This window comes from Phaethon aethereus (assembly GCF_964289735.1).
Source record: "Phaethon aethereus genome assembly, chromosome: 1".
NCBI classification, from domain to species: Eukaryota; Metazoa; Chordata; class Aves; order Phaethontiformes; family Phaethontidae; genus Phaethon; species Phaethon aethereus.
This window is the reverse complement of record NC_138575.1, coordinates 164,767,136-165,920,568: the sequence shown is the minus strand read 5'-3', so window position 1 is coordinate 165,920,568 and position 1,153,433 is coordinate 164,767,136. Positions and strand designations below refer to the sequence as shown.

The window sequence follows — 1,153,433 nt, the reverse complement described above, 5'->3', positions numbered from 1 at the left end:
AAGAGTTGTCAATGTCCTTTAGATAAGGATTTAGTGCTTAGGACATTCATCCAGGGAATGAAATATTCTTGGTTTAATTTCTCCTCTGCGTGAGGAGACTTAAAACCAGAGTTTCTATTTATGCACTCTACACTTCAAATACTTGATCAGCCCTCAGAACTGAATCCAAACTCCAGATGTCCCAGAGGAAAGTTGCAAGCACTAAATTACAACCCTTGTTCACTCACTTTTTCTTTATGCCATCTCCTTTTCTCCAACACAGTTAGTCCAGAATTGCTTTAGACCAAGTGGAAAAACTTCAGACAGTGCAGTTGGGACTCCTCACACACTCAGTCCTCATTCCTCAGCCTGGCCCTCGGCTCTAGAGATCCAGCTCACTGCTCTAGACATAAAAAGCCTACAGGCACCAGGCTGTGCACTCAGCGGACTTGCCTGGCTTGTCTTGAGCTGAGAGAGTTTTAGTCTATGCCTATTCCCTAAAGTGTTTTAGCCTAAATTGTGTCTTAGATATGGTAAAAGCCCGCAGTCACTGCATAACAAACAAGAACCTCGTTGTGCCAGGGGAGGGTGCAGGGGGCTGTGTTGCAGCTTTCACAGTTTAGCCAACAGTTAATGAGAAGGAAGCAGGCTGTTTTAAGAAAAGATATAAAATATCATCCAGGCAGAGGTGAAATGGGCTCTCAAGACCAGTACTGGACTCCTCCAGGTCAATACATTTGGACACTGATGACTTGCTGTGTGTCGTGGTTTAGCCCCAGCCAGCAACTACGCACCACGCAGCCGCTCGCTCACTCCCCCACGGTGGCACGGGGGAGAGAATCGGAAGAGTAAAAGTGAGGAAACTCATGGTTTGAGATAAAGACAGTTTAATAAGTAAAGCAAAAGCCGTGCACGCAAGCAAAGCAAAACAAGGAATTTGTTCACCACTCCCCATGGGCAGGCAGGTGTTCAGCCATCTCCAGGGAAGCAGGGCTCCGTCACGCGTAATGGTTTCTTGGGAAGACAGACGCCATAACTCCGAACGTCCCTCCACCCCTTCCTTCTTCTTTGTCCCAGCTTTATGTACTGAGCATGACGTTATATGGTATGGAATATCTCTTTGGCCAGCCTGGGTCAGCTGTCCCAGCTGTGTCCCCTCCCAGCTTCCCGTGCACCCCCAGCCTGCTCGCTGCAGGCCAGCATGAGAAGCTGGACTGTCCTTGAGTACTTAGCAATAACTCAAAACATCAGCACCTTATCAACATTTTCTCATCCCAAATCCAAAACATAGCCTCACGCTAGGTTCTATGAAGAAAATTAACTCTACCCTGGCTGAAACCAGGACACTGTGTTGACTCACTTCTCTTCCTGAGGAAGACAGTCAGCACTGACCTTAAAATCCAGGGGGTCTTTGGAAGGGTGAGCCTAATGCCAGAGAGAAAAGAGGATACAGTAGGTTGCTCCATGCAAGAAGCTGTTATGTATTAATTCGGTCTCTGACTGTTAGCTTTACTGTGACTGTACAAGTGTAACTGTTTAATTTCTTTTTAGACTAATAAAACATTAATGAGATTTACAATAAATTCTTATCTACATATACATGAGGTGTTCTCTTTTGTTCATAATGTTGTGGTTTAGCCCCAGTCGGCAACTAAGCACCACGCAGCCACTTGCTCACTCCCCCCTACCCCAATGGGACAGGGGAGAGAATGGGGAGAAAACTCGTGGATTGAGATACAGTTTAATAGGACAGCAAGAGAGAAGGAAACAATGATAACAACAATAATAATACCGACAAAGGAATGTACAAGAACAAGTGATGCCCAATACAGCAATTTCTCACCACTCAGTGATCGACAGCCCATCCTCGAGCAGTGATTGCCACCCCCCAGCCAACTCCAGTTTATGTACTGGGCATGACGTCGTATGGTAGAGAATATCACTTAGGCCAGCCTGGGTCAGCTGTCCTGGCTGTGTCCCCTCCCAGCTCCCCGTGCACCCCTAGCCTTCTTGCTAGCAGGCCAGCATGAGAAGCTGGACTGTCCTTGACTGCTCAGCAACAACCCAAAACATCAGCACATTATCAACAGTTTCTCATCCTAAATCCAAAACATAGCCTCATGCTAGCTTCTGTGAAGAAAACCAACTCTATCCTGCCTGAAACCAGGACACATAATAAGATTTTGTTTATAACAAAAAGAATGATTACTGTCCAATTTTTTAAAGAAATTTAGGATTTTGCTTTGGAAGAAAGTTACAAGCTATAATGACAAGTGGAAGTAGATGCTAACTATCCAGTGTGCAAAATAGCTCATCCAAAAAAGACAGGATTTAAGACACAACCTGTCCTTATTTCTTTGCCTTTGGATTCCACACGAAGCTTTTGTTCAATGTCTGACCTTTTGTCAGTCTAGCATTTCTTATTCTTACCATGTTCTTCTGAGAAACCTCTTCCTGCAGCCAGGCAATTGATACCTAACATTGTGATGATCAATATTAGACTATTTACATTGCTTTTGGGCTTGGGCCTTTCTTTCACTTTCATCTAAAGCTTACAAACCCATTCAAGTTAAATAGATTTAACCTTAGATTTTTCAAAATAATTTTAATACATGAATTTTCACATAGATTAAATGTACCTACAACAAAAATACTGCATATTGAAGTTGTTCTGAAATTGGTGAGAATTAGACACTTAAATACCCAAATGGAAAAAGATGATCTTCATATTACCTAGTCAGGGGAAGCACCTAAACTACAATGAAAATACTAAAGTATCTAAATCATGTAAAGAAATTTGAATATTCCATTTTGGTATATATTGTCATATATTATGCACTTAACAGTCCTCCATAAATTTGGAACAATCATTGAAAAACAATATTGTTGCACAGATTGGTATACTATGTTAAATATAATTTCATTTGTAAATCAATAGCTCTTACCCAGCTTGGAAAAATCAGAAAAGTATTTGGTGAATCCTCCAAGTTTCAGAGTCTAGGCCCAAAAGAATTGTGTTTATTAACAAGTCACTATTATTAATTACTTGTATTTTTCAAATATTCTAGCTACTTAATCAGGATGTTCAAAAAATACATAAGTGATCAAACGTCATGAAAAACCTAAGTGGTGGCAAATCTAAACTATTAGTCTGCATCTGTTTGTTAGATATTATTTATGTAGCCTATGCAGTGAATATTGAACAGTAGCTTCAGAAGAAAAAAAAAAAAGAAATTATTTGCAAGAGATTTCTTGAGAAAATGGACTAAGTTTGCTGTAAAATTATTCAAACAGATTTTGTTATGATGTCTTTTTTTATGGAATGAAAGAACTACTGAAAAGTAGTTCTGGTTTGGTTTTTTTTAATTGACCTTTCAATACCCCAAAATCACATTGGAGAACATGGGTAGTCTGAAAAATAAACATGGTTCCAGAATTCTCATCAGGTCCTCTGATACACAAACAAATGCAATTTAACTATCTCATTTTGTAGTCTAAGATTAAAAGTCGGTGATAACAAATGTCAATATAAACAGAACATTCATATACTTAACAAATATGTAAATTAATTAACTATTAGTTCCCTTCTTAAGAAATTGCATCTCAAAAAATGTTACCAGCAGTTAACAGCTGATATATTAGCTAGTGGGCAGAAACAGCTCCAAGGAGAAAGAAAATAATATAAAAAACCAACTAACTTCAGAAAAGATGGATTTTTCAGAAGATTGTTGATATTGTACAGGGTAGCAAATATTCCACAATATGAGAACATTTTGCAACAAGCAATACTGCAATATATCTATGTAGCATCATTAAAAAAACTCTCAGTTACAAAAATACAGATAATTTTACCAAACTTAAGAAGGTCTTTTAATTCAAACATTATTATTTAAATTTATTGCAGAATCTTAAGCATTCATTTGATTCTGATAAGAATATTCATCTCTTCTACACACAGAAAGCTTGTCTTATTAAATAGCAATTGTTAATAGTATTAATACAGACACTTTCAAAAAGGTGAACTTACTACCAGTGTAGTAATTTCAGCAATGAACTCACAACATGTTTTATCAAATGAAAAGTGAAGGAAAGTGAAATGAAATTTGATATATTGAATTCACAGTTTGGTGCATCTTTGCAATCATAAGAAAATGCTTTGTATATATAATTAGTAAATATAAATGTATTTTCAAAGTTCACACGAAAAGGAGAATAACTGGAAGTAAACTTTAATACTGTTCTTAAAATCTGTTCATGATTTTACTTTTTTATTTTTACATTTTTTATTTAAGAAAACCTCCAAACTGATCTATTTAAAAAGTTCTAAACATATGACATTAAAGCAAACTATATAGGTTTTTTGTTTGTTTAAGAAAGTATATGTTCATATGGGAAAAAAAAATTAGCTTCAACTTGTATTTCTCTTCCTCTTTAAAAAAGGGACAATAGTGAAGAATTTTGCAGGTGCAAAAAGTGTAAGAAGTAATTTCAAACTAATCCTGCTTTCCCAAACTGAAAACTACAACTTTTCAGCCAGAATGTCACATTGTGTTTTGCTTTTTTTTTTTTCCTACAAGGTTGCAACAAATAGCTGGCAATCACTAAAAACCTTATGTCAGATTTATAATATGGTTGTACAATTTTGTTATCTCCAATAAACTTAATAAAGTTACTACAACAAAGGGGTCAGCCATTTGTTATCATGAACATTTGGATTTTCCTGGCAAAAAATAAAAAGACAGCAAAACCTGTTACCTCATCTAATAAACCACTTTTTCTGTAGATTTTTGGCTCATACACCTGTATAGCTTAAGTAAGAATCCCAAATAGGTATTCATGTGAACGTGAGGTTTGTGTTATATAACACTTTGGTTTATTTGTTCATTGGAGGTCTGACTATGGAATGACAAAATTACTTTTAACTTTCAGCAGAACTCTAAGTGGTTTACAGCTATAGTTATTCAAAACATTTTTAAAAGGCAAGCACTGTAATTATTAATAATATTTATAATCAACAGTGTTAAACCAGGGTGTAGAAAGGTAAATTCATAAATTCAAATAAATGTAATGGGTAGAAAGCTGAGTCAAACTAGATCACCCAAGAATTCCTCAATAAAGTAAAAAATGGAAAATTTTCCATTAAATAATTTTTGTTTCCAAGACAATTTTCAAAACCAGTTTTGTCTTTCTTTTTCAGCATGTCCTGAAATACAAGACAGATTTTTCATTATGGGTTGTAGCATATTTTGATGGTGTACCTTCATAATCACTTATGCTGCTGTTTCAACAGCGTGTAAAAAAGACTATGAAAACATTGAGTTAGTGTGATACTGAGAGAAGGTCTAAGGAAGTCATCTTACTACACATTTCACAATTAATTTCTTTCAAGGTCCTGCCTCTGGCTCATTCCTTGACATGAGCAAATCCATAAGGAATGCTTTAAAAAAAAAAGTCCAGATACATTGATTACTTTTAGGAATAAATATGCAAGATGTTAAAATTAAATCTGATGGCAATTAATTATTTCACCATGTTATGCATATCTGAACATGTCTGAAAGTTGCAAAATTTGTGATAAATGCTGGCACTGACTTGCCTATGTTTAATTTCTCACCTGTGTAATGAAAAACATACGACCTACACAACACATAACAGACTAGAAGAAATCATCAGAATATTTCTATATTGTACTTGGATCTTCCATTGCATTTTTAAAAAGGTGTCCTGCTAGTGGTTATGGAGATCATCTGTCATTCTGGTGGAAAGTGTCCCCCACTCTCAGAACAGAAAAACTTCACTAGGATAAATAGTAGAATATTCTAGTTTTCTACAACCTTGCAGTCAAAATTTTGTTTTTCCATTTCAGTCTTCATCATTTGCTCCTTTATTACACCAGTTATCTACATGAGCATTCAGGTAGACCTATTATTGAATAGATGGGATATTGCCATCTGAGGATGTTCATCTATGCAACTATACATTGAGTAATTATTCTGTATTACTTCAGCAAGTCATAATTTTTGCCCAACATACTGGTAGCGAATAGTGTGTATTTCCGCTACCCTTTTATCAATGATAATCTGAGAAACTGAAAGACTTGTTTAAAGTTAGTATCCTTTGCTTCACTTTTTAGTTATAGTTACTAGTCTGGGAATGATTCAAAATAGAGAATTTGTTCCTGTCAAGACCTGGTCTAATTTCTTTCATCAGTTCATGTTCAAATATTAATTCATGGTTTCTTGAGTGAAAAATATATATTCAAGCATCCAAAAATCAAGTTCTGGTGAGCAGAGTTGTATCAATATAATTGTAAATTCAATGTTCAAAAAGTTATATAAAATTAATCCCTGAAAACACTTGCATACTAAACTGAGCTTTCCTTAAGAACCTTAAGTCTTCAGAAGAAAAAAAATCAGGCATAATCAGTCAAAACATTCCACAACACAATTGCATAACTCTCATGTACATAAACAGAATTTTAAGTTCTAAAAATTACGCATGAGATTTGGTTCAAGATGAGACTTCTACATTTAAGTGTATGCATGACAGTTTTTATAGTCACTGGAAATGATATCAACACAAACTGGTTACTCAAGTCTGAAGAGCACATTAGTTCACCAAACTAACTTGACTAACATTCAATTCCATTGCCTCTCTCTGTGTGAGAGAGAGGCATTCGGTTTTTTCAGGATGTCAACATGGGTCTGAAAGTTTAATCTGTCAGAATACAGGAAATCCTTTTTTTCTTCTGGAGAAGCAGCTAGAGTTCAGATGGGATATCCCATAGTACATAAAATGAGATTAGTAGCAATTGGCATGAATCTGTAGAGCAAAAAAAGTTAGTGCTGAGGATCTAATGTCCCCATTGAACCAAATCTCATCATCTGTCTTCTCAGATGTTTAGATACATCACTCTTGTAATCTTTTAAGGATCTTTTAATATCAAAATGCTATGAAATCTCATGTCGCATTGACACTAACATTTAATGCAAAGTTATATGTAGCATCAAGATATACCACCTGCTTGTACATTTGTAATTACATAACTTCTAAAAAATAGACAGAAATCTGAAAAAAGCACACAGGTAGTAGATTTTATTTAAGATTCTGAAATAACAACATAAATTTTGCTCTTTTTTTCACATTATCATAACCTATCTTGATATCATAACATCAGGTTGGATGAGGCTTTGAACAATCCGATCTAGTGAAAGTTGTCCCTGGTCATGACAGGGGGGTTGGACTAGATCATCTTTAAAGGTCTTTTAAAACCCAATCCATTCTATGATCTGTGATTCTGCAATCTTCTTTGTATCATTTACAGCGTATGTAAACTACTTTTCAAAACTAGAGAGAATTGCATTATAACTTCTCAGACAGGATTTACTGTTAATACAATATAGCAATATCCTTTAATTCCAATATTAATTCCTACTATGTGAACGGCTACCAAAGTGAGACTGAAGAAATAATATTTTGTCCACATTTTTTCAAGCTGAATTACGTTTCTCTGACACCAGGGGCCACTATCATATTCATTCTATCTTGAGAGCAGACAAAGTAGCTTTAGTCAAAGTGGCACACAGGAGACATAAAGACTACAGAGTTTATAACAGACATAAGTTTGATATCTGATTACCTCTTGTTCTTCCCTTTCCTATCACTGACCTCTGTCTCACAGGCACTAAATACCCATGTTTTCAAGTCAACTACTTGATTATATTAGACTAAGAAGAATGTTTGCATCTTATATTTAATAGAAAATACTTTCTTTTTCAGACTTAGTGAAAAGACTATAGCTGAAATACAAAACTTTTTCCAGCTAAATCAATCATTCCTCCAAACTTTTATTCTCTTATACCTTTAGACTATCATGGCTACAAAGTTCTGCTAGTAACATCATGAAGACCGGTACCTTGCCTGTAGTAGATATTAATATGAGGAAGATAACACCACGTTACTTCTTTACTTATGACAATTCTGGTAAATTCAGGATTAAATAAGACCTTGATAATTGTTCTGCTGGACTTATTCACAAATACTGAATAACCCACTGCAGATGTGAAAGTCAAGGGCAGCCTTGGCTGCAGTGTCTGTGAGATTATGGAACTAAAATCCTGAGAGAAGTGAACAAGACTGTTAGTAGAATCACAGTCATGGACTTCAGAAGAGCAAATTTCACCTTGTTCAGGGGATCTGCTCAGCAGGATACCCTGAGAGACCACCTTGGAAATCAAGGAGACCCAGGAAAGTCACTTCACCTCCTCAAAACATAAAACAGTACATTCCTGTTGTAAGACCAACATGGATGGACAGGAAATGCCTGCCTGAGGCCAAATGCAAAAGGAATACAAGAGATGGAAGCACAGATGGACTACCCAGGAGAGGTAGCTGTGCAGGAAGGGCAACTCACTAGAAAGGACCTTTGCAGAGAAGGAACTGGAATTCCTGTTGCACAACGAGTTAAACATTTTCCAGCAATGTACCCTTACTGGCAAATCAAGCCAAAGGCCTCCTGGGCTGCACTAGGAAGAATGCAACCTGCAGGCTGAGGAAAGTGATTTTTCCCATGTGCTGCTTTTGGTTGGGATAGAGTTAATTTTCTTCATAGTAACTAGTATGGGACTATGTTTTGGATTTGTGCTAGAAACAGTGTGGATAATACAGGGATGTTTTAGTTATGGCTGAGCAGTGCTTACACAGAGTCAAGGTCTTTTCTGTTTCTCACAGCACTCCACCAGTGAGAAGGCTGGGGGTGCACAAGAAGTTGGGAGAGGACACAGCTGGGACAGATGACTCCAACTGACAAAAGGGCTATTCCATACCATATGAAGTCATTCTCAGCAATAAAAGCTGGGGCAAACAAGAAGGAAGGGGCAGACATTCAGAGTGATGGCATTTGTCTTCCCAAGTAACTATGTGTGGTGGAGCCCTGCTTTCCTGGAGATGGCTGAACACCCGCCTGCCAGTGGGAAGTAGTGAATGAATTCCTTGTTTTGCTTTGCTTGCATGTGCAGCTTTCGATTTACCTATTAAACTGTCTTTATTTCAACTCATGAGTTTACTCACTTTTACCCTTCTGATTCTCTCCCCCATTCCACCGTGGGGGGAGTGAGTGAGCAGCTGTGTGGGGCTAAGCCGCCTACTGGGGTTAAACCACAGCATGACCTCCCTTTGGTTCTTGTGAGACCACAACTGGAGTGCTGTGTTCAGTTTTGAGCTGCCCAGAACAAAAGAGGCACAGACAAACTGGAGCAGATCCAGCAGAGGACTGGGGGACAGGACATTGGAGGAAAGTCTGAGGGGGTGGGTTTTTCATCCTGCAGATGAAAATGGGAAAACTTACTGCTGTCTACAATTACCTAACAAGAGAGTAATGGAGAAAATTGAGCTAAACTCTTCTTAGAGGTGCAAAGTGGTAGGATTAAAGGGAACAAATGCAAGTTGTAACAAGGCAAATTCCAGCTAGATAAAAGGGAAATCTTTTTCTCCATGAGCATGGTCAAAGAGTGATACAGGTTGCCCAAAGGCTGCAGAATTTCTGTTGCTGGAGATACTCAAAACTCCCTTTAAGACTTTCCTGAGCAAACTGTTACAGTTGGACCTCCTTTGGTCAGGTATCTCCAGCATTCCTTTCCAACATAAATTATTCTATGCATCTGCAATAATTCTTCTCCTCTATGTTAACTTTCCTCAGGATATATGTAGAACACTCAGATTTAAGTGTGCTAAGACCAGCAAAAGTTGCCTTTTCTTTATTTTATTAGACCAAAATATACATTGGATGAATTAAAAGAAAGTAAATTCAAACTATATTTCTAGTATGTGGCATTAGCCATTTTAAGTGAATGAGGAGGCAGACAAACTTGTCATCATTCTTGTGGAAATTGTTCTCATTATGTTTGTGGACAAATGGTGTACTTAACATGTCATTGTCTATGAGAAGAATGAAAGTGTCAGAACTCCACATTCCTGAGAACCCATTATGATGCTAAGCAGAAATCAGAGGAGAAAATTCTTCTTGCAAAGAAACTCTTTTGTTGGAGCAAACCTGATGGACATGGTTTCTTAAGAATGCTAGAGACAGCAGAGGTATATTTTAACACCATAATTTCCTGAGGCCTCTCAGCTATTCTTGAATTCTTGCTGGTATGTATATGGGAGTGACTATTAACTATTTGACAGTTTTGTCTACCCTGTACTTGCAGAACTAAGCACATGTATCTAATTAGCTCGTATTGGACATTGGCCTACTTAGTCCTCCAAATCTGTGATGTACAACTTCTTGAATGCTTTCAAGAATGGATTTCCTTAATTTTAATTTGCATTTTACACCGATTGTATTTTTTCATAATTACATATACACACACATTCATACCAATCTCATCTGGGGCCAGCAAAACAAACAAAATTGAAAATTAAGATAAATGTACTAACTGAAAGGGGATTGATCTTCTGAATGTTAATTTAAAACATCTGTGTTAAGAGCAATAGTACAGATACAACAAGAGTCAGTGAAATTTTTAATTTTTTTTTTTTTATTCACAGCATGTTAACACATCTCCTATGTTTGAAAGTGGTCTATGGATTTAATTTTTCAATATCATCTAAATGAGCGATTCATTTCTTAGTATAGCTGAAATCAAGGTCCTACTATTTTATTTCAGTATATCATTACTGTGTATCCTTCAGTATATCCTCAGCTCCTAAGTATTAAAAAATTCATTATTCTGAATATGATGTGTTATTTTATGTTAAAAAAATACACAAAACCAGAATAAACTCTCACCCTTTTTTGGGACAGAGAAGAATTGTGAGGTACTTGTGGAGATTTTCTTTAGAATTGATTTAGACAAAACAGCCAAAGGATAGATGTAATATTAGTAGATATGCATGATACAAATGCAAATTATTCTCAGGAAGAAGGGTTTTGTTACTGTAGAAAGTATACCAAGTTACCAGTTGCTCTACTATTCAGTGATGAAAAATTTGGAGAAACAATCCCAAGGTTAGTATTCCATAAACAACATCCCTCACAAGTGTATTGGGTTTGTGTGGCAAGGTTTTGGTAGCAGTGGGGGTTACAGGGGTGGCTTCTGGAAGAAGTTGCTAGAAGCTTCCTCCGAGTCTGATACAGACCAACCACTGGCCGAGGCCAAGCTGATCAGTGACAGTGGTAGTGTCTCTGTGATAAACATATTTGAGAAGGGAAAAAACCCAGCATGCAGCAATTGCAGCCAGAAAGAGGAGTGAGAATATGTGAAACAACTCTGCAGACACCAAGGTCAGTGAAGAAGGAGGGGCAGGAGGGGCTCCAGGCGCTGGAGCAAAGATTCCCCAGCAGCCCCTGGGGAAGACCATGGTGATGCAGGCTGTCCCCCTGCAGTCCATGGACGTCCACAGTGGAGCAGATAGCCACCTGCAGCCTGTGGAGGACACCACGCCGGAGCAGGTGGATGCCCAAAGGAGGCTATGACCCTGTGGGAGACCCATGCTGCAGCAAGCTCCTGGCAGGACCTGTGGACCCATGGAAAGAGGATCCCACGTTGGAGCCAGTTTGCCGGTAGGACTTGTGACCCCATGGGGAACCCATGGGGAAAAGTTTCTTCCTGAAGGACAGCACCCTATGGAAGGGACCCAGGCTGGAGCAGTCCATGAAGAACTGCAGTCTGTGAGAAGGACTCATGCTGGAGGAGTTCAGAGAACTGTGTCCTGTGGGATGGACCCCATACCAGAGCAGGGGAGGAGTGTGAATCCTCCTCTTGAGGAGGAAGGAGTGGCAGAAACAACATGTGATGAACTGACCACAAACCCCATTCCCCATCCCCCTGTGTCACTCAGGGGGAAGTGGTAGAGAAAAGTCAAGTGAAGTTGAGCCCGGGAAGAGTGGGGGAAAGGTATTTTTAAGGTTTAGATTTATTTCTTATTATACTACTCTGATTTTGATTGGCAATAAATTAAACTAATTTCCCCACATTGAGTCTGTTTTGCCCATGATGATAATTGCTGAATGATTTCTCCCAGTCCTTATCCTTATCTCGACCCACAAGCTTCTCATTATATTTTCTTATCCCTGTCCAGCTGAGAAGGGGGAGTGATAGAGTTGCTTGGGTGGGCACCTGTTATCTAGCCAAGGTCAACCCACCATCACAATTTAAGAGAGTCCTATGACTCCTCCTAGCTCCATTGATTATTAGAAGAAATTCCTAATTTCCATTCATAGGTAATTGAGAAGATACATAGATACTGTTGAAATTAAATTGGAGACCATATGACAAGGCCTGAGAATGAATGTTTAGTTTATTGTTTTTATCTTTAAACCAGAAAGTTTTACTCTGTTCTCACTTGATAATAAAATAATGAACTTATATGAATTGCGACCACCTTGGAACCTTGTACTACAGAAAAATAAGGATCTGTATACATAAATTTCAACTGTTTGTGCAGAGAAAAAGAAAAGAAAAAGATAAACGTTATTTTACCAAGAATGACATATTAGGAACTTTCAACTCCAGATGGTAATTTTCACTGGGCTAGATATTAATTTCTCTACAAGACAGTCTTATGTGTGATAATAATACAATGTAGTCCCATTTTCTCTGAATTTTCTTACTTTCTCCTTGGATATCTTCACCAGTTTTGACAACAAAAATTACAGTGATTAGTTGGGACCAAATAAATACCCTTCGCACAAATGAAATCAGCTTTTTTTTAATTTGTATTCAAATTACTGGAAGTGTGGAGATTTGCCTAAGGAGTATTTCGAGTACATAATTTGAATTTATCAGGGATAGAGCTGAACAACTTATTATAAATTAAGGGCTTTTGCAACATTTGCTTTTCTTTAGCTGAAATATTCCACTCCAGCATGGAATAAAATGATCTGTTTTATTTGTGGTGTGTTTTGCTTTCTTTTTTTTTAACTGTGAGACTGTAATAGACCACCCAACCAGGATGAAGAGACAGATGAAACATTCTATAAGCGACTGGCAGAAGTCTCGCAATCACTAGCCCTTGTTCTTGTGGGGGACTTCAATCTACCGGACATCTGCTGGAAGTACAACACAGCAGAGAGGAAACAGTCTAGGAGGTTCCTGGAGAGTGTGGAGGAAAACTTCCTGACACAACTGGTGAGTGAGCCCACCAGGGGACATGTCTTGCTTGACCTGCTGTTTACAAACAGAGAAGGACTGGTGGGAGATGTGGTGGTCAGAGGCCATCTTGGGTTTAGCAACCATGACATGATAGAATTCTCAATTGTGAGTGAAGTAAGGAGGGGGGTCAGCAAAACTGCTACCATAGACTTCCAGAGGACAGACTTCAGGTTCAGGTCACTGGTTGAGAGAGTCCCTTGGGAGACCATCCTGGAGGGCAAAGGGGTCCAGGAAGACTGGACAGTCTTCTAGAAGGAAATCCTAAAGGCGCAGGAGCAGGCGGTCCCCATGTGCCGTAAGAAGAGCTGGCGGGGAAGGCGACCGGCCTGGCTGAACAGGGAGATTTTGCTGGGACTCAGGGAAAAAAGGAGAGTTTATCACCTCTGGAAGAAGGGGAAGGCAACTCAAAAAGAGTACAAGGATCTCGTTAGGTCAAACAGGGACAAAATTAGAAAGGCAAAAGCCCAGCTAGAGATCAATCTAGCCACAGTCATAAAGGATAACAAAAAATGCTTCTACAAATATATTAACAACAAAAAGAAAGGCAAGGAGAATCTCCATCCCTTACTGGATATGGCAGGGAACATTGTCTCCAAGAATGAGGAAAAGGCTGAGGTACTTCATGCCTTCTTTGCCTCAGTCTTTCATAGCCAGTCCAGGTATCTGCAGGGTATTCAGCCCCCTGAGCTGGAGGACAGGGATGCAGAGCACAATAAACTCATAATCCACCAGGAAACAGTTAAGGACCTGCTAAACCACCTGGATACACACAAGTCTATGGGGCCTGATGGGATCCACCCTAGAGTACTGAGGGAGCTGGCAGAGGAGCTTGCCAAGCCACTCTCCATCATTTATCAGCAGTCGTGTTTAACAGGGGAGGTCCCAGACGACTGGAGGCTTGCCAATGTGACGCTCATCTACAAGAAGGGCTGGAAGGAGGAACCCGGGAACTACAGGCCTGTCAGCCTGAACTCCGTGACGGGGAAGATCATGGAGCGGTTCATCGTGTGCAGGACAACCAAGGGATCAGGCCCAGCCAGCATGGGTTCATGAAAGGCAGGTCCTGCTTGACCAACCTGATCCCCTTCTATGACCAGGTGACTCGTCTAGCGGCTGAGGGAAAGGCTGTGGATGTTGTCTACCTGGACTTTAGGAGTGGCTGAGAGAACTGGGATTGTTCAGTCTGGAGAAGAGGAGGCTAAGGGGAGTCCTTATCGCTTGCTACAGCTACCTGAAAGGGGGTTATAGTGAGGTGAGTGTTTGTCTCTTCTCCCAAGTAACTAGTGATAGGATGAGAGGAAATGGCCTCAAGTTGTACCAGGGGAGGTTTAAACTAGATATTAGGAAAAATTTCTTTACTGAGAGAGTGGTCAAGCATTGGAAAAGGCTCCCCAGGCAGGTGGTGGAGTCACCTACACCTGAAATTTACTGAAATTTACTGAAAAAAAATGAGTTTACTGAAATACTATGTTGTATATTTTTATTAATCTTTGTCTTGCTCTTCATTAGAACTTTGGACTTGTTAAAAGTAAGAGTCTGGCTTTTAAGTGGAGTCGTGAAAGTTAGGTTAGTTATTGCTAAAGAAAATACAGTGATGTATTTATTTTTGTGTTTGACCCAGAGACATTGCCACAAGTTTTCAAATTAATGTTTTCAAAATAACTTATAACATCCTTTAGGTCACCATAAATTTGGCACTGCCTTGTTTCTGCTGAGCATATGCTAATTGCAGATGTCTTGCTGATGAACATCATATTGTGTAATAAATATGTGAAAATTTCAGTGAAGCATCCTTTCTTTTCAGCATACTTGCATGCAGAGGACATTCCCTGAATATATAGGTTCAACTTATTAAGAAAGAAAAAATACACATTGGTTATAACCAAAAAGATGTTACAATTACTTTGATTTACAATTTCTGAGCAAAAAAGCATTCCAAACATTAATTTTAATGCAGGTGAAAAATATATAATTAGTAAAAGCATCAGAATTCAGAATTTAGTAAAACCTTTGACAGTGTCTCCCACAGCATTCTCCTAGAGAAACTGGCGGCTCATGGCTTAGACAGGTTTACTCTTCGCTGGGTGAGGGACTGGCTGGATGGCCAAGCCCAGAGAGTTGTGGTGAACAGCGTTAAATCCGGCTGGTGGCCGGTCACAAGTGGTGTTCCCCAGGGCTCAGTTATGGGGCCAGTCTTGTTCAATTTCTTTATTGATGATCTGGATGATCTGGATGAGAGAACTGAGTGCTCCCTCCGTAAGTTTGCGGACGACACCAAGTTGGGTGGGAGTGTTAATCTCTGGAGGGTAGGAGAGGTGAGAGACCCCTCTCCCCTGCAGAGGGATCTGGACAGGCTGGATCGATGGGCAGAGGTCAACTGTATGAGGTTTAATAAGGCCAAGTACTGGGTCCTGCACTTTGGCCACAACAACCCCATGCAACGCTACAGGCTTGGGGAGGAGTGGCTGGAGAGCTGCTCGGTGGAAAAGCACCTGGGGATGCTGGTTGGCAGGCAGCTAAATATGAGCCAGCAGTGTGCCCAGGTGGCCGAGAAAGCCAAGAGCATCCTGGTGTGGCCAGCAGGAGTAGGGAAGTGATCGTGCCCCTTTACTCAGCCCTGGTGAGGCCACACCTCGAATCCTGTGTTCACTTTTGGGCCCCTCACTACAAGAACAACGTTGAGGTGCTCAAGCATGTCCAGAGAAGGGCAACGAAGCTGGTGAGGGTTCTGGAGCACAAGTCTTATGAGGAGCGGCTGCAGGAACTGGGGTTATTTAGTCTGGAGAAGAGGAGGCTGAGGGGAGACCTTATCGCTCTCTACAACTACCTGAAAGGGGGTTGTGGTGACGAGGGTGTTGGTCTCTTCTTACGAGTAACTAGTGATAGGACAAGAGGAAATGGACTCAAGTTGCGCCAGGGGAGGTTTAGATTGGATATTAGGAAAATTTTCTTCACCGAGAGAGTGGTCAAGCATTGAGCAGGCTGCCCAGGGAGGAGGTGGAATCACCACCTCTGGAAGTGTTCAAAAAATGTGTAGACATGGCACTTCAGGATATGGTTTAATGGGCTTGGAAGTGGTGGGTTGATCATTGGACTTGATGATCTTAAAGGTTTTTTCCAACCTTAATGATTCTGTGACTCTGTGTGATTCTGTGATTCTGTAAATTCTATAGTTCCCCTCTCCATCTTCCCTGTTTTTACTCAATAAATGCAATATACCTGTGAGTTAAATCTTTAGCCATTCAACTTTCCAGTTAGCAAAGAATGCTACAGCATACCTCCACGTCAACACAGATTAAAACTGTATCACCTCATCCTTCACCCTTACTGTGGTTTCTGTTTATATTCAAGTCTTTCATCTGAATTTCCATAGATCTGTCCATGGTAAGAGTGACACCTAGCCGTGCAGGAGACATTACTTTTCTTTGTGCTGTTGCAAGTTTGTAGGGCCAGCTCCATCAGGAGCCAAGGACTGTATCAAGCCCCACCATTTTTTTTAATTCCATGACAGGTATATGGTTTCAATCTTGTTTATGTAAGAAAATAATATAGCAAGCATAGCTGTAGACAACTCTTGTCATTTTCCCACTGAGGAGAAAAGAAACCAAGATGACATCTTACAATCATGAATCACAAAATGAATAAGACTTTCTGGGAGGTATTTATAATATGAACTACATGAATACAGTAGGATTCTATTTTAGATTTTACCAGTTTTCAAAAATCAGTGGAGTCTGTGAAACTGATATCTGCTTGCAGTAACAATACTATTTTTTTCTAGTGTTCGTAAAGCATGGAATCATTTAGGGTGGAAAAGACCTTTAAGATCATCAAGTCCAACCGTAAACCTAGGATGGCCAAGTCTACCGCTAAGCCATGTCCCTAAACACCACATCTTTTCTATACCTCCATGGATGGTGACTCAACCACTTCCCTGGGCAGCCTGTTCCAGTGCTTGGTAACCCTTTCGGTGAAGAATTTTTTTCTCATATACAATCTAAAGCTTCCCTGGTGCAACTTGAGGCTGTTTCCTCTTGTTATATCACTTGCTACTTGGGAAAAGAGACCAATACTCACCTTGCTTCAATCACCTTTCAGATAGTTGTAGCGAGCGATAAGGTCTCCCCTCAGCCTCCTTTTCTCCAGGCTGAACAACCCCAGTTCCCTCAGCTGCTCCTCATAAGACTTTTTCTCTAGACCCTTCACCTGCTTTGTTGCTCTTTGTTGGCCATGCTCCAGCACCTCAATGTCCTTTTTGTAGTGAGGGACCCAAAACTGAACACAGTATTCAAGGTGCCTCTCTTAATGCCAACTATTACCACAACTTCCATCTATGCATAGCTTTACTCTTGGCTTTGGTAGAAGTGTGAAAGAGGTCCTGATCACCATTTCACATTAAAGACCTCACTTTTTCACTCTTTGAAGAAGGAAGAAAATTAATTTTCCTGTGTGACCATAAATTCCAACTGGGTCACTTTTATTTACAATCCATTCTCCAACTTCAGAGCTATTATTACATTTGTAATATGTAATACCAACATTATCCTTGAATAAGTGAAATTCATCTTAACCTATGTCAATACATATCATGGCACAGCTACTTAGTTCTATACTATGCTGAGTAAAATGACCCTACTGTATCATTCACTCATCTCACAGGATGGGTATAATTGATTCTAATTTAGAAAGGATTTTGTGATTCTTTTAAAAAATTACAAATTTCTAACTATGGTTTTAATAGCAGTTAAAATTATTGAAATGTAATACAGAAAAGGAGTTCACAAGGTTGAAAAATATGTAATTTGAAAAGCAAAAAAAGTGTTTGCATGACATGAAAAAATCATAGGATTGACTGGGGAAAAAGAAACTATCAGTAAGGTTCTACAAATTTACTTCTCCATTTGCTCATATTTGGTAGTGATGAATGAATTACCTGGGACTGTAGCTTTCAGATTAATTTTTAACCAGACATTTAGATACCAGGAAATACATTGGTGCTTGTGTATATCAAGATCTGTTTTCCTTTTCTTTCAAACGAAAATGGTATTAGAGATATCATATTTATGTAAAATATTAGAGAAAGAACATTTATTCTAAAGAATGCAAAAATATTATCTGAAGTGATTTGTCATGTTATGCAGCTCTTCAGAAAATCTGCTGTGTAAATAAATATATTTACAATTTAATTCAGATGTTTTCACCTATGTATGCAAATGTTTGTGTATCTCTTTTCTCAGAGATTCTGTAATTTTTTCTTCAAACACATTAGCCATGACTCATATAAAAAAAAAGTGCTTTTAGCCCTGTCTTGTCACCAACATAAGTAGAAACTATTGATTTAATGTGAGCAAATGGTAAGGCATTAAAACAGCTCACTAAGTCTCCTGTTGTGGAACTGAGCCAAAGTTGACATTTCTTTCCAAGGTTGCTATGCCAATTTTAAACATATTGTAAATGTGAACACAAAAGAGTTACAGTTGCTTCTAAAGATGACATTGCCACCTTCTTCTGGCAGAGTTTTGCCCCAACTACTATGTATGTTCATATCTGTGTTTGGAGACTCAGAGAAGAAACAGTCAGAGGTGATGGTATCTTTGTAATTTCCTTGAGTTTCTTTGAGATCCATTACGTATCTCCCTCCAGAGATTACTGGGCAAAATATGATGAACAATAGGATGTGAAGTTGAATATATTTTTTTTCTCTGAACAGATGAAACCATATTAACAGAGTTTTCAGGGCAATTTTATAAGAGTCTTCAGTACTAATAACATTCTAGCTACATGAAAATAATTATTGAATTATTCAAAAGCTAAAGTTACCTTTTGATTTATTATTGGTCTTGGATATCGTTTGTTTTTCCTTCAGGAATGGGCAAAAATATGGCAGCCCTGAAAAACTGAAGAAAAATAAAATGGTAACCACACATGAGATCAAAAACATTGAGAGTGTAAACAATTCCAAAGATAGCATATCCAAATAAACGTAGCCTCCAGATACTCCCAATTCTTTTTTTCTCCTTATATGAGGCATTCAATTAATATACCAGTAAATCAACTCACTTAATGCTAATGATAACAGACTGAAAAAAGGAAGAAATGTTCATAGTTCTTAAATTTATGACTATCACTTTTGAGTCTTTGTTTTGAATAACTTTTTTACATATTTCTTTTCTATTGCTGTTCACTGATTTATTTGGGTAGCATATGTTTCCAGATGAAAAGATAGTTCCAAATTTTTTGTGGTAATTAGCCTTACATGGTTGAGTGCTACATGGTCTGATGTCTTAAAGCTGAAGCCAGACCTTGGGATACATTTTGGCATCATAATAACCGGGACTGCAAGGCCTAAAAGTTGGACTGTTAGGTACAAGATTATAAGGCAAGACCTAACAATTGATTAGACAAGACCTAAAAGTTGGACAATTAGGTACAAGGTGCTTACATTTCATAAGCTTGAGTTGGACTATAACTTCTCTAAACATGAAAGAGGCAATTGTCTGCTAATTTGGGATTTGCAACATCCACTGAGCAAGAACTATAGCAAAATCACGGAATCACAGAATGGTTGCTGCTGGAAGGGACTTCTGGAAATCATCTGGTCCAATGCCCGATGCTCAAGCAGGGCCACCTACAGCAAGGATCATGTCCAGATGGCTTTTGAATGCCTCCAAGGGTAGAGGCTCCAGAACCTCTCTGGGTAGCCTGTGTCAGTGCTTGGTCACCCTTACAGTAAAAAAGTGTTTCCTGATGTTCAGATAGAACCTCCTGTGTTTCAATTTATGCCCATTGCCTCTTGACCTGTCATTGGACACCACTGAAAAAAGCCTGGCTGTGTCTTCTTTACACCCTTCCTTCAGATATTTGTTCCCATTGATAAGATTGGCCTTGAGACTTCTCTTCAGGTTAAAAAGTCACAGCTCTCTCAGCCTTTCCTAATAAGAGTGATTCTCCAGTACCTTAATCATCTTTGTGGTCTTTCGCTGTACTGTACCCAGTAGCTTCATACTTCTCTTGTAATGGAGGCTCCAGAACTGGACACAGTACTCCAGGTGTGGCCTCACCATTGCTGAGTGGGGGGAAGGATCACCTCCCTCAGCCTACTGGCAATATTTTGTCTAAAGCAGTTGAAGATACTATTCGCCACCTTTACAGCAAGGGAACATTGCTGGCTCATGTTCACAGAATCACAGGATCACTAAGGTTGGAAAGGACCTTCAAGATCATCAAGTCCAACCATTAATCTGGCACCACTGTGTTCCCTAAACCATGTCCTGAAGCGCCACATCCACACGTTTTCTGAATATTTCCAGTGATGGCGACTCCACCACCTCCCTGGGCAGCCTGTTCCAGAGCTTGACCACTCTCTCGGTGAAGAAATTTTTCCTAATATCCAATCTAAACCTCCCCTGGCGCAACTTGAGGCCATTTCCTCTTGTCCTATCACTAGTTACTTGGCAGTAGAGACCAACACCCACCTCACCACAACCGCCTTTCAGGTAGTTGTAGAGAGCGATAAGGTCTCCTCTCAGCCTCCTCTTCTCCAGACTAAACCCCAGTTCCCTCAGCCGCTCCTCATAAGACTTGTGCTCCAGACCACTCACCAGCTTCGTTGCCCTTTTCTGGACATGCTCCAGCACCTCAGCATCCTTCTTGTAGTGAGGGGCCCAAAACTGAACACAGGATTCAAGGTGCGGCCTCACCAGTGCCGAGTACAGGGGCACGATCACTTCCCTGCTCCTGCTGGATTCCCTACTCCTATTTCTGATCCAGGCCAGGACGCTGTTGGCCTTCTTGGCCACCTGGGCTCCTGCCAGCTCATATTCAGCCAGCTGTCAACCAGCACCCCCAGGTTCTTTTGTGCCGGGCAGCTCTCCAGCCACTCCTCCCCAAGCCTGTAGCGTTGCATGGGGTTGTTGTGATCCAAGTTCAGGACCCGGCACTTGGCCTTATTAAACCTCATACAGTTGACCTCCTCCCATTGATCCAGCCTGTCCAGATCCCTCTGCAGAGCTCTCCTACCCTCCAGCAGATCAACACTCCCACTCAACTTGGTGTCATCTGCAAACTTACTGAGGGAGCACTCGATCCCCTCATCCAGATCATCAATAAAGATATTAAGACCAGCCCCAGAACCGAGCCCTGGGGAACACCGCTTGTGACCGGCCACCAGCTGGATTTAACGCCATTCATCACAACTGTCTGGGCTCAGCCATCCAGCCAGTTCCTCACCCAGCAAAGGGTAAACCTGTCTAAGCCACAAGCTGCCAATTTCTCCAGGAGAATGCTTCAACTTGGTGTCCATCAGGATCCCCAGGTCCTTTTCTGTAAAGTTGCTTTCCAAATGGGCTGCCACCAGAATACACTGATGCATGGAGTTGTTCCTCCCCAGACGCAGGATTTTGCAATTCTCCTTGTTGAACTTCACGAGGTTCCTGTCAGTCCATTATTCCAGCCTGTCAAGGTCCCTCTGCATGGCAGCACAACCAGTTGGTGTATCAGCCACTCCTCCCCATTTTGTATCATCAAGAAACTTGCTGAGGATAGACTCTTCCTCATCATCCAGATCATTAATAAAGATGTTGAACAAGATTGGACATAGTATTGTCCCCTGGGGTACATCACTAGTTACTTACTGGCCTCCAGCTAGACTTTGTGCCACCGATCACAAACCACTTGGCCCAGTTGTTCAGTCAGTTTTCAGTACACCTGACTGCTCATCCAGCCCATACATCAGCTTCTCTGTGAAGACATTATAGGAGACAATGTTGAAAATATTAATGAAGTAAAGGTTCCTAAACCAGGTCTACTAACAGATGTCTCAAAGATGTCTTTTATGGGTTTAGGTTCTTGTCTCAGAAATCATCATAGAATCACAGAATCATCGAATGGTTTGTGTGGGAAGGGACCTTAAAGATCATCTAGTTCCAACCCCCTTGCTATGGGCTGGGACACCTTCCACTAGACCAGGTTACTCAAAACCCTATCCAGCCTGGCCTTGAACACTTCCATGGATGGGGCATCCACAACTTTTCTGGGCAACCTGTTCCAGTGCCTCACCACCCGCATAGTGAAGAATTTCTTCCTTATATCTAATGTAAACCTACCCTCTTTCAGTTTAAATCCATTACCCCTTGTCCTATCACTACATGCCCTTGTAAAAAGTCCCTCTACAGCTTCCTTGTAGGCCCCTTTTAAGTACTGGAAGGTTGCTACAAAGTCTCCCTGGAGCCTTCTCTTCTCAGGCTGAAGAACCCCAACTCTCTCAACCTGTCTTCATAAGAGAGGTACTCCAGCCCTCTAATCATCTTTGTGGCCCTCCTCTGGACTCGCTTTAACAGGTCCATATCCTTCTTATGTTGGGGTCCCCACAGCTGGACGTAGTACTCCAAGTTGGGTTTTACCAGAGCAGAATAGAGGGACAGAATCACCTCCCTCGACCTGCTGGCCATGCTTCTTTTGATGCAGCCCTTTTGATGATGTTAGCTTTCTGGGCTGGAAGTGCACATTGCCTAGTCATGTTGGGCTTCTTATCAACCAACACACCCAAGTCCTTCTCACCAGGGCTGCTCTCAGTCCATTATCCATCCAGCCTGTATTTGTGCTTGGGATTGTCCCAGCCCAGGTGCAGGACCTTGCACTTGGCCTTGTTGAACTTCATGAGGTTTGCATGGGCCCATCTCTCAATCCTGTCAAGGTCCCTCTGGATGGCATCCCTTCCCTCCAACATATCAACTGCACGACACAGCTTGGTGTCATCAGCAAACTTGCTGAGGGTGCACTCAATCCCACTGTCCATGTTGCCAACAAAGATGTTAAACAACATCGGTCCCAGTACTGACCCCTGAGGAAAGCCACTTGTCATTGGTCTCCACTCGGACATCGAGCCATTGACCACAGGTCTCTTCCAGTGCAACCATCCAGTCAATTCCTTAACCACTGAATGGTCCATCTGTCAAATTCATGTCTCTCCAATTTAGAGACGAGAATGTTGTGCAGGACAGTGTCAAATATTTTGCACAAGTCCAGGTAAGGTACATTTAGATATCTCTGCAAATGGGGATGTAACACCTGAAACTCAAATATAATACACAACTACTTTGCACATAAGTTCAGCATTGCAATTAAGTTCAACATCTTCCGTACTAAACAGAGTATTATCCTGAGCAAGTTTCAAGGTACTCTTTAAGCAATGGAACACCTTGAGTAAAAAAACTCTCCCTTGCCCCTTCTGAAGCTGAAAAAAACCAAAACAACACAACATGGAGGTCCAATTGAAAAGTATGCATTTATCAGGATGGGAAAAGACACTTGTTTCTGAATTTGATATTCTGGGAATTTTTTTTTAAATAAACTTTTTTTTTTTTTTTTAATGGAGAAGTCATTGTTTTACCATGTTATGTCTGAAGCATTCCTCAGACAGATCAGAGATACGATTTCATCCTCTGTGGGCAGAAAAGTGACTTGAACTCTGACTCTGCTATTTCTCGGTTTATCAGGAAAAGGTAATACAGTATTATTATCAGCATTTCCTCGGGCTCAAGTTTTAGGAAAGTTATATATAATTTGACCATGTTTATGAACCTGTATCTCAATGACAAATATAAGGACAGTACCTTCGGGTTTAAGTATGAATGCACACAAGGTCAATCACATCACCACTGACAGGACTTTGCAGTTTTGCCCTTTACCAGTACTGTGTAGGACTGCACAAATGGTATTATTTTTGCAATGTAGAAACTATTCAGGTATTTCAATGCATAGCAAAATATGTAAATTTTTGTTTAACTTGTTGAATCTATAAATTGTGTTTACATTTTATCTTCTCCAGTTTGTAACAGAAGATAAACTGGCATAGAATAAGAAGCATAATAGAAAACATTGACTCATAAATATAATTACTTTTTTATTCTTCTCACTGCTATAAAAAGAATGTTGCAAAGTATAAAGAAATTATTAAAAAATCAGTCTGATGGTTCTGAAGTTAACAAAGTCATTTTAAATTGTCCACAAAATAATGTTTTGTTTGTTCACCAGCAGCAAAGTATTGAACATCAACTACAGTATATCGATACGAGACTAAAATAATACATTGGTGAATAACACCATTTGAATAGAATATTTTTTAGACTGTTCTTTATGAACGCACTACAGAGTCTGTTTGAAAAATAGAAGTTTATGAAAATGCCTAAAAAAATATATACTGATACACACAACGCAAAATCAGTTAGCAAAATAGCATGCCATTTCATTCAGAAAAGTTCATATGATTGACAAAATACTGTAATAGAAATTTTAGTACAGAAATGAAAAATAAAATTGTTGAGGAAAATTGTTAGGACTTCACATGAGATGTGGGGATAGAGAGGTCAAGCATACTTTAAAAACTGTCTATCATTTCAATACGTCTGTTGTTTCAGAAGTATTCAAAACACTGATTGTTCTTCTAGAATTTTCTATCCTTCCAGTTCTTTTGTTTCAAGTAAAAGATAACTTTTACTTCCTAAGTCTGGTTGCAGTCTCTATTATTTCTGTTACACTGATTTACCTTCCTTTTAGTTCTGAGAGCAGTTGTACCAGCTTTTAGCACTAGAATGAATGTATAAATAACAAATCCTGAACTAGACTCTTTAAAAGCATTAAACTCTCTTATACAATCACAGAATCACAGAATCATTAAGGTTGAAAGTGACCTCCAAGATCAAGTCCAACCATTAATCCGGCACCACCATGCCCCCTAAACCATGTGCCAAAGCGTCACATCCGCATGTTTTTTGAACACTGCCAGTTATGGTGACTCCATCACCTCCCTGGGCAGCCTGTTCCAATGCTTGACCACCCCCTCAGGGAAGAAATTTTTCCTAATATCCAGTCTAAACCTCCCCTGGTGCAACTTGAGGCCATTTCGTCTCATCTTATCACTAGTTACTTGGGAGAAGAGACCAACACCCACCTCACCACAACCCCCTTTCAGGTAGTTGTAGAGAGCGATAAGGTCTCCCCTTAGCCTCCTCTTCTCCAGACTAAACAACCCCAGTTCCCTCAGCCGCTCCTCATAAGACTTGTGCTCCAGACCCCTCATCAGCTTCATTGCCCTTCTCTGGACACGCTCCAGCACCTCAACGTCCTTCTTGTAGTGAGGGGCCCAAAACTGAACACAGGATTCGAGGTGTGGCCTCACCAGTGCCGAGTACAGGGGCACAATCACTTCCCTACTCCTGCTGGCCACACTCTTTCTGATACAGGCCAGGAGGCTGTTGGCCTTCTTGGCCACCTGGGCACACTGCTGGCTCATATTCAGCTGCCTGCCAACCAGCACCCCCAGGTGCTTTTCCACTGGGCAGCTCTCCAGCCACTCCTCCCCAAGCCTGTAGCGTTGCATGGGGTGGTTGTGACCAAAGTCGCTAAACCTCATACAGTTGACCTCCTCCCATCGATCCAGCCTGTCCAGATCCCTCTGCAGAGCCTTCCTACCCTCCAGCAGATCAACACTCCCACCCAACTTGGTGTCATCTACAAACTCACTGAGGGACCCCTCGATCCCCTCATTCAGATCATCGATAAAGATATTAAAGAAGATCAGTCCCAAAACCGAGCCCTGGGGAACACCACCTGTGACCGGCTGCCAACTGGATTTAACTCCATTCACCACAACTCTCTGGGTTTTGCCATCCAGACAGTTTTTTTACTCCATGAATAGTACACCTGTCTAAGCCACGAGCCACTAGTTTCTTCAGGAGAATGCTGTGGGAGATGATGTCAAAGACTTTACTAGAGTCCAGTTAGATGACATCCACAGAGAGAGAGAGAGATAGAAAGGAAGAAGTTAGTGCAGATAGATTTTAAGCAGAGGATAGTCACCTCCGTGGATCCAAGGGACCTCTCGCAGGGTCCTATGCAGTCTTCTCTCAGTGGGGGGGAATTCTGCCCAGTCACAGTGATCACTACCTTTTATACCTTTTCAGTCCCGCCTTTTTACTCCAGTTGCCTGGGGAAACGGCACATTTCACACGTTCCTGAGCACCCAGGTTGCAAGGTGGCCTGGGTAACACATGCCTCTGTCCCCTCTCACCACACGCAACTGGACCTGGGTGCGCTGGTGGCGGGAATTGATCTCTAAAACAGGAGGTAGGTGAAAATTTGTGTTCCATGGGTGATGTTTGAGACAACAAGTCCGCACAAGTCTTCCTTAGTCCACCACACACGCAGAAGGCTGTTACAGATAAGAGAGCAGCGTACATGTGGTGTCTGGGCCCACTAGAAATTAAGGTGAGTTAAATTTTTCTTCTCTGTTCTAAAAAATTTATATGCAAAAAAGTAACTGCTATTCTTGAAGTCATTTGAGATTTTTTTGTATTTGTGTATATACATCAGTGTGAAATTTTTGTTTAATTTGACACAAAGTAAGTTAGGGGAGAACCTTTTTTTGTGGTTGTCTTCTTTTTGCATTCTAAATTAGTACTTATTAACAAATAGTGGGAAAACGTCATATATTGTATGGATTGAATACAAACATGTTGTTTCTAAGAGGTATTTAATAATTGATGTTCTGAAAGAGACAAGGAACAATTCCTATGATGATGATAGAAATGAAAATAGATAATAGAAAAAGAATTAATGCAAACCAAAGGAGATCTATAGGTGTAGAATTAGTTCCTAAAAGCAGTGGAAGCCTTCTTTCAACATCTTCTGATGTTATGTGCAATATAATGAGGTCAAAGTGTCATGTTTCTTTGCTTGGTTTCTTCTTGCTTTCTTCACCAGTCAAGATGAGGCTCTGCAAATCCTTGTTCTAGGCAAAATTTTGCCGCTGTCCTAAGCTGTGATTTTGCCAGCTTGCTGCATTTTTTATTCCCTTCTCATTCTTTTGAGCTTTTTTTTTTTAATAGATGTAAGATCTTCAAGGAAAATAGATGTCTCATGTCTTTCCATAGTTTTTGTCACTAATGCAATTGTTGTGCAATATTAAGTGAAATGTAGCAGGGACTCAGACAAGAGGAAGAGTATTAAGGTTTCAGACGTCTGCTTTTTACATTAGGTTATTAGGGGGTTTAAAATAACATAGTAAAACCAAAGCAGCAGTTCCGGGATGTTAGCCTCAGTTCCCTAGATTAGTTGGTTCCAGGATCATGTCAGTTTTCTTTCTCCCCAGACTGTTTTTTGGTTCCACAAGATTCAACAAGAACAATGGATAAAATTCCCCTGGGAATAATGTAAACCTAGTCATTACAGGACTTAGATGGGTAAAGATTTCCCTTTTCCTCTGTGATTTATGTAGCTGCTAGACAATTTATGCCTCTACTTTTTTGTTTTCAGTGTAACTTAGCTGACCTCCAGGTAGTGTGTCAACTTAAATTTATTTCTTAACAGAGCTAGAGGCAGGAAGATAAAAGCTTATCCTATCCACCTGTCCACCTATCTCCTCAGAATAAATACTTCCAAATATGTCTGGAAGACAACAATAGATCATGTAGTCAGGAGCCAAAAGAAATGTTTAAAATATTTTTGTATTACATTCAGTAACAAATCCACTTGGGCTAAAAAAAACTACTAAACACTGTAATTCTCACAGATATCTTGGTTTTATTGTATCACTTGCTCATAAATCTGAGTTGGTAGAGTTGGTAAGAATACAGTTTATAAGAAAAGGAAGAAAAAATTAGTTATGTGAAATACTGCAGTTAAGCTCTGTAAAGACTGAAACTCACACAACTTTTGTGTGGAGATTCACACAAGTAGACTAATTGTTGCATCATAAATTTGCACATGTTGAATTGTTAAACACAGCCTAATCTGAGAAGTCGTAGTTTTATAAAACCAGGAAGCATATGGAAAAGGCAGTGGAAGAGCTTGGAATAACTGTACAATATTATTTTGTAGTTAATTTGTTCTATTTTATGTATTTGTTTGTTTGTTTGCTGGTTTTGTAACAGAAGGCACATGTAAACCACTGTGTTTTATTACATTGTTCATTATCATTTTGCTGCCTTTCTGCTTCTTGTAAGCCTTCTCCCAAACTTCATTCTTGACATTAAGGAGAGCTCTGAAATCTGGATGCATATTATCTTTGGGAAATTTTACATAAGAACCAACTGATATGATATAGCAGTTTTAGAATGAGGTCCTTAGTGTCTGCCAGACAGTGTTATTCTAGGAATAACATGCACAGCAAAAGCACTTGACATACATACTTAATAAAGAATTAGAGCCTTGACAAAGTTTTACTATGTTCCTATAAAATTATTCTAGTTCACTATGTAAAAGTATCATACTACAGTGGCTTAAAACATTTGTATTCAGTTAAGAGTGACTTCCCGCAATTCCCTGGTTTTTGCTCCCTCCATCCCTTACCAGAAACTATTCTTATACAATATTGCGTGTTACAAAATATTTTGTAATACACATGTCAGAAGACTGTTTTAAATGCTCAAAGTGTTAGACTCTAGACTTTTGCCTCCATATTTTACAGGTTTTCCAAAAGTCAGCTAACTCCGCTGTGTTTCAAGTCTAGCTTGCTCTTCACAGGGACCTGGCTGGTCACATAGGTCTCAGATTTTCCCTTTTTATTGAATTAGGTCTGAGCCATAGACAAACATACATAATTCCTAATATACTTTTATATATATATCCAACTATTTAATTTAACTCTTCAATTTTAACTTTGTCTTAACTATGTACCTATTTTTCTAATATACTTTTCCATATACCATATATACCATTTTTGCAATGGAAGATTCATGTAAATGTAAATAATAGTCTGCAAGTCAATATTTTTATCAAAATTCAGTTCATGGTACAAAAAATAGCACTGTTATGGGCAGTATTGCCTAAAAACGTCATCCCTAGAGTGACATTAAAAAAACCCCCAGTGTTTATTGTGGTCCCAGTGACCACTGTTCTGTTAAACTTGTTATTCTGTATCTGTGTCTTTGGGCAAGTGTTCAGACATCCTACAGGTTCCTAACATTGGACTGACTGTTATTTTCACTGTCGTTCTCACTGAAAGTACAAGTTTGGGTAAAAGACGGTCTCAAGTACTCATTTTGAATTTTGACAACATGTTAGTTACAATGCTCAGGTTAGGAACCTTCACTTTAATTTTCAAGATTGGCTGAAACCAGAACATATCCTGTACTTTGCATTTCTCTGTTTATATTTTCAGTTGTTTTATTTTGGGGAAAAGATTGTATTTCATTATGTGTACATAAAACTGAGGCATAGTGGGACACCAAATCTCATTATAAATACTTTTAATTATAGCAAGATTTCAAGTTAGCTGACATTAGGGGATCACTTCAGATGAATAATTGCTGCTGTATAGTGCCATTGAAGAGCTCTAAGATACACAGTTTGGCATGCAGGAGTCTGTTTGGAAAGATGCATAGTTCCCCTGGGTCCTTTGTTATAACTGCCAGACTGTGTGGATGCTATCACAGCTGGCAGAACTGGCAAATATAACACAAGACTAGCTTTCTATAGCACTAGACAACTATACTTAAGTAACTGAATAAAACCCCTTGTGGTGGTGCATTTCCACACCCTCTTCCTTGCTCGATAAGCCTTGGCCTTGGAACAGACAGTTTGGCAGTTAAGAGTCTCTTGACTGTACCAAGCACTCTCGCATAGCTAAGGTGGGGAATGGTATTGACCGTTCCAGGAATTCAGTTATGGCAGTAACTCATCATCCCCATACAGCCTTGGAACATATTTTATCTAACCGTGACTTGGTGGACCAGTACCAGCATCACTGGGATTACAAGACTTTGGAAATATATTGATGCCTGAAGTCAATCATCTTCCAGTCCTATAAATAATGGTCCCAAGTGAGACCCTTTGATCTCTCCTGGATCACAGCAGGCTGCAACCAGCACCTCCCTCTGAGTGGGAACCCTCAAGTTTGCGATCATCTCAGAGGCTCAGCAGTTCATCCATCTAGTGATGTAAAGCATTCAATGTGAGTATTCAACTGAATTCGAGGGGGATATTTAAAGGTACTCTTGTACATATCTCTCTCTTTTCTCTCTGTCTCTTTATGTATCTCTATCTCTACACTTATATGTGTGCGTGATTAAGGAAGTTTTAGGTTGATTACGTTACTAAGTTTTATATGATTTGATACTGTGATTTATCTCAATATCATTAGTGAATTTAATTGCTTTTATTTTGTATTAGATTGTTACCATCCTAAAGCTCTATATATATATAAGTCACACTGACCCAATTTGATCTACAAGTAAATCATTCCAATCTAATTGTAACTTGGTCTCTCTTTGTATACCCTCATCATGCTAAATAAGTAATAGAGTGAACCTTGCCGTCGAATTCTGTTAAGTCGCACCTTTTTACAAATCTATATTAAAATCATTCACTTTCTGATATCTTTGGTGATGATTCTTTAAGTGTCCTAAGCCATTCATTGACAACACCCCTTAGGTTCTCCCTTAAGTCAGATAGACACAGACATCTACATCCCGAGACAGTTGTTTATATAGATCAACTTATTGACCTTTTAAAGATGATAGTATCTCTCTACATATTATTTATAGAAGGCTAAACAACTTCTTTATTTTATTTTATGTTATTTTGGTGTGGTGGTTTTTTTCTGAACAGCTAAAGAAAGTGATACGAACTAACCTTAACAGATATTCTACTAACAAAAATTAAAAATCAAACCTAGAAGGAAGGTTAATTAATTTAGAACCAATAAGCATACCCCCGCCATTGCCAAATTAAATGTGAAGACTAAAGAAACATGTCATTAAAATGCCACTTTAAATTGCAGTTCTCTCTAACAGTGACTTTTTCTCCCAATCCACATAAATATTCAGATTTCACCTTTCAGTGCATGCTGGCATATAAGGTTTATTTGGTCACTGAACTACTAAAGCAGTTAAAGTTTTCCAGAGAAGTGAAAATCACAACAGTCACTCATGTTCACAACAAGCACTTGACTAGCATGTGAAATTTGATCTGGTTTGTTGCTGAAGGTAATGCAAAGAAGGAAAGTCTGTACTATAGCCACAGCCACATGAATCCTGAGATGTACATACATGCCTTCTAAAAATCATTTAATGTGCAAACTCTACGATATAAGGAGAGCTATTAGATGATCTTTCAACACTGGCATCTACCTTTCTCATGTCTCAGTTCATTATTTCCCAAGGAAATTATTACATAGAAGATATACTTTTATAAGGTCCTAAATTAATTTATTAAAATTTAATGTGAGCAAAATGTAAATTTCACATAATGCCAAATTACTTTTTAAACCAAGCTTTATGTGACTGCTTTATAACAATGTATAACTTTTTAATCACCAATAAGAGTGTCTTAAGGATTTGTAAAATACAAGGACGTAAATTGGTTGGGTTAATAAAATCAGCTGTAGACATTTTTTCACATTTGCTCATTAACAAAACAGAAAATACATTTAAATCAAGGTTCCAGTAAAACTAGAAAATCCTCCTTCTCAGTTGAGGAAAGATTACTGTCAGCAGAGAAACAGATCATCCAATCTGATACTGTTTTAGAAAGCATATTTTATTGATATTGTTTATTGAGATATGTAGACAAACAACGCACATCAGATTAGGTCCTCTTAGTAATACACCTACTTTGTTACTCTTTGCAAACAAAAATGCGACTAAAGAAAAAGGCATTCAGTAATCCAGGCACAGAAACCAATACTAAGCAGTAATTGAAAATGATGTCTTTGCTTGGAAACTGCTGAGAATACTGCTTTGTTTCAAATGAAGAGAAAAATAAAGTAGGCATTAAAATAGTAAACCCTTTTTCTTCCTAGGTGCAATTGAGCTTAGTTTTAAGAAACAGCAACAGATAACACTGAGTATGGTTCTTCAGCCTCAAAAATCTCTCAAGACAACCTGCAAATGTTAGAAAACGTATCCTAAGATTAGCTTGATAATATTAGACAATTTAGATGGAGTTGCTAGGTTATGGATGCATAAACTTAGACTCAGATTAACAGTAATGAAATATGCCTACTAAGAATAATGTCCCTTTCAGAAAAGAGTGCATCTAATCAAATGTGTTACGCGCCATTGAGTTTTTGTTCAAGGGGCTTGCTGTTTAATAGCTGGTTGGTGGCATTTGGAACTAGATGCAGTTATTAAACAATGTAAAAAGGTAATTTGTTTCTTGGCAGGAGGAGTTAGCCCTTTTCCTCTCACTCAGATTCAAATAAAATGACCCTCAAGTTAAATAACTACAGAGAAGGTAAAGCATATGCATGTGATAATGCAAAAAATGACAGTATTATTCACAATCTTGCAATCTTCTGTTGGAAGACTTCATTGGAGAAAAATGTAGGTATATTTCAAAGTACTCTGAATCTTAAAGTACTCTGAATAAAGTAAGGAGAATGGAGGCAGAATCAAGAATATTGTCGGTAAAGAAAGTTCTAATTTGGTTGGTTTTCGTTTGTCTAATGAGAATATAGTACAGTATATCTCATAATAGTACATCATAAGATACCACAACAACATAAAAACTATAGGATGGCAAGATGTTCCTGTCCTGGCACCTTTATTCAAGCAAAATCCTTCTGAAATCAGTTTATGGTGATACAGGAACAGTATTCATAAGAAGTATATAACTGTTTCATTAATGAATCATTTCAGCAATAATAAGACTTAATTTGATTTTTACATAGCTTTGCAATTCCAGACTGGAGTCCAAAATCTAGATGCAATGAAGTCACTAAAACAATTAGCTTTTGCCAGAGATTCAGAAATAATGGAATCATTCCCAGTAACTCCTTTATAAGATAATAATTTTAAAAATTACCACAGTTGTCTATGAAAATCTAATCACTTCTACTCAAAGATAGTCTACAAAGACAATTTAAAAAGTGAGGGTGGGCATTCCCTAACTGCCACAGAGCAGTTATTTATCACATCAATTTTTGTGAAAATTTGGATTCGTCTGTCCAAACAGGTACAGCTAAACAAGTAACTGCAGACACATATCATTGTAATATGGATTTGAATCCAATGGCTAATTTAACATTCTAATCTAAATACCTCAGAAAAATTTTGTGCAGGAAGGTCACATTCAGTTGCCTAACTTCAGGTATCTAATGCCACTTAAGACATACTAAGATGTTCCATCTCATCACCATCTGCTATTTCTAAAGGTTGCAGCTTGTAAAGGACTTCTTTTGACATATGCCAGCCCTATACAGACAGACATCCTTCAGCTCCAAAATGGCCCAAGATGTCTATGTTCAGACAGGGAAGTGAGCCCACAGTGTTTATTCATCTCTACTGTTTACAAGAAGTTTAAAATGCCTAGCTCAGATTTTGTTATCCACATTTGGTTAGTTGACTTCCAGCCACAGTGGCTGAGTACCTATGATAATGCTAAGGGCCAGATAAAAAATGAACAGTTTAAATTGCCTCTGAAAACTCACATATTTGATTTTGCCCTGAAATAGACTAAGAAAATTCACAGAAGACTAAATTCATTCTACCTAACTGTGTATTCTTAACTAAAGTAGATTCACCTGATCTCCCTGTGTATGCCAGCCTGTCTAAAGCCCAGACTGACAGGGATCAATCTGACCTCACTGTACATGACCTGGAAGTACATGACTAAAATCATGTGGAAGGGTTTAGCGCTCAGTATTGTATAAATGTGGATGCTCATATAAGCTTCAGCTCAGCTCAGAATATGTTAATCATCCAACCATTAAAGTTTACCCCTGGTTTCTATGGATATATTTGTAAACTAAACAGTCGACTGCTTTCAGCACTGGTATGTAATTTCCATACTATTAAATTCTTAGCATTGCCCTTCATCCAGTTTTATCCTGTCCTAACTTGTGGTCTTGAACCAGTTCTCAGGCAAGACAAAACCTGCATGTAACAGAGATTATTCTCAATAGATAGCTTGGTTATGTCCACCCTGTTTGACCAACATAGACACAAGCTGTGCTCTGCAATTTATTTTTACTGTCAGCGGACTCTCTTTGGTCTGTTTTATTTACTAGTATAGGTGTATTCTGTATGAATAGCACAGTTCCTGGCTCATTTTGGACCTTTACAACTACTTCTCTCAAAAGGCAGTATGGAGAAGTCTGTATCAATGTATAGTCCCTCCACCCTCTCTAGTCCTTTAAGACTATTCTGGTAGGTGTTGGGCTAAGGCATAGCTTCCCCTTACTGCAGATACTCCTAACTAACATGCACACACAATTAAGCTTATGCCTTAGGGTCATCACATATGTCCTGGAGGACACATATAGCCAAGTACCATGAAAACATTCAGACTTGGCCACAGGATTAGAAAACAGTGACAGGCTCTGTTTTACATAACTGTCCATTCAAGTTTAGTTATCACTCAACTAAACTGAATTATATTGTTTCAAAGGTGTTGACTGCCACCTCAGTATGCTTGTAAATTGTTGCGATGAGCACCATAAAGAATTTGAGTCGGTGAGGTTTTTTTCCATCTCAAGATTAATATTTTGACATTACTTTTCCTCCAGAATTTAAATAAGAAGTCAAAATATCAAGACTACACAAAATTAAAAGTTTCAGAAAAATCCTATTGAACAATGTCATTTATTTCTATTTGATTTTTTGAATTAAAAAAAAGGTAGTTTGAAATTAGATAGGGAATGCTTCGGTCTTGAAGGAGTTGCACTGAGATATTTCATACATCCATTCTTTTTCATGTGTCAAACACTTTAGTCACACTATGTCTAAGATTACAGTAGCATTATGCATCTGTTCTCATTTACATAAATCCTTTTGTATCCATATAGAAGAAAATACAGTATGATAACCTACTACTGCTATTAGGTCAATAGCATTTACAGCAAGGTATTCTCTTCCAAAATATTTTAATGGATGTCTCCAAATAAATTCTGTCTGAGATAGATGTGGCACAAAGGAGGTGATGCCACAAGATGGCTTTTAGCAATTACCACTTAAGTCCTGATAACAAAAAATGCCAGTACTGCAGACTCAGAAGGCTCTGAATTAATTGCCACCAATGCCTCAGATGTTTTTTGATGAAAAACTGGTGTTGAAGAAACCTGTTGAAGAATAAGTGCTTATGGGATTAACAAGTGTTCTTTTAGGGGCAGAAATCAGAAAAGACAGGCTAGTTTGAAAGCCTGTGTTAGAAGAAACCAAGGGCACCATAGCATCCCCTTTATGGGACAATTAACATTTCACATATAGGCTACTCTTAATTTTCTCAGTCCTTTCTGGCTTTGTATAATGCTTTTGGAAAACATTTGGAATATTGTAATAGTAAAGGGGTTGAATCCTAAACGGTTTAGCTGTTTTATTTGTACTAATCTTATGGGAAGTACGATTTCTACCATTGTAAAGTATTTACATCATGAGGTATACATCGAAGATTTCCCATACAAAAAAGCAAGGCATTTCTAAACTTATCACCTCTACTTCAATACATAAAGGAGTAAAATTTAGTTAACTTGGAAAATACATTTCTCACATTTTCAGCAAACTTTTACTGAAATATATTTTATGATTTACTCAAGAACTCCCATGCCACTTTCTCTTTCTAAAGTGCCACTAGTGAATAAGCAGTTTTAGCCACTTCAGATTCCACTAATATTTAATTACATATCATTTTACATAGAAAATCTTTTATTTTTAAAAATATGAACCCATTTGGAAATAGTTTCCATTTCTTCAGGGAAGCAGTATCAATATGAAATCATATGAATAGTTTAGAATACTTGCAACAGTGAATTGCATTTATAATTATTTCAAAATATCAAGAGACACTTTGACAGAGAAATATGTTGTTTGTCAAACTGCTATTTATCGCAACAAAGGAAGTCATATTTGGAGAAAATCAAACATATAATCATATTAGTCTCATCAACCTGTCATTTTCTGTGGTACCTATCTCAATTGTATATAAGCACTATTCTGTGAATCCACATAATGTGTAAATTAAAATCTTAAGTTGGTTAGCCAATTTTAATATTCTGATATGTTTAGTAGGAATCCAATGTCAGCAAAAGTAAAAAAAATTATAATATTTTTTAACTGTAAATTCTAATATTTTTATGTTTTCATTTAAGGATATTACTGCCAAACTACAATTTCAAATGCAAGATAATATATTTTCTGATAAAAGACACATTCATTTAACAGATCACTTTAAGAAGCAATTTGGCACCAAATATTAATGCTGAATACTGGGTGAGCTCAACAGTCACACTCTTAGGGATTTGAGCCAATGTACATCCCTATAAATGAAATAAATAAATGAGCTTTTGAAGAACTTAATTAGAATATATCTAGGAAGAGAATTATTTTTTCCCTACAAAACATAATATTTCAGGCAGGTTATTAGTTGCAAGTGGCAGCTAATAACATTCTCAGTTAGAAACACTGTTCTTGACTCTGCTTCAGTCTGAGTTATATTTTTGTACCAAGCACAGTCCAGTAGCAATCCTATTATAAATCCATTTTTCGTTTCTAGGTCCTGCCCAAAATTAACCACAGATGTGGCTTCTTAGGATGCTTACACTGAATCCTTTACACATAATGTTTAATTATCATCTCACTGTCAGGATCGTTTTTGACTATCCTATAAAGAGCTTTCTTCAAAACAAAATATGCCACAGAAAATCTCACTCATCAGCAGTGTGGGTGCAAGCCAGCTTGTTGTCCTTTGAGTTTGGACAGAAGACCAGACCCCAGACCCCCTTTATTTACCAATATCATCACAACTGTACGATTCTGCTGTCTCTGAAGCATGCACAGTGTCATGGTGTTTCAGCACATATTGCACACACCTGAAAGGGAGACTCAAGAATATTTATTTCTTTTGTCTTTATATCATCAGTGAATTTCATTTTATATAGAGAGTTGAAAATTAGATTTTTCTGGTGTCGAGTTATAACCAGAATCCAGACTGAAGAATACAAAGATGTTGGAACACAGTGCAAAGTCTAGGTGAATTATGTCAAGAAACTTAGATTCTTTTTTTCGTCAGGTCTTCAGTCATTTCCTGTTGCTTTGTGTATATAGTGTCTTTTTTCAAAATTGATAATTATTGATGTTTTCTGTTTGCTTTTCAGGATAAGTCTGGTTATATTTTTAATGGCTGTATTCCACAAATATTCTCTTCTTCAATTTCTGATGAAATAAGGTGAAACTGTTAGCAAAGTACAAGGCTGTCAGGTTTTTTAGAAGTGATTGAATCTTAATGATCTGGCAAAATATTTTATTTAGAATAACAGAGAATAAGTAATAACAGAAGTCTGCATACCTAGAATGCTGTTTTGAATGTGTCAGCAGATTTCAAGGGCACCTAAAAAGTTGTTACTACTAGATACTTTTTTTTCATACTGAAAACTACTTTGTACCTGTCCACCACTATTGTGATAACATGTCATATTTTGCTACTGTTCTTTTCCAAATGAATCTTGCTCTCATGTCTGTTGCCCTTTTATTCCAATTAAATCATGTTAGATATTGATTAATACAAGCCACCATGGAATTTAAAGTCTAAACAAAGGAGAGGTTTGTGGGAGTTTTTGCCAAGACAAAATGTTAAACCATTTTGAATTTTTCAAACCCAAGGGATAAGACCAAACATTGTGCTCCATTTTAAGTGACTCTGGTCGTGTGATAAATGCCCTTTAACTGTAATGAAACATCTTTTAAATTGTAGATAGAAACAATCTACTCAGGGATTTCACTTCTAGCCTGTGTTCATGGTGCTGCAAATTATTAAAATGCAATACACTAAGAATAAAGATAAATCTTTGCTTGGAAATGTTGTAGAACAGACGAAATTGCATGAACAATTAACTAGAACAGGTATATAAGATTAAGGTGTTTCATTTCTACTGCATAAATATACTTTCTATTGCATATATTCTACATTTTAAAAAATACCTGTGAAACTCACTACTCCTGGAAGAATCTCTTAACAGGAACAATATTAATGACTAGTACAATCAGCATTCAGTTTTGTGCATTCCTATCCATCAGCCTCCTTTGCAATGGTGAAGATAAATAAAATGGAGATTTTGAAAGGTTTTTTTGCTCTTTAAGGTATTTTGCACTTCTAGAAAGCTGTTTCAGGGAGTTGTCAATCTGACAGTGTTCTACTTTTTCTCATACGAAGATGAAAAGCTTTATCCACAGAAGGAAAATATGCTAACAATATATGTAAAAGAATCTGAGAGCACTGTGGGCAAAATTCTCACAGATTATCAAGATAATTCTGACTTTGTTACTAAAAACTGTATTACGTATTTCCAGTTGTTTGTTTTTCTTTGTTGTTCAGTACTTCATATATACATGTATCCCCGAGCAAGTGCACTGAGACACATTATGCGATAGAGTATGTTATTTTAGTTAAAATATATTTTGTCTTTAGTAAAGCTCCGATGTCCCAGCATTATAGTACCATACTGTATTCATTTCATCTGAACTGACATTTTTAATAAAAATTTGTTTGAGATTTCCTTAACATATTAGCTCATTTTCTCATTTTAATGAAGAGAGAATGTTTCTTGCTTTTCTATTTAAAAACAAAATGTTATTAGGAAGAACTAGCAATACAGAACGTTCTTATGCCTACTGAAAGAACAGAAAAAGAAAAAACATAATGTTTTAATCAGTCATGATATTTCTTTCTAAACTCTTTCTTCCTACATGCAATTACACATGTAAACCAATACCACCTCCATGTAGCATATATGTCCTATAGAAACACAGATGGGGATGAGAGGATTTTTGCCCTCATTCATAAACTGCAGTTCAAATTTATTAATTAGGAACTAATTTTGGGTTATCATATGACCTGATCACAGTGCTCCCTTCTGATTTGTTGGTTTAGGAGTACACAAATGTAGAGCAGCATAACAGATGCCCTAGCTTTGTATAAAAGAAGCTACCTACCATATAATTCTAATAGTGTCAAGAAAATCTGTAGGGAAATGTCTGGACCATACACTTGTTGCATATCAGGCAAGAACTGACCTTCTAGATAGAAATGTTCAAGCCAAAAACCTTAGCAATGTCCTTTTCATTTGCTTTACTTACTTCATATTCAGTATACAATAAGCACACTAGAACATTGAGAGCCGATTGCTGTCACATCTGAGAGGCGGTAATAGCTCTCATTACATCTGCCACTGCAACTAAAAATGCAGATTCAGCTGACAAACCATCTAAATTTGGCTGAATGCTACTTGGCAGATAGGAAATTAAAAATACTATGATCCTTCATTTTGTTACTCCAACTTTATGCAAGTACTGGACTGAATTCAGCAAATGTACTTTTGCAGAAAACCATAAAACAGCAAGTCAAGCATATATATTTTATTCCGGGAAAAGAAATGAATCTCTTAAAATATACCCATGATCAAAGACAAGTGCGTCTTTTGCAGAAATGTCAACTTTTTTTTTTTTAAACACTGCCTTCTCCACTGTAACATCACATTTTCTGTAAAAGTAGTCTCTAGAAGCATGGTTAAAAAGACCCATACATTGCAAGTTGTCGTAATTTTAAGGATCCTGCGGGGAAGAGGCAGGCTGATGGATTGTGACTGTAAAGACCCTTATTTCAGCTTGGTAAGGAGATAATTGCATGCTTTCCAAATGCTTCCAAAGTAATAAAACAGACTCAGGTAAACTAAAACCACCTTCTTCTTTAGAGCAATATTACACCCATTTAAATGGAGACTCTATTGATTTATCTCACTGAGAAATGTGCAGCCTTGTCCTAGTTTCAGTCTATAGACTTTCAACTATGCATCTACAGTCTGGCCGTCTCGTATTCAGTAATTTGTTGTCACGAATGAATGTTGCTTGAGAGGTTAGAGGATGACAGAGTTACTTCTCTGTCTCTGGGTGAAATATTCCTTAATGCACACGTGGAACATTAAGTTGCCTTTTATTTCTGTCAGCCACTCTTTACACCTAGCAAAGGGAACTCATTAACTGCAGAGCATTCCAATTTACAGATTCTATTATCTCAAACGGCAGGGAACACTAACCACATGTAAACATGGTAGCTGAGGTTTAAGCTGTATGCAAAACTCTCCCATCCTCCAACCTGATTTCAGAGAATTCCAGAGATGAGGATAACCCTAAAAAGGGAGTAGCTTGAGTGGCAGGTGGGGTTGTGGAAACAAAACAAATGGAAAGGCCAATGGGTAGGCCTTAGACATGGTTGCTTTGATTGCATTGCATCACTGTGTTTGAAAGGCATTCCTGTTAAAAAAACAGCTATAGCACAAGAGTGTTTGCACTCTTTAGTGAATTTTTAGTGAAATCTAAGCCACCTAACTCTACCTAAGTGTGGCAAGGTGAGTTGTCATTCAGCCTAAATGGCTTATGGTATTGACATGCAAAAGTCCAAGAGGCAAAGAAATCAGCAGCTTTTCTGTAAGTGTCCTTTAAACTAGGAGGAAATTGAAGGAGTTGTGTGTGCATCTCTTCTGTGATGGGAAATGGCATTTATTTTCCAATTCCGTTTCCAATTCTGTCATACACTTTTAAATATAATATAATAAGACTATTTATTTTTAACTACATGAAAAATGTCAGTACATATTTTGGCATTTTCTAGAGGGGCTGGAGTAGTGTAAAGTTCATGGAGCCATGGCTAGAAAACGTATGAGCAGCATAAGGGATGGGCAGTGATAGTTGCTAGTAGAACAAGGAACTTCTGGTAGAAGAGGCTATGTGCATGGTACAGCTAAGCAAAGTAATTGCCACTTTCAAAACCTTAAAATGTAAATGAAGGTTACTGCAGGAAGGGCAAGTCAACTAGGTGATCTTGCCTTCACAGAGGAAAGACTATAAAACTATTATGATTATATACTAAGAATTATTTATTGTTACCTTGCTTATTTATTTATACCTTTGTTAGTGTTTCATGTATCCTTTGAATACAAATATTATTTATTAAGCTTTAATTCATGTCTGAACATGGGATACTTAGTTATTTGAGTTCCAAAAGCTTAATACAATTATCACCGGTTTGCTGATAGATGTTTGAGCTAGTGTTCTAGAAGCAGGCATTTAAATTTTATTCTAGCCCTTGTTGCTGTCTGTCAAGTCTTGGCAGAAGGGTTACAAAATCCCTTTTTTAGAAAAAGGATTAGATCAAATTACAAAATTAATCCAATTATCAGATTGATAATATCCTTTCTAAACTAATCCCTTAAGCTCCATAGGACAAATTTGGGTTGCAGTAGTTCTGCTTAGCTATCCGTCCTCAGAATCACAAAGTATTATCAATTCTGTGACGTTTGATACAGGGAAGTTCCAACCATGTAGCTGATGCAGGATGACTAAAGTCACTCCCAGGTTAAAGTGTAAGTTGAGACCATGGCTCACCTGAATTATATTTTGGTTAGAGTCAGAGAATAACCTGATTCCCAACACTGAACTTTCCCACACAGAACTTAGTATAAGCAATATTTTTATATATTATATAAATATATATTATATAGAAATTAAAGAAATAATTAAATGGTAGAGATTAATAAATATCTACTGCTGAACACACAGAGGCATTATTTTACATAAATTTTGAACATTGTTCAACAATTTCTTTTGAACTTATATGTTTGAAAAAGCTCTGCTCTGCAAAAAGTCCATGCCAAGCAGTTAAAACTCATATAGTCAGTAAAAAAAAAAAAAAAAAGTGCCAATAAAAAATAATGTAGTAGACAAATTTGTGTGCTTACAATGATTGGGGAGGAGAGGAGGGTGTGAGCAGAGGAAAACCACACACACAGAAAGCTTGGTTCTTTTGCAGAATAGTGGTTGCAGAAGGGGGAGTTTCAAAAACTTTCTGGAAGTTGATATATTAGAACTTTAGTTAATGATTTTAAAGATTGCAGGATTAAATGTTGAAGAATCTTCTGATGGGTTAGAGGTTACTTGCTTGTCAGTGTCTAACCACAGATGTTGAAGCCAAAAAAAGTCTTTGACAATGCAGAAAAATCACAAGTCTCTGTATCAGGCATGGTGATATTAAAAGGCTAGAGAGTAGAAACCATTGCACAGAAGAAAAAGAAAAAAACAAACAGAAAGGAAAACTGTTTTCCAACAGAAAATTTTATTTCTTCTTGCATTTTTTAAGACAATGGTTTGGTTCATTTCTCTCCTTGATAATTCTTCAAGAGCTGTTCAAGGAACTAGGGGGCATTTTTCTCACCTTAATAATTTCCCAGAAAAATATGTCATTATTAAAAAAGGTTCTTCCCATTTCAGTCATTTGGGGTGAGAAACTATGTATATGTATATGTATATGTATATGTATATGTATATGTATATGTATATGTATATGTATATGTATATGTATATGTATATGTATGTGTATATGTATGTGTATATGTATGTGTATGTGTATGTGTATATGTATATGCATATGTATATGTGTATGTGTATGTGTGTGTGTATAAATACACAAAAATACTCAATGGGCAGATCATCTGTCAGAGAGATGTTGGAAATTAGAAAGGGTAAGGCATTAATTTTTGTTGCCTTCAAAGCCCTAATGCAAAATTCAAGATTCAAGACTCAAAATTCAAAACAATTTTTAAAACAAGTTAGCTGAAAAAAAATTGCAACCCAAGGAATACACCAGTTATGAATTAATACCACTACAAATAAAGACAGTCTTTATATATATATATATATATATGTAAAATGTGCTTTTGACTCTCCTTTATTTTTGGAACACTGCTTTTCAACTTTTAACAGTATGCTTGGCATAGAAAACTCACAGAAATGTTATATACTAAGTAAGTCAGTGTGAAAAGCTTTTTTACCCTAAAATTATATTTTTAGAGCTTTGGATTTATACGCTTACATGTCTCAATGGGAGAAGATTCATGTCTGCTACATCTCTTGTAAAAATTAATCTGCAGTCCTCACATGAAGGTTCTGGTGAAGTTCTTTTTCATATCTCAAAACTTTACCTAAAAACAAATCTTCAGATTTCTCTTTCAGTATTTTTCATCAAACATCATTGTGACTGTGATCCATGAAGCATAATAAACTTCTAATATTCCCAAAAGGGGAAATGCAAAATATGAATCTAAATTGCTAGCATGATGAATATCTATGAATATATAAACATTTAAAGCCACGATGATGTTATACAGAAAAAGATATTTCCCTAGTGTATATGTTCAAATAAGGAAGACTGGACAAAAGAGTTTTCTCACAGAGAAGATGGGAATTGTGCACGGCTTTTGAATTAAATACAGTTTCATTAATCTGCAGCAACCTAATAAAGCCTCTTGATGAAGTCTATTGTCAAAACAATCTCTACTGTGCAAAGTCTGTAGGAAGTAAGTTTAGACTGAAAATAAGTGAGAAGATCTTCCTTCCTTTAGGAAGAAGCTTTGCCTTTTTCATTCTGCTATCCTTCTTCTGTGCACATTTTAGTGGACAGCTTTTTTCTTATCATTTTCTCCAGACCTCCGTGACTTTAGAGGTCAAGCTGAAACACTTGTTAAATTAATCAGTACCACATAAAGAAGTTGCAGTCAGACTGAGAAGTAGCATAACACTCAGTATTTAATCTAGTATCTGGGAAGAAAAGGAAGGAGCAGCCTTCCCTCTCTACCTCATCTCTGCTTATAAAACTTTGTTCTCATCCTTCTGCACAGCAGAAATGTAGCTCTAGCTATAAGGATTTTGTGCATATTTACCCCTCTTTATAGATTCCTTTCACCCTACTTTTACCACCACATCTCTGTCTGAAGCTACCTGACATACCTATTTTGTAATACATCTAAGTACAGAACAGTCTGGGTTTCTATCACTACACCAAGTCCAACATGATTTCTTATAAAACTGGGAAACGTGCTTGCAGAATTTTTCTCATGTTCCTCAAAGGTATGCTTGGTCCCACTTTACTGAAATGAAAAAAAAAGTAAAACCTGTTAAAAATAAACTGTTATAATTTAGACACTAGATAGATTTATTTAAGATACATATTGTCAGAAATTATTTGCTTCATTAAATTTTATAAATCATTACTATGGTACTTGTACCTTGAAATACTTTTCCCAACATGAAAAATTTTACTGGTTCAACAGTGTGCTGATTTTGGTTGGGATAGAGCTAATTTTCTTCATAGTAGCTGGTATGGGACTATGTTTTGGATTTGTGCTAGAAACAGTGTGGATAATACAGAGTTGCTTTAGTTATTGTTGGGCAGTGATCACACAGCATCAACGCCTTTTCTGCTTCTCACACCACCCCACCAGTGAGAAGGCTGGGGGTGCACAAGAAGTTGGGAGAGGACACAGCTGGGACAGATGACTCCAACTGACAAAAGGGCTATTCCATACCATATGAAGTCATTCTCAGCAATAAAAGCTGGGGCAAACAAGAAGGAAGGAGCAGACATTCAGAGGGATGGCATTTGTCTTCCCAAGTAACTGTTATGTGTGATGGAGCCCTGCTTTCTTGGAGATGGCTGAACACCTGCTGCTGATGGTAAAGGGTGAATGGATTCCTTGTTTTGCTTTGCTTGTGTGCACGGCTTTTGCTTTACCTATTAAACTGTCTTTATCGCAACCTATGAGTTTCTCACCTGTGAGAATTTTTATGCTGTGATATTTTTATCTCAGGTGATTTGTAGCAATCATTTAAACTCACATCTGTTACATCTGAAGGCATGTAAAAACTAAGCAATTTGTTGTTTTCAGATGGGAAGAGTTGCACTTTGATAATATTTAGGCACTTTTCTCAGAAAACCTACATGTTCACAATCTTGCACAAGCAGATAAGGGTTCTGAATTGGCTTTCCTTCGTCCAGTTGAATAACTAGAAACATTACCTATAATAATTTTCAATTGCTGCGAATATATGGGCCATAACTAGCTTTGGCTTCCTTAAGGCATTCATATAGTAGAGATTTCTCTGACAACATGAAAAATAAACTCCTTTGCTTGAGGATCCTACTTTGGGCTCTGGGATTTACACTACAGTGAAATCTGAGATAGCAGTTTCAAAAGCCAGGTGACTTGCACATGCTCACTTGCATGAACCTAAGGGACTGGGATTTAGATAAAACAGGATGGGGTTTGTTTCACCTAAATTTAAATGAATTCAATACATGTATCTACATGTGAGCTAGGCATCTAGATCTCCACCATATTTAATGGAGATAATCAACACTGTCATTGCACTCTAGTCTCATAATAAAGTAGACACCTCTCCAGCCTCTATTATAAAGTTAGATTCCCAGCCTCATAAGTAGATAGATTTTAGATATTGTAGGCAGGACTCATTTCTCTAAAATTTGATTTCTAATACATTTTCTGCACCTTATTACATCCTGTCTGGTCTCGAGCTGCCACCAGGAAAGCCAGAGGTCTTCCCTAGGTTCTGTGTTTTATCTTTCAAACATGTGCAGGTGCCTCAGAAACTATTAGGGCATCAATAATGGTACTAGACAGATATGCTTAGGCAGGTGAATTCCTCATGAGGCTATCCGGATATGAACTCTATTATTCTCACTGAAAATCTCATTCCCATTCTCATACTGTTTTAAATCAGGTATTAGAGTATGAGGAGTTCAGACATACTTTTTCAGAGCAGAGGCTGACAACACCCATGTTCTGATAACAGAGAGCAGTGAAGGCTTATAGAAAAGTACAGGAAAAAACTGTATGATGGAAAGGGTACTGAAGTACTGGTAGAGCCGATCTTAGTCTTCTTTACAAGACATTTTTAAGGGACAGATTAGTCAAATATCTCTGACAAGAACTGTAGGAATGTAGAATTAATGCCTGGGATTGGATTAGATCATGTCTTGAAGTGCATTGCTGTCTTTCAGCTGTATGTTGCTCAAATGGTGGTTGAGTGGGCAGCAGAAATTAAGATTATGGATTTGTCTTTGTTTAGGTTTTCTTCTTTTTTGTTAAGCCAAAATGGAAAAGGCTTCATCAAATAGAGTATTTGACATTCCTGAATAACATAACAAATATTCCAATGCTTCGAACGTTTATAAAAATGTGAATAAAATATATTCAATTTTAAAATATAAATATATGTATAAAATTTTACCATGATTCATTTATAAAATTATGATAAGATCTACTACAAATCCTTACATTTTTTGAGAATCAATGGAGAGTAGTCTCAAAAAAAAGAAAAACTTAACAACAACAGATCTGGTGATAATCGTTATTTATACTCATCACTCCTGGAAAAGAACGAGATATTCACTGAATACTGATAGGTGAATTTTTGTTTCTTCATTTCAAACAGATATTTAGGGCATATTTAGGGCATTATTTATTTGCCCATGCAAAACAATTTAAGAAGACTACAGATAAGCCCTTCTTTTCTTAAATGTATTTTTAATTCAGGTTGGTATGAAGACTTCACAAATGATGTAAAACTTACTTAGCCTCTTAGAGACTATATCAGTCAAATAAATTGTTTTCTTGTCCTTGCCTTAGGATGCCCAGCCCAGTTTTGAACACAAGTAGAGTAAACAAACATCAGCTAAAAAACACAATATTCTATTTTTAAATATGCATAAAATCAGCTTCCTTTTTTCTGTTTCTTGTCTGTCCAGTAGAACAAAATTGCTCTTTTAATCTAGAAAACCATTTATGGCTAAACATGGAAAATGCTTATAAAGGACTGCTGACTTCATAATTTGAACATGGTTTCACCATGTAAAAAGAAAAGGATTAATCTTCATTGTAAGTGGTCAGATAAATAGGGAATCAACTAAGTAATGTTGAGCATCATTTTTTCACAAGACCAGCCTGAACTTCTGATCCAATAACTGTGTCTGGGTTTCAAAATCACAGTCGTATGTTCTTCAATGACCATAATATACCCATCAAGCCACCTTCATCACACCTGCTTAAAGAATTAGAAAGTAAACTATTAGGAGTGTGCAAATTGAGATTCCTGTAAGGTTCTTGCTACTAGTAACAATTTTCTGTAGCTGGAAAGGAGCCAGCATAGTTTCCTTCTCTTGTGGAGTTCCTCTCTTTTTTATGAAAACAAATAGCAAAGTACTCCAGTCAATCATTAAAAAAAAAAATTTCTGTATAGCCCCCTAATTTTCACTCAGAAACTGAATGAACACAGTCCTGCCTTCACCACTGTGAGTAGGGGAGGGTGGTGTCATGTTCTTTAATCACTTCTAGCTCAAGGTGCTTGATAGAGATCTGCTTTATCTTTACAGTCAGGCAGTTTTAACTACTTCAACAGAACATATGCTTCTGCAGTATCCTTTCTTCAGTGCCTTCTCTCTCATATGAAGTCCTGTCAGTTAAAGGTGTAATTCTCAGGACCATAGATAGCACCAAATACCAGATAGCTGCATATATTGTTAAATGAATTCAAAATGAAGCTTTGCTTTCATTTTGGCATTGGTTTTGTAAAGGGTATCTATCGAGCTTGAAAATAAGAAAAGCAAACTATTAAATAATTACAGAAATAACATTGAGTTTGTCTGCTCTTGTGAATCCATAAGTTGGTTTCATACCTGTCAATAAACAGAAAGAAACTAATTTATAGAATTAGAAAACAAAGAGTGCTGCCTTCAGAAATTATATTTTTCATAAAATCTAGGTGAGGCAGTAGCCCTGTCTGATATTTTATATATGCAGATTTGCATGGTTTCACATTGAGCTCTAGTAGTAGATCTGATATTCTTATCTGTGAATCAAAGAGATGGAGCTGTTGAGGATAGAAAAGCCTTTACTTTAAAATCAGACTTAGGAATGCATGAACAAACTTCTTTTGTGTTCTATCTTTCAGTAGTGTATCCAAGAACCACTTTGGACAAAAAGCACTGTCTGATTTTCAGTGAGAAACAGCAGAATTCACTGCCTGGATGTGAGAAGTTAACACATGCAGCTTCTGCTTAACACTCTGACTTTCTCTCCTTGTTACCCCTTCTGTAAGTTCCCCCGGCTTCCATCTCCCCTGGGAATTCGGTTGCCTATGTCCCAAGGATCCAAGGCCCAGAACTAAACGAGCACAATTTTACCTCGACTCAGACTTCTGAGGAAATTGCTACATTTTGTGCAGGAAGAGCTGTTAGAAAGTCTGTAGAAAGGTGAGAAAGGTAAAAGTGCAGACAGAAGTCAGATGGTTGACATAGGAATCATTTCAATCTCAAGGGTTCCAGAAGAAAAACATCAACATGGAAAGATACGTAAGCCTAAAAAAAAAGGAAAAAAACAAACAAAGAAAACAAAACAGAACAACAAAACAACAAAGCGGTGGTCAGCCATTGATCAGTGTCATCAGTTTTATCAGTGCTAAAAGATTTAGTGGAAGATGTCAAATCAATGATCCTTAAGCATCCATCCAGGGAGCAGTGGAACTGTTCTGGATTGATGCACTGCCTTTTGCAGTGCACAGACAAAGATGGCCTCAGGAAAACAGGAGCAGAAGAGAGCTGGCAGCTCTTTGAGGACATTTTTCTTAGAGTGCAAGAGCCCTTGATTCCCATGTGTAAGAACTCAAGGAAGGCAGGAGACCAGCATGGATCAGTAAGGACTTACCAGTCAAACTAAAGTGTAAGAAAACAATGCATACGCAGTGGAACCAGGGATGTGTATCCTGGGAAGAATGTAGGAGTGCTGCCCAGATGCGTAGGGATGGGATCAGGGAAGCTAAGGCACGGCTGGAGCTGAATTTGTCAAGGAATGTGAAGTATAATAGGGCATCTACAGGTACATTGTTTAGAAAAAAAGATTAAAGAAAATATACCTCCCCTGATAAATAAGACAGGAAAACTAGTGACAACTGACATGGAGAAGTCTGACATACTCAACAAATTTTGCCTCAGTTTTCGCTGGTAATCACTCTTCCCAGAACTCTCAAGTCCCTGAACTTCAAGGTAGGGATGAGAGGAATGAAGTCCCTCCCATCGCAGGAGAAGATCAGGTTCAAGATCACCTGAGGAATCTGAACGTGTACAGGCCCATGCCAACAATAGGATCCCAGGATCCTGAGGGAATTGGATGATGTAGCTACAAAGCAACTGTTTGTCATATTTCAAAAGTCACAGCAGTTAGGAGAAGTCCCCAGTAACTGGAAAAAGAGAAATATGATGTCTATTTTTATAAAGGGTAAAAATTAGGACCCTGGGAACTACTGAGAAGTCAGCCTCACTTCTGTGCCCAGTAAGATCATGGAACAGATCTTCGTGGAAGACATACCAAAACATATGGAAGGCAGGGAGAGGCTTAGAGACAGACAACATGTCTTCACAAAGGGCAAATCATGCCTGACTAATCTAGTGGCCTTCTGCCATGGAGTGACTGCATCAGTGGACAAGGGAAGAGCTATGGATCTCATTTACCTGGACTTCTGAAAAGCCTGTCATATGGAACTCCACAACATTCTTCTTTCTATATTGGAGACACATAGCTTTGATGAATGGACCGCTACATGGGTAAGGAATTGGCTGGATGGCTGTGTCCAAAGACTTATAGTCAATGCCTTAATGCCCAAGTGGAAACCAACAACAAGTGGTGTCCTGCAGGGGTCCGTACTGGGACCAATACTATTTAATATCTTCATCAATGACATACATAGTGAAATTTAGTGCACCCTCAGCAAGTTTGAAGATGACACAAAGTTGAGTGGTGCAGCTGATACGTTTGAGGGAAGGGTTGCCATCCAGAGGAACCTTGAGAGGCTTGAGAAATAGGCCCACAAGAATCTCATGAAGTACAACAAGGCCAAGTGCAGGGTCCTGCACCTGAGTCAGAGCAATCCCTAGTATCAATAGGGTCTGGGGAATGAAGGGATTTAGAGCAGCCCTGTGGAGGATTTGGGTGTACTGGTTGATGAAAAACTGGACATGAGCCAGCAATGTGCACTTGCAGCCCAGAAAGGCAATCATATCCTGGGCTGCATCAAAAGAAGCATGGCCAGCAGGCCACTCTCCCTCCCACCCTGTCCCTCTTCTCCGCTCTCATGAGACTCCACCAGGAATACTGCATCCAGCTCTGGAGCCCTCAGCACAGGAAAGACATGGACCTGTTGGAGAGGGTCCAGAGGAGGGCCACAAAAATGATCAGAGGGATGGAATAACTCTCCTATGAAGGCAGACTAAGAAAGTTGGGATTGGCTTTTTTTCCACCTTTTCCAGTGCGGGGGAGTTTGCTCCTCCAGTCCCTGTCTTGCAGTCCATCCCCTCGAGAGGTGGGGGAAGAGAGATTGCTAGTGAAGACTGAGAGAAAGAAGTCATTGAGTACCTCAGCCTTCTCCTTATCCATTGTCACCAGTCTGCCAGTCTTGTTCATCAAAGGGGTACGCTTTCTTTGACCTTCGTTTTCTGGCTGATGTACCTGTAGAAGCCCTTCTTATTATTCTTTGCGTCCCTTGCCAAGTTCAGCTCCAGATGTGCTTTGGCCTTCCTGACCCCACCCCTACACAATCGGGCAGTGTCCCTGTACTCTTCCCAGGATACCTATCCCTGCTTCCACTGCCTGTGCATTTCCCTCTTGCCCTTTACTTTCACTGGCAGGTTTTGACTCAACCATACCAGCCTCTTGCCTTCCTTTCCTCATTTCCTACACCTGGGGATCATGAGTTCTTGTGCTCTATGGAAAGGGGCCTTCAAGATCTGCCAGCTCTGTTTTGCTCCCTTGTCTCTGAGGGAAGTTCCCCAGGGGGTCCTACTGACTAACTCTCATGCTGTATTACAATGGAATTCCTACAGAAACGTATACTTGTAGTATCTGCTGTTGCATCAAATGCAGTTTTTTGATCCATGTCTCTAGCAAATACCAATAGAATGATCTACATTAGCAGTAATTATCTGATGCTCAAACTCATTACCCATTATGAACCTGTTGGGTTCGATAGCAGGCAAGTGACCAAGTAACATACCTTTCTTCCAGCAGCCCAAGATGTACTTGCAAAGCTGCAAAATATCTGTACTCTGCAGCTTTTTATCCACTCAAAAGATCAGTTCTCTAGTTAGGGTGTATGATATACTGGGAGGTGAAACAGTGGGCATGGAAGGGGGTTTATTTTTAATAAGGGGGGGAAGATTAGAAGACAAGCTAGGAACCTGATGAATGTGATCATGGGTCAACTGAAGCAAATGTCATAAAGGTAGACTGAAGGAGTAGGCAGGAAGGAGACAAGGTTAACAAAGACAAGGGAATAATTATAGACAATGAAGAGAGACTGTTGCAAACAGAGGAGCCTGACAATACCAAAATGTTTGTTTCTAGAGAACAAAGAACTGGAATCTATAGGATTTTACTGATGATGAAATAATTTGGTTTCTGTTCAACCCAATACTGCCTTACCAGTTCTGAGGTGTTACAGCAACTGTTTTCTGATGTTTCTATGACAATGCACTGGCCGCTGCTGGTAACTAGTAGTTTTATCAAAGCAAATTATTTTTATTGCTTTTTATTGTTTAATTTATTACAGAATGCATACATCTGGACATTTATAGTACCATTTTATTCTATCCTGTAGCCTTGATAAATCATGTCTAATAAGAGTATTTTATTTTGGAAAACATGTTACTGTAAACAGAGATTAAGATATGAAAATCACAATCATCGAAGAGAAAGATAAAATATCCACTAGATCACCTAATGCATTGCACTGATAATGTACCATTGATCTGTGCAAGATCTGATAGCATTTTGTTCAGATCAGTGATAATAATCCTGAGCAAATCAATTTCTGTAACTACCTTAGAAAGTTAGCCCAGAGGTTAAGAGATTTCTCTCTGTCAGGAAATTTTATACTCCTTACTCTAATTTTTATTGCCTTTTGTTTCATTTCCATTATTCCTAACTAACCTTCACTTATCACCCTAAATCATTCCACTTTCTCCTTGGAGTTTAGTCTTATGAATGTTTGTAGTTGCTATGAAATCTTACTCTTTTCTTGAAGTTAACTCCTCAGAAGTCATTGTTTCTGCTCTTTTGATAAAGATTGTTTTCTTGCACTCTGAACTCTGTCTAAATTGTCAGTATTGTTCTGGAAAGTGATCCTAATGACCAAAAGAATATGTCAGCTGGAAGAGATAATTTTAGTTCTATGTTAGAAATAGTCCAGCAAAGAGCCTCCAGGATGACTAAGGGGTTGGAACATCTCTCGTATGAAGAAAGGCTGAGAGAGCTGAGATTGCTTGAGAAGGTGGTTGAAGAAGATGACCTCGAGAGATCCCTTGCAACCTCAACCATTCTGTGATTCTGAGATTCTATACCTTTACAGAAGACCAAAAGCATGCTGTCCTCTTCCTAATACAAGTATGCACATTATCTGTACAGACCTTGAAGATTTTTTAATGTTTCTTCAATCCAAATTTTTCATTCTTATTTTCATACTGAATATCAGAGTTTTAGAATAGATAGTTATGTCCTAATGTCTTGCTTTCTGGACAAATCTTATGTTGCTTTCATTTCTAATCTTCTGCATTTCTTTTTATATTGTTGCTGTTTCATTGACATTTACAATGTTTCTTAAATTATCATCAACAAACTTTTATGAGCATGTTCTATTTCACATTTAAAAACTGAACTCCATTTCTCAACAGTGAATCAGAGGAGGTCTTATAATGTTCTTCCAAGAACTACCATCTGACTATAGAGAAAGGACAAGAGACAATGTGTTCCATGTCATCTTTTGCACATTCCTGATCTTTGGTTGATCTAGGATCTGAATGTCAGTGTGCACACAAAGAAGCATTTAAATATTTTCTTTGGCAGCTACAACAAATATCATCTTAATAGGAGATACACAGCATGAGAGAAGAACATGTTCCTTAGCAGAGAGATTTTCTGCTTTCTTGTTCTGTAAATTGTACATAGCTAGTTGACAGATCTGCCAGTTCTTTGTCTTCTCTCTCTCTAACCATTTTCTTGACATTTAGAATACGGAAGATATCACATACTCTGTTTACTGTGCATATATTTGAAAAACTCATAACTACTTGACATACAATGTTTGGCAAAGAGGCATTCATTCTTCTTTGTGACTTGGAACGAGCTTCTATTTATTTTTTTTTCTGTATTAATCTTCTCCACTAGCATAGTGTTTAATTTTTTAAGAGTCTGCAGCTTGATATTACTTTTTATGTTCCTATTGATCTAAATTGGCCTCTGTTGTCCTTTTGCCTCCAGAATTCTCTGGGATACATTTCAGTTAAGGCCTTTCCAGCTATTTCTGGAATCAAAGCTGAAGCCTCCTGGAAAATTTTGTAATGCATTCTATTTAAAATCAGTGACAATTAAAATATTAATGTTTGGAGACTCGTGCCTTGTTAAAAGCATATGGATAACGATTATTTATTTTCTTTCTAGTATTTTACTACTTCTTTCCAATATGCATTTGTCTGTTCTTTCTCTAGCTTGTAGAAATAAACTTCTGTACCACCAGAAGTAGGGTGCTTTTTAGCCGTGTTTGAAAATACAGATACTGATTCCATAACAGGAAAAGACATGGTTATTTGCCAAGGGGAGCTACTCCAGGGCCAGCATGAACCTTAGCACACAGGGGGTTTCCTGAGGTGGGGAAATGCCAGTGCAGCAGAGACACCCGCCAGGAGTCGGTAGCTCTCCCAGGAGCCGCTGATGAGACCTGGCAGCCTGTGGAGCACAAACGACCAGGAGCACTGCCAGCAGAGAGGGCAACAGAGCCTGGCCTGTCAGTCGGGGTGTTGGGTGGCAGTTTGCACACCAGTTCACACAGAAGGGCATGAAGGGGAGGTGTAGTCACCCTACCAGCTCTACAGGTGAGTTCAGCTGGTGGTCATCACCATCACAGAAGGAGCTTAGTTATGGTAGCCACCCAGCAGAAAACCTTGTCTGCTGGAATGGATGTGGCAACCCAGACAGAGCTCCCATGGAAACATGCAGCCATCCAGGTCTTAGGCTGCAGAGAGTGCCAGGGCCTCTCACTGGTAACCGATGGCAGTGGTGAGAGCAGCTGTGTGAGGTGTGACCAGGTGGATGATCTGCTCAGCCTGGTGGCAGAGCTACAAGGGGAGGTAGAAAGGTTGAGGAACATCAGAGAGTCTGAGAAAGAGATGGACTCGATGAACCACACTTTGCCCTCCCTGAGACAGAAACAGGAACAGCCACCAGAAACAAAACAAGATCGAGGGGGTCCTGTAACCTCCTCCTGCCAGGCTGAAGGCAGTAGCTTAAAGGAAAAGAGCGAATGGAGGGAAGTCCACGCACGGGGTGGCAGGTGAACCCCTTCCTTGCCCACCTCACCTTGCCATGGTGCCTCTGTACAACAGGTATGAGAAGCTGGATGCAGAATGCCAGTCCATAGGTGAAGTGGACAACAGTCCAGATGATACACCAGAAGAGCTGCCAAGGTCAGAAAATCAGAAAGTCCTACCCCATTATGTCCACTCCCACAAAGAAGAAAAGGCTGATTATAGCTGTAGGCAATTCACTTCTGAGGGGAACAGAAGGTCCAATATGCCAGACAGACCTGGATTGCTGGCATCAGATTAAACTTTCTCAAAGTGTGTAGAGGGTCTTTGCTCACAAGCTAGCGGGTCTTATTAAGGCTTTAAAGTCTTTAAACTAAACTTGAAGAGGCACAAGGATAATATCAGGCTTGCCCATAATAAGCTGTAGGATGATATGCCAAGGTTAGAGGGATGGGGTGCTGACAAGGCCCTACAGCCTGCTGCACGAGAGAAAGACCTCAAAGGAACTATGGGGTCTTCCTCTAAGAGGGTGACAAGCCCAACAGCCCATCTGAAGTGCTTCTATACCAAAGCATGCAGCATGGGCATCAAACAGGAGCAGTTGGAAGCCACCATGCTGCTAGAAAGCTATGACCTGGTTGCCATTACTGAAACTTGGTGGGATGAATCCTGTGACAGGAGTGTGGCTGTCAGTAGCTACAGGCTTTTCAGAGAGACAGGCAAGGAAGGAAGGGCGGAGGTATTGCCTCCTACATCAAGAAACGGATAGAGTGTGAAGAGCTGCTTCTGAAGAATAGCCACAAGCAGGCTGAAAGCTTACGGATAAGCATCAGAGACTGAGGCAATGAAGGGAACCTTGTGGTTGGCGTCTACTACAGGCCACCAGATCAAGGGGAATCTGTTGATGAAGCCTTCTTAGTCCAGCTGCAGGAGGCATTGCGCTCACAGCCTCTTGTGCTGCTGGGGGACAACAACTGCTGTAAAAGTAGCATGGCAAGCTGTGGGCAATCCAGGACACTCCTGGAATTCATTAAGGACAACTTCTTAAGCCAGGAAATAGACAGCCCTACCAGAGGGGATGCTATACTGGACCTGTTAGCAAATGAGCTAACTGATGACATCAAGATTGGAGGCAGCCTGAGCTGCAGTGATCATGCACTGGTGGAGTTCGAAGTCCTGAGGGATATGGGGCTGGTGAAGGGTAAAGTCAGGACCCTGAATTTGAGGAAAGCAAAATTCCAGCTCTTCAGGGAGTTTGTCAATAGGACCACCTGGGAACTTGCCCTCAGGGACAAGGGAGCAGAACAGAGCTGGCAGATCTTGAAGGCCACTTTCCACAGCACACAAGAGCTCATGATCCCCAGGTGCAGGAAATGAGGAAAGGAAGGCAAGAGGCTTCTTGCCAAAAATGGCTGAGTTGAGACCTGCTGGTCATAGTAAAGGGCAAGAAGGAAATGCACAGGCAGTGGAAGCAGGGACAGGTGTCCTGGGAAGAGTACAGGGACACTGCTTGGTTGTGTAGGGATGGGTCAGGAAGGACAAGGCACGTCTGGAGCTGAACTTGGCAAGGGACGCAAAAGAATAATAAGAAGGTCTTCTACAGGTACATCAACCAGAAAAGGAAGGTCAAAGAAAGCGTACCCTCCCTGACGAGAAAGCCTGGCAGACGGGTAACAACAGACAAAGAGAAGGCTGAGGTACTCGGTGACGACTTTGCCTCAGTCTTCAGTGGCAATCCCTCTGTCCACACTTCTTGAGGGAACAGGCTGCAAGATGGGGACTGGAGGAGCAATGTCCCCCACTGGAAAAATAGATCAGGTTCAAGACCCCTTGAGGAACCTGTACATACATAAGTCTGTGGGACATGATGAGATGCATCCCAAAGTGGTGAGGGAATTGGCTGATGTACTTGCCAAACCACTCTCCATTGTATTTGAAAAGTCTTGGCAGTCAGGTGAAGCACCTGGAGAGTGGAAAAAGGGTAACATTGCACCCATTTTTAAAAAAGAATAACAAGGAGGATCTTGGGAACAATCAAGCTGTCAACCTCACCTCTGTGCCTTGCAAGATCATGGAACAGATCCTCCTAGAATCTATGCTAAGGCACATGGAGGACAGGGTGGTGATTCTAGACAGCCAGCATGGCTTCACAAAGGGCAAGTCCTGCCTGATACACCTAGTGGCCTTCTAGGATAGATTGACCACATCAGTGGACCCATGTTGTCTACCCGGACTTCTGTAAGGCCTTGGACATGGTCCTCCACAACATCCTTCTCTCTAAATTGGAGAGATATGGATTTGATGGGTGGACTGTTGGGAGGCTGAGGAATTGGTTTGCTGGTTGCATCCAGAGGGTAGCGGTCAATGGTTCAATATCCAGAATGAGATCGATGACAAGCGGTGTGTGTCAGGGGTCTGTACTGGGACCAGTAGTGTTTAGTATCTTCATCAGTGACATAGACAGTGGATTTGAGTGCACCCTTAGCAGGTTTGCAGACACTCCTCAGGGACAGGATGACATCCAGAGGGACCTAGACAATCTGAAGGAAAGGACTCATGTGAACCTCATGAGGTTCAACAAGGCCAAGTGCAGGGTCCTGCACCTGAGTCGGAACAACCCTGATATCAATCCAGGCTGCAGGATGAACGGATTGAGAGCAGCCCTGCCAAGAAGGACATGGGGGTACTGGTGGATGAAAAGCTGGGCATGAGCCAGCAATGTGCACTCGCAGCCCAGAAAGCCAACCGTATCCTGATCTGCATCCAAAGAAGCGTCAAGGGAGGTGATTCTGCCCCTCTACTCTGCTCCGGTGAGACCCTGCCTGAAGTCCTGTATCCAGCTCTAGAGCCCTCAGCACAGGAAAGACACGGACCTGTTGGAGTGGGTCCAGAGGAGGGCCACACAAATGTTCAGAGGGATGGAACACCTCTGCTGTGAGGACAAGCTGAGAGAGTTGGGGTTGTTCAGCCTGGAGAAGAGAAGGCTCTGGGGACACCTTATTGCAGCCTTTCAGTACTTAAAGGGGGATTGTAAGAAAGATGAGAACAGAATATTTAGCAGGGCCTGTTGGAATAGGAGAAGGGTAGTGGTTTTAAACTGAAAGAGGGTAGATTAGACTAGATGGAAGAAATTGTTGACAATGAGGGTGGTGAAACACTGGCACGTTGCCTAGAGAGATGGTAGACACCCCATCCCTGGAAACATTCCAGGTCACGTTGGACAGGGCTCTGCACAAGCTGATGTATTTGAAGATGTCCCTGCGCATTTCAGGGGGGTTGGACTAGACGACCTGTAAAGGTACTTTCTAAGCAAAACTATTCTCTGATTCTATGGGTCTGTGCAGGCTTTTCTGGACCCTTGTTTCCACGGAGGGAAACCTGGACATATTTTCCAAAAGTTAACTAATATCACAGAATCACAGAATCATTAAGATTTAAAAGACCTTTAAGATCATCAAGTCCAATCATTAACACAACACCACCATGCCCACTAAACCATGTCCCGAAATGCTACGTCCAGCACTTCCAGTGATGGTGACTCCACCACCTCCCTGGGCAGCCTGTTCCAATGCTTGACCACCCTCTCAGTAAAGAAATTTTTCCTAATATCCAGTCTAAACCTCCCCTGGTGCAACTTGAGGCCATTTCCTCTCGTCCTATCACTAGTTACTTGGGAGACGAGACCAACACCCACCTTTCACGTAGTTTTAGAGAGCGATAAGATCTCCCCTCAGCCTCCTCTTCTCCAGACTGAACAACCCCAGTTCACTCAGCCACTCTTCTTAAGACTTGTGCTCTAGACCCTTCACCAGCTTCATTGCCCTTCTCTGGACACTGTCCAGCACCTCAGTGTCCTTCCTGTAGTGAGTGGCCCAAAACTGAACACAGGATTCAAGGTGCGGCCTCACCAGTGCCGAGTACAGGGGCACAATCACTTCCCTACTCCTGCTGGCCACACTAGTTCTGATACAGGCCAGGACGCTGTTGGCTTTCTTGGCCCCCTGGGCACACTGCCGGCTCATATTCAGCCGGCTGTCAATCAGCACCCCCAGGTCCTTTTCCGCCGGGCAGCTCTCCAACCACTCCTCCCCAAGCCTGTAGCGTTGCATGGGGTTGTTGTGACCCAAGTGCAGGACGTGGCACTTGGTGTTGTTAAACCTCATACAGTTGACCTCGGCCCATCAATCCAGCCTGTCCAGATGCCTCTGCAGAGCCCTCCTGCCCTCCAGCAGATCAACACTTCCACCCAACTTGGTGTTGTCTGCAAACTTACCAAGGGAGCACTCAATCTCCTCATCCAAGTCATCAATAAAGGTATTAAACAAGACCAGTCCCAGAACCAAGCCCTGGAGAACACCACTTGTGACCGGCTACCAGCCAGATTTAACTCCGTTCACCACAACTCTCTGGGCTTGGCTGTCTAGCCAGTTCTTTACTCATCAAAGAGTGCACCTGTCTACGCCACGAGCCACCAGTTTCTCTAGGAGAATGCTGTGGGAGATGATGTCAAAGGCTTTACTAAAGTCCAGGTAGATAACATCCACAGCCTTTCCTTCATCGACATCCAAGAAGGCCACCTGGTCATAGAAGGAGATCAGGTAGGTCAAGCAGGACCCACCTTTCATGAAGCCATGCTGGCTGGACCTAATCGCTCGGTTGTCCTGCACATGCGCTGTGAGTGCCCTCCAGACGAAACTCTCCATAATCTTCCCCGGTACCAAGAGTTTAATGGTTCCACGCTTATTTTGGGAGAGTGGTGAGGTGTCTCTCTGGTTGTTCACACTCAGCTGGTCTCATAATGAATGCGATGAGAAAGCATAAAGGTTTAGCTTGAAGAACTGAAAAAAGGGCAAAGCAAACAACATACAAAGTAATCTCCTGACAGCACTTCACGTCTGAGAATATGGAATTAGTCCATGTAGTTCTGAGTCACACCTTGATAGTGGTGTTTACTGCAATTGAGGATTTGATTGTTCATTGCCTATATTGAGCTTGGACTGCCAGGTGGAGGGAATGATAAATACACAGGTATTCCAGTTCTGCTTTATTCTACTTATTCTCTGGTGAGTTTTCCATCTTCCTTCTATATTCGCTTCCCATTATCTTTAACTGCAACACTATATGCTCTACACGCTTCTATATTTGAAGGGTCATATTGCTCTGATATGATTTTGATTGTTGTCTTTCTCATTTACATATTTCACTACAATTTTTATTCTTTGTTTTCCATATCTTTTTTAAAATCTAGTCTGTCTATAAGCCTGGATGACTTACATACTGGCTCCCATTCTTGTCACCTCCCATCTCTCACTCTTTTTCTCCATCTGTCTTACATGACACCCCTTGTTTGATACAAAACAGAATAAAACAGAGATAGTGTTATGTGGCCAGAAAGCACACAGATATTTTTTCTCCAAGTAATTTTGCACAGAACTTTGTTTTTTCTTCCAAACAAAAGAATCTACCATATTTATAAAACAGACAGCATATTACGGTGTGAAAAGATTTTTTTTTTAAAGAGTACTAGCCCTGAAGATAGATTTATTTGCCTAAATCCATGCTTATGGGTGGAGAATGGAACATGGAGAATGCACTTATTTCTGTTCTTTATTGCCATAACATAACAAGCAGACGGAGGGCCTGCAAGTCGGACAACAGTACTGAACTTAGCTGTCTGGTGTATGTGAAAAAAATGGAAATTAGCAGCTGGAAGTAGTAACCAGCAGGTTAGTGCAAAAATGAAATTGTAAAAAGAATAAGTGATGAACAAAAAACTCATTCATAACACTCACCTACCAGTCACCTACATACAAAGTTGAACTATCATCTTTGTTAATATTCCAGTTTAGAAGTTGAAGCATTTGTTTTTCCTTTTGTGTTAGGCATATGCTCAATCCCTTGTGAAATCAGCAACACTTAGAATTTAGTTATTGTGTTTTGCTTAATAAAGATGAATTTCAGAATATGCTTAAAGATATGACTGAATTGAGGTCTAAGGCTTGAGTCACAAGATTCTCCTAGTGTCTGAAAAGGCTTACTGACTATTAAAAATGGTAGGCGTTATTCTGATAATGAGAGACTGTGTGTATGTCTCAATTGTCTCTATGTGTAAATCAAACAGAAAAAATCATCTGAATACTCTGAAGTGAAGAATTGCCAAAGCAGAAGAGATTGGTAAAGGAAAGATAAGAAATTTTTATTGAAATTGAAGAAAAAGGAAGACTATAGAAGCAAGGCCTCCATTACATAAATCAGTGGAGACTGGCTTTGAGATCTAGGTCACAACCAAATCTAAGAAAAATATGGAACATTATCTTTCCATAAAACTAATTTCTTTATTTTTACTACACAATTTCATATTCATCTCTGAGAGTGCTATGTTTGGCTTTTTCTGTGCCCAGACTATGAAACAAAAAGGAAAGCTTTTATAACTTTCTATCTGAAACCATGTTAGGTCTTCAGTAAGTTTGAACAACATGAGAAGGATGGATTCCCAAGTTAAGCATGTTTGGAAGGACATTGAAGTATTGTTTACGAATCCTAATGTGACTTGCCACACATGTCCCAGTATCATTGAGTTTAAATCTGATACATCATTTAAGTAGAATTCAGAGTTTTGTGTGTCTCAAATGAGTATATTATGCTATATTCTTACTATTGCTTCCAAAAAGAGCTAATAATTTTGTTAGATTCTTCAAACTATATTTTTGCTGTGAATTAGAACAAGGCAAATAACAGGGGCAGGAAAACTTCCTTTAAAATAAACCGAAAACAAAACACATTCTTTTTCTCTTCCTCTTCCCCTCCTATAGGTATGATTTCTGAAAATACTCTAATAACAAAATTTCACTAGTAAAAATGTTTAGAGACAATGAATTCTTATGGGAAGTTTTTTGCAAGAATTCCATTTTAAATTTACATGAACAGTTTATGTGTCACAAATGGTTTATGCATAACCAGCCATTGTGCAAGACTATTTATCTGCTCAATCATAGGTATCAAATAGAAATTAAGCTTTGAAATATCACAGTCAGTGCAAAAAAGGAAAAACACAAAGTGTTTTGTAAGTAAGTCCCCAAAGTCATGCTCTGGCCTTAAATATGTTACATAAGGAGAAAGAATCTGAAAATTAATTGCATCTATTATTTCTTGTGAATTCTTAGTGCAACTCTATTAGCTCTAAGCCTTTCTCCAGATACAGCTCCATCTTCTTAGCTGTTTTTTGTTGTTTGTTTTTTTTTCAAGTTAGTTAGTTGACAAAGATACCAACTACTAAGTACTATGTTGAACGTGTCAGCTAATTAAAAATGAGTGAGAATGCAACCTAAATTAAGACAATGTGTACCGTGGGGGCAAAGATGCCTGTTTTTACCGCCCTTCCAGCTGTATTTTTTATATATTTGCAAAACTAGCTTACAACAGCAGCAGTATAGAATTCACGGTAATAAAAACTTTAGGGCTTACAAAATGTCGTAAAAAGCTCATGGACTATTTCTAGAAAAATCATGAATTATTTATGAAGGAACTTTCAGGATTAGGTTTTCTGCCCTGCTTCCATTTATATTTTATATCTCAGGATCATCAATTTCAGTTTATTTTAACTTATGAATGATAAACTTTCACTTTTGCACTAAAAAGTAATAAACTTCACGCAGTGTCAAAAAAGAGGAAGTCAACAATTTATGGCATAAATGTAGGATAAGTTTATTAATTAAATATAGACATTTAAAAAGAAGAAAATTTTAAGTCTCCACAGCTTCAAGGCAGCTTAAAATTTATGAGAGCTTTACTAAATTATCTATTCCAGCTTCATCTGATAATTAAAGTTCAATAAACAATTTGCAGCTGATACTTTTTCCCTAGCAAAATTATTCTCTTCCTCTGTTTGAAAATGGACCAACAATATGTGGATTCCTGTGGTTAGTGTAAACATTGTAACTCCCAAGGACTCCACCAAAAACCACAGTGAGTGCGCATCTGCATTAGGTACCTTGATTTCTTTAAATCTGACTGACAGTTCATAAAAACATCTCTGATCATGCCTATGTACATCCATGGTGGGTTGACCTTGACTGGACATCAGGTGTCCAGCAAAGCCTCTCTATCACTCCCCATCCTCAACTGGATGGGGGAGAGAAAATATGACAAAAGGCAAGAGGTTCAAAATAGGACAGGGACATCACTCAACAATTACCATCATAGGCAAAACAGACTCGACTCAGGGAAACTAATTTACTTTATTGCTACTCAAATCAGAGTATGGTAATGAGAAATAAAACCAAATCTAAAAAATACCTTCCCTCCACCGCTCCCTTATTCCTGGGCTCAACTTCACTCTCGACTTCTCTACCTCCGCACACTGTGCAGCACAGCAGAATAGGGGTTGTGGTCTGTTCATCACACATTGTCTCCACTGCTCCTTCCTCTTCACACTCTTCCCCTGCTCCAACGTGGGGTCTCTCCCATGGGATACAGTCCTTCATTAAGTGCTCCAATGTGAGTCCTTCCCACAGGTTGCAGTTCTTCACAAACTGCTCTGGCATGGGCTCTTTCCACAGGGTATAGTCCTTCAGGAATGGACCACTCCAAGCATGAGTCCCCCCCAGTGTCACAGGTCCTGCCAGAAAACCTGTTCCAGCATGAGCTCCTCTCTCCACGGGTCCACAGGTCCTGCCAGGAGTCTGCTCCTGTGCAGGCTCTCCACCAGTTGCAGCCTCCTTCAGGGCATATCCACCTGCTCCACCGTGAACCTCTGTGGGCTGCAGGAGCACAACCTGCATCACCATGGTCTTCACCGTGGGCTGCAGTGAACCTCTGCTTTGGTGCCTAGAGCATCTCCTCCCCTCCTTCTTCACTGATTTTGGTGTCTACAGGGCTGTTTCTCTCACATGTTCTCACTCCTCTCTCCCAGCTGCTGTGCAGCACTTTTACCCGTTCTTAAATATGTTATCCTAGAGGTGCTACCACCGTTGCTGATTGGCTCAGCTCTGGCCAGTGGCGGGTCTGTCTTTGAGCTAATTGATATCAGCTCCATTGGACAAAGGGGCATATTCTCACAGAAACCACCCCTGCAGCCTCTCCACTACCAAAACCTTGCCACATAAATCCAACACAGTTGCCCAGTCCCATGCTCTTTAGGGAGCCAGCAAGTCGCATGTAGGACTGTTTGTACCCTTCGGGGTTTTGTTGTTTGGTTTTTTTTAATAATAAAATTATTTAATCTTTTAACATTTCATTTTAATTACAGTTAAGGTTTATCACTAAAATGCACATTTATCACACAATCTACAATCTTCTCAAACTTCACTTACATCAACAAAAGTATTCCCCTCACCAAAATCAAAATAACATCATCTCAGCACTGTCAAAGGTGGATAATTTACACACAATCCACAATTACAACAACAAAAATTCCTCACAATTATTCCACTGACTAGCAATGTTCACTCCATGTTTTGCCCGTCAACTCTCCAATACTATCCTTTTCTCAAATTCCTCATGCCCTCCATTGGGTGTCAAAAAGGACTGTGGTCTGTTGACCTTGGCTGACTGCCAGGTGCCTGCTAAGCTGCTTTATCACTCCCCCTCCTCAGCCGAACAGAGGGGATAAAATAAGATGAAAAAAACTCATGGGTTGAGATAAAGACAGTTTAATAAGGGAAAGCAAAGGCTGCATGTGGAAGCAAAGGAAAACAAAAAGTTTACTCGTTACTTCCTGTCAGCAGGTGATGTCCAGCCACTTCCTGGGAAGCGGGGCCTCAGTGTACGTAGTGATTGCTCCAGAAGACAAATGTCTTAATAACAAATGCACCCTCCCCTCCTCTTTTCTCTTAGCTTTTATTGCTGAGTACGGTGTCATACAGTATGGAGTATCTCTTCGGCCAGCTTGGGTCAGATGTTCTGGCTATGTCCCCTCCCAATATCTTGCTCATCCCCAACCTACTGGCCTTTAGAGGGCAGGTTTGGAGAGACAGACTTGATGCTGTGCAAGCACTGCTCAGCAGTAGCCAAAAGACTGGTGTGTTATCAACATTGTTCTAGGTCCAAATACAAAGCACAACACCATGAGGGCTGCTATGGGGAAAGTTAACTTCATCCCTACCAGACCCAATACAATTCCCTAATAAGAAAAATAAAAGGTTGCATGCAAGCAAGTTCCATCACATCAGCACATGAATAGAAACAGCAGAGTTTCTGTCAACTAAAATGTTAGTACCTCACATACTCTTGGACAGACCAACCACGGTCCATCCTTACAGCCTAGACATACATTTCAAAAATTGTTGTTCCTCTCTAACAGAGCTGTAGCACCAACAAGTGCAGGAATATCCCCATCAGACACAGACCAAAGACTAAAAACAGATCTGGAAGGCATGTTCATCACTGAAATGTTAGCATCTCCATGTATTAGTGAGTTTTCACATTGTGTTTTTGAATCATCTGAGGGAAGTTAGTGAAGGATCAGGAGATGAGGGAAACCTGAACTGGAGGAGACACCATGTTTCTCAGTGTTTGTGAGCTGAAAGACCAAACTCATCAGCTTTGCAGTGGGAGGGGAAGGAAGGTTTCTGTTTGCATTTCAGTCTAAACGTGTATCTCAGATCGACTGTCTAGACTCCCCTTACAGAAAATGGGGAGCAATTACAACTTCTACAGTACAACTCATCTCATTCTGAGGTGGACAACCACATTTGGTCACATGAACTATTTAACAGATGCACATATTTCTCTCATTTGAACAGAAATGGAACTTTGGGCAACGATCCCAACTGTAGTTTTTTAAAGCCAAGTGAGGTGAATGCTGCCTGGGGTCTTCGCCTTCAGAATACACATGAACTCATAAGTTTGTCTTTCAGTATTGGATCAAAATTATTTTCTAATGATCTCTAGCAATTGTGCTAACTATAGCATACGGTAATTAACCCTCAGTTGCTGACTTCTGTTGAGTCACTGCACATATAAACAACATATTATTTTGTGCTTCTGGAAAAGTCAATGCTTAAGACCTATTCAAATAATAAAACATTTTGGTAGCAAAACAATAAAGATAGATTGCTGAAAAATGTAAATTTTACAGGACATATATATATATAAACCATTCCTGGCATGAGTTGGCTGAGGACAAATCCAGCTCTTCAGAATTCCACATAGTTTATCTAATATCACTAACCAAAATATTTTTTTGGACTCAAAACATTCTGACCTGTCTCAGTGAGAAAATATCAGATTATACAGTACTGAGTAGAATGCAGCAGGAAGCTGAATTGTCTAGTTCAAACACTGAATTCTCTGACTTCTAGTTAATGTTGCAGTAATTTACCTAAATCAAACTAGGCTTTGTAAAGCCATTATTAGAAATGGAAGCAGAGAGGAGAGGGAGGGAGGGAGAGGGAAGCAGCCAGGGGTTAAAACCTGTTACTAAGCTTAACATAACCACTTTTCCTGCTGAACGCAGGATTTAATTTCTCAAAGTAATAATGTATTTTTTTAACAAAAAAAGCAAACTAGACCTGGGAGGTATCATAGAATCATAGAATATATCAAGTTGGAAGGAACCCATAAGGATCATCAAGTCCAAATCTCTGCTCCTCGCAGGACTACCTAAAACAACACCATATGACTAAAGGCATCATCCAGATGCTCCTTGAACTCTGCAGGGCTTGGTGCCCTGACTACTTCCCTGGGGAGCCTGTTCCAGTGACTGGCCACCCCCTCAGTGAAGAACTTTTCCTAATGTCCAATCTGAATTTGCCCTGAGCCGGCTTCAGATCGTTTCCTCGTGTCCTATGTCTGGTCACCAGAAAGAGCAGATCAGCACCTCCCCCTTCCACTGCCCCCACTGAGGAAGTTGTAGATTGCAATGAGGTCACCCCTCAGCCTTCTCTTCACCAAGCTGAACAAACCAAGTGACCTCAGCCATTCCTCATAAGTCTTTCCCTTGAGACCTTTCATCACTTTGGTCACCCTCCTCTGGACACACTCTAATAGTTTGATATCCTTATACTAAGGCACTCAAAACTGTGCACAGTACTTGAGGTGGGGCCGCACCAGTGCAGTGTAGAGTGGGACAATCACCTTAACGAGCTAGCTATGCTCTGCTTGATGCACCCCAGGACATAGTTGGTTGTTTTGGCTGCCAGGGCACACTGTTGACTCATGTTCAACTTGCCATCAACTCAAATCCCCAGATCTCTTTCCACAGGGATGCTCTCCAGCCTCTTTGTCCCCTAGTTTGTGTGTATAGCCAGGGCTACCCTGTCCCAGGTGGAGAATCTGGCACTTGCTCTTGATAAATTTCATATGGTTGGTGATTGCCCAGCTCTCTAGTCTATACAGATCTTTCTGTAAGACCTCTCTACCCTTGAGGGAGTCCACAGTTCCTCCTAGTTTAGTATCATTGGCAAACTTACTTAATGTACATTCAATTCTTGCATCCAGATAATTTATAAAGGAAAGGAAAATAAGAGAGAACTAAAAAGAAGGGAAATAAAATTTTTTACTTCATAAGTATTAGTTTTAAATGACATGAAAAGTGAAATTTTTGTTCCTTTGGTTGGAAAAAACAAAAGTGTAGTTAATTTATAAATTTAGTTACTGGTGATGTTAATTGAATTTAAAGTAACACTGACTGTAATTCATTACTTCAGTTATTTCAGTATATATTTGTATGTATATACTATTTCAAATTAAAAGTAAGTCTTTATTATGACTTTTTTTTTTACTACTGTGAAGGGTAGGACAATCAATGCCAAAAGGAACAGGCTGCCCAGGGAGGTCATGGCGTCACCGTCACTGGAAGTGTTCAAAAAATGTGTGGACATGGCGCTTCAGGACATGGTTTAGGGGGCATGGTGGTGTTGGGTTAATGGTTGGACTTGATGATCTTGAAGGTCTTTTCCAACCTTAATGATTCTGTGATTCTGTGAAAAGTTCTGTATCTGAGGTAACTGAGGTTTCCCTGGTATATTTACATGTTTAGTCCTGAAATACCACAATACCACAAATACCACATAGAGTAGACAAGCCAGTCCTCCAGGGAAATCAGGTCAACTTGAGTATTCACATCCCAAGAAAAAAAATCTCAAAAATTAGCTTAAATGAGACAGTAAAACTTCTTTCTTCTACTCTTTTAAATTAGTTTTTCACTTGGAAGCTTTTAGGTAACAAAAAAAAACTTTCCAGGAATAACATCTTTCCATGCTTAATAACTTATTCATACCTCCACTAAAAGAGTTAACTATAATAGTGCTAAATGATGATGTCAGATAGAACCAGTATTCTGACTACAGCTTGTCAAAGAACATTTCAAATAGTATTAAACTGCAATGTCCTTTCAGTCTGGTGCATAAAAAGGGTTGTCTAATCAAAAAATGGAGTAGTACGTGCACATACTGTAATGGCCTCAAGTTGCACCAGGGGAGGTTTAGACTGAATATTAGGAAAAATTTCTTTACTGAGAGAGTGGTCAAGCATTGGAACAGGCTGCCCAGGGAGGTGGTGGAGTCATCATCACTGGAGGTGTTCAAAAAACATGTAGATGTGGCACTTTGGGACATGGTTTCATGGGCATGGTGGTGTTGGGCTGTCAGTAGGACATGATCTTAGAGGTCTTTTCTAACCTTAATGATTCTATGATTCCATGATTCTATACCATGGTATTCCGTGGATCTGCATTAAAGTATCAATCCACCTCCATTACAAAAAACAGGTAGAAATATGTCCTAAATTTCATATGGAGATACAAACATTATCATAAAGAATAAAGTTGTATTTTCTTTTTATATCACCCCTCAGAATTACAAACTATGTGTTTATTGTTCCATGTTAGTGTATGTTGATGGAAAAACATATTACCTCAAATACCACTGGAAAATTCTTACAATTTGGTCTATTTGAACTTCTTAAAAAAGTTTGAGTTCCCTTCCACCCTTGATTGTTTCAGAGGATAGAGCCCAGAAAATCAAATGAGAAGTCTACATCATTTTGAAGTTTGTATGACGTAGAATCTGTCAACTTTACTTTGCTCTAACACCCTATTTGATATCCATTGTAACTATGGAATCTGAAATCCACAAACTGCACAAATTTACTCTGCAATTTTGTAATACCCTGTAATTACTTTAGACTATGTCATCAATGACTACATATCAGCTCTCCAAAATATTTCTTTTTTAAATCCTGGCAGGCACATGGAAGTTTGTTTGTAGTATAGCAGCTTAGGCTTTAGCCAGGGTTTTCCAAAATCTGCATATATCACTAGTTCTTCACTCTCTTATATACTGCCAAAATTTATCTAAGATATCACTAAAGAATTCTAATGACACTTTCAACTGTTTCATATAAATGACAGTCTTAAATTTTATGTTTTGAGAAACATTCAGTAGTTCTTCCCATACCACTTCTCCGTAATATCTATTTTTGTGTTTCTGGATGATGTATTTCAGACAGCCTCCCGCATCCCAGGTTATTCAAAGCTGTAATATAACCCATAGTTAAATAGAGAGTTATATGACATAGATTCCACCATCTGGCATAGGAGCTTGATCTTTTTTAGATGTTCTAAAATTATTTGTCAACCAAGAATATCTCATTAGATAGCTATGATGCAGTCATGATACTCTTCATTATATGAAAGTATATAAAAACAGCACTAAAGTTTAGGCTATGCACATTTTGGGCACATCTCTACAATTGGGTACAAATTTGCAGATTCCAAAATAACCAATGTATAAGGCAACTTACTCCTCGAAACACTATAGCTACATTTGAATAGCAACATGCTAAAGTCTGTAAGTCCAGTCTAGAAGGAAAGCTTACAAGAGTACAGCACAATTTCATATTCACAATAGCAATAAGTATATTGATTTCAGGTGAGAGTTGATCCAGACATTATTGTACAATGCCATTAATAAATATCAGGTTAGGTCTTCACTAACTCAGAAATTTTTCTACCATATTCCACTGTGTAGACACGTCTTCTGACATCACACTTGATGTTGACAGGATCAATTAAAAAGATAATATGGTCTGAAATGCTTATTAAGGTGAGGTTCTTGGGTCACATGAATAAAATTACCCCTTGGTTTTCAACTGAGTTCTGTCATTCACTGACTGAAACAGCATAGCTATCTGAGGGTTTATTTTAATTTACATTACCATAAACAAGGGATGTTTTTCTTAGGAATCTAAAATCTGTAACATTTCATCAGTACTTTTTACTAGCATTCTGTGCATTACTACAGTAAATTTTGGGGAATCACAGACTCTGAAAGTCACAATCTGAAAAAATATGATAAATTCTGAAAAGGTTTTTGTTTGTTTTTAGTGATTTAAAATAGTTTTATATACAGGAAAGAAAATCGCATCTGGTAGCTAAGAATCCAGTTTTCAAAAAAATACAACTGCCTAAAGTCACAAGCCTGTTAGGATTGTTCAAGATAAACCTTGTAACTCCCAAGGACTCTACCAAAAACCTCAGTGAGTGCTTATCTGCATTAGGTACCTTGATTTCTCTAAAGGTGACTGAAGTTCTTAAAAACATCTCTGATCATGCTTATGCACATCTATGGTGGGTTGACTTTGGCCAGATGCCAGACGCCCACCAAAACCACACTATCCCTTCTCAGCTGGACAGGGGAGAGAAAGTATAGTAACAAGCTTGTGGGTTGAGATAAGGACACAGAGAGATCATTCACCAATTACCATCATAGGCAAAACAGACTCGACTTGGGGAAATTAGTTTAATTTATTGCCAATCAAAATCAGAGCAGGATAATGAGAACTAAACCCAAATCTTAAAACACCTTCCTCCCACCTCTCCCTTCTTCCTAGGTTCAACCTCAAATCCTATTTCTCTACCTCCTGTCTCACCGAACAGCACAGGGGGACAGGGAATGGGGCTTGTGGTTAATTCATCACACATTCTCTCCTCTGCTCCTCACATTCTTCCCTTACTCCAGCATGCGGTCCTTCAGACAGGAGACAGTTCTCCACAAACTTCTCCAACATAAGTCCCACCCACAGGCTGCAGTTCTTCATGAACTGCTCCAGCCTGTGTCCCTTCCATGGACTAAATCCTTCAGGAACAGACTGTTCCAGCATGGGTTTCCCACAGGGTCACAAGTAATAGTCATAGAACCACAGGATCTTTGGGTTGAAAGGGACCTTTAAAAGTCAGCTAATCCAATCCCCCCGAAATGAGCTGGGGCATCTTCAACTAGATCAGGTTGCTCAAAGCCCCGGCCAACCTGATCTGGGATGTTTCCAGGGATGGGGCGTCTACCACCTCTCTGGGAAACCTGTGCCAGTGTTTCACAAACCTCGTTGTGAAAAATTGCTTCCTTCTATCTAATCTAAATCTACCCTCTTTCAGTTTAAAATCATTACCCCTTGTCCTATTGCAACAGGCCCCGTTGAAAAGTCTGTACCCATCTTTGTTTTAGTCCCCTTGAAGTACTGGATCGTTGCAATAAGGTATCCCTGGAGCCTTCTCTTCTCCAGGCTCAACAATCCTAACTCGCTCAGCCTGTCCTCATGGGAGAGGTGCTCTATCCCTCTGATCAGTTGTGTGGACCATCTCCAGACTTGCTCTAACAGGTCCATATCTTCACTGTGCAGAGGACTCCAGAGCTGGACACAGGACTCCAGGTGGGGTCTCACCAGAGTGGAGTAGAGGGACAGAATCACCTCCCTTGACCTGCTGGCCATGCTGCTTTTCATGCAATCATGTGATTGTTTTTTTAGGCTGCAAGTGCACATTACCAGCTCATGTCCAGCTTTTCATCCACCAGTACCCCCACATCCTTCTCAGCAGGGCTGCTCTCAATCCCTTCATCCCCGAACTTGGATTGATACCAGGGGTTGGCCCGAACCAGATGCAAGACCCTGCATTTGCTCTTGTTGAACCTCATAAGGTTCACATGGGCCCCTTCCTCAAGCTTCTCCAGGTCCCTCTGGATGGCATCCCATCCCTCAGGCGTGTCAACTGCACCACTTAGCTTGGTATCATCTACAAGCCTGCTGAGGATGTACTCAGTCCTAGTGTCTATGTCACTGGTGAAGATACTAAACAGTATTGGTCCCAATATGAACCCCTGAGGGACACTGCTCTTCACTGATCTCCATCTGGACATTGAGCTGTTAACCACTACCCCATGGATGCAACCATCCAACCAATTCCTCAGCCACCCAACAGTCCACCCATCAAATCCATATCTCTCCAATTTAGAGAGAAGGATGTTGTGGGGGACCATGTCCAAGGCCTTACAGAAGTCCAGGTAGACAGCATGAGTAGCTCTTCCCTTGTCCACTGATTGGTCACTCCATCCTAGAAGGCCACTAGGTGTATCAGGCAGGACTTGCCCTTTGTGCAGCCATGCTGGCTGTCTAGAATCACCAGCCTGTCCTCCATGTGCCTTAGCATAAATGCTAGGAAGATCTGTTCCATGATCTTGCCAGGAATGGAGGCGAGGCTGACAGCTCAGTATTTCCCAGGATCCTCCTTGCTACTCTTTTTTAAAAATAGGTGCATTGTTTCCCTTTTTCCATCTCCAGAGACTTCACCTGACTGACATTACTTTTGAAATATCATGGAGAATGGCTTGGCAACTACATCAGCCAATTCCCTCACCACTCTGGGATGCATCTCATAGACTTGTATATGTTCAGCAAACCTGCTCCAACATGGACTCCTTACTCCTGAGGTCCATGGGTCCTGCCAGGAGCCTGCTCTATTGCAGGCCTCCCACAGGGTCATAGCCTCCTTTGAGCATCCATTTTCTCCAGTTTGGTGTCCTCCACAGGCTGCAGGTGGCTATCTGCTCCACTATGGACCTCCATGAGCTGCAGGGGGACAGCTGGCCTCACCATGGTCTTCACCACAGGCTGCAGGGGAATCTCTGTTCTGGCACCTGGAGCATCTCCTCCCCCTCCTTCTTCACTGAACTTGGTGTCTGCAGAGTTGTTTCTTTCACATATTCTCGCTCCTTGCTCCAGCTGCAATTGCTGCATGACATTTCCCACCCCCCTTCTTAAATCAGTGCTGCCACCATTGCTGATGAGCTCAGCCATGGCCAACAGCAGGTCATCTTGAAGCCAGTTGGCATTGGCTCTATCAGACACAGGGGAAGCTTCTAGGACCTTCTGAGAGAAGCCACCCCTGAAGCCCTGCCCCGCTACCAAAACCTTGCCATGCAAACTCAATAAAATATCATTCACTGAAAAACTGTGACAAACTTTTTTAAAAGTAGGTTTTTTTAAAACGTATACCTAGATCTATTCTCTTAATTCATAAGAACTTATTTAAGCTCCACAATAAAGTAAGTCAAGAGATCAGTCAAGCACCCTGCTGCTTCAGTGTCCTGACACAGCCACACTGGTAGTTCTTCTCTATAAATATGCAACAGTGACTTCTAATTCTGAGTAATCAGAGAGGAGGCTGAAACAATATAATAAAAACAATGAATTGTATAATGGGGAAGAAGGGTAAGCTTCAGGCAAAAAGACTTGAGTGGGAAGTTGTTTTTTTTTCCAGGAACCTGACATTCTGATGAGCCATTGGTGCTTGAACAGCTCGTGACTGATTGTGCACAGAAGAAGCCAAGTCATTTGAACTATGAGTTGGCCATCTAGGAAGAAAATCTGAACAGACATACACTCAGCTGCTTGACGGCAGTGCAAGGGCTCCTTCAGCTCACTTCAGTAAGCTGTAAACAAATGGTACTTAATGTAAACAAACACGTGACGGATTCTTGTTACCACTTCTAACATAGGCAATTTCTTCAGCTCATAGATGGATTAATCCAATCAGTATAGTTTACCTGAGCCTACAACTGTGGAGACAAGAGCACAGTAACTGAATACATAAAATCAATCCTCAGTGAATTGTTAAATTATCAGTACAATTACCTACACTGTCATCTCTGTGTCAAATTACGTGATAAGTAAGTAGCCAGGAAAAGTGCAGGCAAGAATCCTTCAATTTTATGCTTCTTCTACCAGCATTCATATCTTATTTCTAATAAAACATTTATAGAATACTTTCTAGTTGTCTACAGAAAGCTCAAGATATTTTTATGTATCATTAAAGAATCTGATGACCTATATCCACATGTGATGGGGAAGTCCTGTTGAAACACATATCATTACCTACTTTAACTCTACAAGGCACTTGAACAGAATCTGTTATGCTATTGCTTTTTTACCATCAGGCATTTGACTTACTCAAGTGTATGAATGCAATCAGCTAAATGCCACTTATTTTTTGACAGTCATTCTCTGACAGGACATGAATAGTATTTGCTGAATTGAAGAAACTACAGTTACAAGTAGTAGACTGTGCTTTAAAAACAGAGTAGATATGGTTTCAGCTACATCATTTTAGTGTAGACTAATTGTCTTTTATAATCTGGGACATTTAAAGAGAAAGTTCTCAATGTCCATGCTGAGGAATTAACATGAGTAAGAGTTTCAGTATTTGTTTCTCAATCCAAATTATATTTTTAAATGTAAATTTTTGCTAATGGACTTTTCAAAATCCATTTGATGTAGGAAAAAAAAAAAACATGTGCAGGAGCCTGAACTCCTTCTTCAAGCAAAATGCCTTATGAACCTAATGAAAATGTCAGACAAAAAATGCAATGATGGAGCTTTTTAGCTACATACAGCAGAAAACAGAAATAAATCCTTTGAAGAATCTTATTGATATGGAAAAAATAAATCACAAAGCTAGTATTCATAGCACGTCTACTTTCTATTAATAAAATTAATCTCATTTGGGCAGGAGGGTGGGGTGTGGGGCAGGGATGCGTAATACAATAGCCTACCTCAATTTTTCTAAACAAGTCACACTTTGTTCAGAGCTTATTTTCCTTGGCTGAAACACGGCTTTGCCTAGTAACTAGTGTTATTACTGTATATCTTTTCTCACTTACAAATATTTTATCCAGCTCACCACAAACTTTAAGACCCCAGAGGCACCTAAAACTTCTAAGAGCTTTTGCAAAAATAGATGCCTCAAACCACACCTCAACAGGTAAGTTATTTGAAGTTGTTTTCTCTCAAAGAGAAGTTCATCTTTCAAAGCCAACATTTTAGAAACATGTTATGAGTTCATTGTCAAACTCAAATTCATACATACTCTAATATCTTTGTAAAATTGGCATAATTTCACTCTTCTTTTTGACCTAAGACTCATGCAAATATTCTTCTTTATATTTATTTCATTGCCCTTATTTCAGCCAGGATAGAGCTGGGTTTCTTCCCAGAAGGTAGTGTGAGGCTGTGTTTTGGATCTGGGATGAAACAATGTTGATAAGGTGCTGATGTTTTGAGCTGTTGCTAAGTAGTCAAGGACAGTCCAACTTCTCGTGCTGGCCTGCTAGCAAGAAGGCTGGGGGTGCACGGGAAGCTGGGAGGGGACACAGCCAGGACAGCTGACCCAGGCTGACCAAAGAGATGATGTCATGCTCAGTATATAAAGCTGGGACGAAGAAAAAGGAAGAGGTGGAGGGACGGTCGGAGTGATGGCGTCTGTCTTCCCAAGAAAACTTTACACGTCATGCAGCCTTGCTTCCCTGGAGATGGCTGAGCACCTGCCTGCCCATGGGGAGTGGTGAATGGATTCCTTGTTTTGTTCTGTGTGCGCAGCTTTTGCTTTATCTGTTACACTGTCTCTATCTCAACCCATGTGTTTCCTCACTTTTACTTTTCCGATTCGCTCCCTTGTCCCACCATGGGGGAGTGAGCAAGCGGCTTCATGGTACTTAGTTGCCAGCTGGGGTTAAACCACTACACATCTTTTTCATTTTCAAAAAGATGGGCTTTTTTCTGCTTACCTAATATACCTAAAATGGACACAATTTTTTTCATTGCATAAGTTTCAGAAGCACTTCACTGTAACTGTACATCTTTGCTTTCCCTCAGCATAATTGAAAATGTCAGAATTTATCTGGGATAGTATTAGTCAACTAGTGCTTCAAGAACTTAAAAGGGAAAATAAGGGTTGTTTTGTTGATGAGTTTTCTTCCTCCCGAGGAAGAAATTAAGCTGAAACATTTAGGGAGGAAATTTATTCTGTCTTTTTCATGGTGATATAAGGGTAAAAAGTCATCTAACTAAAAATAAGTGATTTATTCTGCTCTAAATACAAGCACAGGAGAATCTGAACTAGAAGAAAGCATTGAATAACAACTCTTCTCTGCACAAGATATCAAAGAGACAAAGGGACTGCATCCTTAAAAAAGACCCAATGAAGAAAAACACTCAGTTGATCCTCTTGTGAAGAAGTCATCATCTTCAGTGTATATACAGGCAATCAGATGAAATACAAGAAGTGGCTGGCTTTTTTCTTCTGGCAAAGCAGCTGTGTCATACAAGAGCAATGGTTTTATTCTTCTAAAATAAAAAAAAAGTCAGTCTTGCTCAAGTAATCATGAAATGTTTTATTTAACCCACTCTATTTATTTTGGTGAAAGCTGTTAGCACTTTCCAAACATGGAATTCTTCATAATAGGTCAAAGAAGGTCTATATCTAAGATAATATGGTTGCAAAGATTGGACTAACCTCATCCATCTGGTTAAAAAAGACTTGTGAAATTAATATCTTCATACATAACTGATTTAACACGTATTAGTTAACAGCATTTCATTTTTGTAATCGTTTTGTGGCAAGCTGAATTTAAGAAAAGTGATTTATTTTGAACAAAAGAAATAAATGATAAGATGATATTTCTCTCCTTCAGAGTAGAATAACCTACCCTTCAATCAGAATTATAGATTTTTAGAAAATGTCGTGAATAGTTCCAAGGAAAAACACGTTTTGTAAGAGATCAGTAACATGCAAGAAAATACAGAAAAGTAAAGCAAGGAAGACCCCTTGTGGCCTAATTCTCATCTAATAAAAACACCATTCAGAGGTTCTAATATTGATTATAATATACCTTGGAAATAATTGTATTTTATGTAAGCACGTATGATGAATAGAACTCAAACAATCATAAAAGTTTCATAAAATCAATATATAGATTTTTGGCATAAATCAACATAGCTCATTTTTATTCATAGAGTGTATAGAAATATGTACTTCTCTTCAGTCTTTAAAAATAAGACTGCTATCTCTCAGATAATTCTTGGTCTAAAAACTCTCATTGATGTTGTTAGCTGAAAATTAAACATATCATTCCATTTCCAGGTTATTTTGATAACAACAATAGTCATTTTTACATGGATTTTTAAATAAACTGTCTCTTGAGGCTGTAAGTTGAAACAATAACAATATCCTTTCTAGACAAAATTATATGTGAAATTTTGTTCAGATACCATAATAAACATGGTTACTGACAAAAGTTCTCTTCACAAAATACTTATTAACTGAAAAAAAAGAAAATTCTCCTGACAACAGGGCTGGCAAAGCAGACTGTCTACAAAAATTGTTGTGTTTTTTTTTTTTAATGTAACTGAAGAGACTTTGCTGTAGAGAAGCAGATAACCCATAAGACTTTAGACAAGCTCAGGCAGAAAACAAGACCTCTGGAAGAGAATGAAGGAAAAGAGAAAGCAAAAAGATTGTAAAAAGACTGTCAGGCCCTCAAGATGAATTCATAAGCAATGGGAAAAGGGAATTCATGACTTTACAAGATGAGGAAGTATGTTATAGATAAAGGAGTAACTATCATCCTATCTCATAAAAAAATTATAAAAGCCTGGTGGCAGTCAGAGATAAAATGCTTTAGCAGTGCTAGTTAAAGCTACAGTTGCTCTAGTTTATTGAGCAATGTGATCTTCTTAGGGGGGAATGGGGACACCAGAGGAATAAGCCACTCCGCTCTTGGTTAAAATGGTACATCTCCACATGTCTTTCCTCTGTGGTTTTGTTGTAGTTAATTCAATACAGACACAAGATCAGCCAGTCATAGGTGAGAGAGACCTTTTGCAAAGCACAGATCTCTTCTGATGAAGGTGCCACATGCCGCATTAACATTCCTCTCAACCCAACTTGAAGAATTGGGGTATTTTCAAAAGTAAAACACTTTAATAATATATAGGGCACTAGTCAAACAAACAAACAAACATCCTACAACTTGGCATTTGTGCCACTTGACTCTTTCTTTGCTTTATATAGGTATTCTGATGAGAAACTTGGTTGCTGTTGCCACATAGACCTGCAAAAGAAACACATAACTTAGGCAGATGACCTGCTGTATTATGCCATCATCAAAGTACTTACATTGTAGCCATAATCATGTTATGATTGAGTAGCAAGGGGAATAGACTGGCCTGGCAGTGTAAGGCTAGATGGAAATGGAAAGATTGGCTGCTGGATTAATACATAAACTTAAGTTACTACACTATGAGAACCGGGGCTTTTCTTCAAGACTGCCTCTATGAGACTTTTCTTCCTTCTTTATTACTGCCAGGGAGCTACTGCAGTGTGATGCTCCAGTCCCTGTAAGCACCCTGGTGGTGCCCAGCCATGGCCCCTGTGGCACCAGGCCTGCGGCAGATCTGCAGCTCTTGCAACTCACAGAGTCTCATTACAGGCAGTTGGGAACACACCACACATATGAGCGCAATTAATATTTTAACAGTCTAACAGTCCACATTATCTAATTATTACAGAAAGGCCCATTAATCACCCCCTTAAATCTGTTAAAGAGAAAATTCTTCTTAGATTCTACCCCTTTTTTGCCTAGTGTTATGCTCCCCTGTCCAGTGTTTCTCTGGGACATTTTCTGTTGACTGTTTCAGGCTTCCTCAGGAAGGCCGGGGGTTAGGGGTCTGGTCATGTCACTGGTACCCTGTGGTCCCTGCTGGGCTGAGTGGGGCACCCACAGCAGGTATGGCCCCTTGACCAGGGCCCTGCCTGGGTCTCTGAGGGTACATTTCTTCTCCCTCCCTGCCATTTCCTTCTGGGGGTCCCACAGGGAATTGCGGCAGGTACCCCTCCACTCTGTGACACAAAGGGCAGTTGCTCCCCACTGTTCGTCTGCTGGCAAGAATTAATTAGTCTGTCCTCCTTAAACTTCAGACTTTTTTAAGGGTCAGTATACGTATCTTTCTCCATAAGAGACATGCCTTGCTTGTTTTCATGTAACTCACCTGGTTAGGACTATAATTGAATTCATATATGCATGTATGTACTGAATCAGCCCAACAACCTATCTTCAGAAGTGACCTCTCATGGACTCCTATGAAGAGTAACAACTAGATAAACATATGATGTGGTTCCCAGTACTCTCCCACCTCAGATTGTTTTCAGCTCTCAAACACCATCCATGGATTAAAGGTTGTGTCAGGCCTGTTAAAGCTTCTTTATAGTAATCCACATTTGATCAGTCCTTGAATACTTGTCCAGGCTTCTTGAATCTTGCAGACTTGAATCTGCAATACCCCTTGGCAGAGTTCTACAGGTTATGGGCAGGTGCTATCCTTTAATACTTCACTAGTTCTTGTCCTGGAAAAGATAAATTATCTTTTACCCACTCTCTTCATGCTACTCATTTCATAGTTCTTTGTCACATGCTTTCAAAACTGGACCAGATTTTAAAATATTTAAGTAGACAGAAACTTTCTAGTTATTTAGAAAATGTTGTGAATGTAAGTCATGCTACAGAAAACCCACTAGAAGACTTGCTGTATCTTGATATGTCTAAACACTTTTAAAAATCTGCTCAACATGTGTAGAATGATGAAAAGAAAAAACATATCTCACAACTATTAGCAGTTCAGATTACTTTAAGCTATTATATTGAAAAGGGTTTACATCAACCTGACTGAATTTAAAATGTTGCCACATGGTTGCTAGGATCAGAAAGACAATACTTTTCAGGAGAATGCTGATAGACACTATTTTTGATCTTCCTTTCACTGTGGAGGCATGCTGGCTCCGTATATCATTTATAAATCACATTGATTTGAAAATGAAACAGAAGCATGACCACTAGGTTCTGCCATTGTCCTCTGCCCATCCAATTTACCATATTTTCTAGATTTTATGGAGAGGACGAAAAGCACTAATGACATCAACATAAATAATCATATGGGACAGAACAAATGCAAGCCACTTCTGAGACATAGACATGTCCAAGTATATACATAACCTAGAGCTTTACAAGCAAAGTTGTATGAAGAGTATGAAGAGCTGTCTGTGAAGAATGCCTGTGAGCAGGTTGAAGGTTGTGGTAAGAATCAGAGATTGAGGCAACAAAGGGAATGTTGTGGTTGGTGACTACTACAGATCACCAGATCAGAGGGAGTCTATTGATGAAGCCTTCCTACTCCAGCTACAGGAGGCAACACGCTTACAGGCTCTTACCATGCTGAGGGATTTCAACCGCCCCAACATCTGCTGGAAAAGTAGCACGGTGAGCTGTAGGTAATCCAGGAGACTGAACGACTTCTTTGCCTCAGTCTTCACTGGCAATCCCTCTTCCCACACCTCTTGAGGGGATGGACTGCAAGATGGGGACTGGAGGATCGAAGTCCCTCCCACTGGAAAAGAAGATCAGATTCAAGACCACCTGAAGAACATGACCATACAGAAGTCTATGGGACCTGATGAGATGCATCCCGGAGTCCTGAGGGAACTGGCTGATGTAGTTGCCAAGCCACTCTCCATGGTATTTGAAAAGTCCTGGCAGTCAGGTGAAGCACCTGGAGAGTGGAAAAAGGGAAACAATGCACCCATTCTGAAAAAGAGTAGAAAGGAGGATCCTGGGAACTGCCGACCTGTAAACCTCACCTCTGTGCCTGGGAAGATCATGGAACAGTTCCTCCTAGAATCTATGCTAAGGCTCATGGAGAACAGGGAGGTAATTTGATACAACCAGAATGGCTGCACAAAGGGCAAGTCCTGCCTGACCAACCTAGTGGCCTTCTAGGATGGAGTGATCACATCAGTGGGCAAGGGAAGAGCTACCAATGTCATCTACCTGGTCTTCTGTAAGGCCTTGGACATGGTCCCCCACAACATCCTTCTCTCTAAATTGGAGAAATATATGGATTTGATGGGTGGACTGTTGGGTGGCTGAGGAACTGGTTGGATGGTCACATCCAGAGGGTAGTGGTCAACGGCTCAATGTCCAGATGGAGATAGGTGACGAGCAGTGTCCCTCAGGAGTACGTATTGGGACCAATATTGTTTAGTATCTTCACCAATGACATAGACATTGAGTTTGAGTGCACCCTCAGCAGGTTTGCAGATGACACCAAGCTGAGTGGTGCCGTTGATGCCTGAGGGACAGGATACCATCCAGAGGGACCTGGATAAGCTTGAGGCATGGGCCCATGTGAACGACATGAGTAAGCGCAAGGTCCTGCACCTGGGCAAGCCCTAGTATCAATACAGGCTGAGGGATGAAAGGATTGAGAGCAGCCCTGCCAAGAGGGACGTGGGGGTACTGGTGGATGAAAAGCTGGGCATGAGCCAGCAATGTGCACTCGCAGCCCAGAAGGGCAACCATATCCTGCTCTACATCCAAAGAAGCGTGGCCAGCAGGTCAAGGGAGGTGATTTTGCCCCTCTGCTCTGCTCTGGTGAGACCCCACCTGCAGTACTGGAGCCCTCAGCACAGGAAAGACACGGACCTGTTGGAGTGGGTCCAGAAGAGGGCCACAAAAATGTTCAGAGGGATGGAACACCTCTCCTGTGAGGACAAGCTGAGAGAGTTGGGGTTGTTCAGCCTGGAGAAGAGAAGGCTCTGGGGACACCTTATTGCAGCCTTTCAGTACTTAAAGGGGGATTGTAAGAAAGATGAGAACAGAATATTTAGCAGGGCCTGTTGGAATAGGAGAAGGGTAGTGGTTTTAAACTGAAAGAGGGTAGATTAGACTAGATAGAAGGAAGAAATTGTTGACAATGAGGGTGGTGAAACACTGGCACGTTGCCTAGAGAGATGGTAGACACCCCATCCCTGGAAACATTCCAGGTCACGTTGGACAGGGCTCTGCACAAGCTGATGTATTTGAAGATGTCCCTGCTCATTTCAGGGGGGTTGGACTAGATGACCTTTAAAAGTCCCTCCAACCCAAACTATTCTAAGATTCTATGATTCTAAAATAAAAAATACATATGTATTCCTGTACTTTCTAGTCAATATTTCTTCATCCTAGTTATGCTTTTTTTTAATATGGGACAACTTAATATGTTATGGAAAAACAATGTTTTAATTTCCGTATTTTTAGATCACATATGAAAAGAGGTTTCACCTTGAAATTTTATGAAATGGCAAGGCAGAAACTCTATGTACACAAAAAATATTTCCAAAAAGAATAAGACAAAATTTTATTTCATAATGTAGCATACTGAGAAAGCTAAAAAATTGTTCTGTAGGAGAACTGTGTTACAGACCAACAAAACTATTATTGTGAGCTGCCTAGAAATTCTGATGACTGATAGTATTGTTTTGGAGAGTAAGTGTTGTTTCCTTTTTTGAATTTAGTCTGGACAGATATTTAAGTCTATACATTGCCAATGCTGAGCCAAGGTACTAAATTTAATATACCTTTCTTTTCAAGAGTTTTAATAGTTCTGTATTCAGCATGTAACTCTCTCTGGGGCATTACATATCTAGAATCTGTCTTTTGTGCTTGTATGGTCCTTTGTACAGCCTTTTTTATGGTCCTAAATGAAGAATTATCTCTTATGACCATTCCTTGTTTTCATGAGAGTATAATGTCCCAAGTACTACATTTTAAAGATTCATGCACATTACCTGTGTCTCATTAATTTTTTTTTCCCAACAAGGTTTTTTTTTTGTTCACTGCTTTTAAGCATTTATTACTATGCCAAAATACTAATATCATTCACAGTAACAGCTTTCGTAATTGCCACAAAATTCCACATTACTTAGCTAATTGCACACTGTGGTAGCCCATACAAAAAGCATCATTTTCTGTATCACATATGTAGCTAAAACAAACTTTTTAAATTTCTTTCAAAGAAACAAAATGTAGATAATAGCACTGTTCTTTTTTCTTAATTCAATTTATAATCTTAGTTGCACTACGTTCTGAAAAATATATGCAAACTGGCAACACACATCAGTCAGAATATTTATAACCAAGTATATAGAACAACTCCGATAATATTTTCTTTCATCAGAAAGTACATAAGTTTTTCTTTTAAAGAAGTCACTAATTCAGCATTGATAATTTTTTCACTTCCTTCTTTTTTGTTATCCTTATAAGGACGGCAGTGTTTACTGACCAAGACATTTGATCCTTATACGCTATGTTCTATCCTTTGTATACAAAACAACAGAAAATAAAACAGAAGCTGAAGAAATCTGCAATGGCTGAATGGATTGATGGATGTTTAGGTATGTTGGACCCCCATGTGCAAAGAATGTGATCAGTAGTGTAGTGTCCAGATGACAGGCAGTGATAAGCAGAGTATCCAGGGGTCAAAACTGGGGCCTGTTTTGTTCAACATCTTTATCAGTGGACTGGACAATGATATGGAGTCCAATATCTGGAAAGCTTTTAATGGCACTAAGCTTGGAGTGGCTGACACAAGAAGTATCAATTCAGAAGAACCTGAAAAAAAGACTGGGCCAATACAGACCTTCTGAGGTTCAATAATCATGGAATCACAGAACTGTTTAGGTTGGAAGGGACCTCTTGAAATTATCTAGTCCAATTCCCCTGTTCAGAGTCACCTAGAGTACATCTGCTGAGAAGAGTCTGGCTCCCTCATCTTCATTCCTTTCCATCAGGTATTTATACACATTGATAATAAATTCCCCGAGCCTTCCCTTCCCCAGGCTGAGGAGTCACGGCTTTCAGGCTCTCCTCATATGAAAAATGCTCCAGTCCTTTACACATCTTTGTGGCTTTATGCTGGAGTTCCTTCAGTAAGTCTGTATCTTTCTCTTCCTAAGGAGTCCAGAACTGGACATAGTACTCCAAATGCAGTCTTACCAGTGCTGAGTAGAAAAGAAGGATTTCCTCCCCGAATGTTGGTAACACTCTTCTTCATGGAGTCCAGGACACTTTGGGCCTTCTTTGCTCTGAGAAAGCATGCTGGTTCGTGTTCCACTGCTGTCTACCAGAACCCCAAAGTTCTCTGCAGAGCTGCTTTCCAGACACTTGTCATTCAGTGTGTCCTGGTGCCTGGGATTACTCACCCCAGGCACAGAACTTTGCACTTCCCTTCATTGAAGTTCATGAGATTTCTCTCAGCCCATTTCTCCAGCCTGTCTAAGTCCCTCTGAATGGCAGCACAACCACTATCACTGTTTCCTCCCAGTTTTGTATTACCTGTGTGAAATTGCTGAGGGTGCATTCTGTCCCAGCATCCTGGTTGTTAATGAAGCTATAAAACAGTATTGGCCCCAGTATCAGCCCCTGGAGTAGCCACTAGTGACTTGCCTCCAGCTGGACTTTATGCCACTGATCAAAATCCAGAGGGTCTGGTCTTTCAGGCAGTTTTCAATCCACCTCACTGTGTACTTACGTAACTCATAGTTTGTCAGCTTATATTTGAGGATGTTGTGTAAGACAGTGCCAAACATTCTACCAAAGTCAAGGTAAACAACACCCATTGCTGAATTTGATGTATATTGAAGAGGCATTTCTTCTTTTCAGAAGAAACTCTTTAGAGTACTCTTTAGAATTCTGGTTCTTTTAGTACCTTATATTTGCCAAACAAAAACTAAGGAACCCCAATCAACGGGTGGTTGAGAAATCTTTGAACAAGTCTATCTTTTATCAGTAAAAGTCTGTCACAATTTGAATGTTAATACAATAATGATAGAAAAGTATAAGCAGCACATTTTAAGAAAGAAATAGACCATTGCAATTCTGTATTTATGTGAATTTGTCATCAATTCAGGGTGTTTACAATTTCACCTGTATTCAGAAAGAGTACAGGAATATTTTTTTCTCTTCCTGTACATTGTTTATCCAGGTATAGGTAACTTGTCAAAGGTCCAGCACACTAAATTTCAGCAAAGACCACCAAATTCTATCTCCAATTCAGTAAGATACATAGGATGAGATTTTTGTGCAGATAGAAGGAGCTAAACATAGATTCCCACTGAAGCTGCACACAGTGTGTAATTCCTGTGGAATTCACAGCTGCAGGATGTTGTTAACTCTAAAAGCATATATGAGTTCAAGGAATAAGTAGACAAATTCATGAAAGAAAAATGCAAATGTGTATTAAAATAGTGGGCAAAATGAAGCCTCTTGCTCATGCTTCCTGGTTTCAGCCAGGATAGAGCTGGTTTTCTTCACAGAAGCTGGTGTGAGGCTGTGTTTTGGATCTGGGATGAAACATGTTGATAACGTGCTGATGTTCTGGGTTGTTGCTAAGTAGGACAGTCCAGCTTCTTGTGCTGGCCTGCCAGCAAGCAGGCTGGGGGTGCACGGGAAGCTGGGAGGGGACACAGCCGGGACAGCTGACCCAGGCTGGCCTAAGAGATATTCCCTACCATATGACGTAATGCTCAGTATATAAAGCTGGGACGAAGAAAAAGGAAGGGGTGGAGGGACATTTGGAGTGATGGCATCTGTATTCCCAAGAAAATTTTATGCGTGATGGAGCCCTGCTTCCCTGGAGATCGCTGAACACCTGCCTGCCCATGGGGAGTGGTGAACGGATTCGTTGTTTTGCTCTGTTTGCATGTGCGGCTTTTGCTTTACCTGTTACACTGTCTTTATCTCAACCCATGGTTTTTCTCCCTTTTACTCTTCCTATTCTCTCCCGCGTCCCACTGTGGGGGAGTAAGCGAGCAGCTGCGTGGGGCTTAGTTGCCAGCTGGGGCTAAACCATGACATCAGGAAAACAAGAAACGTCTGACTTCCACAAGCTGGAAAGATACATGATGTGCAAGATCTGTCTGTGCGTCTTCTGTTGGTTACAATATTTTTCTAATCATCTGCTCCATTTCCAGTGACGTCACTAATATGTTGAATTTTAATCTTACCAGCATTCTCATTTTATGTTCTTATGCTTAATAGAAGAAAAAAAACCTAGTTTTTAGCAATAGAAAAATTAATATTACTGCTGAATTCAGTAGGACTACTCAAATATTACAAGTTAAGTATGTGTGTAAATACTGTATTGGGTATGAGCTTTTTCTCATGTTTAAAGACGAAGTCTTTATTTGTTCAAAAGCTAGTATAAGGCAACATTTTTATAACATGAAAACTCTATGTCGTAGGTAGACAGTGCTTCCTCTTATTTTTTTTCACAGTGAAGTACTTCATTTGACTTTAAATGACGATGGTTGTAACTGCAGCTCAAATCACAAATTGATTATATCACGTCTCTTGACAGTAAAAGAGTTTTTCAAGGACTAGTGCCACAGATGGCTGAACTCTGAGCGGTTTGTACTGCTGTGTTGTAGGAATTTTGGAAACAATCATTACTTCCTGTTAACATTCTGTGTCAACATTTTAGGCTGCCTTCAAGGTAAAGACTTCAGTTCTCAGGAGGTGATTTGATTTCATTTACGAATTCATCACATAATATTCCAATAGCAGAGTCTGTTCTGAAAAAAAGTCTCCATTTTATCACAGTAATGTGCAAGATTATATGCTAATTAAGGTCACATATTCTGTTGTTTAAAGAGAAAATTAAGAACCATCAACATCATCTGTTCTATGAGACATAATCACCATAGAGCAATATGGCTTGATAAAAGAAGTGAAAACATTAAGTTGCAAATAATGCAAGATTGCTTATAATCAGATTGAGAAATCAATGAAAAATAAAACTTTAGTGTGAAAACATATGGAAAAAAAATGCTATAAACCTTTCCTATCTTACCAGGGAAAGTGTGAGTAAATGTAATGAATATGTATGTTATTTACATTTAAGCCTACATATGTCATTTCAACTTGTGAAAATACTGGCATTTTTTATATTCCTCACAGATGGTAGTACTTAGGCAGAAGGAATAATAGGTGTCTATTCAAACTTCAAGTCACAGAATAGCTGTTGTGAATTATTACTGACAAATAATTAGGCAGGTAGACTCTTTTTTGTCTCAATGAATTCTTTATGCTTTGATGTAAGTGTTACTTTCATCATCATTAATATTATTGCAAATTTTCATTATTCATAAATGATGAAATAATAAGAAGACTTCATTGCACAGGCAGTTCTAAATTATTCACTTCAGTTACTAAGACATGAATTGACCATTCTTGGAGATTTTTAGCTTCATGATGGATTTTTATAAACAGAAGATCAAAGTCAAAGAAGCATCAGTAGTGTCTTCTTTCTATTATTTATGTTTTGTTCAAAAGATAACAAACTGCAGGAATATTTTTGAAAAATTACATGGATTTATATTTATATTTATATGTAATTCAGTGTGCTTTGCCATGTTCAGTTTCAGCAAGAGGTGTAGTTCAGCATATAGAATAAGACAACTTAAGGAAGTTTAAGCCAATCAATGTGGTCAGCAGAAGCTGATGGTTCCTTACTAAAGGAAAAGGAAAAAGTAATTCTTACAAATACTCCAGAGATTCTTAAATTTTCTAACCCAATGTGAGGACCTCCTTATCTAAACGTGCATATTAATGAACAGGGCATAAATTAGACTTAACTTGCATATGAAACATAACTGCTCCAAGCTAGTGTCTGGGCCATACTAGGCCATTTTCTTCCTGAAATCAGGTGCAGTTTGGATTTTTTTTGTGATACATCTGAACAGGCTCTAATCTGGCATTTTCTACAGTTCCAGAATAGCTGGAAGAGTACATAAAGGAATATTTTGAGATTTGGCAAACATAAAATAGTTTGTAAATCCTAAAAAAAAAATGTAGTTTTGCAACTGTTTACAGAGTAAGAAACATTCCTCACCAGAGTTACTTTTTGTCCTAATACAAGAAAAAAACAAATCATGGATGAGAAAATCTACCCTTCACAGGTATCTTATATGTGTATTTCTTTATTAACTCTTAAAAACAGGTTTGTTCATATTTTGTTCTATCTGCAATACTCAAATGTATTCCAGTTGTATTATTTTTCAAAATAATGATAATATCTTCTAAGCAATTGTGCGTTACAGGAACCTACTGTAAGATCTGGTGCTCAGCTTACTAGCCTGGTCAGGACTGAATGTTGTTTCTCAGTACAATCTTAAAAAATAAAATTCTGTGAAAGATATGCAAGGAATATGCAAGTGTTTATTTACATCTTTAAATTTCTTTGTGCCTTAATTTCCTTCTGCATACCTGCTTGTGCCTCTAAGACATAGCTGTAATATTTGCCTATTGTTTTTGAACAGGATTAATTATTAACAGAGAATCACTTTGCTACTTTGCACTCTTCATGACAGGCACTACTGGTACACAGTCCACTGACTTGGTCTTAGATTGTTTACAGTTCTTTCTCTCTCTAACCTCTCCAGGTCTGAATTAATTTTTTGCTTGAAAGTGAATGTATTTGGGCTCCACTCTCCTAGATCTATTTTTTATTGTATCACCTAAAAAAAAAAATCCCAAAACAAAGCCTGCCAGAACTTTTAAGTCACTTCTCTAGTCAATAATTGTATGCTAGGATGTTATTTACTGTCGTATAAGTATCTTTCATGGTTTTCCTTGTCCAAGCAGGTCAACTTATTTTTCCAGAAGAGTCAAAACATGAGAAAAATTTTCAAAGGCATTATGAAATGGAATATTACATGGGAATATTACATGGGAATATTACATGTTTTGATCTCAATGACAAACTGAATTTCTTGTTATATCGATACTAAATTAAAAATAAAAAAGAAAACTCATTGGAGTAAATATAAGAACACCTGTTTCTCAGGTGAGTTCCCTACCTACTATGTTATGCACAGGATTTTTCTTGTGTTCTCTCTTCATGGTCCCATCAATTTTGCATGCTCATCTACAAAACAAGAAGTATAGACACTCCTCAGTCTGTTCTTGATGATCTTGTCAGCCTATACAGGGAGAATACAGGCATAACTTTGAATTCCCCTTTTTCCAATACACAGGAGAAAAGAGCAATTTAACCAGACCTTGCACTTCATGCTCACATTGATACTGGGGAATGAGAAGAATAGAGGTATGCACTGCCTTTTTTGAAAATGGAGAGAAAACTCTTCTTTTCTCTGCAAGAACGGTTGTGTTCATTATAATAAAAAGATTCAAGGTACATTGTCCCAAGTAATTTAAATGTCTGACCTCTTGGGAGAGGTAGGATTTCAAACAAATGTGCATGCTTAGCATTTCTTCTTGGCTACCTCTAATCCACCTAATGTCTAGTATGTCATTTGTACAAGCCTGAGACATAAACCCCTCCTTGTCCACTGAATAAGGCATGTAGGCAGCAGCATTTAGATTCTGGATTATATTTTTGAGGTGTAGAAAGTGAAGCGCTGATTGACTGACTTGGTGGGATCAATTTTCTGTTTTGAAAGGAACCCACAGTCTGTTATAACTTTTTATCCAGATTTATTTGAATATGTGGAAGAAAAAAAAAACTAGATAGCAGTTTGCATTTTGATCAAATCATTGAATGAGATTGTGAAGAAAAAATTGAAATGACATTTTAAGTTAACTTTCATGATTTTTCACTTCCAGCTATATAACCATTTAATGGCAGTGAATTATGTAAATAATTTCCCCTGAAACAGAAATGCTGTTTTTCAATTTAAATGACATAAAGAATATCAGGATTCGATTATTCCAAATCCTGCTTTTACTTTTTCTTATTAATTTAGAATAATTCATGTTAGCTAAAAAATTACAGTGGTCTTTGTCTCACCATTTTTTATTTTGCTTTTGAGCATTTCTAGTTCCTTGCAGTTAATTAAGCAAAGCCAGAATTATTTCTGGTTGTGAGTCTCACGTAGTTAGTCTATAATCCTTAGTAAACTGTTTTACAAACACAGAAATGTCTGCACTACTAAATAATATGGGTCAGAGAGCAAGTATGATCTCTAGACCCCTTATCATGCACATTGCAGTTAGTCGTTGGATGTTTTAGGTCAGCTCTTTTGCCCCACGCCATAGCTGAACATGCCTTGTGGAAATGTTGGCCACAGGAACTGCTCCCGGCAAGCAGTAGGAGTAAGACTCCACCAGGGCGGCTCCTAAGCTGTCCTCTCACATTGACTGAGCAGGCTTTCCACTCTCACTCTTACATACTTTTATGTGCCACTCTACTCCCAGGATACATAGCTCATATTCTTTTTTTTTCACACTGCAGTGGGTTATAGTAAAGTCCTCACTTTTTTTTTTCAATACTTGTAACTGAAAAAAAACTGATAAATTATAATTATGCCATTAAGCTATTCGGCACCTGGAAAAGACCTAGGGCTAACTGCTGTGAAGTATGAATGAAACTCATCTGCTGCATAGGGACATAGTCTTCAGTACAGACCTTTTCGGCTTTGAGGTCAGTAATTGATCTCTCTTTAATTTACCAACATTGATGTAACCTTCTGTGTAATATGGTACCTTGAGGTTAGAATAAAGTTTTGAAGCTGAATACCAACATATTTTTGTGTTTGGGAACAAACATGAAAACAACATCTTCCTGACAGTTCTGTTGAGTAATTATCTAATGGAAATGATGGTTACACATGCACAGAAGCAACAGAACATCCAATAGCTTAGGATCAACAACAAACAGAGTTTCAAACTTCTTCTGAATTTGGCATGAACCACTTGGAAATAACATTTTCAGTTAAAATGAAACCAATATGATCCACTGAAATTCAGTATGAAAGCTGAAGCCTAAATCTTACAAGTTATGTAGGCAGTTTCAAGCAGAATTTTAAAACGTCCTTTTCTTCCACTGGAGGTTCCCCAAGTCTAACCAACTATGTCTGATTGATTTTTTCTTATCTTTCCCTTTTCCCTCATTGACAACTTATGGCAGCCACTAGCCAAGGCATTCTCACGAGGGCCCAGTGATTTTTATTTTTTCTTCCACCCTAATCTTCTAGATAACTTCATTATGATTCTTGAAAAGTACTCATATGTACAAGAGTTCCATCACTTTTCAAATGTACTGTTAGAGTAGTTGCACAATTCAAATTATATGTTTTTATTTCTAAAATGAAAAAAATACACACCTTGATTTCAAATTGACCAAGTTCATGAGGGAAAGATGAGGAAGAAAAGAACAAGCCAAATTAAAACAAACAAAAAAACCTTTCTGCTGGGTTATTTCCATAGAGTAAGACAAAGGGATTTATCTTTTTCTTTAGCTGGATTTATTATGTTTGCTCTGTATCTCTCCTTTTCAAAAAGAAAATATTTTCTTCCCCTTCTCCTTAGTCTGTAGTGTAAATAGCTAAAGATTTTCTTCAAGTTTAACAGTGTAACTTAGTCTTGGAATAAGGTTTTGATTCTTTGTTTGATTCTTTGTCAGTTGGTTTCTGCAATAGTTAATGCCACTAGGAAAAGAGAGGAAACTTAAATCACCAACCGAGATGGGTTTCCATCTAGCTGGATCTCAGATTGACTGTGGATACTACCTATCAAAGACAAGACACAAAAATTTGTCCTGGAACTGTCAAAAATCTTCACATTTACAATCAGTCCTTGAGGAAGCAACCTTTTTTCTCTCTCTTTTTAAAATGCTTTCCGCTGGCCTTTCTTGTTAATATATGTTCTCTGATCATAGCTCACTTTGGAAACCGATTTGTAAAAAAAGGAGAACATTCCTTTTTGAATATGCTAGGAACAGTTTGCTGTAACCCACTTAACACTTCTACTATTGAAGAAATTACTACTGATGTCCAATGACAAGACCAGAGGCAATGGGCATAAAATGAAACACAGGAGGTTCCATCTGGACATCAGGAAACACTTTTTCACTGTGAGGGTGACCGAGCACTGACACAGGATGCCCAGAAAGGTTCTGGAGTCTCCATCCTTGGAGGTATTCAAAAGCCATCTGGACATGGTCCTGAGCAGCCAGATTTAGGTGGACTTGCCTGAGGAGAGGCATTGGACCAGATGAACTCCGAAGGTCTCTTCCAACCTCAGCCATCCTATGATTCTGTGATTCTGTTTACTTTTTATTTTTGCTATATTTTTAGCATTTTTTTTTTACCTTTCCAGTGGTTCAGACATACAGGCTGAGCCAAAATGCTCTTTAAACCAGAGCTGACCAACTGTAGCAGTTCAGCGATTAGATAAAGCTATGGAAGAAAATTTGTCTGGTCTCAAGGAATGTGTGTTTCTCAGGTAAATACATGTACTGCATGCATTTATAGGTCCCCAAAATGGGAATATGAATTTCAGTGTATTATTAGCTATACCTCTTATTTAAAATGCTTATGCCAAGACATGCCAAAGAACTTAGTCACCAAAGCTAGGAGATATATAAAATAATTTTCATCTACAGTAAATTTATATAAAATTATGTATTTATGATAAAGTTATAAAATAATTATTCTCTTATATAACTTAATTTGGAACAAGGTGTTGCATGCATCTGAATATATGTGTGTGTATACATATATCAGTTGAGGAATTGGAGATAATTCTCATGGGAGTGTTTAGAAGACAATTAAACACGCAAATTTTAAACTTTAAAACAAAACTTTACTAAATTCACTCATTAACAACACACTTCATGCTACTGCTTTGTTCTTACACATTATTAATCATCATCTCTACATATACAAACCTGTTAGTCTTTATCAATCTTACCCTAAATTACCTGTGAGTATGCAATACCTTGGAGCTGGTATCACATAGTTAGCATTGATGGCTATAGTCCATGATGGGTCTTAGCAGGAGTAAAGGTGATCAGACCTGAGAACTCTTTAATGAGATAATTTCAAACTGAAACAGGCTTGCGTTGATTAATTTCCATCTTCCATGGGTCATCCTTAGTGTTTTATGCTTCTCACCAACCCTCCCTAAAATGACTATCTATCTCAACTACTTGTTGTATTGCTTGTCTTGCTTTCAGTGTTGCTGCTCATCCTTCTTGTGTTTTCAGCATGATGTCCTGAGTATTTGCAGTCAGCAGTGTTCATGCCATTTTCTGTCTTGTAACTTTTGTTATTTGGGTATCTCCCACATGCAACTACACTCTTCATTGCCTCTTTTGTGGTCATATTGCTCACATACTTATGTAAAATGTTTGTGGATTTTGTCTGGGTATGACAATATTGTGTTACAAAATATATAGCATTGATGTCTGTATTATTTTAGTTTGCATATATTTCTATTCAACATAAGCTAAATTATATACTGATTAGTGCATTTTTAATTTATATTTGTCAGATGTACCTATTTTGGCCACAAAGAAACTTGTTAAAATTGAGACAACTTATCTTCTAGATGAGACAAAACAATAGGTTGGGCAACATGGTGATTCTTCCTGCCCACTATGTCTTCTCAAGATGGGTTCTTCCCATCAATACTCTCCTCAGTCCAGCAGTTTTCATGGTTTCTTTAAGGCTGCCTAAACTCTACATATTCTTTTCCAGTTCACTGGAACTTTTCTATTGTTAAGTTCAAGACACGTTTCTTAGTGCTTGGTTTACTTCCTAATTATCCTGGTTTCAGCCAGGATAGAGTTAATTTTCTTCATAGAAGCTAGTGAGAGGATATGTTTTGGATTTGGGATGGGAAAATGTTGATAATGTACTGAGGTTTTGAGTTGTTGCTAAGCAATCAAGGACAGTCCAGCTTCTCGTGCTGGCCTGCTAGCAAGAAGGCCGGGGGTGCACGGGGAGCTGGGAGGGGACACAGCCTGGACAGCTGACCCAGGCTGGCCTAAGAGATATTCCCTACCATATGACGTCATGCTCGGCATATAAAGCTGAAGAAGGAAGGTGTGGAGGGACGTTCAGAGTGATGGGGTCTGTCTTCCCAAGAAACCATTACGCATGATGGAGCCCTGCTTCCCTGGAGATGGCTGAACACCTGCCTGCCCATGGGGAGTGGTGAATGGATTCCTTGTTTTGCTTTGCTTGTGTGTGTGGCTTTTGCTTTCCCTATTAAACTGTCTTTATCTCAAACCATGAATTGTCTCCCTTTTACTCTTCCGATTCTCTCCCCTTTCCCACCATGGGGGAGTGAGCAAGCTGCTGTGTGGGGCTTAGTTGCCAACTGGGGTTAAACCACAACACTAATGCAAGGAGGCAAGTGGGCACTTTCAAGAACTGGCTGATTGCTGCTTCTGTTTGCAGTCGTCTTCCCTGCTATCTTATTAATTTCCTTTCAGCCTGTCTTGAATCCCCAGAGGTTCCCCAAGCCTAACATACACAATTGCTTTCAGTTGAAGCAGAAGGGGGTTCAGTTAGCAAAAAATGAAGTTTCATAATCAAGTCAAGCAAGGTCCATGCTTCTGTACTTTGCTATCTATTTCCCTTACACTGTCACCAGCACTTACAGAATCTTGAAATCCAGGAACTGACACAGCTGAAACTCAACCCTCCAAAAAGCAAAGAAAAACAAAAATATTTCTTTTTAACTATATCTGATTCAGCTACCTTGCAGCCACAGAAACATTAGTGCCCAAAGGAAGAGATCAGGGGCTAAAGGAGAAGAGGAAAGAACCACTTCTTAACAACATGGGTGCTAACCAACCACGAAACAACACAGGTAGTGTTATTGTAGCCACAGTGGGACAAAACAGGCAGCCCTATTCTCTACCACCCAGCTATTCCTGTTGTAAGGAAATGTGCTGTACAATGAGCACATATAATTATAATAAAACCATCCATCACCATATGAAAGACAATTTTATCACATTCCCAGACCAAAAATAACTGCAGAGTCAGGTGTTGAGGCATCCCAATACATGCAATCAGCTTCGTTTTAACAAGGCTTATCAGTTCTGCCTCAGTCCCAGCTTTGCAGGGTTCAGACAGCTTCTTGCAGAAAAACTCAGCTGTTTCTCCTAAGCTCCACAGAGTCAGACGGGCTCATTACCCGGGACACTGGAAAAATACACAGAGCCAGCTCTTGCCTAGTACTGTGATTGACCTAATAAGCTTGCTCAGAACTTGGTGCTCTGGGGACCATGGACAAGCACAGCTAACATTGAACCAGAGCTAATAAGCTGTGCAACTCTGAAACTAATTGTGTGTTTGGATCCGTTTCTGCCATTCTCCTTCACATTCCTCGTTCTAAGAACACAGAGGAGTGGTATTGGTGGCTTTTAGATCTGAGCTATCTCTGGAAGTAATAAACTAATAAGGCATAACAAATGCGTAATATGTTGCCACTCTTTTATTAAACGGGGTAAGCACTCATTCCTGCCATTCCCAAATGCACACACGTACGGTAAAAAATACTGCAAGCTTATTTGGTTTGTACTCTTACTGCTTCTCTCTCCCTCCATCATACTCAGCAGTGCTCACAGCTGCAATATCACAGTGCAAGGATACTTGGCTGATTCTTCAATGTGAAGTTTAGGTAAGGGAGGAATTATGGGCTCCATGCCCTAGTGTATACAATTCCCACTAACTACTGTTTCTACTCTCTTCCTCTCCCTTTCCTTACCTACCAGAGAGTGTTTCTTGCTATGCTTCCTCCCACGTTACCATTAGCTCTCTCACGGAGGACAGAAAGGCAGATGGTTTAACAGTCAAAAGAAGAAACACAAGTTTCAAGAGGTGGAAAGGGGAAAAAAAAGTAACAAAAGAGGAAGCTGAGCTGCCAAATAGTTTTATGCAGAGAGAGAAACCCTGACATTGGCATCTGCCACAAGCACAAATATGTTAAAAAGACAGTATTGCATGAATGTAAGAGAGAAGATAATCCCATATAACAATATTTCAACCAATGCGAAAATCCTTATTAAGGCAATAATGCAATTAACAGCTATTATTAATTGCATAGCTTATATGTATTTTACCTAAATATAATTTTTTAGAAGTCACATTTATTTGTTGCACATAATCCTCTTTTCTTAGTTCTCATAGATTTTTTTTTTTTAATTTGGTTCTACTTAAACTTTCTTATTTCTTTTTAACCGTCCTTATTTTCATTTTAGAAAGCTTAGCTGTGGTGATTTTAACTTTGTCTTTTTCATTTTTTTATTCCATGTTTTTCTATACCAATTTCTTTTTTCCCTTCTTTCTCTCCAGTCTGTGAAGAGATGTGTTCATCTGCCTCATCTTTTGTCCAAGTCTTCCTTCAATCTGTTGCTTAGAAATTCTTTTCCCTTATGCTTTTCATATTGAAAAAGGTTCAGGAATGAACTAGAACGCCTGGAGATGAAGACTTAGCATTACAGATTAAAGAATAATGTGTTGAAACTGACACAGGCACCTGAAGTGACACAGAGAACTTGCCCTAAAACCAGGAGCCAAAATTATGATATGTCAGCGTTCAGTATGCTACATAAAAAAAAATCCTGCGGGTGGATCCCTAGGAACTGAGAGCAGCAACATCCCTAAACTAGCCACTGGGGGAGTACAAATGGAGATATGTGAAAATGGCTGTATCCGTCTCTGCTGTCTTTGCTACCACTCCTGGGACAGGGGAACATCCAGGCTCCTTACAATATGTAAATATTCTGTCTGAGGATGTATCACCTTCTCTTCTGCACCCACGGTTGGTCACCACAGAAGCCAGCTGAGGTGTATTAGCATGTAGCCATTGTAACTAACCAGTTAACTATGTTTCAAGGGTGAAATTCAGAGAGCTGCAACTTAACATACATACCCCAAATTAGATGGAAAGGCTGTGCATGTGACTAAGGTGGATTGGAGGGAGCTTTGCTTTCAGACATATGGCATTTTTGGGAACCTAGCAGTCCTGTCAAAAACCTTCTCACTGCTCTCTATAGGTTTTAAGTCAAGCCTTGTAGAAGTCAGTCTAAGAAATGTACAGAAAAAGGTTAGAAGCAAAATGGTTATTCCCTATAAATGCATGTGTAGGAGAAAGATATCTGGTATTTGACAGTTCTTTGATCTAGAAGACAAAAGCATAGCCAAATCCTATGGGCAGCTGTCACTACTGAACTTGTATGTCCTTGACATGAGTTATTTCCATTTTAATCAAACTTTGGAGCTGGTTCCATCAGCAGGGTGTGTGCTCACAGAACCACTTACTGAGAAAGGATATGAAGGGCTAATGTAACAGGAAGACTAAGTACGTGACCATGGACTAGGTTACACTATGTCAGCTCTGACTTCTGGGGTGACAGAAAATATCACTGAATGGGTATATACCTGGGTTCAGAACTCCGTGAACCCCTGGTGAACCATCAAAATCCAGGAAGATGCTTTTCTTTTTGAAATAACTCACAGATAGCATCAAATAAATCCCCAAAGTGTTCCCAGTAGGATATATTGTCTATCTTTAGGTTATTGTATACTTCTGATTACAGATATCAAATAAAGAAGCAAGCTGAACTGACAATTGTTAAATAGAAAATTCCATGCCATTTCTCAACAACTGATTATGTTGAGTTTGTTACATAATTTTCTATTTTCAAAGGCAGTATAGTAAAACAGTTAAGTTTAGGAAGAATCAAGGCTAAATTCAGAAAACAAACGTTTCTCATTTGGCATAGTATTAACCAAAACAAAAATATGAGGAAGTCAAAATATCTAGGTTAACAAAAATTATAGTACCCAGTCTAGATCCCTGGAGCAATCAAAAACAAGCTCAGGGGGAAAAAAAAGTTACCTATAGTAATTAATTTACACTGTTATGGTCAAGATAGATAAGGATATCAGCAAGGCTAAAACAGTGCCGGTGAGACTTACAAGGTGCTTAAGATGATGTAAAATGATGCCAGGGTCAATGGTATCTAGAGAAGACATTAAATTGAGTAAAATGAGCCATGAAAGGACATTGTTAACAGCCTGAAGATGAAGGATGTTGCGAATGTGTTCAAGGGCAGCATTGGCAGAGCACTCCCATTTTAAATTAGTGCCATTATCAGGAGATAATAGGTATGGAAGTGAATCCCTAACTGTGTTGTAATAACTTTTTTTCAACACCTCTGTAGGAAAATTAGTTCTGCTTACTGATAATTCTTGAATTTTTTAAATAGATTATAACACTTAAATTTCAAAGGTTAATGTAACTGTAACCATAAATCTATAACACATTACTCCCACTAAAAAGAAAACAAAAATTAACACATTTCAAAGTACAGATAAAACAAAATAGAGAGAAAATTATAACATCATGTGGTAGAAATACAGGAAAACCTTTCTCCATTCATAAAATGGCTTAAAATAAATATTATATAGAGTGCTGTTACAAGGAAAAAAATAGATTTACATTAGAAATGTCAAAAATGTCATAATAAATTAATGTTTTAGCATTGCTAACAGATTTTTGTAGATGATAAAAAATGTATATGGGGTACAATCAATTTCCTAATAGTGAATGAAATAATAAAATCTGATGTGTATGTTTTAGTTGTCACTATTTACAGCAACATGAATGATGTTTCCACAAAAACCACAATAACTACTAATGTTCTTGCACAGTAATTTAAAAGAAGATCAAGTAGCTCCACGCTAAGTACATAATCTTAGTCATATCTTGATTTAATTGGGTTAAATTCTACCAGTGTTGTCTCTGTTAGTTTTTACAGTTAGGAGATTCCATTGGTCTAGAACCCTCCCGATGGAAAGATGAGGAACCAGGGATTTTTATCAGAGTTTAAGCCATCTGAGCTGACTACACAGGGAACATAGTACTTGTACACAACCTGGGCACTTCAGTAAGGTGTTAGCATCTGGTGTCATGAGCCTTATCTCAACTGTTCAGGACAGTATTACAAAAGTAGTATTTTTTATAGTGAGAATAATCATTTACTGGAACAACCTCACCAGGGACATGGTAGAGTCCCCATTGCTGGAGGTTTTCAAGATATGTTTGGACAGGGGGATAGATAATCTCATCTATGCTCTCTTTCCTACAAAAGGTTGGACCAGATGATCTTTTGAGGTCCCTTCCAGTCAGGTACTCAGTCTGAATTTTTTAAAAAACTTTAATGAAAGATCGATAGCTAGCTTTCAGAAATCAATTCCCAAGGTGTTAATTGATTCAGACACTAAAAATCATTAGTGACTTTGAAAATCTTATTATGGTCATTTGGAAAAGAATTGAACATAAATGTCTAGAAAAAGTAATCCAGAATTTAATCTACACATATATGTTTGAAAAACTCAGTCTTTTCTTAATTACATATTCTCACCTGCAGTCTTTTGAAGAAAATATGGGGTTTGATTTTTTTCCTGAAACAAAGTAAATTACAATTCCCAGAAACAATTCTTTAATATCAGTGTTATAGTGGCCAAATCATAGTCAAAACTCTAGAAAAGTTGGAAAATGTCATATAAGACAATCAATACAGGTAGAGCAAAAGTTAATAGTCTAAGCATTCATAAACAATAATCTGAAAAGAATATTAAGAATTGCATGTTGTGGGTTGACCTTGGGTGGCTGCCAGATCCCCAGCAAGCTGCTCTCTCACTCCCCCCTCCTCAACAGGACAGGGGGAGGAAACAAGATGGAATAGCTTGAGGCTTGAGATTAAGACAGGGGGATCACTTTATTGATTACCATCAGAGGCAAAACAAGGAAAAACTAATTTAATTGATTGGTAATTAAAATAGATATGGATAATGAGAAACAAAGACAAATTAAAACAACACCTTCCCCCATCCACCACCTACTTTCCAGGCTCAGTTTCACTCTTTCATTCCTGAATTCTCTACTTCCTTCCAACAACCAGCGCAGGGACTTGGGGAATGGGGGAGTTCGTAACATTTCTTGATCTCTCCGTCCTCCTCATGCTTTTCACCTACTCCAACTTGGGCTCTCTACAGGCCACAGTTCCATCACAGTATATCCACCTGCTCCAGCTTGAGGTGATCCGGAGGCTGCATGTGAAACTATGCTCCACTCTGTTCCTCTCCATGGGCTGCAGAGGCATACCTGCTACACTGGAGTTTCACCACAGGCTACAGCAAAATATCTGCTTCACCATAGTCTTCTCCACCAGCTGCAGGGGAATCTCAGCTCTGGCATCCGGAGGACCTCCTCACCATCCTCCTTCTCTGACATTGGTGTTCATGGGGTTGTTTCATATTTTTTCCTCAATACTCACTGCCTATGCAAAATTTTGCCCTTTGTTAAGAGCATTTTCCCAGAGGTGCCACCAGCTTGATGGGCTCAGCTGTGTCCCACGATGGGTCTGTTTTGTAGCCAGGTAGAAACATCTGTGTCCAGTACAGGGCAGCCCCTGCATCTGCTGACAGAGACTACTCCTGCAGCCCCCTGTGACCATCCTCTTGCCAGCTATATCCAATACAAGTGTCCAAACTGAACTAAGCATAGAATCATAGAATCATATAATAGCTTGAGTTGGAAAGGACCTTTAAGGGTCATCTAGTCCAACCCCCTTGCAGTGAGCAGGGACAACTTGCACAAGATCAGGTTCCTCAGAGCTCCCTCCAACCTGACCTGGAATGTTTCCAGGGATGGGGCATCTACCACCTCTCTGGGCAACCGGTGCCAGTGTTTCACCATCCTCATTGTCAACAATTGCTTCCTTCTATCTAGAATACATCAACCCTCTTTCACTTTAAAACCATTACCCCTTGTCCTATTGCTACAGGCTCTGATAAAAGCCTGTCCCGATCTTTCTTAGAAGCCCCCTTCAAGTACTGGAAGGCTGCAAGAAGGTCTCCCTGGAGCCTTCTTTTCTCCAGGCTCAACAACCAGAACTGTCTCAGCCTGTCCTCACAGGAGAGGTGTTACATCCCTTTGATCATCTTCATGGCACACCTCCAGACCTAATCCAACAGGTCCATGTCTTTCTTGTAGTGGGGACTCCAGAGATGAATGCAGTACTCCAAATGGAGTCTCACCAGAGTGGAACAGAGGGGCAGAATCATCTCCTTCAACCTGCTGGCCACATTTCTTTGGATGCAGCCCAAGAAAGGGTTGGTCTTCTGGGCTGCGCGCACACATTGCTGGCTCATGTCCAGCCTTTCATCCACCAGTCCCCCCACATCCTTCTCAGCAGGGCTGCTCTCAATGTCTTCATCTCCGAACCCGGACTGATACCAGGGGTTGGCCCGAACCAGATGAAGGACCCTGTACTTGCTCTTGTTGGACCTCATGTCGTTCACATGGGCCCATGTCTTGAGCTTGTCCAGGTCCCTCTGGATGTCATCCCATCCCTCATGTCAACCGCACCACTCAGCTTGGTGTTGTCTACAAACCAGCTGAGGGAGCACTCGAACCCACTGTCTATGTCACTGATGAAGATACTAGACACTATTGGTCCCAATAAGACCCCTGAGGGACACCGCTCTTCACTGATCCCCATGTGGACATTGAGCTGTTAACCACTACCCCATGGATGCGACCATCCAACCAATTCCTCAGCCACCCAACAGTCCACCCATCAAATCCATATCTCTCCAATTTAGAGAGAAGGATGTCGTGGGGGACCAGGTCAAAGGCCTTACAGAAGTCCAGGTAGACGACATGGGTAGTTCTTCCCTTGCCCACTGATGTGATCACTCCATCCTAGAAGGCCACTAGGTTGGTCAGGCAGGACTTGCCCTTTGTGCAGCCATGCTGGCTGTCTCGAATCACGTCCCTGTCCTCCATGAGCCTGAGCATAGATCTAGGAGGATCTGCTTCATGATCTTCCCAGGCACAGAGGTGAGGCTGACAGGTTGGTAGTTCCCAAGGTCCTCCTTGCTACTCTTTTAAAAAATGGGAGGGATGTTTCCCTTTTTCCACTCTCCAGGTGCTTCACCTGACTGCCAGGACTTTTCAAATACCATGGAGAGTGGCTTGGCAACTACATCAGCCAGCTTTTTCAGGACTCTGGGATGCCATCAGGTCCCATAGACCTGTACATGATCAGGTTCCTCAGGTGGTGTTGAACCTGATCTTCTTTTCCAGTGGGAGCAACTCCAGTCCCCACCCTACAGTCCATCGTCTCAGGAGGTGTGGGAAGAGACAATGCCAGTGAAGACTAAGGCAAAGAAATCATTGAGTCCCTCAGCAGCCTTGTCATCCATTGTTACCAGTATGCCAGTCTTGCTCATCAGTGCAGGTACTCTTTCTTTGACCTTCCTTTTCTGTCTGAGGTACCTATAGAAGCCCTTCTTATTATTCTTTACATCCCTTGCCACGTTCAGCTGCAGCTGTGCCTTGGCCTTCCTGAGTCCACCCCTACACAATCGGGCAGTGTCCCTGTACTCTTCCCAGGACACCTGTCCCTGCTTCTACTGCCTGTGCATTTCCTTCTTGCCCTTTACTTTGACCAGCAGGTCTCAATTCAGCCATACCAGCCTCTTGCCTTCCTTTCCTCATTTCCTACACCTGGGGATCATGAGCTCTTGTGTGCTGTGGAAAGTGGCCTTCAAGATCTGCCAGCTCTGTTCTGCTCCCTTGTCCCTGAGGGCAAGTTCCCAGGTGGTCCTATTGACTAGCTCCCTGAAGAGCTGGAATTTTGCTTTCCTCAAATTCAGGGTCCTGACTTTACCCTTCACCAGCCCCATATCCCTCAGGACTTCGAACTCCACCAGTGCATGATCACTGCAGCTCAGGCTGCCTCCAATCTTGATGTCATCAGTTAGCTCATTTGCATTGGTGACCAATAGGTCCAGTATAGCATCCCCTCTGGTAGGGCTGTCTATTTCCTGGCTTAAGAAGTTGTCCTTAATGCATTCCAGGAGTGTCCTTGATTGCCTACAGCTTGCCGTGCTACTTCTACAGCATATGTTGGGATGGTTGAAGTTCCCCATCAGGACCTTGTACTCTTAGTCTGAGAGCATGATGCCTCCTGCAGCTGGACTAAGAAAGCTTCATCAACAGACTCCTCTTGATCTGGTGGCCTGTAGTAGACGCCAACCACAAGGTTCCCTTCATTGCCTCAGTCTCTGATGCTTATCCGTAAGCTTTCAGCCTGCTCGTGGCTATTCTTCAGAAGTGGCTCTTCACACTCTATCCATTTCTTGATGTAGGAGGCAACACCTCCGCCCTTCCTTCCTTGCCTGTCCCTTCTGAAAAGCCTGTAGCCATCGATAGCCGCACTCCTGTCACGGGATTCATCCCACCAAGTTTCAGTAATGGCAGCCAGGTCATAGCTTTCTAGCAGCATGGTGGCTTCCAACTGCTCCTGTTTGATGCCCATGCTGCGTGCTTTGGTGTAGAAGCACTTCAGATGGGCTGTTGGGCTTGTCACCCTCTTAGAGGAAGACCTCATAGTTCCTTTGAGGTCTTTCTCTCGTGCAGCAGGCTGTAGGGCCTTGTTAGCACCCCATCCCTCTAACCTTGTCATGTCATCCCACAGCTTCTTAGCAACAAGCCTGATATTATCCTTGTCCTGCTTCAAGTCTAGTTTAAAGCCTTGTCAATAAGACCCGCTAGCTTGTGAGCAAAGACACTCTTCACGCTTTGAGAGAGGTTAATCCCATCTGATGCCAGCAATCCAGGTGCTTTGTAGGCTGTCCCATTATCAAAAAAACCGAAATTGTGGCAGTGGCACCAGTCACGGAGACATGTATTAATACCCTGGGCCCATCTGTTTCTTCCTAAGTCACTGACCGCAACTGGAAGGAGAGAGGAAAAAATAACCTCTGCTCCAGATTCCCTTACCAACCATCCCAAGGCCCTGAATTCTCTTTTGGTTGCTATTGGTCTACGGGTTGCAACTTCATCACCACCCCTATGGAACAGCAGTAGTGGGCAATAGTCCGAGGGCTGTACCAGGCTAGGAGGTTTCCTAGTGATGTCCTTAACCCAGGCCCCAGGGAGGCAGCGAACTTCCCTAAGACAAGGGTCTGTCTGGCATATTGGACCTTCTGTTCCCCTCAGAAGGGAGTCACCTACACCTACAACCCATCTTTTCTTCCTTGTGGGGGTGGTTGTGATATGGGTGTAGGCCTTCCTTACTTTGGCAACACCAAGATATATGGATAGATATAGATATATGGAGCATATGATGCTTTGTGGCTTTTTTTGTGTGGTACATTTGCATATGTGCATGGATACAGTCATGGTATTTGTATTCTTTTTTTTTATTCTTATTTCACTCCCATATGAAACTATTAAGGGTGTTTTTATAGTCCAATTATTGAGTATAAAGATCCCAAACACATAAACCCAAATAAGCAAGAAGTACTGGCATTCAAATTAAAATAAAAAATCTTCTCTTTATCTCTACATTAATTGATATGAGGGGAAGGCCCTGAGAAAGTGATGACCTTCAGTTCCTGATCCTGCAGCCTCTACAGACAGTGGAAATAAAAATAGCAATCTTGGAAATTTTGCATAAATAAATATTTACCATAATAATATTTTTATATTATACAATTTCACATATAGGTGCTTTATGTAACTCATACCTTGGGACATGATAAATCTGCTTTTACCAGATAAACATCAGCAGTGTTGGCTTTTCTTAATGATGACTGGATATACTGGACATACTTTGTTTAGACAGTAACAACATTTTATATAGCTTTCTGTAACTGAATTCTCAGTCTTGCAAACTTTTATTCAGGTACCTTTTTTTACTAGTAAAAGAATGTTGTTAGATAATAAAGAGAAATACCTGTTAAAGTGACTGCAAGTCCAGACCTGCCACAGAGATTTTAACTTACAGTAGGTAGAAGTCAATACAGAATACATATGGTAGGTTTCTCTACTTTCATTGAGTCCGTAATGGTTTACTCATGCTAGTTATAATAACCAGGAACTGTGGGATTAGAACAACTGTATGTTTCCTCTCCACTGACATTGTTCTTTTTGAGAAAACTTAGTAGTATTTTGGTGAGTAAAGATTTAGTAATAATACTTTTATAATTTTGTTATCTCTGACAATTTAATATCACAATCAATTTACCAGTTGTCATGCGTTTTGTTCTGTCTTGATAAACTACATGTCAGCTGATATCCCCAGTTCCTTGAATCAAGCCAACAAAATAAGAAAAACGTCAAATACAGGGTTTATAATAGAAATGCTGACATGCTGATTATAAAATCACATCAAGGCAACCGGTTTGCTATCCTTTCTACTTTATTACTACTTGATGTTAAAGATAAGTCCAAAGCAGTATTATAAATGGGAACAAACTAAGAGCTTTGCAGGTGTTTAGACTCTGGAGTAAGTACATCTCAACAGTCTCCAGTTATTTTGTTTCACATTTTGAGACCAGAAAGACCTTTGGAGGCAGAAATTCATTACCTTGGCTGAATCAGGCAGAGCCAGTAAATATCTGGTACTAGAACAGAATGAATAGAAGCCAGAAAGGTTGAACAATTCTGTTATTTCCTGCTGGCCATAGTCTCTTCAGCTGTCACTTCCTAACTGATACATGTTGTGTATAATTTTGAACTCCTGTTCATAAAGTAATGATGTGCTGCACTTTGTGCTGTGGTTCCACTTATGATATGCCAGCCCCATTAGTCTGTCATCACTCCAGGTCTTCCTTGCCCTTTCCTATTCAGTACTTTTATTCCCAGATACAGCTCAAGCTGTAGTTCCTCCAGTCTGTGAATGCTAAGTGCACAAAGCTCAGAAGTTTCCTCCTCCTGTAGCTCCTGTACAGAAACACCAGGAGAACAAAAGAAAAAGAAACCAACAATAAACTTTTTTTTTCTCTCATGGGGTCATATAAAGAATTAGTGTTGGGTTTTTCAACATCCTGGACGTGAAACACCAGTGACAGAAACACCTAAAAGAGTATGCAAGCATTGTACCCAGAGTTTAATTAATTCTACTGCATGTAGAAAGGCAACCTTGGAAACCATGTTAGCATGCAATTTGAAGACATTATTCCTATTAGTGGAAAGCAGTTTATTACACCTAAAGAATGGTTCGAATGAACAATTTATTTACCAAATGACTTTTTCTTCCTGCATACTGATAACAAAAAGGTAGTAATTTTACACACACAGGAGCAATATTGCACCTTATACCTTTCTTGTGAACATGCATATACTTATTCCTGAATCAATCTACAGTGAATTTTTTTTAAAGTCCAACCTCCTGGAATTTCAAGGTAATTAAAGCTTCTGCGTTTATTTGTTTATTTATTTATTTATAAAGGAATAGCTGCAAAGGAAATGCTGGGGGGGGAAAGAGGTCTCAAGCGTCTCAAATATTAGCAATTAAAAAAAATAAATCTCAGAAATTGGACACTTCTTAATATTCTTACTACTTAATATTCTCAATCATATAGTTAAATACATCTCAACTACAAAATCAACATTTGGGAATACATCTGGAAAGCAAAAATTATGGGCATAGGTTATCAAAATATTTCTAAAGTATTTTTTGTATTTAATGTAGTTTGACATATGCAATATAAAATTTCATGTAAGTCAGTTTCCTCTGTATTACTGGACATTTTTAGAGTTATTCTTGAAATGATCTGTTTTGGTTGGTTCCTTAAATCATGTTAAAAATAAAAGATTTTGTGTGACTATTAATGGTTACTTACTATGTGAATTAGTTCTAAATTACTCAGCTTATTAATATCATATCAGGAGTTACAAAATCAATCCCATTTAAATTTCATTAAACATGCTTACAGTTAGTTTTGAGCTTTTACAGAATATGCATACTTAATTACGTCACAAATTAACAGATTGTTTTACTGGTTAAAACAATGTTTCTTGTTAGCGGATTTAAAGATTGCAAATGTGGTACAAACGTACGCACTTTTCGTCTCTCAAAGCTAATAGGAAAAAACCCCTATGAAGTTCATTTTCTATTCAAAATGCAAATTAGGCTACACTAATTTCCTCCTTGCATTTGAATCTGTAATCATATGAAATTAATATTTTATTCCTTCATGCTCTTCTGAACTACATTTTCTGATGCAAACTCTTGTATCCAGTGTGTGAATCAACAGTTTCTAACATTGTTGAACATTATTTTAAGAATAAAATATTTAAGATGTAATTTTTTCAGACCTTTAGAATGTTTGAGTTGCATTTCAAGATTTGAAAATTAGTACAGATTGTATGTCAATGATGTAATACATACAATTTAAAATTAAAAGTTAATTCCATTTTCTCACTATAATCATGGAAAGAGGTGATAACAGTAATTCTACAGCTACTAAAACCTTGCCACCATGAGTTTCTTTTTTTAAATTTGAAAGTACTTGACAAATATTAAGTAAACTTTTTATTATATCTTCATTTTCAAAAGCCAGAAAAAGTGCTGAGAAAGGTTACAAAATTTGTTTAATGTTTCACAGCCAACTATTAGCAGGACTGGCAATAAAATGTCAGAGCTCTTTAATCATTAGGTCACACAAATGTTCCCCCCCTCAAACAGGACAACTTACCTCTGGTATGTGCAGACAAGGTTGCACTTGAACATATTTGAATCTGTTCCAGTAATCACAAAATCACAGAATCATTAAGGTTGGAAAAGACCTCTAAGATAATCAAGTCCAATGATCAACCCAACACTAAACCATGTCCCCAGGTGCCACATCCACACATTTTTTGAACACTTCCAGTAATGATGACTCCACCACCTCCCTTTGCAGCCTGTTCCAATGCTTGACCACTCTCTCAGTGAAGAAATTTTTCCTAATATCCAATCTAAACCTCCCCTGGTGCAACTTGAGGCCATTTCCTCTCGTCCTATCGCTAGTTACTTGGGATATACTTTGTATGTTTTACCTGATCCCTTATTCTGTCTGTAATGTGGAAGGTCTTAATCCTGCAAAGATTTCCACAAGCTTCTACACATCATGAACTACTGCAGGAAAGTTACTGGAGCAGCTCACAAAGAATAAAGCTCAGCATACACAAATCTTTTATAAACAAAGCCATAGTTTCAGTACTCCTATCTTCTTCTGTGTGCTGCAAATGACTCCCTTGTTTTTTATAAACAGGTTTTCAGAAAGTAGCTACTTTATATTATATTAAAATTATGATTACTATTGCATTAATTTGCCCTTGTGGTTTTGGTGTTTCAGGTTTTGTTTTTTGCCTGTATGATACCTGGTTACAGCAAAGGCTTTGATTCAGTGTCAGGTTAAAAACAGCACAGAATTAAATTTTTCCACATTCAGGAGGAATGTTTCAATGAACTAGATTATTATGTGAAAAGTGGGCAGTGCTGCCACTATGCTATTTTATTACATTGCTCTATTTGACGTTCCTCTTTAGAGGAAGACTCATCCTGTACATGCCTACAGGCCCATTCTGACATATCTATGTTCCCAGTAGTCAATGGAGAGTGGATGTCTAATGAATGATTAGTCTCTGCTTTTAAAGCTACCTTCTTCCTTCCTTGGACATTACAGGAAATTTAGGTGGTTATTTAAGGTAGAACGGATCAACCCCATTTGGGAACACACCTAACATTTTAGTTAGGCAATGAGCAACGATTACTTAAACTAATTACCTAAAATTGGATTCCAAGATTTCTTCAAGTTACAGCAATATAAATCTTATTTTGTATTTACGCCGAGATGTTCAAGTGTAACTAAAATTGCATTTTAACTAAAATCTCACTTTAATTATGGCTGCAAAATTACTGCAAGATTTTAATGAGAATATAGAGGAAGTACTTAAGCAAGCTAAATAGTGATTGGCAGATCTATATACAGACAGAAAAGAAACAGTAGAACTATAGTGCTAATTTTGGAAAAACTTTGGGTTTCATACTATTTAATGAGGTAAAACTAAAGTTCAAACTGTTGCCCAATTAATTCATGTTTAAAATGAGTGTCATTCTAGATTTATTTTTTAAAATTTAATTTCACCTCTTCCTCAACAGCTTTAGCTATTGTTTTAGCTATTGATTATGGAATACAAACACCACACTAAAAATTCTTGGTGTGAAACTTTTTTGTGAAACTAACTTAAATGTCAACAACCTGAGTTTCTATCTGTGTATCTGTTTTGTGTTTTTAATATTGTTATGCATATTTCAGCTGCCAGGTGACAACATACTCAGAAATGACTGCTGTCCTTTTCAAAATGGAAGTTTACATTAATATGTCTTTGCTAAGTATCTTTCGCTTTCAACTTTGTTCTTGTCAGTTCTATTTTTCTAAGAGCAAGGTCAAGTGAAAAAAAACGAATATAGCCAGCCATCCATAGTGAAAATCCTTCATTAAAAAGTTCTGGAAAAGATTTGGAAAGGAAATCACAGTTTTCTATTTAGATTTAACAGATTTAATTATTTCAGATTTAACGATGAAACTAGTCAAACCATTTAAGAAATTAAATGAGTCATAACTGTTTATATTAATACAATTTTAGGTTCTACACTTAAAAGTACTTTTCAAGCCACCAATAAAACAAGCGTTGTGGCACAGCACATTATTAAGCAGCCTTTCAGTTCCTAATACTGCTAGTTTGCTGTAGATGTTACTTTTGAAATAATGTTGTAGCTGGTTTTTTTGTTATTATTCTTAAAAATGTGCAGTTATTGTTCCTGTGAATTTTACAGCACCAGTAACTTTCGATTTGTAGTTTGTGCAGGGCATGATGTTTTACCTATTCCTTTAAGGTAAACAGAAAGCAGAAGTATTTTACATCATTACAGATTAATAAATCTAATTATGTACATGCAAATACCAACAAAAACTATTTGCCACCAAACATTTCCTTGTCAAACTACTATTCAGCAGCCGTCATAAATGGACTGTCAAACTTATATAATTACAAGAATATCATTAGCACTATATTCAACAAGTGCCAGGCCACAGAATTTTATGTACCTTAGACTGCATTTCTTGGACAGGTTACCAAAATAATTAGGTTCCATTGGGAACTGGTGTTCAGAATCAACACAAGTAAAATGCCCTCTATAGAGTGAAAGAGTTACTGTTTTCACTTCTGAAATTAATCTTGCTCAGTGTTAGACTGCTTATGGCATGTGCCCTTAATCACTGACACAGAACCTCTGCACAGACTTATCACTTGAAAGTGTTAGATGAGAAGCAAGATGAGAATAGATTTCCTTGAAAGGATGGCATAGCATTGTCTTCTGAATATAAGCATATCAATTCTGAAAGGACAAGGCTGTGATCTAAAAATAACATTAGAAGAAATCAGTGAAGAAAACTCATTTATAACGTTGTTTTCAAAATGGACAAGCCCAAAGGGAAGGCTACAGAATTTGGATCTTCTTTGGCTTCTGTCACTTCATTCATTCAAAATAACCATAACAATCACACAATAACACGCAGGGGAAATCCCTTCATTTGTGAATTTGTAGATGATGTAGCTGCTTTTATACTAGTCTCAAAAATTATGGCATAAGGGACAAAGTCAGAGACTGGGCCAGGAGTTGAATGCAGTTCACTCCAATTGGTCTACAATGAGTAGGATAGAATATGATCTTTAACTGCACTCTAAAAACTGTAAACATAATATAAAATGTGTATGTAGTTTTTTGTGTGTTTTGTTTGTTTTCTTGTTTGTTTGTTTTTAAATCCAATTTTGTCCTAGTTACTGTATGGGCTCTAGCACTTTGAATACATGTGTTTTAACTAGTTTGGTACAAAGATTAAGATGTTATTTTTCGTTTACACACATACCTTCACAGCTTATTGGAAGTAGTCACTCATTACTTTTGCAGCAGAAATGCAGGTTTTACAATCTTACTTTGGATACCGTTCTCCAATATTAAAGGGTATCCAAGCTATGCCCTTCATATTCTTTTAAACATTTCTTTCCACTCTTTGGTTTCCTCTCTTCATTCTAACACTAGAGCTCAGTTAGCTCAAGGGACTGGTTCTGGAATATAGAAGCATTTGTTTTCAAATGGTCTTCTTGCTGTTCAGTGATCTGTATGAAACAAACCAGTGGCTGAAATTCAATTCTTTTAACACGATTGCTCCACAAGAAGTAAAACTATCATCAGTTTCATCAGAGGCATCAGGCACACCCTTACAGCCAGTGTTAGCACTGAGGTACCTTTCTGTTAAGCAAATTGCAATACTATTTTCTCTTTGTATAACTCTGTAAATACAGAGAGCACTACAGCCATGAATATTGCCAATCTGTCAACCTACAAAAGCACTACATTAACTCTTTAATTGTTATATGTCTGATATGAGTCACCAGACAGCCCCTGATCAACATTTATATGCATGAAACTGAGAGAGAACATAAAGAATGCTTATTTCTATGTTTTTATTACCAAAATTACTTTTATTCCTTGGGACACCAACTATTCCAAAGACAGAACCCAGGCCCCGCCTTCAGAGACAGTTATAAGTCTTCAGGAGCAGTGAATTGCTGCACCCCTTGCTGGACTTTCAATAGGCGCTTTGCTTCTCTGAGAACTCTGTCTTGCAGAGGTTCCTCTGGCACAGCCAAGGTTTATAGTGTCCATCATGACACTGGGCCCTGAGGACACTGCCGGAGTGGTTCATACATCTAACCAGAGTTTTCGATACAGCTGTCTAAATGGCTTCACACACTTGGCTGCCTAGCTAGCTGCTCCTCTGGAAGGGTATGGAGTCTCCTGTAGGTCCATCCCATATCTATCAGGTCCATGTGAATTCCTCACATACCTTAGACATTTAGAATAGCATTCAGAATAACCATTTTTAAGTATCATTGCATCTGACTCTACTTTTTAATTTGAAATTTTTTAAAAATTATTTTTATTTGGTGTTTTCTTTGCTACCTCTCTGCTTTTATATTAATCTTGAAATGAGTTTTCTGATGGAGTTCAAAATATTTTTGGTTTCTAAACAGCAAAAAAACCTCTTAAAAGTTAGGATAAAAAGGGATGGATATTGTGCTGGGAAGACACTATGCGTTATAATGTCAGAACTCCAGACATAATCATTGTCTTAAAATCTTTCTTTCTGCTTAGTTTTAAGTTAGTTGGTCTGCACACTTCCTGAAGGCTTGTATTACTTAATCTAGAAATGTATTAACAGTTCAAAGTTTATTTGGTCTCAGTGGTGAAGTATATATCTTGAAGCACAGATTCATACCACTTGCTAACAAGGATGGTCTGTCCTTAGGACTTCAGCTAGTCAGTGAAGAGAAGCACTCCCAAAGTCAGCAAAGCAGATCTTTCCAACACAGTTGCTTTTATTTAAACCAAATATTTCAGACCTTTGAAGTGATCAAAACAATGAGGATGCTACACTATAATTCTTTTCTCAAACAGAAGGCAATGTCTTAGAAACCTGCTGCCTCCAGTACTGTTGTATGCTATTACATGACATCAACAAGACATGTGTTGATGATAATTTATGCAATAACCTGCGAAAGACAGGATACTGAGCCCTTTTGTGGAAGGTCTATAACTAAAATGCTCCATGAATTGAATAATATTACTTCTTATCATCCTATAAACTAAATTGTCTATAGTAGTTGTTCCTTGCTTACTGTGGGATACTGTGCAACCTTCTTATATTTAGGATTTGTCATCTTTTTCTCTCCCTCTTCTGGGAGCAAGAAATTTTTTTTACTGATTTTTGAAAGCTTCTTAGGAAGGCTAGGTGTACACCAGTAAAATAAAAAGACTCAACATGGACCTTAGCAATGACACACAATTGTCCATGTTTTTTACTACTAGCCCAGGCCATGGCATATTTTTAGCCCATGCAGACTAGCATTTTCCAGATTAACATATGGGCAGGTTTGGGATTATCTGTAAGAACTAATACTAACAGGTAATTTGAATGCCCCTCCCTGCTTGAGGAGGGAAAAAAAAGGTGAGCATGATGTATGTACATGAGCTGAATGAGTATGGGCTGCATCATGTCATTTGGCCCCAGAATCAAAGAACACTTCCTAGACCATATTGGTGACTAGAACAAATTTAAATTTTGAGTACTACCTTACATATTATAAAGTACTATTTGTATTCATTTGAAAAGTAAAAGCAGTTGTTGCATAATCTATAATAAATTTCCATGTCAGCATTATAAATACGTGCATACTAATTCTTTAAACTATTTAAAATCACTTATAATGGAAGATAATTAATAAAAAGAACTACAATTGCACCAGTGATATTATTCCTGCAAATAAGCTATTCAATCATTTCATCTCTTTGTTCTCTTAGGAATTTGTTTGCAAACAGATGCTGATTTCTATGAATGTGTTCACAATATATTTACTGAAGAGCTGAAATATGCAGTACATTTAACGCATAAAATACATTTACTGAACAGATGAAACAAAGTACTATTTATGTCTTGACTAATGTGGTTAGCATTAGCACATAAAAATATGACTACTGTTTTATCTTAAAAATAATATTAGGATATATTATAAAATTAGGATATATTACAACAAAAAGAATCTCTCCATTAAAGAGGAGTTTCATTGCAGCAATAGTTTACTGCCCCTAAATCGCTTAGCAGTATGCTGATACAAATGCAAATACACTGATGTGTGTTATGAAAGCCATGCCCTTCTGCCCTTCAGTTAAACCTGGGATCCTATTTCCAGTTTATGATGGATTTGAGGTAGTAGTAATTTCAGAGTCTATGGGTGGAATTTAATATCTCACGGGATAAACTGAAAAAGTTTTTCTGTATGTAACCTTTTGTGATAATCTCTTTATTCTCTAGTTGTCATAAAGTTTAAACTTGAATTTAAAATGTTCAGGATTGAACTCGAACACAGGAATTGAACTTCAAGGGATGAAAGATTCTCACTTTAACTTGATAGAAGTGATATTTGACCCATCATTCTCTTGGGAGCTAATACGATACTCTGCTCGTACGTCTTCAGTTTAAGTATTGCTGACCATTTAAAAAATTATTTTCTGATTCAGGTCTCCTAATTTCAATCCACTAATTGGGGTAAATCAATAGAGAGAGATAGGCTTTTTCACAGGACAGCTCAGCCAAAGGGCATTCTTAATAAACTTCCTTATGCTGGATTTCCCCATTATGAAAACTTTGCAGAACATGGGATAGAAACCAATAGCATTCTGCATGATTTGATAGTAAAAATATCCTTCTTTCACAAACTGTGTGGATACATTCAGAAAGCAATGTAAAAGTAAAATGTCTATTACATTCTGTAATAGAGGAATCCTTATTCCAGTAAATTCTAAATGCCATGTTATTTCACAGACCATTGTTTGCATGGCAAAAAAAAAAAATTCTTGTATTACTTTCTCAACATTCCAAATAATTTTGTAGGAGGGTTTTATTAAGTTGGAAAGTTTACAGTAAGGAGTTCCTCCAGTTAGTATATCCAGAAAGAAAATCACTGTTTTCAGTGCCTGGATTTCCACAATCATTTGCACTTAAGTTGATGAGCAACTTCAGTAAGGACTTGAGACCTAGGGGATTAACTGCGACTGGAAACATGCATCTTCTTGCTTAACTTTTTGTTTACTTTTCTACAAGGCTTGTTAAGGAGCCTGAGTATGCACTAATCTTCAGTATCTACTTTTGACAACTCCTGTCAGGGAAAGGGTAAGGATGAACATAATCAGTGGTGTCACTTGCATACCCCATGAATAACAATCTATTGCTCCTCTGCTACTCTGTAGGGGAAATTGCTGAAAAACTCAACTAAGTCCATACTAAAGAAGTTAAATGTTTTATAACCTGAATCAATTTTCCTTTTTTAGGCACCAAGTAGTTACTGTTATTTTTTTGGTTTGACAAGATTCACAAATTCATGTACTTTTAATGAAACCACAAACAATTTTGAGAAGGATTAGGGATTTTGACTAAAATCATTTAATCAATCTTTGATAACTAGAAGTTATTATATAATATTGCATGTAGGAAGAATTTTTATCTTCTTTACATGCTATGTTTTCAAAGAAAATTCTACCTTTTGTTTTCCTATATAGCATTTTCTTCACAAATAGAAATGTATGTGGAGAAGGAAAACATATCTTTTCTTGAATCTAAAAATAGATAACTTTTCAATAGTTGTGAGACTTTTTTACTCCCCCCCAAAAAACACTCCACGAGTAAATATTACATCATAGAAGATAGACAGCAGATAACAAGGACTCTTTAAAACGAGATGATGGGGCAGCATACGGTAAAAAATGTTCATGTTCCACAGATAACAGAAGCACTAACAATTTTGAGATCTATTCCATTTTACACTGAACAATATGAAACAGAAAAACTGTCACTCTGCTGAAGGAAAACTCAGAGATCCAAGGAAGTGCTGCAGCTGAATAAAGTGTGAAGCTAGACTGAGACTCAGTGCTGTAGTTCCATAAAACCTACATATTTTTCCCCAGGATAGGCAATCAGTCAAACAGACACTATCATTGATGCTGCATAAATATTAATATGTTATGTATAAGGAAAAATAAACAATGAGTCCAGAATATTTGTGCATGAGGCTGCATGGGGAGGACACTAGTATCTCTGTAATGAGCTGAATTCTTGATGAGTCTTTATAAAACTACATCAAACAACAGTATAGAATTAAAAAGAATTTACAAGATTCTCAATTCAGAGTTATTTTCCTGCAGACAGTATGTCGTATGGCCAGTTCCATAACATACACCACTCCGTATTTAGAGCTGTTAACTTTCCCTTTTTTTGTCCTTAAACCATTGTGTTTGGAAGGCTGTTTTAAAAACTTACTCTTCTTACTATTACAGATCTCTTTTTTTCTCTTGATTTTACTTTGACATTTGTCATGATGTTTAACTGACTAAATTAATACAAGTCCAAATCCTTTGAAAACTAAGCAGCAATAGACAAATGTTAAATATTTGTTACCAATTTCACACTTGATGTAACACATTTGAGGTAGGAGACAAAGGGGGTGACAGGAAGTCTCCTGACAACTGCTAATTGGCCTTGGATACGTAGAAAGACCAGGAGCTTGCCCTGAAGCTACATGATTAGTCATGCCATTGGTGGCTTAAGGTCAAGATTTAATTTAGAAAACAATAAGTAGTTAAAACAAAAGGTACAGGGATGAAGTGGCTTCACACATGGACATTGTCAATGGCTCAGTCTGAGGCAGATCCCTTATGCCTAGGGGACATGCCACCAGGCAGGACTTGGATGAGCTCTTTGCTTCTCTGGTCTTCCTATTCCCTGTTCTACTTTCAATTACTTTTCTGTGAATGTGTGTGATCAGACCTGAAACGAACCCATCAGAGGGACTGATGGTTAGACTGGTGGTTAGACAAAGTGGTATAGCTTACCATACAGCTCATGTCCAATGTTTCTCAGGCCTAGCCTCTTTTAGAGCTGTTGTAAAGGTGTACACTGCATAGCACCTAGTTGCATACATCAAGTGTGTTTTCAAACCAGTGTTCATATGATGCAAGGGCTATGGTACAGCCCATCAGAGTGGTGGTTTTACATTGCATCATCACACACAGGTTCTGTTTTAGAGGGAACTTGGGGTTTTTGACAAGAACAAGGATAGAAGTGAGCTAACATTTATGCAATGTGAGGAGTGGGGTCCAGAGAGCACTAACTGGGCAGATGTGATTTGACTGTGAAGAGGTATGCTCAAATGGCTGAGGAGTCCAGCCATCTCAGTAGCTCCTCTGCAACTTTCAAGAAAGTGACAAAGAAGGGACAATTGATACTGAGATGGTGCCAGGTACACAACAATTTCACAGTCACATAAGAATGAAGGTTAAAAGTTCGATGGCCAAATTTTCTGTAATCTAAGTCATTATATTGTGTACTTGCTATATCTTCGTTACTTCATGACTACTTTCCTACTCTTCAGTAAAAATGTTTGTGTTCATACACAATTTCAATTTGCTTGTACCTGGAAGAAATTTAGTTTGATAAAGATGCTTTGCCAATTATATATAATTTTCTTCAGCTTTTAAATAGAGGTCAAGATAGTATAGCTGTTTGTCAAGAGGACCATAGAGCATATAGAGCCAGAGGAGGTTGCTGTTTGCCAGCAAATGTATCTTTGTTTTTCAGTCTGATGGCAATATTAGACATGGTTAAAATTGGTATTTGCTTTTGTGGGCACACACAACCTGGCAACACGCTGACAAAACACCTAGAATAGGGCAAAATGTTGTGGAACTGCTTGAGCTTGTATGATCAAGCATGTGAGGACGGAAAAGGTCAGGTCCTTGTGTGACTGATTCACTTTGCATGGGACTCATAGATAGCATCTGTCCAGTAGGAAAGACTATGTTAAATGGTAAGAAAGGGACAAGCTACTACAGTTGTAGTTTGAGAAAGGCAGTCCTCAGCCAGAACTGTCCAGACAATGCTATGCTGCACTTTGTTCCACTGTCTTCCTTTAGGGAGGAAGTCCTAAATTGGGTGCAACATGCAGGAACAGATAAATAACTCTGAAGGATCAGCAGAAGATGTTCCAAGGAATGGATACTGCATGGACCTAACTTGCAGACTGTTGGACTGCACAATATGGGCAATGTAGAAGAAACAGCTAATTCTTAGGTGGTTTAATTGAGTAGTGGAAGATCTCTTATGTCATATTAAATGAAAGAGAGATGCAACTGAACTTGTTGATAAAAACTGAGAGATTCACTTGAACTGTTCTTGTTTCCTTCAGCGTTAAGAACTCTCCTGATTTGAGTAGACCTACTAATATTTTTGCTTCAAAAATTCAGTCTGAAAATTGTGTTTAAAAATCAAAATTCTGGACACCATTTCTCCAGACAGAAGAAACAGCCATCAAGTGGTAATAGCATGAAATAAATGACAGTGAGAAGATCATGACAGAAAAACAAAACATATCACTTATTTCTAGAGTTGAGCAGCTTCAGGCACATTCATGGTATCGTGGTTTAGCCCCAGCCAGCAACTAAACACCACGCAGCTGCTCGCTCACTTCCCCCTCCCCCCGTGGGATGGGGAAGAGAATTGGGAAAAAACTTGTAAGTTGAGATAAAAACAGTTTAATAAGGCAGCAAGAGAGAAAGAAACAATGATAATAACAATAATAATACCAACAAAGGAATGTACAAGAACAAGTGATGCCAAATAGAGCAATCACTCACCACCAGGTGATCGATAGCCTGTCCCCAAGCAGCAATTTCTGTCCCCCAGCCAACTCCAGTTTATGTACTGGGCATGAAGTGTGATATAGTCAATCTGCCAGGCCTCCCCATATTTATATTTCAACCATCATCCTTCATACCAGAGAGGCTTTAACCGCTTGGCTTGTTTGATCACAGCACACGTCTCACATTCATGGATAACCTGTGCAATAGCGTCCATGGTCAAGTCCACCCCTTGATCCCGAGCCCATCTGTATGTTGCATCTCTTCCCTGATGGCCTGAGATGTCATGGGCCCTCCAAGCTATAAATAATTCACCGTTATGTTGCCAGTCCAGGTCCACCTGAGCCACTTCAATCTTAGCAGCCTGATCCACCTGATGGTTGTTTTGATGTTCTTCAGTGGCCCAACTCTTGGGTACGTGAGGATCTATGTGACGTACTTTTATGATCGGATTCTCTAATCAGGCAGCAATATCTTGCCACAATTCAGCAGCCCAGATGGGCTTGCCTCTGCGTTGCCAGTTGCTCTGCTTCCATTGCTGTAGCCACCCCCATAGAACATTTGCCACCATTCATGAGTCAGTATAGAGTATTGGTCATTTTTCTTGTTCAGCAATATTGAAAGCCAGCTGGATGGCTTTCACCTCTGCAAACTGACTTGATTCACCTTGTCCTTCAGCAGCTTCTGCGACTCGTCGTATAGGGCTCCATACAGCAGCTTTCCACCTTTGATGTTTGCCTACAATACAACAGGACCCATCAGTAAACAGGGCATATTGCCTTTCGTTCTCTGTCAGTTCCTTATATGGTGGAGCCTCTTCAGCACGCGTCACCTCCTCTTCCGGTGATATTCCAAAATCTTTGCCTTCTGGCCAGTCCATGATCACTTCCAAGATTCCCGGGCGATTAAGGTTTCCTATTTGAGCCCGCTGTGTAATAAGCACGACCCACTTACTCCACGTAGCATCAGTCGCATGATGTGTAGAGGGGACCCTCCCTTTGAACATCCAGCCCAACACCGGCAGTCGGGGTGCCAGGAGGAGCTGTGCTTCAGTACCAACCACTTCTGAGGCAGCTCGAACTCCTTCATATGCTGCCAATATCTCCTTTTCAGTTGGAGTATAGCGGGACTCAGATCCCCTATATCCTCGACTCCAAAACCCTAGAGGTTGACCTTGAGTCTCTCCTGGTGCCTTCTGCCAGAGACTCCAGGTAGGGCCATTCTCCCCGGCTGCTGTCTGGACCACATTTTTAACATCTTGTCCTGCCCAGGCTGGCCCGAGGGCTATGTCATGAACTATCTCTTGTTTAATTTGTTTGAAGGCTTGTCGTTGCTCAGGGGCCCATTTAACATCGTTCTTCTTCCGGGTCACTTGATGAAGAGGGTTTACAATCAGACTGTAATTTGGAATATGCATTCTCCAGAAACCCACAACGCCCAAAAAAGCTTGTGTTTCTTTTTTGCTAGTTGGTGGAGACATAGCTGTTATTTTGTTGATCACATCTGTTGGGATCTGTCGACGTCCATCTTGCCATTTTATTCCTAAAAACTGGATCTCTTGTGCAGGTCCTTTGACCTTACTTTGTTTTATAGCAAAACCAGCTTTCAGAAGGATTTGAATTATTTTCTTCCCTTTCTCGAAAACTTCTTCTGCTGTGTTGCCCCATACGATGATGTCGTCAATGTATTGCAGATGCTCTGGAGCTTCACCCTGTTCCAGTGCAGTTTGTATCAGCCCATGGCAGATGGTAGGGCTGTGTTTCCACCCCTGGGGAAGTCGATTCCAGGTGTATTGGACACCCCTCCAAGTGAAAGCAAACTGTGGCCTGTATTCTGCCACCAAAGCGATTGAGAAAAACGCGTTAGCAATATCAATGGTGGCGTACCACTTGGATGCCTTTGACTCCAGTTCATATTGAAGTTCTCGCATGTCCAGCACAGCAGCGCTCAGTGGCGGTGTGACTTCATTCAGGCCACAGTAGTCTACTGTCAATCTCCACTCTTTGTTAGACTTTCTCACTGGCCATATGGGGCTGTTAAAGGGTGAGGGAGTCTTGTTGATCACTCCTTGGCTCTCCAGCCAACGAATCAGCTCATGGATGGGAGTCAGGGAGTCTTGGATGGTGCGATATTGCCACCGCTGCACTGTTGTGGTAGCGATTGGCTCCTGTTGCTCTTCAACCCTGAGCAACCCCACCACAGAAGGGTCCTCTGAGAGACCAGGCAAGGTGGACAGCTGTTTAATTTCTTCCGTCTCCAAGGCAGCTATACCAAAAGCCCACCGGTACCCTTTTGGGTCCTTGAAATACCCTCTGCTGAGGTAGTCTATGCCCAGGATGCACGGAGCCTCTGGGCCAGTCACAATGGGGTGCTTCTGCCACTCATTCCCAGTTAGGCTCACTTCGGCCTCCAGCACAGTCAGCTGTTGGGATCCCCCTGTCACTCCAGAAATACAGATGGGTTCTGCCCCTATATGGCTTGATGGCATCAGGGTACATTGTGCACCGGTGTCCACTAAAGCCTTATATTCCTGTGGGTCTGATGTGCCAGGCCATCTAATCCACACAGTCCAATAAACTCGGTTGTCCCTCCCTTCCGCCTGGCTGGAGGCAGGGCCCCTCTAATCCTGCTCATAGTACTCGTTACCCACTTGTAAATAGGAATCAGAAGTCCCTTCAAGAGGATGAGAGAAAAGATCAGCCCTTCTATTCTTTCTGGGGAACTGCCCACTGGAAAGTGGAGCGACGATTTTTCTGGAGGAACCTGAACCCCCTTTTGTAATTGTCTTTCCTTGCAGCTTGTGTACTTGTGTCTCTAGGGTCGAGGTAGGTTTTCCAACCCACTTCTTCATGTCCTCTCCGTAGTCACGCAATTGAAACCACAGGGTGGCTCACAGTGCATATCCTCTATATCCTCTCTCTTGAGCAGAAGAACGCTTACTCCTAATGGCTGAGACACTGGTCCGTATGGGTGGAGGGTAGGGCATATCCTCTTTGAATTGCCGGAACTCCTGGGACAGTTTCTCTACAGCAGAGACGCAGGCCCATAGGGAGGAAGAGAGACTTTCTTCGTATTGCTGGAGTTGGCCAGCCAATTCATCCACCGTTGGTCTCTCTCCGTCTTTCCAGGCCATTACTGCTAATGAGTTGGCATATGATGATGGTGCACTCCGTACATGCTTCTGCCACATAGGTCATGTGCAATTGACTTCATCTGGATCTTTGGATGATTGTCCATTGTCCAAGTCACCATAAATCACCTCCAGCACAGCTAGCTCCCTCAGGTACTGGATACCTTTCTCCATGGTGGTCCACTTGCCTGGGTGACATAGAACATCTTCCTTGAAGGGATACCTTTCCTTCACACCCGACAGAAGTAGTCTCCAAAGGCTGAGGACTCGTGCACCTTTTCCAATTGCTTTGTCAATGCCCCCTTCCCTAGAAAGGGATCCCAGCTGCTTGGCTTCCCTACCCTCTAATTCCAGGCTACTGGCCCCATTATCCCAGCATCGGAGCAGCCAGGTGACAATGTGCTCACCTGGACGACGGCTGAAATCCTTTTGCATATCTCGCAATTCACTCAGGGACAGAGATCGGGTAGTTACCGTCTCTTTAATGAATTCTTCCTCTTCCTCCTCTTCAAGTGATGACCCATTCTCTTCCCTCTACAGTCCTCATGATGGCCCTGCTTCAGGTCACTCTGCCTCCTCACTCGCTTCCTCTGGCTCCTTCTTAGAAAAAGCTTCTTCATCCCTTACTAAATGAGCTGACTTCTTCTTCCAAGATTCTTTTGTACAGAGGTGACTGATACCGGGATGGGCTGGTTCTCTGGTTCAGCTGCAACAGTCTGAGTAGCTACAGTGCCCGCCGTGGGGGTTGGAGTAGTCACAGTGCCTTCCACATTGCCATCAGACCCAGAGAGCCTCTCTCCCCTTTGCACAGTGTTAAATAGAGCTCGGTAGGCATGGGCCAGGCCCCAGCACATTGCAATGGTTTGTGTCTCCTTGGAGCTGCCAGGCTGACAGCATACTTCTTCCAAATATTCTGCTAGTTTATCAGGATTCTGCACTTGTTCGGGAGTGAAGCTCCAAAACACCGGAGGTGCCCACCGCCCCAGGCATTTGCCCATGCTGTTCCACACGCCCTGCCATTCATAACTGTCCAGCCTTGGGGCAGATCTCCGGGTGATATTCTTAAATTGCTTGCCAACCTTAGGCAAAACCGAAACAATGTTCCCCAGAAGTAGCAATAGAAGTATTTTAGTTACCCAAGGGTGTTCAAAATACTGAAAAGTTTTTGTGATGAAGAAGGAAACATTATGATAGAGGGTAGCAAAGGTACCATTCTGCATTTCTTCCACAAAAAACCTTTCAGAGGCAGAAGTGTAATTGCTAATTGTCTCCACAAGATAGTAGCCAAAATACAATAACGGCTTTAGTACAGAGCTCAGATACCACATTAAGCTCAAGGTCAGTGTCCTAAAAACAAATCTTGCAGGCGAGATATTACTAATCACTGCAGAATACAGCAGCCCGCAGAAACGAACACGGTCTTTAACATGTACGGCAAAGACGAGAGCATCATGCAAATCAAATAAATTGATATCGTGACCTGAAACCATTATTATCTCAAGCCTCGTGCCCCACGTTGGGCACCAAAAAGGACTGTCGTGGTTTAGCCCCAGCCACAACTAAGCACCACGCAGCCGCTTGCTCACTCCCCCCTCCCGCAGTGGGATGTAGGAGAGAATTGGGAAAAACCTCGCGGGTTGAGATAAAAACATTTTAATAGGGCAGCAAGAGAGAAAGAAAACAATGATAACAACAATAATAACACTGACAAAGGAATGTACAAGAACAAGTGATGCCCAATACAGCGATTGCTCACCACCTGGCAATTGATAGACTGTCCCCGAGCAGTGATTCCCATGCCCCAGCTAACTTCAGTTTATGTACTGACCATAACATCATATGGTAGGGAATATCTCTTAGGCCAGCCTGGGTCAGCTGTCCAGGCTGTGTCCCCTCCCAGCTTCCCGAGCACCCCCAGCCTCCTTGCTAGCAGGCCAGCACGAGAAGCTGGACTGTCCTTGACTACTTAGCAACAACTCAACACATCAGCACCTTATCAACATTTTCTCATCCTAAATCCAAAACATATCCTCATGCTAGCTTCTGGGAAGAAAACCAGCTCTATCCTGGCTGAAACCAGGACACATGGCAAAAAAAAATCTGCTAGCTAGTTTTTTCCATCCTAGTTATGTGGCAAGGACTTAGTGTGAAAAGGTACATTGTTGCTTAATTATAGAAATGTGTCTTTCAGAATCAAAAATTATGTCCTTCTTTGTCCTATGTAGTGCACTAAGGAAAGATTTAACAATATACACTTGAAGAAATTAATGTTTTGTACAGAAACAGATTTTAGGGACCTAGTAATCCAGGAACTACACAAACTGCATGGTAGAACTACAGAGAAATTGCCTTTACATCTAATCTTGTTTTGTTGAAACTATGACTGCTATGGTTTCACTGAAAATGTAACAGCATGTGTAACATCAATATACCACACTTCAATAAGTGCTTTCTGTATAAAATTGAGAAACAGGTGTATGACCTATCAAGTAAATACAGAAAAAACACATAGGAGTTGCAAAGTATCTATGAAAATATACAGAAGCCCTCACCTGTGCCTCAGAATCTACACAGCAACCCATAAGGCTGTTGACAAATGTACTTAATCTGTCAGACTACCAAAAAAAGCAATATTCATCCATTTGCAGATCCCACGAGCAGTTGACAGTCGTCCTTGTTTGAATGACAATTCTTCCACTTTGTTTTGAGAGACCTGAAAACCTGTTCATGGCTAATCGTATATTTTACCCATAGGTTTACCTTCCAGAATAAATTTGCTGGTTAAGTTATTCACATAAGTATGTCCATGACGCTGCTCATAACTATCTTTTTTTCTAGTCCAAGTAAAATTTTAAAGCAAATGATTCAACACTTACAATGACTTGAGGCCTTTGTAAGATACCATTATGGTGATGGGAGGTGAGAGCTGGTCCAAAGACCTGTAAGCAGTATGTACCTATGCTTTAGAGCAAGGGTGCATTTCCCTTCTTTCAGTGGATTTTTATACTTTATTTAACTTCTGGGATATGTACCTCCAACTAAATTTTATTGCTTTGGATAATTAACAGTGGAGTACATCTTCAGAAAGATGGTCAAGAGTTAACCATCCTTACATGACTTTTATTTAGTTGCCTTGTGTAAACATTTTACTTTGTAGTGGAAGTCTACCTTCCCCAGAAAATAGAAGTACAACATACTTTCCCTACGTTTTTTACTACGATTGCCACATTTTGCGAATAGCATGGAAAATACATGATCAGTATCTCTGTTGTGTTCTCAGCAACTCAACAAACATTTTTGCACAAGCCTCCTCGTTATCTGTGCATTAAGATTATGAAAAATGAACAGGTAAACAGGTGTCTGCACTTTCAAGGAAAAAAAAAAACCAGCAAAACCAGTGTTTTCTAATTAAGTTATCATTTTTAATAAGACAGATGATGCATACTAGCCTGCAATGTGTGATAACCAGGTAGCAACTCACCCTGTCAATCTGAGAGAAATACATGGTGCATTTTAAAGCATAGCAAAAACTCTTATATATCATCCATCACAAGTTAGTTTTAATTTATTCAGTAGGATGCCATGGTTAATAAAAAACAAATTATTTTTTAATATCCTACAGCTTTGAGATGTGCCTAAAGCCTCAGCAGAGGTATTTGCCTCATAATATAAAGTTCATGGTTTATTCAGCCACAGCAGCTGTTGTAAACCCTAGGTTGTCATTTATTTTCCAGCTCCTGAAAAAGATTTATAAACTGATTTTAAATGCAACACATATTTAGCCCTCAGATCTGTAGCAAAACCACTCATACTGACACTTCACTAGACCCAGAAAAAGAAGGAGGAAAATAACTTCATGGTAATAAAGAAACAAAGTGAAAATAGCTGGATTTTACTTTTTTTCTTTTAAAATACCTCTTCTAAAATCTTCAGTAAAAAGAGAAAGCAAAATCCTCATGTTCTCCTTTTTCCTTAGTTAGAATTACTTTTTTTGGCAATTAGGGGCTGGCAAATAAAATCAGAAAGGCTTAGACTATGCCCTGATGCAATTATGCTTCTCATCATTCAAGTAGATTGAATATAGATACCCTTTTCTCCAAATAGCATGGTCCTAAATTTTTAAATTTTAGAAATTGACAGTAGATTGTGCCTTTTGTCTAGAAGATCCATACCCCAATTACTTATACCTACCAAAATATTTCATGTTTCCTAAGAATTATATGTTGTTTGCAGATTTTTTCCCATATGCAACAAATCCACAAGTATATTAGAGGCAAATCCATGTCCATATTGCATCGGTCTCTAACTCCACACCTAAGCCACTTTTCCCACTATTTCTAGATGTTTTCTGCCACTCTAACAGTTTCCTTAATGTTAAGAAGACAGGTTTATGTTAATATTGCTATACATCTTACTCCAAAGTAAATCCATCCAATCCTGCACATACATGGCTGGTGAATCATTGGCACAGGTTGCCCAGAGAGGTGGTAGATGCCCCATCCCTGGAAACATTCCAGGTCAGGTTGGACGGGGCTCTGAGCAACCTGATCTAGCTGAAGATGTCCCAGCTCATTGCAGGGGGGTTGGACTAGGTGACCTTTAAAGGTCCCTTCCAACCCAAACTATGCTATGATTCTATGATTCTAAGATGCATGAAAGTGAGTTCTACTTCTGCTATAGAATCAGTTTCATAGTGGATTCTCTAGCATTTAAAACATATTGAGATATTACCAGAATAGTTTATGTTACTTATTGCTGTAAGGTACTGAAGAATATGTTTAGCAAGGATTTTCTCTGTCCCACTAAGCAATGGACAAATCTGTTAAAAATCACAGTGATTTGGAATGCATATTGGTATTCATTAGAAAAATAAAGAAAGATTTCTATTTTTTAAATAGATTTTTTTTTAAGTAAAATTAATTCTCCATCATCTTCTCTGATGTTTTTGTAGAATTGTGAAGATATTGTAGGGAGTTAAAAAACATTCTCAAAGACTATTTTAAAAGGGCAGCATTTCTTGAATCTGGAAGGAAAGATTTAGTTGTAGAAAAAAGATGATGCCTTGTCTGAAATAATAAATGTTTGTGCATGACTAATGTTATAGGTCAAAATCTGGAACCAGTAAAACAAGTAGCATACTATGAACAGTCATTACAGTACTTATGCATATCCATCAGTCTACTGCATGATGCATAATTTATCATTTTTTGAAGTCTCGCCACTTGTGGTTTTAAAAGACCAGATACATCAATTTAAAAATAATAAACTTCTATATATTTATCAACCAATTTATTACATTAAGACATTTTGTTGCATCTAAATACATAAGAATGATAACAGGCACAAATAAGCTCCGTTTTAGATGAGGCAGTATGTCCTCCTTCCAACATGTGGAAACAGCAGTGCTCTTACAGAGTGCTCTTCGTGTGGAAGCTCCTGTCCCGGTGACACCACAGCAGGGCTGGTCTCCAGCTCCCCAAAGGCCTGCCCTGCTGGGCCACCCACAGGCCCGTGTCCTGGCCCATCCTCAGCCTGGTCATGTCCCCAGGTTGGTGACCAAAGCCCAGGGCTTGCTGGGCTGCCCTGCTCCTGGCTGGGGTGGTGGGTTGGGCCCTGGCTGCTGGGTCCTGCCCTGACAGCCCCATGGGGAGCCCCCACTGCTCCCAGCACCCCAGCAAGCAGCCGGCACACAAAGTATCTGACAGAATAATAATTACTCTGGCAGAGGGTAATCTGTATTTTAGACTACAGATTTTAATTACAAGACTCCTAAACCTGCAAAACAGATCTAAATTTTTATGTTTGTATTTAAAAAGGATAAATGCCTCGAAAGCCATCATATTAAAACTTCTCCAAAACATCCTTTTTGCTTATATAACTAAATACGCTACTATAGAAAAGCTGCATGAGTACTGACAGTAACTGTCAAATTTTGTTTGGGTTCAGTAGAAAAAAACATGCATAAAATAAAAGTATTTTCACATGAAGAATAAGAGTATGCTTAAATATCCTTTCCATGTCTACCACAAGCTACAAATGTATAATTTTCATCTATATCCCTAATGACTCATTGTAAGCCAAACCTCAAATCCATCCATGCAAGTGATTCACCTCTTTCCTCAAGCCAACACAAAGTTGATACACACCAAAACTTTCTCTTCAGATATGCACAGTCACATTTCCATGTCTTTCTGTGCATCCCTAGAAGTGCTGTGGTTTAATTAAAACTCATTATTTGAGCATGTTTGGCTTCTGTGGAGCAGGAGCTCAATAAAAAAATAAGTTACTGGGTTTTGTATTAATTTTCAAAAGGTAGAGGTTCAATAGATTGAAAGAGTAGTACACAGCATACATAATAATTTCTCACTATGATTCTAAATTGGATGCTTGCATTTAAGCTTTTAAAAAGTTATTTAAGGCCTCTAGGTAAACTGCCTGCTTTCCAAAGGCACTGGAGATGCTAGTTACATTGCAGTACTATGAAAATCAGATCACAAACTTAGGAGCTCAGATACGAATATACAAGGCAAAATCATAGAATACACTCATGAAAAACTAGACTGTCAACTTCCTTTACCAGTTTAAAATAAGAAAGTTATTGAACTATCTTACCAGCCAGGAACGAATTTGACAATCTGGTGCTGGCTCCCCAGGTCATTCAATGAAGGAAGGTGTGACCATTTTAGTTACAGTATTTCCTTCAGCATGTTAACAAATGTGTATCAAAGTTGCTGATTAAAATAAAAATGTAACACCATATATTTATTGTCTTTCACTCATTGGCTTCAGCTACTTCACAAGTATTTGTCATCAAATTACTTTTTTATCCTCATTTGGATAAATTAAACAGATTGTTTTACTGCCTGTCTATGAAACAGGTTTTCTTGTTCTTTTATTATGATTCTTTTCTGAATCCACATGTATTTCCAGTATTTTTCACATGTGCAGCCAGATACATTCACCAGGACTAGAGACAGTGATAATGACACCTTCCTAGTGTATTTTTCTCTGTTTGCATGTTTATATGTTACTTGGAGCACCTGAATAAGAACTCTTTTTGAAGTGTTTTTATTGACAATGTTTGCAATCCAACAGACGGTTTTCTATTATGCAAATGTGATTATCATCATTCTTACTTTGGATCTTAGAAATTGTAGGTCAATTTCTATGTTAAATTTCATCTTCAGAAGGTTAGATTAGGTAAACATAATGTTTCCAGCTTTCCTTTAAACCTCTGAATGAAGACAACAGAGAAGTCACAGGGAATTAGGATATACTATGATGGAAGCTCAAGTATCCATCTAAGTATATAGCAAGAAGTAGTACACTTCTTGTTGTATGAAATAACATAAATATGATATAGGGCTTTTACAGGAGATACTAATAAATCCTGCTCCAAAGACCACTTTGGCAAAGCTGTCAATACTGGCATTATAACATTGGGATTGTAATCTGTATGTAACACAGGATTAAAATTCTGATAACCTCAGTCCTTCAGTTGACCATGTGGGGAAGCCTGCTACCTTCACTAGATTTCAGTACATGCACAGTATCAGGACCTAAACTGTTAAAGTTAGTAGGAGCCATAATCAGTTCATGCTTTAGAGGTGCAACTAGTCCCCAAGTCCCTAAAGTGTCAAAGTCTGTGTTTCATAGGTTTCTTATTCTCTTTCCTTCTCTTTCTCCAGAGTAATGAGGGAAGCTACAATCAAATCAGCCATACTCTTCAGTAAAAAAGTGAGATGTACTTTCTGATTGATTCTACTCTTATCATCCTCCCACAACAACTGTGGCCTTAGATGTTCTCCAAGCTTTAAATCAATATCAAAGCACAGTGCACCTAAGTATCAGTTCTTATCTCTTGCTTGTCCGGTTTTGATTATATGACAGTATTGTACAGGACATCTTTTTTAGTGTCTTAATCAGTACATACATATAGCTGGTTTTAGTGCTATCTTTTGCCTTTTTTTTTCTCAGGAGGGTTACTCTGCTCTTTTCACATTTGTTTCTAAGGCATTCTGGATTATCCTCCTGTTGCATACTTTATGCACCTCATTTTCTGATGAGTATTTTTATATACATTTTATTTCATTTTTCTTCCTGAGAATTTTTTTTCTTTTTTTATTACTGAATAGCATGCTTCCTTTCAAGATCTTAACTCCTTTTTTTTACCTTCCTCTGCAGCTATAGATTCACTATATTTTGGGGGGGAAAAAAGAATTTTTTTTCAGAATTGTCATTTCCTGGCTCAAAGTGATAGGTAAATGCAAAAGAAAAAATCAAAACTTGTTAGCCTTTACACATCCACTATATTTTTTCCCCTGATACACAGATGTATTTTTGCTGTGTTGCTTTAAATGAATGAGTCTCCACATCACAGTTCATGTTAATCAGTATATAATTCCATTCTTTGTCTTCATTAAATCCTCACTTTCCTTTTTTCAGGATCACTCTGCTTCATCAATACCACAAGATCATTTTTCCTATTTTTAAATTCTTTACTGTTATCAGTAGCTTTTTTATGAGTCAGCTTTTGATCTGTATGAATCCCACAAAACTTTAGGGACCTAGGAGTGTCCCTAGATTAAGCCCATAAAGTTTTTGAGTTTAGACCCACCTTTATAGCCAGGGAGACGGGGAGAGAGAACTACAATCAGTCCTGTTCATTTAAATCTGAATAGCCTCTGTCTGTCTATGCCTCTTTCTGCTGACTACATGTGGTGGGCTGACTTTGCTTGGATGCAAGGTGCCCACCAAGCTGCTCTATCACTCTGCCTCCTCAGCTTGACAGGAGAGGGGAAAACACAACAAAAGGCTCATGGGTCGAGATGAGGACAGGGAGACATCACTCAGCAATTACTGCCATGGGCAAAACAGACTCGACACAGGGAAATTAATTTATTACGAATCAAATCAGAGTAGGGTAATGAGAACTAAATCCAAATCTTAAAAACACCTTCCCCCCACCTCTCCTTTCTTCCTGGGTTCAAATTCTCTGCCTCCTCCCCCTGAGCATTACAGGGGGATGGGTAATGGGGGTTGCATTCAGTTCATCACGTACCATCTCTGTTGGTCCTTCTTCTTCACACTCTTCCCCTGATCCAGCATGGGGTCCCTCCCACAGGAGACAATACTCCACGAATTTCTCCAATGTGAGTACTTCCCACAGGCTGCAGTTCTTCACAAACTGCTCCAGCCTGGGTCTCTTCCATAGTGTATTGTCCTTCAGGAAAAGACTGCTCCAGCATTGGTCCCCCATGGGGTCACAAGTCCTGCCAGCAAACCTGCTCCAATGTAAGCTCTCTGCATGATCACAGACTCCTTCCAGCACATCCACTTGCTCTGGTGTGGGGTCCTCCACAGGCTGCAGTTGGAAATCTGCTCCACCTTTGTGGTGGGTTGACCCTGGCTGGATGCCAGGTGCCCACCAAACTGCTTCACTCCCCTTCTTAGCTGGACAGTGGGGAGAAAATGTAACAAAAACTTGTGGGTCAAGATAAGGACAGGGAGAGATCACTTACCAATTACTGTCATAGGCAAAACAGACTTGACTTTAATTCATTGCCAATCAAAATCAGAGTAGGATAATGAGAAACAAGATCAAATCTTAAAATACCTTGCCCCCACACCTTCCTTGTTCCCAGGCTCAACTTTGCTCCCAAATTCTCTACCACCTCCCCCTGCTGAGCAGCACAGGGGGACAGGGTATAAGGGTTGTGGTCAGTTCATCACACATTGTTTCTGCTGCTCCTTCCTCCTCAGGGGGAGGACTCCTCACACTCTTCCCTTGCTCCAGCGTGGGGTCCTTCCCACAGGAGACAGTCCTCCATAAATTTCTCCAACATGAGTCCTTCTCACAGGCTTCAGTTCTTCACAAACTGCTCCAGCCTGGGTCCCTTCCCCGGGGTGCAGTCCTTCAGGAACAGACTGTTCCAGCGTGGGCTTCCCACGGGGTCACGGCCTCCTTCGGGCATCCCCCTGCTCTGGCGTGGGGCCCTCCCTGGGCTGCAGGTGAAGATCTGCTCCAGTATGGAGCTCCATGGGCTGCAGGGGGACAGCCGGCCTCACCATGGTCTTCGCCAGGAGTTGCAGGGAACCTCTGCTCCTGCACCTGGAGCCCCTGCTCCCCCTCCTTCTTCACTGACCTCGGTGTCTGCAGAGTTGTTTCTCTCACATATTCTCTCTCCTTTTTCTCTTCTGGCAGCTCTTGTGTGCAGTTTTTACCCTTTCTTAAATATGTTATTATAGATGTGCTACTACTGTTGCTGATGGCCTCAGCTTTGACCAGCAGTGGGTCTACCTTGGAGACAGCTGGTATTGGCTCTGTCAGGTATGGAGGAAGCTTCTGGCATCTTCAAAGAGAAGCCAACCCTGCAGCCCCCCTCTACCAAAACATTGCCATGCAAACCAAATACACTATGTAGGAAAAACTTATAGCTTAACTAGAATGTTAACTTAGGTACATAATTTAAAAACTTGAATTTAGATGGGCTAAAGGTTGATCAAAACAATTGCTTTTATATGAAAATTGTACCAATAATAGAATTGTTAGTGGTAAAACCAAATATTGATATTTACTTCTGAATTGCATTAAAGAAAAAAGTTATTTTACTTGCATAGAAGTTCACTTTTAAATAATTTTTATCAAAATATACTATTAGAATCATGATCCTCATAACCCGAAGAAGTGATGCTTAACATTCATTTAACTTATCATTAAAACCTTCTTTGATCTTCTGGAATAAAAATTTCTTAAATGTCATTAGGTGTAGTATTTATAGTGAAATATACACATATTAACATTACTATGCCTGGATATTGTTCCAGACATTACAGACCATGTAGATAGGATCTATCCACAGTTATAATTGTAAATGTAAGAGAGAGCATCAGTCAGCTTTATTGTCACAGGCAAGATCTCTTTTCTTTTGCCTCAGTAATCAGTGCAAAGCAGACAACTTCCTTCCTTTCTTTTTAGATTGGTTACTGTCTTGCCGTATCTGGTATCTCTGTGCTATACAAACTTCCTTAACATTGGTAAAGTTAAAGTTGATTAACACCTTTAGAAATGAGAATAGAAACAAGACACGAAGACATAAAATCCTTTCTAATTCATAGGATATTAGGGGTGGGGGAAATTACTTTTTTTTTTTTTTTTTAATCATTGGGTCCTTAAAGCCAATGGTGATTTCAATATTTGATTATTCACTTTATTGCACAAGTAGACAAGCACTGATCTCGGCAAGAAGAGAAGATCCCCTGAGGCTTTTTCGATTATTTAATACAAGAATTTTACCATGTCCCTAATGGTTCTCATCTCTAGCCTTTTAAATCATCAAGCTAATAAACTCTATGAGATGTGGTGGCCCAAGAAGAACAAGGCGAAACATATTCCTCTCTCTTGCCAAAAAGAACTGTATAGTGAAAATTTCAATTTTCATTCTAATCTTTTTTAACTAGAGCAACTGAAAAAGCTATTTTTCATGTGGTGTAATATTAATTCAATTAATTGAAATAAATGTGTATTATTTTAATATTACCCACATTTCATCAGTCCATTACCTTTTCATCCCAACTTTTTTTTAATCACTCCTATGCATTAAACAAAGATTGTTCTCAATCATATCTAGGCTGTCAGATAACTTCATTTTCTTAATTCAAGATTCTAATTCCTTGGATCCTCCTTCTACAATTTTCTACACTAAGGTTTGACTCACTGCCACCCTCTCTTCCAGACTGACCTAAACAAGTCCTCCTAGGGTGATAACAAAGCACAGTTCAAAGGAGAATGCACTCAAGAGACCATTCTCAAGAATGGGAATGGGTGTGGACAAAAACTAGAGCACATCTGCATCCCTTCATGTCACAGCGTCTTCAACAGTACAGAATATTTTGTATCCTGAAATGTCCACACCTACCCCTCATGACAAAATTCTGTAAATGAAATGCATACCTTCAGTTTCATACTATAAAAACACAATTCTGGTAGGCCAAAATATAATTTTACATTATTTCAAGCACATGTAACAGAGAAAAATCATGAACACACACATTAATAATTATGACCTAAGGCCAGAAGGGCACAACGCAAGGCCGAAACAAGACCCAGGACCAAATGGTGTGTAACACAGATATAATGAATCTCTTCTAGACTGTGTTTCTGGTAGTTGCCTCAAGACACATCCAAGTTCCTTTTTCCCTTAGGAAATACAATTAATTGAAGACTAAATGGCTAACAAGGTGACCAAGTATTCCCTTCTGTTATTATTATATTGAACTGGACATCAATTACTTTTGGGAAAGTTAAAAAATACTTACAATGCATAATAAGTGGAAGAAAGTATATGCACTCTTCCAGATGAGACGCAAAAGCAAAATTCTTTTAAATTCTTAGTAAATTTAATTCATCCAGAATTTGTGGATGCAATTCAGCTCTGGATTATAGACATCTCAAATTGGGTACCCATATACAGTCAGCTAAATACATGTTTAGATTTCATCCACTGTGTTGACTAGGAACTTGATTTACTTCCATTTATATGGGCATTTAGTGCTTGTTCATATACTCTGGGGAGCAAAAGATGTGTACATATGGTTGACAGATGCAACACAGGACCAACTTAAGTTTTCTCACATTTAAGTTTATATTTATTGGTTTTTTCTGTAGGCTTACACAAAATGTCAAGAAAAATCAGTGGGACAAGATTAATTTGAAGATACAAATGGACAATTTCCATTGCAGTAAAAAAAGTCATTTATGCATGCATGAGAGGAGAATTTGGTTCACTGGAAAAAAAACTGCCAACATTATGAATTTGTACGGACAACAGAAAGTAAAGCAGAAGCTCTCAGTCCTTTTCTATATTTCACTCATTAAGGTAATATTCTAAATAAGAGTGCAGAACTGTGATGAAATTAGTATTTCACAGTAAATACCATATTGTTATATGCTTCTCTAGACATCTGTTGCTGATCTGTGCTGGAGATGTAGACAACCTAAACATTTGGGCTGAAACAGTAAAGTAATTCTATTATTGTTATGGCTGAGTACTCAGAACTCAAGAAGTGCAGTCTGTTTATTATGCCACCGACTACATATGAGAATGGTTGAAATGGAAGAGTGCATTGGCAGATATTATTATACACGATTTATGAGGAAATTCAGGAGGGAAATAAGGACTATTCAGTTGCATTTAGAAGGCAAAGAGCATATAACATTGCCTATGAAGCTGGCCAGAATGGCTTAGATGAGTAAGTTGTCTGTTTTGTATTACTTCCACTAAAAATAGATGATTACTGCTATGGCATGGAATTTCATTTCTCCCAGACACAGACTATACAACGCAAATAGGATTATTTTAAAATGCGCTTTAGTTTCTGTATGACACACTGACATTTTCTCTACCTGTTCCTCACATTTTGCAATATTTAAGTATGGATCTGTTTACAGAGTTTTGGGGTACTTCTCCACAACATTATTCTCCTGCTCTATAATTAACATTTTGTTTAGCAATAGCAATTATAATTAGATTAGCATGCTGAACTATACAATATTTCATGCTAAGCTTGCAGCTGTTGACTTCATTTCAGTATGAATATAGACAAGGTACTGAAATAGATTTTCCCCCATATCGTCTTATTAAAATAATTATAGGCATCTTTTCAAAAGTACAATCTTAATGAACTTAAATTAACTTTTAATTTGAACAACTGATTTTGTCATTAATATATTACAGATGTTGTGGCTCACCATGAAACATCAAACATTTAAGGAATTAAATGGAACACAAATTTAATTAATTCTGACATACCGAGATGATATTCAATTGATTCTGCTTTCAAACATCTGTTAAATACACTGTTTGGGTTTTGTCAAATCCCTTATAAATTCTTGTTCTTTTTTTTTTCCCCTTGTAGCCTTCTTGACACTCACCTTTTTCACAGAATTATTCAAATGTCTGTTATTAAGACTGTGTCCCATAACTGTCAAGCAAGTTTATTTGCTGTATATTCTGTTCTGTTACATTAGATAACAGTTCTTACTTTTTACAGGAGTCTTTAGTTCAAATGTGTCTTATATCACCTCAGCTGTCACTCACAGCTTCCATCCTCCAGAGTCATCTGTTTCTATGTACATGCTTTTTCCCATTATAGTTTTGTGTTGTGGTTTAAACGCAGCTGGCAACTAAGCCCCACGCAGCCACTCGCTCACAGTGGGACGGGGGACAGAATTAGAAGGGTAAAAGTGAGAAAACTCATGGTTTGAGATAAAGACAGTTTAATAGGCAAAGCAAAACCCACGCACACAAGCAAACCAAAACAAGGAATTCATTCACCACTCCCCATGGGCAAGCTGGTGTTCAGCCATCTCCAGGGAAGCAGGGCTCCATCACACATAATGGTTACCCAAGAAGACAAAATGCCATAACTCTGAATGCCCCCCACTTCCTTCTTCTTCCCCCAGCTTTATATACTGAGCATGATGTTATATGGTATAGAACATCCCTTTGGTCAGTTGGGGTCAGCTGTCCCAGCTGTATCCCCTCGAATTTCTTGTGCACACCCCACCTACTTGTTAGTGGGGTGGTGTGAGGAGCAGAAAAGGCCTTGACCATGTGTAAGCACTGCTCAGCAATAAATAAAACATCCCTGTATTATCAGCACTGTTGTCAGCACAAATCCAAAACACAGCCCCATACTAGTTACTATGAAGAAAATTAACTCCATCCCAGCCAAAACCAGCACATTTTGTGAATGCAATGTCTGGTTTGAATGAGCCTATTAATTAATTCTCAACTTTTTAAAATATAGTTTTATACTCCACCCTCAGAGGGATTCTATAATCCCTTCAAGCATCAGTCTGGCTGTCACATAGCAGGAAACTAAGAAATATGTGGACTTACTGATAATTACTAAATACGTATTCCCAAAATGGAACCTTCTTCTGGTGTGTAATAATGTTGTCAGCTTTCCAGTTCTCCAAGCCAATCCAAGTAACCCCACAGTTACCTTCTTTGTTCTTCTTGCCATGATAAATTTCTTATATTTAAGTTTCTTATTTAGCTCAACCTTCACTGAGACCAATCCTCACTTACTGACATGAAACGTAGAATTCATCTGACTAAATAGTAAGAAACACATTTTGAGAGGGTGATTCATTGCATATTAATATAGAAATCTGGAATAGGTTAGATGACTCATATTCTGTTTCTCCCAGTCAATACAAAGGGACAATACGTGTTACTTGAATTACTTGAAAGTACTCTGCTTTGGCTAATTCTGTAGTAATATTTATCTGCTGGACACTTTTCCTCTGTGTGGTAGGTTGAGCACAGCCAGCAGCTAAGCACCGACACAGCACTCACTCACTCCCCCCACACCTCCAATGGAATGTGAGAGGGATAAGATCGTACCTGTCCAACAGTAGCCAAAACACTGATGTATTATAACGCTGTTTTAGTTAGAAATCCAAAACACAGCACCACACTCTCTGGTCCAATAAAAGTTAATTCCATCCCAGTCAGACCCAGTATAAACCCGTATTTCCAGTCACAGTAGTTTGAAATGTAGGGAGTGTGAAGGGAAATACTATCCTTCAAACTAAATTTCTATGTCTATGGAGAAAGCAAGGAACAGCTTTTGCCCTATTTTATGTCATATACCCTCTCCCGGACAGAACAACTTTGCTTGTGCCCTTCCTTATACTAGCAAAAACTGGTTTTAAGCAAAGTAGCTACTATTCTTACCTCCTCTACCCTTCCCTGCATCAAACATATCAAAGGCCGTAATGACCACCCAGTTTTGACACTGAAAACAAAAGCAAGCCTTTAACACTTCAAATACAAACAGTCTTTAAGACTTCTTTTTAACTGAGCATGTTTTCCATATAAACTCAGTTATAAACCAGGTACAATTTTATAATCGAGTTATAAATCTTAGAAATTATAAGCAGACATAACATCTCCTTATATATGATACTTTTCAGACTTGTGTTTCTTCTCTCCACTTACTATGCACTGTTCTATGGAGGTGCTTACTAAAGCACCTGTGCTCCAAAAACAAACTCACAGCACTCCAAAATAATATTGTGCTCTACGGTATTTTTTCAGTACAAATGTAGTCTACTTAGGGGATAGTAGTGGTAATTGCATAAAACCAAACTGATCTCCGTAATTCCCTTTTCTGGCTCTTTAAATCTTCAGTGGATTTGATGATGAACCTAAAACAAGCAAAAAATGTCTTTCCAGTAGTTTTCCATCTCTCTGCAAGTTTCCTATCTACCTTCTTTAGATGTAAGTTACTCCCTTCTTTTAAGATTTCTTTGGCTATGTTAGTACGTGTCTTATTTTTAGACATCTAGTTGTCTAGTGGAGTTTGTTCTGATAAATCCAGGATAAACATTCATGCTCTGTATCCAGTGCATTAAAAGAGTTAATTGTCTAAGAAAGCAACAAGACCTTGCATGTTGCGAGACCCACCTAGATGGGACAATAGGGATGGAATTCATCTGCCTTATGCCTGAGCTAATCACTGGAGAGAAACAGACACACTCAGAGGTTAATTCACCTGTCCTGTCTCAGTTTTTTTCTTAGGAGGAAATGAATAATGCCCTAAAGATGACAGTTTCTCTCTTTTGAATATAAAGGTTGACTGGAATGACCAGATAACTTTTAGACAGTGAATCAGAACAAAGGACTTTTGGGCTTAAGAATATACCTTACAGTATGCTCTGTCTATATTCAGAACTCACAGCTTTGAGAGCAGGATAGCAATTGATATCTCAATTCCTTTTTCTAAAAGGTGACTTATTTCTTCCAAAATATTGCAGGAGCAGTTAGTAGTAAGATTTTAATTCCATTCCTTAGTCCTAAAATATATATTTTTAATTGTATTTATCTACACACACAGGCACACATATATATCGATATTTGATTAAATATGTTATCTACCATAAAAAAAAGGACGTGGACCCAGAATTCACACTCTAATAACTTCATGAAAATTCTTCATGAAAAGTAAAATAACCTTGTCAGGATGAATCACAATAGATTTATAACAGAATATATTATGACATAACAGGGTGTTCTATTGGATAAAGTAAGTTCAACCAACCATAGCCCAAACAGGAAACTGGATTCCAGTCTCTGCAATTTTAAGTCCACATATTGCTTTAGCTGTGGCACATTTTGTACTAAACAGACTAGTGGCCCAGATCAAAGCACAAACCCGGATGCAAAAAAGACTGTGTAGGATGCTTCTGTAGTTGTTCCTATTACTGGAGTCTCCATGTGGCTCTCTTTCTCTTTCACTGCCTCTCTTTCATCAAAAGCCTATTTTATTAGCATCTGAGAACACAGGACAGACCTGACTTGGCAGATAAGATATGCAAAAAAGCAGGCTGTAGGTATTTCAGTAGAGGCGGACTTATTCTGCAGTACTTGAAGTAAAATGTTTCTGGCACACTGTGATTCTAATATTAAAGATCTCTCAGTTCTGTAACAATAAACATTTTCAGAGTCACTTAGCAGCTAATGGGGGTTAGGATGCAGGAATTTTCCATTTTGGATTAGGAAAACATGTAGAGATAGTTAGATGCTTAAATTTCATGCAGGTCCCCATGTGGATCTAGCCAGTAGGCATTTTTTAATATTTAATACATAAAGGCAATTGGCTTTGTCTGTATTGACTAGCAGTTTATCCATTTACATCTAAAATACTCCACAGAAGGACTAATTCCTTTTGAAGACAAGCACAAGTAACTGTTCTGCCAAACGTTGACTGGCAGCCAAGCTGGCTAGGGCCAATTTCTGAGCACTCTTTCTAAAAACATTTAAACAACTCAAGCCTCCACCTACTCACTCAGGAAATTACCAACATGAGTACAAAATCATGTTAACACAGAAAAATTGATTGGGAATTACAACTCACATATCAAACTAAAGAAGCTGATTCAGCTCCTGGTTCAGTGCCATGTTCTGTTCCAGACCAAAAGTGGTTGCTGGAGCAGCACCACATTCTTCCTTGCTTTGATCTTTTTCTTCCTCACTCAAGGGAGTCATTGCATCTGGAGTATAAGGAGGGACTGTTCATCTTTGCATTCAAAGACATCATTGGCAAGCCTCCCTTTTCCAAGCCAGGCCCACACTTTCTAGACATCACACCACAGGATTTACACATATCTCACTGAAAAATATGAACATACACTTTGAAAGACTTCATGCTACCACTGTTGGTTAATCTATTCATTAATGCACATTAAATGTCATCCTTAAGTCAAAGAGATTGCTCCAGATATACTATCAAATATTATTTAGAATTGTACAGTGGTCCCATAGCTCCAGTGTCTTGATGCAATTATTCCTGATTTACATCAGAATGGCTGAAATTAAAGTCAGTCTAGGATACCAAAAGTTTTAAAGGTCAGAAGGACAAAACCCTATTGTTGGCAAGTTCTTGAAAAATCAAACAATCAACACTTTTTTTGGGAAATTCCCTTACTAGCTTTTTAAGAATAATTATATAATACAGATAATTAGGACTGCTGCTTGTATAAATACTTGAGTTTAAAATAGCATTTCACACTAATTATCTGCAGTTCAATCTAAGAACCACTATAAAAAATAAAATCAGCTTTTTTAGCTGGTGTAAGTCATCATGGTCCATTAATGTCAGTGCAGATAACTCTGTATAGATTGCCAGGTTTATACGACCTAAAAATTTTGACTTGTTTTTTCTTCCTTTCCTGGAGTGGATTGGTGGTTTGGATAGATTTGGGGTTATTACCTAGCATTGCCTTTTTTTCTCTCTGAAGATGAGTTGCACTGTACAATGAAATTATGCTGATAAAAAAGTGACAACAGATAGCCCTTGGGGAAATTGCTTTGTCATGTCATCCAGATTTAATTAGGCACAACTGGTCGGGGGAGAACCTTAGCTGACATTGAATGTCATTCATGTATTTCTAAGATTAGCATTCCCTGTGCCTTGGTACTGAAAAAAATAGGAAGTCATCTTACACTTGATAATGATTAAATTTTAAGAAAACATTTTATTTTTTCAATGTAATTAACTGAATCACAAAAAAGGTATGAATCAATTCCTTGGTGAAAGTGTTTTTGCAATGTTCTCAGACTCCTTTGGTTTTGCAGTATATGTTACCATTTCTGGTTTTAGGTTGTTTCTCCCTTTCTTCTTTTTTTTTTTTATTTTTTTGTGATTTAGGTAGTACATACAGCATCTCCAGAGATAAGTCATTAGTGTCCTTTTTTGCCCTTGTGGAAAAAGGATGCCACTGAGAACTTTGTTCCACTTCAGAACATTTTCATACATGCTTAACTTTGGTTTCAGGTAACAGCAAAATTGAATTCATATATTAGCACTGAAATTCAGTATAGATAATTTTTTAGTGATGAGAGCTATACACACACACACAAAATCCTTATGCAATGATGGGCTCCGGGCTTATTACTGCTATTCAGGGACAAGATCCCAAAAGCACAATGTGTGGTTCTCTGAAAAGATCAGTGTAGTGTTCAGTAGTAATCAAAAATTCAAACAAATTTTAGGAGTTTCTAGGAAAGAGGACAGATAACAAATAATAAAAATGCCACTGCAAATTCATGATGTCTGTGGATCTTTAAAAACTTGTATAGTTCTTCCATTTCCAAATGTCCTTCCATTTTGTCCTTCCATTTCCAAAAGAATGTAATGAAATAGAGAAATGTTCAAAGAGCAGCAAAGGGATCACCAAAGAAGAATTTGTAGGAACTTGGAACTAAGAAACTTTAGACTAGAAAAGTGAAAAGCAGAGAGAGAGAGATGATGATGAAACCTGTGAAGTCATGAATGGCACATAGAAGGTTAACAGCGAGTGTCTGTTCATTGTCTTTACCTTTCAAGAACTAAACGTACCTTTGACCTGGCTTTGCTATGTTAGGGTCTCATGCAGAATCTTGAGCCTTTCCACATAACAAAAAGAAGAAAAACACAGGAAAAAATTTTCAAAGTAAGTGATCTGGATTTCTAACTAACTTGTTACTTCCAGGCAGAAGTAACTTCCACGATAGAGCCACTGGCCTAGTAAATAATGAAATTTAACTTATTCAAGAGCTATACTTCCTGAGTTCTTTCAAACATCTGTGAAAGTCTGACCTTCCATAGGAGCCTGTGGAATCCAGATTAGAGATTTCAAATACTGCAGGGAATATGAAGCTCTCATATATTAGAATTAAATTTTGGTAGAAATTATATACACTATCTTTCTTCTCTACAATCCGTTACTCCATTTCTGAAGGAAAACAGGTTCTTTTTCAGTCAAATGTTGTGAACATAATAAATTTTCATATTACATGATTTGGCATAAGGTGTCAGAAGTTAGGACATACTAGAGGAATAGTAAGGGAAGGACACTTTGGAAGAGTAAATTCTAGAAAACCAATAATAGGATTCTAAGTGGTTTGCCTACAAAAACTATTTTTCTTTTACTATTCCTTTACAAGCAGTACTTAGTGTCATGATTATGGTTCCCAGCTCAGTATTCCATGCTACTAGGCCAAATGCCAAGATAATTCAGGTTTATCTAAATCACAATAATGTATCAGTTTCATTTTCCAATATTAAAATAGCTTTTCAAGAGTATATGTTTCATGCTATATGACTAATGTATGAGTTGTGAGGCCTTTTAAGAGATACTTTTTTTTTTCATTTACGTATTTTCAATGTGGAAAAATTAATGAAATAAGACGTACTAATCTAAGTCATTAAACTGAATAGTTTCTGCCATAAGCTACAGTAGTTTCTAGATGGATAACACAGTAATAACCATTCTCTTGGCTTCAAAACTGCAAGCTAAACACTTTGCAGAGGGGTTCTATCACAGGAACGCTCTCACCATATTCAAACACTTGTGGTTTTTTGTTTGTCAGAGTAAATTGTCTGTGCTGGGTACTCCATGGACTTCACATAAATAAAGTTCCTAAAAAGCCAAAGAGACATTTAATATAATATTATTTAAGAACATACCCTTCTCATTTTTCAATATAATTTTTATTCTCATAGGAATCAATTCTTGTAGCTAAGGTAAATATAACCATTTTACTTAGCTATTTCCTTCATTATATTATAATATTTTCTAAAGAAAAGACAATGAACTATTATGAATTGTATGTGTAAACAATGTGTATATATTCATTTATAAAACGTGGTGCATGAACTTTTTTTCCTAAAAAGTACCAGTAAAATGGTATTTTTTTAAATGCTTACAAGAGTTTGCCCCTTTTTTGTCACTATGAACATTCTCTAGCAAATAATTCCTGTTACTTTTAAAACCTATGTGAATTCAGTTGCTTTGCAATTGGATAATATTTGCTTGACACTTGCTAAAGTAGGTGGCTGTTTTGTAAGCTTTCCTTGCAAATTTTGCTGGTACTAGTCCATTCAGAGTGGCAGTCCCAGAGGCTTGTTTATGTGCTCAGATTCCAGGCTGTCCTCTCTATTTAAAAATGAAACTGAATCAGAGATTTAGACATGTGCATAGCAAAGAATTCTGTTGACTTGATGTACTTTTCGAAACTAAATGCATAATTGGGAGGAATGAGCCATGTGTCAGTTTAACTAAATTTTATTAATTTCATTAATCAGGCTTAAAGTTATGCAGGAGTTCCGCAGGTATGTGAAGTTTCTTTGTGACTGAATGGAGGCATGCTTGTTTTCTGCTCTTCCCGCATTCTTCATAGGTTTAAACAGTTTAGGCTTATAACTTCCGTTTTGGGTAATCCAAGGCTCTGCCTCTTCTGCTAAATAAAACATGCTCAAGCCTGGAATACTGATCACATCCACACACATTTAAAAACTGGATCAGTCCCTTGGTCTGTTCTCAGGTACTTCAATTACTCTCCTGTCTTCAGGTAGGGCACAGTCTGGAGAAAGGTCATCCCACACACTGCTTCAAAAAGGACAGCTTGGAGAAGACTAGAAAGCAGTTATATGGTCTCCATATTAATATAATAGATTCTCACATAAACTGTTCAATGGAAAGTCAAAGAGATTTGCTGATATAAGATTGCACATGCCTAGACTCAGGTGATAAAATTTTAAGATGCATGTAGCCAAGATTCTGTACACATTTATCTTTCAAAAGCATTAAAATCACTAAAAATTTCAGAGGGACCGAAAAAGTAAATTTCAGACAAATCTACCTGGAAGCTCCCTTACATGAGTAAGTATCTTCCTCAATGACAGACTCACAGTGTTAATAGTTTTTTTGCAGTAACACATTATGGTTTTTGCATTCACACATTATTCAAATACTAAACACATTCTTGAGGTGCTGAACGAGTTGTTCTGCAACAGCCAAAAAAATAAATCTTGTTCAGGCACCCAAAGACATGACAGAGTTAAGCAAGAAATAATGAATTGCAAATTTTACATAAATATACATTGTGCATATCTGGACATAATTGATGGTTTAGAGACTACATCAGATGAATTTGAAAGGATGTGGAAGAAATTTGTAAAACACACATGAAGGGATTAATTTAATTCTAGATCTGACATTTAACTGATAGCATATGGCTCAACAACTGTGTAACATATACAGGTGCTGACTGTCCAAGATAAAACTATTTTTTTATTATTCATTTATGTATGACTTACCATTTCCTTTACTTTTCCATGTGTACCCAGAGAAATGTCTAGCATAATCCAAAAAAGATAACAGTAAAATTATGGCTCTTCTCATGCCAAAACTTATTCATGGCAGTAGTCAGTTAGTTGCTAGCTAGAAAAAATGAATTCTGAGAAACCTTACTTTATAAATTGGAACTTTAAAAATACTGATTTCAATATGAGTTATTATGGCAGCTGTGATTATTCTAGTTTAATTCTAGCTACAGCACCATGGCTTTTATAAGAATCCTTTTTTTCTGAAAATAGTAGTATAAGTTTTAAAACTGAACATTTTCTGTGTTTCTTTCTGGTTGCCATCATACACTGTCTAATTTATAACGCATGTTTTCCACTAATTCTGATACACTTGGAGTGGATATAAAATTGTATGTGTTATACATGTATTTTTTTTATTCAGTAGTCCTCTTTCACGTTACCTGAAGTCATTCTGACCTCTCAAAAACTCAGACAACAGCTCTTGAAGAACTTATCTTCTTATTAAAAGTAATGTTGTTGACTCAGAAAAAAAAAATCATGTCATTTTGGCAGAATCATATTCAGGTACACTGCGTGCACAATAGCACTGTGTATTTGTTATTGTGTCACAGCAAGAGCACAGCAAGAGCACAAGTCTTTTCTCAGAGCTAACAGGAGAAGGGAACTGTTGTTGCCTTAGTATTGCTTGCTCTTCTGTTGATCTTTTCTGTTAAAACTGCATAAGTTCTTACATATGTAAGGTTATTTGTGTTTGCAGGAACAAACCTTTGTAAAATACAGCTATAGTGCTTTCTTCAACCCTTATTCAGTGAGCTGGAAGGTGTTGCAATGAATTATTCTAACTAAACTCCAGCTCTTGTCCAGGTGAGGACAAATAAAGTGTGGGAGGTCTCAACTACTTGGTTGCATGTCTCTACCAGAATCTGCTCTTTCATATATTAACTCTTTTAATTTCAGTGAAATCCATCTAACATAACCTATATTTTTCCTATAATTAATGTTAAACTATTAAATTTCATGTTTGTTTTTAAAAGGCAAAATGAAGGAAATAACAACTTATTCTTCCAGACCTTGGCTGTGCAATGGAGATTTCATATTGTTAATATTTTTGCTTACCTTTCTCCGGGCTCTTTCATCAACCTGAGTACAGTCTCTTCTGATTTTATCAGTTTATCAAGTGATAGATTTTTATACCCCAGAAAATTTCTGCTCAGGAACAGCATGAAGTTTATCTGGGAGCAGAAGTTCAGGGTCTGTTATCTCTTTGATAAAACCTTCCCTTATCTGCTTAAAGTCCCTCCTCCAGGTGTCTGTCCTCAGGTTAAGATCTGTAAACTAAAAACCCCATTTCACTGGAATGATTTTTCTCTCACTTCTGACTGCCTATAAATTCTCTTGTGGCACTAGTATTGATTAGCATGTCGATAAGTATTTTACCTGACTATCATTTGCAGTCTCATTGCCCATAATGGCATGTGAAAAGATACTACAGAAGAGAATAGAATTTCTTTTATATTTAGACTTACTTATGGTATAAGATTTCTCATCAAATTGAACCCTAAAGGTTTGATGGGTAAAATCTTATACCAAAGACATTCAGCTAGCCAGTACAGTATGACATTTTTAGTAGCATATTCAGTCAGGAGAGATGAATAATTGGGAGTGCAGTGGGTGGGGTGAAGATACAGGATGCTAGCACACAAAGAAATAAATTGGAAATTCTTCCAGATATAAAAACGTTTAAAACCTTTTTTTTTTTCCTATAGGAATATGTGTAGATATTACAGTGGTATCTTGAACCTGACCTCTGGAATTGATTTTCGAAATCTGAGTCAACCTTAACATAGGTCTTGCTATGACATGATTTCTCTTTAATAAGCTAACAAGAATAAGCTATAAATCAGATTTTTCCCAGGTTTTATGGGATGTAAAGTGTATTTCTTTCAGCACTTCTTCAAATTCCACATTTAGTGTGTATCATATTTCTAGATGAGATTTTTCTTCAGTGATGACATTTTAGGGATTTGAGGGAATCTCAAAAGACAGTCTAGAGCTGTAGACGTGAAACTCTCTGTCACAGAAATTGTTTGGCAGTTGTCTCTAGTCTTGATCAACAATCAATAGCTAATAAACACATTTAATATAATGTCTTTTATATCTTCTAACTATGTAGTACAATTCATATATTGATTTCAGTATATAAAGTATACAAACATGATAAACTGTCTGCACAGGTTTCTCTTCTCCACTTTGATAATACATAGTATTCACAACATATTAGAAATTTGTTGTAGCCCAGTCAACCCAAAGATTCTATGATTCTATGATTACCAGGACTATAATCAACAATTTTTATCTGTAATGAGGATGGGAGATAGATTTACTTACTTATGCCTAACTGACATTTACAGTGGAGTTATAATGTCACTTTTGAAAGATAAGAAGTGGTAGTGAATAATCTTTCAAGAAATCTGCCAAAGTTAATATTCAGGTTTAGTTATGGAAATCTCTAGGAAGGAGTTTTTAATCTGTGTATACCATGATACATGAATTTTCAAATACAGGTCTTATTCTGTGAAATAGTACATATTCTGTGAAATAATACATAAGACTTTTTTTTTTTAATAGGGATGAGCTACCAGCCTCAAGAAGTCCTTGTCATTGTTCTGACTACTTGCTACTTGGATGAAACCAAAAAGGAAACTTGGAGCTGATGTAAGGTACAGATAGCTATGGTATAGCTTGATTCTAAACTCTTGGTGCATAAAATGTAGAATAAAGTATTGCTTTATTTCTACCCAAGTTTGTCTGGTACAGAGTAATTTCAGGCTAAAATAACAAAAAGTGGTACCTTCCATTCCTTAATGTAGGAAGAAAAAAAAAAACCCCACACCATAAAAACCAGGTTGCAAACCATCTTATCGGTGTACAGTACCCCACAGCAATCATTGAGCATCATAGTTTTCTTCTTCTCTTAATAATGAGCATGGATCATTTTGCGTGGAAGCACTGTAGGTCACTGCTCTTAAATATATGTTTCCCAGTGCTGATCTTAAACATAGGCTTTTAAACGTGTAGCTGGACACTGTGGAGTATGTCTAAACATCAAGATTTCCCAGGGATTTGCAACCCAAATGAAAAGTAACCAGCTTTTTTACTGTTTTCTTAAAGAAAAAGAGTGTTTCTGAGGATTCTTTTTTCCTTTTAAACTCTCAGCTCCCACAATTTATTCTAGTATATGAAGTTAAGATGGGTTAATTGTCTTATACATAACACAGCCATTCTTTTTTACTTAATTTTTCCTCTTCTTGTAGCAATAAACCCTTTTACTGAACTACATTTTAACATAACTATGTTGGTTTTACCAACAATATTGTGAGTGTAGACAAAACAACACCACAACAATATTGTGGTGTTGACAAAATCACCAAGCACAATAAATGTTTCAAATTTTCCAGCACCTTCAATGTTTCCCTTAAGTTTCTTTTTTGTCTCAGAACCCAACATTCCAGTCAGCAGCAAAACCTAGCTTAATACCAAATTGCTTAGTTCAGTTGTGAATTAAATTTTGCTAGCAGGTGCCTTTTTATGCAACACAATATATACAGCTAACGATATTTTCAGATTCAGCGAGTTCTCTTTGGAGCCTCTCCATGATCTTCTGTCTCCACTAGGTTTTAGTGTCTTCAGAAACATTATAACCACTGCAGAGTTATGTGTGTTGTAGTTTGACATTTGTCTGCATCCACAAAAATAATTTTCCCATCCACTTATATTTATGTGACATGGTATTCATTATATTTTTTGTACCCTTGCAAGCAAAACTTCTTGAATAGCTCATGTAATTAGATCTTGAAATGCTGCCTCTGCAACTGAATTTATACCATTGAGAATACTGTGGCTGTAAGTTTTTCAGCTTAATAATATGTATGATAGAGACAGAGGCTTTGAAGTCCCCTCTTGGAACATTTATGGATAGATGTGCCACAAAATGCACAAAATGCCTTAAAACACGAAAAAGCTCAAGTTCACAGAAACACAATAATTTTACAGAAAGATATTTTTTAGAAGCTATATGATTTTTTTTTTACATTATCATTATTTAATGTGCTATTGCACATGTATGTGCATTCATGACAGTCTGTAGGTTCTTTATCTAATTAAGTTATTTTGGTGTACCTAATGGATCAGATAGGTGATGTTTTATGATTGTATAGATTTTAAGTATTAAATGCTCTCTGTGCAAAGAGAGTAAAAATTACCCAAGCAAAAAGATGCTGCTAAGTCATCATGGTCAGTGAAATGGATTATTCAGCCATCTGTGGGAGGTAATCTTAGAGTATTGCTCTATGTTATAGCAAATGTTTTTCAAATAGAGTATTTTGCAAAGCCTTTAGAGACAGCAGTACCCCATTAAAGTTGTTTATGTAAGGTAATTTCTTTTTTCTTTAATGAAGACCATCCAATCAATTGGCACATTTTCATACGGTTTGAAGAAAAAGAAATTAAGGTTTCAAGACAGACATTGTACTTGCACTAAGCAAGCAACTTTTAATGTCTATACTACAGCAGCACTAGCTTCACAGTGGTCTTAAGACCAAATCTTTTAGATCTATCAGAAACTTATCTCTGAATTTCTTTTCTGTGAAACCTGAAGAAAACATGCTTTTCATGGCAAGCCTCAAGTCTTTCTTTTATATATGTTAAAACACAGATGATATGCAAAAAGAATTCATATAGAATAGGTTAACTAAATTACTAGTGTACAGGACAGAAAAAACAAAAAGCTTATATAAAGCTCTTACAAATGTTCCATAACAATCAGAAAACCAGGAAAAAAAAGAAAAACATATTGATTATTTTTAATTGTACTCAAAGCAGGTGATTAGTGGATATTTTTTTAATAAAAAATAATTGAAAGTTATTGTTACAGACAGCTAGAACACTGAAAAATGGCAAAATCCAAATGACAAAAGTCTCATCACAGATATCAAAGTCAGAATAGGACATGAACACAGGTTCAAATTCTAGGTTTTTAAACTTTTTGTTAGAAATTACAGTCTGGGATGCATTTCAGCTCCAGATTGACAGCCACTGTTAAGTTTTTAAAGGATGTAGGTGAACCTCATGCTTGGATTCTTCACTCAAGCCCAGCTTTTTGGGGAGCTGGGCTCTACACCTATAATATTAGATTATAGGTGTAGAATTTTTATTTGTACCCTTTTATAGCTTCTCATAGGGTATGGCTACAGATCTGATTTTAGTAACATGGTTTAGTTTTCATCGCAGAAACCCATACTACAGACTCTAGAAGTCTCCAGATCAAATTCCCAGTGTCTGCCAAGGTAAAGACTGAGTTATATATAAAATTGTGCAATGAGTACATATATAAGCTTACATGTATGCCTTGGCTTTGCAAATTTTTGTACATTTTTGCAAATCTATTCTCTCAGCAAAGCTAAAGTTGAGACTGAAGGGAAACAACCTAATCTGGTTCCTTTAACATCTGGAAAAGTATTCAAAAGGTTTTTCACCAACATACAGAATTTATTGCCACTTCACAACATAGTTTTAATCCAGCAAAGTAATTTAAGGAGACAGTATTATTAGCAACAGAACCAGAATACTTACAGAAATGCTACTCATCCACACCTACGACTCCTTTGCATGGATGAAGCAGAAGATTCCATCCAGCTTTACAACATCAAACCAATATCCTACCTCACCTTCCTAAAACATTATTAAAAATGCCTGCCAGCAACTTAATCTCTTTCAGAGTGTATCATCCCCAGCTTGAACAAGCCCACTGATTTGGTTATGATAATCTGCCACAGGCTAGTTAGTTCTTCTCAAGACATTACATTTTATTTACCATGTGGTTTGAATTTTATTTTTACATTTCTTATTAGCCATAATCTAATTTTTCAGGTTCACCTCAAATAAAAAAATAGAGAATGGGTTAAAAAACATCTGTAGTTTATCTATATGGAATACATGAAAGGAAATATATACACAGTGTAATAGTTGCAGGAATCTTGGCTAGGCATTTATCAAAATCAAGGAACAGCAAGCTTTTAGCTACACGAAAGTTTACATAGAAGTGGAACATACAAACTGAAAATTAATCACATAATTTATTAAACCTACTGAAGTATAGTGTTTCTATTACAAGACATACATCAGAAGTAAGATTTGGGTACCCCATTTTCATTAAACAATTCTTGACTCCACAAAAGTCACATAATAGTAGCAGTGTATTGACCTCTCAGACAAAATTATTCAGTGTACCTACTGGACATTAGCAATCCCTTGATAGGTGCAAGTGTGCAGCAATGTAAAACCCAGTTTCACAGATTTAGAAAACATGGAGCAGAGACACCATGCAAAAGTATCAGACTTAATGTGATGCCTTGTAGCTGTGCTACTTGGGTGACAAAAGACTATCAGGACCACTCTGCAGTCCCTTCACCCCAGATTGCACTTGTAACACACAGCCTGTGTATGTCCCAGTATAGGAGGTTTGGTGTTTGCAGTTGCAATACTGACAAAACCTGATCATAATAAGCCTTCACAGTATTAAAAAGTAATAAAGAGAAACACACAGTTCACACAAGAGTTTGCCTTTTTTGCTCCCTATGTTTTACGTTTGTATTAGATAAAATATATTTCATTTCAGCAATATTCCCTTAACCTCGGATACACTACCTTCTCCTTAAAATGCCAAATACTTTAGGCTAACGTTTCTTCATGTGTGTGTAAAACTCAGGTGGAATTTGCTTGAGATTAAGACACCTAAATGTAGATATCTAGATAAGAATAACTACATATAGGCACTCAGTAATCAGAGGAGATCCATGCTTGAATTCAGTTGTTCAGACATGGACACAGTCCCATCTGGGATCCATTGGCATGTCCACAATGTCTGCATGAACCTGGAGGTAGAGCAGAGAATTTAAAGGGGTTTTCAGCCTTCTGGGTGGCAGCTGGAGGCCAGGTGGGCAACTTTATGCATCTCAGATGGCACTAAGCCTCATGCACAGGCAGCTGACTCTCATCCCAAAAGAAGTAAAATGGAAGCTGATAGGAGTGACCAACTTGAAGGAAAGGGTCCAAGTGAGCTGCATAGCACAGGCCTTTAACATCATTTGGAGTCCTGTTGGGTACCCCTCCTGACGCCTGGCTGATGATGAACATAAGCCACCCACAGAAACTTTGTCATACAAAATCCCCTTGCGTATGTCTCAGACATTGAGATACCATGCACATCCTCCTTGCTTTCACAGGGAGGAAACCTGTGCAGGCAGGCCAGAGAGGACCCCAGTACAGTCCTAATGCTGGGATACTGGGGACAGTGAGGGGTCTGGGAGCCCGTAACTCAATCCAGCTGGCACATGCAGCCTGGGTGCTAGTAAGGGAGTGCACAGAACCTCCATGGTCATCGTACGCATCCTCTACAGCACTTACCATGGTATGTACCGGTAAATATAATATGTTACACAGATTATGGATACCATTTTTAAGGACTGTTCCTATGAGAACATTCACAATACAATTCTAAAATGATCTCCACACAATTATTTGGGAGAAAAATTGCATATATTTGTTGGCAATCAGAATGAGACCTAAAAGATGATTCTGATCTCCTCCAAACATTTATATAACATATATCACTTTCTTTGTAAATTCACAGAGTGAATATTAAAAGATGTCTGCAGTCCTCAACTATGCAGACAGCAGACTAAGGAATAATGTTAAATTCCAGCTATGAAATGAAAGTATATGTGTAAGAAGAGACTATAGGCAGACTATAAGTAGCATGCTGTTCAAAGTTGTTAACATTTTGATAGATGTGCAGGAACATGTTGACAATATGCTCAGAAACAATTAATTTTCTGTCTGACAAAGATATTGTAAAAAGTATATGTAGTGGAAATATTGTTTAAAAAATCACTTAGGGGTCTAAACATATAGATTGTGTAACAACAGAAGAATGAAGACATGAAGTAACAGATTTAAATGCAAATATTTTTGTATTTAAATCTTGTTTTGAGCCTTTTACAAATAACACAAGTGTTAACCAAGAGTAACATAAACAACTATAGTGGAACAATTGAAGAAATTGCAGTTTTTCTTAACTACTCCTCAGCAAAACAGAATTTTCTTCAGTATTTTATTTTTTCCTAGAATAGCGTACATAAATAATTTATGTGTATTAACTTTTTAACATATGTTTAATCTCTCCTATTAGCACTACCTTTACCAAAAACACAAAATGATGATTACAAGTGGAGCATTTATGACTAATACAGACATGAGAAAGGAACTAAAACCAAAGAGGAAACCACCATGTCATTTAAATTTCCCATTGTGATAGGATATATGGCTTAGGAAAGCTAGGCCACTAATTTGTTCATCCCGTACACTTTTATTTGCTTGTTAACTAATTGCTCTGAACAACTTTGCTACTGGTAAATGTTAATTACATAGTGATGGCTCCATAACTTCCTTCTTGCTGTACATGCAAATTTAAAATCCCTGCTCTCTCATGAAGAGCTCTTGAATTCTTTTTTTTTTTTTCCCTAAAAACACATTGCTAGTTCAGATCATTCTTCTTAACCCATAAATATGACTGTAATCCTGGGAATTCAGTGTGCATTACTGAATTTTAGCCAAAAACAGATGCTCCACAAATATTACCTAGTTAATTTTTATAGTCTTTGCCTTCATTGTGAAACAACAATACAGGTTATCTTTGCCTTTCCCTTTCAATACCCTTTCAGCCTGTCATGTTATTGTCCATGCTTATAAAGGAACTTAGGTACCTAAATGTTTTGTTAGGCTTAGCCACTTAATCAGAATATAAGCAAGGTTATAATGTGAGCACAGTGTGATTTAAAACCTCAGATCCCTAGCTAACCTTCAGGCATCTAATTCTATATTAAAGATGTCCAATCCCCAGTCTTTTTTCTCTGCAAGCCCACAGTCTTCACATGTATTTCGTTTGTAAGGTCTGTTGTTCTCTACAAATTGAGTCAACGTCTAAGTTTCCCCAAGAAGCTCAATGTGAAAGGTACTATATTGTATCCAGAATGCCACAGACAATGTTTAAATTGCTTTACCACACCAAAGAATTAATGGTCCTTCCTCCCATTTCCTAGGAGCATGCCCCAGCTATCAGGCCCTAAGGCTTAGTGGGATAGCTGATTCACCGGACTGATTTTGGTTGGAATAGAGTTAATTTTATTCATCATAGCTTGTATGGTGGCATGTTTTGGATCTGTGATGAAAACAGTGTTGATACCACACCAATGTTTTAGTTATTGCTGTGCAGTGCTTACACAAAGCCAAGACCTTTTCTGCTCCTCACACTGCCCATTCAGCAAGTAGGCTGGGGGTGCACAAGAAGTTGGGAAAGGACACAGCCAGGACAGCTGACCCCAGCTGACGAACAGGATATCCTACACCATATGACATTGTGCTCAGCAATAAAAACTGGAAGAAGAAGAAGGGAGGGGGAGACATTTGGAGTGGTGGCATTTGTCTTCCCAAGTAATCGTTATGCATGATGGAGCCCTCCTGAGATGGAGAACACCTGTCTACCAATGGGAAGTGGTGAATGAATTCCTTATTTTGCTTTGTTTGCATGCATGGCTTTTGCTTTACCTTTTTAACTGTCTTTATTTCAACCCACAAGTGTTTGTACTTCTACCCTTCCAATTCTCTCCCCCCTCTGACTGGGGGGGCGGGGACCGAGCAGCTGTGTGGTGCATAGTTGCCAGCTGGGGTTAAATAATGACACACACTTTGTGTACAAGTGATGATTTATTAACCTAAAAGGCTACTGAAAGGAAATACAAGACTGCAAATTTCGCCAAGAGTATGGGCTATGCACCTGTGTAGAAAACTGCATCTAGATTTCTGTTCCCTCTCCCAAGACTGTTGATGAAGTCTGTCAAGCGTTTAGGAGTGGAGAGTTCACTCCTGGTGCTTCTTGCTAAATGGGTAGCAGAGTGGTAACAGAAGAAGGCCTTACAGACTCCAGAAAAGGTGGAGCCTTCTGCGAGACTGTGTACCTGCTCTGTTATAGTTTAAGATAAACATTTTTAAACTGAAAACACCAATTATTTCTGTTTGATAGTAAATGACATCAGGAGGGAGGGTAAGGTGTTGGGCAGGAAATATTACCTTACACTGTGTCAGAACCTGCAGTAGTGTCTTATAGGTGACAGAAAGAAAAAACAGAAAGAGACAACACAAAATGCCTCTGTTTTGCAGTAAGGAGTGAGCTGGGATCTTGCTGAATGCTATTCTGCTTCAGAGAGCTGGCATACAGCAAGTGTCCTTTTAGGTGGCCAGCAGACCAGCAGACATTGGCACATAGATATTAGTAAACTAAGCAGAACAAGGAACCATTCTTTGCCCTGAGGCCAAGTGGTGTGGCACGGCCACCTCTGCACAGCATAGCACTTGGCTACAGATCTTTCCTAGGCTTTATGTGGTGCGTTGCTGGCAAAGAGACCTAGTTATTACTTTTTATCTGTGTTTATTAGTTAAAAAAAATTCTACAGCTGGCACTGAGATTACACGATACATACACTGAAGATCTGCAGCACAGAATAAAAATATGTGGGGGAGTTGGAGGATTCAAAGCCTGCTGAGATAGTGCTAGGGAACAGAACAGAGCAGAGGGACCCGAACATGGAGCACAGTTGTCCGTAATGCTTTTTGGTAGTGATCCTTGGCATCTACTATCTTCAATTTGTGCTCAGACAAAATTTGAGAGAATGATGTTTGGCAAAACCAAAACTGTAGCCATGATGGTGCTAAGAATTTAGTCAAAACAATCACAGGTGAGTGCTGAAGATCATCCTCTGGCCCCGTCTTGTTTTTTTAACTAAACATAGTCAGCAAAGGTTTGGTGGAAGTCACAAAAAGAAGCTGATGAGAGCTGCCCTGTTTGAACTACGAAAGACAATAAAGTTCTTATGCCAAAGCTAATACAATTCTTGTTAATCTAAGAAATTTTTCAGGCTAAACCGAAGGCTTGGTACCATTCATGGGACATAACCAAGACAGATTGGATACTTAGAGGTAGCTAGTAGGCATCAGCATGCTGGCCTTTTCCCACAGTGTGTAAGTAGACACACACGGTGTGTAAGTTGTTTCAATGCAAAGAGGTCCCACAGGTCCAAGATATTCTTCTCCTCTCATTCTCATGATGGTATCCTCAATCTTGCACTGTTTTCTGTAAACTCTGTGTGTGAAAAGAGTATAGCCTGGATCACAGGCTCAGATCTACACTTTATAAGTGTGATAAACTTAGCCCATATAAATACATGTAGCAGTGAAACAAAAGTAAGGTTCTTCAAGTAATATTTCTCTCGTTCTCTTTCATAAGTTATAACATTTGCTTTCTTTTGTCTATACTCATACACAGTTCCTCCAGATTGAGTGTCATCTTTGTATTTTTTTCTTGTCTGACAAGGAACTCCCCATTTGGTTTTCATTTTCATCTATTTGATTAAGCACAATGAGTGTTGGCTTTTAAAGCACTAGCATACAGCAACAATTAATTATAAACAGTCAACAATTAATTATAAACAGTCAACAATTAATTATAAACAGTGAGGCTGCTTTGCCAAAGGATAGGAATTGCTCATTTAAACCAGAAGAACAGTCTTACGAGGGCAACTAGTACTGCATAAGCAGGTCATCTGTACTAGTACTTGAGATCGCTTGTATTAAATCAAACTGTTAACATTTTGGAACAAGTTATTTGGCCTTCCACCTTTTCCTCTGTAGCCTCAAAGAAGATGAAAACTATCCACTACTCAGCACTCCTACTATGCCTACCAATAATTGAGTTCTTAGAAGTACATCACATGTCCCAAAGGTCAAAAAAGTCACTTCCATTTAATAAATACTGACATCATCTGTAGCTTTTTGCAGAAGCCATACATACTGTGTTTCAAAACATCCCTCCACATCACCTTCTTCACTCTTTATTATTCCAGATTCCGCATGAAGATGTTGAACCTTGATCTGGTTCCATTTCTTCTAACCATCTTTCCTGTCCATTGATAGCAGTGCCTTCTTAAGACTGCATAGGTAAACTAAATTCTTCCAGGAAAAGCAATTTTTGCGAATTTCACAACTGCTTTGCCTTTTGGCAGCAAGAGTGTGAAAGCCTTCTCTTTATCTAGGAATAATCTTTTGTTGTTTCTTGCTTCTCATGAACTGTTACTGTTTTGTTCAATTGTTTTCCTAGGTTTAGACCTTAGCAGGAATTCAGAACCTCTCCTGATCCAAATGACACCTAAATGCAAAGTAATGAAGCACAACATATAGGCCTAAACCCAAGATCTGGAAGACAATGACTGTATTGGACCCAGATACAACAATGTTCCTTAGTTCCACACGTTTCATCCAAAAGTTGAAATCCAAGTATATGGAATGGTGGCCTTACTTGAGCAGGAGTGTTGGACCAAATTACCTCCAGAAGTCCCTTCCAACCTCAATCATTCTGTGATTCTGTGATATATCTGTTTGTTGAGTCTGCGTTTATGTGGCTTGACTATAAAAAAAGTCAGTTTTCACAAATCAGTGAAAGACAATGCTCTAGATGACACTGGATGACAAGAAATTAGGGGGTTTGGACTTTCAAAGCAAACAATACTTCAGAATAAATTTCTGGAAGAGAGATGGATTTTCCCCTAGTTTTCTTTCTGTTGACAATAAATATCTGGTGAGACAGAATTTTAAAGGAGCTTTAGAATGAGCTTTGTGGCCAGCACATGAGTGTTATTACTGCATATTACAAGTGTCCCTTATATTGGAAAGCTTTCTGAAAGTGACTGGTTTCTTTCAGAATCTATTTTTATGGGAACTTGAACTTGTATCTATCCAGTCCAATCAGTACTAATGGGATGCCCCACAAAGCTTCTAAAATGTATTGTTCAACCATGGTACATTCTAAGAAGAAAACTGCAGCAGAAGACATTTAAATCAATGTTGGTATGGAAAAGGAGCAAGAATTCAAAATTATACTCGGTATAATGTGGCTAATGTGGATTTCTTAAAACATCCGTATGAGAGGTAGATCCTCCAGCTGGTTTCTCTTCTATCTTTTCAATCAAATTTTACATAAACTGGAAATAAGCTGTATTTTAGATTCATTATAAGTAAAAAATATTCTGGGATATGTGTAAATGCTGATAATTTCTGTGTCATTCCTACAAAGTCTGTAAAATAAAACAGTAAAAACTACAGAACTTTTAATAGTGGGCCTTCTCATTTTGATTCCAAAAAAGTGCAAGAGTTTCAAATTAAGTATCAGAATTATGATTTTACTTTTTCAGGCAATTTTAACCTTGCTGTTTGTCCTATACACAGAGATAGACTGTTTTTCTTTCTTTCCTTTTTTAATGAGATTATTTCTTTTCATTGTTTCTTCAGAGTATAAAGAAGATATAACTGCTAGAGCATGTATTGTGTTTGGACAAAATACATTCAGGTTTTTCAGATAAGTGGCTTATATGTAGAAAAAAAAGGAAGATTTAAAAAAAAACAGGACAAGGAAAGGGAATGCATACTAAGTGCCCTTGCATCACAAAGGAGAAAGAAGAAATCTCCAAAGCCTGCAGTGTGATACTTAAGAGGAGTAACAAAGCAAACAAGAGTAGAGTGCACAATAGTAGAATGCACAAGTGTCATGAATAGATATAAATAAAGAGAAATTAATGAAATGTTCTTCTAAAAGAGACTGAATTATAGTGCTATTCATATTTCTAGTTATCTCTGAAGAGAGCTTACTGGAAAGGAAAAGTAACAGTAGGGAACACAGAGGGTAATATAAGAAATTAGGCTGTTATAATAGCTATTCAGACAGTTAAAAGAAAAGGCTGTATAGGAAAAAAATGTGGAGTTAGCCTATTCTAGTGGTGGCAAAATTCTGAAAACTGTTGAAATTACTCTCAACTTCAGTCAGGGCTATTACATACTAACACCAGAAAGTTACAAAGAAGACTTCTTTAATATTATGAAATGGTTTCAAAGTATTTACACTCATTTTTGCACAAATATGCATGCACTGATCATTACAAAGGAATAAACCATTATTATAGTGTAGATATACATACAACATACATGCTCCTGCCTTCAGATGCACCACGTTCCTAGAAGTCCACTTTTAAAAGATACAGCTGCTGTTTTGTAGGTAACATGGATGTAACAACTTAAAGAGAGGATACAGAGAATAGGTCCATACAATATTATATCCCTTTGCAGACTCATTTGATTTGAGGCCTTAAGCATACAATAAGGAAGAGGGTGGGTGACTGAATACTTGCCCTCAGCCCATGCAACTGTTGCCTTACCGTTTGAAGAAGATAGACTTAGGTATGTTCGTGCCCTCCAGTGGTGTCCTCTGCTTGCTGACGTCTACTGGTCTGTCCTTGTTATCATCCCATCAGTGCTGGGGAAACAAGTCACACAAGTTTCCATTTGGAAGAGCCTCCAACATCATCAGATTTGTAAGAAGGGGCATTTTATGCATGTGAGGGTATATTGACTGTCTACAGTGGTAAGTAGTAAAAGAGCAAGGGATGAGCCTAAGCAAAATGGCAACTGATCTGTGTCGACATTGCTTAGCTTTCGATCCCTGCAGACAAGTTTTGTCTTGGAGAGAACCAGCCCAGCCCAGAGCCAAGGGAGCAAGCTAACATTTAGTGAGGGCAGTCATGGGTCCACTCCTTGACCACTCTTTATCTAGTAACACACACATATCCCATGGAGGACAGATCAGAGAGGTAACAGCTTTATTAACCACTCATGTAACTGAAGAACGGTTGTAAACCACCTCTTTAATGTTTCAGCTGTGCTGTGTCACAGTGCCTTTCTCTCCCCATAAAACCATACTCCCACAACAGCTGTTCTTTCTACTATTAAACCATGTATTTTTCATTCCTTTTAGTGTATACCAGTTTACAAGCCCAGTTTTTTCAGACCTGTATCACCTCAATGAATTTGTAACTAGTAGAAAAGGACACGAGGATTTATATTTGAAGATACTGAAAAATAAGTTGATTCAAACTAGAGGAAGGTGAAGAATGGGATGCCTACATTATCTCCATCAGAGCTGGGTAATACCTCATGCTACAGTACAGAATTACAGTGGCTTTGAAAATTTAAAGTGTCAATGTATAGCTGAAATATAAAACTCTTCCCTATTTGATAGAAGGAAAGAAAGTGTAGAAACAGGCTTTGTTTTTATGACCTTCATCCAGAATTTAAAATGGACACAAAAGTTCTAGCATAGGACAGCACTAACGTAATCTACAAGAAAAACATCATTACCTGAAGGAATAAAGTTGACTATACTGTGAAGAGTGTTACGCTTAAATTGTCAATCTGATCAATTGTTAAAGAGATGGTTTGCTTTAGTTATTTAGTCATTCTTAGAAATTTTTTTAAAATTTTATCTTCAATTCATCAGTATAGAATGTTTCCACAGGACCTTTGAGTTGGAAGGGACCTTTAAAGGTCATCTAGTCCAACCCCCCTGCAGTGAGCAGGGACAACTTGCACAAGATCAGGTTCCTCAGAGCTCCCTCCAACCTGACCTGGAATGTTTCCAGGGATGGGGCATCTACCACCTCCCTGGGCAACCGGTGCCAGTGTTTCACCATCCTCATTGTCAACAATTGCTTCCTTCCATCTAGAATACATCAACCCTCTTTCACTTTAAAACCATTACCCCTTCTCCTATTGCTACAGGCTCGGACAAAAGTCTGTCCCGATCTTTCTTATAGGCCCCCTTTAAGTACTGGAAGGCTGCAATAAGGTCTCCCTGGAGCCTTCTCATCTCCAGGCTCAACAAGTCCAGCTGTCTCAGCCTGTCCTCACAGGAGAGGTGTCCCACCCCTCTCATCATTTTCGTGGCCTCCTCTGGACTGGCTCCAACATGTCCATGCCTTTCCTGTGCTGAGGGTTCCAGAGCTGGACACAGGACTCCAGGTGGGGTCTCACCAGAGTGCAGTAGAGAGGCACAATCACCTCCCGTGACCTGCTGGCCATGCTTCTTTGGATGCAGCCCAGGGCACGGTTCACCTTCTGGGCTGTGAGTGCACATTGTCGACTCATATCCAGCTTTTCATCCTGGAAAAGTCCTTCTCAACAGGGATGCTCTCAATCCCTTCATCCCCCAGCCTGGATTGATACCGAACTTGTACTGAACTTGGCCTTGTTGAACCTCATGAGGTCTATACGGGCCCATTCCTCAAGCTTGTCCTCGTCCCTCTGGATGGCATCTTGTCCCTGAGGCATGTCAACTGCACCGCTCAGCTTGGTGTCATCTGCAAACTTGCAGAGGGTGCACTCCTTCCCACTGTCTAGGTCATTGATGAAGATATTGAAGAGTACTGGTTCCAAGACAGCCCCCTGAGGGACACCGTCCATTAGTGATCTCCATCTGGACATTGAGCCATTGACAACTACCCTCTGGATACAACCAGCCAACCAATTCCTCAGCCACCCAACAGTCCTCCCATCAAATCCATCTCTCTCCAATTTAGAGAAGGATGTTGTGGGGGCCCATGTCCAAGGCCTTACAGAAGTCCAGGTAGATGACATCCATAGCTCTTCCGTTGTCCACTGATGTGGTCACTCCATCCTAGAAGGCCACTAGGTTGGTCAGGCACGACTTGCCCTTGGTGAAAACATGCCGGCTGTCTCAAGTCACCTCCATATCCTCCATGTGCCTTAGCATAGCTTCTAGGAGGATCTGTTCCATGATCTTCCCAGGCACAGAGGTGAAGCTGAGATGTCAGTAGTTCCCAGGGTCCTCCTTGCAACCTTTTTTAAAAATGGGTGCAATATTACCTTTTTTCCAGTCTCCAGGGACATGACCTCACTGCTATGGCAAAACTATAATTTGAGCTCAAGTATTTTACCCAAAAAAATATTCTCTATGAACCATTCTATATTTATCTATGCTGTTCAAAGAGCAATTGTCTCCACTCTTTTCAGTTCCAGTTCTCTATAACACATGATTAATGATCTAAAGTACTGAACAAGATTCAGAATTTTGCTTTATAAGTTCAACTTGAATGTTTTAACATAATACTGCTTAGATTCCAAGCACTCAGTAAAAAAGATTAATTATTACCCATTATTATAAAGAGCTTACAAAATTATTTATTTTTCATGAGATATAACTGAAACTGTAGTCACAGTTAATAATTTCACTGTAGATTGTAAGCAAACCTTAAATTTTATTTAGAACAAGTGTCCCATGAACTTCTAAGAGATTATATTCTTATATAAAAGTGTGCATAAGCTAAAGTGGTTTTAGGATTGAGGACTGAGTCTGTGGGTTTTTGATAATGATTTTCCTTTTTGTTTTACTCTTTGTTTAGTTGTGGCTTCTAATCTGATGTTTTAACAGCTATCTTTGGTAATCTTTTTCATATTTGCTAACAACAAATATAAATATATATATGTAATAGCAAGGTTCTAACTTGACAAGAAAGCGCAATTTCACAGTGTCTTAAAAATATCATAGATTTTACTACCTGTCCATGGAAAATATGAAAGAAAACCAATTCAATTACATCTCTGTCCCCGCTGAAAATTGGGGGAGGGAAAGAGAATGTCATACACATTATTAAACAGATTTCATCACTGCAGATTTAATGAAAGATGCACCACATTGAACCCTGGTATTTCATTACTTACAAAAAACCCCATATGCTTACATGAGGGAAATCAATGAAACGGAGACAGCCAATAGTGCTGCAGCTTTAAAAAGTCTAGAGGAATAAAATTGCTTTTCTTCACTTCAATCATATGTACATATTAATGGTTTTTACCAATATTGTATTAATCTATGTTTAAAAGGAATTCATTTCCCAAAGTGATAAGGACAGTCGTTGTTTTCTATGAAGAGTGAAAATGTAATAAAATGAGAGAGAATGCATAGACCAAAAAAGCAGCAGAAACTTCAGCTAGTACTCAAAGAACATATTGCTGAAAAAAATATATAATGTTGTTAGCTGCAAAGCAGCTTTCTTGAACAGAAAACTCAGTTAAGGATATCTGTGAGGTAGGAGCTGGATTTGTTATATCTCTTGTGACACATCTCTGTCCTTTTTTCCCAAAGCAGTATGTAGAATATACAGGTAGACCACTGTCTGTGTTGTTCTATACTGTTAAACAAGATATTTGGTAAGATCCTTCCTATTTTAAACTAAGCAAATCACTCTCTAACTGAGGATGTGAAATTGCTCTTGTTCTCTATGCTTTAGCTGGCTTCTTCTGTAGTATGAAAGAAGTCCATAGTAAGTCCACAGAAGACAAATTTTTAGGATGTTAGAAAAATCTGTTGAAAATTATGCCAGATAAAGGTCATGCCATGGAAAAAAGTATAATTAAAATGTTGACGTTTAGCAAAAACAAAATGTATTTATCCAGAGCATGTAAATAACATATTCAGAGAGATAACAGTGAAGTTATTGTTAATGTATAAAAGTAATGGAGAAACATTTAATCTCTTTCCTTCTGTGCATAAGATATCTAGTCTAAATATTCTTACATATAACCACTATATCAAACTTACTAAAGGCACAACACTAATAAAAACATAAAAACAGCTAAGAGATCTGGCAAGGTGACAAGACAAAAATGAGAGGTAAAATGATTAAATTTAGTGACTTTCCAAACAGCAACATACAGAAACATGGTGCAATATTATATTACACTGGATTGCATTTGAATGTGATTAAAAGTTAAAAAACAATAATTTATACAGGAATGGTATATGTATCATAATTTTATGTAGTTACGGTAGAATATTAATATTTTAACATTTTTAAATTTGTTATTTTTGTGAAAGCACCTGGAAAGTTGACATGTGGAAATAAAATATGCAGGGTAGTTCCTGTAATGGCCATTATGTAATATGTAATGTATGCAATGGCATTTCATATCTAAAGAAATATATTCTCACAAAACATTTGTTCAATAACTTGAGAATAAAACAATATTAGAAAATGAAGTCCAGACAACTGGAAGCTAGACTTCCATTTGAATAAACTGAAGAGACTGGTAAGGAGTTTTAGTATTTCTAAATCTTATCTTGCCATCAATTAATCAATAGTACCAGGATTATTATCACTAAAGCCTTTTAAGCACCATAGATCACTGAAAGTCTTAACCTACAGTTTCGGCTCAGGTACAATTTGTGTCAGAAAAAGTGTATAAGATCATATTCTTCTTCAGCAACTTTGTTCAACAGCTACGGTTTTGCCACTCTTCTGATTAAAACCCAAAGTACATTAAAAAACTAATGATAAAATTTTTAGGTATCAGAAATATTTTTCCAGTGCTTTATTACCATTATTTTATTCATTTTTTAAATAAAGCATGCTTACATCCTGATTTTTCAATTACTCTGTAGCTGTGGTGTTGGATTTCTCTAGATACCCATTCTCACACTTTCTCTTGATCCTACAATAACTTTCATTTACGTTTATGGAAAACTGCAACGATTTGATAAACTATCATGACTGCCCACCCATATGGAAAGTAAATAATGGGAATAATTAATTGTCAATTGTTTGGAAAATGTGGGTCCTTAATCATTGATACCTCACCTGGAACAAGCAGTTAATACACAGCCAATCTTTCCACCTACCAGTAAAGTCTTTCAGTTTACCCTCTACTTCATACATTAGACTGGTAATTTTTCTGCTTATCTGTACTTAGGAAATAATAGCCACTTTCATTTCATATGATCTTGTTCCTTGATTAAAGCTTTATGCCTGTAAATTTCATCCCTATTTTCAGACCCTCTGGATTCTTTATTGCACTTGATAATGTATCTGACTTCGTAACCTGAAGAAAACTGCAGAAAGTTGTCAGGACATTTATTCCTCCTTCAGGAACATTGGAGAACAACCATGCTCCATTGAACTGATTCTATCAAAACTGCACAGGGTGATTTGCAGAGAGTAAATCAGTTGTAAGTTCCTCAACGATCCTAAAGCTTCCTCCTAAACTACTAAGAGAAACCAGCATGGCAATTTTTTTCCCATTTGATCTACAGTTTCTGTAGACAGACAATCCACTACATTCCTGTTTCTGTATTTTATTCAATCAGCTCATGACTTTTTCCTCATGCTCACTTGCCTTCTCCTCTCATTTTCTGTCTTTTGGGCCTTACCAGTCTTGAGTTCTGTTTTGCACAATGTTTCAGCTCAACTGAAGAGCTGAAAGGTGGCTCCACCCATACTAATTTATAACCTAGTACTCAATGCACTATCAGGGAAGACGTGTCTTCAAATACTTTCATGTTGAGGAGAGCAATGAATTCAACTCGCCAGTTCTCACCTTATCCAAATTTTTGACTAAATTAAGTAATCTGAAGTATTATTAAAAAGCTAAGTAAGAACACTATTAGAAATTTTGTCTTAAAACAGGAGACTGAATTTATTACTCTGATTAGAAGAAATATGTCCTTGAGTGCAACAGACAGTTCCAGACCTGAATCCAGTGTCACATGTCTCTTAACTCAGTGATGGTAAAGTGTCTAAGAGAGGAAGATGATTTCAAACATGCCTTTATTTTCACATTTTTATTGGCTGACATAGCAATCTGCTTTTTATAACACTTCTAACGAAAAGTTGGGAAGGATACAGCTGAATATCTATGCTCTTAACTGTCTTTGGGTCTTGACTTTCTCTTTAAGGTGAAGATATCTATTCGTCTACTTTTTTTTTTCCTCATTTATATCAGCTGCATAAGCAGCTTCTTTAAAAAACACAAAGCACGGTGAGAACCACAACATCCATCATGGCTTATACATGCTGTTATACACCATTTACTCAGCAGTAATTGTAACCATTCCATGAGGCTTAGTCATTGATTGATGAAATTAATGGTCAGTTGCTGGCTGATGCTAAGTGAAGCAGTATGATTCATATATATCTATCTGACTACAGTGCTAATGAATCACAGGTCACAGCTGCATTGATTGTACATACTTAACAAAAATGTATTGTTAACGGGGCAACCGGAGAATGTAAGGGATGACTGCTTTTACTACCTACCTCTACATGAGGAACAGCCAAGGTACGTGAAGAGCAGTAAATTGCATCTCTTTGCTCCTTCCAACAAACCCCTTTTTAACAATGGTTCTTGAAAATAGCCTGCTGAATTAATTTTCTGACTCTGCATCTTCTCTCACCTCCTCCACTGATCTCCATTTGCACAGAGGACTGGCTGGGGTCAGCACTCCACTTCTGCAGACATGGGCTATGGCAGTGCAGTTAACTAAAACACTTACTATTGCTTCAGTATTTTTAACGCTCAAGTCCATTTCTTATGAAACAAATAACATCAAGACATGCCTGTAGAGATTCTGAACACTGGTCTAGAAGACTTCATTTGCCTGTTTTCAAGGGTAAGTAACAGTCCTTTTGCTTGTCTCCCCCATTAGCTTCCTTATTCCTTATGAGACATTTCATGCTTGACATCTTTGATAGGAAACTATTATTGCCATGTTTCATATTGTCGTGGTTTAACTCCATCCAGGAACTAAGCACCACGCAGCCACTCACTCGCTCCCCCACGGTGGGATGGGGGAGAGAATCAGAAGAGTACAAGGGAGAAAACTCATGGGTTGAGATAAAGACAGTTTAATAAGTAAAGCAAAAGCTGCGCATGCAAGCAAAGCAAAACAAGGAATTTGTTCACCACTCCCCATGGGCAGGCAGGTGTTCAGCCATCTCCAGGGAAGCAGGGCTCCGTCACATGTAAAGGTTTCTTGGGAAGACAGACGCCATAACTCCGAACGTCCCCTCTCCCCTTCCTTCTTCTTTGTCCCAGCTTTATATACCAAGCATGACGTCATATGGTGTGGTATGGAATATCTCTTTGGCCAGTTGTGGTCAGCTGTCCTGGCCATGTCCCCTCCCAGCTTCCCGTGCACCCCCAGCCTTCTCGCTGGCAGATCAGAATAAAAAGCCAGACAGTGCTTAACTACTTAGCAACAACTAAAAACCTCAGCATGTTATCAACATTTTCTCATCCCAAATCCAAAACATAGTCTCACACTAGCTTCTATGAAGAAAATTAATTCTATCTCAGATGAAACCAGGACAGTGTTGTCTATTTCTTTTTTACCAATCTTAACTTTATTCAAGAGTAGACACTTTTCTACCACTTGTACCCTTTGAGACAGCCTTGAAGGAAATGAATTCCTGTGCCCCTGTTGTTGAACTCAAAATAATCCAGTTGTTCATTTACCAAGATCCCCTTAAAAGCAGTCAAGACACTGTATCCTAGTAATTTTAGCAGAAGGCTGTTCTAGGACTTCATTTTCTCTTCTCATATTTAGAATCTTCCTAATCTCCACTCTAAATGTATTAAGTGGCCGTTTATAACCCCATTTCTAAGCCATTGTTTAAATAGGTTTTCCCTCTCCCCAGTATGTCTCAGGTATATATAGATAGCAGTCAGTCGTCTTTTCAATCTCCACAAAACAAGATATGTTCTCTGAATTGCTTCTTCTCCAACAGACTCTCCATTTTCCTTATCATTCTAGTAATCCTTCATCTTTTCCAGTAAATTTTCTTTCCTATGGACTTGTGACCAGACTTTTACAGGTATAGTTGCATACTGTGTTCTACACTTCCTCAAAAATATCAGTAACACATCAATTCCTTTGGTAATAATTTGCTTAATGACATCTGTCTCTCCTACAAATGTTATTGCATTCACATCTTGACTGCCTACTTCTAGATTGTAGCAGAGGTGAGTTTTGCATGCCCTGCAGTCTTGAGTTCCCAAATACAGTGATAAAAGAATAACCTGGAAAAATCTATGGCCCTAATCTGAACTTTGATGGTAAATCTAATGTGGAGTTAGTCTGATAACAAATCAGAATATACTTCAGCACATACCTGTTTGAAGGTTATGGTAAATACTCTTGGGAGCAAAAAAACCATCAAATGGTAAACTTATTTTTTTTCTTTTTTTCTCTTGAAAGCTGTGATCAAAAGATAAACCTGAAGAAAAAGTGTAAGTACATATCTTTTGTATAAGACAACACCCACTTCCTGAAAAGATCATGTGGAATCACAACAATATCTAGTCAAGCTCAATCAAACTTAACAATTAATACAGAAAGAGTTACCAGAATTACCTGGTTCAATTTTTATCAGATGTTTCTCGAATTTCTGTGTGGAAGTGAAACCTTTTCAGGAAAAAGTGTCATTAAATATAAACAAGTTTCGAACACATTTTAAGGTTTTGTTATCAAACTCTGGTGAACACAGTTAAGGAATTAATTATTTCTGCCTTTATTATCTGTCTCCTGAGGATGAATAGTTGGTAACATCGATTATTCAGTGAATTTCACATTTTTTACCTCCAGGGATATTCCCAGTCATTCCAGAAGCGGTCTTGATGGATCGAGCAAGAAGCATGTACACTATAATTTTTCACTAAGTTATAATAAAGTGAATATTTTCTAAATGTCATGGTTTAAATTTCCTGGGCATGAAATCTATTTTTGAAGTGAAATTTAAAGACCTTTTACAAATAAGTCTAATCTTATAGTCAAAAACACTTTATATTTCCTGACATTATTAACCTTGGAAGGCTTCCTGCAAGATGATAACACTATCTGACATATTAAGACTGAATTTGCTTTTATATAATTATGCTACAGAATATTTAAAGTAGATAAGGTTCCAAGAAAAATATTAATGTGCACATTTAGCAGTATTTTCATTTCCTAATAATAAATCTAGCTGCCCTTCATTTTAACATGTTAATATTACCACAAATACTAACAGATTATTTCTAAAGAAAACTATTTTTAGACTAATCATAGTGCTTAATGTCACTGATTGCTATCTGCCGTTGTGCAGCAGGACAGCTGTAATGTAGTCGCCATCACAGAAACATGGTGGCATGACTCTCATGACTGGAGTGTTGCAATGGATGGCTATAAGCTCTTCCAAAGGGATAAGCAAGGAAGGAGAGGTGGTGGGGTGGCTCTGTATGTTAGGATGTGTATGGATTGTATAGAAATCAATGACTGTGAAGACCAAGTCAAGTGCTTATGGGTAAGGATGAGGGGGAAGTCAGCGTGGCAGATATCCTGCTGGGAGTCTGTTATAGACCACCCAACCAGGATGAAGAGGCAGATGAAACATTCTATAAGCGACTGGCAGAAGTCTCACAATCACTAGACCTTGTTCTTGTAGGGGACTTCAATCTACCGGACATCTGCTGGAAGTATAATACGGCAGAGAGGAAACAGTCTTGGAGGTTTCTGGAGTGTGTGGAAGATAAGTTCCTGACACAGCTGGGAAGTGAGCCTACCAGGGGAGGTGCCTTGCTGGACCTGCTGTTTGCAAACAGAGAAGGACTGGTGAGAGATGTGGTGGTCGGAGGCCGTCTTGGGCTTAGCAACCACGACATGATAGAATTCTCAATTGTGAGCGAAGTAAGGAGAGGGGTCAGCAAAGCTGCTACCATGGACTTCTGGAGGGCAGACTTCAGCCTGTTCAGGTCACTGGTTGAGAGGGTCCCTTGGGAGACAGTCCTGAAGGGCAAAAGAGTCCAGGAAGGCTGGACAGTCTTCAAGAAGGAAATCCTAAAGGCGCAGGAGCAGGCGGTCCCCATGTGCCGTAAGAAGAGCTGGCGGGGAAGGTGACCGGCCTGGCTGAACAGGGCGATTTTGCTGGGACTCAGGGAAAAGAGGAGAGTTTATCACCTTTGGAAGAAGGGACAGGCAACTCAAGAAGAATACAAGGATCTCTTAGGTCAAGCAGAGACAAAATTAGAAAGGCAAAAGCCCAGCTAGAACTCAATCTGGCCACAGTCATAAAGGATAAAAAAAATGCTTCTACAAATATATTAACAACAAAAAGAGAGGCAAGGAGAATCTCCATCCCTTACTGGATATGGCGGGGAACATTGTCACCAAGGATGAGGACAAGGCTGAGGTACTTAATGCCTTCTTTGCATCAGTCTTTAATAGACTGAGGTAACCAAGTATCCACAGGGTGTTCAGCCCCCTGAGCTGGAAGACAGGGATGGAGAGTACAATAAACTCCTCATAATCCAGCAGGAAATGGTTAAGGACCTGCTAAGCCACCCGGATACACTCAAGTCTATGTGGCACGATGGGATCCACCCAAGAGTACTGAGGGAGCTGGCAGAGGAGCTTGCCAGGACACTCTCCATCATTTATCAGCAGTCGTGGTTAACAGGGGAGGTCCCAGACGACTGGAGGCTTGCCAATGTGACGCTCATCTACAAGAAAGGCCGAAAGGAGGATCCTGGGAACTACAGGCCTGTCAGCCTGACCTCCATACGGGGGAAGATCATGGAGAGGTTCATCTTGAGAGTGCTCACAGGACATGTAAAAGACAACCAAGGGATCAGACCCAGCCAGCATGGGTTCATGAAAGGCAGGTCCTGCTTGACCAACCTGATCTCCTTCTATGACCAGGTTACCCGCCTAGTGGATAAGGGAAAGGCTGTGGATGTTGTCAACCTGGACTTTAGTAAAGCCTTTGACAGCGTCTCCCACAGCATTCTCCTGGAGAAACTGGCGGCTTGTGGCTTGGATGGGTTTACTCTTCGCTGGGTGAGGAACTGGCTGGATGGCCGAGCCCAGAGAGTTGTGGTGAATGGATTTAAATCCAGCTGGCTGCTGGTCACAAGAAGTGTTCCCCAGGGCTCGGTTCTGGGGCTGGTCTTGTTCAATATCTTTATAGATGACCTGGATGAGGGAATCGAGTGCTCCCTCAGTAAGTTTGCAGATGACACCAAGTTGGGTGGGAGTGTTGATCTGCTGGAGGGTAGGAGGGCTCTGCAGAGGGATCTGGATGGGCTGGATAGATGAGCAGAGGCCAACTGTATGAGGTTTAATAAGGCCAAGTGCAGGGTCCTGAACTTTGGCCACAACAACCCCATGCAACTCTACAGGCTTGGGGAGGAGTGGCTGGAGAGCTGCCTGGCAGAAAAGGACCTGGGGGTGCTGGCTGACAGCTCTTTGAACATAAGCTGGCAATGTGACCAGGCGGACAAGAAGGCCAACAGCATCCTGGCCTGTATCAGAACTAGTGTGGCCAGCAGGAGTAGGGAAGCGATCGTGTCCCTGTACTCGGCACTGGTGAGGCCACACCTTGAATCCTGTGTTCAGTTTTGGGCCCCTCACTACAAGAAGGATGCTGAGGTGCTGGAGCGCGTCCAGAGAAGGGCAATGAAGCTGATGAGGGGTCTGGAGCACAAGTCTTATGAGGAGCGGCTGAGGGAACTGGCGTTGTTCAGTCTGGAGAAGAGGAGGCTGAGGGGAGACCTTATCGCTCCCTACAACTACCTGAAAGGGGATTGTGGTGACGAGGGTGTTGGTCTCTTCTGACGAGTAACTAGTGAGAGGATGATAGGAAATGGGCTCAAGTTGCACCAGGGGAGGTTTGGATTGGATATTAGGAAAATTTTCTTTACCGAGAGGGTGGTCAAGCACTGGAACAGGCTGCCCAGGGAGGTGATGGAGTCACCATCTCTGGAAATGTTCAAAAAACATGTGGATGTGGCACTTCGGGACATGGTTTAGGGGGCATGATAGTGTTGGGTTGACAGTTGGACTTGATAATCTTGAAGGTCTTTTCCAACCTTAATGATTCTGTGATTCTGTAAATATACTTGCTCATTATTGAATCTATAATACATGTTGTATTTTCTGATTGCAAATAAAAGGAGATTGAAGATTTTTATCATACGCTAAATAATTTTAATATTTCTCATATTTATATGACAATAAATACTTAGTTTATGTATTATTTTTGACACCTAAACCCAGGCTTTTTTTACAGCAATTTTGAAAGAAACTTCTAAACAGAATTGAAGATTTTCATGGGTCTCAACTCTGAGATTCTAAAACCCAGACTAGGAAACAAATAAGAAACCCATAAAACACAAAAAAAGTAATATCTCTTTGGAGGCTGTCAGGTCTTGATAAGAATTAAAAACTATTTTGCCTTTTCTTTATTTTTGCTTTTGAACATTAGATGTGGTCCTATTTCCATTTCAACAGTCTGTTGTGTAAGCAGAACAGTAAGATAGACAGATGTATAAAAATAAGGATTATTTTTTATGTCAGCATAACATTCTCCCTTGATGCAGAACAAATAGTAAAGACTTTGATCCCATGTTATTTAATATCTTACTTTACTATAAAGCAGACATATATTCAAGGATAAGACAACTTGAGAAAATAAGCATGAAATATCAATTGTGTTCACAGCTTTTTTTCGTGGAAAAGTACTGGAAAGTTACCAACTTTTCTCATAGGTATCAGTAAAATGTACTTCCAGTTGTAGAAACCAGATGTTTAATTGGAAAGGAAGAATAAGCCTCATGATTTAGACACTAGGCTGAAATTTAGAAAACCTGGGTTTAATTTCTTAATTCAGCACTCCTCTCTCTACTCAAACACTTGTTAATTTGATCATGATGTAGCCTCCAGTGAATTCTACCTGAGAATTAGGCCTGGATCAGGTCCTTCATATTCTGGCTGTGAGAATTGTGCTTTGCTTGTCTCTTTAGACTTGCAAATCTTCTGTTTACCATTTTTTACAGGTAATGCATCTTTCATAGTTTTTTCCAGGATAAAGCTGCATCCAAGTCAGTATGTTGGAAACAAGTACAGCACTCAAAAAAGCTGTGACAACTGAATGGTTTGTAACTCAGGTGTATCTCTTACCTTGTTGGTGGTGTCATCTGTCCTCATCAGAAATCGATAGCCCTCAGTAAATTCTTGTTGAGTTTCATTTCCCTCTTGAGCTAAGGGCAGACGGCCCATGCAAGCACAAATGCCAGCACCACAACACATCATGAGAGGAAATACACAGCAGCACAGGGAGCCTAGACCTCAGCAGGGATTCATCTGGCTACCCCCGAAGTCACAGAGTTGGGTATGCAACACATCGTCTGAGCATGAAAAAGAGTGACTGCTTGGTCCCACTACCCCATTTATCCTGTGATTTCATGCATGAGGTGATTTGTGAGACTTTATTGTGTAACTGTGTGCTTTGACTCTCCTTTTCATGATGAAATTGAATGACAGATTTTTGGTGCTGAAAAAAACAAGTTCAGTGACAGCACTATGGAGGTCTCATGCTTTCGTGCACTTGTGGTATAGACCCCAGTGCTGCTGAGTGCTGGCTGTCTCCGAGTTTATAGGAACGGGCATATGGCAACATGGGCTGAGCACGAAAAGAGCCAAACAAGAGAAAGCAGCAATGTCCTTTATCCTTGATCATGGTCGTTTTGGGGAGTTCCAACATATAACCATTAAATATCCTCACTGAGTTAGTACTGTCATGATAACTTATGGAATTTATACTGTTCTTACTTTGTATGATACTATTCTCTTAAACTTCCAGTGTGTTATATGTAAGCATGCACACACATATGCACATACACCTACCACAAAATATTCTTCTGAGATCCCCACTAGATAACAAAGCACTTGAGCCACTGCCACTTGCAGACACCCGTTTGCAGTTACCAGCCCTTCAAAGCAGTGGTGGGAGCCCTCTGTGACAGCTCCTTAACCCACTTCAGGGAAAAAATATTAACCAGAGTATAAAATCATATTCATCATCTGTTTAAACTGCGCTGTATTTGACATGAAGTAGGCAAGGGGTGTTCACATGATGCCTTGCACCATCTTAAGTTTCTGGTGTCTTCAGATATCTAAGTCTTAGAAGAACTGAAAGACAAGTTCAGCATAACTAACTTCAGACTTGAAAAAGTTGCATTCATTTCTGATGCCAGAGGCTCTCTTGCTGAAGAAAGACACACTTCTAGGCCATTTAAGGGATCTACCTTAAACACTCCTAAGGAATGAATTACCCTTGGGAGGTACATATCTTTCTTACTTGGCTGATAGGGGAGTCTAAGGCTGACTAGCTCGTATTTAAACATCTGATTTTCAGATGCTTAAATGAGGACAGATGAAGCCAATCCCATTTGCCTATGGCTTTAATTGACACTATGAAATGTTACATTAGAAACACCTAGGGAGTGTGTTTCTCAGAAGCGTTACTTTCCTGCCATTAAGGATCTTAGAGATAAGGGTGATAACAAGCATCAAAGAAAAACTTTTTATCCAATATCCTCCAAGATTTCTTATGTGAGTCTGAGATTCAAAGCCTGTTCTATGTGCAGACACAGGACAGCCTTTTCAACTGCCTGATAAGGTAATAAAAGACAGCAAGGCATAGGGTAAGGCATAATATCTGCCTGAATGCTGCAAAAACCCCAGGAAATTTAAAGTTGTTGTGACTGCAATACACGCCAAAAATGCATGTGGCATGCCACAGGGTATCTGTAAAGAACAGTAGCCAAAAATGTTTTGAAGATGTCAGATCAAGGAAAGTACATTCCCATTTTATGAGAAGCATTTTCAAATTACAGTGCTGTCTCACTGTCATGAATATAACGCTGTGACTTCCTTTGGTTTTCGATATCACTTCATGCAGATTTTCTACAAAATGCTTGTGAGACATAAATGTTTTCTGAGACTAGCCCTATCACAGAAGCTCCAACTTAGCCTCCAACTGTGTAAAAACAAGTATTCATTTGAGCAGCCCTGACATTTATCATATTTATTACCTGTTGTCTTTTCTGCTGTGACCAATAAGGTGAATGTCTATGCAAATGAAACATTTTCAGTGCTGAGCTGAAACATATATCTTGCAGGAGGTCACTGTACAAGCTTTACTCATCTGATACAGGCTGCATCATTTTGCTGTTGAAATGTAAGGTGTCTCTTAAATGCTTACTTCGCCAGACCATGCTGTTGAATAAAGAAGTAAAATTAAAGCAACCCATGCTTTGCCACAGTCCAGAAAATAATTTGAATTTACTCCCAGGAATAATAGATTGTTTCTAACCTGGAGTAAAATTAGTCACTAAAACCTGCAATTGCTCATTTTCACGGGGGCGGTGGAAATTAAAAGGGAAACAAAGGGAGATTGATATTGCAAAGGAAGCAAATAAACGGAAGATCAAACTTGAGATTTCTTTAAATTTTCATACAGGACTTTCTGAGGAACAGAGAAAGGAAACATTTCTCAATTTATGTTTAATAGGATGTGGCTCCATTTCCTCTCTTATGTTATGAGGAGTCAGAAAAACAGCTTATTTATTATCTCCTATGATCAGTCTGTGATAAGGGATCTTGCTTTCCTTAGGCATGGTTTATATCTAAAATCCTAAGTTCATTTCATACTGTGCCTCTGAATATAGGTTACCCTATAGGTATTAATATTACAGGTTAAATAATTCTTTCCATGTTGTTTGCAAACACAAAAGATCCAACAAATGTCACTAAATTGCCAAACAATCATGCTGAGCTAGATCCTCCATAGGCTCACACAGTTCCAATGAATTCATACTGTGTCACTTCAGGATATGATCAGGACATTTCAAGATGGTTTTTTTTCCCCCGTTATTTCTTGGTTTTTTCTATCATCTGATCAATAGTTTGACTGCTGAAAACTGTTAGATCTTGTACCAGTGTATCTTTATAAGTAGTGGAAGAAAATTCCTATTACTGAATTAATTTATTTTAAAGTGAGTAAAATAGAAAACAAGTTAATAATTATCCCCTATATTCTGGAACAATGCATGAAAGACAGAACTAAAGTTCTACTAAAACCAGAGTGACTTGTATTTTTGAAATCATGGCCTTAGTCAACTAAAATGAAGAATTAATTTTGTACTGCCTAAAAGTCTCCCCCTCCTAATCAGATCAGGCCTGCAGCTTTATATGTTTCACATCCGTTTATGCTGAAAAAGGCATAGTCTGTTGCTATGTGTTTTTGTAGAGCCTGGCAAAATGAAACTGTGAGCTCAGCTGAGGTCTCCAAATGTTCTTGAAATGTTTTTCAAAATATCGTTTATTATAATTATTGATGACAATAGTAACAGACAATAATTGATGCCAGTGGGATCTCTATACATCTAAGAACTCAGCAAAACATTACAACCCATGCTTGTAATTTATAATTCTAATGATATAATAATAATGATGATTAATAACATTATTAACAACACCAATTAACAACACCTAACAGTAACAGTAACCAAAATGGTATCTCTAGATTCCACACTTAAAGAAATTCTATACATATGTTTGGTGAGACTTAAAATAAAACAAAACTCTTTTTAAACTCCAAATAGTTGGACTTCACAGAATCACAGAATCACAGAATCACTAAGTTGGAAAGGACCTTCAAGATCATCAAGTCCAACCATTAATCCAGTGCCACCATGTCCCCTAAACCATGTCCTGAAGCACCACATCCACACGTTTTTTGAACACTTCCAGAGATGGCAACTCCACCACCTCCCTGGGCAGCCTGTTCCGATGTCTGACCACCCTCTCAGTGAAGAAATTTTTCCTAATATCCAATCTAAACCTCCCCTGGCACAACTTGAGCCCATTTCCTCTTGTCCTATCACTAGTTACTTGGGAGAAGAGGCCAACACCCTCGTCACCACAACCCCCTTTCAGGTAGTTGTAGGGAGCGATAAGGTCTCCCCTCAGCCTCCTCTTCTCCAGACTAAACAATGCCAGTTCCCTCAGCCGCTCCTCATAAGACTCGTGCTCCAGCCCCCTCACCAGCTTCGTTGCCCTTCTCTGGACACACTCCAGCACCTCAACATCCTTCCTGTAGTGAGGGGCCCAAAACTGAACACAGGATTCAAGGTGTGGCCTCACCAGTGCCGAGTACAGGGACACGATCACTTCCCTACTCCTGCTGGCCACGCTAGTTCTGATACAGGCCAGGACGCTGTTGGCCTTCTTGGCTACATGGGCACACTGCCAGCTCATGTTCAGCCGGCTGTCAACCAGCACCCCCAGGTCCCTTTCCGCCGGGCTGCTCTCCAGCCACTCCTCCCCAAGCCTGTAGCATTGCATGGGGTTGTTGTGGCCGAAGTGCAGGATCCTGCACTTGGCCTTTTTAAACCTCATCCAGCCTGTCCAGATCCCTCTGCAGAGCCCTCCTACCCTCCAGCAGATCAACACTCCTGGTGTTATCTTCAAACTTACTGGGGGAGCACTCGATCCCCTCATCCGGATCATCTATAAAGATATTGAACAATACCAGCCCCAGAACCGAGCCCTGGGGAACACTGCTTGTGACCGGCCACCAGCCGGATTTAAATCCATTCACCACAACTCTCTGGGCTCGGCCATCCAGCCAGTTCCTCACCCAGCGAAGAGTAAACCTGTCTAAGCCACGAGCCGCCAGTTTCTCCAGGAGAATGCTGTGGGAGACGCTGTCAAAGGCTTTACTAAAGTCCAGGTAGACAACATCCACAGCCTTTCCCTCATCTACTAGGCGGGTCACCTGGTCATAGAAGGAGATCATAAGATCTTGATGCATAAGAAGATATCTGTGCCCAAAAGTGCACAGCAGATGTTTAAAATTTAATTGATATAAATATCAACAATTTAAGGTTCCCCTTACCACTATTATCATAATTTACATGGCAATTGAGGGAAATAAGCTGTCACCTGAAAACCCTTACAGAGCAGCATTACAGCTTCCAAACTGAGGAATACTCCGCAGACTCTTGTATATATGTAGCTCTTCTGACTTGTATTTTGCAACCAATTACATTTTATGCCAGAAGAAAGTGAAGGCAGTTTTTCTCCAATATTGAGATTTCAAGTAAGTGTGTTTCTCCCTTCTTGAAAAAAAGCCCAGAATTTAGAGTTAATATATTGAAATTCTAGCTTTATATACCTGCCAAAATGCCAGAAAGACTTTCAATTCCTAAGAGAGACTGCTGCTTTTCATAGTAATGATGAGTTTGGCATCAATGAAAAAACTAAGAGCACTATGTAAAAAACTTGGCTTCCTTTCTTTCCCTTCTCAGACTTTTCTCATCTATTTCTCAGTGAACTGAATACCTGAAACCAGGGCTGAGTAGTGTTTAATAATAGCCATGACTAAAAAAGGATTAATACATTTGGCTCAGACTCCTGCCACCTAACTTCAGGCTCCTAGATGTAAGTGGGTAATTGTTTCATGCTGCTTCTGTTGTCAGTGGAGAGGAATTCCATAGGCTGATTCAGATATTACTTGGGCTGAGTTGTTCTCTGGAAGTGTCTCTCTTGACTGACCACAGAAAGATCATGCACTCCTGACACTCAAAAACTAGTTGTTTAAATTCAGGTAGGCCAAATCTGGGTCTTAGTGGACATATTTTATTGAATTAAAGCTTTAGTATGCCTTCTTTTAAACGAATATGTATTTACATACACAGAAGTAAAAAAAAAAAAACAAAATTTTTTTTAAAAAAATCTCCCTAAATCCTTTATGAATCTTTAGTGTCATTTAGGTAATTAAGGCCTCATTTCTGAAGAGTGAAAATAATTAAAACCTCAGGCCAGTCAGCAGCAACTGATGACAACAAGGGCATATCCTCTTCCTAGCCCAGGTTCTGCATTCCTGTTTCTGTTCCTGCACTGTATCTCTTAACTCTTTAGTTCAAAACATACAGAATGTTCCCAGAGCAATACCAGGCTTGGAGCCTTGTCTCACCCTTCCCAGCAGGAAAAATGCTATGTACGTGGTCTGAGTACAAGACCACAGCCCTTCTTGCATTCCCCCTGTGGTCCATGGCCCATATTTTATTTCTGTCACTGGAATATCTTCCATCAGGACAGGGAACAAAATATCCCTATCTCATCCTTGCAGTACCTTATATTTTCTATGACAGTCTGAAGAATGTAAGAAACTTACCAATCTCTGCATGTGTTACTCAGTTTTTAGAACAACATTTTTCTCGTTGCAACTCTGAAAGTCTTCCCTGTCTTATCCCCACCTCTTCCCACCTCCTACACACACAAACACTGGGTGAAACAGTTTGATTGTTCATACAGCACTGGAAAGAGTTCTCTTCAAAGTCAAACTTCATTTTTCCTTCGTGTTAGTATAAATGTCTTTCATTGTTACAAACAACTTGTGCATGAGCACATTTTGGTTTTCTTTATGATTTAAAAAAATAATATGTGTTTCTGAAAACACACAAGCAACAAGTATTATTCAGGCTCACAGTGAGGTCCTGGGACTTGTGTTATATGTGACTTTCCAAGTCATGTCTAATATCAAATTAATTTCACATCCACAACATGTAAAAGCAAGCCCACAGTCCACTGTGAGCTGCAGAGGAAGCAAAGAGTTGGGCAATTTGGGCTCATTCTGCCCTTATATGTAAGTCAAAGACTATTTCTAACTGCAATTTAGACACATACACATGGCTTGCTGAATTTACGATACTAAATAGATGTCCACTCAGCATAATTGTTCTGTCCAGCATAATATGTTTTTTAAAAAAAAACAAACACAAAGTAAAACAAAAACAAAACAAAAAGTCCTGTGTAAACTCAGAAGCACTTTCCAAGACCTAATGCAGAATAACAACCCAAGATGTTTTCAGTTTCACCAGATAATTATCTTCTTGCTTGAAGAATCACAGAATCATTAAGGTTGGGAAAGACCTTTAAGATCCTCAAGTCCAACCATCAACCCAACACCACCATGCCCACTAAACCATATCCTGAAGTGCCACGTCTACATGTTTTTTGAACACTTCCAGTGATGGTGACTCCAGAACCTCCCTGGGCAGCCTGTGCCAATGTTTGACCACTCTCTCCGTAAAGAAAATTTTCCTAATATCCAGTCTAAACCTCCCCTGGTGCAACTTGAGCCCATTTCCTCTTGTTCTATCGCTAGTTACTCGTCAGAAGAGACCAACATCCACCTCACCACAACCCCCTTTCAGGTAGTTGTAGAGAACAATAAGGTCTCCCCTCAGCCTCCTCTTCTCCAGACTGAACAATGCCAGTTCCCTCAGCCGCTCCTCATAAGACTTGTGCTCCAAACCCCTCACCAGCTTCGTTGCCCTTCTCTGGACATGCTCCAGCACCTCAACATCCTTCTTGTAGTGAGGGGCCCAAAACTGAACACAGGATTCAAGGTGCGACCTCACCAGTGTGAGTACAGGGGCACAATCACTTCCCTACTCCTGCTGGCCACACTAGTTCTGATACAGGCCGGGACACTGTTAGCCTGAATGACCATGAACAAAATACATTCAAGAATTTAAATATAGTAAGTAGAATTAAATTAGCATGACTGTGGAGAGTCAAAGTAGATGGACTAGATCCACAGGAATTTCTGTGTTTAATTTGAAAGAAACTGGATAATTCTAATTTATTTTCACAATCTTAAATTAGTATTGGCAGTAACATTTTAATATATGAATACAAACAGAGACATAGTTAAATATAGGGCCTAAATAGAGTCAGGCAAATAAAAAATGAGAAACCATTGCACAGTAATCCAAAGCAAAAGAAGCAGAATGCAGATTTAAATAATGCACTGCAATATTAATATGTATCTAAATAAGAAAAAAACCAGTCCAAGCACTAGATCAAATGCATTTGCATTTGAATTGGTTGATCGTCAGAAATTTTCCGTCTGGGAGGCAACTGAAATCAGCAGACATTTTTTAAAATGTCAGTAACATTTTTGGCCCATATTTTGATTCATCATTAATGGGAGGTGCTAATGGCTGAAGACTACATTCTGTTAGCTTAGTAGGAGACTGGATTATGTTTGAGTTTTAATGAATCCTAGAACTCATAATTCAAAATGAAATAAAGTGTTACTTCTATCCTTTCCTAAGACAAATCTAAGGCCGGCTTCTTACAAGTGTCATAAAAGATACTGAGATGGAAATCTGGACTACAACTATTATTTTATTTTCTTCTCAAGGCCATTTTATGGTATACAAGAAAGGATCCAGCTATTCCACTATCATTCATGGAAATGTTTATTCTGTGAGGACCCCAGCATCCCAGTAAATAGTCAGCAGAAGTGCCAAGAAACAGAGATGAGAGGCAATCTCTCAGCCTAAATGGCTCATGAAGGCAGGTTTAGCATCATTTCCACTGTGTGGTTTTTGATGTTGTGTTTTTTCCATTCCATAGATGAATGAAAAGCCAGGATTGCAGTGCCTTCTTGTAATAAATTTAAAATGTGCTTTAGAAGCTATAAATCCCTAATTCAGCCTTTACAGGGCATAAATATAATTTGACATTCAAAATGTAACCCTTATTTTTCTTTGTACAAATTCACTTCTTGTTCCTTATTTTATATACTGATTGTAGGCTTTGAGAATGCTTTTTGGTTTGTCTTTAAAGTACTGTGCATAACAGGAATACTGGGACTGTGATTCTTAGATTCTATGATAACACAAATAATTATCCGTAAGAAAAACAGAAAACAAAAAGACTGATTCAGTTATTCTTATGAGGGATGAACAAGAGATTTGCTTCTTTGTTTGTTAGCTGAAGGAACATAATTAGATTGAGATTCCAGCCTCCGAATGACCCTCTAATGGGAATAAGGCATACAAATGTTCACTGAATTTGCTATTCCTTTCAACTTGGTACTGCAAAACACTGGTAATTGGTGGACAAATGCATTCAACTAATATTAACTATTATCAAGAATCAGATCAAATGGAATCATCTGTAAGTTGGATAGAAAGAAGGTATGGTGAAGGGTGAAATCTATAAAGGGAGGGATAATGTGCTCTTTTTCATTTATTTTTTAATGTAAGTAGAGCAAAATACGAAACAGGTTTGGGTATGATCCAGCATCACTACTTTAACAGATTTTGTTCTGAGTTGCAAGAGAAGAATTCTCATCCATTCCATTCACAGTGATAATTGTTATGTAAAGTGATCAGACTGTTATCTAAACAAGAAGAATTTATCATGCATACATATTCCAGTATATATCCCTGATTTCCAGCAACAGCAATCATAAAAATGCGTATCACCCTCGGCTAATGTGACAATCCAACCTCTGATGAGCAAAGACAGAAGGAAAAAAAAAAAGAAAACGAGATGCATTTTCAAGACAAAATACTTGCATCCTGCAGTAGGATTTTAAATAATTCTTTGAAGAATGTTGGCACAGCAGAACTGCAACAATTAATGAAATACAAATTATATAAAGAACAGTATAGAAGTTGCTTCCCGTTCCCATTTTAATTCTTACTGTTTCCATTGCAAGCTTCTTAAATAAGCATCCACCATTTCTGTATTCACATACATGAGTGAAATTTTCTATAAATATGCTCTCACGAGACAATGGTGTTTCACCTTTTGCAAAAGACCCAAATGTACAGAAAAAACTAGAAGTCCTACCACAGGAATTAAAGAATCATCAGATTGCTCTAATTACAAGGCATATTTCTTGGAGTGTGCCCTCTCTAGCACATATCACTGTGCATTTGTGCATTGCTTTAATTGCCAAAAGAAACTCTCTCTCACACACACTTGCCTCCTTGGGAGAAGCTGACAGTACAAATACGCAGTGGATGTTAATTATTCAATGCACTACCATAAGCCACTCAGGTATTATGATGATAAGCACAGTGTAAGAGCACATATGAAAAATAATAGAACCCACACTGCAAGAGTCTGACAAAGCTGGAATAAATTAAAAGCTACAGCAGCAAGCAACCATTAATATCTCTACTAGAAAAATGTTCTTTAACAGATTTCGCAAACCTAATGTCTGTGCTTCTTTCCCGTCATTAATATTTGCACTAACCTTTATTGTATTTCAGATTGATTCACTTTTTCTTGGTCTTTCAGAGTACATAAGAATTATATGCCTCTATGAGGTCATCTATGGCTCAAGACGACACGTACAATGTCTTCCATGTCTGGGTTAGCTGCCACTGAAAATACATGTGCAATACGTTAATCTGTTCTTTAAAATTCTGCAACTACAACTCTGTTCTAATCAATAAAGATTCTGTGTTGTTGCATAAAGCTACCAGAAGAAATTAAACCAGGTTTAAACAATGTATTACATGCTAGATCTAGCATAGTGCTTGCTATATATGAAAGCAACTGTTCTTTTTCCAGAAACATTTTTGCTCTTACTTAACTCCAGGAAAATGAAAACATAAGAAATGAGCAAGTTTGACTTCAATGTTAATGCAGCAGAAATCATTCAATTCCAGTCCATTCTTTCTAACCAGTGATTATTTGTTATTATTTATTTTCAGCATTGTAATAGTTTACTGGTACTTAAAACAGAATTGTTTAGGAAGAAATAAGATTTTTAACATGCAGATGCTCCTAAACACTAATGCAGATTTTTGGAAAATAGGATAATCCTCCTGTTTAGATACTAACAAAATTAAATTGCAAAGGAATATGTAGTCTACATCTGCCATCTACTGTAAGAAGAAAATACTGCAGGTCTTCCACTTGAACCAAAATTTAACAAACAAACAAAAAAAGATTATTAGATTATCTTTACCATTTAGATCTACTTCTGAAATCACATCACAATTTATTTAAATACACATCAACAAAAAAGCGATGACAGGATAGATGCCCTATAAATACATATATAAGTCCATTGTTTGAAAAACAGACCACATTTTCAATTTGTTGTAAAGTTAAAAATGGGAATTCAAACAGCACAAAGAATATGAACTTACAATTTTAGAGTTTTTGGCACCACTGAGAGACATTGTGTGAGTAACCACTATAAGCATCAGAGTGAAAATATGAACTACTAGACTTTTTCTTCAATGCTTGCATACTTCTCAATATATAAATATAATTCCAGTTTAAAACTCATTAATATATCCAGCTTCCAGAAATAGAGGGCAAAGATAACTTTAAGCAGTGGTGCAGTTTGGTTATTGGGCAGCCCCTATAGATATGTCCACACTCCAAGGAGAAGTCCAAGGAGAGGTTTCAACCACTGATTTCCCTGTCATCTATACCATTTTTTAGCTTTCTCCCTGGATCTGGATCAGTCCAGCTACACGTCTGCAGGTTTATTGGCTTCCAGGTCATAGATCCTTCTCTGACTGTCCTATTCAGCATTGGAGACCGAATTTGTGTGAACTGACTGCAGTGGCGCAGAGTCATCAGCTTCTTTTACCTGGTTAGGCCAGTAATTTCATCACCTGGGAAAGGAGATGGTGTCAAAGAGGTATTAGTGCTGTATTAGTATAGCTTTCTTTAGAGCATGGCCAAAATTTCAGTGCCTATCTAGGTAGATTTGAGTATGTTCCCTGTTGCATACCCATCAAGGGACCCAGATCCTGAGCAGTGAAGAAGCTTCTTTAGTGGTAAGCTCCTCCTAATGACTTCTCTCTGGCTACTTTGGAGAAAAGCAAGATGACTTTCTTAAGCTTCAAAGACCATTCTTTAGAATCCCATCTGAAGAAGAGCATTAAAATAAAATCAGCTCAACCTAGAATAAGGCTGTGACAAACTCTCACGGAGGTGTTACTTCAGTCTCTCTTCTCTGCAGCATTCAAAGGTAGACATCTTCATCTTACCACACAACAGGAATTTGAAAGCTACCTTTTCACAGACTGATGTCTGAGAAAGAACGTCTGCTAGCTGAATTAAGGTCTTGCCATATTATAGGTAGCAGAATTATTTATTTTTTTATCACAAAAAATTCTTTTAATATATTTCTATTTGGGAATATAATATTTTGCATTTTCAGGGTATCTAATTTATAAGTCATTTCTTATTCACATAATAATTGTAAGCCTTTTGTATCATTTTTTGTGTATGTGGATGTCTCATAAATGAGCCTTCTACCTTGAAAAAGACAATGCTTTTGAAAAAGCAACATTTACAGAATGTGTTTCATTTGAAAAATTCACACTGCTTCAACAATATATATAGAATTTATATATTTTTATATAAGCATTTAAGTTTTATGTTCTTTTTTTTCTTTTTTTTTAATATTGTTCAGAATTGCTTTTAAATTGTGAACATACAATGTGCCAGTTGCAGGAATTACATCAAGCAAAATTTAGCCTGTTCTTTTCCTCTTCTGCTCCCTGTTAAAATTCAGTTCCCACTCTCCAAGTCCAACTATCACGCTGGTCTCTTTTCAGGAAGCAATAAGACTTTCACTAAAATACCAGAATGAACAAAGTTACTTTCATTATTTACTTCAATCACCCTGTGAAGGAAAGAGATATTGAGGATTTTACTTTTGCTAACACTATTGGCAACAAGACAGGTCCAGGTGACAGGCTGCTTCCAGAGTTATCTGATGGGCTGTTCACCCTCCAAGGTGCTTGTTTTCCACTCTTTTGGGTCAGGGAGATGCTGCCACTCATTTCTAGCTCAGATACCCATCTTTTTCTCTTCCATAGAGACTGGGGAACAAAAGAGCAGGGGGTGATGTACACCGCACATCACACCTTCACACAAAATCAGGACACAACAGAAGCCATCACCTGGACTCAAAAGGTAGTCTCAGGCTTGGCAGCTCATTTCTGTCCCACTTGCTGCTTCTTCTCAGGTACTCAATGAAAATCCCAGCCCCTCTTACATACCACTACACTAATTTTTACTGAAAAAAAGATGTGAAGGGAAAAAAAGATCATACTAATGTAAAAAGGTCTATCTTTTGCCCAAAGACCCGATGTGAGCAGAGTGTCTGAATTAATTCTGCATGACAAGAATTCCTCCCAAACATGACAGGAAGCTACATTACCCAAATAATGAGGATTCCAGGTGAGGTTAAGTTGGGGAAATGCATGGACTAGTATATGCAAATACAATGCCTCATTTAACATCTAGAACATAGAGACAAGTCCAAGAAGGCTCAGTGTTAATCAACGTACATTAATATTCAATATTCAAAATCCAATCCCATATTGCAATAGGCATACCTGTCCTAGAAATTCAGTATAGTCTCTAGGGGATTTACTGTACATTTCTGAGCAGCAGAGCAAGTACAGTATGGATTATAAGGATTTGCTACCATAAAAATGCAGAAGGCAGTGACTGGTATAATTGCATATAAGGCTGTTATCCAAGCTTTGCATTAAGAGGAATTTCCTTCTCTCTCCCTGTCCCTTTCCCTCTGGGGAAGGGGATTTGAAATGCAGATAACATCACTCATCGTAATGGAACACTGCTAACCACCTCTATATTTCAGGTACTAGACAATAATTTCAACAGAAAACTACTATGCCAGAAGATGCAACATCTAAGAAATACATGCTCAGTTTTCCTTATTAGGAGTTTGTTTCTACCTGCTCTTTCAGTTTTGGAAGAACCTTTCCTTAACCACTGTGCTAGACCAAGAGGCATTGAGAACTTTAACACTTATGGAGAGGGTTGCTTTGAGAGTCACACCTGAGTGCAGTCGAAATGCCCAGTCTCATGGAGGGGGAGTGCCTTGCTCTGTTCAAAATTCAAGTGACGAAAGCATATGGGCAAATTGCATATGCCCAAAATTTTACCTCCCTTCACATACACAAAAACTGAAAATATATTTGCCCATTTAAAGTTTTTCAGTGCCAGTGTACTAAGATGACTACACATATGGGTTTTTTCCCCAAAAAGTTATTCACTCCCAAAATAGTTAAAAATGTAAGACTACGTAAGGTAACTGTTTTGTTTTATTTATAGCTATGAAGGGGTCTTACAGAACATCTCAATCTGAATATTACCCACCATTTGGTTTTCTTACTTTTTAGTCTGCAGGGTCGGTACAGAAACACCCTTTCTCACGTACAGTTGCAGCATCCCCCTAAGGCAGCCAACTAGCTGAAGTAACTTTCTCACCCAACTGCTAAGTTTCTTGATAATTGAAGGAGTTAAACACAAAAAAGCAAGAACAAGCTGATGTATTTCTCATTAAATGAAGTGTGGTTTGCAGTTATTTCAACAACTGCTGAAGACTTCAAAAGTATGTAGTTATTTTTCAAAATATTAAAAATGCTATCTGATATATATATATATATAAAATATTCATGATGTCATAACCCTCATTGTAGCTGTGGTAGGAGGTAGAGGGGAAAGTTGCTTCTATTCTTTATCTTCCAAATATTGATCCAGGACCCTCTATTTCTGACACAGAACTCCAGTTTGTATCTTATGTGCATGTATAAACCTTGCTGCTTCTTTTGTCCCAGAGATCTATTCTTTATCACAACAGGGCTAAATTTGGCACAGTACTTTGCTGCAAATCATGGCAAATAACTTCTAGAATAGCTAGTGAGCTTCTAGGTATCTTTATCTTTGGGGCTTTTTCTTCAAAATTGAACATAAAACAAGTTAGCAATGCAAGACAAAAAATATATTATAAATAAATGAGATTTTAGAAAAAAATAATCAGGCTTCTGAAGCCTGCTTCCAAGACTGACTTGAGTTTTTAATATGTCACTTAACCTACAACTGAGGAAAACATGAGAAATAGATCAACCCACTGAGTGTCATGGCCTCATAAAGGCAGGACTATGTTATAAAAGGACTCTGCTAATAAATTACCACGTCTCAGGATTACCACTAAAGAATGAAACAAAGACACAGATCCTTTGAAAATAAAAATGTCCATTGTTACAATCACAAAGAATGGACTAATTCCCTCCACTCTCTTTTCTATAATCCTTGGTCAGTGAAACATTCTTGCTCCTAGTTACGAGGGCAATATAGCAGAATCATTCACCTTATGTTGTAGTATGAGGCTATAAAAAAAGGAAGTAAAAAGCTGGATGCTTTACTCTATTTTCCACACCTATTGATAAAGCAAGCCACACAGCTACTTCCTCACCTAGAATCTCTCTGTGTGTTTTATCATTATCCCAAGCAAAACACAGACACGCATATGAATCATGGTTTCCCTCCTGAAAAAAAAAAAGCTGCTTTATGCTGCTCCTGTGGAGCAAAATAGTGATTGAGTCAGTGAATCCATCTCTTTTAGGACCCCCTCTTCCCCAGGGAGCACATGGATGGCATACATCTGCTGCAATTACTCCTATACTGAAAAACCACTCCCTTTTCCAGCAAGGATGGCACTACAGGGAGTAAGTACCAAGCTGATTATACACCCTTATTTTAGAACATGAAGACTCTCAAGGAAAAAGTGAGTCTTCAAAAGACTGCTACACTCATCACCTGTGGTTTGCTAGCTGTGTTGAAAAAGGTCTGCATTGCTTTTAAATGAGAAATTTATCTAGAAAATTCACAGCTTAGGAAAAAAAAAAAGGCATTTTAAATACCATAGGACAGGTTCTCCTGAATTCCCCTGAATTTCATAGCACTGTCGTCCATAAAATACAGACTTAGATGCTACCCACTGGGAACCAAGGCCATATAAAATGTGGTCCTGCACTTACCAACCAGCAGAGGGGGCAGGACGAGCAAGGGACATTGAAGTTGAGTAAACGCCATTTGTCCGCACTTTTATTTTTAGGGACAGCTGTAAAAAATTTATTACAGTAAGTTTTGAAAAGTAAGTAATGCCTGCAACTAGCAGTACTTTCTCTGTATACAGTTCTGGTAAGTGTACAACTTCATGTCAGTAGTTCTGCACTAGCATATACACTTCTTTCAGTGAAAATGGAGACAGAGGTGATGGATTGCACACTAGATCCATAAATTTGCCACATAAATTAACTGACTTCGTAATGACATATTAGAAAGACGTAAGTAGTCATTCACAGCCCTTTACATGCATTAAAACCTTTGAAGAATTCTATTTTACTTGAAGTGAACTTTTTCAGGTGTTTCTACTTTAAAGATAAGAATTATGGCATGAAATATTGCTATTAGTACTACAATGAGCAGAAAGATGATGTCACTTGACAGGAAATGCTATGTAAATGCTCCTATCTCAGAATTAGCATTTTTAAAAGCCTACTCTTTGTCATTACTGATTAAAAGTCAATGATGCAACACCTATGTGTTTTACTCCCCCACAAAGACTGTGGCCAGTAAGCACAGATGTAAAACGCTACACAAAAAGGTTATTATTATTTAATGTTATTTTGTAAATGCTTACACACAGAGCAAATCAGCAGGGGAAAAAACCCCATGCAGCCTATAGCAATAGTTAGATATCACCAAAAAAATCATATTTATTACTATTACAGACAGCACTACAACAGTGTAGCCTCCCCCCCAACCCCACACATTGAGAAGTGATTGCTGTGTGCATTATGCTCTGCTGTACCTACACAACGGACTGGGTTTGTCTCACCTAACCTGAGATGCCAACAGCACGAGCTGTTCCCTGCAGGCTCTGTGTATAATCGAGGGAGACAAATAGGCAACTCTAGAGCACAATCCATCTGACTTGCTTGAGACCTATAAATTAGGATAAGATGAACTGTACCCTAGAAAGGGGCCTAGGGTGATTAGATCAGATGTAGAAGTCTGCATTTGGTAAATGAACCCCACCCACGCTGTCTGCTCCGGAGGGCCCGTCATCTCTAGACAACAGACTAGGCTGGCAAAGGGCAAAAGCTGAAGCATTGGCAAACTATAGCAGTGCTCTTATGGCTCACTGCTGTATACACTGAACACACCAGCTTTGGAAGGATTTTGTGTCCATAGGCTCCTTCTTATTTTTAATTAAAGGCTTCCAACTTCAACGAGTGAAGTTGTCCCAAATCCAAAAGTAAAGAAATAAAAAACCCTAATAAACCAGTGTTATGTCTAAAACTGACCTATGCTCTAAAGCTGTCTTCATGCTTTATCAAAGAGGCTCTGCCTAGAATTTTGCTCCAAGCTGGCTCATTTCCTGATACAGCTGTAGAGAAAGATTACAAATATGGTCACAATTTGTACTGTCATTATGCTCTACAGCCAGCACATTAAGGTTGCAATTTACCTGCTATTGTGAGACTCAGAACATTTCAGCCACTATTTTAACAAACTGCCTTAACCATGGAAGTGATGGAGTGATAACAAATGAAAAAAGTCTGGGATTTGGGGATTCTGATGGTCATTTTAAACTCAGACTGAATCGCAGCATGATGGGCAGGGTTAGAGTGTGTGGAAGAATGATATCTGTTCCTGTGATTGCAAAATATGAGCTGTATTCTATACAAAAGGTTTTTTGGAGGATCATAAATTATATTTGATGCTAATGTTGAGCTAATAGTTTTGTTGGTTGAATCTCCCTGAGACATCCAGACATTCCTGGTTTTTAATAGAGATTCTCTGAAGGGAATAAAATAGCAGGGAACAACTTGTGTACTTTGCTGATGGCTGCTTTTTCTTTTTTTTTTTCCTACTGGTTTTAGAAGTTTATTTCATTTCAGACAGTATATTCCTTTCTAATAAGGCTATTTCAAGAGCAGTGGCCAATGTACTTATTAGGAGAAGTAGGTGCTATTACTGTAGGATTGCTTTTTTATGATAGTATCAAGTAAAACAACGTTCATCTGAGAGCAAAGCATAACACTGTTGCTTTCTATACAATCTCCAGCAGTAAAATCATTACTAGTATTTTTAACTACACAGAAAATATGTCTCCTTGCATATAGTATTTTACATTTAGTGCTCCTACATTCACCACTTTGAGTAGCAGAGGGTAGAGAAGTTTTGGTCCAGTCCTGAGAAAAGAGAACATGTTAGGGTTCTTACTGACATGTCACATACCACATGGCAATTGAATTATTTTCTCAGGCTACATGATTCAAATACTGCATTGCAATAGTACTCTGAAGCGTAAAAGAGATTAATTAAATATCGAGTCTCTGCAAAAGCAGCTCATCTGCTAAGATTCTGATTCACCAGGGAACTTTAACAGGATAGCTAACTTCAGGCACAGACTTTTTAATTTCACTGGGACTATTTGAGCATATTTGAAGTAACATACCTCCTTCAGTACCCTAGTGAACTGGGACCTTAATGTATAAAAGGCTACTATGCAACCGAATATACCAAGGTTATTATGCATTCTTATAGAATTGGTTTGAGTTTTGAAGACAGCAAATATTCTGCTTTCCCTAAGATCAGTTTAGTGGATGTTGCATCCACAGAGTATAACTGGATTATTATAGCTCTTCTAAAAAATCTGGAATTGGAGTTTTGCTCTAAGGATAGTAAAATCTTTCCATCGAATTTTCATGAGGAGAATTAAATTTTCAGTGAGCTATATTCTTAAGGTGGCATGTAAGGATGTAAGCTTTAATGTACAGCACAGTCATATCTGTATGCATATCAGACAGATTTAACTTTACTAGAAACAGTTACCCATTTACATTAGGACAGTTACAATTTAGACATACATGTACAGACACATGCTGCTAGGGTTTTCTTAAGACAAAAGCTCAATAACTAAGCAAGTTCCCCGATGCACCAGGCACACTGACATAGTATTGTCCCATATGGACAGTGCAAAATTCTAACAGAGAGTACAGGCTAACTGTGGACTATCATGGCCTGAACAAAGTCACACTGCTACTGAGCGCTGCCCTATCAGCCATGCTAGAACTCCAATATGAACTGGAGTCAAAAGCTGCCAAATGGTGTGCAACAATTGATATCGCCAACATGTTTTTCTTGATCCCTCTGGCACCAGAGTGCAGGCCATAGTTTACTTGCATGTGGAAGGGTATCCAGTACACCTGGAATCAACAGCCCCAGGGGTGGAAACACAGTCCTACCATTTGTCATGTATTGATACAGACTGCACTGGAACAAGGTGAAGCTTCCAAACACCTGCAGTATATTGATGACAACATTGTGTGGGGCAACACAGCAGAAGTTGTTTCAGAAGGGGAGAAGAATAATCCAGATTCTTTTGAAAGCTAGCTTTACTATAAAACAAAGGTCAAAGAACCTGCACAGGAAATTCAGCTTTTAGGAATAAAACAGCAAGTTGTCATATCCCAATGCATGTGATCAACAAAACAACAGCTATGTCTCCACCAACTAAAAAAAAGAAACACAAGACTTTTTGGGCCCAGTATTGAGTGACCCAGGAGAAAAATTATTTTGAATGGGGCCCTGAGCAGCATCAAACCTTTGAACAAATTAACTGTGAGATAGTTCATTCAGTAGCCCTTGGTCCAGTCTGGGCAGGACACGATGTGAAAAACGTGTTTTACACCTCAACCAGGGATAACTATCCCACCTGAAACCTCTGGCAGAAAGCGTCTGGAGAGACTCAAGGTCAACCTCTAGGGTTTTGGAGCCAGGGGATCTGAAGACTGTTACACTCCAACTGAAAGAAACATTAGCAGCATAGGAAAGAATTCAAGCCACTTCAGAAGTAGTCGGATCTGAACCGAGCTCCTTTTGGCACCTTGATTGCCTGTGCTTGGCTGGATCTTCAAAGGGAGGGTCCCCACTACAGATCATGCAACTGATGCTACATGGATTAAGTGGGTCACATTGATAATGCAATGGGCTCAAATGGGAAACCCCAACTGCCCAGGAATCCTGGAATTGTTCATGGACTGACCAGAAGGCCGAAACTTCAGAATGTCACCAGAGGAGGTGATTCATGCTGAAAAGGCCCCTCTATATAATCAATTACTGGAAAATGAAAAACAATACACCTTATTTACAGATGGATCCTGTCATATTGTGGGAGAACATCAATGGTGGAAAGCTGCTGTGTAGAGTCCTACACAACAAGTCACAGAAACTGCTGAAGGACCCCCTGAAGCATCTGTGGCTGTAGATGAGTCCACACCAGAGCAGGTACACCTCGAAGTGTCTGTGGCGACAGTTATGTCTGTGTCGCAGCAGGTATACCTCTGAAGGGACTGTAGCCCAAGGATAAGTCCACACTGGAGAAGGTACACCCCAAAGCATCTGTGGTCACAGATAAGTGTATGCCGCAACAGCTATACCCCTGGGGAGACCATGGCTCATAGATAAAGATCCACTTGGAGCAGGTACACCCCTAAGGGACTCCAGTCTGTGGATAAGTCCAAGCTGGAGCAGGGGCAAGGGGAGGAGTTCATTGCAATGTTAACCCCTATGCTCTGGTCCAAAGGGGCCAGAGATGGAGACTGTATTGGAAGTACCATTAAATTGTTGTAACCAGGGATTTGGGTTGCATGTTATAGGAATTACTATAGCAGGAACACCTTGTTGCTAGCCAGGTGTGCTGGTTTTGGCTGGGATATAGTTAACATTCTTCATAGTAGCTGGTATGGGGCTATGATTGGGATTTCTGCTGAAAAGAGTATTGATAATACAGGGATGTTTTAGATACTGCTGAGCAATGCTTACACAGATTCAAGGTCTTTTCTGCTTCTCACACCACCTCACTAGCAAGAAGGCTGGTGATGCACAAGGTGTTGGGAGGGGATACAGCTGGGACAGCTGACCATAATTGGCCAAAGGGATGTTCCATACCATATGACATCATGCTCAGCATATAAAGCTGGGGGAAGAAGAAGGAAGCAGGGGACATTCAGAGTTATGGTGTTTTGTCTTCTTGGGTAACCATTACACGTGACAGAACCCTGCTTCCCTGGAGATGGCTGAACACATACCTGCCCATGGGGAGTGGTGAATGAATTCCTTGTTTTGGTTTGCTTGTGTGCATGGGTTTTGCTTTGCCTATTAAACTGTCTTTATCTCAAACCATGAGTTTTCCCCCTTTTACCTTTCTGATTCTCTCCCCCATCCCACCGGGGGGAGTGAGTGAGCAGCTGCATCGTGCTTAGTTAACAGCTGGGTTTAAACCATGGCAAGTATACTCGTACGGTCCAGTGGTTCACATGTAAGCTCTATTTTCTGTGATACTAATTATCCCACTGTTAACATGAATTATTTTGATGCTGTTTTAGTGTCAGAAAATCCTCACTGTAAACATCAAAGAGTTAAGTTAGATATTCATGGCTTCAAAAACCTGTAATCTTACTGTTTGAATTCCTTACCTGGGTCCTACAAAAACATGTCAAGCTGACCCATGGTAGTCAATTCTTATTGCCCTTATCTAAAAGGATTCCCTGCTGCAAAACAGTCCTGTGCTGCAATGGGAATGGCAGGAAACTGAAAACAGACTCTTTTATAACAACAGGAGCTTCATTTATCGTGCACACATACTGTAAGAGCAGTCCTGGGTTTCCTACCAGCATGCTTGAACCTAATTACACCTGCTGTAGTCCTGAATCACCAGCCAAAGGCCTGGAGTAGTACTTCAGTGCCTTGCTCAGTTCAAAGAATAGCCGAGATGGAGCCTGCAGAAAACTAATGTGCTCTAAGAACAATGCAGCAGTTGTTTCATGGGGTGAACCGAGGGATTTGGAGGGAGCTGCCGCAGAGACTACACATTGTTGCAGAGCAAGAGGTACTGTTTTGTGTTCTGCACTTCACTGTAACACTTACACTTGAAAACTAAGCTATTCAAACCCAAATAAAACACCAAGTGTCCTAGACTAATTTTTAACATCAGGGGGTTGGTTTGTTTTTTCAGCTGATATATTTTTTTTTCTGTATATACATGCATCATTTTTCTACCTTGTAAATAACAGAGTCTTCTTCCAGTTTTCCTTTTTTCTTCAGTTTCCTGTATTTTCTTCATCTTTTGTGTGTTGTTTATGATTCCTAACACACTCACTGCTCTCAGCCCCAGTTGCTGCTGCATGGTGCAAGCGAAAACTGGGGGCTTGTTCTGGTTTGCCCTCCAGAGTTATTTCTGTAGTCTGAAGCATATGCTTCTTTTGCATTTCACCTTTCTCATAGTGCAAGGGTGGAAACTCTCTCGCTCCTGAGTAACTTCTGATTCTTGAGACATTCAAGTCACAAGACTTGCTACTGGCACAAGCAACATACCTTGCTTGTGAAGGCCAGTACCCTGTGTGAGGCCAGGATCCCCATCAGGCCTGGATTTAGAGGGGAGAGGGTCCCTTTCTTCATGTAGCCATTGCCATCTCTGGTGTCCCCGCAGCTGCATTCAATATCTGGAGTGTGTTTTAAGGCCCTCAATCAAATAAAAATATTAACCTAATTGTCAAGAAAGCTGCAAAATCCTACTCTACTTTGTCCTTTTTATAACTGCCCCTTGACCATATTCTAACATAGGTATTTTTTGTGCTAGATCAGACAAATGATTTCTTCTGTCCACAGCTTTACTTACATGCTCTGTTAAACTTCTCAGTTCTTCATTTTGGTAGAACCTTAGTTCTGCATAAAATGCAACTATAACTTTGACTGAGATCTCTCTGTTACCAAATAAAATAACTGTTGAAATTGCAAGGGAAGAGAAATACAGACCTCAGTGAAAGTCACTGACAAGCTACACCTAATTCGTGTTTGTGTTTGATATTATAGACAACTGTAAGGTACTCCAGATGTTTTACATCTCCAAAACACAGAAAATGGAGCAGATATAACATATTAAATGAATTTTCAAGGTTTTCCTGGGACAGCAGATTAATTAAATTAAATTAAATTAAACCCATATATTCTAGAGACAAAAAAATAGAGAAGGAGTAAGGCGGATACAGATACAAGGATTCAAAAAATCTAGGGAAAACAAACTCTCTTGTTAACTTACCCAGACCTGAAACAACTTTAAAAAAAAAAACCATTATGAATGATAGAATACTCAAACATGCTTGACTAAACCTTAAAAACTGAAGCAGGGATTTCTCTTTGGATAAAAAGTAAATACATAATGTTTTTAAGTTACTTTCCCCAGAAATTCAAACAGAAACCATGTTATAACCTCAGTGAGAAAGCAAGGTTTTGTTTTGTCTGTGTGTGTGAAAAACTGCTAAATAAAAACACTCAAGGCAAGAAGCTTGAGTAGTGGCGATCTCATCACCTGAACTGCTTAACTATTAGCTGCAGTGGTCAGGTTTAGACGACTCCAAGTAACAGTTGCTGGGGCAGCGCTTGGGCATAGTTCAGGGGACAGCACATGCCGTCCACCATTCCCAATATGTAGCCTGAACTAGACTGCACCAGGTTTGGCTCCCTTCACACTCCATATCTCAGCAGGATTTGCAGAGCCTAAAGCATCCCTGCTGACCCTCATGCCACATCCCAGAGTTTGCAAAATATATTCTCAGATTTATGGTATGAAAATACCAACCCAGTGGGCTGCCCTCATACTGTTTTAAACACTTTGAACTGAAGGAAAAAAAAATCAGACCCAACAAGAAAAACCCACAAAATGATAACTATGTCCTAGGGACAAAAAAAACATGGCATGAAGCCCAGAAGAGACCCTGAGCCAAGCGAAGTTTGGTTGCAGCCAAGATGTAACACGTGGTCTCAAGGCCAGAGAAAAGCCCCTTACCATGTTTTAGTTAGCAGTAGAGATGCAGTCATTGAATCTGTCTAGCCTATCATCTTCTCCTCAATGGTAGCTAGTAGCAGATGTTAAGGGGAGGTGTGTATGAAAAACTTCCACAGGCACATCTTTCCAAATTCTAATAATCCTCCATTTTAGGATTTCTAGGTTAAGATGTTGAATCCAGACTTGATAGCTGAATGTGTTCAATGCTCTTTTTTGGACTAATACACATTTTGGCTTCCAGGATGTCTTATCACAGATGGACCCTACAATTTATTTTTTCTCTCTATAGAAAAAAAAAAAAGTCTTTCTTTTTTTAAAATCCACTGTGCAATTATTTCACTGGGTAACACCTTGGATTTTCTGTTCACTAAAGAGACTTTATCTACAAAACTTCTCTCTGAAAGTCTTCCATATCTTAGTCCATACTTCCTAATATTTCTTACCTTCCCTGATTCTATCGTGGACCTTTTGTGTCTTTTTTAAATCCTTGGGACCTTAACTGCACGCATTAATCAAGATGTGGGTGTATCATGTGTGGATGCACCATAGCACAATGATGTTCTTTCCCAATAAGTCTAATAACTCCTAACATAGCATTCCATTTTGACTGCTATTGAGCATTGAGTTGATGTTGTCAGAGGTCTCCAAGATTTCCACCGGGAGGTAATAGATAAATTGCAGCTTAATTGTGTATATATATACGGTATATCAAGAGAGACTATCACCTGCTTTTACTGTCCATTTTTAATAACCCATAAAGCACATACCCGGGAAACTAATTATTAGGTTAAATATAATATCAATGTACAAGATTATACACTTATCTGAAAAATACTGATTTTCCTTCATGCTACTAACTTCATTGAACAAGTAATACTTATCTACAAGGATAAAATGTGCACTTTGGTTCATTCAATAGTTATACTTCTAAATCTTTCAAGTCTATGATCCTGTGTTATGCTGACGCCTTAAAGTTGATTCTGCACTACTTGCAAGTTATATAAATCAAGAGCACAATGATTTAGATAATATGACTGGTCAACACAATAAACAAGCTTCTACTTGTACTACAAAATACAGTACTGGCTATGGAGAAGCACAATTCCCTATCATTAATAGTGCAGCTGCAGCTGCACCTATTTATTTCTATATATTACTCATAATGAAACAGTAGCATTTGCTGTCCCCTTTGCACTCATGCAAATGATTTCATAAGCAGCAAGACAATGATTAAGCGATCCTTTTTCAACTCACTCTTGCTGTATGCCCCTTGGGACTGTACAAGACAAGCCTTTTTTCTCACATAACTTACTTTTAGATGGAAAAAACAGCAATATATTAAGAAAATAAATATTAAATACTGAAGGAGACTGCATGAAGCAAAGATTTTAATTTTAAACAGGTAAGAACAAAAAAAGAACTTTCCTGTCATGTAATTAACATCCACTGGCTACTATTTGTTTTCCTTTGACTCAGACATTCATGTAAAAACACTAGTTCAACAGCTAAGAAATAATAAAGGAATTCCATGTGGCAAGTTTCCCAAACAAAGGATCAAAGAACTCCCTATGGATCTATACAGTGCATTCCTGACAGACAACAGTAATATATGTATTTAAAGCAACTGAACAGAGAGAGAGTCCAACTTTTATTCAAAACAATTTCATAATATATTTAATTATTCATTAAATCTTTTCCTTAACAAACTACAATTTCCTATTCTGAAACTATAATTTAAATGTAAAATAAAAGGAAACTTTTTTAAAAATCATAATTCAACTATCATTTTATTTTTTTTCTACTGAATTACACACCATCGAGCAACAAATGTCTTTATCTGTACTTAATAACTCATTTTTCATATTATAGAAGTGCTTTCAGGGCTTTTGTATTGTGTTTCTGGGGTTTGTATGATTTTATTCATTTCTCATACAACCATTTTATAGAGTCTCCAAAGAATAATTCAGACAAGGAGTTGGCACAATAATGTGCCTTGCATTGAAAAGAGCTGATTTTTGGAGAGAGGGCCACTCTGTGAGATGTGAAAGTTATCATTATAGGGTCAATTCAATTTAAAAATTCTGAAGTTAGTTATGCACTTTAAAAGGCATTCCAAAGAACAGAGGAAAGACTGTTTGGAGCTTTCAGAAAATGTTGGTGTCATTAATATGAAAAAATGCCCACACCTTTTCATATATTTGTTTCAGCACATTACCCTTGTATAAATAGAACTATTAATTTCTATTTAAGAGTAGGCAAATACTGAAGCAGAACAGAAATCAGAAAAACAGCTTTCCCTGATTTTCTAGGTGACTTCATTGGATCTCAAGATATATAGAGGATCTAGGCAAAAAGACTTGTTTTTTGTTCAGTCTTTCCCCACTCTTGCTTGTATTATACAAACAGACTTATCATCAGTTGGGACCACTACTTGCTCTTGCAATACGGTGCATAGACTCATCATGAACTTCTTAATGTTTAAAAGAATGTTAAAAAAAGGGATCAAAGCAAAATGGAATTCAAGTGTTGAGGTCAACCCAGATGTGTCCAATAAGCGCTAAGTTTTATTTTGGTTCACAACCTAAGGAGAAACCCCCTGTTTGTCCACTTCTGAAGAGGAAGTCACTGCGTCCCCGAGTACACCATTCACAGTCCTGCAGGTGAAGCAGAGCTTGGGGTGCAGGTGGAGAGTTGCAGGATCTTCACTTTCATTTCTGGATAAGAAGCTGTATGTCGTTTGGTATATGCATTGTTAGGTGCACACCATTTGGATGAGGAGAATAGCTGCAATGTATTAAAATCCCACTTTTTTACTGACCTTAATGCATTATTTTTCTTGCTGTTTTAAACACTATAATTCTAATTAAAGCAGAATCATGACAATTATTTTTAAGCTACGCAAAGCTTATAAGGTACGTAAGAGGATATTTTCAGTCCGATGATGCTTTAAGCTATGACAATAAAACACACACCACTGCTTTCATTACCCAAAAAATATTACAGGGTTTGATTGGAAAACAAAAAATAAAAAACTTCACAGTAGTGGTCTCTCTGTATTTGGTGGCTAGAGACTTAATCAGTGTGAAGCTCCCCTATTAAGTTCAGCATGCCTGGAGCTTTTTGATCACTGCAAACAGTGAGATTGTCATAATCTTGTGCCATGTGGATAAGAATTAATACTGATCCTTTAGCTTTGCTATTGGGCTAAATTAAAGACCCTGCACCAATGTACATTTAAATGTATCATAAGAAAAACATTTATGCAATTTTTCCATAAGAGAAGACAGACTATTTATTGCCATCAGCGTTCACCTTCCTCTTCCTTCTAAAAAGACGTATGCACAACCCTTTGGGATGATAAATTACGTGCAGCCTGAGAGATGCAGGCTCAAATCTAAGACCAGGAAGAAATCAACTTTAGTTAACTACTGCCTGGTTGTGTAAAAACAGATATCATATTCTTCTTATCTGCTGAATCAAGTACTAACTTTCACAGTTTTTCCCTGGGTGAAACGGTTAAATTATCTGACCCCCAGTTTGAAAATTTAATATTTGCATACTGGCATCAGGCTTTTCAAGGCATAGATTAATAGCAGAAAAAACCTACTCAGACATAATAACTATATTAAAAGACAGCAGGCAGCAAGTTTTTGGAAGCATTTTTACTTAGAACACAGCAGAGGGTAAAATTAATTTCTCAATTATCTTAAGCCAACCTGTTATTATAACACACTTCTGAGTCATGGGTACACTTATCAACAGCATCAATTTTTCGCTATATTTCTCCGTGTTTTCAGTCCCAGAAATGTTAGCTAGACCTACTGGTGAGCATTAATCATAGTTAACATTAGACACTTTTTCAAAGTATACTTTTTCAAAGCCAGACTATTACTCAGTAGTAGGAGTGAGAAAATGTATCAAGAGGAGTTTTTTGTTATTTCCTTTTCTCACCTCCTCCTCATCTCTCCTCCCACTTCCCTCTCTCACCCTTCCCCTCCTCTTCCTCCAAGAAAGTATTGCATGCAAAATTCCACAAGTTCTTAATTAAATGGAACTGTGGTTGATCAGAAATTATTCAAAAATGTAATATTACTGAAACTTTCAGATAACTAAATACACCTGCTTATCTGTTTAGACATTTCTGAAGCTGATCAACTAGTTTATTCAGAACAAAACCCTACATCCCACAAGGTAAGCTGACTGACATCATTGTCAGTCAACACTGAAGTGTTGGTGACTTATTCAGCACCTTGTTCATGGTAGCAGACCAATTTAGTAGTCTTTACAAGTTCATAAGTATACTCAAAGGAGCAAGCACTTGGCTAACTTAAGTGTTGAACCATCCAGTAATCACCTTGCAAAAAAATAAAACATTTGAACATCTGAATTTGTCACGCTGTTTTAGACAAGTGAAGTGATGAAGATAATAGTTAAAATACTCTGGCTCTGGCAACTGTTATTTATGGAGAGCTCTCGTTCAGTTCCTTAGCAGCTATGCGACCAGTAAAAGCCACAGAAAAGTGAGGGAAATAAACAAATTAAAGTATTTTCAGTCACCCACAGGCTACAGCATTGTGACTTTGCTTAGGATTAAGAATTGCCAATGTTAGTTGTCATAAAAATTCAACTTGCCTTGCATAACTATAACATTAAAGACTTTGCAATTTCCTAGTTATTAATAATGAAGCTATCATTAACATCTTAAACAGAAAGACAGCAGAAGAGGAATAAATGCACCCCTGGAAGGAACTAACCACTTCTGAACATGATTAAAGAAGTGGATGTGAAGCTTTTTATTAAAAACACTGGGACTGAACTTTCAGTTAATGAAGTACAGCTTATGGGTTTTGGCTTGATTAATAAAGTCTGTAACTGAACAAAAATAGTAGCAGTAATGAAGACAAAGTAGGGCTCAAACACATTTTACAAGTAGTAGAAAAGGGACAAACATTCTGTATATTAATTTTGAAATTTAGGGAAGTAGAACAACAATAAAAGCCCTGAAAACAATTAGTACTTTCCATATTTTTCTTTTCCCTGATAATGTGTGAAGGCCATCATCTTAAGTGTCATATATTGATGAGAGGCAAAAGCAATTGAGGTATGAAACCAGTCATGTTATTGAACCTAAATGGGTGAACTTCAGGCTTCACCATAATTCTGTGGCTGCACCTGAACAGTTTTGTGTGCTGCAGGCCCAGGGGCAGGGTCCTGTATGATCTATGCCTTGAACGCCCTGTAACTATGGCTGCAGCTCTACAGTGTCCATTGTGAATGGGGTGGCACAGATGGATGTCCAGGTAGCCTGGCACAGGCTTGCCCAGGCCATTCCCAGAAATTTGCTGCTCTCAGCCAGTGCTTTCTATCTCTATGCCTGGAGCTGGCACTGGAAGACTCATAGTTGCAATGAAGACTGAAAATGATTCAGTTTAGAGAGGAAACTCTTCTGCCAGTTTTTCCATTTGTTTTAGAGCAAAGGTGTTAACACTTCTTTAGCTTTTCTTTAGCATGTATAATGCAAAAGTTATACCATCCTTTAATAAAACACTTTCAGATCTACTAATGCAAGCAACTTTAGAAAGGCATAATGATATTATGCAGGTTGTTCACCTGCATGAATTTCAGAAACGTCAATGAGGAGATAAAAGGCACACAGCACTGAAAACAGCGTGCCACAGTTATAACTAATGGGCCTTTGTTATTGCATGCCTTAAATTTCAACAGGCATAAAAGTGACATGGGAGCTCCAACAGTCTTTTGGCTGAACAGAGATATTAATGTTTAACTTTTTTCGCTTGTGAAATTTTAGGTCTGAATACAGTATTTTTCTTCAGATTGTTGATGTGTGAATCTTCACAGTTAATCGTTGTATGGTTACTTATACAAAGAAAAAACCTGCTACTTCTGTTTCTGTAGTGTTCTTCCATACATAAACATGTGGATGTACACAGACACCACAGAGACAATCTTGCTACAGTACCAAACTCCATTAAAAAATAAAAAAGAAAGATAAAAACAGGAGTTACAAAATACATATTAATTTTCATTCTTCAGGGCATATAATAATAACGAGGTTAGAGGAAACACTTTTTCCTTTAAGCACACTGTATCTGATGACTGAAAGATTTACTGCATCATGTATCTGAGGTGGGTCAGACTTAATGGCAGAATAATGACTATGCCACAGGTACAACTAAATATGATACTTCCTATGATCCTGATCCCACATATGAGTAAGGAAGATCTAAATTTTGGTTGTTATGGGGTTGTTAAGGGTTTTTTTCAGCAAATACCAAAGGGCAATTGTGTACAGTAGAGAAATACTCTTGTCAAATAACCTCATTTGGAATAACAAAATTGTGTCCCATGTCATGAGTTTTGATACAAAACCCAAAAATCACTTCATGGTCAGCATGTGACAGAAAGTGGGAATAAAATGTTATGAGCAAGTGAGAATAAGGTGTTATGGATTCTATTTCACCGCTGCTCCTTATTGAAAGAAATGGTCACCTTAGCTCAATTTTATTTCTTGCTTGTATTTGTAATACTCAGGCATTCAACAAGCTCAACAATGACATGCTACATGTGGCAGTAGTTTGAGGAGCAAGGCTATATCTTCATACTAATCTATGATTATCACTGAGAAGAAACTTAATTCTTAGGGCACCTTTTTCTTTTCTTTTTTGTTCCAGAAAGACTGGAGAACAAGTATCTGGTTTATACTATAAGGGAGAAACAGTACTACCCTGCACAATTAATCCCGTAATAATTTTGGGTTCTCAAGATTAAATAAAGGAGTTAAGATAATAAACCATGTAAACGAGCATTAGAGAAATAAAACAGTTTAAAAATCAGAAAAGAGACTGGAAATTAAATTAAATTAAGAAGTGCTATCAAATGTAAGAGACAGGTGTTTAGCAATTGAAAGGAATCATTGTCGTAACTGGGGCAGCTGAAAATAGTAAGAGAACTTCTATATTAGTTCTACATTAACAAAGAACGTTTGTTTTTTCATTTGCTTTCCTGAAAATATTACATTACTGCTAACTCATAAAAGAAATTGGAAGCTAGCAATAATACTAATTAGCAGTTTCATAATACTATAAAATTGCACAATAAAAATAATTTCTGAACATTTGTGCACTGGTCTTAACCATCAGCTGGGTGGCTATTGCATAGTTATTCATTAGACTGACTGAACAGTTTTTCTAAAGAAATCATCATAGCGTGGAGGAAACAAAAAAAAAGGTCTAGAGAATCATCTGTTGACTTAATAAATGTGCTTGCCTCCCTCATTCTTTCTGGTCCAAACAAGCCCTAATGATACAACAACTCAGTATTAGTCTCTCTTTCCAGAAGATATTTTAATGACCAGGTATTTTACATTATTTATTTTCCAGCTGGTGAAACACTTAGAAGAATTGTATTGCCACTCCATCATTTCATAGTGCTAAACTCATAAGGGTGATTCACATTTTATCAGGGTAGTTTGAGAGAGATTGTCTAATCACCAATGCTAACGTTATATACATCCAAACGCACAACAGATACAAGGTTAGATTTTTTAGCCTTAGCTTCTTATTTTTGCAAATGCCATTTTGCACACACAGATTGATTGAAAAGGCACTCTTGATTGACTACCCTACCACCAAAGAACCTGACAGCAAGCTGAAGAGAACGACTTCCCACTTCCATAGAAAGGAAGACTGATTTATGTCTACATCCAGAGGTCATATTGTAGATACTGTAGGTATAGATCACATAGATTATGTCAAAACCCTCTTTAAAAAACACATGAAATGTAATGATGAAAAATACCCATGAAATAAAATATTTCTCTAAAATTTATCTATGATTTATGAGACTTTATCTTTTCTTTTCTTTTCTTTTCTTTTCTTTTCTTTTCTTTTCTTTTCTTTTCTTTTCTTTTCTTTTCTTTTCTTTTCTTTTCTTTTCTTTTCTTTTCTTTTCTTTTCTTTTCTTTTCTTTTCTTTTCTTTTCTTTATCTAATTCTCCTCTGCTTTTGGTGTCTCTTGCCCAGTCTCCTTTTAAAAAGTGTGTGAACAATACTAGCAGGATTGAACAGACTGAGAAAAGGCCTGGACTGTTCTGTGATAACGTGATCTAACACCCAAACAGTAAGTGAGGAAGTACAGACATCGCTGTTGATGTATTGGTTCCTCCAAAGAGACTCCAGATGGGATCACAGCAACCACTTACTGACTTTCCTCTGAGCTGGTATTGCCAAAAGTACACCCCTAACTGGGACAGAGCTCCCTACCAAACCCCTGGAAACATTTACCCCTACACACTGGTACACAGTCATCATGTGTTCATGTCTTCACCATTGTTAACCAGTGCTAGCATTATTAACTCTATTCCTTTTACCAGTTCTAATCTTTATACTCAGCCTATGAAGAAGTGGGCATGCTTCTCCTCTGAACTCTCTTGACATGCCCTAACACTTATCATAGCAACTGGACCAATTCTATGTTGTTTTTTTCAGTCTTGAGTCAGGATGCATTTTGAAGTTACCTTAGTTATTGAAATAGTTGTTTCATGCCTTTTTTGTGTGTGGTCATTCACAAATTTAAGAGAATTATCAGAAAACTATATCTGAATGTGTTTATATGCAATTGGAGTTTATCATACATTAACTAATTTGAGGGAAAAAATACAAATCTTTTTACAAAATTTACCAAACATAAATGCTCAGAAGACAAGGGAAATGCCAAAGACAGATGGGAATAATCTAAGGCAGCAGATAAATTTGTCTAATGATTAAGGCAAAATTTTAAAGTGATATGGCTTTCTCAGTCTGCTTAGACGAATGTGGTCAAACAAAATGCGCAATAGGATTAAGAGGTCTTTTTGCTTTCAATAATTGATTTCACTAATAATAATTTAGAAATAACTGTTTAAAGCAAAGCAGCAGTATACTGTTTGCATCATAATTAGCAACATAAGTTGGGACATAATTTAAATATTTAGAGGTGCACAAATTGTTCCGATAGTATAAAAAGACTTTTGGTATGAAAAATAACTTGGCGCTGAGATTAAATAATTGTACTGCCTGAGACTTCTATCTTAATAATGCAATTTTAAAAGAGATATTAATATATTTCAGTGGTCCTAAACAGTATAAATGACAAAACCAGTATATTTACATTACAATGTCCAATGTGTTTGGTATTCTGTTCATATAATTAATAACACATTGAACTTAAAAGGCCTTTCATACAGTGACTCCAGTGTACTTTGCAGTTATTAATAAAAAAAGATTTCATGATACCATATGAAACAACAAATATCCTGAGAGGAAGCTGTCCTTCTCCTACTGAATATTGATTTTGCTGGTTTTGTACCACTGACCTAAATGGGGTGAAAATTTTACATTTGTGATTATCCATCCCTGAGGAAATACAATTTATTCTTATTCAAACTGAGTGTCTATCACAGAATCAGGAATTAGTGTGAGTCGTCCCCAAACTATTTTTAAGACACTTTACAATCTGAACGCAATGAGAACAAGGCATTTTAGCAACTGTATTTCAACATGGTGAGTTAAATGTTGTAACGATTTCATACTGTTGCTTTCTCACAGTGTACACCATAAAAGTGAGTCTATGCCAGAATAATATTTATTTTGATCCACCAAAAGCCATTCACTTAACAGCAGGAGAGATGCCTATATGAGGTATTTGGAACAAAACTTACCTCTAGGGTTACGCTTTATATGGGGAATATCTTAATTAAGTTCCATTGCAATATTGAAACTTGAGAATGAGGTCGTAGCTTGCTGTAGCATGAAAGCCTTTAATTTGCACACTTCTGTTCTATTGAATAATCAAGGAAAGCTTAACTGAGCACTCTAGAGCCCTGGGTGTTCAGAGTTTCTGTGTACTTATATTGTGTTCTCTGTGCTGTGATTTAACTCCACATAGTTATTTAGGAGCTCATTTAAGGCAATTAAAAACTACAGCTGCAGTTTTGTTGGACTGGCTGTGCTCAACCTGGTTGGGTAATTAGACTCAAATGAATACCTTGCACTCACTTCAGCCTCAGACTAGCACTGCTTTGTGTGTGAAACAGAAAAGCATGTTTTTTCTGGTTAGATTTTTTATTCTTACAAAAACCAAACAAATACAATGTGTGCTTTACACTAGAGTCATAAAAATTATTTCTTCGCTGCTGGTAGCAATTCACACTAAGGCGACATTTTAAAAAGAAGCCAAGGTAGCATATACTCAAAATATTGTGGCATCTATTGGGATTTCTTACTATTGGCCTAAATCCCATTTTCGATTGTTTGAAAAGCTTACTAGCCTCAGACCTCAATAACTTGAAATGTTAGCTGGTACTCATAGAACCACAAAAGTGCCATTTATCTGTCAGTAGTTGCCTAGGTCTAAAATGTAGATCTTCAGGAGCCTGTCTCAGCTGCTGGGCATCCTCAGGGCTCTTACATTACTTATGCAAACAGTTTCTGCAAAGTAGGAAGGCTGGCAGCTGAGCCTCTGCTTCCAGACATGCCTGCAAATCCCCGGGCAGCATCCTGTTCATGGCCATCAAGATTATTTCACAACTATGTCCTCCAGGAATTTACAAACTGTATACTATCCTATCTGCTCTTCCTCAAGCAGCTGGGAGGCACAAAGAGAGGCACTCCAGGGACATCTGTGCTACTAGGTAGACAATGGCCAGAGAGCCCAGTTCAATCACTGGGCCTTTGAGCATCAAAGCTGCCCCTTCATTTACTCCCTGGCCATGTTTTGTACCATCCCAACTAAATCCCTTAGGCATAAATCTGCAACATAAGGGGCTAGCCCCCACTAGCCTGGAGGCAATCAGCATCACCCATCTTGTAAGGCTAGGAGTCAATTTTTGACTCAACAGTAACTGGACATAACCAGTGAGACCCTACCCATGGCACTGAGCTTCCTCCTAAACGCAGCCAGGGAAGGCAGCCAGGTCCATGTGGTCCTGTGGTAACATTCAGAGGTTTAATTCCCAGCTCTACCTGAGGAGGTGTAGAAGAACTTCAGTCCACAAACAGAGGTTATTTTAAGGCGGAAATCCCTTCCTTAAATTCCTTCCTGAAATTGCTTAGTAGGGGAAAAGAAAGTCATCCAATAAGAAAAAATGAAAACACAAAACTGATTTTATAATCCTGTAGTCTGTCCTTGAGTTGACAAGCTTCAGCTGGAACAGAGGAGACATCACATTTAAATCATATCCCGCAGATACTACGTATTTTGTATGAAGTGGAATAAATTTGTCCAATGAGATGCAATAAGAATAAGCTGCCTCAAACACCCCATAGGTTGGCAAAGGGAGAAGTTTTGGAAGGCTAGAGTTAGGATTCAACAACTTACTCCAAATCAGTCAAAATAAAGGCTGAAAAACAAATTTCTGATCTTCAAAACTGACTATCTTAAATCTTGTTGTGTTGCTTCATTTAGGAAAAGCCTGAGGAACCTATCCGCTTTAATATTTTCTCTTTATTAACTTACATGTCCTCCTTCTCGATATAATGACCGCTGCTAAATTCATCCTCAGAATCTGACTTTCCCCAGGCATACTCACAGACACGTGTATCTCAGAGACTTCAAATGGCAGAAAACCTGTTTGCAGCAATTCAACGCACTGCCGTGCCTAACTACACTGAGCACTGGAAACAGCATAGGTATTTTTTTCCCCATTTGGATTCACACAATATGCTTCACAGGGTTGGTGAGCCTGCACTAACTGCTGTAGCAATGTCTCTATACTGCTTCTTGATCTGAGCTCCTTTGCATCTTTCCACAGTATTGTTATAAAATACGTAGAAATTTCTTAAAATAAAACATCACAATATCAATATCAAATTTGGGCTTCTATCTTTATGTTTCGGAAGAGAATATATTTAGATCTAATACAGGATGTAGATGCCTAATTATAGCTAAGCAAAGGGCCAGATATGCAAAGAGATGACAAGGAGAAATATAGTAAGAGCAACAGAATAAAAAATAATCTACTCCTAATTGCAGATTTGATGTGTTCTGAAGAGAACAAAATATTGGGAGACTAGAAGAAAGAATAAGGTAGTTGCAGTAGTAGGACAGAAAGAGAGAACATACTTGAAGAATACAGGAGAGGATGCATGACAGTTCCCACAATTATTTTTTTTCCTGTGAAGTACTGTAGTTATGACTTGCATCAGAAAGTTAATTTGATATTAAAGCTTATTTGCTTTATTGAAGAGATTTAAACTTTCTGCTCCATTTCGTTATTCTTTATGATGCCAAACTCCAAAAGAAGAGAGCTCAAACTGATAATCTGACTATGCAAGATAATATATGAGTAGTAAGTGTCTCCAGTAAGGAAATGATAAAGAAAAAAAAAAAATTTTAAATCTTCTTCAGTTATTTCAAAGAAATATAAAGAACTTGTTTTCTTTCAAAAGCACAGAATTATTCCAAGCTTATAGTAGTATAACTAGAAATGTAATTTTGCTTTATCCTTCTTCATATTTTTTCTACATTTACTTTAAGAGATGAATGTAAATTGCATCAGTTTTGCACTGTTGTTTTCCTCACAGGAAATCTAAGAAAATTCTGATTATAGCTTTCACTTTAATGTTAACAAGTCAAAATTAAAAGTATTCTGAAGGGGGATTCAAAAGGATGTCTATGTATCTGCGTGCACATTCATCATGACATACTTAGTTGTGTGAATAGCACAGAAGTTTACAATAAAATAGAGGCAAGCCCTAAAATTCTCCCAAAATGTTACCAGTAACAAAGTCATAAATCACTCAGTTTCTCTATTAATTTCATATTTCAATAACATCAGATGTTTAATAATTTGCTGGACATAATTGTGGTAGTGAAACTAAAAGTACATAGCCTCTTGGATTTAGATATAACCAAAGAGAAGACAATAAGAAACAAAAGATTTCTATGCAAAGTTTTCACCAAAGGAAATTTAACCTTCAGGCCAGCACATTTGTCATTCAGCAGTATAATAGGAAAAAAGTGTATTTTTTAATTGGTTTGTAATTCCTTTCCAATTTCCTGAAATTTTGTTGATTGAGACAGTTAAGGATATAATCACGTTGCAACAGTAGCTGATAAATTACCTGTATTATTAATATATAACATTAGGATTAAAACCTTAATTAAATAGACACAATTAAAAGAAAATTTGTGTATGCCCCAGTGTTCCACCAATGAAAAAGCACATTTACCAAATGTGTTCAATGAAGGAGAACTTGATTTGAGAATAGAAAATTAGTTCAAAACTTGATTGATACTCTGTACAGTTTTTATTTTAAGGTCTTGAAAGTGGACAGTGCAAAACCTTAACAGATTCAAAGTCCCCTTAACTCCCAGTTAGTTTAGTTCTCATGCATGCCTTTCCCATACATGGTTTAACATCTTCACATTTCATTCCTAATCACTTTTGGCCTGTACTCAGAAATGAACTGCCCATTAAATAAACCTGGACTTTTTTTCATACTTAAGAAAATCAAGCACTCTATGTATTCATGCTCTTATACTGGTTCAGAATTCCTTGGTATGTATTAGTACATGATGGAGCAACCGGATTGATATGTTAAAAACTAAAGAGAAAGCAAGTGTAAGCCTTTCAATTTTATAAAAGAAACTATTGGGGAATACTAGTTCACATCAAAGCAACTGACTTGTTCAGAACAGCAGTCAAAAATTTTTAAATGTTATATAATGAGTGCTGGGTAGAAACCAAAGAAACGATGCATAATATGATGCCAGCATAACAGCCTTCTGGTTTGCTTGCTCCTTACTTTGTACTACAGTGAAGTTACCTCCCACTCCTGCCTCAGCCCTATCACATCCATTGGTCTGAGTTCACATCATACCCTTCCCTGTCAGCAGTGTTAACTTCAGTTGGAAAATGCATAAGTGTGGCAGTTGATTCAAACAATTTAATCTTTCACGTAGAGTTCAGCACCAACTTAATTTTATGGTTTTTGAAGGAGTTGCAGAGTAAAATCGTACGACCTGCTCTGTGCAAAAGGTTGGGATAGCTGGCCTTAAAATCTGTTATTCCTAGGAATCTTCTTATCAGGATACATTTGAGACATCATGCATGTTGCAGAGGTCAGAATTTTTCTGATCAGAGTTTTTCTTTCCTTGGGTAAGAAGAATACTCTCAGCTGCCATGAATCAAGTCCTGTACAAGTACAAGATATTTCCAGAAATGTTCACCAGAAAGCCAAAACAGCAAAAAGTCCCTAGTGCATCTTGAAGAGCTGTTGCTTTACAGACTCGAGGGCACAGAGGGCCAGGGAACAGTCACATGACAATGTCACCAGTATATCCACAAATACATCCACTGTGGTGGGAGATAACCCATCCACGCACAGCATTGCACGCACCATGTGTAAGGCAGAGCTGCTTGAGCTCTGAGGAGATCTGCAGTTATTGTCCCCAATTTCCAAACAGACAGGAGGTGGGTCACCTCTGGTCCACAAGACTATATTAGCAGTAACTTTGTATACTCTGGCTCTTTGGGTGTGATGTCAGCACTGCTACTGTCAGTTTTTTGGTCATGTCAGAATAACCCTGCACTCTCACTAAACTCACATCTGCCTTATAGCTGTCCCCTATATACTACATCACACATCACTTGTCAGAATACCAAGGATGTCCTAAAAAGGCTGTATCCTCATCACCTATTTTTAACTCCTTTTTAGGCTACTGAGGGAATATTTTAATGAATATTAGCTAATGAGGAGAATAATACATCTTCCCTCATAAACTACAAATGTAAGAAATGTCACAATTAAAAGCCTACTGAATTAGATCAGTACTTAAAGGAAGTTAGAATGATTTAACTGGAAGAAAGCTATATAACCAGGAGACACATGTAAGAAAGAAATAAAGCTCTGGTTGAATATATAGAACTCTTAGTTGTGAGTTTTGGATAATTGTGAAAAAGTGAATGAAGCAAAGCCCACAAATATTGGGAGCAATACATTGTTCTACAGAGGTGGTACAGTCTCACAGGAACAGACTTACTTTTGCTAAGATAGAAGAATTCTGCAAGTCATGAGGGAAAAATAATAGGCCCAAATACGTCAAAAATATTAAGAAGATAGATACAAATATCTTAGAAGTGGCTGAAACTCACTAGTTAAATAATAATTAATAAAATTAGTAAAGAAAGTTGTACTTAAATGTGCTATAGCGAAAGGCCCTGCGGGAGCAGGAGACTATACTGCAGTCATCACGTTTTGAAATATACAGGAAGACAAATTTACATTTTAAAATCGTACCCCAATCATTGCTATAATTCCCGTTCTCTGCTTTGGTATAGCATTAATGATTATTAAGAAAGTCATAATCAGAGAGAGAGAGAGTATTTAATAGGCACATTTTCAGTTAGTATTGTCTGCTGAAAAGGAACGAGAAAAAGACCAGTCCTTAGGGAATGGTAAAATACAGGGCTCCCTGTGTTTTCTTGTGATGAGCAGTCATCAAAATTTAGACCTGTAATTGCACACATGTGACTGTGGATGATTATACTATATTATTTGACAAACTAGAGAATGTAGTAAGGTTGCAACGTCAGAAACTGTTGCTAAGACAAGAAAATAAGTCAGTGGCTACAAGCCTAGAATTTTAAATACAAACATGGAATTTCTAAAAGAAGCCTAGGAAGTATGATAAGAGTGATACTGAAGCATTTAAAGCCCTCTGTTCTAATAATTTCTAAGGGTGCTTCTTTCTGCTTCATCTGGACAACTCAGTATTTCATCTAACAAAGTTTCTGACATTTCCATGTTGCTTTTAGAGGACTTTGAGAAGGGGTAGCTCATCTAGATATATCAGCACCTGGTCTTCTCAGGCAATTTATGCCAGCTGGACCACAGAAGTGACTACCCAGAAACAGCAAACCATCATGGTTTAAATTGCTTTGTCTTTTTTTCCCCAAACACAAACAAGTTCCTGGTGCTGCTGGGCAATGACTGATTTCCCCATCCCAATCTCTAGATAACTACACTGTTCAAATTATTTTGTACTGTCTGGAATTATTAGCCTATGTCAAATGCCTTACTGATCAAATGTTGCCACAAGGAGAATATGAGAAATCAGAGACCAGGATGCTGTATTAGGTTTGCAGGGCAAGGTTTTGATAGCGGCAGGGCTACAGGGGTGTATTGTCTGAGAAGCTGCTAGGAGCTCCCCCCATGTCCAATAGAGCCAACGCCAGCTCCAAGATGGATCTGTTGCTGGCCAAAGCTGAGCCAGTCAGCGATAGTGGTAGCACCTCTGGGATAACATATTTAAGAAGGGGAAAAAAACTGCTGCACAATAGAGAGGAGCTCTGCTGTGGAGGAGGTGTTGGAGGACGAGGAGAAGTCGGGAACGATGTTGAGCTTGGGAAGAATGAGGGAGGAAAGTTGTTGTTTTAATGTTTGTCTGTTTCTCACTACCCAAATCCATTCTAATGGGCAATAAATTAATTTTTTTCCAAAGTTGAGTTTGTTTTGCCCACAACAGTAATTGGCAAATGATCTCCCTGTTTTCATCTTGACCCATGAGCTTTCTTCTCCTATTTTCTCCCCCTGCCCCACTGAAGGGAGTGAGTGAGTGGCTGCGTGGGAGTGTGGCCCTTTAGCCAAGGTCAGCCTACCACAGTTGTTCAACATGGTAGGTATGACTCTCTGACTTTGCTTCCCCAGTATCCATTGTGCACAACAGTGAGACTGCAGAGAAATTGGTTGCCAGTGACTCATTCTGGAAGCACTCACTTTGCTGTCTTCACTGTTCCACCTGCCATGCTTGTTTTTAGAGCAGCCTTAGGACTCCTCATTATATTTGCAATGTGGTTGCCCTCTAGCAACAAGTGTCCATAGAGAATTGAGTCAAGGTGAATGTTAACATTCAGCATAATTTTTAAAAGTCACTGATTAGATGAGGTTTGCATTCCCAGTTTCACTTTCAGAGAAGGTAGATTTTCGCTGGATTGTTTAAAATGAGGTAGAACACACTTACCATAATAGCGCAAACAGAACATAGATAAATAAGGGTAAATATTGTTTAGTGAGGAAATCTTCCATCTGGAAGAGGAGCTGCATGCTTGCACAACATTAATATACTCTGTGATTCATGGAGCATAAAATTTTTAGGTTTTATATTGTAATAGGTTTTTTACTTGTTTTAAAATGTTTAAGAAAGCAAAGATGATAAAGATATTGCATAATATTTTATAGAAGAATGTCTTTTTGCTACAAAAATATGCCTAAACATCACAAAAACAATACAATAAAATTCCTTTGATTTAGAGTCAGTAACCTGATTCATTAAGCCCATCTAATGTATGTCTCCTCCCAATCACTACTGCAATTATTTAAAGATTAAGGCTCCCTAAAGGTACACAATATGATAAACTACAATAATTCCTCTAAAATGTATGGTTTGAAGATATCCCACTGAACTACGGATAATGATTTATGGTCTATTGGTAAGAGATGCAATTTAATTGCACTTCGGAACATTCCTAAAGCAGCAATCATGATGTCACGGAGTACCTGCAAAATGTCAAACTCTAATTATTTCCATGACAATGTTTCTCAGATTTGACTCTGGTAATCCTTCACTCTGAAGGTTTATCCACAGAAATTTAAACATCAAATAAATTTTGTTCAGCTGTCATCTTTACCAAGTGCCATGTTGTCTAAATTTTGTCAGAGTGTGAAAACGGAGAGGTGATCTGATCTGTTACAGAGATAATCTTAATTCCCCTCATACTTAGGTAGCTTCAGTTAGTTTAGAAAACTATGTCTGGGAATTGATAGGTAGATAGACAGACAGAAACTATATTTATTTAAGGAAAACAATAAACTCCAAATTTTTAGCCCTATGGTAAGATTCCAACCCATTTTCCTGTCTTTTGACACCTATGGAACTGTACTGGTTTTAATCATAGAATCACAGAACAGTTTCTGTTGGAAGGCACCTTTAAAGGCCATCTAGTCCAAACACCCTGCAGTGAGCAGGGATATCTTCAACTACATCACGTTGCTCAGAGCCCTGTCCAACCTGACCTGGAATGCTTCCAGGGATGGGGCATCTACCACCATTCTGGGAAACCTGTGCCAGTGTTTTACCGCCTTCATTCTGAAAAATGTCTTCCTTAGATCTAGTCTAAATCTACCTTCTTGTAGTTTAAAACTATTACCCCTTGTCGTATTGCTACAGGCCCTCTTAAAAATGTCTATCCCCATCTTTCTCAGAAGCCCCCTTTAAACACTCAAAGGCCGCAATAAGGTCTCCCCAGAGCCTTCTCTTCTCCAGGCTCAACAACCCCAACTCTCTCAGTCTGTCCTCATAGGAGAGGTGTTCCATCTCTCTGAACATTTGTGTGGCCTCCTCTGGACCCTCTGCAAGCCACCCATGTCTTTCCTGTGCTGAGGACTCCAGAGCTGGACGCAGGACTCCAGGTGGGGTCTCACCAGAATAGAGTAGAGGGGCCAAATCCCCTCCCTCCCCCTGCTGGCCACGCTGCTTTGGATGCAGCCCAGGATACTTTTGGCCTTCTGGACTGCAAGTGCACATTGCCAGCTCACGTCCAGCTTTTCATCCACCAGTACCCCCAAAGTCCTTCTCAGCAGGGCTGCTTTCAATGCCTTCATTCTCCAGCCTGTACTGAAACTGGGGGTTGCCCTGACCCAAGTGCTGGACCCTGCACTTGGCCTTGTTGAACATCATGAGGTTCACATGGGCCCATTCCTTGAGCTTCTTCATGTCCCTCTGGATGGCATCCCATCCCCCAGGCATGTCTCAGTTCTGTGTCATCTGCAAACTTGCTGAGAGGGCACTTGATCCCACTATGTCATTGATGAAGATATTAAAGAGTACTGGTCCAAATACAGACCCCTGAGGGACACCACTCACCACCAGTCTCCATCTGGACATTGAGCCAGAGTCTACCTTTCGCAATTTCATGAGGGGGGAAAAAAAAAAAAACCAACAACAACAACCATAAAAAAAAAACCACACTAAATTAGTTACTCTATGAAATTCCCATCCTCTTACCTCAAAGTCTAAGTTTGCAAATAAATGAATTTAGTCTATCCTCTTCAAGCAGATTCACTAGCTCTCTCCCAGTGCTTCTCTAACTGTTGTGGTGAAGTCTCTGATGCTTTTTTCCTGATTTAGAAGTGCCCCAGAGATTTCCTCTGTATCCCATAGTTACACTTTGATCTTTACCTCACAAGATTAGCTTTTCAATCAGTGCTGCAGGTCCTTGCTGTGATTATCTCTGCATACACTCCCCACTGGTATCCACATGGAGATTGTTTTTGGCTGTCCTAGAGGCATGTTACTCACACCAGTGTAACTCAAACAGGAGCCTGAGGGCAGATCTTAGTTTGAAATTCAGTAGTTTGAAATTCAGTAATTGTAAGCCTGCATGAAGTTATTACTCACTGCTATATTCATGTCACATGCCTCCTAAATGTCTCTACTCATGGGCACACACTATAAAGTTAGAACACAAGAATAACAACACTTGAAGTCCTACAACCTGAAAAAATGAGGGAAGGCAGGAAATATTATTTGAAGGTCAGCAATAAAAATTGGAACAAAAGTGCTAGGAATTCAGTGAAAGCAACGGTATTTTGTGTCTGAGCAGTGCCAAGCAGTTCAAATGGCTCTCAGATGAGACACTGCCCCTGTACTTACACTTTGCCCAGGACTGACTGAATCACAGATCTCAGAGGAAACAGAGAATTAATCTCCTTCTTTAAAACCAATGGCAACTATGCGTAATTTGATTTTTAAACTATCTGAATATTATATGAAGAACTGGTGGAAATGCAGAGGACTTTACTATAGAGACATATCCTAATAACAGTTTACACAAGCAGATCTCCAAGAAATTCCAGAGACAATTTATATTGTATTTCTCATTGCGTGTAATACAGCTTGGTTGCAAAGGTTTTAAAGTTATTTTATGTGTAAAGCTTTTGTAATCAAAGATAAGGAAAATAACCTCTTTGCAGGTCTTAATGCTTAGGTGCCACCTAAAGATTTTTAATGGATCTTTTGCATCATTTGTTAGTGCTCTACCACTGGGAAACTGTGAAGATGCAAGGGAGGAAGTAGCAGCCTCACTTCACCTTTATTTGAGAGGTGGGCTGACTGACCTGGGGCTTGTAGGTGAGAAGAGTGGAGAAAGTGTCCTCTTTCTGTATTCCACAGTGTTTTGGGCACTGCGCTGGCCCGTACTGAACTGCACAGCAACAGAAATGAAGCAGAACAGAGAATTTTACCACTGGGTGCATATTGGGTATTCATGGTGGTACAGATGTTAAATGAGAATTTTGAGAACCTACCTTTTGCACATAAATTGCCTAATTTTCTTTGTGATTCTTCCCCTTATTTCTTACTCATGTCACTGCACAAAGACCTTGTCTTACTTCATGTGTGTTTATGTACAGGGAGAGAGAAAACAAGTCAACATTCTCAGCTGTATTAAACAAACGTTTTTCTTATTATCTTTTTATTGGTGAGCTACCATTGTAACCCTTAAAAGAAACAGTTAAAAACAGTTTGAGGCAACAGAGGTATGCTGCAAGACAAGAGGATATGTCACCGAAAATGTCTTGTAATGTAATATTAAGCTCTAGAATTTATGGCGGTTTTCTTCCTTGTGGTGTTTTTCAATACATTTTTATTACAGGCTCTAAATTATACTTTCACAGAAAATGTGTCTCTTTAAACCTTTAGGTCAGAATTGTTCAGATCTTTTCACACTGAATCAGTCAGTTTTAAAGCTGGCAAAATCCTTGGCAGGCTTGTAAATCTTTGAAAAGATCTTATCCAATTACCCTTCATGGTCCACAGGCTTCTACGGCATGATTGTTTCCTTCTATGTGAGGAATTAAGTGCTCATGAAAGGTTAGGAACCAATGGAGTTGAGAAGTAAGCCGGCACATTTTTCTACAGTTCAGATACTATGGCTATATCTACAGAGACAGTGTAGAGATCTATAAAGAAATTCAGTCATGGTCAAGAACACAGATGGTCCTTTGAGACCAGAAGAACAGTAAGGCCAGAAATTTTTGGTTTGTTTGTTTATAAAAGACAATCAGTTAAGTTAAAACTGGAAATTTCTGCATATACACTTAAGACCTAAAAAGGTCTTAAATCTTGCCTAGAACCACAAAATACATTTCCTTTTATCTGGACATATCATAAACCTTGGTCTTTGTTATGTGTAATACACGTACTTCTCCAGGAAAGGTGGCAAGAGGTCATAGACAACCTAGGGTTTTTAATATGAAAAGGAACATAGTGAAGAGCAATCTCTGAAGAAAGTACTTCTTCTGTTGTTATTTCATATATTTATTTAATACCTTTATTAACTCAGGCAATACAAAAAAATAAATATTTACTAAGATGTTTGTTAGTATCAGAAAGAATTTTAGATCTCAGTAGTTTTTAAACTGCGATATTTATTCCAGTGACATATAAACTGCAATTACCAGGCTATAGCAGAAAGGGAAGAAAATCACTAAATCAGTTTCTCATGTAGCATAAAAATATTACTTCATCTCACTCTGTTGGTCAGGATTACTAGAAAAATGCCTCTTCAAAAACATTACATAGGTAATAAAATCACAATTGAGAACAAATGAGAAAATGCATGCTGTCTCTTTGAAGGAGAACTTAAAAGAATCTTTTCTTTTTAAAGTGAAAAAAGGAGATTGCAGTGACAGAAATCTTGAACCTGTGTTACTGACCTGTAACTAAACTTTGACATGCTCTAATATATATATATATATATATATAAAGATACACATTTTCATTTTGTTGGTACAAATATATATTTGTACCATATATATAATGTTCATTTTTTTCCACTTCACAGTGAGAAGGACTTTCATTTCTCAATTGAAAATCTGAAGAATTATATAGCAATCAACTGCTACTCCAGTCCCTTTCTATGTCTGATTTTCAATTGTATCTTTTGTAATTATTCATTTATGTTGGTGCAAAACAGAAGGATCTTGAAACGTGAAACTTTGCACAGTGGAACTAACTGAAAAGCAATCAAGTCAAGCAGAATTAGGTGTTTGTTAGTTCGTTTGTTTATAATACATTTCAATTCTGAATAAGGAAATTAAGTTAAAAGGAATTTTCATGTGCAGCTTTTAAAAAGCTTTCAATTTTACAGTTTGTGTGTTTCATTGTATTGTTACCTTAAAAAAACTTGTACTCATTTCAAACAACAATGTGAAATGGCAAAAATAAAATAAAAGCTTAATATGATCCCAAAGTCTATTAATTAGAGGGTTTATGTATATAAGGAAAATGTTGTTAGTCACTAAAAAAAAAAATATTGAGTTGGGGTGGGTTTCTGCAGAGTTCAACCTCTCTGTGACTTTCATGTTTATAGATTAAAAAAAAATTCCATTCAGTGAAATTTTGTCCAGTTCACATTCCAGAGAGCTTGTCAATGTCATGTCTCCCAAGACTAAATTGCATTTATAAACTCATCTGTCAAATAAATACAAGGTCACTGCTTGGTTTCCATCAAGAAATTGCTTATTACTTAAAAGGAAGTTTCCAGCGGGAGAGTAGTGCTGCATTCTGAAGAGAGGAAAGTGCATTACTAATTCTGCTGCTCATGGTTATTTCACAAAATTACAAATTACGACACAGAGCTAGAATGAGGGAGGCAAGTTCTTTTCTATGTGTTTTATTTACCAGTGCTGTACTTCTTTACATTTTGAGTAGCCACCATAAGTTTCTGACAATTGCACACAAGTTTTTTTACATGGTGTTTAACCATAACCTTGGAACTTTTCATCCTGACCAAACCAGGACAAGAACAAAATGGAATAAAGAAATCTGCATGGGAACACCAGACACAGATTATAAATTTGATGCTCATTGGCTAGATGAGGTATCTGAGTGTCCTGGTTTCAGCCAGGGTAGAGTTAATTTTCTTCATAGAAGCTAGCGTGAGGCTATGTTTTGGATTTGGGATGAGAAAATGTTGATAAGGTGCTCATGTTTTGAGTTGTTGCTAAGTAGTCAAGGACAGTCCAGCTTCTCGTGCTGGCCTGCAGCGAGCAGGCTGGGGGTGCACGGGAAGCTGGGAGGGGACACAGCCAGGACAGCTGACCCAGGCTGGCCAAAGAGATATTCCATACCATATAACAACACGCTCAGTATATAAAGCTGGGACAAAGAAGAAGGAAGGGGTGGAGGGACGTTCGGAGTGATGGCGTCTGTCTTCCCAAGAAACCATTACATGTGACGGAGCCCTGCTTCCCTGGAGATGGCCGAACACCTGCCTGCCCATGGGGAGTGGTGAATGAATTCCTTGTTTTGCTTTGCTTGCATGCGCGGCTTTTGCTTTACTTCCTAAACTGTCTTTATCTCAACCCATGAGTTTCCTCACTTTTACTCTTCTGATGCTCTCCCCCGTGCCACCGCTCAGTGAGTGAGCGGCTGCGTGGGGCTTAGCTGCCAGCTGGGGCTAAACCACAACACTGAGTCTTCTGAATATAGCTGAACTCATTGATATCATTTGTATAAAGATTTCACCTCAACTAGTGATGTGTGTTACAGAAAGATCAAGATTTTTTTTTATGATAAATGTAATCAAAAACTGGTAGAATTTAGGAGTTTTAAAGAAATGAAGAAAAATATTTCATTTTATGAAAGGAACATAATTTTAAAGTAGGAACAAAAGTAGAAATACTTCTCTAAAAATAACATATTGATACTTTTATTCCTCCTTTATTTCCATAATTTTTTTTTACTAAAAAAAAAAGAAAATCAATACTGTGTTCCATAAACTTTTCCCCAACATTTTGCATGGATTTGATTTTTGACAGATTATTTGAATGACAATTATTTAAGAGAAATGACTGAAGACCAAATAATCAATTTAATCTTGATGCTATTACAATGTATAAAATTCATTCCATGTCCTGCATTTTGAAGCCCAGATATAATCACTCTTGCCTCTCCTCTGACCAGAGATCTTCAGTAATGAGTCAAACAGCCTTACCTGATACTGTCTATAACAGAAAGGAACACTTCCATGAATCTAAGATTGGGTTTCTTGATCTAGTAACTCATTATACTGTCTTCTGTCCTACTGACTCTCTAACTGTTTCTCCAAGTTTAAAATTTTAGCAGACCTTTACTCCCTGAGGAGTGGTTTGCTGAAATCAGATGCATCCAGTGGATATTTTTGTCAGTGTTCTTTTCCCTGATAAGGTACCATGTATCATGAAAGACTGCAGAAAAAGATTAATATATGAAGAAGACGTTGCTGAGTTCCTTAAATATCTTTTCCTCCTCTTTTTTAACTTTAGACTTGGTTATCATGACAACGGGTCAGCTCAGTTTACTTGAAAAAACTTCTTACTTTATTCAGAAAATGAGGTAAACTTTTAAAATATTTTCAGAAATATTCTTAAATTTATTTGTTATCTAATGCTATGAATATTATCATTGAAATCTAAAACAGTATCACAGAGAAAACTGTCAGAATGAAGTGAGCAACTGAATATTCTAGCCTATCTTTTCTGTTTTCCACACTCTCAGACTCTGACTCAATTGATTTGAGTAAATATGGAAGCCTCAACTGTAAAGAAAACTTTTGTTTACATCTTGTATCTACAGTCGTTCTAGTCTTCTTACAAACTGCCTATGTTAAGACATTTACAATGCTCAGTTATCTGATTTTGGCTATGCAGATGGCAAGATTAAGTTATCATTTACTAGATATGGTTTTGGGTTTTATTGTTATTTCATCTCTTTCCCTTGCCTTGATTAGGCATTGCATGAACACATTATATTACTTTTCTGGAATGAAAAAGGTCATACATCCTCAAATCACTAATGCTTGATGTAAAATCATGACACCATTCGAAATATTACATAGCCGTGTCAGTCATAAAGATGGAAAGTGTCTGCTCTTAACTGTTAACTTTTGCTAACATCTCTAATAATTTGGGGTCTGTTTTTTTCATTTCATTGTGAGCTGACAATCATTGTTGATGAAAATGTATAAACTGCCAACTCAAGCTACATGCAGGTATCTGTATGTCATGGGAAACGCTCCACACCTTGAAGGATTGGTCATTATGAAGAGAGCATGCACAAAACAAGCAGAGGCATACCTGGCCAAGCAAATGAGTGTTATTGCAGTTCCCAGTATAATTCAGAATGGTTTTTGAGTTAGCCCAACTTGTGAGTGGCTACTTGCAGCTCTACAGGAATTCAGTGATGGACAGGTTTTTGGAAGACCTATTTGCATGATCCCTGGCCCAGTGAAACAGCAGAGTGTAATTCATGAATTATTTCTGCAGTGTGAACATCCACTGTGAAACTGAACTGAGATAATGAGGTTATTCCACAGAGACTGTTTAAGAGGTACAAAACTTTTTATTCACATCTTTTACAATTATTTCAAACTGAGCTTCTGTCATTTTTTATTGTGAAGTTTTGAATTAAATTTAAGATTAAAAAAATTCCATATTTTGCCAAAGTTATGACTGACTTCAGTAATTACTCTTTTGGTTTGTATTGTTTCATCTGTCTTTTTGATTCATTAAACTGTGACTAGTACAAAATAGAGCAAAAAGTATAAAATGTCAAACAGCTTTTAAATAAGATCATTCAGGTAAGTTCAAGATCATTCTTTTATCCATTTCTTAGTATTTCAGAAAAACTGGGGTAATTTATTTTTAATTTAAAAGTCTTCATTCCTTGTGAAAACCTGATTCTCTTCATCATGCTTGTCAACATATGCCATTTAGATTCCCCAGGATTAATGTGAATAAAGCCTAATTTTCACTTCTGTCTCACAGAATCACTCACTGGTTGAGGTTGGAAGGCATGTCCAGAAGTCATCCAATCTAATCCTCCTGGTCAAAGCAAGGTCAGCTAGAGCAGGTTGCCCAGGGTTATGTCCAGTTGAGTTTTGAATACCTCCAAGCATATAGGCTTCACAGACTGGGCAGCCTGCTCCAGCGTTTTATGGCCCTCACAGTGAAAGATTTTTCTTACACTTAAATGGAATTTCATGTATTTCAATTTCAATTTCCACTTATTGCTTAATGTTAATTACTGCTGAGTGCCCTTGGGGGTGTGTCTAAGCAATGTGTCTTGGGCTACGGCAATGGATGTGCCTGATACCTGCTCCTTTTGTCTTAGTAAGAAGTTATAGCATGTATATGTCTGGCAAAAACTAATGGCAAGATCAGGACTGTCTTCTGTCTTTGGGTGTGGTGAGTGACCATCTTAGCATCTTCAGTGCTTATGCTTTGTCATTAAGCTACAGAGACTGTTTGGGGTTAATGTAGGAAGTTTGTTTAGAGTAAGATTTTAAATTTGTTTGATGTTTGTTTAAAAATTTGTTTGATACGATTGAATAAATGTAGGAATTAACGTGATGGATTAACCTTCCTTGTGTCCCAGGTTCCCACCAAGCTGCTTTCTCAATCCTCCTCCTCAGCAGGACAGGGGGACAAAATAAGATTTAAAAGCTCATGGGGTCAGATAAGGACAGGGAGGTCACTCACCAATTACCATCACAGGCAAAACAGACTCAACTTGTGTGGCAGACCGACGCACAGACTTTGTCTTAAACATTTCTTGGTGCGGAGGCCTGCAGAGCAGAGCTACAGCGCAGGCACAGTGGTAAATATCACCTGGACTAGACCGGTTTCGGAGCACAAAGGCCAGATGCAGGGAGCTGTGAATCGACTCAGCTTTGTCTCACCTTGACAGACCCTTATCTATGCGGAGATGACTTGGGGGGAGCTGCACAAACGGCTCAGCCCGGGGAACAATGCCACGTGGGCACTAAGAACGCGCGGTTTCCTCGGGGAACCGGAGTGAAAAAGATGGGACTAAAAAGTATAAAAGGCGGTGCTCGCAGTGGCGGGGGGAACCCCCACCACCCAGGAACGACAAGAATCAAGAGGATCAATGGGACGCCGCTGGATCCACGGGTGGTGACATCTTCTTTGTCTGTCTCTGTCTGTCTCTCTCTTTCTCCTCGTCTCTTTGCCAAACCGTGAAAGACGTGGTTCACGGGACTTGTTGGTCTAGTTAGATTGTTTAGTTTACTATTAAATTGTTACATTGGTTGGCTGGTGTCGTTTCACCTTAATTCAGTCCAGAGGGATCACAAATCTGGTCATTGGTCCCAAGAGGAGGGAGGTCATCCTAAACGGCTCCTTTTGGGCTGTGACAACTTGGGGAAGACTATTTGAATTTATCACCAATTAAAACCAGAGTAGGATAGTGAAAAACAAAACTTCCCCCCCAACCTTCTTCCCAGGCTTAACTTCAGTCCTTCATTCCCAATCCTTCTGCCTCCTCCTCTCCTGCCTCAAGCAGTGCAGGGGGATGGGGCAGGAGGGTTGCAGTCCATTTGTAACACTTCAACTCTGCCACTCCTTCCTCCTCATGCTGTTCCCTTGCTCCAGCACAGGGTTGCTCCTGCAGGATACAGTCCTTCACGAACTGCTCCATCATGGGCCCTTGGCATGGGCTGCAGTCCTTCAGGAACGGACTGCTCCAGCGTGAGTTCCCCCATGGGCCACAGTTCCTGCCAGAAAACCTACTCCAGCGTGGGCTTCTCTCCATGGACCACACCTCCTGCCAGGAGCCTGCTGCTGTGTGGGCTCTCCACAGGCTGCAGCTTCCTTCAAGGTACATCTCCCTGCTCCAGCACGGGGTCCACCATGGTCCTCCATGGGATGCAGGGGTACAACCTGTGTCACATTGATCTTCACCATGGACTGTAGGAGAACCTCTGCTCTGGCACCTTGGGGCACCTCCTCCCCTCCTTCTTCTCTGGCCTTGATGTCTGCAGAGTTGTTTCATTTACATATTTTCACTCCTCTCTCCCAGCCTCTGTGCAGCATTTTTACCCTTTCTTAAATGTGTTATCACAGAGGCACTAGAGCTTTGCTGATTGGCCCAGATTTGGCAAGTGGTGGGCCTATTTTGTAGCTGGCTGGAATTGCCTCTGTCTGACCTGGGGGCAGCCCCTGGTTTCTTCTTACAGAGACCACCCCTGCAGGCCCCCCACTACCAAAACCTTTCCAGCATCCTGGTGCAAGGGGTTATACATCCTCAGGTGCAAGACTTTGCACTTCCTTTTGTTGAACTTCAGGATGTTCATGCCTGCCCATTTCTCCAGTCTGTTGACTTTACCTCTTAATGTCAGCACAGCCATCTGGTGTACCAACCACTCCCCCTAGTTTTGTATCATCTGTGGCCACTTGCTGAGACTATACTTGTTCCCATCATCCAGCTCATGAATAAAGATATTAAACAGTATTGTCCCTAGTGTCAACCCCTGGGTTACACCAATACGAACTGGCCTCCAGCTGGACTTTGTGCCACTGATCACAGCCTTCAAAGCCCAACAATTCAGCCAGTTTTCAACCCACTTCATTGTCTGCTTATCTAGCCCATGCTTCATCACTTTCTCAATGAGGAGGTTATGGCAGGCAGTGTTGAAATCCTTGATCAAAATAAAAAACTTCTTTTGCTCTCCCCTCACCCAGCAAGTCAATCATCACATCACAGAAGGCTACCAGGCTGGTCAGGCGTGGTTTTCTCTTCATAAATCCATGCTGACTACTCCCAGTCACCTACTTGTCCTTCACAAGTTTGGAAATGGTTTCTGGGATTAGTTGCTCCATCACCCTTCCAGGGATGAAGGTGGGGCTGATTTGCCTATAGTATTCCATATCTTTCCTCTTGCCCTTCGTGAAGAAAAAGTGACATTTTCTTTTTCCTAGTCTTCAGGAAGCTTCCCAGATTGCCATGACCTTTCAAAGATAATTGAGAGTGGCCTTGCAGTGACATCAGCCAGCTCCCTGGTGGGTGTATCCCATGAGGCCCCATAGACTTGGGTATGTATGGGCTGTATAAAGATTCCCTAGCTTGATTCTCCTCCACCAAGGGTGCTTCAGACTCACCTACATGTCTCGGGGGACTGGGATTGCTGAAGGCAAATCTCACCAGTCAAGATTGGAGCAAAGACGACAATGAATACTTTGGCTTTTTCCATGTCCTTTGTCACCAGATCCCTTGCTCCATGCAGCAGGAGGTCCACATTTTCCCTTAGTCTTCCTTTTGTTGTTGATGCAGCAAGAAAGGCTTCTATTGATACCATTCTCATACCCCATGATGTTTAAGTCCAGACAATCTTTGACTTTTCTTACCCCTTCCCTGCATTCTTGGACAGTGTCTCTATATACTTCCTGGCTCATCTGTCCTTGTTTCCATTTTTTGTATGCTTCCTTCCTGCATTTGAGTTTTGTTCATCTGTGCAGACCTCCTGCTGTTTTTGCATGATTTTCTGCTTGAGGGAATGGACTATTCCCGAGCTTGGAGGAGTTGATCCTTTGAAAAACAACCGGCTCTCCTTTACCCCCCATTCTCTCCAGGGCCATTGCACTGTGATTCTTCCAAGTAGATCCAGGAATAGGCTAAAGTTCTGCTCTGCTCTCCTGAAGTCCAGAGTTGCGACATTGCTATTTGCCTTTTTCCATCCTCTCACGGGGAACTCCTGAGAACTCTTCTATTTCACGGTCACTGCCAAGGCTGCCCCTGACCTTCACACCACCAGCCACCTCTTCCTTGTTTATTAGATACCTACTAGCATCAGGATCAGCAAAACATCTCCCCTCATCAGATCCTCTATCATCTGTGTCAAGGAAGTTGCCATCAATCCACTCCAGAAATCTCATGCATTGCTTCTGCCCTGCTGTGTTTTCCTTCCAGCACACATCAGCGAAATTCAAGTCCTCTATAAGGACCGGGGCCTACAAAAAGGAGACTCCAGTGTCTGAAGAAGGTTTCAGCTGCTTTTTCTGGATCAGGTGGTCTGTAGCTGACACCCACCACATCATCCGCAATGATCTGCCCACTAATCCTGATCCCACTTTATCAGGTAGATCCTGTCTTTTACAAGCAGTCCTCAATCCTCAAAGCAGCTTCCACAGTCACAAAAAAACGAAATGCCTGTTGTTGACACCAGCTGCACATCCAGTTGAATGTGTGGGATCTGTCCCCTCCTCTACAAGCCCTTCCCCCTCACCAGAAAAGCTGAGAAGAATACCAAACTTTCAATTAACAAACAAAGCACTACTAAAATGAAGGAGGCAGAGATTCTAATATGAATTGCAAAGCTGCAAATCTCATTGTAATAGAAATGCTTTTGAGTTATGCTATTGTAAATCAGAATCTGCCACCTGAAATATTAAATAAAACAAACCAAATAGAATTTCTATTTTCCTCTCAGTCCTTTGTTGTGAATTTTTTTTTCTACTGTGAACTTGTTATTGATTTTTTACTATCTGCACCACTCATTCAATAATCTTATCACCAAACTTGGCCATAAAAAATTCTCAAAGCAAATGAGAAAATGCAGCATCTATTGTCCTTCAGTAATGACTAAATTCTCCTTTATTTCAGAAGAGTCCTTAAGGAAAAAATCAGACTCTAACAAAAAGTTGGAAGATATACTCAAGCATCATATTCATCATCATGAGCACATGAAAAGATCTTGTCAAGGACAAAGGAAACAATTTGCATGGATATATCCTTGAAAACAATAGTTTGATAGTTAAGGTTTACAGGATCTCCAAAAGGTTCAAAAGCTGGAAATTCAGGACTGTGTCTCAACATAAGTGGGTAGATTCTTTATGTCATGAGATACACTTGAATCATCTTCTTATAATTTAAAACAGAATAATCAAGGAAAGACCACGATCTCCTTACATGGATCCTCTAGGATAACATGGTAGGGAAAATGATGTACTGTCGCCTATGGAAAAAAAAAAAACAAAACCCAAAACAAAAACCAACAGTTTTTGTCTGGCGGACAGTCCCTTAATTTTAGAAACTCCCCCAAACCTTCATGCATCCATGGGTCTTTTGCCTCTACACAGGCACTCATAAACCTCCTGTGGTATTCTATGATTTAGATTTTTTTTGTTGTTATGTAGAGTATTCCTAGACTCTAGGTTTCTAATGTGTCACTGTATATTTCAAACAACATTAAAAAGATACGCTTCCAAATTCCATAATATTTTTAAAGATTTTTATACATTTAAAATAGCATCAAAAGTATCAAGATGCTAAAATCTGACTCTGATCACTTTCAGATATTTGTCAGCATCACAGAGAGCAAGGGTTGTCCGTTACTTAAAAAGAAATTTTTCTATGACTCAGATTATCTATTTGAAAAAATGTGATTTGACTGAGAGGAGTTGTAAAAAAAGAAATGAGCCAGAAAAAAACATGTCAGAGAGAAAAACCCAGGGGCCCAAGAAACCCTAAGAGACAGAAAAGATGAAAAATCCTTATCTGAGTTTTACTAGTAGGGTGATCAAGATGTCTCTAAAGCCAGAGATTGATGTTAGAAAGCAAGCAAGCAAGCAAACAAAAGCTCTACTAAGGAGCTAAAATTTCTAGCCTACAGGTAGGGAGAGGAGAAGATTTTGAGAGAGAAATACTGAAAAATATGGAGCAAGGAGCAGAAGGGTGGGAGCTGAAGCCACCTGAGGCAGTGGAACTCACTTTGTCTTGGAGAGAGCTGAGGAGGTACAGACGAGATGCAAACATCTGAGGTGTACACTGGGGGTATAACCCCATCGCGATGGCTGTATTCCTTTGGGTGAATAAACAGTACATCCATTTAGAATGAACTAATCTGAATCACTTTTAATCAGCTCACAGGCTTCAGGAAAGAGGTGTCTTAAAGATGATAAGTAGGCAGATATGGCCATTATGTGAGAAGATGGAAGAGGGTAATGATATTTGGCATTCTTTCTATGTAACCCTGACAAGAGAGCAAAATTGGTGGGTTTGCAAAGATGTGCTCCAGGTTCAATTCATCTACAAAACATACAGAAGGAGGTCTAAAACTTGGAGGAAGTTTTCAGGGGAACTAGGGACAGTTCATACACATTTTCCTGTAAGTCATTACATGAACTGAAAAAAAAAGTCTTATTTGTCCCTGTTTCTAAAAAATTTTAGAACTTTATGAATCAGTTATTTGGTATGGTTGGAAAAAGGTTTTTCATTTACAGAAAAACTTTCTATACAGGTCTTCTTTAGATATCTCTCACTGTTGAATAGCTTCTGAGTTCAGTAAAGCACTGATTTGGCAACAAACCCTCTATAGGCAAACTATTGGGGATTTTTCTATGTGGGGCTTCTTGCAAGATTAATTCTGGCTTCTTTTTTTGACCATTCCTTCGGTTTCTTGAACATACCTTTATTTACTATAAACATGCCTTTATACTACTTGGTATAAAAAAATTAATGCTCTGAAAAAGTGTTTCTTGTGTCTACCCAGGAGTTGAAAGGAAACCGACAGATTTAATGTTTATTTCCATGACATTTAGACTTGTAATTGTTTATGAGTTTTTTTATTCTGAGATACCTTCTATCCAGGCTTTATTGTTAGATACAAAGCAACAGTTTAGACTTACTTGTGTATATGTGCAAATTTATATTAAAAAAAAAAACCAGAAAATATATGCATTCTTAAAACCGGGCAGAAGATTTTCATTGTGAGGAATTCAGGCAAGCTTTTCTACATAGTAATTGTGTTTATTTGATACTAATATGCTTCAGTATCAGAAACAACAATTACTCCAAAATGTCAGTGCGGCAAGCTCTGCTTCTTCCTTGATTCTTGAGGCAAGCCCATGTTAAGTAAGTTAAAAACCAGTGCAGAGCTGAGAAGTCCATTAACAACCTATGTTTATGTAATCCTTACTACACCTCCTACTGGTTTTCACAACTTCAGAGGAAAAACTTCTATAGGAACCTGGGTAGAATCCTTTTGTGCTGGTCAATGACTTCCTTATGTGTAGCCATGGAAAACTAAAGACTAATCTAAAGAGTTGCAGATACACGACCCCTCCATTTCAGTATTTAATCTGATTTGACAAGTCTATTGCCAAAAAAAGAGTGACTTGAGTAAACAACTCTAGCATGTATGGTAGCACAGAAGGTTTAGGGCCTGATATTAAGACTTTCTGAGGCTCAGAAGCTCCAGATGAATAACATAGAAAATTAATGTTCAACATTGGCCAAAAAAAAAGGCTTTTATTATGGCTAGCCAGGGAAATGCTGTTCTATTTCTTATTAGGGATTTGCAGCTCTCTCAGTGTCCAGGGATGCTAACACATGAATACTGTTTTGTGCAGGATCAGTTAAACCCTCTAGAAAAAAACAGGGAAATGAAGCAGCATCAATATTTTTGTGATCTTACAGGCTTCCTGATGGCTATGCTTCTGAGTATATAATTAGTTATTTGTAGTACTGTAGTGTGTAAAATCTCTCAAGGGGTTATGAAAAAAGGAGTCTGTTGTGTCAGGAGCCATCAAATTCAAAACAAAATACAGCCATCACTCCAGAGAATTTTCTACTATGAAGATCAGATCAATAACCTTTAATTTACTTCTCTTACCTTCAGAATTCTGTTCAAAACATAGAAAGATGAATGATGTACTTACAGTTGCAGAATTAAACCAGCTGAGCTAAAGTATCCTGTGGCATGCCAATCATTTTTTCCCAACAAAGAAATAGCCCACTGCTGGAGTGTCACCTGTGATCCAGGAAACTACTATCAAAAAATGAGGCACTGAATATAACACATCACAGAGGACAGAAGGATTCATCCAGAAAAGGAAACCTGAGAAAACACAGATGAACCTCACCAGAGATCATCACCTTCACCTGTTCTGATGAACTTTACTCCTCAACCCATTTTAGCCTTGGATAACTTGTTTATTCCCCACCGGACTTAAAAAAGATCCAGCTGGTGTTAAAAGAGAAATGTGAATTGTTCAGATACTTGAAAGTCGTGAAGTGTCAATGGTTACACTGGGTGTAAGGAGAATGAAAATTATTTTTTTCACTGACTACTTTAGTAGGACAAATTTTCACATTATGTCTTTTAAAAGTCATCAACCTAATGAATTTTATTAGGTTCATGAATAATTCATTTATGAACCTAATGCTAACACTATGAGTTACTTTTTTACATGATCTTTTCCAGATTACCTGAGATCTTCCCTGAACAGTATAAGAAAATAGTTACTAAATAGGATAGCCTCTTTCTCAGGACAAAACACAGTTACATATCAGATTGTTTGATATATAATTATCTGTCCTAGTTACCTGTACATAATGAATATAGAGGCATAGAACATAGTAAAAGTGTTTTACCTCCTTTGGGTTTTTTACTTAAGCAGCTCTGGGATTTTTCTTAGGTGAGCTGGAACCCTTTCAGAGTCACAGGAATAGCTAAATCCCATGATTTTGAAGAAGGTTATAAAAGTCATATGCAGATTTCATTAAGATTGACAGAAGTCTTTTCATTGACCCTAATGGAAAACAGATTATGCAGAAGAGCAGGTTGTCCAGATTTGCAAGATGGACTATACCCTTTTCACACATATAAAATAACACTATTTTGGAGAAATTCCTCAAAGCTAGAGGACATATGGTCTGGGAATGCATTTGAATTTCTGGAGGGAAGCACTGACAGAGACAGTTCACACATGACCAATTACCATCACAACTTAAATCTATGGTTATTCCTTGCAGCATGATTTACTTCCCCATTATTTCTGTGACAATCTACCCTTAATTCAATTTATCTGAATATTTCAATGATACTTAAACATTCAGAAAGATCAGAATTGGGCATTGAGATAGTCACGGATTTTAGGTCCATAAGTGGTGACTGGATACAGCTTTGATCTTTGCTTAACTGTATACCACTAGTTTTCACCCACTTATTACCTATCTTAATAACCTGCCTTCATTATATCACTTCCTTGGAAGTTCATTCTAATATTCATCCACCCTTGCTACAAAAATCTTGTGTTCATCCTTTCCTTTGGATTCGCCTGATCATCTCCAATATGAAATTGCAGAGTATGGGTTACCTTGCTTCATGTGCCTGGGTGAACCGTGCCACACAGAGTACCTATGGTCAGCACTGCTGCAAGTCTACTATCACCAATAATAAAAAGTAGAACTCTGTCTGGGTGTGTGGGCTACTTCCAATAGCATCACTGCAGTCTTCTGGAGGGTTAACTGAAGCCAAAGGAACCTAGTTTAACATAATGAAATTGTGGGTGTGCTCATTTCCTAGTGGTGAGCATCCTCACTTCGGCTATTTCATTGAACGCAAGGCTACGTTCAAGGTTTCTTGTGATCAGACCGGTTCTGGAGAGGTCAAACACTCTGCTGCAGTGTCGGCCTTTGAAATTGAAAGTGCAAGGGAAGCTGCAGGGAGTCAGGCCTCTCCTGCAGTGAAGAAGGCAAAACAGCCTTTGTTCTGTATGCGCGATCGTTTGATTATTGTTTCTTTCATTCTCATGTTAGTGGGCCTGGTCCTACCCCCCTTCGCAGAGACGACTAGCTTGAAGTCAAAGAACTTTTTGCTTTTCAGGACCAACAGGTTTGGGCATAGGCTTTCTTAGTGGAGTGAAAAAAATGATCTTGCTTTGCAAGAGAGTGATCTGTTTTCTGTATCAAAATGTAGTTTTATTCCATTTTCCTTGAGGATATATTAAGACAGTACTTAAGGAAGAGGTAGAATGATCAAAAATTAATCAAAATTGTTTGGATAATATGTAGATTCATTACTTTCAGCAAATAGATATATTCAATAAAATAGAATACATCTAAAAATCACAAGTATACTGTCATGGTACAAAAGGTTTTTATTAAGCTTAATGACCCCTTAATATATTTGTGTGATAGTATTTGAACTCAGATTTATTTCTCATTAACTGGAGTTAAATTTTCTGTTACCTTTGTAACAACCGACAATAAACACTCATGAAGTGACAAGCCACTACACCACCTCTAACCTGATATTTTAGAAAGGGTAGCCCTATAGCAAAGTAGTAAAGTAAAAAATGGTAAACCATACTGGTACAGATTATTAAATGACCGTGATTCAAAAAGCTTGTTGCAAAATTCCTGTTGATTTCCTGGATATCCTCAAGAGCTTTACTGCTTCTGCTGAATTTCTAAAAAAGTCTACATTCATCAGGAAAAAAATGCAGAGAGGGAATGGGACGTTATCTTTAAAGCAGATTTGAAACTATTTTATCTGCAAAATGAAAAGTTTGGTTTGTGCCTGGAAACTAAACACCAATATGGTAGTTTTTGTGTTCCTAAATATAATGCAAAGAGATTGATACTAACATTAATGTAATTCAGAAGAGGCAGCATGAATAAAAATCAGAATTAAAAAATGGAAATATATTCTACCTAAACTCACTAATAACATGTTTTTGCTTTTAGAATTCTGCTTTAGAAAAGATTAAGAGCATAATTCACCTCTGTAACTGAGCAAAACTCTGTACAGAAAACAAGGCAGAAGTACAAATGTACATTTATAGCGCATCTATGGAGGGAGTGTCAGAGGCTAAAGAGTATATTTTGGGGCTCTCTTGGTCCTGGGATCTCTCTGGGATGCAGGAATAAGCAGGAGATGGGACACTCAAGGAAGCCAGCAAGGTAGAATCTCAGCCCTTTTGTCTGCTCCCCAAAATGGGAAGGTTTCAAAGGTGCCCATCACCACAAACCCAGTTTCCAAACTCAATGTGAGAAGATCACACCATATGGACCCCATGAGTGAAATGTTTTAATCTGAGCCATATGAGAGCCAACAGCACATATTTGGAAATGGGTAACTGCACCTGAAAAATACATTTATTACATTTTTTCAGCTGCCAAACCCTTAAAAAATGACATTGCTTCTGACCTGAAGTAAAAGCATTTTGAAAGTGAACTTGACCGTAGAATAACACAGAAGACCCAATTAGCAAGGTATAAGCAAACCGTTCTTACATGGAAATTTTAAAGTAAAATATCTGTGTCTCAGTTCATCACCATGTCCCTTTTACAAAATGAGAGAAGTAAGCATTTTCAGGAGGTGATACATCTAATTTTAAGACAGATGTGTAAGATAGATGTACCACCTTTTGGAGATGACATTTTTTTGTCTCCATTGATAACTAAGGTGACCTAGGATGAACTAGATCATGTTTTGATGTTCGCTCTGTAGATAAGTTGAGAAGAAATGTTTCTCAAGTTAGGGTTTTGCCATTTCTTTCTGAAATAAAATGTTCCAGTCTCTCCAATCACACAGGAGTCATGAGAAATATATTTCTTTAAGACTTAGTTTCTCTTTCCTGGCAATATTTTTAAATGTCTGTTTGCCCTTCAGGAATCAAATCACATAAATTACAAAAAAATAAAATAAATTGCTTAAAAATAATTGAAAATAAAGAAATGTCTCTCACCCAAAGACCACAATTTTCTCAACAATATTAAAAAGCCTCTCCCCATCTTCTATTTCTACAAGCATATTAACAGTTTCAGAAGACCAGCTGTGACAGAGTCCTAAGATATTGCATTTGTTTCCCTCATTCATTTGAGAAAACATAAAGGATTCTTATCATGATTCTGTGTCTTCATTTTCAAAAAAACTATCTAAAAATAGCAAGTTCCATTGAATAGATCGTTCATTTACAACTATCACAAATTCACTAAAAATCAATTTTTAAAGAAAAGTATGATTTCCAAAACAAGAAAATGTACAATATATACTATATGCGTACATTTTTCTCCCTTAATTTATTTACTAAAAGGGAGGTGAAAGAGAGCCAATGAATTTTTTTTCCATAAATTGCTGAAGCAGTAAACGTGGAAACTAAGTTAACCTCCACTGATTTTTGTTTGTTAGTGTAATGGGTTTGTATAGCCCTGTGTGGAATACAGTGGCTTTGACCACATATTAGTTTTTTCCCCTCTGGATTCCATCATCCTGTTCCACACTGCGATGAAGTGAAAACTAGGTCCAAAACACAATCTTATTTTTTTTGTTGTTGATGAAATGACACTTTTAAATTCACCCTACTTCTTTTCTGAGACTGTTCCTTTTGAAATCCAAGGATCTGCTGCTACAGTAAGTTACAGCAAAGGAAAGCGTTTGTTAGGATGTCAGAGGAGCTTCTTTTGAAATCCAAGGACCTGCTGCTAGACTAAGTCACAGCAAAGGAAAGCGTCTGTTAAGAAGTCAGAGTTTTATACTGTCTTTTTCAAAACTAGTTTCTAGTGGCTGAATCTCACAGGCACTTCAAAGTCAGGTGAACTAAAAAACCACATTTGGTAAACATAGTATAAACTTACCACAAACTGGGACCATGAAGACCTTTTCCTATATAGTTTTACACTTGAGATAAAGGTGTACTAAAACAAAGCAAAATAAAACCAAACTAAACAAAACAATACAATACAAAACAAAAGAAAAGCCATTTCCTGCTATTCGTTATATGAAGATCCTGAGGGCTTCATATCAGAGGCAGACTACCAGACGTTACTAATTTCTTCTGTGGTGGTCACTTTTGTCCATGCCTGATGTCTCCATGTCAAAATGCTAGTGATGACAACGGGAAATCTTCATAAACAACATTTGAAATTTATGGTGTAAATGGTCCACTGTTATAAGTTGTCACAGCTATAGAGTAACCCAAAATATGATTAAGCATTTATAACAGCAGAAGAGCTGCATGATGTGAGTTTAATGTCGTTCTTTAAAATGGCTTGATAGAATGGTTGAACCCTGTATTTCCTTAAATTCCTGAATGGATGTGTTTTCCTCTCATATGAACAATTTATACAGGCCTTAAGGAAGAGAACTGGATTCTATCCAGACCCAAGTCTATACGGTAGGTCGTCAACATAGTTTGTGAGGCTTTAACTACTGAATACATTTTTCTGATGATATTATTTAGCTAATATACAAAACTAAAGTATTTAGCTGTAATTGCTGTTTATTTATTGATTTAGAAGCATTTCACTGTATTTAGTGCAGGCGAGTACTTGCTATTCCGACAAGTGAAATATCCTGAGGAGAAAAAAATGTTAAATGATTCTTTTTCCCAAAGAGATATCTAATATCAGCCAAATGCCTATGGCATTCTCCTCACCAAGATACTGCATTTCTTAAAGAAAAAAGAAAAAGAAAAAAAAAGAAAAGAAAGAAAAAAAGATAAGCCTATAAGTTTGAAGAATTCTGTGCAAGTCCTGGTAGTTAATGGTTATACTCAAATACATTCAAACAACTGGAAATGTTCTTGCCATGGCAAGTTATGCAAACATCACCAAAATGTGGAAAAAAAGAGACTATATTCAATGGACGTCTGCCTTAGTTTTGTATATACTACTGCAACTGTCATTTGCAGTGATACATTATTTATTGATAGACTTTTCCTCTGAGAAACTTTCTTTTGGTGTTTTCAGTAAAGTATTCCGAAACTCTAAACATTTTTTAGTTTGAAGATCTGTGTTCTCCAAAGACTAGGCACTTTTTTATGGAGTTATTATAGATAGCGTATTCAGGAAAGTTCTTAGCCTGACTAAGAAAAGGGAAGAAAAAAATTATAAAATGGGGGAGTCAGTAGCAGGAAGGAAAAAACTTAACTTTTTTTTTTTTCACCATGCATTCTACCTTTTTCTTAGCCAGAGACTAAGTAGAGGCACATGGTGCAAAAAAAAATGAAATAAGTTATCTTCCTCTTCATAGAGTAATCAAAATTGAATGCAAATGTTAATACTTAATTTTAAATTTTAGAATTTAGACAAAAAGGATGGGATTTGCAAAAGCAAAATTACTTTGCAGATTCAACTCATCCTAAAGTAGCCACTTAAAATAGGTCAGCCGAACAGAACTTGAAAAGTGTCAAAGAATCACAGAATCAAGGAATGGTTGAGGTTGGAAGGGACCTCTGGAGGTCATCTAGACCAACCCTGCTACTCAAGCAGGGCCACCTACAGCAAGATTCCCAGGACCATGTCCAGATGGTTTTTTAATATCTCCAAGGAGAGAGACTCCATAACCTGGGTAACCTGTGCCAGTGTTCAGTCACCATCACAGTAAAAAAGTGTTTCCTGATGTTCATAGGGAAGCTCCTGTGTTTCAGTTTGTGTCCATCGCCTCTGGTCCTGTCACCAGGCACCACCGAAAAGAGCCTGGCTGTGTTCTCCTTGCACCCTCCCTTCAGGTATTTGTATGCATTCATGAGATGACAGGCAAAACTCAACCAAGTATCTTAACATGATCCCTGACCTTTCCAGACGTTCCATTGTAATATCCTGATACTGAAGACAGTATAAATCCTGATATCAGTGTTATAACATCTTTGGGCTTTACAGCCTGTATAAAGCAGAGGGAAGAAACATATCAGTCTAATACAGAACCTTTTCATTTTAATATTTCTAAAAAATGGTGGATTAATAACATGAACATATTAGAGGAAAATAAATTGCAATCAAAGAACTTCAGACATACAGGGAAAATAGATTACTAGATATTTGATATTACATTTTTAAAATATTCTAAAAAATCAAAGAATATTAAAGCTCAATCACACTGAGGTCTAAACACTAAAATTCTACCTTTCTGGTTTTTTACATGGTTTTTGTGTTTGCATTATGAAAAATCAGATGAGCTGGTGATGTACTTTTGCCTCATGCGTCATTAGACAGCCAAGTTGTGCATAAATCTGCACTACCTGATGCTCCACCTGGCCTTGCCCCGATTACTTAAATTAAAGTTTATTGAGGAAACTACAGTAATAAAGACTAAGCTGCATCTCTGAAGCAGTCCTGCATTGTATGGCATTGCAAGAAGAGGATCTCAGGAGGTTTTTATGTGGTTTCTTTTAGTCCTGTGAAAAAAAGTAGAGAAGTGATAAAACGGTAATGCTTAAAATGACAAATAAACGAATGTATAAGAATACATAACGCCTTAAAAAGTTTCCAGCAGCACTGCAAAGATACTCTCATGTGAACAGTGCCATCTAATGGTTTTTTTGAGATCAGCTGGCCCAAGTACTCTTAAAACTTCCTTGCGCAGCATTCTCATGCAGAGCAGCTATCTGACCATTATTAGGAACATTAACAATATGTTTATTGGTAGAATCTCGCGTTGTCATAATTTAGAGGAATTACATTTTCGATATAATCTTACTGTTTCAGGCACTTTTCTCATTTTAATGTGTAACATTCATTGTTTCAACATGAAACAATTAAACAGCTATTTATTTGTTTTTAAAATAAACTGCAACCATTTCAATACTGAAAACATAAAAATAAAAATATTTGTAAAAACAGTAAATAAAAATATTCTTTGATCTAGAAATTCAAGGTCAGAATGGAAAATAAAGGCGGTATTGACAAAGCAGGAAAACAGGGAGAAACCTCCTAATTATAGTTTCATCCCATTCTTAGCTAAATGTAGAAATTGAACTACAGTAACTGAAGAACTCTTACTTCTTCCCTAATCCTCTCAATCTCTAGGTATTTATTCTATCTATCTTCCCTTAACCATAACATACATATAGGGGTGCTTCTTACTTCATGATTTTATTTCAAGTTGATTTTGGTTATGCAACAATATTTGCATTGCAGTGATCTTCATGGGATTTAATATTGAAAAATAATCCTTATATACAGCAAGAATTCCACAGCAGGAATATATCTCCTTTGCACTAAGATGGTTAAAAATAAATAGAAAAAGAAGCTTCCTATGGAGCTTTAAGCCACCCTACAGAATGCAGTATTCCTGCCACAGAATTCTGTAAAAATCTGTAGACATGATAACATACCCTTAAGACATAGAGCATTTTTTTCCACACGGGAAAAAAAAACAGAACTGTAGTCACAAAGAAAACCAAGGATGATGGCTGTAATAAAACTACAGGCCATGTTTTATGAAGCTATAAATGCAAGTTTCAGCTACAAAATAAGCTAGCTGTCTTTAGCCTACCCAATAAACAGATACATTTCCAGACCCTATAAAATATCTCTGAGCTTCTAATTAATAAAACTCCAAGCTATAACCTGTGCAGTTCAGGTAATTCAGTGAATGTCTAATAATGATGTGTACTCAATGCTAGTGATACCTACATTGCAATACAGAGGAACTTTCACAGCATTTAATGAATTGTAATTATGGATGACCTTGCTCTTGAGGGCTTGAGCTGTGCATGCATTGTGCATGCATTGTAAGACAAAGTTCCATCACAGCATCGCTATTAAAGGACCGCCAGTACTCTCCTCTCCTTAAAATGCAGAACTGCCACTAATGTTAGAGGAATATGAAAAGATAGATACATATTAAAAAAAAAAAAAAAATCAGTTGTGGTTCATATCTGCCATACCATAGAAAAGAAGGTCTGGAAGATATTTCAAGAGACCAGTTTAGACTCTTCTCCAAACTTATAGTACAAAAATTCAGTGAAGTACATTCCAGAGTCTTACAGTGTTGCACCATTCTCAAACTTACAATAATATTTCTCATACTAAATATAAAGCTGTTTTTTCCTTCAAATTAAACCAATGTCATACCCTTCTTCCCTATACTTACCTGCTAGATACAGGGAACAACTGATCATTTCCACATAATGGCAGTCATAAACATTTGATCTTTCAAATGCAGATCGAGTTTTCCTCCCCCAGTTCATGTTTTCCAAACCTTTTAGTATTTTTTATCTCTCTCCTCTGAATTCTGTCTACACGGTCTCTGTCTTCTTCAATACATGGTGCCCAAAGTGGAAAGAGTACTCTGTCTGAGGCCTCTTCCATTCTGGTTAAAGTGTGATAATTAATTTCTCCCCATGGTTCACATGCAGTGTTGCTGCTAATGCATCTCAGTGAGAATTTACTCTTTTGCAGCACGTGGTACGGATGATTTATTTTTAATTTGTGTTCAGTTATGATTTCAAAATTATTTTCCCCAGTACTGCTGACAATCCAGGTTTCCCTCAGGCTAGGGGCTCCCCACAAGGCAGCAGGACAGGGGCTTGCCAGCCAGGGGCCATCCTGTTGCCCCAGACAGGAGCAGGTCAAGCTGGGGCACGGCTGGGGCACTGCCCCAGGCAGCAGGCACCTCCCTGGGCACAGGGACAGGCCAAGGCCAGGCCAGGAGATCAAGTCAGCAAGACAGGTTCCAGCTCAGGATCAGCAGGGATAAGGCCAGGCAGAGGCATGGTAGCTCGGGCCAGGACAGAGGAACTTGGCTCCAGTACAGATCACAAGAGTGGGCAGGGGGAGCAGCCCCACTTCTCCCCAACTTCTCCCACCTCTTTCTCCTCCCATTCTTCCCCAGCAGTCTGGCTAAAGGCTGCAGACTCACGTCATATCAGAGCTGGCCTTGTGTGCAGGCTGCCAAACCCCTTTCTCAGGGCCAGGGAGTGCAGCCAGCCCTGGCGGCGGTGTTGATCTGAGCTGGGGCCCAGGACGTGGCTGACTGCAAGCCCACCTAAAACTAACTCGCACGTTGACCAGAAGTGACGAAAATCTCCTCTTTATCTATGGTTTTCTGACCATGTTGTGCGCTAACTTCACGGTAATTTCATCATCATAATGAAATTTTGATTCATCACCATGACTCTTTTTTTTTGTTGAGAAGAAAGATGAAGAGCCTTGTTAGGTCAAGATAGGGCATTTATTGTTTGCTCTCTACTGAGCAAACAATAAGGTTGCGGTGACAAAGAAAAAGGCTACCCTGGTTTGCAGTTAGTCATTCACAGAGTTTTGACCAGTTTGTTAGGCTTTAGCTGCTCAGACGTTGATGGCTTAGCAGGTTGCTCTAGCATCTTGTTGGGAACTAAATATTGACCAACAGTTCTGTGACGGATATACAGTCAAGTGGATCTCAAGGTAAAAGGTTCTCCTGAAGCAAGTGTTGCTAAGAATTGAGAATGACTCAATCGGGTGAATCGTTTTGCTGTCAGGCATCAGCATCTCATGAGTCAAGCAAATAAATTGCAATGACGCATTTTGAAAAAGCAGGTACTAGGAAATGACTGCATAGCTTATGATTTCATTATTGCCAATTATAGAAACAATATGAAGCTTGAATTCAAAAAGACTAATAATTTTTTTTTAAATAGTAGTAAGTCACTGAAGGTGAGTCAGTTAAATGATCAATACATCATTAATTCAGATACCTAAGAACTGAAATTTGTTTTGATGCCCAGATTCTTTACTCAAAACCTTATGATCCCCACGTTTTTCCACTAATTTTCACTGGGGTTTTTTGACATTCCCTGTGACCTCTCCAACCTTTCCTCCTCATTTTAAAATTTGTATATCCTTTATTCCTTCCACCTATATCAGTCCTATATGAAGACTTTGCTCTTTTTCCCTCTCTTTATTCTCATGGGTTTTTTATTCACCTCCATTGTGGAAGCACTATTTGCCTGTTCCTGTACCATTTACACAAACAGAGAGTATTTCATGAAGTCATATGCCCTGGAACTTCCACACACTTGCAGTAAATATTTAATCTGGATTCTCCTTCAATATAGGAAAAGAAAACTTATAAATAAATGTTTCACACGATTTTCGGGGGGGGTGTTCCCTTAGTGAGGAGCCCTGACTCGCGTGTTAATGCTGCCATCTGGCGTCCCTTGGAGAAATTAAAAACCACTTCACTCAAAAGCGTGCCGTCTCCCAGGCCCCTGACCTATTTAAGACCCATTTAGCTTTTTCCTAGACTCAATTACTTCAGAGCAGACAATCAGTGAAGTGTGTAAGGAGTTAGCTCCGAAACTGTCATTTAACATTATATTCTGGCTTCACGCGATGAATCTATTTTTTGTGCCAAACGCTGCAGTTACTAGAAATATTTTTGGCCTTTTCTCCCATAAAGGAATATATATACAGACAAAATTAAAGAAATTAAAGAAAATTAAAGAAATCAACAATTTGCTATTTAACAGGTATATGAATACGTTTATCTTCACACTTTGTATATACTTGGTTTTCTTGAATATCTATCTTTCCCGCTATCAGTTTGTACAAGAAAGGATTTTTTTCTTACAAACTCTGAAAAGAAAATTACAGAGAGAGAAATATAATTGATTTCAGGGGATCAAGACCTGATCTATAGCTATAAAATTATTGCAGACATATATATTTTTATTTTAGAATAAATCTAAGATGTGAGTGTTCCAAGTTTTTCATGGTAAGTTATCTGTCTTAACAATTCGTGAATCGTATTCATTGTCTCCCAGGATAACTCCATTCATGCTTACACTCAAAGTTAGAATATTGAACAAACATCTGTCAGCAGTCTTTCAATGTCATCTGCTTTTCCCCATTGGTTTTATAGGTAGTTAGACATTAGCTTTAAGAGGACTAGGTCCTAAAACTTGAAAAGCCTTACTCCAACAGAATGCCTCTTAGACTGTTTTTACCACTAAGAGGCTCTGACGTAGATTAAGAGCATTTGCCTACTAACCAGTGCTGCTCTGCTTGCAAATATTTTATGTCAGTTCATGGGTTGGCAGGCAGATAGTTGGGTGGACTGAAGAGAGATGGAAGTGCTGAACCTCTTCCTGGGCACAAACTGGATGAGAGATCATAAAAAAATCACATCTCTGAACAAATATGAAAAGCCTGAGCAGAATCTACTCATTACCCTCCTAAAGAGGTTATAATTTGTTCATTCCAAAATTTTTTCATCACTAACAACATTATTGGTCTTCCTCCTATATTTCCATGATGACTTCCCTGGAAAACCAATCTTTACTCCAATTGGTGTATTAGTAAACAACTTAGATATTGCCAGTGCAGCTGCTTGTCATCAAAAAGTCATCTTCCCTAATTCACACAGCTCTGGAATTGTAAGGGGATCTATTTTCTAAAAACCTTGTTTCCATACACTTCTGTAATGTAAATTGAGCAGCTTTGTAGAATTATACTATGGGTTAACTTAGCTATAAGCCTAACTATTTTAGATACTTTTAGACCGAGTCATGATACTGTAAATCATTGTCACTGTGCTAAATAGCTCCTAGAAAATAGCAAGGATAAAATAGTTCAGTGCATTTAATAACTCAGCCTTCATTCAGATATGTTGTTTTACTCTTTCCTTCCTGACAACCAGCAAAATAAAACTAGCATTAGGAGCAGTTCATAGAAAAGGGGATGGGGAAATGGCTGCTTCTACATTTCTATATTCCACCATCTTATCCACAGTGATGAGAATCAGCTGCCAAATGAGAAAATTGTGACAGGCTCAGACAGAGAACTGGATAAAAGGGACGAAAAAGACCTAGAAAAATCTAGGAAAACCTTTGATGTGATGCTACACTGAAAAGTTGTTCATTTAACTGAGTACACTGAGATTAGTAGATGAATTAGTAAATTAGTCGAGATCAGTAAATAAAATCATAAATTAACTAAGGGACCAGACAAAGTAGAGGGCACAACAGGTTATGCAGAAAGGGAATTCTCACCAGCCAGGTTGATAGTAGGTGAAAAATAGATTCTTCCAGATCATTCGTGAAATTGATTTTATTTAACATTTGGATTGTAGGAGCCTCACACTAAAAGTTGGGAGCTGAAGCTGGAATCTGAATATGATATAAGGACTGGAGATATTCAATGCTGTTATCAATATAAAAGGCTGGACTAGTGAAGTAGGAAGAAGTACAGCAGTAAGAAATTTTGAGCATGCATTTAGAGACCCATATAAGAAAACTGATATGGTGAACTGATAATTTAGCAGCCTAAAATGATGGAGTTAAAAAAACCCCAATTATGCTTCCCTGGATCCTATCGGTTGCCAGTGTAGTAGAGCCAAAGCAAATATAATCCTTTTCAGCTAAGAAACTATTAGTTCTGCTGTCCTGCTGAGAATTTGAGGTACTGTACATAATTCTGATGAACTCGTTGAAGAAAGATGACCAAAATTTCCAATAGATGCAGAGGAGATCACGTGGGCTTAAAGAAGACGAGGAAGAAGCCCAAAAGACCAGGTTTGCCTAGTTTAGGCAAAACAAAGGCTGAGAAAGTATATAATTCATGGCACTTCTACTGGGAAAAAAGTGAACGATGAGAACCTAAGCAAGTGTCATTCCTTGTGCTTAAAACCAGATATATACTGCCTATTTTGTTTTGTTATCTTCTACTGAAGAGAGAATTCAAGGGGAGAAGAGGAAGTAAAATGCTAGTGATTTTGGCCTGACACAATGATCCCTGAGTGATCATTCCACCCGGCATCACTTTGAAACTAATTGTAGCTTTTCTATAAAGCTATTTTTTGCACTGTACTACTAGGATCTTGGGGCTTTCACTTTTCAGCTCTGCCTACCATAAGCTGAATCACAATGTAAATGTCTAATTATATCAACTAATGTCACGCCTTCAGATTGCAGATCTCTCAGGTTAGTCACCTAAGGCTCCCTTTACAGTCAACAGAAAGAAGCGGGACTTACAGGCATGATATATCTCCCTCAACTTAAATTTGTGCAGCAACATCACATAAATGGCATCCCAGAAGTGCATACTGAGTGATTAGCTGAGAAATGGACTTCTAAAATACAGTAGGTGAGATGAATCTCACTCTATGTTTCTATCACACGCATGTTAAAGCAGTGGCTGTGTGGGGTACAACACTCCCCAGGTGCCACAGATTCAGGAGAAAATGAAAGCCACTCTGTGATAGAGATGCAGAAAGAACTTAGAACTGCTGTGGTCTGAGCCCTTTATTTAGTATATATTGCAGTAAGAACTGCACATGCTATCTGCAATTCTCACAGCATAAAAAAAGAGCTCCAGAATGAATGCAAAGACTGAAATTATTTAGGGAGACCTTTTATCATCGTAAGATATCACCATGAGAATACAGCTGAAATCAGTTTATATGAATCAGCAAATCCAAAGCAATGAATGTAGCTATGCATGCACTTCGGGACTGTATTATGCCTTTTATAATTTTTGTTTTCGTCTTGACATTCTGAAGCATCATATAAAATCAACAGCCTTCACCATTCACTGTACAGGGCTCTGAAATGCCATGAAACACTATGATGAGCAAGACTGAACACTGCCCCATTAACTTCATTTACAGACACATTCTGTCCTCGCAAGCCCGTTACATACAGACTACGCTTTTGATATTTTTCTTCTTTTACACACAGACTGCAAAGGGATGAACATTTTCCTGTGTTTTCAGCTGTGATTACAAATTATTTTAACCTCCTTTTGTTAGCTGTATGTGAGCAACAATGTTAATGACTATGGGTTGACAGACAAGCAAATAAATGAAAACTTTCCTCTGCTATTAACAGTTGTTTAATCATCTCTAAGAGGAATTAAAAAAAAAGGCACTGAAAAATATGGTCCATTAATATTCTAAGAACTATCCGTAACTAACAATTGTTCCTTTGTATATGCATATAGAATGTAGGTCACTGGAACTCTCATTTCACATTATTTTTTCTGAATTGAACACAGAACGAAATGATCACAATTATCACTGTGAAATCAGCACATCCAACTACATATACCTGTAGATAAAAGTGATTAAGTTAATATACCCCCATTATCTGTTTCAAGAATTTTGGGGGGTTGTAAAGCCAGATTTTCTGACACTTTATTTTCTATTTTGAGTAGCACACAAATTTACCATAGACAATTTATTTTGTTAAGTTATTTTCTTGTAACGTCCAATGAATCTCAGAAAGAAAAGTCAAGGTGTTGTGAACACACTGACTACCCAAGTCACCTATGATACATTTAATTGAATAAAATCCCATAACCTGATAAATAAGGCAGCTATTCTTAAAATTGTATTCCTTGAATTTCAAACATCTTATTGCCTTTTATTGAATGAAGTGCATTAAGACTTACTACTTTACGCGGTTACAAAATATGACATGCATCAAAGTAGTATATGACACCTGTATATGTAACTGAAAAAGGTTATCTTCAGCATCAAGTTTTTTATAATTTTTTTTAAAAATGCATTTCTGATATACTGACAGTGTACCTAAGGGTTTGGCCATCAAAATAAAATATGTCAATGTGAGATTCTACTGTATTGTTGTAGAGCAGTATATCTCCATACGCAAAATGACCCAGGCATTTAATCCCTCTGAGATCAATAACAAGGTCCTTGTTTATGTCAGCTGAGGAGTTGATCTCATATATGAAAGAAATAAATTAAAATATTCAATGTCTTATCTCTCTTAACATGTCTAGTTAACACTGACCTCATATATTTAAAAAACAACAATTTTATTCCTTGCATTTCATGAGATGAATGCTGTGTGTTTTTTAAAAGAACACTCGTGGGAGAGCAGAACGGATCATACAGGGCTAGTAATGCCCTTTTTAAATTTCCTTAAATCACCTGCTCCTTAACTTCAAAGAACTTAAAGACCAAGTGTGCTTCTGATACCAACCCAAATGGATTTACATGCACATTTCTCCAGATTTCATGTTGATCTAAGATGTTGGATGACTGGGTTTGGTAGGTTTTTTGAGATATTTAAGACGAATAACATTCTGAGTGTGGGGATTTTCTTCATCATAAAGTATTTGCTGATTAATGGGAATAAATTTAGGAAAAAAATCCTTTATCTTGTAGTTAAATCATTAAAGAGTAAATTATTCAAAATTCAATTCATCACAGAAAATAAAAAAAATGAGAAACTTACATTTTGATGTCCTGAACTGACTGTGCTAAAGCTATTGATATATCTTAAATCCAGGAAGTTTTCCCACATGTACTTTAAATTTATGCTAATTAATAAAACTGTAACTGATGTAAAATGTATTATCTAACTTCCATCATTACTCTGTTGCTTTTGTATGATTGTCCCAAGTTTTAATGGTAGGTCAATGTTAAAAAACAAACAAAACAAAAAAGAGAGGGGAGAGAAGAAAATTAAATAAACTGTGGATCAGATCAGTTGCACTCATATTTCATATGAGATCAGAGCTGAATTCTAGGCGAATTCTTCTTTGGTCTCCTTTTTTGCCCAGGTTACCCTGTCTAGAAACTATGTAGCCAGGAACAAATACAAGTCAGTGATGTGGCTGATCAAAGAGTATGGGCCATGAGTTTACATGATTATAAGCAACTTGGGTGGACTTTTTGGTGCTTGGTTTGGAAAAGAGGAAAAACTTCCTTTTCTCAGCTTCTTTCCAGTTCTTATTTACAACTTGAGACAGTTGGAAATTATGTTTAACACAATCAACTACAACTACCCAATTCAAGCGTTAAATTATTATACTAGCCTTTCACACCTGGAAAGGCGATTTTAAAGTCCTCTGAGATAAAACATGAAAATGAATTGCTAGATGGATCCACTTACTATTTTTAGCCACAGTGCAAAAATAGATATTTTTTAGGTGTAACAGTGAGTTTTGTTAAGTCAAGACTCAGGAAAAAAATAGAATTCAGCTAGCTTACAGCAGACATGGCCATATTCATAAGAACTCTACAGTTTGTGTCATGTTTTCATTGTTTCCTCCTATAAGATAGGAATGCATTTTCAAAAGATTATAAAATAGTAAGAGGAGCAGTAAATTGTTGTCCAAAACATGCTTTCAAATTTCTATTACACTTAGTATCTGTATAGAATTAAGATAACATGAAATATTTACTCCATAAAAGCCAGGACCAGCTTTCAGCAGCTTCAATACAATTTAATTGTACAAAGTACAATTTAAAAAGAAAATGCATTTCTTCAAATTCTTGCAGGACTTTAAACCAACTGTAGGGACTTTGCTCTTGGTACAGAGACCAAGCATGTAACACTTCAGCTCCAAAGGGAAATGTTTGAGGCAGTTGTGAGAGTGCTGGGATATGATGGAAATTGTTCTACGACCTTCACAACAAGTAGTGTCAAGTAACAGCTGCCACAATTAAAGAGTCCAGTGGAAGCAAAGTGACAAAAATCAAACTGTGTAAGCTTTTTGATCTCTGTACAGTCCTGATGCAGAGGTAATAAGCTTGTGGACCAAATTCTATCACTGCGATGTTGAGTTTCAGAAAAAACTCCCATTATACATAACTGCAAGATAATTAACACTTTGGGTCACACTGCCACCATCAGCTCTGACTTTACGACAACTACTCAGCCCATTATCTTGTGTGTGATGCATTAGGTTCACCTTCATGAAGATGAATTTCGTAGAATCATAGAATCGTAGAATCATATAATCATAGAATCATTAAGGTTGGAAAAGACCTTTAAGATCATCAAGTCTAACCGTTCGTACATTGACAAATCTCTGCACATCACAATTACACTTCTGTTTGTTGTTTTAGTTATACTAAAAGATACTAAAAGATGTAAATCTTAAGCAGCTTTTTCAACATCTACCTAAGAAATTATTAACACCCTTTATCTTCGAGTTCCTCTTGTTTTGATGATTTTCACTAATTTTGATAATTGAGGGGTTTTAATTGCTAAAGAATTTAAAATTTAACTTTACTACTTTTTTTTTTTTCCCCCAATTCCTTTTAAAATGGATCCTGGAATCACTCTATCTTGTGTTATATTCTTTAATCAAATTTTTGACATTTTTTCTACTCCTTTTCTTGATTTTTTTATTACATGCAAAGCAATCAAATCTATCCAGAATTATTTGGCATATTTATTCACCAGATCATAACTGGAAAGTTAGTATTTCTCTTAGCCACTTAACTGTGAGTACTGTTCGGATATCCATCAAAACTAATACCTCTATTACTATCTGAACCTGACCCTGAGATTGCACAGCTGAGACTCTGTACAGGCAGTGCCTGAATTGTAGTTATTACCACCAAGGATGATTCCACATGTGCTGAATGCATGTGCCTTCATGCACAACTGAACAATTCTACAAAATGTGATCTTTTACTGGCATTTGTAAATACTAAAAAAAAAAAAAAAGTATTTGCAAATACTTCTAAAAAAATCTAGAGTCATGATCTCACAAATAATCCAGAATCTATTCCTAAATTTAATGGCATGAGGAGGAATCCACCTAAACTGTCTTGAAATATGAAAACCTACGAAGTTACACCACCGATGTAATGGATTGCCCCATTGTGTGATTCAGTGTGTTTTCTCTCTGTCTCACTAGGTGGCAGATTCAAGTGGCTCTAGTTTGAAAGGATCATCTTTTCAAGGGTTAGAAGGGAGTTTCGTTGTTACATAAAATATTGTTCAAATACCCAAATGTAAATTATTTTTTAAGACATCCACTTAAGCTGAACCAATTCATGAATACTCAGCCTCAGGATACTGTGAATTATTTAACAGAGTAATTTCCCAAGACAGTTTATTACATCTGCTGGATTTCTGGCATGTGTCCACTTCACAAATCCTGTGCAAAAGACACACTCTGTACTACGTCTTACACAAAATAGTCAGTCCTACCCTTAAAATAACTAAATGTACATTCAGCATTTCGTTAAGGGCTTTCAACCTCAGTGTAGAAAGACTGGCCTTAAATGACACTGAAAGAATAAAAATAACAGTGAGTACTCACCCAGCTGGAAAAAACAAACAACAAAAATTTTTTTTTCAATTACTATATCAACTTTTAAAATTTTATTCAGGATTTTAAAATCTTGAAAAGAAAAAACATTCTGGACTTAAACCAAGGGAGGACTAATAAATTAACTCCTTGCAAAGACTGTGGTCCTGAAAAGATGTTGTGTTAATTTAGTGCTCCCATGCTCCCACTCCAGGCCTGCAACCATTATCTGATAAACAGGTTTTAAACTGAGGATTATGTAAGTTGTGAATGTGCCCAAACTCCCATTATTGCTAATGGAAGCTACCTACACACTCCCTAGATTTTTTTTCTTTTCCTTGAAAAGTACATTATCTAAAGCACTTAACACTGTGGTAGCTAATAGCAAACACGATTTAAACAGTGAAGTACTAATAATATGTAAAAGGGATCTCAGTTTGTCTGCTCTACGTGATTCCACGCTTCCACCGTCTTTTCTCATTTGTTTCCGTGATGTGAAACATTTTAATTCACACTGAATGTATAAATGATACGAAAAAAAGCAAAATTACCATGAGAAATAGCTTATTGCTTGGTTGGGGAAAATACTGACATTTATGGTCATGGCTTGGATGTTTCCTGTTGCCTGTTTTAAAACTCTGTAGCTCCACTGACAGCAGAAACTTATAGCCCTATCAGTGAGATGGGAGCCTGACCCTGTTTGGTTAAGGAGAAAAGAACTGTCCTACCCGCCTCGGCCAGTCTGACTCAAGCAGCTCTATCCACATGGGGAATCTCCATCTAGTAATGCAGGGCATTACCCAAAAATCTTCACGCACCTTGTGCGGCATTTTCTTCAGCCAAACTGCGTGACTAGAAGTGGATGAAAACCCTGTATCATTAACAGGAGAAAATGCTGATGTTTTACTTGATCTTTTTATTTTATCCAAGTGAGAACAGGTTCATGTGTTCTCTCTAGACATATCAGCAGAGGAGACAAACTACTACATGACCTACAAGTAGTCCTGTCTTCAAGAAACCACTTTTTTTCCAAAACTTTTATGCAAATATACTTAGTTTACATGTGTGTATGTATTCCTCCTTCCAGTACACAATTTTATCTCTGATCTTCCCAATTTATGAAGGCAGGTAGGAGTCAGCAATCCCTCCTCCCAAGGCCATGACTAATGTCCCTTGCATGGCTCAGCAGAGATGGTAGTCTTTTATTGTGCATCTTCCCATGTAAATCTGTATAAGACCATCACACAAGCTGGGCTGGCAGGCTTATTTCCCCCCAAAGAACAATTCATATCACTTTAAAGCAGCATGATGTTGGATCTGTGTAAGAGTGGAAAAAAAAGAGGTACAGAGACAAAAGGTTGCTTATTCAAAGGAATTGTATATTCTTTTATAACATGCAAGAATGTGCTTTGATTTAAAGTGCAATGATTAAGCATCTATTTTTTAGTATAAATTATTTTCAAGCCACATTCCTGAAGTGCTCCTTTGCATCTTAACCCAAATGTAAGTGGATAATCTCAAGATATGCAAAGCTATTTACAAAGATAACTTCTCAGATGAGCTGCTGTTGCTGCTGGAAATGAACCAATATTAATCGCCTTGCCAGGCTGATCCAAATAAAAAAAAACAAAACACACAGGAAAAAAAAAAAAAAGGAGAAACAAAACATCTTATTTCAGGTGTCTCTTTAGTATAACTATGTTCATACGCAAAGGAAGATTACAGGGTCTCCTTTGTTAAAAAAGAATAAACAATAGGAGGCATTTCTTTGTTCAAAAAAATAAGTCTGTTTTTGCAGTCAGTTCTGTGCCTAAAAGAAGCTTTCTCTGTCTCTCTCCTGGCTTCCTCCTAGAGCAACACTCACCCTGCTTCCCTCACTGTTGAGCTGTTTTCAGACTCACGTAAATATGCCCTGGCTTCATACTTGCTTACACACAGATATGGATGTGTGAGCACGTGCATTGCTTTTTCCATTTTAATTTAAATATTGACGTTATTGTCTCCACTTATGCATAAGAAAATATCTTCAGCTACTTGGGCCAGCTTCTGTTCACAACTTGTGACATTGACCTATGTCTGGGCACAAGTGTCCTAACATTTCAGGCACCAATAAAGAAAAAGCACTTAACTGCACCTTCAAATAGCTTGAATAAAAGAGGGATAAACAAGTTATTCTCTGCATGAGACTGACAGCAACATCTTTTAACACCATGATTTCCACCTTTCAATCTCTCCACTATATCTGTCCAAAGCCATGTATTTAAAAGCTGTTATTTATTTTGCAACACGTATGAAATACATCTGTATGAATTTCAGCCAGCATAAAACAAAATAGCTGATGTAATTTTTGTTTCATTATTACATTAAATGGAAAAGAGATTTACTGGAATTGACTACAAGGTATTTTCTTATGAAAAATTCAGTCTCTTTCTTTCCTTTATATCCTTTATTACTTTTGTGGAATAACAGTGGGAAGAAGAAAGGTCACAAGGAGTTTGTTTTATTGCTTAGCTCTCACAATGTCTTTGTCTTTTATTTAGAATTAGTCATTTACTATGGTGGGGGCTGTGTGTGTGCCTAGAATGGAGACTAATGGAGGGACATCTCATCTAGCCTGTCCCTGTTTTCCTCAGGCTTTTTTCATATGCTGCTGTGATGGTTTTATCTCTATCCTACCTCTTAAGTCCCTGTACTTGCACGGAAGGCAGCGGCCTCTGACACTGGGCATATCTGCTCACTTCAGGATGTTTCTCCTAGCCCAGCTATGCTGGAGCTGTCTTTATGATGCCATGTAAACTTTTACGCCTTTTGAGGAAGAACGTTTCTGCATGGGATAGTCTGAGTTGTAAATTGGGGTGGACTGAGACATGGACCCACAAGGCAAAAAAGGAAATTTAATCTTATCAGTGTAAAAATGAAAAAAAAAGAAAAAAATACTATTAGCTGGAGCCTCAAAACTATTACTTGCATAGGTGACTTTAACATAGGCTCATTTGCTTTTAAAATTTTATTTGATTTTTTACTGTCTTCACAGTGCCCAATCTTGGTTAAAGAATTAAACTCTTTCCTTGCCAATGTTCTAACTCTAGCCCTCTATTTTGATATTGGATTTAATTTATCATCAAAAGGTCTGACAACATTTGAGTTTTCAGATGACCTTCAAGATTCTCTAGCTCAAATATAAGCAGTCTTAGACATCAACTTTCAAAAAATCTCCCTTCTATATACTAAAACTCCTGTATTGAAAAAAAAGGAAAAAAGAAAAAACAAGAAAAAAAAGAAAAAGAATATTTATGACAAGTAATTTTTTCACAGAGACAGTTTACAAAAAGGAAGTTAAAAATGAGTCTAAACTACTATGTTAATAATACTTGTTAGGAATGAGAGAGTAGGAGACACATTCACCTTTTGTTATATTCACCTTCACATCACACACTTTTTTTCAGTTTGGTCAGCTCTCCTCTTCAGCATATCCATGAAAGCCTGACAATTTCATGATTTCGTTTCAGACCTTAGTATCTCTTGTTCTATTGCTCTACAGATGGGAACTGTGGAAAAAGGATTAGAGGACATGGAAGAGAATTGCTCTGTGTCTAGAAGAAGCAAGTTGGCAGTGAAAGAGAAAAGAAGCAGATTATTAGCAAGCAATCGGGGAAGAGATGGTAATCAGCAGATTCTTTTTATCCCTTTGAGTCTTGCTGTGATGCATGCATCTTGCATGTAATGCTGTATTGATTTTCCATTCTCTGCAAGCAAACTGCAATACAACACACTTTCATAAGCTACCTACAGGTAATACGATACTTTCTGTGATACCCTGGGCTTCAGAAATTCTGGAAAGGTAAGTTCTCCAACTTCTCAGTGACACAATCAGCAAAAATAATTTCACTGTATCAAGTGACAAGAGCATTTCCTTACTGGGACACAAACTCATAGCAAACATCGCGCTCTACAACTACCTGAAAGGGGGTTGTGGCGACGAGGGTGTTGTATCTTCTTGTTACTTCTCCCAAGTAACTAGTGATAGGACGAGAGGAAATGGCCTCAAGTTGCGCCAGGGGAGGTTTAGATTGGATATTAGGAAAAATTTCTTCACTGAGAGGGTGGTCAGGCATTGGAACAGGCTGCCCAGGTAGGTGGTGGAGTCGCCATCTCTGGAAGTGTTCAAAAAACATGTGGATGTGGCGCTTCAGGACATGGTTTAGGGAACATGGTGGCGCTGGATTAATGGTTGGACTTGATGATCTTGAAGGTCCTTTCCAACTTAGTGATTCTGTGATTCTGTGATCCCTTAAAATAAGTTGTCTGGCAAGGACTGAAATCCACACCTTTATTTCTATGGCCACCACTAACGTTTTTGTATTATCTACCGTACCACTCTGTTAGGAAAACCTGACAGAGGATGACCACAGCTTTTATCCTTTAAACAAGTGTTGTCATTCAGTTCTGAGAACTTAAAATAATTAGTTGTCCTACTTGTTCTTTAAAATGTCATTACTTGGCTTTAATTGCCTTTTCTGTTCTTCCTTCTCTTTTCTTAAAGATCAGTTAAGCCAAAAAAGTCAGTCTTACAATTCATCCAGTTTCCAAGGCCCAGTAATTACAGATATCTTGGCATGGTCTCCAGATTTGTGCCTGTACTATATAGAATTACTTAGTGATTCTAGGGAGAAGTCCATCTGGGCCCCAATCTATTTAGACCGCAGTGCTCCAAGACTTTACCTATATAGACTTATATGTAATGTTTTCACAGGCGGTCATCCCCCGTTAAACCAGAGCAGCCATGGGGCTGGAGCCAATGTTCACTCTGAGATCATGCAGATCGAACATGCTCTTTAGAAGTTCGGCTTGCTATAGACATAATTGCTATTATAGGAGTTTCCTAATGAAATATTAACAGAGTTAAATATATTATTATGGGAGTCAATAAAACCCTTCACATTAAGATATCAACCTGGTTCTCAAATACACTTTGCCTGATGGAGTTCCTCTGAAGGGTACGTCTCTTTTCTCTGTTCCTACTTGAAAGTTCCCATTACGCTATTTAATTTTTCAGCACTGTATTCTGTTTACTCTTACTTCTTGTTGTTACTTAAAATATATTTTTCTTCTCTTTCACAAACAGGCACTGTGTTTGGAGGACAAGGAAGTTCACAGAAAATGGGACAAAGCCCAGTGAGATTAAAAAATATAAGTAGTTATTTAACTGTATGTCTAGCAGTCAATACTGAATCTATAATAAGTACAGCATTCAAGTCACTAAAAACTGTTGCAGCAGTACAGGCAATTTTAGCATGCGAACATATGAACATTTGATCCAGCTCTCAGTGAGGAAAATTTAAATCCATCCCTTAACTTATCTAGGAATGTGAATTGAGATATGGATAAAATTGTGATTAAGACTATTCTGGTGTATCTCTTGCCCTGTCAATCACTTCCTGTATCCTTACATACATCATTATGTGTTTAGACAGAGAAAGACTTTCTTTTTTTTGTCTGTAAAATGGGAGAATGAATACCTTCTCATCGCATGTAGTATTGGGAATTTAGGGCTACTTGTCTATTTTAAATTTTATTTGAAAATCATGGATTCTAGCCAAGTAAATTAAATTTCTGTGAGTAGCCCACATCAATGAGGTCCTTAAATTGCTGTCATCAGGCCTCTACTGATGATATATGTAGTTATATATATACATAAAATGTGTCTCTCTATAAATAACAGGATGTACACAGATGACACAAAAGTAGTTAAAAAAATCCAGCATCGTATTCTGACTTCTCGGTGTTTTTATGAGGTACAGTTGTACTTGGTTTTTATAAATCAGTTTCTTTTTGTGAACTAACACCAGTAAGTTATAGTATTTTTATACACTGTTGAAAAACAACCATTAATTTAGTTAGCGTAAGTAGCTGTTGGATGCTATGTTCATCAAGAATACCCATTATCCAAGCTGCACTAGTTAATTTTACATAGATACTAAATATGCTGTTGCTTCCTAAATATACAGGATGTGTGAGTAACTGATTATTTAAAGGAATGAGCAATGCTAGACAAGCTTGTGCAGTCTTGTTTCATTTCTTGCACAGATAATAAAACACAGAGTTCTTGAAAGTTGCTAGCTAGTTAAATGTGAAGAGTTCAATTTCAATCTTATTAAGACAATTACAAATAACTGTTCTTTTGATTTGCTGTGAATGTACCAGTCTATGTTCCATTTAGAACTTGTCAAGAGTAGAGAAAAAAATTTAAAAGAAATTCTAAATTTTATTTGTTAAATTTTTCTTTTAATTTTTCTTTGGCAAAATTATACTAAAATCCTTTTTTAAGGTATTTTTAAAATAAACTCTTTTTTCTTGTTAAATTTTGGAGATTGACAGAAAAGTACTTTTTCAACAGAAGAAAAAATCAAAGTGCTTATTTAAAGAAAGTCAATAGAAAAAAAATTTTTTTTTTAATAGAAGCTCATGATTGCTTTTTACTTAATGTAGCTGTAGAAAGCCTGTACTTACCCATCATTGTCTAATTCTGGACATACAACATGGGATGCAACAGGAGTACAGTACCGTATACTGCCCGAAGTCCCCATTTCATTGTTGTTAACTAGTTTACTTAGCAAAAAAATTTCCTACATTTCTTTCTTTCCCTTTTTTTGTAAATTATAGACTTATAATATTATCCTACTATTCAGGACTTTGAAATATAAATTACTTCTGCTTTGTCTGTAGAACATAAAAACGTAAATTATTAGCCTGCAGCTAATATAATGTATTCATTTACTCTAGAGCAGTCAAAGGTCCACATATGTACATACACCAGCAGTGGTTTGGAGCACTACAGTAAATTAAAATCTTCATAAAACAGGAAAATAAAAGTATGATTCTTTAATATCCATGCAGCTTCTTTGAGAATGTCTCTGGAAAATCCCTTATGTATATCCAGGTCATTTTCCATGCCTCTGTTCATTCAAACTATGGTTGCCACTGTGCTACACTCAGCTGCAAGTTAAAAAAAAAGTTTCTCATTTTCATCTCTACTACTTTATTAAAATTTTATTCGATGCCTAAATATCTATCCAGAGGTTGTAAAAGGTTTCCTTCTGAGTCAATGAGATGTGACTTATATGTAATATAGCTGAACTGAAACCTCCTGTCCTCCTGGAGCCAACAGCCAGCAGTAATCAGATCCGGTGGTAACAGTGGTTGTGATTGACATGCCTCTCACCACATCCTTTAAAGTTTCCAGGTTATAAAATTGCTTGGTTTTGAGGGTTCAGTTATGAAATTAAAGCAACAGTTGTCGTCTTCTGTGTTTACTTATTTTAGTTGGAGATGTTAACTAAGCTAGTTAGCTAAGCAGTTAACTATGGCTAGGACAGTTGCTAACATCTTTAGGGTTAAAGAGGGTCAAACAGTTTATGTATACATAAATATATGTAAGTATAGATATATCAAATTCAAAAGCAATCTAAAGATTGTTGTGGTACCAATGGAGAGGACATGCTTAACAAGACCAATTAGGTGCACTTAGCTCTAGTTTATTAATGACAACCATTTATTGTTTTTTCAACTAGTTCTAATAACAATAACTAGGGATGGGGGCAGGCAGGAAAGAGATAAAGGTTTCTAAGGACAGAGAGGGGAATATGCCCAGATCTTATTCACAAGTAAACATGTCAGAAACTAAGAATAACTATAGTAAAAAAGCTGCAGCTCTAATTCTTTAATGAATAGGAGCTTTTCAGCTGTGAAAAACTGATGGAAAACAATACCAAATTGGAAATAAGCTGATCTGTTCCATTACAGTCTGTAAACATAACAGCTAAAGGTTTCCGTAGAGCCATTAACTCATCAAATGCACAAACTATTCATCAAAGTACACAGTAGTCCAGTCAACAGTTGCAAACACTTCAGATCCACAATACTGGTAAACTACTATTGCTATGGAAACCTTAATTTGCATTCTCCATTTATTTTTATTTTAGGTTTACAATGTAAATAGCTTACAATATCATTTTCTACTGCACTTTCTCTCAACCACCCACCAATTAACTTAAAAGGAAAACAAAAAAATTACTAAAATGTGGTTTACCACGGCAAACTATGATGTATTAATTTGCCATAGATTTTTCTTCGGCCTCAGCCCACAAAATATTTTTTTTTCCTTCTTTATGGGTTCAGGTCTCCCTCTTAAAATGCGTGTATTTCTCCCACTTAAAATTAAAAAGATAAGATTTAGAAAAAGGAGAGAAATGGGAGGTATTTCTTTAAAAATAGAAGAATCACGGGCTCATGCACACAGAAGAAATTGCCAGCTGGATTACTAATGGAGACCAGAAAAAAACTGCTGAAAAAGTTATTCCACCTAAAAGGTAGAAAGATAGGCATGACACGACTCCAAAATCAGTGAAGAATGTAAAATTATGATTACCATGGATTTTCCCCATAATTTTGTGCAGGAATATTTTCAAGGATTTTTCATATCTCAGCAGGATTCAGATAAATCACAGGTAATGCACAGTAGCGCTGCCGATATATGGCAGACCCAAATGTTCATACTAGGTAGGTGTTTCCACTGTAAGATCCTCAAAGGATCCACTTGCTGTGCAAGTGGATGGGTTGCAGAGTTAGAGACTGATGATCCCAGGAAAGTTTTGTGTGTGTTGCCTGCACATACACTGGAAGTTCAGTGCTCCCAAGTAGATTTGCCAGTCATGATGAGAAGCACCTCTGTGCTACGTAGATGGTACCATACTTCGAACTAATGCTGTCTGTAACTTCCAGATTTGTTGCACGTGATTTTATAAAGCATTCAGCACTATTTCCGTCTGGGAATTCTTACGGGAAGCATTCTAGCCTTAGCTTGTGCTAAGCACTCCGTTGCACACATGCAACCCAAAATCTATCAAATTATGCCAATGTAGAGACAAATCCCAGCATCTCTTCATGCTTCCTATTTCATTAATTAGGGCACATCCCTAATGCCCTCTAAAATGCAAGCATAACTTAAGACAGTAATTCCTAACCACACAATTCACTACAGCACAGTATCTTGCCACTTACAAACAGCTTAGGCCCAGAACAAGAAAAAAAAAAAATCAGGTGACTCTAGTCCATGTTCCCAGCGCTTTTGGTTTTGGCCTGAGGATAGACAGATCTTGCTTTGGTGTCTCTGGCTTGGTCAGTGATATCTTCTGATTCACAGTCAACTGGTTTCATTGCTTTCATCTTAACTAATCATTAATAAATTAAAAACAAGTAAATCTACCACCATTATAGAGTGCTTAAATAAAATCATGGAATCAAATCTGAAAGTCTTATGTAAATCTTGCAGTATTCTTACACTTTGTAAGAAAAAGCTTATTTGTTCAGTTAAATCAGAGATACTACCACTGTGAAACCCTCATTTTATTGTGACATTTCATTTTCCAGCCAAAACCAAGAAACTTGTGAAAGAGAAATTAAAATATTTTCCATATCTTTGGTATTTTTACTTTCTTGTTTCTCATTGAAATTCACAGCCCAGTAAGAATTCGGTTCCACCTAACTGCCTGCTACTTCTTCTAATCATTTCACAAGTTTCCTTAACCTGGAATATCATAAACAGGAAATGCCTTGCCACTCTCAACTAAATGTGTTATCGTATCTGGAGGCAATGATGTTAGCAGATAATACATCAGAGCAGATGGCAGTTGGTGTTCAATGCAAACCACAGGTCAATGTGGTATACTGTTAGTAGCCATAATAAATCATTAAGAGGAACTACCTACGACACTTCCAGGATGTGTGTTAGCCCTACATGGAATTTTTATATCACAATCCATAAATATCTTCTTAATTACATGCAAAGTGACAAAATCATGTGCAATAATCTATAGCTTTTTGGGTTTTAACTAGAATTTACTGAAGGAACAGAAAAGCCTTTCTGGTTTTTGCCTTTTTAACCTTTCAGGCTGAAATGCTTGACTTAAGCAATTAATTTTAACTATTAAAATGAGTTCTTGACCTCTGTGAAATATACAGTCCATCTCTTAATTTCTGCATGAAAATGAATTCAATGCAAATTGATAAGCAAATTGCCAGTAATTCATATAAAAATCTTGTATACAAGTTCTTCCAAAGCTGCCGTCCCCTTTCTGTTGTAATTAAAAGGGTCTTTTAACACCAAGAAAAGGCATTCCTAGTTCTAACATTCTAAGACATGCTGTTATTATAAAATAAAGCTTTGTTTGAGCAATAGCAAACACTAAGTAGGTTCCTAGACGCTAAACATCTCAACTTTTCAACTGATCTCCCAACCATCCTGGTGGCCACCCTCTAGGTTTGCCCCAGACTGATGATTCCTTTCTTTCTCTGGGTGAGGAACTGTATGCAGTAGTTTGTACGTGGCCTGAAAAATGGAAGACAAAGTGGAATATTCAGCCTTCTGGCTACAGTCAGCCTTCACTGCTGCCAGGGCACACTGCTCACATCTCTTTAGACACTTTCAGAGTTCCATGATTTTCTCAGAGACGGAACAAAGAAACATCCTCTGTCAAAGGACCACCCTCTAGTTCACTAGATATCATTCTTTCTCTGCCTGTAGAAGATGGGTGCAACAGTTACCTTTTCCATTCGTTGGGCATCTTCCCCAATCTCCACAACCTTTCAATTACCATTGAGTACAAACATCCCAGACATTGCAAAGCAACAAAACTCCCATGGAAGCATGTCTGGCTGGCAGATGGGTGCCTGAATCTCCTACAGGAGGGAACCTCCAACCTCTATCACCCACGACTTCCTTCTGGAGCTTGTGCTTGCAGAATACTTTGAAAATCCTAGTCAGCATGTTAAAATTTCTACGTAGAATTTAAAAAAAAACAACCTTGAGCTATGGCTTATATCTGTTGCTTTTGAAACTGAACTACAAAACCTGTGTTTTGTATTTCTCATGGTCAATGGACCATGAGAAAATGAATTAGATCAAAACTAAGAGCCCTTTGCAAGTTAAACTCTGTATGCAAGCCTCTTCTACCACTTGAGTAAAATAGTTAGCAACTACTTCACAGAAATGAGAATTATAATTTTGGTTTAAAAGTTTTAACTAATTCTCACTTCAATAATTTCACAGTAAAAAAGGAAATATACATTTCCCTGCTGTTTGCCAATGCCTATGTGCTGTGACTAACTAATGTTTCTCCATGTGTTTCATTTTCAAGCCATATTGAGTGCACAATGACTAGCTATTCAGACTTTGATTGTATGCATTGTACTCGGTCACATTCTACAAATGCACAATTTAATATAAATGGTGCCTATTAATTACTTGGTTTTATTTATTTATTTTCCTCTTTTTCCTCAATGTTTTTTACAATTATCCATGACTATAAAATCTCTTAACAAATGGAATTCTGGTTTCCCCACTCAATGGATATGTATTCAGTCACACTATCTAAAACTTTATAAACTCCTAGGGTTATTCTTCATTTAAATTGTAGGGTTTTCAAAATACAAATTTCCTTCACTGTGCGCATACATAGGGCCTCACAAATGATCACCTTAAAAATGGTAATTTTTTTCCTCTGATCAAACTAATATTTCTGAAAATGAATTCATCCCATAGATAATGACAGGACATATCTTCAGTTTTTACATTTATTGCTCTCTCTCAAAACTAGCATGATACAAATATATTTACATTGGAAGCAAAGAGAATATTCCTAGGAGAAACAAATCTCCTTGGGTCCATAAGGAAGCAATTGCACTGGGAAACAAAATAAGAAAAAGAAGGAAAAAACCCTGAAAACAAAAAATATCCCACAAATTTCAGAACATGGAAGGTATAACATATATTACACTTCTACTTGGTGACAGTGTCTCAAAAATATTAAAACCATATATAACCAAAGAAGTACACAGATTAAGAAATATTCCAAAAAAAGAAAATCTGATAGTTACATTTTTCCTAATTTTTAGCCTTCTCAAGATAACTAGAGACATATCATTAAAATACCTTGTACACAATTTATAGTGAGTTCAATTATTTTTTTAAGTTAAGATTGTTCCACGACTCCTGAGATTTCCAGAGGTAACCATAGTTCTAAGGTCACACTATACATACATGGATTTTATACGGTCTAGTTTTTTAAAAATTTCCTATTCATCTTCATAACTGTCACAACTACTGCTAATTATTTGTTATATGCACAAGTTTATCCAGATATTTATATGGACTCTAAACTGATTGTGCATAAATCACAAAGAGTATGCTTCTTAGGCACTTTCCTGGAAATCCTTATTAATTTTTTGCATCTCATTATCTTATTATTCTGAACCCACATATTTGGCTGAGATTTGCCTTCAGTTTAATTTTCTTCAGATCTGAACTACGAATTTGAAAAGGATGATAATGATGTAAAAACTACAATTCTTCCAGAACCGTATGGAATAAGGCTGAGCCTTGCCTTCAGTGATTTCAGTCGTTTGTGACTCACAGAGACAGAAGACTCGCACAATGACTACAGCTACTGACTGCTCGAAATCCCAAATACATTGTGTTCTCCCAAAGACATAAATATGTTCTGTGTTCCTACTTGCTCTAAGGATAATAAGTACAATAGGACTATGTGCATTAATGCAAGCATTTGCAGAGTTTCTTAGTGCTCTCTCATTGTGTTAACCTTAACAGCATATTCCCTTGTTTTTACAGGACTACTTTTCCTGCTCGTTATTGTAACATTCGATTTGAAAATATGGAGCTTTTGGATTTGTTTGTATACAATTTAGCACACCTTTAAATTCTGTTGAACTACGTTGATGGGCTTTGGATCACACCTTTTACTCCCAGTCCCAACTAAATTCGGTATCATACACAGTTCATTGTTTCCCTAAAATATCCCCGTCCAATCAGTAAAAGCAAGATACAACATCAGAAAAAAAGTACATTTTTAACTGAAGAGGTTTTGTTCCTTAGTCCATAAGATGGGCTTAAACAAATAAATAGAAAGAAGAACTTGTGCTGAAGAGCCTTTTCAATTTGCTTCAGTTTAGCTAAAGTGGCAGATGGCAGCTATCTCTGTTCTTCTCCCATTCCCGCTCTCTGTATGGCTTCTCTCAGCTGTTCAAAGGAACTCCACACTCTATACAAATTATTTCAGAAAAAGGAATATTAAGGTGCTAGCTGAAAGAAGCGCTTTCATGAAAAGCAGGAAGCTGCTTTGAGGAGAAAAAACAAGCTCTTTGTTGACGGAACAGGATGGAGCAGGGGGCAGAGCAGCACTGCTTTGAGTGGCAGGAGAATGCACCAGAATTTTAGTGTCACCCTAAAGCACCTACTAGTATTTCTGACTAAGCCTAAACTACAATAATATTGAAATAAAAATTGGTGCAAACATTCTGAGTCTTTGACTACATTAAGAACAATTGCTTACCTCACAAGATGTTTTGATGAAAAGAGAATTCAGCTTGTTAATTTCTCAGGATCAATTGCATATTAATTTTTTGTGAATGTTCATTTCATTAAAAACAAATATCAGTTCCATGTGCTCCTTTAGTTCTCTTTAATTTGCATCATAAATACAAATTCATGGCATTTCTGTCAAAGTAACTGTAAAATTCTGAACTACATGAATATGTAGTTGTTTGAAATACTAATTCCTCAGAATTTCTTTAAGTAAAAACAGATCTTTCTGTAACTATAGTTTTTTTTAAGTATTACAGAACTTTTAATATAGATTGTTACATACATTTTCAATAGGTAGCTTCTACATTAGTATTTCTACCTTTTTTTTGTCCACTACAAAATAATTAAAGATTGTATTTCCTACTGTTGCTTCACTTACTAATGGTTTGCTTCTAGCATACCTAAGTTTTTGAGTATTATCTGGATTCCGCTGTGCTGGGTGCTATACATATGCAGTAGTAAGACACCCTGAACTACCATGCTTACTCTAAACACAGGAAAAAGCTAAGAGGAGAATGGGAAAAGATTATTTTTAAGTTACAAAATTATATGGGTAAATATGATTTATGCACAATGAATTTGTGAAAGATGATGAATTTGAATTATTTTTAATTTTTCTAATTTAGAAACAATTATGCCTTAAAGTGGATTTTTTCATTCCACATTCACTTTCCATTCTTTTCCGTTAGAAAGCTATAAGGCATGTTTAATAAAAATTTAACTAGAGAGCAAAACCAAGACACTTACTTACTCTTTCCCTTTTTCCTCATTGAATAATAAAAAGATAGAACAGTAAAACGCACAAAGAAAACTGAAAGACAGGGTAAGGGTGAGCAGTGGAAAGTAGAAGTGGGATTTGAAAGGAATGTTTTTAATCAATTGTCCAAAAGATAGAAAAGGGAGGTAAACGGATGGAAAGAACATCTAAAACCTTCAGTTTGTCTCTGGTTACTTTTTTTCTCACAAATGTAATTTCTTCTCCAAGATGAAGAAAAATAACCATGAGACACAAGGAATCAATGGAAACACAAAGAATACTGGCTCCTATTTTTTTCAGTTACCTATTCCACAAACCAATGTATTTACCTCTCACATTTATCCTGAATATACAGTAAAAGTTATGTCCATAAGTTTCGGAAACATTTCTATTGACCCTGGGGGGAAACAGCCAGTTGCCCATATTTCAGGACATAGTTTCACAGCATCGCCTGAACTGAACAGCTTTCTCTTTCTCAAAGGAGAAAGTTTTGCTTTTCCTTTCCATCTGCACTACCCCACACTCCTACAGCTTACTTAGAACAAGTGCTGATGTTAATCTGATCACAAGACAAACTGATTCACCTCTTTAAATTGAAAAAAACCCCTAACTTTGCAGAAAATAAAGAATAATGGGGGCTGCAGGGTGGGGGTTGGCCAGGTTAAAGAATTGAATCTGCTGCAATCACAAAAAATGCTACAGTGAGTACAAGGCAGGAGTAAATAATACAGCTGACAGCAGGGACAAGTAGAAGAAGGAACCAAACAAAAGATGAACCAAACGAGCTGTTAAAAAGGGAAAGATTTTTCGCATTTGTTTTCTTTTTCTGCTACTGCTAGCCAGTAATTTGGCACAAATGTAAAGAGAAATCAATACAAATTAAAGTGAGCAGGTGTTGTCAACTCATATTTAGCTTTGAAGTCTGTTGCTTCTACACCAGAAGGTAGAAGGTCTTGTATGTTCTTTTTTCAACTATACAGGCTATTCTAAGAAAAGATATTACCTCTACCTAACAAGCCACATCTTTTCCCAGTACAACTGACTGCTTGGTTTGGTGAGAATGACAGGAGCCTAAGGCTGCCTGTAATACGCCAATGTATGGACAAGACATTAAGATTGTTAATTTTTGTTGATGCTGGCAGAGTTTGAGCTGAAGGCATTAAGTAAGATAGTGGCAGCTATGTCCTCCTTATGAGAGACAAAGGCTGAGAGTCAGATTTTTTAGGATTACAGACTGTGACAGTTTGCAGAAGCTAACCAGGTACTGCTCAGGACTTCTATGAAAAGATGCACAAATACATTACCAGTGTGTTAGAGAACTCCAGGAAGATTGCAGCTTGTTAAAACTTCTGTAAGCAAGCTTCAACCCTATTTGAAGTGTAGAAGAGGGCATTTGTGGGTGACTAAGAAAAAATAGGCGTAAAAAGGTTGAAGATGCAGCTGAGGTATGGGGTATGTTACAAACGTAGCTGGGAAACTACAAAAAAAGAAAAGGCACGTCAAACAATTGCAGACGTCTCGGCTAGCTGACAAGACCTGTCAGTTGAGGTCACCACAGGGAAACTGTTGGTGCTTTTCTATGGAATTGTGTGAGAAAAACGGTGTCTTGGTGTTAGGCAAAAGAAACTGATGGCTCTGCTCTCATTGACAAGTACATGAGCCTCACTGTAAAGAAACAGTGACAGTCTCAAGTCACCCCTAAAATTAATTATTTTAACCAACTATTCAACTTACCTATGTTGTGAAATTCATTTGGTATATATCCTGTACAGGAAAGTATGCCAGTGATGAAATCCATTGCTCTCCATCTATGGCATAAGGACAAAAAAGTTCCACAGTCCTGACTACAGGAATGCCAAAGGTCATTCTTGGAAATACATGTTTGAGGGATGTTTCATAAATGGATTCTCAAAGCATCACAGAGAAAAGCTCAGGAGAACAGAAGGAAACCTCAAGGTTGTTGATCTGGGAGAACAACAAAAAAAGTCTCCTATGACCCAGAGGGAGTGAAAAAACCAAAATGTTGCCAGTTCTGCGTGTTTTTTTCAAATGTGTAAAGAAGTTCTTTGCTCTGTTTGATTTGGTCAACTCTTACCCATGCTATTTTGAAACTGCTAAACTCATCACTATAGCCTCAGGATTGCATTTTTGCTCTTAGTTGAGCAAAAGATGTATGCTGGGCTCAGTGTTAGCAGAAACTGAATTCCTCAAGCTTACAGAATAGCATTTTGGGCAAGTTATATGGTCTTTCTGCTTGCCCAGGTGGTATTGTTTACTATTATACATCTACTACCTATTTGTGAAACCTACTTTTAAAAATACCAAGTATTTGAGTTTTCACTGCTTCCTTTGAGAGACTGTTCCACAGTCTAACACATTTAGCTGTCAAGAAGTAAAAGACTACTTCTGAGTATTTTCAGTCTCAGGATGAATCTTTTGTACAGTTTTGCCTACATTCATACTCAAGCCTGCATTAGCTACTTTTTAACCTGAAAATTCAATTCAGAGTTTTGCTATACTAGAATTGCAAGTCTTAAATAATACATGAGTAACCCACATCAGGGACCAACTGTGAGCACTAAAGCTGGAACTACTGACTGTTTCTAAATATTGTATAATCTTGAGAGAATGAGAGGAAACACATTTTCTTTCAAAGGCCTCTGCAGAGGGAGACCTCTTAGTATGTGTCAGATTACATCTCTGACATCCCTCTGGGTGAGCCTCAATGTTGTTTAACTTCCTTCCAGCGCAGTATGTAGTTTGATGTAGATGTTTACTTTTTTCTGTCAAACTGTGTGCCCTTTTTTTCATAAATTTCACTATAGTGTCTTTTTCAGTGTACTATATTTAATATACATTGAGAATTCTTTGGAAATTAAGTCCAGTCAGCTTGAATTAATTGCTATTTCATATTACATTTCTCTCAATCTAAAAATAATAACCAAAATTTTATACATATATTCAATATGATCTTCCATAAGTCATCCTTTAGACAGACTAAATACACAGAACCATTTTTTCTTTTTTGTTTTTGATCTATTTTAAATTACTTTGTTCATTCATTCTGTGCTTAGCCATTTACAACTTTTACAGCTTGGCGTCACCATTACTGCCTACTCATAATTTGGTATTATATCTTAAAACTTCATTATTTTAATGGAAATTTTTTTAGTACACATATTTAAAAAGTAATCAAAGTATTCTGTCAATGATACTTTCAATACATCAGAAAAAGATCATTGGAAAGTAGAGGTATTTATTTGTATCGTCTAATTTCTGTTTTGCCTTAACAGTTCATGGTTATTACAATCTGAAAAGATAATAAAAATAGAAGGCTACCTGACACTGACTGTCACTGCCAGCATTTTGGAGCCTTAGTGGCATGAGAATGTTCAAATTTCTGATTTGATAGCAGCTAATATCTACAAATGAATACATCCCAGTCTATCAGACCCCACGTTTTGGTTCATCCAATTTTAGAAATAAGGGTATGCCATGAAGTTCAATTTTGGGTTATCCAGAAGGAGGAGCTGATCCAACCTCAGAGGATACAAGGAGATCTATCAGCCAATTAACAGCTGACTCCAATCATTGTTGGTTCAATAAAGTCAGTAAGTGAGGTTTTTGGTTCCTTTCTCCAAAGGTTCACCATTAAACTGCTCCTTGCTTAAAAACCATTATATCTTTCCTGTGGGTATTGAGTTATCTGTTCTCATACTTTAATTCAGCAACTTAAAGTTATTAAATGTATTTTGAAATATTTGAAATACTAATATTACATTAATCCTTTCCAGGATTTATTTCTACTTTGTTCTAAATGCAGAGAAGTTTATCTTATTACTCTTTTGTGACTAAACTGAACTTGTACCTTCCCAAATTTGTGGGTTTGGACCTATATCTCAGTATTAAGTTTAACTGCAAGAAACCTAAAATTTTCCTATAAAATTATCTTAGTACCCTGTGAACAATGGTAATTTAAATTCTTACCTGTAACTGATGTTAAGGTTAACCACCTCCTCAGGAATTTCATTAAGCCTGAGGTTGATAGATATAACCAAAACCAATTTGAGTAAAGTAATTTAACAGGCAGCAGATGATATGCACAGATGGGATTTCCCAATTGTATCACTGTGGGGATAGAGCTAGTGTTATGAAAAAAATAAATCATACCATTTCATAGGTGCTTTCCATAGGAACTCCTGTAAAGAACACTGGAACTGACAAGATTTCTATTCCAATACATTTAATCAATGCATTTTGACCTGGAGCGGGGAGAAAAGGTAGAGAACCTTTCCAAACAAATCAGCATTTAATCCAACTTAATTTATACCTTTACTTTTGGACAGTAATATGTCCAAACTGCAGATAAGCAAAGAAAACATATTGATTTAGTTACCTACTTTGATTACTTTTTTCAATCAACTTGTTCACCCTTGCCTCACACACTGATGAGGAACTGTTCCACTTAGACTCCTAGCAGATCATCTGTAAGTAAAATTAACATCTAAAATTACATAGTTTAGGTGTAACAAAAGAAAAATTATGTTCAAAGTGCAAACCCATATTTTATTCTAGATGTGTAAGTACATATACTGAAAAGTATACAATTCTCATTAACTTTCAGTGTTCTTGTTATGTAAGGGTGTGAATGTAAATATGCACTGGGAATTTGTAGCATCAAAAACAAAATATAAAGGACATAAATATTTATGGTCCTTATTTAAATAAATGCAATTGCTTATATGAGGTAGCAACAGAAGATCAGGGTCCCAATGTACTTAGTGTTCAATAAATACAGAAGAAGACATGTGGTATATCCCCATTCCCCACAAGCAAGGATAAGAGCCCTCCTCATAACTTCCCAATTTCGAGTATTTACAGTTTTGTCAGAAACAGTGTTTGTTTGTTTGTTTGTTTTTAAAATCACACTTATAAGACAAGGATATTGAATATAACATTACAATATACCCTAACAGAAAAACACACACACATTCCTTCTTGCCCTGCTAGCTGAAATCTGCATGTTCCTAAAAAGTTACAGACTAGGGATTGTTCTCACTGTAGGTCATGCTTGACCCCAGGCTTCACATAAGATGTTCTAGAGAACGTGGTTGGAACCCACTCCAAGCCAATAGTTAAGATTTACCTTTAAAATAAACTAACATTTGGCCTGCCACAGCTTTTTTAATTCATTAGCACGCTCCAATTTACAATGATAATATAGAAAGAACATACCAAACCATGGGAAAACTAGCTTACCATTACCATCAGCCACTATGGGCAGAATTAGATTATTTGTAACTTCTTGAGCAACTGCTGTTTTGTTCATATTTCAGATAAAGTTATACTACTGTACCTGATTAGACCTTAAAACTCTGCTGCAGAGTTGTATATTCCCTCTATCTGTAGTAGACTCAAATACTGAGACTGCTTTACATTGTAAGTTATGCCATCGCTTTTTAAGCATCCTAAAATCTTCACTATACCACCCTATGAACTGTAGAGTTCGTTTTTCCACATCTTTTCCTATTTTGCACAGCAGAACAAGTCTTTGAATTTTTCAGTGACAGAATATATTGAGCCTGATTCGCAACTGAATTTCCCAGTTTTATGACAAATAGGGCTTCACTGAAATCAATGGGATACAATCACAACTCAGAATTGTTCTTTGGTGGCACAGTGCCGCTTGGAACAGGGAGGTAGAGGCAGTAAATGATCTGTTTCTAGCTATGCTCACCTATGAGGTGAAACAATATGGGTAAATAGAGGCCCCCAGTGTATGTAGTTGTGAACTTGAACTGAAAGTCGCGTGCATTATGTTTTACATGCGTGTTTGTAAACTGCACCTGCTGAGGAACAAACGTGATTCTGTTTAGTACAATGCCATGAGAATAGCAGGCTTTGGGAAAAACAAGTGGGTTAGACCCAACCCAGCTAAATCCACCCACATATTTGAGTCACTGTTAGTTACAGCTAACTCTCTAAAACCCAAATCTCTCCCATTCTGATTCTTTTGCATGGAGCCAGAGGCTTCTTTTTTAACAAGCTGTAATACATGCATTACCATTCAGTTTAATGACTAAACCAGAAATCTATCAAGTTAAATGTTGGCGTGCGGTGTGTGTAATTGGAAGGTGATGTCTATAAACACTTCATTTTATGACATTGAACCTGATTATGTTTCAGGTATAAAATGGAGGGGAAATAGAAAAAGTATAAAAGAAAAAAGGGATGAAAGTGATAAACACAACAGAAGGACAACAAATTAGCAAATGCTCTCACTGTACTGTCTTCATAACAAGAAAAGAAGACACGTTCATTTGAGTGAGGGGTTCATTTTGCAGACCAAATGATGTTAGGGATATTCAGTAACCTTTTTGCGCAATGGCATTGAAACTGGCACTAGTAATAGACAGTACTGCACTGTGCCGTTGCAGCTGGGTATGAACCCGTGTGCTAGCTTTTTGAAAACCTAACAAAGCTTCTTTTGGACTCTTTACATTTCAATTTAACTGAATTGAAATACTGACACATTCCAGTTTATCTACCATCCTTTCTGCCAATGCAGGAGCCTTAACAATAATAGTTACTGCGTTCTCCCTGGGTAGTCACTTAGAAAAAATTAACACTCTCACTAATTTCAGTCTTTAATAACTAGTGTATCAACCAAATACGTTAGAATCAAGGACTGCTTAAAAAAACAAACAAACAAACAAACAAACAAACAAAGTCCACCATGAAATTCTCTATGTACTAAACATATAAAGAAACAATGGTACTAGATTCCCTAATAACAGACTGAGGAGCCCCCCTTGCAGCAAGCCCAAATGATATGCTTATCAATGCCCAAACATCTATTGACAGGGATAGACTATTTTTTTGAAAGCAATCTCTGTCTTATTAGCTAGTCTTGGTTCCTGTAGCTCTGTTCTCAGCTACATTGATTTTCAGTCATTCAGATGGTTCTTATAGACCCACAGGCTCAGGATCCAATATGTTCTTGCGAAGTCACGTTATATACTCAGATCAGTAATGTTTATTGTCCTTTCCAACATTTGTGCAACTAATGGCAGGGCTACCCCTGCTCTTAAGTGTTCCCTTTATGTCTCTTAATCAACGGCAATCCATCAAAAAAATAATGAACTTCTCCAACCGTAAAGAGGAGGTTGTTTCAAAGTCCAGATTTCTTTGATCCCTTCAGTACTTCACACAGAGGATTTGGTAGGTTTCTTTGCTCAAATTCATGGACTGGGAGTAGAGTGGCACACACAGTATTCTTGTTGACTGTATACTCTGGAAAGAAATGCAGCATACCAGCCCTGCAAACATATGCCCTCTTCAAGAGAAGGGGCCAGCTCAACCCTTCAAATCCTGCTGAGCCTTCTCAAGCACCATCACAGTGTAATGTCAGTGTGATTAAAAAAAACCCACCCAAAACATTAGTGATTTCTAGGTGATTATTTTCCAAATGATCTTCCAAACAACAGTTTTGTTAACACAACCCTGTCTTTGGTAAGTTCTGATTTCTCTGAGCACCATTCCTGCCTGAAAGATGAAGCGGGAAAATTTTCAGTTCTGAAGTTATAAACCAAGAATGGATCTTTTCTGTACCTGAGTAAATATCTCTTTCAGCAGTTTCTCCTTTCCTTGCTCAGGGCATTATAATTAGTGTCCCAACAAAGTTAACCTTATGTCAGGTGTTTATGTATTTTTTAATCATTAAACTATAGGGTTTTTCCAGTCTCTTCATTAATTGCCCTTCTCATTATTTCTGTATTTAAAGATCTGTGCTGAGACGCATGTTTTCCCCTGACCACAAACTTCCTCTCATGTAAACAGTGAAAACAATGTTCCTCAGCTTTCAGAAGTGCTGAGAACTCTTTCATAGCATAATAATTTAAATTAGGATAATTTAGAATTCTGTTATAAAAATCCACCATTACTGCAATTGCTCTCAAACTATTAAGTAATAATATTTGTTTCTAATAGAAAAGGCTTACTAAAATAGTCACAAGAGTACTGGTAACAGTCTTTTCAAACCCAAAACTGTTACCTTAATCTTTTAAAGGCGTTGTCTCCCACCCACCTATGCAGCATGGAAAAATGCACACAGTCCACTTCTGTTACAAGTTCTACAAACTTCTTCATATCTAGTGTGTTTTAGTGTCTTCTTGCACTACCCAAACGCAGTCTTCTTTTTTTTTATTTTTTTAATGTGTACTAATGAAAAAGACCTTCTCATAGATTGTTCTTTTTCCTGAAGCAGTTTACTTTGAGCACTAACTCCAGGTCAGAAAACAGTCTGTGATCAACAATATGGTGCGACACTGGGACACTATTAGCAGTCCTTTTCCAAAACTGTAAAAACACCATGATTTGCAACCAATGATTTTTTTTTCTTTTTTTTTTTATTTAAATAACTGCAGCTTGTAAAAAATGGTCAGAGGAACAAAGAGTTTAACTTGTTCCCCATTTTAGACCTGTTAAGGCTTTGGCAATCTGGATTCTCAGATATTCCTGACCTTAAATGAGAATTTATGCTTTCCTGGACTCATTAAAGAAAGGTAAGGGAGTATATACACAACCTATTCAACAAAAAGCTGGCTTATTAAACAGTTAAATTTAGGAGACGAGGAGGAAAGAGAAGGAAAGGAATAAAGGTGGAATGGAAATAAGGAAGACGGCAAGAAGGAGAAAAGAAAGAAGGAGGAAAACAAGAAAGAAAGTGTGAAAGCAAGAAAGCAAGCAAGCAAGATATTTCCATATCTCTGAAATGGAAACAAACCCTAGTTAAGCTCAGGGTCAGGCTATCTTCAAATGCACCCATGAAAATATTTTGAAGAGAAGATTGCCTGTAAGAACTGGAATACTTGACACCACAAAGAAGGCAGTCATGCAAGTCGCCTGTAGGTAAGGAGGTAAGTCAAGATACTGAAGCAGAAACTTTACATAACTTTAGTGTAACCGGATTAAATTCATAGAATCATAGAATCGTTGGGTCGGAAGGGATCTTTAAAGGTCATCTAGTCCAACCCCCCTGCAGTGAGCAGGGACATCTTCAACTAGATCACATTGCTCAGAGCCTCGTCCAACCTCACCTGGAATGTTTCCAGGGATGGGTCATCTACCACCTCTCTGGGCAACTTGTGCCAGTGTTTTACCATCTTCATTGTAAGACATGTCTTCTTTCTATCTCATCTGATTCTACCCTCTTGTAGAATTTCAAAACCATCACCCCTTGTCCTGTTGCTACAGGCCTCCTAAAAATGTCTGTCCCCATCTTTCTTAGAAGACCCCTTGAAGTACTGGAAGGCTGCAATAAGGTGTCCCCGGAGCCTTCTCTTCTCCAGGCTGAACAACCCCAACTCTCTCAGTCTGTCCTCACAGGGGAGGTGTTCCAGCCCTCTGATGATTTTTGTGGCCCTCCTCTGGACCCACTCCAACAGGTCCATGTTTTTCCTGTGCTGAGGGCTCCAGAGCTTGTCATAGGACTCCAGGTGGGACCTCACCAGAGTGGAGTAGAGGGGCAGAATCACCTCCCTTGACCTGCTGGCCACGCTTCTTTGGATGCAGCCCAGCATGCGGTTGGCCTTCTGGACTGTGAGCGCACATTGCCGGCTTATGTCCAGCTTTTCATCCACCAGTACCCCAAAGTCCTTCTTTGGCAGGGCTGCTCTCAATCCCTTCATTCTCCAGCCTGGATTGATACAGGGGGTTGCCCTGACCCAGGTGCAGCATCCTGCACTTGGCCTTGTTGAACCTCACAAGCTTCACACAGGCCCACCACTCAAGCCTGTCAAGGTCCCTCTGGATGGCATCCCTTCCTTCCAGCATATCAACCGCACCACACAGCTTGGTGTCATCAGCAAACTTGATGAAGGTGCACTCAATCCCACCCTCTATGTAGCCAACAAAGATGTTAAACAGCGTTGGTTCCAACACCAATCCCTGCGGGATACCACCCATCACTGGTCTCCACTTGGACATCAAGCCATTGACCACAGCTCTTTGAGTGCCAGCATCCAACCAATTCCAAGTGGTCCATCTGTCAAATCTGTCTCTCCAATTTAGAGACAAGTATGCTGTGTGAGACAGTGTCAAATGGTTTGCACAAGTTCAGGTAGATGATGTCAGTCACTCTTCATTTATCCACTTGGGTAATTTCAGCCTCTAAAAGAGCTAAACACTACTCTTTTTCTCATGTTAATTTTCTGTTAATTTATCAAACAATTTGTTCTGCATGTCTGATAAGTGCTAGAGTGGATGCAGGGGGGATCACAGGCATGGAGGTAGTAGGAGCAAAACCATCCCACTTTGGTGGCCAATGGATATTACATTTGCCATTTTATTGAACTGTATCTATACATGTGCAGGTTCTCAATTGTACAATATTCACAATCTCTATACCTACTTTATTTACATTTCCGTGAGATAGCCTTATATTTGTATACGTTCTGGGTGTCAACATGCAGGTATATTTGAGCCATGGGCTCCTTCTGTTTTATTATGGAGAGGTAACTTATGAGGCATCTTAAAAGGCCTTTAAAATTAAAATTTTTAAATGATGGGCAAAGGCTTCACTTAGATGCCTCATTCAACATACACTAAGCTATCCAAATTTTGCTGTGATCCAATTGGTGAGGCCAATAGGAGGCATATGTTTACAAATCTTTGTTGATAACAACCCACCACCAGCACCAACAAACGTTAAAAAGATTAAAATAGTACCCCCAAAAAGCATGGAAAAAAATATACAATGCCAAAAAATGGATAACAGTGAACACACAAACTGGTATTTGGTGGTAGTGTAAAGGATGATTTGCAGAATTCTCTACTTGGACACAATATGAGATATAGTGCCTCTTCTATTTACTTCCACCAGGAATATTTTATCTCTGACCATGTTTTATAACCTATTCTGGTTTTGGATGTGGTCCCTTGTCTTTTATTCATTTTTGGACCACATTACTCCCTCCTTGTTGTTATTGTTTTCTTTGAACGCTATTGTTTTTATCCTGCTGCCAGCTTTAGCTCTTGCTTGATGCTAAAATTTCACTGTTTGGTTTTTTCTATTTAGCAATAAAATACAGCATTTAGCTAATGTGTTTGTGCCAGACATCGGCGAAGGAATCTAGCTGCAGGCTGCTTTTTTGTTCCCTGAACTCCTGACAAACCGAGGGCTCATCTGTGTGCTTTTGAGCTGTGTGGTGTTATGCCATTATGTATAAAATGATATACAAATAGAGTTTTGGCACAGCATTTCACCCATTGCTTCTACTGTGTCTGGTTCTTTTAATATTGTTACTGATTTATCTCATCATGAACAGGATAACATTAAAAATAAAGTAGATCTCAATAACTAGAAAGCCAACATTTGTCTTGGGTTTTTGTTGTTGTTTTCCATTCTGTATGTTGTTTTGTTTTCCTCATGTTTTGCCTCTTAAAAGCAGGTAGAACAGTTGGACTTGTTGCTAGCGCTGCTTTCTTCTACTTTAATAGGAGATACCTCTCATGGCATAGATTGAGCAACTGAGGCCCTGTGTTAGGAATACAGTCAAATACAGAAGGAATATAAGTTCCCTACCCACAAAGTAGAGAGAAACAGGCAGATTTAAAGGGTGATTCAACCCATTTACAATCACTCTTGTCCTGAGAGATGTTTACTTCTCTTAATTGGATATTCAGGGAGGTTTGAAAATTACACTCTCAATCAGCCGTTTCTTTTAAAGTTAGGTGTGTCGATCTATATTTAAGCACTGTTGGAGACAAAATGCATATTTGCCTGTTCCTTTGCTAATCAAAGTAAAACTCTTGTTTTACAATTATGTGTTCAAATCTTGTCCAATAATGGTCTGTTCCACAAGGAAAGTAACTTCTTTACTGTCTCCTAAAAGAAAAATCCATTCTCAACATATGGAAGATGAAGTTTCCTTCATAATAATCACGTCAGGAAGTTTCTGTTCCATATCAGGAGCATGCCATTCCATTTTCTGTTAATTTAATTAGTTTCCATGATGTACAGAGTTTTAGCAATTCTGAATTTGTTTTCACTTTTACAGATTGATTGATACTTACATATTTGGCAGAATATTTTGGCAGAATATTATCCAAGTAACATACTCAGCTCTTTGGAACACTATTCATGTAGCACTAACTTCAAAAATTTTCCATCTGTGGATTTAAAAGTATTTCCTAAATATTATTTAATTATGTCTCTTTATACTTCTGTGAAAAATTATTCCCATTTTACACCTGAGGAAACTCGGGCCCAGATCATTACCAAAAACTTCCAGAAACATATTCAAGTGTTCTGATTTTTAGAATATGTGACTTACTTAGAAATAAAGAAATTTTTTTTCCTCCATTAAGCAAGAAAGCAGCAACTGATAGCAACTCAATGAAAATAAATTGAACTACTCCAATACATTTTATTTACTGTCTCTGTCTGATGCTAGAATAATTTATATCATATTATCTGGCTCTTACTACTGGAAACAGAACCCCCTGGCAAAAGGTGTCTTAAAAAATATCTGAAGTTATAACATTTTCCATCACTCCTTCTAGGCAGTCCTAATGATCTGTCACATAATTACCCTAGAAAATTAAGAGTTGAGTACTAATCAATATCAGTAGACAGAAGGAGGCCCAAACAGGAAGACAGAGGAAGAGGTTGCTGTCTGACCCCCTGGGGTCAATTTTTTCTTTAAATTAGAAGTATATTGTCAGAATGTTTGACTGATTTATCTTCCTTTTAAATGTGCAATAGGACATTATTCTGAAAGTTTTAACACTTTTTTTTCACGAGGAGTTTTAGTAATACGATGGGAAGAACACACTGGCTATGTGAAACACTGAACTTTGCTAGTGAAGACTAAAGACACAGTTACTTTAATCTAAACTAAATTGAGTTTGCTGATGAGAAGGTCATCCTTCCCTCTCTCCAGTTGTCTTCCTTGTGCATACACTAGGATTCAGGCATTGAGACAGCCCTGGGAACTGACAGTGCTGGGGCCAACAACAAGCTCTTTCTGTGTGGTGCCAGGTCTCTGTCTCTGATTTGGTAGTGGTGTTGCAAACACTAGTACCAGCAAAAGCAAAGTGGTGGAAATTGTGGTGCAGGCAGGGGAGGACAGACACCACTTTTGGAGGAGAACCATTATCTTCTTATTAAATATCTTAAAGAAGAAACCTTTCACAATTCAGTCTAATACTTGCACAAAGCAAACTTCAGTTTTAAGCATCCAGAGTACTTACACTCGCCATAAATTGGGCCATACTGTACCCTGTCTACTTTGTTGAGTGGGGATATCTGTATGTAATCCTCTGGCTCAAAAGCCGGTATCATGTGAAACAGCTCAGCTGTCAACATGTCGCTCTCGACTTGGGATTTCAAAAAAACTCTGGTCAAATGCCAAATTCAGTTAGTCCCCATCTAAGTTCAGTGACTAGGTCAAATGAGCTTATACGTAAAGTACAGAAGGAAAGACACATTCCAACCTGGTATTGCAAAAAGCTCTCTAAGAATTTAAGCACTGTTTTGAATCCATGGATTAATATTGGTACAGGTCACAATCCTAACAGCAGCCACCTTCTTGACAGTGATGTATCAATACAGACTGGGGGATGAAGGAATCGAGAGCAGCCCTACCAAGAAGGACTTAAGGGTACTGGTGGATGAAAAGCTGGACATCAGTTGGCAATGTGTACTCGCATCTCAGAAGGCTAACCGGATCCAGGGCTGCATCCAAAGAAGCATGGCCAGCAGGTCAAGGGAGGTGATTCTGCCCCTCTACTCCGCTCTGGTGAGACCTCACCTGGAGTCCTGTGTCCAGCTCTGGAGCCCTCAGCACAAGAAAGACATGGACTTGTTGCAGAAAGCCAGAAGGATGAAACACCTCTCCTATGGAGAAAGGCTGAGATAGTTGGGGTTGTTCAGCCTGGAAAAGAGAAGGCTCCAGGGACACCTTATTGCAGACTTCCAGTACTTCAAGGGGGTTTATAAGAAAGATGGGGACAGACTTTTAGCAGGGCCTGTAGCAATAGGACAAGGGGTAATGGTTTTAAACTACAACAGGGTAGATTTAGACTAGATATAAGGAAGACATTTTTGACAATGAGGGTGGTAAAACACTGGCACATGTTGCCCAGAGAGGTGGTAGATGCCCCATCCCTGGAAACATTCCAGGTGAGGTTGGACGGGGCTGTGAGCAACCTGATCTAGTTGAAGATGTCCCTGCTCACTGCAGGGAGGTTGGACTAGATGACCTTTAAAGGTCTCTTCCAACCCAAAGATTCTATGATTCTTTGATTCTATGATGCTCCTTGAAGAGCATTTACTCCTCAATAGCTATATGGAATTTTGGTAATTCCTGTGATTTTAACTGTATCCTAGTATTGTACATACGCTCTGGTACCCATCTTGTTCTCTTTTTAAATTAATTAAAGATGTTCTATACTTTCCAGAAACTGCAACAGGTCCCTAAATGCATACAGATACGAAATGAGATCTTTAAAAATATAGATAAGACATTGTGAATTTCAAGAATGATGCATTCCCTGTTATGTCAGAGGTGACACAAGAAAAAACAGTTCTTGAAGGGAAAGTACAGGATGAAATGATCAGACAGGATTTTTTCAAGGGGAAAAAAGGTAAGTTTCTCAGTGAATAACTGTATGATAACTGTTCTAGCACTCACATAGAAGATTGGATTTTTTAAGGAATAGTTCCTAGAAGTAGTTTCTCCTTTGAATATGGAATAAAGAACAAATTATTTAATTAATTAATTGAAGTTTGTACAAACTTTTGCAGCAAGGTAACATCAGTGTTATTTTCCTTGCCCTTTATCTCATTTGCTACCTCTCTTCAAAAGAAGTGCTGAGTAGATACTGCTGTTTTACAGCATTTTACATTCAAACTTAGCACAGATGGAAATGAGTTTAAAAGCTTGAAGGCAGTGGGGTATTATTTTCACAGCATCTAAGGGTCTGTCTTCATTAGAGAGATTTGCATATGAAGATATCTAACAAATTCAGTTGCCTTAGTGTAAACCCCAATTTGTAACAGGTTAGCAAGCATATATTATTCCACCGAAAAGAAGGTGACTTTATGTAATCCAGCCGACATTATAATAACTTTGCAAGCCAGCTCTCCCCCAATTTAAACTGCTGTAACTCTGCTGTAGCTTCATTACAGTTGTAATAAAAGTCCTAATATGTATAGATATTAGAGCAGTTACTGTTTTTTTTCACAAGATGTACCAAGACAAGGGTTGTTCAGAGCAGACGGCAAGTGAGATTCACTTAACCTAACTTGAGTGCCTAAAACTATTCAATAGAGATAAATGGTCACTTCCTGGTCAAACCTGTCCTAAATGCTTAATTTAGGATTAGTACCTCTTCCCTTGTCCACTTATGTGGTCACTCCATCACAGAAGGCCACTAGGTTGGTCAGGCAGGACTTGCCCTTGGTGAAGCCATGCTGGCTGTCTCGAATCACCTCCCTGTCCTCCATGGGCCTTAGCACAGCTTCTAGGAGGATCTGCTCCATGATCTTCCCAGGCACAGAGGGGAGGCTGACGAGTCAGTTGTTCCCAGGATCCTCCTTGCTACACTTTTTAGAAACAGGTGCAATGTTTCCCTTTTTCCAGTCACGAGGGACTTCACCTGACTGCCTCTTAGAAACCTAGTTTAGCCAGATGAATCACAACCATTACTTCTATGCAGCAACCTCTGATTTATAGTTAAATTTTAAATAATATTGTGCTGGTTTTGGCTGGGGTAGAGTTAACTCTCTTCATAGTAGCTAGTATGGGGCGATGTTTCGGATTTGTGCTGGAGACAGTGTTGATAATTCAGGGGCATTTTCATTATTGTTCAGCAGTGCTTAGGTAGAGCCAAGGCCTTTTCTGCTTCTCACACCATCCCACCAGCAAGGAGGATGAGGGTGCACGAGAAGTCGGGAGGGGACACAGCTGAGACAGCTGACCCCAACTGACCAAAAGGATATTCCATACCATATGACATCATGCTCAGCAATAAACTAGGGGGAAGGTTGGCCATGGGGGCCGCTGCTCGGGGACTGGCTGTGCATTGGTCGGTTGGTGGTGAGCAATTGTTTTCATCTGCATCACTTGTGTTTCCTGGGGTTTATTTCTCTCTCTTTGTTATTTTCCTTTTCATTACAATTTTTCTTCTTATTATTATTATTTTATTTCAATTATTAAACTGTTCTTATCTCAACCTATGAGTTTTCTCACTTTTACCCTTCCAATTCTCCCCCCACCTCTGCTGGGGGGGAGGGACCAAGCAGCTGCTTGGTCCTTAGTTGCCAGCTGGGGTTAAACCATGACAAATATATATTTTTTTATTTACTGATTAACACTTTGGCATAATAATTCCCTGATCTAACCCCTCTAAGCAATAGAAGTGCCAAAGATGATGGTGGCAAAGACAGTTTGATGCTTGTGTTACACAGCTCACTAATTCTAGAGGCAGAGAAATGTGACAAGGTCTCAGTACTGATAGGAGAATCCCGAGACTTGAAAGTTATGCTACAGGTCTGATCTAGCAGCTGTAGATCACCAAAGCACAGCAGGTTTCCAAGTACATTTCCCTTAGGCTATAAACAAAGAAAGGCCATGTAGGAAGAGGTGCACCACACCTGGGTATTTTTACCACCCTAAGTCCTGAAGAAAGCTTCTCTTGAGTCACAGGAGGAAGAAATGAGACAGTGGGAAGAACAGGCATCTGGTAGTTACATGTCTCCATGGATTGGTCATTTCCTTTATCCTTGTCCTTTTTACCCTCAAAATTTCTCTCCAATAAATTTATACCATGAGAAATATCCTCCAGATGTATACTACAGCACAGAGACCATGGGTATGACATACCTGTACTATTACAGCCTTGTAGGTTCATACAAAGGGCTTCATTGGCCTGCCTTAAATGTACATCTTTCTTTACCATCAAGGGTGTTAACTCCTAAAGGCAAGTATGGTATTGCTAATGCATTACACTAGAGTTGTAAGGAGTTTAAGAAAGGAGAAATATTGCATGAAGCATATTCAGATTGCTGATCAAACTCTAACACCTTCTGCAGAAGATGCACCATTGCAGCAATGTCACACCCTGACTCTTTCCATAGCACATCAAGGATTTCACCACAGAGCTCCTTTCCAGTGTTGCTTGCACTTGCACTACATCGTGGCTGGACACTACAAACAGGCTCCAAAAGTCTGAGTATACCACAGTAACTCATTATATACAACAATTTCCAAAACTGCTACCATTCAAAGGGGGGTTTTTCACTCTAGCTAGCTGAGAGGGACCCTGGAGTTCTGCCTTTTTCCCTTCTCCCTGCACTAACTTCCCTGCTTCACCAGTATTTTGTCCACAGAAAGATGTGTAGCTCTCCCTGTGTTATTTATGTTTACTCCAAACAGCTCAGCTCCTCCACCAGTCTTTTAACCTTCAAGTTTTTATCTCAAAGAAACCAGCTAGCAAACTCCTCTACTGCACTCTTAACTCTCATATATCTGCAGCCTTTATCCTTTTGCTACAGTGAAATCGGCTAGCGTTTTCCTACTCTTTTCCTTGCTTGAGTTGTCTTAAAATCTGTAGAGTCAACAGTCAAGTCCTCGTCATCCTTTCGCCATCTCAAAGGAAATGCCCACAGCTTTGCCACTATCAGTATCCACCAAGGCCCAGCGGTCTTGATCTGTGCCCTCCCTTTCCATATTTATTAGCCTCAGGTACCACCCATGCCTTCTACTCAGATCCAAAAGGCAAACAATACCAGTTCAATGCAAAGGTTCTAGACACATCCTTTTCAAGAGGGCAGACATAGAGTGATGAGAAATCTAGCCCTAAACCCACACATTTTTCCTGAGGCAAAACTTACAAAAATTTGCAGACATGTTCCCATAAAGCTGACATTTCAGCCACCTTTCCCTGCCCCCTCCCATTCTTTCTTACGGCCATACTTCACAGCTGGTTGACCTCCCCAGCTGCAGAGCTTATTCTCAGTGTCCTCAAGATCAGGCCACCAGATCATCTCTTCTCTTAACAAAAGTGAGGGAAAAACATTCATTTTGAGTAATTCCTTAGGAATCCATACTAGAAGTTTCAGGGGAAGATAAACAATGAATAAACCTTCTGGGTTGATTTACTGCTCTGTCAGATACTACTGAAAAGAGTCAAGGTGAAAATAAATCCAGTAAAGTATCAGTATTTATTTTTCTTTTTATAGAGAAAAAAATCCAACAAACTCATGTATAAAAAAAAGGATATCTCAAGTGGGTTAGTATAGTTGACTTTAAATAGTGTCTCAGTTCATTTACTTTTCGGTAGGTGTACACAGTATTTTCTAAAAGCGTACATACAAATACATAAGCCCCAGATTTCTATATGCTGTTGCATTGCCATCATGAAACCCCTGAGTTTCTATTTAATATTTTCAAGACAATACAGTCTATCTTTTTATTATAGTATGCTAGAACTGAAAAAGAATAGCCAGGATTAAAATGTATGGACAAGGGGAAAATACAATACTATTTTTGACTGGGATGCCTGGAAACATGTCTATTTTAATGCTCTGCTTATATGAACTGGTATAAGAAAGATACTACCTCTCCTGACAGATTAGTTCTTGCTATATTCTTTAATCATCATCACTCCAACAACATTGCTACCTCTAATATATTTTATGTCATTTTCCATATCAGTATTAATCACAGTTTCAGAACATTTTTTTGCTATACTGTATTTTAAATAGTGATCAAAACAGAAAATTTAATGTGTCGATATGGAAATTTGAAGTCTTGATATGGAGATGTAAAAGCCCCATTTCTTACAGTAATGCATGTGAAAAATGCTAATATGCTTGAGAAATACTTATACAGTTTACCTTGATATAAAATCCATGTGACCATTGGTTATAGGTCAGTATTTAAGTATTGCATGTACTATAACTGATGGTTTTATTTAAGTCATTTACTTCTTCCTATTTTATACCTACTTTCTCCATTATTTATCGTGTTACACTTATCAACACTCAAAAAACATTCAAGCGAAAAGAAAGCGTAATTTCACTTTAAATACCTTCTGGAGACTGTCACATTCAATGTTGAAAAACACTGCAAACAGATTGACAATATTTCTTGCAATATATTGCCATCTAGAGGAAAAAATGTATGTCGCTACAAAATAAATATGAGGGTTCAGGTGTTATTTATAATTCTTATGTTTTACTGTGAAAAATATATATTGTGTTTTCTAGGCAAAGTGATGTGCCATATTTGCAAAATCAGCTGGACATAAATGCATAAACACAAAACATGCAATAACACATATACATGCATATGTTGAATACTGTACATGACCAAATCACATATATATATATGTATCAGCCAAATAAATGTTATTGGAATTTTCAGTCTGTTGCAACAAATAAAAGAAAAGCGTTTCTAAATAGTTCGCTTTATGCCTCCAAAGCCTGTACTGAATTTCTAGTTAAGGCTAAGTAGTACTCGTTTCAGATAGTGGCACCAAAAATACTAAACTTACTGATTAGATGAATGGAAATAAATGAGATGCACTGCAGGATAGCTGTGTAACTACATAGTTGATTGTACCTGGAAATAAATGGGATATGCAAGCCTAATACTAATAACTGAAAGTGTTAGATACGAGTTCTGACTCTCATGTAACATATAATAGCAACATACAATATATAGTACTGAAGCAGTTTACACACTGAATTCACCTGGACATATCAAGGCCTCCAAACTAAATTATGTACTTAAGTACTTTGCTGAATCGGGACCTTCATTTTCAACTGTTGTTCTTCACCAAAAATATGACTGCCTTAAGAATATTTATATATGAACTAATTATTCTGTTTCATTTACAATTCCCCTGTATTAAAGGTTTCTAGTTATCTTTTAAATGACTGAAAAATATGGAAAGTATAAGAGAGCATGTTAGGAAAATAGCAAATTGAGTGTGAAAAACCCTGAACCACTATGAGGTCAATTACTGCAACCTAACTCACATGTAGGAAACTCCATTGCAAGTAGTCCTTACCTCAGATTCCTAAAGTGCAGCTAACTACAGGGTGATCCATACGTGCAAAGCAATGATCTTACTTTTTCAAAAACATAGCAAAAAATAGGAGTATTAGCTATCTCAAAGAAGCAAGAATTTGAATTGCTTCTATATAAATAAATAAATAAATAATGCAGACACTAGTATTTAACCTCATGAGGTTCCACAAAGGGAAGTGCAAAGTTCTGCACCTGGGGAGGAACAACCTCAGGCACCAGGACATGCTGGAGGCCAACCAGCTGGAAAGCAGCTTGGCAGAAAGGAACTTGGGGGTCCTGCTGGACACCAAGTTAAAATGAGCCAGCGATGTGCCCCTGTGGCCATCAGGGTTAAACGGTGTCCTGGGCTGCATTGGGAAAAGTGTTGCCAGCAGGTTGAGGGGGGTGATCCTTTCCCTCCATGCAGCACTGGTGAGGCCACACCTGGAGTCCTGCGTCCAGTTCTGGAATCCTCAGTACAAGAGAGACATGGACATATTGGATGGAGTCCAGCAAATGGCCATGAAGATGATGATGAAGGGACTGGAGCATCTCTCTTGTGAGGAAAGGCTGAGAGAACTGGAAGAATTTGATCTGGAGAAGAGAAGGCTCAGGGGGATCTCGCCAGTGTGTACAAATACCTGAAGGGAGGGTGCAAACAGGAGGGAGCCAGTGGTGCCCACTTACAGGACAAGAGACAAGGGGCACAATCTGAAATACAGAAGATTCCCTCTGAACATCAGGAAACTCTTTTTCACTGTGAAGGTGACTGAACACTGGCACAGGTTTCCCAGAGAAGTTGTAAAGTCTCCCTCCTTGGAGATACTCAAAAGCTGTCTGGACATGGTCCTGGGCAATCCGCTCTAGGTGACCCTGCTGGAACAGAGGGGTTGAACCAGGTGAACTCCAGAGGTCCCTTCCACCTTCAACCATTCTGTGATTCTGTGATACGAATACGCATAGTTGGTATTCTGCCACTTCCAGAAGGGAAATAGATAGATAGATAGACAGACAGACAGACAGACAACCAGTGCAGACAGTGGGGGAAACCTCACCCTCCACTGCTTTTTATTATTGTCTTAGTATCTCTCTCAGAGGAGGTGGAAAACTCACTAATTTTCACTTCTGGTTTCCTTCTAAGACATACCTTATACATTTATTAAATTCTTTTTCACTGAGGCAAAGCAATACAAGCATATAATTTTATATTTTGTCAGGAAATAAAGGAAATCATGCATTCATAGCAAGGAGTTTGGTCAGAGGTCATTTTGTTCTTGAAAAATACAAAGTGATAAGAGCTGATGTCTTTTATGGATTGCTTCCTTGCATTTTAAGCTATTTGACTTCCAAAATTAAAAACCAGGCCACAAAGAAGTGTGGATCTGGGTAGTTTAGCAACAGACTAACTGAATGATTTTTCAATTAAAACACTTAGACTTTATTAAAATAAAAGAAAAACTTTCCTTTGTTGACATGAGTATTGCATTTAGACGGCCCCTGGAAATTAAATTACTCCAGTTACGTTTTGTTTGCTTTTCCTAAAGCTGTTCTTTTTATAAGATAATCAGTAGTAACTTAGGTAATGATATAACAATAATGCTGGTAACAAAGACTTCATGAAGTTTGTCAGCATCTGTTTGTAGTAAATATTAATGTTAGTATTAGAAAATAATTTACTCGTAAAGATCTAATTGTATTCTGTTTTCACTTTTAAATAAAAATCAGGTAAAATAAAGTCTTACATTTAATTGTCTAAAAATATCTCAAAAAAATGACATTTAATGGGCGTTTTCAGTGAACAAAAATTATAGCTAGTAGCACAGGTAGCTGAAAAAGCAGGGGGAAGAAAAAATAAAGCAAATAGAAAGTCTGTATTTTTACTGATTTCTTGTATTTTTACTAAATTAAGTAATAAAGCAACTATGTTTAAGACAAAAGACAGTAAAAAATACAATTCAGGAAAATATACTAGAAAAGAAGACAAAATTGGAAAACTGTTTTTTAGACAATATGCAGACACTTACTGCCTGGTGATTAGTACGTATTTTGAAACAAACAGGCAGTCTATGAGACTAACAAAAGGCACCTGAAATGGTTTATTAAAATTTTTAGATTTTGTGTATATTTAGATATATTATTATATATATCTATATTATATTATTACATATATTATATGTTACGGTTCTATGGAAATGAATGAACACAGCACCCACCTGAACATGAGAACAAGAAAGTGCACTTTCATGAATGGTTGATATTGGTTTGTTACTTGCCTACATGTGCTTTGGCATTGCTAGGACCTAGCTTAAGCATGCCCTGACAGCAGTTTTGAAAATGCTGGAATTGCCACATTGTGTGATTCTTTACAATTTTCCATAATATTTTTACCTTGTTTAGAAAATATATATAGTACAAGCATTTTATTAATTACTGTGTTACTATTACCATCTAGAACTTATACCTGTATCTAAAGTGAAGGAAAGTGCACTCATGATGGGCTCTGCAGTCCTGATCCTCCACCCCCCAGACCAGGATGCCTGCTGGAAAGTACTTCCAGCCATGCAATTTTTAGGGGCATCCAGAAGGAGGTTAGGAAGTTAGGGGTGATGTACAATTAGCTCTCACTGAAAAACAACACAGGATTTCTTTGGATTGCTGTAAATTGTACACATGAAGAGAAACATGAAGAAAATACATGGTTTACATTCCAATTCTGAGTGAATATAAAATCAAAGATTGGCTAGTCTTGGTAATATCCATAAATTTAGTACCACTGATGTTTGATAAAAAACAAACACAGCCATTAAAAGCATCGCTTTGCCAAGTTTAAGTAATCATTGCCTACAGAGCATATTCTGATAGTCAAAACCATTTTTTTCAGAAGCGACTTTTGGAGGTAGTGACATGGCTGTTCAATGCTGAAACTGAGATCCTGTGACAGGATCTAACTAGAATAGAAAGAGAATTAATAGATAGAGAATTAATTCTGAAAATCCTGCCTACAGGCAAGCAACCAAACACATGGAAAAAGATGAGGATAAGCACAGGGTTTGAAAAACTGGTACACAGACAACTTGCATGTTCCTGAGAGCAAATATGTATATAGGTATATAGCGTGTGACTGAAGCACACTGCAAATACGTGCAATGTAAGTTCCTTCATCTTGTTCAAACCTCATCTCTAAACACGTATCATTACACAAGGTCTCCAAAGGCACCTCGTACTTCCACATCAGTTATTTTAGTGATGTGAATGAATAAGAGAGCTGGCATGCTTTATATGTAAAAAAAATAAGCAAATTCCTTATAGTCCATATATTTCTTCTTTTGTCATACCAAATCTAGATTAGCATAGAGGTAATGTCTTCTTATTTTTTTAAATTCAATGCAAAATATAATTGTAATTAGTCACTTAATAATGAGTAACTGGCTATCATATAGGGTACCAGCGAATGAAGTTACAGCCAAGAATTTCAAATATTTTTCTAACAAAAACTTTCTTTGCAAGACTCCCAGGTAACTCATGAGGACATATTCCTTCATAGTCCTGTATGTCTCTACAAGCAATCTTCCCCTTCTTGATGTCTGTGCATCATTTTCTTCAGAGTGCTTCACAGCAACCTATATTTTGGTCTTTGGCTTCTTTTCTCTATCTTTCTCACGTTTTGTTTGCCACCTTTTCTCTTTGCACTGTCACTCTTCCTCTGGGACTATATTTGCTGTAAAATGCTACCTGCACTGCTGCCCTCACTGTGCATCTGCAATTAGGGACAGCATGCTTCAAACTTATTTGAGACAATTTACTGTAGTAGCCATTTTTCATAGTATAAAACCAATTTCCTTCCCCTTTGAAGCAGGTAAAAAAGTGTCAGTTTTCTTGTTTCAGCTCAACTGAAGATACTGCGAAAGTATCTGCTCTAGTAAAGGCACACAGGAGACATCCTGCCACTTCTTCTGATACGACTATCAGGTTTAAAACAAAACAAACCAAAAACCCCAAAGTCTACACAGAACCATGTTACTCATCATAACACTGAAACATTGCCCATTTTTCAGCTATATTTTACTATTTTGCCATGTGTTATCATTATAAGTATGAGTATTGAACTTTTCAGAAAAAATCCTCCGAATTTCGCAGTCAATAGGAAAGGGCAAAATAGAAATATCTTCTAGATAGACAAATATATTTGCAATTACTTCTTATATTTTATTGGTGTTTTATTTAGTACTATGTTATTTTAATTGCAGTTTTTAAATGAACAACGAAAAGCTGGTTTCAATACTAGAACCGAGCTCAACCTTATTGTTGCTTCCAAGTTAACTGACATTTGTGTGCACCATGAGAAGAACTGCAGGTGACAGAGGTCATCTTGAGTCAAAGAGATCATGGGACTAAATTGCCTGTCTTTAATAGTCACATATAAAAAAACATGTACATGACTGGGGTGAAAAAAAAAAAGAAAAACCACAACAGGTTAAAACAGAAATGTCAGTTACTACCGTACTTTCAATCTACCTTACTTTCAGTGAAGTTTTAACACTTCATGGAAGCTTCTGAGTCCTCAAGGAAAATCTAATTTGCCACTTCTAACAGTGGCAAATCTAATCTAATCAGGCCTTCTTTGTCCATAGCTACAGTATCTGGGCATCTGGCCCTATTTTCAAGAAAAATTCAGTAAATAGTATGATAAATTAAATAATTAATATTCCTTTTAGTGTTAAGGTAGCCAAAACCACTGAAGAATACTAGCCTGTAAATTTTGTAGAAACTTAACCTTAGTACAAAATCTATCCCAGATTATTATCCAGCACATAAATTCCTTTTGCTGGGCAAGGGTCAGTGACCAGACTTCAGCAACTTTTGTCATTATTCCTTTTTGGTCAAGGTTGAAGTTGGGGACATGCCAGAATGAACTGCTCGTGTTGCACACTGCAGGCATGGAGAGACACAGTCCTTCATGATTATGGTTCTGGGTGTTTGAGTAATTTATACAAATGTATGGGAGGAAATTGAGAAGTGCTCTGGCATCTGAACTTTTTTGTTTGTTTGTTTGTTTCAGGTAGATCCCAGAATATATGCTTCTTTATGCCAAAATTCCAAAGTTTCAAGTGTATTCATATTTTACACATTCCTACATACTGCATAGCATGCACAGCTCAGAATAAAGCATGGAATCTAAAAACGTTTGAATGCAGCCATAATAGAGTGGAGGATATAGATCTTTCTTGTTCTATACACTTCTTGCATATTCTTCAAAAACATTTTTTGCCTGAGAGAAATGAATCAAAATCTACCTCTAAACTTAAGGAGTGCTATAGTTTGGACATAGCTGACATCCTATAAGACAGCTGCAGTCCTCCTAATAGGACTGGTAAGCTTCAGGGAAATTATAAAGGTCCCAATCTTAAATAGAACATATTTCCTGGTTTGGAAAATAATTTACTTTTCTAATATTTTATTTCATTCCTAAGATGAGTGACACTAAATTTTCCAAACTGAAAATCTGGGAGACAAGAAACAAGAGATCTCTTTCCAAAGTGATACACTAATGCCTGTGGTTCCTGGAGAGTCAGCATGGTTCTGCTGTCCTGGGGCCACAGGAAAGCGGGGATTGCACCAAAAAGTAATTTTGTAGGACTCCTCAACTGCTGTTTCTTCAATTCTCACTCAAACTTAAAACTCCTGTTACTCAGGATCGCAAATCAGTCCAGGTCTAAATAGTTGAGAAGCTACTTCCAGAATTGCCAAAGAGCTAAAGAAGCCAAGTGTTAACTGTTAGATACCCTAAAAACAAAAAAGTTCCAAATGGCAAGAGATCTGTTATGTAACTACTTGTCAAAGCAAGTCAAATTTGCTTTTATCTTCAGTGTATTCAGATCAAGAGGTAGAACCCACCCCCTTTTTTCTTCTGGTTTCCTGTTATCGTTGCTGCAGCTGTATATTTCTTCTTCCATTTCATTTTGTGCTTTCAATAAAGAACTAAGTTGTAACTCTTGGCTTAAAATTGTGTTAAAATAGTGAGTATTGGTTTTGAATTACTTTACTACCCGAAGATCGTTATCAAAGTGACTGTTTCTTCTTAAGAAAGGAGGTAAGAGTATATCTGTTCTACCTACATCATGTTCAGATTCTTGAAGTTCCAGGAATCTCTCTTGGATTTGACAAATTGAATTTGGAGTGATTGATGAAGAAATAAGCTGACGATAAAATACTTGTCTCTCCTCAAAATACTTAAAACATCTTTCCTCAAGGTTTGCAGTTTATTATTAGAGCAAGTTAAAGCTTCCTTCTCATGACTATTTTTTCTGATCTTACTGTAGAACCATGAAAATGTGGGTAGGTTGCTAATATCCGTAGGAGATTGCTCTTGTTTCCACTGTATTTTACTGACTATTTTTCAGGAAGATAAAAAAGTTAATTCTAAAGCAAACAAAACATGCATATGTAATCTTTCTTGCTACACAGTTTTTCAGGGAAAATGGTTACATTTCCTTCTAGGCTCCTCTTGTCTAATATAATCTAGATAATTTCACATTATTTAGTCTATAATAGAGCTGACTAGAATGGACAACAACTGAGAAACATTATTTTCTTCTTTCACAGCATAATTGAAAATACACCTCTCAGTTGCCATAGTTATAGCACACATCTGTAAGCACACACCCATGCACAAATATACATGTATATTATACAAATGAGAACATTTTTCACATTAAAGGTTTAATCATTGTAGGAAAAGATTTCTTTGTCATACATTTTCTTTGGTTTGGGTTTTTTCTGTTATTTTGGTTTGGTTTTGGTTGGGGTTTTTTGGTTTTTTTTTTTGCTTTAATATCTTCTTGAATATCATCATACCTGGAACTTTTTGTTTACTGTTCTTAAATTAAGCAGCATTCATTTGCTGGGGAATGCTGTGGAATAAAATATTCCAGACTCATGCCTGGTTGAAAATAATTTCAAAAGGAAATTAGTAATACTTTTTAGGGAAAAAGTATTACTATATGTTTCCTCAGTGATCAGGAACGTGAGATTTGGAAAAGAAGTAACATTTGGAGTCTAGAGTAAAAAACATACCACCTCCTGTTTGGTTACAACTGAGCACTCAAAATATTTTTTTTCTTATTCCTTCAACATCTATGACTTTGTTTCCCTTCCAGATTACTCATCCAAGGGGAAAAATACAACTCTTTTTAAGTGTAATTACAGCTTGGTCTCCTACTTCAAATGCTATCAGGCATAATATGAGTTCCCCTAAAGAAGACAAACCCATTGAAATCACAATTTCTCTTGTCATTTAACATTAGTCTGGGTCCACATTAGCAAGCATACTGTGAGACGGAATAGTTTTCTATTTTAATATTTATTAAAATATTCTGAAATTCCAGTTCCATGAATGTGAACCTCAGGTGTAATTCATATGATGAGGCTGTTCTGTATACTACCTATGCAGCTGATCCTTTCTTAGGTGCATAATAAGCGGTACCTATAGGTAATATGGGTAAAGCTGACAGAGTTAAGAATATTGAGCCATGAGGGGGTCTAAACAGGTTGCTCTCTGACAGGCAGCTGCCTCTGGATCCCATTCAAACTGCCTAGCTTAGGCTCTTAATTTTCACTTTGCAGGACATGAAGGGCAGCCGTCTAAACCCAGCAACTTGATTCTTAGAACATGAATTAAAAGCCTGTATTCTGAACATAATCAGTAGCAAAAAAACAACATAACTGGTTCTGTAAGAGGCTTTGGTTGAAATTTACCACCACTATAACAAACCGCATGTTGTTTGGTAATGTCAGAAGCTGGGACATCTTTCTCCACCCCTCACAAGCCATTTTTCCTGAATGTTTTTCTCCTACCTGTTGTTATATGCAACACTCACCGGAGTTAAAAAAAAGAGTTAATTAAAACTCTTTACTAGTCTATCAGTAGAAAAAGATAGACGAAAGAAGAAGAAACTCTACAGCCTCCTCCTAAGGCATCTCTAAGATCCCACAAAGAGTAATTCAGTGCCTAAATTAGGACAGTCTCTCTCTGCTTACTGCAAGCCTCGGTGTCTCTGCAGAGGGATGGAGTGCTACCATGCTGCACAGTGTGTTTCCCAAAGCAGGACAGCAGGAGATGTAAGGACCAGAAGTGCAACCGAAAAAGGTCCTGACCCCAGGCTTCACAGCACTTCTCTTTATTCAGGAGGCAAAATCCTCTTCCCAGGGTGTGGTGTAGGAAGAGCAGGAGCATTGGTGGGAAAGATGCTCGCGGTTAGAGCACGCACCTGGGAAATGGGGAACCTGCAATGCTGACCAGCCTCCTTCAGAGGGAATTTCAACCAGTAACTTTGTTTTCCTGGAAGGTGCCTTAAGAGAAAGTATGGAAAGGCTGCTGGGTGACCCCAGGGGAAACAGTACCATGAGTTCGAGAGAGAAAGCCAGCGAGAAGCAGCCTCGTTCTCCGGTCTCTGTGGGAAAGCGGAAGCCCTGGGGTCTGCTCACAATAACTGAAAACAGCAAGTAGCTTGTGACTGGTAATAAAAACATGATAGCTGGCAGCGATGGTAGCTGGCATGAGAAATGTGAGCTGGGGGTATCAGGGAGCACAGGGCAGAATGCATTTGTGATTACAGAGCTCCAGGAGCTGTAGTAGTTTCGGCTCCCCTGGGTTCCCAGGTAGTGATGGAGGGCTGCTTTGCACAGCACAAGGGTGTGAAAAGAAGCTGTGCCTCCCTGGACAGTGAAAGTTGTGTTTCCTCCCCAATCTTGAAGCCTGAGAACGGTCTATAAGCCCTTCCGTGCCACATCAGCAGCTTGCATGGGAATAAAGCAAATCATGATGAGATTTGAATGAATCATCATTCTCAAGGGTTTATGAAAAAAGGGGGAAACACAACCCTAAATCAGTAAGTATGCACAAACTAGATCCCAACCAAAGTTACACATTTTGCTTACTTTCTTGAAAACTAGCATTTTCCTAAATTGTATACATAGATTTCTGGAATAAAAGGATATTTAAACAAGTGTAGGTAGTAGGGCAAATCTGTGGCTTCCCTATTACAGGGGAATAAGGTATCATAAAACACCTCCTACTCGCCTGCTGGGAGAAGAAGAAGATGTGAGGCAATTTTCCCCTTCCCCATGCATGTGGGCAGAGGGTGGGCTGGCAAGGGGAAAAATAGGAGAAAGGCTGATACGCTACTGAAAGGCAAGAGACACTAAATAGAACCAAAACCACAATTAGACCAAAGGTAAAGATGGACCGGACTGCCCAGTGTATAATAGGAAGTACAGAAAGAATCCGTTGGACAATTCTTATCAGTTACCAGAAGTTTCATTTAAAACTTGAGGTTTTTAAATAAAACAAGAAAGTTTCATCTATTTAAGAATGATAAATGAGTTAAAAGTTAATTTGTTTATCCAGTTATTCCAAAAATAAAAAAAAATGTAGTAACTGAAGCAATATACCACATGGACAAAATTACTCCAACAAACTTCCTTAAAAATCATTTTGGTGTCCAAAATTAATGTTGAGTAAAGTACTATACGGTAACAGCAACATTAGGCAGGATTTGTGTAGACTGATTTATGCCATCTGTTCACAACTCAGATGTCACTTTCTCTAGCTTTCAAATAGGGAAAACAAAAACAAAACTTGCTCTTCCCAATCTCGATTAAGGTAGTTACTGAACTTAGTTGAATTTTCAACATTTACTGAACCATTTCTTTGAAAAATAGCACTGATACCTCGATGTTCATTTATACTTAAGCAAAAAGCACACTCTGCAAGGTATCATCTTAAAGAGAATGAAGGAATAAGCATTGTAATTAGCAAACGTTTTGCTTACAGCTAGAAAATGTACATCCACTCGGTAGACTTGTTGGAACATAAACTGTTTTTTTTCCCTACATCTGGTATCCATAAAAAAAAGGGACCTGGCAACCAAAGTTTACATATAGCATTTTAAAGAGGCAGTACACAATAACTTGCGCCCCATCTTTAAGTAATGTGGGAGCCTTTTCCTGAAACAAGCGAAGATAATTAACAGACCAGCGCTATTAACCGAAACGTCAAGCAGTTTGGTTATAGAACCGCTATAGATTTTCATTTTGCTGACAGCAGTTTGGGTCTGGGATTACTGACAATCGCAATTTGCAGCCGAAATTCCATTCTGGCTTTTTAATTCCCCTGATTTCATTTGAGCCGCCTCTCCGGAGAAGAGCCGGGTGCCCCCGCAGCCTCTCACTCACCGCGGGGGGGGGGCGGGAAACGGTTCGTTACCGCAGCCCGTTAACGGGCGCTTTCATCCCGCTCGGTGCCCTTCCTCACCGCCCAGGGGAAGGCCCCAGACGCCCGGGCGCCCCGGACGCTTCCCCATCACTCCCGAGGCCACCGCCCCGAGCGGGCTCGGGGGGGCCCGGGGGCCGCGCCGCGGGGCCACTCCCGCCGCCCCGCCCCCGCCGCCGCCGCCGCCGCTAGGGGGCAGCAGCGCGCGGCGGCGGCGCGGGGCCGGGGCGGGCCGTGCGGCGGGCCGGGTGCCGGGGATGCCGTTTGGGCGGCGCGGCGTTGGGGCGCGTCTCGTCCGCTGTCGGTACCGGCATCTCCCCGTCAAGGCCAAGGAACGGGTGTCCCGGGAGAGGGCGAGCTGCGGGGAGCGGAGAACGGCTGCGCGGTCGGCAGTGGGCGGCGATTCCCGGTCGCTCTTTCTCGGCAGGTTACAGCCTCGGGCAGCCAAACGCGACGCAAACACCAGCTGTGCCAGGAAGAGCCCGGGCACTCTGCAACAGCGCTGCTCGCTGATGCACGCCCTGTCCTGACACCACGCCACTTTCTGTTTCGAGAACAAAGAACTTTTACTTTCAAACAGCAGTCGCTTAGATACTTCCCATCTGGTAACGCTGCTGGAGTAATTAGTTGTTCCGTGTTAGGTCACAGGCCAGAAAGCTCCCAAGAGTGGCAGGGCTGACAGAAACCTCCTGGGGTTCCGTCTGGGGAAGGACCAAGGTCCGCACCTGAGGTGGTGTCGCCCCGTAGCCCGTGAGCAGCTGGCCTGGGCCTGGCCTCCAGGAAAGCACCCGACGTTACGGCAGATGCCAGGGCCAACATGAGCCCAGAGCATGTTGTCACGCACCAGCCACGTACGAGGCTCCATGATGAGGAGGAAGGCCAACGGACTGAGGGAAGTTACTGTTCCCCTCTACTTGACACTGGCAGGCAGGACCTGGCATATGACCGTCAGTGTTGGAGCCCCCCAGTCACAGGGGAAACTGGGTGATGTGATGGGTGACTGTGATGGTCGAGGCCTAAAACACACCCTACAGAAAAGGCTCTTGTGTTCTTAGGAAGAGGAGGGTAAGGAGGAGCCTAGTGATTGCTTGTAACTATTTGAAAGGCCATTACGAAGATTACAGTAGTGCCAGATGATGTAAAGAACAGGCAAATACTATACTGGGAGGTTCAGTTTGGACATTAGAGGGAAAAAAAGTCAGGAGGGCTGTTCAAGACTAGAAGTTGCTAGCGACATCACAGAATCTGTCCTTGGCGGGTTGCAGGCATCAAAACTGACCTGGGAGTGGGATAACAGTCCTGTTTCAAGTAGGAGATTGGACTTGATCTCCAGACACCTCTTCCAACTAATATTTAGTGAGCCCATGATTTGTATGCTTGTCAAGTTTCACAGTTCTAGCTTTCTACACAAGTTAAGAATATCCAGAAAAATACTAAAAATGTACTGTAATTTACCAATAAGTTTCTGGGGGGTTTTTTGTATGGCATTGTACTGGGTTTGTGTGGCAAGGTTTCGTTAGCAGGGGGCTACAGGGGTGGCTTCTGTGAGAAGCTGCTAGAAGCTTTCCCTGTGTCCGACAGAGCCAGTGCCAGTCAGCTCCAAGACAGACCCGCCGCTGGCCAAGGCCGAACCCATCAGCAATGGTGGCAGCGCCTCTGGGGTAACAGATTTAACAAGGGGAAAAAACCCGCGCAATTGCAGCCGAAGAGAAGAGTGAGACTACATGAGAGCAACAGCCCCGCAGACCCCCAGGTCAGAGCAGCAGGAGGGGCAGGAGGGGCTCCAGGCACCGGAGCAGAGGTTCCCCAGCAGCCCCTGGGGAAGCCCATGGCGAGGCCGGCTGTGCCCCTGCAGCCATGGAGCTCCACGCTGGAGCAGATCTCCACCTGCAGCCCGGGGAGGGCCCCACGCCGGAGCAGGGGGATGCCCGAAGGAGGCCGTGACCCCGTGGGAAGCCCACACTGGAGCAGGCTCCTGGAAGGGCCTGTGGCCCCATGGGGAGAGGTGCCCAGGCTGAAGCAGGTTTGCTGGCAGGACTTGTGACCCCACGGGGGACCCAGGCTGGAGCCGTCTGTTCCTGAAGGATGGCACCCCAGGGAAGGGACCCAGGCTGGAGCATTTCGGGAAGAACTGTCTCCCATGGGAAGGACCCCATGCGGGAGCAGGGGAAGAGTGTGAGGTGTCCTCCCCCTGAGCAAGAATGAGCGGCAGAGACGTGTAATGAACTGACTGTAACCTCCATTCCCCATGCCCCCGTGCCTCTTGGGGGTAGGAGGTAGAGAAGTTGAGCCCAGGAAGAAAGGAGGGGTGGGGGGAAGGTACTTTAAAATGTGGGTTTATCTCTCGTTACCCTACTCTGATTTGATTGGTAATTAATTAAACTAATTTCCCCAAGTAGAGTCTGTTTTGACCATGACAGCAATGGGTGAGTGATCTCTCCCTGCCCTTAATCTCGACCCATGAGCCTTTCGTTATATTTTCTCTCCTCTGTCCAGCTGAGGAGGGGAATGATAGTGTGGCTTTGGTGGGCACCTGGCATCCAGATAGGGTCAACCCACCACATGGTTTATTACTGCTGCACATTACTGCTGTATGTCCCAGCATGTGTAAATGCATTTATAGCTGGGTGAATGAGATTAGGCATTCATTTGTTTCTATGATGGAAGAAAATTCCTTTGGGATAAACCTTAGCACAGGAGTTATTGGCTTATAAGCATCCCTGTCCTGCGACTACTTATGAAATAAATTAGTTGACCTATTTTGAATCTCTTGGCTCAATAGGTATGGGTAGGATTTTTAAAGCACTTTAAATCTTAGTATTAAAGAGACCATAACTTTGCCTTAGACATCACGTGCTGTTAAAACATAATAATACTGTGAAGTAGGTGTTATGCCTCCTGGCTGCAAGATGCAGGTCTCTGAATGTATACTAGGAATAATCAAATGGTAAATCTGAATGTAGACAACACAGAAATTTTCCCTCAGTATCACCAAGGACCAACACTACCAATGAGAACTGTAACTATTAACTTCTGAATACAGAGCCTAATTTATCAAGATGCCATATAAACCATGAAGTTAATTCAGTTTGTGATAATACACTTGATTATATTCAAGTGGCCTCCTCCAGAAGCAGACAAGAGTCTTGAACAACAAAAAGTTAATCTAGCAAATTCCAGTTTAGTTCTGAAAGGTGTAGTTTTTCATGCTTTTCAGCTTCTGAAGCAAAACTGAGTTTCAGTTTCCTCAGAAACTGTAACTTTTGTAAAAAGTAGAAATTTGAAGCATTACTGTTGGCAACTACAACGAAAAATATGCAACTGCAGTATTTAGCAAGGAAGGGAAAGGTAAGCAGATGAAATCTTACATTTATGCAAGTGGTGTTTAACAGTGACAGTTAAGTAAGTAGGGTGTTTTTATCAAATCATTACTGAATGATAATCCATGAAAAGAACATCCCAGGTTTGCTGCATTTTAGTGAAGAAAAAAGGTGTTTTTTTGTAAGATCCAAAAGTGTAAGAGTTCATGATTGAAGTAACAAAGATTTGATCTGAACAGTTATCTGTGATTCAACAGTCATGGACTAAACATATATTTCAAAGTGTTAATGAAAAAACCCCCACTTTATAAATTAAATCTACAACTCAGAATATCTTTTTTCTCATTCTTCAAAAAACTCCTTTACAGAAGTGACCTAACACAGCTTACAATATTTGTTTCTTCAAAATGAAGATACCTGCTGAAAGTTTTTTTTTAGGATTAGTGTCTCTGTGTCAATTGGAATGACTGGAAGTAAAAATGAACTCATCCTGCATTGGATCTCATGCTAAATAATGTCTACTATTGCATTCTACATCACCTCTGTGCTCTGAGCCCTCAGGTGGGCTTCTGTCAGGAGTGCCGTGGCTTAATCTGTTAACTTCATCCACAGAAGATCATGAATATCAAGTTTTCCTTAGGAAGTAGATACTACATACACAAGCTCCTTTTTCAGTGTCTAAGATAACTAAGCAAGAAACATATACTAACACACTTCTAAGAGGTGAAGGATGGCCTAAGGGAATTCCTTACCCATGGATGTGTGATGCCAATTCTCAATCCTCTCTGAAAGCAAAGTGGTAACAGAAAAAAGTAGCATGTCTGAATGACATTTTTCTTCACCTTAATGACCTTAATGCTGTTCTACAGCCTGTACCGAAGCACAAAAAAATCTATGCAGATTTTATTCAAGCACTATTAGTGGTGTTAAGTGTTTTTAAGGAAAGACAAGACCTTTCATGCTGCCAACATAAATGGAGGTATATCTGAGAGCGCAGAGTAGCATCAGAAAATGATGGAGGTTGTAAGGGTTGTGGTCCCATCTGCACAGCCTCTGCAGTGAGCTAGGGGGTGGTTCTTCCTGTGTGGATGGTGGGATCCATCCCCCTCAAACTTTCAGAAGCCTTGGTAAAAACTTTATCGGTCTTAATTCTCTCTTGTGCTCAGCGTAGACATGGACGTGATAGCAACAAGCCTAGCACAGCAACACACGGGAATGAGATGTAAATGCCAGAGCGGGTGTGTACTGTCCTCCACGGGGATTTCACCGTCAGTTTCCAACATCACAGAGATAGGCATATGGCAGCTCAAGCTAAACATGAAAAAGGGAGCATAGGAAAAAGTTGTCAAGCCCTTTACAGGATAAATGCCATTTTTTATGTTTTCCAACATCAAACAACTGAATGTTCTCATTTTGTTAGTGTTATGATAATGAATAATCAGTACTGCTTGTGATTTGTACAGATTTGTTTTATCAAACCTCTGGTGTGGATATGCATTTGCATGCATGCACAAGTAGACTACAAAGAGCCATATAGTGTAACACCTAAAAAACATTACAACTGCCAGTAGAGTGATCTATCCCCAAAACTGTATGTCTTTGTTTCAGAAGGAAATCCATAAATGACCTAACATTTCCATTGTATGAATGATAAGGATGTGAGGGTTCAGAAGTGAACTGGGGAGGTATGCCATGTGATACTTTGGATGTACCTTTCAAGATTTAAAGATTTCCACAAGCATCCAAAAACAAGTTTAAGTAAGTTTTAATGGTTTATATGGATTTTTTTTTTCCTGCTTTTCAAAATGGTAAGGAAATACCAACACATGAATGATCAAGTCAACTCTTAACTTTTATAGTGGAGAATAGAGTTGAGCACTTCTGGAATTAAACACAACTGACCTGTAAGTAGCCTTAGACAGGTGCTTTTAATGACATTTGGACAGAGATCACTTTCCCAGTTACACCAAATGGCAATTGTTGCTATTAATAATGTTGAATTCTACTTTTTTTATATGAGAGTGTTTTTTTGAGGCAAGTCTATCAACAGTGTTTTTATTTTAGAAATGTTTCAGTGGTTACTTAATAATTGCAACGTCCAGTCATACATAAAACTTTGAACAGCTTTCTGATAATCAAAGGGCTATTCTTCATATTTCAGAATGTGCCAAAGGTCTTATGTTTGCATTCTAATAAATTAATGAAACAAATACCACCTTAAGGGTTTACTAAAAAACAATATATACATATAAAGATGGGAGAAATTAGGTTTAATTAGGAGTATAGTGTTGGATCTCTTCAGAATATAAAGAGAATATAAATAATTTTTAAATGGTAGAGATAATTTTACAGACTGTATTATGTATTAAGAGAGAAAAGTGGTGCTTATGTAAATTAACCAAACAGTCCTTATCCATTATGTGGACAAAGTGGTAATTAAGAAAGGAGTTTTAGAAAAAGACATATTTGGAGAAATTATTTCAGCTAAATTTAACATTGCATTGTTAATTGTGTAAGTAAAACAAAGCTAATATCCCCACTTTATCCCAGCTGCATAGAGAGCATGATTACATCCATACATTATATGCATTACTTTCAAAACAGCTGGAAATACTACCAGCTCACATGGCTTTTTAAAATTAAAACTGGAAGACAAACTATTCTTTCCATTAATAGTTTACTTTGCATGTTAAATTAATCTCTGAATTAATAAATTCAGGTTTCATTTGAAACCTTCACAGAGGTTTCAAATTTTTTACACTTAAAACTTTCAGGTATACACAACTGATGAAGCTTCATTCCATAGTTATTTTTAGGGTAAAATTCCTCTCAGGAGATTTTAGGCATCAGTCATGTAAACAATTGCATCTGAGCTAGTTATCCTAGGCTCTCCTTGTAATCAAAGGACAGAACTTTTGGAGTACAATTCGTCTGTCCAGCTTTAGGCTTCTTTATTAATGTCTGATAACTTACACCAAAAAATCTCCTATTTCTTTCCACTGACAACAAAAGAAATGACTGGCACACATCCTACCCTTTGTTGCCCAACTGTCCTTTAGACCTTGCCTTCTATTTAAATATAATCAGTAGAGTAGGTTTTGCCTGCATTCCTAGAAAGCTAGATTTATTGGATTATGTATTTTGACATGTAACATTTGACATTTGACATTATGTATTTTGACATGTTCCACCATCATGCGAGTTAAGTCTATTGGAGCCTGAATTAATTATACCTACAGTACCTTGGATTACTGAATATTAGCCTTTTTTCTTTTATTTGGCTTGTGTTTTTTTTTTTCCCATCTGTGATTTTCAACAGTTGTTCTGAAATATTTACACATACTGTAATTTCTGTGGGCATCTCTATGTCTCAAATGGAAATCTTCATCACTTCATGAGAACGAATGCATACATGAAAACCAAAATTCATACAGAAATAGCTGAACAGGAAGATCTGTGTATGTAACTGGGCTTGTGCTATAAGAACTAGCATTTGAGAGTGTGTTGTACTAAATACTGAGTTTGGGAAGGACATAGCGTAACAAGTGCATGTTCCAAAGCTGTGTTTACCTGGGGCTCTCTGTGCTCGCAAGATGTCGTTACTACCTCAAAAACATATATATATTAAAACAGTACAGCAGTCACAGTCTGTAATTTTAAGGTATATCTGATCAGTATAACTGACAGACATATCAGTTTACAGAATTTTACCTCATGATTTATCTTGTAGGCAAAGCTAGAAAACATGAGCAAAGATATTGCAGACTGTTAAGATAAAGAAGGTTTATATATATTTATGAGAGCTTTTGTGAACAGTCAGCATCAACTTGTACATCAGTGAAATACAATTCCTTGTAGAAAAAGAAGACTGAAAATTAAAAATATAACAGAAGATTTCATTTTGTGTAAATGTGAAGTTGTATAGCATCTACTTCACCAAAATCTAAAAAAATCCCCCAAAAACAGCTAGTAAAATACTCATGGACTTAAAAAAACCCCCAGTGGTTAATGTCACCTGACTTTCTAACACAAGTAATTTTAAACAGATCGTATAGACCTATTTCCATGTTTCTACAGCAGTATGGAGGGAAGAGAGAAGCCTTCGGTAAAGTAAATCTAACTTTACAAATTAAACATCCATCTGCCCGATGAGTAGGAAAACTCTCAGAGGCAGTTGGACTAGATAGTCATTGTAGGTCCCTTCCAACTGAAACATCTTCTCTTCTCTTCTCTTCTCTTCTCTTCTCTCCTCTCCTCTCCTCTCCTCTCCTCTCCTCTCCTCTCCTCTCCTCTCCTCTCCTCTCCTCTCCTCTCCTCTCCTCTCCTCTCCTCTCCTCTCCTCTCCTCTCCTCTCCTCTCCTCTTCTCTTTTCTTCTCTTCTCACATTATTCCCTTTTCTATTGTCTCCTCACTGCTATTTCCATGTCTGAGGTTCTGACTGCACTGTCTTGCTCTGCTCCTCTGTTTTACCTGATTTACATCAGAATTATTTTGACAAAATCTGAATCCCAGGCTTCCAGGCACAAAAGGTTCAGATAAGCATTCATCTTTTGAATGACTTTTTCTGGCCCTTAAATTTTTAGGAGACTTGCTAATGATGTTCAGCTATGCACTAATCAGCATGAGAAGCTGTTTCAGTCTTTGTTTTACAATACATCCATTCTGTTAATATCTCCCCTGGTGGAAAAACCTGCAAGATTGGGTGGTCACAGACTGAAATCTACTATAGATATAGTCATAGCAGGCGTGGAGTGATCCATCAGATATCAATTTGAAACAATGATTAATACATTATTAAAATTTCATAGATAAATAAATATATCTTCTCAAGGCTGAACCTTTAATTTCCCACCCTTGCAGCTCTAAAATTTTCAGTAGCACTGTCATCTTCAAGTGACATCTTTACCAAAATATTGCCAATAGAAACTTTCAAAAAACTATTATTTAGCATACTAGCTTTCCCGTTTTTAGAAAGTAAAATTATAGAACTGACAAAGTATGTGCAGTGACTGTTGCTATGACTGTTTGGAAAAATCATTTCATTTTGGCTGGCTTTGCACCCACTTACTTCACTTACTTACCCTAAAATTGCTGTCTGTCTTAAACAAATGGTTGTCCAGAAACCAAAAACTGCATGGATCAGTTTTACTCCATTTCAGACTGCTTGAACTTTACACAGTGGCACTAGTAAATACTTTTGGCTGAGGAATTGACAGCCTAATATCATATGTATCTGGTAAGGATGCCTGAACTCATTAGAGATAGTATTGTGTGTATGACATTACAGACAAAACTTTGCCAACCAAAACTGAATTCCAGTTGAAATATTTGATAGCTATTCCTTTCCAATGAGTAAAAGACAGATCCCAGATATTATAGATTGAAAAATCCATATATAAATGTTGAGTAAGGTGAAATCCTGCTTTGTGAGTTAGAATCTCAGCCTTCAAACAGCATTGACAGTGGGAGCTCATCTGAACCAGATTCTTTAGAAACCCACGATAAGCTAAACCTCTTGGTTCTTGGTTTCCAGCCAAAAATTGCACTATTGATAATATGCTGTTGAAAACGTAGATCCACTTCCAAACATGTCCATACTTCTGTGTATGTCATTGCTTTTTTCCTAAATTATAGAATTTGATGAATGCAGCCACTTGCAAATACTTGAAAATATTGTAGGTATTTTGTAACATACAATAGCTAAAACAAGTAATATGTTGTACATCATTAACCAAACTCATTGACTATTCTGAGTATCTTAAGAATATAGCTATCTATAATGTAATGTTATTTAATATGTGGGTTTTTTTCTTAATACCATTAATTAATAAAGCTGGTCTTTTTTAGACGTTTTAAGTGGGACTTTACATAACTTCACTGCTGTTCTTTTTTGGAGGTTCATTTTGGTTTTATATTGGAAATAGTGACTCTATACTAAAGGTTGCTGTTTCCCTCTATTATTTTTAGCATGCCTTTGGAGGAAGGAGGTGGAGGAAAAAACAGGCTCGGAAGGAACCCTAAAATATCCAGGGGACAAATGGACAATATTGATATTTTTCTTTTAGCTCTGCTTCTCAGCTCCTAGTATGGAGAAGTTCTATTACACAACAGATACAAATGCTGTAATCACTTAAGGAAATTAAGGAACCAGAATTGTTAAAAAGGCTGTCCCCTGAATCATGCGCCGACCTTGCTACTGTGTCTACAGTACCAATAACAGGGTGAGGGCAGATAGTGGATGCTCAAGTCCTATTAGCATGGGATCTCCTGTGCAATGTGATTTGATAAGCACATAAGCTCCTATGCTTTTGGGCCTTGCTAATTAAGGCTCTGTCAGACAACGTTTAGGTGCTGTCTAGAAAATATCACTGGACAGAGACTCTTCTCTGGTAGGCAGTAAACAAGAGGCCATCCTGTGTGGGAATGAGAAACGAGTTTGGCTTTATGGGTGTGTTTGCCAGTGCCATCAGGGCCAGTAGACCAGCCCTTGTCCTTTTTATTTATTCATATAGATATAGCCCCAGGGTTTGCCCTAGATGATTGGTAGCCAGAGGATAACCAAATAAAAGAGCATTGCTTTAATGGGAGTGCTTGTGACCTGTTTGTTACCTGAGATTCCGCTTAAGGTTGCAGACAAACCTAAAGGAGGAAACAGGTTTGTCCTAGGAAAGAAGAGTAAACTGCTCAGTGAAAGAATTGGAAACAAAGGTACAAAAGCCATTTAAAAAAAAAAAAAAAGGTAAAAGGCAAATTTGGAATATGCCTGAAAATAAGTCCTTAAAGTCTGCTCCTGGTTGTCCATAAGGATTTCCTAATGTGTATGTTAGCCATAAAAACTGAGGAACCGATTCAGCTACAGCCCATGCCAGAGTATTGCCTTTTGGAATCAGTTCCAAGCTTCCCCAGGAACGGGAAAACACTACCATTTCTCCCAAGCTTCCACCATGCTGCAGCCTTGAGCAATTTACTTCCCTTTGGTACAAATGTATTCTCTCTCTCTTTTTTTTCCATCCGCTATTATTCTCAGCCTGACTTATCCTGCTGTTCAGAGCAAAGTCATCAAGTAGACCTCATCCTACTTTCAGGGAGGTTGTTTGTTTCCTACTGTATTATTTATTTGCACATTGCTTCTCACTTAAATGACCTTCTAATTAACAAGATGTTTTCAAAACTCCTATAATGTTTTATGAATGTACCTAAAGAAGTATTTTTATATATATGCATGTATATGTACTGACATTCTTAAACTTTTGTTTAAATCTTCACAGCCTAAACTATGAAGCAGGTGTGCCAAGCAAGGGGCCTTCTTGAATATACCACAGCTTCTTGTCTACTTATCCAAAGGGTTATAATTGCTGTCATCCAGTTAGAAAGGAGCTGGATTATACACCTGGATCCACTAGCTGGGAAATGTTCCCAGGTTCCTCAATTTAGACAAGTCCTTAATGTTAATAATACAAATGATGTTAATAATATGGGTGAAAAGTTGGATGTTTGAGAATGTTTTGTCTCCTCCTTTTGTCATTTTTTGATCTTCTGCCATTGTGGTAACAGATGGTGAAAAATGACAGTATAAACATTAATTTTAATACTAAATATTAAACTTTAATAGCTGTAATGATGTTAAGGTTCTTCGATGAGCACCAGAACTAATGAAACCTGAAAGAGAAATCTGTTCACCTTTATTAGACACCTTACACATAAATGCCCTGAGTTTGTTGAAACAATCTTTCTAAAACAAGTGCTTAAGTTTCCTGGATAGTCAATAGTAAGAGTTTGTTTCACATAAATGTCTCAAGAGGGTGATTCTGCCTGCTTCAGTTTAACAAGCGAAGTTAAACTAATTGGATTTCCTTATGGTACCTTCAAAAAACCCTACCCTTCCTCATTGACTGTACAAGGAACCCAGGTGCCCTGAGAACAGTTCAGTAACTTACAGGATGGGATTAATCATACCTAATTTAAACTGTTTAAAAGCTGATTGTCTAGTCTAAGCTTATTGCTTACATTTCAAGTATGATCAACAGCAGAGGAAAGTCTTTCTGAGGATAATTCATCTCATCCTCTGGAGATGCCTGTTAGCTCCACTGACTATAGATACCCTCCCGTGAAATAAAGGATCGTCAGGCAATGAGCTCAAACGCTGGGTACCTACTTACTCACACTACTTAATTCCTTACCACCATCCTGGAAGTGCCTTGGATTGTTACAATTTGTTTTCTCCAAACCAAGTCCACTTTGTAAGTTACAGATGCAATTAATGGTATTAAAGTTGTTCACTGAGCACCAAAATCAATTAAAATCTGAAGCAGAATTCTGTCCATCTTTATTAGATACCTTACACCTAAGTATCATGTGTTTGTAGAAGCAGTCCTTCCCAAACAAATAGCTAAATTTCCTGGAGAGCCAGCAGTGCTATTAATCACGGCTATTCAGTGCTAGTCACTTTCAGGGTTGGGACCTTCTCCCTAGCCCTTTTTCATTCAGCACTACAGACATAGCCTATATGACTAGTTTGGGGTAAATAACTAACTTTCAGATGGCCATTGCTGGTGAGGTAACTCTTACCTAAGCTGTAGGTAGAAATAAGATGTCTAAGTCAGGTAAACTGAATTTTTTTTCTGACCAGTATGTAGCTGGCAGTGAATTGACAGCCCTTACCAAAGTTGTTGGTTTGGTTTGGTTTTTTTCCCAGTGATATATACATCTCCAATCATACACCTTTTTCCCTTCGGCATTCCATGGCCTTTATGATGGGCTGAGTTCATGCTGAAGCCTTTCTTTTATTTAGATTAATATGGTCTTCTCTTCCCAAGTACCTATTTTTTATGAAAACCATTAAGAACTTACATATTTTTGATACTTCCAGCTCTCTGTCAGAAGTGACTGACATTAAGCAGTAAGTGACTGAAATTAAGTTAGTAGCATATACACTACCATACCCACACAGTGAGTGTTGCCACAGGAGTCTTGTTTCCTTAGGGGATCATCCGAAAACTTTTTACTAATAATCAGTAAAGGCAATAGCAACGTAATGTCCTGCTAAGTATTGCAACTATTGTGATGGTATAAATACCCCTGTTCATTTTGGAAACTCCAAAAAGTGTTGTTATAAATGTAACTATTAAGTGACAGTAGTCAAGAACCTATGGCCTTTTCTGGGAATGGTGACTTTCTTTCTGGCACTAGCTCTTTATTGATAGCTGGTTTTACATATTTGTGGAGAAAGAAGTGTTCTTTCAGGATGCCTCCAGCTTTTATGGGAATGCATGCACAGTTGGTCTGATAAGAATTTATTATTGCATATCATGCTCGCTTACTTATACCACTATTTTTATAAACTGGGTTCATTAGGGGCTTACAAGAAAGATGGGGACAGACTTTTTAGCAGGGCCTGTTGTGATAAGACAAGGGGTAATGGTTTTAAATTAAAAGAGGGTAGATTTAGACTAGATAGAAGGAAGAAATTTTTGACAATGAGGGTGATGAAACACTGGCACATGTTGCCCAGGTTGATGGTAAATGCCCCATCCCTGGAAACATTCCAGGTCAGGTAGGACAGGGCTCTGAGCAGAATCACAGAATCACAGAATTACAGAATCACTAAGGTTGGAAAGGATCTTCAAGATCATCAAGTCCAACCATTAATCCAACACCACCATGTTCCCTAAACCATGTCCTGAAGCACCACATCCGCACGTTTTTTGAACACTTCCAGAGATGGCGACTCCACCACCTCCCTGGGCAGCCTGTTCCAATGAATGACCACACTCTCGGTGAAGAAATTTTTCCTAATATCCCATCTAAACCTCCCCTGGCGCAACTTGAGGACATTTCCTCTCATCATATCGCTGGTTACTTGGGAGAAGAGACCAACACCCTCATCACCACAACCGCCTTTCAGGTAGTTGTAGGGAGCGATAAGGTCTCCTCTCAGCCTCCTCTTCTCCAGACTAAACAACCCCAGTTCCCTCAGCCGCTCCTCATAAGACTTGTGCTCCAGACCCCTCACCAGCTTCATTGCCCTTCTCTGGACACGCTCCAGCACCTCAGCATCCTTCTTGTAGTGAAGGGCCCAAAACTGAACACAGTATTCGAGGTGTGGCCTCACCAGTGCTGAGTACAGGGGCACGATCACTTCCCTACTCCTGCTGGCCACACTAGTTCTGATACAGGCCAGGACGCTGTTGGCCTTCTTGGTCATAGAAGAGATCAGGTTGGTCAAGCAGGACCTGCCTTTCATGAACCCATGGTGCCTGGGCCTGGTCCCTTGGTTGTCCTGCACATGCCCTGTGAGCACTCTCAAGACGAACCGCTCCATGATCTTCCCCGGCACGGAGGTCAGGCTGACAGGCCTATAGTTCCTGGGATCCTCCTTCTGGCCTTTCTTGTAGATGGGTGTCACATTGGCAAGCCTCCAGTCTTCTGGGACCTCCCCTGTTAACCAGGACTGCTGATAAATGATGGAGAGTGGCTTGGCAAGCTCCTCTGCCAGCTCTCTCAGTACTCTCGGGTGGATCCCATCAGGTCCCATAGACTTGTGGGTGTCCAGGTGGTTTAACATGTCCTTAACTGCTTCCCCCTGGATTATGGGGTGGTTATTGTGCTCTCCACCCTCATGTTCCAGCTCAGGGGGCTGAATACCCTGCGGATACCTGGACTGGCTATCAAAGACTGAGGCAAAGAAGGCATTAAGTACCTCAGCCTTGTCCTCATCCTTGGAGACAATGTTCCCTGCCATATCCATTAAGGGATGGAGATTCTCCTTGCCTCTCTTTTTGTTGTTAATATATTTGCAGAAGCATTTTTTATTATCCTTTGCAACTGTGGCCAGACTGAGCTCTAGCTGGGCTTTTGCCTTTCTAATTTTGTCCCTGCTTGACCTAACGAGATCCTTGTACTGATCTAGTTGAAGATGTCCCTGCCCATGGCAGGGGAGTTGGACTAGAAGACCTTTAAAGATCCCTTCCAACCCAAACTATTCTATGATTCTATTAGGAAAGAACTGAAGAAGAAAAGTGGTTGGAATAATAAACATGTTAAACATATAGAAAGGTATCAGACATTATATAATAAATTTTTCTGAAAGTTATTATCATTCATGTCCACCCTTAGAGTCACAGGACTGGTTATTCTGAAGGTTTGCTACATATATTCACTTAGGTTGAGTGTTCACAAACTATTACAAGTGAAAGCCCAACAGGGTGATAATAGACTAAAACAGCAGTAAATTTTTTCCAAGAGTTACTGCAAAATGAAAGCTTCATAAGCATAGTTGTTTCACATATCACAAAATACACAAAAGCCCTGAAATGTGCTTTTCTTCCAGCTTATCATGCTGTGAGGTTACTGACTCTCTCTGAGACCTTTCAACTTCAGCTAGTGTCATTTATACCATTTCATAAGACCAAAGGCCAAAAATGTTGTAACCCGCTGGAAGCAGCAATACCCTAACATAAACAGAAGGGAAAATAATAATTTTTTTTTGTTTCCATTCCTTCCCATAAAACTTCTGTCTAAAACAATTAATTTTAAATTCTCTTACCTTCACTTTCATGGTTTCTTCTATGCTGTCCTTTATGTCTGGAAGAAATGAATATATATCACTGAAATATTTCTTTCAAACAAACATTTATGCCTTTCAGCAGAAATGCATGTTATAATCAAATTTAAAATAAGATGCACACCAATTTGAAACTTGGTCTTTAAACTGGACAGCTGGGAAATTTTCTGTTTGGACTGTGTTATCTGTCTAATTGAACTGCTTTCTGAGCAATGAAGATTGTGGTGAAAGGTGCCCTCTAGCAAGACGGCATTTCTAATTGACTCATCTGAACTGTAGCATTACTGCTGTCTTTCACCTGATTGGGTCGTGGTGAGTACATTGTGGTGCTTATGATCTTAAAGGAGGGTGGATCACCTTCCTATATATAGGACGTTATGAGTTATGGGCTACAAAAGTGTCATTTACATACAAACAAACAACTGAATTTCTTCCTGATGTGGTCTGTTGCTACAAAGACCCTAGAGATGCTATTTTAAGTCACATGTGCAAGCTGCCTGCAGACTATAATCAGGGTGAATAATCGGGTGGCAAGGCAAATTTGGACTGTTGTATGGTACATTGAGTCCACTGTCTTTGTATTCAACTCTAATATTTTTATTTTACTAAGGAAATAAAATCTTTCTCTTCACTTCCATTTAAATTCAGTTCATCTAGAAAAGTGGGTATACAGTTGCACTAAACCCTTGTCAGTTATGTGTAAGCATCAGATATAGAATAAAACTTTATAACTAGGGGCTCTTATAAGCATTATTATACTACATCTGTTCTTATTTCAGAGCCTTGAATAAAGACAGAATGAAGTCTATGTTGCTAAGGGTTTATTGGTTTGTGGCTCATTTGCTAGTTCTCCCTTTCCAAAATATTGCTTGCATATTTTGTAGTCCATGATTATGCAGAAACAAAACCACAGATGTTTATATTACTGAGGTTTCCCTCTTCTAACTGCATACCCTCTTAAGCATGTCCTGTGAAAAATCCATGTCTACCCATTCATTTCATAATCATGTTAGAGATCTTCTGGAAGCAGCATTTTGTGGTCTTTTTGTGATTCTCCTCAATCTCTTTGCCTTCCATTCTTCATTTATTTCTTTATTTCATGTCTTCCTCTATCTCATTGGCATGTCTGACTGCTGGCAGCACTGTCAAGTTCATCCATTCTCTTCTGTTGCTGTGCTTCAGATTCATTATACAGTCACTGGAGTGATTGTCCAGTGGCCAAACCTTGGCTTGGTGTTTCTCACAATGTCAAACTAGCCCCCAGTGGCACAGTCATACCAATGGTAGATACTTTGGAACAAAAAAGTTTTGTTGTCATTCTCCAGAAATACCATAGGAAGACATATGAAATTTGGTTTTGCTTCCATCTAATCAAAATATTTCTGGAGGGAAAGGGGTTTGGGAAGGATAACTAACACGAGTCTAATTCCTGAGGATGGAATTAACATGGTCCAACTGTAGCAGTCTAAATCTGTGGCTGGCCTATACCAGTCATCCAGGCTTGTCAGCGTAGAGAAACAGGAACATCTAAGGGTGCTGCGTGTCAGTTATTCTAAACAGCTCTCCTAGAAGACGGGAGTCATCCATTTGAAAGACCGTGCATCACTGCCTATAAAGGGAACTAACTTATAATTGTAGTTGCATCTGCAACCTTAAAATTATGTTGTACTTCAAGAACCAGTGGAGGAAAGGCTAATTATTCCAGACATGTTCTATGAGCTTTGGAAAAAAAAAAATAATGAGAAGGGATTTCAAGTTACAGTGACAGCAAAAGGAAGCTTGTTTTATCAAATAATTTCAGAAGTCATGGATCTCTTACTGATTTAAGAAAGTGTATTTCATCACTGTCCAGGAACTGGCTAGAGTGAGAATAATGGCAGAGCAACTGCTATGCTGACAAGAGGCTGTTACATTATTCAAGGATCTTGAGATAATACTGAGTGTATTTAACCACACTTTTCTTGTAATTTATTGTTTGCTAAGGACATAGCCTATATTCTTAAACATTTATATAAATATTGTTGTTCTATATAAATATTGCTGTTCTTTCCATTAAAGCGCTATTGTTCTATTCAGTTTAAGAATAATCTTGAAATACATTTTTCTTTCTCTAGCCTGAACAGCATAGCTGAAAGAAAGAAATGAAAGGAAGTAAAAGTGGGAGCGAAAGGACAAGCCTGTAGGTACCACAGCTACTCTCATCTGATGTTAAGATTGCAGGTTCGTAACATGCCAAATTTTTCATAATACAGTCCGTGATAATTATAAAGAAAACATCTTTTTATGAGAACGAGGTTCCAAGCCCCTGCCATTCTTTCCAGTTTGAACAATTTCTACCATGTCATATCACATGTTCACAATCATTCAAGTTACAAAGCTCTATATTTCCTTGCTTTAAGTGGAGCTATCTGCTCACATCAACTTTCTCCAGAACTGATCATAAAACTAACAATGGCAGGGCACCAGAAGATCATTATTTCTGCCTCTTCTACTTTCTGGTAACATACCTTGAGCCTTTTTATCATATTTCTAGAGAAACAGCCTGTCTGTGAAGTCATAGAGTGAAACTGTGGAGGTATACTTTGACACAATTCAATATTCCTCTTCAAACTTTTAAAGCCATACAGTTTTCTCACTTCAGTTTGAAGCTCTTCAAAAGTCTTCTATATGCAGAGAGTAAGTACACTGATGTAGTGGTGATAATCCTGTAGTTTCATACTAATAATCCTGTTGTTTCAAACTCTAGAGACATAAAACCTGAAGAAAGATTGAGTGAAACGGGAATGTAGATCCTAAGGAACTTGGAAGTTGTATCGTATTTAGTCAGAGTTCAGATCAAGTATAGTATATTGTATGCCAAAGCATAAAAAGACTGTTATTCAGCAGGTGTCTGGGAGGAGTTTGAAGATCCATGATCACAGGTTATTGTGAATGCTTACATACAGTGTTAACCTTTCCTTTTTTTCTTCTTTTTTTTTTTTTTCCTTTCCAGAAAGCTGAGGATTAGATTCTTATTGGATTTAAGAATGCAGATCTCTCACTCCATCTAGTCTCTGACCATTAATTAATGGTATAATAACTTAGCATTAGCAAAAGGCAGGAACAAGCAACAATACTGAGTGATCGAAAATATGCTCGCAATGATTTCTGTGAAGTGTAATGTCATCCATGTAAGTATTCTGGCATGTAGCTGTGGAGACACTTTGTTTATGAGTCTTAAATGCCTGTAGACAAGATAGGTGACTAAATTATTTGCTCTGAACTTCAGCATTTTCAGGCTTCAGAACTTCAGCAAAGGAGCACGTCTGGCAGAAAAATGAAGATGCATTTTTGGACTTCATCTTTATCTCTGATGGTACTTGCAAGAACACTATTTTATTATGTCTTCTTCCAAGCTGATAAAGATAGGATCTTCATGTTGGACACCCAGGTTCCTTTCTCTGAAGCCTGGCCCTGAGAGGCCCCACACCATCTTCTGTACCAAACTAAAATATAATATGCCAAAAGCTAACATTAATATAATACATGATACGGATACTTACAACCAAGTTGACACTAACCATGCTAACACTGCGAGAAAATAGTCATTATTAAGAGCCTTCCAGAATTCCAGCCTTGCTGTAGCCTGGAGAAGTTAAGCCCTGGTGTGCTGAGGCTGTGCAGTCCCACATGCTCTGAAGCTTTAAGGGCTAATTTATTTCATTTGCCCATTTATTTATCCCCAAGTAGAGATGACTCTGGCACTCTTATTTTCAGTTTTTGTTGAATAAATGTCAAGAGAAGAAAATACATGCTTTGTAAGTGCCATTCTACAACTTAAATGCTAAACATGGACTAGAATCTGTTTTGCCATCAGTTTTTACCAAGTACTTTAATAATGATCACATTGTATTAGGTAACGTGAATGTGGATTCATGCCTGCATATCTAAACTTATATTTCAAATCAGAGAAAGAAAATTCATGATCATTAAATCACAATCAAACAGTGTCAAGCATCTGTAAAAACAGATCAGATGTGCAATCACCTTTTTAGTTTCTAGTTGAGCTACTGCTTGAAAATGAGAAAAAGTCTAAAAGTAAAATAGTCAGGTTTCTATTCTATTTTTAAAAAAGGTATAAATATATATATGCTTTGAGAGCATTTTTCCTCTGTCATCCACGTGGATTCTTTCACCTCATTTCACTTGTACGTGGCCTTTACATTCTGTATTTATAGCTATGAATAAATAAACTCCATATTCTCAGGGTACAGCAAAGCATTTGCTACATCTTCTTTGGCAATATTGGTAACAGTTTTCTGATAAATGTCAGTTAATAGCACATGCTCCTCATAAATAAAGAAATAGAGTAACATGCATGAAATAAAACCAAAATTTCCTCTCTATTCGAGCTTGCTGATGCTCAGGTATTGTTAATATTGATGCATAACCCATATGTTCTATTTCACCCATACAAAAAGGAGATGGTTTCTAAACGTGCCTGCAGTCATCCAACAGCAACTTGGAGAACTCCACACATTTTCATGTTATGTCAGCACTAGGGCATCTAAATTATGCCTTCAGTTTCTCAGCTTTTCCTAGCTGAAGATGTGAATCTTGCTATTTGCCTTTCATTTTCATTGGATATCTGCACAGTAACAAGATCTGGTTACCAGTCAGGATACCTATACTAAGATAACTGATTTTGCTGCATAGGTTAACATTGAAAGGATTTATAGGTAGTATCTGATGGCATACAATGCTTGAAGTGCTTGAGAGTTATTTTTTTGTTCTCTACCCATTTCCAGATAGGTATGTATAAGGACAGAGTATTCAAGCAAGCTGTCCAGCATGTCTGGGAAGCTCAGTCCTTAGTGCCAGCTTCCAGTATTGTAAGCAGCAGCCTTCTCATAATTTTCCATTTTCAATGTTTCAAAGTTTTGGTCTATTATCAAATTAGATATGCATATCAATCTATCAATTAAATCATCATTTATAAGAGATGAGATGTCAATACCTAATAAAAGATACAAACTCACAAAGATGAAATATTAGTCAAAACCTGAAACCATACTGAAAGCCAAAATTGTTAAAAAATCAAAATATAGAATCAAAATACAGCCCCACCAAACCAAACTAAACCACTGATGCAATGTAATAAGAAGTAAAATTATTTTCTTATTTACATTCAGTTTTACAGCATCTAGGGCTTCAAGTTTTATTCTGCATCCAGGAAGATTAAAACTTTTAAAAATGAAAGCTGAACTACCATATGATTGAATAGGCACCTAAAAATCTCCCACAAAAATTGTCTGTATTTGGTAAGACATGGAATCAAATAATGAGATAGCACATTATACAAATTTCAAATTCAACTTTACTTACTAACAATTCATAATTGGAGAACAGTTAATTTGCAAAACCACGGACTGACAACACAGTAAATTCAGAGAAAAGCCGTAAATCAGCTCATCAGCAACTTCCATACATTTCAAGGAAGTCGGTAAAACAGAGATTATTATGTAAAAGAAGATGCAGGAACAAGGACAGCAAATATTACATGTGGAAAATTAAAATATATATTTGAAAATTTAGTGTTGAAAACCTTGAAAAGTACAGATTTGTTCATACTAAAAAATTCAAGGATTTCAAAATAAACAAGATGAAAATACCAGGAAAGGTAGTGGCATCAACGAAAAGGGCTAAAAGTGTTGAGACAGTAGATGTTTTTTTTGATGTGAGGAAGGATAACAAAAATAACAGGACTATAATAGATAATTCTGTTTACTGACTTTTAAGGTCAGGAACTTGTTTTTAACCTCTGTGCTTGCAATGAATGTAGCACTTATTTGTTCTGCAGAAGATTTGTTATAAAACAATGGGGAAGCAGATGCTGGTTTTGAACTTAAGCAGAATATCAAACCAGAATGTCAGAAAAATAGTCTGTTTGTAAAGGTCAAAACATTTGAATTATCAAGACAAAAATATGTCCAACTATTTGAATATTAACTTCATTTATAGGGATTTATATCAATTTATATATGTGTAAGGGACAAAAAACTTCATTAGTACTTTCTAGACCATAATGACATTAGAGAAAACACTATCATAATATAGTGCCTGGTGTCTTTAAATCCAAACATATACGTGCATATACACATACATAATTTCCTGAATAGACTATACTTTGGAATTTGGTTTCCATAAAGCTACAGCATGGCCATTTGAAAAAATTCCATCCATGTATCATCTTTTTTTCAGGGATCAACAGTAGAGATTAATGTCCTAGTGTATGTAAAAGTCTACGTTTGTTGTTAATTTTAATTCTATATATTTGTGTCAGAGACCCATAAATGCTGTCATTCTGGATCATTTGGCGCATCTAGCCCGGTCTGTTTGCCTTCAATAGCTGACAACAGATGTTGTATTTCCCGTACATCAAAGTAGAAGTGGTGATGAAGAAATCATGAGAACAGAAATAGAGGGTAGAACCTGAGCATTTCTGGAGATCCACAGGCCTGGATAACAGCACACGCCAAGGAATATATTTAGCTTTCTGTTGTGGATCTCTTTAATAGCTCAATTCTGGCCTGACATTCTCATCTTGGTTTCCTATCTGGTCACCTCTGCTGTTTTAGTCACGTTGTCCCATAGTATGGGATTTTTCATAGGTTCGTCCTATCTCATTGTTTTACCACATTCTAACCAGAATCAAGGATTTACAAATGTAATGAAACTCATTGGAAAATTTGGTTTAATTAATATATTGACCTTCTGCTGAGGTCAGAAGTTTTGGGCTGGTTTTTTTAGTATTTGTTTTTTTGTTGTTGGTTTTTTGGCTGGGGTTTTTTTTTTTTTTTTTGCTTTCATATGTATGAAGACAAATAATTAAATGCTGTTTTTTTTAAAACAAACAAATCTGTAATTAAGTGGGAAACTTCTAGAAGACAGATTTCAACAGAGTTTTCCAAAGAGCTGTCTCCTCATTCCTCCTCTCCCCTCAAATCAGCATATTGGAAATATGCATGTGTTCTGTAGTAATGAGAAGTTAATTTACAGTTTCTTGACTCCTTATTTGGAGAAATCCATATGAAGAGAGGCAACTATTTTTGGTCTAGGAACATATGGAAAGAAATGGGAGAACTCACATCTCACATTAACCACGATCCTCTAAATCAGAATAAAGACAAAGATATTAAAGATGAACTAACTGAACATCTTTGTATCTTTTGAAAGTACAGTTAAATATCATCATGTTTCTCCCATTGTTCTCTCTAGTTCCCCTTATTATTGTGATTACATCTACAACATTCTTATTCTCTTCTGTTGTCTATGAAAGCTGATTCCTCAGTTTGATAGAGCATAAGGACTTGGGTTGTAATTCACTCTATATTGTCAATATCAGTTTGACTACACCCTTTTCTACAAGGAAATTGTTTTCATCTTCAGTCTTGCATTTGTTGGATTAAGTTGCTAGCTACCATAAGGTGTCAAAAGTCTACTAAATTTATGCTATTGATAAATCTATCCTACGGTTACTGACCAGAAAAAAATATTGAGAAGAGTCAATATTATATTAAATATTTTGCTTAGATACTGGGCTGTGGAAAAAGATATAGTAGTGCAACTATTTTTCTGGTAAAGCAGTATCTTAAAATAGTTTAGATTACAAATTGGAAAAAAAAAATCAATCATTTGTACATATTGTACAAACTCATTATTTCATATTCCTTTATGCTTCTTATTCACAAGAGTTTGAGCCTGAAGTTCTCAGTTCATAGGTCCTAAAAAACTTCTTCTTCATTATGATAAAAAATGAACATTTTTGCAGCTGTGACGATGGCATAGGTACATTTCAAACCCCAAATATATCCAGTTCATCCTATACAAAATGCAAGGGTTTAAGTTCAGATTACTTTTAAGCTGTTAATATCGCCTCTGTGCTCACCAGATAAACTTACTGGAGGAAGTTGACTGGTGTAACTGACCAAAGCTGAAATTGTTTTATAAAAATAAAAGGTATGGATAATTTTCTGTGCTGCATTCATCAGAGAAAAATGAGACAATCTCTAAAGAAACTTGGCTTTCTAATCACAATTATCACTGCAGATTTCTTGTCATCAATATCATTTTATCAAGAGCATATGCATACGTGCATTGTGAAAATACATTTCTATATTTTTCATTTTGAAATTATATCAAAATACCATTTTCAGTCTTCGAGACTGAAAGACACAATAAGATATGCTGATCATACCAGTGTGCAAATACAGCTATATGATAAATATTCCAAATACATTTCTGAATTTTGTAATAACGAAGTAAGATGCTATGCTCAAAATATTGTTCTCGGATTTCTGATTATTCTTATTTGGGTACACAGAGAGGCAACGGAGTGTATTTACACCCCAGCGTGAGCGATCAGGAGCAGAGTGCTTAGCATTTTGCAAGTTTCTGGTACTCAGCACTTTTGAAAAAAAATGCGCCTTGCAAATGTGTCCACAGGGTACTACACTGCAGTGTGATGCTGTGGTACCTAAAGTAGCTGTTACTGAGCTTAGTTTGTGTACCAGAAACAGTATTACCATGCTCATTACGGTTGGGCTAATTATAGGGCTGAAAAGTCTTTTTTGAGGGAAAAACCTGGAGAGTGTGATACAGATGGAAGGAGAGAAGATGATGGAATAAAATAAAATGAGAGAGTATTTTGAGAATAAGTAGAGAAAGTATATATTTGAGACTTTTCTTGGAAATGTTTTCATTGAAACATTTTTTATTTTATAAGGTGGAACACAATTTGCTCATTTTGATTCACGTTTAAAAAAAAAAAAAAAAAAAGGAGGCCAGGATATTTTTGGACAATTAGCATTTGATCAGAGCTGAAAATATAGAATATAATATATTTTGCTCATGTAGGGAAACAGTGCAGCTAAGGTCAAAAATAGCTTTACCATTGCTCCAAAAGGAACATGACTAAGCTTAATTAATGCATAATTCTACAAAATGTGTTTTTTTAAAGGTATATCCAACAGTCAAAACCAGTATGTGTGTTTTTATGACTACAATAATTTCTTAGAGAAGGATGAGATATTTTTATTTCTTTCTCTTTGTAAAAAATTTCTTTTTACCTCTGCATTTCCCCTGTATTTGTTCCATTTCAATCATAATGTTATGTTAAAGTATTTCAAATTATTTGGCACATCAGCCAAATTATTTAGCACATTTTTACTTTTTAGTGTATCGTTCTATGATGACAGATTTCTTCACTAATGTCTATAGTTTTTTCTATGTTAATAATTCTGAGTGATCATAGTCTACTTATTGACTTAACACTATTGTCAGATTTTTTTTTTCATTGTAAAAATGGCCAAACAACTAACAGAAACTGCAACAGCTCATGCATTTTCAAAGCTGGTCAATCTTTCTTTTTACATGCACACATGTATAATGCTGACGATTAATCATTACCGGCTTTGATTTTTAACTTGCCGGTTAAGATTAACAGTTATAACACATTGTTGAGCAAGCATCTAACTTTATGCACGTCCTTTCTTTCATTCAAGGAAATTAATCATTTGAAATATATGTAGTTAAATTTTCCTAAATAAAAAGATGAAGATAGCAGGTGTAACTGGTTGCATAAAAGTTTGGGGGGTTTTGTGGGGTTTTTTTTAATCTTAAGGTAGTGGCTTCCGAATGTTGAAATATATGAAACTGTGCTGTTTGTTTATGTCTCTAAAGAAATAAGCAGCTTTTACAAATCAAACACATTTAACAGCTCTGTTAATGATGAAAATAAAATTGGGAAAAATATACCACAATTTCATGGACACTTTTTTTTTCCTTCAGGTTTAATGAATAAGGATTATATCAATCAGATCTGGTTAATCAAGAGAGTAGATATGACCCAGATTATATGCAAGGAGCAGATCCACTGAATAAGCAGAGTCTATTTCTACAGTCATGCTTCGCACTATAAAATATCTTGGTCAAATTCAATCCTATTGTAACAAGAAGAACTCCCTGTGTGTCAGTGGAGTTTTGCTTTCTTCCAGTGAAACAAATTATGGGCTCCCTCATTGTCTTTGAAGACATTGATAACATATTAAAAAGCCTATGTTAAAAAGATATTATTTGCCATAGAATTTGAAGGAGTCTCTTAAAGCAAAACACTTAACAGTATGTTTGAATAATCAAAATTATTTTAAAATTAATTAAGTTCTATTATAGCATTTAATAAAAAGTTAACTGTCCTCTGAATACAGAAGTTGTTATTGCCGAATTTTTAATTTTCAAATAATATTTGTTGGATCCCTCAAAAAAGCATTTCTTGGTGACATTATTATATCTGTATTTTCATTCGTTCAGCACATTCATATTTATAATTGTTCCTATACTCTGCTATTTTCAAATAAATTTATGAGATTAAAAAAAATGTGGATTTATTTTGTTCTGAAAAACCAATAAGATCCAGATTCAATTTTTTTTTCAAAATTACTCTGCTAATACACACCATATGTAAACGGCGTGAAAGTGACTTGTAGTATCTGAAAGTTCATGGAACATGACATTTATTTTGCTGTAGTTCAATATTTTAAGTTCCATGCTACAATTTGGCACAGCTCTTGAACACACATGCTATACTCAGTTCAGATGAAATCTCTGTTCACAAAAGAATCTGGACTGGCTTCAGAGCAGCTGATTGCAAACTATGCTGCAAAAAAATAACTGAGATACAACAGCGATGTGCACAACTGGAGAAGGGTTTGTTGACAAAAAGGTGATAGAATTTGCCTAAATGTAGTTGAAAAGCTTTATTTGATTCTGATACATACGGATCTATCTGTACAAGTAGAATGCATGTCTAAAATACGTGTCACAAATGGTGGTAAAACTTATTAACCAAAGGTGCTGACGGAGAACCATTTTTTCTCCTTTTTCCCCACTCTGCTTGCTGCAATGTTAGCTGATCAGACAGCTCTCGTCCAAGCCTCAGTCTCTGACAGACATTTTATTATCTTTTGTACTGAAGCAGTATGAATCATAGAACAGGATATGCAGGGAATGGAGAGTTGTGTTTGTCAGCACAGTGAGTGACAGCATCTAGTCCAGTATCTCACTTCTAATTCTCTCAGGGGTTTCCCTACCACGTTGAGTAGGAGGAAAGAAGAGGAGGCAAGGAATAGTTACAGAATGAGGCAAAAAGTTGTCTACTCTACACTTACTGTGGGCTGTGGGCTAGTCAACAATACGTTGCAAGCAACGGAGCACTCCTCAACTCAAGTCAGCTGAACTGACTGATACAGACAACTTGTTGTTAGTAACATCTAGTGAAAATCACCATTAGAATCATAGAAATATTTTTAGTTAAATGCCTGAAGCCATCTAAACTGGGGGTTAAGCAATTCAGAAGAATTTCCTCTTACAAAAAATCCTATCATCCTTCTCTTCTCGGGCCACTGTATTCAACCCAGCTTGCAACAGTCACAAATTCTCACAAGTTGCTGACCCAATAAAGGATATTCATCTACCTGCACACTGATGTCACCAAGAACCATTAGTTTCACTGACACAAAGCTACTGAGATATCTAAAATCTTGGCCAAATATGCTACAGTAGACACAGGCAAGCTGAATGCTTATGACATCACTACCATTTTTATTGGTGTATACATGCATCCATACATATGTTTATTTTAGTATAGTATTTTAAGTACAGTCCCCCAGTGAAGGGTAGAGTCACTGTGGTCTTCAGTACACACATTTGAACAGCCATCCACTTGAATTCACTGAGTGGCTTTTCTCACTTAACAAGAGAGAGTGCTTTCTAAAAGTCTGAAGAGTCTAGCCCAGCTGCCCAGGTGACGTTGAAAATGATGAAATGACTATATTTTGTTGTGATAGATGGAGTAAGATGGTTGAGCTAAAGCTACAATTAAAAGGGGAGGAAACAAATACCTGAAGTTTTTTCCTACTTTTATTAATGTTATTAATTTCCAAATGATTTAGAATGAGAAGAAAACACTATTTCCTGTATATCACATATACCTATATCCTTCTCCCAGTTCCCCACCTCTGAAGGAGGGACGGTTGCATCACAGGGCTTTGTAGGAGCTGAGGATGGTGCTGGAGAGGAAAAGAAGGACCAAATGTTTGCAGAAGTGCAAAATAAGGGTGGGGGGTGACGTGACGGAGAGCTCACAGAGGCTGAACGGCTTCATTCTCCCTCCGAATGAGGCCACCCTGGGTCTACCCAGCTTCAGATGCACCATTAAGAAGGGTTTATCAAAGAATGTCTTAGATGTGTAACAGTCATTGCCTGTGGAGATGCAGGCAGTGAAGTGGAAGTGTAACATTACTGCACATCGTCCATGAAGAGATGTTTGAGTCATCTCAGTCCATTGTGCAGCCCAAATATTCTGGCGTCTGGTCGGACAGCAGGGTTATGTTTGGCCAACACAATTGTCAAATGCTTCAAACAAAATCAGCATTCGTTCCTCTGAGGCATTGCGTTGGTCCTGGCGCCATGCTGGTGCTTTACTCATTTACTACTTTCAGGGTCAAAGGCCACCAGCAGAGCAGGGATCTCAGGAGAAGACCTGAAGTACAATTTAACATCAGTCCTGCAGTTTCAGGGGACAGCCAGAGGTGTAAAATTTTTAAATATGAATATCAAGAGTTTATAGGTATTATTCTGAAGAATGTCTATAATAATATCTACAGGTGTTATTGTAACATTCAGAAAGTCCCACCGTCCCTTGACAATCAGCTATTGCTCTTGCATGAACATGTGAAGTCTCTCAAATTCCCATTTTTTTCACCACTCATAATTTTCTCTTCATTACACAATAATTCCCTCTTACACACTAGTTCTCCCTCTCCCTTAGTCTATTAATCATCATATTCCCAAATCCCCACAGTGTATGTGTTGTGCCAGTCCTTCCATTTACTGTTTTCATCCTCTTCCAGTCCTTCACTGTTTATCTCCATTTTCTAATTAATCCAGGAGACGGGTAGCTGTACGAAGCATTTGGGTTAGCTAACCCAGGTACAGCAATCTCTAAAAGATAACTGTGTCTCTGTAACTGCATCTATTTCAGTAATTGTTCTTACACATCTGTGAAGGTATATTACCTAATTAAATGCCTTCATGCACCAGGATTCATTCCTGTACAACAATGGAAAAACTATCCCATGGAGTGTGGAGGGGGGATTTTGGGGAAGGGTACAACGGCCATTTTGCTTTCTTTCTCCTGGCTCTTTGGTTTAACCTCAATAAAGCACTGTGAGGCTTGAAACCACGCTCTTAGTCACACAAATGTTTGCAAAGCAGGAAAAAAAAAAAAAAAGTACATGTTTTTTTGCATGGATGCGAAGGGAAGAAGAGGCAAGAATTAAATCTACCAGTACCTAGAAAGGCTAAAGTATGGACAGATTTATTGGTTTATACAAATTATGAACAGTGTCAGAGCACAACTTCATTCTGAAGAGGTCCTGTCCTATCACTCTCAAGGTTTTTCCCCCCCCTTTTTTCCAAAGCCTCTTCTTTAGCATCTTTTTTTTTACTGTTCAATTCTTTTCTTTTCAAAGACCACTTTTACATTTGTGCTGCCCCCCCCCATGTTTTTATGTCTGCTTTGCTCAGAAGTAAATCCTGTGGCTGCTCCTATTTTCCAGCTGTTCAGTGCTTTTGATGCTACCTCCCTCAAGACGCTTATTTGAGAGAGCACAGGGGAAGATACTTAGGAACTGAGAAAAGGAAAGGCAGGGAACAGCTTGAAATAGTAAGCAATGAGAGAGTTTCCCAAGAAAGTAAAATTGTGAGATGGAGGACAGCATACAAATACTTCATATAAGTGAAGTTGAAGATGAAGCAGCTTATCTTCAGTCCTTCTTTTCCCAGCCACATGTTTGCTTCCTACAGCCGGGTTTGGATCACACGAACAGGAACACCCCTCCAAATTACTTCAGAATAGCCCAACGACCTAACGGGAAGGAGTATTTCCAGTTTCTTATTGGCATTCTCAAGACACATAAGGCACCTTGGAGCAAAGCCTGGCCCCGTAAAAATCCCAGAAGCAGACAATTTTGGCCAGCTTGAAGGAGGGGGGGGCTGAGAGTCCTCCTGCCTGTACCCAGCCACTCCAGCCCAAGCGCGTGCGAATTTGAGCTGTAGAGGAGGGCAGAGGTAAGGGAACCACCGCTGCCAGCGTTAACACCCCCCAGTTACAAATGTTCCCTCTTACCATGCTGCTTCAGCTGTTATATTTTCATCTCCACAGACGCTGAAATACACTCACAAATTAGAGACTTCTAGACCTCAAATGGAACGAACATATAAAGGGGAACATTTATACAAGTGAAGTGAACATGTACAGTCTGTGCAAACACTCATCTCCAGACAGGACAACAGTGGTAAATAAAATTAATGGTTGAATGACAACAGTACTAAACTACCAAGAATAATAATCAGATATAGATGCTTAACTGCCTGTGACTGAGGACTCCTGTACCTTGTTATAACTCACCTCCCTACAGAGTGCATGCCTCCTTCTAAATACAAATATTTGAAATTATGATTCATGTATACTTGAGCATGATAAAATGTGAAGGAATTAAAGGCTTGAGTCTAAAAAAAATGGTGTGACTGAAAAGTATATTTTAGTCCTAAAAACAGAGAAGCATCTTTACAGTTTTTGTTTGCTGTTTTGTCAATTTTATGTAGCGTTCTTGAGACTACAAGCGGAATAGTAAGAATTAGCTTTGAAAAATCAGTAATTCCAAAATGTTTTACTTTAGACAAGTTCTTTTTTTAATTTTAACTGACTCATGCATTAGCAGTGATAAGTAAATATAAAAGGGTATTTGGGGGATTTTTCATCCCACTTTCTTCTTTCAGACCAAAATCTACTAAATCTGTCACCTCTGCTACAGACAAACAGTTTGTGAAGTTTTGAAATAATAATAATAAAAAAAAAAAGAGTTTTTAAAGTTGGGAGTAAAATACCAACCTAGAGCACCTTCTGTTGGTCTGTCACTACTCAGTTCAGTTGTTTTTTTAGAAACAAATGACACTAAAATCACCAAAGATTTGCTGATGCTGCAAAAGAATGTTGTGAACTCTTTTCTTTAATAACCCTCTGTCTTTATAATAAACCACCGTCTCTAGTTTAGGAACTGCAAATGGACGAGCTGGCATCACTACCGTACATCTTGTTAGATAATGATGTTTGTTAACAAACTTTTAAGAGTTTTACTCCAGATAATATTTTTTTCCCTTTTCTTTTCAGGGTTAGCTTGCTAAATTGGCGACTTCATAAGATTTCTTAGTAGTGTGTATTGTGTAACATACACATTACCTGTGATCTTCAATGATGTATAAAGGATACCAATTTATTCCATATTCTTTATGCCAATTAAAACAGAGAAAACTGGCCTTAGTTAAGGTGTCAGCCTTGGCTTTGAAAGAGCTAACTTCTGTTGTTTATTATCGCAGATTCTTCATCTGGAACGTGGGAATAGTAATTGCCATGTCACACTGCGTTGTGAAGGTAGATACTATGATAAATGCGATGTGCTCAACTACTGTAGTAAAGAAAAATAAGATGGGCAGCACTCTATAAAGGACAAACTGATGAGCTAGTACATGTTAAAGGAGAGTGACGTTAGGGCCTTCGTTTCTAAGTATTTTCTGCAAGATACAGAACAGTGTTTACTGCTTAACAAATTCCCACTTCAAGGGAATTACCAGTTCCGAGTTTTCCTCTTGCAATACCTGTTCTCATTTAGTGGATTCTACCCCACAGCTACATTCAAAGAAAGCTATTTGTAGGAGAACCCAGTAGAGCTAGGAAACACAAAATACAGCGACATTCGTGCTCATGGATGACTGATGTGCCCAGGAGCTTTATGAAGACCGTTCCACTGGTTTTAATAGGAGCTGAATTGGATCCTATGGGCATAACCATTTGGATCAGTGAAGTAATATTTTTTGATTTTTTTTCCATCAGTGGCATATTTCTTCCAGGTGTGGTCAGAGGAACACAAGACACCCAGGTCCTGAATTCAGTATTTCCCCTCTGTTGCAAACGAATAAAGTCACTGGAAAAAAAAAAAAACAGCAGTCTTGTACTCCTTCTCTCTTACACTTTTGATGGCTTTCTTCAGCCAGCAGACAGTTCGGTATAATGTGACGTTACTTTTCCTGTCACTTCATTTACTCTAGATTCTGGGGAGACGATACTTGCCCAGCTTTGCGAAAGCAATTTGGAATCTTTGGATAGAAGACAAGGATTGAAATCTTACCTGTTCACTCAGCAGGACTATTCCCACTCTGGTAAGGCCTGGAGTTCATCCAAACCAGTAAGAACAAACATATGCTTATATTTGCATCTTATTGATTACCTTGTGTTGGCCTTTTTTCACAAAAAGAATGAAAAAAGGAAAAATAAAAGAAATGTGGGGGGTAATAGGCTTATGGAATGGGAAATAAGCCTTGACTGCAGAGAGACCACCACCAATATTGCTAAAATATAGTACAAAAAACAACTACATTTTGTATTACTGTGGTTTTAAAAAAGCAGCTATGGTTTTCAGCTGAAATGATGCTTTCTCAACTATAGTATTGTAAAATAATTTTTTGTGTATATTATTAAATGTATATTTAAGCCAATAAAAAGCCCAGAATAAAGAGTGTGGATAAAGCAAGCTCACAGTCAACTTCCGTGACATTCAACATCACATATAAATGCTAAAGAAAAAAACCCCAAACTCTATGAATGTTAATTACTTTCTCAAGGCTCAAACACAGCAAAGCTACCTAAAAAGATAATGTTGTGGCTTTAATGAAATGTAGTTACTAGCTTAGGAACGAGTAGTGTCCTATTCCAAACAACGGAACAGGACACACTGAGAACAGGCATGCTCTTTCCGCCATATGCTGACGGCAACTAGAATAACTGGTAAAAAATAATATTCTGCTGCCTGCAGAAAACATTGGAACATGACAACAAACAAAACCTCGAAGTGCTTTGGAAATGGCAAATTCAGGCTACAATTCTTCTGATCTTTTTATTCGGAAGATGAAATGATTTCTCCATTTTTAACATAAGGAACTGCAGAAACGTTGGTCTATGAAGTACCACTGTTGTGTAAAACACACGTAAGCAAAGGCACTTTCACCTTTTAAAAGAAAGAGTTAAAGAACTCTGTGTAAAAGAAGCACCTATGTCATGGAAAAGCATGTCGATCTCTGTCATTTTCTATCTGTTTTGAGTCCGGAAAGGCGCGACGATGACACAGGGCCACAGCAGAACCTCCCAAGTTTTGACGCACGTGTCATTTCGAACACTCTTCCTCCCCCCTCGTCGACGCGGCTTTGCCACACACGCGTCCCGCAGGCCCGGGCGCTTTCTGCTCTTGCAGCCCCCGGCCCGGGCCCGCTGCCGCTCGCGGCGGCCCCAGCAAGGGCGCTTCTGCTCGGGGGTGAAGCCCGCTGCTCCGCCGACCGCCACGCGTGGCGCCGGCCAGAGCCCAGCGCAGCCCCTCCCCGCCGTTCCCACCTGGGAACCGCGAGTCGCGGGTGGGACTCACAAGCGAAAGCGGCGACCCGGGAGCGGCGCGGGATGCTGCTGTTGCTGCTCAGCCTCCCCGCCAGCTTCCCACTCGCATCCTTGCGATTCGGATCTCCTCCACCCCTCCCTTTCGGCCAGGCGCAAGTGCAGGAGTTTCCCTCGGACAAGTGCAGCCACACGCGGGACCTTCCCCTCCACTCCGCGGCTCCGCGTGGGACCCGGGACGCGGGTGGCTGGGTGGATGGGACGGGACGTGCGCGGCGCCCCCCGCTTCCTCACGCCGCGGAACTTCTCGGGGCGTCCCTGCCCGCCCCCCGCGGCCAGGCCTGCCCCGGCCCTCCCCGCCGGAGCGGGGCCACCATGTGCATCCCCCACCCCGCTCCTGCCCTCCCCTTCCCCGCCGCCTGCGCAGGCAGTGTGCGCGCAGCACCGCCATCCCCTCAGCCGGAGCCCGGCGCGGCGGCCACCGCGCTTCCCCCGCCGCGGCCCGGCCCCCAACGGAACGGCGGAGATAAAAGTTTGCGGCGACGGCTGCGGAGGCGCCCGGGCGCGCGGGGCGGGCGGCGCGGCGCAGGCCGGGCGGGCGGCTCGGTGCATGCCTGGTGTGTGGATGAATCGCAGCAGGCGGCGGCGGCGGGCGGGGGCGGGGGGCCGCGGCCGGCGATTGGGCGGCGCGGCGCTCGGAAGCACTTTGTTTTCTATTCTAATGAGGGCGGAGCGGGGCTTGTGGATATTTACGTTGAGGCGGGAGCCGCCGCCCTTCATTCACCCACATGGTCCCCGAGCCCGGCCGCTGCTGCCGCCGGGACCTGCCTTCGCGCCACTTCCCTCCCCCCCGCCATCCGCCCCGCCGGGGAGCGGCGCAGCGCGGCTCCTCTCGGCGGGGCTCGCCCCACCGCCCCGGGGGCCGCGGGAGGAGGGAAGATGGTGGCGGCGGCCGCCGCTGGCTGGTGAGTGTCGCTGCCGCACGCGTGTCGCTGACAGGAAACCTGTTGTGAGGCGCCGGCGGCCGCCCGGCGCGGGGGGCGAGCCCGGGGAGGCAGCGCGGTAGGGGGCGGGCGGCGGAGCGCGGCGCGGAGGTAGCGGTGGCGGCGCGGGGGGTGCTGGCGGGCCGCTGTGAGTGGCCGGGGCGGCGGGTGGGGGGTGTGGGTGGGCGGCGGAGGGCGGGGGGGGGGGGGGGAGCGGGAGCAGGGCGCATGGCAGCGGCCGCCGCGGCGGCGGCGCCTCCCGAGCTCGTACACGGGGCGGGAGGGGCCGGAATGAGGGAGATTTGAAAAAGCGTGCGCGCCGCTCGCTGCTGCAGTGAGTCCCGCCGCCCCCTTCCCGCCCCCCCCTCCCCGCCACCGCGCTCCGGGCCCGGGGCGGCCCCGTCGGGCCGGCGCGGGGAGCGGCCGGCGGCGGCCGAGCCCCCGGGGCGGGCAGGGCGGCGCGCGCGGCACAATGGCAGCGGCCGGGGGCCGGGGGCGGGAGCGGGCGGGGGTTTCTGCCGCCGCGGCCCGCGGGGGAAGGCCCGTCCGGGAAAGTTTGCGCCCTGCCCGCCGCGGCTGCGGGGGGGAGTTGGCGGCACCAGAACAAAGCCGCACATGGGGCAGAGGCCGCGGCGGCGCGGGGGCTCCGCTCGCCGCCCACGCCCAGCTCGGGGAACGGCAGCGGCGGTAAAGGAGGCGGTGGCGGGCGGTGGAGGGCGGGGGGTAGGGACTGGGTTGGGGGGGGTGGCTCGGGGAGTTCCCAGCGGAGGCGCTTTGTGCTCCGCCGCCCCCCGGGGGAGGGGGCGCGGGGCCCCGGGGAGGGGGCAGCGCCGCGGGCTGCGAGCGCGTCCCGGGCCCCTCCGCATGGGCTTTTGTTCACAGGAGGGGCGGGGGCGGCGGGCCCTCCTCTCCCCCCCAACCCCCCCCCACCCCCTTCCCCGCCGGGGCGCGGGCGGCCGGGCGCGGGCTCCCCGCCTCTCCCGTGCAGGCGGGCGGGGGGCAGCGGGCGGGCCCCGCGCCGCCGCTGCCGCTCGGGAGCCGCGGGCTTCATTACGAAATCGGCGCGGCGGCAGCTGCGGGGCCTCGGCGGCGCCATGTTGCTGGGGAGGGGGAGGAGGCGGGGGACATGGCGGCGGCTGCGTGCTGCGGCCGATTGTTCCCTGTTAGGCCCGGAGCCGCGTGTGGGCAGGGGCGGCCGCGAGGAGCCGCTTCCCTTCCCCCCACCGAGTCCCCTTCCCGGCCCGGGCGGCCCCCGGGCGCGGGCGGGCCCGGCCCTTTCCCCTCCGCCCGGGCTGCGGGGCTCGGCGGGCCCGGCCTGGCGGTTGGGGGCGGAGGGGGGGGGGGGGGGCGTCACGCCGTAGCCGGGCTGTGACCTCCGCGCTGCCGGCGGCGGCGCCCCCTGGCGGGTGCGGTGCGCGCGGCCGCCCCTGTGTTCTCTCTGGAGCACGTGCTGCGCGGTGAGGGGAGCGGGCCCGGGCCGGGCAGGGGCCTGCGGCCCCGGCGGCGGCGCACCCCTGGGCCACGCCGAGCCCCCCAAATGGCGGCCGCCGGCCTGGGGAGGGCGGGTGGGGCGGATTTCCCGCCGAAGGGTCCGGGAGGGGTGGTGTTTTTCGGGGACAGAGGGGAGCCCGCGTGTGGGGTGTCGCACGGGGCGGTTTCTCGCCGCCTGGAGGGGGTGCCGGAGCGTTTCGCGCCCTTCGCGGAGGGGGAGTGGGGATGGGGAGCCGTGGCGTTGGGGAACTTGCTCCGTGACTTTGTTCTCTCCTCGGCAACAAAAAGCAAATAACTTGGTGGGTTTGTGTTGGTTTTTTTTCCCCCTCAGTATCGACACGTGCAGCAGGAAATAATGAAGTGTTCCGTGGATGTTGCTGTAGCATCTTTGTAAAGGGAGTTACTTTTTACAGAAAACGGTAAGACTTCATATTTTTTTATAATTTATTTTTAAAAGTGTAGAGACAGAGCCAGTGCTTTTGAGGCCGAGACTGAGACTTTGGTTAGGAGCACTAAATTCTGAAGAGTTCTTGGGATTGGAGGCACATGTAGCAGTCCACGATATCCCTCATTTAGAGGAGAATAATACAAGTTTTTCAAGCGCTCATTTATTCAATTTTAAGAGGGTCTTAAAAATGGTTAAATTGGATATTTGGGATTTACTTCTTTTTTCTTTGAGCAAAGCTCTTTCTCAGTTTCACAAAAGTTACTGTTTTCTTGTAGTTTCAAAGTATTATATTATGCTTGCTGTAAGTATTGGGTAGGAGAGACTCTGTCTACATGATCCTTTGAGTCCATATTCCTCTTAAGGAGGGAATAAAATGCGCTTTTGAATTTTGAATACAGTGCTATCCTGCTTTATTGAATCTCAGGTCGGTAATAAGTAGCTGTAACGTAGTTGTGGTTAGTATATTTTACAACCATCATTACAAACTTCTTTTTGTTGCTGGATAGGGCAGTCTAAATACAATGGTAGGAATTGTATTTTGAGGCAGGGTGTCTGTGGCAGTAGCAACAAACGTTTCAACCCGCCAGCAAAGCGAGTAATTGGACAACTGAGAGAGCACCTCGCATGTCGTAGGATGCTTTCTGGACTTGAGAAAGCAGGTGGTATGATCTGCTCAATACAGCTTTTAATTTCCCATTTACCTAGAATTTGGCATAAACTTTATATTATTACTTGTTTTAATACTTACTGGCCTTATTTTTTTCTATTTTTTCTTGCGGAGAGGTGGTGGGAGTTCTTACCCAAATCTTTCAGATCTGTCTTTGAAAACTAATAGTTATTTTTATCTCCGCAAGTTGTGATGGCGTTGTGAGAATGGTATAGAAGAAGCAGTTGACTGATTTTCACCATTGGGCTCTTCTACTGTCAATCAGCATTGATCTCGGTACTCTAATATTGTGTATGAGTGCCCTGGATTGGGCTAATGCGGTGCTTCAGCTTACTCTGAAGGAGGTCTTTAGCCCAGAAAAAAGTGTGAATATTTGTTCCAAAGCTTGGTTGTCAAAGGTGTGCAATTCAAAACCTGATCAAATACTCACTTTGTTCTTTTCTTTCAGCAGGTACAAAGTAGACAACATATCTTGAATTACTAAAAACGCTGGTTGCGTCAGAGTAATGTCAAAGTGCTTACAGTGCAGGTAGTGATATATAGAACCTACTGCAGTGAAGGCACTTGTAGCATTATGTTGACAACTGCCTCAGGGGATCTTGCAGGACTTCAGAGATTGGAAAGGTACAGTGTGGTGGTGTCAAGTGCTTTTTGTACTAAGGTGCATCTAGTGCAGATAGTGAAGTAGATTAGCATCTACTGCCCTAAGTGCTCCTTCTGGCATAAGAAGTTATGTCTTCATCCAGTCACTCAGGTTAAGACTGTAGATGTTCCAGTAGTTTTCTGCTTTGCAGTCTTCTGTTAGTTTTGCATAGTTGCACTACAAGAAGAGTGTAGTTGTGCAAATCTATGCAAAACTGATGGTGGCCTGTTATAATCTACATCAAGGATGTTTGAATGCTTTCTGCTGGTTATGCGATATTTTGTGGCCTTCCTTATTTTTAACATCAGACTAGTGAATGACAGCTCTTGTAGCACTAAAGTGCTTATAGTGCAGGTAGTGTTCACTAATCTACTGCATTATAAGCACTTAAAGTACTGCTAGCTGTAGAACTACATATTCAGCATGTCTTACAGTTTATTTGTAATATAATTGAACACTGTTCTCTGGTTAGTTTTGCAGGTTTGCATCCAGCTGTATGATACTCTGCTGTGCAAATCCATGCAAAACTGACTGTGGCAGTGACAAGTCAGTCAGTGAGTGTGGAAAAATTGTACCCCTTTCTACACAGGTTGGGATCAGTTGCAATGCTGTGTGTGTCTGTGGTATTGCACTTGTCCCGGCCTGTTGAGGTTGGTGGGGATAGAAGCTGAAACACCTTCGTAGCTTTAAGGAATTCTTCCTTCACTGATCCAGGAAGCTTAAGATTTTTAAGTTTCTTCTTCAAAAAAGTGTCACGTAATTTTCTGTGTAACCAGACTTTTAATTTTCTGTATCTGGCTTCATGTTTGTATGTACTGGATTTGTTGCTGACTATGTATTTAATCCTTGAGTGTGGATTTTTTTTTTTAACGCTATTACTAATTTTCTATTAAACTGAGGTGTATACTTGTTTACAGTTTCGTCATGAATTTGTTGGGAAAAAAAGGATCTTGGTTACCAGAAAATCTGGATGAAAATTCTGATGTTCAGTGTAAGCTTGCTTCCCAAATTCAAATTGCATGAAGGATTTGGCAGCTTTCTTTTGTAATTCTTTTTATGATATTGAAATGCTGTATGTTCTAACTGGTAATAGAGTGCATTTTTAGCTTTAGTTCTTCCTTCCAGAATTTGCCAAATTCAGGAGTAATAAATGTGGTTACAGGCAGGGCCTTAATCATTCCTCAGTTATAGAATCTTTAATACTAGTCGGGTGTCCACTTCTTGTGGAGTATCTACATTTGTGGTGAGTGTAGCAGTGGTCAACTCATAACCTGAGTGAATCACCTAGCATGTGATGCATAGTAATGAAATAAAACATCTCTTGAGCTACCTGAAAAACTTACATGGGGGAAAACTCATCCATATAAGTGCTTCAGAGAAGCTGAGGCTGGCTGGGGAAGAGGTTGTAACTGGCTCCGTAAGGAAGTATCAATGTAAAATCTGCAAGTGGAGCATTCAACACATTTTTATTTTTTTTTAATGAGCTGCATGTTAGTAAGCTACACTTGTAGCTTAAACATTGTTTTTATTTCCTAAAACAGGCTTCCAGAGGACTAATGCTGTAAATTCAAAGTACTCAAGTTGTCAGTTATAGCTGCCAGACTCTCTATAGTACTCTGAAGTTCCTTTGTGGTAGGAATATTAAGAATATTTGGGTCAATGCTGCCCTTGCTGTTCTTAATACAAATTAAAATGGAATGCTAGGCTAAATGGGTTGTTGTTCCTAAGAGTGTTGAACACTGTTTTTTTCAGAGTCAATCAGTGTATATCTCAGTGCTGCCTTGGAAAATTACTCTGTCCTCTAGGAAGATGTTGAAAATTCATAGATGAGTTTGGCATATCTAAGTTTCTTTCTGAAGTAGCCAAGCCAACTTAGACTTTTACTATGTGCTACTCAATTTCTGCCCCTTTTTCTGTCCATTTTTCTTCAGAATATATTGCTCAGATGGGAAAATAATACTTTGGATAAGAAACCTAGGTTCAACATTTTCTTTTTAATCTTGCTGATGAGAGGAAGCTTGTGTCAGTGAAGTCAGTGGACGATGACATGTGTCTTGTCCTGATTTCTGTACAATAAGTTCCTGCAGTAACCTGCTGGTGATGTCAGGTTTAACTCTGTTTTGAGTGTAAAAGCAATATTCTTAAGCATTGAATGCAGGAAGTGTTTTAGTATGTGATCATGTTCATACTGCTATCTAAGCATCACATTTTGAAATGCTTGAAGATGTGTATTACAGTTAGACAATGAAGCTTATTAAAACTGAGTGCTTGCAGAAGCAATTTTTATGCCCATGGAGCCTTAAATTGTTTATCAGGTATGTTGGAGTGTACCTAGTTTTAATACCTTTGTGTGAAAACAAACTGTGATGCTTGTTAGTGTTTCCATCATTTAATCTTTAAGCTGCCTGGACTCAAAAAGAGTTTCACATGGTGTAGGGGTGTGGGGAGTAGTTTTGTAACTGTCATACAGCATTTGAAAGACGTGGTAAGCTATGCTTCAGTCAAGGGGCAGTTACAACAATGCCTTTGTAAACTGTAATACCAGTCTTATTTTCATGCTTTCAATACAGCTTTGGCTTATTAATTATATAACTTAATCTTATCAGATGTTTCTAGTTTATCACACATGCTCTTATTTGAAAATACCTGTAATACTTATATACTCTGTTTCAAGGCATTCTAATTTATTAGTAGCTTTCTCATGGGTATGTAATGAGTGAATATACTCTTGCCTTGTGCATAAAGTTCCATGTAAATTGTTTTTCTCTTTTTTTTTTTTCATAGTCACCTGAGCATCCCTCAAGAAATTACCGTTAATCCTATGTGTTAATTTCAGTGTAGCTGAGACATTGAACTCCAGTTTACAGAAGACTGTAGGGAGAGAAGTAATACTGCTTTCATCTGGTTTTACTGAAATAAGCTGAGCCGTGTCACTGTTTATGTAGAAGGTTGACTGGAGTGGTTAGGTAGCTAAAACAAGTGCCAGTTTTAAAACCCTGCAGAAATCCAGAGAAGCATTTTCTGCAGATGTGTTCAGCTGAGTCTGTTAAAACACTGTCATGTGAATGAGAAGCTTATTTCTTTCTACTGGCTTTGATGCAGGTAATAATTTTTTCGAGTGAATTGCTAGAAATCAATCTGGGCCTTACGAACTTCTGTAAGCTTAGCACTAATGAAGATAAGCCTGCACAGATTTTTAGGAATTGTTTGAAATGAAATTTTTTTTAAATGTGTATTATGCAGGAAGAGCGTAACTTAAGTCTGTATTTCTAAATAAAAAGCAAGAAATTCCAAGCTGTATTAATATTTGCCTGAAGTTCTAGTATAGTACAGTTAGCCTTATAAGGAAAATCTTGTCTGTTAACCATAGAAAACTTTACTCTGTACCATCTGAAAGCATGCTGGGAAATTAGTGGAAAAAAACTGCTAAATTTGTCATTGGATGATACTGAAGAACCAGCTCAGTTCTTTAGAATTTACTTCTTATGTTGACTTTAGAATATCAAAGCAACTAGTGAGATGACTGCCGAGAGCAGACATTTTGAGTAATACCTAGTTCATAGGCATTCAATGAACATAGGACTAGAAGCGGACATCCCCTACTGTGGTGGCACAGAGTTGCCTCTCCTGCATAGCTGACATACTATCATGAGAAAATAAATGTAACACTCCACATGTTTTGCTTTTCACTAATTCTCATCTTCAAAATGCATCACTTTTATTTGTGTAGCTCATAAGTGGTTTTGTCTATGAAGTCTTACTTTTAAAGACCCCCAGCTTTCTTCAGATTTGGGACTTGGTTTACAGGGTTTGTTTCCCCACCGCCTTTCTCCTCCCTTTCCCCCCTGCCCCCATCACTAGACTAGAATTCATTCTCTGAAGCCTTCTCCTTTCTGAATGTTTGGTTTTGGTAGCTTCAGATGAATAGGCAAATAGCATTCAGTATATAAAACACAGAAATGTTACGGATACAGGAGATAAAGCAACTGATCACAAAGCAGTGGACTGTATCCCATTATGATGCTTCATCATAGTCTTGCTATGAAAGCTACAGTTTTGTTCCCAAAGAGTAAATTTCCAGTCACTTGCTTTCCTGTTTGCCTTTTTGGATGATATCTAAGTGGAAAGAGGGGGGAAAAATAAAAATGTGCCATTTGGATTCTTCTTTACTCCATTTACTACATACTACTCTTCCTGATGGATTATCTGCTGAGCTTGTTTCTTACATCTTTGTAGCAGTGTTCAAAAGCACGTTCTTCCCCAAGTTGATACGGTCAGCAGGAGTTGAGTGGTCAGTGAAGGTACCTCATGGTGCATGAGAATTGTCAGTCTGAAAATGACAAGGTTAGACACACGTTCTCACCCTTGCATTGTAACATGCTACTGGTTCTGAAGCTTCCTCATTTTGGAAGGTAGTTTGAAACAGGGCAAACAAAAAATATTGCACGCATTGAGGGAAGTTAGGTTTTTAACAGACTATTTAATACAAGGCTGTTAATTGCTACAGCCAATAGGGTTCCTGGCTGGAGGGAAACTGACCACTAGTGGCCCTGTGAGTTGAAACTGAGAGTTGTAAAATAGATCATATCAAAGTTCTAGATTTTCCACCTTTAAGAGGAAAAAAACCCACCAAAACCACTATGTAGTATTTCATTCTACTGTTTAAGAGTTAATTTTGCAGTTTCCCAGTGTGATTTAATGGATGAACAATTCTGTGAATTCAGTCTCATTTTGGGTTTACCTATTGTTTTTTGGTGTGTTTTTTTGGGTGTTTATTTGTTTCTTGGGGTGGGGTGCTGTGGTTTTTGTTTTTTTACTACACTTAACTCACTAGGGTGACATGACACATGAGTAGTTCAAGTGTTAAGTGTCAAAATACAGAATGCTTCATTACAAGCTGACTTCAGGCTCCTTAGGAATTGGATTAGGTTCTTTAAATGAGTAGCAAACTGTACAGACAAAGCTGTAAATGCAAATAGCTACAATTTGGGTAGCCTTAGCCTTAATTTGGGTAGCCTTTTTTGTGACTTGAAGAGATTAGCACTTCTGTCCATCACTAGAAGGACTGATTTCCTTCAAGCATCACAAATTGTGCCAGGTTTAAGCACCCACTGCAGCTGAAGGAAGGAGTCTCCCTAGTTAAATTAAAAAAAAAATTCTTAATGGCTCTTACATGTGGCCAACATGCTTTGCATGGAACAGGATTTTTACACAAGTTTGGTGAACAGAGCTAGCTGAGACTATTTTAACTGAAGAAATGCTTATTTTGTTGATGGGTGTTTTGTGCATGTCTGGGATTCAGGCCGTGGTTTTGATTAATGCTAGCTATTGATGAACAGTCAGGACTCCTAGTGGAGCTATGTTTGAAAAGACAAAAAGTAGTCTCTGACGTGCTTGGGTGCTAGTCTTTATATATTGTAGTGTTTTGGGGAATCTGACCTGCAGGTATGTGGTGGCTGGTTGTGTCCCACTTGCAGTAGAAGTATGTGGGCCTGTTCCTGCTGGAAAAAGTGTGATATTTTCTGGGAGATGGAAGGTGATCAAGGATGCAATTAAAGGTAGGGAAAATGAAAACAAGAATGAATGGGAAAAGAAGAGAGTATAAAGCTCAGTGAAGGCAGGAGACCAGTATAGCTTGGGTTACTTAATCTGTATTTTCTATGCCTTGGACACTGCTGTCACTGACAAGAATGTTAGAGCAACAGTCCTGCTGTGGGGCATGTCAGCAGTTTGGATAGAAATGGTCTGGATTTTAACAATGGATAAGGCATTGTACAACAATAAGAAATCCTTTGGGTGACATGTTATAGAATCTTTAAAAGATTCCAGATACCCACATCTTTTAAGTGTGTTTATGGCAGTGCTTTTTTCCGGCTATAGAACAAGTTAACTAGTTTCTGCTTAGTGTACTTTACAGAGAAGGAAAGCTGCTTCTACTGCTGTGCAGGACTGGCACGTTTCTAGTCACTTCTCTAGTTCTTTAACTGTCCTCTCTGCGGAGATGTAAAATATGAGTGCTTAGGAAGTATTGAGTCAACTAGTTAGTTGTTTTGATATGCATGTATCTTTTTTTTTTTCTTTTTCCTCTTTGTCGTGTTCCACCCCCGCCCCCCCTTGGCAAAGGCCCATGTTTTATGTGGGAAATCACCCTTAACTCTGTAGTTTCTGAATATTACTGTAATACTGGAAAGCTTATAAATACTTTGGAATAGAAAATTTTTGTGTTGAACCCTGTAAACCTCTGCGGGCCTAAGTGGTTGTATTTTTGTTTTGGCTTGTTTTTTTTTTTACTTTCCTAGTTGTTTTCCAAAGACCAAAAGAGAGGCTTTTTTTAACTATCTCATTTTATACAGTCAGATTCTACAAATTTGCACTGCTAGGTGGCTGACTGGATTTTTATTACCATTCAGTAAAAACATTGAAACGAAAGGTTTCATAATGAAACAGTGGCTTAGGGAGAACTTTATTAATGTGTGAGACAGTGTTGATGTGTGTGATAATCTCTGCTAATAGGTTTTTAATTTAGGTAAAAACTCCTTGGTTCTCACCTAGCAAAAGCTTTTGAAAAGCATGCTGATTGAATGGTAACTAGATACTTAGATTTTATGATTGGAAGTTACTATATGTGGGGTGGAGCTGTGTGGTTGCATTATGTTAAATAGTTCTTGATCTGACATAATGAGTGAGATATTACAGTTCTGGGATGTACTTTCTTTCACATGCATCAATATTACCAGATCACAGAATCACTAAGGTTGGAAAGGACCTTCAAGATCATTGAGTCCAACCATTAATCCAGCACCACCATGTCCCCTAAACTATGTCTTGAAGCACCACATCCACACGTTTTTTGGAGCATAAAAGCAAGTCATGAGTACATACCTGTGTCTATCAAAACAACTGTTCCACTGCATGTTATGAATCTCTTCGAAATTGCATTATGCTTATGTTCTCAAGGTTCTCAAGGTCTGTGACAGGAAGTAGTCTTTCTTAGCATTTTGTGTGAAGAATTGCCCCCTTTCAGCTATCACATAGAAATTCTGCAAGCCCCGGTTGCGGTATGATATTGCACAGGGTGGTTAACTTTCATGAGCAAGTTGTGCCCTCTGAACTGCTCAGTTCATAATTTGGTTTCAGTCTAAAGGTCATAGAGCTGGTTTTTAAGATTATTCTGTATGTCACCAAAACATGTTCCTTGTTGTTTGTCAGGATCCTCTAGCAGAGATTTATCTCTGATCTTGCAGTAATGGATAGCTGGTGTTTCTAAAAGTGTTGGACTGGATTTCTGTGCAGGTGAGTATGCTGTAAGAACTGGTTAAGTGTTAGAGAAAGCCCGAATATGCTTACTGACATAATTGCAAGTATGAATGTAGAGAGTATTTTGGAGTTGTCATGATTAACAAACATACAGAGGTCCTTGGAGTATTTTCAACAGTCAGCGTGTAAGCTTGGAACACCTCTGACTTTATGGCAAACTGGGCCTAGAGATGCTAAAAAAAATTTGGCTCTTAATTCTGCCTGGGTCTCTGTGCTTTGGTATCTGGGTGCCTGGGGTAGTAGTCGGGGAAGTAATTCTTTCCTGTTCTCCCAACTCACGTCTCCATTTGCAGAAAGATAGTGATGCTGGTGAAATCAAATGGTTGAATTACGAGCAGATCCTAGTAGGCAGCATTTGAGAAGCTGCTTTAGCAGTGTAGTGAAAGCAAGTTTTGCTCAGGGAGATTGCATGAGCAATCTGTAATATGGGTTATCCATGGAGATCAGCGCAAACAAAAGTGACCGTGTTCTTTATCTGACCATGTCCGAGCCAGCTCCTGTTTGAAGCTGTGTTCTGAATTAGGATGTTTCTTTTTACCTTTATTTCCCAGCAACTCGTGTCCAAGGATTGTACTGATTACTTTGACAACAGATGTTTATTTGTCGGTATCTACTATTCAAGTTATTATTGTCCCTTTTTAAGGTTTGTTTATTCATCCAATAATTAAAGACCCAGTTAGTAGAAAAATGCAGTTATACATGGATTCAAATATGTACTTCACTTGGAATTTGGAGGAGAAAAATACATTTATTCATATCATATTTGTGTGACTAAATAATTTCTAAACATGAGAGGAGGTTGAGATGAATGGAGGTTAAAACTTAGGGCTAAGAGTAGGGGAGAAAAATAATTACTGAAAGAGAACACTGTATGTTGAGGAGGCTAGAACTATGCTTTTGTCAACAAAGTGTTGAGGTAGGCTGTGCGTGGAGTGATAAGCAGTGTTTTGCTACTCTGCGTTTATAATACTGCAACAGTTGTATACGTTGCAAACCTAGTTTCATTAAAAGAGTGAAATCCATTTTTGTGCTTTTTTTTTTGTTTGGCATTGTTTTTGTTTTTTGTGTTTCTTCAGAGATGAGAGAGGTGAAAAAAGCCTGTGGAGTTTTGCTGGACCAGTGGACTATCCTCAGTCCCTGCTTGTTGTATCCTAACATGGCTATTAAGTGTGCCTAAGAGTATTTTGACTTTTTTTATGGTATCCTGTTCTGCTCTGGTCATTATACATATACATAGGGAGGCTTAGTGGTTTTAGCAGTGGGACAGGTTCTGTGGTTTTTTGGCACTTAGAGAAGGAAATGTGGGAGTGTTACAGTTTTGAACTATTCCATGAAGAGGGTAAGAATTCCCCTTCCTTGTGACATGAGTTGGTTGTAGCTTCTTGGATGCTGAGAATGCCTATAGGTTGCTACTTCAAATTGGTGGCATTGAAACTTTTTTTCACAAAAGTCAAAACCTTTTGTCTTCATAACTTTTCACTGTGAGAGTGGAGAGTAGTGGTTAAAAAGGAATCAAAGCCTTGGAGTATCCTTTCTGCGGTACTTTGTGAAGGTGTTCTAAGACTGGAGATGACTGTATTCTTCTATTAACACTACTTTCTCCCCAAATAAATGAAGTTGTTTCCTGGCAGTGTAGCCTACTATATCAAAAAGTAAGCCTTACACTGATTGGATTCTTTTCAGGGTTACTTTGATGTAGCAATTGTCAAAATAGCATGTCTGGACACAACCTGGAATCCGAGCTTTACCCTTCATCTACTGGTATAATTCCCACCCGAACTCAAGCAACATCACTGGCCTTGACAGACATAGTTCATGCTCTGACATGTGAGTAGTTACCTGGGGAAATAGTTTGTGGGAGCTGTGAACAGCGCTGTATATACTGAGGCATTTGGTATAGACAGCTGGGTAGTTGGTGTATCTCAGAGCCACATTTGGGTATCTGCAACCATGTGGAGTTTCACCTGAAAATGATGTGCTCCATCTATGTATATGTGTGCTTCTCTAGTATTAAATTAGTTTTATTGAAAATGTGTATTGATTTGTAGGCCTGTTCCCCTTTGGGGATAGGGAAACTATAGTACGTTGGGCGTCACCTACTCCTAGAAATCTGCAGATTTCTGGGATGTTTAAATTAGGTTATATTCCACTTTATATTCTTCTAGAAAAGGCATGGGGAGACAAGAAGAATGTAAGCATATTCTTACAGGCATTGCAGAAACGAAAGAATTGCCTAGCATTCAAGAAAAACTTAGGGGACGTACTTTATTCATAAAACACATGGACTATGTGTTTCAGAGTTCTGCTAGTGATAAACAGAGTCTTCCCTCTACAGCCTGAAGGAACTTGGAAAGTTTGCCCCTTCCCTCTCCTTTATAAAAATTAACTGCAAGGGAGCCTTTGCCAAAGAATCTATAAAAGACCAAATGGGTAAAAAGACTGTTTACTAGTGATCTTCTGGAGAGTTCTGATAATGCACAGTGGAACAAAACCTATATTGAGTTGTATAAAAATGTGTGTCTGTTTCTTCCTTATCTGCTGAGAGATGGGGAAAGAGGATATAACTGAGCACTAGGTGCTGTAGGGGGGCTACCAAAGTAGTGTTAAGGCTGCTTAAGTAGTCTCTCGGCCAGAGACTCTATGCAGAGCCACTTTTTTAGGGGGTGGAGAGGGAGAGGAGGAAGCAGGGAGGATAGTAGTAGTCCCTCCTTGGTAAAGACTCGACTTTAGTTATAGCAAGTCACCTTAACATGTAGAAAGGAGAAAAGCTATAAAAGTTAAGTGAAATTAAGCTGGGAATTAAAATACCTGTCCCTTTGTCCCTTCTCATGTTTGTAGTTTGTTGTGGGTTTTTTTTTTTATATTGGTCTCAGGCAGCGAGCAACAGTGAGGAAGCTGTTAAGTTTTTCTTTGTGCCCAAAATGGAAAACTCCAGATCAATCACCCTTAAAATCACTATTATAACAGCTTTTGTCATGGCTTCCACCAGGTGGTTATTCTGAGACCGTGATTCTGGATCGGGATGAGGCGCTGCTGTGGCAGAAGCATGGCTTGGGATTAAGTGGTCCCTCTCGTGATGACACCAGCCCTGTGCTTGGAAGCATGACCTTTCAAGGTCTCCTACTTACCCAGGTTGTCTCGAATTTCTTGTTTGTGGGTATCCCTTTTTGTCCCGATGTCCTAAGTTCACTGATACTCGGAGAATAAAGGCAGCACTTCATTCAGTACGCCAGGACTTGTGGTGGCGTGCAGTGTGCTCAAGATACCAGAGTGCCACTTCCATAGGGCAGCAACACTACCTTGACTTTGACTGGCAAGGCAGGGCGTGTGCAGTGTTTCTTTCACGCAGTAGCCTGAATCTGTAGAACTACTGCATTAATCAATAGCTGAATCTCCCGTATGATTTGAATATCCTGTCAGAGCTCCAGCTAGCTGTTTCACTCTTCCGTTGACTAATGAGAGCTCTGTCTCTGTTTTACTTACTGGGAACATCCTCATCTATTGGCTTTTTATGGCCCTGACAAAATCAGAACTTCCCTGGTGTCTGTGTCTCCAGTGTGCTCCCAATTTATACTTGGGAAGTTTGCATGTACTTTATTCTGAGAGTCTCATAGATGTTAAGGACATAGACATTGATAATCCTGATTGACGTGGTTGGTCTGTTCTAGTAACAGGGTTTTGTTTGCCTTTTGCTAAAAGTTTTTGTACTTTTCTTAGATCTGCCAACAAGTCTGAAAGTGCAGCATTTGTACCAGTCTTCCTCAACTGTTATGTTTAGAAGTTTTCTAGTCCGCTGTGATGCTAGTGTGAAAGGAGACTTTCTGCCTATAATACTAAGCATACTTCATGGGCCGATGTGGAGGGAGTCTAAGGACCAGTACTACTTCTGCGTGCAACTGCAATGGAATGTTGTAGCACTATCTTAACAGTGAGTTACAGGAGAGGAAAAAAAGACAGGGAACTTGGAGGGAACATGATAAGCAGGGGAGTGCTGATAAAGAGGAATACCTATCGCATGTCCTATTTTGCTGAACAACCTCTAGGAAAATGTACATTGGGTATTCAGACCTAGAAGTGATTCTCGGATTCCTTCATTTAGGCAGCCAAATAAGTGGGTAAAATCACAATTGACTGGTGTCCGTCTTAAGATGTTGATTCCAACCTGAGTACCTTTGGAGCTTCCAGTCTTCCCACCTAATACATCCAGGGATACCAGAAATGAACTTGGAGATACTTAGCTGTGATCTCGCAGATTAAGCAGTTGGACTTCAACAAAACAGATGCGCTTTTTTGATACATTGTTAAAAAAAACATGCTTTGATGCATGAAGATGAATCTAAAAAGATTCAAATAACATTCGTTGTAATAGGATACTTCTATTTAATGAAATTCAGTTACTTCTAAGCTGATCAATCCTTTTGATGAAACATTTGGTAGATAGCTTTTACTTTACAGCTGCCAAATTGTCGCATTCCGATCACAAGTTGTCCAGTACTTTCAGCAGATGGTTTTGTGTTTATTTATAGAACTTGCACAACACACAGCAGGAGTCAAGGTTGTAGATTGGAAGGTCCTTTATCCACTGTATAGAAGTGTGGACTATTTAAACTTTTTTTAGTGAAGGTATATATCTCTTTCCCCATAGGTTGTGACATTAGGGCTCTAGGATTGAGGTTGAAGGGTGTATGTAGAGAATCTTCTTTCTGACTCACTGCTGTGTTTGGTTTCTTTGTTTTGAAGAAGCTGAGAGTCTTGTTTTTAAATGAAAATTAACTTTGGAAATTCTCCTTCAATTAGCTTCAAGTGAATTAAATTATTGGACTGAGGTACTGCTAACATTTCGTACTATATTTTTGTTCTTTTACCACAACCGTGCTTCTCTAGAGTCAGAATTTGTCATTGCAAGAAGTGCTAGTGTTGTTCCCCTTACCTATAGTTATCCATTCCACTGTTCATGTATAGATAATTAAGAACCTTTTACAGAATAGTAATATTGAAGTGTTAGTTTGAACTTGCTGTATGTTAGAATTTTAATAACTACTGTGGATTCCAGAGGATATTTTGGGGAGCCATTTAATAAAGATACAGATCACAGAATCACAGAAAGGTAGGGGTTGGAAGGGACCTCTGAAGATCATCTGGTCCACGCCCCCTGCCAAGGCAGGATCACCTAGGGCAGGTTGCACAGGAACGCATCCAGTCGGGTTTTGAAGCTCTCCAGAGAAGCAGACTCCACAACCTCTCTGGGCAGCCTGTGCCAGTGCTCTGTCACCCTCACAGTAAAGAAGTTTTTCTGCATGTTGAGGCGGAACTTCCTGTGCTGCAGTTTGTGCCCATTGCCCCTCATCCTATCACTAAGCACTGCTGAAAAGAGACTGGCTCCATCCTCCTGACAGCCACCCTTCAGATATTTATAGATATTGATAAGGTCCCCTCTCAGCCTTTTCAATTTACCTGATTTTTAAATTTCTCTGATTTCCCCTGACTTTTTTTCAGGGCTAGCCTTTCCCTGAGCATACAAGGCTAAAAACTAACTATGCTTGCAAATGTTGTTACATCTTTGTCCTTGAGGAGGCTGAGAAATGTGTTCTAAACCAGGAGCTTTCCTGCTTTCTTCAAACTTCAGGAAATGTTCTTTCTTCACAGCTGCTTGTTTCCCTAGTCTATACTTTCTCTCTCATAATATGTATGTGTGTCTCTGTATGGGTATGTATATTTATTGTGATTACAAACACACGTGTATGGGAATGCTACTAATATACAAAAGCTAGTATATGTCCCCACAATGTAAGGCGAAGAACAGGTTGGTTAGTAAAATGACTTCCTGTGTAATATCTGCTACAAATGATCAGGAAACAGAGAAGGAATCACTGTAGCTTGACAAAACTTTGGCATTTCATGTGTGTTCTCTCATTGGTAGTGTCTATGAAACTGAATTTTTCCCAGGAAATCCTGTTTGGGAGGGGAAGAAACTTTTTTGCTTGAATGCATTTTCTGATGACTGAAGTCAGCTGTGGATGGTGCAGGTGCTGAACCTGGAAGCATGTAAGGTTTTCTCCTCATTTTGAAATCTTGAAATACTGGCAGGGTGAGCTTTTTTACTGTAGCTGGATTGCAAACATGGAAAGATGCCCAAGTGTGTTGGGAGTGGTGGGGGGTGTAATTGGACAAAACTGGGGGGAGGCATGGGAGTGGTGTGGAATCCATTAAGGAATGTTTAAATAAAGTGTGACCAGTAATTCAAGTAGTTCTGAAGTCACAAATGGTTCGAAGGACATGGAGGAGAAATGTAACAGTGGAGCTCTAGGGAAGAACATAGCAGTTGGGATGCTGTTGGGATAGCAGTTGGCCATAGCCCATCTTACATGCTCATGGGGGAAGTCCTGTTTCTCCATCAGGGAATTAGATGGTCATACAATAGTAACAGAGCTGGGATGGCTTAAATAGCTGAAGGAAGGTTTGTGTCATGAAAATTCCCATAGCTGATGTAATAAGATATTTCTTCTTGCTGTGGAGTCTGTCTCAGTTGTATTTGTATTTTTAGATGCTTGAGCTATTACTTCATAGTACTAAGTGTAACATTGTGTTAACACAAAGTAAAACTGATCTGGTTTGTAAAAAATTCTGGGCTTCTCATAGTTGAACTTGCCTAGTAGCTTACTTCTGTAGTTGATTCCTTATGTCATGTCCGCTATCTCAAGACTGCAGTGCTCTAATATAAGCTTGGCTTGTTCCAAGATGCTTTGCAAGCTGAAATTAGCATTCGATACTGCTGTACACTGGTTAAAATTCTCAATAAGCTTAAAAGTTCACATTGTCCAGGTGTTTCTTCACCTGTGCGGATTCAATTCAGGTGAAAATAGAATAGACTCTTCAGCTGGAAGGGACCTACAATGATCATCGAGCCCAACTGTCTGACCACTTCAGGGCTGACAAAAGTTAAAGCATGTTGTTATGGGCATTGTCCAAATACCTCCTAAACACTGACAAGGATGGGGCATCGACTACCTCTCTGAGAAGCCTGTTCCAGTGTTTGACTGGAAATGCTTCCTAATGTCCAGTCTAAACCTCCTCTGATGCAGCTTTGAACCTTTCCCATGTGTCCTATCACTGGATACCAGGGCGGAGAGATCAGCTCCTCCCTCTCCACTTCCCCTCCTCAGGAAGCTGTAGAGAGCAATGAGGTTGCCCCTCAGTTTCCTTTTCTCCAAATTAGACAAGCCCAAAGTCCTTAGTCGCTCCTCATAGGACACGCCTTCCAGCCCTTTCACCAGCTTTGTTGCCTTCCTCTGGATGCATTCAAGGACTTTCACGTCCTTCTTAAGTTGTGGGGCCCAGAACTGCACACAGTACTTCAGGTGAGGCCACACCAATGCTGAATACAGCAGGATAATCACCTCTCTTGAGCGGCTGGTTATGCTGTGTTTGATGCACCCCAGGATGAGGTTTGCCCTCCTGGCTGCCAGGGCACACAGCTGACTCATATTGATCCTGCTGTTGACTGGCACCCTCAGATCCCTTTCTGCAGGGCTGCTCTTCAGCCACTCTCCCAATTTATATTTGTGCCCAGTGTTATTCTGTCCTAGGTGCAGAGTCCAGCATTTGGACTTCTTAAATTTCATGCCATCGACAATTGCCCAGTGCTCCACTCTATCTAGATCCCTCTGCAAGGCCTCCTATCCCTCAAGAGAGTCAACAGCAGCTCCCAGTTTGGTATCATCAGCAAACTTGCTAAGGTACATTCAACTCCACTCCCAGAAGGGCAAAACTTGGAACAGCTGAGGCATTTGGCTGTCTTGGCTGAATTGGTACAGCTCAGTGACAGAAATTTATGGTTAAAGGAGGCACTGTGAGGAGATGAAATAGGGGGAATGAATATATATCTGGATTTGAAGATAAACTTTAAAAAATAGTCACTATGTGTCGAGGTATACTTTGAGCAGAACACATAGGGTTTTTTACCAGTGTTCTCTGAAGTGACTGTTTCCATTTTGCTGATTATTAACTAACTTCCATTAAGTATTTGAAAATTATGGATATAATTGTTTGCAGTGATAAATGTGTAAAATTGTCTATAAAAGGCTTGTTTTTATGAACTGGTGTACAAGGAACTGCATCTGCTGTATACCTCTATCATTAACAGTCTAATTTGAGTGTCTAATTGAAGGGAGAACTGGAAGAGCTTCTAGGGTATTAAGTTCATGTCACATCTTCAGAGGTAGCAATATAATCATTTGAGATAAATGCGCTTTTTTATCAAATCAAAAGTTTTCAGATTTTTTATAGGATAAATATGATAATATGTCTTAATGAAGGAAACTCAGTGGTGACAGAACTTACTTTGCACATTTTGTTTTGTATAAACTACTCTTGAAGTTAGGTGGCTGTTGCCATCTTTGAACAGTTGGTGGCTCCAATGCTTCGCAGCTGTTGCTATACATAATGCCAAAACAAGTTAATTCAGATCTAGCTGTATTGAACTAGTCAGAAATTTAAAAAGAAAATCAGAATCGGGAACTTCATAAATAGCCAAACGCTTCCAACTTGCATTTTAAGCCTATGTAAATATCCTTCTTTGTTTTTAAGTAAGTATAGATTCCAATATTCCTGTCTATCTTAAGAAAAAATATAAGGGACTACATAAGGACTGCAAAGTGCAAGTTCAGTCAGTAGCACTATTCTTAAAGCCAGGATACCCGATTCCTGCTCCATGTTGCAAGATTATACAGGCAAGGCAGATGACAGCTCTCCTGACTGAAAAGGGCTGGGGCAGGGGGGGCGGAAATAGTCAAAGAATCTGTTCCTGGAGCAGGGGCAGAGATGAGGAAATACCATGTAGACAATCTTTAAACTGATTCACACAACTCTTTATGTACTTAAAAAGGGAAGTGCTTTTGTTCAGACTTTGAAATAAAGGATTTAGTGGGCAGTGGAGGTTGATAGAGCAAGATCATAACTTAGTATCTGCATCAATGACATAGTGGGATCAAGTGCACCCTCAGCAAGTTTGCAGATGACACCAACCTGAGTGGTGCAGTTGACATGCCTAAAGGACCTGGACAAGCTCGAGGCATGGGCCCATGTGAACCTCATGGGGTTCAACAAGGCCAAGTGCAGGGTCCTGCACCTCGGTCAGGGAAACCCCCATTATCAATACAGGCTGAGGGATGAAGGGATTGAGAGCAGCCCTGCTGAGAAGGACTTTGGGGGTACTGGTGGATGAAAAGCTGGATGTGAGCTGGCAATGTGTGCTCACAGTCCAGAAAGGCCACCTGTCTCCTGGTCTGCATCCAAAGAAGCGTGGCCAGCAGATTGAGGGAGGTGATTTTGCCCCTGTCCTGTGCTCTGGTGAGACCCCACCTGGAGTCCTGCGTCCAGCTCTGGAGCCTTCAGCACAGGAAAGACATAGACTTGTCGGAGCAGCTCCAGAGGAGGGCCACAAAAATGATCAGAGGGATGGAACGCCTCTCCTGTGAGGATGGGCTGAGAGAATTGGGGTTGTTGAGCCTGGAGAAGAGAAGGCTCTGGGGAGACCTTATAGTAGCCTTTCAGTACTTCAAGGGGGCTTATAAGAAAGATGGAGACAAACTTCTTAGCAGGGCCTGTAGCGATATGACAAGGGGTAATGGTTTTAAACTACAAGAGGGTAGATTTAGACTAGACGTAAGGAAGAAATTTTTCACCATGAGGGTGGTGAAACACTGGCACAGGTTGACCACAGAAGTGGTAGATGCCTCACCTTTAGAAACATTCCAGAACAGGTTGGATGAGGCTCTGAGCAACCTGATGTCATTGAAGATGTCCCTGCTCACTGCAGGGGGGTTGGACTAGATGACCTTTAAAGGTCCTTTCCAACCCAAACTATTCTATGATTCTATAACTTAACGAGAGTGGGTGCTGATTAGCTGTCCTTGCAGTCATTGCAGGAACATTTAATAAACACAAGACTTGAATAGGACGGACAACTTTGTAGAAAGCGTTAGTCCTAGAAGTCTGGAGAAAGCCTTGGATAAATGTGTAGAAATGCAACTAGAAACTTCTACTGGTGACCGTTTCCAACTTTTTGGCCCCAGAAAAATATGAGTGGAGAGCTGCAATATTCCTTCCTGAGTTTTCCATGTTCTAGGGAAAACGAAAATGTAGACCCCCCCTCCCCCCCCCGTATTGGAAAACTACAGTTTGTCAATTTTAGCTGAAATACTTGTATTACGCCATCCTGAACTATTATAGGTACCCTGTGTCCCTGTGTTCCTGTTTCCCTTGTGCCTTGTTTCTCATCTGAGTTGTATTACCATGCTTCATTCTTGAAACTTCTATAGCTTATGGTGGGAACAGTGCAGCAGGACAAAATCATGGGGAACACAGCCTTGCAGGTACAGCTTAGCCCTCTGAATTAGCGAGGTAGAGAGCAGCTTGACGAGACACAGGCCAATGAAATCGTGTAGTGACCCAAACCTACATGCCAGCGCAACCTGTCTTTTATTTATGCAGAGTTGAATGTTATGTGCTGATGAAGTTCCATTTGTGGGTGGAAAAAAAGGGGGGATGGGGTGAGGAGCCTCTGCAATGTACAGCCAAAATTCTTTACCAACACCCTTCATTTTTGTCTCCTGGAGGAGACAAAAGAGTAAAAATAGTTCTGCTGGTCAGAATTTGTATGTCAGTTTTGGTTACTGTATAGTATCATACTATCTTAGCAATGTTTCACTGAACAATGTATTCTAGCAAAATGAAGCCAAAAAAAGGTATCATTCATTGTAACACCTACCCTCACACACTTTTTAAAATTTTGCTTTTAAGATACTTGAACTATTTTTTTTATTCTAGAGTCATAAGAGTTGCATTTGGAGACAAGGCTGGAATGTAGTTAGAGGTACAGTATTTGATGGGGAACTGCCTTAGCTTTTCCTCTAAGCCTGTAAAATGCTTTCTAAATAAGTTCTTTGTTAATTTTTTGCCTAGTTTTTCCTAATATTTCTATTATTTTAGGGTATTAATTGTTGATAAAGTCTACTAAAACCACATAGTACTACAAGTACTAAGATTAAACTTACATGCTTGTGTTGTCCTTTTAATGCTCTGGAACAGTCAGTAGATAACAGCAGGCTAACCTCTCAAAGCATTTACATGCTGTAATGTCTTTTTTCTACAGTGGACTTCTGAGTCACTCACATGTAATACATATTTTCCATGACAGGTATGTTATTGCTATTGGCAAGACAGGAAAAATGCACAATTCGGAGATCCTCATCCAGGATATGCATTGAGCTAAGACTAGTCAGCTCATTAATGGGGAACAGTTTGGTTCCAGCTTGTAAAAGCTTTTGTTCCTATGTAAGAGCAAATATAGTTTTGTTGGGTGGTAGTAAGATGTGGCATGGAGATTGGTGGTGTCTAAGTATCTCCTTAAGCACTTTTTTCTTTTTATGAGGACCTGGGACTGTTTCCATACGCTAGTCTCATTTATCTGTTTAATACAAAGTGGGAAGCAAACATGAAGTACAGCTTCACAAGTAGTTCAGGGGCAGCAGAATTCATGAAACCTTGTTGTGTGGTGGTTGGCTTTGGTATTTAAAGTAATCCAATTTTCTTGCATTCACTTGAAGCTTTTTCTGTAACTGAGGCATTTGTGATATCTCATACCTATAACACCAGAGGAATACCCATTAATAAGTTGTTATGGGCAGGTAAGCATTAACATATCACACAGTGATTTTTTTTTTATTTTTTTTTAATGAAATGTAAGGTTGGAAATTGACTTTTTGTACTGTGAATTTTGTTACCAAGTTCAAAAAGGATTTGTGTACTGATGGAAATTGCATCTTGCTTTATATAGTAATCTATAAAAAGAGCATGTGATGTAGTTAGGGAGGTTCAACAGCCTTTCAACAGAAAGTTATGGCTGTATTTTGCCTCAAGTTGTGCCAGGGAAGGTTCAGTTTGGATATTAGGAAAAATGTCTTCACTGAAAGGGTTGTCAAGCACTGGAACAGGCTGCCCAGGGAAGTGATTGAGTCACCATCCCTGGAGGTATTTAATACTTGTAGATGTGGCACGTAAGGACATGGCTTAGTGGTGGACTTGGCAGTGTTAGGTTTACAGCTGGACTCGGATGATCTTAAAGGCCTTTTCCAACCTAGATGTTTCTATAATCTATAATGCAGAAAGAGATCATTGCTTTAAGATTAAATACTTGATCATCTGTAGAAATGAGATTGGAGCCCAGTACTCTTTCCTTCCAGTACCGCAACTTGTTAGACTGAGGTTTTGCTCTCCCCCAGACCAGTTGTTACAACTATTACAGTGCATGTTAGGATAACCTCAGAGACTTTATTGCGTAGTCCTATTGCTTTAAAAATACATTAATATCTCATGTGCTCACCTGGGAGAGGTGTGGAAAGTTTGAATCTGTGTCAAGCAGAGACAGCCAGTCACTTTCATCTTGAATGTGCAAATGGCATTAAAGAAAATGAAGGTGTCTGCATTCATTTTCTTTGATACTTACTTACTTAAGAAGTGACCAAATTACTGCCTTTTGGTCTGAACTCAAGATTTGGTAGGCATTCTTTCACTTAGTCTGTCGATTCAAGTGAAACCTAATGGTAAGGTGGGTCATCTGGTCAACACTGGCAGCATGTAGCTACTAATGATCTGAAACTAAGTGCCTGGGAGTCATTACTGATGGAAACTTTAGCCCTTACTGACTTTTAGGAGTGCCTAGGTTTGTCCTGATTTTTAAATGACTACATTCTGTATTTAATGCCGGTGAAGCATGCACCTATAACTGCCTGGATTACATTGCATGAATTGGGAACTAGGACTCAGTGGAGAAAAGTTAGGAAGAAATAAAAGGTTGATCCCTAAGGGCAAAACTTAGTGCAGAATTAAATTTGAGAACTGTGGCAGGAGAATTTTCAGTTCTATTCCATGGACAATAAATGACACTTTGAAAAACATGAGAGCTGAAGGAAAAAGCACCAAACAAGGGTTGTACCTCTCTGGGTGTAATTTTTCTATGAGGACTGAAATAACACTGGGCAAACGCAGTGTCTTCATACTTCGCTGTTTGGGATAGCTGTATGTTAAGGGCTGCAGGGGCAAAAGGAGGAAAGAACATAGCCACTTTTTATCTTTGAATATTAGTTTGTAAGACTATATAGGACTAGTAGAAGTGGCACTCTACTGTAAGGTAGGATCTGGAGTTCTGAAGGATGATATAACTTGGGTTTTATTGTCTTAGTGGAATTTCCTGAGAGGCATATTTCTTCACTTTTTTTTTTTACTGTTCTAAGCAGAATGAATGTGAGTCCAGCTTGTTACTTACTGTAAAGCTAGTATAGGTGAGATTTACACGTATAATTGCAAGGCAAAACTGATACATTTCTGATATTTACAGTTGTTTAGAACTCTTTGAATCAATAAAGACTTCTTTTTTTGGTGGTGGTGGTGGGGCTGCATCTTTTTTGATGTTTCTGTTGTATGTTCCCACCCCACTTGGGCAAAAAAGACAGAAAGCTAAAACCTGATACACTATAAACAGGTTGTTCCAGCTGCAGAGGCTGAAGCATCAAGTACATTCTCTTTAGGTGCAACTTGTGGTTTATACATTTTAGGAATAGTTTTTAACGTGTTATACTCGCCAACAAAAACTGAGAAGCTGGGCATCAACTATGGAGTTAAAGTAAATGCATCCCAAGTTGCAGGGGCTGGAGGAATAGTAACAGAAGCTGAGTGATTTCGTTTACAGTTGGAGTGTCTATGCATGTGCATATTGACTTACCTGCTAACTTACTACGGTGGAGCCTGGTCCTCTTGTTGAACAAATAGTTTCTGATTGCAGGGTCTCCTGGGGCATCATTGTTCTGATGTAAAAATATTGAGAACATGAGATATGGACTAAGGGAAAGTAATTCACATCTCTAGACGTGATGAAACTTGAGTTTAAGTTTATAAAATGTGAACAACTGTTCCCTTGGTGGCATGTAGGGAAAAGATGAGGTACCCCCTGTGTATTCTGTTTGTAGAGATGACCAGAATTGTGTTGACCTTTTGTTGGTGCTGCAAAGAAAAATATTTAAATATCTGCAGAAGTCTGGCTTTTTTTTTTAATACTGATGATGCTAAACTGACACAGTGTAGATTTCTTTTGTATTAGGGTCGGGTTGCAGAACCATACTTCTTCCAGTTTCACAACAGATTCTTCCTCTGTAACATGCTTGTATTTTGTAGAAGTTGCTGCTTTCGTTGGCTGCAGTCTCCTCTACTGGGCATTCCCTCTTAGGTGTTCTTTCTGATAACGTCTTAATTGCACAGGCCTGAGTTCGCTGTCCTGCAAGAAGACAAGTGGCATCAATGAAAAGACAAGAAGAGATGAAGAATGCTCACACTGGAGTACCTGAGGAAGTCCCCATGGGAACAGTGTTCCTAGCAGTAAGAAGCACTTCTCAAAGCAAGTGGCCGACTGCTGAGCTATGCTTGGAAGTACGAGTTATTAAATAGATAAACCTTTATGAAAATATATGTGCAATTACATTCTGGATGCAGCACTCTGAAGTGACCGCTTGAACCTGGCGTTGCAGTGAAGAACCACAGCACTCGCTATGCGGGCAAGGTGCAACGTCTGCCGTTTTAAAACCTTTTCCCTTTCACTTTAAGGGAAAAAGGCAGTGACGCCGAGCTTTCAGCCGTACAACTCCGGGCGGATGGAGGGGTGGGAGGACGCTGTCCCTGCGTTTGGGGTGGGAGGGGGGCGCATCTCCCGCGGTCTGTCCCAGGGCGGCCACCGGCAGGGGGCGGTAGAGCGCGGGGCGGGATAACTGGCGGGAACGAGCGCCGGTGAGCGGCATCACCGCCACGACGGGCGGCGTCACGGCCACGGTGAGCAGTTAGTGGCACGAGCGGTAACGCTTCTTCGGGCCTGCCACAGATTTTTTTTTTGCTGGCAGCCGTCCGCTGATTTCACCGGGAGGACGAAGAACACGTGAGGAGCTACACAGAGGCAGGGAATTGGGACAGAAGGGGTGCTAGGGCCGTGATGCATGGGGGGAAGCAGCAATTGAAGTTTAGTTTGGAATGTCGAATAATAGAACAGCATTCGCTATGCACTTGGGGGCAGGCGTAAGCAATGCTGATGGTCTATGATATTGCCCTGTGGCCTGCAGCTACTTCCGCACTGTTCTCTCTGTCCCTACCTGAGGTCTCAGCTGGCAATTCTTTGTAATTGCAAGCATGAAACAAAATGCTGTTTTCTCATGAAGATTTCATAAAGAGTTTTCAGTTAAAATTCAGAGTTCATTTGCTTTAAAAGAGAAAAATGCTCTTTGAGAATTCATTTCCAAATACAGGTCAAACTTTTGTAATACTAGTGTCAACTCTTCAGCACTGCAGTTAATGGACCCTTAGATGAGTTAAGAGTTGTGTGTGACATTTTACTGGCCTCACTGTGAGTTTATGGGGTCACTGATAACAGAGTGTGGTAGTGTTATGAATCCAAATGCTGTGTAGCTTTGAGTCCTAGTTTACTAGCTTAATTGTCTCAACCTAAAATAAGAGGACTTTTTTTTTTTTTGCACTTATTGTAGTAACTATGGAAAAGTAACTAAATTCTGTATAACTGAAGAAAAAGTTGGGGGTTTGTTGGCAGGGGGTGGGCGGTTGTTGGTTTGTTTTGGTGGTTTTGTTTTTTTCTGTGTTTTCCCCCTCCCGTGCTGTTGCTGTAATTTCAAGAAGCCCCATTTGAGTGCTAGGATCCCCACTCTGTTCAAAGATGTATAAAAAGCAAAAGGGTAGTATCAGAACCAAGAGCTTACAGAGAGCATGTATTAGACCAGAAATAGATGGGTAGAATTTGCCACTGGGATGTGATGAAAAACACACTAGTCAACAGTCTGTTCTTAATGAAAAACTTCCTTAATTGCTGTGACATATAAAAATAATAGTTAAAAGACTCACAGTAAAGAAAGCTTTGAAGAATGACTTAGAAGAATGAGGCAGCTTAATGGATGCTTGAACAACTTTCAGGTATATGAGACAAAATAGGAGATAGCCATGAAAGTATTTGATCATTTCAGAAGCTGGAGATGGAGACAGGTGCTGTAGTCCTCTGGAAGTGGAAACTCCTCTTTGCATCCTGAGATGGGAAGAGTAAAGGAATATGCAATTGAAGCCAAGCAACTTGTGTTTGACACAACAAAGAATGTGAGAAAAGTGGATGTGGTCAAAGTGACAGGTCGGAAAGATTATTTTTGTAGTAGCTGTCTAAAAAGATACAGACAGGGAATATGGCACAGACAAATAAAGTGTTTTCAGTAGTTAACAAGATGACAGTCCAAAGGAGAACATCATCTATGTAGATGAACAGGAATCTTAGTGCTGTGTGACAAAAATAATAGAAAGTTTCATTTTAACTTGATGTAATTCAGAGATATCAGTTGAACTTGTAACCTCCTCCGGCATTGTGCCAGTGCAGCGTTTCAGGTAATGCAGTGGTATTGTTTATGATGATGAAGAACAGGAGGGAAGGGAGGATTTGTGGAAGTGGTGTTCTTCAGCCATCTTGAGCTGACAGCTAGATATCCATGAGGAGCCATGAAGGGCACATGTCAAGGCTTTGGTCAAGAAAAGAGGCAAGTCTGTAGCAAATGTTAATGTTCTCTCATCAAGCTTTTATTTTTTTTTTCCTTGTGTTAAAATGACTGAACTCCCTTTCTTTTGCATATGATTGCAAATACTCTGGAAAGGTTTCTGCATATTTGATTCATGAAACTTGTTAGCTAAAATACTCATTTTAACACTAAAATCAGGGAAGCTTCGGAGCATAAAACCTGCAAGAAAATTAAATTCAATCTCATAATTAAGCTAACGTTAATTATTTCCTTCACAGTCCCTATGCTAAAGTTATTAGTCCCTAAAGCTAAAAAACCCCAATATATTTGTCTGTATTTCTTAGCCTGCAAGAATTTTTCCTGTCTCTTAATACTTTATTTTCATATGTTTATTGTGAGTGCTGCACATCTTGTACTAGGTGTTGAGATTGGCATTTCATGATTTGCAGAATTTCCTTTACCATCTTCCAGTTGCTAAATAAGATACTGTGTTTTCTGGCTTCCATATTCCGATAGTTTTCCCCAGAGATATTTTTCAATATTTAAAAATAAGTGCTCTTTTTAAGAAAGAGTGTTTTACTGACTGACAGGGGGTTCGCTGCCTACTACCAGCTTCCACACAAGGTATTGCATTTTTATTATTTCTATTTTTTATTGAAACTCAATCTTTTTATTTGCAGTGGGACTCCTTATTCTGTTTTCCCCTCTTCTTCCTCATGAAGGGCCTAGTGTCTTCTGCTGTAGTTTGCTTTATCAAGAAGATTGTAACCTGTCATCTGTGTTTGCTCTTTATACAGCAACAGTGTAAGAACAGTTGAACAAATTCTGTTGAAGGACATTTCATATAATATACGTTGGAACTTGCTGACAGAAGGAAGTTGCCAAGTCCAGGAGTATAGGCGTTCAAAAAAGGGAAACATCAGTCCTCTCCGCTGCTTATGATCTGCCACTCAGGAGACTGAATAATATTAATGTAATGCCACTCTTTTATTGCTTTGCTCAGCAGAGAAATGGTTGCCCCCTAGTGCAAGTTTTAATAGCTGGTGTCAATTTGTTACCCATATTCAAATGAATGCATAGAATAATTCACACTTGGAACTATTTTTAGAAGTCTTTTGTTGAACTCGATGCCACAGGTAAAAGATTTATTTTTAAGTGAAAGCTGGGGTAGACTAATTCTGTGCCCTGCTGAACAACCACCAGCAGCTTCAAAACCGACTAAGAACAATTTCTAGCTATAAGGGTAAGATGTGCTGTTTAAATTCATGTGTGGAGGGGCTTCTTAACTCTGGCATCAAGGAAGCTGTTTAAAAGATAACCTGATGGGTCCCAGCTGCTTCCTTGGCTGCTCTGACAGATACCATTGGACTTTGGCTTGTGGACCTGAGAGGGTTCTGTAAACTGGTCCTTTCTCACTTTTGCCTAAGAAAACTGGAACTTTTGAAGATAGCTGAATTCTTGGAGGCTTTTCTCAGAAAAGCAGAAGTTTGGCATTCGAGCAGAATTGAGCAGGTTACTGCCAGTTTGGAAGCCTCTTGCGATTAGTTCTTAAGAGCACTACAAATTATTTTGCCTTCTCTCTTTTTTTGGATGCTTTTTGGGGGGTTACTGCGCCGTACCAGTGCATTGCTTCTTTTCCCCGTAGGTCTCTCCTTCCCCCCCGCCGCCGGCTGTACGTGGGGTCTCCTCCCCTCCCCAAACGGGCCGTGCCCACCTCCAAGCCCAGACGGGGCGGCCTGACGGGGCACCGCCACATCGGCGCTGCGGAGCGCTCTGCCGCTGCCGCCCCGGGTGTCGGGGGAGGAGGAGGAGGAAGAGGAAGGGGGGGGGGGGGGTAGCGGGCGGTGGCCGGGCCGGGGGAGGGTCCCGGCGGGGGCGGTGGCTTGGGGGCGCCGCGGCCAGTCTCCCTGCGGCAGCGGGCGACGGCCGGCCGGCCATGGGGGGAAGCAGCCTCCATCTCGGCGTCCTCCGCCTCGGCGTCCTGCTCCTGGCCGCCGCCTCGGGGGGTGCGGGGCCGCCGCCGAGCTGCGAGGGTGTCTGGAAAGTTTTCCAGCTGCGGCAGCTCGGCCCCCTCAGAGGCATCCCGGAGTCCCCGCGGGCAGGTAAGGGAAACTTGCGGGGGCAGAAGGCGCAAGGAGCGGCGGGGGCCGGGGGCTGACTCCGGCGGACGGTCGTCTCGCCCAAGGCTGCCCTGCCCGGGTGCGGGGCCGGCGGGTTTGAATTTGGTGCTGTGGGTGGTGCCGGCGGGGCAGGCGGCGGTGGGTGCCGCCGGTGCTCGCTCGCTCCCGCTGCGTCGCCGCCGGGCAGTCTCCGGGCGGAGCGGGCGCCCCGGCTCCGTCGGGGCTTGATGGGGTCGTTTTCCTCGCCGAGGGGTGCGTGTGTGCGCCTGGCTCCTTTCTCAAGCGAGAAAATGTTCTTCTCGCGGTGTGGGCTCTGCAAAAGCCGGGGCACCCCGACACCTGCCTAAAATCCTCTCGTGCCCCCTCCCAGGCGGAGGAGAGCGAGCCGCGCGAGCCGGGGGGCGTGCGGGGGGGTGTGTGTCACCCTGCTTTCGGCTGTCCGTGGGAGCTGCGGCTCGGGCTGATGGAGTTACTCTTGTGTGAAATGGGAAAGATTTACACCGCTGCAAGTGGTGGATCTGCGCCCGTTCCCTACTGGATGTCTGCGTGTCGCCGTAATCGGATAAGATTCCCGGGAAAGTAATGTCTTAATGGCAATCTGAGTACATCCCAGCGTTTCTATCAACAATGAAACTTTTTTTTTTTTTTTAAAGCGGACACCAAATGACATTGCAAAGCATGCGTGTAATGAGACGTACCTTCTTAGATTTGGGGTTTGTTTCCAGCCGCGTGAGAACCTCAGTTGATTTCAGTGGTGCTCATCACAAAATTAAAATACAGGTACTTTCATGTAGGATTGGAAAATTTTTTTTTTTTTTACACACGTATCTGTAAAGTGTGTTCATGTTTAAATGACAAGTTAACTAGTAAATAGGAGTTGGTACTTTCCTGACAGAAAATGACTTGTCAATGCAACAAAATCTGAATTAACGTCCCCCTCACTTTAAAGTATCAATAGCATTTTCCTTTTTTTAAGGTAATCTGTGTAGTTTTTGCTAACTGCAAGTTGAGATAAAGCTCTATGTTTATTCCTAATATTCCTAAAATTCCTAATATTCCTAAAAATACAATGTTTATTCCTAAAGGAATTACTTCAAAATACAGCTTTTTAATTACTCTAGTTTTAAACATGAGATAATCCTAAACTTAACACACTTAATATTGCAGTGTGCAGTTTACAAATCAAAGTACTATATTTAGGCTACCATTACATTTGACAACATGCATTATCTTCTTACATTGTCCTTAGCTAAACATTTTATTATTGTCTTCACTAGAAAGGAAATAAACACTTTAATGGGAAAGCCTGATTAGCAAGGTACTGTGCAAATGAAGACGTCTGGAAAGTGAAATCTGAGTCAAAGCTCTGTCAGTGATACAAGTTTTTTGTGTTAATTGTGTGTGAATAACATCAGTATGAATGATATAGTAACAGTTTATCTATGTTCTTCTTATTCCATAGTCTAGCGTAACTATTACATTTTCTCTGCCATTGTCTTTTATTTTGATACCATATGTTCACTTGTATACTAGGGATAGGGAGGAAACGTTGCCTCAAGAGGAAAGAATATGGCACCTCATGTACGTTTCTTCTGCCCTGCTCTGTGATTTCTTCCCTTCCTCTATAATATTTTTATAACACCACTCTCATTTTCTTCTTTTGACTTTTCTAAATTTCCTGTTCCTGAAGCAAAAGCCGGTTTTGAATTATAGGAGTAATAAAAGAATTCCTATCTCTGCTGCTGGCCCGGCAAGTCCTGCAGTCCGCAGGAGGTGCGGTATAGCTGCGTGGTCAGCAGCCTTTCATTCTTTGAAGGAATTGCACTACTGTGGGCAGCCTGGAAAACACCCCTCAAGGAGCCGAGTACAAGCGTCAAGAGTTCTTTGACGTAGCTTTGATCTCAGAGGTACATGAAACAAATAATTGCAAACAGTAAAATCTATTCAGAATTGGAGATGACAGGAAAATGGGGATTAAATGAGTATTTTAGAAGGTTTAGATGTAATTAAAGGTATTTGTAGGCTGGAAACATAATGTGAAGAGGAAAAGAATGTCACTTTTGCTACTGATCTATATTAAGCCTTCTTTTGAGGCAAGAAGTGAAAAATATTTTAAAACCTTTTCTGCTGGCACTTAGAAATGTGTTTGTGTGTATTACACACACACATGCACACACACACACTTTCAGTTGGTGTCCACTTGTGAAAATAGGTGTCCAAGCTGCCTCTAAAAGACTTAATTTGCTTAAATGTAGGCATCTGGCACCACTGAGTTTCCCTAGAGTGTCTGGAATACCCCCACGGGACCAGCAGATGTGATACCTCTGAGGAACTCGTGTCTTTATGGAGTGGCAGTGGGTGGTGGGCAGGATACCTTTGGCATCTCAGATGCTCCATGTGGGCAACTATACTCCAGGGTCAGTGCAGCCAGTGGCATCTGGGAGCTCTTCATCTATCAAATGTTGGGTGCTGTCTTCAGAGCGAGCTGCGTAGGTCCTTTGCCTCTATGGTAGTGCATACATGTATTTTAGTGGTACTTTAGACCTATGTTGTATAAGGACACCTTCATTTAAATGTCTTAAGCTGAACCACACCTTTCATGTGGAGAAGGATCACTAGCTGAAAAAGAGTGGGAATGTTAGTTGGTTATATGGATTTGTATACAGTGGAAGGCTACTTCTACGGTCAACAAAATTCTAGGGAGGAGGTTGGCTTCATATTGGCCTTGTTTTCATTGCATACATTAAAATGACAGACTGTAGTATTCACAACTGTGTTATTTCTTCTTCTAGTGGTAATAAAAACTAAGCAGCCTTATATCAGTAAATCATGCAAATTGTAATTCTGTTTCATTTGGGGACTGCCATGTCTCTGTATTTTGAATATATGTTAGCTCAAAAAAATATGCATTATTTTATATAATTAGTTTTGCAGCGGTTTTATGTAGTTCATGTATCTTTAAAGGAGAAAAAATACCTATTGTCATATGCAAAAATGCCAGATATGCACAAAGGTGATCTTGAGGAATATGTGAACCACAAATTTGAGTTTGTGTTATCATTCACATCGCACAGGATATAATAATGTTGAAATTGGCAACTAATATTGAAGATATTAATTTATCTTTAACGAAATCAAGGCTACCCCCAGTGATGAAGAAACTTGATTAACTGTGCTCAGTCTTTTGTAGCAGTGATTTGTGAACTATAGTACATACAGCCACATTACATGCTATACTGAGACATTTATCACTTTCGAACTGATTTTAAATGTTAGTTGCAAAAATACATTTTTTTTTCCTGTCTGGTTCTGTGCAACAGGTGTGGTGGTGTTGGGACTGTACAGAAAAACCTCACTAATTAAAAATCCTAAAAGACGCTTTTCATTGTATGGAGTAACAAACAATATGCAAAGCATGAATTAAATAGAAAGAGATCTGAAAGGTCTGGGTGGTTTTTATTTTATTTTTGTGTATAGATGTGACTTGGATTATTTTAAAAAATAATTGTCTGCAAAATACTTTTTTTAAACATATTTTTACTTCCCATGCTCAATTTCTGGTGGTGTAACCTAAACAACTTTCTTGAAGAATTCCACTCTTTTACCCCGTATATGCTAGTAAAGCTAGAACTTTTAGCTCATTTCAGTTGCTCATTTGTCGGACAGATTAAATGGGAGCTCTCAACTTTCCTGTTCTCTTGGTTGCAGGTAAGATTTCTTCTTTGATTTCCTTCGCTCAGAATCTGTAAAACAGCAGAATAGGATGAACAGTAAACAAGTCACCCTTGCCTTCTTGACAAAGGGTTTCCAGTAGGTATGTCTGAACAAACTGTCAAGCTTCTGTTTGCACCAAAAGGCTGAATTCCATGACTTATTAAAAAATGTTACATTTGCTAGAACTGTAGAATCAAACAGTTTCCAAAGAAGTGGAAAAAAAAAGTGGTAGAGAGGTTTCTCCAAGTTCTCAGCAGGTTTTTTTAATTTGGTTGGGGTTTTGTTGTTGTTTTTTGGGGGTGTGTGTTTGTTTTTTTTTTTTTTTCCCCCAGGACTCAGTCTAGGCTTCTTTTCAGCAACCTTTGTGAAGTCATGTATGCAGTTGTGAGAACAAGAAGCGTGATAAAGAGTGAAGACTCTGTGATCAGTATAAATTTTATTGCAAAGGCTTTTTGATAGAGAATAGTTATGCATATGATATTGAATAAATAGATGAACTATGCTTGAATCAGAAAAAGTTGGTGTATAATATACTCTTTAGTTAATTCGAATTAAAAATATTCTTGCTAATTCAGCTTAAAATCCAGGTCAGATTACTTTGCAATTCCAAGATCATCTTTGAATTTTAATTTGGGTTTCTAGTATGATTTACATTTGGGTAATTTGAATTTTGGTTCTTTCTGAAGTCAAATCAAGATTTATTTTTTTTCTTTTTGGTGTGTGCAGTCAGGGGCACTTCTAGTTACGCTGTTTTTCTAACTGACATTCAGATCTCCAGGAAAAGGTTTAGGCAGAGATGGAAAGTGAGTTTCTCTGTCATATCAGTTGTTGATGTTCATTAGATCACATATGTTTTTGTAAAGACTGTTGCCTAAAACATAATTTTTGTGTGTGTGAACACAGACTGTTGGTTCCTGACTGCAAGTAATGTTTCACCTCTGGATCCACAAAATGATCACTGTGAAAATGGGCTGAACTGTGTAGCAGCTTCCTTATCTCTCTCGCTCATATTTCAGCTTCCCTAGGAAGTCAGCAGTGCTTAGTAGCCTTAGGACTTGATCTGGCTGGCATGACCTGAAAGGCAGTGTCCACTCCTAAATAGAGGGCAGGGGTCCAACTCCCACTTCTTGTGCAAAGGAATAAATTGGCTCATGTCTGTAAGGCTGCTATCCTGTAGAAGGGGCTGACTGTCCTCACTAGACAGGGTTTGCCCTTGAGTCTTCTCTAGATCCAGTATGATGCTCTTGTAATGCCATAGCACTGTGGATTTTTAGGGTTCCCTTCCACCGCAATTCAAGCAGTCTTAAAAATAGGAAAGCTTTTGCAGGCAGCGAGTGTGGTGTAACATGAATGCGTGTTTTGTGCCATGAGCTGTAGCGTGGGTATATGGAAGGATGCCTATACCAGGGTTCCTGCTAGTAGGAGGATGATCGTAGAGGATGTACTGCAAACCTGCATGCCAGTGTTGCCTATGGTGTCCTCTGAAAGCAGTATGTAGAATGCACCATCCCTAGAAGTGCAGCTGGGCACGGCGTTGAGAGCAATCCCGGAGCCATCTGAACAGAGCCACAGAAGGGGGAGAGGTGGAAGTTCAACAGCGCAACAGTCAGGGCCAGGTGCTCCAGGCGCATCCCTGCCCCTCTTATTTAGCAGTGCTGAAGTACTTCCCAGCAATCACAACGAGGGCGATGAATGCCTAGTCTGGAGTGGCGCTTGTAACAAAAATGAGTTAACAGATACTAAAGGGTGAGCGTTGGAAGGACTCATGGCTGATGCAGGTTGCAAATCAATTTTGCAATGTTTGAACAACTGCTTCCACCCTGTGGCATTTCAGTGCTGGCTTTTAAAAGGCTGTTTACTGTGACAATCCTAGGTCTGTTTGGGGATTTTTCAGACTCTGGATTTGATCTCATGGAAGAATTTGTCTTAACTAAACAGAAATTTACCACACATCTGGTATTTTCTCTTCCTGGCAATTAAATTCCTCAACATGTCAGCGCTTGTTTATCTCAAGATACTGAAAATATGGATTTATATGGTTGAGACTATGAATGAAAGTTTGAGATCAGTTCCAGATCTTTTGGAAATAGGTAAACCTATACCTCAGAATAATTACGCGTTATTCTTGCTGAACTGTCTTTTCTCCACCCATCTAGATCATTTTCAGCTGTAAAACCTTTCCTGTACTATAACTGTTTATGTTAATATATATTTATTACAGGATAAGTTATTTCACTTCTTGCTGTCTTGTGATTTTGTCTAAAAATAGATTGCAGTGTAGAGCCTTCAGAATTTGGTACTGAAAAAAGCCAATATTCTTATTGGAGCAGAAAATGTTTTCTCTCTGTATTTCAAAATAATTGGTTATTGACAAAACAATTCTTGTGGAAGACAGGAAGATTTTTGGATGTGAAAACACAGAAGGTGTTTTTTTTAACATTGGTCCTACTGAAATGGAATGACCTATTGCACTTGCTGGTTTACATACCCTCCTCTGAAACATTGCCTGTAAGCTGTTGCTTGTTCTGTGTCTCTATAAAGAAGCAACTACAAAGCCACTCTGGATTTGGAGCAACCACTCCATTTTTAGTCAGTTGGGTTCTTTTGCATGTTGTATTTGGTTACTTTTTCCTGATCATTGAAAGCATTTGTGTTTAATGAGCTGGAACAGAAGTAGGTCAATAAAATGTACTTTATATGTATGTGATAAGCAATCTTAAGTATAAAATTCCCTTAGGGTTGGGAACGATAGCCATGTTAAAAAGATGCTGCCTAAAAAAAAAATTACCATGAAATCAAGGGAATAAAAGAATATTGAAGAGTCAGCTAAAACTATAAACAAATAGCCATTATTATTTTAGAGTTTTACTGAAAGACCAAATGTCTTCCTGAAGCTATTCTAAAGCCCATAATAAGCCTAGATAAAATTTCATATTAGCTTCTGCTTTAAAAGAGGCATAGTGCAAAAGGTTTGAAAGCTAAGTAGTGCCTAACATTTGTTTAAAATATTAAGCACAGTTTGGGTAATAGAGCTAATCTTTAGGTTATTTAATTTTAATACTAAACAAATATTATGCCTGTCTGCCTATATACATATGGAACTGCATGTGAGAAGATGCTGTGTATATTATTTATTAATAACTAAAATGTAGTGGTTGAAAGGTTGTACATACTGGAAAAATGACGCAAAGGTTTTGTGCGAGAGAGACTTTTCTGAACCTCATACGAAAAAGGAGATCATTGCTTCCAAGAAGTAAAGCTTGTTTACTTGTGAAAGAGACACATATCAAGTCAGTAGGAGAATGAGGAATAGTCCTCACAAGTTCTAATTTTTTGCTTCGTTTGACAGCTCAGCTACACACTTCTGATCGTGAAATTATGGTTTATTATACAACAATGACATTGATTAAAATGATGCTATATGCAAGAACATATATGCTACATTCATTATTTGCCAGTGTTATGCCGGGGGTTGCCCTGACCCAGGTGCAGGACCCTCCACTTCGCTTTGATGAACCTGATAAGGTTCACACGGTCCCATGCCTTGAGCTTCTGCAGGTCCCTCTGGATGACATCCCATCCCTCAGGTGTGTCAACTGCACCAGTGAGCTTGGTGTTGTCTGCAAACTTGCTGAGGGTCCACTTGATCCCACTATGTCACTGGTGAAGATATTAAAGAGTACTGGTCCTAGTACAGACCCCTGAGGGACATCACTCATCACTGATCTCCATCTGGACATCAAGCCATTGACCACTAGTCTCCAGATGTGACCATCCAATCAATTCCTCATCCACCTAACAGTCCACCCATCAAGTCTGTCTCTCTCCAATTCAGAGAGAATGATGTTGTGGAGGACCGTGGCCTTACAGAAGTCCAGATAGATGATGTAGGTAGCTCTTCCCTTGCCCACTGATGTGGTCACTCCATCCTAGAAGGCCACTAGGTTGGTCAGGCAGGACTTGCCCTTGGTGAAGCCATGCTGGCTGTCTCAAATCACCTCCCTGTCCTCCCTGTGCCTTAGCATAACTTCTAGGAGGATGTGCTCCATGATCTTCCCAGGCACAGGGGTGAGGCTGACAGGTTGGTAGTTCCTAGGGTTCTCCTTGTTACCTTTTTTAAAAACGGGTGCAATGTTTCCCTTTTTCCAGACTTCACTTGCCTGCCAGGACTTCTCAAATATCATGGAGAGTGGCTTGGCAACAACATCAGCCAGTTCCCTCGGGACTCTGGGATGCCTCTTGTCATAAGTCCCATAGACTTACCATAGAATCACAGAATCATAAAATAGTTTGTGTTGGAAGGGACCTTTAAAGGTCATCTAGTCTACTTGCCCCCCCACCCCCCCCCCCCCCCCCCCGCAATGAGCAGGGACATCTTTAACTCCAACCTGACCTTGAATGTTTCCACGATAGGTGTCTATATATGTTCAGGTTTCTCAGGTGGTCTCGAACCTGATCTTCTCTTCCAGTGGGAGGGACTTTGCTCCTCCAGTCCCTGTCTTGCAGTCCATCTCCTCGAGAGGTGTGGGAGGAGGGATTGCTAGTGAAGACTGAGGCAAAGGAGTCATTGAGTACCTTGGCCTTCTCCTCGTCTGTTGTTACTTGTCTGCTAGTCTTGCTTATCAGGGGACTGTGCTTTCTTTGACCTTACTTTTCTGGCTGACATACCTGTAGAAGCCCTTGTTATTATTCTTTGCATCCCTTGCCAAGATCAGCTGCAGCTGCGCGTTGTCCCTCCTGACCCCATCCCTACACAACCAAGCAGTGTCCCTGTACTCTTCTCAGGACACCTGTCCCTGCTTCCACTGCCTGTGCATTTCCTTGTATGGCATCCCCTCTGGTAGGGCTGTCTATTACTTGGCACAGGAAGACTCCTGGCCAGGAGTCTCCTGGATTGCCTACAGCTCATAGCCGTGCTACTTTTGCAGCAGATGTTAGGGTGGTTGAAGTCCCCCAGCAGGACAAGACTCTGAACGCAATGTCTCGCAGCTGTTTGTCATACCATGGAAACACTTCTGAGATGGTCTAAAAAAGTTACACTTGATATTTCAGACTGGAATTTACGATCATAGACATAGTTCAAAACTATAGTCAATAAAGACTCAATATAGTCAATACATATCTCTGGATATGTGCCTCTAGAGAACAGCTAGAAAAATCTAAGTTCTTGTTGATGACATTAATACAAAAGAGTCTAATTTTATTTTTTGTAATTATCCTTCTCATTCTGAATGCTTTTCACTTTAGCGATGCTGAAATAGCTAACCTAGCACTGAAAAACAGGCTTGAGTGTATTCATTATGTTTGATATGGAAATTAATAGATGAACCTTCAAAGTTTTTCTGCTTTTAAGACTTTCTGTACTTTATTAATTCAGTAATTTTGTTTGTGGCCTTGAAAATGTATTGCATATTGAGAGATATATATATGTGTGTGTATATATATACGCCATACATAGACACTCCATCACTGCAGAGAAGCAAGTTGTAAATGGTGTAGTGGACTGTGTGAGTTTTCAGTGTGACACTGCATAGTTCTGTTTTCTTCGTAATCATGTTTTCAGCTCATGAAAAAGAACATAAGAAAGTCCTAACGTAGACAATGCTTGATAAAATTAATCTAGATTAATTTATCCTTCTCTTTGTCATTTAATTCTAGTTGAAACTACTGCTGTGTTTCTTATTCTGACAGATTTGTTTGGCTCTTGTAATTGTACTTAAAATTTTCTGAGGTGAGAAGAAAATAAGTATTTAGGCATATTAAACTTAAAAAGTATGAAATGAATAAATATGAAAATTACTGAGAATTGTGCTAGAAAATATTTGTATTTTATATAAATAATTAATTATGTTAAATATTTATGAAAGAGAGATAGAAGAGATGAGTGGATTGGGGTTCTTAGGCTGCTGTGTGAAACTGGGAGCAAGAGGAGCATGTTGAGAATGGTTGCTTCCAGTGTGTGATAAAATAGAATAAAAGGGTTTGGAAGCCAAAGCCATCATGAGGAATCTCAGTGCTAATGGTAAACTGAAGGAACACGTTGCAGGAAGAGTGGAGAGAACTTTTTTACAATAATATAGGAGCAGTGATTCATCTTCTGGATATCTAGAAATGAAGTAATTTGCTTAGGGTTTTTGTCCCCATCAAACTGATGCAGATTTGAGGGAAGGACAAGCTCAGGCTTGTTCTGAGTTAGCTCCTGTTTCGCTCTCTTAAGTAGGTGCTTGATCATGTTTCTTGACAAAGATGGGCTTTGGGCAAGGTTTGAATTCATTCAAGACATGAATTTAACACGTATCACATGGTAGAATTTCTAATAGCCCTAGAGGTTTCAGCAACATAGGAGTTCATAATTTAATCCAGATGTTAGTCTGATTAGATGAATTGATGAAATGATGAATTTATGCCTAACTGTTCAGCTTCCATTTCTTGAGGCCACCTTATAGAATAAAAATATTCTCTTAATAGGATATTTCCCTTGTAGAGTCCCAATTCAACTGTACTTAAATTCATGGATATCTTAGTTTCCAAATGTAAGTTTGAGTAGCAGTATTAATAATGATGTCAGACTCCTCAAAATTCTAGCATGTGAGTTAAAAAAAAATCTGTCTTAGATTTGTAGTATTACAAGTGACCTCTTTCCCCCCTGCACTCTTTCTTCATAAGTCATGCTGGCTAGAAACTTCTTTATGAAGATAAAAGACTTTCCTGGAACAACAGAATTGGAGTTTTAAGAAGAAACAAATACTGCAAGGAATTGTGAAGTTGCTTGTTTTGTCAATGTGAGACCAATAGACAAACAGTGGTAGATCAGGTTATATGACTAATTTGTTCTTTTGAGCTCTCAGCTGATTTGTTTGAAGGCTAGTAAAGAGAAAGTATATGCACAAATAATTAAAAAATTAAATAATCTATTTTTAAATACACAAACATAAATAAAATCTTTCCTTTTCAGAAAAGAACCTAAAGAACATATATAGGGTAATAAATAATACAGTAAGTCTGAAATTGGTGTGACATTGAAATGTGTCCAAACAACTTAATAACATGGTTCCTCTCTTTTACAGTGGCTGTTACATGACTAGATAGCTACCTACCTTTTTTTTGACAGCAGTGAGCTGTTTTTTGTTACAAGCAGAAGATAATATTCAATAACCAAAGAGGAAAAAAGGCTACTGTAATGCAATATTGTGAATATTCCTATCAGTATAAACATTTTTTTCTCTTGGTGTTTGTCATGTCTATTTCTGCTGGCATACTACAGACAATAGCTTGGCTTGTCTTGTACTGTCATATTCTTTGTGTGATAAACTCTTTGAGAATTGAAAAAAAAAACACAACAGTGAGAGAGAGAACTGTTTCATACCTGTGGATGGACCTTTCTGGTATGAAGCGTAAATATTGCTGCAGGCTTATTTTTCATTCCTTTAATTTGTTTGTAGGTGGGTGGTATATTAGTCCAGTTTGCTGCTTGCTGTTTTAACACTATGTTACTTTAAAATTCTCATTCACTATAGCTAGTATTTAAATTAATTAGTATTCAGTATGACAGCAAATGTATCTAATCACGAGCAAGAGGATTTCAAAGGATTAATAGAAACTTCCAGTGTTTTATTTCCTTAAACAATGTCAACTTAAACATGTTTTGCATTAGAGTTATTGCATCTTAAGTTATATGTGTTTTATATACATGCAGCATAAGTCACCCCTGGAACAGGTATTATTAACATAACTTCAATCCTTACAATTCTTGCTTTGAGTCATGCACCACTAATGTGTGCTCTTGATCCACTCCCTTGAGTAACCTCTGTCTCTGTCCAGAACCACAGTTTGCTGAAGCCATCACCACTGCCCTGATAAAAAGATTTAACTTCTAAACCAAGTGTCGTAAGAGCTACAGGTACAGGTTGCAGGAAAACAAACATCCATGTAGTTCAAGTTCCAGCTTTGCCTGTTTTAAATCCTAGATGTGGCCACCCTTAAGCACAAGCTTGGTGTCCCATGACTTGGTCCATTCCTGCTGCTGCTCTTTCCCCACTTTATACTGAGTTTTAGCTGCACTGCAGCAATTGCCGTCTGCAGAGAGGCTTGTACCCAGAGAGGCTTATGTGCGTTACATCGCTCTGACATGATACAAGCAGTTTCTACATCTGCTTTGTTTTATCCTAGGCTGCGCTTTGGACTACTGCAGGCTATGCCATTATTTTGTGAGGGCAAGTGGGATGAGAGGAGTCTTCCATATTTTGTGTGTGTGGTCATGGTGTCTAGGACTGGGAATGTGGGAATGCTGTGGGAAGGTAGAGATGGTCAGTAGTGCTGGTATATGGACTGGGAGGTTGGAGTCAGTGGGGTCAAAGGATTGAAATCTGGCTTATGGAAGCATGGGTCATGCAGTGGAGATGGAGAGGGAGGCTGTATATAGATAGTTACATGGATTCTGAGGTTGTAGAGCACTGATGAACTGTATTTTTAATACTTAAAAATTGTTTTTAGCTGCTCATTAATGTTGCTTGGAGGCAAGCAACTTTGTTAAAGGCTGGCTCTGACACTAAGCACTTTCTTTGGCATGCATAACACAAATATTAGAGTAGCCAATAAATAGATAATTTAATAACCACCTTAATTTTGCAGCTTCGTTTTCATTCTTTGGCTGAACTGGAATGTCAGAGGATGGAATATCAAAGTAGTCACATGGCGAGAGACTTGTGAAGGCATCCAGCCAGGAAAAATTACTTGGTTTGTAAATTGTAAAAATGGACATACTGGAACATGGAGAGAACATAGATTTTTTTTTTTTTAAATAAATGATGAGGATAAATAGCCTTCAAAAACATTAAGCTGTATGAGGAAAAAGAGATCTCGTAGCAATAGTATAACACTTAAGAAATAAAATTTCTTTATACTCGCAGAAGTTCAGTGATTCATACTTGCATTAGAATAGAGTTTTAACTTTCCGTTGTGATAGTGAAGGAGTTCAACTTCCTGAACCGTGGCTGGTAGGTGTACTAATCACTGTATGCTAAACTGCTACTGGAAACCACTTCAAAGAGATTTACAGGGTATCCAGAGGTTATGTTCTTTTGCATGCTACCATGAAGGCAATCTCAGATTTGTGAATTCTGTATGGTAGTTGGATTTCTTAAAGTATCTACTGCTTTTCCTTTAACATAATGATATTTACTGCCGCTTATGTCTGTCAAATGTATTTATTTCAAGGCATGCATTTTTATGATGGGCGAGTAAGCTGTTCTTGTGTATATGGAGTCAAACTTTTATCTTCGTAAATACAGGATTATATCAATTCCTGAGCAGCACCCCTCATGAAAATGAACTAGTTTTGCCTGAAAACTTACATCATATGACCATGAAGCAGAAAAGATCCTTTAAAAATTAAGAGAAATTCTGTAGTACATAATACTGAAGGTTCAGATGTATCCTCCTTGCATACCTGCTTTGGGATGGAGGAATCAGGAATTGTGAAGATGGAAGCCACTGATGCCAGAAGGAAATGTTCAGCAATAATGTACAGGATCACGTTACCTGCAGTTAGGAAGGGCAATGTGTTTGTCATGGGAATCAAATTACTTCTGTGTAGTATTGTAGAGACACGTATTCATCCAGGACTCTCATAACTTTTTTTTTTTATGGTCCGTATCATTTACCTGTTTCATGCTGGTCTTGTGCTTTTTCTAAATGTGATTTCTAAGGAATCTTTTTGATCTTTTCTACCTTTCTAAATATGACACGGTGGATTCCTGCTTCAGTATCGGGATTGCTGTATGTAAATAATAACATTTTTTCCCCACTGTGTAGCTGAAGTGAAGTTCTAGGGCCAGGAATCCCTTCATTAAGATTGCTTCAACCAACACATGGATAAAGGGTCATGAGTTTGATACAATGAATTTAAACATTTTGCCATTTTTCCAGAACGCTCCAATCCAGCTCTCAGTAGCTTAACTTTTCTTTCTTAGCTTTCTGGAAAATATTATTTAAAACACCTAATTTACAAAAGATAACTAATGGAGTATTTAAGGTACAAATTGTGTAAGGCCTCCCTTTCCCCATAACTATATTCATTCTACCTTAGAATGATTTATCAGAGAAAAATAAGGGGAAAAAAAAAAAAGATGTAAAAGGAATGTTAAATCCTGTGGGTTTAATGGTACAGAAATAAAAGGTTAAGTACCAGGAGGTGATCTAAGAGCTGAAAGCAAGTATAGAGGCAAGGGCAATGTGGATTTAAGTAGATTCACTAACTAGACTCACTAACTAGATTAACTAGAACTGGATTCAACTAGATCAGGTTGCTCAGAGCCCTGTCCAACCTGACCTTGAATGTTTCCAGGGATGGGGCATCTACCACTTGTACAGTGATGTACAATGCATATTCAGTATATTTTAACAACATTAGTTAGCAATATTCATGGCTGGACTAAGAATACAGTGTCAGGGAAATTATATTATATGACATTAATTAACTGTAATAAGTGTACTTTTCCCACAGAGTTTTAGTTAGTGTCCTCTTTTAGTTTTTGTTTAACAAGACAAGATGTCTTTAAAGCTTTGGTATTTCTTTTATGTGTCTATACCTATGTAAAAAAAAAAAAAGTAACTGTTTTCTACATATTTGTGTATTGCATACTTCTGTTTTGTAGTAATCAGTGTAATTATCTTTTTCTCCAGGGACTAATCTCCAGATTTGTACTTCTAAAAATCCGACATGCTGTACCAAAAAGATGGAAGAACGATATCAGACTGCGGCAAAGCAAGATATACAGCAAGCGCTTCAAACATCAAGCGCTACATTAAAATTTTTAATATCTCATAATGCAGCTGCTTTTCAAGGTAAGGCGTTCTGCTTTTTGTTTCCAAATTTGTTCATACTTTTATTGATTTTTTTTTTCCATCTTTGATTAGTTTATGCATGTAATGAAAGTTATCTGTTAATTTTTAATTTTTAGTTTTTCCCTATGCATTTATGCTTTTGAAGAAGGAGTATTAAATCATGCAGGTGATTAGAAATGGCATTGCTTTTGGAATTTGTGACTTTTAAAAAATGGTATTTGAGAAAAAGTATAAAACCGTTCTAGCAAGATGCTTTGATTTGAATTGTAAAGCAGTAACTTGGCATTCCTCTTTAGCTTCTTTAATTTAGACAATTCTGAAATGCGAAAATCATTGCATGGAGTGCCACAAGAGAGATATTTTGCTATTCTAGTATTTCCGCCCACCATGTTCTTTGTCTTGTTCTAATAGAAATACTTGGGTAGTTTGTTTTATAGGTTCATTTTTGGGATCTAGTTTTGTAAGCTTTTAAGTTTCTAAAAAAATCTCTAAAAAAATTTTCTGAGTTTCTAAAAATAACTTAAAAAAAGAGGTTGAGTGACAGTTGTTCCAATGCACAATAGGAAGCTATCTGATAAACTAATAGTTATTTGGTCTGATGGTGGGATTGCCTTTTAGCAATTATCCTGCATACTATTCAGTTTCCTCGGAATTAATAAGGTGTAAGTTAATGCAGAAATTGGTTAGGAGGTGGGAAGGTGTGAGAAATAGCGGCAGTATGAGGTTGTACGTGATAGAAAGGGGTGTGGAGTTCACATGTTGAGGACAAAACCCTACAGTCTTATCATCTTTCTGTTAACGTGTACTTGTGGCCTTAATGACCACTTGATTGGTAACTTTGTACAGGCTTAGGAAGTTTTCTTTTGGTGGCTTTTGTTTTTAACCTGTGAAGCTAAAATGATTAGCAAAATGAAGACAACTGCCTAGGGTCATAAAATGGGCAACAAAGGTGCGGTCCTAAAGCCTTCCCTTTTTGAAATTTAGGCTGTCTAAGGCTAAAAAGTTGCAGTTGCTCTCTACCTTCTGGGAGTATTGCCATTCAGCCTGCCTAGCACAGCTGTCAATGGGTGTCGTGATCAGGAGATCATTGGTAAAATATGCAAAGAAATCTCTCCCTCCCTTTCTTCTGCCTTCATTCTTCCTTCTAACTTCTGTATATCAGCTCTCTTTTGCACCAAAATAGCAAAAAACCCCAAAGCATTGTTGCTTTGCTGACCTAGGGCTGTAGACTCTGTAGAGGCTCAGTAGTCACCTGTACTTTCCCTGAGGGCTGTACTCTGCCTTGGTGTTTTAACACCGTCTCCTTTCCCCCACCCCTAGGAGAAAAACCCAAAACAGCAGTGCACAAAAAACCCCCTTAGGTATCTAGATAACATAGTTGTACAATCCCAAGATTTCTCAGTCTTCACAAGAATGGATTTAAGTGACATTTAAGTGAAGTGAAATCATGACCCAGAAACTACGTTTCTGTTGGTTTTATGTCCTGAGGGGCTCAGCCAGTGGGGTGTTTTCAGAGTGCGTGCAGTGTATATCTGCCCTGTAGATGAGTTCTCCCTGAAAGGCAGAGATACACGCATGTCTTTGAGGAGAAAAGGCTGTGCTTCCCTTGGGGACCATCTGAGCAGTTATTCAGGGTGTGGGTTCTAGGCCTTTCTCAACTTGTAAAAATTCAAATTGTATCACCTGGCAGTCCAGGAGGATGCCCTAAACACCAGTTCAGAGGCTAATGCACTTTTCACTCTCCCAGGAATGCTATTTTACAGTGTAGAAAGAAATTCAGGAAGCACTGGCCCAAAGAAAGGAGCCTGGCTCTGTAGCCTAGGGATGATACATTTTCCTTAGGGGTGGTATGTCCTCCCTACAGGGGATGGTTTCAGAACTGTTTGAGAATTACAGTTTTTTCATTGTTTTCGTGAAAGACGTGTGAGCAGTTCTTGTTGCAGGAACGCAAGCCATCCTTCCTAAATATGTGGCCTGACGCTAATGACTTCTCTCGCTGGCTTTATTTCATCATTTGCTTTTAAACAAATATTTTTCAAAGCGTATGCTTTAAAGTGTGTCCATGTGTGTATATATATATTTCCATACCTTATATATTTCATACATTTTTGAAGGACATGTTTTAGTACTTTTGTCTTTAATTTTCTTTTCTGTAAAGAAGTATAATTGAGAGAGAATATTCTGTGGATTATGGTATTACTTAGATTTAAAACCTTGTTTATCTTTGAAGCAGCTATTTGTGGAAAAACATGCTGTTGATTGCTACCATTGCTAACTAAAATTCAAGCTAAATTATTTCAGATTCAGAAACCATAGTAAGATGCTGCTGATGTTTTTGGGGGGTTTTGAACTCTAGAAACACAGTAAGACATTATACCTGGTCTGAATTCAGTTTTAGCCCTGTCTGAATTCAGTTTTGACCCCGCCTTGAGCAGGAGTTTGGATTGGAGACCTGCTGAAGGTCCTTTCCAATCTGGATTACTGTGTGACAGGATGTCTATCTCGGCACTCACCACCAAATCTTTAGGCGCTCCCTTTACGTTTGGCTGAGGCTGGGCTGTCCAGCTAGGGGTGCGGTTACCTCCTCTGCTGCTTCGGCCACGGGACAGACCTCTCGGCCGTTAGGCAGAAGCGTGAAGGGGGTTGTTGGGGTGTGTCCAGAGGGGAGCGAGCGTTGTGGACTTTGCCACTGTTGTCACCTGCCTCTTTTCGAAGTCTGTTGAGGTCAGATACCTTGGTCTAAAAGAGGTGGACTGGATCCAAACAGAACACAGAGCTAGTGTTTCCTCTCGGTTTCTGACCTATTCAGTAGAGAGAGATGGGTAGTTAAGGTACGTAATCCATATCTGCCTCTGGAAGTCTTCAGAGGTGTGTTTTCTCTCCGTATTAAGTCCAGTCTAGAGATCCTGAGTACGTCAGGATGACCAAGTAGTTTAGGATGACTGTGTTTGGGAAATGAGGCACCTGTCTATCTGCCAATCTATTAACTGTATGTGTGTGCATGTATCTTTATATGAAAGTAAATATAGCTATATATTGACATAACTTTGTCGCCGTCTAACATTTGTTAAAATCCCGTGGTTCTATTATTGTGGTAAGTGCTGCCCGCTGACAGTAACTCTCTATTGACAATTTTAAAATGTTGCAAAAACTCCATGTCTCAGGACATGTCAAGCTACATGGTACAAATTGCACCACTTCTGTACTGTTACAGTATTTTCCTTACATTTCAGGGTGTTTCAGAGTGTGTGTTTTCTTTTTTACTGTGAGTCTTGTTTCTTTTTAATACCTTTGAGAAGTGGTAAGGGAACAGAAGGATAGGTGCAAGTGAAGTTAAATAAACTATTAATCTGGTAAATGGGAGATATATTATGGAGAGCAAGAAATCATTCTTCCCTTGGGAAAGGTGACTAGAGAACTTAAGCTGTATGATAATCATGCTTTCAAGAGTTAATAACATTCTTGCACATCTCTGCATTTTTAGTATTTATTATCTTAATAACTGAGAAAAAGATTGTGAATGCTGTACATGGATTGCCATAACATCTTCATTCTAGTGGTAACCATAAAAACAAATTTTTTTTTAACTTTTATAGCTTTTTATATGCTGTAGACATAAATATATATAAGCACACACACATACTCCTTTTGCACAGTTCTTAGATGTTACTCAAAGTTCATGCTGACCCTTGTCTATACCTCCAAACAAGAGGAACAAGCACCACCAGGGTCAACCCTTGTATAGTCACAATGCAGTGCCAGTTTTTGTGTAGGGGGAAAAAAAGACCCTACGGTTTTTAACAATTTGAAGAGGAATTGAATAATCATCTAAGAATCTGGTGATTTGGGATGGGATGGAGCTCTGTGCAACAGAATAGCAGAGCTTGTGTCACTTCACTGTTTTTCCACACAGAAAGCTCATTACCCTTTAAAAAGTGGCAATGTATGACATGGAACAAGATAGCAGCTTGTCTGGTTAAATGGGAAATTTAGAGATAATAATTACCTTGTAGCATCTCAACGCAAATGGACTTTTATTTGTGCTACTATATTTGGCAACTCTAGTGCTGTACAATTGATTTAAAAATATGGAACTGTGAATCACTTATGAATGTAGCAACCTGTCACCAAAACAGTGGACTTGGCAAGTCTGCCTCTGTAAGAAAGAGGTAATAAACTGTATTCTTCAATACAGCGTTTCCTGACAGTTTTCTGCCATGTAGGAAAACTCTAATGCCTTTGTGATGTACGTTCTGGAGTATATTGAATGCAGCTTTCCTGATGCAGTTTCATGTTCTTCTGTGAAATTATTACTACAAAATAGATCAACAGAATTAAGTGAAGTCAAACTGTTAACATTGTTTGAGGTCAAGTACAATTAGTACATTTAAATTGTAGTCAGTAGCTAAAATAAATTGTGTGAGCTAGAAAATATGTTGAAATCTTCTGAGCTGCTTTCTCTGGTAGCATGGTAAGCCATAAGAAATAATGGAATATCTGTTCATCCTTGTAAAACTAAATCTGCCCTGGCACAGATTCGATTGTTTTCCGTTTGTGAAATTTGCTGAAGAATTATTTGAAGATAAGAAAACTTTCATCAAGAGCTGTTGTATCTCACTTATGATTTCAAATGATACATTGCCCTCTAGATCATTTGTAATGTGAACTGCTTTGAAGTTCCAACATTTTCTTCTTTCTTGACTCCATAATCTCTTATACTTTAAGTGTGATATAAATAAGCTAAAATCCAAATACCTGTGAATTTGACATATGCTAATTTAGAATTTTTATAGTATATGCAGTACTCATACATTAGAAAAAAACTGTGAAGCACAAATTTAAAGCATCGTTCTCTTGGGAGCAGTGGCTATAGAAATTTTGCATTTTCGCAGAACTGTGGATGCCTGCTTCATGCTTATTCTGAGAATTTTGGGAAGCTGATTGCTGGCAAAATGTAGGAGTTTGAAAGAAGACTGAACTCCCAACAGAAGAAGGCAGTATAAAGTTGGTGGTTTCGAATGAATATTTAGTGTTGTTTCAAAGATAGCATTTTCTGTAGCCTTTTATATTTCCAAGATTTCCAAGTACATGTGGAAAAGTTTTCACTTAGTATTTTTATTCTCTCTGTTAAGAAAACAAAAAAAACCCCAAACCCACATCAGCAAGTCAAGTTTTATTGAAGGACAGAACTCAAAATAATCTTGCCAAGTTGGAGACAAAGTCTGAAAAACATGTTGTTCAGTAGGAAGAAATGCAAGGTGCTACATTTAATTGGGGAGAAACAGTGAAAGGCATAACAGGGTGGGAGATAACTTGCAATGAATCTGTTCTGCAGGAAAAGTTCTGGGAGTAATGACGGATCAAAAGCTGTCAGAAGTCAGCAGTTTCATGCTGTTGTGAGACAGGCAACTATAGTTGTAGGATTCTTAAACAGGAAGACAGCAGGGATTTGTGAACTGAAACTTTTCTCTTTTGCACTGGTAAATTGGAGACCTGTGTTCAGTTTTGGGTAGTTTACTTGAAGAAAGATGTGGACCAACTGGAAAAAAGAGCAAAAATATGCTCCGATATCTAAACATGTAACTTTAAAAAAATGGACAACCCTAGTTCCTTTAAAATGAGACAGCTAGGGAAGAATTATGCTATTTCTTCAAAAAACATTGGTGACAACTACATAGAAGAAAGTAGTTATCTGTACTCTGTCATGTAATAAATTAAAAACTAATGATTTCATACTGTAGTAAAGTAGGCTCAATATGAGGAAATATTTTCCAACGACAACATTAAAATGCTTTTGATTAAACTTTTGGGGAGTTTCCGTGTCCACTGGTCTTAGAAACAAGCTGGACAATACAACAGCTGCCAAGAATTATGTTGTAGATATGACTGGTTCTGCTTTGGGGGCCAGGGATTAGACTAGACTGCTCAACAGACTTTTCCCAGCTTTGACAGGTTTAAAATGTGATTTACAAACAAAGGAATTGCTTGTTTTAGCTAGTTTTAGTCTTAGTATATGGGTTCTATGCTCTAGCAAAAAAGGGTTTATTCATTAATTTATCTTCAAGAAGATAACAGTATTATAACATCATGAGATGGACTGCTGCAGTCATAAAGATGCTTGCAGAACGGGTTTAAAATTAGAATACTGTATTTCAGTACTAAAAGAACATGAATTTGTTTAAAACTTTGTACACAAAATTTTTTCATTATTTATTATTCTTACAATGGAACTGTTGTGTATAGAGCTGCTAGTTCTGTACACTGTCACCTGAATAGATACTTAGTAATTATGCTATTGTGAACTACATACTCCATATGGGAAGTTCAAGGAATTTTGCACTTTTTACAATATAGACAGTCTCATTTTTATCTCAGGTTTTTTTCAAATTCCATCTCAGTGAATCTGGCATACTGTTTTGGAGAAATGGAATCATGTACTCCTCATTTTGTGAGGAGTAAAGACAATTTTCTTTCCTAGCAAAAGTCAACTAAAATTGTCTGGTTTTAGGTTGAATTTTTAAAGCTAGATATGTTTACATCTAAAGCAGGTAAATCTGATTGCATTTTAAGTTGCTTTCTAAATTAAAAAAACATCTAGTCAAAACAGAGAAAAGGAAAAGTGAGGGAGGGTGGAATTGCATCAAATTGCAATTAATCAAATAAACATTTAAATACTTTGTTACAAAATTTAACACACCAAGTGCTGACTTTTCCTGTAAATAACTACACCTGTACTTTACAAAGTAGATGATGTGTAATAAAGAGACAATTAAACCAGGAAGTCGGCAAAAAAGAACATGTAAGCATAAACATGGGAGGAGAATTTTGCTTCTGTGGAGAAAAAAACCTGAAGTTACTGCTAGACACCTTAGGGCTTGTCAAATGTCACTAAACTAGGCGGTTTACATGGCACAGGGCCTCCTCGCAGCAGATGGAGCGCAACTGTCTCCAAGGGGCAAAAGGATTCTTGCTCATGGGCTGGGCAGGCCTCATTGAGAGGGCTTTAAACTGGATTTGAAGGGGGAAGGGGATAAAACCAGGCTCACTAGAGTTGAGCCTAGGGGTGTTGTGCCAGAGTTGAAATCGATAGCCCAGCTCAGGTGCATCTACACCAGTGCATGCAGCATGGGCACCAAACAGGAGGAGCTGGAAGCCATTGTGCAGCGCGACAGCTATGATGTAGTTGCCATCACAGAAACATGGTGGGATGCTTCTCATGACTGGAGTGCTGCAATGGATGGCTATAAGCTCTTCTGAAGGGATAGGCAGGGAAGGAGAGGCGGTGGGGTGGCTCTGTATGTTAGGGAGTGTTTTGATTGCATAGAAATCAATGGTTGTGAAGACCAAGTAGAGTGCTTATTGGTAAGGATGAGGAGAAAGGCCAATGAGGCAGATATCCTGCTGGGAGTCTGTTACAGACCACCCAACCAGGATGAAGAGACAGATGAGACATTCTATAAGCGACTGGCAGAGGTCTCGCATTCGCTGGCCCTTGTTCTTGTGGGGGACTTCAATCTACCGGACATCTGCTGGAAGTATAACATGGCAGAGAGGAAACAATCTGGGAGGTTTCTGGAGTGCGTGGAAGATAACTTCCTGATGCAGCTTGTGAGTGAGCCCACCAGGGGAGGTGCCTTGCTGGACCTGCTGTTTACAAACAGAGAAGGACTGGTGAGAGATGTGGTGGTCAGAGGCCATCTTGGGCTTAGCGACCACGACATGATAGAATTCTCGATTGTGAGTGAAGTAAGGAGAGGCGTCAGCAAAACTGCTACCATGGACTTCCGGAGGGCAGACTTTGGCCTGTTCAGGTCACTGATTGAGAGAGTCCCTTGGGAGACAGTCCTGAAGGGCAAAAGAGTCCAGGAAGGCTGGACAGTCTTCAAGAAAGAAATCTTAAATGCGCAGGAGCAGGCGGTCCCCATGTGCCGTAAGAAGAGCTGGCGGGGAAGGCGACCGGCCTGGCTGAACAGGGAGATTTTGCTGGGACTCAGGGAAAAGAGGAGAGTTTATCACCTCTGGAAGAAGGGGCAGGCAACTCACGAAGAGTACAAGGATCTCGTTAGGTCAAGCAGGGACAAAACTAGAAAGGCAAAAGCCCAGACAGAGCTCAGTCCGGCCACAGTTGTACAAGGCTGAGGTACTTAATGCCTTCTTTGCCTCAGTCTTTAATAGCCAGTCCAGGTATCCGCAGGGTATTCAGCCACCTGAACTGGAAGATGGGGATGGAGAGCACAATAACCCCCCCATAATCCAGGAGGATGCAGTTAAGGACATGTTAAACCACCTGGAAACCCACAAGTCTATGGAGCCTGATGGGATCCACCCGAGAGTACTGAGAGAGCTGGCAGAGGAGCTCGCCAAGCCACTCTCCATCATTTATCAGCAGTCCTGGTTAACAGGGGAGGTCCCAGAAGACTGGAGGCTTGCCAGTGTGACACCCATCTACAAGAAAGGCTGGAAAGAGGATCCTGGGAACTACAGGCCTGTCAGCCTGACCTCCGTACCAGGGAAGATCATGGAGTGGTTCGTCTTGAGAGTGCTCACAGGGCATGTACAGGACAACCAAGGGATCAGGCCAGCCAGCATTGGTTAATGAAAGGCAGATCCTGCTTGGCCAACCTGGATTCCTTCTATGACCAGGTGACCCGCCTAATGGATGAGGGAAAGGCTGTGGATGTTGTCAACCTGGACTTTAGTAAAGCCTTTGACAGCGTCTCCCACAGCATTCTCCTGGAGAAACTGGCGGCTTGTGGCTTGGATGGATTTACTCTTTGCTGGGTGAGGAACTGGCTGGATGGCCGAGCCCAGAGAGTTGTGGTGAGTGGCGTTAAATCCAGTTGGCAGCTGGTCACAAGCGGTGTTCCCCAGGGCTCAGTTCTGGGGCAGGTCTTGTTCAGTATCTTTATTGATGATCTGGATGAGGGGATCGAGTGCTCCCTCAGTAAGTTTGCAGGTGACACCAAGTTGGGTGGGAGTGTTGATCTGCTGGAGGGTATGAGGTCTCTGCAGAGGGATCTGGACAGGCTGGATCAATGGGCGGAGGTCAACTGTATGATGTTTAATAAGGCCACATGCAGGGTCCTGCACTTCGGCCACAACAACCCCATGCAACGCTACAGGCTTGGGGAGGAGTGGCTGGAGAGCAGCCCGGCAGAAAAGGACCTGGGGGTGCTGGTTGACAGCTGGCTGAACATGAGCCGGCAGTGTGCCCCGGTGGCCAAGGTGGCCAACAGCGTCCTGGCGTGTATCAGAAAGAGTGTGGCCAGCAGAAGTAGGGAAGTGATCGTGCCACTGTTCTCAGCGCTGGTGAGGCTGCACCTTGAATCCTGTGTTCAGTTTTGGGCCTCTCACTCCAAGAAGGATGCTGAGGTGCTGGAGCGTGTCCAAAGGGCAACAAAGCTGGTGAGGGGTCTGGAGCACAAGTCTTATGAGGAGCGACTGAGGGAACTGGGGTTGTTTAGTCTGGAGGAGACCTGAGGGGAGACCTTATCGCTCCCTACAACTACCTGAAAGGTGGTTGTGGTGAGGTGGGTGTTGATTTTTTCTCCCAAGTAACCAGCGATAGGACGAGAGGAAATGTCCTCAAGTTATGCCAGGGGAGGTTTAGATTGGATATTAGGAAACATTTCTTCTCCGAGGGGGTGGTCAAGCATTGGAACAAGCTGCCCAGGGAGGTGGTGGAGTCGTCATCTCTGGAAGTGTTCAAAAAACGTGTGGATGTGGTCCTTCAGGACATGGTTTAGGGGACACGGTGGTGCTGGATTAATGGTTGGACTTGATGATCTTGAAGGTCCTTTCCAACCTTAGTGATTCTGTGATTCTGTGAAACCTATGGTTAGACAACTGAACTGAGCCCAGTGTCACCCTTGACTGTAGTGAAAGCTTGGACACTTGGTTAAATTTCAAATATTTAGATACCTACACTGAGGTGTCTGAAGGTGTGCTCCAGTGTGTATATTATCCACGCCAAAGCCACAGCCCTCAGAAGTTCCCTGCTCTCTGAAACCTTACAGCCACCCTGTCTAATGTAGCTCAAGGGCGTTAGTAAGGTCTGGGAACACAGGCAGGTTATTGAGCAATAAGCTAATATTTGAGTTTCCAGCCTATCAGCTATTTGGAGATGATGGCTTTCACTTACTTCACGATAAAAGCTGGCTTACTGCTTGGAGCAAACTGCTTCCCTCCTGCCAGAGAGGTAGACACATGCAAGTAGTTTCGGTGCACGTAATGTGAAACGTAGTATTCACCCCTTTGCTCATCAGGTGGCAGTTTGCTTACCTGCAAAATAGGAAGTGATTATGTACTTTTGTTTTTGTTCTTCTTCTGGAATGAAGCAGACAGGTACGTCTGTGTCATGTAATGAAGTAGGTGGCATAATGATTTTAACAGTGGTAGTGAAACAAACTTTTACTAATATTAAACAGGTCATCAGCAGGCATAGGTAACTGTACTCTGAGTCTTAAAAGAGCTATTGATACACATAGTGTCAATTAATAAATCTGCAAATCTCAACTTGCATTAAGGGCTTGCAATCTGGTCTGTGCTGACTAGAGGAGTGCTGTAATGGAGATCTGCTGATCGTGGAGCTCCAGAAGAGAATGTTCTATATTCACTATTTAGGTGCATTTAAAATGCATATGCATAGCAGGTCACAGTACAGAATGCTACACATTTAATGTAGATCGGCTGCATAGCTGTTCGGCACATGTACAGTAGCTATTTATGTAGGATTTTTGGATAGTGTCTAAAAATACAGCAGATTACTGAGTTGCCTGTTTTCTGGGTTATTTATTTTGCAGTGTATAACTCTTAGATTTCCCTGTTGCAGCTGTTCTGGTCTGTATAACTGCTTAACGTTAATTGGGACAGAAGCAAAGTGAAAAATTAGCTCCGTCCTTCAGTGGTTAGGGTATTCACCTGCCACAAAGGAAGGCTGCATGCTGCTGTGCCAGTGAGTATTTTTAATTATTTGTATAATCTCTAAATATAGTCTGCACTGGCATAGTTTCACCTGCCAGGCCTGAATTACTTCAGAACAAGTGTTTTTCAAGGCATGTATGAACTCTGGGCTGGATATACTTCTAGTTGTCCATATCTCATCAATTTTGCTGCCCTTTTCAACAGGTCCTCTATGGTCACCAGGACTTTAAAAAGAAAGAATTATGTGCTGAGTGAGAGCCGATTAACTAACTTCTCTTAAAGAATGAAGAGAGATGCATGTAAATTCCAGTGGATGTTCCCCTCCACTACGACCACTGTGACTGCTGTGGGCTGGCTGCTTGTTTTGAACGAGATAAACTTGTGCAAAGTATAGTATAGATGTTCTGCAGGATCAGGCATATTATGTGGCTGAGAACATTTCTTTCAAATCAAATTAATGTGTTATTTTTATACTGGAGTAGAGTGTGTCTTCGTTCTGTGCTTTTTTAAAATGTGTTATGTATGTATAAATTTATTTATTGTTAGACATCTAAAAATAATTAAATATTTGAAATAATCCTTGTTCTTTATGTTGTACCTACAAAGTCTTTGTGATTTGTAAGAAGGGATAACATAGTTATAATTTGCAAAGCTTATAAATGTACAGAATGGGACCAGAAATGTTAAGTTACAACATGGCTTTGCATTGAGCATGCTCCCATTATGTCATGGCAATTTGAAACTTAAGTAGTCTGAAAGCTAATTTCCTTGCTTTTGCCTAACACAATTTTAACCTCATGTTATTTTAAACAAATTGCTGGTAATGTAAAATATCTGATTATCATCAATGAGTATTTAGTTTTGTCACTCCTGATATGTTAGTTAAAAGCTGCAAGCAAGAATCCTGTAAGCAAAGTAAGGCCTAGTTCAACCATATTAAAATTCTATTTACATTTTAATTTTCTTTCTGCTGTGTGACTGTGTTATACTGAAGCTATTACCTGGCTCAGTGGTCCCCACAGACAGTTTCCCTTTCTCATTCTGGTTTTATTGTAAATGATTGTCAGCATAGCATAGGAAACTGCAAATTCAATTTTGATCAGTCCCATGAGGGACTTGATTCTTCATGACTTATTCTTGTTGTTTTAAGAATAAACTGAAATAGCCATCTAATTTAAGGGTTTCCTTCAAAGTAGAGGATTAAAATCTGTAATTTCTTTTATGCAAGGGCTTTTCCTTTAATGTGTTACTAGGCAGGAGCTAATGTTTAAGGAAATTTTGTAGCGATTACCCCCTCAGGAAAGAGTTAGTTCTTTGTTTAATATTTCCATTTTATATTTAATGGTTTGTTAAGCTGGCTTTTTTCTTTCTTTTACACCTGGTGATCATAAACCTGCTGTTTTCTTTTAAAGATAATGTTTTCTTGAGTATTTATTATAATTTAAGATTTAAATATAGCACTTACTGCACTTAGTCCTTACTGTGAAACAGATTAATGACCCCTTTGGTTTAAAGAACTTTTAATTTTCCCTCTTTCTGCGCTCTGTACTGCAAGACAAAACAGCTAAGAATGTGGAAGATGAAATAGTGTAAAGTTAGAAGGGGACCATGAGGAGAAGAGAAGGTAACTGCATAAGAACAAAAAAGATTAGTGATATGGTGCAGTGTGACCCTCCCAGAGGCAAAGGTGTTGACATTAAATCATTGGTATGAGTCTCAGGGCTTGATTCAGCTGCACAACAGGCATCTATCTAGCGTGGTTTTAGCTGTCATAGGGTGTCCTGTCTGTCCTCCAGGCCTCCTACTTCTACAGAGAGGTGCTGGTCCTGTTTGTCCTCTGCCATATCTTCTGATCCCATGGAGGATGTCGTGTATAACCTCGAGAAAAGCAAATGGCACTATATTTTGGGCAAAAGATTCAAGTTCATGCTTTCAGACTAGATGTCCACATCTAGTGTCTACGTGTGAGGTAGAGGCATTTGGTCCTGTAATGGTCAAAGGAAATACGATCAAATATGTCTGTTTTAAATGGAATTAAGTAATTCAAATGAATACACCTATATTTGGAGTTTTTACTTACATAAACTGTATATAGTATATATTTATATTTTATAAGTAAGGGACTAAGTTCTGTTAAACCCTTAGGCAGTGTCACCAGTGAGTCACTGGAGCCTGAGGGGGAAAGATAAAAAAAATTGCAATTCAAATTGCTGTTCCTCAGGAATGTCATACTTTTTGAATTAGATACAGAACAGACAAGGTAGTAGGGTGAAAAAAATCATGATTGTAGGTTTGTTCTTGCTTCTAACTACAGATTTGCTTCCCTAGCTGAAATAGTTCTTTGATACTCGGCTTCCCTCCCTGCAGTTGCTATGGTACCTAATGCAACTGGAACAGGAGCGTACTGTCAAGCAGATTTGGGAAGATGCATCAAGGCTCAAGCTTTTTGCATATCTTCTTAAAACTCATCTCCTCTTATAAAACCAATCAAAAGCACTTATACTAGTGACATAAATAATTTAAAATATCCATGTCAGTTAAGGATCTTTAAAAAATATCCAGGCATCAGTTTATGTCTATATACTGATCAAGGCAGTCAACTGGGGAATGGATTAAAAACCAAATAAATGAACTAGAAATTAATAAATCCTAAAAAGCCAAACCTTAGAGCAGTAATGAGAGAATTAGGGCATTAGGAAGAAAGAAGAGAGAATGAGGGAAATAGTCTTTTTAATTTCTTCTTTTCTATAGAACTCTACACCCTCAGTTCCCTCACCTGCACAGAGTAAAACCATAAACAACAGTCCTTTCTTGAGATTACAACATAAAATGACTCTTAAGTATCAGAAAGGAAGGAGGAAGTCAACGAGAGTATTAAGAATTCAGTGTATCCAATTAATCAGCTGGTTGTTGCAGAGAATCTGGGAAGTTTCTTTTCTGCTCTTCAAATGAGGACACTACTGCTTATGTAATCTGAAGAAAACCTGATTTTGTTCTGGAGACTATGATTCCTCTCTTCTCTGCATTATCTAGCATTAGATTTCAGTGAAACACATCATGGCTAGAAGCTGTAAGGAATAGTTCCCTAACTTGGTACATGTATGTGGAAGTATCTTCTGTAATACTGAAAGAAGGCCAACCATGGCATCTTCTCACTGTGTAAGTTAAGAATTCAGATCAAGTGATAGTTTTTTGACTTACCATTTGAAAATGTAAAAACTCATACAGCGTGAGCACAGCATTACAACACTTTCATGAAAAGTCTTAAGACCAAGAAACGTCTATTTGATGTTCTGGAAAAATTAAGCATGAAAAACATTTTAAATAAAGCATGTCAAGTTTAATTCAAAGTATAAGTAGTTTCTCAAAAAAAAGTTCCTAACCTGCTTCTGTTCCCCTGATAAGATAGGAAAAAGTAGAAGCGGTTACTCTGACTCAAAACTTTAGAACTTGTACAAATTCTGAGGAAAAACATGTGCTTTTTTGCTCTGCAATGCTACATCTAGTTTTTCCATTACCATAAACTTCAGAAGTCATCACTATCTATTTAATATGGAGATGCAGTGTTAGTGGCACTCTTTTGCTGCCACTTTATATCCACTTTCACAGAGTAAATAAATACTCAGTTATCTGAAAGACTCAGCATATGAATCCAGTCTGTGTGAGCTATTAAGTAAATCTACACTGCTTAATGCATCTTCTCAGCAGGTTGATCTCTGGCCATGAGGAGGTACCCAGCTTGGCTGAGTTATATATCGCAGAATCACAGAATCATTACAGTTGGAAAGGACCTTTGAGATCATCAAGTCCAACCACTAACCCAACACCACCATGCCCCCTAACACATTATTTGAACACTTCCAAAGATGGTGACTCCACCACCTCCCTGGGCAGCCTGTACTCTCTTAGTAATGAAATTTTACCTAATATCCAACCTAAACCTCCCCTGGTGCAACTTGAGGCCATTTCCTCTCGTCCTACTGCTAGTTACTTGGGAGAAAAGATCAACACCCACCTCACCACAACCCCCTTTCAGGTAGCTGTCGAGAGCGATAAGGTCTCCCCTCAGCCTCCTCTTCTCCAGACTGAACAACCCCAGTTCCCTCAGACGCTCCTCATAAGACTTGTGCTCCAGACCCCTCACCAGCTTCGTTGCCCTTCTTTGGACACACTTGAGGACCTCAGTATCCTTCTTGGAGTGAGAGGCCCAAAACTGAACAAAGTATTTGAGGTGTGGCCTCACCAATGCTGAGTACAGAGGCACGATCACTTCCCTACTTCTGCTGGCCACACTCTTTCTGATACAGGCCAGCTGGGCACACTGCTGGCTCATATTCAGCTGGCTGTCAACCCACACCCCCGGGTCCTTTTCTGACAGGCAGTTCTCCAGCCACTCCTCCCCAAGCCTGTAGCGTTGCATGGGTTTGTTGTGACCAAAGTGCAGGACCTGGCACTTGGCCTTGTTGAACCTCATACAGTTGACCTCCTCCCATTGATCCAGCCTGTCCAGATCCCTCTGCAGAGACCTCCTACCCTCCAGCAGATCAACAGTCCCATCCAACTTCGTGTCATCTGCAAACTTGCTGAGGGAGCACTCGATTCCCTCATCCAGATCATCTGTAAAGATATTGAACAAGACCTGCCCCAGAACTGAGCCCTGGGGAACACCGCTTGTGACCAGCTGCCAACTGGATTTAATGACATTCACCACAACTCTCTGGGCTCGGCCATCCAGCCAGTTCCTCACCCAGCAAAGAGTAAATCCATCCAAGCCACAAGCCGCCAGTTTCTCCAGGAGAATGCTGTGGGAGACGCTGTCAAAGGCTTTGCTGAAGTCCAGGTTGACAACATCCACAGCCTTTCCCTCATCCATTAGGCAGGTCACCTGGTCATAGAAGGAATCCAGGTTGGCCAAGCAGGACCTGCCTTTCATGAACCCATGCTGGCTGGGCCTAATCGCTTGGTTGTCCTGTACATGCCCTGTGAGCACTCTCAAGACGAACCACTCCATGATCTTCCCTGGTACGGAGGTCAGGCTGACAGGCCTGTAGTTCCCAGGATTCTCTTTCCAGCCTTTCTTGTAGATGGGTGTCACATTGGCAAGCCTCCAGTCTTCTGGGACCTCCCCTGTTAACCAGGACTGCTGATAAATGATGGAGAGTGGCTTGGCAAGCTCCTCTGCCAGCTCCCTCAGTACTCTAGGGTGGATCCCATCAGGTCCCATAGACTTGTGGGTGTCCAGGTGGTTTAGCATGTCCTTAACTGTTTCCTGCTGGACTATGGGGAGGTTATTGTGCTCTCCATCCCTGTCTTCCAGCTCAGGGGGCTGAACACCCTGTGCATACCTGGACTGGCTATTAAAGACGGAGGCAAAGAAGGCATTAAGTACCTCAACCTTGTCCTCGTCCTTGGAGACAATGTTCCCTGCCATATCCAGTAAGGGATGGAGATTCTCCTTGCCTCTCTTTTTGTTGTTAATATATTTGTAGAAGCATTTTTTGTTACCCTTTATGACTGTGGCCAGATTGATCTCTATCTGGGCTTTTGCCTTTCTAATTTTGTCCCTGCTTGACCTCACGAGATCCTTGTACTCTTCGTGAGTTGCCTGCCCCTTCTTCCAGAGGTGATAAACTGTCCTCTTTTGCGTGAGTCCAAGCAAAATCTCCCTGTTCAGCCAGGCCGGTCGCCGTCCCCGCCAGCTCTTCTTATGGCACATGGGGTCCGCCTGCTCCTGCGCATTTAAGATTTCTTTCTAGAAGACTGTCCAGCCTTCCTGGACCCCTTTGTCCTTCAGGACTGTCTCCCAAGGGACCCTCTCAACCAGTGACCTGAACAGGCCAAAGTCTGCCCTCCAGAAATCCATGGTAGCAGCTTTGCTGACCCCTCTCCTTACTTCACTCACAATTGAGAATTATATCATATCGTGGTCGCTAAGCCCAAGACAGCCTCCGACCGTCACATCTCCCACCAGTCCTTCTCTGTTTGTAAACAGCAGGTCCAGCAAGGCACCTCCCCTGGTGGACTCACTCACCAGCTGTGTCAGGAAGTTATCCTCCACATACTCCAGGAACCTCTCAGATTGTTTCCTCTTGGCTGTGTTATACTTCCAGCAGATGTCCGGTAGATTGAAGTCCCCCACAAGAACAAGGGGCAGCGAATGCGAGACCTCTACCAGTCGCTTATAGAATGTTTCATCTGCCTCTTCATCCTGGTTAGGTGTTCTATAACAGACACCCAGCAAGATATCTACGTTGTTGGCCTTCCCCCTCATCCTTACCAATAAGCACTCTACTTGGTCTTCACAATCGTTGATTTGCAGTATCTAGGCCAAGTGCTTCCACAGTAGAACTAACCACATCCATGTGCATAGCATTGAGCTGTACCATTTGCTGCCCTTATGCTCTGTAACATGATTATTTTCTCAGGGTTTGTTTTTTTCTTGAGGATATCTGATGTAATGATGTTACACTACATCAGAGTAGTGTTTTTAGAGTATGGCATCAAAGGTATGTGTTGCATGCCCTTGGGTGTGATGTTGGGGCGAATGATGGTGCTTGAGTAGCAAAGTCTGCTGGAACAGGGATAATGAACTGTATAGGCTGGAGAGAGACAAACTCATCTATATTGCTTTTTAGTCTCAGGTCCCTGGGGTGAAGTCGGGTCTTCTTTCAGTGGGCACAAGTTGACTCACATCAATCTTAGGAGCAATCTGGCATTTAGACAATACAGATGACCAGGGCAGATGAGAATGAACTTGGGAGGTGACTTGCTTGGCCTTGAATATGTAGCTGTACTCCTATTAGTCTTCCAGGTAACTTTTGATAAAGTCCATCAACAAAGGTTGATAAACAAGATAGATAAGATAAAATATGAAAGATAAAATCCTTGTATGACTGAGTAACTGGGGCAGGGAGAAAGAACAAGTTAACAAAAAAGTATGGGGAGAAGTGGTTGATTCTTGCAGTGGAGGGAGGTCACCAAAGTGTTCTTCAAGGGTGTGTGCTGTTCAACATAGAGGGAAAAAAACCCTGGAAGAAGGAACTTTTTTGCTTTACTTTTTGTAAAGCAGTGCTCATGATCCTAAGTTATACAGGGTAATATAGAAGAGAGCCGAATACAAAAAGGAATTAAAATGGCAAACAAAATCCAGTAAAATTACAGGTCAAGTGATACATATGGGGAAAGCAAATCCTGTTTCTTGTATAAAATGATAGTCTCTGAGTTGACCAGTAGTAAGATCTTGTGATTGCAATAGGTAGTTCTATGAAAGATGCATCTTGATGCTGTGCAGCAGTTAAAAAAGTAAATAGCATGTTAAGAACTGTTAGATAGCAAAACAAGAACCATTGTGTGTTGTTACATAAATCAATGTTCTCCTGCATATTGAATACCATGTGTGGTAGACTGCTAGCTGTGGAATCCCTTGTCATTGTGAAGCTCTCTAACTTCTAAACAGACAAATCCCTCAACATCATCTGTCAAAAAATTATAGTTGTCATTTATACTTTTTTGGGGAAGAATGAGAGATTTCTCAGACTTCTCAGAGTTGCTTCAATCTATATTTGTTCTGGGATTTTATTTTTATAGCTTATCAGTAGCTACAATATTCTGGGTACTAAAGAGGTCTTTAATAACTGAAGCCATAAGAACAGCCAGTGTCTGGGAGCTCAGCCAGATGGACTTAGATGAGAAATAAGCCATAAATTTTAATAGTCAAGGTGATTAGCCACTGGAACAGGCTGTCTATGGGGATGATAGAATATCAACCCCATCTCAAGTTCTTTAGTTCAGGTTTAGCATCAGCTTTTGAACATGTGCTGTAATCACATGTCCTGTTTTGTAAAGAAATATTTTGCAAGCCCAACTGGTATTAACAGCAGTCAGATTCGACAATCCTACTCTAGTCTTAAAAATGGTGAGTGTGAATGTATGAAGGCATTCATCATAGTGCAGTCTGGCACTAGAATGGTGCCCTGAAAGGTGAATAATGTCAATCAGAAAAATGAATAGACTACCCCCACACACTTTTCTTCCTCATGCAGAGAGTTAATGGAAGACCACTGAGTTATTCAAGTTCTCCAAGCAGTTTTACAACTAAGCGGGATTTAGTGTGGTATGTGTATCATGAAATTCTTTTCAAGTATAAATATCACATCAAGTGTTTATGGTTGCTTACGATTCTCTTCGCGTGCTTTATATATATTTTTTTAAGGACCTTAGGACTCATGCATTTTAGTATCCTTACTGAATCTTTTCTGAATTGCTGGGTTTAGGGGTATGTCCTGGTTTCAGCTGGGATAGAGTTAATTTTCTTCCTAGTAGCTGGTACAGTGTTGTGGTTTGGATTTGGGATGAGAATAATGTTGATAACACACTGATGTTTTCATTGTTGCTAAGCAGTGCTTACATTAAGTCAAGGACTGTCCAGCTTCTCATACTGCCCTGCCAGCGAGGAGGCTGAGGGTGCACAAGATGCTGGGAGGGGACACAGCCAGAACAGCTGACCCAGCTTGGCCAAAGGGATATTCCATACTATATGATGTCATGCTGAACATATAAACTGGAAGGAGTTGGCCAAGGGGTGTTGGTTGCTGCTCAGGCACTGGCTGGGCATTCGGCAGTGAGTGATGAGTGATTGCATTGTCCGTCACTTGTTTTGTATATTCTGTTATCATCATCATTATTATTATTATGATTTCCTTTTCTGTCCTATTAAGCTGGCTTAATTTCAACCCATGAGTTTTACCTTGTTGCTGATTCTCTTCCCCATCCCACTGGGCAGGGAGTGAGGAAATGAGAAAATGGCTGTGTGGTGTTTAGCAGGCTGCTGGATTAAACACAACAGGATATCGAGTCATGTTACACATTTAAATATGGAAGTCACTTCCACTTACTTCTTTCAACATCGCAGACCCGTACAGCACTGACATTATTGGTCTGTGCTGTCAGTTTTTGTATAATTATTCATTAAGGCTTCTTTCAAAAACAGATAATGCCCAAAGTTTCTTACATTTCTCTTTGCAGTCTTCACCATGATTCATACTGTCTAATTGAATTTGGCTCCAGCTTTGAAGAAAGTAGTATTTAGAGCCAGAGCTCCATCAACAGAATCATCAAGCTTTACAACAAAACAGGACTTCAAAGATTTTGGCAAACATTTTATTTTTTGGTCACAAATGGAGAAAGGTTATGCATGACAACTACTTTATTTCTTACCAAGCTAGGATGTTTTCAGCATCTTGAAATCTTGCAATGCTGTTGTTTCACCATGAAGAAACAATCCCTGCCCAACCACCCCAGACTCCTCTTCGGGCTATCAAATGAAATCTGTAGCATAATACAGGGACAGAATAACTCTGTAAGCAAGCTGCCATGATTTATTATTACTTGTCAAATGAATCTTTACCCTACATGAAATAATATTTTGCCTTCTTTCTTTAGCGGGCTAAAACTTAACATGCCTTATAAGTTACCTACATACTAAGTGAAACCAGGTTATTTTTTACACATAATTCTCTAGTGAATATTATTTTGAGCTGTTGTTTGTTTTCACTTTCCACGTTATCTTTTGTGATTTATGACTGTTACTATGGTAAGTGTATAGGATTGAGAACATGCCTAGCTGAAGGAGGTAAACAAATGCTAGGATGACAAAATATGACTTTATATCATTAAAGTATCATTAAAATTCTAATTTTTCTTGGATTTTATTATAAAAAATAAGCTAGGCAAAAGTTTGTAGATAGAGATAATTTCTCATATGATCTGTACTGAGTGCATAAACTTTCAACTGTTTTTTGAGCTCTCAAAAAATATTACCTTTATCTACAAATCCTGGTCTTATCTGCGTCATTAGGTCACCAGAGTTGTAAGAACAGTACAATATTAGATAGCGTACTTTAGATATATGAAAATTAATCCAAAGAGAAAATTCTTGTGCTCAATGCTGTCTCAATTAAATTCTACTTTAGGAGTTTTTGGAAGAGTGTTTTGCTTTTTCCACTCCCAGATCTGTTTCCAACGCAGGTATCTAGTTGCCCTGTGAAGACCAAGGCCTGTTCTAATCTAGTTGTTGCTATTAACCTAGTAAAAGCTATGACTCTGAGGGCCTTTGAGAAATTCATTAAGTGAAGGACTAGCATTTTTTTCTTGTGATTTACTTTTTTGTCTTGTCACTTTGATAAGTTTTAAAAAATTAGATACAGCAGCTGCTTCTAAGTATTTACCTGGTGAGAGCATAATGGTAAAAATCTTCCCTGACACTTTATGTGTTTTCATCTATTATGTGGTTTCATCTATTTATCTATCTATTTATTTATTATAAGCTTAATACACCACAAGGGTGGGATTTTTTGTAATTTTTAGGTAGTTTTATTTGAAACTTGATAATTATTCTTTTAAAATTATACCATATCAGAACAATATTTCTCTTTCAATTAAGTGCTAGACTGGACCGCAGGGTTCAACCCTTTGTAATACCATAGATTTCCTACAGGAACTAAGAAGTCATTTAGTCACTATGGGGGAATACAGTCTGAGTAAGGCCCACCTAAACTTTGAGTTGAGCAACTGAAAGTGTAGCTGGATTCTGGACAGTGATAAGGACCAACTACTTTTCAAGACTACCTCAGTATGTGGTGCCTAAACTAAACAGGTATGTCAGTTATTTGATGTATTTCTGCTTAGAGTGAAGAGAATAGAAGGAAGTAAAGCTGGGCTGTTAGAATAGAGGACAGGAGAACTTGTAAAGTCTGCTTTGTAGTCTTTTGTGGGTGCATTCACATTAGCAATTTAGGCTGAATTAAGAGCTCTTTTGAAGGGATCCTCCCAGCTGTCCTCATGGACTCTGCTTTAGTTTGCAGTACTCAGCAACTGCACAGTTCACAAACTCAACTCCTTACAGATGAATCTAAACTGAAAGATGCCTTTCAGGATTACATCTAATTATCTCCAGGTACTAGTGGGCATGGGTTCTGTGGAAGTAGAATTTCTCTGAAATAAAAATTTAAGTAGTATGAACACTAGATCATCTGCACCAAATATTTGACTCTAGATCCATTTCTGTTACACCACAGAGCTTGCTAATGTCTGTAGCGTATGTGATCTTGAGTAGAGTAGCCCCATCCAGCAAGGAATTGGCTGTCCTTATTACCATTTTTGGAAGTGAGATTATTTAGCATTTCTGGGGATCAAATTTTTAAAGGCTTCTCATTTTAATTCATCAAAACATCTTTAAGATTGATGATATCTGTGTTACGTTTATGTATATTATATATATATAATGAACTGCTTATATAATATATATAATATATAATTCATTCTGCAGTGTCCCTTTCACAATAATAAATTTTGTGCATTATGAAAATGTAATAAAATGATTGCTACTCAAATAACAGAGAAAAAATATATTATATTTAAATGGAAAATGAGAAGGATGTATATTCCAGCAGGAATGTGATGAGGTCAGTAGTTTTTGCTAAACTGCTTTTGCACAGAATCTTGGGATATTTAATAACTGCTAGTGGTCAGGATGTTGATTTCAAACCACCTACTTTTCACAAATTAGGATACTATCTTGTAATCAAAATAGAGTTGCATGAAGGGATAAGGCCCTGGAGGGAAGAAAGCTAGCCAGCCCAAGAAAGCTGTTTGATATTCAAGGATCACCTCCTCCCAGCTCAGGAGCAGTTCATCTCAAGAGGCAGGAAGTTAGGCAAAAATGCAAGGAGGCCTATGTGGATGAACAGGGAGTTCCTGGTAACATTCAAATACACCAAGGAAGTATACAGAGGGTGGAAGCAAGGTTGAGTAATCTGTGAAGAACGCAGAGAAGCTAATAAGTATGGGCTGGATGAGCAGCCAGTGAGGTAGACTGAAAACTGGTTGAACATCTGGGCCCAGAGGGTGGTAATCACTGGCATGAAGTCTAGCTGGAGGCCATTAACTAGTGGTGTACCTCAGGGGTCAATACTGAGTCCAGTTCCGCCCAACATCTTCATTAAACTAGACTCAAATGGGGATGGGGATAATAGCAGGCTTACCCATGACAAGCTGTGGGATGACATGCCAAGGTGAGAGGGACAGTGCTAGTGAGGTCCTCAGCCTGTTGCTCTGAAATGTGTTGGGTACACTGCAGCACACTTGAAGCCTTACGGAGATGAGCCAGTGGTTCCTGAGGTAATAAGAGACAACAGGGAAACACTAGCAAACTTCAAAGGAACTAAGGAGTGTTCCTCTAAGAAGGTGACATGGCCAACAGCCGATCTGAAGTGCCTCTACACCAGTGCATGCAGCATGGGCAACAAATAGGAGGAGCTGGAAGCCACCATGCTGCTAGAAAGCTACGACCTAGTTGCCTTTACTGAAATTGGTGGGCTGAATCCCATAACTGGGGTGTGGCTATGGATGGCTACAGGCTGTTCAGAAGGAACAGGCAGGGAAGAAGGAGTGGAGGTGTTGCCCCCTACATCAAGAAATGGATAGAGTATGAAGAGCTCTCTCTGAAGAATAGCCATGAGCAGAAAGCGTATGGATAAGAATCGTGGACTGAGGCAACAAAGGGAACCTTGTGGTTGGTGTCTACTACAGGCTGCCTGATCAAGGGGAGTCTGTTGATGAAGCTTTCTTCTCTAGCTACAGAAGGTATTGTGCTTGCAGGCACTGCTTGCCCTGCTCGGAGACTTCAACCATCCTGTCATCTGCTGGAAAAGTAGCACAGCTATGAGCTGTAGGCAATCCAGGAGATTCCTGGAGTGTGTGGAGGATAACTTCCTGTGCCAGGCAATAGACAGCCCTACCAGAGGAGATGCGATAGTGGACTTGTTGGTCACCAACGCCAGTGAGCTAATTGGTGATGTCAAGATTGGAAGGAGCCTGGGCTGCACTGCTGGAGTTTGCAGTCCTGAGGGATATGGGCCTGGCAAAGAGTAAAATCAGGACCCTGAATTTTAGGAAAGCAAAAGTCCAACTCTTGTTTTAAGAGTAGGTATGGGTTCTTACTGCAAGGGCTGCATGTACGGTTTTCTGCAGTGATGTTTAAAAGAAGGACTAATCATTCCTGATAGAAAATCCTGAGAATTTCCATATTGAAATGTTAATTATTTATCTTATGGTCCTTATGAACTGCCCATGGTTCTTAGATTTGACACATATGTTACAGCAACATTCATGAATGTAGGAGAGAAACTCATCTTTATTTTTTTCGCAGAAGGCAATATCTTTATGATGTAAATTTTCCTGCTGTCAATATCACTGCTATCATTGTACTGCTAGCTTATGAATTAAAGACTTCTGAATTGTCCCATTAATCAGAAAACTGTGGTTAAATTCTGTTTTTTTGATAATGGGATGACCTACAAGGCACCTGGCATGTTGGAATCAGATGGGATTAACCTTTCTCAAAGCAGGAAAGAGTGTCTTTGTTTGCAAGATAGCAGGGCTAATTGACAGGGCTTTAAACTAGACTTGAAGGTGTAGGGGGATAATATGAGTCTTGCCCATGACAAGCTATGGGATGAGACGCCAAGGTTAGAGGGAAAAGGTGCTAGCAAAGCCCCTCAGCCTGTTGCACCAGTAAAAGACCTCAAAGGAACTAAGGGTTGTTCCTCTAAGAGGGTGACACAACCGATAGCCCAGCTGAAGTGCCTCTACACCAATGCACACAGCATGGGCAATAAACAGGAGGAGTTCGAAGCCACCGTGCTGCTAGAAGGCTACGACCTGGTTGCTGTTACTGAAACTTGGTTAGGATGATTCCCATGACTGGAGAGCGGCCATCAATGTCTACAGGCTGTTCAGAAGGGACAGGTGCGGAAGGAAGGGCGGAGGTGTTGCCCTCAACATCAAAAAAAGATAAGAGTGTGAAGAGCTGTCTCTGAAGAATGGCCATAAGCAGGTCAAAAGCTTATGGGTAAAAATCAGGGACCGAGGCAAAAAAGGGAACCTTGTGCTTGGTGTCTACTACAGGCTGCCTGATCAAGGGGGTTCTATTGATGAAGCCTTCCTACTACACCTGCAGGAGGCATTGTGTTTGCAGGCTCTAGTCCTGCTGGGGGACTTCAACCACCCTGACATCTCCTCAAAAAGTAGCACGGCAAGCTGTACGCAATCCAGAAGACTCCTGGCGTGCATGGAGGATAACTTCCTATGGAAGGGGTTGTGATACTGGACCTTTTGGTCACGAATGCAAGTGAGCTAATTGCTGACATCAAGGTTGGAGGCAGCTTGGGCTGCAGTGATCACACACTGGTGGAGTTCACAGTCCTGAGGGATATGGGGCTGGTGAAGGGTAAAGTCAGGACCCTGAATTTGAGGAAAGCAAAATTCCAGCTCTTCAGGGAGCTAGTCAATAGGACCACCTGGGAACTTGCCCTCAGGGACAAGGGAGCAGAACAGAGCTGGCAGATCTTGAAGGCCACTTTCCACAGCACACAAGAGCTCATGATCCCCAGGTGCAGGAAATGAGGAAAGGAAGGCAAGAGGCTTCTTGCCAAAAATGGCTGAGTTGAGACCTGCTGGTCATAGTAAAGGGCAAGAAGGAAATGCACAGGCAGTGGAAGCAGGGACAGGTGTCCTGGGAAGAGTACAGGGACACTGCTTGGTTGTGTAGGGATGGGGTCAGGAGAGCCAAGGTGCGGCTGCAGCTGATCTTGGCACGGGATGCAAAGAATAATAAGAAGGGCTTCTACAGGTATGTCAGCCAGAAAAGTAAGGTCAAAGAAAGCTAATTGCCCTTAATGAGCAAGAATGGTAGATGAGTAACAATGGAGGAGGAGAAGGCTGAGGTACTGAACACCTCCTTTGCCTCCATCTTCACTGGCAATCTCTCTTCCCACACCTCTCAAGGGGATGGACTGCAAGACAGGAACTGGAGGAGCAAAGTCTGTGCCACTAGAAGAGAAGATCAGGTTCAAGACCACCTGAGGAACCTGAACGTACAGAAGTCTATGGGACCTGATGAGATGCATACCCCCAGAGTCCTGAGGGAATTGGCTGATGCAGTTGCTTAGCCACTCTCTATGATGCGGATGGATGTCGTCTGTCTGGACTTCTGTAAGGCGTTTGACATGGTCCCCCACAACATCCTTCTCTCTAAATTGGAGAGGTATGGATTTGAAGGGTGGTGTGTTGGGTGAATGAGGAATTGGTTGCCCTACCAGAGGGTAGTGGTCAACAGCTCAATGTCCACATGGAGATCGGTGACGAGTAGTGTCCCTCAGGGGTCTGTACTGGGACAAGTACTCTTTAATATCTTCATCAATGACACAGACAGTGGGAAGGAGTGCACCCTGAGCAGATGATACCGAGCTGAGTAGTGCAGTTGACAGGCCGGAGGGACAGGATGCCATGCAGAGGGACCTGTACAAGATTGAGGAATGGGCCCATGTGAACCTCATGAGGTTCAACAAGGCCAAGTGCAGGTTCCTGCACTTGGGTCAGGGCAACCCCCAGTATCAATACAGGCTGGGGAATGAAGGGATGGAGACCAGCCCTGCCAAGAAGGACATGAGGGTACTGGTGCACATAAAGCTGTATGTGAACCTCCACTCTGTGCTCGCTGTCCAGAAGGCCAACCGTACCCTGATCTGCATCGAAAGAAGCGTGGCCAGCAGGTTGAGGGAGGTGATTCTGCCCCTGTCCTGTGCTCTGGTGAGACTCCACCTGGAGTACTGCATCCAGCTCTGGGGCCCTCAGCACAGGAAAGACATGGACCTGTTGGAGTGGGTCCAGAGGAGGGCCAGAAAAATGCTTAGTGAGATGCTTAGTCTCTGATGAACAAAGGCTGAGAGAGCTGGGATTGTTGAGCCTGGAGAAGAGAAGGCTCCAGGGAGACCTTAATGCAGCCTTTCAGTATTTAAAGGGGGCTTCTAAGAAAGATGGGGACAAACTGTTAGCAAGGCCTGTTGCAATAGGACAAGGGGTAATGATTTTAAACTAAATGAGGGTAGATTTTGACTAGATATAAGGAAGAAATTTTTGTCAATGAGGGTGGTGAAACACTGGCACAGGTTGCCCAGAGAGGTGGTAGAAGCCCCAGCCCTGGAAACATTCCAGGTCAGGTTGGGCAGGGCTCTTAGCAAGCTGATCTATTTGAAGATGTCCCTTCTCATTGCAGGGCAGTTGGACTAGATGGCCTTTAAAGGTCCTTTCCAACTCAAAGTATTCTATGATTAATGACCTGGATGATGGTGCAGGGTTTACCCTTGTCAGTTTTGGTGACAAAACTAGGAGAAGTGGTGATACACCAGAGGGTTTTGCAGCCATCCAGAGGGATCTGGACAGGCTGGAGAAATGGGCTGGTGGGAACCTCATGAAGTTCAACAGAGGCAAATGCCAAGTCCTGCACCTGGGGAAGAGTTACCCCGTGCACCAGGATATGCTGGGGGCCAACACCTGAAAATGAGCTTTGCAGAAAAGCACCTGGGGGTCCTGGTGGACACCATGTTGAACATGAGCCAATGATGAGTCTTTGTGTTAAAGCCCACCAACAGCCTCCTGGGCTGCATTAGAATGAGTGTTGCTGGCATTTTGAGGGAGGTGAACCTTCCCCTCTACTCAGTACTGGTGAAGCCATACCTGGAGCTGTATCTAGTTCTGGGCTTCCCAGTACAGGAGAGATACAGAGCTACTGGAGAAAGTCCAGTGAAGGGCCACAAAGATCACTAATGGAGTGAAGCATCTCTTCTGTGAGGAAAGGCTGAGAAAGCCAGGACTGTTTAGCCTAGTTTTAGCCATAGCTAATATGACTGTATTTTATGCTTTTAAGGGTTCAGAACTGGAGGGGCTGAATCTTTCCATAACATCATTGCTGATTGCACAAAATCTGACTGAGCTAGCGTACCTAAATACAGGGGTGGGGTTCAGATGACTCAATAAAGGTCTCTTGCATAACTCTCCCTCTGTAACCCTCTTGGTTACCTCCTCTGCTGCCCACGATTTGGCAGACTCTGTGCCAGGGACTGTCTGCTGTGGTGCAGCGGTGCATAGTCTTGGCTCTGACTTTTGGGGAAGTTCCCTGTACTAGCAGCCACCTCCTGTAGCGTGCCACTGCCATCGCTTCCCTGGCTCTAGCAGTCCCCTGCACAGTTCCTTTCCATCCCTTCTGCCAAGTCTGCTTTAACTGCCAAGTCCACTCTGGCATGCCTTGGTGCCAGGGTTCCTGATCTCTAGTGCTCCCTAGGCATTTGTGAAATAGGAAACCAGACACAGGTCTGTTCTGTCCTGCTAAGATTGCAAGCCCAGCAGGCAGCTTCTTGTACTGTCTGGTGTCTCCTAACCCCACTGAGATAGACCCACTGTGTGAACTCCTCTGTAGGTCTTAAGTCGCTTCATCGTGCATTACATAGTTTGGGTCCAAAAGGGGCAGAACCCCCTTAGTAGGGGTTCCCTTCAGAATAGACGTGCCTTTTAAACATAATGAAGAGACTGGAGGGAGTTTATTTATTTATTTTGATGCTTGAGAAGCATGTATCTTTCAAGCACTATAATAGTTTGACTAGTGAAACATAGCCAGACATATGCAAGTTGGTCCATCTTTACAGTTGAGCCATCTTCTGGTAGGCTTTAGTAATGGAATATTTGCAAAAGCTAGCTGTTCAGCTTGGAATGGATTTTAATGATAGCCGAAGTTACTGTCTTCACTAAAAAAGAAACAGTCAGAAATTGACTGTAGTAGTGCTGGAAGAGTCAGGTTACCCTATTGGATTGCCTTCTGAGTGCAGATTTTTTTTCTTAGCATGACACTGTGTCTGCAAGACTCCGCAAGAGCAGAGCATCAATCCCTGGTCCAGGCACTAGCTCTTCAGAACAGACCTATGACTGGGTATGGATTGGGCTTAGCTCAGCATAAAACAAAGGAATTTTGTAAAAGGAAATTCTTGGGAGAATCTAAGTGTCATAAGCTTCAGAAATCCCAGGACAGAGACCAACAGGAGCTGTTGTTTTGGGAGAACACAGCTGTGACAATGGTTTATTACAGAAGGTGTTAAGGAAAGGCCTGTGAGGCCTATGGGCAGGTAGAAACATGACAAGGAAGGTTAAGGTAAGAGGAGGTGGCAATGGTCATATGAAGTGTAAGATGTCTTCGAGGGGAACAGAGCACTTATCCCTTAATTTGGGATTTGGAAAAAAAAATATTTTTTTAAAATCAATACTTATGTGTACTTTAATCATTTTATTGCTTTTCCTCACAGTGATGTGTGCAAAGAGTTAATCCAGTTCTATTGGTTTTCATACTTCTTCAAGAAAACAGGCAATGTTTTAGGGGTTAGATATTTTAACAATATGAAGATCCAGATCTATTCTGTTGCTGCTTTTTTTTCTGTCTATGTACAGCACAGATATCATATTCTTCCTTGCCTGAGGAGGCCACAGACGACTGGCTTGGCTAAGGACAAAGCCAGGGCCCTGCAAATACGACAGCTTGAACAACGAGCTAAAAAGTGATTGAAAGACTTGTTGCTAAGCTGGAGGGAGAAGTGTGTTCTTCAGCGAAGAAGATTAAACTTCATTCCCAAATACTGTCCTCAGAAGCTCTGGTCTATCTAACTTCAGGAGAATGTTGCAGTGTGTGTTCAGACCTTTTGTTTTAATAATCTTCCTTTGTTTCTGTGTTGTTGTTTTTTTTAAAAGAGATTGTGTCTCTGTCTGCATCATCTTTACACCAATTTCAGAAAATAAATCTATTGCAAAGATAAACCCCGTTATATTGCCAAAGAAACACAGGTGTGTTGATAGATGCGCTGAGTTCCTTAGCAGGAATAATGGGGAGGAACAAAGACATATCCAGTCACGAAAAGGTAACAGTTCATAGCCAGCTCACAGGGCATGAAGAGTCCTGGTTCTTTTTTTACTTACTTTCATTTTTTTATATCAGTTGTACTTCTTTAAGCTGAATACTTCATTCTCTTGCTTATGCATGTACATTTCTTGTTTGATTTATGTGATATTCCTTCTTCTACTCGTAACTTTCTTTTCTATATCTATTTTTAGTTAATACTTTAATTTGACTCTGAGATTAAAATCAATAGTATTAAAAGCAAAGCTGTTCTGTTTCTGTGTAATAGACAAATTAAGCAGTTTTTGTGATTTGGTTTCCTAAGTGCAAACATCTAATGCTATATTTGGTGACCTGGAACCTCTTGCTTGGCCTTGGGAGCTCTTCTGGAGAAGTGAGGTCCCCTGTGGATCCTGTGCCCCATCTTCCTGGCTATCAATCACAGGTACTCTGGGGCTCTTCCAGTTGCACAGTATGTTTATGGTTAAGTAGCTGAATCCCATTCAAATTGCTTTTAAGCAGATTTTATTGACAGTAGTGTTGATGGCAGTGGAACTGATGGACAAAAGGTTTTTTAACACTGCTATTTGGAAGTTAGCTGAATGCAATGAGAATAAGCTATTCTTTACTCGGCAGGCATGAAAGGCTTAGTATATGTCTATAGTTTACTGGAATGCATGCGGGAATCTGGCTTCCTGTCGTGATTTAGCCCCAGCCAGCAATTAAGTATCACACAGCCGCTCGCTCACTCCCCGCGCCGCCCCAGTGGGATGGGGGAGAGAATTGGGAAAAACTCAATTGGGTTGAGTTTTTCAAAACTTAGGTTGAGATAAAAACAGTTTAATAGGACAGCAAAAGAGGAAACAACAATGATAATAATAATGCTACTGACAAAGGAATGTACAAGAACAAGTGATGCCCAACACAGCAATTGCTCACCACCTGGCGACTGATAGCCCGTCCCTAAGCAGTGATTCCCATCCCCTGGCTAACTCCAGTTTACGAACTGGGCACGACGTTATATGGTAGGAAATATCCCTTTGGCCAGTCTGGGTCAGCTCTCCTGGCTGTGCCCCCTCCCAGCTTCTTGTGCACCTCCCCACTGGCAGAGCATGGGGAGCTGAGAAGTCCTTGACTGAGTATAAGCACCGCAGCTACTCAGCCACAACTAAAACGTCAGTGTGTTACCAACATCGTTCGCATACCAACTTCACAGCACAGCACTATACCAGCTATCGGGAAGAAAAAACAATTCCATCCCAGCCAAAACCAAGACACTTCCCAAGGAAGAACAAGATATATGATATGGTGACATCTTTTTAGGGTCTTTGCTGAAGTTACACAGTTGTTTTGCCATGTTAAGATGCCAGTAGTCAAAGGTTCCCAATTACTGGAAGGTGTCTTGATTCCTGCAATGAGAGATATGATGTCAGAGATAGAATTGCACAGATGAGCTAATACCTAGTCAGATATTTTTTTAAAATTTTCCAGATATTGTTGCTTGTTAAAATACCTAGGAGCCAGATTCAAGTCCTGTCAAGGGGATTGTTGGACAATGCCTTGATGTGGATCAAGACTTGAAACATTAATTCAGTTTGACATGCCATATGCAATGATAGAATCACATGCTCTTAATATTTGATATTATCAGAAACTTAAAATAGCATAATAAATGTACATTCATTGTTTCAATGTACTTTTTTTCTAACTAAACACCATTTTGTTTCATCATTTAGATTGTTCTGATGGCAGTGCTTATGGATGCCTTTTCCTTCATCGTGTCCCAAAAAGGTTTAGAAGTCAAAAGCAACAGCATTTTCTTAGGCGTCTCTGAAACTCTTTAAAGAAAATAGAGCTCTCTTTTTAGACACCAAGAGCATTTCAGTCAAAACTAACTTGATCAAACATAACAGATGACTGAGATTTTAACTGCACTTTCAAAAGACAGCTTTGTTGATAATGTTAAAGTTAAGCAATTAGTTTGCTTTCCAGACTTCTCAGCTGTTATTCACAAGGAACGTATTGTGAGAAATTCTAGTCTTGCCTTTGACCCTTTCCTTCACGCTTATAAATACATGAAAGTGAAAACCAATGTTCTCTGTTCTTTATAAATTTTTCACTTAAAGTTCTCTTAAGAATAACCATGAAAGATTGCATGTAATGGTTTATAAATATAGGTTCTTTAATACTTCTCTTTCAAGAAGAATAAAGAAAACCATTGTGGTTGCATTTGCTTCGAAAGTTAAAACTATTTGTGCTGAATGCCTGCAGTGTCGGTTTGAAGGAAAAGTAGTCTGACCAACATTTTATAGCTAAACAGTTTTTCCTACTGTTCTGAACCTACAAGCACAGTAATCCAGAAAATTTCAATTTATATTGTCTCTTCTGGTACAGAAAAAACAGGAGTTTTTGCAACATACATGATTGTGTTCAGGTTATATCTTTTTTCTTTTTTATAAATTGTCATAGGAAGGATAGGTATCTGTCCCACCCTCCTGTTCATACATTGAATGTATGAAGATTTGAAGCCCAGGATTTATATTTTTTCAGCTGAGAGGTGGTAAGTGGAGGGTACACCTCACTGAAGTAAGTTTGACAGCATTGTGATTTGGCATTGAGTCACTGAAGACCGCTGAGTGGTGGAGCCACTGAGATAATGAATTCATCTATTGAGGATGTGCTGGAAGGCTTTTCTGAGACAAATCGTCTGAATTTGCTATTGAAAGGTACCCATTTCTTACTGTTGTCTGCTCACACGTAGTGATTATAAGTTTTTTACAGAAAGCAATTCTGTCCTAAATTAGGCGCTTTAACTCCCAGTGTAGTGTGCAGAGAGAAAGGATAATGCAATGTACCAAAGTTAGACTTCTGGAGATACCTTTCTGCATTAACAACAGAAGGACCCTAGGGTCACGAGACTCCTTACTGTCTGTACTTAAGTGCAGCGTAGTTGGGTGGCTGGACTAAATCCACAAAAGTATCAAAACCCAGCTTCCTTCCATGTTAAGACATGGACACTTAATTTAGGAGCCTAGCTTTCCTGGGCTCCTTTGTAGTCAACAGTGAGAGAAAGGTACTTGCAAAGGAAGATTAGCCTGCTGCTTCATCTCCTACCTCAGTGCCTCAGTTGGTACCTGAGGTTAGACAGTGTGAATTGAGGTGTCAAGTCCCATCGATTTCAGTAGGAATTAGGTTGCCATTGTGAATTTGGGTTTTAAGAGCCATATTCACTGTCTTTAAATATTTTGGTTTCTAACCTCTATGTTTAGACTCCTTGTGCAAATAGAGGTTCAGCTGACTCATTTAGGAATCTACTTCTCTCTGTTGGCTTTATGGGGTGCCCTAAAATCCTGACATTCTTATTTAACATAGGTTCCTACATTAAATCAGTATGAGTTTTATCCTTTTGTGACCGTGGCTTTTATTTTCAGTTTCCAAGCTTGCATATAATACCTCCTTCCCTCGTAAGTATCTGTGGTACTGGAAGGATAAAATACACTCAAAAGGTTTGTGAGCCAGCTGAGTATTGGAGATGTCTTTTAACAAAAGTAGCTAGTTTTGTCTCGTTTGACTTCCTCCACTTCATTTTCATTGATTTGTATCAGAAACGTTTATGCTGAGGAATAGTAGTCTGTTGAAATGGGATGGGATAGCTTTGTCTGGCAATTTTTCAGTTAAATACTGGTTTTGATCATGGGTATTCATAAAGCTCTTTTTAATTTTCTATTTATTTATTTTTAGCATTGATACGAACTTTAACGTACTCCAGTTCCTTGCTTCACACTCCTGCCTCTTTGACAGCACATGCTGTGCCCTCTACTCTTTGTAGTAACCCAAGCACTTTTGTGTCTGCTTTGTGAACTAGGGTGGGAAACTAATGCTGGATAATTTTTCCTTCCATATAATATTTAAATTGGACACTTTCCCTTATCTGCTTTATGTAGCAGCTGTGCAGTTGTGTGTCTGTCTGGTACTGCTGCCAAAGACTTGTGAACCATGAAGCTGAAGTCACAGTGCTTGTGAGCTGCTTCCAGTGCTTGTAAGTGAAAGGCAGCTATGATTACAGGTCTGTCATAGCCTCTGTTTTCGCAGTCTTTCTTATTAGAATGGATGCTCAGATTCATCCCAAGATGTAATTATTAACCACATCTGTCTTACTGTAAATTACATGGGCTACTTGTATGTTCAGGGAAGGGAAGCAGCAGGGTATTCTTGCCACTTCAAGTGCTTTGTATAACTAGTGCTAAAATGCATTTAATGAAAAGGTTGACATAGCTTGTCCATTGTATAGTATAATTCATATTGGATACTTATAATCAAATACATGCATCAGAACCTTATTCTACTTCATAAGGATTTGTTTGCAGATTTCTTGCATGAGTTCGTACAGTGCATACTGAAAATATAGTAGTATTTAATTAATATACAAATATCTCTCAAGACAATAGGCAGCAACAATTCTAGTATAAAATGTGCATGATCCACAAATTAGATCTATAAGTTACTATAGAACTTCTGAACTCTGAAATTCAGCAGAACCTGAACTGGGAGTAAAAGTTAAGGTGCATTGAAGTTGCAGTGATGGAGAATATGACTAATATTTCGTTTAAAGTGTTTCTTCCATCCCTCAAAGTTGCATCCATCTAAAGAAGATAAAATTTGGAAGCTTAGCATCTATCTCAGCTTAAAGGTACTAGAGATCTGGTTTATCCAATATAAATATTGAGATTTAGGGTAATAAGTAACAATACAGAAGACAGTTATGAATCAAAGGAAAAAGAAAAATATTTCCTTACTCTTGTAACGGACCAGCAAAATCTCAGAAATGGGAATTAATCTCTGAGTTAATATGTACTTAGAAATTATCCCAAGTACCAGAAATTCTTTGCTTTGACTTTATTTCTGTTTTATACATTTTTTTTAAGTCTTTCCCATCCAACTCTTTGTGCACATATACTCCAGACATTCAGTGCTGGGAACTTTTGGAGAGCAGAAGCTTTTGAAGAGAGATAGGTTAAGTATCTTCACTTTTTACATCAGAATATAAGAGAGTTCTTCTATTTTCATTTTATCAGTAAACAAACATACATATGTTGTCCTTAGCTGCGGTATATTGCATAATGTGACTACCTCTCAGCAAATTTGTACTGATTCTTAGTAATGTTGTATCCTGAATCAGCTTGGCTTTAGTGTCATTGTTTTCATAAGACTTTATTTCTTATAAATGAGGAATGTGAAATGTCTTTTTTTTTTTTTTTCCGGGGGAGCAAGTATCCCACAAAATGTGGTGTAGGCAAGCATTTTTCTAGAGAGATGTTAAAAGTGAAGGAAGCAGATAGGCAAATGTTTATATTAGCTGCTGTCATAAACATCCTTTTTGATCCAGATGTGGCAGGTCCTTCTAGATGTCTGTTGTCCCAACCAAGAAAAGTCTTTGCTGCTTGCAAATGCAACAGCTCTCAGCTCTTTTCAAACACAACTGTAGCAATTGAATAAAATGGGAAATTTGCAGGCTGTCGAACAAAAAAGAAGCATATTTCATCTAGAGAGCACAGGGCAGATTTATGGTGACAGTTCTCAGTAATTCTCAGAGGTGCAACTCAGACGCACACTCACATGTGGTCACAGAGATGTGACATCACACCACGCCATGCCGTCAGCACCTATGTACTCTCACCCAGGATGAAAATACTGTGATCTTAGGCTCATATTCATCCTCCCTAGCTTTAGTTGAGCTGCGTTTCTACTGATAAAAAACACATAGCCTGGGAGGAAGATTGAAACTATTATTTACCCATGTTGTCTGAGCATTAGTGTTTTCTCTGGTAATGTTTTGACTTGGGCCATGCTGTGCTCTCTGAAAATGTTAATCACAGAGACTAATCCCTAAAGGCCATTGGGATGAGACACTGGTAAGTTTGTCTGTCTTCACTCTACATGGACCTAAGACATTACTGTCATAACACATACTCTGCTATATGCTATGAAAAGGCACTGCAACTGACTGTGACACAACTTCAAACACTTTTGAACAAAAAATGAAAATTAAGTGCTGATGCCATAAGGTTCACCGGCTAGTTGGTGGGCAGAGCCTGTGCTTCAGAGGTGGTACAGACTACCCAAAGCTGACCGGCTCGCCAGGATGCCTCTCTTTCTTCATTGGTGCAGAGGCAGTCTGAAGTGGCTATGGTCTTCATTTGGGCACCCCAGTCCCAATTTAATGTGAGATAAACTCATTCTGAATTTTTTGTATCTGAGCTTGCTGAGCTTTATGAAGAGCTTCCCGAATATATAAAAAGTGGAGGATCAAGTGATACTGGCACATTTTTCATGTCTATACTTTCACTCTAGCATATGTAAGAGCTTTCTGATTTTCTCTAGAGCTCTGTACTTAAGGTACTGACTAGAGAGGAAAAAGTATCTTACCTTGAATATCGTTGTTTCAGAACGACATCTGGAACTTGTCAAACACATTAGGTTTACCTTAACATCAATTTCCAATGTTCCACACACCTCACACCCTGCCCAAAAGGCTCAGTTCCAGTCACCTATGCTAGAGGCGAGGGGAGATGCCTGTTTCTTTCCATTGGTTCTGCAGGGTCAAAAAGTACTAGTTCAGATGTAGTTGTCTACACTGGAAGCATCTAAAATCAAGTGAGAGGGATCATGTATGATCTGGGCATAACATTTTGTCATCACATTGGAAGTATTGTTGCTAGTGAGAGAAAAAAAAATTCTGTGGTGGATAATATGGATTTGCACTTGCGATTGCAGTTACAATGATGATAAATAACTTAGCAGTACACTTGGGAACAGTTGCATGGTATTTGCCTTTATCTTTGTAGATTAAATCAAAGAGATATCTTTGTAGATTAAATCAAAGAGACTTTACCCTGAAGCAGTGATAGGTGGAGTCTTATAAATTAATAAATAGCCAATTCATGGCTATATCTGGGCTTTTAAGATTACAAAGAGGTTGCAAGTTTTGCTAAACATAAAGTAGTAGTGCTAGATAGGCCAAAAAGAAAAATCAGCATCAGATGTCAGAAATCATGAGGACCTAAAAATTGCTTATACGCTATGGTGTTGAGTATGAATAGATAGAGAACCTGACCCAATTTTTTTATCCTTACTGCATTTTGTGGCTGGCGTATTTTAAAGTATTCCTTTAAATACTTTTTCTTAGGTCAGGATAATCTGGTTTCTTGCGGTTACGACATACTTTCCTTTTCCAGATGCATTCTGGTTTTTATTTCTGTTAAAGTTGTTTTTTCCTCTAGTCGGTTAGCTATGTGACTTTTAGTAATGCACATTAAAAATGGGGAATCTAGAATGCTAACCTTCCTAGTCTTATTGTATAGTAAGCAAATTCACTCATACTGCAGAAATGGATTTTAGAGCTGCCCTTCAAATCAGAAATTATTCCTAGCATGGTTAAAAATATACAGAACGTCTTTCTATCGTGTTAAAATCCTGTGAATTAAGATGACCTTTAAAGGTCCCTTCCAGTGCAAACTATTCTATGATTTTATGATATAAATCACCATAGTGCCATATACAGAAGTTAAATTTTCTCTGTACTTCTGCTGCGTCCTTATTAATACATACTTGTATATACCTGTGCTTTTTCCTGGACTTGCCTGTGATATTTGTTACCATATCTTGTATTGCAACTTTTCCTTCCATGATCAGCTGAGTGTGATGAGTGGTGACTGCACTTCTTCCTCCACAGTACCACCTGTGGTGTTTTTGCCCCAAAGACTTAAAGCTTTCACCTACTGCTCAATGGAGCTTTTGGGGAACTTAGAAGGAACAAGATCTGCAATGTACAGCTAATGTTACTCTACTCTGATCCTGAAAATATGCAAAGTAGAGCTGACTACTTAAAAGCCAAATGCGGAAGGTTGAAAACTGTTTGGTTTTCAACCAGCTTTTCTAACCAGCTAAATTACATACAAATAAAATTATCATCCTAAGTCCAATAAGCTGCATTTTTCCTATGACCAAGAAGTATTAAGCCCCCTGAAAACACGGAGACTGCATGCGTTTATGGAAGACTGTGAGCTTTGTGCGTTCAGGGTGAGTGCAAGATGGGATGACAGTGTCCTTCCACTACCATTAGGGGCAATAATTCCCATTGTCCCTTCCTGACGTGAGAAATGAAGTGCCCTTGCAATCCATCTAGTCTTCTTCCAATGGCAAGAAAATGAAGGGAATTCTCTGTTTTTTTCCCAGTATTTCCAAATTCTTTGAAGAAGAACTAGCAGAAAAGTGGGGCCCACATTCTTTTTTCTAGTGGGTGTGAGGAAAGAGGAAGGCCTCCATGTCCCACATCAGATGAACAGAAGAAGGCAGAGAATCTCAAGGAATTTTTACATTGCACATATGTAACAATAAATTCTGTCACCTCTGAGGTATAAAGGAAATGTTGGTATCCATATTTCTGGAATTTTCAGCAGAGGTGGTAGGTGACAGGTGAAGAAGCACTACTTGGTTTTTACATTTCATGGAGGCAATGGAGAAGAATATAGACTAGGGGTCTTGTGAGGAATCAGGTTAGAAGTCAAGAATTTTGAAATAGGGACAAATATGGAGTGGAGGCTACGCAGGCAGTTGATCAACTTTTAGATGGAAGCCAGCTCGTGTTGCATAGGTGTGGGCTCAGTCTGTAGACAAAACAAGCTCAGATTGCTCTGTGGGGTCCTGTGTGGATGTATCCTTCGGCTCTGGCTCATTCCTCCCAACTCTAGTTATGTAAATTATGAGTTTAAACACAGTGGCTTTACTTGTTCAGTCCATGGAGAGAAGTAGATGGGGCCATTAGGGCTGTGGGCAAATGACTAGTCCCTGTTCTGAGGTTGAGATAATCAAACAGGATGTTGGAAACTCCAATGTTGGTGTGACATGAGAAATAGGCATTTGTGACAAATGACAGTATGTGAAGATGACAGGAATTGCAAATGAGGGGTGGCTGGATTTTTTAGGTAGTTGAGGGGGAGTTATGTGAGAAATGGCTGAATGTCACAGATAATTGGAGGGGAGCATTGAAGACCATTAGGGGATCAAGAATTTTGCTAGGTTGTCAGTACGTAGGTAACTGTAGCAGTTGTGACTACCTAGGTAATGGTATCAGGTGTTCCAAATTTGGGTATGAATGTAGCAAAACAGTCACCAAAGGGGACAAACAAGGGATGGGTTGTGTATGTGAGGGGGCACTGAGGTGGAGAAAGGGAGACTCAAGAGTGGTGAAAAGGAGGGCAAAGAAATGGCAGAAGGTATAAGAAGCCATACAATTCATGTGGAAGGGCACCTGTCAGACAGCCTTGCGCCAGGTCACCACGGATGGAGCAGGACAGTAAACCAAAACCCTTGTTCTGACCATACCACAAATCAGACTTGTGTGGCAGGGAGAATTGGATCAGTGTTCTGTGTGTTTAATTTCTATTTCTCACGAATCTTTCTTAATGTTTGCAGGCTTTTTATTGATAACTCCCTTCCGCAAATTTGGCACACTGAATCCTGATTTATTTGATGACTGAAAGTTGTCTGCCTCTGTGAACAATTATGCACCTATTGGTCTTGCATAGTAATACATTACCCAAACCTCTCCTTTTTGGATCCCTATTACAGGTTTTTCTCCAAAGAATATATTGTATCTGCATCTAATACATTACTGTAATTCCCATTCATTTACACTTTGTTTTATTGAAATGAAAGTGTAGCCTTTGCCCTTAACTATTGCTCATCTTCCTTTTAACAGTCTGAATGAAAGGCATTTATGCATACATCATAGTAAATTAAGAAGCCTTTCTTTTGTAGGGCAGTATTAATGTCTTCTATTTATTAATGTACAAAGCTATTCTAATTCCTTTGGGAAAATATGATCTTTTATTTTCATTACAGTCTTGCTAGATCCCTTTATCTTCTGACAGCTTAAATCTCCAAGGAGAATATTGTATAACAAAGTAATATTTGCCTGTAAAACATTCTCATAGTCATTTCCTTCTGGAGTTCCTGATATTCTATAAGTATTTATAAGATGGAGAATGATTTAAAAACAATTTGAATTATAAGCTAATTGATATCTCTGATAACATACTCGTTTTTATGTGTGTATGTGTGTTTTTTAAATCTATTTTACATTTTTAGGTTATTTATGGTAACATAATTGCTTGTGCCTCAGGACTCCTACTCACAGAAGAATAATGGTTTTGTAAGGATCATACCTTAAGTAGTGTATGTATGTTTTTGCTTCACATGTCTGGGGAGAATTCTTTATCTATTTGAAGCCATAGACCATTTATCTTTACAAAGGTTGATGAATACTTGTTCATAACAAAAAAAATGTTTCTCTGGTATCTTTCTTCTGAAATATGTGTGCTAAAAATGACTGGGGTTTGGCTGTTCATGGAGATTAATTTCATTTATCAGTTAACAGAAATCTCAGAGAGTAGCTAATAAGTGTTAAAGCCAAACAGGAGGGAAGAACGTAATGTTACATAGGATATATATGTACAGGATGTATGTGGAAGAAGGTCTTGACTGGATTTGGGTACACATATATCCTATGTGTATGTATTTTGTTGGCTTTGATTGCACAGTGTTGGCAGTTGATATGAAAGGTTGCTTACTATCATACGCACAAATCCTGACTCTTTACCTTAGAGCTTCCTTATAAGATAGACCTGTCAATATTTCAGTGGATTTCTATTCTTTGTTCTGTCTCTTTCAACCCATGATGAGGAAACAAAGTGTCTTTTAGCTCAAAGTTTCGTTGTTCAGAGTTATGTCAGTTGTTTCCACAGAGGACTAATGAGGCCATTTCCAAAATCTTTATTATTTTTAGAAAACATTTTTCCTGAGATGATAGTCAAATTTGCACAGTGAAAGAGAGCAGTGCTTGGAGATGAGCTGATAGTGGCAATTGGGAGTTAGTTTGTTAGCTCAAAATTCATCTAAGTTTGTCCTATTTTTTTAATAGGTTAAAAGGCATTCATTCATATGAAAATATACTATGAGTGTTCCCATTTATAACAGAAGATACAAACATAAGCGATGTTGCATGTTAATGAAGTCTGACAAGCTACATTTATTACAGTGTCCTCCAGTTCCTGTGGAACTGAATTTGGACTGAGAGACAGGATTTCTGAAACCAGTCGTAGTGTAACCAAGCTGCTGTTAACGTGAGACAGAAAGTAGTGTAGCTTTCCAGAAAATATTGCAGAGGAACAAAGGTGGTGGGGAGGTGGCAGATTGTAGTTGAAAATAATATGAAATTTCATAAAAACCATGAGGACTTTTAGGTGTTGAATCAGAAGAAAGGGGAACTTTGTTTTCCTATTAAGGTTTAATCAAGAGGAGCTTGAGGAGCTGTAAGAAAATCTGTGTCAGAACTGAAAACTCATGTTGATTTCTGTTTTCAGTCTTCAACATACTTGTCTTTTGTTGGAAATCCATTGCAGTATTTTTCAGTGATTTATAGGATACTCCTGTTCTGGAAAGCTGGCTACTATTACCAGTTAATGAAAGTGTGATCAAGTGCTGATATATATTTTAGAACCACATAAAATAACATGTCAGCAACAATTCTCCTTGTCTTTGTACTGAATCAAGTACTGTGATTTTCTGACAAAACTACAGCTGAGAGTCTAATATAAAAGATGGAGAAAATACTGAAATTTAAAATGACCTGGGGTTTCTCAGTGTAAAACACCATTTTGTTTATAGATTGATTTGTGATTTCAACCTTTTAGTTTGAAAAGAAGTTAGTCTGTTCTTTTAATATGGGAGCACAGGTTATAGCTGCCCTGAGGGAATTCATTAAGGGCAACTTACGTAACCAGCCTTGCATCAAACACTATATGGAGTTATCACTGCAGTGCTGAAAGAACACTTTCAAGAAACAAACACTTCACATAAAAGTGTAAAGAGAATCCTGGATATTTTCATTTAAATGCTTAACACTGTGCTACTACAATGAGTAGCACATACTAGCACTGTGTTTCTGCATTTTAATATTTTACTGCTTCCCTAGACTGTTGTTTGTTGTTTTTTGAGGGGTTTTTTGTAGTTTTTGTGTTTGCTTGAGTATTTTTTTACAAACAAGCTTTTACTCACACTTTTAGTTTTCAGATTGTATGGCACCAGGGCTAATGTCGTTTCTGTTACATCGGGAATCAAGTATCATACTACTAAACTTGGAAAGTTTTCAGTGTATTTAGGGGATTCTGCAATCTTTTCCATTCAGCTTAAGATTTGCAGATATTTTTCATCTGAGAAAGGATTTACTGGGCAAATGAGTAGATGGTGTAATAAAGAATAGAATTAGAGAATACATATATGAGTAACGTGGGAGTCAACATGGATATGTAAAGAGAAGTCATTCTTCCCATTTACTGCAGTTTTTGGAAGCAATCAGCAGCTAACTGGATAAAGGAGATACAGTGGATACAGTCTACTTGGATCTCCAAAAGACTTTTGACAAATAACACAGCCGTAAGTAAGATGCAGGTTCTTGTATGGATGTCCTGGTTTCAGCCAGGATAGAGTTAATTTTTGTCATAGAAGCTAGTGTGAGGCTATGTTTTGGATTTGGAATGACAAAATGTTGATAATGTGCTGATGTTTTGAGTTGTTGCTAAGTAGTCAAGGACAGTCCAGCTTCTCATGCTGGCCTGCTAGCAGGAAGGCTGGGCGTGCACGGGGAGCTGGGAGGGGACACAGCCAGGACAGCTGACCCCAACTGACCAAAGAGATACTCTATACCATATGATGTCATGCTTGATATATAAAGTTGGGACGAAGAAGAAGGAAGTGGTGGAGGGACGTTCGAAGTGATGGCGTCTGTCTTCCTAAGAAACCATTACGCGTGATGGAGCCCTGCTTCCCTGGAGATGGCTGAACACCTGCCTGCCCATGGGGAGTGGTGAATGGATTCCTTGTTTTACTTTGCTTGCATGCATGGCTTTTGCTTTCCCTGTTAAACTGTCTTTGCCTCAAACCATGAGTTTTCTCACTTTTACTCTTCTGATTCTCTCCCTCATCCCACCATGGGGGAGTGAGCAAGTGGTTGTGTGAGGCGTAGTTGCTGGCTGGGGCTAAACCACAACAATGGATAAATAACTGGTTAACGGATAAGGAATGGGGGATAAAAATAAGTACTCCATTCTCAGAGTGGAAGGAGGTCACCAGTGGAGTTCTAGATGGATATGTTTTGGGATACAGTTCATCATATTTCTAAGCAATCTGAAAAGGGGATAGCAAAATGACAAAGTCTGCTTATGATACTAAGTGTTTCAGGGCAGTGAAAATAAGGACCAACTGTGTGGGGCTGCAGAGGTATCTTCTGGGAGGTAGAGCAACTGCAAGTTAGAAGGCCAGATGACACTCAGTGTAAGTTTAATGGCATTATGGAAAAATAAAAATGTATTTTACATAAAATATAGTGGCTCTGAGCTGTTTCCACTCAGTGCTGAGATGCTGTGTTTCTGATAGTTCTATGAGTATGTCAGTTCAATGCTCCATAGCGGTCAAAAAGAGTGCTCAGAAAGGGGGGAAAAAGATCCCAAAACAAAAAAGAAAAAAGAGCATTTAGGATACTAAAGCAGAAGGCCACAGTAGACATGCATTTTTAAAACCTTTCAGCTCTTTTCTATCCAGTTGAAAATGGATACTGTAGACTGTAGAATTGGAAAGGTTCAGAGAGAGAAACAAGGTAGTCAGAGATGTGGAAAGGCATCCGTATGAAGAATGAGAAAGTAGTTATGGAATAGTCTTTAATAACAACTCTTTGGCCTAGAAAATGGATTAACAAGGATGAATATGATATAGATGTCTAAAATCCTGAATGGAATGTATTACTGGATAAACAGAGATCCATTTTTCACTCTCTCCTACAATACAAGAACTAAGGGGCATCAAATGAACTTCTTGGAAGGTGGTTCTTCTCAAAACATATAAACTGTGACACTATTGGCATCAGGATCAAGTGGTTGCAAAAATTTTACATCTGTTCTGTTCCACAGAGTAGTTCACTAGTAAATACAAAGTTGCCGCCTCTAGCTAAGGAAGACTTCCAGTCTCAATGGTTGGAAACTGGGAAACTACTGTGGAGAATGACTATCCTGTTTTATGAGTTTTAGCAGGGATCTAGCCACCACTTCAGACAAGTATTGATGTAGCTGGATCTTTGTTCTGATCCTGTCCATATAGTAAGCTGATGCAATTATTTCCTTTATTTTGTATATATCATACAATTATGTAAACTTTGAGTAGATTAAGAGTAAAATTAAGGTATTGGCATTGTACTTCTAAACTCAACTATTTAAAGGCAGGACAATAAAAATCCCAAATTATGATAATTTGTCGGTTCTTTCTTACAGAAAATAATTAATATTTTTTAAATTTAGTAATTTTGAATAAAAATGTAATTGTCGTAAGGTACAAAAGAAGATTTTGAGTATTTATTATATAAGTCTTTACACACTGTAAAAAGTATTTTCTATCAGGGGGTTGTAATTATTATATCCAACAGCATGACTTTTCTCTTAGTTAACCAGCAACATTACCTTTTCTCCAAAACCCAAATACTTTTGCATTCTATTTGGAAAGGCAAGCATGCAAAATTTTGTAAACTCTAGCCAAGTCTAGTCTATTCTAGTAACAAGATGTGTAACATCTTGCACTGGCAAGTTACAAGTATTTGTCAGAAAGAATCTTTTAGAAATTTTAGTAAATTATAATAACAGTCTGGAGGATTTGTTAATATTTAGTGAGTGGGTATTGATAAATACTTTTGGTTTCTCATATTGAAATATTGACTGAGGTATGACTTGTCAAAAAAATCACTTAAATTTTTTTGTGGAGTCAGAACAAATACTATATGCATCCTCTACTTGCAAATCAAGTTCTACAGTGCCTAATATTTTTACTCTGGTTCTTAGAGAAGAATCTTAAATGCACATTGCCTTAGGGAGTTGAGAAGGTTAATTTTGAAAGTGTATGTATCACTTATATTTTTTGCTTTGTGGGTATGAGATACCAAAACATACGAGAGGTGTATCTGATCCCTTACCCCTTCAAAGTATTGTTGGTAAAGTGAAAGTAGCAAGGAGATACCTCAATCTAATAAGATGCAGTTTATACTGCTCTATTGACAGCAGAAACCTTAATCTTCTTTTTTTTTTTTAATAAAAAGCATCACTATTCTTTTTAAAGCAAAAATAAACAAATAATCAGGCGAGGAAGACCTGATATTCTGCTTTATGGTTGAGTGCTCTAACATTAGACAGTGGATCTCCCTTGTATTTATACTTACTGTTCCGTGAAGCTCTTGTTCTTTTTCTGAATCTCCATCCAAAACAGTGAAGGGACTTTTTGCTTTACCCCCTCACTTTTTCTTTGCCTCTCTTAGGGGTAAGAAATTAATGTAAGTTTTGTCATCAGCTTCACTGGAAAAAGATTTTTCCTGTTATACCATGTATTTTTTCTAGTAGACCTGTAGAAAACCAAAAAAACAGTGGCTTAATAAGCTGGAGCTATGTTTTTCTTATAATATGATTATTAGCTTACACATTGAAATACAGTAGTTTTAAATATCAGTACTATGAACTAATTTTCTACTGATGGTTTCAACAAAGTAACTTGTCTTCATAATCATGTAGAACGTTTTTGGATCCATATCCTTGCCTTAAGTAAATGTAAAATGGGTATTCTGATATAGATCTCATATATTTTTCTTGCAAAACAGAACATAATAAAAAAAGAATCCCATTAATTTGTTAGTGGGAAAGAATAATTTATTCTAAAGTAAAGGATCATTTTTGTCAGCACAGCTTTATGGGAAGGATCACATGCCAGATGTTGAACTTACACATCCTGGTGATCTGGGCAATATCCTTTAAAGCTCATAAAATTCTTTCCTTGGAAAAGGAGAGTCTAATTATTCTGTTCAGCCTCTACATCAGCAGCAAGGGTAGCATTTCAATAAAGGGCTTTTTTTTTCTCTGTGAAAAAGCACTTTCCAGAGCATAAAGCAGAGTGAAGGGGCTCCCCACAAACATCTTTATATGAGTATCTTAAGATGGAAAAACATTTTAGCAGCAAATATGCAAAAAAGGAAAGGAGACAGAAGTGTTGCATTTTATTAGTAAATTAGATAGTCCACAACCCCTTTCAGTTTGGATAGAAAAAGACTGGAGCCAACCAGACTGTTACAAGATTAAATGGAATCAAGATGCCATTTATATTCCTCTGAGTGGAAAAATCATTATTTTCTTGTAAGTATCACACTTGTTAGAACTACACTGAAAAATGAATTAATTTTCTTTCAGTTTAAGTGTTGCTTTGTTTGCTACATGCTAGTTGGGGTATTTGAGTGTGAGTTAATATTTAACTATGTTTCTTTAAAACAGGAGGTAATCAGGCAAAATATTTGTGATTTTAATATATATATGTAACTTTTAAAGGATACACTTTAGAAATTTATGATTAAATTTATCTTCATTAATCTTGCTGTATTCAGTTGAAGAATAATTTCAGGAATTAAGATGGAAGTCAATCACATGTACACTTACCATAATTTACATTTCATATATTTCACTGAAGATTTTAAAACCAGAATATAGTATTGATAGGTCATGTTACAAAGGTTTTTTCATAGACAAGCATTGTGTGGAGTACTTGCTAAGTACATACTACATTAATGTATTTTTTATCATAAATACTTAAAGTACACTTCAAAAAATGTCAAAGGATTGTTGTGGTGAATTATACTTTCTCTTGCATTTATGTACTAATTTGCAGTGTTGTAGGTGCTTATAACTGTTAAGACAGATATTATTGTGAACTAACAAGATTCAGTTCTGTAATAAAACCTGTCAAGGCATGACTTCTCTCTTTATTATGTCAGAGGTCAGTAGATGCTTATTGATGAAAAAACACAAGATGGCAAATTAGAATGCATTTGCATTGCTAATCTCATGCTTTGATATATTTGCCCTTATTTTCTTCTCTGTTATTCACGAAATAAATTATGTTTCATCTTACTGACTATATCCTGTGTGTGTCCTGTGAATAACTAATTTTCTTGGGTAAGCTACACAAGTTCTTTTTTCTCTTCGTGATCAGTAGTGACCTGTTTCCTTTTTGGTATAGTTTAGTTATTATATTTAAAGTTAGTCCTATGTTTTAAGCTTTAGACTTCTCTGAAATGAGAATTAGAAATACAATGCATTGCCTCCAAATAAGAAATGACCAGTGACCAGTCAACAAACAAAATTTGTTTACACATTAAAAATTCTCCTTTTCCTTGAAAATTAAATCTAAGAATTTGAAGATACAAGCCTCTTACTTTCTTGAGCACAGGGAGGTAATGCCATGCTGCTTCTTCCCTGAACAAGGTAGAGGTTTTTTACACTGCTACAGCCACCGACTAGTGACATTTTAAGGCTTGATCAGTTTGATTCAGAACTTCAGAAAGTGTTTTTTGATTATGGAGAGCAAGTGGCAAATACTTATGGCAGGTGAATGCAGATACTAAATACAAAGATCTGACTAAGGCACCAGAACTCCACAGAAGATGGAAATTCCAAAATATTTTTGTGTTTAGGACTGAGGAACTGGCAACAACGGATGAGGAGGATGCTGAGGTATTCAATGACTTCTTTGCCTCAGTATTCACTTGCAGTGTCTCTTCCCACACCTCTCAAGGCGATGGACTGCAAGACGGGGACTGGAGGAGCAAAGTCCCCCATTGGAAGAGAAGATCAGGTTTGAGACCACCTGAGGAACCTGAACATACACAAGTCTATAGAACCTGATGAGATGCATCCCAGAGTCCTGAGGGAATTGACTGAAGTACTTGCCACGGTATTTGAAAAGTCCTGGCAGTGAAGTGAAGTCCCCGGAGACTGGAAAAATGGTAGCATTGCACCCATTTTTAAAAAAAGTTGCAAGGAGGACCCTGGGAAATACCAACCTGTCAGCCTCACCTCTGTGCCTGGGAAGATCGTGGAGCACATCCTCCTAGAAGTTATGCTAAGACACAGGGAGGACAGGGAGGTGATTTGAGACAGCCAGCATGGCTTCACCAAGGGCAAGTCCTGCCTGACCAACCTAGTGGCCTTCTAGGATGGAGTGGCCACATCAGTGGGCAAGGGAAGAGCTAGCCACATCGTCTCTCTGGACTTCTGTAAGGCCTTTGACACGGTTCCCTGCAACATCCTTCTCTGTAAATTGTTGAGATATGGATTTGATGGGTGGACGGTTGGGTGGCTGAGGAATTGGTTGGATGATCACATCCAGAGGGTAGTGGTCAATGGCTCAATGTCCAGATGGAGATCGGTGACAACTGGTGTCCCTCAGGGGTCTGTCTTAGGACCAGTACTCTTCAATATCTTTGTCACTAACCTAGACAGTGGGAAGGAGTGCACCCTCAGCAAGTTTGTAGATGACATCAACCTGAGTGGTGTGTGATGCCTGAGGGACGGGCTGCCATCCAGAGGGACCTGGACAAGCTCGAGGCATGAGCCCATGTGAACCTCATGAGGTTCAACAAAGACAAGTGCAGGGTCCTGCAGCTGGGTCTGGGCAATCCTTGGTATCAGTACAGGCTGGAGGATGAACGGATTGAGAGCAGCCCTGCCGAGAAGGACTTGGCAGTACTGGTGATTGAAAAGCTGGACATGAGTTGGCAATGTGCACTCACAGCCCAGAAGGCCAGCCGTCTCCTGGGCTGCATTCAAAGCAGCGTGGCCAGCAGGTTGAGCGAGGTGATTTTGCCCCTCTACTCCGCTCTGGTGAGATCCCACCTGAAGTCCTATGTCCAGCTCTGGAGCCCTCAGCACAGGAAAGACATGGACCTCTTGGAGTGGGTCCAGAGGGGGGCCATGAAGATGATGAGAGGGTTGGAGCACCTCTCCTGTGAGGACAGGCTAAGAGTCTTGGGGTTGTTGAGCCTGGAGAAGAGAAGGCTCCAGGGAGACCTTCTTGCATCCTTTCAGTACTTAAAAGGTGCTTACAAGAAAAATGGGGAGAAACTTTTTAGCAGGGCCTGTTGTGATAGGACAAGGGGTGATGTTTTTAAACTGAGAGAGGGTAGATTTCAACTAGATCTAAGGAAGCAATTTTTGACAATGAGGGTGGTGAAACAGTGGCACAGGCTGCCCAGAGAGGTAGTAGATGCCCCATAGCTGGAAACATTCCAGGTCAGGTTGGGCAGAGCTCTGCGCAACCTGATCTCTTTGAAGATGTCCCTGCTCATTGTAAGGGGTTTGGATTTGATGACCTTTAAGGGTCTCTTCCAACCCAAAGTTTCTATGATTCCATGATTTTCCAGCATTCACTCAAGATAAGTTATGTTTTGTGGGTTGCGCAGCAGCAGAACTCATCTAATCACTCTTAATAAAATATTAGATCATTAAATATTAAATCATTGTACAGTTCAGAGGTTTACGCCAACCCCACCATTTGTGTAGAGTCTTGGTCACTGTTGTTCCTGTGAATCACCTTTCCACAGTCAGGGAAACACTGGAACATTTATATTGGAATATAATAACTTTTAAATATTGTGTGGTCTAAGTTAAAGATGCTAAAACAGTTTCTCTGGATTCACCATCATTGTGCATTCACTAATAGTTTTCCCCTTGTCAGTCTTGACCTATGTTCCATCCAAGTCCCAGTAAAGAACTTTAAGTCTATGAAAATTAAAACTGTGTTTTTATTAATTAATCAATCAGAGGGTATCAGTGCACACACTTGTGTTCTGGAATTAACTGTCTATGTTGTTTAATTGTCAGAAGAGTCCCTTCATTGCTTGTTAGCTGTGCCATCTAGCACAATACCAAAAACTTCCTGTGTATAGTTCTCATGTTAGTATGGGTCAAGAACATATACCGTTGGCAGTCAGCATGCTGGTTTGGAGGGGATGTGGGTCATTTAATGTAAATTGTCTTTAGTGACAAAGGACAGTCACAGCCATGTTTAATTTATTAGTAGGATGAAGCTTAAGTGTCACAGATATCTGTCAACTGGAAGTTCTGGAAATCGCTCTTACACTACTTTGATCAATCTGTTCATAGTCTGCTTTTAGTAAAACAGTATTATACCAGCACATAATAATTAAAACTCTTAGAAAGTTTAACTAGTAGCATTTGCATTTGGGATTTGTTGGGGGTTTTTTTGAACCACAAGAGGCTTGAAGCCATATTTTAACATTGTGCTGAACTGCGCTTTCTTCTTGCCTGTGATATCTAAAGCAAAAAGCTTTTATGTGGGATTTTTATCAGAAGCTGCATCTGATTAGCGATTGTGCTAATGCAAATTTCTTATTAGGTCCTTTCTTCTTTGCCTGTGCTCTCTTGAGTCGCTGTGGTAGAAATTGACTACAATGATGAAATGCTCTTGTTTTAATCTTCCTAGTAGGAATCAAATGATCAAGCTGCTACCAAGCAACATCTTGGTCAATTGAATAAGTCTCCTAGACTTTGCAAAAGAATGTGCTGAGCAAACATTAAGAATTCACGGAGCCGTTTAATAGCAAACTGCTTGCAGAGCTGTTCAAAGGAATCACTGCTGAATTATAATGGTCATATGCTTTGTATTTCAAAAAGGCTTTTAGTACAATCCGCGATCCAAAAGTGAGCTTGACATTCTTCAGAAAAGATTTGTGAAATAGCACGTGATAAACCATAGCTCAGAGTTTCAGTAACTTCAGTGGAATCCTCCTATCATTCATTTCTAACATAAAAGTGATTAAGTCTTAAGCTTAATTGTAATGAAAAAGTCCATTAGCAATGGCACTGCACTATATCTGCTTCAGAAGTGAAGAACCGGTCATGGCTGAGAAAAGTATGGGAACAATAGACTTGTTTTTTCTGGTAAGTGCTTGGAAGTTCAGTAATTTCTATTTATTTAATTAATACATATTTAAATATTAAATTAGTTATAATTATTTAATTGTTTCTCAGTAATTAAATTATGGCTTAGGTGATTCTTGAGCCTCTTGGGAGGCTAGAATCTGTCTAATGGTAAGTTACTCTGCAGTCTTTGCCAAAGTGCTGGAAAAATAGAAAACTTGCATTGCACCGAGTGTGGAAAACAAACATGAGAAGTACTTTGGCTTCCCATCACCTGTACAGTGTGTATAAAAAGAAAGCATATAGCAGTGTGTAGTAAGTCTTCTAAACTTCAGCACGTATAGGATCCGTAACGGTTGCTTTTGCACATATTCTGTTCTCCATTGAAGTTAGCTGAGGCACTGTACGTGACTCAAATAGAATGAAGTGACACATTTTATTTATAATCAAAGGATGTGATCTCTGAAATGAGAATAAAGAAAAACATAGAATTGAAAGTATTTGCACTCACATGAGGGAATGTTAATAGATTCTCCAGGTATATAATATCAAGAACATATACTTTAGGCACATTGAAAATAATTATATCATTTTATAGCCTGTAAGACTTAGATGATGTTGCTTTTCTGTTTATTAGCTTCTTTCTTTTATACTTGTGGCATATATATATTGCATAATTGTAGCATCTCAACATTTCATCAGAAGTCACTTGTTTAAATATTTTTATATAATTTACAATTAATATTGAAGCGTAATACTCAGAAAATGCAGTCTAACCAACCAGAAGAAAGTGTAACCAAATAGGGTGAAGTTCATAAAACAATAGTTACACTCACAAATTGATCCTAATTATCTCAGTTGATAAAAAGTCACTGGACAAGGAGGTTTTCATAAAGATATTGTCATGAGATATGTTTACACTGTTAAAAAAATCAACTGCTGATAAAGCAAATAAAAATTTGTCAATGATAAAAAACCATAAAGAAAATAAATTTGCTTCCTTAACTTGGGATGAGATTAGAAGGAAAATAGTATGAATAAAATTAGTTTAATCAGGTATTGTGACCTCAGTCCTTGACTGCCTGTCAATACTAGGTGTAGAAAGAGTGATGACTTAAAATGTCTTGCTTGTTTTCTTTGTACTTGAGATATTGAGACAAAGTGTCACTGTCATCTGCACAGAGTAATCTACTCAATTGATCTTGTCTTATTTCTGTACGTCTTTGACAATGGTTGAAGCAGAGATTTCTGTCACTGTTAAACAGTGCAGAGAAAACATGGAACTTTGCAGGAGAGAATGTCATGTACCTGAATTATACCTATTTTACCTTTCAACCTTGAACCCCCAATTTATTTGTAAGCTTCGTGATTAGTAGCAAAACTTGGACATAGCCAATATAGGATAAATGTGATTCCTTGTACTGTAAATTAAATTTCTGGAATTGATTATTTAGGTTACTTAGTTGTATATACTTCATCTTAACATGGTTATTCTTGTATATGCGTATAAAATTTCTCATAGGTTACCAATATTAAATGCAACTTTTAAGAAATGATATTTCACAAGTTATTTTGTCAGATGTTGCTATAGTTGTCATTGTCCTTACAGAGGCAGAGTCATGGGGTTTTTTTCCTTCCTATCACCTTACAAAGAAACATTTCTCTCTTTACTTGAAAAAAAGTAGTTTCAGTTCATGTTACAGCCTCATTCACATCACTTCCAAGAGAATTTCCAAATTCTTATTGCAATCTTATGTCAGATTATACCACAAAACAATTAAGCAGAAAAAATATGAAATGAAGACAGACATCTGTCTGTTTTGTGAAAAACAATGAGACACAATTCCATTGAAGAGTATGTAACCATTCAGATATATATAAAACATTTTGGAAGCATTTTGACTTTACTAAAGGATCTATTAATCTAAAGAATTTATACAGGGAGCTTTTAAAAACCAGTGGTAAGCTAGTGTTGATAGCTGCAATATACTTGGCATGAAATTTCATGTAGTAATTTTTGCATTGACACTTTTAACTTTTTTTTTAATCTATAGCATGTCGTATGAAGAGATTTCCTTTCTTGAATGAAAAACTTCAAATGATTCATGGTATTCTTTAGGCAGGTTACTTTAGTGATCGATACCCACAGTACTGAAAAATATGTACCTTATTTCTGATATAATGTAGCCTAGTATTATCTTCCATTCACTGACTATTGCTTTTTGCCACTTACTGTCAGGCATCTCTTACCCACAGAGGTCAGGGTAAGAGATTTCCTAGGCATGTTTTTGCCTGGAAAGTCTTTGCATGCAGTTTTGAAGATTCTGTACTTTTACCACCATTTTCAAGCGTTTGGAATTCTCATATGTGCATTATGCAGGAGGACCTAAACTGGTAATGAGTGTACTTAGTCTGTAATGAGTTACTGTGACAACTTAGTGTAAATGTCCTGCAACCATGACCCTTGTATACTCCTTAAATCTGAGGAATTCAGGAGGCATAGGAGTTGCTATTCATGTGTAGTTAAAGCTGTAAGAATATGGAAAACCCTATGGAAATGTATTACTCACAGTCATGTCATCTTTTGACTGCTGTTTCTTAATTGGGGCTGAACTTCTTAAACCTCCCAGTGTAAAGCATGGGTTATAGATTTGATCTTGTTGCTGTTTTCTGAATCCTTTCTAACTCTCTTGCATTCTCCTTAAAAAGATGACACAGGATTTTAATACTCGTTTCACTGATTTCATATATGGGTGCATCAGTCTGACTTGATATGCTCCTAAGGACTGCATTATCCTTTATAACTGCACTGTCATAAAAGGAATCTTAGCTCAGCTCTCTGTATGCCAATATTCCTAGGTCCTTTCAGTAGCAGTTTAGTTCAAGATACTGCATTACCCGTCTTATATTCCTCTGGCCCTGCATTTGACAGCTGTATTTTGTGTTAGGCTATGCAAATAATGACATATTACCAAAAGATTCAAATTTAGCTGTATGATTGGTGTCACCACATCATTTTTTGTATCTTCACCAATTTTGTCATCTGCAGATTATATCAGCAATGATTGTATCTTTTGTTCTAATAAATGCAGTTAGTCACAACACAGGATGTTAGAGAACCTAGTTAATCTTAGTGATCCAACAGGGTTATTTACTCCATTTTTACTTCAAACAATGCTTGTTCATGTCTTAACTATTAATGCAAAGATTTTAGGTTCTCATGTCATTTACCTTTATCAACTGAAAGATCTTGTGATCTCATTGAAAAACAGCAATCTTGCCAAGAAGACCTACTTTCCACAAAGTCACGCTTCTTGGAATTAATTGTGTTTTTATTCTGCGCCTTTTAAGAACATTTTAATTTCATTTTTCCAGAAATGTCACGTCATTTTGCCTGTAATCAATATCAGAGTAGCGTAAGTTGTATGAATGAGCTTTTTGTATTTTCTTGTTAGTTATTATCATCATAATATACTTTTTTTTTCAATCTTTCAGAAATTCTGTAGAATCATAAAGATCCAAATTATTTGTTCCAGAGGCCATTTGTAATAGCCTTGGATGAACACTGTGTAGTTCTGCTCATTTAATGAAATTTAATACTTGCTAGTCAGCATAGTTATTATATCAAATACAATGTCTTTATCACAATATGGTTTCATTTTCTATTTCTGTAACATAATTTTCCTTTTTCTGAAAGTTTTCTTGAAGGTTGTCAATACTTTTCTGTAACTGATGAATGTAAACCAGTTTGGTGTTGCTCTCAAGTCTGAGTTATTTTGATTTTTTGGTGGAATTTAATTTTGTCCAAATTTAGGTATGAATGATTTGGAGGTCCATATCTGAGCTAGGTGTCCAGACTTCATTTAAAGTCACCAGTGAGAAAGAGGCACTTAACACAGCAAGATGTTTTGCCATATCCATTAGAAGGACATGAATTGTGCTTCAAAATGCTAAATTCTCCGTATCAATTCTACAAGTATCATTAGTTCAGCTGTAGATATTTGCATCAGGGCAGATGAATCTTAATAACTCTCACCGTTTTCATATTTCTTCCAGAAATATGAAAATACGGCTCTTTTTGGACCTATGGAATCATCAGAACTTTCCAGTGATCAAATCACTTAATCTGTTTAATAATGGAGTGAATTGTCTTCTGGAGGTATCTCTTTCCCTTTATTTACTATGAAGTGAATGTGTATGACCGATTTAGGTTAAAACAACTTTATTGAACAACTATACTAAGCTAGATGAGATGAAACTCATCCTGTCAAGCTGATTTCCATCAAAAGTGGACATAGTTTGTGCATTTTTTTTTTGCTTAAGACAGAGCTAATTCAAATGCCTGGAATGAAGGTCCTTCTTCCTTGAAAAGCTAAAAATCCAACTCTGTTCAACTAAAATTAGTCTAGTGGTAAAACGTAGCACACCACACTAAAGCATCAAGATCCAGAGGTGTCAGAATGAGGAGCAGTCTGCAAGCTGCTACTGTAGTTCATGTTGTGGAGTTGTAAGGGATATCACTCTCCTCTCTGATGTTTAAGCCAGGAGACTGCTATTTCCTGTAATCAAATACTTTTTCTTACACTGTTCTTATTTTAAAATACTCAAAGGTAAAAGGAAAAAGTTGGAAGAAAACATCAGAGAGGGCAGAAGCTGGCAGAAAGAACATCATTACAAGTAACTATAACAAGTAACTTTGATCTGCTGTGGTTGAAAGATAATTATATGGTTGCCACAGAGAGGAGAACCACAGAGTTTCACTTGTCCAACATATGTGAACAGATACTCAGATACAGAAGATATAGGAGATATGGCAGATACTTCATAGGATTCAGGAGCAAAAATGGAGACAGCGCCATTTTAGAGGCCCCTATAGTCCCCTGTCTGACCACTAGCTATGGCTTCAGAAAGGGTCTTACAGGCACAGTCGTCCTTGTCAGTCTCATGTGGAATTTACTCCTAAAACATCTTCTGTTGTCACTCAGTGCTTTACAGAACTGGACATACCCTCTTGGGACACTTTATTAGAGATCCATTTGCTGTTCCTCAGGACAGAATCAGATACAACTGAAATAAAATAAAGCCAGAGGCTGGCATGTAAATACATGGCATGAGATTTCATTTGCAGGTGCCTGTTTTATCAGTCTTTCCAGCCACAATAAGCAAAACCTCTTACATGGTGGAATCCTATTAGTGATTTTATTGATATATTTTATAGATTGCTTGTAGATAGGGAATGAAAGTGTCCATTGATTATACTGCTTTGCAAGGTGATATTGACAAAAATTAGAATAAAAGTTATTCTTAACTGTTTCCCACTGTCCATGATAGATTCATTTGATTGCAAAACCACATTTTATTGACAAAACTGTTCTTTCTGGCACGCTCTTTATTTGTGTGGTACCATGGAGGGAAATTTTTTTGCCAATCGAGGCTCTCACGCAGAAAAATGTCATTGACCAGAATAACTCACTTTTCAGTCTAGAAGTCTCCTAATAGTTAAGCAGGATCTGGACTGGGAGCTGTCACTGGTGTCAAACATATACTTTCTGCACCTGAAACAGGCCAGGGTCCTCATTAAGTACTAATAAATTTCTTCCTGTATGCCATTTACCCCTATAGTTTGAAGAATGCCTTGCTTTATTTATTCGAGGATTTAAGTGCGTGTCTTGGAGCTATAATGATCTTAATAGCTTACTTAAAGTAAACACTTCTCATTAAACTAATCATTATCTTCTTCTCTGTTAAAAACATCACATATTCTCTGTTCAAAATCTGGTATTATATAAGATGTAAATCATCACCTCTGTTATGATCTGTGGAAAGATTCTGTGTTAGAGTGAAGAGGGAAGATATGAACAGCACACTGGAAGTATGCAATAGCCATGAAATTTAACCATTGAGTGTTTAAGTGGTTTCACTAAAACTGAATTTTAATATTCAGCTCACTATATGTCTTTAATCAGACTTGAGATATGTTGGCTACAGTGGCAGTGTGACATGTCTAGATTTTAAAAAATCAAGTGTATGCTAGCAAGTACTTATTTTTGCATCTTACAGGTAGCTTTATCTGCCTGGTAATATAATATTTGAGATAGGAGTCTAGTTAGAATTTAGATTGACAGGAGACAGGCTTTTCCCAGGACATTTTCATTTTTAATTAGCCCACAAATGATCCTCTGAGTCATCTTTATTAATAAATCTACTAGAAATATACAAAATGCAAATTTGCAACATGTAAAAAAAATCGAGAGCAGGTAATTTCAGGAAAGAAATTTGCAAGTTCTTTGCTTTCACGTCCACATTGGTAAATGTTTTATCTGACACCAGTGATGTCTTATCTTTTTCTAATAGTATTGAAGTTTTTTAAAGGATTCTTACAATCTGCATACATATCAGATTGCACCTTTGCCTGATATGAATTCTCATGAGTTTCATAGCTTTTAATATTTCTTGTAATACTACTTTTATCATTTCACAGTTTTCTTAGCTGTCAGCAACCAAAGACTACAGGCACTTAAGACTGATAGACCCTACACAACAGTTCACATAGATGAGAAGATGCTGGCAAGTAACCTAACTGCAAAAATGGTGCCTGAATTTAATCTGAAACATTTCATTCTGTATGTTATTTCTGAAGCTGCACTCTTGATGTTGACAGAATTTGTTTGTCCTGGTGATTTCTAGATTTTTATGATACAATGTCGAAGGATCCACACTGTTCAATAGTTCATGCCCTGTTTTTTAGCTAAAGGTTGACATTTTGAAGATGAGGTCATCTTACTGCAGATTGTCAACGCACCAGTTACAGTGTGACTTGGTTTGCTTGCTCTTAAGCATTTTCCCTCAAGCAGATTTGCTCACCCAGAACTCAACCATTACACTTTAGACTCAACTGAGATTCAAGATGAAAGTGTAAGAAATTGTTAAAGCAAAATTCACAGTTTGGGCTGCTGCAGCTTCATTTTTATCACCTTAATGGCTACTATGTAGCCATAGACTATTTTCCCTTTTCAGAATATACCTCGAAGAAAGAAAAATTATTACCTCTTATATCACAGTGTGGGTCCTCTGTTCATGTTTTTCAAAGTCCATCACCACCAGGGCTTAGAATAACGAAATAAATAAAGGATGCTGATTAGTGGTCTGTTCTTTATACTTTCACACAGGCATGTGAGGTTGTTATGAAGAGTCAGTGCTATTCAGAAAACTCTGATCACTTTATTTAGAATCCACATGAGAAGGTAAATAGTAAATTATCAGAACAGTGACTCCTTATAGGCGTAATTAGTGTTGAGATCACAGTAAATCAATTGCTGTCAGTTACTGACGAAGATAATTGCTCGCAACTGGAAGCTCAGGGAAAAGGTTTACTGTATTTACATGCACTTGTATTTCTTGGTGTTAAAAAGACCTCTGTTGCATTACCATTAACTTAAGAAACATTAAGGACTCTGTTTTGACCTGGCAGCTATTTAAACAGAATTAATTACAGTAAAGCTTTGGTGTTTAGAAAAATAACTTGCATTAGGAAACTTACATATGGGGAAGATAACTGAGGTTACTTCTCACTTGGTAAGAATTATTCAACCAAGTTATTTTTTTAGTTCATATTTGGTGGTCGTATTCTCTTATTTATGTTATAAATGGAGGTTTTTCAGTGCTATATGAAAGAAAAAAAATACAAGGATTTAGCCTTTAGAAGATAGAAATTTTCAAATTAATTAAAAATCAAGTAGTTAAGGGAATTTATGCTGTTTCTTGTCATTCTTATCTGACTACAATTCCTTCTTGAGTAGCAGCAGAAACAAACTTTGAAACCAGTGAGATTTTTCAGTGGTGATTACAGGAAAATAACAACGTCTTATAGGACTTTAATGTTAGAGGAATTTGTTGTACAAAATATCTGGGAAATTCTATGATCCACTTAAAAAAAAAAATCCAAAGCGAGTTAGGAGCACTGAATGTCACACAAATATTAGTGCTCACATTTTCTTCTGCTGTGCTTTTTCTTCTTTGTTCCAGGTGGTTTCTGAATTCTGCAAGGTGGGAATTCTAGGAAATTCAAATAAAACAAAAACTCTGCATACAGCAGATAACTAAAATGAGGAAAAAACACCCTAGGATTCTTATTTTATTTTACTCCTCATTCCTTTATTCATTGTGATTGAGGAAAGAAAAAAAGCAGACAGACAAAAAACAAGAAAGGTTTCAACCAAAAGTAGGAAAATATTACAAATTTGAAAGATGGGCACATCATCCTTATTTGGTGAAAACATACAATTAAAATTACTTTAAATCTGCTTAATTTTTGTGATCCTCAAAATTTTCTGTGGCTGTACAAATATTTAATTTTCAGTTGGCTTATAGGGCCACTGTACATCTATGATTTTATGTTAGGCCATATCTTCAGAATTTCCTTGATCTTAGAGGTAGCACATGTATTGGTCTAGATTTGGCTTTCTTATTGAGCTTTGCAGAAATGTTGTATGAGTATGAACAGCTCAAGCATTAATTAAAATCTTGTTTAATTGAAAATTATAATTTCTTAACATGTGGTGGTATTTTTCATTCTAAAATCCTTCCCTGAATTTTTTTGAGACCATTATGGGTTAATAGAGGTTGATTCAGATTTGTGGAAACTGTTATATTTGCTCTTTAAGAAACTAAGGAGCAAAAAAAGGTTATAACTATTTTGACCTTTTTTTACCATCAGTCTGTATAAACTCAGGTTTGTTACACGTCTTTCCTGCCAGACTTATATTACAAAATAAACTACGATAGTAAGAAGCTGATTGCTTTGTATCAGGTAAAGGTGCACCTCCTGGAACATGGCTGCAGAGTCCTTCTGTCCTGAGAGCCCCTGAGCTGGGGGAGTCTGCCAGGATGCAGGGAAGGCGTGCACACCCTGCTCCCTCGACCTGCTGGCCACGCTGCTTTGGATGCAGCCCAGGATCTGGTTGGCCTTCTGGGCTGCGAGCACACATTGCCGGCTCACGTCCAGCTTTTCATCCACCAGTACCCCAAGTCCTTCTCGGCAGGGCTGCCCTCAATCCCCTCATCCCCCAGCCTGTATTGATACTGGGAGTTGCCCTGACCCTGCACTTGGACCTTGTTGAACCTCATGATGTTCACACAGGCCCATGTCTCAAGCTTGTCCAGGTCCCTGGATCTGGCAGGATGGCATCCTGTCCCTCAGGCATGTCAACTGCACCACTCAGGTTGGTGTTATCTGTACTTGCTGAGGGTGCACTCGATCCCACTGTCTACGTCAGTGTCAAAGATATTAAAGAATACTGGTCCCAAGACAGACCCCTGAGGGACACCACTCATCACCAGTTTCTATCTAGACATTGAGCCGTTGACCACTACCCTCTGGGTGTGACCATCCAAATGTGCTCGGAAAGGACCTGGTGTTTGCCTGCTGTTCTTTTTCTGCGAACACTGATTTATTGAACTGCTGATTCTCAGTCCTTGGGTAATAAAATTAATCTGAACCCCTTCAACTCCTGAAAGGCCACACAGCACACAGCTTGAAGTTTTAATTAATAAAGTAACCTCGTGGAATTTGGAAAAAAAAAAAAGGTCAGGAAAGAGATACAGTTTGGAATACAGTTTGTCTAATGTAAGATGCGAAGCTAGGCATTGTCTCACTTCAAGTTTATATTACTGGGCCCTGGGGGTGGGGATAATCTAGTCTGTACAAAACTGTGCGTTTCCTATACAGTTGATGGTGACAGTGGCCTCAGCAAACGGTCCAGTCTGCCTAATTTGGGTTCTTTCTTCGGCTGAAAATTCCAAATGCATCTGAATATTCAGGGTCCAAAAAGATTCATTCTCCTTTGGTTTGCATAGGAGTTAGAACCTGTTTCTGGCATCAAAAATATTATGGAAAATGTAGGTAATAGCTGTTACCCATCCTGCTGCAGATGACAGAGGATTTTTGTGGTTTCCCTAGAGATCTTAGTCAGAGTTTGGATGCCTGTCTACCTAAACATGTATTGAAATGCCATTCTAGGCAAAACAAAAGTGCAAATCTCTGGGAAATAAGAAAATGCAGTGGATTGCAGTTAAATGGCAAAGGAGCTTCCAGAGCAAAGAGGCCGCTGCATGAATAGGCACTCACAAAGTTAGACAGACCTAGAAATTAGGGGGATGTACCATGTCCTGGAATATTTCTAGTAACTCTGTAGAAACATTAAAAGGATTTACATAAGCTGATTCCCATACCCATTTTCTATCATTAAGTCGATGAAAAATTTTCATTTAAAAAGTGGACGACATGGTATATGATAGACTTTTTGCTTTTGTTTCAGGACTGGTCGCTTGCCTAATGTGAGCGATAGTTAGTATTCATGGCCATTCTTTTAGTAAGTGACAACTTTTTAGTTTCCAAAGACGACGATACCATGGAAAACAAAGTCCCTCGCACTCCTTTTGCCTTCAATCCTCCTTTCCAATTTTCCAAATATTGAAAGCACATATAGAAGCAAACAATAAATTTTATTATCAAGAGAATTGATGAAAAATGTCTTGTAGTGAGAAAAAGCTACAATTTTCTTTTTTGTAACTTGGACTGATCAGCAGTTATCTGTGGCAACCAGCAGTCTTCATAGTCAGTTGGCTCACAAAGCTGTAACGATAACATGTTTACAGTGCCAGTACTTACATTTTTTGTACCTTGCCTAACACTAATGTAAGAGGGAAAAGCCATGCTTATATTATGAGGAGCTATGTAAAGAATTTAACTTCCTTGCACACTTTCAGATGTATACTTTTGAAAGATTTTGATAATTCTTGCTATATTTAGTAATACTACTCAGTTTTTATTTTTCAGTATGCAACATGTGATTACACAGTGAATGTTTTCTTTATGTTACAAAAAGTACACTTCAAAAGTCCCTGATGACAAAAAGCTTTCACTTTGCTGCTTTGTAAAGAATAATGGCTTAGGCAGCAATACAAATACTGTTCTCTCAGAGTTTGGTACGAGCTCATAGGTTTACTTGGTGGTGATTAATAACTATAATATTTTTATATCACTTTCTTGCTGACCTCAGGCCCCAGTGAGGCTGAAGGACTTCGGGTTTTATGAATAATTCCACTAGAAGACATTAATACAAGGTTTCCTTAATCCTAGAAGCTGAAAACAACTGATTGAATTCTGTAATGTGTGTGTGTGTGTGTGTTCAACATCAAGGCAGCTTTCAAAGAATCAGCTGATTTTACTCCCAGCAGTGGGTGTTGCTTCAGCCAGTGGGATATTATTTCAGAAGGATTTAGATGGTGCAGGTATGATTGGTTTAATAAGAAAAAAATAAGTGAAAAATTTAAAAAGTCAAGTACTTTTTCACTGCGTTCATGCATCGGTTCTTTTATCAACTGTTTGTTAATAGGCAAGTGTTATACCTTATTTTGTTCTATTTCCTGCTAACTTAATGGCAGCAATAAAAAATAAATTGCATTACACCATAGTTGGCTTCTCAGTTATTACAATATCATGAATTTAATAATATTTTAACTGGTGCAAATTCTATGGTAGTTTCATGATCATTAATTTCACAGTAAGGAAGACTTCCACATTTCAGTTTCCCCTGTCATTCTACAAATGAAAAGTACATAATTATTTACATTTTACAGAAAATTAGTCTTAAAAATTGTTTTTAAATCTAAATTTAAAGGAGATTATTATAAAAATATAATGTTCTAGAAAGAAATATTGAAAATTCAATGTGCTGGTGAGGCAGAGAGATATTAGAGATAGATATTACTACAGATAATAAGGAGTATATAAGCAGCTTTTTAAATTGGGGAGAAATTTCTGTTTCCTTTGTAGAAATACATTTTTCTTCTAACAGCTTTTTTAAACAAAAATCTCCAGAGAGATTCCTCTTATCTGAATTTAGAGGTTAACTCTTTTAAGGAGATCAACAGCATAGTATATTAACCAATTTCGAACTATGCTTCTCAGATACTTTTACTGATATAATACTTTGAAATAAAAAATTCTTTCTGCATCTAAGTTGAGATGTGTTTTCACTGTAGTGTCAGTTATACTGAATAATGTCTTCAGTTCTACATCAATATTTCTGGAAAATTGCAAAGTCCTTCAGTCCTTCACAGAGTCCATTCGGTCCTCTGTGGATGCCAAGCCTTGTGTCCTATTTGTGGAATATATAAGAAGTGTCTTATTTTGTAGGTAGTAAATAGTCTTTTTCAGTCATGAATGAATATGATACTTACATGCAAATATTTCTGCAGATATTTATATCTGGCTTTTAGTATTAATTAAACCTTATATTTATTTTTTTATTATCCATTTAAAAGTTAATGTGTTTTGTGAGTGAAAACAACTGAAAAGTTTTGTTTCAAAGTGACTTCCTAGAACTGTCAATGGACTATGCACATACCTCTGTCTGCTGCTTATTACACAAGTATCATGCAGTGTTGTTTGTTGTCCGGGATCACTGTAAGAATAATTTTCGGTGAGTGAGGCAGGCACGACAGTTTTCAGATGGTGTGACAGCAGTGGTTCCTTGTCACGTCACTTGCTTTAGCTTTCCTTTCATGAAAAGTAAGTACTTCGTTAATATGTATGATGCACAAAATTATGGAAATTCAACTTTTGAAAAAACTAATAGGAAACAAGACTGTTTGCGTAAGAATGTGCATGTGTATTCATAGTACATAGTCCCTCCCTCATATATATTACTGTAATTTGGTAACCTTGTGTGGGCTGTTGTCTGTTTGCATTGACCCAGAATGTTATAAGGGGAGCTCAAAGCTTCACCAGCCCTGTTAATTTTGTTTACTGTGTGCTCGATTCACACTAGTTCATATAAGGAAGTCAGGTGGTCACAAACAACACAAAACCAAAGAAAGGAGTGAAACTTGCTGCCCTGTCAGAGCTGCAGTCAGATGTGTTTTCTAGTCTGTGCTCTACCATTGCCTGTAAGCAACTGATGTAAAGAATGGTTTGAAATGGACTGCCATGGACTTCCGGAGGGCAGACTTTGGCCTGTTCAGGTCACTGATTGAGAGAGTCCCTTGGGAGACAGTCCTGAAGGGCAAAGGTGTCCAGGAAGGCTGGACAGTCTTCAAGAAGGAAACCTTAAGGGCGCAGGAGCAGGCGGTCCCCATGTGCCATAAGAAGAGCTGGCGGGGAAGATGACCGGCTTGGCTGAACAGGGAGATTTTCCTGGGACTCGGGGGAAAAGAGGAGAATTTATCACCTTTGGAAGAAGGGGAAGGCAATTCAAGAAGAGTACAAGGATCTCTTAGGTCAAGCAGAGACAAAATTAGAAAGGCAAAAACCCAGTTAGAGCTCAGTCTGGTCATGATTGTAAGTGATAACAAAAAATGTTTTTACAGATATATTAACAACAAAAAGGGAACCAAGGAGAACCTCCATCCCTTGCGGGATATGGCGGGGAACATTGTCACCAAGGATGAGGACAAGGCTGAGGTACTTAATGTCTTCTTTGCTCAGTGTTTAACAGCCAGACCAAGTATCCTCAGGGTATTCAGCCCCCTGAGCTGGGGGACAGGGATGGAGAGCACAATGAACTCCCGATAATCCAGCAGGAAGCAGTTAAGGACCTGCTGTTGCCACCTGGACACCCACAAGTCTATGTGGCCTGGTGAGATCTACCCAAGAGTACTGAGGGAGCTGGCGGAGGAGCTTGCCAAGCCGCTCTCCATCATTTCTCAGCAGTCGTGGTTAAGAGGGGAGGTCTCAGACAAAAGGAGGCTTGCCAATGTGACGTCCATCTACAAGAAAGGCCGGAAGGAGGATCCCAGGAACTACAGGCCTGTCAGCCTGACCTCCGTGCCGGGGAAGATCATGGAGCGGTTCATCTTGAGAGTGCTCACAGGGCATGTGCAGGACAACCGAGGGATCAGCCAGCATGGGTTCATGAAAGGCAGGTCCTCCTTGGCCAACCTGGATTCCTTCTATGACCAGATGACCCGCCTAGTGGATGAGGGAAAGGCTGTGGATGTTGTCTACCTGGACTTTAGTAAAGCCTTTGACAGTGTCTCCCACAGCATTCTCGTGGAGAAACTAGTGGCTCGTGGCTTAGACAGGTGTACTCTTCATTGGGTAAAGAACTGGCTGGATGGCCGAGCCCAGAGAGTTGTGGTGAATGGCATTAAATCCAGTTGGCAGCTGCTCACAAGCGGTGTTCCCCAGGGTTCAGTTTTGGGGCTGGTCTTGTTCAATATCTTTATTGATGATCTGGATGAGGGGATGGAGTGCTCCCTCAGGAAGTTTGCAGATGACACCAAGTTGGGTGGGAGTGTTGATCTGCTGGAGGGTAGGAGGGCTCTGCAGAGGGATCTGGACAGGCTGGATTGATGGGCAGAGGTCAATTGTATGAGGTTTAACAAGACCAAGTGGTGGGTCCTGCACTTGGGTCACAGCAACCCCATGCAATGCTACAGGCTTGGGGAAGAGTGGCTGGAGAGCTGCCTGTCAGAAAAGGACCTGGAGGTGCTGGTTGACAGCCAGCTGAACATGAGCCAGCAGTGTGCCCAGGTGGCCAAGAAGGCCAACAGCGTCCTGGCCTGTATCAGAAATAGTGTGGCCAGCAGGACTAGGGAAGTGATCGTGCCCCTGTACTCGGCACTGGTGAGGCTGCACCTTGAATCCTGTGTTCAGTTTCGGGCTCCTCACTGCAAGAAGGACATTGAGTTGCTGGAGTGTGTCTGGAGAAGGGCAATAAAACTGGTGAGGGGTCTGGAGCACAAGTCTTATGAGGAGCAGCTGAGGGAACTGGGATTGTTCAGTCTGGAGAAGAGGAGGCTGAGGGGAGACCTTATCGTTCTCTACAATGACCTGAAAGTGTGTTGTGGCGATGTGTGTGTTGGTCTCTTCTCCCAAGTAACTGGTGATAGGGCAAGAGCAAATGGCCTAAAGTTGCACCAGGGGAGGTTTAGATTGGATATTAGGAAAAATTTCTTCACCGAGAGGGTGGTCAAGCATTGGCACAGGCTGCCCAGGGAGGTGGTGGAGTCACCATCTCTGGAAGCATTCAAAAAATGTGTGGATGTGGTGCTTCAGGACATGGTTTAGTGAGCATGGTGGTGTTGGGTTGACGGTTGGACTTGATTTTAGAGGTCTTTTCCAACCCTAATGATTCTGTGATTCTATGTAATGGAATATATTCTGAAGGCAAATTCACTTTTTAAGGTGAATTCCTGGACAAGTAGTTGACATTTGTGTAACAGACTCTTCTCCTTAGTTGACTCACAAAAGTTTTAAGTCTGTTATCTTATGGAAAAGCACTAAGTGACAGGAACTACTGTTTAAAGAGAGTTGATTCTTTTATGAAATTAAATAAAATGATAGCAGAACGTAAAATATGAGTAATGTAATTGAGAAAAGATTACACACACATTTCAACATTTAGATAATTATGCTTTTCCTATGAAAACTAAGTTATTGTATTTCTCATTGTACCAGCCTTTAGGTTCTTCTCCCTTTTGAAGATTTTTTTTTTTTTACTCTGGTATTGTTTTCACCTTATATTCAGTAATGATTTTCTTGATTGCTGGATACACCATATCCATAGATCTTTAATGTTGCATACCAGCAAACAAATATGATAGACACATGCTATCTCACAAAACCTTAGCAGTATTGTTCTCAGGAATTCATTGGTGATACAGCAAGGGGTGTGCATCAGTTTTCTACTTCTTGCATCATGTACAATTTAATTTCTTAAACAATATTCATTGTAATGATTCACAAAATTTTTAATTCATTTTAATTAACCCTTCAGTGACAAGAATTATGAAATATCTTCATATCCCATTTCTTGATCCTGCAGTGGATGAGATATACAATGGGAGGACTCAAAACAGTCACACAAAGCCTGAATTTTAGTTCCACACATGCAAATACTTTATTTTAGGTGTAAATGCTTAAAATTTACTTAAATACTCAGATTAATGTCTTACATTACAGAAAGTTCTGTGATAGCAGAATTTTCTGTGGTTTTTTGTAACATTTGCTAGTAGGAGTATGAAATATACCCAGAGATTCACATTGATTCCAGCCTGTCTGAACATTGTTTATTTGGGACTTGGGCACCTGCAGTGTTCCTGAATTGCAGCCAGCAGTTCAGTCTGTCTCCTTTCCAACATTCTGTACCTTAACAAATTCATTAGGTGCTTTTAGATTTTGGCTGAAAATCACTTGTTGGCTCAAATTTAATCTGTAACTGAAGAAGTGCCTGTTCTAGGAAAGGAAAATACCTGCCTTGTTCCATAGTGGATGAGTTCTGCAGACAGCTAGAAGCAACCTCACACTGGTCCTCATAGGGAACTTCAACCACAGCACTATCTGCTGGAGGGACAACACAGCAGGGCGTAGGAAATGTAGGAGGTTTCTGAAGAGAACTGATGACAACTTCCTGACACAAGGGATAGAGGAGCCAAGGAGGAGAGGTGCTCTACTGGGCCTCATATTCAGAAATAAGGAAGGACTCACTGGGTGTGTGAAGGCTGAAGGCAACCTTGGCTGCAGTGACCATGAGATGGTGGAGTTCAGGGTCCTGAGAGGAGGGAGCAGGGCAAAAAGCAAGATCACAAGTCTGGACTTAGGAGAGGAGACACTGACCTTTTCAAGGATCTTCTTGAAAGAGTCCCATAGGATAAGGCCCCAGAGGGCAGAGAGGCCAAGAAAGATAGTTGATGTTCAAGGATAACCTCCTCCAAATTTAAGAGTGGTCCATCCCACTGGGCTGGAAGTCAGGCAAAAATGCTAGGAGTCCTGCATGGATGAACAAGGAGTTCCCGGCAAAACTCAAATGTAAGAAGGAAGTATACAGAAGGTGGAAGCAGGGACATGTGACTCAGGAGGAGTACAGAGTTGCTGTCCAGTTTTACAGGGGTGGAGTTAGGAAAGCCAAAGCCCACCTTAAGTTGAATCTGTGGAAAGATGTCAAAGGCAATAATAAAGGAATCTATGAGTACATAAACAGCAAAATAATGACTTGGGAAAACCTGTAGCTGCAGCTGAATGGGCAGCAGTCCTGGCAGCATAGGACATGGAATACGCTGAGCTATGCCTCTTCTCAGTCTTTACTGATAAGACCAGCCTTCAGAAATCTGAGGAACCAGGGACTGGGGGTAAGGTCTGGAGCTAGGAAGAATTACCCTTGGTGGAAGAGTGGATCAAATTAGAGAATGCTTAAACAAATTGGACACACACAAGTCCGTGGGCCCTGATGGGATCCATCCATGAGTGCTGAAGGAGGTGACCGATGTAATTTTGAGGCCACACTCAATTATCTGAATGATCATGGACATTGGGAGAGGTGCTTGAGGAAAACTGAAAAGCAAATAACACTCCTATCCTCAAAAAGGTCAAGAAGGAGGGTGCAGAGACCTACAGGCTGATCAACCTCACTTCCATCTCTGGGAAGGTGATGGAACAAGTAGTCCTGGAAAGCATTTCCAGGCATATGAAGGACAAGAAGGGAGTAGTGAGGATGGATTCACCAAGGGGAAGTTATGCTTGACCAGCCAGATAACGCTCTATGATGAAATGGCTAGCTTGTTAGATGAGGGTATTGTCTACCTGAATTTCACTTAGGCCTTTGATACTATCTCCCATAAGATCCTTATAAGGAAGTTAATGATGTATGGGCTGGATGAGCAGCCGGTGAGGTGGACTGAAAACTGGTTGAACATCTGGACCCAGAGGGTGGTGATCACTGGCATGAAGTCTAGTTGGAGGCCATTAACTAGCACTGTACTCCAGGGCTCAATACTGGGTCCACTCCTGCTCAACATCTTCAATAATGACCTGGATGATGGTGCAGGGTTTACCCTTGTCAGTTTTGGTGATGGCACAAAACTAGGAGAAGTGGCTGATACACCAGAGGGTTTTGCAGCCATCCAGAGGGACCTGGACAGGCTGGAGAAATGGGCTGGTGGGAACCTCATGAAGTTCAACAGAGGCAAATGCCAAGTCCTGCACCTGGGGAAGAGTTATCCCGTGCACCAGGACACGCTGGGGGCCAACCACCTGGAAATGAGCTTTGCAGAAAAGCACCTGGGAGTCCTGGTGGACACCATGTTGAACATGAGCCAATGATGAGTCTTTGTGTTAAAGCCCACCAACAGCCTCCTGGGCTGCATTAGAATGAGTGTTGCTGGCAGGTGAAGGGAGCTGATCCTTCCCCTCTACTCAGCACAGGTGAGACGACACCTGTAGTACTGTGTCCAGTTTTGGGCTCCTCAGTACAAGAAAGGCATGGGCATACTGGAGGGACTTCAGCTAAGGGAGGTTCCCTGTGTATATCAGGAAACACTTTTTCACTGTGAGGGTGACCGAGCACTGTAGTAGGTTGCCCGAAGAGGTTGTGGAGTCTCCATCCTTGGAGACATACAAAAGCCATCTGGACATGGTCCTGGACAACTGACTCTAGGTGGCCCTGCTTGAGCAGAGGAATTGGACCAGATGACCTCCCAATGCCCCTTCCAACCTCAACCATTCTGTGATTCTGTGATAGAAGAGGTATTTTTTAAGTAAGTGTCCCACTATTACTGACTGTTTCTCCAGCCTGAGGCAGAGACGTATGAACTCTTCCAATTCCAAACTGAGAAACCCAGAAGTTGGATGTGGTGAAGAGTATAAACTATTTCAGTTTATTTTCTTTACATCCTAGAAGAGCTCTCTCATCCCTGGTCTGGCTTATACTGAAGATAGTACTTTTCATCTTTTTTTCTTTTTTGTTTTCATCTGGCTGTTCTATATGGTACCAAATCTAGTATAGGTAGGTGAGAAGCTGTTTTCAGTGTAGATGCACAATTTTGTTTGGAAAGGGAAGTCTAAGGTCCTGTTCCTGGGGATACTTTTGTGTTCAGAGTATGTACATTCAAAGAGCAAAGATGCAAATCCAGTTCTATCCTGTCCATGCTGCATGCTCCAACTATAAAATTATGGAGCAGAAGAGGTGCTTTACATTGCAAAAAGTTATTGTTATCGGGAAATTTTATTGTTGCTATGCAAAAGATATACCCTTCTTTCCCTAACCTCTTATAATGGGGGAAAACAAATTTTAATCCATGAGAATGAAGGTTTCTGGTATTTCCTATTCATTCCTTATAGCCTTAGCAGGTCAAGTATCACCTCACATAATAACTTGGCAGTAAATGGAGGGCAGGAATTCAGAAGAAAATGAGTGGTTCAGTGGTGGTACCTCTGTGCTGCGGGTAGGGATCTTCAGTTTCTCAGAGAGACCATATGCAAGAGATGGACCCACACAGTATTGGATTCACCTGGGAAACTGTATTTTCGCAAAATAAAATACCACTGGAGTAGTGGTTCTCAGTTTTTGTAGGAAGTTCTGTACAGTCAATCTGAGGAATCACATATCCCAGGATGTAATATGTTTGTTTTGGATATTTCTGCTTAATCTATTGCAGAAAGAGAAAGTGGACATTTGAAATACTTTAAAAAACAGTAAGTTGTATCCAGTTAAAATGTACAAAAACTATGGAATTTACGTGCATTGTTCACTTAGCTCTGTTAGTAACATCTGGATTATGTTTTTCATGAAGATTTCTATTTAATGTGATGGCAAATCATCTTGGCAAGAGGCAAAACAGTACATTTAATTTCTGATTTAATGAGGTAAATGGAGATGAGCTACATTTATTGCTAGTTTCGGAGCATCTGTGTGACTTTTTTTAAGGCGTTTCTTTTTGTTGAATAATAGTAACAAAAAAACCCCAAAACTCAGAAGAGGCCACCAGTGATACTGTGGATTTATGACTATACCTTGGGATCCTGTCAAGGCTCAGGCCTTCAGATGTCTGAACTCTGAGCTTCTTGGTGTGAGTTGAGAGCTGCATGCTTGGAGTGTCTCCTGGTAGAGCTCTGCAGAGTCTGACACCTAGTTTAAACTCTTCAGAGCATTATATCTCTCTGATTATGGCAGCTAAACAACCAAATTAATAGTGGAGTACATGTTATCTTCTATGACTTTGGAAATGTTTAGAAGAGCTTGTAATATAAAAAAGACATAGTACTTTGGGATTGCAAAGACTGTGGCATGGCACACCAAGCATTTAACTATGTGCTTAAATCCATTCCAAGGCAGCAATATACATAAGCCTGTTTTTAAATGCTCACTTGAGTTGGAACCTTCATCTTGCCAACTCAATGACCATAGCAGACTAATGTAGAGTTAATGCAAGCAAGACAGGTAGTGAAGCTAATGCACCTGAACAGTGTTACAGGAAGTTTCCAGGTGCAGCTTGGAGTGTTGGTGGTCTTCAGCCATGATTCTGCTATCCCTAACAACTGCAAACATGGTTGATGACTCCCCTTTGTCTGGGGTCTCTCAATCATTTTTAAGTGAAATTGTTCAAGAAGAACAAAGTAAGAGGACCAAATTTTTAACCATTGTCAGTCAGATGGGTGGGCTTTTAACACCAGCTGAAGTCCAGCTTGGCAGTACTTAAAGGGCAGCTACAAAGAGGACAGAGGCTCTCTTTTCACAAGAATACACATGGAGGAGACAAGGGGCAACAGCTGCAAGTTGCCCTGGGAGAGGTTTCATCTCAGTATAAGAAATAAATTTTTTTGCAGTGAGAACAATCAATCACTGGAACAACTTCTTCAGGGACGTGATGGGAGTCCTCATCATTGGAGTTTTTCAAGATGTAATCAGACAGGGTGCTGGATAATCTTATCTAGGCTCCCTTTCCCACAAAAGGTTGAACCAGATGATCTTTTGAGATCACTCCTAACCTGGGCTGCTCTATGATGATGTGTCTTATTCAATTCTTCTCTTAGTTTTCTGTTGCATTATTTGACCTCACCCAAGTCACCATCTTAAGCACAGTGAACCAAATTGAATGTATAATCAAACAAGATGTCGTATTTTCACAGTTATCTCAAAATATATACAGTTCCTTTCAGGATTTCCAGGATGATAAATGGTAGAGCTTCAGAGATCTTTTTCCTGAGGCTGAAATGAAGAAAAGAAACCCCCCTTTTTCTAAAGCATTGGCTCTTTGAGGGAACTGAAAGTAGCATCATTAAAGGTGGTAAAGGAAAACCTTGATTTTATATTTGCAAATTTTAATTTTTAATTCTAAGATGAAGTTGACCTTCCTTGTTTAGCTTATGGCAATATACCATGGATAACATGAACTTTCACAGCCCTTACACAAGGTGAAACAGATGGTGATGTTGTAAAAATATACCATTAGACACTTTTGCATGATTTTGCGTTTGTAATTTTTTAAATATCCAGAGGTTCAGATGCTGATTATCATGTATATTTACCTGAATTAGAAACCTTATTTTGCATGTATGTATGATTTGATTTATTTCATTTACACTAAAAAGATAAATCTATATTTTCCTTCCCTCTCCCAGCAAACCATAAGCAGGTAGAAATATACTTTGTGTATGTTGTAACTTTTTCACTTAAATGGTTTTTGTGTACTAGATTAATTTTTATCTTTTTCATGACCAATCTTTAACGTCATATGCAATAAACTTAAACTGGAAATGAGAAGTGCAAAATTCAAAATTTTACACTGTTGCCAAAAAAAAGAGAAAGAACTTTCTAGATATGGATTGCTGCTAACTGGATTTCATTCCAGTCTGAATGGAAAACATTACTGTGTTGATAATCTGAAAAATACTTTTATGTCAAGCAGCCAGAAAAGAGATCCTGAAGCCAGAAGCAGACATCAGTTTTTATCTGTGGAGTGCTTGGGCATTTAACATGAACCTTTAGAAAGTGAGCCAGGGTTTTAGTTGTGTGTTTAATGCCCTTGCAACAAAGTCAAAGTCAGATTTTCCTTTTTCTTTCCCTCCTTTGGTGCAATGATCGTTGCTTTTCTGCCTGTGTCTCCCATGTCAAAAGGAAGGTTGGTGAATCATCTGAACCAGGACAACGTGTGTTAGGGCTGCTAGGGGTTCTTAGGTCTGCGAGTTCAGCCAGTAGTGAAGCTGAGCACGTATCCCAGGGACACAGGCGTGTGGGGACACACACACGCACGGAGGACACCGACACGGCTGGCCACACAGGCTTCCGCAGAAGGTCACTAGTGCAGCGTGCACATCACACGCTGCGGGTCCACAAGCACACGCGCATTCATGGATCCCGTGAGTGCCAGCATGACCCCTCTTCCCCCCAGCACCTCTGCCTGGGTCCTAGCCCCTCTTACCTGCCCAGCGGGTCCCCGACTCGAGGGCTGGTCCAGCTGGGTGCTCGCTGCAAACCCACAGCACTTACGCACCTGTCCCACAGGCGTCCCACAGGCACCCCACACTCGCAGGTCCTTCCAGATACCAGCATAGACCCTCTGCCCATCTCATACCCATACCGGGACCTGAGGTCCCTCCAGACACGTGGAGAGTCCAGCTTGAAGTTTGACAGCGAATACGCACGCACACCCCACGCACAACCCACGCACACCCCGTTTGGGGAGATACAGACAGACGCGCCCCGCCAGCAGCCGGCACCAGGCACACGGGCTGTGACCCACGCTCCCACTCCAGCCACCGGCGCTGAACCCCTCGCTCGCCCCACTGCCCCCAGAAGCTGATTTTTGGCTCACGCACCGTTCACAGAGGCTGGCGGATAAACCCCCCCCTGGCTCCAGTAGCTGACACCACAGTCCAGGTGCACCCACACCCCTGCTCTGACACCAGGAGCTGCCCCCAAATTTCACTTGCAATCACTCGGGTCTCACCAGCAGCTGGCTCCGAGTCCCTGCAGCACACACGCACATGGGATAGAGAGTGAGCTTGCACAGAGAGAGAGTTAAGAAAAGATTTGGTAAGAAGACAGGACAGACTGCAGTGATCAGGCACAAGCCTCAGCCAGACAAGCATACTGACCAGTTCTGTTTTACACGCAACCGGCCCCTTTCCTACCCCTTTCTGCCTGCCCCTCTCTCTGTTCCTCCCTGCTCCCCTTCCCCTTGCACATTGCCTCATCAGTTGGCACAGTCCCACCGACCCCCTCCAACATGCAGGACCCCCAGCTTTGCATCCTCATCTGTTGCAAAATCCCGGTTTGCCTGCAGTTTCTTGATAGTCCATTAATTAGCGTGACTGACCAGGCATGTTTCTGGTTATTGTTTGTTAACACTAATTGGCCAGATTTTATGTCTCTGTGTGTTTTGTCTCCCTCCCTTCCCCATCCTCCCAAATGGAAAAAAACTACAACCAAAAAACATTCTCACACTCCACATATCCTTACCAGTTCACTCCACTGACCCGGTTTGTTCTTCTCTTGACCTCCCTTATCATGTCTTTGTTAGGTCTTTATGGCTACTTTGACCAGATACTCTTCAAAGGAGCAGACACCCTCCTTCCATGTACCCTGACAAGGGTATCCACCTGGGATGGAGAATTTGTGTTTAAACTTTATCAAGTTGAAGATCTAGATTACAGTTGTCTTACTTTCCAGGTAGATGGTCTAAAATCTTGGCAGTTAAGCAAAATTAGACCTTGCAGCGCTTTGCCTGAGATGTAGGTAGTTGAGGTGAAGACTCTGAATAATGGGGGTTCTCTCGGGCATTTAGGCAGCAAGAGGATGTCATTTGATTTGACGTTAGATTACTTCAGAGTGTAAGAGGCTAACAGCCAACTCTGTTCTTGGTTCAGGACACTTCTAACCTAGGATATGTGGATATCAAATGATGGCTATCCAGAAAACTGTCAGGACAACTGAGGAAGCGTGTAAAGGAGTGTCTGAACCTGTAAGATTAGGCAGTGCTGGAAGATAAATAAAAGGGCTCATTATGACTAAAATAGCTATTGGATCACATCGAAGTGCATATTTCTCAGAGACTCCTGTGCTTCTGGTGCTGTGCAGACACCTGATAAGGAAAGTCTCGATCATAAAAAGTTCACAGTGTAAGTAAATGAGAAAGGGAAGCAAAGCACAAGTGGTAAAATTATTTCCTTTAAGTCCCACAGGTCATCAGTGGCAGATTAAAGAACAAAGACATTCTTTTTCTGAATTTTAATCTAGTGTCCACTGCTTATATTTCATTACATATACAGTATTGTTATTCCATTCTACACCTCATATTCTTAGTGAATGATTCAATATAGTATGAAATGCAGTAGAGGTTCCCCCTAGCGATATCGAGTCATTTACTTCTTTTGAAATGTTGTTGCATGCATATTAAAAAGTGATGTTTTAATAGCAGCATAGTTTGGTGTTTTGCATGTCTTTGTGGTAGGATTTTTACTAATCTTTCCTGTCGAAGCTTGGATTATACCTGTCATGCTTCATGTAGATCAGCAAAGACATTCTTGTAATATTGCAGAATCCCTAAGCATTTCTTTGCATCTTTTGAACTGCATCGGGCTGGTTTTTTTTAGTTCTTTTGTTCTTCAGATTTTCTATTGAGCATGGAATTCCTTGAGTAAGCAAAGACTTTTGTCTAATACCCGGGGGCAGTAGGAAAATTCACATCATTGTGATTAACCGTGAGAATTTCCAGTATCAGTTTGTGACTATGTCATTAGAAAAAAGTCTTACTTTGAAAATATTGATGTTAGTAACTTGTAAAGAACAAGCTTGTAACCAAGTTGTCCTTTACATCCCAATACAGCATGCATCAGTGTTTCACTGCAGTGTTTCAACCTGTAGGGCTGCCCAGATGTTCACCTTCTGAAACTGCAAAGATGTGGAAATTCAGCATATTTATGGTTAATGCTAACGTATATATAACAAAAGATTCTTAAACCAGGTATAAATAGCTAGACTGTAGGCTAGACTGTAATGTAGCTGACTGAGGTAGACTGTGGTAGGCTTATTTGCATTTGACAAACAAGAGGAATATACTGTGGCCGTGAAAATAATTATCTGTTAGCTTGTTTTGGGTTTTATTTTTAATATGTAAGTGAATTGCTGAAGGTAAAATTTTATGGAGTTTTCATTATAGAAATACGAAGGAGGAATAGAATCAGTTTTCAGTTGCTGGTAACATTTTGGGTGTTTGTGTTACAAAATATTATCTCTCTTTTGCTGTTAACTTGACAGCAACCATGAAATACCAGTAAGCTAGTATTGGAACTGAAATTAAAGTACGTATGTGAATGAGTTCCAAAAAATACTCAAAGTGATAAATAATGTCCAGACTGTCCTAGAGAGTCAAAATTACATTGGGCCCTGTAGCCTGTCTGTGTTCCTATGTGCTTGGGAAAAGAATATAAGAAACAAAATTATTTGCAGGTCCTTCCCATGCTGTGGCCTCACACCATCTGGCAAATGAGCTAGGGGCAGCATCCAGAGATTTCCACTGGTGGATATATTGTCCCTGATTTGTCTTAACTACTTCTGGAACTCGTTTTTGCTTTCGGTGTTCACAGCATCCTGTAAGAATGAGATATAATTATGGATGAAAAACAGTTGCTTCTGTTTGTTTAATTATACTCTAAGGGGCACCTCAGGAGGAAGTAAACCCTTATGTTTGTGTTAGAAGTTATGAAGACTCATTCTCTGTTTGTCTTCCTCATGATTTTATACATCTTTGTTCATTCCCACCCCCCTCTTGTTTCTCTTTCCCAGATTGAAGAGTTCTGGTCTGTTTAATCGTTGTGGAGGAGCTAGTCCATACTTGCTCATTATTGCCCTCCTCTCTACCCTTTTCTTTTGGATATGTGACGGTTAGGGCTGTGTACCGTATTCATTATTTGTAATACTTTGTGCTTAATCATTTATGCTGTGAAAGATGGTGTTAGTTGTTTTCTTCTTTCTTTCTTCTTTTTCACAGTAATTCTTAATACCCCTTGTTTGACAATTCCCAAGAAACTAGTCAAAATTTTTGGCAAATGGCTCGCAATGTTTCGGAGATTTCTTTCCTGATGGGTAGTAGTTAAAGTCCAAATTTAAAGCGTGTTTGCTTACCTACATGCATGCATTTACCACTTGGATAAATGCTATTGAGATTTGGAGATCATTCTGAAACTCTTCTGTATCAGTCGTGGTTTTATTTTTTGACTGAGGTCCAGGGACCTGGACTATGCCATGGCACGCGTCGGTAGAGGCTGCGGCGACACGCGTTTGAAAGTTCATCGACCTCAGATGTGGTGCTTAGTCTGGCCGGTCTGGCACGGGCACACCCTGCAGAAAGGGCAAACCCTCAGCCAAAATGGGGCTGGAAGGAGGGGTGGAAAGAGCATTAGCTTGGAGTCATGGGAGTAAACCATCTCGAATCGAACTTTGAAAGACCCAGACTGTTAGAATCATTTTATTTTGAAGTGGTTTTATTTGACTTGCTTTTCTAGAGGAAAGAATGATGCTTTGCATCTCTGGAAAAGCAATATCAACATTTTCTTTCATGAGGGAAAAGTGTAAGAACTGTACAGATATACTAGTAATGTAAGATTCCTACCTATATATTTACCGTCATCTCTCGTTTACATTCATAATTTCACCTTTGCTTTTGTACATCTACATAAATCTCTCAGCCATAATTCTTTCTTTGTGCTATTATTTATGTGTCTCTTTTACCTTTTTGTCTCATCTTCACACCTGTATCCTGTCCAAATGCCATCCTTTATGCATCCTTTCAGTGTCAATCCTGTCCTTCTGCATACAGCTATGTTATGCTGGTTTTGTAGCTCTTTATGACAGCAGCCTGCTTATTGGTTAGAAAATGTTACTTTTGTGTTCTTCTCCTGTAGGACATTAAATTGTTTCTGTTAGTGATTCTTCCTGTATCTTCCCACTAAAATTACCTCATGCCTTTGAAGCAAATCTTAAATAAAGTACATGAAATGAAAGATAAATCTCCTAACAGAAATGAGACAATAGTGCTATTGTCGAAAATATGTCCTTAATGCTTGCACAGTAAAAGACAAAATATGGCTTGGAAGCCCCACCAAGAGAAGACAGGATACAGTGAGTCCTCCCGTCCCCGCATGCCTTTGCAGAGGCACTGCAGCCCCAGGGCATTGCTGAATCTGTCCCAGGAGAATCGACCTAGCACAGTGATTCTGTACGCCAAGAAGTACCAGTGAATAACAGTATGTATTTAGGTAGTTCCCATCTCTCTCAGAGATTTCACAGGTTAAATCCTCAACAGAATTAAAGTATATTGCCATTCCAAAATCTGTATAAGAATGACGATAAGAATATGAAATAATCTGTGTAAGAATGATGATAAGAATACGAAATGATCTATATAAGAATGATGATGAGAATATGAAATAGAGCACAAAGCTAGATTTTAAAAAGAAAAAAGGGTTGCATAATTAGGCCCTATAGACAAAAACATATGTAAGAAATGTAAGAAATGTACAGTTCATTCTCATCCTATATAAGACAGTAGGCAGGGGAATCCAATCTTCAAAATGTTTTAAATTAATGTTTTGTTGTAGTGATAAATAAAGTCAGCCCTGGGGTTAAGTAAATGAATTAAATGTAGCAGGAAAAAAACCAAAATCAGCTAACCTATTATTTATTTACAGTACTTGTTTCCTTTTAAAGATTAGTGCATTGACAAAGGTGATGAATCTCAGCAGGAAGTATACCTTCTTACCTCAAAACAGGCTAGAGTTAGCACTGATGATAACATTAATTTAAACTCAATATATTTTTGCTGATTCTTACATGACACATAAGCTCTATGAGCAAAGGCAAAACTTTCCCGTCTCTTTTCATTGTCAATTTTGTAATTGTAACTATAGGTAAGATGAAAATACTGAAAAAAGAAAAGATTTTTTACTTTTGAAAGAAAACTGGATGTCATAGTATACCTGTGGATGCTGTGGGATCATTGGGATTATGTGTTGGCATCCTCTGGTCCTGACATATTAATGTGGATTCAGGATAGATGTTACTCTTAGCTTTTTTTTTTTTAAAGTGTCAGTTCTTAGAAGAGATTAACAACAAAATGCTGGATTCACTGAAGTCAACTTTCTAGTCCAAAGTTAAGGCCAAGATTCCATGCAACACTGGAAAGTTTTTCCCTTCCAAGTTATATAGGATCTATCTATCAGAGTGGCTTGTGTTTTCCACAATGATATTATGATAGTCATGTTTATAGAAATTAGAATTGTTATTTCTGGTGGGATTATGTTTTAGTAGAACTGTTGTTTTTGAAGCGGTATGTGAAAATTTTATATGCCTATTTCCGCACATGAAGTCTCAGGTTCTTTTTTTTTTCCATTTTCTGTTCAAGGTTTACATGGCAGTATACATAAATATGCAGCTTCTCCTTACTGCACTTACAGTTCAATGTGGCAAGTTTTTTTTCCAAAGAGAAAATAGTGATTTCATTGCCTTGCAAGCTTCTGCAAGTATCTCTTAAAAATGGAAGAATAAAAAAATCTCATCTTGCATGAAGAGGTGGGCTCTGTGCCCAAAATGTTCCACATGTAAGGATACACTTCAAAGAATGACTATTGTGTAAATTACATCTTAATTCCTGGAATCAGCACACATTTCAACCTGCAGAGATGAAATCTGCATTAATTTCATGTTGCTTTTCATTACTTCTATACTTTAGTGTACCTGTAGGTTTTTTAAAATCACTGTGATTTCACATTTTATTTGTTAAAAGATGCTTCTCATTTATTTATAGCTTGCTTGCAGAATCGATCCATAATTGGATCAGAAGAGAAACTGCAGTAACTGAAAGTTGATCAAAACTCAACTACAAAACTGCAAGTTTGTTGATTCAGTGTGACATTTCTCAGCCCATCTTCCTCTTTTCATAATTCCACAGTCCCAAAATTATCTTGTTGCACATAGGCCTTTCAACCATCTGTATCTGCTGCTTTCAGCCACCCAGGCTGCAGCTATTTCAGCAGGTACCTTGCTGGGTGACCAGCAAACGGATAAGGGGCAGATGCTGAATGTGTAGAGCAATAAAGCAATTACTGTACATGCAGTCTTTCACCCTTTTATATAATGTGTAAACATGAGACTGTCCAAAAAGAAAGCAAGTGACATTTGCTTACTCCAGTCAGTTCTTGGGGTACCTTTGAATGGACACAAACTCTGCTAAGATTCAGGGAAAAGGTAAGGAGAGCGAATCATGAAAGCAGATTAGTGTCAAGTGGAGCAGTTAGAGTCAATAAAATTTTTAGAAGAGTATCAAGGGAAAATGAAGGACTTGAGAGAAAGTAAGCTTATTAATAAATGAGAAGGTAGATTAAATTAATGATTAATGCCTCTAAGTAACCAAGTGCCTAAGTGATTTTAAAAGAAGTCAATCTTGGGGGGGGAAAAAAAAAAAGAAAAAGGAAAATCATAAGCAAACGGAAGCGGGTTGGCACACTGGGGTCTACCCCAAGTCTCAGCAAGACACAAGTTGTACAATCCCGGGCGAAAAGCAGGTACTGAATGAGGAGGCTGAGATCCGCAGCCTGGCCTTGGCTCGCTTCTTGCTCTCAAACCACGCTGACGCAGTTTACCTGCCAGCGGACACTGTTCCAGCTACCCTGATGTGCGCGCTGTGCGGCGGGGAGCGACGCGGGTGAGGGATCGCTGCCTCCGCGGCGGCCGGCTGTTCGGTACCTGGCTTTGGCTCATCAGGTGAACTCCTTACACTGCTTTTCTCTCTTACAGCCTGCGTTATGGTCTGGCCCTTAGCAAGTAAGAGGGATAAGTGGCAGCTGGACTTCCAGCAAGTCAGACAAAAAGAAATTTGCAAATTGTATAAATATGAATGGCCACTGTGATTTTAAATGCGGTTTATTACGACTGTAATTTATACTAAAAAATAAAAAACCGTGAAGGCACCAGAGGATTAAGACAGGAAGCTAAGATGGCATTGATAGTCAAAAAGAGAAGAGGACAGGAGGGAAATGATTCTCATAAATCCTGTTCTGTCAGTCTAAATTAAATCCTTAAGGGTGAGAAGAATACCCTTAGAAACAAATAGTAAATTAAAGAGCAGTGGGCAGCTAGTTTAGAAAAAACCACGTGCGCTACGTAGAAAGGTATTTTAAGTAATTAATCACATTCCCAGGATGTTATTACTGTCAGTGATTAAAAAAGAATGAAGGGGGCATAGATGTAATGTATGTAAAGTCCTTTTCCCTCTTAGATGGCAATTTGTGCTGTTGGTAATTGTCTTCATAACCCTAAGCAGTCTATAACAATATAACCCGAAGGCATCTGTCACCCTGTGTTCACTCAGAGCAGTTCTTTTAAATGCAAGCTAGCTTTGCATTCGTGTATATACAGGATAGCAGTGTATATTTGCAATATTTGTCTTTTTCCCTCTGCATGTGTATGTACATGTATGTATGAGGTTTTTTCCCTCAAAATATTTCTCAGGCTGTGCAGTTGGAATGGAACAGTCAGACTTAGAATAAGAGGTAATAAATAATCTACTGATCTAGTGAGGATAAGACAAATGGGTTTATTTTAAATCAACTTTTATTTTACATATTTAATAATATTTAGGTTTAGAGTATGCTAGAATATAAACAATGCAGTGGGACTGAGAGAGGTTATTTTGGAAAGAAAAAGACAAAAACCAAACCAAACCAAAACAAAAATCTCAAACACAGCCAAAAGTGAGAACAGTTTTATTGGAATTGGTGTAGGAACTGTGCCTCTCCTTCAACATTAACTTCTCTACAGTTACATCATATGGTTTGGTGCTTTAAAAAACTTAAATCTACATTTCTTTCTGAAATAATATTTTCATTAATCTTGAAAAATATTCATTGAAATGCACACCACTTTTCTAGAAAATAATGCTGAAGGGCATCTTTTTGCAGATTTCATTAATACTGAGGAATAATTCTAGGTATATTTCTAGGTGTTATGTTAAGAGGGAGAGCGATTTGGCAGAAACTAAACCCCCTTGCTTTCCAGTCGATCCTCAGATATCAGAGGGACTGGGGGCGGCTGAGCTGAGGCTCTGAATGATGCCCAAAGTTAGCGTTAGCAGTCCGGTCGTGCCCAACACCTTCGTTGGACTGTCACGGGTCCGGATGCACTACTAACATCACACTACCTGCTCAGCTGGACACCTCCTGAATTCACACGGCCGCACTCAGAGGTACAGTTGCGTTCAGGGACAACACACACACGGCTGAGTCAATCCATAGTGCGATTTATTGAAGCAACAGATACACAGGTTCTTTGGATTGCTGGCGATAAATTCACTGCCTGCAAAGCACATGCAAATGCCAAAAGTATGAGTAACACCGCTTGGCTATAAACGCGTTAAAAGATGTAAAGTGACTCTATAGAGATTTCTAAGTTTCCAGGGGAGGCACTTGGTATGATCAAGTGTTCGAATCTTACCCAACGGCGTCCCAATGGGGGGGAAGAGAGGCTCAGCCCGTCGATTGATCCCAGAAGTTAGAGTAGTACACGACGATGGTATCTTCCCTAACATCCAGCTCTTAAAACACTATTTTATAGTGTTTTACTTTGCAGGTGGAGCTTGAGTGACTCTAGTCATACATACCTTTATCAGGATTGGTGCAGAATTCTCTCGCTTCGCCTTTAAAGGTACAGACTAGGACAAATTCAGTGCACACACTCATTGAGGAGTGGTCGCACCTTGGGAGGGTGGTAACTTTTGAGAGGGGTGTGCGTTTTAGTATTATAATGATATTATAATAAGCAAAGTTCACTCCAAGTACAGCATTTCATCAAAGCTGACAGGTCACTGACCCAGGGCATTGCACATGCAGCTTATTAATGTACACACTGTGTACCTTCAAATTCCCCTGTTCACAAAGCGTGGCCGTGATGTCTCCACTCCGCTCCACCCTCCATGCAATCTCTCCCAGAGCCAGCACACCAAGTGCCCCTGATGTTGCCAACATTTAGGGTTGTCTAGGGAATCTCCATGGTACAGACTCGTTGTACACTAGTGCTACGTTCCACCCGGTTTCAATGCTGTTCTTAGAGGGTAAATTTCCAAAGTGCCCCTCAGCGATTACTCCACACTAGGAATGGTAAGTACCCAGGAAATTCAAGTATCTGTCTGAATGTTCTGGAAATGCTTACGGTGCCACGTTTTCCATGAATACACTGATAATTTTCTAGTTAGGGCAGCCAAGCATACGACACACTGGGGAAACCACTACCTAGAGTAACTAGCCAGTCACATAAGGGTCAATAACATGACTAATAGGGTTTTTCTTTCTGTTTCATCTTCGAATAGCAAAGGCAAAAGTAGAAGTTACAGCTGTCGTCAAGCCTGTGTTGGTTTCTGCTTTAACAGATTCCAGTTACTCCCTTCTTCGCTTTTGGTGGGAAGTGCTCTGATAACCAACAGCAGTGTGTGTGCTGGTGAAGCTAACAGTATTACGGGCTTAACCTCACTTCGAAGTACAACATGATATACTTGCTACGTACACTATTATACATGTGTATCGAATGACTGAAAAGCCTTCAGGCACTTGGTTCTTGTTACCGTTCTTGATTACTATCAGTTTGCTGCGTCTGTAGTTCCTTCTGAATTTTACTCATGGGCTTAGAGTCATTAACTTAAGGTAATATGCATTCACAAGAACTTAAAAATCAAAATAGACAGCAAGCATCAGAAATTAAAATAAACCTCCTTTTGTTTAAAGTACGTAAAATACTTTTTTTTTAAAACTACTTGCAGTTAGATAACTAGCTATTAAAAAAGGCACACTACAGTAACTTGAGAAGGAACATATCAATTGGTTTCCATAATGAAAATTGCTTTTAAATATTCTTCTGGAGAAGCTGGCTGCTCATGGCTTGGATCGGCATACTCTTTGCTGAGTAAAAACTGGCTGGATGGCTGGGCTCAAAGAGCTGCGGTGAATGGAATTAAATCCACTTGGGGGCCAGTCACAGGTGGTGTTCCCCAGGACTCAGTATTGGGGCTAGTTGTGTTTAATATCTTTATCAATGATCTGGATGAGGGGATCGAGTGCTCCCTCAGTGAGTTTGCAGATGACACCAAGCTGGGTGGGAGTGTTGGTCTGCTCAAGGGTAGGAGGGCTCTGCAGAGGGATCTGGACAAGCTGGATCGATGGGCAGAGGTCAACTGTATGAGGTTTAATAAGGCCAAGTGCCGGGTCCTGCACTTGGGTCACAACAGCCCCATGCAATGCTACAGGCTTGGGGAGGAGTGGCTGGAGAGCTGCCTGTCAGAAAAGGACCTGGGGGTGCTGGTTGACAGCCAGCTGAACATGAGCCAGCAGTGTGCCCAGGTGGCCAAGAAGGCCAACAGTGTCCTGGCCTGTATCAGGAATAGTGTGGCCAGCAGGAGTAGGGAAGTGATCGTGCCCCTGTACTCGGCACTGGTGAGGCCGCGCCTTGAATCCTGTGTTCAGTTTTGGGCCCCTCACTCCAAGAAGGATGCTGAGGTGCTGGAGTGTGTCCAGAGAAGGGCAAGGAAACTGGTGAGGGGGCTGGAGCACAAGTCTTACGGGGAGTGTCTGAGGGAACTGGGGTTTAGCCTGGGGAAGAGGAGGCTGAGGGGAGACCTTATCGCTCTCTGCAACTACCTGAAAGGGGGTTGTGGTGAGGTGGGTGTTGGTCTCTTCTCCCAAGTAACCAGCTAGGACAAGAGGGAATGGCTTCAAGTTGCACCAGGGGAGGTTTAGATTGGATATTAGGAAAAATTCCTTTACTTAATTTGATAGTGGTCAAGCATTTGAACAGGCTGCCCAGGGAAATGGGCAGCCACCAGCCTTTGAGGTATTTGAAACGCATGTAGACGTGGCACTTAGTGACATGATTTATTGGTGGACTTGCAGTGCTAGGTTAACAGCTGGACTTGATGATCTTAAGAGTCTTTTCCAACCTAAATGATTCTATGATTCAATGATTAAATTTTTTCTCGAGATAAAAAATACATAAAACCCCGTGGTCCCTGAAAGCAAGCATCCTGGGATACCAGGATGAGGAACAGCTTATGCAGATATTCTGCAAACAGCGGTCTGGCCACTGAAGGATAGTATTATGGACATAAGCACTAATGGTTTAAAACTTTTCCCAGGACTATGGGTTGTTGTACCAAGAGTCTTCTTGGAAAAAAGTATGTAACTTAAATCAACTACTGTATCACAGTTCTCAAAAAGAACAAGCAGAACTCACTAATACTATGAGAATGATTCAAAACACCTATGATAAAAATGAGAGTAGCTATTTTTTGGGGCTTTCGCTATGTTGCTGCGTCACAACCATCACACCATCAGGCATAACCATCAGGCTTTATACACAAGCTGGGATACGTACGTATTCATTTAACTGCTGTCACAGAACTCATGTAGCTTCTCAGACTGAAACTGCAGAAAAAAATAGCAAATACGTGTAAAGTTATCACAAACCCTGAAAAAACTGCAGGGTGTAGCAAGAGTTAATTTACTTGCTAGGTTCTTAATTCTCTTGCAAATGCCTTCCCTAAAGGAAGCAGAAGAAATCAGAGGAGGATTCAGTCTGTGTTGTTTAGGCCCCTAGTTAACCCCTAAATTTTAGGCACAGCCTCCTTATTGTACATGTTACCTGTGAGGGAACCTGTCACTAAATTACGTATAAAGGGTATCAACCATTGAATAGAAAAAGGTAATTCTGGTTCAGTCATCTTGCACTGATTCAGTCAGGAATAGTTTGTTTGACTTTAAAGATGTTATTTTACATTGACATAACTGGGACCAGACTCTGGTCCTTTATCTTTGATTCGTATTTCTTTTATTTCTGCTGCCAGTGTTCTCCTCTAGACGTTTTTGTACAAATGGCCTGTACATTTTGGCAGGCATAAGAGATACCAAATTGCCTCACTTTTGCCTTTTCAAATGCCATAACATATAATTAAATGTACATTGTCATCAAGTGTGCCATCAATTTACAAAGGGGAAGAATATGATCCCACAAAATCAGGTCTTATTTAGAAAAGGATGTTGTATTTACCTCAGAATAACTCTGAATTAAGTTATCTTATGTAACAATTTTAAATAAATATAGTGTATAGTGTATGTAAATATGTAGTGTATAGATATATTTATTATTTGTAAAGGTTGATGGTATTTATTTAAAATAAATACTGTGTTTAAAATGGGAATGAATAGTGTCTATAGATAATATTTTGAAGGTATTTATTTAAAATATATACTGTGTTTAAAATGGGAATGAATAGTGTCTATAGATAATATTTTGAAATTTAATTGATACTCCTCAAATTAGAAATTCATTCTATTTATCAACCACGTAAATCTAGGTTTCTGCATATCATAACATATATAGCATGCATATGTGGTATGTGTAGACCAAAAAGATATATAGCATACACAGGGTCTAACCGGAATAATACTAGTAACACCTAATAGGGCCAATAAACAAAGAAAATTAATTGTAATGGGATGTGGTCAGTACATCATAATATCATCATCTTCATAAAGCCAGTGTTTTCACTGTAACTGAGAACATTTTCCAAGTAATTAATTTTTACATCAAAGTTTTGTCTTAAATACCTTCAGTGGATTTTCTTTTATCAATTGAGTTTTCATAGCTGAAAATCCATTATCTCCATTCAGGAGAACACTTAAAGTCTATGAGGACTTCAGTGAGGACTCAAAAAGAAGCATAGAGCTTCTGTGGTTTATATATTTAGATTATATACTGCACAATATTTAGGCAATGAACTGTATCTAACATATATTTAATATTGCTTAGCATGATAGGACTTTTATTCTGGTTGGAATGAATGAGTGCTGTTGTTATAAAATAAGATTTACTTAAGTAGTACAAAGCTACCTCTGTGATAAATTTTGAACGAGAACGGTGAACTACGTTTCATCTTGAATAATGGTATTGAAGAATAAAATAAATTGATATAACAGAGGTAACAATCCATTTTTTTTTCAAATTGTGCTTCAGCAGCCTTATTCTTAAATCATAGTTGTCAAGGCTTGTAGGTTGTATTTTTTAACAACCTTTAGTACATTTCTGTTAACAAATTAAAAAATTTCATGTATGTCAAATATATCCCTGTTCATTTATGTAGTAAGCTGATTCTGGCCACGAGCCGCCAGCTTCTCCAGGAGAATGCTGTGGGAGATGCTGTCAAAGACTTTATTAAAATCCAGGTAGACAACACCCACAGCCTTTCCCTCATCCACTAGGCGGGTCACCTGGTCATAGAAGGAATCCAGGTTGGCCAAGCAGGACCTGCCTTTCATGAACCCATGCTGGCTGGGCCTGATCCCTCGGTTGTCCTGCACATGCCCTGTGAGCACTCTCAAGACGAACCGCTCCATGATCTTCCTCGGCACGGAGGTCAGGCTGACAGGCCTGTAGTTCCCGGGTTCCTCCTTCCAGCCTTTCTTGTAGATGGGTGTCACATTGGCAAGCCTCTAGTCTTCTGGGACCTCCCCTGTTAACCAGGACTGCTGATAAATGATGGAGAGTGGTTTGGCAAGCTCCTCTGCCAGCTCTCAGTACTCTCGGGTGGATCCCATCAGGCCCCATAGACTTGTGGGTGTCCAGGTGACATAGCAGGTCCTTAATGGTTTCTTGCTGGGTTATGGGGAGTTTATTGTGCTCTCCATCCCTGTCTTCCAGCTCAGGGGGCTGAATACCCTGCGGATACCTGGACTGACTATTAAAGACTGATGCAAAGAAGGCATTAAGTACCTCAGCCTTGTCCTCATCCTTGGTGACGATATTCAATTATGAAGGTGTTAAACTGCATTAACTTATTACAGGTAGTTCCTTACAGCTACTGTATTCAAAAATATCATTAAGTCAGTATTTGCTGCATGTTACTGGAATTTAAAATGAAAAATTGAAGAATCTCTCCTTCATCACTTTAATTTCTGTTTATATGTCAGTTTGCTAAAATCTGTTCTCTACAAGATTTTTTAATGATTCAGATGTGGGGCAAGAGGACACTGGATAATTTCGCTACAACATTACAATCAATATCAGAAGACAACTCTTTAGAAATAAAGTTGTGAAAATTGACATGATTAGTTATACTACTCACTGAAAGGTAATGTATTTTCAATATATAATTTTATAACTGAGCTTTACCTGTAGAGATTACTCTGTAGACAACAAAACAATTTTATTTTCCCTGGTAATTCAAAAAGTGAACAGTTCTGAGTTTATGCAAGATACATGTGCTGTATAAATTCTGTGGGATCCCAGTTTCTGATAGACACTTCATAAAACATAGAGAAATTCAAGGGACCCATTTGTGCACTGAAAGATAAACTAGGCTGTCTTTTACTTGCTTAAACAAGGTTCTGTCTAGACGTAACACCAATGTAATTTTTTTCATGAGAAAATGTATGTTGGCCAAAGTAACTACTGTAAAAACCTCTGCAGGCTAAAGCAGAATGAAAACAATTTCATTTTCTTAAGTAAAATCACTTATTTTAGATTTTGGCTTTTCAGCATATAATTTAGGTTGCTGTAGCCTTTTTGGTAGCAACTTGGAAGAGTGTAAGTATATTCAGGGAAATAGATACAGGTGAACATAAGGGAGCACTTGTATGTATATGAGTTTTGTCCCACCTCTGTATTGGAGAGAATTCAGATTATAAAGCTGAATCACTAGCTGAGTAGTATGAGACACCTAAGAGACAAATACACAGTGAATATATGCTGAAGAAAAAGGGCTGCAACAATAGTATACCCTGGAAAGACAGTGAAAGATAGCACAACCTAAATAACAGAGGTACTTAAACTTTTTCATAAAAAGATAGCTACCAAGTGGACTTGAGAAGTGTATTCACATGCAGAAGAAAAAAATCTGATCCTATGCTTGGAATTATACATTAATTTTGCATGTTTTAAGCTCCTAATCATGCAGTCAGCTCATGCAAAGAACTCCACTTAAGTTAGTGATATTGCTCAAGAGTTTTCAAGGATTGGGACCCTAATCAGCATTTTCCTGCTTTCTCGCTCTTGCAGCATGTATGCAGCTAATTGGTGTTTTGACTGAGTCAACAAAAGAATGGCAACACCAATGAATCAAAGGAAATTGTTCTCATTAGGATGTTAAGCTACAGAAGTACTGCCTTCCAGAACAAATACTATCCTCAAAAACTATTCTCATTAAAACAAATGGCCCTTGGTGGCATAACAAAATCTATGTAAAGAGAAACATCTGGCAGAATCATATAACCTGCTGAGGTGTAACGTTTGGAATTAATTAATTTATTTTATTGTCATAAACTGCTTTTTGGGCTTCTCCGTGTTTTATCCAGATTTAAATGTATCAGTGTGTTGCTTTATGTCATTTTATCATACTCAACTTGTATTTCCTTTAAGGTCTTTTTGTTCTGCATATAACAAACCCTGGAAGGTGGAATACTTTGGAATTAAAGAAAGTTCAGGCAAAGTTTGTAGACCTTACTTTGTGTACAGTAAGTAGCACATTTCATCACTAGGTGTTTTACAAGCCTTACAACATCTGCAGGCCCTAAAGAGCAGGTGTCCCAGTGTTGAGAAGAAAGTTTGCCTTACCGTAAGCAATAGGAAAAATTATATTCAGGAACTTAATCTAGAATTTCTCCATTTAACCCTTCATGTTTATAACATCGATATCACAGAATCACAGAATCACTATGTTGGAAAGGACCTTCAAGATCATCAAGTCCAACCATTAATCCAGTGCCACCATGTCCCCTAAACCATGTCTTGAAGTGCCACATCCACACGTTTTTTGAACACTTCCAGAGATGGCAACTCCACCACCCCCCTGGGCAGCCTGTTCCAATGCCTGACCACCCTCTCAGTGAAGAAATTTTTCCTAATATCCAATCTAAACCTCCCCTGGCGCAACTTGAGGCCATTTCCTCTCATCCTATCGCTTGTAACTTGGGAGAAGAGACCAAGACCCACCTTGCCACAACCCCCTTTCAGGTAGTTGTAGAGAACGATAAGGTCTCCCCTCAGCCTCCTTTTCTCCAGACTAAACAACCCAAGTTCCCTCAGCCGCTCCTCATAAGACTTGTGCTCCAGACCCCTCACCAGCTTCGTTGCCCTTCTCTGGACACACTCCAGCACCTCAACATCCTTTTTGGAGTGAGGGGCCCAAAACTGAACACAGGATTCGAGGTGCGGCCTCACCAGTGCCGAGTGCAGGGGCACAGTCACTTCCCTGCTCCTGCTGGCCACACTATTTCTGATACAGGCCAGGACGCTGTTGGCCTTCTTGGCCACCTGGGCACACTGCCGGCTCATGTTCAGCCGGCTGTCAACCAGCACCCCCAGGTCCCTTTCCACAGGGCAGCTCTCCAGCCACTCCTCCCCAAGCCTGTAGCGTTGCATGGGGTTGTTGTGACCAAAGTGCAGGACCCTGCACTTGGCCTTATTAAACCTCATACAGTTGACCTCCGCCCATCGATCCAGCCTGTCCAGATCCCTCTGCAGAGCCCTCCTACCCTTGAGCAGATCAACACTCCCACCCAGCTTGGTGTCATCTGCAAACTTACTGAGGGAGCACTCAATTCCCTCATCCAGATCATCAATAAAGATATTAAATAGAACTGGCCTCAAAACTGAATCCTGGGGAACACCGCTTGTGAGCAGCTGCCAACTGGATTTATCTCCGTTCACCACAACTCTCTGGGTTGGCCATCCAGGCAGTTCTTTACGCAGTGAAGAGTGCACCTGCCTAAACCACGAGCCACCAGTTTCTCCGGGAGAATGCTGTGGGAGACGCTGTCAAAGGCTTTACTAAAGTCCAGGTAGACAACAACCACAGCCTTTCCCTCATCCACTAGGCAGGTCACCTGGTCCAACCTCAATCCAGGTTGGCCAAGGAGGACCTGCCTTTCATGAACCCATGCTGGCTGGGCCTGATCCCTTGGTTGTCCTGCACATGCCCTGTGAGCACTCTCAAGAGGAACCGCTCCATGATCTTCCCCGGCACGGAGGTCAGGCTGACAGGCCTGTACTTCCTGGGATCCTCCTTCCGGCCTTTCTTGTAGATGGACGTCACATTGGCAAGCCTCCTTTTGTCTGAGACCTCCCCTGTTAACCACGACTGCTGATGAATGATGGAGAGTGGCTTGGCAAGCTCCTTTGCCAGCTCTCTCAGTACTCTTGGGTGGATCCCATCAGGCCCCATAGACTTGTGTGTGTCCAGGTGGATTAACAGGTCCTTAACTATTTCCTGCTGGATTATGGGGAGGTTATTGTGCTCTCCACTCTCATGTTCCAGCTCAGGGGGCTGAATACCCTGCGGATACCTGGACTGGCTATTAAAGACTGATGCAAAGGCGGCATGAAGTACCTCAGCCTTGTCCTCATCCTTGGTGACAATGTTCCCCGCCATATCCAGTAAGGGATGGAGATTCTCCTTGCCTCTCTTTTTGTTGTTAATATATTTGTAGAAGCATTTTTTGTTATCCTTTATGACTGTGGCCAGATTGAGTTCTAGCTGGGCTTTTGCCTTATTAATTTTGTCCCTGCTTGACCTAACGAGATCCTTGTACACTTCTAGATTTTCCTTCCCCTTCTTCCAGAGATGATAAACTCTCCTCTTTTGCCTGAGTCCCAGTAAAATCTCCCTGTTTAGCCAGGCCGGTCGCCTTCTCCACCAGCTCTTCTTACGGCACATGGGGTCCGCCTTCTCCTGCGCCTTTAGGATTTCCTTCTAGAAGACTGTTCAGCCTTCCTGGACCCCTTTGTCCTTCAGGACTGTCTCCCAAGGGACTCTCTCAACCAGTGACCTGAACAGGCTGAAGTCTGCCCTCCGGAAGTCCATGGTAGCAGCTTTGCTGACCCCTCTCCTTACTTCACTCACAATTGAGAATTCTATCATGTCATGGTCACTATTTAAAAGAAAGAATGATAGGTTGAGACAGAGGAGAGAAATCCAGAAAGGTTTGAATTCAAAATAATCTATAAAGCCAAACAGAGCAACACTTTCTGGGCCCCTCTGCCCCATTAATACCAAAGAATTATTAGCTACATCTGTTAAATGGAAGTAAAGGGGAATTATTCAGAGCAAATTTAATAGACTGTCTCAGTAGGAAACATGCATGATGCATAGTGAAGCCTTTCACACAAGGACTTTATTTATAACATGTTAATGAAAGAGCTGGCATAACCAGCATGTATGCAAAGACATTCCTCAACACAAAATTAATTTCAGTTCTGTGATATCCTTGAATATATTCTTTAGTCTGCACCTCTTGCCTTTTTTTTTTCTGGAATAGCCTGTTTTAAAACTGAAACTGCTCAAAATACATTAATATAAAAAATAAGGTGCACATAAACATTATCTTAATTACATTCTATAAAAGTTCATGTGCTTATCATATTGGTGATGTTTTAGTTCAGTATTAACTGAAGTTCAGTTTTAACACTCAAGTGCTATAAGCTATGTTTCCACTGAGCGTGTGTACAATAATATGTTCAGATGTTGTAGAAGTTATATTTACAAAGCTGTTTTCTGAGAGGAAGGAAAGGGAGTAAAATAACAATATTACATTATATGAAGTAGAACTCTTCATCTATTGTCTTTTCTAACAATCAAAGTCAGATCAGATACCCCGCCATTTACCTTCTCAATTAAATTGTTCATCCATTTTCCTTTCATGTATGTTAAAAAAAAGTTCCATCCCTGTGAACAAATCTTCAAGAACCATAGAAATTTCTCATCATTCAAAAGACTCATGTAATAAAGCATTTCTTCAAAATATTCACATATTCACAGATTCTAAATTACTTTTCATCTGATAAATGCCTTTCATTTGCTGCAGCTAGCAAAGAAGGAAGTGAACGTGTATTTTCTCATAGTGCTGTTTATCAGGCTGTTCTGGGATCTTCAGCCAGCCATGCAAGAAAATGAGTAAGCATGACGTTGATAAAGCAGCTGTGATACAAGGGTAAAAGAGCCTCCACTAAACAACTCATGTAATGAAGACATACTTCCAATTATAATATCATAATGTTGTTCAAGAACATGCCAATAGCTTAAATTCTAATATATACACACATAGAATCATAGAATCATTAAGGTTGGAAAAGACCGTTAAGTCCAACCCAACACCACTATGCCCACTAAACCATGGTCCCAAAGTGCCATGTCTACACATTTTTGAACACCTCCAGTGATGGTGACTCCACCACTTCCCTGGGCAGCCTGTTCCACATATATATATACTTGTTTCTTTTGATTTTTTTGTGAACACAAAAATAAGTTTAATGGATGAAATTTTTTGCAGTTCGCACTTTAAAGATATTTTGAAGTACATTCTTGGAAGAAAATGCAATCTTCTGATAGTATTCCTCAACATGATATGTACATATGACGTATTCAGTGTATATGGAAGATTAAAGCAGTTGTAACATCTGGTCCAAAGTCCATTTAAGTCAGCAGAAAGAATTCCATTAACCTTTATGGGCTTCAGGGACAGAGCCCTCTCCACATGTGTCCTTCCAGCCCTTCTTGTAGATGGGTGTCACACTGGCAAGCCCCCAGTCATCTGGGACCTCCCCTGTTAAACAGGACTGCTGATAAGTGATGGAGAGTGGCTTGGTCTCATGTAGGTATCCTTATCCTGCTAGTTCTAAAGCCTAGGTTCCTCTAAACCAAAATCCCACAACTCCTCTTAATCCCCTGTCTCTCAGACTACCCCAAATTCCATCCTTTCTGAGACTCCAGCTCTACCTGAAGTCTCCCAAACCTTATCCACACAAAGTCCCCCAGCATGTTCTGTCCTGGAACCTTATCCCACTTTCTTGTGGGCCCTCTAATACATCATAGGGCTTCCCCATTCCTCCAGACCCATGCCCTGCCAGTGCCCCTTGCTCACCCCAGGATCAGGAGCAGGTCTGCTCAGCAACTCCTGACCCATGTGCTGCCAGCATCCTTTTCTGTGCCCCCATGCACCACTGACAGCTGCTATACTCCCCCATCAGTGCAGTCTTTCATAAAAATCATCCCTAGATTTGGTTCTTCCATCTGAAATTTTGGGGCAGGTAAGGAATAGAGAACCATTAGGAAGAGACAAGAAAACATCTGGATGACCCATGGTCCAATCAGCCCCATAATTATCTTCACATAATAAGTGTCATTAAGAAGAGAGGGGAGCATCAAACATTAACAGTCAAAAATTCTGTCTCATTTCTTCACTCAAATGTAACTCGCATTCACTTAACTGAGACTCTCATTGCACCTGAAAATAATAAAAGCTACATTGCCACCTAACACAAGTCTTTAAACAAGAAACACAAGTCTTAACAAGAGCCTGTAAACTGGCATCCTTCAGACAGAGAAGTGTTTCATCCCCCCCTTTTTTTTTATTTTTCATTTGTAAGACTTCTTAAGACTTCATCAAGGTCTCTTGCAACGTGTTGAGATCTCATTCCATTACAGAAAAATGCTTTTCCATATTTTGATACGAGGAGCAGTTTCACTTGAAAATGCTGATCCAGTGGCAGTTGACACATTCCACAGGCAGATACTGATTGAAGAAAAACTTTTGAAATAAAACCCAGCAAGTGTCCTTCTTGAATTAAACTGTTTCTGGTCTCATTTTCTAGAAGCCTACTGCAATATCTGGGGACTTCAACTTTTGGATCTTGTGACTAATTTGCTCTCTCTTTAGTATTGACCTGTCTTACAGGCTCCTCACTGTCCTGTGATTATCCATGCTGAACAGTTCATTTGTCAGACATCCTGGCTATCAGACTGCTGAACTTAGGTAGACCCTTGGTTCTGTATTTGCTGGGCCATTTGCTAGCCCACCTGCCAACCTCAGCATCTCATGTGCCTTGACTTTGCAACCAACAGTCAGCATTTCCTCCTAGCATTGCCTTCTCACCTCTACACGGTCTTGTGGATCACCAGATGTCCCAGCTGATTTGTCACATAAATACTGAGCACCCCAACCAGCTCAAAAAGTCAGAAAACTGGAAAGTCTGGGAAACAAAGGCAGCATTAAGTTTTCAAGATAGACTCTCTCAAAATTTTGTAGATGACAGAAAACAATAGACACAACTAGACAACTTTTGTTTAGCTTTCTCTTTAAAATCTCACTGATGGATACTCTGCACCCTCATAAGGCAATCTGTTACAGACCATAGCTGTCACTTCTAGTAAGCTTTTCTTTATGTCTAAATTAATCTCCCTTTCAACAGTTAAAGCTTATTATTACTTGTACTACCCATAATGGACATGAAGAATAGTTTATTCTGTTCCTCTGTGCAGTTACATTTTACCATGTCTTTCTTCAGTTTTAGGCTGGATTCAACTTACATTACTTATCATTTTCATTGCAGGTCATGTTTAAATCATCATCTCTTATGATGTTTTTTGTTGTGCCCTTCTAGACAATCCACATACTTTTGGACTTCTGGTACCAAAATCAAATATGATATTCCAGTAAAAGGTGTCTTAAAGTCAGCTACAGCAGAAAGTTTATTTACATATTTAATAGGCTGTGCTCTTTTCTTTATACACCAATAGCATAGTCTTTTCCTTTCCTATGTGGCATAGAAGACTCATGTTCAACTTGATATCCACTCAAGGCCTCAGATGTTTTTTTTTTTTCCTGCAGGCAGCTATTCTAGAGCCTGAATTTGTGCCATTGACTAATTCTGCCTGAGCGTAGTATTTTTCAGTTCTCGTTGTGGAAATTCATCCTGTTTCTACAGAACATGTATCCAATATGCAGTGGTCATTTTGAAAATTTTAGTTCTGCCAGCAAGAATGCTTACAGCTGTCTTCAGCTTGGCAACACCTTGAGATTTCATAATTTCACATTTTCATGAAACTTTAATTTTGTCATACTGCTTGTTAAGCAAAACATTGATTAGGCCAACAGTAGATCCCCCAGGAATCTCAAATCAGTATACTCTTCTTGCTTAACAGGGAACCATTAACATCTCTCTGAATATAGTTTTCCAACTGGTTTTGCATATAAGAGTAACTTAATTTAGACCCTTTTTAGTCAGCATATGAAAACATTATGTCAGTATCAGAAGCTTCACTAAATCTTTTTTTGCCTACTAAACAAGTAAAATCTTGTTTTACTCTCGCTCCTTTACAGACACCCCCACACCTACACATCCCCACCCCACTTACAGAATTGTTTTTAAAAGGTTGTTTTGGCTTTTAGTCATCATCCCTTTTACTGAGGCTTGCAGTCTTTTTGTTTGCTAATATATTCCAGTATTTTTCTGGAAATGGAAAATAGTCTGATATATAGTTTTCCAGCTCTTTTTGCTTTCCCTTTTTTAAGGATAGATAGGTAACTTTCTTGATTTTTTTCCCAGTCTTCCAGAATCCCATTCATCATCCTTAAGTTTTCTAAGTGCTTCTGAAATTGCTTCAGCAACTTCTCTGTACTCCCTGAATTTCATTATGTCTGGATGATTTAAAGCCACTAACTTATGTTTATATTCTCTAACCTGTTTCCTTTTTTGTATCTTAAATTCTTACTGTTTTGTTGTTTGTGTTAATTACATTATCTGCCTGATTGCATCTAACCTTTTTGGTGAAGACTGAAGCAGTAAATGCATTAAACATTTAGGTTTTTGTTAGTGCTGTGACTTGATAGCTTTTTTCCCCGTTGAGGCAGTGGACCAGCTTTTTCCTTTATCTTCCTCATGCAACAAATGTATTTATTGATAATTTTCTCTGTTTGTTTATCTTGCATGTTCCTTGCTAGTTGTTTCACATTTTGTGCCTTTGCTTTTCTTAGTGTGTCTTTCCATGTTCCTGGTAGTTCTGTTATTATTTTGTTCTTCATTTCTCACCTTAGTGATTTGAATAGTACTTATTTTCTGTACATATTCTTCTTGTGTCTGAAGTAATGACTTTGTGATTTTACAAAGTTGGTCTCACACATTTTCCATTTTTCCTTTGTGCTAGATAATTTAAAGACACATTTTAAATAGAATTTCTTTAAGGAAGTTCTTAATTGATTTTTTCCCAAGGGAATCTTGTCATTTCTGAATTTCCTGAAGCCTTTTTTTTAATATATCTTTTGTATTTATGTAATTGCTCTTCCTCCTTCCCATCCTAAGAATTGAAAATGCTCTGATTCTGTGACACTCACCTAAATCTCTTACCATCTGTCTTCTTTCATAAGGTCTAGGTGTTCTTGCTTTCTGTTTTGTATAACAAACTGTAATCAGACCACCCAAAGAAATTGCTGGTTAGTCTGCATTTCACTATATTCCTTTCCCAAAAAATTTTTAGTTAGTTAGAGGTCAGAATTCTCTTTGGTTTTATGTTTTGGACAATATTTCTTAAATGCTTGTAAGAATTACCGTTATCTGTTCAATCTTTCTAGTTTGGCACTAGTGCAATAGCCCCCCCATCTTTCTTTCCTTGTTGTTGTAGAAGATAACAGAATAAGCAGTCAATAATAGAAAACATGATAGTGATATATGACAAGTCATATACTTTTATCTATTCTTTTAATATGAAAACAAGGAGGTAATATTAATGATGTTTCAGAGAAATTTCATGTGATTGTAGTCATGAGTAGCTAGAATATTTATGGCACTTACCGTATGAAACATGCTGATCAAATAGTAAATTATCCTCATAGCCTCTTTCTCATGCAAGTAAGTATATTATCCTAACATTGCAAAGGAATATTATAGAGGGAATTACAGGATTTCCCCAAATCTTCGCAGCTAGTCAACCTCTAGTCAGTTGGGACTTCCTGGAACTTGAGGCTTCCCGACTCCCAATATTATTCAGCCATCCAAGCTACCCTGCATTATTATGGGAATATATTTTACTTCTATTTCCATATCCTCAATTCTCAATCCTAAGTAACATATCATACATTTCAATCTATTTTCTCAGAAGACAGCTTCCTGCTATAACTTAGCTATACTGCAGTACTATGACACAGATTCTGTACAATACCCCGTCATAACAGCATATATGACAAGAGTACCTACTAGTTTTGTATGGAGTCTGTTACTATTTTTCTTACTGAGACAAATGGAACATGTAGTAAAACTTCACTTGAAAAAAAGCCAATTTTGTACGATACAGAACCCTCTTTGTTTTGTTGGAGGCTTTTTACAAAGTACTATTAATTGCTGTTAACACAGGTAAGGATCTAACAGATCCAGCCTTAGACTGGATAGCTTTTAATAGCATAAGCAGTCAAACCTGTTCACTCAATGAAAAATACAGTTCAAAGTACCATTTAATAGCTCACTATGCTGTAACTATGACTGACAAGTGATTTGTATACTGTATTGTTTATTACGGCACAGTAAGAAAAATTGAATTTTTGCTCAGATTTTAGTATTTAACATTCAGTCAAAGTAAAGCTTCTAAGTCTGTAAATAATTTTTGAAACACTGGATCAAGAAGCTAAGTCCAGAGAAGCAATGAAACACCAAACATAGTAGATAAACACCAACCTTCATGGGTTCAGGCATCTTTCCCATATTAAGATCTGACACACAAATTTCAGTGTGATGTGTGTCAGCCTGCTGAAGTTTATATTCCACATCAACCCACAAACTGGCAGATATTCTTGACACAAGTACGTGAATAGGCTTAATCTGTGCAGCTGACAACTGACATTCATGTGGTGCCGGGAAGAAGTCAAGCCACAATTAACAGTAATGTTTTTGGATGACTCATTCACAAACTTATCTTTGATAGTGAATCCCAGACGCTGGAGAAAATTTGGCTACATTCAGAACTGTAATCTGAAAACGTGCCATTTAGCTGATACCGAACTCTATAGGTGCTACACTTTCTAAATTCCCCAAAGTGCTCAAAAAGTGTATTTCCATAAACATATAGAAACACTTCAATTTCTATCATTTTAACAGCTTTTAACCTAACTGTAGAAAAATTAGAGGTCCCCATGCCAAAACCCCTTGGATCCTGGTTCTCATAGAGTGTGCAGGATGGAGCTCACTAGGAAATACTGCAGCAGCCCTGGCTTTGCCTGGGCGCTCCTGTGGAACTGATGGTCTTATTTTGTGTACTAATCCGTAACACTGAACGGAACGTGGGACATCCAGGTACACTTGTGTTCAATCTGAAGGAATTAGAAACATTTCTTTCACTATTTTTCACTCAGCCTGAAAATGCAGGCTGAAACTCAAGCAGCTTTGAAAACTTTTCAAACTCCGTTCTCCAAAACAGATTTCTTTCCTGCCTGCTAAATAAAAGAATGACACTGTTTTCACTATTAATCCAAATAATTGATTTCCTTCAGATAAACATAATTAGCACATTATTTGAAAATGCAGTAGTTTTTCTTGTCGGCATTTGATCCAGGATCTCTCTGGCTAGCATCCCATGCTCAGTTTTTCATTCCTGGGAAGAAGTAATCACCAATTTCCACTAACACACAACATGAATGAATTTCCTGTGTTTCACAGTCAAGGATCAGACCACATTACAGCACAACAAAAAAGATCAAGGGCCAGTAACAGCAATAAACAATGACTTCCTTATCACTATGAACAGTATGAAATTTCCAAGCTCGTTCTCCCCACTGGCCTTTGAGATCAAAGATCAACAAACGATTATGTGATAAAGCAGAAATAGATGATCCAACCCAGCAGTGGCTTGCATCCTCTTTCTCTGAGGAACTTAGAAACTGTTACCGGGTAATTTCTCTTCTGGTCTGAAAACTATTATCTGTGGAGCGTTAGTGGAACCAGGCTATTTATTCTGTCCCATGCCTTATGGGAGGCCAGGATGCAACATAGATGGACGCAACAACCTTGACTACACTTACACATTAACAATACATTGCATTGTGTCTTATTTTCAACTGATGCACATAACTAACTGTCAGAATATCTTTGGGATGTTAGCTTTTAAATAATAAATAATCTCCCTCAAGCAAGATAGAAGTGATCAGAAAAGGAAATTAGGCAAGCTGTTTTCTCCATCTTCCACTGAAGTTAGAAATCCCCGCTAGTCAAAGTGTTAGTAAAACTCACAGTCTTCTTCGGATTCTTGCTAAGTTAGGAAGACCAGATAGCTTTAGTTAAAAAAAGGTTTTCTTTCAGTATGCTAGGACGCTTCTTAGAAATCTGTCTGTATAGCTGGCTCAACTTAGTATACAAGACTTATTGAAAAGTTGAAGTGTTATTATTTAGTAATCAGTGGCTTCCTACCTTCAGGTCTTGCTCTCCTGGATGTTTTGATCATGTGTCTTGTTAGGGAAATGAAGTTTATTTTCTGCTATAGGTATTGCTGCACACCTGGATTTTATCCTGGCACAGATTCAGGAAATGAGCTGGTCATGCAGCCAGACCCAGGGAAAAATAATTCTGGCATCTTAATGTGCATGGAGGTAAAGATACTCATAATACTTCACTGTAGATGGATTTTTAAATGTAAAGATCTAGTTCAGAAAGTCATTTCAAGTTGGACTGCGATGGAAATAATTGTTTGCTAGAAAAGGTACCTTAAATAAAGTCAGCATAGTAAAAACAGGTTTCTCACTGCATTGTTTCTTTTCCAGTTATCTATGCCTATAGGATGAGGCAGAAAAAAATCATATTAATATGGTAGAGTATTCTTTAGGAAAAATATGTTGACATAACAGTGTGCTCCATTTTAGTCTGGAGAAGAGGAGGCTGAGGGGAGACCTTATTGCTCTCTACAACTACCTGAAAGGGGGCTGTGGCAAGGTGGGTGTTGGTCTCTTCTCGCAAGTAACTAGTGATAGGACAAGAGGAAATGGCCTCAAGATGCGCCAGGGGAGGTTTAGATTGGATATTAGGAAAAATTTCTTCACTGAGAGGGTGGTCAGGCATTGGAACAGGCTGCCCAGGGAGGTGGTGGAGTCACCATCTCTGGAAGTGTTCAAAAAATGTGTGGACGTGGCACTTCAGGACATGGTTTAGGGGACATGGTGGCGCTGGACTAATGGTTGGACTTGATGGTCTTGAAAGTCCTTTCCAACCTAGTGATTCTGTGATTCTGTGATCCTTTAGGAATGGAAAATGGGTATTATTAAATTCTTAAATGGGTGATAACTGATCTGTATATCAAGCAACACACATTCATTAAAATTAAAAATATATATATTACTGGGAGATACATACTAAATAATTGCAAAATACTAAACCTGCTAGGATATGTTTAATAATATATCACTGAGTCGGATACATTTTATAGGATATCAGTAAGAGCTTCCTCTGCCCTTTCTCCAATGCTAACCAACATTTCAGGGTTTGACTGAATAAATCGCCAGTGGTAGCATATCTTATTAGTGCCAGACAAAATCAGTACAGCCAGCAGGAACAGATTTTACTGTTTTTTTTCTTTTTTTTTGCCTTATGATTCCTGAGTTTAGGGGAATCTTTGCTGAAAGTAATTAATTTATGTAATGGGTTAGACTTTTTAGGCTTCATCAGGAGTTAGCATATAATCAGGTGGGAAGCAAATTTACATTTCATAATTGTGTTAGTCATTTGCACTTGAAGGCCCTTGCAAAATTTCTTTAACACCCAAATGTTCCCAAACAGCAGAGAATCTTATAGTAAAATATTTTTCATTTTTCCATATATTAATTCAAAGAAAATATCTTTGTGGCAATTGAAGACCCATGAGGTAAGTAAACTCAGTATTAAATTTATGTAGCACTAAACCTGACTGAATTTGCAGACCCTATGAGTGGGATAAATCTTTTCTAATTCTAGCCACCTATAAAGTAGCTAAAAGAGTATCTAATGTATTGCCTCATTTAGGCTCAGCATAGTTCATGAAGAAAGGAGAGGAACTCCGGAGTGCAATTCATCCCATCCTAAGGTGGATGGCTGCCATAATCAGGATGAATTGCCCTTCAAAGGTATCTGTCTGAGTAGGAAGTATGGCTTGCACAGTTAAAGCATCTTTTTAATTAATCAGCAATCTTAGATCTGCTTCAGGGATAAAATATGAAGAGGTGCCTACCGGAACACACTGATTATCCAGTTAGCTAGGGTAGGCGAGGTATTTGACTTTTAGATGGCTGAAGTAAGGTGAAATGAATCCTGCTTTATACTTTGAAAAGATGACACTTTGGCAGAATTGTCTCATTATTATGATGCTACAAATTAACATTCTTTAACATATAGAAAGGAGAAAATATTATCCACTTTATTTCCCCCATCTCAGAACATCATTAAGAAAAAATACAGTTGCATTGTTGTCTTACGTCTTACATACCTATATAAATTAAGCCACCCAGGAGAAATTTAAGAACAATACTTCCTTTTTAATTTATCATTGAAGACTTTAGACTTGGTGGGATTGTAGCAGCAAGTTATTAATGATGCATAAAATAAAACACTGCATCAACAGTTAAAAGAGAATAAAGCTAGAACTTTACAATTTTAAAATTGTGTTATTATTTATTGTAGATTTATGAAAGCTAAAACCAGTAAAGCCCAAGAAACAGGGAACAGTCTGCTTGAAAGAGAAAATAAAAGAAAAAATGCAGTATTTCTTTTTTATAGATTTTTTTGCCTTTTTTCCTTATTCCTCTGAGTCCTTTTTTGTATGTGCCATCTATAAAGACATATGACTCTAGTACGAGTGTTCACAGACCTGTGTCTGCTCAGTGGAATGGTTTATGTTATGGTGCATTTTTCCACGAAAAATAGTTATGGGTGTCATCTTTTCTCATGTAGATGAAAGTTTCCTAAGCCCCATTTTTCCAGTTGATCCATAATGTTCTTACAGTGCTACTTTCTTCCATGGTTCCTAAATGACCAATGATTATTGCTCATGGCATACAGAATGTCAGGTAATTTATGCAGCTGAACCAAGCCATGCAGAAAGGTGTCAAGTGAAAAAAATAAGTGAAAAAAATCCTCATGATAGGAATAAGTCAAAGGATCTTAGAAATAGTTGTTTAAAGAATGTTCTGATACTCAGCTTCAGAGAAGTAATGCTCACTGCAGAGTCAGAATCACACTTCAGTGCTACGCATTGCACACGTGCTCTGTTCTTGAGCCTCTTAGCTTGTGATTAGTCACGCATTTGTTACAGAACAGCATTAGGGTATATTAGGGTATATTAATTTGCATTATCTGCCAGCTAGAGGAGAAAGGAATCCCTTCCATGTCATTTACTTCAAGTCAAATGTCAGCTTTCTGAGGGCAATTTCCCATCCTCAGGGAGAAAGTCCTTCATCAGGAGTCACGCTGTTTTGAGGAGCCTTCTTGAACCACTGATAACAATACACAGGATTCTTAAGAAAGAGCAAAGATGATCCCGTGTCTCTGCCATAAATGTCATCCCACTAAGGTCTACTAATAAAGAGAGGAAATTAGTTCTCACAGCAGAACATTCCTGTAGTGTTTAATATGCACAATTTCCAATATGAAATTCTGGTCACAGAAGAGAATAGCAGGGTACTTCTAAGAGTCTCAAGAGACCGAGAAGTTCCCTGGCTGTTCACCTTCCCCTTGTTTTCATGGTATGTTTTGTGCTAATTTGGAAACATATAGTTCCTACATGCATGGGATATGAGAAGGGAGTATTTTGTTGTTTTCTCGACAGATGATTTTCACGGTCATGGAGAAAACTTTTACATCTTTTGAATATGCTGTGTTCAGAGTAACAGTCTGTGCTCAAGAGCTGCAATTACCACTCATCCCTTAGGATTAAAGTAGAACTAATTTACATGACTTTCTTATAAGAGAAACATACCATTGGAAACAAAATGGAAGTTTTCTTTCCTTGGATGGTCACAGCAGATCAGTGTTCTTGGTTTTCCTTCCCCCACCCAGGTCTCCAAACTGCAGTCTAGAGGAGAGTTGTGGTCTTGTCCATTTTGTTACTGCTGGGCAAGTGGACAGTTCAGGAAATATTTTAATATGTGATCTTCTCGTGAAACTGGATTTGGCAGGGGATTAAAAGGCATCTGCTAAATTGAGTGGAGAATAGGGCTTCCACTTTCAATCTTTACTGTTGGGCATGCAACTTTTATTGCTTTTCTCTCCTGTACCTCTTATATCTCTTTGATCGCTAAAGGTGTGCAAGAGGGACAGAACATTACAGCACCGTCTTCCAGATTACAGAAGGAAGGTTGCCCAGAACTGGGCATGTTTTCTGTATCAGCATTGCTAGCTGCACAGGTTTAGGGAGGCTTATCAGACCTCAGGCCAAATAATAGTGTGGCTCCTTCTAGAGCAGAATGACCACATCCTTTTTATGTACCACTTGGCTGTGTGCACACTCTTGATTTTACATGACCTTTTTTTTAAAATGCATTTTTTCATTCTACATGCACCACACCCACCAAAATGGACCCGAGGTATTATGTTATATGCCCAGGGGTGTCAGAAGGATATAGGGAATGGCAAGCTTTCTGTAGCAATATTGGAAGAGTGTGGAGAGTGCCGAAGCTTACACAGTTTCAGCCATACAGTTTTTTCTGAGTGGTCCCTGTAGTAGACCTGTCTAATAGAACCACACAGGATATCTTGGAAAGAACTAGTAGGAGCAATCTGAAGCAAACCTGGGAGTAAGCTATTAATTATGGATCCAGTGGTCCAATTCTTTCCCTAGACCTTTTATCTTCAGTGGACTTGTCACCCATTATTGGTGGATAGCTTTAGGAGTGTGTTAAATGCTGACAGTGCATCACAAATATGTTTCCTTTCTTCAGTGCCTTAGAAAGTAAAGTTTTTTCAAGCAAAGAGATTCCACATGTATCTTTTGCAAATGCTGCCAGTGCATGATCCTTTTGGGATTCCAGGTTAATTTTTTCTTGGTGTTATAGCATGCAGGTATTGATATTAATATTAGGTATTGCACGTGTCTTTTGTGGTGGTTTTCTGGAAGATACTAAAATTCAGAGGTGAGAATGCATAGAAAATAGATTTTTAAAATTGAGGCTACATTTTTGAGACACATTTTACGCATGAAGAGCGGTTAAAAATATAATATTATCTTTTAGTTGAATCAGTGATATTCCAAAGGCACTGAAATTCATCTGCCTAATACGCAAAAATATTCTTCCACTCTTTTATCTTATATGTTTTGCTTATTAACACAGAATCAAAACAGTTTGACAGAGAGAAAATTAGAAGAGAAAACAACCTTAGATGATAACTTAATGCATATTTTTCAAAATTGCCTCTTCTAGTGAAGGAATAGCGTACAAGGTATACAAGCTTTTGTATGTTAAATACGCATATATTAAAGAGGATGCACACACATTTATCTTGTGTGAATATTAGGTCAACATCATATTAACTCTAGGCATCAAAAAGAAACGTGACATCACTTCCAACTTGCTGAGGTATATTGTTCAGCTTCTGTAGAGGATGAATGTTTTCAAGAGTTCATTACTTTCACCAGAAATTTGTTCTATATGTTATAGATGGCATTCATGCAGCTGAAGTTAGATGAATATATCATTTTATAAACAGATCTAGTTGCAAGAAAATAATCTCTGGACAAACAAATCTCTGGAGGAGACATTTTGATCTAATTTTCTACGATGGAAATTCAGATACAGCTGTTACAGGTCAATAATACTGAAGTTCTAAGTAATAATAATAATAAAGAAGTTATTAGTAATTTTTTAACTAAGATAAGCAAGCCATACAGGTGAAATAGCAAAACTAATCTTGATTGGTATAATAGAGTGGATTGTTGAGTTTGTCACCGTCAGCTCCCTCAATAGAAAATTGAGAGAGGCAATTTTTTGGCATGATTCATCTCCCCATAAATATTTTGGCATGATTCATCTTCCCATAAACATCTAAAATAGATCAGATGAATCATGCCTTAAACATCTCCATAACTTTCTACCGTTGACAAAAAAAAGGGAATATGGTATTTAGCTGAGGTGGCAGCTGAGATGAATCACCACCCTGTATACTTGTGTGGTAGGTGTGATAAGCTGATGTGATCTTTCGCTGCCTTCTTCCTTGTGGGTTTTGGGTTTGGCACTGTCATTGTTTAGTAAACATCACTGCTTTTGTCAGTATTGGCATGTATACATTCAAGATTATATATGAACTGAACAGTATAAATTGGAAGGCTCCGTAATGAGCCTAACCCTTTGTACTGCAGAGGTAAAATGTGTATTAATAGCTGACATCGCAGTATATGTTACTCTAGGAGTATAATAATTTAAATCAGATTCTCTCACAGAGTCATTAAAAAATGCAGAAAAGGGCAAAATGTTCTCACATGTCCTATCAGGTTCCTCTGGAAATAGTTAAATCTGCTCAAGCCCAGTTATCATCAACGCTGATCAGACTGTTAACAGATAATGGACCTCTTTGCACAGCTGTGGAGCAGAGTTGGTAAGCTGTAAAGGATCTTCGCTTCAGAATTTTTTTTCCCGGTGTTTTCACTGATTGGTTTCTTTTGTCCATATACACATTCTGAAGTGCACTAGGAGTTGTCTTTGGATGGGTAGAAGTAGTGAACAACTGAACAGGGTGAATTTTTTTTTGTTGAACAGAAAAGGGGGAGCTAGAGCATTTTAAACTGCTTAGCTTAATTTCAGTTATTAGGAATGAAAAGCTGAAATATTTAGAAGCCAAATACAAGAACATATGAAGTTGATACGTAACAATGAAACTGCATTTGCTGGGGACAAGTTGGGTCAAGCTCATCTTAATGTCCCTATATGGAAGTGGAACCAAAATGTTAGTGTGCAAGAAGCATTGTTATCTTGATTAAATTACCACTAAACAGATACAAAACTTTCTGGAAACCTGCATTTGATTGGTTAGCAAGTGTTCACGGTCAGAATAGAAAGACACTTCAGTTATAGTTCTTGGGCAAGTAGAGCCACTATCTTCACTACTGTGTTGAATGGAGAAATGATCAATGTGCTCTCAGCAAGTGAGGAAGGGCAATAGGAGTTCATGTGCAGGCTAGAAAATAGAGCTAGAATTCAAAATAGCAGGATACTGTTTGATGGGGACATATGAAGATTCTGCATGTAGGTAGCAATAAGATGAGTTGAAGATTAGACAAGGACTGGCTCAGCAGTTGCTCTGTTGAAATGATGTAGATCTTAATGGTTCCCAAGGTAAACATGAGTTAGAGAAGCGATGTTATTCCAAAATAGGTTAACAAAACATTTTTGAAGTACCTAGTCAGGCAGAACTATATATGAATTTGGAACTGCTAAACACATAGTTTGTCCACTTAGGCACATAATTTTGGCAATTTAGACTTCCCTTTGGAAATCTTTAGGATTAAATTCAATTACATAGAAGCAGAATGGAACCCCTTTATGACTCAAAGAAGTGGGACTGTTTCTGTTAAAAAGAATAGAAAAGACATTTACAATAGTTTTCAGGAGTAAGATTCATCACCTAGCTTCTCTGAGCTAATGACTCTCTGTATCAATAGAGGAGAAAAGCAGTGTGATTAATCTTATTTCAATGTGGACACCTAAACTAGGTCAGGTGAATCATGGCATCATCTTCTTTACTGATTAGGTGAGATGTAGACTCAACTACTTTGGAGATGCATTTGGCCTTTGGACACATCTACAATTGGGTGAGGAGGATCTAATCTGAAATACCTAAAATGAGGAAGAAGGAAATAACTTGTTCTCATTGGTGAGAACAAATGAGAGTATGGTGAAGCACTGGAATGATTTTTTTGGAGGTTGTGGCCTCTCTATTACTATACATTTTTTAAGAATAAGTTAGATAAATATGTTAAAATATCAGATCATAAAGCTAGCTGAACATGCTCTGGGTTCAAAGAATGGGTTAGAGGACGTCTAAGGTTCCTTCTAGCCATGTGTTTCTATGTGGTTTTGTTATTTAGTGAGAGATATTCAAGGCCTACATAAGCTAAGATACACAGCTGTAAAGGGAATGGGGAGGTAACCATCCAGTTTTGAGTCATGCAAGAGATGCGTACCCCTTGTCACATTGCTTGATGGTGCAGATCATGTGATGGGGTGGAAATCACAGTCGTGTTATAGTTTGGGAGACACACATTTCCAGCACCTGTTATCTCCAACTCCTTCCTGGAGTTACATGCCTTGAGAATTTGTGAGTTGGCAGTGCTGCAGCAGGAGTTGCAAAAAAGTGCTTAGCCGAGCATCTACAAATAGTGGTAGGTCGAAAGGTTATTAGCACCCCCAGTAATGCTGTATAGTAAGAGTAGATAATGTACTGGTTAAACTCATGAGCCCTCTGAAAGTAAAGAAAATGTAACATTTAAAAAGGCAAATTATCTTTTGACAGTTGGAAAGAATTTGGTGAAGGTTAAAGAGCATTAAGGTAAAAGCTAAGGAAATAATTTCATTAACTTATATTTACATAACTATTCACTATAGTAAACATTATTGATTGTCGTGGTTTAGTCCCAGCCAGCAACTAAGCACCACGCAGCCGCTTGCTCACTCCCCCTCCCGCAGTGGGACGGGGGAGAGAATTGGGAAAAAAAAACTTGTCGGTTGAGATAAAAACAGTTTAATAGGACAGAAAGAGAGAAAGAAACAACAATGATAACAGCAATGATAATACCAACAAAGGAATGTACAAGAACAAATGATGCCCAACACAGCAATTGCTCACCACCCAGAGATCGACAGCCCATCCCTGAGCAGCGATTTCCGTCCCCCGGCCAACTCCAGTTGATGTACTGGGCATGAAGTCGTATGGTAGGGAATATCTCTTTGGCCAGCCTGGGTCAGCTGTCCCGGCTGTGTCCCCTCCCAGCTCCCCGTGCACCCCCAGCCTGCTCGCTGGCAGGCCAGCACGAGAAGCTGGACTGTCCTTGACTACTTAGCAACAACCCAAAACATCAGCACGTTATCAACAGTTTCTCATCCCAAATCCAAAACACAGTCTCACACTGGCTTCTGTGAAGAAAACCAGCTCTATCCTGGCTGAAACCAGGACAGTATCCACCCTGTATTCCATACCATTTATGTCATGCTCAGGTCCTACACTTTTCAATACATTCCAATTATTCATTGTTACTCTTCCTGTCTTTTAATATATGTTGCAGGCTTGAATAACTGCACAAAAACCTGTAAGTGTTCGTGGGGAGCAAGCAGAATGCAAGCAAAGGGGATTCATCTGTTTTTGTGCTTCAGCTGAGTCTGAATTCGAAAGTGTGTATAAATTGGAAGTAGAGCTAAAGGCAAGTGCCAAAGCTGTTAGCAACAATGGATCATTTAACATGTATTGTTTAGTTCTTCGTTTCTAAAGAATGGCTTTATGAGTTGGTATAGAAATGAATTGTATTAAAATCAGGAGTGATATTGGGTAAGAAAGGGTGAGTCAAAGTAGAGGGTACTATTCCAATCCATATCAATATTTGTTACTAAGAAGCTCTCAAAAGCAGCCACATAGAATATTCTGTACAACTGTCATAAACAAGTCCTTATAGAAACAATTTCTCTTCTTGAGACTTCCTTAGTGTTGAAATATCTTCTGAATTTCACTTAAATTTGGTAAGTTTATATATTAAAACTGTATGTCTTTTCCTAACCAGTTTAGAGAAATGGATTTTTATGTTGTTGTTGACAGGTGCTATTTTCCTCTTGTAATGTGGAAAAGAGTGTATTTGTCTGCCTGATTATCCACCTCCTGAGAGTTTCTGTCTTGTCAAGTTAGAAATGGTACATCTTTTAACCTATCTGAAACTTGAAAGTGCATACTTCAGATTGATTCCTTTTTATAGCATTCTGTAAAGTATGTAGTGAAATATATGGCATAAAAGAAAATGCTTTCACATCACCTGCATTAAGCAGAATTTTGCACATAACACTAATCACTAATAGTGATCTAATACACCAGAGCCATGCAGAGGGACATAGAGTTTTTCTCCTTGATAGCCAGTAGTTATAGAGGAATAGAGAACTAACTTTAACATAATACAGATTTAGTCATAAACGTCATTGTTCCTGAATCTTCCATGGAAAACCTGGATGTTTGTTTAGGAAATACAGACTCAAAGGATATTTTTTTCCTCTTTCTTTTCTCGGTGAAAATGAAGTGAAGCAAAGTGAGGTGAAGTGAAAGATAATAAATGCATCTAAGTCCTTATCAAACTCTTGGGAGGCTCTTTGAAACCCATGGCAGGTACTCATATGTTAAGTAAACAAACTCCTCAAGTTTCTTTGACTGACTGGTGTGATGATTTTTAGTATGGAATTCCTCAGACTATCAGATGCAGGAATTCACCAAACCTCAACCAACACTTAGAAGAAAGCTATCAAGTTAAATATTCAGTGATATAAAATGAATATATTTACTTGGTTGATGTGCAAGAAATGTTGATCTGTAGTGTTGCCTCTGCTAGAACCTGATTACCGTTTCACTTTAACCTGTAGAAAACAAAAACCAGCTCACTGAAGTTGAGTGAGTATTGTCAGCATAAAACTGGGATAAGTGGGAAAAAAAAAAAAATCAGGTTCTAAACTTTCAAATACAAAGACAAAGCCTCATCTGATGTCAGTCATCATCATAGCTTTATGGAAATCTTCCTGAGGTGGTTCTTTCTTTTCATGTGTAATTCCTCTGTGATTCCATGATAATTACTTTTTATAAAGCTAGCACGTTAAGTCATGATGCTCAGACAACCCTCTGGAATCCAAGTATATACTTCATTTTATTCTAAGAAAAACATGTTCCCAGCTGTGCAGAAGGAGAGAGGATTTACGTAAGTATATTAGAAGTTTGTCATTTATCTACCATTAAGACCACTTTGTAGAAGCATGATCATCTTAGCTCTTTATTCGTATAAATTGCAGTATCGTATTATGTTTGATGACACTTTCTCTTAATACCAGTTCATACAGGGGATTCACCCTGACTAAATGTAGATCTTAGTATATCTGAGTGATTTGTTCTAAAATCCCTTTATGGTCAAGAGAGAGGAACATGCACTTCAAGAGAGCAGTTCATCTCAACCAAAAGTAGACATCTAAAGTCAGACAGATGAATCATGCCTTAGAAGTCCTTCTTTCTCTCACCTGACCTTTAGGGATCTTCAGGTGACTAGCTCACATGTATATGTTTGAAGTTATGTGAAACGAATTTTACCCTTCTAATCAGTTAATTTTCTGACCCTCCTATCTCAACATCATCCTGCTATAAATTCCAAGTTTCCTTTTTCAAAAAATACCCTTTTCATACATCTGAGATGACTTGCCTTCCTTATTTATTATGGCAAATATGTAAAAATGCATATCATAAATCATTATCAATTTAATGTCCTTTTGCAAACCATGCACAACATTTTACATCAAAAGATTTTCAAACAACTTCATTATGCGATACCAGTTTTAAAGCTGTGATCCCCTGGAGTGTTCTGTCTGCAACTCTAAGCATATTTCATTCCAAGGTACTAAGCAATATATTTAGAATATTTAGAAACATTTTCCTCCAACAAGAAAGCATTGCCTGTGAAATACACAGAATAATGCAACATCAGGGAGAAGGTAAACAGAATCCAAGAGGAAAAAAAGATTTTCGTAGAGCTCTATTTATTGCTGGTTATTTCTTCTCCTGTCACTATACGAAACAACCTGCTCTTGTTGCTTCCAAAATGGCAAGATTAATGGTCCCATAGTCACAGAATCACAGAATCACAGAATCGCAGAATCACTAGGTTGGAAAGGACCTTCAAGATCATCAAGTCCAACCATTAATCCAGCGCCACCATGTCCCCTAAACCATGTCCTGAAGTGTAACATCCACACGTTTTTTGAACACTTCCAGAGATGGTGACTCCACCACCTCCCTAGGCAGCCTGTTCCAATGCCTGACCACCCTCTCAGTGAAGAAATTTTTCCTAATATCCAATCTAAACCTCCCCTGGCGCATCTTGAGGCCGTTTCCTCTTGTCCTATCACTAGTTACTTGCGAGAAGAGACCAACACCCTCATCGCCACAACCCCCTTTCAGGTAGTTGTAGAAAGCGATAAGGTCTCCCCTCAGCCTCCTCTTCTTCAGACTAAACAACCCCAGTTCCCTCAGCTGCTTCTCATAAGACTTGTGCTCCAGACCCCTCACCAGCTTCGTTGCCCTTCTCTGGACACGCTCCAGCACCTCAGCATCCTTCTTGTAGTGAGGGGCCCAAAACTGAACACAGGATTCAAGGTGCGGCCTCACCAGTGCCGAGTACAGGGGCACAATCACTTCCCTACTCCTGCTGGCCACACGATTTCTGATACAGGCCAGGACGCTGTTGGCCTTCTTGGCCACCTGGGCACACTGCCGGCTCATGTTCAGCCGGCTGTCAACCAGCACCCCCAGGTCCCTTTCCGCCGGGCTGCTCTCCAGCCACTCCTCCCCAAGCCTGTAGCATTGCATGGGGCTGTTGTGGCCAAAGTGCAGGACCCTGCACTTGGCCTTATTAAACCTCATACAGTTGGCCTCTGCCCATCGATCCAGCCTGTCCAGATCCCTCTGCAGAGCCCTCCTGCCCTCCAGCAGATCAACACTCCCACCCAACTTGGTGTCACCTGCAAACTTACTGAGGGAGCACTCAATTCCCTCATCCAGATCATCAATAAAGATATTGAACAAGACCGGCCCCAGAACCGAGCCCTGAGGAACACCGCTTGTGACCGGCCGCCAGCCGGATTTAACGCCGTTCACCACAACTCTCTGGGCTCGGCCATCCAGCCAGTTCCTCACCCAGCGAAGAGTAAACCTGTCTAAGCCACGAGCCGCCAGTTTCTCCAGGAGAATGCTGTGGGAGACGCTGTCATGACTGTTAAAAGGGTAACAATAAACTGGGGGAAAAAAAAAATAGAACATTTTTGGGAGAAAAATGGAATCACTGATTATAACTAGATAAAATAATAAACATGTGATTTTCATTCATGTGATTATTATTCATTCATTCATTCATATGACAGTCATTCAATATTAAAATATCATCTATCAAGGTATGGTTAAATACTTTACATTCCAGTTACAACTTAATGTGGGTTAAATAGTAAATTCTAAGGCCAGATATTTAAAAACAACAGTAGTAAGTTTCACTGAAAAGTTCAAAAATAATTTTCTGAACCCTTGGTGATGACTTTAAGTTATAAAAAATAATGAAGCTCCATAGAACTGGAAAAAAGGTACGTTTGTGCCAATGTTTTATAGAAAACAAATACAAGACTTAATGATCATAGTGTCAGATCAGCCGAACATGAGTCCTGTTGCAGTGCTGGGCCTGTTCTTGAATGTATAAATAGGAAGATGGAGAAGGAAAAGAAAAAAAACCCCTGGATTTGTTGATTCAGATTCAAATTCTACATGACAAAATAATATCAGAATTACTAAGAAAAGATTAACACTGAGTGATAATATTAAATAGGTTATAAAATAAGAAGTACAATTGTCAGTTCAGACTAGTGAAAAGATGTAGAAGTAGTGAAAAAGATTTACAATCATGAGTAAAATTCATCTCACCTGGCTTTGAGGCATGTTTTTCTCAATTCTTCAGCATACTAAATTTTCAAATTAAATGATTTTTTGAAAGAAACATTGGTGAAATCAGGAATGAGTTTCTTATGAGTCCACACAATTTCATTATGAGCAAAAAGGAGAGCACACCTTACATAGGGATCCAAGAGAATTTGCTGTTTCTCTGATTAGTGTTTTAACAGCCTTTCAAAGTGCAACCGTTCTTTTTAGTGTAATTGCAGTGACACTAATGCTTATAGCCCAAATGACATATGATTTTTAATTTTTATTAATATTCCAACTAAAACTGTCATACAGCAGCTTCCTAGTGTGTGCTTTTCTCTGGTGCTACACTCATGCCTCCTGTGCATTGCTCAGATGAATCATCAGTCATGAGCTCTCCACCGGGAGGAATACGATGCCACTGGTGGAGGTTTCTTCCATAATGGTCTTGGGCCCTCTCAGGGTTAATTTTGTTTCAATCCTCTATTTGCTAATGAGGTACACTCCTACTTACCCTCTGTGCCCTTGGGCTTACTTACACCATAATTACTTCTTTTTTTTAGTCTTTCATTTTAAAGACAGTTATGCAATTGCATGAAGCTAAAAAGCTAAAAAAACCCCACCAAAAACCAAAGAAACAAACCACAACTAAAAGAAAAATGACAATATAACTAAACTAAACTCAAAATCACTGGATATGCAAGAAATTCGTGAAATCTGGGTATCTGAGTAATTTGCCATTGAACACAGGACAACTTAGGCAACAGTCAACTAATTCTAATTAAAGGTTCTTTTTTTTTTTTTTCTGAACAGCGCTAAAATAAATTCAAGACCAAACAAGACCTGACAAATTCTTAAGTCTGTTTTGTGTGGTTATGGCTGTAAAGCCTGAGGTGTATCACTAACACTTGGCAACATAAAGTTAGTTGGGCTACAGGTTTAATTTGTTCTACCTGTTTTCTTATTGACTTCAATGGTAAGTCTATAATCCATCTATGAAATGGATTAATTTGAAATATGTGTTAATGAGGAGCAGTTTTAGTGAGTCTCAAATATCTTCTGCTGGCACTTATCCTTTTGATCTCTCTCCCATATAACCTTCACAGTCAATGCCCTAATGAGTTCATTCCTTATAATTCATTTATATGTCTTGAAGACTTTATTCTTCCAGCTAATTTTTCTGATATGATAAATGATTAGGGGATTTTGCAGTATATCTGGCACTGTGTACTACTTCATAGTTAGGGATAATTACACTGAATTTCCCACCTATACATATTTCCCCATTTGATATACTTTAAAGAAAGATATTATGTATGTATTACTGGGTGGATTAACTTCGTTTCCATAATTATTCTTTTCTATGATTTTTGAATTCCTTTTGTTTGGTAGGCTGTAAACTATATATGAGATTTTCCCCTTCACTCCAGTAGGACAACGTGTGCAAGATACACTTGGTTGGACTATAAATCTTTAGTAGAGAGATTTTGATTTTTCTGAAAATTATTTATGCTGCCAATAAGCAGGATGAAAACATAAGCCATCACTGAACATTAATAGCAACTGGCAGCAGGCTCACTTTCCCATAGGCTTTTTCAGGTCATAATAAATTAATAATATTTCCAGTTTTTTTCAGCTTTTGCCTGGATTTAGTTATCTGGATTCCTGTATCTTATGGGCTGATACTTAAGGTAATCCCGACTCAACAGCTTTGGATCCCCTCTGGACCGTGAAAGGCATTCTTGCTAAATACTATGTCCATAGTTCAAGGATGGATTTTAACCTGCCTAGTTATAATTTATTGAGTTCTATATCTTACCCTGACTAAGTGTGAATTAATTTATAATAGATAATGTAGGCTGGGGAATTACTACTGCATTATAAGACTTCACAACTTGTTGGCCCACTACTAATACTGCATTTTACTTTGTGTTAAGTGGTATGGATGTTTCAAAAGGTAATACTCAGAATTTAGACCATGCATTTAGCATGCTTGTATAGAACATTTTTCTATGTGATAAAAGGGTAAACTTAAGAAAATGCAGTTGCTTTTACAACAACACAATTCCACAGAAATTTGTTTTAAATTCATTTTCTAAGGTGCCTGTAGTAGAAAGACACTTTGCCAAAACTGTTAAGGATGAGAATTGGTTTAAAATCCAATACAAATTCTGTTTAATTCGGTGCAATATCTCCATTAAATCTAATTGATATTCAGGGACAAAAACCAAGATTTCTCTTTTGTTCTCTTTGTGAGCTGTTCTGGTAAACAGGCACGTGTAAACTTTTGTGTCCTCTTTTAAAGCCAGTAATCCACTGGACTGATTACTATATTGTCGTATCTTTATAATTTAGGACTACCTATGGCTCTCAGGTTAAAGGAAGTGAATGAAAGATTGCAAATCTTTTAAAGCAATGACCTGATAGTTATTTTGCATCAGTTTGTGATCACTTTGTTAAATACACTGTTATCCACAAAAAATGTATATATGTACTGAAGAATCAGTTGAATAAATGCAATACATAAACCAAAAAATTGCTCATCTACATTTTTTCCCTAGCCTTCTGTTTTGTTCCTTCTTTGCAAAACCAGGAAGAGAGATATTTCTGTTCTTTCAAAAAATTAATGGGCTAATATATTGACAGCCCTGATTTTTGACTTAGGAATATAAAAATCATAATTTTAAGTGTAGCCAAAGAAAAATGAAGTCGACATGTCACCCATGGTAAATGGGTGGATAATGGGTAATTATTCACAGTAGTGCTGCAGAAGGTATCTGTAGGATATTGTATAGCGGTTACTATGAAGATCTCATAAAGGATGGAGATAAGAGGCATTGAGCCTGCAGATCAAAAATAATTGAATAACAATAAAAAGAGCTTGTCTGGCTCATCTTAGTTATATTTTAAATATTTTTTATATATATTGGATTTACAGTGATTGAAAACACTCCACTTCTTTTATGTGGCTGAATAATTAAGACTGATGATGTTAGTCTGGGTCCATAGGCTTAAAAGATAGAGAAACACATTGTTAAATCTATGATAGGCTTGCAGTATTGAACTTGATTTGTCATTGAAGTCTCTGAAAGTGTTGTAAATTACATAGACTGCCATCATAAGGTGTTCACAGGAGCTGTTCAATATTGAAAGTAAACATAGGTCTGCTTTGCTGTCTGTCATTCTTCAAGCTGAGAGTAAAATAAATCTCTGGAATAGCTTTGGTGATTATAAAGTAGGAAATGTGCCAATAGAATAAACCTGATTAACTAATTTTGTAGTAAATCCTAAACTGACAAACAGCATGATGCAGAATCGTAAGCACAAGTTGCAAGTATTATCCTATGCTGTTTAGAAAAGCACAAATACTCAATAAATCATGGAGTTGATTATTGTACTCATTCATCTGTGGATTGCTGGTGCGCTAGCAATGCAGTTCAATATTGAAAGTTTGTTATTGTTTAGTCCACATTGTAAAATCTATTGATTAACCATGTGCAGCATGGTTTATTATTTCATCTAATATTTGTGCTCTGAGTGGTAGGATACTGCAGCCATGTATTGTAACACACATTTTAGATCACATACTTTATGGTTTTCATCTAGGAAAAAGTAATAATAAAAAGCTGAGAAGGGTCATAAAAACCTTATTCATGTCATTCTAAAAAGATTATTATAACATCATTATTTTACTAACATTACCTGCTTTAACAAATTTCAGATGAAGCATTGGCAAAATTTGTGACTGAATTTACAGTTACAAAAAAAGCCATTTTCCTAGGGCACTTTGATGTTCTTTGCACTTTATTATTTTAAATCACCTAAACCAAGAATCAATCTGACTTAAATTTTTGTCTTTGTTATTCTGGCTGCTCCAAGCTTTTATATGATGGGTTCTTGAGTCAGTGATAGATGAGTATCTAGAATTTAGTTCAGTTGTCTAGACACAGCCATCTAGTGCCATTTTAAATGCAAAACACACACACAAACCTTGCAGATGTGACACAGGAATTGTAGGATACCCATGCCCTTCTGGACAGGCTGATAAACGTCATCTACCATTGAAAATGGTTTCAAACACTCTTAGGCAACTAAATAAAGACTCTATAGTACTTTCTTTGCATTCCTTGTTCCTTCCAATAAAAATGAGACATAATGTACAGTAGGGTATTTAGAGCTGCAATTTAGCATGTCCATGCATATGTGCCCCCATGTGAGCTAGGTGTCCAAACTGCTGGAGATCTCATCCCTGGCTCAATCGCCTTAAAGTGGGCATCTTGATCAAGCTGATGTGCCCTATATGATATGTTGTGTCTCATCTGCTACTCCAATAGGACACGGGTCTCCCATACACATGTGCAGATCTACAAACATGGGATGCCGTACAAGTGTCTCAGGTACAATTTGGCATGAGGTGCTGAGGTTCAGAAAAGTCACAGAGCCGGTGATGATGCAGCCACCTGTGGTCTACAGAGTTACTCAGCTGGCACTTCTGTGTGTCAACTCATGGGATAAACTGAAGAGGCTTTGCTGTATTGAATAGGTCTCCACTTGGTGGGAGCCTAGCTCCATGCAGAGTCCTGACTTTAGGAGCCTGATTTTTGAAACAAATCAAACACTTTCCTGAATTACTGTGATATTTGGCATGTATGAATCATTATAGTGAAATTCACTTTAGGAGAGATGCACTTATATATGTGCCATAGTAATGAAAAAAAAGACAAATGGAGTGCACTTTCCTACTCCTTACTATGGGAATTCAACACTTCTTTTCTTACATGAGTGTTAGAGGCATGGAAGAGAGAGAGGTAGGAAAGTCAGTCTTAAATGAAATATGAAACTAAGAGTTAATATATAATAGATAGCAGAGGAGTGGAGGTAATGCCTCTGATTTATAAGCATGTATCTCATTTTTATTGGAGAAAACAAAGAATGCATAGAAAGTATAAGCAGATTAGTTTAATGAATTCTCTGTGATCTTTCTACAAAACGTGCAATTTGAAACCCACTGAGGTCAGTGAGAATCATTTCGCTGATGTGAACAAGCTTTTTATCAGAATATAAGGCATTTATTCTTACAGATAGATATATATTAAAGATGTGATAGCCAGTCTTGGTTATTATATTAAAATTGTTCTGAATTTTCGACTATTCCTTTCAGTCTGTTAAGTCCTTCTTAACATCAGACTTCAGATTGCTTCGGTAATTGCCTGACATAGTTTGACACTAACTGATTCTGCCTGTTTTTAACATCACTGTTTGGACAATATTAACTGTACTTCATGCTTTTCCTCACTTTATTTCTACAGAGACCAATTAAAAATAAATGTGAAAAATAAATGCATGAAAACTCGTAAAGCTTGAATGAATAAAAGTAAGTTACTGAGTCATAGCCATCCAGTGGATAAAATGGGTTAATACTTGTAATATGAGTTTCTATGTATTTTTATTCTCAACCTTAAGGTAAGTTTCCAGCTGATCTCTATATTGCTCCTTTGCCTTCCCTGAATTGCAAGTTTCTCAGGCAGAGCTAGGAGATTCCACAGTGCGAACATTCTTCTTCTGTTTTGAAAACCAGCATTTGTCCTTATCTGCAAATCACAGATCAAGTCAGGAGAGAATACTTCTCCAGGATACTTTAACTGTTTTATTAAAAACTACTCAGTGTACTTAAGGATTGCCACCTAACACATGAAATGAAATGTACGTTTATCCATTCAGGCTTTAGTGGTTATGCAGATCTTGAGGCTGAGAGAGGGTGTATCCATCACAGTGCCCGAGGAGAGCAATTCTGCATGTTGCAGCACTTTGCTTGACCATAGCAATTTCCAGACCAAACAACATTGTTTAAAAGCACGTTCTCATGTGTGTTTGGTACATCTCCTTCCTTTGGAAGATAGGACAAAACTGTTTGGTCTTTCAAAAGTTAAGTTTTAATGGAATGGAAGAGTTGTTCAAATTGTTCAAAGTTACTTTTGCCTACCCGTTTAGGATGGTAAGAGGAATCACTTGAAGTGGAGTGACTGAGAGCATTTAACTTTCTATTGCAACTTGCAGAATGAGCCATGAGTTGAGAGCGCCAATGTATGTATATACATAGACAGGTACAGTAGGGCTTTGTTGTATTTTCTAACTTAATAACTCAGCTTACAGTTGGTTTCCTTTTATATTTTTTTATGCTGTTTAATATATCCTGCCGAGAAAACATACGGATTATTAATTTTGTTGCAACATTACTTGTAAGGTGTTTGCCTATGTACAAAAGACAGTTGTCACGATTTGTGAGAAGTTTGTCTCTTCATAAATTCTAATGCAAAAATGCATTTGGGATAAATGTAAGATGTCCTGAGGTAATTGTTTTAAGTTCTTACTCTAATTCCTTATTTTTTTAAATTTTAAAATAATGATTTTTTTTTTCTTACAGAAACCTTTGAAATGCTTATCAGACTGGCTGAGAATTACACAAGCACACTTTTCTGCAACAGATATAGAAACATGGCTGCTGAGGCTACTACACGTGTTCAGGAGTTTTTCACAGATGTTGGACTCTTCCTGTTTGGCACAGACGTTAGCACAGAGGAATTTGTCAACAGGTTTTTTGACACCCTGTTCCCAGTAGTCTACAACCATGTGATTAACCGTGGTCTGACTGACATTTCACTTGAATATGCGGAGTGCCTCCGAATGGTGAGAAGGGACATCAGACCCTTTGGTAACATTCCCAAAAAGGCCGTAGGACAAATGGGAAGATCACTGTTACCCAGCCGGACTTTCTTGCAGGCTCTGAATTTGGGGATTGAAGTGATCAATACAACAGATCATCTGCATTTCTCTAAAGACTGCAGCAGAGCTTTGCTGAGAATGCAGTACTGTCCCCATTGCCAAGGGCTGACTTTAAGTAAGCCCTGTATGGGCTACTGCCTCAATGTCATCCGAGGCTGCTTAGCTAACATGGCAGAAGTTGATCTTCATTGGCGGGGATATATTCAGTCCCTGGAGGAGCTCTCAAGTGCAATGAGTGGAACATATGACATTGAGCAAGTGCTTCTAAACTTTCATTCACTTGTTAATGACGCTCTCATACAGGCTAGTATCAATGGGCCAGAATTATCTGAGCAGGTAAGAAGCTGGTTTATTCACACTTGGTGCAATGTGACCCTAACAAATGTAACACCGATAACTGTGGCTAGTTTGGCCATTTTTATAGTGATAATCACATCTGTATCTGAGTTCAGCTTTATTTGACAATGCATTTTTCCAGCACTGCCAATTTTTCTTACAATCATGCACATGACCTGCTAATTTCCCATGTTCTGTTTACAAGTTTAACATCAAGTGGAGATTCAACATTTTGGCAGCATTTACGCTAAAGGCTTTTCAAAACAAAAAGAATTCTTGTGTGGAATTTATCTTTTCCCATTTCGCATGAAACCACAGCTTTTTTCAAAATTGTGCTGAGTGAAAATTTTTGTTGCGTAATCCAATGTAAACTTCTATTCCTTCACGTGTTTTATTTAGAAGTTAACATTTTCAGTAGATGCACTGAATAGCTCTAGGTTTAACTTTACAACTGCATCTGTTAAGTTCTGCCGAACAAAGGTGAACAATGGAATGTGTCATTAAGTTTGGAAGCCTAAAATATTAATGAGAGGAAAGTAAATTATCTGGTGAAAAGCTAATTCCACAAATATTTTATAAAAACAGAATAATAACCTGACATTTGTGTAAATGAGTGTTAAATCTCAGCAATAATATTTGTTTGCAGATGTAAACTTGTTATATGACATACTGAGAATAATTTCTAGGAGCACAAAAAATGTTTTCATGAACATAAGAAAACTGTTTAATCGCTTCATTGTTCTCTTATATGCACATAACAATAAATTTAAACAATCCGTTTAGATACCAGTGGCCTGTCTTAAAGAAGCTATGACTTTGCATATATTATTTACATAATTTTGAGGTTTCAGATAAAGTAGCACAGTTCATTTGTAACAAGAACTACATTCTTCCTTACATCCACTGAAGAGAAAAAGCAAGTTATGTGAGAGCTATGTTATCTGTGAATGCATGAAGTGAAGAATTTTAAGATACTGTTCGGTAAATACATGTTATTTAGCTACACATTAGAAAGAACGTATCTGCAAATTTATGAAGGCTATGTAAGTAGCAAAATTTTAATTCTTCATCTGTTATATTTAATCCACAGCACATTTTGTAATTGTATTTTTCTCTGTATTCTTACATGCAGACTTCACTGACAGTGACATATTCTGTGTTTAGATCTTGGTCTGAGGACATGTCTTTAGTTTTACAGCATAGATGGGTCTAAACAGGGTGTCTGGGTATCAGGGTGGTGTGGCATCAGTTGAGGTGCAGTGATACTTCTAGGACTACCACAGCTTGCCTCTTTACGTGACTAGCTGAAGGGGAAGCAGCATCTTCTGCTAAGCAGCTGATATGACCTCTGACAGTAAACAACTTGACTTAATATAATAAATAGAGGATTCTTCATTTCTAACTATCACCTACAGTCTCTTAAAATGGGTTCTTCGTCCTGCTTGTGGTCTGTGAGTAACAGGGAAATTCCCCATTTCTATGAATTTCCCATTTTATCTGCTTTATACCAGCCAGCGACATCAGCCAGAATCTCCTGCTGCTGAACTTCCTTGAGAAAAACTGTGATTTTTTAAAAGGTTTTTTCACTAACATTTTGGCTCAAAAGTGGCTCACTGGTGTCTGTCTAATTCCTAATATGTTTCAGAGCTACAGTTGCCTTTTAGGGATATTCCCTGTTCCTCCTCAGATTTTTGGGGGGATCTTTTTTGCCTACAATTTTCAGGAACAAACTAGAATAAGAAAGTAAAGGCTCAAGGAAAGGAATTTTGTTTCCTGTTTCATCCTGGGTCATTTAGTTTGAAAAGTTTTAGACTTGGATTTTCAGCAGTGAGCCATCATTGGCCCAGACTTAAAAATCTCTCAGCACACTCATGTTTTCAGAATGAAAGTTTTCACTCTCTAAAATAGTATATATCACTCAATTTTAGTAAAAAATTAAATGGGTGAAGTGCCCTCTACCCAGTGTTTTGGCGTAATGAAAATTTCAGACTGATCCAAACCAAAATGCTTTATTTTGATACTCCTGAAAACTCTACGCCTTCTTTCGCCCATTCCCTCGTATGATGTAAAGAATACTAATATTCCTTATGTAATGATATTTTGTGCCATTGTGTGTGTTTGAAGATCAAGTGTTTAATTCTGTTGTGCTAAGATCTTATAAAGAATCACTTCCAAACTTTAAAAACTAAATGTTTAATTTTTCACTCAATCTGCATCAGACCTATGCATTTAGACTTATCTTTCACTTAATCTCTATGTTATAATTGACCAGTCCTTTCTCTCTTTGATCTATAATTTTGTCAAATAAGAGTATGATGCGTTGATCCCTTGAAACATGGTCATCTAGTCAGTCAGTTCTGATTTGCTGAGTATGGCTTAAGTATATTTCGTATTTGCCCATATATTAGGTATCAAGACCTAATTCTGACATGTAATAAATACAGTCTTTCAGCTTTAAGAGGCAGAGGACTTGAATTCTGTTGAATTGGCTCATTAATATTTATTTATTTTATCTTCAGAATGACTCATGAACCGTTTCAAATTTTGATAAGCAATTAATGCATCAGTGATTCTAACAGACGTAGAAAAGATGATTATGAGGTAGCAAATAATGGCTTGCTTAGGCATGCAGCAGTCTTGGCAGTTTTAAAAGTGAATTTCATCACAGTACTTTTATGAGTTTTAAAGAAGCAGAAATAGAAAGAAAAATCTTTAAATGTTTGGAAGTATGATATATACGTATGCAAAGGTTAATATGAGAATCAGCAGAGTATCTTGCTTAGTGATACATCTATTTATACAGCTCTTTATCTAATCATCTGTATGTTTGTGTAAATAACCATATGTAAAGGATTTTTTTCTAACAAGTTGCATGGATAACTATAGTTAAATACAATGTATATTCATACTTTAAGCTCTGTGTGATGTGGAAAGACCACTAATGCCTATACACTGTGGCTTCCTTTTACAAAACTCTTTTTTCCAGTAATTTACAACTTGTGCCCTTTTCTGCTTGGGTCAGCAGACCAGTGCCATGCTGTCTCCAGCTGGAATTTCTTTTTCCTTTGTTCTTCCTGTTTTGAATTCAGAACCTTTAATTGCTGCCTCTCACAGCTCCACTGACTGACAAATAGGTGCGGCACCTGTTCATCATCTCTATACCTGGACATTATTCTATGCTATTCTGCAGAATCTAGTGGAGATGTGTGGGTTGTGCAACTATTCACATACTTATTTATATATGTTCACATATCTATATTGACATATATTTAATGACAGTTTTGTTCTGTGTTCCTATAGTCTATGTATGTCCATTTATGTACTATTTATGCTCATAATGGACTCTGTGCTTTTTAGCTATAGGAGTTGGAACAGAAATTTTTTAGCAGACTTCTGTGTGTATGCTCATGAAGATATAAGGGAGGCTTAAAAGAGCTGCATCATACAAAACAAGAACAGTATTCATTCATAAGATAATCGGAAAAAGATATGTAGTTCTTAAGAGCTGGATAATGGGGAAAGATGCTGCTTATTGCTTCAAAGGACCTTACAGATTCATCCTGTGCTGCTTTGTGCTCAGCCTGATTTGCCACGTGCCTGTCTCTGAGCTTGCATACAGCCAAGGAAATCCCCACTGAGGGCAACTGTGCAGGCTAATGGATGCACAAGTATTTTGTAACACATTTAAGACTTACTTAAGGAAAAACAAACAAACAAGCAACCTACGGAAACTTGTTTACAAGTTCTAATAAATGGTTTCCTGTTACCTCCATACCCTTATGCTAGCCGCTGTCAATGTTAAGACAGAAGGACAAAGAGAGATCTGAGCAAGATTTACAAAGTGCTGGTGTGGATGGAGCATACTGTCCTCAGCGTAAGAGCGTGTTTCTGTTCCCTTTATGCATGGGTTAGTGGCACAGTGCCATGCCATGGAAGGGCAAGTGCCTGTGTCACTCACAGTGTGGTTCAACGGCATCTTAAGCCAGTCTCACCCTGGGTTGCCCAAGTCCTGCTGTGGCACTGTCCTCAGCTGTGTGTTTCCATCCCTTTCTCTGTGTGCACGCTGCCTCAGCAGCTATAGGTCAAGCTGGTTGAGGGAGCTGTCTGTAAGAGAGAGTCTTTCTTAGCCATGGTTTTGTTTTGGTGTGTGAAGACTTGTGCTGTCACACGTTGGATAACGCAGCACCTGAGAGGTCCATCAGAGTGGAACAAACAAGACCTGAGAGAAAGTGAAATGGGTCCAACGCAAGAGCTGAAGGAAAAGGGGATAGGAACAGGAGGGAAGAGAAAGAGAAAAGTCACAAGGCTTTATAATTAAATCTTTCCTCCAAACTTCACATTAAACTATTGTTCTTGATTCCTAAAAGATCAATGGTGTTTGGGATTAATATTGAATCAAAGAGATGAAAAGGAATACTGATTAGTTGTTCATTGTGTATTCTGGGCACTGTTGATTTGGGGATCTGGAGGAAAATGAAGTATGTGTCCATGATATTAAAAGCTATATATGCATATAAAAATGTAGGAATAAGAAACACAAGAGAAAAAATTAAAATCATGCAAATTCTGGCGTTTCCTAATTTTGGAAGTGAGGAATTTGTACTATAGGTTTGGTAAAATTCTTGTACATATTTTTGTATTTAATATAAGCCTACAAAATTTTGGAATAGAATCATAGAATCATTGAACAGTTTGGGTTGGAAGGGACTTTTTAAGGTCATCTAGTCCAACCCTCCTGCAGTGAGGGACACCTTCAACTAGAACAGGTTGCTCAGACCCCTGTCCAAACAGGCCTTGAATGTTGCCAGGGATGGGGCATCTACCACCTCTCTGGGCAACCTGTGCCAGTGTGTCACCACCCTTGTTGTGAAAAATTTCTTCCTTAGATCTAGTTTAAATCTCTTTTAGTTTAAAAACATTACCCCTTGTCCTGTCACAACAAGCCCTGCTAAGAAGTCTGTCCCCATCTTTCTTATAGGCCCCCTTTAAGTACTGGAAGGTTGCAATAAGGTCTTCCCAGAGCCTTCTCTTCTCCAGGCTGAACAACCCCAACTCTCTCAGCCTGTCCTCACAGCAGAGGTGTTCCATTGTTCTGATCATTTTTGTGGCCTTCTCTGGACGCACTCCAACAGGTCCATGTCTTTCCTGTGCTGAGAGCTCCAAAGCTGGACACAGGACTCTAGGCGGGGTCTCACCAGAGTGGAGTAGAGGGGCAGAATCACTTCCCTTGACCTGCTGGCCATGCTTCTTTGGATGCAGCCCAGGATATGGTTGGCCTTCTGGGCTGCGAGCGCACATTGCTGGCTCATGTCCAGCTTTTCATCCACCAGTACCCCCAAGTCCTTCTTGGCAGGGCTGCTCTTGATCCCTTCATCCCCCAGCCTGTACTGATACTGGGGGTTGCCCCAACCCAGGTGCAGGACCCTGCATTTGGCCTAGTTGAACCTCATGAGGTTCACATGGGCCCATTCCTTGAGCTTGTCCACGTTGCTCTAGATGGCATCGCATCCCTCAGGCGTGTCAACCGCAGCACCCAGATTGGTGTCATCTGCAAACTTGCTGAGGGTGCCCTAATAGGATTCACTATGTTCTAACTGATGATGACTTTCACTGAATCAGTTTTCCAAACAGTTGGAGATAATGAAAATGTCAAATTTCTGGAAGTTCTCAAGTCCTTTCAGTGGTCTTCATCTAATCCTGAAAGAAGATCTAAGTTACATGTCTTCTACAAAATATGCATAATTATATTGTACTAAAAGAGCCTTGTCTTGGTCTTTTTTAAATCTGTTAATATTAGGAAAAAAGCAAGATCTTTCTTGTAGAATGCTAACAGGAAGAAAAATTTAGTAGACTGTATTTAGAGCCTTATTTTCTTATTATTTTTGATTTAAATGACTAGCTATAAACATTTAAACAGTCAGAACTGCTGTAATATAGTGATGTTTTAAATGTAATATTCCCATGAAGAGACATATTCACAAGCATTATAAATAGAATATTTGTGAGTTTTTTCCTGTTCCTTCTAAGATCTGTTTTATGTATCTACTTTTTATTTGGGTCTCTCTAGCAAAAAGTCACACAGCCTTATTCCATGCCGTTCCAGAAAATGAAGTGCTGTAGAAGTGCCCTAAAACAATTAATTTTTTTAGATTTAAAAAAAGAATGGAAAGAAGGTGTTGAAAAACATCTTCTGATAATCCCTAATACATACAAAACATACACCTGCAAACTATAGTATAATTGCAGTTTTTATTTTTGGAAGGGAGTAAGCTTGATTGTCAACAAAAGACCAGATTAACAGCATTTCTAATTGCAGGAAGTGCTGTGCCTGGATATTTGGTAACTTTCATAGCTTTAAAAGTTAAGACACTTAAAGAGATGCAAGAGAGAAATACAACAGCTTTATGCCTACTACTTCATAGCTACTGCATTTTGATTGCTTTCTTAGGGTGCATTAGTCAATCACATGAAGTGAGTTCACAAACTCTTTGAACTTATATTAAAAAATAATTAATTTTGTCATTATTTTACAAAAATTTTAATGCTAGAAAATGCTTATTATAAACCTTTTATATAAATCAGGTCATGATAGAGATCTGAAATCCATCACTTAAAGTTGTAGCTATCACAAAGAGTGGCACTCAGCACATCTGAAATGGACTTCCATCTCTATTCTACATGCATATAAAAATACACTGTACAATGTTGACAAAAAATTGTTATTGACTTGATAACAATCAGAGATATGATTAAACTATTTTTCTGTAAGGGAAATATTAGGCTGTAATTCCAAGCATTATTTATAATGTCCACTCCTGATTTTGCTTGAAAAACTTACAAGTTATCCATCTAATAAAATCTGAGGAAAACAGAAGAATTAAAGAAAAAAATAAGCATGCCCATTAAAATTGAAAATTCAGGAAAATCGAATAAAGGAGGAAAATAAGAAACATTTCTCCTAAAACAATTTGGTCTGTCTGAACAGCAATGTCATATGAATGTCTTCTAATGTTATTTCCATGTGTTTCAGTGCACCCAGCAGTATGTACACAGAAGGGACACATTCATTATCAAAATTAGTGACTATTTTACCCCTAGCTTATCTTTTTTGCCTCATTAGTGGAGGAACCTTTCATCATTCTTTGATCTTGAGGAATACTGCATATCCTTTAGCAAAATGGGTAAGGGCTTTAACCTTAATTTTTCTTCTTTAGATTTTGTTTTCTTCCTTTATAGTCTTAGCATTATTCACATGATTCCTACTTTTGGATTTTTAAACTTTAAAAAAGAAATAATGTACATTTACGCTTGCCATCTTAATTTTCTCATGTCTTTAACTTAAAATGAGATAAGAAATGTAACATTTGGAAGTGTTGCATTCAATATTTTGTTATTTTTTAAATAAATATTAAAACAATATTTCACAAATGGGGAGGTTCAGCCTTGATATTAGGAAACACTTCTTTACTGACCATGTGGTCAAACACTGGAGCTGACTTCCTAGAGAGGTGGTTGACATCCGAAGCCTGTCAGTGTTTAAGAAGCATTTGATAATGCTCTTAACAACATGCTTTAATTTTTCTTCAGCCCTGAAGTGGTCAGGCGATTGGACTAGATGATCACTGTAGGTCCCTTCCAACTGAAATATTCTATTCTATTCTATTCTATTCTATTCTATTCTATTCGATTCGATTCGATTCGATTCGATTCGATTCGATTCGATTCGATTCGATTCGGTTCGGTTCGGTTCGGTTCTAAATGCTTTTATGAAATGGCATCAACTGAAAATCAAAACCCTGGTTAAAAAGCAACAAAAGTTCTACACATAAGAAGAATTAATTATGTGAAAACAGTTTCAAAGCCTAATTTACTGTATATACTAGAGTAAAACTAGTAATTGTTATAGAATAACCTAATCACTTATTATTTTACAAATTAAGCAGATTACACAGCATTGTATAATTTATGACTGCTTTGGTTTATTATCTGTATTGTTTATATTTAAACTGCACAGTAAATTTCTCTATTGCAAATATCCTAGGTATACTTTATCTGATTGGAAATAGGTGAATTTAGACAAATATCTATCTGGCTCTTCCAAATACCTGACTGCATTTGCCTGTGATTTATCTGCTGCTGTGTAGACAACTTTTTCCAGCATTTGTACAATGCAGAGACATGCAGACAGCGTCATTCTGAGGGAGTTCTCCAATGCTGCAGCAAAAGAAAAGCAGCTTGAGGGTAGGGACAACTTACCATATTCAAATCCCTGACTTCCACCTCTTTCATGCTTCTACACACACTCCTGCTCCTTTGTCATGATTGCGACGATTGCCTTGGAGGGTTCATCATTCTTCATACGAGAGCCCTGTTTAACACAAGGCTCCAGGTGCACTTGGCCACGGCAGAAAAGAGAAGCACTGGCAGTGCTGCACGCAGGGTCTTGTGCGTCCCAGTACGGACAGCTGACCTAGCTCTGCTAGCTCCTTCCCAAACTTTGGTCCTGTTGTCACTAGCAGTCAGGAGAGCAGCAGGGAGACAGGATGATTAACAGTGCCCTTACTTTTGGCATCAAACAGCCAAACCACTCCATGTATATGTAAGTACATATGTATGCCCGTGCAGTGTGTATGGTGGATTACTGGCTTGCAGTTTCTCACTGCGAAAGAAAAGGAGGATTATTTCTGAAGTAAGATGCAGAAGGATGGGGAGAAAGGGAGTGTGAGTAAGGGTGAGGGAAGTGGATTGGGGTCCTGGGTAAGATGTGCAGGTCCCACAGACTCCATCAACTCTCTCCTCTTTACAGACTTAGGTTACAACAGCAGCACAGGAGCGGGGGCACTGCCAGGTTTCACTGTCAACAGCAACCCGTAGCTTATCGAGAGTGCAGTGCACATTGCAGGTGGGCTAAGTTGTAGCTGTTTTTAAGCACGTCATTGTCATCAACTAGGGAGAATCTGTCACTGTCAAGAAGTCTCTGTCAGCGTAGGGGAGGGCAGGAAGGTCGGGCAATTGGTAGCAGGAGGTCAGCAGAGTACCCAGCACCAGAATCGTACTGCCAGGCCAGAGCACACGGCTTACATGGGGGGATGATGTAGACACTTCTGATTTTCAGAGAAGAGCCCTCACCAAGGACAGACCACAATCTCCATGGGAAAAGACCACATGTGATCTGAAAGATACAGTAGCTCAGATGTGTCGCATCTTCTTCTTTAGCTATTCCTCACACTTTTGAGATTATATGTAATACAAACTACTTCTTCACTTGGCTTTTGATCTGTCTCTCTACCTGTGCTGTATCCTTTTTAAAAGGAAACAACCTTCTGGTTGTTTTCATGCCTTGTTTCCATGGCAAAGTGTGTGATGCTGTTCTCTTGTCATCTAGCATATCTGCTCTTGATTAGCATTGTGCTGCTGCTTCCAGGGCTCTGCTACAGGAGCCCTTAGGACTGCAAGGGACAAATGTCCTTGTTGAGCCTGTTGCTGTTCACCCTTTCTTATTCATCCTGCCTGGGCTGTTTTCACATTCTTTCTCTCCTTGCTGGAAACAAGTGTTCAGAATGCTGTAGCTACTGAAGAGGTCATTAACACTTTCCGGAGCATTTTTCAGGGCACTGCCAGACTGATGCAGCCAGTGTCATTATGTTTTCTGGTTGTCAAAACCCTTCATTTTTATGGTGATGGGGGGGGCAAGGACATAATTTAATTTTTCAGTGGGTAAAGAGGGTGAAAAATCTCAGCTGGAGGGAATGGATGGAGTCTCCTATGGGAAGACTTTCTTTAAAAATAGGGGGAAAACATGAGAGGACTTGTGGATAGAGGACACTCTATCCTGCTGATAGTAGTCAAGATAAGTGTGCTGCCTGTCAATCTTTTCTTGCTTCAAATGTTGATTTGGAAGTGACACACATGATGGGGGAATTATAACCACCCTGGTATCTGCTAGAAGGACAACAGAGCAGTGAACGAGCAATCTAGGAGATTTCTGGAGTGCATTGAAGGCAATTTCCTGGCATAGGTGCTAACAAGGAAAGGTGCTCCGCTGGACCTGATACATAGAATCATAGGATGGTTTGGGTTGGAAGGGACCTTTACAGGTCGTCTAGTCCAACCCCCCTGCCATAAGCAGGGACATCTTCAACTAGACCAGGTTGCTCAGAACACCATCCAACCTGGCCTGGAATGTTTCCAGGGATGGAACATCTACCACCTCTCTGGGCAACCTGTGCCGGTGTTTCACTACCCTCATGAAAAACTTCTTCCTTCTATCTAGTCTAAAACTACTCTTTTTTAGTTTAAAACCATTACCTCTTTCCTATCGCAATAGACACTCCTAAACAAACTTGATACTTACAAACATGGAAGAATATGTCAGGGATGTGAAAGTCAGGAGCAGCCTTGAGATGGTAAGAGTTCAATGTCCTAAGAGGAGAAAGCAGTGCAAAAAGGAGGACCACAATCCTGGATTTCCGGAAAACAGATTTCGATGTCTTCAGAGATCTGATTGTAGGAATCCCATGGAGTATGGCCATGCAGAGTAGAGGGATCCAGGAGATCTGGTTGATATTCAAGGATCACCTTCTCCAAGCTCAAGAAAGCTCTATCCTGACAAGTAGGAAATCAAGCAAAGCCATCAAGAGTTCTGCCCGGTATAAGCAAAGAGCTCTTGACTAAACTTATAAAAAAGGAGTGTTTAAGAGGTGGAAACAGGGGCAGATGACCCAAGAGGAGTATAGAGTTGGTGTCCAATATTGCAGAGGTAGGGTTAGAAAAGCCAAGGCTGACCTGCAGTTGAATCTGGCAAGTGATGATAAAGGCAGCAAAAAAGAACTCTGCAAGTACATAGATAACAAAAGTAAGACAAGGGGAAATGTGTGCCTGCTTCTGAATGGGGCCGGGGAACTGCTGGCACAGGACACAGAAAAGGCTGAGGTATTCAATGCCACCTTCAGCTCAGCCTTTACTGGTAAGACTGGCCTTCAGAAATTCAAGGACCCAGAGATCAGGGGGAAGGTCTGGATCAATGAAGACTGACCCTCAGTGGAGTAGAACAAGGTTAGGGCACTAACCTTAGAGCACTTGAACAAATTGGACATACGTAAGTTAATGGGGCCTGACAAGTAGCACCCACAAGTGCTGATGTCATTATGAGGTGCACTGCCAACTGGCAACTGGGAGAGGTTCCTGAAGACTGAAAGAAAGCAAATGTCACCCCTACCTTCAAAAAGGGTAAGAAGAAGGATCCAGGAAACTACAGGTCAGTCAGCCTCACCTTGATCCCTGGAAAGGTGGTGGAGCAACTAATCCTGGAAACCATTCCAAACACATGGGCAAGAAGATGACTGGGAGTAATCAACATGGGTTTACAAAGGGGAAACCATGCTTAACCAATCTGATATCCTTGATAGGACAACCAACTTGATAGGATATGGGTAGAGCAATGTTTACCTCTACTTTACAGCCTTTGAGACTGTCTCCTACAACATCCTTAACTATAAACTGACAAAGGGCACAGTGAGGAGAACTGAAAACCAGATGAGTGGCTGGGCCCAGAGGATTGTGATCAGTGGCACAAAGTACAGTTGGAGGGAAGTCACTAGTGTTATACCTCAGGGATTGATACTTGGGCAAATACTGTTTAACGTCTTTGTTAATGGCCTGGGTGATGGGACAGAGTTGACCCTCAGCAAGTCTACATATAATACAAAACTGGGAGAAGTAGCTGATACACCAACTGGTTGTGACATTCAGAGGGACCTTGGCAGGCTGAAGAACTGGCCTGAGGGGAATCTCATGAAGTTCAACAAAAGGAAATGAAAAATCCTGCAGCTGAGGAGGAATAACCCCATGCACCAGTACATGCTGGGGCCTGACTGACTGGAAAGCAGCTCTGGAAGAAAGGACTTGGGGGTCCTGGTGGACACCAAGTTGAACATGAGAAATGCACCTGCACAGCAAAGGCGGCCAACAGCCTCCTGAGCTGCATTAGGCAGAGTGCAGTTACCAGCAGTTTGAGGTAGGTGATCCTTTCCTTCTGCTCAGCACTGGTGAGGCCACATCTGGAGTGCCGTGTCCAGTTCTGAGCTCCCCAGTACGAGAAAGACTGACTGAAATGAGTCCAGCCACAAAAATGATTATGGGACTGGAGCGTCTTTCATATAAGGAGAGGCTGAGAGAGCTGGGACTGTTCAGCCTGAAGAAGAGGCTCAGGGTGAGTCTCATCAATGTGTATAAACACCTGATATGAGCCAATGAAGAGGAAAGAGCCAAGCTCTCTTCAACGGTGCCCACTGACAGGGCAAGAGGCAATGGGCGGAAATTAAAAAACATTAAATTCCATGGAGCAGGTTGCCCAGAGAGGTTGTGGAGTTTCTATCTTTGGAAACATTCAAAACCCAACTAGACATGAACCTGGACAACCAACTGTAGCTGACCCTGCTTAAATAGGGATGTTGGACTATATGACCTCAAGAAGTCCCTCCCAACCTAAACAATTCTGTGATTCTGTGAAATGACTTAGAAAGTGCGTGCATCAGGGGAATATTCTTACCAAGGCGCCAGCCATCTTTGAATCAGTAGCTATGGTGGGGTAGGACACACATATGGGCATCATGGACAAGGCAGGAACCTATCCTGTTCATGGTATTCTTCTAGTGCTGGATGTGGGCACTGGCTTCATCTCATGTCTGATGAACATTGCCATGCAATGTATTCACTACCATGGTATGTTGTTAAAACTGAATCTGCACAAGACAGTACACATTGTCTGTTTCACAGATCTTTGGTCAATCTCAAAGCCTGGATGAAATTCCCCAGGAAAAAAGAAAAACGTCACAAAAAAAGTCACCAAAAAAGTCACAAAAAAGTCACAAAGCTATATATCAAAAATAGGTACTTTTTTTCTCAAGAGAAGTGGAGGTATTGATGATAAGCTGTGGAGGGAAAATGAGCCTTGATTTAGAGATTGCACAGATAAACCCAAAATTCGATGTTGTGGGAAAATTAATTGTATTGTTCCTATCACCAGACTACCTAACTGGACTCAGCCTTGTACTCCTTTAACTTTCAGTAAGTGTGTATTCCCATTACCAATTTGTTAAAGACAAACCCCAAATGAGCAACATGCCATATAGTTCTTCATAGAAGTAAAAAATTAAATATGTAATTTTTAGCAAATCAGACTTTGGAATAAAATTGTGGAGTTCTGCCTGAAGCTTTTGGCATATGTCTCTGCCATCATTACTTTCCTGTATTTAAATTACTTGATAAATTGACAAATTTAACTTACTTCACAAGATCAATATAAACTGATTTGTGGAAACTGCTGAACAGTAACTGGTTTTAAAGTCCTCATCTCATACATGTCTGTATTCTAACATCAGTGTGTTCTAAAGTAAGGTTTGATATGGAACTTAACACACAGTTGAACATCATCACCTTCCGTTTATCTCCATTCACAGATATGCAACCAGCTGTAGCTGTGAAAAACTGTGGTGCTTGTATAATAAAGTATGTCATATATTTATACATCTTTTTTTTTTAAATGCATGAACTGTACTGCAGTCATGACCTCCATCTAATTCAGATTCCTCTAGTGTTATAGTTCACTTCCCCATTGTTTCAAAGTGGAAAAGCTCCTTGCTGCTGTCAAAAGTTTTTCTTCTGAGGCTAAATTGGGCTTCGTTCATCAGAAAAGAAGATGGAGAACTTCGAAAGCAAAGCAAAAATCAAAAAGCAAGTGTTTATGGCTTGTTTGTAACTAAAGAAAAGTTGTTTTCATTAAATAGTAGTCTTTTTATCCTACCTAAACATAGCTAGTAAACATACCTAGACAGCTCTTCCCATCTTTTCTGGTTTGATCCATCCTTGCCATCAAGAAATGGATAGAGTGTGAAGAGCTGTCTCTGAAGAACATCCACGAGCAGGTTGAAAGCTTATTGGTAAGAATCAGGTACTGAGACAACAAAGGGATACTTGTGGTTGGTGTCTATTACAGGCCACACGATCAAGGGGAGTCTATTGATGAAGCCGCCTTACTCCAGCTACAGGAGGCATCACGCTCACAGGCTCTTGTCCTGCTGGGGGACTTCAACCACCCTAACATCTGCTGGAAAAGTAGTTGCAGGGAATCCAGGAGACCCCTGGAGTGCATGGAGGATAACATCCTGTGCCAAGTAATAGACAGCCCTACCAGAGGGGATGCTGTACTGGACCTGATGGTCACCAACACATGTGAGATAACTGGTGATATCAAGACTGGAGGCAGCCTGGGCTGCAGTGATCATGTGTTGGTGCAGTTTGCAGTCCTGAGGGATACGGGGATGGTGAAAAGTAAAGTCAGGACCCTGATTTTTAGGAAAGCAAGCTTCCAGCTCTTCAGTGAGTTAGTCAATAAGACCCCCTATTTTTTCCTGGAAATTTCCCCCTAGAAAACTGTCCTCAGGGACAAGGGAGCAGAACAGAACTGGCAGATCTTGAAGGATGCTTTCCATACAGAAAAAGAGCTCTTGATCCCCAGATGTAAGAAATCAGGAAAGGAAGGCAAGAGACCAGCATGGCTGAGTCAAGACCTGCTGGTCAAAGTAAAAGGCAAGAAGGAAATGCACAGGCAGTGGAAGCAGGGACAGGTATCCTGGGAAGAGTACAGCGACGCTGCCCAGTTGTGTAGGGATGGGGTCAGGAAGGCCAAGGCGCGGCTGCAGCTGAAGTTGGTAAGGGATCCAAAGAATAATAAGAAGGGCTTCTACAGGTATGTCAGCCAGAAAACAAAGGCCAAAGAAAGTGTAATCCCCTTGATGAGAAAGACTGACAGACTAATAACAATGGACAAGGAGAAGGCTGAAGTACTCAACAACTTCTTTGCTTCATTCTTCACTGGCACTGTCTCTTCCCACACCTCTCAAGGGGATGGACTGCAAGATGGGGGCTGGGGGAGCAAAGTCTCTGCCACGGTAAGAGAAGATCAGGTTTGAGACCACCTGAGGAACCTGAACATACAGAAGTTTATGGGACCTGATGAGATGCATCCCAGAGTCCTGAGGGAACTGGTTGATGTAGTTGCCCAGCCCTTCTCCCTAATATTTGAAAAGTCCTGGCAGTCAAGTGAAGTCCCTGGTGACTGAAAAAAGTGAAACATTGCACCCATTTTAAGAAAAGGGTAGCAAGGGGGGCTCTGGGTCTGGGAACTACTGACATGTCAGCTTCCCCTCTGTGCCCAGCAAGATCATGGAGCACATCCTCCTAGAAGCTATGCTAAGGCCCATGGAGGACAGGGAGGTAATTTGAGACAGCCAGCATGGCTTCACCAAGGGCAAGTCCTGCCTGACCAACCTAGTGGCCTCCTAGGATGGAGTGACTACATCAGTGGACAAGGGAAGAGCTATGGATGTCATCTACCTGGATTTCTGTAAGGCCTTGGCCACAGTCCCCCACAATATCCTTCTCTCTAAATTGGAGAGATAAGGATTTGATGGGTGGACTGTTGGGTGGGTGAGGAATTGGTTGGATGGTCGCATCCATGGGGTAGTGGTCCAGGGACCAGTACTGTTTATGACATAGACAGTGGGAAGGAGTGCACCCTCAGCAAGTTTGCAGATGACACCAAGCTAAGTGGTGCGGTTGACATGCCTGACGGATGGGATGCCATCCAGAGGGACCTGGACAAGCTCGAGGAATGGGCCTATGTGAATCTCATGAGATTGGAAAGAAAAAATAAAATTGATATAAAAAACACATTGCTGGACGTAGACTTGCTAATATTATGTTAGTGTCTTTAAGTTTGTAATTTGCCTATGATGTGTGGCAAACACTGGAAACACTCATTTCTGTTCGAGAATTTCTTAAATACAGTAGCAGAATATGAAGCCATGAAACCATGTCTGTCTAAATAAAGTCAAGTTCCTATATTCTTTAGCTTTTCAGCATTTGAGTATACGGTGGCACAGCTTTTGGTACCCGTTTCAAGATACATCATTTCTAATTCCTCTCCTTTCGGCCAATTTTCATTTATGGAAATGAGAGACAACGTATTTCTCACCTTTGGTGAGAAGAGGTTCAAATCCAGTGTCAAGTTCACGTCTCGCACTTCTCTGAAACGTGCTTTTTTCAATTCATTTCCCAAATTTCCCAGGTTCCTCCCCTGCAGCTCCTACAGGGGAGTTACTAGTTGTACGGGGTGCGGGTGCCCAGGCGCTGGCAGCAGGGGCTGCAGGGCGGCCTCTGTGAGGAGAGGCCGGGGCTGCCCTGGGCCGGACACAGCCAGTTCCAGCCGGCTCCAGCTGGGTCCATCTTAGGGCATTGCTGAGCCCCTCGGCCAAGATGGTGGCGCCTCAGGGAAAACATATCTAAGAAAGCTCAAAAATGATGCACGGCAGTGAGGAAAAAAAAGTGAGAGAAACAACCCTGCAGACACCCAGTCCAGGGAAGGATAAGGGGCAGGAGGGGCTCCAGGTGCTGGAGCAGATATCCCCCCTGCAGCCCATGGAGAAGACCATGGTGAAGCAGGTTGTGCCTCTGCAGCTCATGCAGTAGACCATGGTGGAGCAGATCTCCACACTACAGTTGATGGAGAACCCCATGCTGGAGCAGGGGAAAAGTGTGAGGAGGAAGGAGTGGCAGAGATGAAGTGTCATGGAATGACCACAACCCCCATTCCCTGTCCCTCCTGTAGCAATCTGGGGGCTGAGGGGAGGCAAAGGAGTTGGGGATGAAGGAGTGAAGTTGAGCCTGGGATGAAGGTGGGGGCTGGAGGGAAGGTGGTTTTAGTTTTATCTTTGTTTCTCACCATCCTACTCTATCTTAATTGCAATAAATTAGATTAATCTTCCCCAAGTTGAGGCTGTTTTGCCCATGACAGTAATTGGTGAGTGATCTCCTTGTCTTTACCACAACCCACGAGCTTTTTCATCATATTTTCTCTCCCGGTCTTGTTGAGGAGGGGGAGTGAGAGAGCGGCTGGGTGGCTGGGTGGGGGTCTGGCAGCCAGCCAAGGTCAACCCACCACACTTAATAACACACACACGGCTTTGGCAAGCAATGCCGAGTAGTGCACGTTTGCATAATGTATGTTCAGTGTAGACTGCCAAGTAAATAATGTAGGAACATATCATGGCATGCATTATGCATTCCTATTTAATGTATTTAGAGCAAATCCACTTCACAATTTGAAATTACTTGAATTGTTTGTTAAGTCTTTCTTTTTGCTGCACTTCCTTCTTAAAATTGAGATTTATTTTATCAGGACAGCATAGAATCTTTAATATACCTCCTTTTTTTTCTTTTTTAACAGAAGGTTATGCAAAATTTGGGCAAAATGCACAGATCCAAAATGGCCTTCCTCTTTCCATTGACTGCATAGAGCCTCAGAGGTCTGAAAAATGTGGAGTAAGCTGTCTGGGCTGCCATCATGTTCTAGTTTTAGGTGACATGCTGGATGTCTAACTCTGCTTTGGCACCATGTCAGGCTTGTCTGAATGTGTCCATCAGTGAGATGAACTGAAAGTAAGGGACATGCTCCAAAAGGCTGAAAATGCGGCAGTCTGGTTCTTCGTATTTGCAGAAAGAAGGAGGCTTTTCACTCCTTCCCCAAAGCCAAGAGACACGAACAAGTGTAAAGGGAGAAGTCATCTGAGAATCCTTTCTGTAGGCTGTGTATGTGTTTTCTTTTTTCTCTGCTCTTCCTTTTTCATTGTGAAACAGAATAACTGCTCACAGAGAGAGCTACTGAGCTGAGCAGACTTCTGGTGTCTCAGTTGGCCCTTAAATCACTACCAGCACTTTGCCCTGGAAGAACTTTGTGAGGGCAAATCCAGAGATTTTGAAGCAAATGAGTTTTTCAGATTATTTTGGTCCCTGAAATGATATGAACATGTATGAATAAGTGACTGTCTTGAACATCACAAAAAATCTTCAAAGGAAACTGGTTTGTCCAAGTTCAAATAAGAGGGTAAGGAGACACTGACACACTTAATATGCAGATACAGGAAGCAAAACCACTAATCTCACAAGATGTAGTTTGGAATAGGGGAGAAACACCTAGGGTCTCTGAAATGCTGACTAACTAGATAGTGGGGTTTTTCCCTCATCTTTTTTTTGAGATTTTTTTGATTGTTTATGATCATGAAAAGGTGGCCCTCTAATTAGCTAAAGAGTTGTTGACGGTATCTTATGCTAAATGAAATAATGCATTATGGCTGTTACTGTAAGTGTGCATGATTTTATTGACTTACATACATTTGTTGCAGATCTTTCTTACAAAACTGTTCTCCTCTTCATAATTTTGAAACATAAATTGCAGCCTGCCACAAAGTGTAAACACATTGTGCAGATATGCTCATGCTGCCAACTTGTTTTGCTTCCACAAATTCTTTTTGTATTGTAAGTTGTAATATATTTTTTTGTTTTAAGTGAGCAACATGACTGATAAAGGTTATAGACCCCTATTTCTGCTTTCATTGATAGTCACATTTCTACTGAATTTCTTTTGGTTTACACAGGTGATTCTGGATAGACTTAGATTTAATGAAAAATTCTGCCTTTATCAGACAAGAAGGCATCATGTTAGCCCTCTACATCAGAGCTGTACTTGCAGGGCACACTGAAGTAAAGAGCAATAAAATATATTTTAACCACTAGAGAGCATAGATAAATCAGTCTAACTATACACAGGCAGTTGATCTTTGGAAAGCGCTACTGCCAGTTTTATAAAATTGCTTTTCAGAGGAGAACCACGGAGTGTTTTCACTGAACATAAATGAAACACCTTGGCATCCACTGAAGCAGACTTGGACTGGGAGAGCTGGCAGCCTCTCACAAGAAGCAGTTTTGTTGAACTGCCTTTGAAGAGTTTGAACTGGCAGTGCTGTATTCTGGCTGCGGGGTAACTTGGCTGAGAACATTAGGATTTCCCCTGACATTAAGCCATTTAAAAAAAAAAATAATTTCCTTCCCTCCCACCCCCATTCACAAGGAGAAACTATTTTTACTGCCAGATTTGCTGAGTGTTAGTCCCTCATGAAAGGAGCAGCAGAATTAACACCATTTAAGCTTTCAGTAATTAAAGAGCAGAAGACACAAATTAAAAGTATATTAAGTAACTCATATTTAATGGTCTATTAGATTTTATTTTACGATCAGAACATGCAAAATTATGCAGGAAATCAGAGATAATTGAAAACTAACAAGATATGAGAAAAGTCTCAAGAACGTGGGCTGGAGCACTGGTTTTGGTAGATGGAGTGATAGGAGTATATGAGTCTCAGTCACATGCAAGTTGTGGACTGTGGTTCCCAGAATCCAACAGCTTGGACAGCAATCTTTCTCAAAACTGCATTAAAAAGTCGCTGATTAAAAAAAAACGGTTTGCAAACTGTTAACATTTTTGTCTCTTCCTTCGTCCTCCATCTTGACTATAGATTTCCCAAAAAAGGTGTACAGCAATGGCACTGATGCCATGCCATGCCAAACAGAGTGGCCAAACATTAGTTCAGTATCGCCAAGTTATGCTTTTATTTATATATCACAGAAAATTATTTTCCTTTTATTTGCAACACATAATCCTCTCAGTTTTTTTCTGATGAGGCTACCACTGCCTTGATGATGGGTCTGCATTTTGTGTCTTTGCAGTTTGCATTTATCTTTGCTCAAAACCATCTGGTTGGGTGTGGGGCAAACTATTACATTTAACAAGGTTGCTTTGAATTGGATTGGTTATTTCTGGAGCTTGAAACCACTTCCAACTCTATCTCACTTGAAAAATCATAAATGCACCTTTTCATGTATCACCTGAGCTTTTAATTCCAATTTTGAATATAATTGCTTTGAAATTATCATTATTTGGCAAGTCCATTTAAGATTTGTCTTGCAGGTGATTATAAATTGAATGTTTAATAATTTGTGCAAGCATTATTCTAACTATCAGCTTTACTCTGTAATTCTCTAGCTGTTCTTCACAATGTTTGCCCCTTTCAGCTTGTCTTGCAAGTTCTGTAAAATTATTAAACCTATGTATGAAACTTATAAAATTATAAGTTGCAGCTAGACTTCTGGATGCCTAAGACGTATTGCCAAGAGTCCTGAGGCTACAGTGGAGAAAAAGAGATAACTAGTCAAAGATAAAGAACACAACATTTACAAAGAAAGCAAAGGAAATAATACCGAATTTCTGCATGATTTTCCTGTCTTGTAAACACTGTCAGTACTCCCCCGCTCTTTCCTAAGACAATCTCATTAACATCTTTTTCCTGTTCTGAAGGAAAAATGGCCTGTTGTACCAAATGCTTTCTCTCCTTGGCTTCAAGAACTTGAATTTTGTCTCAGTAGGGAATACTTTAATCTTCCATGCACATGTGCACCCTCTCACATACCAAAATACATTTTCCTTTGCAACCGAAGTTTGATATTAAATAAGCAACTGTGGCAAACGATAAAAGCCCGTTTTAAGTCCTTGGGAATATCGAAATGCTGGTGCCCCCTCTTGTGGTTAAACTAGAAGACGACAAACAGTTAAACTAGCGCTGAGCGTGTGGATATGTTGGCTGCTGCAGCAGGAGCTCAGCTGGAGATTATTACAATTTAAAAGGAGAAGCTAGTCTTACTTTGAGAAATCTTCATTTTCACCTGCTTAGATGATCAGAAAGTGCCAAACGCCCGTGTTGTCTGGTGACAGAGAAGCCATCCTCTCCTGTGCTGCTCGCAGAAGCTGGCTGGCGGAACGAGGTGCAAAAAAGGGTATGCTGTATTGGTCTTCATTTTCTCCTCTGCCTGACACACAGCCATCTACCTGAAAGCATTACACAACACATCCACTTGCAAGGATTAAATGTGAATCAAGGAAACTTCATAAACATTTAGTACATTGTTTTTCTGGATGAATTTCTGGCTGGTTTGATTAGTAGTCTGTTGCTGGAAATGCTTGTGACTCATCAAGAATCTGTTTCTCAAAGAAAGTATTAATTTGTGTATACCTAGAAAATAAAATAAGATTCACTTAACCACATTTTTTTGTGAACAAATGTATTTTCAAACAGTCTATCTCTGCCATCTCATTCTAGCTTTATTTTAGAGCTATTGGACTTCAGCTGTCCATTTGCTCGTGAGGGTTTGAGAGGATTTCACTGTAAGGGAAGGTGGCGAATTTGTGATCTGATGGCTAGAACCAAAAGCCACCAGACTAATCACTAACAAAACATGCACTACATAAAAGCAGTTTTAAATGGCTAGGTGGACTATAGCTACACTGATGTCTTACAGGTCTGAGAGACTGTGTTGTAATTTAGTGAATATGTGACACATACCCCATTTACAGGGAATCCTGGATATGTATGTATCAAAAACTTTCAGTGCTTGCTAAACTTACTAAAACAAGCATGAAACAGTTAAACATAAAAGAAAGACCAATTTTCAGACTCCTGGTTCTGGTTCCCAGCTAGAGCTGAGTCTAAGCCCAAGAGGTTTTGTACCGAGAGAAATGTTTTCTTCCCTGTTACTCTATGCACAGCAGTAAGAACTAGTGAAGCAGACTACAGACACACTGCAAGACGAATGCTCATCTTTTCAGCGTGTTTCACAACAACCTATGACCCAAAGTGGAGCAGAGAGTCTCAGAATTCCTGAGACTTCTTTCTGGCCCAGTGGCAGCATTTAAAGATTATGGCATAGCTAATCACTGAGACTTGGCATATCTAGTTCGAAGTGCACCACAGGACTATGTGTTCAGTTTGCTTCAGTCATTTAATGTAAAATAACTTAAGTAGAAAGGCTGAGATCAGAAAGAACCATTTCTATAGCAGGAAAAAACCCCCAAAAAACATGAGTGATTTCACCTATTGAGCATGTGAACTTTGAGGACAGTATCCCACCACTTTCGATATGATGCTTACATCATTGCCTAGGCCTGTGTAAATGTAAAGGTTTGTAATGCTCTGGTTTTCCAAACTGTAAGTAACCGTAAGTAGATATGCTACAGAATTGCACCAAGCAAAATCAAACTGCCATAAAGTTCATGTGTGGCACTAATTGCCATTTAACTGCACGGTTATTACAAGAGCTTTTAATTAACCCAGTCATCATACTGTGGCATACAAATTGTGCATAATAACAGCATGCTGGGTATAATGACAATTGGTTTGTCTGAACTGTGAAAATCAGGAGGTTTATCATTTTCTGAAGTTTCTTTTTATGCCCTTAAATATTTTGCAGTATTTAAGAGCATTTAAGCAAAATAAAGTAAAAAAAAAAACCAAACGAAAAATTCCTAGTAAGTTGCTGAGGCTTGTCTGTTTTAAAATTTTATAGCAGTCTTTAATTCTTCCTGAAATTCAGTGAGATGTGTAACTCTCTCCTGAATAATATTTTTGGTGATTTTTCAGTCTCACTTTTCTCAGGGTATTTTCAGTCCTCTTTGAGAATCATTTTATATGCTCTTTTAGAATTTTGTGTTTGAAGCCAAGAAGAATGCTCAGTTTGTGAAAACATTCAGTGGGAATACCCTTTCAGTGAAACTGGAAGATAGTAAGAATACATTCTGATCAGATACTGCTGCAAAATGGTCACTCATCAGATTGTAAGTGTAGTGAGAGCAACTTCTCTTAAAGTTATGGTTCCAGTCTGTGTCTCTCACGAGTGGTGGTAATAGCACTGAATGAATTTTTACTTGGAAGGTTAATTTTTCAGCCCAAACACTAAAAATTAAGAAACGATGTAGCTAATGGATATAGTTGTAGTCCTTCAGAAAACACAGGAAATACGACTAAGTGGCATTACAACTAAGTGGCATTACAACTAAGTGGCATTACAATTACACCGTGTACTCATTCCTGGAGATCTAAAGAATGCATAAAAAAATAAAAGCAGACGTTATTATGGAACACGTATTTATCTATTTTTAGACTATCATCAGCCCTGTTCTGGGAAATGAGATATTGACATTTTGGTTTTAAATTATTGGGCTCACAGACAGAACAGGCACCTGAAGGCAAGATAAGAGTATATGACCTTTTCACGTGCACAAGTTTACTGAAGAAACTGAGTGACAATGAAGACTGGGCCAGTGAGGGAGGCAAATGTACATTTGGCATGCATATACGGTTAGTGGTTTAAACATGACATAAAAGTGACAGCCACTGGTGAGCTGTTGAAAAAAGGCAGATTGGGTTCAGCTGGGCGAGTGATAGAAGTGTGACGTACCAAGCAAAAAAAGAAGAACCAACACTACATAAACCCTGTCAGTCAGCCATTGGTCACAGGGGTTTAAATAGCAGATATACGAGAAAGGTAACAGAGGTGATGACATCATAATTGCACATGCTGGAGTAGCTCATACGGCAGAAACTGTCTGAAGAAGTAAGTAACTTTGCTAAAGATTGGTGAACTAACTTTCAGTTGTGAGAGCTGTTGCTGTCATTAACAGAACTGAGTTCTCAGTAATTTGATTATTGTCATGCACTTCTTTGTGGGAATGGCAGAGCTGTACAAACACTTTTTATCATTTAACTGATGCTGGTTTTAGGATTTTCAAAAAATGGCTTTTGGGAAAAAAAATCAATTCTTAAAAAGACATTTCAGATAATGACTGGATTTTTATGGTATTTTTATATATATATAAAAAGTTTACCCAAGATTAACTTTTTAAGGAAGACTTTATATTTGAAACTAAGGCTTATTTTTAATTGTATCAGTGAATGCAAATTTCCCGGTATTGCACAATGCATTTTTGAGACATTCACTCAAAGAGAATAAACAGAGAGAAAGGTCATTAGACAGCAACTGTATAATACATATAAAACAAATATCATACATATTCCAAACCACTATGACTGTAAAAAATATTGATTTTGTTTTTTCATTTTAGTCAGAGTAAAATATAATGAGATTTTATTGTAAATTCAAGAAGTACAGGTAACTCTGGATTCTCCTAACTTTCTAGTGGAGCTGAATACGTATATTTTGTTCAGTTTACTATAACTGGAGCCTATTTATTTTTTTCTTTCTTTTTTTCCCTGACCCAAAAGACCGGTACTTATCTGCTTAGAGTCTGTGTTAGCCAGTGAATTTTCTCCACGATGCTTCCCCTCCCTTCACAGGCTCCCACCCTGCAATCAGTCTCTGAGAGTGCCTGGACAGCTAAGGTGCCTCTTTCAGATATGCAAAGCATCTAAGACCTACAACCACCTACACACCGAACCCATTCTCGTTGTGAGACAAAGCCTCCTTCACAAACATCTGGATCTGACTCTCGCTGTCTGTTAAATCCTTATTTTTATTCTTGATAAGACAAAGAGTTGTTGAAGAGTGTATGGCAAGCTGGAACTGAGGCAACACAAACCATCAGTTGCTTTGTCAGAAAAGTTGATCATAAGCATAATGCTCACATCAGTGATCATAAGAGAATATAAACAAAGTGAGACAAGTAAAAGGACAAAAGTATTTTTCGTCTCTGTTAGATCCGCGTTATGTCTACGTAGATTGGCTGATGGGATAGACTGCTGCAGAGGCTAGCGAAATGCAGCACTGAAGGAGCAGACTCGCACAAGGGTGGATGAAGCCTAGAAGGAGTGTAGAGACTTAGAGGGAGGAAAATGGGAGCCACACTCACAGTCAAGCTGATGGAGGGCATGAGATAATGTGCTCTGAAGAAGAGCTGATGGAGGAAATGGTGGAAAAAGTCTGAGGGAGGTTTGAAACTGAATTTGAGGACACAAAGAAAGGTAGTAAGATGTAGTAAGTGTCTCCAAGGAGACACTGCCTCTGCTAAGAAATGGTGAGGTGAATACTTCAAGTGACATTTAACGTATATCCCACTAAGTCCCTTAAAAGACATTAGCCATATGCCCAGGGACAGTTATCTTGCAGGTAAATTCATGCACCTCATTTGAAAGGAATTCAAACTGTTAACTTGGATGCCTAAATTGAGACATGTGAATTGCAGCCAAAAAGGACTATTCACTTTCAACTTTACCCACACTTTCAATTCATAAGGTGAACAGTTACTCATATGTAGTAATAATGCTGATTCTTTCTTCTTTTGACTGGTATAAGCAAGTACATTCAATGATTCTTTCATTGTCACCACTTATATCATGCATAACAACAAAGAAAATAATCAAAATTAGATATGCTAATTTAATTTTAAATTTTAAATGTATTTCTTAACTGACAGTACTGCAGTTCTTAGTTGGAAAGGTCGTCCCTAAGACTTGCACTTTTCTCCTTAATATGTGTGATAGTAACTTGAAAAATGAGATTTATTTGCTTTCTCTGTTCTTACATTTGGGAATATAAAATGCAACAGGGAACAATAATCCTTGTTGTATAACATATGCACCCTTTCCTCTTTCTCATGGTAACATTTTGAATATTTCTGCTTCAAAAATTAGATCCCTGTTTTAGAGCCAACAGCAAGCTCCTCTCTCCCTTTGTCTTTTAAAAAAGTTGGCTACCTATTGAAACCAAGTTTTCATAAATCACATACAGTATTTTCAGTAGTGCATGAGTGCTAGCTTACACAAAATATCTGCTGTTCTGTCTGCTTAATATCTTGTCTGATGTCATCCCCAGTATCTCTTACTTAATAGGGCCACAGTATGGCCCTAATTATTTTTATTCAGTTACGAGGAAGAATAATGAGCTATGAACATAAATTGACATCTTCTATTTTGCAAAATGCTCAGTATCACATTTTACAAAGAAGAAAATGGGAGTTCACCTGAATTTGTATCTACTGACATCTAGATCAGAAAGCCAGACATATAAAATCCCTTGATTTTTTAAACATCTACGGCCCAAATCATTAAACTTACATCTTGGATCATTAAATTTACATTTTGCAAAGTTGTAATGCAAATTTCCACCATGGTAACTGTTCACTATATGCTCTGGGTAACTGTGCTGAACATGCCATAATAATTCATCAACCCTGAAAGAAATCACAAAGTACATTAAAAATACTACAGAAAAAATGGAATTATGCCTCTGCTCACAACACATCATCTTCTCTGAGGTTAGTGTTACTGTCTGCATAACAATACACTTTCCTCACAAGAAGAAAGCAAGCCACAATCAATAAAATACATGTAGTGACTTGCTTATACACCCGGTATTCCTTCAAAAGGAGTGATTTTGTTTAGGTTTTTTTCTACTGTAAAATGACTAATTATGTGTTTACTGCATTCATTATGGATATAGTGTTGAGAAGTATGATTATTAATGATATTTTTCTCAGCTTAAAGTCCACAGACTTTCTTTCTTATTAAAATGGACTTAAACTGAATTGAGAGTTACATAATAATATTTGTTTACATGTGTTCTTTCCTTCTTGTGGCTTTTTTTCCTTTTAGGTGAAAAAGGTATGTGGTCCTCCTGTAAGGAAGCCTACACAGTCTCAAGGTTGCTCCTTTGATCGGAACAAAGACAATCAAAGGTTAAAGAAGTTCTCAAGAGACAGTGAAGAAACCTTCGCCAATAGAAGAAAGTAAGACATTAGTTTTACAGCCAGAAAGAAAGAATAAAGTAAGCCGTTAATTTTACAACAGCATAGATTATATTCAATGCAATGGCATGCATTACTAGAGAATAAATAAAGACTGCAAAGAATGAAGCATTTCATCAACACAATCTGTTACATTTTGGAAAGAGTAGTTTCATGACTAGGTTTTGTTTTCTGAAATAATGACCAGAGTCATTTGGTGTGGTTTAAAGTATTTAAAAGATTGGATAACATTGGTAGAATATGAACATTAACTCTATCTCTATATGTAAATTTCCAAATTACATTTAACTTGCGCATCAGCAGGCATTATTAAATTTGTTAAAAAATGATTGTGACTTTTATCAGAAGACTATTTGTACAAATTGATCAGACAGAAAAAAATGGATGACTGTTCTTACATACCTTTCTACTCTAAAAAATGAGACAACTAAGGATTTGGGACTATATCTTGAAACCCTTGTTGAAGCAAGTCCAGCAGATTTTTTTTCTCTGGCTCTTTTGCCAGTATGTAGTGAATCGAGGTGACTGCAAAGACTTGAACATTTCATTTACACCTGGCTCAACATTACAGGGTAAAGTTTGCCTAACTGTATATGAGCTAGGTATTCAAGCTACCGTTATAGTCTGTGGAGAGGAGGACTCAATTCAGCTGCCCACACAACTACAAGCATCCAGAGCCACTTGAGGATACCCTCAGGTATCCCAGCTGATCTGCTGCTGCCAAAAAGGATGCAGGTATCCCACAGTTTATATCCTATATTCCAACCTTCTGCAGATATCCTGGGTAAGCTGAGGGCATCCCAAAGGCCAATCTATCTTTAGAAAAATTAATGAAGTCTAATGACTGTAAGGAGTAATAGCACTGTGAGGAGTAAGGATGGTGTTACAGTTGAGACTAAAGGCTCTATTATGCAAATAAAGTACAACATTAAAATCAGAAATTTCATTTCTATCACAGTCCTTGCTAAAATACAGAGAGGTTTTCTTGTCTTCTTTTTGCTTTCATTTCACTTTGCAGTGCAGAAGGAAACTGAAGTGAGAGAATTGCAGGGAATAATTGCTCACTCCTGATGTCTGGAGAAGAAAAAGTGCCTCTGAGCTTCAAAGGCAGACCATTCTTGTTAGTGCAAGGTCCTTCATGCTCCAAATAGGAAAAAACCAAACACACACAGGACTTAGAGAACATTGTGGGAACGTAAAGTGATGCAAAACAGAAGTTTGCTCTAGCCAGCACAGAAGTTCATCAGGCACTACCCATTATACATGCATATTTTCTCTGTGTTATGTAGCTAAGCAAGTTCTTGATATTTTCTTATTGCTATCAGTCTGCAAACATGAAATTGTATTCTAAAATCACACTTAGTTCAGGACTGTTCCATGTTTCAAAGTAAGTGAAAGTCTGGATTGACCTCAGAGAGATTGCCCAAAAGACCTTAAGGGGAATGAGAGGCAGTGGGCAACACAAAGCAATGTTGTCTTCCCATGACTTCTGCCTGCCTGAGGTGCTGGAAACACTTTATGGCATGCAACAGGTACCAAAAAGGGGGAGGGGGGAGAAAGTTTGAGATCCAGTGACACAGATTTCAGTTTAACAACTTCATAGTTGATGTCACCTTCATTTGCTGCCTCCTGGATCACCTCCTTCCTTATTAGTCACAATGGCTTTATATTTCACTTTATATTCCCATGGCAACCGTAACAATTCCTCACATGGAAGGGCGGCTTCAGCAAATGCTTGCAGCCTGCTTTTAAGGAAGCGCTGTTCTGAGTCTAACTCCACTTTATTTACCTCCCATGTACTTCTGGCAGCAGGTTTCTTTCAGCAACTTTCACAGGCTTTAGGAGAAAAGAATAGATATCTCCCAAACTGTGTAGACTTGATCAATGACAGTTGTCTGAGGGAAAAGAAATGAACAAAAAGATTCCATTAAATATGTGACTCCTAAGAGTTCGCCGATTTCTTAATATTTTCCAAATGCATCTCCAGATGACAGTTTACATTTTAAAGTACATGGTGGACTGCCTCTGCCTGAACTTTTCCTAAATTATTTTCACTATCAGACCTAAGCTGGTATTTTCTATGTATTGTGTGGTACAAGAAGGAAAGGAAAAAAATATCAGAGGAATTTAAAATAATTCTAAGCAGAACCGTCTATAGTAACATACAAACTTCAAGGTATATAAAGCGTTTTCCTCCAGAACTTAACACTGCAGACAGCTTTTAGTATGGAGAATAAAACTATAAGAAAAATGAACATTTCCAAACAAAGAGATAAGAAGTATCTGCAGCTTCCACTGACTATAACTACACATTTGTGCTCAGCTGCCTATAATTAACATGCTATCTGGTCTAGAATATGATGATGTGAAAATTGACATTCATACCGTCTGCCCTTCTAACTACTTTGGTCAGACATCAACAGAGGCTGAAATCAGTTATTACTTCTGTATTAACTTTAGCTTTGCCTCAGGATGTATTTACTAATAAACTGAATGGTCTTTCTGTTAGAATGCAATTTGTCACAAGATATTGCGGCAGCTATATTTATTTCATTTTCTGTGTTATACACGGATTGATTGTGCAGAAGAAGAAATTCCAACTATGCACTATGAGATGATTCTCTAAACACTGGTTTTCATCCAGAATATAAACCCAAAGTATAGACAAAATCAATCCCACTCAATGTGAAATGGAGGAAAATTGCAAACATACTGTGCAGACTGGATGCAGATTTTGGGATGGAGAAATACAAGATATGACTATTCATGTCTGGGAAAGTGTGGATGTATCATATTTACATATTTAAAATATATCGTGCATAGGCAATTATATGACACACAGTCAAAATTGACCCTACCTGAGATTTTTGGAACTTCAGTTCTAGACATATTAGGGCACTCATATCACATTTAATAGGCATAGTAAATCTAAATCACTGCTTTGTGTAAAATATTTGCCCTACAATTACAAGAAAGAACATGTGGCTTTATAAATGATAGACTGTATATAATCACTCAGTTTTTGTCTATTTTAATCAGGAGTAAACAATACGTAACATTTTATCCTTATGCCATTTTAGGCCTATGTTGACTAAATATAGGAAAATGTGTAGAATATTTCTGGCATTTTTTCACAAGTCCAGACACCATACAAGAAGTTAACATAAAGTGAAGCTGGTTGGCTTACAGAGCAATAAGTACAGCGTTTGCCAGTGCCTTTCTTTGTGCCTGTGGGTCATAGATAACTCAGTATAATATGATGTTCTAAACCAGAATGAATAAATATTTTAATTTTTCATAGCAGGAATAGGACTCCCAGGAAGAGATTTTCAATACATAAGAAAACAATTTATAAATGTAAATATGACAATCCAGTTAAAAACATACTAACTAAAAAGTCATTCATTTGTTTTAAGTACAAAAACGTATCATTAGCTCTGGGCATCTTGACAATTATTTAAAATAGCAATACATATTTTATAAACTACCAGCACAGCACATGATAAAACTGATGTAATTTTTCAGACAGTTATTTAAATATCCACTAAATATTTAACACCTACATCTTAAACCCATCTTACCTAAATCTTGAGTTGCTCCATAACTCTAACAAATACTCTTTGTAGTATTTGTAACGCTGTGTAGGGGACTAGTTGATAGCACTTTTGAAAAACAGATAACTTAATTCATACATACCCATTTTATTATTTGGTATGCTTTTTTTTTTTTTTTTATTTTTTGGTGTATTTGTACAAGTGTAACGTTGCAAACTGTATCACAACTATGCAAAAAAATTTCAGGTTGGAGAATAATAATTCCTGTTCCAGAGCATGAGTATTTTTTTTTCACTTTGACCAATGAGAGTATCAGCTTTGTAAACTACTGAAGTATATCGGAGAGAATCAAAATTATCTAACAGGAAGCTGACAAATTGGTTTAAAAAATCATTGGAACCAGCGGAGAGTAATAAAATAAGCACATTCTTTATCTTCTTGTAGAAATGCACAACAGCAGTACTGCTTAATGTTATTGATTGACACTGTCAATTATTTCCCTTGTTCCCCTGTGCAGAGAATTTATCAGCCATCTCCGGCTCTACAGAGCCTTTTACGGCGGCCTGGCTGATCAGCTGTGCGGGAATGAGTTGGCAGCTGCTGATGGACTCCCGTGTTGGAATGGAGAAGATGTTGTAAGAAGGTACCTTTCTGAGTCACTTTTGTCTTTTCTTTTGTATTTCGTGTTTCTCTAAAGTAGCTTCCAACACGAGTGAAGTACATTGTTTCCCCAGGTATGTGTCAAGGTTAGTTCAAAACACAAATCAGTGTGGGTTTCCTTCTCTCAGGCTTCACCTGCAAACAGTAAAAAAAATTTCCCTGCATTGCTGTTTTGAGGAAAAGAAGAATTCTACTGTTCTTCAGACATTTTTCCTTCAAATTTATGACACCTAAACATATACCGGAAAAGAAGCTGGATTAGCATTTACAAAATACTTTTGGAGAAAAAGAATATGGATTTTTCTTTGAGCTTGTTCTTTATAAAATGCTCCTTTTAATACAGAGTGTGTGATAACACACAAGCTATTTGCTTAAAACTTTCTCTGGTTCTGAAGAATGAAGTAATCTCTTAATATATATGGTTCCTCAGGAGAGAGCTAAAAGTTAAAGCACAAGGATAAAACATTTTAAAGGTGAAACACATGTATTTTTTTATGTATGCAGCAGCTTGGGAGGTATCATTCAGGAGCGATGGCAAAGAAGAGATAATAAAAAACTGCTAGGCTCCTGGATGTGTATCTCTGGAATCAATATATTTCACAGCTTACAAAACGCTAGCATTTTGGATGTCAGAAGGATTTTCAGAGAGCTGATCTCTATGTTTTTGCTTTATTGCTCTCATCAACAAAACAAGTATTTCTCTGAGCATGAAGTTTTTGTGATGACAGAGACCAAAATATTAAAAGGTTCATTGCATTTTTTTTTAATAAAGGTCATGCTGTTAATACAGCATTTATTAGTAGGTAGTATCAAAGGTCATATCAAAGAAGGTGGCTAAAGGCTGTGAGGTGAGTTGATAAAGTGGGAGATAGCTGGTACCAAGTAGAAGGAACAGTGGCAGCCTGCACCTTCAGGTATCTCTAAAAAGGTTAGGTAAGAGCTGTAATTAATTGATTAACGATACCTAAGGGAACTTAATGAATACCCTTTCAGCAAACAGCTACAGGCCTACTTTTCTTTTATCTTCTTGTGTAGTCCAATGCTTTGGCAGCACCAAGGCCCAATGAGTGGTTGACTCCCTTGATAGGCTCATTGGGAAACCTTTGTCCTAAGGTTTCAACAGTCTTCTCAAGATGACATGGTCCTTCTTTAGATATCTATATTTGAGATTTAATCTCACCTTTACATCTGGCTTTTGTTTTGCTGCCCTTCCCCAAATGAGTTGTATTACTCCTACCTAATATTTCAGTAACAATTTGAAGTAAGCCTCTTGTAATTACAGGTTTCCTAAGAACGAGGTTCTTGTATCATTACTTTTGGCTGCTTATAGTTTTACTATTAATAATATATCCTTTCAAACCTATACTATTATATTACATGGTACTACTATATTTTAGTTTATATTTTGTCTGCAGAGTTGTTTCTCTCACATATTCTCACTCCTCTCTCTGGCTGTAATTGCTTATTTGTAATAATTCCCTTATTGTAATAAGGGAGAAAAAATTTGCTTTTTTTTGCCCCTTCTTAAATACGTTACCCCAGAGGCACTGCCACCGTTGCTGATGAGCTCGGCCTTGGCCAGCGGCACGTTCATCTTGGACCCGGCTGGCACTGGTCCTATCAGACACAGGGGAAGCTTCTAGCAGCTTCTCACAGAGCCACAACTGCAGCCTCCCATTACCAAAACCTTGCCATGCAAACCAGTACACCTTTGTTCAATTTTATTTGTTTATATTTGTTTTTTTGTAACTGAAGGGGGAAAAACATCTTCCCTGTTCTTTGACTGAGATCAAGGTTATTTTACTATTATTATTATTACAGAACTGTTAGTCTAGGAAAAAATGGGCACTCTCTTCTTTTTGTGCTTAGGCACGTCTGCGTGCCTGCTATGAAAGTAAGGCACGTGTGACACAAGCATGTGGGAAAGAAGCACACACATTGGGTGTGCAGTGCCTGGAGATTTCTCTTGGTGATGGAAAGTCAAACTCAGCCTCAGAAACAAATTCAAACAAACAAATTCTGCAAATTCAGAAACAAGGATGTTGTGTTTGAGCAAGAAAAGTCCCTGAGCTGCCCCACAGATTGTGCTGGGAAATGACATTTGAAATGGATCGATGAATCAACTAGCGAAGAGATCTAATGGGAGGTGGGCAGCATCAGAAGTGATTGTGATTAGGGATATCGTGAAGGGAAATGAAGATGTCAGACTTTGGGAATGTGGACTGGAGGCAGTGAGCCTAACCACTGTGCAGACAAACCAGATTAGGAGGGACTAGTAGCATGCAAAAACCAGGGTAAGCAATTCAAAATTTTCTTGATGAAACTCAGCCTGAGCCCAATTTTAGCATTTTCAGGAAAACTGTGGCATACTCATAGACTACCCCAGAAGTATTATGAGATCAAGCAAGAATCTAAAAAACTCCACTTACAAAAAAGAATTAGATCTGTTTAGCCTGGAAAAGAAGAACTGTTGGGAGAAAATGCAAAGCGCAAACAGGCTGTTGCTGGGGGGGAAGAGAAGTGTCAGTTATCTGCTTCCATAATGGCTAGGACACGTAACAAATGTTTAAAATATGTTCTGATTAAATAGTAGGGAGAGTTTTCTTGTGGCAAGGACAATAAGGGACAAAAATAGGTAGTTTTGGGGACCAGTGTCTGCCTGAAGAAGGATGTTTAAGAACAGGCAAGGCAAGGCACTGAGAAATGATGTAGCAAAAGCCAATTTTTCATAAGCGATGTGGAGATAAATTGGATAACCTCTTAAAATCTCCTCCAGCCCTCTGATTCTGAATCTAGGATTATCTAAATCCTGTGTTGCTCAACTTCTGTTGCCATAATCCCAGGCTACTGGGACACTTTAGAATCAATAATGACCTGAACAGGCATCATCACTTTTCTCTGTAAATACTGAAGAACACCTGACCCTGTACACTCACGCTCTTTTCTTCTTTTTTTCTTCCCTCCCACCCCCACCCCACCCCCTAATATAGTAATAAATAAAGATATTGGTGAATTCATCTGTGCAGTGTTCCTAGAACAGATGGGGGAAAGTCTGTATTGTTCAACTTAGTTAAAGAGAAATACATTTTATCTGTTTTGAGATTCTTCATCATTTCCATCTCTTTTTTGCCTTCTATTTGAAAATCATGTGCCATAGCTGGTGATCACTGAAATTTTGGGCCTGACGTGGGAAAGCAATATCATAAGCTACATAATGCTGGTATGAGTGTATCAGGACCTGAAGGGATTGCTAAAACTGTTTGCTGTATCTGTGTTTCAAGCTGCAAGTAGCAATAAGCCCTGGAGATAAAAGGTATATGTGTTTAAAAAAAAAAAAATCTTTGCAGTTCTTCTATCTACTTTTTAGTGCACTTTTCTAAAGGAAGTAGTTCAAGGTTTTAACAGCTATGATATCATATCTCAGATAAATCCTATAGCCCTTGCTACCTCTAATACCATCTAATGACATTATCAAGCCTGGGTGGGAAAAGGTCAGGAAAAGAAAAAGGGGGTATTATTGAAATGAAAGCTTACTTAACAGTTTACATTTCATATGCTTCAGCTGTTTCCTTTTTTGGTTTAAGCCCTTTTTTTTTCTTTAAATTGTAATGTCATGGCAATATGGCCCTTGATTCTGAAACTAGAAATGTTCTGAATCTAGCCTGTCACACAGCAGAGGCTCATGCTTTTATCAGAAACTGAGACCAGAATCCCCAAATTCCTGTATTCATGTCAGACAAGACTGGTAGTGGGCAGGACTTGCAGGAGCAAAGCTACTCTCACATGGCCCACATCGCTGCAGAATGAGGAAGAGGACGTCACAGAGGAGTCTTCAGCCCTTCCACTGTTTTAGTCAAATGTGTGACTACAGTGGTCAGGCATGAAATTCAAACTTCAGTTTTAAAGGCATAACTGAGTGCCGTGATGAAGTACCTGGAATTTAGTGTTATGGGATTAATTAGGTTCAATGGAAAAAGAGGAACGGCAAATAATAAGTTATGCACTACCAAAGCGTATGAGACAAATTGCATGCATCAGTTTGGAATTTTAGTGGCGTCTTAGCATTAAAGCTAAAATGACGAGAGTTGTGCAGATAGACTGAGATTGTTCTCATTCATGAAAATAAAGTGGTTTAACTGATATTTCTACAGTTTTGGTAGTCTAGAGTGCCTGGCTAGAATGTGAATGTAAAAATCCACAGCAGGCAGCAGAATATGTACTGTACATCCTGAGACCAGTGATTCCACTGAAATAAAAATAGATGTGAAAGAAGAAAATAGTAAAATTATATGTGTTGAAGGATTCAAGAGTAATGGAGATTATTAAAAACAGCTAATCAGGTTGTTTTTTATGAAACACATATCTAAAGTATCCAAATTAAGAGGAATTAAACAGCGTGATTGATTTTAATTGCTGAGCAAGTTGTTAGAAAGTGATTATAATAAGCATCTATCTTAAAATAAATGCTTACTTTTAGCACAGGTCTTAGGCTGGGGTGAGGAATTTTCTCTTTTGATCCTTAAATACTCTGAAACAAGAGTACAATCCTAAGTCTGTTCTTAGCCAACAAAAGAAGGTAAATGGTGATAAAAGGAGATCTAATGAATTTCTTTTCTTCTATTTTTTCTCAATTTCTTCTCAATTTCTCTTCTCTTCTCAAATGTCTTCTATTTGAGCTGGTCATCCCTTTATAATGAGGCAGAATGTGAACTGCCATCAAAGGCACCACTTGCCACCTATGTAAAAGATTTGCCTGAGCAACTTGAAATGTAGGAACAGCCCATTATGGCCCTTGCTGCTTTGCCTAGTATGCTACTGCCAACAAGGACCAGTGACAGATGCATGGAAAAAAAACAACTGTAAATATGTGTTTCCTCACAATCTGCAAATTTGGAAATGCCTGACCCAGAACCGTGAATGTTCAGTCTTCCCACGAACTCATAAAATCTTAGCACCAGTAGCATTCCACAGCAAGCTAACCAGAAGTTTTCAGATACCAAAACATTGAGTCAACTTAATAGGTAAATAGCGGATAAAGATATTTGTAGGCTGAATGTTTTCTAAAGAAAATGAAAGTTAAATAAATGGTTAAATCCAAATTCCTGAAATCTGAAGTATTTTTGTTTTGAATTGCTGCTGCCCCTTTAAGGATGCTTGGAAGTGAAGTCACCAGCATATGGCACCTGGGCTGTAATGAAAAATCAGGTCATGTGACTTCTAAGAACATGGGACTCCAAAGGTCCCCCCTGAATTCAGGAGTATTTTTTCATTACAATTTATATGTTTTCATTTGGAAAACTGCTGACATCAGGATATGTTCAATGACTATTCAGCAACACCATTAATTTTACCACTGCCCCCCAATCACAATTTCGTACCAATTCTACTACACTTGTCAGAAGAATGAAGGGGGCTTATGATAAATTTTTCTGTGTCAATGCAGGAAAAAAAAGGCATTTCTATTTCTGGCATCAACATGTAATTGAATAATAAAAAACAATTATATTATTCTAGTTGCTGGTTTTCTGGAGGTAGCTTTTTGTTGTCTTCTCTTTTGAGAAACCTCAAACATTATTTTTAGGTTAGTTTAATGAACTTGGAAATTATAACCAAGAATATATTCTGAACTTTTTATTCCAGAGAAAGACAAAAATTAGATACTGGCTTGATGATAGATTATATAAAAACTAGTTAGTTTATATAGAAGCTGAAATTCAGGTCCCTGTGTCAGTTGGTTTTAGGAGATCCAAGTCTGACATTAAGGGAAAAAATGAAATGGCATATGAACCCTTTGTTCATATCAGTTGTAGGGTTTGTACTCTATTTTGTCATGAGATATAGAAATAAAATCATTCCTGCTTTAATAATGGTAGTATCAGTTCCCAATATATGTTTAGATAAATCCCATGATGCTTCAGGATGCAATTTATTTAATTACGTAAAAGCAGCAAAATATGTATTGCATTTGATTTCCTCAAAATAAATGATCTATTTTTCCTTTTGTTTGCTTGAGCAAATATATAATTTTCTGTAGTGTTTGTCCTAGAAACATTTGAGTCCTTTGTGATGCACAGCAGGGGTTATAACAGAAAAGTTCTACCACTGGGTGAATTAATTTTTATTAAGCTGATAATAATTTACAAAATATATTGACTTTTAAATGGAAAAACATGATTAGAGCCACGTTAAATAAATAAGAGTGATTGTAAAGTCACAGAAGACTGTTGAAAGATAGGCAGGACAAAGAACAGTGACCAAGGATATTCTAAGAGTTTGAATCATGGCATCATCACGCGTTCATTTTGGAGTGTTGTGTTCTTGCATTTTACACAGCCATAGAAAAATAGACTTACTCCAGAATGTAGTACTAGTGATCTGATAACTCTTAGAGGTTTTCCTAGGAAATTCAGGACTACTTTACCATAGTTTGTGACATGAAACAATGGAGGTAAAAAAAAATAATCTGTCATCTCCTTTTTGTATAATGAAGTTTCATATTAATACCACGGAAAACTCATGCAAAAGGCTTTGCTGCATAGTTCAAAAATAAGCCTAACATAAAAGGAATAACTATGAATCATAGCAGATTATACTAGACATAAGATTTGTGTGTTTGTGCCTCACTGAAGTTCTTATGAAAGAAATACGATCTAACTGAATTCAACTTTGATATACAGGATATCGTTCAAATAAGTTTAGTGATATTTTACAATGAGGTCCCTTTCACACAGCAATGTTCTGAAACATTTCATATTTTTAAAACCAAATTATTTATCACCTCGAGCCACAGCAATTTAATACAACATCTCTCAGTGAATTATTTAAACAGTGTTTTGGATTGTGAAATATATTCTATGGGGTCCTGTTTCACTGCAATGTTCACAGCAGTCCTCTATAAACACTGCAGCCTTAACCAGCCCAGGCAGGAAATCTCTGCGTATCGATGCTCAGCACCGCAGCATTTACAGGTGTTCCTTTCAACCTTAGCGTTGCTATGTTGCATCTGCTGAAGACTTTTCTCTTGACACCTATAGGTCAGATTTTCATTGAGCACCCTGCACCGACTGTGAAAATACAGTACTGAAACTTAGATTTTTGCTGGGTTTTTTGTGTTTTACATTTTCACAGCTGATGTAGATACGTCAGCAAGCAGTGGGAATTTAGAGATCTGGAAACTGGTTGGGAGTCTTATGTGAAAACCACTGGTTTTTCCGTGTGTCTAATTGTGAAAGTTTGCATTAGTTTTTTCTATATATAAGAAAAAAATTTTTTTATATAGTCCTATTTTCGTGAATGTTCTGTAGATTTTTATGTGTACAGCATGCTTTTGTTAATGTCATTTATGTAATACAGATGATAAAAATTGCTATTCGTACAGTTTTATTAATGCAGTCAAAGAATGAGTTCACTCATTATTTTTTCTAGAAATAAATATTATTCTTTCCAGTTGTATCAAATTCTTCTTGCTGCTTTTGTAGTTAAAAGAACCATTAGATCCTCTCTAATGAAGTAAAACTAATCTGCCATTCACAACTCTGAGTCTATGAGCATGTACTTCAAAATACCATATCGTTTGTTCTCTTTAATAAAAGTTATGGTTTCTTATCTTCCTTCGCAGCTCAGCTTCTTCTTGTATCCCTTTAGAATTATATAATAGGAGGCACAAATTGGCTTATATTCATTAAAATGACTATTTTGTTCTAACTGTTTCTATTCTAACACTGCATTCTTAGGGACAAAGTTTTTTAGCACTCGTCCACATGTGGGAACACAGGAAAATTAAGCTGAATTAATGAAGACTGTGAATTTAGAAGTCAGTGATGTTAGCTCACCTTTTACTCAGTTCATTGAATGAATAAACCAAACTGAAGCTACTTGAATTCAGAAAAATTTTTAAGTATTAACCTGTAGTATCTCACACAGAAATTTAATGTTTTTCCTGCCCAGTTGATGCCTTTGCATCTTTAATATGTCACAAGTGATGTTTTGAGTTTAGCCATGTAGACAAGCATATATCTGCTATAAGTGCTTCAGTGACCACTATCTCTGAAAAAAGACTGAAGCAAAAACTATTGAAAAGGAAACATGAACATGTTTATATATGCTGTTTTGCAGGCTTCGTAAATGACCCCGTCAAGCTCTAGTGTGAATAGTTATGTCCAAATCTGAAAGGTTTTCATGTTCAGGTAGTGCTGAAGGCTTCATATGGGAAGTTATTATGAAGAATAGAACAAAGCAGCAGAATTAAATTGTTACATTCATGCAACAGGAGACTGTGCAGATTCTTCCTAAATACCTACTTGATACCTATGAGGCAGAGAAAGAAAGTATGAATCACAACACACAGTCCAAACTCACAATGAACTGTTTTCCTCCCACAAGACACCTCTCTGCTGCTTGTAATAGGCAGAAGTACCAGCAAGACCTTCCTTCAAACTGTTAGGAATCATTATGTGTATTTGAGAAAGTCCCATGCCTGTGGATGGAAGGATTGCACTACAGCACACTGTTGTCTAATAAGATGTAGCATCTCCTCCTAAGGAGTGCAAGGCGTGAATCTCTGTCACACTAATTTTTAAACACATTTATGTCATATGTTAATAAGAGCTTTCCATGTCAAAACTTGTGATACTCGTCATCTCTTCTACTCCAGGTATTTCTGTGAAGAAATGCACGTCTGACTGGGCCTTTTGGCCTCTTTTTCAGTAAAGAGAAATGGAGATAATGGACCCTTGCAGGATGCAATTCATTTAGTCTTTAAATAGTTGGGTAGAACTTCTAGAAGGTCTTGTTTCTCCCCCTTGGCTGTAAAGGGTATCAGTCTAAAGGTAGTGGTAGAATTTGTGTTATCTAAGTTGATCTTCTGGTCAGAGCGATGTATGGAGGTAATTGGTATAAGCAGTATACAGGATTGTGCAGGACCAAGCCCCACTCTTTCTCAGTACCTTTGGTCAAACATGGAACATATTATTGAATATAAAATTTCCTGATTTGCATAGTTTCTTAAAGTTGTTTCGTTTTAAAGGTTGGATGAAATTGGGAATGGATTTGGAGAGAGTTAGGGTGTTTATGGAAAGACCATTAAATTTTCCTTTCATTTCCCCTCTGTTTTCTAAGCCTACGTGTACGGCATTTGACCTCATTTGTGTCTTAATCTCGCTCTCGGGATCGCATTGAAACCTCCCCCGACATTGGATTGGGACAGCCTATTGTCACTGTAGGAGATGCTATGGCATCTAGAACTCCAGGTTTTAAGTCTTCAGTTCTTACAAAGTGCTATAAAAATTGTTATGCTTGTGTCCCTTTTTCCAAATAAGATGGCAACAATATTTGAGAGAAGCTTATGTTCCAGTATACAAGTATGTTCCTACTAATCCTTCTTTTAATATGTTTCACTTTCATATCCTGATGTCTCTGAAACCTCTAAATCACACAAAAGTACAACAGTAATAGAGGAAGTAATAAGCCTATCCTATGTCACAGTCTAATAAAACTTCATTTTTTCTTGTTTAATGAAATGCTTCTGGAATCTACAAAGATAGCATGGCAAATAGCTAATTTTATTGCCTTCAGTTCAAATGTCAAAGCAACATGTTCTGTTCTACTTAGGGAAGAAAAATACATTATTAGTGCCTCCTGAAATCCTTGTACAGAAGCTGTTTTAAATAAATAGACACTAATTAAAAAATCCTAACAAGCAATGTTTTTGATATAGGGATGTTTAATTTTCCATTGAAAAGTATTAAATGTGGTCAGTTAACACCCTGCAGTATTGAACAGTAGAAGAGCAGTACTGGATGGTACAGGGGTTCTAGACAGCAGCTAATGCAGAGAGACTGCATAAACCATTATAGTTATTTTTTGAGCAAAAATCTCCTGTATTTTCAGATTATCACTATATTTTCTTCAATTCCTTGAACAAGAATCCCAAGATAAGGGCAAATGGCTCTTGACTGCATATATTTCTAGTGCAGGAAAGATTTGACTCTGTTCCAAACCAACGAAAGCTCATTCTGGAGTACTGCCCTTCAGCCTTTTTGACAGCACAGGCTGTATTCACAGAGATCTTGGCAGTAATCATTGAATTCCAAATCCATATTTTATATCTAGAGAATTAGTTTTTCAAAGGACAGTTTTTTACCAGCCAGTTCAAGAGCTGATAGCTAGAGTTTGCCACTTCTTTTGTACTTTCACTTGCTTAGTAAAGGAATATATTTGCAGCAAAAAATGTTGGATCAAACAGCCAGAATTTATTTATTTGTTTAGACAACTGTGAAAGATTTAAAATAAAAAGAAGTTATTTAGCTCATGTTTCAGTCAATACAGTCAATTCTTTTGGATTCATATGTTGATAGTGCCGTATTTGAGCATACAAGAAAGACTTCATTTGGGGGTGAGATTCAACTGACATTTTTAGCTATGCAAAACTTCTTGACTCTGTATAGTCAATGGAGAGAGACACATCCTACTTAGTGCTAGTGAACTGACTGTTTCTAACCTCTGTAATCACTTGAAGGGAGCAGCACAGAGTAGCTGTGTAGCTTGGAGGATCTGAATCTTGCCCTCAGAGACATGTAAGTGATAGAAAAAGGTTTGCACCCTGCGAGAACAAACAGAGACAATTCAAAGCATATTTCATGGCTATCAGAAAGAAAGTGAGGAAATGGGTCACTTCTACCCTGTGCCTCAGGGAGCTGCAGTTACAGGTGCACCGCTGTGCACCATCCTTAGGTAAATGTCACCAGAAGACGACCACTGAAAGTAAAAGAAAAACAAGTTTTCTGAACATCAGCTGAAGCTCATTGAATTGTTTTTCACTGCTTCCTTATTTCAGATTCCTCTAGGCTTTGAACTCAGTAAAGAGAGCCTATGTGGCAGATGCTTCAACACTGCCATTGGAACAGTTCACAGTGATAGATACAGCACATACGATGAGTCAAACAGATGCTCATAACAGGAAAAACTCTTGTCTCAGCTGTGCACACAAATTGTAGTGGAATACATGAAGAGAAGCCGTATGTAAAAAGATCCTACAGTTGTTGTTCAGATGAGCAGTTTTCCTTAATACTTCCATCACCTCCAGAAAGATTTAAACTGTTTGGGATCTGCGTTGCCTTTTTTTTTTTTTCCTTTTCTGTAACCATGGAATAGACCTTGAATAGATAAGATTATCTTTTTATAGGAAGAGAACAAATTCTTTCTCTAGGGACAGAACAACTCAATGTCCTAGGAAATCTCATCTTCTGATAAATAGTGTAATAAGTTCATTTTTATCATTTATATGTGTGTATAAAATAATTCTGAGCTTATACATTTAAACTTGTGTGCATCTGGGATTAATGCTACTTCACTTTAACCTGTCTGCCTGCAATGAAGAGGTATAGATAGATCCTGTAGTCAGATTAATTTTTTTCTGTCGGTTAGGTGTTGAACATAACTAATTTCACTCCACTAGGAGGAGCTTTTCAGGAGACTTGAAGGAGATGAAGTCCCTGACTGTAATAATTTGGGGGATGTGAACTTTGGGGATAAATGAAATCCATCAATTGAAATCTGTTGAGACAATAGAACAAAAATGGAGATTCCACTCTGAAGTTAACTTCCATTTGGGGAAGCTAGGCCTGAGGACAGACGTCAGATGAATAGGTCCCAGCTATGGGAAAATGTATTAGAAGTCTTGAGGTCAGCTGGTAGTTGAAGGGAAGAACTGGAAAGCAAGCCAGATTTCCAATAAGGCATGATATTTTTATTACCCACACATGTCTCAAAATATATTTGCTGTTCTATAAACAAAATAAAAGTTGTAAAATTAAAATACATTTCTGCTTTCACCTTACTATTTGTAGTGAGTTCAAACTAATTATATTACCTTGATAACGTCAGAAAATTTGGGAAATTGATAAATTTTCTGCTGTAAAATTTTGTTTCCAAGCAAACAAAAAAAAATTCAGCACCAATAGAATAAAAATTAAAATAACTTATGATGAATCCACATTAAAAAATATAGTGTGTTAAAACTAGCAACCCTGAGGCATGTTTTTCATCGCCAAAAAAAAAAAAGGGCACCAAGATAGTAGTGACAATAATATGTCCTCCTGTAACTGTGGTTTTCTGTTTAAATGAGACTATTTTCCTGGAACATTTGGAGATCTAACTCCAAAACAGATTTCTAGCACATAAACTTGAAAAAGTGAACAGGCAATAGTCCTTCACTGTTACCGACAATAAACGATGTCGGGCCAGCCAACTAAAAAAGGAAGGTACTTATTCACATACTGTACAATTAAATCACAGAATCCCTGTCCCAGGATGTTGTGGAAGTCAACAGTGTATCCATGTTCAAAGAATGGCTGGACAATTTAATGGAATAATTCATCAAGGACTTTTGATAAAGTTACAGTATAATTCTGCTTTCTATAAATTGTCAGAAACTGGGGGACTGTACCCAAGGAAGAGAATGGAGAAAGTGTAGCAGTATATGTTTATTCCAAGTCCCTGCTGACTAATCTTAAAGAATCATTGTTTAGAGAGTGGAGCTTCTTGGGTGGAGACATTTCTCCATTTGAGCTGCTTCTCCATGATGCTATACTGGGTATTTCTGAACAGTTTTCTTCTTATGAAAAGAAAAAAGATATCATTTGGCACTCAAATGAATATAGAACAGCTGTAATCAAACAATCACTCACACTTGCGCATTCACTTCAAGACGTGTGTACCGTGGATCCACAATGTCCTGCTTTCCAGCAATCTCTCAGAAATAGGACGTGACTGCCAGAAATTATAGCAGAAATATTTTGAAGTTTTATTGGCTTCCCCACTGTGCCAAAAAGATACAAGCTTTTTTCTTTATAATTTCATACGGTATGAAGACCTCAAACATATATTATTTCCTGTTATGTCTCTGGAGGAAAATACCAGTGTGATTTTCTTTCTCTCCATCTAATCTGTCATCTGCCTCTCATTTTTTGTAACTTTTTTTGGTATACCTCATATTTGCACACCTTTCTCATCCAGTATTTCTCACATCATTTTCCCATTGATTTCCATATTCTTGTCTCTACTTTGTTTTCCACTTCAAGCCTTTCTTCTTTGCACTCCTTTTCTTTATTTTCACTTTATTGGAGTCACATTAATCATAATACAACAATGACAAAGTAGACTTTGCCATTTAATTATTCATGTTTTTTCTTCTGATAGCCACAGAATAACTTTAGGAAACAAAGTGAGACTGTTTACAAGTATTTTGGAAAGGAGTCCTTCTTGTTCCAGGGAATTTTGACAAGTGAAGTGCATTCTGTATTTTAGACGAATCAGAGACGTAGTGTTTGAGTTTTTTTCCCTATTTGTGTCTTACGTTTTCTTACTATAAATGGAAGTGACAAAGTTTTTCATTCTTAAAGAATTGCAGAGCTGTAACCGTGACACATGTGAGGAACCACTTATTAGAAGTCAACATTATTTTCAAACACTTCTAACAGCAGCTGTGGTTCACATTTCACAACCCTATTACGATCAAAGAGAAACAAACAAAAAATGGGATCTTTGGGGGGCTATATTAATACTTTTCTGAACTGCATCCAATCTGATTAGGCCATAAATAGTGTTTGATTTCAATCAATTTGTTCAAAGTTTCTTTTTTTTCCACCTGTTCGCAGCATTGCCACGTGCAACATCAACAGAAGCAAAAACTTCAGGTAAACATTAACAGTAGGAGGTTTCCTCTGGTTTTTGGTGGTCCTCCGGAGAGAGCAGCTCTTTCTATTGCTGCATCCTAGGTTGCCACCCAGTGGAGAAGACTGTAAATTCTCGTTGTCTCAGACCCAAAAAGAGAAGCCTTGTTACTCACCCGCCGGCAGCCCTTTATTCTGCAAGTAAAGACCTGTGGGTGGTCTTTTGTGAACACAGTACGTGCTTTTGTTGTTTTCAGTTGCTTTAATTTAGATTTAAAAGATAGCAATAGCACGGAATCTTAAGGTAAAGGCCTCTGGGGTTTGCCTCTTTTCTCTAGATATTTGCTGGTGTTGACCAGTACGTTATATGCCATATAACAGCCTAACACAACAGTGCAGCTCCGTTCATATGAATGTAAAAACTGATTAATACGGCAGCAGATCAGAGCTGTGATTTACAACAGTGGTGAATTCTACAAAAAGATTACATTATTTTCAACTTCTTATCAGTTATGCCTTGTGCTGTTAAAATCTCTTCTAACACAAACTTCATTTGGCCTCAGCTCTGTTTAAACAAGCAGCTCACAGCTTTGAGGAAAAAAAGCCAAACCATCCAAACCCCAAAACTGGTTTCCAGTTTGTATTACTGAATTGTCTGACTCATGCTGTACTTATTTCATCTAAGCGTTTGCAATTACTATACAAAGCTAATGTAGGCAAGTGTTGGCAGCCACCAGTATTTTAGTGTATCATGAGGAAATACTCCTAGTACTTAAGGGAAGGAGGACAGCAGAGAAGGGTGAATTAGAGTACAGAAAAAAGCAAGGACACTGATCACTCTGAAGAACAGAGACATGGAAGACAGGGACCGGTAACTTCCATATCAGAAGCAATTCCTGAGTAGCCATCACTCTGCCCTGGTCCACGAGCCCAAGGGTGTCTCGAGCAGACGAAACAGAAATGGAGGAAGATATTGGCTAAATCCTCTTTCCTGTAGTAGGAAGTCTGTAGTAGGCCATTGCCACGACAAAAGCCAAATTACAAAACACAATCTCGAAGAGTGCTTTCTTTCTTTCTTTCTTTAGAAAGATTAACAGCAACAGAAACTCAGTCTTCAAATTGTCCCTCACATTTTCAGGTGAAAACAAGCCTCCTTATCTAGTCTATTACCTGGTATTTCCATTTTGCAAATTCTTCCCCCAAAGTCTTTGTCGGGAGAGAGGAAGACCTCTGATTCTGGCTGATACAGGCTGATGCTGCCTGTAATGGCTCACGTAGGGTTTCCAAACTTTTTGTGAGAGGTTCTTCTTCACATTAGCATACCGCTGTCTTTTATTGATGGAGCCAAGTTGTAGCAGATAAGGTGGAAACTTTGGAGGATATAAGCCTTATGCCTCAGTACTTTTCTCATTGTTTGCAGTGTGAAAACAGCAACAAAAAAAGCATGCTGCTATTTATGCTTTTCAAAGTAAAAACATGCATGAACTGCTGCAGTTCAGGATTCCAAAGGGAAAAAAAGACAGTATTTTTTCACCTTGTGTGTAGAACTTCTGTTGTTACTCAGAGCTGAGAAACAGAGAAAAGCTTGGGTTAGAAAGGGACCTCTGGAATTACTGGTCCAAACTTCACTAGGAAGTCAGGCACATAGATCAGGTTATTCAGGACTCTGGCAAGCTGAGTAGTATTTTCAGTGATGGAGATTTCACCGATATTTCGAGCAGCCTATTCCAGCATTCAGTTGATCACAGGGCACATATGGTTTTCATTTCACCTGAGCGACTTGTACATGTTGCCTCTTTTTCTGTCACTGCGCATCCTTGTGAAAAGAGCATCCCTTTCCTTCTCTGTACCTATGTTTTAGGTATTTTATAAAGTGTGTGGTGAGATCCCCCGCTAAGCCTGGTCTTTCCCAGGCTGAACAAACACAATTCATTCAGCCTTTCTTCATATGTCAAGTCCTCCAGCTCTCTAAACATCTTGGTGGCATTTTAATGGATTCACTTTGCGTTTCAGGCCTATAAAGGCCCATATGTTGCCATGACATTTGCAATTATAGTTTCGGTTTGTTTTGTGGGGTTTTTTTCCTTCAATGCGCTATCTGTCTTGAGTGTAATTTGGAAAAGGTAACAAAAGCACACCCTGAAATCCACTGTTCACCTTTAATATGACCTCTGTCACACTTTGGACATAGAAGCGGCTTTTTTTCAAAGACCAATCATTTTGTTAATCTATGTTACTAGTTGCCAGAACCAGTTACATCATTATTCAGCCCTCGGACTATTTTTATTCGTATATGTCCTTTAAGATTGCAATACAGCATAAGGTTGTAGGATTTGGGCTTAATATTTTTGTTTTGTTTTTCCCCTGTGTGTTTATAATCACAGCTGTGTAAAGTATGGCCAGATATTATTAATGTTTAATATATAAATGTATATAGTAAATGATAAGTAGGATGCAACTGAGAAATTAAGCAGTCAACAGCTAAGATGTGGGAGAGTTCTCAGAGGAGAAAAAAAAATCCCACCCATTTTAAATCCTGAGTATATGTGCAGAAACTGGAGAGGAATTTTTTCCTCCTATATTATGGACATGTTACTGACCTGCTTTCTACTTAAGAAGCAGATACAGATGCATCTACATCAGCATTTTAATTTTGATCAGGAGTGTGCTGTTCATGCAAATCTCTCAATCATCTCTAGTTACTTCAGTTCATGTTGTGGAGCAGTCTTGGGGCAAATAAATGGGATTCCTTTCAGATGAAACTCAATGGTAAGGTGTGCCTGAAGATTGCACCTAATACCTTCACTACTAACGGGCATTCAGTCTCTTGGGATTAGAGTAGATCTCATCAAGTATTCTCTCCCCTCCAAATATCTATATTTTAGATATTGGGCCCTAAGCACCAAATTTTTACAGAACCAAATTTCTGTAAATTTGTAGTTACAGAATTTAACTACTTGCTGATGTTGGACGTAACTTGGCTTGTTATGGCTCACGACAGGGAGCTGTACATGTGTGTGGGAGAAAGGGAGGCTGGATGGAAAACCAGTGTGCAAAACCTGGCAAACCCAGGCACGTGAGGGGAATTGTCTGGATTTCATTAAAATAAAAAAGGAAGGTGGAATGTCTGTCTTAAGTATATTTGTATTCAGAATATGGCCTGTTCATTATGCTAAGACTCATTATTTAAATGGATTATATATAACAATTAACATAATTTTTAAAAAAAGGATCTTGTTGATACTTATATTGAGAAGGGAATTGTTAAATTTTATGCTTGTGATTGTTTGAAACAATCACGTTTATGGCAACACAAACCTTTTAATGAGGCATGATGAATTGAGACATCTACTTCAATGGAGGAAAATAAAGTGAAACACTTTTCCTCCAAATAGAATACATGATCTGTTGTTTCAGTGGGACAATCATCGTGTACAAGCCACTGTATTAGGATGTTTTTCAGCCTTAATTGCCCTGTCAGTTACAATTAGAGGTGTTAATGTAACTGTGAAATGCAACAAATTACTTGTGGCTTTTGCTCCTTGTGCATTCACAGCCTGTCTTGCACAAAAAGATACCAGAATGACTGAGATCTCTTGCTGTGTCTGTTATTAAGGTTTGCTTGTTATACTCCCTGGGTACAGTTATTCACTCAGTGTGGATTCAGTATTATGGGTGTAAAGATGCCTGCAGCAGAATGGTTTAATCCTTTAAAGTAAGGGGAAAAATCTTCATGTATTAGGCATTTTGTCTGAAATAGCTGCAGCTATACTAGGAATTCATATAGCTGTACTGGTTAAAAAATTACTGTTTTAACCAAAGCTATTGTTAGTATGAAAACATATGATTTTCACAATCGTATGTGCGCTTACTGATCTATAGGTAATTGCCATTGTTTTTTTTCTATTATAATAAAGGAGCTGACATTTTTCAAAATCCTACTGCTGTGATCATCTAGAACAAAGGGATAATCTTAGCAGAACGACAGATAAATTTTTGGCTGCTGGAGTAAACATGAACTTGAAAGTGGGGCACTGAGGATAGTGATTTGCTAGTCCTTCCATTTCAGTAAGCGGTATCAAAAGATTTCCTGGTCCAACACTAATAAATAAAGCGAAGGAGACAAATCAAATGAATGAATGAATGAACGTTATGATGCTATACTCTGTGATAGAATCACAGAATCACAGAATCATTAAGGTTGGAAAAGACCTCTAAGATCATCAAGTCCAACCATCAACCCAACACCACCATGCCCACTAAACCATGTCCATAATAGACTGAGGAAAGACTAAATGCAGGAGATTCATAAAAGGGTGGCCAAATGCTCCTGGCTGTGTGGTAGGTTAGATTTGATTTTCTTCCACTACTGAAAAGCTACTAAGTGCAGTCGTTCAGTGGACTAATGGACTTACTTCATCTTGTTTTGAAACAGCTGCTCTGCATTTTTGCAGTCTTAGAGATCTCACTGCTTTTTGAAAGGGCAAATGTCTCTGACAGTGGATTAAACTCCCCAGTGTTTACTTCAGAGCTGGGAAAAAGCCTCAGACTGTGGGATGGTTTTGTTCTGTTGCCCAAAATCTTGGAACACTGAGTAAATTGTACACAGTGAGGGGCACTTCAGTATAATCACCAAGTGATAGATGACTGGGTAAAGTGACAGATCACCTGTTTGTTCAGTTTTGAAGTATATAAACTGCTTAGTGAAGTAATCTAAAATATCAGTCATCATAACTGGCTGTTCCTTTAGATCAACAACTGATTGGTGAAACCCATCATTTATAAGGCAACATTTCAAATGGGATTAATCCAGATGAAATAAATAGTTTCTCCTTAATATCTGTTTGTTCTTTTACCTGTGAAGTACAAGTATCCTGCTAAAATAAATGTAAATTTAATGATTGCAAAGCTTGAGTGTTAAGATCTTTTCTTTCAGCCTATGCTTACAAGGGGAGATGTCAGGATTTGAAAATATTTTTAAAGTAGGAAAAAAAAAATTAATCATTAGTCTTCACAGACATGAATGGTTTTCAAATGGACCTTTTTTTTTAAAAAGATTTGAAGACAAGCACATATTTCTATGTTAGGGAAGTTTTTATCTCATATCATTTTTCCTATCTCAACCAAACATATGTACAATTGTTAAAATTATGTAATTTTTAACAATTTTAAAGACAAAATTGTTTGCAATGATTATTTCAGCCATGAGAAGCAATGATCCTTTTTTAAAATTAGTAACTACTCGTACTTTATTTTTTGCATAATGTCACATATACATTATTTTAGAGATGGCACTGAGTTATGTACCTCCGTTCTTTGTGTACCTGCTGACACATCTGAAATAGGAAAAAAGAAAATTCTGGTTTAGATTTTTTAAAGAAAATTTCTTTCAGAAAACTGAAAGCATTAATAAATTTGCAAAATAGGCTAAAAAGATTGTATCACTGCTGTGTGACACAGTACATAAATGAAATCAAGCATGATACCAAGAAAAACCTTATTGGATCAATGTGTTATTCCCATATATGTGTGTTTGAGTCTGTGTATCAACTTAACATGGTATTAAAGACTAAGTAGCAAATTTGTCTGACGAATGTCCAACAATACGTTGGAATTAAAATTGCCTAATATTGTAACTTTTTATATCATAACAGTTTGATTTTTGGTACTTGTTAGCTATAGAAAGTGTTTTGAGGGCTAGACTGCTAGTGATACTAACAGTATCACCATAAATATACTTCATGAAATATTTTTCTTGCTGAATGGAAATATTTCACTAACTGGCATCTCTGCCTGCCTGGCTTATGGGAGAAAAAGAAAGCAGAACCTTTTTCTGTTCTAAAACATCTTGGGCATGAAGCTTTCATGTTTGCTACTCTAGGACATTACATTTCTATACTCATCAGAGAAGTAATTTGAAAAGTCATGGAAGTCAGGTGAAGTCACTGGAGACTGGAAAAAAGGAAACATTGCACTCATTTTTAAAAAAGTGTAGCAAGGAGGACCCTGGGAACTACCGACCCATCAGCCTCCCCTCTGTGCCTGGGAAGATCATGGAGCAGAACCTCCTAGAAGCTGTGCTAAGGCACATGGAGGACATGGAGGTGATTCGAGACAGCCAGCATGGCTTCACCAAGGGCAAGTCCTGCCTGACCAACCTAATGGCCTTCTAGGATTGAGTGACTATATCAGTGGACAAGGGAAAAGCTATGGATGTCATCTACCTCGATTTCTGTAAGGCCTTGGACACTGTCCCCCACAACATCCTTCTCTGTAAGTTGGAGAGTTGTAAATTTGATGGGTGGACTGCTGGGTGGCTGAGGAATTGGTTAGATGGTCACATCAGAGGGTAGTGGTCCATGGCTCAATGTCCAGATGGAGACTGGTGACAAGCACGGTCCCTCAGGGGTCTGTGCTGGACTGGATGGAACACGTCTCCTATGGAGAAAGGCTGAGAAAGCTGGGGTTGTTGAGCCTGGAGAAGAGAATGCTCCGGGGAGATTTTATTGCAGCCTTCCAGTACTTAAAGGGGGAAGATGGCGGCAGACTTTTTAGCAGGGCCTGAAGCAATAGGACAAGGGGTAATGGTTTTAAATTACAAGAGGGTAGATTCAGATTAGCTATAAAGAAGACATATTTCACAATGAAGGTGGTGAAACACTGGCACAGGTTGCCCCGGGAGGTGGTAGATGCCCCATCCCTGGGTCCATTCAAGGTCATGTCAGAGGGGGCTCTGAGCAACCCGATCTAGTTGATGATGTCCCTGCTCATTGCAGGGGGGTTGCACTAGATCACCTTTAAAGGTCCCTTCCAAATGAAACTATGCTATGAATCTATGATTCTAAGTGGACTTAGAGTCTAAAAAAGCTTTATCTTAATACTGCCACAACAAGGTTGTTTATATATATCTGTTCCCTAAACACTGGAATAATAGAGCATGGTTTCAGCCTGTGCTTTAGACATCTGACATTGGGCTTTTTCCTAAGCTAATCTTCTTAGTTTTCCTAAATAGCAAATAGAGCTGGACGGACTCTGCAGGAAGGTGATTGGGAAGCCCTGAGTTAGGCTTCTTCTCTAAGCAACTCTTTTAAAGAAACACGTAACTTTCTCCCATGATAACATAGGAAGCCTTGCCCAAATCCGACCGATTCGTCTTTCTTCCAAGCTTCCTTTCCTTTGACTTTGCCATCTGCTTAAACTCAGGCCATGAAAAGGCATTTTGGAAGGTAAATGCAGGCAGAAGAATACTGCTGAAATCAAAAGAACTGCTTATGTATGTAACCACACACAAAAAAAGCACTTGCAAAGCTGGGGTGTTAGATAATGAAGTCTTTGAGGAAGAAGCTCTCTGTTTGGCAGAGTTATTTCTTAAATAAATAAATTTGTTAAATAACCAGCAGGCTCTACTTTTGTAATCAATAACTTTAATATTTCTTTTCATGTTTGTGTTTAGATAAAAATTTATTTATGCTGAAGCTCTCGCCGAAACTTTAAAAGCCACAGAGTCACTCAAATATTTCACATGTGCTTTTCACCAGAGGATGACAGTTTTACTTTTGTGTAAGGGGTCTTATGATAAACAGAGAAAGAACTGTGTTACTGTATTTCATAGATATGGCTGTATTTGTAAAGAATTTTCAACTATATTGCCACGTCAGCATGTATATACATAAAGACATTATTTGTTTATTTAATACTACTGTTTCAGATACTGGGCAGTTACATTTGACCCATTTCTGATCTCTAGAGAAAAGGTGATTAACTGGAGCTTTTGCCTTTTGCTCCCCTTCTTGCTTGTATATATCTAGAAGAAAGCTATAAAAAGGCCTATTCAAGGGAAAGAAAGAAGGTCAGGCACTCAATCAGACTGTAAAAGCTAGGATTACTGTCAAATTGGAAAATATTTTCTACAAAATACTGATTTTTTATTATGTTTTTTTCTATCATACATATAAAATTAACATAGGTTCTGTACCATTTTTTTTTTCTCTTTTGAATCTGTAATTAAATTATTAACCTGCTGACAGAAAGAGCAGGTCAAGCTGTGGAAGACCAATGGCACCCTGAAACAGGGTGGAAGATGCAGCATTGGTGTGTTTCTAGAAGAGCCCTGTATTGAAAACATAACTACTATGGATGTTTTGCTACTGCAAGGACTGGACGAGGCAATCTATCAGAAAAAAAACCCACTAAATTGCTGGTTTACTTTGTGTATTTCTTATACCAGAAATTTACTTCCTTGTCAGTTTATTAGGTGTGCTCACTGGAGCCAACGGGTGCTGCAAGCAGAGTGTAAAACAACGAAGTCCTGAGGTGACATAATATTAAAGGAAAGTAATCCTCTCCCCCCCAACCAAGAAAACTAAAGAGAACAGAAGAAAATGTTTTATTCTTAATGCATCTTTTTTCACTCCATAGTTGTATTTACTTCTTTGGATTGAAATGAATAATCATAGGAAGAGTCATATGCATAAACCTGTAGCCTGAAGTTCTCATATTTACTCACAAAATGCATGCAGAAACACATCCTTTATACTGTGCATTTGGCACATACTTCACCCAGGAAAGTGAAACAAGGAGAAAGATTTTCTAGGCCTACCCAGTAGTTGAGTTGCATGTGGACAGAGGAGACAGGAAAGCAAATCTAAGTCATAGTATTATAGGAAATTTACTGGGAGCTGTACTGCACCCACATTCATTTCTCAAAGGTATCACATTTATGTGGATCAGTTAATGACTGTTGGTGACAGTGCTAATCAAATAGGTAATATGGAATGGGAAGGTATGTAGTCCTAATTATTACACTCTGAGACATCCTCTCTTTAACCCTGCCTCACTTCTGTCTTCAGATGGGAATTTCATAGCTAATATTTTCTTATATTATTTTTCAAATGCTACATTCTTCATGCATAAGGTGGCACCTCCCAATCATCAGGCTTTATCTGATGCAGATGCTTTTTTTTTCCCATAGTATTTTTACATCTTCACATTGTCCACACTTTGGGTATTCATGTAGGATCCCTAATGGTTCATGGAGCAGAGAACACTACTAAATTTTTAAGTGACCTTGGCATACTGGAGAAAATATGTGAAAAAAAGAATGAAATTTAATAGGGAAAAGTCCAGTGAACTATATGTAGACTGAAATAAATGCAGTGCGCTTACTGGATGAACTGATTAGGTAGTAGCTTTCCAAGAAAAGGTAAAGAAATTGTGCTGGATCACAGTCAGAATATATTCCAAGAGAGACATGCTCTTGGGAAAATGATAAGCATGTATTGCAGTATGCCAAACAGTCATGTATTTTCAACTCTGTTTAGCATTAAGAAAGGCTCAGCCAGAATTGGGTGGCCAGCCAGGATAAGCAGGGCATGAAAAGAGCAAGTTCCTGATGAGATCTGTAAGATGTGGTGTTCACACAACAATGTTGAATTGTGGCATGCTCACAGTTTTGGGACTGTTTAGTAGTTTATTCTTTTGTGTCATTTTGTTACGATATTGGCACCATAGATACTGACAAGTGAAGTTCCTATAAGGAAAACAGAGAAGGATTACTGTGGGAAAGATACAGAAAGAAGTAACACTGGTTATGTTGGAGAGAAGTAATGATAGTTATGTCTGAGAAAAAAGTGATTTATGGAAGCTTCACATATCTTAGTTCCATGTAATTTATTGTGGCAGCAGTCAATTTACTCCACGCTAAATTAAGTATCTCTGTGATAGAATTAATAGATATAATGGCACTCTCTATATGTACAGGCAGAAGTCTTCTCTAAGTTCTCTGATATGCAAAACATTAAAGGTGCAAATTGCTATACTTTGGCAGTCAGTTATTATTGCACAGGCATTTGCACAGGACAAAAAAGTCTTTAGCTGATTTAGGGTAAAAATCATTGTTATTTCTTCACATTTTCTTTGCAAAAGAAAAAGCCAACAGGAATCCTGCATTGTCAACGATTCCTGGGGAACAGAACAAGAAGTCTTTTGGAGTCAGCCATGGCTCAGGGATTTTACAGCTATATAGCAGGTGAGTATGCTGGGGTTGTCACACATAAGATGATTGAAGGGGCCTCTGAAAAACATCTACTCCAGTCCTCTGCTCAGAGCAGGGTCACCTAGAGCTGGTTGCTCAAGGGTGTGTTTTGTCCAGTTTTGAATATCTCCAAGGATGGAGACTCCACAACCTCTCTCAGCAACTGCCTCCTGTGGTTCACCACTCTCATGGTGAAAAAGTTTTTTCATATGTTTAATTAGAATTTCCTGTGTTTCAGTGTGTGCCCATTGCCTCTGATCCTGGCACTAGGCACTGCTGAAAAGAGCCTGGCTCCATCTTCTTTGCACCCTCCCTTCAAAGAGTTATATACATTGATAATATCAATGGTTGATTGATCAGTCATCTGTCAACCACTCCTCCCAGTTCTATCAACAGACTTAGGGGTGCATTTTACCTCGTTGTTACATACATTAATAAACTTGTTAAACCATGTGGGTCCCAGTTTTGACCCCTGGGTGTGTACCACTGTAATGACTGCTCTGCACCTGGACTTCGTGCCACTAATAACAACCTATTACCCCAGTTCAGGCAGTTTTCAATTCACCTGACTGTTCACTTACCTAGGAGACAGGGTCAAAAGCCTTGCTAAAGTAGGGATGAACAGAATCCACTGCTTTGCCCTCATCCACTAAGCCAGTCATCTCATCATAGAAGGCTAATGGACTTCTGTCTATATCCATTTTTTATTCCCTAATCTGGTCCTTCTCCACTGAGGGTAATTCTTCCTTTCTTTAGATTTTTCCATGGGTCTCAAGGACCTGGGATTGCAGAAGGCTGGTGTTAACAGTAAAGATCAAGGTGAAGATGGCATTGAGTACCTTGGCTTTTTCCATGTCCTTTGTTACAAGGTCTCCTGTCCCATTCAGCAACAGTCCCAGGTTTTCCCTAGGCTTTCTTTTGTTTCTGATACACCTGTGTTAACTTTCCTTGTTGCCCTTTGTGACTCTTTTCAGATTCAACTCCAGGTAGGTTTTGACTCTCTTACCCCCATCCCTGCACCCCATCTCTCTATTTGTCCTTGGTGACCTGAGCCTTCTTCCACCTTTTAGACTTTGGTTTTGTATTTTAGTGTAGTCAGGTGTTTCTTGTTCATCCATGTAGGCCTCCTGCCACCTTTGCTTGATTTCCTGCACAAGGAGATGGACTGTTCTTGATCTTGGAGGAGGTGATCCTTGAAGAACAACCAGCTTTTCTGGACCTGTCCTTTTCCCAGAATCATCTCCTATAACAATTGTCCAAGCAGGTCTGTGTACAAGCCAAAGTCTGCTCTCTCTTCTTTTCTCCCAAGTTAAGTAGGGCTCTTGAGATTAACAGAAAGTATGTTTTAAGCTACTTTGTGACCTTTCAGGTGCCATACAGGGGAGCTGAGCTTCAGACACTGCTACATAGCTTGCAGGATGTTGAGTCTGTGTCCTATTTCTTCTGCCACAATCAACCCCACTTTTAAATTGTGGTTATATACCTCCTGTCCTTTCCTGGTTTTGCACAGTGTGTCCATACAGAAGCAACCATCTTACCTTAGCCAGTGTGTTGCTCTGCTAAATTAATGAAACTCTTTAAGAACATAACTTCACTGCTCAAAGGAATGCGATGCAGAAGGTTACCAAGCAAGTGCCTAGTCAAGCTGACATGTCCGCCCTGCACTGTATGGAGATGCCAATCCCTGGCAGCAGTATAGCTTAGTGTAGCATTTCTTAAATAATTGTCATGCCTATCAATGTTCTTTCTACTGTTGGATCAAAAGATTATATTTTTATGGTTGCAACATTTGGTAGCTTATTGTGACTGTGATCAAGTATACTTGGTAGGGACCTGAAAGAATTTCTGTTAAGTAAGTACATGAACCTAATCTTGGGAAAAATGCAAATAGCATGCAGTGTAATGATACAGAGCTCCATTACTCAATTTCTGACTCCTTCTACGCTACTCGTATTAATCATCTGAGATGATGTCTAGGAGAAATATCTGACACACAATGCAGGCAAACTGGGTAGAATAAAATTAATGATTATATTTCCATTGTGAAATTGTATTTATGTGGCATGAGCTGATTGAGATTATCTAAAATATACCTATTTGGCTTTCTGTCAAAACAATTTTAGAGCACCTTAAAGATTTTTCTTTCTGTTGTAGATTAAATAACCATTCCAGACTCCAATGCCATTAATTTCTCACAAGTTGTTTAATTACAATGCACATTAGTTTCACAAGAAGAGTAATTACTTTTTATTGTATTGACACACTTGTCATATGTGAAATCAAGATTTGAAATTTATTCTAAAAGCGTAACCTCTATATTTTGTAAGCTGTGAAGGAGCCTTGGAAGTGATTAAAGTGATAAAAGATCCACAAGTTAAGATTTTTTTCCTTAGGAAGATCAGTCAATGTTAAAATCCTGTCCTATTTGCTCTTTGCTGTCACAGAAAGCAACATGAGTTTTTCTCAGCACCTTTACTAGTAGTTAGATGATATCCATGTGATTAATTTGACTTTTGGAATTACTGTTGGTGGTAAAAATATTAAAAGATGAAGGATCTTTGAAGGCAGATGAAATAAACACAAAAAATGTGAATTTAAATGTCAGTCTCCTTGGGAAAGAAATGCTAAAAATACTAACTCATGTGAAGATGCAATTAAACTCTTGAAGTGGTTCTAAGTATTTTCTGTGAGGTTGCAGGGAGTAAGGTTTGCAGAGTAGTGAAGTATTACCTGAAAAATTGCTAGCACCGGGAAATTGCACCCAAATCACGTGCTTGAGAATATTAATATTGAAGTTGGTGATTTGTCAATCTGTGGGTAACAGTTTTTATTTAAAACATTCTGTCTGAGCTATTGAAATGTGCTCAAAAGATTCCTATTAAAATATTTGTTTGTCTGATGTCTTTAGGTTTTGAAAATTGCAAATGCCTTTGTTTAGTCTGTATTTTTATGAATTTAAGATCTTTTTGTGCTGAATTGCAATACATTGCTTTTTGTGTTTTGCTATTATTATTTAAGTTTTCAGCTATAGGTTTGCCTCCATTCTAGAAGGAAATATCAATCATGAATTACAAAAACCAGCCAAGCAAACATTAAGTCATAAAACCCAGTTCTTAAACTCATTTTCCTTATCTTTTTCACTTTTTTAACTTTTTTTTCCTTGCATTATTTTTTACTTATAACCTGAAAGGTACCACCATGTGGATATTAATTCTTGTAATACACTACACATGTGGTAGATGTGGGAAATGGGTGTGCTGAACAAATTATATGCAGCTGTCCTGGTGAAATCTGGGCTGATTCCAGCCATTCCATCTTAGATGGGTTTGTTTTGATTTGAAGCCGTTTTTGATGATATCAGGGAAAGGATGATAGGAAGGAAAAGGAAAGGATGCACTCCAGAAAAAGAAAAATTAATTTAATGTAATGATTTGTGGCTCATATATGTTCATTTTCTTACAGTATTCTCTAACATTTCTTTTATACCCAAAATAAAATGCTAATGACTGTGCCGTAGGCTACAGTATGGAATTCTCAAGTGTGCAATCCCAGAAGAGTCCACCTTTTTCCTCTCTCTCTATAATGTAATAAATTCCCAAGAGAACTGGGAGGGGGTACTCAGAACCAGTCTGTGCTTTTGGTAGCGTTACGTCCAAGGTGCCTTTATTAGTAACACAGTGCAGTCATGCATTTTAAAGACTGGTTTACCATTGATCAGTATTTTTATTGCATGTTTTCAAGCAATTCTGTATATTTATATTGCACCTGTCATTCTGATATCCAAATACCAAACAATATTGAATATTCCTAGGTCAAAGTTTAAGTAGCATTTTCATCTTTCCTTCTGTCATGAGACACAGGTAACAGTTGTGCCTGCAGTTTGCTTAGTTTCACTTTTTCAAATAGCAGCATTGCTTTTAGGGATGAAATCTGGCTTGAGGTTATTTAGGCCGCTCTCAAAGAATATTTTGTGGGTAAAGATGTAATGCAGTAGGCCTTTCAACGACCATTGAGATTTCTAGGCTTTTCCATGACCCAAGAAGAGAGCTCACTAGTTTACTGACAAAAGTTACATTTTGCTGTGATATCCCCTAAAGTCTGGACCTTTTATAGAAACATGGCAAGTACATCTCTTCGGTGAGAGTTCGGTGTCAGCATCCCAGTAAAGGAAGAAACAGCAAGTACTGTCAGTGAGATTCATGGAAACTTTGATATAGGAATGCCTGAAAACTGGGTAACTTTCTGTTTTGTTTAATGAATTCACTATTTATAAGGTAATAAAGAGAAAAAAAAAAAGCAAAAATAAAGTTTGGTAAAAATCAGAGAATCCTTTAATAGTGTATATGATAGTACTAAGTTGTCTTTTTTCCTTGTCCCAGCTGATGAAATCAGGTGATGAATACTATAGGAAGCTAGCACGCCTCTAGGTGCATACCTTTTTATTACTGTCTGACAGAAATTATAAACTGTTATTCCAAGTAGCAGGCTTTTCAGAATCCATTGTTTTGCATTTAACTAAAGGCTTAAAACTGCATTATCTGAGTTTTGTCAAATAGAATTCTTGGACAATATTACTGCTTTGTGTTTTTTATACCTCTGAAAGCAATATAGGAGATAGGTAAAAGCTTGGTATAACTTGTCCTCATGTATTGTTTTCACTCTTGCTGCTTGACAAAGCTTGTTTTCTTTTGTTTCTCTCACTGTCATGCACCCTTCTGAGCCAATATAGAAACTTTTAATTGTCCTATGGGTTCCTGAGTTACAATATTTTTGATGGTATGATATGTGATATTATGATAATATGAAAGGAAGTGGATCTTGCATGGTGCTTATAATTAGAGTGTAATTTACATGTGAATACACCCACAGACTTCAGTGGGAAAATACTTCTAATCCACGTGTTATGTTGAATCATGACACTCTCAGGATCTTTCCTAAAATTGCTATTGGTTAGCTGTGACTGTGGTTTATTTCTGCATTGAAAGGCACTATCCATATGCACTGTGCAATTCTTAATGAAATGAAAATGTTTAATGTAAACCCATAGTTAATGCACCGTGAGATTTGTCAGAATGTTTCATAAAATGGTATTTGGAACCAGCCTTTGATATAATTGAATGTGATTTCCTACTAACATCTGCAGTGCTATGTTTTGTAGTGAAAGTAACATTCGTTAATAATGAACATGCTCACACACATGTCTGTATGGACATATAATAGTAATGGTGAATATTTCAGGAAGAGTTAAAATAAATATATCAACATTTAGAATGAGGTTGTAGGGTTTAATTTGAAAGGACTGTGTGGGAATAAGTTAATCACGATCAGCTGGGCTAATAATATACCGAGAAAGAGTACACTGTTTGGTAAGACTCCGCTGCAGACTGTAGGCTGATTAAATATTACTGTCTTCTTTTGAGTGAGCTGAACCAAGCTCCATTGACTGTATTGACTAGAGACCTGGTTCAGCTGAGTAAAAAAAATAGGTACAACATACCAACTGAGATGCCAAGGGTATCTGAAATATTGAACGGGGCTGGCAGGTACAGAATCATACAAACATTGGTTGGAAAGAACCTCTAGGGATTGCCTAGTGCATGTCCTCCGCTCCTGGTGACACCAACCTACGAGAGACCCAGCCCTTTTTTGGACTGGTGGCTGGAGGCCACAGGTGATACGATGAAACGGCACTAGATGCCTCTATTCAACTTTCTGAATCGAACCCTAGATTTTCATTTGCTGTAGTGTGAGCGTAGATACCAACCTCCTGGGCTGACACAGCACTTGTGTGTCTGCAATCTGGAACTGAATCCCTTCCCCACTGTGTGAAGTTGGCAGTGTTGGAAGCAGAAGAGGGAATTACGGTTGTAGACAGTCTACAGCTGTGGTAGGAGAATGGGAAAAAGAAAGATTATAAGTGAATTTTGTGAAATCTTAATATGCCTTGTGTTAAGAACAATTTTCTAAGAAATATGATAAAGTTATCTGTGACTTTTTATGGTTTCACAGGCGCATAAAAAGATAAATTCATGACAGGGAATGACAGTTCTGCAGTAGCAGAAAACTAATCAAGATAACCTACTAGTCTTTATTATTTTCTATTATATTGTTTTTTTATTTTTATTTTCAGCTACCCGTCCTCTCCCTTAGAATAAAATATATTGTTTGACCGCCAAGTGATACCTGTGCTCATTTCTTCAAAGTTACTTGCAAAATAAATGTACTAAATGATTTTTGCTTCAAAGGCTGTCAAATTTAAAACTATATTTAAAAATTGATTGGACAAAGAAAAGTGTTGGAGATGTACTGCTATTACTACTTGAGATATTTCCCAGTTCAGATTCTGTTATATTGGAGATCTCTGTGAATATTGCTTTTGGAGTTAGGTTATTTACTTTTCTGATTTTCAAATATTGGACAGTTTTATGCTAACATTTTTAGAATTTCTTTCCTGAGCATATTAGCATCTGGAATAATTTTTCTACTTTTTCAACTGTCCATCCCAGAATGTATAATAGGGTTTTTGTTGATTATATAGTTCCTTACAAAAACAGTGAAGAATTACAGTATTTTGTGCTTGTGACAAACTTAATTATATATTATTTGATGATTTCCAACAGTTGTGTTGTGGTGGTGTACATGGTGTATTTACATTTGTAGAACAGCAGAAAATGTAACATTTTGCTTATTGCTGAAACAGCTGCTAAGAATTTTATTAGAAATTTTTATGACATTTGTTACAAAACTTTTTTATAACATTGTGTTATACAGTTTAGTGTGGTACTACCCTTTCTTTGAAGAAGGTGTCATAAAATACTAACACACGTTTTACCAGTTTTTTGAGTATTTGGAAAAGCATCCTCTTATCTGATTGCTATAGGAAGGAGAATTCTGTACCAAATGTTTTTTAAGTAATATCTTAGAATTTCTGAAGATTGTATTAATTTATGGTGCTTATAAATTGCTACCTCTTGCATCTCTGAAAGATCTCAATTTCTTCTTCTCATTCAGAAACAAGCTGACACTGTAGAGGGTGTATAGCCAAGCTTTGTATGAGTCTGTGCAGGCAATAAGCATGTTGTTGGTCTTTATTATTTTCATTTTTATTACAGAAAAGCGGTAACACCGCTCAGTCACAAGGTCACCCAGAGAAAGCCTCCCCCACTCTCCAGGGTGACGTGTGTCCCCTCCCAGCCCATGGGGCTGAGGCTCTCCAGGAACAGCCCTGGGAGGGCTGGGGCAGGGGCTCATCTCTCTGACCAAGTTACTCGGGGTCCCCTGCCTGGCCTTGCCCCTCTCTGCTCCTTCGCGTTGGTAGGAATGACCCTAACACGTATAACCCAACATGAACCGTGGAACTTTTCTTGGGTTTTTGTAAGTTAGTACTGCTGTGCTCTACAAACATAATTTATAGGTTGTGGGATTTTTGCTTTGACTCCTTTTCATACCTGAAAATAGCAGGGGTGGGGGCTTTATATACAGTTGTGTAACACTTGCACACTTAGATCCAGTGCCCTTTTTAGTTTCAGCAATTTCAGCCCTATTTCTCCTGCCTCACAAGGAGAGCACCCTAAATCAGCAGGCTGGAGGTTTGCTAGATTACAAACGCTGTCTATCCTTGCTTTGCAACTGTGAAAAGGAAAAAAGAAAGCCAGACTTCTGAGGCCAGAAGGAGAGGAGAAAATAAGCACAACTGTGTTATGAGCATGTTCATTTAGGAGTGGGGAGACCAAGACTGCCATTTTGGTTTATTTTCTGTTTATTTGCTTTAACAGATGATTGGTAGTGATGGAAACAGGCGTTCTGCTGTTTTTCTCTCTTGCTCAGCTGTTTTGCTCTCTTGCTTATTCTTCTTCTGACCTCAGATGCCTTATTATCAGTCTGCAGGGGGCATGCCCTGCATATCTGGGTAGTTTAAGGGCTGATGTTCCTGTATCGACCTTCTGGCTGTCGGTGGAAGCAAAGCACTGCCGAGGCAGCTCTGGTCAAACAGAGAAGCATGCCATCTTTGAGGTCAAATGCCATATTACAGGTATTTTATTATAGCCTCAGAGAAGACCTCCCACATACCCACAAACCACTTCCCCCCAAAAGAAACCCAAACAAACCTGAAAAGGAGCTAATGTTGTTAAGCAGCAGATTAAAAGAATCTCTCAGAAGTAAAAAGGCATCCTTCAAAAAAGCACTTTTTGTTATTATTGTTGGGGTTTTTTTCTTTTTTTTTGGTTGGGATTTTTTTGTGGTTTTTGTGGGTTTTTCCCCCCCACAGATAAAGAAAGTGGTGAAGGGCATAAACTCAGGTAAGCCAAGTCATGCTAAAGCCAGATGTTGAGGAGCAGATTGTGGAAAAAAAACCAATGAACTAAACCAAAACAGGAGAGGTATTTGTTAGTGTAGAATTCTGTGCTGGATTCAACAACCTGAGAGAGGCGAGGCTGCTGCAGCTCCGTGCCTCGGGTCCAACCAGCAGCATGTGCTGTGCATGTGCTCCCTGTAGGCACACCTGTGCAGAGCACACGTGTATACTACATATATCCATACATACGCTGCACACCACAGAGTCCACAGGCAGACACACAAAGCGCTCACAGGGATACAGGTAGCACCAATGGCCTCATCCTGCTCCCCTCTCTGGCTAAGCAGGGTAGAGGTCTACTAGAGAGAACATATATTTATGTATATATTCTGTATATTCATATATATATATATATATCTGTATGTACACAGTGGAGCCCTCCAGCAGCTGGGCTCAGACACGCAGTCTCAGGTCACCCAGATCCCAGTCTCCCCTGTTGCTGGTACCTGGACATACGAGCCCCTGAGGCTGCAGCCCCGCTCCAGCAGCTGGTACGGACCCCCTCACTCATGCACACACAGACACACAGACACACACACACAGAGGGCTCAGCAGGACTCCCCTGATCCTCAAGAGCCAAACAAAACGAGAGAGGTATTAATAAACCTTGTTTCAGTATCATCAGGAAATACAAAGCCTCTGGAAAGAAGCTGGGGGAAGGGTTGGAGAGCACAAAAACGATGCATATATGAAGTCGATTCCAAGGAAATTAGAGACAGAACAGAAAATCTGAATTCCTCGTGTGTCCTAGTGTTCATGGTGGAAGAACCAGTACTCCTGGTACTGGGCAGGAGCCAGTACACCCTGGTACTCCAGCGTAATGCTGATATGGACGTGTTGCATTGCTCCTGGTGCAGTTGTACCTGTTGCTCAAGACTGTCCTGGTACCAGATAAACGGAATGTGGCAAATGCAGTTTTACTAATGCCTCCAAGCTGGATCCAGGGCCACTTCCTCGAGGAGTGAAACCAAGTCTGTGCAAATAAAGGAAAGCAAATGTCATAATAGAGTTAGACCTTACAGATAAACACAGAGGTTCCCAATCTTTTTTGAAACTGCTGACAAACTGTTGACATGTCTACAGTTAGAAGTAGAAATTTATTTACCCTTCTATATATTTGTAGATCTATGAATTTATGTATTTATGTATCTACTTATATCTTGAATCTAATGGAGAAATATTTTCCTCATTTCAGAAACCACCTTTCTGTTCATAGGCAAGATCAGTGTTTCTGTGATGTAGGTTTTATTAATTTTGTAAACTATGTATTTCAAAATAAATAAAATCTATTAGACCTAACACCTAAACTGTGATTAATCTCGTGAAATTTGAGACCCATACAGTGTACATCTTTAGCCAGTAGTGATGAGGGTCCCTTTAGAGTCAATGTAGAAAACCAGTATTACAGAACTTGATTCCTCATACCTACTTTAGATATGAGATTTACTTTCCTAAATATGGATGTCCAGAGATGCCAGAGATACCTTGCTTGGCCTGTAGTTGCTGCTGAGGTGTTTGATCACTTCTATGCCATATTTGCCAGCCCCATGGAAATGTCTCAGATACCCTATGTCATCTGGAATGGCTTCATAGATGCTTATGTTTAGGCAACAGAATTCCACTCTAGATATAAACTCATGGATAAAAAACACTCTTTAGATCCCCTCACTCTTAAGAAAGCCTAGACAACCACTTTGCATGCAGATATCTAAACTGTAGACAGCTAAATTTGGTCAGATGAATCCTACCAATCAAAAAAAAATATTCTGCAACTATTTTAATAATTCCTGAATTTCCAAGTATTGTGAATAAAATGAAGGGCAAAATTAAATTCTGATATAAATAGGTACAGGTCTACTGAATTTGTGGGGTTTTTTTTGTAGATGCTGGCTTGTTTCTGAGTCTCATTGTCTGCTTACTCAACTAGAGCATTCAATAAAACATACTTTTAGTGATATTATACATACAGAAGTCCAATAAGCAAGTATCCATTTTGTTACTGTGTGTGAATCACACTGCTTTTATTTACTTTTTTTTGTTTCATGTATAAAGATAAGGTATGTTGAATAATAGAAAGATATGGGCCTAATATTCAGAAGCTGGTTAATGATATTATGTGTATTCTGAAATCAGCTTTGAAGTGTGTTCAGTCTTTTACTGATATCAGCTTTACATTTCCAAAAGTTAATACAGAAAAGCTCAAGGCTCTTAGATGGCAGAAGGGAAACTATTAATACTGGTATTTTATTTTATGCTTTATATGTTAAATAATCTAAAAATGGAAAGGTGGTGTTGTGTTTTAAATAGCCTCTTGTTATTGAAATCTAATCTAAAAATTAAAAACCTAAACTGTAATAACATGAGGACACTCCGGGGCATTTTTAGTGTGATGTTAAAGTGCTTTGGATGGTTGAAGACAGCTGTTTTGTTACCTTATGTCTCTGAACCTACCCAAGGCATATATAAATGGACTAGCAAAATGTGCCTTGGGGTGTCCTAAAAATTTATAGACAATATATTAAAATGCTGTTGGGGGAGCAAAATGATTATTGATACTCAATCCAGACGCTCAAAAATTCATGTTGTTTCTTCACGGTCCAACCTGTGTTGATCAGTGCTGATGGGGCCATATTTACTCTATAGGAAACATATGGGACAGGGCAGGTATGTGATAAGAAACGTTAATCTAGACATACTTTCTTCTCTAGGTAATGTAATCTGCAGCATGAGAAGTAACTGACGTGATTTGCCCTTATATAAGCTCCCTCTTTTGTCCAATTTCCGAAAAAGTTATGTGCTTTCCCTAATATATACTATAGCTCAGCAAACTCAGGTGATTACAGGTGTAGAAAGTACAATATTTATTTTAGAACTGATTATATTTTTACTTTGAGGGAATTGGGGGAGACAGAACCTATGTGTATCCTGTGGTCTTATTTTGAACTCTGCAGTATTATTTTTATTGGTGAAAATAGATATTTAATACAGTGCAATTGAAATCAGGAAGTAGGATGCAGAATTCTAATTAATTTCATTTTGTCACTTTAAATCCACATTCTGCCTATGAAAATGGAGACAAAAAGGATTTGTGAACACTTTGATGGAAAAAAGTCAGGATTGAAAATAAATATTCAAAAGACACTTTCAAAACTAAATATAAATAAAAGAAATACACAAAATGAGTAGCAGAAGAAAGTCAGGTTTTCATTTGCCTATACTCACAGTCGAGACTGTTTTTCAACAATTTTTGATACCTTCAGCTCCAGGAGAAGTCAGTGCAATTCTTATATGATTGCACTCCAGCACTGCAAACCGGCCCTTGGAAGTCTGGTTGTGAGGTTCTCAAAATAAGAGTTTTATCCATGAGCAGATAATTTTAAAGTCAACTAGAGTTAAACCTCTAAGGGGATTTGAAGTCAAATGAATGCACAGCAGGGAAAAAATGGCAGTGACTGAGACGAATCTGAAATAACTAATAAAATAAGAGCTAGAGATTTAACAGAAAGGGAGGAAAACGAGAGACACAAAGGTGACAAGTACAAAGAGACCACTGTATGTCATGCAATGAAACAGGGATGAGCTGAAACTTTTAAGAGTTAAACGTATGAGACAGGAGAATAACACTGTGAAATAAACATAGGGAAGAAAAGGTGATCTATTAAACAGATCAAACATTGACTTACCTATGAGTGGCATACTTTTTGCTATTTGGAAAAAATACTTCTCTGCATGCACTAGAAGACAGTGAATAAATATGCCTATTTGCTCAAATACATCCTCCTCTGGCCTTACTTGTGTCCCCAAGCATATACAGACATCTCAGCCTTGCTAATTCTGCTGAAAATATTTTTCACTGTTCAAGTAAGGTTGTCATTTCTAGCCCCCCGCCAGCTGGCCCTCTGCTGATATATTGAAATAACCTGTCATCTGAATGACATCTGGCAGTAAGAGGACTTCTGGTGACGGAGTTGATTACTAAGCTTCATTGACAGAAATAAATGTTTTTGCTCAGTCTTTCTCCAGCTTCTCTTCTGGGCAGGAGAATAAAGATAAATATTCATTGACAGACTTTGAGTTTAATGAGAATACTCATCCATGTGGATTTTTTTTTTCCCTTCTCCTCTTTTTTTTATTGGGATGATTTTTCGGTACAGCCTCTAAATGCTTTATACGCAATTTCCTCCTCTGATGCCGTTTTTATGCTATTATAATATATATGTGCTGTATTATATGCTAGTATAATAAAGTCAAGGTTGTCTCTTGTTTTTCAATATGTTACTTTGATTTTTTCCCTGTCTCTGAAACACAGAAACAAAGCCTGAATTGATATTTTCCGTGCTTTCAGACAAAAACGAATGTTTAATTATACAAACTAAAATACAGGGTATATTCACAGCCTTTGAAGGCATGAAGTGACAGTGGAAGATAAAAGGAAATGATCCACTCTGCCACAGAAAGGTCCTCCCAAAAGCATGCAAGCAGAGAGCTTATAAAGAAGGGTATGGCTGTAATTGTCGGTGGAGCTTTAGAAATGTTAGACACACTGTTTTCAATGACTTCAGCAGCTGATCTCGGATAAGTAAATCCACAGATACATGGATAATAATAATAATTTAAAACTCAGCAAAGCTATGTGTCTCCTCGGTTAAATATCATACTGGGAATGGTTAAATAAAAAAAAAAAGAATACTAGTGCATAATTTTGAGGATTTTCTTCTCCTAAAGCAGTGTCCAATACATTTCTTTTGAAAATCATTTCTCTTTCTCTCACATTTTCTTTCTTCAGGAAAAGAATTCATTCTTTCTTTTAGCAATAATAAAAAAAAAAATAGCAAAAAAAAAAAAAATTTCTAAAACTGAAGTGTTCAAGCAAATTTTTTGAAATGAGGCAGGTGGGACATAGCCCTGCACCCCTTAAATCAGGACAGTGTGCAGAGGGAGTCAGGCCATAGCAAGGACCATGCTGCAACACAGAGGATAAGCGGTTCTTGATAAAGCCTAACTCCAAGGCAGTCTTTTTGGCATCGTATAAGCTGAAGTGAAATGCAGTCTATATGTTATTGTAGTCTGCTTTCTACAGCATGTACTTGTGATGACTGAAATTTTCTTACGTATCCTTTTAAATGAAATTAAAAATTTTGGACATATTTAACGAGGAATTAATGTTTTAGGATCTTGGATGTCATTTTGGGCATTCAATGTAACATAATCATAAAAACAGCAGAAAAAGAGACGGCATCTTGTTACAGTGCTCCTGCTAACGGCATTTTCAGTGATCTAGGGGATGTCAGCAGGTTCAGTAACAACAACTAAACCCAAAGTACCCAAAGCGCTCACGGAATGAACAGACTGATTTAGAAACCCAAAGTTATTTCTTACAGTCTCTTTTAGATACAGCTGTTTCAGATGCTTGATGACTGGAAGGAGTGGTATATTTTATGTCGCCAGTGTGCCTTTAAAAGGGACAATTGAAACTGGAATTCAGGCCAAATTTTTAATTGACTGTTATCAGTCACAGAACTAAATATGAACAAAAAGGTATCATTTCTACACTAATGCACTTACATTTATACGTTGTAAAAATATTATCCCTAGTATCAAAGACTTTAATATGGAAGAATTCTGTTACATTGTAAGAGAGACAGAAGGCGAAATTTACTGTTGTTTTGTGTAATTCATTATTGTGCAAAAATGTAGTAATATAAATGACAAAAAGTACATTTGCTTTGTGAAATTACTTACATGTTAATAAATTATATTTAAAATTATACTAATACATGTGGAAGGAACTATAATCTAGAAGAATGGATATAGGGTTATGTCAGATATAGGGTTATGTCAGAAAAACCCTGGTCTTAATCTTGATGTAGCATTAATTCGTTATACAGCCTTTTGCAAGTCATTTTGCCTTTCTCTGTTTCCCTAAATAAGGTTAATAACACTTACCTATCTGCCTTAGGGGGGTATAATGAATATCAATTCAGTCATGCTTGTAAAGTATTCTGATAAAGTATCATTACTGTTTTAATTATCATGAGGATAATCAAAACTGAGTGACCAAAATTTTACAGAACATTGTCAACTGATACAAGAAAAGACACGATAAAACTTGTCATCGGATCCTTAACTTCATACCCTTGTCAGATTTTGCAAGCAGGCTCGGCATAATGTGTGGTATTTCTTATCTAGACATAGTAAGCTGAATAAAGAACAGATTGTCACCCTACTGTCACAGTAGCCCCAGGGCAGAGCAAATCCTTATGGTCAATTTATGAATACCTGAAAGGTTTAACTAGGAATAAAATAATGCAGACTGGCAACCTTAACTGTATTGTAATTTCTCAGTTTAAAATTTTTCTTGCTTGAATGAATCAGTTCAGCAATGGTAGCACAGAATTAACTGTATTCCTAAACTCTCAAACATTCATCACTACTGCAGTTAACAGGGAAGGAACTTCTAATGCATATATTCTAATAGTTCATTTCAATAAGTGCTTATATTGAATGAACAATGGATCTGTATTGTCTCCAAACACCCTCAGGGAATATTAAAATCTAGATCTGTGGTCCAATTTTAAATTAAACAAGCTCGCATGCACACATAGATACTACAGCAAATAACCTGAATGGATTTACCTTTAAGCTTCTCAAAGAAATAACTCACCGTAAGAAAATAGTTGTTTGTAGGAGAATTTAATGACCAATGACATCTAATTCAAAGTAATATATTTATCTCACTTAGCAGATTGTTCCAGCGGAAAAAGCAATCATGTTTACAGTGTTTAAAATATCCACATTTTGTCTCCTTATGAGTCCATGAATTTGCCTAAAAAATGAAAAGCTGTTCTACTAGGCAGACATATCTTTTGTCTTTGTCAATACTATATTAATTGTATTTACTTTTTTATTGCGGTATTGTGTTTTGTAAAGAAGCCATCATCTTACAGGATATAAAAAGACAACAAGCTTCCTGAAGTTAATATTGTTAAGTTCCTGAAGTTAATATTGGAAAAAAGCCCATTAGTATATTGCATTAGCCTGTAATCTTTCCTGGTGAGAGAGCAGGCTCTGGATGAGGCTATTGATGCCTAACTGGGGAATGCAACTGGAAAATCGTTGGAAATGTCTCTCTCTGCTTCAATTATATTCTCACATTGGCCACATTGTGGAGCTACAACTAAATGAGTCAGAAACTTTGAAACACCCTGCCAGGTTCACTAAAATAGCAGTATGTGAGGCAAAACATTAGATAATGTGTAGTGTGTGCAAATGCATTTTAATTTTGTTATGAAATATCTCTTTTCTTTGAAACCGTATGATAATATAAGCACTTTCTACTATTTTTAAGACTGAGATAAAACATTCTCTGGAAAAATAAGATGCACCTCGACTTTCCTCCTGACTCATGCAGCTGTATATAGAGAATTAGGCATGTTACCATAAGCAAGCAGTATTACAATACCAGAAGAAATCTTCCTTATCATCATCAGCTTATGCTCAGAGAAAGAGAATTAACAGTCTTTGCCTTAAGTACGATAGTTACTGAAATTGCAGCTGCTGGTCTTACTCAAACATTTGGTCATATTTTTAGAGAGGAATTAGGAAATTCTCTGCCTTAGGTGATTTTCTAGAATTGTTTGCTTTTTCTTGTTATTTTTAGTGCATTTCAATAATTACTGATCTTCATAGGGTATACTTGAGGTCTTTAAACATCTGCTTCAACTTTCAATAAAAACGACTACAACTTAAGAGGCCCTGGCTCAGTGGCCAGATTGTTGGCTGAAGTGGTAGTAGCAGCTTGGAGAAGCTCAAGTCTTTTTAAGAAATGCCAGGTGTTCGTTTTCAGAAGGTGCTGGGTTTTGGTCTGGGCGTGAAAAAACGATTTTGACTTATCAGACAGGTTTTCTGAAGTATTTGCCATGAAAAGTAATTTCTCCCCAGGCTGACCACTTCAAAACAGCCTGTTCCCTGAGCAAGCCCAACTTGGCATGAAGTGGTTGTAAAGACCCCAAAGTATACAGTTTATATATTTTCAGTTGAAATAAATAACTAGGCTTTGTGTGTGTGGCGGGGGGGGGGGTTCTTTTTCTCTCTGATAGGGCATAGTAGCTGCTTCTTGCTTTTTTTCCTGTCGTCTGTCTATCGAGAGTCAGAAGTGACCAAAGTGGTTAAAGTTTGTGAAAGCGAAGGGGGATCTCTCGCCGCGCCGGTGGTGACAGAGGCAGCCGTGGGAAAGCTTGTGCTGCTGATTTAAGCCGTGCAGCAGGAGGGGAGATTTAGGAAGGCTTTTGGAATGATCTCGCCTGCCACTTTTCTTCTAACCCTTGCCTTGCCCGTGCAGGCTGTTGGTGAAGTTACTAAAAGATTCATGCTTGAAACGGTGCTTTGGACCAGAGTGAAGCATGCCGTGCAGAACTGAGTTTTCCCTCTCTGTTGGATTCCTTCCGGAATTTACTTTGTAAATATTGTATAAAACGTACATAAATACATAGAACTGAAAGCATTGGTTTTGATTTTGTTTGTCATTTGCCATTTTATTTTCAAAGTGATACACAATATTAGTATCGTAAAGCTTGAGTCATGTTGTTTTGAATATATGTTTTTTCTGTACAAAATATAGGCTATATAATACAAGCCTTAATGTTTCTTAAGCATACTCAAGCCTGGGTCTTTAAGTTAATAAACTAAAAATTTAAAAATCATCATGATTTAAAAATCATCATGACAAATCAATACACGGTTACATGGAAATTTATATAATCATAGTGTAATGTTTCTGAGCAGAAACTGGGGAATTTTAAATACACAGCACATATACAAATATTGCATCTAATTCCCTTTGTGTCTGCAGGCTGAAAATACAGCTCCCTTTCTGAAGACCGGACTGTGGAACAACTAAATATTTGCAGTTTGGGAGGCATTTACACTGCAGGACACAGAATGCCATCTGTGTTTGTATGTTTACTCTTCAGTCCTGACAGGCTCTTAAATGTTTAATGTGAGAGGTATTTCTTCTGTCCTTAGAAAAAAAAAATCTCTTTAGCTCCTATGCCAGTTCCTTTAATAGCAACACCCTCCTAAGCATTGGGAGAGGACTTTTTATCTTAAACATATATACAGTATTTTTAACCTCGACTTTTAGGTATCTTCAGAAAAAAAAAGCGCTTTTTTTTTTTGGTGTTGTTTTCCTTTTTACTTAGATGCTTCTTTATGAAACCACTGACAACCCTGTCACTTTCTGCAGCTCCAAGAAAAGCCTTGTACCTTTGAAATTTTCATTACCTTTTTTTTGGCTGCCAAGATTTCTGCCACCATAGTCTGGTGATGCAATAGCGGTATCTTGTACTGCCAGCCCAGAGATGCCAGATCAGAGGGAGAGAAGCTTCAGAAGGGAGCAAAGATATCAGCATTATTCATTTTTAAGTGTATTTTCACTGGCTGATTGGTTGCATGGGCTAGTGGCAGAGCAGGGACTCACAGCTTACTGCTGGCATAGAGTTAGCCACCAAAAAACTCAACCAAACCCCCATAGACCACTGGGTTTAACAGTGATTGAAACCATTTTTACTGTCAGCGCTGAAAGGAAGATAAAAACGGAAGGCGTGATGCCTGGTAATGGGGATGGACACAGTAGGTAGCATTGAATTAGGTATATATTTATGTACCTTCTTGAACTGGATGAATGAAAAACACCGATGGTATCATTGACGCCTATATCTGTATTACATTCAAGGACATGACTGCAATTCGTTATCCATATATATGTTTGTATATCTACTGAATTGGTTTAAAACTAGGTACTGTGGAGGCCAGGACGTGCTGGACTTACGCAGGAACCTGTGTGCATAGCCAAGCTCCTGGCTGCAAAAAACCACAACAACTACGTTCCCATCAGGATTTTGGTCATCTGAGTCTATATGAGATGTAGACATGTCTGTGATTACACTAGGTGGTAATATTAGATTAGACGTTATTTGCTAAAAAGCATCACATGCCGATTGCCCTCTGCATGATGCCAGTAAACACAAGTTGCTTCAGAGTACTCTGTCATTCAGAGGAAATACAGCCACTATTTGGAGCAGGGCTGTGTCCCTGCTTGAAAAGGAGAGCACGAGGTGTGGCTGAGGAAATGATGTGTGCAGTCATAGCGCTTTCGTCTGTATGTCGTAAGGAGTAATGGTATTGATAATAATGGCCTTGCATATGGCATATATAGTGCAAACTTTGAGAAATTGCTCTTAAGGACACTATCAGTAAGTTCATTTTTGGTTTTCTGTATTTTTAAAAACTTTCTACTTTTTAGTTTTAGAAGGTCCTCTCGAAAGATTGCCAGTCCAGAGTTTGTGTATATCCCTTTTAAAAACACAAGAAAAAGCAGGTACAAAACAAACTTGATCAAGCCAGCATCTTTTTGCTTTCCTTCCAGCCAGATGGTACTCATTAGCAGTGAACTGACTTCAAAAAATTCCCACTGCATCCCTTCTTTTTCCCGATGGAAATTTCCCCCCAGTGCTGGCTTGAGAAGATGGGCTGGGCAGCCTTTTTGAATGTTTGCAGGGTGTGTTAGATACAGAAATAAAGGATTGGTTCAAAGGGCAGGGGATCGCACGTATGAAGCTGCCTTGGCAGTCACCTCATACACATATAGGCAATCTTTTACCCCCATTGCTTATAGTAGCAGTGCTTCTTAAAGGGAGGACAAGAGCAGTCTGTCAAGTGAATTGCAGGACATTAGCAAATTTATATATCAAAAACGAAACTATATGCTTTAACCAAAATCCAGATAGTTTATGTCTCAATATTCTTGTAGAAGCTGATGTGCACCTCCCCTGCTGATAGTCTCTTTATTTCTTCAAGGTTGATTGCTCATTTGGTATTCAAAATCCAGAAACAAATGAGTTTAAATTAATGTTATATTCTATACCAGTCACTCAGTTCCACATCCAGATGGACTATACTTCCAAAAATAAAAGCTCCCAGTTACAATAGGCTGAGCTGGTGCCCATTCCCAGGTTTCCTGCTTCCCTGTTGGCAATTCCCAGTGTAGTCTGACAGAAGAAGGTGGGTAAAGAAAATAATCTTATGAAGTATTCCACTGGAGTTTCTGGGAAATTAGGAGTCCTGGCCAAGCAGAACTTGTGGTCACATAAGCAATATATACATTTATGTATTTTCATATGTATATATGCATATATTTATTTTGTATGTGTATATAAAGTAAACAGTGTTCAGGAATGTACCTGGCATTGGAAAATTATCATCTATCTTGCTGAGTTGTTAGAACAGTCCCTGGAAGAGTTTTGATTTGTGTCAACTGGCACTTTCCCAAACAATTCCCAGGCATAATTTGGGAGTTAGAAGGTTCTAGGCAATGTTCCCAATAAGCAATATGCTGCAGTCACCCTGTTTTGAAGGCTAAGAGACTTTACTAGCATAGGCAAGGCCTGTTCCACACCTGTTTATCTTGGTGTCAGGGAATGTTCATAGCACACAAATGTCAATTAATATAATGCAGATAGATCAAGTATACTGGAGAGTAAATTGAAATATTCAGGCTCTGTGTGTGTCAGATACTCATCATTTCGGATTAATTAGCTTTCCTTCAGTTGTCCACCTCCCAAACTCCCATTGTCTTTGCTGGAGAGTTTGGCATTTAGTTTTCTCTTTTTTTTCATTAAAGAAAATGATTGCAGTGTGTCCTAAATGGAATTAAATAGATGGATTCTGAATTAGATTCTAAATTAAAACATGACAACACCATGTGGTAACAGCATCTGTGATGTCAGTATTAGAAAACACAAAATCTTTTTTTCTCTTTTTATTAGTGATACAGAGAATACAATTGCATGGTAACAAACTGATGTAGAATGTTTGGAATAATGAGCTCCTTTTTGCTTCAGAAGTTTTTATATTACACCCATCTTTTCAGCTTCTGAACTATATTTTTAGCAGCAAAATAACTCTCCACATCTGGAATTTGCTGAAAAATGCCATGTTTGCTATCTTGGGGCATGTTCCTGGACTTCCTTTGGGAATGATCAGGCACTACTGCTTACTGAATTCAAATCAGGGGATTAAAAATCTACAGAAAAAATCTAACAAGTGTTTACCTCTGATTTTAGAAGTCAGATTTATCTGACGTTAGATGTCTACCATAAAGAGATTTCACAGGGAGACTAGCTCGTATACAGGTGTCTCTCAAAAGATACAAGTTTTCCTATACTGAATATATATTCAAAAATACAGTATACCAGTTTACTATAGCGATGAAATTTTTACCGTTATTACTTATACATTACTGGAACAAGGCTTGGGACACTTTTGGCTGGTGCCATGCCTGAGTATCCCAGGTCATGGCTGGAAATACTTCTGATAATTTGGACTTAGCAAGGGTGGAAAGGACTGTTCAGAATAGGGAGTCTGCATATGGCCCCTTGTGTCTTGGAGATCAAGGTAGCTTCATCATACAGAGCTGACTGGTTCCATGCTGGAGGACCTATCTTCTTAGTAGAAAGAATTATCCTATTAGTGCTAGCCAGGCACACTTACTCTTCTTGTATAGGTACAATTCTGCAGTACTGTTCAAGGTACCTATTTTAGATGTCTACCTTAAGCTAAGTTAAATTGAACCTTAAAATATGCTACAGATATTTAAATGCTTTGCTGATTTGAGGTAATATGTATAATCTTTAAAAACAAATATGAATGTAAGCTATATGGTATACAATGTCTTTGCATTTATTAAGAACAAAGTATTAAATACTTAAATTTAGCCTGAAATACATAATACAGAAGTAGATTATGAACTTTTATTTTATGGATTCATTTGTGTTGCATGTGTTTTGGAGGGCAGTTAGTATAGTGGCTCTTTATAGTCATGCTAATATTTCCTCAGAGTATTTTAGGCATTCCCATGAACACTGATTCAGACAGCTTTCAGAGGTAATATTCCTCTGAATGACTTTAAATGACTTTCAGACACTTGTATTTCCAACTTTTTACAATTTTTATTCAATCTATGTGACATCCAGCCTCAGGACCTTGTTAAATCGTATTTGTTAAAGACTGGAAAATAGTTGGTGCAAAAGCTATGCTTGTGTCAGTAATCTAAGAATTTGAAATATAATTGAATGTTTAAAGTAAATTAATCCCATGTAATAATATGGTTGTGAGAAGTCCAACTTCAGAAATTTTTAGAAATTTTTAGAAATCTTCCATTCAGATGTATAAATATGTTGATTTGGATAGAGTATGCTGGTTATGGCCAGTTTGTAGCAATTCTATGAATTTATGGGTATTTAGAGATTTAGAATTATGAAATTGTTGTAGACTTTTTCAATTAGTCATGTCTTCTTTTTTTGTATCATGTTTGTCTTTGCTCTTAGTTCTTTTGCTGCATCTTTTTTGTTTCGTTAATAAATTTGGGGAGGAGTGGCTGGAGAGCTGCCTGGCGGAAAGGGACCTGGGGGTGCTGGTTGACAGCCGGCTGAACATGAGCCGGCAGTGTGCCCAGGTGGCCAAGAAGGCCAACAGCGTCCTGGCCTGTATCAGAAATCGTGTGGCCAGCAGGAGTAGGGAAGTGATTGTGCCCCTGTACTCGGCACTGGTGAGGCCGCACCTTGAATCCTGTGTTCAGTTTTGGGCCCCTCACTACAAGAAGGATGCTGAGGTGCTGGAGCATGTCCAGAGAAGGGCAACGAAGCTGGTGAGGGGTCTGGAGCACAAGTCTTATGAGGAGCGGCTGAGGGAACTGGGGTTGTTCAGTCTGGAGAAGAGGAGGCTGAGAGGAGACCTTATTGCTCTCTGCAACTACCTGAAGGGGGTTGTGGTGAGGTGAGTGTTGGTCTCTTCTCCCAAGTAACTAGTGAAAGGACGAGAGGAAATGGCCTCAAGTTGCACCAGGGGAAGTTTAGATTGGATATTAGGAAAAATTTCTTTACTGAGAGAGTGGTCAAACATTGGCACATGGCACAGGCTGCCCAGGGAGATGGTGGAGTCACCATCACTGGAAGTATTGAAAAAAGGTGTAGAATATGTTGCACTTCTGTCTCTAAACAAAGGCTAACTCCTTTTTAAGTTCAGTCTAAGTTTCCTGGATTCTTTTGAATTTTACAGACTTTATTGTGCCAATGGACACGTAAGTTCTCTGTTCTCAATATTGCTCCATACCAAGATTTTGTCTTAATTGTCCAACTACATAACCATTTTTTATTTTTTTTAATGAACTGGCTAACCAAAGCATTTTGGGGGCAGTTTTTCTTTTCTGAATGCACAGTTAATGAAACCAGTCACTTCACATTTGTGCTGTAGTAAATTTTTATACATGCACACATCAGATGAGTCTGTCTCTCTCAGCAAACACATCCCAGTTACTTTAAATTATATGAATCATATGAACTGCAGCTCTGACAGCTAAGTTTACATCTTCTTTCACAATATAATATGACAAAAAAAGAAAGAAGTCTATCTATGCTAGTACCCTTTCCTTTTATGATATATATTCCAATTACATATATACATCTACTCAAAAAGCTTCACCAAAACCTATCCGAACTGGGAAAATTTAACTGTTTTCTTCTTTGCTCTGCCATAGAAAACAAAACATCCCGTTTCATAGCTCAATCATTTAGCAATTATAAAAGAGGGATGTATTAAGAAAGCACACACTTCTTCATAATAGTACGGTATAAAGAAATGGGGTTATTTGGTTAATAATTATCTGAATATTGACTTTTCCACATAGATGCACTTAAAGAAGAAGGGTGCAGGATTTTTTTCCTTTCCACCAGTTTTGACAAAATATTAATTGTCAGGGCTCTGAACAACGTGACTAAGTTGAAGATAACCCTGCTCAATGTAGGGGGGTTGGACTGGATGGCCTTTAAATGTCCCTTTCAACCCAAACTATTATTCTATGATTCTATGATTCTGTGGTTCTAGGTTCTATGATTCTATGAGCAACACCACACTATGAGGAAGTACAGGGCAAGAGTGGAACAATTAATGCCTCTGGCAATGCTAGTGCCTAGATAGCTTCTACTTTACTTTGAAGCTGTAGGCACCAATGCTTTGTGTTACATAAAGTGTATTTAAAGAAAAATGTTACCTTCAGCTGTGTACTAGATTTGGACATTTAATTCTGTATTTCCCTGTATTCTCTTTTCAAATCATTTTTATTTAAGAACATTTTTGGTCTGTCTCACACATTCCGTCCTTACAGTTCCCTCCATTGCGAATGAAATTTGTAAGAACCTCTAATAATTCCTAAAAATGTACATCCTTGCAAAAACAATCTGTGAGTGAGAACCTAACCCCTCGCCCAGGTCTAGGTAGCCCTTCTGCCCTTTTGAAAACCAGGATAAGATAAGTCTTGAGCTTTGGAGCAACTTTGGCAAACCAACATAAAGAGGAATAAGATTGGAACAGGCACTTTTGATCACTGTATATTTTTTATCAGCAACAACTGTGCTATATTAGTCCTTTCATAATCTTAGTAAGTTCTAGTTTAAGAGGAATTAATCTTTTTTCCTGCATTTCATGTTTGGAATACTATTAGAAACCATGTTTTACTAATGGTTAATAGCATCTTGATTTCCATTTTTTTTTTATTATCTAGTTTATAATAATTTTTTATTTTGTCAAGATTTTCCTTCTGTTTAAGTAATTCTCTCTTTCTAAAGAGGCAACTATAATATCCAATAGGCTGTTTACTCCTTCCATCTTAGCTTGCTGGTGAGATTAAAAAATTCCTTCTTTGTGTATGTTTTGATTTGTTGGCATTAATCAGCTGTTCTGTAGGGTTGCCTAGCTAGAATTTTTAGCAGAAATAAAAACATCTCTGTAACAGACAAAATGTGAATGAGGCACAAAATAGTGAAAAATTATGAAATGGTTTCTCTTCACATCTTCCTGTGAAGGGAAGTGAGAGAGCGGCCGTGTGATGTTTCGTTTCTGGCTGGGGTTAAACCACGACATCTGCAGAGTTGTTTTCCAGCCCAGTAGCCCCCAGCCTGTACTGAGGCATGAGATTATTCCTCCGAGGAGCAGGACTTTGCCTTTGCTTTTCTTGAACTTCAAGGCATTTCTGCTGGCCCATATCTCCAGTCTGTAGGGATGTGTCTGAATTGCAGCCCTGCTCTCCAGCAGATTGACTGCTCTTTCACAATTTGACATCACCCGCAAACTTGCTGAAAGTGCATTTTCTGTCATGGTTAAGGTCATTAATAAAGCCATTAAACAACATCAGCCCCACCATTGACTCCACTGAAGTGGTTTCTAAACTTTTTTCTAAACTAAACTTTGTTCTACTGATCACAACTCATTAAGCCTAGTGATCCAGCCAATTTCACACCTACCTTACAGCCCATTTACCCAAACCATACCTCACCAGTTTGGCTCTAAGGATACTATGAGAAGCCATATCAAAGTCTTTGCCAAACTCAAGTTATGCAACATTTGTTATTCTCCCCTCATCCACAGAGCCAGCATCACAGGTGACTACCAGGAGGGTCAGGCACAGTTTGCCTTTGGTGTACCTGTGCTGCCGGTTCTTAGTGCTGCTCTTACTTTCTGATGTTTCTATCCATACAGAAAAAGAGGCTGTGAATATAATGACTTCGAAAGGTTTGACTTTGTAAACAGCTGATATCATGATTAGCAATAACGAATGTTGAATCTATTTACATAATTTTATTTAGGAAAGTACAACCTCAGAGCAAGGAGCACACTGCAGTTACATTCATACAGTCATGTTTCTGATAGTTCAGCTAGATCCTCCCTCTCTCATCAGATGTTGTACAGGAGACAGTACATTTCCAATGCCAGTTTAACTAAAAATGCAAATAAAGAGTATCTGTTGAGAATGAACAAGTGAGTATGACTGGATTCGGGATATCTCCAGAAATAAACAGTCTGAGATTTTTGCAGTGCAAAGTATATCTTTAACAAAATGTTAGTGACAGGTGAGATAAGGGAATTGTCTAGGGTCTGTGATGAAGGCTAAGAGAAAGAGAAAAAAAAGGCATAAAACGAAATCCAAACCAGATCAGACTACATTTGTTTAATCTTAAAATAGCGATAAGTGAGTGGAAGAGGAACCTTTCAAGGGTTTGGATGATCTGTGAATGTAAAAGCAATGCAGGGCTGTGCCCGAGGGCATGCATTACAGCGCTAGTCTTCTTGGCATTTGTCAGGTAAAACTGTTTTGTTGGGATAATTTCAACTAAGAGACAGTGTGCTGAAATGGTATAAATGACGTAGCAGAACAGTTTACTCCTCGGAAGGCTTTGGTCAGTCTGTCCGAATGAAACGCAATGAATTATCCGCTCACGAGGGAACAGTTTGTCTTGTGCAGCAAATTTAGAGGAAATAATTTGGTTTACAGAGGAAGCAGGGGACTGCGGGTGTGGTATTATAAGACAAAAAACCGTTTCAGGGCCTGATTCAGTTTCTGCTGAACTGGTGAGAGCCTTTTATTTTATTTCAGTCAAGGGGGGGATCTGATCTCCAGTGGTTAAACTATTAGTATTCCAGTCATAGTCAGTGAAATAAACATATTAATTAATATCCAGGAGAGAAACTTCATAGATTGAATTGGATGCATTCACGAATGCTTTTACACATGTCTGTAGATGGCATCAGTGTACTGTATGCAAGGGAAAAATAATTAATTATGCTGATAAATCTTTCTTTCCTGACTTCTGTTACCAGGTAATCGACCTAGAGAATTGAGCAAGTGCTCTAGCATCTAGGATACCAATTTTCTGAAACAGAATGCAAGGTAACAGGAAAAGTAATGCATTCTATTTTTTTTTTTTTTGTTACAGATAACCATGGTCTCCCTCCATATTGTTTGCGTCAGCATTTTTCATAAACATTGTCTAGCAGGCACTCAGAGAGACAAGTTTAACGTTTATTGATTTTTATCCTGTTGGGTTATAATAGAAAATTCTTCCTGGACTCCGATTTACAAAAGCAAAAGGTGGACTTGTTGTTCTAAACTAGAATCTATACAAATATGTTTATAGAAACAAAGGAAAGGAGAAATGCAGTTTGTGTTCTTCCTACCCTCCCAAAAGTGAATATTTTTTACCAGTATAGTATCAGTGAAGAATATTTTCAAATAAAGCTTTTAACAGTAGAGATCATGTTGAGGTAGAGCCTATATTACCCCCCTAAGCGGGCTCCGGGCATTAGCCTTTTTGAGTGGCAGGTGTGAAATCTCCTGTAGAGCACATAGTACAGTTTACCACCAAGTGGGAACTAGTGACCTGTCAGGATCTGTGCTTTTGACCTGCAGTGCAACAACACAAAGATTTGCAGGCTTTACAATATGCTGAAACATGCCACTTAACCTCTTAAGAGCATTGAACATATGACCCCTAAAATTGTAACTTTAAAAAGTATACACAAGTGTGCAACTCATCTTAAATAAGTGTCACAAGTATGGAAGCTGCACTGTGAGATGTACAGGCCAGTTTTTCTTAAGGAGAGGACAGATTCTGCAAAGTACTGGAAGAAATAATCAGTATTTTTGTATTAATTGGATTATTTGGAAAGTCTTCTTAAACAACGCTGTAATCCTTTCAGAGCAGGGACCACAATACCATCATTATTCTGTATTAGACTGAACACAGTTAAAGCACACAATTAATAGTCAATAGTTAGGGTCAAAGCTCTTTGCAGATTAGTACAACAAAGTATTTCCACCCAGTATGGTAACACTAAGAAGCCAAGAGGCGCTGGAGAAGTACTCTGAGCTCCATGCCTGCACTGTGGACTGCCATCTCACTTTGGAAAGGAGAAGCAAATAGCTATATGGACCTGCATCATGCTACTTTTTCCCAGGAGCCAGGATAGGTCTTGGTCCAGTTTATTTACCAACAGAGGGATAGTCAAGATGACTGGGACTCCTGTATGTTCTCAATTGCATCAAGGAGCATATACTATTCTCTTAAATCTTTTAAAGACGTTCAGTAATTCTAGTTGCCGTAATTAGGATGAAGTCTAAGAGGTAGAAAAGTAGGTATGCTCTAACTATGCTAAACCCTTATGTTCGGGCAACTTAATCAAATTCCAGCTAGCCAGACATAAGAACATTGACCTGGAAAAGGTCTGCTGAACCTCAGCCATGCCCTGCCACAAAAACCAAACCAAGATCATATAATCACTGCTGCATGTTCATCAAGCTCTGTGCTGTGAGTGGCTAAGCTGTGTAATCTCTCCGCTCTCTTGAAAAGGTATTTGTTCCATTCTCTCATATTTCCAGAATTTGGCCTCAGCAAATCGAAGTATGCTAAAACGTAATATTATTGCTGCTCATTTCAGTGATCATAAACACTGATATTTATAGGTTTTCTTGCCTCTTGTGCTTTTCTAGTTACCCACCATTTTGATTAATTTCTTTTGTGGACATGGACTTTACTTTTTCTTTTCAATAATAATGATTTATAATACTCAGTGTTGTAAAATGACTTAAGTCATAAACATGACCTTCATTTATGTGGCATCAGTCATTCTGAGTAGGCTAAGGTGGCATTTTCTGCTGTTTCAGATGGTGATTTTTAAAATAGCTCCCTCAAGTAGCAAACCTATAACCTTTACTAGGTTTACTTGTTCTAAGTGAACTGGATTGTGTCTGTTCCTTTTTCTGTACTAGGGCTGAACAATATTGTCTAGTGCCAGAATTTTCCATTTATACTTTCATATAGTTTTTACCATCCTGAAATGTCTGAATTGCTGGGGCAACTTTAATGTGCTCTTGCTTTTCCCTTACCTGGCAGTTAAGATAAATGACTATAATCTACCAAGGGTATAGTAGAAGGTAAATTAATTCCTAATAGTCAGCATTCACTGATTGAAGTGCGGTAGTGTAGACTCCATTTATTTTTTTCATTGTACCTTGCAGATGGTTTAGGAGTTTTTTAAAACAAATACCATACCACATTCTCTTGAGTACTGTAAATATACCTGCTTAGTGTAGTGTCAACAAATGCCCAGTGGCTTATACAGAACACCAGCTGTGCTGTATAAATTTGTAATAAGTAATTTGGGTACAGAGATTGTTGCAATCTTTACAGAAAAGAACGAAGAACCTCCATATGATCACTACGCACGCTCCAGTGTAATGGAAACACAAGTATTCCAGTCACAAGTTTCAGAAAACTAGAAGAGAAAAAAAAAATTAAATAAGTGTGTCAATTTCTTTTACATTTTGTCACAGCCTTAACCTGCTTGCAGCTATCAAAATACGGTTGTCCTAGAAGCTGTCTGCTTTATTCAACACACTCAGGATTTTAAGAATGTCACTGTTACAGAGAAAGAGGGCCTTCAATCACACCTGCCAGCCTGTAAAACTCATAGGGGATTTCCCAATGCATTACTTTCGCATTTTCCATAAAGCACTCTCTTGCTCAGGTTTCTATTTAGCAGCTTTATTCACATCACACACTCCTACTCTGTATCCTGAGATACAGGACCGTTTTCACAGGAAAGTAGCCAAGGTCATAGATCTTCTCCTTGTGAATAAAGGGAGTGGAATACACCCAACACAACAAACTACGTTGACTAAGTAGAAAGAATTTGCTGTAACAAGAGGACTAGATTTTCACTTGGTGTAAACTGGCAATGTGGGTTTACAGCAGCAGAGAAACTGGCCCAAGTATTGCAAAGCTCACTCAAATGTAGTTCCAGATTGCTAGTGACACAGTAAGGTTAATAAAATAGCTACACTAACTAGGATCACAGTACTGACATGTCTGATTTTGCCCCAGTCATTCATTCTGCAAAGATCCTTTTCTTAGATCATCTTTAGGCTTGGTGACTCTTTCTTGGTCTTCTGCCTTCATGTCAGGTCCACTTGTTCCATCACATCTCAAATGATACATGCATTCATTAGTGCTGATGTGGAACTTTACAGCAAAACTGAATATGCTGATTCCAGCAGAATGCCAAATTATTTAAATAAAGCATATCTGGCAAGCTGCTTGAAAAACCGAAAGTGCCAAGGTCTACCTCTGTTAATATGTCCATGGTTGGTGTTCTTCCATGCCCATGCCAATACTTTGCTGATGGCACATCTGTGCTGCATCCTGCTTAAGTCCTGAGAGAGAAACCAACGCACCAATTCCCTCAAAAATAGAACCTGGGGATGTTACCCAGATATGCCCATAACCGTGTGCTTGATTGCTTGAGTGATGTGAGTAGCCAGGGCCCTGGGCACACTATAGTAGGTAGGTATGGGCGCATCCTCCTGTAATACCTGTGGTGGCTCTAAGAAAGCTTGGCTGTTAGACTGATACGCAGTCTCAGAGTGAAACAAAAGGAAATGTGAATTAGGATTGAGGGCACATACATCTCATTCACTGTTTAAAACCGTAGCGGTTCTGCTGCCATCCACTCTCTTTCTGGTTGGAAGGAAAGTAAAGGGAAACAGTATCTAATGTTGTTAGCGTCTTCATTACTTATGCTTTAAAATCCGTATTTATGTTAACTTGTATGCATTTTGGGTGTTTTCTTTAGTTCTGTCTCCAGCATTTTACAATATGGCTGACGTGAGTATGTAAGGCTTATGAAAAAAGTATGAGTGGATCTGAAAAGTGGATAGTTTGACTATTTGAGTGTTTGTCATTAGCAGTGAATGGCCTGTTCTGGCAATGTAGAAAACAGATTTTGTGTTTAGGTATGTTGTTTCAAAAAGGCTTTGTGATGTGTTAAAATTTTCCCATAGCTCTGATAGGAGAAAACTTATTTATTTATTACTATAAAGTGAATATTTTTTCTATTTTCTGACCAGTTTTTCTTTGACATATGGAAATAGGTCAAAAGGTATGAAAATAATGCTGAACAGATGGTGTCACAATGATTTAGTGAAAAGAAAAATTTTCCATGTTCATGTTTTACACAGCAATACATGTACTATATAATGGATTTCCACACCCTGCTTCAAGTTGACATTAAGAAAACCTTTGAGACAGAAGTGATGAAATAGTTCTGGATCAATCTCACTGCATGTGTTTCAGCTTTTTCATGCTTTCCCACAGTTTTGAAAATTGAGCCAATGGAAATCTGTATTAAAATGTAAAAGTATCTAAATGATTAAATTAGCAAATTTTCTATTGAAAAGTGGCTGAGTCTACTACAGTATAAGTTTTCAAAGGTCTTCAGGCAGCTTCTTTTAAGCATTCATGGTCATTTTCCAAACTAGGACTTAGGGTTATGTGTCACATGGCTGAAAATTACTCTTGGATTTGCGGGTCTTCTAATTTTGTTTTTACAAAATTTCTGATCTAGTTTTTGCCCTCTTCATTCAATGATCAGGTCTCTAGGGAATGAGGAATACACACAAATGCATGTACATGTGTAAGTTGATTGGTGCTGTGATTTAGAAAGGAGGCCAAAGCTGAGGCCTATCAGCAACAAAAACTTCATAATTCACATTTATTTATTTATGTTTATATTTTTCTGTATAACCTCTGTAGCTCATGTGATTATTCTTAATGCTCAGCATCATCTTTCAAAAATAAGTTATATTTTTCTCTCAGTCTTCAGATGTTGAGCTCAACTGATTTAATAAAATATGATGACATAGCAATAATCAGAAGAAATTTCTCAAGTGCAGTGGACAGCTTTAGATAATACAGTAGTGGGTATTATCAAGCCTTTTTTTTTTTTCTGTGATATTTTCTAAAGGACAGGATCAAGTAAAATAAAATCTGTGTTAATTCTAAGTACTGATGAAATGTTATCTTGTTACATTTTGAAAAGAAAAGAAGGTTTACAGGTATTTCTATCAGGAATGCACTCATCCTTTGAATATCTTCACTGGCATGAACAGCTTTTTAATTTAATTGGCAGATCAAACCAGTGGAAAAGGTTACTGTACATCATATAAATTAAAGGCCATCTAGCAACTTCTTTAAGAATGAAGTTTGATGCTAAGTTTATACAGTATTTTTAAAATTAATTATTTTAGCTGACATTAATGTTTCAGTTATATGTAAATTAAGCATTAGAATGTAACTGCAGAACGGGGAGAGATCAACTCTTCAATTTTGGCTGAACATAAATTACATTTACACTCACTGAAAGTCTCCTTAACCCTGCCAGTAATGTGTAAATGGCCTTCAGTATAAATGAGAAACAGGCTTGCTATAGAATTTTGCCATGACAATGTCAAAACTTTGCTTTTTTTTTGTTTAATTTTAGAACCTTAAAGATAAATATTTCAAAAGAGGAACTAAGTGTACAAACACTGTTACTTGTTCAGGGGCTATTTTACTTACACATGCTAAAGGTATTCAAAATATAACCTTTAAATGTTGTCTTGCACTGGTAACTAAGTCTTTTTGCTTTCCCTTTCCCCCTTGTTAATTTATGAATTTTAACACTATTGTGGAAAGAGTATTTTAAGAGAGTCTTTCTCTTTTAAGAACCTCATTATATACTATGCAGCACTCTGGAAGTGTTGATTTTGAAAGTGAGGAGGCCAAACTGAGTAATACAGTACTGCATTAAATATGTAATGATGGAGTTAGAACTTCATGTGGTTATTGAAATCTGTCAGATATTATTTTTCTTGTGCAATTTTAATGGAAGAGAAAGCATCTTTTTGTTCTTGAAAAGATTAGAGCGATTTAAAGTATGGCTTTTCCCAAGTTTGTGCCCTAAGGACCACACTGTTTTGGTTTTTGGTTTTGGGTTTGTTTTTTTTTCTATGATAAGAACTTATAGGTTGTTAAACAGAAGAGTACATTGTGAAGCACTTTCAGTGTATGACTCAGCGTGCTAAAAAATATATCTATCTGTTACACAAATCCAAGAGAAATAGTGTATCTGTTGGCCTATCGGATAGAAAGACTCAGAGAATTAATCTTAATAACTGCAGTACACAAATCATAACAGAGTAAATATATTCATTTAGGACAAGCCCAAATGATTAAGAAAATTCTTGTCAGAGTTATATGTAAATAAGAATATGCTGTACTGATAAGAATTTTAAAAGGTTTTCCCAGGAGATTCTAGTTTGGCCAACTTCTATTTAATGTGACTCAGAAGACTTAAAATCAGATATTCACCATGCTGTGTACTGCATTTTACAAATAAATACTATCTCAGATGAACAAGTGAAAACATGATTCAAAATATTGATAAGACAAAGTCTGTGGACAGAAATAATATGTTCTATTAAATTAAATTATATACCTTAAAAAATAGACATTTTTTGAGGGTACAGTTCTGAAACAGTTGGTCAAATAGAAGTTGTGATCTCCTCCAGGGAACAAACATGGCAAATATTGACCTGTCTTTCCTGGCCTTAACCACACTACCACCAGAATATGAGAGATAATATAATTTTTTTCAAGAGTGTTCGCTATGCAACTGGTAGAAATGTTATTATTGTTGTTATTATTATCATTATATAGAGAAAATAAAGTATTGAGTGTTAAAACTTCAGTGACCTCCCATTATTAAAAAATATATTTTAATAGTCTGTTGCTTTTAAGAAATGTTTGTCTTGTAAAGTAGTCAAAAACACTCAGGAGTACAAATTTTTTTCTCCAACATGTCAAGAAAATTCATAATATTGTGAATATTTACTAGATAATTGTCTCTCTGTTTATCAATTTACCTATGCATCTACAATAAAAGCTGAAGAATCATTCCATGAACATTTTTCTGTGGGATTCCATTTAAGATTATTTTATTTTTTAATTAAAAATTCCTTTCATATTGTGATCTTTTTTCTGCTTCTCAGAAGAAAACTTTTCTTCTGTCAATTGTCACAAGCATTTTTTCATTCCAGTTTTTGGTCTGGTGGGAATGTTTTTAAACGTTTGGAGATAAATGCAACAGATGCAAGTTAAATAACTGCAGATACTTAAAGTAGGTACAGACATTAGGCTTCCTTTAAGTAGAATATGCACACATTTTTTGCATCGTGGCTACTTTACTAAGAAAAATGAGCAACAAGGAATTCATCATCTGCCAGCAAAAGAACTACAAAATATTTCAATTTTTCAATGCATGCTGAATGCTAGGCTTGTGGAATGTGGTTATGCATACAGAATTATACATTAAGGTAGTCTGAAACAACTTATGGATGGGGGTTCTCAAAGAAACAGATGAATGAAGATCCTCTCTGACAGGATTGTTACTACACCTCTGCTAATAAAAAAGGATTCTTAGTGCAGGCTTGGAAAATACATGGTTTTTTTTGAAAACACAGATTAGGTTATAGAATTCAGTGAACTTTGTCATAAATTGAATGCAAACCACATCTAATCATGCCTTGCAACAGGTGGAGATAGGATTCTGCAATAGTAAGAATAGCAGGTAAAGAAAAATGTGTTGTATTTAACAAAGAGGACTTTGGAATTAACATGGAAAATTCAATGCATACGTTATACTCAGCTTTACGTGTCATGGAATTTAATTCATTAATGCTGACCAAATGCTTTTGAATCCTGCATCTAAAAACCAGATTTGACACGTAAGCGAAGTGGTTAATGCTGCCTAAATTAGAAGCCTATGCTTTTCTTTTTTTTTTTTTTTTTTTTTTGCCAGAAAGTGAAGTGCCTCTGAGAGTCTTTAAAATGTAATTCAGAGAACCTGAGGTGGGAACTTGCTTCTCCTGTAAGGGAGCTTGGGATCTGTGGGACAATTTGAGGGTTCTTTTCTCCCAGTGAGGAGCTAAGTGGCACTACACCTACAAAACAGCAGTAATGATGAGCTTAAGACAGCTAAGCATTTAACTCCAAGATAATGAACAGGATGCATATATTTCATCAAAAACTTAACAGAGATGGCCACCAGGTACCTATGGTACTTTATGGAGAAGGATATACAAATGGGAGATGTTTAACTGTGGCACAATAAAGTAAACAGCATGAACTGCACATATGGTGTTACTACTCAAAGCTGTGGAAAGCTTATACTTATGGACAATTTAATTAATCAATTGGAAAATGAGAGATTTTCACATGAGCATAATAGTTTATAGAATCCTTTGATGAACTGATTAAATATATATACACATATATATATATACACACATATGTAGATATAAAAAGCAGAACAACTGTATATTAGATTCTTTGGCTTGAGCTTTCTTGTCATCTGCTCTTCATTTTTTTAGTACATGGTGGTATGCTTGCTATCCGCCATGTGACTCTAAATAAGGAAACTTGTGAGTAGGATGCTCTTTGTCATGACACTTAATTTAGATATCTATATACATGTCTGCAGGTTAAATTCAGTTCCTGAAGTTCTGTTGTAGACAATGAATCATCAGCCTGGTTAGGGTAGCTGGAGATTGACCCAGCTGCTCAGACACCTGAGGCTCTATTGAGTTGTCTGAAGAGAGGCATTTAGCACCATTTGAGCTACTGTAGTGTTTCCTGCCAAGCCTCTAGCTGCAGTTCATGAGGGTGTACCCTTATGGGTACAGGTTAGGTTATGGGTCACATTTGTCAGACCCATATAGGTGCATTGGGTACATCAGTTCTCAGATAATGCTCAATGCTTGTGTTTACACAAGTGAATAAAGTTCCCATTGTCTATAACATAGCCTACATATGGACAATTAAGTTTAGGTACCCTGATCTCGGGCTGAATCCCGGCCCGGTGACAAATGAATTCTGTTTCAAGCCAAGTCTGATCCCTAAAAGTGGTGGGATTGCACATATACAGCGGAGCTTTCAGCACTGACAGTGGATGAACAGGAGTGTCCTGGAGTGCAAACACGGGACTGATTGCGGAGTCTGTAATGCTAATAGTTTCTTGCAGCTCATACAGAGCTGCAAAAATCTGCACCTTGGATTTTAGGTTTCATTAGAAAGTCAGAAATGGCATTATTGAAAATAATCAATAAATCATTCAGAGAAATACTTATCATAGAGTAATTAATTTTCATTTATTCAACAGAAACAAGCTAAAAATACCCTTAAGAAGTTTTTCATTTAAAAAAAAAGGAAATTGAAACATTAGTAATCAAGTAAGACTTCAGATGAGGAATTTTGTGAGAATCTAGTGAGAATAGAACTGTCTCAGAAAAACCTCATTTTCCTAAATAGTAAACATAGTTTATTTATATTGATTTCAAACGAGGTTGTGTTAATGCCTCATTTCTCTGTCCACTGAGGGCATGATTCTGCTTTCTTTAAGGAGACATGTTGCTCTTGAATAAGATTGTCTTGCTTTTACTTTGAAGTGGATGTAATATAAATTCAAGGATTAAGAGGTATATATATATTTAAAAGGTGTTAATGTATTTATTTTAATAATTTTTTTTTATCCATGTAGTAAACATACAGCTGGAATTTAAATTCATGGGGGTGTTTTCCATAATGCAGAACAGCTGTGTTGGGTTTTGATGACCACAGTTTTTACATGAAAGTGGAGAGTTGAACATTACATTACATTTCATTACAAGTATTATATTTGTAATAGAGAAAAATCTGGGTTTGGATGTGGGAAAATATGCCGAGACCAATGTGACCATGTAGCCTGTATAAGCAGAATGATTTACTATGCCACTATATGTACTTACAGAAAAGCTTTCATTTATAAACATAAAATGATGAACACATCATTTATAATGAGTTTGCATTGTAATGAGTGATAATTAATTTGTGTATATTTTATCTCTATAAATATGCATAGCATGGCTTATGGAAATACTATGCAATCGATGATTGCTAAGTCAAATATTCTTTACAAGATTTTTTCATTTCAAAGTTGCAACCTGGTTGAGGAACCCAGCAATTTTTCCAAAATTCAAATACAAGTGCTAAAGATGTTTTTATTAATTATACTTTGTTATTTATGGAAAGAAATAGTTTTAATTTTATTTGTTTTCATACTTAGAACTGGAAAACTGGATTTCACATTAATTCTTACAATTAAATGAAGTAAAATGGAACAAAGCATATAATGGCCTTACTTTCATTTCATTATCTATAGCATCCTGATTTTCAATTGGTTGTTCAAACGTTGTGATGAAGTTATTTGCCGCCTCGAGTATGATAAACACTACCGTACTTAATGGTTTGTCTGTATAATAGAAATGTTACATTTATTTGTTATGTATGGTATTGTGCAGAACTTACAATTGTGTTCTAGGCTGTGCAGAAAAACAAAAGCATAATGATTGTTCCACAAACTTATGTTTAGAAGTCATATGCTATATAATGAACACCCTTTTTAAACTCCAGCTTGAATCTGAGGTCAGAAAATTCTGTGTTAATTCAGTTTTGACTGTTTTTTGCAAGGATGATAAGGATGATATTTCAGGCAGAAAATGTATTTTTATGCTTATAAAAATTGTGATGATAGAACTATCACTGAATGTTCTTGAAAAAATGTATACTTTTTATAAGCAGAATAATGTAAAAGGTTATTGTAAAGCAAAGGTCAGTAACAGAAGGTGGGACCTTAACTTTTAGCAATATAATAGAGAAAAACCAAGTTCAGGGAGATCATTCAACAATAATAGGAATGTAAAGAAAACCTGAGGGGAGTGGGCTGAAAATGGATCATCTATGCAGGAAGCAACTGTTGTGCTCTGTGACCATACTTCTTTCCCATGTGGTGAGAAATTCAGAAGGAGTTCCAAAGGCTGCTCATGTGATATCTCATACAATGAATAGGTCAGAGAAGGACAGAAGAAGCCTTTACAATTCTGCACCTCATTGTAGTCAATGCACTATCAAAGACTCCTGATGAAAGACGGAAAGTTTCAATTGTTCTCTAAAGACTGGAAAAGGTCTCTGCAGGCATTTGAAATGAATAGAACTGGGGGAAATTATAAATCTGCTAAAGAGAAGATTGCAAACTCAAAGTCCTTGCTAAGGAATAGTTCAAAATATGATTTTACCCTGCAGGATCTAAATATTCTCTTTTCTGCTATATTTCCTACCTAGCTAATTATGTATTACCTTGCAGTTTGACATGGCAGAAGGAAAAATCTATTGTGATTTTCAAAAATGCATATGAAGAGAATATGAACATGAAGCAGGGAGGCTGTATCCTTCTTTATATAATCTAGTGATATTGTGTTCATTTTTCAATACCCAGACATCAAAAAGATATGACCAGTGTACAGAGAATTCAATTTAATTTTGACTAATTGGATGTGATAACAAACATTTGTATTGAAAGATAAAAGAGATTTTTTTCAATGTATTTCAAGGAATATAAAGGCAATGAAAGTAAGAAATGAGATATATTCCTATTGAGAGAGATTTCCTGTTATAGTTTATAACAAAATGGAGGAATTTCATCAAGTAAGATACTGTTAACTAGGGTCAAAATGGTAGAAGAAATTGTATAAAAAGAATGTTCGTGCATTAAGTGGGAAATATACTAAATGTTATGATAGGCCTATCCTGTTACTTTTTCTTTAATTCTGTTTTTCTTTTTAAACATAATTTTGTATTTTGTCATTATGAGATAATTTATTTCAATTTAGGTAAATTGAAAAATTCTTTCAAATGACGTTTATCAAGACAGACCTGGCATAATTCATTATGATCTTGGCTGTAAGACAGGTGGCCGTTCAGATTTCTGCTGGAGCACTGAATGCACAACAAAAGATAAGAGAAAAAACAAATACCTGCATAACCAATAGAGCATGGTCTCTTTTAAACAGACATGATTTCTTCTGAGAAGCTAAAGGAAAAGCATGTGATAAATGTCATTAGGGTAAAGATATACTGAAGAGTTGCTTTGCAAATGAGGCATTTTGAGGTACAGATACTACCTTTAGTTTTGGCAATATTCCAAATAGTTGTTTCAGCTCTTAAAGATTTTATTGACAGTTGGATTCATTTTGTTAATCTTTCAAGTAGTGGATATGAAAAGCAGACAAATCTGTGATGTGCCCAATTATCAACTGCCTTACATAGCTCTATTAGTTGAAATAATAGCAAGAATACTTGATGGCTGTTTTGATGAAGCTGTTGCTTTATGAGGAAAAGATGGCACACTGGGACAACTTGTCTTTCCCAAATGAGTCTCTGAAACTTTAACGTGGGGGTAGAAGAGTATTGCCTTGTTATGGCTTTTGCATAGTAAAGAGGATAACATGGGTTTGTTGAATTTTACTGGATGACGCTAAGGTAACTGGACAAAAAAATTTCAAGATTTTTAGATAAAATCTTTAAACTTGTGTACCGTTCATAAAAGTCCATTCTGCCATGTTTCCCATGTGAAATTCAACTACAGATAATGTTGCCACACTCTTGTTGGCAACTTGTTTGACTTTACAGTTGCAAAACCAATGCCAAATTAACCCCCATACAGTGTTCAGTACTAAACTGGCTACCAGATTGGAATTTATTATGGAAATTACTAAACAAGTGTTATGGAAACTGGAATTCTTAAAGGCTGGCACTCTTTTTCAAAAATACTTTTCAACTGATGAGCCTGCAAAATTCAGATTATCACCCTTATTCTGTAAAATGGCAAAATAACAGAAGGAGAAGCAGCTGGAAGAGGAGGAACAACAGCAGGAGGGATCATAAAAGCACCAGTTTGGGGGTGATTTACACCCTGCTCACTGGCTCCAACCTACTAGTAATTGCAGAGGGGACTTGAAAGGAGAACATGAGCATGAGAAGAGCAATGGGGAGCATTAAGCCATGACCATATGTAGAAGTGTTTTGAACTGACAGGTGATACAGAAACATATTTTCATTATGATCCTCTTGGGTGCCTATTCTTAGACATATCTTTTTGCAATATACCTTAACTGTGCTTGGCTTGGATGGTAAGGTTGGGATATATGCAAATGAAACCTTGCTGTAATTAGAAGTCATAATTGTTTGGGGCAAGGAAATCTCAACAATTCATGATTAAATTTGGAACACAGGGAATCTGTATTTACTTTGTAGCCTATTAAGTCTGGAAATTGAGTTTTCCTTGCAGTAGGATGTGCTGTTCTTCTGGCTCAAAAACGAAAATAAACAGTTTGCAGGGTTGTGGGATTGCTGTTGCATGTGAAAATACTTTTCTAACCTAACCTCTGTTTTACTTTAGTTGTATTTAACCATACAATGCATTACAAGATGGAGGTTGTAGTAAGACCTTTCTACCTTGATGGAGTATATGAAATATAATGAAGAGAAGCTTTCTCAGCCAGTGTTTTCTTTTAGGGACACTGACACTTGGGAGAGATGTGAAGATGTGTCTAGGTGTCTCTAGTGATGCTCACTTCTGCTCAGTGCGAGTCTGTAGCTATATGGGGGTTTTAACAATGATTATGATGATAATAATAGATACTAGATAATAAATAAATAATAATATGAGGCTGAACTGGACAATGAGACAATTCTGTTGCAGAGGCAAAATTTGCAGGCTATCAGGAAGAGTTGACTAGGCATACAAAAACACTAAAAATTTTCCCCATAATGCCACCACCTTATCAGCTCACAGGAAACCTATACTGTAAATAACCATTTGTGCTGTATTTTAGCCTAAAATATCTGTAATGTCTGGGATTGAGGTAAACACTTTATGACTAGCCTCATCTTCTTTCTAATCCTCATTCCCGCCTTAAAGAAGAAACCTGGTGTATTATTGTATATCGTATTTTCTGGACGCTAACAGGATTTCCTCCTGGTTTTGCCTTTATTTCTTTATGAAAGACACTGTCTGTCCCTTCAGCTCTGCTTTCCAACCCATTTCAATTTCACGCAGATGTCTGCTCAAAACCACACCATGCAGGACAGCCACAGGGGCACACCATAATGCAGCTGTTTGAGCTTCTCAAACTCTGCTGGTCATACGTCTGCTGGTCCTTGAGTGCTCTGCAGTATGACCAAGAAAAAGTCAGCTACACTTACGCTTAGGCTGTATCACACAGCCTTCCACTTCTGGAATATGTAAGATGTTAAACCTGGGCTGCTAGGAGGAGAAGGAAACAAATTATGAGAAGATGAAAGATGAGAAGACTTTTTGGACTTCGTGTATGGTGCAAGGACAGAACCTTTCTGCACATATGGTGGAGAAAGCATGTCAGGCGTTTGAGGGAAAAATAATATAGAAAGCAATCATCTTAGCTAATCAGAAAAGGCTGGCAGAATGTTCACATGGGCTGAAATCAAATAATTTTTTGGCACACCACTAAAGGATAGGATATAATGGGACTTTAGATAGCATGAAATATAATTTAATTATTACAAACATAAAGAGAAGAAAAAAGAATGGAAAGCAAAAATACACAAGCAGACATAATGCAGGATTTTCTAGCCTGAAATACTTCTCTGAAAGTAATAAAGACAAAAATAATCAAGTTAGTCTAGAAAGGTATAGGAGTACCTGCCTTTCTTGGCAGGCAGTGTTTCAAACAAGGGATGCAGAAGCAGCAGATGAGAAATGAACGAGATTCACTCAGCAGTAGATCCATGCTTGGACACTAGGAATTTCTTCCACCTGCTATAAGGCTTTAGAGACAGAGGTGGAATATGAACTGTCTGGAGCAGTCTGGTAGACATACTTGAAAAAAAATAGATTAGAAGAAACAAGGAATAGTCACTGTCAAGTCTTCTTCCAGACACTGAAGGAGCTTACAAAGTCTTTTATCTAGACTGAGCAGAGATAGTGAGCCAGGGACCATTCTTCACAAGTTGCAGAACAGAGCAATTCCTGTGCATATAGACTGTGGGCATGGCACAAGTGGTGGAGGGAAGTGAAGGAATATGCAGTTTTTGACTGTGAAAATTAGACAAGATTAAGGCCAAACTGAGTAACAGGTCATGATGGATCATGGATATATTGCATCCATGCAAAACCTGCTTATGTATTTGAAGCCAAAATGCATACAAAAGAAGAAAAATAACAATTGTGGGGTTGCTGCTCTTCAGTTGTTCAGCTTTTTCGACTCAGGAAACGAGGAGTCCTGAATGCCTGACCACGGTACAGCACTTTATCAGACAGGCAACCCTTCTCAGATCTAGGTTTGCTTCTTTACCTGTTTAACTGCTCTGTAGCATTATTAAACCAAGTTTTAACCAATGTTACAAGACTTCTTGCTTCAATAGTTTTTAGTTTATCTTCAGTGGTGAAAGAGTACATGAGAGAGAAAATAAGATAAATCACATTCTTGGATTTACCAGACCACTCTTGGTGTTTCACCCTGCTGTAGTGCTAGGGACTTGCATTGCACCCATTAGTTATAGCTACGATCCAAGACTAAGAATGTGCTTGAAAATTAATGATCTTCTCATTTAGCCTGAATTTGAAATAAGGTTGGATGATACTTAAAATACTGTATCTTTTTTTTTTTACAAATACTTTAAAGTTTCTACCCTTTATCTTCAACTTTTTTCTTTACCAAGCAGTAAGTTTTATCATGACTCAAAAATAACTAAACATAGTAAATTTAAATGGAGAAAATTATATATTATTTGTTTATACTTCAATTAAATATTGTGATTTGGCTCAACAGGAGTGAATGTACCATGTAGAACTTTGTTCCATGTTTTGGATCTCTGGACGTTGCATTCACAGTGTGTCCCACGAGTCAGAAAAAGGTACAATACAGCTCAGACATAATATGCTTTTCTCACAGCAACAGCTGATAGAGGAGGTTATTTTTGCTTGAGAATTTAACTGAGAAATGTCTCTAAGCAATAGGAGTGGTTGTTTTTTTTTTCTCCCTTGCTGACTTGAAGTTAATTACTGGCATAGCAACATTCATGAATTGACTGTGACAGCCAATAATGTCTTCATCAGCTAATGAATCAACAGAAGAATTTAGTTGTGTGCATTTTTAAAGGGTCTTACATGGCATTTAAGTGCCTTTCTACAAAATACAATTTTCCTTGACATATTAATTTTCTTGTTTGTCTTTATAATGTCTATGCTCTTCAGTCTACAATAATTCATGGATTTTTTATATTTAAAATTTTATGTTATAAGAGTTTTATAATTTTCTGAAATACATTTCAAATGGTCAGTATTTAGCTGATCCATGTTGGAGTCAAGCACATTATGACATTCAAAGGCCTGTACTGTAGAGTGCTGTTTCTAGGTCATAACATTTTATTGCATACAATCACAAAATGTGGTGTGGTTGGCAAACCCTACATTGGTTTTTGAAATTACTGTGCTACCAGTATGTTCCAATCAGTGAGAATCTCTGAGCGATGAACTTTTATTGATTTGTATTCTCCTGGGTAACATGAATGGCCTTCCTTAAGTCTTCCAATTTCACTATCATGATTTTTTTTTCTGAAAACACAGATGAAAAGAATGACAGGTTTATTTATGCAGTTGTTTTGTTGTCCAACTATTCCAGACCCTGAAAGAAAAGTAAGTGCTACAGTAGGAATAGAAATGCAATGGTAACCTTATTTTTTATTTTAAGACCATTGGTCAGGACACCTATTCTGGAAATATGTAATACCACATCAAACCTATTCAGCCTTTTTTGAAATGTTTCCTTTTTCATTCTTTGAATTTCAAGATAATGTTTTGGTTACTTTAAACTGAAAAAATGACAAAATAAAATTCTAATCATCCTACTGCATTGTTTTTATTAAAGATATTTGAACAGGAAATTTCAGCTTCACAGCTTAATCTTAGTCAATGACAAAGACCAGAAAAACTATGGCTATCTACTACGGGAGTGAACAACGTACGGTTCTGATGCACAGGACTCAGTGAAGCTACCTACCAAGATCTGCTAGACATAATACTGAAGTAGCAGCCCTGTAAAGAGCAAAATTTAATCAGAAATGCCATCTGGATTGTGTCTGAATCAGAACGATGGAAATCTCTTCAAATAAGTATTTGGTTTGTATTGAGCAGAAAAGAAGCTAGTTAAAGTGTTTATTTTTTCATAGAGAAAGATCTCATATCTGCTAAAACCTAATTATTTTAGATATTTTCAGTCCTGCAATCTGGCTGATAAGGAAATAGTGGAAGAGAAATGGAGTGAATTAACTTCCAAAGAGCTACGTGCTTTACAGGTCTGTCTTGCATGTATGCAACTGTGCTGCTTTAGAAATTCACGGTGATTAATTTAAAGGAAAGCTGGAGATAGCTACACTTATAAATAGGTGTATCCAGTAGGACTTGGTGAAGGTCACAGAAAGTTTGTGACAGAGCAGGGAATTAAACCAACCATTCCCTTAATTCCAGATCAGTTCTATAATCATGAACTGCCTTTGCTTCCAGGTATCCAGTCAGTCCCTGCCTCTGCCAGAGATTTTCTGCATCACAAGCTGGTTAATAAATTTAGCTCTGATCCACAGAAGGATTTATGTGCACATGTAAGAAACTGTGATCGTCAAAATACCTACCTAGGCACCAACAGTCATGAGAAAATTTTACTGGAAACCAGAAGTTCTACTTCTGTGCATAGTCACAGAATCACAGAATCATTAGGTTGGAAAAGACCTTTAAGATCATCAAGTCCAACCATCAACCCAACACCACCATGCCCTGTAAAGCATATCCTGAAGTGCCATGTGGTCATCGCAGAAGTGATGCATAGGCACAGAAGTAGGAAAAAAAAAATCTTAGGCAATTTCAAGCTGAGCAGCTACGTGATTATCTCATGTCAGATCTGAACAATGATCATTAAATTAGGTTTTCTTCTCACTAAATTCCCTACAGGCCCTATCTGAAGACATGCTCTCAACACACCTATCAAACACTTTCTGGATCAAACACTTCACACCTAACATAATAGTGACAACCAGTTTTATTTTTAAAAAAAGGTGGTAACTGACACTTACTCTGTTAATTTTCTTAAGTAATTGTTCTATAGCTCATCACTGTAATGAAATCCCATTTCTAGTTTAGGAATAAAACTTATAGTATTTTCCCCATTTACTGTTACAACTTAAAACATCTTTAAACAAAGTTCAGTTTTGCTTTATTTTTGCTTTATGTAAAGAGAACAAAGACCCAGTTTACAATGAATTATTTACGGTGTTCTAAATGGTTTGCTGAAACACATTATGACATTAATGTTTAGTTCAAAAATTACTTGCTATAAGATGTATAAGGCAACATGTATGCATAAGCATATGTAGATATATGTATCAACAAATAGATAGTTTCTGTTGCTGAACATTAACATGCCTGAAGGGAACATAATAAAAATATAACAATTTTAAAATTATCTATAATTGTAGACTTGAGATAATGCCACAGATAAGTATATCTTTCTGTAGCTTTTGAAGAGGAGAATTTTGAAATTTTCTTCATTGATGCCAAGTCTTTTAATACCATTTTCCAGTACAAATTACAGCTGTTTACATTGTCATGTCTGTCTTTGGCTTTTGAGTTTTTATACAGACCATCTTCCATTACTATTAAAATTCATATTTTAGAGTTCTATTACTATTAAAATTAATATTTTAGAGTTAATGTTAAAATAAAAATTTAAAATATAAAGTTCTCTTTTATTTTTACTTGTGTGGTAACCATACTGATAAATCCTATAAAATTTTTAGAGTTCATCATACCATAGAAGAAAAATGTATTATTGCATGTTTATTTTCATTATTATTTTAGCTAAATTATTTGGCTTCCCATTTCAAGTTTCTTTTAAGAATATTTTTAATTGAAAACACAAATCTAGGAAACTTTTTACATCTATTTCTTTCTCTTTCAACCTTTTTTCAATGATTTCTTTAAACAAGAATGTATCATTTATATATCTGTTTTCCTACCTTATAGTCACAGCCTGCTCATAGACCTAGTGCAATCTTTAGAAACACATGAACGCATGAAGCCAAGATCTTTTAAACTGATTCAGCCAAGTGAGTAGAGTTGTGCTAGATCTTTGTTATATGAAAGTGCATAGTAGTGGAGTGGCATATATGTCAGGTAACATATGGTGTTGGCGCGAACTACAGTGGTTGTACTGACAGTAGATAAAATTAAAAATTCAGGAACCTGGGGCAATCAATTCACTGGTGTGTAAATTACATGATACTATGATGATTTTTTTCCCTGCATAATATATGGTTGCACTTCTTCTCCTTCCGTGAATCTTCCTATTAGAATAACTTATTTTGACAGACAGAAGTGATTGCTGAAGTGCAACTCCTGTACTGATAGTAATGTCTGTCTTTTTTATCATAACACATGGGACACTTGCATTTTCTTTAATGTGATTAATATAGTTACATATTCTAGAGTGTCTATATTGTCCACCATTTGCTCACAGAACTATCAGGAAAATGGCTATTGCTTGGTAGAGGTAAGCCTCATATGAGAAAAAGAGACTTTTTTCTTCACTTAGGTTTTGGGTGGGGTTTTTTTACTGCTTACTAAAAGGTAATCAACCACATAACATCATAAGGTCCCCAAAAATGCCAGTGTACCCAGTATATAGGGAAACACCCATTTGGAAAAATGCTGCTCAAAATGTGATTATGCCACATTCTTTCCTAAATGACTGGACTGTACTGTGTTGATGAAACCCAGCTATGTGTGTAGTCCCTTAAAACCTATTAGGCACCATGCTACTTGAAATCCAATGACCTGAATCCTGAACATCTCATTTGGCCATCATTCTTCACATCTTAATTAAAAGTCTTGCCTGTCTCCTAAACAAGGAGCCAATGTGTACTCCTGCCTCCTGTGTTCAGTGGTGTCAGAGTCCAATACTGTCTGACCAGGTTCTTGTAGATATTCTACAAACCCATAAGGAGGGTTTAATGTTTAATATCAAATCTACTTATTTGAAGATAATTGGCATTACGTGGGATTTTGATTTGACAGAGTGATACAGCAATATACTGAAATCACAACACAAGCACAATATAGTGATTGTGATATACAGTTGAATCACAATATAAACATGATGCTCATTACTGGTCCCTGTATGTTCACTGTCATGACATTGGGTGTCCCCAGTCACTGGGAAGGAGTATGTGGGTAAAAGCCAACTCAAGCCCATTTCTCTCTTCAGAATTCCTTTTGCTAATTGTCCAGTTTTTATACTTTATGTCAGGTTGATCCATGTGTACGTTTCCCTCTCGCCCTATGCTGGTTTGGCTAGCTCAGGAAGTCATTACTCTCTACTAATTATTTCAGGGAAGGCTGTTTATATAATCCACAGACCCACTAGTACAGCCATATAGCAGCAACAAAGGTTACCCTCCAGTCTCCTGTATGTTGAAACAAGTTCAGCTTTCTCTATGGTGACTGGTGGTCATTCCTTACCTTCTTCTCTGAGCTCATCTTTCTTGCCCATCTCCTCTGAGTCTTCTTCCATTGCAGAGGTGTGTTGGTCATCACAAGTGGAGAGATAGCGGCATGCATAAAAACTGAGTCAGGCTTACATGGGATAATTTTCCCTTCAAAGTTGCTTCAGTCTCTTCACTGACTACAGAGGGATTCTTGGGCAACTGGGCATATAGCATTAGCACTTTTAACCAATTAGTTAGTAAGGTGGAATTAACCCAGGCCTATGTACTTCCAGATAATGACCTCCCACTGGAGAGCTGTCTAACAGCTGATAATGCCAGTTTTTTAAGCAGAAGTCTTTTTTTACTCTGTATTACAATCACTGTTTGACTGCTTTATTCTACACTTTGTTCTGTTAATAGTACATTATAGCAGACTAACCCAAGAAATGGTGTGTAAAATCCCACTTTGGGGATTTGATCAATTGCCACATTTTTAGTTTGTTAGACATATGTGTCTTGTCTTGAATATATATATATGCATTCACTGGGTATGTGCATGTCCATTGTATGTGTGGGTATTGGATAGTTTGAGTATATGGTAGATGGTGAAAATATCATAGGATTATATCACAAGCTTCACTGTAAGAAGTTTGTGATAAACAAAAGAAATTTTAATACCTCTCTGCATTTCAATAGATGTATATTTTATTTGGTACCTTTCCTGGGATTATTCACTTAAATAGTAGACAAAATCTACTGACATTTTTTTGCCTACTAAGTATGAAGAATTTAATTGGCATAAACTTACATAATTTTGCTCTAAACGTAAGGAACACTACTCAACTGGATGTTGATAATGTAAAATCTGCAAGTGTTATAATCAGTGGAGGAAGAACACAGTTGATTGTTTATTATGTTCTTTCATACCACATTTTAAAAAACTTTTTTATTTTGACTTCATGTTTATATAAGGAAAAAAAAATCTTCTTTCATTTATTCCCACTACCCAAACATATAGTGGCAAACCAACTGAGACTAGGAAAACTGCCTTTTTGTATGTAACAGAAGTCGCAGCATCAATAGAATTAATATTGATGAAGTTCTTAACGTTTAGGACAGACAGAACTAAAAACTTTTGCTGCATTCCTCTTTTATTAGTCACTAAAATTATTGTAAAATGTCACAGATTTCTTACTGCAGAAATCAAATGTCATGAGTTAACATTGAGTGTCAAGCTGTTATTTCCATCAACAAACAATGCACAGCAACAGACAAAACCTTCTCAAGTCCCGATATTTACATTTATATACAAAATCTTGTTTTCTCCTGTAATGTGGCTTGACAAACTGGGTTGTCATGATGCTATGAATATAATTTCTAAAAACTGCCCATGTCATATTTTATTTCCTGCAAAATTTTCATTTTCCATACATTTGTAAACCATATAAGTATGAAATTAGGGAATTACATTCTCCTTAGGTACACAGGAGAATGTAACTATATTTGTATATATATCTCTTATTCAATTGTATCTTTTGTCAAATCTATATAAAATGTTGTCTAATCCAAGTACATTACTATTTTAACTTAAGTGGCTTTTAAAATGCGTGATTGTGAAATAGTCCAGATATCAGGTGCACACATTCTAATGAATAAACTTTTTTATCTTTGTACCCTGTCCCCAGTTAACATAGTCTCTCTGGGTAAAAAAAAGCTGTATGTACAATTCTTATGTCATAGCTACTTGTGTAAAGTAGACACTTTCCAGTTTCCTAGATCTCACTGAGACTTAATTTTTCCTTCTTGCATTTCTGTGAAGTTAGAAGTCTTATTATGTCAACAAATGTCTCTTGATATATGCCATATTTATTCAAACATCAGCCACAGATGTTTTCAAAGATTTTGCCCTTCAACACTTGGCTGTGCCAATTGATCATTTTATGAAGTGCTGGGAATCTGGCTTATTGCAAGTCACAGCATATCTTCCTGGCCTTTTGCAGACAAACCTACACTCATTTTATTTGTGCTCAGGGACGGCTAAAGGCCAGCAAGCTTCCATCTGAAAGTTGTGCATCTTTGTTAGCATGGTGCTGTAGTCTCATTAGGATTTCCATATTAGCTTGAGCTCACAACCCTCAGATCAGGGCTGGCTGGTGTCCATCCAACTTGGACCACAGGTAAAAGAGGTATGCAAGACCCAGAGGATAATACTGAAAATCAGACTTCTCATGTGAAAGTTACATGGATATTTAAAAACAAACCCAAAAAACCCACCAAAACCAAAACAACGAATATAGGGGCTAAATTTATGTCTAATTTCTGTAAAATTGTTATTTGAGTGTGACCTTTATTTAAATAATAAGTAAAAATCAACTATCAAGTTCAATATAGATGTTAGAAACTGCTGAACACATTAATGTTAGTATTAGTTTACAACTACGGTTAAACATGTCCGTTTTTCCCAATGTAGTTCAAGGATTTGTAATACCAACTTTTTTAGTAAGTATCCTGGTTTCAGCCAGGATAGAGTTAATTTTTGTCATAGAAGCTAGTGTGAGGTTATGTTTTGGATTTGGGATGAGAAAATGTTGATAAGGTGCTGATGTTTTGAGTTGTTGCTAAGTAGTCAAGGACAGTCCAGCTTCTCATGCGGGCCTGCAGTGAGCTCTTGACCAGTTGTGACACCTGATAGCATCTCAGATAGCACTAGATACCCATGTTTAGACAATTCAAACAAGTCCCTAATCAAAACAGTTAGTGCTGCTTACAAAGCGGTTCAGCTGATGAAATGTACGTTTGAGGTGTGTTGCTTTCTTGAGTCCATTGAGGGTGTCACTAGATCTCCAGGGTGCAATTTTGTTCCTTAGCAATAGGATACTGGAAGCAGGCACAGCTACCAGGTATGGTTGCAGGGCCTGTAAGGTACTTCTATGTATCTGGAGCAGCAGCTGGAAGATAGTCTTCATATCTAAAGTCTTCATATCTGTCTCAATCAGGGGCTGACTTCCATCAAAATGTTTTAAAACTGCATTTTAACCATTATATTGTTATACAATGTTTAGTTTCATAGAGATAATTTATATTATGGCTTGTGTTTTCAGTGCAAATTCATTGGTCCTCATTCAAAAGGTTAACTAAGTGGATTAAATTCAGGAGCATTTCGGATTAACATGAATACCCTTTAATGAACTAATTTCTTTGACCCTCTCATATGTCAGCTCAGCTTCAAGGCACTTGAAATGTCTGTAGGGTAGGAGTTCAGTTCAAACATGTAAGCATGTATGGCACAGGGGCTATTAAACCAAGGTGTCTCGTGCCTTTTTGACATGCTTCCAGTAGTCTGTTACCTATATTGGTGAGATCTACATGGCTTTCACACAGCGTTTGCTTGAGGTACCTAAATATCGGTGCCTTGCACTGTTGGAGGCACACTGGGTACCCTGCATCCATGTGCCATACCAGAAGGGTGCAGATCTCCTCCAGCACCTCTGTCAGATCTGAAATCTGGTCTATCTAAGGCATCCTAGGCTTTCAAAATGACACTAGGCACTTGTGTGTGAGGATTTGAATGGCACCCTAGATGTCTCCAGCTGAGCTAAGGCACCCTAGGTTGCCCACTTATGTAGCTGGAGAGAGAAGTAATACTTCTGGACATAGTCAATCACATAATTAAAGAAAAACGAAATAGTTAAGTGAAATGACCTAAAAGTTTTTCAGAAAGAGTTTAGGTCTTTAGGAAATCAAAACCTAGCCCAGTGTGTGGCCAAGGTTATGACTGCATGGTCTATGCTATTTGCAAGATAAACCTGGAAGTGTCAACTTTAGAGACTGTGAAGCTCTCAAAACTCTTTTGATCCTTCTTGATTTTCTTTTCCATAGATCTATGGTGGATTGACTCTGGCTGGATGCAATGTGCCCACAGAGATGCTCTGTCACTCCCCTTCCTCAACTGGGCAGGGGAGAGAAAATATAATGAAAAACTCGTGGGTCAAGATAAGGGCAGGGAGAGATCACTCACCAATTACCGTCACAGGCAAAATAGACTTGACTTGGGGAAATTAGTTTAATTTATTGTCAATGTAATCAAAGTAGGGTAATCTTAAAACACCTTCCCCTCACCCCTCCCTTCTTCCTGGGTTCAACTTCACTCCCGATTTTTGTACGTCCTCCCATCTGAGCAGCACATGGGGATGGGCAATGGGGGTTGTGGTCAGCTCATCACACATTGTCCCTGACACTCCTTCCTCCTCAGGGAGAGGACCCCTCACACTCTTCCCCTGCCCCAGCATGGGGTCCCTCCCACAGGAGACAGTCCTCCATGAGCTGTTCCAGTGTGAGTCCTTCCCACAGGCTGCAGTTCTTCACATTCTTAAGCATAAGTTTCTCAAGTCAGTCCCTCAATAATCAAACTTTTCAACGTATGCTTGTCAGAGAGAAATACCGCTAGTCTGACCTTGCCTGTCTATCAGTTTCCATCTTTACCTGCTGCTGTGGCAGATCTCCTTCACATACAAAGCTTGCTATCGGTTTGGCCCTTGACAATTTTGCAAAATATGTCTCCTAGTACTATTTATTGATCACAGTCTATGATTAATAGTTAAACAGAATGAAGCACACACTAAAGAGAAAAAAATGTTACATTCATTAAGCTGATATCATCCTTAGGAGCAAACTGGCGAAAAAACCTAATATATAGTTAACATTATATGTATGATATATTCCTGCAATTCAGTATAGAACTTGACTTAATTCAAACATGTTTAGGAATTATATAAATATATTTATACAAATTATATTAAAGATTGCAGAATGAAACATCATTAAAATCTTGATTTTTTTTTTTCCCCCTCAGGGCTTGATTATATTACAGCCAGGATAAATATTTAAAGAAAACAAAAAGAAAAAAAAAGACAGACAAAGTTCCCCAAAGAAGATAGAAGAAAGCAAGCTAGGACACCTCACTTGGTAATAGATTCTGATTCCATTACAAAAATAAAGTAAAAAACAAGTGAAAAAATAAATGTAGTGCAACTCTGCCTGAGAAGAAAACCTTGACCAAACACCTAACTTTTATTGAAGGTCGAATTTTATCTGACTGGTAAACAATTGATGTCATTAATTTCCCTTTTTCTCTCGGGACAAAAAAATTCTGTTGATGTTCCAATTTCCGTCATCTCATATGAATTTTAAATTACAAACTCATTTCTCTCAAGAGAAAAAAATTAAATTTGATTCCCTTGGTGCACTAGCCAGTAATTTTACTATCTTTCTTTTTCTTTTAAAATAACCTAGTGAAATCACAGATAAACAGAGGAATAATTGTCCAATATTTAGGTCACAGCTTGAGAACTGAGAAATTTGAGTTCAATTCTTTGCTTAATCCTGTCTTCCTTTCAATCTCTTTCTCCAAAATAGTTTTTTTTCAACATACGCTTCTTTCTTAAATGTTGCCAAAGTGATAGTGTTCAAAGGCACTGGTAGTATCCTCCCTGCCTGCCTCTGCTGAGGGTTGGTAAAGTTCTTGGAAACGTTATTGAGGTGTGAGATCTAAGCAGAATGTCTAAAGGAGACTGACACTACTTCTCACCATCTGAACAATGCTTTTGATTTCATAAACTTGGGTGTCACCTGTCAAAATTCACATAAGACAAAAGAAAGTTTGGGTCTCAGGGCAGGACCTACATACGCCTGTCTAGCAAAACACTTGTTTAATAATATCAGAGACTGTTTAGGAAGTCTTTGTTATATCTTCTGTTTTATAATATTGCTGCTATATTTAAATAATACTCCAACAAATAAATAAAAAAATCAGGATATATCAGCACCTTTTTATTCCAATATTTGTCTAAGATGTCCAAAGCAGTGATATTACAAAAATAATCCTATCTGCAACTGTGGTCTGGATTTTCCGCTATCTGCTTGGAGAGAGGCCTTTTTGAATAAACTCACTGAAAGATCAGGACCTTAAACTGAAAAATCCTCTGAAAGAAGAGCATAAGATTGGGTCTTGATTATGTCAGAAAACATAGGTTGCATTAATACTGCTCTCTGTGAATGCTACAAGCTGAAAAAATTACTCAGTGCCATTTGGTGACTCACTCCTATTCTGAAAACCAATCAATGACCTGAATAATGAGTATTTCTGAGATGTGTCCTGATACTTTGACCCAGGTGTTCTTTCTGAGACTTATTCACTGTGTTCCTTCTACAATGGTTGAAAAGATATTAAAAATTAAGTAGGAAGTGGCCAAAAAGGTTGAAATAATAGACCATGTTACTGTAATACTTACAGTAATGGGCACATTAGAATTTTGCCTTATTGTCTTGTGTGTAAAGCTCAGCAGTTCAGATTAAATTGCTGCTTTCAAGCCTTGTTAGAGTGTTTACAGCAGACTCATGGCAGTACAGGATTGCCAGCATCAAATCACAAACGGGAACCACACAACTTTTCAAGAACCTATTCCAGTGCTTCACAGTACGGGTGATAGTAAAATGTGCTTTGTATAATTAGTTGAATCAGGCCTTATGCTATTAGGAGGATGCTCAAGGAAGAGAAAAGGTATTTCTTCATTTACATAAAAATATTTTTAAATGGTCTGAAAACTGTTGTTTCAACTGGTATTTTACTGGCAGACTAGAGTCTCCATAGAAAATATAAATTCAGTGGACAAAACCCAAAATTTTGAAGAATGACCTTAAGATGGTGGGACTAAGCCCACTGACACATTAGTTCTAGTCCCTAGAGAGAGGACAAAATTATTGGTAGCACTGCATTTAAAGAGGAAAGCACAGCAACAGATAAATGTAATCAGGCAGAAGCTTCAAAGCAGGAGAATAAGCATGGAAACAGCAACTGAAGTAGTCTAAAATGCAGTTAGTTTTTTTCACACACCATGACTGCAGTATGTGTTACCCTTGTCTGAAAAGCCTATGTTGGTGGGGTTATACAAGCGAGTAGTGGGATAAAGACAGGAAAAAAAAGTTGGATGGAGACATCAGTCTACAGAAGCCATCAAATAGTAAGAAGTTACCGGAAAAATAACTGCAGTACATTCACACCATTAAGTAAAAGATGTCTAGACAGCAAGCATGAATACTATCATGGTTCATTCTCATGGCTAGTTTGCTAGCCCACTCTCTGACTTTATTTTGAACCACTTAATGCTATGCATAATATACAGCAAAGTTCACTCCAGGAACCATTCCTAAAAGATAGTAAGGCAGCAAGTCTGGCTGTGTTCACCCTACACACCCCTGAGGAACTACCTCATGAAGTGTTGCATCCTTAAATGCGTCCAGGTACCCTCATGGTACATCCATTGCACAACCTCAGTCTTATGCAATAAAAATACCTCGCTGGCAGGTTGCCACCTAGTACTCACAGTGTTTCAGTCAGTCTTATTTTAAAAATCACACAAAATGATACCAGACCACAGGACTCAACAGATCAAAAAGAGGCTCCAGGATCAAGTTCTGTGTAACGTGGACATAGCCAACCTGCTCTAGAAAGAGTATAACCTTAGACTTGTCACAAAAACTACAAGTGCCATTGAGCTTATGGCCAGCAATTGGTCACAAACCTCTATAATTAACACGATATGACAATGAAGTAAACTCCTCAAGGAATGCGAAGAAATGGCCTTTGTGTGTAAAGAAAAGGTGAAAAACCTAAAGTTCTTAGAAATTATTCAGACAACGCTCAGGAAGAGTGTACCAGAAGTCCGGCAAAGAGCAGTGTAGTATGATTTTTAGTGAGCAGCAAAATCTGATCTGGAAAATGAAAGCCTTCCATGAGTTTTCAGAGTTACAAATAGGAATTTTGGGGACAAGATGGGATTTGTCCTCAGCTGCTACTAGGAACTAAAATAAGACAATACTGCTATCCTGAATTTTGTCTGTCTTCAGAGTGGCAAGAGTTACTATGCTATTCAGAAAAAATGAGAAAATATCTCACAGAAAAACGTCAAGGCTATGGCAGTGAGGCTGTGTAAGTGCAGTAAACATGCGTATACTGAAGGAAGACCAGGTGGCCTGAAATAAGCAAAAATATTTATTTCAAGTTATGAAATACAGAGCAAACACATGAGCAGGAATAAGGAGAGCATGTTTTTAGAAAAGTAGAATTAGCCATATGGGACAAGTAAACAAAAGACTGAACAGAGCTAGAAGTTACAATTCAGATCTCCATAAAGCATATTCAAAAGTACCAAAATTAAATAATAACCAGAAGCTTTGGGGATCTTTTAGAGGAAGAAATGTAGAATTCAAAGCAATGTTTTTCTGAGGGACAAAAGTTTTCCTTATGAAGTAGTTTTGGAATCACTCTTCTAGAGAATGAATCAGAAATGAGACTTCCTTCTCTCATATTTGCATTCTGAAAATTACCGCATCAATATTATAAAGTTTTTTAAAGATCTGCTAGTTACTCTGAAAGTTATTTGGTAGATTTATTCACAGTGAGAATCTTAAATGCAGAAAATACACTCTGTTAAATTATTTTCTTGAAAAAAGTATTTAGTGTCTTGAGACAGGGACCATATTATTAACACACAAATGTAGGTATTTTCCCAAAAGTATGCACCCTGCAGTTCTGAGAACAAACCTGAAATTAAGAGATTCCAGGGATCCTGTAAAGAAATATGATTTTAATATATTTTTTTAAATGAAATTATTCTAATTCCTTCTGTGCAGTTGCTCTCTGGTTAGATCCTCAGTATATTCACAAAGCAAACTGAGAATTATATCCCACTGATGCTTTTGTGTTCAGAGATTTTTTTCACCTTTTATATATAGAACTTGCTGTCAGTCTTTACTACTACTAGGAAAACTGATTTTGCGTTGGAAGGATTGAATCAAACCTCATGTCTACTTTGCTGGAGGGCTCAAGGTAGTGTTTAACAGCATATAGGAGAGTTTAAGATAATTTAAGGAGAATTTAAGAGTTATGCTTAACAATGAGCTTCAAGTATTTGAATGTCTGGTTGAACTGCAGACAAAGACCTTATTCTTAATTTGTCCACAGAGTCTGGCCCCCTTAATGGCCAACATTGAAAACATATTGGAGACCTGCCACTGTCGTTTTCTGCTCTATGCAGCCTGTTCACCAAGTTCTTAATGCATCTCAATTAATACTCCTAATCACAGAATTACAAACTCACTGATATGCTAATATATGTTTGTTATTAGCAATAGGTAAGTATGAGCAAAAGCTGTCTGATGAAATAGTTTTCTATAGGAGAAGGATGGTTTGTCAGAAATTAAATGTTCATATACTCCTAATTTTTCCCTTGGTGATCTAGTCCATTGGAAACCCTGTTGCCCTGACCAACTCTCTGCTCTCTCTTCTGATTTGTGGGGCTCTGGGTTTTTCTTAGCACCTCTGTGATTTGACAGGCCATTTTTCTATGCTGTTGGCCTCCCAGATACAAAGAGGTAGTCACTCTACTCTGGCAAGCATGCTACTCTACAAAAAAAATTATTCAGTTTTGGGTAGGTCTTCATGTCCTCGGACTTGCTTGGCAGTTTACAAAAAACAATGTTACTAGGCTGTATAGCATCCCATTCTATTATTAAAGAGAATTATTTTCTGCTCAAATCCACTGAGCAGAATAAACTGTAAAGTGATCTACTTTGTGAATAGGCTGTTCAATTTTCTGACTGTCTTAATTAATAACAAAGTAGCCAAATATTTGGTAACAGGCACAGAATTTTCAGAAAAAAAATCTTTCATTAGTAACATAGACAGCCTACATTTTTTTTACAGTTTTCTAATCTGAAATAGAATTTTCACACACACAAAAATAATATTTCTGCTGAGGGAAATCTCAATTACCACATGATTGCAATGACTGGTCTGAAGATTACTGATCAATAATGAAGAACTCTGAGTAACACTGTGAAGAATGCAATACACAATTCAACATCAAGAAATGGAAAACCAGTAACTATACAATCACATAATCACAGAACAGTTGATGTTGGAGTGGATCTCTGGAGGTCATCTGCTTCAACCCGCCTGCTCAAACAAGGTCACCTAGTCAATTGCCCAGGACCATGTCCAGAAATCTTGTTGACATCTCTAAGGATGGAGACTCCACAACCTTCCTGGGCAACCTGTGCCAGTGCTTGGTCACCCTCACAGTAAAAAAGTGTTTCCTGATGTTCAGAGTGAAACTCCTGTGTTTCAGCTTGTGCCCATTGCCTCTTGACCTGTCACTGGGCACCAATGGAAAGAGCCTGGCTCCCTCCTCTTGGCACACTCCCTTCAGGTATTTAGATACATTGATAAGATTCCCCCCAAGGCTAAACAGTCCCAACTCTCTCAGCCTTTCCTCATAGGAGAGGTGCTCCAGTCCTTTCATCATCTTTGTGCCCTTCTATGGACTCTCTCAAGTATGTCCATGTCTCTTTTGTACTGAGGAGCCTAGAACGGGACCCAGTACCCCAGCTGTGGCCTCACCAGTGCTGAGTGGAGGGGAAGGATCACCTCCCTCGACCTGCTGGTGACACTCCTGATGCAGCCCACTTTGCAGCAAAGGTACATTGCTCGTTTCATGTTCAACTTGGTGTCGGACCCCAGGTCCTTTTCATGGAAGCTATAGATATGTTATCTTCTGTTGAGAAATACTTGATAACAAAAAGGATTGTATTCTTAAATAATTGTATATTCTAGACAGATTCTGAAGTGTTACCAAAAACACCGTTGGACAGTTCAGTTTATTATAAGATACTGAATATCTGCCTTACAGTTTATTGTTCACCTCAGTGGATTCTATAGACAGCTGATTTAGTCACATCATACTTTCAGTAAAATGGAGACAGAGTTCTCCTTGAGATCATTATCACTTAGATTCATAGACAAATGATATTATGTTCATTTTAAACCTTATAAAAATAATAAAAGTTACATCCTAAATTGGGGCTGCATGTGTATTATTTGAAATGGATCTAAAGTGGCACTTAAAATTCTAGAGTAATAAGGTAATCTCCTTTAACAATTTCATTTTTAAATATCAAAACAATTGCTCCTGAGCCATATTTTACTGCTAACCTATATGCTGGCCTCTGAGCCAAGAAATGTATGGAACCATTAACCTCATTGTACAAGCTAGAGACATGGAGGAGTGGAAAGGATATTTGCCAGGAACACAAACTAAATACGGTTGTATTTATGCTCTGATACTCTGAATACCTTATATTAAGGACTCAAAGTTCTACTTTTTTTTTTGTTTCATTTTTACTCTTTAGATCCAAATCCATAATGATGAAATGTACCATCCTTGTTTTAAAAAATCTCCATGAACTTAACTTTGTCTTGCTACTTTGATACAGCCTGATCATTCAGAGCTACTCTGTTTTCCTCAGTTTCTAGCCCAATCCTCTGTACATCAGAGGTTTGCATGCTGCTCCATCTATTTATTGCTTGTCTTTACATGGCACTTCCTCTTTAAACTATTTGCCAAGTTCTGTTTCATCTTTGGCTATTAAAAACCTATTTCAGGGATAAGAGTGTGGAACAGCTGAATTCCAGCTCAAGAACCAACTTCTTTGGTCTTCACAGTTTAAAAGATTTGGCTGTTTTACATGCAATATGCAATCTGTTAAGTGTTATCAGAGCATGTGTAAGTGATTAGGGGTGCATCTGAAAAAAAGGAACAAAAAACTGAGGAGGATTTAGCACTGTTAAAAAGGTAGTTTCCTGCTTCCTTTATTTTAGCAGTTAGAAACACAACATCAGTGCAGGGAGTTCTAATGCCTGCGGGTCCAGGGCCACTGCTCATCTCAAAATCCAGAGGGATATAGGCCATTGCAGGCATCAGAAAAGGCGGTTCTCTGTTGGTCCCACTGATGTTACTGCAGTTTGTATGGAGTAATTTGACACTCATGAGTTGAAAAAACATTGCAGGAATGACCATGGGCCTCTAGCTTAATGATTAGGATGGCTTCCTAGGAACTAAATGTCAAAGTCACAGTTTCTGCTGTCATGACTGTTTTATCATTTTATCCAGCAACTGTAAAACTAAGACTATGTACTTTTGTATAAAGATATAGGAACTGCTATCTTTCTCCGTTTCCTCCCCAACTATTAACAACAAACCACAGTCCTTTTTCTCTCTGGCCAAATTAGTCTATAAATTAATGACCTACTGATGTGACTGACTGACTAACACTCTGTCAACAGAGAGGAGAGTTTCCTGTATGCAGCTCTTTCTTGTGTTACAGCATGGAATAAATCTGAGGCACATCAGTCACCTGAATAATTATATTTAATATGTCAGTTGACAATGAAGTGGAGTAAATTCCACAGAATCAATAGAATTTATATAAAACAGCCCAGTGAAGAGAAATACTCTTTAAGCAGCCTGAAATTTGTGTGTATCGATAAAAACAAAATTATGTTTACCTCAAGAAACTTATTAATTCTTGTTTACCAAAACTAACCTTGCTGGCCATTGTGAATCCCTTAAACTGCTCTCCAGAGATTTTGCGTGAGAAATTAGGCTGTGGTTTTCCTGACATCAGCCAATGACCTAAAACTTACGACTAAAATGTCACTTCAACACTCTTGCAGCGTTGAAGACCTAGTTTCCAGTTGCCTGTGCAATGTTAAATCAGGACTATGTAGAGACACAAGTGAAGCCCTACTTTCCCAAGTCCCAAGATATTGAAGCATGTTTTTTTCTCTCAGAGGTCTTCATTATTACAATGTTTTTAAAATCCAGCCATTGTTCATAAACATTCTGACCATTTCATTAAGGTCTATGATACAGGACAGAGATACTTAAGTTTGGCTCAGTATCTAGATCATAAAAGAAATGTACACATCTGTACATCTATATATATATGTATATACATACGCATACAAATATATAACTATAGACAGGAATTATATATATTTTTGCAACATAAGATTAATTTAATATTTTCAGACATGAAATACATGCTGCAGGGTGCTGTTTCCCTGAAGAACATTTTTGGCAACACTTTGACCCCATTTTCTTGTCTTTGTTTGACATCTTTTCCCATAGGGAAGATAGCCTGTTTGACTTACATTATCCTTGAACCCCATGTTACTTGACTAACTTCTGTAACCAAGGCAATATCACAAGTGAAGTTAAAAATCAAGTCTCTAAGAACAACCTTGTCTAGATTGATTTTCCCTTCAGACTGCATACTAAGCAGTCACACAGAGCTTCCAAATTTACAATAGACAATAGACTTCCTCTCCTTCTGATCCCGGAGTAAGAAAGTAGAACCATTCTTTTCTTAGGAAGAGCTTTAATTTCCAGTAGTCCATTATACTCTGTATAAATTCCTCATAAGTTTTGTCTTTCAATTTGTCAGGTTCTACTGAATATTTCAGTAAATGAAACAATTTGAGCTTCTTTAGGAACAAAAAGGAAGACAAAACCTTATCATTAGCTGCATTGTTTTTGAGACTGCACTGAACTGCATGTTCCAGAAAAAAACCAAACAATTCTTCGACATCCTACTGATGCTCAGGTATACCGTTCCCATTACTGCAATAGCTAGATGCATCATAATACTTAACTCTTGTCTTTTCATAGTATCTTCCATGTTACAGATAAGTAAGAATTACACTGACTTTACAAATGGCAAACTGAAAACCAGAGGGAATAATAGGCTTGCTGCAAGAAGTTTATGACTTCAGGAATGAGTACCCCAAGGCTAATGCAATCTCATTTCAGTTTAGTTATTTAAAAGTTCATTATTGTGTCTAGACTAGTTGTCTAGGAGGCATGTCCAATGGAGATGGCAAGTCATAATTTCATCCTACAGTAGGTGCTGTATTTCCCTCAAGAAGCTCTTCTCTCTCTTTTCTTTCTTTTCCCCTACTCTGATTCTAGGGGAAGCCTAGGCAATAGATGCTTAGGCAATAGATGCCTTATTTTTAAATAGCTAAAGATAGCTAAGTGGAATACAACTCATAATAATTTTGTCATCTTCCTTCTTCTTATGGGGGCATTCTCAGGGGAAAACTATGTCATATTTGTCTAAAGTCTCTATTTTCTTAAGATTTGGGTGAATGCAAAGAAGGTGAAACTGAGTCATTGCCACATTTTCATTGTAATTTTGTCACAACAGGGCAAAACAAAGAACAAGTACAGAGATTCATGTGACAATAAAACTGAACCAATTATTTTTATTAGGACTTGGACATATGATCTTCTCTATCCTTCTGTAAAAAATATTTTTACTCCTGTTGTTCCGTGAAGCTTTATCCACTGAAGAGAAAATAGATGTATTTACATCCACTCATTTATATCTAAAAGAAAACAATAATTCAATTTGGTATGTGAAATTTGTAAAAAGAAGACACAAAAAGGGGTCATTGGGAAGGAAGTGAAACCCAAAAGTTGGTTAAAGCTCTTGAGCCTCCAATATAATCCCTATCTTTAAAGAATTTAACATTAGCTATGAAGGCTGTCTTAGCTCATATATTTATTGGTTGTACCCACAAAGGGTAAAGAATTAGTTAATCTCTTTAAAGAAACATTAAAAGATGGTGCTACATCGTACATGAATGCAAGAACCATTGGGCTGAAATGTTGTGGAAAACATCGAAACATTCTTGAATGTGTTTTTATCCCATCTTCTGTCCCCTGTACCGTGATGTGCTTTGTATATAGTGTTTACATTATTCCTGTTCTGTCTGTTACTAAGAATGTGCATCTAAAATATGCTTTTGTGTTACTGGTATGATTTTGTCTAACAAAATTTGAAATGCATGATACATATCTTAATAGGACAGTTCAAATACTTTCCTAGTGGCCTCACAGACAACCCTTCAGCCTTCTCCAGACACTTCAGTGGATTACCTTGCTACAAGCAGCTTCTGAAATTTGAGCTCTTCATGCATATGCCACTACCTTTGAATATGACTTTATTTAAAGCCCATATTCTTTGTGACTTGTCCTGAAATACTTTAAAAATTACCCATCGTGCCTCTCATGGAGGGTGAAAAGCGTCAAAGGTTAAGGCAACTATATTTATCTTTGGTATAAGGCTAGTTAAGGAACAGTATAGAATTAAACATTTACTCAACAGTAATTGGTAAAATATAGCATTCTAGAAAAGTGCTCAATTTCCCATAAAGATTAAGTAGCACTAGCACATAACTGGCATTAAACTGTAATGTTTGTTTCTATTATTTAATAAAATATAGCATGTTGTTGAGCTTCTGATTCATAACGCCGTATTTGTTCTTCACACGAGCTATTCACTGCACTCTGACCAGAGGCAATGCGGGTATTTTGCAAATCAGGTAATACACATGCATCTAGAAAAGATGTTGTGAATAACAAAGCTGTGAAATAAGAAAACAGTTATGGGTTAGTAACTGAACAAAATTCTACTTGATGAGAAAACTCTTTTTCAGTAAAATGCCTGATAACTCCTGTATAAAAATTAAACCAATCCAAATTGTATAATAGTACAACTGGGGACTGATTTTCCTCACACACAGATGTACATGAAGTAAGCATGCTCGCGTAAGTGTAAAACTGGTTTGAATGAAGGAAGAATTATACCCTATATCTCCGCAAGGTAATGTTATATTCTGTAGCATTTAACAATATTGAAAACGGGAACAGATGAAATGAAAATGTTTTATTTGTGGGGGGAAAAAAAAAAAAAGAAAAGCAACCAAAACCCATCAAACAAGCAAAAACCCCCCATCTCACACAATTAATATTAAGCACATAGGCATTGTAAAACATTTAAGACAAAATGCATCATGTGTTGGATATGTGTCACCAATTCCTAATTTACAGCATCATCATGCATGCACATTTAGATAAATTAGAAAGATACAATGAATCTAAAGCCACAGAGATGGATTGGGCACTTACGTTGGTTTATTATTAATCCACGAAGGTTTTGCTAACTCTGAGTGTACTCTGACAACAGAGATGGCCAGTAAAAAGCAGCTTCTCTTCCACAGGGAATTTCACTGTTTAGAATAAACAGGAAAAGATCTATTGAGTAGCTCATGTCAGTGAATTTGCTGAAATAGCATTTCACTCTAGCATTGCACAGCGACTTAGGTTGATTCCTTCATTTGACCTTTATTTGCTGAATGACCTTCTTTTCTTTTGTCAGTAATCATATTCAAGTTTATTATCTGCTTCATAGTCCTTCACCATAACTTAACTGGCATTTTGTGCTAATTTTCCATAAATTACCTCAGAAAAAACAAACCACTCAATAACAAGGGATGGATTGTGAGAGTGCACCTTTGACATGATTTGTAGTGGTGTAGTCCCCATGTGTCTGTGAGATAAATATTGACTGTGCCAGCACTGTCTCAGGTATCAATCCCAAAATTATCAGGTGCATTTCAAGTCCCTAGAGAACACTTTGGTTTGTGTGCTGAAACATTACATTGGACAAAATATGAAATGTCAGACTTCTGTCTCCAAGGTTTGGTGTCCTACATAATGCCATAGTTACATGACCCTTTTGCCATATTCAAGCAGAGATAATTTATTGTCCTACAGGGGAAATAGGTTTCTCAATTTTAGACTAATTAGGCTTGACAGCTTTGTGTTTCAAGTTGTTTGATTTTTTTTCCAAGATAATTCCTTCTGTTTTTCCAGCTATTTACTGTAAACATTTATGTGCTTTTTTATCATAATTAATATCTCTCATTTTCTTGCTCCATTAAATGAAGGTACAGTAGAATTATTAAGGTTGTAAGAAGATTTCAAGAATAGTAGAAGAAGAAGGAGATATTGTCTTTATTTATCTCGATTTAGTGCGCTTGCATGTATCTGCTGTTTAGTTATTTTCTAATGTAATAAGAATTTATTTTCTCACTTTTAAACATGTGACTTACCCAAGGCACCTAGTTTAAATGAAATATCTGTCTCAAAGCTCCTCTTCAGTTCTCTCTCTTCAACAGAGCTTGCAATTTATACAACACATTTATTTGTTAAGGTGCATTACAGACTGATAGAAGCTCCCTCTCAGATGCAATTTCTTTTGCCTTTGTGGAGAATTTGGACATTGTTGGAGTGAAGAATTCCCCCCAGTAGTATGTGATGCTCGATAAAGTTTAAGTTTCTGTTTGGCACAACAGAGCTGTTGTGCGGGACGTTTTGCTCTTTGTGGTGTTCATTTTGCATCACATATAAGAATAGTGTCTCTGTCTGGAATTTAGCAACATACTACGTACATATAGATAACTATTACAGTGGTTACTATTAATAGTCAAGAAGACTAATTTACATGATATCTTTCAAGTGAGAATTTTTCAAAAGTTCTTGACCTTTTGAAATGGTGTAAAGATTAAATTTTGAAGCAAAAAAACCCCAAAATTCTCTGACATTTATAGCAAGATATAGATAATTTCTTTAGACTAGGAAATAACAGCAGTTACAGGGAAATGTATTTAAGCTTTCATAATATTTGGGCAGAATTGTTCTAGAATTCTTTGAGTTAATGTGGACTACTTCATTCAAATGATGTCCAAGAAAAAGAAGGAAAATCAACAGGAAAAAATAGTATTTTAAAAACGTTTTATATAACCCTAGTTTGAAATAGATTACCTTAATGAGTTAATCCAGATCCAAGAAAATTTGCTGTATTTCAAAACTGTCACAACTGTGCTACTGATCAATTTTTAAGTCTGATCAAAATTCATTTGCTGCGCTAGAAAAAACTTCAAAACATGAATATTCAGTATGTAGATTATAGCATTTCTTCTGAAGAAGAAAATATAGCTTTGTAGTTTTCACTTCAGTAGAAGTTGCATTCTTTGCAAAAAGGATAGTCTTAACAGACACACATCCTGTACCAAATTTCAGATGTTTAGTGAAACAGTCCTTCTAAACACATGTTCCATACATAGCAACTGGAGAGAAGTTGGTGTTTTTTGGACTCCTGAACAAAACCTTCAGGACATCTAGTTACTCCATTAACACTTCTTGTTGCTTATTAAGAACTTATTTTTAGAAGACACAATTAACATCAAAACTATGATGTACTAGCTTCCAACGGCTATATATAAAATCCTCTCAAAAATGTTGGAGTTCAAATTAAGAACATGAAGCATTGTTAGGGTTTTTTTTTTTTTTAGCTTTGGAAGAGCTATTGTAGGATTAAAACATAACAGAAATTACTGAGATTATAGATTTTGTGCTGTACAAAATAACAAAGGTCTGGTTCACTCTTGGAAATTCATTAAAAGAGATATTCTGGAAGGCTCCGTAGTAGTTACTTTATTACATAATTCAGTGTGATTTATCCTATTCCCAAGAACCTAGGTCCAAATAAGCAAATTTTTAATGAAATATCTATTTCAAAAGGAGTGTTCCAAAGACATGTCACTTAGTTTTCAAGTGTAGAAAAGCCCAAAGGCTGACCTGCTGTTTTTTCCTTTAGCAAGGCAGGTCAGGTTAATCATAAAAAATTAAATACGTATCTTTTAGTAGATGTGTTTTAGCCTAAGTGATTACAGGAACATACTTTTGTCTGAAACACAAATAACACAACTTTTAGTCAGTTGTTTTCCACACAATATTTTCTGTAAATTTAACAAGTGTATATGCAATCAGTTTTTTTTCAAATATATATCAAATTACAGATCTAAAAATAAATTCTCAATGAAAAATTCAAAGACATTTTATTTTATCTTAAAATAAATGTTGATCAATTAAAAAATATTGAAAATGTCTAGATTAATGGAATCTGTCCTAGAATTACTACAAATACGATCTCTGATAATTAACTATGAAATATTTTTGATGAGTTTTCTGAGGCTGACTTTACAAAATCTACTCTTAAAAAACTATGTAAGACTAGACAAAAACAGCCAACACACCTGTCCAAGCTCCAACTGTTTTTTATGATTACAATGATTCTTTCATTTGTTCAGCTTTGTTAATTAAGATTTGCACCACTATACACTCTTACTCATTTGCTGCTGCACATGTTTACTTTTTACTGGCATTCAGGTAATTGTTAATTTCTCAATTAACAGTTACCCAGAATTTTGAAATGTCCAACAGTGATGCAGATGTTAGCAATAGCAGGTTAAAAACAGCAATTATCATCAATCGTAAAGCAAGCAAGCTGAGAAGGAGTTATTAAAAATCATATCCCAAGCCTGAAATAAAATAAAATGTAGTGGGCATACTGTGCTATCTTACCATTCTTAAACACAGTGAGACTAAATAAATACAGGTGCTCGCTTGTAACTTCTAAGTGCCAGCAGCCTAAGCTGTGAAGTAATTTAGAATTTAATTAACGTGAGAATGTCACCGAAATCGGGAATAAACCTCGTAACACCAATGTAGTGTTAAAAGACAGGCATTCTTTATTCACGGCACCGGGAACACAGGGGATAGCTCCTCCTAAATCGTGTTCATCGATCAGTTCAAAAATCAAACATTTATAGGCAAGATTAATACATATTCATCAAGTGACCATACAATGATTGGTTAAGTATTCCTCGCCTACCATGTAAATGACCACGCATGCTCACTATAATTTCTTGGATTTTACTTCCTTAATCTTTTGAGTCGGAGGGTTTCTTGAGTGGGTGGTCTCTGAGTCGGTGGTCACGATCTCCCCCTGCTGGAATTACCTTTCCTACAAAGTTCATTTAAACTTGGCAACACTAAATAGATCTTCACGGGCTGTCGGTCCAATATGCAATCATTCACCCCACGGTCCTTTGTTTTAAGACAAGACTATGGAATGAATAATTACCCACCCACCGGACCGTAGAACTGACCAAGGTGTTCCTTCTTTCTGACTACTTGTTATTAGAACAAAACATAATACCATGATCACAATGTTACACTTAACTCCTTGATAATTAAATCAAGATGGGAAGGGTTAGGTGGGTTCTCGAGCAGCATTGCTGGTGCATAATGTTCTTATAGTTACAACTTTCTACAAATTCACAAACCTATTTTCTAACCCTATTTTATTTTAATTCCCTACCACCTTGGTTACAAGAAACTGAACAAAACAAATCCCTTAGCAATGCCAGTACATGAATGCCTACTTTTCCAAACTAGAACATACAAACAAGAAAATCCAGTTTGTGAAGGAGGAGCATATTGCAAAAATTGCATTTTTGTCACTGTATCAATGCCAGTTAAAGGAGTTGCATGCAGGAGAGTAACTACAGTAAATAAATAGATTATTTGAAAAATTACGTTATTTGGTCTCTTGCATGTTATATTCTTCCTGTCTGGAGCTTCCCAAAGGACCGACAGGAAGTAAACACCTAGTTTCAAACTATTTACCTGGGATTTCAGAGATTACTTCAAACAGTCAGCTGATGAAAATCAGCATTGCTTCATTTACACCAAATTAGCTTCAAATGCAGAAAATCAAGTCAAAGGAGAGACTCCTCCATTGTTACCAGATGAGGAGTTAGTGGTTGTTGTCTGCTTGTTCTCATGGAGATTACTGTAACACTATCAATTAAGATTTCATTTGTGATGAAATATCGCAAATGGAGGTGAGAAACCTATTGCCACAAAATGATGAAAAGAATAAGCTTTCTCAGGCAGCTGTACAGCTGCAGCAGCTATGAACCACCTGAACTTCCTACAGCGGTGTGACTACCTGGTACGCACCAGTGTTTCAGAGGTAAGGCGATGCCCCCCAGTGATTAACCTCTTCACAGCCAGAGCAGTTGTCTCAATATCATGACCCTGTAACTTGACAACTTACTATAGAGATTCCTGAGTAGCTCTTGATAAAGTCAGTCGAGCCAAGCACTGAAAAGCCCAAGAAGGTGGTGGTAGAAGGTGATGGTAGCAGCTGGCAGAGAGACATCAGAACAGTACAAACAGATAAGCTTGCATCACCAGGTTTCTTGGGAGAGGCTTGACTGCCAAGACGCTTTGGGGTTGTTCTGGATAACATTCACTGTGATACATTCACTGTGATAATACACCTTTCATTACTTTAATCTCTCACTTGGAACATGGCCCAAGTGCCTAGAAGAAGCTTGACATCACTTCTTCCAAGCAGTGGAAGAAGCAGGAATTTTGAATCCCACTCAATATCTTCATTCTTTTTCTGGATTTGCTGGCTTGATGTCCTAGTGAACCGGAAAACATTTTAAATGCAAAGTCAGTCCCTCTGTCCCCCACTTCTTACCTTCAGCATCATCAGGAAGAGTGCAGTTCTAACCTGCTTGTCTGTACAGTTTCAAGCTTACAGATATAAAAAAAAAAAATATTTTTACAAACTGTTATTAATGTTAACTTTTTTTTTTTGCCAGTAACCAGAGGAGGTGACTATCTTGACCTGTAACTACATTTTTGTCTGCAGAAATTCCCAGGACTATGAAGACATGCAGAAACATAATTTTCTAGAAATGTACGTGGAGACTTCCCGAGTTCGCTGACAGTCTGATCAGTGATGAAAGGAAATGTCAAGTCTGTAGTGGCTTGTGTTAATTTGTTTTCATTTAAAGGGATCACTTTCGCTAAAAAGACAGTAAGAAACCATGGTGTTTGGTGGTGTGCGGTTCCCCTGCAAACCTGTCATTGGTGGCATGTCAGCCAATAATGATTGCCTATTTATAGAAAAGTTTTCTAAACGCCATAGGGCCTTCTCTTTCTCTGTTGAAGCTGGGCTCCTCTGTAATGAATATGAAATATTCATATGAATACATAAGAATATGAAAGGCATGGAAATAGAATAATTAGACAAAGAAGATCATGTGTGCTAGACCCTAGATCAGACTGTGAAATCATAGCGAAAGACTTAGGGCTTTCAGAGCCAGAAGTTCCGAGCTTTTTGGAACTGCCTGAAGAATATTTGTCTTTGGGTGTAGGTGGCAATGTTCCATAGGTTTGTCCTGTGGATTTGCATCCTGTCAAACCTACAAGCAATCATCATAATGAGATGGTCCTGGGGGGAAAAAAACTTTGATATTTAAAAATTTTGCATATACATATAGTTTTTATTTATACATCTTTACATATTCTATTTTTCAGGTAAAACAGCACTGTGCCTTTGATCCTAAGTCAAAATCAGTTTCTTTAAATATTTGACTGCTGTGAATATTCTTCATGGTTATTTAAGGATCTTGGCCCTCATTGCCATGACTAGATAATACTCATTATTCTGATCTAACAATATGGGTTTTTTTTTTTTCAACTTCTGGAAGGTATTTAGCAGTTTAAAATCTTCCTGTACTTGAAAGATGCAGCTTTTTCACAGTTGAGAGTGTTCTACTAGTGCAATTTTTAGGAAGTGTCAGACTATGCCTGAGACCTCATCTGGGCTTGTTCATGACTATGCCATCTTCTTCTTGGCACTAAAAACATTTATGTCACAAGTTCTTATTATGTTGGAGAGGGATAATCACAAGATTTCTATTTAACCATTGGTTAGTTTTTCTTTTTTTTTAGTATCTATTAAGATGCTACTCTTCATAAATCATGACACTGAAGTACTTTATGTCAGATTATTAGAAACAAGTCTATCTTAACTGTCTCTCCCTCCTGATTTCCCTTTATTGATGGATCTACTTTCTGTCTCTAGTGAATTATCGCACTGTCTGTATGTCCCTCAGACTCACTGTAAATCTAGGGGATATGTGCCCTCATTTTACTTGTGTTCTTAAGTGGCAGGGCTATGACATGCTGCTGTGATGCAGAAGCCATACTGTTGTGCCTCTACGACCACATTAGAAATCCCTGCTCCCTACTTCAGTGCTTAATTTAATGTTGTAACTGGGCAAAACAGACCAACTTAACCAATCAAAAAGAGTCACAGATTTTAAAAAAAGAGTCCATAATTCCAGAATGAGTATCTGGGAATGGGTACTGAGGATATCTCTGGGGCCTGTGTTGCACAATGGGGTATCTGCACTGCGGGTTTGGATCGCGGCCATCCTTACCACCTATCAAAACTATTGGCTCTTCAAACTTAGGCTACGGTCTTGAAACACTTATCGAGTGTTCCTAGTAGGTCCGATTGTCCAGCTCTATGTGGTTCCCTAGGCAACAGTACCTGTTCCTAGTAGGTCCAATTGTCCAGCTCTACATGGCTCCCTAGGCAACATGTAGGCTTTTTAATTATTTGTTACAATGAGATTCAACTGAAATGATTGTACTATTTACAAATATTAGTCTGAGTGAAGCTCTGAACTTTAATGTATTTCTGTTTCTGCTTGAGTTCTAATACACATCTGTATACCACAGTTCCACTTTCACAAATTGCAGGGATTTCTATTTGAAAGCACTGAAATAGATTTTTTTTCAACTCAAAATCTTCCCTGTTTATTTCCATAATTCATGTTTCTTCTTTTTGTAGTTAGATAATTGGTTTCTTAAAACTTCTTTATTAGCTGTGTGAAAGGCTACCCTAAATAAGGTTGGCTTTACTTGAAACTAATCTGTTACTAACCAAGAATGTGTGTTCTCTTCATACTGAATAATAGCAGAGATAAGTAGCAGAAATTTAAAGGGTAACAGCTCTGAAGCAAAACACTACTAGCACTGGGAGTTAAACTCTGGAGAAGTTTGGATCTAGATCAAAACTTTATGGCTCAGACCCATTTTTAGCATTGATTTCTTACTCTATATTATCTATTCCATTGCTGATGTTACTCTACAAAGCTCATGTGAAGCAATGGAAAACGATGATCTGTTGTTGGTAATAAATATGATGTATCAGTATTCGTTGTCATCACAATATAATACAGATTATTTGTGTTGGAGGGATACAGAGGTACAGATCTGCCTTAAACACCATGTCCAAAATGGCTGATTCTTACAAGAATTAATATACTCATTACTTCTAATAGTTTTTCCAACTGCAGGTACCAAGGAATCAGTGATAGCCAATACAGCATGATCTTATCTTTTAATTGATACGATCAAATGTAAACCCCACCAACTGTATTCATAGATACAATAGAGAGTAATAGGAAATTTATATGAATATTCATATACTGAGCTCAGAAAATGGGCACCTTGTTATTCATCATTTTAAAACATGTTTATATAATACAAATATATTGGTGCTTGTTTTTTTTCCTAGTGTTGATGAAAATGAATAGTACTTGGGGACCAAGTCTGCCTATTAAAGAGATGTGATACATTACTGTACTTGTACAGAAATGAGCACAGATGGTGGGTCTATTACTTCTCTAGCAAGAAATTCGTCTCTTTTTTTTCCCCAGGATTCAAATCTGAGCAACACTTGCTCAAGTCAGGCTACCTCTGTGGGGAACCTTAAAATGTTTTTTCCATTACTTGTACATTGGGAGTAAAGGAAACAGAAAGTGATTAATGCTGTATTAAAACTTTGTAATAAATTAAGTCTCTCAAACCATGAGTCTGAGATTTTTATATTTCCTCCCCCAATAAAGAGAAACATATTTTGCATGTAAATGTAAGTCTACAGGGATGAAGTTTTGTGTACCATGCTCAGATTCCCAATAGCCCACTGAGTTCTGACAGATCGTTTAGTTCACATTAGAATGTTTGAAGATGTTAGATTTATAGACATTTGTTAATTAAACACAATATGTGGAAAATAAAACAACATGTAAGTAAGTTTATAATTTTTGTACACAAGAGAGATCATTTCAACTAGCAAAAGAATAGATTAAACAAAAAGATGTTCTTACTATTTATGATAAGAATCAATACAACAATACTTCATAAGGCTTTGTCAATGCCTTGTTATACACCTGAAGAAAGTAAAATGATTTTCAACCTCCCTTGTGATGTGTCAGACCCTGTAATTACAAAATACTCAAAGTTAAGGGGTAGTTTTTAATGTCAATTGATCAAAGCCAGATCACCTTGCAGTAAAAGCAAATTTAATATTGGTTAGGATTTCCAGTAACAGGAAAAACCAGAAACATATGAATTTATTTACTTCAGTATGTTAAGTGTATTCACATTTGGGGGTTCTATACTGAGACCACCATCATTCAGCAATGCAACAGCACATGAAAAATGTTGTTCAATATTGATGATGTGAACTGGTACACAAAGACAGCATTGTCAAATTTGGTGTGGTGCATTGACAGTGGCTGGATGACAGGTGCCCACCAAAGTCACTCTATCACTCCCCTCCTCAGCTGGACAGGGGGATGAAAATAGGACAAAAGGCTCATGGGTCAAGATAAGGACATAGAGATCACTCAGCAATTACAATCATGGGCAAAACAGACTCAACTTGGGGAAATTAGTTTAATGTATTATAAACCAGATCAGAGTAGGGTAATGAGAAGTAAAAAACAAATCTTAAAACACCTTGCCCCCCACCCCTCCCTTCTTCCTGGGCTCAGCTTCACTCATGATTTTCTCTACCTCCTCCCCCCGAGCAGCACAGGGCGATGGGGAATGGGGGTTGTGGTCAGCTCATCACATGTTGTCTCTGCCGCTCCTTCCTCCTCAGGGGGAGGACTCCTCACACCCTGCCCCTGCTCCAGCGTGGAGTCCCTCCCATGGGAGCCAGTCTTCCATGAACTTCTCCCACATGAGTCCTTCCCCCAGGCTGCAGTTCTCCATGAACTGCTCCAGCCTGGGTCCCTTCCCCGGGGTGCCATCCTTCAGGAACAGACAGCTCCAACCTGAGTCCCCCACAGGGTCACAAGTCCTGCCAGCAAACCTGCTCCAGCCTGGGCTCCTCTCTTCACAGGTCCACAGGTCCTGCCAGGACCCTGCTCCAGCGTGGGCTTCCCATGGGGTCACAGCCTCCTTCAGGCATCTGTCTGCTCTGGCACGGGGTCCTCCCCTGGCTGTAGGTGGAGATCTGCTCCAGTGTGGAGCTCCATGGCTGCAGGGGGACAGCTGACCTCACCATGGTCTTCACCGTGAGCTGCAGGGGAATCTCTGCTCCAGTGCCTGGAGCATCTCCTTCCCCTCCTTCTTCACTGACCTTGGTGTCCACAGAGTTTTCTTCTCATATATTCTCACTCCTTTCTTCTGACCACTGCTAGTGTTGTGCAGTTTTTTCCCCTTCTTAAATCTGTTACCCCAGAGGCGCTGCCACTGCTGCTGATGAGCTCAACCTTGGCCAGCGGTGGGTCCACCTTGGAGCCGGCTGGCACTGGCTCTGTTGGACACAGGGGAAGCTTCTAGCAGCTTCTTACAGAAGCCACCCCTGTAGCATGTCCCACTACCAAAACCTTGCCATGCACACCCAATACATTTGGGGAAAACCATTCTTCTGAATGGGATTGCATTCTTTTTGTTCCATCCAAATGAATCTCAATTTTTGTCATTTACCTCTTCATTTTGCATACGTGATCCTTTATATGGCATGTTCCTGTGTGAAAATTTGCATCCAGAACCTGGAGCCTTACTGTCAAGGTTGGAATCTCCCTGAATATAAAATTAAAATCTCTTGAAGGAGTAAAAACTTTACAAAGCTTGAATAATCCAGCACTTCAAAAGCATAAAGATTTCTGGAGAGAAAGAGAAGTAGCAACTCCTTTAAGAGTCAAGCTGGGGAATGTGGTAAACATCCAGTAGACCTGAGGATAAACCAGAAGCCTTTGAAATGATTAGTGATTACACCAGTCCTGGACCCAAAGTTTTCTCAATGGATATAATTTGATGTGTTATTTGGGGTCTGCTGGGGCCTGTACAGAACAGCATTTGGATTGTTTCAGGGACAGCCAGTGGATTTGTGAATGTTTTAGGCGGAGAGGTGCTTTGTTCTTCTTGGGAATGTTCTTGTAGAGGGTGAGGAGGCCCACAGGCAGTGGGAAGTAAGGGGAATCACAAATTCAATTCTATCAGCACTGGAAAGGGTCACACCAGCTTGCAGGTGAGAGAAAGGTCAGGAATGAGAAAGAACGTAGAAAGAAAGGTGCCAAACAGCTCAGAGCAAGTAAGGACAAGTAATATGGAGGTTGTTACTACCAGTACCTAGCGATCTAATAGTTGTTCAATGCTAACAGACTTAAAGTTGTGATATTATCAAACACTAGTGTGCTGCTTGTCATTGCTTCAATGCACGTCACCTCTGCTTCAACTTCATACCCTTCCCCACTCCCAACTGGAAAAAACAAATCCAATCTCTGAGCAGCCAGCAAGGATGCAATTTGGGTAACTAATGTGAGTAGGTTCTTTGACAGGTAAGTGACTGAGTGGATTTCCTTCCTGAAAGGAAAAAGTAGCATGGTAGTGACTGTAAAAGAAGAAAATGCTTACCAAACTTTCAGTTTCTTCACAAAGCTGCAAGGGCAGGCAGAAGAATGGACAGGGATATTCCCAGACTGCAGCATTCTCACTCATACTGTACATCTGCTTTCTGTGCAGAGGTGTTATTTCTCACCAAAGTGGGAAAAAGAGGTGAAGGTTAAGTGAGACTTGCTACAGGCAGTGTTACTGAGTAAGAATATCTGAATTGGGAGAACATTCAAGTGGATTTTGGACATGTTTTCTGGGATAACTTCCAACCCAAAATGACAAAGGGCTATTAGGCCACACAGGGTCGACAATGTCGAAAATCTGTAAATCAGAAAAAGGGTATACTTTTTACATGAGAAAGGAGAATCAATCATTGCTTAGAAAGAACTTTTAATGTTAGATAATAGAGCTCCTCTACTTGGGGAGAAGGTATGTAATTTTATTTGAAAGAATATAAAAAGAACGACTATAACAAAATGACTAGGAATGGGAGAGAGAGAACCAAATTAATTGCTAACACTTTTTACTGGTAAGTAAATCCAATTATTCCTCATGAACCACAGCTGAAGAGGAATTTAGAGGCTGACAACTGTAAAGAGGTTGGGGAACACGATTGAAACTCATAATATCCGGTCCACTCACAAGACAGTATTACTTTCCCAGGTACTTTCCCTCATGTGAAAAGAGGGAGTTAACCTTACAGTAAATACAGCTGTGCAAGGGTGTGGATTTCATTGTGGAAATAGCTGAAAAAGAAATTACGGTCAGCATTGAATGAGTCATTGCCAGATAATTCCCAAATAAGCTAAATTAATAAAATTGTAGCCTAGGCAATTCTCAACTTCTGTGTGGTTTATTTCTTCCTGTGCAGTTAGAGAAATGAGTATTGTTGATTAAATTAAGCAAAGAGAAATGGTATCCTTTTTCACAGTTGTGCAGTTCCCAGGCAAATGTGTAATAACTGGGTTTGTAGCATTTGCAAAAAAAAAAAATTCAAAATTAATTGAAGAATTCTGAGTGACAGAAAGTGAGAACATAGGTTTTGCATGCTGTGAAACAGAAAATGAGAGCACTGTACAGAAAGGATAGCCATACCCTTTAAGGTTTTTTTTTGTAGTGTTATAGTATGAAAAGAAATTACCGTCTTGCATTAAACCAGTGTGTTGAGTGAAACCAGTTGTCCATCTGCTGAGTGCAGTATTGTTCAGCTGGAAAGGGAAGGAAGGAAGGAAGGAATTCCATATTGCATTATCTATTTGGATTTAGACAAAGGATTGTGAAAGAAGGGTTTTTGAGGAAAACCTTGGAGAAGGTTTTTAGGTTTGAGGTTTTTTTATCATTAGAAGCTACCATAAGATTTGTTGACCTTACTCAAATTGCTGCATTGAATGTTTCCCCAAGGCTAGCAGGCAGGCTGCAGATTTTGTATATACCCCTTTAAAAAGCTTTACCCATCACTACAAGATGAAAAATTGCCCCGTCACTACAAGACTGCACAAAAAGCTGTCTGCTATGAACTGAAATAGCACTTTGTGAAGAATATGATCCATTCATATATTCAATGTATTCAACAGTGCTATGAAGATTTTTTTAAAAACTCATTTCAACTACCATGTTCCAATGAACTACATTAAGTACATTAAGCCTTGTTGTCCTGATTGTGCAGCATTAACATCCATTCCAAGTAATAGTATGGCTAGTGAGTCAGTAAAGTGTTCCATAATGGCTTTTAGTAACGAGCTTATTATTTTTAGTATTTACCTTTAGCTGATGCAGTGTGTCCTGAATATTGGATACAGCTGACTTGATACAGGGCCTTGGGATGACTGGTTAAGGGATCAGGAGCACAAGCAGTGTTTTTTTCTACCCTTCCAGTTGCAGGGAATGACGAGGGAAGAAACAGGAAAAGGCAGCAGATCAATATCTGTTTCCCAGCGTGGTGTCACCGGCAGAATTTGGTTTTCTTGATCATGGGTCGGTTTATATGACACCAGGCCTGCTGGCAACAGATGGGGCACACCTGTCTCAAAGAGGGAAAAGGATCTTTGCACAGGAGTTAGCAGGGCTCACTGAAAGAGCTTTAAACTAGATTTGAAGTTCGCTAGAGATAAGCCTGGGGGCAGCATGTCAGTGTTTGAGGGATGGTGTGCTAGCGAGGTCCTTTGATCTGCATCTCAGAGGAAGTAGGGGATGGAGATCTATGCAGCAGCAAAGGCACAAGGGTTATTGATGTGTCAGAAGCTACAGAAGAGCCTGAGAATGGTCACATACGAATTAGGGCTTCTTTCTGCAAAAAGGTGGTGGGATCAATAGCCCAGCTAAGTATATCTACACCAATGCATGCAACATGGGCAACAAACAGGAGGAGCTGGAAGCCATTGTGCAGTGAGAAAACTATATGTAAATGCCATCATGGAAACGTAGTGGGATGGCTCACACAACTGGAGTGCTGCAATGGATGGCTATAAACTCTTCAGAAGAGATAAGCAAGGAAGGTGAGGCAGTGGGGTAGCCTTGTATGTTAGGGAGTGTTTTGATTGTTTAGAGCTTAATGACGGTGACAATAGGCTTGAGTGTTTATGGGTAAGGCTCAGGGGGAAGGCCAACAAGGATGATGGCATGGTGGGAGTCTGTTATAGACCACCCAGCCAGGATGAAGAGGCAGACAAAATATTCTATAAGCAGCTGGGAGAAGTCTCGTGATCACTATCCTTTGTTCTCATGGGGGATATCAACTTACCAGATGTCTGCTGAAAATACAATACAGCGGAGAGGAAAGAGCCTAGGAGGTTCCTGGGGTGTGTGGAAGATAACCTCCTGACGCAGCTCGTGAGTGAGCCTACCAGGGGAGGTGTCCTGCTGGACCTGTTGTTTGTGAACAGAGAAGGACTTATGGGTAATATGATGGTTGGAGGCAGTCTTGGGCACAGCAATCACAAATTGATAGAGTTTTCAATTCTTGGAGAAGTAAAGAGGGACACCAGCAGAACTGTTACCTTGAATGTCCAGAGAGCAGACCTTGGCCTACTTAGGAGACTGGTTGACAGAGTCCCTTGGGAGACAGTCCTGAAGGGCAAAGGAGTCCAGAAAGGCTGGACATTCTTCAAGAAGGAAATCTCAAAGGCACAGGAGCAGGCTGTCCCCATGTGCTGAAAGATGAGCCAGTGGGGAAGAAGACCAGCCTGGCTGAGCAGAGAGCTTTGTCTGGAACTCAGGGAAAAAAAGGAAAGTTTATGACCTTTGGAAGAAGGGGCAGGCAACTCAGGAAGGCTACAAGGATGTCGTGAGGTTATGCAGGGAGAAAATTAGAAGGACCAAAGCCCAGCTAGAACTTAATCTGGCTACTGCCGTAAAAGACAATAAAAAATGTTTCTGTAAACACAGGAGCATCAAAAGGAGGGCTAAGGAGAATCTCAATCCTTTATTGGGTGTGGGGGAGAAATGTAGTGACAAAGGATGAGGAAAAGGCTGAGGTACTTAATGCCTCTTTTGCCTCCGTCTTCAACAGTAAGACCAGTTGTTCTTGGGGTACCAAGCTCCCTTGAGCTGTAAGACCAGGACAGGGAGCAGAATGAAGATCCCATAATCCAAAGGGAAATGATTAGTGACCTGTTACATCACTTAGATACACGCAAGTCTATGGGGCTGGATGGAATCCACTCAAGGGAACTGAGGCAGCTGGTGAAAGTGTTTCAATCATTTATCAGCTGCCCTGGCTAACCAGGGACGTCCCAGTTGACTGGAATTTAACAAATGTGATACCCAATGACAACAAGGGCCGGAAAGAAGATCCAGGGAACTACAGGCCTGTTAGTCTGACCTTGGTGCAGGGGAAGGTTATGGAGCAGATCATCCTGAGTGCCATCACACAGCACATACAGGACAACCAGGCGAGCAGGCCTAGTCAACATGGGTTTATGAAAGGCAAGTCCTGCTTGCCCAATATGATTTCCTTCTATGACAAGATGAACTTCTTAGCGGATGAGGGAAAGGCTGTGGATGTGGTCTACCTAGAGTTTAGTAAGGTCTTTCATAATGGTTTCCCACAACTTTCTCCTGGAGAAACTGTCTGCTCATGGCTTAGACAGGTGTACTCTTCTCTGGGTGAAAAACTGGCTGGATGGCAGGGCCCAAAGAGTTGTGGTGAATGCAGTTAAGTCTAGCTGGCAGTTCTGTTTAATATCTTTATCAATGATCTGGGCGAGGGGATTGAGTCCACCCTCAGTAAATTTGCAGACAGCAAACTGGTCAGGAGTGTTGATCTGCTTGAGGATAGGAGGGCTCTGCAGAGGGATCCGGACAAGCTGGATTGATGGGCCAGGGCCAGTTGTACGAGGTTGAACAAGGCCAAGTGCCAGGTCCTGCACTTCGGTCACAACAACCTACATGCAACGCTACAGGCTCGGGGAAGAGTGGCTGGAAAGGTTGCCTGGTGGAAAAGGACTTTGGGGTGTTGGTTGACATTCATTTCTCCTGAATATGATCCATCAGTGTGCCCAGTTGGCCAAGATGGCTGATAGCATCCTGGCTTGTATCAGAACTAGTGTGGCCAGCAGGAGTAGGGAAGTGATCGTGCCCCTGTACTTGGCACTGCTGAATATTGTGTTCAGTTTTGGGCCTTTCACTACAAGAAAGACCTTGAGTTGCTGGAGCATCTCCAGAGAAGGGCAATGAAGGTGGTGTAGGGTTTAGAACAGAAGTCTTATGGGGAATGGCTGAGGGAACTGGGGTTGTTTAGTCTGGAGAGGAGAAGGCTGAGGGGAGACCTTATCGCTCTCTACAACTACCTGAAAAGAGGTTGTAGTGAGGTGAGTGTTGGTCTCTTCTCCCAAGTAACAAGCAATAGGACAAAAGGAAATGGCCTCAAGTTGTACCAGGGGAGGTTTAGATTAGCTATTAGGGTTGTCAAGCATTGGACCAGGCTGCCTAGGGAAGCGGTTGGGTCACCATCCCTGAAGGTATTTAAAAGATGTGTAGATGTGGTGCTTAGGGACGTGGTTTACTAGTGGACTTGGCAGTGTTAGATTTATGGGTGGACTTGATGATCTTAAAGGTCTTTTCCAACCTGAATGATTCTATGATTCTATGAATGTTTTCTGAAATGAAGAGTGAATAAAGCTGGAATATTTAACTTGTGACTAATGGTAGGTGATCATTGCTGTGATATCTTGATACATAATTTAATTTAAATTTGATATTATATGTGAACTTGATTGCTTGCGAAGAAATAGAGAGTACACTTGCCCTAAATAGCACGTGCAGAGTTGTATGTAGGAGGTCTAGAATTTTAGTACTTACTGTGTGAAACTGAATGCTTTAAAGGACTTAAGTGGTGAAAGATTGCTGGATCTTTATACCTTAAAAGTTGGGGAAAATTGTGCTGAAGCTTTGAATTAGTTCACTTCGAAGCATTTTGCAGAACATGTAGTCCAAAACATGTCTTCCTGTAATGTCTAAAGGAGCTACGACTTTTTATCACATATGTAGAAGGCAAATTGTGCCCTCTGGGACCTATCAAAAGCTTAGAGTCGTTTTGTATGACAGGGTTAATTTATATTTATAAGCATGGCCAATGTCATTTTAGGAGTGGCATCTGGGTCCGTGTATGCTTCCTTACAGATATCCTCAGTCTCATTTAAGGTGGTACTAAAGCAAAGATCAAAGACAAAATATTGCTGTTATGTGGTAACCTTGTTTTAATGAACGGCATTCATTGTTTAACATACATGGAAGGTTTTCTACAGAGCTAAGAGGACCTTCAATATTTTTCATAAAACAGATTCTGCAAAATTTGAATATGCTGTGTTGGCTATGCTCACATGCAGATCTAATAGGCAGAAATTAGGCATGTCTTTATTCCTGATAGGGTTCTTTCTTTTCTTTTTCTTAGAGCATAACAGCTGGCAAAATATTTTTGCGACAGAGATATATAGAGCTATCCTCTTGCAGGGTATGCAGACAAAACCTAACATATGGAGGGTATTTGCATAAGTAAATGTAAGTAAGATAGAACTTGAGTATTGATATAACATGGGAGGTTTAGTGAAGAATTGCATCTTAATAAGCCACAGAATTCTTCTAGGTGGTTAATTTTAGTCTCTCTATTTTGAGTTTTGACAGAAACAGTGTTCTACCTACTACAGCAGTTCTTTCTTGAATGAGCATATATCTGTTTTCCATTGATTCTTTTTTACATGGTCATCTACTAAGTAAATTTTGGCCTACTCTGTACTTACATCAGTTATGTGATGATAAATAATTTATGCACAATTTGGCTGTCATCCTGCAATAAATATTCTATCTGTGTGTGCATTCACAGGAAACTTCAGGTGTAGTTCTGAACATACAGTGTGTGTAGAATCTGGATCTGGAGTTTGTTTTAAAAACCTGAATTTTTATACATTTAGGCAATCACCGTGTGTCGTGGTTTAGCCCCAGCCGGCAACTAAGCACCACGCAGCCGCTCACTCATTCCCCCTCCCGCAGTGGGACGGGGGAGAGAATTAGGAAAAACCTCGTGGGTTGAGATAAACATGGTTTAATAGGACAGAAAGAAAGAAGGGAACAATAATGATAATACCAACAAAGGAATGTACAAGAACAAGTGATGCCCAATACAGCAATTGCTCACCACCCCGTGATCGACAGCCTGTCCCCGAGCAGCGATTTCCGCCCCCCGGCCAACTCCAGTTTATGTACTGGGCATGACGTCATATGGTAGGGAATATCTCTTTGGCCAGCCTGGGTCAGCTGTCCCGGCTGTGTCCCCTCCCAGCTCCCCGTGCACCCCCAGCTTGCTCGCTGGCAGGCCAGCACAAGAAGCTGGACTGTCCTTGACTGCTCAGCAGCAACCCAAAACATCAGCACATTATCAACAGTTTCTCATCCCAAATCCAAAACACAGTCTCACACTGGCTTCTGTGAAGAAAACCAGCTCTATCCTGGCTGAAACCAGGACACCATGTAGTTTGTATGTTTTGCAAAACCAAAATGGAAGACAGTCTTTGCACACATGAAAAACAATCCATAGGGCTGAATGTTTCTTGCTTCAAAATGTAGATAACTCTTTTCTTGTTAAAGCTTGTCGTGAAATTAAAGTTTTTATAAATAATACAACTTTGTGGAATGTAGTAATTATGCTGTATTTCTTTTCTGTGAAAAATATGCACACAAAATTAATGGATGTCATTAAATTGGAATGTTGGTGCCATGAGAGTTCATATGAACTAGAAGATGGCGCACTCAGAGTAGAATAACTTACTAAACCATTTTTGTGTGTGTGCTTGTGTATTAAACTAGCTATACTCATCGTGTGGTTGGCAGTGGAGTCAAAGCTCAGTCTGCAAATCCAGAAGTAAAACTGAAAGGAACAGATCCTGTAATAAGTCAAATTATTGACAAGCTGAAACATGTTATTCAGGTAAGCTGCTTTTACCTATTGATATAGTATAGTATTAAAGACCACTCTAGTAGTGAAAGTATTAATTTACTGTACACTAAAGTTACCTGTTAATTCAAGTTACTGCTCAGTCCACGTCAACAACAAAATACTACTTACCCATTGCATTTAGTTCTATCTAAGGACTTGCTTTATTTTTTTTTTTCCATCTTCTTGGAAGCTTTTAAACACAGTTTCCCAAACGGTTTCTGGAGTTGAAATAAGCGAGCCATTCTAACATTACTGATAGCTTTGTGACAAACTCTCTTGATTCTTATTTCTCTGTTTGTGAACAATAACTCTTCCCTGGCAACAAAGGAAAGAGTGGTGAAATAGAAAAAAAACAGAAAAATTTCTTTTCCATCAGTAGGGTTGTTTTCTGGGAGAAGTGGCATACAGATTGAAGCTCAAAGGCAATCATTATTTCTTCCTCCTTAAAAGAAATATATTTTGTAGCCCTCCAGCTTCAGCATGCTTTTGTCTCTCTTTATTAAAATGGTGACTACAATGGTGAGAAAATGAATACAATTTTCCCTCCGAAGAGATGCTATGACTTAATTAAGGACTACAAATTACCGCGCAAAGAAAACCATTGCAAATCTTACTGAGTAAGTCTCAAGGTCTTTCATCTATCAGGAATGCCCTCCTTCTTGGATATTAAATCTGCACTGTATAGTTTATTGTGTTGTTTTCCTCTAGAGACTAGGAGTTGTTTTGTTTCCTCCTTGAGTGAGGATCTAAAAGTGTGGAATAGAACAATTTCATTATATGGTATTTCATTTTGAGAGCTGATTTGCCCTTGTCCCAAAAGACTAGAGTGGGTCTTGGGGAGAAGGACATATAATTTACATACAGCAAGTCTTACTAACTGCCAAATATGTTATCTTTCTATGGAATAGTTTGCTTACTTGCAGCTCTGAGTATGGAAACAGGGTCAGGGTTTAAAGAGCATCAAATTCCTTAGAGACCCAATATGTAACTGCTTTTCCCTAGATAAAAGTGATGAAGAAACCGTGGAAAAAGCTTTCTTCTCTACCATTTACTGCTTGGGAAAGGAGGATGGGAAGGGTAAATTAGAGATTCAAATACAAAATATCATATTTTTGTCCTTTGTGATGTGAAACGGATGAAACTTATAAAGCTTATTAAGCTTATGATGGACAGATTAAATAAGGGGAGTGTAATGGATTGTGGTGCTGCCTCAGAGATAAATGGTATCATACCCAAGTCCAGCACTCTATCCAAGCAGTATTACTGCACTGCAAAAGTTAAAAAAGTTAATTTAGTAGAAAAAAATCATATTTGTCCTGTTTTTCAGAACTAATCATTCCTGTAATTTGTAAAGGTTTATATACTTTAATTTAATTTTAGACACAGATTGGCAGGGTGATATATAACTTGCTATTTGTGTAGGCAACTATATATTTTTATATAAATTCCATGTTGCTGTAACCTTGCTTGCTAAACAAGTAAATTTTTGTTATTTAGTTGTACTTTGTATGTAGCCATTTGCTTTTCTGTATAGGAGAAAGGAAAAGAGTGGTAGTTCAGGTTTATATGACTTTTCTCATCTTTTAAACATTTCAGGATGCAGAATATTGAAGTAACATTTCTCTGTTATGATGTCATGATAGAATATGGTCCTTCCTTCTCAACCACAGTCAGAGCTCTGTGTAAGTGTAGGCTTATTTTCTTTTGCTTATGCAGCATGACATGATACCAAGGCCTTCAGGACTGAACAATCTCTACCACTTTGTAAGTATCAATAGGTGGCAAAGAATCGGAAGCTTTGCTTCTGGTACTTCTCACAGCAAAAATAGTGAAATGCACTGAAATGTAAATTATTCAGTGATAACTCATGGCATTTCTTTGCAGCAGGGGTGTAATACAGTTCTTTAATCAGACAGCTGCATTTAGGTGTTTAAGCTTCCCTTATATGTAGATCTAATCCATGGACCTTAGAGAGTTGCTCATTTGGCCATATGTAAATGTACGCTTCAGGATAAGAACAGTAGTTCTTTAGTCTTGCACAATATAAAAGGAGTTTGGGTACGTTGCCCACATGTTGGCATCTACACTATAGACACCCCCAGTTAGGTGTCTGGTGTGAAGTTTTTCACCCCTGTGTCATGCTTCTGAGCCCTTGCCAAGAAGCTGTCTATCTGAAGACACAGACTAGAAATGTATTATTTTCTAAGGAGAAATATTTAGCATATACAAATATATACATATACATATACACACGTATACATTTGGGGAGTTCTTAAAAAATCTCATTTTATGATTTTATATTATTTTCTAATGGTTAAAAAATATATGATTAAAGTGTATAAGGACTAAATTGAAGAGGATGACCAGTTTTGCATTTAGAATACATAATTTAAGTCAGATTGAAAAATATATCCTGATTATATTTTGTCCTTCCAGATCAGAAAAAGTAATTCTCTATAGTAAATCCAGGGTAGAAAAACTCTGTTAGAAAGCATCATTGTTTTCTGAAACCTTCTTTCCTCTTTGTAATCAAAGCAGATGACCCCTTTTCTCACCATTTACACTAAATTTCCTTTCTTACTTTCAAGAATCCCAGCATGAAGGCATGAAGGTAGTAAACATTCTGAGATGTAAAGGGAAAGCCCATTTAAAAGAGAGTCCAGTGAGCTCTCAGAAAATCAGATACACGTATTTATTGTGGAAATGACAAAATATTATCAATTAGCAAAAGAAGAACAGATACCTTAAGGATCCCTTCTGGCTCATCTTTAATGTATACATAAGAAAATAGATCAAAATCTATGCATGATCAAGATATAGATATATTGATCTATATGATAATGATATATTAATATGTACATATTAATATATTAAAATATGTAAGCATACATTAAAATATTAAAATATGTAAACAAGTGCTTAAACATACTCTTTTCTAGGTTCTATTCTACTAAAAACTTTAAACCACTGAAATGACACTTGTTGCATGAGTGACAGTATCTCTTCCCAGTAGGCTGTGGTTTCTGGGTACTTCTCCTCTGTGCCCAGTAATTCTCCGTCTTTTTCTGTAAATAGCAGATTTACCAAAAATCAATAGGACATTTTGATTCCATTGGGCTCTGACTGCTATAATCTGTGCTCTGGATGCCACAGGTTCGTATTCACTTCAGGATATGGTTTAGTGGGCATGATGGTGTTGGGTTAATGGTTGGACTTGATGATCTTAGAGGTCTTTTCCAACCTTAATGATTCTGTGATTTTGTATTCACAGAAAGAAAGTACAATTAGAAGAACAAACATGAACTCTGCTGAACAAGTCAGTGCTGGAAATGGCTTGACAAAGTCAGCTTCTTTTGTAAAAATCCTTACTTACACAGAGTGGTGTTTTGGAGAATTTTAAATGATGGGCTCTTCTTCATTTATCTTCACAGTAGGCAAATAATGGTTTCAGTGCTTATATGTACTGCAATCTGCTATTATCACTCTAACAGGCAATCCTGATAAGCAAAGTCAGTTGCATATGGCAGCAACTATAATGGTAATTATTTTTCTTTCTTTCCCAATAATATAAAAATGACATTCATTTATCTTTGCCGCAAGGACAAATACTAAGGTTATGAAGTAAGTATGATATTTTGGTGCTGCGATTACAGGTGATTGGACCTTGATCATTTCAATGTATTTCTTCTTTCAGAAGACACTCTTGAAAAGACACTTCTTTTGAAAGGAATAGACATTACTTGGAGCTTGTATTTACAGGTGAAATAAAGACTTTCTAATTTTAAGAAGTCCTGCCATAGTAGAAAATACCCCTATGTCTTTCTGTCTAAATTAGGCAGACCGAATTTCCCTCTGGAGATCTCCAGAGGTGTCTGCCACTCTATTGACTAAACTGGAAATTTAAATGCTTCTATTAGGATAAATTATTTCCTACTTGTAGGTATAGCAAAAAATGTGCCTGAACTTATTTCGAAGGCATCCACTGGACTGATAGCTGATATACATGGAATAATATCTACTTTCTCCACAAAGGGCTGAAAACTGTCACTAATGGAAGTGATGCCTACATCCTTTAAGTCAATAGAGGCCACTACTTCATAAGACATTAAATGTACGTGACAATCTAAATTTCCCTTTACTACTGGTCATTATTACGGCACAGTAACCACTGTGTTTCACCATGCCATCATTTGCTTATTTACCTAGCTCAAAAAGGTTACAAAAATAGTGAGATGAGATTTTGTTTTGACACTGATTTGGCATACTAAAAACTAAATTTTCCATCTATGTTTATTAAAGCTTTTATCAATGTATTGCAGCATGGGCAAATTAATATGTCTTTTCTTAAGAGCTGTTCAAATACATATTGGAAATGGTGATGGAATACATTACCTAAGTCCTCATCTGCACATACAAAGAACCATGTTTTTAAATTATTCATATGCAAGCTGTGGCAGTTGCAGTTGTTCTTCCCTTTGATCGCTGATACCAAGTTTGTGCCTTCTTTAGTGTTATGATAATGTTCTAAAAGTTAAAACCCCTCTGCCTTTTAGAGTAGTTCATACCACTGTGTAAATTTAATGAATTATACATTCTGATGACTCTGTTGATGACTCTGTTGATGACTGAAATGCAATACTTTCTCATGGAGTGAGAGAATTCTCAAAAGTACAGCATTTAACGGTCTCAGATACTTAAGGCTTTAGTTTGATACACTCTTCAGTAACATGCTCTTGGAGGTTCACTTTCAAGATGTTTTTTCCTTTCTCTTAAATTTTTTTTTTGTTGATATATTGTGTGCTGCATTTTACACCATTCAATAACAGGTATCCCATAGAGGTAACTGGGAAGTAACATTTCAGTGCACTTAGAAATGCTTTCAGCTGTGTTTGCTCCTAAATTACCTATTTGTTATTTTTCTTGCAATAGGAAAGATTGCCTCGCAAGTTTTGTTTTGGTTTTCATATTACAATGCATACCTAAATGTTAATTTTGCTTTAGATTTGTTTTTACTGCCTTTTTCACTATTTAGTGTCTTCTGAAGTTAGAACAATCCTGCAGGTACAGAATAGGTCAGTATCTTGATTATGTTAATTTCTTCCCCATTGATTTTTTGGCTCTCCCTTTCATATTTAATGCATTGTCTCCTTCTTTTGTTTTATTTCTGGAATTAATACAATGTTACTGTCTTTTTTAAATCAAACCCTTGGACAAATTCCATCTTTGGCAAGGCATGATAGCAGAGCATGAGAGTGATGTGTCATATTAAGATATTCCTACTTGATAGAGAAGTCTATTTCATATTTGTTGTGTAAGCTGTTCCTGTCTTTTGGCACATCTGTGGAGAGCTGCTTTATCACACTGTATTGACTTGAGCTCCCTCTGTCTGAGAGCTGGTGCTGAAGATATGTTAAATATTTGAATATTACCATTGCATGTAAGATACTGGCATAATTTCTGTGAAGTTATGAAACAGATGGAATGAGATGGGAAATTATTTTCTGAGTTTCATCCTCCTTCTTCTAAAATGCACTTCAACTTCCAACCTCAAAAATACATATTAGAGTGCAGGATGACTGATGCTTTTGTATCTCTTGAGAGTGAAAGTATTGTCCTCACACTTCTGTGATGATAGTGAAGGTATATGCCCTTTTTGTTGCTCACAAAGGTAGTCTTTCTGTATTTGTAAGTCAAAACACTAAAAGTTAGATCAACATTCCGAGATGACTGTATGTTCTGGAAAATTATGTGCAAACTCAAACCTACGTATGGTTTACAGGCGGAGGGAAGAGGAGGAAAAAGTGACTAGGAGGGCATGAAGTTGAGCCCATGTGTCTCCCAGTGTTGGGATGCACTGGAGTTAAATTGAGAACAGGTCACCAGCCACATAGTCCTTTTTGTCAGCAATTTAAATAAAAACTCAATAATCTTTTACCTGGTTTGCTTTGTTTTTCACTAACTAGCTTACCAAAGTTATTAAAGGCTGATCAGAGTCCCATTCATGTAGCACAAATGATCCTCACTTTTGTGTCGTATCTTTTAAGATAAGATCTGCGCTTAAATTAAAAGCTTTTGTTTTCTCTTAATGTGAATAACAAGAGGAAAAGAGTGTACATTGTACAGACCCTTCTGAAACTGTTTAAGATTCAAATTTATTTAAAACTCTAAATGTTGAGCTAATAAAATAAAAATCCTTAACATTTAACATTTAAAATCCTTTAACATTTGTATTTTTGCTATTTTCCCTTCTGTTGCTTATAAAGCACTGCACGGTACACAGTGAGATAACATACACATTGGTGCAACACAGAGATACTGTCAATTCTTACCCATTTAGTGCAGACAACAGTGTCACAGAAAATAAGACAGCCTTTTCTAGCCATTTAGGTGAACAGTGACACTAACCGAAGTATTCATTATGGTGGAGATGCTCTCTACAAAAGCCTATTTTGCACCTAAATTGCTTGCTGCTATAACTAGTAAAAACTGTTTGTGTTAAGTTTTCTTAGCAAAACAAGAACATTGTTCTATCTTCTCAATTTTAAGTACAATATTACATGAAGTAGAACTTTGAGATTTTGGAAGAGTTATAGCTATGACAAACAATATGATCTAAGACATAGATTTTGTGATGCTTACTTCAGAAAATCAGATCTACTTTACTATTTGCAAAACTGTGGAAAGGAAATTATTTTTTCCTATTTATAATTTATCATTTATGCACCTTGACTGTCTTAAAAATATATTTTAATCAAAGAAAACAAGTGGATTTGTCCCCCTACCCCTTGGAAGTAGTAGCAATTCTGAAAATGAAAAGGAGCTTCTGATGCCCTTAATTCCCAATCCCAATTTAGAAAAGGAAGGGAATATATATATAAAAATATACAATAGAGACACACTAGAGAGTTCAAGAGGGCTTCAGGGCCCTGATGCAGTAGTGTCAATCGTATTGGTGGTCTCCAGAGAAGTATAAGGGTCAGTCTGTGAAGGCTGGAAATTTTTGCTTTCTTCTATAATTTCATCAGAGAATAGAAAATCCCTTCTTTTTGCAGTGAGGTAGTACCCCATTAGTTGTATAGATGGATGTGATGTTGCATAATGTCTGACAGTGGATACGTTGCCAGATTTTTAACTGGCTACCTGGTTTAGGAGAATCTCTCGTTCAAAATGCCTTGGGATATTTTAGGGGCATGTGTGCTTTTTTGTTGTTATAAAAAAAGGCAAAATCCTACTTAAATTTATTGTCTATTTCAATTGTATTAAAGGGAGAGGAAACTGTCAATGTCTAATTTCATATTTTAATTTGGTAACATAGCTTGTTTAATCTCTGTGATGTCTTGTGAGGAGGGAGAAGAAAAGTGGTATAGGAAATGCGCTTAATTTTGAGTGAATGCTAGTTTATCAATTGGCATGTCTGAATACTTTCAGTGGAGGATTGTTTTAGGAAATGGTATTGCGGATTACTTCTGCTGTTGTCCTTCCCATTTAGAGAATCAATGCTTGTGCAATGGCAACCATGCCACTTAGTGTATAATCAACTAGAAATGAGCTTAGGAATTCAGCTTGCAAGTGTCCTGTCTAATGGGATCTGGATTTGTGTAAAGGGTCTTTCTTCTTATGATTGATGAACCACATCCTTTTTTTCTCATGTGAAACAGTAATTGGACTTTGTGGAGATGTATACAAGCCTCAGCTACTTGCAGTACAAACAACATTATTCATTCTGTCTTTTACATTCACGGGTAAGGTTGACAATGAACCAAAATGCAAGTGGTATGTCTATAATAGACAACAAAACTGTAAGGACACATGCTATTAATAGATTTTTTATTATATTAGTATTCACTGGTATTATTCACATTAGAAATGATAGGAATATCAGTAATCTGATTAGACTTTAATACAGTACAGTGGATCTTACTTAAACTAATAAGTTTTGGGACTGCCTTAGTTCATTTAACTACGGTCTGTTAACAACACTGTAACACATACATGTCCAGTATTGTGAAAGGTGAATATTTGTTTAAGTATCAACTTGTAGTCATACTGGCTTGTGCTGTTCTAGTACAGCAGTAGAACTACTACTTAGTTTGTTTCTTTACAAAATATATTTTGCAGTGGGATGCAGTTTGCTATAAAACATTTTTATCGTAAATGTCTTCTGAAATATTAAACTAGTTTGTTTTGCAAATATTTTACATGCAACTTTGAATAAGCTTGATTAGTATTTAAAAGGTTCGCTTAATCATATGAAGAGAGTTTAAGTATAAGAATTCAATCAGTCTTTACATTTGAAGTTTTGTGCTGTAAATTACCTTAACAGAAGTGATTCTGGAGGAAGCTGTGTTAATTGAAGCTCTTATTTGCATCCAAGCAAATACCATCTGTGGTGGGCTGACCTTGGCTGGCTGCCAGATGCCCACCAAGCTGCTCTCTCACTCCCCCTCAATAGGATGAAGGGAGAAAATAAGATGAAAAAGCTCATCAGTCAAGATAAAAACAAAGAGATCACTTACCTATTGCTGTCACAGGCTAAACAGACTCAAGTTGGGGAAAATTAATTCAATTTCTTGCCAATTAAAAGTAGATCAGGATGGTGAGAAGCAAAGAAAAAAAACTAGAAACACATTCCCCTCAGGCCCACACCCCTTATCCCTTCTTCCCAGGCTCAACTTTGCTTCTTCGTTCCCACCTCTTCTACCTCCTCACCCTGAGCGGTGCAGGGGGTGGAGAATGGAGGTTGTGGTCAGTCCATAACACTTCATCTCTGCTGCTCCTTCATCCTCGCACTTTTTACCTGCTCCAGCACAGGTCTTTCCCATGGGCTGCAGTCTTTCAGAAACTAACTGCTTCCATGTAAGCTCCTCTCCACTGGCCACAGTCTCTGCCAGGAGCCTGCTCTGGTGAGGACTTTCCATGGGCTGCAGCTTCCTTCAGGGCACACCCACCTGCTGCAGCATGGGGTCCGCCATGGACTGCAGGTGCACAACCTGTGTCACCATGGTCTTCACCATAGGGAAATCTCTGCTCCAATGCATGGAGCCCTTCCTTCTTCTCCAGCCCGGTGTCTGTGGGGCTGTTTCTCTCACATTTTTTTCTCACTGCTGTCTCAGCTGCTGTCTAGTGTTTTTTACCCTTTCTTAAATATGGTTTCTCTGGGGCACTGCCATCTTGGCTGAGGGGCTCAGCTGTTCCCAGTGCTGGGTCAGTTGGAGCCGGCTGGAACCGGCCGTGTCCGGCACGGGGCAGCCCCGGCCTCTCATCACAGAGGCCGTCCTGCAACCCCCGCTGCCATCGCCTGGGCACCCGCACCCCATACACCATTATAATACCTACCTCTGAAATTAATACGCTTAATTACATTAACAAAAGATAGAGGAATATTCCCAAACTGACACAAATATGTTGAAACAACTTATTTGGTAAAGAGGGAAGAGAAATGTAGACTTTGATATCAAATGAGACTTTAAAAGATTTAAGTAAAGCAGTGTCCTGGTTTCAGCCATGAAAACAGATTGCCATCAACTACAAATCAGTTACTTTTCTTCACAGAAGCTAGTGTGAGGCTATGTTTTGGATTTGGGATGAGAAAATGTTGATAACGTGCTGATGTTTTGGGTTGTTGCTAAGTAGTCAAGGACAGTCCAGCTTCTCGTGCTGACCTGCTAGCGAGAAGGCTGGGGGTGCACGGGGAGCTGGGAGGGGACATGGCCAGGTCAGCTGACCCAGGCTGGCCTAAGAGATATTTCACACCATATGACGTCATGCTCGGTATATAAAGCTGGAGTGAAGAAGGAGGGGGAGAGAGGCATTTGGAGTCATGGCATTTCTCTTCCCAAGTAACCGCTATGCATGATGGAGCCCTGCTTCCCTTGAGATGGCTGAACACCTGCCTGCCTATGGGGAGTGGTGAATGGATTCCTTGTTTTGTTCTGCTTGTGTGCGTGGCTTTTTCTTTCCCTATTAAACTGTCTTTATCTCAACCCATGAGTTTCCTCACTTTTGCTCTTCCGATTCTCTCCCCCATCCCACTGTGGAGGAGTGAGCGACTGGCTGCATGATGTTTAGTTGCTGGCTGGGGTTAAACCATGACACGCAGGAAATCAACTCTCTAGTCAGAGTGGAAATCAAATGAGTGGTTCTAACTTATGAAATCTGATACATATCACAAAGCCATCCCATAGTTATCTTCATTGACAGCCTCCTCTGAGTAGAAGCTCAGCAACTAAATACCATGTTGGGGTGGAAGGTATCAACGAAAATTTGAGAAACAGCTTACTGTTCCTTTTAGTACTAATTAATGACAGATTATAGTCTATCAATATAATAAAAACATTAACAAAATATTTTGTATGCAAACTCATTAAAAAGGAAAAAAAAGAGTGCAGCAGTAACTGGAATTACAGTAGGCACCATTAAGATCTAAGTGGCATTTAGATGGTCTCATAGTACTAGTCTCACCAGTAATATAGAAATTACTGAGTGAGCAGTTCCTCTAAGCTGATATATCAAGGCAATAAGCAAGATGACTGTACTGTGTGTGCATTTGTATATTAGTGCTGGCTGATCAGTGGTGCATTCCACACTTTACTGGGTGTGGATTCTATATAGCAGCAGAGATTAATTCAAAAATAATCACAGTTCTGTAATTGTTAATAAAGTGGAAATGCATTGTCTCTTGTCAGTCCAAGTGTCACAGATGAGGAAAAACCTACTGGGGGATTGGACTGAATGACCTTTAAAGGTCCCTTCCAACCCAAACTATTCTGTGATGATACTGTGTGAACTCATACTTTATTAACACCAAGTAATATACATGGGAACAGTCATCATAAGTGCTGTGGCCATGAAAACAGATTGTCATCAACTACAAAACAGAAAGCATTAAGGAAACAGGTTTCTATCATCAGTGATCATAAGATAATTTCTTAGAATATGTGTGTATTGGGTTTGCATGGCAAGGTTTTGGTAGTGGTGGGTGTTGCAGTGGTGGCTTCTATGAGAAGTTGCTAGAAGCTTCCTGTGTCCTCTGTGTCCAATATAGCCAAGGCCAACCAGCTCCAAGATGGACCCTCCAAGATGGCCAAGACCAAGCCAATCAGCGATGATGGCACTGCCTCTGTGATAACATATTTAAGAAGGGGAAAAAAACCAGGCACACAGCATTTGCAGCTGGAGGGAGGACTGAGAATATGTGAAAACAACTCTGCAGACACCAAGGTCAGTGAAGAAGGAGGGGGAGGTGGTACTCCAGGCACTGGAGCAGAGATTCCCCTACTGCCTGTGTTGAAGACAAGGGTGAGGCCGGCTGTGCCCCTGCAGCCATGGAGCTCCACGCTGGAGCAGATCTCCACCTGCAGCCCAGGAAGGACCCCACACCAGAGCAGAGGGGTGCCCGAAGGAGGCTGTGACCCTGTGGGAAGCCCATGCTGGAGGAGGGTCCTGGCAGGACCTGTGGCCCCATGGAGAGAGGAGCCCAGGCTGGAGCAGGTTTGCTGGCAGGACTTGTGACCCTGCAGATGACCCATGCTGGAGCCATCTGTTCATGAAGGACAGCACCCTGTGGAAAGGAGCCAGGCTGGAACAGTTCATCACAGAATCACAGAATCACTAGGTTGGAAAGGACCTTCAAGATCATCAAGCCCAACCATTAATCCAGCGCCACCATGTTCCCTAAACCATGTCCTCAACTGCCACATCCACATGTTTCTTGAACACTTCCAGAGATGATGACTCCACCACCTCCCTGGGCAGTCTGTTCCAATGCCTGACCACTCCCTCGGTGAAGAATTTTTTCCTAATATCCAATTTAAAACCTCCCCTGGCGCAACTTGAGGCCATTTCCTCTTGTCCTATAACTAGTTACTTGGGAGAAGAGGCCAACACCCTCGTCACCACAACCCCCTTTCAGGTAGTTGTAGAGAGTGATAAGGTCTCCCCTCAGCCTCCTCTTCTCCAGACTAAACAACCCCAGTTCCTTCAGCCGCTCCTCATAAGACTTGTGCTCCAGACCCCTCACCAGCTTCGTTGCCCTTCTCTGGACACGCTCCAGCACCTCAGCATTCTTCCTGTAGTGAGGGGCCCAAAACTGAACACAGGATTCAAGGTGCGGCCTCACCAGTGCCGAGTACAGGGGCACGATCACTTCCCTACTTCTGCTGGCCACACTATTTCTGATACAGGCCAGGACGCTGTTGGCCTTCTTGGCCACCTGGGTACAATGCTGGCTCATGTTCAGCTGGCTGTCAAGCAGCACCCCCAGGTCCCTTTCCGCCGGGCTGCTCTCCAGCCACTCCTCCCCAAGCTTGTAGCGTTGCATGGGGTTGTTGTGGCCAAAGTGCAGGACCCTGCACTTGGCCTTGTTAAACCTCATACAGTTGGCCTCTGCCCATCGATCCAGCCTGTCCAGATCCCTCTGCAGAGCCCTCCCACCCTCCAGCAGATCAACACTCCCACCCAACTTGGTGTCATCTGCAAACTTACTGAGGGAGCACTCGATCCCCTCATCCAGATCATCAATAAAGATATTGAACAAGATCGGCCCCAGAACCGAGCCCTGGGGAACACCGCTTGTGACTGGTCACCAGCCAGATTTAACGCCGTTTGCCACAACTCTCTGGGCTCAGCCATCCAGCCAGTTCCTAACCCAGCGAAGAGTAAACCTGTCTAAGCCACGATCCGCCAGTTTCTCCAGGAGAATGCTGTGGGAGATGCTGTCAAAGGCTTTACTAAAATCCAGGTAGACAACATCCACAGCGTTTCCCTCATCCACTAGGCGGGTCACCTGGTCATAGAAGGAGATCAGGTTGGTCAAGGAGGACCTGCTTTTCATGAACCTATGCTGGCTGGGCCTGATCCCTTGGTTGTCCTGCAGATGCCCTGTGAGCACTCTCAAGACCAACCGCTCCATAATCTTCCCCGGTACAGAGGTCAGGCTGACAGGCCTGTAGTTCCCAGGATCCTCCTTCCGGCCTTTCTTGTAGATGGGCGTCACATTGGCAAGTTCATGAAGAGCTGCAACCTGTGAGAAGGACTCACGTGGGAGAAGTTTCTGGAGGACTGTCTCCCATGGGAGGGACCCCACGCTGGAGCAGGGGAAGAGTATGAGGAGTCCTCCTCCTGAGGAGGAAGGAGCAGCAGAGACAACGTGTGATGAGCTGACCACAACCTCCATTCTGCGTCCCCACGTGCCGCTCAGTGGGAGGAGGTGGTAGAGGATTCAGGAGCAAAGTTGAGTCCGAGAAGAAGGGAGGGGTGGCGGCAAGGCATTTTAAGATTTGGTCTTGTTTCTCATTATCCTACTTTGATTTTGATTGGCAATGAATTAAACATTTCCCAAAGTTAAGTCTCTTTTGCCTGTGACGATAACTGTTGAATGATCTCTCCCTGTACTCGTCTCAACCAGGAGCCTTTTGTTGTGTTTTTCTCCCCCTGTCTGTCTGAGGAGGGGAGTGATAGAGTGCCTTTGGTGGGCACCTGGCATCTAGCCAAGGTCAACCCACCTCAATGTTCCACAATCACTGTGCAAAACTATGACGTCTAAAATCAAACAGGTACCACAGTAGCACAAAACACTGCAAAAAGGAAATGCAGCAGTATTTCAGCAGTATGCAGTTAACTGCTGAGAGAAAAAAGTTGTTGTCCACAGACTTTCTGGCCTGAAAAGTGATACATCCTTTTCGAGCATATTGAATGTTTCCTATTTGAGACAGGCTATTTCCCTTTAGTCTCAGTCCTGGGAAATCCTCTGAGTCAGTGGCCTGTGGACAATACCGAGCAAGTAATTTGCTGCAGGTATTGTCATAATTTGTTCTCGCTGTCGGTTTGTACAATAAACAATGCATTCTGCAGGCACAAGAAATATCAGTCTAGAAAATAATCTGTTGCTCTGAAATTTTATAAACAGGAACCTCATGTTATCTTATGAGGGCTGTTTGTTGCCTGAAGAACTCATCTGCCTAGTCTTCTGCTCTCTGCAAGTGTAGGAAATTGTAGAAAACAGCAGCATAGTATGGTGCATTAAACTGTTTTTCACTCCTGTAGTGTGCTTGTGAAATCTATGTGGATAAAACAAACCATATTTGAAACTGTACCATGTATTTTAAGGGTACAAATTTTGCTTAGCAAAACCCTGGTGTTGTCTTGAGGGGTTGTTGGTAGCCCCTTGGCAGCAAGTGGTTGAAGAACCAAAGGGGAAGTATATAATTTGCATGATGCCTCAGCAAAACTTCTCAGCGCTAAGTATTACAGAGAAGTGTCAGAAACGAGCTGTGCTATGCAATTTTTAATGTAGTTTTTGTTTCAAGAGGTAATACAACAAATACAAGTATGTCCTGGCAGAGTATGGTTATTTGTTAGGTTTGTGGTTAGGTTTGTTAAGTTCTCTCCAGAAAGAGAAATATTACACTGATCTGTATTTAATCGACTGATACATTTAAAAAAAACCCAAACAAAACAACAAAAAAAGCCTGATAAATATGCTGATTCTAAATTCGTTCTAAAATAAGCACATCATAAAAAAATGCATTCACAGAAGAAAACTTGTCAAGATTCATTACTCATGTAACAAATCATAACTTTGATAGTAATATGATTGAGTAGACATTTATATATCTCTTTACAAGGCAGGTTATTTACTGCTTTTGAGGAATCTTTTTCAAATTTTGTCTTTAAAATGTATAACCAAACGAATCTTGTTATACTTTATTAAACAGATGGTGCAGCCTCATTTAAATTTACTTTAATGCATCCATTTCTTTAAATGACTTTCCAAGACCTTACGTCCTGAAAGTAATATTATCTTATTTGTTGGCTTAAAACTGGCACATTTGCCAGTTCCTTAATGCTCATAAATTTTTCTGTCTTTTGCCTCTCTTAACCTCGTCCGTTCCTGATTGGCATTATCTTTAAAAGCAGACAGACGGAAGTTTTGGGAAAGATCTAGACATTCTGCTGTCAAGGACCTACCCTAAGTTATTTGCAAACTTCATTATCTCCATCCCTCTGTCGTACTTCACAGAGAAAATGGAGATAACTCTTTCTCATTCCTACCCTGGAGCTGGTGATAATTGTAGGAAGTGCTGTTCTGGTAGTGGGACCTCTGAAGTACCTCTGCTGCTTCTTTTCCTGGGACTTTTTTGGTCTCAGGTTTTGTCTCTAGTTCAGCTTGATCTATAAACTGCCTCACTGCAGTGATGTAAACAGCTGTAGGAGGAAAAAACCAAACAACAAACAGTGAACTGAATCTGTAAAATACTTGTAGAGAGAGCCCTAAAACAATCTTGTTATCTATAATTTCTTAAACACAATATATAGACCCCAGTTTTTCATGCATGATGTTTTGATTAGAAGCTTCCTTTCTGGTAACTTGCTTGTCACTTCAATTGACCAAAATCATTAAAAGTAATCACTATCCATATCTAGTGTTACTTGACATCTGATTACCACATAAATCTGCTCATAGGTACACTGGCCCATAATCCAGGCTGTGCAAATCATGAAAGGGTTTTTGTGGAGACTAAAGGCTTTTAGTGATAGAAGTGCTGTAAGTTAATTTTAGATAAAAGTCTTTCTTCCCTTACTTTTCTGCTTGTTGATGGTGCGTATATTTGCAGTGAAGAAGGAAGCGTCCTACCCATCTTCCATACAGTGCTTCCATAAGATACTATTTTCGTAGGTCCAGTCTCCCCTTATCAGCTTCTTGGTTTTGTCTCTTGACACCCCCTCCTCCCCAGTTCCTCTTCCTGTCTTCTTAAAAATCCCATGGTTTTCACTGCATTCCATAAAATATTTCACTGTTGTAGTCAGCTTTTCTTTTAATGGATTTCTGCCCTTCTGTGTTTCCTGTTGTTATGCAGGTCTGGGACAACGACAGCCCAGCTTGAACACAGAAATGTTACTTCTCAGTCAGTCATGACTATAACAGAAAGAACTAATTTTTAATATCTGAATTAAGGTCTTACTGTTAGCTAGTAACTATTCATACAGGAAAGTAGGAGAGAAAGTGTATTATAGCCTTTGTGAAAACTTTTACTTTGATTGTGGTGAAGGATAGGCAGTGCAAATAATGAATGACTATGATAAAACCACAATGATAAGGTTGAAAAGGGTTACAAAGTTCAAATTCTGTTACCTTAAACTGAAATTTCCTTCTTAACTTAGCTGCTTTGACCTGACTTTGCTTTGCAACAGAACTATTTACTCAAGTGCTTGCTAAATTTGTTCTGTTTGAGCTTTAATGTCAAAGCACACAGATCTTTGCAAACATAAAATTGCAGCACAATATGTCAATAAATATAATGAGTTACTTTTTAGTGAGAACATACAAACCTCTATATCAGACCTGTATCACAGCAAGGCTACTGTTCGTAACACTAGCCACCATTATTTTATTTGTTTCTTCATCCCCTGATTTAACACCCTCGTAATATGCAGAGATGTAATAACCTGCTTTCCAAATAAATATCATCCTGATTTTGAACAGTTAGATATTGTTATAACCCCGGAGCGTGACATCCAATAGTGTCACGGAAGCATTTCAGGAAGCACTTTTATTTATTATAATAATTTGATCCATTCTATCTGTTCTTCTCCACTTTTCATTTGACTATTGCTATCTATGTTATCCTTCACTAGAGGTCTTTCTCTAAACCTCTGCACCTCTGTGCCACAGTTCAACATTTTGTATCTAGTACATACTTTATCATAGCTGTCAGCTTTCCCCCATTCTTCTGTTTAAGAACTCCTTTACAACTTTTTTGAAGCCTTGTTTGAAGTGCCAGCCATCTGGTTCCCTTGCAGTTCAGCTGCAGTTAGTCCCTCCTGTAACAGCGCCCTTCATTTCTGAAGTGTCTCCTGTTCTTGATTAACCTGAATGTTTTTGACTTCCACTCTTTCTTCAAATGTAGATTAAAGCTTTGCCTCTGTACTTCTATTTTTGGCCCTGTATGTGATACTGAAAGTATGATGGTAAATGCTACTGTGGAAGGTTTAGTCTTCAGTTTTCTTCCTAGCAGCTTAAATGCTGTCTCCATAGCTTTTTTTTTTTTTTTTTTAAAATATACACGTACCATTAATACTTGTTTCTCTCCAGCGATTTTTAGAGATCTTATATAGACAGCTCACAGGGTTAACCACAGCCAGGTAATTTAGTGTGATGTCTTGTCTGGCATTACACACTGAATTATTTGCCCTCCATTTCAGCCTCTCTCTCGTCCCTGTAGGGATCCCATCTACCAGGGAGAGGATGACTGCAAGAGGATGAATCATCAGAATTACTTTTCCCCACAACAGCTCACTGTTGTTCTGGTTGATTTCTGGTGTTGCTAGCTCAGAGATGAGACTGCTATATCCAGGTGTTCACTATGGGCTTTCTTATGAGAACATGCTCCTCAGCAACACTGTAGGTGAATGTTCAAAGAACACTGTTGATAAACCTCTCTGTCTCCCTGAAATTCTTCAGTTCAACAACTTGACCTCAAGAGTCAAGACTTGCTCTCTTAGGGCTATGGGCTGCTTATGCACTGCATACCCATCTGGTGCCTGCCCCAAAGCAGGTAATCACATAGATGTATGATGGATACTAAATGCAGTTCATCAGGAACTCTACTCCATCTTGCTGGGGTCTGCGTGAAAGCATGAACGGCTTAATCACAGAATCATTAAGGTTGTAAAAGACCTTTAAGATCATCAAGTCCAACCATCAACCCAACACCACCATGCCCCCTAAACCATGTCCTGAAGTGCCACGTCCACACGTTTTTTGAAGACTTCCAGTGATAGTGACTCCATCACCCCCCTGGGCAGCCTGTTCTGATTTTTGACGACTCTCTCAGTAAGGAAATTTTACCTAATATCCAGTCTAAACCTCCCCTGGTGCAACTTGAGCCCATTTCCTCTTGTCCTATAACTAGTTACTTGGGAGAAGATACCAACATTGACGTCGCCACAGCCCCCTTTCAGGTAGTTGTAGAGAGTGATAAGGTCTCCCCTCAGCCTCCTCTTCTCCAGACAAAACAACCCCAGTTCCCTCAGTCGCTCCTCATAAGACTTGTGCTCCAGACCCCTCACCAGCTTCATTGCTCTTCTTTGGACACACTGGAGCACCTCAATGTCCTTCTTGTAGTGAAGGGCCCAAAACTGAACACAGGATTCAAGGTGCGGCCTCACCAGTGCCGAGTACAGGGGCACGATCAGCTCACTACTCCTGCTGGCCACACTCTTTCTGACACAGGCCAAGATGTTATTGGCCTTCTTGGCCACCTGGGCACACTGCTGGCTCATATTCAGCCATCTGTCAACCAGCACCATCCAGTCCTTTTCCACCAGGCAGCTCTCCAGCCACTCCTCCCCAAGCCTGTAGTGTTGCATGAGGTTGTTGGGACCCAAGTGCAGGACCAGACACTTGTCCTTGTTAAACCTCATACAGTTGATCTCAGCCCATCGATCCAGCCTTTCCAGATCCCACTGCAGAACCCTCCTATCCTCCAGCAGATCAACACTCCCACCCAACTTGGTGTCATCTGCAAACTTACTGAGGGAGCACTCAATTCCCTCATCCAGGCCACCAGTAAAGATATTGAACAAGACTGGCCCCAGAACCGAGCCATGGGGAACACCGCTTGTGACCGGCCGCCAGTCGGATTTAACGTCATTCACCACGACCCTCTGGGCTCTGCCACCCAGCCAGTTCTTTACTCAGCGAAGAGTACACCTGTCTAAGCCACGAGCCGCCAGTTTCTCCAGAAGCATGCTGTGGGAGACAGTGTCAAGGGCTTTACTAAAGTCCAGGTAGACTGGAATTTAGTCTCATCCACTAGGGGGGTCACCTCATCATAGAAGGAGATCAGATTGGTCAAGCAGGACCTGCCTTTCATGAACCCATGCAGGCTGGGCCAGATCATGGACATGCCCTGTGAGCACTCTCAAGACGAACTGCTCCATGATGTTCCCCGGTACTGAGGTCAGGCTGACAGGCCTGTAGTCACCTGGATCCTCCTTCCAGCCCTTGTTGTAGATGAGCATCACATTGGCAAGCCTCTAGTCATCTGGGACCTCCCCTGTTAACCAGGACTGCTGATAAATGATGGTCAAATCTATTAAGCATCTCCTATTAGAAGTTCAGTAGCTACAGGCTATAGCTTGAAAACTGCTAGGAATGTCCAGTCATGTTATTCTAATTCCAGTATTACAATGCAAAAAAATGGCATGGTTTATCTAGATATCACTGGAATACTGTGGGGGAAAAAAGAAAAAGATCAAATTGGTGAAAACCTTGATTGCCAAGGTTCAATTAATTACTACACATAATATTAAGATTTCATTTTTTATTCCTTATATCACTTATTCTGGCATTCTCTGCAGGTCCTTCAAGAAACCACTCATTGTGTTTCTTTGATTTTCTTCCATCCCTTTTAAGGAAGTCTTGTTTGAGGAAGTTGCTAAGATCAGAGTTTAAAGTTAGTATTTAGCTAGTGAAGACCAGACATCTCCATTTAGGTAGTTTCCAGAACATACTATAATAATCCAGGAACAGACTTGCCTCCTTTGGCAATCCCAGGGCACTGGGTTGGTCAGATTAAAGTGTCTTTTTCTTTTGGATGACTGCATTTAAACTCTGCAGATGTTACGAACAGACATTTGTATTTTTGGTGTCCAGCATTAAGTAAAATTAAATATAATATAATAGTCAGTTTGCTATACCTTGAGGGTATATATGTGAAGAAATCACCTCAAAAAACTTCAGTTGTAAAAAAATTATTTTCATACACATCACAAAAAAAATTGTATATTACTATATAGAAGGACATCTTTTCAGCTAGAAGCATTTGGGAGAGAGAAGTTTTATCAAGAAATGGTGGTGTACGAAAACCTAGAAAATAATAAAAATGTCAGTTTTGGGGTATTTTGAGGAAGCTTTTATTTGGAAGTTTAAAAAAAAATATTGATTTTAAATGACACTTCTAATTGAAAAGATTATTTTAAATTAATTTATTTTTCACTGTTGTGTTCTGATTCTTATTTAATTCAATTTCTGATTTTTCCTAATAATCTTTTTCAACATGAAGGAAAAAACCCACCTAGAAATAAAGGATTGAACAGAAACAAAAATCTATTTAATATTTTTCTTGGAAAAAAGTGAAAACGTTATTAAGTGAAAAATATGAACAAATAAGAATCTGCGAATATTTGAATTCTATTCTGTCTTTTATTTGGTGTTTGTATAATAGTTTCTCTTAAAAAATTTTTTGCTTTCAGCCATTCTTTTGATTTTTGATTCCATATTCACTTTTTAAAAAGACATAATTGAAGATTTTTAATTTTGACAGATTTTCATATCTTAGCCCCATCTTTTAATGAATTGCATGTCAGTATAATTCACCTTTTTTTGTGTGTTTTGGATATTATTTTCAAAATAACAGTAGCCTGCATTTTCTTTAAATTTCTTTAAAATTCTACAGAATTTTAAACTGAAAGCCATGTGAAAAAAAAAAGAAAAAAGCTTTCTATAACTTTTCTGGGAAAGATTTCAAATAGTTGTATTCTTCTTCTTCTTTTTTTTAACTAATATTCCTGAGAAAGACAATATTGCTCCCTATTGGGGCATTTTATTTGATGCCGAGACTTCACTAGCTGTCAGGGTATCTTATACTGCTTTTGAAATTTGGATTTCTAGTTTTCTTTCATGTGCTGCAAATTATTAATCTTTTCAGTTTGTTCATGGCTTAATGATCTGTCCTTTGTGTTCTGCCAATTTGTCTGTCTACTCTATTCATATTCAAAATTTTCTGAACGGCCCAGCCTGCATGTCAGGCCCTTAACCATATTCTCCATTCATTCTTGAATGTAACAGCCTGTGTTTACCCATATCCTTATACTCCAGGTGTAAGATTTACTACCTTAAACTTTACCTTAGCCTAATGTGAGAACTGATAGCATTACCCCCAGTGGCATTTCTTCGCTCTTTCCTGGAAATGTTATTCAGAATTGTCCCCCCTGCACTCCAGTTGCCACCAGGTTCTCATCCTCAGTATGATCAATCCTTCATTCCCTCCCACTACAAACAGGACATGTTGGAAGAGCATCATCAGTGGGATGACATGCAGCCCTCCCCATGGCACTAGTGGGCAACTGCTACAAAGCACCCTCCTAGCTCAGATAACTTTGAAATTGTGGGCAATGGAGAAGTAAGGAGAAAGAAGTGTTTCTAAAGAACCTAGAGGGAAAGTATCGGAGCATAAAGGTTTGTAAAATACATAAATAAATAAAAAGTGGAGCATGTGGAATATATTCTTTTTCATCTTTAGTGGTCTTAGATGTTATTTGTAACAAAAACCCTCAAACAATTTTGAGAAAATGTTTTAGCATTTTTAACTGCTGATGATTAATGTCATACCAAAAAAGTCTTATTCAGTTTTGTTGCTGTTATTGCTACTACATAAGTTAATTTTGCTGTCCTTTGCCTAAATGAACCTGAAAATATTCCAAGAAAATGGAAAAGGCCTGTTTTCGAAGTAGAACTCATGGGAGTGTGCAGATTTTGTTGATTCTGATTACAGCAGTGAAATTTAGATACGTTTTGTAATACTTTAAAAAAACTTTTTGAGAATTTTTTTCATAGAAAAAAATTGAGTCTGTTTACAGGGAACAGCACCACAAATTACAGGAAATTATTTTCATTACTATATATTATTTCTAGAATTTATAACTAAACCCTCATTTGATTACATTCAAGTCCATAAGACATTCTGGTATTGTAGATCAACATGGAACATCATCTGTAGACCCTGAGATTGTGTTCTTTACACTTCTATATTTTACAGGAATGGATGTCTCAGGTGAAAGGCTTAATTTTATAAAATTCTTTAAAATGCTGCTCTACTTCTTTCCCTTTTCCCCTTCTCCCTCTCCCTCTCTTTCTTGTTTGCCGATGCATTTAAAATAACAATGATTCAAGCACTACAATAACTATTTCTGAGTCTTACCTTTATTGCTTTCTAACTTGTATGACACTTCCATTATTCAGGGTGTGAAATATGCAAGTTCCTTCAGGATAGGAAAATAGTATATTGGTATTGTGTGTATTTCTAGGAAAAAAAGAAGCTATTATTACTTTGATATTGACAGCAAAGTTGTAGCCTGGATTCAAACCATCTTGAGTTACTTAAATCGATTGCTGAGACTTTTCCTGTAATAAAGAGAAAAAGGAACCTCTAGAGGCAATTCAGACTTGAGATGGTCTGAATCATACTCTAGAATGTCTCATTTTTCTATTTTGGCATCCTAGAATGACCACAGTTCAAATGGAGGTATCTTTCTCAGATATATTTGGCCAAAGACACAGAATCTCATTCATTGTGGGCAACACCAAATTCTGTTTGCATCTGTTCATGTGGACCTTATGCGGCTATCTTTCAAGAACAGATAGACCACTTTTCAGCACCACAAAATCCTGTAGGTTCTTAAACCCCCTTGATGAGCTGATATCTTGGGAGTAGTTTAAGCGTACTTAATTAACTCAGGATATATTTTCATGGCACAGAGCTTTAGCAGAAATACAAGTCTTAAGGATTCCCATCTGCCAGACATCTCGGTGCTCTTTTCCTCATTCTTGTTTGCAGGGTTTTTCATATAGGTGGTTTGGGGTGATTTGGAGTGATGATAGGCAGGAGAGGATTGCTTTAACCCAGCTCTGATCTGCTATGCAGTATGAGACCCCAGTTATCTCAGGAATGCTGAGATAAGAAAACAATTTTTTTAAACCAATAATATTGCATACTACGTCCTGTGATCGCACAAATTAATTACAAAGAAGAGAAAGAACAGGATTGAGATTAAATGCATTATATAATTTTTGCTAATAAGATGGTCGTTAGAGTGCTTGCCCAGGAAATGTAAAACCTCAGTTCCAAGTGATTGTAAAGCTTGGAAAGAATGAACCCCAAAGTCATTCTATAAAGAGCTTGGGATTCTATAAATCACAAATGGAACTGATGGAATGACTAAGTTAAAAGCCGAAAATCATAATATTTATAACAACAAAAGTTTACAATAGCAGTCCAGTAATGTATTTATTTAGAGTGGGATGTGTCATCTGTTTTTTCAGGAAAGAATACAAAGAGTAAGCAAAGAAAAAATGTTTTGTCATTCCAGTAGGTTTTTTGTACAATCTAAACCCCATTCACCTAAAAAGATGGCACACAAATGGGCTCTTCTTTAGTGGAAAGCATGTAAATGTAGTCCTGTGTGTTTTGCTGCCAGAGACATCAGGTGGTCTTTTCACATGTTTGTGAAGTGCTTTAGTCACCTTAAAAAACTTCTTGACATTTTAAATTAACATACTGCTGAAAAAGATAGAAGCCATTCATACCTTATTTTATAAAAGCTTGAATAGTATTATTATTAATATAGTAGTATATTTTAGTGTGATTGGTGAATCTTTGCATAAACATATTAACTGATTATTTTATGAACACAGTTGCACTACAGAATTACTTTCAACATTTCCTAATTGTTTTTCAGATTCTATGTTTAATTTTAGCAATTCATACTATTACAAGGAAGAGATGGTAGTGTAAATTTATATTTTCAGTTATTTCTGCTTCATTTAAATATTTAAATATTTCCAATCACTATATAAATACTAAAGTCTTTTGTTGTATTCTGAAGTTGGTTATGCTAGCTTGCTTCCTGAAAATAAGAGATTACAAACCTTTGATCTACCTTTCCAGTATTAACAATGGAAAAAATGTTCATGTTAATTTTCTTTTTTGAAACTCAGGAGATTTTGATTGTGTTATTTTGAGGAGCTTCTCATGAAACCAAGAAGATAATAATGACTGGGAGTTAGAGAAAAATCAATACTACTTTAAAAATTACTGTAATAGTATCCTCCACATTCTATTGAATGCTTTTGAGATGCTATTGATGAACTGATTTTATTTCAGAGTTTATTGCCTGACAGAATCAATAATCTTACTATTAGTAACTAAAAGGCTCAGGTTATTCCCCAAACTCCACACACACCACCTAAAATATATAAAAGGTTTTTACTAAAATTGAGTATCTGCTGAAGCTTGAATAGGTGTGTAGATTTATTTTAACCATTTTCTGATCTATTGATATTTCTATGTGTAATTTCAAAATTCCATAGGTAAAAAAAGGTAGAATTAAACCATAAGGAACTTCTCCCTCCATTGAACTTTTCATAGGAAAGAATTGCAATCAGAAATATCTCATGAAAGTTTTTTGTGAGCATTTAATTTCTTTTGCTATCCTGATGGCCATGAACACTTCACACTGTAGGAGTGGTGAAATTTGAGCCATGTTTCATGTAAAGTCTTCTAAGTGATGTAAGACACTGAAAATGAAAAAGAAAAAAATTCATCTCGCTTTTGTGCCATGTGTTGGTAAGTCAATATAAAATTTTTCCTAGGTGAATGCTGTTTAAGGCTTCACAATAAAAATCCTTTTTCCTCTTTTTAGAAATGAGATGACCATCCAAGAAAAAAAAAATCTGTTAAATTCCCAAGGTGCTTTCCAAGACTAAATTGTTTGGCTAAGAACTTTTGAGATTGAAAAAAAGTTAAAACAGTCTTTGAATAAGCTGTTCAAGTATTTATATCTTGTGTATTTTGAATTCACATCAGACTCGATCAAAAGTTTGTCTTTCTCTCCCCTTATTAACTATAAAGTATTAATAACAATGAAGAGGATTAATTTCAGTATCTACTTCCATTAGCTATGACATTCAATGATTGTTTTATTTTTCAATGGATTATGCTTAAGGTAAATCTGGATTTCAAATTTTTTTTTAAAAGCCTGTATAACTCTAATAATGATGAATTTAATTTACAGAAAAAAAATTGAAACGCAATTCTGAAGAATTGTTTTGCATGATGAATTTCTCAACTGGTGGAAGTTCATTCAAATATTATTATGAATACTATAATGAAAAATATTTAGTAGTAATCTTTGTTTTGATTTAGTAGCAATTATTCCTTAGGCATAGATTTACAGAACATCAAGTATCAGCATTTATGAATGTTAACCATTTTTCTAAAAAATAATTTTCAATGTTTCTCTTTTTACATTTTTCAAGCTGCTGGTGAATTTTTTTGTTTATGAAAAATGCATGAACTTATATCTGAAATAAAAGAAGGGAAGCGAGAATATTTTTCTTCTGTAATTTTTTTTCAATAAGTGCTGTCTTTCTTGCACATATTATTACCTGTGTTGTAACAAAAATTACTTAGATGGGTCTATATAAACACACTCCCTTTATCATATTTTTTTAGAAATAATATTTGATTTGATATTTCACGTCAACATATGTCAGTTATTATTAGGAAATTATATTAATATAATTATTGCTTTTATTTAAAATATGAATAGGAACCCATTATTTATGAAAATACATGCAGTTTCTTGCTGTTTTATCACAACTCGTTGTCTACTATCAAGAACAAACTCAGTGTTTGTCTTTAATTTCTCATTTTAATGGAAGTTTGAGTTAAAGTGTATTCAGTAAGACAACATAATATGTGTGTGATAAAAGAGGCAATAACGGACAGTGTTCTTAATATAATCTGGAAGATGGGAAATATTTGGTTCCTAATTTTTTGTGGAATTTGGTTTATTGTCTGTCTGTAAAGTTTTGATCTCTTTTGCCTTTAATTTTCATTTAAGTCTAGTACTGTGAGTACCATCATTTAGCTTAAAATATATGGTATTTACTCCATGATGATTTATATTAACACTTCTTTCTCCTTCTTTTGGTTTGTTTGTTGCTTTGAGATACTGTTTTTCATATTAAATATCTTTGGATTGTGAATTATGTCTTTCTGCAGTATTCTGTTGGGACTTTTGGTGTGGATGGTATTATAATTTGGGAAACAGTTAATCCATTAACAAAAAAGTAAAAGAAGTGATGACAATGTTGACTAGAAAACAGATAAACCTTTTTTTTCTCCCCTGCTATATATTTAATGTGGGTATTTACACACTAATGAGATAGTATTAGACCGGACACAGAAAAGTTATGAGAAAGGAAAACTAGAAGTCAACAGCTAAAAATGTGTTCTTACATACCACGGCCATCATTCAAATTGTGTTGCAATAGCACAGCAATATGCACAATCCAAGTGGAACTCAGACTGAAAACATTGTAGCCTGAAGACAAATTACCACAGAAGCACAGAGTAGATGAGGTTGGAAGGGACCTCTGGAGGTCATATGGCCCAACGCCCCCTGATCAAACAGGGTCACCCATTGCAAGTTACCCAGGACCATGTTCAAACAGCTTTGGAATACTTCCAAGATTGGTGACTCCACAACCTCTTCAAGCAACCTGTGCCAGTGTGTGGTCACCCTCATATTGAAAAAGCATTTCCTGATGTTCAGAGGGAATCTCCTGTGTTTCAGTGTGTGCCCATTGCCTCTGGTCCTGTCACTGGGCACCTTCAAAAAAAGCCTGGCTCCCCATTCTTTACACTTTCTCTTCAGATATTTGTACGCATTTATGAGGTACCCTGAGTCTTCTCTAGGCTATACAGTCACCGCTCTCTTAGTCTCTCCTTAAACAAAGATGGTCCAGACACTTGATCACCTTAGTGGCTCTTTGCTGGATTCTCTCCAGTAGCTCCCTCTCTCTTTTGTACTATGGTGCTCAGAACTGGACCCAGTACTCCAGGTGTCACCTCACTAGTGTTGAATAGAGGGGAAGGATCACCTCATTTGATCTGCTGGCAACACTTCTTCTAAAGCAGCCCAGGAGACTGTTGGTAGTCTTTGCCACAGGGGCATATCTCTGGCTCATGTTCAACTTGGTGTCCACCAGGACCCCTAGGTCCTTTTCTGCCAAGCTCTTTTCCAGCTGGTCAGCCCTCAGCATGTCCTGATGCCAGGGTTTTTTTCTCCACACATGCAGGACTTTGCACTAGATTTTTTCTTTTTACTCTGACTTTCACAAGTGTTTTGGAGTGGGGTATTGCTGTGACTTCATGGGTTCATATAGTCATGTCTTGGTAACATGTTTAATTGCACTGTATTACTAGAAATGCATTGACTTACTTAGACAATAAATAACATGTACTTGAACACTAAATGTAACTCGTTTAAAATGTATATAAAAATATTTTGGAAATGGTGAATATAGATATTGCGCCTTCAAGGAGGAAAATATCTAGGTCAATCTTAAGCTTCAAAACTAATAACTGTTCATAACAATTGCAGCTCCACCTCTCCAGTCCATTGCACTCTTTTCTCTCCAAGAAGAAAGAAAAAAAAAAAGAAGTATCCAATTTCCATTACATTAGCAATAGAAAATACTGAGAAGTGTCCTCAAAAAGTGTTTAGTGAAACAGTTGTCTCTGCAATATGCTATCCAACATGAAAAGGGGAAAAAATGCTTGGCCAAGTGTTTATAGCACAGTTGTCTGCTAGAAATACCCAGGTAAAATTAAATTGTTATCTTAAAAAGACCTTTATTACAGTGGTAACAGAGAACAGCCTATTGCTATATGGTTAGCATGAAAAAAATTAGAATAAAATGAATAGGAGAAAATAATTAAGTGCTACTATTAAAGGATCTTTGAAAGTATTCAATCTAAAAAATCATTAATTCGATACTTCATACTTCCAAATTTTCATAAAATATACATCTGCTTGAGCAAAACAAGGGAATTTGATTCTTGTCATGCCATTTCTATATTATTTTTAGCACTGTTTTTTTGCTTTCTTGATAATACATCTGAAAGCACCCAAAATGTGTATTTCGTTATGCATAAGTTGTTAATGAGAAACCATGCTATAGTGAATACTGAGGTGATATCCAAGTTAACGAAGACATCATCATCAGTGGCAGCTTGCAGAGTAGTCTGCAAGGATAAGGCCATGACATTCCCAGTACAGCCTACCTTCTGTGGAGTGTTGCACAGCATATCATCATTGGGGAACACAGGTGACAGAATATTGAGAGGTGGGAAAAAGGATGCCTGTCCAAACAATGTAGCTAAGAGTTTACCAGCAATACTCTTTGATCTAGAGTTTGGAAGATCTCCTAGATTTTGGTTTCTCATCTGTCCTAATGACATAGTTTGACAGAATAGCAGAGATTTGCAGGTATTTGGTAAGAAACCTGTTGGATCTTTAACTGACTCCTCTGCCTCACCCACTATCTCTCTATAACTTGTATCGCCGTTCTTAATGCAGTCTATACATAATTTTTTCTAACTAGCTTAGCTGACTGAAACAAGATTTGTAAAATGCACTGTCAGAGTAGAATAAAGCACACCATGATCTTGATCTTGTTCTTGTCTTTTTGGGGAAAGCAGTTATAATAATTTTGTTATTGGGTATACATCTGTATTCCAGTGCATTTAGAAACAAAGAATGTTCTACCATTTATCTTAGTGTTTTGTAATAATTAATACTGTCTTTAATGCTACCTTGTAAAAACCCAAATGTATTCAAGCTTTTTTAAGAAAACTCTCTAAAGATCTCTTCTTTTATAAACATCTGCAAATGATTCTCTTGGTTTAACCCCAAACCTTTTGTAAATAGGTCAGCTGCGGTGCCAAGTACGAGTGATGATAAATTTGGCAATTATCTGACATGTTCAAGGGAAAAAGAAAAATTTATTATTTATTATTATTTATTATCTACTTTATTTATTTTTGCATGTGTGGTTGCCTACAGGAATATGTTATTTCAGGGTGTGAAAAACTATGCAGGGTTCTTTCTGTGTCTTCCTATAGTTTTCTCATGGAACATTGGTGAGAGTGCTATTCATGACTTTTCCCTCTTTGGAACGCAAGAAACAGTGATCGATCATCCGGAAAATTCTTATGCCAGTGTTTGTGCTTGTTTACGAATCTGACTGTATATCTATCTTGTTTCATTAGATTGTTCTATAACATATCCAGCTGACCTAGAAGGCAGCAGCCAACATAAACAAGTTGACTTCCTCCCAGCTGCCTAACCATGACCTTTTAAATAGAACATAGTAAACAAAACTCAAGGTAACTATATAGCAATCTGGAAAAGCAAAACAAAGCACCCTCCAGCAAGGGTGTACTTGCTGCATTCATCACAACAACCGAGTAATTATTCTCATCCATCTTTCTTATTTCACTCTGTGTCTGATCTCCATTACAATATAGACACATTGTTTGTTTTCTGTGTGTGATGTAGGCTGTTTGCCAGCATCAAATTTTCTGTTCAGATGCCCTGATGTCACAATATCACAGCTCAAGATCTTGAAGCCATATTTTATAGTTTTTCTTAAACTATGTTGTCTTAAAGAAGACTCATGTCTAAAAGAGACTAGCTATTCATCAGCAGTTAAGTCAGCTCCAGGAAGCAGACAAAATACCCATTGGAAAACCATGAATTCACGGTTTATTACAATGTGTGTTACTATATAAGACAAAGTCTTATGATACAAATCTATTCCATGATCATTATATTCTCTCTCATTTAAAGTAGTTGTCTCACAGATATTTATAAGAGAAAATATATGGTCGTATATAAAAGTATAAAAAAAAATCTAGTTAATGTCTGTTTCTGTAAAGGTAAACTTCTTATCAAGTTACTTCTTTTTTACAAATTACATATATATATACACATACATATATATATCCCCCTCTACTCAACATGCATCTATACATGCGTACATAAAAATATTTATCTGTAGGTACACACTCATTTATACTATACAATCTGTCTATTTCTGTGTCTAGAGAGATATAGCTATAGTGGAATTGTCCTCTCCTAAAAGGCAGAAGATAACAGAGGCCTCTTCCCCCTAGGGAAAAGAAATCAGCATTATTTGGAGTTTTATATATGCTGCTGTCCCGTAATAGTGCCAGTCCAATACCATAAAAGCAAATTTGTTTTCAGAAATTTTGGTACAAAACTGGTATCCATCTATCTATAGTTCAACTTTTGCTGAATAATTATTTTTAATCAGAGAAGACAGAGAAAAAACACTTTGGCTACTGGTTCAGCTCAGTATCCAATAAACTCTGTTTCAACAACAGCTTTACTTAGCAAGCCTAATAATATTTTGTAACTTGCCAAGATAACATTTATCTACATTGGGGGTAAAAAACGAAACCCAAAGGCCAGTAGAGAACAACTTTATATGGTGATTCTTGTCAAACCAGTACCACGTACAATGGAAGTGTGTCACTTGCTAGAATGGCTGTCACAAATACCTCAATACATATCTTTATGTATTGCCTCCTAAACCATTCTTCTTCTCTCTGAAGGTTGATTTCTGAAATAGTTCTGTCTCTTTTCTGAGCTGCTTTGCCTGGAATGGAAAATATTTCCATTTCTGCTTTACTACATAGGCTCCTGCAGACTTCCTTAGATTAAGTTTGATTGTTGCATTTAATTTCAGGAAGGCTTTAATTCTTGTGAGGTGGCCTCACTTTTCAGTCACTCCCAGTTACAGTCATTTAATAATTCACCTCAGTGCAAACAGTCCATCAGGTCTTTAACAACAGAACAATGACAAAGAAAAATGGAAATCCATATTATGAAAGAGGTCCTAAATCAACCCTTACTGATTAATTCCCCCTTTATTCAACAAACCTAACTCATCCTGACTGAATCAATCAAAAAGCTATTACCTTCATACTTGCAAGTGTTACTTTCAAAATCAATAAAAACTGAGTTCATTTTTAAGATGCAATATATTACCAAAATAAAAGTTCCCATTTACTTGGGCTAGAGTTTTATCAAAAACTGTTGTAGTTGGTAAAATCCTGTTTGTTGGCCTTGTTTATTTTTTAATGTTTTGTAATTTTTAACTTTGTCCATTTTTTTCAGTTTCATTTAGTTCAATAGCTGGATTACTATTAGTTTTGTGAATGTGTTTTTTTCTGCTTCTGTACATGAGTTTTCTTTATGATTTCACAGGAATTCTTTCTGTCCCATATACTATGTTTTCATTCTGTTTTTTAACAAGGCCACAGTAAAAGTGATCCAAATTTCAGGACTGATGGGTAAAGACAGGGCCCACCTGGCAAAGCAGAGCAAAAGCATCTTTGCCAACAGGCTGACACACCTGGTGAGGAGAGCTTTCAACTATGCCCAGTGGTGGAGGGAAATTACAACCTAGCTAAGTGTGGAAGCAGTGGTCAGGGTGGAGGGCAAAGGGTGCAAGGTGACAAGAATGAGAGATGCTCCAGGAACAATAAAACAGAGCAAAAGAAAGCCCTCCCAAAATATACACGAATGCATGAAGCCTCGGAAACAAGCAGGAAGAGCTAAATTTCCACTTGCAGATGCTGAATTGTGACACTATTGATGCTGCAACAACTGAGATGTGGTGGGACAGCTTTCATACCTTGAGTGCCATGGTGCATTGATACAGGCTCTTCAAGAAGGGCAGGCAGGGAAGAAGTGGAGGAGAGGTTGCCCTTTGTTTTAAGGAGCAGCTTGAAGGTATGTAGCTTTTGTGTACAGCAGACAACAGGCTGGTTGAGAGCTTGTGGTAACCTGGAATTAGAGGACAGGTCAGTGAGCAATACATTGTGGGAAATTGTTCCAGATCACCTGTCCAGAGTCAGGAAGCCAACAAATTCTTCTTTAAACAGCTAGAGAAAATCTCTGTATCACAGACCCTGGCTCTTACAGGAGAGTTTAAACTCCCTTCCAGCTGCTGGCAGGGCAACACAGCAAAATGCAAGTATGACTTCCAGAGGGTATCAGGGATAGCTTCTTGGTACAGGTACCAAATGGACCAGCTAGGGGATGACTCACAGCTGGAAATGCTATTCAGTAACAAGAACTTCCTAAGGATATGGCAGTCAGTGGTAGCTTTGGCTGCAGTCACCATGAAATTATGGAGTTCAGGATCCTGAAGGGAGTAAGGAAGGACAGCAGCAGAGTACACACTTTGGACTTTAGTTGAACAGACTTCGGTTTATTCAGGAGACTGTTAGGTGGGATCCCATGGGAAGCAGCTCTTAAGGGCAAAGGAGGTCAGGAAAGATAACAGGTTTTTAAGTACAGGATCTTTCTATGACAAAAACAGTTCATCGTGATACTCAGGAAAACAAGTAGACACAGCAGGAGACTGGCTTGGCTAAACTCAGTCAGTGCAGAAATGCAGCATACCAGGGGTGGAAACAGATGCAAAGGAGAAATTTACCCATACACATCCTTGGGACCCTATAGGCTGCAACCAAGAGTGTTGAGAAAGTTGTTTAATGTCTTTGCAAGGTTGCTCTCTATCATCTTTAGAACATCGTGGAGATTTGGGCAAGTACACATTGACTGGAAAAAAGAAAAGCCAAAAGGTCAACCCAATGAACTACAGTCTCATAAACTTCACTTCTTTCCCTGGGAAAACCATGAAGTCATCTTACCAGGAGTAAACGTTACCAACCTGATCTCCTTCTGTGATAAAATGACTGTATTTTCAGTTAAGGGGAGAGAAGTGGATGTCATTTACCTCAACTTTAGCAAGGTATTCAACACTGACTCCCATAATACTCTTGTATCTATCTTGGGACAATATGATCTGGAATGGCTGGGTACCAGAGAAGACTTCATAGCTATTGATCTGAGCTTAAATGCAACAAATATATATAAAAAAATTAAAATTAATTGAAAAAAAGAAACAAAATGGTCAGATTTTACCCTCACACAAGTTGAAAATTATGTTTGCATTTTTTGTTTGCAGAAGTCCTATTTATTTTTTTTCTCTGTTGGTGACACAAAAAAGATATCAAAATACAAGAACTTCCTGAGGAGGAGCTTTGTATTTTGACCAGATTTAATCTAAGTTCTGGATCCTAAACTGTTTTATCCTTAATGCCCTAGTCACATTCTAAAAAAATCCACAGATCTATGCCATTAATGATGAAAGCAGATTTGTCTTTTGTTTTCCTATCTTGTGGTGGCTGGAACACTTCTCCGATGAAGAAAGGCTGAGAGAGTTGGGGTTGTTCAGCCTGAAGAAGAGAAGACTCTGGGGAGACCTTATTGCAGCCCTTCAGTACTTAAAGGGGCTTATAAGAAAGATGCAGAAAGACTTTTTAGCAGGGCCTATAGTGACAGGACAAGGCACAATGGTTTTACACTTAAAAGAGCCTAGATTTAGATTGGAAATAAAGAAGATATTTTTTACAAAGAGGTCGTAAGACACTGGAACAAGTTGCCCACAGGAGTTGTGGATGACCCTTCCCTGAAAATGTTCAAGGTCAGGTTGGATGGGGCTCTGACCAACCTGATCTAGTGTAAGATGTCCATGCCCATGGCAGGGGGGGTTGGACTAGATGACCTTTAGGGGTCTCTTTCAATCTAAGCCATTCTAAGATTCTATGATCCTATTCTAGCCATTGGTATTTTCTCCACTGAAAATATCAGAAGAAACAAAAAATAATTCGATAGCTCAACAGCAATAGAATTTGTTATAAGGGTTTGATTGATTTGAGGTGAAAAAGAAGGTATTGGTTTTAGAGATGTTTCAGTCTGTCCTTCCAATAAGTTCAACCTATAATAACACAATATATGAGAGCATTTCTCAGGTGAGACATAGTACTGCAGATGTCTGTGTCCTAAATTCAAGCACGCCTGTGGCATAACAGATTACATGATCTGACATACATTACCTATTATGACTTTGTGAAAAAATAAGATGTTATATTCAGTAAAAGTTTAAAAATAAAAGCCAGGGTATTTTGTCTTATCTCACTGCTGAATTTACTTGCAGTGTTTAGAGAGAATTTCTTTTCACAATAATAGGAAAAACAGATTATTTAGTCCCATATAAGAGTATATGCCGACAAGCATCACAGAGGAGAATGTGAGAAGATTCTCATTGCTGGCCTCATGTCTTCTTTCTGCTGGTTTAGACAAGGTGTTATAGACTAATTTCTCTTATTCCACCAAATACATATAGGTAATAACTGTCCTCATTCATCTGTGTTGCACTTGAAGTCAGAATACTCTAGACTACACTGGCCACATTATATGTCACAATTTAAGAAAGCTATTTTTTCTCATCATATCATGTTAATAATTTATTTTTAGGGTAAAGATTAGCTGTTTCAGGGAATGCATATACATTTTCTCTTGGCCTACTGTGAGCACTTAAGATCTTTAGTCATACAGCTTAGAAATGGCCAGAAAATGTCAGTTTCAATTCGAATGAAATCCTGCTCCCTGGATTGTAAATGAATCATTTCTGCTGTGCTTTTAGGCCTTTCTAGTTTGAGGAACAAGAAATACAATCAAGCATCCAAAATCAGTTTTCCTGCAGTGCACTATGAAAAGAAAGAACAATTAATATATCCTACATGTTTTGCAAAAAAATCTTGGTGACTGTGGTGAGTGATTTCAGTGTATGCTTTAAAATGAAAAAAACCTAAAATAATGGAAACTATAGGATTTTTAACTTGATTTGATTAAAGGCTGTAACTTCTCAAGTGAGGAACTGCAGATGTTTCTGTGGAAAGAGGACACAAATTTTATCTATCTTGTTACATCTCAAGCAAGATTAAAAAATATATAGGATGCTTTAAGAGTGCTAAATTTCTTGGGTTTCAAGCAGGGAGGAACAGCATAGAATTCACCAATGGTTTCTGCTTCCTGTACACTAATGCAGCCAATGAGATTTTCGCAAAGACTCATATCAAAAAGCCTAAAAAACTGAAATTCAGTATCCTTTGACCAGTTATGAAAGAAAATGTTTGGAAGCCATTTCATTTAATGACAGTACTAATGCTTTTGTAGCTGGTTTTTAATAGCTTTAACTGGAATTCTAAAATGTATGCCCTTACCAAAGGTTCAGGAATCACTTTCTGCAATTGTATGGACTTTGTGGCTTGTTTTTCTTTCTCTGCACAGAAGTGAGCAAAGAGCATACAATGAAAGTATAATGATTAGCGTTCTCTTTTCTCCTTTGTTGGGAACTGGATTGAGTTTCCCCCCTCTCTACCTTGATGGAATCTTAGGGGTCTTACAAGAAAATAGCTACTGTCTAGTAGTCAGGACCCACTATCCTTGAACTGTCCTGTGGGTTTGTCTGGACTGACTGAAAAAGAATATGAAAAATCTTAACAGGTAAAGTTTTGTACTGGGATTGCATGTCAAGGTTTTGGTAATGGAGGGGCTGCAGGGGTGGCTTCTGTGAGAAGCTGATAGAAGCTTCTACTATGTATGATAGAGCCAGTGCCGGCCAGCTCCAAGATGGACTCACCGCTGGCCAAGGCCAAGCCAATCAGCGACGGTGGTAGCGCCTCTGTGATAGATCCTCCTAGAAGCTGTGCTAAGGCACATGGAGCATAGGGAGCTGATTTGAGACAGCCAGCATAGCTTCACCAAGGGCAAGTCCTGACTGACCAACCTAGTGGTCTTCTAGGATGGCGTGACCACATCGGTGGGCAAGGGAAGACCTACAGATGTTGTCATCTGTACTTCTATAAGGCCTTGGACATGGTGCCCCACAACATCCTTCTCTCTAAATTGGAGAGATATAGATTTGATGGTTGGACTGTTGGGTGGATGAGGAATTAGTTGGATGGTTGAATCCAGATGGTTGAATGTCCATATGGAGGTCAGTGCTAAGTGGTGTCCCTCAGGGGTCCATACTGGGACTAGTACTGTTTAATATCTTCATCAGTGACATAGGCACTGGGATGAAGTGGACCCTCAGCAAGTTTGCAGCTGACACCAAGCTGAGTGGTGTGGATGACACGCCTGAGGGACGGGTTGCCATCCAGAGGGACCTGGACAAGTTTGAGGAATGGGCCTGTGTGAACCTCATGAGGTTCATCAAGGCTAAGTACAAGGTCCTGCTCCTGGGTCAGAGCAACCCCCGGTATCAATCCAGGCTTGGGGATGAAGGGATTGGCAGCAGTCCTGCTGAGAAGGATTGGGGGTACTGGTGGATGAAAAGCTGGACATGAGCTGGCAATGTGCACTTGCAGCCCAGAAGGCCAACCATATCCTGGGCTACATCCAAAGAAGCGTGGCCAGCAGGTCGAGGGAGGTGATCCTGCCAGTCTACTCCGCTCTGATGAGACCCTACCTGGAGTCTTGCATCCAGCTCTGGAGCCCTCACCACGGGAAGGACATGGACCTGTTGGAGCAGATGCAGAAGCACGCCACAAAAATGATCCGCGGGATGGAACACCTGTGCTCCGAAGAAAGGCTGGGAGAGTTGGGGTTGTTGAGCCTGGAGAAGAGAAGGCTCCAGGGAGACCTTATTGCAGCCTTTCAGTCCTTAAAGGGGTCTTATAAGAAAGATGGGAACAGTCTTTTTAGCAGGGCCTGTTGTGATAGGACAAGGGGTAATGGTTTTAAACTAAAAGGGGGTAGATTTAGACAATTATGAGGAAGAAATTTTTCGCAATGAGGCTTTTGAAACACTGGACCCGGTTGCCCAGAGGGTGGTAGATCCCTGGAAACATTCCAGGTCAGGTTGGACTGGGATCTGAGCAGTCTGATGTAGTTGAATATGTTCCTGCTCATTTCAGAGAGCTTGGACTAGATGACCTTAAAAGGTCCCTTCGAACCAAAAGATTCTATGATGTTATGAAAACATAATTAAGAAGGGGAAATAAGATGGCAGGCAGCATTTGCAGCTGGAGAGAGGAGTGAGAACATGTGAAAACAGCTTTGCAGACACCAAGATCAGTGCAGAAGGAGGGAGAGGAGGTGCTCCAGCTGCCGGAGCAGAGACTCCCCTGCAGCCTGTGGTGAAGACCATGCTGAGGCAGGCTGTCCCCCTGCAGCCCATGGAGGTCCCAACACAGAGCAAGTCTCCCCTGTCCAGTTGAGAAGGGGAGTGATAGAGTGACTTCGGCGGGCACCTGGTGTCTAGCCAAGGTCAACCCACCACAAGTTTATAACCTTACACACAGAAGAATTTTGGGGAAGGGCGAAAATAAACAGAGTGTAAGTTCCTTAGGGGTGCACACATTCTCAAACCAAATTATCACGAAGCATATCCACAAACTAGGACTGTCTTTAAGGCTAGAGAACAAACCTGTAATTTCAAACTTAAGCCCATCACACTACTTTCCTTCAACACTATTTTCTTCAATAGTACTATATATTTTTTTTATATGTATGCATACACACATATACATAGATGTGTCCATATAAGTATATATAGACATATATATACTCGCACCCTACCTCATCAGAGCTTTTTTTCTTATTTTAAATAGCAATGATTTATGTCTTTATCATATTAAAGCAGTAAACCACAGAAATTATGGCATTATCAACATCATTAATATCATTTAGACCTGCTTCTACACCCAGCCTCTATCCAGAGGTAATCCTATAAAGCTGAAATTTGAAGGTCTTACACAATTCTCAGTTAATAAAACTTTCATTAAATCAGTAGGGGTCTGCCCAGTACAAACTGATAAGAACCTAAGAATTTTTTGACCTGTGCTGGGAGCATTTGCATGATCAGAGCTTTGTGTAAATAAATGCAGAGTTAATTCCTTATTTATTAGCGAGTGAAATGAAGGTATGTATGAAAGAATATGTTTTCTTTTTCCTCATAAGATTTTCAATTTTACTTTCATTTTGTATTCTCATTTATATTTGTAATTAAAAAAAACCCTTTTATTTTTCAGAGTCAATATCTTATATTCAAATATAGATAAATCCCAGGAGTAATAACAGCATTATACATGCGCTACTGTCTTATGCATCCAAATGACTTTATATAGCTTATGGGATATAGAAACCATGTAGGGGAGAAACAAAGTTGTAACACAGGAACAAACGTGATATTGATGACACAGCTCATTGTGGTGTTAAAGGAGGAAGTGACAGAAATATACACCAGATGTTCCTTTGCTCTACAAGGGCACAAATGAATCCCATGTTGAAGCAATTATTCTGTCACCTAGCTGCACTCCTGAACACAATTGATGAGCAAGACCATACCTTTTAGGTTTTTAAAACACTTCAGGAAAATGCTGTTCAGGTAAACAAAACTATCTATTCCTTCTACTGAGTGAAAATCATGTCTGATTTCCAAACTCCAGGCAGCTCAGAAGACAGTTTTTTTAGTCAGTTTTGCTCAGGCATCTGTATATTTCTCACTAAATATTGTTTTTTCTGCATTGGTATGGTAGATTTGTAAAGTTACCAGTACTATTATTTCTTTTGTAATTTTTCACATTAGAATTAAAAAATAAGAAAGTGGAGAAGAAAAGAACAGAATCTTGCTTTTTTTTCATCTTGTGAAAAAATCAATACAATTTTGTGGCATGATGGTGCTAAGCATGGAGTAATGTTTTATTGGAGGGGGTTCAGGGAATAATCTGCAAAGGGCTTTAAGAGGGGATGTGATACCAGAATATTTATGAGATACTGAAAAGGAGGTGTTGTGGGTAATGTACAGCCTAAAAAAGTGTGTTTGAAGTAATAAAGTATTTTAAGTATTTCAAAGTCCTGTTCAGTCCCTCAGAACAGAGTGGGGGAAAGAAATAAAAAGCAAAAACTATTACAGCCTTGAACTATGGGAAAATGAATCAGGAAGTACTTTACCACTCACTTTCCAAAAATGGAAATATTTGAAGGGTTTTTCTTTGTTTTTTAAATCATTTGGCTCAGTAAGATTTGTGAAGCATAATAACCTCCATACGCTCCAGTTTACTGAAGTTTCCTGCAACAGTCATTATCAGATGTTAACATTTATAACCTTTCATTGGAATATCAGCATCTGAGTGAAATATTGTTATTTTAAAAAAGCATTGCTAGAGTTGGTGCATGATGCAGTACCCTTCCCCATTATTTTAGATGTATGTAAACAATATGATCCTTCATGCAGTGGGTTAGTATGCTTTATAGAGAAAATATCTTCAAAAGATTCATTTCTCCATGAGAAATTTTTCTTTCATGAGAATGTTTTTCTCTAAGAAATATTTTTGCAGTAACCCTTCAATTTTCTGTAACTCATTTCTTCAGCAGAGTTTGTACATTACAGATCTCCAAAAAGACAATGATTTAAATCCCCAAACGGAATTCCTTAATAAAAGGTGTCCTTTAAAAAAAAAAATGGCAGAAAACTACGTAAGAAATTATGTTCTCCACATGTTCCCTGAGTAATATGTGGTACCAACAGGAAAAAAAAAAATCCCATACAAAAAACCAAAAGCATTTTGGGGCACATAGCCTTCATGAAACAATCAGGAGACTCTTACTCAGAGTAAAGTTTGGCCAGAATTTTAGTGGGATATATAGATTATGATTATGGAATAAATATATCTTTGTGTTGTGGAAACAGTTACTTTAAGGTACTCTGTTTTAAAAAAAGAGTATTAAAGTCTTGTGTGTATGTGTGGCTGAACCATCTATAAATCAACTAACAGCTTTCAACCAACAAACAGATTTCCTTTTATCTTAGGCAGTGGAGCTCCTTCCAGCATGCTAAACCCAAGTTTTCTAGTTTTAAATAGGTACATCCAACATCCTTGCCTATTATATATTCAATATAATAACATTATATTGAATGTACAAAATTCCATCTGTCGGCTTTTATTGCAAGAAGGTGGAGAAGGGCAACTACAAGCAAACAGTACCTCTCTTACTCTGAAAGAATCACTTGTAGGGTAAGTGAAATAAATTCTTGTGACCAAAGCTTTGAAACAGAGCAAACTCTTGCACAATCTGAGTTCCAAGCTCATCAGGAATGGATTTATTAGTACGGTCAGGCACTGCCTCATCACTGGCACGCATCAATGTTCTAGATTTGCAACTGTCTATCTTTATTGGTATTGCTCCAGTAAGGATGGCAGTTTTTCTTCCTGTTTCACAAGATACTGTACAGAAATTTACTCCAATGGAAGGAAACTGGAGGCCTCACATCTGCTTCTCCATTTATTCTGAAATCCATTGAGTAGAACTGAGCAGAGCATTCCCTCCAGGTTTGCCTGTGCACTAGAGGCATCTATGTTCACGTCTGCATTCATACTCAAGGCAGCAGAAACATAGGCAGCACTTGACTCACATTTTGAAGATTTTTACTTTATTTTTTTTAAATAGGAAGTGTAGAATTTAGTGGAGTGTAGAATTTATACATGCTTGTTTGGGAAAGCTACCTTTTAAATTATAAGATCCTTCTAAGCTTCCTAGAAGACTTCTTAACATATATTCAATTCCATATCAAACTCCAGCTGTCCTTTCGGTGGATTCTAAGAGGCACAAATTAACATTAAATAGAGATTTCACTAATATTATTGCTATCCTTTTCTTTTCCTGTGTCCATGACTAATTCTGAGAAAAAAGAAAGTGACTTCACAGGTAAATTGAAACTTGTATTCTAAGCATTCTGATACTGAATTGATGCCACTCAAGCCTAGTCTTTTTCAGAGCATTAGTCTGAAAATATAGAAAGGCTGACTATATTTACTAATTAGCATTTACTAAAGTAATCTACATGTTTATCTTCTACATCTTGATCAGAAGTGCCTTGAGTTGCATACCTTCAAGAATGATTGCAAAGTGTGTTTATCTGAAGATTTTCCAGAGGATGGTGGTGGGAGAAGGATAGATAGAGGGGTAGTGATTTTGGTAAGAGATTGATGGTTAGGGACTTAATTTTCTTGGCTAAGCCAAGTCCTATGTTTATAACTAATCTCAAGAATGCTTCTGGATACTTGAGAAGATAACAGTGCTCTTTGCTAAATTGAAATATGAAAAATTTGTACACATTTTTTTCCTTTGTGCATCTGGAATTTTTTATTTAGGAGCCTACAGGCTTAACACAAATATTTATGTAGGTTTTAAAACTTCGTAATAATTCCCACTCAAGAAAGAATACTTTTTCCTATATATTTTGCACAAGGCTTACCTCTTAGATTTTTTTATACCTCTAGTACTTTCGTCTTTCCCAGTTTCTTGATTATTATGATTGTTTTATACCTCCTACTACATTTTTTCAGTCAGCATTTTGCAATGTATAGAGGAAATATAGAAAGTGATATGTTGACATTATACAGTTCTAAGCATGTATGTCACATATGTAAGAAGAACTGGGCAAAAATCAAAGCTGTTTCAGAGAACAATGTTGTTTTCCTATTTCTGTGTCTACCTATTGTTATGGAAATGTTTTAATCTAAGAAAAAAAATTAAAGATAGAATGTATTAATTTTGTTTTCATTCTGGAGTTCTTTTGAAAGACAATACTGTAGCAGAAATCCTCCTAAGAGGAATTAAATAGTCACTGATGTTTATTTCATTAAGTAGAAGAAATGCCATCATTTATGTTTTCCTTCCCATCCCAATGCGGTGCTGGTTAACATTAGGTTTTAAAATATGAGATCTGGTACAGTTTAGCAATGCTGCCTGAATAGAGACTGCTCATTCATTTGCAAGTGTTTTGTGTCCTTTTGGATATATTATTCTAATGATAATAATATACTAGTTTCTATTATCAGTATTACATCACATTTATTATCTATAAACCAGATTTGAATTTATTTTAAGAACCAGCAAATCTTGGTCACTCTTCACTTATTTTAAAAAATGATTTTTGGCCATAAAATGGCTTTGGTCATTCCTGCAAGAAATAGTGTCTGAGTCTCTTGGCTCTTGTTATAAGCCTGTGCAGGAGAATTATGGAATATACAACAGCTAGATGTATTCTTATTCATAAGTTTCTACCAATGAATTAGCAGAAGCAAAAATACACATTTGGTTTGTGCATATGGGATTTTAGTCAAAGTAAATGAATCAGAGTTTTAATTCACTTGGGTTCAAATTCATTTAGGCTTGTCATATTGAACAAAAGAAAACCATCAGCCATAAAGGAGCAGTCAGGCATGATATTAAACAGCTGAACTTGTCAAAATAATCAGTATGTAGTTATGAACTTGCATTCAGTACATCACTGCTTTACAGTTATTGCTATTGTGTTTGATTTTTACATGCTTTAGACAAATTGATATAGGATGTTGGGGTTTTTTCTTTTTTTTTTTTTTTCTTTCTTTCTTTACTTGTACAATCACGTTGGAAGGTAGCCTTTACTTAGCATTGGTCCGCTGAGTTACAGTATTGTTAACTGTTTCAAATTTGTCCTGTTTGAATAGCTTCCTTATTTGCCAAAGACACATTGATAAAAAGACAAGCTTTTTTTATTTATTGATAGCTATGGCCAGTAGATAAAGTATTTACAACCATTTTTTCTGAGCTTTGCATTTGCTTGTCATAAAGCCATATTACTCTGCTGACTTTTCCAACCATCTAAAAGTTCATGTCTTACATGTGCATGTGCAACTCAAAATGAACACTTTATTCTATGCAGCTGTATCAAAAAGAATTCAGTACTAGGTCATTTATTACTATTCTTTTTTGATCTCAGTGCCCTGTTAAAACCTCTAACATTTTCTTTTTAGTACCATACTGAGAATTTCATAAGCAGACAAGTATTATTAGTAAGTTGTTTCGTGAGTAGTAAACGGCTTCTCTACAGTTCCCAACCATGTATTTTCCTGTCGATGCTGTTTACAGCACATTGTGCTCTGCCTCATCAGAAGAAAAGAGGACAGCATATGCAATATTAATAAGCAACTCATTTATAGATAGGAAGTTGGTAATCTTTGAATATTAATTGGAATCATTCTAAAGGAACAGTTATAAAACAGACACAGAAATAAGACTCCTTCCTCCAAGTGTTGAATAGTGCATTATTTTTGGACTATAAATTATTTACGTGGAATTGCTGCTTAGAGCCAGGAATCTTTTATCTTTTAGTCCTTGTTTTAAACCCAATCAGAAAAATGACATCTAACTTCACATTTCCCCTAGAGCTTCACAGTCATGAAAGCACAGACATTTTTAGACAGATATTTGCAGATGGTAAGATGCATTAAAGCATGGACCATTAGCTGAAGTGTTGTGTAAATCGTCAAAGATTCAGGTTAACAAATTGATATCTGTGCAGAAAACAAAAGACAGAGAAGGTTTATGGAATGCTGCAGTAGTTCTTACTGACTGTCTTTGAGATCAACAAGAAGGGCTACATTGGGCAGAGTACGAACAGAATGACAATGGGGCATGTTTCAAAACAAACTTGAAACTGAATTAAATAAATAATTTATTAAAATAATACATCCCCTCACTACAACTTCCAAATACGCTGAAGCACAATTTTTTCTGCCTAGTCTCATCTATTGCTGTTATAGTTAAATGAATTTAAGTGTAACTTCAGTTTTGTGGAGAAACCTGTCCTAAAACTATCATGTGATGCTTATATGCGTGTGCTGCATGCAGTTTACAACTACACAGGAAGAACTGCATGACCCCCTAAAAAAGTCTGACCTAAAGACAAGTATTAAAAATGGAAAGCTGAATAGTAATAACTAAATAACTGAATGGAGGAGAAACAAAAGGGAACGGGGATTTGGAAAAGCATAAAAGATGAATAGAAGTGAAAAAGACTCACTGAATGGTAGATAAAAAGTGTGGCAAGACTCAACAGAAGATAGAAGGGAGAAAAGGGAAATATGAGGGAAATTATAGTGTATATTTAATGAGGCAAGACAAACATGAAGAAAAAACACTAGAAAAATATGTAAGACAATATATGCCCAAGGAAGGAAGGAAGGTGAGTGGGTGGGTGGGTGTTGGTCTTTTCTCCCAAATAACTAGTGATAGGACGAGAGGAAATGGCCTCAAGTTGCGCCAAGGGAGGTTTAGATTGGATATTAGGAAAAATTTCTTTACTGAGAGAGTGGTCAAGCACTGGAACAGGCTGCCCAGGGAGGTGGTAGAGTCACTGTCACTGGAAGTGTTCACAAAACGTGTGGACATGGCACTTCGGGACATGGTTTAGTGGGCATGGTGATGTTGAGTTGATGGTTGGACATGATGATCTTAAAGGTCTTTTCCAAACTTAATGATTCTATGATTCATGACATCAACTATGACTGTATATAGTTTAGGTTTTTCATGTCCTCATGCAATTGCCTGATAGAGCCCAAAGGTAAATTTGTCCTGCCAAGTATTTTGACAGATCAAGTTATTTTCCCATCCTGGCACTTTTATATTAATGATCTTCAATTGTAGTTCCAAGTTGATATGTGTATATAAATAAATATTCTCCATTAGAACATACCTTTGTAAAGAATCGAGCTAGTTAGGAGCTTTAAAAAAAAGATTGGACAGGGGATCAAATGGTTCTTTGCAATTGTATATTAGTGAGGTCATTATGGTAGTCATGCTAAGCTCAGCAATATCAACACAAAGTTTCGTGTTTATTCCTCTAGGCTTTGGTTTGGAGTTTGTGTCCGGTAAAGAATACATGTTAGCGCTGGAATTATTCTTGTCTTATCTTTTAATACTGTATAGTTTTTCTTCCTTGTCTTTTTGCTTCTAGAATCCATTATTGTAGATAAGGGGATAGATGTATTACACTGGTTAAACATTCATTAATATTGACAACATTCATTAAAAACACTTTGAATTTTAGTGCTACTTTCAGAAGGAGTAGAGTGGGACCCCTTATGCTATTGCTGTGAAGACTTCTTTTACCTGAGTAGAAAAATATTTTTAAAAAGACATATACTTAGCAGGTTGCTTTGTTCTAACTTAGAGGCAAAAGAAACTAATTCTACAGTGTAAGCATTAGGAGAAAGGTGTGGGGATGGGAACGAAGTTCAGTTCAGGGTTGCAGAACAAAGTTATGATTTTTTTCCGCCTGTCTTTTCAAGACTGGACTATTCCTACTGATGCAAATGTGTAAGTTTCACCCAAGCTTATGTCCCCTTCCTCTCCATGTTTTTTTTTTCCCTGCATACTATGCTAAAGCTTCTTTAGGCTGCCTCTAGCTGCCTGCCTGCCTCAGTATCTTTCTTAAGTTAAAATGATACTCAGGTTTTATACCCTTCACATTGCTCCAGTCCATAAAATTTTATTGGTCACACAATCTAGTTGAAGACATCTTCTGTGTTCGCTGATTTTCTCCTAGCTCCCAGATTTCTCTGAAAAAGATTTTCATTGATGTCAAAGGCAGAACTCCTATTAACCTCAGTCGTAGAAGACTCCATTCTAAATAACTGTGTTAATGAGTAATTAAGTGGTTGGGGGAAGTTTCCTATATATTTTTAAAGATTTTTTTAATGTAATTTTCTAGTTGAAAGTAATTTGCTAACTCAAATAGCTCTGAAACAAATGGTTGTACTGGACAGCTAATTTCTATAGCAAGCATTTTAAGGAAGTGCACAGAGGAACTTTCTGTCTAAAACATCATTCTTCTGGAAAATTTCAAAAGAAAATGAAATAACAGCAGAATCAGATGCAGAGTAATGTAACTTTTTCATAAAAACTGCCTTGGAGCAGATAATATGCAAGCCTATGTATCAACATTAATTTTATTTCTATTTAAAACAACACAACACAAACAAAAAAACGCAAGCCTTACTCAAGTTTTAGTATGTTTTCTACAGACTTCAAGATCAGTGACTGAGCATTTCATTGTGTAACCGACAAGGGCTGTACACTAGAGGCCATATATCAGGAATTAATTGTCACTTTGTAAGCAAACGAGATAACAGTCAGGCTTGCACAAAAATTACACTGTCTTAAAAAAATAAATGATTCCTTGGAAAGCATAAATGAACTGATAATCAGGCAGTTAGACATTAGTGTGAAGAAATAAGCTCCTTGAAACATCTCTGTACACACAAAGAGAATTTTAATAAGATATTACAAGCTTCAGTAAAGAAAATCAACCACTAGAAGAATGGAATCTGCCAGAGTGATCACCTTAGTCCTAAACATGTCTAGAGAAAGGCTGTGGGGATTCCTCACAACTTTTCTTTGTCCCCTCCTTTAAACACATAATTGAAAAGAGATTAAGTTGCTTGGCTATACCAAAGCAAGTCTATTTTGAAGTTTCCATTCATTGGAGTTTTTATTACCCTGGCATAAAGTCATAAGCATTGCTAATAGAAGATGTGTCAGAAGAAACATAGAAATTTGACAGTAGATAAAAGAAAACTTGTTTTATTTAACATCTGCAATGTCATCAGCCAGTAAACTGGTTTAGAAATCAATATGATTCCATGACTACTGGAACTATTATGGGCCAGATTCAGCCTCAGTGAGGCTGTATATAAACATTTTCTCTGATTTGATAGAAACTGTAAGAAGACATTCTATATAGCTAGTTGACTGCAACAATAACAGCCTTTCTCTCAAATCCAGGATGGAGTCACCTCCCAGAATGAAGACATATGCTGGTACTCATGGAAGAAAATCTTCTTTGACCATTTTTTTGCAGAGCTTTCTTTGCCCAGAAAAGAAAAGCGGGACTGAAAAAAAGGAGAGAAAAGGCAATAAAACTGCAATATAGAGAAAGCTAGGGAAGAAAGATTTGGGACCAAGTGTTGCCTGAAAGAGATTTGATGCTAAATATAGAAAGTGTCTCCTTTGAGTTCTGTTGTGTCCAGGGAAAGAGAAAAATGTATATTCTTTGTAAATAAACATGCTTGCATAGCGACTGTTTGACCCCATACAGCTCCAACGTTTGGGTAACGGAGTAGATCAAAAAGGACAGTAGTGATGACAACCTCTCTTTCCATGGAGGCAATGGATGAGCTTGTATATTGCTGAACCAAAATGAAACAGGAAATGGAGGATGGAGAATTCTAGTATGTCCCAGAAAATTTAAAATAAGATGGAAATTTAGCTGAAGGCCTCACAAAAGGAATTAAAACAAGGTCTGGATATTTTCCAAGAAAGCGGCAATAACTCTAGACAAACTTGTTATTCACACAATTTAAAAGGTCATTTCCCCCATGTTATCTGCTATATCTTTCTCCAGAAGTTGTCCAAATGCAATCAGAGTGGCCACAAGCAAGTACGTGCCAGCTCCTCCCAGTTCATGGCTTCCTATATTTATTTAAATTAAAATCAGTGGCATAGGAAATGAATGTGCCAGGCTGTGAATTTGAATGCCTCAGCAGCCAACGCACACTCTTCGATTGTCAGTAAATTAGGAATGGTAATCTCTTGTGCAAGAACAGACAAAGCCTGGGGGAGAAGTTATTCTGATTGGTCAAATCAAAGCTTGCCTGGGAACCTCTAGTAGGTAACTTACAGTCAATGATGAAATCTTTCTTGAGGCAGCAGTTATAAAATTCTAAGGGCACTCTAGTTGCAACAATGTCAACCAGGAAACTAGGGTATTTGTATCAGGGACTTGCAGAACTGAGAAATCACTGGGACAACAAATCCTACAGGCAAAGGTCAACATGGAAGTCAGTCTTAGGATGAGAAATTGAGTCAAATCAAATACATGGGTAAGATATACTCTTTACAGCAATTTGTTATCCTCAGTCTCAAAAAGAAGAGCTTGGCCAAACACCCTAACTTTTGAGAAAAAGAACATAAAATGTTTGAAGTAAGTTATATTGATAAAAAACAAAACTGATAAAATGAGGGATTCATGTTCCGTGAAGCAAGTTTTTAGTGTTGGACCTTAGCCAGAAAAAAGGGTAAGTCAGAAAAAAGACTGAGCTATCTTGTCCACATACAGGTTCTTGATATATGATCTGGAGCTAATCATCAGTCTAAAAGTGGCCTAACCCACTGATGACCAGTAGAAAAAAGGGAGGAAAAAAGAATCCTGAACTTGAAATCCTTAATCAACAACCTGATCTAATTGAAGATGTCCCTGCTCATTGCAGGGGGGTTGGACTAGATGACCTTTAAAGGTCCCTTCCAACCCAAACTAGTCTATGATTCTAATTATCATATAACCTGATAATAATGGGGACTTACTAGCTATAGACAGCTAACTCAACTTGGATATGCCATTTAAGATAAGCAAAAAAATATCAAGAGTGTTGTAAATTGCATCCTGAACCAGCAAGGAAGGAGTGATGAGTGATGTGTGAAGAAGATGGAAACTAATGCCCAAGAACATTATAGATGCATCTGTAAGTCCATATGGAAGAGGGGGATTCTGAAGCCACTTACATTATGATAAAGAAAAACAATGCACTTAATTTGTGAAATAAAGGAAGTAGGCATTAATCCAAATATTAAGGTAAGCAGTTCAGTGAGCTGAACATTCAGCAATTTGGTTGATATTTTAAAGAGAATTCTACAAGAAAGAAGATCATTGCAAGTACAAGTTCCACTCAGTTAGCAGAGCTTAATGACAGCTTCTTTCATCAAAGAACTTTTCATTCTTTCATTCTGTAAAAGAAAAACAACAAACTGAAACACAAACAAACAAACAAAAATAGAGAAGGGAAGCCAAAGGGGCAACCTTAGTGCTTGCAGAATAATTTTCTGAACTCTTCTTTTGATCAAAAAGGTTAAGGAGCAATAAAAAGCAGTTTTGCCTTTGAATATGTAAAATATTGCTGGCACTGGTAATTTGATTAGTTATACTGCAAAAAGAAGGGGTTAAGGCATCACAGACTGTATCACCCATTTGTATTCAACATAAAGAATGATCAAAAAAGTTGTTCTTGTCCAAAAATTGAAAAACACTTTTCATGTTGGACCTTTAAATTTTCCATAAGAAATCTGGACAACTGAAACAGCTGTAGACAAAGTAAAAATTGTCCCTGAGTTTTGGCTAATGATTTGAATGAAAGAAGTGCTTACCAAAATGCAAGTACATTCTGTTTAAAGGAGAAGGTGGTATTTTCACAAGTCATTTAGATTGCCTGTAACCAACAAAGGGATTCACCTCCAGATTCAGATGTTATAAATGTGGGTTTCTACACTGCAGGTTTCTCCATGTACCCACATAATCTCAGTGAAATAACTGTTTCAGCAGCAATGGGCAGGATTCAGTTACCTGAAAATACATATCTAGTGATGTTTCAAATGCTGTCTTTAAGTGGTATCTGCATGGATCTCAGAGACCTTGCAAATGCAGAGCCTGGAGGAGATTCTTGTCATTCTGTAGGGGCAAAAGGAGTCTGATAACCTATAGTACCTAAGAAGGTAGTAGACACTTAAGCTCAATCTTTGAGATGAGGGTGGGTTGAGCTCTATGTTCCTAGAGTTCGATTCATTTTACTGCATATAGGTGTCTTGCACCATCTGAAATGTCTGGCCACCAGAGGTTCATGGGTAGGTCACACATCCCACAGCGTTTGCCAGATCTGGGTAGATGTTTCAGATATCCTAGGGTACTCTTGGATATCCTAAGGCATCTAAAATCTCAGATGCTTTTTCAGTAACTTCCATTGTAACAGTGCACAAATTAACAGTAAATAAATAAATAATCACACAAATAATTATAGCGTGTCTTCTTTTCTCAGGAACTAACATAAACATGGCCTTTATCTTAAACTTCTATTTCCTCTGAAATATTCTTTAACATATTCTTAATTCTATTATCTCCGTAATGCCAAGAATTGCTTCATAATCTAAATGCACACCCAGCAACGTTTTAGAATGAACAATATATAAGTAATTTTCTTGGTATCAGAAGAAAGACATCTCTTTAAAATTTAAAAAAAAGGAGTTTCTAAGTCTTTTGTAGACGCTGCTTCTGCTTTTATATGATCAAATACTGGATTAGAAAAAAAACGTATTAAACTCTAATTGTTAGTGCAATTTATAGATAAATCTAGCCCTTGCATAAAAAAAGTACAATTTTGGACTGAAAAAAATGAATAAGGCTTCTGAAATTAAGTTTTAATAATCTAAAGTGCTTATTATACTGTTTTTTATGTTAGATTTTGTGAAATCTAATAATGAGTGCTTTTTTAATGGATGTTTGGGGAAACAGATTAACTTAATCCCGTTTTGTTTTTTTTAAATAAATACTCAAAGCACACCTAAAGCTTAGATGTTTAAGGTTATAAAATTTACAGTGGAAGACTGCCTTTTTAAAATCCTCCAAATAAAAAGTTGCTGTCATGTTAATTTATACCTGTCACACGGAAGAATTTTGTTCTTATTGCCCAAGCTTCCCAGCTGTAAAAAATTAATGGCTGCATCATGTAGTGTGTACAGCATAATTCCAAAATATAAATAGCTAAATCCTGACTTCTATATGTTCCAAATCATACTGTGATGAATTATACTACTAGAAACTACTAGAAATAACTGATTTACTTAATGGAATAAAAATACATAATTTTTGTAGTGATTCTAAGTCAGTCTTGTCTATCTTTATGACTACTTAATCACCTATAGTGAATATTTCTGCATCCCAAATACATTATTAATATGTTAAAAAAATGCTCAGACTAAGTGTGAATAGTATGTCTGACCTTGCTTTCTAAGGCTATGTCTAAATAGTGGTAGTCAGATAGTGTCTCAGTTTCATACAATAGAGTATGTTCTGGGACTGTAAACGGAATATAAGTTTTTCTCCTTGCCTCCTAAATCCCAATCTGATGACAGTACTTGATAATGACAGAGCTTCATTGTGTCCCCACGTATTTTGGTCTAGATGATGGGGAGGAGAGATAAGGGTGAGGGGAAATCAGGGTATGTCTTGGAATTCACCTCCTTTCCAATTCAAATACTCAGATGGTGAAGCATCGATTCTGCTGCTCACACACAGCCTTCTGAAGTAACTTAGCATATCTCAGACACCTGCATGTGGCTGGCAGATATGACACAGGACCTACAGGTGTCATACAGGAGCGACAGCTGGAGGCCATACAGGATAGGCTTTGCTGTCTCAGATGACACTAAATCAATACCTGCGTTCAAGTGAACTGAGCCCCTTGTCACCACACTGATAGTGTCTAGGGAACCAGCTGATCAGATGTCAATGTCTGGTTTTATGGTGACACAAATGGCTCTCTACACTCTATGGATTGTATTTACTGGGTCTTCATTGACTGTAATGATAGTTTAGGTTCCTAGCTTAGAGATAAACATGCCTGTAACACATGCATTTTTAGCTAGGTCTGAATTCTTGCATAAGTGAATTTCCTCTTGTGGATGATGGAGTGAAGAATAATATTGCTCTAGCCAAGGAAGCTATTGGCTTCTCATGCCAGTCTCCATCTTTTGCTCCATGCTTTAGCACAAATAGGGCTTCTTTTTAAAATAGAGTTTTAGAAATTCTCAGTGGCACCCAAAATCTTTTAGATAAAGCTGAGCATCTTGAAAAATTCTCATTTCTGACCTGGGAATGTGAATGGTTCTGTGGCAAGGAACTGGGATATGCAGGTTAAATAGTTACTTTCATGTCCTCCTTCCTCTCACTTTGCCAAGGAAATAAACAGAAAAGTGTTGTGTAATAGTTTGCAGCTAAGGTTTTTTTCGGTTTGGTTTTTTTAAGCGATGTAGTGACTTAAGCAATAATATATACAACAACCACCCACAAACAGAACGGAAGGATTAAATTCATCTTAACAAGTTGCAAAAAGGTGAGTTATTAGGCCATTAGCCTTAAAACACATGTCCTTATGTATTACTGCTACAAGTAATCTGTGAGTGAAAATGAATTGCAGTCTTTTCACTAGCTGAGTTTGTTTTATTCATTGTTAATAGGGAGGAAACCCCCAAACCATGCTCTGTTGTGTCTTGGTTTCAGTAATATTAAAGAAACAATTAATTTAAGCCTGTGTCCCCTTTTATGTTGCATAATTATTGCGAAATATATTGATATGCATATATTCTCAGGAAGTAGGCCATATCCAAAGAACAGGTGACTATACCTTTGCAAGCAGTAGCCCTGGAAAATGTTTAGTGGTCTTAGATTACAATAAGTGCAGGCGGGTTTAATGACATCCTTGAAAGAATAAACAAAAGTGTGTACAGTAGAGACAGGAAACAGTATTTTTCGTTTAAATGTGTCATTAAGGAGACCGATACTACAATGCAGAGCTGAGGTCAACATTTGAAAGGGATGTGGAAAAATATAGAACAATACAGAGAAAGTTATTACATTTAGAAAAGGTAACTCTCACTTAGAACCTGTTATTTAAACATGTTGAGCCTCTTATTGTAAAGCAAGTAAATATGAGGGTGATTTGAGAATTCTTTTCCTGTTTTATGATCAGCTTCAGAAGGAAAATCTGGAAATTCAGCTTTAGTCTAGAATTCATGAAAAATAATGATGAAAGAAAGAAGCCAAATGCATTTGAGGGGAAAATAACGTTTACTAGTAAAGGTGGTTGATCAATGCAATAAAGTGAAAATTAATTCTTCATACTACGAGATCAGGAATTCATGAGTAAATAAGTGCCTTTCTGCATTGTATATTTCAGTCACACCAAAGTTAGTGGGTTTATTTCAAGCTCAAGTAGTTGAATCTTAAAAACCAGGTTAAATCATTTTTTTAGCTACCAACCTATGCATTATAATGTTATAACTATTCTGCCAAAACTGCAGAAATGGCAGTGTGAAATAACTTCTCCAAAGAGATATGCTCTATCTTGTTTTTACTGGAGTTTCCTTTACTGACACTTTAGTTCTCTCAGCAGTGTTGGCTCATTATCCAAGAATCTTCATTGTCCTATTGATAAATCATTCAGATTTCTTAACTTTTAAGTGGTATAGTTAATTTTGAGGTCAATGATCCTTGAGTTGGAGCTTGCCCTTGTAGCTTTCTACATTTATTTCAGGAACCAAAAATGTAGGGTATGAAAGGTTAATCTAAGAGCCTAAGCAGAGGAGATTAGTAAGAGAGTTATCTGAGCTCTAAGTCAGTATTATTTTTTTCAAAGATCTTTTTACAGCCCTTTTCTTGCTTTGAAAACTGTTTATCATACTTAATTTAAAATATAAACCACTTTTCCACCCCATCATCCCCCCCCAGGAAAGCACTTTATGAAATGGCATTGGCAGCACCTCTGAAAATTCTTAGCAATTGTCTTTCTGGCAGTTTCAAAGTTCAGTATTTTTTTGCCTATCTTTACCATAATATGTAAATTTTTCAAGGTATGTTTTTTCCACTTTCTTTTTCAAGTAATTTTTTTTTAACCTAATTAGGGTCCCCCCTCCCTGCCCCTTACCTCATGGCTACTTTATTTTGTAATGGTTCACCTATTTTCTTTACAGATTACCATAAAAAATGCACTTCTATCAAACAGCACTATTGACAAATGCCACCCTTCTAACATTCACTTCTCTCTGACATTACAATTTTGTCACATATTCACTGGTCGTCTTCTATGTAATAGATGAATTTGCACTTAATACTCAGGTAGGTGGTCCACAATGAGTGTCTTTCAAAACTACTGGCCTCTCAGCTTCTCCTTGCAAGTCTGCAAAATGCACAAAAATTCCAATTTGACATTATTTAGAAGCTGAAAAAAGTAACAGGATTACACTGATAAAAATACTTAAACTTACAAAAATAATTTACAACAGGTGGAGCTGTGTTTGCCCCAGGGGCAGTAAAAATGTGTGAAACCATAAATCTTAGAAACAGCTACGGAAAATCCAAGGAGCAGGCAACTTTACAAGACACCACCTGGGTATTGAGCAAGCATGAAAGATTCAGTTCAATCAAATCAAAAAGCGTACTGAGGATGACACATAGGGGATGCCCTTGGGAGTTCACTCTATTTGGCTACAAAAGAACAGGGTTTCATTAAAGTCAACATTTCTACAGTTAACTGCACATTTTGCTAAACTTGTCACATGGAACCATTTCATTTTTCTAAAGGTTTTTCTGCTTTTTTTAAAAAACTAAGGGAAAAGATAAATAAAAGAGTGGGAAGCTACAGGTTTATGGCGTCTGTCTCCTTTTGAAAGACTTTGTAAAGTCTTTTTGGTAATTTTTCACACCTCTCATGTATTAGTTACTTTGTTTTAATAAAATTGAAGTGTAAAGACTTTTGCAATTATAAAATATTTTTCTTTTTTCCTTGAACATGCTAATTTTTTTCTACTTTGGTTTTTCAAAAGGAAACAATTTTCTGGGAAAAGAACGAAAATAATTCTTAAGGAAATCTTCCTGTTTCTGTCACAGCTATCAAATTACTTTCCACATACAAAGATGAAGAACAGTCCCTTTTTCCGTCATGCATAAAAGGCAAAACCTTCCAAATTTTCATTGCTTAATTAGACTTAGCTTACAGTTAACTAGCTGCAACAGAACCCCAGAAGAATAGAATCTATAGTACGGGTAAGTTAAGTTTTCTAGACATTTGATATTCTTAGAGCTAGGACATTTATCAGCAACCAAAATTCTACCCTTTTTCCCCTCTTCTTTATAATTTTAGTCATGATTGACTTTACCTAATTTTTTTATGTTTTATTGATCCACAGTTTTGAGTTTTGTCTGGGCATCATAGAGTGAATGCATGCCCAAAGAGTCAAAAAAAAAGGAACACACAACTTTCCTCTGTTTTTAATACATATATTTTATGCATTCTTGCTGTCCTAACTACATATATAGTTAGCTTAATCAGGTGGTTTCAGCCTGCAATACATAAACAAAATGAGAAGGATCATAAATTATTAAAATAAATGCATCTCAATACCCTGTACAAGCTATAAATTTTTGTTCATTTTTTATTAAAAGTATGAAATTACTGAAAAATAGTTAAATTTCTTATGCTATATACCAGATTTAATGGAAGTAGTCTTGTTGATTTAACTAAGATCTAGACTAGGGCCATTGGGAATATATGACCATAAGTACTGTGTTTGTGTAATATGTATTCTGAACCTAATAGAAAGTTTTATTGTGTATTATACCATCTGTCAGATCTTATTTATCCATGCAAGTATTACCGGGAAATTATTCCATTCCACATTAAAACCATGGGGAATTTCTAGTTGTAAAATAAGTAGGATTTTTTTAAAGTAAATCGAAACAGAATATCATAGTTCTTTATTTTAAACTACAGGGATTTAATAAACATCCCTTGGTGATGCAGCACAAAATACTCATCTGAAAGTTTCCCTTCTCATTCACTGTGATACAATATAAAAACAAAAGTAAACACAGTAATTGCTTTTGATTTTCATTTTTTACACCTTATCTGGTAGGGTGACTTGTGGCGTACAGAGAAAGCACCCCTTAGAGGAGGTTTCAGCTGTATTATGGCATACAGATGAACCATATCATAAAACTCAATATGGCTATCCTGGGTTAGTCCAAAAGGTCTGTGAAGTCCCATATCCCATCTCCAATATTAGCTAAAACAAATGCCTAAAGAAGAGTAAGAAAAAGGAAAACACATTTCCTTAACACACATTCAACTGCAATGCCATTTTTACATGTTCAATAACCATTAGATTCCATTAACTGATCAAGTTTTCCCTCTAGGGAAATCCTTTAGGATTCACAGAACCATATATCAAGTAGCTCTACAGTTCCATGGTTCATTCCACAAAGTACCCTTGTGCTTGGTATGAAACTGGGTCCAGCTTATTTCATTTGATGTTACTGATTCTTACTTTGGAAGAGATGGTGAATAGTCTGTTTCAAGCCACCATGTCTATGCCAGTCATTTTTTAAATCTCTGTTGTATCATGTCCCCTGATAGCATCTCTTTTCTGTGTTGAAAATGCCTGCTTAGGTAATTGCTCATGGTACAAAAGTCTTTGTAGACTTTTGATGATCATGCTACTACCCCCTCCAAATCTCTTCCACTTCTTTTTTTTTTTTTTTTTTTTTTTTTTTTTTTTTTTTTGAGTAGGAGTGACCAGAACGGCACACAGGATTAAATATATGTGTGTCTCATGAATTGCATCTCATGAATGTGTGTCTCACAAAGTCTCTTTTTGTCATTTTTTGATTCTTTGCTAATAATTTCTAGAATTTGGTATACATTTTTGATTTATACTACTTATTGATCTGATATTTTGGTGGAACTAGCTGTCATAAGCCTGCTATCCTAGATTGGTAACAATGATATCAAAACCTATTGTCCTAGGTATTAAGTTAGAATTCTTTTTTTCTACAGTATGAACCAATTTACATTTGTCTACATTAAATTCCACAAGTTATTTTATGGGCAAACCAGTCAGAAGATACTTTAGCAGGTCATCACAGTTGAGCCCTAACCTTATTATTCTGAGTAACTTTATAACATGAACAATCCTTCATCCTTCACTGCCCATACACTTTTCAAGGTATGTATGCATGAAGACATTGAAAAAATAACAGGTTGGCAGGGTCCTCCAGAGGTTAACTCATTCAACTGCCTGCTCCAAGCAGTTTTAATTAGACTGGGTTTCTCAGGGTCTTGAATACCTACAAAGATGGAGATACCACAACCTGGAGAAGTCTCCAGGCAATCTGTGCCAGTATCTAACCACCCTCACAGCAATTTTTTTTGTTTGTATCTAATCAAAACTTCATGTGTTTCAATTTCTGTCCATAGCTTCTTGACTTATCATTATGCATCCCTGAGAAGAGTCCAGTTCCATTACCTCTGTATCCTCTGATTAGGTAGCTGTAAACAACAGTAAGGTCTTCCCTGTGCCTTCTTTTCTCTGAGCTGAAGTCTCCCCTGGAATATAATGTGATCCAGCTCTCTGACCATGTCGGTGGCACTATGCTGAGCCAGTACCTCCATATCCTTCTCGTTCTGGGGAGTCCAAAACTGGGCACAGCACTCTACATGTAGTCTTACATGTGCCAAATAAATGTGAAATATTAGTTTCCTGGACCTACTGACATTCTCTTTTGTATTATGCTCAGCTTGTCCACCGGGACCCTCAGGTCCTTTTCTGCAAACCTACCTCCTAGAGTCTACCACGAGCCTGCACTGTTACATGAGGTTATTCCATTCCATTTGCAAGTACTTGCACTTACTCTTACTGAACTCCATAAGGCTCCCACCAACCCATTTCTCCAGCCTGTCAAGGCCTTTCTGAATAGCAGCTCTGCCCTCCAACATATTGATTGCTGTCTGCAGTTTGGTGTCAACAATCTTGCTGAGAGTGTCCTCCATTCTGCCATCCAGGTCGTTAATAAAGACATTAAGCAGTAATGGTCCCAGTATTAAACACTGAAAAACCCCACTGGTTACTGGCCACTGGCTTGACCTTGTACCGTAGGTCACAATTCTTTGAGTCTGGCAATCCAGACACTTTTCTGTCCACTTATTGTCCACTTATCCAGCCCGTATCTCACCCGTTTGATGATACCGAGCTATGGGACACTGTATTGAAGATCTTGCTAACCTCAAGGTATAAAATAACTATTGTACTCGCCTTGTCAATAGTGGCAGTCACCTTGTCATAGAAGGCATTGGGGTTGGTCAGGCATGATTTGTTCTTTGTAAACCAGTGCTGGTTGCTCCAAATCACCGTGACTTTAATGTGTTTCAAAATGATTTCTCAGAGGATTTGGTCTGTAAGTTTCTCAGGGACTGTGGTGAAGCTTACGCAGTTCCCTAGATCTTCCTTCTTGTCCTTCTTGAAGATGGGTTTGACTTCTTTTCTTCAGTCTTCAGGGAATTCCATCATTTGCCAAGACCCCTCAAACACAACAGAAAGCAGCCTTGCAATGGTATTAGCAGCTTCAACATCCTCAGGTGCACTCTATCAGATCCCATGGACTTCTATACATCCAAGCAGGTTAAATGATTCCTTATTTTTCTTCCTGTACTGTGAGTGCTGCTTCATTCTCACAGGACCAGGGACCTGGGATACCCAAGAAGAAAGTCTTACTAGTAAAAACAGAGGCAAAAAAGGCGTTTGGTATCTCAGCCTTGAGATAACTGTAACTCGTCACTAGCTCCCATGCTGCACTGAATGATAGCAGGCTAAAGAAGAGTGGGCCATTTTTGCTAACAATGTATTTATAGAAATTTTTTTACTGCCCTCCACCTCCCTTGCTAATTTGAACTACAGCTGAGCTTTGGCTTTGGTGATTTCATTCCTACATTGCAGGAAATGTATCTGTGTTCCTCCCAAGTAGCCTGTTCCTACTTCCACCTTCTTTTTGTGTTCGAACTCAGTCAGGAATTCCATGTTTGTCCATTCTGGTCCTCTCTCATGCTTGCTCAACTTTCTACACATTAGAATGGACTGTTCTTGTGCTCTGAAAAGATTGTTCTTGAAGATTAGCCAGCCCTCCTGGGCCCTTTTTCTTTCTGGGATAGTTTCCCACAGGATCCTGCCAAACAGACCCCTGAAGGGGCTAAAATCTACTCTTCTGATGTCCAGGGTTGTAATTTTGCTGTTTTGTCTTGCTCACTCCTCTTGGGATCTTAAACTCCACAATCTTGTTGTTGCTGCAGCATATGTTGCCCTTTCACCATCACATCAATTTTTCCTTGTTTGTGGTTAGCAGGTCCAACAAAGCACCTCCCCTGATCAGTTCATTGATATCCTGCATCAATAACTTGTCTTCAATACATTCCAAAGGCTTCCTGGATTGCTTGCACCCAGTCATACTGCCCTTCCGGCTGATATCATGGTAGTTAAAAGTCACCCACAAGTATAAATGTGACTGTGAGGCTTTCTCCAGCTATCTAAAGTGGGCTTCATCTGCCTCCTCTTCTTGATCAGGATGCCTGTTGCAGGTACTTACTACAATATCAGACATGCTGGTCTGTTCTCAAAGCTTCACCCACCCCTCATCAACTGCTTCATCACAAAGCAAAGCTACATGCATTCAAGTCACTCCTTTGTATAAAGTACAAAACCTCCTCTATACCTACCCACCTTATCTTTCATAAGGAGTCGGTATCCTACCATTGCAGGACTACAGTCTTGAGTTCTTCTACCATGTCTCTGCAGTCCCAGTGAAGTGACAACTCTGCAGTTGTACATTAAGTTCTAATTCCTCATATGTATTTCCCATGTTACCTGCATTGTTTTACAGGTAATTGAGGTGGGCCAAATTGTGCTGCCTTTACAGGAAAACTGTTACATTGTCCTACACAGACATCTGTGATGCACCTTATATTCTCATTTACCTTCAGGTTATGGTAACCCTCCTCTGGTGCACTTAGTTTAAAGCCTTCCTCACTAGGTTGCTAAGCCTAGTTTGTAGAGAAGAGAAGAGAAGAGAAGAGAAGAGAAGAGAAGAGAAGAGAAGAGAAGAGAAGAGAAGAGAAGAGAAGAGAAGAGAAGAGAAGAGAAGAGAAGAGAAGAGAAGAGAAGAGAAGAGAAGAGAAGAGAAGAGAAGAGAAGAGAAGAGAAGAGAAGAGAAGAGAAGAGAAGAGAAGAGAAGAGAAGAGAAGAGAAGAGAAGAGAAGAGAAGAGAAGAGAAGAGAAGAGAAGAGAAGAGAAGAAGAGAAGAGAAGAGAAAAAGAGAAGAGAAGAGAAGAGAAGAGAAGAGAAGAGAAGAGAAGAGAAGAGAAGAGAAGAGAAGAGAAGAGAAGAGAAGAGAAGAGAAGAGAAGAGAAGAGAAGAGAAGAGAAGAGAATAGACTATTTCAGTTGGAAGGAACCTACAATGATCATGTAGTCATACTGCCTGACCAATTCAGGGATGACCAAGTTAAAGCATGTTATTAAGCACATTGTCCAAATGCCTCTTAAACACTGACAGACTTGGGGCATCGGCTGCCTCTCTAGGAAGCCTGTTCCAGTGTTTGACCACCCTCTTGGTAAAGAAATGCTTCCTAATGTCCAATCTAAATCTCCCCTGGTGCAGTTATGAACCATTCCCACGCATCCTATCACTGGATACCAGGGAGAAGAGATCAGCACCTCCCTCTCCACTTTCCCTCCTCAGGAAGCTGTAGAGAACAATGAGTTGCCCCTCAGCCTCATTTTCTCCAAACTAGACAAGCCCAAAGTCTTTAGCCACTCCTCATAGGGCACGCCTTCCAGCCCTTTCACCAGCTTTATTGCCCTCCTCTGGACACATTCAAGGACCTTCACAACCTTCTTAAACTGTGGGGCCCAGGACCGCACACAGTACTCCAAGTGAGGCTGCACCAACGCTAAACACAGTGGGATATCTCTTTTGACAGGCTAGTTATACTGTGTTTGTTGCACCCCAGGATGCAGTTTTCCCTCTTGGCTGTTTCATTCTTTCAAGATCTAACCCATCCCTGCTCAGTAACGCTTCATCAAGGAAAATCCCACTGTCACAAAAGCCAAAGCCCTGCCTGCAACACTGACCACATAGCCAGGCGCTGACCGGTTGGATTAGTCCATCTCTGCTTGAGTCTTTCTTGCCTCAGCAGGAGGCTTAAGGAGAACTCCTGGGCCCACAACTTTTCACCCTAGAGCTCTGCAGACACTCTTGATATTCTCCAGGTTACCTCTGGCAATATGGTCTGTGACTGTGATAATCAAGAGGCAACTGTCCAACAGTCTGACAAGCCTTGCAGAGGGACTGCAAGGGGCTTCACAGATCTTGGCCCTTACCCCACAAATCTACTGAGACATCAGATCTGGTTAGCAGATTGGTGCCTCTATCCCCTCTGGAGGAGGGAGCCTCCATTAACTACTGTTCACCTTTTTCATGCAGGAACGAGGTTTGTCAGCATTAGCTGGCTCTGATGCATCCCTTGACAAGTCTTGTTTGTCCTTACCAGTGGTCAAGACACTCAACCTATTCTGTAGTTGATTTGCAGATGGAGCAGGAACTTCCCTCCTGTTGCCAGAAGTCACAAGCTTCCAGCCTTCCCCATCTTGACATCTACCTCCCACTACCTATGCGTCCAAGGTCTCCAGCTGTCCGTCTCTTTCCTTCTTTGCTCACTTGTTTAATTTGTGTGGCTCAGGATCTTGCCCATGCAGACTTTCTGCAAGGATCTTGTAAAACTTCTCTTCAGTTTTCTTCATAGTGTCTGGCCTGCTCATCTCTTTAGCACCTTCATTGGACAGCTTAGTATCTCAGCTGGAGTGCAGCTCTCATCAGAGAGATCACTCCTGCCCCCAGCCCCAGGAAGAAGCCCCAGGACCTCTATACCATCCCAGACCAGTGGCCACCTCGCCTTGGAGTTCCAACTGGGCCGAGGCCTGTGCCACGCCCCAGGCACTATCCCCACTGGGTGCTGAAGCTGCCTGGGGAAGCTGCACATAGTGAGGGTGAGTGGTGGTGGCTCAAATTTTGCCAACAGACAAACCCACCAGGCACAGCCACCATTACTATTCCGTTACTGCTGATTTCCTTAAAAGCCTTTGGTGAGGGACTTGGTCAACAGCTTTTGGGAAACCATCTTTATCTACATGCTCTTTGAAGACACCTCTATAGAGTTGTTAAGATGAGACTTCCATTTAAAAAAGCCAAATCGACTCATCTCATGTAGATGGATTTTTATCCAGCTATCCACTTATTCTATCCTGTTTCCATGGGTTGATGAGAAATCAGAATTACAGGTTTCACATTCTCAGATCATCTCAGCGGGTTTTTCTAAACACTGACACATTTGTCATCCCCAGTCCTCAGGTACCAAGGCTGTTATAGGTAACAGATTACATGTGATTGCTGTTATTTCAAACATATTACCTTTTAATTCTTTTAGATCTCTTAGTTAAATACTATCTGGTGCTGGCAGTTTATAACTATGCCCTGAAAATACCTGTTTTCCTCCAAAGCCAACTTTGATGTCTAGCTGAGATATGAACAGATAATCCATCCTAGTATTTTTAACACATTTTCCTATTTAATGTAAATATAAAATATTGCTACATGCAGACTACAGTTTCATCTGTGTAGTTACATTTGCATTTTCAAAGCTCTCTAAAAATGGTCCCAGTCATTAACATAGTTGCATGATTTAATGAGTGTAACTTAAAGAAAAATGAGATATTTCAATACTAATATACACACAATCTCTAGGACTTTGTAGAGCTCACCCTTTACCACTTACTATGGTAAAAATATTGCAGTTCAGAAATAGATCTCAAAATGCACTCAGAAAGTGTGTGTGTCTCATTCTTTCAAGATCTAACCCACCCCTGTATAAAAGGGGCGAAATAAAGGGGTTTTTGCTTTGTTTTGTTTTGTTTTTTTAAGAAGGTATCTGACATATAACGGAAGCTTGTGATTATTTATTTTTACTGCAATATTCTTCAGTAATACAAATGGTCTATAATATATCAGCACTAACAATCTCTATTAAATGAACACAGCATAAACACATCAAATAAGGAAAAGAACAGCTGATGACCTATTATAAAGAAACAGGTTTAAACAAAATTCTGGAGAAACGTGTTCTAGCTTTATTTTTTCTCTGCAGGTAATACTTTCTATCTAATACAGAGCAGTTGATTCTGGCATAGACAGAAAAAGTGTGTGTTGCTAACATTTTAAGGACTGTAAGAGTGGATGAAAAAAAAAGTGGCAGAAACCTCACTGCTGAACAGTACAGGCAGAATGTTGTACTCTGTAATTTGATTCTCTTCCTAATACTCCGGTGTTTGCTGTCATGGAAACATTTGTAATAACCCCATTTTAAATAATCAGGCAAGAACTACTGAAGAAGCATGTCAAAACAATATTTGGATGCTCCGTGGAGTACTGTGATCATGTGACTCTATAAAGCTTGAATCAGATCAGTTTGGGACTATTCGTGGTTGCCCAATGCCCTAATAAAGGTCATGTTTTACTAACCAAGCTTTATTACTGGCTATATATAAGGGAGGAGAACTCACAATGAGTCTTAATTTCTTCTCCTTTGTATTTGTGTGGGAATCAAGACGCATGATGTAAACCTTCTATTTATGATGTGTAAATATCTTGCATTATGTGTGCTAATGCCTTTACCTCTGAGTCAGATGAAAAGGGAAGAAGAATAGAAAAGAGAATGACTAGGACAAAATTGGTCAGTGTTTTATGTGCATATAACAAGCAATAATACATCCTTTACCATTAAATAGATTAGCATTTGAAACAAGAAAATCATGGTTAGTTTTAACTCATTTAAACAGCGGATTCAGAAATGACTGCTGTACAACTCCTCCCTTGAGTATGTTAATCAGTAAGAAACAAGAGTCATGTTTGTTATAGCATAATAAATATTTGTGTGTGTATGTTAATGTGTGGAGGATGAGCTTCAGTTGCAGATGTACAAAGTACCTTCCCTCCCACACCAAATACTTACACCTGATCATTACAGTAATATTTAAAGACATCAGCTGAAAAAAACCCCCGTGACTTAAGATTTTCCAAATGTTGGAGGTGTTCTTCAATGACTTGACTTAACTTCTGGATTTAGGATAAAAATGGGCAATGGTGTTTCATACAAGCAGTCATCCTGTGCTACCAATTTGCTCTAAATGAAAGTAATATTTCCCTTTGTCTTGTGAAATAAAAGGCTTAACCAACATCCAGCTAAGGGCTTTGGGTTTAAATTTTCAAGTGGGAAAAGAATGCCTTCTGGGAATGGAGTATGCCTTTGTTCAAAGACAGGGCTGAAGATGAGCAAGAGGTCAGGGTGAGTGAGCCGGAGGGTTTCCAAGATAAGAAATAAAGTTTTTTGTACTGAAAGTATAGAATAGGTACCCTATATTATAGAGTTGTCTTCTTGGCCATTGTCATGGACTCTCATTTTAATTTTTGTAAGATGATTATAATACATATGCAGTAAGAAACTAAATTAAATTAATGTGGCAGCCTTAATTCTGTTTGACTTTTGTAAGTGTAACATTTAAATAAGGTTTCTAATGTATAATGTTATATACAGTACTGGTGATAAGAGCAGGTGAAATACCTGACTACTAACTCCAGAAATGAGCTAGGTAGTAAAAATATTAATTTGCAAATGTGAAATATTTATTAAACTCTGAAATGGAGACAGTGTTGAAAGAACTGATGAATTAGCAAGAGTGATGCATTGAATTCTTCTAGCATTTTCCCAAGGATTCTGGAAACTTGCCAGGAAAAAAGCAGGTATTAATTCCTGTATAAAAAATAACCTAAAAATGTCTTTGCTTATATATATTGCAACAGCAGGTGCATTGTGCTCTGCAAATGAAAATGTTGACATAAATTATATGGATGCTCAGAACTGGCTGTCATTTTTCACTGGAACTTTTTAAAATTAAAAATCACTGTTTCCAAAATGAACTTTTCAGGTTTGAGATTTTTTTTTTGTCCTCTGATTTTTTTTTACCACTTGATGTAAACCAGTTCTCATTTTATAGAATTCCAAAGCCAGTGGTTGGAGGCCATAGTAATGGAATAAAAAGACTCTCCAATTCAGCATATTTTGTGCTACAGAATGATAACATGCATACTGATGGAGGTGTCCTTGGCAACAGTGTATTGTGTCTGAGATATTAGGCTATTGGAATTCAATCCTTGCTCCAGCACAGATTAATTTTATTTTAAATTGGCCTCATCTCACTCATAAAAAGTTATTGTTTTAATGGGCTGAGCCTATCCATTACAAGTATAACATTTATTACAGAGTATTAAGTGGACTTAAAGTATAATTAACTTTAAGTGAATTTGATAATTAATATAACTTTAAATTCAAGTTCCATTTTACAAATAGGATGATTTGCCACCACTGATTTCAGCAGCAGCAAACATCTAATTTTCAGAATTTCTTTTCTTAGTTTTGGGCTAATATTGCACTAGACTGCAAAACACTCTATTTCGTCTCTTTGCTTAGTGAAACCATTGGAGTTGCATCAGAATTAAATATGATCCAAAAACTTTAATGGAAAAATGTTTACATGCTAATAAAGTCACAGTACGGTAATAGTCATGTCAGATGGAGACATTATCATTGTCTGTCAAGGAATGTTCAGCATTACATGTTCATAAACAGAAACTAAAGTGCAGTAAGCGGTAATAAAGCGTGCTTGGTTAAAATGCTCTCAGTAGAGACTTCAATCAATCAGCTCTTATCTCTTCCCTGAGTAAGTTCTTTTCCAAACAGCATGACTGTCTGTGTATACAAAATGTTTGCTGAAGTGGTGATTGTGAAACACAGGATGGTTGCTGTAATTGCCTCATTGTTCAGCCTATGTCACAAAATTATGCACCATAGTGCTTCTGTGTGTATCATGTGTGCAGAACACACTGGTGCTTCATTCTTTCCTTTGACATATGACATTGAGTGTATTTATGTACTGGCACTATTAGAGCTCTTCAGGTAGGGGACTAGCAATATCTTGCGCAAGACAGACTGATGAAGCATTTCTTTTATGCAAAAGTCATTTGGAATAACACAATGACACAGTGACTGGAAGACACTGCTGAAATTATAATATGTTTGGGTTTAGGGCCAGAATAGTGACTTGGTGATGCTGTTTCATATCAGTTTGTTCCTCTGGTTTGCTCAGAAAAGAGAAGTATGTAGGTAACAGATGGTTGTGCTTCAGGAATTCCTAGCTGCCACAACAGCGTGTAGGGAATTATTATTGGGTGCTGTAAATCTGAAGACTTCTAGCTGCTCAGGTTGATGCTGGGCTGAGCTGCCTTCAGATAGCCTCACAATTTATGGGAATGTACACCTACCTTATACTCCTCCAGCCATGCCAAGTGGACTAAATCACTCTTGCTTTTTTGGTCCTCCCCATATCATTCTCTACATTGTGGCACAGCAGAATCTAGGCTATATGGGCTACAACAGAACAAAATGTAGTAAAGAACTAAAGTACTACTGTCTGTTGTCTCTCTCAGTGATTGAGGAGAGTAGTCCAGGATAATTGACAGTGGTCTGGATTATTCATAGTATCTTCCTGTGTATGTAGTTTGGAAGTTCTGGTCTTTGTACTTAAGATCTTGTTATGTTTTTTGTGGAGCACAGGGAAAGACTAGATATTCCTATGGCACCTTCTGGATTTAATCTCTTCTGCATTCCGACAGTTTTAGAGAAATAGTGACATTTGCCCAGGGTAAACTCAGCTCAGATAGAAGTGGGCACAGCTGTACAACTGTTGCTGTGCCTAGGACAGGTGATGTTTGAACACCAGAACAGCAAGTGCTTATGAGCTATAGGGCCTTCACCCTCAACTTTTGCCAGTAAGGTTATATTTGACCCCTTCCTGTCTTTTACATTTCTAAGCAAAAGCAGAGCAAGATTCTCCTCCACTAAGTTTAGCAGCTCATTTTGTGATGCAGAATCCTATTTTTCAAGTTGAGGACTTCAGATTAGTTGTACACACTCTACTCTGGAATAATATGTCTCTTGAACCTTTTATTTCTACTGGTCCATAGAGATCCAACTAGGTGTAGAGAAGTTGGCTGTGTTATGTAACGTTTCGACTCACGAAACTACTGAAATCCAATAATATTATTAGTAATTCTTCATGCAGAACAAATGTACATTAGGCAATGCTGATAAAGGAAATACTTTTTCTCATGAATTACGTCACTGATTTACTGATAGTCATCTCTCAGCTGCATCTGAGAGTCCTACCACCACTTCACCTTACTTTAACCTCTGATCTGTCAGCCACCACATTTTGACTACCACCTAAAATTCTTTACCAGAAAAAAAAAGTGGTTTTTTCTGTTTCCTCCTGCCCCCATGAAAATCTTGCTTTTGGGATTTCAAATACTGTTTATGAATATCTGCTCTGGGTCCAATATATAAAATTCTAGGCTGCTATATTTTAACTTCTGAAATAAAAATAAATAAAAGTGCACATGAATCATTTAATGTGTTAATTTACTAGGCTTTTCATAAACCTTGGATTAGGTAACTATGTGTGTCATACAAACTACAACTAAAGTATAATTTTGTGTGCATTAAATTACAACAATTTTGTTTTATGAAGAGGAGTTGAATAGTACTCTTTAATGAAGTATTAATTCAGCTTATTTTACTATTGTGAAGGATACAAATGCATTTAAGGTAGGCTTATACGTAAAAAACTGGACTACTTTAAGCAAATGCACATATACAGAATTCCTGTTTAAGTCTTTCTATCACTGACTAAATATAATTTCTGCAAGACTTTCACTTCTGTAACTGTCTTACTTTTGTGTGCAATCTCTGTTTTCCTGTCCAACACAAGGTGAAAACCAAGGCTCCTTCTCCTATAATCAAGTTGTTAATGGGTTTGCAGTTATAGACTGACTTTCAAAATATCAGTCTTGATTTGCCTAAACTAAGACAGTCCCAGCTTAACACTGACTGCAAGCTACAGTGTATCTAATTGTCCTCAATCAGGAGAGCTTAAAATTGGAAGGCAATGACATGATTAACTAGTATTTTCGTTAAAAGTTGTCATTGTTTGGCTTACAGAGAAACAATTTAGAATAGATTTGCATGCATATTTCCTATTTTCATATTTTTAAGGTGAATTAAGAAATACTATATTCATTGAAAATTAAAAGGGAATAATCAGTGGATAAAGTGGTTGAATGCAATGTGCAGTGAATAAAAAATTACATTACTTAAATATTTCAAAGCTTAATTGGGATGATTTTTCACTTTCATCAATAAAAAGAACTGGCAAATTCATAATTTAAAATACCACAATTAATTTTCAATCTTTTGTTTACATTCTTAAAAAAAAAAAAGGGTTAAAAACAGCCCTGAAAAAGTGTAGTGGTTTTACAAATCCTTTTACGTTCTTTCTATTGAAAGTGCACATTTCATTTTCCACTAAACATATTTTATCACTTACTGTGCTGGCAATGAAAATTTGTTTGTTCTTGTAGCATAATGATCTTGAGCATTTATTTAATGGTAAGGATACTTCCCTTGAGAGTATATATTTTTTATTGCATGACCATTTCTTAGTCTCTGTCCACAGTCCAGACAATACAGAAATTGTGCCTGAGTATGGATCATTTACTACAGTTACATTTTTTATGGATTTGTGAAGTTTTTTCTCCCCATCATTGCTCTACTACATTTTTCACCATGCCTCTGCAAAACAATAAAAAAAAGGGGGGGAGAAGAGAATGATTTGGGGTTTTTTATATGAGAAAAATAAGAAAATTGTACATTAATTTTGAATGCCTTTCATTTTGTTTTGTATATGAAGTCAAAATTTTGAGTTCTTTCCATTAAGTCCTAATGACTTTTTGAGCAAAACTTAAAGGTTTGAATTATTTTTTGATACTTTAATGATGACAGAGTACTGTAATATAAATATTTTATTTATATGTATTATTTTCACTGACTTTTTTTGTAACTGTTATAATTTTGGAGAAACTACTATGTGGGCTTCTTAGAATAATGATGATATTTTTGAAATAGAAATTTCGCATCAAACTGTATCATTTTAAGTCTTTGGTAACCTTCACAATATGCAAAGGCAGAACTGACATTGCCAAAAGTAGTTGTAAATCACCTTTCTACAATAATGTCTATCAAATCAAATTGCCTGAGTAGCTCTGCATATGAAACGATGTGCAGAAAAATCAGAATACACTGATACAATCACTAGTATTTTAATTATGCCTTTTATAAATCTATATGAATCTAAATGATCTCATTTTAATGAGCCATCTAATTGTTTCTTAAAAATGTGATATTCCTAGGAATAAACTTTGGCTCTCTACCTTCTGACCTGGAATCCTGATGAACATAATACTGAACACATCAGTGTTTCAAATGTTATTTCAGTCTTCACTTTAGTAAGGATGCTAATTAATAAAAAAACCACACTGTCAATGCCACCGTATAAAGTGGTAACCAGAAGTATAGGTTTCACTTTGAAGTTATCTCCTTTCCTTTTTGCCATTAATTTTTGTGATAAATTGTTGGGGTTTTTTAACTTGTAAAATAAATACCTTGTCAGTGGGAGTGCTTCTTTAAATTGCAAACATGAACAAAATGATTGAACTCTGTTTAAAGTAATTCTGTAACACTTACTAAATCACAAGATTAACTATATTATTAAATCTCTTTACCCACAGCATCTCACAGTATATGTGATGAATTACACAGAATACAAACTAATGAAAAATATACTTTAGGGGGGATTTATATCCTATAACGTAAAATGTCTAAAAATCAAATACTTGAGCTAGCACCTCTCAGCTTCTTCTATAACAAATGGAAGAAATGGGAAACTTCTAGAAGAGTATGTTCTGATAGTGGTGGAACATCTGTCTTAAAGAGGTGAATTACCACCTGCAGCTTTGTGTTTCTTTCCATTGTCTACAAACAATGGGAATGAAAGTAGAAAGAGAGAGTTAGGTAGGTTAGGATGAATGACAATATTGTTATCCACTTGTGATGATTTATTTTTTTAGCAAAGTTTGGTAATTTCAAGAGCAAATAAGACAACATAGGCATGAAACATTAAAGTGATTAACTGGTTGGGGTTGAAAGGATTTGTTGCCATGAGACAGGCTTTAGTTACTTGTGTCAAGTCTTTATTTATTTATTTACTTTTATTTTTAAAGCCACTTGCTTGCTGAGTGAAGGCAAGTTTTGTTAGCAAGAGCTTCTGACTACTGCAGAAAGCTGAATAGATAGGCTTTGAGGTGATTGAATCCAGCAACTGTCTGCCAAAAGTTAGAATTTCTATTTCTTTGATAAAAGCTTGGAGTGAAAAGAGAGAAAGAGAAAGGGGAGAAAATAAAATAAAATTAAAAAAAAAGAGGCTTGGGAAAGAGAGGAAATTTTTATGTTATTAAAGAAACTGAATGGAAAACTAAGCAATACAGAGTTAACAATGGGCTGTGTTTAATATACTTCTCTGTTGCCCTTGCAACTCTTGCTCTTGATTTTAAGGTAGTGGGTAATACAACACAAGGAAAGAATTCCATCTTCCTTAATCTGTCTTCCTGCTAAAGAAATATAGACACAGCAGAGAGATAGAAAAGAGATGAGGGGCTTGGCAAAATAATCTGCAGATCACACAAATGGAAAGAATCAGTAAACACATGCAGTACCTTATGCGGTATTGAAGTGAAACTGAGGCCAGAAACTAATATCTTTTTCCTTATTATTTCCTGAGGGCCTCATCTAGTATGTCAGGCCTAATAGACAAAAAATCCCAACCAAACAAACACATTTTTCCATCACTTACTTTTAAAGATAAAGGGAATTATATAGGGGATAAAGATAAAGGGGATTATAATAACTAAATATAGTTATTATCATAACTATAAAAGGACTTCACAGACCAAAGAAGAAGGAGATCATCAGTTCAGTTTTTCCTCTGTCTGAAGAGGTTCAAAACCACCTGTCTAATCAATTAATAGGTTGAGAGAAAGTCTTGTGGTTAGGACTGAGGTATATCTCTGACTATACTGTTTGAAGTGTCTTACTCTCCCACAAGAGAGGGACAAGAGGAAATGGCCTCAAGTTGCGCCAGAGGAGGTTTAGATTGCATATTAGGAAAAATTTCTTCACTGAGAGGGTGGTCAGGCATTGGCACAGGCTGCCCAGGGAGGTGGTGGAGTCGCCATCCCTGGAAGTGTTCAAAAAACATGTGGATGTGGCGCTTCAGGACATGGTTTAGGGGACATGGTGGTTCTGGATTAATGGTTGGACTTGATGATCTTAAAGGTCCTTTCCAATCTAGTGATTCTGTGATTCTGTGATTCTGTGAAGTAATAGTAATATAAAATGACTGAGGGAGTGAAAGAGGACATCTTTCTCTATCCTAATGTTTGTACCTAGAAACAGGATAGGACTTGGTTCCTGTCCCAATTTCATTGTCATTTGTTTTAGTTGAAAAATCCTTTTGATAATACAATGAGTCCTCCATTAATGTAATCTGGTATTTTGAAATCTATTCAAAATATCTAACCCTTAGTTGGGTGCTTGCGTCTGTATATAGCTCCAAATTACATATGCAGTGTAATGAATCTGAACGGGAAATAATGAATTTTGAGAAGGAAAGTAAAGCATTCTTCAAAGTTTACCATTAGGTCAGTATTTTTAGTAGTTTAAATAGCATATTCAGTCATGCCTAACTGGAGGAATGAAACCAAGAACACCCTGAGCGAGATCCTCTGTCCACAACTAAACCCAAGCATTATCCTGATGCTTAGTTTTATAATATCCCATGCAAGTCATTCTTCTTGGTGTGTTGTTTAATAATAAGTTAATTGAAACAGCTTAAAAAATCTTAAAATGTTTCATGACTAGAAAGGGTACCACAGGTTCTCATACCAAATGAACAACTCACAATTGTGAGAATTTCCTTTTACATCTGCAGAAGTTGTTGTTGTCTTGTGTGAGCGTAGCCCCAGGCTATGCTCATGGAAATAAAAAATGAGAATATAAGAATTGGGACATTTTGTTGCATTTGTGGAACAAAAAAGTGTTGTGTATGACATGTGGAAGGCACTGAAGAGCTTGCAGATGAGTAGGTGTTTAGGGTAGGTAAGGTATGAAGCCAAGGATGATTCCTCATCCTGGAGTGAGTTGTAGCCAGTCTGCTCTAGAGGAGTCTGGCAATGTTAGTATGGAAGCAGTCTGTACCAAATGAACTACAAGGAAGGGATACTTCTATAGAGGTTCCAAAGAGAAAACAGATGGAACCAAAGAAGGTAAAAATCAGTGCAAACCAAAATAAAAATTAGCATTTATTTAAGCAAGGTGGGTTTAATAAATAAGTTCTGAAATTCTGCTAAAACTAATACTTCAGGGATTTCAGATTACCTTTAATGATACTAAGGGATCATTAAAAAGGGGGGATTTGTTTCTCACACATTAGGTAGTGGACAAACCTAAAGAGAGTTTACAATGCCACACAAGTCTATCCTATAAATGTAAATACTGTTCTTCATTACTGAATGAATTGAAGAACTGGACTTGTTTTTTATTTAATAATAATTTAAAGTTGTGAAAAATGTGCCATGTCAGATTAATGTTCAACATGTTTGACTGTCACTCCATGACACCTTGTATTTTTCTTCCAAAAATTTCTTAGGCAGAATACTGAGGTGTGGACTGCAGGGGGGGCAATTACACTATGCCACAACTTCATAGACTATTTAGTAGACATGTTTTTCCAGTCATTTCATAAGAGGTTGTAAAAGTAACATTTACATTTTATCTTTTAAAAAAGAAAAAAGAACTGTATGTACACAATATGAACAAGCCTTTCTGCTTTTTATAAATATCTTCTGGTGATAAAGGGAAAATTGAAAAAGATTATCTGTCCTGCTAGTATGAGTGAATGTATTCTCATTAAGGACCTTCACAGATCAGGTTTTCAATTCTATTAGAAAAAGTTTAAATTATCTTTTGAGGCAAACTGATCCATTATGCAAGACACTTCACCACATGTTCATAGGAAACAAGCTACAGCATTCTACACGGGATTTTCAGGCATAAAAAGAACCTTGCAATGTACATGACTGCAGGTTTTTGTAGGTTATGTCATAGTAGTACGTTTGTCCTCATGTAATTCACAGATTTTAAATACAAACAAATGCTTTATGGTTTTCAAATATTCACTTCAAAAAAAATTAACAGAAACCAAAACTTATTAAGAGAGAAAGCATATAATCTCAAAGATCACTTAGTTGATCTCTACAGTAAGTTTCTTACTCAGGCTGCATTTCTTCCCCCAAAGCTTTACAGGGCAAATCTTGCTCTAAATAGAAATTTGGTACATACTTTAATGAGACGAGGGTGCTGGCCTCTGCTCCCAAGTAACTAGTGACAGGACAAGAGGAAATGGCCTCAAGTTGTGCCAGGGGAGGTTTAGATTGGATATTAGGAAAAATTTCTTCACTGAGAGGGTGGTCAGGCATTGGAACAGGCTCCCAGGCAAGTGGTGGAGTCGCCATCTCTGGAAGTGTTCAAAAAACGTGTGGATGTGGCACTTCAAGACGTGGTTTAGGCAACATGGTGGCACTGGATTAGTGGTTGGACTTGATGATCTTGAAGGTCCTTTCCAACCTAGTGATTCTGTGATTCTGTGATTCTGTGAGACTACAGTTTGGATCTATGTGAGGCATTTAGTGAGGGTGAGAAACAAGCAAGCTCAATGTTCCTCTACATGAGGATTTAGATCTAATTCAGGATTTAGAAGAATCCTAAAGAGAAGGGAACTCAAACCTTCCTTCCTCCTGCACTGACTTTGCTGCAGAGAACCACTGCTTGATGAGTCAGCATGTATTTATTTCTCTTGAGTTTATAACCTTTCTTATCTTGTGAAAAGTTCTGCACACCTTGTTGTCTACATTCCTACTTGTTCTAGCCAAACTCTATATTAGCTAGATGCTTTATTATAATCGGGAAGGTTTTCACCTGCATGCACAACCTTCATTCCCTGTTCCTGCTTCACCTGGTTCTGGGCAGGAAATTCCCCAAACCATTGCAGTATTAAGTCTTTAGCAAGCAAATCATGTCTAGCCTCTACAAATCTGTCTTAAAGTTTTGTTTTTCTACCTGAAAATGGCTAAAGTATAAATACATCACATTTATACTTTATTTCTTTATGAAAACAAGTAGGAAAAAGAAGGAAACAAGCCCATAACACCTTTCCCCCTTAAGAAAGAAAAAAAGTTCCACATAACTATCACACAGGATTTCTTTTTCCTGAGTCTCAATAGACAGGTAAAACACTTTCCTTCTTGTGGTATCAGCATAAGAACTTTTAATGTTATATTGCTTTGTTTTAAGATACCAAAAGTATGATTTAGCATAAGTTTTTATTATGATATCATGCAAGGCTGAAATGAATGGTAGGTAGGTTAATAAATACCTTTAAAACCTGAGTGGTTTATTCCATGGAAATCTTATTTTATCAGTGGTTTTCTTTGTCTTGAATGATGATTATGTATATGAATATATGCACCCATATAAATGATCATATGTGCACATGAACATGAGTGCATATAAGAATACAGATATGTATGTCTTGACTGAGAAGACATGTATGTATAAGCTGTGTTAAATTGGCAGTGATTTCACTGCCATCTGTTATTTATAGACTATGTCACATACCAATTTTTGGGGGGATTTTTATGAGATAACAGACCCTGAGTTGCCTTGGTCAACCAATTTGCCTCTCAAAATGTTGGGGAGAACATTAGCTTGTCCACATTCCCCAGACCCTACACTGTAGGCTGAAATTTATTAAAGAATCAACATCAGTCATCCAGATTGCAACTTGATCCATAATTTTAATGTTTTTCCATGCAAGTTAGTTTAATTAGCTTGCATGTATATTCTGGCTTATCTACCAGAGACATTCAATTTGCACTATGGTGAAATTCAATGCCCATATTTTTTCCTTTAAAAATAGTATCTAAACTGGATTTAAAACATTTGATGGCTGTCATTTAACATCATTTTATTTAGTAATGGGATAGAAAGTATTTTCCTATCACTTATGGAGGAATATTTCACGTGGCTTTGATCCCAACACAGAAATATTCTTACATGGTTTTGACATGCTGTATTATGACTGATTGATGAATTGGTTATCTGTATCATCTTTAGGTCATATATCAGTGCTAGAATGTTTTTTGTTTCCAATGTAGTGTAGTACTTATTAGCCTTAATATTTGCCTTAGGAGTTTCATGAATACATTTAGTTTCTTTTAGCAATTTCTCGTATTTCCCAGTAGTCAATCTATACACATGGCTGTCAGCCTCTCCATTTTTCCATTGGTGATATATTGGCAGTTCTTGTCATTAAGTCAAAACTGAATGCAGCTTCTGGAAAAGTGTTTATTACATATTTCTCTGGTCATGTTTTCCCTACAGAAATCCTGGAGAGCAAATGTTTGTTCTTATCAATATTTTGATAACCCTTACCAGGCTTCCACAAAAGGGGAGTATTGGAATGCATGGATAACTTGCATGTTAAAGGACCATGCAGAATAGTTGGACGTAGGATCAGTAGTGAAAACTGTGTTTTAAAGAACACTGTAGCAATACATCTTCCCCAGTATGCTAAGCTATCACTATTCCACATTTCCACAGTTTCTTTTCAATTGTGAAGCCCTGATTATTTTTTTAGAAACTGGTAAGATCAAATATTGTTATTATTATTTATGACATTTAAAACTGTTGTGGTTGTGAAAAATGTATGCAATCAATAGTAAACTATAAACAAAAAATAATCATGAACTCATAATCAATGATAAATTCTATTTCCAATATAGACAAATGTGTATATTCCCTAGTAACAGTCTGCACACAGTTTTAATGAGAGATGATAAGATTAGATACTTATTCCAGATATTACTTGATTCTGAAAGAAGTTCCACTGAAACAGAGGGACAAAAATATACAGAAGTTTGCTACTCATACATATTACAGTCTTGCTTTCTGTTTTGATTTCTTATTTGTATAAAAGAAATAACTTTAAAATACTGTTTTGTGAAATTTGTAAAAATATTGAAAGAATTTTTTTTTATTTAAATGTCATATAATGTCATGAAGTTATTCTGTATACATACACATGCATATATTTGTATATATATAAGGAAATTGAAAGTGATTGTGATAAGTAGACATGTAAAAATCATAGATATTAAAATTATGATATAATTTAATTGAATGTCTAATATTTCTGATTAGGAAAAAGAAGCAGCAAAAAATTTCTGTGTCCAGTCATGTTAGCCCTTTGTGCATTGAACTTGTATTGAAATAAAAAGAAGACTATCATGAGAGTTTGAAAAATCACCAGCAGCTCTAGCCGTTAAGAATCGCATACACTGTTATTACTTCTTTATTTGAATATTCATCCCATTGATTAGTGAAGGATTCCTACAATTTGGCTAACTGGATTATATTTAACAAGCCAAAGACTAGGTATATTTCTTGTATTATCAGTCCAATATCCAGAGAGCATTATATTGTGCAAGAATTAAGTTGCTATTTTTCTTTCTGTTTGAAATCATAGTTGTCCCATGAGCGATGCAGAGCAAAACATTTTAAAGTAGGTTAGCAAACAGAATGGGAAATGGACAAGACAAATAAAGAATGTAAAATATTTCTGAAATATTACCAAACACATTTCAGACAATGTGAAGCACATTAGCAGAGGAAAAAAAAAACAACACAGAAATAGCAGTGGGTATAAAACAAAAAACCAGCAGATTTTAATGTATTTTCTTGCAAATGAAGTCTTATGTTCTGCACAGTAATGTCTTCCATTGGGATTGATGTGATTGCTTTAGCATAAACCAACCAGTGCCAACTGGGATTTCTGCTGGCTTCCAGCTCTTTCTACAATAAGTTGCAGGTTTCATTTTCCTCCTGTGTCATAGCTTCCAGCTCAAGGTGTGTGTCTTGGATACCTTGGGACTTCTCAAATAGTATTGGACACTTAGTTTGGATAGCTGAGCCCAAAATACTGCACTTAACAACACTACTGGTTAATAAATTTTAGATATGTTTTATGTAAGATTTTATTCAATCAAGATTCAAAAAATAATCAAGGACATGAATCATCACATATAAAAACAATACTGATGGGGGCAGTTCAGAAGGCAGTAGTGACCTGCAAAAAATGAATTGTATAAATCATTAAACAATCTTTAGCTGTAAAGGTCAGTCTAGGACAGAGTAAATATATCAGTGAAAGCCTAGCCAAAGAGGGCAAGACAAAGAAGTATACTATATTGTCCTTACAATTATCTGGAAATGAATTAATTCAATTCAAAAGCAATATGCTTTTTAATTACAGTATCATAGAATAGTTTGGGTTGGAAGGGACCTTTAAAGGTCATCCAGTCCAACTCCCCTGCAATGAGCATGGATGTCTTCAACTATATCAGGTTGCTCAAAGCCCTGTCCAATATGACCTTGAATGTTTCCAGGGATGGGGCATCTACCTCCTCTCTGGGCAACCTGTACCAGTGCTTCACCACCCTCATTGTCAAAAATTTCTTCCTTATATCTAGTCGAAATCTGCCCTCTTGTAGTTTAAAACCATTACCCCCCTTGTCCTATTGCAACAGGCCCTGCTAAAAAGTCTGTTCTCATCTTTCCTATATAAGCCCCCTTTAAGTACTTAAAGGCTGCAAGTAGGTCTCCCTGGAGACTTTTCTTCTCCAGGCTCAACAACCCCAACTCTCTGAGCCTTTCTTCACAGCAGAGGTGTTCCACCCCACTGATCATTTTTGTGGCCTCCTCTGGACCCACTCCAACAGGTCCCTGTCTTTCCTGTGCTGAGGGCTCCAGAGCTGGACGCAAGACTCCAGGTGGGGTCTCACCAGAGTGGAGTAGAGGGACAGAATCACCTCCCTTGACCTGCTGGCCACACTTCTTTTCGTGCAGCTTAGGTTACAGTTGGCCTTCTGGGCTGCCAGCACATACTGCCGGCTCACGTCCAGCTTTTCATCCACCAGTACCCCCAAGTCCTTCTTGGCAGGTGAATTGGAAGGATTTGTTTTTATTTGTTAGCTTATTTTCATAAGATTACAGAAAAGAATATACAGAAAGTCAACAGCAACTAAAAATTAAAGAAAATTTTTACTGTAGTTGGTGAAAACTAAGGTAGTTGTGAGGTCAGATATCAATATGGAAAAATTTCCATTGCTCAGTCTTTTCTCTCTCTGTCTATTTATATCACAGTTTGTCAGAAAATTTTAAGAGATGAATGCTGACAAATTAAGTCTTCAATATTGTGTTTCAACAAAAGCTGTATTATCATCTTCCCCCTTTATCTTAGATAGGTATGTGAAATAATTTAAAAGATTTAATTTTAAAAGATTTAATTCCATGCTTTCAGGTATCTGACACAGTTCACTCACTGTTGTCATTTGTTCTTTTGATGTAAAAGTGGTGAAGTATATGGGCTGGAAGAGCAAACCAGCCAGTCCCAGAAGGTGGGGATCAGCGGCATGAAGTCTCTTTCGAGGCCAATAACTAGTGGTGTACACTAGGAGTCAATACTGGATCCAATCCTGCTCAACAGCTTCATTAATGAGCTAGATGATGGGGCATTGTGTTCCCTCAGGAAGTTTGGTGATTACACAAAACTGGGAAGTATGAGTGATACACCTGAGGGTTTTGCTGCCATCCAGAGGGACCTCAGTAAGCTGGAGAAATGGGCTGACAGGAAGCTCATTAAATTCAACAAGAGGAAGTACAAAGTCCTGCACCTGAGGAGAAATAAACCCAGGCACCAGGACATGCTGGAAAGCAGCTTGGTAGAAAAGGATCTGGGAGTCCTGCTGGACACCAAGCTGAACATGAACCAGCGATGTGTCCTTGTGACAAAGGCGGCTAACAGTATTCTGGGCTGCATTAGGAGGAGTGTTGCTGGCAGGTTGAGGGAGGTGATCCTTCCCCTCCACTCAGCACTGGTGCGGCCACACCTGGAGTCCTGTGTCCAGTTCTGGGCTCACCAGTACATGAGAGACATGGATATTCCATAGGCAGTCCAGTGAAGGGCCACAGAGATGATGATGAAGGGTCTGGATCCATCCCTGCTCATTCGTCCAGGTGAGAAGCTTCAGTGCTGGCACGATCCACAGCAGAGCGGTCTAGCGTGGTGCATGGCCCGGGTGGGGTCCAAACTGGGGAAAACTCCGGGGGAGCTGAGACAGCCGTCAGAAGCCTGAAGTTCACACAACAGTGGCTGATGAGACCTGGGCGAGGCCAGGAGCAACAGCAGCCAAGGCCCCCCCCCGTATAAAAGAAGCCCTTAGGGAGTGCTAGCGACAAGAAGTTACAACAAGAAGTCCGAGGGCAATCAAGACAGACTTGAGGGCCTTGGGACGACTGGTTAAGGGATCAAGAGCACAAACAGTGTCCTCTAACATTCCAGTTGCAGGGAATGACAGGGGAAGAAACAGGAAGAGACAGCAGATCAATACCTCGCTCCCAACCTAGTGTCGCTAGTAGAATTTGGGTTTTATTGATCATGGGTTGGTTTACATGACACCAGGCCTGCTGATGGTAAGCAGAGTACACCTGTCTCAAAAGGGGAAAAGATTCTTTGCACAGGAGTTAGCAGGGCTCATTGAAAGAGCTTAAACTAGATTTGAAGGGGGAAAGGGATAAAACCAGGCTTTCTATAGATAAGCCTGGGGGAGGCATGCCAATGTCTGAGGGACGGTGTGCTAGCTAGGTCCTTTGGTCTGCTGTCTCAGTGGCGGTAAGGGATGGAGATCCATGCAGCAGCAATGAGGATTGTAGGGTTGTAGCTAGGTGGGTGTCAGTCTCTTTTCCCAAGTAACAAGCAACAAGATAAGAGGAAGCAGTGTCAAGTTGCACCTGGGGAGGTTTAGATTTGATATTAGGAAAAATTTCTTCACTGAAAGCATTGTCAAGCATTGGAACAGGCTTCCCAGGAAGGTGGTTGAGTCACCATCCCTGGAGATATTTGAAAGACATGTAGCTGTGGTGCTTAGGGACACGATGTAGTGGGGAGCTTGACAGTGTTAAATTAATGGCTGGACTTGATGATCTTAAAGGTCTTTTCCAACCTAAATGATTCTATGATTCTATGATCTCTTCCATGAGGACAGGCTGAGAAAACTGGGTCTGTTCAGTCTGGTGAAGAGAAGGCCCTGGGGGAATCTCATCAATGTGTATGAATATATATTTTTTATTCTTTATAATTCTTTACAGTTGAAGGGAGGCTACAAAGAAGGGAGAGCCAGGGTCTTTTCATTAGTGCCCAGTGATGGGACAAGAGACAATGGACATAAAATGAAATACAGGAGGTTCTCTCTGAACATGAGGAAACACTTTTGTACTGTGAGGGTGACTGAGCACTGGAATAGGTTGTCCAGAGAGGTCGTGGAGTCTCCATCCATGGAGATATTCAAAATCTGTCTGGACATGCTCCTGGGCAACGTAGTCTGGGTTGACCCTGCTTGAGCAGGAGGGTGGACCAGCTGCCCTCCAGAGGTCCCGTCAAACCTCAAACATTCTATGATTCTATGAAAATGAAAATGACTTTCAGAATTACAACCTGAATTCTGAAACTCTAATTATATCTTATCTGATTATAACTTGCTTTCACTTTATCCAATAGCAAGAAGATGCTCGACAGCAGTACTTGCTTTTCACTGAAGCTTGAGAACTTTCCTTCCTAAAAGTAGAGTGTTCTATGCTGTTATAAAGTGTGCTTTCTTTATTTCAATGTTGCTTGTATCTTAGTAATGGTCTGTGAATTTTTTTCATTACACTTTCTATTATGGTATTTATCAACATCTTTCACAACTTGCATGTTTTTTGTCCAATCCCATAATCTGAGAAAGAATGACATGTTTAGTAGAGTAAGTTTGCAGATGCTTCAAAGTCTACGGGTGTTATGCTTTTAAGCCAGTTACGTGCTTCAGAAAACAACACATTCTTCCTTATAATAATGGAAGGATAGTTTGGCCAAGATACTAAAAAATACTTTTTCCTTAAGTATATGTTTTATTCTTTACAATCTTTCCAGTGCAATTGTCAACACTTCAGATAAATGGAAAACAGTATTTTAAGCCTGTTGTGTTAAGAGGCAGAGCGATTTGGCAGAAACTAAACCCCCTTGCTTTCCAGTCGATCCTCAGAGATCAGAGGGACTGGGGGCAGCTGAGCTTAGGTTCTGAGCGATGCCCAAAGTTAACGTTAGTAGTCCGGTCACGCCCAACACCTTCGTTGGACTGTCACGGGTCCGGATGCACTACTAACATCACACTACCTGCTCAGCCGGACACCTCCTGAACTCACATGGCCGCACTCAGAGGTACGGTCGCATTCAGGGACAACACACACACGGCTGAGTCAATCAATAGTGCGATTTATTGAAGCAACAGATACACAGGTTCTTTGGATTGCCAGTGATAAATTCACTGCCTACAAAGCACATGCAAATGCCAAAAGTATGAGTAACACCGCTTGGCTATAAACGCGTTAAAAGATGTAAAGTGACTCTATAGAGATTTCTAAGTTTCCAGGGGAGGCACTTGGTATGACCGAGTGTTAGAATCTTACCCAAAGGTGTCCCGATGGGGGGGAAGAGAGGCTCAGCCCGTCGATTGATCCCAGAAGTTAGAGTAGTACACGACGATGGTATCTTCCCTAACATCCAGCTCTTAAAACACTATTTTATAGTGTTTTACTTTGCAGGTGGAGCTTGAGTGACTCTAGTCATACATACCTTTATCAGGATTGGTGCAGAATTCTCTCGCTTCGCCTTTAAAGGTACAGACTAGGACAAATTCAGTGCACACACTCATTGAGGAGTGGTCGCACCTTGGGAGGGTGGTAACTTTTGAGAGGGGTGTGCGTTTTAGTATTATAATGATATTATAATAAGCAAAGTTCACTCCAAGTACAGCATTTCATCAAAGCTGACAGGTCACTGACCCAGGGCATTGCACATGCAGCTTATTAATGTACACACTGTGTACCTTCAAATTCCCCTGTTCACAAAGCGTGGCCGTGATGTCTCCACTCCGCTCCACCCTCCATGCAATCTCTCCCAGAGCCAGCACACCAAGTGCCCCTGATGTTGCCAACATTTAGGGTTGTCTAGGGAATCTCCATGGTAGAGACTCGTTGTACACTAGTGCTACGTTCCACCCGGTTTCAATGCTGTTCTTAGAGGGTAAATTTCCAAAGTGCCCCTCAGCGATTACTCCATATTATCCACCCCATGACTATAGTCACTTAAGCTTCACGATTCTTTTCCTTTAGAATGGATGGGGAGTGTCACATACACTCTTGCGATGAGGATCATTGAGCGCACATATATTTCATGGGGATATGGACAAATGTTTCAACATAATCCAAAGTCTAACGTGCAAAGCAATTGTTAAAATAAAACACGATGCGGTGAGCATTAATAAGACAACAACAGGGTGAAGCATCTTGTTGAAGATTCTTGTTGTGGTAGGTGACCATCCGAACAAAGTGTCCCACCAGTGGTGTCCTCCATCCCTCTTTACTCTTTCCAACACTTGATGTATTTTCTCTACATCATGATGGACAGTAATCAGAGTCTTTTGTCCATTTTCCCGCACTTGTTTCAACAATGCCTTTAAGTCTTCATGTTGTAGGAGTTTTCTCACTAATGTGAGAAAAAGCAATTAAAATGTTTTTCATATACAAACCTAGTGTGTTTTTTTTGCCATATCAGTATATATTGCTGAATCCACAGTTACTGCAATGCTATCCATAAAGTCCAGTTGTTAACCCCGGTCATAATAGCACAACTACTATATAGGGCCGCTCAAGAGTTAAAGCCTCTCCTGTAATACTTATGCCAAGTATTACAGGTAGATTCTGCTCAGTGTTTTTTTCCCTTATACCTGGAGCTCCCAGTCCCAGTCCTGTCACTTTTTCAGCTGTAGCTCATTTCCTTGTGTCAGGGACAGTCCTGCTTGCAGTCCTAACTACTGAAATTTTTTTGTGTGTGAAGAGGACAGTAACTTCTGTGCATTGTTGTTCCATGATCTCTGAGCTAGCTGGTAAAGCACTGTATAGAACAGGGCTCTGCAGAGTCCCACAGAAGTAGTAGTTTAAATACCCAAATCAGAATATGTAATAGCTTTCTTTCTAATGCTAATATTGACAGCTAATAGCATCCAAAGTAACTTGAGTTAGCAAGGCTTATATTAAAAAAATAGTTAAACCCAGAGTGGCATTTTTAGTCTATACATTTATTTAGATTCATTTTTTAGTGGGGCTCGTTCCAGTAGGAATTTTGAAAGCAAGGAATGGCTAGAAATTATGGGAGTACATATGTGTATCCCTCCCAAATACATGCATTGTGTCAGAGAGGGAGAAGTTACCACCCAGAAGTTAGATGATTTACCTAGCCAACATGGAAATCAACTACATCTACTTTTTCTAGATGAGGTAGGGAATACCAAACAGAAAGGAAAGAGAGCTCAATGACTTTGGGACTGGGATATTTTTCTGGAGGTGGAAAATGCTGTTTCTTGATTCAGCTAAAACAGGCCATATCAAAACAGGGATTTTGAAAGAAAAGATTCATTTTCTTGTGGTTTGGGATGGAAATCCTGAGCTGATGCTGAAACTCCTAAATTTTACACCATTGGACCATAAGAAAAATACATATTCCATGGATCCTTAGGTGCCTCAGAATAAGTTCTTTTATATGTAACACAGAGACAGAAGTGCCTCTACTACTTAGAGAAGAATATGTAGCTGACAGTACTGTGGTTTCAGTCTAGTCTTTCTCACAGCCCAGGGAACCATATTTATGGGTTGAAAGTCTGCCCTGGAGGTAATACTTATTCTGTCTTTCCAGTCAAGAAAGAGAAATGATCCTTCCTTTCTTCTAAAAGAGAGCTCAGCCTCTGTGGAGGTCTCCTGTGGGGTTCCGCAGGCAAAGTCATTATTTAATCCTCTGGATTGCAAAATGCGTTTCAACCTGCAAAGATGAAAAGGTACATTTAGCCTATTTGTATTTTAATCATATGCATTTCAATAGAATTACTCATCTTTGCATACTCTGGCATGCAAACTCTAGTATGTGACTATGCTTCTACAGTCATGAATATTAATTATTTTGTCCAGAGAAATGTGTGTTTTCTTCAGAGCTAGCAGTTAATAAATAATTCTCAAAGCTTCTTTGTATCTCGAGTCTTAGATTTTTTCCAGAATTTCATGAAAGAGAAACTCCTGAAATGGAAAGGTCTTCTTGAGAATTATTCTTTGTACCCTGCATGACTAGATTTGCAACAAGTTGGTATCGTAAGTTCCTGAAAAGTAATTAAACTGTGCATGAACTACCAAAAATTCATGATACTTCCTCAACACGTTTTGTATACTTTTCTATAGTAACTGCCAAATACTATGGGAGATAAGATCCCTAAACAAAAGTAAAATCAATGCATATATGCCTGGCCTGAAATGAATGATGATGGATGTCAGTACATGGCTGTAACTATATCTGAAATATTCTATGATTTACAATATGAATTTCACTTTTCTGATATAAACCAGTTAACTTAGTGACATTGCACAAGAATGAACTATGTACTATGAGCAATAGTTTTCCAAAAATCTTGGCTGGGTTCTACTAAGTAGCCACTGGATATCTTCCAGCCATCTGGCTAGCATCTCAGCTTCAATGAACGCACAATTCAGTATGATTGTGGGAGAATATGTAGTCAAGAATTAAAATATTAAATATTTTGGATATTGGGGGAGGTGGGGAGCTTTGAAACTTTTAGTAAAGCAAATATCTTTCTGTGAACAATAAGATAATTTGGTATCAGAGAAATATATCAAGCCTTTCTGTTCTCCTGTTTGGAATTCCACTGATGTTCTTTGAGTGAAGACTTTTTTTCAAGTTCTTGATTATGGAAGAACTTGATAATTACATATAATGTATTAAAGATGTTTTACAATATTCTCATTACTTACTAGGGTTAAATTCTAAAGTAATAGGAGACCTCTACTTTTATTAAGTGGTCTAGTATTTTAAAACATACCTCATGGGAGCGGGCTAGATCTTAGCCTGCTGTGGTGGATGATTTAATTTGCAGAGAAAATCAAGAGTGTTCTTAAAAAAACATTAAAATGTATTCAGTCTTGCTGCTAACTTTGTTGAAACTGTTCTCAGCATTATTAATCCGAAAGACAGTGAATGAGCAGTGCCACTCAGTATCCTGGTTGCTGAGGAAAAAGATCCTTGATGTTGATACAAAGCAAAGGAAGAAGTGCACTTTGCAGTTTGCGTTCTTCTTTGGTGCGCTTTGGTTTTGCATACTTTTTTTGTGTGACAAATGTAAAAGAAAAATAAAAAGTTGATTTTTTTTAGTAGCATATATATTTCTACCACTAAGAAATGCTTTCCTAGTGCATTTCAACCTTAAACTCCGAATTTACCCTAAAAACAAAAACAACATTTCCAGCAACTGAATGCTTTATTACTAAATAAGAGCAAAAGGAAAAATAACAACCTTGTGGATTCTATTTCCAGATGTTGCAAGAAACTGAGCCTGGCAGCAGCAGGAGTGGGAGGCCAGAATAGAAGATGTGCTACCAGTAAGGCAAAGATAATTTTTGGCCAGTCAATCAAATTCTCTTCAGAGTTGTTGTTGATCTCTCTCTCACTGGCAGTACAGCTCTCATTCTGGCCCACTATTTCACAACAGCTTTCACAAACTACCGGGACTGTACGCCTAGTTTGCAGGTGTCAGAATGTGTTTCGTACGATGCATATAGAGCCTTAATTTTAAACACCAAATTAAGCGCAGAAATGGAAAATTGGGACCTTACTTGATTGTGCTCCGATTCAATGAAAAGTACTTCACTGAGACAGTTGATAGTCTCATCATCTGTGTTAAGAAATTCTTTTCAGCAGGAAGACATGTCTTGATTGTAATCTGTTGTTTTGAGTTTTTAATTGGTTTGTTGTTTCAGGTTCTTTGTTTGTTGTTTCATTTAAATATCTGGATTAACACTTTAGCTGCTTTATTGCCTTTTTATGCAAAAAATGACAGGTAGCTGTGGTTGGAAGGAGCCACTGGAATCTAGTTTAACATCCCTGCTCAAAGTAGAGCCAACTAGAACAGGTTGCTCAGAACTTTGTCCAGTTAGGTTTAGAATATCTACACAGGGTAGGGACTTGAAAGTTGTCTGAGGACCCTGTTCTAGTTTTTGATCACTGTCACTGTTAAATTGTTTTTCTTCTACTTAGATGGAATTTACCGAATTGCAGTTTGTGCCTATTGCCTCTCATCTGTCACTGGGTGGTACTAAGAAACGTCTGGCACCATCTTCTTTACCCACCCCCATCAGGTATTTATATACACCGATAAGTTACCACTGAGGCTGGGAACAATATGCTTTGAATGTGTTAGGCATTTTGGTGTTTTCTAGACTATATGTGTTGCTGTCATAAAAACAATTTTATAAGTTCATCTGGCCAACACATTTGATAACTTTTAAAAAAATCTATCACCAAATAATTTTCAAAATACAGGTGATACAAGTTAAAACTAAAATTTCTATAATATTTTCAAAATGGAAAACTTTAATTTCAGGTTTTTAAAGCAAAATTACTCCATTTTTTAAAGTTTTAAAAAAAATTGTTTGTTCTGAAATGAGTTGTTTTTCTTCTTTACAGTTTTCAGAATTCTGAACATAGAGAGATTCAATTACTACATTCTCTCCATTCCGCATCAGGCAAAAAAAAGACACCCAAAAGTATTAAAATCTGAATCCTTATTTGCTTTATTAAAAGTGATCCTCACATTGCTGGAAATCAGAAGAAAAAGAGAAAGTTAACCAAAGTTTGGGCTTTCTAGTACCAGTAGGGAAAGACATTGCAAATGTAGATGTCCTTATTATTATTTTACAGACAGTGGTCTTTTACAGTTCCAATAAAAGTGTCACAGCCATGCCCAATGCATGTAAAAAGAGTACCAAACTGAAGCTTATTACTGACATTTGAGGCTAGAGGAGGGAGACTCCATGCAAGGAACAGTGATCAGAAGATTCATATTACACAGCAATGCAGGGAGAAGACCAAACTGAGGCGGATATCCTACAAAGCTGTGCAGAATCACTAACATGTACCTATCCTGGATGTTTCTGTATCTAGATATATTGACTATAGTTCTTTGCATTATTTGTTAACTTTATTTATGGCATTTTCAGTAGACTTATTTTTTCCCCAATTATACAATTTTTCCTAATTGTTGGTGACTCCCTTCTGAGGGAAACAGGGGGTCCAATACACCGGACAGACCCTCCTTTTAGAGAAGTCTGTTGCCTCCCTGGGTCCCGGGTTAAGGACATCACTAGGAAACTTCCTAGCCTGGTATGGCCCTTGGACTATTACCCACTACTGCTCTTCCATGTGGCTGGAGATGAAGCCACAATGCATAGTCCAAGGGTGATCAAAAGAGACTTCAGGGCCTTAGGATGGTTGGTAAGGGAATCTGGAGCCCAGGTTATTTTTTCCTCTCTCTTTCCAGTTGCGGGCAGCAACGTTGGAAGAAACAGATGGGCCCAGTCTATTAATACATGGCTTCATGGCTGGTATCACCAGCATGATTTTGGGTTTTTCTACACTGGAGAAGGATAATAATCAGGCTTGCCTGTGGCAAGCTATGGGATGACACATCAAGGTTACAGGGACGGGGTGCTAGTGAGGTCCCTCAGCTTGTTACTCTGAGACATGCTGGGTACACTGCAGCACACTTGAAGTCTTACAGAGATGAGCCAGGGGCTCCCAAGATAATAGGAGCCAACAGGGAAACACCAGCAAAATACTTCAAAGGAACTAAGGGATGTTCCTCTAAGAAGCTGGCATGGCCAACAATCCATCTGAAGTGCCTCTACACCAATGTGCACAGCATGGGCAACAAACAGGAGGAGTTGGAAACCACCATGCTGCTAGAAAGCTATGACCTAGTTGCCTTTACTGAAATTGGTGGGACACATCCCATGACTGGAGTGCAGCTCTGGATGGCTACGGGCTGTTCAGAAAGGACAGACAGGGAAGAAGGGAAGAAGGTGTTGCCTCCTACATCAAGAAATGGATAGAGTGAAGAGTTGTCTCTGAAGAATAGCCACGAGCAGGTTGAAAGCTTATGGGTAAGGATCATGGACTGAGGCACAAAGGGAACCTTGTGGTTGGTGTCTACTACAGGCTGCCTGATCAAGGGGATTCTACTGATGAGACCTTCTTACTCCAGCTACAGGAGACATTGTGCTCGCAGGTTCTCATCCTGCTGGGGGACTTCACCTCAACATCTGCTAGAAAAGTAGCATGGTGATCTGTAAGCAATCCAGGAGATTCCTGGAGTGCATGGAGGTTAACTTCCTATGCCAGGTAATAGACAGCCCTTCCAGATGGGATGTCATACTGGACCTGATAGTCAACAAAGCAAGTGAGCTAATGGGTGAAGTCAAGATTGGTGGCAGCCTGGGCTGCAATTGTCATGCACTGGTGTTGTGGTTTAACCTTCCAGGCAGCTAAACACCACTCTGCCCTTCATGACGCCCTTCCCCAGCAGGAAGGGGGAGAGAATAGAAAAAAAAAAGTAAAATTCATGGGTTGGGATAAAGAGAGTTTAATAGAACAGAAAATGAAGGGGAAAAAAAGATTATAAAAGGATGTACAAAACAAGTGCTGCACAATGCATTTACCACCCACCGACCAATGCCCATTCTGTACCTGACCAGTAGCCCTCCCCTGGCTACCTCCCCGGTTTATTTCCTGAGCATGACATCATATGGTATGGAATAGCCCTTTGGCCAGTTTGGGTCAGCTGTCCTGGCTGTCCCCCCTCCAAGCTTCCTATGCACCCCCCACCTTCTCACTGGCAGGCCAGCCTGAGAAGCTGGACAGTCCTTGACTGCTTAGCAACAACTGAAAACATCAGTATGTTATCAACATTATTTTCATCCCAAATCCAAAACAGAATACTGTACCAGCTACAAGGAAGAAAATTAGCTCTATCCCAGCCAAAACCAGGGCAACTGTTGGAGTTTGCAGACCTCAGGGATATGGGGCAGGCAAAGAGTAAAGTCAGGACCCTGAATTTTAGGAAAGCAAAATTCCAGCTCTTTAGGGAGTTAGTCAATAAGACCTCTTGGAAAACTGCCCTCAGGGACAAGGGAGCCGAAGAGATCTGGCAGACCTTAAAGGACGCCTTCCAATAGAGCACAAGAGCTCTTGATCCCCTGGTGTAAGAAATCAGGAAAGGAAGGAAAGAGGCTGGCATGGCTGAGTCATGAGACTGCTGGTCAAAGTAAGGGGCAAGAAGGAAATGCATAGGCAGTGAAAGTAGGGACAGATATCCTGGGAAGAGTATAGGGACGCTGCCCAGTTGTGTGGGGCTGGGGTCAGGAAGGCCAAGGCATGGCTGGAGCTGAACTTGGTAAGGGATGCGAAGAATAATAGTAGAAGCTTCTACAGGTATGTCAGCCAGAAAAGGAAGGTCAAAGCAAGCTTACTGCCCTTGCTGAGCAGGACTGGCAGACTGGTAACAATGGACAAGGAGAAGGCTGAGGTACTCAGAGACTTTTTTGCCTCAGTCTTCTATGCCGCATTGATGAATGAGGCATCAATGACATAGTGAGATTGACTGGACCCTTAGCAAGTTTGCAGACAACACCAAGGTGAGTGGTGAGGTTGACGTGCCTGACGGATGGGATGCCATCCAAGGGGATCTGGACAAGCTCGAGGAATGGGCCGGTGTGAACCTCATGAGGTTCAACAAGGCCAAGTGCAGGGTCTTGCACCTGGGTCAGGGCAATCCTGGATGGCAATTCAGGCTGGGGGATGAAGGGGTTAAGAACAGCCGTGCTGAGAAAGATTTGTGGTACTGGTGGATGAAAAGCTGGACATGAGCCAGCAATGTGCACTCGCAGCCCAGAAGTCCAACCAGATCCTGGGCTGCATTCAAAGCAGCGTGGCCAGCAGGTCAAGGGAGGGGATTCTGCCCCTCTACCCGGCTCTGTTGAGACCCTACCTGGAGTCCTGCGTCCAGCTCTGGAGCCCTCAGCACAGGACAGACTGTGGAGACCTGTTGGAGTGGGTCCAGAGGAGGACCACAAAAATGGTGAGAGGGATGGAACACCTCTCCTATCAGGACAGGTTGAGAAAGTTTGGATTATTCAGCCTAGAGAAGAGAAGGCTCTGGGGAGACCTTATTGTAGACTTTCGGTTCTTAAAGGGGGTTTATAAGAAAGATGGAACACATTTTTTCACAGGGCCTGTTGAGATAGGAGAAATGTAATGGTTTTCAACTAAAAGAGGGTAGATTCAGACTAGATATAAGGAACACTTTTTTTACAGTGAGGATTGTGAAACACTAGAACAGGTTGTGCAGAGAGGTGGTAGATGTCTTGTCCCTGGAAACGGTCAAGGTCAGGTTGGACAGGGCCCTGAGCAACCCGATTGAGTTGAAGAGCTCAATTCAGGGAGGGTTGGACTAGATGACCTTTAAAGGTTCCTTCCAACCCAAACTATTCTATGATTCTATGATTCTATGATCCTATGATCCTATGATTACTTTATCAGACTGTTTTAACATTCTGGTGAGGCCTGTACCATAAATTTCTATTTTAATTTTCTTTGCTTGCAGAAGATTAGATTCAAAAAATAACTTTAAGATCAAAACACCTAAGTTTATCTGTCATTCTGCTGGAAATTTTAGGTCAGTGATTTTAAACCTGCAAAATATGGGAAATGTAAATAGGAAATATATGTGAAAAGATATGCACTTAAGAACGAGTGCTGCTGAATCAGGTCTGTAGTTGAAGCCATGTAGCTATGTATACCAAGTTAAAGCTAGCTGAGAATCTGTTCAAGATCAGATAATTTAATTGGTAATAAATTTATTGTCACATATATATGTGCAGTACCAAACAAATCTAAACTCTGTCCATCTTTTCCACGAGGCTCAAACTTACAGTCTGTCTATATTCTATATTGCAGCCATGTGGAAAAGACATGTTTTTAAGAAACAAGCTATGGTTTTGTTGTAGTTTCAGTCCAAATGATAGTGTGGAGACTGAGTGGATTTAGATACCTAAACACTTTCATCACAGGTATACACAAGTTTACAAATTACATGACTTTTCTGTTCTTTGTGAGAGAACCTGAAGTCCAGGAGAGACTGGTGGGTCAGCACAGGGGTTCCAGATGTTCCATGCTTCCTCCTTTAACTTCAAGTGCTCTTCTCCTCTCAGGAATCTCTGGAGGTCAAAGAGATGGTCCCAACCCTGTTGCAGGGCTATAGGGTCCCTGAGGTTTTCTCACTGAGCAACTCTGGACACTGTCTATGCTGGGATAGTGTAGAGAATACTCAAATCTTGACTGGTCCATTCAGATTCACATGACGCCCAACTTATGACTGGTGTTGCCTTTCAGTCTTTCACACAGTTTCAAAGGTTTATGTTTAAGTTACTTCTCTGCTTAGCTACTCCCTTACCTTATAGGGTCAATTAAAACTTATCCACATACACTAAGACTGCTTTCAGTTAGGCCTAACTTATGCTGTTACAAATTTCCATACTAAGTAATTGAATAATGACATTATGTCCCACATTCTTACCAACACTAATTCATCTCAATTAGCATTAAAAACCTAAAGATTAGTCATCTAAGTTGTCTTTTCAATAGCTATTTCTCTTCACTGACTACAAAATGAGCCTTGTTCAGGTATCAATAACATTTAGGTCACAAATCCCACTTTCAGGCACATCTTAAGCTTAAGGGAGAACTCAGCGAGGTTTTCAGCTAGTATGCAATATTAAGTTTCTAAGGAAACAGTTGGATTCTTCTGTTCTTTGTAGAAAACCAAAACCAAGGAATTAATTTTTTCCTTTTAAATTCCATTGCTTTCTCTCCTATTTTAAAGAATATGTTTTATATAATTCATCATCTCTTTATATATTCAGCTGTTGACTGGTTTCTAAAAGTCTGTTCATGTGGTCATCCAGTGCTTTCCCAAACCATTTTTTCCATACAATTTTTTCCTAAGTCGACTGTTTACACACTGCACTCTCCTAAAGATACTAGTCTTCTGACAGTTTAGGATAGTAACAAAACATACATAATAATACCATAATTTGTCATTTATACACATGCACACATTTGTCATAACCTACAAAAAAGAAGTGTATGATAAAGAACATGAGCTTTCTAACCACTGTGACCAGCACTCACCCTGTGTAGATATTCTTTCTCCTGAGTTGCTGAAACCTTTTTCAAGCTCTTAAGTGGGAAATAGGTTTTTCTTGTCTGGATGGAGGTATTGAAAGTTTATGCATAAGAGCTTTCATGCCATCCCAGAATCTCATTTACTGTATTCTCCTGGGCATAATTCACATTGTAGTATTCAACAAGGACCTTCTCTAATTCTGCAGTGGTGCCATATTTTTGCACATTAAAAAAGTGTTAGTCATTTATTTAAACAGTTTAAGGTTGGAAATGTCTGGGCTCATGTTATATTGCAAGTGCATGATTTGATACTGAATTCTTACCTTACTTCATAAGATTTAACCTTATACCTTGTGCATATATTATGAATTTGCTGCAAGAGAAGAGAAGTTAATGTCTTTATATATTTGATGTCTGTGGGTGTAAAAAGTACAACTGCACACATTAGCATTTAATTTCCTCCAAATGTCTGCCAGTTAAAGATCCCTGAGGATTTTGTTTAATTTGTAGGTGAAAGCTGGAAGCCATTCTGCTTTCTCTGTGTCTGTCCTCCACACCAGAGTTCAATTAAACATCTCCCCTATGGTTTCTTTCACCTGTAAAAACAAAGCAAATGTACTAATAGAAATGTATCTGAATTACACAGGTGCATGTCAGTTAGGTAGATATATACGCAAGTGGGTAGCCACACTGTCATTCTTCACCCTTGCCTCCAGTGAAAACAAGTCTCCTTTATTTGTTTTCACTTATTGAATCATCCAAAACAGCATTTTCCTGTTGACTAAAGCAACTAATTCTTTCTTGGTTGAGTGTTGGAAGGTCATGGTCAATTTTTTTTTTCTTTTGTATTTGTCATATGCTTTCTTAATCAACAGAAAAGCATAAAAAAGTTTTCAGCATGGAAGTAGAGCACTTTCACAGATTAGCCTTTTGTATCCTCAGATGCTGAGACATGAGTAAAAGTTTTTGTGACAAGCAATGAAAAAGGCAGACAAAAAATATACACCATAAAACCAGAGATGTTTTAACAGTGTCAAAAATTACGATGAAAATTGAGAAGGAAAGATAAATGTACTTTTAAATTAATTTGAGAGCTTTATTATATAACAGCAAATTACAATTTTGCAGGCAAGAAAGCTTCTTCAGCTAAAAAATAATCTGATTCAGCCAATAAGAAATAAAAATAAAACTTGTAAGATGATCAAAAATATATCCATATGAACTGGTATGCCATGTAGCACTGGCAGTCACCCAAGCCACAAAATGATAGAGAATTGCTTACTGTTCTGTTTTGTCCTCTGATGGTACTACTATCACACCCAGCATTTTGAGTTCAAAAACTCTGTATACATGTACAAGAGCAGGATTATGTGTGTAAATATATAAAAAGAACAAAAGGGAGAAATTAATGTAAATAATGAGTTGAAAAATGTCATTAATGAGGTTAAAGATAACCTTCAGAAATATGTGGTCAATATGATGAGGGCTAGGGACACTGAAACAGTGAGTGCAAAAAGAGAATTATATTAAGAGCGTATTTTTACACTGAAAGAAGAGGGCAAATTGATAACATTGCACCAGCATTTTTCAAAAACATAAATTAGATGCTGTAGGCAACTGTCCTGATACTGAGTCAGGAAAAAGACTTGAAAGACTGAAAACAGATATAGAAAATAAAAAAAAAACCAATTTCTAGTTTGTATTATTTATAAGAATGAGTAGGGTTTGAGTGAAAAGAGGTCTTCAAAAGGATCTTGGCATACTTTGGGATATTAATATCAGTGCTGGAGAAAGTTATCATTCTACATATGCCAAACATTAGATTAAGGTGCTAGGTTAGAGTGGTGGTATCTTCTTTCAAAAAAGTTGTCAGAGATGTGGCCTGAACAAAGACTATTTCCCAGATTCTCAGAGATGACATGGTATCCAAAGTATATTGAGTCAAAATACCACACATCCAAGGGTAAGAGCAAATTTTCCTTTTGCTCATTGTTCAATCGATACTTCACAGTGCGCAGTCTTGTTGTCCCCAGTCCTTCCTTAGCCACAGCTGCTTTTCTTTTGGGTTTCATAATCCTAATCAAACTTCTATTTTAAAAGAAGAGGAAAAGATGCCATCTTGCTCAGCTTTTTTATTTGCCAGCAATTAAGTGTTCCAAAAACTCTTAGCATTACTGGTTTTTTGTTTGCTATTCCAAAGCTTGATCTATTTGTATCTGAGGAATGGAATGAGACTTTCATAAAAATTATGTGTGCCCCTAATATGTGCCACATATAAACTAAAAGTGGCACAAATTCACCTTACTTTTTTAAAAAAAGACAGAAAACCAGACAGCAAATAGTCAGTTTTGAATGCTACTAAGGACAATACAAAATACTGTCTAACAGAAAAAAAGTTATCAAAAATTACATCCTATACCCTGTAATATAGAATAGATATACACTGGGAAGTAGGGCAAGATTAATCCAAAATGTAGATGGAAGTCTGCATAGTCACAGAATCAGGATCGTGGGATGTTATTTAGACTATGCACAACTCACTATTAACAGGAGAGATGATAGGAGGAGGACATGATTTCAACTAGCTTGCCTGCTACATATGTTACTGAGGAAAAATTATGTGTAACTTTTACCTCTAAGCCTGGCAAAGTACCATGTGTTTTTATCCACATCTGCATCCAAACAAGTTGGCACATTAAATCCCATATTTGCAGACAGCAGTTGTTACTATGGCACTTGAGCAGGCTGTGTTATTCACAATGAAGGTGTCAGTCTTAAGTTTGACTCCTCTTGCCTTTCCAGTTCTTGACAAAGTTGCTTTGTAACATATTTTTATGTTTTTATATTCTTTATTTTTGGAAAAGAAAGCAGAAAGAGCTCCATTTGCCATCCCCTTCGAAATCACCTCAGATTAACAACAATTTGATTCTTTAAGTCTACATATAGCCTCTCATGCAGTGAGCTACATAAGTGACAGCAGTAGACAGTAGGCTATCATCTTCTCTGCTTACTTTTAAGACTTAAGCTTTGCTAAATTATTTCACAGTTAATGAGTGAGCTGGCAAGTAGAGGAACAGTTATAGCCATGAATCCTTGTTTGCATTGAGATTTCTGGAGGGGAAGCAGGGTCTCTGAAACGGTAGTATGGGAAGAGGAAGATATGCAGTTGAATGGCTGCAAGCACATTGCAGGACTGAGAGCAAATGCATTGTATCAGATGATGCCTGCAACAAAGGCTACAGATGCTCTAGCTCCCTTTTTACTCAGGGCAGTCTGTACCTAGAAGTGATCAGGGCCTCAAATGATTCTAGTCATCAAATTTCAGCAGATCTTAGAAATGCGAACATGGTCTTTAGATTGTAAAGAGGTAAACACTTTGAACGGCTTTTCTTTTTTCTACCTCACCTCACAGGAAAGAACAGACATCCTGTCTTCTTTTAGGAACCATGCAGTTTTTTGACAATGAAATATGCAGACAAAGCAGCTGAAAAACTTTTTTTTTTTCTTTTTAGAAACAGAAGTTGCAGCAAGGTCCCAATGGAGCAATACAGTTCTTTTTCTTTTCCATTTTTTGAAAAATTATTCAGATACTTGCTGTTCTTCCCTTGCCAACTTCCTTTTTTCTGTCCTTACACACCAAGCTGTCCTTTATACAATGGAAAAATAAGGACATTCTCAGCTGTGGAAAGAAAGTATAAAGAAAGGCCATGAGAAGGTGTGATGCTGTACAAAATGTAGTATTTTATATATCAATGAAGTTGCAAAATGAATTGGTAGGAAAGTGCAGAAGACAATACTACATTATTCATTCTGATGTGGTATAAGCACAGTTAATTGAAATTTAGAATGCAATTAAGTGTTTATGATTTAAAATTTAAAATACCTGATGATTTGTAAGACTTATTGTGATAGTCTGAAGCATTAATATTTGCCAAAGTTATGAGCACTAGAAAAACATCATATAAAATCAAACAGAATGTATGAGAGGTGATAAGACCAAAACTCAGCTTAATTATATTTGAGTAGGTGTAATCTAGACACCTAAACAGAAAAACTTGTTTGCTTGTGGGAATATGTAGACCATAATGAATATTGTCTATGCCCATGGCATATACATTTTCCTCATGTCCAGATAAATGACAAATGTAAGTTTTACACTGTGAACACATCTGCTTATTTTCCTTTGGCCATCTTTGAAGAAGCAAAATGTCAGTAAATGAGTATTTGTCTGGCAGCAGGTTAATGAAATCTAAAAGGAGTGAAAAATAATTAATGGATTAATATACAAATGCCACACCAGGTAACTAAGAATGGGAGGATTTTTGTTTCTTTTTTTTTTACTGTATGGAACATAAATATGTTATATGTGACAAATGTTATACTAGAATTGAATCCAAGACTTTCACTACTAAAAGGAGAATGTTTGAGAAAAGCATAGCACATTTCTGATAAGCTAACTATACACTTTTGGATTTCCCATAGTTCTTTATTTTGACACATAATGTAAGCATTCAGCATAAATTCACCTTGCTTATGTTTGCCAGTTGAAAATCTGTGTATAATACAAGCTAGTCATCTAGTCACAGCAGTAATTAGTGGTGAAACAGGCATCCTCAGAAGACCATTCATTTTGTTCTAGTATAGATGTGGCGGACTGCCTTTGGAGGAACCTTCTTTTTTCAGCTGAGATGATGATAAAATATTAGGAGGCATGGCTGATACACTGCATGTTTGTGCTGCCATTCAAGAGGATCTTGACAGGCTGGAGAAATGGACTGACACAGCCCTTGTGAAGTTCAACAAGGGGAAAGACAAATTCCTTCACCTGGAGAAGAATAATGCCATACAGCAGTGCATGCTGGGGGAAAGGTCATCTGGAAAGCAGATAGGCAGAAAAAGACCTGAGGGTATTGGTGGACACAAGTTGAACACAAACCAACGATGTGCCCTTGCAGCAAAGGCCAAAAAGCCTCCTGGGCTGCATTAGGAAGAGCTGTTGCCAACAGGCCAAGGGAGGTGATGCTTCCCACCTAAGCAGCACAACTGAGGCCACTCCTGGAATGCTGTGTCCTGTGTCCATGTCATGGTTTAACCCCAGCCAGCAACTAAGCACCATGCAGCTGCTCACTCACTCCCCTGCAGTGGGATGGGGGAGAGAACCGGAAGAGTAAAAATGAGGAAACTCATGGTTTGAGATAAAGAAAGTCGAGATAAAGGTAAAGCAAAAGTCACGCACACAAGCAAAGCAAAACAATGAATCCATTCACCGCTCCCCATGGGCAGGCAGATGTTCAGCCATCTCCAGGGAAGCAGGGCTGCATCACGCGTAATGGTTTCTTGGGAAGACAGACGCCATCACTCTGAACATCTGTCCACCCCTTCCTTCTTCTTTCTCCCAGCTTTATATACTAAGCATGACATCATATCGCATGGAATATCTGATTTGTCAGGCTGGGTCAGCTGTTCCAGCTGTGTCCCCTCCCTGCTTTCCGTGCACCCCCAGCCTTCTTGCTAGCAGGCCAGCACGAGAATCACAGAATCACAGAATCATTAAGGTTGGAAAAGACCTTCAAGATCATCAAGTCCAACAGTTAACACCACTATGACTACTAAACCATGTCCCAAAACGCCACATCCACACATTTTCTGAATATTTCCAGTGATGGTGACTCCACCATCTCCCTGGGCAGCCTGTTCCAATGCTTGACCACTCTCTCAGTAAAGAAATTTTTCCTAATATCCAATCTAAACCTCCCTTGGTGCAACTTGAGGCCATTTCCTCTCCTCCTATCAGTAGTTACTTGGGAGAAGAGACCAACACCCACCTCACCACAACCCCCTTTCAGGTAGCTGTAGAGAACGATAAGGTCTCCCCTCAGCCTCCTGTTCTCCAGACTAAACAACCCCAGTTCCCTCAGACGCTCCTTGCAAGACTTATTATCCAGACCCCCCAACAGCTTCGTTGCCCTTCTCTGGACAGGCTCCAGCACCTCAACATCCTTCTTGGAGTGAGGGGCCCAAAACTGAACACAAGATTCGAGGTACAGCCTCACCAGTGCCGAGTACAGGGGCACAATCACTTCCCTACCTCTGCTGGCCACACGATTTCTGACACAGGCCAGGATGCTATTGGCCTCCTTGGCTACCTGGGCACACTGGTGCTCACATTCAGCCAGCTGTCAACCAGCACCCCCAGGTCCTTTTCCGCCGGGCAGCTCTCCAGCCACTCCTCCCCAAGCCTGTAGCGTTGCATGGGGTTGTTGTGACTCAGGTGCAGGACCCGGCACTTGGCCTTATTAAACCTCATACAGTTGACCTCTGCCCATCAATCCAGCCTGTCCAGGTCCCTCTGCAGAGCCCTCCAGAACACCAGCACTCCTGCCCAGCTTGGTGTCATCTGCAAACTTACGGAGGGAGCACTCGATCCCCTCATCCAGATCATCAATAAAGATATTGAACAAGACCGGCCCCAGAACTGAGCCCTGGGGAACACAGAGAAGCTGGACTGTCCTTGACAACTGAGCAACAACTCAAAACATCAGCACATTATCAACATTTTCTCATCCTAAATCCAAAACACAGCCTCACACTAACTTCTACAAAGAAAATGAACTTTATCTTGGCTGAAACCAGTACAGTCCAGTTCTAGACTCTCCAGTACAAGAGAAATATGGATATACCAGAGCAAATCCAGTGCAAAGGGCCATGAAGGTGATGAATATATTGGAAAATCTCTTATATGAATAGAAAATGAGAGAGACGGGACTGTTCACCTTGGAGAAGACAAGGCCTATGGGGATCTTCTCAGTATGTATGGATACCTGATGTGGGGGTACATCAGACTCTTTGTTATACTTAGTGACCGAACAATAGGCAGTGTACACCAAGTCAAATAGGTGAAATTTTATTTAAACATAAGAAAAAAGTTTTTGCTGTGAGAACTGTTGAACACTGTAACAGATTGGCCAGAGAGGCTGGATTGGTATCCCTGCTATTTTCCCTAAGGTGTGTTGGTACACTTGGAGGTATTGAACACCTAACTGGATAAGGTACTGAGCAACCTGCTCTAGCTGACCCTACTTTTAGCAGGGAGGACATTCCCAGGGGCCACTTCCTGAATGATTCTGTGATCCTGTGAAACCTCTGCAAGTAGCCAAAATTAAACACTTCTTAGTATGTAACATGTGATGAGATAAATTTCTCCCTTAAAGGCTAAGTTGTTAAATTTACTTAATGAAAGTTTATTAGTAAGTAAAACAAATTAAAATACTCATGCATTATTTATGTAAAGCATACATAATTTACATAAAGCTATATAAAATCTGTATATGAATTTTCCTGTGTTTACAGAACTATATACATTTTATTTATTAAATAAATAATTTTTTTATTAAAAATTATTAAATTTTTTAAATTTTTTTATTAAATAAATAAAATACTCTTCCCAATTTTTCCCACTTCTTTGGAGAACCAGGTAATGTTTAATTACAGCTTGTCTTTGAGTGAAAGCTTGTGTCTGGGCCAAGAGTTTCGCAACAATTGTAACATGACTAAAACTGGAAGGATTTCTTATTGTTTGTCCAAAGTTGTTATAAATGGAGAATTCCCTGAACTTTCTTGGCTCTTATTTGAATAGGAGTGAGGTTCATGTGAGAGTTTATAAGCCTACAGTAAATAACCCTATTCAGCTTTCTGAAAGCCATGTCAGCTAGGTTTTTGTGGCATTGCTGTGTCTACAACTTGTCAAGACATATTTCATCGTGTCTTTACTTCTGATCTAAAAAAATACATGATAAGATCTCAACAGCATGAGTCATGGCATAATGAAAGGTTTTATACCTTCCTCAGTTTGGGCAAAATATAAAAATGGAAAATCTTTACACTCTTAATGTACACTTTTAGAAAAATTATTCTGTAAGGTATTTAGAAAATTGGTTTTCATGGATAACTTTTACACGGTATATAGTATTCTTTATTTGCCAAGATTCGAATCAGTAATTGTAGGTGTCAACAAATGTTTATATTTTCGGATATAAAAATTTATATATTCGGAAACATTTTACTGCTGTCGATGAGAAGCAACAGACTTCACATGTCGAGTTCCAACTCAGTATTTTCCATATAACTATATATAGGTAACTATAGTGATAAATTCATGCCTATGTTTATCCATGGAAAAAAAAGAAGTCTTCTTATGACTGACTGGCTCATTAAAACCACAGTTAATCATAAACCAGCAATAGAGATGTAGGAATTGGGCCTGTTGCGATATCGGTAATGGTTTTAAACTAAAAGAGGGCAGATTTCGACTAGATATAAGGAAGAAATTTTTCGCAAGGAGGGTGGTGAAACACTGGCACAGGTTTCCCAGAGAGATGGTAGATGCCCTATCCTTGGCAACATTCAAAGTCAGATTGAACGGGACTCTGAACAACCTGATGTAGTTGAAGATGTCTCCGCTCATTGCAAGGGGGTTGGACTGGATGACCTTTAAAGATCCCTTCCTACCCAAACTGTTCTATGATTCTATGACTCCATGTATTTAGAAAGGACAGGGGTCAGCTTGTTAGGCAATATGTAGCGTACAGAGTTCAGTTATTCAACTTATTGTTACCTACTCAGGGAAGTAATTTATATTGACAGTGTAGAATTTCTGTCTAAAAATCCCATACAAACTTGGGAAACTCTAAAAATCAGACTATCATCCTTCAGAGATAACTTTAATTTTACTGTGGTAGTTCTAAGTGAATAGTCCCATACATATTAATATAGTAATTGTCTTTTGCTTGTGGTATAGTATGTAGTTTATGTGAAGTTCTATCCTGATGCACACTGCCTTTACAAAGACTTCTTAACTATATAACAAAATATAGGGCATATATTGCAGAAATAGCAAGGGGGAAATCAGAAGTTCCTATTTACATAGAACCTGCAGCCCCTCAGCATTATGAATTTATGCAAAGGATTTTCTAGCTCAAACTCTCAAATACTAATAAGCCCTCTGCTGGAGTTTTGCAACAATATTATGACTATAAGGTATGTCTCAAAAACAGTACTCAGTATTTATTAACATACAATTTAAGAATGAAGTGAGCTATTTGGTCTACAAATGAAAAGGAGGTGAAGGAGAAATATTAGAATTTTCAGGTCTATAAAAATATTATTGTAAAGAGGAAAGAAAATATTTGTTCTTGGTTGCCATGATGGATAAAACAAGAAATAATAGCCTGTCATTCCTATGAGGAAGGTTCATATTACACATTAGGAAAAACTTCATGGTGAAGATAATGAAGTTCTCAAAAAAAGACCAACTACAAGAGTTGTATTTCTTTAAGGCCAAAGAACCAGCAGTGCTAAATTCCATGTGTATCATACTGTAGTGTCATTATTCCCAACGCATAGATCTTTGTAGGAGACTGTTTTTTGTTATAAATTGGAACAATATTAAAAAGCTTTGTCTCATATATATTGACATTTTATATGAAAAAATTCATGCATTTTAGAACATAATTATGTTTTTCAGACGAGAATGACTAAAAATAAAACTATCTGTAACTTATGTGGAATTTATATTAGAATAATTTAATAGCATAATATAATTTTATATTAAAAATAAAACTTGCATTCTCGATCTATACAGTCTGCAAAAGATAGCTGTAAAACATGTAAAAAAAAGTGAATTGTAATATGCAACAAATATATTTACTGGCTTCTTGTCATCATGGTTATCACTTTACACTGGTCTCCATATTTTCAAGTTCCTCCTTGCATTCCTTCTTTTTTCTGGATAAATACATTCTCTTTTCCTTTAAGGGATTTCCTTTCAGGATGAGGAAGGAAGGGCAGAAATAACCTGCTGACTGCATACCACTGATATGTCACAGAGAACAGTTACTTATGTAATTTAGAGGACCTGATGTCTGGCAGAAATACAGAACTACAGCTTCTATAAAGCAGAAAAGTTGGTATATCTCCCATAACTTACTACTGATTCTCACCTCTGTGCATGAGACAAGAGGAAATGAGAACTGAAACTGAATAGGTACTTAAATGGTATATTGTAACTGTAGACAATTAAATGAAGCTTAATATTTTATATGAACATAAATGTAAATTTGTACAGTCTTTATCATCCGTGGAGATATTCAAAATCTGTCTGGACATGCTCCTGGGCTACCTACTCTAGGTGACCCTGCTTGAGCAGGAGGGTAGACCAGCTGACCTCCAGAGGTCCCTTCCAACCTCAACCATTCTGTGATTCTGTGATTCATTAGTGATATTTTTTTCCTATTCATTTTCTAATAATCCCATCATCCTGTTTGTTTTTTGACTTCAAGAATCAATCTATCCATAATTGCTCTATAATCGCTTTTCTATGTGATAATAGCTAATATAGATCTCAGCATGACTTAGCAGCAGGTTTTTTTTTAATGCATATTACTTTGCATTTTTCAACACTTTCATTAGCTGTTTAGTTCCCCTGTTCATTCACTGTCTTCAACGGCTTCTGAAGCTCTTCAGCAGTTTTAACTTGACTAGTTGAGAAGTTGAAGAAATACGTGACTACTAAATATTTTACTACTAAATATTTTGCCATTTCTTAGTTTAATAGTTTTAGATTCAAACACATAATACTTTAAAAATCTTACATCTATTCTACGTTAACCAAATTAGTGGATTCAAATTTTCAATAAATTTTTCAGACAATGATAGTATTCCTTGTGTTTTTCAATCCAAATTTGAAATATTTCCAAACTCTAAAGGAGACACATGCAGCTAGTTCTATACTACATTTTAGAAAGAAGAGTTGCTCTTCTGACTATTTGGTCAATTATTTTTACAGCATGTGAACATATTATACATTGTTAAAAAAAAAGTCCTTGCATATAGAAAGAAAATTTTTAACCATTAATGATAATACTAAATAATACTAAATGCCTTTCTGTCTCTACACATGTTTAGCCAAAAACCAGTTGCATATTTTAACCATAATTGAAAAAAATTTTTTGCTTGAAGAAAGATTATGCTTTTCCTTTTCTTTATGAGTAAACATTGCATTTTAAAAAGCCCGGACATGCCTGTATCTCAAAGAAGGAAAAGTCAGTTTTTCTTCCAGGTACAAAAATAGAATTAGCTGAATCTTGAATGCCTAGGCAACAGACACTTGCTCTACCTTTGCATAATAAGAAATAATCACTGCTGGGTTTTTTTTCCCCCATCTGGAGTTGAATAATAATTCAAAATTGTTAATGAGATCTGCCGATATCTAATTAAATGAAACAGAGCTAAATGATTTCTTTACATTTATTTTAATTTCTCTTCCATTCCCAAGAATTACATTTAACTGAGTGATTCTATGGAATGGTGCACTTTTTTGTTTTCGTTTTTCAGATATTGTTACTTTATGAACATAGTATGAGAAGAAGATATAAGCTTATGAGGTAATCAGCACACAGTTAAAGTAATTTGGATAATCCCTGAACATTGCTTTCTTCTGTAAGGTGGTATATTTACACTGCTTTTTTTCAATAAAGATTTTCTTTCATTTTTCCCCTGGGCAGCAGGAAAACGTACAGCTTTTAGAGAAAAAATTGCTGACGAAGAAATTTATTAAGCCCAATGAAGTGTTAAAACTGTGCTCTTCAAGAAAATTTTTAGAAAATACAAACCACAACCTGAAATTGCCACCTTCATTGTGCGCTTGGTTTTGGGATGTTGCAGGTTGGTGTACTCTGTGGTTGACTGCAAGTTTTCTACATTTGGCTTATTATGCTGAATTCATTTGTTGATCCCACAAACCTATGTCATGGTTCTAACGGATCGGTTATGAATAGATCTGAGGGAGGAACACATTTTTCTTGTAAAAGAAATGTTAATGTCTGTGCTACAAATACTTATGTAACCATTTATGATGAACATTTTCCTGTTATCTGCCTTCCCTCACCTAAGTCAGTTAGTGAACTGATGAGATGTCTCAGCAAGACACAAGGGTGGCCATTTTTCCGTAGAACAAGTCATGTTGATTCTACCTGAACAAAACCCAATACTTGTCTGCTAGAGAGGGGGTTGCTAGATAATATATGCTTATATACACAGAAGATGAAATTACACAGCTTTTAAGGAATCATGAGCATCAAAGACACTAACATCAAGTGCATTCATCATCTGCAGAACTAAGGCTTTATATGAAAAAGTGAGGGTTTAATGGTTGAATTACTTGTTTGGAATTCAGGAAACATGGGTTACTAAAGTTAAAATTCACGTTGACAAAGGTCTGAAAACATTAAATATAACTTAGCTACAGTTTAGACACCTGAATCCAGGTATTTTTTTCTCAAATACATGACTAAATATAGTTCTTTTTCTATGTATTCTAAAACTATATAGATTTTGAATGGGCTGGATCCTCACAGTAAATGCTACTATATGTTATTCTGATAGCAATCCTTAAAACATGCATGTCTAAGTACCTAGACCCCACAAAAAGGTATCAGTTTAGCTAGACCTGTCTTCAACATTTCTCAGTGGCTGATTTCTGTGGCACAGAACGTCTTTGCTGATTTCCAACCTCTACAGTAAATTTATGGAATTCAGTACACCAATGCTTAAGACTTTATGGATCTGGCATCCAGGCCAGGATTATTGACTTATCATTTGTACTTACTGAGATGAGTTATTGTCCTAGTCTAGTAATGTTTAGCTGGTTGCAGAATCTCACTGGGTCTAAATTTAGGATTTCTGAAATGTGGATAGTAGGTTTCTTTTCTATTCTTTTGCTAAGTTACATACACATATTTTATACTCTTTGAGGCAGGAACTTTACAGAGTATGCATTTTATTTTTATGTCTGTAACATAACAGGGTTCCATTTTTGATATTTGAGGTCTACCTTTGGAAAAAACTTTGAATTTAAAATTGGACTTATTTTGTTTCATGTCTTTGTATTTATCACAATAACTATGGGTACCAAGTGGTTAGTTGAAGTTTCTGCATTATACTTGTAGCTGAGTTTGTAATTAAAGGAAGCTGGAAATATCATCAGACTTATCACACAGACTGTAAGTTAGCATTCTTAAGAATACCTGTTACACACTGTGGGATACTGTAGAACAAACCTTTTTAATATCACCATTTGAAAGGGTCACAGATGTAATTAAAGCATCACTAAGCATTGAATACTGTGCACTCAGGTGAAAATAAAAGTCTGTGTTTCACAGTGCTTGCTACCAGGCTGGTCTCTGCCACTTTCTGTAATGCTTCACAGATAGCTAGGCCACTTTCTGCACTGGGGTATATTTTTCTCCTCAGTGAACTTTTATCAATTTTAATACCACTAATAGGAGTTCAGAGTATGGTTTAAAAAGATCCTACTTATTGTGTGTGTTTTTAATAAGAACAGTTTTATTTATTTTTCTGAGCATAAAACCAAACAATAGTAGATTATTATACGTTTTCAGGGAGGTACTTCAGAGTGTGTTTTATGTTATGTTAATGAATAACTGAAGGTTGAAGGTCATTGACCCTGTGTCTCATGTGGCAATCAAGAATTGCAATAATGACCTTTTAAACTTTCCACTGCTATGCTTCTTGAGTAAGTCTTAAGCCTCAAGTTTAACTTTTTTTCTTTGTAATCTAATAGAAACTGATTTCCTTTTAAAGTTTTGCTTTTTTTTTTATTAGACTGGACTTTAAACCAAGGAAACACAGCACTCAGTTATGCACAAGTCTGCAATCAGTTTTATTTACTACATTTTTTCTTTCATAGTATCACAGTCTTTAAGAGAAAAAAAAAAACAGGCTTCTGCTATAAATTCTACTTATATGGCAAGGCCTCTAAAAGAAGCATGCTGTGTAGAAGAGGTCTCTGCAGAAAACTGAAATGTCCTGAGGTCAAAACATGCATCATTATAAGATATGGTATGATTAACTGACATTTCTATGAGATAGATTTATAGGCATATCATTCCGTCTTTTGAGTTTACAGAGACTACTACAAAAACACACCAAAAACATGAAGGTTGTCAATTTTGAGAGCAGAAGAAGGATCTAACACATTGTACAAATGTCCTTTTAATAAAAAATAGACTCTTTGTTCTCTCTAGTCATTAAGAATGGAGTTAGTTAGACTTCCTTCCCCAGCCCTGTTTACCTTCAGGAATTGTCAATAGTGATTTCAGGTCTGTTTGTAGTGATATGGCTTGAGATCATTTGCAGAAACTACCACTCAAATCCTTAAAACATATATTTTATATTTATGAAGCCTGTGCATTTCTCCCTCTCAAGTTTCCTTTCAGGTTATTTCAATAAATTTAAAATATGAAAACCTAAAATAAGACTAAGTTCTGCCTTTTACTGATAAGTTCAAGGTTTAATTTTACTTTAAGACAATGAATACAAGTGCAATTTTGCTGTTGATCTACAACTGCAGCATGTTGAATGGTGGGAGTGATGGTAAAAACTCCTTTAAATGTTCAGTTTCACAGGCCATTGGTAACAGCAAGCAATATATGTGTCACACAGGAATAAGAGCCCAAATTTTTTTGCTATACAACAAGTCACTGAAAAAAAAGAAATAGCTGTTGTTAAAGGCCACCTATAGATATAGGTGGAACTAGAGAAGCAACACATATTTTGTGAAAATGTATTGTCCATTTAGGAGATTGCATATCTTCATTACTGAGCACAAAATCAAAACGCGCTAAACCTTTTTCTAACTGAAGACATAAGCTACATTTCTGTTGTTTTGTAGCATAAAAGCATGCTTTCTGATGGCAAGTGCTGGAGAAGTGCTGAAAATATTTTTCATCACTGAATCTCCAAGTCAATAATTTGGAAACATCTCATTTGATAAATTAAGGTACTTGACCTAATTTTGCTCTTTCTTGTAAGTTAGAATTCTAAAGGACTGACATTTTATTACATACAGAACTTTTCTAAGAGGAAAGTTGAACTAGACTGAGTTGAGTCTCTTTGGACTGATAATACTGAATATAATTTGAATGTAATCTTTTTCAGATTAGAGAGATTCAAAGATTAGGTAATATATAGAGTCTCATTTTGAAGAACTGTGGAGATTGTGATTTGATATGTATGCAGTGTGAATGGGAATGGTTAAAGGTACTGCTCATGACTGACTTTTGTTGTAGTCTGGATATCATACACTGTATTAGTATGGTGACATAAACATAACCTCCAAAATCTATAACCTGGATTATTTTTAATTCTTCAAGTGATTTTTTTTCTACAGATTCTTTTCCGATTGTCTGTTTGATCTACCACTTTTCTGTAATTGCAGAAAAGACTAGGTGTGGCAGGAGACACATACTTGTACAAAGGGAAGATTTTTGATAAAATCTAAGTGTCTGAAAAGCACAGGTCCCATTGACTTTCAGTGGGACTTAAACTCTCATAGTTCAATTTTGAAAACTCCATGTAATATCTATTTTTTCTAAGTTTTTCAAAATTACTAATTTTAGAGTAAAATGGAAAAAACAGCTAGTGGCTCTCAATATCCTGATCTGGTCTTTTGTTCAATACACCGGTACTTTTATTTTTTTCTCAAGTTTTTGAAGATTCTAGTATTTCTTCAATATACACAGAACTAAATATCTTTAAGTACTATTTCTTTTAGAACAGACTTTTACACTTGAAAATTAGCTGGGGATACTTGGGGATCTCTTCTTGTAATCATATTAAGAGTTCCTATAGGTTACATTTATTTCTTCCTATAAACAGAAGACACAAAACCTCATTTGTGCAAAAATATCCTGCAAGTGAATGGGACACATTATTTTTCATGTTGTCTTGTTCAATGTCTTTATTGATGATCTGGATGAGGGGAGCGAGTGCTCCCTCAGTAACTTTGCAGATGACACCAAGTTGGGTGGGAGTGTTGATCTGCTGGACAGTAGGAGGGCTCTGCAGAGGGATCTGGACAGGCTGGACCCATGGGCTGAGATCAGCTGTATGAGGTTTAATAAAGCCAAGTGCCGGGTCCTGCATCTGAGTCACAACAAACCCATGCAACACTACAGGCTTAGGGAGGAGTGGTTGGAGAGCTACCCGGCAGAAAAGGACCTGGGGGTGCTGGTTGACAGCTGGCTGAATATGAGCCGGCAGTGTGCCCAGGTGGCCAAGGAGGCCAACAGTGTCCTGACCTGTATCAGAACTAGTGTGGCCAGCACGAGCCACAAGTGATTGTGCCCCTGTACTCGGCACTGGTGAGGCTGCACCTTGAATCCTGTGTTCAGTTTTGGGCCCCTCACTACAAGAAGGATGTTGAGGTGCTGGAGCGTGTCCAGAGAAGGGCAACGAAGCTGGTGAGGGGTCTGGAGCACAAGTCTTATGAGGAGTGTCTGAGGGAACTGGGGTTGTTCAGTCTGGAGAAGAGGAGGCTGAGGGGGGCCCTCATTGCTCTCTACAGCTACCTGAAAGGGGGTTGCGGTGAGGTGGGTCTTGGTCTCTTCTCCCAAGTAACTTCTGATAGGACGAGAAGGAATGGCCTCAAGTTGCGCCAGGGGAGGTTTAGATTGAATATTAGGAAAAATTTCTTTGCTGAGAGAGTGGTCAAGCATTGGAAGAGGCTGCTTAGGGAGGTGGTGGAGTCACCATCACTGGAAGTGATGGACGTGTGGACATGGCACTTCAGGACATGGTTTAGTGGGCATGGTGGTATTGGGTTGATGGTTGTGCTTGATGATCTTGAAGGTCTTTTCCAACTTCCATGATTCTGTGATTTTGTCTAACCCTGTTAGTTTTTGATAACCTCTTCAGTGTACCAACTTGGAAAAATCTTTCTAACAGCTCAGGATAAATATGTAGCTTTTGCCTCTGAATAAATGCAAATACTTTTAATTGTGGGAGATCTTTTTAATTTATTTTATATAACATTTGCTAATTTATTAATTAAAACTGAGGCATCTGAGTCCCAGCTCTCTTTAGCTAAGGGGTTGTTGTGCTTCACTGCACAAATTGTTTTTAAGGGAAATGTTTTCTCATGATTTATCAGTTGTTAACTGTCATTTAAAGAGAGACAAAAATGTTTTGTGACCAAATGAGCAAACTGAGTTTTCTATGGTGGTGGGTTTTTTTGTTTTTATTTTCCAAATAGAGACTTTAATCAAGACACCAGGCAGGAGAATTCTGAATAGAAATAATGATCAGTTTATCCTCCAACACACATCTGAAATGTAAGACCTATTTGGCCTATGAAGTATCCTACAGGTTAGCTTTTACTTCCACTGCCTTCTACATGATGGCCTCTGACTATTTCCCTCTTAACACAGATGTGAAGCCGATGGCAATTATGAATACCAACGTGCAGTAATCTAAAGTGAACTTTAAACCACTAGGAAGCCCGCAAGAGTAATGCACAGAACTGTAGCGAAGTCAGAAAATAATTAGCAAGGAGACAAGAGTAAGCATTCAGAAGCTTAACTGTGACATTTCTCTTTGGCTCCCAGCAAACCAGTTGCTGTTCTATAATATCATCCTGCTTTTAGCTTCTTTGTGATTAATGAATTTTACATTTTTCATATGTATAGGCTGATACGGTAGAACAGGTTTGAAGGCTATAGGTTATAGGAGGTCACTTCAAATTATGCTACAAGTAACTAGCTTTCATCCTGAAAAGTCACACCCTCAGCTGCTAGATACTTCCCTAGGTTTTCCTTTTTTCCTACTTGTTGAAAAAAGAGTTATAATATTGGTCTGAAATTTAACACTACAAAAATAAGAGATACTTTAAAAATCGTTATTAATGGTTAGTAATCAAGTAAGTGCTATATACCATCTAATGATTTAGCCTACTTTTCCTACTCTTAAGTGTAGATGTGTGACCACACCTGTAAATGTCAATTACAGGACTTTAGTTCCCCTCCTGTGGACTCAATGAAGTCAGGACAATCTGCCTATTAAGTTAGCAGGATTTAACTAAAGGCGTTGTAAGTAAATGTATCTATTAACTTCTGTAACCTACTTTCATATATCACAATCAGATTATAGAGTTTTCCAAATAAAGCTTAGCTGATATGAATACCTCCAATTACTTCATCAGAAGGACTGTGATTCCCCAATGACACTGTTATAACATTTTAATTGCTGCATCCATTCGCAGTGAGCTATGTGTTCTGTTTTGTTCATTATGAATATGTCTCTGGTAGAAATAATTTTTGTACACTAATGTAAATTGAAACTGAGTTTCAATTTAAATAATTCAACATCACTCTCTTCTAATCTCATTGTCAGTGTTCCAGAAGCTGTAATGCAAAATACATGTTTCAGTGGTTTTATAAACTTTTACACTAAGACTTTGTGGTGGTAAAAGGTCATTTAAAAAGTGACGAGTTGAAGGAAATAATCTGTTGTGAGAGGTTTGATTTAATTTCTTTTGACAAATTTCTAAAATATATATATAATACAAAAACTGAAAGTCAAAACAGATGTATTACTTCTTTATCTGCAAGTAAATCTCTCCTGTACTCCTTTAAAGTGCTACAGGTCTTTTATATGTGAACTCTATTCCATTCCCTGTTGATAGCCAAATTTACAAAAACCGCATCTTTTTGTCAATAACAGAAACTTCAGTACTATTACTCACATGATATTTGCTCAGTCTTTGACTATACATTTGTAATTATAGTTTCTGTATGAAAATATAGGCTAGGAAGGTGTCATGTGGATCACTGAGTCCTGATGCCCACAGTCCACAACCATACAACAGATGCTTGGGTTAGATCTCACAGAGCATCTGCACCACTCTCCACAGGACCCTAATACCATATTAGAAGTTAATGCTTTCTTCCCTAAAACTCTGAGAAGCACTATGAAAATGTTAAAAACAAAAATCAATACCCCAACAGCTGGAAGTGGACTGGGTTTCTTATGATTGACTGAAAGTTTCTGTAATTTCCGGAAACTTACTTCTTAGCTCTTCTGATGCTTGTCTTCCTTATTGTTGACTAAATAATGCAAATCATAGAGCTTTGTATTATACTGGAGGTGTTAGTGCAAACTTACACTCCAACAATATGAAAAGGTGACTTGAACAGTATGGAGCCTGCCTTGCAGCTCTGCACAATCTAAGGAAAAACTGTAACTGATGCCTCCTAATTTGAGAAAGCTTTGATTGTTTTGTTTGACTTTTTAGCCACACATGTTCAAACATAAAAAAGCAATGTGTGCACAAACATATGGATGAACACAGAGATTGCTTCCTTTTCCTTTTCCTTTTCCTTTTCCTTTTCCTTTTCCTTTTCCTTTTCCTTTTCCTTTTCCTTTTCCTTTTCCTTTTCCTTTTCCTTTTCCTTTTCCTTTTCCTTTTCCTTTTCCATTTTACCTTTTCCCTTTCTCTTTCCCTTTTCCCTTTCCTTTTCCGTTTCCTTTTCCTTTTCCTTTTCCTTTTCCTTTTCCTTTTCCTTTTCCTTTTCCTTTTCCTTCTTTCCTTTTCCTTCTTTCCTTTTCCTTTCCCTTTCCTTTTCCCTTTCCCTTTCCTTTTCCCTTTCCTTTTCCTTTTCCTTTTCCTTTTCCTTTTCCTTTTCCTTTTCCTCTTCCTTTTCCATTTTCCCTTTTCCCTTTCTCTTTCCCTTTTCCCTTTCCTTTTCCTTTTCCTTTTCCTTTTTTCTTTTTCTTTTCCTTTTCCTTTCCTTTTCCTTTTCCTTTTTTCTTTTTCTTTTTCTTTTTCTTTTTCTTTTTCTTTTTCTTTTTCTTTTTCTTTTTCTTTTTCTTTTTCTTTTTCTTTTTCTTTTTCTTTTTCTTTTTCTTTTTCTTTTTCTTTTTCTTTTTCTTTTTCTTTTTCTTTTTCCTTTTTTTTCATTCTTGGTAAAGAATTTAATAAAAGCTTAGCAGAAATTTCTAGTTTCCAGTGTTTCTAAGTATGTGAGTGTATAAATTTGTTACAGCTTTTTATGATCTAAAATACGTAGTATGTTTAATACTATGCTTTGAAGTTTAGTCAACAGCTGGGAACTCCTGACATTTATTTTGTTTTTCTTCACTTGACATCATTATCAGAAGTTAGGAGATGGAACTTGTTGCTAAATACACCCGGGACCTGGGTGAGAGACGTCACCAGGAAACTCCCTGGTCTGGTTCGGCCCACTGATTACTACCCACTGTTGCTCATGCAGGTTGGCAACAACGAGGTTGCGCTAAGAAGCCCAAAGGCAGTCAAAAAGGACTTGAGAGCACTGGGGTGACTGGTCAATGGAGCCGGAGCACAGGTAGTGTTTTCGTCAATCCCTTCAGTGACAGGGAAGAACGCTGAAAGGAACAGGAAAGCACATCTGATCAACACATAGCTTAGGGGTTGGTGCCGTCGTCAGAATTTTGGGTTTTTTGACCATGGGGCGGTTTACACGACACAGGGCCTCCTCGCAGCTGATGGAGTGCAACTGACACCAAGGGGCAAAAGGTTTCTTGCTCATGAGCTGGCAGGCATCACCGAGAGGGCTTTAAACTAGTTTTGGAGGGGGGAGGGGATAAAACTGGGCTCACTAGAGTTGAACCTAGGGGTAGGTTCAACGTGCCAGAGTTGAAATCGATAGCCCAGCTCAGGTGCATCTACACCAATGCACACAGCATGGGCACCAAACAGGAGGAGCTGGAAGCCATTGTGCAGCGCGACAGCTATGATGTAGTTGCCATCACAGAAACATGGTGGGATGCTTCTCATGACTGGAGTGCTGCAATGGATGGCTATAAGCTCTTCCGAAGGGATAGGTAGGGAAGGAGAGGCGGTGGGGTGGCTCTGTATGTTAGGGAGTGTTTTGATTACATAGAAATCAAAGATTGTGAAGACCAAGTAGAGTGCTTGTGGGTAAGGATGAGGGGGAAGGCCAATGAGGCAGATATCCTGCTGGGAGTCTGTTACAGACCACCCAACCAGGATGAAGAGACAGATGAGACATTCTATAAGCAACTGGCAGAAGTCTCGCATTCTCTGGCCCTTGTTCTTGTGGGGGACTTCAATCTACCGGACATCTGCTGGAGGTATAACACGGCAGAGAGGAAACAGTCTCGGAGGTTCCTGGAGTGTGTGGAGGATAACTTCCTGACACAGCTGGTGAGTGAGCCCACCAGGGGAGGTGCCTTGCTTGACCTGCTGTTTACAAACAGAGAAGGACTGGTGAGAGATGTGGTGGTCGGAGGCCATCTTGGGCTTAGCGACCACGACATGATAGAATTCTCAGTTGTGAGTGAAGTAAGGAGAGGGGTCAGCAAAACTGCTATCATGGACTTCCGGAGGGCAGACTTTGGCCTGTTCAGGTCACTGGTTGAGAGAGTCCCTTGGGAGACAGTCCTGAAGGACAAAGGGGCCCAGGAAGGCTGGACAGTCTTCAAGAAAGAAAACTTAAAGGCGCAGGAGCAGGCGGTCCCCATGTGCCGAAAGAAGAGCTGGCGAGGAAGGCGACCAGCCTGGCTGAACAGGGAGATTTTGCTGGGACTCAGGGAAAAGAGGAGAGTTTATCACCTCTGGAAGAAGGGGCAGACAACTCACAAAGAGTACAAGGATCTCAGTAGGTCAAGCAGGGACAAAATTAGAAAGACAAAAGCTCACCTAGAGTTCAGTCTGGCTAGAGTCATAAAGGATAATAAAAAATGTTTTTACAAATATATTAACAACAAAAAGAGAGGCAAGGAGAATCTCCATCCCCTACTGGATATGGCGGGGAACATTGTCTCCAAGGACGAGGACAAGGCTGAGGTACTTCATGCCTTCTTTGCCTCAGTCTTTAATAGCCAGTCCAGGTATCCACAGGGTATTCAGTCCCCTGAGCTGGAAGATGGGGATGGAGAGCACAATGATCCAGGAGGAAGCAGTCAAGGACATGTTAAGCCACTTGGACACCCACAAGTCTATGGGACCTGATGGGATCCACCCGAGAGTACTGAGAGAGCTGGCAAAGGAGCTTGCCAAGCCACTCTCCATCATTCATCAGCAGTCCTGGGTAACAGGGGAGGTCCCAGAAGACTGGAGGCTTGCCAATGTGACGCCCGTCTACAAGAAAGGCCAGAAGGAGGATCCTGGGAACTACAGGCCTGTCAGCCTGACCTCTGTACCGGGGAAGATTATGGAGCGGTTGGTCTTGAGAGTGCTCACAGGGCATCTGCAGGACAACCAAAGGATCAGACCCAGCCAGCATGGGTTCATGAAAGGCAGGTCCTGCTTGACCAACCTGATCTCCTTCTATGACCAGGTGACCTGCCTAATGGATGAGGGGAAGACTGTGGACGTTGTCTACCTGGACTTTAGTAAAGCCTTTGACAGCGTCTCCCACAGCATTCTTCTGGAGAAACTGGCGGCTCGTGGCTTAGACAGGTTTACTCTTTGCTGGGTGAGGAACTGGCTGGATGGCCGAGCCCAGAGAGTTGTGGTGAACGGCGTTAAATGCGGCTGGCGGCCGGTCACAAGTGATGTTCCCCAGGGCTCGGTTCTGGGGCTGGTCTTGTTCAATATCTTTATAGATGACCTGGATGAGGGGATCGAGTGCTCCCTCAGTAAGTTTGCAGATGACACCAAGTTGGGTGGGAGTGTTGATCTGCTGGAGGGTAGGAGGGCTCTGCAGAGGGATCTGGACAGGCTGGATCGATGGGTGGAGGCCAACTGTATGAGGTTTAATAAGGCCACGTGCAGGATCCTGCACTTGGGTCACAACAACCCCATGCAATGCTACAGGCTTGGGGAGGAGTGGCTGGAGAGCAGCCTGGCGGAAAGGGACCTAGGGGTGCTGGTTGACAGCCGGCTGACCATGAGCCGGCAGTGTGCCCATGTAGCCAAGAAGGCCAACAGCATCCTGGCCTGTATCAGAACTAGTGTGGCCAGCAGGAGTAGGGAAATGATCGTGCCCCTGTACTCGGCACTGGTGAGGCCGCACCTTGAATCCTGTGTTCAGTTTTGGGCCCCTCACTACAAGAAGGATGTTGAGGTGCTGGAGCGTGTCCAGAGAAGGGCAACGAAGCTGGTGAGGGGTCTGGAGCACAAGTCTTATGAGGAGTGGCTGAGGGAACTGGAGTTGTTCAGTCTGGAGAAGAGGAGGCTGAGGAGAGACCTTATCGCTGTCTACAACTACCTTAAAGGGGGTTGTGGCGACGAGGGTGTTGGCCTCTTCTCCCAAGTAAATAATGATAGGGGAAGTTTAGATTGGATATTAGGAAAAATTTCTTCACTGAGAGAGTGGTCAAACATTGGAAGAGGCTGCCCAGGGAGGTGGTGGAGTCGCCATCTCTGGAAGTGTTCAAAAAACGTGTGGATGTGGCACTTCAGGACATGGTTTAGGGGACATGTTGGCGGTGGATTAATGGTTGGACTTGATGATCTTGAAAGTCCTTTCCAACCTAGTGATTCTGTGATTCTGTGATTCTGTGAAGAAGGACCAGAAGCAGAATCCGGGGAACTACAGGCCTGTCAGCCTGTCCTTGGTACTGGGGAAGACTATGGAGAGGTTCATCTGGAGGGCATTCACGGGGCATGTGCAAGACAACAAGGGATCAGGCCCAGCCAGCACAAGTTCATGAAAGGCAGGTCCTGCTTGACCAACCTGATCTCCTATGACCAGGTGACCCACCTAGTGGATGAGGGAAAGGCTATGGCTGTTGTCTACCTGGACTTTAGTAAAGCCATTGACAACGTCTCCCACAGCATTCTCCTGGAGAAACTGGCAGCTGGTATCTTAGCCAGGTGTACTCTTCGCTGAGTAAAAAACTGTCTGGATGGCGAAGCCCAGAGGGTGGTGGTGAATGGAGTTAAATCCACTTGGCAGCTGGTCACAAGCGGTGTTTCCTAGGGCTCGGTTCTGGGGCCGGTCTTGTTCAATATCTTTATAGATGATCTAGATGAGGGAATCGAGTGCTCCCTCAGTAAGTTTTCAGATGACACCAAGTTGGGTGGGAATGTTGATCTGCTCGAGGGCAGGAAGGCTCTGTGGAGAGATCTGGACAGGCTGGATAGAAGGTGTTGTGGTTTAGCCTCAGCCGGCAGCTAAGCACCATGCAGCCGCTCGCTCACTCCCCCACTGGTGAAGGGTCTGGAGCACAAGTCTTATGAAGAGCGTCTGAGGAAACTGGGGTTGTTCAGTCTGGAGAAGAGGAGGCTGAGGGGAGACCTTATTGCTCTCTACAACTACCTGAAAGGGGGTTGTGGTGACGTGGGTGTTGGTTTCTTCTCCCACGTAACTAGAACAAGAGGAAATGTCCTCAACTTACTCCAGGAGAGGTTTTGATTGGACCTTAAGAAAAATTTCTTTACTGAAAGAGTGATCAAATATTGGAACAGGCTGCGCAGGGAGGTGGTGGAGTCACCATCACTGGAGGCGTTCAAAAAAACATGTGGATATGGTACTTCAGGACATGGTTTAGTGGGCATGGTGGTGTTGTACTGACGGTTGGACTGAGGTCTTTTTCAATCTTAATTATTCTATGATTCTATGATTCTATTTCTATATAAAATTTGTTTCACAAGTACACAGTTCTTATTCAAAGAAGTTACTGCCTAAGTATCTGATTCGTCGGACTTGTCTGCACAGCAGAACATACACTGATTTCAGACGAGAGCTATGTTTGAACTGTCTGAAGGCAAGGCCTGGTGATAGACATTTCACCATAAAACAAAGTACACTTGGAGAGCTACAAAATCATAACTCATGTTTTTGTATGTTTGATGAAAAAATCCTTGAGTGAATTTCTGGAAGAAATCAGTGTATGAAGGGACTTGAGGCCTTTTAGGTTATAATTTACAACAAAATCTTGATGAATTTATCTGTGGAAAATCTATTTTTATCATAAAAAAACAGGAAGGGTGCTAGTATCCTAGATATCCTGTTATTGCTGTTATTATCAAAATCCAGTGTTCAAAAAACCAGAGCAAGAGCAGTCAACTCAGGATAAAAGGTTGTCTGCCTTCCACCATTATTACCAGTACTATCTTGTCAGTAGAGCTTAGAGGTTTTCCAATGCCCATATTAATCTGTTACGTACTTAGACAATAAAATAAACAACACACACTTGAGCTTATTAGTGTCACCATGATATCAGAGTGATTAAATATCCTATAATTTTCAGTAGACTGAACAGATTTTCACACTTGAAATTTATATTTGACTCTTCCTTAAGCTTGTAATCAGATACCTATGTCTAACTACATTTTCTTACACCTCTTGGATACATATACTTCCTAATTACTATTTAAAAGTAAGTGACTAATACTCTTCTTTCCCCATCTTTCTTTGGGCTGTCACATTTTAAGTTGGTATCAGCTGAGAGGGCTTCAGGAAAGAGACAATTTTTCCTCTCCCTTGCCTGGCACAGCTGCATGTTTTGCACCCGCAGGCACATTCATTCTGCCACGTGATGAACTGGATCAGGCAATTAATGCGAATTAAAACTGACATATTTGGAGGGTTTCTTTTAGCAGTAGTTAATTTTCAAATTCAGCTCCCTGCCTGGCTGCACAAGCTCTGTGAGGGCAAAAAAAAGTGGGAAAGTCATGAACAAGTCAGAGGCAAGGTGGCATCTTTTAGTGACAGAGCAAGATGATGGTGATGATTACGCCGTTTGTGATACTGGTATCAGGATGAAGATCTACAGGGTCTATATTAATTTCACCTCCTTTCGTCTTGCATTTTACTAAGTAGACAGTTATATCGATTTGTGTAGGAAAACAGTAAAGCTGCAAAATCAACAGAAAATAGGTGGAGCACATGGCCAAAAGAGAAGAAGGGACGAGGGATAAGCAGGAATTTCTAAATCTCCTTTGTTTTGAAGGAGCAAACTGCTAGCTCAGACATATCTTGTATCTTTCTTATTTTGAGTCTCAGAGGAAGAGAAACTGAAAAACTGTCAGAACAGCACCATGACCCTGCCTGTGGACACTCCTGTTTTCCTCGCTCTGGAGCTGGTGATCACAGGGCTGCAGAGAGAGTAAATCAAGCTGGTTAAATCCTTATCCCCACCCACTAAAAAAAGGTTTCTCTCAGCCTGGGCCAGCTGCTCTCCAAGACCAGGGTGCTGAGAGTGGCAGGAACCTTCATGGGGTGTGAGGGCAGGACCTGGCAGCCAGGGCCTGTCCCATCCCCCAGCCAGGAGCAGGGCAGCCAAAGGGCACCGGGGAGCCTCAGCCCCAGGCATCGGGCACCTCCCTGGGGATGGGGACAGGCTGAGGCCAGGACAGGATGTGGGACACTGGGTGAGCCATCTTGGTGGTACCCATGACCAGACAAGGCAGGGCCGCAGTGAGCTGGTGACCAGTCCTGCTGCAGCATCACTGGGGCAAGGGACTGGTGGCCCTGGAGGGCTGACATGGGGTCTTCAGCCATGGGTAGGGTGAGAGAGCCCCAGGGGAGCCAGGCAGCAACAGTGAGGTCTGGTGGTGTCCTCAGGAACCTGGCAATTTCTGCTGGAATTAATCTACTTTTCAGCTGCTACGTCTGACACCAGGTGGTGGTGGGAACCTGCACCTGATGAGTCGATGGGAGGAGGATCCTCCTTTTGGCCACAGCTTGTCGTTGCATGTGGGTAGCTGTAACACCAGACTAATCCCAAGACCTCACTTCTGCAGCAGCTGTACACCCAAACCTGTCAGAAACCCACCTCCCCTTCCCGAAGTACTCCCCATCTCTTCGTTTTGGCATGCTAGTGCCTGTTCAGCCATGAACCATCTTGGAGTGTGGTTAGATTTCCTGAAGAGAATGATAAAAGTTGCTTCCCAGAAATGGACACGAAAAAAAGTCACAGTGTGACTTCGTTGTTGATAGACCATCTTGACTGTCCACTTACAGACCAAGAAAAGCTGCCATAAGATTTCAAAAACCAGGAAAGGGAAAAATGAGATGAGAAGTCATCAACAACTGTTTTTTTTATAATAAAATGATAATAATTATAATAATGATACAGAACAAAAGGAGTTTTATTTGTCGATTCTAAAGCCCTTTGCTTGAATCTACTTTGTCACCTGGTATATTAAAGGCATTCTGTTACATACTTGCTCTTGTGTCATGGTTAACTTTTCCCATAGGCAAGAAAACACATGGTGTTTTCTTCCATTTAAATCAGAATTTTATCACACTTTGTGTTTGGTCTCAATATGACCTGAAAGGAATTTCAAGTTTGTTAAGTGACATTATACTATTGCAATCAGGGAACTTTGTGTTTCTGTCAGTACTATGACAAAAAATTGTGTCTAGTTTTCCCCATGTATTTGAAGAATACGTGAAAACAAGGCACAGTAAATCAGAATCAACCTGTTCTCACACTAATTATGAAATAGCTGAGCTTGGTGTTAGTTATCAAATTGAACCTGTAGATTTTATTCTATGCTGAATAAAAGCAGCCATACACCTTGAAGCTACCCAGTATGAAACAAAAATGTCCCATCTAAGCTAGATTTTAAAAAGCTCAGTAACCATGACACAGAATTGTAATTAGTATAATTACTTATAATGAACAGATAACCATCTTTTAAAGAACTATTTTAAAACTTAATTGTTTTCATTATTATTGAGATGGAATTGCCAGTATCTTTGTTTCATATAAACATGATTGATGATAGGCATATCTATAAGCAGTATAGTGACATAGTGTATTTCTATGTGACTTTTAATTACATATATTTACTGGCACTAGATACAAACAAACAAAAAATCATCTGTTAATGGTGATTATATTCCAGTGCAGACATTTTGTGAACCTTGCAAATGTTTTTCTTTACATTTATCAATTCCTTGCAATGTACATCTTCAGAGACTTTGACAGACTGAATTTTTATATATTGTGTCTGTTTAAGACTTTTATTGAATTCTGCTTTTGAGGTTACATACAGGATCCTGGTGAAGAGAAACTTTTTCTTTGGGGATGTCATTTCTCTGAGAAGTGGGTGATAAATAATTATAGAAAGCAGAGTAGGCTGAAACATACAAGCTCTGTCATCATACTCATGGGTGCAGTCATGGGCCTTTGAATATCTGAGATCAGAACTGGTCTTCTTTTTGTGTAAAAAGTGCAATAAATTAATTTTGAAAATGGCAGGCCAAATCATCTCTGTCAACAATTAAACACCATTTACTTTGCAAATAACCAGAAACAGAATTACAATATTTATTCTAGACAGCATCATCTGTAATTCCGTAAAAAGGAAGAAGAACTAGCAGTATGTTTGGAAGAGCTAGCTATATCAGGAGAGAAAAAGAGTGTGACAGAGAAAGAAAGATAATGCTTAAGGTATCTTAAGAAAGATAAAAAGGATGATACCTTTTTATTCTGATAAGCCATCACACCTCAGGGACTTTGTGGGGTCAGACTTAGCTGAAGTTCTGCATGGGGCTTGCGCATCAATCTTTCCTGTACATTTTCAGATTAAGGGGCTGAGGGTTTGAAAATATTTATTACAAGTTGGATCACTTTCTTCTTGGGGCTCAAGTCATTCACCCTACATCTAATACAGTTTTCTTCTCTGGTTCCAGTCTGGAGTGGCTATTTAATTTCCACATTGTAGACACAGAAAAGAACCTCACTCAATCGTGTCATGGCAGAGAGGAACTACTGAGGTCCAGAAAAGACCAAGACCCTGGTTTCTATATGGTGAAATCTCATGTTTTCACAGGTTTCATGACATGGTAGATTTCCTGGCATCTGGAAGCTCAGCCCTGGCGACCACTGTTTAAGGGACAAGGTATTTCAATTCCAATATATAAAAAAATTGAGGGCTACAGAAAAAATTGTCTAAAAATTTGCCATTTTTTATAGCTATATTAACCTTTATGAGGCCTTTGACTGTAAAATCATTGCCAAACCCCTATCAAAGCCTAGAAACATTAAGGTTTTAAGTGAAGTACCACGTGAGACCCAGGGGCAAGACAGACATATGGATACTATCACTCAACCCATTTCAGCAGTCAGGCTGATGTATCACGCCTGACTCAGCTAGGCAGATAGACTGTGCCTTCTTTCCCCCTCATTCTCCTTTATTTTTTCCCAGGCAAACTAGCTGATCCTGTAAGTCAATGATAGATTCACTAGTGCCTTATTTTTAAGCTACACTAATGTTTCAGAATGGTTTATTGTAAATCAATTTGCTTTTTGATAGTATGTGCTGTGCTGTCTTTTTATTCTCTGGCAGCTTGTATGACTCATTTCTTTCTTGCCCTGCAGTTATACATCTCTGCATGGATGGGCAACCTTCTTGGAAGGCATGAGCCCTCAGGGGCTCACAGCTACATAAATATATAGATAGAAGAAGTAAACAGCCACAGAGAAGTGCTGGCCACCTGTCTTGAGGGTTTTCTGATTTGGCATGTTGCCATTTGACCAATATTTGTCACATCAGACTGGCCTGAAATCCACCTCCAGTCTGACTGGGTCAACCTCTGGGTGCAGTGGGAAGGCCAAAATACTATTGGCCTTTTCCTCTTGTAAGGTTGTGAGGGTCTGGGGGGAGTGCCCAGCTTACATTGCATATGGGAGGGGATTCAAGTGACTTCACATCATCAACCTGTATGCATACATGTGTGTACATCGATTTTTAAAAAAAAGCCTTTTGTCTGGGAGATGTAGGGGCCTGTTCTGTTAACCTGGTTTTGTTGCCTGTTTATTTTTATGTGGATGGCAAAAGCAGAGTGGACTTCCTGTTCCACAGAATCATAGCAGAGGGTAAAGTTTCAGGGCCATTGATGTCAGCTACAGTGGTGCTGCCTCCAGACTACCTATGCACATGCATATGTTTCATGGTGTCATTCGTTTTCCTTCCTGAGTACCAGCAAGCTGGCAGGAGTTGCCCTAGGCTTTATGAAGCTGAACTAGATATTTTGATTTTGTGTACATGGTATGGCTCTCCAGACTCCTCTTGGAAATAAAGCAAAGTGCAATAAGCCTCATCATTTTAGGGATGCAGGCATGATAAATGTCCCTAAGAGTCCTTTAGCATTTAGTCAGTTGCCTGAAGGTATATATCCATCTTTAGCTTCACAGAAGTTGTCTTGGCTGAAAAATACAGATACCCAGATATAGGTGTATTGCCCAAAACAGCAGGAAGGTACTGTTCACAGTGCACACTGGTACTCTGATAACACGGAGGTTGATGTTTTTTGAGGGAAATGGAAGCTGACATGTCTCTATTGGAAGACGTGAGAGCTGAAGGAAAACAGATATCTTCTTGTGTCGATGACTGCCCTACTGCCTGCTTAGAGTTGAGGAGTTCAGCTTGGGTAAAGGCCTGCCTGATGCTCTGGACATGATTGATGCAAACCGTATATGTCTATTGACATGAAAAACAACGTTTTCAGACTTTGACTACCACCGTGCCCAGGTTGAATTTGGTCACCTCAGAAAGTTGTCACTGCCCATTAAGAATCTAAGTCTGATAGATCGTATCAGTGGGAACAATTTTCTCAATAGGCAAGGGCTCTTGGAAAGTGGATGTTAATGCTGAAAAGTAAGTATTGGCTCCTAGGAAAGGACCTCGAATGTTGCCACTCCTAATTTAAATCCTTGCAACTGCTACTATTCTTATCAGCACAGGATAAGATCCTGTAGGTACATATAGGTACAGATGTAGGTAAGAATGTCCCTTTTGCAAAATCTCTGGTCAAGAATAGATGGAATTCCTGAACAGAGAGGGTAATACTCAGCTGTGCAAAAGGGAAACTCTGCTCTCCCTTGGGGAAGTCTTGAGATGTACCAATCATGGGTTAAGGACATCACCAGGAAACTTCCTAACCTAGTATGGCCCTTGGACTATTACCCATTACTGCTATTCCATGTGGGTGGAGATAAAGCCACAAGGCATAGTCCAAGGGTGATCAAAAGAGCCTTCAAGGCCTTGGAATGGCTGGTAAGGGAAACGGGAGCACTGGTTATTTTTTCCTCTCTCCTTCCTGTTGCGGGCAGCAACATTGGAAGAAATAGATGACCCCAGTCTATTCATACATGGTTCTGTGGCTGGTGTCACCAGCATGATTTGGGGTTTTTTGATAATGAGATGGCCTACATGGCACATGGCTTGCTGGTGTCAGATGGGATTAACCTTTCTCAAAGCAGGAGGAGAGTCTTTGCTCACAAGTTAGTGGAACTCATTGAAAGAGCTTTAAACTGGACTCACATGACAAGCTGTGGGATGAGATGCCAAAGTGAGAGGGAGAGAGTACTAGCGAGGTCCCTCAGCCTGTTCCTCTGAGATGTGCTGGATACACTGCAGCACACCTGAAGTCTTACAGAGCTGAACCAGGGGCTCCCAAGGTAACAGGAGCCAACAGGGAAACACCAGTGAAATATTTCAAAGGAACTAAGAGGTGTTCCTTTAAGAAGCTGACATGGCCAACAACCCATCTGAAGTGCCTCTACACCAATGCACACAGCATGGGCAACAAACAGGAGGAGTTGGAAGCCATCACATTGATAGAAAGCTACGACCTAGTTGCCTTTACTGAAATTGGTGGGACACATCCCATGACTGGAGTGCAGCTATGGATGGCTATGGGCTGTTCAGAAAGGACAGGCAGGGAAGAAAGTGTTGCCTCCTACATCAAGAAATGGATAGAGAGTGAAGAGCTGTCTCTGAAGAACAGCCACGAGCAGGTTGAAAGCTTATGGGTAAGAATCAGGGACTGAGGCAACAAAGGGAACCTTGTGGTTGGTGTCTACTACAGGCTGCCTGATCAAGGGGATTCTACTGATGAGACCTTCTTAGTCCAGCTACAGGAGGCATTGCGTTTGCAGGTTCTTGCCCTGATGGGAGACTTCAACCACCCCGACATCTGCTGGAAAAATAGCATGGTTATGAGCTGTAAACAATCCAGGAGATTCCTGGAATGCAGGGAGGATAACTTCCTATGCCAAGTAATAGACAGCCCTACCAGAGGAGATACGGTAGTGGACCTGTTGGTCAACAATGCAAGGGAACTAATTGGTGATGTCAAGCTTGGAAGCAGCCTGGGCTGCAGTGATCACTCACAGGTGGAGTTCGCAGTCCTGAGTGATATGGGCCTGGCAAAGAGTAAAGTGAGGACGCTGAATTTTAGGAAAGCAGAATTTGAATTCTTCAGGGAATAAATCAATAGGACTCCCTGGGAAACTGACCTCAGGGACAAGGGAGCCAAACAGCACTGGTAGATCTTAAAGACGCTTTCCATAGAGCACAAGAGCTCTTGAACCCCAGATGTAAGAAATCGGGAAAAGAAGACAAGAGTCCGGCATGGCTGAGTGGAGTCCTGTTGTGCTCTGTTGTGTAGGGATGGGGTCAGGAAGGTCAAGGCATGGATGGAGTTGAACTTGTCAAGGGACGCGAAGAATAGTAAGGGCATCTACAGGTACGTCAGCCAGAAAAGGAAGGTTGAAGAAAGTGTACCGTTCCTGATGAGAAAACCTGGCAGACGGGTAACAACAGACAAGGAGAAGGCTGAGGTACTCAGTAATGTCTTTGTCTCAGTCTTCACTGGCAACCTCTCTTCTGACACCTCTCGAGGGGATGGACTACAATTTGAGGACTGGAGAAACTAAGAGAATTGGGGCTGTTCAGCCTGGAGAAGGCTCCATGGACACCTTATTGCAGCCTTCCAGTGCTTAAAGGGGGCTTATAAGAAAGATGGGGACAACCATTTTTGCAGGGCCTGTAGTGATAGGACATCACCATAAGTAATGGTTTTAAACTAAAGGAGGGTAGATTTATACTAGATATAGGAATAATTTTTTTATAGTGAGTGTGGCAAAACACTGGCACAGGTTGCCCAGAGAGGTGAACTGTGGAAACATTCAAGATGTGGTTGAACGGGGCTCTGAGCAACCTGATGTAGTTGAAGATGACCCTGCTCATTGCAGGGGGGTTGGACTAGATGACCTTTGAAGATTCCTTCCAACACAAACTATTTGGTCAAGCATTGGAACAGGCTGCCCAGGGAGGTGATGGGGTCACCATCACGGGAAGTGTTCAAAAAATATGTAGACGTGGCATTTCAAGATATGGTTTAGCGGGCATGGTGCTGTTGGATTGATGGTTGGACTTGATAATCTTAAAGGTCTTTTCCAACCTTAATGATTCTGTGATTCTCTGATAAACCTGGTTTGCCATGTACATATGTCCCCCTTCCCATATGTTCCCTCTGCCTATTTTCATTGAAATAAAACCAGATCTCACCTCCATCCTATCCTTACGGCACTACAATTCTGTTCTCCTCTGGCAGTTCCCCACGCCACATCAGTAACATCAAGTTCCTTCTACAACCACACACTCTGCCTATCATAATTTAGTACACTTTCATCACCAAATCCTCCCTACAGTACTCTCAGTTCCCTCTAGCAGTAGTTCCACTTGCTTCAGCATTACTAGGTCCCTCCTTTCCTTTTTAGTATATGAATAAAATTAGTAAAAATCATTACAATGTCCCGTGGCTGAATGACATCTATTCCTTTGTTACATGTGATTGGAGAAGGTTATCAGGCCCAGACGTTATTAGGAGTACTGGCAGATATTGTATCACTGCACAGGCTTCAGTTTCTTGGAAGACTACAGAAGTGTTCATGACTATTTAGAAAATCCATGTTACTGGAGGCATCAACATTTGTACCTTCATGTTTCTCTAGGCAGAACATATTTTCTGTTGCAAAGGTATGTTGGATTCATGGTACAAATGGTACAAATGTATTAATTCAAAATATTTTGATTAAGTGTTGCTGCGAAGCTCTTGTATTTAATTACGTCAATTATTGGCATATATCTGTACTGTAGTGAGAAATATAATCTTTTTTTTTCCCCCAGCAACAATCACAAGTATCTTTATACATACATATGCATGTGGGTGATGCCTACTCAGTTTGCATACTACAGGGATGCATGTTACAGGCAGTTTTAAAGCAAAAAAATTAACAGATTGACTCCGTCTTGAATCCAAGGTGATACTCAGACATGTTAGTCCAGTTACTAACATTGCCTGCTGTTCAGGTTCAGCTTTCAATGTGGTTTTGTGGAATTTTAAACCATATCTTTCCCTCTTTTGAATAGGCAATTTCCTCATCTGAAATTAAATTACTCTAGGAGATATTTTGGTGAGAGAAAAAAATTCCAAGCATTTCTCATACATAAAATATATCAAGTCCACGTGAAATGCTTCAAACAGAACACTCAGCTTGTAGCAGAGGCTTTCAATCTTACCTTTTATTCTCTGTAATAGTTACAAGCAGTTTTTCCCTTCTTTTCTGTATTTGAATGGCATATTTCATTTCACACATCCATTGCTTTCTGCCCAGCACTGTAATTCAGCTAAAGGAAAAAGCTTAGTATTTGAAAATGTCAGCTGCCCAAAAGATATCTGGGAGTCTGTGAATGTTAACCTTTCTAACATTTGCTTAAAGCCATCTGAAATTAATTCTCCTCCCTGCCTTCCCATATCTAAATAAGGAGAAAGAACTATTCTAAGATGCCTATTTAAGCAGAAACTGATACAAAGTGTATGATCTCTTTGGGGAAAACAGGCCTCCTAATACATGTAAATAACTCCCATTCACATTACCAGAACTGCAGAGGAACAGATTTTCTCCCAAGATTGTTATTCAGTAAATTAAAGTCATGCTCTCCCACCTCAATTCCTCTTTCTTATTCTCAAAAAAGTATTTTTTTTCTGATGTTCTGTGCACACCTTTCTTATCAGTTCACTGTGCATAAAATTAAATGAATAGAAAAATATATATAAAAATAGCTTTAAATAATTGTAGAGCTCAGGATATTTGTTTTAACCACTGATTATCAATTTATCAAGTCAAGGTTACTGGCCAAGACAGAAATCCTGAAGAAAGCTTTGAAATTATTATAATTTCAAATAAAGCTTTACAGTTTAACCACAAAACACAATTGAACAACAGAGTAAAATGCCTCAATTTGCTGGATCATCATTAACATTAATCTGAAACTGTATTATATATTTGATTGCAACCTCTCAATATGAAGCAAAATGAAACTGCAGATATGATTAAAAAAATCATTTCAAAGAAACACAATAGAGATACAACTGTTTGTAAATAACAAATAATGATCTTAAAATGTTTTACACTTGAAGCAAGTAACTTATTGTTATTGATACAGTTTGTATTCTCTATCATAACAGGGTTTTTAAAACTCTGCTCCTAAAAATAAATACCATTTTCTTGACATAAATACTTTCCATATGGATAAAACAATATGACTTTATGGAGGCAAGACTGAATTTTTTTTTTCCTTCTGTGGTCTTGAGAAAAGGAAAAGCTACCCTCTCTCGTGCTGATATAAAATCATAGCCTCCAGCAGAAAAACTGCTCTGGGTCAAATAAATGGAAAAATGACCATGGCAAATAGGGCCAATATTAGACGATGTAAGGCCACAACCACGACTTATAAAAAGCTCTACTTTTGTCCTTCTGAAATACTTAATCTTCCTTTCATAATCACAGCTTAGCTCAATCTAGAACTCCACATCACCCATCTGATTTTCACACATCATTATCTTCCCAAAACATGCTAAAGCTTGATGCCTAGCCTGCCACCTTCACTGTCTTACCACACATACAATCATAGAATCACAGAATAGCTTTGGTTGAAAGGGATCTTTAAAAGTCATCTTGTCCAAACTCCTGCAATAAGCAGGGGCATCTTCAACTAGATCAGATTGCTCAGAGCCCTGTCCAACCTGATCTTGAATATTTCCAGGGATGGGGCATTTACCACCTCTCTGGGCAAACTGTGCCAGTTTTTCACCACCCTCACTGTGAAAAATTTCCTCCTTAGATCTAGTATAGATCTACACTCTCTTAGTTTAAAACCATTAGCCCTTGTCCTAATGCAACAAGCCCTGTTAGAAAGTCTGTCCCCATTTTTCTTATAAGCCCCCTTTAAGTACTGAAACGTTCCAATAAGATCTCCCCAGCATCTTCTTTTCTCCAGGCTTAATAACCACAACTCTTCAAGCTTTCTTCATAGGATACATGTTCCATATCACAGAATGATAGACTCTTTGGGTTGGAAGGGACATTTTAAGGTCATCTAGTCCAACCCCCTTGCAATGAGCAAGGACATCTTCAAATACATCAGGGTGCTCAGAGCCCTGTCCAACCACACTTTGAATGTTTCCAGTGATGAGGTAACTACCACCTCTCTGGGCAACCTGTGCCAGTGTTTTACCGCCCTCCTTGTGAAAAATTGTTTCCTTATTTCTGGTCTAAACCTGCCTTTCTTCAGTTTGAAAACATTATCCCTTGTCCTGCTAACAGGCTGTGTTAAAATGTTTGCACCATCTTACTTATAAGCACCCTTTAAACACTGGAAGGCTGCAATAAGATGTCCATGGAGCCTTCTCCAGGCTGAACAGCCCCAACTCTCTAGGTTGGGGCAGAAATGTTTCATTCCTTTTATGATTTTTGTGGTCCTCCGCTGGACCCACTCCAACAGGTCCATGTCTTTCCTGTGCTGAGGGCTCTGGAGCTGGATGCAAGACTCCCGGTGGGGTCTCACCAGAGCAGAGTTGATGGGCAGGATCACCTCCCTCGACCTGCTGGCCACGCTGCTTTGGATGCAGCCCAGGATATGGTTGTCCTCTGGGCTGCAAGTGCATATTGCCGGCTCATGTCCAGTTTCTCATCCACCAGTACCCCCACGTCCTTCTCAGCAGGGCTGTTCTCAATCCCTTCATCCCCCAGCTTGTACTGATACTGGGGGTTGCCCCAACCCAGGTGCAGGACCCTGTACTTGGCCTTGTTGAACCTCATGAGGTTCACACGGGCCATTCCTTGAGCTTGTCCAGGTCCCTCTGGATGGCTTCCCATCCTTCAGTCATGTCAACCTCACCACTTAGTTTGGTGTCATCTGCAAACTTACTGAGGGTCCACTTGATCCCAGTGTCTATGTCATAAACAGTACTGGTCCCTGAGGGACACCACTCATCACCAATCTCCATCTGGACATTGAGCCATGGACCACTACCCCATGGATGCGACCATCCAACTAATTCCTCAGCCACCCAACAGTTCCCCCATCAAATCCGTATCTCTCCACTTTAGAGAGAAGCATGTTGTGGGGGACCATGTCAAAGGCCTTACAAAACACCAGATAGATGATATCCATAGCTCTTCCCTTGTCCACTGTTGTGGTCAATCCGTCCTAGAAGGCCACTAGGTTGATCAGGCAGGACTTGCCCTTGGTGAAGCCATGCTGGCTGTCTCAAATCACCTCCCTGTCCTCCATATGCCTTAGGACAGCCGCCAGGTGGATCTGTTCCATGATCTTCGCAGCCACAGAGGTGAGGCTGACAGGTCGGTATTTCCCAGGGTCCGCCTCGTTACCCTTTTTTAAAAACGGGTGCAATGTTTCTCTGTTTCCAGTCTCCAGGGACTTCACTTGACTGCCAGGATTTTTCAAATATCATGGAGAGTGTCTTGGCAACTTTCTTTGTTGGCTCAGTTGCCTATTAGAGCTATACTTTCAGTTCTGGTCCCAGTTGTTGTTGTTGAAATAAGATATGGTGTAGAGGTCAGATGGTGGAAACATGAGGCAATAAAACTCTATTTCTGATAAAACAGTTCTTTTGTATAATGAAACTGAAACATTTAAATTCTTCATTTTGTTTGATGTTCTTGGTCTTCTAAATGTGTTTGGGTTTTTAAAAATCTTTTGATCAAAAATACCATTTTCTCTTAGAATATATATTGAAGGAAAAATCTGAGGTTAGGAAACAGGAGTAGAATCAGATATGAAGTAACAAAGGAATAAAGGAATGATTAGATAATCTAAAGCAAAAACTTTCTGATGTAGCTAGAGATCTCTGCAGATACATATGACTCAGGATCTTATATATTTTTTTGTCATAACTTTAGAGATTCTTGAATGTATGTGTGTATGTGTATGTGTGAGATATATATATTGGTTTCATGGGTTTAGATTATTTTATTGTAAAATTATTCTTTTAGAGCTGAAACAGTGATTTGCCTAAAATTTATGTGGTTGTAAGGATACACAGGCAGGATCCTACAAGAGAACATTATGGGACATATCTTCAAAACAATTGCATTGTCATTGGATAAATTTCTTACTCTTAAAACAGCTCAAGTAAAGAACTTCTATCCTGACTCTGCAGCACCTGAGTCACAAATCTCATGTGATCAAAAGCATCAATATTACTCTTTAAAAAATAGATGTGCTGTTTAATTTTGTGTATTGTTGCATCTAGCCATTGACAGGAAGCCAGAAATTCCTCTTTCTGAAAGAAATTTTGGAGTAAGGTGGCTATAGCTATCTGTTGAAAGGTCTGATGAAAAAAAAGCACTGTTCTTGAGCCGTGCTACCCAGGTTTGCTTGTGCAGATGTGTATGTGCAGTGGGGGCCTGAAGCAGGCATATGGTCACTGAAAGCCAACTGCCAACTTGTGCTTGTTTTCTTATGATTTTTTCAACTGAAATTTTATATTGCTTATTATAAAGACAGCTAATATAATGTGCAACATATCAACGGTGTTATAAAGTCTTAATAAACATACACATCTTTTACAGTGCATGATGTTTGTGACTATAAGTTTTCCCTCTAATACCTGAGAAAAACTATCTTTGAAATTTTTAGGAAGAGTGATAACAGCTACAGATATGCAAACATGGATATGAAAAAGAGAAGTATTTAAAGTATAGTAAAGGGCAGGGAAAGGCTGAATAGGAAATAAAAGAAAACTGAAGGACAAAATGGTGTGTGGAAGCAAGGAAGGAAGGAAGGCCACATGGGAGGTAAAAATAAAAATAAAACAAGAAAAATACCGATGATAAGAAAAGACAAAAAGAACAGAAGATACCAAAGACTTAGAAATATGTACCGTTAGTCTGAGATGTTTGGGACAACTGGAGCTTGCTGACTGATGCTTTGAGAGAGGCGTAAAAAGAAATAGAGAGGAAATAAAATGAATTAATGTTGATGTCTGAATGGAGTGTGTATATACCATTTTGCAGGTTAAGAGCAAGAGGAAGCAGTAAGAACAAAACAGTTTATGGACTCAGATTTTTTTCCTGTGTAAGTAAATGCAGATTTAGTAACTACTGGGGACTTAGTGGGGTCACAAGCTGTACTTGTAATGCTAATTAAGATGGAGAAGGAGACAAGGAGCAGTGCAGTTCTAAGTTCTCTAGTAGACCAGGTTAGATTATTTTAGCAGTCATTTTGTCCCAGTAGCTAAGGTTGGTTATGAATTTTGTGATGAAATCTTACATGTGATTTATAAAATTCAAAGATATGAAAGTGCTAGGTGATGGGGGAAGTTTGTTTTGAGTGTATTGTCTGAGGATGGAGAGCAGGGAGTTGTCAATTATTCTTCCAGTCCAACAGTTGTGTTATTTTCTTGAAATATTCCTTTCCCTCTTTCCTTCTGCAGATCTATTTGTTTGCTTGGATTTTCTGAACTACAGTGATCTTACTTAAAGCCTCAGAACATCCTCTGTGTTCAGTGGTACTTACGCTTTGTCAGATCTGTTCTGCTCATCTGTAGTACTTGAAAACATATAAGGAGACATGGGGCTTGTCTTTGCTGTGCTTGTTTCTAAAATTCTTTCTGAGATAATAAGAACTGATGCACAGCGAAATCATCAAGAGGGAAAAGGACTTTCACTCTGCACATGTTTTAAAGCTGTTTTGCTGTTGCCATAACTATGCTAAGATTATGGAAACTGGACACGTCCTCTTATGCTGGCAAGAATACACTGTCACTGCATATATGAGATCAGTTAGTAACTGTAAAGAATATTCTGCATAGTTTTAGGAACAGACTTACTGTTTTTTACACTTTCTGTTCAGCATGTATCTACCTTACGCGGCTTTTCACAAGGCTTTTTCCTGTGCAATAACCACTAGAATGTGCTTATAGCTTAGCAGGATCCTATCACTTTTCAAATCTTTCCTCTGCAATTTACTGCTACCTTTGCCAATGGCACTGCGTAAATGCTGAAATTTTACGATACTAAGGGAACAAGAGTTCTCTTTGGAATAGGTTTTTATTTCTTGAGATATATATTGTATCAAATTTATAAAGTCTTATCTGACAAGAATCCTCTAGATGAGGTTGGCAAAGAATTGACATACAGTGAATATAGCCTCTTATTTAATTTTGAGTTGTAGTGCATTATTAAATCAAATTTAACACTTAATTGACTAGAATTGGATACAGGATTTCTTCCAGTCATGTTTTAGTTAATTTACTTTTTCTAATTTTATATTTCAGTTGAGCTATTATAACAAGTTTACACTGTCCAAGTTGTTTCTTTCTTATTGCCATTTCTATTTCTGTTTAGACTATTACATTTGTACATGTTATCTGCAACAGTTTGGGGAGACTAGAACAGTTGAGACACTAAGAACCAGGCATTGAATCATAGAATCATAGAATCATAGAATAGCTTGGGTTGGAAGGGACCTTCAAAGGTCATCTAGTCCACCCCCTCTGCAATCTCTAACATGATCAGGTTGCTCAGCCTCATCCAACCTGACCTGGAATGTTTCTATGGATGGTGCATCTACTGCCTCTCTGGGCAACTTGATCCAGTGTTTCACCACCTTCATTGTGAAGCATGACCTTTAAGTTTTATTATTGTTAAAAAGACTGCAACACCTAAAACCATACAACGTTATTTTAGTTGAAGCAATGACTTCAAATTGATTGCCTTAAGGAATATCCAAGATAATTTTATTCTCTTAAAATTTGTACTTTCACAGTTTTGCTTGTCATTAAAAATTGTTCTGATGTTTGCCAGGCAGAATTTGAACGGCACTAATCACTGGGCTATAACATTAGGATGCTCAGAACATCTTGACTTCCCAAAAACTTTGAACTGCCACAAAGTTTACATGCCTAGAACATACCCTGTGCGTGTGAATAAAATTTACCTATGAGATGAAAAAAGAATGAAAGACATTAATTGCCTGAGTGGGAGTGTTACCTTTTTGCTTTGGAACCTAAATTATTAAGATTTATACTAGCTGCCATACAAGTCAATAAAAAATAATCAAGGAAATTTGTATTTTGGTCTAATTGCTGCTTAGGGATAGGCTAGAGACCTGTCTTGATGGAATACTGTGACTACATTTTGCACAGTCTGCAGCTCCATGCTTTTTTAAAGTTATTACAGAAAGATATTGTTATGTGTTCAATGTGATTGGAAGGTCTATTTCAACTCTCACCAAAGAAAATATTTTTTCTCCTGGTCTCATGCTAGAAGGAAATGTCTCCTATGATCACATTCTTTGCATGATTCTCCCTTGTACAAAAAACACTTAACACTTCAGAATCCTGTAAGCACAGCTGATAATTTCTGTCATTTAGTTTAGAGTTCAATGTTGGGAATTGACAGATTTCTTTGCTTTGGTATCTGCAATTGCTAGCGCTCTCTTAGGTTAGTGACCTGTATCGTATCATGTTTTTAATTTTGTCAGTGAACTTGCCCACATATTGACCCCAGGTTTGCATGTTTAGAGATTATATGTGACAGTAATTCACTCATATTCTTTTGGGTATTTGAGCACTGCTCAAGGTTTTCAAGGTTTGAAATTGTTCTGCCTTGATTGATTTCCAGTAGGTGGCATCCATGCCTATCAAAGTTTTGTGAGCCTTTTCTAGTTGGAGTGGTTTTAGTTTTGATTCAAGAGAAAATGGTATTTCCGTAGCCACCCAGATTACTAATTAAAAAAATGATAATATTTTACTTGAAGTACAACTTCTCAACATAATTTTTATTTCCCTTCCCTGTAGACTTTGACAGTTTTTGAACAAAAAATTTTAAAAAGAAAACCCTGTAATCCTTCTGGATTTGTAAAACCAGATCAGCCCACCCTCAAAGAATACTCTGGCTTTCACTTCACAATTTCTAGATGTTATGCAGATATTAGACAGTAAATTTAATGGAAAATGGAAAACAATCAACAGAGGTAAATATTTGTAATTTTGAATTTGAAATTAGAGTTAAGGAAGGAATAAAATCACAGAATCACAGAACCATTAAAGTTGGAAAAGACCTTTAAGATCATCAACTGCAACCATCAACCCAACACCACCATGCCTACTAAACCACGCACCAAAGTGCCACGTCCACATGTTTTTTGAACACTTCCAGTGATGTTAACTCCACCACCTCCCTGGGCAGCCTGTGTCAATGCTTGACCACTCTCTCCATAAAGAAATTTTTCCAAATATCTAGTCTGAACCTCCCCTGGTGCAACTTGAAGGCCATTTCCTCTTGTTCTATCGCTAGTTACTTGGAAGAAGAGGCCAACACCCACCTCGCCACAACACCCTTTCAGGTCGTTGTAGAGACCGATAAGGTCTCCCCTCAGCCTCCTCTTCTCCAGGCTAAACAACCCCAGTTCCCTCAGCCGCTCCTCATAAGACTTGTGCTCCAGACCCCTCACCAGCTTCGTTGCCCTTCTCTAGACACACTCCAGCACCCAACGTCCTTCTTGTAGTGAGAGGCCCAAAACTGAACACAGGATTCAAGGTGCGGCCTCACCAGTGCCGAGTACAGGGGCATGATCACTTCCCGACTCCTGCTGGCCACACTAGTTCTGATACAGGCCAAGATGTTATTGGCCTTCTTGGCCACCTGGACACAGTGCCGGCTCATGTTCAGCCAGCTGTCAACCAGTTTCCGCCAGGCTGCTCTCCAGCCACTCCTCCCCAAGCCTGTAGCATTGCATGGGGTTGTTTTGACCCAAGTACAGGACCCTGCACTTGGCCTTGTTAAACCTCATACAGTTGACCTCAGCTCATCGATCCAGCCTGTCCAGATCCCTCTGCAGAGCCCTCCTGCCCTCCAGCAGATCAACACTCCCACCCAACTTGGTGTCGTCTACAAACTTATTGAGGGAGCACTCGATTCCCTCATCCAGATCATCAATAAAGATATTGAACAAGACCAGCATTAGTTCATTAGTTCAAGGCATGCATTAGTTCATTAGGTTGGCTGAAGTTTCTGATTATTTTTACACATTTAATTTGATCTATAAGAATTTTTTATCAATAATATAGGCACAATTCTCACCTATAACCATGATACGTATGTTACTAGTATATAGTGCAGACATGTCCTCTGAACACTAACACTTCCTTCACCTAACATCTGTGCTGTTAAAATGCTGTTTCCCCAGCTGATTAGTTGACCATGGCCAAACACAACTAAACTTCCCCTTCTGCTTTTTGATATGGCAGTGCACAGAATGTTGCACTCCAGTCCCTCTACCAAATTTGTGTGGAATTCACTAATGCTTTTAAAAATTATTTGGGATTGTACTGACAGACAGGCAATGAAACAACAGAATTTTCTTTTTTTGTTCCAGGACAACAAATTTCTAGCTCTCCTGTCTTTGGGAAAACTTTGAAATATGCAAATACAGTTCCCCCAAAAAACACTTACAAACTTTCAGTATTCTGGATTGGACTAGTCTGGTTCAGGCATGATTCTCAGGAACAGTATCCTGATTAGATTTTGAAATTGTGGGAAATGAGAGGAATAAATGGCACCACTGATTTATACATCTTTTATAAAAGCTAATGATTTAGCCACCCTGCAAACTTCCCAACCTATTTTTGCCCTGAAATGTTTTTACAGGAAACATATCCATATGATCCCACTGCCTATGTGGAGAAGCTCTCCTTAGTTCCAGGGTAGATCCCTTAGATAATAGAGATATTTGTGATTAACAGTTGCCTTTGTGGAGGTCCTAAATCTAAATTTCTGAGACTCAGCAACCTCAGAGTAATAATTGACTGTCTGGAGGTGCTGACTTCTGGCTGTGGGATTATGTACCTTCCCATAGATGATTACAGCTATCAGTGACAATGATGTAGGCAGGAAGTTAGATGGATGGTACCAGTTTGAAGGAGTGATAGGAAAAACTGGTGACATGGGGTTAAACTCCTACTTGGGGACTATAAAGTGGAGGCATGGTTACTGCAGGAATCGGAGAGTGCAGGGTATGAAGGTTATGGTTTCCTCCTGTATGGGAGAAGGAACTGATCTGGGACCCATATACTCTGTACCTCCCACTACCAAAGGCTGTGAGCACCAGTTTTATCTAGGAGGGCTGTAATATTTGCTGTGGGTTTATAATTTACAGGAAAACTTGGAAACATACATTAAAATTATTTAATCGAACAAGCTTTGTTTTTATAACTTTTCTGATTACTAACTGGTTTGGCATCAGAATTTTTTGACATGCTGAAATTTAATCCTTGCAGTTTTCAGTTTTGCTAACAAAGCAGAATAAGCCAAGTGATTGTGAAAGCTGCTGGTTACTTTGTAAAAGCTATTCTGAAATCAACTGTTTCAACTATTATTCATGGAATAAAAGGAGGTTTTCAAAAACTATGGTAATAGTAGCCTGATCTATTTCTTGTCCTGAATCAAGACTAATGCAGCAAAGATGTCACAGGGAGTAAGATCTGGAATACAACATGAAGAAAAGACTTCAAAGAGTGTTATTATACTCCTATATGCACATTACCATACACAACGTGCTGTGCAGCTACCTTTTAAATTATGAGCACTTAGGAGATAAATTACTGTTAAATAATGAAACTCCATCCTCAAGTTCATGCAAAGTATTAAGTGTTATTAGGAATAGTGGTGGCACTGGTCAGAGACAAGCTAAAATAAGGATGTAAAAAGGAAAAAAAATAACAAACAACCAGATATTGTGTTATAGATGTAATGCAGTAGCTAGCAGAAAAGGCATAATCTAGTGCCCATATGTGACAGTGATTCCATCTCAAAGTAAGTCAAATGGGAAAATGTAAAGTGAATACGATAATGCAGAGAATGATGACATTGTTCAGAGAAAAAAGATGTAAGCAGAGAAATGACACTAAATAATCTGCTGACATTTTCTCCTCCCTTTCCTCTAACTGGAATGGACTTTGGTTTCCATTTTTTGGTTTCTATTTTGTAGTTTATATTTTATTTTTATCATTTTGTTCAAGAGAAGCAGTAAGAATTCTTCTTTAATTTAGAAGCACAGAAGCTGTGATCCTGTTGCGGAAAAGTTCCAGAACTCAGCTCCTGCTCACTCAGAACACTGGCTGATTGATTGCTCTTCAAAGTATCTGTATAATGGTGTTAGTCTTCTGGTAGTACAGCAGACTAAATCAAATTAATCTAATCTAATTAAAATTCACAGGAGTGTTATCTGTTGCACAAGGCAGTTTTCTGCATAAACTGAATTAACAGACCAGATCTGTTCTTACAGGTCTTTGAGGATACTGATAGTAAAATAATAATAATTTTTAAAAAGTCTACTTAGTTTGGTACAGAAAAAGTTATGGAACTGGTTAACGGATCATTTTAGATTTCTTAAGTTGTTAGACTTACTGGTTCTCTAAACAGTGAGCAACATAAGATTATATTAAGCTTTTTATTGAGGTATACTTTACAGCCTTGAAGAACCCCAAGGAAAAAATGTACAGTCAGAGACATATTGTCAAAAGTTCAGTCTTTTAATCATAGGGATTATCTGAAGTATAAAATGAGCTGTAACATATGAAAATAAAATCCTGAGGTATAGTTTCTTGACAGACCCCTGAACAAAATCCACATATCATGAAGATTAAATTTGTAATCTTCATGATATGTGGATTTGTAATCCTGGAAATCAATGTAATCCATGAAATCAACAAAATATGGAAACTATTCTGTCCTGAAATTGAATATGTATGCAGTTTCAAGCAGGATATCTGGAAGAAGTAGTTAGGTTGTTAAAGTAAATATGTGTTTAATGTAATTTCTGAATATACATTAGCAGAGTATTGGTATGTAGAAGACTATAAGCACAAATGTACTCCACTGAAATCAAGTCTGAGTGTATTTTAATATGCACAAACAGCAGCAGTATCACCTGCGTTAAGTCAGAGTCTTGTGTCTAAAAGCAGAGTAAAATTAAGGCTATGGCTGTGTTTATATGCTGGAGCTGGCAGAGGCGGGACAGATCTTTGTCACCAGATGATTCCATATAAATTTCTTTTCTGTGACAAGGTTTTGCTTCATCTGTAGCATGATCTCAACATCAGATATCACCCCTTTTCATCCCCAAGGATGGAGGCAGTATGGTCAGTGTTAATGCCTAAATCCAGGAAATCAGAAGTAGTCCCACATTACATAGTCTTGATATAGCCTAAATGTCTGTGGACTGTGTTGAGGACATAAGATAACATAAATAAAACAGTTTTGTGCTCTTCAGCTTGCTTATCTGATACAGTATAGATAAAAATTCTCTAAGCAATTAAGCAAAAGGGCTACAGAGTTCAACTGCCGAGATAGCACATCATGCCATTTCTTAAAGATGAGTACATATGACATGTGGATGTGCTTTAATCTTTACATATAAACAAGCACCTGAAAAAGCTAGTTGGAATACCTGTGCAACCTTCTTAAACAGTTATTGTTCAATAATCATAACTTTGTCAGTGGTTTCTGTCACTGTTTATTCTTGTTAGTTGTTGCTCCAGTAGTTTCAATAGGAGGACACGCCTCAGAGCATACTCCAATACTTAACACTTCCATTTTACAGAGATTACTTCTCTGTTCTTTGATATCAGAAGTGTGTGCTTTTCATCAATAGCGTAAGGATGTGGCAGTCCCTCAGCTTTCCCTGATCCCCCTGAGAAGCTCCTCAGCAATCTATCCAAAATGGTACAGACAGATATCCTGGTCCCTGGAGACATCCAGAGCTCCTCCTCAGCAAATGACCAAGCAAGGAATCTTACAAGATGGCTCAGGATCTGCAGTTCAGCCTCCCACATGTCACTTCTACATCATCTGGTAACTGATATCACAAGAAGGTCTATGTGTCTCCCCATTCCCTACATGGAACTCCAGCTGCTCCACCACTGGGGACATCCCCTTAGTGGAAATTCTTCTGCAGGATTTTGGACACAGCTATTGATATTCCCAAACCTCAGAGGTGTAGTAAGAAACATTCATTCCTGATACGGATTTCCTAAGTTGATTCCTCTCTGATTAGCTTCCATCTGTTGCTTTTTTCAGCTCCAGCTCCTGCTTGCTACTCAGTTCCCTTTTTGGGAAGAAATAACAGGATCTAGTAATATGTTGCCATATTGGTACCTTTTGCCTTCACCCCTGGCCTCAGTTTGCTACCTACCCCACTGCTCTCAGCTTGTAGGTAGAAGAGTTAACAGAAACTCATTTTTTTCCCAGCTGATGTTCTCCCTTTTTTTTAAACTAAAAAGGGAAAAAAATGACAACCAACAGTTAGCTCAGAACGCAAATCACCCTTGATCAAAATAATATTTGTGGTAATTATGGAACTCAGTTTTAATACTAATGGATCTAGCTCAAAAATTTTGCACCTTCTCGCAGCTCATTTAAAATTGTACATAACACCATATTTTTAAAGAAGAGGTTACTTTCCTAACTCTAATGACAGCACTGGACAAACAGACACTTGGTCTTTTTTTTTCTTTCACTACATGAGTGAGAGGTTTTGGCTTTAAAGGCTGCTGCAGTTCCATTACGGCATGTGCCAGCAAGGGATTTTAATAAAGCAACTTTGCAAATGAGTTTGTTCTCGAACTTTCCAGGAGGGGAATTCTGTGGATGCAGCGTGCTTTTCCTAGTTAGATCCCTGGTTGCATAACTATAGTGTATTTACCTTGATGCCAGGCAAGATGCTCAGTTATGTGTGGCTTTAGAAAACACACACAGTCTTTTTAATATTTTGAATGGATAAAGTGTCCAGACCAGTCTAACTAACTGCTTTTTCTCCCAGGCTTGTGAACTGAAATAACTAAATCAATACAGTGAGGTTTCAGGTTATTGAAATTCCTCTACATATTCTTTCTACCTCTTCTCCTTGCCAATCTAGGTTTTTCATTGAATGTATCTAATTGTCATTATTACTTTCAGGTAAGAAAGTAGCCTATTCCAAGAAAGAACAGAGTAAGTCCTTAAATTCCCTAAAGCTGAGAGAGCATAAAAATGAAGATTATGATTACAATGAATAATAACATTTAAACAGTAGTAGTTCCCAGGGTTTTACATGATCATTTCTAATTGTACAACAAAGGCAATAATTTTAAATCTATGTATGACAAAGACATAATTAAGGCATTAGGCTGAAAGGAGGAACACAAATTTATAATTAAAATAACAAAAATGAAATCACTCTGAATGCACCACCATCTCACTGACCCAATGTTTTATAGGTTGCATATCAGAAGTGAGCATTACAAATCTACCAGAAGATTTTAAAGGGTGCTTGCATACATAGTGATGAAGGGAAAATGCTGAAGTGTATTTTCTCCAAGTTACAGTTCTTGTTTCTGTATTTCCTATATTCATCTTGTAAATTATTATGAAGTGGCATGTGATGAAAACAAAAAAAGAGAAAGAATTTAAATCCTTGTTTAACTATATGAAATTTTAATGTTCACCTTTTGGATGAATTTACCGTTTTAGAGATAATTTTGGTAAGGAAACTTTCATATGGCACTTTGTGATGGTCCAAAAACTGATGCCAGATTAAGTTTTCTTCCAAACTGAATACTGAAATGCAGAATTTGAGCCAGACTCATTTTTTTTGTTGTATCATAATCTTTTGGACTATGCAATGTTTACATATCACATATGGGAAACCATTAATTAAGGTTTTGCTTAGATTCCTGTATTTGATCCCACTAAATGAGACTGTTCAAAGCATATGTTCATGATACCTGGGAGGGAACCTGTTATAGCATAACTGCTAACACAAATCAAGAAACAGTTTTCCTGTAGTCTAGAAGTCAGTAATTATTGCAAGCTAAGTGTTAAATTTATTTATTAAGCTAATTTACAGAATTCTTATTACTGAAAGACACTACAGGTGCCATGCATAAAATAATTCAGTCTTTTACCCAGACCCAGTATCACAGCTGGCGACACAGAACATTTCTATCTCTTCATACCCATCTGTCAGTGATGTAAATCAGATAAACTGGTCATGAATCAATTCTTTCAAACTGGAATAATTTAAAGAATGGCATGACTCTAAAAGTAGCATTTTAAATGTCAGTAGAGGCCAGTTTGTAAATTCAATCAGAAGATAAAAATGGAAGAAATTCAAAATAGATTATATTCTTTAGCATGGTTCTGCACATAATTTATTTCAATGCCTAAATAATGCCATTTTTAAATTCCTTTTATTTGATTTTCATATCTTGTTAGGTCCTTTAATGTCTTAGAATCTCTGAGAAAAGCTATAAGATTACTATTTATTTGTTAATAGCTTAACTATTTTTCTTGATCTTACTATGCTATGAAATGTACAGAATCTATTAGCTCACTTTTAATAGGAAATTTACCTTATATGCTGTGACTGGAATACTATCACAAAGCAGTACATGACCATGGACTTATTGATAAATCTTGAATTTATCTTTCCACTTCTGTAGGGAGAAAATAATTATTAAGTGGTTGCATTTCTTCCATATCTTGCATTTAAACAATTTTTAGTCACCTTTTTCTTCAATGGCTGTAAATCCACGTAGTTAAAATAAACTCAGGAGATAATAGCAACTTACACTTTCCTGAGAATCAAGTTAAAAATATTTAGGTTATTCATTGCTCTGATTGTTCAGTGGTATAAAATGTTCAGCACATTTATTTCATGCTGAAAGCATTTGTACTATCTCATTGACTTCTTTGATGGAAATTTTCAAAAAGCTAAGCATGTAGATAGGTATCTTGCTATAGTAGGGTGCGTATTCAGCCTATTTAAAATCAAGCCCTTAAAACAACTGCGAAGTGGCTGATTTCTTCTGGACTTGTTCTGTTTTCTGCCTAGAAGGAAAGTAGGTTTTGGTGTTTCAGCTGTGTTGTAACTACAGCAAAATATCACAATTTCTTTCTTTAAGTTAAGGACTGTAGCTATGACTCCTGTGCTAAGTTCTGCATGAGTTCCTAGCTACTGCATTTGTACCTAACTGCTGTATAGCCCAAGTTATATTAAGAATTAAAGCTCACAGCACAAATGAATTTTAATAGAAACATTTTCCCTCAGATGGCCGTTTCACTGTGTGGTTTCTGTCAAAATAAAATTGGGTCATACGTCTTTTTCATACAAAGCTATTATGCACAAGAACTTTATTTTTAGGTGGCTATTTCTTTTCTTAGAGTAAATGGGTTCTTGGTACTACACAGAAATGTGGCCGTCTTTCTATGACTGAGGGCCCCATTATGCATCATTAAAGACAATGGAAGCTTTGTCATGGAATCCAGAATATCATTCATTTGGACTCTTTTGGAAAAAGGCGGGGTTTTTTTTAATTTTATTTTTTTAGTTTCATTGATTATATTATTAGTCTCACCGATAACTACTACTGTAATGTTACTGACAAGATATTTGTTAGGGAAAATATTTTCATTTATAAATGCCATACATGTTTTAGCAAAAGCATAACCATATTTTCTGTCTTGCGTGTCAAGTACTGTCACCCAGCAGTAGACCTTTCTTGAAAGGTCTGCTTAAACTTAAAGCAGTACTTTACCATGAATGGTAATGGCATGTTCTGTCTACATTTTTAATATTACTGTCAATATCTACCTTTAAAAGGTCTTTGGTTGGCTCTTACAGATATCTCCTCAGTGTATATAAGGCTTAGACTGCAAAGATTTTGTTTTTATACTGAAATGGTTTTTGTTCTGTTAGTTGCTGTATGTGATATGTGTATGTGAAGATAGTGGCCAACAGCCAACTGAAAGATGACAAAATTGGGATTTGAATATTTGCATCCATATTGCTAGTTTTTAATCTGGTTGAAGCACATTTGCGCTGTACTTAGTAAGAGTAAAGCTTAGGATACCTGCTAGTGGATCAGCTGTAGCGTGCTTGGCCTTGCAGGCAAACGCATGAATCATCCAGAAGGAGGAGACTACAGAAAGGAGAGTGAACCTTCATTATTCCCAATACAGGGGAAGGCAGAAATTGTTAATTTCTGATTATTGCACCATGACAATAATTTTTAGATGGAAGAATGAATTATTATAGGGTTTTTTTTCCTTCATTGTTGTATTATGTTAAATCATGACATGTATATGGGAAAATAAAATATGTTTATTTTTGAGTATGACTAGTCAGGAATTTGTTAGAATAATACCACTAAATATGACCCTGTTTAAAAATTGCAAGCAACTTAACCTTTATCCTGTCCTTTAATTCAGATTTTTTGTGTAATGTAGGTGTTTAAAGAGATAAATTAACAATGCTTTCTTAAAAAAGTTTCTGTTAATTAATGTAGTTGTGACAGTTGTACAATAATGAGATTTATTTTTTTTTTTTAAACTTCAGCTTAAAAACTGGAGATGGACAAATTAATATGAGGAAAAATGTGAAGGATTCAAATAATGGAATTACTAAGATCTGATATTTTCTTTGAGTTTTCTCAAGAGATAATGTCTCCAGTGTAAATTATTCTTAGAATACACAAATATTATGGTTATGCATCTCAAGGCATGCTGCTGAAAGACACCTTCTTCTAGTCTAATCTGTCTTCATCCCTCCCACTCAGCTTTGGTTTCTTATTCTAAATGCTCAAAAGCTATTTCAAATACAAATGTTCTTACTGACTCACTTTTATGCAAATGTTTGCCTTGTATTTGTGTCCCCATGTGCTTATAATTCAAATGTTTGAAGCTCAGTAAGGTGCTTATACATGATATCTATGTCATCAGATGCTGTATGCATTTTAAGACACACAGCATAGCAAGATTGTTTATATCCCCAGGCTGGGAACCAGAATATGATATTACTCAGAAATAAGCAAGATACACTGACAACTTTAAAATATTAAAATGCATGGAAATATAACATCATCTTTATTCTAGCCCTAAATCAGAACAGTTCTTCTGCCTTTCAAAGATTCTGGCTTCGATTTTTTTTTCTTCATTACAAACTAACATAAATATTAATTAATCTTCTCTATAGGATTTTCTGTTGGTTTATTTCCCCCCAAAAGGTTATTGCTTCAATGCCAAATGATTAAAAACACCAGAAATATCCTTTCCATTTAGACCAGTGGTCCATAGAGTCCAGCACTCTATCTCTTACAGTAGCAATAGGAGATGTTATTTCAGGAGAATGTGATCCTCATCACCATCTGTGTTCCATTCCTGTTATACTCTGCCAGCAACCATAATAGTTGTATTAGAGCTGTTAGAAGATGCATTCCTGCCTGTCCCTTTTTGATATAGGCATGTTGTCTGTTTTAGATGGCCCACGAATTTGTTGAATTCCTCTATGAAACTTCTCTTATTGTTCACCTTCACAATCTCCTATGGCAAAAAGTTCCACAGATTAACTTCCTCCTCTAAACAAAGTACTTTTTCTTATCTGTCTTAAATTATCTATTATTATTTCCTTCAACTGCATTCTTGTACAACTTTAATGCTGCAGAATTTGGTGAAAAACATCTTTGCATTCAGCATATCCACCATCCTTATGCTTCTGCCACCTCAGCCACATCTCTGTCACCTTAATGCATCTCAATGACATCTCTGCTCACCATGACCTGCTTGCAAATTGTACAGTGCCAGCTTATTCAAGCTGTCTCTGGATGGGGCAGTTGCTCCATCTTTTTTTATCCCTTATTTGCCCTTATCTGTACCTCCCTCTACCTCTATTTTTTTCTAGAGTTACGGAGACTAGAAATGCACAGATGCAAGATGCCAGAGTGCCAAAATTTGATATGGCAACAAAATGACACTTTGCTCTCAAGACCCTTTCTGATGGTACTCGGAACATCATCAGAATTTTTTGAGACAGCAAATTTTCAAGAACTGTCAAAATTACCTTCAAAGTCTTCTTGAATTGTAACTGCAAGTTCTGAGCGTCATGTAAGCATGACTTAGCAAAGGGCAGATAAGATTCAGTGTAGGTAAAAGATAGCAAAGTCACTTAGACAAACAACTAAGTCTTGCAAAATCTGTCTGGAATGCCTTGCCATTGATACTGCATTTGAATGCCAGGAAGAGCTTATTATTAACTATAGAACTGAAAATTAGGTAGCTGTTACATTATTTGTTTTTCTAGGAATTGACTGAATTAAAAAAAAAGGAAAAAAAAATTGTCATTTTTCTGCAGTAAGATGATACTTGCACAGTCTTGTTTTAATGAAGCAAAATTATTCTGAAATACATAAATGCTGAATGCTGTTTAGTTTTACATGCTGGTAGATCTCAGATATATGTTTCTTGCTTTATATTTCAGGCATGAGTATACACTGCCTGAAATACACAATTAATTTTAATTGCACTTAGAATCTTAATTTTTAAAAGACCATATTCTTTAGCAGTTTTCACAAGAATTGTTGTAGCTAAGATTCTGTTTTCCTTCAGAAATCCTTCCTAAAGTGTTTTTTCCTTAGGCACTTCTTATTATGCCTGCTGGGTACAATGAAAAGTAAGGTAGTTCTGATGTCCTAATTAAATCATAACAGGGTATATGGTTATATCAGGTCATTTTTCTTAAAGAATGGATAGCATCTGTGTTCTTCGCACAAACCATTCATGATCTGTAGAACTGATTCTTTCCAATTAAAAAAAAAACATATACCACAATGTCATGTATATACCATCTAAGAGTGTGTTGCCTCATGAAGTCCAAACCCTGTTCATTTTACATGGATCACGTCTTGATGACTGGTCTTGTACTCAACTGCCTACCTGCACTGTACTGATTTATTTTGAAGGCTGTCTGTGAGGACCGTTAAGCATAATAAATATATATGTAAATGCCATTTGCACAACTGTATTTTTTACATATGTAAAAAACAGTCTTTCTCCAATACATAATCCAAGATTACTTCACTCTAAGAGACTCTTGTTTAGGTAATTCTGCTGTTCACCTAAGTCTGGCTCCTTGGGTCCCTGTGGACCTTAAGCAGTGCCTCAGCAGGCGTTGCACCATCAGGCACCATCACATAGTCACACGCCTCAACCAGGAAGTTGCCACACGTGTCTGCTCTTTAATGCATAAAACCCACAAATGTGATGGATAACACAGCTCCCTCATGTTATTCTGGACATCAAAGTAAAAAAACTCCCATGAAAGAATTGTTACATCTTAAAGCAATATGAAGCTCAGAGGAGGGATTGGTTCTTTGTTCTCGTTTAATTAGCAGTGCCAAGGTTATAGACATATCTCTTTTTCAGATATTTTTTCAATCAGTTCCCTTTCCGTGGGATATTTCTTGTGTTTGCCTTCTCACACGTCCTTGTGGAAAGACATGCCTCAGAGTAATCACAAGAGAAGAAGTGCTCTCAGTCTTGTTAGTCACAGTAAAGCACTGTAGGAAGGGAGAGAGTTGCAGCTGAGATGCTGGCAAGGTAAGCTATTTCACTCAAGATGTCCACATTATACTGAGTATAAGAATTATATAAAAGTATATAAAAGTATATAGCACTGACAGAGGTTAAGTTAAAAATTTGTATCTGCACTGAACCATAATGTTAATTGCTGGGTCATTTTGCCTGGGTGTTTATTCTGAATGTGTCTGAGTGACTAGATAGTTGTTTCAGTCATCAACATATGAATATTTGTGTGTTCAGTTTGAAACTTGCATACATGTACATCATGAGAGCTTTTGGTTGCTTACAGTGGTTTTTTTTAATGTCTCCCTTGTCCCTTTGAGCACTAGCAGGCATGTAGAAAAACACCTTTAACATCTTGGAAGGCAATTCAGAATATGAAGAACTCTGGAACAGTAATCATAGAGCCTGCTCTTATATTTTAAGTGTTCTCCTCTCATTCTGTACTCAGGTCGCAAATTGTCATTGGAACATATGTTTCTCCTCTAAATGTTTTTTTCAGTAGTAACATCACCAGTGGTCCATACCTTTTCCTGAACTGAAGCAGATGGTTTAAAGGTGCTGGCATTAGCTGCACTGATTAAAATTAATAAATAAATACATTCTACTCTGCTGATTTCTTTGGCTTCATGCCTATGGGCAATAATGGCTGATTAGGAAGTATTTCACTGAGAACAATATGAACCAAGAACTCCAAACTGAGATGTGCTGTGGCTTACCTAGAGCTCAAACAATGAATTTGAAAGTGAAAAATTTTATTTGAAAGTGAAAAAGAAAATACCAGCTTTCACTGGTATTTCCTCATGTTTTGCATAAAAAAATTTCACATAATTCAGTTTTCAAAATTTCTCCAAAGAAGCTCTTGCACTTTGTAAGTGTAATGTGTGTCATATCCTGGAATGTCTCTCTGTGATTTCTCTCCTACTTACTGATTTTTATTTCTGACAATAACTTCTAGTATGAGTTCTGCATAGTAAATCATTTGTTTGCTTTTGCAGAGGATAGGTTTAAAACAATTATGCTCTTCCACTTAAAACATTCATTGTGTCAGACTACTCCTATTTCACACTTTTGGTGTTTGATTCACAAGCCTCTGTAATTAAGGTCTTTTGATTCATTTCAACAAGCTTTGTATCAAGCCTTTTGCTTTTAGTTTTTTAGGAATAAATCCTCAGTAAGACTAAGTATTACAATAGAAAGTCAAAATTACAGTTATAAGCTTTGCTACTCAATTTTACCAAATCCCTTTTTTATATGAATTTGAGGTTTGAAACTTTGGGCAGTCTAATACTGGACATTAATAGCTATGTGATAATTACTTACTATTTTAGTCATTTGTTTGTCAATATTCCTTTTGTAATGTGAGATTCATGTTTATACATGAAATATCACCCTGCTATATTGGATGGCTGTATCCATACTAGGGAATTGTATAGGGACAATCTAAGCACTCACAAGAGATCAAGTACAGCATTTAAATGTTAATATGCTCTTTGGAAGTTATGGCCCTTGCCAACTGACACAGTCTGCAGATAATGAAGATGAAGGACTGTCTGAGAAAGCAGCATTCTGGTGGAAGAGGGGATGATTATGGCTGAGAACTGAGCAATGGCCACAGCTCATTTATTAAATGGTGTGGACACCCATGTGTGGAGTCTACAGAATACAAGTAAATTACACAAGTAAATCCTCACAAGATGCTGACTTGGGAGAAAATTCCTGAACTCAGAAGTGAAATAAGTATCAAGACAACACCTATTTCCCAGTCTTCCAAATATTTTTTGTTAAATCACAGAAGTTATTCACATTTTACTCTTTCCACAAAATCTATTTCATAGATTCCATGGCAGTCTTTGAAAGTGTTCTCCTTATTAACTGTGACAGTATTAAAATGAGTCTTCAGTGTGTAGACTATTTAATATAACATTGATACAGCTAAAATTCAGCTTTGTCAATATGTGGCGAGTTTTCATTTATATTTAGAATAACAAATAGTATAACTGCTTAGTATCAGTGATCAAACACTAACTTTTCATAAAATTCTATACATGCTGTCACTGTCTATACTTTCTACTTTTGTCTCATACAAAAATGTAATAATTCACTTTCATGCTTTGCGTTCAAAGCAGAGAAAATAAAGTGGCTCTGAATTTGGCTGCAGTCTTTAATGGTTTCCCACAATTTCTTGAAAGATTAAAATTAGTCCTGTACTTACTGCTTTTGTTGAATCTGTCAGCATGCTGATTGTTTTGCAGAAAGACTTTGAAGTGAGTGTGGGTCAGCTTCAGGAAAAATGAAATTATGCTACAGTGTTCAAGTGTGAAGTTAAAGATTTTTGGTATAATCTAAGAATTGTTTGATGTTAATATATTTCATTTTTGGGGGGGGGGTTTATGAACTATAAAACTGCCTTGCAGGAATGCAGCCAGCTGTTTTGTCTTCTGTTCTATTCGCCAAGAGTTTATTCTGTTGTTAAATCAGACTCCTGGAATAAGCACAGTATCCCAAAACGGTATTTGCAAGGGTTAAGCCAAGGTTCTCTGTATGTTTTGTTCTAATAGCATGTCACGCTCCTATGTTTGGCTTCATTTTTATAATCCTCATATAAAAAAACCCTCTAAATAGCATGACAGTAATTTGCCACAGAGATATTAACAAAGCAAATTGATTGTATTTGAAAACTAGATAATTACCTAGCAGTAACTGAGTATAGTTAAAATATATGTTCTCTCATGTTTTGGGCTGCATTTGCCCTTGAAGTAGTACTATCGCTGTTGAAAGAATTATTCCACTGATGTATTTGGCCGCTATTTAGAATTTTTTTCTGTTTGCTTAATGTTTTCTTCAGTTTTGTTTTGAATTATAAGGATTAACAATTCAGAGCTATTATGCTAGACTCATTTCTGTTAATCCATTCATGTCCGGGAGCATTTTGTTGTTCTCACTGAGGAAAAGTGGTTCTAGTGGCAATCAGATAGGGGAATGTAAATAATGGTCCTTTCTCTATCTCTTGTGCTTGAAAGTAAACGTACATATTTTCTGTGTCTTTTCCTCAATTGTCCACATCTATTGCAGACTCTGAGGGTATTAGTGTGCACTTATTACTGCTTCTAAAGCACTCTCTAGCAATCATTTAATGAAGCAGCCAAACAAACTGCTGTGTAATCTGTTTAATATCAGCATTTACAAGGTAATTAAGATAAAAGTGTTTGAAAATGAATGTCTTATAGTTTTACGTCTAATTAGTTTCTGCTGATTACCACAAAACACTTAAAACTGTAATAGCTAAACAGAATAATTAAAATAATAAAATGAGGCCCCAGTGTCTAAACCACATAGATGAAATTACATTCTTCTAGATCATCTATTGCTCTGAGATCTCGTGATAGAAAATATGTCTGCTCTAATATCTGGCCTTCATTTCAATATTCCTGGCTTATGTTACTTGCAAGTTGAGAATCTGAGAAAAATGATCTGGTAAAAGAAAATAAGGTAGTGACTCAATTAAATAATAGAAGTAGTAGTAGTGTGAAAGCAGATGGTTTTTATTATGTGAGAATAACTTGTATCTCAAAAACTGGTAGGCTACTGTAATCTGCATTCTTTGCCACATTTCTGATTATTCTGTTGGAGCTGAGTATTTGAAACTGCCTAAAAGAACAATTTTTCTGCATATTTTACTGTGTGCATCCTCACCATCTTCTGTGACTACAAATTGCAAAGTAAAAGATGGCAAAACAAAAATTCATTCCTTCCAAATTGTACCTGTTTTTGGAAGATAGGAAAGATTTGGATAACTGTATTATGATATCATTCTCCGCCCTCTCTTGCTTTCCTCCTCCTCCAGACAGTATTACAAAACCACCCTCTACCAACATGGATGGCTTCTGTAAAAATCTACAAATACCTATTTTATGGCTACTCATGATGTTATTACAAATTGGTGTACACTTGGTGCTACTCTAAGGCTTTTAAAACTGTGTCTGCATTAGTGTTTTAATGTGTATCAGGAGTCCACTTAGTTGTCATCACTGAACATGCAGAAGAGTCTCAGAACATACAAATTTGATTCCTCTTAGATGAAATTTAACTGGAAATTAACTTTCAAGTTAAAGATGAAATTTACTCCTGGAGTAAATGGAATGCAATGTAGCCACAAAGAGGAATCCAGCCCAAAGGACTACAGAATAGTTTCTCAGAATTAGAAAATTAAATGTATGAAGAGCAAGGAGCAGGTTGTCAGCACCAACTGGTTTGCTGTTTGTATCTGTTTCTGTTGATCCACAGAACATGCTAATGTAGATGCAGCCTTACAGCAGCAACTATGACCGAAGTTGGGGACCTAAGGCTCAAATACAGAATTGAATTCCTGTATGCCAGCTCAACCACTTATTCTACACAGTGATTGTCAGCATACACATTTTTAATTCTTGGCAAGAGTGAGATAATGTGTTGGTAGAGCCTTTTGTGATACAAAGCTAACCTAATTCAAAGGATATTGTATCAGCTGAAATCATTCATATAGACACCATGGATTTCCCGATACTTAGGGTGGGATTTATCTCAATTCAGAATATTGAAATTGTTGTGAGATGGAGGCCTTGATTACAGCAGCAGTTACCATTTAAGAGAAACAGATGCAATCTCTTCATTTGCTGCAGCTCATGGTCTTGCTAGTGCTACAATGTTTGTAAGGAGGATACAAATCTAAAACATTCAGGTATTATCACTTTGCTGATCTGAACATGATAATTGCTCACAGGTTTGGGGTTTTTTTTTTCTCTCTATTATTGTGTCTGTGATAATAAGGACAAACTTCACAAAAATGTTTTTTATTTGTGTTCTTCTTTATCAGGAAATGGGCTGACTTAACTCTGCCTAAGGAAAATGGGACTTAATATTTCCTATTTTTACTGTGTTGTTGCATTTGAACTGAAAGAAGCTCATGGGCATATTAAAGAGGACTTGTGTTAATGCTGAAAGCTGGGGAGGTATATTGTAGTTTTCAAATATAAAAAACATTTAGGAAGCATTCTGAAGATATAAAGTTGATAGGAAAGACACCCTGGCTGTATGTACTCTAACAAAGTAGGGCTGAGGTTCACTGCCATGAAACATCTTGGTTTCATACAGATATTCTTGCACCCTCCAAAACAGGGAAGTTACACTCACACTGACAATTGGGATTTTGTTTCTGGTTTGTCATAACTTCTGAGTGAACCCCAGGGTTTACTCAACCTCTTACCAAAGAAGATACTCGGTGATTGTCATGAGAAAAAGCCATACTAGCAATTACAATATATGAACAATTGCATTCTAATGCCCAAGATTGTCTCCTTGCTGCTAAAGATGCATACTAGGAATGAGTTCTAGCGTAGCCATAACCATAGTGTTCCATTGTTTGCTTCTACTAAATACCGGACAGTCAGTCCAGTCAGGACTACAGGTTGCACCATGCAGTACATCTTCCCTGCATCTTAGAAGCAGCTACTGGGATTAGAGTCCTGGTTTACATCCAGTATCTTTCAGAGATTGTGACATTTTATAAAGTATTGTCAACATTTATTATCAGTCACTGTATGGTGATAATGTGCTTTGAATTTTTTTTAATGTTACTGTGACTATTTTTACATATTTGATTTATATTTATCATTTATTATGTGATATTCTTCCAATAATGAGTCATTCATAAATAGCAAATATGAAAGGTGTTATATAATTTAAAATGGAATAAGTATCCAGATGAAAAAAAATCACAGTATTTTTTCAGGTCTGCGCTGTGAAAAATATTTTCTTCATATGTCCCTAAGTTTGAGAACATGCCATGCCATTTTTCCGTTTATAGGCATCTTTTTAATACCTTATATAATTATTAATGTCTTCTTAATACTTTACTATAAATAAGGGAAAGTACTATTCTTTAGGTCTTCTATTGTTTTATAAAAAACAATTCCTAAATCACATGTTAATGGAACCATTATTATAATGTTGATAGTATTTATTTCTCAATTATTTGATTAAGAAACATAGTATGGTTATTTATGTAAATGGTGGATGAAGTAGAGGTATGATCAAGCAGCATGTTAGTTGGTTGGCTGATAAAAAGTTTAGGCTTCTTCCCATTGCAGACTTTATCTTTACATGGAGGAATTATTCTTTCGATGTCAGCATCCAAAGCAATTAATTCTTCATGTTTGCATAACGAAAGGACTCCCTAAAACATAAAAAAATGCTGAATTACTGTATGTTAAATTAATTTAGATGTGCAGTAATAGAGATCAGTGCCTGAACCGAACTGCGGACACTGACAAAACTACAGGACTGGCAAACTTGTGCTGAACAGCACAGTTTCACATCTCAATATATTCTCCTGTAATTGACTAAAAAGCAAATACAAATAAAAAGACTCTGGAGCCCTTGGTAATTATTTTGTTCTTCTTTTTCTTGAATTAGAAACTACATGTGTGTTTCAGTCATGGGTAATGACATGAATTTGTACACCTGACTATGTGATCTCTAAATCTCTAAATTTTGTCCAGCTAGGGCTTTTTTTGATTACACCACTAACTATTATGTAATGACTTTTTTATTGTATATATGCCATTAACTATAAAAGAACTAACTACTTAAACACATTTATAACTGCATTTTATTTTTCTCTTTTGTTAACTTATGATTTAACCATCAAACATATGAAATATACTTAGAGAACTACTTACAGTTAATTGATGGTCAAAGCTTTTAGGAACTGATGTAAGCACACCAGAAGTTTAGGAAACATTTACCCTAAGCTACATCTGTTAAATCCCTGTGTAGGAGAGAAGGGAAGGAATCTATAGTAAATGTTAGGAACCCAACTGTGAGGCAAATTGTCCAATTTGTAGGTAGAAGAATAAATGTAAAGGCACTGTGCACAGAAGTAGAATGTGGAGTAGACTTTCTTGTATATTATTGCATCTTCAAAACGATCTTAAAACATTTTGGTGCTTAAAGAAATTGCTTGGACTGTTTAGGAATTATGTAGCAGAACCTGTGAGTGCATCCCCACAGGAAGGAGGATCCTGAGAACTACAGGTCTGTCAGCCTGACCTCTGTACCGGGGAAGATTATGGAGCGGTTGGTCTTGAGAGTGCTCACAGGGCATCTGCAGGACAACCAAGGGCTCAGGCCCAGCCAGCATGGGTTCATGAAAGGCAGGTCCTGCTTGACCAACCTGATCTCCTTCTATGACCAGGTGACCCGCCTAGTGGATGGGGGAAAGGCTGTGGACGTTGTCTATCTGGATTTTAGTAAAGCCTTTGACAGCGTCTCCCACAGCATTCTCCTGGAGAAACTGGCGGCTCGTGGCTTAGACAGGTTTACTCTTCGCTGGGTGAGGAACTGGCTGGATGGCCGAGCCCAGAGAGTTGTGGTGAATGGCGTTAAATCCGGCTGGCGGCCGGTCACAAGTGGTGTTCCCCAGGGCTCAGTTCTGGGGCCAGTCTTGTTCAATATCTTTGTTGATGATCTGGATGAGGGAATCGAGTGCTCCCTCAGTAAGTTTGCAGATGACACCAAGTTGGGTGGGAGTGTTGATCTGCTGGAGGGTAGGAGGGCTCTGCAGAGGGATCTGGACAGGCTGGATTGATGGGCAGAGGTCAACTGTATGAGGTTTAATAAGGCCAAGTGCTGGGTCCTGAACTTTGGCCACAACAACCCCATGCAACACTACAGGCTTGGGGAGGAGTGGCTGGAGAGCAGCCCGGCGGAAAGGGACCTGGGGGTGCTGGTTGACAGCCGGCTGAACATGAGTCGGCAATGTGCCCAGGTGGCCAAGAAGGCCAACAGTGTCCTGGCCTGTATAAGAAAGAGTGTGGCCAGCAGGAATAGGGAAGTGATCGTGCCCCTGTACTCGGCACTGGTGAGGCCGCACCTTGAATCCTGTGTTCAGTTTTGGGCCCCTCTCACTACAAGAAGGATGTTGAGGTGCTGGAGTGCATCCAGAGAAGGGCAACGAAGCTGGTGAGGGGTCTGGAGCACAAGTCTTATGAGGAGCGGCTGAGGGAACTGGGGTTGTTTAGCCTGGAGAAGAGGAGGCTGAGGGGAGACCTTATCACTCTCTACAACTACCTGAAAGGGGGTTGTGGTGAGATGGGTGTTGGTCTCTTCTCCCAGGTAACTAGTGATAGGACAAGAGGAAATGGCCTCAAGTTGCACCAAGGGAGGTTTAGATTGGATATTAGGAAAAATTTCTTCACTGAGAGGGTGGTCAGGCATTGGAAGAGGCTGCCCAGGGAGGTGGTGGAGTCGCCATCTCTGGAAGTGTTCAAAAAACGTGTGGATGTGGCACCTCAAGACGTGGTTTAGGCAACATGGTAGTGCCGGATTAATGGTTGGACTTGATGATCTTGAAGGTCCTTTCCAACCTAGTGATTCTGTGATGATTCTGTGATTCTCTGATCCTCTCACATTCATTTTCCGGAGACAAGTGTAATGCACTTAGGAAGAAGACTGCTTTCCTGGAGCAACAAAGGGAAAGTGGTCTGTCCTGAAACAAAGTCTTAAGTCTGCCTTACTTTGCAACATCTGCCATAAATGTTCCGCCTAAGGGATGCCCTTCAGCTGTAATTAATACAAAGAAAAGTAAAAAATGAAAGGTACAGAATGCTTCTTCGAAATCCTAATAGGGCTGGAATCATGAAGCTCCAAGCAGGGAGGTAGGGGATCTATTGTAAAAGTCAGGAAGGGCAAAAACTCAAGTTTTTATCTCAAGTAAAACCTGAGGTCTTTAGCCTTTTTTTCCAACAATGTGCTAATTCTGGAACCCTGCCTGTGTTTCCCCAAATAATGTGAAAAGCTAGATATGGATTATACCTGTCTCCTTCATTTGAACCCTATCAATCTCTGCTTGCAATAATGAGAGCTCAATTTCCCTTTTTTCTTCAACTTTTCTTTCAACAGAGTTGCTAACAGTTTTTATACAGTCTTCAGAAATACAGTTTTGTATATGCATTTCATCCATCTTGAGGTTCAGACCTTGAGCCCTTGCTTATTTGTTTATATTAGCTGGGGAAAAAAAAAGGAAAAAATATTTTTTAATTTCAATCTCAACATCGAGTCTGTAAGTAATTGCTCTGTGGAATTGAGTCTGACAAAATCTTCAGAGGTCAAGCCAGGGGGGAGGTAATGCGCCTCACAAAGGATGGCCATTTTTCTGATGTTGACTCGGTACTGTCATCCTCTATTCCCTGATGTACACAGGGCTTTAACAGAATCATAGAACTTGCGCAGCCTACTGACCAGATATGTGTGTCTGCTGTGATCATAGCCATTCTTCAGAGTTCTGTTCATCTTCCCTAAAGGGTAGACCTCCACTCACCCTGAAAATAATTAAACAGAAGCCAAGAATCTAAATAGAGCTTTGTTTCCCCTGTTCACTTTATCTCTGCCCCAGAAGCACCTAGGCTGCACTGACACTTCAAAGTTTCTCACGTTTCCAAGATTAAGGTTTTGCACATTTCTGAAGTTGCCCTACCTTGAAGAACTTTGTGGCTACCACAAAGCTTTGCTAATGTGGATACAGAAATAAGACATCCCTCTGCATAACTGTCCCGGAAAGCTCATTATAGCAAGCATTCTCAAAGACTACTAAACACATGTAGGCTGAGAGTAAGAGGTCCTAAGAAATGTGAATGCAACTGCCCTATGTTAGGGGTTGTTAAATCTGCTGCAGCATTATGTCCCTAGGTCCAGCCAGTACCAAAGCTGGACATGTATTCCCAATATCCTGTATGGATATACACACAAGTCATATATGCAACATACCAACACAGATAAAAAACACAGTGCTCATATAAACACAAACAGCACCAACTCCCTGACCCTGTTCACTTCTCTGACTGGTCAGGATGAAAGTCTACTAGTGGAAAATACATACATATGTGTGTGTGTGCATATATATTTATACACATATATGTACAATATCCCTCCAACAACCGGCCTTTGGAAACCTAGCCTGTCAAACTAATAGACCCTAAATCTTTGGTCTCCCTGGTTTCTGGCAGTTGAGCATGCTACCCCACTGCCAACTCCTGCTGCTGATACAGATGTCCTTTACCCACATACGCCCCCATAGACGCTAGGAAGCCCTTCAGTAACTACCCTTAGACACTCATCACCTACCCAACAGCCTTGGATCCTCTGGTCTCTAGTGGCCTCGGACATTAACACGAACGGGCAAATAACCTCCTGGTCCCTACACTAGCCAACTCACAGACACTCTGATCTCTCCAGTAGTCACCCCAGATTAATGTCTTCTTCAATACCTGGCTGCCAGGCCTCTTATCTAACTCTTGAACTAGTCCAATGATCACACATTGATATATGGACCCACACAATATCAATGCAATACCCCCATGTCCTTCTCGGCAGGGCTGCTCTCAATCCCTTCATCCCCCGGTCTGTACTGATGCCGGGGATTGCCCCGACCCAGGTGCAGGACCCTGCACTTGGCCTTGTTGAACTTCATGATTTATGCACGGGCCCATTCCTCGAGCTTTTCCAGATTCCTCTGGATGGCCCTCAGGCATGTCAACCACAACACTCAGCTTGGTGTCATCTGCAAACTTGCTGAGGTTACACTTGATCCCAATTCTATGTCATTGATGAAGACATTAAAGAGCACTGATCCCAAGAGGGACCCCTGAGGGACACCACTTGTCACCGATCTCCATCTGGGCATTAAGCCACTCACTACTACCTTCTGGATCTTCTTTCTTAACCCTGTACTTGTACCAACAGTCTTTGCCTCTTGGGGACATTATGGAGATTATTTTTCTCCCCAGCTGGAACACAACTGCTTGTAGTTCCCAGTACTGTATTATAATGTATCTGCTCACATTGGAACTTCTTTGTTTTCTCTGTAATTTATAGAGTATTTTTTCTATTTTTCTAAATTTTTCTATATCTGATACATTGGAGATCTGTTATTGAGTATCAGTTTATAAACGCAACTGTATTTTACTAACATCTATACTATGTGTATCCAAGTAATGTATTATTAGAAGGACTGTATGCAAAACTCCTGACTTGAATATCTAGGATTATAACTTTAATAAATATTCAATGTTTAAAAGAGTTAAAGAGAAATGGGAACACTGAACTCTAGAAACTAAACCTCAGGCTTAACATTTTCATATATTTGGACTCATATTTTAACCAAGACATTCTGTATGTTTCTGCATTAATACTTAATCTCTTAATGATTCTTATTTCTACATAAATTTACATTACAAAACCATACAGAAACGAATGCACTGCAGTAATGAAATACTTGTCATGTTAAGTGCACTATATAAATTCTACTGGCATTTGAAACAAAATTCAATCTCTGTCTGTCATATATTATCCCCAGAGCAGCTAGGATATGTACATATGTAATTGGATTATGATAAATTCAAAAACAGCCAAAGTGCCTTACAAAAAGTCATGATATTTCTTTTAGGCTTTAACAATGATTTCTTAATTTCTATTAAAGTCTTCAATGCTAGAAATTCATACTTCCAATAAAACAAAAAATATATAACTGCATTGAATAGGAGTTTCTCATATTTTCCCAATCAGATGCTCTATGTGAGAGAAAATATAATACAAGAAACATGGCTCATGTTAAAGGAATTCAAGATTTTTCATGTTTTATAAAAGCTTTAGAATTCTGATTCATCTATTTCTGATGTTTAGGTGTTAGCATGCTTTGTGTGAAATATTTCTGATACGAGGAAAAGAAGTCAAAGCTTGCTGTTGCTGTGCTAAAGAAATGCATAAAATGACACAAAAATATATATTAATTGTGAGGAAAATAGTTAAAACCTATTCTTTATAATTTACTCTGTTAGAACTTTCAAAATATTTTTTCTCTGCCTTTGAGACAGTAGGAAAACTGCCATCAAATGGCTGTCATTTACTTACTTTCCTTCCTTTCTGATTTATCCCTTCACCAGACTTTGAAGGAAGAAATTATCATACCCCTTTGAATGGACTTAGTATTCTGTCGCTTCATGGTTACAGTTTTTCCAGTGAAATGTTAAGTTTTCTCATTTTCACTTTGTTCTTTCAAATGGTCACCCCCTCCTTTCATTTTCTGAAGGAGTGTAATTTTTGCCAGAATGAGCTTTTAGTGCAAGAACTCAGGGGAAAAAAAAATCATTTTGGAATATGTAGTGCCAGCTAATGCCCTTCCAAAATCAGTAATGTGTTTATCCATGCATTCTTACACAGTTTGTTTTAGGATGATGTCAGCGTTCTGAAGGTGCTTGTTTCTTTCCATTGACTATAAAAGGTCTAGTGACTCTAAAAGGTAACTAGTACCACTTAACTAGCCTGCAGGTGTCTAAATTGAATAGACAAATCCTACAGTAAAAAAAATTAAGCCTCATTCCTGCACAGATGCTTGTTTATTTCAAAACTGAGAATATAAGCAAGGAATCTGACTTTTGACTTCAATAAACATTTTTTCAGTTAAATATAGGCTAAAATGAATTACTCACTAGACTTGCCTGTCATTCTGCAGAGACAGATATGTAAGTTTAGATTGCTAAAGCTACATGAAGTGACTCACACCCTACTGAAGATACATAAGCAGTTTTTGTGACTTGTGTGACAGCTCAGTCTTCACCTTATTGATTAGTTTAAGCCTACCCTAGGACACCTTTGAAAAACTCGGGTAATTGCACCAATTTTCTGTACGGGACTTTATGTAAATGTTGCCTATTTTCTAGTTGGTTTTGGTGTTTTTTTAACAACCAAGTTTTTCATTATATAAGATTTAAACAAGGATTTTGAAGTTCTAAAAAGGAGACAAGCACTAGATTCAGATGTCAGTGAATGGTGTTGCTGGATTGATCCTGTTTTTCTGCCCTGTTCTTGGGGATTTGAAGTTTTCCATTGATATTGCCTATGCAGTTGATCAGTGAAGATGGCTAATTATGAATAAACAACACAATGGCAATATTTAATAACTGTGAGCACAAGGGATAACACAATACAATGTACTGCTGAAAAAGTGCTCTGATTTCCAAAGTAATCAAAACTGTCTGTAATCTATGCACTATTCATTTCATTTTAAAGATAACCTAAACAATAAAACAGTTATCATAATGGAAACCCTGAGTTTGCATGTGCATATAAAAGGATTCAGAAAAGACAGAAAAATATACCTGGAATTTTGGTGTGTGCTAACTATAGGACTACATGTGACATTATAAATATTTATGCAGGTTTCAAAGCCATCTGCCAACAATTAAAGTATATGTCACGTTTAATAACACAGTCTACATAGATTAGGATTACTATAATTAGACTATTGCGCACATATTACAGCTGCAAAATGGATGAGCCAGGCTTTCTCAGGAGTTTCAAAAAAGGCTTCTTCTATTTGATAATATTCTGCATGATATTTGATTGCATCTGAATAAGTAATGTCGCAGAGAAATAGCACAGGCAGCTACTTGAACTTGAAGCTAGTTTTTCTGAGAAAAGTTATGATCTTACCACACATACAAAGACGCAGTGGGATCTAAAGAATAGTTCTATCAAACCTTTCTGAGAAGGCTCTGATTGTAAATGGTCCACTTTATGCACCAAGAAAGCTGTTCTCAACTAATACGTGTCCCCTCCTCTGCCACTTCCATACTTCAAGGATACCTTAATTCTCTTGAAGATTTTGAAAAACAGGCATGATGCATTTTGACAAGACTAGGCAATAGCAACTATTTTAAGAATAGTTTTGAGGCAAAGAGGATTTTAAAATACGGCCCTTCATGCATGATAAGTCTCTATTTATGCAAAGCAGCCTTACTATGCAACGAGCATAACCAGAGGAGTATAGTTATACAGAAGTCATGAAAATAAATGACAACTCAAGAACAGGGACGGGGGTAAATTGTGTGGCAGGAAGGCCTTGTTTTAACCTCACTGAGAATTCACTTGTCTGCTGAAGAGTGCCAGCACACAGTCTCTCTGGAAAACTTTCAGTGTAAAGCTTAAGTGGGGCATAAATGAGATACTAGAAAATGTACTAGTTTTTTTGTCCAAAGGATATATGTTTGAAATGAAAAGAAGATATATAAGACCTTAAGAAAAATTTGGTAAATAACACAGAAGGTTCTGGCTGTATGCTTTTGCTGTGGTGTGTTGTGTGGCAAACTCTTATTATAACATTGGTATAGACAAAGTCACTGATAAGGACTGGTGATATGCTTTTGTAATTGATACTTGAATCTCAATAACCTAAAGAGATTTTTGCTTATTAATTATTTTAAAGGTCCTGCTTAATTTCTTTTGTACTGGGGAGGAAACTATTTTTGCACAGAGAATCCATCCCCACCAGAACTGTGCTATAGACAACATTGTTATGGTCCATTGTGAGAAAATGAATACTAAAGGGTTTTGTTTCATAGTAATTGAGTTCTGTATTAAATTTTATAGGTGTCTACTCCCACATCATCTTCTAGATCAATTTTAAATGCTCTGATCTAAGGAAAAAGTACATGTGCAGCTACTAAAGAAGGAAATGTATTTTTAATGCTTACATTTTATTAAGTATGAGGGACCATTTTTAACTTCAGAACAATGGCTAATGCAAAAGTAAAGGCTTCCTTCTACTTTCTTCTTGTATTTAATTTGGTTTCAAATGTTTCTGGCAGTGTACTAGTTTTATATCAAGTATATCAAGTTTTAAATATATTTTTTCTTGCTGAAAGACTTTTACCATTTGTTTACAAACCTATACAATTCTGTCATAATGGGTTGTGATGTCATGCTCCATTGTTAATAATTTAGTGATAATGGTACACAAGAGTGTCTCAGTTCTCTGAGTGCATAAATCACTTGTGGTAGCACCTTTTGTTATCTGTATATGCCTCAGTTTTATTGGAGATAGATAGCCTAAATATACATAAAGTATTGTTCTGAAATCCCTCTTCTAGACCTAGAGGCTATAAGGATCAATGATTTACATGCAGAAAGATTAGAAAAAAAATCCATATTCCTGACTAAGTGCAGACCACAAGTCTTTTGTAGACCCACCATCAACAGCAGTTACTAGTTGGCAGACAGAAGTGTCTTGGAGGCATATGCTGTCATTTGTGCTAGATTTCTGAGACACACGAACACATTCCCTGGCCCAGCTGACTGTTGGTCTGAGCTGCTCACTTCCACTCTTCGGCTGTGGAGATCTGTGGGGTGTGTGCATATCAAGTTGACACTTCATATGCCATTTCCTGTTGTTACTTACTTCCAGTATGCACGACCCAGGGCTAAAAGCAAGGAATTAAAAGATTTACTATGTCCTGTTTGTCAATAATTTTTTTATTATTCCCTGTTATGTGCTCGGTATCAATGATAATGGTTCCTATAATCTCTCACTGACCGTACTGATAAACCATGGGTGAATTATTTTACAATGTCATCATCAGTTGTGAAAGAAGAGGCTCTATAACCATTCATTAGCTTCATGACATTGATATAACTGAACTGTGTCACACAGAATACCTGTCAGCATAACGCAGCTGCATAGAGCTTGCAAATTAATATGGTATTAGATTGGTGTGATATGTGAACAGAAACAGACCTATTGACTTCTTTCTGACTCTCTTATTTCCTTTTCAGAAAAAATAAAGTGGGCATGACTGCCTTGTGAGATCCTTTTTTATCTGAGACAGGACAATGGAGTCATTCCCTATAGTGTATCTTAGAAGGAGCTAGCATTCCTCATGTCTGCATCCTCCATATTATGTTTTGTTAACAGTCACGGTCCCAATGAGTTTGTCCAAATTCAAACATCAGACTTCCAGATGAGTCATCTTTTTTTTGTTGATGGACAATCAGCTTCCATTTCATTTAAATAAACATATTGTTTCCCTTGATCCTTGATTTTCTGTTTCTTCGCAAAAATATGGAAGTGGTATCTCTGAAAATGTCATGAAACTCTAGAAAGGATTTCAGCTTTAGAAAGTGGCAAAAATTAATTCTGTAACTGCTTCCTTAGCATATCTGTACTTTCTTCCAGGCTGTATTTTTATTTTCCAAGCTCTAAGCAGCTTCATCACTACTGTGTGTTAAACACACACAATGCCTCAGCTGAATGGAACATACATTTGATCTGTCACAGGAGCTTATTCAGCTTATAAAGTGGTGTATGTGAGGCTCAATTATCATGTCAAAATAGAAAAGAATTTGTTTCTCAAGCTGTATACAATAATTAAAAGAATTTTTAAAAGTTAGTCAATAGCATAAATTAAAGTGCAAAGACATCAAGCTGACCAAAATTCAATCAGTTCTTTGTCTGAGGGATACTGAATAATTCTATTGCCCTGAATTTGTTTGTTAGTTTTTCATACAACCAAATAACAGTACAGATAAAACACAAGCTTGAGGTTTTTTTGCTTTAAGGCAACATTCTGTGATGTGTGGTGCCATGAGGAAAGTCTCACTGAAAGCTTAGTCAGGTCACAGGGCTTTCATGGAGTTTTTAAAGCCAGGAGCAAAAGAATTACATCGTAGTGGCAGGTTTGGACGTCTTTGACTCCCCAGGTCAAATGACCAGTATTGATTTCCAACTGAATCAGCTGTGGCTAGCTTTTGGCATAATTTTACAACAAATCTGCATTCATTATGAGAAGCCTTAATTGCTGTGCACCCCTTCTCAACAGCATTAGGTTTTAGGATTCATGTAGCCATTTATCTACTCATATCTGGTCTTTCCTACCAATAGAGAGGAATAGGTGGTTCTAAGCTGCAGTCCAACTCACCCTATAGATAAGCCTACAGCATATTGGGGGTGGGGTCTTAAAGATTCCTGTTTCTTTCTGCTGACCAGAAGACTGCAGGATGAGTAGCTCAGATGTAAACACCCATCATTCATTGACATTAATCCTATCTACCTTTTGATTTCTAAATCTGTGTTTGAATGATACAGCAGAAACTGTCAGAGGCATGGTTATTAACATTCAAACACCTCCTTAAATGCAATATTAGTCCTACTGTCAACTTAGTCTCATGGATTTTACACAACAGCTATTGCTTTTCCTCACTCCGGAGTCCACTCAGATGAGCGCTGGAAATGTTATCATGGGAAAGAAGAAAGTACCTTTATCATGCTGCTGGTGGATAAGAGAAGGCAGTGTGTGAGTTGGCACTGCTGGTGAATAAACTGACCATCCAATGAACAACATTCACTGAAAACAGTTCTGTGGATAAACCACCAATTTATCCACTCACAACAGGGCAACAATAGGGAATGTAATGTACCTCTAATAATCTGGTAATAATTTTGCTCATGATGGTGCCACTGATTCTTGTAATACAGCTTTTTCTGTAATGTCTTCTGAATGGCCATCGAGATGAAATGTCAAGTAACATGTTATTCTTATAAAGTAAAGAGTATTCCAAAAGATGATAGTATTTTAAAAATTCTTTCTTTAACTGGCTTAATATTCATGCCCTTTCACCTCCAGATCTGTGAATTATCAGGAGAAATCAGATGAAATATTTTGCAATTTTCATTATCTGTCATGATGTTTAATTGACTTTAGTCTTATCTTTTCACTGATACTGAGAGGAAACTAGGGTTTACAGACCATTAAGTCTCCCTAAGTAAACAACCCATGCCATAAAAGTGAGGGAACATCTACTTTTGTAGATGCAAGCCCAGAATTGCCAGAGACTGGAAATACACAGGTGAACAAGTGATGTAGTATAGATAGTTTAATTTATCATTACTATTTATAAATTTTTATAGCATTATTATATATTAGAATCATAGAATATTTTGGGTTGGAAGGGACCTTCAAAGCTCATTTAGTCCACCCCTTCTGCAATGAGCAGGGACATCTTCAACTCAACCAGGTTGCTCAGAGCTTCATCCAAGCTGACCTTAACGTTTCCAGGAATGGCGCATCTACCACCGCTCCAGGCAGCCTGGTCCTGTGTTTTACTCACTAAAAGTTTCCTCACTTTTACTCTTCCAATTCTCTCCCCTGTCCCACCATGGGGGAGTGAGCGAGCGGCTGTGTGGTGCTTAGTTGCCATCTGGGGCTAAACAGAAATAAATTGGATTAATTTTCCCCAAGTGGAGTCTGTTTTGCAGTGATGGTAAATGGTGAGTGATCTCTCCCTGTCCTTATCACTCATGAGCTTTTCATTATATTTTCTCTCCCCTGTCCAGTTGAGGAGAGGAGTGATAGAGCAGCTTTGGTGGGCACTTGGCATCCAGCTGGGGTCAACCCACCACATTTGGTTTCTTCTCTTATTTGAAAAACTGTCCTGTGTAAGGATAGTCATCAGATTAATTGAAACTGGCTGAGTTCAATATATGTAATTGTGATTAATTTTCCATGTGGTTTCTTAAGTTCTAGTTGATACCACTGAAACTCTTTGGTTTGAAACTTTTTTCTGAAAATTTAATTATTACGTTGTAATCAGTATTTTTTCTCACAAATAATTTGGGCTTTATTCCTGCTAGTAGTACATCTATACAGAGAAAGAACATACAAAGAAATAATGAAATTTTCCAAATAATTAAATATTTTATAGATATAGCATCTACTTAATTGTTGGGATCCCATTGTGCTTTTGTCCATTTGACCTAGTTGTGCTAGGAGCTGTGCTTTACCAAAGAAACAAACAAAAAATGTAATATCTGAATAAAAGAATTAAGAATTCACTTGGAAATCTGTTTTTAGAATTACTTTTTTTCTAGAAATCTCATCTTAAGACACCTCCCTTTGCTCATTTGAATAGCGCTCTGCTTTCTATCGGCTCTGTTGACTAGGATTATGGTTCAACTGCATGTACACAGATGCCTGGAGACATTCCAGCTGCTCAGTGACCCTTGGCCTCCAGCAGCCACTCCAGAAATTCTTCTGCAAATTCTCTATCACAACTCTCCGTCCATGTAGTGCCCCAGGTACTCCAGGCCATCTCAAATGGCACTAGACAACCATAACCAGAAAATGTAATCAAACCTCTAACATGCAAATTACTGCTGAGGACCTTAGACAACTTACTAGCAGAAAAATATCTAAATTTTTTGACATGTACACTGAGGTGTATGAATTTCATCTCTTGGTGGCCAAAAGCCACCAAGTATCCTGTGTAAACTTGTTCAAATGAGCTTTATTTGATCACAGAATTACATGTTACTTAAATCAATCCCTTTATTCATTCTTGTTAGGCCTCAACTGTTCATTAAACTACTTGATATTAAGCTATCTAGTGTTTATATAGTCTGTTTTGGAAAGACAGAATTTCTGCTTCTGAAGAAAGTTATTTCAGTCTACTATTATGACAGAAGACAATTATCTAGTATACATCACATCTGTTAGTATCCACCCTTACCAACGGAGAAAGGTCTAAAAATGCACACGGGGATAAGGTAAAGGATGAAATTATTTGCAAATTATCTGAAAAATTATTTGTAATGTCTAGTGGAGGGGGGTATACCAGTAACCTTCAAAGGAATACAATGAAAACAATGAACAGAAAAGAACAGTGAAATAAAAAATCAAAGCATATCCATTGTCGCTAAAGAAAAGATATTGAAGATGCTTATACTATAGCTTTAGAAATATTTTAAATGAAATTTTGCTTGTGACAGGTTTTTTTCTGAAATTTATATGTTTCTCTTTCATTATGATTATAATTTATTTCTGCTTGTAGCTATACTATCTTCATGGATGGGTGAAACGGGCAAAGAACATTAGTCTCTAAACATTAATCATGTATATGACTTTGTTCTGTTATTTCAACTACCTAGACAGAAAAAAGAGTACAAGTTGTTATTCTGGGGTTTAATTTTGCTCTGATTTGTTATCTTAGAAATGCCTGAGTTGTTCACTTAATTTTCTGAGGATGATTTAAATCTACAGTGAGATGTTAGCAAGATATGCATTTTTTTGAGGCCAAAAAACCCTAAATATTTTTTAAACAAATCGAGTTGGTAGTGTTCATAATGTGCTAGCAAGGATTGCACCAAGGTACAAGAGCCAAGCTTTTGCACCTGTATTCACTTTTGACCAGTAATAATGGGAAAGAAAGTTAATGGATCATGACATAACTCATGTGAGAACCTGAGTTGAGGGGTGTTAGCTGTAAAATGCATGCCCAGATATAAAGTAAGATTTTTGCAGCACAGAAGACTTTGTCTTTAATAACATAATAAATTAAGAAAAAGATATTTTTTGAGGGACAATTACATTTAGGAGCTGTATCTATATTGCTAAAATAAGAAGATCAAGGGTGAGAGCAAACACTGCTTCATGTCCCCTGTGCTTACAATTAGCATATTTAATAAGAGATTTACCTTAGGGAGAACTTGTTAGAATAATCCGAAACAGATGTAAATTACAAAGATTGAGAAATGCTGTATTCAGTATCTATTGCTCTAGCTCATTCCCCGGTTCTTTTTTATTCAGCACTGTAGACATTCCAAAAAGTTGTATCTGTTGTATTAAACAGAATCAGTCAGGGACTGCAAGTGTCCTACTTCCCAAAGCAGAATAACCAAATCCAGGCTGCCTGCTGGGACAGTCCCTAGGCTATGCTAAGGCTCAAATTTGTGTCAAGCATTTTTGTGAAGAGTGCTAGTCGGGTCAGTTCAAATCTGTGCTGGCCAGGAAGCATGCTAACGATGGAACAAAATGGACAGTGTTATGCTAGTGCTTGGGCCCACAACATGATTTTGTTGAACTGTGCCTTCAGGGAAAATTATTAGTCATTTCTACTTAATTCAGTAGTTAGCTTTCTGTGAAAATTTTGTTTGCTTACTAAGTGGTTTTGAATGCTACAAAAACAACTACTGAGAAGAAAGGTCTGGATTTTGAAGTAGTAGTATAATAATAAGCTGGGGTAAATCCTCTTTCTACTATTCAAGCAGCAACTGTTTTGATCCTGAGGTAGTAAAGGTATATCAAGAAAGCACAAAGGGTAAGTTAGAGATGCGTGGTGCAGCGCTGGCTCACAGCCACCTTACTGATTCTTACTCATGTTCAGTGAGAATGAATGTCTATTTCTTTCTGTGTTCAGAAGAGTTGGCTTAGACGGCAGAGAAATGTGTTACTTCCATCAGAATTTCAGACTGCTGTTTCGCTGGTGATTTTATGGAGTGGAATGAGTCTGCAGGCTTGAAATGCAGTTTTAGCCCTGGATCTTGGGCAGAAAGCAGTGGGTTTGACATAACTGTGTGCACTGCTTGGACTTTCTGCATCACTAAGGGATGTAAAGGCTGTAGCTGATTAGAAATCACATTCTCTCTTTGAATATTTCACTGAAAAAGCAAAAAAATGAAAAAAGGCTGATGTACTTCATACAAAACTACAGCTTTTTATTAAAAAAACCCCACAGGGCACTATCATGAAGAACTAAGAGATTTGTAATACTGGTTATCTAAATACCAGTCTCCAATATAAGCTGGACTTGATTTGGAATGCATGTTTTTGTTAAAGATCTTTTGCATTATTGGAAATAAAATTTTGCAAAAGAGTATGCCAACAGAGGCATGAGTAGTTTTTAAATGAGATCACTGAAGAGAAATGCTGTATATTTAAGTATTCAGGTTACTTACCTTAAAGCTAAACAGAGGAATAAACCTTAGCATAGTTTATTCCTCTCATTTGAAAGAGTTCAAAGTAGTCATACATCTAGAAATAATTCTTCTAAGTTTAATTTGATTAGGTAAATTGGATTCACTGCTGGGCTCCCTTGGGATTCCCTCCACAGGTACTCATGATACACACATAAATGAAAGAGAGGAAATAATATGACTAAGCTTAGTTCACATTGACTGCAACAGAAGAGAATCAGATATTTTTATTGAGAAAGAATAAAATAAAGTTCATTGAAAATCAATGCTTCCTCTGAAGGTGTATGATGTGTAAGATAAGTAAATAGGATACTAGACTTTTGTTGAAAGAGAAACAATATCACAACAGTTTCAATAGTGTAAACCTAAGTTTCATTGCCTTTCAGTGTTCATCACTCATGAGAGATGAAATAATTTGTAAGTTCCTGCAAGCACAGGAAAGTAAAAAAGTCTTCTCCTTTAAACCAGATTTACTTAAATGAATTCATAGGTTTTTGAGAATTTTTGAGAAGAAACCACTTCAGATATTTACTGTAACTTCCTGCATACCCTCTTTAAGACATACCATGCTTTAAGACCAAAACCTGTTTGATTCAGAACATATATATATTTTAAGAACCTGACCAGAACTGCTAATAAATTATTTTGTTATAAAACAACCCTTATGGTTTTTTTTTTAAATGTACAATACTGATAATATAGAATCATAAAACCATAGAATAGTTTGGGTTGGAAGGAACCTTCAAAGGTCATCTAGTCCAACCCCCCTGCAATGAGCAGGGGCATCTTTAACTGGATCAGGTTGCTCAGAGCCTCATCCAAGCTGACCTTGAGCATTTCCAGGGATGGTGCATCTACAACCTCTTTGGGCAACCTGTGCCAGTGTTTCACCACACTCCATGTGACAAATTTCTTCCTTATATTTAGTCAAATTCTACCCTCTCGCAACAGGCCTTGCTAAAAGTTTGTCCCCATCTTTCTTATAGGCCCCCTTTAAGTACTGGAAGGCTGCAGTAAGGTCTCCCTGAGCCTTCTTTTCTCCAAGCTCAACAACCCCAACTCTCTCAGCCTGTCCTCACAGGAGAGGTGTTCCATCCCTTTGATCATTTGTGTGGCCTTTCTCTGGACCCGCCCCAACAGGTCCATGTCTTTCCTGTGCTGAGGGCTCCAGAGCTGGACGCAGGACTCCAGGTGGGATCTCACCAGAGCAGAATGGAGGGGCAGCATGACCTCCCTCGACCTGCTGGCCACGCTGCTTTGAATGCAGCCCAGGATCTGGGCCTTCTGGGCTGCGAGCGCACATTGCTGGCTCATGTCCAGCTTTTCATCCACCAGTACCTTGAAGTCCTTCTCAGCAGGGCTGCTCTCAGTCCCTTCATCCCCGAACCTGCATTGACATCCAGGGTTTCCCTGACCCAGGTGCAGGATCCTGCACTTGGCCTTGCTGAACCTCATAAGGTTCACATGGGTCCATTCCTCAAGCTTGTCCAGGTCCATCTGGATGGCAGCCTGTCCCTCAATTGTGTCAATTGCACCATTCAGCTTGGTGTTGTCTGCAAACTTGCTGAAGGTGCACTCAGTCCCACTGTCTATGCCATTGATGAAGATATTAAACAGATTCGTTTGATTCACTTTGAATGTGTAAATAAAAATCTTTTATTCATTTGGTGTTTTCATATGCTTTGGCCTGCTACACCATGTAGGTGCTTACAAGGCTGGTTAAGTAAATTTTTGGTGCACTAAAGGATGGGCTGCTTGGATAAAAACAAGCATATTTTTTTGTTCCTTTTTAACTGCTGTAATAGAACTCACTTGTGTGCCATTCTTTCTGAACAGAGGAAACACGAACTGGATTTAGGAATAATATAACATCCTTAATCTGATTTAGTACTCCTATTTCTGTCCCCAAAGATATCCCATTAAAGTCTTTGGTTAGAACACTATGTTTGATAATTCATAGTCTGCTGGCTATCCAGGACACCCACAATTATTTTACATAACAGTATATTTTGTCTTCTAATATGCATGTAATACAATATTTAGACTTGCAAATTTACATTTGTCTGTATTTTTTTTATAGTGTGTGTTTAAAAATTCATTCAATATCCTGGCTTACCAGATGAGGTATTTTTTTAGACTGTTTGTCCCTTCTCTTTGTTATTTAGTAGTTCTCCAGTTTTTGTAGCAGTGAAAGGTTTATTAACATTTTGTGGTTTATACTGCTTTCCAGGTCATTGATAAAATTCTTAAATAATCTTGAAAAATTACCAGACCATATAGAAGTGTACGACAACCATGCATTCTTAGTGATAATTTTCCTAAATATGCTCACACTCTGAGATGTGTCAGGAAATACCCTTATAGATGCCTCTGTAGCTGCTGTGAGCTCTTGTTTTTCTTACAGAAATGTTCTATAGTACCAGTATTTACAGAACCCTGTAAGTACTTTATTACAACAGTGTAACTTCTGACACACAAACCTGTATTTTAATTCTAAAAGATGAAATTTCACAAAATTTCTTAATGGTTCTTTTTGGTATTATAACCTTTTCCAGAACAGCTGTTTGTGTCAAAGAAAGCATTCCACTAAGCCATCAGTGAAAATCCCCAGGGACTTTTAGGCAATTGGGCAGTGAAAGTTCTAAGCTGGAGACTCCCAAGGACAAGCAGGGACAAAATTAGAAAGGCAAAAACCCAGCTAGAGCTCAGTCTGGCCACAGTCGTAAAGGATAATAAAAAATGTTTTTACAAATATATTAACAACAAAAAGAGAGGCAAGGAAAATCTCCATCCCCTACTGGATATGGCGGGGAACATTGTCTCCAAGGACGAGGACAAGGCTGAGGTACTTCATGCCTTCTTTGCCTCAGTCTTTAATAGCCAGACCAGGTATCCACAGGGTATTCAGCCCCCTGAGTTGGAAGATGGGGATGGAGAGCGCAATGTACTCCTCATGATCCAGGAGGAAGCAGTCAAGGACATGCTAAACCACCTGGACACACACAAGTCTATGGGACCTGATGAGATCCACCCGAGAGTACTGAGAAAGCTGGCAGAGGAGCTTGCCAAGCCACTCTCCATCATTTATCAGCAGACCTGGTTAACAGGGGAGGTCCCAGACAACTGGAGGCTTGCCAATGTGACGCCCATCTACAAGAAAGGCCAGAAGGAGGATCCTGGGAACTACAGGCCTGTCAGCCTGACCTCTGTACCGGGGAAGATTATTGAGCGGTTGGTCTTGAGAGTGCTCACAGGGCATGTGAAGAACAACCAAGGGATCAGGCCCAGCCAGCATGGGTTCATGAAAGGCAGGTCCTGCTTGACCAACCTGATCTCCTTCTATGACCAGGTGACCCGCCTTGTGGATGAGGGAAAGACTGTGGGCGTTGTCTACCTGGACTTTAGTAAAGCCTTTGACAGCGTCTCCACAGCATTCTCCTGGAGAAACTGGCGGCTCGTGGCTTAGACAGGTTTACTCTTCGCTGGGTGAGGAACTGGCTGGACGGCCAAGCCCAGAGAGTTGTGGTGAATGGCGTTAAATGCGGCTGGCGGCCGGTCACAAGCGGTGTTCCCCAGGGCTCGGTTCTGGGGCCGGTCTTGTTCAATATCTTTATTGATGATCTGGATGAGGGAATCGAGTGCTCCCTCAGTAAGTTTGCAGATGACACCAAGTTGGGTGGGAGTGTTGATCTGCTGGAGGGTAGGAAGGCTCTGCAGAGGGATCTGGACAGGCTGGATCGATGGGCAAAGGTCAACTGTATGAGGTTTAATAAGTCCAAGTGCAGGGTCCTGCACTTCGGCCACAACAACCCCATGCAACGCTACAGGCTTGGGGAGGAGTGGCTGGAGAGCAGCCTGGCGGAAAGGGACCTGGGGGTGCTGGTTGACAGCCGGCTGAACATGAGGTGGCAGTGTGCCCAGGTGGCCAAGAAGGCCAACAGTGTCCTGGCCTGTATCAGAAAGAGTGTGGCCAGCAGGAGTAGGGAAGTGATCGTGCCCCTGTACTCGGCACTGGTGAGGCCGCACCTTGAATCCTGTGTTCAGTTTTGGGCCCCTCTCACTACAAGAAGGATGTTGAAGTGCTGGAGCGTGTCCAGAGAAGGGCAACGAAGCTGGTGAGGGGTCTGGAGCACAAGTCTTATGTGGAGCGGCTGAGGGAACTGGGGTTGTTCAGTCTGGAGAAGAGGAGACTGAGGGGAGACCTTATCGCTCTCTACAACTACCTGAAAGGGGGTTGTGGCGACGAGGGTGTTGGTCTCTTCTCCCAGGTAACTAGTGATAGGACAAGAGGAAATGGCCTCAAGTTGCGCCAGGGGATGTTTAGATTGCATATTAGGAAAAATTTCTTCACCGAGAGAGTGGTCAGGCATTGGAACAGGCTGCCCAGGGAGGTGGTGGAATCGCCATCCCTGGAAGTGTTCAAAAAACGTCTGGATGTGGTGCTTCAGGACATGGTTTAAGGGACATGGTGGTGGTGGATTAATGGTTGGACTTGATGATCTTAAAGGTCCTTTCCAACCTAGTGATTCTGTGATTCTGTGATTTCCGTTGACTTACACCCAAATCATTCACCTGTGCACACGTACCACAGTAGTATTGTCGTGGTTTAGCCCCAGCCGGCAACTAAGCACCACGCAGCCGCTCGCTCACTCCCCCTCCCGCAGTGGGACGGGGGAGAGAATTAGGAAAAACCTCGTGGGTTGAGATAAACACGGTTTAATAGGACAGAAAGAAAGAAGGGAACAACAATGATAATACCAACAAAGGAATGTACAAGAACAAGTGATGCCCAATACAGCAATTGCTCACCACCCTGTGATCGACAGCCCGTCCCCGAGCAGCGATTTCCGCCCCCCCGGCCAACTCCAGTTTATGTACTGGGCATGACGTCGTATGGTAGGGAATATCTCTTTGGCCAGTCTGGGTCAGCTGTCCCGGCTGTGTCCCCTCCCAGCTCCCCGTGCACCCCCAGCCTGCTCGCTGGCAGGCCAGCACAAGAAGCTGGACTGTCCTTGACGGCTCAGCAACAACCCAAAACATCAGCACATTATCAACAGTTCCTCATCCCAAATCCAAAACACAGTCTCACACTGGCTTCTGTGAGGAAAACCAGCTCTATCCTGGCTGAAACCAGGACAAGTATGTGAAACAGTTTTTTGTGTGAAAACACAGATTTTCTGTGAAAATAAAAAGCTGCCAGCAGAGGACATGTTTTTGATATCAAAATCTTAGTTCAAGTAACTTTCACCAAAATTAAGGGAAAGATCCAGAAAATCTAGCCTGGAATATTGTTGTGCCTGCTGCAATTTCACAACACTGGTGATCTAACCCTTGCCATAACTCAGTCAAACTAACGTGGTTACCAATAATATTTGCTGCTATTTTCATATAAATTGAAAGACAATGATTCATGATTAAACTCACAGTATTTTTTTTTTAAAGACAGAAATTTGATAGAATGGAAAACCTTTTTGGATACCTAAAAGAAATAGAGATTATTTTAGCTTGAGATACAAAAGGAAGAGTATTTATTGTACTAGTTTTTTGAGGCACACATTATACAGCTAGCAATCCTCATTATGCATCTGGAAGACCCAGTAAGTGTACACAGCAAAATCCTCCAGTTATAACCTGTGGTTTTTTTGCTCTTAAATAAAAGCTTTATAAAAGTTGTAGCACAACAGAATAATGATTCTAAATGTCTTTTGTCTTTATTTCTAATGTGAATCAAGCTAGCTTTGAAGAAGTACAAGGATTCTATAAATTTAATAAAGAATTTATATTATATCTAAGCCATGTTTAGTAGAGAACCAGCACTGAGATTTGTGAACTTGGATACAATATTTCTTCTTGTACAATTAAGGAGACGGAAGAGAATAACAAAACACAAATTACAAATGATCCTGTTAATTCCTTAATCTCTACTCTTTCAAGTACACTGAAAAGGTTGGAAAAAGCTGAAGAACACTTTCTCAATGTTGAACCCACATTTAAAACAATTTAGTGGGATTGTCTGAGTTTTCAGATCTCTAGTCATAAGTCAATAGTGTACAATACGTAGAAAGGGAAAAAAAGAGGAAAGAGAACATAAGTACTTTGGGCTGAAATTTAGAGAAGCATCAAAATATAAAGACGTTATTAAGTCAATACATTTTTAAGACTGAGACAGAGATACAGAATGTAGAGGGGGATGTATGTTCTCAGGGTGACAAAATGTATATATATGTGTATGTCCTACTATGGGAACCTTGGCAGCAACTCTTGTTTGAAAAACTGTCTTGCTGGCAGTTCATTCCCACATTTATGCCACAGAGCTCGGAGATAAAGAGTACCCTATCATACAGCTGGCTTTGGAGCTGTGTCATGACTTGAACTGGGCCAAAAAAATAAAAGTGTCATGTTTAAACTGGGTGTAGTTCATTAAACTGGCCATGTTTTGTTTCCATAAATACTATCTTGGCAGAAGTATGGCATGGATTACACAATGAGCAGGGAGCAGGGCAGTTATGCAAAGGAACTTAAGGAACTTTTTTCTCTTAGCTAGGTAGTTTGTCTTTCAGGTAGCATATTAATGTCTAATAAAACTTTTGAATCAAAAGTGCCGCATAAATTGGTTCTGCTGATTCAGTGGTGAATGGTATTCTCTTGTTATACAGTGTTTGTTGCAAGTGGCTTTTATTAAGCTGAGGTTTATCTGAGTGATGCCTTTGTAGCAGTGATTAAAATATTTTTGCTGTGCACTGTACAGCTCTTAACAGATCAAGTAGTCTGGGAAGTGACTCCATACTCCATAAATAAACTAAGTATATTATCTAAAAACATGAACCCAGCATCTTCCTTAAACAACAAAGCAACTAAAATTTTGAAGGTATAAAACAATTAAATCTTTCAGCCTAATTAGTAGTTACTTACAGGAGAAAAGACATCTAATTATTAAATTAAAGAACCCGAGCCAGTGAAGTTTTGGCCAGTGTAAAGAAATCTTGCTAGATAGAAGCAAATGCATGAGCCTACACCAGCTGATATTTTGGACTATAAGTTATAAAAGTTATAAAAGTATAAAGATAAAGTTATAAAAGTTCTTGACATTTGTAAGAACCTGTATCTTTAGAGATTATGAAGATTATATGTATCTGACATATAAACTGAACAGAATCTGGATGGGGCAGAGGGCACATTCTGTATGTATGTATGACAGTCCTACCACTTAGTATTAAAAAAGCTGGATGACAGCATTTGTACATTCAATAAATGAGAGATTAATATTATTCAGGTGATTGCTCAGCTCTGCTCAACAGAATGGAGAAATGAGTTAAACTTTGAAATCTCTATCTGCTGTCTTGTAGACCATGCTGGCATCATTGACCATGTCTATAATGCTAAATAAAAAGGAGCCAGAGAACAAGCTTGTGTACTGGACCCAAATCACGTACACAGCTTAGACCAGTATTAGCTTTGTTTTCAGTCACCCTTATTAGTTCTCCGTAAACAATACCTGGATGTGATTTGGAAAATAGTTCTCTCCAGGCTAGTACTGGCTCCAACTGTACTAGCTTGGTCTGCTGCTCCTTGGTAAGCATTTGATATTGTTCCAACACATTTTTTTCCTTCAGCTTCTACCAGATGCCCATGTGACACACCCAGAGCACACAACATGTATCTTTTGGATTGACTAATATAGAGCTGCAGCACAGCTCTCATATTATTCCAGGTATTTCAAACTGAAAAATCCACACAAAATAGGAATTGTATTTTTATGTACAACACATGGGTCTTGAAAAGATCCAGAGCCACTTGCTATGTTGCATGGACCCTGTCTGCCTGCTGTAAAGGGCATTTGCCTGAAAGAGTGAGGACATGTCCCTATTCATTCCACTTGGCCTCTGGGCCAGGAATTAGTGTCTGATCTTCTTTTATCTAGCAATAACGAAACAGACATTTTATATTTTTTAAAATTAAAAACGAAGTATACATCTCCAGATACCACTCTTTTAAATCTGTCTGTAAGCCAGGAAAAAAAAGTAATTCTTATTCTGTGGATCCTGGAGTTTTCTTTCTAAATGAGATAGTTACTAGAGACACATATATGAAATTTTGGGTACTCACTGAAGCCCTCCATCTGTACTGATAACTTGCACATGTATCTTGTCTTCAGCTACTACAGGGCAAATCATTTCCTAAATATGATAAATGGGATCTCCGACAAACAGGCAGTGGTGGAGGTGTGGATGAACAAATCAGTGGAGATTGTGATGATGAAGATGGTTGTGGAGGATCAGGAAGTGGAGAAGTCAAGAGAGTCCTGAAAATTACAGACTGTAAGTCCATGATTCTGTTTCCTTCATGTATTTATATAGTGAATTGGCATATTTTCCAGTGAGAAAAGCTACTGAATTATATTGGAAAAGATGTGGAAATGATGGCTGTGTAATGTTTCCAAGATTTTCAGGAATAGGACTGCAATTATAGTATTTCTGTGAGCATGATATGAATATGAGTATCAGTTTCATCACAATACGTGTTAATACATATTTGGCATAATGTCGACTGATCTCAACACAGTATTTTAGTCAAATAAAAGGTGTTACAATGACATATCCCTGTGAGTTACTACTTAAACAAAAAAGGTTTGACAGCTAAGCAGAGAAATTATTATATTTTTTCATGGAACTATAGGAAAATATAAGGTTTAGTTGCGGTGGCTGAATTTTATAGAGCAGTGTTGGAACCAATGTACTGTAGCCCACTCAGCATCAATGCCATATTAATTCTTATACATCTTTTTGCTTTTATTATTGTTCTGGGTTTTTTTGTGTTTTTTTTTTTTTCTTTTTTCCTTTTCTGAACAATGTTTGTAACAATTTTCTTCATAAATCATTTGTGCACTTCAGTGGCATGGAAGTGTGAGCATGAGCAATTGGATTGAAACACAAGTAAGTTAAATACTTCTCTGCATCAGGACATTATTCTGCATCTCTTACTTCTCTTCCCACCATAGGGATATAAATAGAAATGATGGGAATAGGTGTCTGGTATCATCAAAACTGCATTTCTGCTTTTTTTTTTTTCATTTTTCTGCATTTTGCATTGCAAAACTCAATACTAATAGATACAAAGTCAAGGTCGGTGTCAATCTCTGAGTTTACCTATATTTGCTGAATTTAAGTGTACTCCAAGTTTCCAAGCTTAGGTGAGAACCTCAGGTCCTTCTTGACTTGACAGAGAAAAGACAATTGAGAAATGTGGCCGTAGAGAAGCACTAGTGTATCCTTGCCCAATTCTGATTTGAACAATTGGAGAAATGAGATTCTGAGCATCCTGGGGCATGCCTTAGCAAGTCAGTTTGGATTCAGCCTAAGATGCTGTTGCACTGATACCTAGTCTATACATTTTCAAATCCTGCTATACTTCTCTAGGTGGGATTTTAAGAGATCTGCAAAAAGGTTTGGACTTTTACTTCCTGGAAGTGCCTTTGAAGATTTAACTGTGAATCAAGAGAGATCAAATATTTAAAAACAGATGTGCTTTGGAATACTGGATATATTATACGTATTAGATAATGACACTCTGCCGTATGGAAAGACTGTAAAAGAGTCTTAGAATATGACTAAGTCTATTAAGGAAATATTAAATGATAAAAAATTAAAAGTTTCATTCAAACCTTTTCTAAGATAACAAAAATATGAGTCCATACTGTTCATTATTATGACTCGTGCATTTATCTTGAGGTGCTAGTACCTTTGAGGAGCTGTTGTGGTTTTATGGATTTATGCTGGCATGCATTTAATATTTGGAATGCACCTTAAAAGGTGTCTTGAATGTATATCAGAATCTAGAGTCCTAGACAACATTACTTTCTTCTGGGGTATCACACATGCTTACTGACATGGACTTTCTGTCCAATAGAACTGTTTAAACATTCTAATTAGTAAGAATTTTGTTACAATCTATGTCAATCTATTAAAAAATTAAAAGATAAACATCATCATGATTTAATCTGGTGAAATTTTCTTAGCTTCAGATGACTGGTATCGATTTCAAGCTATGTCAGATCCTAAACTCGTTTTTAAACTGAAAAGCTAGATTTACTCTGGTGGTATTGCTTACTGATCTTTGAAAAACATGACTGAACTTCAGTTGAACCTAGAGGTTGACTACAACATGTTTAATCCTCAATGATAGCTTGTGAGTTCTAGTGCTTTTTTGTGAATCGCGATTTTTTTTTTTAGTTGCATACAAATAGTCAGAAATGTCTGAATCTGTTTCTGTATTTGTATGTGGTTTGTATTTTATCACATATGTCATGGAAGACCAACCTGATTTTTTATACAGAAACTTACATTTGTAGTCCTAAATAAACTGATATAAAAAAGAAAAAAGCCCACACTTGCAGTGTGAACAAGATCAAAAAGTTAGATTTGTTCAAATCCAACCCTTCATAAGCTTCTCATCTGCAAATGCTTACTCAAAAGTCAAGCTCAAGAATTGCTGTACATCTGTACAATATTAATTTGTTTATTCTGTTATATAACAGATCACTGTTCAGTTTTTTCCACTGTTACATGCTGCTTCTATGTGTTATAGAACACTAGCTTATCAGTGTAACGTGAGCACATTTTTAAACTGAAAAACAGACTTCAGTTGCAGTAGAACTGGACAGGTAGAGACACAATGGACTGAGTTGGTCAATGTCCACATAGCAATTTAGGAACCACAGCAGAAGAAAAATGACACACATTGGAAATATCTCTGGCCTCATATTTCATAGCTGTTAACTTTCAGTTTGTGAAAAACAGTAAGGAAACAGTGAAGACAGAAGGCAGAAATAAGGTGGGGCAAAGAAAATGTACATGTGGGTTGTACTGCTCTTTCTCTATAGTACAGAGACTTAGTCTTCATCTATACTGATAAATAGGTGACAGTAGACATGTAAAAGACACAAATGACACCAGGATTAAACCAAATAGTTTGAATGTGTGAATAGGAACTCAACCTTTAATGTTGCAATTTTAAACACATATTCTTGTTACAGTCATTTTGTCTAAGAAGAACTTTTAAGTAAAAAGAGCTTTCAAGAAGTTTTAATAAACTCCAGAAACCAGATACTTACTTTCTTGTCATAGATAAGTATTGTCATAGGACTTGATAATGCATTTATGATTTTTGAGACCCAAAAAAGAATTGACTTATACAATAGATAAGTTATTTTGTAATTAATTCCTTTTAATATGTCACATTAAAATGGGTGAAAAAAGATTATTTATAGTGTTTAGTAACATACACATTTTAACTGTATCTGTTATGCAGATGATTAATTCACTTTACCTTATACTCTTTTGATACATGGTGACATATAAATAGTATTATTTTTTCCTTACCAAAGAAACTTTTTACAGGTTTTTTTTTTTCTGGGCAACTTTGCATTCTCTCACAATCAGCCAGGAAAAAAGGGGGATTACTACCTATTTTGTACTATAATAGAGTCTAGAGGTCCTAGCAAAGCCCAGGCTCCTTTCTTCTTTCCAAACATTTGCACCAGAGAAATGATCCTGTCTGCAACAATTTCATGATCTTAATAAGCTGACAAAGTATGATACAGAAGTAACCCTTCTAAGTACACTGCTTTGTATAAAAATGAAGACATATCTGCCGCTTTTTTTGACACCATGTCATTGCCTTCTGAACATACATACGATCCTCAGACCTAGAAGGAACAGAGGAGAAGGGAGATGTTTCTGCCAAGATAAACCTCTAGCAATTTTATGCCTCTGAAGTCAAAGATGACATTTCTACACTCAGCGCTACAGATGTAAGAAGTGTTTTGACCTAGTGTTGGAGAGTGACAAATGTGTGATGACAGACTTTAGGCTTTGGAAGGCCAATGAAGAGATTTGATATTTATGACACAGAAGTGATAGCCCTAGCATTACACTACTTCTTAAAATATGGTCTATTTTGAAAAATTCTGGTTTTCCTATCAAACAGTCAATCCTTACATTGCATTCAATATTTCAAAGCACTACAATTGTTCTGAATGCTTTGCTCTTCCTAAGTGCCTTTAAAATACAGCAAATTGGTGCTGTTATTTGAAGGAATGCTACTAGAAAGGATTCTGCACTTTAAATGTATAAAATAAACAGTAGTATAAAATCTTGACACTTCATTTGCTAGTTTTATTTTACTCTAACCCAGGAGCTCCCACAGGACTATTTCATGCGTCACAATGAATTACCTCCTCAAAACCCCCTGCAGAATGCAAGAGGTAATAACAACAAATACTTATCACCTATATATTGATTTGAATCTGTTTTTAAATAGCTCTGTGAGGAAGGGCTAATCCTGATATCACTCCTCTGAGGTATTCAATATCATCTGTCAAAATTCTCATATGACTTTTAGAAAGACCACTAATTTTCTGGAACATGCTCTACCACTGCTTTGTCTTTCTTTTCCCATTTTAACATGCAATATGGGTTTTTCTTTACTACAGCCAGAGGTGTTCTAGTTCAGGGCTGGGCTTATATATGTAGAAATATTAATGGTGTCTTTGTGCTTAAGGTATATACAGGCAAATCTTTTCTCTCACTTCGATTATTACCTCACTTGATATTCATCCTGCATGAGTGAAAAAGTGTCCAAAATGTTTTATTTCATAGAATAACAGAATCATAGAATCTTTGGGTTGGAAGGGACCTTTTAGAGGTCTTCTAGTCACAAACCCTGCAATGATCTTCGACTAGATCAGGTTGCTCAGAGCCCTGTCCAACACCACCTTGAATGTTTCCAGGAATGGGACATCTACCACCTCTCTGGGCAATCTGTGCCGGTGTTTCACCACCCTCCTTGTGAAAAATGTCTTCCTTCTATCTAGTCTAAATCTACCTTCTTTAGTTTAAAATGATTACCCCTTGTCCTATCACTACAGCTGCTAGGAGGATCTGTTCCATGATCTTCCCAGCCACAGAGGTGAGGCTGACAGGTTGCTAGATCCCAGGGCCCTCTTTGGTACCCTTTTTAAAAATGGGTGCAACATTTTCCTTTTTCCAGTCTCCAGGGACTTCACCTGACTGCCACAACTTGTCAAATACCATGGAGAGTGGTTTGGCAACTACATCAGCCAGTTCCCTTGGGATTCTGTGATACATTTCATCAGGTCCCATAGACTTGTGTATGTTCAGGTTCCTCAGGTGGTCTCAAACCTGATCTTCTCTTCCAGTGGCAGAGACTTTGCTCCTCCAGTCCCCATACTGCAGTCCATTCCCTCGAGAGGTGTCGGAAGAGATGCTGCCAGTGAAGGCTGAAGCAAAGAAGTCTCTGAGTACCTCAGCCTCCTCCTTATCTGTTGTTACCACTCTGCCAGTCTTGCTCATCAAGTGGAGTATGCTTTCTTCGACCTTCCTTTTCTGGCTGACATACCTGTAGAATCCCATCTTATTATTCTTCACAGCCCTTGCCAAGGTGAGCTCCAGCTGCACCTTGGCTTTCCTGACCCCATCAGGGCAGCATCCCAGGATACCTGTTCCAGCTTCCACTGCCTGTACGTTTCCTTCTTGCCCTTTACTTTGACCAGCAGGTCTCAACTCAGCCATGCCAGCCTCTTGCCTTCGTTTCCTGATTTCTTACACCAGGGGATCAAGAGCTCTTGCGCTCTATGGAAATAGTCCTTCAAGATCTGCCAGCTCTGTTTGGCTCCCTTGTCCCTGAGGGCAGTTTCCCAGGGGTCCTATTGACTAACTCCTTGAAGAGCTGGAATTTTGTTTTCCTAAAATTCAGGGTCCTGACTTCACTATTTGCCTGCCCCATATCCCTCAGGACTGTGAACTCCACCAGTGCATGATCACTGCAGCCCAGGATGCTTCCAGTCTTGATGACGCCAATTAGCTCACTTACTGGTGACCAACAGGTCCACTATCACATCTCCTCTGGTAGGGCTGTCTATTACCTGGCATAAGAAGTTAATCCATCTGCTATTAGGCACATAGGACTTAAATGAATCATCACAAGACTGGATTAAGATAGATTCACTGAAGGAGTTAAACAGGAAGAATGAGGATTCATGGTCTGAAGTGGAAGTGATATACAACCACACAGACTGTCAAATGTTAAAAGAAGAGCTCCTAGACTAGTTTTAAACATCTTAAAAAAAATAGTATCTAGTTTTAAAAGAGTCTTAACCTCTATTTTAACTCACTAGGAAGCAGACTTAAAAATATATGTATGAAAATAAAATAGAATAAACATTCTAATGAACAATAATTGTTTTAATGACCTGATATTTCCCCAAAGTATTTTTAGGGTTTTGCATTTGAAAAGTCCATTCTGGATCTGATTTACTGATTTACTGTGATCTGGCCTGATTTGGATCCTACTGGATCTGATAGCTGATTTACTTCAAAATATTTCAATGCTTCTACCACCGCTATTTAACAATAGGCTTGTTATTGACCAGTGCCTTTGAGTACATCTTTATCCCAGTGCACTGGAAGGCCACTATTTTTGTCTCAGAAAGTAAATCACAGTAAAGTCATAGAAATATGGTACAAAACTAGAGTCTTGAACAGTTCACAGCCCTTTTCCTTAATTGTTTATTGTCTAATTAAACAAAGAATACAAAGACTATTAAGTAGGCAACGGAAAGTTACACTTTCAGTCTTATATTTTGTCAACATGGTATCAGGTAACACAGATAATCTGTTTCTGTGTGCTCTGGGCGATATCTTCCACTACTTCTATTCCATTCACCATCCTCAGCTCCAAAAGTAAAGCATTGCAGTCCAAACCATTGTGGAAGTGATGCGAAGGACTCCTTATTAGATTTCTGCTGTTTGTGAGCATCTCAGGATTCAAAGACTTAAGAAGACTGGTGGAACACTCCAGATAGTGAAAGAGATAAAATCTCCATTGTGATGTTTGCCACCTGCTATATTGTTCTAAACTCTCATCTGCATTCTATATTACCTCAGTAAAGAAACAGATCCCTTATGTCTGAGTAGGATTTCAGGTTTTATTTTGTTTACACACAATAGTATTCTTCCTAATCCCCATTGTTAATGTGAAGTGTTTTTATTCAGGTGTCTTTGGAAGAGCTACATGACTTCATTGTTTATACGTTCACTCGATTCAGAATGTCTCAATTCTATTAAAAATGAATTAAAAAACCCCAGTTCTTGTTGTGAATCCCAAATTTGGTTTAAATATTGCACTAACTTTTAACACTTGTTATTATACTCAGATTTTATATTGTGTTTTGTGGAACGGGTATGAATAACCATTCCTTGTTTAGTTGGAAGAAGTGATATTTAATGATGTTGCTTAATGTATTTTAATGGAATCGAATTCAGACTTTTTTATAAGCTTAGAGAATTCTCCAGAAATAGGCTGTGTGTATTCCCCATCACATAATTCTGTCTATAGCTGGTGGTTTGTCTTTGAAAGAATATGTTTAAAAGTTGATTGTAGAGGAGGAGCAGGACATGAGATATCTTACAGGACAATCCACCCCATCTTGAAATGCAAGAAGAGTACATTGCCCCACTGTACCACCCACTGTGACTTCTGCACTAATTTCAGGCAAAAATGTGCTTTCACACAGAAGGTGTTTTTACCCCCCACATTTCAGGAGTAATATTCAGAATTAAGTTTATAGGCCACAGTGGGAGACGACATATTATTCACTGTCAGGTCTGTTTCAGCAAGGACTATATCTGTAATCAACTTTCTGGTGTTCTGTAATTGCTTCTGTGCTTTTTGGCCTAAAATTAGGCATATTACTTCTTCATTCAGTATGTAACTCGTTGGTTCAAACAGCTCAAAAGTGTCTACGTGTCTGGAAGGCAAATCAGAACAATTTTCTCCCCTCTCTGTCCAAGGAAACAGCTTGCAGGATGCCCCTGCTGGTGAGAAGGAAAAGTTAGAAGGAAGTGTATGAACCCAAGGAAAGGAGTGAGCTTTCCTTCCTGCCCTGTTAACTGGAGCACCAGTATGCTACAGACTGCTAAATTACCCGTGTATTACTCCATTACCACATAAAGTGACTATCTCCTCCAGGATGCCAACTTTATTCCTCTCTTATTTATGTATAGCAAATTAGTTTAAAGGTAGTTCAGGTGATAGGCAAGTTGCATCATACCTTAACTACACAGTACTGTAATCTGTATATCTCTGATTATTCCAAAAAGGAGCTTCTGAAGAGCTGTAACCTTCACAGGAAAAACCAGGTCAGAAAAGGACATACCACAGCATATCTTTTGTTCTCAAGTTCAGGAGGCATAAAGCAGTAGGCAGGAGTTTTTTTGGAAAGTTGCTAAAAACTGACAAGCAATAAGTCTGACTTTGTTCAACAAGCAGGTAATGTACACTAACACTTTTGTAAGAGTGGCACTGGCTACTTTCCTTCTACTGTGGTGGAAATAAGAAAGCTTTTAGGCTGTTCTCTATCTGCATAAATAATTATAACATCTATTATCTTATTCCTTTCCTCAGGAAATAGAAAAGAATGAATGAGAAAGCAATATACAATGATACTTTGCTGGAAAGTTTGTTTCTTTACTAGTTACTGTGAGCGTGAATATTTATATATTGGTTCAATGAAATAATACATGCAGTAAAAGGCTCCAATTTTCTGGTAACTTCAGAATTAGTGGTATTATTATAAGGTAATTCCCATAAAAATATAGCCTCATGTTATTAATGCAGGTAATTTGTAATAATTACACTGCTCTGATGTGCTGTATTTTAGACCAGTGAGTATGCTCGTTAAATGTTTTTTGATAACTTAAAACCTTTGAAAAGTAATTGTGCTTCTTTCTTTGTGTTTGCGGTAGAATCTGTCATAACAATCTTCCTGTTGAGTGTAACATGTTAATACCAGGCAATACACTGTTGAAAAGTACAACGTTTTATATCAGCTGACTTTATTTCTACCTCTGTGTGAATTCCCTCAACAAATTTTATGTACCCATTCCGATTATTTTTTTTGAATTAACAATCCAACCTGACAGCACAGCTCTAATCCATTACTCAGGTTAATTTCAACACTGAAGAAGTACAAATGTTGACTTCTGACAAAAGATCGTGTTCAAGAGAGCAAGTTGATACTCTTCAAATAGGAAACAAATAAAAATTGAAATGTCATAATTTGTTTTTTCCAATGCATAATATGAATATGCAGGTCACTTTTTTGCAAAATAAGATACAAGGAAGTTGTCTTGTAACTTTTCTCATGGCATTTCAAATGGAATTCCTGTGTTCACTTTGCTCATTGCTTCATGTCATTATACATACAGCAACTTTACCTGTGCAAACTTCATAGGCTGGTGAAGGTCTATGCATAGGAGTCCACAAATGAATTTTTTTTTTTAATCATTGGAACTTGTGTATCACTGTCGTTTTGTTTATGCTTCAATAATTTATATCATTATGTATTTCTGTGCCAACACTTGATCGTGCAAACAGAAAAATCTTTGAACTTCACATATGTTGACAATATGTATCTTCTTGCTGAAAGAAAATACTGATTTATTGAAATGCAAATTTTCCACAGGAATGTACTGATTACAATAACTCTTGCTCTTCAAAAGATTTTCGGTTCTCCATAAAACAAGGGAAAGAGAGAGAAGAGCTCAGATTATGTCAGTCTTCCTGTGAGAAGGAAGGGTGGGATACCCATAGCCTCCCAATTAATATTAGCCTATGAGAACATTATTGATCTGTTATATGATATCATCACAGTTGTGTGATTTACTAATACAATCCCCTCAAATAAGCCAGTGTTAGTCTGTCTCTCTCTGGTCCAAAGACTCTTTAGTTATTTGGACAGAGTAGGAAGAACTAGAGGGAGATAGTAATCAGGCTAAATCTCTAGAGTTGTACTTAAAGCGGTTTGTCTAGATTATGAGGGAAAAGCAGAATAACCACTCCACCAGTGTCTGACTTGAATTTAGGTCTTTGTTTTCCTAAAATAACTTTTATAAGGTTTATATTTCAACCCATTAATGAATATGAACTTTGAAAGTTTTGTCAAAGGAAAAGAAGATATTGTGTCCAACTCTTAAAAAAAGAAGTGCACCTTTATAAATTTTTTCATACAAAACATTAAAATTCCTTATCTACTCTAGATTAAGTTATATACTATTTATTTTTGCACGTGCATCTGAGATATGCAAAACCAAGTCAAAATACAATGCTTGTTTATGCAAAGTCTGGCAGGTTGGAAAATAATAAGGCTAATATATGTTATATTTTAAATGAGTTCCAAAGAAGTTCTTTCTGAAGTCAGTAGGCATCATATCACTAACTTCATAGGAGCTTGTATTTTCTAGAGAGACTACATAATGCCTTTAGTAGTAGTCACAAAGTTCTAATTATATTTTAAAAGGAATTAAGCACTAATTCTGAAGTTATCAGAAAATTGGAGACTTCTACTGCATATATTATTTCATTGAACCAATGCCTAATATTATATCTCTAATAATGTCTGATTATTAATTGCTTATAATTCAATCAATCAATAATTTTTATTATGTTAATGTGTTATTTGAAATGTGCTTTATAATAATGTATTGAGGATCTGAAAAGATTTTTTTTTATAACTCTTGTGATCACTGTATCTGAAATGTTCTATCAAATTCTTCCATGAATTCAGTGGATGATAATTTATATTGTTTTTCTTTATACAAAACAAAAATGAACTTGAGTTTTCCCACAAAAATATGTTCCTTTCAAGAAACTGCCTTTCAGTGGTGATGTCTAATCCTCAAAAAGCTATGAGTTTTTCTTCAATTAAGCATCCAAAAGTCGAAGTATTTTTGAAAAACAGACCTTCTGAAGAGTCACTTTCATCTCTAGTTGGCCTCACGTGTGATTTTATTATCTCTAAGAGATCTTTCTTTAACTCATAATTTTGAATTCTACTTTTTATGTCACAAGTGATCGATCTTTAAACTCTTGTTCATGTTTTGGAAAGGCTGGGATTGGAGACAGAATTAACAAAGATCTGAATATTTCCTTTGGGAATTTGGCCTGCTGTGTATTTTTATTTATTTATTATATGGTAATATAACTTTATTTGGAGGAACAAAAGAGAAGAGCCGCATCCCACAGTTGATGTCATATTTCTCACACTGTCTGTGATAGCTTTTATTACCCACTTTTGATGATTCTTTTACTTTTCCAGTGTATTTCTACTCTACTGACATAAATCATCAACGAAAATATAAAAGGTTTTTTTTGGTAGAAATTGGCTCTTATTACTTTGAGGGAAAGAACATAAAAAGCTAACCTTTATGCAGTTTGAAAGGGTTATTATACTCTAGCAACAATTCCCTAAAATGATCAGGTTAGCTACTTTAATGTGACAGTAAAACCCACCTTTTCACCACCCAAAATCTAAACATGAATGTTGGAATACAGCTATACACTAGTGTTCATTTCTTTATTTTCCTCAGAATGTAATCTTTAATAACAATAGATACAGGGTCAGGATTTTTCTTCATGCTAATTTTTCATAATGTAAACACCTGTGCTTGAACTAAGGAATTTAGACTCCTTTTATAGTCACTGTAAACAAATAAACAAGTATCACTGGAAATGAATAAACAGGCGAGGGCACTTACATTAAGGACCTCTGTTAGGATGAGAGGAATTGTCCCCTATAATCCTTATTTCTCTCTACTGGTTGTAAAAGGACTCAAGCTTCAGTAGCTCAAGTACAGATATCTAAAGTTAGTTAGACAAGTCCTTCCCTAAGTTAGATTCTTTTGCTTTCACTTTGATTTTGATTTAATTTTACTTAGTTTTATGTAAGGGTTAAATATTTTTCAATGATGTACTTTACAATTTTATCTTCAAGATCACTAATGATTTGTTACAACACAAAAGAGAGGGGTTACTTGTATATTCAGCCAATAAAGCCTGTAAAATGGAATTAACGTTGTCTGAAAAGCATCCTTTGATAGGAAAAGAAACCATTCTTTTTTCTGTCATCTGTGAAGGAGAAAATGGTCACTGGTGCAAAAGGATGTGGGAATGACTGTGAATCCTATGGTGTGTTTGGTTATCAAACTGTCTTGGTATCTGTTTTATTTGTTTCTCTTTTTAGATATGGAACACAGAAAAATAAATGTTAAAACTATAACAAACCAAAAGTTTCATGACCATAATATTAAAAAAGAATTAATTCACTGAATTGAAAAGGCACTGTAAACTACTTTCTAAATCTGCTTATGAAAGAATCTGCTGCTTTTTCAAAGTTGTGAATCACATCAGACCTTTATCTATTTTTTAAACAGGTTGTAACCATGATAACCACGTCACATTTCTGTATACTCAAAGGTAATTTATGGTAGAAGTTAGTTCCTCTGCCTGTCATGTGTCTCCAGTCTTTACTATATTCTTTAAAAAAAACAAAGTGTGTGATCTCCTGCGAGTTCCTTTGCAACTGGTGCAGAGACTTAAATTAGATTAATTTCATATTTGCGTCTTCCACTATTAAAGATTATAGCTCCAATGCCTTGAATAATTTGCTTATCAGTAATTCATATTCAGACCATTTTTAACTTTAAAAAAGAAGAGAATAAATTAATTTCTGTTTGTTACAGAAACTTAGCAGTATTTTTTTTCCTAGAAATAATCTATATGGGAGATGTGACTACGCAAGACCTAGTTCTTAAAATCTGCAAAATGTCTGTGAATATAAAAAACAATCAGGAAAAGTTTCCCAAAGAAGGTTGAATCTATTGTAAAATACTCAGTTATGACCTGTAATCTCTGAAGAAATGTATCTGCAAGGCAGCAACTGAGGTTCCTTTTTTTTCTCCTCTTCTAAAGGGAAGCAGTTAGACATCTGTATAATTCCAATCTGGCCTACAAATGTGATGCTTGTTTTCTAGAATTAGTCTGTTAATAGGCAAAAGGTTTTACTTTCTAGGAAGAAATGTATGGAAAAGATAGTGCAAAGGAAAAAGTATTCTTTGTGCCCTGATCCTCTTGGAAGGATTCCCCTCTAGATCAGACACCTAACAGTGAGAGGAGAGACTCAGTTGCCCAGACATGCTGTCATTTCAGCAGATCACTTGAGGAGTCTGTTTCAGTACGTGCTCACTAGTCTCTTTTGACTGTATGAACTGTGTTTCCAGTGACTATAGCAGGAGCTAGCTCACATCAAACCTTCTATTGTAGACACCTAGATTTAGATAAGTGAATCTGGAGATAATTCCACTCTCTGTGTTTTTAAAGGTTGGCTAGCTAGAACAACTCTCTGCCAGATGTTGGCCAGTAGCAGTGAGATTAGATGTGCTAAACGTGAATAATTTTTCTTACTTGGAGACCCATTAAGCAGATTCTGCTCAGGGACAGTAGATGTGCTTAAGGAAGGGAAAAATCTCCTGATTCATTGTGATTTACTCAGTTGTAGGAATGTTATGCCACAGCTCAATAGACACAGAATTCATCAAAGGTATTCTTTGTGGCACCACATAGTCACTAGTATTTTTTATGTCAAATCCATTAGGAGTGTGGAACATGGATCTTTTCTCCCATTTGGCTCCTTTCTCAAGCGTAAGTTGCTTGCAGTCATCCTCAGGTAACTGCTTTCATAGCACAAGGTTAAATTAAGGACCCCCTGAATAGCTGGTCCATTTCTCATTCAGACATATGATTAGTGCTTGTTATGAACGTTGTGAGCATGGACAGGTCATATGGAAAGATGTGCCAAGTTTCCTGGAAGGGCATGGACCCCTTGTTTCTATGTTATTATCAATAATGCCCTAAGCATTATGGATGAGTCAATCAATGCCATTTTAATTCAGGGCCAAAATGTCTCTGCGACCCAACCCGGAGGACCAAAAATGTAGCCTTGACAAGAGGTAGTAGACTGAAATAAAATGCCTAAAGATAATAAACTAGTCCTGAAAAAAAGAGTTTTCTGAAGTCTGATTGAGATGTCTCAATGAGAAAAAGTCTGAATAGAGAAGGATGTATGAGAAATAGGCAGAAATGTCTTTGTTCCTTTATTAAGTCTGTTCCACCATTATTCATCTTTTTTTTCAGCGTTTATATGCTTAAATAGATATGCTCCAGCTTCAAGACCAAAGGGTGGATCCTGTGACCAGCTTTAGGATGTGAGAAACACAGTTTGGGATACTTACACAGGTATAACACCCTTAGGAGTGTCTTACAGATTGCAACAGTGACATTTGGAAAATATGTCAGTTGTTAGGCAGAGTGGAGACAGATGGCTGTTAAAAAGTACTATTTCTGAAATACCAGGAAGCAAAATCAGAATATGACAGTTGTTCTTAAAAGAAGCTACACATGAACTGAAAAGCTGCAAAATAATCACCTAGTACACATCTAGTACCTTAGATAGATAAATTTAGTCATTAGCAAAAAAAAGAAGGAACTATTAATTATGGTGAAGATTTCCTAATCAAATTGTTCAGGAAAAGCTATTTATAGACAAAAATATTGATCATACATTGTGACTTGCAGATGTACTTGAGATTTTTGAAAACATCTATTGTTTGTTAAATGTTGGCTAGTTAAAAGTGCACATCAGGGATTTTATATTCAATAATTGAACATGTGTGCTCATATATTTAAATTAGGATAATAAGGAACTTAAATAGGTTTCCAGTTTACAATGTGCTAGTCTTTGGTAGTTCCAAGACTTGGACACATAAGACACTTAGACACACCTTAAATATAGGCAAACTAAAAGCATCAACTATTGTTTGCAAATTGATTTAGCTGAGAAGCTGACCTCTGCTGCCCACCTTGCCTGTCTTCTGGAGCTGTATCTCCTCTAGCCAGTATAGTTGAACAACACATGATGCTGGACCTCCACCATAACTGTTTAGAGACCAACACTTTAAGGCAAACTAAATGTACTTCTGCTGTATGTTAATACAGGTGTGGCAGGTTGATTTGGCTTGTTGCCAGATATCCACCCAGCTGCTCCCCCTTTCCCCCTCCTCAACAAATGACAAAAAAAAAAAGAGAGAAGATGAAAAATTTTGTGTGTTGAGATAAAGACAGTGAGATCACTTACAAATTACCATCATGAGCAAAAAAAAGACTCAACTTGGGGAAAGTTAATTTAATTTCTTGCCAATTAAATAGAGTAGGATGGTAAGAAAAAACCACAAGGCTAAAAACACCTTCCCCCCATCACCCTTCCTTTTTCACTCAACTTCACTGCTTCATTCCCAGCTCCTTTACCTCGCCCTGCCACCGAGTGATGCAGGGATGACAGGCAATGGGGGTTGCAGTCAGTTCATAACAGCTCCTCTCTGCTGCTCCTTCCTACTCACATTTTCTTCCCTGTTCCAGCATAGGTCCTATCCATGGGCTACAGTCCTTCGGGATAAGACTGGTCCAACACAGGCTTCTCTCCACAGGCTGCAGCTTCCTTCAGGGCACATCCACCTGCTGCAGCACGGGGTTCCTCCACAGGTTGCAGTGTGGTTATCAGCTCCAGTGTGGTGCTCTGCATGGGCTGCAGCAGGACCACCTGTTCCATGGTGGTCCTCTCCATAGAGTGCAGGAGAGTTTATGCTCCAGTGCCTGGAGCACCTCCTCCCTCTCTTTCTTCTCTCACGTGGGTGCTCACAGGGTTGTTTCACTTTTTTTCTTTTTTTCCCCACACACCTCACACTGCCAGGAAGCATTTTGCCCTTTCTTAAATACATTTTCCCTGAAGCACCACCATCTTGACTGATGGGGTTCAGCTGTGTCCTGTGGTGAGTCCACTGGATCTGACTGGAACAAACTGTGTCCGGCACGAGGCAATCCCAGTCTTTTCTCACAGATGCCATCCCTGAAGCCCCCCGCTGCCAGCACCTGGCCACATAAACCCAGTGCAATAGCACACTGGGCACTGGTGTGTCAGGTACCACAGACTCCTCTGTTTTCATTATCAAGGGAGAACCACTTTTGGAGGTGTGGCCAAGCAGATAGGGTAAGGAAACACTCATCTCAGTTTAATCCCTCGCTGCTTAATCCAGCCCTGGCCATGAGCCAGCACTCTAGACAGCCCTGTGGGCTCAACTGTGAGTCTACTGCTGTACTCACGCTGCAGAAAGGGCAAAATTTGGAAGGTTTGGCCTTGTCAGATGGCAAAACCTGTTAGTTTTTTTACAGCTCTGTCTGCAGTAAGTTAACAAGTGTATTGCTCCATGAATTCCTCATTTTAATTTACGCTTGATTTGATCAGACTTTTTCAGAGTAAAAATCAGAGAGAACATTTTGCTTGTAGCTTAACTTATGTACAGTCAGGACTTCAGCTCCTCCTGTTCCTATGCCAAGTAGTTTTCATAGATTCAGGACTAGTTCTTTTGAGACAGTCACCAGCTACCAAAATCCCAGTAGCTTCACACTGTGAAAAATGGTCCCATGATTGATACCTTTGTCAACAACATCCACAGAAAAGGGAAAAATTAAATAGATGCTAGAAATAAATGGTAACTTCTCATGACCTGAGCTGAGCGACAATGGCCCAGGATTGAGCTGCCAGTGATTACACTTTAAGGCTCTCATCAGCGAACTGAGGAATTTGCTGCTTCTGCCTCTCAAGATTCACTTCTTCGAATGCACTGAGCAAGATGTGTGATGTATAATGTCATAGTGTATATAATAAAGAAGGAAAATATAATATATAATTAAAGAGATTGTGATAAAATCTGTGAACTCAGTAACTTTTTTATGAAGTTATAAAGTAGTTTTCTATTAAAATATCAAATTTAATATTCAGTTCATTAACAACTCTCATTATCCCAGAATCCATAAACATTAATTTATTTTACGGTGCAGCAATTTCTATGAAATGTAAGTCATAAAACATAGAAGAATGTGTTTAGAGAGATGGATTCAGAAAGAGAATAATCAGATTTTTTTTCTCTTTTAGTTAGTCCTTTCTATTGCCTTTTTTCCTCCTTTTTTATTGCTCCTCCTTTTTCTAATTAACTACCATTTTTCATCTTATGTCAACTGATACAATCATAAGTGATTATTTAAGATATTAATAGGCCTAGAAGCAGTTGCCTCACACATAAACTCTCATGCCCAAATGGCCACTTACCAAAGAACTAGATTTTAATTTCTCATAATTCATTTCTCTTTCAATTGGTCTAAACAGAATAATTGAAGAACGGCAGGTGTTTTTTATTTCAAGTCTTTAAGCTTGTTTCTTGACTTACCCTTTTATAGCAATCTTCTTTCACAGAGAGAAGGCAATTAATTCTTCTGTATGCCAGAAGATGCCACTGTAGCACTCACTGACAAACAGCAAAGACTGATGGCAGGGGAGAAGGGTATGAATATTATCAGGTACAGCATCTGATTGATTGCTCCTGAGCAGGTATTACTGTAAGTATCCTAAAAGTACAGGGTCTTAATTTCGTAAGAGAATGAGATTCTTTGATTTTGCCAAAAAGAAATATAAGCATCTAGTTATTGGGAATTTAAGGAAATAGTTATTTTATGGCATAATGTCATTAATGGAAATCCGAGTACAGTATTTGCCAGCTTGGATATTTATGTGCTACAACACTGTAACAAGCACCAATACGAGTACATGTTCTTCCTCCAAAGGGTTTTTCTGGAAAGGATTTCCCAACTTTTAATATACTGTATAAATCACTTAAAAAATAGTCTCCTTAGGTTACTATTTCATTTTCTTCTACATCCAGTTAATCGCAGGGAGGTTTGATATCATCTATCTACTGCAGTGTCATGGTTCTTTTTTTTTTTCTTTCTTTTTCTTTAAAAAAAAGCTGGTAGTGAGCAGTCCATCATTACCTTTACAAACTAAGCTTTTCCCCAGGCAATAAAGATACAAGACAGCCAAAAAATACTTCCCCAAAAGGTCTATCTAAAAAGATGCTTTATTTTATTTTATTTTAAGGACAATTTGAACATTTTACCTCTTGCCAGCTATGCTACTTGCTGGTGACAAAGAAAAAGAGGGAAGAAGGTTACTGTGGAGCCCCATCAATGGTCAAAAAAGCTCAAACTGATAATCTATAAAGAAATACAATAGGAGGAACACTTTAAAAGCACTTCCTTTGAACAAGGTCTCTATTAATTGTTTGTCCTCAGAGATAAGGTGGTGCCTACATAAGAAAACAAGCAAATATATTCAAAGTGTGTGTGCATGTATGCTTTCCAGTGGGACACTACAGTCCACTGTCAAATGTGAGTGTCACCAAATGGACAACCAGAACGCATTCTTGAAATTTAAGCTGTGCAGGGTTTTTTGCTGTGAATGTGGAAAAAAAATCATTAATGAGAAGCAATGTACAATGCAATTTCTATTCCATGTATTACCAGTGAAAAACATTTTTTTTCAGTTATTACATACAGACTTCATGTCTTGAGGTAAAGCAGGTTTATCTGCTAAGGTTTAGAGTTTATGATACTTCTGCTCGATTAGAAACAGGCACAACTTAACTCTATATGGGGTTGGAGGAAAGAAGAAGCATTTTTCAATCAGTCATAGAGTCATAGAGTATTCTGAGTTGGAAGAGATCCATGAGGATCATCGAGACCAACTCCTGACTCCACACAGGGCAACATAAAAGTCAAACCATTGTCCAAATTCTTCTTGAATACTGACAGTCTTGAGACCGTAACCACTTCCCTGGAGAGCTCTTTCCAGTGCTTGAACAACCTACCAGTGAAGAGCTTTTTCCTAATACCCAACCTGAACTTCCCCTGATGCAGTTTTAAGCTATTCCCTTGAGTCCTGTTGCTGGACACCAAAGAGAAGAGATCAGCACCTCCTTCTCTTCTCCCCCTCATGAGGAAGCTGTAGGCAGCAATGCGCTCACCCCTCAGTCTCGTCTTGTCTAAGCTGAACAAATTTCAGTATCCTCATATCCTCAGCTGCTCCTCATAAGTTAAGCCCTCTAGTCCTTCCACTATCTTTGTTGCACTTCATTGGACACATTCTAATATTTTTATATCCTTCTTATATTCTGGAGCCCAAAACTGCACACAATACTTGAGATGAGGCTACATTAATGCTGAATACAGTGGGACAATAACTTCTTTAGACTGGCTAGCAACAGGGCACTTAGTGTATCCCAGGATACAGTTGGCCCTTTTGGCTGCCAGGGCACACTGTGGACTCATATTGAGCTTTTACAAAAGTCTCAATTACACATTGAGACTTTCTTTTTCTTACTATCAAGGTAACTCTTTTTTCCTTACTTCTCCATTGCGTCTCATCTTTGTATCTTCTGGTTTTGTGAATACTTAACATCTACCCTAAAGCTAAGGCTATTAAATACACTTACATTGTTAAGTTGTGTTTATATAATTAAAAGGCAACATTACATCTTAAATGCACCAGCAGAAATTTTTTGATACATAAAACTTCTTTGTGTTTTTGTAAAGAAGATAAGGTAATAGTCCATCTGTTTCAAACATAGGGTCTTCTTACCAGTAAGTACAACAATTTTTTCTGGAAAATAGGATTTTTTCTTCCTTATATACAGCTAAAAGTGTCTGTGAATAAAGGTATATTTGTAAATAAAATAGAACTCCAAAAACCTAATTTTGATACTAGCAAACACCTAACATTGTTTCTACTGTAGCCCATGAGTTCCATGTTTAGGGGTGTTCAGTGACCCATGTATCATTCAGAAATGCCAAATATTAGGTACCTATGACTCAGAGTACTGTGTGGCTGAGGCATTCAGTATGCAATAGAGAATTTTTTGATGATTCATATGTAGGGCAAGTGATATGGCCAGTGAATATTATGTCACTGTGCACATCAATTTTTGCAATGTTAAACTGTTTATTTCTGCTTTTACTACATTGGTTTCATCTTTATGACTATCTATAAAAAAATATAGTGGATCCAAAATCATTTGTGATGAAGCATTTAGTCACAGCTGTGCCCATTTCTCAGTCTTTTCACAGTTTGGGAAACAGCACTAGTAAATATTGTGAGAAAATGTTGAAAGTAATTAAAATTAAACACTTCGATGGACCACTCCTGTATATTCCTTTTTATGAAATTATTTACATTTCACTGTGTAGTGGGTTTGCCTTGTCTGGGTACCAGGTGCCCACCAAGCGGCTCTGTCACTCCCCCTTCTCAGCTGGACAGGGGGAGAAAAATACAACGAAAGGCTCATGAGTCGAGACAAGGACAGGGAGATCACTCAGCAAGTACCATCACAGGCAAAAAACTTAGGGAAATTAATTTATTTGTTACCAATGAAATCAGAGTAGGATAATGAGAAATAAAAAACAAATCTTAAAATGCCATCCCCCCACCCTTCCCTTCTTCCTGGGCTCCTGATTTTCTCTACCTCCTCCCTCCGGACAGCACACGGGGACGGGGAGTAGCGGTTGCAGTCAATTCATCACGTTGTTTCTGCCACCCTTTCCTCCTCACACTCTTCCCCTGCTCTGGCATGGGGTCCCTCCCACGGGAGGCAGCTTTACATGAACTGCTCCAGCCTGGGTCCCTTCCCCGGGGTGCCGTCCTTCAGGAACAGACGGCTCCAGCCTGGGTCCCCCGCGGGGTCACAAGTCCTGCCAGCAACCCTGCTCCAGCCTGGGCTCCTCTCCCCACGGGGCCACAGGCCCTGCCAGGAGCCTGCTCCAGCGTGGGCTTCCCACGGGGTCACGGCCTCCTTCGGGCATCCCCCTGCTCCGGCGTGGGGCCCTCCCCGGGCTGCAGGTGGAGATCTGCTCCAGCGTGGAGCTCCATGGCTGCAGGGGCACAGCCGGCCTCGCCATGGGCTTCCCCAGGGGCTGCCAGGGAACCTCTGCTCCGGCGCCTGGAGCCCCTCCTGCCCCTCCTGCTGCTCTGACCTCGGGTCTGCAGAGTTGTTTGTCTCTCATGTTCACACTCCTCTCTTCCGGCTCTTGTTGCACAACAGTTTTTTCCCCCTTCTTAACTATGTTACCCCAGAGGCACTACCACCATCACTGATGGTCTCAGCCTTGGCCAGAGGTGGGTCTGTGTTGGAGCCGGCTGACATTGGCTCTATCAGATACAGGGGAAGCTTCTAGCAGCTTCTCACAGAAGCCACCCCTGTAGTTGCCCCCACTACCAAAACCTTGCCATGCAATCCCAGTACACACTAATATTTTATTAAATTATAACAGAGATACAAAGCAGAAAGCAAGAGAACATGCATGTAGTTTTAGTTCATTTTGTAGTTTGAGTGGGAGTGTTTCCACTCACATATTTTGATTTTGATAAATTTTAGAGGTCACTGGGAAAAAAGAAGTCAAAATTGAGATTGAAACTAGAACATCCGAAGATGTAAGTGGTGAGGTTAATGTGTCTAAAATTAAGAAAAGAAAAAAAAAAGCCTTATTTTATCAAACCTTTTTTGCTTCCTATTCCAATGTATACCTATTACCTCATGAAAGATAATATAGATGTGGGAAATAGGAAACAGACTATCATTGCAACCTCTTTAGCTTTTCAGTGATCTATTTTTAAACAAAAGATTACATCAATCTAATCACAGTTCTGAAAGGCAAAGAGCAATAGATATGAATGTTTGTTCTGCACATTCATTTTTTCAACCTTTTAATTCACAATAGTCACCATAGTGAGATCTTTTACAACTAAAGCAGTAGTTTATGTACAGGACACCTACTGAACTATTAGCATATTACACTTTCTGAAGAAGAATTTTTCAACACATCAGTATAAGAATCTGACAAAGAGGAACGGGTATATAGTGTATTTTATTAAGATTGTGTGTGGTCAATACCTCATGACTTTATGTAGGAAAGCATACTGTTTTTTTCAGACTGTGGTCTTTCTTATTTTTTTGGACTATCGGTTTACAAAGTATTCAATTTTCATCAAAAATGTCTTTTTCCTTGGAATTTTTCTTTTCATTGAAAGATAATCTTATTAACATGTACTTACATTATATGCAGTCATTGTAATCCAGGAATTAACTAAAGCAAGATTAAAAATTGTAAATATAAATGAAGTGATTGAATAGTCTATTTAGTATACTAGCAGATTTAGCAATTAGTAGGTCATGTGAGCTTCAGAATGACTATTGTCATATTAAAATATGAAAAAAAGTTTGCTCCAATTCTTTTTCTTGCTTGTAACGTGAATCTTTTATTTTTTTCTTACCATGGAAAACTAGAAAGTTTTTCTTGCAATCTTTGACATGTCAGTTTTCACTGTATTATCTGTGCTTCATTTCTCACTATGACCTAAGTATTTAGTGAGTCCTCAGGTTTTTGTTAGTTCATTTTCACAAAGAAGATAAACTGATACTAAAATAAACTGATTTTTTTTATCAATGGAAGTACACATCTCATTGTTTTCCTGAGTATAGTAAGAAGTAAGCAGCAGATTTTTTTGTTTGTTTTGTTCATAATTCAGAAAATCTGTCTTAAAAGTCGTCTATCCCTTGGTTCATTTTTTGGTGTGTATTAGCAGTATTTTTCTTCACCATATCCTTTGCTTTCCTACTGCTGCCTTTGGCTGTTCTTAGCACAGAACATTTCAGTTTCACTCATCTATCTGAAGCCAGCTACTAGCTCTCCTTTGCTTTGGACATAATCTCACTGTTGTCACGTTTTGAACAAGGAGTCCCTCATGCTGCTTTAACAAGGTTTCACTGAATATACATTGCAAAAATTAACAGCTCAAAAATCTAATTTCTAATAGGTTTGAATTTCCTCCTGAGTACTTTAATTCATTTTGCTTCTTTTTATTCCACTTTTATTGTTTTAAACTGTTAAATTTTCCAGATTTTCTCCACAACTATAAGCAATGCTAAAAACATATTAAAGGACATTTTAATGTAATCTCATGACTCATGGAGCTCTGCCTTTACAAGGGCAGCAAATATCCAGAAGCTGTGATAAATTGAGACAGCTGACACAACTTTAGCTACCCTAATCCTTTCAACAGATTTCTGACTTTGGGATCATAGAGGAGTATAGTCCTCATCATAATCCTTACTGTATTCCTATTCTTAAGCTTTCTTTCACAATGTGTGAGAGTAAGGGGAAGAAAGAAGGAAGGGGATATTACATACTGTGGTATTACCACACATTCATATGTGAGCAAGAAACCCCATTCCTAAGCCAAAGAGACCATCCCCAGATTCAGAAAACATTAGTTTAAATAGTTAATTATATTGATCATATTGATGAATTCAATGTCTATAAAACACACACATCTACTCTCTTCTTCTCTTAACCTGTATAAAAAAAAATAACAGGTTACTGCCACGAGTTCAAGAACCGAAGCAATAACTAATAGATTGCTGCTCCCTTTTTTCATACTTTTCTGAGGCAATGAAGAGCAAAAAAGCAGTCAGAGGCCTGACTGTTTGTAAAAATTACCAGTTCTTCTATTTTTCTTTTGTTAGTAGAGTATTTGGCTGTGAGCCATACAATATGGAGAATGAACTTAGTTAGCTTGCTTGGTCTGAGTACACTTGTTTGTATAAAAAGTAATCAAATGAAATCTTTTAGCACATTTAATATTAAATATTGATTTCTCCACTAAATTCATTCCAACTACCAGGTCTTGATTCTTTAATTATAAGCACCAATAAAAATATAAATAAATAAACTAAAGATTTAACTCAATAAACTGTATTTATTTTAATTATTTTATTCTTTATGCTGAAATTTATGTCCTATTTCTAGTAGTGTTTTTTCAGCATATATACAATAACATACACTGACTACATACACTCATCTTTTTGCTTTATATAACTCAGTTAAACAAACAGAAATAATTGGTATGATGCCTTATAGTAAAAATAAGATAATGTCTTGGGTTTTGAGCAAAATTGTAAGGGAAGGCAGTCAAAGACTGAAATCAAGTTGCATTTTCTATACTGTATAAATTATATGGATTAGTTTTGATCACCTAGGAATGCGCGGTGTCTGAAGAAGCTATATAAGAGGAAAATGATGCTAAAACCAGATAAGATAATTCTGTTCTACTAGCTGTTTATTGAAAGGAGAACTTGCCATGATTTTAGCTTCTACAAAGGTTTCTGTATCATGGTTATCACCACAGGGTCTCTGTTACCTTAAGCAATGTGAATAATAGTTTGACGCACCATATTTGTTACCTCCTTCTCTCCTCATGGAAGTATTATGTGTGCACTGGAATTTTTGATTTGCTACAAACCAAGGTCAAAGAATTACACCTTACTTCTGAAGTGCAAGAAGCTGTGTTTCTGATGATTTTTATCAGGCTTGGCTAAGGATGTCAGTAAGACCTATGCTGCTGAGGGATCAAACTAGAACTGCATATTTCCCTTTAACACCTCTCTCCCCTGACCAGAATAAAAAAATTTACCTGTTGTACTAGTTTTGGCTGGAATAGAGTTAATTTTCTTCATAGTAGCTTGTATGATGCTGTGTTCTGGATTTGTGAACAAAACAATATTGATAGGCAGAACCACGTTTTAGCTATTGCTGAGGAGCACTTGCACAGCATCAAGGCCTTTTCTGCTTTTCACCCTGCCCCACCAACTAGTAGGCTGGAGATGCAAAAGAAGTTGGGAGGGAATACAACTGGGGCAGCTGACCCCAACTGAGCAGGGGATATCCCATACCATATGATGTCATGCTCAGTGATAAAAGTTGGGGGGAGGGGAAGAAGGAGAAAGGGGTGATGTTCAGACTTATGGCATTTGTCTTCCCAAGTAACCGTTACACATGATGGAGCCCTGCTTTCCGGGAGATGGCTGAACACCTGCCTGCCCATGGGGAGTGGTGAATGGATTCCTTGTTTTGCTTTGCTTGAGCACACAGCTTTTGGTTTACCCATTAAACTGTCTTTACCTCAACTCACTTAATTTCACACTTTGACCCTTTGCATTCCCTCCCTTGGCCCACTGGGGAGGAGTGAGCGAGTGACTGTATGGGGCTGTGTCTTCTGGCCAGGGTTAGACCACATCAGCTGTATAAAATTTTAGCTGTTTCCTCTCTTAGTGAAACAGTTAGCTACAACGTTTATACAGATAATTTGAAAGCTCAAAGATTGATACGAATGAATGAATAGTTTGTAATTTTGCTCTGGGTTGTCATTAAAGAGAACTTTTTGAGGAACTATGTGCTTAGTGCAGCTATCTCAGTTGAAGGTAAAATTATACTTATCCCTAGTGTATGTATACAACACTTAAAATAAAAATACTTGAAGTATACTGAGGCATGATATCCATGACCTCTTCACAGGACCCTGAGAAGCCCAGTATATAGTTTAGCTTCCAAACAGAAGACACCAATATGTTTTTAAACTATTCCATAGCAGAAAGATGACTAGAGAAAAAATGACATTCGGATGCAAACATTAGAAATATGAATGGGTAAAAATGTATGTGAGGAAATACTAAAGGCACACCATTTTTTATTTCAGTGAAATGACTGTTCCTGCCCGTGAGTTTCCTCCTGAAAACCAAACCCAACCAAATCCCTCAAATGCAGTGTGATGTACTTGTCTAACCTATCTAATTAAAGAAACACAGTTTTAAATAATATACTTTAGATTTATTTTTATCTCTCCTGAGCAGATCTGGAGAGATTTTCAAAACTTTACTTGCACAAGTGTTAACATTCTGTGGTGGGTTGACCTTGGAGGGCTCCAGGTGCCACCAGGTTACTCTCTCATTCCCCTCCTCAACAGGACAGAGGGCAAGAAATAGGATGGGGAAAAAAAAAATACAAGCAACAAACAAACAAAGACATGGGTCAAGACAAAGGCAGTTTAATAAACAAAAAGCAAAGGCCACATGTGGAAGCAAGAGAAAACAAAAGATTTATTCTCTACGTCCCATCAGCAGGTGAACTTCAGCCACTTCCCAGGAAGCAGGGCTTCAGTATGCATAGTGATTGTTCCAGAAGATAAATGTTGAAAAAATGAATGCCCCCACTCCTCCTCTTTTCTCTTAGATTTTATTGCTGAGCACAAAGTCATATGGTATGGAATATCCCTTTGACCAGTCTGGGTCAGCTGTCCTGGTTGTGTCCCCTGCCAAGATCTTGCCCACCCCCAGCCTACTGGTGTGGGGGGTGGGAATGTTGGAGAAACAGCCTTGATGCTGTGTGAGCATTGCTCAGCAGTAGCCAAAACACTGGTATGTTGTCAACACCCTTCTAGTGACCAATACAAAGCACAGCACTATGAGGGCTGCTTATGGGGAAAATCAACTCCATCTCAGCTAGACCCAACACACATTTGTTGCATATAAAATTAAAAACTGATCTTTCCTTGGTTAATAATTGAAATAAAATGCCTACAAAGGAAAATGGAGAAACAGAAGCCATTAAATTAAGTGGTGGATTTTTTGACCAACCAATGTATATCTTTTGTGAAATTTATAAGCCACAACTGAGCTTTAGGAACTTGACACATTATCACTTTCCAGCTGACTCTCAGCAGGTATTCGTCAGTGTACACTCTAAGCCCTTCCCAATTACAAGATACTACAGCTTATTTTGAACCTAGACTAGTTTCAGAAAAGTCCTTTCTCTAGCACATCATCTTTCATAAGTCAAGAAGAAATCTTCCAGGTGGATCTGCTACCAAAAAGGAATGGTTCCAAACATGAGAAATTCTGGCTTTTCAAGAGCAATTTTTGCTTTTTCTAGAGAATGCAATAACTTTTTTCTGCCTTACCCCTATAAGAGAATGTATTCAGAAGTTAATCAACCAACATTATCAGTTCTTCTAGCCTTTCTTTTTTTATTTATTGTTTTATATGTTTGGGCTTTTTCAGTCCATTTATTTAGCACAAGATGTGCAACATGGCACTGGTACAAGTGATGCAATGTACTTCAATGTTGTGAACAACATTCTAGTCAGAACATAGGCTATCGCTGCTGCTAAATCACTTTATGGATCCCACCATCTCATCTGTAATTCCAGTATCTGTGAATATGGTCATGCTGGTCCTTCAGAGACTGTTGTGCACGCACACATGAACACATTGAAATTAAAAATGAAATAAATATACTTCCTTCTCTGTTAACCCTTCATTTTCTTTCAAGTACAGTAAATCAGCAGGAGTCTTGTACTCCCACAGTATTAAATCATATTGTCTACTTTAAACTGCTGTGAATCAACTAATGCTTCAAAATCCCCCATTGTTTATATTATCTTACTCTGCTTTATCCTTAATAAATTATTCTCTGTTTTCCAGACTTTTCCTTATCTATCTATCTTCCTTGTCAATAAATTTTCCTGTGTCCCAGATTACTCTTAACAGAATGGCCCTTATTCTTAAATCCAATTTAAAGACTCCTCCTGAATTTAAGTTCCCATTTTTTTTATCTTGCCTTGTGGTGACTGGCATGTTTTTGGCATTCTGCCATTTTTATTTTGTGAAGCATGGCTAGTTAGAGAGTCCTAGGAAGGAAGTAAACCTTTACAGATTAATCAGAAGTAATATCTAAAAGAATGGAACCACTGCTAAAAAACACCCTATGTTTCAAATTTACTTGATTAGGTAGATAAACTAAATTACAACACTGTAAAAGAAATATATAGTGAACTTCAGAAGCAGGATTTTATTTCTGTAATTTTTGGGAAGTGAAGATATAGCAGTGTTGTACCTGCTCATAGTGCTAAACAGTTAAAAAAAATGAAGATGATGCTTTCACAAGACCCTCCAGAAAACATATTTAGTAACAAAGATTAACTGAGTTTAGAGGAGTTTTTTTCCCTCTTACCCAAGTAACCCAAAAATTTGGATTAGTATCTTGAATATTTATTAAATGTGGGATTAAATATATGTTTGTATGATGGTAAAATCATCTTGCCCATCACCAAGCCTAAAGCATATTAGACAGATGATAGACCAGTTTGAGAGGAAGCAGAAATCTCCTAAATATACATAATTACATAGGTGAAACCAAATTCAGTTTATCTTATTTTTGTATATTCCTATATATCTTTATCCCTATAGAAATTTTATTATCTATCCTTATCACAGAGAAAGGTCTTCAAATAAACGAAGTTATTGAAGTCCTGGATAATATTCCAGACTATACAGTGCCACTAACATATTTTTCTAAAGTAATCAAACTCCAGAGGAAAAAAGATATATGTTGACAACCATATCAAGAAGTGTGAAAACTTATTTTTACAATGAAAAAATTACGTGAGCCTGGATAATCTGAAAGGATTTATGAAAGTCATATGGATACGAAACAACTCATATTATTTGAAAAGAAGCATCATTACTTTTCAAAACTGTAATCAGACATAATAGTCCTATTATATCTTACAACTTGAAGAGCATTATACACTCAATATTGCTTTGTTTTGTCTCTTTTTTTTTTAATTCAGCATAAGAATTACGTTAGAAGAAAACTGGAAATTAAATAATGTTTAAATAAATTCTTTTAAATTATAAAATATATAAACAAGTGCATAAAAATCTATAAGTAAACATAAATTTAAGTATATAAGTATTGTGTATTTGGCTATCAGAAACACAAAATCATAAAACGTGAAATTTTCATATTTTCATTTATAGGTTTTTTTCTCCTTTTATTTTTAGGTGCTGTGAATTACATCACATAAACATGATGTGACAAACAATACTCCTGTTTTTGTACAAGACTTTATAATTTCTATTTTTCATTCTTAAACTTAAAGGTAGAGCTCAAGAGAAAATTTTGTAGGCTTTCTGAATAGAGAGGGGCAGCTTGTATTGTTTCCATTTTGCCTGGAGCATTGTATAACATAACAGTGTGTATTAGCTACAGGTGCTAGTGCAAAAGGAAAGAATATCTAATAGCAGATTTAGAAGTATAAGACAAACTGAAGTCAGTGGCAGAATTAGATATTTTAACTTACAAAGTTTGGTATACATAGATTGCTTGTCACTTGGAGCCATGTCGATCTGTAGTCCTGGTAGAATTAGAGACCCTGATATAACCTGCATTTTGCAAACATTAAAAAAACCCCTTAGTTCTGATTTATCTGATGTTGCTATGATCCCATAGAATTTCAATATGAATGAGATGGAGCATTTGCCATAGAGAATTTTGGAGTCTGGAAAGGGAGATCTTGACTTAATATGCTACATTTAATATCTAAGACTGTTCAGCTTGTAAAATTATTTTCTCCTTTTTTTTTTTATGTTTTAAAAGGATAAATGCATAGGTTATTCAATCACTGGTACAATAATTGTCTCAGATTCTATTATAGAGAGTTTTCCATTTGCTGCTTAATATCTGCCAGGTTTCTTTTCTAAATCTTTGTCTTTGAAGAAACTGATTACATTTTTTTAAAATTTTTACCAAGCCCTTAAAACACCACTAACTTGCAAAGAAACCAAAATAATGTAAACATATTTGAAAAATCTACTTGTCATGTAGAAGAAATATCTCTGGATGAAATAAAAATAAATCCTTCCTAGAACAGAATTTTTTGGCTGTCAAATATCTTAGTATTTGCTGCTGTATTACATTAGTCTTACTGATGGCTTTTCCAGTTTTTAGTTGCTGTCATTTCAATAGTTAGTGAGTTGCCTAAAACTTGATATATAAAAAATGTGGATTTGCAAATTAGATACTCATATAGACTTGTCCACTCACTATGTTCAAAGAAACCAGTGCTATATATTGTCATGACCTCCTTCCCTTCCCTGAGCCTTCTTCCCTTCCTTCTATTTTCTCTCATTTGGAGGTTTGGAGGGTGTTTGGCTGTTGGCTGGGGTCAACTCACCACATGTATCCATACATTGATGGATATTTATACCTATACACCGTAGTTATAAATTCTACAAATTTAATCTCTAAAATACAGACTACATCCTCTGAGAAAATTATGTGCCTAAAAGTTATTTAATTTCCAGGAAAGGAATTTAATTTATTTCTGAAAACTTTTTTGTGAATTAACAGGTATATTGTGTTACTGTACAGCAAAATAATAGAAAGCACTAGAAATAATATATTTTAATTTCTGGTGAACCAAAGTAATCTAATAAAAGTTGAACATATAGAAAGTTTGAGTTCGACTGATAAACACAGATTATAAATATGCAACAGAAATACATTTTTAGAAAAGACTTGGGAGATTTGGACTTCCAAATATATGTTGAGGTTAGCAATACACGACTGCTTTTTTTTTTTTTTTGGTCAAAGGAGTTGATGTTGGTGAAAATATCCTTGACGAGGACAAGGCTGAGGTACTTAATGCCTTCTTTGCCTCAGTCTTTAATAGCCAGTCCAGGTATCCACAGGGTATTCAGCCCCCTGAGCTGGAAGATGGGGATGGAGAGCACAATGATCCAGGAGGAAGCAGTCAAGGACATGCTAAACCACCTGGACACACACAAGTCTATGGGGCCTGATGAGATCCACCCGAGAGTACTGAGAGAACTCGCGAAGGAGCTTGCCAAGCCACTCTCCATCATTTATCAGCAGTCCTGGTTAACAGGGGAGGTCCCAGAAGACTGGAGGCTTGCCAATGTGACGCCCATCTACAAGAAAGGCCGGAAGGAGGATCCTGGGAACTACAGGCCTGTCAGCCTGACCTCTGTACCGGGGAAGATTATTGAGCGGTTGGTCTTGAGAGTGCTCACAGGGCATCTGCAGGACAACCAAGGGCTCAGGCCCAGCCAGCGTGGGTTCATGAAAGGCAGGTCCTGCTTGACCAACCTGATCTCCTTCTATGACCAGGTGACCCACCTAGTGGATGAGGGAAAGGCTGTGGATGTTGCCTACCTGGACTTTAGTAAAGCCTTTGACAGCGTCTCCACAGCATTCTCCTGGAGAAACTGGCGGCTCGTGGCTTAGACGGGTTTACTCTTCGCTGGGTTAGGAACTGGCTGGATGGCCGAGCCCAGAGAGTTGTGGTGAACGGCGTTAAATCCGGCTGGCGGCCGGTCACAAGCGGTGTTCCCCAGGGCTCGGTTCTGGGGCCGGTCTTGTTCAATATCTTTATTTATGATCTGGATGAGGGAATTGAGTGCTCCCTCAGTAAGTTTGCAGATGACACCAAGTTGGGTGGGAGTGTTGATCTGCTGGAGGGTAGGAAGGCTCTGCAGAGGGATCTGGACAGGCTGGATCGATGGGCAAAGGTCAACTGTATGAGGTTTAATAAGTCCAAGTGCAGGGTCCTGCACTTCGGCCACAACAACCCCATGCAACGCTACAGGCTTGGGGAGGAGTGGCTGGAGAGCAGCCTGGCGGAAAGGGACCTGGGGGTGCTGGTTGACAGCCGGCTGAACATGAGGTGGCAGTGTGCCCAGGTGGCCAAGAAGGCCAACAGTGTCCTGGCCTGTATCAGGAATAGTGAGGCCAGCAGGAGTAGGGAAGTGATCGTGCCCCTGTACTCGGCACTGGTGAGGCCGCACCTTGAATCCTGTGTTCAGTTTTGGGCCCCTCACTACAAGAAGGATGTTGAGGTGCTGGAGCATGTCCAGAGAAGGGCAACGAAGCTGATGAGGGGTCTGGAGCACAAGTCTTATGAGGAGTGGCTGAGGGAACTGGGGTTGTTCAGTCTGGAGAAGAGGAGGCTAAGAGGAGACCTTATCGCTCTCTACAACTACCTGAAAGGGGGTTGTGGCAACGAGGGTGTTAGTCTCTTCTCCCAAGTAACTAGTGATAGGACAAGAGGAAATGGCCTCAAGTTGCACCAGGGGATGTTTAGATTGGATATTAGGAAAAATTTCTTCACCGAGAGAGTGGTCAGGCATTGGAACAGGCTGCCCAGGGAGGTGGTGGAGTCGCCATCTCTGGAAGTGTTCAAAAAATGTGTGGATGTGGCGCTTCAGGACATGGTTTAGGGGACATGGTGGCGCTGGATTAATGGTTGGACTTGATGATCTTAAAGGTCCTTTCCAACCTAGTGATTCTGTGATTCTGTGATTCTGTGAAAACTACCTGATTTTAATGCACTCCTCCATGGAACAGTGAAGATGATACAACTAATAATAACCCGCCTTTTTTGGCCAAAGACATTTCTTGGTTTTTTTAAAAATAGTTACTCTAATACATTGCATGCAGTGCATTACATAACTATGCACATGACATTTCAGTCATCCTTTTTTAAAAAACAACTATGTTTGTATTTATTTTACTAAACCATGATAGTGGGCATGCTTGCCAAGTTTTCATTACCAACATCTGAGACCTCCTTTGAGAACTCACTGTTTCTGTAAATTTTCTTAGCAACACTGGAGAGCTGAATCTCTAGTACATTCATGAGGAAAATTTTAAGAACTTTAGTAAACAGATGGAAAGTTATTACTATCTATCTCGAGAATGTTTCACGTAGTATAATAATGACTGCTTGTCATTTTCTTCATACTTCTATTACCATTTTTCATTACTAGTTTCACAGTCTAAAGATGCATACGTTCTGTCTGTTCCAGTAAGTATGACTATTACAAGAACCTAATAAATCAAATCCAGCTTGTTCCATTTCTTATCCTGGACAATGCCAGTCCATGCACAGAACTCAAAGTGATCACATAACTAACTGAAAAAGAGAATTTTAACTTAAACAGGAAACATAACCTTTGCTTCGTTGCAAGGATAAACTAGGCATTAATATTACAATTCTAGAAGAATGTTTTCAAACTGTGAGGGGCTCCTACTGACTTGACCTCTCAATTACCTGCAGACTATTTACTACCTAAAATAGTTCCGCAAAGAATACATCTGCCTCTTACTGCAGAGTTAGGATGCCCAACTGACAGTGAAAAGAAACATGCCTTCTGTAAGTCACATGAATTAATTTAACTATGAAAGAAATAATCTTTTAAAATGTTTATTTTTCCATAGGATTTAATTTACTTTTATGCATTTTTTAACTTAGTTTTTGTTGAATACAAAACTTAGCCTGTAGTGAAATTATTTCTCTAGTTATACAAACATGATGACCTTCTAGTGTTTCAAAAAATTTTTGTATTAAGTTTTGCACAGCAACAATATATCATTTTTCTATTTAGAAATTTCTTTCGTGTTGAAATTTCTATCTAAAAGCAAAATCTCAGACAGTAATTCCATATTATGAGATTAGGAGACACAGAACATTTATAGGTATCATTTACATTGTATTCAGATTTCTTCAGCTGTTGCTCTGTAACCAGCAATGGGATCCTGTGTTTAGAATCATATTTTTATTGTATTTGCAAAGGTTTGCTATGGTGTCTTTTTCTGGATGTATGCAACTTACTGTTTTATGAACAATTTCTCTGAGGATATTGTTCCAACTCTAAGTCTTGGCACCTTCCTCAACTGTTCAAGGTACTGATTTACGTGTTCTTTAAACGCCCAAGCACTTAACAGAAGTCCTCCAGCCCCACCTCCTAGGGGCTGGTCACAAAATTTCTCGATGATCCTGTCCAATGAATAAAGGCATGAAGCCCCTCATCCCTTCTGAGTAAGTCTATAGCATTGTTATGGGTCAGAACAACCTCAGTGACCTGTTACCCACAGGAAGCTGACTAGTTTTTGTGTGATGAATGAGTGGAAAGTGGGGATTATGACTTTGCTCAGTCTATTGTGGAGTGAAGCACTGTCATTTTTAAGTCTAGCCAAAAATTAACCTGGGAATCTTGTTTCTTTTTCCTGAATGTTTTCTAATCACCTGTAAGAAAAACAATCATCAACTTAAATATATAGTTTTTTCCTTTGGAACTTCAGTGTTTCTTCATGAAACTCTCTTTGGATTTCTTGATGTGATTCCACCTGTATTGCTATTCTCAAAAATTTTTATAGCTCATCAGTTTTCTGTATATTGTTGTAAGGAGAAGACTGATAATAAAGTTCTAAAAATCCGTTCACATTTTAGGCATACTAATCTAGGGATCTGTTCAACTGAACTGAAATGCCCATGCTCTCCTATAGTGCCCTACAATAGATAGCAGGGACAGGTATTCTGGGATGAGTAGAGGGTCACTGCCCAGTTGGACAGAGATGGGTTCAGGAGGACCAAGGTGTGGCTGGAGTTGATCTTGACAAGGGATGCAAAGAAGAATAAGAAGGGATTCTATAGGTATGTCAGCCAGAAAAGGAAGGTCAAAGAAAGTGTACCTACCTTCATGAGCAAGACTGGCAGACTGATAACAACAGATGAAGAGAAGGCTGAGGTACTCAATGACTTCTTTGCCTCAGTCTTCACTGGCAATCTCTTCCCACACCTCTTGAGGGGATGGACTGGAAGATGGGGACTGAAGGAGCAAAGTCTCTGCCACGGTAAGAGAAAATCATGTTTGAGACCACCTGAGGAACCTGAACATACACAAGGTTGTCAAGCATTGGAACAGGCTGCTCAGGGAAGTGCTGGAGTCACCATCATTGGAGGTGTTCAAAAAATGTGTAGACATGGCACTTTGAGACATGGTTCAGTGGGCATGGTGGTGTCGGGTTAGACCTGATGACCTTAAAGGTCTTTTCCAGCCTTAATGATTCTGTGGTTCTATGATTCTAAGTCTGTGGGACCTGATGAGATGCGTCCCAGAGTCCTAAGGGAAGTGGTGGAGCAGCCCTGCCGAGAAGGACTTGGGGTACTGGTGGAAGAAAAGCTGGACATATGTCAGCACTGTGCGCTTGCAGCCCACAAGGCCAATCATAGCTTGGGCTGCATCCAAAGAAGTCTGACCAGCAGGTTGAGGGAGGGGATGCTGTCCCTCTTCTCTGCTCTGGTGAGACCCCACCTGCTCTGGAGCCTTCAGCACAGAAAAGACATGGACCAGAAAAGACATGGAGTGGGTTTGGAGGAAGGCCACAAAAATTATCAAAAGGATGGAACACCTCTGCTGTGAAGAAAGGATGAGAAATTTGGGGTTGTTCATGCTGGAGAAGAGAAGGCTCTGGGGAGACCTTCTTGGCAGCCTTCCAGTACTTCAAGGGGACTTACAAGAAAGATGGGACAGATTTTTAGCAGGGCCTGTTGCAATAGGACAAGGGGTAACGGTATTAAACTAAAAGAAGTAGATTTAGACTAGGTAGAAGGAAGACATTTTTCACAATGAGAGTGGTGAAACACTGGCAGAGGTTGCCTAGAGAGTTGGTACATGCTCCATCCCTGTAAACATTCCAGGTCAGGTTGGACAGGGCTCTGAGCAACCTGGTCTAGTTGAAGATGTTGCTGCTCATTGGAGGGGGGTTGGACTAGATGACCTTTAAATGTCCTTTCCAACTCAAATTTTCTATGATTTTATGATTCTATATATTAAGTACTAGAAATATTAGTGCTCTGTAGCAAAGTGAAGAAACTATATGGAGCACAAGACTTTTATCTCGTCACCTTAGTGCAGTGCTTCATATTCTGTATTCTTGTGTTAGGATTTACTCTGTTCTGGTGCCTCTGGTTTTCTCTGGATCCAGCTATGCTTTGCAACAAATTTGTAAACAACTTTGATGTGTCTGTGCCTTGCTTATGTACTCTCGCTGCACTCCAGTAGCATTGGTGTCTCCATATTCATTCTTTCGATTTTTTAGTCAGTGCACCTGCTGCCAAGAGCTCTCATACTGTCTTGTGGTGCTGTCGTCTTTTCTGCTACTTGCAGTGACTGCCTTAACTCTTCAGTGGAAAAAGGAATATTTAATGCTATAGTAGCTTGACACTTTTGGACAATGATCTGAGGAACAATATGCTTTACTGGTTGCTGTAATAGATTTCAGTTGCTCTCTTCAGGGTTTCTATTGAAACACTGAACAACAAAGTGAAGTATTTTCATTGTATTACTTTAGTATCATCTACATACTCTAACAGTAGTAATGATATGTAACCAGATAGCAACAAGATTTCTTCAGTTCCAGATGCATTTGTTGTAACCAGAGAAGATGTTCTAAGGTGAACTAGTAATCATTAATCCAGGATTTCTAAACTGTCTGTAGACCTCCAGCTGCTGTGGGAAAAAGGAAGAATTCTTTTGCTGTAGTAGCTCTTTTACTATAGTAGCTCTGCTGAGATGGAAAATTTGGCAATTTGACTTATTTTGTTATTACTAAATACTTAACTCTGCTGGTTCCTTGTGGATATGTGCCCTATACTCAGTATGCTTCCTTTGTATCACTCCAAAGTGTAATGCTTCACAAAACTGCATCTCTCCTATCACCTATAAATTGTGTCATTAGATTTTTTTGTTGTTGTTGTTTCTTTCTTTTGATGGAGTTGATTGTGAGCTGATACACATACTATCAGATGCAGGTAGAGATTGCACTGTGAAGAGACTGACATTTGCCAATGGACAGCACAAATGGTAAAAATTAAATTACCTTTTCCTTTCTCAGTCTTATAAATCTAATGTTATTGGTAGCAAAGGAAATTATATCCACTTTAAAAATATGACGATTATCCTACCAGTGTCCTTTTAACTTTGTATTTTACAATTTTTTTTTTTTTCCTATTTTTACAATTAGCAGAGAGAAAGTCTTATGGCCTTTATTTTTGGTGATCTTTGAACAGTTACTTTAATGCAGTACCTCAAATGGAAACTTATAAAGAAGCCTGAAATTAAGAATTCCTCTATGCAATGTCCCTTCTTCAACATTTGTGAGGTGCTTAAAATATTCTTTACTCTTATACAATGAATAAATAAACTAAAAAGAGCCAGTTTAAAACTGTGAAACCCCTTATTTCTTTGGGGACAGTGCAATGTAAAACTAGTTGAGAATGCAATGATTAGTGTATTGTGACACAGCATGTCAACAGAAATGAAAGTGTCCTCCATGCAGGATAAGGGACTTTGTGAGCAAAAATAACTTGGAGCTCATCCAAACTCATCCTGCAGCAGACACAGGTCTGTGGTAGCAAAATCTTAAATAAAAGCCACAGACTCACTGGGCTTTCACATTAACAGGAGGACAGAAGTGCATCACTCTGAAAGAAGATCCCCAGTGCTACTGACCACAACAGAGAAGTTACTATGTATTTTGCTATGGCAAATTGTGGTTTTTTGTCACAGAAAAGGTCTCTTAATAGTTGTCAGAGAGTGTGGAATAAGACCAGACCCTTTATCACCACCTCCTACCCTGTGGAAGCCTTTTAGTGCAGTCAAGGCATCCATTCCTTGGACTCAGGGAATGTTCAAGGCCATATCTAACTCTTGTTAAGGTAATTCTTTACTTTATTTATGTTAAGTTCTCATCTGTGTTTTGATATATGGTATAGTTATTGTATGCTGAAGCTTTAGCAGCTCTGTGTGGATCAATATGGGAAAACAATAGTATTAATTTTGAAGAGCCATTATTCCTTCTATAAAACATCACATATTTATTTCTGGCTTAGTGTTATTCATCTTATTTTATGGTTAATTGAACAAAAGATACAGTAGATACTTAAATCTGTAATAGTCAACCTTGACAAAATACCCTTTAGTCAACCTTGACAAAATACCCTTTGTGCACATGGGCACTTATTAATAGGTTAAAAATCACTGTAGAATATTGGCTGACACAAAGTTGTGGACATGTGTAGAGGACTATGGATAACTTAAAATACTTCTGAAAGTTTTGAAATACCATCAATCTGTCAAGATGAACTTATTTTCATTAAAATCCAGGGCAACCATAAAAAGACACTAAATCTTAAAATATTTCTTAGTTTTCAAAGAATAAAATAATTTTTAGACTACCATGCTTTCTGAACTTATTTCCTTTCAAATATTGAAACTAAATGAACACATTTTTATTGATATTTGAATTACTGTTTTCATGATTACTCTTTGGTATGCCAAACTTCAGTCTGAAGCTCATGTTTACCATAGAGTTATGAACCTGTGAAAACAAGGGTCACAGTAAAACTGCTGATGCAACATTAACTTCAGAAGTGTGACCAATTTCATTATAATTTTATTCATGATGAAAATCCTTTAAAGGAATTCCTAAGACATTTGTAAAGGTAGCAAACCAAGGACTGTGGGTCAAGGCTGTGAACTTAATGCTCTTGCAAACTGCAGCAACACCTTTGCTTAAATTATGACTTTCCTTATATTGTTTCCTGATAATTATTTTTCCTAATCATTAACCTTCTTGTATGTTTTGACCATAAGTAAATCATTATCCTATATAATGAGATTTCTTAGAAGTCTTTACATCTGCTTCCTTGGTCAGGATATCATAACGTGTGATGTTTTTTATGTGCCTTTATGGGACATGAGAAAATTTTTTTTTGTATATAGTAACACGGTTAATTTAAGGCACGTTGTCATGATAGGAAAGACTATTTTAACATGAGACATGCATTTATATCATCCTGGATGATGTATTATCAAAACTTGGCTGATCTTTTAATTTGGACAAGGGTGAAGCTACATAACAAAGAGACAGTGATTGGTATTCTCAATGCCTAAATACAAGAGGCTATCCTATCCCATCACTACCCATGCTTAGTACTTCAGAATTACATCCATTATTTTATTAAGTTACAGAGTTAATAACCTGTTTGGATTCTAGAATGTGGTACAGGCTAATTATACATCGCCAGTTGTTTCCAACCCTAACTACTCTGACTGCTTTTCTCTCATACATATTTTGGTGGTTTTATTCTGGTTTCTGGAAGGCACATTATTTTATTAATCAATCTGTACTGATTCAAAATAGGTACTCTAAAGGCAAATAAAACTAAAATCAGAAATAAAAGAAAAATGGCAACAATGTCAGAACAGTTCTGGAGGGAACTGTGTGGTCAGCAATGTGTTTGAGTGGGAGAAGGAATGGAAGATGAGGGGAAATGAGCCATAAAGACGCAAATCTGTTTGATGCTGGGTGGGAGATTTTTGATATCCTATTAATCAGTCTTGTAAGTAAAACCAGAACTAATTTCCTTTGATTTTTCCATGTCTCTTCCTGAAAGGTCTGGGAAACCTCACTGCTGGCAGTTGATTTGAGTTTGTTGTGATATATATGATTAATCACAGGTCTGGTACAAAGCATTTCTGTTTACATATTTCAAAGTACAGTCCAAGGGACACTGACAATCAGAGTGACACAACAACATAAGTATGCAGAAAAAGGTACATATAAGATATAGGCAATTCATATCTGCTTAATGACTGTCCTCACAGGCTTTAAAATTTACTTTTCTCCCTGATTTCTGCATAATTTCTCCAAAGATCATTTTTGCCTTTACCTCATTCTTCCCCTTGTCAGGATTTTAATTTTATTACTGAAAGAGTAATAAAATAAAGCGCAACTTAGACCACCCAGCACTTTTTTTGTAGTTTATTAACCTATGCAAAAGTATTTTAGGTATAGTTTGTTTAACTTAATTTCAAGAGAAATATCACAATAATAGATTCCAGAAAGGATAACAGCTTTTTTTTTCTGAGTAAACACATACATGTTAGTGGAATAACTATCAGCTCTTCTTCTTTGTATTTCTGCTTCAGAAATAGATTAATTAACCTTAAAAAAATTATTTAAATGTGGTTCAGTATGTTGTTTTACATTATGCATGTTTTTATAGATTATATCAGATGTAACCAGAGACAAAAACCATAATAGAGTCACAAACACTAATAGGTTAATTTAAATGGCGACAACAAAAACCCAAAACCAAAGCAAAACAAAAGCAGTAACATAAAAGAAAAGTGAGTAAAAGAAGACAACAAGGGAATTTCAGGTCACCTAGCTTCACAGAGTTGCTGTTTGCAGATATCTTGTGTTGCAAGGTATATTTCGTTCTGTCTTTTAACTATAATCATGAAGAAATATGAATGAAATCAGGACCACAGGAAATTTGGTAGAGGATTTATAGTTTCAAAGGTACCTACAGTGCTCATGATGCACACTTACAATGCTTTACCTGTTCTCCTAAAAAATCTTATAGAAAGCATTTTGAATAATTTGTGAATACTGTAATAGTTCAGTAAGAAACTGTGTACTGCAGAAGTAGATAAAATAACAGGACATGAAAGTTACTGAACACTGAAAATATTTACAGTGGATGGGATATCAAGTTATTTCATTTGGTATTTCTCTATCAATGTGATGTATTAAGCAAATTCACTTGGTTCAGTGTCTCAAATGTCTCATTTTCCGTGTACAATGAGTTACATTTTGTTTTAATGAAATAAATCACAGTATAATTTTCCAGTTTCTATTTTTTCCCATCACATGGTCCATGGTTTTATACCTTCCTGATTCCCCCACTCCCAACAACCCCCCCAAAAAACCCTCAAATGTAAACAAGAAATCCAAGAAAACTCAACCCAACTGTATATGGTTTTATTGTATGAGCTGATAATTTTAATACATTCTACTAATGGAAATAATTATACTTTCTTGCATTTAAAAATTAAATTAAACATAAATACCTTAAGAAGGATCAAGTTGAAAGTATCAGATGAATTAGACATAAGAAAAATATGTAGTTCTAAGTCATCTTGTCTGTCCCCATGCCAATGTGTGAGTATTCCTTAAAGTATACATTAACTGATAAGTTCTGCTTAGCTTTAATAATTGTAGTAGTGTAGTTCCTACTCCTTCTCTTTAGGGATCACAGCATAACACAGGAAATCTCTTAGGACCTAATTCTGCCAGTTTTACTCTGAACAGTCACTTAATCCACCATAATCCCGTGGAAATCATTTTAAGGATTTGCAGAGGAATGTGTTACTCAAAATTAAAAACTGTCCCATACACACAAGTTATGATTGCTGTTTTTAACTTTCTAAACAATATGTTGCTTCTAATGTATACTCTTAATTCAGAATTTGTTGGGGAAGAGGAGGAAGATAGTTTATTAACCTAAATTATTTACAAATAGCCATAGTTTTCACTTTGGCAAATTGTAGGTAATCAAGGTTATGTAGCAATTTTTGTTATAAATCATTGCTCTTACCTGCTTATAGCTTTGCCAGACATTTTACTTCTCTGAGTAAGGTTTATTTTTTATTCTTGTGGAAAATGAAGAAAAATAAACATCTCGGGCATTTCCAAGGCAGTGAAAAAATAAGACAATTTTTATTTCCTCATTTATTCCTTAAAGCTGCCTTGGAAGAATCTCCACAATTTGGAGCAGCTCATGCGTTCATCATCAGCATATTCTGTTTGTCAACCCATCCAGATCAGACATATTTGAAACCTTAAAACCCTTAAAAACTGTTGAGTCCCTAGCCAGAGAATTTCAACACAGTAGTACGAGTTTCCTCATGGTGTTTTGTTAACATGTATGTAGGTGCAAAGCTAATTCCCCACACAGTGCATGGTGAAACTGGGATAGAAATAATTTTAAATTTTTATCTAGGGGAATACTTGCTGGATTACAAGCAGGGCAGTGGAGCAGGATACAAGATAAGAAAATTATACTTGCGTTTCTCCCTTTTAATACTCATCAAGAGCTCATCTTCTTTCATTTGAGGAGATGATAGGCAAGTAACAGTCTCCCATTTTATGAATTTTCAGTGCTAGAAGAAAACCTTTTTTGGCAACATAAGAGTAGAATCCTATTTCTAATGTAGTAGAGGAATTTCTGATTTTTTTAACCCTCAGTACCTTTGAAATGAAGATAGTTTTTCAGGATCTTATAGATCTCTTATTTATATTAATTGTAATCCTTTTTAGAGCCAAATAAACCTCATTGACAAAATTCTGCTTTCTAGCAAAGTTTCTAGTTTTAGAACATCAATAAATTTACATATGATACACAGAAAGGAAGATATCCTCAGGTAATGATCCTATTTCACCAGTTAAATTACAGAAACATTTTCACTTCTACCTCATAAATGCTGGACACAATGAAGAGGACACATAAAAAAGGCAAAATTTCTCTTTTGAGAAAACAAGAGTCATTATTTTTTTTGAAGTTTTTCTTTTTTTTTTCTGATGTGATTTTCTGTGGGCTTCCTGAAGGAAACAAATGTGTTTAATGTTCATTTAATTCAGCTGACATTTTGGTTCCAAAAGCCATACAACCTCTTTTCTTCTTTCAGGCATGAGTCCTTGCCTCTAGTTTTCCTCAATACAGTGTCTAATTACTTTTAAATTACTACAATGATTTCCCTCAAGAATGTCTTGTGGCCTGTACTTCATATTTATCTGTCTCTGTAGAAATGTGCACAGAATTACACTTTACCTATGTGTGCATTCCTGTATCGCACTACTCCAGTGTGAGAAGTTTCCCCAGATACCCCCGTAGGACTTATGTTTCTATCAGTTTTAAACACATTGCAGGGATTGTGAGCTTTTCTTAAAAACTTGATCGGAAATGATGGCTATTCTCATTTTTGGTAGTTGAATTTCTAGACCATCATAATTTAATTTTTAATTTCAGGGGTTTTCTTTTCAAAGCCTTAATATCCATGAATCAAATCCTACATTTTTTCCCCACACAAATAACAGCTGAAGTCATTAGAGGAAGAGAGAGCAGCAGAGTGAAAAGAAAGGCCAGAAAGCCAGTAAGTTAGAAGGTTAAAAATAACTATGAAAAAACAACATAACTGCCTGTGACAAATTGTTAGAATGGAACTCAGAATCTGGCCTTCTCATTCCCCAGAATTAAGAGAGTTTGGAAAGAAGATTTGGATGCAGAACTGAAAGAGCTAAGCTTAAAACAGTCCTGTGCTTGCATTTCCAAAAAGTGCTAAAGCACTGCAATGCTGGCTTTACCTGTCTGTTTTTTCCTTCCTATGAACTGTATTTTCCCATGTTGTCATTTTCAGTCATAAGGCCTTCAGAATAGGTTTTCATTAAATTAAACCAATTTAAATTAAAACACATGTGTTCTTTTGAAGATCTTTGATTTAACTACACATGTTCTTTGTATAGATTACTTGTACCCCATCTTTTAAAGGAATGATTGGCATTGACCATACATTGGTCATTGCATATTCTTACTTTCTCTCCCAGGGCATCCAGACTTCAGGCAGATCCTGCAGCCTCCCTCGAGGCATAAGGAGGAATAAAAGTTAACCCAATAGTTACTTGATCAGTTTGGGTGGATGGAGGGGTGGGGGGAAGAAAAATCAAAAGACAGTGTTTCTGACCTGACTCTTCCAGGTTATTTTTTCCCCCAAAATATCTTGGGCCCACATGATAACCTGCTTAAGTGCTGTCATCCAGACTTAATTAGGTGAAACTTTACCTCTGTAGGTGTAGTTTTGTTACAGCTGTAACGATCTAAAGGCATCAGCAAGACAGATTTGTGGGTAGATATAATACCTTTAATTAGATCTGTTTTGTAAGTTATGAATTAGTTTGCACATGGGTGATCACATCAAAGCAAGGACTCACTACTGCGTTTCTGAAGACTAGTAGTTTGAGATTTGTTGAAGCTAATACGTAGCCAGATCTTGGTACTGTCTTACTTGGTGAGGACAGAAAGTTTCCTTCTTGACATATCCATGGTAAGATGGGTGTCCATCTTACTACTAGCTGTGTGGGTTTTTTTCTCTGGAGTGTGAATGCCTGGTTTGCATTCAGATAATTGAGGGAGCAAACTGAGGTCAACATGCTGAACATGTGAGTCTAGTGAAGACTTTATCTTGCTTAATGGTTCACTTATGCTGGATCAGCATCCATCCAGAAGTCATGTGATTATTACATTTTTTGTCAGAGAACCAGCTAATTGCCCCAATTGTGTTTATATAGCTTGCTAGTCTACCACTGAAAAAAACCCCAGTCTTTGCTGTTGTTGATTTTATTTCAGATCTCACAGAGTTTGGGAGTTTTCTTAGTCTCTGTGCTGAGGTTACATGAGTTTTCATTTGACGAGAAGGGGAGAGGAAATAAAGTTTCTAACTGGTATCAGGACAAGCTAAAAAAAAGCCTTTAAGTACTAGAAATAGAAGATAACTAAAAAAGGAAACATTATATCACTCAAATTTAAAGATTTTTGAATGTTTGCATGATAATTTGATCAATTAAATTATTCACGAATAGTGAGCTTCATTCGGTAATAGGGTGAGCTGTCCCTGCTGCTGCAATGAAAAAAAAAAATTAAATTGAACTACTTCCACTTTTACATGCAAAGAATGCCCAGGAGCAAGCAAGTTGCAATGATGTAGTTATTAACTCCTTACTGATCCAGTTACTTCTTCTATAGTACATTGTATATAAAAAAATTAAAAGAATTTAATTTAAATTTGTAAAGTCAAGAACCTGGAAGTTAGGAAATAGAGGTGAACCTTAATTTTTGTCCTATATGCTTGAATGAGCTTGAATGTGTTGGGATCCTGTGGAAATGCTCAGACGGTGGAAACTTACCACCTTGTGCTGCACAGCTTTTATGATGTAGATTTTTAGGGCATTCCAGCTGTGGCTCATTGTTAACTTTTTTTTGGTGTCTCTTTTATCCTGTGAATCTCTGGCTACCTTTTCCTGCCCCTGTGACAGTTCTGTGCTGGCATGGGCATTTGTGCAGCTGTGCAGAGATTGAGATTGGGAAACTGACTCATCTGAAATGAAAACCGTGCAAAAACATTTTTTCTATGCAGTCACAAAAACAGCTTTTCCAGGTGAATTCAGGGTACTTCATCCAAATAAGTAGATGAGATTAAGGGCCAACTATTTAAAATAGCACTGAATGTAAACCTATACTTTTGGGGCACCTAGGATAGATCTAGAGAATTCTGAATTCCTAGATTTGTGAAGTGAAAATGTGCCAATATCATGATAAGTGTTTGTTATTAACACTCACTTATTGTATACTTTGTTGTTCTTCTTGATATCACCTCTAGAGGCTCAGTAAAAAATGCTATTTTTTTATACACAGAAGTTTTGAGTTATTTGTATTTTCACTAACTCCCAACATGGTATAATGCCTAAAACTTCATTTCAGAAATTAAAAATTAGTAATTTGTCTTCTTAAACTAAGATCAACTTTTTGTTTAGTGTTACATATTCATCTTTAAAATCCCTAAAAAAATGTTCAGAAAATGATAATTTGTAAAATCTTCGGTTAAAAAAAGGTACTTTCCATTACATTTCAGGTTTATTACATTGGGTTTCATCACTGATTTTTAAATTAATTCATCTTAATTGTAGAATATTTGGTACACTAATTCTTATCTTTTCATTAACTGGCAACACTAACATTTTCAGTGTTTGGTGTATATCTTATTCTCTGTGATAATGGTATGATGTGAGTATTCCTTTTCTGTAAGGGTGTTTTGCTGAATAGTCTGTTCAATTGTCTTGCTTGTGTTTAATTCATATGTATCGAGAATGTTTAGAAATGTATTACTTGTGATTTTTCATGGTACTTCTATACCAATGCAATCAGTATAACAAATATAATTATTCCTGAGATTTCAATAGTCTCATTTCTGTACTTTAATTTTATGATTAGTTAAAAAAATAAAAAAGGATAAGTTTTCAATGATTGTTTTAAGCAACTTATAAATTTATGTAAAGAATAAGGTATTATGAGGAATGATAATAAGGCATATCATATCTTCCTCATTCAAGTTTGAATTACTTTGCTGTTATTAACCAAAATGATGTTGTGCAAAGAAGCAAAAATAATAAAGAAAATACTACTGTATGTACTGGAAAAGAAACTGAAATTAGCAATTCAGAATGTTAAATGGCATTAAGAGTTTATATTTATCACTTTACCTGTGAGAAAGAGATTAGAATATTTATCAATCCAAACACCACTGAAACTGTGTTTCATTTTATGAATTGTTACATTCTGAATAGCTAGCTATACGCAGGTGAGATCATTGAAAATCTAATCTAGTTGTTAGAAATAACCATTTCAAAGGCGTAAACTTTTATCTGTCTTGATATTGTACTGAGCAACTTTAACTTCCAGAATATAGACAACTTGAGCTCAATACCTAACATATCACAAATAAAGATGTACAGCAACATGGAAGGAAACAGGTAAAGCGAAGATAGTTCAGTATGTTTGTTACTATAATTACTATAATTTTCACTATAATATTCAATATTTTCAATATTCCAGCATTTTCTAGATTGTAGTCTCAGCTTTACAGTTGGCCCTGTACTTCAAAGAATAGCTCCTCATGAAATGGACTTAAGTTTTGTAATGATATATTCTTCTCTGGAGCTTCTTTGGCAGTATGAAACTGTACCTTTCAAAAATAATCTGCTCTGTGGTGATGCAACAAACTAATAAAAGCAAATAAAAGTGTGACTAGTTCCATTCATGAAGGCATATGGCAACCTTTATTTTTTGAATTTAACAAAACTTGCTATGAGGTTCATATATAAATAAAAACTTAATTCCAGGAAAACATGAACAGTTGAGAGGAAATAAAGCATGGAACAGCTTAGATTTATAAAATCTGATAAAGTACTCTCTATATTGAGTGGAATGGGAATATATATCCCTTCCTCCACATTTCATATACATGTATATATATGAATTTATATGTTCATATACATTAATATACATATATAGATATAACAATATACATTTATATGTTCCTGAACAAGTTAAGTATATATCTTCCAATAACTGCTCACCTATTAATAAAACAGACATGCTGTGCAAGTTGAAATTACAAAAATTTCTTTTCCATCACACTAAATCTTTTTGCACATTTCAGTTACATTGGTGAGGTATATTAGTACTTGAAAATACTGGAAATGTAGAATACTGGAAATTCTTTCCAGAATACTGGAAAATAGAAGCTAGACAATAAAAAGTTAAAAAGAAAAAGAGGTTCTGAGATTAAACATAACAAAAATACATATTTCCGTCCACCTGTGATACTGTGATGATCTTGTTTAAAGAACAAGCAAAACCTCCATACCAGGTTGTGCATATGCCAGCATTAAATGTCTTAGCTACTATGATTTTGTAGCATTTAGCTCAAATTCTGCAGGCTGACTTGTTTACCAGATGCCTATGGCTATTTAGGCACAGAGGAGCATAAGGTAGGCCAGTGAAATTTCAGGATTACAATCTGTATTTAAAGGTTTATACATGTGCTTTACAGACTTTAATAAAACTGCACCACCATTAGTGGTGCCGACATTAGTCTCTTGAAAAAACATGAAAATCGGTAACCGTGATGCTTCCAAGAGATTTACAGAAGTACTTGGCATCAGCCTGGTTTATCTCAGCTTACTTGAAAATAAAAAAAAAATATAGCTGTGAGATTTGTTGTGATTAAACCACATAGAGTTTAGAACTCAGCACAAACAATTGTGTACTAAAATTGTTTATTTAGTAGTAGAGCTGACTTGACTTCAGGTATGGAAGTGACAACTCAATATTTTTGGTATGTTAGCAATGCCAATGAACCTTGGGATATTCTAATAACATGTAATTTAGAAGTTCAACAATTTATGCAATCTAAATATGAAATTGGGGTAGACCTCCGCTTTGTAATGTGATGTTTTGTAGATTCTGGCTATTTATATATTGCACTACTTCTTCTTAATTTGCATCTGAAAGTGCTTTAATGATTTTTTGAGTGGGGAGACTTAGAGAACGTGTTATCTTGTGATTTATAAAGTTGATAAAATTGTATTTTGCCTGAATGGAACAATGTGTTAAGCTCTTACCTTATGGGCAGAGTTTGACCTCATTTTAGAGCCATCTACTTTCAGAGAAGGTACAAATGAGCAGGAAAACTGACAGTCTTCTTATATGTTTTCAAGAGTTGTCCTTTCCTCTTCTACAGGACAAACATTTTGTCTTGAAATTGATGTATCTGTTGGGAAAAATCCTGGAACGCCTTAAAAGAGAGAACCTCAGCTTAAATGTAAGCTCTGAAATCGTATGGATTCAGGGAGTATACCCGTGTTTCTAAAAGAGTCCTGGAAAGCAAGTAATTGCTGTACTCTCCAGCATCCCATTCAGGCACAGTTTGGGCAGGGTCTGTGCTGGGTCTCCCTTGGGCAGCGTGAGCATGGAGAGTAGAGACAAGTTTAGCTCCTGGCTCTGGTGCAGCCTACCCAGTTGCTCAGCACCATGCCTGCAGGCTTTGCACCTTGAAATGTCCCTACAAGCATTCACCCACATACTCGGTTTAATGCTACGAGAAAGCTGTGGCCGTAGGCTTCAGTACAGCCCTCAAATTATTTCTGTCCATTTTAACAAAAACAATTAAAAAAAAGCACACAGGAAGTTCTAATTATATGATAAATCTGAAGAGGACATGTAGCACAAGTAGGATCAAGTACAGGGTGGACATGGCCCTGTTAGGCCATTTATTTGGCCTCAGAGTTAGAAAGTGGACCATGTATGTCTGTGTTTTGTTTAAAAATATAAGCATAGCCAGCAAGGTGGATAAGGTTTTTGCAGTACTTCACAGTCAGTGTAGGCCAGCTGAGCAGGTGGGCGGTAGTGACCTGAGATGATCTGAGGTGAGACTGAACAGATAAACTGAATCACGAAGTATGTTACAGAATTTAGAACTGGAAGACTATTGTTTTTTTTGGGGGGAAGACATTTAGTATGAAAATATTGAATATTATGGAAGTATTATGAGGGAAAAGTGGCAGTGAAAAAAAAGGTTGAAAATAAATGTGTAATGGGTAGAATTTAGAAACAATTCATCCTGTAAAATTTGGCTTTTTTTAAATATACATCTATTTAAAAAATATTCTCATTAATCTCTTTATAACCATCACAGATCTGTTTTACAATATTTTGAAAACAGATTCAAGTTTTCATATTTATCTAGTAGAATAGTACACTGGAGCAAGGGATTTACTCATATATTCTTAGGTTATTGATATTGCAAAATGTAGTAGAGCACATAATGGGAGGAAGGATGTCAAACATATATTTTATCCAGCATCTTCTTTCAGCATTCATTCTACGTAAGTCAGTTTATTCATTACCTCATACTTCTTTTAGTAGGGATTTTATTATAGCAACTCGAATGTTTAGTGGGAGTATTTGCTCTAATCGAAAAAGGGCAAATATTAATAATGCAGGTAGAATTCATGGGCTGCAAGAAATTAAAAAGAGATTTGTTCTTTGCTTCACAACAGAAGTAATCTCATCTGTAATGGAAGAGGTTGAAGTGGTTCATGTTCTTTGGAGTTGGAAGTTCATTACCTATACCGTTCAACGTGTTCCTTAAATAATACTTCATGTTAGAATCCATTGTCAGTTAAGCTTCACAGTACCTGTCTACCAAGGCCAGGCTGGCACACGTGTCTGGTGACAGAAGAACACAGATGGTTTCCTTTTCATTTTCAGTGTTAGGGTCCACCAGCCCCTATCACTCAGAGGATTTCCCAGGTTACCAGATACATACAGTAAATTGTCAGGTCTGACCTCTCCAAGGTCTTCATCTGAACTATCCCAGGATTTTTTATAACATGAAATTAGAGGCCAACAGCTTATGTAAAATTTAATATAAAACTTTACTTCATATTATATTTAGCTACAGTGATATTGGAAAAGTAAGGATAGAAAAGAGAACTGAGCTGTGGCTGAGCTCTGCCATGTGCCCACCTATTGCACATCGCTTTATAAAGTGATAGGTAATCTTGTCATGTTAGTATATGTGACACATTCTAGATATTCTGAGGACACTCTTCATACTTATACAAGAGTACTTCAGACTTTGCTTCAGAGTAAGCTACAGATATGCAAGTGACTGCTACAGAAACTGTAAAGTAACAGGACTGAGCAAACCACATCTGCTCTATTATTTGGTGTATACCTCCATTCCTCACCTTTACCTCATTCCATCTGATACAGACTCCGTAATTGTGACCCAGTTTAGACGTTGACTGAAGAATGAATTGGACTCTAACAATACTTGCTTCTGCCCATGGGCTGTACAGGGGACCATCACAGAAATGTCTACAGTGTAATATGGCCAGAGTTGCTCAGATGAAGCATTTTCAAAGTGATGACATAAAAAAATGAGAATGCCCTTCCACTGATTTTTAGTCAGAATTAAGTGAACCAGTTCTTTCCCCAAAGAAGCAACTTAGACATAAAATCAAAGAAAAGTTTTTAACTCAAATGCTAGCTAGGGGCTCTCACTTACTGAGAGAAGGAACTTGAAAGTTACATGTGATACAGACAAGCAGTGACATTACCAGGTACCTTTGTGGTCTACACCTTAATGGAAATGCAAAATCGAATTTGCAGATACACTGGTTTCTTTCTACCTGGAGGGCAATTTTTAAAGGAAGCCTAACAAGTTTATTGGGTTTGCATGGCAAGGTTTGGGTAGCTGGGGGGCTACAGGGGTGGCTTCTGTGAGAAGCTACTAGAAGCTTCCCCTATGTCTGATAGAACCAAAGAGCCGGCTCCAACACAGATCTACCACTGGCCAAGGCTGAGACCATCAGTGATGATGGTAGTGCCTCTGGGATAACGTAGTTAAGAAGGGGGGAAAAACTGTTGTGCAACAAGAGCCAGAAGAGAGGAGTGGGAATATGAGAGACAAACAACTCTGCAGACACCAAAGTCAGTGCAGAAGCAGGGGGAGGAGGGGCTCCAAGTGCTGGAGCCGAGATTCCCCTGCAGCCCGTGGTGAAGACCATGGTGAGGCCGGCTGTGCCTCTGCAGCCATAGAACTCCACGCTGGAGCAGATCTCCACCTGCAGCCTACAGAGGACCCCACACTGGAGCAGGTGGATGCTGAAAGGAGGTTGTGACCCCGTAGGCAGCCCACGCTGGAGCCGGCTCCTGGCAGGACCTGTGGCCCTGTGGGGAGAGGAGCCCAGGCTGGAGCAGGTTTGCTGGCAGGACTTGTGACCCCACGGGGGACCCAGGCTGGAGCCGTCTGTTCCTGAAGGACGGCACCCCGGGGAAGGGACCCAGGCTGGAGCAGTTCGGGAAGAAATGCAGCCTGTGGGAAGGACTCACGTTGGAGAAGTCCGTGGAGGACTGTCTGCCGTGGGAGGGATCCCACGCTGGAGCAGGGGCAGGGTGTGAGGAGTCCTCCCCCTGAGGAGGAAGGAGCGGCAGAGACAGCGTGTGATGAACCGACCTCAACCCTCATTCCCCGTCCCTCTGTGCCCCTCAGGGTAAGGAAGTAGAGAAAATTGGGAGTAAAGTTGAGCCGAGTGAGAAAGGAGGGGTGAGGGGAAGATGTTTTAAGATTTGGTTTTATTTGTCATTACGCTACTCTGATATTATTGGTAATAAATTAAATCAATTTTCCCCAACTCCAGTCTCTTTTGCCCATGACAGTAATTGGTGAATGATCTCTCCCTGTCCTTATCTCAACTCACAAGCCTTTCATTGTATTTTCTCTCCCCTGTCCATCTGAGGAGAGGAGTGACAGAGTAGCTTTGGTGGGCACCTTGCATCCAGCCAAGGTAAGCCCAACACAATAAACAATAAGTAGAAGTCTGAGAAAATGTTACAAGAATCTTTTGAGATTCTTGAAGACAAGAGGAGGCAAATTTGATGGGTCAAATTCCAGTTCTAACAAAGTCAGTAACAACATTCCCATTTACTTCATTGGGAGTCAGGTTTTTCCCCCAGAAATATGAGATGAATAATAGAAAAATTCTCCTGGTTTATGAAACAGCATCTTGTGTTTTTATATAACCTGTTTTCTACAGGGGAGGACTTTAAAAATTTCATATGATAAACAGAGTTTATGTTTCTCTGAAATGGAAGTGCATCAAAGGTAAAAGGCATAAACTTTTCAACATAGCAATCCAGCAATAAATATTTATTACAGAAAACACACAGTTATTTCAATGACAAAACTACTTAAATCATAATTTGGTGGGGCAAACCATATTTTTGGGAACAGTATCAATGTCCTTAATAAACACAAGTGATCTCCTTTGAAAGACTGCCAAGGAGGATACTTGTTTGATTTACTAGATTATTATGTAATATATAGACATAAATAAGCAATTTAGAGAATGATTCATCTGATCTATTTAACAACTTAAGAAAAAGATAGTTTTAGCACATTACTTGGAAACAAAGATCTAAAATTCCTACATATTGTGTGATATGGGGCAAATTACTTGTACTCTTATTTTTTCTCCTGCAAAATATAACATACAACTTGTCATTTGGTATTTTTGTAAAATGCGCTATGTATTACTACTGTACCATTAAATACTCTAGCAAAGTATGGATTTGGAATTAGGATAAGTTGTTAAAATACAACTGTTTACTCTTATCTTGGATTTTTTTTTTTCTGTTCACCCTACCTTGTCAATGCCTTTTGTATGGTCTTTTGTAGAAAATATTTACCTTGCAAAACTATTTACCTTCCAAAACTATTTAGCTATGCCTCCGTTCAGCTATAATGCCAATGTCCATGACCTGAATAAGAGAGATCAATTTATGATTAAAATAGTCAGACCACCCCCTATTTCCCACACCATTGATATGTTCATTACAAAGTATGGTTTTTCACATGTGCAGCTCCACAGAATACCCTAATTTAATTAAAAGCTCCTAGGTGCCTTCCCTTTCAGATTTTGTAATTTACTGTTGTTACTAATTGATACTTTTGGATAAAAAAAAAGTTTTCTCAATGTAGTTACTGCTCAAAAAGTTATTTGTGATTATGCTTATACATATAGGCACATAAATATTTATTATGTATTCTGAAATTTTGAATATAGCTGTCTGAAAAAAGTTACAGAGGAGTAAATGGCTTATCATATTCAAGATTAGCTAATTCATTAAAAAGGAAACATTATGATTGATCTTCTTTGATTATAGCTGTACTGTATCCAGTGGTGCAGAAAAGCTCCTGAAGATATTGGCTATAAAAGTTAAGATGTTATTCAACATTCCCTTTCTTCCACTCAGTGAACTGTTAAAGCTCAAAGAACTGGTAAAGATAGAATGGCAACCAACCACTGAGCATTATGGCGTTGCCTACTCTTTTGCAATTTCAGATAAAAACAATATCAACTTCAGCTTCAGAGAAAACCATGCCTAGTTCCTTGATGCTCTGTGTTGCTGTTATCATAGCTGCAGCTATGATTAAAGGCTGCTGTTTCAGGATTGTATGACAGCTGAATGGTTCTGTTTTGTAAATTTTGTCTGTAACTGAACTATTTGAATGACTTCGCTTCAGATGGCCCAATTTTTGTGTCAACCTTCAAATAAAATTAAACTTAAATAAATTTCCAAATAAGTATTAATGAAATTGATAGATGGAACACTTCTGACAAACACCTTTTTAAGAAAATAGTACCATTGAGGTTATAAATTTATAAATTCCTCATTTAACTATAGTTTACTCAAAATATAATTATATAAATATTAAATATTATTCAAAATGAGTATTATTTCAGAATTGAAGATATAAATTTGTTTTTCTTTTCTACAAAGCTAAATTATTAGTACATTCCTTTTCCTCAAAGGGAAACATTTTGCTTGATGTTTAAAATTATATATATATTAAAACATTGAAACTATTCTAAGGAAGTTTTTATGCATGACTTCTGACTTTGAAGAATAAACTTACTATTTTAAAGAAAATAGATATAACCAATATTTGAAGGTGAATCTACTTTTCTGAAGGAGGTAATAGCAAAAATGACAGAAAAATTTGTTGGTTTCTTCAATAAAGCTGGAAGTTTTTGCATCGTATGCAAACATATAGGCCATCATAGTCATTTTGCTGAATATGAGCCAGTTAGCTGTTTTGGGTTGGGTTTTTTTTTTTATTAAATTGTATTTGACAGGTTGTTGTGTATTCCAAATGTATGTTTATACAGATTATGCCAGAATGACACTTTTAAATATTAATTAGCTGTTCAAACATGTTGTAAATCAAAGCACATCTGGTCTGTGGCAAAATGTGAAAAGAAATGGCACATCAGCTTTTAAGATAAGTTGATAGGGTCACATAGATCAGCTTGTTCCTATCTCCACTCAGGGAGTTTCATCAGCATCTCACTTTTTATGACGTAATTTGCATTTTAGGAGGCATTATAACGTATGCTGACATGTTAAAATTTTCTCAACAAACAGTTGTTATCTGAGTGGTGGAATAGAGCTTCAGGACTGTAATATCTGGAACTTTTTTCTTCCTGTCCCCAGGGGGTTTAAGCTTGCGTTCTTGTGAGATTCTGACAATTCTCAAGCTATGGATTACACAGGCACATGGTGTCTTTCTACTAAAAAGTCATGCCATTGCACAGCCAGTAACATTAGGCAGAAGAGGCAAAACCAAAATCATGAAACAGAAGTGCTGATAGTTCAGCTGGATAAAGTAAGTGTTCCCACGGGAGAAGCAAAAGCTAGGGTTTTGTTTCTGTTCCCACGATGACTTCTTTGTTTTGTTCATCCAGAAGTTCCCCAATGCAGCACATAAAAGCAGATGTAGACACCTTTTTTGTAGATCAGATGAACTACATACTCATTGTCTGAGAGGTTAGGTGAAGGTGAATTCTTGGACTCTAGTCTACTGAATTTTATATAAACCCATTTCCAATTTAAGATCATTATATTTAGGTCTCTTAGAGCCAAACCCATAATCCTTTCACTTCCTTAGGTCTTGAGTAAGTTTCAGGATAGATAAAACTTCTACTCTAAAATAAAGTCAGATTTTAATGCAAAGGGGAATCATTATTTTGCACTGATTTTTCAACTGTGGAAATCCTCGTAGGATATGGAACTAGAAATTGCATGAAATGTCAGTAAAGGCATATCTGAAACGGGACAGCTACTACGTAAAATACTTTTGAGAAAGCTAGCAAATGATCATGCATTTTTTGAGGTAGTATCCTCCACGATGATATAATACTAGGAGATATATTTCAGAAAATGCCTTTATTATTTAAGAATCAAAATTAGGTGCTGAGGTACTAGAAATAAAATACTGTCTTTAATTAAAAGTTTTTTTTAAAAAATTGTCATTATTTAATATACAATGCCAAAAATTAATATGAATGAATACAAATTATTCTGAAATTCATGGAGATTATATCAATTTCCTTGTGGTAACAGCTGGAAAAAGACACAGTGAAAGTGTTAGTAGCAAAGACAAAAATGAAAGAACAAAAGCTTCCTTTACAACACTCAGCAATATTTGCACATGCCAAAAAATCTTCAGAATCTGATAGCTAATTTGCTGCTATATTAATACCCTGTCCAACATTAGAAAATAGAGTTTTTGAATTATTCTATATTTTAACTGATTATACTAAAGTTTGTGTATAATGTTAAGGTTTGTGTCAAAACTTTATTAAATCAGATTTGTGTTGTCACTTAGATGTATTTTTCTACTTCTTGAGTGCTTGACGTTCTGCTAGAGTATGCACTGGTGAGTGACTTTCATAAATTCTCTCTGTAAAAGGTGACTAATGATTCCTGTGAAGAACAACCTGAAGTTTGCACTGATTCCTATGCAATGTCCTCCCACAAATCTGTGAAAACTTTTCATATACACCTGGAAACTAATGGCTACCTACCTGAAGAAATAATTCCTAAAACCTTTGAAAATGTTGTTCTTAATACATTTCCTTCATTATACCTCCCTTACTCTTCTCTAAAGTGTTCCAATTTTCTTTTCAATCAATTCTAAGAAAGATTAGCCAGAATTCACGTTTTCTGAAAGTACGATCAATTACCAGTCAAGTAATTTATTAAGTTGTGCCACAAGTAAAACACCATATTGTAGACATCTACAATGAAGTAAATAAATGTAGGGCCTTGATTCAGTTGTCCCAAGATAATCAGGTACTGCCAACACATAGTGACTGTGTGTGGGCAACGGAACTGAATTCTGGGGATCCACTGACCATACCAGTTACTATACCTAGCTAGCCTGTAGAGAGTTACGACATTGTTCAGTGGCCATAATTGCGGTGTTTAATGCATTTTGAAACTCAGTTGAGTTTCTTGGAGTATCTCCTTCTGCTGGTGCAGAACACAGTTCTCTTGTAAGACTTCTTCAATATATTCTCAAATGACACGCTGCTTTTGTCTAGATTGTTAGGTTTATAAACTTGTTATCAAAGTCAATGGACATCAAAGTCTTAGTCCACTCTCCAGCTTGGAGTAGGCTTTGCCACTAAAGCTGGTGTTACAGGCTAAATGTTGAAGCCTATTCCTGCTTGTCATCTTGTCTAAAAAAATTCAGTCTGTGCAGTGACCAAGCAGTAAATCTGATGAATTATCTTTGGGGCAGCAAACTCCCTGCAAGCATGCTTTTTTATTTCCCTAGAGGTTTCTCTAGCCTTCCACCATCATATGCCTGAACCTTGAGCTGACACTGGAGGCGAAGAGGAGCGCTTGGCAGCTGGGGACAGGCTGTTGACCACTGAGCAGTTCATGTGGTCTGTATGTCATTCACATGAAGGACTATGAAAGGTGCCCCACCCACACACACATGAAGGGGCCTCACATAAGATGCACATAACAAATTTACATCTTTCTTCTCAGGGCCTGCCTTTCTGCAGAGACTAAATCTTTTCCTTATATATCTAACCTCATAATTCTTTCTGTTTCTGAGTAGTACTGCACTGAGTAGTGAAAAATAACAGTTTTGAGAAAAACAACATGTTTCAGGAGGGTATAATATAATCATATAAATGTTTCTTCTGCTAAGCATTAAAAAGATGTTTGGAACAATGGCGATTTCTCAATTCAGGTGAAATCTTTGAGAACTGGTAATGACAAATGAATTAGTTACTCAATAGCCCAGTAGTTTTATTAACTGTGTATATCTTGTGTCACATATGCTTACAAATAGAAAGAGAAAGTATTATTCACACTAAGAAATCACAGTTATGGAGATATTATAAGTTCTATTCAAGGAAGATTATTTCTGATTATTAGAAAATTGAACACTGCAATATAGCTGCGTATAAAAGTTACTCATAATTTTGGTATTATATGGAGCTGCATTAATTCAATAGTTATTGTTCTTAATGACAGTAAATCACTCGTACTTTTTTGATAAACAGGTGGAGAGGCAGTTATTTTAGTCTCTTCTTTTAGTGAATAAGCTCCCTTTTTTAAAGAGTAATTTATTCCTAGGGCACTTTCTAAATGGCTGCAAATTTCATTTACACTATGACACTCAGATGATTCATATGATATTTTCTGCTTATATTAACTGAATGTTTTGAAATGGGTGTTCCTGGTGAGAAAAGTGAAAGAAAAACCCTTTTACACTTCCAGGCAGGACTTCAGAGCTCATTTCACTGCAAAGAAACTGAAGAACACTGTAAGGTTTTTTAAGGTATTAGTATTTTTTTCTTTTACAGCAAAGAATAGTATTTTGAGGGCAGATAGTAATATTAAAAGATTTTTTTGTCTCCTAATATGGTGTATGTTCCAAAAACAGTCTAGGTACTTTTTGAACGGAAATATTTAAAATTCTGGAGTATTTGCCTCTTATCTTGGGGTTAATGATTTGTTGTTTGTTCCATGCCCCCCTCCCAAGATGTTTGGTTTGAAGAATTATGGTTGAAATGTACATTTTTTTCTTCTCAGTTTTTTCTTCTACTCAGGCAACTAACTTGTGATGTATCACAGCTGTCATTATAATGAGAGAAAACATCATGATGCAGCAGAACTTAGTCAATTCAATTATACAGAAGATGCAGTGAAATTATTTTTGATAGCAATGCACCTGCTGAGGCTGCCTGCTAGGCTAGTCCACAATTAGATACTGTGTAAAAAGTTATTAAAAAGTTCATTTAGACAATTTATCTCTCAAGTGTGGCAGAGGAATATTTCCCTGAAGGAAAGGTCAAAACTCTGGAGAAATATTTATTTCAAAAGTAAAAGTAGATTATGCAGCGTTGTCCTAGTACAGGTAAAGTGAACAGACACACTGTCTAAAAAAAATTCAAAGGTCTAAAAGATTTTGTAGGTAGATGGGATCAAGCCACCAGTGAACTATATAGCCAGAAAAAAAGATAAGGATTTCATAAAGGAAAAAAAAAAAAACCCACAAAAAAACCCAGTTCAAATGTCAGAGCCTCTCTAATTAGCACTCCACTGACACTGGATTTCATTTGTGGAAAGAACACAATTACAACAGGCAAAAGAAGCTTACTATAGAAAATCCTCCAGAAAAATGAGTGAAGGCATAATCTTCCTTCTGTCAAGAGCCGTACTGCTTGCATTTTGGAGACAACTTCTCCACCCCAGTACTACCAGGAACAATAATATCTTTCACAGTGTGAATGATCTTCCAATGCAGATCTTACTGTTCCTGGTTGGTTGCATCACATCCAGCAATTGAGGCAACAGCTTATTGTGCTAACATGAAGCAAAAGCTTGCCATAAAAATATTCATACTCAGAATTAGTTTATCACATGGTGCCCATTCAGTTTCCCAAGAAGATAATAAATCACTTCTGGAGCTTAGATCTTCCTGACTGCTAGAGTCATTACTTTGTGATTTTTTTTTTTAAAGCTTATTTTGCTTACAAGTTATGATAGTTTTGTGCCATTCTTCTCATAAATGAGAATGATTGCTATAGTAAAGTGACAGTTTTGTGCAGTTCATATTTTAAGAACTGCTTGATTGTTTTAATCATTAGTTTGTAAAACTGCCCTTTTAAATTGTTCCATCTGTGAAGATTTTGTGTCAGTAGTGGTTCTCAGGAGTGTGAAAAAGATACACAAACTGTTTTCTCTAGCATGGCACTGCCAATTGCATGTTTTAAGTGAGTTTGAATATTGTCACTGTAAAAAATGACTTGTACATTTGGTGGTTGTTTTAAGTATTTGAGAACATTTGTCCATGAAGGATATATGAGGAAGGGAGTGATATCTTCTTAGAGTTGAGGAATGACAGTTCACTTCTTAAAGCTGGACAGCAGATGGCCAGCATGTCACTGGTAAAATATAAAAGCATCTATAAAAATCTAGTAAAAAATACATACGCAGGGTTCTTCAGTAACTTCCCCAAAATTATTATACTGTCAACCAAAGAAGGTTTTCATAGAAGACTTTCTAAATTACCTCTTTTCATCAAGTATATTGAACAAATGAATTAAAATACATACTTATAAATTAACATATTTTAGGTATATATTTAGAAAACGTATTCTCTGTATGTTGTTTACATAAGAATAATTTCAATGCGATATCTAAAAGAAGGAACCTGTTCATATTAATATGTTTTCTGATGAAACCATAGACTCCTGTGGCGTGTAGAGAAGTCAAGAAATTAAAAAATATATATTCTTGGATTGATTGATTTAGAGAATCTGACTTTGAGTATGTGAGTGGAAGATGGAATCTGGGTTCATAAACTCTGTTCTGAATAGCTTCCCAGAAGAATTTTGGTTCCATTTCAAACAAAACATGGCAAGTATTTAAACCCCACCTTTTTTCTATTTTTTTTTCCCAGCTGTTGGCACAAAGTGATGCTAGTGTTGCAAAAACTAATGAACCTTTGAGATATTTGTCTTTGGGTGCTGCAGTTATATAAGAAAGTATCACACATCTTAGAATGCCTCTCTGACACATGATAGGTTTCAGCTACTAGCTGAGATTTGCAGTTAATTCATATCTGCAAAATATCATGGTGGCCCGTTTTCATATATACATTTTACCAGATATTTTAATTTGTGACTGAAAATGAGAAATAACCATTTTGTGCTTAGCTTAACATTCCTTAGCCTTGTTTTGTAACAAATATAAAGGTGTACATTAATGAAGATTCCATAATGCTACTGGTAGACAGGAAAGCCCTATTTCCATATTTAAAAAAAAAGGAATTTCTATTTGTGTGTCATAGAGTTATGGAATCATTTACATTGGAAGAGACCCTTAAGATCATTGAGTCTAACTGTAAACTAACACTGCCAAGTCCACTACTAAACTATGTCCCTAAGCACCACGTCTACACGTCTTTTAAATACCTCAACCACTTCCCTGGGCAGCCTGTTCCAATGCTTGACAACCTTCTTGGTGAAGAAATTTTTCCTAATATCCAATCTAAACCTCCCCTGGCTCAGCTTGAGGCCATTTCTTATCTCACCTTATCTCGTCCTGTATTATATATATGGAAGAGATTTGAATAATTATTTGTGTGTATACAGAGTTCAAAATTATTCCTTCAGACTAATGATGGAGTCTCAAACTGGCCAGTGAAAATAATTATGTAAATACTGTTAATGATTAAATGATAGTTTATTCAATAACATGAATAAATCAGTTACATTTCATGGCTTTTTATAGCACAATATATGCCTTTGTATTAATGAATAATTAATGTAAGCAACAACAACAACAATGACAAAAACAACAAACAAAGACAAATAAACTCATAACGTATGTTAGTTAACTCATGAAAAGGTAAAGGACATCAACATTTTAAATATCATGACCTGACTTTAGTGACCCAGTAATAAGCTGACATTTGCAGTACCATTTTTATGTAATAACATATCACTTGCAAAGATCAGCAAGTGCAATGCAACTGCTTATCTCAAAGGAGAAAAATAAGTAATAATGGTACAAGAGAGGTTAATAACAGGTCCAGGTCCAGCTTGGCTTTTATCAGTCTCTTTAGAAAATGAACTGGGAATTGCTGTCAACTTGATTGGAAAACGGAGAGGAGAAATAGATACATATGGGAGACATCAGTCAGGGTGGAGAAGACTGGTCTGTGTGAAGGTTGTTTGCAAGGTTACCTGCTCTGATGCAACGGAAAGCTGGAATTTGCATCTCAGAGCTTTGTTCCTTTCTCAACATAGTGTCACATAAATTGTCCGCCCTGGGGTTTTAATTTCACAGATGTCTAAGCTCATTTAGAAATTAAAGTGCAATAATCTGTGATCCACACTGTATCTCATCATTCTGATTTTTCTCGGCAAATGCTACATGGTGATTGTTTTGTTTACACATCAAAATTGTACTCAAAGTTAGGGATCTTTTTTTGCTTTAATACATCTGTGCATTTATGTGAAGGTTAGAAGATTGTCTGTTTTTTTCCTCTAAAGTGTCTGTTTTATTTTTGTGTGTGAATTTCTCGGGTATTTAATTTATTTTTTATTCTTATAATCTGTGGTGTTTTATAATCCCTAGTTAGTATAGCTGGATGACAGATGCTTTGTAAGGATTTTAATTATCCCCCTTTTTCTGTTAACAGAGATGCTATCCTCTAAGGTACTGACTCTCAGTAAAAAAAAAAAAAAATCCATTTTACTGTTCAGGAGACTTTTCAACAGTTTAATTATAGTGTGAATCCTAGCAAAATAGTGTATTATTGATTTATAAAGGAAGTGATTGAATTAATTTTAGTTGTACATTGTGTGTTTAGATTTACATAAAAATATAAACTTGCTTATTCCAGATCATGATTGGCAGGACTGAAGATAGAAACAGGCAAGGAATTCATCAGCAAAACCTGAGACAAGGTTAGCATGTAAGACTGTGGTTGCAACCTCCCCGTATTAGGTGCATGATTAAAAAGCTTAAAAAAAAAAAAAAAGAACATATTTATAGTCTTTCTTCATAGGTGTCCCTGCTCCAAAACATGCACAGAAATAAATATGTTTTGAAATTTCCTTCGAAAGTCGCTTGATTTTACCCTTCCAGATTAAGTGCAACACTTCTGAAGCTCCAGAAACTGTCCTGTAAAATAAGTGTAAAGCTAGCGTTCAGTTTGAACAACCCTCTCTCTTGAAGCAGCAGCAACATCTCATGGAGCAGACATGACCTCTCCAGTAACCTGTTCTGCCATTCAAACTTCATAACATGAAATTACATCCCAAAAACATAATGCAGACTGTGGTACTCCATTACAGTGTCCAGCTGGAATTCTTCAGCTTCTGAAGGGCATGTTTTATGCATTCCTCTATTGTAAAGTTGCACAAACAGACCTGATAAACCTATCACTCCAGGACACCCTCTAATGTTTTTCTAGACACCAGAGGCCCCTTATATATTTTAATATAGTCTTAAAAATAGTAGAAAATCAAAAATTCCACCATTATCTATAAGCAGCCCCATTAAACTGCATCTGTTTGAATTAATCTTTTTTCCCCTGTCTATATTGTTTGTTGATGGCTGGCCAGACAATCTTATTAGATCAACAGAATTGCATTAAAATACAACAGTGATTCAAAGCAACAGTGAGAAGCATTGCATTTGCTGCTGATTTACAGTTAAATTGAAAAAGGTAAGGAAGGGGTGAAAAAGAAAAAGGGATGTTCTGACGAAATTTTTATAGCTTTGTTATTGCCATTCTCACATATCTGCAAATATAGTTTTCTTAATAAAACCTTTCTTTAAAAAAGAACAAAGTGCAGTTATTACACATCTTAGAGTATGATTATCATAAAATACACCATATCAGAGGCAAATTTCCCCCAAGACAGCTTATTCAGACACCGCATGATTTCCCCAGTATAAAGATCTGGAAGTTCTGCAGTTTCAGTCTCTACAGTGTAGCTACAGGCAGGGTAAGAGAGTAAAGACAGAAATGCTCCTATACCTTTTGCAGCCAGTATTTTTCAAAGCAGTATCTCACAACCACTGAGAGTGGTATTCATCTCACTTAACTGCAGTCATCTGTATCTGATCTAATTACCCTTAAATATCTTCACTAAGGAAAGAACTAGGCATTCCTAGGGCACATCTTGTTCTAATATAGACATCAAGGGCTAAACTCGGTTGCCTAAATTAAAGGACTTAAAACCATTTGAGATGCTCTAAGACATCCAAATCTCAGGGGTTGGTAGATGTTTGAAATTGCTTTCCTGACATTTGAAAAAAATCCAGACACTATAGGATCTGCAATAGATTTTTGCCTCCTGGCACATCAGCGGAAGGCCATGTGGGATAGCCTAGATCACCTCAGATGTCACTAGACATGTTTAGGCAATTTAATTGAGTCCCTAGAATTGAGGTAAATAATTTCCTAGATAAGCTTATGTCTCCCCATTGCCTGTGAAAGGAGCCTTTGGACTTAGCTTGGATGTATATTCAATCAGATGAATCCTCCCTGGAAGCTGGAAAAAGGCCTTGCTTTACCCTAGAGTATGCAAGTGCCCAGTTATAGGCCTTGTATTCCTCAGAGTTACTTTTGCATTTGTCCCTGAGAGTTGAGCTGGACTGTAAGAGCATCAGTGGCTGAACTACAATGGGAACATAACGAGAACCAAGTACTAGAAAATGGTGTAACTGTAGTTACACAGTGGTGGTGTGGCTCTCCAGCAGGGTAGTGACAGGACAGGGCTAGAAAAAATAATCTTATTCAATGTTAAAAAAAAACGCATGAGGCCCCAACTTGATAAGAACTGCATTAAAGACTTTATTTTGAGCACCTCAATTTTCCCTTGACTGTAGGTGAGAGCTGTAAGACTCCTCAGACCATAGTATTGTGTTGAAAAGGCTTTTAATAAACATTGCAGGAATGGCTTCTGCAAGACCTAGTGCTCTGAACTGCTACTGGAATGAGTGAAAGAAGAAGGTCTCTCGGTGCTGTGAGAAATAATTTTAACTTATCACAGGATCTTCGTACAAACTGAAGGATCATTCTTGTATTTTCTTCCAAATGATTTATTGCATTTGAAGACAAGAGGTTATCTAGGCATTAATGAAATATTGAGTACGATTTTTGCATATTTTGCAGTTTTAATTTATACTGGATATAATAGTGAAATCTATAGTAAATTGAGTGGTGTAAAAATTGAAAGATGGGATTACCTAGAATCATAGAATTTGGGTGGGAAGGGATCTTTAAAGGTCATCTAGTCCAACCTCCTTGCAATGAGCTGGGACATCTTCAACTAGATCAGGTTGCTCAGAGCCCTGTCCAACCTGACCTGGAATGTTTCCAGGGATGGGGCATCTACCAGCTCCCTGGGTAACCTGTGCCAGTGTTTCACCACCTTCATTGTGAGAAATTTCTTCCTTCTATCTAGTCTAAATCTACCTCTTTTATATATACAACTTCTTTTACATATACAACCATCACACAACTGATGGTTAAACGAAGAATTCACCAGGCTGCTTATAGACCAGAATAGTGGTTGTTTTTCACATTTCTGAAGAGTTACTGAAATAAATGTAAAAAAAACCTTTTGAAAACAGAAATACACATAAATATGTAAATAAATATGTGCTATATATATGTGTTTCAAGACTAGATTACTAGGATAAGATTTGTCTATATTTGCAATAGATAATATTTGTAGAAAATAATGAAGACTTTCTTTTTAATGGGAAGCATTCCTCTATATCAGTGTATGTATATGTATAGTGTATATACATTCCCCTTTATATACAGCGTATGCACAGGTATCATCTCTTGTTCCCACACAAAAGATCCCACATAGATCCCAATAGCATGACAAGCTTTTCCCAGTTTGTTAACAGGAGTTCTTCATTAGTAAGGAGAACAAGCATCAAAAGTGTTAATTATAATTATCTCCATATTTCCTTATGCTTTACCTATTCCCTGATTTAAATTAACAAAGAGCACAAAATCTTTCTCTAAGTACATTATGCAGCTTGGCAATATTCTCTTTTCTTTTCACACACAGTAATAGAGGTCTCTGCAAAGATACATTTTAAATGATGCCGATCAGCACTTCAAAGCCATCTATTGCATGGTAGACTTAAGTTTAGCTTAATCTATGTTTGATGTAGTGAAAATCTCTTGACAGAAGTTGATATGCTTAGAAATAAGTTTCTGGTGCTTCACTATGTATTCACAGAAAGGTGAAATTTGTGGTGATTATCCACACCTCTGAAATGTGTCTCCCTGGATTTACAGCTATAATTAGCATTCACCATCATGAAAGTCAGCTTAATAATATTACTTTTTCTACCACAGGTAATATTCTTGTTGTTAATACTATTTTATTCCATGAGAAAAAATAAAGAAAATACTATTATTGTGCAGAATAACATTTACTGTACTTAATTTATCACTGATTTAAAAAGCCAGGCTTTTCTATCAGTCTAAAAGCTTTTGCTAATCTAAATTAACTGTATATGTAAACGTACATATTTTCCCCAACACTTCCCCTAAAATGTTAGGGAAACAACCCCAAAGAGCTCCTTCCTATGCCAAAGAGACACTAGAAGTAGAGACAGTCACAGTAAATTTCCATAACCAAATCTTAAAGTGTATACTTCACATTATTTTAACTAACAAAAGAAATCACACATGATAAACTTCAAGTAATGACTACTGAAGAACATAGGTCAAATGTCTATGTAATGCATTCAAGAAACATGCAGCGACATAACTTTAGATCAACGTGGTGTGGATTCAGTGTTATTGAATCATGTGTCTTGGTTTGCTTTCGTTTTAGAGCCTGGAAGTTTCTTGCTTAACTGAAAAGCTTTAATAAGTTTTCCAACAGATAGTGTTGTCCTACGATGGCTCCATTGAGAAGGTCACTGATGGAGTAGCAGCTCCTTTTTGTGTTGCAATGTTAGCTATAAAGCTTCAGAGTGTCTACTCATTATTTCAATGTTATTACACTAACTGAAGCTAAAGTTCAGGCTAGGGTACTGTCACTTGATTGTCCATGATATAGAATTGCTGGCATGGGGAGGGCAAAATTTTGTCCTGAAACAATTAATACTCTGGGTGTGCTTTGCACGTTAGCACAAATATAGGGTAAGTCTGAATAGGCCATCTGCATGTATGCATTTTTGGGAGAAGGGAGGAGAATTTCGCTGTGTGTAGGTGAGCTGTGCCATGCTTGCTGTAGTCAGAACCAGTCTGTCTACTTACTCCAAGTGTATAATTAGGAAATCAGGGGCTCTAGGGACGGTCAAAGGCTACCATATATTCCACTCACAATGCATTGGTTTTATAATGCGAGTTTGCCTCTGCCATCTATAGTGAAAGATTGTACCAGAATTTTTTGCTTTGTTAGAAGCATTTGATTTCCAAATTATGGTCAGTTACTAACCAGTTGTTCCTTTAATAACACTGATTTTTAGCCTAACTAGATTTTTACCTTTAACTGTTTTTAACCACTAGATATGTTTATAGAAAACAATAATATTTTTTATAAACCTCCCTTTTACCTTACTAAAGAAGTCAAACCTTTTTTATCTAAGTAAAATAAGTTCTTTAATTCCCTCCTCAGCAAAGTACATTTTACGTACTAAGTCCAATCTGAAGTATATTTTTTATATTCCAGAGTGTGGTTTTACAGAAGCCTGTAGAACTATACTAAAAATACTTAACGTGATGCATCCAGAATAATACTTGCTACTCTCCACCATTGCCTTATCTTGATGGTTCTTAGTCATCCTGCAGTTAGCTAATACATGCAATATTTCTTTATTGTTTCTTTTCAGTCCCTAAGTATTTCAATCAGTCTATACTTTTGATTTTTTTCATCCAATTACTATTATTCAGTCACCAGAAACATCCAGTTATTCCTGTGAGGTATTCCGATCCTTCTCCATACTGATGAGAATGTCATCAGCGCTAGATCTCATGAGTACAGTCCTGGTCTTTGTGCCAAGGTCATTTAATCAAAGATTAATGTCTTCAGTCCTAAGAATGATTGCTGAGAAACTTCACCAAACACTTCCTTATGGGCAAAGCTTTGCATACGCATGGACTGAGTTGTCTTCTTGATGTGTTATCTACTTGTTTAGACAGATCAGATGGAAGGAAGAAGAAAACTGGTATGTACTCATATTTCCTATAAGCCACTATATAAGCCATTATATATAAGCCAGCTTATAAGATAACAGGTTTTTAATTAAATCCAGCCACAGAATGAAAATTTGAGGCTATAGTAATGATGTACTTTAAAGAACAATTTTCAGCATAACAACTCCTTTGTATCACAGGGAGGAGGTGAAAACACAGAGAAATGTTTGAGTGCTGCATGTATGCATTTCTACCTCTGTTGTTCAATTATTAACAGAGAACCAAAAGTTGATACACAACACTGAAATTGCTATAACAGATATGTTGTGCTTTTATTAAGCTTACAAAAAGTTAGTATTAGCTATACTCATTTCAATGTAAAAAAGAATTTTTTGTCTTTTTCCAGGGTTCCCATCAAACAGGTTTGTCTTCAAATGTACATGCTGGCAATGCTTCATAATCCTTTGAACTTCTTGATTCATATTGGACACTTTACTAAAGTGTTTCCTAAAATAAAGGTGGATTACATCTATTATGGTACTTCTAGATTAATCTCTCTTTTGAGGCACTTTCAAGAAAACTATTAGAACAGTTTTTTCTGTAGGCTTTCCTCTTCTATCAGATCTCATTCCTAATATAACTTTATAGTATTGTATCAGCAATTAACAGTTGTTTGTTTAAAATATTTCAGTTTCGTCTTTTTTTGTCAGCAATATAAATGCCAGAGAATTTGTCACTTTCCACAGGAGTCTTTGCAGGATTTTAGTGTAAGTGCGTGCCATTTAGCTCAGTCAGCTTTCTTCTATTTAGATTTTTTAATACAACCTGTCTTGTTCTGTTTGCAAGACAGATATCACTCCACTGCACTGTGGTTTTAGCTACAAATTTATTGATCTCTATTTAATGTAATATTCACCAAATAAGGATAAACCTTTAATACATAAACTGTTTAAAAGTCAGCATCAAAAAAGTCTGTCTTGAAAGAGTAAAGTTTTAAGCATATTTGGGATAGTGTTTATCACTTTAGCTCAAACTCTAAAAATGCCCGTGCTCTGTGAACGGGAAAGATGAATGGAGTGCTTAATCATACTGAATTGGGAAATATTTCTCTCTCCCTTCTCTGTAAGGCATTTCTGGACCCCCTGGAACACCAATGTGCATCAAGGTGCATTTAGATTGCTCATTAAAGTTACTATATGGAAAAACTCAGCTCTCATGATCTCTGTGAATGGTTTGTGTTATTCACCTCATGAGAAACAAACAACTCTAAGATGGCCGAGTTGTGAAAACACTAGTGTTTCAAGACCAGACAGAAAAGATTAGTTTTTGATTGTAGTTTTAGGAACAGTTAAAGTAGGATCTGAATTTCAGTGCCTGATTCTTGCTATCACTTGTTGAATTTTAATGTCTTCATAATACCTGACTGTAGCCTAGAAAGTAGGTTTAGGTTTTGCATTTTTTATCATTTGGAACCCATTAATATAATACACTAGATAAACAGATGAGCATATTTTATAACAGTTTCTTTTTACACCTCACGTGTGTGTTCAGCTAAAATAACTAAGTGGCTGGAAACATATTAGGTGTATACCCACATTGATCTCAGTACAATAAAAATATGATAAAGCAATCCTAGTGTAAATCTGTATGGTATTTTTCATTTTCAGAGTCCGAAAAGTCCTGTTTTCTGCATTTTGGAGTTATCTCTCTTAACACGTTAATTTGTATATTTTTGCTGTCTTCAGGAATGCTTCCATGATGGTTTTGTTTTCTGTCAAACGTTATTTATTTCATAAACCCTTGTAAGAATCCAGTAACTCACTGGCATGACCAATTATATTAGGCTGCCTTTTATTATCAGTTATTTCAAAATGGCTGTTTAGTAGCAATGACTATATGATTTCACATTCTCACAGTACCACTTTAGGAGTTGTAGAAATCATACTCCTGTTCAGGCATTGTTGGATATTGAAGACACTTGACCTGCTTGACTTCAAACAATCATTGAACTTGAAAATCAGTGAACACCTAAACGAGTGCACGATAAGAATATATATAGGGTTTTTTCTTTTTATGTACACCTTATTCATTAAAGTCTTGAAGACTTTTTTCCTTTTTTTTTTTTTAAATCCTGACCCATCTTTTACTGTTGCTTTCTGGTACAGAACAAATGATGGGGCAATTGTCTTTCTGTCAGTTTAATAAATATTAATGTATTGGATGCAGCCGAGCATCACCCTACATTATCCATCTTTAAAGGTAAAGTAGTTTTGCAGGAAGGGCACAATGTATTTGTTGTTCATGCATCCTTTCATCTTTGGAGAGCAATCTTTACATAAACATTGGGCACATTCATGAACTGATAAAAAAATTACAAGTTTAAACTGGTAAAATCCATAAAGCTGCCAGCAATATAGTGAGGTAAATTTCTTTCATTTTCTCTAGTGACTGATACTTTTTAATATTTTTCCAGTATGGAATGATTCAATACCGTTAAATGAGTCTATGGAGACATCTAATGATGTGCTTATTTAAGTATATTCTTTAACAATTATATTTAATATCTGTAGATTTGCCCCAATGTAAAAGTGATCCGAAACCTAACTTGGCTCAACATTATTCAGTTGTTGATATAATAATACTTTCAAGATGGACACAGTTATAAATTCTCAACATTTTGGAACAGTTTCAGAAACAAAATCCTTATTAGGCCTTCAAACTGAATGTAAGCCAAATGTATTCCAGGTTCCAAAGGGCAAGGTTCATTCCCCTTTGCACCCACTCTAGATCTGATAAAGTCTAAGTGATAGAAGAAGAAGGACTATGACAGAAGGTGTTTGTGATATGCTTTGTAATTTAACTTTTCAAGTGTCTTCATTAAGCTATATAAGAATTAATCAAAATCAAATTAATCCAGAGAGACAGAAACAGACTTCAAATTGGAATATAACAGTACTGTTGCCTTTGGCCAGCAGCCTTTAAATGAAATTTCCTGCAAGCTTCTATTAAAAATGATCATTATAGTTTATATTTCTTGTTTTGAATTAATCACAGAGTATCGGTATTCCAGGATAAATGCAAACACATGTAAAATGGCTTGAGATGGATGAAAAATCTGTTTTGTCCTTACTAAGATGAGTTGAGCTATTTGCATTCATTTACTAGTTTTGGGCAAAAAATTATAAGTTGTCTTGACATCTTTCTCCAGAATACACAGCAATATTCCTTTTTATCTTCTGCACAGTGAATGCAATCTCATTTATCTGGTTTCCAATCCAGCTCAGTTTTCAAGTGCAGCTCAGTTTATCATACAATGCTTGTTAATGGGGCCACTGATATTGCCTGGTTGACAAGAAGCTTATTGAAAAGTATATTGCAAGAGAAAACAGAGTTTCAAATAAAACTTGTTTTCTTGCTATAGAATTATGTAAGATAAATTGAAACATTTTTTAATAACTTTTTCAAAACATTTTAGAATATTTAGAATTATTGTATTAGAATAATTATTTTGAATTTTTTGTCTTAGAAGTTTTAAGATCTTTTTTAACTATTTTTATAGAGTAGTTAGTATTTAAGACTTTTCTTTAAAGTAGTGTTCATTATAGTCCCATTTTATAACCAAACAGGACCGTCCCACAGTTTAGAAAGGCATTATCACCACTGCTGGAATAGCCTGGGAATAGCCATCAGCAATTGCCCTAGAAAAAATCATTTATGCCATATCTGGGTCTCACATCTCTGTCTTTGAATGGTATGTGCCTACTCTGGACCAGAGCCGAACAAATAGAAGATTATTTTCATGCACACATACAAACTAAAAGGGTTCAGCAGCTGCAGAGTAGCCTGTGCTTTTGGAAGTTGTTAGAATAATATTAACAATATCCAGCACAGAACAGACAGCTGCCGAAACTAGTTTATTAGAAATTGTGAGGATGGTGACAAAGTGTTTTCAGCTCCTCTCCAGGGACCTGAGTCAGCAAATCATGTCCAACCCTTATTCCTTGCCTTAGTGTAAGCATTTAAGCCCTTTCATAGGAAGAGAGCAATGTTTTATTTTAAAACAGACTCCTAAAAGAGTAGGTGAGGCAGGCAGTGCTGGAAGCACCCTTGTTTGCACAGCAGGCGCTGGAGACATGAGAGGCCGAAGGTCCAAGAGCTGCCTCTTCCAGATCTCAAGAGAACGTGCTAGCCTCACTCTTTTGCCCTTCCTATTCTGCCTTCATTAGTTTTAACTAGACTTTCCTCCCAGGTCTAGGAAACGCAGTATTTTCCAACTCAAAGTAAGTTTGCCAGGTATTCCCAGCCAGATCATTATTACAATGCTTCTTATACTGACCACTGTCTGTTTTTCTTTCTGTAAGAAATAGAACCGCACTATTCACAACGGAGCTTAAGTTGCAATTGTTTCATAAATCCTTGATTTTCATGTCATACTTAGAGCTTATAAAATGCCAAGACACATGATTTAAGAACTTAAAATTTTTCATGGTTTTTTTTCTTAGTTACTGCAGTAAAAATAAATGGTCCACAGCAATTTAGTTAGGCAGACTTTCTCCTGTAATCATTGCTCACTGAACTTCATAGTTTATCAGCATGTGAAAAAAATAATTGAAAAAGATTTGGCTATAATGTTGTATTTTGACCGGTTTAAACCTAGTTTCTGACTTTCTCTACATGCAGTTAGACTGCAGAAGTAAGAGAGGGAAAAGACATGACAATTAATCCTTTATTACCAGTGAAAAGTTGGTTTTGATTCAGTTTCTCTCCAACATTCCATCAATCTGCTTTTTACCCCATCACATGATGTAACCACTTATTGTGATACTGCATTGTAAATTCATGTGTTAATTTTAATTCATATATATTGTATGTTAACATATATGGCCTTACTATAATTTCATGTTTTTTTCTTCAATACAGCTTAATTTCAGCTGCTTTTATTCTTTTCTCATACTGAGAGGGTTTTTTAAATCAATATTTTAACCTGTTATACCTTATTATAGCTTTCTTTCCTCATTAGAACTCTTAATTTAGCAAGGCATGATTTTCATCACTTATTTACTTCCATTTGCAGATAACTTTACCTTGACAGAAAGAGCAAAAAAATTTCTTGCAATGAAGTCCCAGAAATTCAACCAAAATCCTGAGATTTTGGGCATTGTCACCAATCTCCATATAGACATTGAGCCATTGACCACTACCCTCTGGATGCAACCATCTAACCAATTCCTCAACCACCAAAGAGTCCACCCATCAAATCCATATCTCTCCAATTTAGGGAGAAGGATGTTGTGGGGGACTGTGTGAAAGTCCAGATAGACAACATCCATAGCTCTTTCCTTGTCCACTGATATGGTCACTCCATCCTAGAAGGCCACTAGGCTGGTCAGACAGGACTTGACTTACCCTTGGTGAAGCCATGCTGGCTGTCTCAGATCGCCTCCTTGTTGTCCATGTGCCTTAGCATAGCTTCTAGGAGGATCTGGGGTAGTGATACATTTATAAAAAGTTTCTTTTTTTTTTTTTTTCTTTAAACAGTGGCTGTAAAAATAAATATATAGAAGTTGAAGTACAAGGTTTCCTAAATATATGACATTAAACTATTTTTGAACATAAACTTCCATTCAGTCTGAACTCTAACTAGGTATTTTAAGCTTGCCAACTAAATTGTTGACACATGTTTCTTCTCAATGCCCTTCCTGCTTTTTTAGTGTCTAATTGACTTTTATGTTTCAAATAATAAAATAACACATAAAATGTGGGGAAAAGAATGGCAAAATATCTTAAATCACAATTTCTTTTGCATGGGATGCAGTTCCACTGTAAGTTAAGACCAAATGCACAGCAAATAAATTAAAGACATTATTTTCTCAGTTAAAATTGCAAGATAGCCATTAAGGGTACTCTTAAATTATCATTGTAAATAAAATGAGTTTCTCTTCTCATTTATCAATCTTTCCACATCTTTATAAATATAATAGCAATTGTTTTGCATATAACTAATAAAGATTCTACTTGTTTTCCTACTTTTTGAAACCTGTGGTGGTGCATTCCCTCCTCTGCCCCCCTCCTCGCCTTGTACCTGGGCTGCTCTAAGTTGCCTGACAAGCCCTGCCCTCCAAACAAAGGGTTTTGCAGTTGAGAACCCCTCAACCATACCAAGCACTCTTGTGCAGCCAAGGAGAAGAATGGCACTGAGTGTATCAGGTATGCGATCATCTAAACAAGGTACAGAACAAGAACAGGACTAATCAATTATCTCCTGACAATCCTGGCAGTGGTACCATTCACCTGCCTGGATTGTGGAAACTCACTGATGCCTAAAGTCAATCATCTCCCAGTCCTATAAATAGTGGTCCCAAGCGAAATCCTTTGAGCTCACCTGGACCACAGTGGGCTGAAGCAGCACCTCCCTCTGAGTGGGACGCCTCTCAGAGTCCATGAACCCTCAAGTTCGTGATCAGCTCAGAGGCTCAACTGTTCACCTGGTGAGTGATGCCAAGCATTCGGTGTGAGCATTTGACTGGATTTGAGGGGGATATTTAACAGGCACCTTTGTACATATCTATCCCTTGTCTCTATGTCTCTTTATGTGCCTCTATCTCTACACTTACATGTGTTTGAGATTAAGGAGTCTTGCTAAATTTTAGGTTGATCATGCTGCTAAGTTTTATATAATTTGATACTGTGATTTATCATTAGTGAATTTAATTGATGTTATTTTGTATTAGATTGTTGTCATCCTAAAGTTGCACGAAGCATAAAATATATCACCACACCAGAATCCCCAACACCTTATTGCTTTAGTTATAAACTGTTGACAAAGTCTGGGACTAGGAGTGGATTCAGCCACACCCAGATTCCTCTCTGAGAAGGAGTTTAGAAAGCAAGGGGGTCCACTCTGAAACATGTGACACACTGGGAGGGCATTCCTTTATTTTGCTTACCTAACCTTAATCATAAACCGTTGACCAAATCTGAGACTAGGGGTAGATTTTAGTCCACTCTGAACCTCGTGACTCAACGGGAAGGTCTCTCCTACCTTCTCTCCTCGATATACACACAAGCCTCATTAACCCAATTCGATCCATGAGTAAATCATTCCAATTTAATTGTAATTTGGTTTCTCTTTGTATACATTTTCCATATTGCATAAGTGATAGAGTGGACCTTGCCATCAAATTCTGTTGTCATGTTTTTTAAAAATTTATATTAAAAATATTCACTTTCTGATACCTTTGGCGGTGATCTTTAAGTGGTCTAAATTACTAATTCATGACAAAACCCCAGGAACACAGAAATCTAGTGGTTTTTTGGTTTTAAAATAATCACTTTCTCATGTTTGGAACATATCTAGTTACAAAATGAGATATTAAGCATTACCCTTCTAGGATGAAAGTTCATGTGTTAAAAAGGGATTCTAGCTGCCTCCTGATGTTCTGCTGCCTGGCCCAGAGAACCATACTGTTTCATTTTACTTATCCTGCTAGTTTTTCTCACATTCATTTGAGTTACAGTTCTTCTTCAGCAGATGAAAACATACAGCTTTTGCTCCAATTTAATTAGCAGTATTCTGCTCTTCAGCAGAAAAATGTTCCTCCAGGACAAGACTACATAGGGTGAATGAACTTGATGACACCTAGATTAAAGTCAGAATCATTTAGACATTTCCTTGGTGGGACTTAGAGCAATTCCTTTCAGGTATGAGGCAAACCTGATATGTCATGGTATTATTTGGCTTTTCCAAACTGCTAACAGGAGGAGACCCTTTAAAAGACCTTCTTTTCTAGTTCAGTGAACAATTTAGCATGTTTTTTTCCTACAGAACAGGAAATATTCTTGATATATGGAAAAGACAAATACATAGTTGGCTTAAATATGATCATTCACTGTTATCTGTAATATGGTACATTTTGATTGCCCAAAATCTCTGTAGATATGCTTTCTGGAATACAGGTAAATTTTGTGTATGTGGTTTTCCTAGCTAATATTCCTTCTTTAGTATTTCCTCCATATTACCTTTAAATTGTATTGCCTGTGTTAGTCTAGTTATTGAAAAGACTGTGGAAATGTACTCTTTACTTGAATAGATTTTTTTCCTTCATAAGTATTTTATTACGGTTGTAATGAGTTCCAGCTTGAGTGCTGTAAGAAGCTTTTTCTTATATATTGACCCTTGACACACACAAAACCACATTGTCTTGAATCTCTCTTTAATCAGAGTAGAGGCCTCCTCATCCAGTCATTCGCCAAATAATTGTATGTGATCGACAGCCAGATTAGCCTGAAGCCAGTGCATTAGACAGATGTTCTTAAAGTTTGGCCCCCATCAAAGAACTAGTTGATCTAGAGACTGCCACTCACACATGCACACACACATACACAAGCCCCAAACCAGCCAAAACTGACTTTAAGTGTTGAAATTAAAGTGAGAAATCTAAGTTGTGAGATGCTTTTTCTACTTGTTTACAGGAAAGAAGGACTAAATCTGGTTCCCTTTAACCCTACCTACCCTGTACACTAGGTTGCTAAATTTCCATTTGGGTCCCAGCCACCACTTCATTCTATTTACTTTCCAGCAGTAGCCAACTTTAAGTACCTAGATCAGAAGGCACATACTTCATTAGTCTGAAAGTGTCCCAGAAACTAACTTTAAAACACTAGTGGGAGCACAGATGTAACCTGACGCTTTTCAGTCCAGGTTTAGGTAAGCATCCCTAGTGGGTCACCAAAATATCTGTTACAGTAATTGTAGCCGAGACACTGTGACAAGGGTCTGAGTCTTAAGTTGCTGGAGTATGAATAAAAACAAAGAAAGACTGACTGAAATCAACAATTTCATTCTCCTAGGATAGTGTCTCCTTCTGGTCCCTTGCCTGCATATAAACAAAAGGAATGGCGAGTGCCCCATGCTAGGAGTCTCTTCAGAGGTCAATTTTAGCTCCATGAAGATGAGGAGGACCTGGTGACCCACTTCTAGAGTGAATGTGTCTGTCATGGTTTAATCCCATCCAGCAACAAGGTACCACGCAGCTCACTCACTCACCCACAGTGGGACGGGAGAGAATCAGAAGAGTGGATGAGGAAAAGGCTGTAGATGTTGTCTACCTGGACTTTAGTAAAGCCTTTGACACTGTCTCCCACAGCAGTCTCCTAGAGAAGGTGGTGGCTCGTGGCTTCGACAGGTGTACTTTTCGCTGGGTAAAAAAACTGGTTGGATGGCCAGGCCCAGAGATTTGTGGTGAACGGAGTTAAATCCACTTGATGGCTGGTCACAAGTGGTGTTCCCAGGGCTCAGTTTTGGGGCCTGTCTTGTTTAATATCTTTATCAATGATCTGGATGAGGGGATTGAGTGTCTCCTCAGTATGTTTGCAGATGACACCAAGTTGGGTGGGAGTGTTGATCTGCTGGAGGGCAGGAAGGCTCTGCAGAGGGATCTGGACAGGCTGGATCGATGGGCTGAGGTCAGCTGTATGAGGTTTAATAAGGCCAAGTGCTGGGTCCTGCACTTGGATCACAACAACCCCATGCAATGCTACAGGCTTGGGGAGAAGTGGCTGAAGAGCTGCCCGGTGGAAAGGGACCTGGGGGTGATGGTTGACACCCAGCTGAATATGAGCCAGCAGTGTGCCCAGGTGGCCAAGAAGGCCAACAGCGTCCTGGCCTGTATCAGAACTAGTGTGGCCAGCAGGAGTAGGGAAGTGATTGTGCCCCTGTACTCAGCACTGGTGAGGCCGCACCTCGAATCCTGTGTTCAGTTTTGGGCCCCTCACTACAAGAAGGATGCTGAGGTGCTTGAGTGTGTCCAAAGAAGGGCAACGAAGCTGGTGAGGCATCTGGAGCACAAGTCTTATGAGGAGCAGCTGAGGGAACTGGAGTTGTTTAGTCTGGAGAAGAGGCGGCTGAGGGGACACCTTACTGCTCTCTACAATTACCTGAAAGGAGGTTGTAGTGAGGTGGGTGTTGATCTCTTCTCCCAAGTAACTAGCAATAAGATGAGAGGAAATGGCCTCAGGTTGCACCAGGGGAGGTTTAGATTGGATATTAGGAAAAATTTCTTTGCTGAGAGAATGGTCAAGCATTGACACAGGCTTCCCAGGGAAGTGGTGGAGTCACCATCGCTGGAGACGTTCAAAAATCCTGTAGATGTGGCACTTCAGGACATGGTTTAGTGGGCATGGTGGTGTTGGCTTGATGGTTGGACTTCATGATCTTAGAGGTCTTTTCCAACCTTAATGATTTTATGATTCTGTGATTCTATAAGAGTAAAAGTGATAAAACTCATGGGTGGAGACAAAGACAGTTTAATAGCTAAAGCAAAAGCCTCACACACAAGCACAGCAAAACAAGGAATTAATTCACCACTCCCCATGGGCAGGCAGATGTTCAGCCATCTCCAGGGCAGCAGGGCTCCATCACGCGTAAGAGTTTCTTGGGAAGACGGTCGCCATAACTCCAAATGTCCCTCCACCCCTTCTTCACCACAGATTTATATCCTGAACATGACATCATATGGTATGGAATACCTGTTTGGCCAGTTTGGGTCAGTTGCCCCAGCTGTGTCCCCTCCAAGCTTCCCGTGCTCCTCCAGCCTTCTTGCTGGCAGGGTAGCGTGAGAAGCCAGACAGTCCTTGACTGCTTAGCAACAACTGAAAACATCAGTACGTTATTAACATTTTTTTCATTCCAAATCCAAAATATAGTCTCATACTAGCTTCTATGAAGAAAATTAACTCTATCCCAGATGAAACCAGGACAGTGTCAATAGTTGTGCAAATGTGGAGAGAGAACATTGCTGCTCTCTCTTTTTTCTAAAGGAACCAGACCTGATTTATTTGTTACTGACCCTCAGTTAAAGATTTAAATCTTGATTAAGGGTAGGACAGTGTAACTGTTATTTATATGGTTAAGAGGTAGAAGGAGATTCCTAATTTAAATTGATTATGCTGTCATCTGGAAATCTTACAAAAAGGCTATTTCTCTTTACCGATTGTAAAGAAATTTTCTGTAGCAAGATTTCTTATGCTCTGAAGGGAACATCTGTAAGTTAGACACATTATTAGTTAAGTTTCGTTCTTGATTTTTTAAGAATAAATCTGGGCATGTGTGAGAACATGCTCTTTGCTCTTTTTTATGATAACTTATTACTAGTGCACTAATTTATATCCCTATTTAATATGTTAATGTTTACTAAGACTGTTTGTACTGTTATATTCAGATACTGCAGTTCGGATAGGACATGGTTGCTGAGAGGCAGTGAGGAACTTGTTCTGAAATGTCTCTCCTCTGTAAGAGAGCTCTGTATGAGCTCTCTTAGTTCATGTGAAGGTAAGGTTGACTTACTGGTTTAAATGAATTCACTTGTTTTTGTCCTGATATGGACTAGAAACACTTATGTAGTCATTTAGCTCCTCTAGGTTGAGAGACTCTCACTAACAGCAGAGAGGCACTCGGTTCTCAGCCTCTTAGCTGTCATGACTGTAGGAGTACTTATCTATTTCCCAAGCAAGTCAAACAGGGTTAACCTAGATGTTCTTCCTGTAGTAGGTTTTGCCCTGATACAGGCTGTGGCATTCAAATATACAGGTTTCAAATTCCTGCCAGGGTAGAATAAATGCAGCTGCAAATTGGACTTTAACTAATAAGTCATAGGACTAGAGCTTTGGTTTTCTCCTACATTACTTTTGCTAAACTTTCAACCTTCTCTTGTACTAAAGCAATCTATTTTTAGGTGCATGGTGTCATCAGCATTCATCTGCTTTAACATTTTAGTTTGGATCAGGAATACACATTTAAAACATATCTCCTTATTGCCGCACCTAGTGCTCTTTATTTCTCATTGTTGAGCTGTGTTACAGTACACAAACTGGATTTCTTCCAGAAGAAATCTAATTGGAAGATACTCTCCAAAGGCATACCTAGTATACTCCAGAAGCTAGAAGGAAGACAGGGCAAACCAGTATAAAACACTCTGAAATGTGTATAATATGAACTTTTGATACACAGTATCAATTCCACAAATCTACACTCTACAAATCCCACTTCTAGTGGGCTATGGTCTTTGCTAATATAGACACTGCCTTAAAATATTTTCCTGGGTTTGATAGTCTGCTAAATTGACAATATAAATATGACCCAGGGCAATCATCAGTATCAGTACAGGCTGAGGGATGAATGTATTGAGAGCAGCCCTGTGGAGAAGGATATTGGTACATGAAAATCCAGACATGAGCCAGCAATGTGCGCTCGCAGCCCAGAAGGCCAACCAGATCCTGGGCTGCATCCAAAGAAGTGTGGACAGCAGGCTGAGGGAGGGGATTCTGCCCCTCTACTCTGCTCTGGTGAGACCCCACCTGGAGTCCTGCATCCAGCTCTGGAGCTCTCAGCACAAGAAAGACATGGACCTGTTGGAGCAGGTCAAGAGGAAGGCCACAAGAATGATCAGAAGGATCGAACACCTCTCTTATGAGGACAGGCTGAGAGAGTTGGGGTTGTTCAGCCTAGAGAAGAGAAGGCTCCGGGGAGACCTTACTGTGGCTCTTCAGTACTTAAAGGGGGCTTCTAAGAAAGTCAGAGAAAGACTTTTTCCCAGAGCCTTTTTCGATAGGTCAAGCGGTAATGGTTTGAACTAAAAGAAGGTAAGTTCAGACTAGATATAAGAAAGAAATTTTTTATGATGGGGCTGGTGAAATACTGGAACAGGTTGCCCAGAGAAGCTGTGGGTGTCTCATCCCTGGAAACATTCAAGGTCAGATTGGACAAGGCTTTGAGCAACCTGATCTAGTGAAAGATGTCCTTGCCCATCGCAGAGGGGTTGGACTAGATGACTTTTAAAGGTCCCTTCTAACTGAAACCATTCTATGGTTCTATGATGGTACGATTCTATGACCTTATATAAAGGAACACCTTAAGTCAGTATATGTGGTCTTAGAAGCCACCTGACAATCATGATGCTTTAGCTCACAAAAGGCTCCATGACCTCCTTGTTATCTTGCCATCAGTACCCAAGTGAACTTTTATTATTTGATGAGTTAACACTAAGGAACAGCTATCCCTTCTACTATTGCAATGTAGCTTGTACACTCAGAGTAAATCTGTGGTAATGCATGGTGATTTCAGGTGACCGTTTCGTTTTGTTTTGTTTTCATTAGTATAACACCATATGAGCAACTGTGGAATAAATTACACTTAAAGCCCTTCTAGCAGATTACTAGCAACTGGAGATGGAGAGCAAATATGGTTTGTGGGTGTTTGTTTTATCACCACATAGTTTACAATCCACACCCAACTAAATGACAATTACACATAAGTAATATAACTTAAGATAGTTAAGCATGAAGGGCTGAAATCAGTGAATTATGTCTGCTTCAAGTATTTGTAGTTACCTTCATAAGCTCTTGAAATAAGTAAGCAGATTTCTTATTTTCACAGTTTTTGAAAACAGAGAAGGATAGAAGAACTATGTAAAGAAAAAGTGTGAAAAATAGCTATCAAAGTACTCAGCTGCTGATTGATAATCCTTTCTGGCCCAGCCCTGGGTCTGATCACCACAGTCTGTCTTCTTATTAAACCCTATTCCTTTTTTCCTGTGTGTCATGCTACCCAACTTCAGGCCAGAGTAGCTGTTAAGTAAGCTAAGAGGTCTGGGCTGTTATCATAGTTTTAGCAAATGAGCAGAGAAGCACACAGTATGCATCTTGAGTCAGGTATCGTTGTCTTTTAAACATAATTACAATAATTATCTGTTGGAAGGAAGACTCAAATTGTTTCTGAATTTGAGCATGATTAAAACGATTTTTGCATATATGCCTTAATTCTCAACAAAGTTCTATTTACCCCATTTTAATATCTGTAAGAGAATCAGACTTCTCATGTCTAGAACTGTTTCACAAGAACATAAATTCCTTTTCTGCTTCTTCTGATTCCTTTTCATTTATAATATTGAAGTCCACGTAAGATGCTGGTGTCTGGCATGAAAATTTCATTGGTTATGAAAATTGTAAAATTAATTTGCAACCTTACATAAAGTTCAATATGTTGAGTATAACTAGAGAAAGAGTACCACAGAGTGGCATCACAACCCCTGTGGCACCAAGATGGATGCACAAGGCACAGAAAGAGGGATATGTCTGAAATGGATATGTCTGAAATGGTGGCTCACTTGGATTTAGTCTCTGAACTTGTAACTGCGAGTATGTGAAACTCACTGCTATATTCAGACAGCTACGCTCTCTTACCCTTTCTGAGTCTACTCATTTTCATTGAGCCTTGTTCATTCAGCCTTGTGGTCCCGACACTGCCAAAACATTGTTCAGTAACTTTTGTGTATAGGGCAATTTTTCACGAGTGGAGACCTGAGTTTTGTCTCTCCTTAGCCTAAATCAGGTCTGAGTCAGTAACTCCTGTTATAGGTTAAGGAGGAGCGGGTGGGGGCTGCCTCTCTATTTCCTGTTAAAGCCAACCTCTTTGCATCCAGGAAGTTCAGGTTCACAAAATCCTGGGGAAAGCTTCATGAGGTAACATGTTTCTGCAGGTGGTAATTAGGTCTCTCAGCTGTGCCCAACAAGACCTAATGTTTTCACCACCATTCCTTTGTCTGTGCATTTTATACAATTTTAATGTTAAAGATCAGTCTATAAACCCCTAAAAAAATCAAAGTCATGAATTTAGAACCATGATCCCTGTTTGATACTTTTGGATAATGTTAATGAAAAATAAAAAGATAAAAGCATAGTGCAAAGACAGAACAATTTAGACGTTGCAATAATTATCAGCTCTGGATGAATGATGATAGCATATCTCATTAACATCCAGTACACTTCAGCATAATACTAGGCTAAAGAATGCAGTACATCTTAAGCTGAACTGCAGAAGGGATAAATACATATAATACATTATCAAGCACAGCAAGAGAAAGTTAGCAAGGTAGAAATAGTAATTGCTTCCTATGCAAAGAGACAGGCAATGAGTCTTTTTCTGAGCATAACAGAAACAGTTTGCAAAATCACACTTCTTTCTTCACTTGTACAGCTTGTTCTACTAGCCAAAATAAAATGCCTAAGGAAGCATGTTAACTATTTCATGAAGAAAGCATTGCTCTGAAGAATTCTCTTTGCTATTTCATTCCTTTTTTATTATGGTAACCTCAGGGTCTTTTGACTTATGCATCAATGAATATTACAAATCTTTAAAGTTGAAAAGAGCCTATCACCTGCACATTTTGATTTTTAGAATGGTAATTTTGAATTGAACTGAAAATAATTTTTTTTGATACTGTGAAACTGTGGAGGTAAAAGGAACATTTATTTTTTTTAAAAGAATTTATCCTATTTTACTGTTGAAGTAACTGATGAACATGACAGAGTAGAGGTAGATACAAAAGTGATGGAAAACATTGCAGCAATCCCTTTTATAATCCTAAGCACAGCAAGAAAAAAAGAGTGGAAGACTGCCTTTAGCACCTTCCTTCTTCATCTTAGGTCCTGCAGCAGATCCTCTGGTTCTTTAGTTTCCCACTATTATAGGCACCACCAATAGAAACAATCCTGAAAACTCTCCTCAAGTCTAGGCAGTCATCGTGCAGCTTCCATGCATATTGCACTTGTCAGCTAATATCTTGTAGCACCCATTTTCATGGCTGACAGTGCTTAATGTACTTAGTGTTCCACTTATAAGTCCTGATAAGCTTTTAAACAGGCCATGAAATTGCTCAGATCCTATACTCTTAAGACTAAGCAGAAGACTAAGTGCCACTCAGTCTTTGGGGGAGCACAGCTCAATACTCCTATCTTTAATATCTTCGTCAATGGCCTAGACAGTGGGATCAAGTGCACTCTCAGCAAGTTTGCAGACGACACCAAGTTGAGTGGTGCAGTTGACATGCCTGAGGGATGGGGTGCCATCCAGAGGGACCTGGACAAGCTTAAGGAATGGGCCCATGTGAATCTCATGAGGTTCAACAAGGCCAAGTGCAGGGTCCTGCACCTGGGTTGGGGCAACCCCCAGTATCAGTACAAGCTGGGGGATGAAGGGATTGAGAACAGCCCTGCTGAAAAGGACTTGGAGGTACTGGTGGATGAAAAGCTGGACATGAGCCGGCAATGTGTGTTCACAGCCCAGAAGGCCAGCCAGATCCTGGTTGCTCCAAAGCAGTGTGGCCAGCAGGTTGAGGGAGGTGATTCTGTCCCTCTACTCCGCTCTGGTGAGACCCCACCAGGAGTCCTGCATCCAGCTCTGGAGCCCTCAGCACAGGAAAGACATGGACCTGTTGGAGTGGGTCCAGAGGAGGGCCACGAGCATGATCAGAGGGATGGAACACCGCTCCTATGAAGATAGGTTGAGAGAGTTGGGATTGTTCAGCCTAGAGAAGAGAAGTCTCCAGGGAGACCTTCTTGCAGCCTTCAAGTATTTAAAGGGGGTTTACAAGAAAGGTGGGGACAGACATTTTTAGCAGGGCCTGTAGCAATAAGACAAGGGGAAGTGGTTTCAAACTAAATGAGGGTAGATTTATACTAGATATAAGGGGTGAGGGTGGTGAAACCCTGGCACAGGTTGCCCGGAGAGGTGGATAGATGTCCCAGCCCTGGAAAGATTCAAGGTCAGGTTGGAACGGGGCTTTGAGAAACCTGATCTAGTTGAAGATACCCCTGCTCATTGCAGCAAGGTGGGCTAGGGCTTAAAAGGTCCCTTCCAACCAAAACTATTCTATGATACTCTGTTTTTCTTCCTGAAACTGGAAACATGACCTCTGCCAGTCCCTGAGGAATCCTTGGTGAACCGCTCCCAGATGGGCTTCCTTCCTGACAGCATGAAGCACATCACCACTGCCAGACCCAGTCCAAAAGCTTTGTTCAAGTCTTTTGGCATTTGGGGTTTAGTTTCTTTTTTTTTTTGCTAACAGAGATTTACCAAACCATACCATTCTCTACAGCTGGCCATTTTGGGTGCTAATTTTCAGTAAAACAAAAAATATTGGCACCCTCCTCAGTGCCCATGGAGGAAGAGAAGGACACTTTGTAACCTGCTCTACTCAACCTCTTCAAAAACTACATTTTTCTCAGGTCTTGCAGGGCCATCCAAAGGACTGGGAAAAGGATAGATGAGATGATCAACAATGCACAGGTGAATGTGGACAAATCTTTACCACTAGAGTTTCAGACAAATATGTGATGGCAGTAGTCATTGCTTAAGGGAGTAGAACAATGACAAGACAAAAAGCAGATTCAGAAAGTGATTTTTTATGTACTATTCTTTTGCAAATTTGTTAAGAGTTACTTCTGGGAGTTTCTGTTGAGATTTAGCAAAAGCATTTGCTGTGTGACACAGAGTCCCCATTATTGCACACAGAGGAAAAATTACAAAGTCATGTATTGTCTTTCAGTGGAATGAACAAGCTTGTGACAATGATGAGAATTTAATAGAGTGCTGGGATCATGCATCTCTTACCAAATAATGGGATGCATCTCTCTTCTGATTTTTGTGAAAAGAGAAAAAAGGGAATGAGATAAAAGGAATGTTTAGGAAGCTTGAAAACATATCTAGTATTTGTTACAGTTACTTGTTCCTAGAAAGGCATCTTATGGAATTCCATTCTTATGGAATGAAAAGTATATTATGTGCAATTTAGTTATCCACCGAAAACAATAGGGAGACACTTTTTTAAAAGAAAGTAGCTATATAGTCTTTATTTTGAAATCTGTAAACCTAATTTTGGAAATAAGTTTTGGAAATAAAACTGTACTACAAGAACTTCAATATGATTATTTATTTATTTATTTATTTATTGTATGCGTGGGCTCTGACATAAATCAAAGGGATTAAATAAGAAGAGACAAAATAAAAAATGGTCAATGTATTTTTAGTTCTAAACTGTAAAGTAAGTAAAGTAGAATTCATAGTAACACTAGACTGCAAGTATAAAGGGAACTCATCTTTCTAAAACAAAACTGAAAATTAATAGTATATTTCTACATTAATTATTACAGAGTAGATTGACAGATAACATTAAGTTCAAATAGTAAATTTCAGCATATACCTAAATACCAGACATCCAGAAAGTATATAAAAATAATGATAAAACATACAAGTAATGTTTGCATAAAAAATATTTTTATATATATACACATGTATGTACATACATGTATATATGTGTACTATAATACTTTAAGAATGCTGGACATATAATACTGTATTGTTCTTAGATTTATTATAAACTATAAGTTTTGAAGTCAAAAGTCAAATTAATTTTCAATACCCTGTAATTATGGAAACATCTGAAAGATTAAGAAGCAGAAGCAAAATATTTCTTTAAGCCATTTTTAAAAAACATTAAAAATATTTTTAAAATGAAAACATAAGAGTTTACATAAAAAGTGATTTCAACTTTTTGTTAAATTATCCATGTTTTCCTATCAGACATTACCAAAAGAAAACCTCAAAAAAGCACAGAGAAATGTGGAAGATCCTGTTTGTTATTTGTCCTCAAGACACTTAAATCTCAGTACAAGTTTAACAGGTGTTTTTCCTGTTTTATAGCACAAGAATGCATCATGTCACCAGAAGATTCTGCATTAAATTTTAGAAATGACAGTATCATGAGTAGTTTTAGTAATAGACAGTGAGAAAGAGATACTTCATAATTAATTTTAAAAATATGATCTTCCACTTTTTTTTTTCATCACATACACTCTGTAAATGAGCATTTGGAAGGAATGTGAACTCTGAAAAAGTAATGTGTTGCTAGATTGTGGAGCACAGTACATCAGATGAAATAGAGTGGTAAAGTATTGAAAGCTTATGATTATGGTCTGTATTTGAGCAGTCATTTAATCTTGAGATGTAAAATTATACAAAAAATGGGATCAAAAGGATTTCAGTAGTAGAGATGAGATCAAAATACACTGAAAAATATCCCATATTATTTTCTTTTCCAAAGTCCTATTTTTACTGTTAAATATGACTAACAGAAGAGGTTTACAACAACATGAATTTGTGGAATTTTCGTAGATAAGGTCTTCAGATTTGTCAATTAATATAGGCACACAATATTGTTTCCTGTGAAGATTGATACCTGTGAAGGAGACAGAACATTTTTCACCAATGCTACAATCATGTGAGTATGTAGAGTACATACAATCACACATAGAATTCTTACTTAACAAAGCTATGCATTTTAAATTTGGCTCAACTGTATTTCATTATTCTTTCAGCTTTGATCCATCTTGTATATAGTACCTTATCATATAGGAACAGCATACATCATAAATGAGATAAATGTCTCGGTGGGAAAACACCAGGGATCTTCCTGTAATGTTTATTTTAAGGAGACTAAAATAAATGGTTCTTTTGGGTGAATTCAATACTATATTTTCATAGATGAATTCAAGTATACAGTCAAGTAGTAGGTACAGTTAAGAATATCACATATGAAAATAAGCAAATGTATGATAACCTGGTCATCTGTTTCCAAGAGAAAAATATTATTTATTTACAGAATATCTAAAATTGGATTAGAAGTTCTGATGGATTATCATGGTTTAGGAGAAGTGGAATCCTTGGGTGATTGAAGAGACCAGCAATGGGAGAACATACTGCCACTATCTGTAGGGTTCTCCATGAAATCCGGTCCAGGTCAGCAGTGGTTAGAACTGTAAATTTATGTAAAAGGAAAATGAACTTTAACCTTCATTTCTTGAACTGTAATACAACATGTTTCTTTAGGAACTCTTGCAAAATGAGTGGATTGTCTGTCCTTCTATTCACAGATGGTTTAGAGTCATGACCTACCTAACCTTTCCTCTGAGCCCGACAGCAGCCACTCTTTTGACCTTTGTGGAGTACTACTTTGCTATGGAGCAAGTAATGAGGCCTGGAAAGAGGAGATTTGAAGAGAAAAATATTTGTTTTGGAGGACCAGTGGGGTTTTAGTGCAGTCTAGCTCCAGTCTGGTTCTGTGGACTGAATGACAATTAGCTCTTGGAGTACAATAGGTGCATTCCTGGAGTGATTCTTCCGATTCAATTTCATTCAACTGAACTAAAGCCAAGTAATAGGGGATGGAAAATTCCCTTCAAAAGTGCATTCTGGGTTGAGAAAAAAAAGGTAATGGTAATCTATCCTTCAGGTCTCTACGGTATCATCTCACCTTTCATCTCACAGTGAAAGAATGAGAAGGAAAAACTGCAGTCTAATTGAGATATACTAGAAGTCAGAACTTTTCTGCTAACCCATAACTGGAAGGGGTAGGAAGACTACCCAGTTTCTGACAAAATCTGATTGTAAAAATGGACAGACCTGAAAGGAAGGAAGACTTCCAAATGCTTTCTGCGATATAAGCATCATGTTTCCTAGACCCATTCAACTTCATAGAAATCTTGATAGACTGAAATAGGGCTGGGTGTAACACGGTGGTCAGCTGGGTAGGGAGAAATAAATGAATACAAACTGATTTTTTTCCACGTCTAGACTGGTCAGTTTTATTGCAGAATCCTAGAATGGTCAAGGTTGGAAAGGACCTCTGTTGGTCATCTGGTCCAACCCTGTCTGCCACCTAGAACCAGTCGCCCAGGACCATGTCCAGACAGCTTTTGAGTATCTCCAATAATGGAGACTCCGCAACATCCCTGCGCAACCTGTGCCAGTGCTTGATCACCTTCACAGTGAAAAAGTGTTTCCTGATGTTCACAGGGAACCTCCTGTGTTTCCCTTTGCCTGTGGTCCTGCCACTGAGCACCACTGAAAAGAGCCTGGCTCCCTCTTTTTTACACCCTGTTTGGTGGTGTCATCACCATTTAAGTCATCACCATCATATTTAAGATATTTATGTACATATTGATGACATCCCTCTGAGCCTCCTTTTCTCTGGGTTGAACAGTCTCATCTCTCTCATCCTTTTCTCATAGGACAGATGCTCCAGTCCCTTCACCATCTTCAGGGCCCTTCGCTGCAGTCTCTCCAATATGTACATGTCTTTCTTGTTGTATTGGGAAGCCCAGAACTGGACCCAGCACTCCAGGTGTGGCCTCACCCGTGCTGAATAGAGGGAAAAGATCTCCTTCCTTGACATGGTGGCAACACTCCACCTAATGTAACCCTAGATACTGTCAGTTGTCTTTATCGCAAGGACATATCTCTGGCTTATGTTCAACCTGGTGTCCACCAAAACCCCTGGGCCCTTTTTTGCAAAGCTACTTTCCAGCAGGTCAGCCCCAAGATTATACCAGTGCATGTGGCTGTTCCTCCCCAGATGCAGGATTTTGGACTTCCCCTTGTTGAAATTCATGATTTTCTGTCAACCCCATTGCTCCAGGCTGTCGAGGTCTTTCTGGATGGCAACACAAACCTCTGGTGTATCAGTCACTCCTCCCAGTTTTGCATCATCAACAAATTTGCTGAGGGTATACTCTGCCCCATCATCTAGATCTTTGAAAAAGATGTTGAACAAGATTGGACCCAGTATTGACTCCCTGGTTACACAGCTAGTTACTGGTCTACCATGACCACCACTCTCTGGACCTGTCAGCCAGTTTTCAGTCAATCTCACTGTCTGCTCATGCAGTCCATGTTCCATGAACTTGTCTATGAGGATCTTATGGGTTACAGCGTCAAGAGCCTTACTGAAGTCAAGGCAGACAATATCCACCGCTCTCCCCTTGTCTATGAAGCCAGTAACTTCATCACAGAAAGTTATGAAGTTGGTCAAATATTATTTTCCTTTGGTGAATCCCTGCTGACCACTTCTGATGATTTCCTTGTCCTTCATATACCTGGAAATGTTTTCCAGGATTAGCTGTTCGATCAGCTTCCCAGGGATCAAGGTGGGGCTCAAGAGCCTATAATTCTTACTGGCCTCATTGATCCCTTTGAAATAGGAAGGTAATAAACTTCTTTTTTTCTTTTATCATTGCATGATAGACAAGAACCCAGTAATCAACTTTGGAGACCTCATTTAATCAGAAACTGAAGTACAGGCATCCAGATTTCCAGGCACTTATGTAACTGAGAGATTTTTGTTGAGGCGCACTTCTCAAGAATAGTAGCAAGTATTTCACAGGTAATGCTGAATAAGTTAATTGCCTTAATACAGATGCCTAGTGAACAGAATTCCATTAAAAAAAAGATACAAGATGAAGAATCCATCATTTTGTGAACTGACTTATCATATTGCGTTAGCACTACATTTTACTTTCTAAGCAGGTTCTTAAGGGGGGATAAATTTGGAATTTAAATGGTATTCTGTGATTAGATTTAGGACCCACTGTAGAGTGATATATGAAAAAAAACAATGAAAACATTATTGGTATGTCAGCCCTCTTTCCCGTTTTACACATTACTCTTGTAGATAACTGTTAGTCTTTAAAAGTAGGTCTCCAAATTTTCCAGCATTATACTTTTCAAGTACACTGTTTAGTCTAAATGAAGTAAAAATCCCCAGGATGGTAAAATTGAACTTTTCTTGTCTCTAAACTGGATAGTATAAAACTAGCTAGGAGAAAACACTTCATATCATACAACTCATCAATGTCCAATAACATACAGGATACATTCTGAGTTTATCGAGTCAGGCAATAAAACTTGTAAGTCATTGCAACAGAGGGAATATTTTTATTCATCTTGTTTGAATCTGATCAGCAGAATATCTGCCAGATATTGAAAGAATTGTTTTTAAAATAGCAGAAATAAAACACTCTCTAATCCTTAAGGTGCTGTAAAAAGAGTTCTGAATGTATCTGTAAATGCTCCGGACACATGATACAAAGGGGATTAGTTTTTTCTACAGCATAATAAAAAAGAGAAAAGAAACAGAATGAAATGAAAAAGAAACAGGTGAGGTAATAAAATGAAGACATGCAAAATTATTTTCTTCTCTCTGGGGAAAGCACTGGAATCCCAAAGAATAACAGTATTATTGTGTAACAACAGTGCATTTTGATTTCACGTGGTTTTTATATATGCATTTTCAAAAACAGAATCTACTTCAAGATAGTAATATCTGATTTTTAATACTTTTAAAAATGTGTTGATAAATGAGGAAAGGTTTACCAAGGATGTGTTTTATTACCTGAAAGTCATATATTTGATGCAATTTATTACTGTTAAAAGTAGCTTTTTCCAAACCAAGTAAATAATCCACTTTAAAAGAATAAAACATTAGTGAGGGAAAAAAAGAATGAAATTTAGTAGAATACAGTGTGCAGAATCTCTAAGTTTTTATTATTTTCAGTATTTTCTTAATAACGTAGCAAGTATGTTTCAGTCAGTCAGTCATTCCTTTTTTGTACTCATGAAAAGTTCTGTTACGAATCCAACAGAATATTAAATTAAATGCAGGAATGTACTGACTTTTAAAAACTGTTGTCTATCCAGCTTTATAAAATGAAACGATTGTTTATGCATATCTAGAAAAAGTAAATATTTTAAAAAAAATCACAATTTGAACTTGGTGGGTGAAAGTAATGAGAGGAAAATTGCCTTATAGTATTTTCCTGTTTTTGAAGTCTCTTTGGATAGATTACTCAATAATAAAAAATGAAATAGTGCATGCACAGCTTTTTATTCTGTGAACTAAATCTTCCCCATTTCCTTTGCTGGTGTGTTTCTCATATTTAGAATTACTTTCTGTTAATAAGTTTCCCTCTTATGTTGTCCAATTTTTCTGTTAGAAACTCTTATTATGCTTTTGTTGAACAAATTAAATACCAGTCATATTAAAGCTGCGTTAAGTTTGCAGAAAGAATAAAAAGCTCCATACACAGAAATAACGTTTGATACTTAGAAATCATAAATCATAATTGGAAAATTCCTAAATTTGATCATTGATGATTCTATGAACACTTATCAGATAGCAAATTTTTTGAACATTAAGTAATCTTTCTTCTATATCTTAAGTTTATAGACAGAACTTTGTGCCAAATTTATTTCTGTATAATTTCACTCTAGTAATACTATGAATTTGACTTCATTTTTCCTAGCAAATGATTGACAGATGAATAGACTCTGACTAGCTCTGCTACTTCTGTTTTTTCACTCTTTCTTGTAAAGCAATTTCAGCTTTATTAATGCTTCCAGATCAATCATACAGTTATTAAGGATGGAGATGAGACTGCCCTGAAAGATTATATCAGAACATTTTGAACATGGAGAAGATCAAGATTCTGATTTAACTTTGTAACTCAGGCATATTTTTACTCAAGTGTGAATTTATTGATACAATATATACAAAAATGAGTTTCATGTCACATTGCCTCCTATAAATTCAAGTGCTTAGAGCACAGCATCAGAACTGCAAACCATTTTGTTCCAGAACATTAGAAGTTCTGTGAAAAAAAAATCTTATAAAAAAGAAGCATTTCTGCAAACTCTGTCTGAGTCTAGCAAAATACTAATAAAAAGTGCTAAAAGATCTCTGGGATAGAGGCTATATTTTGCCTTCTGTCTACAGAAAGAAGAACATAGTTGATACTCATACTGTGATACAAATAATAAAATTAACAGTTGGCCAACTTTGGGAAAGCTATTTGGTTTTTCCTTTTTTTACACAGTGGTACTCAAAAGCACACTGAAACACCTGTCATGAATGAAGAGGGAAGTTGAATGTTGAATACTCTTTGTTATGGATTTAATACTTAACTAATAATCTTAAGGACAGGCAGCTGGTCTCAGCTACTTGTGTAGCCTCCCTGTATAAACAATGAGAAGAATGGACAAATCTTGGGACAGGATGAATTGGTCTCTGAATTGTCTCTCTTCTGTTATTGGAGAGCTTATCACCAAAAGTTTATACAAATAGAGCTGAGTTTATTAGTTTTGTTAAAATACCTAACAAATAGCATGTACTTAACATATTGAAAATTAATGTACTTACAGGGAATTATTTCTCTGATGCCTGTATTAGCAGGCTTTTTTCTAATTAGTGTTTGTTGCATTTGTGTTGTCGTAAAAAACAGCTGAGAGAAAATACATCTTTGTTCTCAGTGGACACTTAAAACACCCCCAGTTCAGTAGTTCCCTATCAGAAGTATGTCAACAATAGTCCATTCAAAACAGGCCAGGTAATTTACCTTATTATCTTTCCTCAACACAACAAGATGCTGTGCAAGAAGTGAGAACGGTAGGATCCCTTAACTCATATGGGCCCAGCTATTACTGTGTGTTGTTGACTTACTACTCTTGCAGTTCATTGTGTTATAACTACAGAGAATAAATACTGGTTTTTACAACTGGTTAGTTACAGAAATATACCAAAATTATTGCAACAAAAAGTCTTGCACCACACGATTGTACAAACCTATGCTAAAGCTAAATCAAGTTGGGCAGTAGTCATCTCTAGTTGTTCTCCAAGCAGACCAAGAATATCCCCACAAAGCCCAGGAATTCTTGAGGGCTGATAGCAATAAGAAGACTGCATTTTGAGCCTATAAGGCTGCAGAGTCTGACATTATCAGAAGGCTGGGTTACATTTTGTACTTGGTTTCTATCTCTAAATTTAGAGCAGTGGAAAAAGTCACATTACATTTTTCCCACTGTTTAATCACTTGTAATTTTTATCTTTAAAATTATGCTACAGTTCTTAACTTTTTGAAGTAAAAAATCATACAAAATACTGTTTGAAATTTCTTCTCTCTTATGTATCTCTTAAAAGATTTTGCATATAAAAAGTAATTAATAGATTTTATTTTTGTAAAGTCTATTTTTGGCTTATCTATGAAAGAGTGAAGTAGAGTGTATTTGTTTATTTCAGTAAAATGATGGTCTCGTAAGAAACTCCTTTCTCTTCCCACCTCCCCTCCACCTTATGAAAAGGGCAGTGTTGAAATACCACTCAGACATCTCTTTGCCGATTGATGCTTTACTAACATTTTGATCAATAGGTCTGCCTCTTCATCCCAGGAGCCATAGAAGTTAGAAAATTGCTAATTGATGATGCAGTTCAGAAGATCACCATCAGATCACCTTCATTTATTCAGAAGATTAAATTCTCTGCCATAGGAAAATGAGCACTCTGTATTTCAGTACTGCTGTGAGATTAGCTTGAGATTTGCCTTCTCAAACAAAAATGCACAAGGCCGCTTTTTTTTAATTTCTGTTTGCAGATAGATGTTTTTCCATGTGACTGTCCTTTTTTTCTATTGTTTGATACAAGCAAAAGCTTGTTTCTCTGGTAGCTCTGCTGTGCGATTAGCTGGGCACTTTTATAACATTGAAATTCCATGGATACACATCTTAATTTACAGGCATTTCCTTAGAAGTACTGTTGATGTTTATTTGTTATTGATACAACATAGCTCTTTAGTTATAAACAATTAATGTTGTAAGTGCTCAAGTGCTGCATATATTCATTGCAGTTATTTCCTTCTTTTCAATCTCAAATTTTCCTTTAACAATGTTTTTCATACATAAGCCCTAAGTAGACTAATATTTCATTACTGCACTGTATTCAACAAAAACTTCACTTTTTAAAATTAAATTTGGGGATATCTGGTGACTTGAAATATTGCCATGAAAATTAGATTATATGATTGCGTTAAAAAGAAATTAATTCTAATGAAATATTAACGTGTATCAAAATCCAGTAAAAGCCTTATTGTTCCTTAATTTCAGATCATATTTCAGCAGACTTTAAATGACGTTTCTGAGATTTCCTTAAAATCAACTGTGAAAACTGAAAAACAACCTGCCCAATTTTATCTGTTTTTTTACAGAGATAATCAGATTATCAGAAGATCTGAATACGTCATTGTCACTGAGTTAAAAAAAGGCTTTACTCTGTTGAAGAAATTGATTCAGTTATTTCTCCAGTACTTACTGATAACTCTGCTACAATTCAGTCCTGAACCAGAAACACTGGGCCAAATCTGGATCTCTGTTACTGTGCAAGTAATGCAAGATCTTCAGTAGGCCAGGTAAAATCAATAGAAATTGACCATTACATGAAAATACTTTTCGCAGATTCCTCTGTGCAAAGTGGATCAGACCATGGAATCGAGTATGAAAATTTAACTTTCATTAATATTATGAATGTTTGCCCTCTTTACCTTGCCATGTGGTCTAGTTTCTAGATTAACAACACACCACATAAGCTTCAATTTAATTTTTTTACCCAGCTATATTTCTCTTGGACACAGTGGTTCTCCACAGCCCACGCACAAATATTGACTTCACACTCTCTCATCTGGTCTAGATATTTTTTTAAGTATGACAATTACACATATGGCATTTAATCTAATTTCTTACTCTGATGTTTTGTTCTACTGCGTGGAATTATAAATGGATAATAAATCTTTCATTAACTACAACAATTTTCCATGAATAAAGAACTCTGATTATATAAAAGTACACAGTTTTGAGATTTTCTTTTGCATTATGCTCAGCTGACTCTTTGAAGAAATTAGATTAGCTAATGTGAGTTAAAAAAGTAATCAGTCTTGGCTATGTTGATTTATTGGGCAGAGTTTTTGGTGTTTTTTTTGAACCTGTGCCTTGAAGAACCAAAAGAAAGTTAGTTCAAATTTCTTAGAGATTGGGTGGTGGTTGGAGGTGTTTTAATGATGGCCTTTGTATTCAAAAATCTAGTACAGAAGGTAGTCACATAAACAACCTTTTAACATTCAGGTCACAGTTCAAGATAATACCAAACTGGGACTTGAATACTCTGTGTGTATGCATGTGTGTGTAAAATTGGGTACCTGCGTCATACAATGAAAAGCCTTACAGACCTGCACCTATGCCTACGCCTACACCTATACCTAGACCTATTTTACCCTACAAAATTACAAGACTGGTTCATTTTTCACTGTTCTATTAAAAAATTATCATAAAGGGGAACTGATATCATGTTCCTTAAGTAACTGAAGGGTGACATCAATGTAGGTATTAATGGATGAAAATTCATTGGTATACTGCACCACTGATGCAGTTTACTTCTCGAAGCCAAAGATGAAAAGCACAGGTTGTCACTGACTCAGGAAGATGAAATTTCATCCATGCCAATAACATTTTACCTTTGTACTTGTTAGATGTCAACTCTGCATTCTGGAAGAAGAAGCAATCTGCCAGGTGTTAATAAGGCCACACCAGGATGGTTTTGTATACCGCTATTTCAAAATTGCTTGGAGACCATCACTGGTTTTAGTATTTTTACATCATGAAACACTACCTCAGAAGTGAGGCACTGAAAGTATTAGTGGCTTTGTCCACAGAACAAACCTTGGTGGCTAGTTTAGAATGGATGGTTAAATTTGGACATAAATCCCATCCTGTCCTGCTCAGGTATTTCAACATGTTCTTCCTTGACTTATGTTGTACTCTCAGATGTCACTGGGTAGAATTCCTTTCACTGTCTGTTTCATTCCTTTCACAGTCATTTAGGCTTTCTCTGTAGTCATAGGGAAGAAATAGACCCTTTCAGAGGATGATTCCTCCCAACTATTTTAGACGTTTATCTTCAGATCAGATGAATCATCCTCTGGAGGGTGCTTCTCTGTCTTTCTATAAAAGAAAAAAGCCAAATGATAGGTTTAAAGTAGGTTAGTAATTCTTCAGCAGTTGAATATATTTGTGATTAATTCCAATCAAGGTAAAATAGGCCTATATAAGGGTCAGTATCTAAAATCTGTATGCAACCTTGTTGTTACCTGTAGATGGAAAGATTACTTGGGCCACCACATGACAGGTGGGGGTCGAAATGGACTCACAGACTATATTCTGCAAAAAAATGTGAATGTTAAAAAAATTCTAACCTGTCAATAAATGTTTTCTTTAGACTTGTGGTGATGATTAAAACATATAACTTCTGTTAACTTCATCAAGTGAAGAGATGAAGATGGCATCTTTCTGTTAATATCTGACTAAAAAATCCTTTCTTAAGAAGCAGAAAAATTTATTTTGAAAAAAATTATATTTAGTTCCAAATTATATTTATCACAGATACTTAAAATGATACTGTCTGATTCCTTTTGATTTCCAATCTCTCAACTTGTCACAACAGTTTTATACCAGTCTTAAAAACTTACAGTCACCAGTTATTTCTTGAGACATGTCAAAAAATAGCAAAAGATGTAGCTTTATGACCCAGGCCTCTTCATTTCTGCATTTATATAGCTTTGAGTATTTATTATGTGCACATTGCTTTTGGGACAACTTCTCTTGTAAACGATGTTTATTTTTTATTATGTACTTTTAACTAGAAATAAGAATATTTATATCTTGACAGTTCTCTATGCAGCAGTAAGAATACCGAAATACGCAAATATACCTTTAAAATACACAATTAAAGCTAGTTACGTTGTTATATTGAATATATATTTATCATATTTAAAAGTGACATTTTGCAAAAAACCTCAAGTTCACTATCCCAGATAGTTTTGCTAAATGATCATTATCGCATTTGCTATAGATGCTCATCTGAGATCTTTGTCACAAAAGTAAGCTGTGAGATAGACGGTGAGCTGAAATCACACTGTCACATTCACCAGGAAATTAAGACACAAACCCATGACATTTATTAAAAAAGAATAAAGGATAAAGAATTATTTAATTTAAGATTAATCCTGAAGGTTGAGGGAATTCTTACCAAGGAAACAAATTATAAAAGGCACACAGAAGGGACAGAAATGTAAGCTACACTCTGAAAGCACTAATTGTGTGAATTATATTAGTAGCAATATACTACAGATGGACTTAATTTTATTGAGGTCCTACTGAGTAAGGAATAGTCTCCTTCAGCTGGAAACATCTACTTTTCCCACTGAATCTACAAGGTACCTAAGGCAAATGCTAACACAGTGCTAACCTTTTAGACAGCTAAAGTTATCTTAGATAGGTCCCATCAAGGTAACATACAAGATTTTCTGGAGATGAAAGGAACCAATAAATGTGTTCATATTTCACTCAGTTATATAAGTAATGACTTTTTCTTCCCACTTCGGCCTCCTCTTCACTTCACTATTCTTGTTCTGTTTTTAAATCTAGAATGTCTCAAACTAAATGTTGATTAATGGCTCTGCGAAGTGTGTGTTGGTTTTTTTCCTTACATCCAACCTTGGAATGGAGCAGCACAGATTTTCTCAAGAAGCTCTTGTCTCTCATCTTTAGCCAGACAAAAAACCAACTTGGAGTAGTGTCATGAAAATCCCGTGCCCAGATTCAAAGAAAAGCACCATGTGACAAGGATATAAAGGTTGCTAGATAAATGGGCTGGTTTTTTAACATTTTTCATTCTCATTATGGTCTTTATAACAGGTCTTTTTAACAAGGCTTCTTTTTGAATATAATATTCAAGCTATTATAGTCACAAGGACAAATAAATGTTTTCTCTTTTCTTATTGCAATCATTTTTTGTCAGGACAACAGATTACTGTGGTACCATTTGTCAGTCTAACCATAATCTTAGCACTGGGATAAAATTCAGAGTTCTTAAAGTACAGGAAAAGCCACAGAAGGATCTGAAGTATTCTGATAACTGCACGTGTCTCTCCTGAGAATCTAACTCTTTTTCTTCACAGTTATCGCACTACTGTTTGCAATGGGAGCAATTATGTAATTCTGACCACCATAGCCACACTCTGGCAATGGCCTGGAATTAAGAGAACTGATTTCTCTTTTAAAATATAATATTGATTATTATTCTTTTGTCCTAATCATTGGAAACTGATGATATGTATGGCAGGTGCAGCTTTCCTCTCTTTCTCTCTTACCCAGCTCACTTGGCTAATTTACTCATTCTTTTTGATCTTATCAATTTACCTCAGCTTATATGGATTTCTTAAATTAATCAGGAGAGATCACTGCTAAGACAGCTTAGTATTCATTTATCTCTCTCCTTTTCCCCTTTTAAAAATTTTCTCTAGTGAAAACACCAGTAAAACACATATTTTATGTAGACTGCATTTGATATGGACTGGAAAAGCATTAGAGATACATCTTGCTTTCTGACAGAGTGCACACTACCAAATTTTTTTACGAAAAGGTCCACAGTTCACTTGCATGTATTAAAAATTGATAACATTTCTTACTTAGTAAGAGCTGAGGAAAAAAAAAAAAAAAAGAAAAAATATTACATGCGTGGGTTTTAACTCCAGATTTTAGAGATCAAGACTTGTTTGAGCTTCTGTGGAGTGTGTCTGGCTGGGATGAAGTTAGTTTTCTTCATAGCAGCCTGTATGGTGCTGTGTTTTACCTTTGTAACTAAAACAGTGTTGATAACACACTGGTGTTTTAGGTATTGCTGTACAGTGCCTGCACAGGTCCAAGGCCACCTGTTTCTCATGCTGCCCCCCAGAAAATAGGCTGGAGGTGGGCAAGAAGTTGGGATGGGACAACTGACCAAAGGGATATCCAATACTGTATGATGTCATGCTCAACAGTAAAAGGTGGGCGTAGTCTTTCCAAAGTAGCAGTTGCTCAGATATCAGCTGGACATTGGTCTGTTGGTGGGAGGTAGTGAGTAATTGTCTTTGTATCACTTGTTGGGTTTTTTTCTTTCTTTCACTTATCAAACTGTCTTTATCTCAACACGTTATTTTTTCTCACTTTTGCTCTTCTGATTCTCTTCCTAGTCTAATGATAGGGGGACCGAGCAAGCTGCTGGCTAGGGTCAACCTACCCCATCCTGTGACAGTCAATGAATATCAACAATGTAGGGTGGAATTTAGTTACTTAAATGTGCCACTTGAGATGCCCTAAGATATCCTGCCTAGACCCTGCTGGGTCTCCAGAAGGCTATAGGCATACTATGCCTCTGCTGTCATATTTATTGCACCCTGCTTCCTGGGTAGGAACCCACTCCCCCTCTTCCTAGGATTTTTTTTGGTGGAGCTTAAGAAGTATTACCAGATGGGCACAGTAGAGTTTGGAGCGCTAGTCCTCCATCCCTAAAATATGACACATGAATCTGGAGTCTTTGGAATCCATTGAGCCAGTGAACCTGGGTATTGCGGTCCAGTGCCACATATTAGACATGAAAAAGAAGCTATGGTGACAGCCAAGCGTGTCAAATTACACTATGTGCCTATATTTAAATAATGGAATAGATCCCCAGGTATCCTTTGACTGAGATAGATACATAGATAGTTTGTGTATAGTCAACCTCCAGGTACTTAGCTGTTGGCAACACAGCATGGAATGTAACCTTGTACATAAACACCGTTCATCTGGGCCAAAGAATCGTCTTTATATTGTTTTTTATTATTTAATACTAGTTTTAAGGAGGTAACAACTAGAATTACCTATAAGGTTTAAAATGTACTTTGCTAAGGCCTCTACAAGAAGAAACTTGCAGCGTTCTTTCTTCATTGCACGCTGATATATGACAATATATGCAGCATAATAAATCGGAGGAAAAAACTGCAGAGGATGACATGGTAACTATGAAAATTTTATCTACATAATCTATGTTTGTTCTCTGGGCCACAGAGTGGTATTAAATTAATACATTAGATTTTACTACTACGATTCAAAATGGAAGCATATCCAAAGTATTTGCCCTTTGTTTAAAAGCGCATTGAAACCTTTAACTTTAATACAGCTGAACAAAATAAAACCTCTTTATAAAAGCAGATGAGAAGCATTGACATTGGTCATAGGTGAAGGAGTTGTAACAGGAAAGTAAAATTTGTTGGACTGCTTCATGACATTTTCCTAGAGAAAGTCCACACTAAAAGAAGGCAGGAGAATATAACAGGAAATTTTATCAGAGAAGGTGAGAAGGTAGGCAGAGAAACTAAACTCAGTTATTAAATGATCACAGTAACACAGATGAATAAAGAAGTGGGTAGAAGAGTGGCCATGGCAGAGTGAACGCACATCTTCAAGACAAATAAACCAAGTATGAGTGAGACAGTAGGAGCCTGAAACTTTTTGTGACATTATAGTCCAATCTGTACATGGGTAGTGTGATACCAACACCCAGAGCCCCTTTAGCTCTTTGAGGTCTAAAAGGATCCAGACCTAGTTAAGACATTGGTATGTAATTTATTAAAGAATATACTGGAGAAAACAAGATGAAAAATTAAATGAATTTTCATTTGAAATTTCAAATGAAAGCTCAGATGAAAAGTGAAAAAGTGTGATAGATTAGATAACCGAAACTGAAGGAAACTGCAAAGCCCATGAATGTGATGAATGTGCAGGGAAACAATGAAATTACACAATGATTTTTTAAAATGAAAAACAGAAACTAAGAAGATAGTAATTGCATATACACAAGAATGGACCAGGCATTAGAAAATTATGATGTACATCAATTGTGGAAACAGAGGCAAGAGCACAGGAGACAGTAATTTTGTCTCTGTTATTACGCAAATGACTAAATAGCTGGGATCCCAGACACTCTTCCCTGTGGATTCATATGGAGTCTCTTCACTGACTGGACTTTGATGTGTTGGACTGAGAGTAAGACCTTGCTTTCTAGTTCCATTTAGGCAAGAAAAATCAACAGGGATTAACTCTTGAGCTGGATGTCATAGAGAAAAAAGGGATTTGTCTTCAAGATGAGGACAAATGCAAAAAGCAAGATGGCATTAAAATGACATCTGCTTGTTTGGAATTCCTTCTTTTTGCTAGACTTACAAAAATTTAACAGCATTTTTTTTTTTTCTGAAGAAAAATTAAGCAGAATTCATTATCTTTTTCCTCCAGAATGTAATTATGGACTTTCTGGAATAGAGACTTCACCTGTGGAGGGACAAAACTATGTATTATTAAAAATGTTTTAATTTGGTTAAAATGTCCTACTGTACGGTCTGTAATTCTGTGTTCAGTATGCATAAGTTTTTGACCTTTGAAAATGTAGCTAATAATATATCACAAAACCTCTTGCAATAATTCAAACATTCTTGTGCCATTTGTTTCTTTGCTGTGTCTGTGTGTGCACTGATAAATGTTAAAGTGCCTTCCATAAGGATAGCACTCACATTTCATTCTCTGAAGTGTGTGAACAGATAGATGCTGCATTATAGTGCTACTACTGACATTTCAATTCAGAGCCAAGGCCACCAACACTTATAGCTACTGCTGTTCTATTAAATATTTGCCAGCGAAAGAGACTGAGGATTGCTTCTTTCATATTTCTTGTACATGTTAAGCTGCACCAAAGACAAAATGTCAGGTAAAAATCAGTGCATACCCTTTTTTCTGATAGCAAAACTACTAGCTTGCGTACAGAGACTGTGGCCTTTCAAGACTATGCTGTCGCAATGTGCACTGTGATCCTTTAACTGAAAAGCAGTGTAGGTAGATAATTGTGCAGATTAGAGACACATCCACGATGTGTGCTAATTACGCATGAAAAAAATTGAGACTTTATATGATGAGGGGGATAAAATAAGTCTGATATAATCATAGCAGAGAAAAACTTTCCCCATAACTCCCACATGAAATTAGAACTTGTAACTTTTAAGTGACGCAGTGGGGGCTGGTTTCTAGCTAATGCTTTTGAAAAGGCCCTGCAGGGCTTGTTCACTTCTAGTTTCTTGGTAAGTACTTTGAGCATAAGTGGAGCTTAAATGAACTGGCATGATAGACTCATTTCTGTAACACCTGTGAAATTTCTACTGTAGTCATTCCCTGCTCTGCCTCATCCTCTTGCTTGGTAGTACTGTGCTTGACAGTATAAAATTCAGAGACAGGATCTATTTGTTTATTTATTTTAAAAACTAGGGGAAGGAGAGAAAGCGAGTTTCAGAAAACAAGTTATATAAAAGTAGTAACCTTAATCTGCTCGATGTACTGATAACCTTCTAGTGAATAGCTCTGCTGTCACCAGCATACAACATTTCAGCTAATCCCAAGTGCTATTATCAATGCAGTCATCCATAAAAATCAAGTACTAATACAGTTAAGTGTTTCTGTGGCATTGATGATTTGTGCCACTACTGATATTGAAGGAACTAGACAAAGGTTATTATTTTAATGGGAACTAAGGCAATGGCTAAATGATTACAAATAATGAGGAATATTTTGAAAAAAATCCCTATCACTTCAATTAATATTATTTTCCATGTTAAAAGAATTTTGGAAATAAGTTAAATTGTATTTGTGTGGAACTAGAACAGTTAAAAACCAATATTACATTATAGTCTTTGAAATCTAACTGTGTGTGAATAATATTTGTACTATGCGACTGCTATTTATGCCTACCAACAAGTTATCTACTCTTTCTTCATAGAAAAAGAGAAAATTAGGCATTCAGAAGTACAATTCTGTCAGTTACGTGGACTCAGTTTCATCTCAGCTAACTTCAGTTCTTCACTGAAGTTCAGAGATGTGAACCTATTTGCCTCCCAATCAATGAAGAAGTTATGTACCTCTAGACTGTAAGGGGCCTGAGACATCTGGAAGTGCTATTTCTTCCCACTGTCAATTGCAGGAGTGTTCAGGAACGTTGAGTTTTAAACTCACAATCCATTTAAACTTGCATAAGCCAATAGTTATATCAAAAGAAAATAGTTGGTCTTCCCCTAGTCTTCCTGATTGCTCACTCCTGAGCGTGACGCACACTCCACCACATGTTCCACTCACATAAGCATATCGAAGAACACCCAGCAGCACTGGATGCCAGCCGGAGCTTGCCACTGCAAGGCAAAGGGTGCTGCGACGTTGCATTTTGGTTTAATGCTCTGACTGTACTGGATTTCAGTACTCAGCATTAGAAATATAAAACTTAGTAATATAGACTAAACCACAGCAGAGCCTGCTGGGAAAAAAAAAAATCATTTAGATATGCTTTGTGTGTACGCACTGTATATTATTGGTAACTCACCTATGAAAATCCTCACTGAATCACATCGCCAAACAAATTTTACACAACTGCAATTTCTCAAGTAACAGCTGGTTTTTCGACTTTTATCTGGACATTCTGCTTTGTCTTTATAACAATACCCAGGATCTTTCCACCTACCTGTAGGATGAGCACTTATTCCCACATTTATTTATACTAACTACCCAGTTTTTTACATATAATGGAAAACAATGGAGAAAAATATCTGGAAAGAGCAAACAGCAATATGCAAAATGAACTAAAATTAGTAAATTTTAATTAAAACAGCAATTTAATTTCTGTCTTGTGCTTTGCAAGATCCCTTATGAAGCACAGTGGGAAGAACTGAAAAATAGTGGTCAAAATAAAAAGATTGTCTTTAGTTTTCAATACTCAGTCTGTGTAGAAACTCAATATTAGGATGTTCTTATTATTTAAGTACTTACATGTATTTCTTACAGTTTATTCAAATTAGTTGTTCTAACTTCTGTGCTTCCATTGTGTAATATTTGTTGGTACACACACAGAGCTTCTTGTGGTATTTTACAGTTATACGTGGATGAGCTATTAAATTAATAGGTGGCAAAAGGCACTAAACAGACATGCAGTCTTTAGGTTAAGAGCAACCTTAAAACTCAGTGCAGGCTGAAAACATTATACTACTGATGTACAAAGAAATAGATGTTCTTTATATGCATGCGTAATTCCCCAAAATTTTGTGCATGAAGATACCATGGCCTATATGCACATCTGTGATTCAAGATTTCGATGGGTTTGCTACTGTTATTATTTCAGGCACTGTCACGCGCATGCAAGTACACACCCCACCCCTACCCAAGACTGAAACTAACAGGACCAAACACATTTACTTTTATACTTAAAAATGTAAATTGTAATGTGTATTCTCTTATATAACAGCATTTTATTCTCTTTTAGCATATTTTACTTTTGTTTTATGAACTTATAAACTACAGCCATTACACAAACCTGTGATTGAAGCGTATTTTCCAGAGAACCATGGTATCTATCCGGTCATCTTCACATAAATTGTTTATCACTCATTTCCTTTAGAGGTAGTTGTTTAAAAAGAATAGACACAATGAATTATTGCCTAGCAGGGAACAAATCTGTCATACAGTGCACCACACTGTTTTGTACACAGGTATTCATTTAAACAGCATTATAAGATTTTAATGTGTCTTCTGAGAACCAAAGTGAGACGTGTTAGTAGGTAGCAGCAGAATACCTGCACATTTGTTAAAAAGCAATTATCATATTGCTAGGCAGTGAACTGAATATTTTAAGGTATTTTTAATTACTTCATAAAGAATCTCTAGTATATTTACCTTTTTTTCAATATTTAAGGAGCCAAACTTTTCAAAATCAAGGGAAATTTCAGCTTTGCAATTTGTAGATGAGAAAAATGTGCTCGAAACCTCTGCTTGTAATAATTTCTAATATGTTCCAAATACACGATGGTTTAAAAGCTGTTTCACCCCACGAGGTCAGGCGGAGGTGCTCAGGGCTTTGTCCTTGACATTCAGATGAAGGCAAAAGGTCTAAGTCTCTCTATGGTCACTAAAGAAAGGTCAGCCAATTAATTAATTGTCCAAGATTGGCTCACTACAAATCATCAGTTCAAAATGCCAGCAGAGTAGTTTTCATGCTGTAAATTAAAGTACTTTCTTACAAAGCGCTCAGCTGTCAAGGTAAAACCTGCTTCTACAGTTCTAGGGAAACTTAGAAAAAATATTTAGTCTTTAGATTTTTTTTTCTATATGTAAAAAAAAGTTGAATACGTTAAAAAGTATATCAATGTTTTTAAAAAATACTTGAAGAACCAGTTGAGAGCTTTCCAAACAAGTTTTCTCATTGACTTTTGAAATCGTTTGAAAATTAGATAAATATTTTGCTGTTTTAATTGAGACACATTGGATATCAGTGTTCTGTTTTATTCTCTATCACTCTCATCTCATCAAACTGAAGCAGTATTGAAAGTTATAATGATGTATAGCAGAATTAGAGGAAAAATCATGGAGATGAAAAATTGGCTTCCCACTCGCATACCATAACCAATCAAATTTTAATTAGAATTGTTTTAAATTAATTGACTTCCAGTAACATCTTTAAAATCTCATTTAAATTAAAAAAATCTCATGTATCTGTGTCATAGATCTGTGGATTAAAGATGGTCTTGTACTGTAGTCACAAATAATACTTTCAAACTACAGTGCAAGCTCTATTTTTACCATATTCTTTTCTACTGTCACAGGTAGAAAAAAGTACTTCTGTGAAGATGCTCATTAGTCTGAATGCAGTGAAAAAGAACCGGTGGGAAATTGTTTTTGAACTGTAACACATCCATTGTCAGGAATCACAATTTATCTTTGATAAATAAATATTTACTTCGTTCAGATAAGTAGGCCTGTCAAACTGTAATTCTTAGGGTTAGCACTTCTGAAAATTGGCTTATGCATATACAACTTCACTGGAGACTGCTTGTTCTTTTTTTTCATTACGTTATTAAAAATAGCAATGCTTGTCACATTTGTGCATAGAGATTTTTATGTTACCCTGGCAAGATAAAAGAGCTGACATATCTGTTGCTGGAATCTAGTCTCAGCTTTGCTCACAATGAGAAAGGGGCAAAATGACTAGAAAAGCCATTCTTACAATAATAAGAGAAGAGAGGAGGTTGTTATTATTACCTTGAAGAGCCTGAGTATTAAAATAACACCAGAATATTTTTTAGCTGAAATAAAAATACCCATATTATGTTTTAAAAAAAACAACATATATATTTACATGTTTATAGAGTATACTACATGAGGGAAAAATAACAAAAAATATTCAAAGCAAACGTCCTGTTTACCCAAGTGAAGCTTACTCAGAATAGAATTTTCAATGTTTTGACCTATATCAAGTTTTGTTTACACTAAGCAGGACCAAATGTGGGTCAAAAATTCAGAGGGCTTGCTCTGATGTTTTATTTTCTTTGAGCACTCCAGTGAATTTTCACCTCCTGGAATATTTTTTGAATGCGTTTTTGACAAATTATTTCAGCTTGGTAGGTTCTTTAGGGATGGATGTGAAATGTTGAGATATACATTTGCTTCTCCTCCATCAGAAGTGTTTGAATCACAAAATGCTAGTTTGTATGTATTGGACTGCAATGTTAACTGCCAATGTGAGGTATTACATATAGTTCAATAGAAAATGTCCCATTTCCAACTTGATGGTGAAACAAGTACATGCCTTATAGAAACAATTATGTTATCACAGTATGCCAGTATCCTACATTTCTTTTGTAAAATAATATTCCAGACCCTCATTTTCATATATTTTTTATCTTTTCTAAACCAAACGGTTACAAAATTCACTTGGAAATAACTTCTGAACATTCTAACTGCATCTGAATTTTTTTAAGATCAATATACAAGTAACATATGAGGCAGTACTCAAGCAATCCATGGCCACAGCATAAAAAAGTACAATTTTTTTTTAAATCCTTGGTCCACACAGACAAGCTTGGAGGCAGTGCCAAACGAGACATGAAAATCTTTAGAGATTTCATTGCAAGTTGGAAAATATTGCTGGAAGACATTGCAGAACAGATTGACAAAAAAAACTATAGCAAATTACCAGGACCACATGGTAGTCACCTAAGACTTTAAAAGCATTTCAGGGATGAAATAGGCATGGACACTTTTGCTTGAAGCTGTCTTGTCAGTGGCCAAGACACTGCCATAAAGGTGGCAAATGCCAATTTTTAAGGAGAGCTTCAAAGGAAAGCCTGAGATCTACAAACAAGAAGACTTGCATATTTGTTAAGGAAAATGTAGAGACTGTTTAAAAGAATGGATTAACTGGAATACAGGGGAAGGGGAAGGGGAAGGGGAAGGGGAAGGGGAAGGGGAAGGGGAAGGGGAAGGGGAAGGGGAAGGGGAAGGGGAAGGGAAGGGAAGGGAAGGGAAGGGAAGGGAAGGGAAGGGAAGGGAAGGGAAGGGAAGGGAAGGGAAGGGAAGGGAAGGGAAGGGAAGGGAAGGGAAGGGAAGGGAAGGGAAGGGAAGGGAAGGGAAGGGAAGGGAAGGGAAGGGAAGGGAAGGGAAGGGAAAGACTGTAGTACATGACTCCATTAAGTATGAATATAACATATTTATAGCATATATACAAAGAAAATGTTACACCTTATGCAAGGAATCCACAGAGAATAAGCACGAGAAATTAAAAAAATAGAAACATGATGACAGAATCTTTGAAAGTTTAAGATTACTTTGTGTAGCATTTAAATAAAGACATTTTTAATGAGTACTCTTATAGCCATTGTTAATTGAATTCTTAAGTATATAACACCCCAGTCAGCATTATGAGCTAACTTTGCATATTTTTCCCTTCCTTCCCCTTCCCTGGCCTGCCCTGCCCTGCCCTTTTCTACTTTTATTACAAATCAACCATAGATCATATAATTAAGAAAATTGCAGTCCTGAATACTTCATGTAATAAATTCCTTTTTGAGTTCTGGACTCAGACAGAACCTGGGAGAAGAAGCAACCTGGAGACTGAAATTGTTTTGAATTTCTAAAATTCTGATTCTATTTCTTTGTAGTACAACAAAGGAATATAAAGCAAGACCACTACCGATTTGAGTATATACTATACATAACATATTCTTCCATACTGCAGACAGGTTTGTGAGAGCTAAAATGAAACCGATATTTTTCTTCTTTTTAGCAGAAGCATTTCTGAGATTAAATTTGTGGCTGACATATAGTAAAACAAAACATTTCCCAGGGGAAAGACATACTATGTTTCCTTAAAGTTAATTCCTTTGGTCTTCTTTTTTCAAGTATCTTATGACAGCTATTCTGTAGTTCATGCTTTCATCTGTGATGCAAACATGCTATAAATAATCAGCTTTAAAGACTCAAGTGATAAATATAAATCTTGTTAATATAGCTCCCCAAGTAATAAAAATATTTTAGCTAATAAGGTAGTTAATTTGTAAAAGATCACTTTCCTTAGCTTCTTAGCAAACTCCAAAGAGGTCTAAGCCTAGATTTTACCATTTGCATAAATCATGCATAGTCCTAGGCTGTCAAAGCTTTGATAGGCCAAACCTGTACCAATAACAGAAGACATGATGGGCCAGCTTTAAGTGCTGAAAGAAAAAAAGATTAGTGTCTAATGTTTTTATTTAGATTATTTTTTTTCTTCTTTCATGATTATCTGTCAGTTTCATTCTGGAACAGAAAAGTTCTCAGTATAGTTCTGGAGTAGCTGTGCCACTATGATTTCAGAGATTTGTCAGATCATTTTATTTCTAGAGAAGACTGAACCATTAGCAAATGTGAAAAACAATGTGTCATGTGTGTTAAACATCCAAAAAAACCAACGAGCATTACCAACTAGACTAATGCCATTTGGCATGGATATCTATGAACCATATTAGTTCTTGAATTATTGCTTATAAGTACCTATTAGTTCTTTTACTTCACTGTTTCTCATGTGCTACATTTCTCTAATAGCAACATGCGTATTTCTAGCCTTGCAGTGTTTCAGCCTTCATCATCATGAATGTGAAGTACAAATGGTATAGGCACCAAACCCAACTTTTGCCTCGTTCATATATCCACATTCCACATAATAAGGATATCATCACTTTTCTCAAAGCATTATCCCTTTGGAAAGAAAATGTGAAACAAAATCATAACAGTTAGAAAACTGATCAAGTTGATAGCAATGTGAGAATCAAGAAAAATAGAAATTCAGGAATACCCAGGTGATTTCATGAGTTGATGGACAGGAAACTGGCCTTTCACAAAGTCATGTTTCAGCTCAGGCTCAAGGATATTAAAACCTGAGAGAATTTTAACAAAAGTCTGCTTCCTGTACTCATGGCTGGTTTAATACAGGAAATGTTTTTCAAGAATTCAATACAAAGCTTTTTCATTCAGTCTAAATCAATGAAAAGAGAACACCTTAAGATATTCATCTTAAGACCTTAATAACAAAAGAGCATGGACATTTCTAAGCAAGGCTGTCTAATGATTTACAACTCACAGAGCTAAAAAAAACATCAGCACAGAAGTCAAGAATAATCTCAACAAAGAGATTCTGCCTACTATATAGCCCCTAACTGATAACTGTGACTGATAAGTAGATCAAGTGATTTGTAAGAAGGACATGAACACTTGCATTCATTAAACTTTCTGCATATGTTTTTATATACAGAAATATCCTTTGGTGTTGTCAATACTGGAATTTTGCTGTTGTTCAGCTAATAAAATCACTAGAAAGATCTGACTTTCAGTCAGACATTACAAGACTTAGTATCCCACTGCAAAAAAAGGTTTGGCTCTGAAGACTTGGGATATTTAGATAGATTACTTAGGACTTACCTAATGGTTCTGTGCTTAAGTTGGTATCATAATTTACTCTTTGGAAATGTGATAAACCAGGAGCTCAAGTACCTAATGCTCAGAAGAGATCTTCTGATATGACTTCATGCCTCCTGCTACTACCTGTGTGTGACTCACACCCCAGCTTTCTGTTTCTTTCTTTGTTGTTTGAGAATGCTGTTATGCCTTGTTTCCTGTATCTTGAAGTCATATGTTTGTAAATAGAGAATTTCCTACTTCTGGAAGTCATATTGGAGTGTAACACTGATCTTTCTTACATGGAAAAAAAGCAAATTATGAGTTCAAAGACTGAGAATCATTCCTGTCCAAATATGTATAGTAGACATGAAGGATAAGCTTTAACTGGCCAAATATATGTTTCTATAACACAGTCTTTTACCTATGAGCTAATCATCTGGACACTCTTCACAGACAATGAAAAGAAACAGATTCTGTGGGGCATGATTCATCTTCTTCTAAAGCAGACTTAAAACTCTGATGGTAGATGTATGAGAAGTATCTTAATCAGGCTTATTACAGGAAATTGCCTGGTACACTTTAATACTGTAAGATAACTACAATTAAATTACTGTAATTGCTGGGGAATATGTCAAGCTTCTTGCCAAGAGCTATTAGACTTCAAATCATCTTAAATTTAGCAGCAGTCCAGTTGTTTTAAGGGTTGAAAGAGCTATTCTGCCAGATCAGTGTCTTTCCTAAGTGTTTTCTGAGACAGTTTTAGAGCTTACTTTATGTCATCCTGTATTCAAGGGCTGATTCTGCATCCTTAGCAATCATTAATTAGTTTTGTGGCATGCAATAACACCTGTTCAGCTAAATGGAATAAGAAATACATTTAATTCCCTAGAAAAATTAGAATCTAATATTGTTCAAACTCGAGTCATAGAATCATAGAATGTCTCAAGTTTGAAGGGACCCATGAGGATCGAGTCCAACTCCCTTATCCTCATAGGGCTACCTAAAACTAAGTCATACAAATAAGAGCATCACCCAGACACTCCTTGACAGGCTTGGTGCCATGATCACCTCCCTGGGGAGCCTGTTCCAGTGACCAGATACACTCTCAAAGAAGAACTGTTTCCTAAAATCCAGTCTGAACTTCCTCTGACAGAGATTCATTCCATTTCCTCGTGTCCTATCACTGGTCACCCGAGAGAGGAGATCAGCACCTCCCCCTCCACTTAAGGAAGTTGTAGTCTGCAATGAGGTCACCCCTCAGCCTTCTCTTCTCCAAGCTGAACAAACCAAGTGACCTCAGCCACTCCTCCTAAGTCTTGCCCTCAAAAACTTTAACCATCTTGGTCATAGAATCATAGAATCATAGAATCTTTGCATTGAAAAAGTCCAACCCTCCTGCAATGAGCAGACATCTTCAACTAGATCAGGTGGCTCAGAGCCCTGTCCAACCTGACCTTGAATGGTCAGCCAGGGATGGGGTATCTACCACCTCTTGGGGCAACCTGTGCCAGTGGTTCAACACCCTCATTGTCAAAAATGTCTTCCTTAGATCTAGTCAAAATCTACCTTCTCTCAGTTTAAAACCATTAGCCCTTGTACTGTTGCAACAGGCCCTGATAAAAAGTCTGTCCCATCTTTCTTATAAGCTCCCTTTAAGTACTGAAAAGCCACAGTAAGGTCTCCCTGGAGCCTTCTCTTCTCCAGGCTGAACAACCCCAACTCTCTCAGGCTGTTCTCATAGGAAAGGTGTTCCAGCTCTCTGATCATTTCTGCGGCCCTCCTCTGGACCCACTCCAACAGGTCCATGTCTTTCCTGTGCTGAAGGCTCCAGAGCTGGACGCAGGACTCCAGATGGGGTCTTGACAGACTGGAGTTAGAGGGGCAGAATCACCTCCCTCGACCTGCTGGCCACGCTTCTTTGGATGCAGACCAGGATATGGTTGGCTTTCTGGGCTACGAGTACACACTGCCAGCTCATGTCCGGCTTTTCATCCACCAGTACCCCAAATCCTTCTCGGCAGGGCTGCTCTTAATCCCTTCATCCCCCAGCCTGCATTGATACTGGGGATTGCGCCAACCCAGGTGCAGGACCCTGCACTTGGCCTTCTTGAACCTCATGAGGTCCCCATTCCTCTGGACACATCCTAATACCTTGACATACTTCTTGTATTGAGGTGCCCAAAACTGCACGCAGTACTCGAGGTGGGACAGCACCAGTGCAGTGCAGAGTGAGACAATCAACTCACTCAGCTGGCTAGCTGTGCTGTCCTTGATGCACCCCAGGGCACAGTTGGTCCTTTTAGCTGCCAGGGCACACTGTTCACTTGTATTCAGCTTGACATCAACCCAAACCCACAGATCTTTTTCTGCGGGGCTGCTCTCCAGCCTTTCATCACCAAATTTGTATGTGCAACCAGGATTACGCTGTACCAGGTGGAGAATCCAGCAACTGTTCTTGTTAAAATTCATACAGCTGGTGATTGCCCTGCTCTCTAGTCTATCCAGATCTCTCTGTAAGGCCTCTCTGCCCTCAAGGGAGTCCACAGCTCCTCTTAATTTTGCATCATTAGCAAAGTTACTTAATGTACATTCAAATCCTCTGTCCAGATCATTTATAAAAATATTAAAGAGCAGTGGCCCTAAAATTGATCCCTGGGGAACCCCACTGGTGACTGGCTGCCAGCCTGATCTAACCCAATTTACTACAGCCCTTTGAGTCCAGCCCATCAACCAAATGCTTACCCAACATATCATGGACTTGTGTAGCTGTATGCTGAATAGATTATCCAGAAGGATACTGTGAGAGACAGTATCAATAGCTTTGTTAAAACCCTAAAACAATACATCTACTGGCTTCCCTTGGTCAACTAGATGGGTGACCTTCTTATAGAAGGGAATTAAGTTAGTTAAGCAGGATTTTCCCCTTGTGAACCCATGCTGTCTATGACTATTGACTATATTGTCTCTCAAGTGTTTTTCAGTAACTCCCAGAATAACCTTCTCCATGATTCAGTGAGGCACTGAGGGAAACTGATTTGCCTGTAATTACCGGGGTCTTCCTTCTTACCTTTCTTGAAAACGGGGACAACATTTGCCAACTTCCATTCTAGCCTGGGACCTCTCCAGACTCTCTTAGACCATTAAAAAAATAATGCAGAGAGGTCCCACAATGACATTGGACAGATCTTTGAGTACCCTGATGTCCTGGTTTCAGCCAGGGCAGGGTTAATTTTCTTCACAGAAGCTGATGTGAGGCTATGTTTTGGATTTGGGATGAGAAACTGTTGATAATGTGCTGATGTTCTGAGTTGCTAAGTAGTCAAGGACAGTCCAGCTTCTCGTGCTGGCCTGCCAGCAAGAAGGCTGGGGGTGCACGGGAAGCTGGGAGGGGACACAGCCAGGACAGCTGACCCAGCCTGGCCAAAGAGATATTCCATACCATACAACGTCATGCTCAGTAAATAAAGCTGGGGTGAAGAAGAAGGAAGGGATGCAGGGACGTTTGGAGTGATGGCATCTGTCTTCCCAAGAAACCATTACACATGATGCAGCCCTGCTTCCCTGGAGATGGCTGAACACCTGCCTGCCCGTGGGGAGAGGTGAATGGATTCCTTGTTTTGCTTTGCTTGTGTGCGCGGCTTTTGTTTTACTTATTAAAGCGCCTTCATCTCAAACCATGAGTTTCCTTACTTTTACTCTCCTGATTCTTTCCCCCATCCCACTGTGGGGGAGTGAGCAAGCGGCTGCGTGGTGCTTAGCTGCTGTCTGGGGCTAAACCACGACAGTCTTATTGGGCCTCATATATTTATACGCATCCAGCTGGAGCAGCACATCTCAAGCAAATTCGGGGTTGGCTGTGAGTTTATCATCCCCCTTCATTATGATCTTCCAACACAGGGCTCCAGACATCCCAGGGCCCATGATTGGTGCTAAAGACAGAGGTGAACAAGGCTCTAAACATGAAAGCAGGGAGGCCGTCAAGGGCACATAGTCATTTATGTCCTCTTTACATATATGAGCTGAGAATTCAAAATTCACTGGTGGGAAATTTACTGGTGGGAAAAGAGTTTTAGCATTCCTTCTGATCATTAACACTGGCTAGTTATGATCTTCTGTACTATTGCCATATCAAAAAAAAATGCAGAGTTGGAGAGTTCCTTTTCAGTCTTTTCTCGTATAGAGCCACCGTTCTCCTTTAGAAAATAGGCTTTTTCTATAATGAAGTAAAGATAGAAAAGGTATTTTAAGAATGCAATTGTGGGCAGTTTATGAATATACAACTTTTTAGAGGTGTTTACTTAAATATCTCAAAAATCATGACTCCCAAATATCTTAAAAAATTTTTGAAATGTAAGCCATAATGATCAAAATATTACTAATGATTCCTTAAAGGCCCTACATATTTATTTGGAATAATATACTGCTGGAGTTCTCTTGCTTCATTAATTGCTTGAGCATACAGACCAATGATGAAATTACTGGGATTTTTTGAGGAGCTGAATACAGTTTAGATTCAAGCCAACTGACCTTGTCGTGAAGCTCAGAGATCTCCACCTTTACTACATACACCAGTTGTTTAGCTGCTTCCTCTCACTAAAAGCATTGCCTGTCAGATATTTCACTCTGTCTATATCATGCTGCAAACTATAAAACATTACAAACAGTTTCTAAATAGGGGAGAGGACAATTCTATCCTTTTTTTGTTCTCAGATTTCTTTTTTCTCATACCAGTATGTCAGTCTGATGTAACCCACCTGTAAGTGTTTACTCGTTCTTGACCCTTCCTGGTTACTTGTATCTGCCAGAATCTTGCACGTGTCTGGGTGCTGCTTCTTCTTGGTGGCATTGCAGGACTACACTGTAATCATAAGTGGTTATAAAAAAAATTAAAACACTGAGGAAGGAGCCGAGCAGTCATCACACTGTTTCTGCAAGAAGAGAGATATGTGCAAATAAATATGTAAACCTAATATAATTAACTCATATAGTGGAGGAAAAGGATCAAATTGTGTCAGACAGTCTGTCACTGTAGCAATAAACTGAAATTTAAAAATTATGTTTTTTACTAGTATAGCTTAATACTTTCCATCAGGGACACATGGTCCTCTTCTATTTTCTATAGGTATGTATATATTCTTAACTGACTCATTAGTAAAGTCAACTACTCTCTTTTTTTTTTTCTTTTTGTGGAATTACAGCTTTCACCATCTCATAATACCTTTGGCTCAGAAAAGTTCTTACCTTGCTTAAGAACTTGTACCTTTCTTACAGATAATCATCCCCTTTTGATTATCTGTACAAAAACGAGTCTCAGGATGGAATCTGTATCTTGGCAAATACATATGTTTAAGTTGTGTGTTCTGTTCTTAAAATATTTAAAAAAGAAATTTTTAAGACCATTACTTTTCTATATTCTCTGACAAAAAATAAAACTTGTGATTTTTTTTTGTATCCTTCTAAGATATTTTGTAGCTCCCATTTATTCAAGTAGTGAACATTCCTGTACTCCTTATACAGCAAAATGCCTATTGACGGTACAAAACTTTAGTCTGAGTGAGGACTGTAGTTCTGGTACTCACAGAATTTACAAGTTGTTTGACATTGTCTTATAATAATTAAATTACAGTGTTGGCTTTTTTATAAACACAATCAATCTTTTTCAAAATGCAGTGGGTTTGGTGTGGTGGAAGGGTTACAAGGTGAATGTGCTTTCAATTCTTGATTAATTAGTATCATTACTGGTTAACTGCGTTGATTAAATATCTATTTAAATACTTCATTTTAGGGCTGGTATATCTTTTAATTTTATATACCACTCTAACACCTGTTTGAGTCGATCACTTCACAACATCATAGCCTACATTTACGTGTTACTTTAAATTGATTTAAATTGGACTCTTCAATCCAAAAGTAACTTTTGGAAGCTACCTTAAAAACGAACTTATATTTTGCAGCAGGTCTGTGTCTCTGTGCATCATCATACCTAGAGTACAGATTCATCTCATCTCACTTGAGGCACTATAATGTGCATATCTGTACATTCCTTGTACTTTTGAACCCTTTGGAACAGTGTTCATTTTAATAAAGAGTGCCTGTCTCTCTCTAAAGATAATTCAGATAACTTATCTACTCAGTCACCTAAATAATATATGTAGAACTAGGAAGAATGAATCTGGATCTAGTGCCTAATGAAATATAATCCTTTTCTGTGGGATTCAGCGCCAGACTGGAATACGTAAATGTTTTAATAATATTTGAAAGTATTCATGATTCTTCCAAAGGTACCTGTTGTATCAAAGGGTATCTATTCATGACCATTGCATAGAGTTTGATCTTAGCTCCATGCTGAATTTTTTATGATTTACTCTTGGCTATGGACAAATGCTGTGAGATTTTTTGATTCCTTTCACTCCGAAAAAGGCAAAGATATAACGTGATTTTAGGGACCAGTATCGAATCTCTTTTGAAAAGTGATCACTGCTGCAAAGCAGCCTCTTCTACAGGGATTTAAATACCTGAGCAGCACTTCTTACAGATACAGATACAATACACAGATTAAGGAGCTCAAAAATAATGGGTGCAGAAAATCTCTAAGGGCAAAAAATCATCCTCTATTAAATTACAAACTGTTTGGAAAATAGACAAGCACTGAAAAGAAGGCCTCAGGTCTTGGAAGGACCAGGAATACAGATGGGATTTTGATGGGCATAGACTTACATATGTATGAGTTGATGAGACTCACTAGGGAGAGAATGTTATAAAACCAAGTGAAGAGCATTAGAACATATGATTTTTTACACAATAAACAAACAAAAGGAGAGAATGAGAAAGACTAAAAATCTGAGGAGTCTTCTGTCCCTTTCACAAAATACATGACTGTTAATGAACTTTCTGGATCTATTGCAAGCTTAAATTACCCAGTTACATTAAAGTATATTGTTATTTACGTTGACTTTTAACTGATCATTACAGAAAATACTTGCTATCACTCCAACAAGAGAAAGAGTAAAAACACAAAAAAGAAACAACTGAAAACCTCAATTATTTGAATATTAAAGCAAATACTTATGTCAGCTAAAATCAAGTAATTTGTTTATTCATCTTTGAACATAGGGTGACAAGAAGAAGTAAAACGTTGTGTTAATAGCAGCCATGGACTTCAGGCTTGTCTGATTTGGAGAAAAGGAGGCTGAGGGGTGACCTCATTGCTCTCTACAGCTTCCTGAGGAGGCGAAGTGGAGAGGGAGGTGCTGATCTCTTCTCCCTGGTATCCATTCCCATCATGGGAATGGTTCATAACTGCACCAGGGGAGGTTTAGATTGGACATTAGGAAGCCAATAGCATGGTCAAACACTGAAACAGGCTTCCTAGAGAGGTGGTCAATGCCCTGAGACTGTCAGTGTTTAAGAGGCACTTGGATAATGCCCTTAACAACATTCTTTAACTTGGTCAGCCCTGAATTGGTCAGGCAGTTGGACTAGATGATTGATGTAGGTCCCTTCCAACTGAAATATTCTGTTCTGTTCTGTTCTGCTCTATTCTTTTCTATTCTATCCTTTTAGTCATATCTCTTCATAATTGGAAAAAAGCTAGAATACAGTAGATAAATACATTTTACTGTGGCAAGAAACACACATTATCAATCCCTATCATCTGATTATATTTTCCACATTGAAACTTGCTTGTAAATGCAGTAAAACTGAAAGAGGTTAACTTGGTGTATATTCCTAGACGAAACAACACGTATTTCAAGCAGGATATGCATTTTCTAATCAACATCCTGACAGGAAGCTACCAAAGAAACCAACTGCTGAACAGCAAGTACTACCTAAGCAACAGAAAATATTTTTGGAGTCAATTTCTTGCTACACACTTTCTGTGGTGAAGCTTAACATGAAGGACAGGGGACACTACAAACACACCAGACCAAAAATGGGAATGTTCTGAAATGCACTGAAGGATAGTTATGCATATAAATTGTTGTGATTAATTCAGTTTCTGAAATCGATACAATTGCTCCCTCCTGAAACACTAGAGTTCAAGGGAATTGTTATTTATTAAAGTAAATTGAAGACAATTTTCTCTTTTTCTATCAGGGAAAAAACTTCTATTAGCTAAATGTAAAGTAGAGGGGAGCAATATTTTCCTTGGTGGGGAAACGTCCTGATAGCCCATGGGGGCCTTACAGAACTTTAGCTGTTATAAGCTTCCTCATCTGTATATTTCCCTGGTTTATTATTTACATTGTTATACGGTCTGGTAAAGTGTCCTTTGTTTTCCAAATAAAATCTTCTGTAAATGTCTAAAAGGTTGGAGAGCTCTGTGCCTGTCAGGTACTGTATACACTTAGCTATTCTTCATTAATTATTTTTTGCAACATACTACTTCTAAAAAAAAGTATCTGTTCTGGCAATATGCTGTGGACCAAGAGTGCACTGAACAGGAACATACAGGAGTTCACTTTATGTTGGGAATGTATTGGGGCAGTTTTTGTTGGCACTTCTTAGCCTTATCCAAGCCGTATTTTACCTGTCTTTTAGAATGTGTCTCTTCTGATACCAGAAAATATCAAAGCATATATTTCATTGTTTTATTCTTTTTCCACAATTCCCAAGGAACTGATAAAATGATGTGTCATGTTCCTTGAGGAATTGGTTCTAGGAGCTCTGTAGTTACTTTATTTTTCTATAACCATGAAATTATTTTCAGCGTGAACGTGCTCTGTTTCATACTTATTTCAAAATGACTACCTCATCTCTCAAGAAAGAATGAATGTACTTAGACCCAAATGAAAATAAATTAAATAATTTGATATTTTTTGAAATATACAATATACTTTACATCTTAAATACATACTATTTTTTATTAATCTTATTTTCCAAGACCCTGTTTCATTCTCAGTATCTCTTATATATCATATACTCTATCTGTTTTTGTGTTAATTCACACCTCAGGGTTTCTGTCTCCAATAGGGCTAAATGCAATCCTTATTTAATCCCTATATAGGTTAAAATTCCATGGCCTTCGGTGAGAACTTCTGTTTGACTATTATTAAATGACTTTGTCCTAGTGGAATATTTCCTGTAATAGAAAACAGAACAAAACAAAACAAAACAAAACCAACCAAACAAAAAACAACCACTCAACAACCCCCCAAAAAAAAATCTTGGAGTCAGGGGTTCTCTTTTATACTCTTCTAATGTTGCTTTGGCTGTTGTTTCTAGAAGAGTTCAGTATTATTTTCTTGTACTTCTTATCTTAACCTTACATTTATCTTCAAAAATTGTGCATATAACTTTAAGCTAAGATAGCCTGGCTCCCTTTCAAAGAATCAGCGCTTGAAAATACCTTATTCAGGACCTCAGAAAAAATCAGAGATTGAGAGTTACTGGATGACATCAGGCTAAAGTGTACTAAGATAGGGATTTATATCAGGAATCCATGCTGTGGAGAGTAGAAATAAGAATGCTAGGTGGGAAAGAAGGCTCTTCAATAAAACAATCCCAAATAAATTTCAAATAAGTAAAATCTCTCTGATAATCAGACATAAAATTACCCACACTGCTGTTGAATTACTTTTTATTATTGATAATTTGGGAGTCAAACTTGTGAGGAGATTATGCTCTAAAAATATATTCAAAGTTCTTAACATATTTGGGGGTTTTTGGGGTTTTTTTTTTTGGTGAAGAAACGTAAAACAACAGAAAGCAATTCCAGACTCTGAACCTGGGTTCTTTTGTGTTGTTTTTTGCTTCACTCCCCTGAGCCTGGTCATAGCAGTGAACAAGGCAAAGTACTAAAATCAAAACTAAGGTTGCCTGCTCTATATGTTTGAAGAGTTGGAGAGCAGCTGTGTTACCCAGAATCCCACTACCTTTCCAGGTCTCTTCATAGAACTTCTTTCTTTTCCTTTATTTGTCCATGAAGTGCACGGGTGATAACGGCCTCTTTCCTGTCAAAGTAGCTCACATAGGTAGAGCAGGAAGGAGGCAGAAGGGAAAGGAAATTGCTTATTAAAGGGTGTATGGAAAGTAGTCCTCCAATACAAAGACAGGGGATCATTCCAACACCTAGAATGAGCTGGTGAAAGGGATTTTCAGGACAGATAAACTGAAGGAGGTGAAGGTTCCCAATGCTCAGTAGTCCCCTAGAAGCACATATATGGCAGGATCCCATTGTAATGCCATACTTTTACTCTCACATACCCCAAAATCTGTTGACACCTTACAGCTTCTTTCTCCCACTAAGCGTCCCATACTCTTTACCAGCTCTCCAAAACTTACACTGGTCTTACCACTTCCCCATCTTAACTCCTCATAGAAGTCATACGACCCCTTCCAGTTATGCTACTCAGTACCAGCCTACTTATCTTACTCACGATGTTCTTGACCTCCTTTACTGACTTCATCTAGCTAGTATCCCATTGATTGTTCCTACAGCCATGCCTATTATCAGCATCTGATATCCCTGTTTAAAAGACCTGATGTCACTAAGGTGACTGAGGATCTTGTTGAACATGAGGCAGCAATGTGCCATTGCACAAACAAGGCTAATGATAGCCTGGTCTGCCAGGACCTCAAGGCAGGGACTGGGGGAGCAAAGTCCCTACCACTGTAAGAGACCAGGTTTGAGCCCAGCTGAGGAACCTGAACACGCATAGGACCTGACAAGATTTTATGGTAGGACCTGATCTTAAGGGTCTTTTCCAAACTAAATGATTCTATGATTCTATAAGATGCATCACAGAGTCCTAAGGGCTGATGTAGTTGCCAAGCCACTCTCCATGATATTTGAAAAGTCATGGTAGTCTGGTAAAGTCCCTGGTGATGGGAAAAAGGGAAACTTTGCACCCATTTTTTAAAACAGTAAAAAGGAGGACCCTGGGAACAACTGACCTGTCAGCCTCACCTCTATGCATGGGAAGATCATGAACAGAAACTCCTAGAAGCTGTGCTAAGGGACAGGGAGGACAGGGAGGTGATTCTAGACAGTCAGCGTGGCTTCATAGGATGGTTTGTGTTGGAAAGGACCTTTAAAGGCCATCTAGTCCAACGATTCCTGCAATGAGCAGGGACATCTTCAACTAGGTCAGGCTGCTCAGAGCCCCGTCCAACCTGACCGGGAATGTTTCCAGGAATGGAGCATCTACAAACTTTCAGGGCAACTTGTTCCAATGTCCCTAGGAAAGCACACCTGGTCAACACATGGCTCAGGGGCTGGTGCCATCAGCAGAATTTTGGGTTTTTTGACCACGGGAAGTTTACAAGGCACAGGGCCTCCTGGCAGCAGATGGAGTGCAACTGACTCCAAGGGGCAAAAGGATTCTTGTTTATGAGCTGGCAGGCCTCATTGAGAGGCATTTAAACTAGATTTGAAGGGGGGAGGGGATAAAACCAGGCTCACTAGAAATGAGCCTAAGGGTAGCATGCCGGAATTGGGGGTGAAATTGATAGCCCAGCTCAAGTGCATCTACACGAATGCATGTAGCATGGGCACCAAACAGGAGGAGCTGGAAGCCATTGTGCAGCGCGACAGCTATGATGTAGTTGCCATCACAGAAACATGGTGGGATGCTTCTCATGACTGGAGTGCTGCAATGGATGGCTATAAGCTCTTCAGAGGGGATAGGCATGGAAGGAGAGGTGGTGGGGTGGCACTGTATGTTAGGGAGTGTTTTGATTGCATAGAAATCAATGATTGTGAAGACCAAGACAAATGCTTATGGGTAAGGTTAAGGGGGAAGTCAATAAGGCAGATAACCTGCTGGGAGTCTGTTATAGACCATCCCAACCAGGATGAAGAGGCAGGTGAAACACCCTATAAGCATCTGGCAGAAATCTCGCAATCGCTGGCCCTTGTTCTTGTGGGGGACTTCAATCTACCAGACATCTGCTGGAAGTATAACACGGCAGAGAGGAAACAGTCTAGGAGGTTCCTGGAGTGTGTGGTGGATAACTTCCTGACACAGCTGGTCAGTGAGCCCACCACGGGAGGTGCCTTGCTTGACCTGCTGTTTACAGAGAAGGACTGGTGGGAGATGTGATGACTGGAGGCCGTCTTGGGCTTAGCGACTATGACATGATAGAACTCTCAATTCTGATTGAAGTAAGGAGAGGGGTCAGCAAAACTGCTACCATGGACTTCTGGAGGGCAGACCTTGACCTGTTCAGGTCACTGGTTGAGAAAGTCCCCTGGGAGACCGTCCTGAAGGGCAAAAGCTCCAGGAAGGCTGGACAGTCTTTAAGAAGGAAACCTTAAAGGCGCAGGAGCAGGCGGTCCCCATGTGCCGTAAGAAGAGCTGGAGAGGAAGGCAACCGGCCTGGCTGAACAGGGAGATTTTGCTGGGACTCAGGGAAAAGAGGAGAGTTTATCACCTCTGGAAGAAGAGGCAGGCAACTCACAAAGAGTACAAGGATCCTGTTAGGTCAAGCAGAGCCAAAATTGGAAAGGCAAACGCCCAGCTAGAGATCAGTCTGGCCACAGTAGTAAAGGATAACAAAAAATGCTTCTACAAATATATTAACAACAAAAAGAGAGGCAAGGAGAATCTCCATCCCTTATTGGGTACGGCAGGGAAAATTTTCTCCAAGGATGAGGACAAGGCTGAGGTACTTAATGCCTTCTTTGCATCAGTCTTTAATAGTCAGTCCAGGTATCCGCAGGGTATTCAGCCCCCTGAGCTGGAAGACAGGGATGTAGAGCACAATAAACTCCTCATAATCCAGCAGGAAACAATTAAGGACCTGTTAAGCCACCTGGACACCCACAAGTCTATGGGGCCTAATGGGATCCACCCAAGAGTACTGAGGGAGCTGGCGGAGGAGCTTGCCAAGCCACTCTCCATCATTTCTCAGTAGTCCTGGTTAACAGGGGAGGTCCCAGACAACTGGAGGCTTGCCACTGTGACACACATCTATAACAAAAGCCAGAAGGAGGATCCTGGGAACTGCAGGCCTGTCAGCCTGACCTCTGTGCCATGGTGGGAGTTCTCACAGGGCATGTGCAGGACAACCAATGGATCAGGCCCAGCCAGCATGGGTTCATGAAAGGCAGGTCCTGCTTGACCGACCTGATCTCCTTCTATGACGAGGTGACCCACATGGATGGATGAGGGAAAGGCTGTGGATGTTGTCTACCTGGACTTCAGTAAAGCCTTTGACAGTGTCTCCCAGAGCATTCTCGTGGAGAAGCTGTCGGCTTGTGGCTTAGACAGGTTTACTCTTCGCTGGGTAAAGAACTGGCTGGATGGCCAAGCCCAGAGAGTTGTGGTGAATGGTGTTAAATCCAGCTGGCGGCCGGTCACAAGCGGTGTTCCCCAGGGCTCGGTTCTGGGGCTGGTCTTGTTCACTATCTTTATTGGTGACCTGGAGGAGGGGATCAAGTGCTCCCTCAGTAAGTTTGCAGGTGACACCAAGTTGGGTGAGAGTGTTGATCTGCTGGAAGGTAGGAGGGCTCTGCAGAGGGATCTGAACAGGCTGGATCGATGGGCTCAGATCAACAGTATGAGGTTTAATAAGGCCAAGTGCTGGGTCCTGCGCTTCGACCACAACAACCCCATGCAACGCTACAGGCTTGGGGAGGAGTGGCTGGAGAGCTGCCCGGTGGAAAGGGACCTGGGGGTGCTGGTTGACAGCTGGCTGAATATGAGCCGGCAGTGTGCCCAGGTGGCCAAGAAGGCCAACAGCGTCCTGGCCTGTATCAGAACTAGTGTGGCCAGCAGGAGTAGGGAAGTGATTGTGCCCCTGTACTCGGCACTGGTGAGGCCGCACCTCGAATCCTGTGTTCAGTTTTGGGCCGCTCACTACAAGGATATTGAGGTGGTCAAGCGTGTCCAGAGAAGGGCAACGAAGATGGTGAGGGGTCTGGAGCACAAGTCTTATGAGGAGCAGCTGAGGGAACTGGGGTTGTTCAGTCTGGAGAAGAGGGGGCTGAGGAGAGACCTTATCGCTCTCTACAACTCTCTACAACAAGTGGGTTGTGGCGACATGGGTGTTGGTCTCTTCTTCCAAGTAACTAGTGAGAGGACGAGAGGAAGTGGCCTCAAGTTGCACCAGGGGAGGCTTAGATTGGATATTAGGAAAAATTTCTTCACCGAGAGGGTGGTCAAGCATTGGCACAGGCTGCTGAGGGAGGTGGTGGAGTCACCATCACTGGAAGCATTCAAAAAATGTGTGGATGTGGTGTTTCGGGACATGGTTTAGTGGGCATGGTGGTGTTGGGTTAATGGTTGGACTTGATGATCTTGAAGGTCCTTTCCAACCTTAATTATTCTGTGATTCTGCGAGTGACTACATCCATGGACAAGGGAAAATCTACTGGACTTCTGTAAGGCCTTTGACATGGTCCCCCCACAACATCCTTCTCTCTCAGTTGGATAGATATGGATTTGATGGGTGCACTTGTTGGGTGGATGAGGAACTGGTTGGATGATCACATCCACAGGGTAACTGTCAACAGCTCAATGTCCAGATGGAGGTTGCTGGTGAGTAGTGTCCCTCAGGGGTCCATCTTGGGACCAGTACTCTTCAATCTCTTAATTAATGACACAGACAGCGGATTCGAGTAGACCCTCAGCAAATTTGCAGATGATACCAAGCTGACTGGTGTGGTTGACCTGACTGAGGGACAGCATGCCATCCAGAGGGACCTGGACAAGCTCCAGTTATGGGCCCATCTGAACCTCATGAGGTTCAACAAGGCCAAGTGCAGGGTCCTGCACCTGGGTTGGGGCAATCCCCAGTATCAATCCATGCTGAGGGATGAAGGGATTGAGAGCAGCCCTGCCAAGAAGGACTTGGGGGTACTGGTGGAAGAAAAGCTGGACATGTGCTGGCAATGTGCGCTTGCAGCCCAGAAGGCCAAGCAGATCCTGGGCCAAGCAGATCCCAGAAGGCCAAGCAGATGTGGCCAGGAGGTTGAGGGAGGTGATTCTGCCTCTCTTCTCTGCTCTGGTGAGACTCCACCTGGAGTACTGTGTCCAGCTCTGGAGCCTTCAGCACAGAAAAGACATGGGCATCTTGGAGAGGGTCCAGAGGAGGTCCACAAAAATGTTCAGAGGAGTAGAACACCTCTCCTATGAGGACAGGCTGAAACAGTTGTGGTTGTTCAGCCTGGAGAAGACAAGGCTCCAGGGAGACTGTATTGTGGTCTTTCAGTAATTGGAGAGTGTTTATAAGAAAGATGGGGACAAGCTTTTTAATAAAGCCTGTAGCAGGAGGACAAGGAGTATGGTTTTAAACTAAAAGAGGGTAGGTTCACTGGACCAGGTTGCCCAGGGAGGTGGTAGATGTCCCATCCCTGGAAACATTCAAGTTCAGGTTGGACAGGGTTCTGAGCAACCTTATCTAGTTGAAGATATATCCCTGCTCATTGCAGCAAGCGTTGGACTAGATGACCTTTGAAGATCCCTTACAACCCAAACCATGCTATGATTTTATAATTTTATGATTCTAAGAAAACATCTGCAAAAAATTTGCAAATAAAAAAAAAAGGTATTTCCAGAATTCCATCATATGCTCATACTCCAATAGAAAAAAAAAAAAAAATCCATGCCCCCCCCCCCCCCCCGCCCCAAACCCCAACATCACCAGTCCTTTTATGTAATTGCATACGCTTTTCCTAGTGGCTTCACATTACAGCTACATTCTGAACGCTGGTGTGTATAATTTAATTTCAGCACATAGTTGCTCATGCATTATTTCAGAAAGCTCTTTTGCCATTTCTCTGTAGTTCACCTTAATTTCTTCTTGATATTCCAACAGATCTTCCTTTATAAGTCATTCGTTTAGACCCAGATCATGCCCAAAAGCTTCAACAGATTGCCTGATATAAATAAAATAATAAAAAATTATCTCAAAAAAGAATACAAAATCCAAAAAATTAACCCAAAATGCCAGCTTAGAGTATGTTTTAATGCAATCAGAACCCTATAAAAATTTAAAATATTTTAAACAATCTTATGATTGTATGATTCTATTAAAAACACCCATGTGTACATGGTCTTGGTGCTGCTTGAGCAGAGAGATTGAGCCAGATGACCTCCAGAGGTCCTTTCCAACCTCCACCATTCTGTGATTCTATGATTTTGTGAGCTTCATTTCTGCCAATCCAGTATACAGTTCACATATTTCTATTCAGGGAAAAAAATAAATATCAGACATTATAATTCAGACTTGACACTGACACTACGTGTTTGTCATGGGCACTCCACACACTTTAACCTGCCGATATTTTTCATTTTCTGCTTCCATCTTTTTCTTTCTGCAAAAAATTGACATGAACATGCCTGTACAAGGGTATTATATTAAAAAAAACAATGATACAATTCTACATGAAGGCACCTCATTGGATATACATGACCAATGTAGTCATTTAGGGCTAGCTTTTTCTCCAGATTATAAATACATATGCCACTCAGCATAAAGTATGAGCAGAAGTAGAAGTTATTTGGTTAATCCTAAAGTAGACATATAGATTTTGTTATCTTAACACTACTAAGGCTGCATTGAACTTCCTGGGTAAATCTCCATTTCCTGTAATGGAAGATTAGACATCTAGTTCACATGAAACCCCTGTACATAAATACTTAAACAGGGGTATTGAAAATATGGGACCAAATTACCCCTGTAGTCTGTATAGGCAATAGGAAGATATATAAAAAAATATATTTTATCCTAAACTGGGTATCTAGGATATGTTGGGAAAATGCAGCTCCAAAATGCATTCTATGGGGAACTAGCCCAGGTACAAACATCTCTGAAAATCTACAAAGCTAAATGGTTGTTGTTTGATACTTAGACAAAAAGTCGTGTAACTGGTAATCTACAAGGAAGCACATACTGTACAAAATATACTTGCTAATGCTTGAAGCACAATGTTATTATCAGAAAAAGAAAAAACAAGCAAGCAAACAAAACACCTGCAGTGTATGATAACCATTCAATTCCTGAAATAAAAACACCTCAGGATAAATATTTAAAACACAAATAATTTTTCAAGCTGTTGTTCAGAGGACAAACGTTGTTAAGAATTCAAGACAGTAAAATCTGAAAGTAATTTACATGTGTTATTGTTGCTAGATGCTAACAACAGGGACATTTTCTTTCAGAGTAATATGTTTGATGCTATTTCTGCTATTTGCTTTTAAAGTGTCTCATCTGAAGTGAGTACTTATCACTAGAAGGCTATTTTCTGTATCCAAGGTCAAATATAGAAGTAGGTCTTTGCAAGATTTTTAATATCTGTAAGTCTCTTCTTGTATCAGTCAAACAAATTTCTGTGTTCATCTTTATACCAACCAGACCATTTTAATCTTTCCTATATGCATGTTTCTTCATACATTCCTTCCTGCTGTTTTCTTTCTTCCCTCACGGTCTCCCTCAGGTCAGTGCCCTAAGTCCTTCAGGATTGTTCACTTTTCACTTATGCAATTTCTTTTTTCTTATGATTTTGTTGACTTGCATCTTATACATGCTGTGTAATCTGGAAATCATGGCCTATTTATTCCTACCTCAAATATGTCTCAGTTCTCACCAAGAAATTCATGTTAGATGTGGAGACAAAGGCAAGAAAGTTATAAAAACAAAAATTACCACTGCTAACACAGAAATAAAACTAAAAAAGTGTAATGCACTAAAATTCAGTTTTGTCTAGAAAACTGAATTATATCTTACTGACTATTCTGAAACAGCTGACATTTGAAACCAAAAGCAGTTTGAATATAATTATTTTAAAATCTGGAGTATTATCATATGTCTGAAGAATAGCAAATTCTTAAGAAGTCAGGAAAAGCAATCCAGGCAATCTCATTAGGTTTTCCTCTATAAAATTTAGATTACATTAGGAAGCAGAGAATAATCAAAGACCTGTAAAATAAAAATAAAATTAGATAAAATACTGCATTGGTTTACAAATATATATAATGCCAGCATAATATTTTTCTTTTTTTATATCAGTTGACTCTCCAGAACAAGAAAATACAGCAAACATTATAATCTGGATTTCAGCAACACATTTTATTGGTGCCACATGATATTTCATATCTCAAGGTGGAAAAATTTGGTTTAATTCAAGTATTATAAAATTGATGAAGAGCTAAGAAAATGAGCAATAGCAACTTGTCCATCAGGAGAAATACAGAGCTGGAAATTCAACAGTAGTATTTCTTAAGATTACCCTTGGGGTTAATCTTACTTAATATTTTCAGTAAGAATTTAAACAAAAGATACAGGAAAACTCTGAAGAAATTCACTGTTGGCTAAGCTGTAAGCACCATTTATATATAAGACAATAAGAATATGACTTCCTTGAGAACGGAAGCAGTGACATCATCATGAAACCTAAAGATGTCAAACACAGAACAAAGACATATCTACAAAGAAGACGTTGTGCTATAAACTGAGACTTTGTCAGCTGGAAATGAAAAAATTAGACGAAGATTTGTTATGATGACTGATCTGAAACATATGACTAATGTGGTACATCTGATGAAAAGTGCAGTCTTAAAGTTATTAGATTAAGCATTTGTATTAAAAACTTCTATACTGTGGTACAAAGGATTGTACTCATAAGACACCATCTAGAGTCTTGTGTATACTTCTGGTCATTCACGTTCAAAAAAGGTTAATTTGAGAAGGAACAGATGCAAAAATGGCTCAACAAAATCAGGAGAATGAGAATATTTGATTTTATAAGAGGAGAGTAAAAGAATTTAATTTACTTAGCCTATGAAAATTAAGGTTAGGAGAAGAGGTATAGTTATATTACAAAGATATCAGGGGAGTAAACACTGAGGAGAGAGGAAGATGTTAACCTAAAGGATGGTGTTGAATGATAACAAGCATTTGTCACTGATCATGAGAAAATTTAGTCTGGAATTTTAGGAGATGGTTTGTCAGTGATGTGTAAGCAAAATTCCAGTATATCCCTGCAATAGAAGCAGTACCAACTGGAAACCTTATTCATTGTCATGTAAGGCCTGACATATTTTTGATGAGGGTATCTGTAAAAAGGACAGGATTGAGAAATCCATGAGATCGTTTAAAACCCTATGAACACGATGAACATAGAGAAACATCGCTCGTTTCTATTAAATTGTGTATGCTATTTCCTTAGAAGTGTAGCATAACAAATATGGATGTCCATAGTACCACAATGATTACATCACCACCACGATTCAGATACTGGAAGATAAAACTGTCCTGGTTTCAGCCAGGATAGAGCTGGTTTTCTTCCCAGAAGCTAGTGTGAGGCTGTGTTTTGGACTTGGGATGAGGAACTGTTGATAATGTGCTGATGTTTTGGGTTGTTGCTGAGCAGTCAAGGACAGTCCAGCTTCTTGTGCTGGCCTGCCAGCGAGCAGGCTGGGGGTGCACGGGGAGCTGGGAGAGGACACAGCCGGGACAACTGACCCAGACTGGCCAAAGAGATATTCCCTACCATATAATGTCATGCCCAGTACACAAACTGGGGTTAGCCGGGGTGTGGGAATCGCTGCTCAGGGACGGGCTGTCGATAGCCGCGTGGTGAGCAATTGCTGTATTGGGCATCACTTGTTCTTGTACATTCCTTTGTCAGTGTTATTATTATTGTTGTTATTATTGTTGTTTCCTTCTCTCTTTCTGCCCTATTAAACTGTTTTTATCTCAACCCACGAGTTTTTTCCAATTCTCTCCCCGTCCCACTGGGGGTGGAGGGAGTGAGCGAGCGGCTGCGTGGTGCTTAGTTGCCGGCTGGGGCAAATGACAAAAACCTTTGCTGAGCATAATGTTGTGTCTGGAACCAAATAATGACTATTTTAATCTTTATAAAATCTTCTTTGATTTCTTATTCTAAGGCAGTAAACCTTAACATTTATTTTCTAGTATTTCAGTATGTCTGCAGTCCTGGCCTTGTCAGCATTTAAATTAACATGGATTAAGCTAAAATATTCTTAATACATACTGTTTACAGGAATTAAATTTTTCAGACTGAAGGGTTAATTTTTAAATAATAAAGGTTATTGTCATGAGCCATGTAAACTGATTTGCCTAGATAAACTGTCAAGGTTGTTCTTTGGAGGTTACATAAAAAAACTGTATTGTTAGTAAACTGCAAATGAAAAATAATTACATGTATGCTACACTATGGAAAAATAATCTGGTACTCATTGTTCTGTAGGTTGAGGAGATTGAGGAGGATAAATGAACATGTTAAAGAAGATATCACTTAGCAGAAAAGGATATATTCACCTATTCAAAGGAAACCTGTACTAATATTAAACCTGTTTAAAGTCAAATTATTCTGAAAAGAAATTGGTTTAACTCAATTTTTTCATTGTGGAAAATGAACATTTCTAAGTGATTTTTTCTGCTTCTTTGCTTCCTTATTTAAAAAGATAGATTTGTTTTGTATGAAAAAATAAATGGGAGAGAGTCAGTTATTTGCTTTTGTCAAAACAAAATTACCTATTTCTGATGATGAAGGGGTTACTTAAAAGCACACCAAACTCCGTAGATCCCTACTGCTTGACATTCATGGGAGCCAGTTCATCCTACCTAAATTTTGGCACTTAAGTGACCACCTGTTATAGCAGCTCAGTGTCCTTCTGTGACATCCTTATTTCAAAAAGTTAATTAAGTTTGCTTAAAGTTGGAATTACCTTACTCATTCTTTCCTTTGACAATTAAGTGGCAAAAAAATGAATGGGAATAACACGGACTTTAGGTGTAAATGCTTTACCAAATAAGACCCTGATGTCTGAAGTTGTTTAGAAACCTAAATGCCCTTGAAATCCTTGTGAATTCCACAGTCATATTCCTGTATGGGCATCTGCCTTATGACAGATATTGCAAACAGGTAAAATACTTCAAATACACAGGGCTGAAGTGCCTTGGAGTTATGTGGCTCCTGAATGTAACAGATCTATAAAGCTCCTTAACATAGATGGGTTAAGAGAGCTGGTCAATGAACATCTTCCATATAAAAATGAAGGCTACAGGTACAGCCCAGCAGGTCCTCTGTATTCTTTAATAGTATTTAGACACCTGAAAAATACCAAGTCTTTGAAGATGCAGTGCTTAGAGCTGAAAGCACGATTTTAAAACATTTTGATGTCCTGCTTTTGCAGTCAATTAAGCTTTTTTTTTTTTTCAGTCAATATGCTTTTGAAAATGCATCCTAATATACTTTTTAGAAAATAAATTAAAGTTAAAAGTACAGTGTTTGGAAAACCTACTTAGAAATCTTTATCCAAGAGGCTAAGAATCTGTTGCCCAATAACGATTTAATGAACTAATTTAGTAATTTACTTGGTAATGACACCCAGAAAGCATAACACAACTAAGAATACCATTTCTAAAATCTGTTTAGAGGTGTGTGCTCATGGTGTGCAAAGGAAAGGTGATAGCTGGAAGCAGCTGTCTTTTATCAGATGCAATATTATTTTTAATTGCATCTGAGAAGTGGTTATTTACTGGTTTGTAAGAACTGGTCAGTCATAGGAGAAAACCTCAAAATGGTAATTAAATGAAATACTAAACTAATCCAGCTTCCAGGTGTTAAAAACAGGCATAATTGTATATTAAATACATGGAAAACCTGAAAATACAATTCAGAATTTCTATAAAAAAAATCTTGAAAGCTGATCAAACAGTAAATGAAGTATATTTAAATACTGATGTAATACTAGATGTATTACTGATAGGGTATGTGGTATCCCAGCAGTACCTTAGTAAAGAAAATATTCCTCAACCATGAGACTATTCAATATTTTGGCCAGGATTTTTTGTCCCAAAATAAATATTTTTCCTTTAGTAGCTGAAAGGCAGCATTATATCCACATGTAGTGGACTAAGAACAGATCGGTTTTAACAGTACAAAGACGCAAAGTAAAATAGTGCCACAGCTTGATATAATTCCTGTGAACAGTGGGCATATTTTTCATGGCAGCAATTATACTCAGATTTACCTTAAAGAGAGAAAACTGTCATCTTTATAGTTTTCCCTCTTGTTCCTCCCACTGGACTATTTCACTATCTGCACAGGGACAGAATGAGGTAAAAAAAGTGAGATTGACAACTGAGGGATGCTTTCTGTTTATATTATTCAGTCTTGGGAGTCCAGCATACTGACTGCTCTACACCACTGAAAATGAACTACTCAAGGGATTGTCATAGATACTAGGTTTTTCCTGTGGCAATGCCCAGAAAAAGCCAAGTGGGACTGAACTTCCAGCTTACATCCTAATGTACATGCTTCCCCAGCTTAGGCTGTGGTCAGGTTACTGCTGACTGTTTTGTCAACATGATTTAATAACACCTTTTGATTACTACTGTTCCTGAAAGCACAGTTACAAAATGTGGGTTTCTTACTGATCTATTGCTTTGCAAATATAATGCAATTTTTTAAATTACTGTGGTAGTGTTCTGAGCATCCCTTAGACTTACTCTAAACTACAAATAAAACACCAGTCCCATTGATAATGTTCTAAAAATCACTTTCTATAAAGAATTACTGACAAATTCATAGGGGTTCCAGACCAAATTTGAGGTATAAGCCATATGTCTTTGGATTACTTGCTTCTGTGCATCTTGCACTTTAACACAGTGAAAAGTCCCCATGGTCTTAGCTGCTCACCAAAAAAAGTATTTTTTTCAATATCTCCTGCCAGATGGACCCAAGTCATGAAATACAAACTGTTTCTTATTCTCACTGAAAGAGAATGAAATCTAGAAACACAGTGTTGCTCTGAAAGAGTAACTTTCAGAGAAGGAATAAAGTCCTCTCTTTAAAGAGTTTCTCTTTTTTACTTTTTTGAAATAGATGTGAACTATGAAGTTATCTACATTATATGATAGATGCAGTTTGGGGGACCATCTTTCTTGAAGCTATTTTGTGAAGCAGTATAACCTTTTGGACAGAAGAAAAAGAATGTTAGTTCTCGGTTTATAAACAGAAGAAATACTTAAAGCATTGTACATAATATATAAAAGTTGAAATAGCTAAAAACTACGTTTAAGTTTTTCTCTAAAATAAAGTGCTTTTGTGCTACAAAAAAGTATAGTTCAAAAAATGTATTTCTATTCAGTACCGAGATACTTATTGCACTGCAAAATAGCAGTGAAGTGGAAAAGAATGAAGATGTTGCTGTCAGATCAGACATATCTTTTTTATAGGTGGGGGTAGCATTAATCTTCCTAATTTACATATGCAAAAGTTAGATGTCAAAATCTGAGTCCTCAAAAATATCTTTTTTTGCTCAGTAGAAAGATACAGCTATTTCCAGAATAAATTTCATTCCAAGGTGGGTCAGATGAACAATCTACTGCAGATTCTTCTCCACTGACTGTAAAAGTCTGTAACTTGTTCAGACTTAATCATCTAATTAATAGATATCTAATAGCTGGCAAATTCCTAACAGATAAAAATGTAATTCTTACATTAAAAAACACATAGAGTTTAAATATGGAAGAAAGTAACAAAAGACTGTATTGCAAGTGTGTTTTCTTACATTTCTTTTCTTTAATAAAGACCTTGTCTTAACAGTCTGGCAACACAGATCCTTGGATCAAATGCAACAAGAAGAACATAGGTGTGAAAGATTTTGAGAAGAGGTGGCCATACCAAAGGGCCCATTTGTTAAAATGCTCTCTCCTCTTTCTATTAGAAGTCATATTGTGCAATACAGCTATGTTGCATTAATATCACACAGCAACACTGAAAGTATTATTACTTGGACTTAACCTCTAAAGCAAGATGAAAACATCTGACATTATCTTCCTTTATACTAAAGAATATGTTGTTCTGTGTTTCCAGTTGTGGAATCTTTTGATGAGCTGTAAATAAGGTTACATAATTATCACTTCATGCTGTAGACTGTTGCTTGAAATGGCAACTAAAAAGGGAGTCTACAAGGAAATTTATAAGGATAGTCTTACCAGGAAGGCATTGGGCTGGGACTTTCAGTCTTTGGTTCCGTTCCAGGTTCTGATGTAGCCTTAACTGTGTGGTCTTTGGCCACATCTGTACGAATGGAGATGATAGTTTCCTGTCTCCCTGGGATTTTGTAATAATAAATGGACTAATGTTTGTGAAACATGAAAATACTGTATTGATAGTAGTCATGCAAAGTACTAAATAGAACGTCAGTTTGCTAGAAAATGATCCAGCTCAAATCAAAATAAATATCTACATGAAGTCCATAAAGTAAAAACAAGTGAAACAAAATGTTTTGTGTATGGTCTAAAGAATATAGACAACATAGATGGAGTTAATTTGGCTTTATATTGTTATCACAGAGTCTGTAGCTATTACAATCTTTTGTTGTATCTACTATGGAGAAAAACAGCTGCCTCTGTTTTGTATAACAATGATGTTAACAATCAAGCTCCTTAACTGACCTAACTATTTTAGCACAGGAATAAAAACCTGGTATTCCTTTAAAGAGGTAAAAATCTGATGAGAATTAAAATGTTTCTTCACATAATTCATCAGTTATACATAAAACTTTGTGGGGATACTTGCTTAAGCTTATTGCTACAAAAGGCAGTGAACAGAGACTGTTTTAAGGACTGAACATTTGGAAGGGTAAATATTTTATGCAAAACGTATCACTGAGCCACATTTTTAGCAAACAGTGCTTGCTAGGCATTTCAAGTAAAGTTGTTCCTTTCCCGTGACAAAGGCCTGAAGACCACAGAGGGAAATTACCCAATGTTTCTGTAAAAGCAAAAATACAAAATTTTCACAAAGAAAATACAGCCAATTTTCTTTTCCATAAGCTTCAGAAACAATGCCTGTTTCCTACAATTCTGTGTCTTTTGGTTGATTGCAGTTTCTGACTGAAGTTTGCATTGTTGGCTGAAGTATTTATAAGGTGTCTCTGGCTGTGTTTAAATGACATCTGGTCCAGCAGCCAGAAGGGTTTCCAAGATTGCAGACTTGGGTTCCCCATCTACCTTTACCAAGGTTATGTCCTTTCTTCATTCTGTTATTGACACAGGTGAAATCTTGCTACGTATCCCAAAGAGCTTTCATCATGAATCAGAATTCCAGAGGCATGTGCCAGGGTGCATCAAAGGTCAGCTGAGATATATCCTAAATAGTGAACGCGTGAATAAGGTATCTGTGCACACCACAACTTCTCTATCAGACAGGGCAGCTATAGGCTCCTCTGCCTCTCTCCATTTGCTACTTTCACAAAACACATTAAAAATACCTTTTTTTAAACTTTTTCAAAATTTTTTGTTGAAGCTAAGATTGGATTAAAAATGTACTGGAGCCAACACAATTAAAAGCATTGTACACACACACCTATGTACAACACAACTGCATGAACCTCGTTTCTGTATGACACCAGTCTGCAAAGGTGGATGGTGAATGAAAAAAACAGAATACATATCACTATGATCAAATACTTACCTTCCTTTTTCTACTACCCCTGACATTTATGGGGTGGAAAACTTCACATATAGGTCTGTAACCAAAAAAATCCATGTAACTCCATACAGAAAGCTGAGCAATACAAAGAAAGGAAGTTCAACAGAAAATGCAAATTCAAGCACCTTACTGTATGAGAAAAGTATGGGTATATAGTTATCTGTGGCAAATAAAGTTCCTGCAGGAAGTCAAGAGACAGATTTTAATTACAATTATTTAAAAAAATAAATTCAAAAGACCATCTTCTGTGAAATGGTTCAGATGAAATTTTTCACTGTCTCACTGATGGATAAAATTGATGTTAGGCTTTGTAACACAAAGGCTACAAAAGAACCACTTGATTATCTTTAAATTACAGATGCTTATGATACCGACTGTAGTGGTGGAGTGCACACTGTGGATATTTAATTGATTTCTCCATTTATTACTTAGATACAGATCTTTCTATTTAAAAGGACAGCTGTGATTTCTAAATCAAATACTCAGATAAATAGGAGTGAATGCTTCTGGGAAAGGCAAGTGTCAGAGTAATGTAATTCCATGCAAGATGGACAGAGTATTTACAAACAGATGTTGGCATTGTTGAAACTATAGCAGTCTCATATGTTTGTCATAGCGGCCTATCAATGAGACAACAATTTCCTGCTGGTTCATAATTTCCTAGAAGGAATATTCCTTGTGTCAATACAGGACTTTAATTTATTTATTTACCTGACAAGAATTCTCAAGAAGATAGAAGTATGAAATAACATCAAATAAAATGTGAACCCTCCTTGCCATTGTACTCCAACTCTAGAAATTATTAATGGTAAGATCTTGTAAATACTTGTGGGCAAAAGAAGATTAGGAGTTAACTCTCTGAGAAGGTGCACATCTGGAGTTCCACATGTGAATTCTGCTGGTTTGGCTCTAGTCATGATACTTAACTCTCTGGTAAATGAAGTTAGATTTTATTACTATCAAAGGGATATTTTGACAGGAGTATTTGAGCCTACAACCAGGATTGGTCCACATAATTTAAAGCAGATTATAAAGTGGAAGAATAACAGAAAGGCTCAAAAGCAAGAGGTGAAAAGTGTTCTTCATTCTCCTAATCTAACAAACATTGCCAAATTCTAATTAATTTTAGTGGAAAGTGAAGTAGTGAAATGGCTAACACAGTAAACATTGTGCTAAAGTGCTTTAACACTGTTTTCAATGTTAATGTTGCTCTTTCTGCTTAGGGGAACAAGAGTTAAAGTCTATGGCAGGAAAGATATTTTATTTCTCCTCAGAAAACCATTAAAGTCCTTTCCCCGCAAATGAAGAAACTGAAAAAGGAAAGGAAAGGAAATTTGTCAATTCCCATGAAAACAAGGAAAATATTTCTTTATCTGGAGTGGGTAATACATTGTCATAGCCCAGTTCTCCACCAAATTTTTGTGGACTTAACCTTGAGAAAAAAAAGGGAAATGTCTTTGTATAGGTCATGATGGATTCATTTCTCTCAAAGGGCAGTACAAAAGCTGAGTTAGGGAAAACATGGTAAATTGAAATCCTAACCAATTTGATAGAAAACCCCTGTGATGATACTGTTTGTTGCCAGGAGTAAGAATAATGTGCCAAGGCCATATATTTTAGAGGAAGTTTCTCCACCTAGAATTATAATCTGTGACCATCCAGCTTCTTTTGCCTTGTTTTATTAATGAATTCACACAACCTGTGTGGTACTAAGACCAAGTATAGTTGTGCCTCAATAAATTCCAATGAATTTCATGTGATATGATTTTTTTGGCCTTGTTAATGGCTCCCCCAACAAAAGCTATAAATGTTTCTAGCTTTTTTAACAGTTCTGTCTGTGAAACTCATGTCTGCAAATGAATCTTACCCTTTCTATAATATTACCCTCAATATTTTTGTTTAGACTCACCTACTCAAAGTGAGTGGAAAGCATGTAGGAGCTTTTTTAAAGACTGATCTTAGAAAGAGATGATATTTTGGATCAAATCTGCAACCACAAATATGCACAGCTGCAGGAAACTGCATTACTGATGTGTATTAGGCACTCTTAAGAGACAGAGGCAGAATAACATGTAAGGTGATATTCATTGATTAAATTTATACTGTAAGTAGCCACATCAAAGTCAGCTGCCTGAAGCTCTCTTTGCAGTCAATAGGAATAAATAGGTTGGTCTAAGGCATCATTCATTTCCTGACAAAATAGATATTTATAAATAGATGATGATAGATAAGTCACCCTCACAATGAGATCCAGTTCACCTAATTTTAGACATCTAAGTCAGGAAAATAGAACCTTCCTCTGGAAGATTTAAAGGGAAGCCATTAGGCTGATTGTGCAAGGAATGTAAAAACTTGTAATAATTGCCTTCATTAGGTCAAGGAACAAGTTAGGCAGTATTCTACGTCCCATTGTTGTATCTTAAAGGAATCCATTGAGATGGAAAATAAATATTGAAACTTTTAAATTGGGATAGCTCAGAGTGTGTTCAGAAGCATAACTCCAAGGTTTTTAGGAAATTCAGTAAGACAGGAAGGTATTTACTAAATAGAGAGGTTTTCATGTGAGAAATATTTTGGATACAGTTTTGGACCTTAGTTTTGGACTCAATTATCTTTAATGCTTTTATTAGCCATCGCCTTACTCTCTCAATACACTATAGAGGGAGTTCACTGCCTAATTCAGGATTTCAGATTCTACCCCAGTGGCTGGCTGCCTAAAATATGAGATTTGATTTTAGGTACTGATGTCCTTGACAGTCTGTCTTTCCAGTATCAAGAGACTGATATGAAAAGTCTCAGCCAGTGAAGAAAAATACATCACTCTTACATACAAGTAAAAATGGGAGGCTCATGTAAAGTATAACTTTAACTATAATTTTTATTATCACAGTACGTAGGGTATTTTGTCCTCTGAAAATACGAATGAGGGTGTCAGTTTCTTCCTCTGGAAGTCACTCATGGGTTTGATGATAGAAAAATTACTTTATATATGAGGTCCTTTTGGATGGTTTCTTGAAAGGCTCATTTGCTTATAAGGGTACCAAGACTTGCAATGAATTACAGTTGCCATGCCAGTCTGTTTCTGTGATAGTATGCCTTATATGTATACACTTGTACAGTAAGTGGAACCCTACATGATTTCTCTGCCTATAATATTTTAATAATCATTATGAACTGGAGCCACAGTGTAGATTTTAGATTGTTATTGCCATAGGTTGGCTATTTCTGTAATACAGTGTGACATATGGAGCAACTGCAGATCAATTAATATTTATTCTGGTATGTATTTTGCCACTTCCCACCCACTTGTAGATTGTTAAAGCAAGTCTTGACTTGCATAATTTGATTCTGTAAATAATGCATCTTTGTTTTCCAAAATGCCCACCACAGTCTTACAAAAGTGAGGAAAGAGTCCATTTCCCCAATTCACAAGTGTATTAAAATAATAGATGGAACTCATTGTGGTTTTGGATCATGTTTGCAATTTTTTTTCTCCAAGTAATTTTGCGATGAGGAGGCTCTTTGTAGTAGTTGATCTCTTCTGTAAAGGGCCCTAGACATTAGATCCACCCATTTTTCTCTAAATTCTCAGTATGGAGCACTGACATGATAAATTAATTTTGCCTAGTTATTGGCCGGTAGTTCCTTGTGTACCCTTGAGGGTATATCCTCTGTGGTGACAAGAATGAAAATTGCAAGCTTCCAGAAGAGCCAGACCTAAACATCTGTCCAAGTAACACAGGAAATTATCCATCTCCTCTTGTTTCTAGTAGTTCTGGGTAAATTCCCGAGATGAATTTTCCCTCTAACACCTGGAGTGCATTTGTAACATTAGATTTGGCTCTGTTCCAACAGTACAACTATATCATCCTAGAGAAGTTCATGAAGCTAAATGTAACTGCTTCTGATAATAAGAAATGCCTCCACATTTTTATTGGAACCATTTGTGTATACGACATTCAATTCTGTTGATGTTCAGATTAACATACCATTATTTAGAGCCTTGGAAATATTTCCTTTCACACTGTGTATTAACCTTTTTGTTGATTTGGCCTCAATGGGAGATATAGCCCAAAGTGTATACTTGGAAAAGATAACATCTATGCCTGTAAAAACCTTGCAGAGTAACTTTGAGAAAAAGGTGATTAAATAATGTAGAACATTTGTGACTCTGTAAACTCCATGAGGGATTCCTGATAGAATCAGGACCTTTGTGACATGACATTAATGGCAATATACAGTCTTTAACCAGCAATTTCACGATAAACTCTGAGTATGAATCTCAATAAAGAGGCAACATTTCAAAAGAGAATTTATCCAAACATTTGGAATGTTAAAGGACTGTTTAGTTAGAGATATAAGGAAGAGTTGAAATATCACAGTAGGAAGACAGATTATTATTCATCTTCACAAAAATGATGACTTGCAAAGAACATCAGATCCTCCTGACAAACCAACTCATGCGTGGGTGTCTAACTTTTTAAGAAACTGATTCATGTGTTTTAAAATATGGAGAAAATTTGCAAATGTATTAGTTTTTAAGCTTACTTCACATTATTACAGAACATATGAAACTAAAATTCATATTAAGAAATGGAATAGGTCTCAGGTGGCATTTACACTTGTACTCGATGCTAAGAGGAGTTAAATTTTAGTATATCACCAAGACGTTTGACCCCATCATTTAACATGACATTTATATAAAATGTGGCTTTTTAGAACTATAGTTCAATCTAGTAATTCCCTTATCCTACTTCAGATTTGAACAGAACGGGTTCAGAGATAGTAGTGCCTATTACCGAAGATCTCAAACTTGCAATGTTTTACATGCATGATTAGCTTCCAGCAACACTACTCATGTTGCATATAAACACACAACTGTGTGTATGTAAGATCAAGACCTGAATCAGTACAGTGGGCCAGATTCTGATTTGGCACACTGTATATTTGCATATAATATATATTCTATAATACATATTTTAAGTATATTTCTGTTCATAAATACATGTCCCTAGCTAGAATTTTCCCAGCTAGTAAAAAAAAAAAGCATGTTCTAGAATCAGGGCTATCTGTCATCTCTTTTCGCATAAGGAATTGAAGACATAGACAAGCCTATAAAATAAGAATTTCTGAAATGAGGATCCAGGATCAGATTTATACTCTTCAAGAAAGTGTTCGAATCAGAGTGTAGCAGATGAGATTCAAATGTTTAAGTCTCTAGCACTATTTTTAGTGCCTTAACTTATGGACACTACATCTGTAGGCCTTATGTTATGTGTGCAACCCGTGAATATCTCAGACACCCTATATCATCTCAAACTGTACTAGATACCTATGATTAGCTGTCTGAACTAAACTCAGTATTACATGTAGGCACCTACATTGTGGGCATGTAAATTGATGCAAAGCAAATCCTACCCATAGTTATAGCAAATTTAGAAGAAAGACAATGAAGAATAATCACCTCAAACTGGTTATAGGTGATCTAAGGAAGAGCCACCCATGTTCCATAGATTTATCTTACTTAGATGTTTACATAATGTGTATTGTTAATGTCCAGATGATACAGAAAGTAAGATTTGGTGCAAGAGCCACTTACCCCTGAAACAGAGAAAATAAAGCTCTGCTTCCATGGGTCAGTCTAATGGCTTGCTGCAGCTGACAGTAGGGGATCTTGTTACTCCTCTCTCTTTCCTTATTCCTCTGTCTTTCTACTTCTGGCTGTGCAGTTTCACCTCTTCCACCATGCCAACTACATACAGACATTGCCAAGATTTGATCAAAGTTGTTATTTCAGCCGAAAACAATCCAGTTTTGACTTTACAATTTAGTTTTCCATTGATGGAGTGTGCTGAACAAATTCACAAAGTCAGATACAGCAGCTGAAGTGGAGAAGGAAAGGGGGAAGGGAAAAGGGAAAGGGAAGGGGAAGAGGGAGGGAAGGTGATTCTCTTGATTCTTAACAGGGTTACCTGGAACTGGGTTACCTGGAACCAAAAAAAAGTTGTTTTGTTCTTCCCTTCCACTCTTCTCATTTTCACTTTCTCATTTGACTGTATTGTGAGCTGACCTAATTTTCTAAAACTGTTCCAGAACTTTCCAGGAGTTTTAGTGAGTTAAATCAGCTCAGTGAAGGGTCTGACAACAGCCTATGAAAATTAAAGAAGGAAAAATACTGCTTGGCAGGAAGCAAGGGGGAGAGAGCAGAATGGAGGAGAGAAGGATGCGGACCAGAGAAAAAGAAGGAGCTGGGTTCAAGGAGGAAGAACAGGGCTTCCTGTTTTGACACCGATAACCCACATGACTGGATCAAATGCACATGAAGTTGTAGACTTCACTGTCTCACTCTATTTTGTAGAACTGAGTCTTCAATGGCAAAGTAGAGAGAAACAAGATTTTTTACAACTCATTAAGGAAATGATAATTAGTCACTATATTACAGGAGATGTTACCTAATCTATCAAAGAGATATCCCTAAGCTAATGAAATAATGCTTATTTCAATTAAGAAGAATAAGCAAACTGCCTCCTGGATAGAGAAAATAAACATTTTGGGAAGATAGCTTAAATTTGCCTGGACCCTTGGAGAATTTCAAAAGCTAGATTGGTTACCACAATTCAGCGAGAAAATCTAATCTACAGTTAATGCAAAGTGTGCAGAAAGAGGGAAAACCTCAAAGCCATAAAAACTGTCAGAAAGTCAGATAAGGGGGAGAGAGAGTATATGCAGGTCGTTTTATTGTTTTTCTGCTTTTTCATTTATGCCTTCCTTATATATTTGTAACACTCTGATGTATTTTAGATGTTATGGATAATTACTTTGATTTACACCTGATATTAATTTAGTTTGAATTTGTAACAAATTTACTGTAATTACATAAGAGTATTTCTAATGCAAGTACCTGAAAAATCTGCAAATGATGCTTCTTGGACATTTTAACAAGTAACTGAATTATAAGTTTCTTAAACAAGTAACTTCAACATAAAACAAGCAACTTTGTCTAACAGAGTTTCCATAGAACTCAAAGAGTTCTGGAATAGTGTTTCCCACATTTCCCTTACATGGGCCAGCTGGATAACTGCCATTATACAAATCTGGAGGGTCAAAAGACCAGCAATAACTAAGAAAACAAAGTGGCATGTAGGGAGATGTTGTGCTGCACATTTGAAACCAAAGGGTCCTCTAACAGTCTGCTACAGACTTTATTTTTCTTTCTCAAATTTAGAGGAGAAATGGAACATAAAATACAGAAAGAAGATTAATATTAATATGCAGGAACAGATGTATTCATCTTAGTGCTCAATATTTGTTATATCACAACTTCGATGCTGTGTTGACCTCTGAAGAGAGGTCCTCTAATTCTCAGGCATCTGACAACCTGATTTTGCTATGAAAGCCTACAAATTGTGCCAAATTCCCAAGAACAGTACTCCACCCACTGTGAGAGATCATTATACTTTTTCATTAACTACAGCAAGACATATCTGCTCAGGACTTGATTACATGGATACATGTACCGTACATGGATTACAGGATATCTGACATGTCTTTTACTTCCTGAAAAAATTTTCTGTCACAAATAATGAATGATATTCAAGATCAGTTCAATGGACCAGGCCAATGGTATCTAAGAGTTCCAGGCTGAAAACCAGGGCTGATATTTCCATAGTTCTGGCACTCAGAAACCTTTCAAAAAGGGAAATAATTTCTGCTAAGCATAAAATTCCCAGACATTCTGGAATTAGCACCTAGTGGAGCTAGGAGTCATTACAAACTCTGCCACCCCTTCCTGAAAACGAAAGGCACTTGCCTCCCACCATGACTTCTCCAGTGAGGAAGTGTGTTTGTCTGCTGAATTTAGAGCAAAACAAAACTAGAAAATTTCAAAACAAAGCAGCATGTGTGTTCTCCTTAAAGAGAGGATGAAAGAATACATCTGTGAACACATTTGTGACAGATGTTAGTACTGTTGCTCAGAATAATATCGGACACACCGATACATCAAAAATAATATAAAACAGGAATTTCTACAGTATAGAAAAATGCTGTTATTATTACTACTCAATCAATATTTTTTTTAACAGGCAGTGGCCACGCATTTAAAACTTAAGATAACCCTGGTTAATGGACTTACATGAAAATTAGTTTACTATTCATAAAATTTCCTGCAAGCTTTATCGAGTATAAATAAATACTTGCAATACCTTCTGACAATTCTGTATGTAACAGTTGCTTGTCAAATCTATTTTACACAGGTAAAGACATTAACAATACTTGCAGGGTTTTTTTTAGGAGCAACCAACATCTGTGGTTAGAATGATAATTTGATCTCACACAGGGAAATAGTTCAATACTGAAAACTTTTTCACCTGTTGAGGAAATAGTAGTATGTTTATTTTTATTCCTTTTTATTCTTTAATCTCTTTATTAATTACCTGATTAAATCCTTCACCAATTATGATTTCTACATTGTACCAAGAGCAGATGTTTTTACACATTATAGGTAAGCCCAATATAGTAAAGACATTTAAGTTGTTCAGTTACATTAGAGAAAAAATTGCTTATCTCTTGGTAGTCAAACCGTGCATCAGTGGATACCTGAATTCTCCAGAACTCTATTCAGAAGCTGAAAAAGGCAAGATCATCCTCTTTTGTAATTGCACAATCCATCTAACTTTTTAAAATCATTTTATAATATAATTTGTTTGGTTGTGGGTTTGGTGTTTTTCTTTTTCACATTGTGTCTCACTTCAGATAAATTTCTTAAATATTTTAACTTTGATTTTGATCTAAAAATATCACATAACATTGCTTTTTAAAGTGGCTGAAATTAAAAAGCAAGAATCACTCCGTGTTCTTGGCTTGATCCTTGCACTGTTTATACTTTTTATTTTAAATGGTCACTTGATAAAAAGCGGAAATAACTGAAAGCACAAGGAACTAAACACAGCAATGCATATTTCTAGATGAGTTGTTTAAATATTACGTTACTAAACTGATGTAAATTCTGGCTGCTGCCGTCCCACCCTCTGCTGCATCTCTCATTCATGTGTTCTATCTCCTTCCTTGAACTGGCTTTGGGTATTGCTGGGCCCCTCAGACAAGCCATTCTGTGTTCAATGCCACAAAAATCACTGTTTGACTCTCAGGAGGAACCAACAATAACTGAATTGAGTACAAAGAAAGATGCATCAACCCACAGTTGAGATTTGGGTTAGTGCAAAATTACAACAGCTGGCAGCTATGGACTTATATCTGGCATCAGGCTCTTCCTGATTTTTCTTCTCTCCTTTGAAATTTTTTACTCTCTGGGGATCTAAATTTGGCCTAAAAGGGGAATCTTCTATGTGACTAGAGAGAATTACCCAAATCTCCCCAAACCAAGGTAAAAATTTAGCCTAGGTTTTCCTCTTGCCAGTAATTGTTTTTAGTCTATATTATCATCTAAAAGACTGATGATTTCTCTTCTTTCCCCACCGAGTATTTAAATGAGAAGGTCTGTGCCTTGTGTTGAACTCTGTGTTGTCAGATTTGCTAAGCCTGTTCACAGCATGCTTAAGTGGATTACGTCCCTTCAGAGACTTAGAACCCTCCCATACTTTGGGCCTGAACATCATCACAGCTCACATGAGAGCACCTCTCTTCTCAGACACTACAGAGCTTGTTTATTTAAATGCCTGATGCTCAGTTTTGCTGCCAAATGAAATTGGCACCAGTTGGACGTAATCTCCTCCAGGACTACGTGAAACCAGACAGTAAATTTTCTGAATATCTGTCTGACTTACTTAGGTACCTAATTCAGCCTAAGTAATCCTCCCCATGTTTCCTCAAATAAAAAAAAAAAATTAAAAAAACAGTGGTCCTGGATTCAGGACGGGCTGCAGTTGCTGCTCAAGACACCCTTTGGAGTGAGAACCATTGGCTGTTTGAATGCTTTGCACAGTTCTGCTCTGCACTCTGGCTGAAAGGATTGCTCTAAAATAGTTGATCCTTTGCTTTCATGGGTCATCCAGGCACAGATTTGGGAGGAAACTGTAGCAGAGATTATACCAAATTACTTTATTAAAGGCTTAAAGTGAACACACTGGAATTAGTGAATACATGAATCTTTGAATGACCAATAGTTTCCTCTTCCACTGGTGTCAGTACAGAATAATTATATAGGATACTAGTATTAGATGATCCCTTACTAGCATAATATTGACAGTGTAATTGATTTTTTTTTTTTACAGTTTGTTTTCAGCCTCCTCTCTAATAACTCTATACTTTTTACAATTTGGACCAAAAGTTTTGGGTTTTTTTTTTGTTTGTTTGTTTGTTTTTGGGTTTGGTTTTGGTTTAAATCTACCATCCATATAAATAAAAGAAAAAGAAAGCTGTTTGAGACAATTTCATTGAATTATTCCAATAATTGTATTTAGTGACTTAAGGAAATTAAAACGGTGGTTTATACAGCAAGATATAAAACATAGTGTTGATAAGCAAAAGAGTTCATTTCATTCTAATGAGATAGCTTGCTGTATCACTGATACCTATTTTACCATTTTATTGTGACATACCATAACAACCGTAAAAGCTCAGTGATTTGCTCATGTTAATGAAATGGCAAAAACCCCAGCACATATATAGATATTTAAAACCATACACACAAACACACCTATGCACCCACCCACATGTATTTTTACATATATATATATATAGCTAAATACACACACAAATATATATACACACATTAACATGGAAGGCTGTTGTTGTCGTGCTCATTGCAGCTGAACTCTGCCTGAACTGTGTCTGTGTGGTTCTGAGCGTTTGAGGAGAAAGCGGCTGCTCACAGTGTATTGGGTTTGCCTTTGAAATAATACCACAAAACTATTGACAAAAGGCTCACCTAACAGCAGAGCTGAGATTAGGTGCTGAGGGTTATCGTCCTCCTCTAGTCTCAAAGCTATGTGAGATGTCAGTTAATTGAAAATGGTAATTGTTCCACATAACAACATCAACTGTTTCATTCCAGGAAATGTGCTGCTCTTAAATTAATAGCCATCGATCCAGGGGTATTTCATGATTCTTCTCCATCCTTTTCTCAAATTATCCAGCTCTCAGTCCTTAGGAGAAAACCTATTTCACTATTTTTATTGACCATTCTTTACTGAGCGACCTGGCTTCCTGTTCAGACAGACTAAAATAGGTCTATCCATCTGAGAGTGTGTCAAGCAGACTGAGCCACCTAACTTTCAAAACATCTGCTGCTCCTTACTATAAATACTCAAAATGAAAGCAGTTAAGTAATAGTACAGCGCAGTTACATGGTTATTACTGATTAATACGACGAACTACTCTCTCATGCCAGTAAACTGCTTTTGGGATAGCAAAAATTGTTAAAGTTTCTTTCAATAGTGCACTTCAGTCAAACTTAAATCTCATTTCGATTTCTTATGAAGGAATGCAGGATACCTGGCGGGTTTTTTTTGCCAAAGGAATACATTATTATTACAACCTATTTGAGTAACAAATGGCAATATGTCTCATTATTACTTAGAGAACAATTGCAAGAGATTTTGCATTACTTAGCTGTTGTTTTGAAAGCTTAATAGAGAAATTAAGTGGTGCAGAGGTATTCTTTAGTTCCATTGTGGACACAGTTCTCCTTCCTTGTGTATTGATAAAATGGTTATTTAAAAAATCCAAATATATCGTTTACATAAGCTATTGAAAACATTTATAGAGATACAACTCATAATTTTTTTTGTTTTGTTTGTAGTTTTATAAATTATCAGTCTAATCAATGTAAAATTTAATCCTACAATAAATTGTAAATTTTATCAATCTAATAAATTTTTGGAAACAAATTATTTTTTATAATAATATGAGAAGACTCATATATTTTAAGAGCTTACATTTCCATTTTAACTTGGAACAATTTCACCTTCGCTGATGTATTAAAAACTGTTGTCTATTTCTTCATAATGTTTAAATCTGAGAGTGAAATTCATATGAAAAAAAGAATGATGAAAAAAGCAGACATAAATATAAAGCTTTTAAATAAATTTATATTAATATCTGGTTGTGCAGTGGCCTGGAAAATGCCTCCATTAATCTCTGAAGAAAACACTCTACATTTCTGTGTTCAAGAGTTTTTACTCACAGGGGGTTGCAATTAATGTAAACTCTTACAATTGCCAGCAGGAAAGAAAAAGTATAATATAAGATATCTTTCTATTCTTTCAAAAATAATAGGTTGGTTGCAAAGAGCTTCCATGTGTTATCGTAAGTTGCTGTGGTTTTGTCTGCTTTTATTTATTAACAGACAGTTTTATATTAGAAATAGAAGAGAGAAATCTGATTAAAGTTTCTAGGACAAGTACAGTGTAAAATCAATTGAAATTATATTGCAACATAACATACTTAATGAATTCAGTTGTTATATACCAGGTTTAATGCTCAATCTGGTTTACAGTTAATCTAATCAAAAGGTAAGGAAGCCAGGGAATATTTTAAGAAAAAATTTGCAGAAGCTCAGAGGGGATGGAAAAGATCCCCAGGCATATGGTGCTAAGTAAATGAAAGTGAACATTACTGTTGTGAAGAATCATAAAGGGGTCAAAAGAACTAGTCACAAAAGTTGGGCACCTTTTTGCATCATTTATGCCTGTGGCAGTGAGCATGTGCAGAGTTCTTCCCATTTTTTGTCATTTTATACATACTTTCTCCCTGAGCAAATTTCAGCTGCATAGTTACAAATTAAGTGTGAATCAGATATAATTGTTAATGAAGGAAGTGGTTTGGAGGTTATATGAAGCAGGGCAGTTTTGAATTGGTTATGGAGACAAAAGTTCATTTTCAAAATCAAAAGTTAACTTTCCTATTTTTTTTGCAGATCCCATGTCAGCTATTTGTCTCCACTCTTTATTGTATTGTTTCAATATCTAAGTTTGCCCACATTTCATTCACTTTATTGATTAAAAAATGAACAAGTGTTGTTTCAAATTATTAAAACTTCAGCATTCTCCCTCATGTGTCACTTTAAGTTCAAGTTATTCCATCAGGTTGCCAGTTTATCTAGAGTTTTTGGGAATGCGAACCACTTACGCAAATTTGTACAGCCTTGGGGCTCAATTTGGATTATCTGAAAATATTTGAATATGTAAGCACAACTTTAAGTGTGTTGTTCTCATTAATAAGCCTTGAAGATCAAAGCCATTTCTGGCCTTTGGAGCTTTATCTCTCTAAAGCTTATATTAGCAGCTAAAGGATGTCTTTCTCAAACTGATTTCACATTAAAATATCATAAAAATAACATTAATTATCGAGATGAAGATTAGAGCTATAGATAACAGCTAAACATTGAAAGTACTAAGCAAATTTACAAGATAGCAGTAATGACTTAATTGAAACAAAATGCATCTGTATTGGAGCACAGCAGTAAAGAAAAAGTGTTAATCCACAGCAAATAGTAACAAACCCATGGACCATTCAGCCGAAGTATGTAAGAGTAGCATGTAATGGATTGGCTCGGGTAAGTATAATTTATGCCAACTTTAAACATTAGTATTCTAACGGCTGCCAGAAATTTAGAATATGTTGCCTTTTGAGTGCCAGGTAGTTTAGAGGGTAACTACCAATTACCCAAAAACTGAGTCATATCAGAAATGACTTAATGCTTTATTTCCTCACATGGCCAAGCTGGCTATGATACCTTTGCAATAGACTTCATTAACTGTGCTCTCTGATTTGAAGGGAAGCTGCCCTTTCCCAGTTATTAAATAAACTGAAATGACCTCAGTAAGGATCATTGCAAAGCTGGTGCCAAGAAGTGGAGTTACACTGAGGCCTATTCACATCGGGTGATATTCTACTTGGTGCCTATGGCCCACACTTGGCCCATGCACAACTTATCTCCTGTTCATGTCTGTTTTGAAGAAACACTTTTATGTCTTATTCTGTATGCTCTGCAAATTCAGCCATTGATAATTTATATGCAACAGTATTAATTTTTCAAAAAATACATGAAAATACATGAAAACCCTGTAACGAAGGTTAAAGGGAGCAGCATTTTCTCTCCCTGGTGTGGAGGGGATAAAAAGCAGCCTCCTCTTGTGTTAATGGCACAGAACAATTCTTACTGGAGATACAAGCAATACAAGCAGTTATTGTAATGATCATAACTACCATTTTTTATGTGCTGCTCTGTCACAAACCATGAGACCTAATTCAAGAAAGTACATAATCCTAAAAAATACTTTTTTTTAGAAATATCACATAACACTTGCTTTGTTTTAAACATGCACTTATCTTCCTGTTAATGTCTAAGAGGAGTAATAGTCTGACTTTCTGAATCATGGTGGCAGAAGGCTTGTGCTGCATCAGTCCACACTATGTTTCTGTAAGCAAACAGTATCTCTTTCATGTCTCAAGTTGATGTTTGTCAAGTAGAATGGATATACTGTAAGAACATCCAAAATGTCTGATTCTGCATGGATATACATTGGTTTTATATAAATATTAATATAATCACCTCAAATCCTAGAAACTAAATTAAGATTAGGGTTTTACCCTTGGTGGAACTTGTATCTCTTTGATGGCACTGAATAGTTGTTTAATAATGAGAGAAGAAAGAAGGGCTTTGATTTACATATAGTGTACATGTTACATTTATTTGCATTAATTAGGAGACCCATATTGAATATTACTATTAATATAGAAAACTGTATTGACCAAGATTTTTTTAAAGTGAAAAAACTACACACTGTATCCAACTCACAAATTATCACTATAATGCTAATTAATACCTTTCCTTCCTTTGTAATATTTTGATATTTTCACCTGAGGAAAAAAATTTGTCTTTGTTTACATATATGTCTACCTATTCAGGTTCTCGTATTATGTTCTGATCTTATTAAAAATTATCTTAATGTGGGAAATATCTAATTACCTTTACAAAAGATAATGGAATTTGCTTCCACTGCTATAAAAAACCTCATGTTTCTATTTGCAAAATTCTGCTCTGGAAAATGTCAGTTTAAAATTACAGAAAATTTGTTTCATGTAATGTAGGAGTTTCTTTATCTTACAAAAAAAGGAACTTTTTGTTGTTACATTTTCATAAAGGTTGATCTTGCAGTCATCATCTAGAGTCATACATAGTTACTTGTAAATCAGAGAAAAGAGAAAAAGAGAAAAAACTTTTCTCTTGTAAAAGAGAAAATCTCCATATGACTGGGTGAATGAAAAGGAAGTTAAGATCACTAGCTAGTGGAAATAGTGCAGGTGCAGCCTGGACAACTAGGTCTGAGTTTTGAGAAACAGAAGAGCAAATTATAAAGAAATATGAAAACCGCAAAGAGTATTTTGAATGCTGTCTGTTGATGGATGAGAAGGCAATGAGATTAGCACTGTTGAACATGTGCCAAAAAATAATGAGAACTAATGTTAGCACCCATCAATTCTGAGAGAGACTGAATATGCAAAACATGCTTCATCACCACTGCCACTGAGAGCACCCTCTCTGGAAGCCACCTAGTCTCAAGCAAACTTTTGTTCTCCATCAGTCTTTATTGTTCAGCACAATTACTTTGCCAGGGTATCTGAACTTCAAGTTCCTTTTCACACTAGGTAAAAAAGTCCAATTTTTCTAACTTTTTATATTCATAGTGTCATGTTATAGAGGGAATTAGGTTTATGCTGCAGTATATTCTGATGGAATATTAAGTAGATTCCATTCAGTGCCCACTTCAGAGCTACTTCATTTCCAAAATATCACCAAGGCATAAGTTAATTAAATTACATAAATTTCAGTCAATGATGGAAGAAGTAATATTTGATATAAATAGCTGTAAGTTTTTACTGAAATCTCTATTAGAAAAAAAAAGTATGATGATATATCATCAGTGTAATTAACAGTCTTTTCTGTCTAGGAAGTCTAGGAAGAAGACATATCAAAAGTAGGTTAGCTGTTTCTGGGTTGGTAAGCAGGATCATTGTTGTTTCTTCTTTCTACGCCTCTAGGGCAGAACTCATTCCTAAGTCAGACAGGAAAATTTAATGATGTGCAATCTGATATTAATTGTGCATATACTCATGGGTCACAATAAAGAGTTTGTCAGAGGTGGCAGTTTGCTGCAGGTGTTTAATGTCACATGATTCACGATAATGACTTGAAGCTCCCATGTATCTGCAACTAAAAATAATTCTGCTCTGTGCAAGTGCCCTCCAGAGCAGAGTGGCTATCTGTCAGTGCAAGACAGTGGGTAGCAATTGACTCTAGTTAGCACCATCTATGAGCTGTTTCTCAAGGATGAAAAATTGATAATGGACAACTTCATCATTAGAAACCATGTTCTTTACACTGGGTTAATTTTTAATATTTTTCCTTAGTAGCAATATAAAAACCTAGCATCTATCTTTACCATAAAATGGCAAAAGGTCCCATAGGCCAGACTTTAAGCACAGCAGCAATTTTTTTTAAGCTTCTTCAGCTGTATTTTCAAAGACAGAAGCTCCCTTCTTTTTCCCATTTATTCCCTTAATTGAAACTGGAAGATTCTCCTTTGGCTTCCATGCACATCATGCGCAAAGAAAATGACGGGATGAAGGACACTGGAGCTTTTTCCTAGTTGACAGTGCTAAGCACATTTGAAAATCCATTCCTTTGAGATTTCACAGTTGACATAAAACCCTCATGGCAACTGTTTTTCTTGTAAAATTTCTAATGCTACTTCTTGCTTCCAGTCCTGCTCGGGATGAGAAAAGTTGTAACAAAGAGCTGAAACAAAAAGCTGAAACAAAAGGTAGAGAGAGGTTAAATATCTACTAATTTGAAAAATATTGAACCTTTATTACTTTATTTTTTTTTAATAGGAACTATAGAAAACACATCCTTATTTCACATGAACTAGCTTGCTCAGCCCAGCAGAGAGCATGGAATAATTTACTGGATATATTCTAAGATTCCATATTCTAATTTGTCATTTTAAAGTAAAAAGAAACTTCTGAGCATACAATAAATTTGAAATCATAACTTTATATTCAGAAACAACACAACTAAGTTTAAAAACATGTCAAATGGCAGGTGGGTTTTCAGTGTGAGAGTTTCTAAAACACAGTAATGGTTAAACAGATTTCAGTGATGTGTCTAAGGCAGACAAGGACCCCTTGGTGTTCAAACCATATGAAGAGGATATGTTCCAGCACCTACCTCTGTTCTGCCAACACTGGCAAGTGGAAACACAGTCGAGCTGCTGTATCTTCGGCAATCAAACTTAGTGTCTGCACAAGTACAATAAACCCAGAAAACCCTGTAGCAAGACTGCATATCATATTTGCAGTGAGGTTGCATGTCAGTGTCCCTGAAGCACATGAGGTACCTCCTCCAGCTGTGCACCATGTCCAGTCACGTAAGTTTATTGGAAACCTGCCTGCGTGGTTTCCAATGGAAACCTAGACATCTGGACATCCTCTGGACATATAGAAATCTAGAAGATCTCTGCCCAAAGCAGAAGGACCACAAATGGTGGTTGACAGTGTTGGCTACGTGCATAAAGCTGACATTCTCTTAAGACAATGAGGGTACTCAGGGCTAGATTCAGACACTCATATTTAGGTGTCAGTAGTTGAATCTCACCGCAGGCATCTCAGTCACAAGATTTGCATATGTAGGCTCCACTCAATGGGAAAGGAAAGAATCACCACCAGAAGGTGACTTGGAAGTCTAGCTTAAAATCTCTGAATTGCTCTGTCCTGGCTCTCTTGAGCAATATTTTAGCAGTTACTATAGTAAGAATAAAGAGAGATTATTGACAACAAGAAGCTGCCTTTCTCCAGCTAAGAAGGAACAATGTAAGTTGAACATTGTACCACAAAGCTCTTTCAAGCAGAGCGGACAAACAGGTTCATGTTTTCCTTTTAATATGAAAGCATGAATTCATTCTACTCATTGTACAGTGCATGCAATTTAGAAACATTTCCTCTTTCAGCTGCCTCAATAGTTAATTGGAAGTGATAAACCACTCCAAAGATTTTAGGTGGGCTAAATTATTCTCTGGAGGGATGACTGGCTATAGAGGAAAACCTTGGTGATTAAGATTCTGAATTAAACACTCCAGCTAAGAAGTCTGCACACAAGCTAAGAAGATTTTAAAAAAAAAAAAAAGGTATACAACGTTACAGCTAAGAGAAGGTATTAATACTGTATATGGAAAACATATACATATGTTCAAAAATTTTTCATCTTGATGGAAAAATTATTTTCCTAATACAAGCATAATGTATATATCCTAGAGATTTTTCAGGCTGTCAAAAGTTTTGAAATTATGTCTGTATGTGTACGAAATTTTTCATCTGATTTTTAAAATACTTCTTACTAGTTATTCTAGGGATTCCTTCCTACCACTGGTCACACAGACCATGAAATCAGTCTTAAAAGGGTTATGGTCTGAGAGAGTGGAAAGGTAAATAAGTACTGCTTGATCTTTGCTAGTGAAGTTGATGACATGAAACCTGTTACTTACAGATTTGGACAAATTTTATATATGTAAATATGTATATTTAAGAAAGGGTATTTTTGATGTGAAACCAAATGTGTCCTTTTTAAAAAAAAGAAGGGAGGTGGGAGAAATAATTGATGGTCTTAATGAATATGTAGAACAGGAGAGCTGGAAAGGTTACAAGTTAAATCATTTTTCTGCCTGTAAATACAAATAGTTCTTCATACAGTTGGTTATGCAACACTGATGCAGGAATATATGCAAATATTTTCACAAATCCTATCCAAAAGCCACAAAATGCCAACACATACTGTCGGTCAGCAAATGGATTAGAAGACACAGAGGGCAGTGTTCAATTACAAGCCAAGGAAAGAGCCAGAAGGCAGCTGAACTCTCTTAGATGTTGTTAGGACAGAAAGGAGCGAGAACAGTGCCAAGAAACTGAAGAAAAATGATTGGCTAACATATTAGAGATCTGTGGATAAAAATCTTGACAAAGTCTGCTTTCACAGCTTCTGTGTGCTAAAATGTACCCCCGTCACAGGACTACTAGTCTGTTGCTGTTGGAGAACTTGCTGCCTCTTATACAATCTTGGAAATCCTGTGAAGGTGAAAGCCTTCTTTGTTGAATGAAACACTTCAAGTAATTTTCGATAAGAACAATCTAGTGAAATGAACTAACATATTTTGCCTGGTTCTATTTTGTTCTAGCGCTGTAATATTTATAAACAGGCTTTGCAGATGTGCTAGTAATCTAATATCAAAAGAGAAGCAAAAAGTTGTATAGAACAGCTGTACTATAGAAATGTATATAAAGCATTAGTGGCTACATTAGTATCTGGAGAACTGTATGACAGGGAGGGAGAAAACAGTCTTGTAAGGTACACTGTAGGCTCTGTGATCTTGTCGTAGTCTTCTGCAAGCACAAAATATAGAAAAGGTTTAAAGATAATTTTGTAGATTCTCTTTAAGGGTGCATACATGTGAATAATTTAATTTGGAACGTACTGGGTATACAGATTTCTTCACTAGAAATGAGATATATCTTCCACTACTATACTGATTCTTTTAATAATGAATTTACTCTGCTTGCACAGTTCTAGCTACAAGTGTAGTTCAGTGCATCTGCGTGTAATAGTTGGGTGAGAAGCAGATCATTCTAGAAGATCATTCATAGTGCCTACGTGTAGTGTTTAACCTGACTGTGACTGTTCTAAGTCTTGCAGGCAGTTTTTCTTTAGAAGAGGAGGTTCTACAGCCACCTAGTCTATCATTCACAAGGAGCTGGAAGGAAGTATGTAAGCCTACTCTAGGTGCAGCAAAATCAGCTAGCCAGGAAATATCATCTGGGACCAGGTGTCTACTGGTAGGAAAAGTAAAGACATAAAACAGAAGGCACCATAATCTAAACTTCTAACAGATGATTGTAACAGATCCATTCATGGTTTTGATCATGCTTGGTACATCCTTACCCAGCCCACTCCTTTGAGTGGTCACACTATTATTTCATCCTTGTACATTTGCCTAAAACAATCAGGGTAGTCTGACTAATATTCCTAACAAAAATTGAATAGAAAACCCTTATGTTAAAAAAACTTCTCTTGCTTCTTAAAATTTTCATTCCATTTCCTTTGTGGTGAACTTTTCCACATGACCAAAGCAATGTGAAGTCTTCATTGGATCAAGCTGTCCCTTCATGCAAAAAGGGCAAATAAATATTCACAAGCAAATTATGGTGTTAGAGAACTCTATTCCCTTCTAAACATCAAAATAAGAGAGCTGTATGAATAACAAACACCCCAAACTTTATATTCCTACTTGATAATAGTTTTGATTTCACAGTTACTGACCATGGCTTTTAGTGTCAGTCTTCAAACTCCACATTTCTGGAGATATGTGAAAGTTGCTTCATGGAATAGCATGTACGTGGGCACAACATACAAGAGCTTCCCCTTTGGATGTCCTGACAAGAGAGTTACATAGTTACCAGGTGCATCGGTTTTCGGAACTACTTCACCTCATAATCATTTTGCAGAAGTAGATGTTTAAACCATTATATTTGTAGTACCTACTTACACTCCATTAATTATTGTATTACATGTTCTTAACTTACCCTGCAGATAGAGCACTTAAGTTTGCACTTCATAATGGCTATATGAAGGAGTTACAGGAATTACAATTATATGACAAAAGAACTAAATGACAAATAAACTTTTCTATTATTATTTTTCCTTACATAAGCACGCAGTAAAGTCTCAAATGAAGTCCATGGAGAGCACCCTAAAGGGAAACACTGATTTCTGTAGCTGAAGGAAAGTTACAGTAAGAAAAAAAAGGTTTTTGTTATTGTTATATACTCTCTGTATAATGGCTTAATGTGACAGTTTGCTAAAGGTTGCACAAAATCTTGGAAATTTAGTTTAATACAAAAAAAAGTTTTGCAGACTGTGGGCAATGGTGAAAAACTTAATTCTGAGAGCTTAGAAGACTGTCCATTATAGTTCTTTAAAACAATTTTCTAATTAGTCAACAGAACTGGAACAGATTTTAGTGAATGTTAGATATTTAGTTTAATAGAATCAAATTGTTCTTTTTAAAAAATTCTCCACCCATTGCAGACATTGTAACTCACTATAAGCTGTTCATCCTGTCATTAAGCATCCAGAGGTTTGGCTACAATGCATTTTCAAAGTCTTCAAGAAGAAAATTAATCTACAATGATCCTCTGTTATGCTGACAAGTAGCAATACTATTCTTATCATTAAAATAAGCTTATACATCCTTCTACAGTGTGTGAAGGATTTACATGGATAAAGTAGAAATCAGTCTGAACTTTAGCTGATACCTGAACTGGATCTTCTGCTTTTCTCTCTTAGATTAACTCAGATAAGATTTTCTACTCTGTACATATTGTTGATGGTCTATATTTATTGTGGAATCTATACTTTTGTACTTGCTACCATTTGTACTTGCTACCATTACATGTTTTAAATGGCTACTCAGCAGATTTGCCAGTTGAGATCTGATGTTTCAAATTTGCTGAAATAGTGGTTTAACAAATATTGGATAAGCCCTCATGTGTGTTGCAGGGCACTAATAGGAAGTCTTAGAATATGTAAGTCTTTCCACTCTGGATCTGTGTATCAGTGTATGTCCTGGGGCACAAGTAACAGGAAATCCCTTGAATGCTGGCAGATTTCCCATGTGTTTTACGTTGTGCCAAACAGATGGAGAGCAAACTCGCTCTACTTCCTTCCCGAAAGAGGCAGAGAGGAAGGGTCTAATAACGATCACATAACTGAATGGCATTTCTGCTTGAAACTTTTTTGAGAGAGCACTATAGACAAGCAACAAGTTGGTATAGCTGGCTGCAGTCTGTAATTTAAAGAAATTAATACATCGTAAAGTAGACCTGTCTTCCCTTCCAAAATGAACTAAGGAGGTCACTGATTTAATTTTCTCTAATGAAGCCTGTGACAGGTATTTCTGACAGAGAGCTAGTAATATCATCAAGCTCAAATATTAACATTTAAGAGATTAGCCTAAATGACCATCTTTTCTTTTCTTAAAGTAGGGATCTGTTTCTTGTATATTGTTTCTAAGCAATTAGGAGAAAAAGTAGTCTCTGAAACTATACAATCCACTACCATTTAAGCTTATTTTTAGCAGGAAAACTTTAAGGTAGACATTTCAGCATTCAGAGAATCAGACGTTTATTCCTCTGGCTTTTTCTCAGCAGCTTACAGAGTTCTTGTTTGCCTCACCATTCCTAGATACCCTTCCCCAGCTTCACTGGAAGCAGTACAAATGTGGGGGGCTTCTGCTGTAACATGATGAGTGAATCTAACCCTTTTTTTAAACTCCAGATACACTTTTAAACTAAGTCGCTTAGTTACCTGATACTGATGTACTGTATAGCATGTTGTCACAAACAGTAACGCCTACTAAACTGAGGTGGCCTCTCAACTGCAGTAGTAGAAGAAACAAATGTGAAACTATGGTTACAGTTTCCCTGTCCAGAGATAACACAGTTATTTTTCTGTAGTGCTTTTAGATCTAATAATAAAAAGCTCTTTGAATTAGGAGGTATTTTCAGAAGATTATCAGAAATTAATTGTCACATTTTGTGTTGCGTTCAAGTTGTTCTATCTGTAATGAAAACATGAAACATCATCCATATATAATAATAAATACAAATTTATTATAATTATCAATAAATTATGTAATATATAACCTTAAAAAATTATATTATATAAACAATATGTTTATATTATGTTTATATACATTGTTTTATCTTTTATATAATTCATAAAATATACATTATATTTTATATAATATATAAGATTTATTATTGTTGTTATTATTAATAATAGTACATATATCTTGATTGTAGGAATTAACACCACATTACTTAGTAGCAAAGGCTGACCTGTTAATTTATTTGGGGGATTAAGGCCAGTGTTACCATGTACTTTACCATAAAAAGAGGAGGTGGGGGAGTAGAGGAAAGACTTACCATCCTCAAAATCATAACAAAGTAAACTTAAAGGTACTATAGTCATTGTCATAGTAGTTTTTGTGGTCCAAGTTTAAAGGAAAAAAATATCTTTCCATGATTGGCAGTCTGTTAAGAAGTCAGGACTTGTTCCCCTCTTTAATTTTGATTACCAGGCTATCTAGTTTTTTTTGCTCTGGGGTGGTTGGTTTAGACGAATTTTCAATGTATGAAGAAGTGAAAACTTGTTCTTGTATATGTGGTCTCAGCAAAAACCTCTAGTTCCCAGTATGATCAGGGAAAATGCCTTTTTTTGAAGTCATAAGAAAATGAGGCCCTGAGGGTTTATGTATAGCAGAATAGTGTACCCACACGTAGTATTTAGGATCCTGGAGTGGAATCCATAGTATCAGGTAAGTTTCCCAAAATCCTTGCTCAGGAAGGCTCATAGTAACTAGTTCATTCTGGCACCTAATGACACGTTGGTACGGAGAGGCCCAGACATGACACATGGTCTTCACCCTCACTTTGAGGAAGGAGGATATATGACAGATCCAGTCCAAAAGTAGGTATATAAATTACTCGAAGTCTGTGCCTGCATATAGATCAATCAGACTGACCTTAATAGGTTACTGTTGTGGCTATCACCTGCAAGAGAGAAAAAGGGTTTTCAGAATGCAGTTAACTTGTCTTCTACCAGTTTGGGCAGCTATCGTCTTAACTCAGTTTGACCCATACAGATGTACTTCAGATCATCCCTTCAGATATTGACAGCTGGTTCTCTACGTTCACTATACAGCCACAGAGGAGGAGGTCCTTGTGCACAAGGCAAACTGCCTTCACTTCCTGCCTTCTATGTTACCACTCTTCCTGAGGGATCGAAAGGTCTGGGTCCAATGCCTTCCTCAGACCAAACACATGCAATTCCTACCTCTCTCTCTGGAATACAGGCTGGGACAGATGCGCAGCTCAGGCTGAAGTTGGGCCATATTGCACAGCCAAGAACAACAAGAAGTTCTGGACCAGGGAGAAAAGTAGTAAAGCATAAATATAACATTGTAAACAGGTCTGTGGACATACCAGGAGCAGGAAAAGGTCCTCTGTTGATAGTGGTTCTTTTAATCCACTTATGAATTTTGTCTGGTGACTCTTTTGGCCCAACTGTGTAAGTAATCTGACACAGTAGGAATTGAAGCACCTGCAAAAACTCAAACAAAATGTAAGGTAATGGAGTCTGGATCACTTTTTTAGGTGTTAAATTTCACATAAGTTGCACTTTATTACATGTTTTTGAATCTAGCCCTAAAACTCTTCTGAAGACAATTGTGCTCAGAAATGATTTTTAAATTATTTATGACTTTCTGAGTAGTATTCCCTTTTTCTTTTCCTCCTCCACCTGCTATGTTTCTCAATTAGAGGTCTTCCTTCTAGAAATTTCAAGCTCCATTTGGTTTGGCATAGGGCTTGGACTTTCAAGAGGAAAAAGTAAATGCCCAAATTTATTATTCAGTACTGTACACAGAAGTGTTTTGTAATTTGGTGCTGTCACTTTTTTTTAGTAAAAATTCTTGTAATTTCTTTAAATTTACTATAATACTTTTGGTACATATAATTTAAAGGCCTCAAGTCTCCAAAGATTTATTGTCATGATTAATTTTAAACATCTGCTTAGCTCACTGATTTTTATGAGGCTACTTGTGCTCAAACTTAAGTGTATGAATATTTTATGTAAGAACAAGGCCATGACTCATTACAGCCTAACAGGGTTAAATAATCAAAAAAGTTTAAAATTCAGCAACGGTTATAAAACCTACATTACAAGACCGCAGGTTACCGTATTATTTAAAGTAATTGGAAATAATATTACTTTTTAGAAGTGAAAAAGCTATATTTTCAGTATTTACAAAATTAAATAAGAAATTAAAATGTAAGTATAAATATATAAATATAAGATATTAGTATTAAAATGTTGAAGATAATGCATGCAAACAAACGGGGTTATCAGATGATCCTAAGAGCTAAAGAATTTCTCCAACATATTTTAGGTCAAAATAAGGTTTCTTGTAATGTATATATGTATACACATAGACATGTCATAAAAGTAAACAAAATGTTTATTTTTATTACCTAGGGTTTTTTTGTTATACTTCTTGTGGGTTAAACCCCATAGTCAGCTAAGCTCCACACAGATGCTCACTCACTCTCCTCCAGTGGGATGGGGAAGAGAATCGGAGGAGTAAAATTGAGAAAACTTGTGGATTGACATAATGATGGTTTAATAGGTAAAGAAATAGCTTCTTCGCTTTCCAATGAAGCAAACCAAGGAATTAATTCTCTACTTCTCATGGGCAGGCAGGTGTTCAGCCATCTCCAGGAAAGCAGGGCTCCATCACGCCTTAAGGTTACTTAGGAAGACAAATGTCATAACTCTGAACGTCCTCCCTTCCTCCTTCTTCCCTCAGTTTTTATTACTGAGTATGATGTCACCTGGTATAGAATATCCCTCTGGTCAGTTGGGGTCAACTGTCCCAGCTGTGTCCTCTCCCAGCTTCCCTCCCATCCCCAGCCTACTCACTGGCAGGGCGGTGTGAGAAGCAGAAAAGGCCTTGCTGCTGCGCAAGCACTGTTCAAAAATAACTAAAACATGGGTGTGTTATCAACACTGTTTTCAGCACAAATCCAAAACACAGCTCCATGCAAACTACTCTGAAGAAAATTAACAAGCCAAAACCAGTACAGTACTAAATCTAGGAACCTGTCAGTGCATGCTACTTTAAGGGAGCGAACAAGCTTATACTAAAAGTATGCCATAAAATATAGAGTCTCAGTAGGAATACAGTGTTCAGAAAGGGGTGATTCCATTAACAAAAGTTTGGCTGTCAGAAAACTACCCAATCCTGTTTCTTTTCTTCCATAGAATTTCAATTTGAATTGCAGCGTTGTATGGGGAACATCCAAAGAGACGTCAGAGGTGCACTGTGGGAGCTGATGCCTCTCCCATGCATACCAGTGGCACAGCCCCAGCCCAACTCTCTCAGCCTGTCCTCACAGGAGAGGTGTTCCATCCCTCTGACCACTTTTGTGGCCCTCCTCTGGACCCTCTCCAAGAGGTCCATGTCTTTCCTGTGCTGAGGGCTCCAGAGTTGGACACAGGACATCAGGTGGTTTCTCACGAGAGCAGGGTAGAGGGGCTGGATCACCTCCCTTGACCCATTGGCCACATGTCTTTGGATGCAGCCCAGGATCTGGCTGGCCACTCTGGGCTGCGAGTGCACATTGCTGACTCATGTCCAGCTTTTCATCCACCAGTACCCCCAAGTCCTTCTCAGCAAGGCTGCTCTTGATCCCTTTATCCCCCCAGCCTGGATTGATACCAAGGGTTGCTCCAATCCAGGCACAGGACCCTGCACTTGGCCTTGTTGAACCTCTTGAAGTTCACATGCAGACCCATTCCTCAAGCTTGTCCAGGTCCCTCTGGATGACAATCCATCCCTCAGGCGTGTCAACCACTCCACTCAGTTTGGTGTCATCTGCAAACTTGCTGAGGGTGCACTCAATCCCACTCTCTATTTCATTGATGAAGATTTTAAAGAGTACTGGTCCCAAGACAGACCCCTGAGGGACACCACTCATCACCAACCTCCATCTGGACATTGAGCCATTGACCACTACCCTCTGGATGCAGCCATCCAGCCAATTCCTCATCCACCCAGCAGTCCACTGATCAAATCCATATCTCTTCAACAGAGAGAGAAGGATATTGTAGAGGACCATGTCAAAGGTCTTACAAAACTCCAGGTAGATGACATCTGTAGCTCTTCCCTTGTCCACTGATGGATAGTCACTCTCTCCTAGAAGGCCACTAGGTTGGTCAGGCAGGACTTGCCCTTGGTGAAACTGTGCTGACTGTCTTGAATCACCTCCCTGTCCTCTATGTGCCTTAGCACATTTTCTAGGAAGATCTGTTCCATGATCTTTGTAGGCACAGAGGTGAGGTTGACAGGTTGCTAGTTCCCAGGCTCCTCCTTGCTACTCTTTTTCAAAATGGGTGCGAAGTTTCCCTTTTTCCAGTCGTCAGGGATTTCACCCAACTGCCATTTTTCAGTTATCATGGAGAGTGGCTGGGCAACTACATCAGCCAATTCTCTTAGGACTCTGGGATGCATCTCATCAGGTCACATGGACTTGTGTATGTTCAGGTTCCTCAGGTGATTCTGAGCTTGATCTTCCCTTACAGTGGGAGGGACTTTTCTCCTCCAGTCCCCATCTTGCAGTCCATCCCCTTGAGAGATGTGGGAGGAGAGCATGCCAGTGAAGACAGAAGCAAAGAAGTCATTGGGTACCTCAGCCTTCCTTTCATCCTCGTCCTTCTCCTCATCTTCAGCCTATCTCCTCATTTTCAGCATTGTGGGGACTCCAGGGATGGCCAGGCCCTCTTCAGTGAGAACTATCTTGCAGGGCCTGAGCTTGGAAGGCAAAACTGGAATCAGTAATGGGGCCATCAACAGCCCCCAAAACCGGCTCTCCATGGGGGGAGACAGTGCCAGAGACGGGACTGGAGACGAGACATAGTGTGGGCCCAAGAGGAAGATGACCTCCCCACGGCATCAGGCCCAGGCCCGGCAGGAGGCAGCATAGAGGGAAGGCTGGGCATTGGCACTTCCATGGGCCAGGATAGGGCCCAGAAGAACCAAAGTGTGTCTATGCACCCTAATCAAGGGCTTTTAGGGGAGGCCTGTCAGGGACAGCAAATCTGGGTGGTGCCCTCAGAGCCTTGAGACTACATGTGTCCTCAGTATGTTTTCATGGAGCTCTCCAGACCCTAGAACCAGAGAAGAAAGAGGGAGAGAAATGCCTGCCTCTGGAGGGAGTGCTGGTTTCCTCCTGCCTGCATCATGCAGCTCAGCTGCATATTGAAATGAATTGAAGCACGTAATAAAGAGTGTGACACTGCCAAGGGCTTGCAGGTCACAGAAGTGACACAAACAGAGAGCAAGAGAAAGGAACAATAGTGTATGGATAGTGGCGGGTAACTAATGGTGTGTTGCTTCTATCCTCTCACTCTCATTATTTCTTCATTTTGTTGCTTGGATGAGAGTAACTAAGGGTGGGTTTCCATTTCCATAGGTAGTCTGTTGAATATTTTGGGGGATGAAATAGTCTAGTATATTGCTGGGGATTATTAAATGGTGTTTTCATAGTTGCCGTCTGTTGGATTCACATTTGTTGCTGTATTATTAGGTATACATAAATTTCTCTTTGATCCTAGAAGTACGAGGTCAGCAGAGCTGATTATTTTGTACTGCATCAGGGTATGGATTTATTTCTAAGTTTTCTTTGCAGACTAAACACATTTATTTTCTTCTTTTGGTAGCAAAACTATGACCTTCAAGACTTTTTGTCAAACTCACAATTTCTTTTGGCATGGTTGTGTGACAGCATTTGGTGTCAGCCAAGCACCGCCCTTCTCCCTTTTGTAACCGATGTATCAAAAGGTCTTGTTGTTAAACTACATTTGCCTTTACTTGAGTAGGGGAAGCCTTTCAAGAATGAGTCATTGAAAGCACAAGAAAATAAATAATTTAGACAACACGCTGAAGCTTTAAGAGGAAAGCTTTTCTTTTATAAAAAAAAGCTATATTGTCCAAAAATAACAATGATCTGTATTTTTTTTTTGTTGATGATATATATAAAGACAACTTAAAACGTCTTCTAGAGCATTGCTAAAAGAAGATTTATTCTTGTTCTTAGAAGTAACCCACATCTGAAAGTTCTTTGGAGAAGGAATCTTGTCTTCTTCATTATTATATCAAAATATTTGTAGAAGGGTTTAACTAAGCTGTAATAAACCCCACAATTTTACCTGAAAATTTTAGATTAACATGTCAGTCACACAGACACTCATTGACAGAATGTTTGATAAAAGAAAATTAATTTATTGGGATCTTTTACAGAAGGTAATGCTCATATGTGGAATCCTGAACAGGACATTCAGCTGCTCTCTGGATGTGACAGCAGTCTTCATTGCAAGGATCCCTCTAATCAGATTTTTAGGTTGACTGAATGAGATTCCCCAAACCATTTTTTTTGCTGAATTCTTATAATCCAGCTGGTCAGAGGAGCTACATGATCACACCAAGATATAAGTTATCCATTTCTATTGAATATCTTAAACTATGTAAAAAAAATATGAATTAGCTCAGCTACGTACAAAAGACTGTCCTAAATGAACATTTCCTTATCTGCAGGAAAAAAAGTCTACCGAATGATTAGAAATATCTTAGCCACATGCAGCTGGACCTGGCTGGCAGAGTCCCTGTGACTGCCTGACACTGTATCCGTGATGTTTATCAGCACATCTATCCATACAAATGGTGCCTATCAATTGGTACAGGTCCAGCTGAAGCTTCCTAGAGGAAGGATATCATGCCAGGACTGTCTGAAATTCCCACTTTGAAGAGGTCCTGTGACAACGAGTCAAATGCATTGTTTTGAAACCAGATAGCAGCTCAGTCAGCCACCTTGTCTCACATCAGTCCCTTGTCTCATCTTTGCTATTGATTAATGTGAAGTTCCTGAATCACTCAAGGAACTGATGATGGAGTGTGCCGGGTATGTTCACAGACACAGCCCTGACGCCCCGCTATTCCACAAACAAAATATGAATTTCCTTGTTATACAATTATAACTTTCATTCCATAAATTTTGCTAGAGGGTCAGCCTGTTTACAAGTAGCAATTTCTTCTCAGAGAGACTGATTTTTTAATGTAAATGAGATAAAAAGGTTATGCGCATGTACATATATTTATTCTCTTTTGTAAAAGCTGAATGTCTGGCAGTCTACCAAGCCATGCTTAGCGCCATTTTTTCATGTTGCTTAATAGGCATGTGCAATCTACTTCCAGGTGAAATAATGAGCTACAGTCAGAGTTACAGCAGTCAGAGGGGTATATTTCCACTTCCTAGAGTTAATCTTTATCAACACTAGGAAGGTCATTCCTGACAGATTTTGTTAAATCTGTTCTTCAGGACTGCCAATCTCAAGTCTGTACAATTTAGCTCAGTAACCAATTCAGTACTTAGAAGCCCTTCTGATAGAAAATCTTTCTTAAAGACCAACCTAAATTTTTCTTGATTTATTTTAAGTCTGATACTTTTTGTCTTCTCCAATATGGACATTGAGAACAGAAATTTTTTACATACATTAAGACTGTTACCATGTCTTCAGTTTTCTCTTCAGGCTGTAATAACTCTGCTTACTCAAACTCTCTTACTAAGGCACAGAAGCTAGAACGTTGTCACCCTTATGGCTTTTTTTTTCTGGATTTGCCCAAATTGTACCACATCTTGGATCTGCAAATATCATGAACATGTTATCTTTACAATAAAGGACATGTATTTTCAGAACAGAAAGCAGTTTTCTACAAGGTTAAATTGCTAATATGAAACTCAAGTGAGAAATTTATGGAGTTTCACACACAGAATTATCATAAAACATATGGATAGAAATAGTGTTAATTGTGTGGGTTCTGCCAAATACAGCTTTGAGTTTGTTTCATTCAGTATGACAGAAATTCAAGGAGCATCATCCTGTAGTCACAGATTCAGCGAAGTTATGTAATCACATGCATCAAAAGCACTTTTGGAAAGAAGCTTATTTTTCATTAAGTAATTGGACTGATAAACTGGTTCAGAAAAAGATAGGTCAATGGCTCCTGGGTTCCATATTCTCATGGATCCCAAGCTAATTTGTTTCTTCTCATATCTTCACCATCCCTGCCAGCACAAAGTTTGCACATCACCTTTGATCATTCTCCCACAGCCAGAGCTCCTACATGGGAGGTATAGAAGGAATGAAAGATAAAGGAAAATATTTGCATTGTCCCTTTTTTCTGCTCACTGTCTACCCATTGTTTAGGATCACAAAAGCAGCACCATCTTGCACAGCAATGATGTCAGGCATATAGTTTATCCCATGAAACTCTTACACATACTTACTCTTCTGCCTACCAAGTTCTTAAACTAACCGTTTGTTAGATTTTGAGAGGCAATCTAGGGAAAGACCAATTTATGTTTGCACTGTGTCTTATATGCTCTACCCACATATGTGCAGCTGACCAAAGAAGGATTTTTATTCTGATCCAGTATGATGGTTTTTGTATTGTTATGTTATACATTTGGTTGAATGATCACTTCCTTTTGTCTCATTACTTTCTCCATGGCAATAATCAGAACCTTTACCTATTGCATTTCTTAATGTCTTCTTGTCTTCCCTTCTATCACTAAATCCCTTTCCTCAGTCTTTGCTATTTTTAGTCTTTTCTCTACCAACTGATCATGATCTGCAGTTTCCCTTTTTCCTGTTACCTTTCCTCTGTTTTGTTTCACAGATAAAGGAGAATAAGACAAGGATACAGAAAACCGTTTCCACTTTTTGTTTGGGCTGCTGTGTTTATGTAATATTCTTACTGTCCTTATTCTTTACCTGTTTATTTCTTGTGTGTTTTTAGGACAGAGACGGTGTTTGATTTGCGAATGTTTTTAATGGTTATAACAACACGTCTGAAGTTTTACTTTCCCTATTGCAGTTTCTGCATTAGCAAAACAACACTAATAAAAAAGCCACACTTGTACTACTGCCCTTTCCATCTGGTATGTCACTGAGATTCCACTCAGATGACACTTAGAAAAAGCATTTTCACAATGCATAAAATTCATCAGGAACCAATAATAATGAGGTTAATATTGTTTATTTCTCTCATTACAGTACCTTTATTATTGTGCTGTCAATGTTGGGATTATTTCTTGTTCACGTGTTCAGACTCTCTTCTAAGACGATTTTGAGTAACTTGAGAACTTTGGGAACTATTGAGAGAATATTTTGTGAATGTATAAAATTAGATGGGAACATGTGCTTTTTATGGCTTTTTATAATTAGCCATTGACAGCATAATGTCCCTCATTTTATCTAAAAGTTTGTCCTTGAACAAATTCCAGGCATCTTCTGTTCTCATTGTGCTTTGTGATGATCTTTGCCTTTTCATTGATTCAGCACTTACCTTTGAGCCTTACTTTTCAAATATGTTGAATTTGCCTTTTATCAGCTTAAAAATATGGATCTCATGCATATTTACATCGCAAGCTGTGACAGCTCTGGAAGAGGTCAGTTATGTCAACTGCTCTATCCAACCACAAGAAACTCTATTATCTGTTGAACAGACACAGCTTCACAATGTGCAAAATTAAGCATATTTTTCTAAAGAGATCACCTCCTTATTTTGAAACTAATAGTTTGGGTGTTTCATTATACAGTGTTAAATAAGATTGTTCTCAAATTAATACTGAAAAGAAATGAAAGTATAGTTTGAATGACAAACCTTTGTTTCATTGTAGTTTTGTGGCTGTCACCAAGAAACTGTGTTAGTTTTAAAATGATAGCTGTGACTTCCTTGTCATTGTAATAACGGTTTTTCTGATTATGGGATGAGAAAGTGTTGTGGCTTAGCCCCAGCCAGCAGCTAAGCACCACATGCTCACTCCCCACCAGTGGGATGAGAATCAGAAGAGTAAAAGTGAGGAAACTCATGGTTTGAGATAAAGGTGCTTTAATAAGTAAACCAAAAGCCGCGCACACAAGCAAACCAAAACAAGGAATCCATTCACTGCTTCCCATGGGCAGGCAGGTGTTCAGACATCTCCAGGGAAGCAGGGCTCCATCACTCATAATGGTTACTTGGGAATACAGACGCCATCACTCTGAACGTCCCCCCACCCCTTCCTTCTTCTTCCTCCCAGCTTTATTTACTGAGCATGACGTCATATGGTAGGGAATATCTCTTTGGCCAGCCTGGGTCAGCTGTCCCAGCTGTGTCCCCTCCCAGCTCCCTGTGCACCCCCAACCTTCTTGCTAGCAGGCCAGCACGAGGAGCTGGACTGTCCTTGACTACTTAGCAACAACCCAAAACATCAGCACATTACCAACATTTTCTCATCCCAAATCCAAAACACAGTCTCACACTGGCTTCTGTGAAGAAAACCAGCTCTATCCTGGCTGAAACCAGGACAGAAAGGCAAAGAATTTTGAGGAAAAAATCAGGCATTACCAGTGTTGGTTGATAAGGTTGTTGAATCAGGTATTTCATAGGCTAGAACCTGATTGAAAACTGTTCTTTGCTGTACAAGGAGGACATAAAATATTTGCTTGTCTTTACTTTGAAATTTAGTTCTCCTTTTATGTACTTGGACTAAGTACGTGACCTCATTTAAAAAACATGCATCCGCTGATGATGATCAACACTGGTTTTAATTATTGGTGAAACTAGATTTTGGCTTGAACTGGATTTAAAGCTCATGGAGAGAGTTGGGGCAAAGGAAAAATTACACTAGTACAGTAGATGAACCCAGTCCTGACCTTCGACATTTCAGAGTAGGACTTGCATGAAGGAGGAAGAGGTGACGCTAGGACAGCTGAAAAGCTACAGAGGAGAAATAAGACAAGGTTTTACAAAATTAAATAGTAAAACTAACTCCTGCTGGGAACTGTTTTCTTTCTTCTAGACAAACCATGACCTATCCATAGGGATGTTCTTAAAGCAATTGCAGTGTACTGCCTGTACTTCTTCCTTTGAGTTGACCTAAAGCTTAGTTATTGTAATTTATATCTGCATTGACACTACTGTTGCTGTTACTTTGCTGGTTCCTGTGATTGCTCTGAGTGATATCAGCCTAACTCTAATATGCACGTTTCTATCTCTTTTACAGTGGCAAGATCTTTATTATGTTACAAAGGAAGTTATACAACAACATTTTTGGAGCCTTATGGTACTCTTGATGATGACAGGCTGAAATTACCCAGAAGGAGGCTCTAACATATAATGAAACAGAAGCTCCAGTTCTTCCCAATGCTGAAAAAAAATATTTAGAAAGTAGAAATAACTATAACTTATCACTTAGGCCAGGATCTGGCAAACACTTTAAATCCTGTCATGTAGCTTTAAATTCCATAAATAGGTTATTAATAAAAAGTAGAAGTTACTGTCTTAAGAAAGAGTATAAATGGAGATATTTTTATGCAAAAACATAGAAAAGGAATTCAAAAGGAAAGAAGGAAGTGCTTGACATTTTTCTTTGAGTTAGAACAGACTCAAGATAATTTTGTGCAATATTTTGAACAGGAGGAACATTGTCATGAGAATTTTTTTATTTTTTGAGTTCTTATTAACACATACTTCAGTCTCTAGTTAAACTATGGAATGCATTGTTAAAGGGGAATACAGTAAGATACAGAAAGAATTTCCATGGATATTAAGACTATTAGAATTAATAACATTTATTTTATCAGGGAGTATATGAATTTCATATTTTGGTGTTTATGTCTGCATTTAATTATTAGAAACAATAATGTTCTCTGATATAAGAAGGAAATTATTATTCTTACTCAAAATGAGATGTTTGAAAGGACAGCATAGGAATCATCAGATGTTATTTCATGTATCACAGATCCAACATTTTTAGCAAATTCTCAGTGTTGTGTCTTCCACTTCTCCAGAAAAAAAAAAAAAAGAGTGAGAAAAAAGGGATTTTACCCATACTTTAAATTAAAAAGAATGTTGTGTTTTGAAATCCATTTTCTCCCCTCAGATTTCCTTTTTGGAACTTTCTCATTCCAGGAGATGCTAGGAACCAAGGTAACTAGAACTGAATGTAATTTCTTTACTGAGGACCCATCAGAGCACTAGGACACCTTTTCTGCAGTCATTCATGTCCTCACAGTTCTATAAGAGATTCTTACAGTGACGGAAAACATTCAAACAGATACAAAAACCAGCAAGAAATATATCATTTTCTTGTTCCTGTTACATATCTCCCAAGGCTTCTTCCTGTCATGTTCTGACCTTTTCAGCTTCCTTTGATTAATTAAAGATAACTATTCTTTGTTTTTGTCTCCTATCATTATGTTCATTCCTACTCAAGCATAGGATGTAGAGTTTAATATATGTGTAGGAAAAAACAAAAGTACTTAAAACAAATAAAATAATAATTGTTCCAAATATCCCTCATAATTCTGTATATTTTAGAAAAATATTTGCACACATTTAGAGACTCATTTGAGATGCTTTAAATATATTTTCATATTGAGGAGCATGACCCTTGGTAAAGAGAGTCAGCAAAAAAATCACTGAAGTAAAGATGGTTTTCACTATCAGTAAGGTTATAAAAATCTGGTACTTACATACCTGGCATTTGTTTTTAAACTACTTGGTAATCTCAATTAGCATAACAAAAGATTGAACTTAAACTTTTTTCGTAGCCTTTTCATTTTTAAGGAAGTGATTCTGAATGGTCAGAAAGCATACTGGATGCTGTCGTTGACAATCATATACACAAGCCGCATCATAAAAATGACATCAACAATGGGCCAAGTGCAGCTTAAGGACAACTATCTAAAGTAACTTCTTTAGTTCTTTAATGTTTATAAACACTGCCACTAAACTACTCACTTCAGAAAAAAAAATAAAAGTAGTTATCTTTTTGTTTCTATGTTAGGAGGAAAGTGGAAATGATATTGAAAACTTTGTAGATCTCTAGATCTCTTTTAACTCTTTTTCTTTCTATATTTGTCATTTGTATTTTTTCATTTTTCTGGGCACTGTGAAATTAATACTGCAATGTGAATTATTTCTCTGTTGGAGTTTCCACATTATGACTGTAGTGAATGTTGTTGTTTGTAGCAACAGCTCTATCACAAGGCAAAAGAGGTTTATTTCTTTTTGTGTGTGTCAATTGAAACAATTTATTTGAAGATGTTAAGATTGAAAGAAAAACCTAAAAGCAAAAAGAGGCTAATAAAAGTCAATATCTCCCTGTTGAGCAGTGTCAATCAATTTGAGTGAAACAGATTCCCTGTTTGTATGATAAGAAAAATACTTTGTGTCACAAATGACCTGGAGAATTCTTGGGTGTCCTTATTGTCACGAAATACCTAGTGTTTTAGTCTTGTGTTGCCTATTTAATTGGTAATGGTATATTCATATTAAGCTATCTGTTTCTGTTAGACAGTTTAGAAGAACATATAATTTTCTTAAATTATGTTATACTGCAAGATAAGTAGAAGTTCCCATGATAAAAAGTGCTATGGTAAGTCTGGAATTCATTTGACATCTAAACAGCTTGGTAAATTGAAAGTATATAGTGGATCTTCAATCAACTCAGCAAAGACATAGGATTGATATTTTTATAATTCTTTCTTCTAGCCAAAGATAGATTCTACTATATTCTTACTCTCTCTTATCTGGTTCATATTTTAGTGGTAATTGTAGTAGTAAAAAATAAATAGGGAAAAGTAAATTTACTTTAAAAATCTTTTTCATTTAAATGATATCAAGCATCCAGCTTATATATTGAATCCAGCTTTCTTGAAAATATTCACCATGTAAGTCACATTGAACATTTAAAAAAAGTCAAAATACCAGGTTTTAATGAATTGTTCTAATGAATAATTTATGTTTAGGTAACTTGTCTGTTCTGTGTCTAGGTACCTAACAAAAGGTTTTTTTAACTTATCGTATAGTTACTGTGTGGTTAGCACATCATGCTACAATGGGCTTAAACTGGGAATGCTAAGGGCTACTTTGTCTGAACTGTCATCCCAAGCTTCTTTTACCTGGCTTTTGACTGTACATTTTTTCCTTGTTTTGTGTTTTCTATTTCCATTATTTAAATTTAGGCTTAGTTTTTCCCTCTTTCTTTCACTGACCAATAAAAACATACAATCGCTATGCAAAACAGTGTTAGAAAATATTCCTCTGAGGCATCTAATGAGATTTTTTGTTTATTTTTAAGAATATTTAGAATTATTTTTAGTAATTCATACCTATCTTTTTGAGGGAGTCAGATTTAAAACCCACACCTTCTTTTTCACCCCTGATATAAATATCATACAATACAGACATTACAGGACTGTCGTGGTTTAGCCCCAGCCGGCAACTAAGCACCACGCAGCTGCTCGCTCACTCCCCCTCCCACAGTAGGGTGGGGGAGAGAATTAGGAAAAAAACCTTGTGGGTTGAGATAAACATGGTTTAATAGGACAGAAAGAAAGAAGGAAACAACAATGATAATACCAACAAAGGAATGTACAAGAACAAGTGATGCCCAATACAGCAATTGCTCACCACCCGCCGATCGACAGCCTGTCCCCGAGCAGCGATTTCCGCCCCCCGGCCAACTCCAGTTTATGTACTGGGCATGACGTCGTATGGTAGGGAATATCTCTTTGGCCAGCCTGGGTCAGCTGTCCCGGCTGTGTCCCCTCCCAGCTCCCCGTGCACCCCCAACCTCCTTGCTAGCAGGCCAGCACGAGAAGCTGGACTGTCCTTGACTGCTCAGCAGCAACCCAAAACATCAGCACATTATCAACAGTTTCTCATCCCAAATCCAAAACACAGTCTAACACTGGCTTCTGTGAAGAAAACCAGCTCTATCCTGGCTGAAACCAGGACAAGTACACAACTTGACTATAATTTGGTCCCTTGTTGATGACAGGGTCCAAACAGCTTTCTTCTGCCTACAATCCTTTGGCAAATTATCCTCTTCCTACATAGCCAACTGCTCTGCTAAATACAGTATTACTAATACCAGGGTGGGGATAGAGAGGAAATAATTGTCTGGTAAAATTTCCTTATAGAAAGTTGAAATAGGATAACATGCCTGCTTTCAGGAATGAGTAACTTCTATATATGAGCAATTGCAGACAAGATTTGAATTATCAAAAATATCTGTGCCTGTTGGTGAAGCATTAAAAAGGTGTGTTCTTCGATGGCTTGACACTTTATCTTCCTTTCTTGTGGCTCTGCATGAAGCATTTTGTATTCTGGACTACTTAATTACTGTTGGCTTTCTGCTCTATTATTCCTACACATTGCAGACAGGGAAAGACAACTGACCTACACAAACTTTTTTCAACAGACCAAAAGTAGATTAAATATCCTCAACTTCAAAGCATTGCTGGAAAGCTTGGCATTGTTAATCCACAAGGCTCCAGCTGCTCTTCTTGTGATCACACCTATAACTAATAGAAGTAGATTAATAGGAAAACCCTATTTTCTCAAGCACTCCCCATTTATGGAAAATGCCAATGTGACATTTCTAACTCAACGTTCTCTTTAGCATTGACAATGTCTTACCAAAAACTCGCTTCTGTCATTAGCTTCTTGACTGAGAAATATGGATATAGTTTGCCACATATGTGCTATATGTGTTAATTTGTACACTTCTCCATAGGCGATAACTGAAAATGGTATTTGATTCCTCCATAAATTAAATGAACATTCTAGGTGTTACCTTTTTTAATCCAGCTGAAATATCTTACAGTGGATTCAGCATTTCTAGAAAACGAGTGTCCAAACACTATTAATTCATTTAGTATGTCTTGTGATAACATTATTCTTGATGAGTTCATTTGGTATAACTGTAATTGTTGTAAGTACTTTGATAGGATTTCCAGAGTAATTCAGTATCATTTAAGTGGATCCATGTTGTTGAGAATCCCCTGATACACTGAGTATTTCAATATATTGTAAAACATCAAAATCTTCCTCAGAGGGAAAAAATCCCTAATTGTTCAGAAAAATAACTATGCAGAAAGGGCAATAAAGAAGTCAGTTGTGGAGTAGTCCTTCCTCTCTTCTATGGTCTGCTTCAGACTCTCGGGCAGTTCTTTGGAGTAGGCATTATGTTCTTTACTTGTGGCGACAATAAGGTGGTCTTCGTGGCTGAATTATAGAAAGTGCATCTAGTTCAATGCTGTTGCCATAGAGTGTGCTATCAACATTGCTAGATCTAACTGGCAGATAAAGGACCTTTTAATGAAAATGGGAATAGCAGGATCAAGTCTTTTACTCAGCAAACTGTACAAGTTACTGTTCTTCTCTCATGTTTAGATGCAACACACAGGAAATTTTTTTTCAAGTTGTTGAATTGTATGATAATGCACCCCATGCTTTTCACAACTAGGTCAAAAATTTACTGGCAGTATAGAAAAAGTTAGGATTAAACTCAAAATAATTCAACTGTTGTTTGAAAAATGATGACCTGCAACTGAGTAGACAAATAAGAAACCATAAAAGGGAGTGGGATAAGGGAGGGATACTCTTGCACTGTTTTTGTGAGTTATATGAGTATTTCAAGGAGCTATTAATGTGCAGAACCAAAGCTGTGCTTTATTCTAGTTTTCTTTAGGGAAAAAAAACAACCCAAACAAACAAAAACCTACCACTCTGCAAAACTGTAGAGGAGGGAGAAAGTGCCTTTCCAATAGTCTGTGCCTACATTTCCCAGGGAACTGAGACGTGTTTTTCTTGAAGAGAAAAATGTCTTTAAGTAAGCTTCTTGTGGTTATTGTACTAGCATGTCTCAAACATTCTTCCAAATCAAACCTCAAACTATGGCACACCATCAAACTCAAATTTCTATTTTAATATTTATTTTTGGCATTTTCAAATGCTTTCCTTCAATACTTTAAATTAACTTTTGTAACAAGGGAGTAATAACATGTTGCTCTGTTACATTGATTCCATTTCACAACACAAAAGAACATGCAATTGAGTATATAAAATGAAGTGATTCAGTTAGTATTAGAAATTGAAGGGTGACCCTGAAACTTGTCATAAAAAATAAAATACCTTTCTTCTGTTCTTTTTTTCAAGACACTTTTGACATGGCTTCTAAAGGAATAAGTTGCAGGATAATATTTACAATCTCTCTGGCTGGAGCTTGAAAATAAAGTAGGCATTATGATTTCAAAATATCTGGGGCTACCATTACACTTTGCTTAAATAAATAAGCAAACTAGTTGACAAAGGAGAGATGGTATATTGTAAAAGGATGTGGATAGAAGTCATGGATTTTCCGGGAACTAGAAATTAAGAAATTGATGAGAAATTAATAAAAGGTTCTAGGAGGCAAGTCTCATATCTCCAAATGCACCTGAGATGTATGGGAGTAATGATGAAAATTTTGAGGGTGACTGCAGTGAAGACAATATACCCTTATCAAGCTGATAACAGAGATGGAAGAGAAAATATTGGAGGATTAGGGAAAGACAGTAGATCAAAGAAACCAGAAAAATGAAGTGTGTTTTGTGAGCAAAGAGTGCATTACCTAACACTGAAGAGAATAGGGGATAAAGGCAAATGGGCTCTGGAGTTGAGAGTTCATGGAGTGATAAGAAGCAGAAAGAATAAGAATTTGCATATTTTATGAGTACTTGAAAAGATTATATGCTAGGCAGCTAGATTTTTTCTTAAAGGGACATCTCTATAATCACACAAAATTTAGTGAAGAATCCTGGCAAGGAGTTGCTACTGCTTATTCTTTGTTGAGCTGGCTTCCCCCCAGGGAGTTTAAAGAAGACGCATGGTAAAGCCTCTCCATTTGAGCTTAAAACCTACCTTTTGTAACTACTACACTATATTTCTCTTCTCTCACTCCTTTAGAAAGCATTGCATGGCCCTGGGTGGTATATAAGAGTGCTATAAATCATGGAGGTGAATAAAATATTATCACTACATCATACAATATGAGAACCTGGAAGGATCTAATTAAATTCTCAGGTAATAGGTTTAAAATAAACAACTTAAAGACTTTTTTACTCAGGACAAGATATTACACCTTCCAAAAAGTCAAGAAAGGATTCAACAAGTTCATGGAGGAATGGTCTATTTGTAGCCATCAGACATCACATTTCAGATACAATTTCCAGCTATGAAAGTCCCACAGTGTTGACTTCTGGAAGTGGAGGAACAAGACCAGCCATATACACATCCTGATTTATATTCTTCCATACAAATAAGTTACGGCCTGCTATTAGAGGTGCTGTACTTTACTGTGCCTGCTCTTATGGCTTTATAGTCTTAACTTGGTAAAGCTTAGGTAGTCCAGAACCTGAGAAGTAATTTATTTTAGAAATAACTGATCTCTATTTTCTAGATGACATTTTTCTGGTACGACTCCTTTTTCTACTACAGGAAGTTTTTCTCATTAATTTCTGATTTAATTCTGTTCCTGTTTTGACTTAAAATGAGCTCTGTTTCAGCAGTGACTGATCTCATGTTTAAATTGTTTTTATTAATATCTGTGTTTGTATGTCTGGAATGATTGTCAGTACATGGTTTTAGGAAGGAAAAGCCTTTCACAGGTAATATCTGAAATCTCTAAAAGAAGAGCCAAATCAGGATAAGCTATAAAACACAGGCTTCAGAAGAGAAGGCTCCGTGAAGACCTTATTGTAGCCTTCCAGTACTTAACCTATAGGAAAGATGGGGACAGACTTTTTAGCAGGGCCTGTTGCAACAGGACAAGGAGTAAAGGTTTTAAACTAAAAGAAGGCAGATGTAGACTAGATAGAAGGAAGAAATTTTTCACACTGAGGGTGGTGAAACCCTGGCACAGGTTGCCCAGAGAGGTGGTAGATACCCCATCCCTGGCTAACCATTCAAGGTCAGGTTGGACGGGGCTCTGAGCAATCTGATGTCATTAAAGATGTCCCTTAAAAGGTCACTTCCAACCCAAACTATTCTATGATTCTATGATTCATGAGGTAATATTTATAGTTCTAGTATTAGACGAATATATAGCATAGAGTTCCTATCATTCCTCGGAAGATTTAAATGTACATTTGAAAATACTCCAAGGATTGTGAAATACTTAGCTACTCAGTAGAGGTTATCCCTGTCTTATGAGTTACCATGTAGTGATTTAATTTTATATAAAATTGTTTCTGAAGGATTCATGTTAAGGGTAATAATGATATTTTATTCATATCTCTTCTGGAAATATGGATGAATGGCTTTCTTAAAACAACAGCAACAACAGCAAAAAAACCAAAACTCCACCACATACATTGTGTTTTCTGGGTTCAGATTGTCTTTACATAACCAGTAGGTAAACTGAGATTCCCTTGGTATCAAAGAACAAATTTATGTACTCTGAAAGTGCCTGGACTGTATATCCTATAATGTAAATGAAAAATTATATAAAGCTCAGCAAAAAGTTTCTCACACTAAACCCATGGTCATGCAAAGCTAAAGTCAAGAGAGTGAAAAGTCTGTCAAACTGAGCATTTTGCTTTACAGCTGTTTTGCTAAACTAGTACAGAGAGAATATTTTCCTTCTAAAAGAAGTTCTCATTGTTTTAACTCATCCTTTCATTATCTTGTAGAAAGATCAATTTCAACATAAATCTTAGCAGGAAAATAAGGCACTTGACTGTACGTTTTTAAATGACTTTAAAAGAACTACATGTTCCCAAGCAACATCTATTTCCCTAAACTTTTTACATTAAACAACTCTTCATAGTACCATTCATTATGCCAAAAAGACGAATAGTTATCTTAACAATAAAAATTCAAGGAGCCAAGAAAAAAATACAGCGGTATTCTATGAAAGGTGAAGCAAAATGATACAGGATGTGATTGGGAATGGTATCATAATTTATGCACATACAAACTCTTGAATTTTTGGATGATGACTTCTACTTCTGTTACTGCATTGTCCCTGAGAGCTAAAAGGCAGCACTTTTTTAAATTATATGTTTGTAAATGTCTTACAAAATAACAACATATTTCGAGATGTTTTCTGAACTGAAAAGAGTCTTAGATATCTGAACACAAAAAAAATATTTAGTCATCTAACAGACATAAAATTTAAATGAACTGTCTCTTCACCATCTCATGATGAGGAATATAACAAGCTTCTGTCTGAATTATATTTGTTCTGCTTTTTCTTCATAACAATAACCAGCAAAATACAAAATCTTACTAGCAGTATTGGATACAGAGATTCTCTGTTATCTCAGATCACGGACTTGAATCATACATTGTGTTCAGGAATGTTTTGGGTCCTGGTGCATAATGTAACTGAGAAATAAGGGGTAAAAATCTATCTATAGATATCTTTCAGCAGTCTAGTCCTTCATTTTTAGGAAATGTCACATACCTGTGCATGGCTGGTGTTTAAACAAATAGTGCTGGGAAGACCACAAATGTCAGTGTTTGCCTTCTTTGGAACTCTGTCTACCCATATGTAAGGCGGGATCAGGAATGTGTATTAAGAGAAACATAGCTCTGAGGATGATCAAAAAGGAAATAATACTGGTTTAGACAGATTTTTAAAATTGATACTTGGCCAGAAGGCCAGACTGGTCACCCCACTTCATATAGCTTTGTATTGGGTGTGGGTGGCAAGGTTTTTGATAGCGGGTGGGCTGCAGAGTGGTCTCTGTGAGACCGGGGGTCTGCCCTGTGCCAGACAGTTGGTTCCAGCTGGCTGCACAACAGATCCACTGCAGGACACAGCTGAGCCCGTCAGCCAAGTGTGTGGTGCCTCTGTGAAAACTTATTGAAGAAAGGGAAAAAATGCCAGACAGAGAGTAGAGTGAGGAGGGTAAAAAGGGAGAAACAGCAGTACAAACACCAAGGTCAGAGAAGGAGCAGGGGGAGGAGGTGCTGCAGGTGCCAGAGCAGAGTTTTCCCTGCAGCCCATGGAGGAGAACAAGGTGAAGCAGGCTGTCCCCCTGCAACTCATGGAGAACCAGGCTGGAGCAGATATCCACAATGTGGCCAGTGGATGACCCCATGCTAGAACACATGGGTATTTCCTGAAGGACCTCAGCCCCTAGAGAGCCCACTCAGGAGCAGGGGAAATATGTGGGGAGGAAGCAGCAGCAGAGTAGCAGCTATGGACTGATTGTGACCTCCCATTCTGCATCTCCCTGTGCTGTTTGAGCCAGGGGGAGGTAGAGGATCTGGGAATGTTGAATCTGTGAAGCTGGTGGGGTGAAGGTGTTGTTTTAATTTTTGCCTTTATTTCTCACTATCCAAATCCATTTTAATTGCCAATAAATTCCATTAATTTTCATGAAATCATGGAATGGTTTGGGTTAGAAGGGACTTTTAAAGATCATCTAGTCTGACCCTCCTGCCATGGGCAGAGACATCTTTCACTAGATCAGGTTACTCAAAGCTTAATGCAACCTGACCTTGAACACTTCCAATGATGGAGCATCCACCTGTTCCAGTGTTCTACCACCCTCATTGTAAAAAATGTCTTCCTCATGTCCAATGTAAATCTACACTCTTTCAGTTTAAAACTGTTGCCCCTTGTCCTGTCACTACAGGCCTTGGTAAAAAGTCTTTCTCCATATTTCTTATAACTCTCCTTTTACTTATCAAAAGATTTCCCTGGAGCCTTCTCTTCTCCAGACTGAATAATCCCAACTGTCTCAGCCTTTCTTCAAAGGAGAAGTGTTCCAGCCCTCTGATAATTTTCATGGCACTTTCTTCAAGTGAAGTCTGATTTCACAGAATCACAGAATCACTAGGTTGGAGAGGACCTTCAAGATCATCAAGTCCAACCTTAATCCAGCGCCACCATGTCCCCTAAACCATGTCCTGAAGCGCCACATCCACATGTTTTTTGAACACTTCCAGAGATGGCGACTCCACCACCTCCCTGGGCAGCCTGTTCCAATGCTTGACCACCCTCTCAGTGAAGAAATTTTTCCTAATATCCAATCTAAACCTCCCCTGGCACAACTTGAGGCCATTTCCTCTTGTCCTATCACTAGTTACTTGGGAGAAGAGACCAACACCCTCATCACCACAACCCCCTTTCAGGTAGTTGTAGAGAGCGATAAGGTCTCCTCTCAGCCTCCTCTTCTCCAGACTAAACAACCCCAGTTCCCTCAGCTGCTCCTCATAAGACTTGTGCTCCAGACCCCTCACCAGCTTCACTGCCCTTCTTTGTACATGCTCCAGCACCTCAACATCCTTCTTGTAGTGAGGGTCCCAAAAGTGAACACAGGATTCGAGGTGCGGCCTCACCAGTGCTGAATACAGGGGCACAATCACTTCCCTATTCCTGCTGGCCACACAATTTCTGATACAGGCCAGGACGCTGTTGGCCTTCTTGGCCACCTGGGCACACTGCCGGCTCATATTCAGCCGGCTGTCAACCAGCACCCCCAGGTCCCTTTCCACCGGGCAGCTCTCCAGCCACTCCTCCCCAAGCCTGTAGAGTTGCATGGGGTTGTTGTGGCCGAAGTGCAGAACCTGGCACTTGGCCTTATTAAACCTCATACAGTTGACCTCTGCCCATCGCTCCAGCCTGTCCAGATCCCTCTGCAGAACCCTCCTACCCTCCAGCAGATCAACACTCCCACCCAGCTTGGTGTCATCTGCAAACTTACTGAGGGAGCACTCAATTCCCTCATCTTGATCATCAATAAAGATATTGAACAAGACCGGCCCCAGAACCGAGCCCTGGACAACACCGCTTGTTCATGACAGTAACTGGGGAGTGATCTCCCTTTGTTTATCTCAACGCACAAGCATTTCCATCCTATTTTCTGCCTTTGTGCTGTGGAGGAGAAAGAGTGAGAGAGCATCTGGGTGAGCATCTGGCACCGTTCTATGTATCAGGACATTAAAGCTAACAAACTTCCAGTGCTGAGCTCCCCCACTTTTCCTTTTATTACATGTAACATAACCTTATTATTTATAAGCACAGATGAATCACTATAGTAGCTTCAGCCCCAGTGTCAATTACAGCTTCAAATCTGTCATGGTTTAGCCCCAGACAGAAACTAAGCACCATGCAGCCACTCACTCACCTCTCCTGCCAGGTGGGATGGAGGAGAGAATCGGGGAAAAAAAAAATTGTGGGTTGAGATAAAAACAGTTTAATAGGACAGCAAAAGAAGAGGAAACAACAGTGATAACAATAACAATAATATTATTAATAAAGGAATATAGAAGAACAAGTGATGCACAATGCAGCAGTTGCTCACCACCTGGTGATCGATAGCCCGTCCCTGAGCAGCGATTCCCATGTCCCAGCCAACTCCATTTTATATACTGAACATAATGTCATATGGTATGGAATGGCTAATCTCTTTAGCCAGTCTGGGTCAGCTGTCCTGGCCGTGCCCCCTCCCAGCTTCTTGTGCACCCCCCCACTGGCAGAGCATGGGAATCTGAAAAGTTGTTGACTGAGTATAAGCACTACAACTACTTAGCAACAACCAAAAACTTCAGTGTGTTATCAACATTATTCTCATACCAAATCCAAAACACAGCACTGTACCAGCTATCAGGAAGAAAAACCAACTCTATCCCAGCCAAAACCAGACAAAATCATGAGTAAAAAAAAAAAAAAGAAAGTAAAAAAACCTAACAATAAAAAGGTTAAAGTCTCCATCGTATGGTAATTTTTAAACATTGTTCCCCCTGGATGAGATCTACATGTTTTCTGACAGTGCGCTTTCCAGGTTCTTCTAACACCCCTGCAGTTAATTCAGGCTAGCATTATATTTCTGCAAGCAAAGGATTAGGATGGTAAATCAGCATGTTTTATCTGAAAGCAGAGGCCATCTGGGGACAGTGAGACTGATAACAGAACCTATTTTTTATTAGGGCCCTTTTAGGTTCAGCCTTCAGTAAGAACCTTACTTAAACAGAAAGATTTTTGGTTGCTCCCTATGGGAGTCATAAGCTGCCTGTAAATGGACAGTTTTACAAAAGAGAATACATAGGAACTTTACAACAAATGAAGTAGTATTCTACAAAAAGTGCAGAATATTCTTTTTATACTGTCTTTGAAGTTAAAAACTGCAAATTAAGCATTAAAAATGAATAAAACTCACAGTTGTAAGAAAAATGATGGCAAGTGAAACATGAAATTTCATTCCAGTTTAAATAATTTGATTGCTAGTTCAATAAAATATTCTTCCTCCCTCACCGTCTGTGTTTTTAAGCAACATGAATTAGACAGCTTGGTAAGCTACCGTGTAACCTGTATTTCTTTCTGCATGCAGGTATTCTTTTGCTTTACTATGTATATGTTAGCTACGGGAGGATGCAAAGGGGAAGGAGGTGTGGACAAAGGCTAAAGGCAAAGACATTAGCTAGCCAGCCAAATGATCAGTAGCAAGGCTAACACGTGGGACTGCAGGCAGGTCAACTTCTGTCTGAAAGCCTCAAAGCATTAATTCAAGGCCATCCAAAATGTTCTGCCTTCCCCCTCCTGTAGGAACAGCACATTCTTCCTGCAGTGTTGACCTCATTTCAGACTCCAACCTACAGAAAGAATTAGCCTCGTCTTTTCCTTACCCTCCCCACTCCATGCTCTATTGCTGAATTACTTTTCATGTTGTCACAGCAGCTAGCATGTGGCCACATCTTTTCTAGTCCTATCTTCGACATCCTGCCAGCAGTGTTCTACATTAAACATTAAAGCATTCCTACATGATTTAGAGGAGAGTTTACATGCTATGGATCGTCTGTAATGTTAGAAAGGCTATAGGTAGCTGTTACTATGGTTTCATACTCTCTGCCAGAGTCAGCATAATGGTACTGCATTGCACTGCTTTTACCCATCTGCCTCTTCCTATAACATGCTCAAGAATTACTACTCACCTGAAGCTATAAAAATTCTGACTACATATCACCAAAAAGGCAAGACTGATTTTCTTGGATGCCACTTTTCATACATAAGGCTACATCTTTTACGTGCAGAAGGGTCAAAGGGAAAGCCTAGTGCCAAAACAGACTCAAAAGCAGATCCCAACTGCCCATCTCAACTACAAATAAAGAAACAACACAAAGTGTCTTCCAAACACTGAGGAAATTAGTTTCTGGATCTGAAACTGAAATGTGAGACTTAAGCCCGTTTCGCCCTGCTCTAAGTGTTAGGGATGGGGAGATAGGCTGCTTCTTTACTGGCTGAACACCTCTCTCCAATTCATTCAGTTGTGACAGGAGTACTCAATTCTATCTGAATTGGCCGCATCTGTGAAAAGAAAGCTAAAGAAAAAATCTATACCACATCACCTTTTTTATATTTCTTAATTACAGCCTATAGATATATGAGTATTTCAGCTACACAAGCCTTCAAAAATACCCTTTGTTATGTAGTCATCAGCCAACAATTTTCCATTTCTCCTTGTTTCTATCTCTGTTGTCTATTTCCAGCCTATTAGAACATCAGTTGATGTATTCATTGATATGTTATTTGAATTGCTAATCCTAGGCAACATCTATGATTATGAGGAAAGGCCAGGTTATTAATGTGATTTTCTAGTTGCTATGTGAAAAGCAACCACTTAGAATCAGGTGGGTATATTTGACTGCAGCTCAGTCCTTATTAATGTATGCTTCCTTTTAAATATGGTTAAATTACTAACCCTGTAATATATAATAATGAGAAAAATGTTATGAAATACAGAATTTTCACATAATTAATGTCTCATTTAGCAGCTCTGTAACATTAATTTCTGAATAACCTTCGATTCATACCATAACATGGAATGTTAATGGTAGAAATTAGAGCTGAAAATACCTATTTGGTCTTCTATTTCATGTAGTCACTTGATTGTTCCCTAAAGAATATTTTCCAGTGCTTTGTCTCATCTAGATTTAAATGTACTTTGCAATAAAACTTCTACTATTTCCCTTTGGAGACTATGTCACCATATAATAGATTTCACTATTGGGAATCTTTACCCTATTCAACCGTGGTAAGATATTTCACCTTCTCAGAAATAGGAAAGAGGAAATACATAACAAAAGCAAAAATATTTATGTCTAGAAGCTAGAAGGAGAGTTCACTACAAAGCAGGGATGTTACTTCTCTTAAAAACTATTCCTTCTATGATACTGTTTTAGTTTCCTGTAGTGTGAAATCTGCTGTTGCATTTTTCACAACATTTCCCTGAGGTAAAGGCAAATCCTACATGTTCCTTTTGAGTGTGTCATTTAGCTCTCATTTAGCACTTCTTTTTAGTTGCAAGATTGTCTTGCCCTTGAAAATGAACTGCTGAAATATCCACACAACCATCAAATTTCTTTGTCGGATTAATTAAAAACAGAGAAAATGGATTTAAGACAAATAAAAGAGACTTGTTAAGTGTCTCAAGTTGTCATAACCTTAATGAGGCATTATGTTCTTAGCCCCCAAGCAGGGAACAAACTTCCATATGCAACAGAACAAGTCCTGGCTCTGACTGACCTGTGACTTGCAAAGGAGGGCTTATGAAGACAGGCTATTTTTCAAGTAATCAGTCAGGGACAGACATGAAATTAGTGGTTACCCACATTACTACACCACTGGTTAGAAGATAGCAAACTGACTGGCAGATATGCATACAGTCCCCTAGTATGTTCCTGGAATACAGCGTGTAGAACATTTTGACTGGTACCAGGGTTCAAAAAAATGCATATTCTGGAATGTAAAATAGTATAGCCACTGTCAAACTATATAATATAAAAAAACATTAAGAGAACAGAGTCACATAAAGGGCAAGGGAGGAAACAATAAAGTCAAATTTGGGTTTATGTGTAATAAGGTTTACTAACATGTTAGTGTTACTGAGGAGAAATACACAGCATTTGCAAGGAAAGACAGACACACACACCACTCACGCATACATATGCACACCACCTCACGCTCCCCTCCCTGCACAATCATGGCCTTAGCAGGTCAAAAGATTGTTGAGGAATGATGGGCTTCTGGAGTAGACAGAGAGAGGGAGAGTTGTAGCTCTTGGAGCAGACAGGGAAAGCAAGCAGCTCCTTCACTCCTCCAGCAATCTCACAGCAATCCTGCAGAAACAGTTCCTGTGATAACTGCTTCCTCTTCCCCTCCACCCCCATTCCAGATCCTGTCATTTTATACAATGTTTGCACTCCTGGGCAGTTTTAGCTTTTAGCTTCTGCACCACAGACTATGCATTGCATAATGATGGTGTTACTTTCCCAGGCAGGTGCCTTATCCTGTTGCTCAGCTGTTTTTTCTTGCTTACCTGCTTCTTTTCTTTAGTATGCTGAAAACAGTCTTTTCCCCACTGTCAAGGTTGTACTTCTTCAATGACCGGTAATTAATTGACCACCTGTCAGTTGTTTATAGGTCTATGTCCTCTGTTTTCAACTATATTTTCAAGGCACTTGCTATTACCCTATGATTAAACTCTATGGCATAACAAGAGACACCTGGTACCAAGCTCCAGTTCACACAGCAAGTTCTCATAACAAGCCTAAAAGGTCAGGACAGAGTCTTTGCACAGTTGGCATATGCTTTCATTTGCATTTTTACTGGGCCACTATGTAATGTCCCCATTCTCAAAACTAGCACTCCTTTTTTGTTAGATGTGTAGATGGTAAGGTGGGGGGAAAACAAAAGAAAAAGCTAAGTCACCTTCACTAGCAGTGAGTGCATACCTATTTGCAAAATTTAAGCAGATGCTGCATCAGCTTGTCTAATCAGGTCTAAATATTTCTGGTAAAAAGATCTTTAACTCTGCTCCAGGAGAAGGCAGTTTCTTTAGGCTGTAGTTTTTCTATTCTATATGAGTATTGTACCTTGATTAAGAAATTAAGCAAGAGAAACAGGTGTTTCAGAAACATGTGGTTTGTGTTTTCAGCTTTCAAGGAATTAACACATAGCCCTTTGTTCTTCCATTATAGAGAAATTTTGCATTTAAGTGTAAATGAAATCATGGAACGGAAAACTTCTGTGGCTTATGCTTTTTCATAAAACTAATTTATTTCTTTTTCTTTCTTGGTGGTTAAATAGGAAATAAACTTGCAGCATCCCAAATAATTGTATTCCAGCCTTGATATTTTTGTAGCTATCAATCCAAACTCCTTGGCATAATGCTATGCGTGTCATAGAATTATAGAATCATAGAATCATTTAGGCTGGAAAAGACCCTTTAAGATCATTGAGTCCAACCATTAACCTAACACTGCCAAGCCCATCACTAAACAATGTCCCTAAGCACCACATCTACATATATTTTACATACCTCCAGGGATGGTTACTCAACCACCTTCCTGGGCAGCCTGTTCCAATGCTTGGCAGCGGTTTCAGTGAAGTCATTTTTTCTAACATCTAATCTAAACCTCTGCGGTGAAATTCTTGTCCTAGCACTTGTTACTTGGGAGAAGAGACCGACATCCACCTCACTACAACCTCCTTTCAGGTAGCTGTAGAAACCAATAAAATCTCCCCTCAGCCTCCTCTTCTCCAGACTGAACAACTCCAGTTCCCTCAGCCACTCCTCATAAGACTTGTTCTCTAGACCCCTCACCAGCTTCATTGCTCTTCTTTGGACACTCTCCAGCACCTCAATGTCCTTCTTGTAGTGAGGGGCCCAAAACTGAACACAGGATTCAAGGTGCAGCCTCACCAGTGCCGAGTACAGGGGCACGATCACTTCCCTACTCCTGCTGGCCACACTATTTCTGATACAGACCAGGATGCCTTCTTGGCCACTTGGGCACACTGCTGGCTCATATTCAGCTGGCTATTGACCAACATCACAGGCAGCCAACTGAATTATACTCTGTTCATTGCAGTGCTTTGGGCCCAGCCAGCCAGCCAGTTTTTTACCCAGAGAAGCATACTCCTTGTCACAGAATCACAGAATCACTAGGTTGGAGAGGACCTTCAGGATCATCAAGTCCAACCACTAATCCACCGCCACCATGTTCCCTAAACCATGTCCTGAAGTGCCACATCCACACGTTTTTTGAACACTTCCAGAGATGGCGACTCCACCACCTCCCTGGGCAGCCTGTGCCAATGCTTGACCACTCTCTCAGTGAAGAAATTTTTCCTAATGTCCAATCTAAACCTCCCCTGGTGCAACTTGAGGCCATTTCCTCTTGTCCTATCACTAGTTACTTGGGAGAAGAGACCAACACCCTCATCACCACAACCCCCTTTCAGGTAGTTGTAGAGAGTGATAAGGTCTCCCCTCAGCCTCCTCTTCTCCAGACTAAACAACCCCACTTCCCTCAGTCGCTCCTCATAAGACTTGTGCTCCAGACCCCTCACCAGCTTTGTTGCCGTTCTCTGGACACGCTCCAGCACCTCAACATCCTTCTTGTAGTGAGGGTCCCAAAACTGAACACAAGATTCGAGGTGCGGCCTCACCAGTGCTGAGTACAGGGGCACAGTCACTTCCCTACTCCTGCTGGCCACACTATTTCTGATACAGGCAACCTGTACCTGCCCAAGCCATAAGCAGCCAGTTTCTTCAAGAGACTGCAGTGTCCAAAGGCTTTACTAAAGTCCAGGTAGACAACATCCACAGCCTTTTCCTCATCCACTAACGGGGTCACTTTGTCATAGAAGGAGACCAGGTTAGTCAAGCAGGACCTGCCTTTCATAAACCCATGCTGACTGGGCCTGATTGCCTGGTAGTCCTGTATGTGGCATGTGATGGCACTCAAGATGATCTGCTCCATAACTTTGCCTGGTACTGAAGTCAGACTGATAGGCCTGTAGTTCCCCAGATCCTCCTTATGGCCCTTCCTGTAGACGGGCATCACATTTTCTAACATCCAGTCAACTGGGACTGCCCCAGTTAGCTAGGACTGCTGAAAAATGATTGAAAGTGGTTTTAGTAAACTGTCGCAACAGCTCCCTCAGTACCTTTGGGTGGAGGGAAGGGCCCATTTGGCCCCACAGACTTTTGTGTGTTTGAGTAGTGTAACAGGTTGCTAAGCATTTCCTCTTGGATTATGGCGGATTCATTCTGCTCCCCATCCTGGTCTTCCAGCTCGGGAGGGTGAGTACCCCAAGAACAACTGGTCTTACTATTGAAGACTGAGGCAAAGGAGGCATTAAGTACCTCAGCCTTTTCCTCATCCTTTCTCACTCTGTTTCCCACTACATCCAATAAATGGTGGCGATTCTCCTTAACCCTCCTTTTGTTGCTCATGTGTTTATAAAAACATTTTTTATTGTCTTTTATGGCAGTAGCCAGATTGACTTCTCTTTGAGTTTTGGCCCTTCGAATTTTCTCCCTGCATAACCTCATGACATCTTTGTGGTCTTCCTGCGTTGCCTGCTCCTTCTTCCAAATGTCATAAACTCTCCTTTTCACCTGAGTTCCAGCCAGAGCTCTCTGTTCAGCCAGGCCGGTCTTCTTCCCCACTGGCTCATCTTTCAGCACATGGGGACAGCCTGCTCCTGCTTCTTTAAGATTTCCTTCTTGAAGAACATCTAGCCTTCCTGGACTCCTTTGCCCTTCAGAACTCCCTCCCAAGGGATTCTGTCAATCAGGCTCCTAAGCAGGCCAAAGTCTGCCCTCTGGAAATAAAATGTAGCAGTTCTGCTGACTCCCCTTCCTTGCTTCTCTAAGAATCAAAAACTCCATCATTTCATGATTGCTCTGCCCAGGATGGCCTCCACCTATCACATCACCCACAAGTCCTTCTCTCTTCACAAACAACAGATCCAGCAGGGCAGCTTCCCTAGTTGGCTCACTCACCAGCTGTGTCAGGAAGTTACCTTCCACACACTCCAGGAACCTCCGAGACTGTTTCCTCCCTGTGATATTGTATTTCCAGCAGAGACCTGGTGAGCTGAAGTCCCCCATGAGAACAAGGGCTAGCGATTGTGAGACTTCTCCCAGACACTTATAGAATATTTCGTCTGCCTCTTCATCCTGGTTGGGTGGTCTGTTAAATGGACTCCCACCATGATACCTGCATTGTTGGCCTTCCCCCTGATTCTTACCATAAACACTCAACCCTATTGTCACCATTATTAAGCTCTAGACAGTCAAAACACTCCCTAACATACATATGTCTCCATGTCATATATCCAGTTTATCATTCATGTCCTCTCTTTCATGTTGTAAAACCGAGCTTGTTAGGCTTTCGCACACTGCTCTCAGAGTAACAGAGCATTTGGAGAAGTACACAAAATATTTGTTATATCTTGAGACCACAAGCAACTCAGGAGAAGTGTTGGTAAACAGAGAAATGCGTAACCCTGAGCAGGGTGACAAGATGCTTCCTGTAAGGTTAAGCTTGTGTACTGACAACTACTTGTATCACAGATGAAGTGCAGAAGCTACAACCATCCCCAAGAGTGCTCTGGTGAGCGTGTAGTTCTGCATACTGTGGCCCTGCTCAGTTTTTCTTCTGCATTCTCCAAAGCAGGTCATTAAGAGCAGAGGCTTTCTAGAACTTCATGGATATGTTTCATAATGAAGCAGGGGGCAAACAGATCTTGAACTATTACTTACAAAAATTCCCTTCTGATTTTCTAGCTAGTTTAAAAAAAATGAAAACAACAGAAACCTGTTTCTTGTGGTTTAAGACTAAATCACAGTGTAGATACTAAATGGCCTTGGACACCAAAATGCTTTAATCACAGACATATGCAATTTTATGAATTATACCATGTCCCTGTTTGATGGAAAAGACGATGCAGTTGGCAGAGAAGTCAGGCAGGTTAGCGTAGAAGTCCCAGACATGTAATGTACATTTTTTGGGCTGGGCCACAGGGTCTGCTGGGGTATTGGAGAGATGGTCTCAAATCCTGGTCCAGGGTCATGGGTTCCCATTGGAGTCTCACAGGTTCTCCTTTTTCTGGGTCCCCTCTGAAGTCTCTTCCTCTGGCAACTCTGAGTATTCTTAAGTGTCCTCATTTATAGGGTTGGGTAGAAAATATCTCATTGATAATTTGTCTGATCAAATTGCACTGTCTTTTCCCAATTTACTGTCACTTTTGTTGGCACTCGCAGTCTGCTTGTTCTGGGCACTCCAGAACATGTTTGCACATGATGAGCATGAGGTTGTTTTTGTAGTTTGGCTATCTATCTCCTTGAGCTCACAAAAACAATATTCTGTTGTTCAGGACAGATGGTCCATCACATTTTGTTTAGCTCTACTACACAAAAATGTTGGTTAAGTTTCAGGGTCTTGCTAACAGTTAAGCTTAAACAGGCTAAATTCATGCTGACTGCTACACCGTTTCACTCCCCTATGAGGTCTGAGATGTAATACTGGATATAAGGGGAAAAGAGAGATGGTTTCTGCATGAAGAATTTTGACTAAGACATTTTCTTTTTATTCTTTTCTTTTTCTATAACAAATACATGTATGTTTTTCCATTAATTGGGTTCCCACTCTGTTTTCTGCCCACAAACCATTGACAGTTCTTTCAATAAATAGAAAGATTTGCTGTAAATAAATATGTCCATGAAATAGTCACTGAATGCAAAGCTTTCTGACATTCAGATCTCTTTTTGTTATGGAATATATTATTGAAGGTACCATTGCATATCATAATGAGATGTGCTTAATACTTCAGCTGTTAATGCACTTGATGATCAGATGTCAATAAAATGTGAAATTGAACAGCTTTTCTCTTAATGCTGAAAGAATTAACCTTTATAACCCACACATCTTCACTAGTTCCACAGCATTTGAAATGTACTTCTTATCTTTGACTTTAATCAGGCAAGACATTGCTTTGGACACTCTTCCATTTACCTGTGTAGCAATATAAGACTCATATCTTTGTCTCAAAAAGTTCATATGCACTAACATTAAAAAAGGAGAAAAGTTTATGAAATTGTGTAAAAAAGCATACCTTTCCCATTGACTTAAATGAATTGTCAAAATTAAAAAGAGTATGCTGTTATTAATTCCTGTATATAAGATTTTAAAACAGGAATTTTCCCACAGAACTAGTGTTTAGTAGTTGTAAGAAGGGTATTTACTAGTTTTGAACAACAATTATCTAATACATTTGTTTTTAATAGCAAGGAATTGAACTTGGGTATGCAGGAGGTTTTTTCTATGCACCTAAATACTCTTAATATAAATGGCTCTTTGACAACTGCTCAATATGCTATAACATTTCTATAATATCTATATAAAATTACTCAAATTGATCAGGTAAACCTCTCGCATTTTTTTCCCATTTGCACTCTGATACCTCTTTATGATCTAAACTGTGGTACTTCAGTGGGAAATGCTCTCATTGTGCCATTCGACTAAATCCAATATACGTTTTATCAAAGTGTACACAGACCCTTTGACTGTCTAGAACTTTGATGGTATTTTTTTTTCCCCCTCACTTAAACACATGGTAGGTTAGGTTTTCTTTTTAGAGTTCAAGATATGTAGAAGTGTATGGAAAAATAATTGAAGCATGGAAAAAGATTTCAGTGTGGCCCATGTATGGTTTGTGAAAAATGTAGTACCTACCAATTCCAGGCAGAAAACATTTCTTCAAATACACTCCATGTTCGATTTCATCCCAGTGGTATGAGGTATCCCATTTGGACTACTGGGAGTTAATAAAATGTAGCCATTAGCGTGAAATAGCTGGAACTAAAGAACAGTTGAAGTAGAGTTATGATTTAATCTTCCTGAAAGCTAGAAGATTTTCTATTCATCATTTCTATACTTATGTGAAATTTGACAGCATTACTTGCTAAATCAATGGGAATTACAGTACCAGGGCAAAAGTGGACTGAACAGTAAATATTTTGTTTCCTTCAGTTTTTGTGAGATAAAAGTCCAGTTATTGACTCTAAAAACAAAACAACAGCAAAATATTTAAAAATTCACACTTTCCCGAGCACTAGTTTTAATGCATTTCAATGTTATTTCTATTCAAAGACTGATTTCCAGAGAACACCAGTGACCCAAGTTTAAAGATAAATATTAAATGAACTTTTATATCCAGCATTCTTAAATCTAGATTTCTCCCATTTAGAATAAACTTCTAAATTTATTTATTAAATTTATTTTTTTTAAGGAGGAAATTTTCAGAACAGACTTTGAATGCCTGAAGATGAGCAGAAAGGAAAGAGTAAAGGTTGTTTCCTTTGTCTGAAAAGATGATGAGGAATGGTAGAAGTTTTATTGCAATAATAGACCTTATACTTAATAAAAATCCAACAGTTATGATTTTTTTTTTCATTTCAGAAGAAAGTGTTGATGCAAACACATGTACTGTATCATATGATTGAAGGCAGTGATGACTGGTGTCCCTCAGGGGTCTGTATTGGGACCAGTATTATTTAATAGCTTTGCTGGGGACATGGACAGTGGGATTGAGTGCACCCTCAGCAAGTTTGTGGGTGAAACCAAGCTGAGTGGTGGGGTTGATGCTGTAGAAGGAAGGTATGCCATCCAGAGGGACCCTAACAGGCTAGAAAGGGAGGCCTGTGTGAACTTCATGAAGTTCAACAAGGCCAAGTGGAAGGTCCTGCACCTGGGATTTGGGGGTATTAGTGGACGAAAAACTGAATATGAGCCAGCAATGTGCGCTTGCAGTCCAGAAAGCTAATAGTATCCTGGGCTGTGTCAAAAGCAGCGTGGCCAGCAGGTCGAGGGAGGTGATTCTCCCCATCTACTCTGCTCTGGTGAGACCCCACCTGGAGTCCCGCGTCCAGCTCTCGGGCCTTCATCACAGGAAAGACATGGACCTGTTGGAGCAAGTCCAGAGGAGGACCATCAAGATGATAAGAGGGATGGAGCACCTCCACTATGAGGACAGGCTGAGAGAGTTGGGGTTGTTCAGCCTGGAGAAGAGAAATCTCCAGGGAGACCTTATAACAGCCTTCCAGTACCTGAAGGGGGCCTACAGGAAAGACGGGGAGAGTCTCTACCAGGGAACGTAGTGATAGGAAAAGCAGTAATTGTTTTAAACTGAAAGAGGGTAGACTGAGATTAGATATGGAGAAGAAATTCTTTACTGTGAGGGTGGTGAGGCACTGGAACAGGTTGCCTACAGAAGCTGTGGATACTCTCTCCCTAGAAGTGTTCAAGATCAGGCTGGACGGGGCTTTGAGCAACCTGATCTATTGAAAGATGTGCCTGGCCATGGCAGGTGAGTTGGAACTCAAGAGTTCCCTTAAAGGGAATCTTTGAGGTTCCTTCCAACTCAAACTTTTCTATGGTATATGATCTAGGCACACTTCCACCATAAAATGGCTTACTCTTTGGAAGCAGATGGAACATGGCAATTTAGGATGTCATTTTATAGTCTCAAACAGGGGTGTAAAGCAGCACTAGCTATGTTACCAGAGCTGAATTCTCAGTTGTCATTTTTCAGGAGCTCTGATGTTAACGTCTCTGGTCAGGCTTGGAAACAACTCTGAGCTTTAAATGAAGTTGAACCATTGCTGAGGTAGATACTACCAAGGATGCAACTACCTGCAAAGTCTGCCATTTGTCAGGGTAAAACGGAAGAATAATATTAGATATTGAGCTGTTGGAGAACGCAGTGAAATACCTCTATAATTTCAACATTGATCAATGCTGATATCATCTGTCTTCACAAAGGTAATGCTGTCATGGCTGAAAACGGACATTGTGCCTAAAGGTAGGATGGTCTGTGCTATGCTATACCTATCTCATCTTTTTTATTCTATCATCTCTCCACCTGTAAAGACAATAATATACTTCAAAAACAGGGTCAGGAATAGATGACAACCCATTGCATCTGCACAAATTTACCATCACTTTGTCACAATGTTCACAGGTAATTTATAGTGAGGAAGAATAAAGAATGTACTGTAATATGGATGCAAATTCTGAATGCTTTGTCATTTAGGTGCTCATGGAAGAATACATAAAGAAATCAGAATTTTTGGACATTTTAGCACAATCACAAGACAAAAAGTACTTCATTTTTTATCTTTTCAAAAAATAGTCAACATTTAATCTCATGAAGTCACGTTCCGTGGTTTTAATTCAAAACCCCATCTTTCTCTTTAATGGATATTTTAAAATTCCATTTTATCTTTATATAGTTTGAAAATTCTGAAATTTTCTCCTATGCAAGGTTATGTTGTGAAGAGCTCAATAACATTTGTGTGCAGAACATTAAACGAAACTTGACACATATTGGAGTAAGTGTTTTCTCAGTATGTAATTGAATAGAACGTATTATTACAGTTGCTATTCCGAAGTGATCATACCCTGCACTGTTGCCATCTAAAACTGCCTTTAAACCCAACAGGCAGGAATGTCCTTTGAGCTAGTAGTCATCATCATTTATCATTCAGATAAAGATTTTAAGCAATTACAGTTCACTTTCTTCTGCAGTTTAAGACCCCTAGTGATTTCTTGGCAATTTTTGTGTGTGCTCTCTGAAGGTTTTTTTCCACATCCTTCATTAGCTTCAGAAATTATAATGTGTGTTTTAGATTAAATTATATGGCATGTAATTTATTGCAGGTACATACCGAATATTGTATATAAATGTGTAGCTTTTATAACCTTGACATAAAAGTACATTTCAAGCTGGGTTTTTCACTCATTTCCTCTAACAGTTTCTCTCATTTACATGAGGTTTGGGGATTTTAATACAAACATTCAAACAGCACCCTTTGTGCTGATAATGCCTATCTGATAGGGTCTAAATTTTATTAGTGTAATCTTTCTGCTGAGTTTAAGGTTGACTCTGAATTTCATATCATATTTATTTTGTATCCCTGTTGATTCTATAAATATCATTAGAATCCCTATAGCCATGCAAAATGTGAGTTTTAGGTTTGTTAAAAATGTAGCAAAGTTTACTTCTGTCACAGTGTAGGGAAAGAACACTAAGGACCAAATGCATTTTCATAATAGTAGATGTGTTGATTTGTGTACAAAAGTACACAACGAGAACAAACTCATTACTCCTTGAAACTTTGTAGAAAATTAAGAATATAAAACAATGTAGGACACAAAAACCCTTCAGCTTTCATGTTCAAGCACATTGTATTGCTGCTCACGCACTATTCAGGAGGCATATATTTTAAAAATACTTTCGTGTCTTCTTGGTGATGAAAATAGTTTGTCTGATTCTTGCAAAAAGGAATTACCTACTGGATTTTATTAATTTATCTGCAGATATGTCAGAAGCTGAATATTTATAATGGATTTCAACATAGTTCCCTGAGGAAAAACTGCCTTGCAAAGCATCAGGCATTAGGCTGAATACGCATGTAAGGTAGATTTTCTATTCCTTAAAACGTCCATTCTGATACATAAAATTGCATGGCTGTGAAGAATATGTCACAGGTTTATCAACAAGTGAGCTTGTTCCATCATCTTCAGCTTTAGGATGCTCATTAAGTAATTCTAAGATTTAAGTAGTATTTTAACTCACCATGCAGCTAACTAAGGTCATTAGCAAATTAGTTGAACTACCTTGGCTTCAGCCTTGTGTATGCATCTTTTGAGGAAAGCTTTGTCTGCAGTATCATGTTTTCCTCCAAATTCTTTACTTGCCGGTGTACTTAGGGGCAGTTTGAGATACAAGACTCTTAGGGTTCTTTTTTCCAGTAAGTTGTGAAAGACCTTTTCCAACTGTTGGAATGAATTGCTGGAAGCACGTAAGAGGACAGTGATCAGATATATAATACTTGCCTGTGTTTATACTGAACAGGGCATAAACTGCAACACAACTGAGATGCAATCTGAAAGAATTCCCTAAATGTAAAACACACTTGAAATGAAGCCAGTCATTTTCTGTATGGATTAAGGGGAAAGGAAAAAGGCTGGAGGGAAAGCAGGAGGTTCTTGCCATGGGAGGGGCCCTGGTTTAGCAAGAGCTTTAGGACAACCAAAGAACTACACACAAGGGCAGAAGTCATTGAGGCCTATAGGGCCAATTATTTCCTTCCCAGGCTTGCTCCTCACCTGTACTGTAGGCTATACCCCCTCTAAAAGGGCATTCATTCCTCTGGGAAAAGACCAAGCGGCATTTAAGCTGCACACATCACACTCTCTTTTTCTGGAGCATACAGAAACAATGTGATTTACAGGCCAAAGGGACTTGGACAGACCTTTGTCCTTTAAAACTTTTAATCACAGTGCTTCAGTGTTTTGTGGCCAGGATATATTTCTGCATCTTGCTCCTCTTTTCCTAGGAACTAGGGAAGGAGGATGGTAAAGGGATTATATGACACCTTCTGTGCTTTGTTTGTGAATGGAAATGCTCTTCCTGAACCTGCCTCTTATAAATCAACACCCCAAAAGTACTCTGGCAACATGATTCAAAGTAACCATGCTAAGACTTGGTCCTAAGAGCCTCTGGTAGAACAAATATGCCATTTTGTTAATTAGCAAAATACTTGGTAATTGAATTTGTAGGTATCTTTAACAATGAAAAAGAAATACAGTTTACAGTTTCATTGCATTCTTGGATGTATTAGGGTTTTTTTTAATTTGAAATTATTTTTGCTCAAGTGAATCTCAAAACTACATGCATAGAATGAACTAAATTCACATTGAGACTATGAGCAACAATACATCTCCCACATGGATCTCTAAACTATTGAACACAGAGAAGAATGTTTTGTAAGTTCGATTAGGGAATTGTTAATCAAGCCCATAATAGTTTGTAGGTCAAAAACCAATTAAAAGAGTCTGACTAGCATTTATAATTAGGCAACCATTAAAAACACTACTTATTAAAGAAAATAAAAAGATGGAATAGATCCATACATATGAATTCTTTTTTTCGGTGCTCTGGATACAGAATGACAGTTTGAGCAGCAATAAAGCTGTTAAGTTAGCAATCAATTACTAACTTCAGGAACAGAGAAATAGTTTGGCTGATGAAAAGCTTATTCAGCCCTTGACAAATACTTGGCTGTCACAATAGTTTATTTGAAATACCATTGTAGCAACCCCAGTTCTGGCTTTTATTTTTCTATCTTCCAAACAAATAAACTATGTATGGTGTTTTTAGTCAGGCTTTGAAGTTCAATCTGTTCTGGCAAAGCAATGGTACTTCACAAATAGCAAAAATACAATTCCTGCAGTTACTTATTCTGCAGAACCATTTTCTTATCCGAAAGGCTTGCAAAAACAAATGAGCAGTTGGATCTCTGCTAACTGTAAAGTTTTACAAACCTGCACCATTGTGACAATAAATGAACATAGCAACAATTCCAACACTTCAAAATGCACAAAAAATCCAAAGAATAAATTATAGTTCTCAAATAATTTTTGATCAATGAAGTGATTAGCATATCTCTTCATCCCATCTTCATTTATCTCCAGTAAGGATAATCATAATTTCACTCTATTAGGATCTTGTTGAAAATAAGGCTTTGCTAGTCAAATGTACCTGTGTATGCATAAAACACTAAAAATTCTATCTGTGAAATTTAGTAAACCAAATGCATTTCACTTTAAAAAAAATCACTTTTTTTGTTCAATCAAAGATTTTTTGAAAAAAAAATCAGGGAGAAAAGTAATGTTTGATATTAGGTGAAAGATGTTAAAGATGAAACGTCCTCTTAAACTGCAAACTGAAACTGAGTTTCAGGTAATTCCAGATTAAGAAATCCCAGATCGAAAGGGGACACTGAAGAGATTGTCATGCATGAAGTATACTCAGTTTGACAGGATTACCAATAATGATATGCCGAGCTGTGAAGAGAAGATTTCAGTGGAAACTAAGGGAATCAAGTGGGTGTTGGAAGAATTACAGGGTGCAACACGTGTCTCATCTCTTTCCAGTGTATTATGTTTATTCTTTCATAAAAATCCAATTAGTAAGTGTGGCAATGTTGCCTTCTGATAGATCCATTGTGACAGTAAATATATGAAAATTCAAGAAAGGTTCTGTATTTTACAGAAATAAAAATGCTAACAGGAAAATAGATATTATGAAGGTGGGCGGGAAAGGAGCGCATGTCCGTTGAGCTTTTAAAAATTGTCTTGATAAGCTATAATATTTCTGTTACCGATTTTCAATGGATAACTATACACTTACTCTCAGAACAGAAACCTGAGATATGAATACACATGTTCATGTCTGAAATAGTTTGGAGACCAAATCAAACCTACAGAAGAAGATGGCTTCAACTGAATTATTTAGGAAGAACCGATAGCAGTATTTTTGGACATGTCGCTACAAGCACCTTCACAAAATCTGAAATCAGTGCAGCATGAGTGTTTTAAATTGCATTATAAACAGGATGGACACAAGCATGATATAAATGGTACTGCTTTGTCAAGAATAGAGTAGATTGCAAGTTAAAGGAGAGGATCAACAGCATTTGACACGCCACGCCCTTCTGACACCCTATGCCCTTCTGACACCCTGTTTGCGCGCCCTGTTTGCCACAATCCAGGTCACTCGCGCTCCCTGAGGCTGCTTTTGTACGTGAGGGGCTTTGGCTGCCGCCGCTCCTGTCCCTGCTTGCACTGAGTCAGAGCTGCTGCGTCAACAGGTAGGGATCAGGTTGGGCATGGCCATACCTACAGCATAGCTCAGGTGAGGGCCAGGGCTGTGGGTCTGAGCATAAGCGATGGGGCAGAGGCCTCCAGTAAAGCCTCCATGAGTGAATTCATTCACCTCTGGGTGATCCAGGCCCATGACGCCAACCTTGGCCTTTCTCAATATGGCCATTAATGAAACAATGGGGCATATTCCTGGGGCAATGGACTCAGGGTAGCATTAAAGCATAGGAAAGGCACTTAACACCCATAAGTGGCCAGTAGGTACCTTCTGTCCTCGCTCTATGAAATCTCCAAGAAAACCTGAGCAAAAGACTCAAGGAAAATCTGTAGATTAAAAATGTTATGATATTATAAAAAATATTGAAAAATTGAACTTTATAATAGAAATTAAACATTTAAAGTCAGAAGTTGAATTTTCTGAAAAATTCATTATGGCTAATAGATAAGGCTCATGAGCTTTTTTCTGACCTTGAAGTCAGAGGGAAAACAGACTTGCTGTGTTCTCCCTTCATAGCAACTAGCCCTGGACCTCCTCTGACCCCCAAAAAAGACAATTATCTTTTGTGCGTATTGTCATTTCTAAGGTAGTATAAGACTGTCTTGTAGCTCATCACAATGAGATTTTTCACAGCATGAAACTGAAGGTAGGCACATGCAGGATGTCCTCGCTGTGGAATGAGGCATGCTGGAACAGCTGAAGGTGCAAAGCCTGCTATAATACTGTTGGAGGACTGGCAAAGGCAAGAGGGTGCCAGCCTGGAGCAATCTTGACCAAAACTACCCATAGATAATAACTCCTTTCAAGTAGTTTCCCTTGAACTGTGCCTGAGCATTGCCCAGAAGCATGTTGACCAGAAGGGCCAGGACTATAGCAGGAACTTTGACAGAGTCAGTATGGGCAATCCCTGCTTGAGGTTCTTCCTTCCTCTTTTATGTGTAAGTATGGAGATGACTAAAGGGGCTAGGGCTAATCTCTAGCAGCTAATTACCCAGGGTTGTCCTTTGATTAAAGAAGAAAGAATTCAGAAGTTTTATAATAAGTTTCTCTTCTGAATCTCTAGAAGTGCCTATCTTTCTCCATTGACTGTAAGGAACAGCATTTGCATATGTTTTTCCACCTCTCACATTTACATATGTCTTGAAGTGGCCTCAAGAAATATGTAAATAATAAATGCAAATACCAACGTTATGATATTGACAAACTTAAATTAATTTTGCAGTAACAATCAGATGAGATAGGTAGGTTTTATAATATCCCCTGTTTTACCATGAGGGAAGCAAAGGCACAGAGAGTCATTTTTACACTTTCGGCTAATTCAACCATCACAACTAGCAGGCTAAAGTTCAAGGAAACAGTCAATTTTCTATACCATGTTTCAAAAACCCCATCTATATTGTCACTATAGCGATGATACCTAGGTCAATTCTGAATATGAGATGGCCTGTGTTACTAGGCATGGTCCTGAATTTGGGCATGATGATTCCAGCATTTTATGTACATCCAATTAAGATGTGCGGAAATAGAATATGCTCCACATAATTTAACGATGATAGATGTCTGTGTGTATTTGAGAACCTCCTGGTATTTGGTTTCTTTTTTAAACATTAAATAATGCTATACAAGCTTGAAAATAGGCAATTTTCATTTTAATGTCCCCCTGTAGTGACTAGAAACTTTCCTTTTACGTCCTTCCAGAGTCACAGCTGGAGGCCATGTGGACACCCCAGGGTATCTAAAATGGCACTCAAAACCTATTCTTAGGCAACTGAAGACACTCTTGGATTAATTTTATTCACAATTAGAATTTTACAGGGAGTGCCAAACAGACTACAGCAAGCACCAGCTCAGAAAATGAGCTATACATCTCTATTGATCCTTTTTCATGTACATGCCTTTTCCAAGGGATATGTTTTGGTTGCAACCTCTTGGCCATACACGTAACTTTCCAAAACCAGATTTTGTCTGCTTTTGGCTTCATAATAAAATGAGAGCTGTCAAGAAACAGAGAACTCTATTGTTTTTCATTTTATAATAATAACAGCAGAAATATTTTTTCTCCCTGAACTCTTTACCATACAATTCATTTCTGCCTTAACTTACTTAGTTTATTCTTTTTACTATTTCCTCCTCCAGCTTCCTCAACAACTACATTTTATTCATCATTAGCTATGGCTCTTTACCTGTAAGAATCCACAAATTGCCTTTCTGCTTTTAATAACCAGTTTTAAAAGTCAACTTGAAGTTTTGCTACAACAGTCCTGGAAAATATGTGTAACTATTTCAGAAGTAATAATACTCCCTTTTGTAGGTTTTATACTCCCTATTTAGACAGCATGGTCTGAAGAGGTAAATAGGTACTGTGACCTCTAACTGTCACAGTATGTATAGAGTAAGGGAAGGACATGGAGAACAGAACACCTGATTCAGTGGGACAGTATTTTTTAATTATCGATAAAGATATATGCATGCCTGTTGGTTCAGTGAGTTATTAGCCAGAAAAAATATCAAGCTAAGGCACAAGCTATTCAACTTCATGCGTCTTCAGTGGAGTAAGCTATGAGAAAATTTCTGATTCCTTACCATATGCTTATTCTTAAAAAAGAAACTTACGATTAAAAATTAACCTTGCAAATCAATAGGTCTAATTTGGTTTATATTTGAAAACATAGTATATAATACCTACAACATTTCTGTTAAAATAAATTAGATGCAGAAAAATTTGGTTTAACATTTAATTATCTATAACGACGCTTTCATTTTCAAATAAATGCTACTGTAGAGACAAATCCACTCTTTTAAAGCAATTTAATTTACAGATCATACTCATATCTCTTCTGAAGTCTGGCTGTTACAAGACTGCATGCTCAGTCAGCTCTATCAAACAGTGTACATTGAACCTACTTTATGCTGCTAGATTCCTCATCTAGAAACTGAGGAGAAAGGTGGCCCCTTTAACTTCTTAGGCCAATATGTATGGTGGTATGTAGATTTGTTCATGTAGAATGCTCAGAATTTTCTGAGCTGGAAAATTTTTCTGGTGCCCATGAGTGAGCCCAGATAAACACTGCCTATTACTCTTGCCTCTTGTACATGCTTAGAAAATTCGTATTTTTGAATTAACGTATGAACGTGTACAAACCCAAAAGGTCAAGTATGCATCTGGCAAATGGCAATGATGCAAATTTAGCAGCTTGGATCCATCTAAATAATATGTATCTTGGGCATATTCTGTTAAAAAAAATAATCCTTTCTGCTCAGTGTTATGTGAAATCCCAAGTCACAGTATGGTACTATTCTATGGACTCTTAAGCCTTGCATTTTCTGAGTTAGAAAAGTAGGTAAGCACCTGTAAAGCTTGAAACAATTTCAGAGGTATTATGAAATCAAATTTTCTTTTAATAACAATGAAAGAAGCCCAGGTAAGAGCAAGTCACTGTGCTACCTATTTGCTTTAATGCAGTTTTTTGTACCTATCCGAAAGCTGCTATTTGTCATAGTATACTTAAAACCAGCATGCTGTTAAAATAATGATTCTGAGTCTGGTGGATGCATGGTATGCTTTATGTGTGCTTTAATAATACACATGCTGGAGCAAACTATAGTGCTACAAATATACTATGAACTGTTATGATCATTTTCTGAAGTTGGTAGAATCCGGCACAGATCCAAGCTGCAGGCAGCCCATGTGGAACCAGGATTCTTACCTTTTAAACAGGAGTAAGAGCTACTTATTTGTAGCACTGCAGAGTTAATACAGATATGAAATTGGCTATTACACTCACAACTTCATCTGTATTGAGTCACTCTCCTTATGTGTTCGTTGTTTCTGGATTTGAGGTACACATCCTTGCAACATTGCTTAGCCACCAGAACCCATACATACACATATTCATACTTCTTTTTTTTAATCCACGCCATTTTAAATAGATATACATATCCTCATGCACACCAACAAGTACAAGAGTGCCTAGGAGCCATGGCACATACATTTACAAGGTGCGAATGGAAAAACTATGAAGAAGCCACATATCCTTACAAAAACTGTGATGTGTATAAGACCAGAGAAAAAGTAGAAATTGTTTTGTAGATGCAATTTTGCACACCATCCCACAAACTGCTTAACTAAATAATAATTTTTACCTTTCAATACATATTAAAAATCTGGTAATTATTGTCTAAATAAAATAAAATAGCAACACTTAGGATAATTAGCTTGAAGGTCTCAGCTTTATAAGTGCTGAAGGTGTGGTAATGTATTCTTGTATTCCATTTCTTGCCTTTTTTTTACAAGAAAGCTGCCACCACTTGCATATAATAACCATAAGATTTTGTTTCTGTATCATGTACCTCTAACAGACCAAAAAGCAGAACATCCTGCTTACCGTTGCCTGATATACAAATTTGACCTCTCTCCAGTCACAGTTGTCAATGGCAGATGATGTCTACCTCGTTTAGATGAAGGTGCTTAAATTCATTCATGTTTTTAGAGTCTGTGGGCTAGGTCTGTAGCTGCAGTGTCAGCAGTGTGGCCCTGCCATCAGACCTGTGTGATATCTGCCAGTTTTGGGTGATGTTTTGGGTACTATGGGGTTAGCTGCTTGTGTTTAGATGCATAAATCCCACCTCTGTCATCAAAACTCTTTCCCTATTTAGCCAGAAACCAAAAGAGCCTGTGTCCAAAGAATTTTATAGAAGTCAGCTGCAGTGTCCCCAGTTTGTTAATTTCTGTATAAACGTAACTTTCCTCAAAAAGAATCAAGCTTATGACCCTGAGCTTGTAGGCATATTTTATTTACTTTTAAGTGCTCTTCAATGAAATACCTTCCTGTCTTGAAAGTTTTTTTCTGGCAATTTAGTCTTTCTCTATTTCTGAAAGATTCTCTTATAAAGCTTTGTTGCTTTCATGGAAAACAAAAAGAATATTTTCATCTCAGGTCATCTTTATGCATATTAGACTGACAGTAACTCATCTTTGCTTTAATAAAATGCTAATCAAGGCTGTTCAATGTCCAGCCCTCATGTAGCCACATCCAGTCTGCACAGTGTTTCCAAGGGACCCACTGACAGCAAGATGAGAATCCCACACTGATGTGTCTGAGAAACAGAGAAGTGGCAGCATGTTGTTGAGAAAAAGGGAATATTCTTGAGTGCAGGAAAGTCCACAAAGTCTGCTGATGCACAGCCCCTACAGAAGCAGCATTACCAGGACTCCAGGCTCCGTGACAGCTAAACGTCTTCCTGAGAGAGCGCTCCTGGATATCCAGCCTTCAGCCACTCCCTCCTCTTGCTGCACATTTAGCTCTGAATAACTGTATTTTAAGAGATTGTGATAATATATTTTTGAACATGAAACACATTTGATTTTCAAAGAGGGAGGGAAATCAGATGATTTTTTCTTTTGACATTGTATCTGGTATCAGACTGTTCCTCTTGCTTTCTTAAAAATTACAGAAATAGAATCACAGAATGATTGAGGTTGGAAAGGACCTCTGGAAGTCATCTGGACCAAACCTCCTACTCAAGCAGGACCACCTAGAGGTAGTTGCCCAGGACCTTGTCCAGATGTCTTTTACACCTCTCTAAGGAGGGACTCCACAACCTCTCCGGGCAACCTGTGCCAGTGCTCAGTCACCTTCACAATCACAAAGTGTTTCCTGATGTTCACAGGGAACCTTCTGTTTCCATTTGTGCCCATTGCCTCTCGTCCTGTCACTGGGCACCACTGAAAGCATTAATAAGATCCCCACTGCACCTTCCATTCTCCAGGCTAAACAGTCCCAGCTCTCAGTCTTTCTTCATAGGAGAGATGCTCCGGTCCTTTTGTCATCATCTGCATGGCCCTTCACTGGACTGCCTCCTGTATGCCCATGTCTCTCTTGTAGTGGGAAGCCCAGAACTGGACATGGGACTCCAGGTGTGGTCTTAGCAAGTGCTGAGTGGAGGGAAAGGATCACCTCAGTCAACCTGCTGGCAACACTCCTCCTAATGCAGCCTAGGATACCATTAACCCTCTTGGGGACAAGGGCTTACTGCTGGCTCATGTTCACTGGTGTCCAACCAGGACCCCCAGGTCCTTTCTGCAAAGCTGCTTTCCAGCTGGTTGGCCCCCAGCCTGTATTGGTGCCTGGGGTTGTTCCTCCCCAGGTACAAGACTTTGCAGTTCTTATTGAACTGCATGATGTTCCTGTCAGCTCATTTCTCTGTCTTTTCAAGATCCCTCTGGCTGGCAACACAACCCTCTGGTGTATCAGCCACTCATCCCATTTTGATGTCATCAGCAAACTTTCTGAAGGCACACTCAGCCCCGTCATCCAGATCATTAATGAAAATGTTAAACAGGACTGTATTCAGTATTGACCCCTGGTGTACACCACTAGTAACTGGTGTCCAACTGGACTTTGCACTGCCAATCACCTTTGGGCCCAGCCATTAAGCTAGTTTTCAATCCATCTCACTGTCTGCTCATCCAGACCATACATGAACAGCTTCTTTACAAGGATCTTATGGGAGACAGTGTCCAAGGTTTAACTGAAGTCCTGGTAGACATTATCCACTGCACTTCCCTCATCTACCAGGCCAATCACTTGATCATAGAAGTTTATTATGTTGGTCATGCATAACTTCCCCTTGGTGAATCCATGCTGATTATTCCTGATGATTTTCATGTTCCTAATGTGCCTGGTAAAGGTTTACAGGATTAGCTGCTTGGTCACCTTCCTTGGGATCAAGGTGAGGGTGACCAGCCTGTAGTTCCCTGAGTCCTCCCTCCTTCTCGCTCTGCTTGACGACAGGGGGTGATATTTTCTTTCCTTCAGTCTTTGGGCAAAATATACTTTTGTATCTGAGCCTAAAGAAATACGTGTTGCTTATAGGCTTAAATGAATAGAATATAATTCTGAGTGCAATACACTCAGAAACTAAAATACTACAAAGCTTAATGTCTTGGAGGCATCACTTCATCATACATGAAATTTGTGTTTGGTGTGCTAATTTGCATTTCAATGCTTATTTTGTCCCTATATTTCCATATTATTATCAGATTTAGTTGGCAAGCAGTTCTGTGTGTCACTGGATGCATTATCAGAAATCTTGAAAATAAATACATTTAGAGAGTGCTGTAGTGTCTTAGTACCCATGAAAAGTATACTGTAGTTAAGTATTTTTGTATTTAAAAGCATATAAAGAACAGAGTAAATATATAGTCCTTGCACAGTACAAGCTAAGACTTTTTCTTGCAAACATCTGCATATGTGTTTAGCAATACTTGCACGAGAGCAAATATTTGATTTAAATTAATTTAAAATTAAAACAGGTTTCATTTTAAGGGTAAATTAGAAGATTCCTTTCTGAACAAGTAGGTTGTGAAACAGCCTTCTAATCAAATCAGCAAATTAGAAAGGCAGTTGGTTTTCAAAAGAGTCTAGATGGTTCTGAGATTGACTAATGTAATTGCACGGATCTGTAAAGTACAGAACTGAGTGACTCAGGACATGTCCTCTGCTGTTATTTACCTAGACTTATGCACACAAATGGCAAATAGATTTCTCTTTGGATGTCAGTGTTTGCAGGATCAGAGATTAAATAGTTGTCGGGTAGTTCATATTATATGAAGCCTGCTGTTTTAGCTTCAAGAATGAATTGACAAATTTGTCCTTGCCTGTGTATGTAGAGATTCTCTCTCATTATATTTTGTAAAATACATTTCTATTTCCAAAAAGAAAGTATATGAACAGTTAATACAATACTTATTTTTAGCTTCACATTCCTATGAAAAAAATGACAATTTTACTGTATTCACTGTTATTTGAAACCAGATAAATAATGAATAGTTCAAGTGATAATTACCTTATTTCAATATTAACAGAAAACTGGCACTTCATCATCATCAAAGCACATTGAGAATTGTCCTATCATCTACACAAGTGCCCGGTTTCTATAAATATTGAAATTTAGTAATTATCTCTAACACTATTTCTTCCTTATCTACTTTTCAGAATTGAGCAAATAGAAATATCATTTAGTCATTAACATTTTCCAAATACATATCTGGTTTCTTTTTAATTAGAGTGTATAAGTAAGGAAAGTAATTTGCAAAATAAGCTCAATGAAATGGAATGAAATATCTTTGTATCAGAGGCATCCAAAAGAATGAGTTAAGACCATGTTATCCAAACATCTGGATTTATCCTGAGTCTATTCCTAAAAGGAAAGGCCACTTCAGTAACAATAAAAGAGTCTAACTGCCAGAAAGGAGCCATTGGTATATATGCATCATGAAATGAAAACCTCTATTTTTTTCTACCATGTTTGAACCAGGCTGTGCAGTGCCATACAGCCTTCTTCCCTGGGTCAGGAAACAATATAACATTTCCCCAGGCTGTTATCCCTTGTAAGTCTATTTGGGAAATAGTACACAGGATCAGACTGCATCTGTCTGTATGTTGCGATTGTATTTTTCCCTAATGTTAGTCTATGATCACGCTGATCTGTACCTCAGATAATCATGAATAATTAATCTGTAACAGAAAATATATGGAGATCTTTTAAACTCTCATCCTCCATAACATACTGTGAAAACCCAAGAAATGGGACATTGTGAAAGAAATTTTGTATGGACCTTAGGGAACAGTCCTGGAGGTGGGGCACAGGTTACTCCACAGAGGTATCAACTGCAGTTTGCTGCATTCAAAGAAAGGAGGTATCAGTAGATCCATTCAGTGTCTTAACATTAAAATCTCTTGTTTTGTAAATGTATTTGGGCATCCTATGGAGTCTAGTTCTAGTCTGGAGGAATCTTTAGCTATGTCTGTACTAGTATTTATAAATCAGGGCCTCTGAACAGGCTCAAGCACTGTCCAGTGATTGTCCACACATTTTAATTGTTTGCCTGCTCCCCAATAGGTTTGGCCTATGCCAGCTTGCACACTCTCACACACGCTGAGGACAAACATGTAGAGAATGCTCCTGAGAGTAATTTGGATGATTTTCTGATATTATTTACTGTTTTACTTACTTATTCTCCATATTGACTTGTCTTCCTTTTAAACTAGATGCATTGACCACCAAAATTTTTGATGAGACTGGTTGGATGAGATTCATGTCATCTGGTCTGAGGTGTCAAGAGACTTTCTTATCTTAGCATGTTATGAACTGTGACCAGAAATGTTTCTTTCACTGAATATAGATGGAATTAAAACAGTTGATTCATATGTGGATGTCAATGACATACATTATGTCTATAATACAGACGTTGAAGGTGGATGAGATTAATCCCACCCTTCACTGTTTTCTTAGCTTATCTTTTTATACTCTAAGTCTCATAGAGATGAACACCCTGCATATGCTTCACATAATTCCTGATCATCTGCATTGAAGAAGAGCTATTTTCAAATGCTTCCTTCCCTAAAAAAGAAACACTTGAAATAAAAGAAGTACCTGATTTTTTTTTGCTACCTTCCACCACACAGGTATCATAAAAGGGCTATAATGTAGTCACAGCAGTGCCTGATGCTATAGGAGTTCAGCATGAAATTATGCCATAATTAAGACCCTACAAAATAATATTAGTTCCCCTCCTTCTCTAGGATTCAAGTAGCTACAGACTTAAGACAAATGTGCATTTTTGGCATTTCCTTTTGAAAAGAGCAGTGTAAGTAAAAACCCCATTATTCATAACTCAGAGATACATAGCCAGTCCAAGCTGTCAAAACAGATAAAAAAGTATGGAATTATTTTCCCAAATTGCTGTCATAGTGAAAATAAACGAGAAGTCCTTATGCAAATATTGTACTGGTGAAACTGGTAATAAAATTCTTGGGTATCCCTTTGCTGTCGTTTAATTTTCAACCTTCTACTGAGAGAAGGCTCAAAAGGAAGTTACTTCCCCAACTATACCATATATTACAGACGATAAATACTAGCGTTAGTCCCTGTGCACTTTTCAGAGGGCAACTGGAAAGCTATGGATGCCCCACATTTCCTTCAGTGGCTTTTGAGATAGGAAGAAGGAAATCAGGAAGACATAATTTTGACCAAATATAAGGAGAAAAAGATCAGAGATGCAATTTATTAAAGGAAACTAGAAGTGCAGAACACAGAGGATGCTCATCCTACAAGTAACTCCTGTTATTAAAAATTAAATATATAAACCCAGTAATATACCAGGTCTAGGTTATGACAGTTTAACAAGGAATGGGGCTTAAAGTACCAGCAATGTGAAAAAAATACATTTTACATTTGCGTGATACCCCTTTTTTCAGCCATGTTCGCTGAAATGTTCCTTTTTTTTTAATAAATCTGTGACTGTTATTCTATAAAGCAGAAACACCACCTTTCTCTCCCTTCCATTCCTTCAGTGTTCTTTGCCTTATTGTGGCCTTTATCTCACAGTCCCAGAGACAAGCACAAAGAAGACTCTAGAAAGAACGTAGAACATGGGAAATAACAAGAAAAAGCAACTAAGAAAGTAATGTTATATCTTACATGCAACAAACATAAGGTATGCTAACTTTTGGTAACGTGATATATAACGGTTGTCCGTCCTTATACTCCAGCAATTTCCTCGGTCTTCATTCCGAGACGCTTGTGTTGGTTGGAGGCAGCAGCCGCGCTGGCAGGGAAGCCTTTGCCTTTTGCCTGCAAACAGCATTTCAACACTTCAAGGGCTTGGTCAGAACAAAGATCTATATCTCCCACAGCAGGCAACTATATTATAGAAATTTAGTCCTGAAGCATTTGCACAGCATCCAGTTCCTGATATACTGCATCCACCATAATCCAAGAAACACTTCTCCAGTCCTACAATATCTATAGTAAAGAAGTGTAAAAGTCATAAATTATAATGTGCCATAAAAAGAGAGACAGGAACTTGGGGGTATATTCAGCAAAGTCACCTAATAAAATGTGACATATTCCAGATTTCTATACCATTTTCCAATGTTCTGAAGGCAGCTTTACAAATATTGTGGGTTTATTACTTTGGCAAGGGAAGACAGTCTGTCCAAATAAAGAACATTGCAAACATTCTGTATTTTTATAAGGAATCAGAAGGAGATATTTCAGAGTATCTTGAGATCAGAATCTCAAAAATTATCATCATTCTATGTATCCTTCAGAAGTTGAAAATTAGATTAATACTATGAAAATTATGATAGAAAAATTATTTGTTTTCACATTATAACTGCATTACCTTCCTTGTTACAAATAATCCAAAAAGGTGTTCTAAGTTTCATATTTCATAGATTTTTAAAACAAGGAGTATTAGTTCCAAGTAATCATGTCATTTTAAGATGTTATACAAGAAACAATCTTTCTTTAACTGCAGAAGATAACAGACTTAAATCAGTAATGCATTCCTTAAAGTGTCTTAAAGGATTGTCTGACAATGACTTCTGTGAAGTTAATACATTTATAAACATGCATAACTTATAACAGATTTACAGAAAGGAATCATTTTAACATATTAACTACTGCTAATGCATTCTCTTTATTTAAAAGATGCATATTTCATTATAAATGGCTTACTGAATCATGAGATTGCTTTTATATCTGTCTTTATTTCATTTTGAATGTGTTATGGCTTATTCTAACCTGCCAGCAACCACTACAACTCTCCTCACTTCATTTTCAGAAAATGCCATTTTCATTACACACAGCTTCTAAATATATTTAAAGTATTTACAATGATTTTTGAAAAATGAAAATGCATTTTATATTATCACAGTGGAATTTTGTGTCGACCATAAGTGCACTGTAGATGTTTAGAATTATAGGGTTTAGTTTTTTGTCTATTTTTACATTTATTTGCAAATGTTTATATGTTACTAATACTGTAATTGCTGTGTGAAGAACTGGCTGAATGGCAGAGCTCAAAAGGTTGTAGTGAATGAGGCTGCATCTGGCTGGTGACCTGTCACCGAGGGTGTTCCTCAGGGCTCAATCCTAGGCCAGTCCTGTTCAACATATTTATCAGTGACCTGGATGCAGGAGTTGAATGCACCATTAACAAGTTTGCTGACGATACCAAACTGGCAGATGCTGTTGACTCTCCTGAGGGATGAGAGGCCTTGCAGAGGGTTCTAGATCGATTGGAGCATTGGACAATTGTGAATGGAATGAAATTTAACAAGTCCAAATGCCAGATTCTGTACCTGGGGCAGAGTAATGCTGGGAGCAAGTATAAATTGGGAGAGGAGTAAATGCTGGAGAGAGTTACTGCTGGAGAGCAGCCCCCCAGAAAGGCATCTGGGGGTGCTGGTCAACAGCAGGTTCAATATGAGTCAGCTGTGTGCTCTGGCAGCCAGGAAGGCAAACCTCATCCTGGGGTGCATCAAACACAGCACCAGCCGGTCAAGAGAGGTGATTATCCTGCTGTATTCAGCATTGGTGCAGCCTCACCTGAAGTACTGTGTGCAGTGCTGGGCCCCACAACTTAAGAAGGAAGTGAAAGTCCTTAAGTGAGTCCAGAGGAGGGCAACAAAGCTGCTGAAAGGGCTGGAAGGCGTGTCCAATGAGGAGCAGCTAAGGACTGTGGGGTTCTGTAGTTTGGAGAAAAGGAAACTGAGGGGCAACCTCATTGCTCTCTACAGCTTCCTGAGGAGGGGAAGTGGAGAGGGAGGTGATGATCTCTCCTCCCTGGTGTCCAGTGATAGGACGCATGGGAATGGCTCAAAGCTGCACCAGGAGAGGTTTAAACGGGACATTAGGAAACATTTTTTACCGAGAGGGTGGTCAAACACTGGAACAGGCTTCCTAGAGTGGTGATCAATGCCCCAAGCCTGTCAGTGTTTAAGAGGGATTTGCACAATGACCTTAACAGCATGCTTTAACTTGGTCAGCCCTGAACTGGTCAGACAGTTGGACTAGGTGATTGTTGTAAGTCTCTTCCAGACGGAAATATTCCATTCCATTCCACTCCATTACATTCCATTCTTAATGAATGAAAATATAGTTGATACTGTTGATGGAGTGTAGAGACCGATCACCTCATCCTCAGGGAAACACACAGGATTTGATTAAGTTGCTTAAACATTTGAGATGTTTTCATGCATGCTGCAAGGCCTCCTTCTGAGTCCAGAAGAATACAGTTCTGTTGTAGGTCTAGTATAATATCTGTCACCTCTGAGCAAATGCTTTTGGGCACTTCAAATGGCATGAGATGCTTTTGTTTATGTATCTGAAGAAAACTCCCATTGGTTGAATCATTCCTTTACTCCTCATGGAGGTATTAATTGAGTCTTTGTTGACTATAATGGTAATTTAGACAAGTATAGCTCACATATAAACATCTGCACTTTTAGTATTAGGGCAGGTTGAACCACATGCCCACTGAGTGGGCTCATGATTGCCACTGAGTAATTTTGCTAGGATTCTACTCTCACGTCACCTACATTTGATGTTAAAAGATGTGTGATTTCTTTGTTCTATGGATACTGTCTTATCATTAATCTCCCAAATTCCTACAACACACTGTAGTTGGTTGATTAAAAAATTTGTCTGGGTAATAGTAATTGCCTACATTAGACCACAAACTTTTATCCTTACAGCAATCCTACAGGAATAAAGTGATTCAAAGATAACCTTAGGTGAAACACTTCACCGAAGATAGTTCATAAGGGAGAGAAAAGATGAGTTTTACTGTTTTGTCTTCGATAAATGCGTTCATTGTCTGCAGTCTTTGTTAGTAGCTGTCTTGTTAGATTTTGTAGATTTTGATATCACTGGGGCAATTGCTACGAGGACATCAAAAAAGATAAAACAAAGGCTAAGATAGTATAAGATCTTGTTTCCAACAGCAACTAAGAGTAAATGTCCAGAGAAAAAACACAACAGCATATGGTAATACTTCTTCTAGCCTACAGGACTACCTGAGGCAGAAATGGTTTGTATGGATTTTTCTGACATGAATTTGTCTAGTTTTCCTACGAGCCCATTTACATTTTTATCATCTGCAACATTCTGTGTCAAGGTGATGCACAGTCTATCTGTAACTGTGTTTTGAACCTGACAGCTGACAGCTTCATTTGATGCCTACTAGTTTCTTTGCTGTCAAGGGGCAGAGAACAATAGATCAGTTCTCTACCTGCTCTATCATTTCCCCCTCAGTTATTTCTTTTTCACACAGAAGAGCCCCAGACTACTTATTTATTCCTTGTACAGACACTGTTTCATACTTTTCATATTCTTTCTTGCCCTTCTCTTAACCTTATCCAGTTCCTCTATACCATTTTGTTTTCTGGGGACCTATACCACACACAGTAAGCAAAATTATTTATACCAGTTTATAATGACATTCTCCATTTCATTTTGTGTTTCATTTCTAATAACTCAGTAGTTATTATTACTGAGATTTACCTGATATCTTCATGATTTTCTCTGTTATAACTTCAAGATCTTTCCTCTGATTGATAGTGGTTGACTTAGAGCACAGTGTGGAAGATGATTCTTTGCTATGAACATCACTTTATATTTATCTATACTGCATTTTGTTAGCTATTTTCTTCTTCATTCCTGTAATATTCTTTGGTGTAGCCTTCATAGTTGGCCCTGGTCTTTGCTTAATATGGCTTAATATCATCAGCAAGATTTCCACTCACTTTTCACCTCTTTTCTAGGTCATACTCACCCTTTTTTCTGGGTCATTTATGAATATGCTGAATGATGTGGGGCCCAACACAAACTCTTATGGAACTTCATTGATGACCTACATCCACAGTGAAAACTGGCCATTTACTGCCACTTTCTGATTCTCTTATACAACTAAAATATAAAATATTTTATACTATATTTAAATACTTGGAAAGACCTGTTACTCTGTAGTTCACCTAGTAACCTTTGGTAATAGACATAGTCAACCAGATCTTCTTCAGCACTTCATTGTTATAACTACAGAAAGTTAGTCAGTTGTGACAATATAGGAGTGAAACTATGTGGATATCCACCTCCAAGAAGTGAGGACAGGTGATATAAGGACCTGCTTGGCCCAAAGCTCTGTGAAACTCTGAAGACATCTGAGAATGAGTAAGAGTGTGAAGGGCATAAATATAAGGGATTCAGTCACTGAGGCCTGAGAAAAGGATGATCATATTTATAAACTAACAAGCTCATAAAAGTATAACAGCTATTACATTTTATTATTAAAATGCAATAAAATCATACTGAATCTTCACATTTTTCCCCACATGTCCCAGTAGGCACTCTACAGAATGAATACAAGAGCAGCTATGAATCAAGTATAATTCTGGCTGCAATAAATAAGATCAACAAGCAGCCCGAAGGGTAGCTCCAGCACAACAGTTTACCGTCTTTTTTATTAGTTATATAAACAGCCTCAAGATATTTTGTCATACGAAATCCCCATAGCATCTTTAAAAAAAAACAAAACCTTTTAATCTGCCTGTAAAAGCTTGTAATGTGTAGCTCAGTCTTGCAGCCCTTTGCCTTATCTCCATGTACAGCAAAGGCTAATTTGTCCCCTTTAAGCCTTTCACTGCAACCTGATGCTCTCTTAATCACCTCTTGAAACTCTGCTCTGTTTATCCTCTTTTACAGAGACAGGTGCAAGGGATTTTATTAATGCAATACCTTCTTAAGTGGTTTAGTTTTATCCTTTACTATTGATCCAATAGTTTAAATCCATTAAGAGGGTGCAAACAGACACTTTATGCTTTGCTTAATAGAATCCACTCTAGTAAAGATAGGTCACAGTATTCTGTCCTCTTCTACACCTTTATTTTTTTCTGTAAAACCTGAGACCAGTAGCAAATTACAGAACATCTGGCTACTATGTAATTTTGGTTGACACGTTTGTTTGTCTGTTAATCTTTAAGTGATTTATTCATATTTTTAAATTAATATATCATATTTTTGTAATATTTTTTATGTTCTAAATACAATTACATACTCAAAACCTACCGAACTTTTCATGTAGGCTATATGTTACACTGGATCCTTATGTTTCCAGACTACAATGCAACAGTGATAACATTTACTGTAATCCTATGATAGTACTTTTCAAATACATAACATGTTCTACATGAGGCTATTAAAGATAATCTGGATGATGGGGCAGAGAGTACCATCAGAAAGTTTGCTGATGACACCAAACCGGGAGGAGTGGCTGATATGCCAGAGGGTCGTGCTGCCAGCCAGAGGTTACCTTGAAAGGCTGGAGGAATGAGCTGATAGGAACATCTTGCGGTTCACCAAGGAGCACTTGTTGTCCTGCACCTGCGGAGGAGCAACCCCAGGGACCAGTACAGGCTGGGGACCAATCAGTTTTGCTTAAAAGGATGTGGGGGTCCTGACTGAACACCAAGTTGAACATGAGCCAGCAATGAGACCTTGTAGCAAAGAGGGTTATGGTAGTATCCTGGGCTGCATGAGGAGGATCACGTCACTTGCCAGCAGGCCTAATGAGGTGATCCACTCAGCACTGGTGAGGCCACACCTCGAGTCCTGTGTCCAGTTCTAGGCCTTCCCACTACAAAAGAGACATGGACATATTGGAAAGACTGTAGCAAAGAACCGCAAGGATGATTAAGGGTCAGGAGCATCTCACATATGAGGAAAGGCTAAAGACCTGGGACTGTTTAACTTGGAGAAGAGAAGGCTCAATGGACATGTCATCAATGTATACAAAGACCTCAAGGGAGGGTGCAAAAAGGATGGAGCCAGGCTCTTTTCAGTGGTGCCCAGTGACAGGGCCAGAGGCAATGGGCACAAATGGAAACACAGGAGGTCCCCTGTGAACATCAGGAAACACTTTTTGATTGTGAGGGTGACTGAGCACTGGCACAGGTTGCCCGGGGAGGTTGTGGAGTCCCTCCTTAGAGAGATTTAAAAGCCATCTGGACAAGGTCCTGGGCAACCACCTCGAGGTAGCCCTGCTTGAACAGCTAGAATTGGACCAGAAGACTTCCAGAGGTCCTCTCCAACCTTAACATTGTTTTGATTCTGTGATTCTGTGAAGTAATTAATGAAAATTCACTTAGGTAATGGGACTAGTACTGTTTAATATCTTGATCAATGACATAGACAGTGGGATTGAGTGCACCCTCAGCAAGTTTGCAGATGACAACAAGCTGAGTGGTGCAGTTGACATGCCTGAAGGATGGGATGCCATCAGACGGACCTGGACAAGCTCGAGGAATGGGCCTGCATGTGAACCTCATGAGGTTCAACAAGGCCAAGTGCAGGGTCCTGCACCTGGATCAGGGCAACCACCAGTATCAATACAGGCTGAAAGATGAAGGGATGGAGAGCAGCCCTGCTAAGAAGGACTTGGGGGTACCAGTGGATGAAAAGCTGGACATGAGCTGGCAATGTGTGCTTGCAGCCCAAAAGGCCAACCATATCCTAGGCTGCGTCCAGAGAAGAGTGGCCAGCAGGTCGAGGGAGGTGATTCTGCCCCTCTACCCTGTTCTCGTGAGACTCCACCTGGAGTCCTGCTTCTAGCTCTGGAGTGGTTCCAGAGGGGGGCCACTAAAATGATCAGAGGGATGGAACACCCCTCCTATGAGGACAGGCTGAGAGAGTTGGGATTGTTCAGCCTGGAGAAGAGAAAGCTCCAGGAAGACCTTCTTGCAGCCTTCCGGTATTTAAAGGGGGCTTATAAGAAAAAAGGGGACAGGGTCCTATCTAGCAGGGCCAGTTGTGGTAGGAAAAGGGATAATGGTTTTAAACTAAAAGAGGGTAGATTTAGACTAAGGTAGAGGGTAGATTAGATCTAAAGAAGAAGTTTTTCACAATGAGGGTGGTGAAACCTTTGCAGAAAGCTCAGAGGTCCTGTTCCTTCAAGATAATACTGATTTTTCTCAGTCTGGGGAAGATCTTTAATGCACACTTTCCACATGACTTATGATATATAGCAGAGTGAATACAAACTTATAGTGTGTACTGCCCTAGAAAGAAATGCAACGGTAGCTTCCTGCCATGAGTATTTTAGCAGCTAAAGTAAACAAGCATACTAAGAGATGGCAGTAAACAAGACAAGAGTAATTTTTCTTTGATTTTGTAATACCAATAAATAAAAGTAATGAGGTTTTGAGTAGTATCTAAGCACTTGCATGTTTAACCATGGAAAACACCAGGTCTTTATGACAATGGCAGTGGAACCAGCAAAGCACTCTGTCTCTATTAGCATGACCTCAGGTTTGCGAGCTGGTTCACCTCCTTCCTTGATCATTTTTTAAACACTCGTTCCAGCATGACTGTCAAAGAATGATGCATGTATATGTGTAAAGGAAGAATTTTTAGAACAGTCCAGGCTACTCTAATGAAAAGCAATATTCAATGGCATCAAAAAAAAATACTAGTGTACTATTTACACATTTAGTGGAGATGTATGGGGGTGTGCAGTTGTTTACATAACAGAGATACATCTATTAAAGTTAAAACAATCTGCATACATAGCAACAGGGAAATAATTCTACCATGAAACATCCATGGTTTGAAAGCAATCTAATTTTTTTAAGATATAAACACGCTGTGTAGAGGGGAAAATCTTGTTCTTTACCAAAGTTGCATATTTATCCAAGTTGTCCAGGAGTTTTAAAATTCTGTTTGTTCTACAAGGAATTTAATGTCCTCCAGGTTACATTTACTCAGAAAAAACCATAGTTTTTCTACTGAAAGAGTACTACTCCCTTCCTGTAGGACAAGAGGAAGTTTGCAGTCTCTTGCACTTTAGCACATGCTCTCAATGAGTTTATTATGCTGCTGTTGGCTCTGTGACAGACTGAAACCTGCATAAGCATGAAATATTCCACTTCAGCTTGGTGTGCTGGTTTTGGCTATTAAACTGTCTTTATCTCAACCCACAAGTTTTCTTACTTTTACTCTTCTGATTCTCTCCCCTATCCCACCACGGAGGAATGAGCGAGCAGCTGTCTGGTGCTTAGTTGCCAGCTGGGGTTAAACCACAACACCTGGGTTTTGGAGCTAGATTTTGGAAAGATAATTTGGTGGTATTCTACATCCCTCCTGTCTGCAGGAGCTCTGTTATTTCTTTAAAATCCTCTCCACATCTTGCAGTCTTACAGATGAAGTAGCCATTTATTTATACAGGTGTTCTTAATACCAAAGTATAGAATGGCCTACATGTACAGACAGAAGAAGCTGAGTGAGATGACAGACAGAAGTATTATAGATATGTTCTTCTTCCCCCTCTCTCCTTCCTTCTTCTCACCTTGCAGTCTGGTTAATGTCAGTGTGAGCTGACAACACTCAAGTGACACATACAAACTGCCATGGAGTCTATCACATGCCAGCTGACTGCAACTCATGCCAGCTCTCACCGAAGGCAGCAGAAAGACTCCTTCCAGCCTATTTCTCTTTAAAGACCAGGTTTTCTGTCCTGTGAGGATTCATGTATTTTAAACAAAGCCCAAAAAGTTGCAAAAGAATATCTTACACAGACGCTGCAAATCTGAGTCATTAATAGACACAGAATAAAACGTGTGGAGGCTTATGCATAGAACAGCTACTTTTAAGTATTAAGGATTAAGGAGGAAGTGCAGCTTTGTTTTTCCTCTCAATGTACTACTTCTCAGGTTTCTACTTTTTCCTCCTGCAGGATTTTTGCAGGGTGCTGACAACGCACTGCTGGTGCAACTATATGAAATCTTTTTTCACTAATGCAGGAACCAAGCATTGTATCAGCTCTTTTTTACCAGGTGTCAAGTGTATTTGATTATGCTCCCAACAATTGGAATTGGAGGGGTTACTGCCTAGTGTAATTGCAGCCTTCCTCCATTCTGTTCTTGCTGCCAGTTTCTACTGAGCCAAATCAATCCTGACAGCTGGCCAGATGCTTCTTGTGCCAGTCAGCAGGACTCTAGTCTCAAAAGAGCATCTGGTTATAAGGAAATTTTGCAGCAAACTAGACAGCCAATCTTGTTTTCTAAAAATACCATCATAAACACTGAAGAAAAGGTATTTAGTGACTTAGCTAATATACCTTTTTTTTTAAAGGTGGGGCTGAGCACTTTTTCACTAAAAATTCTGTTTATATAGGGTTAATGGAGATTTGTAAAGATTTTTTTAGTAGATAAACTGTATATAACGTATCTTTATTACAGCCTGTGCAGCCCACAGACTCAAGAGCAGCTGCTTAGAGTGTAAGCCAAAAACACAGAATACATTTTCCCTAGTATTTGTTTAGTGAGGTCACAACATTCATTTTAATTTGGAAGGTGTTTGGGGCATGGACTCTTTAGCTGCCTTAAACATTTTTTTCTACTGCAATATAATTAGCAAATAATAGGGTTTCTTTTTTTTACTAATCAAAGCAGTTAGAACAATACACCACTTTCCATAGAAGACATCACTGTTCTCATGCAGTTTCTTTAGATATATCTGGACGTGTTTTCTTATACCATACTGTCCTGGTTTCAGCCAGGATAGAGCTGGTTTTCTTCACAGAAGCCAGTGTGAGACTGTGGTTTGGATTTGGGATGAGGAACTGTTGATAATGTGCTGATGTTTTGGGTTGCTGCTGAGCAGTCAAGGACAGTCCAGCTTCTTGTGCTGGCCTGCCAGCGAGCAGGCTGGGGGTGCACGGGGAGCTGGGAGGGGACACAGCCAGAACAGCTGACCCAGACTGGCCAAAGAGATATTCCCTACCATACGACGTCATGCCCAGTACATAAACTGGAGTTGGCCAGGGGGCGGGAATTGCTGCTCGGGGACGGGCTGTCGATCACCGGGTGGTGAGCAATTGCTGTATTGGGCATCACTTGTTCTTGTACATTCCTTTGTTGGTATTATCATCATTGTTTCCTTCTTTCTTTCTGTCCTATTAAACCGTGTTTATCTCAACCCACGAGGTTTTTCCCAATTCTCTCCCCCATCCCACTGTGGGAGGGGGAGTGAGCGAGCGGCTGCGTGGTGCTTAGTTGCCGGCTGGGGCTAAACCACGACACTTATTTTCACTTTGTTCAGAAAACATTTTAAGGGAACAATGAAAAATGGATCAGGAAAAAGGAATCCTCCTTTTTCAATACTACCTTCACTGCTTCTGCTTAAGGAAATGGAGTGCTTATATATTTCTGAACAAAATAAAATTGTTAAGTATGCATAGGCTGCCTGCATTTCATTTAATATTTTTCTTTCCTCAATAGGAATGATTGGGATTATGATTCAGCTGGCGGCTGGTCACAAGCTGTGTTCCCCAGGGCTTGGTTCTGGGGCCGGTCTTATTCAATATCTTTATTGATGATCTAGATGAGGGGATCGAGTGCTCCCTCAGTAAGTTTGCAGGTGAAACCAAGTTGGGTGGGAGTGTTGATCTGCTGGAGGGTAGGAGGGCTCTACAGAGGGATCTAGACAGGCTGGATCGATGGGCAGAGGCCAGTTGTATGAGGTTTAATAAGGCCAAGTGCCAGGTCCTGCACTTGGGTCACAACAACCCCATGCAACTCTACAGGCTTGAGGAGGAGTGGCTGGAGAGCTGCCCGGTGGAAAGGGACCCGGGGTGCTGGTTGACAGCCGGCTGAGTATGAGCCGGCAGTGTGCCCAGGTGGCCAAGAAGGCCAACAGCGTCCTGGCCTGTATCAGAACTAGTGTGGCCAGCAGGAGTGGGGAAGTGATCACGTCCCTGTACTCGGCACTGGTGAGGCTGCACCTCGAATCCTGTGTTCAGTTTTGGGCCCCTCACTACAAGAAGGATGCTGAGGTGCTGGAGTGTGTCCAGAGAAGGGCAACAAAGCTGGTGAGGGGTCTGGAGCACAAGTCTTATGAGGAGCAGCTGAGGGAACTGGGGTTGTTTAGTCTGGAGAAGAGGAGGCTGAGGGGAGACCTTATCGCTCTCTACAACTACCTGAAAGGGGGTTGTGGTGATGAAGGTGTTGGTCTCTTCTCTCAAGTAACTAGTGATAGGACAAGAGGAAATGGCCTCAAGTGCCAAGGGAGGTTTAGATTGGATATTAGGAAAAATTTCTTTGCTGAGAGAGTGGTCAAGCATTGGAAGAGGCTGCCCAGGGAGGTGGTGGAGTCGCCATCACTGGAAGTGTTCAAAAAACGTGTGGATGTGGCACTTCAGGACATGGTTTAGGGGGTATTGTGGTGTTGGGTTAATGGTTGGACTTGATGACCTTGAAGGTCCTTTCCAACCTTAGTGATTCTGTGAGCCTGTGATGATCTGAAAATATCTCTGTTCATCCAAGGAATGAAGAAGAGGGAATAAAAGTTCCATACTTGACAAAGGCTACTGATGTAATCACAATCAAGGCTATTTATTTTTCCTATTTTATTAATCCATATGTAAATATATATACTTCGGATGCCTCTGCATAGGCTGAAACATAGTTAAATGTTTCTTGCAAAACTGGAAAGCAGAAACAACTGGTGAAACCTTACTAAACCCTCAAAGAGGCCTCTCACTGCCTGCCTGTATTCAATTGTTCTAACAATACTACATAAAACGGCTTGTTCTGCTGTCATTTTCTGTCATGAAAGCAAGATGATATTGTCTACATACAAATTCCAGCATCTGAACTCCACATGCTCTGTGTAGTTGTTTCTTCTTTGCTGAGAATATTTCTGTTGGAGAAAAAATGATGCCACAAAGTCAGAGTATTTCTGGTGCAATTTATTTAATGAATTAACATGACACTTCTGTCAACAAAGGTATTTACAAATTGCAGCCTCCTTCCTATGGAAACTTCAGGTTTTCAGCTTTTTCCTCTGTTGGGCTTTCTTCTTTTGGCAGTATAAAAACATCCTTTAGAGTCATACTAAAGAAACTCCCACAGAGTTCATGTACATGGTGCATTCCAGGTCAAAGTACTCAGCCAAAAAATGGGGTAAAATGGAATTAAAACTCCTAGCTGCTCACTGTTCTTAGAAATAAGTGCAAGTGCCACTGAATAAAAAATAGGACTTTTGTCATCACCTTAGTCCTAAGTTTTCTCAATTTATTTTTATCATATTCAAATGGCAGTTGAAATTGTCTTCATTTTTTTCCCTTTTGTTACAGGTCTTATACTGAAAGCATAAGTTAAGGAAAATTTTCGAGTGTTTTGTGGTGTTGTAAGTGCTCTCTGGGTTTAAATTTTATGTCACCATACAGTAGATTCCCCACAGTTGTCATTTTTTCCAATTAACGGAGTGTCCTGATTTGCAAAGTTTAAACATATCTTGCATTTACATCACTTCAGAAATAAGGGCACGGGAGTAAAGGTCCTATTCATTTAACTTTGTTTTTATTTCTCCATTTTCATTTTCCAACTGAAAGGCTGGAAATTTTACATCTGTTTACCAATGGCCACACATCATTTAACATGCTAATACCAGCCAAATGAATCTCTCTTAAGTGTAATGCTGTTATGTATGTCAGAATTGAGCAGCAGTTATTATTACCCTTAGGTTAAAGGTAGTGAAATTAGCTCCTGAGGATAAATTCATGTTAAACACCAATTAGTGTATTACTCTTTTCTTTGCCATTGCCAGCGCAATCTAGTGTGACCAGTGGACAGCGATCCAGAAGACCTAACCATTGGCTCAACATTTCTACCTATTGTGTTGGGAAATAGTAATTAACCTCTTTGCATTCCCTCTCCTTTTCGGCAAACTGATTCTGAGCTTTTATCAAAAAAAGCTCCATATGAGCTGTGTATCCTCACTATTAGGTTACCAAGAGCTATTTCTGTTTAAACATTTTGCTCACAATGTGTGTTCTTCTTCATTTCTTTTATGCCTCAAGTCTGTGCTGCCCTTGCTGTTTCACTGGCAGATTCCCTGCCCACCCCAGGATTAATCTATTCACATTTTCTAAATGTGAATAAATTGATTGACAAAATGTGAATCTGTTCACATTTTTTAGGTCAAGGCCAGCAGTACCAAGAGCAGCACCAGCTGATTGAAAAGGTTGGAATTTGCTGCTATGGTGAACCCGTTGAGGAAAAAAATACTCATGGTTTGATGCCAGTCAAAGCTGGAGGAAGGTCTGTGTGAATAGACTGTTAGGCAAACCAGCACAGGGAAAAAGAGCACCTGTGACCTGATCTTGGACTTGAGGAGGCTAGGAATTATGGACAGACTGCTAGAAATGCTGTGCCAGTACCTGAGAATGCAAGCAGTCTTTGGGAGGACAGCTTGTAGACTTGAAGAAATCTGAAGGTTCCTGTGTAAGTTGATGAGCAGAAGGTTTCAGTACTATTGTAACCAACCATTTCTTTCCACCTCTTAACCACTTTCCAGCTCTCTTCTCGTGATTGCCACTAATCATAGCCATTTTGCAAAGTGTGTTCAGTGAAGTGGCTGGGCTTTCTGCATATATTTCTGTCTCTGTTCTCCCCAGGGCTGTCTGGTTCTGGCAGAACGTCATGCTTTCTCCCTCCCTTGTTCAGCCAACTGGCCTGAGTGTGGAGGCAGGTTTCTCTGCAGCTATCACAAATGCTTTGTACAGCAGCAGACAGGCCTACGAATTTTCTTTCTACTTGTGCCTTTGCCTACTTTCTAGAAGTTTAGTAACGATCTCTGCTCCATGTAGCATTGTCAACAATGAAGTAGCGGCACAGAGCGTGGCTGAGGGCTTTAACATCTGTTGCTACTGTGCACTTTCAGCATCTGCATAAAAATTCCTGCCTGTGGATATCACCTGTATTTCGTATGAGAAAACAAAGTGATGTGAGTTACAGAAAGACCTAGAACAATTCTCTGACAAATAACAGTTATAAAAAACACCGAAAAACACGTTTTCCTTTTGCTGGGCAAAGGAATGTCCTGGATAGGATAAATTACCAGTATTCTGTGTCTTGAGATGAGTCACTATGTATAATAAAAAGTTTAACTTACTAATTTTGGTGTTAATTTCCCTAAAAGTTAGGCTTACTTAGAAAATCAGCTTATTTCAACTTGTCTACCAGTTAACTGACTGGTGAAAATATAGAAATGTTGAAACAGGCATTTTTGCAAAGAGTAAATTTTATTTTAGGTTTTTTTTTAAAGGCCAATCCAAAGTCTACTAAGTGTTCATCGGCATAACATGATCTTTATTTGTGTGTTCTTGGTTTGAGTTACAACACATAAGAGAGATTAAAATGACAGAACAATAAAGATATTTTATTATTGGTAAATAGAACATTTAAAAGTAGCTGTCTGTTCAACTAACAAGTGAAATATTTCTAAAATACATTATTTCATATAGAAAAGTTTTTTGTTTATAAGCCTTGAATGATTTTTATATTCACTCCTTATGTTATTTCATTAACTTTATGCTATATATACAGTCACTAATTAAATCCCTAATATTGATTTTAATTCTGCCTGAAGATGAAAGAAATCTTGTAGAAAATATTGTGTAAAAAATAGCTAAATCATAGATGAATAGGCACAAGCTAAATGAGTATAAATAATTTTTTTAGATAAATTCTTTCAGTTGATTTCTGTGCTTAATAAACTTATAAAATTTAAACACATGTTTGTCGTGGTTCAGCCCCAGCTGGCAACTAAGCACCACACAGCTGCTCACTCACTCTCCCTCCCACAGTGGGACAGGGGAGAGAATTAGGGAAAAAATCCTCGTGGGTTGAGATAAAAAAAGTTTAATAGGACAGCAAGAGAGAAAATAACAATAACAATAATACCAATAAAAGAATGTACAAGAACAAGTGATGCCCAACACAGCAATTGCTTACCACCCAGTGATCAACAGCCCGTCCCTGAGCAGCGATTTCCGCCCCCCGACCAACTCCAGTTTATGTACTGGGCATGACGTCGTATGGTAGGGAATATCTCTTTGGCCAGTCTGGGTCAGCTGTCCCGGCTGTGTCCCCTCCCAGCACCCCCAGCCTGCTCGCTGGCAGGCCAGCACAAGAAGCTGGACTGTCCTTGACTGCTCAGCAGCAACCCAAAACATCAGCACATTATCAACAGTTTCTCATCCCAAATCCAAACCATAGCCTCACACTGGCTTCTGTGAAGAAAACCAGCTCTATCCTGGCTGAAACCAGGACAGTATCCACCCCTTATTCCATACCATTTACGTCATGCTCGGGTCCTGTACTTTTCAATACATTCCAATTATTCAGTATTACTCTTCCTGTCTTTTAATATATACACACAAACATCACTTTCTTAGTCCATGGGCCATCACTTTAAAATATCTGTGGAGTTTATTTGGTCCATGGCTCTGGGCTTCATCCATCATAGCAGTCTCTCAGGGCAGGGGAGATGGTATGTGGTGTTGGATTGTCATCTGGCACGGTCCATGTCCATGATCTGCAGGTCAAAGATGTCAATCTCGAGGGATTTGTTGGGCGCAAGATGCTGAAGCCAGTTCTGGTTCCATCACTGCTGCACGTTGCTTGGTTTCAGTGAAGCTCATTCTTCATTTGTCTGGGTGATTCTTACTGTAATACCATTGATATGGTAAATAGCAACCATAGTAGTAATGTCATACTGTATTGTGTCACAATTAACATAATGCAATTCAAATCATTGACTGTTTTCACCCAAAATCAAGTCTCCTTGAGGTACACATCGGACTTCCTCACCCTTATGCATTACCCACCAAGAGCACCCAGGTCCCTGGGCAAAGGCAATCCCACGAACGGGTTTGCCTTTGCCTGAGGCAGGAGTAACCCAGACTGTCTTCCCCAGCACCACAGGGACTTTATCCCCTTCTACAGCACGTAAAAGTTTTGATTGGGCAGGGCCGGCTCTGTTAGTAGATCCCCTAGTGTTGACTAACCAGGTGGCTTTTGCTAAATGTTTATCCCAATGTTTGAATGTTCTGTCACCCATTGCTCTCAGTGTGGTCTTTAACAGTCCATTATATCGTTCAATTTTTCCGGAAGCTGGTGCATGATAGGGGATATGATACACCCACTCAATGCCGTGGTCTTTGGCCCAGGTGTCTATGAGGTTGTTTCAGAAATTAGTCCCATTGTCCGACTCAGTTCTTTCGGGGGTGCCATGTCGCCATAAGACTTGCTTTTCAAGGCCCAGGATAGTGTTCCGGGCGGTGGCATGGGGCACAGGGTATGTTTCCAGCCATCCGGTGGTTGCTTCCACCATGGTAAGCACACAGCGCTTGCCTTGGCGAGTTTGTGGAAGTGCGATGTAGTCAATCTGCCAGGCCTCCCCATATTTATATTTCAACCATCGTCCTTCATACCAGAGGGGCTTTAACCGCTTGGCTTGTTTGATCACAGCACACGTCTCACATTCATGGATAACCTGTGCAATAGCATCCATGGTCAAGTCCACCTCTCGATCCTGAGCGCATCTATATGTTGCATCTCTTCCCTGATGGCCTGAGGTGTCATGGGCCCACCGAGCTATAAATAATTCACCCTTATGTTGCCAGTCCAGATCCACCTGAGCCACTGCAATCTTAGCAGCCTGATCCACCTGGTGGTTGTTTTGATGTTCTTCAGCGGCCTGACTCTTGGGTACGTGAGCATCTACGTGACGTACTTTTATGACTAGATTCTCTAGTCAGGCAGCAATATCTTGGCACAATTCAGCAGCCCAGATGGGCTTGCCTCTGCGTTGCCAGTTGCTCTGCTTCCATTGCTGTAGCCACTCCCATAGAGCATTTGCCACCATCCATGAGTCAGTATAAAGATAGAGTATTGGCCATTTTTCTCATTCAGCAATATCTAAAGCCAGCTGGATGGCTTTCACCTCCGCAAACTGACTTGATTCACCTTGTCCTTCAGCAGCTTCTGCAACTCGTCGTATAGGGCTCCATACAGCAGCTTTCCACCTTTGATGTTTGCCTACAATACGACAGGACCCATCAGTAAACAGGGCATATTGCCTTTCGTTCTCTGGCAGTTTATTATATGGTGGAGCCTCTTCAGCACGCGCCACCTCCTTTTCTGGTGATATTCCAAAATCTTTGCCTTCTGGCCGGTCTATGATCACTTCCAAGATTCCCGGGCGATTAAGGTTTCCTATTCGAGCCTGCTGTGTGATAAGCGCGACCCACTTACTCCACGTAGCATCAGTCGCATGATGTGTAGAGGGGACCCTCCCTTTGAACATCCAGCCCAACACCAGCAGTCGGGGTGCCAGGAGGAGCTGTGCTTCAGTACCAACCACTTCTGAGGCAGTTTGAACTCCTTCATATGCTGCCAATATCTCCTTTTCAGTTGGAGTATAGCGGGACTCAGATCCCCTATATCCTCGACTCCAAAACCCTAGAGGTCAACCTCGAGTCTCTCCTGGTGCCTTCTGCCAGAGACTCCAGGTAGGGCCATTCTCCCTGGCTGCTGTGTAGAGCACATTTTTAACATCTTGTCCTGCCCGGACTGGCCCAAGGGCTACGGCATGAACTATCTCCGGCATGAACTATCTCCTGTTTGATTTGTTCGAAGGCTTGTCGTTGCTCAGGGGCCCATTTAAAATCATTCTTCTTCCGGGTCACTTGATGAAGAGGGCTTACAATCAGACTGTAATTTGGAATATGCATTCTCCAGAAACCCACAACGCCCAAAAATGCTTGTGTTTCTTTTTTGCTAGTTGGTGGAGACATAGCTGTTACTTTGTTGATCACATCCATTGGCATCTGAGGACGTCCATCTTGCCATTTTATTCCTAAAAACTGGATCTCTTGTGCAGGTCCTTTGACCTTACTTTGTTTTATAGTAAAACCAGCTTTCAGAAGGATTTGAACTATTTTCTTCCCTTTCTTGAAAACTTCTTCTGCTGTGTTGCCCCATACGATGATATCATCAATGTACTGCAGATGCTCTGGAGCTTCACCCTGTTCCAGTGCAGTCTGTATCAGCCCATGGCAAATGGTAGGGCTGTGTTTCCACCCCTGGGGAAGTCGATTCCAGGTGTATTGGACACCCCTCCAGGTGAAAGCAAACTGTGGCCTGCACTCTGCCACCAAAGCGATTGAGAAAAACGCGTTAGCAATAACAATGGTGGCGTACCACTTGGCTGCCTTTGACTCCAGTTCATATTGAAGTTCTCGCATGTCCGGCACGGCAGCGCTCAGTGGTGGCGTGACTTCATTCAGGCCACGATAGTCTACTGTCAGTCTCCACTCTCCATTAGACTTTCGCACTGGCCATATGGGGCTGTTAAAGGGTGAGCGAGTCTTGCTGATCACTCCTTGGCTCTCCAGCCGATGAATCAGCTCATGGATGGGAGTCAGGGAGTCTTGGATGGTGCGATATTGCCGCCGGTGCACTGTTGTGGTAGCGATCGGCACCTGTTGTTCTTCGACCCTGAGCAACCCCACCACAGAAGGGTCCTCTGAGAGACCAGGCAAGGTGGACAGCTGTTTAATTTCTTCCGTCTCCAAGGCAGCTATACCAAAAGCCCACCGGTACCCTTTTGGGTCCTTGAAATACCCTCTGCTGAGATAGTCTATGCCCAGGATGCACGGAGCCTCCGGGCCAGTCACAATGGGGTGCTTCTGCCACTCATTCCCAGTTAGGCTCACTTCGGCCTCCAGCACAGTCAGCTGTTGGGATCCCCCTGTCACTCCAGAAATACAGATGGGTTCTGCCCCTATATGGCTTGATGGCATCAGGGTACATTGTGCACCGGTGTCCACTAAAGCCTTATATTCCTGTGGGTCTGATGTGCCAGGCCATCTAATCCACACAGTCCAATAAACTCGGCTGTCCCTCTCCTCCGCCTGGCTGGAGGCAGGGCCCCTCTAGTCCTGCTCATAGTACTCGTTACCCACTTCTTGTAAATAGGAATCAGAAGTCCCTTCAAGAGGATCAGAGGTGAGATCAGCTCTTCTATTCTTTCTGGGGAACTGCCCACTGGAAAGTGGAGCAAAGATTTTTCTGGAGGAACCTGAACCCCCTTTTGTAATTGTTTCTCCTTGCCGCTTGCGTACTTGTGTCTCTAGGGTCGAGGTAGGTTTTCCATCCCACCTCCTCATGTCCTCTCCGTAGTCACGCAATTGAAACCACAGGGTGGCTCGCGGTGTGTATCCTCTATATCTTCTCTCTTGAACAGAAGAGTGCTTACTCCTAATGGCTGAGACACTGGTCCATACGGGTGGAGGGTAGGGCATATCCTCTTTGAACTGCCGGAACTCCCGGGACAGTTTCTCTACAGCAGAGACGCAGGCCCATAGGGAGGAAGAGAGACTTTCTTCGTATTGCCGGAGTTGGCCAGCCAATTCATCCACCGTTGGTCTCTCTCCGTCTTTCCAGGCCATTACTGCTAATGAGTTGGCATATGATGATGGTGCACTCCGTACAAACTTCCGCCACACAGGTCGCATGCAATTGACTTCATCTGGATCTTTGGATGATTGTCCATTGTCCAAGTCACCATAAATCACTTCCAGCACAGCTAGCTCCCTCAGGTACTGGATACCTTTCTCCATGGTGGTCCACTTGCCTGGGTGACATAGAACATCTTCCTTGAAGGGATACCTTTCCTTCACACCTGACAGGAGTCGTCTCCAGAGGCTGAGGACTCGTGCACCTTTTCCAATTGCTTTGTCAATGCCCCCTTCCCTAGAAAGGGATCCCAGCTGCTTGGCTTCCCTACCCTCTAATTCCAGGCTACTGGCCCCATTATCCCAGCATCGGAGCAGCCAGGTAACAATGTGCTCACCTGGACGACGGCTGAAATCCTTTCGCATATCTCGCAATTCACTCAGGGATAGAGATTGGGTAGTTACCGTCTCTTTTATGAATTCTTCCTCTTCCTCCTCTTCAAGCGATGACCTGCTCTCTTCCCTCTTCAGTCCTTGTGATGGCCCTGCTTCAGAGCACTCTGCCTCCTCACTCTCTTCCTCTGCCTTCTGAGAAGAATCTTCCTCGTCCCTTACTAAACGAGCTGACTTCTGCTTCCAAGATTTCTTCTTTTGTACAGGGGCAACTGATACCGGGATGGGCTGGTTCTCTGGTTCAGCTGCAACAGTCTGAGTAGCTACAGTGCCCGCCGTGGGGGTTGGAGTAGTCGCAGTGCCTGCCACATTGCCATCAGACCCAGAGAGCCTCTCTCCCCTTTGCACAGTGTTAAATAGAGCTCGGTAGGCATGGGCCAGGCCCCAGCACATTGCAATGGTTTGTGTCTCCTTGGAGCTGCCAGGCTGACAGCATACTTCTTCCAAATATTCTGCTAGTTTATCAGGATTCTGCACTTGTTCGGGAGAGAAGTTCCAAAACACCGGAGGTGCCCACCGCCCCAGGCATTTGCCCATGCTGTTCCACACACCCTGCCATTCATAACTATCCAGCCTTGGGGTAGATGTCCGGGTGATATTCTTAAATTGCTTGCCAACCTTAGACAAAACCGAAACAATATTCCCGAGAAGTAGCAATAGAGGTATTTTAAGTACCCAAAGGTATTCAAAATACGGAAAAATTATTGTGATGAAGGAGGAAATGTTATGACAGAGGGTAGCAAAGGTACCATTCTGCATTTCCTCCATAAAAAACCTTTCGGAGGCAGAAGTCTAATTGCTAATCATCTCCACAAGATAGTAGCCAAAATACAGTAACGGCTTTAGTACAGAGCTCAGATGATACCGCATTAAGCTCAAGGTCAGTGCTCTAAAAACAAATCTCGCAGGCGAGACATTACTAATCATCGCAGAGTACAGCAGCCCGCAGAAACCAATACCGATCCTTAACATGTACAGCAAAGACTAGAGCATCATGAAAATCACATAAACTGATATTGTGACCTGCAACCGTAATTATCTCAAGCCTCGGGCCGCACATTGGGCACCAAAAAGGACTGTCGTGGTTTAGCCCCAGCCGGCAACTAAGCACCACGCAGCTGCTCGCTCACTCCCCCTCCCGCAGTGGGACGGGGGAGAGAATTAGGGAAAAAAAACCTCGTGGGTTGAGATAAAAACAGTTTAATAGGACAGCAAGAGAGAAAGAAACAACAACAATAATACCAATAAAGGAATGTACAAGAACAAGTGATGCCCAGCACAGCAATTGCTCACCACCCGGTGATCGACAGCCCGTCCCCGAGCAGCGATTTCCACCCCCCCGGCCAACTCCAGTTTATGTACTGGGCATGACGTCGTATGGTAGGGAATGTCCCTTTGGCCAGTCTGGGTCAGCTGTCCCGGCTGTGTCCCCTCCCAGCTCCCCGTGCACCCCCAGCCTGCTCGCTGGCAGCCCAGCACGAGGAGCTGGACTGTCCTTGACTACCTAGCAACAGCTCAAAACATCAGCACATTATCAACAGTTTCTCATCCCAAATCCAAAACACAGTCTCACACTAGCTTCTGTGAGGAAAACCAGCTCTGGCTGAAACCAGGACAATGGTTTATAAACCTTATTAGTTACAGTACTTCTTAATTCCATATGTATCATTTTGTATTGGGTTTGTGTGGCAAGGTTTTGGTAGCAGGGGGCTGCAGGGGTGGCTTCTGTTAGAAGCTGCCAGAAGCTTCCCCAATATCTGTGCCAGTGCCAGCCGGCTCTGAGACGGACCTGCTGCTGGCCAAGGCCGAGCCCATCAGCGATGGTGGCAGCGCCTCTGGGGTAACAGATTTAACAAGGGAAAAAAACCGGCAACAACAGCTGCAGCCACAGAGAGGAGTGAGAACACATGAGAGCAACAGCCCCGCAGACCCCCAGGTCAGAGCAGCAGGAGGGGCAGGAGGGGCTCCAGGCACCGGAGCAGAGGTTCCCCGGCAGCCCCTGGGGAAGCCCATGGCGAGGCCGGCTGTGCCCCTGCAGCCATGGAGCTCCACGCTGGAGCAGATCTCCACCTGCAGCCCGGGGAGGGCCCCACGCCGGAGCAGGGGGATGCCCGAAGGAGGCCGTGACCCTGTGGGAAGCCCACGCTGGAGCAGGCTCCTGGCAGGGCCTGTGGCCCCGTGGGGAGAGGAGCCCAGGCTGGAGCAGGTTTGCTGGCAGGACTTGTGACCCCGCGGGGGACCCAGGCTGGAGCCGTCTGTTCCTGAAGGACGGCACCCTGGGGAAGGGACCCAGGCTGGAGCAGTTCGGGAAGAACTGCAGCCCGTGGGAAGGACTCACAGGGGAGAAGCTCATGGAGGACTGTGTCCTGTGGGAGGGACCCCACGCGGGAGCAGGGGCAGGGTGTGAGGAGTCCTCCCCCTGAGGAGGAAGGAGCGGCAGAGACAGTGTGTGATGAACTGACCACAACCCCCATTCCCTGTCCGCTCTCGGGAGGAGGTCGAGAAAATCAGGAGTGAAGCTGAGCCTGGGAAGAAGGGAGGGGTGGGAAGAAGGTGTTTTAAGATTTATTTATTATTTCTCATTATCTTACTCTGATTTTATTGGTAATAATTAAATTAACGTTTCCCCAAGCCAAGTCTGTTTTGCCCATGATAGTAACTGGTGATTGATCTCTCCCTGTCCTTATCTCAACACCTGAGTCTTTCATTATATTTTCTCTCCCCTGTCCAGCTGAGGAGGGGAGTAATAGAGTGGCTTTGGTGGGCACCTGGTCTCCAGCCAGGGTCAATCCACCACAATTTAAAAAAAAATCTTGGTTGTTTTTAATCTCAAAATATAATTTAAGTTTAAAATTAATTAAGATACGTTGGCCAAAAAAAGTTATAAGAAAATAAAACTATGTGACTCGTAGTCTCACCTCCAATGTACACATAATATTCTATTGAAATTAATGTTGATTGACTGCCACAGATGAGACGGTTTGGCTTTCTGTAACTGAGGGAAAGGAAATGCTGGGCATAGAGAGGATTGCTGATGGACATCCACATTCTTGTTATTGAATCTCTCTTTTCTATGTCTTTCTAGTTTATGTCCACGTCTCATTTTCTTTTTTATTGAAGATTTCCTTAGGATGTGGCTTCTCAGCAAGGTATTAAATTTTGGGACTGAAAAAAATATTCAACCCTGAAACTATCAACACAATCATATGGCTGTAATCAGACTGCTGAAATGACTCGTTAAGCATCGTAACCCCCATAAAATCAGGTTGTAGCAGAGCACAGGAATGCAAAGTTGTTGTTGTGATATGATAAATGAAGAGAAATAGGCACGTTTAAAAAGTGGTTCACTTGTGTACGGCCACTGTGAGCTCACCAACAGCAAACAGTAAGAACAGGAACTTGTCTGACTGGGGGCTGGCCTGGGGTCTTCACAATGCCTGCAGCCATCCGTCTGGGGCCCTTGAAGACAAGGCTTCAGCTTGTCTGCTGGAGACAAAAGTGAAAACATCTCCTCATGCCAAACTGCTGTGGTGAGAGCATTGATTCAGGAAGAGGTGACTCAATGTTTAAGTACCCAAGAGGGATGTTGCAACCACTGGCTGGACAGCAGCTGTATTGCATGCAGCAAAGAATTCAAAAGGTATGGAGGTAAAAAAGGAGAATAAGAGCAGTGGTGAGACAGTATTTACCCTGCAGCACCTACAAATCAAGCAGCATTTCTTCTCATGATACCACATCTATTCTGGACCATAGCTTGTTTCTCTTTTTGCTACTTTTTTGTGAAGTATGTAAGGAAAAATAGCTTCAGCCCAGCCAACTGAAACAAGTTCAACAGCTTTGAATTTTATGTCTCTATTTTAGCAAACGTTTTCAGACATGTTCCTGACAATGATCTCTTTCATATAAATCAAGCAAGAAGTGAGTTTCTAATTTGTATTAAGGTATGTTAACACATACTTAGGGTTTATACTCATCTCATCAGAGAACAGAAATAGTCCATGAGACCTATCTATCTAATCTATACAAAATAACTTAGAAACTTGCTGAAATTCCCACAAATGACAGAGCAAGAATTATATTCTAAATTCATTAGGTAATGATTTCTGATAATTTATTCTTAAAAAGTTACAGAAGATTCGTGTAGCAAAATGGTGACATTTGCTGAATAAGTTTTGGGAATTACTCATCTGTCCTAACTTAGTATGCCGTTTGATTTAAGTCATATGTTCCCAGACTACTAAAATAAGAACTTTATTGTTAGGAAAAGAAAGCCTCGCAAACCATACATTTTTAATACAATCTCTTGCAACATTTTTTTCTGGAAGTAAATTTTGCTTTGAAGAATAAAATTGTATATATTTCCAGAAGTTGTTGATTCAACTTGCAATTCATTTCATCTAACTTTAAATGTCTAGATTGGTCACCCTAAGCTTCTACAGCCGGTGGAAAGGGCAATTCCGAAGTGTCTAAGGCATCTAACCTATCTTATGTATGCTTCTCAAGATTAGATTAATTGTTTTGGGAGACATTTTTCTCTGCATTGAGATAGACAGACACATTTGTTTAAGGTCTTTATGAGCTTAGACAAATTGACTCATATCTAACCTATAGACACCTGAGTTAGATTTGATTCTTAGCTGCAGTTTAAGTGCATTCCTGTGAAATTAATTAAAGACTTTTTTTTCTCTTCTGCAGAAAGGCTTAACATGGTCTCAGTTGTTTGAGAAGGCAAGAGCAGGATGAGTAATAACCATGTTGTGTTTGATTCTCCTTCCCTTTCCTTATCCCCATGACAGACAAGTTAAACTTATTTTCCTTGCCCACTCTTCTAGGAGAGTTCATGTCTGTTCAAATGTAAAATCAGTTTTCATACTGCTGCAATAGAGATAGCTCCTGCAGCGTGGCTTTCATAATGCTTAAACAGGAGCTGGGCCATTCAGGAGTGCCAGGTAGGAGGACAAATGTATAGTCCAAAGGCTACATATATTCATCCCTTAATCAGAGGAGAGACGTAACTTCAGGAAACTATATGAGAGAAAAAAGACATCTTTCACTCCTTAATGTAGACCTGATCTAAAGCCTTATGACGCTATATTGAATCTTTTAATATGGGTTTAATGACAATCCAGACATAATGGAAGAAAACTCATTGAACTGGAACTCAGCTTCCATTTTCCTGCACAGCAAGAACTCACAGAGAAGATAAAATGCTTGAGGTATAAATTTATCTTAACTAAAAACATTGTTTGACTTTATTAGTGTTTAGTCCTTATCTTATTTGTTATAGCCTTTTCTGCTATAATTGAAAAAATAATGAACATTAAGAAAGAAATTTAGGTGATTGACTCCTTTTTTCACAGAAAAGGGATGGAGCTTTTCTTCAAGGATCTCCTGCTGCCTTTGAACACTGAGTACTATCACTACTGAACTTCTTATGCTTGTTGAAATAACTGTGGTCTCTGAATTGAAACAAATCAGCCTCCAAGCAATTGGAATTCCTTGTTCATGTCGATACTGTATCTATTTATTGCAAGTTCAATTAAGAGACAAAATTAGATAAGATAAGACCCAATTTCCTGTTTTCCAAAAGTTTAATATATTGCATAAGTGTAAATGGCAACTTTTAATTCCAGAGCATGTTTTCGAATGTCTCTGATGCTGCATGCCTACTGTAGATAGATTTATGTTCCAATGAGAAATAGTGACAGAGGCTGATTTTTTATAGACATAATTAAAGAAAGTGTTCACTAAGGTTTGTAAATCCACAGACACTTCACAGTATGTAACTATTTTTTTCAACAGTAGCTAACCCAAATTATCCAACAATATTTTATGGAACAGGGTCTTTTGACCCACACTGGACTTGGATTTTATGAAAAGTGCAGCAATGGCTGTGATGAGATTTTACAAGGTAGTCATTATGTTTTGTAATATTAAATCGTCCTTCTGGATGTGATTCTTCCATTGTTATGTTTTCTACAACTGTACCTGTGGCTATAGAGATAGCTACATCCATTGCTAGTAAAATGTACAACATAACATTGCATTACTCGAGGTTTATGCAGATGTATCCTTGCTGCTGTCAATGAAATTGCATCAATATAAATCTGGTTTATCACCAACATGAATTATACTCACATTTGTAATTCAGATCTTATGGGATAGTATTCATAGTTGAAAATGCATAATCTCCTAACAATGGTAAGATGTTGTGTATATGTATTGAACTCTTTTTAGTTCTGGCCAGAAATACTTAAGATCCCCTGAATACTCTAAGTTTTGAATACTCTCAGTTCTGTCTGCTTGTTTTAAATTTTAATATTTAGCATCATTAGATTCATTATAGTGGGATATTAATTGTTCATGCTGAGGAGTATATAAAAAGATTAATGGATTGTGACTCAGTACCTACTGAGGCTTCAAGCAAAATCATTTATGCATTCTTAACACACTTATCTTTGAATTTACTCCCCAGCAAAAACTATTATCTAAGGTGAAAGCATTCATTGACTTGTAATGGTAATAATGCTATCTGGATTTTCAGGTAATATTATGCATATTATTGGTGTTGAGGATAAGATAAAGGCAACAAAAAAATCAAAATGTGTTGAGGTTAACCATAGAGGTCAATGCAAAAGAGACAGTCTTATACAAATACATCAGTGGAAAATGAATTACTGGGGAGAAAGTAGATCTATTAAAAGGATAAAATAGTGCAGGTAATGAAACAAGTGGTAATTTTAAAATAGCTGACATGTTATTTTCATTTGAAAATTCTCTTCAGAAAAGAAGTAATATGAATAACTAGCAAGGGAAAAAAACCCACACCTGTAAAGGTAAGGTTGAACATGTGCAAATCAACCAACTGAGATGCTGTGTTTCACAAAATATTAATGGATCTGTTTAATAGGTAGAAGAGATTTTCAAAGGTGCAAAGGACAAATGGTGTCCTACTCTCTACAAGTCAGCAATAGTCAAGAGCCCAATGACTGCATATTTTGGTATACTTCCTAAATGGAGACACCAGTTAGGTCCTATCATCCTAGAGAAGAGAAGGCTCAAGAGGACCTTATCACAGTTTTCCAGTACTTAAATGGTAGCTACAAAGAGGATTGAGATTCTCTGTTCACAAGTAGCCACATGGAGAGGACAAGGGGCAATGAGTACAAGTTGCACTGGGAGAGTATAAAGAGAGTATCTTTATACAGATACAGTGACAACAATCAATCACTGGAACAACTTCCTCCAGGGATGTGATGAAGTCCCCTTCATTGGAGATTTTCAAGACACAATTTGACAGGATGCTAAATAATCTCATCTAGTCACCCTTTTCCGTGAAAGGTTGGACCAGACAATCTTTCAAGGTCCCTTCTGACCTGGGCTGTTCTATAATTCTATGATTCTATTTCTGAGGAGTCATGGACAATGAGGAGCAGTAGCAGCAAAATAAATACAAACCTAGCTAGTCTCTTTTTTCCTTTTTCTTTTTAAAAGGAAGAAGAAGTGAACATGGTGGGGAGAGTTCCACACATGTGGCTTCCATTCCAGCAATACTAGAACCAATGCTCTAGGGTGAGAATCACAAACAGCTCCAAGATAGCAAAATCCTGGTAAGCAAGCAGCATGGAATTATAGAGTCATTTGGTTTTGCAAACTACATTAATTTCTTATATAGGATCTGTAGATAAAGCTGCCTTATTTTATGAAATTTTGGTGACCAGCAATGGTCATACCTGAAACAAACAAAAAAACTCAGTCACAGAAGAAGGAAAAGATGTGAGGTGAGAAATAAGTCTTCTTTTATGTATAACATATTAGTTTAAAGACCTTGTTTTCATGTATCTTTTAATAAAATAGCTTTCATCAGTTGAATATGTGTGACCAGCATCTTATCACTGATTGCAGTGTATGTGGTGGGAATCCACATCTTGCTGTCAGGAGAGTATTCACTTCTCCCTCCCATGCCTTGTGGTAGCAGTATGCATACACCACATTTATAGCACTGCTCTTGATGTGAGTCTAGCAGGGGATCTTTCTGAGAGGAGAAGATGAATCGTCACACAAATCATCTCCTATCACACCCAAAGGCCTCGTTCTGAATAGACCCAGAAACTAATGCAACCCTCAAGATACATTAATGATTTATTGTCTGCTTATTCTCAGGCTGTTCACAACATCTCCACCGAAACAGTTGTCCTAGCAATCAGGGTTTGGGTCCAACTGACACTGCTGAGAACAAAACAAATGATCTCAGTAGCCTGTTCTGAAAAGCAGGATCTCAGCCCATGGTATCCCACCTTCCTTCAGCTCTCTGGAGTGCATGCTTCCAAAAAGTATCTATATAAATATTTAGAAAGATACAAAACATACCAAGGGGAAATATTTAAATTATTTTAACTTTTTAACTTAGGAGAAGCAGAAAAACTTGATAGACGTGTGAATTACATAGAAGGTACATTTCAGGTTATATGACAGTCTTTGCTGCATGACCCTTTCTCATGGTGGTAAAATAATAGCTGGTAATGTCCAATCTACCAGAGGAGAGGGGGTTTTAACATGGGTGTAACTACATCAAATAATATGAGATGCATCTCTTCCATTTCTGCAAATGTTGCGTTGAGAAAAGCTGGTAGTATGTGATGTACAAGGCACATACAGTTAGCCTGACACATTGGGATGCACTTGAGCAATTGCCCATGAGTTGCACAGATGGCCAGAACATATACAATATACTTTATGTGTTCTGGATGCATTGCACCAATTGCATATGCACAGCAGTCTGCTATTCAGAACATTTAAATCCTCAGCCACTGTTGCAGCTACTGCTCAGGCCAGGTCATTGGTGTTCAGAAATCCTGGAGAAGTGCTGTGCTTCAATTGGTCTTAAAGGAAGGGTTAAGCCAACTTGCTTGCCCTTCCCTCACAGTTAGGGTGGCATGGTTTTGCACAAGAAGAACCTGTGGAATCCATCATTTCAAGTCATAAGGGTGTGGAGGCCAAGTGCTTTTGAATATTCAAAACAAATGTGTATGTTAACCATTGTCACATGGACTCATTTCACTTTATTTTACGTACTAGACACTGACATTATAATATCAATATCTCTACAGGAAAATGCAGGAGAATACTAAAAAATGTGCCCTAGAGGTACATATCTCTCTTAGTGACGACAAGAGTACTCTAAGACAACTCTAGACTCCAAATGTCATTCCCTTAGCTGAGTACTGAAAGTGATGATGGTGAATCTGATAAGATGTGAATAATAAAATCCTTTGTAGTTAAGTATGAAAGACTGAATTTTGAAAAAATAAATATTGAGCAAGGAAAAGGTCCTTTGTTCTCTGTTCTTTGTGTAATACAGGAATAAACAGAATATTCCACATGCAAGCACAAGTGTTTCTCTTTTATGTTGCTTTAAAGCTCTTAGAAATGGCCTCAGTTGGACATGACTTATCAAAGTGAATTACTCCTATCCCTGTAGCAGTCTGGGGTTAATGTAGTCTAAAATAATGGCTATTGTTCATCAGTTGACTTGGTAAATTTGTTCCTGATTTATTTATAGCAAATAGAAAATGAGGATTAAAGTACCTAACACTGTAATTGAACTCAAGTCTTTTTCAAAATCCCAGTGAGAAAAGCACCGCTGTACTTTTTATCTATTGTGATATAATCTTTTATTATATCTGTGCTCCACTTCACAGTTCTTTATTAACTCCCTGTACAACTATTTACTCTTCAGAATTACTTCAGGTGCCTTTCTGAATAAAAGTATCCTGGCTCTAATGAAAAAAAAAAAAAAAAAGTCCGAAAAGGCTGTCATTTGTGTAAGGCACCTTAAAGAAAGATACTGAGGCAACAGACACATCAAACATATTGTTATAGAGATATAAATCACTCAAAAAAAACATTTCAATATTCCTAAATTAATAATGAGGCCAACTCCTAAAATAGGGGAATTAAGGAAAAAATATTGTGAAATCATTTGCATTATCTGTGATTGTCCCCATTTTGAGTTCATTAGCATTTTAATAATAAACCTGCATTTCAATTATTAATTTTTCCTTCTTAAGTCTAAAGAACACTACTGATTTTGAAGACCATTGCTTAAAGGAATTATGAGTTTTGTCATAAGGGCCAATTGGTCAACTGCTCCTGTAATTACAAGACTGAAGGCTTGGCCACGGTAATCTTTGTAAAGGTCAGAGTAATTCACAGCCTAAGAGCACTGACATTACACTAATGCTTTACTGGATATCTTCCACTTACACTTCCTGAAATCAGCATTGTTCCAAAAGTCACTGGTCGTCTTTCCCTGTCTGATGTAACATGCAGAATAGCTTACAAAGGGCAAATTAGACTGATCAAAAAAGCTAAAGATATAATAAAAGTAGAGTCATGTTCTGTCTTGTTCTGAGGAAGATTTTGCCCCACCTAACCTTAATTGAAAAGCTGAGCATTTGTTCTAACATGATATGTGATTCCCATCCTCTGTCCTAGATGTCTGATTTAACACTTTACAATCATCCAGCTATATTTTAAGAAACAAAAGGTTTTGGTGTTTTTGAACATCTTTTGCTGAATCACTTATCCCAGGCTAGGTTGATCAAATAAATTTTTCATTAGTTCTCCCCTTCTACCCATCTCCCTGGATAAGGATGTTCCAGGGATGAATTTTCATGTCAGTACCAGCACTTCTGTCTTTTGCCCACATGTAGAGGAACAGTAAAATTATTTTTGTCTTTGATTTCTTTGTATTACATCAAGTATAACTTGAAACCTGAGAAGGTTATTTATTGTATCGAGGATCCAATCCTGCAAGGAGCTGTGCATGCCTTACAAACTGGTTACTCCTTTAATGCATATTGACAGAGGTGCTTAGGGTGTTTGACATCTGATAGCATTTTACAGATGGGGAAAGAAGGCTGCATATAATAATATCCCATAGGACAATTCTTAATTGCTATCTCTACTTTTATGTCTTTACTGAATATATATAAATCCCTCTGCATAGATAAATCTATTAAAAGGTGACCTGCTTAGTTTTTAATTTAAAAATAAAATTCTGCTGTCCCCCACTCTCCCCTTTTTATGATCCTGAACTAAGAGAAAATAATGCACCTGGGATTAGGAATATCATAATTACCTTTTAAAAACAAAATTAACACCTGAATAGATTGAAAACCGAACAGCTCCTTACAAAAGCTCAAGTGAATGACTATAGAAATGTCTCAGTCTAAGGCCGGCACTGGGAAAAAGAACATAAAATCATGTGTTTATATATTTAGAACACCAAAATTATCAATCTATCTGTCTATACTGCAGTATCTTGTGATCTGAACACAGAATCATACAATATCTGACATGATAAATTCACAGAATCTGAATCATTTGGGGGAGATCTCAGAAAACAGACAGTGGAAAAAAGGTATCTTGACATCATTAAGCTTTTGTCTGTCCTTGCAATATATTTCTACGCTTTACATGCTGTTCTGTGCTGTAAGTACTGTTTATCTGTTTAGTATTTTTTGCCAAATGAAACAGAGAGCTTTTGGAACACAGATCAGAAAACAGATTTTTTTTTTTTAACTGGGAGATAGAAGCAAATCTGCACTTATTTGTTATACCTCTGGATTTGTGCATAAAGCATTTATTTTGTACAGTCTTTCAGCTTTAGTGAAAGGCTTAAGAGTCATCTTGTTTGAATCTTCATCTTGCCCTAAACTTGTTCATACCAAAGACTAGGGGACTTGAACCTGCTTAAGGTGAGAAAGACCTGGAGCACAGGTTTTCCCACTTGTAGATTAGCGTTAAACACTACTACTCTCTGTTTCTTCCCTCCTTAGACACACTTATTATGCCTCTTTAATAATTGATAAAGCATCTCAGATTCTTGTATTCAGTCATCTCAACTAGTCAGGCCAGTCAAATACAGGTATTGTGTAGCTTGAATGGCTGCATTGAAGCAGATGTTGAAAGCTAACTTGGAATGCTTTTGCTTACTGTCATGTGGACAACTGCATTAACATTTCTCAGAGCTCAGATAACTACCAGTAGAAAAGGGAAAACTTAGTTATTTAATCCCCTTGTGTTTATATTCCATATGGGTCACTGTATTTTGTCTCTTTATGAATGAAACATTAACATCTTTTCCTCTACCTTCCTTGTTTTTTTTTAACTGTATAGTGCATGAGACCAAACTTATCTCCGGCTAAATAAGAACAGACAACATTTCAAGATACTAGAATTTGGGTGGAATCTTCCAGTTTACTTGGCAAATATATTATGTTATTGGAAGTCCAGGTGACAGCAAGCTGCTGGGTGTGTGTGTGCATGTTTTACAAGGGAGGAAAGGGAGGTGGCCAAGTAGCAGGATGCTGGCTTGCTTCCGTAGTAAAGCAGGAGGTAGTTCTGGTACTGTCCAATTGATTTGCTCAAGGTGTTTGCTGGAAATGGCTGCTGTCTTACCCATATATTGCATAGCGTGAACATTTACTGTGTATATTTGTCAGGAAGATTATTCTGGGTTTTCACAGTGCAGCATGAGTTCTTTCCTAAAACAACTGTCCAAGGTCTCTAAAGCAGATGGTGCCACTTTATTCAAAGTTTCGTTTGTGGACTCTCACTAATTTTGTTTTGTGTTAGGTAATAAATATTATTTCAAAACAGGTGTTTGAAAAGAGGACGTAAAAAAATCCACGTCAAAATGTTATAAGCCAGTGTAACTGAAATTCTTTGTGCTAGGAAACTGATCAGATAAAAAAAATCAGCAGTACTGTAGACATAATTTGATCCTCTTCCTGGATCCAAAACAATTGAGAGCGATTTTAGTTAATGTTGTCATTCTCCCTTTTGCTTTCTTAATGTAATTAAATGAATTAATCCTAAAACCACAAGTGATGAGGTGGCCTGTTTTGAATGTCATGCAAATTAGGCAGGAGTTGGATCCATATTAGTAAGTTTCTGTAGAAGAAATTCTCTAGTTGTTGTGAATGTTTCAAATGAAAACAATGATTGCTTAAAAGAAGTAAAATGAAGTTTCAAGAAGAACCATTACTTGGTTAAGGGTTCGAAAGAAATGAATGTAGAACAAAGAAATAAAATGGATTAAAGTGTCTAGCTTCTCCAGTTGCCAGTTAAAAGTGGACATAAAATATGCATAATACAGGTATTTGAAACAACTGGAAGTACAGTTCTACAACAGTTTAAGATGATTTAAAGTGGTGCTGCTGCAATTGCTTCTTCTCTCCTCTACTTTTCTGTGCATTTCTGACTCTCCTTTGCAGCAGCTGTCACTCTTCTGTCCTTACTTGTGGTAATTTCAGAGAACTAAAGCAGAAGAAAACTGATCTTTCTGAGTGGAAAAAGAACACATTCTGAAAGGCCAAACCAGTAAACAAAGTGTTGGGAAGGAGGAAGATCATCTTGGAATAATCTAATGAAATAAATCCTGCTTTAGTTTTAATTTTAAAACACCTAGGATTAACTAATGACACAGATTATTTTCAGTAAATCTCCTCATCCAGGATATGTTCATCTTTAACAAGAGAAAGTAAACATGATATGGAGAAAAATCCCACACTGGTTGTGAAAAAACACTTGTATTGTCACTATTTTTATTAACTTTTATTATTTGAAAAAATGAAAAATTGTAAGCAAGATTGAGATATTTCCCACCACTTGAAAACTGTTGGAGGAACTGAAAGTGGGAAAACGTGTTCTTTAACTTTTCTGTTAGTGATAAAGAAACATTTTTAAATGAAAGCCTGAGGGAAAAAACCTTTAAAAACACCTTGCAATATATTCACAACAGAGACAGTTGCATCGATTATTAATTACAGTAACTATTATTTGCCTCCATATAGAGATTCATTTAATTAAAATAAGTCTCCTCATTTCTATGCATTAATATATTTATTTTGTGTGAACAGCTTGCACCTTTTTCATATTAGTAGAAATGTAACATAGCACTGGGTATTTAAAGCATTCAGTGAAAACTAGTCATGGAGTTGAATGAAGTTATTCTGGATATATACTGATATAATGGATTGCCAATGAACACAAAGAGCTTGGAATTCAGCCACTAAAATCCATCTGCAGAGCATTAATTTAGTTCCTAAAGGGGAAACCTGGGAAATCCTACCAAGAGGGAGTCAGATGATTCTGTGTGAATGAGTACAACTGAGAAATGATTGATTGTGCTGTCCTTGAAAGGAAGGACTTACAGCTCTATTACACAGCTTCAAGAAAGCAAGAATTAAGAGTTTTTCTTGTGAATGAAATTTGAACACTTCTTTAGCTGCAGTTGCATGCAGGGAACCACTGACAAGCTCAGATAATTCAGATTTTTGTAAATAAAAGACTTGTCATTTCTAGTTGTTCTTTTTCTATCCCTGTTCCTTTGGCTATCTAAGTACCGTCAGGGCTGTGCCACTGGTGACTTCTCCCTGTTGCTGTGCACCACGCACCTTGAAGGGTACCTCAGGCAGGGCTTCTCACCAGTCTCCTGGTAAATTCCCAGCAGGAGTTATTCAGGCTGATGGTGTGTGTGTATTACAGACTAGTGTAGCACTTGTGCAGAACCCTCATCTCTCTTAAGACTCAGGAAATTGGAAGGGAATAAGGCATTAATTTAAGAGAAGTCATTTATTTCACTTTCCTAGAACCTCCAGGCACCATTTGTTTTATTTCAGATACCTTCACTTGCCTATTGTTTGCATGACAGAGGGGAGTGTTTATTTTTTAGTTTTAGCTTTTTTATTTTGTCTCCGGGATTTAGTATTTTAATTAGGCTACACCAGTGTCGCAGATGGAGTGATGCACTTCGCTTCTGAGGGAGAAGCAGAAATGTGTTTATTGATATAAAACAACAATTTTACAAAGTTTGATAGCAAATGCGACAGTGGTTTAACAAGATTCAATGGCAAGGTACATTTGATTATTTACTGTATAGAAGACAGTAACTCAGACAAAACTATCAGGGAGACCCTCCTGTTGAGTCAAGAGGTTCTAAACTCTTACTCAGAGGAGTCTAGGTGCGGCTGGATACAATCTGTGTCCCAGACTTGGTCAATGGTTTATGTCTAAAGGATTCAGGTTGGATGAGGCTCTGAGCAACCTGATCTAGCTGAAGATGTCCCTGCTCATTGCAGGGAGGTTGGACTAGGTGATCTTTAAAGGTCGCTTCCAACCCAAAGATTCTATGATTTTATGATTGTGTGTGCACAATCAATTAAAGACATAATCTTAACGAAGTTTACAAAATTTAGCAAGCTATCAGTCACTTACAGAGGATCTGTTGTGGCAAGGAATTTCTCAGTATTGAGGAGTAAGGGATCTCTGCAGCAGATGCAAGCTTGACAGGCGTGCCTACTCAAGGGGAGGTCCTGTCATGCAACCTGCTGCCATGCAGGAGAGCTCAAAGGGCTCTTGGGCTGCTCACTGTTTATAGAGGTAAGATGATTGACTCAGTCGTATTTGCATACCAACCACAGGTTTTAGTTTCATTGACCAGCACTGTCGTTTGGTGGGCACATTGCTCAGATTAGCCCGTGTTGTTATCTGTCTCCCAAATCCACTTTAAGCTGGATGCAGCCATCAGAACCAGACGAATCCATTACAACCACCACTGGTGGTTATCACTTGAGCAGGGTTATGGGAAATAAAGGTCAGGTTGGGGAAGGAGGGAAGCACACAGTCACAATCAACAGCCTCATAAAATGATCCAGTAAGAAATGAAGTATATCCATTGTTGAGTAAATATTTTCTTCAATAGACTTCAGGAAGATCTGTCAAGAATACATGCTTAACTCATTCTGCATAGAGTTTTAGTTACCCAAAACTCATCAGCAGTAATGAAGAGCAGCTGGATACCGTGACTTCTGATCAAAATGTGTTCTGATACAATCAAATTCAGATTCACAGCTGAGGCTTTTGAATATTCCACCTTACTGCTACTGAGAGGTATGAATCATTAGTCGTCAAGGCTGATGCAGAGAATAGTGAACAAATTTTATATGTTAGAATATTCACAGATTGTACACATTATTATATGCATTTTGAGAGAGTGACTAGGTTTTATTAACAATAAATTAGCTTGAGCTGTTATTAAATTGTTCTCTTGGGCACAACACTGATAATGCTATATGCTATTTCTTTGTGCCCGTCTCCCTCTCAGAGTTTTTAATTAAGGGTGCATGGGTTAAAGCAGTGAAGTCTCATTAATTTAATTAATGGATTGAAAGATCACATGACCATGAATTAACATAAATTACTCTATGGAGACAACATTTTTTTTTTGAGGAAAGAAACATTTATATGACCTGTAGCCACCTAGGTAAAATGAGCAGAGATAATCAACAACCAGGACTCACTAACAGACTGGGAAATTTAAATACACTTAAAACAATGCTTAATCCTGAATTTTTTCTAAAGTAGATACTTCAGGGTATGGAGATTTGAAGAGCTCTATCCTTTCATTTCACTTATAATTTTCTATTCACCAATTTATTTACAAAAGAGAAAGGCAGACTGCTTTTTAGTTGGGCTAGGAGAACAGAAATCAAGATATCTGTAGGAATTTCTCTTTTACTTTTCCTGTTAATAAGATGTGAGACTTTATGAGAGATTATTCTGTGCTTTAGGTTTCTCATCTGAAAAAAGATGTTCATTCATATGCAGGTTTATTAAGCACATACTAATGAAGAATGCTATAGATATGGAAAAAATGAGCATTTTTTAGCATATAAACAAAGACTAGAGCAAAAAGCTACAATTCTTAAAGAAAGTACTCAAAAGATTTTCAGAAATTCTGACACCTCTTCCTAGTGCACTAGTTGATACCAGCATTTGCCCATATAAAGAATAGATAGTTTTATTTATATTTTTCTAAAATTTAGATGTTGTGTAAAAATGTGGCTGCAGAAAAACACACAATTTTTGTAACAGGTGAATATACACTAAAAAATAAAGTGGATTTAAAAATATGTATTTAAAAATAAGAAATTTTTACAGCTAATCATCAGTAAGATATAATAATATTTAGTATGTATAAAATATTGAAAGATGAGTTATGTATTTGTCTTCCCTTTGTTGGATTTTTAAATAAATAGTTTTATGGGATTTAAACTGTTTTGTTGTATATGTGTGATATTTGTCATGGATTTTGAGAGAGGTGAATGGATACACCGTTATCTAAATATTTGCACGTCAGAGGTTTTTGTGCATCTGGTCACTCATTACAACATGAGAATACATCTGAAGTAATACAAATGCAACAGACATGAGATTTATATTGATATAATAAGTATACCTCTGGGTCTTGCCTCAGAGGCAAACAGCAGTCATGTAACACAACAGTAGGAAATCATCTTTTCAGAAGTGTGTTAAAGTAATTCTTCTCAATTTGTCTTATTACTTGAAGTACCTACAATATTTGAATCAGCTTTTAACAAAATGCATGTGGTCTTGATGCAAGCATGTGTTGGGGTTTTTTTGTTTACAAAACGCTACCTGAGTCACTTGTGGAACACTTACAGATGTATACAACTGAAGTTAAATTTGCATCTGAAAACCATGCAGAAAGTATATTTACAATAAAATACACTTGCTTTACTACTACCAGTGTTTTACATGCAAAGAACTGTTGCACCAGTCCTGAGACATTTACTGTGTCTTCCCATTTTTTTCCAAGTACAGTTCAAGGTACAGTATTTTGCCCATAAAACCTTCCAGTGTTTGACCCCTAGGTATCTTAGAGACCCGTTCTGTCTCTTTGCTTCATATCAGTAGTTGAGATTATAGAATCATAGAATCATAGAATAGCTTGAAGGGACCTTCAAAGGTAATCTAGTCCTGCAGTGAGCAGGGACATCTTCAACTAGATCAGGTTGCTCAGAGCCCCGTCCAACCTGACATGGAATGTTTACAGGGATGGGGCATCTACCACCTCTCTGAGAAACCTGTGCCGGTGTTTCACCACCCTCATTGTGAAAAATTTTTTCCGTATGTCTAGTCTAAATCTGCCCTCTTGTAGTTTAAAACCATTACCCCTTGTCCTATTGCAACAGGCCCTATTAAAATTCTGTTCCCCATCTTTCCTATAAGCCCCTTTAAGTACTGAAAGACTGCAAGAAGATCTCCCCAGAACCTTCAATTCTGCAGGCTGAACAATCCCAACTCTCTCAGACTTTCTTCATAGCAGAGGTGTTCCATCCCTCTGATCATTTTTGTGGCCCTCCTCTGGACCCACTCCAACAGGTCCATGTCTTTCCTGTGCTGAGGGCTCCAGAGATGGACGCAAGACTCCAGGTAGGGTCTCAGCACAGCAGAGTAAAGGGACAGAATCACCTCCCTCAACCTGCTGGCCACGCTGCTTTTGATACAGCCCAGGATACAGTTCCTTTCTGGGCTGCGAGTGCACATTGCTGTCTTGTGTCCAGCTTTTCATCCATCAGTACCCCTAAGGCCTTCTCGGCAGGGCTGCTCTCCATCCCTTCATCCCCCAGCCTGTATTCATATCGGGATCAGCTGGGACATTTAAACTGACAGCCTCTATATATAATTTAAATGTCATGGGGCTGGTGACACATTCTCCTTAGAGCAAAGCGATAGATTTCTAGAATTCACTTCTCCTGTTGTTATATTAGAGTTAATTTTAGGCAGACTTCATTCACTAGCTGTGTTCAAATGGAGCAGGTTGTTTAGGAAGATTTCTAATGGACTGGGGAATTCTTCTGCTTCATTTTCCTTTCTCACTGTCAATCTGTACTATTATGAGACATGTTTTCAGGAAGTTTTGCTGTATTTGTGCCTATGCTTTTCATTCCACTCCACTGGGAAAAAAAGAGCTATACTGGGAACTTGCCAGGACAGCAAGAATGGCCTCCTGGGTGGGTATACAGAACATTTTTTTTGAGATCTTTGCTGAATGAAAAACAGTAGTAAAAAGTATTTTATTATTTTAAATGTATAGAATAGCTCAACATATTGTCTGCAGTAGGCACAGAGTATGCCAAAAAAAAATGAACCCATCACTTCTATTTTGATCAGACTTCCTCATCTATAATACATTTTATACTCTCTTGTACCTTCCATTAGACTTTGGAATATTTGAAGCTCACCAGTGTGTGAAATGTTCTTCATGATACCCACTGAGCTATTTTGTTACACTCTTCGACTTTCAGCTAAAATACAAGAAGCAGACATGTTACGAAGGATTTTGGAAATTCTCTATGTAATCCACCTCTTCCCACTGTCTGCAGGATGTCTGTTGGGTTGTTACTGCCCAAATACCATTAAAGTAAATGAGGAAGATGTGATCAAAACCTCACAGATTTAAAAGTTTACCCCGACTGTATTTCTGACCTGCAGTTTAGGGCTATGTGCTTTATGAGTAAGTCATTAAAGCAAACAGCAATTATCTTCTCTGTCCACTTGTATAAGTCAACTTAGTTCCATTTGGTGTTATTTAACATAATGAATCCCCACATGAACTCTGATTTTTATTACTAAAGAAGGTCAAATTTATTAATATTAATTCCACCCAAGTCATGTCCTCTATGCACTTAAAAGACTTTGACACTGTAACTCCTTTACAGTTAAATGGGAACGAAGTTGTGTTGGGCCAAAACAGAAGCTTATAAATCTCTCTGAAGATCTAGCAAGTCATGGGAGACACATAATATCAACAGATGCTTCAAAAACTTCAACTATTAACTGATTTGGCTGATTTATCTTTTTAATTAATTTTTTATTCTTTTTGACATAAATCATTCTGTCCCTTCATTTTAACTGCGACATTGGTTATCTATATTATAAACTTCCACCTGCCTTTGGTCCCTCAGAGAAGATTACAAATTCACGCTTATTCACAAAAAAATTCCCTCAGAATTCCTTTAAAGTTAAAGTGGTTCTTCCCTCTTAACCATCTTCTGCTTTCAAATAATCAGCTTTCCTCTCCTGTTTTCCTGTCTGTTCTGTTATAGTTTGGTAGGCAACATAAGAGGTGGAACAAATGGGACAGAAACAATGATGACTTTTGCTGTGTTGGTGTCATGGTCTAAAATTATGGAAACTAAAATCAGGAAAGTTGAGGGGTTATGTATAAAACAAGTCTACATATCTGTGTGTGTATACATACATATGTGTATACGTGATCCTCTCAAAATTATCTAAAGTATGTTTTCTAACGTTTCTGAAAAAATGTATATGTATTATACAAAACCCATATATTTTTTATTTTATATGATAAAATTTTAATGATTAATATATAATACATAATTTATAAAATGCAATTAATAAAAGATACACATATATAAACTAATGACTACATTTTAAATCACAAATCAATTTGCCATTGGAAAAAATTTATTTGTTTTGTTAAATATCCAGCATAACACAAAGTTACAGTTTTTTAGATTATAGGGCAGATAGTACTGAAATGGTGTCACAGTAATACATATGGGCTTCATGTACAGTTACACGAATATCTGCCTGTATTTCTCCTCTGAAAGACAGTAGAAGGTTTACTGGAAATTTGTAATACAGTCACAGTACTCTAGTGGTTAAAAACCTTTTTCTAATTTCCTGTTTAAATATACCTTGTGCATAGTCCAGTTTTCCTTATGTTCTTCAACCAAAGTAAATCCTATCTGTCTGAAGTGTTTACCTCTTTTGCATTCCAAAACACCTATAGACAGCAAATATACCTCATCTTTTTTTGTTAGTCTACATAAACTAAATTATTTTCATCCATTTAAAGATACTCCTCATTCAGACATCCAGTCTTCTGGTTCATCCAATTTGTCTTTCTCTGTACCTGTACTAATCTAAAGGTATTTGTCTATAGCATAAGTAGCTATCAGCGTATTAGCATAGCTGCAAAGTGCATATAAACGCTACGTACAACAGTATGATTTTCACTTGAAGTAATAGCACATCCTTCTGCAGCCAATGGAGAGAAAGAATCCAAATAAGTTCTAAATGACTCAGAGCTGCCTGTCCCTCTACTGTGACAATAAAGGGATCTTAGAGCAAATACAGTGCTAAATTAGGCACATTCATTAGATTTATCAAGTTAGGAAATTCAGGAGATGAGTACTTACACTTTGGTTACTGAAAACTGACTTTCACAGGCCTAACCAGGCAAGCTGGACAAAGAGCATCTTGCTCCTACGTCAGGCTGCAAATTGCATCTTAGATAAAAAAAAAAAGCAGCCAGAAAATGCACCATACATTCTTAAGGTTAATTTTGCTGTTTCCCACCTAGCCCTATGTTTGATCAAAAAAAGATATTGCTACATGTGACATTTTAAATTTGCAGTTATTCTGAACAGTAAGGCAGGATAAGAAATTACTGAAAATGGAGGAAAAAGCTTCTTTAATTAATAACGCAAAATCTAACCAAACTTATTTCTATGCTGGAGTAGTATGTTTGTTTTCTCTGCAGGGTTTCAACTTTCCTTTGCAAGAAAGTGTTGCTATATCAAGTACAGTGCTAAAAGTTATGCTTCCCAGGATAACACTGTTGCTTTTCATTTATTGTCTAAACTACACCAAGGTTTCTAGGCTGTTCTCTTCTTAGACTCCTTTCTAATACAAATTATTATATTCTAATTAAGTGTATTTTCCATGTGAGAAGTAAGAAAAAGTGTGGTATTTCAGTATTTTGCTTGAGAGTAAGATAAAGACTGCAGGATTTGTCACCAAATAAATTCTGAGATTTTATAATTTATAATAGTGTAAGTCAATTTACAAATAAATTAATTTGGAAACCTCCAAAGCAGTTCCAGCCCTAAATCATTACACTTACTGTCATGAAGCACATTTCATTCATCATAGTTCGTAAAACAAGAAGATAGCAGACCTGAGCTAGCTCAGCAACATTCTGATGGCAATCACTAATGGGCTGACTCTAGCTCAGAAAGGGGTTGACTCCTAGAAGATAAATGGGTCTCCAGAAAGAAAAAATGAGCATCAGTGACACTCTCTAAACCAATACGATTGTCTGACCTATGCAACACAACAGACATTGTTCTTCAAGAAAATTTGCTGTCCACTGCCACCTCTCAGAGTAGAAAGCTTTAGAGAATAATAATGAAGTGTATTTTAGGACACAATTCTTAACTCTGCCAGTGGGATTCATTAGCAGCTACATGAAAATCAGATAAGTGAAATGGTTTTAAAACTGTGGAAATAGAGTACAGCTGTTATTGAACCTCAAGGTTGTCTGAACTTGCTGACTATCGGTGTTCTACAAGAACTTTAATCTGATGTTTCCAAGTGTCTACTGCTAAACCTGTTCTAAGGGCCCTGGAGGGGTGGGGAGGAAAGAAACAGAGTACAATGTTGTATTCAGTAAAAGTGGCAACACAGTCTAGTTAACATAGATTTAGCATCATAAAAATGTTAGGCCATCTGAAGCAGTAACCACCCAAGCTGCTTCCCCAGACACACACACACTAAGTGACTGTTGCCCTTGTGGCAGGGACAACCAAACTGCAGATTAAAATGCAATCTCACAGCAACCTACATACATACACTTGCATCAGGTTTTGTCCTTGCTACAGTATTTGCTACTTCCTGGAGGGAAGAGCAACCATCATACCTTGGAACGACCACTTGTGATGCCCCAGTTCAGTCTGATGTCAATGAATGTTAAACGCCCAAATCTCACACCTTCTGGGGTACAAGGATTTACAAATATTTTACTCAAGAGAAACAGGCACAATAGGCACATACCTACATATCCAATAAGGAAAGATTGACCTCAGGTTGCTTTCCCAAGGTTACGTACAAAATCTAGGGCAGAATCTGGGACAGAACAAAGGATTGAAATCCTGACTCATTTTAAAACAGTGGCAAAGATCATTCGTCTTTAATAGGATTATTATTAGTATTCCATAATAGGTCTCCTTCAGTTCAGTCCTCGGCCTTGGTTTTAGTCTGTATATGACATAATGTATAAAATCATTATGCAAAAAGGAAAAGGCCCAGACATAAAATGAAATTACCAGTCTGGAAGTCCTCCCAAAGCCAATGTGGAAATGCCAAGTTGTCAAAATGTGCTGATGGAATATTAAGAAATCTTTCACCTTATATTTCCATGTTAGCATTACTGAGTGTCTTCTAAGTATCTAGGGAAACCATAAACACATGCAGTACAATTTCATATACCATAAGAGTGACGAAGAGTATCTACCGCATTAAATTAACTGTGAAAGCATGTTTTTATACATTTTCTAGATGTTACCAAGTACAACCTTGAATGTCAGTATTTTAAAAATCATTAATTATGCCCTATACTAAATTATCATCTAATGACAAGAAAAAAATGTTAAATTGGACTGTATGAATTATTCATCATCTCCAATTCAATATGAACATTGTTCTAATTGAGTGTTAAACACTTTTGAATAGTATCATAGAAGGTGTACACTTTTCTGACAATAGAATACCGGAAACTATGACCTGATATTTATAAAATACAGGTCCCAAAGAATGAAGAAGATATACTTCAAGAGAAGAAACAAACATACAACTAAAGATAGACTTTGTTGATAGGGCTATATAAATATTTGCATAACATATTTCAGATAAAATCCATTCATAAGGGATTAAGACTCTCAAAGATACTGTTAGAAATTTCTTAATACATAATGTCTCTCCACTCTTCCAACAATTTTTTCAATTGTGTCTTCAGAGTTAATGTACATAGCCTGGTTTGCGTGTGCCGTTTAGAAGACTAGTCTCTTCTGTGAATATTCCTAGACCATTTGCTGCTACTGCTCTGTTGGTAGCGTTTTGCCTGTACTTTCCTGAGAATGCATATGCTGGGGGAGAAAAATGGTGAAGTGTGCTGTTGCTCTTCACATTTGTGCAGTATTACAGTAGCTACATTTCCCAAAGATAAATGTTTAATGTCACTTAATAAAGGTGCTAATTGGATAAAACATTATTGTCACATGACTACTCTATAAATTTTCACATTTCATACTGCACACTTCGCAAGCTCCTTTGCTGATTCAGATAGATTCATGTCTCTCAGATCTCACTTTGCAGACTGATAATGTAATAGTAAGTGTTGGCATGGAAGGAAAAGTGAAAAAAAACACAACTCTAAAAAAGAGAGAAAGTAAGTCACTGTTGTCAAAATCCTATTATTAATTGAGAAATAGAATTTAAAAATCCTGTAGTGACTTGATAACCTGAAGGCTTGAAATTTCCTATCCAAACTAAGGTTATGCAACTTGCTTTCTTAAACATATTTTAATATGTTTAGTTTACCTTTATTTTAGCTTATATTTGAAATTAATATTAATTAATGTTTAGCAAATTAATGTATAATCTTATTGTATAGGAAAACATTAGATGTCCTTAATTCACCATAATAAATACAGTTCCACAGAAGCTGCTTTGCGCACTGTTTAGAAAGTGACTATCTTCCAACCGACCTTTGAGTCTGCGAGCTGGGAGGAAAAACTCTAGAGAAATGGAAGGATACAACAACAACATATGAAGTATGGCAAGAATCTTTAGTCAAGAAGAAAGCAACAATGTCCCCCTAACATTTGTGTTTTTCCTGTGTCATACTATGCGTTACCCAAGTTCTGAAGTTTTCAACATTTTTCCTTCTAGTTAGTAGTTCTCTCTTAATTCTCTATTAGCTTATTACAAATTTGATCGCAAGTATAAGTGTGAGAGAGTTCTTCCTTTGCACCTCCAGATACGATGTCCATCACTGATCACTGCTTAATACTAAGGAATGGAACTTTGTTGTGAAACTTAAATTTCAAATAGCATCATCACATAAATTAGGAGTAGGCAGGAAAACAAGAGGTCCCTTAAATTATTGCTTTCCACAAAATGATCAACAGTTATTCCAAACATCTAATTTTCTGGTAGAAAAATCTGGAGATATAAGGGAGGTATATATAAAGAAATATTTTTTCTATTTTTTTTTTTTTCTCACTTAAAGTATTGACACAAATCTGTGGTGCGTTCATATTCCACATGGATGCACGCACTTATACTGCTAAGTAAAAGAGAGTCAGGGAGTGAACTTGAGCACTGGATACTTGATCGTAATTGCTGCTTAAGTCTTAGCTCCCCCTCTATCTTTATTTTGGACCACTCTGACCTTGGAAGAAAAATTTGTTATAGAAGAAAACAGATCGAAGCAATGTAGGTGAAAGATAATAGTATGGATGGGTCAAGCCTGTTGCATTTGACTCCAAACCCAGGACTGATATCTGGCCCTTTTTTTATTTAGTGGGCCAGACACAATCACCCTCTCTATCTAGATTTCTAAGTGCAGTACCAACTTGAAACCAGCAGTTTGAAGGCCAGATGATCTTAGTCACCTCTTCTTGTCTTACAAGCACCTGCAGAAGGCAATATGTTCACTTACTGAGGAATCTTACTTGAAGATAAATCTGTGCTTAAAAGATGTCTATCACTAATTTAGTACCTAAAACAAGATGGGACAGATTTAGTGCCTAAAATGAGGTGGGACAGCCATACAATTTATACATTTATACTCAAAATTTAGCAGTAGTGCTAGTATTTCATAGAAGCTTAGTTTGTAAAGGAGAGTAGAAAGGACTCAAACTGGCTAGCTCTTCAAAATAAACAAGTTTTTAAAAATAAATGAAAAATAAATCAATTAAAAATTATGATAATGAAGATTCACTTGCTTCTATTTTATCATAATTTTTCCATTGTCTGCTTAATGGAATCTGTGAAAAGCTTCCTAAAATATCTTAATGGATCAAGAAACAGATAGATAAAATGAGGGACTGTCATTCAGACAATAACCAGACACTGCATGATGTATACTGGCAAGTTACTGAATCTGTTTTAGGTGATTGTCTAAGATCAGGGTTATGTAACATAGACTAATAGCACATCCACTATGGTTTATAGCTATATGGATAAATATTTATCTACAGCTACATTCTGGTATACTCTCAAACAGCGTGGAAGTAAGAGTACTATCTTAAAAGGAAAGTGTCAAAAAATACATTAATGAGCAAATTTATGGTTATTTTTTGCTTTAAAATGTTAAGGGTTTAAAAGCAGGCGTATATGAAACAAAAGCATTATGGTATTTCAAGTATATCCTGAAAATAGAAACATGTATACACTGATCTTTACATGATAATACATCAGTTCTGGTTGTCCTGATAGAATTTCGGTACAAAAGGGTAATAAAATAATTCAGTTGATAAGGAATCTGGAAGTTCCAGAATCATGGGAAATGGGTGCAATATCCTGCACCTACTATCATGTAAGATTGGTTCAGAATGGTAGAGATTATCTTCTTATACAATGTTGACGAAAATGACCTGTATCTTCACAATGTTTACTTTCTTTATGGAGGAGAGTTTACTGATAGTTGTACACAGAAATTTGATGTAGCTGTCCATACATAAGCATGCGGTATTATCTGGGATAGACTAGAGAAGTTAAGACAGCTGCATATGTTTATCTGTGACACAGGATCTGTAGGAGAACCTACCACCACCAGAGGACCATCTAGAGCCAGGCAGGCTATCACTGGGAATATCAACTTTTACCATCACCTGAAATTGATGGTAATTCATGTGGGCACCTGAATTGAGCCCAAGGTTATACCATTAAATAACAGTAAAATAATGAAAAGCAAAACTTAGCGGAGGGCAACTTAGTTTCCTGAATATAGGTGCCTCACAAATTTTTAGGTATTGAGAGTTCTTCCACCTAGCTTCTCTGTATAGAAAACTATAGCTCTCCTATAATTCTCATCACACATCTGTAGTAGATATCTATAGCCTTCTCAGATGCCCTAAGCCAGTAGGCACCTATGCTCGCACAACTGAACGCAACCCCTAAAATCCTGTAGTCATAGTATGATTTGATGCCAAATCATCTCTGATGGCTCTTATTTCCACTCCCTCTTTTTTTTCAGGTGGTCAATTACTTTTCTGTGTCTATGAGCTTTCTTTTCTGAACTGAAATATCTCTCCAAGAAAAACTGGAGGTGATACATAAATATCCCAACCACTACAAAGGTTTTAAATGTTTCTGTGATTCAAGAATAAAAATAGTTGTAGGAAAACCAACAAAAATTAGAAAAGTGAAAAAAGGTGATAGATTTTTGGCTAGAGAGCTTTTCTATTTCATTACCCAAAGGATTTTTTATGTATACTGTTAAGAAAACAACACAGAGATATGCGTTTCCATATCAAATAGTGCTTGTTATTCTGTTCTTGAGGCTGCCCCAGCAACCAGTGACCTGCGTGAGAACCTGTGCTGACAAGCTCCACAGGTATCCAAGCTTAATGTAGCTCTGGAGTGCTTTAAATAGATAAGCATTCTCTATCTGCTCTGGCAAAGAAAAATAGGGCAGGCAATCAGACAACCATCTTCCCTAACCTGAGTGGAATGCTTAACGTAAGTCAAGGGTAAAGAAAACAATCTTCCCAGAACAATGCCTTGAAATGCAATTGAAAGAAGATCATCTGTGTTTATACACATACGTGTATATACGTAGATATGCATGCATTTATAGCAATAGGAATACAAAAATGAGACATTCCTCCTTTGTTTGCATAAATATATTACTTGAGAAAGCACAAGCCCTTTCTCCATAATAGTCTAGATATCGTATCTAATCAAATGGCTAGCAGAAAAATCTAATGACAAAAACGTGTTGACCCATAAGAAAATGAAGTTTTCCTTAGTCATTCTAGTTGTCTAAAAACAAAAATTCTAATGCTACTGGATAAGATAGCACAAAAAACTACAATTCATAAGATTGTATTTTTTTATCACATTTTCCATTTTATTGAGTTTTATTCCCTTTTTATTGCCAATAACAATCTATAGTAAGATGATTCTGGTGTAATACTGTGTATTGTAAATTCCCTGCTATTGAATTGGTTTTTTTCTTTCTGTTGATTTATACAGAGTCACATCTGAGAATAGACTACAACAGATATTTTTCTGTATTAATATTAATATGTATTTTAACACATTTAATGTATTTAATACATATTTAATACGATTTTAATATATAAATATTAATATTAATATATTAAAGACCTAAGTTCTAAAAATTGCCTGTTCATCTTTAAAATTTGCCATGTAGCAAGTATCAAACAAGTTTCTATAGGGAATAAAGTCTACTACCATGTATTTAAAAGACCAGAAGACAGCTTATTAGCTCACTGATTACAGAAGCTTTAACCACTTTTGAAGTACAAGACATCCTGTGAATTAGAAAAATATCTGCTTGGACCAATGGAGTTGGAGTACCAATAAACTGATTAAAAAAAAGAGAGGGACAAGAAGTTTTTTGGGTGTTCCCATTGTTTCTGTCATCTCACATGACATAGAATCATAGAATCATAGAATCATTTAGTTTGGAAAAGACCTTTGAGATCATCAAGTCTAACCATTAACATAACACTGCCAAGTCCACCACTGAACAGTGTCCCTAAGCAATGTTTTTTAACCTCTCAACCTCTCATACCTCCAGGGATGGTGACTCAATCATTTCCCCAGGCTACCTGTTCCAATGCTTGAAATGATCCATATCTTAGTAAGACCAGTGTGAATATAAGATGAATAATTCTGTGGAAGTGCATACTGGCACCCAGTCAAGGTTTTGAAGTGTTGCTGAAGGAAAATTCTATACAGAGAAAAAAAGGAATTATTGGCAGAGAAAGCAGGCGTCAAGGAAAGAAGAATTAAGTCAGAGTCCTACCGAAATAGATCTTATGATATAGGGGAAGACTACCCAAACATACAGCATTCCTAATCCCAAATGTCTAAAAATTATGAGATTTGAGAGATAGCAAAAGGCTCTAATTCTTCCTTGTGAGGTGGGGCCTACTTAGGTCTTCAGAGATGTAAAGATTAGACGCAAGACATTTTCTCTTTAATGAAATCTGAAATATTTACATAATCATCTTTTTCAAGAGCTAGATATTTAAGTAAAACATTAGCTATTAAGTGATTAATGACAACATCATGAGAGTTGACAATGTGGTCTATGCAAGCTTGTTAAAAACAATGAACAAAAGGAAAATTATATGAGTTGCTAGGGTCCCTTTGCTGCTGTAACATGAAAATCAAGTGGAGTAGAATAGTGTTCTTTAAACTTACAGTCACTCACGCTTATTTACTACCACTTAGGAAGCTGTCATGGTAGAACAATGTATGCTACCACAACCAGAGATGTAAGAAAAAGAGGTGTGAATAACACTTTGTTAGAAAAAGATATAATTTTTTTAATTTAAATATTACTTTTCTCTCTGGCATTTCCTTTTATGATCCACCAAATACTTTAGACTCCGTTTTAGTGCTTCATTCAGTGAAACATATTCTGACATGACAAAACAAGGATAGGTTAAATATTATTAAGTAAAAGTGAGTCTGAAACCTACATCTGTGAAGAGCAAAAGTTGTGTTTAATGTAATGCTCTTTAGTTGTCTCATTAAAAGTGATGAAATTCACATTCTGCTGAAATCAGACAAAGCTTTGTCATTCTTTTCTGTGATGCCAGCATTTCACTTACGGATTCAACACCTGCTGTATTTCAGGCAGAGTGTGTTGGCTCATCTTTTCCCTTTACTGTCTATCCTGCCTCCTAGAGATTGCTGTCTTAAAAGGAGGTGAAACTGAACCTGAACTGCTAAAGTTTCCAGTCTAATGTATAACATACATTGGCCATAAATTCCGATTAGCTTTGTATGCATTCATGTTTTTGAAAGATATGGGCTTAAGAACTTTGTCTATTTCTAAAGACATTCTGGCACAGTACAAGTTCCACACCATATAGAATGGAAAATATGGGAAGGATCGTATAGCTTGCTACAAAAATAAGATACAGAATAGACCAGGAACAAAAAATACCAAAAATAAAACATTAAATTAATTATTTTTTTAAACTAGAGAATACTTTTCTGGTTTTATTCACCAACATCACCCTTTTTCAGCAACAAAAGGAAAAGAAAAAGAAGAAACACAGAAAAGGAGAGTAGGGTTCTAGGAAGAAAAAAGACAAAAAGAAAAATAAGACGTGAAATATTCAAAATAAATGGATAAATAAAGAAACAATTCAAACTTTGAAGGAATTAAGTGTTAAAAAAGAAAAAGAACAACCCAAACCACAAGCAAACTCTCATCTTAAGCTATAACTCTGAGGTACATCTAGACACTCAGACACCACACCATTGTCCATCAAAATGTGTTAGTACAAGGTCTGTTATACATTAAAATCCAACAGTAAAAATATTCTCGTCATGGTTTCTTTTCCATGACATATATTTCAAGCATAGAGATCATAGAAATGTAGTCACGGTTCTTCAATGAGACCTTCAAGGAGTTGTCATGTCTTCTTACTCACTTGTCATTGGAAGCGAAGTCTGGTCGGAAATCCCATGTTGGCACTGTGCTGTTTTCCAGGGGAGCAGTCGCATCATGTTTAAACAGAGTGTATATATTCTGGGTAAATATCCTATGAAGTTTCTATGAGTAAAAACACTGAAACATTTAAAAACCTCATTTACATACTAGCATGTCTGTAGGAATGTTGAGAGTTTATGTATGCGGTTTGTTGTAAGGGGAAGGAAATGTGCCAGTTTGCTCCATGAGAGGTTTATTCAGCCAGCTTATTTCCACTGCATGTGTTACCAGGCTTTCTATCTCCTGCCTGGAGTATGGTTAGTTTTAAGCCACCCCTTGTTACCTATCTTTTCTTATAACAGTTTAATCTTAGGTCATCCAGAAGTCCAACAAATGTATATGTTCCTGAGATAGGGTTGTTTGCCATATGGATGAAACAATATGCTAGTTCATGATTATGGAAAAGCACAGTATACTTTCTTCCTCTTATTCTTTCTTTCAGCTTTAATGAGGGTGAGTGAGCTAGATTGATAAGAGTTACATTTAAGTCTTCTCCTTGGGGAAAGAAGTGGAAAAGTGAGATTTTATGCATGAACAAAGTGATTCATCTAAACTCAACTAACCAAAGTTTTTCCCTGACTTACGTGGTAGTCAAATATTAATGTTTAATGTTGATATCTCAATGTTTTTATAGCATGTGATCTTAAAGATTTAAGATTATTGATATAAAAAATGTGTGTAGTTATTATCAAACACCACAGTATATGAAAAGCAAAAGAAGAAAGGATTATGGTATGATTTTGTTAGATGATTCTGTAAACTATATGAAAACAAAGAGCAAAATTATTTCCTTATGAGTTTAAAGTTATTGATGTAATCTGTGGGACAGAACTGATCCTGGATTTAGATCCCCTTTTGGTGTGACTTTTCTTAATAGTCAGGTAACTTTATTCTGACAAAACATAAAAAGCAGCTGACTGTCACTACCAATTTATCTTTCAACTAAATTGTATAGCACCTTCAAATTCTTTTTTGAAGTTTTTTCTCTGCTGGGCCATACTTGAACAGATATTGTCATTTGTCTTGCTGACGTTAGTGTCCTTTTTGATAAAATGCAATACACCCTACTTTGGACAGTGAAACCAACATAAAGCACATTTTCATCCTGACATTTGAAATGATACTTTCCAAGTCACATTGTGTAAGTCCATTATATTCAGAAATGTTTTGGGGATTTTTTCTCCAAAGGAACTATTCAGAAACTGATTAGATCACACATACTGCTCATAATAGCAACATTTACTTTCTTGTCAATAAACTCCTTGCAAACCATCAAGTCACTCACTTGGAATAAATGATTGGCTGACCTCTGATAGTTGTGGAAGAAAAATCTATTAACACAATGATATCACTTATGCCTGAGGAAGTCCCTGAACTGTAGATTGTTTAAAGCCCGGAAAATGGCCTGAAAAGTATCACACTTTCCACATTTTTCACTAAACATCATCTACAAGCCATTTATTAGACGAAAGGTCCCATGCTGCATGAACTTTGGTCTGACCTACTTCACTTACGTTGTTTGTGGAGTGATTTGTTCTATTTTCAAGCTTCTGTTCCTTGATTATTTAATTATTAATGTAGTAACAGCATGGGGGTCAAGGGTGGGGAGAATTAAAGCTAGTCCAGGAAGAGTAAATTCAAATTTTCTGTGGTATGATGAAAGACAAACTTAAACTATGGCATGAAGAAATACAAACTTAAACTGCATGTATTAAAATGTACACTGAACAATGAAGGTGTCAACACAGTTGACCACACACAGGAATCTGGTGCTATTGGACAATCCTTCAGGCATCCAGGACCCCACAAGGGGCTGGCAGATATGATATAGGAGGCTTGTGTCCTTCTGGAGTTGCAGCCCAGGGTCACAGAGGGTAGATCAGGGTAGCCAAAACAGCACTAGGCATCCTTGGTTAGGCAATGCAACTGAGCCTGTAGTATCTTCATGTTGGTACAGCACCTCCTTTTGCTCATTTATCACAATGAACTTCGAGCTCTGCTCTGTAATCTGCCACTAAGTAATCTCTACCTGAACCAGGTCTTGCAAGTTTAAATGTTTTTCTGCATCTTTTTTTAGCATCATTAGTTTCCTATTACTCTTCCCTACAAACTTCACCTCACTTGTATCCTTCTATTCATGTCCACAGGTTATTTCAACAAGAGTACTGCATGTTGCTATTTTATTCTCCATAAGTGCAATATCCTGCAGTCCTGAAAACCAATTCATTTTTGTCTGTAGGCATTTCAAAGAAGGACCATCTTTGCTGGAGTTATGTATTTGTGCTAGAGGAGACCACACTGAACATGGAATTGATTATAAATTTTTACTGACTATTTTTGTACCTGTTAAAAGACGAGAATTCTGACATTATTATGCTGCCAAACCTAAGCACGTTTTTAGAGACTTCTAATAGCCTCAGCTATTTCTATACTGAATGACTCTTGCAATGCACGTATCCTTACAGAGAGGAACTTCAGCACATCGTGTAAATGTTTTGTACAGGTAATTTTGTTCCCCTGAAGAGAAAGCAAACTCCATTACAAATCTGATATGTAGGATTCTGCATTGCTTTTTACTTTCATGTTACATTTCCCCACGGTTTTCTTTACTACTTTATTGGTTTTAATTGTCTTTTCGCTTAGCTCAAAACACCATGAGCTTTACAACAGACAGCATCTTTTAATGACACTGTTGTTTTCAGTTTTGCTTTAATAAAAGGTGGCATTTATGTTCTATTGAAAGAAAAAGGCCAGAGGATAAAAGGAGAGTTTGTTTGCTTGTTTGCTTTGTTTACATTTGCCAGAGTCCATTCTGGGATGCAAAATAGAGAACACAGTGGTAGAGACTGCACTAACACTATGTGGTGCATTATGAAAACCTTTTATCACATTGAGAAATAAAGGAAGGAGAGTGTGTCGCAGCTTAACAGACATAAACCAGTCAGGCATCTCACTGTGATTGAGGGAATACAGTTTACAAGAGCAAGTTCTTCCTGGTCTGTGTGTCACACTCTCTGCTGGAACGCCTTGAGCACTGGGAAGGAGAATCCATCCTGCAGAGAAGCCCGACACTCTTTTGTGACTCTCCTGTGGACTGAGGAAAAATACTGCATCAGAGCCAATTTTCCTTTCCCTTTCCCTCCTTTTATAGAATCTTTTTTTTTTCTGCAAACAAGCAATAATATATTGCACTAAGACACTGCCATTTGAAATATCTGCTGCACAACCAAACAGAGTGGGAGGATATAATCATGTTTGCTCACCCTCTGCCTCTCATATATGGGTAAGGTCAATGATGAGTCAGACTTGGGCATAGCTCTGTTTAAATCCTGTTTTCTAATGCCAGTTTACTTAATCCTTGGTTGAAAGAAAAGCCAAAATTCTTTCTTTTCAGGGCTTATCAGAAACATTACATGAAGTTAACCTCCAGGGCTATTCTCCATAAAACTCTGATAAGCAAGCTAGAGTAAGACAGTCACAGAGAAAGGCACCATCCTGTTTCTCAGTAAATTAATGTTCACTGTAAATAGCTGAAAAATACTATAAAAGACTAGTATGTGGAATTCACTAGTTGCTCTTTAAAAGGAGGTACAGTCTTCTTTGAGAAAGGAATAGACACAAAGTTTATTGGTATATTTATTCACACTCCACCTGCTTTTATTGATCTAGTATAGTGCACCACTGCATGCTGTCAGGTGTTTAAAGAAGGAACAACGGTATACATTTACAACTTGCTCAAAAAATCTGCTGTACTTTTGATGCACTATTTTCCAAAAATTCTACTTTCCAGATAACAGTATTCTGGGAAGACCAGATAACTTTTGTTTTTAAATCTTTCAAAAAGCTTTGCTATAGAATTTGACAAGTCATATATATATGTCATCTACTCCGTATTTGATTCAAAGTCATGTTAAAACAGCAGCAAGTTCATTGTCTGAATTTTAGTGCCTTTTTGACAGAGAATGTCCAAGCTTTTTTTTCTTTTTTTATGTGAGGAATGTCCTACCCTTTTTCTTGCTAGGTTTGAATTAATAATTATCTGATATTCAGGAGCTTCAAGAACCACTGGAATATCTATCATTTTGTGGGAACAAAAGTATTTTATTGACTAGGAGTTTTCCACAAGATTGTTCTTTTCTTTTTCAGTTATTGTAAGTTTTGTTATGAATGTACTATTCTATTTAATCTAGAAATTATTATTTGAGAGCTTTGCAAGCAACTCAGATGTAAAATTTCTCTTGAGACAAAGTTTGGCTTCCAAACACTGTATCAGCACAGGGGATTGTATTCAAATTAAAACACAGCAGTAGCTTCAGTTTCTAATGACTAATGACAAATTAAAAAGCTAAATAGAGAACAATGGGAACATACAGGAAATGTTAACCTGACAGCATACAGTAATCATGGGTTAGGTTCCCACAAGCCTTGAGAATGAAAACAACCCTCATTAAAGAATCCTTCTGATGTTAGAGATGTTGTCCCACATGAAAGTTAGGGATTTATTTTAATGAAATCTGAGATTGTCATGATTATGGAATCTGAATCATTAAGGAGATGACAAATATCAGCCTCTTGATGTTTGGACGTAGTATTGTCATCACTAGAAGAAGGGTTGCATGTGATCATGTTCCTCATCCTACCTTTAGGTGTACCAACTCTCAGAATTAAAGTACTTGTGAAATATGAAGTATAAAGGATAAGAGTGTATACACCTCTCAGGGCTTAATTTTTTGTCATGAATCTGTAATACTGCCCAAACAGTTGTAACATTATAGAAGAACAGGGATAAAAGATTAACTACATGAAGTATTGCTTTCTTCTAATAATTGGCTTTTAGTGTTGAAGCTATATTGATTTCCTTAATATTTAAATAATAAGCCCCCCTTTTTTTTTCTGTGATATGATACGAACATTTCTCTGCATCGTTTGTTTGACACTATTCTTGTGCTATACTGTATATAATGTTTGTGGTTTGCTACTGCCATATCAATACAGTACATTCAGTTACAAAAATATTGCATGCATAGCTGAACTAAGAGCATATTAAGTATAGAATATCTGACTCAGTTTTATATTGTAACATTTAAAAACTAAAAATAAAAGTAAAACCTCTTGCTATTACATGAGCATCATCAATGATGTATAAACAAGGCATTTGGTGCATAAAAATGGTTCATAACATGAACCAGGTTTATGGTAGTACATAAACTGGGAACATAAACATAAATGCAAGATGGTGCAAAAAACCAAGGATGTGAAAGTACATTACCTTTGATTTTAAAACCAAGTAATTCTTGTTTGTTGGGAAGAAACATCAGCCATGCTTATGCTACATAACAGAGTGCAGTACAGCAGCAGCTGAGCTAACACAGACCTGACTGAAGTTGTTAGGCTCAGTGTTACACCAGGTAGACTTAGCAGCATGCACCTTAAACACACACTGGCTGTACCAACCTATTGCTGCACCCTGGCAAGCACACAGAATTCATTATTACCTGAGTACTACACCTGACTACCACCATGTTAATGACTGTGTTGCATGTACAGCTTATATTTGGATGAAAGCTGGTTTGCACAGCAGCAGGTTGGGGTTTACATAGCGAGTTTTATACTTCCAGTCTGGGGTGTTTTTCTCTACTTTTTGCCAGGAAGGCTATAAGCAGCCTAGTCCAAACTGAAACATCTTGTGAAAGCTTTGCACCAAGCCTCAGTGCAAAATTACAGTGAGGTCAGAGGATCTTGTCCTTAATGAATTGTTTGTCCCAAAAGGGCATATATCCTAAGTTGCAGCAGATGTTTTCATCTATCAAAGTAGGTGTAGTCCAAAGAAAGTTTTTTTTAGGTACTTTCCTAGCAATTACCACTTGTGAAATAGAGAAGTAATAGAATTTAGTCTCCAAATTCAGCTCAGCCAAGCAAAATGTAAGGCCAACCGTCTACCACAGCTATGTTGCAGAAGTATTTCAAAGTAGAGCATTTATATAATATGAGCATGGATTCATTATCTGGAGTTTCATTTGCTTATGTTTCAGTTTCTATATCCATGTATTTATTTCAACAATCAAACATATAGAGAAAAAAAAGCCTAAAATGGAAAAATAGGAAAATGGAACATCATTAATGTTGAAGTAAAACAGTGTTTGTATAATAAACATAACAAAATTGAGTCAGTGAAACAGAGGAATTAACTGGTAGATTTAAAACAGAAGCAAAAGTAAGGCTTCCTGCTCTGGTTTCTGCCTGTAGTAAGTACAGTTAAAGCAATGTTGAATTAAGATATTTTTCCAGTTTAAATTCAGGCAGAAAGGAAGTGCTATCAGTTGTTCTTACAAAGCAAGAAAGACAGCTTTTTTCTCACTGTTCCTGGGCTGTAGTGTATGTACCACGTCCTGGTCAATAATGTGAGAGGAATCACGCTTTCTGAAAGGAAACTGGGCTTTTGATAAAAGAACCAGCAATACAAATACAAGCAGTTTCTTGTTTGCAGTCTGTTTTCTGTTGTGTTTGCTCAAAAATCATTGCTCCCATAATGTGGGAAGCTTCCACTGGGCAGGGTGTTACTGACTGCTTTCTGAAAACCCCATCATCCTTCAGAAGAAGGAAGAGGTTATTACATCCTATCTGTAACATGGGTTCTGATACCTTTCCTAAAAGGAGGAAACTATGATAGCCAAAGCATCTTGTTATTTTTCGTTGTGTTCATAAAGAGGGATAGTGAAGCCCATTAGGGGGGCTCTGCTCCCATAACACACAGCCAGTAGTGTGAGCCTGCACGACACTCCAAGCCTCAGCACTGGCATGGATGTTGGAGCACATCTTAATGTTCTACAGCTGCCCTCAGATGTGCTAGATATGCTTTCAGACCAGAGTACTGGGATATAAAGGAAGCTTAAAATCAATTGCGCCCTGGCCTGAAAAACGGATGAATCATAGAATCGTTTAGGTTGGAAAAGACCTTTAAGATCATCAAGTCCAACCGTTACCCAACACTGCTAAGTCCACTACTAAACCATGTTCCTAAGCACATCTACACACCTTTTAAATACCTCCAGGGACAGTGACTCAATCACTTCCTGGGGCAGCCTGTGCCAATGCTTGACAACCGTTTTGGTGAAGACATTTTTCCTAATATCCAATCTAAACCTCCCCTGGCGCAACTTGAGGCCATCTCCTCTTGTCCTATCACTAGTTACTTGGGAGAAGAAACCAACACCCACCTCACCACAACCCCCTTTCAGGTAGTTGTAGAGAGCGATAAGGTCTCCCCTCAGCCCCCTTTTCTTCAGGCTAAATAACCTCAGTTCCCTCAGCCGCTCCTCATAAGACTTCTGCTCTAGACCCTTCACCAGCTTTGTGGCCCTTCTTCGGACTCACTCCAGCACCTCAATGTCTTTCTTGTAGTGAGGAGCCCAAAACTGAACACAATGTTGGATGTGTGGCCTCACCAGGGCCAAATACAGGGAGAGACATGATCACTTCCCCAGTCTTGCTGGCCACACTAGTTCTGATACAAGCCAAGATGCTATTTGCCGCCTTGGCCACCTGGGCTCACTGCTGGCTCATATTCAGCTGGCTGTTGACCAGCACCCCCAGGTCCTTTTCTGCTGGGCAGCTCTCCAGCCACTCCTCCCCAAGCCTGTAGCGCTGCTGATCATCCAGATCATTGATAAAGGTATTAAACAGAACTGGCCCCAGTACTGAGCCCTGGGGGACACCGCTTGTGACTGGCCACCAACTGCATTTAATGCCATCCACCACAGTGTTTTGGGCTCGGCCACCCAGCCAGTTCTTTACCCAGAGAAGAGTACACTTGCCCAAGCCATGAGCAGCCATTTTCTCCAGGAGAATGCTGTGGGAAATGGTATCAAAGCTTGACTGAAGTCCAGATAGACAACATCCACAGCCTTTCCCTCATCCACTAAGTGGGTCACCTGGTCATAGAAGGAAATCAGGTTGGTCAAGCAGGATCTGCCTTTCATAAGCTCATGCTGACTGGGCCCGATTGCCTGTTAGACCTCTATGTGCCGTGTGATGCCACTCAAGATGATCTGCTCCATAACATTTCCCAGCACTGAGGTCAGACTGACAGGCCTGTAGTTCCCCAGATCCTCCTTATGGCCCTTGAAAGTGGTTTAGTGAACACTTCCGCCAGCTCCCTCAGTACCTTTGGGTGGATCCCATCCAGACCCACAGACTTTTGTGTGTCTGTGTAACAGGTTGCTAACCATTTCCCCTTGGATTATGGCGGATTCATTTTGCTCCCCATCCTGGTCTTCCAGCTCGGGCGGGTGAGTACCCCAAGAACAACTGGTCTTACTATTGAAGACTGAGGCAAAGGAGGCATTAAGTACCTCAGCCTTTTCCTCATCTTTTCTCACTATGTTTCCCACTACATCCAATAAATGGTGGCGATTCTCCTTAACCCTCCTTTTGTTGCTCATTTGTTTATAAAAACATTTTTTATTGTCTTTTATGGCAGTAACCAGATTGAGTTCCCTTTGAGTTTTGGCCCTTCAAATTTTCTCCCTGCATAACCTCATGACATCTTTGTGGTCTTCCTGCGTTGCCTGCTCCTTCTTCCAAATGTCATAAACTCTCCTTTTCACCTGAGTTCCAGCCAAAGCTCTCTGTTCAGCCAGGCTGGTCTTCTTCCCCACTGGCTCATCTTTCAGCACATGGGGACAGCCTGCTCCTGCTTCTTTAAGATTTCCTTCTTGAAGAACATCTAGCCTTCCTGGACTCCTTTGCCCTTCAGAACTCCCTCCCAAGGGATTCTGTCAATCAGGCTCCTAAGCAGGCCAAAGTCTGCCCTCCAGAAATAAAATGTAGCAGTTCTGCTGACTCCCCTTCCTTGCTTCTCTAAGAATCAAAAACTCCATCATTTCATGATTGCTCTGCCCAGGATGGCCTCCACCTATCACATCACCCACAAGTCCTTCTCTCTTCACAAACAACAGGTCCAGCAGGACAGCTTCCCTAGTTGGCTCACTCACCAGCTGTGTCAGGAAGTTACCTTCCACACACTCCAGGAACCTCCGAGACCTCTCTGCGATATTGTATTTCCAGCAGAGACCTGGTGAGCTGAAGTCCCCCATGAGAACAAGGGCTAGCGATTGTGAGACTTCTCCCAGACACTTATAGAATATTTCATCTGCCTCTTCATCCTGGTTGGGTGGTCTGTTAACAGACTCCCACCATGATACCTGCATTGTTGGCCTTCCCCCTAATTCTTACCATAAACACTCAACCCTATTGTCACCATTATTAAGCTCTAGCCAATCAAAACACTCCCTAACATACAGTGCTACCACACGACATCTACTTCCTTGGCTGTTCCTTCTGAAGAGTTTATACCCATTCATTGCAGCACTCCACGTGTGCAAGTCATCCCACCATGTTTCTGTGATGGCAACTCTATCATAATTTTCCTGTTGCACAACAGCTTCCAGCTCCTCCTATTTGCTGCCCATGCTGCTGCACTGGTGTAGAGGCACTTCAGTTGGGCTATTGATCCCACCACCTTTTTGGGGGAAGAAGCCTTAATTCCTATGTGACCATTGTCAGGCTCTTCCATGGTATCTAACACATGGATAACCCTTGTGTCTTTGCTGCTGCATGGATCTCCATCCCCTACCTCCCATGAGACAACAGGACAAAGGACCTCACTAACATCCTGTCCCTCAAACATTGGTGTACGACCCCCAGGCTTATCTCTAGCAAACCTTGCTTTATCCCTTTCTCCCTTCACATCTTTAAAGCTCTTTCAATTTTCAATTCAAAGTTTAAAGCTCTTTCAATGAGCCCTGCTAACTCCTCTGCAAAGATCTTTTTCCTGCTTTGAAACAGGTGTACCCTGTTGCCAGCAGGCCTGGTGTCATGTAAACTGACACATGATCAAAAAACCCAACTTCTGCCAGTGACACCAGGCTCAGAGCCAGGTCTTGACCTGCTGGCTCTTCCTGTTTCTTCCCTTGTCATTCCCTGCAACTCGAAGGATAGCGCTCCTGATCCCTTAACCAGTAGTCCCAAGGCCCTAAAGTGTCTTTTGATTGCCCTTGGATTTCAAGGATCAAGCAAAGCAAAGCAGCAATAGGGAGGTTGGGGTTGACACCAAACAGAGCTGCCTTTCAGTACCCTAAGCCTCCAGGTTGCTGGATCTGCCCAGAGGTGTGACAAAGCACATGAACCAGAAGTGGCCACTTCATCAACAGCATGCTTTCCTCCCCTGAAACTATCCCTCAAAGATAGGATGTTGCAGTCGGTGGAACTTTGGTCTAACCCTACTATTGCCATCATGGAATTACATTCCAAACGCAGATATGAGAATATAAAAGCTACCAGGTTCATAGCCCTGCCCACCTAATCCAGTAACTAATCTCTTAAGAGGATTTCCTATGCAAAATTTAAGTAGATGTAAAGGAGCAGAACATACAGTGATGCTTGCCTGCGTCAAACAGTCCCCACTTCTGGTGATCTCCAGTGGACTCCAATACTGTATCTTAATATTTAATAGCTGTTAATACGTTTTTCTTTAATGAGTTTAATCACTTCTTAACATCTTGGAATGATGGGTGCAATGTTTTAATCATGTATACTTAAAAAAATGTCCAGTACCCCAAAAATATCATGTTGACCCCACTTTTTGCAGTTAGCAACTGAATAAGCATTTCCGATTTAATTTCTCATACAGGTGATTCTATTTCATGTTTTTCTTCGTCCTTCCCTTTCTATGAATTCCAGTGTATTTGATTTCTCCTTACACAGAAATCATTGTATAGAAATCATCAGTAAAAAGTCTTTAAAAAAAAATCTCTTCTAGTTCTACTCTATTCTTTTCACAAAGGGGAATCAGAAGTCCACGTGTTCAAGATTTAGCACATTATGATGCAAGGATGATTTCAGCTTTTTTTTCCATTCATTGTCTAATAGTTCTTAATATTTGTCTTTTTTAAACAACGAACATTGAATCAAAAGGTTCATAGAACTATCTTTAGCGAATCATAGCACTCATCACTCTGTGGCAATAGCTGTTCAGAATCAGTCATTGTATATAGTTTAGGTTTTTTTCCTATGTGTACTAATTTGCACTAATCAACACTGAATTTCATTTGCCACTTTATTGCCTAGTCAGTCAATATTTTGACATCCTTCTGCACATCTTCATAGTAATTTTTTATTTTTATTATCCTGAATAATTTAAGATTACCAACAAATTTTATTCTCACTACTTACCTTCTCTTTCAGATAATTAATGAGTATACTGAACAACACATACTAGGAGAAAGAATTTGAATGTCTTCTCTTGGGAAAAAAAGATTGTTTATTTTATGGTTTGTTTCCTATTTTTGTATCTGCTATGACTGACAATAAGGGGTTTTTTGTTTTGATTTGTTTGTTTGTTTGCTTGTTTGTTTTAAATAGCCTTTCTAGGATACTCTGAAATTTATCTTTGAAAGCTTAAAATATATCAGTCTTTGTTTATATGATTTTTTTAATGCAAGATCTCCTCCTTCTTTTTGACTTATCCATGTTCAAATGTAGGTTTTACTGTGATTTTTATTATTATACTGTGATTTTTATTAGTAGACTAGAAGAATATACAGCCGTACTGATTTGTAACTGTGAATCATCTCTGGTTAAAAGAAGTGGAGTTACATTTATCACCTTCCATTTTTCTAATTCCAGTGGTCATCTAACAGTTTAGGTTACACACTGCAATCAGTAAGTGGATTAACATTCTGAGGTCCCAGCTATTAATTAGTGTTAATTTTGTCAAATTTTCCTAAATTTTTTCTCCCAATTCTCCAGTTTGGACAACTTCTTCTGTGTTTACTCATAAAATAAGATGGACGTGCGGGCATTTGCCTTATTTCTGTCATGGTGAACATCAATGTAATGCATTTACTTAGCTTCTCAGTTACTACCTTTTTTTCTCCAAGCATTACTTTGTGGACACTTAAATGTAGGTTCCTACCTGTGAATTAGATAACTAAATGACCTTGTAGTTAATTGTTATCTAATTAATATAAGCACTAGTACCTGCTAAGTTGGTAAACTCACCAAATTCCCCCAGATTTGAGGAAGCTGAAGAACCTTTAAGCTGCCCAGTTTGATTCAATACCTTGCATAACATCCACTGTGGAGCTAAATCCCACCATAGATATTGGCTCCAAATAAGACCTTGTGTTCTGGGATAATGCTGTTTTGTCCATGTCATGTCCTGCTGTTATAGCAACTTTTCAAAACAGCTGGACCTGCAATTATCAAGACCAAACATTGGACAATAACAATGAATAATTTTGCGGTATTCCAGGCTTCATTTCAATGGGTGTCAACTGGTTTAAAATATACATATATATTGAATTATCCAGTTTCAAGACTACTGTTTTCTGAAATAATCCAGCAATCCTGTAAGTATAGGTATTTGTTTCAAAATTTGCTCATCATATTTGAAAGATGGTAACTTAAGCAAAGGTCATTTAATGTAGATATCCACTGGTACAACTACTGAATACAAGAAAACCATATCACAAGATTGTATGAAGTTATGGTTTACTTCCTGACAAAATAATTCCTGAACACCATTAATAGGTGTAGGTAGTCATGCACCCTAGGAAAGTATTACTACTACATTTCTCTGTACCTGTACTAGTTGTTTCATAGCCTTAAGTGGTGGACTGTGTTCAATGTTTGCAGTGAAGAGAAGACTGAATTTGTGTAGATACAGTCAGTGTACTTCTAAACAAATGGTAACCTTTGCCTGATACACTCACGTTTGCTTAGTTTGCTTTGGGAAAAAATGCTCATCTCAATGAGGAAGGAATGAGCTAAGAGGGAGGGAATATTCTGTTCCCATATAACTAACAAATCAAACAGAAAAGAAGAAAGATAAATTGGGAAAAACAATGAAACACATTTTTGAATTTTAAGACCAGTGAAGTACTGGAATAGGAGGCTGGGAAGGCTGTATAGCCTCCATCATTAGGAAGCAGGCTAGGCAAGTCTGTGAGGAATGATTTAAGCATATCTGAGCCTACTGTGGGGAGAGGGGATGGACTATATCATTACTTACATTTCCTGTCAACTAATTTTTTTCTGATTCTAATATAACTTTTAGTCACCACCAGTGAGCTCTATTTTTTGATGTTAAAAGCAGAATTATTGCCTTAAGATGAACAATTTAGTAACATGTTAACAGGGACCATGTCCATGTCACTGCTTCTGCTTACCTGTGAGAAAGTTGTGATTATGTCAGATCTTCTATTTGTTTTGAAGTTTAATTTTTTGGTATTTGTTTCAAACTGCATACACCGAGTTTCTAGAGACTCTTGTTCTGTGCATGTATTAAGCAAACCAAACAAGAATTTTATCACGCAGCTGGAAGTTCATAGACTCATTTTAGTTTTGCATGTTTTACAGTATGTGCTCACAATAACAGACTGTAGGCTCCTGGACTTTTTCCACAGAAAAGACAATCCAAATTCTGGTTCAGGTCATTTTGCTGAGGGCTGAGTCGTCATTCAGATAAAACATTTGCAAAGTTAAACCCTTGCCAGGATCAGAACTCCAGAAGCCTTTTACTTTACATTCCTCCCTACTGGTTTCATCTAGTATTTCTCTCTTGCAGAGGCATATGGGTGTTATTCAGTTACCTGAACAGATATGTCATCCACTTTAGATGTCATAGTGTTTCTAAGATATCTACACAAGGCTGGCAAAAATTACATGAGCCATGGGAGTGCTGCACTCTTTAGAAGAAGCAGCTGAAAAGACAGGGAGGATATCTTAGGGCATCTCAAATTGTTAGACATCTGTGATTAGACACCAATTATCTGCTGATAACTGAGATATAGCCTTTGGGTCTTCATTTTGCTATAAAGTTGGTAAACAGCAGTCAAATGGCAAATTCAACAGCTGATAGAAGATCACTCACTGATTTTTGCTTTTCGTGTCTCACGTTATCACACTCCTTGCACTAACAGTTATTGCCTTGTTGGAAGTGCTTTACAAATGAACCTTGTTCTCTGCCTCTTACACTCTTCTTTCTTCACTTGTTCTTCATTTGTGGCCAAATTCATTTTAGTGCAGAAGCTCTCCTTAAGTATCCAAATACCCATAGCCATTTGCAAGGTGCAATCCACTTTCACAATAGAACGGTGATGATTTGCTTATTAATTCTATGCAGACATAAATAAATTCATATTCCCTGTAATTAGCCCCCACACTAGGAGTTTACAGGACTTCTCAATATGTCAGGGCACAAGCAAAAATGTTCTTATGCCTCTAGCTGAAATAGTTTATGAAATTATCCCTCACAGCTGCTTGTTACCAGCCTCACAGCTGAGATGCCATAACTGATCATGTTAATTTCCAGTCCATTTCTGTGCAAAGTGAAATGGATTAGTTTAATCTACCACTGAAGCTGTTTTAAACAGATTTACTTCTTCGTATTGAAATGGAGGAGGTTTTTCCAGTGAAACAGCTGTGACTCAAATTGTTATTGTTACATGGAGAGGAGTAAAACTAAGAGGAGAGGAGACATTTGTGTAAACGGTGCACTTCAAACTGAGATTTAGTCAAAAAAAGTAACAAAAGTTTTGCTTTAGGAAAAAACCTTCTGATTTCTTACATTGTTTGCCACACACTCTGTATTGTCTAAACCATATTTGCTGTTTGATTATATAAATTGTTTATTTTATTAAGCCAAAACCAACTTTGATTATTTCTCTGAAATGTTTCTAACCCCAGCAGTTCCTTAACACAACTAACATTTGCAAAGTCACAGAATAATCACATCAGCAATTTTTTCAGAGCTGTAAAAAATTGCCAGTAGGTGGCCTGAACAACTAGCCATCAATTGCCTTGAAAACACGTAGTAGAACAAATAAATCCTCAGGGAAGAAACTGATCAGTATTGTTCCACATTTCTCTTATTCTTCCTTTCCCTCAGGCTGGCTTGAATTATTTTTCCTGTGCTGAGGCTATATATGCAATTGTTAAACTTCTCCATCTAAGATCAAGCAGGTTAGGGGAACTGATTTCCCTGCTTGCTTTCTTTCTGGCCTATTTCATATGCTCGGTGATTTCCCTTTGGAAGCTGAAATTCAAATGTTTTCTGTGGAGGAGGGAGGAGGAGTTGCATATATCCTTCATCATCTTAAAGACTCTCTGTACCTGTGTACATTTATATTCCCCAGCATGAACACACACGGCGTGGCAGCAGAGATAGTGCGGTTGGGCACCGAGCAGGTCTGGCTCTATATAACATCGAGCATAATCTCTATTGTGAAGCAATATGTCATGCACCACAGATACCTCTCTGTCTAGGCTTCACCAAACTTAACCAACACCATTGAAATAAACCAGTCCTTACCAGTTACCAGCTCCCAGATGAAAACGTCAAGCAGCTGATACCGAAGGCAAACAGGACAGAGGTTAGATCAAGTGCAGAAAATACTTTGATGCGCTTGCAGCTACAGCTGGATGCTTCATGGCCACAATTAATGAGATTGAGAGGCCTTCTGCATTGCTTTCAGAGAGACATCAGTAGTGATAAGAACGCACTACATCCAGTTGTTCAAAGCCTAGCAGGTTATGACCCGCTCTTAGATATGTGTGGGCTATGACGATGCAACATACCTGGGCATGAAACCATTAGCCTGTAAGAAACTCCAGCTGCTTCACAATTTATGGCACATCCTCTCGCCAAATGAATCAGCAACTGCAAACATACCCAATTCTCTCTTCTAGCTTCGCTTTCTCAGAATACTGAAATATGGTGGAGGATGAGCTATGTAAGCAGTAACTCCTAGAGCTCTGTGCAAGACAGACACTGCACCTGGTGAACTAGTTTTTTGAGAACCTACTGTGACTGATCATGGACAGTGACAAAGCTGTCTTTATGGATGTGAAGTTGTGGGTTTTAGCTTACACATTAGTGATTCTGACAATATTTAGGGGAAAGAATTTTGCAAGAGCACTGTGTCCAATAGGCTGTGATCTGCATAAATATATGGTGTACATATGTTTAGGATCTTGAGCATTTCTTTATCTGAAATTTTTTTTCTCAATTTCATCTTTATATGAACAGAAGAAATTTTTTTTCATGTTCACTAGAACTGTCTATCAATTATAGCAGTATAGTGAGTGGTTATGGTTATCTAAAAACTGATTTAATCATGATATGGATCAGCTAGGTGTAAAGGGCTTATTGGACCTCCCTTACCTTTCCCTTTACCCTTCACTTTTTTACTTTTCTAAAGCCCTGGAATAGAAAATAAAGATGTTAGACTGTGACTGAACCTAATAAAATGCCCTTTTTTTTTTTTTTAATGGAACTACTTTGAGCATTGCTGGGCCTTGCCTCCTAATGACCCTTGGCAGATACATTACAAAGGCAACACTAATATATTAAAGTATAAGGGATATAAATACCTTCCTTTGAAGTTTACATCAATGACCTCAGGAATGGGTAAGCAAAAGGTTTTTCTGAGCACAGCTATTTTTCTCCTCTAATCTAGTTTTTTTGACTTGTAGGTTGCATCTGTTCTGTGCTAGCCCAGGAATAAAGAGAAACTGTCTCTAAAATCAAGCATCCACTTTTGATACACCTTTGAATAAAAGCACCCTAACCATTGTATTCTGTTTCTCAGGCTTGTAAAAGATTTTGTGATGTAGCTTTGATCTTGAAATTTTACTTTCCCAATTTGCCTGTCTACTTTCATTCTAAAATCAAATGCAGTTATCAGGCAAGTCCAAGGCTGCTTTTCATCTTGGATGTAGAAAAGAGCTCAATCTGCATCTAAAAGCATACTCAAACCATACAGTTTGTTCCCATTATAGAGACAGATACTGAATTATGCAACAAGTTCCCCGTGAGCAATTACAGTTTAATCACTGTAAAGATTTTTTCTGCAAAGACACTCCTATAGATGATTTATTTCAAAAGATAAGATTATGCCCATATAGTTTAACTGGGAAAGTGTTCAGCTTCCCCAGACAAATTTCCTGGCAAGCAGAATGTTTGAGGAGACCAGTAACTAATATTTAAACCACTTATTTTTAATTTCCTTTTTTTATTTTTATTTTTTACAGTAAATCTTTAACACAGCATGACCTGCAGTAGCTAAGTCTCGGTCTGCAGTTCCATTTGGTCACTCACAGATTTCTTTCTTGGATTAGAAACTCCTTGAAATATTTTTACTTTTCTTAAATGGATTGTGGTGTTTACAGTAGTTGCCTTCTGTGCTGCTAAATTGAATAACCATATAGTACTTCAAAGAATGGCTGAAAATAGAAACATATTATAGAAGAATGTTCCACTGTAGTTAATGTTAAAATTAAGGTTTTATTGTAGGTAAATCGATGTGATATTGTTCAGAATTAGTGATTGCCTTACCATCATACATAAGATATAAATTGTGTAAGCTAAGATTTAAATTAAAAAATACATTAAAGATGCTTATAAACTGCATCCATTTATTTAGGTTCTGGCTTCACATAAATTTGAAAGTGTGCTGCCACAGTGCTACCAGGAACATTTGGTACATTTGACATGGAAAAACATAAAAGAGATGAGTACATTAAAAAAGAGATGAGAACACTTCTTTTCTTGGTCTTTCCACTGAGAATTTGAGCGTAGTTTATAATTGTTATTTGTGTTTCCCTGTTAAACAGAAATCCCCACATTGAGTTGCCTGCACAACCACTGAAACTCAAAAGCTTTTTTTGGTTGGAAAAAAATTACAGACCATGGTAAGAAACATGCCAAATGAAGCAGTCCTTGGCACAGAACATGTTTTTATAGCAAGTAGAAGCAAGCTTGGCTGTGATTGCTTAACCGATCTCTGGCATTTTTTCCAGCACAAAGGAGGGGGTTCTGAAATGGCACATGCCAATCCACTTAGGGATTTACAGAGCAAACCCAAAAATTTCAGCTCCACTCAGGAAACCCCTGTCCGGTGAGTGCTGTTTGTCAAATGTAGATTTCTGCCAGGCTGTTGCAGCCCAAGGTTGCAGAGAGACTTCTGTGAAGTATTTCTTAGCTACCACGGGTTTTATAAATAGTTGCCTGAATCTATGTGTATAGCTATTTAAATAAATAAATAAATGCTTAACATGGATCGATGTTATGCATTGCATAACTGTGTAGTTTTCATCACAAGAGGATTCAGGACTTACGTTTTACAACATGCAAGCAATTTTATTAAACCCTATAAAATGTAAATGGATGAAGAAATTTTATAACCTGGACTGCAGGATGTCTTCTGACCTTGTCTAAAAGCTCAAATATTGTTAGTGTTTTTGTAGAGGGAAAAAAATGCAAAAATAAAAAGAAGAAAAACTTTGATTGTTGCAAGGCCTAACTGTAAACAAAATGCACACTAGGACATTGGGGATGTGCTAAAGGGTGTTAAATCACTTAGCACAGCTTGTTCCAATTCTTTTGAATTCTGGAAGAGGCAGTTAGAAAGTGCAACATAATAGATATTATTTTAGCATTTCTTTCTAAAATAATCACTCTTAGTATGTAATTTTCAAGAATACTATATTAATATTCAGTAATAGCTAGAATTTGATCATACGCAGATGTACATTAACTTCAAGACAAGATACTTTTAGCAGTACATGTCGACCTTCGTCCTTTCAAACCAATATGCTTGGACAGTTGCTAGCCAAAATCTTCACATTTTCTTGATCTTTAAAAACCTTCAGTATTGTAAAGAACTACTCAAGAGTAAAGATAATTCTTTCAGCAATCTATATTATCCACATTCACAATTTCAATGTGTCAATAAAATTAACTATTTTTCTTCAAACTCCAGCTCCTGACACAATAATCTGAGAATTTAATCTTTTATTTATTTATTGTTCAAATACACTTAGAGCCCTCATGATTATGAAAAAAAGCCTGATGTATAAAGCAAGTATAATATAACAGCTCAGAAATAAGATGGCAGCCTACACACAGACCTCAAATTTATTTATGTAATTTCTTGACTATTTAAAGACAGTGTTTTGATTTTTGTTCCAGATTCCCTATTTTCTGAGTGCTTGAGGTTGTCAATATGTAGCTGCAATAAAGTTGTGATTACAGATTTTCCTGATGAGACCCATGACTTTTGCGTGCCAAATAAAAAAAAAGACAAAACAAACAAACAAACATTAGGAGCTAGAAGTGTCAATGAAACAGGGGAATTAAAGTTAATGCACTCAGATATTTAGCAGGGTTTGTTATGAACAGAAGTGTTGGAATTCTAAATAATACTTTTTCTCTTGTTTGCTCAAACTACTACTCTCACATTTATTTACCCACTCATTTTTTTTGCTGTTTAAAGTCACAAACTCTATGCTATCTGAAAATTATAATCCTCTTGTCTGGATTTTTTTTCTTTCCTCTTTTATAATCAACTTCTCCATCTTACTCTTTTAGAGACTCCATTTTTGACCCTTATACATAGCTCACACTACCATGGCAATTTTCCTTCCTAGACCTTGTCAGAAAAGTTATTCCTTCATTTAATGCAAATTTATCAGCATATCTAGTGTACTTAGTCAGTGTTAGCTCAAGACTTTGAAGACAGAAAGTGGTGTTTAAAGGCTTAGTGCGCCGTGTTATACAGTCAGATTCTATTTAAATCATATACCCACTGTATTTATAGAATAATTAAAAGGTGCTTGGGTCCTTGAAACAACAGAAGCATGTTTCATTTTCCACCATCCTCATTAGGATATGTTATTTTATTATCAGTGGAATATTTTGTTTCACTGAAATGCAAGGAAACCTCAGGAGTGATGTCAACACAAAGCTTTGTATTAGCATTAAGGTCTGATTTAGGGTTACATTGCTAATGGTACAGGTATATCAGCTTCTCATTATGCTTTCATAATATAAGACCACTAAAAGCTCAATAATAAAGGGTAAAATACTAGCCGCTTTATGATTAATGGAAATGTTACTGTTGAATATATAGGTGCAGGACTTCATCTCAAATGTTTTGCCGTAGGAAATAAACCAATGAAGATAATGAACAGTTCATTTTATTTATAAAATACAATTCTATTCCAAGTGTGCATCAGCTTAGTAAATATGAGGGTTGCAATCAGAAGAACAACCCTAACAGGCACGACAATTATGTAACTTTATTGTATGAAGTGTATGAGGATGTTACCTCAGAAGCTACAAATTTTGGTCAGCCTCCTTAGTTTTGGGGTTTGGTTTTTTGTTTTGTTTTGGTTTTTTTTTTCATTGAAGTTTACTTGTATTAAGAAACAGCCTAAGGAAAGAGATATTTAAATGGATTTTCTTCTAAAATTAAAGTTGAGTAATTAATATTTTCACCTTAGATTATTCATTCTATTTGTCCTGTCAGCTTGTGAAGCCGCAGTCATCCACCAGAAAACTTGCCCTTCCCGTAAATTTCCTTTTTCCCCAAGTCCTGCTGTATTTATTGTATTACTGGCTAGTGAGCCCTTTAAAATTGTATTAACAGGCACACAGTAAAAGCAACTAGGAAATCTCTCTGTCTCTTCCCCTGCTTTCATTGTGATCTTGTAAGTACACCTAAGACATATTTGAATAATATCAGTACTTTGATAGGAATTTTTCTGAATTCATACTTTTTCTAAACATTTTAGCATTTCAATAGATATCATCCTTTCACTTGCAGAATTTAGTTAGAATGAAGTGATTATGTCACTAGACACAGCAGCTTTTGATTAACACTTAAAACTCATGAGAATAACCATGGATTTCATTTAAAACACAACCCTTCCCCCCCCCAAAGCAGCCAAAACTCCAAGGTACATAAAAATATCTTTTGAATCCCATAGAGAGATGTAAATTTGGTATGGGAATGACTTGTAATAAGAGATAGAGGAACCATTAAAATTAATTTACTTACAGAATTCCATTGTGAATTTTCCTTTTTATGTTAAAGTTAATAAAATTTCCTTTACTTTTTGGTCATCATAGAATGAAGGAGAACATAGCATAATTTTCTCAACCACTGCCAAGACCTTGGATGAAGCTCTTTGCTCAAGAAAAAGTACAGGGATTATACATTCAAAATTCAAAACCTGTATATGGAAGGGTTGTTAAAATAAACATAGCCACAAAAAGTTGCTATTATTCTTTCAAAATTGATAAAAAACATTTTTCAAAGTAATTTTCCAAAATTTTTCCTGAAAATAATAGAAAGAAATCTGTCAATTAACTGATTCACCTACCTTAAAATTCTAAAGCATTGTTTTCTGCTAACTGGAGAGGTTTAAAAAATGCATGCTTTTAAAAACTTTGTCAGAGAACTTCTGCTGGGACAGCATTTTGGCACCTTGATGACACACATTTTTTTTTCCAACACTGTGGATACCGTTTGAAGGATTCTGAGATGACTTATTTCTTGCATGTTTTCCTTTTTTAATATTTCTGAGTTTGTGGGCAGTTTGGATTTCAGAGCCACTCTCTAACTTCCAAAATTTGCTTCTGTGCTTTCATTATGAGATTAGCAAGAAATTTACAGATTTCTAAAGCTGCAACTATGCATGACAAATAATATCAAGGTAGTGAATCGTTGAGTTTACAGTAAAGTTTGTTTTCTGATACTCTTACAATTTAGTTTCTTTCACTTAATCAGGAAATAATCTGCTCAGGTCACCCAGAAACAATCATATTTTTTAGTGGAGTAAGGAGAATGAATACCATCTTTCCCGTTCCTGTTCAAAATACCTTTTACATTTAGTGGCAATTGAAAATGCACAACAATACCTGGAGCAAGGGCCAGGTGCTGTCCTCCTCCAAATAGGTGCCGTCCTCCTCCAAATAGCATGTCTTAATCTTCAGGTGACATAATCAGGCTCCTTATTTATGGTCATCCACCTGTCATGGGCTGAAATGATACCTGTCTGGAATAAGAAAAGGAAAGCATTTGGGCTCTGCGCATGGAGTTCAACGCCCTCTCAGGGACCATGAACACAAATTCTCTCCAGCTGAAAGGAAGTGGGGCAGAACATAGATTTTATGTTTCTGGAGTTCTTACCTGAACAGATACAGATATGTCTGAGGGTACTTGTAACAACTGGTTTAGATATTTTCAATGGTGATGTTTGAAAAATAAATAGTCTGAATTGCCTTCTGCAGCTCTGAATTTACTTTGTCTGTTTTCCTAGCTGGCTGAGCTCAAACCAGGTCTGGTTCATGCTCCACACACTTTAACAGCATGCTGTAACAAAGCTGATGTGCTTTACTGAGAGGCAAGACGCACTAGCTCGGGGCAGGATATATGCAACTGGGCCGTGGTTGCTCAGCTCAAACGGCAGAGTGAGAAGCTTGTGTCCATCTTAACTCACCTGTAGCTGAGGCAAGTGTGTCCTGTACTAGTCTTGCACAGAATATGATATTCTAAATGTCGCGTCTAGAGTTTTTGGATTAAATTCTTCCTTCATGGGAATTAATATATGATATCCACAGCTTCACTTAAACTTTTAAAAATGTGGGATTTGGGAAAGAATAAATGGGATTCACGCCAAATGGTGTGAATAATTTTACTCGGAAATCATGAGAGCTGAACTTTAAAATGGGCAAAAAAGTACTGGAATAGTTCAGATTTACTGACAGCGAGAAAAACTAGGTATATGTAATGGACATAAGGCAGAATCGTGCAGAGTATCGTTACAGAAAAATTGTCAGGACAGAAAGTGCTGTGCTATAACCTCACACAGGAGTCCACTTTGGGTCCAGTACCATTTTCATTAACAGCTTTTTGGGGTGAAACAGAGAGGAGAGTAATCTAATTCAAAGACGAAAAAAGCTGAGAGTAAATGCAAATACTTTTGAAGCAAATGCTTTTGGTGACAGAACTCTAGAAGAGCATTATCTCAGTAAGCTGGTGGAATTGCTAATGCGGTTGAACCAAGATTTAATTACAGTTTTGTAACATTCCCTTTTCTCTTAAAGGAAGAACAAAACCAGGAAAACTTCATTGCAGAGTAACTCAGGAAGGAATTGTTATAAATAATCTGGGGTTTTTTCTTCCTTTACTCATATCTAATAAACATTTGCTGTAATTTTGATCAAGATTTAATTTTTTGAATAGCACTTCATAATGAAGTACTATGTAGACAATGGATACCACAAGAGCAAAATCAGGTTCTGAGAAAATGCATGTAATAGCCACCATTTCCAAAGAAAGCACTTGTTTTACATTGCTGCTCTGTTTAAAATAAAACACATATGCACATGTAACAGTATCATAGATGTTGCCTGAAAGATAGATCATATTTTTTTGTTTTCAGCTTTCAAACACTAAAAATCTGCAGCAAATTTTGAGGCATTGTAATTATACTGACACCTCTAAAACTAATCTTGCTGAAGTGTGTTAGAAACAGCAAAATATGCATTATATTGAACACTCTGCTTAACTTATAGAAATTTCATATATGTTTTTTCAAAACAGAAAAAAGAGTCAAGCTTGTAGACTTAGTACTCTATTAGAGAAGGATATATTTATAACTATAACATAACCCTTTTTTACAAACCTGCGGCAAAACCTTTGTATTACAATGTCAGTGATTACAAATTCTTGACTATAACATTGTAAACATTCCTTTAATTTACTGTAGCATGAAACACCTAATCAATAGAGGCTCATTAAAAAAACCCAAAAAACAATAACAACAAAAACCCAGCAAAAAGAATCAGTTTAAATCTGCATGTTTTAAATACCCAGTTGAAGGTCTTGTCCATCAATGTGTATTTCAATTCTGAGGGCACCATTGACAAGCAGCTCTATGCTCCACTAAGAGACACTGGAGTGTGAACTGATTTGGAGGTCACCTGTCATTTTAAAAACATGATCAATACAGTCTTGAAACAGTCCTCAGATTCATCTAATAAGTGAGAAAGAAATACCTCAGTGATGCCCAAGTGAGTTGCCTGATATTTTCTGAAAGGCTTTATTTTTTTATCAGTGTAAATCAGGTTATCTTTGTGCTTTTAAAAATAATTGTATTTGCATATTTTCACACCGAGAAATTCCCTAAAGAAGGTGTATTAACACATTGATTAATAAAATATGGGTGAGACTTTCCATATTTTCACATTTATGAACTTGTTTTTACTTCTGAAGTAAAAGCAAGCCCTTTTACTAATTGCTAAGTGGTTTTTCAACCTTACAGTAGAGAAAGTAACATGAAATGAGCATGAGGAGGCAATGAGAACTTAAATGGTATTTCTCATTTTATGTTTGAGACCACTAACCTCTATAGGTAATAGTTGGTGTTTAAAATAAAGAAGAAAATATCTTACATGATCTATTGTCAAAAACATTGTTTTCTGTTAAATGTACATGATAAAAATAATTTTTTTTCAGCTGAAAAAGTTAATTGAAGCCCTTTGCAATAAAATATTTTTATTGCTGCTTTGTGACAGGAGGAAATAGAAGTTGGCACAATAGTGATGGAAAGTGGCTTTCCACCCATGACCTCTAACCATTAAATTGATTGTTCCACGCATTTTTGTCTACAGGTGGAGACTTTAAAATTGCACATTTTCTTGGAAACATAGAAACTATTTTGGAGAGTACTGTTAGAAAATAACAGCAGCAGTGCCTAAATCAGGGTCACCAGGCCTCACCGGGGATGAGGTCTCAGCAAGGAGAGCAACCTTGAGTGGTGGCATCAGCAGCACAGGTGGTCCCAGGTGAGGAGAAATGAGAATCCTCCCTCCCCACTGGCTCTGGGTGGTTCAGCAGAATCCAGGCAGAGGGGAGTATGAAATGACAAAAGAAACCAAAGGAAGGGAGAGCCCAGCCTGTGCAGCTCCGAAATGCAGAGCGCTCTGGACTACTGGAAGATGCTTGCAGTAACTGGGCACAATGTGGTCTCCTTCCTTCTTCCTCACCTTCCCCCTTTCAAATATAAATGAACCAAAGCTCATGTGCCTGTAACCTTGGCAGGTGCCAAAACACCTCACTCACAGATAGCTGTTAGAAACAGCCTGCCTTCCACCTGAAATGCAGCTGTCTCCTCTTGAATCCAATGAGATTTCTCCTCAGCACCATTTTAACAAAGTCCAGTCTTGTATACAACCATCACCCCTCATCTCCTGTGGCACTTGCTCCCAGCAGTTTGACCAGCCCTGAATGCTGCTTGCTAGCATTTTGCTGGATGGCCTGCTGCGTATCAAAGGTGGGAATTTACTGTGGCACGTTGTCAGACCTCCCCCGTGCTCTGCAGAGATAGCAGTTTAATGCTGTGGAAGAAATGACGGTGCACACAGTGCGTCTGCCACCAGTGCTGACTTTCCTGGCCTCTGTCCCTCAGACCATTGGTCTTCCGTCCCAGTGATGAGCACTGGGGCAGCTCACATGCCCTCAGCAGCAGCTTCATCCTGATGTTTTTTAAGGGCTTGTGCTCAGCCTGCCCCGTGATGCGGTGCCTATGGAGGGGCTGGTGGAGCCACTCCCTTTAAGTGAGCCCAACTCATGGCCACCTCAGTTGGTGAAGGTGTCCCCTGCATGTGTGCGAGATTACTGACACAAATGCTAAAGGCTGCTGACTTTGACTCAGGACTACTTTTACACTTCTTTCTAAGCCACTTCATGCTGTCGGGGGGTATATTGGAGGGTTGTAAGATTTAGATTCCTTTCATTCTGATTTCCTTAGCTTTTTCAGATACATCTTTTCGTTTCTCTTTTCTGCATTACAGCAGCATGTGCTAGCTGGCTCAGGGGTTGTTTCAGATGTGCATGTACTGGGAAGGGTAGCTTGGCATCCTCGTAACTCACTGGATTGTCTTCATAACCCATAGACTTTGTTGTTCCTTTGCTGTTCATGTAAGCCAGAACTGCTCCACTATTTAACATTAATGAGCATTGGTCCTAAACATGATGAGAGACTAAGTCTTCAATAGCTGGTAATGAAGCAGCATTGTTCTACAGAGTGATCTTGAATCTGTGCACATCTTTTGATCACCTGTGAAGTTTCATACCCTTTCTAGGATTCCAGGTACACTTGCATAATTTTTAATAGGTGAAGTAGCGTTCCTCCTTACATTTCCCAGATAGTCATTTACAAAGATGGTGATAGGAGCCATGGGACACTTCTTCTGGCCCATGCCTAACTCTCTCTCTTGCAGCCTATGCTCCGTATAATAATTTTCATTTAAATTGCAATTCAAACAACATAAAAACAAATTCCAAAATAAAAATAAACCTTCATAATTACTGAAAATTATTTTATTTTAAAAGCTTTACTAAGTCACCTATCCATACATTCTTGCAAGTATTTCCATTAGAAAAGCAGATCATGGTTGCCTGGTGTTCTGACCCTAATACCCAGGCTTCAGTACTTGGGATAGGACACAAACACGTGCCCAGTGGGGTACCTTGGCCTTCTTACACCAGCTTATCTGGGACCACAGACCAAGAAAGATGAGGCAGACTCATGGCCGGGGACTAAACCTGTACAGTGTTGAAAAAAAGGAACAACTCAAATGCAGGCGTTGTACAGTGGATATAGTAGTATTTCTTCTTTTATAGCCATATCAGTAAACACATGAGACTCCATATGGCAATGCACACAGCTGACCCACTGGTCTCATTTAATACTAAGACATATTGCAGGCAGGTGCTGATGGTCAGAATTTTGGTCCACATGCAGCAATACGTGGTTTGGTTAGACATTTAATGGTAGCTGTGCTTCAAAAACTTTCCATATTTAAAAATCTTGTTTGTGTGTGTAAGGTTTTGTTCCCTTTTTATTTTCACATAAATTAACTTACTATTTTAGTAGGAAGAAATGAAAATAATCTAGTGGGGTTTTTTAAAGTTTCTTTTGAAACTACTGAATTACTAGTAGTAATTTGGCTTTCAAAAAGAGCAAAAGGAATAGTGCATGTAAACTGACAGTTCATGTGAGAGTTTTTGATTCTCACAGCATTGGCAAGAATATATTGCTTTATGCTAGTAGATCCCTGCAGATTGTGTAGTTCGTTTTCTTTTTTTACTAGATAGACAAAGCTGAAAGCCATATTCATTTTCTGCATAGATGGACTTCTTTCAGGTTCAGCTGGAAACTTTCTTATCTTGGAATGCCTTTATCAATTTCAAGAGCTGTTCATATTGCTGGAGTAGGAATTTTTCTTCAAGTGACTAAAACAGCAATATTCTGTTTTTTATTAAGAAAATTATTATGATTTATATTGACATTTTTGTACTTGCAACATTTCTATGTTGTAAAAGAACAAGTATTTTAACTGACAAAAGAGCTGTAACTGTTTGCTTTTTATGTATAAAATAAAAATATATAGACACATTTTCACCACAGAAGTCTTCTCTTCTCAGCTACCAGTTTTCCCAGGTAAAAAGGCAGGTTGAAAAAGATTAAGTGTTCCCTAAAGAGGGGCAACTGCAGCAGGAGCAGCATAGCAATACCTCCACCTCAGACCTATCTGTTTAAATGACTTTGAGCTAGACAGAATCCTAAAGATATAGAAAAGCTGTGCAATATAGCCAAAATAGCCATTCAGGCAGGCAGGAGTGAGAGGGAGGAAAGGGAGTGAAAAACCTCTGAATGTCATTGTTGTGGATTTCTCTGCAGTGGTCGTTCTCATGAATCTTACCCACAATATTAGCGCTCTAAAATATTCAGGAAGACTCACTTCTGGAATGCTTTTGCACCTATCTCTACGTCATTTTTTCTCCTTTTCCCAGCATCCAAAATATACTGACAAATTACACATCTAATAGTGCTTTCTGGATAGCTGATGAGCCTTCCTTAGAACACTTGCAAATCTATTCATGAATTCCTTATCCATGATTCATGGAAGTAAACTCTTGCTCAAAATCTGAATATTTTATTCATAAATAAAATGATGTGAGATGGAGAGAAAATAATTTGCTCTGGTTTATTAAAACTCCAGGTGGCACAGTCTAGCCTTCTACAAATACATTTCAGAAGTTTGTCACACAGCATAATACGTGCTGTATGCATAAGAGAGAGATTGTTATTCTAAAAACAGCATGTGTTAATTCAGCGTGGATTTTCTGGTGTGAAGCATGGGTTTTTTACTATTGTCATGGACACCTGGAGCCTATTCATCCAGTCATAGGCCTAGCTAGACTCATCCTTGCTTTGGCTGGACCTAGACTACACAAGGATCATATGTGGGCTAAGTGCCGTGGTGTCTCACGTCCTATATCGCTCTATCAGAAGAGGATGGCTGCACCCAAAATGCTATCAGCAACAGCTAACTTGACCTTTCCCTGGGTCTAGCCATTCCTGAGGGACAGCTACTTTCATGGGCCAAAACTATGCCAGGGAATCTACCAATAATTAACAGATCTGTCAATAATTTATTATTTACCATCAATTAACGATTTACCAGTAAATAATGACTACAGACAGTCTCACTCCCATACTCAAGTCCATGCACCGGTTCTGCTCTCTGCACTGGTGCAAGGCAGGAAGAGCAGGACCTGGGTGCATTTGCCCCCACTGAGAACGTGGGGCTGCAGCTCTGTAGGAGGCTGGCTGCTCTGAAATGACCAGGAGCTATGGCAAGCTCCAACACGACCAGGAGATCATCTCATGTGCCCTCCAGCCAGTGCCCCCAGCACCTCCGTTGCAGAGCCGATGCAGTTTGCTGGTGGCTGGTAGGTCAGCTGCTCCCTGCGGAAGCCCGAGACCCCCATTTGCCCAGACCCCTAACAGCGAAAAGTGATGCTCAGTTGGTGACATTGCACCAGTGCTTGTTGTTTTCTGCTGCCTAAATAGCGTACAACAGGGAGGATCTGAATAACTTCCTTGGCACAATAATATTTTCTAATAATAGTGTTGGTTTAGCTGTGATAATATAAACATAAATGCAAGAAAGGCTGTAGAGAGAATGTCTGTTATTATGCCAGCTGCTACAGTTGAAAAAAAAAAAAAGCTGGAATGCAGAAGTTGCCCTCGATCAGTGGGTTTTAATTATTTCACAAAATCCTAGTGAATCTGGATGTGCAAACAATGTCACAATATTAATTTCAAGTTACTATAACTAAAGCAAAAGGGAAAATTTTTCCTTACCAAAAAAGAGTCCTTTAAATTATATTCTTCAGCTTGAACATCCTACTGAAACACCTTCCCCCCCAAAATAAACAAAGCAGAAAACACCTGTCTTGAAATAAACCCAATATGAATAATCACAGATTAAAACACTTTCGCTGTTTGTTTTGAAAAAGGTCAAAGGGGCTGCTAAGCAAAAACAATACTAAAAATGGAAAAAGATCTTGTAGTTACTAAGTGAAATATCTTTTTCAGGGCCTTTTAATGTTTTTTTTCTACACTCTTTAATACTGTGTCCACTCTAACTCTGCTCTTGACCCATTGTGTCTTTTTTAACAGTCTTGTGCTTTGCATCTCATGTGTGACATCCAGAATTATGTGAACATTTCCCAACTTCCCAAAGCAATTTCCACTTTAAGCATATTTCATGAACATTAATGTTATTTTACAAAACTACTTTAAAGTTTTGTCTTTGATTATCAAGGCATTTTTTTTGTCTTTTGCAATTTTTTTCTCCGCTGCTTTTAAGCTCTAATGAAGTATCACCCTGGCATATTTTTTTTTTAATTGGAGAATTAATAGATTGGCAAAAGGATCAGAAGTAGTAATTTTACACATTTTCTAAAAAGCTTACTCCTTTGTGGTGCTGACTTACTAATTAAACTGGGATTGTTCTCTACTTTTTTGGAAGCTCATTTGAGGGGTACCAAGAAACAAACAATCTTAGTACAAGTAAAATGAGTCACCAGACCATTTCAAATTCCTCCATGTGGGCTTCATCTGTTATGTGTTGACTATTTCTAGTGATTTTCTGAGTAACTTCATTTTCAACCACATTCAGAAGGAACTGAAGATGCTCCACATTTTGCTGGACTGATCATTTCTGTGCCACTCTCACTGTACGGCATTAATGACATTCTGGCTGGGGATTTGAACTTACATTTGCCAACTATTTTCTGCTAACAAGATATTTCTAGGCTTCTTATAACTTACCAAACATATCCATTTAGAAAAAAAAGGAAGAGCTAAGTTCCTAAGTCTAACAGCCTAAGATGATTCATATACGTCCTGAATATAAATCAATGCTTTGGATAAGAGAGGATGGGCTTCAACACACACTGGCAGTCAGACAATGAAACAAAGCAGCTGTCCAGTGACACTTTGCATTCAGCCTGACAGTTTACGGTAGCTATCTTGCTTTTAGCAAAATAAAAGATAAATTCATAAATGGAACTTAAAAAAGGAAATGAACCAAAGAGTATCCCTGTACATACATATGCATTTATTCATAGGTTTGTGTAGATTATATAAAGTAAGTCTTTCTGTGGATATGAACCAGGGTTCTTATTTTCCTCTTCTATCTGTCCAGCCCCATTGTTTTAAAAAACAATGGCATTCCACATTATTAAATACATTTCAGACACTTAAGTGTCTGAGTGTATTCACACATGATCAAAATACAGTATTATGGTGAGATTGCTTCAGGAAATATATATTCAGGTAAATTCTTCCAGCAGTGTTCAAGAAGATACTGTTTCACCAAAATCTCTACTAGGAACATTGTATCATCTATTGTGACTTTCATATCTGGCATTAATGTACCTGAAAATGTTATACTTTAGATTGAATCAGCTTCTGCTAAAAGACATTTGCAGTGCAAAAATATAACATAAATCCAAGATAGGTGCTTATTTTTCTCCCATTATGTACCAATATTAAAATCCCACGGTTTTATTTGCATTTTTTAAATTTTTAATGCTAAGACAAATAGGGATACAAATACTAACACTAATGCAAGTAAAGTAGGAACAAGTAATACACATGTGAATATACTATTATGCATATTATACTGTATTCTTATTATTCATGTACTGACACATTATCTAGACAGATTATAGAAATCTCCTTGAGATGGCTCAAACAAGACATGACATAGTTCCAGTATTTTTTGGCATATGGGATGACATCTGCAAAGAAAATCCCTGACAACAAAATAAGCATAGTCCTACCTCATATATATAGCTTAGGTCTGGGATCATAATGGTTTTTCCTCATCATATGAAGAAAAATCAGAAGAACACCCAAGTCAAACAGTAACTAGTGTATTCATACCACTTTACTATAGAGATTTCACTTGGGATTGGAGACACATTATGTTCTTAGGCAAAATGGAGAAACAAAATGCACTGTTGCCTTAAACATTTTTTTACAGCATCTTAATTTGCTCTGGTGAGGTCTTTACTGCCTCCCATTAACTATAAATGGAGCTGTGGGTAACTACATTCCTGCCTTAGGGATCTATGTTAGGTACCACAAGTAGGTGGAATGAATCAGATCAAAATGGTCAAGTACATGAAACAGGCAGCGTGTGTTGAGATTTCTGAGAATACACATCTACATATATAAAGCACTTACAGATCACTTTTAGGAACATAAAAAGCAGACAGGCAAGCAGATTAGTCAACGGGGTCATACAAAGTTTTGGCAAGCGTTAGAGAGTAAGGCAGAGACCAGAGCAGTGGGAGGAAAGTGTCACAAGCGTTAATATGTCCAGCGAATACCACAGTACCAAAGCAGGTATTGAAATGGTGGAATTGACGTCAATATGTGAAGAAGAAAAGCGAGTGTCAAAATGCTGCAGAATGTGCCTGAATACCCAAAGAAACATTTAGAATGATTACTTTAGTTAATTTTCAAGTGGGCAGAAGTTACAACTTTAGAGAAGACACACAGCCCACATTGATAGAAGACCATGAGCAGTGCAGCAGCACGATCTACAACAGAGGACTCCACAGCTGCAGTCAGGCAGGAGCTGGCCAGAACCTTCAGAGGAGATGCCAGCAGTGACTGGCAAGTGATTTCATGCTTTAACCTTTTAGCACTGTCATCAATTGTCAGTAAATGTAAATAGCAAAGCAGCTCTTCAAGTCCCATGTTAAGGAAATAATACCTAGGACTGAGCTTCCTGCACAAGTGGTATGTTTATAGAAATGTTTTGTTTTAACCGGTGCAATTTGAAAACTATATTTTGTAAATCAGTTGGGCAAACAGCATTATTTGCAATATACCTACTTCAACATCACATTTTCCTTGTGAATTAACAGCTCCAGGATACAATGTTCATTTAAGAATTTATTACTCTAACTGCATTCACTTTGAGACTGTGAAGAATTAACACCTTCTGTTGACTTTAGGCATGATTTCTTGGTTCATTTTCTCAGTATTGATTGGGTTGGGGGGTTTTTTTGTACTTTCAGAAATTTTGCTGTTTGCATTAAAGCAGGCAATATTTTCCCCCTCCCTGCATCACTCACCATCCCGCACCTCCACTCCCAGAAAGAAGCTGATTAAGAAAGCACTGTTTATAGGGAACATAGGTATAAATCTACCTTTAGGGAATTATCCACAGGAAAACAAGTAGAATTCATAAAAGTGTTCAAATAAATGAGTCACCACTAAAAATAAGCTGGTTAACTTTTTTTTTTTTAATTCTGAGTCCACTTTTTCCTGATGCCAACCTCTATTTCAAATATGAACATTGGAAACAGAAATCTTTTGCAAGTGTTGACTTTCTCCTAGCCACATTCATTTAACTGATACTGAGATACATGTTCTGCCAATAACAGGAATCATGTCCCAAAGCTGCCCTTTTTGCTTTTGCCAGAAGCTTCAGGTATCAGATGTTTTAGCACTGCGCACTGCCTAAAGAGCTGATCTCAATTTCCCATTGGCATGGTCCTTCGCTTTTGCTGCTGCTGCCAAGGGCAATACAGGAGTGTCTTGATGGGTGTCTTGGGGGAGTGGAAGGACTAGGGGCCCAGGCTTAGCTTAAAGGAGCCCCTTGGCTATGGACTGTTGTTATGGTTGGACTTGATATTAAAGGTCTTTCCCAATTTAAATGATTAAATGATTCTATGACAGAGGTCTCAGGGGAGGCTTGGTGCCCTCAGGGACCTAATGTCCTCTTTCTCTTCCATAAACACCCTCAATCTTCACAGCAGCTTTCTATCTTGGCCAAATGTTTCCAAAATCTGCCTATTTCCTTTCAGCCACCCTTCACCTTTGTCCACTCCTTTCAACTCTATGCCTGCTCTGCTGCCACAGATTTGTACTTTGTTTCCAAGAACAAGAGAAATAAAAAGCTTATTTTGCCTTCATATTGGGGAAAACAAAACTCAATTTTGCCTCACAGTGCTGAAAGAATCTTTATACTGGCTTTGAAATTAAAAGTAATTGATCTCAATCTTGAGTAATCATTTCAAGGTTTAGTTTAAAATAAACAGTTTCCAGCAGACTAGACACAGGAGTAGAGGATGAAAGATTAAAAAACCAGGATAATTCATCCTGATTGAACAAAATATCTATAATTTCTAAATAACTTGGATAGACAGGTTAAAGCTCTTTCTTCGTTGTTGCAGGTGTCATTTGACTGTTAAAAGATAAATACAAGTTTCAGGGATACTAAATATTCCAAAAGATCATTTGTTATTTAAAAATATATAAGCAGGCTTTCTTGAAACATCGGGGTAAAGTTCTTCACATTCTCAACAATTTCCTGGAGCAAAAATACTATGTCATGGAAGGAAAATTTCAGCTTCCAAAATATATCTATGGTCTCACTTTTACAATATTCAGGTTTAATGATCCCAGATTAAATTAATCATTTTGTACAATCTGACCTAACAATTCTTTCAAAGGTTCTGCTCATGTAGAAAGGATGTCCTGGGACTGAAATCCAAAGAAATCAATAGAAAAATGACAAATAATTTCAAAGGAGTAAACACTCCCTCTTAGGAGTTAGTCTTTTTGGAAGGTTGTATGACTTATTTTGTGGGAGCAAGTATCAATTCCTTAGACAGTGCTAACCCTCAGAGTTCTCCTTTATCTCAAAAATGTTCTATGATTTTGAGAGACACATGAAAAAAAGCTGAAAATTCTAGTCGAGTAGGAGAACTAGCAGTATAATAACGCTGGCTTAGGTCTCAGTAAACATACCTGATTCTGCTAAATTGAGTTAACAGCAGCTATGAACTTTTCTGGAATTACTCTGTCCTTATGCTTGCATAATTGGGAGCAAATATTAAACCTCAGCTACGCATCATCCTGAATGTTAGCAACACTCGAGACTGCCCACCTGGCATGTTTCTGCTGCATCTGCCTCCAAGGAGGTTACATATGTTTTTTAAATGGAACTGGGGGTGAGACGCTATATCCGCTGTTCTGCCCTTCCCACCTTTCCATGAGTGAGGAAACTTTTCCATGATATTAATCCAGTTTATCCTGACAACTCATTGCCAATAATCCAACATCCTTGCACTTTAAAGGCTTACTTTGCTAAGTAACCTTCTTTAGTGTTGAGGTGCATGTGGAAATCTAACAGATTTTTTCCTGTACATATCACTAGATATACTTTTCTCCCTATTCAATTGTAACACCCAGCAGCTTTTTCAGTCTTTCCCCATTAACTGTCACCTGCAAACTTTCTCTTTATTGTTCTTCCTTAGCTCCTTATCAGATGCTGTTTCAAAATGTCTTCTTTCCTGTAAGCTTAAAATGATATAGTACAACTCCAGTTGTAGGGAACTTCTGGAGGGATAACAGGATACTGCTGTATTTCTGTATTTGCATCTGTGGTTTTTTGTGCATGTTAAGCATGTCTTTAAACAGAAGTGACTAACAATTCATATTTTGAAAATAATGCTCTTAAAAAGGAAAAAGTCTGTACTATCTAAATCAAATTTAATTGGAGGGTTAAAGCATTAAACAGTTAGGGTGAGATCCACAAAGAAAGGTTGGCTCTGTGACATTTCTAAGAGATTCATCTCACCCACCTTCAGTCTTCTAACGTTAGTAACCCCAGTCTATACTGATAAACCATTGGTTAGTGAAAAAATCAATATGGAGGTAGAGGGTGATTCATGCCATTTACCTAATGTGCAAGCATGTTTCCTTCTTTTCTTGTCTGTCCTCGGTTATGCTTGTGGCTCATACTTAAATGTGTAACTTTTATCCAGCTCAAAGTGATCTGGAGACTGTTCTAAATATCAGGCCTTTTAGCGTCTGGCCCCTCTTAGGCCCACTTTAGGCACCAGGATTCCTAATAAAAGGAATGGGTGGAATTATGCTTTTCTAGTAGACTTGGTTAGACAGATTGCTGCAAGATGAACTGCAAATGACAGCAGCAAGAACAATGAGGAGAGGGACGTGTTTCCTAATACAGCTGCCAGAACTTAAGTCACATGTGTGTTTACTGCCAAAAGCTTTTACGCGTTCAGCTGGTTTGGGCTTTCTGTTTAAAAGGTGGGCAATGGCAAGGTCTTAAAAGCATTAGTATCAGTCCCTCTGTATATTAACCTGGAGGGAAGAGCACTGAATGGTCCAGGAACAGGGACATGCCCTTGAAGTTGTTTAGCACTTGCCTGCTGAAACTCTGTAAGAATGCGCAGAGGGAAATGGCTCAGAAGAGCAGATGGAGAGGTAAGAGATTAACAGTAAAGACAAGAAGCTACTGTAGGAAGAATTCCATTCTCCCCATTGCGGTATTAGCATTTTATCCAATGATTACTGGAAACAGAGTCTGAGTTACCTGCCAACTGTTACATGTAACTGGCATTGGAATCCAGGAAAATATTGGTGGCAGCTGGACTAGATGATCATTGTAGGTCCCTTCCAACTGAAATAGTCTATTTTATTCTATTCAAGAAATGCTCATTTCTTATTGCATTCTTGGAACATGTCTATAACATCATGTTTATAGAATCATAGAATCAAATGGCTTGGATTGAAAGGAACCTTTAAAGATCATTTAGTCCAATCCACCCTGCAATGAGCAGGGACATCTTCAACCCGATCATGTTGCTCAGAGCCCCGTCCAACCTGACTTTGAATGTTGCCAGGGATGGAGCATCTACCACCTCTCTGGGCATCCTGTGCCAGTGGTTCACCACCCTCACTGTGAAAATTTTCTTCCTTGTATCTAGTCAAAATCTATCCTCTCTCAATTTAAAACTGTTACCCCTTGTCCTATCGCAACACACCCTGCTAAAAAGTCTGTCCCCATCTTTCTTATAGGTGACCCTTTAAGTACTGAAAGGCTGCAAGAATGTCTCCTCAGAGCCTTCTCTTCTCCAGGCTGAACAACCCCAAGACTCTCAGCCTTTATTCATAGGAGAGGTATTTCAGCTTGCTGATCATTGTTGTGCCACACTCTGGACCCATTCTAAAAGGTCTATGTCTTTCTTGTACTGAAGATCCGAGGACTGGATGCAGTAAGCATTAAAGCTTAAATCAAATCTTGCTTTGGGGTCAGTTGCACTGTCTGTAACTCAATTAGCTCTTCTGGTAAGGATACTGAGGTATGGGACAGACAGTCTAATGTTCAGTCTTTAAATATTGTCAGGACACAACTGTATTGCACCAGCTGGCTCTGAAAATTCAAGTCTGAATTTAAAAACAGTTACCAAAAACACTCTCTGATGTTATAAGGTGCCACAACTTTAGTGTTTTCCTGCTATGCGACTTGCTTTCCCTGTCTATGGGGCATGAAGAGAGTAGACAGCCTTCAGAGCTGCATCTTGCCCATACACCTTAGACGTGAATGAGGCTCCTATGGAAGGAATGCACAGAAGCGCTTGACCACTGAATGGATGGATCTGGTTTCAGCTCTTGACATAGATTTCAGAGCTTTTCTAGTTACTGATGTGTCAGAAATAGAGCAAAGACTGGGATGGGAGGACAATAAGGGGATAAAGTTCTTCATTGTGGTCCCCCAAACAACTAGGGAAAATTCAGTGGTACACTTTTTTACGTCCTCATCTTCTCAATAGGTTTGCAGAAAAATTTAAATGGTTCTGACAGGTTATTTCCAAGCTACACTATCAAATGCTTACAGCTGTTGCAGCTGATCAGTAACGTAGAAAAGACGAAATGACAGCATTCTTCATTTGCTTGTTAATAGGGAAGCTGAACAGTACAAAGCAGATCTATATTTCTAGCTTATTTTTTCTTCTTTTTTTCTTCTACTTTAGATTGAGAACAGGCTTTTAATAATAATTCTCCCTTTGTTTATTGAGTATATCATTGTCTCTACCAGTGAGAAGATTTAAAAAACCCCACATCATTAACTGAATTCCTATAGATGTCAGCACCCTGTGATGTGTGAATGCTGAACTGCAAAATGCATCCCACGAGCACCAGAAAAGTACATTCTTCAGGTACCTTTGCCCTTGTTACACACTTTGTTCAGATTCATGTTTCTTGCACTGTGAGACTGGGTTCCCTGGGGCAGGCATTGACCTCTTCCTAGCAAAGCATAAGCAAGCCATTCGTTGAAAATGGAGTGAAAGGAGCATCTTTTTCCTTTCTTGTGGGATCACCCTTACTTAGGAGGAAGCAAACACAGAAGTATCTATGTTCTTTGAATAAAAAAAAATAATTGCAGTTCTGTGCTTGCCAACTCTTAAATAGAAACAGACTGAAAACAAGAAGAAAAATTAAACTGTTCTCCTCACATGTTTTTTAACAATCTCCAAAAATAAGCCGTTCCTTTTGTCATTTTTACTAGCAGTACTCCCAGCATTCTTCTAAAAAAATATTTTTGTTCAGGGTGCGGTTTCTCACACTTTTTCATTACAAGAGAAAACTAAACCCAAGTCTAGTCCCCATGCAAGTCTGAGAAATCCTGTGTTATCAGACAAGGTAGGTTATCACCAGTTGCAAAATATAACATTTTCATCCCGTTTTTTCTATGATGGCAGTTTTTCCCATGATGGCAGTTTTTCCCAGAAAGCCTTTTTGAAGGCATTAAATTCTCATTTGGAAATGCCTAGCCAGGAAGGTAAGGAATTCTACCTTACCTGCCAGCATCCCTTCCCAGTCTGTGAAGCAAACTCTAGCAAAATAGGGTAGGACACAGTTCTGGTAAGCTGCCGCTGGCTCCAGCAGAGCCAGGGAAAACATACTAGCAATGTTCTGGCCAATGAAGGTCAGCTCATTGTAGCACCTTCATCTGGGAGTGTAGCACACGATGCCCTTAGATCCCTACCGAAGTTACATGGAGCGGGCCAGGGAACCAGGGAAATACATAGCAGCAAATAATCAGGCTCTGCTCTTTCTGCCCCTTGTTTTAACCCAACAGCAAATGGCTCTTTGTGCCTTTCCTTGTGCCAAAGTTTGAAGAAAAAAAAAGCGCCTGAGGAAAGTCTCTCTGACTTTCTTCACTGTGAAGGTGGTGAGGGGCTGGCACAGGTTGCCCGGAGAAATTGTGGATGCCCCATCCCTGGAATTGTTTAACACCACATAGGATGGGGCTTTCAGCAACCTGGTTTAGTGGAAGGTGTCCCTGCCCAGGTGTGGAACTAGATGATCTTTAAGGTCCCTTCCAACTCAAACCGTTCTATGATGATCCTATGAAGTATAGCTGCATCAGGAACGACGCAGTTTACTCACTACCTACAGCTCTGCTTAGAGTCACCACCTAGCTTTACAGTGTCTTTCGTGTGGTAAAGATCGTGGGGGTTTTTAAGGAAAATGTTCCTTTGAGTTGCAAACAGCTTCCCTTTCTCTGTTACTACTGATGTTACCTTCAGTGTTGCATGAATAGTTAAGTGAAAGACTGAAGGCACACTCCTGCTCTTTCTTCCAGCTGCTTCTGAGTGCTAACTAGCATTGCAGCTAATGGTGTACGGGGACATCAAGTGCTGTGACGTCTTTGAATCTTCATGAATATTAATGCAGCTGGGAAAAATGACTCATAGGACCTCAGCATTGACAGAATATGACATTGCATGGTATGATAAAATAATTCAGAATTTAATGTAAGAGAAGGAAGTTGTTTCAGGCCTTTAGCCAAAGACTCAGCAGTGAAATGTGTTTATGGGAAGTTTGTCTTTTGTATTTTTACTTTTCTTAGAGTATCTCTAATATAAATGGTAGTTTAACCTCGTGTGCTGATATCAACGTAGTGTCAGTAGAAATTATTGGTATTTTTTACTTCCAGTACTCTGCACAACCAAACCTTTCCACTGCTAAGAAAAACACACATCATAGCAAAAATATCACTTACATTGGGTTACATCTCAGTACTGATTCACACTATGTGTTAATCTGAAAGTATTTTATAGAGAAAAATCCAGTTAGTTGCAAGTGAAAACTGAATATGAAGTGAATTAAAGTGGTGTCAGCACTCTGTACTGCTAAATTGCTTTTAATTCAAAGAGACAGGCAGTACTTTCAATTAATGCTTACCATATCAAATAATGGTTAAATTTAGAATTCCATTAAATACCTCCAGAAAGTATGAATTTCCAGAAATACTGACCTCTACCACTCTGTAATTGGCAACAATATAGATATGGGCAGAAACTAGAACTCCCCAATTAAATATCCACTACATTTTAATGCATCCTGTGGATAGAGGAAGAGTAATGCTGTTGTACATTTTTATTTTAGAAGGGCTTTGGAAGTTATCACATGTCAGTCTTATAAACAATCAAAGGAAATAGTGTCCAGATTAAACAACTGTAATATGAACACAAAACCCATGGAAAGCTATTTTAGGAAAGAATTAACTGTGGCTCATTGTCAGAGTGAAAAGATGTTTATTGTATGATATCACAAAAGTCTATCCAAGGCTCAGAAATATTTTTCACTCATGACAGTGGAAGAAAGAGCATCTTTATTAAATTTCCAGATGTTATGAAACTCCAGGTCTGTAAACATTTTGGAAGATAAGATAAAATTTTTTAAAAATTGACCTGTTCTACTAATATGCTTAAGTAAAATGTAACTCAGTAGGAAGAAAGGATTGTACTTAGACAGGGACCAAGAACAATACAAATGCAAAATGTGAAACAGGTTCTGAAGAAAGGGACCTGACGGTTATTATGGGCTGCAAAATGAACATTTGCCAACAGTTATTGCAGTATTGTGAAGAAACAGCTTCTCTGTTGGGACACACAAACCACAATGGCATACAAGCTATTTTCTAAAAGAGTTTTCACCTTCTTTTCTTCCCTTCCAATTCTTTACTTGGAGGACTGAGCAAAAGCAATGTAGAATAATTCAAATTGGAAGGGATCTGTAATTGACCCTGCTTTGTCTGCTCAAAGCAGGGTCTCTGCAGTACTCCATTTGTTACCAGCTTCCAGGTAGGATGTGACCTATTAGCCCAATCATCCAGACTTTATTTATCCACTTGGCCTTCCACTATTCTGAGTCCAACATGGTGCGATTTTAGGAATGGGCATGAGCCAGACAGGTCATGGCATATTGATAATTGTCCAAAAGGAACCAATAAGCTCTAGAAAATATGACTTTTGGAAAAATATTAAAACATTTGGGCTGCAGAGTCAGAGAAGGAAAGTCTGTAAGGTGCTGTCATAACAAACTTCAAATATGTTATGGTAGCTTATAGAGGAATTGTAGTAAAGTTAGTGTAATCCAACTCAAAGCATGGTCTTCTAGAAGAGGAAGGTGATTTTTTTTCCCCCCACAAAGTATGTAAATAGATTGATTTTTCACACTCATACTGTCATAGGTTTAATTCACTCAACGTATTCACAGGCTCTAAGTGGTCTGCTCAGGATCATTTGTGTGCAAGATGGAGAACAAGGGACAAGTCCTTGTCTTGTCTCTCTTTTTCTCTGATTGGTGGCAACAAACTAATTTTTGACAGATAATTCATACATTCTAGGAGTCAGCAGCTGTGTGATTGTTTGTCCCAGAATCTTGCTTAACTCAGCTTCTCTGAATCTTAGACCACTTTGCTGCCCATTGTAGGTTTTTCCTTCATTGATATACCAAGTTTTTCTGATGGGCTAAAAAGAAAAGGTCTGATATATATGATATGCTGCAACCTTGTTGGCACTCTCCTGGGGTTTGTGTGTAAGTTCTTCACTGATGAGACATCTGTTATTAATACAGGCCACTCTTACAACCTTGTGATGTGCAGTTTCTTTTAGTGCTTTCAGACACATATTTCCATTCATACTTCATTCATAACAACGTCCAGATTTCTCTGCAAAAATCTCTACAGCAGGTAATAATAACATTGCATTTATGCTCACTGTGGGTAGGGAAAGAGTTGATGGGCTTTAAGTTGCAGCAGGAGGAGTTAAACTATACACCAGGAAAAAAAAACCCAAAAAACAACTTTGTAAAAAGTCAGCCCTGATTTAGATTGTTAGTGAGGTTGTACAGCTCCATTACTGAAGGGTCTAAAAACCAGTTGGTCTGGGTTGAAGCTGGCTGGCAGCTAAGCTCCCACCTCGTTGCTCACTTACTCCCCCTGCAGTGGGATAGGGGAGAGAGTCAGAAGGGCGAAAGTGGGAATAACTTGTGAATCGAGGTAAAGACAGTTAAATAAGCGAAGGAATTTGGGGGGGGGGGGGGGGGAACCACCACCTCACAAACCAATAAGTGATGCAAGAACAATTACTCACTACCTCCCACCAGCAGACCAATGCTCAGCTGGTCTCTGAGCAATGGCTACTTTGGAAATACCCTCTGCCCTGCACCCACCTAGCTTTAGTGCTGAGCATGACACTGTATGGTATAGGATATCCCTTTGGTCAGCTGGGGTCAGCTGTCCCAGCTGTGTCCCCTACCAGCCTCTTGCCCACCCCCAGCCTCCTCGCTGGGGGGACAAAGTGAGAAACAGAGAAAACATCAGCACTGTGCAGGCGCTGTTCAGCAATAGCTAAAATACTGGTGCGGTATCAACACTGTTTTGGTCACAGATCTGAAGCACAGCAATATATCGGCCGCTAGGAAGGAAGTAGACTTCATCCCAGCCAGAACCAGTACACTATTTTACATATATATATGCAAGAGATATTTTACATTTAGCTGTTCTTTCTTTGGGGTGCGAAGATTGATGAGACCATCCCTCTGGTTATGTTTACCCTGTAAATGGAAACAGACTAAGAGCAAAGCATAAAGGCACAGGTACCACTTGGCTCACACCCACACAGCTAAACCCTCTTGCACCCAAAAAGAGATGATGGCTGCACCCAAACTTCTGGGAAACATCCCTGGCATAAGTTACCTCAGGACGTATGCCCAGGCATAATCTGGAACTGTAGTATCTGGCAAAGACCAAAACCATTAACAGGAACCATGCCGGGAATTAAACAGTATGAATAGTCAGGAACTAGACCTTTTACTTATTTGTATGGACACATCATTAAAGTTCCTCCCAACCTGTTTTAAACTATAAATACTACAAAATACTAGTGAATTATACTTCAATATAGCACATTGAAGGAAAGATTTGCATATTGTGTCCTCCTTTGATAAAAATCAGGCGGGTTGATCTGTTGTTCTTTTGTCAGAAGGAAAGTCTTTACCTTAATACTATGATAAATTATCCAGTTGTGACACAGAGTAAAATACTACTCCAGAAACAATTACTCATTCTGAAAAAAGAAAGCGAGAAAAAAAGCCAAAAAACAGCTATTGTTTTTCACTGATGTGGGAGACAAAGTGTAAGTAATTTTTTATATTCCTGAAGAAGTTTGCACAGAAGCAAACAGTACGGCCCAGAATTCCTTCCAATGGCATATCTGTAACTCTGTGGATTCTGCAGGTAGTATTGACATATATCTGGGAAAGGTAGGGAAGAAGTCCCTTCTATGCATCTGATACGAGAAAATAATTGCACAATGCTTGTTTAACTGTACTCTTTTCTTTTCTTGGTTTAGTGATTTTTTTTAACTTTTGTGGAGGAATGAAATTTAAATCTGTTCTAAATATTTTATCCCTTGTGCACGTTTATTTTCAGACAGTTCTCTTTGATGAGAGAGGTTCAGACTGTTAATGTTTCTAAAATGTCTCAATTCCACATACTGAATAGGACAATCGATACAGCATACAGAAAAAAATAATATGTAGGACAATCTAAAATTAGGTCTTTCCTCCTTTAGCAAGTTAAGTAAATCTATTTTTAAACTGTAGACATTTTGACTATTTAAATATTCCTGACACATAGCAAAGAACAATAAGTTTACCACCCTCTGTATTAATTTGGCACATACGTACATGTCATCAGTTTTCACTGATTACTTTAATCTCCAAAATCTGTTTTCTATGATTAACATCCAGATCTTTATGTAAACTAACATATGACAGATTAATTAATGTAATGCCTATTTATATTTTGCAGTGAAAAAAATGAAAGCAATTTTGTATATAGCGCACTAAGCCTTTCTGTAAATTAAAGCTTTCTATTTCCTTTGGAATTCATCTCTAGCTCATTTTAGGTCCCCTTATCTGTTGACTTAATAGGTGGTCTGTTACCAGGAACCAGCACAGAAAGGAATTAAATCACTACATATCATTATTTGAATGCAACTTACTTATTTTAAAGGGAAAAAGACTATTATTTTATTTTGGACTTGGTATTGTCTAGAGGAAATACCATTTAGCTACTTTTCTACACTCTTCCTCCTTTTTTTGAAATCTCTTTTTCCATAATGTGACTTTCATGACAAAAGAAATATTAAGCCTCTCTGATAGTGTTTAATTCCTTAAAAGCAAAAGTAACCCAAGTTCCCTGTGGATCTAAAAGTGCACTTAATTAGTCTGACCACATAAATTCTCAAAGAAAATCATGATTCCAGTAGTGTAAATGAAGGTCTACTTGCAAGTCACTAAGATTGTCTGTCTCAGAATTTCAGTTATATCTGCTTGCAATTTTTTCTTTGCATGGGCTTGTAGACCTTGCTGAATTGAAAACTGCATGTAGTTTAAATAACTATTGGCACAAACAGACGAAAAAAGGATCATAGCTTCCTTTGTGTACAACACTTTCTAAAATATTTGCTACGTGCAATCATGTGAGATGTAATTCAAATCACTTATCATGCAGGGTCAATCACAGACCCTGTTAACACTTCACTTTTAGGGCACAGAAGGACATAAAAACCATTGCATATAGTTGGAAACTTTTGAAAAACAATTTATGAAAAAATGATATGACTATGTAATAGGTCCCTTAGTGTGAATTTAAATACAGTTGCCTTGTAACCCAGTCACAAATTCCCAAGTTTCTTGAGTGAACAACCTGTGGCTTATGAGAGTGTTCTTAGTAGCAATATGAGAAATTATTTTCATTATGTCAGGTTTTTAAGATTTTAACTCATTCTTTGCACTTCAAAACTTGTTAGAAATTTAAAGTTTTCTTTATTACTATCAAATATACCCATGACGATTGCAAAAAATTAAGTATTCACAGGCAATGGCAGTCTATTCAACAGATTAATGACCAGATTTATCACCGTAGTACATAGAACCCAGTGTACGTATTGGTGTTGATATACAGTAATTGCATTGATTTGTTTCATCTCCATTGCAGTGGACATCAGTGGGTTAGGAAATTTATGAGAAAAGAATAAAAATATGTTGTTTCCCCAAAGAATTTGTTCTTTATACTTCTAGACATAAAGCTATAACTTTTCTTGGTGCACATTTTTATGAGAATCCATGCCTTATTTACAGGAAATACCTTGTCTTTGTACTGCATCATGATGCAGCTGTTATTAAAAACCATCTACCTTTGTGAAAAGAGAGGATTACAGCAGCAGAATTCATAGGATCTACATGCGAACTAGTGGCTTCACAGAAAACACAGTGGAGTTTTGTATGACTAAGATTGACCTAACCACCTGAAGCTCACGGTAGGATCAGCCATAGAGGATAGGTATAACATAAATGTGAAAATAAACACAAGGAAAGCAGAAGGATAAGAGAGAAACAGATAATAAACCTGTGATATGTTCTGGTACCCCAGGGTAGCTTGGAGCTTTGCTTGAGGAGTGGTTTAAACAATTTCTGGGAAAAAACCTCCACTCAGTTGCATCTGTATTAGTAAATAAAACATGATAGGTCCTGATTAGAAGATAAATGTCAAGGCATTTTAAAGTCAGATAGGTAAACTCCTCCTCCTTTTCACCCCATGAAGAAAAATTTATGATTCATCCTGCCTGTTGAGAATAGCCTGTGGTGTATTCTCTTCTTCTAATGACTCCTGGGCTCTGTCTGGAAAAGTGGATCAAAATCATGCCAGAGAGTGTGCTAGCCATTACTGAGGACAGATAGCCATAAGTCAGTGACCAAACCTGCGCTCTTGGTCTGTGTAAATTGTTGCCATAAATGGAGCTTGAGGGACCATGTAAAGAGAGTGTTGGAAATAGCTGTGAGGTAAAGACACAAAGGTTTTCCATACAGAGGTAACTTATAAGACAGAATTGGGAAAATAATCTATTTCAGATATGTACAGACTTAGTAGTACCTTGATGTTTTGCATGGGTTCATGCCTTTGTATAAAGCACATCAAACAATTCAAGGCACTACATGGAGCAAGAAGGTCTTTTTTTTTTAATAAGCCTCCAACCGCTTCAGAAGGAACAGATTGTTTCATACAGCACACATTTAAAAACTTTTCTCCTCTATGTTCCCTGTGTTCACACTATGTTCCTAGAGAAGGGCATCTATGTTGCTATACTAAGACAATTCAGAGTCCATCAGTCTCATGTACTTTACCTATTGTCTGTCTCCACTAGCTAACAGTGGCTACTTAGGTAAGCATTTACAAAAGCAACAAGAATACAACAATCATATATCATTTTCTGGAATATTTTCCCAGTTCTTGTCAGTCTGCAACTCAGGGATTTCTTGAGACAAAAGTAGTTGCTTTTGGTATTTAGCAAAACATTAATACACTTTAATTTGGGTGCCTCCATGCAACTGCTTAGATGTGAGCTAGATGTCAAAGCTTTAATTATAGTTAATGGACTGACATGTAGTTAATGAACTGTCTAGTCAAGACAGTCAATAGAACATGCAGAGAGATTCAGGTCATGCTGAAGTTCATCTGTGGTTCAGATGCATAAGCATGAATGCCTGGTGTCATTTCAAGTACCCGAGTTTATCTCACCAGCTCTGGTCGAGAAAGGAAAGGTCTCTTTCAGGTTTATAACCCACCTGCAAGTTTCTAGGGTGTCTGAAATGACATTAAATGCCAAAGTTAAAGCAAATAATCTGAGCCTTTTGTATTTAATAGTTTCAGCTGGACTTTCCTGCAACAGGTTTACCCAGCTGCTTCTTGAACTTCAGTAATACATCAAGTCCACAACATCTTGTGGCAACGTGTTCCACACAGCTCATGTATGTTTTGTGTGAGGATATGCTTCCTTTTCATTTTTTTGCTTCTGTTTCATCTTACTATGTTTTGCATCTAACAATTGCTCACTTAATGTCATTCTCTCAGATTCTTTTTTTAGAAGGAACAGTCAACAATTGTTTTCTGTTCAGTTAATCATGACTTTGCAGACTGCCATATTATCTAGTGACCTCTCCAGCTACTAGGACGCCACAGTGATGATAACATCTAGAATATCCCAGACGTAATTTTTTTAATGAACTTTAAAACACATCTTTCAGGTTCAATTACAACTTCCCAAGCAACTTAACAAAAAACTCTGCTCATTCACTCTTGGGCAATTTCCATCTGCTTGATTTTTGAGGCTTTATTCTTTTGCCAAATTCTAACTGTCTTGGGATGTTTTACATTTTTGAGACAGTTTTCTACATTGTCTCATGCACTGTCTACTGTCTGTCTTGAATGAAGTTACTTTCCTTCTAGGCACACATTTAAGTGCTTCTTTGAAACGATGCCCGAACTGCTAGTATTCTCAACAAATGTGTTTTCTTTTTCTGATTATATTCTGTTAGTTTATTTATTTATCTCAAGAAAATCATCATTACAATCACAAATATCAAAGCTAGAAAGACATTTTAAATAAAACTGTATATCATTTAAAACTGTTTTGACTAGGATATGGGCTAGCTATAGGGCATAGTTTAAACAAAAATTTTGAAGCCCATGCATTTTTTGTGGAAAATCGAACTAAGCAAAATATTTTTTTCTGACTCTTTAAAGGAGCATATATTTTGGAAACAAGACATTGACTTTCCTAGAAAAAAAATAAATTTGTCAAGCATAACTTAATGAAATTAAGGCAAATGATTAGGCACCTTCATGAAACCTTGTATTCAGATAGTTAGAAAACTTAAAACAAAAGTTGACTTTTAAAACCATAGAATCTGTGATTATGTTGGAAAAGAAAGGTTAAAAACTCAGAAAATCACACCTGCCAAGTTTTGTACAGATCTAGTAAGAATTCATGCTGATGGTCCTTTGGATGCATATAGTTCAAACTCAAAAAATATTTTTAGAATAGACTATTGCAGTTGGAAGGGACCTACAACAATCATCTAGTCCAAGTGCCTGACCAATTCAGGGCTGACCAAAAGCACGTTATTAAGGGCATTGTCCAAATGCTTCTTAAATGCTGACGGGCTTGGGGCATCGGCTGCCTCTCTAAGAAGCCTGTTCCAGTGTTTGACCAACCTCTCGGTAAAGAAATTCTTCCTAATGTCCAGTCTAAACCTCCCCTGGTGCAGCTTTGAACCATTCCCACACGTCCTATCACTGGATAGCAGGGAGAAGAGATCAGCACCTCCCTCTCCACTTCCCCTTCTCAAGTAGCTGCAGACAGCAATGACGCGTCCCCTTAGCCTCATTTTCTCCAAATTAGACAAGCCAAAAGTCCTAAGCTGCTCCTCATAGGACATGCTTTCCAACCCTTTCTCCAGATTTGTTGCCCTCCTCTGGATGCATTCAAGGACTTTCACACCCTTCTTAAGTTGTGGGGCCCAGCACCACACACAGTACTGAAGGTGAGGCTGTACCAACGCTGAATACAGTGGGATAATCACCTCTTTTAACTAGCTGGATGTACTGTGTTTAATGCACCCCAGGATGCGATTTGCCCTCTTGGCTGCCAGGGCACATGTTTTCTATTTTGTGTCAGCCTGATTAAATATCTAGAACATTGCAGTGAGAACAGGGCCATTGCACTCATGTTCTTGTACATAGATTAAAAAAAAAAAAAAAAGTTAAAGAAATAGATCATAAAAATAAAATATTTTTCCACTGAAAAGTACCTTATAAAACTATGCAACAATGTGTTGCCTAAAGCAAACCCAAACAAAACGTAGAGTAAATGCCTTATATATACACATATTATCTTTCTCTGATGGAGTTGATGGGTGGACTGTTGGGTGGCTGAGGAATTGGTTGGATGGTCACATCCAGAGTGTAGTGGTCAATGGCTCAATGTCCAGATGGAGATCAGTGACAAGTGGTATCCCTCAGGGTTCCATATTGGGACCAGTACTGTTTAATATCTTCATCAATGATACAGTGCCATACTTTCAGCTAGGATAGAGCTGATTTTCTTCACAGAAGCTAGTGTGAAGATATGTTTTGGATTTGGGATGAGAAAATGTTGATAAGGTGCTGATGTTTTGAGCCGTTGCTAAGCAGTCAAGGACAGTCCAGCTTCTTGTGCTGGCCTGCCAGCAAGAAGGCTGGGGGTGCACGGGGAGCTGGGAGGGTACACAGCCAGGACAGCTGACCAAGGCTGGCCAAAGAGATATTCCCTATCATACGACATCATGCCCAGTACATAAACTGGAGTTGGCCAGGGGACAGAAACCACTGCTCGGGGACGGGCTATCGATCACCAGGTGGTGAGCAATTGCTGTATTGGGCATCACTTGTTCTTGTATATTCCTTTGTCAGTATTATTATTGTTATTATCATTGTTGTTTCCTTCTCTCTTGCTGTCCTATTAAACTGTTTTTATCTCAACCCATGAGTTTTTTCCCAATTCTTTCCCCTGTCCCACTGGGGGAGGAGGGAGTGAGTGAGCGGCTGCGTGGTGCTTAGTTGCCGGCTGGGGCTAAACAATGACATGCAGATGGTGGGATTGAGTGCACCCTCAGCAAGTTTGAAGATGACACCAAATTGAGTGGTGTGGTTGACATGCCTGAGGGATGGGATGCCGTCTAGGGGGACCTGGACAGGCTCAAGGAATGGACTCCTGTGAACCCCATGAGGTTCAACAAAGCCAAGTGCAGACTCCTGCCCCTGGGTCAGGGCAACCACCAGTATCAATACAGACTGGGGGATGAAGGGATTGAGAACAGCCTTGCCAAGAAGGACTTGGGGGTACAGGTGGATGAAAAGCTGGACAGGAGCCAGCAATGTGCGCTTGCAGCCCAGAAGGCCAACAAGATTCTGGGCTGCATCCAAAGAAGCCTGGCCAGCAGGTCAAGGGAGGTGATCATGCCCCTCTACTCTGCTCTGATGAGACCCCACCTGGAGTCCTGCATCCATCTCTGGAGCCCTCAGCACAGGAAAGATATGGACCTCTTGGAGAGGGTCCAGAGGAGGGCCATCAAAATGATCAGAGGGGTGAAGTACCTCTCCTATGAAGAAAGGCTGAGAGAATTCTTCAGCCTGGAGCAAAAAAGGCTCTGGGGTGACCTTATAGCAGCCTTCCAGTACCTGAAGGGGGCTTATGAGAAAGCTGGAGAGGGATGTTTTACAAAGGCATGTAGTGATAGGACAAGGGTTAATGGCTTTAAACTGAAAGAAGGTAAATTTAGATTATATATAAGGAAGAAATTCTTCACTATGAAGTTGGTGAGGCACTGGAACAGGTTTCCCAGAGAGGTAGTAAATGCCCCATCCCTGGAAGTGTTCAAGACCCTGTTAGATGGGGCTTTCAGCAACCTGGTTTAGTGGAAGGTGTCCCTGCCCATGGCAGAGGGGTTGGAACTAGATGATCTTTAAGGTCCCTTCCAATCCACACCATTCTACGACTCTATAATTTTATGATATACATACATACTTACATATATTTAGATAGATAATAGGTATGCAGGTATGTAGGTAGGTAGGTAGATGCAAAAAAATCTCATTGTCAAGAGAGGCAGAGAGGCTTTCTTTATTAAATCTGGGTGGTTTTGCATTCAACTCCCTGTGTAACATAAAAACTTGGAGAATTCTAAGGGCCATTCACAAGAAGTAGTGTTTACCATGAAGAGGCAGAAAACACAGCTGTACCTAAGAGATGTATCTAGCATTTTGTACCAAAACATTTCAGAAAAAAAGTACAGCAAAGGGTAATGAATAGGTTCTCCAGTTGGAGTGAGATATTCTCTTGAGCAGTGCTGAATATATTTCCCACCTAACAATCTGTTTGTTGTAGCAATGAAATCAATAGAAACACTTTTCTTTCACATAAATGTCTAAATTTACCTGGAGAAATGTACTTGTCTTGAACTGTAAATATTTTGGTTTAAATTTCCACATGTAAATTGTATTCTTCCTGATGACTAAAATTAATAGAGAATAAATGTAATTTTCATATGTCTAAGAAAAGATAAAAAAAAATAAATCATAGAAGCTTTGCACAGCTGCAAAATATCCATTACTGTACATAAAAACCTGCCTTCAATGTTCATTTTGAATACTTTTTTCTTAGATGACATAGAATTGTGACTAGACATATTTTTGAAGAGTACTCTCAACAAATGAGCAGAGAGAGTTGGCAGCAACAGCTTGAAATTTTTGATAAAAGTAGAGACTCCTCCATCCAAGAATATGACTGGAGCAGAATGAGAAGTATTAGAGACTCTCAGAACAGAAAAGATTGATTAAAAAAATAACGTACTTTTCCAAAACAGTAACCAAATGTTCTAGCCACAGAGCACATAAAAAGGTTAAATTAGGAGTTCTTCCAATCTTCTATTTCTCCTATAGCCTCCTATTTCATCTCCTGAATAATCATAATAATCATGATAATCTTAATAATCATAATAATCGTAATAATCATAATAATAATAAAAAACCCATACAAATTTAAGGAAGCTTTCATTATAAGTACACGTTTCCATTCATGAAAGTGCTGTGTACTTTTCATTCTCACCAGAGATGAAGTTATATTATTGAGAGCAATGCATCAAACTACACTAAATCTTTGAATACTTATTATTATTGTTCCATGAAGGTGGAATAGGGCACGAGAAAGGTATTTTGTGCAGCATTATTTTTTCCAATTCCCCATCTGGGGCAATCTTTGTCTTTTTTCATTCCTGTAGCCTTAGAGATGGGCAAAGTATGACCCATCATTCTAACAGCGATGGAAAAGAAAGTTGCATTGATTAACTCAGCTCAGTGGCTGAGGTGTGGCTAATGAATGAAGATGCTTTCATGATCCTGGGTTTTGTGACAAGTGTCTAGGCTTGTCAATGTTGTTATCACATCTATCTACCTCTGCTGTGTGGTTTTTTGTTTTTCTTTTTAAATCTCTGCATTATATTTAGTCACAATATCTGCTTGGTTTAAAAAGTCATGAATTATTACTGGAATTTTTTCATATTATGAATCTGCTCGGAAATAGTGAAACAATGAAAACTAGTCCCTGTAATTTCGTTATGTTTTTTAAGATGTCATGGCCATGGTAATCTGTTGCTCTATGGGGTTTAACTGCAACAGTATTGCTCATGTTGACTGTTTTGCCATTCTATTCCTGAGGGAAATGCAATTGTAATCTAGTTTCTTCCAAACATGCTGATATTTCAGCCTGTGACTTGCTTACAGGACAGACTGACCAGTTAGGAAGACGAAAAATTATTACTTCTGTTTCTGGAGCAATATCATTCAGTGTGACAAGGGAAATGATAGTTCGCACATGAGAAGTTACTTTTTTCTATATTAAGGCAGGTGTCACAACACGATTCTTGAAGAAAAATGTAAAAACAACACAAAAGTGAAAATCAGCATGAAAAACATTCCTTAATTTTCTGAAATATACATATCCAAATCTGTTGGCTTATCTATTTAAGAAATTCAGTATTCCTCAAACTGTAATGAATAGCAGAAACAAGGTGATTTATATATAGAAACTTGTTATAAGTGATCATTTTATGGGAGAGTTAGGCTAATCATTCCTACTACTTTCTGAGAAAAGTGGTTTAAGATTTTCCATGTTGTGTTCGTTGTGTCAAAGTTATTCTCTATGGTAAATGTTATTGTTATGAACTAAAACATGACAGAAACTGGATCACTGGAGTTTTCATAGCGCTTTAGAAGATAGACAGACATTGGAAGAATAGCCTACAGATTAAGGCTCTGTACAGGCTGATGGCTGCTAAACTTCAAGTCCCTTTTGTATTTGGGGCAAATAACTGAACTTCGGTTTCCATCTTTTCAAGTAATCTACCTACCTATATTTATCCTGGCATTTATGTCTTTGCTACTTTTTGCGGAAAAAAAAACCCCAAGCATAGAATCATAGAATCATTTAGTTTGGAAAAGACCTTTAAGATCATCTTGTCCAACCATTAGCCTAACACTGCCATGTCCGCCACTAAACCATGTCCCTAAACACCACATCTACACATCTTTACCTCCAGGGATGGTGACTCAACCACTTCCGTAGTCAGCCTGTTCAAATGCATGACAAACCCTTTTGGTGAAGATATTTTTCCTAATATCCAATCTAAACCTCCCCTGGCGCAACTTGAAGCCATTTCCTCTTGTCCTGTCGCTTGTTACATGGGAGAAGAGACAACACCCTCGTCGCCACAACCCCTTTTCAGGTAGTTGCAGAGAGCGATAAGGTCTCCCCTCAGCCCCCTCTTCTCCAGACTAAACAACCCCAGTTCCCTCAGCTGCTCCTCATAAGACTTGTGCTCCAGACCCCTCACCAGCTTCATTGCCCTTCTCTGGACACGCTCCAGCACCTCAGCATCCTTCTTGTAGTGAGGGGCCCAAAACTGAACACAGGATTCGAGGTGCGGCCTCACCAGTGCCGAGTACAGGGGCACAATCACTTCCCTACTCCTGCTGGCCACACTAGTTCTGATACAGGCCAGGATGCTGTTGGCCTTCTAGGCCACCTGGACACACTGATGGCTCATGTTCAGCCGGCTGTCAACCAGCACCCCCAGGTCCCTTTCCGCCAGGCAGCTCTCCAGTCACTCCTCCCCAAGTCTGTAGCATTGCATGGGGCTGTTGTGACCCAAGTGCAGGACCCAGCACTTGGCCTTGTTAAACCTCATACAGTTGACCTCCGCCCATCAATCCAACCTGTCCAGATCCCAAAAACCTTTCTATTTCTTGCATAGCACAGTAAGAAAACAGTGTCAAGCTTGGAAATTTTTTTAAACAAATGAATATTCTGTTTGTAGAGACTACTTTACATTACTTTGTCCACCTTGAGTGTATAGCCAGATTTTTAAAGGCATTTAGATGCCAAAACTCTGTTATGCCTGTAGGGAAGAGTTATTGCGTATTTTATAAACCTATTCTTAGATTTCTTTTCTCCTAAAGTAACAGACTCAGTTGGATAGCTATGAGCAATTATTCCTTGCTGAGTTTAGAAAAAGGCTCTCGTCCAATTTCTGCAGTTTGCAGAGAGTGTCCAATCCATGCTTTCTGTCACTATTACAGGCATATTCAAACTGGGTGCAGTCTTTTCAAATGGATTAGTGTCATTGATTGTCGCCTTGTAATGGTATACAAGGGACTGTTTTAAAAGGCACGTAACAGAGGAGCAGATTTACTCTAAGTTTCATAAAGGAACTCCCAAACTCCAAATCTGATCCAACATCTAAGTCTTTAGGATTCTTCATACTTGTCATGCACATCTGACAAATTAGTCTGATCAGTATTACTGCAAATATACTTATCCTTGTTTTTCTAAGCATGTTTCAGTATTAAAAATAAATTAGTTTGTTAAGGATGAAAACTCCAGAAGCACTTTCATGGTAAGCTGTATGTACAACTGATTACTTACTCAGGATAGGTAACATTACTTATCCTTGCAATAATGGACAGTTGTAACTGAATTTGGGCGGAGAGAAAAAAAGTAGCATGTGAATTTGAACTTAAAAAACTCCCTGGCTAGATAATAAGGCATTGTCTATACCCATAAACTAAATGTGTATAGGACTCTTCTACAGCATTAAAGCCAGCTGGCAGGGAAAATGTAAACCCTCTTGCCCTCCAGGATGGGTGGCCACATCCAAAATTACTCTTTGCTTACATGTCTCTGCTTCATACCTTACAGCCTGTGACTGGAAGTGGGTTTGGAATTCTGGTCAGCTCAGGGCAAAAATTGCCAGGGGCCATTCTGACAATATAGAGTTGCAAATGATCTCTTTTCAGCAGCTCAGAACACTCTTTCGCCAATGCTTAATTAATAACAAAGATGTAATAAAAGATACAAATCAATTCCATAGAAGAAACTTTGATTCTTATATTTTATTTTTTTAACTGGTCAAATTTTCAATCAGATAATAATGCTCTAACACATTTTTGCCCTTATGCTTTTTGTAATTATTTTGTCTACAAAAAAACTGGAAGAAACCACTCCAGAATAAAAAGCAATCACATACCTTTCCCTCATTTTTCATACAGCTACTTACATTGACTATCACTGGGTCTTGAAGTTTCAGTTTTACTGCAAAGACTCTGCTGTTTGAACTAAAAATAACAACATGAGAAGGAAATCAACAAATTCTCTACAGCAGCAGTTAGACAATCCCACTGTCTCTCCAATTCTGGAATATAATTCTCCTTTCTAGTGCTGGTTTTAGTACTCTTTTAACTCGATGGTAATTAATTTTATTTGATCTTTCTTTTCAATCATTTCCAATAATTTTCAAAAATTAACACTTTTAATGTACTTCTTTTTCAGTTTCCACCTTGTTCTCCGTCCTTCACCCTTTCCTTTCCAGCTTCATGTCAAAGTCAGTTTGTCCCACCAGCAAACTGACTGACCTACTCCCTTTCGTCAGATTCCTCTCTGCCGCTGTTTGCTCAGCTACTTTCTTAATTCAGAAGTCTGATTTTCCTGTCAGTCCTACCGCCTCCTTTGTCACTTTCTTCTTTTGAACGGAATGCCCTTTTCCAGGCAAACAGTTTCCAGTCTTCCCCCTATTTTCTACAGGTTCCAAGTTCTTCCTTCACCTTCCCCAGCTTCACAGTTGTGGTATCAGTTAATGCCTTTAACCAGTGAATTGCCTTCTCAACAAGATATTTGTTTCCACGGCATTTGAATCAGCTTATTCCTCAGCCACAAATCTGTGCTGTCTGATGCCACCACTGTTATAGAGGGAAGATCACCCTTGTTTTCACTGATGGTGCTCAGACTGTGGTATGAATTCCAGCTCAGCAAAGGATGCTTAAGAAGAGTAGTTTTGGAAAAAAGTCGAGAGGGAAGTTTTGAACTTGCACCCATAAACAGGAAGCATGGTCAGTTACCTGACTGTAATTGTGCAGGCAGAGTTTAGTCATAACAAGGAGAACCTGAGGAGAATGGATTCTTCAGAAATATTAACTGACAAAATGAACTTTCTAATACATAAGCATACTCAAAACTATGTAATTGGGCATAGTTATAGATTTGCAGTGGGGAAAAAAAAGACAGTGCAAGTCACTAAAAGTGCAGTTTTTCAGCCAGTGGAAAGCCTTCATAACAAAAATTGACTGATGATCCCACATGAGAAGATGTGTATTCAAAAGATGTAAATGTTTGGGAATAAGTTTACATTTTCTTTAGTCTCTCTTTCAGCTACAGTTGAATCGTTATCATTGAACATTTCCAAATAAATAATTGAATTGGAATTCATTCTACAGCAGATACTCAAAGATTTTGGACTCTAACTAACTGGCAAGGATGAAGCTTGTCATCATTAATGGAAGGTCCAGAAAACCTTAATTACAGGGGATATTGCCAACACCAGTGAACATCTGATGGCAGAAAATATTAAGCTACTTTCAAGACATATATTATTCTTCAGGAATTATTCAGGATACACACTCTTATTTGATATGTGTTCAAGAAAGATACTTTTACTCAGTATTAATAACTATGTGAAATTTAATATCTCCATAAAGGAGTGCTGTTAAACTTGAGATGTCATATACACTTAAAATCAGCACATGATTCTAGAAATATTGTGTGCAAGACAGTGGAAAATTAAATAACTTTTACCTCCTGCAGAGATTAAATTTACAAGAAATATTGAAGAAAATACAATAAACACAGATTTGACCTGTGTGTAGAAGCAATTGGAGCAGAAATAAAACAAGACCCTCAGATGCTCACTTCGCTCCTGATAGTCCTACTATCCACTGTTCTTGACGCACACAACATTTTTGCATGCACTATAGAGGGAGAAAGCAGGAAGTAAATCACTTACTGTAATATATGCAACACAATGTACTTCAAAAAAAAGAAGAAACAGATGTTTCTTATGCAGGTATAAAATTCAATAGGATTATAAAACTATCAAAGAACGTGTAATGAAGTGTAGATTAAAAAGCACGATCCTGTTGTTACAACATATGTTCTGAACTTTCATGAGATAGGATTGTATAACACTAGTCATGTACACATGAAAACAAGGAGATTGAAAGCACCTGCAAAAGAAATGTCCTCTTTATGTTCTGGAAGATACAACCTGCAGAAGGGGATGAATGTAGCATTAATGTGCTATATGGTTGTAGAGTTGGACTGATGCATAAACATTCATTATCCAGTTCTCTGCCATGGAAAGTCACTTTGACTGAAGGTCATTATGACCAACATACAGGTCTCAACAGTTCTTGGGATTTATTTTGGTAGAAACAGTCTCAATTCTGTCATATATCAGTTTATTTTGATTAACCCTAAAAGGAAAGGACTCATTTCAGATATCTCATTCTTTTCCAGACCTTTTGTGTAGGATTAATTTGAATTACAGATTGAAGGATCTGCCAGTCCTTGATTATTGTGCCTAAACACAGGTATTCATGTACTTCTGTGCTAACTAGACACAATATAGCTGTCTAGAAAAAATTAGATTTACTTAGTAGGTTATCGGTATTGGGATAAAATCCAGGTGTCTGTAACATATGTATATCAGAATGTCATTTTTCATTGTATCATCGTCGCACACCACTTAGGAAGATGCAACAAAACCTGAGTTTCTAACAATATCAGTGCTTTGTCCAAACTTACATGATCATAAATGTAACCATGTAATTTGTGATTTACAGCAACAGATCATAAACTATAGACATAGAAAAATAATATATTAATACTCTGCAATCCAAAAATGAGAAATTTATGAGCTCAAAAGATATGAAAGATAATAGCTTTGTTATGTATGAAACATTAGATATTCAGAGTCCTCTTGTACACATTTCCATATCAATACAAGTGAATATCTTCAAATTATTATCCAGTCTGTGAAATGAAGAAAAATAGGAAGCTGCCTTAACTGTTTGAGACAACCAGTGTATTATTTTCTTTCATGACTTTGTGGGTGCTTCATCAAGATCCATCATCATTCCATTTATGAAAGCCAAGGACAGCAGGCAGTCAGATAAACAACAGAACTGCACATTCACCCAGACAGATACTGGATCTGCTAGTCAGATTTGGAAGAAATTTAGAAACATTTTGCTTCTGATAAATGTTTATTTGGATATTCATCTGGATGAGACATCTCTTTATTTCAACTTAATTGTCATTCGGCGAAATTGCTTTGTCCACAGGCAAAGAGCAAGACCAATTATAAATTAATCATGTCAAAGAGCAGTAATATCTGTGATACCCATAAACATCGATAACCAGAGATAGACCATGCAGAAAATGCTCATTAAATACAAACATTGTCACGATGCCAATAAAAGCTAATTTTAGTTAACTCCAGAGTGGCAGACAACTAGAGTGGTATTCTTCTATGCTGATATTGATAGGTATGTAACATCTTCCAAGGTATACAAGGGTATCAAACATATGAGGCTGAGAGTTACAACACAGGTCTTACAAGAAGTCACTGTTCTTCTAGATTTACAATAAACAGCTAAGCAGGATACCTGACAGTGCCTGAAATAGCCCTTAATATCTGTCTGTAAGTAACTGAATCACATAGTGTATGTCTGCATTCAGGAAATGAGTGTTGGTGTTACTTTACTAGACAAGTGATTCCACAGTGGGGATGCACAGAACATCAGAAAGGCCCTAGGAACTTGTTCATTCCCGAGGGGAATTCATCCCTTAGCCTGGTTTCTCACTCTGGTGAGACCCCACCTGAAGTCCTGCATCCAGCTCTGGAGCCCTCAGCACAGGAAAGACATGGACCTGTTGGAGCGGGTCCAGAGGAGGCCACACAAATGATCAGAGGGATGGAACACCTCTCCTGTGAGGACAGGTTGAGAGGGTTGGGGTTGTTCAGCCTGGAGAAGAGAAGGCTCTGGGGAGACTTTCTTGCAGCCTTTCATATGGAAATGGGCTTTATAAGAAAGATGAGGGCAGACTTTTTAGCAGGGCCTGTAGCGATAGGACAACGGGTAATGGTTTTAAACTAAAAGAGGATAGATTTAGACTAGACATAAGGAAGAAATTTTTCTTCATGAGGGTGGTGAAACTCTGGCACAAGTTTCACAGAGAGGTGGTAGATGCCCCATCTCTGGCAACATTCCAGGTGAGGTTGGACGGGGCTCTGAGCAACCTGATGTAGTTGAAGATGTCCCTGCTCATTGCAGGGGGGTTTGGTCTAGGTGACCTTAAAAAGTCCCTTCCAACCCAAACTATTCTCTGATTCTGTGATCTTGTCCAGGTTCAAATGGATGAATCACCAAAAGGATTGCTTAAAAGCACTAAGTCTAGTATCTTTGTTCATGGATTTTAAGAGCTGAAAGCTTCCACTGCTAAAGAGGTCTGGCAGAAAGGCACGTGGTACTCTTCAGCACTGAGGTATGAGAACAGCCAGACTTGTAGCAATACCTTGAAATAATTTCTGAAGATCATATTCATCTAAAATATTCTCATCCCAAACCAACTCTACTTGGTAATTATATCCCTTTACTCTGAACTATTATTTCCCTTTGTTCAGCCTCAGATCTGCTCACAAGCATGTGTTTGCTTGAATGAGGCTTTCCTTCTTATCTAGGTACGTTGCTTTACTTCTGCATATGCTGACACCTCATTTCTTCTTCTTACATTGACTGATCAGTGTGATCTTTCCATACTACCCCTACAAGTTTGAAACAACATAAAAAATCTCTCATGCACTCAGAAGAAATGCTTCAAGGCTCTGTTTTCTCACCTGGACTCTTTGGCTACTAATAAATTCAGCAGTAATCGGGAACACTGTTGGGCAGTGGAATTCAGAGATCAGTATTGGTAAATAGTTTGAACAACACCTGAAACATGTTTAGCCTGTACCAAACTTTCCCAGTAAATTCACAGGTACTGGGATTGGTGTGCTGTGCTGGAAATGCAGGGATTACATGTGTCACAGCAGAGACCTGTGGGCATGGGATTCTGAATCCATTCTTGCTCCCTAGAAATTACATAGATAGTGCTGGGCTTCTTTGCAGCTGAACACATCTTCCAGCTGAACACCATAAAGCTTCATTTTTTCTTTTTTCTGTTAGAGGACCTTTTGTCAGAAGTTTGTCCACCTTAGCCTGCAATGCCTGCAGTTTATTCAGAAATTGCTTAAAAACGTAGACTGTAGCCGAGGCTCCAAGACAACTCTACCAAGAAGGCACCCCTTTATTATCGATTGTAAAGGTGCTTTCAATGCCCAGAGTCTCTAGCTGCCATTTATTCCAACACTTGGGGTATCTTTGAAGGTCTGAAGTTTTGAACCTGTTGGCTGTTCAGCTGTCTCCCTAGTGTGTCCAATTTTTGTAGTGTGGATGGACTCCTGTCTCCATTATCAACCTGGCACGGGCAGCAGGCAGCACCAGGGCTGTTCGTGCTCTTCCTGGATACCCAGCTCCCAGCAGTCTAGTCTAATTGCATCTGTACAGAGGTGCTCAGCAGCAAGCTCACAGGTAGCTTATCAGTCTCTGTCTCTAAATATTTGAAAGCCTATCTTCCTCAAGAGAAAAAAAAAAACCAACCAACCAACCAAAAAAAAGCCCACAAACAAAAATGCAGCAGTTTAAGTTGAAAAATTATGAAATTTATATTTTTGTATTTCAGTTGGAGGGGGTTTTACATCCAGTTTCACTTAGTATTGAAACAAATGTAAAAAACTTTCCCCAAATGTATCTATCTCTCAGTCAGGTGTATAATTTGCCTAATGCGCACGTATACTCCCAGAAGGCAAGGTATACATAGATTTACACAATTACCTGGATTGAATATTAGAATTCCCTATTGCCCCCAGAATTTTTCTCCAGATGCTCTGATATAATTATATTCATCTAAAAGTATCCATAGTTGTTCCCTTGGTTAAATTGGTTTATTGTGTACTTTGGAATCATTGAATATTATTCCTGTTTCTTCCTCTGTGTGAATCCTTGATTTTATATTACTCTGTGCCAGAAACAAATTGAAATAGATGTGTTGAACACATGGATATGAAGCAGTTTGCCCAGTAATAATTGTTTCATGACAGTTTTCTATTCTTCCAGTTCTTGTCCCTTTGGGATAGTTTAGTGGTTTGGACAGCATTAATGAGAGAGAGGCAAAGTACTGTCTCAAGCTAGATATTATTACTGCAGAATTGATAAAATCTAAACATTTTTGAAGCAATGGTTCTTTGAATAATTAAGTGGATTCTGAAAACGTGCAAACATTACTGATTTTGACTACATTTCACATTTTTTAAAGGATCACAAAAGAATTCCAGTCTTGGAGAGAAGTCAGCTTTCTACTGCAGTTGAAAATATTTGGAGCGTTAGATATTCAGGGCAATAATTCTTTTTAATACACTGCTTTTCAATATTGTCAATTCATAAATAATTACATAAATGTTACATACAAATAAAAGTTTTCTTAAAAGTAACTTTTCAGCTTTTATTTGCATCTAACAGAAATATTGTTGTCAGGATATTCTCTTGTTTCTATTTCAAAGTAAGACAAAAAGCAATCACTCAGCCTATAAATTAATTAATTTATTTATTAATTAATACCAGCTGGTAATTTTTCTTGCACATCAGCTAGTAATATCTGTGTAAACCAAAAATAAATTTTGGCAGGGAACCATGAAATCTATTTAATACAGAAAAGTTTTAAAACAACTTACTTGAAAAAAAAGTTTTCTGTTTCACTAAACTGTATTTTGGCAGCTTCGCAGCAAGTCTGTTTGTTTGTCTAGAAAGCTGAAGAGAATTCATCAAGTGTCATGTTTGCTCTAGATTTAGGTCTTGATATTAATTGCACTCTGTAGATGAAGGGGTAATTTAAAAAAAAAAAGCCTTTACAAATAACACTGAAATACTTCTATTGTAAGGTTTCCATCAGGAGTATTTGTCTTACAATTTGGCATGGAAAGCAGAACTCAGTTCAAGTATCATCAGGTAATGTGAGAAATTCATTATCCCTAACAGATTTAAATTACTCAGATTTAATACAATGGGGAGTTATATGTTACATTATGGTATTTCTTAATTACTGTGAGTCCACAATGAAAGGTGTTAATTTTAACATTACTTCAGTTTCCTAAAAATTCTTTCTAAACCAAAAAATACATCAAAAAATCTGTCCATCTCATTATATTTTATGGTACCTTACATCTATTTTTTTAATTGAACTATTTCTCTTAGTAACCTTTTTGGTATCTGTTAAGAACTGGCACAGAACATTTTTATAACACTGAAACACAGCAACATGCGTATGGAGATGTCTCAGGCTGAGACCTATAAGAACACTATGCACATATAATGTGTATTAGAAGAACATAAATCAGGATAAACCTTACAACATTTTGCAGTACAATATTTTTAAAGCGGAGAGTAGGTATTTCTATGGATAAAGAAAGAGTCAAAATAGTAAAATATTCATACTTAAATAATTTATAAGAACAATACTTAGATGTTGACTTTCTGGCTTGATTTATGGTGAAAAAACATACTTTTTTTTTCTTGTTTATAGAACTTAAAAGAAAGTTAATCCAATAAATACAGATACATAGAAACCTGTACTGTGCACAGAAGGGGTTCCATAATCAAGACTTTTAAATTTTAATATTAATATTCCAGTATTTACAGAAGGGTAGATATTGAAAGTATGTATCCTGGCACAAAAATGTATTTGCTACTGATACATCCTTGACTAAATGTGTGCATTAAAAAAATTGTAACTTTACTGTATTCCTGCCCAATGGCAAATCTACAACTTTGCTCAGGGAAGGAATGTCATTGCAACTCACCAGAGAGTAATTACGTATTTCTTTTAAGAGCAAGCTTTGCTAAAATAGAAGCATTTTCACGCTTAATGCTTGGAAGCAACCGGTATATCACTGACCTTGTAAATCCAGTCTTGCTATCACTGGTAGACTCAAAAGTGGATATAATGAATCTTATGGTAGACTTGCTGGCACATGTTCTGCTTTCCTTGACTTTCTATGGATGCAGAGTGATCACTGGGCTAGGTTTTCTGTGCTTTCAGTCTCTTGATTGTCATGCAAAAACGTTAGAGGCAGTATGTCCGTAAATGCCTGTACTGTTTCTCTGTGGCGACGGTGTTGTAGGGGGTAGCCATAATTAAACCAAGCAATGTGAACATGAGCAAACTAGGTAATCATGCCAATCTTGCACCTTTCCAACACATTCCAACCTTAATATTAATCTTGAATTTATATAGACATGCCTAATGGCAATCATAGAGGGGGTTGGCTTTTTTTTTTCCTTTTTTTTAAATAAGGAAGACGATCCCTTCTCCCTCTTGCAAAATGTCTAGAAATATGTCTGGCAACTCTAAAATAATTACATATTTAGAATAATGAAACTCCTTAAGCCAAATGATCACCTCTAGTTGCATTTCAGTTTGAGCCAAATATTTCAGGAAACCTGGGCCAGATTCTAAATCACGCTGTTATGTTAAGGCCACAGTAGAATGGAAAGGATATTAAAAAAAAAAAATCACATACATACCTTCTGTTATACAAGCTGAAAGTTTGGTCTAGGAGATGCAGATTTGAGTAAACTATTTTTTTCCTTCATACTCACTCCACAGAGCAAAAATGCTAAGCACAGCCTAGCTGTAGTTTTAATACTGTTATTGAACATTTAGATCATGAACTCTTTTAAAATACTCTTTTAAAAATGGAGAGAAAGATACAGAACAGTTTCATAATAGGCATGGAGGAAGGCTACTCATATTTAATCATCTGCTTCTCAGGTTCTTAGCACCAATAAAGAACCCACAGAAATCACCTACGCTCCCAGAGGTACAATATCTTTCTGGGGAAAGTATTTGCACAGAGGAACACTTTGAAAAATGTCATCTGAATGCAAAGCATTGGGAAGAGACGAGGTATAGAATTTCTAGTGCCCAGGTTGTGCTTGGGGACTTGGCTGTGACAGTGCTGAGTCCAGTGCTTCAGGTAAGTGTCTGTCAGCATTCAGCTAGCAAAGCCCTATTTTCAGGAGTTTACCTCTTCAGAACTTAGGAAATCATTTTGACAGAAAAGTGTTCCTGACATAGTGTCTCATTATAAGAAATATTTTAAATAATTTTTAATTTTGCATGGCCTTGAAAGATGATTGTCATTTGTAAATTACAGAAAGTTCAACAAAATATGGCAAAGTAAACATAAGAAAATTATGGTAAACATTGAGTATTTAAAATATCTGCATTTCTTTCAATTTAAAAAAAAAAACAAAACTGTTTCAAAGTGCTCCAGGAATTAAAAATCAGGTCAATGAGTCTGCTCAAGACAAGCTCATCAGGTCAGGCTATCCTGTTTGTGAGCACTTATATCTGTTTTCATATAATTAGAGTTTTCAGTTGGAGAGATGGTGTGGAAGTCTGACTAATAAGTATTAACTCCAGTTGAAGAGGATTTCAATCTGCACATAGATTAACAGGTCTACAGCCAAAAGGATTCCATTTCGATCATTTAGGCTGATGTTGTGTGTAACACAAATCACTGAATTTCACCAGCTTCACACTGTATTAAGAGATCCATACATATTCTAGACGTGTCATCTAAAAATATTTAGGTCTGTGTGTCTTCATTTTCCTGTTCACAATTTCTTTTCATGAATAAGAATTTCATTGAATAAGATTGACTAACTGTCTCTAACATGTCATTTTGGATATTGCAGTTCAAGTGTAAAACAATAAGCAGTTTTAAACACCACACAGTCAAAATAGAATGCATCTTTAATACATTTTTACTGAATTTTCTATGTTACAGATGAAAAAAAAACCTGTTTTACTGATGCATTTTAAAAGAATACTAAGGTTGCTATTCACTGAATATAGAAGTGAAAGATATTTTTATTTTACATTCAGAATAAAATCAGTCCTTAAAAGTCACAATTTTGTAATAATGCTTAATCATAATTCCTTAGGATTTTGATTGATATAGGATGTCAAATATATTAGTTACCCACTGCCTATTTATAAATCAGACCACCTGTGTGGAGAAAACTGTCGTATCATCTCCGTTATTTATGCTTTCACAGTCCATGTGCAGAGAAAGCCACTAAAAATAGTTTGCTTCTGGCGGGTTGATCACTGTGACAATAAAAGGATTAAACAACAAGATATCTCTCTGCTTTCAGTAACGCCTAGCAATACGGAGGATCTGTTTTGTTCATTATGTGTACATCATTCAATGTTTTCAAGCATTATGACTGCACCGCTTTTCTTTTTTTGCCCTTGAAAAGCAACTGTATTATTACTAAATTTGTGACAAATAATGTTTTATGGGAAGAAAAAACATCACTGAGAATGCAGAAAAATTACATGGTTTGCTTAAAACAGTTAATCTTTCAGACATTATTTTTTCCAAGAAAATTCTTTGTAAAGCCATGTAGTACATAATTTTTTTCTATCATATTGTTAAGAATTTTTTTCATAAACCAAAAATTGAAACAGGAATATAATTCTTGATTATGCTGAAAATAATTGTGAGATTTTTTGTTTTCTTTTGTTTACAACAACTTTCTGCTTGATAATATTATATACAAAACAGTGTTTGTAGAAACCTACATAGTCTTGGCTGATCTCAATTCCTTATATTTTAATATGAAATTCAAGGTTTAGATTGAACAATGGAATAGGTCCTGATGGAAAAGACTAGGATTAATCAAGCAAGAAGCATTATGTTATTTGCAATATTCTCATCTGCCTTTCATCCCATTCAAAGATATACTATAAATCAGATCCAGATTGAGTAGTTTAAAAGGAGACTTGGGGAATGGAAAGACTACCGCATGGGATGATTGAATCAAGTGGCAAGTTCAATTTTCAATGACGATATCAGCACACATTTGGCTAAATGGCCAGGCTATTGAAATCATCTTTTGTTATGCATAAATCTAAGGCATTTCAGTGGTTTTGCTCCAATGGATTAACAGCTTCTGTTAGGATTGTGTTCTCCTGCCCATTTGGTGGAATCAGCAAATTGGTGTAAGACTGGAAGGCAGAGGGTTATGCCCATGTCCCTGTTGGAGGAGCTAGCTGCATTCACTTGCTGCATTCCTACACTGAAATCATCTCCACATACGGTCCCCTCTAGCAGCTAATGCTGTTATCCTTTTTCCCACACAATCTATATAGCAGGGAAAAGAGCCGCACAGAAAGTGCTCCACTCTGTTCCCATAGAGGGAGAGTTATACATGCCTGAAGTTCCTAGCATGTTTTATACATGCAATGGATAATTTAGGACTGAAAATAAAAACCTGGCCATCCACTTAAAAGAAAGGCCTTGACAGTCCCTTTTCCTCTCTCAATCTGTCCCAATACAACCACCCTGCTATGAGGCTGACACCTAGAATGGTGAAGGAGGATACTTTGGTTTCCCTTCCTCAGGAGAACACGGACAGGAGATATTTGGGGGCAAGGAGGGGAGGAGGGCGACTCCCTGATAAGTTCTTAGGAAGAGTTCATAGAGGATAATTTTCAGAAGGATGGCTGGAAGTAGTTCTTAGTCTCCCTCCTTCTACCCCAGACTTTCCTGGAAAGAGATACTGACTCACTGCGTGTATGCAGCAGACAAGTATCTCAAAGGCCTCCGTTTCTTTGGAAGGACCATGTTCCTCAGACTCCTCTGTCGGATGTTGGCTAGGAACATAGATACTGTCCAGGAACAGCTGGATACAGGATCTCTCCTTCATTTATATTTGAAGAATTAAAACCAGCATGTAAGTCCTTCATAATGACTGACTACTGTATTTCTGTCCCCAGATGCTTTCTCACTTTCCTCCAGTAGGTTTACCTGGAGGACAGCAATACATACAGATGAGGGGACCACAGTCATTCACAGGCAGATTTTATTCTAGAAAAACAGGATGGAGATAATCCCCAGAGAGTGCCCTACCAACTACTGGCATGTACCCCCAATGTCAGCAGAAAATCCCTGGGTCTGGGTCTAACAACCTGCTTGTCTCTTCTGAAGCCCGTAGCTGGTTCTGCAGCAGGAGAGGCCTGAGATGGGTGCATGCAACAGGAGAAATGAAGGAAGACTTGTGCTGTGTGAGGGACACTGTACCAACCACTCATCCAAACTGCGTGCCTGTGCCATACTCAGGTGAACAAGTGGAGTAAGAGCCTTTCACAGCATTAGGCACCCCTCTGGAAAGTGGATGAGGTCCTGGGGTGTTCCTTGGGAGCTGGGGATGCTGAGAAACTTACACAAATTAAGAACTATTTTCAGTTCAGTCGCCACAGAAGCATAACCATGTTCCCTATTCTAAGCCTTTTTCAGACAGTTGCTACAGAGGTATAGTGACGTTCCCTGTTCTAAACCTTAGTGGCCCTGACCAGCCTCACCTGTAGTTTCCAGTCATGCCTTCTTGGCCACGGACCCAAGATCCCCATTTCTTCTCAGTTCTGTGCACCCAGGCCTTCCCTGAGCTCTTCTGTTTATATAATTATCTCCAGTCCTTTCTCCTGGATTGCCCCAGACCAATATTGAAGGAATCCTCTTCTCCAGTCCTGTCTCTGGACCCATTTCCTCCTGTTGTTCCTGACTGGTCTTCCTGGATGGACATGGGTCTGATTCAACACCTTACCTTGCCTGAGGATCACCGGACAGTCGACAAAAACTTGCTGTCACCAGTCAAGGCCTGCTCAGGTGCTGCAGGACTGCACCCCACTAGCAAAATCATGGCCTGTGCTAGAGTGACCCTCAGTGCCCAAATAGACATAGAAGCAACCCCTGGGAGAATTCATCTTACCTCTCACCTTCTGTTGAGAAGATCCCAAACTCAGATCTGTGTTTCATGACATCTTTCTTGGCTGAGTGAAAAGACACCGTCTTGATGTGGTGTCCAGGAGGGTGTTAGAGTTTGATACTCTTCTCCTGCTATACACATTGAGCGTATCCACTGCTACCTAATTCCCTGCTGACTGTGGAAACTGTTGGAGCATAACCAGAGTGTATTGAACATGTCGTGGGACTGTGTGGAGGAGGAGCATGACATATAGGACTCATCCATGAGCCTGAAGGAAAAAGAGGGTGCACAGGAGTAGGGCACACCACAAGGGAGGAAAGAGATGTCAGGACTACCACTTAGGCTTACATGACATTCCCAGATTTACAGTTTTATTGACTTATTAAAAGCCTAGAGTCTGCCTTTTCAGCAGTTTAGATTATCTGCTTATTCTGCTGAACTGTCTTTGGAGAATTTCCTTTGTCGTCTAACTTACATTAGCTTTTGAATGCATTCATTCATTCATTCTGCTCCAGTTCTGCCTTTTTACTTGTTTAAGAACTTCCATCTTTTCATGTCCAATTTCTAGTTCGTGTAACTTTAGTCTTGGTCTTCTTACCCTGGTTGTAGACTTTGATGGTACTAGTTCAATAGTCTACTTTTCTTAATGTCTCCATTGCTGCCTTACCTTAAGTTGTGACCTCATCTGCCAATTTTGCCAAAAGATAAGATTTTTTAAAAGATATATACCAGTGGTAAAATAAAAATAAATCCAACTTGGATATAGTTCCCAAAATCAAATGCTTTAAAGTATACAAGAAGTTATTCTAATGTTGAGTGTGTAAGAGATCTAAGTAAATAATTCACTTTTTCCTAAGATGTAGGCTTTTTTAGGCTTTTTTCACTGTATAGAGAATTTTTTTTTTTTTTTCCACTTTAGGACCCAAGCATTCTAATCCTTTGCCCTATATACATGCTAATTTCCTTCAGAGGTCCTATTTGGAGTCACTCAAAAGGGAAAGTTCCAATTGTCCTGAGAAGATAGCTTGCTTCGGGACTGACTGTATTGCTAGAAAATAGATACAATTTGCATCAGGTTTTGCTTTCTCCATCCTGAACAATCACTCAAACCTATGCCAGTGATGTCATGGCTTCTAACCTCTCTATAAAATCACAAATCTCTGGTGTCAGGCTGAAAAAAACCCCTCTGGTGGTCTGTGAAGCGGTCCTCTCATTAGTCAGCTGCCATTTTCTGGAAGAGGACTATTTAAAAACAAAACTAGTTTCAGGGCACCAAGAGCTATCATATGCTTTAAACTCTCTCATATCCATGCTCTACTCCACTGGAAGAGTTCTCCTGTACTAGTTCCCAAGAAATGACAGCTATGCTAATTACAGACCTCAATGTAAAAATACTCCAGGAAACATACATGAAGGACGGGGATGTAAATTATTGTTCTCATGTTGTCTGACATACATTCATAAGGTTTTGGGTACAGGCTTCTTTCAAAGCTTTCTCTGCTGCACTGCCTGTGGGATCTGAGTCCAACCTTCCTTCTCTTCATCTAAAACAAGACAAGAGTGGTGTTGTCTGCCAAGGTAACTTTGTTATCACCTCCCCTTCTTCTGCCAAATGCTGATGCTTCAACAGAGAACAGGAATGTGATGGAGAAGGTGGTCTTGGTCTGTTGATACTTATATTTAGGCTCAAGAAGAACATTTATGCCTAAAGGGCAGTGAATGGTCAGGATGAGAACTTGGTAGCTTAAAATTTGAAGAAAGCTCACAGAATTACTCCACAGTGTATCCCCTCAGTTCCTATGACTCACCCATGCATGAAAAACTCGTGTCTCTGACTTTTTCACATGTCTCTTCACTGACAATGGTACAACTCAGCTTACCATGACCCACTGGAAGTGGCTCTATAGACAAAATTAGTGCCTCCCTGCCAAATAAAAAGTGCAAACTTATAGTGTCTTTAAGTTACAGATCCACACAGAGTTACTTTAAATAGAGGTCACATTTCTCTCTTCTCTTCTCTTTGCTTTTCAATCCTCATTGTTTACTCAATTGTTTCTCTCTAGGATCAATATCTTCAGGCTAAAAACCTAAACTGAAATTTCAGCTGTTTCTCATCAATCTGTACTCCTGTTTGCTTTGAAGAGCAGCATTGTGACTAAAAACCTGCCTTGAAAATATATCTAAATTATCAAATTAACTGGAAATAACAGCTCAGCTGAGCTTCTTTCTTTATACTTAATTTGCTTAATTAAGTTAAGTTAGATGGGCCTTCCCCTTCAGTTTGAAGTAAGGAGCACACACGGTTTATGTATTTTTAAGAAATGGCTCTTGAAAAAATTTTTTTTTTTTTTTTTTTTTTTTTTTTTTTTTTACTTCCCTCATATCCACATTACCAATCTGGAAAATAAATAAATCATCTTTTTTCCTCAACCTTTCTTTTCCTTTTTCCAACATGTTATCTTGAGGCCTGTTATTACATTACTCACTTTTTTTGTTACAAGTCTGGAGACTGATATCTTGCTTTTGTTAGAAACTACTTTCCCTCCGTCACTCAACCAGAGTCAAGCAAGTCAGCCTTGCTAGGCTGTGGGAGTATGCAGGGGACAACAGTTTTGTTCTGTTCAGGGACAGATGCTTGGGAGCCAAACAAGCAGCACTATTTGTGTGTTGCTGAATGGGAACCATATACTTTCATGAAACCTGCACATTGATATGAATTCTGCAAGGCCAACTTTCCTAGGGAGAGGTAAAACTGCTACAGGTACCAAGTTTAGTCTTTGAATTGCCTGAAGTTATCTCTGTACTTAAAGAATGCACTTCTTTTGATCTTTAACTGTCCATTTTTACTGATTCTGATCAAAGATCCTGTACTTGTGGGATGCACTGAGACACGAGACTTCCTATGGCTTTTCATAACTCTAAACACACTGAGGGATGCAGATCAATATTCATCAGCAGGCACCACAGTATTTATCACAGACATTCACCTAGCCTGAAAGAAATTGCAATGCTCTGCCAGAAAGGACTGTCTCCTGAATGAAAAACAGAGGGCAAAAATTTCTATGAAAAATTGTACTTTTTAAACCTCACAATCTGATTAGAAAATGCATTTCTAAGAAGACATCAGAAACTAGATTCTTTTGAGTCATATGCTTTTGATACATTTTCAACATAACAGCTGAGCTAAAACTTAGAGAACCAAAAGTTATCCCAGAAAGGAAGAGAAATCTGTGACTGAGGAGGTGTTGCATTCTTATTTATAAGGAGAAAAGCTGTGCTTTTTTTACAGGGAAGGAATGGAGACAAGGACAACTACCTTCTTTACTGCTCCACACTTCCTTTTCTGTCAGTAATACAGTCTTTCATGTGGGTTCAGGTCCGATATCAACAGTGGATTATATGTTTTTCTCAGTCTGTTTCTGGGTGTTTTACGATGTCATGATTAGCTGACAGTTTAAGTCCTTTCCAACATTATAGCAGCACGATCCTTCTTCCTCTTGCCAGCACTTACCTGATCCTACTGGAGGGTGGTTCTAAAAGTAAGCTCAAGGGGCAGTAAAACCAACTCAGCAAGAAAAATCATAGATCTCATGGCTCACCTCTGGGAACAGGTTCACTACAGGGATCTTGCATGTGCCAGTGCATGCCAACAGGAGGGTTTATAGCCCCCACATGATGAGAAAATGTCTGTAAGCAGTCCTGCCTTAAATCAGCTTAAATTGTGGAAATTTGTCATTAAACATGCTTTACAGCAAAAATTAAGAAGGACAGTTTAATGTGTCCATGTTTTGGGAGATTAAGCTAATCTACAGGCTATGTTTCTTTTAACAGAAAGGAGAATGGTTGGAATTCTAGGTGGCCTGACCTGAAAAAAACTGCCAAAGTTACTTCATCATCTTAACAATGGAAATTGTCATAGTTCAGATTTCTCTTCTGGAAAAGACTGATTGTATACCTTATTTTAAAAGCAGCATACGGACAAACAGTAAAATAACAAGTTGCTACAGTGAAATTGGACCATAAATCTCAGGAATCTGAATGATTTTTAAAAAAAATTAAATGTATTTCATTTTCTTAATGGGCCTTATTGGTAACATTCCATCTCAAACCAAGTTCAAACATTACTTACAGGATTTTCAGTTCAAATTCATCTCTCTCTTTTAGATGGTAGTTTTGTATAAACCAGAATTGTTGATTGCAAATGTCCTACAGCAAATTGAAAAAAGATTAAAAATTAATCACATGGGTAAATTGTTTCAAAGGACAGCAGTATATGGGACATCTGACTAATAGGAAGGAAATTAGCACTGATCAGATGAAAATTCAAAGAATGAAGAATTTGCTTACTTTTACTTGTCTGATTTATGGGACTTTAGCTCTATTATAATTCTGTATTGACTGCAAAGCCTTTGCATAGGTTAATGATAACAGTTAAAAGTTCTTCAACAGTTAAAAGGATTGAAATTTTGATTTCTTCATTTAAAACAGGCATTATTGACAATGCTGATTCCAGCACCCTAGAGCATTGAAGTTATAACAAACATGTCTTATAATATACATGGATTTGGAAGTTATTGCGTGAGAAAGCAATAGGAATAGATCTAATGAAGGTTACTGTGGTTCTTTCTACCTCAGATGAAAAATAAAATTAGGTTTTAGCCCCTGTATGAAAAATAAAACCAATTCTTCTAGACATCCAATACTTTGCTATGTGCTAAAACTTACCTCCAAGTAAAAAAGTATGTATTAACCATTTCAACAAATAATGTTATTTCTTTCTGATTCTTAAGAATGCAAAATAAATGATAATGTTTTGGTTTGTAACACCATTTGTTTATGTTACATTAAATCATCAAAGCTTTGTTTTCTAAATGGAAATACTGAGTTCATTAATGTATAATGTGAAACAAATGCCACTGTCAACTTTGAAAGAAAACTTTCAAATAATAGACTAGAGACTTAATGTCTGCTTCTCTTGTAGTTAAAATGACTTGCCAGAGTTATGTTAAGATCATTGGTTGCACTCTATTTCTCATATATACAGATTTCATAAAATATGTGCAGTTAAACATGATATGTTGGAATCATTTCCTAATATATGGTTAACCATGCAGAATTCTCTTAGCTAATGCCATTAAGCAGACTTCTTAATTGTTTTCTAATGATAACAGTAATACTATTCCTTTGTTTGTAGGTGAGACTACTTGCATCTTGGTATTCCCTCTGCATTTATAATTGATATTTGTGTTGATTTGTGTATTATTACAATGATCATTAGAATATATAAATTTGAAAGGAAAAATTCTAGATCAAATTATTTCCTCCAAATAAGTACCAGTTACCTATTCCAGAAACTTTCTTCATAACAATATCTATGCTTAGTGTGTAGACAGAGAGCAAAAAGTGACAAAAGCTCAGTACACTGTGTTTCAAAGATTTCTTACCTGCATCATGCTACAGCATGCTACATTATATGGAAAGTGACATAGTTTTCCCTGGGTAAAATGGTGAAAACTCTGTCACTTAAGAATAGAGTGGGTGAAGCACAAGGAAGTTACTATGAGAGATAAAGAACTCTGATGATGGATTGATTATCACTGCACTTCACATATGGACACAAAAATCCCAGTCACTGATGATCTCCCTTTGTGGAGGCAGGCTACACGTATAATTTCTGTTGGGTTGGCTCCTCAGCGACCATCATCTCCCTGTTCCATATCACTTTGTGGCATATAGATCAAGTTCAGTCCTTTGGTAGTCCGACTCAAGGTCTGGGGTCTAATACAGCTTTCCTGAGCTACTTTTCTTAGAAGCAATCATGAAAACCCACATGATTGCATTTCACTGAAAGAAATGACTGGCCAGGTACAGAGGTGAGGCTCATGAGGACGTTAAGAATTTACTGCTAGAATTTATATCGCAGAACAGAATCTTCCTGTGATACTAAGCAATCCTCCAAATTTCAGTGACTTCACTGGCTATGTCTGCATTGTCAAGTAACTTAACTTATGAACTGTCTCTTGGTTTCAGTTCCTGTTGTCTACATTGCATAAATGTTAGTTCATTCCATGTCTCAGCGTTAAGGAAAACCATCTTCGTCTCTCAAAAAAACCCCTCAAGTTCTGTGAATAATTCATTCTAAGGACTGCTTCCAAAAGGCAACACAAACCAGACGGCCAAAGACTTGGATTTCTCTGCCCTACAAAGTCCCTCAGCAGCAGGCTTTTTATTTTCAAAACACTTTCCCATGTCTGGATATCATATCCCAGAGCCTGTAATGCACTCCTTCAGCTTCATGTTATAAAAACACAACCTGGTGGGTTGCAGCACAGCCCTCCAGTTTTTTTCAGGCACTTTGAACTCAAAACAAACAAACAAAATGGTAACTCAGGTCTTTGAGCCAACGCATCACTGTGTGTGGCTTAAAAGAGACGCAGGACATTGTACTGTGAAGTGGAGATTTGTTTAGCAGTTTCTTCTAGGTATTGCTATCTCTGAGCACGGTAGACATAAGCCACTCAACACCACTTAGCTTGAAGGATCTCCTTCTGGGATGTGTATTTAGCTATGTAAATATAGCTGCAATGACCCTGTAGTTTAGCAGGAAACACTTTCATGAGGTACTGGCTTCTGAGAGACGTTTGCACACATCAGACATTCACTATTTTCATGGCAGTATAGCAGCCTTTTATCCTGCCCTTCAACACCAGATGCTGAAGTAAAAAAATGTTTAAAGGCAGAGGTTTTGGTATGAAAGTAAAAATATAAGACTACAGGTGAAACAAATATGAACTCAATCAATAATCCACCTTTTTTTTCTTTTTTTTAAAGTTTTCCTACCCAGAATTTCTAAAATATGTTCCATTTGCCAGAGCTACATGATTTGATATTTAGTTTTCTTTCTCCAACGAAGATATAAAGCATAATGTCAGGCAATGTGTCAGAAAATATCCACTAGTCACTCAGTGGTGAACCTGTTATGTGACTAATTGTAAGATTCATCTGTCCAAATTCAGATTAAATATCTACATTTGAGTACTCCATGTCCTTCTTCTGCATTTACTTATTTCTCTACATTCACTATAATTGGAGCTGCAGTAACTAACTCTAATGCAGGGCAAGATTCAGTTGTCTAAGCAGAAGTGCCAAAAGCCACTGGAGATGCTCTAGGATGTCCAAGACATCCTTAAAGGGTTTTATAAACATAAGGCTTCTTTTGGATGGGCAGCTGCGTGCCAAGTGCAATACCTTGCACCTAAAATGTATGTAGATGGCTATGTTTAACCAACTGAACCCTAGCTGTAGATGTATACTGTACAGATACAACAAACTTAGTGGAATTAATATACCTTACATATCATCTGTTGCTATCTTCCTAAGCTCCGTACGTCAGCATCAGTATAATGTTACTTTATGTTGCATTGGGGATGGTGCTCACCCTTAGCCTTATCATTTCTGACACAAACTGACCCATATAACTACTATAGCAAAGCAGATGAAATTCCATTCTGCCAAAATATGAGCTCATCTGTGATGTTAAAAAAGCTGTACTGAATTGTTTTTAATGGATGTATTTTAAGGACTTTGGCATTCATAGTTAAAAATGATCTCATACAATTGAGAAGGTGTAAGCACATTTTCAGTTTCTTGGTTTTGTTTTTTTTTTAATTTTGGCTTTTCATTGCTTTTGGTTTAGTTTCTTCTTGCATAAGCAAAATGTCTGTATGACAATTATGAGAATCATTCACTCTACTTTGCAAGGATAATAAATATGTATCCCTATTCTCCAAGGCATACATAAATCACTGAGTACCAGAAGTTAGGGGTCCCAATGGACTGATTATTTAATTTTTTCACTATATATTATCATTTCTCCCACCTCAAAAGCATCAGTCAATGGTCACAGGCAGACTCAAAGAGCGAAACAGAGGCATTACTGTTTTGGCAAAATTTATTAATTTTCATTTTGAACCTTCTTTTTTCTTTCACCTTACCTTTACTGACAAGCTATTGCAATTGACACAACCAGATACAATAATTTATTGCACCCAAATTAAGATTTTAGATTTCACAGAAAGACGCAAGAGGGTAGGAATCAAAACTATTTTACAACATACAATTTTAGCATGAGTGAAACCTGTTTTCTATGTTAATTCATTAACTTCGTTGGTAGGCTAGTAGTTATATGTATGCTTATATAACAAAATGTTCCGTAATGCAAAAGCTTTCATTCATTCTAAATGAATAATGTTGAAACTTCTGTCCTTTTCTCATGAACCTTGTAGCAAACAGAGCTTCACTGAAAGACAAGAAGTTTGAAGTATTAAGAAATTCAGCTGAGTACACTGATTTATAATTCAGATATGACAAAACAATGTGCAATATTTAATTTATTTTTCTTTAAAATTAAAGCCTAAAAATCTCCAAAACTTCATTGGAAAAATGCTTGAAAATTTTGACATTTCTTTAGCCTCTGTGGATCATCTGTTAATTTCTCCTTCATTAAAAGAAAACTAAAAAAAAAAAAAAAAAAAAAAAGCAGAGATACATTTTTCACTACATTGATTCCTGGCTTAATTCTCAGCAGATATCTCTTACATCACTGTTCACATCTTCAAAAGCGATGTAGTCAAAGAATGGTAAAGCAATGCAGATTCCTTCCTTCCATACTACTTGTTAGTGAAATCCAGTGGCTTTTTTTGTTTGGTTGTTTGTTCATGATTCGTGTTGAACTGTGAAACAGGAAATACTTATAAAATCACAGAATTGTTTAGCTTGGAGGGACCTCTGAGATCATCCATTCCAATCCCCCTGCTCTTTTCCATTTCACTTACTGTGCAATGGAGAGGGCAAAAGTTGAACTACATCATAAAACCCCCCAGATTTCCTGAAGAAAGTGAATACATGCACTGCTATACTATAAGAAGGGCATATGTTCAAGCATAATATAGCATATACTTTCCTTTTAGAGACATCCCTTAGCTTTTCCAAGTACAGATGCAGTCATAAAAACATGAAAATGTCCTCAAGTAATTAGTCCTTTGCCAGGTACCCTTCATAATACAGTTTTTCTCAGACATCTTTTTCTCCCCTCATTGAGACTTCATGGCCAACATCACATGAACTTCAATTGGAAGAGTCCATTGTTTCAACTTTTTTTTCTAAGCGCTGGGTACTCGTAAGTATTTTGTGATGTTTTTAAGTTTAATGGCCTAAACACACTAGCTGGGGAATGGTCTGACATATACTGAATATTTTTTTCTCACATATAGCCACTGTTCAGTAAAGGAATCTATATATTATTTAAAGTAGGAAAAGCAAGTTTTCACAGAAACCACTACATATAAACTGAAGCATGTCTGAGATATTTAAACACAGCTCTGTGATCTAGTTAGTATAACTATGTTTTGAAATATTTTCAGAATATTATGTAGTTAGGAATCAAACCTGGCAAAAATAAAACAGTAAAAGAAAGGGAGGAGACATCCATTAGAAGCTTTAAAACTTTCACAAAACAAAAAATTGGCCAATTAAAAAAAAAAAAGGGTTTGGTAACTAATACATCATTTTATTTTATGGAAAGACAATGCAAAGCAAGTATTTTTTCCCTCTCCTTTTTTTTTGTTTAAATAAATTAATGCATTTTTTAAAAGTTTAACTGCATAAAGTCATTATTGAGACCTCATTATTGTGAATTGCAGGAATCAAACTAATATTATGTCTTCCTTCAAACTGCAAAAATATGTCAATATTAGTCAGTGTTGGTGTTTACCTGGTGTTTATGCAGTAAGGAGATTGTCCTAGCTCATGATAGCTGCAAATTCCTGAAACCATTGTTCTGATATCACTGTCCCTTCATTACTCTTAAATATTATGCTATTCTTCTTGCCTTTGCCTACAAATTTTCAGTTTACTTTATCAGTTGCATTCAGATTCATCTTCTACTTCCCCAAAATATCATTGCTCCCTACTGACATCTACAAATTCATTACCAAGATGCCTACATGTCACCCTTTTCCAGGTTTCTCATTATTGTAAATTACAGTTCCAGATTCATATTTTAACATTCATCTACAGCACAACAGGTTTTTGGTCTATTCATCTGACCTTCATGTATTTCTTTAACCTCTCATAAAGCTTCTTCATGAACTTTCTTACAAATTTTGGGGCAGCACTTCAACTAGTTATCAGTGCTTTTCTTCACAGTTTATGTGTTACAGATCTCAAAATTTAGTTTACATATAACTATTGAAACAATTACTTGCCCTTCTAAGAAGAATTTTGCATACAACTTCACAGGAATTTTGCCTTATGAAAGCCACATTCCACATTTTTTTCTTACCTGAAACACTGACCAATCTTTCCTCAAATTCTTCCTCATACTTGAGGCTCATAGAAAATACTTGTGACATAAAGGTTGTATTTTGAATCTTCCAGAACATCATAAGAATGATGCAGAGAGAAATCCAGTTTTTCCTCCTCTCTAAATCTTTGACACGGTTTATATCCAACAGCATTCCCACAGCAGCTCATTTGGCAATTTCATTTTCCCTTGAAGAGCCACGTTATTTCTGATATATGTTACTCAGCGGATAGAAGATAATACGGCAAGGTGTTTGAGGTTAGACTACAGCTAGACACACTTTCTGGTTTGGTTTCAAACTAGGCCATTATTAGAGAATGTTCCATTTAAAACATTTTAAATGTTTAATGTCCCAGCATGGCCCTTGGTAGGCAAGCATCTGCTCAAAAGTCATAGCCCATTTTTGTAATATTTTGACAATCTCAGTAGAAAAGCTCCATGCCAAATGAAAATTTTCCATGACTTTAGGTTTGACTTTTCGAATCAAGGTTAAAGGCTCTTGCTGAATATTGGAAGGAAATTGTGTTGTTGCTGTAGCTATTCTTGAGAACATAACAGGTCAGGTCTCAAGGCTGCCAGTACCGTTTCTCTCACAAGCTTTAAATATATTTAGAAGATGTTAAAGACTGTTAGAAATACTCTGCAGCTGTTATACTACAGTGAGATACTCTAATATTTATCACAATGTTAGGTGAAATTCTTTTACTGATTAATTTTTTCTAAACCAGAGAAAGACAATACTTTAAATTGCAACCAATAAATGAGTTTCACAGCTGATGCTGGGGACACGTATGTCATACTTGACAGCTTTGCTTTACATAGGTACATGCAAACATTATATTTGGATTTTAATTCTCAAGAGATTTATCTTCTGCTCTGCTGCAATTCTAGCTTTTCTTCAGGTCTAAACTATGAATCTCAGCTGAAACATCTGAATTTTACCATTTTCCAGACAAAATATTAGGCCTAGTATGATTTTGATATTAAATTAGACATTTATATTTCAGAAACATAAAAGCCTTTTCTATGATGTAATTTCAGCTTCTAATATGTGAGGAAAATAAAATCAAACAAGTTTGCTTTTGATTTTAGCCTTGTCTGCTATAAATGTTTGGATAGCTCTCATTCCAAGTTTGCTGTGAACTACGGAAGCTAAATTCATTTAGAGGAAAGGGTCACTTCCATTACTGATTATGGCATATGAAAGGTATCATATATGTTTAAATCCTGATGCACAATAGGAACAGAACCTACTTATTTAAATAGAAAGTATGGCTTAGGTATAGGAATTAAATTTATGGTTACTTATTAGAACTATCAAAAAGAAAAAAAGACATAGCATTCTGGAAGAAAAGAACATAGATTCGTTAAAATAGGCTCTTTTTTATGATTATTCTCTTCAGTGATTTTTTCACAGGAGCATGTTTAAGTATATTTTCTGAACTTCCCATTTCAATAAAGTCAAAGTCGTGGCATAGATTTATGGGTCTGACAGAATAGGTGAAAGGTTTGTTGTATGCATACACTGCAATCCTAACAGTATATGCATGTAACTTTAAAGATTATATTCAATACTTTATGGCATTTTAATTGATCAAAAAAAAAATATTGGTAGGTTTGAACATTGTTTTAAAAAACAGTCTGCATTTTTCATTTGAGGGTGGACAGAAAAAAAACCATATATATATCTTTTCCCATAAAATTAAATCTATTATTTTCCTATCTTCCATAATATTGTCAATGCAATTTTCATTAATTAATTCTCCAGTCAGTAATTAATATCTAGTCACATTGCCTTCAGATTCAGATCACATGCTTTAACTGAAGCCAATTATTTCACAGAACCACAGAATGATTACGGTTGGAAAAGACCTCTAAGATCATCAAGTCCAACCATCAACCCAACACCACCATGACCACTAAGCCATGTCCCGAAGTGCCACATCCACACAATTTTTGAACACTTCCAGTGACGGTGACTCCACCACCTCCCTGGGCAGCCTGTTCCAATGCCTGACCACTCTCTCGGTGAAGAAATTTTTCCTAATATCCAATCTAAACCTCCTCTGGTGCAACTTGAGGCCATTTCCTCTCGTCCTATCACTGATTACTTGGGAGAAGAGACCAACACCCTCGTCGCCACAACCCCCTTTCAGGTAGTTGCAGAGAGCGATAAGGTCTCCCCTCAGCCTCCTCTTCTCCAGACTGAACAACTCCAGTTCCCTCGGCCGCTCCTCATAAGACTTGTGCTCCAGACCCCTCACCAGCTTCGTTGCCCTTCTCTGGACACACTCCAGCACCTCAGCATCCTTCTTGTAGGGAGGGGCCCAAAACTGAACACAGGATTCAAGGTGCGGCCTCACCAGTGCCGAGTACAGGGGCACAATCACTTCCCTACTCCTGCTGGCCACACTAGTTCTGATACAGGCCAGGATGCTGTTGGCCTTCTTGGCCACCTGGGCACACTGCCGGCTCATATTCAGCTCTTTAACTGCAAGGTCTAGGAATATTTTTCATTATAAATGTTTTTTATAATAAGTGATATCCTGGATGTTTAAGGTAAGGCCATATCTTTCACTACTGTGATAGTGTATCTGGAAATACACTAGGAAAAATCTGCTTTGCTATACCCATAGCACTTGGTGAACTGCTTTGTTGTACAGTTGAGAGTTGAATTTTTCATTGTCTGTTGGAATTCAGTCTTTTTAAATATGGGAATTCTTCACTAATGCTCTGAAAAAATGACTCAAACCATTTTTCTGTTATCCTACTTCCAAAACTTCACTGAAAAAAACACTTTGTCATATCCTCTTTGATGATCTACCAAACATCCATTCAGTGAAGTATTGAGTGACTGATCTTTTTCTAGATGGGTTACTTAATGTGCATGATATGGAGAAGTTGTATTCCTTCCTTCTCAACATCTGTTTTCACTCTTCCTCCTTGTATGTCCACTTGCATTGTACTCATAGAGCTAATTTTCACAAATTCTGGGCAAGAGCATTGTATTGATAAACCCACACAAAATAGCAGCATATTTTGCTGCCGAAGTACAGCAGCAAAAGAAGACAGATTCATTCTAGCAGGTTTTTCAGACAACATGATTGAGTTTTGATGACTCTTCCCTTAATGCATTTTTTCAAAGCTACCGAAGGGAGATTTGAGTACACGGAGCAAGTTCAGAAAGTGCAGCTTTCAAGCTGCTTTTAGAGGAAAGAGTATTTTTAACACAAGCACGAAAAAGTTCTTCCTTTTAAAAATGAAGTTTCTCTGTAGCTTCCGTTAAAGCAGCTTAACAAAGAGGATAACACCATGACTGAAATATTTATACTTCATCACAGTTCCTTTGAAGAATAATAATAACAAAAAAGAATCACTAGTTTGTTCATCTTTCCTAATGATACAGAGAGGAAAGTAGTACCTAAACAATGAATAATAATGCAGAAACTCAGACTGTAAAATCAATATGTCAGCTCGGTAAAGCTGAGCTTCTTCCTAATGCTGCTGTTCCAACAGTAGAGCTTACCTTCTGAATTATATATGTATTTACCTAATTACATAAATATTGACTTTGCTTTTTATGAAGCCTTTTTCAGTTTCAGTGTAATTACAATGTCAATATTTGTTGCATGTAATAACACTGAATTTAGACTTGTTAATTTTGATTGATAGTGGCATGCCACAAGTTATTATATGGATAAAACGTTAGTCTAGAAGCATTCATAGCAAATACAAGCAGCTGACAATGCTACCAAATCTGAATGTGTCTCCAAGACCTTCTGTTTCCAATTGTTTCACCAAGCAAAGGAAATATAATGGGTGATTAATACATCCATGTTCCATATGAAGTACTTTTTTGAGATGGAGAAATATTTACCCTGGTCCAAAAAGTATAAATATTCAGCCAGGAACTCACTAAAAAAGTTCCTGTTTGAAGTTAGCTTTAAAATTTTGCCTTACAATGTTGTAAAGTCTGTTTAAATTGTGCCATAACGGAGGATTTATATAGCAACAAGTATACTTTGCTGCATACCTTCCGTCAGGTATACTTTATTTTGGAATAATATTGGAACCCAGACACAAGTAATTTCACATTAAATTATTTCCCTTTTCCTTCAAATCCAAGAAAGATGTGAGCAGTGGACTTTTAGGTACTACTGGGACTTGCAAAACTGTTCGCTTCAGTCTGTGAATGTTTGTTGAGATATATTTCTACAAGAGCAACTTTGTTCAGAGCTGGCAGACCTCTGAACTACTTTCAATGATGAATAGCCATATAGTATAGTGTGTGTTTCTAGATGCAATTATAAAGGATTTTGAATTTGTCCGTAACATGAGAATTAGAAACCGAACTGTGTCGGTCTGTGTGCTCAGGATATTTAAATTTGTTCTAGCTATGACATGTTGCCAGTAGTGACAAGGCATGCATCATATTATATTTTCTCATTTGTCTCAGCAGGGATGCCAGACAAGAGGAACCTCAGTGACGTAAAGCAAATCCATCAAACCAACGATGGCAGCACTTTAGACACAATGGGAGCAGGATGTACAACAATGGCTGATTATATGACATTTATGCTGATTAGTTTGGTAACGCTGTTTCTCAATCTTTGGTAACTGTTTAGCTCTGGCTTGATATATGTGTTGCATTGTCATCTGTTTATCCCCACTCACAAGCCTGGAATAAGGGGTCTGGTGGATATAAATATAACAATATTTATGATAGCTTGTGTAACATCAGCCTTTCTGATCTTAGGCCTGAATATTAACAAAGTTGTTTGCATAAAGATTTCCCTGTGGGTTTTTTTAAACATCTGTATAGTCATGTAAAATCATGTTTCCTTTTATAATATTTTACGTTGAAAATAAGTTGACTATGATAATCTTTCTCTTAAAATCAATTTGTAAAAAAGAGATCACAGAATCACCAAGTCCTGGAAGGGGATCCTGGAGATCATCTACACCAATCCTGTGCAGATCAGAGTCAACAACAGCAAGCTGCCCAAGGCCAAGTCCAGTTGGTATTTGAATGTCTCCAACAATGGAGACTCTACAGCCTCTTTGGGCATCCTGTTCCAGTGCTTTAACACTCCTAGCAAAAAAGTTTGTCCTTACATACAAATGTCATCTATTGTATTTCAGTTTGTGCCCATTGCCTGTTGTCCTTTCACTGGGCACCACTGAGAAGAGTTTGCCTCCATTTTCTCCTCTTATCAGGTATTTATACACATTGATAAGATCCCCCCTGCATCTTATGTTCTCCAGGCTAAAAAGTCTCAGCTTTCTTAGCTTCTCCTTGTATGAGACATGTTCCCGTCCCTTAAAAATCTTCATTACCCTTTTCAGGACTCTATCCACTATGTCCATGTCTCTCTTGTCCTTGGGAGCCCACACCTGGACACAGCACTGTAGATATGGTTTCACCAGTGCTGAGCAGAGGGGGAGGATCACCTCCTTTGACCTGCTGGCAACATTTTTCCTAATTCAGCCCAGGAGGCTGTTGTTTATCTTTGCTGCCAGGGCACATTGTGGGCTTATATTCAACTTGGTGTCCTTCAGGATTCCCCAGGTTCTTCTCTGCAAAGCTGCTTTCCAGCTAATCAGCACCAGCATGCACTGGTACATGGTGTTATTCCTCCCCGGGTGCAGGACTTCACATTTCCCGTTCTTGAATTTCATGAAGTTCCTATCAAACCATTTCTTCAGCCTGTCAGGGTCCCTCTGAATGGCAGAACAACTCTCTAATGTATCAACCACTCCTCCCATTTTTGTATTCTCTGTGAGAACTTGCTGAGAGTGCACTCTATTGCATCATCCAGGTCATTAATGAAGTCAAACAGTACCACTCCTGTGGTAAACTGATGCTAACTGGCTTCCATGTGGACTTTTTGCTATTACTTACAACCCTACATGCAACTGATAGAAATTGATGAAACAGTTGCTCATGAGTTTTGTACAAAACTTTGTGAGTTTTGTATTTAAAATGCTGCTTTCTGGAACATGATCCCTGTAAAACAGAAAAAGTTGAAGTTGCACTTTAGTCTTTCTCCAAAAAAGGAAAGAAAATTCCACAGTGTAAACTCAGCTAATTTTAGTAGGAACTACTTTTCACAGTTCAGAAAAGCTACATATTAAATACCGTGTATGCATATGCAGATATACAAATAGCTGCACTTTAAGTAGAGATAACAGCAAAATTAGGATTCAGTGTTGGATTAAGATATCTCAAGCTATACATCTACATACAGATATTTACATATGTGCTATATACCTATTACTTATGTGTTATATATCTAAGCTCTAACTGCAGTCAGTGAAAATACAGGGTAACATTCCATTGCTAAAATACCAGCAATGAGTGCCAGTTGAGATGCTGTAAGAAAACCCACTTGTTGTCCAGCTACTGCTCTGAAGGAGCTCAGAACATTCTGTGGGCAAGTGACCTGAGCCCTTTGTCAACACATTCATAGAACCGTAGAATCTTTGGGTTGCAAGGGACCTTTAAAGGTCATCTAGTGCAACCCTCCTGCAATGAGCACGGACATCTTCTACTAGATCAGGTTGCTCAGAACCCCGTCCAACCTGACCCTCAATGTTTCTGGGGATCAGGCATCTACTAGCTCTCTGGGAAACTTACTCCAGTGTTTCAACACTCTCATTGCAAAAAATATCTGCCTTAGATCTAGTCTAAGAAGATCTAACCTTCTTTTAGTTTAAAACCATTACGCCTTGTCCTGTTGCAACAGGCCCTACTAAAAAGTCTGTCTCCATCTTTCTTAGAAGCCTCCTTTAAGGACTGAAAGGCAACAAGAAGGTCTCCCCAGAGCCTTCTCTTCTTCAGGCTGAACAACCCCAATTGTCTCAGCATTTCTTCACAGCAGAGGTATTTCATCCGTCTGATCACTGTTGTGGCCCTCCTCTGGAGCCGCTCCAAGAGGTCTGTGTCTTTCCTGTGCTGAGGACTGCAGAAATGGACATAGGACTCCAGGTGAGGTCTCACCAGAGTGGGGTAGGGGCAGAATCACGTCCCTCAACCTGCCAGCCATGCTTCTTTTCATGCAGCAGAGGATCTACTTGGCCTTCTGGGCTGCAAGCACACATTACTGGCTCATGTCCAGGTTTTCATCCACCAGTATCCCCGAGTCCTTCTCAGCAGGGCTGTTCTCAATCCCTTCATCCCACAGTCTGTACTGATAGAGGGGGTTGCCCTGACCCAGGGACACTTGGCCTTGTTGAATCTCATGAGGCTTGCAGGGGTCCATTCCTCAAGCTTGTCCAGGTCGCTCTGGATAGCGTGACGTCCCTCAGGCATGTCAATCACACCACTCAGCTTGTTGTCAACTGCAGACTTGCTGAGAGTGCACTTGATCCCACTGTCTGTGTCATTGATGAAGATATTCAGCAGTACTGGTCTGAAGACAGACCCCCGAGGTACAGCACTCGCCACTGATCTCCATCTGGACATTGAGCCGTTGACCTCTACCCTCTGGATGCGACCATCCAACCAATTCCTCATCCACCAAATAGTTCACCCATCAAATCCATATCTCTCCAATTTACAGAAGTCCAGATAGATGACATCCATAGCTCTTGCCTTGTCCACTGATGTGCTCACTCCATCCTAGAAGGCCACTAGGTTGGTCAGGAAGGACTTGCTCTTGGTGAAGACATGCTGGTTGTCTCAAATCACCTCCCTGTCCTCCATAGGCCTTTGCATAGCTTCTAGGAGGATCTGTTACAGGATCTTCCCAGCCACAGAGATGAGGCTGACAGGCTGGTAGTTCCCAGGGTCCTCCTTTCAACTCTTTTTAAAAATGGCTGCAATGTTTCCCTTTTTCCAGTCTCCAGGGACTTCACCTGACTGCCAGGACTTTTCAAATATCATGGAGAGTGGCTTGGCAAGTACATCAGCCAATTGACTCAGGACTCTGGGATGCATCTCATCAGGTCGTATAGACTTGTGCATGTTCAGGTTCCTCAGGTGGCCCCAAACCTGATCTTCTCTTCCAGTGGGAGGGACTTTGCTCCTCCAGTCCCTGTCTTGCAGTCCATCCCCTCAATAGTGTCGGAAGAGACACTGGCAGTGAAGACTGAGGCAAAGAATTCATTCAGTACCTCAGCCTTCTCATCCATTGTTGACAGTTTGCCAGTGTTGCTCATCAAGGGATTCAGTCAATGAATCCCAATCAGTTAGTCAGCTCATATGAAGACAGACACATAAGCAATCAACTCAATTGTCCAAAACTAAGTGCCTGGTGACACCTCATATTTCTTGAAGTACCCAAGACATCCTCATGGGACTGACATATATGACACAGGATGTATGGGAAATTTCATTGGCTCCCTTAAATGGGAACCATCCGGAGTGTCAGCTGGTGGCTAAGTGGGATATCCTTGTGCATCTCAAATAGGTCTAGACATGCATACATGGGCCTGTGAATCATATGCCAGGTCTCCATCAGTAATATTGGGAGCCCAAATACCTAGGTGAATTGATGCAACATGAATGGAAATATGAATCACAACATGAACCCCAGCTCAAGTTCTTATGTTTTATATGATGAGATAAGCTAAAATGTTACACAGTACTAATGGTGTACTATATATGTTACTGTTATAAGATCTGATTATCCTGCCATGACTAATTTCCATGTCATTTGAGCCAGAAAATATTTAAGAATATTTTGTTGTTATTTCTCTTTTACAGTCCTTTACAAGAGAAAAAAAGGTACAGTATTATATGCACTCATACTGTACCTAGAACTCTTCAAAGACTGTAAAAAAAAATTTTTATATGATATTAATATAAAGAAAAATATGTAAATAATTTTATTCCCAAATGCATTCATTAGTCATTAGTGCACACAGTATAATATAGAGGTAAGCAAATATAAAATTTAAAAAAACAAGTGAACATCCATAAGAGCAATTCCATGGCCAGATAAAGATCATTAGTAGGCATGTGTGCTAGTATGTACATTTTACTTGCTCTCTTTTTTCTTTTGCAGGTTTTGTAAACTAGTCCTTCAAATTCACTTGTCTCAGTATACACTGAAATTACGACATCCGTTATTCAGGGAAAGAAAATCTGATTTCATTATTTTCTTTTTTCCTACCGGCTCAAACCAGTAATCAATCTAGTCCAGTAATGGTTTTTCAAACAATGACCAGTACCAGTCACTTCAGGAAAAAGCGAATAATGTTTTGAATAGGAGATTTAGAAATGCAGAAAAAAATCTACCAATACCCATTATTTAGAATTTGATTTATCTCCTTAAAGCACTTTGTTTTCATCCTTCACTTTTGTGTGTAGTTCAAGACCTTACTGATGGCACTAGGTAGTCAAGGAGATAGTTTATTCTATAGCATCTTGGAAACAGGAGACCCATTTTCAAATAATGATAGTAATTAGGTCCTGAGGCCTCTTCAGACATATGTTAATTAGTCTGTGTTACTCCTCAGTTTTTTCATGGCCTGTTCCCCTTATTTTCTACACTGCACCTGTGCAAAATAATTTCTAAGAGTTCTTCTGGAGTGGAAAATCAGGTCTTTTCCTCCCAAACACATATGGACAATCTAGGTTTTGGGGCCCCTCCTATAGGCAATATAAATAATGGCAGGTCTGGAGTTCCCTCACTCACCCCTCAATCACATGTCCTCCTTCACCCTCTTGTCTCATTCATCTTCAGGCACCACCGCACACTCCACATCACACTCCACATCATTGCCTAGGCTCATATGTCTTCCAGGCTGCATCATGTTTCTTTCATCATACCTAGCATGCTATAAAGAAATATCCTTGTTTCTTAAAGAACTACAAAAAAAAATCATTAAAATGTCTGAGACCAAGGAGAGGACACTTGCTGCGTAGGAAGCCAAGGCTGTTTGGCAATTTGTCTCAAGGTTACTTTGCAAGGGAGGTTCGTTTCCAAGAAACTGCAAGAACATGGCAGGATCTTGATGTGTAGCTCCAAGTTTGGCAACTATAAAAAGACCCAAACTTGAACGCTGTCTGTGTTAAAAACAGCAATGAAATGAGGAATAACACTGAGCAGAAAAAGGCAGAGTGTGTTAGAGAAGCCAGGAGGAGAAAAAGAGAAAAAAGGCTAAACTAGAGATCAGGACAATACCGTGTAAAGCCTTCTGTACTCACGTAAAATGGTGGATTGTATGCAGTATGGATGTGAGCCACTCCGGGTCCTTGCGGTCCATTCAGTTGCCTTGGGATGCAGAAGCTTGTCCCAACAGGAGGTCATACAGGCAGCACACGGCTGCCACTGAGCTCCCCGGATGATGTGAGTCTAGTTTGCTCTGAGCACTTTAATTTGTTTTTACTCAGGCATTTTTAACAGCCTAAAACTTCTCCATATCTCACAAAATCTTTGTTGAATGAAATGTTTGTATCGTTTTCTTTTCTTTTAAATAAGCTTTTTATCTATTATAGTTGATAGTGTTTAAAGTAGGAATGCTTTACTCAACATACATCATTTTTCAGACAGACACTCATTCAAATGCTGTTTTTACTAAAATTGCAATGGACGTCACTATTAAAGTTGTGTAACTGGTCTCAGCACAATTTTAAAAAAGCAGCAAGAATACGGTGAGAGAGATTTGTAGAGAATAACTTATTAGAAGATAGTGTAGTTACTTGTAAAACAATATTTTAGAAAAAGAATAAACATTTCAAAAATCCATGATATTTTTATTTGGTAAGATTGAGCTATTCTTCTTGAATGCCAATTTTTTATTTTCTTTAGATGTACCTGTATGTTTTAATGTACCTTTTACCTCCTAGGAAAAAAGTACTGAAGTACTTTTTCTCCTAAATGATGTCCTAGCAGTTTAAATAAATATTTTAAGGTGATAACTTTCCTCAGTGTAGCTGGTGAAAGAGAACAAAAATCATTTATTCCCTTCAGAAGCAAGTATCGTTGTTCCTTTCATGACTAATAAAAGATGAAGCATAACTATAGCCATGTAATAGGTTATCTTTGTGTTTCTCTCTTTCTATAGATAGGTAAATACAAATATACATAGTTTATTTCTCTATACTTGTATTTTTATATATGTTTATTAAAATATTATTGTTCAGATTATAACAGAGTTTAAATTAACCTATTGAAGATTTCAGATTAACCTTAATATTTCTGTAGTATCTTGTCAGGAACATGGATTAAAATAAGAGGTTGAAGTTATCTCTCTTTAGGATATTTTTAAGTTCAGTTCTACTCTGAAATAATTGTATAAACATGAATCTTATTCAGCAAATGATGTCTTTTTCTATGTGCTCTGAGCCACAACTGATTATAGTCAGAATAAAATAAAAGTTGTTTCTAACTACATTACAATAAAAAGCTAATGTGGCCCTAGTAAAACCAAGATTCTATTCTTGCAAATCTCAGCAAGTTATTAATAAAGTTCTAATTCCTAATTCGTTCTTCCTGGTGATGCATGAACAAAAAATCTGGCTTGACAGATTTTGCCAGACAAAATCTGCATGTCTGGTGGTTGTAAACTTTATTTTTTACTTTATTTTGGAACTTGCAAATGTGAAAAGTTAGATACAATATACCTGGTACCCCATGAAGCTCTTTTACCGGCTCACACGGAAGAGGAATAACATGCTGAGCTCCTGTGGCTGGGAGGACTCAGTCGATGCACCTCATCACCCCTGACAGCACAGAGGGCTGTGCTAAGGTCTCCTGCTGTGCTTGCCTAATTTAGGTGTCACAACCATGCCTCTCCAGGTTTGTCAGGCAGTCTAAATCAATTGTTAGTCTCTTGAGTTTAAGTCACATGGAGGTTTTTCTCAGTGGCAGTTTCTGATTTTCCTGCTTCTTTCAATGTCACTGTCTTTGTCATTTGTGCTGGCATAAGGGTTTACAGGACCATGCAGAGAAACCGGTCGGGGTATTTCTGACTTCTTGATCCAGTTCACCTTGCATCTCCACAGACAACAGCACTGGTACAATGGACAGGGCGGCCATAGTGCTCATGGCAGTTTAGTCACACATTTATAGCAAGTGGACACAATGTTAGGTACAAAAAAATATTTTAATAGCATAAGCACTTGAGAATTTTTTTTTTCACTGTTACACCTTGTGCAAGGATTCATGCTTCAGTATCTAAAGCAGGATATGGCCATTAAAAAATTCAGAGCAAAGTCTGATTTTACTCATACACATGCCACACATGAAAGATTACAACAGATCTCTTTTGCTGATGGGCAAAAACCTAGTGCCCAATACATACATCAGTATACCTTGCCCTGAGCCATTTCCCTTTCTTTGTCCCCTATAGCTGTGTCTGTAGGGGATTGTTATTGTATAGTAGTAGAATGTGCTCTCCTGTTTATTTGTGTTTATTTATACATGTATAGCTAACACCTTTGTGCTGGTTGTCAAAAATATTTTTAATGTCTGTTCACATTCCTGGTTTTTGGCAGACAAAGATGTTTGCGAAATCCTTGTCTTCCACTTATTTATTTTTAAAAAGATCAGAAGTTTATCAAGTAAACAAAATATGGGATACCAGGCCTTCAAAAAGGTAAAAAGCAACATGATGTTGAAGAATAAATGTTGCTTGTCATTTATATCTTTAGTAGGCTATGAAAAATACTGTATTTGTAATTTCAGAGCATTGTTAGGACTGGTAATTAGTGCATGGGCCAGTTTATTCTTCTAACCATTTGTGATACTGCTGAGTTCCATGGGTATAACTGCAAGCATAGCTTGGCTTTTTAGTATCTACATGCAAAACTGAACTGATACATTTAATACAATAAGAGTGTTTTTAGAAAGGCATCACAATATTACAGGTAGTAGCAATTTGTATTTCTTGGCTCTATACTGGTTATATGTATGCCATAACAAATAAAAATGTAATTTAGCAAAAAAGAATTATATTATGAACTCTTCTTTATATGACTCTAAGGAAAAAAATCGTTTGTTTGCCTACGAAATATGTAACGATGTTAAAATTTTCAGCATTTTCATAATTTATACAGCAAAGGTAAGAAGAAACTACTTGTGCTCAAATATGTAAGTAGGCTTGCACATTAATACCTGGTTAAATGAGTGTTTTGAAATACTGTCTTAATTTCTTTGATTTCAATCTTTTGCCCTGAAAATCCTGTTTCTCACTTTAGAAAACCACTCAGACCATAGACAGCTGTGGACAGTGGAATTTCTATGAGAAATGTTGAGGTATACTCTTGATAAACAAAAAGGTTTCTAAACTATATCACATTAGTTATGGTGTTCTATGAATAAAACCACAAAGGATCAGCTTTATGGAAGACTGTAAGTATCCATGCAATTTCAAATCCTAGGAAACACCAAAACCCACTGATTAAAATAAACATCATAAAGCAAAATGGCTTTAGTCCAATCTGTTTCTTTATGCAGAGAGGAAAGTAATCTAAACTCATGCATTTAGAACTTAAACTCTCACTCTTTTCTGCACTCTGGACCAGTCCAGTTGCTGAAACATAGGTGCCTATTTTTATAAATAAAGTTTTGATTATGAACAAAGAGGAAACACACCATACATATAAAGGAAAGAATTTACTGTTAGTATAAGTAAAATCTTAAAAATCTAATTCAAGAATCATTATTAGTCTAGATCTAGTTATTACAGAAAAAGAAAGAAAGCATAGTTACCTGGTTAGAATATTTCTACACAGAAAAAGTCTCAATAAGAGTAATAATACAAATAAATTGTAATACATAAACTACTTAGGCTCATAGAATCATTTAAGTTGGAAAAGACCTTTAAGATCATTAAGTCCAACCGTTAATGTAACACTGCCAAGTCCACTAAACCATGTCCCTAAGGACATTTACACATCTTTTAAATACCTCCAGGGACGGTGACTCAACTATTTCCTGGGGCAGCCTGTGCCAATGCTTGACAACCCTTTTGGTGAGGAAATATTTCCTAATATCCAATCTAAACCTTCCCATGTCCAACTTGAGGCCATTTCCTCTTCTCCTGTCTCTTGTTACCTGGGAGAAGAGACTGACACCCACCTCACTGCAACCTCCTTCCAGGTACTTGTAGAGAGCGATAAAGTCTCCCCTCAGCCTCCTCTTCTCCAGGCTAAACAACCCCAGTTCCCTCAGCACATGTCCTGCACATGCCCCGTGAGCGCCCTCCAGATGAACCTGTCCATAATCTTCCCTGGTACTGAGGTCAGGCTGACGGGTGTGTAGTTCCCAGGATCCTCCTTCCAGCCTTTCTTGTAGATGGGTGGGCGTCACATTGGCAAGCCTCCAGTCATCTGGGACCTCCCCTGTTAACCAGGTCTGCTGATAATGATGGAGAGTGGCTTGGCAAGCTCCTCCGCCAGCTCTCTCAGTACTCTCGGGTGGAGAAGTTGCAGTGGGAGAAAGGGCCTGGCTAGCCAAGGGTGGCCTTGGAGGGTCCTAGGCCAGAGGAGAACCGAGTTAGATGTAAAGACTGCGACAGAGTTTAGTTATGGACAATACCTCACATCTAATAAACAGGTAACACTGATCATGGTAGCAAAAATAGGTATGAGCAGTTCAGGCTGTAACTACCCATGAGACATCTGCTCAGTGGAAAGATGGGCACTATAGAAACTGAGAATGGTAGGAGAGCCCTGTAAACCACCTCTTTCAGTGGCAGCAATTGAACCCCTTTTCTTCATGGATGGACTTTGCTAAGAGGAACAGTTGGAGCACAAGGCTGATCAATAAACTGTGAACAAGACATCAATGGATTGAGAGAGTAGTGACTGCCTTCCTGTCATGACTTAACCCCAGGCAGCAACTAAGCACCACGCAGCCGCTTGCTCACTCCCCCATGGTAAGATGGGGAAGAGAATTGGAAGACTAAAAGTGAGAAAACTCATGGGTTGAGATAAAGGCAACTTAAGAGGTAAAGCAAAAGCCGTGCACACAAGCAAAGCAAAACAAGGAATCCATTCACCACTCCCCATGGGCAGGCAGGTGTTCAGCCATCTCCAGGGAAGCAGGGCTCCATCACATGTAATGGTTTCTTGGGAAGACAGACGCCATAACTCTGAACGTCCCTCCACCCCTTCCTTCTTTTTCATCCCAGCTTTATACACTGAGCATGACATTATATGGTATGGAATATCTCTTAGGCCAGCCTGGGTCAGCTGTCCCGGCTGTGTCCCCTCCCAGCTCCCTGTGCACCCCCAGCCTTCTTGCCAGCAGGCCAGCATGAGAAACTGGACTGTCCTTGACTACTTAGCAACAACTCAAAACATCAGCACGTTACCAACATTTTCTCATCCCAAATCCAAAACATAGCCTCACACCAGCTTCTGTGAAGAAAACCAGCTCTATCCTGGCTGAAACCAGGACAGTCCCCCACTTCCTTTTTCTTCCCCCAGCATTATATGTTGAGCATGACATTATATGGTATGGAATATTGGTTGCGGTCAGCTGTCCTGGCTGTATTCCCTCCCAGCTTCTTGTGCACCCTCAGCCTACTCACTGGTGGGATGGTGTGAGGAGCAGAAAAGGCCTTGACTCTGTGTAGGACCTGCTCAGCAATAACTAAAGCATTTCTGTATTACCAACACTGTTTTCAGCACAAAACAAAAACATAGCCCCACGCTAGCTGCTATGAAGAAAACTAACTCTATTCCAGCTGAAACCAGCACACTTCCTTAGCCACCACGCATGATTTTTTAAGTGTGCTTTGAAGAACAGTAACTTTGTCTTTCAAAGATTTCTGAGGTTTGCCAAACTCATAGGTTATTTAACTTCATTTCTGTCTTTACTGCATTAAAGTCCTACTTCACTGAACTCCGTTATGTGACTTGCTGCTATCTAGCATGCGAACATTGTTCACTGGGCACACAGACAGTGCAAATGGAAATGAGAGTTTTCCATTCTCCTGGGTATGTTTTCAGCCACACTTGCCTATGAGTTTAATGAAGAGTACCATAAATTTAATCACGATTTTTTTGCTTGGAATCTGTTTCTGAAGAGATTAATACTGCTATAAACAACATGAGTGCTAAAATCATTTCCTCTTATTTTATTACTAAATTTCATCCTCACCCCAATTTTCTAAGTATCCTCCTCAGCTAGTTTTGCATTTTGATGACCATCTTCACATCTTTGCTCATGAAACCTCATATGACAGCTTTTTGTGTACAAGTCATAGTTCAGTATCCACACAAATAATTTCTGCTGGGGCTTTCCTAGACATCTTTTTCTCCTTCCAGCAATGATGGACACCACACATACAGAGATAAAACACATTTGTATTAGATTTGCAGGGCAAGGTTTGGTAGCAGGGCTGGGGCTGCAGGGGTGGCTTCTGTGAGAAGCTCCTAGAAGCTTCCCCTAGTCCAACAGAGCCAATGCCAGCTGTCTCCAAGACAAACATGCCACTGGCCAAGGTCAATCTCATCAGCAACAATGGCAGTGCCTTTGCGATAACATACTTAAGAAAAGAGGAAAAAAACGGCATAGCAATTGCAGCCAGAGAGAGGAGTGAGAACATGTGAGAGAAACAACTCTGCAGACATCAAAGTCAGTGAGGAAGGAGGGGGAGTAGATGCTCCAAGTGCCAAAGCAGCGATTCCCCTTCAGCCCCTGGTGAAAACCAGAAAACCACGCTGAGGCCGGCTGTCCCGCTGCAGCCCATGGAGCTCCACGCTGGAGCAGATCTCCACCTGCAGCCTGTGGAGGACCCCATGCCAGAGCAGGTGGATGCTCAAAGGAGGCTGTGACCCTGTGGGAAGCCCACAGTGGAGCAGTCTGTTCATGAAGGACGGCACCCCGGGGAAGGGACCCAGGCTGGAGCAGTTCATGAAGAACTGCAGCCTGTGGGAAGGACTTACCCACGGAAAAGTTCATGGATGATTGTCTCCTGTGGGAGGAACTCCATGCTGGAGTAAGGGAAGAGTGTGAGGAGTCCTGTCCCTGAGGAAGAAGGAGTGGCAGAGACAATGTGTCATGAACCGAGGTCTGAACTGAAGAACTGATGAACTGAACTACAATTTCCGTTCCCCATCCCCCTGTGCCACTCAGGGGGAGAATGTAGGGAAAATCGGGAGTGAAGTTGAGCTTAGGAAGAAGGCAGGGGTGGGGGGAAGGTGTTTTAAGATTTGGGTTTAGTTCTTATTATTCTACTCTGATTTGATTGATAATAAATTAAACTAATGTCCCCAAGTTGAGTCTGTTTTACCGATGACAGTAATTGCTGCATGATCTCTTCCTGTCCTTATCTCAAACCACGAGCCTTTCATTATATTTTCTCTCCCCTGTCCAGCTGAGGAGGGAAGTGATGGAGTAGCTTTAGTGGGTACCTGCCATCCAGCCAGAGTCAACCCACCACACACATCTAATCCCAAGGATTTACTGCATTAAGAACGAAGCTTTTCAGACAACACATGCATGACAGCAGGAGGTACGACTAACAATCCTATCAATAAAGAGCAAAAGAATTCTATATTACAGAATCACAGAATCATAGTATCACAGAATCATTAAGGTTGGAAAAGACCTTCGAGATCATCAAGTCCAACCGTTAACCCAAAACCACCATGCCCAATTAACCACGTCCTGAAGCGCCACATTCACACATTTTTTGAACACTTCCAGAGATAGTGACTCCACCACCTCCCTAGGCAGCCTGTGCCAATGCTTGACCACCCTCTCAGTGAAGAAATTTTTCCTAATATCCAATCTAAACCTCCCCTGGTGCAACTCGAGGCCATTTCCTTTTGTTCTATCACTAGTTACTTGAGAGGAGACCAACACCCACCTCACCACAACCCCCTTTCAGGTAGCTGTAGAGAGCGATAAGGTCTCCCCTCAGCCTCCTCTTCTCCAGACTGAACAACCCCAGTTCCCTCAGCCGCTCCTCATAAGACTTGTGCTCCAGACCCCTCACCAGCTTCGTTGCCCTTCTCTGGACACGCTCCAGCACCACAACGTCCTCCTTTTAGAGAGGGGCCCAAAACTGAACACAGGATTCGAGGTGCGGCCTCACCAGTGCCGAGTACAGGGGCACGATCACTTCCCTACTCCTGCTGGCCACACCATTTCTGATACAGGCCAGGATGCTGTTGGCCTTCTTGGCCACCTGGGCACACTGCCGGCTCATGTTCAGCCGGCTGTCAACCAGCACCCCCAGGTCCCTTTCCACCGGGCAGCTCTCCAGCCACTCCTCCCCAAGCCTGTAGCGTTGCATGCATAATGAATATTAATTTATTCCCTTTTCACTAGAAATTTTAAAATTAAGATGAAGGTAAGAAAAGTGTGGCAAATAAACATACTGTGTTGAGCAAATTGTGGTTTAACTCTACAAAATCATTTGAGAAAAATTAAGTGCGAAAACCAGGCTCCTCTGATAAAATTTTACAAGGTATTTGTGACAAAAATATAAATTGTACAAAAGCCACCTACTTCTTATATTTCTGAAAAATTACTGGAATTTCAGATTATATTATTTGAGAGTTTATAATCCCATGAATGTACTTGCTAATTTGAGCAATGATCATTCCTGTTTCAAATGTAGATAATGTAACAATGAAAATAGACCATGTAAAATTCTGTGGCTTACCGAGGAAATGCAAATGAAATTTGCTTGTGTTTACTGAGATTTTCTCTTCAGTTTTCTGCTAATTTAAGTCACTGATTGTCACTCAATACAATCAAAGCAAAAACAAAAAAAAAAAAGAAAAAAAGAAGGAGAACATGACAATAGTCCAATAGTTAGAAATCTGTGATGGAAGTCCTGAGACATTTAATTTCTGTTCCCTAAGTGGTTTATGCATTTTAAATGTAAACGTACCCAAATAAAGTACTGACACAGCCCAGAGGGAAGATGGTAAGATTTCAGACTGTAAACCTCACTGTTTGTGAGCTCTGATGGTAGAGCAGTTTTTTTGTTATGTGCCTCTAAAATAAGTTGTTGTTGACCTAGAAGGTATCATGTCAGCCTCACCTGGAAGTGCAGCAGAGCGGGACATCGCCAGCACGGCACGGCACAGCACGGCAAAATGTGCAACAAGCCAGAGCTCTTGTAGGT

General features: G+C 38.5%; 1 protein-coding gene across 1 annotated transcript; it reads left to right on the top strand.

Moving 5' to 3' along the window:
- Nucleotides 1-353,437: 353,437 nt before the first annotated feature.
- Nucleotides 353,438-1,139,009, top strand: GPC5 (glypican 5; the record flags this gene model as incomplete). The annotated part of the gene is made up of 8 exons (XM_082011503.1): nt 353,438-353,758; nt 368,174-368,335; nt 487,583-488,277; nt 514,611-514,744; nt 518,834-518,959; nt 623,640-623,760; nt 799,088-799,250; nt 1,138,852-1,139,009. Exons 1-8 carry the CDS (start codon nt 353,593-353,595, stop codon nt 1,139,007-1,139,009), a joined length of 1,725 nt encoding a protein of 574 aa, XP_081867629.1. The 5' UTR covers nt 353,438-353,592.
- Nucleotides 1,139,010-1,153,433: the final 14,424 nt, after the last annotated feature.